The following is a 1153433-nucleotide window of genomic DNA, read 5'->3' as shown; positions in this document are numbered from 1 at the left end:
AGTCTCCTACTCCTACTTTTACAGTACGTTGGCTAAACAAGGCGAGAATGCTTTTGACCACTGGCTTTGCTTTAATAAGGCAGCGGATATAGCTGACGAGTGTCCCAGGGGGCAGGGCAGAAGAATGGACAATTTAAATTCTGAAGTTACAATGATGTTTGTGAGAAACTGCCCAGACCCTGATTTAGCACACACTTTTAAAGTACGGCCACTAGAATGCTGGACTGCAAGGATGTTCAGGAGCTTTTAGACAGTTTACAACGTGAGCTTAAACTAAGACTGAACCCAACACCTACCCAGCATTTATGTGTCTGAAGCAGGGGACCAACGGGCCTGGTGAATCTAAGCAGGACGCGAAGGATCAATCTAGTCTGAATCGGATGGCTGACATCCTAGGTCAGTTGATCTAGGTGTTGAAGACAAAGGAGAAGAGTAAACCTGAGTTTGTGTCTTCCGGGAGAGTGCACAGAAGGAACGCAGCAACCAAGGAACTGTAAGATTTGTGGCGACACAACGCATACAACTTTCGATCACTGCAGATCTGATAATTTGTGTTTTAGATGTCATGGTGCTGGCCTCTCAAAACGTGATTGCACTGCTAAATTCCCAAATTCAGCCTCTACATCAACATTGCCTAATAGTCAGGGAAACTGACATGCCCACATCCGGAGAGGGGGGGTGTGGGTGACCTTGAAAATTCCCTCAGAGCAGATACTGATTTCGAAGCTTTTTTTTAGCTCCTTTAAGAATATATGTCTTGATTTCCAGAAAGTCGTCTTTCAAAATATACAACGCCTTGAATGCTCAGATACACTCTTCTACACACCTGTTCGTAATAATGATCCTATCACCGTGAGTGCAATGCTGGACACCGGCTCTATGCTCTGTACATTAAATGATTCAGTCGTCAGTAAACTGGGAGAACACGGTGCTTTGGATAATGTTAATGAAGAAGATACCAACATCGTCTTAGTTGGGTGCGGTGCCAAACGAGTATTTCCAAAGTGCACGCTTGAGCTTAAGCTGGATGTTTACGGCTGTAACCTTACTGTCCCATGTCTTGTTGTTCCAGGCCAAGGAGATGATCTCATTTTGGGGACAAACGTTATCAAACATCTTGTCCACAGGCTGAAAGATTCTGACAGATATTGGGAATTGATATCTACGCCCAGCGAAACTAACCTAGAAAGCGACGAATTCTTGTCTATGATGGCTGGTGTATGTCAATGGAAGGGCAGAACGATTTCTGATGTTGTTGGTACAGTTAAACTTCAACATGCAGTTACACTTTCGCCTGGTCAAGAGCATCTTGTCTGGGGTAAACTACCCAGTAAGTCCTGTAGCCAACCGGGCAGTACCGTCATGGTGGAACCATCTAGACTCCGTTCTGCCCCCAAGAATGTTATAGTGTGTCGTGTTGTCACTCCGCTTTGGGGCGACGGCTGGATTCCCCTTAAGCTGATCAACCCTAGCGACAAGCCAGTAACGGTGAGGCGAAACGCCAAAGTGGCTGACGTTTACCTCTGTATTGCATTGGAGGATGTGTGCGAAACTAAGCCTGAGTTTCCAATTTGTTCAAGCATTCGACAGTCAGCTGCTGAGTCGGATAAGTCTGATACATTGACCGAAAAGCTGCAAAAGGTGTGGATTGGAGACTGTTGATTTGGAAAATTGTGAGGTTTCTTAATTGTGGAAGGCGAAACTGTTTGACTTACTGCTCGAGTAAGAGTCTATCTTTTCCAGACATTCTCTTGATTGCAGTGAAGTCAAGGACTTTGTACACAGAATCCATCTGTTTGATGAAAAGCCCTTTTGATTACCATATAGACGAGTTCCCCCTTCACAATACCAGAAGTTACATGTTGCTTTGAACGAGATGGAGGAGAGAGGTATAATCCGTAAGTCAGTTAGCGAATTCGCATCACCATGATTTAATGGTCTTCGCGCCTAATGAAGAAGTTGCATTGAAGAGGCTTGTAACTATTTTTGAAATGCTGAAGAAGCACAATTTGAAACTGTCGCAGAAGAAATGCCACTTCTTAAGACGTTCTGTGAAATTCCTCGGCCATTTGATTTCAGAAGAAGAGTTGTCTATGGACCCCGGAAAAGTTGAAGCAATTACTAAAGTTACTTCTGCGGATTTGATGTGCCCAGATGGTGTCACCCCATCGGTTAAGAAAATCCAATCTTTTCTTGGTCTCGTTATGTGGTACAAACGCTTCATCAAGAATTGTTCGTCCCTTGCACGGCCGTTTTTTGCTCCTAACTAGCGGAGTTAAGAAAGCTAGGTGTTGGCCGCAGAGGGGTTCCAGCGTCCAGAAAACTCACCTGTGATCACTGGTCTCCAGCTTGTGAAGCGGCTTTGTCTGCATTAAAGGAAGCCCTCCTGTCCAATGTTATCCTTGCCTATCCTGACTTTTCCAGACCTTTTATTCTTGCCACTGATGCTTCGTCTGAGGGATTGGGGGCTGTGCTCTCGCAACTGAGTCCTGGAGAAAGCAGGGGTTGACCCATTGCATTTGCGAGTAAGTCACTGTCCCTAGCGCAATCCAGATATCCAGCACACCGCCTTGAGTTCCTTGCCCTCAAGTGGGCTGTATGTGATAAATTTAGCCACTGGCTAAAAGGACATCAGTTCACAGCCTGAACAGATAACAATCCACTGACGCATATTTTCACCAAACCTAGGCTCGACGCCTGTGAACAAAGCTGGGTGGCTAAACTCGCTGCCTTTGAGTTTGACATCAAATATGTTCCTGGACTGAAGAAATGAAAGCGTAGCCTAAGTTCTGCCAGGAAGACTCAATTGTTACGTCATTATTACCTTCTCATCTATCCAATCGCGTTCTAATACGTGAAGTATAAAAGACCCTTACTTACACTTGTCTGAGTTCGCAGATGCTGACGCTTCTCTTAGTTGCTAGCGTCCAGTAGCTAACCAAAAATGTCTCAGCAATCGCACATTGTTTGTGAATATTCTGATTCTGACGATGGATTCGTCTTGCCATATCCCACGTCCGCTCGGCGAAGTTCGCGCATCCAGTGCTGTTCTTCTCCATGGGCGCAGTGGCCCTCCGAAAACATAATCAAAAGTCTTGAAAACGCCGGTATACCAATTAACCAAGGTCTTTCAAGAGAGGATCTACTTCTTGCTCAGCACACTATGGGCAATCCACCTGTTTCTATCTCCTCGACTCCAAAAGCATCGTCATCGTCAACTAAAACTAAACAAACCGGAAGGAAAAGAACCGCTAGGTCTTCCTCACCTATTCCTGCAAAAAGAACATCGCAGCCTGCCTTCGTACCATCTTCTCCACAGTCTAACTATGCTACTGATACGAATTTCCAGCTTCTCTCCACCGTTCAAAGCCTCTCTCAAACAATCATAAGCCTGCAGTCCAAAATGAAAAATTTTGAACATTCCTTGACTAACCTTCACTCCAGCGCAGATATGGCCACAAACTCTTCTGTTAATCTGCAATCGGGTCCTCCTTCTGGGTTAAGCAACCTTCCAAGCGTGCCTTCGACTTCAACTACCCTGCCAGCTCCTCTGCTTCCTATTCAGTCGCCTTTCCAAGACGTCTCTGCTCCGGCGGCTTCTTCAAATTTTAACCTCTCCACAGCAGCTCCAGCACAAATATTCGGTAGGCGCAGTTATCCCAACGTGCAAGAATTCATTTCCGGAAGGGTATATTTCGATAACAAGATTCTGGGGGTGGGTGGGAGGGCAAACTTTCGCGAGGCACATTCCCAAAGTCTCTCCCTCCGTACAGTGCACGCGCAGCGCGTTATGTATGTTATGCGCGCAGTATGTCTCGCTCTAGATTCCGGGAGATTTAAACTAATTTGCGGGCATCAGGGAGACGCTATCAATATGCGGGAGACTCCCGGAACTTCCGGGAGACTTGGGATGTCTGTAGGCGGTTCATCTCTCCAGCCGCTGCAACAATATCTAACTCTCTAAGAGCTAATATTGTCCAAGGTAAGAACATTAACCTTGCTACCTTACTGCTTCCCTCGCCTGCTTCCGACAGGAAAATGGTTGACTGTGGTGACGTGGCAGTACTCCTTAAAACTTCTGACCCGCGGGTACAGAATAATCTTTCATTTGGCGAGTTTGTAATTGCTTTCAGTCAAGCTACCTCTCTTCCCATCCTGGTCCGTTATTCGTCAATTATTTAATCACCGGTCTGTCTCAAGGGTTTTGGGTGGGCATCCTTTCACATCTTTCTACCTCTTTTGTTGCAAAAAATTTACAGTCTGCCAGAAATGAACCCGACGTGGTTTCAGCTCTTCTCGACAAAGAGATTAATAAAGGATATGTTATTGGCCCTTTCACTTCTCCTCCTTTTTCTCCTTTTCGGATTAATTCCATCTGCGTCGCAACTCGCAAATATTCTGGCAAAAAACGTCTCGTATTCGATATGTCTTCTCCACACTCCTCTAACATAGCAAGCATTAATGAATGCATCCCCGTAACAGTGTTTTCTCTTCATTACGCTACAGTAGTTCTAATAGTGTACCATGTGTCAAAATGATTTATGGCTTTTTTGATTGACAGGGGGCGGGGCTGACCTTTGACCTTCCGGATTCGCTCTTTGAAGTAGTCATAAAGCTTTGACCTTTGACATACCATGTCTGGGATATCGATTAACCTTTGACCTATCGATCAATCAAATGGACAGGTGGTGTTGACCCGTTGACCTTTCTAATCCAAAAAACATGTGTGGGAGCATTCTGGTTTGACCCGTTGACCTTTCTAATCCAAAAAAAACACATGTGTGTGTGAACATCGGTGGTTTTGACCGGATGACCTTTTTTAATCCAAAAAACATGTGTGGGAACATGTATGGTTTTGTCCTCTTAGTGACCCCAGGAAGCGATCGATCAAAATGGATAGGTTGACCCCGGTTGTCTGGTTTTATCGTCGATGTAGCCCCCTCCCATACCAGAAGCCCGTCTATAAAATGGGTGGTCTCTGTTCTACAGAATTCCCCATCCCATCCTGCTGTTGCATTGATGGAATAATTTTCTAATAATGACCGTATCACAATAGGGTCTGTAAAATAAAAGCGGCTTACTTGAGTGGTGAAGATTCTCTCACCGGCCTTCGGCCCTGTGACAGTCGGGCTGTGAGATGGCTGAACATTCCTTCACCCAGAGAAAAAAATCTTACACGAGCTAAAAAATGAAACCGTATATTATAGATTATAAGGAAAAAACATTTAGATTTAAATCTGAAAAAGCATCTTACTTTATCAGTCATTTTCATCAAGATGTTGAAAAACCTCTCATCAACAGCAGCATCTGTGTTTTCTGACTGTGTGTTTGTGTCTGTGTGTCTGTAACAGCATTACATTCTTGCATCCTGTACTGAAACAGAAAAAAGTTAAAACTTTAACTAAAGTTAAAACCATGGATAATTTAAAAGAATATCAATAAAATGCTTTATCATTCATTGTAAAATAAAACAACATGTTTTATAGATTATAAGTTGACCAACAGTCTATCAAAAATAAAACCATCTTACTTTTTCCAGCTGGTCGACAAAGTACTTCCTAAGATCCCCATACAATACATGGATGGTTTACAAAAGATGAGTTTAAAGTTGTAAAGATCTCCCTGTGATTCTCTCTCCCCATGCATGGCCAGAGTGGTGTGTGTGTGTGTGTGTCTCTGTGTCATAAATGGCAATAAATTACTTTAGACCTCTCTGAATCCTCTAAGTCAGAGGGACCCTCTCACATTTATTTTCTGTGTGTGTGTGTGTTACATTATACCCCTTCAAGTGAGGACGATATATTTCACACTAAACATTAAGCTCTATATAAATGAAATGGTAATAAATGTGCAATTATTAATTTACAAATATAACATTTCACACTAACTGAGTTGAAGTTGAACAACATTGTTCATTTAAAAGTATATCAATTAAATGCTTTTATCGTTCATTTCAAAAATAAGACTAAGATCTTAAGACTAAGATCTCCCACAAGTGATCCTCTCTCCCCCTCGCTTTACAGGCATGCATTGTGTGTGTGTCGGTTCAGCGGAGACATTCCATATGTTTGATTAGTGTTAATCTTACTTCATAGTATAATCATTAAAAGTTTAAATGATATCTTTTAAAAATACCAGATGTTTTAAAATAAATTAAATTAATTCATAAAACAAATATGCTACATCAGCGGTCTATGGAAAAACTTGACTATATTTTTATTTATCAGGGTGCATGTAAAAAATTCGATCTCTCACAAGTCATCTCACACATTGTGTGAAATGTTCAATAATTCCTTAAGTAGTATCTCTGCGAAAATCACCACATAGGTCTATCTTTAGTGCGAGAGCACCAATGAAGACATTTTAGAAACTGTGATGCCAAAGGCCGGCCACCCATTAGCTTCAGGATAGTGACAGAGCAGATGAGTCTCTGTGCATCGCCGAGTCAAAGTTTTGTTCGTACTAGAATTATTTCGAATCATAATCGTAAAAGTTTCAAGCTTTTAAAATGAAAAGATTGTTCAAATTAAATCTTTATAGTTTTAATACATTCATATCTTCTATTTCTTTTAAAGATTACTCTAATGATTTTGTTTAATGCCGACCTAAAAGTATTTTTATTTATATAGCCATAACAATTTTTGTACCGTAACTGCGTATTCTATACCATACACCTAAAACACTACCGTCAGAGAAAACTGGATTTTTACATTTTCAATAAATAATTGAATATAATTTATAATAAAGCTGTTTTGCACTCACAAAGCATAAAATCTCTATTTTTAAATCAAATGATTATAAATTAAATGATATATAACTCTATAATGAATAATAACACATATGTTACTAAAATGTATTTGTACAAATTAAACATAGTTTTATCTAAAGAATATATACATGTATAATTACAAAAAACTCATTCTATGCAAACTAGATCTAGGCAATGATAAAGACTATGCAAAAAGCAAATAGTTTAAGCTGTCATAAACAAAGACCTCTCATATCCGTTAGTGATAGGGTGAGATGAAGGTTCAGACCCTCACAGAGACGGAGGAGTTACAGGCCAGATGAGCCACTGGGACACAATTATGTCATGTTATTCTAAATTTTTATTCTAAATTCACTTAAAACCATAATCTTAAAAGTTTCAATTATCTTTTAAAATTAAAAGATGTTTACATTTTTTATTGAAGTCATCATCTGTTTATCTTACAAGACTTCTGTATGATATAAATAGGTTTCCATAAATTTAACCAAAGCTATTATTTATACTAAAATGTAAGAAAAATTAATTATTTCTACTAAATATTTCAAACATTATTTTTGTCCATGCCACATGAAACAAGTTGTCAAAGTTTGTTTTTGTTGTTTTAAAAGAAATCACACGACTCTACGTTGCACTTATTTAGATTAAGCTGTATCATTTAGAAAATCACCACACATTTTCAGAGACGCAGTGTTGTCCATGATGTTCCATAAGTAAAGTTGGTCTTGACCGAATATTTAATTTACTCATCTTAATTCAAAGCATGATCTTACTTTTTCTACGGTCGCTATGACCATTTGTACGTATAAGATATATCATTTTTACTTTTCTTGTATCTCCCAAACTATCCTTATTCATTGTGGAAAAAGACACAAGTGAAACCCTTCACTGAGAATATACTATCGGTTATCTACACAAAATATATGTAGAATTTTCAAATGTCAGCTTTTTGGTGTTGACGACATGAACAGACTTTGTGGAGAGCCGATGATTCTATAGCAGAAACATGCCCTTTGACCTCCTCCATTTTCGAGGCTTTTTGTTAAAGACCCTACAGCTTCGTCCTTAAAAAGGCACGCCGTGTAGAATTTCACCCATTTTTCACCCATTAAAATTTAGCGGTGAAATTTTATTTGCCATTCAAACGCATAGTACTCTCTAGCGCCGCGGTTTTTTTAAATGCGTGTTGTGATTATGGCGACCGTTATGTGCCAAGAAGCTAGGACATGTCGTCCAATAGCACTTTTTCGAGTTTAACTATACACATTCTACCGTTACGCCGTCTAATCTATATAATGAATTACACAACCACGCAATGAAACAGCTTGTAATTTAGACCATTGACTTAACTGTCGATAAGAAAGCAGGACTTCTACGTTCTGTTCAAAGTCTTTCTCCTTCATTACCTCTATCCACCTGGGAAAAGCTGTCCCGACATTCACCCTTGTTTTTAAATTTGCCGGTCACCCTTCCTTTTAGATTCAATTTTTAAGCATTATCATGGCGATGAGGATTGCATTATGAAGTATCGTGCAGCAGTGCAGCCTTTCAAGCGCCTCTCACTGACCTCCTTGCGTCCGTTTCAGTCAGCCGGCTCTCAATGAAAACGCGTTGCGGTGGACTAGTGCTTTTTGTCCCTCTCCGTTATTATAGTTTTTCAAGATGGGGGAACGACACGGCAGCCTCTGTGACTCACCCGTCAGAGCTAATTTTACACCAATGAGATCATATTTATAGACATTGATTTTAGCTAATGAAATACGTTTTTTAAAAAATATTTAATTCCCCTTAAATAGATAAAGTTTAATGACACTAGCTTGCAACATTCCCCAAAAAATCAAATACTCTTTACGATTTGTATTACACTTTTAAAGGATAATCTTACTTTAAAGTTTTAACAAAAATGTAAAAGCACATATTTGCTGTTTTCTGACACAAGACCTTTTGTGAATAGTATTAAGATGGAGGAAATTATTGTAGTGTCTTGTTCTGTTTGTATGGTGTTATCGCCTATATGTTTGAGAAACTGCCTAAACTTTGTTCTCTCGAACTTAATTTACCGACGGGTACAAATAAAACAACCAACCAACCAACCAACCAAGACCATTAACCGGTTCTTTTTTCTTTTATAAATTGACTTTCTACAAATATCAGCATGATAAAAATGGACTTAGTACACGATGATACAAGATAGTGTTGTGTTTAAAACCATGATAACATTTTCTTTGTTTTGACAAACCTACAGAAATGCCTTTTGATTACTAAGTGTCAGGCATAGTGCAAACAGACAATGTTTGAGAGCCCTAATATTGGCGTAATCTCTGCGAGGTCTCAACCACAATCGCAAAACTTTGTGGTGGGTGATACGGTCATAGCTTTACTAAAATAAAATTTTATCAAAATGTAATATATTATGGTTTGTTATCGACTAATACCTTTTATTTTTAACTAACGCTTCAATATCCAGCATAATTTTTGTTCAAAATTGTTTTCTGACCCAAAATAATCAGATAAGGAAATGTTCACAAGCTACAGTTAGATATTCTCCTCCATAGTGTGTGTGTGTAAATAGTAGCGCTTAAATGTTTGGCTGTATTTTTTCACATCGTAGCGATGCAAAGTACCATACTCTAGCCTATGGTCTCACTTTAAAAAACATAATCTTTATACAGTAATTGAACGGGCCCAAATCACCAAGAAACCAGGGTTGAAAAGCACCGTTTATAATAAATATACAAAAATTCACAAATGATGACTATTCAGATAGCTAGCAGATGTCTTTGTATGTTGGACAGTGTGTCTGTTTTAGGCGAAAACATTTCTTTGAGAACCGTCAACATTCATTCAACATTAATTTAAGTGTTTGACTAAACTTTCCCTCTATCTACGATGCACAAACTATTGTAAACTACTGTTAATATAAGCAAGTATTACTTACTTAAGTTACTTATAAGTAAGTTTTAACGTGAAAAGTAAGCCCATGCTGTTTTACACTTAAACTATTACATCTGACTATTGCACTGAGAGAGGCCCATTCATTAAGTTTGGTAATTCTAGAGATCAGCCCGCTTCCATTTAAAACAAATACGCTTGTGATCATTTTTTATGTTTGTAATTGATTATGTCGTTTACATCTTGCTCCTTTGTACAGTTTGCAAAAACATGAGATATTTCGTTTAGAACATCTTTCAGCTAAGTCTACGAAACATTGACATGAAAGCTGAGTATTGCGGCTTTTCTGTTACCTACAAAAATATTAAACTCGTCTAGCTATTGTCCATTGCACTGCACAGTCATAGATGAGCAGTTATTTTGTGTATGCGGCTAAACAACGGTTAAGCCGGTTAAACAACGTGAAAGGCGGGAGGATTCTTTTTTTATTCCGTCTACACCGATACTTGGACACAAGAGTTTTAGGCATGGGTTCTTCTTTTTATGAAAAGTAAGCAGTTTTTGGCCTCATCACCAAAATGTCTTAACGTATCATAAATATCACTTGCTAGATAAATTATATCTAACTATCAACAGTTATACGTGAAACACGCTCAGTCGCATTAGAGTCGGATTCTTGATTATATTGAACATTGAACCGCTAGTGTTCTACAATTGTTTACCACCGTTTCATTTCATCTGGTTGTTACACTATCACCCCATGGATATCCGTCTCCTACCGTGAGCTATAATGTTAGTGAACTCTAGGTCTTCTCTTTTCATATACAACACTATTCACATGAATTGGCTTGATTTAATAAAATGATGGTTTAAACCATCCTAGTTTTTAAATAGCGCTTAAATGTTATCCCTAAAATACCGCACAAGGATCTCTGAAATATGTGTAGATCATCTATGTAGATCTATGTTTTTAAAAAATTCAGCAAAACAAACAATGAAGACATCTTTCTGTCGGTTACCCTCAAAATCCAGGCATACAACAAAATAAAGTACATTTACAAAATTACAAAAGTTTTACGCGATATTGATGTCACGTTTTTAATTTCAACTAATTTTAATTTTAACGGAACTTCTCAATAGGGGTAAAAGTTAACTGAAAGCAAGATAAAATATGTCCTAGCTTCTTTCTAAAATATAAAATATTTATATATTTTGGTGCAATTCATAGAATTCTCTCTGGCGGCATATGCATAACGTCTCCATGACTTCTGATTCCATGAGGCTTTAATCCTATATAGTCGTTTACGACATCATGACGACGACACCCCTATACAACCCCCTCCAGCGGGAGTGAGGGCGGACCACAATCGCAGGGCTGATAAACTCTACAGAGAGCTCAGCCTCAGTCATACACAACCCCAGTTTTCCTAACTGAAGGGGTCCTAGCTCTAATAGTCGCGGACTGGTGTGCTGCTGCTACATCTCATCGATCAAAAGTCGAAGGAGCATTGTCTGTTGTAATATAGACTCTCAAAGTCCGCTTCAACCTTCCTGTTTTTTCTGACGTGAACCACGCTTTTTTCACACTTCTGACCCAAAAAGTTTGTCAACGTACAAGGGCGATTGTGCTGTAAGGACTTTTATCATCAAATAGGGGACCGAAAAATCCAACAACTTCAGAAATGGCGACGCAAAAGCTGACTGAGAGCGACTCCCCGTCGAGTTCTGTCGGAGTTCTGCGTCATCCGGCGTGTGAGTGCGGCACGGGAAAAGACTGTCGTTTAAGAGCTATACAAGACTCTATGTTTAAAGATCATTTTAGAGGCCCAATGGTTAGCTTGATGCACAGGATGATCGAAGCTGCCTGTGATGACAACAACGATTGCACGAGGGATACCAAACGTGTGAAAAATCTCAAAAAAGAAATGGATGACATAAGAGGGTTGGTTCAAACTTGGACAGATGTTACGCCCATGTTTGTAAACGGCAAAGAACCGGTCGGCGTAATCCTCAGAAAAGTTCTGGATGTGATGCATGAATCTTGTGAGGAATTTGAATTTGTCGAACTACTCTGTATGTGTACGTTTGTAACAGATCTCTGTGTGTCACTGTTGTCAAAAAATGTCAAAACAGATGTAAATGACATAGTTCAAAGTATGGTGAACTATGCCCTAGAGAAAAACCTGATTGCGTGCCGCAACTTTTTATTGTCGCTCGATCACCTGTAAATGTCGTTATTGTTTTACTTCACTATGTTGAAATAAAAAATATTTTGTGGTCATGTCGGAGCTCATAAGCTCATAACTTGGTTTCTATAGGATTCATAGTAAACATGCATAGTATAAATCAGATACTAAGTCAAATGGATATAATAAAACAGACACTAAGCACATTGAATAAAATGATATTTATTCAACAAACTAAAATCTAAGTAAATTGAATAAAATGATATTTATACAACAAACTAAATCTAAGTAAATTGAATATAATGATATTAGTACAAAATGATTATAATGATGTTAGTACAAAATGATTATAATGATGTTAGTACAAAATCTAAGTAAAAAAAAAAAAAAAAAAAAAAAAAAAACAGAAAAATGGGTAGTAATAATCATGTCAGTGGTAATCTAACCAGAAAAGAAAGTCACGGCAGGTCATCATGTCACGATCTAGGATGTAATTAACATACATTACAACACTTTTGTCAACGTTTTCAATAGCTTCTGCAATTTTGATTACATCATCATTATCATCAGAGTCATATTCTTTAGATTTCTTTACCAGTTCTGTACAGACATCGGCCACATAAGTACAAGTACACAACATATCGGTGACCCCTAGCAGGCGTTGTGGTTCACAGATCATATCTAGAACCTCTTTTATCAAATCACCGGGTGGATTGTCACCGTTAACACATTTGTCTGTCAAATCACCCCATGAATTAGACAGTCCTCTAATAAGAGCCATATTTTTCTTGAGATTTGCCTGACGCACAGTGTCATAACACGGAGTATCGGGGTGGGATGCGTCCATAATCATCTTATTCATTAGATCGGTCATCTGGATTCTGTAATGGTCTTTAAACATGAATTCCATACAGGACTTTAGGCTACAGGCTGCACCCATGTTGGAACTGGCTTGGTCACTCGCCATTGACGATCGGAAGACCTTGCCAAAGGTCGACGACGTCGCAGATGATTTCCTTGCGGGGTTGTCCACACGATGCGGATGATTTTAGGTGTGTCGTATGATTCCAAGTCTTTGCGGGGATTGGAGAGGTAAGTCAGGTTGCGAGTTTCAAGGTTTTTCGCTGGGTGGTGGTGGTGATGAAGGTTTAGTGCATCCGCAGTCGCACTCGATGAACGGACCCAAGTCTAAGCGACGGTTGATAGTTTTAGCTCGTCCCTGTTGTTTTCGAGGTCTGTTAGGTCTGTTAGCCGGAGCACAATCGTTTTCAAAGCATGGTGCCAAGGCTACGCGACGTCTGGTAGTTTTGACCGGAGCCCAGTCTTTGTGATGGTCCGATGGACCGTGGGTATCATCAACAAAGCTGCTCACATGATCGGGTTCTGTACCGTTGACTTCAGCCATGGTTTATAAATGGCGCTTGAGAGGGGTCTGGTTGCCGGAATTTATCTGTAGAAGAGGGGGAGGAGTCGGTCTTTCATTTCTTCCACGGCTTGTAAAGACGTTTGCGAGGGTCTGACAGCAGAGATTTAGGATGACTGTAGTGAATGGGGGCAGATGGTCTGGTAAAGGAGCTACTGCGCGCGCATCTCTCGGGGTGGAACAGCTGCACTTTGACTTTGTTGTATCCGTCATGCATGTCACACCATTTGAACATTTTGGTGATGAGGCCAAAAACTGCTTACTTTTCATAAAAAGAAGAACCCATGCCTAAAACTCTTGTGTCCAAGTATCGGTGTAGACGGAATAAAAAAAGAATCCTCCCGCCTTTCACGTTGTTTAACCGGCTTAACCGTTGTTTAGCCGCATACACAAAATAACTGCTCATCTATGACTGTGCAGTGCAATGGACAATAGCTAGACGAGTTTAATATTTTTGTAGGTAACAGAAAAGCCGCAATACTCAGCTTTCATGTCAATGTTTCGTAGACTTAGCTGAAAGATGTTCTAAACGAAATATCTCATGTTTTTGCAAACTGTACAAAGGAGCAAGATGTAAACGACATAATCAATTACAAACATAAAAAATGATCACAAGCGTATTTGTTTTAAATGGAAGCGGGCTGATCTCTAGAATTACCAAACTTAATGAATGGGCCTCTCTCAGTGCAATAGTCAGATGTAATAGTTTAAGTGTAAAACAGCATGGGCTTACTTTTCACGTTAAAACTTACTTATAAGTAACTTAAGTAAGTAATACTTGCTTATATTAACAGTAGTTTACAATAGTTTGTGCATCGTAGATAGAGGGAAAGTTTAGTCAAACACTTAAATTAATGTTGAATGAATGTTGACGGTTCTCAAAGAAATGTTTTCGCCTAAAACAGACACACTGTCCAACATACAAAGACATCTGCTAGCTATCTGAATAGTCATCATTTGTGAATTTTTGTATATTTATTATAAACGGTGCTTTTCAACCCTGGTTTCTTGGTGATTTGGGCCCGTTCAATTACTGTATAAAGATTATGTTTTTTAAAGTGAGACCATAGGCTAGAGTATGGTACTTTGCATCGCTACGATGTGAAAAAATACAGCCAAACATTTAAGCGCTACTATTTACACACACACACTATGGAGGAGAATATCTAACTGTAGCTTGTGAACATTTCCTTATCTGATTATTTTGGGTCAGAAAACAATTTTGAACAAAAATTATGCTGGATATTGAAGCGTTAGTTAAAAATAAAAGGTATTAGTCGATAACAAACCATAATATATTACATTTTGATAAAATTTTATTTTAGTAAAGCTATGACCGTATCACCCACCACAAAGTTTTGCGATTGTGGTTGAGACCTCGCAGAGATTACGCCAATATTAGGGCTCTCAAACATTGTCTGTTTGCACTATGCCTGACACTTAGTAATCAAAAGGCATTTCTGTAGGTTTGTCAAAACAAAGAAAATGTTATCATGGTTTTAAACACAACACTATCTTGTATCATCGTGTACTAAGTCCATTTTTATCATGCTGATATTTGTAGAAAGTCAATTTATAAAAGAAAAAAGAACCGGTTAATGGTCTTGGTTGGTTGGTTGGTTGGTTGTTTTATTTGTACCCGTCGGTAAATTAAGTTCGAGAGAACAAAGTTTAGGCAGTTTCTCAAACATATAGGCGATAACACCATACAAACAGAACAAGACACTACAATAATTTCCTCCATCTTAATACTATTCACAAAAGGTCTTGTGTCAGAAAACAGCAAATATGTGCTTTTACATTTTTGTTAAAACTTTAAAGTAAGATTATCCTTTAAAAGTGTAATACAAATCGTAAAGAGTATTTGATTTTTTGGGGAATGTTGCAAGCTAGTGTCATTAAACTTTATCTATTTAAGGGGAATTAAATATTTTTTAAAAAACGTATTTCATTAGCTAAAATCAATGTCTATAAATATGATCTCATTGGTGTAAAATTAGCTCTGACGGGTGAGTCACAGAGGCTGCCGTGTCGTTCCCCCATCTTGAAAAACTATAATAACGGAGAGGGACAAAAAGCACTAGTCCACCGCAACGCGTTTTCATTGAGAGCCGGCTGACTGAAACGGACGCAAGGAGGTCAGTGAGAGGCGCTTGAAAGGCTGCACTGCTGCACGATACTTCATAATGCAATCCTCATCGCCATGATAATGCTTAAAAATTGAATCTAAAAGGAAGGGTGACCGGCAAATTTAAAAACAAGGGTGAATGTCGGGACAGCTTTTCCCAGGTGGATAGAGGTAATGAAGGAGAAAGACTTTGAACAGAACGTAGAAGTCCTGCTTTCTTATCGACAGTTAAGTCACTGGTCTAAATTACAAGCTGTTTCATTGCGTGGTTGTGTAATTCATTATATAGATTAGACGGCGTAACGGTAGAATGTGTATAGTTAAACTCGAAAAAGTGCTATTGGACGACATGTCCTAGCTTCTTGGCACATAACGGTCGCCATAATCACAACACGCATTTAAAAAAACCGCGGCGCTAGAGAGTACTATGCGTTTGAATGGCAAATAAAATTTCACCGCTAAATTTTAATGGGTGAAAAATGGGTGAAATTCTACACGGCGTGCCTTTTTAAGGACGAAGCTGTAGGGTCTTTAACAAAAAGCCTCGAAAATGGAGGAGGTCAAAGGGCATGTTTCTGCTATAGAATCATCGGCTCTCCACAAAGTCTGTTCATGTCGTCAACACCAAAAAGCTGACATTTGAAAATTCTACATATATTTTGTGTAGATAACCGATAGTATATTCTCAGTGAAGGGTTTCACTTGTGTCTTTTTCCACAATGAATAAGGATAGTTTGGGAGATACAAGAAAAGTAAAAATGATATATCTTATACGTACAAATGGTCATAGCGACCGTAGAAAAAGTAAGATCATGCTTTGAATTAAGATGAGTAAATTAAATATTCGGTCAAGACCAACTTTACTTATGGAACATCATGGACAACACTGCGTCTCTGAAAATGTGTGGTGATTTTCTAAATGATACAGCTTAATCTAAATAAGTGCAACGTAGAGTCGTGTGATTTCTTTTAAAACAACAAAAACAAACTTTGACAACTTGTTTCATGTGGCATGGACAAAAATAATGTTTGAAATATTTAGTAGAAATAATTAATTTTTCTTACATTTTAGTATAAATAATAGCTTTGGTTAAATTTATGGAAACCTATTTATATCATACAGAAGTCTTGTAAGATAAACAGATGATGACTTCAATAAAAAATGTAAACATCTTTTAATTTTAAAAGATAATTGAAACTTTTAAGATTATGGTTTTAAGTGAATTTAGAATAAAAATTTAGAATAACATGACATAATTGTGTCCCAGTGGCTCATCTGGCCTGTAACTCCTCCGTCTCTGTGAGGGTCTGAACCTTCATCTCACCCTATCACTAACGGATATGAGAGGTCTTTGTTTATGACAGCTTAAACTATTTGCTTTTTGCATAGTCTTTATCATTGCCTAGATCTAGTTTGCATAGAATGAGTTTTTTGTAATTATACATGTATATATTCTTTAGATAAAACTATGTTTAATTTGTACAAATACATTTTAGTAACATATGTGTTATTATTCATTATAGAGTTATATATCATTTAATTTATAATCATTTGATTTAAAAATAGAGATTTTATGCTTTGTGAGTGCAAAACAGCTTTATTATAAATTATATTCAATTATTTATTGAAAATGTAAAAATCCAGTTTTCTCTGACGGTAGTGTTTTAGGTGTATGGTATAGAATACGCAGTTACGGTACAAAAATTGTTATGGCTATATAAATAAAAATACTTTTAGGTCGGCATTAAACAAAATCATTAGAGTAATCTTTAAAAGAAATAGAAGATATGAATGTATTAAAACTATAAAGATTTAATTTGAACAATCTTTTCATTTTAAAAGCTTGAAACTTTTACGATTATGATTCGAAATAATTCTAGTACGAACAAAACTTTGACTCGGCGATGCACAGAGACTCATCTGCTCTGTCACTATCCTGAAGCTAATGGGTGGCCGGCCTTTGGCATCACAGTTTCTAAAATGTCTTCATTGGTGCTCTCGCACTAAAGATAGACCTATGTGGTGATTTTCGCAGAGATACTACTTAAGGAATTATTGAACATTTCACACAATGTGTGAGATGACTTGTGAGAGATCGAATTTTTTACATGCACCCTGATAAATAAAAATATAGTCAAGTTTTTCCATAGACCGCTGATGTAGCATATTTGTTTTATGAATTAATTTAATTTATTTTAAAACATCTGGTATTTTTAAAAGATATCATTTAAACTTTTAATGATTATACTATGAAGTAAGATTAACACTAATCAAACATATGGAATGTCTCCGCTGAACCGACACACACACAATGCATGCCTGTAAAGCGAGGGGGAGAGAGGATCACTTGTGGGAGATCTTAGTCTTAAGATCTTAGTCTTATTTTTGAAATGAACGATAAAAGCATTTAATTGATATACTTTTAAATGAACAATGTTGTTCAACTTCAACTCAGTTAGTGTGAAATGTTATATTTGTAAATTAATAATTGCACATTTATTACCATTTCATTTATATAGAGCTTAATGTTTAGTGTGAAATATATCGTCCTCACTTGAAGGGGTATAATGTAACACACACACACACAGAAAATAAATGTGAGAGGGTCCCTCTGACTTAGAGGATTCAGAGAGGTCTAAAGTAATTTATTGCCATTTATGACACAGAGACACACACACACACACACCACTCTGGCCATGCATGGGGAGAGAGAATCACAGGGAGATCTTTACAACTTTAAACTCATCTTTTGTAAACCATCCATGTATTGTATGGGGATCTTAGGAAGTACTTTGTCGACCAGCTGGAAAAAGTAAGATGGTTTTATTTTTGATAGACTGTTGGTCAACTTATAATCTATAAAACATGTTGTTTTATTTTACAATGAATGATAAAGCATTTTATTGATATTCTTTTAAATTATCCATGGTTTTAACTTTAGTTAAAGTTTTAACTTTTTTCTGTTTCAGTACAGGATGCAAGAATGTAATGCTGTTACAGACACACAGACACAAACACACAGTCAGAAAACACAGATGCTGCTGTTGATGAGAGGTTTTTCAACATCTTGATGAAAATGACTGATAAAGTAAGATGCTTTTTCAGATTTAAATCTAAATGTTTTTTCCTTATAATCTATAATATACGGTTTCATTTTTTAGCTCGTGTAAGATTTTTTTCTCTGGGTGAAGGAATGTTCAGCCATCTCACAGCCCGACTGTCACAGGGCCGAAGGCCGGTGAGAGAATCTTCACCACTCAAGTAAGCCGCTTTTATTTTACAGACCCTATTGTGATACGGTCATTATTAGAAAATTATTCCATCAATGCAACAGCAGGATGGGATGGGGAATTCTGTAGAACAGAGACCACCCATTTTATAGACGGGCTTCTGGTATGGGAGGGGGCTACATCGACGATAAAACCAGACAACCGGGGTCAACCTATCCATTTTGATCGATCGCTTCCTGGGGTCACTAAGAGGACAAAACCATACATGTTCCCACACATGTTTTTTGGATTAAAAAAGGTCATCCGGTCAAAACCACCGATGTTCACACACACATGTGTTTTTTTTGGATTAGAAAGGTCAACGGGTCAAACCAGAATGCTCCCACACATGTTTTTTGGATTAGAAAGGTCAACGGGTCAACACCACCTGTCCATTTGATTGATCGATAGGTCAAAGGTTAATCGATATCCCAGACATGGTATGTCAAAGGTCAAAGCTTTATGACTACTTCAAAGAGCGAATCCGGAAGGTCAAAGGTCAGCCCCGCCCCCTGTCAATCAAAAAAGCCATAAATCATTTTGACACATGGTACACTATTAGAACTACTCGCTACCGTGGATAATGTTATCCAGTTGATTAAATTAGCTGGTCAAGGTGCCTGGCTAGCTAAAGCTGACAATACCGACGCTTTCAAAACCATGTCAATTCACCCCTCCGATCGGCCGTACTGAGAGTAGCCCGCATATATTTAACAGTCTTTCGGAGGCTCTATACTGGAGTCTGCTGAACGTCTGTTAGCTTCCTTTCGTTTTGCATTTATTAGACGATTCTTTGCTTATCCAATCTTCTATTCTCGATATTCTCAAACAGATTTTCAGCGACGTTGGCGTTCCCTTTTCCGCTGAAAAAACGTTGGGCCCCTCTACCTCGTTAAAATTCTTAGGCATTTCTCTCGACACAGTTAAAATGCAAGCTTCCCTTCCACAAGAGAAGCTTCTAAGGATCAGGTCGTTTCTGGAATCTTTTTCCTCTCTACGCAGCGTTACGAAACGCGATATGCTCTCTCTGCTTGGTCACCTCAATTTTGCTATGAGCATCATTCCACAAGGCAGATCCTTCATTTATCGGCTTCTACAGGGTTGCCAACTTTTGAGTTTTGCTTGGAGTGAGATTTTTTTTTTTGGGGGGGGGGGGGGGGGTTAAGGTTTAAGGTTAAATGCATCAATCTGGTGCACTTTGAGAGCTCAAAATTAAGAGTTTTAACCGGCTTCAAATCATGAACTGTGACATTCAACAAAGCAAAAGCCTCGACTTGTACCTGGACATTAAAGAGTGATCAAACATCTTTTTAGTTATATAAAGTCTATGATATAAAGACTTTATGATATAAAGTCTCAGTCTCTTTTAGGATGCAATAAACGATTATTATAATAATGTAATAATGATTTATATAATTATTCATATTACGTAATATCCATATAGGCCTAGTCTATAAATGTAGGCTGCTGTATAAATGAAAATGAATATTTCAAAAGTATATTTTACTTACACTATTGTATAGGAAAATTACAATAGTTTTGTCCTAATTTCTTCACTTGCAAGAAATAAACCCTTAAAGATGAACTGAACTGAAAAATATCGACGTTGAAAACGTGTTTTTTATGACAATTAAAAGTAAATTACACTAAACATTTTTTAAAAATATATATTAATATAGCTTTTTTAAGCAACGCAAAATCTTTTCCCCCTCACCCGAATATCAAGGATTCGAGTAACGTTAACGTGATGCATTGAACTTGTAACTTGTGTAAATAAAACATTTCGTTCATTGTCAGACGTTTCATGTACTCATTGACGAAAGTACACATCTCTAAATAGTGTGTCGCTAAAAAATCTGTTTCCTCAGCCATGTCAGCTAGCCTCAGACTGTTTACAAGCTACGGCTGTTCTGCTGGTGCGGGTAGGCAACGGAGTGGCTTACCATGCCAGTGACGTAGTCGAACGTTGAAATCCAACATGGCGGCGCCCGTGTAACAAAAACAACACTTTCAATGTACCATTTTATCCCTTTTAACAAATTCTGCCATTTTAAAAATTGTACCAATGAGAATAAATAAAATACATCTGTTATATCACCTTTTCTCAAATTTCAGTTCAGTTCATCTTTAAGCTTTTATTTTGGAGAAAACACCAGATGAGAAGAGAGAGTAAAAGCCGGATTCGAACTCGGGTCGAACGCGTCAAAGTTTGCTATCAGCACCTCTCGCCCTCGCCCTACGCCACTGTAGATATTTAGTGAAAGATATCTTTTTTGCTAATATTACCAGATACAGTATTTTGCTCGTGCCCTGTGGATGTTGTAGCCTAGGCAACTGTATCACGTGCCGTTTGAACTGACGCGCTACTGCGTTCTGTCACATTTAAAAGCGCCAAAACGCTCCATATCAGGAGTAAACTTCTCTGTAGTCTGTCGGTGTCGGTGTCATCTTTTTCCGCGATTTTTCTCTGCGTCCAGTCAGTAGTTAAGAGCCTGAACTTGCTTATAGTAATACAAAAAAAATCCAGCCCAGAAGAATGTCTAATTTAGCGTGAGATTTCTATGTTGAGCGTGAGACCGTGAGATTGAGGCTGAATGCGTGAGTGTCACGCCAGATGCGTGAGAGTTGGCAACCCTGCTTCTAACCTTGGCACATTCCGTTCAAAAATTAAGTGATACGATCCACTTGGATGATGGGGTTTTGTCCGACATAAAATTTTGGACCCAGTTGCTTAACGATTGGAACGGCATTTCTTTTTTTTTACAATGATGCTTTTGAATCATCCGCAGACCTACAATTATTTACCGACGCTGCCCCATCTATCGGTTTCTGTGTTTTTTTTCAAGGGCAATGGTTCGCAGAGAAATGGCCAAACGAATTCCCTAAGACAAAATCAGGCTCCGTTTCTTCTGCACTCTACGAGATCTATCCTTTAGTAGTAGCTAGTGTAATTTGGGGTTCAGCGTGGTCAAGGAAACGCATCCTGTTGTTCTGCCATAATGAAGTCACTGTCGCCATAATCAATAAAGGCAGATCATCGTGCCAGATGATCATGCCTTTTCTGAGACGCTTAATCTGGCAATCAGTCACTTTCAATTTCATTATTAAAGCTGCTCATATCCCAGGCCATTGCAACGTCATTGCTGATGCGCTCTCCCGCTTTCGTTTTCTGACGTTCAGACGGCTTTGCCCTTCGGCCAATACGGAACCAACGCCCTGCCCTCCCCTATCAGCAACAACATTAAACTAGTCGAGTTGCAAAGATCAGCTAGACATTATATGTCTAAAGGTCTAGCTCCTTCTACTTCAAAAGCTTACACTTCCGCTTGGTCTTCTTTTCTAATATTTTGCTTTTCCTTTCAGATTCCTCTTTGTCCTATCTTGATTACAACCGTTTGCTCTTTTCTCGTTTTTAATTTCGAAAATCGCAATTTAAAAATTTCCCCTATCCGCAGCTTGCTAGCTGATATTCAATTTTATGCAAAATATTTTAATCCCGATTTTCCAAGTCTCTTCACAGCTTCTCCCATTCGATTACTGCTCAAAGGTATAGCTAAATCATCTATTAATTCTCCAGATAAACGGTTGCCTTTTACTTTACCTTTATTGCATAGATTATTTCTTTACGTGCGTAACGGGCTTTTTTCAGCATACTCTAACATTTTGCTGGAAGCAGTGTTTCTAACTACTTTCTACGGGTTTATGCATCCAGGTGAATTCACTTCAACGTCTAAACATTTTGATCCCATCCATGGTCTCTCTTTCTCTGACTTACACTTCTCACCTAATTTCTTTACTCTCTTTCTCAAATACTCAAAAAATTACTCTTTAGGTTCTGGCATCTCAATCACTATTTCTAAAATTAGCAACAATTTTTGTCCCTTCTCATCTATGCTTAAATTTCTTAAAATTTAAATTTAAGAAATTTAAACCCGCCCTAAATCTTCAGATCACTCCCCTCTATTTTCTCTACCTAATGGAGCCCCTCTCACCAAAGCTTGGTTCAGGTCTCATTTAGTTTATGTCCTCAAAAACTGCAGTCTATCCCCTTCCAAGTATACTGGCCACTCATTCAGGATTGGTGCTGCCACTACAGCAGCCAAACGTGGCGTCCCTACTGCTGCTATCAAGATCTTGGGCAGATGGTCTTCCTCCGCATTTGAGTCCTACATAAGACCCGATCTAAAGATCATTCTCGAAGCTCAGCAAGTTCTGCAGTAACGATTCAGGTAAATTCCTATGCAATCACTGGTGGTGGTGTCATGCTTATCTATCAGGTGATAGTCTCAGTTTGAATAATTCACTTGCGCTATCGCTGGCAACACGGTCCTTAGGGGCTCGGCTTCGCGGAGCCCGGTGGCTTTTCTATGTGCTTTTCGCTATGCGCAACAGTAGAAGCCTAGCAGTGTTGTTTTTGGCAGCCCTTTTAGTTTTAGTCTTAGTCTTTTGGACGAAAATGCTTTTAAGTTTTAGTCACATTTTAGTCACTTATAAACTTAATAGTTTTAGTCAAGTTTTAGTCGACGAAAACACAAAAGGTTTTAGTCAAGTTTTAGTCGACAAAAACACCAAAAGGTTTTAGTCAAGTTTAATCAATTTTAGTAAAAAAAAAAGAAGTAGTTTTTAACAAATGAATTTACTTTAAAAAGGAGAAGAAATGGGCTTAGGTTTGACAGATTTAGCAAGTGTTGCAATTCATAAAACAAGCTAACCGCCTTTGCATAATAAACTAGACTTTCTCATTGATGGATATGCAGTGCTGCCATTGCCAAGCTGTACTTCATTGTCACATTGGGCAGAAACCTTTTATCCCCATATTTCAAGTTATAGTTTGACCCCTGAATATTAAAAGCTTTTTTCACCAGTTATCACAGTAATAAAGGAATAAAGGAATGGTTTAAAGTTTAAGCAGCGAAAACGTTGAGCTAGAACATTGTACACAGATAAAGTGGTAACAGTGGAATCACTGTTTTACTCCAAAAACCCAAGAATAAAAACATTCTTACTTTGCCAATTGTGGCTTTATTTGAGAAATTGCTAAAGTGCAATGAACAACGTAGTATGCAACAATAAGATGCATATTATTTGTAAACACAAACATTATGTATACAACCCAGTCTATCTTTAACTTGTGCAAACTGCAAACATTCTGAAACAAAATAATAAAATAAATATCTAATACTGAGGTGCATTAAACAAAGAATGCATACTTGAATATAAAGTATGAAACAAACATGACACTTGGAGTGTGTTGAACATAAAAATGAATAAGACAATCCCTGAATAAACACTGTATTTGGTCTTGGTTCGTTCGGTATTTTACACTTAAAGCAATGTTTTAAGATCGTTTCTGATGAAATAGAACGGCTAAGATTGAAATTTGGACAAATGCTGTTGTCCCGAGAATTTTAGGTTTGTGTGTTAGCAGCACCCACACAATCATTCATAAAACGCATTAAACATTCGTTTACAAAGACGTCAAACTCACCGGGTGGTCAGGGATGTTCACTGATATGCTCACACAAACATTGCTGCAAAATATGCTTTCCAACAGGTTTTATCCTAGTTTTTGTCCAACTCTATTGACTTGACTTGGTACAAAAACTATCTGTGTTGTTGTTGTGTGGAATCTGGTGCGCGCGCGGCGGCCGGTGCTGGGCCCAGGTGATAGGAAACGGCAGCATTGCTGATATTTATTTTTAGCTCCATACAGACCGATTTCACGCAAAACAGGCATAAATTGCATGCATTGTGAACGTCAGACTTATAATCATTTTCGTTCCGTCTCGTCTCGTCAACGAAAACTCGAAAACGTCTCGTCATGTTTTAGTCACCTCAGAGCTATTTTTAGCTAGTCATCGTCGCGTTATCGTCATAAAAAAACGGTGCGTTAACGAAATCATTTCGTTATCGTCATCACTAACGAAAACATCACTGAAGCCTAGCGGCTCAGCGAACCTCATCTATGCGTGGCTAACATAACCTTGTCTCTCTGCGGCCCTGCGTGGTGTTGTCTATGTGGCTCAGCGTGGCCTCGTCTCTGTGGGGTTCAGCGCGGCCTCGTTTTTTATGTTGCTCAGCGTGGCCTCTTCTCTGTGGAGTTCAATGCGGCCTCATCTCTGTGGGGCTCAGCGTGGCCTCATCTCTGTGGGGTTCAGCTCGGCCTCATCTCTGTGGGGCTCAGCGTGGCCTCATCTCTGTGGGGTTCAGCTCGGCCTCATCTCTGTGGGGCTCAGCGTAGCCTCATCTCTGTGGGGCTTAGCGTGGCCTCATCTCTGTGGGGCTCAGCGTGGCTCAGCGTGGCCTCGTCTATGTGGCTCAGCGTGGCCTCGTCTATGTGGCTCAGCCTGGCCTCGTCTATGTGGCTCAGCGTGGTCTCGTCTATGTGGCTCAGCGTGGTCTCGTCTATGTGGCTCAGCGTGGCCTCGTCTATGTGGCTCAGCGTGGCTTTGTCTATGTGGCTCAGCGTGGCCTTGTCTACGTGCAGTGGCGCAAAAAGTGGGTATGCGCTATATGCGGCGCATAGGGGCGCAGCACAATGGGGGGCGCCAAAGCGATGGTAAAAAAAAATAAAAAATTATATATATGCTTTATTGTATTTCTATATGTAGCTGCCGTTGTGCGTTTCTAAATCATTTCTGCATTCCTTCAATGTTATATAAAATTTTAGAGGACTAACAGCAAGGCTAGAGTAGGTGCCCTCATGGAGAAGGGGGGCGGGTAATATCGCGAGCGGGCGGGGGCGCCGTGAGCGCTGAGCGAGCAGGTACAAGTGGAGAGTTGTCGTCGAAAAAGATGGATAAAACAAAATGCTGTGGGGCTAAAAATAGAAAAAGAAAGAGAGAAAAGGAGATGGCATGTCAATTGATGCGACAGCAGCTAAATAACTGCATGCATTGCTGAAAGCCAACAGGTAGGATTTAAAATGTGACATCCAGGCATGTAGGCTATCTATATCTCGGTGGCCATCGGGACTACCGGGAGATTCCCGCTGGGCCGACGTGCTTTTCAGCCAATACATTTCATCCTTTTTTAAGTTATTTGTCTTAACGGCCCACAAAACTCATACATTTGTTTGTTGTTTGTTTTTGTTTTGTTTTTTGCTTAATTGGCGGCGCTGTGCTGGTGTAATGCATTGGTCAAAAAAGTCAGCTTTAGTTTTTTTTTTCTGACACACTGTCCCATGAAATATGTCATTATGCGCTTATATCTTTCAAGTATAGAAATTAGTGCAAAACTAATTATGAAAGTTTCCTTTATTTTTCTGTGCATTTATTTTACAATAGCCTTTATGGCTATTACTTTCATGGAATTAATATTATTACTAGTGTAATGTAGACAGACACTAACTAAAAGAGGTTCAAATTTTTCTTTGTTTAATTTGCACCCTGAATATGGGTTGGAGCTTTTAATTTTGAACTCTCAAAGTGCACCAGACTGCTGAATTTAACATTACAGAACACACAATTTTCTTACGGGGGAGCATGCCCCCGAACCCCCCTAGAGAAACAGAGGTCCACCTCCCACAGTTTTACCTAAAATCCTGTGAGTAACACTGGTATTGCTGTTCCAATGGAGCTTATAGTTTTCTTAGGGGGATCATCAAGGTGGAGTAGCTATAGTTTAATTGTGTTAATAAACGACAATTTTGCTTTTTGCTTTTTTTTTTTTTTTGGGGGGGCTTTGAAATTGTTGCTGCATACCCCTCTGAAACTGGGTAGTTGCGCCCCTGGCTCAGCGTGGCCTCGTATATATAAAATAAATAAATAAATAAAAAATAAATTTTAAGCGTGAGCAAATACGTAATGTCTCATGTAATTCAGCTGCAGAAAAGTATCTTTCATATTAAGTTAAGCATGCTCCACTTTAGATTGTGGAGTTCCGTTCCCACGACAATATCGATGGAACTCTACAATCTATGGAAATTGATATATTCATGTTTACCAGCTGTTTGCTAATTCTTTTTCTTCTTTTATTTTAGGAACCACATAACATATGGCTGGTGGGTATACTTTTCTTTCATGTTCTTTGGGGGTGGGCTTCGTCCAGTGGAATTACTCTTCCACTCATTTTTGGGGTCGGCTGCGCCCCTGCCTTCAACTTCAGGAAGAATATTCAGAATCCGTACCCTCGGATCGAGAGTTACGGACGGGGCCAATGCGAAGAGCTTTTTTGCATATATGGCTTGCTGGGCTGTTAATAAAATGCTTCATTGTACAGTATCTTATCTCCTGAGTCTTTCTGGTAGAACTTAATAGTTGACGCCTTGAGCAGGCAACCTTTTGCTGACGGTCATGTTAGTCACCGCTTAAGGGAAGCCTATGATGTGTTGTTAGCGGAGTCAAGAGATCATACCAGTGCTGTTGTACAGGATGTTTTCCGTTTGTCCAACGCAAGTCAGCAAGTGTTTGACAGGGCAAAGGTCCCAGCGGGCGTTTGTGAGCAGTCTGGTGTCAATTCAGATGATGTGCCAGGGAGCTTCTCGAGTGCCGAAGTGTCTGCTGTCTTTTCTAATCACCTTTCTTGGGACGATAACGCACGAAGATGGGCCACTCCCCTGGCTCTGTCTTGTATGTCTTGTATCGTGTTTCAAAAGATCCCTTAACACGCCACAGAAAATTTCAGTTCGTGGTACCTTCTGCCCTGAAAGGTGACGTGATGAGAGTAGTGTTGTCACGATACCAAAATTATTGTTTCGATACCAATACCAAGTCAAGTATTGCGATTTAGATACTTTTTTGATACTTTTCCTGAAAAGGAAAGTATTTCTTACAAGGCGTTTTACATGCACCTCCTTTGCATAGGTCTGCGCTCTTTAATGCTGTAATGACCTAATATAAATAAATTACTGACATGCACATGGTCTGATTATAATGATATAGCCGATAGATCATTTTGCTGATGTTTTGTATCCTTTATTTTAGCAGCTTGCAAATTATTTATGCTATCTATGAAAGTTGGGGGGAAAGTTGTACACCTAATACAAAAATAAGTGAAACATCTCCAGTTAACTAGCAGATAATTCATTTAGTTCATTTAGCTCAATTAAATAAGAGATCTAGCGCTAAAATCTGTTGGGGTTTTTTTTTAATCAAGCAGAGCGCTCTTTTTCGCTGCTATCATCAGTTGCATGGATACAGTGTCTTTTGTGGCTTGTGCAGTTGCGCACCGTCTTCACACGGACGCGCGCTTCAAACTATCGCCGTTGCATAGACTATTGTGTACAGGCCGCTGGATTGTGTTGCTAATAACTTGCAATGTATAACTATCAGAGTGGCCCTCGCGACCTCGAAACACTACCGGCCCACCGGGAAAAGATTCGACTCTCCTGATTGCCACCCCGCTACTGACAGCCGGCCACTGTATCACGTGTGCTTGCGCATGCAGCCGTCTCGCGGTAGTGTTTGTCTCATGACAGCTGCAGCTTCTTTGCTGCGTGCGTGAGGAGAAACACAGACGTTCATAGGGAGAGACTGGAAGCGTGCGTGGCACACACCAACATGAAATAAGTCTCTTACAAATCTGGGTCGCGGTCATTCATAAAAGTATCGATACTAATAAATTTAGGTAACGTGAGGTTTTTCATTTCCGAGTATCGCGATACTTTTGAAGTATCGGTGCACTGTGCAACACTAGATGAGAGGCTGTCACGATGAGGCTGGACGCCAAGGCCAGTGTCGCACTTTCCAACTGTCTCGTCAATGTTTCTACTGGACTGACATGGAACGTGATATTCGTGACTATGTGAAAGTATGCGGTCGTTGTGCTCTAGCAAAGGCACCAGAGCCAGAGGGTCGAGCTCCAGTGGAGAGTGCCAGGACATCTGCTCCTCTTGAGTTAGTCTGCATTGATTTCTGGACGGCGGAGGATTCTCAGAATAGGTCAGTTGATGTTTTAGTGGTCACTGACCATTTTACCAAGCTAGCCCATGCTTTTCGTTGTCCAGACCAGTCAGCTAAGGCGGTGGTAAAGCAGCTCTGGGACAACTATTTCTGTTACTATGGTTTCCCTGAACACATTCATTCTCATCAGGGGGCGAATTTCTGTAGTGAGCTTATTAGGCATTTGCATGAGTTTTCTGGTGTTAAGAAGTCACGGACAACACCATATGGGCAATAGAATCACAGAAAGATTCAATCGGACGTTGGGAAATATGATCAGAGCCCTTCAACCACGCCCAAAGCAAGATTGGCCTTGAATGCTCTATACATTAACATTTGTGTACAATTGGCTGTATGCACAGCTGCACTACTTCTTGAACTTAAGCCAGCTCCTTGTTTCCTGTCTGCCATTATTGGACAAATTGATTAATCCAGGTGTGCATGACCTCAGTAGTCACGGCAACAATAATCAGACACCTGAATTAATTAAGTTTGGCCAATAATTGCAGACAGGAAACAAGGAGCTGGCTTAAGTTCAGGAAGTAGTGCAGCTGTGCATAAAGCCAATTGCACTGAGCACAAGACTACGGGGTTTTCTCCCTTCTATCTAATGTTTGGCCGTACCCCAAGACTGCCAATTGATGTTGTTTTCAAGAATGTACTGTGGGATGATTCGAATAATTCTCTTCTCAAGTATGTAGAGTCTCTGAGGAGGGATTTGAAGAAGGATGCTCTTGCTGTTGCGGAGGCTAACACATAAAAAGAACAGTCTCATCAAGCCCACATGTACAACCGCAAAAATAAGGGAATGAGAATTGAAGTTGGCGACAGGGTCCTATTAGCCAATAAAAGTGAACGCGGAAAGCGCAAACTTTCAGACAAGTGGAAAAATGTATATACTGTGGTTGATTGTGATCCTAATCAATCATCTTAATGTGAACAGTATCTCCGGAGCACAGTCTGGCTTCCGATCGGGGTATGGTTGTGTTACAGCTACCACTAATGTGCTCAATGACATTAAATCCGCATTAGATACCAAACAACAGTGCGCTGCTATATTCATTGACCTTGCAAAAGCTTTTGACTGCGTGGACCACAACACACTCATCCACAGACTTAGCAGCATTGGTGTCATTGATCACTCACTGGTTTGGTTCTCAAATTATCTTTCTCACCGGGTTCAAAGAGTAAGATTTGAAAACCTTTTCTCCCATTCTCTACAGGTCACCAGGGTTGTCCCCCAAGGCTCCATCCTTGGCCCTACATTTTTCTCAATTTATATTTTTTTAACATTCCCCAGGCAGTTGGTAATTCACTCATTCACTTATATGCTGATGATAGAATCTTATATGCCACGGGTTCTTCCCCTGATGCTGTTCAAGCTACCTTGCAAGATAGCTTTGTCCAGCAATCATTTATACAACTCACACTCACTATTAATATCTCTAAAACAAAAATCATGTGGTTTTACCGTAAGGGTACTACGCCTCCTCCAGCCCTTAACATCATCACTTGCAAGGGGACTATTCTAGAATAAGTCACTGCGTATAAATACTTGGGCATCTGGTTGGAACCTTCTCTTTTCTTTCTCCATCCACATATCAAAGCTGCCCATGCTAGACTATGGAGACACTATATACAGGATTGCTTGCAAGTCCACTCTATTAAATCTTTTCTTTCAATATATTTATTAACTTTTTACCAACATATAAAACACACACACCCAGAACAAAAATACAAAATACAGTATAGACACAAATTGATGTCTTTCGCATCATTACAACTTAGCATATCTCAATTTGTACAGCATTCGCATCTTCAAGATTAATGAACATAAAAAAAACACATACAAACTATTAAGGCCTCCTAATACAAATACATCCTATAAACTCACATATCTTCAATTGTCTCTTTAAACAGGTCACTATCCTCTTTCTCTATGAATGATCTAAAGGGATTCCAAACATCCTCAAAAGTCTTACCCTTTCCTTTAATAATATATGTTATTTTCTCCATTGACATAATCAGTACCATCTCCCTGAGCCATATTTTTATGCTAGGTGGTTCTAGATTCTTCCAATGTAATGCAATGAGGCGTTTAGCTTGTAAGATACACATAGAAATAAAGACACATTCCTTTGACTTAAGCTTAGGATACAAATGCAGTAGAAAAATCCTTGGTCCAAAAGGAAGACTCACATTTATAATTTTACCAATCATACTATGCACTTCTTTCCAGAATTTCGATATTTTTTCACATTCCCATATACAATGGAAATAGGTACCTTTACAAACATCACACTTGGGACATATATCTGGTATATTTTCATTAAATTTGTTTGATAATACTGGAGTTATGTATACTCCCATAAGCCACTTATATTGCAGCAACTTTAATCTAGTATTAACTGTTTGTACTTGAGCATCTTGACAAATCTCGCTCCATTCATCTAGTGTGATCTCCTCGTTAAGATCTCTACTCCATGTTCCTAAACGAGAGCTAGAAGACTCAGGAGAGCCCTCTACCAACATAATATACAGAAGTGAAATCCGACCTTTATCATAACAATCTTTGGTGACTACTCTTTCCAAAACTGATAATGGTGGTATATTTCCAGTACTTTTTTGAAATGATAAAATGAAACTTCTTATCTGTAAGTACCTAAAAAAATGACTTTTAGGTATATCAAATGAATTACTCAATTCCTGAAATGACATAAGATTATCTTCCTTATATAAATCTTTTATACTTTTAATACCTTTTTCTGCCCACGTCTTAAAGCCTACATCTACTTTTCCGGGACTAAACTTAGGATTTCCCCATATTGGACAGTAGCGAGATATCTCACTTGTATAGGAGATATTCAAATATCTCTGTGTCTCATGCCATTCCCTTACCATATTTAAAAACCATTGGATTCGTCACATTTCCCTTCATTTTCTGTAGAATTTTACGATCTAAATCATATAAATATGATTCCAAGGGTATTTGATTCGGAATAGAGTTTTTTCCATTTCTACCCATACGGGTTGTTCATTAGATGTTGAGAAGAAAAACATAATAGATCTTAACTGGGCAGCAGTATAATACTCTTTAAAATTAGGGCATTGAAGAGAGGCTTACAGTCGAAATACACATGAGACAGTTAACACAGGGAACCGTGCACATGGAGGCACCTAGCCGGCATCCAGAGCAACAGAGGTGCCCGCATCCTGGGTGCTGGAGGACTCAAGGCTTCAACGGAAGACTACTGAGGAATATCGCACTTATCCAGTCGGGAGTGGAATGGCGAGCAAGCAAAGACACCTAAGCGGGTCCAGTACTGGCAGAAGCGAGTACGTGAGAGGACACCGGTTCGACACGCAGATTGTAGAATCTGGCGAAGGTGTTTGGTGTCGCCCAGCCTGCAGCTCTGCAGATGTCTGTTAGCGAGGCGCCATGCGCTAGAGCCCAAGAGGAGGCCACACTCCGAGTGGAATGGGCCGTCACACCAAGGGGGCACAGACGACCTTGCTGCTGGTAAGACAAAGCAATGGCGTCCACTATCCAGTGAGACAGCCGTTGCTTTGGGAGAGCCTTTCCCTTCTGGCTCCCCCCATGACAGACAAAGAGCTGGTCTGAGGTCCTGAAACACCACGTTCTGTCGACGTAGGTGCGGAGTGCACGTACCGGACTGAGCAGTGCCAAGGCTGGGTCTGCCTCCTCCAGGGGCAGCGCTTGCAGGTTCACCACCTGGTCCCGGAAGGGAGTGGTGGGAACCTTGGGCACATATCCAGGCCGGGGTCTCAAGACAACGTGAGAGTAAGCCGGCCCGAACTCCAGGCACGCTTCATCAACAGAGAATGCGTGCAGGTCCCCCACCCTCTTGATGGAGGCCAATGCAACCAGGAGTGCCGTCTTCATAGACAGAAACTTTAACTCTACCGATTGCAAAGGCTCAAAGGGAGGCCTCTGCAGAGCACTTAAAACTACTGAGAGGTCCCAAGAGGGTACGAGGGGAGGACGAGGTGGATTTAGCCTCCTCGCTCCCCTCAGGAACCTGATGACCAGGTCATGCTTCCCAATGGACTTATCTTCTACTGCATCATGAGACGCGGCAATGGCCGCGACATAGACCTTAAGGGTGGAGGGCGACAGCCTACGCTCCAACCCATCCTGCAGAAAGGAAAGCACGACACTGATCGAACATCTCCGGGGGTCTTCTCCGAGAGAAGAGCACCAGTTGACGAAGAGGTTCCACTTCAACGCATAAAGGTGTCTCGTGGACGACGCTCTAGCGGAAGTGATGGTTGCCGCCACCGCAGGTGCCACAGAGTGCCCCGGCTCTGAGTGAGTAGATCTTGTCTCAGAGGAATAGGCCAAGGAGGTGCTGTCGCGAGGAGCATGAGTTCGGAGAACCACGTCTTGGTGGGCCAATAAGGGGCTACCAGCAAGACCTGCTCCTCGTCCTCCTTGATCTTGCACAATACCTGTGCAAGGAGGCTCACTGGGGGAAACGCATACTTTCGTGGGCCCCGAGGCCAGCTGTGCGCCAGTGCATCTGTGCCGAGCGTGCCCTCGGACAGGGAGTAAAACTGGGCGCAGTGGGATGAGTCCCGGGAGGCAAACAGGTCTATCTGAGCATCCCCGAACTGGTCCCAGATCAGCTGGACCGTCTGGGGATGGAGTTGCCATTCGCCGGAGATAGGGCGGATCCGTGACAGCTCGTCGGCTGCCAGGTTCCGGTCTCCTGGAATGAACACAGCACGAAGGGACCTCAGGTGCTTCTGACTCCATAGCAAGAGGTGGCGGGCGAGCTGCGACAACTGGCGCGAGCGTAGACCCCCCTGGTGGTTGATGTATGCTACAGCAGTGGTGTTTTCTGAACGGACAAGTACATGTTGACCCCTGAGCAGCGCTCGAAAGCGGTGCAGGGCCAGGCGTACTGCCAACAGCTCGAGGCAATTGATGTGCATGAGGCGCTGGGGTCCTATCCAGGAACCCGCGGCTGCATGCCCATTGCACATGGCACCCCAACCCGTGGTAGATGCATCCGTGGAGACAACGAGATGCCTGGAAGCTCGCTGGAGCGGGACACCGGCCCGCAAAAAGCTGAGGTTCGACCACGGGGAAAAGGTACGGCGGCACGCTGGAGTCACTGGAACTCGAAGCGAGCCGCGATGCCATGCCCACCTCGGGACTCGATCGCGAAGCCACAGCTGAAGTGGTCTCATATGAAGCAATCCGAGCGGCGTTGCTGCGCCTGCGGATGCCATATGCCCCAGGAGCCTCTGAAAAAGTTTTAGTGGAACCACATTCTTGCCTTCGAACTGTCGAAGACAAGTCAGCAGTGAGTGCGCGCGCTCGTTCGTGAGCTGCGCGGACATGGCGACCGAGTCTATCTCCATGCAGAGAAAAGAGATCCTTTGCACGGGGCAAAGTTTGCTCTTCTCCCGGTTGACCCGAAGGCCCAGACGGGCTAGGTGCCGGAGCACCAGGTCTCTGTGCTCGCAAACCTGTTCTCGAGAGTGTGCCAGAATTAGCCAATCGTCGAGATAGTTCAGGATGCGAACCCCTTGTTCGCGAAGGGGAACAAGGGCTGCCTCGACGATCTTCGTGAAGACGCGTGTACTGATATGCCTGGCCTTCGAAGGCAAACCGAAGAAACGGTCTGTGTCGAGGCAATATGGAGACATGAAAGTACGCGTCCTTCAGGTCGATCGCTGCAAACCAATCCTGAGGCCGTATGCATTCGAAAATGCGTTTGGCTGTGAGCATTTTGAACGGTAGCCGATGAAGAGTACGGTTTAAAATGCGCAGATCCAGGATCGGTCGTAACCCACCGGTCTTCTTGGGGACAATGAAGTAGGGGCTGTAAAACCCGGACCTCAACTCGGCTGGAGGGACCGTGTCGATTGCACCCTTCGCCAGCAGGGTTGCAATCTCCGCTCTCATGACCGGGGCATTGCCACCGACCAAAGTGGAGCGAACTCCCCTGAAACGGGGAGGAGACCGTGTGAACTGAATCGCGTCGCCGAATCTGATCGTTTTGATGACCCAGCGGGACAGCCCGGGGAGCTCTAGCCAAGCTCCCAGGAAGTGAACCAGCGGGGTCATGCGAACCACAGACGTCCCCCCGGAGGGGCAGCGGGGCGGGGAGACTGGCAAGCGCTCGGGTGTTACCCCGTGCGGATGCCCAGTCGAGCCCCGTTCCCCGACAGAAGGGACCAGGGAAGGACCAGCGTTCCACTGGGGTCTGTTCTGTCGGGGGTCTGGCGAGAGAGGGGGAGGGGAGGTGCGTAGTCGAGGGACGACACACGCTCCCTTCCGCACCCTCAGGGACAGAGAGGAATGAGAGGGTCGCCGCGCTGGGGCGACGAGCGTACTCATTCCAGTCTGTGTGCTCAGTGATGATGTTAAGTCTTTCTTTAACCAACTCAGGGTGCTGCCCACCCGTGGGTGAGCAGCGGGGAGCTGTGAACAAAAGATTCTCCCCCGGCCCTCCACCGGGGGAAGGAGGGGGCCTGCTACCTCCTCCTGAGAAACACTCAACTTCATCACTGAGCAGCCCGTCTCAGGAACGCCGCTTCGCCTGGCGCTTAGCGGGGCGCGCGGCCTGAGGGGGCTGCGACGCATGCCTGCGGCCTCCTCCACGCCGCGTCCCGGGTGAAGGCTGCTGCTGGGGACGCGTGGAAGGGAGGGGAGCCGCAGGGGGGCGTCCTCGGCGGCGAGCAGAGGAAGGCGTCTGGGCCAATGGCTGGGTGGAGGCAGTAGCTGACCGTCGGGGCAGAATGTGTTTAATGGCCTCCGTCTGCTTCTGGGCGGTCGAAAACTGCTGGGCAAAGTCTTCAACCGCACCGCCAAACAGGCCAACCTGGGAGAGGGGGGCGTTGAGCAGACATGTCCGCTCAGCGTCCTTTGTGTCTGCCAGGTTGAGCCATAGGTGGTGCTCCTGGACCACGCTAGTGGCCATCACCTGCCCAACGGAGCGAGCAGCCACTTTGTCGCCCGGAGAGCGAGGTCAGTGGCCGCTCGCAGCTCATTATAAGCCGCTGGGTCAGTCCCGCCCTCGTGCATGTCCCTGAGCAGTTTGGCTTGAAACACTTGCAAAGTGCTCATGGCATGCAAAGCAGCGGCTGCCTGTCCCGCCGCTCTATAGGATCGCGCCGCCATAGACGACGAGAACCTACAGGCTTTGGATGGGTGCTTAGGAGCCCCACGGGAGGAGGCGCTCTGCGGACACAGTTGCATCGCAACAGAGCGCTCCACCGGAGGGATCCCAGCATACCCATGGGCAGCCGCGCCGTTAAGGGGAGGAAAGGCGGGGGAGGCTGGAGCGCGCTCTCGAGAGGTCAAAGGAGCCTTCCAAGTGTGCGTCAGCTCCACATGCAGCTCGGGAAAAAATGGAATTGGGTTCGGCTGTGGCCTTGCGGCGGCAGCTTTCCCCAAAAACCAATTATCCATCCGTGAGAGATCGGGGCAGGGCAGAGGATTCCACTCCAACCCGATACTCACGGCGGCCCGAGATAGCATGGCCGTCATCTCGGGATCAGACACGGGCAACGCTGGCGCTCCCGAGGGAGGCAACGCAGCCGCATCCTCACGTTCCGAAGACTCAAGCCCGCCCTGTGATGCCACGATCGACATCGCGTCATCCTCTGGAGCGCCGAACGAAACAGACAGTACCTGCGAAAAGGCAGACACGTGAATCGAAGCAGAGCTCGCTGGCTCTGACACTGGGGCAGGGGGTGTGGCCCGAGGTTCACTCGTCGGGTTTTTGTTCCACACCGTCACCGTCAGATCACCCTGTCCGCGAGTCGAAGAGCTTCTCGAAGAAGAAGCCGAACGAGTAGCGGACGCGGGGACTCTCACTTTTGTTAGATCATTGAGTCTCGATCGCAGTGTAGAGATGGTCATATCCCCACAGAAGGAACATGAGTCATCCACGAACGCTGCTGCTGCATGCTGAATGCCCAGGCAAACAGAGCAGCGATCGTGACCATCAGAGGACGACATGAATCGACCGCATCCAGAAGAACACGGGCGAACCATCTTTAAAAAGACGTGCCACGTGCAGCTCTTTCAATAGAGAGGAGGAAATTCACTCTTTCAGCGCTGAGGCGTCCAGGGAGAAGCGCACAGTCTGGCAGCCCACTGCTCAGATCGCAGGCAATGCAGAATCTCGCTGGGTATCGCCGTCACACCAACACTGAAGAGGAGCTCGTCTTGAAGAGTCTTGTCAGTGAGAATGGCTTAGGAGTGAAGAGGTCTCTTGGCTCCGAAGCGAAAACATACTGCGGTTGCGTTCACTTCCTCCTTTTATACTCATGGAGTAGGGCGGAGTACGCTATGCAAAATTCCGCAGCCCCAAGGCATTGCATGCCATTGGCTCGTGATTAAATACTCGACGAGGATTGGCTTTCTATGCGAAACCCCCAATCTCCGTCACTTCTGACGTAACTCGAAGTGACTACGAAAGGGAACAGATTACTAGGAGGTGTGATCGGAATATTCTGAAATAGGTACAAAAATTTCTGTAAAATATTTATTTTTAAAATATTAATTCTTCCTATTAAAGACAACGGTAAAGAAGCCCATCTTTCAACCAGCATCACTGTATTCTCAAAAATTGAATTATCATTTTTTGTTACTATATCTTCCAGTTTTGGAGTAATTTTAATTCCCAAATATGTAAATATTTCCACATTATTAAACATATCTACCTTACTGCTAGAACTTTTCCTTTCTTCTTCTTCATTGAGCAACATAACTGAAGATTTTGAATTATTGTTCCGATATCCTGAGATTTCCCCAAATGTCTCTATGATTTGAATTAAAGCCGGAATGGTTGAATCTAAATTCTTTAAAAATAATATAACGTCGTCAGCAAATAGCGCTATTTTATGTTCACTACCAAACATTTCTATACCTTTTATATCCCTTTCTTTTCTAAAAGCAATTGCCAAGGGTTCAATAGCCATCAGAAAGAGGAGAGGTGAAAGAGGCGATCCCTGTCTACATCCCCTAGAAATATTAAATGATTTTGATATAAAATTATTAGTTAAGACCTCTGTTGAAGGATTCTGGTACAACAATTTAACCCATTTGCAGTATTTTTCTCCAAATCCAAACCGAATTAGAACATCAAACAGAAAATCCCATTCCACCCTGTCGAATGCCTTTTCTGCATCTAGTGCTAGTAATGCAGTATCTTTCCCCCCTTTTTATTGATGCAGGATATTTAGCACTCTTCTTACATTATGACATCCTTGTCTATTTATCATAAAACCACTGTGATCCATCCCTATGTCGTAAGACGCTACAGTTTCTAATCTTCTTGCCAGTATTTTGCTCAGGATTTTAGTGTCCGAATTGAGTAAACTTATAGGTCGAAAGTTTTCACATTTATTGTTGGGGTTTCCTGGTTTAGGCAATAAGGTAATTATAGCTTCATTCAAAGACACAGGAAGTTTATTCTCTTCAAAAGCTTCTACTAGCATGTCTAATATAGGTCTTACTAATTTATCTTTACATTTTTTATATATATCTATGGGAAGACCATCAGGTCCCGCCGCCTTCCCCGCTTTCATCAGATTGATCGCCTCCATCACCTCTTGTAAACTAATGTCTTTTCCCATTTCATCTTTATGTTCTTCTGGTAGGTAACTCCAAATTATCCAAAAAAGTTTTTTGTATTTCTGAACCCGAAGTACATTCAGAATTATACAGTTTCATATAATATGATCTGAATAAATTATTAATTTCTTGTGGGTCAACAATAGTATTACCGTCCGAGTCTTCAATCGAATCTACAGCCCTCTCCATTTGCTTTTTCTTTATTTGCCATGCCAACACTTTACCTGTCTTTTCGCCTTGTTCATAAAATGTTTGTTTCAGCTTTAATAACTTAGCTACAGTTTTATTTGCAGAAAATGTATTATATTTAGATCGAAGCATTAATAGCTGTTTGTTTATCTGCACATATCGAATCATTATGATATACTTCATTTTCCAGCTCTTTAATCTCTTTTTCCAAATCTTGTAACTCCCGTCGAGATTTTTTACTTTTCGCACTACAAAAACTAATAATTTGTCCCCGAATAAAACACTTAAATGCCTCCCACCGAATTCCTGCTGAAGTTTCCAATTGATTTGTTTCAAAGTAATTGTCAATTTGATTACCCAAGAACTCTACAAATGCCTCATCCTTAAAGGGACTTTAGCCTTTTCACCTTACCCACCAGAGTTAGATAAGTCCATACATACCTTTTTCATCTCCGTGCGTGCTATAAGTCTGTTTGACGCACCCACCGCTAGCCTAGCTTAGCACAAAGACTGGATGTGAATGGTTGCAGCTTTCATACTAATCCAAATGAGTGACAAAATAACGCAATTGTTTTCCTATTTACATGTTGTGATTTGTATAGTCACAGAGTGTACAAATAACAAAGTCCAAATGAGACACAGACATCTTTTAACCGTATAAAACCTGGGAACTATTCTCTGAAGGCGAAGCACTGCTACTTTGACGGAGTAATAACCGCATCACCGGAGACACGCCGTGGTGAGGAGCGGAGAGTTCGCTCAGAGTTTGGGTAACAGAGTCAGCAATTTATAAATAGTAAAAGCGTAGTTTACAGTCATGGGTTTTCGCTCTATTGTAAATAGCTGCGACTGTAAACAGGGGAGGTAATACCATGTTTCACAGAATTCCAACTAAAAACGCTGACTGGATGAAGAAATGGCTAACTTACCTACTCTGGATATTGATCCAAACACACCTAAATAGATTATCAAGGGACATTATGTTTGCTCGGTACATTTCAATGAGGACGACTATTTTGAAAAAATGGAATTTGCCACACGGACCATAATGTGCTGAAGGATACGGCCATCCCATCGATAGCACAGACAGGACAAGTGGATCACCTGCGGCTGAGGTAAGTGTTCTGTTATGTTTCTAGATGACCTAATGTAACAGTGCCATTAGCCAGATGATCTAATGTAACGTTAGTGACACTATTATATGATTAGGGTATGAATATGTTTTTATCTTGATGCGGCGCGGACGCGCTTGGAACAAAACGAGCGCGTTAAACTTGCACCCTGCGCGCCTAGTTGCCTAAATTTGAAATAACCATGGAAATAACGAACTTGAGCGTGCAAAAGGGTACGATAGGCTGTGAGTTCATTGTGCAAAAACAATTTGTGCTATTACTTTCCCCTTATTCTATCCTATAGTAATGCAATTATACTGTATATTATGCTGTTGAATAGATTTGGTTCAGCTAATAAATTGCATTTAAAATATATTGATTCCTGTAATAATAATTATTTATTCATGTTCTGTGATATTTATAAATCTGGATGCGTTTTTGGTTGGAATTCAATGAAACATGGTACTGCATTACCTGGTCTCCCCTGTTTATTGTCACAGCTCATACAATAAAGCAAACACCCATGATAAACTATGCTTTTCTATCTAACGTTAGTAATTGCGGACTCTTTACTCCAACACTGAGCGAACTCTCTGCTCCTCGTCACGGTGCGTCTCAGGTGATGGTTATCACTCTGCCCAAGTAGCAGTGCTTCGCCTTCAGAAAATATAGTATTTATTCGGTTAAAAGATGTCTGCCTCATATGGCCTTGATATTTGTACAGTCTGTGACTATACAAACCACAACATGTAAATAGGAAAACGTTTGCGTTGTTTTGTCACTCATTTGGATTAGTATGAAAGCTGCAACCATTCACATCCAGTCTTTGTGCTAAGCTAGGCTAGCGGTGGGTGCGTCAAACAGACTTATAGCACGCACGGAGATGAAAAAGGTATGTATGTGTCACAGGTCGAGGGGAGGAACGCTCGGGTGACCAACCACCCCCCTCTAACTGAGTCACCACCGTGAGGAGCCGACACCACAGGCACACAACAGAGGACCCGGAGACAGAGATAAGTTTCAAAGGAGTAACAATCTTTATTAAACCAAGGGTTTCTCACAGTTCAAGATACTCTCGTCGATGTACGATGATGGAGCAGGGGGGTTGAAGCTTACTTCTCCCCAGCGGTGCTGCAGACTTCCAGACCCAAGAGCAAGTATGGCAGGTAAGGATTCTTCACGGTACAAAGTACTCTCGTTGGTGCACAGTAATGAAGCAGTGGATTAAAAGCTTACTCTTCCCCCAGCAGTGCTGCAGACTTCCAGACTCAGACAGTAAGCATGGCAGGTTAGGATTCTTCACAGTACAGAGTACTCTCGTGGGTGCACGATAATAAAGCAGTGGATTAAAAGCTTACTTTTCCCCCCAGCGGTGCTGCAGGCTTCCAGACTCAGACAGTAAGTATGGCAGGTAAGGATTCTTCACAGTACAGGGTACTCTCTCTCTTCAGTTCCCAGTATGGCGACAGTGGGTCAAACGATTACTTTACCAGCGATGCTGTATGCTTCTGGGCTCAAACAGTAAGTAGAACAGGTGAGGATATTCACAGTACACAGTACTCTCTCTTCAGTTCGCAATAGGGAGACAGTGAGTCATAAGGTTACTTTACCAGCGATGTTGTGTGCTTCTGGGCTCAAACAGCAAGTAGAACAGGTGGGGATCTTCACAGCACAAAGTACTCTCTCCTCGGTTCACAGTAGGGCGACAGTGGGTTAAACGATTACTTTACCAGCGATGCTGTATGCTTCTGGGCTCAAACAGTAAGTAGAACAGGTGAGGATATTCACAGTACACAGTACTCTCTTTTCAGTTCACAATAGGGAGACAGTGAGTCATACGGTTACTTTACCAGCGATGCTGTGTGCTTCTGGGCTCAAACAGTGAGTAGAACAAGTGAGGACATTCACAGTACACAGTACTCTCTCTTCAGTTCACTGTATCACTCTGGGCTTCTGACGGGGGTAGATATAATAATCCTTCCACGAACATGTAAGCATGGATAAGGGCCACTTCTCAACAAAGACACAGCACACTTGTGTTCACTTCAATTCCACAGCAATAAATCAATGTGTATTAATAAGGCAAAAGCACTGCAATTCACTCACACGATAGGGTTGAACAGAGGCCCCACTCAGTCCGTTGCGCTCGTTTACAGGGGTTTCACTTTTAATTCCTCCTCATCACACTCTTGAAACACATAGCTCCTCCAACAGTCAGATCCACAGTCACTATATCCTCTTCAAGCGGTTCAAATGTCCATAAGATGAAAACAATTCACTTATCTTTCCTCTCTCCTTCCACAGCACAGATCCAGTCCTAGCTCTGTCCAGCAGTCTTCCCACAAACGATCACTCTGACCCAGCAAACTCGAATGGGCGATCACCACACCCCAACGATTTTCCAAGGAAGCCTGTATCCAGCACTGCCCAGAGTCAACCCACTTTAATGTCTGATCTTGTCAACCCTTTGGAATCTTGACACACTGTACACTCACCGACCGCGGTCCAAACACTCTCTAAATGCCCCTTTTATATCGTGGCTTATGAAACAGGAAGCCTGTGTAAGCGCCGCTTCCCTCTCTCTCACACCTGCAATGCATTAGCGCTAATCAGTATGGGCATGTTTCCATCACACCCGGAACGGTAGTGGAGTGTTGCACCCAATACGCTCCCCTAGCAAACTCGGGACTCTCAAGAAGGTTCCATTTACTGAGCGATTTTGTCACCCGTGACATATGGACTTATCTAACTCTGGGGGATAAGGTGAATAGGCTAAAGTCCCAAAAAGTCGGAGTGTTCCTTTAAGCCAACTTTGCTGGAATCGCCATTTAGGGGGATCTTTAACTAATTTTGAATCGGCATATGACAAAGCCACTGGTGCATGATCAGAAATGACAATACTAAGATAATGACAATCTATACATTTTGAAAGCAATTGGGCTAACACAAGAAAGTAGTCTATTCTAGAGTAAGTTTGGTGTGTTGCCGAATAGCATGAATATGCAGTCTGTTTTGGATTGAGGTGCCTCCATATATCTACTAAATTAAGCTCTCCTATAAAATGTAGAATCTATTTCCTAGAATTCACATGTGCGGTATCGACTCCCGTAGATCTATCTTTTCCTGGATCAAGTGTACAATTCATATCTCCCGCAATTATAACCTGACCTGGTAATGAAGCCACCATCAGAAATATGTTGCTATAAAATTTAGAGTCATCCTTATTAGGGCCATAGACATTTACTAAATGTATTATCTCTGTTACCAATCTTCCCTGAATAATCACAAATCTGCCAGCTGGTTCCTTAATAATATTATTTACTTGAAATGGCACAGTTTTATGTATTAATGTAATTACCCCTCTGGCTTGTGTAGTAAAACATGCCGAATATACCTGTCCTTGCCACCTTCTGTCAATTTTGATCACTTCCTCCTTAGTCATGTGTGACTCTTGCAAGAATACCACATTTGCCTGTATCTGCTTAATTCTAGTCATCACCTTTTTTAATTTCCCCAGCCCCCTGCAATTCCATGATAGAAGCTTAATCCCTCCTATCTGTGCCATTTTTTGTTTTAACCATCCACATTACCTTGAACCATAAATTTTCCAAAATAAGAGGCCAAACCTAAAATAACTAAAACAAAACAAATAACATAAAATATGAACTTACCCCAGCATTTTCCATGCTTCCCTGATACCATCTGTATCAGTAACCCCATTCCCTACACTCGACTTCTTAAATGGTCTTCTCCTATTTGTTCTGTTGTTCAAAAAAATGAACACCAACACCTCTACGTGGTAAAAAATACGCTGACAGTCTGTCTTATATTTCCAAGAAACATTTTTCCGACTATATACAAATTAAATTACTATAGGCTACTATCTTCAAACTATTATCTTAAAATAAAGTCAAACTTTCACTGTGTCAGTCATTTCTTTTTTCAAATATTATAGCAAAAGCGCCCTCTTCTGAACCTTAAATGCATTAACTTAAACTTCAAATAATTAACTAGCTACCTTTATTTAAAAAAAGAAAGAAAAACTTAAATATCTACTTTGAACGTATAGGCTACAACCTAGCGACAAAGAGAATAAACTACTATTTTACATTTAGTCCTCAGTACCTCGCATTAATACTTCAGTTTACTTGTTCTCAATTTGTTCCATCTCTTTATTTATTTCTTCTGGACTCGATATCTCAGTTCACTTGTCCACGACCTGCTGCATAAATTTCTCCACTTCTTCTGGGCTGTTCATAATCATAGTACGGTCTCCATGTGTAAGAAGCAGTCGAGCAGGAAAGATTACTCTGTGTCGGTTGATTCCTTTGTCACGCAATTTTTGACGGACAATATCGTACCTTCTTTGTTTCCTGTGAAGCTCTGCCGACAAATCCGGAAAAAAACGAAGATTGGAACCTTTGTATGCAATTGCTCCCTTACTCTTTGCAGCCTTTAGAACCTGTTCCTTCTGTTTGAAATTTAGGAACTTCATTATGACAGTCCTCGGCTGCACTTTACCATCTTGTCCATTTTTTTTACCTGAGCTGGGTATTCGATGGGCTTTCTCTATTATCAATGGTGTAACGCTTTCTCCCAACTCCAGAGTCTCTGGTAGAAACTTTTCCAGAAAAGCACACGCATCCGATCCCTCTTCTTTCTCCGGCAAGCCAACCAACCTAAGATTATTCCTCCTACTTCTGTTCTCCAAGTCAATTACCTAATCAGCCATGGATTTGATCTGTTTTTCCAGCGTATCATTTCTGACCTTCAATTGGACGATTTCGTCCTCTGTCCCTGAAATTCGTTCCTCCGCCTCTGTCAATCTCTCTTTGACATCCACGACCGCCGAAAGAATTTCGTCCACCTTACCGCTTACTTGTCTTTCCATTGCTTTAAAGGCCTTCATCATCTCCGCATTACTAGGATTCTCGTTTGAGGCCTCCCCCCCCTTCTTCCTCCATCTCTTCGTGCTCGCTCAGGCTTTCAGGTTCGGATGGCATAATTTGTGATTCCGCTTCCGATCTCCCTTTATTTTTCATCTTTTTCTTCGACGGCATTGTTTTAGTAATCACTGTAGCTATTCCACTAACTTAAATTAAGTATCTTAAGTGGGTTCAGAAGGATTGATTCTAGCCTAATGCACGAGGGTTGAAATCTGCGACTTGTTACGCCACCGCCATAACCGGAAGTCACTCTATTAAATCTTCATACTCTTTACCATTCCGCTATCAGGTTTGCCATAAATGCTCCTTTCAATACACATTACTGCACTTTATATTCATCAGTCAACTGGCCCTCCAACGCATTCTCATTCTTTAATGTCATATAGAACGCTATATGCAAAACGGCACTATACTACGCACATGGCACCCGTTATCGTTAATATAACACGCGGTGTGAGGGTTAAGTTTAGGTGTGGGGTAGGGTCTACGTGTCATATTCACGCTAAAGGATTTATGACGTCTTGGGTTCGAGTGTTATATTAACGATAAAGGGTGCCATGTGCGTAGTATAGCGGCGGTTTTGCATATAGCGTTCTATATGACGTTAAAGGATGAGAACGGGCTGGGTCCTCCCTTCACCAATTCTTTTCAATCTGCTGCCACTCACGGCTGGAACGCTCTGCAAAATATTCTCAAATTAGATAATCTAATTTCAATTTCATCCTTTAAAACTATTATATCACCCTTGTTCATAGACATATGCAGTTGCTTCTCTAAATAATAATTTTGTGTCATCTACTGAGTTGTGTTTTAAATTGTATTTTATGTAATTGCTAACCTGTATGTATTCCTAATGTACTGTATTTATTTTAGCCCTATTTCCTTTTCCCTAAGTGGTTAGTCCACTTTTCAGGCCGCCATTGTAAATAAGAACTTGTTCTTAATGACCTGCCTGTAAAAATACCTAACACCTCTGTTTAGTACCACGGTACAACAGTGCTACGCATGCTATCAAGAGAGAAACTCGCAACTTAGAGTGTAAATGGAAACAAACTAATTTAGAGGTCTTTAGAATCACGTGGAAAGACAGTTTGTCACGTTATAAAAAGGCCCTAAAAACAGCCAGGGCTGAGCATCTCCGCAAACTAATCGAAAATAACCAAAATAATCCAAGGTTTTTATTTAACACCGTGACTAGACTAACAAATAAACAGACATCACCAGAGCAAAATATACCGTTACAGTTTAGTAGTAATGATTTTATGAATTACTTCAATGCGAAAATAGAAAGAATCCGAAACGCAATTATAAATGTACAATCGTCTATGGTGTCTTTTGATTCAGCTTCAATTTTGGCCCCTCTAGAACAACTAAACCGCTTTACAACGATAGGACAGGAGGAGCTAAATAAACTTATCATTGCATCTAAACCAACAACTTGTTTATTAGATCCAATACCCACTAAACTACTGAAAGAACTATTACCTGTATTGGAAGAGCCTCTCCTCAATATTATTAACTCGTCTTTATCTTTAGGTCATGTGCCAAAAATATTCAAGCTGGCTGTAATAAAACCTCTCATTAAGAAACCGCAATTAGATCCAAATAACTTGGCAAATTACAGACCCATTTCAAATCTTCCATTTATGTCCAAAATACTAGAACAAGTTGTGTCCGCTTAATTGTGCTCTTTTTTGCAAGAAAATGATATCTATGAAAAATTCCAGTCAGGATTCAGACCGCATCATAGTTGTCAAGAAGAGTCAGAAGCGTGCAGATCCATGTGCAGTTATATTTATTAAGAATAGTCAGACAGGCAGAAGTCAACGATCGGCATACAATATAGAGCAGGAAATCCAGAGCATAAACAATACCAGGCAGAGGTCAGGACAGGCAGCAACAATCAGAATCCAGGGATAACAGGCAAGGGTCGGGGCAGGCAGCAAACAGAGAATCAAAGTCCAGGAACAGTCGAGGGTCGATAACCAGAGAATCCAGATAATCACAGGGAAACCGCTCAGAAATGTTGCCAGGGCAAAACAAGACTTCGCACTGATTGAGAGTCAGAGAGCAGCTTATATGGAGGGGTAAATGAGGAACACCTGTGTTGGTGATTAGACCTAGGTACGGGGCATTATGGGAAATGGAGTTCGTGGGAACCCTAGTCTATCTGGAGTGCCCTCTGGTGGATAAATAGGGCACTCCAGCTGGTAACCGTTACATAGCCCCCCCTTTAAGGAGCGGATTCCAGACGCTCCTTACAATGTCCAGGAGAGATGTGGAGGACCAGGCCCGTGGAGCGGAAGAGGACCTGGAGACTGTGGCGGAGCTGGCTGTGGACGTGACCAGGGCGGAGTTGTGGGACCCTCGGGCGTCCACGGCGGTGAAGCTCCCTCAGGCGGCCACGGCGGTGAAGACCCCTCAGGCGGCCACGGCGGTGAAGACCCCTCAGGCGGCCACGGCGGTGAAGACCCCTCAGGCGGCCACGGCGGTGAAGACCCCTCAGGCGGCCACGGCGGTGAAGACCCCTCAGGCGGCCACGGCGGTGAAGACCCCTCAGGCGGCCACGGCGGTGAAGACCCCTCAGGCGGCCACGGCGGTGAAGACCCCTCAGGCGGCCACGGCGGTGAAGACCCCTCAGGCGGCCACGGCGGTGAAGACCCCTCAGGCGGCCACGGCGGTGAAGACCCCTCAGGCAGCCACGGCGGTGAAGACCCCTCAGGCGACCACGGCGGTGAAGACCCCTCGGGCGGCCACGGCGGAGCAGGACGAAATGAAGGCCATGTCTGTATCGCCTCCATGGCCCTCACAAGGTACCTACTGCCCCCCCCCCAAAAAATACTTGGAGAAGTCCACAGGGAATTGAAGGGCACAGCTTGAACAGAGCTTGAAAGGCACAGGCAGAGCGAGGCGCAGAGGCGGGGCTGGTAGGGCGAGGCGCAGAGGCGGGGCCGGCAGGGCGAGGCGCAGAGGCGGGGCCGGCAGGGCGAGGCGCAGAGGCGGAGCCGGCAGGGCGAGGCGCAGAGGCGGGGCCGGCAGGGCGAGGAGTCCTGGTAAGCTCACCGAAGCCTGGCGAACTGAACGAGCCCTCCTTCTCCTCCTGCGGCGGCGTTTCACTTGAACTGAAGATTCAATCACATGAACTGAAGACTCATGATGACTCACTTGAACTGGAGCTTCATCACTCGCGAGGCTTGAGTGAAGTGCAGGCTCGGCAGGGCTGACGGTCTCGGACTGGACGGTCTCTGGCTGGACGGTCACTGGCTGGACGGTCTCTGGCTGGACGGTCTCTGGCTGGACGGTCTCTGGCTGGACGGTCACTGGCTGGACGGTCACTGGCTGGACGGTCACTGGCTGGACGGTCTCTGGCAGGACGGTCACTGGCTGGACGGTCACTGGCTGGACGGTCACTGGCTGGACGGTCACTGGCTGGACGGTCTCTGGCTGGACGGTCTCTGGCTGGACGGTCTCTGGGAACGCCCCCTCGGCCTTCTCCTCAAAGCCCACAGTAAAAGATGATCCGCTCAACAGAAGAGCCAGGTCAATGTATTGCTCTAAAGTCCCGTGAGGATCATGCAAGGGCATGAACGAACTGAGCGGTTCAGATAGTCCTCCACGAAAAAAGATCATTAAGCATACCTCATCTAGGCAGGTCAGGTGAGCCAGCTCTAAAAAGTCAGCAACATAATTCTCAATGGAATGATCTCCTTGACGGAGACGCATAAGCTTGACTGCTGGATTCATGACGATGATGGCTGCTGGATCTTGTGTAGGCGAAGTCTTCTGTCAAGAAGAGTCAGAAGCGTGCAGATCCATGTGCAGTTATATTTATTAAGAATAGTCAGACAGGCAGAAGTCAACGATCGGCATACAATATAGAGCAGGAAATCCAGAGCATAAACAATACCAGGCAGAGGTCAGGACAGGCAGCAACAATCAGAATCCAGGGATAACAGGCAAGGGTCGGGGCAGGCAGCAAACAGAGAATCAAAGTCCAGGAACAGTCGAGGGTCGATAACCAGAGAATCCAGATAATCACAGGGAAACCGCTCAGAAATGTTGCCAGGGCAAAACAAGACTTCGCACTGATTGAGAGTCAGAGAGCAGCTTATATGGAGGGGTAAATGAGGAACACCTGTGTTGGTGATTAGACCTAGGTACGGGGCATTATGGGAAATGGAGTTCGTGGGAACCCTAGTCTATCTGGAGTGCCCTCTGGTGGATAAATAGGGCACTCCAGCTGGTAACCGTTACAATAGTACAGAAACTGCGCTAGTTAAAATTACAAATGATTTACTTTTCACTAGTCCTACTTGATCTCAGCGCTGCGTTCGACACTATAGATCATAAAATACTCTTGGCTCGACTACAAAACTACACTGGTGTCCAGGGACAGGCATTAAGCTGGTTTAGATCGTACTTATCGGACCGTTATCATTTTGTCATTTTGTTAAATGGGGAAAAATCAAAGATAACGTCAGTAGACTATGGAGTACCGCAAGGATCGGTGTTAGGCCCTTTGCTATTCTCAATATATATGCTGCCACTTGGTAATATTATAAGAAAGCATGGAATTAATTTCCACTGTTACGCTGACGACACTCAATTATATATTTCATCACGACCAGATGAAAACACTAACTCATCTAAATTGACAGAGTTTCTCAAAGATATAAAATGCTGGATGACACGTAATTTTCTGCTATTAAATTCAGTTAAAACGGAGGTATTACTTATTGGTCCAAAAAACTACTCACAAAACCTCTGACAAAACAACTTTAATATAGACGGATGTCCTGTTACTTTTTCCACTACAGTAAAAGACCTGGGTGTTATACTAGACCGCAACTTGTCTTTCAAAAATCATATTTCATATGTTACAAGAACAGCCTTTTTCCACCTTAGAAACATTGCTAAGCTACGTAACATGCTATCTATTTCTGATGCAGAAAAATTAGTTCACGCATTCATGACCTCGAGACTAGATTACTGTAATGCTTTATTAGCCGGTTGTCCTGCATCCTCAATAAACAAGCTACAGTTAGTACAAAATGCAGCTGCTAGAGTTCCTACTAGGTCAAGAAAATATGATCATATAACACCGATTTTATCATCTCTACACTGGTTACCTATTAAGTTCCATATCAACTACAAAATACTACTACTGACCTATAAAGCCCTAAATGGTTTAGCTCCTATGTACTTAACGGACCTTCTTTCGCCCTACAATCAACCGCGTTCCTCTAGATCAGTGTTTCCCAACCCTGTTCCTGGCGGCACACCAACACTGCGTGTTTTCTTTGTCTCCCTAATCAAACACACCCGATTCAACCCATCAGCTCATTAACCCACCTGATTATGAGCTGATGGGTTGAATCAGGTGTGTTTGATAAGGGAGACAAAGAATACACGCAGTGTTGGTGTGCCGCCAGGAACAGGGTTGGGAAACACTGCTCTAGATCACTAAACTCAAGGCTTCTGATCATTTCTAGGATATCTAAGTCCACTAAAGGAGGGAGGGCGTTCTCGCATTTAGCTCCAAAACCCTGGAATAGCCTTCCCGATACGGTCCGAGGCTCTGACTCGCTGACACAGTTTAAAACTAGATTAAAGACGCATTTCTTTAGTCAAGCATTCACATAATGCTTACCTTTTAGTCCTCTGTTATGCCATACGGAACCGTTTGCCACTGAAACTGCTTAACGCACCAGTGGGGCTCGACAGGCTTTTAGACAAATGGGTCGGCGCGTATAGTTGGGTTGCGGAGAGTTTGTGAGATAGTGGTTTTCTAACACCGACTCCTGTATAATGGAAATCATTATGAACATCAGCTATGCTAATTATTTCCCATCTGCCTTTCTGCTGTTATGTAAAAATGGCGTTCATCTGGTCCAGTTTTGTATCCAGCCTCTCATGGGGATTCGGATGCCCCAACGCCTGTGATGAGAAGACCAACGCCTGTGAAGAGACGACTCAACGCCGGCGATATGTTATGGCGCCGTTTTATATATAAACAATATTTAATATTTATATATAAACAATATGAATTTTAGCCAGAGGAGAACTGGCCCCCGACTGAGCCTGGGTTCTCCCAAGGTTTTTTATCCATCCAATCTGATGGAGTTTTGGTTCCTTGCCACTGTTGCCTTGCTTTTGGCTTGCTTAGTTGGGGATATTTAATAATATTATTGATCTGTGTTGTACTACTTTCATGTTATCACTGTCAAGCTGCTTTGATACAATCTGTATTGTGAAAAGCGCTATAACTGACCATTCAGTCTTTGATATCATTCATATATTCTCATATATATAACTTGGCTTATTTAGAGGTTTGGGGAAAACATTTTGTGTTATAGGTTCACGGGCGTAATTTCCTATGGGGACAGGGGGGACATGACCCCCCCACTTTTCAAAATCTAGTTTGTGTCCCCCCCCCCCCCCCCCCCCACTTTCAAATTCATTTGATAATTTTTAACTAAAATGAATTAAGTCACCTGTTGTTTCTGTCGTTTCATCGCCGACTGTGCCACAACCGCTATAAAGCCCCGTTCACACTACATGCGACCAAGTGACACGATACCATTCATTTTCAATGGTGAGTGACGCGACGCGACAAAGTTGAGAAATGTTTAACTTCATGCAAATGAAGAGCGATTTTCGCAAGCGACAACCAATAGGAGTGAAGTCAGTGGAGCGCATCACTCTTTAGTGCTGAGTCTGACCGAGAAGCTCATTTTAGCAGTCAGAAACTGTCCTATAATGGATGATATATCTCTGTGTACATACAGTGGTGTTCACTATACTGATTCTGTAAATGAATGGTTTTGGGAACCCAGATAGACCGGTTTTTGCACATTTACTGCAGTTAAATTGCCGCGATGGAGCACTCACTGTTTCTCGTTCATCTTTAATATTATGCATTTTATACTGATTCCATTTATATTTAGACTTTTCCTTCCAAAATATTTGTTTGTAGCGGCAATAAAACGCATTTTTTGTCTAACATAGAGTAACTTCCGTGAATGTCACTCACAAACATTACTAGGCAACCAACAGTGGGAACGCCCTCCAGCGCAGCCACTGGTGACCTGCAGCGACAAAGTCGCGTGTAGTGTGAACGGGGCGTAACTGCTCATTAGAACTTTCAGTGAGCTATTTTTAGAGTGTGCACGCGATGTTCCTGGACGTGGACGCGCGCATCAACATAGGCTCGGTCCTGCAGTTGCGGCACAGCACAGTCAGCGATAAAACACCACAAACAACAACAGGTGACATAAAGCTAGCGTCATGTGATCCTGCTCTTATTCATTCAAATGCTTTTAAACCATTTATGCGTGACAAAACAAAAGAGAACGTGCTGCCATGTCCTCCTGTCCTGATACACACACACAAGCACACACACACGACGCGCGCCAGTATCGAGTTCTAATTTGCCGCTTGAACAAACAAAAACACGTATGACAAAATGTCAGTTTTGTCGAGTATCCCCACAAGAACAGTCTTAAATTAGTTAAATAAATTCTTAAATGAAAGTAAAGAGTAGTGAGAAAATGAGATGCATGAGATCCTGTCAGCATAACACTTAAAGTGACAGCATCCATTAATTCTCTCTGTCAGTAAACCAAAGAACAAAGGGAACAGAAAAAAAGTACAACTGTTCTTGACTAAATAATGCTTGAAGCTGTTTATAAGTTCCCTTTCGTAGTCACTTCGAGTTACGTCAGAAGTGACGGAGAATAGGGGTTTCGCATAGAAAGCCAATCCTTTTCGAGTATTTAATAACGAGCCAATGGCATGAAATGCCTTGGGGCTGCGGAATTTGCATAGCGTCACTCCGCCCCATCCCGTTGGTATAAAAGGAGGAAGTGAACGCAACCGCAGTATGTTTTCGCTTCGGAGCCAAGAGATTTCTTCACTCCTCAAGCCATTCTCACTGATTCAAGACTCTTCGAGACGAGCGTCCTCTTCAGTGTTGGTGTGACGGCGGTACCCAGCGAGACTCTGCATTGCCTGCGATCTGAGCAGTGGTCTGCCAGACTTTGCACTTCTCCCTGGTTGCCTCAGCGCTGAAAGAGTGAATTCTCCCGTTTGGGAGCGAGGTTTGCGGCAGGCTCGCAGCTCGCTTGGTCCGTCCCCCCACGAGGGACATCAGAATGATCAGATTCGGCTACGCGACTCAGTTCGCACGGTCTCCTCCCCGTTCAGGGGAGTTCGCTCCTCTATGGTCGGTGCCAATGTCCCGGTCATGAGAGCGGAGATTACGGCCCTGCTAGCGAAGGGTGCAATCGAGACGGTCCCTCCAGCCGAGGTGAGGTCTGGGTTTTACAGCCCCTACTTCACTGTCCCCAAGAATACCGGTGGGTTACGACTGATTCTGGATCTACGCATTTTGAGCCGTACTCTCCATTGACTACCGTTCAAAATGCTCACAGCAGGATTGGTTTGCAGCGATCGACCTGAAGGACGTGTACTTTCATGTCTCCATTTTGCCTCGACACAGACCGTTCTTCGGTTTGCTTTCGAGGCCAGGCATATTAGTACACGATTCTCCCTTTCGGGTTAGCTCTGTCACCTCGCGTCTTCACTAAGATCTCCGAGGCAGCCCTTGTTCCCCTTCATGAACACGGGGTTCGCATCCTGAACTATCTCGACGATTGGCTGATACTGACACACTCTCGAGAACAGGTTTGCGAACACAGAGACCTGGTGCTCCGGCACCTAGCCCGTCTGGGCCTTCGGGTCAACCGGGAGAAGAGCAAACTTTGCCCCGTGCAGAGGATCTCTTTTCTCGGCATGGAGATAGACTCGGTCGCCATGTCCGCGCAGCTCATGAACGAGTGCACGCACTCACTGCTGACTTGTCTTCGATAGGTCGAGGGCAAGAGTGCGGTCCCACTGAAACTTTCAGAGGCTCCTGGGGCATATGGCATCCGCGGCAACGCCGCTCGGTTCGCTTCATATGAGACCGCTTCAGCTGTGGCTTCGCGATCGAGTCCCGAGGTGGGCATGGCATCACGGCTCGCTCAGAGTTCCAGTGACTCGAGCGTGCCGCCAAACCTTCTTCCCGTGGTCGAACCTCAGCTTACGGGCAGTGTCCCTCTTCAGCGAGTTTCCAGGCATCTCGTTGTCTCCACGGATGCTACCACGGGTTGGGGTGCCATGTGCACTGGCCATGCAGCCGCGGGTTCCTAGACAGGACCCCAGCGCCTCATGCACATCAATTGCCTCGAGCTGCTGGCAGTACGCCTGGCCCTGCACCACTTTCGAGCACTGTTTAGGGGTCAACACGTACTTGACAGTTCAGACAATACCGCTACAGTAGCGTACATCAACCACCAGGGTGGTCTACACTCACGTCGGTTGTCGCAGCTCGCCCGCCACCTCCTGCTATGGAGTCAGAAGCACCTGAGGTCCCTTCGTGCAGTGTACATTCCATGAGACCGAAACCTGGCAGCCGACGAGCGGTCACGGGTCCGCCCTATCTCCGGCGAATGGCGACTCCATCCCCAGACGGCCCAGCTGATTGGGACCAGTTCGGAGAGGCACAGATAGATCTGTTCGCCTCTCGGGACTCATCCCACTGCGGCCAGTTTTATTCCCTGTCCGAGGGCACGCTCGGCACAGATGAACTGGCGCACAGCTGGCCGCGGGGCCCACGCAAGTATGCGTTTCCCCCAGTGAGCCTTCTGGCACGGGTGTTGTGCAAGATCAAGGAGGACGAGGAGCAGGTCTTGCTGGTAGCCCCTTATTGGCCCACCAAGACGTGGTTCTCCGAACTCATGCTCCTCGCGACAGCACCTCCTTGGCCTATTTCTCTGAGACAAGATCTACTCACTCAGAGACGGGGCACTCTGTGGCACCCTCGTCCCGATCTCTGGAGGCTACACGTGTGGCTCCGGGATGGGACGAGGAAGGTTTGAGTTCGCTGCCACCTCCGGTACGTGCGCTCCGTGCCTACGTCGACAGAACGCTGTGTTTCAGGACCTCAGACCAGCTGTTTGTCTGTTATGGGAGAGCCAGAAGGAAAGGGCTCTCTCAAAGCAACGGCTGTCTCACTGGATAGTGGACGCCATTGCTTTGGCTTACCTACAGCAAGGTCGACCGTGCCCCCTTGGTGTGACGGCCCACTCCACTCGGAGTGTGGCTTCCTCTTGGGCTTAAGCGCATGGCGCCTCGCTGACAGACATCTGTAGAGCTGCAGGCTGGGCGACACCAAACACCTTTGCAAGATTCTTAATCTGCGAATTGAGCCAGTGTCCTCTCGCGTACTCGCTTCCGCCGGTACTGGACCTGCTTAGGTGTCTTCGCTTGCTCGCCATTCCACTCCCCAGAGACTGGATAAGTGCGATATTCCTCAGCTAAGTCTTCCGTTGAAGCCCTGAGTCCTCCAGCACCCAGGATGCGTCACTTCTGACGTAACTTGAAGTGACTACGAAAGGGAACGTCTCGGTTATGGATGTAACCCTCGTTCCCTGAGTAGGAATACGTTACGTTACGTCTCCTTGCCACTTCTGCTGTACCGCTGGGTAGACGCCGGAGTTCAGTCTTGGCTCCTCAGCGAAGACATACTGCGGTTGCATTCACTTCCTCCTTTTATACCCACGGGGTGGGGCGGAGTGACGCTATGCAAATTCCGTAGCCCCAAGGCATTTCATGCCATTGGCTCGTTATTAAATACTCGAAGAGGATTGGCTTTTTATGCGAAACCCTCATTCTCCGTCACTTCTGACGTAACGTCTCCGTTCCCTACTCAGGGAACGAGGGTTACATCCGTAACCGAGACGGTTTGTTTCAAGTTCATTTAAATTATATGTTGTTATATTTTTGAAGCCTAATAAATGTTTAAAATTTGTGAATCATTTTTATCGAGACATCAGTAGCTATAATATCAGTGATACTGGCCTTCATTCATAAACAGAAGCCATTAAACAATTATTTTAAAGGGTTAGTTCACCCAAAAATGTAAACTCTGTCTTTAATTACTCACCCTTATGTTGTTCAACCCTGTAAGACTTTCGTTCATCTTCGGAACGCAAATTAAGATTAAAATAGTCTGAGTGACTACTGGCTCAACCTTAAGTTTATCAAGCGACAAGAATACTTTTTGTGTGCAAAAACACATAAACTTAAGATTGAGCCACTGTAGTCACTCGGACTATTTTAAAGATGTCATATCTTCATAAATTTTGGGCCGGCCACTATCGATCCCTATCGAGCCTATAGAGGAGTGATCCAGCTCTCAGATTTAATCACAAATATCTTAATTTGTGTTCCGAAAATGAATGAAAGTCTCACGGGGTTGAACAACATGAGGAAGAGTAATTACTGACAGAATTTTCATTTTGGGGTGAACTATCCCTTGTAATATACTATGTTTGTTTCTACATTACAGTGGAAAATGAGGCTCACATTATTTAAAATTTTATTTACACACAAAACATTAATGGCTAACATTTTGACTTAACAAAATTATTCTCTAAAGTCTTGGCGATCGGCCTCTATTAACAATAAAGAAAGTAAGACATTTTTCTTATAGATATAGCCTACTATTCTTTTTGTCAGAATTTATCATTATAATCAAATTATTTCCTGGTTTTTGTATTACCATAGTCCCTAAATCTATACATCCAGGAAATGGGATTCAAATCGAAAACATCTTCCCTATTGTGTGCCACTCCCCCCCCCCCCCCCACTTCTCAAACCAAAGTTACGCCCTTGTATAGGTTATATTTAAATTTCAAAAGTGTGATAAAGAGTTGAGTCAACTTTATCTATTTAAAGAAATATTTTTAAGAAATAGTTTCACAAGCTAACAGGAAGTTACGTGAATAATCCTAGTCTTTTACTTCTCCTTAAACTAAATAAATATAGGGTAGACTCAGCCTCATGTAAGCATTTTCAACAAGACAAGATTCACCATGAATAAGGTAAGTCAACATTTTTCACTTGCTTTATTTTTTCTTGTTGTCCGAGACAAAATTGAAAATAATAATAATAATAATACAAAAGAAAAACTATTTAACAAAGGAAAAGTATGGACAGCTTCAGCTTAGATATATATATATATATATATATATATATATATATATACAGTATTATACGTTTTCATAAAACAATAAATATAAAAAGTAAAAAAATTATTACTTCACAATATACATTGGAATCTATATCTACTTTAAAAAATGTTTAACCTTTATTTATTAGCTATTTTTGAAATTAGAATCCACATTTTATCAGATTTTCAGATTGTCTCTACATTATACAGGACTTTTTTTTTCTTGTTGTCAAGTAGTAATTTTTTTTCTTCCTGCTAAAGAATGCATAAAAAGAAAGCTAAAATTTTAATTTTGCTGAATGAATATTAAGTTAACTGCCTCATTGTTTACTTTTGCTGTCTATAGATTGTAAAATCAAATGTATTTGCACACAGGGCACATGAAAAATGATGGATGATGAAATCGCTGTTGTTGGCATTGGATGCCATTTTCCTGGAGGTAACTGTTAACAATTTTTATTATTTGTTCATGCTACGATTTTGGCCTTAATAGTATGGACATTGTATGTTCACATCTATTTTAGGCGAGGGACTTGAAAACTTCTGGCGAGTCCTCCTTCATGGAGAGAACTGTGCAGTTCAGATCCCAGGCGACAGGTTTAATCTCTCTCAATGGTACAATCCAGATGAGAGTAAGGCAGGAAAGACACACACAGCAAAAGCAGCATTCATTGATGGGTAAGTCTTTAATTAATTTGCCCACATAAAAATAACTTATGACTTTCTAATTTACATTAGAAAGCTCCAACTAACAGGCTCCTTTGGTTTGAATGTTAAAAAAACAAAAAAACAAAACAGTACTACTTGCAAGTTTATATGATTCACACCAAACTTTTTCAACATGATGCCAAGACATTCAAGATCTTAAATTATGAATGGATATAGCATATCTCAAACGCTGTTGCCATGGTGAGGGATTAAAGTTGTGCAAAAACATTATACATCTTTTATTTTTATATAAAACTATACAAATTTTAGAAATAAAAAATTGTTTTCAATTAAAGTGTGAAAGTCAATGTTAATTTTGGCGGAAATGTTTGATTTAGTATTAGTCTTTTGGCTAAAATGCCATTTTAGTTATTTGAATTGTTTTAGTTTTAGTCTACGAAATACATTAAGAATTTCATGATCTACAGTAGATATAAATTGACTCAAATTTTGTCGACTAAAATCGAATGGGTTGAGTTAAATTGTAATGCATTAATTTAGAATTTTTCTAACATTTTCAAACCATACCGAGCAGAGTTCTCTTTTGCAAACTCTTATTCAGATCTATCCATATGTCTGCTCTCCTCTTTCTCCCAAATGTTTGCATTTTTTAACGTTTTTATGAGATGTGCGTATGCCAACTCATGTCCCGTCGATCAGCACGTTACAGTTCAAATGTGCGCATCTACCACAAACGCAAGACATCAGTCTGACTGGATCTCTTCCCAAAATCGTCCCTATACCGAACAATTATGTCTAGTTTTTATTTGTTGACGAAAATGTCAAAATATTTTCATCAGAGATTTTGTCATTTAAAACTATTTTTTTTGTTATTGTCTCTTTTTCACTGTAATAAAAAAACAACACTGTTATAAGTAATAAAAAGGGCATATTAGTGCTATCTGTTAGAAATAAATGTATAAATAAAAAATGTCATAATAGTATAACAGCATATGCCTATTTTTAAACAGGGTTGAGAAAACATGTTCATAAAAACTGTTTACTAAGAACATTTTCAGGCATAATTAGTAGGTATAGCATTATGTATGTATATTTTGACATTATCAATGTCTAAAATTTGTCACAGTGTAGATTTTTATTTATTAATTTATTGAAATGTTGAATCTTCTGACTCAATTTACTGGTAAACACTAAAGCATTTGATCTCGCTCTGCCTCTCTCTCTCTCTCTCTTTCTGTGTGTGTGTGTGTGAACAGGGAGGGGCAGAATTTCAGATACACGTATTTAGGGGCCAAGCCACCTATTGTATCTGTTAGTTTTCTTCTTCTTCTTCTTCTTCTTCTTCTCATTATTATTATTATTCCGCAAATGGAAGTCCATGGCAGCCCTATGAACCGTACATAAGAAAATGATGAAATTTGAAATGGTTATAATTTTTGAACCCTTTGATCTAGAGACATGAAACTTAGTACACCTGAGAATCCACTCATTGTGGTGATCTCAGTCAATATCGTACATTAAGTTTCCGTCCATTATAGTAGTGGCCATTTTGAAAAGTACAGTACTCAGTTTTTTCGCTACTCCTAAATTTGGTCAAATCATATTTGGAATGAGCCACACTGAAATAACTCAACAGATTTTTTATATTCATCTTTGTTCAATAGTTGGTGGTGTCGCAAACTTAACGAGGTCCACCCAAATTTGGCTAAGAGGCTGTATCTCGGCCAAAGTTTAATCAATCAAAACGAAAAATGATACATTTCATCGGAAGCATGTTCTGAGGTTCCATGCCAAAATTGGGAATTGCACCACCTACGGGTCATGAGATATGCAAAATTGCTATTTTGGCCAATAACTTTTGATCAGTTTGTCAGAAAATCATAATTGTGGAATCTATGTATTCCTTGCAACATGCCGAATCAATGGATATTGATTTTGCCATGATGGGATGGATGTACTGTGTGTCTGACATTTAGAATATTTTCATAATTTACAATATATTTTTACCATATTTAAAATTTCTTCACCAAATTTGGTGTAGATAGTCATTAGCATGGCCTGAAGGTACCTGAAAAGTTTGATCATAAAAGTTTAAATAGGATTTAAAGCCACACTGCGAAAGTTTTGGCCACTAGTGGCGCTCGACCTGTAATTTTCAACTCTAGCGTCCCTAGAGGCCACGAGCTCCGCAGCACTGTCGCAAATTAAAGGCAACAAGCAGTCAACCGGTCAGCTTCCCGTGTCTTTAGATTGAGTGTGCTTGCAGTGTTTGAGGCGGGCCGGGCAGCCTTGCCGCGCTCGATTCCCTTATAGCAGTCGACTGAGAGAGAGCGAGCGAGCGGGGCGAGCCCCGTGGGGCTTATCATGTCTGTGAGTTAATGTGGGCGCGGGACAGCGGACACATTCACTCCACTGAAAACACCGTCAGCCTGAGCTGAATGTTTTTATTAGTGCGAGCGGTAACTTGAGGAATTAAGGAATTATTGACGAACTAATAGGTAATTCTTCATTAACTACTTCTTCACTACTGTTAACTACTAAGGAAGATGTGTTAACTAATCAGTATGTAATATAATTTTATGATTGTGTAAAGTATCAGTTAGTTAATCAATAACTAATGAATTCTGTCATACCTCCTGAAGAACTACTACTAATTATCTACTAATTAAGGTTCAAGAAAAATAACTAAGAAGTAACTACTGAACAGTCATACAAAACTAACCTCAGATTATTTGTATATTTTATATCCAGTACTGTGTGTGTCTGTTTTCCTCAGCACAGAATGCCACTGAGTAAATTCATGTATTTGAGGCAACGACTGAGGGAAACTGAAAATATAGGGAACTTATTAGTAATTAATAAATAAGTATCAAATAATTTTGCAGGAATTACTTAGAAGCTGGAACAGTATTCTAAAGTGACAATACAGGGAACCCATTAGTAATTAATAAAGAATTATCAAATAATTATCTAGGAATTAGGTTACTTATAACCTGAAACAGTCTTCTAATGTAAAAATATAAGGAACTTATTAGTAATTAATAAATAACGTTTAAATAGTTCTTCAGGAATTACTTAGAACCTGGAACAGTATTCTAAAGTGACAATAAAGGGAACCCATTAGTAATTAATAAATAATTATCAAATAATTATCTAGGAATTAGGCTACTTATAACCTGAAACAGTCTTCTAATGTAAAAATATAAGGAACTTATTAGTAATTAATAAATAATTATTAGACAGTCCTTCAGGAATTACTTAGAACCTGAAACAGTATTATAAAGTGACAATATAGGGAACCCATTAGTAATTAATAAAAAATTATCAAATAATTATCTAGGAATTAGGCTACTTATAACCTGAAACAGTCTTCTAATGTAAAAATATAAGGAACCCATTAGTAATTAATAAAGAATTACCACATACTTCTGACTCAAATCAAACTTAAAAATATATATATATATATATATATATATATATATATATATATCGTCATCGTTCGGTCTCATAGATCCATAGTTATGGTCATAACTTACGATCTATTTCGACCTCACTTAGACCGTCACCACGGTCTAACCTTGGATGACTTATACCACCAGGGTCACGAGGGATTTATTTAGGCACAGATAATACAGCAGACCCCAAAGAATTCGGATTTGCCACATTAATTCTATAAAATCTAGTGAATGTGTATGGGCTGCTCCAAGAGGCTGCTGCACAGATGTCTGAGAATGCTACCCCCTTAAGTGCCGCCCAGGAAGTAGCCATGCTCCTGGTAGAGTGAGCCACCAGATCGCCAGGGATAGGTAGATTCTGATTGACATAAGCGTGCACGGGCGAAGGTATAATAAATGTCTTAAATTGTATGAAATAATCCTGGAAAAAGCACAAACACAGCTGAGGGTGACGCTAACAGACAGCAGACAAACGACTAGCAGTGAAAGCGGCCGCAAGAATCCACATGTCACTCAAGTGGCCACACCCTTAATTATGCAGAACTTTAAGGCTTAAATATAATTTAAACAGATGAGTTGTAAAAAAATTCACCCCCCTCACAGTTGTCATGAATGGGAAAATGAGCTCTATAGACCAAAGCCACTTTTTGCTCCAGGCTGTAAACATGTTTTTTTCTGCTGTAAAGTTGGGCATTTTAACATGGGGGAGATACAGATTTGACTCGCTTCTGCAGCCTGCCTCAAGCGGCCACTCGATAAATTGCAGTTTAATTCACTTCCGTGTTGGCTTCAAGAGAGAGACGGAGGTTGCCGCTTGGTTTGGCCAATGAAAAACCCCCATTTTTTCCGCCTTCCATCTAAAGCATTCTTCACTGACTGACAAAGAGTGTAATTCACCAACTCTTTTTGCTGAACATATCGCCAATAGGAAGACTGTCTTCCATGTCAAGAACTTGAGATCGGCTTGCTCCAGAGGTTCAAAAGGTGCTTTGGTCAGTGAGTGTAAGACAATAGAAAGGTCCCAACCAGGTGCTCTCATGCTTTTTCTTGGATGTAAACGGTGTGCACCCCTAAGAAATTGAGAGACCAAAGGGTGTTTGCCAATATTTGCACCATCCACTGACACATAAAAAGTGGGAGATGGCTGCAATGTAGACCTTTATGGTATTAACTGATTTCCCTGAATCCATCAATGATTGAAGAAAACGTAGAACCAAACTGGTGTCACACTTGGCTGGATCTAGTTGTTGGTCTTGACACCACGTTGAGAATATCCGCTACTTGCTAGAATAGTTGCTCCACGTAGATGGTGCCTTAGAGCTATTTATTGTCCTCAATACAGCTTCGTCTAAGTCTTTAGAGAGGGGCTGAGTAAGGGCCATACCCACAGTTTTAGTATCTCTGGTTTTGGGTGCCAGATTTGGCCCTCCACTTGGGAGAGAAGATCGGCTCTCTTTGGTAACTGCCAAGGTTGACCTTGGACCAAACGTACAAGTTTCGGAAACCAATGCTTTTTTGGCCACCTGGGGGCCACAAGTAAAACCTTGTGATGACCCAATGCTACCCTGTTGAGCACAAGGTGAATCAGAGGTAGGGGGGGAAAGCGTACAACAATTCCTCCGGCCATTCCTGAGATAGTGCATCTATCCCCAAGGGACCTCCCTGGTTGTTCAGGGAATACCATAGATCGCAATGGGTTGTCTCTGCAGTCGCAAACAGATCGACCCTCGCCATTCCGAACTGATTCCAAATGATCCTCACCACTTCGGGATGGAGACGCCACTCTCCCGGGAGAGGTCCAGTTCGAGACAGCAGGTCTGCTGCTGTGTTTGCTACTCCTGGTATGTATACTGCTCTGAGTGACGAGAGCTTCAGAAATGCCCAAGAAAGTAGTTATTTTGTCACCTGGAGACATCGCACCGATCTGGTGCCGCCTTGGTGATTGATGTGGTACACCGCAGCCATTTTGTCTGTTCTCACCAAAACATGTTTGTTCTGCAACAACGGGAGAAAAGCCCTCAAGGAGAGATGGACTGCCTTGAGTTCCAGCACATTGATGTGCTCCGAGGTCCAAGGAGATTCCCAGAGTCCCCTGATTGACCTGCCTTCCCAAACTGCTCCCCACCCCGTTTGAGAAGCATCTGTCGTTATCACAGATCGCTTTGCCTGGATGTTGTCTAGAGGAACCCCTTGTGATGGTAACGTCCTCGTATTCCAGGGACGTAACATTTGGATACATCTTCGTGTAACCCTTATCTTCACATGCCTTTGTGATCTGGGGTGCAGGTGGAAGTTGTTCAACCAATGTTGTAGTGGACGGGCTCTGAGAAGGCCGAGTGGGACTACAGTCACTGCCGCTGCGATCATGCCCAATAATCGCTGAAATTGAATTTCATTTGAATGAACTTCATTTTCTTGTTCAGACGAAATGACTGAGCTAGACTGACCAACTGTTCCACCCTCTGTGGTGACAAAGATGCAGTCATCAGTTGATAATCCAGCAAAATTCCCACAAACACTGTCCGTTGTCTGGGACTTAGATTGCTCTTTTCCCAGTTCACCTTGAAACCCAGTGACTGTACATGTTGAAGGACTATTTCTGTGTTCTTCATTACTTGGCTGCGAGAAGGAGCACAAATTAGCCAGTCGTCCAGGTATGACATAATTTTCAAACCTGCACATTGAAGAGGACGAAGGGCTGCAGAAACCACTCTGGTGAAGACCCTTGGAGACAGAGACAGGCCAAATGGAAGGACCCTGAACTAGTAGACCCGATCTTGAAACGCAAAGCGAAGAAACGGGCAATGATCTTGACAGATGGGTATGTGGAAATATGCATCCTTTAGGTCTATGGAAGTGAACCGTTCTCCCGGTTCTATGGATTCCAGAATTTGAACTGTAGTCAGCATTTTAAAGGGTAATACTTTTATGAATCGGTTCAGCTGTCGTAAGTCCAGAATGGGTCGAAGTCCCCCGTCTTTCTTTGGTACTAGGAAATACTTCGAATAGAACCCATTGAGCTGTTTGCTGGCACTTATCTGTACATTTGCTTTTTTCTGATTTCGTTGGCCAAAATTTGTGCCTGGACTGGGTCTCTGACTATGGTCATTTGGACCCCTGAAAAAGTAGGAGGGCGCCGCCGGAATTGTATCCTGTATCCTGTCTTGATGGTATCTAGAACCCAAGGATCTGACGTTACTTTCTCCCAACTGTCCAGGCATAGTTGGGAGTATTCTCCGGTGACTCCAAGACCGCTATGCCTGGCCTCCCCGGGGTTTGAAACCCCTGGTAGTACGTCTTTTAAATGACCCTCCCCTGACTGAAGTATGAGACTGGTCAGTCTGGGGGGCCTGGTAAAATGGTCTCGTGCCTCGATCATGGAATTGGTAACCCCTGGTTCGCCTTCTGTCATACCCCCAAGTTTCTGAACGAGGAAAGTGTGGGGGCTGAAAGGAATGGGCTGCTCTATGGCCATATTTGGTAGGTCCACCTAGGGGTGTGCGATATGACGATTTTTAATCGTGGACGATTAAAATGTCTCCACGATCTGCTTTTGAAGAAATATCGTAGTATCGTGTTACAGTGCATTCTATCAGTTCAGTTCTGGCGCCCCGTCTCAACTGTACAACGCGACGCAGCCTAAACATGATCACACGTTAATGAACAGGTACGGGACACTGCAATTCACAAAAGTTCATTATTTGCATAAGCCTTGCCGGTTAAACATTTAATTCAGGCGCTGATGCGCTGTTCTAACGTGCCCTTTCCTGACCGCATATACCCCCGACAATCACAGGCACTAGAAGCCTGTCAAACAGCGCCTGAATACTGGACTAAGTTATCTTTCGAGTCTTATTATGCTAATACTGTTAAATACACACAATGTTTAAACAGGCTATGTCTAAAGTAAAAGCAAACATTTGAGAGAATATCTGGTGTAATATGCGTCTATATTAAACGCGTCGCGTGCTGGTCAAAGCGACAGGAATAAATAGTACTGCCGCACGTCCTTAAAGGGATAGTTCACCAAAAAAATAAAAAATAATAATCTGTCATTATTTACTCACTCTAATGTTGTTACAAACCTGTATTAATTTCTTTCTTGTGCTGAACACAAAAGAACGATTTTTTTTATGTGGGTAACCAAACAGTTGCTGGTCCCCATTAACTTCCAGGAGAGAACCAATAAAAAACTATAGGGGGACCAGCAACTGTTCGGTTACCCACATTATTCAAAATAACTTTTATTTTCAACAGAAGAAAGAAACTTATTCGGGTTTAAAACATCTTGAGGGAGTAAATTAAGACCATTTTCATTTTTGAGGGAACTATCTCTTTAGTAAAAGAAAAAAAACACAAGGAGAAATCACTCACTGACTGAGAACTTTAATAGTAGCTTTAATAAGAATCAATTTATTCAGTGAAGTCTCTGTAGTGTTTTAATTTCATATTTGTTTAATTTAATTACTTTCTTCAATGCTACTGCTAAATACACCTGGTGCATCAAAGCACTATTTATTTAATTTGAATATTAATTTGTGTAATGTTTATCTTGTCTTATTTTTTTAATAACAAAGAAAATAATGACAAAGATTTTTATCTTCGCCACTGGCCTAAATGTATGTCTTTCTTTTTTATTTTGTTACCTAAGGCGTTGTTTTTAACATAGGGACATTAGTTTGGCTGTAATGAACAGCCACTTGCAAAATATTAAAACCAACTTGAAAAAGAATCGTGATAAAAAATCGTGATCGTGATTTTCCTAAAAAAATCGTGATATGATATTTTTTCCATATCGCCCACCCCTAGGTCCACCAAATGTCTGCTGAACTGATTTCCTTTCTGCGTCTTGCTTGATCAGCAGTGTCCAGCAGAGACTGTGAATCAGTGTGAAATATCCGACCTGGAACCACTGGCATATTAGTCAGGTCCTTCCTAATAGCTTCAGGCAAAGATGTCTGTGCCAACCAGATTTGTCTTGTGGCTAAAATAGCTGAAGACATAGATGCTCCAATATCCCTAGTAAGCTGTGAGTGTGTGATGAGTGCTGTGTCAATTAAACTCATCATATCATGCTCTTCTTTATTAACAACCTTCCTCAAAGCAGCCAGAACTATTGCTAAAGCATTTCCTGATCGAGCTGCTCGGGTAGCTGCATTATACGCTTGGCTCATTAAACTGCATTAAACTGGGGTGCAGCCTTTGGATTATTCCAGGCTTTCCTCAGCATCTGGGAATAATCGTCAGCCACAGAAATGGACACAGTGGGCTGTGCAGGGGAAATACTCGTCCATACACCTTGTGTGGGGGTTGGAGCAGTAGCTTCTTCCTGAGCATCAAGGCCCAGGATCCTTGCTGCACTTAAAATGCGTGAAAGAATGTCAGAATGCAGGTTTCCTTCTGAAACTTCGGACCTGGATTCATCTTCCTCATTTTCGCCAATATCCTCCTCACTACCATAAAGGGAATTATTTGCATCCAGTGACACGGCATCCATAGAATCATCCCTCTCTTCCTGATGTGATGTTAACTCATCTCCAGAAGAGGGCGCAATAGGGGCTGCAGATGGCTGCGTGCATATTGAAGTGTTACATGTTTCAAGCTTACCAGCTAGGTCACGTAATGCTGCCAATATTTGTAAGTGAGTATCGTCCTTGGGCTCTTGCACTACCGTGGCCCTCTCTCGTTTATCTTGAGGCATGTCAGAACGTGGAGACCTGATCGACTCATCAGGCCTCTTGCGTTTGTGAGAGGAACTACAGGGAATCATTTGTTTGCCACCAGTTAAATGCTTGGCCCTCTGCACTCTTTCCTGCAAAGTTAGCTCTATTGCAGCTGCACATGGGTTTTCAATATCATCTAACAGATGTTGCATACCCAAACAGGAGGGACATTCACGGTGCCCATCTCTTGACTGTAAGCCAGTTTGTCAAAACCGACATCTTGAGTGACTCATTGCCTATGATAAGAGGACTAAGTAAATAAACAGATTAACTGTAACGAATCACAGTATTTTAATTAATTCTTGGAGTTGAACTGCAAGATTTAAAATAAACTACCGGCATTTAGTTGAAAAACACAAGTGACAATGCCATTAACATAGACTGTGACGAATCACCATTCATTAATCAAATCAAACACTTCCTTAAACTGCAGGCATTAGTTAAACACAGTTGACCAGATATCCTTAATATATAGATTGTGATGAATTACTTCATAAGCATCTTTCAAAATGAGTCTGCGAACAGAACTTCTTGAAAATCATATAATTTATTAATAAATAATATCCATCACTCTATGTGCGCACACGCAGTAAACAAGATGGAAAAACTCTCTCCAGCTGCGAACAGCTGAACCAAGAACCAATAATAAACACCTGTAAACAAGCTGAAAAGAAAAAATAAAGAAACACTCACCGACGTGCGTTCCGACGACGCGCCGAGAAGTTTAAATGAGGAGAAAACCACCTCAATCCTCAGGGACGTTAAGCACCTGCACGAAAATGTGACGGATTGGAACTAGTTTTTCCTGTAATCAAAATTTCGCTCTACCACCACGGTCTCAGATGAGGCGAGAAAGTCAACAGGAAGTGGTTGGTTCACCTGGATGTTATATAGACAACCCCTAGGGTCAGTCACCTGACATTGTTGATATTAGGTCTCGAGGATAGGCGGAAGAATGGCGTCATTCAAGGTTAGAACGTGGTGACGGTCTGAGTGAGGTTGAAATAGATCCATCATCACCTGATCATTCCGGTTGCATTTTACAACATTGGACGTTTTCCAAGTGCACGGAAGGGTGAGTTGAAACTCATTATAATATGCAAAACTGTTATCCACTCACAGCAGTGGGCGTTTACTTCCAAGTTTTCAGTGCGAGACGCCCATAAAAACCGAGCATTTTTCAGGTAGGCTAAAAACTTGGGTACAAAATAGCCTATTACTTATTCATTTTGATGTTTTTCAATGCAAAAAACAAGCAAACGTCATAAGTTGACCTCAATATAATAAAATGCCATTAAAAAGCCAGTTCATGACCCCTTTAAGAGACCAACTAATGGAAACACTGATCACTGTTATGGTGACTTCAAATTAGGGCTGCACGATATATCGAAAAATTGTCATTATTGCGATAATAGTATAATATATTATAGTATATAATAGTATAATATATATATAGCAATATCCATACCGTAGAAAGGTGCGATAAATTACATTTATTTTATATGCCAAGCATTTGTGTGTTGCGTGCATGCATAGGTATCCAAATTCGACCAATCAAATGGGGCCTTACTATCTTTATACCCGCCTCCCCAGTAGGGCTGAACGATTAATTGCATTTGCGATAAAATCGCGATATCATGAAACGCGATTTTGTAATCGCAAGAGCTGCGATTACACTGGTCACTCCTGGATCGATTCAGAGAATTTCAGAATCGAGTCTGAGCTTAGTTTTTAAACACAGATGCGTGATGACGCTGCGCGTGCTTCAGAAACGAACCGTGTTCTGCTTGCTTCTCTCTCTCTCTCTCTCTCTCTCTCTTACTCACTCACACACACGTACGACACCGCTTAACATTAGTAATGTTATTTCATAAAGTTCGGGGTTAAACCGAATTACAAGGACATTCGCGGGCTTCATTGCTCCGGTTTTGCCGCTTTGCTTGATGTTATACTCTTGCAGTGCGCGTTCTCTCCCGCGGGAATTTTCCTTAAAAATGATTCACAGAGGCATTATTTATGTCTGTTGGAATGCAGTTGGCTTAACGTTATATATATTAAAACTATGAAAATCACTGAGAAGGCTGCTTTCATTTTAAAATACTAACGCGCGCTTTGTGAAGAGCACTCGTGCATGATTAATTAATTTAAAAAAAAGTAGATCGGATCATGAGCTGCCTAAAGATTCCCATCCCTACTGTACAATGATTTTTTGCTTGTCTTTGTCGACTAATACAGAAGGTAAATAACTTTTTTTTTAAATCGCATATTAAATCGCAATATTGGTTAAAAAAATCGCAATTAGATTATTTTCCATAATCGTTCAGCCCTACTCCCCAGTAGGTGTTATTATGCTATTGGCTAGATCGGGCCCAAATGGGAACCAAGTGGCTCAGAGCAGACAATGGAAAAAAAAATAATGGCGGGAGTAGAGTCGAGTGAGGAAAATGACAACCGCGAAGAACCTGTGCCTAAAAAGAACCGTTTGTCTGAAATATGGCAATATTTTGTCTTCAATAGAGAAGAAGTGTCACAAATGCTGTGTAAGGGGCCGTTCACATATCGCGTATAAAACGCCTGGAAAGCACGACCGCACTGATATCTCCTTCTTTCCACAAGCACTTGCGTCTGTCGTTGCTATGCAACCATGAATTAATGCTACAGTTAAATTAAGTTTTTTTCATCTAAGGAGGCTGGTAAAGGTGAAACCTTTCCTTTCCAGGCAGCAGTTAGAAACCGTAATCCACCAAAAAAGATCATAAGGCATTCTGTGTTCATTGAGGTGAGATGTGCTAGATAAATAAACTCTTTCACTTCTCAATGGGCCGATCTCCCTGACGGAGACACAAAATCTGTGCTACAGGATTCCTGCTGGTCATTTTGGTAACTGCTGAATCTTGGTGGTGTGAAGTCTTCTGTTATGAACTGCTCCGAGACTGGGAGATGTAGATCCAAATGCAGCTTTATTAAAGGAGAACTCCAGCGAACAATGAACCTTTGGTCTAATAAAACATCGGTACCTAGTCAATCGTTCTCTGAGATTTGTTTTCATGATAATCGAATGTAAAGAGTTTTATCTCTAAAAACTGTTTAGCGTATAATGCTAGTAATGGGGGCATTGACTAAGTAAAAAGAAATCGCTAGTTTATACCACTAACAAGGCTCAAAATAGCCCCACACTAACACAGTAACATAATGAGGGTCCATACATGCAAAACAAAGCATTGAGAACTTTGTAAGTTCTGAACGGGGACGAGCACGTCGGAGCTGTTGTGCTGCACGCGGAAGCGAACGACATTAGGTTGCGGCAGACGGAGGTTCTGAAGAAGATAAAAAAAACGAAGCATTGAGAACTTTGTAAGTGTACAGACCGTTTAATAAGAAGATACTTTATGAAGACAGTTTACTCCGTATACAGACAGGAGCCATCTTAAAAAATAGTCTCGATAAGTCGATCCCCGAACGCGGTTCATACAGTTCAGAAGTTCGCTGAACTTCATACATTTCAGATCACTCAGCACGTCGTTTGTGGTTTGACTTATCGAGACTATTTTTTAAGATGGTTCCTGTCTGTATACGCGAAGTGAACTGTCTTCATAAAGTATCTTCTCATTAAACGGTCTGTACACTTAAGTCAAGTCACATTTATTTATATAGCGCTTTTCACAATACAGATTGTATCAAAGCAGCTTCACAGTGATAACATGAAAGTAGTACAACTCCGATCAGTAATATTGTTAAATATTAAATATCCCCAACTAAGCAAGCCAAATGCAAGGCGACAGTGGCAAGGAACCGAAACTCCATCAGATTGGATGGAGAAAAAACCTTGGGAGAACCCAGGCTCAGTCGGGGGCCAGTTCTCCTCTGGCTAACATTCATATTGTTTATATATAAATATTAAATATAAATATTATTTATATATAAAACAGCGCCATAACATATCGCCAGCGTTGAGTCGTCTCTTCACAGGCGTTGGTCTTCTCCTCACAGGCGTTGGGGCATCCGAAATCCCTGTGAGAGGCTGGATACAAAACTGGACCTGACGAACGCCATTTTTCTCGGGACAAGCGTCCCGAGATAACAGCAGAAAGGCAGATGGGAAATAATTAGCATAGCTGATGTTCATAATGATTTCCATTATACGGGAGTCGGTGTTACCATACAACCATACGCGCCGACCCGTTTGTCTAAAAGGCTGTCGAGCCCCACTGGTGCGTTAAGCAGTTTCAGTGGCAAACGGTTCCGTATGGCATAACAGAGGACTAGAAGGTAAGCATTATGTGAATGCTTGACTAAAGAGATGCGTCTTTAATCTAGTTTTAAACTGTCAGCGAGTCAGAGCCTCGGACTGTATCGGGAAGGCTATTCCAGAGTTTTGGAGCTAAATGCGAGAACGCCCTCCCTCCATTAGTGGACTTAGATATCCTAGGAATGATCAGAAGCCTCGAGTTTAGTGATCTTAAGGAACGCGGTGGATTGTAGGGCGAAAGAAGGTCCGTTAAGTACATAGGAGCTAAACCATTTAGGGCTTTATAGGTCAGTAGTAGTACTTTGTAGTTGATACGGAACTTAATAGGTAAGCAGTGTAGAGATGATAAAATCGGTGTTATATGATCATATTTTCTTGACCTAGTAAGAACTCTAGCAGCTGCATTTTGTACTAACTGTAGTTTGTTTATTGAGGATGCAGGACAACCGGCTAATAAAGCATTACAGTAATCTAGTCTCGAGGTCATGAATGCATGAACTAACTTTTCTGCATCAAAAACAGATAGCATGTTACGTAGTTTAGCAAGCAAGCATGTTTCTAAGGTGGTCTTGTAACATATGAAATATGATTTTCGAAAGACAAGTTGCGGTCTAGTATAACACCCAGGTCTTTTACTGTAGTAACAGGACATCCATCTATATTAAAGTTGTTTGTCAAGTAGGACTAGTATTGAGAGACAGCCTTGGTCAGAAGCTAAAAGTAAATCATTTGTAATTTTTAGGGGTCGGCAAGTTAACGCATTATTATCGCGTTAACGCATTTATTAATTAATGCCGATAATTTTTTTTACGCACGTTAACGCAGTTTTTTTATATATAATTTTTTTTAAGTCCGTTGCTCACTGGCTCTGAATAACAGCCCTACAGTCAAACCATGGATCACAGGAGGGGTGGGATGTTGGTCAGCCAGCAAATAACCCACCCAAACAAGCAGTGGAGAGAGGCTTTGGCAGGTTCTCTCAGGTTAATAGAAAGGGAGACAGCGCTCCGCGAGACGAGTAAATGACAGGCGTGGATTTTAACCAACGTCTTCTGTGCGCTACGCAGCTGTAGCCTTTTTAACTTAAATTAAAATTATACATAACTTTACCTGATAGGCCTGCGTTTAGTTTAGCGGGGGTGCTCTGCCATGTGAATTCCCTTCTATTGATGTCCTGATAGCTATTTTGATTCTGGAAACTCACAAAAAGTGAATCGAGGATCAGTCCCTCTTCCAATGATTGTGCTGGCTGCGCGTCGTTTACAAAAAGTTATAGACAATACAACGTCGGCAACGGGCATGCGCGTGCGTGAGGCGAGATTGACCGCAACAGTTTCACAGGAACGCACCCGCTTGTCGCTGCACCTTGTGCTCGACCACTTCACCTCGCTCTAAATGCTGATTTATACCTCTGTGTCAGACCTACGCCGGAGCCTCTACGTTGGTTTTCATTCATACTTCTGCGTCGTTGTCCGCGTTGACGCGCAATTATGGGAGCATGTGAAACCCGTGGAGCGATTCTAGCAATCACAGCGCTTGAGGTACGCGTATTGACACGTTGTTACATTTTTGGAGAGGTGCACGTCAGGGTACGCGTGCTACACACAGCCTACAGCGTAAGTTCGATGCAGAATTATATTGGGCTTTACCTCTGTTTAATTTAGCCTAATCTTAGTGTACATGGGAAACCATGGCATGACCAAACCTAAGCTACTATCAGAGAAGTAACGTTGGTCTTATATCTGTAGTAGTGGTCATGACATTGACTGTTTCTGCTGCTCCCTGATAAAAGATACCTGTTGATACCTGTTCAGAAATAAAAGAAAAAAAGAAAAGAAAGGAAACTGGACTTGTTTTAACTAGATAAAAGGTAATCCCCTGTGCCAAATAGCTTTGTTTTAATATTTGATTACATTAATGTTTAAGTTAAGATTTACAATAAATATTTTATTTCTACTGTGTAAAAGAGAATTCTGCTGGTTTAAAGCACTTTATTTGTTTAAAGTTTTTGCAAACCACATGTTATTGCACTTTTATGTATATAGCAGTACATTTAAAGTCCCTGTAAAGGCAATTCTACAAAAAAGTTCTAAACACATTATAAATGTTGCATATGTATTGCTAAAACATATTACAAAGTCTATGAACTGTGAAGTACTGAAATGTGGAGTTAGACCGTTAAACAGTTTTTCACCATTGCAATTTTACGGATTTTTGAGGTCCCTTCGTGCAGTGTACATTCCAGGAGACCGGAACCTGGCGGCCGACGAGCTGTCATGGGTCCGCCCTATCTCCGGCGAATGGCGACTCCATCCCCAGACGGTCCAGCTGATTTGGGACCAGTTCGGGGAGGCACAGATAGACCTGTTCGCCTCTCGGGACTCATCCCACTGCGCCCAGTTTTATTCCCTGTCCAAGGGCACGCTCGGCACAGACGCACTGGCGCACAGCTGGCCGCAGGGCCCACGCAAGTATGTGTTTCCCCCAGTGAGCCTTCTTGCACGGGTGTTGTGCAAGATCAAGGAGGACGAGGAGCAGGTCTTGCTGGTAGCCCCCTATTGGCCCACCAAGACGTGGTTTTTCGAACTGATGCTCCTCACGACAGCACCTCCTTGGCCTATTCCTCTGAGGCAAGACCTACTCACTCAGAGATGGGGCACCCTGTGGCACTGCTCTGTCCGGTACGTGTACTCCGCATCTACGTTGACAGAACGCTGTGTTTCAGGACCTCAGACCAGCTCTTTGTCTGTTATGGGGGGAGCCAGAAGGGAAGGGCTCTCTCAAAGCAGCGGCTGTCTCACTGGATAGTAGACGCCATTGCTTTGGCTTACCAACAGCAAGGTCGACCGTGCCCCCTTGGTGTGACGGCTTCCTCTTGGGCTCTAGCGCATGGCGCCTCGCTAACAGACATATGCAGAGTTGCAGGCTGGGCGACACCAAACACCTTCGCAAGATTCTATAATCTGCGAATAGAGCCGGTGTCCTCTCGCGTACTCGCTTCCGCCAGTACTGGACCTGCCTAGGTGTCTTCGCTTGCTCGGCATTCCACTCCTCGGATTGGATAAGTACGTTATTTCCTCAGTGAGTCTTCCGTTGAAGCCCTGAGTCCTCCAGCACTTCTGATGCGGGCACCACTGCTTTTGCTCTGGATGCCGGCTAGGTGCCTCCGTGTGCGCGGTTCCCTATGGTAACTGTCTCATGTGTATTATCCACTGTAAGCCTCTCTGAGCATGTGTCTTCCCTTGGCAAGCCATCTCCCACTCCTGGAGCTAAGTTTCTAGCCACCCGTAGGTTGGTGCTCCAGTGATCTCCATATGTAGTCCCTAACACGGCCATATGTGTATTCGTAAGTCCTCCCTACGGTAGGCATTTGGTAGCATGTCCCTCCCGGGATATGTTTCCCAGTGTACCTTGGTATTCCTGTGTCAAAGTAGGTAACTCCTGTATAAACTAAAGAAGGATAGGAGTCCAGACTTTCGCAGGGCACTGGAAGACAGCTGTGAAAATGGCGTGATGGCACAGACCCCCATTCTCCGTCATTTCGACGTAACTCTGAGTGACTACGAAAGGGAACGTCTCGGTTACGGATGTAACCCTCGTTCCCGTTACGTCTCCTTGCCACTTCTGCTGTACCGCTGGGTAGACGCCGGAGTTCAGTCTCGGCTCCTCAGCGAAGACATACTGCGGTTGTGTTCACTTCCTCCTTTTATACCCACGGGGTGGGGCGGAGATACGCTATGCAAATTCCGCAGCCCCAAGGCATTTTCGTGCCATTGCCTCGTTATTAAATACTCGAAGAGGATTGGCTTTCTATGCGAAATCCCCATTCTCCGTCATTCCGACGTAACGTCTCTATTCCCTACTCAGGGAACGAGGGTTACATCCGTAACGGAGACGATTTCCTTCTTACATCTAAGCGCGTAACATTTAGCACAAGTACTTCAAATGAATTAAACCTGTGACCTGTTTTCTGAGTAATATTAAAACTATCTTTATAGATTGTTGCAACACCGCCGCCACGACCGATCAGACGAGGCTCATGTTTATAATAGTATCCTGGGGGAGTACATTCATTTAGACCGAAATACTCATTTGGATTAAGCCAGGTTTCAGTAAGGCACAGAACATCGAAATTATTATCTGACCATTTCATTTACAATAACCGCCTTAGGTGTGAGCGATCTAATGTTTAGAAGACCTAGCTTTAGAAATTGTTTTTGTTCACTGATATTTAGATTTTCTGGTTTAATTACAATAAGATTTTTGCTAGATCCTGCACTAGATTTTTTGTTTGGCTTCAGTAAACGAGGAATAGACACAGTTTCTATATAATGTTCCACACTATGCATATTAGTTAAGTTTGGACAACAAAGGCTGTGATTTGGACTCTGACTCACTAGTCATCTGGTGCATAACGTCTTGGAGATGTTGTCCGACAGCAAAGCCGCTCCGATTCGGCTGGGATGGAGTCCATCTGCACGGTATAGCCTGGGTCTCTCCCAAAACAGATGCCAATTATTTACAAAGAGCAGTTTCGTGTAGTAGTACGTAATTGTAATTATTTACGTAATTATTTATTTTTGTAATTATTTACAAAGAGCAGTACGTGGGAAGCGGTCCAGACACGATGATCGCTGCTTTAGGCGCTGTGCTGCGTACTGTCTCGATCAGGCTCCTGTAGTCCTTCTTCAGAACCTCCGTCTGCCGCAACCTAATGTCGTTCGCTTCCGCGTGCAGCACAACAGCTCCGACGTGCTCGTCCCCGTTCAGAACTTACAAAGTTCTCAATGCATTGTTTTGCATGTATGGACCCTCATTATGTTACTCTGTTAGTGTGGTGCTATTTTGAGCCTTGTAAGTGGTATAAACTAGCGATTTCTTATTACCTAGTCAATGCCCCCATTAATGGCATTATACGCTAAACAGTTTTTAGAGATACAACTCTTTACATTCGATTATCATGAAAACAAATCTCAGAGAACGGTTGACTATGTACCGATGTTTTATTAGACCAAAGGTTCATTGTTCGCGGAGTTCTCCTTTAAGAATAGTTGTAGAGGCAGGGTCGAGAATCAGCAGACAGGACAATGGAGAACACACAGTGGGAATCCAAAAAAACAGGCAAGGCAGGCAGCAATAATCAGAGTCCAAGAACAATCCAAAATCAAAAACCAGAAAAAAAACATGGAAACACGCTCAGAAGTGCAGACACACAGTACAACAAGACTTCACGGTGAGTGACTGAATGAACATGGTATTTATAGACAGACTAACAGGATGAGACACAGGTGAATGCAATCAGTGAATGAGGTACAGGTGAATGTGATCAGTGATGATGAGTCCGGGCAGTGAGTTCTGGGAAATGTAGTTTGTGAGTGATAAGTCTTATCTGGAGTGCCCTCTGCTGGCTCAAAAGGACACTCCAGCTGTTGACCGTACACTGTTAGTACAGTATTTGTTTAATTGTTTTATTTTGATTTAGTTTTTATTTGATAGATTTTCACCCCCAGTTTATAGTTTATTTTTATGATATTGTGTTTGTTTTTGTTTTTTTGGTTGATGTTTTGCTGCCTTTATGTACAGCACTTTGTTCAGCTGCTGCTGATGTGAAAGCGCTTTATAAATAAAGTGAAGATGATGATGATGAACTGCACTGAGCGCTTTCCATGATGACGAATAAGTATCAGCAAAGGATTAATTGATTTCTAGCCCTTGTATTAGCTTTACTTAATAAAAAATAAAAACCCGCCCTGTACAGCTATGATCAACTGTTCTGGCCGAGCTGTCGATGTTGTTACGGAAAGGGCGAAGCTGATCGTTGGTTTTTGTCACATCTTGCGGTGAGCTTGCGGCATTCTGTAAAGTTGAGATGTTCTCATCTCGTCGTGGAATAGGCGGGCCTGGAAAAATCAAAATGTGCTTCCATTTTGAGTGTGCTTGCTGCTTGCGGCGTGCCTGCATTTGAAATAACGAATTTGGATGCGTAAAAAACGCAGTATGTGAACATAATAAGTTGTGCGGAAAAAGTTTAGCCGCGTCGAGAGGAAACTAACCTCCAGTCACCTGAAACGCGACCTCAGGGATCTATATGAAGACTTCAAAAAGTGTAACCCCACATCTACCAAAACTGCTAACGAAATGCAAGTAACAATAACAGACTCTCACATCTTAGACAACCATTAATCAAAGCGCAAGTGTAACTCCTTCTGAAAAAGTTGTCGTCTCGATCTTTAAATGTGAGGTGATAATCTGCAGTCGGCGACCCGATTTATGCCAGTCTTTCTCTAGTCTTTCATAGCAAACATGTTTGATATTATCATAAGTCCTAGCGAAGTCCTAGTGACGTAAAACAATCAACAACCAATAAAATGGAGGTTGGCGTGTCCGCCTCTCACACCAGAGACACAAGTTCGAGACCCACTCATGGGAGCTGTCTCAGGGAGCCGGCTGGATGTGATAGTGATTATACATTGTTTCCTGATATTGACATTTTTCCTTACCAGAAAAGTTTTTATATCTACTAGGGCTGGGCGATATGGAGCAAAATTTTTTATCTCTATATGACAGAAAGCAGAATGTGGGTATATATATAGCCGTATTTTCCGCACTTAAGGCGCACCTTCAATGAATGACCAATTTTGGAAAATTTTTCATATATAGGGCGCACCGGATTATAAGGCACATAAGATACTACAGTCACATGTTTGACTGGGTTTACGTTATGCATCCACTAAATGTGCTAAAGGGAATGTAGCAAGTGCGCGGCGCCGGAGGTGAGGCGTTTATTTAATAAGCGTGAGCGTGCTGGGGTGGGCACGTAACTTACATTCGCAGCCTGACTCATATGAGTATTCAATGTGCGGCGGCTCGCTGACAGCAGCTGGCTGTTTTGAATGAGACGACCTGGTTAGTGTGAACGGGAGCGCTTTATGAACATTCTGTGATGCGCGAGCAGCGCCGGGGACAGTGTGTCTGTTCGTGTGTCTGTTAAGAGTGAGCGCTCGTGAGCAGGAGACACGCATAACCTGATTTATACGAGGTTGAACTGGACGTGTGACAAAGCAGGCATAAGATGGACATGAACGCGAGTTTGCAGGCGAATTTCAGAACACGAAGCGTTGTTAACCAATTGATCCATACATAAAGCGCTCCGGATTATAAGGCGCACTGTCGTTTTTTGAGAAAATTAAAGGCTTTTAATATTGAGGTTTTTTTAGCTGTTAAGAGAAAAATAAATCCAAATGAATGTGTCGCTGTGTCTGTCGAACACTAAAGCCCCGTTCACACCGCCAGTGACGCAGCGACAAAGCGACAAGGTCCCATTCATTTCAATGGAGCGCTGGCGACATCGCTGCAGTTCATTTTACAATTTCCCCTGCATTACGTTGACTATTAGGGACAAGAAAATTTATTATTTGTCAAATTCGAATGACGTTTTTATAATTTGTGACAGTAAGAGTGAGTTTAATTTGTTCATTGATCGATCGTTGATCTAGTAAATGATTTAATCCACTGAACACTGCTGTGGTGATATAAAAACACTCTCCCAACAGCATATGGTTTCTTTTTAGCCTTAAAAGTTGTTTATTCCCAGTCAAATTAAAATAATATATCACTTGTGATGGCCTTTGTATAGATATGGCCAGACGTGCAGTCTACCAATAACATCAGAGCGACAGCACTACGAACGCCCACAAGCGACATCACAGTACAGAGCCGAGCGACACACAGCGACAAAATCGCTGGCGGTGTGAACGGGGCTTAATTCAACATGCCAGATTAAAACCGGATTTTAAAACAATGCGTAGCACCACTCAGCGTGGAGTGCCAAAACACTTAATTATAAACTTCAATATTTTGTTCAAAACGATCTCAATTTTTTTTTGACATTTTGAAAAGCTGTGCATAAGGCCACTGGAACCAGGATCGTAACTGAAATGCACCGCATGTTATCTCTCAATACAGGAGAGTATTGTATCAACAAGCAAAATAACAAATTTTAATTTTGTTTGGCTGTTTGTAACAGCCAGATGAACAAAGAAAAAAGGTGATCTGATGGTGGTGGCTGGTTTGACATATGTTGTGATCTGAAACAATGAACTCATTTAGAGAGTTAGGTTTACCTTGATGAAAACATAAGCCCTGTGATTCTACTGCAAATGATTTTTAGCATTTTCAATATAATTCAAAATATGTCTTAAAGGATTTTCTGATCAAAGACTTATTTGTTGTTATTTAGAAGAAGTATTTTATTTAGATACACAGACATCAATAATTATCCTGTGAATCAGTGGTGACAGTAATAAAGCATATTGCAGTGCATTCTGGGTGCCACCAATCAAAACTCATTCATGCTCCAATCATACATTGCGGTATGAATAAATTTGATCTGAATTGTCTTAGTAAGTTCCTTTTCCTTATTGAATATCCTGTTTTTCACCATTGTTGAGATTCATACACTCATTCCTGATGTCTGTGTGGGCCTTAAAGATAGATAAAAAAATCAGAACAAAACACTTTGAATTAAATTGACATATCTGGTTTTCATGCTGTAGAATCACAGTGCAGATGTAATCAACAATATAAATATTCATCATTTAACCTGAATCACTTAACTCATTTACAGCCTAAATCTCTCGGCTTGTTTGAGATGAGCAAAATCTGCGCTGAACCGATCAGAGCGAGATACATGCTGGTTAGAAATGTGTCTGAGAGCAGTCCGCCTTACTCTGATGACATGCTGATGTTTGTCAAAAAACTCTCGCGACGCAAGGCACAAGTGGCAAATTCTCTAGGCGTGCGCAGTTGCTCTCCCCCGACTGCACTGATCAAAAGCACGATGGGAAACGAAAATGCCTTGTGTTGAGCCCAAGCAACCGTGAAAACCTGTTTGTTCCTCTTGCTGGGAGTGGTCCACTGATGAATGTCTGAACTTTCAGTCTTTTAAGTGTTTCAAAAAGTTCATTGAAATCCTTCTTAAGGAGTTCCGACTGCTCTTTATGAATATAATTTTTCCCCACATGAATGATTTGCAGTCGATTTGCAGTCTTATGTTTCATAAGAATGTTCTGAAGTTACCTGTTTACATCAGAAGTTGTTGCTTGTGGAAGGCAGCATGTAGTTGTATCCTTGCTACTAATGTTTCTGATTATGGAGTCGCCCACTATCAGAGTCCTGGGCCCCGCTGTGCTCTGAGCTGAGTGCCGCTGTCTGCTCGACCTTGAGCGCCGGTTAGCATCAGTGTTAGCTACAGGCTGACTCAGTCTGTGTTCGATCATATTCGTCAAATTCAGGGATTCCTCATTCATTAATACTTTAAATCTGTTCTCAAGTTGTATAGGCGGTGGTAGGAGACCAGTGGTTGCAATCCTTGTCAGAGTCATATCTGGGGTAGATGATGCTACTGCTGAAATATGTGGTGCTCGTGACAATCTGATGTCTCGAGTGCCTTTGGGTCTCGCTCCCTATTTGTGCCATCAATTTGTAAGTCGATCGGCTTGTTTCTCTACAGTAAGTATAGCCTTTCGAGGAGTACTAGATTCATGGGACTCACCGGCTGTGCGCCATGACGAAGCTCGGTTGTGCGTTCCGTCTGGTTTGTCGGTCCCGCAATTAACTTTGTTTCAAGAACTGCAATCCTTTGTAAAAGTCTGTGGCAGTTAGAGCAGCAAGTAGATTCCAGAAGAAGCATTTTCTTATCCTTATGAATGTAGGGAGTTGTGTTTTCTCTTCCCCAGAATGTAAGCTGTGAGAGGCTGGTTGAATAAAAGTGTGAAGTACTTTTTAAGTAATCCCAGCGTCTGAGCACTGTGCTGATTTGCTAAAGTTAAAATTAGGTGAAAAGGAGATAAAATATATAAAAAATATTAAAGCGATAGAGCAAAGCGCGGAGCAGTAAGCAGGAGCGTCCGAACAGTAGCTGAGCAGGAAGTCAAGTCTTGTCATGAACATTAGAAAAAAAAGGACTAACCCTAACCCTAACCTTCTTCTGCAAATTACCCACCTGAAAACAAAAATAAATTAATATAAAATATCAAGCCAAACAGGTACACAAACGTATACAATTTATAAAAAAAAATAAAATGTAAATAAAACAATTATAAATAAGAATCAGACTTTTTCAACTGTAATCTCACATAAGGATGAGTGATGATGGAATTGTCCTTTTTGGGTGAACTATCTCTGTAGGAGCTGAACTCAGAAAGCAGTAACCCCATCATTTATCTTTTATTCTCTGTAGCTTGAATGAGTTTGACCACAAGTTCTTCGGCATCACTAATGCTGAAACAATCACCATGGACCCTCAGCACAAACTTCTGTTGCAGTGCACCTACAGGGCCCTAGAGGATGCTGGGATACCAATGGAGAAGGCCAGTGGAACGCGAACAGGAGTGTTTTTGGGTAACATACAAACTAAATATAGGATAAATAATGAAAAAGGTGTCACTTTTGGTGTCTTTTAATCCAAGTGAAAACTGCATGGGGGAGTACCTTCGGAGCAACCTCTGGTTAAGATGCGTTGCTAAATACCACAGATTTTCTCTTCAATTCCCCAGTTTCTTTAGAGGGAACTTCCTTTCCCTGACCTCAATCTGTGCACTTGTGCTTTAATTCCTTCGTGTCACAGCACAAAAAGCACATGAGGTGGCTACAGCTACTGATATGCTGCTTGTCCGAGCCCTGCAACTATTGTGGCCTTGAGAAAGGCATTTAATCACCTCAGATTAAAGTGTAATAGGGATACAGTAAGTGGATATGGATAAATAGCAGCTAACATGTCTGACATGGTTTTTGTTTGCTTGTGTTCCAGGTCTAATGAACAGAGACTTTGAGCTGGCAAGTGTGAGGATAAATCCAAAGTACATAGACCACACCAATGGCACTGGTGCCGCTATGAGCATAGCTGCCAACCGCATTTCATACATGTTCAACTTCACGGGCCCCTCACTGTCCATTGACTGTGCCTGCTCCTCATCCCTCGTCGCCCTTCACTTAGCTTGTCAAGCCATAAAACAAGGTAGTCTTCAAACATATGCATGTAAACCCTGTGGATCAACTTATTTGCACAATTTAGGAAAATTGACCATATGCTTCATATTGCATGTGTAATAATATACAGTCCTGTGCAAAAGACATTAGATGCTTCATGTTTCATGTATGTTCTGCTTTTGAATTCTAATTATTAGCCGTTAGGCTGCCCTCACACCCCTAAGTATTGTGGTTATATGTATTCCACTCAACAGGAGACTGTGATATGGCCTTGTGTGGCGGTGTGACCTGCATATTGGAGCCAACCATTTTTGTGACTCTTTCCAAGGCAAAAATGATCTCACCTGATGGAACGAGTAAACCTTTCAGCAGTAAAGCAGATGGGTATGGCAGAGGTGAAGGATGCGGGGTTGTTCTATTGAAGCCTCTGAAAAAGGTCAATTAAAAGATTGTCTCAAATAAACACACCACTCTGACAGTAATGTACCTAATGGTAAAGTGCTGCAAAAATAATAAAAAACAAATAAACATATATTGTCTGTATTTGACAGGCTTTTGAAGACCATGATCATATTTGGGGTATCATCGGCAAAACTGCAGTTAATCAAGATGGCCACAGCGTTAGTCCAATCACCAAACCATCCATGGTACAGCAGGAGGAGCTACTTAGAAAAATCTACTCAACAGAGACTGACCTGACTAGTGTCCAGTACATTGAGGCTCATGGGACTGGGACTCCAATTGGAGATCCAATAGAGGCAGGTAGCATCTCAAAAGTCATTGCCAAAGCAAGACCTCAGAAGTCAGGGCCACTCATCATTGGTTCTGTTAAGAGTAATATTGGACACACAGAATCTGCCGCAGGTGTCGCAGGGCTCATAAAGGTTCTTCTGATGATGCAGCACGAAACCATTGTGCCATCATTGTTCTATTCCATGGAAAGCTCAAGCATAGATGCTGAATCTCTCAATATTAAAATCCCCACCACACCAGAAAAATGGATTAGTGACCGTAGAGCAGGGAGGTCAGCAGGAATAAATAACTTTGGGTTTGGTGGATCAAATGCACATGCAATTGTCAGACAATATGTGCAGTCAAAAAATCCAAAAGATCAGATGATGAGCAAATCCCATCAGTATTTTGTGGTCTCTGCAGCCTCAGAAAAATCCATGAAAAATATTATTAAAGATACAGCAGAACAGATCAGCACTGGGAAAATATCAGATCTACCGTCTTTACTGTACACATCCGCATGTAGAAGAAGTCACTTGAAACACAAATACAGGAAAGTATTTCAAACATCATCATTGGCAGATCTGCAAGAGAAACTTAGTGCTGCTGTAGAGAAAGAGCTTGCACAATCAAAGACCGACTCCAAGCTAGTTTTTGTGTTTTGTGGCAATGGTGTTACATATCAGGGTATGTGCAAGCAGCTCCTAAAACAAGAGCCAGTTTTCAGAGAGGAAATCATGAAAATTGAAAAACTGTTGCAAAGCTATAGAAGTTTGAATTTGACAGAGATGATGGAAAGTGAATCTGACGGAGGTTTGAATCTGATACAGGTGCTGGAAAGTGAATCTGAGAAAGGTACAGAGCCTTCTGATCCAAAGATTATCCAGCCTCTTCTGTTTGCTATTCAGGTTGCTGTTGTCAAACTTCTGAAACACTGGGGTATCAGTCCTGATGCTGTTTTGGGGCACTCTATTGGAGAAGTCGCTGCAGCTCATTGTTCTGGTTTGCTGTCACTTGAAGATGCAGTGAAAGTTATACACTATCGCAGTTCTTTGCAAAGCACTGTGACAGGAGGGAAGATGCTGGTAGTCAGTAATATGGCTGTTTCTGAAGTCTTGAAAATTCTTCCATCTTATTCAGGAAGGATTTGTCTGGCTGCTTATAACAGCCGTCAGTCATGCACCCTCTCAGGAGATGCAGATGACATTGACAGGCTGCAACAGAATTTGAGCAACTCACCCAGAGGAAAAGATTTGTTCCTACGCATTTTAGATGTACCTGCAGCATACCACAGTCACAAGATGGACCCCATTTTATCCAAAGTAGAACGGAGTATAGGCTCATTGCAGGCACATCATCTGGAGACAGAATTGTTCTCAACAGTGACAGGTGTTAGTTTGTGTTCCTCAGATTTTCTCACTGGTGAATACTGGGCAAGGAATATCAGAGAACCAGTTGAATTCAAACAAGCTGTACAGTCTGCAGCTAAAAACAAAAGGAGTGTGATATTTGTTGAAATTGGTCCAAGAAGATCTTTGCAGAGGTACATCACTGAGACTCTGGGGAATGACTTCACTGTGATTCCCTCAGTGCAGCCTGATAAAGATCACGAGACCATGCTTGCTCTTGTTTCCAAACTGTTTGAGCTTGGGGTCAAAGTGGACTGGGAAATGTTCTACAACGGTTTTGAGACTGAACCAATTCCTTACCCACGATACCAGTTTGATGACGTGAAGACAGACGTCTTCGCTTCTAAATTGCAGTTGATCAGTCCCACTGGCAACCATCCAGTAGTTTCACAAATAGACAGTTCAGTGTTCAGCTGTGATTTATCCTCCGAGTCAGTGGCCTTTCTGAAGCACCACAAACACAGTGGGGTCGCCATCATTCCTGGGGCATTTTATGCAGAGTTGGGTTTAGCAACTTACATGGCATATGCAAAACCTAAGGTCCCACTAAATTCTCTGCAGCTCAGCATAACATTCCAGAGTCCATTCGTTTTCAGCCAGAATGCCCCAGATATAAAAGTACATCTAGATCCATCAGACGATTTGGCTTATAACACATGTAACTTTAAAATACAGTCTACTTCTGCAGTCTTTGCATTTGGCGCAGTAGAAGCAAAACCATGTAGAACTCCTGAAGAGCAGTTCATTTCTTTAGACTGTATTTACAAAAGATGCACATCCCACATGACTTCTGAAGAACTCTACAAACTTCTAAGTCAAGCAGGATTTGAGTATGGGTCTGTCTTCAGGAATAATGCAGATGTTTATTGTGGGGAAGAATTTAGAGAGGCGATATCTGTTGTGAAGGTCCCAAAGGAATTACTGCCTCAATTGCATGACTATTATATTCACCCAGTGGTCTTGGATTATGTCATGCAACTTATTCTTGCGAGTATAGGGTGTGTATCAACAAGACCCCAATATCCTGTGAAAATCGGAAGCCTGGCTGTATTTGAGCCATTGCAAGAGGAGATGGTTGTTTATCTGAGAGCAGTGCATATGGCAGAAGATGATTTTGACAGTTGTGGCTGCTTAGCCAACAAACAGGGTAGGGTGTTAGTTGAACTCAGGCATGTGAAGATCAGAATGCTAGGAAGTCGATCCCAAGTAGTCGAGGAGTATTTCTTCCACAACGATTTCAGTATCGTCTCTGAAGTTGCCACATTAGATACACCGATTAAGGCACTGGTATTTTCTGACCAGATAGGAATTTCTGAAACTTTGCAACAGTACTTGGACCCAACATCTAGATATGTTTCTTCTTCAAATGTTGACACACCGTTCGAATATGGAGTTGAACAACTTTTGTCAAAGCTGAAAATTTCAAGTGTAAAGAAAAACTTCCAGGAAATTCTGTTCATGTGGTGTGATGCAGACCTAACCTCTCTCAAATCAGAGAAGGTCTTGGACACTATGGCAGGTTGTTGTGAGATTTTCAGAAGGCTTGTCGCATATCTCAAGGCACTTAATTTCCAAGGTAATATCAGAGTAATAACCTATAGGTTGTCTGAGAGCACAGTGGACTACATCAACCCTGGGTTTGTTCTGTTAGGCATGACAAGAGCGTGTGCAGCCGAGTTGCCAGAACTTTCCTTCCAGCTGATTGACATGGGCTCTGCCACTTTTGAAGACATCAAAACTTTGGCTCAGGTCCTCAGGTCATGCCCCTGTAATAAATATCCAGAGCTAATAGTGAAGGAGGGCAACATTCTCCATCCTGAAATCACCCACACACCTTTGCCAACCATGGCAATCTCTTCAAAAAACATCCACATGTCGGATGAAGAAGTCTTCATCTTGCAAACATCTGACCCATATACAATGACCAATGTGTCAATGATTCCAATGGACAAATCCAATGAACTAATTCAAAGAAAAAATGTAGAGCTTCATCTTAATAAAATCTGTGTTCATTCATCCGATTACTTTCCAGTCAGCATTTCTGACCTGAACAATGGTCAGACATTGTATTGGAACAAGCACACAAATGAAAACCATAAGCTCTTGGCCCTTGACTTCAGTGGCACTGTCACAGCTGTGGGTAAAGATGTCAGCAAATTTAAAGTTGGTGATCATGTTGTGTCTTGTTACCCTGTGGCTGCCAACACTAAAGTAGTTCTCCCAGCGGCTGTTTGCTGGAAAGCAAAACAGCTTCCATTCCTGAATGACGTGCCTTGTGTCTCTTATGTGGTACTGGCTTGGGAGATCCTACAAGAGGCTTTACCCAAAGCTAAACAGCAATGGAAATTGGGCATTTTCTCCACTGTTCCTGACTCAGCTTTGATGAATGTGTTAATTGCTATTGCAAACAGATTAGGTTGGAATGTCAGAGTGAGCACGCAGGCTGATCAGCTGTCTTGTGATTTTAGTGAGGTGGCCGGAGCTGTTCTTCTACCTCCTTATAATGTAGAAACAGCTGAAATAGCTAGCCGTGTTAGAGGCATCAAAGACATTGTTCTTGTCTATGACAGCAAGACAGAATTTCCATTCAATACTACAACATTCCGAGGGACAAATGAGGAAGTCCGCTTCCATGCCCTCCTCATGTCCCAGATAATGCAAAAAGGATCTCTGCAAATGCAAATGCCACACGTCTACCGTTGGCTGAAATCCATCCATTTGGACAGAAAGACATTTTCTTTGGAGACAACAGCTGTTCAAAGAGTGAAGTCTCAAGACACTGATCTTCTGTCTGTAAAAGATTATGATTCATACTTCAGATGCCAGATCCTACCTCTCATCATCCTGAACAGTGAAGTCAAGAACCAGCTGTCTGACATTCCAGTGATGCCCAGACACAGTCTATTCAAGAAAAATGCTGTCTATATTGTCACAGGTGGTCTCACAGGGTTGGGCTTTGAGACAGTAAAGTTCATTGCTCAGAGAGGAGGAGGAAACATTGTCATTCTGTCTAGGAGTAGTCCAAACCCTCAGATGCAACAAGAGATAAGTCAGGTCAGTAGCCACTGGGGATCTGTCATTAAGTCTCTCCCATGTGATATTTCTATATCTGAGCAAGTGGACCAGACAATTGTTAATATTGGAAAACTATTTCCATCCAGTCCCATCAAAGGGGTATTCCACAGTGTGGTTGTCTTGCATGATGGGCTGATTGAACGTCTTGACAAATCTCTTTTTGAGAAAGTTATGAGGCCAAAAGTAAACGGAGTGATTAACCTTCACCGTACTACCATACAGTGCAAACTGGATTACTTTGTGTGCTATTCCTCCATCGCTGCCTTCATTGGCAATGCCTCACAAACGAATTATGCTGCGGCTAATACATTCATGGACACTTTCTGTCAGTACCGCAGAAACATTGGGCTTTCTGGACAGACTATTAATTGGGGGGCTTTAAATCTGGGTCTTTTGTTGAACAAAGTCAATGTCCAAAAATTTCTGGAGGCAAGAGGAATCATGCTTTTGGAGATTCCAGAAATCCATGAAAGTCTTGAGCAGTGCCTCTTGATCAACAAACCTCAACAGATTGTATGCAGGTTCAGTTTTAAAAACGCCTGGAATAACATTCTCAGTCAGAACAAAACACTAAATGTGCGCTTGTTCAAAATAGTACGGGAAGCTGTTAGTAAAGGTGGAGTGAATTTATCAACACCTGAACAACCCAAGAAATCATCCTCACCACGTGATTATCTTAGGTTCATGATTAGCGAAACGACTGGTGTTGACATGGATGAGCTGAATGATGATGTTCATCTTTTCGATTTAGGCATTGACTCAATGTTAGCCATGACTCTGCAGAATCTTATCTTCAATGATAGAGGTGTGAACGTCCCTCTAGTGACTCTGCTGGATCCAAATAGCACACTGGCAACTCTCACTAAAACCCTGGAAGAGAACTGTGTAGACGGATATCAGAGAGAAGAAGAGAGCAATTCCACATACTTATGATTTGTTATTTCTCTACAGCAGTCTTGTTGTAGCCTCAAAACAAATACTTTCTTGGAAATTCATGACATTTGGTGTGAAATGGGGGTATGGTTAGTACTATAGTACCTAAACAATGTAACTGACTCAAGTTTATCTAGCTTAAAAAGATTAGTTTTTGCAGATTTCACTAAATTTCCCTTAAAACACCAAACAAAACACCACATAATATTTACATATCAAATTGAGGTTCTGCAGGCGGTGGACTTAACATTGTTTATTATTGTTTTAACTTATGAAATCACACTAGGTTTAAACACATTCAGCACTTCACTTCAGCTTTTTGTATCTATTTTAATGTACTTTAAACCAAAGCTGCATGAGATGCACATAATACCAACATACTGTTGATGAGTAAGATGATGAAGATTTTTTGTTTTGTTTTATTTTTATTGTTTTGTCTAGCTTAAAGAGATAACCCATTTTTAAGTTGGGTCAGAGGTAACCGCAATTATTAAATGAAATGCTCGAAAGTATGAGATCAATTTTAATAAATTAATTGATCCAAACAATAGTACTAGCAAGATTTATAGTAATTTCAAAATACATTATGCTTTCTAATGTTGAATGATTTTTAAAATACTGCCAACAGTGACAATACTAAAGTTGTTGATGGATTATTCATTGCTTTGTTTCTTTCTGCAGTAAATAATAGAATCACACTATTTTACATAGGCAAACGTTGAATCAATAGCACAAAATGAAATGTTGATATTATACAGTATTTTTTAGTTTACTCTGTATCAGTAAAACTATAATGAAAGGAGTAATTGAGTAATATACTATTGTGATTGGGAATTGGATGTGAATGTAAAAGTATATGACGTGTGGGTGGATATGCAGCAACCTTGTTATCCAAGGCAAATATCTTGGAAATAAAGAAATGTGATGTAAAAAGTAATCTCTTTTTATTATACATTTACATTATATTCATTATTTTTATTTATTACACAGCTAACTTCTGTATACTTAGATCTGATTGGCCATTGCAATCTGATTTCAGATATTTTTACAAGATGATGCTTAACTATAATTGCCTAAGGGGATGTTTACACGACATAATTTTCAGTGGACAACTTTGTATACGTTTTGGCCGTTCGTTTAATATACAACAGCGTTTTGGTGGCCTGAAAACACAAACTTTTGAAAACAGGTTAAAGAAGTGCAAGTTTTTGAAAAAGATACCTTTATCGCCTCAGTGTGAACGACAAAAACCCAAATCTGTGAAAACGGTGACGACATGCACTTGTGTATTATTCGTTTCACTTCACAGAAATGTAAATCTGCACCCAGGTGTGCTGCATTAAATCTGTGGTTAAGCTCCGTAAATGTGAAGCACAGATCAATGTTCAGTCAAGTGTAAATATGCATCAGTCATTTCTTTTAGAAACTACACCCAGTTGTGGATAAGGGATGGTCATTGCTCCCTAATCCTCATGAAACCACTGTACTTCCTCGACACCTCTGGCATTGACTGATTGATTCGGCATTGACTCAATGTTAGCCATGACTCTACAGAATCGTATCTTTAAAAATAGAGGTGTGATCTGCTGGATCCAAATAGCATCCTGGCAACTCTCACTAAAATCCGGAAGGAGATTCATGAAACCACTGTACTTCCTCAACACCTCTGGTGATTCGGGGGGCAGTGGTTTCCAGCGAAATGTTAGATGTTCCGTTGCTTCCTGCTGTCATCCAGGGCAAGGAACATCTAACTTCCCCTCAAAAGGAAGTGTTAAAATTGATACCACTCTCAGAGAGTCTGGCAGCACGGAAAGTTCTGCCAGGCTGGGCATTAGGTACTGTACAAATAGGATACCGAATCAAATTTATTAATCATTCTCCGTGTTTTCAACAATGTGGTTTCCACTTCCGTGAGACTGGAACTGGCGCGTGTACTGTCACAAGAGCTACTATCTCTGCTGAGCAAAGAGGCCATAGAATATTTTTCTCTTCCAGAGAGAGAGGCTGCGTTCCAAACCACATACTTCCCTACTATTTAGTATGAGGGAAAAAAGTAGGCAAGCGAAAAAGTATGAATCAATCCAAAAGAGTAGGTAAGAATTACCTAGGTGACGTACTAATTATCGCGAAATTCGGACGTACGCATACCTAAAGTGCGCTCGAATATGCCTACTTTTCCTACTACATAGTTGGCGAAAAGAGTACGTGAAAGAAGCAGTACGTTCGAAACATCAGTATTCATAAAAGAGTAGGCGAGAAGTTCCCGGATGGCTTACTGCTTCCGCCCAGATTTTTGAGTGCTGTACGATGGGTACTCATGATACTCATAATCAGGGAGCCAAAGTCTCAAAAATGGGTTGAACCTGACGTGGTCTGCCATACTTTTTATTTGTGTTTTTTCTGTTAACTTTGACCCTAAGAACAAATAATTGGAGGGTCTGCTCTGCCGGAAATATTGCGAAAAAAATTGTGGCTATTTTAGTGTACGCACCCTTTATTTTTTATCAGAAAAATGTGAAAAATTATTTTTTTCATCAAATTCTTAGTGGGTTGGGTAGGGTCTCAATAAATGCATTCCAGATACACAGAACACATGTGCGGACAACATCCACTGTTATGAGTAGGGGTTTTTCTTCTATTTATTCTCTCACACACTCACTTATACACACACACACACACACACTCATTCACGCTCATACCCGCTCTCTCTTTCCGCACCTGTTAGTCTTTGCAATCAGCGCTCGCGCTGATTTGGTTTGACACCTGTTTCTACTTTTCCCTAAGTGTTCACCCTTTATCTGGCGTTTGTTTCAGTAGTCTCTTTGTCGGATCATTGTTGCATGTCACGTTACGTCCGTCCTCTCTGATTAAGTTAAGTGCTAACCCAGTCTTATTTGTCCGTATCAGTAGAAGCATATACAGTTGAAATATAATTCGACTGTTATTGTGTCACAAAATGTAGTTTTAAGAGTTTTTCAGGCGAGAAAGTAGTTTTTTAAAGCTCAAATCTGTGGTTTATTTATAGATTTATGATAATTTGACTGAGATCCATTCTAAGCGATCACCGGACGCTCGCGCTTGTGTCCCCCGCCTGGAACAGCCTTTCCTCGGCAAGTCGTTCTGATGTTTGCCGCTGACTCGGATTTCTTTGTAGTGGTTAAACATGAGATATAGTTCGTCTTGTATAAACCTAACAGGTGATCTTTGGTCTCGTGAGTCTATAATTCGTTCCCTGGCCAATAGTTTTGGCAGAAGGCTACGTGAAGTTTCATATCTTTAAACGCTGAGTATATTTGACTGACTGAATTGTTTCTTGATGTTATATTTAGCTTTACTGTATATCTTTTTGTACTTTTTACTTATACTTTTATAATGGCTATTGATAAAACTGAAATTCAACAAAAAGAAATAGTTTTGTCATTTATTTATTTTATTACAAGATCATCTGTAATGTTGTTTATTGCAACATTTGTACCAATGCGATAGCCTATACATTAGGCTACATATTGCCTGGAATATGTTTAATATTTTTAAATTTAAACGAAAAGAGGCAGGGTTGTTTTATATTTAGTTTTGTTATTAAATGACGTTACATGTAAATGAATATAACGAAAATGAAAGATAACGTCAGTAGACTATGGAGTACCGCAAGGATCGGTTTTAGGCCCTCTGCTGTTCTCAATATATATGCTGCCACTTGGTAATATTATAAGTAGTGGTGCAACGGATCATCAATGATCCGTGATTCGTTCGGATCAATGTCTTCGGTTCGGCACACACGTGATCCGCGGATTGATTATGAAAAAAAAGTGCTCATGTTCAGTCAATACAGACAGAGCTTCGTCATAGCGAGTGGAGGAACTGAGAAGCTTGAACGCCCCGCGTCATTTAAATCACCTGTATGGGACCATTTTGGATTTCCCATCATAAAAGAAAAGAGGTTAGTAGATAAAACCGAGACGCATCACGCATGCAGAAGCTGCAGCTGTCATGAGACAAACACTAGCGCGAGACGGCTGCATGCGCAAGCACAGGTGATACAGTGGCCGCCTGTCAGTAGCGGAGTGGCAATCCGGAGAGTCGGGTCTTTTCCCGGTGGGCCGGTAGTGCTTAGAGGCCGCGAGGGCCTGTCTGATAGTTATACATTGCAAGTTATTAGCAACACAATCCAGCGGCCTGTACACAATAGTCTCTGCAACGGCGATAGTTTGAAGCGCGCGTCCGTGTGAAGACGGTGCGCGACTGCGCGAGCCGCAAAATACACTGTATCCATGCAACTGATAGCAGCAAAAAAGAGCGCTCTGCTTGATTTAAAAAAAAAAAAACCCAACAGATTTTAGCGCCAGATCTCTTATTTAATAGCAAACTAAATTAATTATCTGCTAGTTAACTGGAGATGTTTCATTTATTTTTGTATTAGGTGTAACTTTCCCCCCAACTTTCATAGATAGCATAAATAATTTGCACGCTGCTAAAATAAAGGATACAAAACATCAGCAAAATGATCTATCGGCTATATCATTATTATCAGAGTATGTGCATGTCAGTGATTTATTTATATTAGGTTATTACAGAATTAAAGAGCACAGACCTATGCTAAGGAGGTGCATGTGAAACGCCTTGTAAGAAATACTTTCCTTTTAAAGTTCCCGTGAAATCAAAATTGAACCTATTAACTTTGTTAGCGCATATTACTAGTCTTGTGGTGAACAATTAATCCGTGCAAGTGAATATATATAAAAAAAATGTTTTACCTTAGTAACCTTTAATTAAAATCTGAAAAGTTACTTCCGGTCTGGAACGGTTTCTTTTTCTGATGACGTAGGTTTCACAGTTTGGGTGGGGAAACGCTTAACCACTCCCCTCAAACCGTTAGTTTGCTATGAGCGAGAGATGGAGAGGAGGAGCGCTAGAGTAAAACCCTGCCCTCTGTTCAATATTCCGTTTCACTTGGAAATACGTCACAGCACTGGAGAAAAATCGTTTGCAACTTCCGGTTCACGGGGACTTTAAGGAAAAGTAGCGAAAAAGTAGCGAAATCGCAATACTTGACTTGGTATCGGTATCGAAACAATAATTTTGGTATTGTGACAACACTGCTTTAAACACACGCTGAAAGTGCTTGAGCCACGTTACGACATGAACTGTTGTGGCTGAACTATCCCGAGCATCTGTTGCACTCACGACAGACGGTTGGACTTCTAGGGGAACGGCCGAGCTATGTGACAATAACCGTTATCATCACATAGCTCTCACCGCTCACAATATAAAAGTGTTAATAAACAAAATAAACTAAAAGACAAAACTTATGTTTATTTGTCCTGTCTTTTTTTTTTTTTTTTTTTTTTTTGCTGATCCGAAAAATGATCCGATCCGTGACTCTGTTGGAGAAACGATCCGATCCGTGAGTTTTTTGATCCGTTGCACCCCTAATTATAAGAAAACATGGAATTAATTTCCACTGTTACGCTGACGACACTCAATTATATATTTCATCACGACCAGATGAAAACACTAACTCATCTAAAATGACAGAGTGTCTCAAAGATATAAAATGCTGGATGACGCGTAATTTCCTGCTATTAAATTCAGATAAAACGGAGGTATTACTTATTGGTCCAAAAAACTACTCACAAAACCTCTTACAATACAACTTTAATATAGACGGAAGTCCTGTTACTCTATCCACTACAGTAAAAGACCTGGGTGTTATACTAGACCGCAACTTGTCTTTCGAAAATCATATTTCATATGTTACAAGAACAGCCTTTTTCCACCTTAGAAACATTGCTAAGCTACGTAACATGCATTTCTGATGCTGAAAAATTAGTTCACGCATTCATGACCTCGAGACTAGATTACTGTAATGCTTTATTAGCCGGTTGTCCTGCATCCTCAATAAACAAACTACAGTTAGTACAAAATGCAGCTGCTAGAGTTCTTACTAGGTCAAGAAAATATGATCATATAACACCGATTTTATCATCTCTACACTGGTTACCTATTAAGTTCCGTATCAACTACAAAATACTACTACTGACCTATAAAGCCCTAAATGGTTTAGCTCCTATGTACTTAACGGACCTTCTTTCGCCCTACAATCCACCGTGTTCCTTAAGATCACTATATTCAAGACTTCTGGTCATTCCTAGAATATCGAAGTCCAGTAAAGGAGGGAGGGCGTTCTCGCATTTAGCTCCAAAACTCTGGAATAGCCTTCCCGATACGGTCCGAGGCTCTGACTCGCTGACACAGTTTAAAACGCATTCACATAATGCTTACCTTTTAGTCCTCTGTTATGCCATACGGACCCGTTTGCCACTGAAACGCATTTTCTGCGACAGTGGGGCTCGACAGCCTTAGTCAACGGGTCGGCGCGTATAGTTGGGTTGCGGAGAGTTCAGGTTACGGAGAGTTTGTGAGATAGTTGTTTTCTAACACCGACTCCCGTATATTGGAAATCATTATGAACATCAGCTATGCTAATTATTTCCCATCTGCCTTTCTGCTGACAAGCGTCCCGAGAAAAATGGCGTTCGTCAGGTCCAGTTTTGTGTCCAGCCTCTCACGGGGATTTCGGATGCCCCAACGCCTGTGATGAGAGGACCAGCACCTGTGAAGAGCCGACTCAACGCCTGCGATATGTTATGGCGACGTTTTATTCAAACAATATTTATATTTAATATTTATATATAAACAATATGAATGTAAGCCAGAGGAGAACTGGCCCCCGACTTAACCTGGGTTCTCCCAAGGTTTTTTCTCCATCCAATCTGATGGAGTTTTGGTTCCTTGCCACTGTCGCCTTGCTTTTGGCTTGCTTTGGGCTTGCTCAGTTGGGATTATTTAGTGTTTAGCAATGTTGTTGATCTGTGTTGTACTACATGAAGTTTTGTTAATAACTAAGTTCGGGAGGAGCACCTTCAGATAATTAACACGAGTGGAAGGCAATCAGCAACCAATGATAAGAGGGTATATATAGACTCAGCAGTCTTACCTCGATCCATTGGCAGTTTGCAGCATTTGGCCATGTCCGAATCTAGCTCTTCCTGTTTTCGATAGAGAATCTTTCGTCCTTCAGAATTAGGAATCTTTTCCGCAATCCGGTATCATCTCATGGGCGTCAGGCCAAACAAATGGGTCATCGCCACCGCGGGCGAAACATCCGCAATCTACTTCCGCGGTATCTTTAAACCGGACCATTCAATAATTCCTGCCATAGAGATATGGACAAGGCAATGCTGCCCTCTTAGCGCAAAGGAATGGACATTCCTCCAGCGTCAGGCCGTCACAACAGGCAGTAAGTAAGTTAAGCCACGCTGCAGATCCAGTCCCGGCTGATCCACACTCTCAAACATCTACCGGGTCAACTCTGTGAGTGCTTAGCTGAAAAAACTTTTGTGTCCCTGATTGAACTTTGCATCGCTTCAATCGTTGAATGTCGAGCAAGTTACGCTATCTGGATACTAATTGTGATCGGAGGATATAAATAGTTTCTGTACAATGATTTGCGTTCCTTAAACGCGATGCTTCTTTATGGCGTAAACTCACATGTAAACAGTAGGGCTGGGAATCGATTTTAAAAGAATTGATTCCTCGATCCCAAAAAGAATCGATTCCTCGATCCGAGGCGTTAGGAATATAGAGTTGATTCCAAAGGTTGGAATCGATTCCATTAACAGGAATCGACTCCTCTTTTAAGATTTCAGAAGTTCAGACCAATTCTAACCCGCAGCTTCACCTTTTGGTTTACTAATTCAGAACGAGCAAATCGGCAGGGAACGACCCTTAGAAATGACAAATAAATAAATGAGAAACAACGGAGCTTTTACACTGGGCTCGTTTGCAGTGGTCCGAGCGCGTTTGTCCCCGACGCCCCTCGCAGCGTGGGTCCGGTTCCACACCCAATTTAATTCTATCGAACCTTGGTGCGTTCGCGTGCATCTTATGTCATTGCAAACGTGCACGGCGCTCGATGGAAAGCAGAACGTGGGTAAATATTGTGTATTTACTTATTTATTTTTAGTAAAATTGCTTCTATTATGCGCAGTTAAGTGAACAATACAGGTTTATTGTGCGTGTGTCACATAAGGTGGACTTCTGCTGCTTGCAAACGGACCCTTAACCCTCTGAGACCTAAGGGTATTTTTACAATAAATTTTCCGTCTGGTGTCATTTACTAAAAAAGCTTGTAAAATATCAACCCTTTGGTGCACAGACAATTGACACACCTCTTTTTTTTCAGGACAAATTGAACTTTCAGCATATTTGTGTTACATTGATGTCACCTGAATGTAAAATAAGTTATGGGACCATAAAGACAAATGAAAAAATAAATCGGAAATGGAATCACTCAATTATTTATTGAAATCACACACAAATAAATAAAAGCTAAGCATTTTTCCTCTGGAAAATAGTTTGTTCATGTCTTTGGAGTCCTGGAGCACAGGAATAAACATTATAACTTGTACAGAACAAAAAATATTGACATTTTTCCAAAAGAAGTCCAGGCGTTTGGGGCCTCATGAAATTCACTGGTGCCAAGCCTCAAAACAGTTCCTATCAGCAATCACACAGAGAGCCACATCACAGGTTTTGCATTTCTATTTTATTTATTCTTTTATTTATTATGTTCTTTTTATTCTTTTATAATACATTTATACTACTATAATACTTTTTTACAGTAAATAAATAAATGGCACTTCAGCTGGGTCTATCCTGGTAATCTAGTTCCTCATCTGTCAAAAAGCTCTGTTCTCCTGAAAATCCTTCATCCTGCAATGCACCAAAATAGACCAGCGCTTTATTTACGTCCATTTCGCTGTGTTTCTCTGTGAATCGCGCGTCTCCGTGAGTCTCTCTATCTCTCTACACTATATCAGCGCTTGGTTCATGCGTAATGACGCACACCAATGTTTACAACGGATCAGCCTGTAATTGGTCAAAAACCATCACGTGAAAACATCACGTGATATCCAGGATGTCCGCTAGCATCAAGCTAGCGGCAAAAATGACCGAATATTTATGAATTATGGGCTTCAAGATTATCAAAGTTTGACATAAAGCGTTTGGATTTATTGCTGAAAACCTCTGAAAGGAAGCACAAGTTCCAGGCTGGATAGAAAACCTTCTGCAAAGGCTAGAAAGACCCGAAAGACACCCCCGTGATGGCTAGCTCGTTAGCTTTCTGCTGGAAAAAACGGTAAGAAAATCGATAAATCTGTCATCGAGCTATGTAAACATTTATCGGAGGTGACGTGTGGCATCGTCGACGACGCCGTCGGGCTCAGGGGGTTAAGAATACAGTGGATTTACAAATATGTTGCTCTGGTTCCACGTACAATGCTCGAATACACCGCAGGCTCACTCTCGCTCGTATCCAGGGTAATTCCTCGACACTATCATCCCTTACTTATTTAACTGAATACATCACAATAAGCTAAAACGCATGCGCAGGATACCTTATTTCCTGAACAAGGAAGCAGGGGGTCCGTTACCCCAGTGCGCACCCGGGTCCCATAATGGCGTTCACATTAGCGATTTTTCATGCGAACCATGCCCCGTTATGGACTTAACTGCCAGGGTGAAAGTTCCCTAAGCCATTTTGAAACGTTAATAAAGATGTGCATAATCCTGCAAAGATTTAATCTCCCCTCTTTTTCGCATCCTTGTTTGCGCTCAAGAAGATGATAATCAGCCAGCCAGGCCCCAATCTACTTCCCGCTTTTGCTCGGCTTCACACCACAGCTCAATTTGCACAGGTACGTTTCTCCACTGCCCAGCAGTGATGTCTACTCTGCTCCGACAGGAGCCGTGTTTCTCTGGCTAATTTTCTATACTGCCCCAGCAGTGACGTCTCCTCTGCTCCCACTGGAGCTCTGTTTCTCTGGCTAATTTTCTCCACCGCCCCAGCAGCGACGTCTACTCTGCTCCCAATGGAGCTCTGTTTCTCTGGCTAACTTTCTACACTGCCCCAGCAGTGATGTCTCCTCTGCTCCCACAGGAGCTCTGATTTCCTGGCTAATTTTCTACACTGCCCCAGCAGTGATGTCTACTCTGCTCCCACAGGAGCTCTGTTTCTCTGGCTAATTTTCTACACTGCCCCAGCAGCGATGTCTACTCTGCTCCCACAGGAGCTCTGTTTCTCTGGCTAATTTTCTACACTGCCCCAGCAGTGATGTCTCCTCTGCTCCCACAGGAGCTCTGTTTCTCTGGCTAATTTTCTACACTGCCCCAGCAGTGATGTCTCCTCTGCTCCCACAGGAGCTCTGTTTCTCTGGCTAATTTTCTACACTGCCCCAGCAGTGATGTCTACTCTGCTCCCACAGGAGCTCTGTTTCTCTGGCTAATTTTCTACACTGCCCCAGCAGTGATGTCTCCTCTGCTCCCACAGGAGCTCTGTTTCTCTGGCTAATTTTCTACACTGCCCCAGCAGTGATGTCTACTCTGCTCCCACAGGAGCTCTGTTTCTCTGACTAATTTTTCTACTCCGCCCAGCAGTGATGTCTACTCTGCTCCCACAGGAGCTCTGTTTCTCTGGCTAATTTTTCTACTCTGCCCCAGCAGTGACGTCTACTCTGCTCCCACAGGAGCTCTGTTTCTCTGACTAATTTTTCTACTCTGCCCCAGCAGTGATGTCTACTCTGCTCCCACAGGAGCTCCGTTTCTCTGGCTAATTTTTCTACTCTGCCCCAGCAGTGACGTCTACTCTGCTCCCACAGGAGCCGTGTTTCTTCGGCTAATTTTTCTACTCTGCCCCAGCAGTGATGTCTCATCTGCTCCCACAGGAGCTCTGTTTCTCTGGCTAATTTTTCTACTCTGCCCCAGCAGTGATGTCTACTCTGCTCCCACAGGAGCTCTGTTTCTCTGACTAATTTTTCTACTCTGCCCCAGCAGTGACGTCTCCTCTGCTCCCATAGGAGCTCTGTTTCTCTGGCTATTTTTCTACACTGACACAGCAGTGATGTCTACTCTGCTCCCACTGGAGCCCTCTTTCTCTGGCTAATTTTCTACTCGGCCTCAGCAGTGATGTCTACTCTGCTCCCACTGGAGCTCTCTTACTCTGGCTTATTTTCTACACTGCTATAACAGTGACGTCCCCTCTGCTCCCACAGGAGCCCTGTTATCTCTGGCTAATTTTCTACACTGCCCCAGCAGTGTCGTCTAGTCTGCTCCCACTGGAGCTCAGTTTCTCTGGCTAACTTTCTACACTGCCCCAGCAGTGATGTCTACTCTGCTCCCACAGGAGCTCTGTTTCTCTGACTAATTTTTCCTCTCCGCCCAGCAGTGATGTCTACTCTGCTCCCACAGGAGCTCTGTTTCTCTGACTAATTTTTCTACTCTGCCCCAGCAGTGACGTCTACTCTGCTCCCACAGGAGCTCTGTTTCTCTGACTAATTTTTCTACTCTGCCCCAGCAGTGATGTCTACTCTGCTCCCACAGGAGCTCCGTTTCTCTGGCTAATTTTTCTACTCTGCCCCAGCAGTGACGTCTACTCTGCTCCCACAGGAGCCGTGTTTCTTCGGCTAATTTTTCTACTCTGCCCCAGCAGTGATGTCTCATCTGCTTCCACAGGAGCTCTGTTTCTCTGGCTAATTTTTCTACTCTGCCCCAGCAGTGATGTCTACTCTGCTCCCACAGGAGCCGTGTTTCTTCGGCTAATTTTTCTACTCTGCCCCAGCAGTGATGTCTCATCTGCTCCCACAGGAGCTCTGTTTCTCTGGCTAATTTTTCTACTCTGCCCCAGCAGTGATGTCTACTCTGCTCCCACAGGAGCTCTGTTTCTCTGGCTAATTTTTCTACTCTGCCCCAGCAGTGATGTCTCATCTGCTCCCACAGGAGCTCTGTTTCTCTGACTAATTTCCTACTTTGCCCCAGCAGTGACGTCTCCTCTGCTCCCATAGGAGCTCTGTTTCTCTGGCTATTTTTCTACACTGACACAGCAGTGATGTCTACTCTGCTCCCACTGGAGCCCTCTTTCTCTGGCTAATTTTCTACTCGGCCTCAGCAGTGATGTTTACTCTGCTCCCACTGGAGCTCTCTTACTCTGGCTTATTTTCTACACTGCTATAACAGTGACGTCCCCTCTGCTCCCACAGGAAACCTGTTATCTCTGGCTAATTTTCTACACTGCCCCAGCAGTGTCGTCTAGTCTGCTCCCACTGGAGCTCCAGTTCTCTGGCTAACTTTCTACTCTGCCACAGCAGTGTCGTCTCCTCTGCTCCATCTGAAATTCTCTTTTCTCTGGCTAATTTTCTTCACTGTCACAGCAATGATGTCTACTCTGCTCCCACAGGAGCTCAGTTTCTCTGGCTAATTTACTACACCGCCACAGCAGTGTCGTCTCCTCTGCTCCCACAGATGCTCTGTTTCTCTGGATAATTTTCTACACTGCTCAAGCAGTGACGTCTCCTCTGCTCCTGCAGGAGCTCTGTTCCTCTGGCTTATTTTCTACACTGCTATAACAATGTTTTCTCTCCAGTACATCACCATTCAGAATTATTATTCCTGCTAAAACCCCTAATTGATTATTTTCTCTGTCCAGCAAGCTTTGGTCTCCAAGCTAACGTTGCACGCATCAAAAGTTATCCTCCAAGCGGTATCTCCCAGGACCCTTCAATCCTATATTACCGCTTGGAGGTAACATAAAGAAAGGAAACGATAAAAAAAATGTCTCTTATAACTCGCCTTTCCCTGATTTTTCTCTTTTCAATCAAATCTTTTATCTCCTATTAAAGGTTATTTGAGCGGCAATCCAGTTTTTCCCATAAACTGTTGTACGGCACTACTTCTGCGGAGATAAAAATTCACAAACCCTGATTAAAGGGATCCAAAGATCCCAGCCCACCCGCCCCCGACTCCGGACACCCCATAACACTGGAAATTCTCATTAAATGTATTCGGCTTTCCGCATAAGCTACCAGCCCTTCAGTTCCACTCACACACTCAATGCCACGTTTAAATTACCCTTTTTCGTTTTCTTAGACACTCAAAAAACCGCCATCACTTTATGAGTGAGTGCTTTCCCAGAGGAGCCCTTACATTTTTACATTTTACATTCTTACATTTTTCTCCTTCATCCAGCGAGCAGTTGGTCTCACAGCGGATGCAGTGTGAGAAAATCTCCTGGGCAAGCACTCATTTTTTCCTCTTTTCAGGTTTTCTCTTTCCGTCCAGCGAGCATCGGTCTCACAGCGGACGGAGTGAGAGCTTTCCCAGTAGAGCACTTACATTTTCTCTTTCATCCAGCGAGCAGTTGATCTCACAGCGGACGGAGTATGAGAAAATCTCCTGGGCAAGCACTCATTTTTTCCACTTTTCAGTTTTCCTTCTTCCACCCAGCGAGCATCGGTTTCACAGCGGATGGAGTGAGAGCTTTCCCAGTAGAGCACTTAAATTTTCTCTTTCATCCAGCGAGCAGTTGGTCTCACAGCAGACGGAATACGAGAAAATCTCCTGGGCAAACATTCATTTTCCCCTCTTGTCAGGTTTCCTCTTTCCGTCCAGCGAGCATTAGTCTCACAGCGGATGGAGTGAGAGCTTTCCCAGTAGAGCACTTAAATTTTCTCTTTCATCCAGCGAGCAGTTGGTCTCACAGCAGACGGAATACGAGAAAATCTCCTGGGCAAACACTCATTTTCCCCTCTTGTCAGGTTTCCTCTTTCCGTCCAGCGAGCATTAGTCTCACAGCGGACGGAGTGAGAAAGTTCCAGGTAGAGCACTCACCTTTTCTCTTTCATTTCAGCGAATATTTGGTCTTACAGTGGATGCAGCGTGAAAACCTCTTGGACAAGTATACAACAACAAGGGTCGTCAGTCCAGGCAGTGAGCCAACATCACGGGCCTCCCTGAACAAGCATCCAGGCCCCTTCTCGAGATGCCAGCCCACCATTCTTGGAACTCTTTGGGGGGTCTTTAGTCCGGCGGCTGTCCTCTGCTCTTTAGCCTTTTGGGGGGAGTACTCTGGGTTCGGGCAGAATTCCGAGCTCGGAGCCCTCCCTCCGGACAGCACGCCAAATACGCATTGAATCTTACTCACTCAAAATTATATGTAAGTGTGAACTCGTGAAATTAAGTTTTGTTAATAACTAAGTTCGGGAGGAGCACGTTCAGATAATTAACATGAGTGGACGGCAATCAGCAACCAATGATAAGAGGGTATATATAGACTCAGCAGTCTTACCTCGATCCATTGGCAGTTTGCAGCATCCCTTCTCCACACTCCTAGTCCTGCACACTCCTCTTTCTAAAAAATCACTTGCATTCGGGGGGAATACTCTGGGTTCGGGCAGAATTCCGAGCTCGGAGCCCTCCCTTTGGACAGCACGCCAAATACGCATTGAATCTTACTCACTCAAAATTATATGTAAGTGTGAACTCGTGAATTTCATGTTATCACTGTGAAGCTGCTTTGATACAATCTGTATTGTGAAAAGCACTATATAAATAAATGTGACTTGACTTGAATATAATCAAGGCTATGCATTGCACATTTGTGTGCTTTAGAATGTTTAAAATATATTGAAATGAAATCGAAAAGAAGCAGAGTGGTGTTTTATAACATATTTCGTTTTATTGTTGCCTAAAATGAACATACAGAGATAACCGGAGTCGCATAGCCAGAGCGAGCAGAGTGCCGTGTTCAAGAACGCGCTGTTCCATTAGCAGAATTACTGGACTCGCGTCCTCGGGATCATTCTCCTGAGTCGGACTTTGCGTTGGCTTCTTGGAAACGCCTAATGCCAGCGCTTGTTTCTAGTGACAAACATGCTGAGAAGCAAGAACAAGATCTGCTGTCTGTCATCCATTGTTGTTTATGTCGCTTTCTTCGCGCGAAAATGACGTCGATCGCTTCTTTCCAGCATACCACGCCTATCAGGTAAGGGTACTGTTGGCGGTGGAAACGCAAGCCTGATCATGGTGTACCCGACCCGACCCGTACTGTACCGTACCCCTCAGTGGAAACGAGGCATAATGCCCTTGTAGCACGCGCGAGTGACGATACTCTGTCCACCAATCACCGTTCTGCAGTGAGTCTAGCTCCACCTTTTAGTACCCTTTCACTGTGCTAGGTACCCCAACGGAAGGGTACCCAAAAAGTGGTACGGTACGGGTCGGCTTTTTGGTACCATTCACAAGTTTTGACAGTGGAAACGCAAATAATTGCGTACCGAACCAAACTGTACCGTACCGTACCACTCAGTGGAAAAGAGCCATAAGAGTATTTTCCGTGCCCTGCTGTTGCTGCTGCTTGAGGCTCTCTTCGTCCTCTCTCTGTTGACTGAGACGTCTCCTGTTCCTAAGGTCCGCGCCAAGGAAGTTCTGTTCAGCTCATCGTGACAGAAGTTTATTCTCTCCTCAGTTTGTCACCAGTTCTGTGTTCATTAACGACAGACTGCCTTGGTTTCTATATTTTCATTAAAGACTGTTATTCCTGCCTATCTGCTTTTGGATCCTTCATTATTTGACGGGATATCCACAGAAAAAATAATTCTTAAAACACATTTCTACATGATTTCGCATCAATTTAATGCAAAAAACAGGTGTTTTTTCACTTTTTTTCCACTATTTTCATCTTTACTTCATTGGCAATCAACTATTCCCTTAAGTTATGATATCAGGCAATATGCCATTCTTTTCACCAAACACTATACTCATTACACAGAAAAAATTATAAAAATCCAAACAAAATCAATGGATCTGTGATGATTTCACTACTAGTTGGCGATCAACAGGCTCAGAATTTCAATAGAATTTTAGACTACTCTCAACATTCTTAAAAACAAGCTGGATATTTAGCATCATGGCTCACTTACAAACACACACACACGTGATCTTAGTAATTTTTAGTTTGGAACAACCAACCAATGGTTACCGACGGTTACCAACGGACTTCGAAGCTGCTCATCATTGTCTGTGGTAAGTGATAGTAGGGCTGGGCGATAAATCGCACAATATGTTATGCGCATCTAATCAGTAAAGCCGGTTCCTTGATTAGCAGTAAATCACCTTCACCTGCTTTCAGATGGAGCGGCATTTACTACAAAGAGCCGTAGTTCACTGACAAGCTGAGCCAAATCGCGTTAATATCGAGGACATAACGATAGCGATATTTAATGCGATATGGCTCAGCTGGTCAGTTAACTACGGCTCTTCGTCACGACAAAATCTCCCGTGTTAAACTAACACACCTGGGGGTGTATATGAGTCCACACTCAAGAGTGTTAAAGTTAATGAGATAATTGTGTTCATGCGACGAACAACCGTATAAGTCCAAAAAAACAAAAATTGAGATAACCATGTGATTTGAATGTGTGTGCGTCACTTTGTATACAGAATCACTTTGGGGGGGTGTTCGCGCGACCAAAACTCTGTATTTTAAATTTTAAAATAGTCTCACGCGGAAGAACCGTTTATGTCCACTAACGAAAAATGGAGACGCCGGTTGTTTTCATGTCCGCTGCGGACATTAAAAGGCAAAACCTCGGCAAAAAAAGGAGAACGAACATAAATGAATGGAAGGACAGAGCGAGGAAGTCTTTGAGGGACGCTGGGAAACCATACGTGAACCGGAGAGGAGAGCAAAAACGAGGAAAAGATCCACCGAAAGAGGTGAGTGAAAGAACCGTATACAAAGTATCTACCTAACTTTAGCGGTGACAGAGGGGCGTGTAGGCTCTACTGGGCGTCATCTACAGTTCATTTAGCTCACTCTGTTTAACTGATCAAGTCATGAATGGGTCGAAATGAATGCTGTAGGCTACTCCTTATAACCAGGGATAAATTAATTGCAACGTTTTAGCTGCGTTTGATGTCCCTAATGTTAGATAGCCAGATATTGTTAGCTGGCTAGCCAGTTACTTTGTAACGTAACTTTAGCTGGTCACAGCCAGGTGTAACTGGGCGTCTAACGTTACTAATGTTCATACATCTCAGACTGTTTAGCGAATCAAGTCATGAATGGGTGACTTAAAATGAAATGAAATCGAAATGAAAGCTGAGAAAATTAGAATTTGATTGCATTATGTTTTCACTGAAATCGGTAAAAAAAAAATAGTAACTGACATGTTTAAAATATTTTGATATCATTTTTGAATCCCCTGTTACCATTAATGTAACACTCTGTTTTGTAATATTGTATGCTATGCTTTGTTTGTTACTTGTTATTAAATAATAAAAAAAATGTAATAATAAAATAATGCATTTACACATTACACATGTAAGCTGTTCTAGTTAGTAAATCTTAACAGCTGCTAAGAGCTCTAGTGTTCTAAAGCTAAAAAACAGTAATATGATTTTGTTTCTGTTAAGGGCAAGATGTGCAAGGAGACGTGTCCCAGGCAGTGTTCAAGCCTAACAGAACAAAGAAAAATGCAGCTCTTCACAGAGTTTTATGCTGTCTCTTATGAGAGGCAGCAGGCTATCATTCTCTCTGGTTTGGAGCAGGTAGGCTAACTTAAGCAATTCATAACCATATCATGTCAACTGTATGCAATGCATTATAATGTTGGCCCATGAAATAACCAGTGAATTAAATATTACTAGGGATGAGCGAGTACAGCATTATCTGTATCTGTATCTGTTAACCATATGAATTATCTGTATCTGTATCTGTACTCGGACTGGGCGGGGCCTAAACCCGGAAGTGGGTCGGGTCGTCTTGAAATGGGCGGGGCTTTAAACGGTATGTTATTTTAAGCATGCAATTCATGTGGGTTGATCTGAAATTGCTAAATTTATGGCTGATAAGAAATAAAACTATTTACATGACAGCATCAGCATTGAGCTTCAGATCAATGGTTTTGATCACGATAACAAACGAACTACAGAACAAGTGTTGCAACAATGAATACAACACAACCCAGATAGCAACAAAGTCTGGGCCGAGTCTGGCTTATATTCGGCACTTCTGGCTTAATTCTGGCACTGTTTTTTTCACACTCTTGTGTCAAACAGTACTAGGCTAAGCTCTGGCTGGAGTCTGGCTAACCAAAAGAAACAAATCAAATTGTATCTGTTTGGCTAAGCTTTGGCTTGAGTTCGGTCTGCCAGAATAAGGAAATTTTTGGCTGAGATCTGGTTGGGTTTTGGTTGGCTGAGCAAATAACAGACCTCATGAAAGTGCTGTACTGTAAAATAGCCGTGTAAGATGTGGTGTTAAATTGGTTCATATTTTAGACATAATTATAATGCAACCTCATAAATAGGGTTAATTTTGTTAAAAATAATAAAATGAAATAAGTTTGTTATAGACCTAGTTAAAAATACATATAGATATGTATGCAAATAGTTCTCTTTTACACATAAGTAGGCAGGTTTTAAGGAAAGAAGCCTTGATTATTCTATTGGCAAGATTATTTTAATGGGGGGGTTAAGGAGGTGATAATGTGCAGATTGCAGAATGGAAAAAAAGATGTTTGCAAAATGACTGAAGACAAATGGTTCAGTCTGCAGCATAGACAAAAGATTGAATGGAACTGAAAGAGTACTTTGTGGTTATCCAAATGGTAATCAATATGCCACACACACACACAAAAATTCACTTTTTGGGGAATTTATTAGGTAGCCTACAGATGTACTACAAAAACCCATGGTTAAACTATGATTTTTTGAAGCAAAAACCACCCATGCTTTGAGTTTTCACAATTCCTCAATAAAAAAATTATATAATCTCCATAAAATAGCCTATACATAGCCTATTGTAAGTATTTGGAGAAGAAACATTTATGTTCTCCACGTAAACCATTGAAATCGGTTAAATAAAACGTTCTGTTTTTAAAAATCTCCGGGAAACTTGCGTGTTTTTAGAGCAGTGTGAGCAAACCACGCGGCAGTCGATGCGACGTCTGTGGCTGCTGATACAATCTGGTTTGCAATGCATCATGGAAATTGTAGTTGATTTACATGTACAGTGTTAAATCCGCTTTGCAAAAAGACTACTTTTCCCAGAATGCACCCAGTGACACCATCCCGCCTACCAGAGGATCCGGAAGTTGCGTAGCAGCTATTCAGCAACTCAACGCAGTCGCGGTGAAATTCAAATAACTAAGTTAGTTGTTCTAACTTCGACAATCACGCTGTGTTGGTTTTATCTTTTGAAGTTTTAATACATGATCAAGGTAAGTTTATAGTTTTTCACTATCTTAACACGTGGATTTTAATCTATAGCGCATTACTAGATACGATTTTTGGGGGGTTTGTGTGGTTGGATTTTATGTGTTTTTATGTTGGAGAGGAAATAGAATTGATGTTTGAATTCTGTTTTTCATTGAAAATTAACATTATAGTGAAGAACATCGGAAGCTGCTTCTTGCTGAACAACAGCTGATCTTTCTGAGGCCACCAAAACGGAAAATAAAGTAAGATTGATTATTTTTTAACGTTAATTCATTAACATAGACCTTTCTTACAGGTCCTTATATATTTGTGCAGTTTAACACATTATAATGCACATTTCTTTTTGAATTGCAAAAAGGGAATTTGTCACTGAATAGTCTTTACATGACCATACCACACTTTCTTAATCAAATTTAGTAATCATTAAAAAAATTTACCTTTCCTAAAGATGAAACAGGCGACTAATGGATGAAAATGACACCGATGAGGAGGCTACTGCAGCCATGGCAAGTAGAGAAGTTCACAAGACCTCACAGAACATCGCAGGCAACAGGATTTAACTTTACAGTCTCACAGACAGGCAATACAGTCACCATGGCATCATGAAACACCCAGACCACAGAGAAAAAGCCTCTCAAGTGATGACCGATTAATAAGATGTAAGATTTCATTTAGTATTTTTCATCACATATTCACTGTTAGTGTAAGGATACTATAGCATGTGTCATAGCAGTGGTGGTGTGGCATGCATGACACATTTACACTTTTGCTTTACTGTTTGTATGAATTTAATGTATTGCTTGGTTTCTGTTGCTTTTTAGTACGGTGGCTGAGAGGTCTCAACATTCTGCAACAGAAGAAAATGGATGCAAACAGAAAAAAACCCCTGTAAAATAAGAACATCTTTATCACATATGCTAAAACACAACCAAATACATAAATGCTCTCCAAATGTCCGACCAACAAATATCTACTCGACAATGGTGTTCATTGTTTTTATTTTTATTATTATTTATTGTTTGCATTGTATTTGCAGCATGTGTGTTGTGAAACTGATGTCTTGACTTGCTGGTGTTTTTCTTGTTTGCATGTTTTCTTCTGTTGCAGGACTTTGAGATCTCTCGGCCAACATATTTTTGTTAATTTTTGTATCTCATTATTTAAGAATGCCACATACACATTTTTGTAACATTTTAATTTATTGCTGTCTTTTTATTATTCTTGTAATGTGAATTATAGTTATATTTTGTTTTGTCTTACTCTAGTATTGGCTTGTATTTTGTTGTTTATCCTTTTATCTGGCTGAGATTTTCTTCCCTTCTCAATAAAATATTGTTCTTTGCATTTCTGTAGTGTCATTTTTTTTTTTATTATACCTTGTTTTACACAGGAATAATTTCTGGTTCAGTTTTGGGGACTCTGGTATAATATTGGCCCAGTTATGGCTGTTTTCTGCAGCTTCTGGATAAGATGTGGCTGAGTTCTGGCCTAAAGGTGGTGGCAGTTTGGCTTTTGTCTGGCTGACATATGGGGAGTACGGCGTTGTTTTGGCCCAGTTCTGGGTAATATCTGGGTACACTGCAAAGCTCTGGGCGAGTTTTGGTTTGCTCACGGCTTTGATCTGGTTGACTTACGGCAAACAGCACTTGGGCCAACCTTGGCCCGTAATTCCATGCGGTATGTGGGCCAAAATCTCAGCCGAAATTAAGCCAGATCCGGCCCAAGGCCAATTTGCTATCTGGGAAGTGGCTGCAATTATGAAGTAAAATGTAATGAACAAGAGTTTTCATCTCAACTACGGCTGGGTGATATGGACCAAAAGTTATATCCCGCTATATTTAGGCTGAATTTCGATATACAAAATATATCCAGATATTTTTTCTGCAAAGTGAGAGCAAATGTTCAGTCAAAGCCAAATATGACATGTCACAAGTAGTTTTATTGAAACTTGAACATTTGCCAAACCAAATGAATAAATAATAAACAGGTTTCTTCACCTTAGGGCTGCATGATTAGCTATGACAAAAATCTTCATTGCAGATTATTCCCTTGGAATTGTAATTGTGATTTATTAATTGGTTTATTTATTTTGTTAATACAACGTTGGTATGAGCCATTACAGTCATTTAAAAAAATATAAAAAATAACACAAAGAAAAATAGGGGCATTACGGGGTTAATATAGAAACGACAGTTACTATGGTGAATAGTGAATACACAGTACTAACAAGAACTGTTTATGAAACATGAAAACTGCTCTGGTGAATAGAATGAAAATCATAACTGCATTGCTTTTATTTCGTGTAATTTACAACGTAACAGTGTTGCATGCTCGTATAGTTTCTTTTGCACTTTATATACAGAGGCGATCCAGCGCGCGCCGCCGCATTTGCGCTTGCAATTGAGTGTGCGCTACGTCTAACGTTACAGTATAACGGGCGGCTGACAGGACAGAAAGTCCGTTTTGCTGAGGTGAAAGACTTTATTTCATTACATAACATAACATGCTTTAATCAAGCACGCAAAGTGGAAAAGGAGTGGCTGGGGCGCGGGGAGCAGTGCAGAGAGCTCTGGGTCAGCACTCAGCAGCTTGCTTGGAGCAAGGATCACAGCGCAAACCTGAATAGCCTATCGATATGCAATATGGTCTAATTACATATCACATTTAAAAAATATATATATTCTTTATATTGATATATCGCTCAGCCTTAATCTCAACATAACTTTTTTTTTTTATCCGAGCACAGATATTTACTCGTATTACTCGTATAATATTCGTACTCGACAAAAGTGCTTTATCCGTACCGGATACTCGTTTTAGCCGAGTATCCGGCTCAACTCTAAATATTACTGTATACCTTAAATTCACTAAGACTGCACATGTGCCTGATCACTGTAAATGTTACATTTTGTGAGGATGGATGAATGATGATCGGCATCAAGTAGGCCACCAAGTGCATTGCAGACCACAGCACTTTGGTGCCCTAAAAGGCATACACATGGCTTATTCATTATCCTTACCAAAGCCTACTCACATACTTAAAGGGATACCTCCACGTTTTCCCTATTTAAATACACTTACACGAGTAGTGTAACACGACCTAGGACGGTGACACACAATAAAATATTGCGCTTTTCTAAGTGTGTAAAGTGCATAACTATATTGTATGGCGGAATACCACAGCAAGTGCTTGGGAGAAATTCGACTCGACGCATATATATCCCCCAGGGATAATATCATCACTCTGGAGAGTTTAATATGAAAAACCGGGGAGTATCCCTTTAATGACCTTAATTTGACAGCTCTACATGACGGCTAGCCTGCTACGCTATGGTAAATGTATTTTTACTTCATGTCTTTTTACTTCTAGCACAAGGTGAGTCGCAGACGACCACGTGGGCCTGACACTGAGATTACTAAGAGGAAGTACACCTTCAAGTACCATGTGCAACAAGGAGGCCAAAGACTTGCTGTTTGTAAGCTCACATTTATGTCAGTCTTTCAACTGACCAACAGTCGCCTACAGGCAAGTTTTATATAGCTTAGTGTTTTACTTTTGTTAATTTTTTTATTATGCATTAATTAGATACATTGTCCATAACATATTTATTTAAAGTTACTTATCTTTGAAAAGGTTATTCAAGAAAAGTTAGGCAGTCAGTCAGAGTCAGAGGGAACAGATCAGGTAGCTAAAGTCAGGTCTCCATTAGAGGACTTCAGAGGAAAACATAAGAACAGGTGAGTAAAAAAAAAAAATCATGAAGGACCTCATGCTCTCGTCCTCATATTTTTTTAAAGCTGCACCATTGTCAGCATCTGTTGCCTTACAACATTCCCTGGTCTAATGGTACACTGGCATTATAGGGTGTCGGGTGCCTTGCCACCTTATAACGCCAGCGTGCACGTACCGTAGTGGTTAGGATTCAGCTCACTGTTGTTGCCCAGTCAGGAAACAAATTTTTGCACTTTGAGATTGATATCAGAGGCAAAGTGCTATGCAAATGTAATGTATGATTAATTTTTGTATCTTTACAGCATGTGGATTTTTTAGGGATACTTTAGATCTGGAAAGATTAATGTGTATTTAAAATTGGTCATTTATGTAGTAGAAATGTGAAATTATGTTTGAATTTGGAGCTTTCTAGACTGAGAAAAGCCAGAAAATGTATTTTTGATTTATGGGGATGAAAGACAACAACTCCCAAATTGTAATGCTAAAACATACATCAATCTATCACATATTTAGCAATCACACAAACACTACATTCAGATTCACAAATCGTAATAAATTCAGTTTGATTGAAACAAAAGGTGTGCATGTAAACAATGACGGTTTTTGCTTCATCAGAGGATTTTTTCCAGACAAAAAATAGATAAATCTCTCATCTCAGGGGTATATGAGGGAGGAAAGCATGGTAATTCAAAATACTAAAAAGAATTCGGTTATCTAATGATCCAAAGCTTAATGCTAAATCCTGAAATATCGCTTTAATGACTGTATGTGAAAAACAATATCCTGTAGTTTAGAGGAAAGTTAAGAATTATGCATTTATTGTCACAGAAACAATGTAATTGTGCAAAACAGACCAGCATAGTTTATTATATTTCCCTTGTTCATGAGTTGTGTTTATTTTTTAGGCCTCATAGCATTCATCCTGCAGTGAGAGAGGGGATAAGAGAGCATATTTTGAGCTTCCCACGCCAACCGAACCACTACTCACGAATGAAGGGAGATGTGGAGAGGGAATACCTGAGCCCTGATTTAAACCTGCTCCGCATGTTCCGCCTGTACAAGGAAAAGAATCCAACATCCACTGCAAAGTTCTGGCTCTATAGGGACATCTTCAAGCAGCAGAACGTCAGTTTTGGGCAGCCAAGAAGTGACACTTGTGCTAAATGTGATGCCCTGTTCTCAAAATTAACAGCTGCTACATCAGATGGAGAAAGGTTGAAGATCGCAGCCGAGAGTGAGCTTCACCACCGGAAAGCTGAAAAAGCGTACACACAGTTGCAGGCTGACACAGAGTGGGCCAAAGCCAATGATGACTGCCATGTCATTTGTATCGACATGCAGGGGGTAGTGTTCACACCAAACCTGACACACTCCAACGTGTACTATCAACGACAGCTGGCCAACTACAACCTCTGTATCCAAGAGATGGGCACTGACGATCCTCCTACAATGTGCCTTTGGCATGAGGGCATCGCTCACAGACGTTCCATCGAGGTGGCAAGCTGCCTTTTAAAGTGGGCAGAAACCTCTTTCACCCCCCTAGTCCAGGCAAAGGAACGGAAGCTCATCGTCTATAGTGACCGATGCTGTGGGCAAAACAATAACTGGCGAGTGCTAAACCTGATGGCCCTGCTCGTATCTAGAGGCTACTTCAGTCAGATGGAGCAGAAGTTCATGGTGTCTGGTCACTCCTTCCTTCCCTGTGACCGTTCCTTTGCCACGTTGGACAAGAGGCGCAAGGTATCCACACTCCACACCCCCAGCGATGTAGCCGAGATGATCCGTGGAGCCAGGCAGCAGCATCCATTTAAAGTAATTGAAATGAAATGTGCAGACTTCAGGCAGCTCCCTGATGCAACATTAAAGCGTCCACCTGGCTTCCTAATTACATCCATGATGTGGTTGAAAGTGACAGGTAAAAAACTAAAGTTTTTCTGAGATTAACAGTGTTGGGGATATGTGCATGAAAGAAGAATCTTTAGTGAATTTCTTGTTGAATCATGATTTCAGCTGCTGATCCATGGTGTGTCCAGACAAAAGAGAGCCACAGCATCTACGAGGGATGGAAGACCTGGCTGATCACCAAACAGAGGAAGAATCATCCACCTCCAGCTCCCTTGTTCTCCACCACGTATGCTCGTGCTTACGAGGACCCTCTGCCCATCAAGAAGGAGAAGCACCGTGACCTAATGAAAATGCTTGCCTACATGCCAGTGGGGGCCCAAGCATTTTATGAGGCATTAGAATGTGAAGAGTAGTCTGGGATGTGTTGTGCAGGGTAAGGTGGGTGTGGCGAACAGGACGAGAGATGTGAGAGAACGATGCAAGGCCAGTGGTGCGAGTGTTAATGAACGCCACCTGTGAGACACACCGGTCTCGCATCTCTCAACGTTGTCACTCCTCCTTTATGCTTCCGCTCCTCCGTGAGAGATGCGAGACCAGTGCATCTCACAGATGTCACTCATTAACATTCGCACCACCGGCCTTGCACCGTTCTCTCACGGCCCTCTGCCTCATTCTATTCGCCACAGTGGGGTATATTGTGTATATTGTGTAAAAGTAATCATAATAGTAGCTTATCTTGTATGTCTTATCTTATGTTGTATAATAGGAATATATAGGTATTTATTTATTTATTAAATGAATTAATGGGCTGATTATTTCTGAAATGTATTATAAAAGTTAAAAGGAACAAAAAAGCAAGATGTATAAACTTGCATATACTGGAACATAGCATGGAATGTTGATAATGTATTGTAAATATGTATTGTTTACCATTATTACTGTTGTTTATTGTTTGTATGTATTGTTGATTGTATGTATGGTTTATTGTTTGTACTGACGTTTATTTTATGTGCTATGAGTAGGCCTATGTATTGGTTCATTGTTTGTACTGTATTGTCCGTATTTTTGTTCTGTGATTTACGTTGACAAAAAATAAAAGAAATTGAAAGAAAGAAATGCTTAATATTTTCTTTAAGGTTCTGTTACTGTATTAAATCTAAGTTAAAGGAATCAAATCTCCAGTGGTTTAAAGTGATATGATAAATTGGACTTATACTGTTCTTCCACATTAACTGGACATATACTGTTCTTCCACATTTCAGAAATGTAAACTACTCTAACTTTTTATTTTTATGATTGATACTAAAAAATCTTATCTCATTAGAATTGTGAAGCTTTTGTTGTCTATCTTCAAGTTAAAAAATAATAATAATATAATATTCAGAGTCCAAATAAAAAATAAAAAAAAAACGTTATTATTCAAAATGTGAAAAAATGGACTTATATGGTTCTTGGTCTCAAGCCCTCAATTAACACACTAATCTCAGCAATGGTGACAAACAGATCACCTCTGAACATAAGCTCATTATTTATTCATGCAGCAATGCATGATAGGAGCCATGAATGAGTTTTGATTGGTGGTACCAAGAATGCAATGCAACATGCTTTATAACTGTTACCACTGTTGAGATTCACAGGTTAATTATTGATGTCTGTGTGTCTTAACATTGTAGAGAAGTAAAAAATTGTATAGAAATTATTTTGAATATTCTGTAGATGTTGAGAGTATTATGCTGCACAAGGTCACTGCTGCTATAATTAATAAAGTAAACTTTACTCAGAAATTAGAATTTATATGAATTCAGTCATTCAGGTCAAATGATTGTGCATTAATGATTATGTTAAAACACAACCTTCCCCATCAGATCACCTTTTCTATTTGTTCATCTGGCTGTTATAACTCATGTACAGCAGCCAAACAAAATGTAGAGTTAATGTTTTAAGGGTCAAGAGCCCAGCTAAACCAAACACTAATCTCCATAATGGTGACTTTCCATTTTTCTCCTTCAGAGATTCTGCTTGTTAACATCAGGTGTCTTCAATGATGCTCAATCATCACTCAATTATTCACTTAATTATCTCATTAACTTTTACACTGCTTCAGTGTTCATTTAACACTCTGCTCAGAGTTTATATAATTATCACTTCTCGGTGTTAATTTAACACTCTCAGTGTTAATTTAAAGGGTTAGTTCACCCAAAAATGAAAATTAAGTCATTAATTACTCACCCCCATGCTGTTCCAACCCCGTAAGACCTTTGTTCGTCTTCGGAACACAAATAAAGATATTTTTGATTGAATCTGAGAGCTAGATCACTCTTCCATATAGGCTTCCTAAGGGACTGGCTCTTGACGGCCCATAAAGTCATTAAAGAAAAGGTTTAAATATTTAATGTGCCTACAGCGGCTCAATTATAAGTTTATCAAGCGACGAGACTACTTTTTGTGCGAAAAAAACATAAATAACGACTTTATTCCACCATTCCATTACTTCCTTATGGGCACATGCGCGAGAACTGAGACGAGGACGTTTTCATTTGTCTACTTCTTGTTACCGGCTGCTCACCGCTTAGGAGTTTTACCTTATGATTGGCCATTAATGGTGACACTTGATGTTAATAAGAAGAATCATTGAAGGAAAGAGAAACAACAAGAACAGAAAAAACAGAAACTCAAGAACTACTGACTTCGATCCTTTACACATCATTGCACTTATTATTACCACTGTGACTTTATTTCTGTCATACATCTACAAAAGTTATTGAGATTCAACAGAATTTAGACGGCAATGTTTTATGGTATTTTTCATTTCAAGCCACCATTATGGTGGTCAGTGTTTGCTGTAGTTGGGCTCTTGACCCTTTTCACGTATTTTTGTTAGTTTTTCTCTGATTGCTCCAACATTGTGTTTGTAAAGCACATTTGTTATTGCCTGAGTAAACCTGTTAACAATATGTTGTGATGATGTTATCAACATGTTGTGACCTGATTGACTGATGTCATTCAGATTCTAAATCTTTGATAATATGAGTGATGTTGTGTTTTAACATTGGTGATTGTAGCCCTGAGTTTCTACAGTTTGAGATCCAACAGCAATGTGAACAAGTTTGAAAATTCACTTGAGCTCTTGTGTTTATACACAAACATCAGGAATCAGCGTATGAATCACAACAATGGTGAAAATAAACAAACTAGTGACACACAGATCAACCCTGAACATCACAAATTAAGCTATTACAGTCACAACAAAACAATAGCAAAATAAATCACAAACAGGAAAAACAATGAAAATTACTGGACAATTCAGCTGCATAATTTATTCATACTGCAATGCATTGTGGGAGCCATGGATGCATTTTGATTGGTGGCTCCCATCATGTACTGCAACATGAATCTATTGTGTGATTGTCACCATTCTGGAGATTCATATGTAGATTCTTGATATCTGTGTGGGATTTTAAAACCTTCAGAATAGTAAAGCACTGTTGGAATTAGCTACTGTAATGTGCAGGCAAGGGCTTTGAGGCTTTGCTGTGGGGCCTTTAGAACTTCCCCAGTTCCTGCACTACTCATTGAAATGGGAGAAATGCCCTTTTGGTTAGGACGTATTAACTTAGGGTTACAGTACTGGGTAAAACTTAGTGGGTGTAATCATACCTTCCCAGCAAGGTGTCTGTTACAAGAGGTTGCTCGAGCTAATAGATATAATACATTTTTTGACATAGTAAATCAGAGGGCAGGGAAGATGAGTATGGATCAAGGAGGTATTTTAGAGCACACAAGCTGGTTACTGTAGTGAAGTTTTTATCCTTCCACGCAACAGACCAGGAGACTCTTGAGGTATCTTTCACGCAGACGTTCTTTATTGCGTAGCTGTAGTCATCTCAAGGATAGTCTAACTATGGGAAAACATTCCCTTACAATTTATACATTTAGAGGGGAGGAGTTTACATTGTGGGGGGGAGAAACTGAAACAAAAGCAAATGTATATGATTCAACAGGCATCTCAGTTCATCAGCATAGCAGTTTTCTGTGCCTTGAGATGCTAATCTGGAGGAGTTAGATTGAGGAGGAGTCTCTTGAAACAAAGCTAATGTAAATAATTCAGCAGATTACCAGAGACGCTAATCTAATCAGTCTGACCAGCGTGGTCACACTTTTACCATTACAAAAGCAAAGCTAAATCTTGAACTTAATGGTCAGGAAGCGCATAAAGACAAAAGCTAATGTGTGACTGTCACAGACTAGAAGGACACAGATGGATGAGTGTAAACCAGGTTTATTGACACAGGTGATATGGTAGACAGCAGGTGAGTAGATAATGGATAAAGTTCAGAAATGGATCGGGAAACAGTCTGATGATGTATATCTTATCTTGAGCAGGACTGGAAGATGGAGAGCTGAGGCAGCGGACAGATGAGCAGCGGAAGACCGGGGACCAGGAGCGGATGAGGAGCAGACAGGACGAAAGTAAGCGGGTAAGTATTTCTCAAAGCCAGGTAGTAGAGTAGCGGGAGTCTGTAGCCGATGTGTCGACGAGACCAGACGGTGAGTGACTGTGAGGAGTGAGTTTATAAAGGGAGGATGATTGGGACGGTGATTGATGCGGGCAGGTGACGGTGATTAGAAGGCTGGGGAGCTGGAACGAGTGGGCGGAGTGAAGGTGTCTGGTGCTGACGCAGATGGATCCGTGACAGTACCCCCCCCCCCACGGCCAGCTCCAGCTGGCGGACGGGACCGACGACGGGGACGACCACGGCCCCGGGGCGCTGGACGATCTGGGTGGGTGGTGTGAAAGTCCTGGAGTAATGAGGGGTCCAGAATGTCCTCCCGGTTGACCCAACATCTCTCCTCAGCACCAAATCCCTCCCAGTCCACGAGATATTCCAAGCGGCCGCCCCGTCGTCGGGAGTCGAGGATCTCATGGACTCGATAGATGTTATCGTCTTCGGGATCTGCAGGAGGAGGGGGCACCTCCGCAGCACCAGACCCTGGGGAAGAAGGAGAGAGAGGGTTAGTGTAGGGCTTCAGCAGGGAGACGTGGAAGGTGGGTGCGATGCGGTAGTGAGCGGGAAGGACCAGCCGGTAGGTGACGGGGTTGATCTGCCTCTGTATCGCGAAAGGTCCGATGTATCTGGGACTCAGCTTCCGACAGGGCTGTCGGAGACGGATGTCCCGGGTGGAGAGCCAGACCAGTTGTCCGGGAAGGTAGTGAGGGGTGTCGGCGCGGCGCAGGTTGGCCTGGTTCTGGTGTCTCCGAACAGCCCGCTGGAGGTGAGTATGAGCTGAGTCCCAGACTCTCTCGCTCGTCTGGAACCAATGGTGGACTGCTGGGACGTCTGATGGTTCTCCTGACCAGGGGAAGAGTGGAGGTTGGTAGCCGAGTATGCACTGGAATGGGGTGAGTCCGGTGGTGGTTTGTCGGAGAGAGTTCTGTGCATACTCGGCCCAGGGCAGGTAACGACTCCAACAGTCCTGATGATCGTGGCAGTATGACCGCAGGTATCTCCCTATCTCCTGGATCTTCCGCTCAGTCTGGCCGTTTGACTGGGGATGATAACCCGAAGTGAGGCTGACGGTCACTCCCAGAAGGTTGAAGAAGGCCCTCCAGACACGGGAGATGAATTGGGGTCCTCGATCGGAGACAACGTCCTCTGGGATACCGAAGTTCCGGAAAATGTGCTGGAACAGCGCCTCCGCTGTTTCAAGGGCTGTAGGTAGGCCAGGAAGGGGGATTAGCTTGCACGCTTTAGAGAAGCGGTCTACTACTACTAGGATGCAGGTGTGATTGTCAGACACGGGCAGGTCGGTGACGAAGTCCACTCCGAGGTGGGACCAGGGTCGAGTGGGTATGGGAAGAGGGACCAGTTTGCCTTCTGGGAGATGACGGGGAACTTTGGCCATGGCACAGACTGAGCATCCTTTGACGAACCGGGAGACATCCTGGGCCATACCCGGCCACCAGTAGCGCTGTTGGACGAGCGAGAGAGTGGACTGGCTGCCTGGGTGTCCAGAGCCCGGAGAGGAGTGAACTGAGTCCATGAGGGACAGGCGTAAACGAGTTGGGACATAGACCCGTCCCTCAGGACCTCCCGGCGGAGCAGGTTCAAGCTGTGTGGCTTCGGCGATGTGATCATCCATGCTCCACTGAATGGGGCTGACCACCACGGCTGGAGGGAGAATGGTTTCGGACTCAAAAGGAGGGACCTCGGGTTGGAACTGACGCGAGAGAGCGTCTGCTTTCACATTCTTATCTCCGGGGCGATAGGTGACTGAGAAATTGAAGCGTGTGAAGAACAGGGCCCAACGGGCTTGACGGGAATTGAGTCTCTTGGCCTCTCGGAGGTACTCAAGGTTACGATGGTCCGTGATCACTGTAAAAGGGTGTTGGGCTCCCTCCAGCCAGTGCCGCCATTCCTCCAGCGCGAGTTTGATGGCCAGTAACTCCCGGTTGCCGATGTCATAATTCTGCTCCGCCGGGGACAGTTTCTTGGAGTAGAAGGCGCATGGGTGGAGTTGAGGTGGGTTCCCCTGCCGCTGAGAGAGGACCGCTCCTACCCCCGAGATGGAGGCATCCACTTCGACGAGGAACGGTAGGGCCGGGTCCGGAAGGGCCAGGGTAGGAGCGGAGCTGAAGGCGGACTTAAGGTCTTGAAAGGCGCGGGTGGCTTGGTCGTTCCAGGATAGAGACTTGGCCCCACTCTTGAGAAGGTCGGTGAGGGAAGAGCTGATGGGACTGAAGTTCTGGATGAACCGGCGGTAGAAATTGGCAAACCCCAGGAAGCGTTGAAGCTCCTTACGGTTGGTGGGTTGTGGCCAGTGGAGTACCGCTTCCACCTTCCTCTGGTCCATGGTGATTCCGTGGGGAGTGATGATGTAACCGAGGAATTGGATGGTGCTTTGGTGGAATTCGCATTTCTCCAGTTTGAGATAGAGGTGATAATCTCGGAGCCGGGTGAGTACTGTTTGAACGTGATGGATATGAGAGGTCAGGTCGGGGGAGTGGATGAGGATATCGTCGATGTAAATGATGACAAACTGGTTGAGGAGATCGCGGAATATCTCATTCATGAAACCTTGGAAGATGGCGGGTGAGTTGGACAATCCGAAGGGCATCACGAGATATTCGTAGTGCCCCGCGGGGGTGATGAAGGCGGTCTTCCACTCATCTCCTTCCCGGACGCGGATGAGGTTGTAGGCACTACGAAGATCTAGCTTGGTGTAAATGGATGCCCCTCGGAGTTGTTCCAGGGCGGCTGGGACCAGAGGAAGAGGATAGCGGAATTTGACAGTAGCTTGATTGAGGGTACGGTAGTCGATGCAGGGGCGCAAGCCTCCATCCTTTTTCCCCACGAAGAAGAAGCTCGAAGCGGCAGGGGACACAGATGGTCGGATGAATCCGTGGTCGAGAGCCTCCTGGATATACTCCCCCATGGCCTTCTGTTCCGGGATGGACAGAGGGTAGATCTTACCTCGCGGTAGGACCGCCCCGGGCAGCAGATCGATCGCGCAGTCCCATGGCCGATGTGGAGGTAGGGTGGTCGCTTGGTGTTTATCGAAGACATCCTGGAACGCCCGGTAGGGAGAGGGGATCTCGGGAGGATGTCCCACAGGTGGGCTCTCCACGGAGGTGGTGGAGAGGGGAACGATCGGAGTGGTGGTATGAACGGAGGTCCTCGTCACAGATGGCAGGCAGTGATGGAAGCAGTCCTTACCCCACCGTAGAATCTCGCCGGTGGACCATTGGACATGCGGGGAGTGGGTCTCCAACCAGGGGCGCCCCAGGATGATCTCGGCCGTGGAGCCCTCCAGCACCAGGAAAGATATCTCCTCCTTATGAAGCCAGCCGATCTCCAGCCCCAGGTCGGGACTACGATGTCCGACCCGGCCGCGCCCCAGAGGTTGACCGAGGATGGTCTGTACTTGCAGTTTGTGAGGGATGGATCGTTGCCTGGTTTGCAGCCGGTTTAAGGTGGACAGTGCGATGAAATTGGCCGCTGATCCGGAGTCGATCAGCGCCTGAACTGAAAGGGAACGGTTCAGATAAGTGATAGTGGCCGCAGTACATTTCAAGGGGGAAATGGGTAGTGGTAGGTGGACTGTACTCACAGCGGGTCGGGGTGGACGAATGGGGCAGGAGGCGAGCAGGTGGCCGGAGGCTCCACAGTACAAGCACAGACCGCTGGTGATGCGCCGATTTCTCTCGGACACTGGCAGTCGCGAGGTACCAATGTCCATCGGCTCTGGTGCTGGAGGACTGTGATGACGGGACGCTGGACGAGGAGGTGGGAGTGCAGGGCTGTCGAGCTGGCATGCAGTGCGGCGCTGATCGATGCGAATGGATCGCTGGATGATGCTCTCTATTCCCACGGTGTCATCATAAATCGCGAGCTGAAGACGGATGTCTGAATTCAAGCCATGACGGTATGCGGTGATGAGCGCGCTCTCGTTCCAACCGAGAGTGGCGGCGAGGGTGCGGAACTGCAGGGCATAGGAGGCGACTGACGATCTCCCTTGCCGCAACCGGTACAGCTGGTCTTGCACCGAGATGGAATGTGCAGACTGCGAGAATACCTCGATGAAATGACCGGAGAAAGCAGCAAACGTCCGAGTAACTGGACCTCGATCTTTCCACAGGGCATGAGCCCAATTGAGCGCTCGACCTCGCAGGAGTGAGATGAAGAAGGCGACCTTAGATCGTTCGGTGGGGAAGGCGGATGGATTCATCTCCATGTAGAGCTCGCACTGCAGGAGGAAGCCGCTGCACTCCTCCTCCTCGCCAGAGAAGGGCGCTGGTTGGGCCATGGGACTGACAGAGGCAGATGGGGAAGAAGTGGTGACGGTGGCCGTGGAGAGTGCTGGAGCGCTAGTCCGGGGAATGGTAGGAGAGGGTGGGGTCGGTGTAGCGCTGGTGCTCGGGGTAGGTTGCAGCATGTTGTTGGTCTGGTCTTCTGTCACAGACTAGAAGGACACAGATGGATGAGTGTAAACCAGGTTTATTGACACAGGTGATATGGTAGACAGCAGGTGAGTAGATAATGGATAAAGTTCAGAAATGGATCGGGAAACAGTCTGATGATGTATATCTTATCTTGAGCAGGACTGGAAGATGGAGAGCTGAGGCAGCGGACAGATGAGCAGCGGAAGACCGGGGACCAGGAGCGGATGAGGAGCAGACAGGACGAAAGTAAGCGGGTAAGTATTTCTCAAAGCCAGGTAGTAGAGTAGCGGGAGTCTGTAGCCGATGTGTCGACGAGACCAGACGGTGAGTGACTGTGAGGAGTGAGTTTATAAAGGGAGGATGATTGGGACGGTGATTGATGCGGGCAGGTGACGGTGATTAGAAGGCTGGGGAGCTGGAACGAGTGGGCGGAGTGAAGGTGTCTGGTGCTGACGCAGATGGATCCGTGACAGTGACACCTGGAATGCTTGGCTTAATCTTATTGTCCTCAAAATGGTAAACACTGTATACATTTTACAGTTGAAAATACTGTTAAACCTTTATGAAACATTTAATAAATTTGTATTCCTTCATTACCAATACCATATTGGATGTTGCCTGAAATTAATATTGAGTTGGGGTTTTTTACAGGAAAAAGATAAGTGGGAAGTGGCACCAAAAATAGGGGAATATCTTAATTCAATTAGTCAGAGCACAATGATTATTTTTACAGATGGATCTCGAGATCCAGTTAGTGGGAGAGCTGGATTTGGGGTGTATGTGGAACAGTTAGGGTTGGAAATTGGTCGACGTATTTCTAATGGAAGCTCTGTCCTCACTGCTGAATTAATGGCAATTCTATGGGCTATATGGTGGATTGAGGAAGTCAAACCTAGAGAAGTTATTATCTGCTCTGATTCTGTAGGTGCTCTAGATAATTTAAAAGTAGGAAAATCTAAATCTCGTCCTGACATTGTCAATGACATCTTGAATGTGGTTTTTAGTACTAGGTTTATTTGCAACATCAGTTTTTGCTGGGTTCCCGGGCATGCTGGGGTGAGTGGGAATGAACGAGTGGATAATATTGCAAAGGAGAGCTTAGGAAGAGAAGTAGATGTCCATGTATTATTAGGGAGAGTGGAATTAAGAGAAAAAATTAAAGAGGGATTAATAAAAGAATGGCAGAGAGGGTGGGAAAAGGAAATTAGGGGTAGACATTACTTTTCTATACAACCTGAAGTTAGGAAAAGATGCTCATGTAACATTTTGTCCCGCAGGGACTCAGTTAAAATGTGCAGATTGAGATTGGGGCACTGTATTATTCTTTGCACATTGTAGGGAAGCATGTTTCTGGCTTGTGTAAATGTGTGAGTCTTGAGACTGTAGGGCATGTTTTGCTGGAATGCAGAAAGTATAGCGTTGAAAGAAATGTTCTGTTTAGTAATCTGTCAGGACATGGAATTAAGGCTTTTTCTGTTTTTATCTTTGTTTGGACACAGTGACGAGCATAAACTGATCTCCAAAGCAGTTCTTCAATTCTTGCATGACACAGGATTGTATGTAAGAATTTAGTACAAACTTTGACCCGTGGAGGGCAGTAATACGCTCAGCAGCATCTACACTGGCGGAATCCTACAAGAAGAAGAAGAAGCTACTGTAATGAAAATGAATAAAACATTTGCATACTCAGTTTATAATGCTGGTTGAGTAAATCAAGACATTACAATATTTAATTTCATCATTTAAACATAACCATCACGACCTGGCTGTGTTTCCCAAAAGCATTTTAAGCCTAACTGTCACGGGCCAGGGTGTGTCACCAGTTCCTCTCTGTTGTTTGTTTTGGTCCTGTCTTTTGCTGCAGCATGTTAGGGTGACAATTAGCACAATCGTGAGCTGATCTTCCTCACCTGTCGCTCGTTTCTCTACCCTTTATATACCCAGCTGTGTCTACCAGTGTTTGTCAGTGGATTGTTTTATGTTGCGTGTGCTGGTCTGGCCTGTTTGTGTTTGCTGTGCTACTTACCAGTGATCTGTGTTCAGGATTCCTAGACGTGTGGATCGGTGCAGGACTGTGCATCTGCTAGTTCATGTCCTCGTCAGTTGCTGGCAATTCCTGGACTCTCTGTTCTGACGGTGGTCTCTGCTTCTCTTCACGTCTGCAGTATTGCAGGCTCACCGGAACTACTGATCGGAGAGGCTTCACTATTATTCACTGTGTCACGGAATTAATTGTTCCCAAAGTTTTCTAAATAAACTTTTCACTACTCCTCACTGCATTTGAGTCCTCCTCATCTCTAAACTCCAGGGTTCGCGACACTAACCTGATCATAGAACAATTGCAACCAAAGGTCTGTACGATCAAATTTGGCTTACGGGAAACACAGCCCATGTCATGGTTTCTCTTGCAGTAACACTTGTGCTTTATAAACACAGATTTAGAGCAGCCAGAGAAAAACTAATGTTAAAAAGCAAAGGGTCAAGAGCCCAACTAAAGCAAACACAGATCACCATAATGGTGACATGAAACGAAACATTCCATAAAACATCATCATCTAAACTTCTGTTCAATACAAATAAGAATGTGTGTAGATGTATCACAAAAAAATCCACTGGTAATAATAAGTGCAATAATGTGTAAAGGCTCGAAGTCAGTAGTTCTTGAGTTTCTCTTTTTTCTGTTCTTGTTGTTTCTCTTTCCTACAATGATTCTGTTCTTGTTGTTTCTCTTTCCTACAATGATTCTTCTTATTAACATCAGGTGTCACCACTAATGGCCAATCATCACTTAATTAATCACTTAATTATCTCATTAACTTCAACACTGCTTCAGTGTTCATTTTTAACACCCTGGAGCTGGACCTATAGCTACACCGAGAGTGTACATATGTACACTGGGGATTTTGCTGTGTGCGTATTGCTATAGATAAACTGTTGGGACAAGGCTCCATTAGCTGCATAGGTACAATGTACATTTTATAAAAGGTCACAGTGTGTATGGTTAGGAACTGAAACATTAGAATTGAGTAGAATTAATAAGAACCTAAATATAAGTGTATGTAACTGTGAAATACCTGTTTGTTTGTAAAGGTTTAGGCTGCGTACTTTGACGAGGACAGCCAGCTCCTCTATCCGTGCCTGTAGTGCACCAAGGCTACCATCACTTTGATCAGTTTCTAAATTCAAATTATATTACTCAGTATTTGCATGAAATGACAATCCCTCAAATACAATTAGCAAGTAATTTAAAGGAGAAATCTGGCCAATTTCTAAATAGATATTGATCGTCGCAAAGTACCGTTGATAGGAAATACACGACCAAAATCGGTGCTACTGAACTGGAGAAGATGTAGCTAATGGCCAGTGCTCCAAGTAAGCTACAATGCTAGGTAAGAATCTGCTATTTTGCACAGTAATTTTCAGCACACATTTCCCACTTTAGAAGGTGAGCAATAATCAATTAAATGATACAAACAAAAACATTGTTGCAGTTGGCTTAGCAATGCAACTCCAGGAATGTTGATAAACACATTGATATACAGTGTGTGCTACAATGCTGAAATTTAGCATAATTTGTTGTCAATGTGCGGGGTTCTATGATGAAAGTGTTTAAATAGGCAAACTTACCCTCAGCCCACTTCTGCACATCAGCAACCCACAGCTGCACTGTGTCATCATCAGCTCCTTTTTTGCAGCATTCAGGCTGTTCAGATCTTATTTGATTATCCTTACAGTATAATATTAGAAAAAACAACAACAACTACAAAAACAATTAATCAATCCCATTTGTATGAATGTTGTTTGAGTCTTGAAAAATGACTTGAAAAATGAACCTTTAAGTATCTCTGACTTAAAATGCGACTCAGGTTTTCCAACTTCCTTTCATTCCACCCTAAAGCCAAGAGGGTAAGCATGTCTTTTCATCCTAAATTAAAAAAAGCAGATTACAGATAATCTTTCCAGCTTTTTTCTGGAAAATAAACTATTCCATTGTACTTACGAACAGTACACAGACACACACATATCTAGCCACTCCCACATACCTGCTTTAGACATGTACTTTGTGGTGATGGCTGCCCTAGATAGGAAACTGTTTACCTGTTCAACCTCTTCTCCGATAGTTGAACCCGCACCTTCCTGGAACGCACCTCCTCATTTGATCTAATAAGTTGATACATTAGAAGTTGTTTATAAATGAACTTGTACATCTACTAAATTAGTCAGTAAAACTGAAATGTACCTCGCATTTCTCAGAGTGTGCCTTCGCATGCATAACAGAAAGAAAGGGGTGCATGGACAGCAGATTCCTGAGCTCAGGACACTGCTGAACCACCTTAGCCAAATAAGGAAAAAATGTACAAGCTACATCTGAACACAGGAATGAGATTGTTCCTGGGGCACTTTCTGCTAACTTCCTCTGAAAGAAGAGAGGGTAAGCAAAAATCTCTCCTCTAAACATATTCAGTGCCCCAAGGAGGACCCCATGGCTGCAGACAGCTATTTCCAGTCCCTCCTCATCCAGTTTTCCTGAGTTTTTTCTGGAGGACTCCTTAGCTGCTGTCCATGTTGAAGAACCACATGAGCCCTTTCCAGAGGCCAATACAAGGATTGTAATAGCATGACATGATTTATGAAGCCATTTAAAGGGCACCTATTATGCCCCTTTTTACAAGATGTAATATTGGTCTCAGGTGTCCCCAGCAAGGGCGCCGTAAAGGGGTGGAAGGTTAGGACGATTCTAAGGGCCCAGGCTGATTTAGGGCCCAGAAGAGCAGACCCCCTTTTTCTTTTCTCCATTTTATACATACATTAAATGTGCTAGGGCCCTTCATGCACTAAATGTGTATTTTGTCCATTTTGACCATATATTTAACATTTAAAAAACAAATGATGTATTTACTGTTTCAGTCACACCCCTCCGCCTCACAATGGTTCATTCCACCTGTGCTATCTGGGCTACGATCGCTAGTGCAGCAACTCTTGTTGCACTTGCTATGATGCAGTGCAGACAGTGACACACGCAGGCATCTCGCATCAAAAGCCACGGCATCAAAAACGGAAAGAAAAGAAGGAAAGAGAAGACAGAGAATGCCGAAGTCGACAGTATGTCACACAGTTCTTCGAATAATAAAGGTTGCTCGTATTCCTGTATTGCAAAACTTTTATAGTTAGGCTACTTAGTTTTTGTTTAGGGTGACCAGAAGTCCCGAGAAATATAGTAAAGCAAATATATATCTTGATATAAAACATGAAAAAATTATCCTTGTAAGTTGAGTCGTCCTGCTGTCAGCCCCCTCAGGTTACAGCAGCCGCAGCCGCGAGGACAGTGAATGTGCAGGCAGCCAGTCTAAACTTTTTTTTAACTCTTGACGCATTAGGAGTGATTGTGACTGTGTGCAAAAAAGTACTTACCCCAGGCCTTAATGTCTGATGTCTGGTTACACTTGAAGCAAATCATCTACACAATTATTTAGTTTTCCCATTTAATGACAATTTAGTTGTAATAATAATTTTGGCATAAGGCTTATTAGTGTTAGGCTGTGGCCTGAAAGGTCTGATTTAGCCTGTACACTGTTACAACAGTGACACTATTTTTTTTATTCACATTTGAGTTCATGATTTTAATGTTTTTACTTATTTTATTTTTTGTGGCAGACTAAAGACTAATGACATACTGTTGATCTTTGAATAGAAATATTTGGTTCAGGTCAAAAAAATAAACTGCATAAACTGCTTTTATCTAGCTAGATTAGCAAAATAATTACTGAATTAATATTTACATCCAACAATCATCATCAGACCCAGATGACGAAAAGACTCCGGCAGAATAAACACAAATAAGAATGGGCCAGGATGTCTTGGTATGGTTATTTGAAACATTTATGTACTTATAGAGTTGTAATCGTGTCCGTTTTGAAATTATGGATGTGGAACACACACACACACAGACACACACAAACACTAAAGTTGGCGCAATTTTTTTTTAACTACATACACATACTGTGATAAAGTTTGCTGCGTACAAGCGAAATTACATTTATTCGAGGGGCCTGTTGCGTCATGTTTACATTACTTGTCATACAGGTGCTTCTGTGGCAAATGTGAGATGTCAAGAAAATATATGCAGTTTTTATTACAATAGCTTTAACTTTAAACTAAAGTTAAACTAAACTCTTTAAATATATATATATATATATATATATATATATATATATATATATATATTTATAAACTTGTGGTTACTGTCACAGGTTGGTTCAAGGAAGACGGCAAATAAGGTAGAATTAACACTTTCTTTAATATAACAAAACTCAGGAACAGGCAGACAGGCCAGACAGCGTGTACACACAAACACAAACAATACCGGACACTGAAGTGAAGACAGGCAAAAACTTAAATACACAGTGAAGAAGATCCCCGTCGGCACCATAGACAGTAAAAGAAATGGACAGAGCGATCTCATTGGAACTCCATTGAGACGATTGAAGCCCGTCACAGTCCCCGTCGGCACCAGTCTGTCTTGTCATCTGCACTACACTTCCCAGGATCCTCTTGTCTTCGCTCCTGAACTCACTCCCTCATCAACCACCTGTACATCGTCTTCATCATCTGTGTCACCTGTTTTCACCTCATTATGTTTGATTCCTCCTTGTATTTAGTTCCCTCTGTTTCATTCAGTTATTTTCGGTCGACGTTGAATGTTACCCTGTGTTGCACCCGTTTACCTTCTTCTTGCCTGTTATTTTGAAATTAAAAGTTATCTTCGTGTTAATCTGGACTCATCTTGTTCCTCTGCCTGCACCACTCTGTGACAATAACATAATGACAGGCAGCTGTTAGGGAGGTGATCAGTGTCCATGGAAACAGATTGATGGCGGGACACTCAGACGAGGAACACACCTGGCAAATCAAAACAAACAGACAGTCCAAAGATGGTGACAGTTACACACTATACAAACAAGGTTAAATTATATACACAGACATCCTACGACAGATCACCGAGGGCAGGGTCTATGCCACAACCACACTGTCAATCAAACCCCTTGCTCAATTCTACAAGTACACCTGGCTGCAGCCTGCAGATCAGGGCGGGGCTACACCTGGGGCGGGGCTACACGTGCAGCCCCGTCCAAAACGCTTCTCATTGGTTAGGAGCAAATTGATGACGTCGATCGAGGCGGGGTCGCACCTGAGGCGGATAAACTATGGGATAAACAGGAAATGCCGTCTCTGAAAATTTGTGCGCGATTTCACGTCACGCGTCTTAAAAACGCGTGCTTAAATTTGAAACAATACTTTAATAAATTTATACTGGTGTATGGTATTAAACTCTAAAGTAATAATGAAAGCAGTAAAAGGAGTAGAGAACATATCCATCGTTTTTACTATGCCTAATCTAAGGTAAACTTTTAAAGAATTACTGTATACTTACTGAATTATGTATACTGGATGCTCTTAGAAAAAAAGGTTCATTGGGGTTCTATATATGAAGCATAGGTTTCTTTTCTCAACTCCAAAGGAACTTTTATGCTAAAAAAGGTTCTATAATGACCAGAAAGAATCTCTTTGACACAAAGGTTCTTTATAGGCTATTATTCATTCATTTATTACATTATTCTGCAACATTTTGTAGTTGTAATTAAGTTATTGTTTATTAAACTGTTGTAGTAACTTAATGTCACATTTTAATCATGCTGATTTTTGGAGGATAAAAACTGAAATGTCACTCTCCGTGTGATATTGATTAATTATATTTTTTAACCCCCATATCACATTCTGTTGCACTTCACTGTGTAATTTACTGTAAACATTAATGGCACCATATTAATTTCTTATATTAATCCTTCCTCTGTAATAGTTGTTTATTTTTGTGCATTATATAGGCTATTATGAAACATTTATGCCAATAAAGTAGTTTGTAGTTAAACCAACTACATACTGTACATTGTCAATCTCTGTATGCATGCCAACACAAAAAAACAAACTCATACCAGTGATAACTTTTATTTCAAAACAAGAATAATTCTGTAAAGAGATATATATATACACATACAGATAATCACATACATCAACTGTACACATACACACACACACATACGTACACAGACACGAATATACATGCATATACACATGCACGTACGTACGTTCGTACAAATGCACGCACACACCTGTATATACACACATATACATAAGTACACACACACACGTTTGTACACATGCATGCATACACAGGGTTCTCAAGTCTCACGCATTGGCCGTGAGACACACGCATTTCGACCGGTTCACACGCGCACACGCCACACTGTGTATTTCTCACGCTGAAAAGGCAATGCCAACCAAGTTGTCCTGGCTGAAAGCTTTCTAACGTTGTATACGAGGCGCAGGCAAACAAAGTGAAGTTTCCTGCCGCCAGCGCGTATCTCCGCCAGATTGCGTTCGTTAGGCAACATATGCGCGCTGCGTGCACCACTGATCTATACATGACATGTCATTCAGTAGCGCGAACACACGGAAATGGACGGAACATCCTCGGCCACCGTACGTTCGTTACTAGGTAACCAACAACATCGCGCGAACACATGTGTCGTGATGGAGAAGAAGGTAAGTTGGAAGAAGCTCGTCTAACATTTTTGGGCTAGAACATTTAATATGTAGCCCATCGTACATTATTATTGATGCAGTCAAAAACTCTACAACTACTTTGCAACCAGGCTCAGTTTGGCTATCTTACGTTATCTGAAACTAAGAGAAATGTTAGTGGGTATGGAAAGGAATGAAGATTTACTGATTTTATTTTAAATTATATTATACTGTAATATTAATAGTCTTTCTAGTTACATTAAGGATGTATTACAGCAGATTGCTCTGGGTAATATTTAATAATTGTCATAATGTTGCATTTGTATTTTTCAAAGATGTCAGGAAAAAAGCAGAAAGATATTTTGTCATTTTGGGCACTGTTAGAAATGAAAGACTTCCAACAAGTGCCTTTTCCTCCACGTCCTTTTATTGAGTTGTGAACAGACCATACAGAATCAAAATCACCAGCGCTGGGGGAGCCAGAAAAGATAGCTCAGCCTCCCCATATGTGACATGCAAATATATATGAAAATATCAAGGGGAGTTATCTGGTCTTATCCAATAGAATTATATATGACCTCATGCCATATCATATATACGTTGTATAACATTTATATAATAACTCCGAATATGGTCAATATCCGTTGAAAATACCCTCAGAACCTAGGGATCCTAGAAGACTTTCTATATGTAACAAAAGAAAGAAGAACAGAAAGGGGAGAGGGAGAAACTCTCCAGATGTTTGAACTTACACACATACATACAGAGGAATGTGCAAGCAAAGCATAAACTCTTCATAGAGCCTTTATACTCTTGGGCCTAATGGACATAGCTGAGACTAAAAAGACTTATATTTCTGACAATGGCCCCTTTGATAATGACAGTTATCATATAACAGAATTATCATATCACATGATCAGCATGTCCATTATTACAGAATAATACACGAAAAAATCCTTCAATCAAACATTTCCTTCAAATCATTAATACTTGATAGTTCTATTCGCTAGAGAATATTGAGAGGATACGAAAGTATTCATAGCACGATAAATCAACATCCTAATAAATGGGATAATACAGCAAACAATAAATGCAAGGATTAATAGGATAACTCCTATTGGTATTAAGGCAGATACAAGCATTTGTTTCCAACTCGTAATCCAATCTCCAAAACCACCTCTATCACTCACTTCTCTTCTTTGTAATTCATCAGCAATTCTTGTCATATTGTTTATTCCATCAGCTATGATATGACCATCTTCATCATTTTCTGGTATATACGTACAACAAGAAATTCCAACGATCACACAGACTCCACCCCGTGCAGCTGTAAGTTGATCCAGAACCAAACGATTCTGTAAAGCAGTTAAACGAAGAGCTCGAAGCTCCTCTCGGACACCTTCTAAGGTGGCTTTTGTCGTTTTAATAAAGGAAATCAATTCATATCTTGTAACTTCTACTTCAACTTGAAGACTACCAACTCCTATTGATGGGAATATACTTTCAAAGAATCTTTCCATACCAGTCCATAATCTGTGTTCTTTGGGGACTGGATTGTCTCTTCCCAAACTACTAGTTGAGCTGCGGTCAGAGAGGGAGCGTGTGTTTCGTTGGTTAGTCACATTGTCATACCTGTGTGGTCTAATGATCATAGAATATTCCTCTAAAGTTACTAAAGCACATCGTCCACTCCAATTGAATGGTAGCGAGGTATAAACCCCGTGTCCACATAACCAGAACCAGTCTTTCAAAGCTCTGGTTCCTTTTACAGATGGAACATACCTATTACAATTTTTACCGGCGTACAGTCCACAATACTCATCACATAACTCTTGAAGCTCAGGTGTTGCTCTGGCATAAGCAACCGTAGCTGAAATTGGAAGAGGAGACCTTTTTAAACAATCTTCCAAGCTAAATTTTCCTTCCCCTTCCAAACAGCTAAGACAACAGGCTGTATTTCGTACTTCACAACGGCGATACATTTGATTACATTTACCTTCAGGAATTGAACCAAGTACTGCGGCTCCTACTTTTCTTTCAATACATAACAATGAGTCGGGAATGGGACCTACAGTTGCCACTTTAGCATGTACTTGTACTGCAACTGTCAGTTTCCTGTTATCAGGACAAGTCCAGTTCACAGTTGAATTTTGAGGTGCAATCGCTCCCACAGTACTAAGAAATAAAGGACAAAACAGCTCTTCATCTGTCTTTGGTGATTTAACACTTACATGAGGTCCAGACGCACTTTGTGGCATTTTTGTACAAACATAACAGTCACTCTTTTTTCCTGTTGACTTAGCAGTGAAGTTGGCTAACCTCCACCACATATTGGAGGCAAACGCATGTGGTTCATCTGTATGATCCAACCAAGTTTCATTACCACTGCTTATAAGCGCTTGTGTGTAAATTAGCAGATTTTTTAGCACAATCAGGTATAAAAGCGACTGTGCAAACATGACTTGATGGACTCAATGATACTTATTGCTAACTTAAATCAGCAATCTCGTTTTTCTTTTTTTTTCTTTTTTCGTCTACTTCTCTTCCTCGTTCTCCTTTCGATAAGTGCTGGATATCCACCTCCACATAGGCTTATACGCTCCCTGGGGACGGGGCTGCCTTCACTCTGCTAGCATGGATCCACTGCGGCTGGAGGTCAGTCAGAACACCGGTCCTTGTCACAGCGATCACAGTGGCAGGCCCAAGATAATTCGCTTCCCCAAGCTTCGTGGGTTTTAGACACTTCACCAACACCGACTGTCCTGGAACAAAGGGATGAGTTGGCTTTTCAATGCTTTCCCTCCTCCAGGACAGACGTAGAAACGTCTGGCCTGCAGGCAGTAGAAGTTTGGATCCTGGTCAGGCAGTCATGGTCGTCACTCTCGAATTCACCTTGCGTCAGCAATCTGATGAGAGACATGCACAATGAGTGGATGCGATAAAACAACTTTTTCAGCATCTTGTATCATGACAGCTGTGGCGGCCACTGCACGCAAACAGGCTGGGAGTCCCCTGGCTACTGAATCCAGGGTCTTAGATAAATAAGCTACTGGACGGAAAGTGCCCCCATGCTCTTGGGCCAGGATTGCAGCGGCTGTGCCTCCGTTTTCGTACACGTACAAATGAAAGTCTTGGGTGTAACAAGGTAGGCCGAGGGCAGGCGGCCTTAAGAGTGAGGATTTCAAATGTCTGAATGCTTGATTCATCTCACTTGTCCATGTAATGTCCTCCATGTCACCCAGCGTAGCTTCACGCAGGATTTTGTCATACTTGGAACAGTTAGGCACCCACAGGCGACAGTAATTGACCAGTCCCAGAAAGCTTTGCATTTGCTTCCGTGTGGATGGATGCTTGAATGTAGCAATGGCTTTGATCCTGTCCTCAGACAGACGAACTTTGCCTTGTGACAGTTCATGTCCGAGGTAAGTGACCTTCCTCTGCACCCATTGAAGTTTCTCTTTAGATGCCTTGAATCCAGCTTCAGCTAGAATGTTGCACACAATCTTTGAGGCAGCAGCACACATGTCCTCAGAGGCACCAGTGACCAGAATGTCATCAGCATATTGGAGCAAGCAGGTGTCTGGTGGGAGTTTGACATCTTTCAGTGTATCGTGCACTACTGAGGAGAAGACAGCCGGAGAATCTCTGAACCCTTGAGGGAGTCTCGTCCACGTGTATTGACAATTCTGAAAACAAAATGCAAACAATGGCTGAGTGTCACGATCAACAGGAATGCTGAAAAAGGCTGAGCTTAAATCAATAACAGAATAAAATGTATGTGCTGAAGGAATTGAATTTATTATATTCTGCACATCTGGCACAATCGGAGCAAGTGGTTTTATCAAATCATTAATTTTTCTCAAATCTTGTGTTAAACGCCAAGAACCATTTGCTTTCTTAATTGGATTGATTGGTGTGTTATAAGGTGAATGAGTTCGGATCAGAATGCCTTGACTCAGGAATTGTTCAATGAGGGGTGAAATTCCCTCCTCTTTTTCCTTTGAAAGTGGGTATTGTTTTTGAAACACAGGCCTAGTGGTTATCAAATTCGCCCTATAGGGCTGAACATTTATTAACCCTACGTCATCTTTGTGTTTCGCCCACAATTGAGGGTTGACACCCGAAATTTCCGGTGTCAGCACAGTTGCAGATGAATCCTCAACAAGAGCACTTCCTGTATCGGTCGTAATGGAGAAAACTGCGGGAAACAGAAGTGTCAGAGAGTTAGATTCAAATTCCAATTTCATACCTAGCTTATGCATCAAGTCTCTACCTAATAGACAGAATGGTGAATTCGGTATGATTGCAAAAGCATGCATTTTAAACAATGACGGCACGTCATTACTGGTAATCGGTAAAGATGGTGTCAAATCGCATTTCACAGGAACATTATTTATGCCCACAGAATTAATTTTCTTTCCTGTGACGGAGCCTGAGTACACATTTGAACTTAGGGAGGAGACAGAGGCACCACTGTCAATCAGAAAGACATATGGTTTATGGTCAACTTTCAATTCAAGAAATGGCAAAACATGTGATTTATTTGGATATTGAATCGAAAGTAGTGAAAACTCAGACTCTTGATTCTGCGGGCCCCTTCATGCACGTTTCCATTCAGTCTGATACACAGGCTGTTGCTTCTGACTTGGAGAGAACGAAGGTTGGGGCCTTGGCCTATAGCCATCAGAGCGTCGACGCATCTGGTTCCTATTGGCCTGCTTCATTTCCAACTTCTGCCTGCAAAACTTGGCCACATGCCCTGTGCTGCCACAGCAGAAACATGTTAGAGGTTTTGGTCTATAACCGACCGGACGGTTCGGAGCTGAGGCATCAACCTGCAACATTATCGGAGTCTTACCTCGGGAGGAGACAAAGGCTCCTGCAGAGGAAAGCTCACGCAAACGTTTGCCAAGGTCATCAATTGACATAGTTAAAAAGTTATTCGTGGTGATTCGAATTAATTGAGCAGTCTCGTCATGCATATTGTTCAGAAACGTGTTCACAAACAACTGACAATTATCATCATCAACAGGGATGGCAGATTCTTCAATCCAAGCACGTTTAAATCTGTTAAAGAAAGCTACTGGACTCTCACCCGCTTTTTGTTTTGTATTAGCTGCATGGGAGATGTCTTGTTTGGCAGATGACAACTTCATTAAGAATGTTGTTAATTGTTTAAAAAAAAGTTGAAGTTTACCTGCATTGGCCCACACCCAATCAACATCGTAATCATCGTAATCATCCATCACGCGAACTCCACGAAAAGATCGCGACAAATCAACAGGTTCTGAATCTCTGATCAGAATACTACGGGCCGGTGGCGCGTCATGTATTGGACGTAACAGATCAATCTCTTCTATTAATTCTTCCTCAGTAATTTCAGCCGGGAGTGTTTTAGTTAATATGAAACGATAATCCCGCCCTGTCAATTGACTGTAAGCTGTCAGTCGCTTCAAAACTGAAACATACTGATGCGGAGTTTTAGTCGGATCTGGAAGTTCTTTGCAAATAGCTACAACGTCGGCAAGAGGCAACGGATGCACTTTAAAGCCGTCTGAAGTTTCCACGAAAGGAAACGTAGTCGCAGCCTTTAAATCAGGATACAGTTTATTTCTCACAGGCGTCTCACAAACTGCTGGAGTCTGAATGGACTCATATTTAGGAGGGTGGGGGACGCTTACATCGGCAGTGTGAGAGAAACTTTTTTTTCTCTCACTCTGTGTGACTGGATTTTGAGCGGTCTGCGTCTCTCTATCAGGCTGCGCACTGAGTGCACCCTGGGAGGGAGACGATTTTTGATCTTTATTTCTTTCTGCAGTTTTATCTATCTCCGGTCCGCGATTCCAGTATTTTTTCATCGTTTCCCATGTTTTATAGGATCGTTTCATATAATCAAAATCCCAATTTGGATCACCCCAATTTCCAAAAATCATGTCTTTAGCACTTTGCATGTATGCATCTTTGAACGAACCTTCACGAGGAAACGGATCTAGCTGTGTTTTACCAGCTGACCAGCCAGCTAAATTTGATAGATATGGTTCTGTGAAAAATGCTTGATCATTCCGAATCATAAAATCTTTCGGCGTTTCATCAATTAACGGCGGACTTATTTTATTTCCCATTTTAAGCCACACAAAAATTTCTCCTCTAATTCAGAGTTAACAATTTTTCAAAATAGTCAAATGAAAAAAAAAACAAAAAAACAAAGGCAAATTGTTAGTACAGATAGGAAACAAAGAGATGGAGGGAAAAAATAGAAGGGGGGGGGGGGAGGAATTAGGCCTATGTATAGTCTATTCACAACCTCAAAAAATGAACGGAGTTATTCGAAATATCTCGCGAAGATACTTCCTAAAAAACAGGGGAAAGTGATCAATTTCCTCTGTTCATCCCGTATTTATCAAAACACGAGGTCAAACCCAAAACATCAAAAGAGGTAGCAATTCTCTTTTGTGCTCTTCCCGCGCTTTTTATCAAAAAAACGCGAGGAACGACGTCATCCCGCAACGATATGAGGAGAAATCCAATTTAACAAAAAATAGTGAGGGGGATCAGACCTCCTTTTTTTTGCTCTTCCCGCATTAATTCAAACACGAGGATAACCATTCTCCCAATCGATTACGAGGATTTTACCAAATATGGTAAAACTTCACGGCACTAAAATTACAACAATAACTTTTTCTCAGCAAACAGTAAGAACCAACTCTCTCCCTTCTTTTAAAAGAGAAAAAATTAAATTCTTACCGCTTGGAGAAATCCCAGGACCGAGCCCCCAAATTGTTAGAAATGAAAGACTTCCAACAAGTGCCTTTTCCTCCACGTCCTTTTATTGAGTTGTGAACAGACCATACAGAATCAAAATCACCAGCGCTGGGGGAGCCAGAAAAGATAGCTCAGCCTCCCCATATGTGACATGCAAATATATATGAAAATATCAAGGGGAGTTATCTGGTCTTATCCAATAGAATTATATATGACCTCATGCCATATCATATATACGTTGTATAACATTTATATAATAACTCCGAATATGGTCAATATCCGTTGAAAATACCCTCAGAACCTAGGGATCCTAGAAGACTTTCTATATGTAACAAAAGAAAGAAGAACAGAAAGGGGAGAGGGAGAAACTCTCCAGATGTTTGAACTTACACACATACATACAGAGGAATGTGCAAGCAAAGCATAAACTCTTCATAGAGCCTTTATACTCTTGGGCCTAATGGACATAGCTGAGACTAAAAAGACTTATATTTCTGACAGGCACCAAAGGGTAAGCCCCCTAAAAAGGTTGCCAGATTAGAGGAGGAGACAGTGGAAGAGGTGGTGCACTCTAATCTGTCCATTTGTTCTCAATGTCCCACCACACAATAAATCATTCGTCTAGATAGAAGACGCATTCAAAAATCAAAATGCAATTTTTAAAGATTTGTTTGAAACTGTTTGGAGCAATTTGTTATATTTTTGGTTAGCTATATTTGTAATACTGCATTAAAGAGTATTTGATGTGATGAATTGCTCTGTCATTTATCAGATTTACTAATTGTTATAATTTTAATTTGTTCCGGTTAATTATGAACAATGGGTAAAATTTGGGGCGGAGATGGGTGGGGCGGGGCTTCATTATGGCTCCTCCCCTAACCGCATGTGGTCTCACTCCAAGCTTTTGCTCAAACTTGAGAACCCTGTGCATACACCTGTATGCACACACACCTTCGTACACACACATGCACACACCTGTATAGCACACACACACGTTCGTGCACATGCATGCACACACCTGTACACGCATATACTTAAGCACACACGTACGCGCACACACACACACACACACACGTCCACACACACTCACACACATTACTCAGCCTGAAATTCCCCTCCATCATTGAAAAAACAATCAACCGAACAATCTCTTCTGACATCACCAACATATCCAGGTGGGCAGTCCTTGTATAATTCATTGCAGTGCAAGCAATGAGTCAAAGAGTACGGCACCCGGAACTCTTGCCTATATTCTCTGGAAAATGCAGTCCAGTTCACAACACCTAATTTAGATAAAATACAAAACAAACAATTGAATATTTTGAATAAAGGCATTAACATAGTACAGTCATACAAGGAATTTATTTTTTTATAAACATTATAGGAAAATGTTAGACAAGATATGAGTGTTTTTCGCTTTGTCTGTAAAGTACTAAGTTTACTTACTTTGTTTATGAAAAACATACTTTAATTTGGCTTGAGAAAGCCTATCCTAAAAGTTTGAAATAGCTTTAAAGCCTTTTCAGTTTGAAGATCAAAGTAGTTTTCAAGCTGAAAGTTTGGAGACAAAAGTTTAATCATAGACAGACTTTCTCATAATTTTAAATAACTTTAATCATAGACAGACTTTTTCAAGTACCTTTTTACAGTGCTCACAACTTAGGTTTAAAGAACTTACTGTCCAGCCTTACAAAGTGGGCCTCCTCTCTGAATTTGGGCTCACTGACAATTTCTCTGAAAACCTTACATGTCAGTGAAAGTCTCCAGAAAGCCACATCACCGTCGTCTGTGATGACTCCCATCAGGATCCACCACAGGATGTCAGGTGGCATCTGTACAAAGTAGCCAACAATCAGTCCAAAATGTAACTTTACATACAACTTATTAAAATGGGTAACTGATAAATTTGACAGGAGTTTATACTGCCCTTACCTTGGTTAAATAATCAGCAGGCAGGGGGGTTTCAATCACCTCTAAATTGGAGGGTAAGAACAAGAGTAGCATCATTTCAAATCCCTGTTATTTACAGTTCAAGATTTAAAGTGGGAACCAATACCTGCTCTCTCTACTCTCCTCTTTTTCCGGATTTGCTTTCTTTCAGCGTCTGACCTTCAAATGTTTAAAATTTTAAGTCTCATGAACACAGTTTGATCTTAATGACATCTCCCAGGACCATAATTGAAATCATTTTGTTTAGATTGATACATGTAATGAATTTATTAGCAATCTATAGTTAAAAACACTTTTTAAACTGCTAAATGTAAGCATTTGGTAATTGAAACTTCAATAAAACAATTTTTAAACTGCTAAATTTAAGCATTGGGTAGTTGGAACTTCAATGAACAGTACGTATACTGTGACAGAACAGCAAAAACTAGAGTGCAAGTTCAAAATGTGGATTAAAAAAAAATGAAGAAAAACAAACCTCAAGGGGAAATTCTCCAAAAGCAGCAGACACCACCACCTCCTGATGCAAGGCTTGTCAGGCTAAGTTAAAAATAAATAATCTGTAAGTTTACTTTTAATGATATGGGGGGTTTCCATTGCATATTTCACTTACTTCTGTAAAATCAAAGGCCCCTGCAGTCACAAAGCTCAGTAAATACTGAAATGGTAATCACTATCAAATAAGTTTGGTCAGATACATATACTGGATAAACACATAGTAAGCAACACTTCAGCTTTATAAACTTACCATCAGGACAAAGACACCACAGCTGTTGCTTTGATGTTGTCGTGGAAGGCCCTGTTAACGTTGCCATGCACAATCCAGTCAATCCACCTTGAAAAAATAAATCAATTTCCAATGCTTTTACAAGTTATTTATTCAAATGAACATTGGTATCGTGATATCGTTGACACAGTATTCATGCCAAGGCCCAGGAGACATGATTTGTGCAATATTCCTGCGATGACAAAGACAAAACAGTTACTGCACTGCATCAAACAAAACAACACAAGAGAACTGAAATGTGAGGCACAACCAGAACTCAGCATGAGTATTATATGATCATTTTATTGACCCTTTACAAAAAAAAGTGATCTGTAAACATAATTAGATCCCAAGTCAGATGAACAAGTCACATAAAAACCTTTAATGTTAATGGCCACAATTTTATTCAAATGTGGTTTAGAACGACCACAATTTTATTCAAATGTGGTTAAGAATGACCACACTCCGAATAGTGCACTACAAAACCTGTAGATGAGCATGTATTCTTCATTATTGAATGTTTTGCCGTGCTCTCCAGGCTTCATAATCTGCTGATATGTCACAATATATACATCAAAAGACAATTGCAGTTTATATATCAAATAGTATTTAAAAATTATGCAGACATAAGTTATCCCAGGTATACACTACAGATTTAGACTTTTGACTTACACAAACCATCCAGTGTCCTGGTATCCATGTTGGGAAGATAAACCAGTCGATGTTTTCATCCATCTTGAAAACAAATACGGTCATCATTGAAATTTAGAAACTTTGGCTGGGTTTCATATTAAACAGAACTGACTATAATACATACAGGAAGGTGTAGAAGTTGCTCTTCAAGAGTCCTGTTTGGCCATGTTTCAATTTGATATATATATATATATATATAGCATGTCTGGAACGGACTCTCCAACACAAATGACCACACGACTACTCAGCGATGAGATCCAATGTTTTTTGTTTTAATCTGTAAACAGAGAGATCATCAGTGGATCAATGGGGCTTTAGCTTCTCTCTCTCTCGTGTGTAAACAGTAATATTAAGCAACATTGCGTGCGCTCACGAGCCTCGCGCACAGGTAGACTGAGGCTATTACAGTTCTTTAAAGAAAAATAAATAAATAAAACATATAAATAAAACAATAAAATTTATAGACAATAAATAAAACAAACAACAAAATAATAAATCTTATACATTCATTATCTTCCTTGTGATACATCACATTGATACTCTTATTAATACACTACAATAGTGTATAGTACATCAATTTTATACTAATTACATGACCATATGCATTAATTCAGATATTTATATGCATTATAAATATTTATATTATACATTATACATATTTATATAAAATAACACGCTATGATTAACAACCAATACATTTTTTTATCAATTTTCTCCTCCCAGAGTAGGTTTTTCTGATGTGTCGACAGTTGACGGGAACTCCGTTTCCACAACGATTACCCCAGATAGCAGACCGACGTCGATTCAACGTTGATTTTTAGTTTTAAAGGTTAGTATCGGTCGTCGATCAAATTTCAACGTTGAATCAACGTTCACTATTTGATCGTTACATCAGAACGTTGTTACGTTGAAAATGCAACATCGATTCAACGTTGAAATGGGGTTGATTCATCAGTAGATACCACCAAAACACAATGTTCGAAATCTTAAGATTATAATGTTGAAACTTGGTTAGAAGAATCGGACAGCATGCACTAAAGCCCCATTAGGACGTTAATGTCTTTTAATCTATTAATGAAAAGCACATAGGCCTATCCAAGATTGCTGTGCAAGGGAGAAAAACACATGATAGGATTATAAATATAGGCTATATAGCCTTATTCACCCATAGCGCAAAAAAATGCATAGAACATATTTATTTTTAAAACACAAAGTTGAACACCAACATTTTGTTTGACCTGTAAGCCACTAAATGCTGCGCAAGATAAATCAATGTATATATATTTATATATGTGAATAAATGTATAATTTTCAAATATTTGTTTATGACTTTTTGCCTCTTTATTAAACATTTTACACAGCCTACAGAAAGGGGATTTATAGGTGAGTTATAGGCTATAATAAATCTGTAAAAATAAGGAGGCATTTTAATTGTTTATTAATAAACTATTGTTTTCTAAGTTTCGGCTAAAAATCTCCATCCCCGGATGCACATTGAGAAAGGCACCTTACTAATCAGAAGATATTAGCTTTCGATTCGAATGTGTTCGTTTTAAATTGGACATTTAAAGCTTTTGTCTAAAGGCTATAGGCCTATTTGGTTTCAGTTCTCGCGCTTCAGTGGAGATCATAAGCGCACCTTATTGTTTTATTTTATTTTACAAAAGCACAACGTTTTATTGTTATTGTGATATTACGCAAATAAAAGTAGTTGCAAATAATCTATTGGGCCTATTGTATTTGTATTCTATGACCAAAAATTATAGAGTATATTAAGTTGTTTCTACTGTTGATAGGAAAATGCAAGTGTTCGTGCAGGCGCCTCTCTGCCATGCAATGCGCGCTCCACACTGCACACACACTTGCGTCAAAATCTTCTGTTTATTATTTGTGATAATCTTAGCCCTATTATTATTGTCCAACATGTATAATGAATGAAATGTGACGAATTGCTTTGTTCCTTTTTTGGATAAAAGCGTCTTATACATGTTGCCTAATAAATGTTATAATAGCCTAATGATGATAATTATTATTATTTGGACATTGACCCAAAACCCACCACGTCTTCTAAGGCGGGTGACTGTAAATGCGCAAAACCCATTCCATTGCAGTTTTTGCGAAATATCCCTTTTTCATAGGCCTATTGCCTGAAAACCCTCCTCATGCAAGTGTAAAAACCTTTTTTGCATGAATGGGAGTTTTTGCGAAATTGACGTTTTTCCATTGTGCATATTTTCATTTTGCAATTTTAATTTGCGCAATTTGAAGGTTAATGGGAAAGCGCAGACATGAGGAAAATATAGAAAGCTTGGGATGTATTGAAACCTATTGAAAATATTATAAAGAAATAGGTTACTATCTGATTATGTTGCATGCACACATAGCGCCCTATCTTGCACCCGGCGCAAAACTGCGTGTATAATTCCTATTTTGCACCTGCTCAAAGCGGCCTCAGAAGCACGCCGGTAAACTATGGAATGAACTTGGGCTCCCATTCCCTGGTGCTATTTTGCAGTTCCAGAAAACAATTGCGCCACTGACCAGAAAAAAACCTGGTCTAAAGTCAGTGGCGCGTTGCGTGTTGTTCATAATGCTTATTTAAGCGCGCATGCTTGACCATATAGCGGGTGCACAATACGCATACACTTTGATTCTCTCATCAACACAGATGCAGCCGTTTTTATTTTTGCAAATCATACATTAGGCCTATAACAAGGAAAAATATTAACACATGAGGGAAATCATTGTGGTTTACGAAGATGAAAAAACCTAATTAGGCTACCCAATTTTTTAAGACTAATTGTAGTACTAAAGGATCAGACATGTTTGCAATAGTGGCAAGAAACATGTATATGATGCTTAACCGACGCTGATTTGGGTGGGTTTCTCCCATCCCCACAACGTCACTTCTCTATCTTTCACTGCCCTGACAAGAACGTCGGTCTCATCGGCTGTAAACGCTCCTGGCGCGCCTGGAAAACCCACCCTTATAATAACAATCCGTCATGCAACATGCCACCTGCTCTTAAAGGGTACGTTGGATGATGCTCTGTCTGATTGGTTTATTTCATGTTACACCCAAACCAAACCTATATGAATAATGAAGCTATTTCAGACCAACCCCTTTTAAACTTGCGTCTGGTGCAAGAGTCAATAATCCCGCCGGTAAAATAGCAACAGCGCCCAAGACCCGCCCACAAAGTTACTTGATACTTGCGTTTCAGATCGTTAAAATAGGGCCCATTGCCTATTATGTCGAAATAACTAACACAGTCTCATCCCAAAAAGTCATATAACTGACGTCTTGGGGCGTTTTTTGACCATACGTCAATATCCGCCTTTTTAGGGCCCCCTTAAACGTCGGTAGATGGCGATCCCGGGACGTCATACAACTGACGCTTTACCTTTAACGTTAGTAAGGTGACGGGTTGGGTTTAGGGTTAGGTTTCGGTCTGGGGTAGAGTTAGGATCCCATAACCTCATCTACCGACGTTTAAGGGGGCCCTAAAAAGGCGAATATTGACGAATGGTCAAAAGACGTCCCAAAACGTCAGTAATATGACGTCTTGGGATGAGACCGGGTTGAAATAACGAGATATTATGTTGAAATAACATTTTTAATAATACATCTTTAAGAATGTTTGATTGAATGCTGAATGTTGTGCTTATTCAATTTAGTAGCCTACAACAATTTAAACCTTTGAAAAAATTAAAATAATTGAATATTAAATATTGAGGGTCTAAATTTTGCTCATTTATTAATAGTATGTAGGCCTATATAGGCTATATAATTGTGCATAATTGTCAATGATCTCAGCCCCTCACCACCTGATAATTCCCAGGCGCCGCCCCTGAGGCTTATCCAAGTATTTGTGCGAAGTGCGGAGCACGATTACTGTTTGACATGGTAGAGGCAAGTGGCATGTTGTTGTAGTGTTATTATTTTTAAATTTAATAATTGTTAATTAAGGGGGTTATTATTTGATATTTATATTAGATGTAGCCTACATTTTAGACATCTTGGATTTCATTAAAACCAAAACTGAGAAGCTTAAAACATTTTACACTACATTTTTGATTTTAAGATGCTAAAAATATATTTCCACCACACAAAAGGACACAAGAGGTGTTTAAGGTGACAATCTGTTAGATTGTACTGTATCTTAAAGATTGTATTGTCTTGTCTTCCACCTACTGTCTTATAAAGATTAAGATTTCGTTCATAAAAAATAAACAACTTATGTCCTGTTAGATGTGTTTTGACTACTTTTTATTTTAATGTTTATCTGTGAGTTAATAATGTTATTTGTTAAGGATTTGTGACACATCAATGTTTTTATTTATTTATGTATTTATTTTTTGTAAAATTTTTAAAAGATAAAATTAGACCCTTCTAGGATTTTTGTTGGATATTGCCTGTAAGAAAAGTCAGAAGAGATAAACATTAAATTTGCAACCCCACTGTAGCAGTATAAGTTTATTTATTTATTTATTTATTTATTTTTCTGTCAGGGAAATACAACAAGGTGAAATAAGTGTTAACCCATCTGTCTGTTACAATTAACTCTGCATAACTATGGGGTAAATTGTAACATTTGCACTTCTATCACTCAGTGCAATATGAAAATGGTTGGTCCTAGAAAAAAACTTTGTGTAAATTTGTAGCAGAAATCAGGGGCGGAGTGGACCAAAAAAAATCTACCGGGAAATTTCGTAGACCACCGGCCCTCGTCGCCGGCAGGAATTTAATATGCATTTACAGTTTTACTGATTAAAAAGAAACTTTGTTGTACTATGCTGGAGTAAAGTTCATAAATGGTCGTTCTTTCCCATAGGACTTTGTAAAATGTTGGGTGCACCTCTGTGCCTCAGGGGGGTTCGGGGCCAAGCTCCCCCGCAAGAAAATTGTGTAGATTTTAAGGTTAAATGCATCAATCTCGTGCTCTCTGAGAGATCAAAATTAGCTTCAACCCATAAACTGCTCGTTGGACAAAGAAAAAACATTGTACCAATAAAGAGGGCTCAAGCATCTTTATGAGAGTCTTAGTCTACATTACATTATCAATGGTGTTTTAGGATGCCAAACAATTATTATAATGTAATAATGTACATTAAATTTATTATATAACTATCCCTATGACGTAAAATCCATTTAGCCTATAAATGTAGGCTACTATATAAGTGAAAATTAGTATTTCAAAAGTATATATTTAGCCTACATTACACTATAATATAGGAAAATTAAAATACTTTTGTCCTAATTCCTTCACTTGCAAGAAAAAAACCCTTCAGCTTTTATTTAGGAGAAAACAGATGACCATGATGATCGCGTGAGCAAGTAATCATGCAGCAAAAACATGATGCTATTCTTAAAGTATTGTGCTGTTTTATTAATTCACAAAGCCATATTATGGTTTCAATTTTAGTTTGTTGGCAAAATATAATGCTAGAGACCTTAATGTTAGGTTACACATTTTACATCTTTACATAGGCCTATGTGTTGGGAAAAGGGAGAAGAGAGAGTTCGGCAAAGCCCGGATTCGAACTCGCGTCGAGCACATCAAAAGCTTTATATGCAATCGTCCTACCACCTACGCCACTGAAGCTATTCCATTTCGGACGTATTTTTGCTTATCTTGAATCTAACTTAATTTTTTTTTTTTAAATAATTGAGCCAAAACCAAAATGTGTTAGGTTGTGCCCTGCTCCTCTCCCTACTTAGATTTTTTTTTAAAATTATTATTATTTTATTTTTTTTTACAAATAAATTACATACAAATAATACACAAAATTATTTTTTACATAGAATAAATAGAATTTTTTTTTATTTATATTTTTAAAATATAATATATATATATATATATATATATATATATATATATATATATATAAACTTTGCTACTTTTACACTCCCGTGCAAAGCCCGCGAAAGAATCTAGCAGTATAAGCTGAGGTCTGTGCCCATCGCGCGCACACCCCGCGCGAGTGAGAGGAGTGAGAGGACTACGCCTGACAAAGTTTTATTTAAGGTAAAGTACTTTTTCTTTCAAATTTATTTAAATTACTGTTTGAAATTTAGCATTTACCGTTAATACAAGTATCATTGACCTTTAAAAATGTTAAGAATGTAATTAATAAAACGAATTGAGTTACTAAACAGGACAATCAGACCGGAAACCGTTCGTTTTTCTAAGCTATTTGTATCATGAAATATAGGCAGTTTTCGGATATGAAACCATAATAAATTATCATAAAATTGATGGACTGCCTTCCAGCAGGCCTTGGCCTACATCTAAAACATAATTCACACAAACAGTGGCTTTCCGTCTTTTTCTGCTATCATTTCAGTCTTCAACACTGTTTATACACTCTTAAAATGCATGTGTTAAAAACAACACAACCTGTGTTATATCTTAACACACCTGTGTGTCTAGTTAAGGACAACACATTTTGTGTTACTTTTAACTCAACCAGTGTGTTATTGTTCTTAACACAGGGAGTGTGATTTCACTAAGTTTGCACTTTGAATTAGATTAAAATGTAGCAACTGACAAAATATTGTGTGTAAATAAGTTTTATTTACACTGGTGCACTCTTATAAAATGATTTTGTAAATAACACAACCTGTAAAAAGAGATGTTAAAAATGACACATGCTGTGTAGATTTTAACACATAAAGTGTGTGTACTTAGGGACAACACATTTTGTGTAGATTTTAACACATGCTGTGTAGATTTTAACACATGTAGTGTGTGTGCTCAGGGACAACACATTTTGTGTAGATTTTAACACATGCTGTGTAGATTTTAACCCGTTTTGTAGATTTTAACACATGTAGTGTGTTTGCTCAAGGACAACACATGTTGTGTCAAATTTAACACACAACCTGTGTTGTTTCTTTACACATCTCTGTGTTTATAAGGATTACACATTTTGTGTTACATTTAACACAACTAATGTGTTAGACAGCAGCAGTGTGTTGTTGAAACCTTTTACACACTAATGTGTTATAGTAACACAACTTGTGTCAGATATGCGTCACATGTGACTGTAGTCGGAGAGTATTTGCCAGAGTTACTTCCCGTGTGCTTACAAAAACGTATTGGTAACTTGTGTTTATGTAGTCCAGTGATGTTTAATAGAGTTTGTTTGAACATTTGGATGTTTTAAACATCATTAATCTACATAGACAAGCTCTTATTGAGAATTAACAGAGGTTTGATGTTTCATTTCAGTTTTATTTCAAGTCACCATAATCGTGATGAATGGCTCCTTTATTTGGGCTCTTGACCCTTTACTCTTGTTTTAGTGTTTCTCTGGCTGCTGTAACTGTATTTTAATCAAATATATCTGTTATGGTGACAGAAAATATGATCAGATGGTTCTTATTGATGTCATAATCAGCAAGTTATGATCAAGTTTTTGAGTGTATGGATGGTGTGCTTTATTTTAATGATTTATTGTTAGTTCTGAAAGTTTTGTGAAACTACATCCAGCAATCAAAAAGTGCAGTATGACAAAAAAAGTTTAAAGCTACGGCAGAAACCAGTCAAACACAGATATCAAGAATCAGCGTATGTATCTCAATAATGGTGACAAACGAAAAATTTCAGGCCGCAATGCATGCTGGTACTTATGGATGAGCTTTATAGAGACATGAAGCTTTGCCACCATTGTTGAGAGTCATATGCTGATTCTTGATGTCTGTATTTGACTAGTTTATGCTGTAGCTTTAAACGTTCTCTAAACATATATTTTTTTAAGAATTATAACATGAGGTAGCATACACCATAATATCATGTAAAAACTGAGTATCTGTAATCAAATATAAGTGATCAAATATACGTTATCTCTTAAACATTAAACTTCTCTTGCTATGTTAAAAAAACATCATGTTGAAAACTGATCATTTAATGATCTTTTTCCTCAAGATAATTTCAACTGTTTCAGATGTGCAATATAAATACACAGAAACAGTAAACAGAGAAACGAATGATAAAGAGTGAAGGGTCAAGAGCCTAAATAAAGCTGCCACTAATCACGATTCTGGTGACATCAAAACAAACATTCAATGAATCGTCAACACAAAACCTGGTAATTCTCAATAAGTGTTTCTGTAGACGTCTGACAGAAATAAATTGTTTGTTATAATAAATTAGTTATTAATAACAAGTGAAATCAGCATTTGAAAAAACATTGAAACCGAGGCATGATGTGATTGGCTGCCAAAAACACTCATTAATCTGAAGTTTTTTTATGAATTAAGATTTTATTTATTTATTGTAATGTATTGTTTCATTTATTTTAGAGCTTGTTATGGGATACCATAGAAAATATACTACCTCTAGTTAGGTTCATAAACACAAACTTCCCTCCACCCATTAAAATTCTATCCAGTTACATTTTAACACACATTGTGTGTTAAAAACTACACAACTTGTGTCAAAATACCATCAACACATGATGTGTGTTGTTTTTTAACACATCTCTTTTTAGAGTGTACCGTAATGTCGTTATATTTATGTGACGTCATTCACAGGTTTCGCTGCTAGCGCTGCCTTCTAGTCATCCATCATTTATAATAATAATGAAATGTTTTAAAATGTATAATAATAATAATGTATGAAACATCCTACAAAATGGTCAGTGTATAAAAATAAAATAATGTATCTTAACTGTGACTTTTATGATCTATTTTTTGTTGGTGGGTTGGAAAGTCTAATAAAATGCATTGGGCTTTACATTCTTTGATCTCTCTGTGCAGTTTCAAATGTTATTTTATATATTCATGAATCACTTTTTAACTTTGGACCATTAAAATAATTATCCCTTTCTCTCTTTTTTTAGTGCCGATTGCCATCTGAGCCATCTGATTTTTGTAAGTGCAGTCATCTTCTGAATTGACATGTTCAAACCATATGACCAAATCATTTTATTAAAATTTTTTTTTTTTAATTTGTACAGACATGCAATATCCAAATCATATTCAGTGATATTTCTTCTGTTTCTCCTTTTAGCAGCTGAATAAACCAAAGGCTCTTTTAAGAGCCATCCAAACACATCGTCATTAGCTTTGTAAGTATATTTTTACTGATAAATGCTGATAAATGAATTAAAGCTACATCATGCAGCAATTAGTCAATAGTGATGTTATGATAAAGACATTAATGCCATATAATTGAAATTATTTATTTTAATACAATTTTTAAAAGATAAAATTAGACCCTTGTGGTAAGATTGGCCACCAAGAATTGCCCCCAAGTGGCATGTTGTTATAGAGTTACTATTTTTTATTTAATAATTATGGTAATTAAGGGGGTTATAATTTAATATTTCCATGAATTAGATGTAGTCTATATTTCAAGCATTTCATTAAAACCTATAGGTAAAATGAGTAAATCGTTAAAGTTTACATAGCATATTTTTGATTTTGAATTTAGCATATAGCCTGCTATTGACTTAATATTGAGTTTCCAGGATTTTTGTAGGTTATTGCCTGTAAGAAAAGTCAGAAGAGATAAACATTAAATTTGCAACCCCACTGTAGCAGTATAAGTTTATTTTTAAGTTAAGTTTTTTATTTTTTATTTATTTTTTTCTGTCAGGGAAATACAACAAGGTGAAATAAGTGTTACAACTAACCCATCTGTCTGTTACAATTAACTCTGCATAACTATGGGGTAAATTGTCACATCTGTCTTCTGTCTAATTTTTATGCAATATCCAAATCATATTCAGTGATATTTCTTCTTTTTCTCCTTTTGTGTCAATAGCAGCTGAATAAACCAAAGGCTCTTTTAAGAGCCATCCAAACACATCGTCAATAGCTTTGTAAGTATATTTTTACTGATAAATGCTGATAAATGAATTAAAGCTACATCATGCAGCAATTAGTCAATAGTGATGTTATGATTAAGACATTAATGGCATATAGTCTTAATCATCATTTGGAGTCTTTCAGAGATGCAGAAGACTGTTTCTTCTGACTCCGAATGATAATTCGGGCTTGACACCAATTGCATTTTAAAGTGCCTACAGATAAATAAATGAGCGACTGGTCCATGAAGTCTTTTCAGGTCTTATTTATGAAAAAGAATGACCTTCAGGCAGGGCCGGATTAAGAGTTCAGAGGCCCCTGGACACAATAGCCGCGTTTCCACTGCCGGGCCAGGGCCGGGCCGTGCTAGTGCGTGCCAGGGCCAGTCGCGTTTCCACTGTCACTTCCGGGGCTTGATCGGGGCTTCCTCAGGGCCAACGGCCAGGATTTCTGGCCCGTCGAATACCTTGGGCCAGAGGGGGCCAGCTCGGGCTAGAGGCGTGCTCAAGGTAAAAGGCGGAGTTTATCGGTGTTATGGAACGTTATGATCTGAAGCAAGATGCACATAAGGGTGTCCATGTTTAACCGATTAACCGTTTAAAATTGCATAACATTTTAATTTGAACTGTAGGATATGCCAAATGCTGCGCAACAATATATAGGCTATATATAGCTACATATCGACGAATTTTCAGATATTTGTTTGATTTTTTTGCCCCTTAAACATTTAAAATATTTGACAAATTAATATGAAAAAAATATATATTTTACTGGTTTTCTGAGGCCAAATTAGAACCTGGAAATGATATTTTCCCCGCAGTGCTGAATGAGAAGAGCCGTAACCACAGCCTACAGAAAGGGGATTTATGGGTGATTTATAGGCTATAATAAATGTGTCTGATAATAAAATAATATAAAATAACGAGGCATTAATTGTTTATTAATAAACTATTGTTTTCTAAATGATTTTCGGCTAAAAACATATCTCCATCTCCGGATGCACATTTAGAGAGAAATTAAGCTACATAAACATAGAAGATATTGGCTTTCGATTCGAATTTGTTCGTTTTAAATTGGACATTTAAAGCTTTAATCTACAAAGGATATAACCCCTGTAGACTAAAGCTTTAAATGTCCAATTTAAAACGAACAAATTCGAATGCGGTGGCTGTTTCAGATCTCGCGCTTCAGTTCACGGAGATCATGAAGCGCGCCTTGATTAATTGTTAAAGCACAACGTTTTCTTGTTATAAATAAATTTATTTGCGAATAATGTATTATTATTTTCTGTATGACCAGAAATTAAAGAGTATTTTAAGTTGTTTCCACTAAAAGAAATGCAATGAAACTGTTCACATGGGCGTCTCGCAGCCATCAGTGCGTGCTCCACTGGATAGCTATGCGCTGATATTTGTCAAAAATATTTTGTTTATTTGTGCTCTGTTCCTTTTTTGGATAAAGGCGTCTTCTACATATGCAGCCTAATAAAATGTTACAATAATGATGATGATGGTTATTATTATTATTATTATTATTTGCAGACACGGAGTTTTTGTGAAATGGACGTTTTGCTTATTTTCAATTGGCAATTTCAGTTTGAAGGGTGATGGAAATGGGGCTTTAACTGCTCCGTACTTGCTGCGTTTTATTTCTATAAATTAATTTCGTTTCAAATGGGGTCCAATCAGTTATTAAAGGTGTTAAAAATTTACTCTGTATCTCGAGGTTGCGGCGCGCACACTATGCACCGAGTATTAACCGATGGGCCTCGGTTAACGATTAATGAATAACTTGAAAACATGCCCGCAGCCTACTTGTTATATCGCGCAAAAAATCGCTGCTTGAAATGGAGAATCGCCTGTACTGGTCTCGGGACACTATTGCAGCCACTACGGCAGTTGAGTTAATATACATGCTATCTTCCTAATTTAAAAAATAAATTAATTCATAATACCCGCTGAAATGGGTTGGGTTTTATGACGTTTGATCCTGAAAGGCGTGTTAGGGGTGGGGTCTGGGGCAGCGCTGTGGGGCTACTGGCCCGGCAGTGGAAACGCAAGCCCGGTGCTTGAGGCCCGAGGCCACTAGCTCGGCCCGGCTCGCTGTTAGCTCTGGCCCAGCCCTAGCCCGGCAGTGGAAACGCGGCTAATGTCTTGTAGGCCCCCTCTCAGGCAGGCAAAATATATGTTTTGTCCAAGGACATTTTAATATGGCATTTACAGTTTTACTGACTTGAACTTTTGTATTATGCTTCGAGTTAAGTTCATAAATGGTCGTTCTTTCCCATAGGACTTTGTAAAACTATGTTGGGTGCACCTCTGTGCCTCTAGGGAGTTCGGGGCCATGCTCCCCCGCAAGAAAATTTTGTAGATTTTAAGATTAAATGCATCAATCTCGTGCTCTCTGAGATATCAAATTAAGAGATTCAACCCATAAACTGCTCGTTGAACAAAGATAAAGCATTGAATTGTACCAGGACAATAAAGAGGGCTCAAACATCTTTTTAGTTATGAGAGTCTCTGTCTACGTTACATCATCAATGGTGTTTTAGGATGTCAAACAAGTATTATAATAATGTAATAATGATTTATAGAATTATTCCTATGACGTAAAATCCATTTAGCCTAAATGTACAATATAAATGAATATTTCTAAATTATACTTTAGTCTATATTACACTTTAATAAAGGACAATTAAAATACTTTTGTCCTTATTTCTTCACTTGCAAGAAATAAATTCTTGAGCTTGTTTTCACCAGATGACCATGCTGATCGCGTGAGCAAAGTGCACACTTTTCTTTAAATCACCCAGCACAAACAGGTTGCCTATTCTTTAAGTCTTGTGCTGTTTTATAAAGGAACAAAGCCATATCATTATTTCATTGGCAAAACATAACGCTAGAGACATTTATGTAAGGTTATACTTTTACATCTCATATGTTCGGCAAAAGGCGGATTCGAACTAAAAAAGGGGAAACTCTCGACTCTCCCGATTGCCGCTCCGCCCCAATGGTTAATCCTGCCCTGCCTTCAGGTGCTTAACCCTTTAAAAGTTTTAAAATTACGATAAGTCGATGGTCCCATGTGACTTTCTTTTGTGAAACACAAAATATAAAATACTTAATTTGTTTATGAAATTAAGCTTTAAAAGAAGTACTGATGTTAATCATTCTTTTATATGGTATAGACCAATGTTACCTAACATAACTTTTAAACAAATTCTTTGGACCAACACCATCACATTTTTTTCTCTTCAGTATGTGCATCAATGCATCAAAATGTAGAGTGCATCAAAACCTGGAAGACTAATTTTCTTAAAATAAAGTTTATATAAATATAAAAATATATTTTTGTAATTTGTATCATCCCTATAACATGCAGTTCTTTTTTTGTCTTTCAGGAGGATTTTCCAAAGGAACAGATGCTAGAGAAGTAAATAATTATAAACACCACTTTACACGTGACAACACATCAATTAACAACTAGATTGTATGAAAACAAAATACCTGTACATTTAATTTTTACAAAACGAAATATATGATACTGACAATAACACTCAATGTCTTATTGGACTAAAAGGAGAAAGACTTTGGCCAGTGTACAACAGATAGAAAAAGAGATTTTGGATGAATACAAAACACAAACTGAAAACACTGATGACTCTAGTGTTCATGGTCACACACGTCAAGACACTGAAAGTGGTGATATATCCTCTTGTGATACAGTTTCCTCTCATTTGCCCCCACATGAGAACTCATGTGACCTGGAAAAAAACACGGAGTCTGATTTCATCTCTGATTCTGGCAGCATCCAAACAAATGTAGAATCTGACAGCAGTAGCAACAATTCACTTAATCAGTTGCAAACTAAACTGCAAACATGGGCAGCATCTTTTTGCATCCCTCTAGTAGCTCTAACAGCACTATTGGCAATCTTAAGACCAGAATTTCCTGATTTGCCCAAGGATGCAAGGACTCTTCTTGATACACAGACAAATGTACCCGTGGTAAACATTTGCAATGGCGAATATTACCATTTTGGCCTGGTAAATGGCTTGCAAAACATATTAGGTAGGATCTCCAATATTTCTGAATATGTCCAAACTCTTGCATTGCAGTTTAATATTGATGGCATCCCCCTGTTTAAAAGCTCCGGAAGACAATTTTGGCCAATTCTTGCAACAGTTGACTGTGATAAAACACGATCCCCATTTGTAATCGGTTTGTTCTGTGGCAATAGTAAACCGAGCTCAGTCTGTGAGTATTTGAGAGAATTCATTGCAGAATTAAAAGTGGTTTTGCGAGAAGGCATTGTAAAGAATGGTACTCGTTTCAAAGTTGTTGTCTCCTCCTTTATTTGCGACGCCCCTGCACGAGCATTCCTCAAAAATGTCAAGTCTCACAATGGCTACTTTGGTTGTGACAAATGTTCCCAGACTGGAGTATGGTCTAATAAAATGACATATCCTGAAACAGATGCTCCACTGCGTACTGACATGGATTATGAAATGATGACAAATGAAGAACACCATTTGAACAATACCTTAAGCCCCTTGCACGAACTAGTAAAAATGGTAACCCAATTCCCGTTAGACTACATGCACACCTGCTGTCTTGGAGTGATGAGGAGATTAATTCAAATGTGGATGAAAGGGAAAAAGCTTAGAACAAGGTTGTCATCACAGCGTATCACACAGATTTCTGACAGACTAATTGCTCTCCGTTCGTTTATGCCTCAAGAGTTTGCCAGGAAACCTCGTTCTTTGACAGATGTGGATAGATGGAAGGCCACAGAGTTCCGCCAGTTCATGATATACACGGGTCCCGTTGTTTTAAAAGGATGTGTTGAATCCGAAATTTATGACAACTTTCTTCTGTTTTCTGTTGGCATGTTTCAGCTGCTTAGTCCTGGCCTCTCTGATTCAATGATTGAATTTGCCAACAAGGCTCTGTTGTCATTTGTAACACATTTCATCAGATTGTACGGCGCAGATGAAGTGGTTTACAATCTTGCAGACGAGTATAAAGCGTTCGGCCCTCTTGATAATATTTCAGCATTTCCATATGAGAATTACCTGGGTGGATTGAAACGATTGGTTAGAAAACCAGATCGACCTTTACAGCAGGTTGTCAAAAGACTTTCAGAAATGCTTCCAAAAGAATCTCACCAACCAAATGGAGATCTACTTCTCTCATCAAGTTCAAAAGAGCTAAAAAAGGTGCATTTGTCAAATTGTGTTCTGTCACCCAAACAAGGAGACAACTGTATCAAAATCGACACAGACATAGCCATCGTTAAGGACATAATCAAACAGAATGAAAGCATTCATATAGTGTGCCAGAGGTTCCTAAAACGAGTATCATTTTACACATACCCATGCGACTCCTCTGCACTTGGATGTTACAGAGTTTCTGTCTTGCAAGAAAAGACTGAAATCGTACCTTTGTCCAGTGTGAAACAGAAGTATGTACTTCTTCCTGAAAACGAGAATGTTTTTTTTGCAATACCCCTTCTCCATTGCAGATAGTGTTTGTTCAGCAGAGTGAGCACGTATGGTGTAGTGTCAGGCTTTTGGAAATGTTTTTACAGTTAAATAAACATAACATATTGAAAAAGTGGAAACAAATTGTTCAAAATACTGTATATAGTACCGTATCATAGAGAGTTAGTTAACCTGAAAAAAATGAAAATTCTATCATCACTCTCATGTTGCTCCAAAGCCATAAGAGTTTCGTTCATTTTCATATTAATGAAATCTGAGAGATTCGGGTCACTCCATTGACAGTCCAGACACCAAATCTTTAGATCAAAAAATGTCATAACATTGAAACAAATCCAAATGAATTGAGAGGTGTAATCTAACTCTTGAACAAAGTATAAATATGAATACGATGGAAAGATTTAATCTAGGCTTTTTAATCTATAACGTTTTGGTTATCTGTAGTACTGTCGTTGGAGTGACCAAAATCTTTAAAAAATATATCTAAATATGTCTTTCTAAGACAAAGTAAGGATGACAGAATATTAATTTTCGAGTAAACTAATGGGCAGTTTGTTGTAGTGACTGAACTTTGAGAAAATACAAATTTCACTTGTTTTCTAAGTGATGCAACACCCACTCTTTCTGTTTTTTTTTCATTGTATACTAATAAATACATTACATTACATTACATACAAATAAATTAATTCATGCATGACTCTTACTCCACTGTGATTGGTATGGGTAAGGGAGCTGAACACGCAGCAACCCAGAACTAATCATAGCTGGGGTCAACATTTCTCAATTTTTTTTTTATCTTTCCCAGACAGTAATGGATAAAGTGAACCCATGTTACTCATTAATAGAATTTCCAGACAAAAGCACAGATGTTGTCCCAGATAATTGGCTTTTTGAACAAAAGTGCTACTGGCCAAATTACAACCAAGCAAAATTAAAGGCAGCAGTAAAGAGAAAAGAGCCTGTCCAAGATGGATGGAAAGTCTTTGAGCCTGTCCGATTGCTCAAAAAGTGTGGTACGATTTTTTAAAAATTATTATTATTATCTCTATGCACTGATACTACATGCTTTGCTCAATTTTATATTATATTATTCATATCTATATTACAGAAACCCTAGAAAAAGCACAGAAGATGCTAAAAAAGTATGTGGACTGTGATATCCATACGTCAGAAATAACTTCTGATGAAGAGGGCCATGAAAGAATGAAAAGGAAGAAAAGGTTAACTTAATGATAATAAATACCGATGATTTGTTTTTTTATAAGTGTTGTCCTATTGAGAAGTAATTTGAATGTTTCACTTTACAGGCCTAATCCACGCTTCCTAAACTTTATAGAAAATGAATCTGACCAGGATGATGATGCACCAAAAAAATCACGGCTCGCAGCTCCTCCCGCAATTGTTTTTCCAGGTATTGTGGAAGTATAATTAAACTGTTTTTGTGGTTACTTAAAAAAAAAAAAAAAAGGTATTCATGATCAAATGTCCCTGAATTTCAAGGCGATTCAAACTTTTTCCCCAAAAAACTTCACAAGAAAATTTAGTTCAATTTAATTTGGAATGCACTGAACCTGCCATAAAATTGAATGAACATACAGCTCCCCCCAAAATGTTCTTGGGAGAAGCTATGGGTTTGTGAAATGGAGCGGCCTTACGGGACTGTATAAGTCACTGGACGCTGGTCAGGGATGCTGGAGCCGTCACCAACTGGCCCTGGTGTGGCAGGCATGATAGGAACAGGCTCTGCAGCATGGCATAATCTATATATTGGGCCAGGGAAAAATGTATTCTTCCCCCTTGCATCCTTGAACGTATGGTTAATTTAACCCATTATAAAAATGTCCTTAAGAGCAACATCATTAAAATCTAACAATTGAGAAAGTTCACAAATGTCCACCTTTAGTGATTTTCAAACATGACTGAATGAATTAAAAGCACACAATTTCATTACTCAAAACCCTGTGTCACGGTGCGGGTTCAGGCAGAAGAACAGGCGGAGATCAGAATCTCGATAAGAGACATTTAATTCCAGAAACAGGCAGGAAGACGGGATATACAACGCAACATTCAACATTGACCGACAAGGACAGAATGAAACAGAGGAAACTAAATACACAGAGGAATCAGGGTTAATGAGGTGAAGACAGGTGATACAGATGAACAGGACGCTGAACGGGAGGCTGATGAGGGAGTGAGTTCATGTGTGCAGACGAGAGGATCATGGGAAGTGTAGTGCTGGAGACGCAGACAGGATGGTGCAGACGAAGGACTGTGACACCCTGCTGTTAATTACACTTGTTCATTTGTTTTGTTTTTTAGAAAGTCACATGAACTTTGAGACCAGTCCAGCTGTCTCAAACCTCTCTTCACTTGGTATGTGTTTATGTTATTCAATTCAATGCCTCTTTTACATTGTATCACAGCTGTATCACACTTCCAGCTCCACAAATTCTGAAATATCTTTTTTTAATTAAATTTCTATCTTGATACTTTAGTTTGTGGGCCCTGTATCTCACCTGGTTACCAGTTGATTAAACATTACCCTGCAACATTGCGCAAAAGTTTGCCCTTTGTTTCATAACCTTTAATGTCTTTTGCTAATTTTTTTCAGAGAGACACATGAACTACCACGCCTCCAGTCCTGCATCAGACATCACTTCAGCTGGTATATATTATTGAAATGTAGTCTATTAAACATTGGTTGTCTTGTCAGTTTAACACAAGCATTTCATGCCTAAAAATAAACTGTGCACATTTCTCTCAGAAAATTCACACAGAGTTCACCAGGGCACATACCAGGGGTCAGAACACACAAACCTCGGAGCACACAAGGGCACAAACTATGTAGCACACCAGGGATCACACTATGGAGCACATCAGGGAACATACCAAGAGGCAATCCACGGAGCACTTCAAGACCCAAACAACGGAGCACACCAGGGATCACACTATGGAGCACACCAGGGACCACACAACGGAGCACTCCAGGGATCACACTATGGAGCACACCAGGGCTCACACAACGGAGCACTCCAGGGATCACACTATGGAGCACACCAGGGATCACACTACGGAGCACACCAGGGATCACACTATGGAGCACACCAGGGATCACACTATGGAGCACACCAGGGACCACACAACAGAGCACACCAGGGAACATACCAAGACGCAAACAACAGAGCACACCAGGGATCACAGTACGGAGCACATCAGGGCACACTGACTGAACTGGTCAATGGTAATGACTTTTTAAATTTATTTTGAAAACAGTTATTTGGAACTTTTTATTTGGCCTTTATGTTGATTTTATGTCATTTTTTAATTATTATTATGTCCTTTTTAGGTGGGACTTACAGGCTAAAATATAATTATACTATAAATGTTGACATCCATCCTATCTTTTGCTGCTAGTATTTACTGTCACTCTTTTTTTTTAAAGAAAAATACATGAACCAAAACTCCAGTCTGACTGTTTCAGACATTTTTTCAGCTGATTCTTCAAACTGCTAACCTCTTCAAGACTAATTGTTTTACAGATGAGTTTTAGGAACTTATAAGAAGTTTAAAAAAACTGTTGTGTTTTCTTCAGAAAATCCAAGAGCACAACTAACATCGCAGGGGAATGAACATACCAACGGTAATAAATCAAAAACAAAAATTCCATGTTCAAGTATTAATTTAAACACTAAACCTGTTAGTAATTTCTGATTAGGGTTATTACTGAACTAGTAGAGTTTCTCTCTCTTAATATATTTATTTACTTGTCTACTTTATTTGTAGAGTTGTCTCCTTTCAAGAGGAATGTGCTTAAACTTCTCATGGAAGTTAAGGCAGAGCTAAAAGAGCAGAGAGCAATGATACAAAACTTACAGGGAGTGCCTGCTGTACCTGATCAGGAAATAAGATGTGGCTTGCAGTTACCTTTACAATCTCTTGAAGATTTTGAGGAATTGGAGAGGTTGGATGAGACCGAAAAAAAATAGATTGGTATGTCTTGTAATGCAATTATATTTAACCGGGTTCCTACGCAGTTTGGAAAAATATGGAATTTTATTTAATTTCCAGGTCTTGATAAGTATGGAAAAAATAACATAAAGATTACTGAAAAATATGTATGGTTCTAAACGATTGCCCCATTCAGTTTTCATAAAAACAGAAACTATTAGAGATGACCGTACTATATACAGTAGAAATATAATCCTGAAAATAATGCTACCATTTTGATTAAAGGGATAGTTCACTTTGAAATTAATTTTTGATATGCTTTATCTTACCTCAAGGGCATCCAAGATGTAGGTGTCTTTGTTTCCACAGTATTTTCAATTTTGATATTTTTAGGTCAAACCGTTCTTGTCTGTCAGTCATATAATGGAGGTCTATGGTCACCACCTCAAAGAGCATGCACAGAGAAGTCCAAATTAAACATGATTTAATGACTCGTAAAAATGTATTAGTACACATTGATGTTTTTACCTCTTGTAACCACAGCCACGTCCAAGTGATCTGAGGGCGTGGGCGCTTCGGTCTGCTCAAGCGCCAGAAAGCGCCGGAAGTGATCTCTCGCAAGGTTGCGGAAAGGTTGTCTGTTGATATATATTGAAATAATCTTCCATTGCGATTTCCTGTATATCGAAATATGTTTAGATCTTCACAGTGAAAGGTAAAACTTCCGAAATCTCTGTGTAAACAATGAGTGATGCACAACACGCGAGAGAGATCACTTCCAGCGCATGCACAATTTATGATACACCACAAAAGAAAACATGTATTCACACAATTTTCTCTATTTGTACAAATTGCTACACATTCATTCAATTTTGAATTTTGCACACGCAAGTTGAAAGGCATGGATAAAACATTTCTACAACATGTATCAAGTTCATTGATAATTGTGCTTGCACGTGTTGATCATTTTGATACTATATTCATCCCATAGTGCATACTCTTTGAGGTGGTGACCATAGACCTCCATTATATGACTTACAGACAAGAATGCTTTGACCTAAAAATATCAAAATTTAAACTGTTGCAGAAACAAAGACACCTACATCTTGGATGCCCTTGAGGTAAGCTAAAACATATCAAAAATTAATTTCAAAGTGAACTATCCCTTTAATAGGATACAACCATTTATACTACATATGGTCTGAAAACAAATCTACAGAGAGGTTTGGAAATCTAAAAATACCATGCTAAGATACTTTTCTCATTACAGTTGTAAAGTGGGTTTCTAATTTACTGTATACTTTGTCAGTTTGAACGAGTCAGACCATTCTCTGTTGTCCTCTCATGTTTTTATTTTTTGGCACTAATCTGAGTAAATTCTAGAGACATCCCAGGAAATATACCCAGAAACAGAAAAAACTGAATTTGACACCATTTATGTTTGAAAATAAATATATAAACATAGTCCAGTCTGTGGATGCACTTTGAAGAGAGATCAACAGAAAAGTAAAAAAAAAAAAAAAAAAAAGTCTGTAGAAACATACTGTATGTATGGCTCAGATAAAGTCTATTTAGAAAGGTTAATAGAAAATGTATTTTTGTGTGCATTTAATTGGGCATAATTTTTTTAACACTGACCCCCTTTTTATTAGATTTACCAGCTGTCACTTCTAGGTGGGCATAAATTGGAAGGCACTATAAGAAAAATGTTGAGCCACATTTTAAGCAACAAACTGGCTTCGTCATTGAACTGGGCAGGACGTGGAGAGAAGAGGAGCTTCGAGACCTCAAATCTCTCGAAGATAATGTTCCGTAAGTAATAGATTGGTTTAGTTCAGGTTTGAAAATGCCCTATAAGATATGTTCATTTTGGTGCAACCATGTCAGTTATATTTGAAGATGCAAAAGCCTCTAAATGCCATTTGAAAATCTTTGCACAATCAACACACCAATTGGGCGATAGCGTTTTCTTAGGTGACCTTTCGGTATATCATCAGCGTCAGAAGTCTCTCAGAGATCCATCGCACAAATGACAGAAGGACTGGAAGGTGTGGTAAATCTCATCCATGACTTGCTGGTGTGGGGAGATGCCATTCAAGAGCATGAGGAACGGCTAATAAAGCTGCGGGAATGAGCAAGAAAAAACTATTGAAAGCTGAACAGGAACAAGTGCAAAATAAGACTGACGAGATCAGGCACATCGGACACATACTGAGTGCTCAAGAGTTAAGCCAGACGAAGGAAAAGTAAGGACTGAAATTACACCGCCAGAAAGCAAGAACGGCACAGATTTCTTGGAGTGGGGCGATATCTGGCAAAGTTCATTCCCAATATGTCTGACAGAAGTGCAGCGTTGAGGAGATTGCTGGAGAAAGACACAGAGCGGCACTGGGAGGATGATCAACAGCAAAGGTTTGAAGAACTGAAATATTTGGATACTCAAAGTCCTGCTTTGAAATCTCTGACGTGAGCAAACCCAGTTCAGGAGGAACAGGAGCTGTGATTCTGCAAGAAGGAAGGCCAGTGGCTTACGGCTCCACAGATCTGAACCACCGGCAGCGTAGACACACACACACACATTGAGAAGGAGTTGTTGGCCAGTTGATGATCAAACAACGCCGTAATCCCCATATGTCAGCCAGACAAAAGCCAAACGGACACCACCTTTAGGCCAGAACTCAGACACATCTTATCCAGAAGCTGCAGAAAACAGACACAACTGGGCCAATATTATACCACAGTCCCCAAAACTGAACCAGAAATTATCCCTGTGTAATAACTATATATTGTGCAAGGAATAATAAAAAAAGACACAGAAAAACAGACAGACGGGCGGAAAAGAGGGACATAAAGACAAACATAGACCGAGAGATGGACAGACACGGAAAAGACAGACGCTTTAAAACCCTTTAAAAAAACACCAATACAAAATAAAAATGCGCTAAACATACTTTATTTTAAACACAAACAAACAAGAAAATGGCCAATAGAAATAAATGGAGGATTTGTTCAGAAATGATCCTGGAGTTCACCTGTGGAGAGAGAAGTGGTTTGAGAAAGTTCATTAGTGGTATTGCCTCATAACAGCAGATACACACAGTCAAACGCTTCGGGAAAGACGCTCGGCACAGTTACTTCTATTGCTCTCCCTAAACACACACAAAACACTCGTCTTAACCTACACTTCATTATTGTGCCTATTAACCATACATTAAGTCTAAGGAGCCATTTACACGACACCGTTTCCAACTAAAAACGGATCAAGTTTTTGAAACGGTCTCTGTGTAAACAGCAAAAACGCCAATCTCTGAAAATGATGATGTCATGTGTATTGTGTTCAGTTATAGCAGGGATCTCAAACAGTTTTTCATTTGAGAGCTACTTTTTAAAAACGAAAGAGGCCGAGAGCTACTCATGTAATACACTACTTAAATCTCTTACATAATCTCATGACTCATTAACAACCATCCAAACATCGAAAACTCGTCTGACCGTGGGAAAACTTCTCCTTTTTAGCCCTGATTCTGATCAAGCAAGAGCTCCCAGCTCAACTGAAGACTCATGAACAATTTCCCCAACTCTAGTGGTTTGTACCAGTTTGGCATCGGAGGTTTTGGACGGCTGGTTGCGGGGACGTTTTCTCAGGCCCCCACTGGCCCTTGGGTTTGCAGGGGTCTTCATGGAGCAAACCACCTCCACCGCTGCTCTCCGGCGTATCAGGAATCAACACCACAGACTGCCTTTGCTTAGACTAGAGATGAATAGAGTTAGGAGTGTGTGTGTGTGTGTGTGCCACCCTGGACCACAAAAACAGTCACAAGCACAGGTACATTTGTGGCAATAGCCAACAATACATTGTATGGGTAAAAATGTATGCCAAAAATCATTAGGATATCAAGTAAAGATCATGTTCATTAAGATATTTAGTACATTTCCTACCGTAAACATATTTTTGTAATTGGATGCAGCACAATCACAAACACAAAAGGAGATTTTCTCAACGTTTAGATTTTTTTCCCAGATTTTCAAATAGTTTTATCTCACCCAAAATATTGTCCTATTATAACATTTAGTCATTTAGCGGACGCTTTTATCCAAAGCGACTTACAACTGAGGACTAAACCAAGCGAGTCATCATGAAGAGCCAAAACAACGCAAGAAGTGCTCAAAATACAAAGGTTTTTTATGTTAAGTGCTCACTGAAGAGATGAGTTTTCAGTTTTCAGAGTTTTCAGTCTTGAATGCTGTGAGGGATTCTGCATCGGTGGCCGGATCATTCCTCCAGCATGGTATTGTGAATCTGTGGCTCTCTGTGATAACACGAGCCATCAGAGATCATAGATCCATGGAAAGCTTATTTATTCAGCTTTCATATGATATATACACATCTTAATAAAAAAGACACTTGTGAGTGGTTTTGTGGTCCAGGGTCACGTGTGACAGATTATATATACACAACTACCTTACCTGAGAGTTTGAAAGTCTGTTGGTCTGCCTGCTCTTACTTGTTGCTTTCCGAGAGATGCAGTTCGCCGACTTCAGCAGCAACACAACATGGATTGCACATTTACATCATTCAGAATATTAAGATTTCCTTAAAGCCTGACAATTCCATATTTTTAAACAGTTTATTAAATCTTTAGATAATAAGTTTGCATATGATGAATCATATTTGATGCATCAGGATCATATAGTATGAGAATACGGAGGAAAAAACACCTCAGTTTTAATCAAAGGCCAAAACATGCAGTTTGGTGCAGATGCTGATATTTATGGACAAAAAGAAGATGAAATTATAACGCAACCCAGAAAGCAACATTGTGTCGGCCCGGATCCGGCCCACATCTTGTACGCGAAGAATCCACATGTACCAGATGCGGCCCAGGGGCTCGTTCTTCGTACGTCGCTAACTCAGTTAGCTGGATTTGATTGTTGGCGATTTGCCATGATCTTGGATCGTTTGGTTCTTCGACGCTCATCCTGGACTTGCTGTCATAGCAACAGATCCGTCAGCTTGAACCTGCTCGCGAGCAGGCTTATTTCATGTAAACAGGATTAGATCGCGGCTGATACAGGAAGTCCTTCAGCGCAGCGCGATAGTGTAGCTTAATTTCTGAGATTTATTTTTTCTCGTGAAATGATCGTCGTGAGGGTGTCGTTTAAATACATTATTATTTCGTTGGAAATGCACATTAATGTTCGATTCGATGTCAGGCTTCAACAACAGCACAAAATGTTTGCATTGCCCTAAAATTATTTGCGAGTGGCTTCCCTTTACACTATTGGAGATGCGGAGAACTTGATAAGCTTTCTGTCGTTTTTTTTTTTTGCCAACTTAGGGTATATTATAATTTTTAATGAAGATAATGCAATCATGATGACCATGCCGATTATGACTTACAGTCCCTTAGGCTTAACTTAAGTGATAGGTGCCATACACTGTAGACTACACACATGTTCCCATCAAGGCCTCAATGAAGGGATTTTGTGAGCAGAAAGTGGGCTTATGTAAATGTGCAGCCAAATATTACAATTTTTAATATTCCAGATTAGTAATATTATATCACTTTTTTTAAAAGGCAGAGTAAAATCTCTTAGATGGTGTGTGTGACCATGTTCTATATCACAAATCAGTGTGAAAGCAAAATGGCCAGTGCATTACTCAAGAATTTTAAGAGATTCACATTTATGAACATTATTTGAATGTGGTTTGGAAAATTATAAATATCAAACTCACGGTATTACATACACTTATGCTGAGAACTGCATTTTTCCATTATACAGGTGATTACAACAGGATCCTGCATGGAGACAGGTGTTTCATGACCCCATTCCCTGACCCAAACCCCAGACCAGTTACAATGCAGCTCTAGGACAAGGGCACACAATGTCATGAGCTTTGGCCAACTAAAGGGAAGATTTCAGGGTCTGAAAAGCCTGAGGGTTGCACCTGACAGGGCCTGTGACATTGCATGTGCCATATTACACAACAGTGCCAACATCAGAAAAAGAAAAGAAAAATGTTTAATTAAGCCTAAAATAAAAGACAAGACAAATTTGCAAAACTCTATTTGCTTAGAGTTTTATTTCAATAGTTCTTTGTAAAGAAAAGCCAGTTATTCAGTCATCTTTTTAAAAGATATTATGCAAGGTCAGCAATAGTACTCTGTGTGATTTTACTCTGAAGTTTATTTTGAAGCAACTCTATTTCTAGTGCAATTTTTTCTTTGTCAAGTTCTATTTCTCCCCCTGATTTTTGTTTTTTTCAAAATACTCTATTTTCTGTTGAAGACTCATATAGGGAACGAATTTAACCCTGTGTCGTTTGTGTCACACTGCCCACCCATGTATCACTGCTGTGTGCAGACTCTTCTGTTGGCCTTTCTGTACATGTGGACTCTTGTCAGAAATAATAGGCATAGGCACAAGTATAGATCAATTAAAGACATCAATTAAATTAAAGTACTTCCTCCAAAGGACAGTCATCTGAGAAGTTTTCTTCACTCCCCAGTGCAATGTGATTGATAACTCATGGCAAAATATTTTTACATTAACATAAGTTTATCAGTTTTTACTTTCACAAGACAAAGTAATTTATTATTACTCAAGATTTAACAGCTGAAATGACTAAACCAGCCAATTTGGATTATAGGTCTACTTCATTTAATGCAGCAACAAATTATTTCACAGTGTACAAAGATAATTTAAATCTCATTTCCCAGTAATGAAGGTGTTGCTGCTACTGGTCCCTGATGTGGGTCTGGAAGAGCTGAACCCAGGGATGCCCTTCACAACAGGGCAATTCACATTCAACCCAAGGGTCAGCTCTTCTGCCAGGGTCAGGAGCATCATTATTATTTTTTATCAGCCTTTTTCCTGGTTGCTTTTATAAACAGACATTTAAACATTTATTTAACAGTGCCTTTTTAAAAGAGACTAGTAGGCCTATAAGGTCTAGTAAAATTATCATTAAGTAGAATATTTTTGTACTTAACTTTCACCATGTCCATTATTATAGTGTGGTGACTCGACATTACAATGAACAAAGTAATTATGAAATTATGAAAATAAAAATAAAATAATAATAAGTTATTAAAACATCTAACATGGCCACCACAAACGCATTTAATTTGTCTTCTAGTTTTGCCAGCACTCTCTCCTGGCTTTTGCACACTTTGAGGTGTTCCTGGCGTTTTAATTAAACACTGAAATTCGGCATAACCTTGCATTAAAAGCGCTTGCTCTGCTTGGTAGAAAAACTGGGCGTGTTCTTTGGCCATGCTGAACAGCCAATAGCAGCGCTGCTGATCACTGGTTCTGCTATCGATACATGTCCCCTTTTAAACCAACGCGAGAACGCGCAGTTATCTCAGATAACTCAATCCAGCGATACTAATCATAAACAACAGGTGTGTTCGAAGAACCCAATTAGCCGGATCATGATTAGCACGATGATATTATCTTGGATGTCTCATTTGATCTCAGATGTTTTAAGCAACGTATGAAGAACGAGCCCCAGAACACCGAGAATCCTCAGCAGAGAACCTAAATGAGAGGGGAGTAATGGCTGCTAATTTACAGAGAGAGGAGAAAAAAAACCATTGGTGATTTATGCTAAAATATATAAACTATTAATACTCCGCAACAGCGATGAAAATGATGATGAGTCCTTTGAAGTCCCGATGAAGAAAGGCCATGCAAAAACATCTGCTGATGAATGTGCTGTGTAATTTTTATTATATGTTTTGTAAAAAAAAAAATCAGAATATCGTAACTGTTGTTTGTTTCCGTATCAGTGAAATACTTTCTATCTCTGTAGTTCCAATAATGGGTTAGAAGATCCCCTTTGCTTCACTGTTTGCGAAAGTCCAGCACAACCCAGCCAAACTATGGAAATTGTAAGTAACAGTATTTATTATTGTTATTGTTTTTTTTGTGTGTGTGTAACATGAGAAAATGTTGATGTATTGTCAGAAGATTTTTTTTCCCCTTCCTAATTTTGAGATTTAATCTTGCAATTCTAAGAAAGTCAGATTTGTGAGAGAAAAAGTCAGTTACCTTTTTAATTTTTTCTTTATTCTGTGGCAGAAACAAGCTTCCATACGCAAAAAAGGTTCAAAAGACTTTGTTTAATTTTTCTAATTGTTTGTCTGTGATGTATATACATTTACACACACAGAATGGATTTTGTTAATGTAACTGCATGCTTGTGTATGTTAAAGGATTAGTTCACTTCAAAATGAAAATTCTGTCATCATTTACTCACCCTCAAGTTGTTTCCATCTTATGAATTTCTTTATTCTGTTGAACACAAAAGAAGATATTTTGGAGAATGTCGGTAACCAAACTGTTGATGGGCCCCATTAGGGGTGTAAGAAAAAATTGATACTCTTGAGTATCGCGATATTTTATTGTGCAATACTGTATCGATTTTCAGAAACACAATATCTTTTTTTTTTGTGGCTATGCACACAAAAGACGCACCAGACGCACCACTAGCCTAACGTTTTGCTAGAAACAACATGGCTATGGCTGAACCCAGTGTCAAGACCCGGCTCCTGCTCTATTCTTTTCGGCATGTTAATCAATGAGTGCGTTCATTCACACCGCAAGCAGTAGCCGTGCCCGTCGAGGCTCGAGCAGGACCGTCGCGTGAGCAACAGTGAAACGGGGGTTTCGGCGGAGAGTATATAAGGGCGTCGCACACCAGACGAGAAGCTCAGCACCACATCTTTAAAATTCGAACACATTATTCTCTATGAGTGTACACCGGCGGCGCCATTCGGCGTCTGTCCGCGGCGCCCAGCAACGGCTCAGGGCCGTGTTCAAAATCCTGCTGCGCCACAGAGCGCCATTTACATAGTTTTATATAAAATTTAAATTATTTTTTGGCTCAAATCGTTGCTAATGTCTCCTGACTTCGCCCTATCCTGCAATATGCATTTAGTTTTGCATCCATTTACAGAAATCAGCTGCTTGAATGACAATTGCTGATGTTATTGGATTTTCAGCTAAGATTCTCAATTCATTCAGTGAACGGATGCTCTGAGGTTAAGACTGCAGACTAAACAACGATTGTATTTTATTGTGCAGTACAATCATAACATAGAACAGACATTACCTTCATTTCATGTCATTAAACATAACAATATTGCTGGCCATACACTGATGAGAAAGTGCACGTCCGGTGTGGGATAGCCTACCTGGAGTTATCCTGCGTGGTGCAGCCGCTGCAGCGCTGCGCTTCTCGTCTGGTGTGCGACCTCCCCACCCCCCCTGTCTATTTTTAAGTTTATAACCAACTTCTAAAAACACATTTAACCAATGGCTTTTTCTAAAATTATAGTCCTACTTAAAAAAAATAATCCCAATATATCGCCTTATGGACAGTATCGAAATATATCGCAATATATTGAATCGTGACCCATGATGCATATCGTATCGCCAAATTCTTGCCAATACACAGCCCTAGGCCCCATTGACCTCCATTGTATTTTTTTTTTTTCCTATGGAAGTCAATGGGGTCCATCAACTGTCTGGTTACCGACGTTCTTCAAAATATCTTTTTTTGTTTTCAACAGAAGAAAGAAATTCATAAGTTTGAAACAACTTGAGGGTGAGTAAATGATGGCAGAATTTTCATTTTGAAGTGAACTAATCCTTTAAGTGAAAGAAGTATAATAGAATAATGTACAGTCTACAATATATACAACAATATAAATTTTAATGATATCAGCATATAGAATATATCGGGAATGCCAGCAGAGCGGACCACTTCGTTTTTTTGAATGTGTCCCTCCAGCTGGCATGAAACATTGTCTCAAGATTGGCGAGGGGACTTTTGCAGAGGTCTTCTCAAATAACGCCTTTTCAATATTTTCCAGGATGCCGAGTGGGTGAACAAGACCAAGCTGGGTGACAGATTTGTGATCGGCGTACAGAGGGAGAAAACCTCGAGTATGCAGATCGCTCTGAGGAGGAAGCTGTAAGTTTTACTGTACAAACTGTTGATTTCTCACCACCATAGTTTTAAATGTAATAACTCATCTGTCTTTTTTCCGTAGTGCTTGGAGCTGTACTTCAGACGAATCAGGCCTGAGAACATTCAGCCGGAGAAACTCTGCAATAGTTTCTTTGTTTCGTCATCCGGCGTGGAGGTTCAAAGTGTCTCTCGGGACATGAATCGGCTCCATAAATTGTAAGTGCCTTACACGGGTCCATGTGTGTGTGTGTGTGTGTGTGTGTGTGTGTGAACGGATACACTTCTTTGTATCTTGCCTCATCACAGTCACATCACAATTAATATTTCCTTTTTGTTTCTGCAGGTACAAGCTGGCTCCTTTCTCTGCTCAGTGTGTGCGGAGGGCTGTTGAGGAGGCTGCAGAAAAGCTCCCGGCGCAGCAACAGGAGGTGCTGCACCATTACCTGTCCATCAGCACTGGTGCGGTCCGGCCGCAGGATGTCGTCGACGCAGCTCTGCTGCTGGAATCATTAGTCAGGTATACATCTCTTCATCCAACCATGGCATTACTCATCACAAACAAAGTAACGTCATTCTGTCTTTCAGCACATTTCACAGTCCGCAAGCCTTCGGCCGCAAAGGTGGCACGGCTTATTGCACAGGAGGGATGGAAGGTCAACTGTCCCAAGCCGAAGGACATCGAACGGCTGTGGACACCACCTTCGAAGGCAGCAGTTGAAGATGACAAGTTCATCCTTCGCTGTGTGTCTGAGCAGAACTGGTCGGGCATGGCCATAAAAGACTTTGGTGATGAGCGTGGTTTTGGTAAGAAAACCTTTCATTTGTCTTGTAAGGGCAGAAAAAAACAATAATGTAAAATGTACAATTTAGCAGCCAATAACTGCAGCAAGAACTACATTTACATTCTGAACTGTGTGTCTACATGTAATGTTTGTTCATTAATTCAAAAATGTAATGTGTTCTCATTATTTTAGGAGTCGTGGCAACTCAGACTTTTTCAAAGAACGACATTGTCTGCGACTGCCACGGCAAGGTCATCCCAGCTGCTCAAGGGAGGGCGATGGTGCAGGCCCAGCATGACGAGGCCGGGTACATGTTCTTCTTTAAAGCCGGAAAGAGAGATCTCTGCGTCGACGCCCAGACCTTTCCGTGCGAGTGCCACCCTGGCAAAGACACCGTTGGGAGGAGGATAAACCACTCCACAAAAGCGCCCAACCTGAAGCCCTTTCACTGCAGGTTACGTGTGAATGGGGAGGACAAGGACGTCATCCTCTTCAGGGCACTGAAGGACATCAGTGTGGGCGTTGAACTACGGTTCGACTACGGGGTCAAAAGGAAGTCCTTCCGTGGAGAGGGCCTACACCTGGACTGGCTGGATGGTTGAGAATGGCCTTCATCAGGCTGGAGTGGCTGGACTTTTGATTCCTGTTTTAAGGACTAGATTTTGCTGGACTCTCACAGACCATTTGTGTTACATTTTATGACACAAGACTGGGAACTGTGTATGAACTATCAATGTTTTATTTGTCAACTGTGAGCTCGCGAATGAACTATAGATGATTGGACAAAATTGGGAGCTTGCATATGGACTTGATGTTCATGTAAATGGAGCCTCAATAGACTCTAAACATTGTAGTTTCATGTAAATGGAGCCTCAGTTTGACCAATGAAATAATTGACTTTGATCTACGTCCTGGAGCTGGAGTGGTTGGATCTCTGACAACTCTACCCAGGCATCCCAGGATCCAGGAACAGGGACTTCCTTTGTTGTGGGTACATCACCTTTTTTTCATAAAAACAAATTACACATTAGTTCTTTTCTCAATCAAGTGTTTCATGAAACATAATATTATGGCACTGCATTTTTCTTCGGTGCCGTAATTTACTTTTATAATAAGTGTAAAGTAAATGTTACCGCTAATTTCCAGTGGTGATGCTCATTTATAATTCCCACATTTTGTACTCCATGGGTTTAATCTAAAATTGAACAAAAGTCATTGTGATTATTAAATTGTCCATAAAATATTTACTTAAATGTGTAAAGAAAATCACAGATTAAAGTCCAAATAAAAGGTAGTTCAAGGCAGTCTCTCAAAAAATTAAATATTTAAAGGGATAGTTCTGTCATCATTGACTCACCCTCAGATTGTTCCAAACCTGTATAGTTTTTTTTATATATTGGAAGAATGTTTGTAACCAAGCCAATCTCCCCCATTGACCACCATAGTAAAAAAAAAAAAAAGTACAATGGTAGTCAATAGGGGACGAGATCTTGGTTACACACATTCTTCATAATATTTTCCTTTTGTGTTCAACAGAACAAAAGAAGTGTACACAGGTTTGGAACAATTTTAGGGTGACTAAATGATGACAGAATTTTCATTTTTTTTTGTGGGAACTATCCCTTTAAATTTATTTAAATTATTTAAATCATAAAATGTTATTTATATTATTTTGCTATATTACACTGTTGTGAGATCCAATGAGATCCTTTATACCAGTACAGACCTTGAGTCTTAGAGTCCTCCTTTTCCACATTGATGTCATTGCAAATGAATCAATGAATGCTGATCTTGTTGGATTCTGGTCATTGTACTTACGCACCAAGATTGCTAGATATGCATTAATTGACTGTTGAGAAATTTTAAACAAGAGATTAGGATAGAATAATAAAAAAAAATACATTGAGGGCTACAGTTGATTTACAAAACAGTTAAAACTGTACATACCTCACTTTCCAGCTCCATGTTTGGACCAAGCTGGTGAATGTCCCAGTAAAATAATTTGTATGCCCCAACTCTCGAGAGGAGGACATGGACATTCTTGCCTGCCCAGGCATCCTGTACATCTGCCAAAAATAATGAATAAAGAAGTAAAACAATAATAAAAATATCTAGTAAATCGATGTGGAAAAGGTAAGTGGCAATAAAAATACGATCAAAGCTCCTAATGTATCACTTCATACATTACTGTAACCACACTGTCCATAAATGTAATACAGCAGTCACAGTCTCGTGTAAATCATTAAGGGTAATGGATAAATAATTATGAGACTAGTGTGCTTGTGTATTAACATCTTTTCCATTAAAATTAAAAAGAAATCTTACATTTCTCAGCAACAGCTAGAGTATGTCGTCCATGAGTCGGAGGCAGGACTGTGGTTGGTGGCCCTGTGGCTTGACAGGTTGCTGGTTGTGGTGTGGCAGGTGGTATTGGTTGGACTTTTGCCGATGGGCCTGTGGCTTGACAGGTTGCTGGTTGTGTTGTGGCAGGTGGTATTGGTTGGACTTTTGCTGATGGGCCTGTGGCTTGACCGGTTGCTGGTTGTGGTGTGGCAGGTGGTATTGGTTGGACTTTTGCTGATGGGCCTGTGGCTTGACAGGTTGCTGGTTGTGGTGTGGCAGGTGGTATTGGTTGGACCTTTGCCGATGGGCCTGTGGCTTGACAGGTTGCTGGTTGTGGTGTGGCAGGTGGTATTGGTTGGACTTTTGCCGATGGGCCTGTGGCTTGACAGGTTGCTGGTTGTGGTGTGGCAGGTGGTATTGGTTGGACCTTTGCTGATGGGCCTGTGGCTTGACAGGTTGCTGGTTGTGTTGTTGCAGGTGGTATTGGTTGGACTTTTGCTGATGGGCCTGTGGCTTGACAGGTTGCTGGTTGTGGTGTGGCAGGTGGTATTGGTTGGACCTTTGCCGATGGGCCTGTGGCTTGACCGGTTGCTGGTTGTGGTGTGGCAGGTGGTATTGGTTGGACCTTTGCTGATGGGCCTGTGGCTTGACAGGTTGCTGGTTGTGGTGTGGCAGGTGGTATTGGTTGGACCTTTGCCGATGGGCCTGTGGCTTGACAGGTTGCTGGTTGTGGTGTGGCAGGTGGTATTGGTTGGACTTTTGCCGATGGGCCTGTGGCTTGACAGGTTGCTGGTTGTGGTGTGGCAGGTGGTATTGGTTGGACTTTTGCTGATGGGCCTGTGGCTTGACAGGTTGCTGGTTGTGGTGTGGCAGGTGGTATTGGTTGGACCTTTGCTGATGGGCCTGTGGCTTGACAGGTTGCTGGTTGTGGTGTTGCAGGTGGTATTGGTTGGACTTTTGCTGATGGGCCTGTGGCTTGACCGGTTGCTGGTTGTGTTGTTGCAGGTGGTATTGGTTGGACTTTTGCTGATGGGCCTGTGGCTTTACAGGTTGCTGGTTGTGGTGTGGCAGGTGGTATTGGTTGGGCTGTTTTTGGCAGGGCTGAGGATGGGGGGGCTGTAGCTGATGGGGCTGTTGGTTGGGGTGTTCCTGAGGATGCAACAGCTGTAGCAGGTGGGGAAAGTGGTTGTGATGGGGAAGTCTTCGCTTTCTTTTTAAAATTCCAGTGTGGCACTCTGGGTGTGTCATCAATGCTGAACTTCAGTTGGTCGATGTTAATTTTGTGGAATATTGTCCCATTGTCATCTTGGAGATCAGCACTTTTACCCTGAATTGCCTTAATGGAGTATGGACCTAAAAAATTGGCTTCCAGTTTCCCCCCCTTTCTCTGTTGGCTTCTTATGTTTTGTCTCCAAACTTTATCCCCGACTTTGAAGTCTGATGTTTTAGTAGTTACCTTTACTTTGCCCATTGTTTTTTCTTGCCCCTTGGCAAGATTGTCTTTGACAAGTTCCATCAGCTTCTGTTGTCGCTGAATGTCTTGTGCCAAATCTTCCTGTCCCACTATGTCCTCCACAATGTTGTCAAGCTTTGAAAAGACATTATTTGCAGTTAGAATTAACCACTTACTTCAGTGGTTCTCAAAGTTATTCTTTTAGATTTAGCAAAATACATAGCATTGCTTGGTCTGCTCAACAGGCCCTCTGCCATGGCAATATGTCCCCTAGTTTGAGAACCACTGATTTACATGATAGTCAGTTTTACATGTCTCTGTACCTTATTTAGTGAACAAAATAATATACAGATAGATACATAGATGATAAAACCAACCATGTATTGTTCCGGGACTTCTGACGGATAACGAGCCTCTCTGCCGAACATTAAATAGTAGGGCGAGTGCTTTGTACTTATCTGTTTTTTTGTTCGAAGACCAAACATAACAGCATCCAGGTAATTATTCCATGTTTCGGGGTGGTTACCGACCAATTTACTGAGGGCTCTGTAAAAATAAAGGGAATTAAAAAAATATTATATATATATAATTATATCACTACCATATATCACTAACAAAAAGGTTGTGTTCCAAATGTTAGGTTGATATCTTTATGAAGGAGTTACACCACACTCACGATCATAAAGGTGCCAGACAAACAACACTAAATTTTAAAAACCAAGCTTTCGGTCAAAAGACCATCCTGGTCTTTTGAACGAAAGCTTGGTTATTAAAATTGGCTGAAAGGATTTAAGTGTGCGGACAGTTTATTTATTTATAGGTTGATATCTTAAAAAAGGGCTTTCAGTAAGATTTTGTTTGGGTGGGTTCAGAACCATACTTTTTTACTAGATGACATCCAAGCTCAATTTCTGACGATATAAGGGCACCTCCATTTTCAAATTGGTTGGTTTGAAATGGTTTGAGTGATCTGGATCATATATTTTCATAATGTTTTTTCATACAATTTATGAAGTAAACATCTCATTGAAAATTATGGAAATGGACAGTTTGGCAGCATTTGATTTGAAATTTAAAACTTAAGGGTTATTTTTACAGTTTCAGTGGACATGCACACATAAAATAAGTATACACATACGCATTTAATGACACATAAGTATCAAATGTTGTATGTTACATGTTACTGTGGTCTATTAAGGAATACAAAAAAGAACTCACCTCTGAATTGTGCCATTCATTCTCTCAACTAATCCGTTTGTCTGTGGATGGTATGGCGAGCATAAGCTTCTTTTAATGTTCAGAATTTCGCACACACTTTTGTTAATCTGCAATCATAAGGGAACATTGTTTTAAATATATATATATATATATATATATATATATATATATATATATTAGGGCTGTGCAAAAATTAATTGCGATTAATCGCATCCAAAATAAAAGTCTGTGTTTACATAATATATTTGTGTGTGCTGTATATAATTATTTTGTATATAAATACACACACATGCATGTATATATTTGAGAATTATTTGCGCTTAAATTCTGTATATATATATATATATAGAGAGAGAGAGAGAGAGAGAGAGAGAGATTTTATATATGAATAACACATTTTCTTAAATATATACATGCATGTGTGGTATTTATATACACAAAATAATTATATACAGCACACACAAATATATTATGTAAACACAGACTTTTATTTTGGATGCGATTAATCGCAATTAATTTTTGCACAGCCCTAATATATATATATATATATATATATATATATATATATTTATAAAAGATCAACAATAGTGATTTTGTGCATTGGACTAGATGAAGTACTTACAGCATTGACAAATTCTTTTCCCTGGTCAGTCAGAATCCTTTTCGGGGACTGAACAGCAGTGATTACCTTATCTGGTGTAAACATATAAGGAAGAACCTTGAAAAGAGTATAAAAGGCTGTCCCATCTCTTCCTGCTTTGTGTCACTCTTTTGCACAGCGTAACACCTGTGTACTAGACTGAACCTATTCTTGCAAGAATAAATATTTCTTTCTTTTATTATTTTGACTCCGAGTGTCTCTTACGCAGTTATGTTTGATGAGAATTTTTGCCACAACAAAGGTTTTTCAATAGCAACCAGTTTTACTTCAAGAGAACAACATTGGTTTTATTTTCTTTATTATTTTAAAGAATATTATCTTTGTTTTTATATTTAACTTCATAATAATTTATAATAATTAGTCATTTATATAGTTGATTTATAATTTATTCATATAATTGTTATTTGACTTATATAATTTACATAATTTATGATTTAATCATTTTATTATTATTCATTAATGTTTTTATATTTTATATGACTATTTTTACTTAAATCCTTGTTCTTGCTGTTAATTCTTATGATTGTGTTGTCTAAAGTGACGTTTGTCTTCACATGTAGGAGACAAGAGAATGTCCCCATTTCAAGGTTTTCATCTTCACAGCACAATGTTGTGAAGCAGTCATTTTCCATAGTTTACCCTTGGCATAACAACACTTGTTGGATTTGTACTTGTATTTGTACTCAGATGAAGTCTGAGCATTGATTTACATAACATCTAGACTAGATGAAGAATTTTGAAACATACACAACTAAGATTAATAAATAAACTCTGCTCTTTTATTAACATCACTTTGTCTCCTGCTTCTGCTCTTCTCTGGCTTTCTCAGTCAAACTCTAAGACCGATAGAAGGCTATTAATAGAATCTTGAGACAAAAGATAAGACTTTCTGTTGCACAAACCAGACAAATGGATATCTTTTGACGGGATCCAGCATCCAGGCCTGGATTTGATGTTTGAGATTTCATCCGATCTAACATATGAATGCACTTAGCATCTTTTCTTTTAATGTTTTTAATCAAGCACACACTTTAATTTAAGTCATAGCTTTTACACTGGAACCTTTTATCAGTAACCTGGATGAACTAACCTTTATGGGAGTGTATTGTGTTGGCTGTTTAATCGATGCACAACTGGCCTGGCAAGCTGAGCATTGGGAAACCTGATGATAAAATGTTATGTAAAAATGGCAATTCATTAATATGTGTACTGTAAATATCAGGGAAACATTTTTATTAATCATATAGAAAAAATGTTTTATAAAACTGACTATGAAATAACAACCCTTATCGTTAAATAATGAGGAATGTTTTGTAGTGCCGACTTACCCACTTGTTGATGTCTACAGACATCCCTGGCCAGTAAAATCTCTTGGATATTGCTTCCCTTGTTTTGGTCTGGCCACAATGTGCCCCAGTAGGGCTGGCATGAAAATCCACAAAAATCCTGTTTGCCTCATCAGCACCACAGACCACTTTAGTTTTAAGACTTTGAGCAGTCCCTTTATAGCGCCAGTAATATAGCTCTTCTCCTAAACAAATTGAAGAAAAAAACAAAAACTATAAACTCTAATACTTGTTGCGGCAAACGGCGCGTCACTCCGCATTCCCTCATTAGTACCAGGTGAAGCTAATCTGAAATCAGTTGCGCGTGCACAGGCTGGATAAGGCAACACGCCGCTTCTATTGTTTGTGTGCACTGGGAACTAATGCTATGGCAGACAGCAGCGCTGGCTCAAGAAGTAGAGCTTGGTGTCTGTTTTGAACACTGTGCGGGACTGGGTACTTACCAAAAGAACTCTGAAGTGACAGCCGGTAAGATTGAAGCTCTGCTGAAGCAAGTAACTCTGAACTGTGTTATGCTTGCTAGTTGCTGCTATTAGTGTGAAGCTCTCTGTAAATCCCGCCGTTGTCCTTAAGTAGCTTATTTTGATATGGTGTTTATTGCTTTAGTGTGTTAAAATATGCCTGTTTGTGTACATTTGAATGAATCGCAGAGGTTTTCTAATTTGCTTGGTTTAATCTAGTAGCTCAGTGTTTTAAATTGTAACAGCTTTAATCATTTAATATTGAATCATGAAATACTGCTTAAAGCCATTGGACAGAAATAAAGAAAATAACTTAAGTGATTTGTTTAATTTATTAAAATAGCAATTCATTTATTAAAATGGTTAAAAGTATATGTTATTTCATGCTACGAATGAAGCTAAAAATGCATTTATTTTGTACTTTTAAAATGTAGAATTAAATGTAATTTATTGTTATTGAGCCGTATAATACTTACCATCTTGAATTGAATGTTTAATATTTGCCAACTAAAACCAATGTGCGATGTGGTTTGGTGGAATGTTCATGTTTAAATGGTTCATTAACTTGAAGTACTGATGTATTTGTGACTTAATGCAAACCTGTTAAATCTGCCAACTAATGCACTTTATTGGATTTTCTTGTGATTAATACTGTTTGTTGTTTGTCTTTAAAGGTTTTTTACCTACAAGTAAATAAATGGATGGAAAAAATTCAAAAGGCCTAATCATTGAGTGGAATCCAGTTTATAGCTTCAGATAGTGAGAAGAACCTATCTCTTTCAAGTGTGGGGAAAACGCACAGTCACATAAACGCTTGACAATACTCATGCAAGTAACACAGGGTAATACATTTGTCATCAATGGCAATACACCTAAATGTTATTACAATTTTATAGATTTAAAGACATCTGCGAGCACTCTGAGGGCTCCCTGGAACTTACTTTTGAGCCTTATGTGAATGTGAAGGCCCCAAATCCCAAACTATTGTCACTCCTTGAGCTTATTTTTGTGTGTGAAAAGAATAGGAAAAATAACTATTTATTATTACATTATAACTGCCCATTTTCCCTAAGTTGAAGTGAGACTACATTTTTAAACATTGCCTCATTTGCATAATGTTTTATTGCCTAATTATAAATGATCCATCAAAAAGGGCCTAAAGAGAGCAATAGAGCATATCAATTTAACTATTTTAGCATAATTATTAAATTTGAACTGTAAAAAGTAAAAACCTAAACCCTTCACACTACAGTTGTTTGGTGGACTGTAAAAGATCCCCCTTCAAATAAAAAAAAAGTAGATTTAGATCAGTTCACAGCACGTGCTGCTTGAACCAAGGTGCTGATCTGGCACGTTATATTAAAGACAAGAGCGGCAAAACAGCGTTTATTGTTTGAATTTCGTAATAAAATTGACATAATTTGAAAGCTGAGACTTTCATAATAAGTAATCTGCATTCACTTGTCAATCATTGTCAAGGGGGGCTTTGGAGACACCTGTGCCCATGGGCCTTACAAATCCATCCATGCAGAAAACCTACTTTATCTCAACGTAATAATGTTTTAACTGTGGGAAATGTCATGTATTGTACTGCACAGCTGTGCCATGATAAGGCTGCATAGTGTCGATGATTCTTAAGAAGTAGACTGGGCCTTGAACGTGTAGGCTTGTAGTTATAACTTAATCATGCTTTGCATGTTCATAAATTTGAATTATTGGGAAGAAATTTGTTCGAAATAAACGAATCAATGTTTTGTAATTAAGCCATCAGGAGAGTGCTGAGATGTATTTTTCATAATTTGTCGATCAATTGATCACTAAAGGGTTATGATTTTGCTTATCTTACCTTCAGCTTCGTAGAGAGCAGCTTTTCTTCGAAGAAGAAGTTTGTCTCTTTTGCTGTAAAGTGCTGGATATTCCCCTTTCAGTTTGTAATTGATTATGTGCTTATAATTATTCGGATCCATTGCATGAGCTGAATGCTGATAATTGACTCGCAACCTATATGCCTAACTTTACCCGTGGCGCGATCTGACCTTATTTGCATTATTGATGACTACAGAAACACGTGATGAGTAAAATGTTATCAAAATGTATGGTTTGTTGGCGCAGCAATACTTTGCAAACCACATAACGTCTGCGATATAAACTCCTCCATAGACCTTATTCAGAGCAGCGCCATGACAGGTATGAAAGTGAGGCTGTGAGGGATAGACTTATCTTGTTTCCAATGGCATCCGCTGTAAAAAGCTGAATAAAGCGGCTAGATTCCTTACAAATTTCCACAGCTTACATAGTCGGGAGTTTTTTTTCAACTGACATTTCTTGGAAATATAAATTAAAATACATATTTTGGCAGGTCGAAAATACGGTCTGAAAAAATCTGTATCCCACAATAACTTTTGTCAGGAAATAGGAAATGTGTTCATATTCACTGCTGTTATTAGACATGATGATGTACAGTATTCATAAAATAAAACACTTGATGATAGGCCATCACCTGTAGATTTTAGGGTGGGGATACATATTTTGGCAGGTCGAAAATACGGTCTGAAAAAATCTGTATCCCACTATAACTTTTGTCAGGAAACAAGAAATGTGTTCATATTCACTGCTGTTATTAGACATGATGTACAGTATTCATAAAATAAAACACTTGATGATAGGCCATCACCTGTAGATTTTAGGGTGGGGGGGGATACATATTTTGGCAGGTCGAAAATACGGTCTGAAAAAATCTGTATCCCACTATAACTTTTGTCAGGAAAAAAGAAATGTGTTCTTATTCACTGCTGTTATTAGACATGATGTACAGTATTCATAAAATAAAACACTTGATGATAGTCCATTATCTGTAGATTTTAGGGTGGGGGGGGGGGGGTCGATACATATTTTGGCAGGTCGAAAATACGGTCTGAAAAAATCTGTATCCCACTATAACTTTTGTCAGGAAATAGGAAATGTGTTCATATTCACTGCTGTTATTAGGCATGATGTACAGTATTCACAAAATAAAACACTTGATGATAGGCCATCATCAGTAGATTTTAGGGGGGGGGGGGATACATATTATGGCAGGTCGAAAATACGGTCTGAAAAAATCTGTATCCCACTATAACTTTAGGAAATGTGTTAATATTCACTGCTGTTATTAGGCATGATGTACAGTATTCATAAAATAAAACACTTGATGATAGGCCATCATCAGTAGATTTTAGGGGGGGGGGATACATATTATGGCAGGTCGAAAATACGGTCTGAAAAAATCTGTATCCCACTATAACTTTAGGAAATGTGTTCATATTCACTGCTGTTATTAGACATGATGTACAGTATTCATAAAATAAAACACTTGATGATAGGCCATCATCAGTAGATTTTAGGGGGGGGGGGGTACATATTATGGCAGGTCGAAAATACGGTCTGAAAAAATCTGTATCCCACTATAACTTTAGGAAATGTGTTCATATTCACTGCTGTTATTAGACATGATGTACAGTATTCATAAAATAAAACACTAGATGATAGGCCATTATCTGTAGATTTTAGGGGGGGGGGGATACATATTATGGCAGGTCGAAAATACGGTCTGAAAAAATCTGTATCCCACTATAACTTTAGGAAATGTGTTCATATTCACTGCTGTTATTAGACATGATGTACAGTATTCATAAAATAAAACACTAGATGATAGGCCATCATCAGTAGATTTTAGGGGGGGGGATACATATTTTGGCAGGTCGAAAATACGGTCTGAAAAAATCTGTATCCCACTATAACTTTTGTCAGGAAATAGGAAATGTGTTCATATTCACTGCTGTTATTAGACATGATGTACAGTATTCACAAAATAAAACACTTAATGATAGGCCATCATCGGTAAAATCTGCCATTGACCAGCCTATGTATAAGTGCAATGCATTATTGAATAATTTTGGTAATAATTCACCATGGAAGGAGGAGGAGGAGGAGGAGGGGGGAGGGGGGTAAGAATAATTTTATATCCACAGGCTGTTTGCTTGTGAAACGATATCGTCGTCTTAGTTTTTCAGTACATTCTCGTGAGAATTGATCCATTCCGTGCATGAAGCTAGATCGTTTGCCCACAAAATAATTTGTTTTTGATGGGCCACATGATATCTGTCTTTGCTAAACCTCGTCGATAAAAAAACAAAACAACAACAACAGTAAAACGATGACTTAAACTATAACACGTGAATATATTCCGATTCAAACGTACGCTGAATGACATTCAAAACAGCGCGTCTCTCAGCCCGTCTGCTTAGAGTGACTGCCGATAGGTATCAAGTTACGCCCTCATCCAAAGGCAGGGCGGGGAAATGCAGCTCATTTGCATTTAAGGTGGTATACCTCCAAAACAGCTCATTTTTAAAGAGGCCCCAAAATGTCATTTTTAAATGGTTATAATAAATTAACTGTTGGGTATTTTGAGCTGAAACTTCACAAATACATTCTGGGGACACCTGAGACCAATATTACATCTTGTAAAAAGGGGCATAATAGGTGCCCTTTAAAAACGGTTCCATGTGTAACTGCTATGTTCAAGATGAGCCATTTGCAGGCATCTGCACGCACTTTTACTTACCATGACGTTATTCACTATCTTCCTTTATTAATTCTTAATTTTCTCTGTCTAGTTTGCTACAAGTCCTGGCACAAAAAGTGTTATGTTAAGCACAATGTGAACATCACTGAACCTCTGCCAGTGGTAAGTGTTTTAGTAGAATTATTCTCAGTGAAATGCTTTCCAGTGCACATAATATAAATGTATTTTTTAATCATTATCAGGTCTGTGAAGAAAAAAGTTCAAGTGAGGTGGCATCATCAGAAGAGGAATATGTGCCTGATTCCACAGCTGATTCAAACAGCTCATGGGACAGCATAGCAGAGCCTCTAACTCAGACATTTAGAATTACAGAGTTTTGAGGTGTCCACCAACAAGTCTGCTTCAAAAAAGAAAAGACATCAAGAAAGTTTTGTAGAGAGACGGTCCGTTTTTGAAGCTGCAGAATCCTTATCTGAAGATGCAATCAGCACAAGTCAGATTGAAGTATCAGAAGTTACTGCCAAAGTAGGAAATGCTGAAGGCATAAATGTTGATAGCGCTGATGCTGGGGCTGAACATGTCTCAAACACATCCTCCTCTCTCAAAAATAAAGCTTACTGCTACATTTGTGGAAAACTACAGATAAAGTTTACACGTCACCTAAAACGTCATGAGAAAACGCATGCAGATGTTGCTCAAGTTTTAAGTCTTCCCAAGAAGTCCAAACAGCGCCAGAAAATGCTTATAAAGCTACGCAACAAGGGAAACCACACCCATAACTCAGAGGTCTTATCAAGTGGAGTTGGATCCCTAAAAGTAAGACGCACAGCAAAGACAAAATACAATGCAAAAGACTATATTCACTGCATGTACTGCCAGGCATTATATCGCCGAAGAGATCTGTGGCGACATGTTAAAAAATCAAAACCAGTAGAAGCCAATTCAGAGATTGGAAGAAAAAAGGTCTTGTCTTGGTCCTCTATGAATGAGTCAGCTCTGTGTCAGCAAATATCCCCAGGTGTTTGGAAGATGTTAGCTGTCATGAAAGATGATGAGATAACTGCTACTGTGCGAAGTGACTATTCTATTCTTCAGCTGGCCCACTCATTTTTTAACAAACATGGTCAGGATCCCACCAAATACGACTATATTCGCCAGACGCTCAGAGAAAGTGGAAGACTTCTGCTTATACTTCGCAAGGAGATCTCAATACATACCCTTGAGGATGCTGTGAGACCTGCTCATTTTGATGTGGTGATCAAAGCTGTCAAGAAAGTGTCTGGGTACGATGATGAAAAGCACTGTTACCGTACTCCAAGCCTTGCATTAAAGTTGGGTCACTCACTGCAGAAAGTCAGTGACATTTTACATTGCAGAGCACTGATGGCGCAAGACAGTAACCTGATAAAGTCAACCCAGAGTTTCAAAACCCTCTATGCTACAAAGTGGTCTGAACTCATCTCCCACACCGCTTTAACTACGCTGAATGAGCGTCACTTCAACAAGCCTTCTACTCTTCCTTTTACGGAAGACGTTCAGTGTCTTCATCTGGAAAAGATAACAGAACAAGCATTGAAGGACTTGGAAGACCACAGTTCACCAAAATCATATAGTGAACTTTGTAAAGCCACCATGGCAAATGTAATACTTTTTAACAGAAGAAGAGGGGGAGAAATTTCAAAGATGACGCTGAATGGCTTTCTAGAGAGAGACACAAGTGCCCTGAACAAGGATGTCGCTTTTGGACTGACACAATTTGAACTTCACCTTTGTCAACACTTCAGTCGTGTTGAATTAAGGGGTAAAGAGGCCGGAAAGTTGCGGTGTTACTTTCACCAGACATGGTGAAGGCCATAACACGCCTAATAGATAAAAGAAAAGACTGTGGTGTTCTGGCAGAAAACCTGTTCCTGTTTGCTAGACCTCATTGTCTGACTCCCTACAGAGGACAGGACTGTTTGAGGCTCTATGCGGGTGAATGTGGGGCTGAAAAACCTGAGCTCCTCAGGTCGACGCTATTACGGAAACATGTCGCAACTTTGTCACAGATCTTAAACCTCAAGAATCATGAGTTGGACCAGGTTGCTAACTTCCTTGGCCATGATATTCGCGTTCACCGAGAGTATTACCGACTGCCAGAGGCTACTACCCAGCTGGCCAAAATCTCCAAACTACTGCTTGCCATGGAGAAAGGGTCTCTCAGAAGCCTTCAAGGCAAAACGCTTGAGGAGATTGAAATTGAAGGTAATGCCATTTAAAGTTGTTTACATTAAAAATTATAACTGTTTCTAACAAATGTGTTTTCATGTGTGTTCACATTGTATGTAGGCAATCTATAGCACTTGAATCTCATTATTCATCAAGGTTATATAATTTATTTTCTTTTTTGACTGATTCAAGTGCACAGAGTGAGGTCGATGAAGAGAGTGAGGTCGATGAAGGAAATCTCACATATCCACAGACTGGTAAGTACAGTGTGATTTTTCTTGATTTTGTTTTATTTATGAAATCACATGACTAATGTAAAACTTTATTAGAGATTCTGCAGAGATGAAAAGAACGACGAAACCTGTTGAGGAAGCTCCAGGCACATATTTATTGTCACCAGATGGTTAGACTTTTAACAGTGTAACTGCTTGCTATGATGTATCCCTAACCAATTTTAATTTCACTGTCAAGTCAGTAACCGTGTAATCTCTTACTGTTTTCTTTTATTTCAGACACAATTCGAGGGGATGTTAATTTGTGTCTGAAATGCAAGAAAACAGAAAGGGCCTTCTCGACTTAAGTCCCAGATAGCAATTGACTGCTCACGCAAGCAGACTGCACACACAGTTGGTTTGCATTTTGTAGGTGGGCTGATATGAGGTCACATGCAAAGATGGCGACGGGTGTAGTATGCCCATTCATTTTTTTTTTTTTTTTGTAACGTTTTCTGGTTTATTCTGCGACGAGTTTGGATGAGTTTGGAGATTATGAGGAAGAACTGGTGACTTTTTTGAATACCAAAGTTGTCGTAAACTAGACTATTACATACAGCGGAAAGAAATTTGTACAACTTGCAGTTCAGGGCTCATATGGATATTTTCTGCATCTGAATTTGTTTGGTCAGTCTTTGCAGTTTGACCAGTGGAGGGCAGCTGAATTGTCTCCGGATTTCTTCAGAGCTCAGCATCTTCCCCAACCCAGTCTCACGGCAGTTCGTGATATAGTCACGAAATTTAAAGTGTTTTGATCATCGATCGCATACGAGAGCTGAATGTGGATACGAGGCGCCCTACGACCTTCACCCCCCACCGAAGAATGAGGAATCCCTTCGCCTGTGGTTAAAGGCTTTAAATTTGAAGAAACCACCGAAGCGACCGTATGTTTGTTCTTTTCATTTCGTGGACAAAAGACCCACAGAAGACCACCCGATTCCAGAAAAGTGGCTGGGCTACGAGGTCCCAATAAAAACACCAAGGAGACGTGTCCAGAGGTTAGCAGACACAGGTAATGTAAACTCTTGTTAGTTCTCAGTTTGTGTCCCTCTTGACAGTTAATTTCTCTCACATAAAGCCAACTGTCTTTTAAGTTTGTTCTCTCTTTTTATTTATCCATTGTGCATCAATTATAAGAAGTTACATAGAGGACAAAAATGTCTGTGTCAAAAAACTGTCATAAACTTTTAAGCTTGGGAACACAGACTTAAGTTTGGTATCATTTGAAAGAAGACACGTGGCAGATAATTGCTGAAGTAATAAATAATAAGTACATAGGTTTAAGTTTATGAAAATTATATATGAACATTATTTTATATAAATTATATATTTTAAGAAACGAGTTGAACTCTAAAACAGCTAGAAAATCAAAGCCATATATCTAAAAAAAATAGCTTTTGGTAAGATTTTGATTGGGTGCAGTATCAGATGTTCTCCAGTGGGTGCCAGCAAAATTCCACTAGTGCACACAGTGATTGTATTTGTTAGTAGTTGAATAGTCTCTCTTTCAATATTATTACCCAATTGGCTCTATGTGTTGAACCTGCCAAATTTTATGCTGTTAGCATAGACATCAATATTATGCTGTTAGTGATTAAAAACAACAACTGAAAAGAACAAAAATGTCCATAAGGATGCACAAGGGTTAATGATACATTTGTATTTTTCTCATCCCTGCTAGCCCAGGACATTTGTAAAAATTGGAAGCAATATATGCAATATGATTATTTGAATGAGCACTAATACAGGTGTTGCTCTATAAGCTTGCTGTTAAGGTAGTTGTAAGTATTCTAGGTATGTTTTATGTTGTTTGCTAAACTGAGCTAATGTGGTCTTATGTTTGGCAGATGACAGCCACTGTGATGAGGAGGCTGACCAGACCATTCCACAGTCAGAGGCAACTCTGCATAAAGATGCTGACACTCAGTGGGAGGTGCAGGCACTGATGGATCACACCTACACATTAGAAGGAAAGATGAAGGATGTATGCGACAGAGAAACACAATGTGGTGGAGAAGTACCCCTTGCCCATGCCATCCTGAAGAATGACACTAGCTGTGTGTTGTACACAGGCCTTTCTCTCAATGCATTTTTTGATCATGTTAAATATCTGGAACAGTTCTATAAAGCAAACTTTAAGATGCACGAAATGGATCAAATATTGATGACCATGATGAAACTAAAGTTGAATCTACTCCAGGGTGATCTTGCAGAACGCTTTGCTGTGTCCCAGGGGTTAGTGAGCCGGATCCTCTCCTACTGGATAGACACAATGGAGGAGCACATGAGAATCTTCATTCCTTGGCTGCCACGGGAGACAATCCGGAGCACAATGCCTCAGTGCTTCAGGGAGAAGTTCCCCAACACCACCTGCATCATTGACTGCTGGCTTTCTGGAGTATCTTCGTCCCGGTGATGAAGTGATGGCAGACAGAGGCTTTACCATCAGAGATCTGCTGTTTGAGAGAAGGGTTAACCTTGTTCTACCAGCATTCACCCATAAAGGAGGGCAGTTGTCTGATGAGGACGTAACTGCCACAAGGAGGATTGCAAATGTTCGCATTCATGTGGAAAGAGTTATCAGGAGGCTCAAGGTGTTCAAAATAATCTCCCAGACTGTACCCATCAACTTGTCACACAAAATGGACAAAATCCTCAGAATCTGTGCGGCCCTTGTGAACATGCAGGGGGAAATCATCCACGAGGATGCTGATTGATCATGGACATATATTATCCATAATATTTGTAAATATTTATTTGACAGCCTGCAGTCCCTTGATAGTACTATAGTTTTCTCATCTGATTTGTCTTTAATAGTCTATTTTTCAGATATCTCTATTCTGCACTGCTGATTAGTTATTTTATAATAAATTGTAAAATGTAATTATAATACAGTAGGATGTGTTTTGAATCTCAGGTTTTATACTAAATAGTTTGTGACACCTTAATGTTTTCAATTTTGTAATGACTTTTCAGGTATTGTATAATATCAACTTATTTTTAGATTATTTAATTAATTACAGATACAAAAACATATTTAACTTGTCCAACTAAACAACTTTCTATCTTTATTAATTTGAATTGCTAATGTAATTTGTTTTATTTAGTCATATTTTGATCGAGCGTATGTTATGTAAATAACTAAAAAAGAAGACTAGGAGGCAAGAAGTTATAGTATTTCACTAATTTATTAACTCATTTCATTTCTTTACATTGAATGTATTTACAAGTATTCACTTTTAAAATGGTAAAATAACACTACATTTAAACATTTCACTTATGGCATAATTTGTAGGCCATGTATTATACATATTAATTATAATCTCAATTACTATTAAAATGGTAAAACATCACCATCATGTTATAACAAGAAAACAAACTACACTAGCTATAACAAGAAAAACACCAAGGAACTAGGCTAACAAAGGGACAGCATAACAATTATTAACAGTTAGGTATCAACACATTAACGCAGACAAAGGAAAGCTAATGTCTGGCATGTCCATACAGCAGGTTAAAGGGATCCTCCACTTTTTTTTTTGGAAATAGGCTCATTTTACAACTCCCCCAGAGTTAAACAGTCGAATTTTACCATTTTCAAATGTATTCAGCCGATTTTCTGATATTTAGAAGAATATCTAATTGACTTCCATAGTATATATACTATGGAAGTCAATGAGACCAGAAACGGTCTGGTTACTGATATTCTTCTAAATATCAGAAAATCGGCTGAATGGATTCGAAACCTGTAAAACTCAACTGTTTAACTCTGGGGGAGTTGTAAAATGAGCCTATTTCCAAAAAAAGTGGAGTATCCCTTTAAAGACTAGAACCTGAGCCTATTTACACATATGTACATATTTATGGCACAGTACAAGTCTGCCTGACAGAAACTCATCTACAATCCTTGGCAGCATGTGACTAAAATAGAAGGACTTGAGTTTAGGTATAACTTGTGAACAATACTCCGAATCGAATGGCACATCAATGACAACTTTCTCAGATGGAGCCCAGACAAGCAGCTTGCATCTCTCTAGTCTTGTACAAAACATACCTAGTTGGACTTGAAGGTAGTAACCACGGGATCCATTTGGTTGCAGCTGTGGAACCCCATCCACCATCTTCACATCTGTAAGCTTGCTGGAAAACACTTCGGCCAAAGATGCACAGTTCTTGGCCAGAACAGGACATTTAATCTCCAGCAGCTCTGTGGAGTTAACCACGCCATCTGGGCTTGCAGAAAGCCATGGTTCTGCGACACTAACTACAGTGCCTCTCTTCTCAACTAAAAACCCACAGCTCTCCATCCATGCGTAGGCCACCTCCTCATTCTCCTGGCCATACCTGGTTGCAGTGTTCCCATGGAACCTAGGAAACATGTGCTCTCTAAGAAAATTATCTGGCTTAGTAGATGCACGCACAGGGACCTTTTTTGCAGAGCTAGCAGTTATTCTTAATTTACGTGCATCAAACCACAAGTGGGAGGTGCTCTGCATTTTAGTGAACTCCTCCAAACTGGCACATTTTTCTCCATCTAATTTAATGTACATATCATAAAATGACATGCATTTCTGGCACTGTATATCTGTGCCATGCTCACTATGAGGCAGCTGGAGCTGTGTGGGAGCTTCTGGAGTAGGGATGGCTCGATACCACAATTTTGGCTTCGGTACGATACCAGAATCGAATACCTCGGTATCGATACTAAATCGATACCATAGGTGACAAATAACCAGCCTCAAAATTTGAGCGAATTGAAACAATTTTATTAATAAAACACTCCTTGAAACTCTGTCTGCTCTCTGCAGTACCAAATGTGCAAACAAAAAGTATAAAAATGTAAAAAAAAAAAAAATGAATAAATAAAAAAAATAAACCTACAGTCATGGAACATACAGTAAGTTCACTTTTGATTTTGGAAAAAAATAAAATAGGCTAATATCTTCATATCTTGTCAGACTAGAAAAATTGAAAATGTGACAACAACAACAAAAAAACCTACAGGGAACATAGGTTAAATTTTGATTTTGGAAAAATCTCACATCTTTTCAGTCTTATTTTTTTGACAGCTCCTTTGACAGCTGCAGATTTTTGGACAGGAAAACTAATGTGTCAATATTGTCACTTGATAGTCTGGATCTAAGTGGGCTACAGATGAGGCCAGAGGTACTGAAAACTCTCTCAGAGGCTGAGCTAGATGCTGGAATGCAAAGGTAATATTTGGCAAACATCGAAAGAAGGGGGAGGCTTGATTCATGCCTTTTCCACCAAGAAAGTGGGTTGTCTGGGGCATTGGTCTCTTCCATGGACTTGTACATTTGGAGTTCTTTCTTTAGTCTGTCATTTGGCATCTCTAGAGATTCCCTCCCGGCTTGACATTCATCTCCCTTTCCCAACTCTTTTCTTTTTTTCTCTGATACAATAGAAGACAGAAGGCTACCCAAGTCTCGTTTTTGTTTTTTGCCAGCTGTTTGTTCTTCCTGCTCTTCCTGAGTTGACTCAATCACTGATTGTGGATTAGAGAAACCAGCTGTGACAGTTTTTTGCATTAGTACTTCTGTCACTTCCTTCTCCTTAGTTACAAATGTGTTCTTATCTTAAACCTAGGATCAAAGAAGGTTGCTGAATTAAGAAGAATTTGTAACTTCTCATTGCTGTATCTCATTTCCAGATCGGTCCTGATTTCTGTTTTCATGTTGCAGGTTAGCACAGAGTCTGTATCACTGTCCTGTAGATGTGAAAGTATCTTCCACATCACAGGGATGACAGAAGAAAGTGTTGTCTCTCTTTCTCCACACAGGGCATCAGTGAAGGAACTTAGTGGGCCCAGGACATCTCGCACGGTCTCCAGTGTGGTGATGTCTGTGTCAGGAGGCATTAGGCACCACTTATTCCTGTTTTCTGCTAAAGCAGCACAGATCGCTTGTTGCTGTTCACAGAAACGGTCCACCATTTCAAATGTAGAACCCCAGCGGGTAGGTTCATCGTGAACCAGCTTGTGGTCTGGCAGGTGAAGGAGCCGTTGCTTTTCTTTTAAAAGCCTTGTCATTTTGTTAGATCTAGAAAATGTACATATAGTCTTTCTGAGCCTAGACAGACACGAAGCCACACGGTCCAGGCTTGTAGCCTTGTTCACTGCCAGATGTAGGTTATGGCCAAAGCGAGGAACCCAGTGGTAAGACTTCCCCTTAAATGCTTTGATGTTTGAGGATGCATTATCCGTTGTGATTCCACTTAGGCGTGTCATATCCAGTTTCCATGTTTGAGTTACTGTTTCTTCAAGGACCTCCCTGATGTTCTCTCCTGTGTGATCTGAATGCATTGCAGCACATCCAAGACACCAGGACTGCATTTCCCAAGAGTCACTAATGAACTGAATTGTAACAGCCATATATGCATCAACTGTTCGACTCGTCCAAAGGTCTGTAGTACAAGCAAAGTAAGGCTGGTTGGACAGTTGTGATTCAAGCACAGACCTTGTTTCATTGTACAAAGTGGGAATCTCTTTCTCAGAAAAATATTTTCTCCTTGACATCTCATATCTTCTGTCAAGCAGTTCCACAAGGTTTCTGAAACCGGGTTTATCAACAACAGAAATGGGAATTTGGTCCATAGAAATAAACTCTGCAACAGCTCTGTTAAGTTTTTTTGCTTCTTTGGAGTGGCTTTCATATTTTCTTGTTGTTGCTAGCACTTCTGAAATAGTAGGCTGGCTTGCAGAAGCCGAAGGTGCTTTTTTTGTTCCTTTCTGTGGGTGTCAAAAGGAGGAAAAATGAAATTACATGTAATTGTAAACTATTAGCTATCATGCATAAACAAAGAATTATCAACATTTATAGCATTCATTCATCTTGATTTAGTTATGGTTTGGTTTGTTTTTGGATTCATATTAGTTTAATGCATTGCATAAAGAATTGTTAACATGCTAAACATGTATTAGTATACTTAAATAATAATTACTGATTGATCTAGATTAATGAATGTTGACAAATGTAGCTTAATTATAAAGTGTTATTCTAACATTAATTTTAGTAATATTAATTTTACTGTCTCTCTCGGCTGATTCCTCTAGGGGTCGCAACAGCGACAGTAATATACCATTCATTAAATGATCAAAATCATTATAACTCTCTTTATATATCTATATATATTTATAAAAATTCTGTCAATATATAATTGTTTGAAAGTGCAAAAATAAACTTCATTGGTTCTACTTTATCATGTAAGCAGGCACATTTGAGCTTTCATGTTTGCTGTATCATATTTAATTGATAAGCTCTTATGTATGTGCGATCAGTGTTGTGAATAAAAGTCTAAATTAAATCAGTTAATTTGAATGATGGACTCACCTGTCGATCTCTGAAGTCTTTGTACAAGTCGGGATGGGCAAGTGACAAGTGCTTGGCCAGATTTGACGTGTTGCCGCCCGTGGCAATACACGATTTAAAACAGCGTTTGCAGCATGGTGCATTTAGGTCTGTTGCTTCACCTTTATCATTACTTTTGTATGCAAAGTAATGCCATATTTCACTCCTACTCGTCTCTTTATTAACTAATTTCGGGCGTGTGGAATGCGCTTCATCTGTCTGATCCATTGTCTTTTCTCCGTTGTCACCGTTTGCCGGTGTCGTGCCAAGGTACTTACCCCTGATAGAAAGTGTATCCCCGGTCGCGGGAGCGCGCTCGCATTCAGCAGGGGGTGCGTCATTGCTTTGTCCAAGGTGAATTAAACTATAACACGTGAATTGTTTAAGTTATCGTTTTACTGTTGTTGTTTTTTTTTAATCGACGAGGTTTAGCAAAGACAGATATCACATGGCCCATCACAAACAAATTATTTTATTCTTCTGTGGGCAAACGATCGAGCTTCATGCACGGAATGGAAAAATTCTTACGAGAATGTCTAAAGTTACTGAAAAACTAAGACGACCATATCGTTCAAACAGCCTGTGGATATAAAATTGTTCTAACAGAAGTGAATATGAACACATTTCTTGTTTCCTCACAAAAGTTATAGTGGGATACAGATTTTTTCAGTCCGTATTTTCGACCTGCCAAAATATGTATCCCCCTCTACAGATGATGGCCTATCATTAAGTCCCACAAACATCTGACAATCAGTCACACATTCCAGCCACTGAACAGACAATTACCCGGTCAACACTAAAGTCTACACACGAGAACATCGAAAAGAAAAAAAACACAAAGCAGTCTAACAGCTTGTACACACACTACATTACATACTTATAAACAATTTTGATTTACACATTACATTTACATTTCAACAAACAAAACTTGTTCAAAAAAACCTCAAACTATTTTTTATCTATTTTTTTTCATTTGTAAATACAAAAATGTTACTACACATTAGAGACAACAGAAATGTTTATGAAGCTGTTTTTTTACACATTTGTTTAATGAATTCATCAATGTTCAGATGTATTATGTTCAATAAATAAAGACACATGTAAGCAAAAGAGCAGATTTATCCTTTTTTTTTTAAAGATAAAATGTACATGATTACTGTGGACGGCCGAGGGATGTGAGAGGAAGTCGCGAGCACACCGGTCTCGCATCTCTCACGGATGAGCGGAAGGGTAAAAGGGAAGCGACGGAGTGGATGATCAAGAGAGGAACAGGCCTGCTTTTGTTTGTATTTTACATTTTCTTGTGGTAAACCAGCAGTCGTCCACGAGGGCCGGTAGTTATGTTTTATTTGGCTAGCCAGCAGTTCCATGAGGTAGCTAGCCTGGATGCCAGCCCGAACTCCGCCCACAATATTTTTTGGTCGGGAAGTTCGGTCTGGACTCGATCCATTGAGGAGAAATTATGATCTGGCAAAAAATGATCGGGCCAATCAAATTGCCAGGGCGGGCTTTATACGATGATGGACAGATGATCTGCATGGACGTAATCATCATGTTATCAAAGAGCGCTTGTCGAAGATGACTCCAGCTGGAGAATTGAGATGTATAGATTCCGCTGTCGCGTCTGTTGTAAAATAAATCGACAGCGCATTCATTTTAATAGACAAACAGAGAACTGCAATGTCGATCGGAAAGATATTTTTGGCGTCCTTCCTACATGAATCGGGGAAAAGTGTAACTTATCAGCTGGCTCTGACGGTCGTTAAGAAGATGGGACGTAATGAAAAGCCTGTGGTCGTTGTGGTTTCTCCTTTGGTGGCACTCATGGAGAAGTAAGTAAAAGAAGTAACACTCGTTATTTAACTTCTAAAATAAATAAAGTAGGATACGTTCTGTATTTGAAAACTGCGCTATGCAAAGGAGTTGACTTATGCATTGCTTTGATTGGTTGTAGGTCTACCGACTATCCAATTGAGTGCAGAGGGATTTTTTTTGTCCTGGTTTGGTTACGACACGCCTCATAATCAAAGCCCAATGGAGGATTTTCAGACTCATATTCTCTCTTGAATATGAGTATGACGAAGTCAGGCTATGAGGTAGCTGCAGTCATTTCAAGAAAGCCTTTGTGAACAAATGTATGGCCAGAGCAGGCTCCAAGGAATAGCCCACTGATATAGCCTGTCCTATGTGGACCGCTATCTCTCTCTCTACCCCTTCTTTTATTTTTCTTATTCATTTTCATGGTAGTAGTAGGCAACGGTACCGCCAGACCGGTAATGACCATGGCAAATTCACATACGGTAGTCTACTGCCGGCAACGGCACTGATCGGGTCAGAATGAACACCATCAACGACAACAACTCCTATTGGCTGCTCCCATTCACCTCTGGTTGGTAAATTTGTCTTGGTGTTTGTAAAAGTGTGTTCTTAGTAATTTGTTTTTTCGTGACTTGTAATTGTGTTATGGTAATGTCATTTGTTTTATGATATGGAAAAAATGTTTTCTAAAATTTCAAATTTCAAGCTCTGTAAAAGTGTTTCAGATTTTGTAATGTTAGTTTGCACCTCCAGGCCACCATACTTTTCATGTGTGTGAGCCAAACATTATTGTTCCATGTGCTAGTTAGTGCTTTATTTTTACAATCTGGAAGTGTTGGACTGTAGTGATGTCCCCACACTCTAGCACCTACATCTGAGGACTGAGCTGAGTTGGTACAAGTTTGCCTTACTATAGTAAACATTCTAAACAAACCCTGTTATCTTTTCAAGTTGGTTTGCACCTCCAGGCCACCATACTTTTCTTGTGTGAGCCTAACATTGTTGTTCCACGTATCCCAAGTTCCAATTGCTGGTCAGTGTTTGTCTTGAAGTGTTGTACTGGTGTTACACAAATACAGTTTTCAACTTTTCAATATTGAGTATTATTTTTACAATTATCTCTAATTAATAAAGATAATTCATCTTTAAATTGCATTCTCAATTTGTTCTTGTATTTCTCAAATATACCTCAGATATCATTCTCGTATATAGCTTCAGTAAGACATTAAAGAGAAATAATCAAGAGAAGGAAGAGACGTTGGACACACAATAATAAGATCTCTTTTAAGGCTCATTATTCTCAGATTTGTCTCATAAAAGACTCAGATTCATTTCATGTTATTCTCTTTAATTCTCCTTCAAATAACCAAGACGTAATTGAGATCAGGGATATGAGATCTCCGCTGTTTATCCCACTTCTCAAATATTGCTCAAATGGTTTTCTCAAATTAACCTCCTTTGTCTTACTGGTGTCTTGTATCTTTCAAGCTTATGTCTTGCTCCTAAGGGACCCTTAGGAGAAGTAACTCAGAAACAAATGATCACAGAATGATATAAATATGAGAAGCTCAAATTGGTCTCAAGAGATGAGATTGAACAACAGATGAGCAACACATTTTTCCTATGGGATAGGCTCAAGAATGAACAAAAAGGCATGGCACGGCACAAACACACTTAAATAGGGCAAGACACAGGTGTGATACATCAGGCATAATGAGAAGTAGTGTTCAGCAGGAGTCAGACGAGAAGCGCCACCTGCTGACCAGGAGGAAAACATTGGTTCAGTTAAGGGATCCTTACACCTTGGCTTTATCTAAAATCATTTACCTTTTTTATTTTTGTTATCTTGTTTTTCATGAATGTATTTTACAACATTACAAAGAGCAATGTGTATAATCCACGAATCTAGTTTATAAAGGCATTTGTGTCATAGTTTATGATCATTTATTTTTTGGATTTGTTGTCTGAAGTTGTCTGTATTAAGTAGATTGTGTTTAACACACACAAGAGTGACTTATTAGTTCAACACACAGAGTTATAGAAATTCTACTTGATTTATTAAAAGAACTGTGCTGGTATGGGATCGGTATCGCTCAGTTCTCAGAATTTTTGGTATCGGATCGATTCTGAAAAAGACGGTATCGGTGCATCCCTAGCACAAATACTCCCAAATATATTTTTAGGACACACAGATTAACCCTCTGAGGACCAAAAACGCGTCCCCGTGTTTTGATCGTTTTTTTTTTTTTACATGGCTGCAACATAGACTTAAAATACTCCGTCATTAATGGTTATAAAAATAAAATCAATACATGATTATAAAATATAAAGGGTCTTCTTTTTTGTGTACATTAAATACTTGTCACAGAGACACGAAAGATCTCTCTTTTTGAAGCTGAAATTTATATAAGAAAGCAACTATTCTCAGTTGATGTAATCTGTATGAAAAGAGATGTCAGTATTTTCCCTTTCACCTAATTATAACCTATGACGTGCTAATGTGACCCCGCCCACCCGACCCAACCAAACTCACACACACACACACTGTTTTAAAAGCAAAACATATTTATTCAACTTCATTTAAAAACACTCTGTGGGTCCCATCTTTTGGACATTCGTCATATGGCATTGGTTTTCATTTCTTCTCCTCTGAGCACTAATCTTACACATTCTGCATTGATTAAAAAAGAAAATCGAATGTGTTTTTAATGCTAGTATTATTTTATACAGAAATCAATTATTTGTAACTCAGATGAGAATAATGTTACATTGTTAATTAATAATGTTAATTAAAATTAAGGAAAATAAATATATTGATCTGAAATATAGCAAAATAATTTAAAATTAATTCAGGTACATTTACCAAACATATCAGAAGGTCATTTTGTCTTTTTATTCGTTTAATTAATCAACTAATTATATAAATCTATTGTCAGTGCACTACAAATAAACTGGTTCTATGCCTTTATTAATAAAACTTATTTAAAAAATACAATGCCTTCTGTATTTTTGTTTTGTTTTTCCCTCCATTGTACCGCACCTTGATGTCGACTCGGAACCGAGGTATGAACCGAACCGTGACTTCTGTGTACGTTCCACCCCTAATATATATATATATATTTATATATATATATATTAGGGGTGTAACGATACACGTATTCGTATTAAACCGTTCGGTACGAGGCTTTCGGTACGGTTATCGGTACTCATTTTTGAACCGAATGGTTTGTTCGGTTCATTTTTCCTGCCGACCAACATATCGTTATTCAAATGTAGGTGGTGTGGCGGTTGCCAGCTGGAGTGGCCTGTTTGTCCACCGGAGGGCACTCCAGGTGGGACTGGGTTTCACACAAACTCCATTTCCCATAAGCCCCGTACCTAGCACTGATTACCGGCACAGGTGTTCCTCATTTCAACGCTCCATATAAACAGCCCTCAGACTCTCTATCAGTGCGAAGTCTTGTTTTGCCCCGGCGACATTTCTGAGCGGTTTCCCTGTGTTTATCTGGATTCTCTGTTTATCGACCCTCGACTGTTCCTGGACTTTGATTCTCTGTTTGCTGCCTGCCCCGACCCTTGCCTGTTATCTCTGGATTCTGATTGTTGCCGCCTGTCCTGACCTCTGCCTGGTATTGTTTATGCTCTGGATTACCTGCTCTATATTGTATGCCGATCGTTGACTTCTGCCTGTCTGACTATTCTTAATAAATATAAACTGCACATGGATCTGCACGCTTCCGCCTCTCCATGACAGAAGACTTCGCCGACACAAGATCCAGCAGCCATCATCGTCATGAATCCAGCAGTCAAGCTAATGCGTTTCCGTCAAGGAGATCATTCCATTGAGAATTATGTTGCTGACTTTTTAGAGCTGGCTCACCTGACCTGCCTAGATGAGGTATGCTTAATGATCTTTTTTCGTGGAGGACTATCTGAACCGCTCAGTTCGTTCATGCCCTTGCATGATCCTCACGGGACTTTAGAGCAATACATTGACCTGGCTCTTCTGTTGAGCGGATCATCATTTACTGTGGGCTTTGAGGAGAAGGCCGAGGGGGCGTTCCCAGAGACCGTCCAGCCAGAGACCGTCCAGCCAGAGACCGTCCAGCCAGAGACCGTCCAGCCAGTGACCGTCCAGCCAGTGACCGTCCAGCCAGTGACCGTCCAGCCAGTGACCGTCCAGTCCGAGACCGTCAGCCCTGCCGAGCCTGCACTTCACTCAAGCCTCGCGAGTGATGAATCTCCAGTTCAAGTGAGTCATCATGAGTCTTCAGTTCAGGTGATTGAATCTTCAGTTCAAGTGAAACGCCGCCGCAGGAGGAGAAGGAGGGCTCGTTCAGTTCGCCAGGCTTCGGTGAGCTTACCAGGACTACTCGCCCTGCCGGCCCCGCCTCTGCGCCTCGCCCTGCCGGCCCCGCCTCTGCGCCTCGCCCTGCCGGCCCCGCCTCTGCGCCTCGCCCTGCCGGCCCCGCCTCTGCGCCTCGCCCTGCCGGCCCCGCCTCTGCGCCTCGCTCTGCCTGTGCCTTTCAAGCTCTGTTCAAGCTGTGCCCTTCAATTCCCTGTGGACTTCTCCAAGTATTTTTTGGGGGGGGGCAGTAGGTACCTTGTGAGGGCCATGGAGGCGATACAGACATGGCCTTCATTTCGTCCTGCTCCGCCGTGGCCGCCCGAGGGGTCCTCACCGCCGTGGGCGGCTGAGGGGTTGTCACCGCCGTGGTCTCCTGAAATGTCTTCACCGCCGTGGCCGCCTGAGGGGTCTTCACCGCCGTGGCCGCCTGAGGGGTCTTCACCGCCGTGGCCGCCTGAGGGGTCTTCACCGCCGTGGCCGCCTGAGGGACCTTCACCGCCGTGGACGCCCGAGGGTCCCACAGCTCCGACCTGGTCGCCTCCACAGCCAGCTCCGCCACAGTCTCCAGGTCCTCTTCCGCTCCACGGGCCTGGTCCTCCACATCTCTCCTGGACATTGTAAGGAGCGTCTGGAATCCGCTCCTTAAAGGGGGGGCTATGTGGCGGTTGCCAGCTGGAGTGGCCTGTTTGTCCACCGGAGGGCACTCCAGGTGGGACTGGGTTTCACACAAACTCCATTTCCCATAAGCCCCGTACCTAGCACTGATTACCGGCACAGGTGTTCCTCATTTCAACGCTCCATATAAACAGCCCTCAGACTCTCTATCAGTGCGAAGTCTTGTTTTGCCCCGGCGACATTTCTGAGCGTTTTCCCTGTGTTTATCTGGATTCTCTGTTTATCGACCCTCGACTGTTCCTGGACTTTGATTCTCTGTTTGCTGCCTGCCCCGACCCTTGCCTGTTATCTCTGGATTCTGATTGTTGCCGCCTGTCCTGACCTCTGCCTGGTATTGTTTATGCTCTGGATTACCTGCTCTATATTGTATGCCGATCGTTGACTTCTGCCTGTCTGACTATTCTTAATAAATATAAACTGCACATGGATCTGCACGCTTCCGCCTCTCCATGACAGGTGGCAAGCGCGTTCATAATGTAAGAGACGCTGGCTTGACCACAACATTGCTCAACATCAAATGGAAAATGTAACGTAAGCAGAAACGAAACTGAGCTGCTCAGTTATTGTGTGGTTGTCTGGATGATTGACCGTTTATCAGTTTGGAGCCGTTTGGAGCGAGAGCCGATCTTGATCAGCACTTTTACCACACAGCCAAATCCAGTAAAGAAAACATTTGGATTTGCCACTGAAGTAATAACATCGCTGCGAGATCTAGTGAGAAACATTCACATTTCTCCGTTATTAACGGATCAAACAGCGCTGACGTGGAAACCAGGAAGAAACATTGTGCCATGAATGAACTATCCAGTGTCCACAGATCAGCAACATTCACCATGGATTTACTGTATAACACTACTATCTGTAAGTTTGGCAGAAATAGTAGGCTATAATGCTTTCAAGTAACATCACGTTGGTTGTATTTTGACATTATCAATACAACTGCTGCCCTCAAATGTTAATCTACTACAATATTACATTTCATTTTGTCCAAGGAGCTGTTTTTTTAAATGCTCCTAAGAAAAGTCAAGTATCGTTCCATCATTGCTCAAAGTTAAAAATATCATACTTTATGATGTTAGTTTTAATAAAAATATAATTAAAAAAATTAATCAAAGAAATTTCTCTGCCATTTCTTTCTTTTTGCTGTATTTGAAACGTACCGAACCGTACCGTGAATTCTGTGAACCGTTACACCCCTAATATATATATATATATATATATATATATATATATATTAGGGGTGGCACGGTTCAGGAAACCGACGGTTCGGTTTGTATCACGGTTTTAGGGTCACGGTTTTCGGTTCTGTATGGTTCTTGTTATTTTTTTCTTTTAATCTTTAACACTCCAGAAATGTACTTCAGCATGTGATATATAGCTTAATTATCCACACTTTAGGATACAGTATAAAAAAATTATATTCATGCAATCATGCACAAACTGAATTTGACTCTTTGACTTTAAGCACATTTTGGGACTATCTCAGAGGAAAGCTAGGTGAGATTTTGACACAGCAAGAGAGAAGACATTGACATGCTTTTCGTTTATTTAGCAAAACAAGGAGAATGTGTCACTATGTCTACAAGAACTTGTGCATTTTTATCACACAAATCTTATTTACACAAAGAAATTAACTTGCATTTATCAACTGCCAACTTTTGTAGCTCTTACAAAAATTCTATCTTTTAAAAGAAAAAAAGAGGAACTCTAAAACACTGTCTTTTATGAATAAGTCAATATACATGAAACCTCATTGCCTATAATTAGCTATAGCAATAGCAAAGGCCACAAACATAAAGTTAAACATAAGTTCAACCTCAACACAAAAGACAGTATCAACAATGCTTCTATTCCCAGAGAGTGAGGGTACTTTTTTTTTCACTTGAAATTAAAGTGCAGGATTTGGAAACATTTGACTGAAGCTCTTATCTAAACAAAAACCAAGCGAACATTATAAGTTGACCTCAGACAACAATATAATAACATTTAAAAAGCCAGTTCATGACCCCTTTAATATGTGGCCATTTTTGGTCTTTAACGCGCTAAGTGTCGTTTTTTTTAATCTGGCATAACACAAAATCTTTAAATGCACCAGAAATAATGTTGCTGCTGATCTTTGACATATTCAAGACTGTGATAATCTAAATCTAAAGTTTTCTCTTTGCATTTAGTTTATTGAAAATAATTGAATTTTTGTGTTTTTTCCTCTTATACAAATCGATGGTTTCGCCACCAAAACTGGTAATTAAAGGGTTAAAATCCTGAAATTGAATACATTTTTGGTAGTTATGATGAGGACTGATGCTGATTAAAAGATTTAACTTGGTAAAAGTGGAAAGTAATAATAATATATAATATTTTAGGCAATATTTAATATGTGGCCATTTTTGGTCTTTAACGCGCTAAGTGTCGTTTTTTTTTTTAAATCTGGCATAACACAAAATCTTTAAATGCACCAGAAATAATGTTGCTGCTGATCTTTGACATATTCAAGACAGTGATAATTCAAATCTAAAGTTTTCTCTTTGCATTTAGTTTATTGAAAATAATTGAATTTTTGTGTTTTTTCCTCTTATACAAATCGATGGTTTCGCCACCAAAACTGGTAATTAAAGGGTTAAAATCCTGAAATTGAATAAATTTTTGGTAGTTATGACGAGGACTGATGCTGATTAAAAGATTTAACTTGGTAAAAGTGGAAAATAATAATAATATATAATATTTTAGGCAATATTTAATATGTGGCCATTTTTTGGTCTCTAACGCGCTAAGTGTCGTTTTTTTTTAAATCTGGCATAACACAAAATCTTTAAATGCACCAGAAATAATGTTGCTGCTGATCTTTGACATATTCAAGACTGTGATAATCCATATCTAAAGTTTTCTCTTTGCATTTATTTTATTGAAAATAATAGAATTTTTGTGTTTTTTCCTCTTATACAAATCGATGGTTTCGCCATCAAAACTGGTAATTAAAGGGTTAATATCCTGAACTTGAATACATTTTTGGTAGTTATGATGAGGACTGATGCTGGTTAAAAGATTTAACTTGGTAAAAGTGGAAAATCATAAAAATATATAACATATTTTAGGCAGTGTTTAATATGTGGCCATTTTTGGCCCTTAATGCACTCAACGGTGTTAAAAATCGAATGCAGCACAAGGGTTAATAAAACATATTTAAAACATACAAGGCTTAAGACATTTATAAAAATGGCTTCTATATTTCTGTTTTGCTTTTCACTCCATTGTACTCCACAGGCGACCACACATACGCAGCCTCCTTATTAATCAATAAGGTCTGATTAATACTTATGATTTAGTGATGTTTTCACTGTTTTTTCAGTATTTTAATAAAGAAAATCATCAACACTGTCACCATTCTGAGACCCTGCGACCTCATATGAGGACATTCCATTTTTGCCTATTGACACAATGATAGTCAAATTTGTAAAATTTTAGACCAATTGGCAACACTTAGGGACACTGCCCACACCCCCCTGTGGTGATATCACAACATTACACCATTGTCAGTGAGAAGAAAGTGGCTGGAAAATGTCTGGATTTTCAACAAAACAGTTCTACAGCAGTTCCCGAAAGAAAAATGACCCAGGTAAGAAATCTATTCAAATTATATGAATGAAACAAATGTATTTATGTACAATACAGTCTCTACCATTATATGGGTATTAAAATTTGACATATTTTAGTAAGAGTAGCACTCTAGGACATCAGTAAATGTGAAGCACTCGTTTGAGGACATTGGGACTATATAATGGTATTTATTCTACCATGTGGTTAGCTAAACTTAGGAATATTTAGATGGATAGCATTAGCATTAGCATTGAAAAAACAACATTTGTCTGTGTGTGTGTGTGTGTGTGTGTGTGTGTGTGTGTGTGTGTGTGTGTGTGTGTGTGTGTTTGAGCAGAGTAAATCATGGTGAATCACACTTGAAACATTGTAAATGACAGTAAATAATACTATAATATATGGTTTATCATGGTCAATCATGCTAGAATCCTGGTAAATCATTCTGGAATGACAATAAAAGATGACGTTAGATGACCCCAATATTAGTATCTCTTGCAAAAAAGCTGGATCTCTAATTTGTTCACGTTATCATTACAGCGAAACTTTCATTGTCAAAAGCAGAACGACTGCTCATGGCAATAGCAAACAACTCTGAGGTGGAGGACCTCTCAGATGGGGAAGATAATGATCCTGCTGTGGACGAAGTCATTCCACAAGATGTTGACCTCATGGATGAGCAACCTGATTTTTCGCTACTCGATGTTTCACCACCTGATTCATCAGATGATGATTCCGGTGAAGAATACACACCCTCTGATGCAGCTGAAGATACTGAAGATACTGACTCTGAGAATGAAATTCAGCCAAATCATCCACAAGTGCACAGACGTGGACGTAAAAAACAGCATGCTGAGAATGATGAGCTGGATGAGGAAGATCAGAGACATGGAGAGCCCAGACCAGAACCAAGGAATGCTGAACGTGGAGAACGCTGGAGGTTTGTTCCATTTAGACCAAATTTGGTCCAGTTTCAGGATGGACATGATGGACTGAAAGATGAGCGAACCGGTTGGCAGCCACTGGATTATGTGGAGCAGTACATTGACTCAGACCTGATGAAACTCATTGCTGACTGCACAAATGCCATGTCACTGGGTAACAGTGGGAGATCTATCAAAACTTCGGTAGATGAGATGTATCACTTTTTTGGAGAAGCAATCTTGATGTCTTGTGTGCCTTATCCACAGATAAGGATGTTTTGGTCCAATGCCCTACAAATCCCTGCCATTAGTAACAAAATGTCACGTGATCGCTTCTTCAAACTTAGGAGCCATCTGAAAGTAGTTATTGACTATGATGTCTCAGAAAATAAGAGGGAAACCGACAAATTTTGGAAGGTGAGGCTTTTTATGGACCGTATACTTACCGGCTGCCGCCTTCAGGCTCGTACAAAATGCGTCTCAATAGACGAACAGATGATCCCGTTTACAGGGGCATGTCCATTCCGACAATACCTGCCACTAAAGCCAAATCCAGTGGGAATGAAGAACTTTGTGCTGGCATCTGTGGATGGACTCGTGCTAGACTTTGAAGTCTATCAAGGTTCAAAAACCCTGGCTTCGAAGGTTGTACCAAACCCTCGCACCAAGTGCCCACCTGAGGATGGTATTACCTTCGCCTCAGTTACCTCTTCAACTCATCGTAAGCGCAGAAAAGGTCACAATAAGAAGTCTGTGTTTAATGAGCTAGCTCTACTTGTGAATGGTACAACTATCTAGCATGCTATGCTTAATGAATAACCTGTTGCTCACTTATCTAAAAAATTATGTTGAATGAATAGAATGTTGTCTATCTGGGTGTTCCCCTTTATCATGTGATGAAGTATTGAATATGATGTTTGTTCATAAATATAATGGATCTTCTGAGTTTGCTGGGATCAGCAAGCCAAACCCGTGATGAGGAGCTGACAGTCACGCGCCTGGTGGAGTGTATCTTATCAACCATGCTGATGACAGCTTGATTTATACTATAAAAGAGAAACCTGGATGAGACACGTTGCTCTTCCTTGCTACCTCCAGTTCGATATACCAGCAGTTATCGAATGCAAGAAGCCGTATGCTTAGCTAATATTACTCTGTTAGAATTAGTACTTAACCTTGAATCTGTAACAAGTGTTCTTTTCATTCTGATTCTTTTAATAAATTCTGTTAACATTTATTATTATCAATCTCGACTGGACCTTGGATTCTTGAGTACTTTTGCTTTCTTCTTCTTGGATCAGAAGGATCCCAACTAGAAGAATCTACAGAAGGGTGAGAACTCTTTTTTGATGTGATGATGTTCACTGTGAGACTTGATTGATTAAATAGCCTAGCCAAAGAGGCAGCTTACAGCAGAGTTATTGTTGTATAGCAGACACGGTCCAAGAGTACCTAAAAAGGTAGACTTATACTATAAAGGGGAAATCTATTATATTTATAATTTATTATCTGTATAATAGAATACGAATTTGTAGAGACTGATCACCTAACTCTTAAAGGCACGACTAAAGGATAGGCTCTTTAGTTACCGCGGGATTATCTCGAGGATCTAAGTAGGATCTAGGATAATTTGGAACGGTATTAATCGTGACAACCTTTGCATGGGGGCTCGTCCGGGATTAATTATTAGATTAACCGGGAGCAATATGTAAATTTAATCAATCGAATGAATGACCCGAATAATTTCGCAAAATAGATAGAGGACGCTCTATGTAAAAGGAAGCGAAAAACCGCGCGGCAAACACAGAGAGAGTATCTGTGAAAACTAAAAAGAATCCCTAGGGAGATAGTTTTCCTAGTCTGCATTTCCGATAAAGAGACCTGAATGGTTCGAAATGACTCAGCTACCGCCAGATTCAAGTACTTATCAAAATCAGCAGCAGGAATCAACTTATCGAATCACTGTAACGAAACGTGATAATTTTCACAAGTTGAAAGCTGCGAAGGAAAAGGATAAGGAATGGTATGTAGGAGATCATGAGATAAATAATGGACGTGAATTCATTTGCACCTCAGCAGCAGATGTTAGGGCCATTATAGAGAGAATCAATGACCACCGAAAGAAAGGTGACAAAATTAAAGTTCAATTTGATCCAGGGATGGAAGTAACTTACAAACCAACGACAGACTCTAGTATAGAAGTATACTATGGTAAAACTAGAGTAATGTATGATGGCACAGCGATGCCTCAAAAACAGCGTAAGAATTCTTACGAGACAGAAATCTCTTCTGATGTAGAAAAACCAGGCCCAAGCACCCAAAGAGAGTTAGATTTCCAGGATACGAGTCCTGAACTTAAACATATACCACTAGCAAGTGAACTGATCCATGCTGTAAACAGCATAGACAGATCAGCTAAAAGAAAAAGTAGACGTGGCAAGGCAGCCACTGAGACTGATGATAGTGAGTGGGAAGGTGATGTTGGTGATGCGTTACAGCGTGATGAACCTCTCCCACAGAGAAATAAAGTCAATTATAGAAAATCAAGACCGCTATCTCGAGAGAGGAAGAGTAGTAGTCATGCTAGGGAACATATTGATCTAGCAGGAATAAAAACTTTGATAAAGCCAGGACATAGTTTGAAGAACAGAGTTAAAAGGGATGAACCAGGATTCATGCAGAGGCTTTTTCTGGCGTCTACAGGCCCTACCTCTGATGAAATTTTGGACATGCCTAACACGAGCACAAGAGCTAAGCTTGATATGATTGCGGAACACAAAGACTCGTGTCAGAAGGCTCTATCAATGTTACTGCGTTTGCATCTGCCAGAAAATGCAGGAAAGGGTGGAAGAGACCCTATTATGGGTGATATATTTGAGCTGAGAAGGGAAGTGTTGAGAGAGTCAGATATACCTATCTATAGTAGGCAAAATTCTGAAAAAGCCCCAACAAAATATGATAAGAATAGCCCATACGATCTGTACTCCGATGAAGACAAAGCAGAAACGGAGGAACCAGAGTTAAGAAGCCCAAAGAGTAGAATGGGTATAGATCTAGCTGAAGTAGCAAGCTCCTCAGCGAAGTTAAAGCACCGAGCTAAAGATAGCTACAGAGCTAGGGAGCTGTGTAGAGAACAAAGCGACTCTTGTGAGCAATCTGATTCTGACTCGAGTGAATTCTCCTCCTCAGAGGAGGAATGTGACTATAGCCCAGTCATGAAAACCAAAGAGTCGCCTAAGCATAAAATAACTGCGACAGAGATAGGGATATTTAACACCATGAGATTAGATGCAAAAAATAAGATGAAAAACTGTCAAAAGATAGTTGATCTAGGACAGAGAATGGACATACGCGATGAAGACATAGAGCTAATGATTAATCAGCTGGTGGGATTAAATCTGAAAATGGAGGATGTTTCCCTCCACAAAAAGAACATTTCTGGTACAACTTCCAGAGAGAAGTATGCGACTCGTCTAGAGGAACTAAAAAATACAGGGGTTCTGATATTCTGCAAAAGTCGGGCTGAAAGCGGCAAAAGTCCAAGACAAATAGTGAGAGAACTGAAAAAGTTCAGGAAGGACCTTCCAGGTCTGGCCTCGTTAAAAACGTGGGGTAATGAGACTAAATGGGACGAATTACAAACGTTCGCAGTACGATTCGATAGGGGCCGCAAACTAGATGAGGCAGACAGAAAGAAAAATCTTAATTCTCAGAACCTTACTAGTGATAGACAGCAATATGTCAGACGTTCAGAGAGACTAAGAAATAAACAGCAGGGCCGGAATTATCAGCAGCAGCCCAGGCCATTTGAAATGCCCAGAGGCCGGGGAGAACAAAGAAACCAAGTCAGGAAAACTGAATTCCAGATGAGAGGCAGGTCTCAGAGTCGAGGGAGACAGGGACAGCCTAACTCACAGCAGAAGTCAGTATTCATTAAGGATGATAGAAAGTCTAACACAGGATACATCTCTAAAGATGAGTGGGACAAAATGACTTCAGAGCAGCAAACCAAAATCAGGGAGCAAAGATCTAAACAAAAACCAACCGTGAAAAACTCACGTGGTAATGATCAGGCCAAGACTAGAAGTGTGAGATTAAATGAAGTTGAACGAAAAGAAGAATAGGACATCCCTAAGGGAAAAGCGACCATCCAATCTGACCTGGTAAAAGAAATTGATGGATTCTTTTATATAGATTACAATAAAAGGACCTTTATTCTTGATACAGGTGCAGAAATTAGTTGTCTCACCGATTTGCCTGAAGATGCCATAAAGCAAGAAAACATGATAACAGTGTACGGTTTTAGCAAAGAACAAGGTCCAGTTACCACAAATTGGTACATGTGGAAAGACATAGCCGTTATTACTGATCAGGCAGCAAACTTGATGACTTTACAGGATGCGACTAAAATTGTGGGAAAATGTAATAGAAACTTTACAGTCAGATGGATGAAAATGGTCGACCTAAAGGGAGAAATAGACAGAATGGTACAAGAAACCATCTTAGACAAAACTAAACTAAGAGGAATCCTTGAAAAACACAAGAAGGGAGCTGCGAGGTTCAAAAACGATGTAGGCCAGTTAGGAAAGGAATATGAGTATGAAATAAAAGGTGGGATTCATAAACCACAAAGGCAGTACCCAATTAATAAAAAGGCCATACCAGAAATTGAGGAGACAATTAAGGAATTGGGACAATTGGGAGTAATAAAAGAGATAGAAAATCCAGTGACTAATTCACCGCTGCAGGCGGTTCCGAAAAGCGACAATTCTTTTCGCCTTGTAACGAATTTTAAATCATTGAACAAAGTTTCTGAACCTGATACTAGGTATCTGATCAATGCGAAAGACGTGACTAATGGTTTGCCCAAAGGTAAAATTTTGACTAAGATAGATTTGGCAAATGGTTTCTGGACAGTTCCATTGACTGAAAACAGCATGGCCAAAACTGCTTTTACCTTCAAAACAAAGAGCTATTGTTACACGAGATTACCACAAGGGTATATGAATAGCCCAAATGCGTTTCAATCAATTGTGGTGTCGCTAATGGAAGGGCTGCCTGTAACTGTGTACATAGACGACCTACTAATTGTCAATGACGACCCCGATGAACATCTGAAAATCGTTGATGAGGTGTTAACTAGACTGATAAAAGTGGGTTTTAAGCCTAGTTACAAGAAAATTGAAATAGGCAAAGGAGAAGTTGATTTTCTAGGCTTTGCTACAACAGGATTGGATCGAGGACTTGCTAAAAGCACCAAAGAGAAACTGGAAGATTTGAGAAAGAATAGCCCAACAACCTTAAAAGGGTTGCAAAGTTTCATGGGACACATGAATTTTATCAGGGATCTGATACCGGGCTATGCGAAATTGGCTAAACCACTATATGGTGCTACAAAAGGGAATGAATTTACCTGGAATGATGAATTGGAAAAAATTCGATTAGAATTGATTGACTTGGCATTGTCCTCAGGTAAAATAGCAAGAAGAGAGCCAGATCAAAAACTGGTAGTTTGTGTTGAGAATACTGAGGATGAGATGGAACTAGTACTGTATAATGACAAAGACAGGAAAAATCCAATACAGTTCATGTCATATCCGAAACCTGCTAATCAGCTGAAACAGGAACCAAAATCAGCATCTGATATTTTGGCCACCATTGCTAAATGTTTGATACCAATAAAAACAATAGCCGTAGATCAACAGATAATTGTAGAATCTAAAGGTGAAGGTATAACTCAACTAGCAAGAGAGGCTAAAAATCTTGTAAGCGAAGCACCTAAGGTTCATCAATTTACCTGGGCCAAATGGACAAAAGTGCTACAAGATACACAGATCATTTTTGGGAGAAGTAAAATTGATAAAAAGGATAAAATAACAAAAATCCCTGAAGGTACAAGTATTTGTTACTTTACAGATGGCTCCAAAGAAAATGAAGAAACTTGGTGGGGTTTCATTAGAAAAGAAAAAGGAAAAATTGTTTTCAAACAGAAAGGACAGTTGTCAGTTGAGGACTCAGCACAACTAGCAGAAGTGTCAGCGGTCCTAGAGGCCCTGAGGCACATGAAGGCCACAAACACAGTTAATGCAATTATAGTAACAGACAGTGACTATGTGAACAAAGCATTGACAGAGCATGTTACGACATGGAAGCTTAATGGCTTCTCTACTGCAAAGGGAAAGCCTTTAAAACAAGCAGTTTTGTGGAAAGAGATAGTAGAACTGTTGGAAGATGTTAAACCAAGGGTTCTACACCAAAGCAGTCACACAGTGCAGACTACAGCAGCTGCCAAAGGTAATGCTGAGGTAGACCAATATATTAGAGATAAGAAAATAATGACAATTAAAGTTGTTCAAGCCATCACTAAGGAAAGTGAGAACAATATTGTCGATAGTCTCCACATTGATCTGATGCATCCCAGCCTGAGTTACATGGCAAAATATTGCAAAGCAACAGGGCTTAAGATACAGAATCTGAAAACAACCTACCTCAAGATAAGGAAAAAGTGTCTGGAGTGTAGAAAAGTGATGACAAGCAGATACAATGATTATGGGGCTATAAAAACAGACAAGGAAAATGAAGAAATAAGCATAGATTTTGCTGGACCAATTCGACCTCAGACTAAAAAGAAAAACTGTTATTTTCTAGTTATAGTGGATAACTGCTCGAATTTTCTACAGATATATCCATGCAAGCAGGCTACTAGCTCCGTGGTGGTAGATTCACTGAAAGACTGGATAAAATATCGTGGACCACCTATGAGGATTAGGGGCGACAATGCTTCAAACTTGACAGGGCGTGAAGTTGAAGAATATTGTGACAAAATTGGGGTGAAATTAATTAACAGTATAAAATATCAACCAGCGAGCAATGGATGTGCGGAAAATGCTGTCAAAAGGTGTAAAGAGTTTTTTGTCAAAAACGAGAAATTAGGAGAATGGGATACATTAATTGACCAATGCACCCATTTTCTAAATTACAGAATCAAACCAAGTGAACTCAAAATTGAGGATCAACCTGATCAGGAAATTTGTTCTGCCAATCCATTTAAGGTAGGCGACCAAGTAATAATATTACATAAGATTAGAGGTAAGCGATTTAAACATAAAACTGGAACCGTAGATACAGTGACTAAAATTACTTCTAATACCTCGGTGGAATTAGAAAACAACGGAATTTGGTCTCTGAGAGATATAACAAAAGCATAATGAAACGGGTAGTGTTTGAGTCAATTATTGATTCTAAAACAGGATGGGTCAGATGTCAAAATGAAGCGTATGGGTTGCTAAGAGTGAAGAGATGGCATGAAGATTGCCCTGATGGTACCATTAGTAAGTTGATACCGTTCACAAGTTGTTGTATTTGTGAAACTAGTGACGTGGCAGAATTACTTTGGGAGGGTCCAAATGAATTGAGACCAACCAAAGCGAGTCTAAGAAGATTTACTGGAACAAATAAACTTAGCCTCTTTTCTTGGTACAATCCAGAAAAGAAGATTGGACACTGTGCACTTGGAGAAGTCACAGTATGTGGAAATTGCAGACTAGGTAAACAAAAGTGGGTCATTCAAAAGATGCAACAGGGGGAAACCGGTTGTGTCTGCCGAACCTGTAAATTATGTAAAGAGAAACTAATTTTACTAGGATCGGAATGTTCCTGTGTGTTTAGAAACTCTAAACTGGAACTGTGTAACAGATGTAATAAGCTAGAAGAGCAAAAATGGGTCCAGACAGTTAGCAAAAAGCAAGTCTGGTTAACCCGAAAATCGACATTAGCCATGGGATGTGTTTCTCAGGGGAGAATCATGACTTCGTGGGTTAGCAACCCGATCCAATTAATGGAACAAGAAGAACAGGCGTGGCTATATCGATATTGTGAATTGTCAGGACTGGGTTATCCCTCGTGTACGGACCAACTGGAGAAAGGATCCGTATTAGGCCAGGTTCTGGAACAAATCACTTGCTTAGATGCGTGGGAAAGAATTGTCTCGCATAATCTTAGCGATCCGAAGCAGGTAATCTTTATAAAGAGAGAGGGACAGTATGAAAGCAGCACAGCCGAACAACTGATAATTACTGAGATCAAGAAAATGAAATTCCTAATTAAACAACATAACCATGAAACCAGAACATGGGAACTAGGAGTTAGGGAAACTGACATAACTAGATTGTCAAGAAGTCAAATTATTATGGTAGGAGAAGCCTCGTATAAAATCAAATATGACGAAAACACAGCGTCTGTACTTACTAACCTGGTGGTTCATCTCTGTTGTACCAGGGGTTTCCTGGGCATAGGATTTGCCATACAAGGCATTGACATTGATTGGAAATCAATAGCAAAACCTATAAAAGAACGAGTTCGGGACTGGCTGCTCAAAAATTATTTCTAGGGCTAGAACAGGCAAACCTTTGTTCTCTCATCCACAGCAAACATGACTACAGGGGGGAGAGGTCGGAGGCTAAAAACCATATACAGGAGACTGCACCAAAAGAGGAGGAGAAACTGCCAGGAAGTCATAGCAGGGATAAGTATGGCTTTCATCCTTCTCATAGTCATATTGTCTGGGTTCGGAACAAAAGAAACTGAAGAGATCTATACTGTATACCCTTGCAAAAAGTTGGAAATAATAACTAAGTTGCACTGCTATAATCAGACGATAATGGTTAAAGGTTCACCTCTGATTCTGGCAGGGGTATTATACAATCCTGAAAATAATGCTAAAGCGTTAAGAAATTGGATAACAGACATAGACCCAGAATATTGGAATTGCACAAGTGAAGGTAGTTTCTTAGATTCAGCCAGGGATTATGGCCCTAGAATTGATAAAGGAAGGATCACAAAGAAGTGGAATAAACTAGAAGTATTGAACCAAACGCATGTGCTATTAAAAGGACAAGAGATAAGAATCAATGAGGCTAGAAACATTAGTGTAAAAAACTTTGATTTAGTCTGGTGGACATCTTCGTATGGAAAAATAACTTCAACATTAGAATGGGATTGTGAGACAAATAAAACAACAACAAAGAGACTAAAAGTTTTAAACGAAGAAAAACAAGGTAAATTAGAGATAATAGAGGAAATAGAATTGCCAAAACCAAGTCCACTGATAGCCGCAGCGAAAAGTACAAAGATAAAACCAGTAGACCGTTGGCTACGAATGAGTGAATTCAAAGATAAAATTATAATTCATTCAATCCATGCGAAGAAACCTATAATTCCTGCAGAAAGCACAAATTGGATAAACTGCTACTATAAACCTATGGCCACCCCTATGTGTGATAAAGTTCCAGGCTGTCAATGGATAGGGAAAATGGTTTGGCCTAGGAACAAAGACATATCAACGATCGATCATAGAAAACAGTGTGCTCACAAATTAAACAAAGATAAGAGAGTCTGGTATTGTATTATAAAGGCTAATAGCCCTTGGGATCAAACCCTTATGGAAAAATATGAAAGGGATACTATTATCATGTGGCACAACTGGATAAAGAGTAATTATAATTTCACTAAAGGAACAGGTGGTGAAACAGATAGAACTACGTGGACTATAAAAGCCACATTAGAGGGAAAGAGAAGGGCGAATGGCAATTATAGACATCCGTATACACTAGAATATTTTCCAAATTCAGGTATCCACGAGGAGCTTTTGAATATGTCCGGAATAGCAGAATATCTAACCACTGAAGTGGTGGATCAACAATACAGGAGTGCATTGTTGTTATATATGCTTCAAGGAGGCGAAGCTCTGCAGCATTATACTGTTGCTAAAAGACCAAATGGCTATGTAAGATACCATGGGAGACATCAGGGTATAAGAGATCCTTATACTGGAAGAAAAGAGGGTAACCTCATATGGCCAGTACATATGAAATATTTGGGTTCCCATAAAATTATAAACTCCTATAAATCACAAAAGATAGGTCAATGGGAAAGTGGTTACTATTTAAAAGTATCTGATCCAAATAGTTACTCATGGGGAAGTCGGAGTAAAATATATATTAGACCTACCAAAGGCAACTTTGTGAAAAGATGGAATGTTACTGACTGGTATGGAGGACCATGTGCTAGACGGGGTAACATAGAAATAGTGAAATCCTTAAAGGGAGAAAGAATAGCATACAACATGGAGTGTGTCAAAGAATTTGATTTAGGAACAGAAGCATTGATGGTGGGTGAAAGGCAAGACAACAAAAAAGTTGAGTTTTGGAGTGATAGCATAGAGACAAAGTATCTATGCACAGGAGACTTGTTTAACAACTGGCAGCATGCTACTTTCAGTGCACCCATAATTCAGTCCTATGCAGCTATGACCGTGAATGGGGCCATTGATAGGAATCACATGTCATGCAATTATGAAGCCATGGAAGGCACCCTATGGTCAGAGGAAAACCAAAAGATTATTCCTGTAATCTTGAAACAGCTAGTAGGAGAGACTCAAATAAGAAAAATATGTGCTATAATCCCTTATATTAATTATTTAAGTGATTTTACCGAATTATTACATCCAGTCGATGATTATTTGGAAGGAGAGAGTTTGGGAAGTCATTGGATACATAGAATAGATTTCTGGTCAAAAACCAGAAGTCCTTCAGACTTAACTCTAATTAAAGTGATTGGAAAGGTAATCAAAACAGCATTTGAAGATATGGGTGAAAAAATTAAAAACGTAGTCCAAAATGTATGGAATATAATAACAGACACCTGGGAAATAATCAAAATTGTCCTCTACTGCGTTGCAGGAACAATTGCAATAATAGTGATAGTAGGCATTGTGTTCAAACTAATAAGCGTAGGAGTGCAGTGTGGACAACTTAGGCAGATAGCTAATAAGGCCAAATATAGGAAAATCTCTTTGTCAGCTGACCTCTCAGAGTCAGAGAATGATAATGAAATAGAGAGGGCATGGCCTATATCTGACCTAAGGACCATAAAAAGTTGAAAAGTTGAAAAGTCAACTCATTCTTCTGGGGATCCAGCAGACTGACTTGACTCACTAATCAGAGAACTTTTCTTTGGAAATCTGAGCGATGGCATCACGGATCAAACCAAATTGGGGAAACAATTCCAATTTGACTGGACCAACCTGTTCCAACTTACCGGTAAATACATTTCAAATTATAACCTATAATGTACTTCCGATCATTTTTGAATAGTGATGATAATGGGGTTAGATGGGTTATGGCAAATTCCAATTGAATGTAGCCTCACTAAATTTATGGAGAAGGCTCAGTCCGGTAGAGATTTTTATTGGACAGGTTGTAAGAGGCCCTAGGATAGAATCCACTCTTGGAACTAGAGGCCTAATAGGACTGGAACTCCTCAATATAATACTTATGGCATTAAATATGTTACAGTATTATCTTGAGGTCCACTATGTTGAATACATAGGATTATTTTCTACCCTTTTGGTGATTTTCTATCTCACGATGATTGCCACCAGGAGAGTAGAAATGGAAGGAATAAAATGGTTATCTATGAAATAACTGTAACAGCAATTGCATTTATGATAATGATGACTATAAAATATGACGATGATTGAATCTATCTTTTATGCATGTAATGGATCAAAAGATGTTTTGAAAAAAAAGAGAAATTATGTTATAAGTGTGGAATAACTATAAATGTTTTGTTTTTCTCAACCAATGATCTAATTGATTAAGAAACAAAAGTTTTTTTTTTTGTTGTTCAAACTAACTACCTAGTTACTCAATGTATGATGGGTTTTTAAAGATTGCAGTTAGACTATATTTATGATAGAATTACTGTATGAAGAAATGATTGAGTTTGGAGGAGTAACTGTATCTCAACGAAGGAAGATATTTGAAATAGTGATTTGGGAAATGCTCAAGAAAGCATTATGATTTGGCTATAGGAGTGATGCTGTATGCTGGAGATCGGTGAGGTTCAATCTATGCAGGCTGGCTTGAATATTGTTGATACGCAACCGCATTCTATCGCCTAAAGCCGATAACGAACCAAAAAGTAAATCCGAAACTAGCAATTAGATGTGTTTATGTTCCCGACAGATGGTCCTTGTCTCTGAGGCTCCTGGGGTTTGGACGATGGTACCTTTGACCCTGGATGTGGCCGAGAAAGGGCTTGTCTTCGCGGTAAACCAGCTAAACCTGGACAAACTGGCGAAGGTCTGCCGGATGAGTTATGAGTTTGAGTGGCACCCATTACCAGATAGATGGTACAGAAAAGAGGTGACCCGAAGTTTAAGGCGATGGTGTTCCTTATCAGGAATGAGCCATGATCTAATTGGATCGCTGAGAATTATGATCTGTAAACCGAACGGAATTGGCCATCGCCTGTGTGAGATTGAAATTGATTGCATTACACCCAGCATATATTGCATTGCCCCTCTAGTTGGGCTGGATAGATTCTCCACAAGAGATCTTCCAGGTAAACCTAAACCTAAACCTAAACCTAAACCTAAGAGACCCAAAGTCAAGACTGGTACTCTTAGAAACACTAAAGAGCCTCAGGAAATACCAACAGGGGGTGTACCAAACCCTCGCACCAAGTGCCCACCTGAGGATGGTATTACCTTCGCCTCAGTTACCTCTTCAACTCATCGTAAGCGCAGAAAAGGTCACAATAAGAAGTCTGTGTTTAATGAGCTAGCTCTACTTGTGAATGGTACAACTATCTAGCATGCTATGCTTAATGAATAACCTGTTGCTCACTTATCTAAAAAATTATGTTGAATGAATAGAATGTTGTCTATCTGGGTGTTCCCCTTTATCATGTGATGAAGTATTGAATATGATGTTTGTTCATAAATATAATGGATCTTCTGAGTTTGCTGGGATCAGCAAGCCAAACCCGTGATGAGGAGCTGACAGTCACGCGCCTGGTGGAGTGTATCTTATCAACCATGCTGATGACAGCTTGATTTATACTATAAAAGAGAAACCTGGATGAGACACGTTGCTCTTCCTTGCTACCTCCAGTTCGATATACCAGCAGTTATCGAATGCAAGAAGCCGTATGCTTAGCTAATATTACTCTGTTAGAATTAGTACTTAACCTTGAATCTGTAACAAGTGTTCTTTTCATTCTGATTCTTTTAATAAATTCTGTTAACATTTATTATTATCAATCTCGACTGGACCTTGGATTCTTGAGTACTTTTGCTTTCTTCTTCTTGGATCAGAAGGATCCCAACTAGAAGAATCTACAGAAGGGTGAGAACTCTTTTTTGATGTGATGATGTTCACTGTGAGACTTGATTGATTAAATAGCCTAGCCAAAGAGGCAGCTTACAGCAGAGTTATTGTTGTATAGCAGACACGGTCCAAGAGTACCTAAAAAGGTAGACTTATACTATAAAGGGGAAATCTATTATATTTATAATTTATTATCTGTATAATAGAATACGAATTTGTAGAGACTGATCACCTAACTCTTAAAGGCACGACTAAAGGATAGGCTCTTTAGTTACCGCGGGATTATCTCGAGGATCTAAGTAGGATCTAGGATAATTTGGAACGGTATTAATCGTGACAACCTTTGCAAGGTTCAGGACTCAGATGGATTGGGTCTAGGAACACTAGTCATCAAACGTCTTTCTGAAATGCTCACTGCAGGCACTCAAGTATATTGTGATCGCTTCTTTACTACCATACAAGTAGTTGATCACATGCTGAAGGATGATATTTATCTCACTGGTACAGTGATGAAGGGCCGAGTCAAACAAGCAATGAACAAGTTACCCAATGACAAAACCCTGAAGGACCAAGGGAGAGGTGCCGTGTCCACAGTAACCAGGGCAGATGGGAAACTTTGCGTGGTCAAGTGTTATGACAACAAGCCAGTTGTGATGCTCTCCACTGTTCATTCAGAGCAGCCAGAAGATACTTGCCAGCGTTGGTATAAGAAGGGAAAAAAGTATGTGACCGTGAAACGACCAAGCATCGTGCGCGAGTACAACTCAAAGATGGGAGGTGTTGACATGTCAGATAGGATGATGAGTTACTACCGAATGTCTGTGCGGACGAAGAAGTGGACAGTTCGAATGCTGATGCACTTCACAGATCTTGCCCTGGTCAACAGCTGGCTGCTGTATCACAGAGATAACCAGGGAAATGGCACCCCGAGGAAATCTATCATGAAGTTTCGCATGGTAGTGGCTCAGGTATTCCTCAGCAAGTGTGATGTTCTTCATGAAGGTGCTCATGTCGCAGAAGAAGAGAATGAGAATGGAAACCTTCCACCACCAGGCAAAAAATCTCGGGTCGCTCCAATCCCCCATATCTCAGTCCGTTCCAGTGCTGCTCATCTCCCGGAGATGGTGGCCTTGAAAAGCCCCATGCATTGCAGAGTCAAAGGCTGCACTGGGAAATCCTGTGTGCGATGCATGACATGCAAAGTGTATCTGTGCTTGCAAAGTGAACAAAACTGCTTTGCAGCATTTCACACCGGCCAATAGGGGCTATTCCAGACAGGCTGGAAAGATAGAGGGAGCTAGTTAGAAAAAAAAGCCAGAGTTCAAAGGCTGCCCTGCTGAATTCAACTGTTTTTGGACAGTTACTGTTACAGTTTGCACTTTAGCTTTTTTACTAGCCATGTTTCAGTTTGTTTACAGTTTATGTAGGCTATACACTGATGTTTACATTTTCAAATAAACTGTGAAAATTTGTACTGTTACTGTTACAGTTTGCACTTTAGCTTTTTTTTATTAGCCATGTTTCAGGCTGTTTACATTTTATGTAGGCTATACACTCTGATGTTTGCATTTTCAAATAAACTGTGAAAATGTATCAAATGAACTTTTTTTTATCAATGTAGTCTATTTGTGTCAAACAGTAAGATAGACCCACTGTACTCGTATGAGGACATTCATTTTTGAGAGAACTACTTATCGTATTAAGCTAAAATTTTGAATTTTGACTAATTAGGAAATTCTGGCCCCAACAGCAAATAATATTTTGTAAAAGATATGATAGACCCACTGTCCTCGCATGAGGACATCCTTTTATGCAAAAACTACTTCCTGTAAAAAAAAACAAATTTTAGTTATTATACTTATTAGGTCCTACTTATCCCAAATAGCAAGAAAAAGTATAAAATGCACACCAGGCGAACTCTCGGGTCTCAGGAGGTTAAAAAGGCATTTTGAGTGCATTTGACTGCATATGCTGTATACTGTAATCTTATTACTAGTACTCTTCATGTTCCTAATGTCCTTCTTAGTTGTATTTGTTTAACCCTCAGGTGCTCTTCGGTCTTTCTGACCGAAAAAATTTATGTTTTGAAATGTTAAAAATCACAGCTTCATCGGAATGTTACGAAACTTGGTGACTTTTATTCCATTGGGTATGTGAACACACAAAAAAATTGAGGTCATGATCCGAGCATGCTAAGTGGTCGTAAAAAAAATAGTCACACTTGTGCTCTTCGGTCAAAAATGACCGACCATAGGAAATTGACAAAAACACAAAAACTTTGTGAATTTTTTGTGTGTACAATCTTCAAATCGGCCACGATGCAGAAAAAAAGTGCTCAGCATTGAAGGGGTGACACTCTAAAACATCAAGAGTGCAAAACAGACAGACATACCCACCCACCCACCCACCCACCCACACACACACACACACTTTTATACACAAAAACACCAATAAATTGTGATTAAAAAATCTGTTTTGAATTTCTAAAAAATCACTGCTTCATCAGAAAATTACGAAACTTCGTGACTTTTATGGCAACATGTATGTGAACACACAAAAAAATTGAGGTCATGATTCGAGCACTTTAAGTGGTTGTAAAAAAATGAGATACACTTCTGCTCTTCTGTCAAACATGACCGACCATAGGAAATGAATGGGAAATTGACAAAAACAACAATCTACAACTTCAAACTACAATTTGCCATCTACAAATTGGCCATGATGCAGAAAAAAGTGCTCAACAATGAAGGGGTGACACTCTAGTCTAAAACATCAAGATTGTGATATTGACACTCACCCACACTCACAAACAGACGCACACACGCACAAATAAACACACACCTATATGAACCACTGTGTCTGTAATAGAGCAATGTTATGAGAATATGTGAAATCTATTCAATAATTCAGTCATAATGCAGGAAAAGCTCACAGCAGTGAAGGGGTGACACTAACTTCAATACTGAAATTAACACACACACACACACGCACACACACACACCTATAACAAAAAAAAAATAAGTAAACGTGTCCATGAACAGCTGGGGAATTCACATGCCTCTCCATAGAGAACTGTACATTTCATCTAGTGGTTACAACATGGTTCTACGCTTTCTCTCCATACTCTTACCAGATGGCGCTAATCTGCCTTCAAATTTTTTTTTTGGAAGGCCTAGTCTCTATTTTAACCTAAAATACTGCTTAAAAAAAATAAAATAAAAAATGTATATATATAAAAAAGTTTGTATTATTTTCAGTGGCAAAAATGGACCATAAATATTGCATAAATATTAATAAGTAACATCAAATTGGCTCAAAATACAAAATTAAAAAGAAAAAATATAACTGAACAAAAATAAATTGCATTGGTTTTACTGGGATGGAGAAAGTTTCATTTTTAGGTGTCCGGTCACTTTTGACCGGGAAGATAACAAGTGTGACTCCGAAACGAAGGCTAGTGATTACACCATGATTCTACGCTTTTTCTCTATACTGTAACTAGATGGTGCTAATTTTCTTCAAAAAATATTTTTTTCTGAAGGCCAAGACTCTATAGTATACTAAAATACTATAATATAAGGGAGACAAAGAATATGCGCAGTGTTGGTGTGCCGCCAGGAACAGGGTTGGGAAACACTGGCATACTTCATTATGGACAACATTTTTTTTTTATTGTGTATGCGTCCATTTTTAATGCAGTAGATATAGGCTACAAGGATTTTTTTTGTTTGAAAAGTTTGGTGGCCCTGGGACCTCGTTCAGGGGCCGAAAGGCCGAAAAAAGCCCATCTGCGAAACCGCTATGCCTTTTTAATGGCCCGTGGGACAGCCCCTGTATGCAGACGCAGGGTCGTGGTAACTTGGGATATCAGATTCCAACTCTCTAGGGGCCCCTGACGCAGGGCCCCGAAGCATGGAACTCTAGGGCCTTTGCTAAAAATCGCCCCTCCCCCTTCATCAAATCATTTAAGAGCCTGAAAGGCTCTTTCAGGGTGGGATTGAAACATCCTTGAGCAAGAAATTTTGCACAGAGGCTAAAAAACATTTGCCTTGGCTCTAGAGCCCGGTGCTTTCGGTATGTCGCTCGGGACGAAAAGTTTGGTGGCCCTAGGACCTCGTTCAGGGGTCACAAGGTCAAAGAAGCGGCCGTGAGTTAGGGTTAGCGTAAGGGTTAGAGGCTGACAATGTTTTGACTTCGCTCAAGAGCCTGGTGCTTTCAGTATGTCGCTCGGGGAGGGCCCAATGGTCAGCTTGCTGAATTTGGAGCCCCTGGGACATTTCTGTAAAAATCCTACTCGCCCATTAAATTAATGTATTTTTCCATAGTGGTTTCGCGGGCACCTCTTCGAAATGGCCGATCAACTAGGGGGCGCCGTTTTTCTGCCACGCCCCCCTGGTGCGGGCGGAAACGTTTGGTGGTGGTCGAAAGATCGAAAAAGGGAAACTTGTCTGCGAAATCGCTATGCCGATAAGTGCCCTGTGGGACGGCCCCCGTACGCAGATGCAGGGTCATGGTACATTGAGATTTGAGATTTGGACCCTCCATGGGTCCCCGATGCACGGCGAAGGGTGAAAACCTAGAACCTTCCTGTAGCAAGTGTGCCACTTTTAACCAACTTTCACTCAAAAGGCTCTTAAGGTACATGAGTCAAAGAGACTGTAGGGCTGAGATTAGGGTTAAAGGGTAAAAATGTGTTGTCTTAGCCCTAGAGCCCAGCGCTTTCGGTATGTCGCTTGGGTAGGGCCCAAGGGTCAGCTTGCTGAATTTGGGGCCCCTGGGACCTTTCTGTCAAAATCCCACTCGCCCATTTAATGACTGTATTTGCCATAGTGGTTTCGTGGACACCGCTTCGCAATGGCCTTGCGACTAGGGGGGCAACATTTTTCATCTTGCCATGGACCCCTGGTGCGGGTGGGAAAGTTTGGTGGCCCTGGGACCTCGTTCAATAGTCAAAAGGTTGAAAAAGGCTGAAAAAAAGCTAATTTTAAAACTGACAGGGGTCAAAAAGGTCAAACTAACGAAACGAGCTGCCATAAGGACACGGAAGGTCACAGGACCCCGAAACTTGGCGAGTTCCGTCGTCTAGGGACCTTGAGTCAGGCCCCAGAGTTTGAGGGCCCTAGCCGCTTTCTAAGTGTTTCCTAACCCCCGTTCGTGATGAGCCTATTCATTGTGGATGGCGACAGAAAAATGTCTGATTCTGATGAGGGCAATGAGACAAGTCCTGGCTCTCTACACCTCTCCTGACCTGAGCTATGGACATCCCACGTAGCACATATTCCATTGTACTAAATAGTGGGTTCATGGACAGTGGAATATCCACGGTTGTGCGCATCTGTCTCTGTGTGGTGTGTTAGGACAGACAGCGAAATCTCTTCAGTTTTGTCGGACTTGTATGGTTTAAAAAAAAAAAAAAAAAAAGTTTTTCCCACTTTTACATAAGTGTCTGAAAATTGTGTCCAACATTATTTAGTAAACACAGCAAGAGAAAGTATCCTGTCAATTGTATCCTAACCAGGGGTGTTACTGTCCCTCTGTGGAAGTGCAGCATATCTGTCCATCATGAAAAACAAACTTTGATAATTTTTTTGCCAAAATGTAATCTTCGCCCCCTCTTCTTGTGTCTTACATTTCTGACATCAGTAATGTGCTTGCTTCCATTTTTAATGCAGTAGATAGGCTAGGATTTTTTCGTCTATTATAGGAAATAAACTCGTATGAGCCTAGTAAAATATTTTATTCATTGTAGAACTGAACACCACGTTCACACCATGTTTACAATACTTTAATACACAACACTTTATTGGAGGATACAGAGTTAAGTTGATAAAATAGCATAAACTATGTACAAAAAGATTAAAAACAATGGATCATCAAAATACATTTACATCTATTCACCACTGCTGAAACCACACAAATGAGTGCCACAGAATCCCATCCTAACTATGATACAGAAAACAGATTTGATATTTATATTATTAATGATTATTATAATTGTCTTGCTCTTTCCTGTACATGTCTCTATCATGTATCATGTTCTTATTTTTCTAAACAGTTTCTGTTCAGTTACTGGTGTACCCTAACTGATGAAAAGAAGATGTGATCAGTCACTGGTGTTGCTTTTTCTCAACAGACAGAAAAAGAAGTGGTGACATCCCATTCTTCAGTATTCTACTAGTAATGACTCAAGTGTTACTAAAGACATTTTCTAAAAGTTACTAAAGTTCACCAAAAATCTCAAACGGTTGCACAAATCATGACTAGATCATGTAGTAACACTTGAGTCATTACTAGTTAGTTCCAATGATCTTCACTTTATAATACGAATCCAAATAATTAGTAATTCCCACAGAAGTATCTAATAACACTTTCATCTGTGAGCTATTACTTACTAATTCGTTAATAAGAGTTTCTTTTAGTTAATAGTAGTTACTAGATTGTTAATAAACTTTTTCAGTAGTTCTCTGGTAAGTATTAAAAAATTTTTAGTTATTAATTAATAGTGAACTACCACTTTCGTCTGTGCGCTATTACTTATTAGTTCGTTAATCAGAGTTTCTTGTTAGTTAATAATAGTTACTAGATTGTTAATATTGTGTTACTCATTAGTTCTTGTGTAGTTATTCACCAACCGTATTCTAAAGTGTTATCAAAAATTCTTATATAAGGTACATGAAATAATATGACACAATCCTGTCACTTTTTGTTAAATTTCAGTTTTATTGATCAATAATAGACATTATTAATAAGTAGCCTAAAAGGTAAAATAAGCTCATACAAGTCAAGAAATAAAACAAGTTAAAAGATTCAGTCAATAAGTCAGCAGGCTACAGAATAAATCTAAATCAGAACAATGTTTTAAAAAGGCGCTATCTTTATAAATAAACCACAGATTTGAGCTTTAAACAACTATTTTATTGGCTTTTAAACTCTTAAAATTACATTTCATGACAAAATAACAGTAATATTTATTAATATTTATACAATTTCGTGGACTTTCTCCTCTGCTGTTGACGCAACCTACTATGAAAAGCGCTAAACAAATAAAGGTTTTACTTGAAAAGCGCTAAACAAATAAACGTATTACTTGAGGGCAACAAACTGCTTTTATCAAGTTATCGCGAGAACATATTTTGATCAGGCATACTACTGGCATACTATGGGGTCCTTAGGTGGGACTCATCTCTTCAGGGGGACCCATCTCTTCACCACACCGGTACGGATCGAGTAGCGACACCCCGTTCGCAGGGATAGACCTTTCTCACAACTTCCGTATTTGTGACCGGAAATACGCAATTGTCGTGGTAATCTTCTTCCGCTCCATTCATAACAGATAGCGCCGAAGGCAACTAGTGAGAGTTGCGTACCGATCTTTTTTGTTATTCCCAAAAGCAGCCATACCTGTCGTTTTCATTCCTTCCCTCGTCAGTTCCCTGTCGATGAAGTTCGACGGAAATGGATTCAGGCAATCTGGCGGGATGTTATTGATCCTGTGATCTTCTGTACTTCTCATGTCACCATTCACTAATAAGCCGTCATTGTTTGTTTATTTTTTATGTTTTATGATTTGCGTATTTTTGAAGTAACGTTAGTTCATGTTCAACTTTATTAAGATATTTGTATCCAGCGGAATAAGCACATAAAATATACACCACAATATAAAACAAGATAAATAACACACAACAGTGGGCTACATATAAATTTAAAATACCATTCTGAGTATTTAACAATCTGAGTGTACAAGGAATAAATTAATATTTGTATAATTTTTCTTCTTTGATCGTTCTATAGCAACAGCAGTGCAAAAAAATTCAGGATAACTGTTGAATAAAACTGACAGACTTCTTTCTGGTATTCACATCAAAATGTAGTTTATTGCAAATAGGCCTAATACTCCCTAAATATGAATAACTTTCCACACACTCCACCTTCTTACCTTTAATTAACGTATATTGGGAAGAATGAGCTTCAGTTCTAATATCATATCTTTGGTCTTAGATAAATTAGCTGCAGACAAGCATCACCACAACATTTTACAAAGTCATCAACAACTGGACCATGACAAGTTTAAATTTTTTCGAAGTTTTGAAGACTCTCTGATCAATTTTCTCCTCCCAGAGTAGGTTTTTCTGATGTGTTAACAGTTGACGGGAACTCTGTTTCCACAACGATTACGTATTTCCGGTTTTTGTGAAAAAGGTCGTTCGCGCTACCCTGGAACTAGCCCTGTGTCCCATTGTTATGGGTCCGGCGGGAGGCAAATCCCGGCAAACATTGCTTCCGCCAAGGATTAAAAAAAAGAATTTTGTCACCCCGTGACAACTGTGTTCCATAGACCTTTTTCACAAAAACCGGAAATACGTTATCGTTGTGGAAACGGAGTTCCCGTCAACTGTCGACACATTAGAAAAACCTACTCTGGGAGGAGAAAATTGATCAGAGAGTCTTCAAAACTTCGAAAAAATGTAAGCTTGTCATGGTCCAGTTGTTGATGACTTTGTAAAATGCTGTGGTGATGCTTGTCTGCAGCTGATGTATCTAAGACCAAAGATATGACTATTGATTTCAGAACTGAAGCTCATTCTTCCCAATATACATATTAAAGGTAAGAAGGTGGAGTGTGTGGAAAGTTATTCATATTTAGGGAGTATTATTTACAATAAACTGCATTTTGATGTGAATACCAGAAAGAAGTCTGTCAGTTTTATTCAACAGTATCCTGAATTTTTTGCACTGCTGTTGCTATAGAACGATCAAAGATGAAGAAAAATATTAATTTATCCCTTGTACACTCAGATTGTTAAATACTCAGAATGGTATATATTAATATTTTAAATTTATATGTAGCCCACTGTTGTGTGTTCTTATTTATCTTGTTTTATATTGTGGTGTATATTTTTATGTGCTTATTCCACTGGATACAAATATCTTAATAAAGTTGAACATGAACTAACGTTACTTCAAAAATACACAAAACATAAAAAATAAACAAACAATGACGGCTTATTAGTGAATGGTATATATTAATATTTTAAATTTATATGTAGCCCACTGTTGTGTGTTCTTATTTATCTTGTTTTATATTGTGGTGTATATTTTTATGTGCTTATTCCACTGGATACAAATATCTTAATAAAGTTGAACATGAACTAACGTTACTTCAAAAATACACAAAACATAAAAAATAAACAAACAATGACGGCTTATTAGTGAATGGTGACATGAGAAGTACAGAAGATCACAGGATCAATAACATCCCGCCAGATTGCCTGAATCCAGTTCCTTCGAACTTCATCGACAGGGAACTGACGAGGGAAGGAATGAAAACGACAGGTATGGCTGCTTTTGGGAATAACCAAAAAGATCGGTACGCAACTCTCACTAGTTGCCTTCGGCGCTATCTGTTATGAATGGAGCGGAAGAAGATTACCACGACAATTGCGTATTTCCGGTCACAAATACGGAAGTTGTGAGAAAGGTCTATTGCTGCGCTGCTCTTATGGAGAAAACAGACTGACCAAAAGCTGTTTTTCTCCGGGGGATAATGCAGTCTTCCCTCACGGCCACTCTGGTTATCCTAACCTCACTACATCTAAAATTTATAAAGTCACATAGTGGAGGAGGTGCTAGACCATGTCTGATTTTATAAATTAAACATTTGTTTTTGAATTTAATTAGATTATCCCAAGTAAGTAACTGATATTTCTTCAGAATACTTTATATTAATATCATTTTTTGAAAAGAACATGGCTACTGTTAACCAAGTTGTGACCAGTGACATGTCCTCTTTTAGTTTGGAGGCAACTTCCTCTGTGGATTTTCCATAGGCTAAAATAGCAGTGTCGTCTGCATACATCAAAGTGTCACAGTTTTTACACAAAGATGCTAAATCATTAATGTATACAATTATATTGGTCAATTCTTGCACTTTGTGAAGGAGATAAAAGGTATGAATGAATTAATGAGGCTAATGAATTTTGGGGGAAAATTAAATGCAAGAAGTTTATGCAGTAAAACTGGGTGGTGAACTGTATCAAATGCTTTATGAAGATCTGAAAAGATTGCTCTCACTACCCCTCCTTTGTCCATATTCGATTTAACCTTTTCCAGAAAGTAACATGTTGCTGTCTCTGTGGAACGAATAGCCCTAAAACCAGACTGCATTAAGTGCAAAGGAAAAGAGCTGCAATTGAGATGATTGGTAATTTGCTTAGCAACCAGTTTTTCAAAGACTTTGGATACTGTTGGCAAAATACTAATAGGTCAGTAATTAGTAGGGGTGGCACAGTTCACGAAACCGACGGTTCGGTTTGTATCACGGTTTTCGGTTCTGTATGGTTCTTGACATTTTTTTCTTTTAATCTTTAACACTCCAGAAATGTACTTCAGCATGTGATATATAGCTTAATTATCCACACTTTAGGATACAGTCTAAAAAAATGATATTCATGCAATCATCCACAAACTGAATTTGACTCTGACTTTAAGCACATTTTGGGACTATCTCAGAGGAAAGCTAGGTGAGATTTTGACACAGCAAGAGAGAAGACATTGACATGCTTTTCGTTTATTTGGCAAAAAAAGGAGAATGTGTATCATGTCTTCAAGAACTTGTGCATTTTTATCACACAAATCTTATTTACACAAAGAAATTAACTTGCATTTATCAACTGCCAACTTTTGTAGCTCTTACAAAAATTCTATCTTTTAAAGGTGCCCTCTGGGTTTTAAAATCAAATCATACAACATATTCCATACCAGATGAGGGCAGTATACCTCCAGAAATACCTCCACGGCCACGCGCTCTCTCATGTCTTCAAACAATACGGGCGAGCGCTGTGTTGCTCTCTCTCCCTCGTGGATGTTAATCAAATCAATTGACACGATAGTAAAAAGTTGGAAGACCGCAGTTTCACGTGGACCATTTGAAGATTTTTACAGATGAATGAACAACATCTCAACACTGAATTATAAAGGCCGTCTCATAGACAAGTCGGTGCATTTCGACGATATGGGAAAATTAAAGCCCAGGCTATTATTTCTAGTTTTATGATATTCGTTTTGTTCATATTACATTTTTATCATAAGTTTTAATTAATTTGACAGACAGCATTCCCTGATGTGGACCAAGCTAGCGTCTTTCAGAGCTGCTAAATCTCACAACACTTTTCACACACACTCTCACGCCACACATCAATATTGTCATGCACAGAAAAGGACACGGAGACCGATGTGAGCTCAGATTCTGTTCATTTTATTACGCAATTCAAACAATAAATACAGTATTGGCGCTTTACACGATAGATCCCTAACGCACGTGAACCGATCATCTCTACTAGCTAATGGTAAAAGAACACGAACACTGTTGAAAGATACAGTATGTTACAACTTACCAAAATGTATTCCTCATGCATAATATCGACCAATCATTTATTTATCTCTTCCCTGAACTGAAATTTAGTAGTGGGCTGTATTTCCACACGACTGACATCAGGTTCAAGTACACACAAGCCGCCAACTCACTCGTCTATTGCAGTTTGGCTGGTGGTAATGTTGCCCGTCCGCATACCGCCTCCCATGGCCGAAACTGGTATTACGACACCTGCCGGGCCGGGGCTAGTAATTTAGCATGCTAATTCAGGTTAATATCTCGGCAGCACTATAACTTTTCAGTTTTTTAATGACATCATCAACCTTATTTCTTCTCAATCTTTTGATGTGTGTAGCTCATTTTTGGGATATTTTAACCTCAATTTTTACAGATGGCACCTTTAAAAGAAAAAAACTCTTAACTCTTAAAAACCTGTCTTTTATGAATAAGTCAATATTAGGGGTGTGCAAAGCAGCCGCTATTTGTATTTGTATTTGTTCAGGGAGGAAAAGTATTTGTATTTGTATTCGAGTAAAATTCAAAATAGGCATAAAAATCTTTAAAAATACTTTATAGTGTATGGATTCTTTAATTATATCCATTATAATAATTATGGATATGCAATATTGGTTGATTTTTTCTATAAATCCAGCAATGAACATGTAACAAGAAAAGTCATTGAAAAGAAAATAACAGTCAGCCATTACCTCATGAACCATGGTTAAACCAACAACTAATAAAATACAATTGTGAACATTATGAACCCCAACACCACGGTGGAGGACGCTGTGCAGACAGAATAAGTTATATGGATAATTTATAGTGAGGAGGTTGATTATGAGCCCGACGCGAAGCCTGAAGGGTTTTCGCTATAACTACGCCTCGCTCTACATTACTCCGCTTATTACATGGCTACCTACCAAATAAATCAATAATTTGACTCAAAATATGGATATAAAAAGGAGTTTATTGATTTAAAAAACGATTGTATCGCTCCCGCTAAAAAAAGATAAATAGTCCGTTCTGTCTCTACGTTTAGAATCCATGGCAACGCTCTGTTTTTCATAGCAACGGTGTGTTATACTTATAATCAGCGGCCTGTTATAATAACAGACCGCATTCTACATTGGAATTCAATCAAGCCATGAAACAAATAATTACCGTTACCGAGCTAACAGAGCTACGTAAACAGAGCAAACATGAGAGCACCCGTCTGCAGACGTCAATAATGGAATATACTCCCGATCAAACTCCGCTTCCCGAAAGTTATAAACTGCCACCGGAACATACTTAAGGTACAAACATCTATTAAACAAAAATAGTGATGCAGTTAAGTGTTTTTTTCGCTCAGCCGAGCCCTCTCTGTTGCTGTGTGGAGCAGCCTGTGTCAGTCACCTCTTCCTGAACGTCACTCACTCAACTCGCGCACTGCGGTCTCGTGAGGAACGCAGCTTTTTGATATAAAGTATTTCTTGTTCCCGAATACAAATATTTTTTTAAGTATTTGTTCGGAATAAGTATTCGTAAAAAACACATTATTTGTACCTTTCCGAATACCGTATTCGGATTCGGCTCCACCCCTAGTCAATATACATGAAACCTCATTGCCTACAGTATAATTAGCTATAGCAATAGCAAAGGCCATAAACATAAAGTTAAACATAAGTTCAACCTCAACACAAAAGACAGTACCAACAATGCTTCTATTCCCAGAGAGTGAGGGTACTTTTTTTCACTTGAAATTAAAGTGCAGGATTTGGAAACATTTGACTGAAGCTCTTATCTAAATATAAAGTGCCACTGTAGCGTTATATTAAAATATCATAACATGAAATCCAAAATGTTTCCACACACTGGACTTAGACTTATACGACGCTGGCGCATCCTCCAACTCCCTCATCTCTACCACTTGCCATTTCTCCGCATGCCGTGACCTGCAGCGCTCCATACTCCACTTTTACTGGCTTTTTTACTAACTTGAACTGGCGCTGCACAGAGCGATCGGTAATGACATCAAATACCGCGAAAGTGATTGAAAAGCATACGGAGCCGTCGCTCTCGCACTAGTTTGATGTTATTCACCGGTCGCTCTGTGCAGCGCCGGTCCAAGTCGAACAAGCTTATGTCACGCGAAAAGAAAACACACGTCACATACGGGCACGAGGCTACATTGCGCATGCGTCGAACCGTGAGACACACACACTCTCCGAACCGAGACAAGCGAACCAAACGGTTCGGGTGTTTTTTCATGTACCGTGCCACTAGTAATTAGATGAATAAGGGAGTTACCACCTTTAAAGGTGGAATACCTAAGATTTTTGCATTCAAATATCCCAAAATCACAAGGCTATTGTTATATATTTAGTTATGATGATAACTCACAATATTCCAAATGTTTCAAACAATGTTTAAATCGCGAGAAAATTGAGATTTTAACCAAGGAAACGGGGCGTATGAGCAGAGGTGAGCTGGGAGTCGCCAGTCAATCGCGTCATATTCGCTTACCTCGGTTTCCGCTCGTACTACGCGTAGTCCTGAACAAATGCGGTAGTTGTAGTTGTGCATTAACGTCTATCAAGCAACAAACGTCAGCTTGTTTCGCGCATTTGTTATGGAATGGAGCACAATTATTCTTTTAATTTATTCTCAGAATGTGAACTGTTGGCTGTAAAGGGGGTCACACACCGGACGAGAAGCGTCGCGCCACGTTTAGGACAACTCCACAGTAACGTTATCGAACACCGGGCGCGCACTTTCTCATTAGTATATGGCCAACAATATTGTTATGTTTAATGACATGAAATGAAGATAATGTCTGTTCTATGTTATGATTGTACTGTACAATTAAATACAATCGTTGCTGAGTCTGCAGTCTGAAAACTTTACCTCAGAGCATCCGTTAACTGAATGAATTGAGAATCTCACCTGAAAAATCTAATAATAACATCAGCAATTGTCATTCAAGCAGCTGATTTCTGTAAATCACTGCAAAACTAAATGCATATTGCAGCATAGGGCGAAGTCAGGATCCATTAGCAACGATTTGAGACAAAAATAATTATTTTTTTTTTTATAAAACTATGTAAATGGCGCTCTGTGGCGCAGCAGGATTTTGAACACGGTCCTGAGGCGTTGTTGCTGGGCGCCGCGGACAGACGCCGAATGGCGCTGCCGGTATGTGTAACGTTACACTTATAGATAATAATGTTTTCGAATTTTAAAGATGTGGTGCGACGCGGCTCTGCAGCTTCTCGTCCGGTGTGCGACCCCCTTAACGTTAATTTTGTGAAACTGTAGCTGTGGTTGAATACTTACACGACATGAAAAGATGTGTAAAATGTACATTAAATTGATTTTTTATTTTTATAAAGTTACCAAGGAGGACCAGCCACGTCAACTCCTTGCAAGAGACCTGCCCCTTCAAACCCTCTCCACCATAGCTTCGTCCAGTGACTCGTACAGTAACTAATTTACTTTTAAACCTGACTTTTCTTGCGGTTATTTCAGTTTAATGAAAAACAAGCATGTCATTAAACGCAACGTTTATAGAAATCGAACTTTACCTCATCCATGACAACTAATTTTCGATTCCCGTCTGACTGATTTATCCACGGTGGAGTTGAAAACAACAGTTCCCATCATTCCGCGTTCCTCCACGTCATCAAGCAAAGCCGTTGTTGTTGTTTTGAATGTAGCGCCCTCTAGCGGTTTCTAAATCTTAGGTATTGCAGCTTTAAATAAAGGAATGACACTTGCAAGTTTCCATGACTCAGGAAATTTCCCTTGATCTAGTGACACGTTAATGATGTGTGTTAGTGGACCCAAAATTGACTGACCTATTTGTTTTAGCATGAGTGTGTCAATCCCAAACACGTCTTTTGCTCTTGAAGACTTAAGCTGTGTAATAACCCTTTCCAGATCAGATATGGATACAAATTTTGGATATAGTGGGGGCTCAATTAACAAATCTGAACTAATAACTGGTAAGTTGTTATATTTCACAGGGAAACTTTCGGCTATGGTATCAATTGAATCAACAAAATAGTTGTTTAGTGTCTGTGCCACAGCAGATGGATCCTGCATAAGCATCCCATTGTTCTTTAGTTGTTCTTTAGTTATTAATTTATGACTAGATGCAGTGTTACCTGTTAGTTTATCGATCAGTTCCCAAATCGCTTTTGAGTTTCCATGACAGTTTTTAATAATTGTTATAAAAGATGCAAATTTTTGTCTGTCACAAGATAGTTTTGACTTTATGGCCTTTTTAAGGGCATTGTCTTTCATTAAAGGGGGGGTTGACTGCGATTTCACTTTTTTCATTTTAAATAGTGTGTAATGTTGCTGTTGGTGCATGAACAGTATCTGCAAAATTGCAGCGCTGAAAGTTCAGTGTAAGCAGAGATATCGTCTTTTAAAAATCAGAAAGTATATTGCCTACAAAAACGACTGGATTGGGACTACAGCTGGGTTATGGTACGTCACTAACCCACACATTTGCATCAACCCTCCCTCCGGAATATGCAGAAAAGGGCATGGCCATATCCAGCAGCTCGTCGAGTGTGTTGTTCATGCAGCTGTCAGTTCTTATGTCTTCGAACTTCGCACGGACGCTGTACTTCGTCAACAATGGATACAATTTATGTTTGATTATGTTCCTGAAAATGACGATCGTAATCTAGCTCTCTGTGCTGCGCATTTTACGGAAGACAGCTTCGAGAATCTTCACGAGTTCAACACCGGATTCAACAAGAAACTGTAAACATGAAGCAGTTCCGACTTTAAAACCAGAGGCAGCAGTTGTTGTGCCACAACCTGTAAGTAGGCTAAGACTTAACCATTTTAAATGTATTTGCATGTGTAATTCCAGACGTAACGTTAGCCTTGTGTTTTAGTTATTTTCAAATGCCAGCGCTAGCTTTATTGCCACTAGGCTATTAGTTATGCTATTTTGTGTCTACGACAAACGCGTACAAACATGAATTTTGTATAAGTGCTGATGTTGTAAATGTATTTTTCATGTTTTATGATGTTATTTTCGATTTGATCAAGAACGTAAACTTACCACCGCTGTTTGAGTATAACATTAGTAGCCAGTCAGTTGCTATTGTTGCCAGTCAGATGCTATTGTGTTAAACAAACGTGTATAAAGTTTAAAAAATATAGCAAATTATCATTCAAAAACGTTTATTAAGAGCCATGTGTGGTGAGGTTCTGTTTGACTCTCTTCATCGCGGCTTTCTCGGTCTGATTCTGGGTCATACTGAGACTCAGTCATACTGAGATGCATATTTACATCTGGACCGGTGCTCATGATGTGCCCGTTGCGCCCGTAAAGGTAATGGGCGTTAACTTTCCGGACAACGTAAGCGACAGTTTAGCCAATCACAACTCACCGGACCAAACTAACCAATCTGAGCCCACGACGTGTTTCTGAGGGAGTGTTTTCATAGAATCAGGAAGTCAACCGCTCGTTCGAGGACAGAGGAGAGCGCGGCTGACAATAGACGTGAAGTTTATAAAAAATAAGACTTTTTAAAAACGAAAAACCACGAATACATGTTATATTGCACCCCATAAACACAATCATGCAAAGAAAAAAAGCAGTCAACCCCCCCTTTAATTGTTAGATATCATCACTGAGCCAGGAAAAAGAATGCTTTCTGTTTTTGTGTTTAATTGCCACTGCAAATTCTTTCATTTTTGTTTGTAAGCATTCAGTGAATTTCTGACAAAGTATTTCGAATTCATTGTCCATTAATAAAGTGTCCCAATTCATATTTCTTATTGCTGTGTGAAATTGTTCTTGTTTGCTCCTCGGAAGACCGATGAAATCCTTTTTTTTCCGGAATAAGCTGCAAATCGTTTTCTGGTTAATTTTCTTGTTATCAGCACCATGTTATGATCTGAGAGACCAGTTAACATATTGAAAGATTTTGTGATCCGTTCCGGATGATTGGTGAAGATTAAGTCAATTAGGGTGCTACAATTGTTTGTGATCCGTGTTGGTCATCTGGACAAGATTAAATCAATCCATAATTTGCTGCAGTTTTTTCCTTGTACTGTTATCGTCCCAGAGTAGATTAAAATCACCCATCACTATAACCTCCTTTTTAAAATCTCACTGCTTTGGCATTTCCTTAAACTTATCATAAAAGTCTATTTTAGCAGATGGTGGTCAATATAAGACTAATAACTAACTGGCGAACCACAGTGAAACCTCGGACCGTCCAGACCCAGGCGCCACACAGAAGCACCACCAAGCCCAGGGCCGAAAACTGCAGCTGCACATGCACTCTCCACGGATCCAAACCGCTGCCTCCCCGGTGAATCATGCCGAAGATCCAGCCCACCATCCGTGCAGGAGCCAAACTCGACAGGGTCTTCTTTCCCCGCTGATTCTGCCAAGCCCGTTCCCTTGGCTGTGGTTTCGCTAAATAGCAGGTAGGGACAGTGGGAATCTCGTTCATCCATTCATGCGCGTCACTAATTAGATGACGAGGCATTTGGCTACCGATTCCGACGTCCCCCAATTGATGTCAGATATCGTCACCTGGTACGATACCCGAGGGGCGACTTTCCGGGTTTTGAGGCGGCCCGTCCTCCATACTATTGCATCCGGAGATGCGGCATTTGAAAATGCCTGACTATAACTAATAGTCAAGACCGGGGGATACTTACGTCACCGTCTAGCAGCGCATGAACCAAGGAACTGCACCAATTCGTCCTTTGAAGCCATTTTTCAGACTACATTCCGGGTCGCGGCATGTGGATTATATCATTTCGAGATTTGAGCCCCACCGTCCCACTTCCAATATTGTAGATCCGGCCTCCTCACACCTAATTTCACCTGCTATGGTCCTGGACCGCATCTGTAACGACAAGGCAGAACAGCAGAAACCCTGAGGAGCTGACCCGGCCCTCATTTACCTTCCCTTTGGCACCTCCATACCGTCCTGAACTTATCACATGGGGGGTAACTCCACCGTTCCACACACCGTCCCGGATCAGTAGGGTGCCAGCTGCCCTGCCCCGGCATACCCACCCTCTGTCCCTAGCGCTTTTTGGCCCGGGAAGGATGACACCAGAGAAGGTCCGTCTGTGGCCCAGAATGCGGTAAGCAGGACACTTCCAGCCACCACTGTTTCCTCGTCCCCCTGCCGCAGGAGAACCCCCGCAGAGGGAGAGCCCAGCTAATGGCTTTCCGCCCCTACCCCGCACACCGTCCACAGAAAGCTCCACAGCTGTTTCCAGAGGTCCATCTTTCGGGTTTTGGGGGATAACACGACCGGCAGACCGTCCCAACCCCAGCGCGGGGTAGCTAAACCCCCACGCCAGGAATTGGCATCACTCCAGCGATATCCCCCTAGTTCTGGGATTTCCGCTCATTATTTACTTCCTGGTGGTTCCTTTCCCGGCACCCCTTGTCAGCTCAGGCCAACCAACATAAACAACTGGTTTGTCCGCCCTCACTTGTCCCGTGGATGGGGCCGTACACCACAGTCCACTGACGTTTGGAAGGGCGACTTCCCTACTAGTCAGCTTATCCATGGGCACCGCCGCACCCGCCGGGTGCTGACCGGACTCATTGCCCCAAGGTCGACCATGCGGAGGAGTGATCACCACTGCTGTGAAGCCACATCAAGGTAGTTCGAGACAACAAGGGACGGAGCTGAGTTGACACCGGGAGGACTGGTTGAGTCCGCCCCAGCTTCCCAGCTGCGCCCGGCCAGCAGGCTTGTTATGTTGACGGTATAATTCTCTTTGACCGAACCGTCAGTAAGTAATAATGATGGGACGCCTGACCCACCACACTACTTTAAATTTTTCCTGGCCGCCCTCACTGATCCACAGCACACTTTTAGGCTCTCAGGGACAGTTGAAAAGCCCTCAACAAATCCAACGAGTAGAGAAGGGTTCTCCGACTCATCAATTCGCTGAAGGACTTAACCCTTGCCCGACTGAGTCCGATTGCCGTCAACGTCCTGTAGTTTCTGGTAGGCCATAGGCCCCTTGCCCCTAAGGGAAACCCAATGACCTCCACCTCGTCAACACCCAACTCTCGCCCAATTACCTCGCTGTGGGGACCGTAGTAATCAAGTTTCTCCTGCGCAGCCCTGGTGAGGGAGTCAGGAGCATACTCGTAACGCACCGTTAGATCAATGGCCAAGGCTTTAGAATCACGGATGAGCACCAGGTCAAGTCGTCGCAGCTCCCCCTGGAGGGTTCTGAACTCCCATTCCCAGTGGACTTCCCATACATGGAAGTACACAGTTTGGAGTGCCGAGCAATCCTGGCTTCCTGCATAGCCGGGCATTGCCCTAAGATGTGCGAACAGGACGCCGACCTATATGAGCAGTGCCTGCAGGCCGCCCCCGCCTTGGCCCTGCCTCTGTGTAGAAACTCTTGAGTGGGGTAAACGCAGGTTCGGACCTGAAGGGCTGCTATATACAATCTCTGGGTAAACCCGATGGGATTACCCAACCATCCGTTGCTGGCAACAGAATTATGAAAGCCAAGTATCCCCACTCCTTGAGTTGGAAGGCCTGCCCATCTAAGGAATTCGTCCTTTCTCCAGTCACTCGGGACTGGGCACACCCGGTGGTGGCTAGTCAACGAGTCGGTGGTGTCTCCTCTTGCGTTCAAATCCTCCACACCCAGAGGTGGGAGGGAGTCCTCCTTTCCACCGGCTCTCCGCCACGCCCCCTTAAACTTGGATCTCATACGAGAGTTATCCATCATGATCCAAACCAACTCGTCTGCAGCGTGATAAAGGCTGTAAAGCCTCTTCACCTGGATTGATGGGATTTGTCGAGAGAGCTTGCAGATTCCCAGGCCGCCGTCCCTGTTCCTTGCATAAATTAGCCCGTCACAGGTACTCTGTGGAAGGTGGAGCCACTTCTTCACAAATTTCCTGATAAGTCCTATCGAGGCTCTGGAGTACACCGTCACTAACCTCACAGAGGTCAGCTTGGTAGAAAATCCGGGGTATAATATACTGATTTAGGAGGACCACCCTTTGTGAGGGTTTAAGTAGTGATTTCCCGATTTTCAGGTACCATTGGTCAAGAGCCACCCCCAGGTCAGGCTTTTCAACCCCTCCCCAGGGGTTGAATTTCACACCCAAGTATTTGATTGTGTCGGCAATACTTGTTTGCTGCAGGGCCATGCCCCCAGACCCCATGGGGCGCAGTTGTTCACCGTGAATGCACCACTGCAGGGCCTGACAAGGAAGCTGTAACACTTCCTCGGATTAACCCGCAAGGAGGTGGTCTGACAGATTTCGTCCAGAAGCCGCAGGTTCTGTGCCATATCACTCTATGATCCTCCAATCAGCACAAGGTCATCAGCGAAAGCAAGGGAAGTTACTGTAAGACCTGCGACAGTGTATCCTTTGCCATAGCATTCAAGGCCTTGGATGAGGGGGTCCAAGGCTAGGTTGAAAAGCAGGGGTGACAGTGGGTCTCCCTGCTTAACACCAACCCTCACTGTAACATCGGGGGTTTTCTCACCTCTGACCTCGACAAATGTCGTACTGTCCGTGTAGATTTGCTGGATTACTTCTACCATATGTGGATCCACGTTCATCCGCCCAAGAGCTGACAGGATGTGCTCATGTGAGACGGTGTCAAAAGCCTGTGCAAAGTCGACGAATACTACTGCAAGCTGGCTCCGCTCTTCTTTGCAGTGGCGGATGAGGCCTTGCAGCACCTCTATATTCTCCGCACACCCGGGGCGAAACCCCCTTTGTCTAGGGTGGATCGGGCATGCTTGTTGGGCTCGCTTATTAACCACACTGGTAAAAAGCCTCAAGATCATAGGCCCATTTTGTCCGAAACGTGTTATAAACTGTTTCTATTGGAACTGGACAGATCTCCACCTTGCCACCGTCCAAGATTGATTTTACTAGGCGGGCTCGGTCCTTTTTAAAGAGGGACTGACCGGTGTGAAATGCGCGACATTTGGCGAGCGATTTATGTTGGCGCCACCTGACTGCCCTTGACGCTGGTATTGCCCTTCCGTGCCGCTTTGTGGGAATGAATCTCACTCTAGGGTTACATCCCCGGAGCATCCTTTGCGTTGCCGCTTCAACCAGCTCGGGTAACTGGTCGCTGCCTTCCAGACAAGCTCTTATTACGTGGATGTCCTCCGTGCCATCGCCTTCCACCTCGCTCACCATTTTGCGGGCCACCTATTTAAGCAGACGAAGGAGGCCTCCCTCTGGCAAGTTCGGCAGTCTAGGAAGGGTCGATGAACTCGCAACAGGCTCAAACGGTGCTTCACTGCTCGTTGCAGGACTCGTAAGTCCCACTTGAGCTGCCCCGGGAGGGGCTACTTCCTCACAGTCCCTCAAGGTAGTCTGGGCTCCTGCCTCCTCTTCCGTCTGGTTTCTACCAAAACCTTCCCCCTTTCTCACTTCCTTGATCCTTTTCCGATTGCGAATATCTGGGTGGACGTGCAGTTCGTGTATACTCAGCGCTCTCCTGGTTCCAAAACTAGCTGTACATTCCGAGCACTTTATTGCTCCCCGGGGTTGGGGCTTGAACCGCCGAGTTGGCCTGTTACTGTGTTTGCGCTCTCGGTTACCGTTGACTGCCCTACTATAAGGTGAGTCAGGGCAACCAAGCACTCTCGTAAACCAAATTCCGTAGCATAATTTCGTAAAACTGTTGAGCCACCACCACCACCACCATGATCCCTGGCTCCGAGACCATGAGGGGATCTAGCCATACTGTGGTCACCCGATCCAGAGGCTTCCACTGGGTGGCTTTTTATACAGGGAGACCTACCAGCCTGTATGATGCCAGAATTAACCAACATCAAATCCTCAGGTGGCCGTCGATACGCAGAGCGGGAAGGAGCAGGATGTCCCTCATGGTCAATGACCGGACATCGGCCTTCCCTGGTGCATCATCATCCAATCCGCCAGGACACCCTAACAGCCATATACCGAGGGAGAGGTGCTCTCCCTGGTTCCCGTACACCAGAGGTGTCTGCCTAGTGCGGTTTTCCAGTAAGGTCCTGTTATATTCCTCTCACTATACAGACAAGGGATCTAGTGGGGCCAACGGGCTTAGAGGGAAGCACCGTCTTATATCGTAGTGCAGGCAGGGAGGAGCAAGACCACCTCTCATGGTTATCAACCAGGTGGAGGCCTCCCCAGGCACTCAATAGTTCCAGTCAATCAGGGATCCCCAACAGGGGTTGCCATTGGCAAAAAGTAGTTACCATCAAATCTTGTAAGTTTCAATTGTGCAATCCCTCCCTTATACGATGGCGTGTCATGGGAATAACGCCGCCGGATCGCGGGTCAGCATCGTTTACAGTTGGAACTAAGACGGTATCTGATCGTCTTCGAACCTTCGACTTTTGTTCTTGATTAATGAAAACATTCTTGGCTAATGCTTTCGCTCTCGTCCGTCTTGCGCCGGTCCAAGAATTTCACCTCTAGCGGCGCAATACGAATGCCCCCGGCCGTCCCTCTCAATCATGGCCCCGGGTTCCAGAAACCCACAAAATAGAACTGGAGTCCTATTCCATTATTCCTAGCTGCGGTATTCAGTGACGACGGGCGGCCTGCTTTGAACACTCTAATTTTTTCAAAGTAAACGCTTCGGGCCCCGAGGACCGGACATCCAGTTTAGGGCATCCGACATCCAACTACGAGCTTTTTAACTGCAGCAACTTTAGTATACGCTATTGTAGCTGGAATTACAGCGGCTGCTGGCACCAGACTTGCCCTCCAATGGGTCCTCGTCCATGGGTTTAGGATATGCTCATTACAATTACAGGGCCTCGAAAGAGACCTGTATTGTTATTTTTCGTCACTACCTGCTGTAGTTTCGTCAGCGCCTGCTGCCTTCCTTGGATGTGGTAGCCGTTTCTCAGGCTCCCTCTCCGGAATCGAACCCTGATTCCCCGTTACCCGTGGTTAACATGGTAGGCGCCGAATGTACCACATAAAAACACATAACATACAACGACACACAACAGCAGAACCAACCAGCAAGAAGAACAGAAAGCAGGAATTCACATTAGCGCCCAATATATAATGTATAATAATAAATAAATAATTTACAAAACCATCAAAATGCAAAAGTGCAACTTTTGCTAATTAATATATTAAAGTGCTAAGTGCCATTAAGATGCCTCACAGCTGCCGGAATGAAGGATATATGCAACCTCTTTGTTCTGCATCTAGGGACTCGGTAACGCCGCTCAGAGGGCAAAAGTTCAAACTCAGTTCTGAGGGGATGATCCTGTGCATGAGATATAGCACTAACTTTCCTGTGGACCTGTATTTTGTATAACTCCCCCGGTTGAGCCTGACCTCTCCTGGAAATCTTGCTCGCCACTTTAACCAGACTACCTAGTCTGTTTTTATTTATCAGGGAGAGGCTACCAAACCAAGCAGAAATGCAACAAGATAAAACCGATTCAATGGAAGCACGATAAAACAAAGTCACCATTTCTGAAGAAACATTAAAACTATTCAATTTCCTAAGAAAATACATTCTTTGTTGAACCTTCTTTGAGACAGCGTCTACCAACGGTTCAAAACTCAATTTATTATCTAAAATAACTCCGAGATATTTGTATGTCTCAACGGGCTCAATATCCGTGCCATTAATAACCGTGACTGTAGAGGGAGGTGGTGTCCTACGAAAGTCGATGACCATATCCTTGGTTTTAGATGCGTTCAGCTGTAAAAAAGAACTATCACACCACTCTACAAAGTCACTAAGGACTGGCCCATGGTCCCGCTCATTCCCCGATAACAAGCTCACGATAACAGAATCATCCGCAAACTTAAGTATATATCTATCTCGGTACAAACTGCGACACTGGTTTGTGTACAGGATGTACAGGAGAGGAGACAGACAGCAACCTTGGGGAGAACCAGTAGATGTAAACGTGACTTCAGATAGGGTACTATTTACCCTCACCCGCTGTGATCTATCTGTTAAAAAGTCCAATACCCAGCCCACCAAATTCAAATCCAGGTTAAAATCCGCAATCAGTTTCTTAGCGAGCAAAAGGGGCTGAATAGTGTTAAAAGCAGAAGTGAAATCGACAAATAAAAGTCTGGCATGAGTTTTTTCTCTATCCAGGTGTCTAAAAATAAAGTGCAAAAGTGTGATCACAGCATCCTCCACACCCCTACCAGACCTATATGCAAACTGCAGTGGATCCAGCTGATCTCCAACCTGCAGTAAAACAGCCTCTTTAATAATTTTTTCAAAGCTTTTCATGACCAATGAGGTCAAGGCTACAGGTCTAAAATCATTCAAAGATTTTGGGGAGCAGCACTTGGCTATAGGCACAATAATAGAATGCTTCCAACTTCTAGGAACTCTTTGTTGTAATAAAGACAAATTAAAAATGCACTGAAAGATATTACAGAGTTGATCTGCACAGACATGATAGGGCAGACATTCGAATGAGGCAAGCCGAGCTGTTGGATCGGCGCTCAACGCTTGAAGCATCACGCGCCGACGCTCACAAATCAGTGGTTAGTAACGTTAACTCTTTGAGTCCGACTTCGTCTACTCCGTATGTTACTCTGCCCAGGACGCGATCATCTCGGGCTTCATTCACTCCGGCACCGAAACAGCAACATGGACCATGGATCACACAGCGGAAGACACGAGCCAGGACCAGAGCTGCCTCTCCGCCCCTCCCGGTCTTCGAGATCTCCACCCGGAACCGCTTCTCCCCTCTTTGCGAGCCTTCGGGGGAAAGGTAAGGTGCGCACTCACTGCTTTCCTGGTGCTCGTGTTCTTGATGTCGCTGCACAGGTTCCCGAGATCCTGAATGGTGACGAGCGTGTCGGAGCTGTTGTGCTGCACGCGGGAGCGAACGACATCAGGCTGCGGCAGACGGAGGTTCTGAAGAAGGACTACAGGAGCCTGATCGAGACGGTACGCAGCACAGCGCCTAAAGCAGCGATCATCGTTTCTGGACCGCTTCCCACGTACAGACAAGGACAGGAAAGGTTCAGTAGACTATTTGCATTAAATGAATGGTTAATGTCATTGTGTAATGAACAGAAGCTGCTCTTTGTAAATAATTGGCATCTGTTTTGGGAGAGACCCAGGCTGTACCGTGCAGATGGACTCCATCCCAGCAGAATCGGAGCGGCTGTGCTGTCGGACAACATCTCCAAGACGTTATGCACCAGATGACTAGTAAGTCAAAGTCCAAATCACAGCCTTTGCGGTCCAAACTTAACTAATATGCATAGTGTGGAACATTATATAGAAACTGTGTCTATTCCTCGTTTAGTGAAGCCAAACAATAAATCTAGTGTAGGATCTAGCAAAAATCTTATTGTAATCAAACCAGAAAATCTAAATATCAGTGAACAAAAACAATTTCTAAAGCTAGGTCTTCTAAACATTAGATCGCTCACACCTAAGGCGGTTATTGTAAATGAAATGGTCACAGATAATAACTTCGATGTTCTGTGCCTTACTGAAACCTGGCTTAAACCAAATGAGTATTTCGGTCTAAACGAATCTACTCCGCCAGGATACTATTATAAACATGAGCCTCGCCTGATCGGTCGTGGCGGCGGTGTTGCAACAATCTATAAAGATATTTTTAATATTACTCAGAAAACAGGTCACAGGTTTAATTCATTTGAAGTACTTGTGCTAAATGTTACGCTCTTAGATGTAAGAAGGAAATCCATATTATCTCTAGCCCTGGCTACTGTATATAGACCTCCAGGGCCATATGCTGAATTCCTAAAAGAGTTTGCAGACTTTCTCTCAAAGCCTATTGGTGAATGTCGATAAAGCAATAATTGTTGGAGATTTTCACATACACGTAGATAATACAAATGATGCTTTAGGGGCTGCGTTTAGAGACTTATTAAACTCCTTTGGGGTCAAACAAAACGTCAGTGGTCCCACTCATCGTCTAAATCATACACTAGATTTAATTATATCATATGGAACCGATCCAACTGATATTGATATTATACCGCAAAGCGATGATGTCACTGATCATTACATGGTGACTTGCATAATACGTACTGCTGAAATATGTCATGTTGCGCCACGTTATAGACCAGGCAGAACAATCCTTCCAACCACTATAGATAGATTCTCAAATAGCTTACCTGATCTATCTAAGCTGCTAAGTGAACCCAAACAAACAGATGAATTAGAGGAAATGACTAGCAGTTTAAGCACCATTCTTACTAGTACATTAGATATTGTTGCGCCAATTAGATTAAAAAAGGTTCGAGAGAAAATTAAAGCACCATGGTACAACAGTGCTACGCATGCTATCAAGAGAGAAACTCGCAACTTAGAGCGTAAATGGAAACAAACTAATTTAGAGGTCTTTAGAATCGCGTGGAAAGACAGTATGTCACGTTATAAAAAGGCCCTAAAAACAGCCAGGGCTGAGCATCTCCGCAAACTAATCGAAAATAACCAAAATAACCCAAGGTTTTTATTTAACACCGTGGCTAGACTAACAAATAAACAGACATCACCAGAGCAAAATATACCGTTACAGTTTAGTAGTAATGATTTTATGAATTACTTCAATGAGAAAATAGAAAGCATCCGAATCACAATTATAAATGTACAATCCTCTATGGTGTCTTATGATTCAGCTTCAATTATGGCCCCTCTAGAACAACTAAACCGCTTTATAACGATAGGACAGGAGCTAAATAAACTTATCATTGCATCTAAACCAACAACATGTTTATTACATCCAATACCCACTAAACTACTGAAAGAACTATTACCTGCAGTGGAAGAGCCTCTCCTCAATATTATTAACTCGTCTTTATCTTTAGGACATGTTCCAAAAATATTCAAGCTGGCAGTAATAAAACCGCTCATTAAGAAACCGCAATTAGATCCAAATAACTTGGCAAATTACAGACCCATTTCAAATCTTCCATTTATGTCCAAAATACTTGAAAAAGTAGTGTCCGCTCAATTGTGCTCTTTTTTGCAAGAAAATGATATCTATGAAAAATTCCAGTCAGGATTCAGACCGCATCATAGTACAGAAACTGCGCTAGTTAAAATTACAAATGATTTACTTTTAGCTTCTGACCAAGGCTGTATTTCAATACTAGTCCTACTTGATCTTAGCGCTGCGTTCGACACCATAGATCATAAAATACTCTTGGATCGACTACAAAACTTCACTGGTGTTCAGGGACAGGCATTAAGCTGGTTTAGATCGTACTTATCGGACCGTTCTCATTTTGTCTGTTTAAATGGGAAAAAATCAAAGATAACGTCAGTAGACTATGGAGTACCGCAAGGATCGGTTTTAGGCCCCCTGCTATTCTCAATATATATGCTGCCACTTGGTAATATTATAAGAAAACATGGAATTAATTTCCACTGTTATGCTGACGACACTCAATTATATATTTCATCGCGACCAGATGAAAACACTAACTCATCTAGAATGACAGAGTGTCTCAAAGATATAAAATGCTGGATGACGCGTAATTTCCTGCTATAAAATTCAGATAAAACGGAGGTATTACTTATTGGTCCAAAAAACTACTCACAAAACCTCTCACAATACAACTTTAATATAGACGGATGTCCTGTTACTTTATCCACTACAGTAAAAGACCTGGGTGTTATACTAGACCGCAACTTGTCGTTCGAAAACCATATTTCATATGTTACAAGAACAGCCTTTTTCCACCTTAGAAACATTGCTAAGCTACGTAACATGCTATCTATTTCTGATGCTGAAAAATTAGTTCACGCATTCATGACCTCGAGACTAGATTACTGTAATGCTTTATTAGCTGGTTGTCCTGCATCCTCAATAAACAAGCTACAGTTAGTACAAAATGCAGCTGCTAGAGTTCTTACTAGGTCAAGAAAATATGATCATATAACACCGATTTTATCATCTCTACACTGGTTACCTATTAAGTTCCGCATCAAATACAAAATACTACTACTAACCTATAAAGCCCTAAATGGTTTAGCTCCTATGTACTTAACGGACCTTCTTTCGCCCTACAATCCACCGCGTTCCTTAAGATCACTAAATTCAAGGCTTCTGGTCATTCCTAGGATATCGAAGTCCAGTAAAGGAGGGAGGGCGTTCTCGCATTTAGCTCCAAAACTCTGGAATAGCCTTCCCGATACGGTCCGAGGCTCTGACTCGCTGACACAGTTTAAAACTAGATTAAAGACGCATCTCTTTAGTCAAGCATTCACATAATGCTTACCTTTTAGTCCTCTGTTATGCCATACGGAACCGTTTGCCACTGAAACTGCTTAACGCACCAGTGGGGCTCGACAGCCTTTTAGACAAACGGGTCGGCGCGTATGGTTGGGTTGCGGAGAGTTCAGGTTACGGAGAGTTTGTGAGTTATAACGGAAATCATTATGAACATCAGCTATGCTAATTATTTCCCATCTGCCTTTCTGCTGTTATCTCGGGACGCTTGTCCCGAGAAAAATGGCGTTCGTCAGGTCCAGTTTTGTGTCCAGCCTCTCACGGGGATTTCGGATGCCCCAACGCCTGTGATGAGACGACTCAACGCCTGTGAAGAGACGACTCAACGCCTGCGATATGTTATGGCGCCGTTTTATTCATAAAAAATATTTATATTTTATATTTATATTTAAACAATATAAATGTAAGCCAGAGGAGAACTGGCCCCCGACTGAGCCTGGGTTCTCCCAAGGTTTTTTCTCCATCCAATCTGATGGAGTTTGGTTCCTTGCCACTGTCGCCTTGCTTTTGGCTTGCTTTGAGCTTGTTCAGTTGGGATTATTTAGTGTTTAGCAATGTTGTTGATCTGTGTTGTGCTACTTTCATGTTATCAGTGTGAAGCTGCTTTGATACAATCTGTATTGTGAAAAGCCCTATATAAATAAATGTGACTTGACTTGACTTGTATTAAAATATATTATTACGGTTATTGATGTGTTCAGCAATTACATATGGACCAGACCTTTGGAAAAACGAGGTCTGTTGTAGTTAAAACTTTTACGTCTATTTTGAGAGAGGTGTCATATCCTTGCAAAGTTACAAACAGATAAGGGTACAGAGTTCTTCAATAAAGATTTTCAACAGTAAAAAATAAAATAAAATAAAAACATCACCTTGCAACAGTCACTGATTTAAAAGTGAATATGATCGAAATATTTAATACAACTTTAAAAGGACGTAGGCATGTATGGAGATATTTAACAGTTGTAAACTTCTGATAATCATTGGTTAATCATACGTCTTTTCTCGCAATATAGATCTTTTTTCTTTTTATCTATTTTGACGAATGCAAAATAGCCTTTCGTTATTTGGGGGTGCTCCTGTATAATAACTTTAAAAAGGTAAAGATTTCTGGAAAGTCTCGAACTCATTTTAAACACCTTTCTGAACGTAGACCACAGGATAGTCAGACAGTAAATCTGTTCTGAGTCGAAATCTTTCAGGAGTCTGTGTTTTTATAATCTATTAACAGGAAAGCTGAAAGGGAGACTATTTGCATTCTGGTAAGTCTCAATAAATGGGGACATGTGGCGACCCAAAACACCTATCTGTTGCTTATCTTGGATTTTTAAATTATTAAATAATATGCTTTAAGACTTATTGTTCTGATAGATTTAGTGTGGAAAAAATGAATAGAGGATCTTTTACCTGGTGGGTAATGAATCGTTCAATTTCTTTGAAGTGTTTTCAATGAATTTTATTACCAAAAGCATGTAACAGAACATCACATAAAAAAGTGTATAAACATGTATAAATGTACACATAATTATCAAACTTCACAGAGCACATTTTTGTCTGAATTATACATTAGACTCTTTACAAATAAGTCTTATGTCATTGTGGACCACTCACAATTCCTGAAAAAGGATAGTGTAGTCTGCAGTCAAAACACTTGATTCAGGCATATTTCACAAAATATCACTAATACCCGTAGGGTAGTGTCCTATAATCTGGTAATATTATTCTTTTGTCATACACAATCTTTAACCTCTTCACGATCGTTCTATTACGCAACGTAAAATGGATCTTACCATGCGTGATGGTTGACGATTGTGGCGCCAGCTCCTGCGTGTCACCATTCTCTACGTACGCGCACACGAGTCCTATCAGACTTTGTAGTGTGACTATCTGTGCATTATTTGCGTTGAGTGTAATACCTTTCGCTTTGAGACACGTATGCCCATTTGTCGTTTTTATCCCGTATGACTTCGGACCCGAAGAAACGAAGAGGGAAATCGTATCGTTGGGTTCTAATTCGCTCGTGAGCTGGCCAAGGGAGCTGGTCTCGGGAATCCACGAGCCGTTTTTTGATACAAAGATTACAGAATCTGTATCCGTGTACAACACACGTTCGCCTAATTTATCCAAAAGATTATACAGCTCGAGTCACGCGTAAGCTGTGGTGAAAGCGCCAATAAACACATTATCGTCGCGTGTTGGGCACGGATCTTGCTCTGGTGTGGACCACTGAATCAATGCCACTGAATCAGATACAAATGAGAAATGTTTTATCACATGCGCTCTGCTAAATAGACGCTGTGTGAACTCCGGCAAATGAGTCCTGAGACAGAACCGACGCCACAGACTGTTCATAATAAGCTTCGTTATAGCTCGTTTTGCGGGGTTATGCTTTATTTTAGCTATGTCTAACTGAACGCCCTGTTTATCCAGATAATCATCGACATAAGACTTTGTCCGCATCTGTCACTACATGAGAGGGGAACCCCGACGCTTCTTGTTTGAATTTGAGAAAAGTGTTGACATATCCACTGAACAAAGTGTCCGATGTATTATCAAAATGCCAGACCTCATCAATTTTCAATATCTGGTACCCATGATGGATAGCTCGTTGTAATTCCGCGGAGACCCATGTCCCGTTAATAGACCTCTCGTTGTCTGTATGGATGCATTGCGGCGTCTGGCTGCGATTTTCAACGCAAGATCTACACAGAGGAAACATTAGTTTACCGTGACATCTGTAAGGCAGAACCGGGTGATAGAGTTTTCGTGGAGGTAAAACTGTCGCTTTAATTAATCCGAAATAATGATCTATTTCTTCAAAATCCTCAAAAACGACCTTCGGATGTCCGATAGGATAAGTCTTACTCGACTGTACGTACGGATAGAGCGATGTGAAATCATAATAATCCACTCGCTCATCATCAGCTGTTTCATGATATAGTTTATACGCGTTTGTGTGGCCTCCGTATAACGCATCTCGTGGCCTAAGTCTCTCAGGCGCTTCGTAAGAAGCCATAAACTCAATCACAGCGGGATCTGTTTGTTTCATGTGCTCCCAGCGGCACTCCAACATAGTAATCACTCGTAAGGAATACACTTTACGTAGTGTTTCTATCTTTTCATCCGATTGCCTTCTGAGGGTACCAAAAGATACTTTTGACAGGGGTTGAATTTCCTCCGAATTATATCGAAAATCATGTCCGTGGTAAAAACAACCCAGGAATTCCAAAGCTGTTTTTACCCCTTCAACAGACTCATAATAACCGTCAACATGATAAGGCCCAAAGGCTTGTTCTCCGTGGTTTAACGCATGCTGCACAGGTACACCGCTCTTACGTGCATGAAAATGTAACCATTGAATTGATGCGTTTGAGTATGTTTTGTATTGATTAATGTATGCGTGACTATATGTCAAGGCCAGGGTGTCACGGGTGAGAAAATTAGTTTTAAATTTTCATGCATGTTCCCGCTAGTGAAAGCTATTTAAACGGATCAATGTTTGTGATTTCAAGGAACTCCTCTCGATATCTCTTACATGCCTCTCGAAGGATCACAACGTCATTCCGACAGTAAAAAGCAAGCTCTTTTTTGAAGTCAAAGACACGGTTCGATACACTCGCATACCAGAGATTAAATTTAGTGCGTTCGGCTTGACTCATCGTCTCGTAACCGTAAAACTCTTTTGCGGGGTAGGGGCCAACATAATTGGTATTCTCCAATCTGTTGAAATGATGCGGAAAATACCCCTTATCATTTACCTTCAGGTTTAACGCCTCGGGTGCCTCTTTGAGCGAAAATGGGAAAAACTGGAAACTGTCCACGTACCTCTGTCTAAACGCTGTGTCATACATGTACAAAATACGGCAACCCTGCATGATAACCTTTGGAGTTATCCCCTCGTTGGTTAGATGGTCTGCGAGAATATAAGAATCAAACCCAGAGGCATTATGCGCTATGAATGTGTAATCATTGTATTTTGGACGTCTGAAGTGTTTAATCAGACGTGCCACACAATCTGTGCCTCCGGCTTCAAACGTCTCACCTGTCTGAGTCATTGCACACACAAAATTAGCCACATGTTTATCATCCTGATACATTGTCTCAAAATCATAATAAATGTATTTTTCATCACATGTTTCAGGCTTTAGAGGTTGGATGTAACAATCATGACTTCCCTCACCGGCCAAAATTTCGTAACAATGTACACATCGCTTCGGGCTGCATTTGTGACACTTTAACTTATCACCTCCTTTTGGTACATTATAAACGGTATGGCATTTTGAGCAATAATTAAAGGACTGACATTGAGATTGTTCACCGGTTACGAGCGATTCTTTATGCGTTCTGTAGCAGAAGGTGTTTCTGCAATACCTGAGACAGTCTGGGCAATGTTTATAGCTTGTGGCGTGCGTGCGACATTCGCTTGTACAGCAAATATTACATACGTATTTGCATTTGTGTGTTCTCTTGTTTTTATGCGCCTTGAAGCAGAACGGACAAACGTAACTTCCTCTGATGAATCCCTTTAAATTTTTTATTAGATGATAATGCTGCTCGTGGTTAAGGAGATGTACTGTTTTTGGATGAATTTCAGCAGTGTTTTTGTACACCTGCAATTTGCCGGAGCAGTCTCTGTAAAAAACAACGATTTTTAACTCTAAATATTTTTCAAAAATGGACAGATTTTGAAACCCTATTTTTTCATTAGGCGTAAAGCCACATGCTGTGTGGATTTCCCTCGCGGGGTTTGTAGGTCTGCATCAGTGTAAGACGGATTAATAAAATGAGCGAGGCAATAACTAAGACACATGTTGTTGGTGAAGTTAGTAGGACTGAATAAATGCATTTTGTTTTTCTCTACCGATTCGCTAATAGCAAGATCTGTAATTTTCCTCCGTCCTCCCCCTGACCTACCCAGAGCTACACTGACCTGAAGCGATAGCGTCGAGTCTGTGCTCTCTGTATTGCTTTGTACCGCTTGTTCAATCTGTTCAATAAATATTTCGGGGTTATGGTTGTTTTCGGGCGTCAAAACAGCATTTATTGATGTGGGTAGGCTAGATCCTGTTAGGGCAATGTTAATGTAACCATCGTTGCCCGCAACCTGTTGCGATAACCCCACAATCTCACTTAAAATATTGTGCAGACGATTATTAAAATCTGCCAAATCATTTGTATCTATTTCGCGGAGATTCAATGTTCTGTTAATTTCTATCCCATTCAAACGTGGTCTCGGTATTATTACAAAGTCACCCACACTACCACCCTCAGATATTAGTGTATCTATTTCCTCCCGACTCAACTCCCCACCCCCTCCCCCATTCTGCACGATTTCATCATCATGATCATCATCATCATTATTATCATAATCATTATCATTATCTCCGTCTAACCATGTTTGTTGTTCGACGATAAGATTTTGCAATCTTTCCCTAACTGAAAGTCCTGTGCGTTTAGTTGTTCATGTATTAAACGTCGCAATTGTTCATTATTTCCATCACCTCTCGACATGGTACGTTCGTCAGAGTCGATATTAGGAATGTGGTGATGATGATTCGAAAACCCCATATCGGAGTGGATGGTTTCATCATCACCCAAGTCTAGCCAGGATCGCTGTTCGGCTATAACATTCCGCAATCTCTCCCTAACTGATAACCCCGTAGTATCAATAGCGCTTACCTGCTCATGTATTAAACGCTGTAATTGATCGTTAATACTTTAACGCCTCGAGTTGACACGGTCGTCTTCATCAGAGTCATTATCCGAGCGTGCTCTTTTAGAAATCATTTTTGTAAAAGTGGTTTATTTAAAAATAGTGTATGACAAAAACATACAATATACATAAAACTAATGTCTACAGATATGAAAAACGTAACAGTCATACAAACTCAAACATCATAATACAATTACAGACTTCATGTAAAATAAAATAAAAAGTTAAAAACAAAAGCTTAAAACTTAAAAAAAAAAGTTAAAACTAAAAACAATCATTGAAAAAATGAGCGGTCATCATCTCCTCCTTAGGGTCTCGTGTAAATCTCTCAAAATACGTTGAATGATATTCAAGCGTTCAGAAATTAGCGATACTGCTAGGGTGAGGACTTGCTGATCTCCTCTTACCTGATCAACAACTCCCCACAGACGCCTGTTCTCAGTCTGTGTTTGTTCGTGACAGTTTCCAAAAAACTCTACGGTGTTGGATAATTGTCCGGCGTGTTGATTTTGCAGTTCGATAATCCTGCGCAGAAGATCAACTACCGGCGCTTGTGATTCGACGAGCAGGTCCTCGGTTTCTTGGTAGGTTAAGGGTCGTGAAGCGACATCTAAAACCCTTAGAAAATTCCGGTTGGCACTGCAAAAATGTGTCATAACTCAATCTGTGAAAATCTTGCGGTGTGAACAAAGGTCTGAACGGATCGTGGGTATCTTCATCGGAGTGTGTACTGGGTGATGAGTCTTGAGATCCGACGGCATCCAGCACATCTGCCTGGGATTCTAAAAATATCTCCAAGTCTCTTTCGGCATAATCTGGTTCTAAAATAATAATAATAATGTTTATTATAATAGCAATTTATGTATTATTTATATGATATAGACTGTATAGTATCTCACCGCTATCTTCCAAAGAGGATGCGTTAGGGGTGACCTCACAGTCTTTCGAGGCAGAAAGTCGTTTCTTGTAAGAACCTGTTATACACCTCGTTTCTTCGTACTTCGTTGTGGGGCACTCATCGGTCGGATTTTCCTCTGGGGATAAATGACATTTTTTATTAATTTAAATAACAATAGATTAAAATATATTATATCAAACTAAAATATGCTATATTAAAATTATCATATATGTATGGGTATTGCTTTACTCACCACTATCCGGGGATGCTAAACGCAGATCGTTGTCTGGAACGTATTGTCCATAAGTTTCGCGAAGCCTTTTAAAGTCCCCGTGAAATCAAAATTGAACCTATTTACTTTGTTAGCGCATATTACTAGTCTTGTGGTGAACAATTAATCCGTGCAAGTGAATGTATATTAAAAAAATGTTTTACCTTAGTAATCTTTAATCAAAATCTGAAAAGTTACTTCCTGTCTGGAACGGTTTCTTTTTCTGATGACGTAGGTTTCACAGTTTGGGTGGGGAAACGCTTAACCACTCCCCTCAAACCGTTAGTTTGCTATGAGCGAGAGATGGAGAGGAGGAGCGCTAGAGTAAAACCCTGCCCTCTGTTCAATATTCCGTTTCACTTGGAAATACGTCACAGCACTGGAGAAAAATCGTTTGCAACTTCCGGTTCACGGGGACTTTAATCCCCCCGACTGAGTTTTCCTCTGGGGATAAATGACATTTATTTTTATTAATTTAAATAACAATAGATTAAAATATATTATATTAAACTAAAATATGTTATATTAAAATTATTATATTAAAACATATATGAATAGGGTATTGCTTTACTCACCACTATCTGGGTATGCTAAACACAGGCCATTGTCTGGGTCGTATTCTCCATAAGTTTCACGAAGCCTCTTAACAGCTTTCCCTGAAGAAGGCCTCCGGAGGTGTTTGCGACTTGGCTCAGTTGCAGTAGATGCGTTCGTTCTGGTGTCCGGAAAAGTGTCTGACTGTTCGCTGTCCGCTCCTAGAGTACTACAGGGTGTGACGTCCTCATAACCGTCTATCGGGTTGGCCAATGATGCACATACTGTTTCTTCTGACGATCGCATAGGCTGCTGTGTTACAGAGGTCCATAACGCGGGGAATTCGAATGTGTTTTCTGCACTGTTTTGTAAAATTTCATCAAGTGGACAACCGTCTGATATCGTTTCATCATCTAAAACACATGCAAACAAATATATCACATACCCTTTTAATAATTTCATTACAGATATAAAATGGAAAATCATGGGGAAAAAAAGACAAAGAAATACTCACAAAGAGAATCCAAAACTTCTGCCAAATCAGCATCAAAATATAGATCCGGGAGTGCATCCTCTGTACATGATGATAAAAATATTTATTTAAGTATATATATATATATATATATACAATTAGTTTGTAATAGTTTTGTTGCTAAATATTAAATCATCAACATACCGTACTGGTTTTCAGCCATTTTTTCGTAGAGACTCGAGTCGTGGTACAATGTGGTTAGAGTGAAAGCCCCAAATGAAAGAACTTGTCATGTTTTTAAACATTCCGACTTTTCCCGCCATCTCATTATTTTTTCAAAGGATATCTTTCAACTCCTCATGTGGTAGGGGGGCTTGTGATATTTTATTTTACGACTTACGAAAGACATGGGGGAACCCTGCAGGCCTCATCAGATAACACCTGTAATAAAATAATTCGCACACTACAAATGGAAAAACAGGTACTGGGCTCCATGTGGACATGGCATGGGGTCGGGGACCAAGGGGTCAGACATCGATGCTTGTGTGTGTGTGTGTGTGTGTGTGTGTGTCTCACCAAGTGTAGGCAGTGTGTTTATCTGGAAAAGATAATCTTCCCTGTACCCTTAGAACTCTAATTAATCCATAACAATACACTCTGCTTTTGTTTTAACCAGTTGGATTATTCAAAGTTTTGATTCCGAATGAAATCGACTTGTAATGTAGAATCAAATAAAGTATATAAAAACTATGTGAGACCTCAGGTCTGACTGTAATGGCATGTTTAAAACACTGATCTAAACATTTTAAAATATAACTTATAACATAAAATATACCACAGACAAACTGCTCATAAGAAATAGGTATATTTGTTTGATATAAAACAATCGGTTTTATATACCACAAAAAGTGAGTATTGAGCTTCTGGCTTTTAAAACAGCCTCTGTCAGAGTATGGGAGGAGTTTACGTGTGTCTCTATGAAGCGAGGACCAATGCGTCGTGGATGCGTCTTCTACGGGGCGTGTGAGGAGGCGTGGTTAGCGCGCCTCATTGCAAGGCATTAGGCTTGTTCGACTTCATGCAGCTCTGCGCAGACCGATCGGCGGCTGACTTGAAACAGTGCATGTTGGTTAGAAATTTTGTCCGACTTGATGCAGCGCTGACTCCACGTGACTGTGATGTATGCCATCAAAGTACCGCGAGAGCGATACGAGAGTAAGCCGGAGGACTCAGCCAACGCAGCTTCTGAAGAGCGGCTGCACGAGCTCTGATGATGTCACAGCTGTTGCCGGATTCAACGTATGACAACGATCACGTGCGTTTCGTGTTTATTCTCACACCTTTGGTTCCACTAAAGCTCACAAATCAGTATTTTATAACAGTAAACAGTCTTTTCATGTAGTCGCAATGTTATATTGTGTCTTGTTTATCATGTTTAACAAAATTAAACTGATTAAAAAACGTTGATTCCACGTCATTGATTATAGGCTTATTTTGAACTTTATTCTAGTTCAAACAGATGCTGTATGAAGCAGTAAAGTATTGAATGAAAATGTGTCTGAAATATCTGAAATATCTGTTTATTTGGCAAATGTTGCACTTATTTCACTTCAGGTGTGGTATAACCATGCAAACACCACGTGATCGGTCACTACGGGAACCAGAAATTGTCCGACTTCACGTCTCCGTTTGCAGCTCCTCCCCGCCTGCACGCGGCTGTTCTCGCCGATCGGTTGCATCCAGCCGCAGGCGATGTCGAACACACCTATTAATTCTCTCATTTAAGTTCATACTCTGTCCTAAACGGACGTTTTTTAAAACAGTCCGCCGTATGACGTTGGGGGTGGGCGTGTTGTACATGTGGGTACCGCATGCACAAGGGGTCACGTGATGTGGGAGTGTCGTGGGAGGAGTCTGCGTGTGGCTCCGCGCACACATTCAAACAGTCACTGTTGTCTTCCCCCGCTGACCTGAACGGACGTGTTTCGTTGGGCTCCCCGGAATTACGTTTACACAAGTTTGAATCAGAGGACTTTTGGAATATCTCTAAAGTTTTGGACATATATCTTTTGGATAAAGCGTTGCTGTTGGATCTTTAAAACAGGATAATTTTTGTAAACGCAAGTCTGCAATGAAAAACTTTTCATGTAAAGTCTTGTTTGACTTTTTCTGTAAAATGACCGGTCTTTGACTTTTTGCATTTGGGTGATTCTTCAATTGGGGGCTATTTTGCCATCTTAGATTTTGATTAATGAAATTTGGTTGAATTTTGTTAGAATTATGTCAAGACAATGTTTACATGTTTTGATGTAAAGATATAATAATGGCCACGACTGAATTTAAATATAATTTGAGTATTTTATATCTATTTGCCAACTGGCACTACAAAATGTCATTACCATCACAACAGCAAAAAGTCTCATAATGCAAAGAATATATCATGTAGATCATTTAAACTCATTTATCTTGCAAGCATTGTTAACCTTCAACAATGTGTCTAAAAAACAAAATGTTTCCTTTCAGCGAATTACATATATTTTCTTGTTCTTACCATAAAAATGTGTTTTTCTGTGTTCATCAAAGCACACTTTTGTTTAATTTCTGTAAAAATTATTTTAGACGTTTTTTCTTTGAATAGGTAAATGAGTATTTTAATAGGCTTTTCATATAGCACCTCAAGATTGAACATAAAACAGTTTTAAAGATATGTTTGCTGTAAATTAAGCAACGTGGCGGTAATGACATAATGTTCTGGTAATGACATAGTGTTTTGGTAATGACATAAATAAAAAGTGTACTGATACATAAAGCACATTTAAAGGCTTAAATAATGACTTCTGGTGAGTGTTGTTGAAAGAAATGGACAGATGTGAGGAGATATATATAAATATGACACAACCATCAACTTGAACATGTTTATTTCAATCATGAAGGAACCAAACAATATTTTCTTGAGAATCAATTATCACAATGCGATAAAACAGCATAAGAATCCTTCATTAACATTTCATAACTATGAATATAACCATTAGGTGAAATATTATATTTTTGGGTAAAAGTTGCATTGGGTTAAAACTAACAATGCATAAATGAAACGTGTTTGCTTTCAAACATGTATTTGAACATTCAAAACGTGAAAACTAACAATGCATAAATGAAACGTGTTTGCTTTCTAACATGTATTTGAAAATTCAAAATGTGAAAACTAACAATGCAATGAAACGTGTTAGCTTTCAAACATGTATTTGAACATCCAAATCGTGAATTATAGATGATAAAGGCAGATGGATGGGATGTGGAGAGAAAGAGATAGGGGTCCTAGTTTAAATGACAGGTGTAGTGTAGTCACTCAATGAGCAAAGTGTCCTGAAAACTAACCCCAGCCATGCCATTGTGTGTCTTGTGGGAGTATTGCGGTGACCCAATGTTTTTGCTTAGGATCTTGCACATGGTATTAAAATAAGCTAATTTAATTTAATAAAGAATTGTCCTTGTTATAAAATTAGGTTTTATTGAAAATTTACACTGCACTTTTCCTGCTATTTAAATTAGGGCCCACTGACAGAAAAAGAGGTAGTAAAAAAGTTGAGGGAGAGAGCACGCTAGTTGAACAATTTCTCCCAGACATCTACTGGCAGCATCATGTGCCTTTTTGTCACTGGCTGAGGTGGTGGGATAAGACTCAGAAAATCATGCGGCTGATACCACAGAATGTCATCCCTCATTGGCCAAAAGAAGCGGTTCCGGCCTACACGACTCAAAGTTTTAACAAGAATGCAATTCTCTGCATCCACATCTTGAATTATTCCTGGATATACCTCCCCGTCATATTTCACAGCACACCAGCAACCTTTCAGTTGGTCTGTGATCTCAGTTACGCTTGAACAACCTGCTTGTGCATCCATCAGAGGCACATTTATGTTTGAAGCTCCGTTGGCTGTAGTGGGCCCTTTGCACATTGTCACCGACTGTGGACCATAGCATTTGCATTCATTTGGAGCTGAGCAGAAGCAGCTAAGTATTCGCCACTTAAATTGTGCTGCAGTGTTGGTGAAAATCTGTTTCAGAGGGGGAAGACAGTTAGTGTTACTGATTATTATCCATATTATATTTAAATAAGTTAATCTGAAATTTACCTGGTGAATCTTCATGGTCCCACGGACAGTGTCCAGATGTTGGGGAATTAAGTCATCATTGGCTGCAATATCATCTTCTTTGATATAAAAGAGCTTTATTTTTGTTTGTTGTTCAGACAATGCTTCAAATAAGACCTCAGCTGATGGCAGATCCATTCCCCGTGCAACAAGGCCATCTGCTGTTCTTTTAACAGCTGCCCCTACCCCATCCGCAGGGCCCTTTCCGTGTCCAGCTTCAAGGAAATTCCAAGTCACCCTTTCAAATCCTAAATCAAATGGCACAGTTGAAAGTAAGAAGAAATTCTTCTTTGATCTGTACTGTGTTGTGGGGCCATCACTAATGACATGAAGTGTGGTTGCTGATGGCACTTTCTCCTTGAGGTAAGACAACACTGGTGAGAGATGTGCCCAGATACCTGAAGGATCATGCCTCATTGAAGAAGAAATCGAACACAGGGACCAAAATTCTTTTTTTTGGTTGTGTAGGCAACTCCAGTGTGTAGGGTGATTTGTTTGTGAGAGTCACCAAAATGAGCAGCTTGCACTTCTGATGCATATTTGCCTAGGTAATTTTCAGCAAATCGATCTGAATAATAATTTCATCCTCATTTATATTCTCTTTGAGATGACGTAGTGTGGAGTGCTGGTGCTGAATATTGAAAGTGTGTCGTCCGAATTTATCTTTTAAGGCAGTGGTGAAATCCTCTAGGAGAGTTTCAAGTGTTCCATAAGTTTTTTCTTTCACTGTGAGATGGACATTGATTTTTTCTTTTGGCCCATCTTTGGTTTTTCTTTCACGTTCTTCTACTTTATGCCTCCAACTGAACCAGTGGGTCTGCAGAGAACTGTCAAACTCTCTTTTGTTTCCAGCTGCTTTTCCTGGCAGATATCACACTCTCTGTACATGCATCTCTTTGTTGACTTGTCACAACACAATGACTCCATGAGCCTGTCAATTTTGTTTGATGCTATAACCTTATGGTGGAACAATTTGTCAGCCATTAGCTGAGTATTTGCATGTGTCTTACACAAGCAGGTTTCTCTGTCTTTTGCAGATGGTGCGACAACCCAGAATGGTCGATTTTTGCAGAATTCTGCATATGAAAGTTTGGCATGTGGATATTCCCTCTTAAACTTCAGAAAGAGGTTATACAAGCTGTCATTAAAAAAACGCTTCTGCATTTTGATTTTCTTTCTTGTAATGGTCTCTTTTTTTCCTGTTGATGGTCGACTGTTGTCATCTCGCTCCAGGAATTTCTTTAGTTGTTCCTTTGTATCTGTATTCTCTCCTGTGGAATTGGAAACCTGCAGGTCTGTTTCTATTGCTGTGCATTATTTTGTAAGAGAATCCAACCTGACGGTGTGCTTCCTTTAAAAAACGGTACTTCTTCAGTATTTTTTCCAGATAGAATCCTGGCAACAATCTGTTTGTTTTTTACTCCAGCTTGTTTGTATTTGTTTTTGAGTTCAGAGAGTACCACATTGTGGAAGAGCAGTGTCTTCTTTAGGCTCTTTGGTTGCAGTTTCATTTGTTTTTTGGTTTTTTGCTTTGGGGAGTCTAGTTTTGAAAGCTGCCCAGAAAGCCTAGTGCATCTCTTTTTGTATTTTTCCATTTTTTTCTGTGCCACTTGTAGTTTCTTTTGGATAGCAAGTAGATCACGATAGACTTTTGCTTTATTTGCCTTAACTTTCTTACGGCCTCTTCTGCAAGGAGTTTCACGATTTTCATTTTCACTGTTCTGACCTTGTTGCACTGGTGATCTTGGGGGCATGTCTGGAGATCTTGGGGGGGTGTTTGAAGCTGCATAGTGTTGTATTTCCTGTCGAATTTTGTCATTGGCTCTTTTATTGTTTTGGTTAACTCTCCATTGTTTGCGTTTCTTTGCTCCCGTTTGGAAAGTTGTGAGATTACTTTAAGCTTTCCTGTTTCTTTTCTTGTTTTGTATCTTTCCTTTTCTCTGTCAATGTACTGCTGATATTTTACAGGATCTTCCTTCATTTTTTTTCTATAATCTCTAGACCTTTCAGTTGACTTCTTGGGAGCCATCTGGTTAAAAAATAAGAAAAAAGTAAGATAGGAAGTTTTAGGAAGTAAGATAAGTTTCATTGTAAAATCACACTATTATGATTCTTTAATTTAATTTATAAGTCAAGTCAAGTCACATTTATTTATATAGTGCTTTTCACAATACAGATTGTATCAAAGCAGCTTCACAGTGATAACATGAAAGTAGTACATCACAGATCAATAATATTGTTAAATATTAAATAACCCCAACTATGCAAGCCAAAAGCAAGGTGACAGTGGCAAGGAACCAAAACTCAAATCTCAGTCGGGGGCCAGTTCTCCTCTGACTTACATTCATATTGTTTATATATAAATATTAAATATAAATATTGTTTATATACAAAACGGCGCCATAACGCCGGCGTTGACTCGTCTCTTCACAGGCGTTGGTCTTCTTATAAACACACAATATGATATAGATAGTGACACGGAACATGTCATTACCATCATCACTTGTCATTACCATCACAACAAGTTCTGTGATGGTAATGACGTGTTGCGGTAATGACATTTTTGATTTTTTTCAGGAAAAAAGATGCTAGGTCATGGTTTTGCTAACATTACTCAACAGCTAATACAAAAAGAACTTTAAATACACATAAATCATGTACATATATGTATATATCTATCAAAATATTGCTGCTAAAACATTTATGGTAATGAAGCTGAATAAGTCTACTCCATAATCAGAAGGTATTCAAGATTAATTTACTTACTTTTTCAGACATCAGATTTCACTGTTCTTTCATGGCTGACATGTGCTCCACTGCTAGTCTTCATTTCCATGGTAACGGGATAAACAAATCTCACCCTCAGAAATATCCATGTTGTTATCATAGACTGTTGCGGTAATGACAGTATTGTTGTGGACAATACTAAATTGTTAAAAAATATTCACAAATTGCACAGATATGAACCTGAATTATGCATCAAGTGCCTTTTTAAGTTATTGTTTAAACATATATTGTGATTTTTTTAAGGAATTGATAACGTTTTAACACATTTTCAGAGCAGATAAGTTTTAAAGTCTGGGTTGGGGACAAGGCCTGAGTAGCCAAATATTAGTGATGAAAACCTTTTTTAAAATGGAAATCATTCAGATTTTAGTGTAACATTTTTTAGTGGTGCAATAAATATATTAAATAAAATATATTTAGTTATAACTAACTAAACTATTTATTTTATAATACTGTATTTTTAACATGAATTTATAACCTGGGGACATAAAAGTTCCCCTAATTGAAGAATCACCCAAACGTAAGTCTGCAATGAAAAACTTTTCATGTAAAGTCTTGTTTGACTTTTTCTGTAAAATGACCGGTCTTTGACTTTTTGCATTTTTAAACTGCTTTAAAGGTTTTAACATTTACAGATGTATAAAACAGTAAAGACACGTGTGTTTTAATATTTTTAAACGATATGTAATTGTATAACTTTTGTCCGTATATATTATTATTGTGATTGAAGACTTTTTTAAAACAGATGTTTATTTAAAACGTGTGTCTTAATGATATAAATTGTTTTAATACCTTTAAGCACTGTTATTGTGAAATACCAAGGGGTTTTAGATGTTTTAAAAACACAATTTAATGCTCACGCTAAAGATACGTGTATTTTAACTTTATACAATATTTTAATGCTTTTAAACGTGTAATTGTGAAAAGAGCGATTTTGTTCAGATATGTCATTTTTGCGAAACAGATGTTTTATATAAAATGGAGCAATTTACTAAATAGTGTGTAAAGGTATGCCTCATACCGCGTCTTAATGATATAAATTGACTAAAAATGGTTTTAAACACTGTTTTGTAAAACGTACGTCTTTTTAAAAAATAATGGTTTAGAAAAACAGTTTTCTGTAATGAAAAATCCACTTGTTTGACTTTTTTCTGTAAAATAGTCGATCTTTGACTTTTTAATGCATTTTTAAACTGTTTTAAAGGTTTTTAACATAAAATATATATGAAGCCGTGTATTTTTAATGAAACACTAAAAATGTATTTTAGAAAACGTTTTTAATAGAACACTAAAATATATTACAATGTTATTGTATTTGAAACTTGTAATATTTGTTATAGTTTGTACAACTTCAAGTTTGTGTAAAAGATTTTTCTTTTAATAAAAATCACTAAACCTATCTTTGTTTTATGTCGTCCTTAAAGATTGAAAATGTATTGTTTTTTCACCAATTTTGTACATTTTTACATCGAACAAGACAGGTGTACAACCGCTGTACAGGCGTCCAGTCCGGGACCGGGTCGGATGGGATGGGGGTCCGGTTCGTGGGAAAATTTTCCCACGATCACGTGACCAGTCCAGAAGTGGGGTGGTGGTGAAGGGATGGTGGGGGGCGGAAAGAGGAGGGGGACTGTGGGAATTTCCCATGGTGTACGTACAGTTCATAAATGGGAGGGGTGGGAGGGGTAAAAAGGGGCGGGGCTTATTATTATTTTTTTTTTTTGGTTGATCAGTCTTCCAAAGGTTTATTTTGTGATGGTGGCATGAGCAAGGGGAGGTCTGTGCATCAATGCAGCTCTTTTCCTCCAGATTTAAAAAAGAAAACGTATCCAGGCTCATTGTGCTGGCTCTCCACATTGGCCCTTCCTTCTGCAGCTGTGACTACCTTGCCATGGTAGACACAAAGGATGTCATCTTTTGCAAAGTTTGGGGTTGTGACGACCACTATAATAAAGAGAACATTACGTTTTTTAGTTAGTGAAAAAACATTACATGTAGGCAGGGCTTGAAAACGAAAAAAAAAATCAATCGATCTCCGAGCAGAATCGATATTTTAACGTTTCCGTTTTTGCGTTCCTCATTAAAAATTACTGTTCCGAAAACGGTTTGATTAGAAAAAATACTGGTTAATAACTTTATTTTAATTTAGCCTATACTTTAAACAAATATGTATAGGCTAAATAAAGACAAATTTTTACTCAAAAATAAGATAAAACATGACAATTAAACTTGAACATTTATTTCATAACATTGTTAAAACAATAACAGAAATACCTGTGTTAATTACAAAGCAAACAGCTGGAAAATATGGACCTGTTTCACTGGACCGTTAGACAATCGAAAGTGGCCCCTTTTATGCCTAATTCTTTTCAGAAGAGTGATATCATTCTTTGTACATAACTTTTTTTTCAACACGACTTGTTTAAGAAATTACATAATAATAAAAAATTAATAAACTGGATAACCATTGCTCTTTAAATGCACTGTCAACTGCTAATTTCAAAGCAAACACTCCGCAACACGTCCTTGCATCACAATCAAATTCAGTCAGCTAATAAACCTCGATCATTTAATGCAATATAACATTGTAAAACTACAACAACATTTCTACCATTTAATACAAAGCATTAACGGTCCATAAAGAAAACATTGACCTGTCCTGTTTTGGCTACCTGAAAGACTAGGCTACAGGAAAAATGTGCGAGTAGCTAGTATGCCTACTTGAATAAGCTTAAACGAAATCCACAAACGAAATCAGTCTATTTGAGCTTAAAGTCCGTACTGCTTGTTTAAACGTACAAATAGTATGTCCTCCAATACCTGTGCATTCATTGAAGACCTCAGTGGGGAAAGAATGTACTTGAGGCATGAAAATGCTCGCTCTACGCTGACTTGCGTTACAGGTAGCGCAATTACATTCATAGCAAGTTTGTACAAATCTGGGTTAGTGGGAGCAACACTTGCCCAGTAGCCTACAAGAAATACACTCACTCCTCTTAAGGCGCGCTCTTGAATACATATCCAAAACAGATGAGATGGAAACCCGAGTGTGTTTTACTGGTGTGCTTTCTTTTTCTTTCGCCATCAACAGCTGTTCTATCTCATCGGCATCGTCGGATGACTGAGATGGAGTGTACCGTGTAGTTACTTTGCTGCCGGATAAAGTCTGAATGGCTTCCCAGGCACGACATAAGTGAATTTTTGCATTTTCGGATTGAAGTTCGCTGAGAAAAAGTCTGTATCTAGGATCGAGAAATAAAGCAGCCACAAAGGCGTCATTGTCAAAGAGAGCTGTTTGTCGTGATTTGAGACACTGAACCAGGCGTTTTGCAAAGGGATTGTCAATTCTGTCTGTGGACAGTACACACTGAAGCCAAACACCATAGAAGTCACCTGCTGTGAGCTGGTCCGACTGGAGGCTTTTCGTTGCAATTTTCGCTGGTTTCAGTGCACTCACCAAGTTGGATATTGTCTCCCATTCATTCTCACCTAAATGTAGTTCTTTAATTATGGTGACATGTCCTCGCAAAAATTCTGCAGCTCTAAAAGCCGCTCCAGCATATCGTGTGTTGAATGCCAGCGCATTGGACAGTCCACAATGGCCCTTTTGTGCCCCATTCTTTTAAGAAGAGTAACAACGTTCTGTGTGCGCAACTTTTTTGCAACACGTCTTGCTTTAGAAATCAAATTGGATGACCGTTGCTCTTTTAATGCGTCGTCAACTGCTAACTGAAGGGTATGAGCCGAGCACCTCACACTGCGCAACACATGTCCTGACATCGCAGAGTCAAGTTCAATTACCACATCTGGTGTTTCGTCTTGGATTGCATCTTGCTCATCATCCTCATCCATTCCTGCGTCCAAGGGATCAGTTTCATTGGCTTCATTAGATGGGATTTCCTCTTGCATGTCGGATAGTAAAGACACTGCCTTTAACATGTTAGCGCCGTTATCTGACATAACTGAGAAAACTTGCCGTAATTCAACATCATATTCCTGCAAGACATCCTTCACAACGGATGAAATGTATGCGGCTGTGTGTCGTTCAGTCAGCTCCCTTACGGCCAAAGTGCGCAACACAATTTTTTCTTCGTCAGTGTACTGTACATTTATACCCAGAACAGATCGGTCTCTGCATGTGGCTGAATCAATTTTAAGCATTAGTAGTCTTCCCTTTAACTCATTCTTGAGCTTTTCCCTTCTCACCTGAGCAACACTTGACACCATATCATGGATATTTGAGGAGTTGATAGCGAAATCATTTCCTATAGCCTGTTGTAATGGGTCAATCATTTTTCTGAAGCCAGAGTCGTCCATTAATGTAAATGGTCTCCCGTTTACAGTTAGCTCTATGCACGCATTTTTTAGAACATCAGGATTCAGTTGAATATGTAGGCCTGTTGTCTTTGGCTTTTTAACTATCACCGAATCCAGAGTTGTTTGTCCATCTGCTGTAGATGCTGGTGTTTTATTGCTGGTTGAATCAGCATACTCTGCTGGATGTTTACGTTGAATGTGCCTCTGCAAGTTACCTCCGTGATTCCCGGTTACTTCTGCCCCGCATCCTTCAATATTGCAGACAGACTTGTTAGACGACTTGTCATAGGAGAAATAACGACGAAAAGGATTTTCTTGGTGGCGACCCATCTAAAAAAAGTAATTGACAGACTATTATATAGGCCTAGGTTCTATTACGTTCTAAAAATTAGCTCACTCCCATTAATTACAGAAGAGATACAAACAAAAATAGTTAGCATTACTTCGTATGGTTATTATTCTTCACTTTTCTAAGCATGTTTTAACTTAATGTTACGACCCTATGGTTTGTATTTTGTTATCTCTGTTGTTTTGTCAGTCTCTCAGTGTGACTGGTTAGGAACGTCATCTGATTGGTCCCTGCCGGATGATTGGAATGCCCATCTGATTGGTTCCTGCACGATGATTGCTGCTCGATCCTGATTGGTGCAGCGTGTGTTTAAAAGAGACATCACTTCCTTTACAGGAAGTGTTGGAGAGATTTTCTGTTTTGAAGCAGAGAGACTTTGTGATTTGAGTGTTAAGAGTTTTAAGCCTGAGTAACCTTTTTGTTTGTTTGTTTGTTTGATTTGAAAGAGAGAGTTGGTTACTTGAGATTTTTTTGTTTGTTTGATTTGAAAGAGAGAGTTTGTAAACTGTTAAGTGTAATGAGTACTGTTTGTTTATTTTTTTTTTTAAACTATTTGTATCCGAATATCCTCATTGGTATATTTGACCCTTTGCCTGTTTACCGATACTGATTTGGACTGCCCTTTTCAGTTTGTTTGCCTAGTTGTATATATTGTAAATACTGATTGATTTTTGGGAAAGTAAGGAGCTTGACGCCATCATTTTCTTTATTGTAAACCATTTAATCTCTGTTTTGGTTAGGGAGATAGGTTTATTGATTGTATTTTTTTTATTTTCGTTTCTTTTGGTTTAAGGTTTAGGAAAGAGGTTTAATTAAAGGTTGTTTTGTTTGTTATTTTGGCTTTGGTCAGCTCCTGAATCACATATCCCAATTTAAGAAAATAAATAACTTTTTATTCTAAATTCCTGGCATCTCATTGACTCTTTCATGTGACCCCTTTTCCCCTAGACTGGGTGTAACACTTAAACATACCTCTGGGCATTGGATGGGTAGCCTACTTTGTGGCTATATAAGAAAAATCTTATGGTGCCGTAGAGATTGCCTGCCGATGACTGCTGCGCGGGCATTTCACTCACGCTTGATGCGTTAACGTCATATGCTGTAACCTAGGTACTCAATTCATGATTGGTCACTGCCAAATTCAAATATTAAAAAGAACAATAAAATAACGTTATTAACCGGTTAATGATAATTTCAAATAAACGTTTCTGTTCAGAACGATTAAATTATTTTGTTTTCGTTCCTTGAACCAGTTCAGAGCCCTGGCTGCAACTAACGACTATTTTAATAGTCGAGTCGACTAATCAGATAATTATTACATTTTTCTATAATTTAGCATCAATTGCTTTAATTCTGTGGAAAATGATAGTAAACACAAGAAAGAAGGGGGTACTTCAATGAAAAATGCATATTTTATTGAACTTTGCTGCTGATAGGACGATTCATACTAAAAGTAAATAAAAATGCCCTGTCTAAAACCAATTAGGCAGAGTGCTTGGTCAGTATAGACATAAAAATATAAATAGAGAAACTCTATCATTTTTATAAAGGCCAGGCACATTTGTTTTACAAGAAAAATAAATTAAAATCAAGTAAATATTTTCTTCCTGTAAACCAGGGGCAGGCACATTAGCAGCAATATAACAGTAAACAAAACTATTAAGTGCATTTTGTGAGATACATTCAGTGGTCAGTCTGTTGCAAAATAACTTTACTACTCGTGATCCAAAACAAAACGTATTGGCTTCCATGTTATTTGCCGTATTTTCCGCACATTAAGGCGCACCTTCAATGAATGACCTAGAACATTTTTCATATATAGGGCGCACCGGATTATGAGGCGCATAAGATACTGCAGTCACACGTTTGACTGGGTTTGCGACTTTGCGTTATGCATCAACTAGATGTGCTAAAGGGAATGTAGTGCGCGGCGGCGGAGCTGGTGAGGCGTTTATTAGTGTGAGCGCGCTGGGGTGTGCACGTAACTTTCACAGCCTGACTCATATATGGGCTATATACACGCATAAACAGAGGAAAACGGGATTATGGCAGAGTCTTCAAAATTTACTGTCCTCCCGTCTTTGAAGCGAAACGTACATACTTTTAGATGTAATGTATATATAGTTATGTTTATTTAGCCTAATATAATTTTAAAAAGAAGCATAAACACAACGAGGGGTGTCTGTTTAGTCTGTTTTTGTGACTAACGTTTCTTTAGTATAACCATAGAGAATAAAATTCAATATAAATTCTCGGTATTGCATTGGACTCTATGATGAGTTATCGAGCATCCTTACACCTTCACCGGAAATACCGCCGTGCATAGAGCCCATTGCGGCGGCTCGTCAGCAACAGCTGGCTGTTATGAATGAGAGTGTGAGACGACCCGGTTACTGTGAACGGGAGCGCTTTATGAACATTCTGTGACGAGCGAGCAGCGCCGGGGTCTGTTAAGAGTGAGCGCTCGTGAGCGGGAGACACACATAACCTGATTTATACCAGGTTGAACTGGCCATGTGACAAAGCAGGCATAAGATGGACACGAGCGCGAGTTCGCGGCGAATTTAATAAAGCGGGGCGTTGTTAACTAATTGGTCCATATATAAGAAGATCCGGATTATAAGGCACACTGTCGTTTTTTGAGAAGTTTAAAGGCTTTTAAGTTCGCCTTATAGTAGGTGTGAGTAAAATTTTCAACATGGTTAAATGTTAAAGCTAGTTGTTCAGATAGAAAGAGCTGGAAAAATCCTTTAAAATGATACCAAGACCATGTTTATGGGATCAAGAATAACAAAATAAAGGCCATTTGAAACTAGGAAGTCGTCACTTTATTTAGTCCCTTGTTTTCCATTAAAATTAAAACAAAAGGTGTGACCGAATCATCCAAATTATAACGTTTTTTTGCTATAACTTTTTTAATTATTGAGATATTTATCTGAATCTTTTAGGATAAGCTTTTGGCCATATCCTCTGCATATTCTACTTCTGAAAAGTCAGATAATATATAAAATAATATATAAAAATAAAAACATAAACATTATAATTATTACACCAAATAATACTGTTTATTCGGACAGCACTTATAAAAACAGGTTACAAAGATTTAAAACTATTTGCAAATACAACAAATACTAATACTAGCAAATACTTATACCACCTTAGGTAAAGGTTAGGTAAAATTTGTCCCAATGGGAAATTTGTTTTGAAATACAGCCACTGCAGCACCAAACATATAAAAGAAACACAATATAAAAAATAAATAAATAAATAAACAACTGTAAAGTAATTGCCATCACACCACTCTATACACTAGAAAGTGATTAACATCATACCACTCATACCTTGAATAATGAATGCTTTAGAGGTTTTGGTGTTAAACAAAACAAACTAATTACTGCAATGCTGACAAACTATCACTGATAACCCCCGAAATTGGCCATAGATTATTGCGCTAATTATTAATATTATTCTCATTTGTTTTTACCAAAGGGTTTCGTATCTAAACTCCTTTACAAGTTTTAGATTAAAAACAAAAACATTCAATACATAACTATTTTATGTATTACATTATCATAAATCTTTCAGAATCAAATTGGATACAAGTTGATATTTTGAAATTTCGCATATTAGTCACACTAACTACATTAGACCATGAAGACTTCCTCTCTCACTCATCAGTTGTTTACTGTTAACATATATGGCCCCCTCCAGAAACACTTCAGTAACTATTTTCTACTTTATTTTCTGCAATAAAAATAGCTCCATCTAACAAAACAACTTTTATAGCTTTACTATTTGACACAAGATAAATTATTTGGCACACATTCTAAAATATACAGACATCTACTACATGAAACAGTATGGCTGCTTCACATTATTATCTGTCCTTTGAAGCAGATTTTGCGGGTGGTAAAACTTTTGAGGTCATCGTTCAAATTCATTGAAATTTCATTCACTTGTAGTTTAGCAATTAAACTAAATGTCCATTACAATTTCAAGAATGTTTTTACTCACCTTCGGCAAAAATGACAACGATTTTAAGAGCAACACACTGTGGCGCCCTCACGCGGCCAGAAGTTCAACAGGAAAGAAGGTGACTGAAAACGAGAAGGTATGTATGGTTGTTCCGGTGGTGTTACCAATAAAAAAAACCCGGAAAATCTGCCATCAACAAACCAAGAGAAGCGTATTTTTCTTTAACACCGCACGCGTCTGAGGAAATCTGAAGTCGCGTCAACTGGAACTAAAATAGCAGCCGCGACAGCGGAGATAGGCGCGTCCCTACTTATAGTGCGGAAAATACAGTAAATCTTACCGAGGCGAGTCAAACTCCGTTTTATTCAACTGTCCGACTTGCTTTCTCTTTAAATGTTCGTGCATCACCAAGGTGCTGCCGTGATAGCAAGGACTGCTTTGCATGATACAGCTAATCTTTTTATTCACCGTATCCAGGCTAAAATGCTCTCAAACTTTAGATGTTTTGGTATGTGCAGCTGCTGCATTGGACACTGCCATTTCTGTATGTTATCGCTCAGCAGAGAAGCGAATGCGCATGTGCTCGGTCGGAAAAAATTGTCTGGCGACAATTCGACAATGAAATTCATTGTAGACTATTTCTATTATCCATTTTTGTCGACAACGTTGCAGCCCTAATTACACGTAGTTCGTTGCTGTTGAAATGTACATTTTAAATTAATGTGTTTTTTTTTCGGCCCTGACAAGAAAAATGAAAAATATTTTCTTACCTAGGCCTTCCGGTGCGCCAAAATCATGTATGGCCAGCCCCGTCCAGGTCTGCTCGGACACACACCGAATGACAAAATCATTAAAAAAAACTTTATTTGGGGCTTGGGTCCATAGGCGCATAATGTCCTCCGGCCTCGGACAGTTCCCCTTCCAACCCTCCTGGGCAATTAATCGTGCCACCTTTGCTGCGGATGGCTTTCGGAGTTTGTAGTATGCTGAAATACAGAATGAAATAAATTTACTCATGTGATTCACTTGTCTCTGTAAACAAATGTTTGTGTTGTCAGTGCATGTCAATGCTGTATTGATGTATTCAGAGACTTACACAGCAGATGATTCTCATCACAGCAGGCATGCACAACGGGGATCACGCCCTCGATACCTACTTCATTCGGGTGGAGGAGAACCTTCGCAGAATGTCCAACGAGTAGAGGAGTCACCTCCGGCTCATCAGCTTCGCAAAGGATTTCATCCTCCGCTTCCCCATGCCCATGGTTTCAAGCAGTTTGTTATTGCCTTTATGCCATAGGCCTCTCGCACCTAAGGGGAACCTGAAGATTTGTACATGCTTGACTCCCAATTTTGATGCGATCAGATTCTTATAGGGCCCGTAATAGTCCTCCTTTTGAAGCCCTGCCACTGGGTGTCAGGAGCCATCTCATATCGGACTGTTACGTCAATGACCAAGGCGAAATCCCCACGGATGAGTACCAGGTCAAGTCGTCTCACAACCCAGTTACGGGATCTGAACTCCCATTCCCGGTGTGCCTCCCACCCGAGGAGACGGCACAACTTGTGGTGCCGGGCAATCCTGGCCACACTCATGGCCGGGCATTGCCCAAGTATGTGTGAGCATGACTCCAACCTATGTGGACATCTCCTGCAAGCTGCCCCAGCCTTGCTTCTACCCTGACACCGAAACTCTCGAGTAGGATACACCCCGGTGCGTAGCTGAAGAGCCGCTATGTACTGCCTTTCGGTCATACACGCGGGCTTCCTCAGCCACGAGTTACTCGCCACTGATTCCCAATACCGAGTATACCCACTCCCTGGGTAGGGAGACCTGCCCACTTAAGGAATTCGTCATGTCTCCAATCGAATGGAGAAACACACATGTGGGTCAGCAGACCGGTGGCGTCTCCTCTATCGTTCGATGCTTCCTCACTAGCCAGTGGGAAGTTCTCATTAGTGCCACCGGCCCTCATCCACGCCCTTTCGAACTCGGACCGCATGTATGGAGTCAGCATCAACGCCCTGGTAACCGGATCCTCAGAGCAAGAAAGGCAGTGAAACCTTCTTGCTTGCATGGACGGAATGTGTCGAATGAGCTTGCAAATCCCCAGGCCACCATCCCGGTTTTTTGCATACAGTAGCCCATCAGAGGTGGACGGAGCAAGGTGCAACCACTCCTTGACCGCCCCCCTGATTATTCCGTCCGCGGCTCGCAGTACATTGTCCCCAACCTCCCCCAGGTCGGCTTGATAGTAAAGGCGAGGAAGGGCATACTGATTGAGGAGAACCACCCTCTGCGAGGGTTTAAGGAGGGATTTCCCGATGCCCTTAACCCACCCCTCCAGAGCACCTGTCAACTCAGGCTCAACCACCCCTCCCCAGGGGTTAACCTTCACGCCCAGGTACTTAACAGCCTCACTGATGCTGGTTTGTGAGATCGCCTCCCCCCCCAGTACCCATGGAGGGGAGTCATTAACTGTGAATGATCCAGCACCCGGCTTCACATAGAAACTTTTGCACTTTTTCGGTTGAGCCCTGAGCCCGGTACTCTGGCAGAATGAGTCGAGCAGATTTAGATTATACGCCATATCCCTCCAAGATCCTCCTATCAGCACAAGGTCATCAGCAAATGCAAGGCACACTACTGTTTGACCCCCTTCCATAATGTAGCCGCGGCCTTTGCGTTCAAGGCCTTGGACCAGTGGGTCCAAGGTGAGGTTGAAAAGCAAGGGGGACAATGGATCCCCCTGCTTCACACCAACCCTCACTTTAATGTCAGGGGTATTCCTACCCCCGACCTCGACACAGGTAGAACTGTCCGTGTAGATCTGCTGGATCAGACCTACCATGTGGGGATCCACTTTGATTTGCCCAAGAGCTGATAGGATGTGCTCATGGGAAACGGAGTCGAACGCCTGTGCAAAGTCGATAAATACTACTGCGAGTGGGTTGCGCTCTTCTTTGCAGTGTCGGATGAGGCCTCGCAGCACCTCAAGGTTTTCCGCACACCCAGGGGTAGCACGAAAACCCCTTTGTCTAGGGTGAACTGGGCATGACTCAGTTAGCCGCTTTGTTAACACCCTAGTGAAGAGCCTCAAGATCATAGACCCGATGGTGATGGGCCTCCAGTTGCCCACCTCCATCACCGCCCCTGGGTCAGATGTCTTGGGAATTAGTACCGTTCGACTTTTCTTCAGACGGGAAAGGACAACTCCCGTAATCCACCACATGTTGAACAGCCCAGTGAGGGCCTCACACCCGGGATCCCAATTGAGAATATCCCGTTTCCCAATCCCATCTGGGCCCGGTGCGGAATCGTTCAAGGCCTGTCGGAGGCTAGATTGGATCTCGCCTTGGGAGAGCGGCCCCATGAGAGGAGCATTATCAGCATACTCCTCCGCCCTGAATTGACCCAGCCCGCGAAAGGGGGGAGGGTCCCCCCATTTTGCCAGAAAGAAGTTGTGAATAACTTCGGCTGAAATAGGAAAACGTGTGTCCTGCCTCCCATCGAGGATTTCAGCTGCTAGGCGGGCCGGGTCATGTTGGAACCGGTATTGGACCTTATGATAGGCACGTTTATGGGCAAGATATCTATCACGGTACCTGCTCCGATACCGGGGGCGAGTTCGCTTTTTACCCGAGGACTGTGGTCTTCTGGGGCCACTCTCCCCTCCATGGACGCATCCTTGGAGTATCCGTTGCGTTGCCGCTTCCACCAGTTCGGGTAACTGATCGCAGCCTTCCAGCCAGGCTGTAAGCGCTTGGGTGAGGCTCGTGTCGTCGCCCTCCCCCTCGCTCACCATTTTGTGGGCCACCTCTCTGAGAAGAATCAGGAGGCCACCCTCTGGCAAGTTGGGTTGAATGGGAGGGACCGACGCACTCGTTGAAGGCTCAGACGGATCCTCACTCTCCCTCGCAGCTTGGGATTTGCGCTGTCGTTTGATGGGACGACCCTCAGCGGAGGAATCCCCTCCATCAACCAAAGGGCTAAGAGTCTCAATCTCCACCTCAGTCTGCTAAGAAGCAGAACTTCCCCTTTTCCTGCTCAACTCAATCATCTTTCTGTTCCTAACCTCCGGGTGGACGTGCAGTTCGTGAATACTCCACGCTCGTACCGACCCAAACGTAGCCTCACACCCCTCACACTTTACCGCACCAGCTGGTGCGGCGACCTTCACTCCTCCGCATTTGGGGATGTGACAAGCTATTTTATGGGCCGATTCCGAGGTTTTTCCGCACAATCTGCAGCTGTATCTAACAAGCGCCTTTCCATGCTGGATTGCGAAGTGTTTCCTGATCCATGCAAGGGTGCTAGCCGACACGCCACACAGGGCACAAGTGAAGTCTCGCAGTGGAAGTAAAACCACCACTCCAGTAACCCCAGCCTGCGCCCCGCTGGAGGTAGGTACGGGTCGCTCATTCCCGTTCCTTTGGGAGGTGCCAGTTTGCACTGGACCTGAGGCTTCTTTGATTTGACTCCTCGCTCTGAGGTTTGCTGCATTGCTCTCTGTCAGGGTATTGCCTCCCACCCGTCCCCTGGGGAGACGAGTCAATACCACTGAACATCTCTTAATGATAACCGGTCCAAGGGTCGAATTGCCTGATGAGCCACCACCACCATCATGATCCCAGGGGAACTAGCCATACTGTGGTCACCCGATTCAGAGGCTTCCACAGGGTGGCTTTTTATACAGGGCGCCCTACCATCCTGTATGACGTCGTAATTAATCGACATCGCATCCTCAGGTGGCGCTGATACGCAGTGCGGGAAGGAGCAAGATATCCCTCATGGTCAATCACCGGACATCGGCCTTCCCTGGCGCATCGTCATCCCATCTGCCAGGACACCCTAGCAGCCATATACCGAGGGAGGGGTGCTCTCCCTGGTTCCCGTACACCAGAGGTGTCTGCCTAGCACGATTTCCCGGCAAGGTGCTGTTGTATTTCTCTCACTATGCAGACAAGGGGTCTAGTGAGGCCAACGAGCTTAGAGTAAAGCATCGTCTTATATCGTAGTGCAGACAGGGAGGAGCAAGACCACCTCTCATGGTTATCAACCAGGTGGAGGCCTCCCCAGGCAATAGTTCCAATCAATCAGGGATCCCCAACAGGGGTTGCAATTGGCAAAAAGTAATCGTCAAATCTCTTGAGTTTCACTTGTGCAATCCCTCCCTAATCAGGTGGCGGGTCATGGGAATAACGCCGCCGGATCGCGGGTCGGCATCGTTTACGGTCGGAACTACGACGGTATCTGATTGTCTTCGAACCTCCGACTTTCGTTCTTGATTAATGAAAACATTCTTGGCAAATGCTTTCGCTCTCGTCCGTCTTGCGCCGGTCCAAGAATTTCACCTCTAGCGGCGCAATACGAATGCCCCCGGCCGTCCCTCGCAATCATGGCCCCGGGTTCCAGAAACCAACAAAAGAGAACCGGAATCCTATTCCATTATTCCTAGCTGCGGTATTCAGCGGCGACGGGCGGCCTGCTTTGAACACTCTAATTTTTGAGCCCTCACCACGCCCGTTTCTGAAACTTTGCACATGTCTACTGGCTAATAAATGTGATGTGTCTGAGTTTCTTGCAATTTGAAGCATGCTAAGGGTCTCAAAAGCATCCTAAAAGAATGGTAAAGTTTGATGCGTTGCCACGGCAACAGTTTCAAAGATATCAAGAGGAGACGACTCAACGCCTGCGATATGTTATGGCGCCGTTTTATACATAAACAATATTTATATTTATTATTTATATATTTATTATTTATATATAAACAATATAAATGTAAGCCAGAGGAGAACTGGCCCCCGACTGAGCCTGGGTTCTCCCAAGGTTTTTTCTCCATCCAATCTGATGGAGTTTTGGTTCCTTGCCACTGTCGCCTTGCTTTTGGCTTGCTCAGTTGGGGTTATTTAGTGTTTAGCAATATTATTGATCTGTGTTGTACTACTTTCATGTTATCACTGTGAAGCTGCTTTGATACAATCTGTATTGTGAAAAGCGCTATATAAATAAATGTGACTTGACTTGAAGAATCCATTCACACGTCTTCATCTGCCGTATGTTTACATTATACAGATGAAGTTTGAAGCAAATCGGGTTATATTAAGAGGGTGATTTCAAAGCATTTTGAAAGTGACACACTTGCTGCTGCCAGTTGGTGGCGCTATAACTTTGACTCACCATGAGACTCATGGACCAAGTGTTCGGACCACGTTCCAGGGGGCGCTGACGAGCCCCCCTGCCACGCCTGGGTACCATCTTCAGCCCGGCCCTGATGGCCGCAGGTTCTGACCCGTGTGCAAAGTTTCAAGAGTTTGAGCATGTTAAGGGCTCCAAAAGTGCCAAAAAGGTAGTAAATTAATAATAAGAATAAATAATCCTAAGGAAAACAATAGGGCCTTCGCCCTTTCAGGGCTTGGGCCCTAATAAATAATCCTAAGGAAAACAATAGGGCCTTCGCCCTTTCAGGGCTTGGGCCCTAAATATAGCTGCTCGATTGCAGGCCCAAGCCGGTGGCACCGCAACCCTGGTGTCTTTTGTTACCTAAAGGCACCGGGGTGGCGGTACCGCCGGCTTTGGCCCTTCATCTCTACTCGCAGCTATATATATATATATATATATATATATATAAAAGTCTGTGTTATCGCCTTTAGGGTTTTTCTGCACAACGTGCAAAAACTTAATCCCCACTTTTGTAAGTATATATGTATATATATATATATATATATATATATATAAAGAGGGTTATTCTGCACAACGTGCAAAAACTTAACCCCCGCTTTGACTGTCGAAGAGAAGTGTGCTGAAGAGCTTGCATCGTTTCATCTATACTTCACACTCTTACTTTTTACCCCAGCCCATATATATATATATATATATATATATATATATATATATATATGTACAAACACACACACACACACACACACACATATATATATATATATATATAAAGACAGAATATTACTTGCTTTACCTGATTAGAATGCTACATTGAAAAACTTTAAAATTTTAATTAAATCTCACTCAACAGATAAATCCCCCTGGCCACTCCCCACACAGGATTGTCCTCAAACAGAGCACTAATCTGTTTATTTTTAAGTTACACATTCTACATTGACTAAAAACACATTTGATGTTTCTTTTTTAATCAGAGTATTATTTTATACAGAAAAAAAATATTTGTAATTCAGATGAGAATGAGGTTAGTGTTTTACAATATTAAGGAAAGCAAATATATTGAAATATAGCACATGAATTTTAAATTCATTCAGCTTCAATTACCAATTTGTAGTTTACCAATTTATCTTACTTTTATTTAAAGCAAAGTATACATTTAAAAGATTAGGGTTATATGCATATTTTGTCATTTAAAAATACAAAATTGTTATGCAAAAAGACAAGGACTTGCAGGAAAAATCTACAGTCAGCCACACACACACACACACACCCACACACGCACACACACATAAACACAGACACCAGCGAACCACACCAGTGCGAAGTCTTGATTTGTCCGGTGATCATTTCCGAGCGTTTATTCCCTGATTCCGGTTTTCTGGTTTTGGACTTTGGACTGTTTGACTATTCTTCGATTGATATCTGCCTGGCCTGAACTCGGCCTGTTTCCCGTTTACGTTTATTGCTGCCTGCCCTGATCTCTGCCTGTTTCCTGGATTGTCCTGCTGTCTTGTCTGCATTGCTCTGTCTGCCTCGTCTCGACCCTGCCTGTACGACTCTGTTTAATAAAAGCTGCAAATGGATTCCTCTGTTCCCTGTGGTTCATTACAGAAGACTTCGCCGTCTACTAATCCAGCAGCCGTCATGCAGTTAACCACCGAACTCACAACCCAAGCTTCTCGTTTGGATCTACACCATCAACAGCTCAGTCACCTGACCACTCTCACCGAACAACTGGTACAGTGAATGCAGGAGCTTCACACCACCATCGGCGTCGTACCAAACACGCCCGCTCCACCACCTTTACCGAGAGCTCCTCCTGAAACTGTGAGTACCGCAGTCAATCCACGACTCGCATTTCCTGACAAATTCGATGGTACACCAACAAAATGCAAAGGATTCCTGCTACAATGCACGATCTTCGTTGAACAACAACCGGCACTATACTCCAGTCATGGGAGTCGCATTGCTTTTGTGTGTTCGCTACTCACCGGCAGAGCACTAGAGTGGGCTACGGCTATCTGGAGACCAGAGGGAAATACATTCATCACATTTCAAGAATTCACTCAGCAGTTTCTTCAAGTTTTTGAGCATACCACCGGAGAGGGAGAAGCAGGTGAACAGCTCTGAAATCTCACAGAGGGAAAAGAAACCACTGCTGATTATGCCCTCACTTTTCGCACGCTAGCTGCACAAACAAACTGGGTAGAGGCAGGGGTGCAACTACCCAGTTTCAGAGGGGTATGCAGCAACAATTTTAACGCCCCCCCCCCCCCCCCCCCCCCAAAAAAGGAAAAATAAATGTAATGTAAGTGTGCCGTGTAAAAAGTGAGTAGGAACAAATGAGAGCTAACCGATAAAATAAGTGCAAAATTGTCGTTTATTAATACAATTAAACTAGCTACTCCACCATGATGAACCCCCCTAAGAAAACTATAAGCTCCATTGGAACAGCAATACCAGTGTTTCTCACAGGATTTTAGGTAAAACTGTGGTAGGTGGACCTCTATTTCTCTAGGGGGGTTCGGGGGCATGCTCCCCCGTAAGAAAATTTTGTGTACATCATCTGTACATCATGGCACATGAAGTTTGAAACCTTCAGCCTGTCTGACTCCGAATGCGTGAATTTTGCCTAGAAATAGAAAGAAGGAGAGAAAAAAATCAGTTTGACGATACAACACCTAATTGGATGTCTCTGAAATGTGCCCCCCTCACGAGAGAAAACACTTACATGACTGGCGATTGACGTATGCATGTCTGTAAAATTCGGGCTGCCAGGTAGGCCCATCGCCTTCCACGAGCTCTTAAAGTACGTCACCAGCTTTTTACAGACATTTGTTGTCGACGTAAAGAAGAAATATTTGGCCTGGTTTCCACCGGGAAGCCTTGTCCTTATTTTCAGAAATCTTCTCATCCAATCATACTCATCATCCGTTACAGCAATTTGGGCAGGTCCAAACACCTGATTAGTTTTGTGGCACTGGATCTGTTGACAGAAAAAAAATAAAAAATAGGGCAAATCAGAACAGAGATCAAACAAATTAAGGTCACCTGATGCATAAAAAGGAAGTAATACACTCACGTTGATGCAGAAGACATTGTCCGATTCCTGGGCCTCTTCGACCTCCTTGATTGTCAGATTTTGAAGCACACCGCCTCTGTGCCCGTACAGGGCTGACATGTATGCTGACAAGTGGCCATAAAATTCCCATTGAAGGGTTGTGGTGGCATCACTTTCCAGGAGGGCTATAAACAACACTTACAATTTTGCATCTTATAATATGTCAGTACAATGAGTTAAGTTGGGAAAAAAAAAAAAAACTTACCCAGGATGTTGGGAATGGCCTGCTTGGCCTGGCTCAGGCACTTGCGTATAGTGTCTTTGCTCAGTACTCTTTTTTCCTTTTCAGTCTTCACAGAAGTTCTGTGCATTGCCACCCTCCTCTTCATTGATTTCTTGACCGTTTGCATCTCCCGCTGAAGCCCAATGAGTACATTCTTCGAAAGCCGGCAGGAAGGCGGAGGAGTTTGCGAGATAAACGCAAGAAATTGATGAACATTTTGAATGTAGTAATCGATAGTCGTCTCCTTCATCTGTTGCTGCCGCAAGGACCTGACCCACCTGCACACAAACAAATTATAAAATAAAAAAAAAACAACAAACAAAATTATTTTTGGAAACATTATTACAAGAGGCACTTATAATAAGAAAATTACTTACGCATGAATCCTGCTTGTTTCATTTAAAAACAGCAGGGTGCTCAGTTTGCTTTTCCCCTGAGCCATGTAATGGAGGAACTTTTTGATCCGGAAGATTTTGGCACTGACATTATCCCTGTGCTTCGAAGAAGGGTCAGGATCAAGTTGATTCCTTCTGTATTCCTCCATGATGTTTTCTGTGCACAAAGAGTAATGAGGAGAGCCATTTGTCAGTCAACACATAATACACAGTCATTACACATGCTTTACATAGTGACTTAGTATAATGTCATGCCTCAGTATATTTTGAAGTCTGTTATTACAAGTGAAATGACTATTTAATAACAAATATTATTTTTTAAAAATTAAATTAATAATACATTACCATTAAATTTGCTAGCAGAGGTGTGCTGATAATTTAAAGTAAGTCAGTGTAATTACATGTATATTACATCAAAATTTACCCTTGAAGGTCTGCTGGTACAATTTCAAGTAATACACTGTTATTGCACGTACTTACTTAAACATTTACTAGCAGAGGTGTGCTGATAATTTAAAGTAAGTCAATGTAACTACATGTACATTACTTTTTTATTTTTATTTATTTATTTATTTATTTATCAGGGACTATGTACAAAATACATTATTCTTACGAAATCTGAAATCTTACATTTCAGAAAAAAATCAAGCAAAACAATGCAAGTGTACTCACTCAGTGTCGAACCATGGTCACTTTCATCTGGGTCCTCAAGGCTGGGTGGCTGCTGGCTTGTGGCGGGCTCCACATCACCAGACGGCTGCAAGGCGGAAGTGTCTGGAGAGGGGTCACCTGGGAATAAAATATCATCAAGATAAATTATGAATTCAACATGTATATGTACAGTTACATTTTTCCTCTTTGCTAAAAAAAAAAATGTTAGCTCATCTTAAAGTGGTTACAGCTGGGTTCGAAACCCATGTTCACACGAGCAATGGACCCCAGAAAAAAAGTATTCCACACTAACCACTACCCCACAGAACATGCTAGCTCCAGACAACCAGGGTGCCCTATAATGGCTGGGCATAAATCCTGGAGGGACAGGGCCTCCAGGAGCAATCCAAAACCTAAGTTCCTCCAAGGGCATCTGACCCTCTGAAAATGTCTAAGTCAGAAAGAGCATCCATCCTGTAACCTATTTGACAGAGCTCCTATAGGCTGTCTGTGGACAGTCGAATATTATGCCAAATTTTGCATAATTAATGGCTGTACTGTACACCAGTATGTTGTATTGTGATCCCTGTGTGGCATACAACTGGTTAAACCACATATAAGCACTGTATTTATGAAATATGATCATTTAATGTAATTTCCATGAACAGCCTACAGGGACCCTGTCAAATAAGCACAGCTTGGACTTCACTGACTATATCCATCCTGTAACCTATTTGACAGAGCTCCTAATATTATATAGATTTTCAGGCAAACAAATAGTTTTAAAGTATATTTGTAAAAAAAAATGAGTAGACCATACTGATATATAAAATATTTATTTTTTATTTAAATAAAATAATCAGTCATCCTCCTCCTCTTCGTCATCTGCAAAATACTGGAGAGAAATAAAAATCAAACGAAAAATTAACAACACACAATTGCAACTTGAGAGTTTGACAGCCTACATTGAATATGTCCATACCTCATCCAAAGCATGAACAAGAGGCCGTGGAGGAGATGGGGGTGCATGGCGGGGCAAATTGGGGCTGTTGGGGGGAGGGGGAGGAGGAGGAGGAGGAGGAATATTAGCTCCTCCTATGATCTCCTCCTGGAGGATGGGTGCAAAATAAACTACATAAACTTGTAGCTTAATAAGTTACTCACTGGCCTACATCACATGTGATGAAATCCCCGATTCCTGACCAGAATCCAACGGCTGAACATTTCTAAGTCAGTCAACAGCATCCATCCTGTAACCTATTTGACAGAGCTCCTATAGGCAGTCTGTGGACAGTCCATTTTTAGGCTAATGATACATATGGGTTTAATGGTAGTTTTTGTACCAAGTCAAGTCAATAGAGTCGGACAAAAACTGGGATAAAACCTGTTGGAAAGCATATTTTGCAGCGATGTTTGTGTGAGCATATCAGTGAACATCCCTGACCACTCGGTGAGTTTGACGTCTTTGTTAACGAATGTTTAATGCGTTTTATGAATGATTGTGTGGGTGCCAACACACAAACCTAAAATTTTCGGGACAACAGCATTTGTCCAAATTTTAATCTTAACCGTTCTATTTCATCAGAAACGATCTTAAAACAGGGCTTTAGGTGTAAAATACCGAACTAACCAAGACCAAATACAGTGTTTATTCAGGGATTGTCTTATTAATTTTTATGTTCAACACACTCCAAGTGTCATGTTTGTTTCATACTTTATATTCAAGTATGCATTCTTTGTTCAATGCACCTCAGTATTAGATATTTATTTTATTATTTTGTTTCAGAATGTTTGCAACTTTGCACTTTGCACAAGTTAAAGATAGACTGGGTTGTATACATAATGTTTGTGTTTACAAATAATATGCATCTTATTGTTGCATACTATGTTGTTCATTGCACTTTAGCAATTTCTCAAATAAAGCCACAATTGCCGAAGTAAGAATGTTTTTATTCTTGGCTTTTTTTGGAGTAAAACAGTGATTCCACTGTTACCACTTTATCTGTGTACAATGTTCTAGTAGCTCAATGTTTTTGCTGTTTAAACTTTAAACCATTCCTTTATTCCTTTATTACTGTGATAACTTTTTAAACTAAATTAATTTGTGAAAGACTACTTTTTTAATACTAAAACTGATTAAACTTGACTAAAACCTTTTGTGTTTTCGTCGACTAAAACTTGACTAAAACTATTAAGTTTATAAATGACTAAAATGTGACTAAAACTTAAAAGCATTTTCGTCCAAAAGACTAAGACTAAAACTAAAAGGGTTGCCAAAAACAACACTGCGAGGGGCCCTCTCCAACGGGCCACAGCCCGTGCTTCTAGCGCCCCCACAGGCCGAGATACGGGGCCCAACAGGAAAGGGTGCACTTCGGAAGGAAGGGTCCCAGAGCCTCGGGACTCTGGGGTCTGAGAGGGCCCCTAGAGAGCCCTCATCACCCCGAAGGACGATCCGCTGGGACTCGCCATTTCCGAGATATAGCCCGTTTTGTCCAAAAGTCCCTTGTGTATAAGTGGGTGTATCTCGGGAGTTGAGCCGAGTTGGGGCTCCAAACTTGGGGCAGTATGAGGGCCCGTGGGGCCCCTTATATCCCCACCGTCGCCAGCTCCTGGGACATTGCGTTTCCGAGATACGGCCACTTCCGGTCCAGATTTGACCAGCCGTATCTCGGAAACCACGCCGACTTGGAGGTCCAAACTCCGGGTGTGGAGGGGAACCCATGGGCCCCCCATGACCAAGGAGTATGGAGCCCAAAGTCGGCTTGGTTCCCGAGTAACGCCCAGTCAAAGATGGGACTTTGACCGGGCGTATCCCGGAAACCAGGCCGACTTGGAGCTCCATAGTCCGGGCGTGGGGGATTACCCATGAGGCCCCCTTGACCCCAGATTGTGGAGCCCAGACTCGGCTTGGTTCCCGAGATATGGCAACTTCCTGTGGAACTTTGATAGGGTGTCTCTCGGAAACCAGGCCAACTTGGAACTCCAAACTGCGGGTGTGGAGAGGCAGCCATGGGTCCCCCATTACCCCAGAGTATGGAGCCACCTGTAGGCTCCCCGTGGACAGAGTGAATTTATGCAAATTATTCGTAATTAATATATGAGATGTTCATCAGTATGTTGTATCGTGTCCATTGAGTGGCATAAAGTAGGTTACCCCCCCCCCCCCCCCCCCCGCCCCAAAAAACCACTGTGGTTATGATATATGACCTTGTAATGTATTGGCATCCCACTTGCAGCTTAGTAAGTTACTCGCTGACATTCACCACAATTTGTGAAATGCCCAAATCGTTACTGGGATTCACCCGCTGAAAATTTCTAAGTCGAGAGCGCCTGTAGGTTGTATGTGGACAGTTGATTATTATGCAAATTGTGCATAATTACTGGCTGTACTGTGCATCAGTGTGTTACATGGTGTCCCCTGTGTGGTGCACAGTAGTTTTGACCACATATATCCACTGTAATTATGAAATATGACCTTTTAATGCAATGTCCACGCACGGCTATACCAGCGCCCTGTCAAATAAGTTGCAAGTGGGCAACGAACTTTGAACGGCTATAATTCGGGGATCCAGCGGCCCAGTGTCCCTCCATGATTTATCCCAGCCAGAGTCCACCTTGGCTGGCCTTTGATTGCTCCTGGAGGCCCTGTCCCTCCAGGATTCATGCCCATCCAAAGTGCACCCTTGCTCTCAGGAGCTCACATGTTCTGTGGTTTAGTGGTCAGCGTGTACTTCTTTTTCGTTTGGGCCCTTTGCTCGCGAGAGCATGGGTTCAAATCCAGCCGGGACCACGTCATGCAAACACTGCAACACTTTGGAATTAGGTTTTTATCCCCAGACAGATTGCGCCCTGGCTGGGCTTTGATTGCTCCTGGAGGCCCTGTCCCTCCATGATTTATCCCAGCCGGTTACAGATGGAATGCTTTTTTTGACTTAGAAATGTTTTATGCTTACAGCATTGATGGATACTATACATTTAATTCTGTTTAATAAATTAAGCAGAAAAGCTTACTAAAACTACCTGTTGTAAATAAACAACAAGTGAGCTCCTGAGAGCAAGGGTGCAGTTTGAATGGGCATGAATCCTGGAGGGACAGGGCCTCCAGGAGCAATCAAAGCCCAGCCAAGGTGGACTCCTATTTGACACGGACAATAATTAAACTTGACAACTTTTTTTATAACAAATTTTATTATGAACTAGAAAAATATATATATATAAATGTTCAAAACCCTTGTGAAAAAAAGTGCACTTTAGTGTACTTTTATAAAGTGTACTTATTACAAAAATAATACACTTTAAATGAATACACTTAAGTGCGATTTAAAAACAATTTTTTCGGGGTACTGAATGCACATTAAGTGTAATTTATTTCAAATATATCACATATTAAGTTGAAATAAAGTGTAATAAGTTGCAATCAAGTGTGATTTTTTGGAACAACTTAATTGGTACTTTAATACAATTTTATACTTTCATAATTGCTTCTAGTGTATTTAAATTATAGTTTAAGTGCACTAAACTTTAAGGTGTACGTAAACTTTTGACTGCTAACTGTTGATGAATGTTTTTATTAGACATTATAGAAACATACAAACAATAACATGACATCCAAAAAGACAACAATCCAAGATTTTCCAAAAATAGTTTAACATAAATGAACTGTTGATGAATGTGTGATGTGATGAATTACCTCATCAGCGTCACACATAAATTATTGGAAACATGATCAATTTAGCTCCCGAATCTATATTGCGTATAGCAACGTTACTATCTGTGATTAAAAAGCACTCATCGCAATATCAACTGCGGTGGAAAATTAATCAATAAGGAAAGCATCAAGATATACTTACTTGACTAATTATTTGTAGTATAACATCTCATCTGCAAACAGCCAAATGTGGCGCTCCTTTTGTTCTCTTCTTGTTTTCATTTCCTCATCGCGATTACAGAAACACACAGCCCATTCTCACCCCCAAGGCGTCACCTAACTGACGCCTTGGGAAGCATTTGGACATGCTTCAATATCTGACGCTTTAGGCGCCCTTTAGCGTCAGTTAGATGACGCCCTAGGATCGCGTGTACCCTACCCCCACCCCACACCTAAACCTAACCGCGTCCTCTAACTGACGCTTTCCTTTAGTTAGATGACGCCGTAGGATCGCGTCATGTAAGTGACGCTAAAGGGCGCCTAAAACGTCAAATATTGAAGCATGGTCAAAGGTGACGCCTTGGGGTGAGAATGTGTTGAAACACAACAGCGCATTTTTCAAACTCTAGGGAAGTAGTGCGTCATCATGACGTCTGGCGCATGCGCATTAAACACCTTGAACATATACAGTATATTTTTATTTCAACTTTTCTGTTTAAGTTGAAGTTGTTCTAACTCGTTGTGTTGTTATACTCTGTAAGTTCACAAAACGCTACTCTTTCAACCAACTAAAAGTCAATATTTTTGTTCAGTGTAGATTGCAATTAAATGTGTTTAATTGACTTTCTCACGTAAAGTACCACACATTACTGTTATGCTAAGACATATATTATGTCATATATTATGTAGAAAACTGACAAAAATGTCAACAATAAGTTGTCCTGGATTATACTGTATTGCAAATTTATTGGAAAAACACATTCCAAGTGCATTAATGCACACAGTCGATATATTCTAGATTAAACACATTTAAAATAAATGAACTAATTGTTTTTGGACAACACACTTGAGTTGAAATTAAAATGAATTACTTTCCATGTTTTCCATTAAAATTATTATTTTATTTAGTATATTAGTCAATTCATCAAAATACATTTCATTTAATAACTTTAATAACTTTAAAACACTATAAAATCATAATTATTTAAAATGTAAAACTTAAGTAGACACAATTAAAAAGGGATTTTTTAAAACATGCACTTAAGTGTGATTAGAAATATTAACATGAAAGTGTACTTTCTTTAACTAAAACTTAAGTAGACATTATTAAAAAATGATTTGTTAAAAACATGCACTTAGGTGTATTTAGAAATATTGTGATGAAAGTGTACTTACTTTAAGTTACATTTAATTAGATATTATTACAAAGTGCATTTGTAAAAAGTACAGTTAAGTGTGTTTATAAATATGATCACGAAAGTGTACTTTCTATAAGTAAAACTTAGTTAGACATTATTACAAAGTGCATTTTTAAAAGTACACTTAAGTGTGTTTATAAATATTGTCATGAAAGTGTACTTACTTTAAGTTAAACTTAATTACATATTATTACAAAGTGCATTTTTAAAAGTGCACTTAAGTATAAATATTGTGATGAAAGTGTAATTACTTTAAGTTAAACTTAAGTGGTCTTTAATTGTAATTATATTATATTATCTGCAAGTACACTTTTCAAAAAGTATACTTTCATGAGTTTAAGCACACAAAAAGTACACTTTCAATACAATTAAGCACACTTCTTTTTCACAAGGGTTGGAGTTTATTCAAAATTATAAATGAATGTGCTACTTGAATACATTAACTGACACATTTGGTATTCTGTCAACACAGGCTTTGATCCTGAGTTTAGGTGTAACATCAGTAGCGAACAGCCAATCACATGCTGATAGAGTTTATAGAATATTAAGAATTTAAACAAATGTACACAGGAAGATTCGTTGTCTTTTGGGAGGTGATGGAAACTACAGTCGTTGACAGGAACAGAGACGGGCTCTGGCAGGATCACTCTGATTTCGTTTTCAGCTTAATGTTCAAAACAATCACGTTTAAGCCACTGAACTAGTTTAGTCCGGTTATACATACAACCGCGAACAGCACATGTTGTCCCTGAGCTCCGTAACGACATCTCTCATAAAGATTTGCGTCTTTAAATAGTAAAATAATTATCCGAAAAACAGCTAGCCTCTTCGCTAACTAACACACAAAATACCATTGGAATGCTACTTCCGCCGCCTCACCGGAAGTTTCACCCACTTTATTTTTTACAGGAGCGCCCCTCGGAAACTTGTGGATACAATCAGGCATTTTAAATGTGCAATTTATCTTGATGATTTTATTTTAACATTTTTAAGGATAAAAATGCACGCATGAAACATTTTATGCAACTTTTAATAAATGGGTTGTACAGAAGTTTAACATTGCTAGAAATTCAAAATATATTCAAACCAAGTTGTCCCAAATTTGAGGTTATCACAATTAAATTGAGGTTTCTTTATTTTCCTTACTTTGTCTGGTTTATAATTTTTTGTTCATTTCAATTTTAAATATGAGTAAATAAACTTTAGTTGATTACTACGACAATATGTGCAGTTTCGGAAAAGGAGTGTTTCCATTGGCAACGTAATTTATGATAGCCAATGAGCATAGAGAAGGGAGTAATGCGTCATCAGATATTTAAATGAGCAGTGAACGGCCTGCTGCTTTCTTATTAGTTTTGTTAAGTAGTGGTCGAGTGTTTCGGTGTAACAAATGCGGTAAAACATCTCTCATTGATTGATTGATTGATTGATTGATTGAAATAATTATGCCCACCTGTACACTACTGATTATTTCAAAATTATTTTTTTCTGGCATTCTATAAACATCAGGGACACACCAACCTGTATATGATCTGTCTGTCTGCGCGTGTCTGAAGTTCGCTTCACATTTAAGGAGGTAAAACGTTTTATAATACCCAACATATTTAACATTTGGCGTTTGATCTTTAATGTTATAAGTGCTGTTTTCAAGCGTGTGTGCCTAAACTAGTTTTGTAACAAAAGAGATCGAGTTTAATTTATCCAGTGTATCTGTTAGGGATGTAACAATTTTGTATAAAGTATATACATGCAAATATTTCTTAAATGTATACATGCACGTGTGTATTTATATATACAAAATAATTATACACGTATATTATGTAAACACAAACTTTTATTTTGGATGTGATTAATCGTTTCACAGCCCTAATATTATCTCACGCAATTTACACATGTTTACACGCCACCGGAGACGACGGAAAAACATATAGAGAGCATCAGCTTTAGTTTCTGCTCTGATAGACGCAAGATTTCGCCAAACGCCTTTGTGTGTTTGTGGGGAGAGAACATTGTGCTCGATACGGTTTTTGTGTCTCCAGCCGACGAAGGTTAAACCCCGTCTGGCTTGCACTCTTCGAGTCAGGTCAGTAGACGGCCTTTTGTGGCTGTTTGAACACCTTCCTTTACTAGGTGTCCTCTATCACTTTTTAACGGACACCCTGCAGCCAATCAGAATCGAGTATTCACCCAGACCATGGTATAATGTAATTTAATGTTAAATGTGAAGCTAATGTAATTTAATGTTGAAGGTCCTATATGTAACTTTTTTTTATAAAATGAATCCTTTTTTTATTGCCTGTGTTTGAAGGGGTTGTAATCACACATTGCAATGATCCACTTTTCGGTTTTGCTACCTCTGAAGGCCAATATTCATATTTATATGTGAAAAACAAAAAAAAGTTTTATCTGCTGAAGCTCGTCAGGTAAAACGTGAATCTGATCGACTCCGGACGAAAACGCGGATCAACATCGGCAACATATTTGTTCAACATATTAGTAAACTCTAGTGAGATAGCAAGGTAAACTACATGAAACATGACATGAATACAAAAGAATGTTCCAGGATAACAAAAAGTCAGTGCCTTAGGATGTAACTTATTTTATTTACTAGATCTACTGACTAACGTCACTCATCCCACTACTATCATATGGTTTATTCACATTTCCAGACACGTACAGTACAGTAATGTCACTTCCTACAATCTTACTGTTACACTGAAACTGTTCAGTTTGGTTCACTGACCGTTTTCATTATCATATTATACATTCACCTGTGTTAACATTGCTGATTGTGAAAGATACACGAAAATAGTTAGTGAAATGGCTTATGATATAACATCAAATGCCGGCTAAATGCAGTATATTGTAACATTATCATGGTATGAGCACAGAGCATTATTTCAACGTCAAGCTGATAAATGTAGGCTATTATTGTACCTGCAGTGGGAGTTTACATTAGTTTGCAGCATGTTGTGTGATGATTTTGGTGTTGCGTTGAAAGTCTCCGTGTGGCCTGTAGTGAATGCTCGCTCTTGAGATCTAGCACGCACACGAGTACGAGCGCTCTTGTTGCATTCTGAAACATCACCGCTAGAGGCCGCTAAAACAAACGCATAGAGCACCTTTAAATGTGAAGCTAATGTAATTCAATGTTAAATGTGAAGCTAATGTAATTCAATGTTAAATGTGAAGCTAATGTAATTCAGTGTTAAATGTGAAGCTAATGTGATTTAATTTAATGTTTGTTTTAACCCGTCAATTTTTTAGAGTGTAATGTTATAAATGTATATTAACACATCAATGGGCCTGACTGATGTTTTATGGTGTCAGATCTACTTTATCACCTAGTTATAGATCATTCACCTTCTACCTTATTTTATTTATTCTCTCAGGTTAAGTTGGTTGAATTCTCCAATAGATAATAAGCATTCAAATTCATACAGTCTAGAAAGACCCCTCCGTGGCTAAGTTCTTTATATAGCAAGCAGAGACTCATTGCAGGCAATCTTTTTATAATTATTATTTTTAGTTTTATTATATAAAGTGTTTCAAAGTTTTCAAACAAGTTAACAAGTTGTAGTTCAAGAGCATCAGTTCACAAGTTCCACCAGCAGGTGTCAGGCTTGGATCACCAAACAATGGAGAGGCTGGCTTAGCTTCAATACAAATTACTGTACTTTTTATAATGCATATTACATGACACACCTCCTTCTTACATACATAATTTCATTTGCACAATTTGTCCAATCCTAAATCTTGAATCATGTTTAACTCTTTCAGTGCTTTCACAATTCCCTTATAAAAAGCTTGATCCTTCCTTGTCTCCCCCCTTCCTGCTTTTCCCTATAAGCTTATCCCTTACTGTTGTTTCTTTTGATATATCGCATGTTCAGATAATCCTACAACAAATTGTTCTGGGGTGAAACTGTGAAAATGACCAAAAATTTTAGATATAACCATAGCCTGTTAAGAAAATACTGTATTAAACCCAAGAAAAGTAAAAAAAAAAAAAAAAAAAAAAAAAAAAATAGTGCTAAAAAAGGCAAACTGCCTTCAACAAAATATGTTTTCCTCATATGTTTTCCTTATATATTCTGTAGGGTATACATTTGAGTTGAGAGTGAATCAATATTGAAATTGGCTTTCAGGTTTTACCCATTATAGAAAGACTTGAATGACTGCCATATGATGTGTATATATTGCATTTTAACCATCATCATATCTTTATTGCAGACTCAAGGTCCAAATGTATAGTATAAAACACAGGTCGGACAACTGATCGTGCTCCTCCCGAAATGTGTTAATAAAACATAGCCTAATTTAGTTTTGGCCCGCCCAGAAGAAGAAGGATAGCCTATTCTACACTGTCACTGCTCGCTGTAGAGTTTCCTTTATCGTGTGTGTGTGTTGAAGAGATGTAAGTGTGTTTGATTATATCTTGTGCTTATATGAATATAACATCCCGATTCTTGTCTTTAGTATGAGAGTTTTTAGGTGTTACTGTCCATTATTATAACAGCATCATCTTCAGAAGTGCGTGTTTACAGAGCGAATCCAGACAAGTTTGTGTATTGTATTATGTTTAGACTATGATACTTGTTTAATCAGCATATGGTGTTTTTTAACGTGAATAACCTGTTCCGACAGTATTGTCTGGTATGTTTATGACAGTTGTTTTTGCTTAAAGGCACAGTCAGGCATCTTCAGATGGGGCTCAGTCTAATTGTCTTATTGTGATATTTAATGCTGCTGATCGTATATATATAGTGCATGTATTTCAGTTGTAATTTATTATGTATTTATTTGCTTTAGACACCACACATGTGCCATATGAATGTGAGAGCGTGCATAACAAGTTCTTTCTTAAATTGGAACACAAAGTCCACACTAGAGGCTCAGGAACTACTGGCTAGTTATAAACTAACTCTGGACTTTGTTCCGTGGCAGCATTTGTTCTTAACCCCTTAAGTGTTTGTGCTTGAAGACGACTCTTAATATCCTTAATTGGGCTTGTTATTTTGCATTATATGTTTTTTTAAGGAGAAAGTGTGTATTCTGCAAATTTTTATATTTATTTAAGTAACTGTGTGTAACTTTTGTGGACGTTTAAGATGTGAGGCTCTGTCACAAAGCACATACAAAAAGTGTTAGGCTACTTAAATTTTACTTCAATGATAAATTGAACTTCGAGCTTCTAATATATAAATGAATAATGCCATTATACATATTGTATTATAATTATGATTTTTGGCTCTTTTTGGCTTCCAGGTTTCAACAATTGTAATGATCTATGACTGCTGTGTAATGAGAACGCTATTTAATGAATGAAGGTAAACAAAATATAAAGATTTAATACATACATGTATTCTGGCTTCCAAATTATTCATAATTACATTTTTAGTGACTAGTATCACAAAGATCAGTAATCTGCAGCTAATGCTAGCCTATTTCCGCTCTTTTTGCACTCAGTAAAGCACACAAACACGGCAGTCCTACTGTGCGTTTACTAGCGCTATAACATCAAATATAGAACATTATTCACAAGACCAACGTGTTATACACACCAACGTATGTAACAAACTGTATAAACCTCTGAACGCTGCCGTTGACGTTACTGCCGTTATATGATACGCTGAGGTACCTCAAACTACTTTAATTTTACTCGGATATATTGAAAACTTTTGCCGTTAACTATAGATAAACAAAACTATTGTTTTTGTGATGTGAAATCGAAAGTAGTTTTGAAGCAGACATTTACAGTCGACAGACATGATGAAGACTAACGTCAATCAACAACAATCTTCTGTTATTAAATATTTAAATTCATAACAATTATGATGAGTAGTTATACAGTATGTCTATAATTCTGGTTACCTTTACTCAGTCAGTTATTTCAGTATCAATCGAAAGTAATGAAATCAACCATCATTGTGACCTTGAAGTAAATGACAAATGATTCAACAATTACTAAAGATTGGGTAAATATGATTGAAATATGATACTGTAATAGAGAATACAACAAATCGAGTTCAATTTTCCAGCACAGTGTACATTTCCCAATGAATTCATATTTAGAGTCAGTTAAACTCATTAAACAATCAGAAATGATGAAGACCGTTCAGTTATTTATATATATATATATATATATATATATATATATATATATATATATGAAGAGTTCAGATGCAAAAGCCTCTAAATGCCATTTGAAATTTTCTTCTAAAATGATCATTTTTATCAAGCTTATATATTTAAGTTCAGTAATTTCACTTAAATGACAATTAATAGGTAATCCTCATTGCAATTTAACTGAAATTACTGAACTTAAATATACAAGCTTGATAAAAATGATCATTCTAGAAGAAAATTTCAAATGGCACTTAGAGGCTTTTGCATCTGAACTCTTCATATATATATATATATATATATATATATATATATATATATAATTACCCCTGAACAGATCTTGAATTAAAGGAGTTCACTTTTGAAAAAAGCTTTTGCTGATAATTTACTCACCTCCATGTCATCCATGATGTATATGTCTTTCTTTCTTCAGTCGAGAAGAAAAAAAAGAAATGAAGGTTTTTGATGAAAACATTCCAGGATTTTTCTCCATATGCACTTTCTCCATATAATGGACTGGTAACCAAACGGTTCAAGGTCCAAAAGAAAGTTTCAGTACAAACTGTTCAAAGGCTTTAAACGATTCCAGACGATGAATAAGGGTATTATCAAGCGAAACGATCGCTCATTTCAAATATAACAAAGTTTAAGTTTTATAACAGCCCATTCTTACTCCCAAGGCGTCACCTAACTGACGCCTTGGGAAGCATTTGGACATGCTTCAATATCTGACGCTTTAGGTGCCCTTTAGCGTCAGTAAGATGACGCCCTAGGATCGCGTGTACCCTACCCCCACCCCACACCTAAACCTAACCGCGTCCTCTAACTGACGCTTTCCTTTAGCGTCAGTTAGATGACGCCGTAGGATCGCGTCATGTAAGTGACGCTAAAGGGCGCCTAAAACGTCAAATATTGAAGCATGGTCAAAGGTGACGCCTTGGGGTGAGAATGTGTTGTTTATAAGCACAACTGCTCGCCTTGCTCTGTTCTGTGATGTGCATTCGTGACTCTCCTGTTCGAACTCTTTCATCAAAATGAACATTTTTTGAGTCAATTCGTTCATTTCGTTCATTAAATGAACCAAATGACTCTGCAAAATATCCATTCATTTTGATAAACGAGTTTGAACAGGAGAGTCACGAACGCGCAAAAAATCCTCCGATGACGCAAAAATCTCCAAAGCAAGACCTGAGCCCGACCAGACTCGAGCTGGGACGGGCGAGAATCTGATGCTTGCGGCTACCTGTACGAGCCGCAGTACAGCAATAAACAGTTGCGGGAGATGGAGGAAGAAGAGGCGGCCGGAGCGAGACCTGAGCCCGGCCAGAATGAGTGCTTTCGTTGTGCGCCAATGGAAACAGAAAGAGTCCTATAATTGCTGTCGCGATTCTCAGCGATGCCATTTTCTTCTGGTGAGATCGCTGAATCTGCAGAGCTTTGAGTGTAGTAGTAGTAGGCACGCGTCTGTCAAGAATGACAATGCTTGGGTAGTTCACATTAGTCCATGTTGGTTAACTTCATCCGTCTTTCCCTCAACTTTAGAAGGTTGTTGGCGTGGTCTAGTTGTCTTCCTTTGTGAAGTTGAGCCCTCCACTGATCCCGATTCCTTGATGCTACGGTCCATGATTCAGGTTGACTGCCAAAGTCCACAAGATCTCGCTTGAGTACATCTTTAAAGCGAAGCTTTGGTCTTCCAATGTGACGAGTTCCCTCTTCCAGAACGCCATGGAGGATAGAATGAGGGATGCGGGAAGGTGGCATTCTGTTTACATGTCCTGCCCATCTAAGACGAATAAATTTGAGCCTAGATGATAGAGGTCCTGAATTAGTTATCTTAAAGAGTTCCTCGTTTGTCATCTTGTCTTCCCAGGTTTTTCCTATGATGAACCGCAGGTTTCTGGTGTGAAAAGCACTGAGTCTACTTTCTTGTGGGCGATAGGTTGGCCAGCTTTCTGCTCCGTAGAGGAGAATGCTCAGAACACAGGCTTCATAGATTCTGACTTTAGTTCGGACAGACAGGTACTTATTCCGCCAAACTCGTTTAGTGAGTCTTCCGAAGGTAGAAGCTGCTTTACCAATTCTGGTACCCAATTCAAGATCAAGTGTTGCATTTCGAGTTATTGTAGAACCCAAATAAATGAAATTTTCAACTTCTTTAAGTGGGGTCTTATTGATTGTAAATGTATGAGAGTCATGGGCATGTGACATTGTAACAGTCTTTTTCAGGCTAATGGTGAGTCCGAATTAGTCACATGATTCGGCTAATCGATCTATCAGGATTTGAAGCTGATCTGGAGATGACGCGCATAAAGCAGCATCATCAGCGTAGAGTAGTTCACGCACAACAAATTGCTGGGTCTTTGTTTTAGCTTTAAAACGAGACAGATGGAAGAAATCACCATCGTTTCGTGACAATAGAGAGACACCAGTGTTGTTGTCCAGGTCTTCGTATGCTCTTTTGACTACATATGAGAAGTAAATACCAAACAGTGTAGGCGCTAATACACAGCCCTGTTTTACACCTCGTTTGATGGGAAACGTACCAGACAGCTCACCGTCAAACTTCACCCTACCCAGCATACCGTCATGAAATGACTGAATCAGTAAGAGTAGAGTAGGTGGATGCCAGCTTTCTCAAGGACCTGGAAAAGAGATTTTCTGTCCACGTAGTCAAAAGCTTTTGTTAGGTCAACAAAAGCCATGTAAAGCGGTTGCCACTGCTCTCGTGACTTCTCCTGTAGTTGTCGGACAGCAAATATCATATCAGTGGTTGATTGCTGTGGTCGGAACCCGCACTGCGATTCTGGATATGTATCTTCAGCGATTTCCTGCAAGCGTTTCAGTAGAATACGAGCAAGTACTTTGCCAGTGACAGACAGCAATGAAATACCTCGATAATTGTTACAGTCACCACGATCACCTTTGTTCTTATAAAGAGTGATGATCGTTGCATCTTTGAAATCTTGTGGCACTTGTTTGGCATGCCAGCATTTCAGAATGAGTTGATGAAGATGACTGGCTAATGGGATTAGACCCGCTTGTAGCAGCTCACTTGGTATCTCATCTGCACCTGGTGCCTTTCCTTTATTCATACTTTCAATGGTGGATAACACCTCAGCAATGTCAGGTTCATCATCAAGGTGATTATGGATTTGAGATTGGGGGAGGTTTAAGAGCGTCTGACGGCAAGCGTTTCCCTCTGCTCCATATAGCTCGTTGTAGTGCTCTATCCATCTTTTAAGCTTCTCCATCTGATCATCTATAGTAGATCCGTCTTTGTTCTTTAAGACACTACAGGTTTGAGATGTGGGTCCTGTTGCAGTCTTGATGGCTGCAAACATTTCCTTGAGATTAAAATCTCAATCTTTGAGTGTAAAAGTGTTAATATTAGTTATTAATCTACTTTAAAATAGAATTTTTGTCCTAGATTATGATCATATTTTTTTTCATTTGTTGTTTTTCTTTATAATGTAGTGTTTAACACACAAAAGAGTGATTATCAGTTCAACACACAGAGTTATAGAAATTCTAGTTCATTAAAAAACTGCGCTGGTATCGGATTGGTATCGGTATCGGCCGATACGGAGAATTTTGGTATCGGATCGGTTTTGAAAAGCGGTGTCGTTGCATCCCTAAAAACAGAGCGGGTCTTAAAAACTTAAATGACTACTTCTATCACTATAATATTTACTGCATTAGCTTTCAACTCGTTTTAGAGAACTCTGTTACGAACTCATCCATGTCCAGTTCGTGTGTTATTGCTTCTTCATGAGCTAAAAGCACAAGTTTTTTCCTCTGATGGATCATTGTTCTGCGTAACGGTGTCCACGTTCTTGCCAGAGTAGAGAATGAGCTCTCCATGAAGCAGTCGAGACACCCATGACCACAGCAGATACACACAACTGATGAAGACCTGCAAATGCATCTTTATATTCCTGCAAGAGTTTGCAAACAGCAGGACATTCAGCATCCGATGGAGGTTTTTTGGACAGCATTGGTGTGGAAACAAGAATTTCATTCAGCTCATTTTCTGCAACCCCTGCAAGACTACAGAGAGCCTCAAGCAACTGGATGTCCAGAAATGTGTTGGATTTTGGCATTACACCTGAGAGGATTGCATCAGCTGTGTAAACCTGTTTTCTATCTCTGATACAGCTGTATCTAGTGTGTTCAACATGTGTCGTCTCAGAGCTTCAGTGGCAGATTCAGAAGCGGACCCTTCTTGCCCTAAAGCTGAAGCAATGCCAGAGTCCCCATAGGAGGGGTTCACAGTCCTTCCAGGGTTTGGTGAGAGCTCAACAGTAGACATGTCAGCGCCGGACTGCTGAAATCCACTGCCATTTTCTCTGAGATTTACAGTGAACCAAGACATCCCTGCACAACTTCAGCTGAGAGAGAAGCAAGGTTTTGAAAGGTCAACTGATGTACTGTCATCATTAGAAACCTTTAAAAGAGTGTTAATATTCTTATTATCCTCAACACATGTTCTGGCTTCATAAAGTGCTGGTGTGGGGCCAGGGTGGGCCAAGCTTCTGATTGGGTGGGAGCCGGGTCTGGCTTCAGTTAACACAGTCACATGATCCCTTTTCTCACACACTCCAGAATTATCATGAAGGTTATTTAATAATTTAATATTTTAATATTGTGTGTGAATGTTTGTTCATCAGAGTCAGTGGAGGAGATCAAACTCATCAGATTCTCCTGATCTTCATCATGGCTGATTCACAATCATCCAGAGATGGAGATTTCTCTCCAGGACACAAGTACTTTCAACTAACACTGTTAAATATTGTGTCACATCTCAGAAATAGAGTTACCCAGCCCACAGACACACAGATCAAAGAAAGTTTATAGAAAAATACATATCTTTTACCTATTTCTGCCTGTGTTTTTGTTTTGAAACAACATGAAATATTAAATAAAAAGATCATAAAGTTTCTTCAAAAGTGCTTTTTGATTAAAAATGGATGGTTATTTAAAATTTTTCCTCTCATAAAGAATGAACACAGTAATCTAGAGGATTAAACTTAATCTGTTCTCTGTTCCAGTTCAGTCCAGCAGAAGAGCTCAAACCCAGAGTCCAGCTGTGTGTCTGTGAAGAGTGACCGCTCTATGGATCATCCACTAGCGTTTAAGAGTGGAGACAAACGGCCTAATCTCAGGTATATCATTTATATAAATGGTAAATGGTAAATGGACTGCATTTATATAGCGCCTTCATAGACCTAATGGCCACCAAAGCGCTTTACATATTGCCTCACATTCACCCATTCCTACGCTCATTCACACACCGACGGCGGTGTCAGCCATGCAAGGCGCCAGCCAGCTCGTCGGGAGCAGCTGGGGTTAGGTGTCTTGCTCATGGACACCTCGACACTTGGCCAGGTGGAACCGAGGATTGAACCACCAACCTTTCGGTTCGTAGACAACCCACATGAACCACTGAGCCACTGCCGCCCACATAAAAGATGTGCTTATAGTGACACTTCTGAATTAGACTCATAATTGATCTCAGTCAGTCTAACACTAGCAATGACATCAAGTAAATGTAAGCTGAGGTTTTCTCCACCTTTATATAATGGAGTCGGTGTAAAATTGAGCAGATGTTGGTAAGCTTTGTAAGGATTTGAACAAATACATTTTAAGTTGAGATCCTGCAAGTTTAGGTCTATTAAAGTCCCCGTGAAATCAAAATTGAACCTATTTACTTTGTTAGCGCATATTACTAGTCTTGTGGTGAACAATTAATCCGTGCTAGTGAATATATATTAAAAAAATGTTTTACCTTAGTAATCTTTAATCAAAATCTGAAAAGTTACTTCCGGTCTGGAACGGTTTCTTTTTCTGATGACGTAGGTTTCACAGTTTGGGTGGGGAAACGCTTAACCACTCCCCTCAAACCGTTAGTTTGCTATGAGCGAGAGATGGAGAGGAGGAGAGCTAGAGTAAAACCCTGCCCTCTGTTCAATATTCCGTTTCACTTGGAAATACGTCACAGCACTGGAAAAAAATCGTTTGCAACTTCCGGTTCACGGGGACTTTAAAGGATCATTCCGGTATTTAACACCTTGAGTTTATTTTGTAGTTAGTTTTGAATGAAATAGAGTGGTGGACTTAGAAATTTTGACAATGGGTCCTGTCTCGACTTTTTTATAATCGTCTGTGACAGCTTTAGACTGGGTGTCTATGGGCAAGCACAAACATGTCCTTAAAACAACCCTTAACGTTCATTTTCAAAACTGTGCAACTCACCGAGTGGTTGGTGGTGTTCGTTGATGTTCCAAAACAAGTAGCGTAGCGAAATACCGTTTCTGTCGTGTTTTATTTGTCATTTGTTAAAATCGCATTAATGTCAGTGCTCGTTGATATTACTGCGCTAGCTACCGGAAAAGGAAAGGGGTCTGTTTACATTTGTAGTCTTTTCGCTCGGTTCTCCGTCTTGCCATATTCGACTGTGTCTGTGACTTTTTTTACGGTGCGCTAGACACCGTGTCCGTACAGCGTCCTGGTTGTCGCCATCAAGTGGTCGGGAGTGTGCTAACGCTTCAGACTCAAATATCGAGCGTAAGTTTATATGCGGTTGTGAGGTATCTGAAAAAATAGTTCCACAATAGCAAACGACACGGATTGAAAGCATACATAGCGCCGATATATTTGTTTTTAATCATCAACGAACACCACCAACCACTCTGTGAGTTGCACAGTTTTGAAAATGAACGTTTAGGGTTGTTTTATGGACATGTTTGTCCAGTCTAAAGGTGTCACAGGCGAATCTAAAAAAGTCGAGACAGGACCCATTGTCAAAATTTCTAAGTCCACCACTCTATTTCATTCAAAACAAACTACACAATAAACTCTAAATACTGGAATTATCCTTTAAAGGAGCATTTCCCCCATTTCAACATCAATCATTATTGAAAGTGGATCATCATATATGTAGTCGAAATGTAAAAGAATTTGTGAAATTTTTGAATTTGGAAAAAAATGTTACATTTTTTTTAATTTGGTGCCCTCTTGACCGAGAAAAGACAGAAAATAACCGAGGGGCGCATTTGTTTGTAAGACAACAACTCCCACAATGCACCACATTGCACAGCTCCACAAGCCTCACCCACTAATCCGGAACTGCGCACACATCAGAGAAATCACTCTTCCGTCTACAAGGCTAACGTTAGCTGCCACCAGAGTTTGAAATTCATTTCACACAAAATTTCTAGTTAGTTGGCTTTGGTGAGCAGGACGATCGAGGGTGAGGGACGTAAGAGGACGGCGCGAGGCCGGTGGCGTGAGTGATAATGAAAGACACCACGCGCTGGTCTCGCGTCTCTCACGGAGGAGTGAAAGCATAGAATGAGGAGTGAAGATGGCAGATCGAGAGAGAAACAGGCCTGATTTTATGTTGTTTTTTGTTTCTGTTGTGTAACGTTACAGCAGTCGTCAATGAGGGGCTGCTGGCTTATACTTTCGTTTTGTATTTGTTCATTTTACTATTAAAATCAGTGGTGTAGTGCAGGGTATACGCAGGTATACGGCGTATACCCACTTCCTTTTCAGTCGGCATTGCATATGCATATTGCAGTTGCTAATCCAATTTCGTGAATAAAAAAACACCCAGTTAGAGTCGTACCCGTAATATTAACTCTAATTTGATTAACTCAATGATTCTCCCATCGCGACGATAACTGACCTTCTCATCTGATCTGCTTCAGCACTCACCTGCTCGTCAATGTCAAAATGTTCGTGAGACCAATCAAAGAATGCAGTATTTTTGTTCATAGAAGCGCAAGCCGAGCGCGAATCCCAACGCGACGCTTCACTTCAGTTAACGACAGTGCAAGATAAGATGCAAGTAGCTCAAATATATTTGTATAACGTTTTTTCGAATGTGTTTGACTTTTCACTGCTTGTATAACTTGCGCCACTTGCATCATTAAGCCAGAGGGTGGCGACAAGTGACTGTCTTTTTGAGTGAGCAATTGAACCATTAATTAAATTAACAGATTAGTCCAAAAAACATTGATTAATTTAGTAAAGAAAAGTCGCTGAAACTGGAACTGATTCTCATGTTTAAGAATCTGATCAAATAGGCTACTTCATGTTTTTAAAGATATTGTTGTCAATTTTTTTGGCCATCAAAACACCTTAAAATGCACATTTCGAGATCAGGAAAATCTAAATTTTCTCGGAGGGGGCATGCCCCCGAACCCCCCTAACAATATAATTTATGGGACCTGGCAGGCACCTGGGTATTTAGAAAACCATATGTGCAGCCCTGATATGCAAGAATACTTCTGATTATATGTCAGGGCTCGAGACTAATGGCGTCCTATCGTCCTGGGGACGATACAAAATGTGTTTAGGACGAACAGAAATATTCTCCAGGACGCCTACAGGACGAAAGACATTTTGTATGTGTGTTCACAGGGCTCGAATTTCGGCGCGGGTATTGCGCATAATTCTAATCATTCCCGCAGGTCTCCTAATTATAATGCGTGATATTCCCGCAATCGTAATCCACACAGATTATAAAATGCCAGACGCAATTTCACAAACAGCGTGAGTGTTCAGCGGTGCCGCGTCTTCTCTTCTCTCAAAATGTTGTGGAAGGCAAGCATCAAGCGCTGCTTCGATAATACACACTCGCGTTCAGGAGTCGGGACATGACGGGATATTCACTTGCACAATCGGGCTAGCAGTGCTTTGTGAATGAAGTTTACGATTTGCACGTCTTTTTAAGTCTTACCAGTTTAAACATTCAGGCGATTTTAAACTGATCAGTGCTCGCGCGCTCTCTGGGATGACTATGCGCACATTCATAGAAAATCCGTCTCAAGAACAGCTGGCCAGTAACAAAAGTTATTTTTCACGGATTATATTGCAATTTAACATGCAAAACTGTGTCAATTTCGGTCTTCGTGAGTATAATAGTCTAAACATAGTCGGTTTTGTCTTTAATAAGCATAAAACCTTACTGTCTATGCATAAAACGCATGCCAGCATAATGAACACAGAATCCGTGCCCTAGCACTTAAAGAGACAGCAACCGTCAAAACAACAAGTTTAAGGAAGTAAAGTTAAAGGAATCAGGATTGATAGCCTATGTAGGCCTATTTAATTTATTCTGGACTAAAATAATATCTAATGTTATTTTCCATTTGATTACTTTATTCAGTTTCTGTCTATGAATATAGTGTTAGACCTTCAAAAACTTTTGTCTTTATTTGTATCTTTATTGTATTTATTTGTGCAACTTTTTTCAATTTAATTGAACAATTTAAATCAAGCTTCGTGTTGTGTAAATTCTTAACATTTCCCCATTGTAAAAATGTAATGAGCGCAAACATTCATGCAAGATAAATAATAATTTTGTTTGAAAAAAAATTACGGTATTTTTTAAGTCACAGTAGTTAAATCTGTATCTGTATTGCATGTTCAAACTTTAAAATCATTCATATTAACTGCTTAATAGATTTTTTTCCTCTGGAAGTATGTACGGTAGGTTTGGAAATTTTAGAGAAATTCTAAATTGTAAATTAATGCATTACAGATGAACTAAACCCATTATATTTTAGTAATCTGAATTGTTTTAGTTAACTAACAGCTATGGATGATAACAGCAGGTAAAGAAACAAAAGTTTTTAATTTGGGACGGTTGACATTCACTTTAGGACGGTTCAAATTGTCATTCAGGACTGTTCCAGGACGGAGGTGAAAAAAGTTAGTCTGGAGCCCTGTATGTGTTCTATTGTATTCATTATACTCTATATTCTATAGTCTTGCATAGTGAATAATAATGCAAGACTAGTAGTCTTACATGTCACTGTTTATAACACAGAGCGTTCATCCTTTGCTGGGACGCTTAAAAAAATATTGGCATAAATTAAGAGTATACCCACTTCTCCAGGCACCACTACATCACTGATTAAAATGTTTAAATGTTCTCCGGTTCCTGCCTCCTTCTTCCCACAACAACAAACCCCGTTCACGTTACATTGGCAAACTCATTAGTGAATTACTCCTCATTTGTATTTTTTTCTATATGGTGAATTACTGCATGATACCTGGATGTTCAGTCAGGCGAATCTAGGTTGGTTCACATCACAACACAACACAAACGTCCGTGTGCTCGTCTGATTCAGAGCTTTCGTCCAGGAGTAATTGCCATCGTTGAAATTCTCTGCAGCAGACGGACTGTATCCGTAGGCTGTAGCACACAGCGAGAGTACAGGCAACAGCAATCCGCCTCAGCTCGAGCCAGTCCGGGCTCCTCGACCGCGACGGGCAGCCGCCTCCTGTTCCTCCATCAGCCTCAGCTGCTCTAAACTATACTGCGACTCGTAAAGATATCCACGAACATCGGATTCGAGCAGCAGACTTTCAAAACCCTTTTCTTCCATATCATGTTTAGTTTCGTCCATCATTATCATACTTACTATCTCCACAGCACTTGTTAGCTTAGCTTCCAAACAAGATGGCGGATATTGATTCAGTTTCTGCAAGTGAAGTCCCACCCACTGATCTGTAATAGGGTGAGTGGGTCCAACACCCTGGAATAATAATGAGGAGCTAATGTTTGTAGTCTCTACACTTTTTAATGAAATGTGACTTCCTGCTTATCGTGACGCAAAATGACGATTTTTACATCATTATAAGCAGGAAGTAAAACACTTAAATCCTTATTTCTCCTGAGATGGGAGAAATAAGGATTTAAGTGTTTTACTTCCTGCTTATTATGATGTAAAAATCGTCATTTTGAAATAAACAATGACCATTCAGAAATATGACTGGGTTTCTAAAGATACAAAGCTTAATGCAAATGGGTGAAGTGTCCCTTTCATGATGATGATTGTGCTCTTGTGTAAAGCTCTATGTATTGTATTGTTAATACATTCACACACTGTAAAAGCTGTTGGTGTGTTACTCAGTTAATGACACAATTACATCAATATCAGTGTGTCTGATTCTTTACCCTCTTCATTCTGATTTAAGGTCAAATCTTCCATCCAGACCAGTTAAAAACAAAACTGTGTTCATGCCTGTGATTCAACCACAAGACTTTCATGAACGCATGAGTCCTGGTTTCAGGTAAAATGCAGGACTGTCGTTGTAATTTATGTTTATTTACTTCTCTGACTTGTGTAATAATGTGTTATTGTAATCTTCCAGCCATGACTCTAATGCTGCTGAAGTCCTCAACACACTGAGATCAAATCTGAGACAGAAGTTTGAGTGTGTGTGTGAGGGAATATCAAAGCAGGGAAAGCCAACACTCCTGAATGAGATCTACACAGAGCTCTACATCACAGAGAGTGGAAGTGGAGAGATCAATAATGAGCATGAGGTGAGACAGATTGAGACACAGTCCAGGAGAGCAGAAACAGAGGACACACCGATCAAATGCAGTGACATCTTTAGACCTTTACCTGGACAAGACAAACCCATCAGAACTGTGCTGACAAAGGGAGTCGCTGGCATTGGAAAAACAGTCTCTGTGCAGAAGCTCATCCTGGACTGGGCTGAAGGGAAAGAGAATCAGGACGTCCAGCTCATATTTCCACTGGCTTTCAGAGAGCTCAACTTGATGAAGGACAAAACACTCAGTCTTTCAGATCTTCTTCATCGCTTCTTCCCTGAAAGCAGAGAAATGGCCATATCCAGTGATGAGTATAAAGTGCTGTTCATCTTTGATGGTCTGGATGAGTGTCGTCTGTCTCTGGATTTTCAGAGCGATGTGAGGTTGTGTGATGTGACTGAATCAGCCTCAGTGGACGAGCTGCTGACGAACCTCATTGTGGGGAATCTGCTTCCCTCGTCTCTCATCTGGATCACCTCCAGACCAGCAGCAGCGGATCTCGTCCCCTCTGAGTGTGTCCATCGAGTGACAGAGGTACGAGGCTTCAGTGACACACAGAAGCAGGAATACTTCAGGAAGAGGATCAGTGATCAGAGTCTGGCCCACAGGATCATCTCACACCTGAAGTCCTCAAGGAGCCTCTTTATTATGTGCCACATCCCAGTGTTCTGCTGGATCTCAGCCACTGTTCTAGAGGAGATGTGCAGTGAAGCAGAGAGACGAGAGATTCCCAAGACTCTCACTCAAATGTACACACACTTCCTGCTCATTCAGACCAACATCAAACATGAGAAGGACTATGAGAAGAAAGTGAAAGATGAAGACATGATCGTCAAACTGGGGGAACTGGCGTATCGGCAGCTTGTGAAAGGCAACCTGATCTTCTATGAGGAAGACCTGAGCGAGTGTGGCATTGATGTGGCAGAAGCATCAGTTTACTCAGGATTGTGCACTCAGATCTTCAGAGAGGAGTTGGGCTTGTGTCTGGGGAAAGTCTTCTGCTTTGTTCATCTGAGCATTCAGGAACATCTAGCAGCTCTATATGTGCATCTCTCCTTTATCAACAATAACATCAATGTGTTTGACCAGATTACCAAACCAACTAATGGAGGCAAAGTGTCCCTATCTGATCTCCATCAGAGAGCTGTGGATGAGGCTTTACACAGTAGAAATGGGCATCTGGACCTTTTCCTTCGTTTCCTTCTGGGTCTGTCAGTGGAGTCTAATCAGAGTCTCTTACAAGAACTAAAGACACAGACAGCAAACAGCTCTCACAACAATGAGGAAACAGTTGACTATATTAAAGAGAAGATCAGTGAGAATCCCTCTCCAGAGAAATACATCAATCTGTTTCACTGTCTGAATGAACTGGGGGATCTTTCTCTAGTCAACGAAGCTCAACCTCATACGAGGTCATATGGAGGATTACGTGCTGTGAAACTCTCCTCGTCTCAGTGGTCAGCTTTAGTGTTTGTGTTGTTGTCCTCAGAGGAGACACTGCAGGAGTTTAACCTGTGGAGCTTAATTGGAGCCAATAATGATCGGTAAGTAACACTGAGTGCAATCATTACAGTCTAAAACATTATGAACAAAGAGAAACTCAGGTGTTTAAATCACGGGCTCAGACTGATTTCTGGGATATTGTTTGCGGGTGTTTCTCAAACCGTGGCTGTGTCCTAGTAAGGCTGCATATCTCGACTGCCACGTCATCAAGCGCCTCTGAAGGCCATCTCAGTTTGTAGGATCTTTTGAAGACAGACTTCATTTTGTGTCTTTAAAGGGGGGGTTGACTACTTTTTTTCTTTGCACGATTGTGTTTATGGGTTGCAATATAACACGTATTCGTGGTTTTTCTTTTTTTAAAAGTCTTATTTTCATAAACTTCACCTTTATTGTCAGCCGCGCTCTCCTCTGTCCTCGAACGAGCGGTTGACTTCCTGAGTCTATGAAACCACTCCCTCAGAAACACGGGCTCAGATTGGTTAGTTTGGGCCGGTGTGTTGTGATTGGCTAAACTGTCGCTCACGTTGTCCGGAAGGTTAACGTCCATTACCTTTACGGGCGAAATTTTCATGTCATGAGCTCCGGTCCAGATGTAAATATGTGTCGAACTGCAGTATCAGTTTGAGGCATAATCAGACCGAAAAAGCCGCGATGAAGTCAAGCAGAACCTCACCACAAACTACAGCTCTTACTAAACATTTCTGAATGATAATTTTCTACATTTTTTTTACTTTATACACGTTTATTTTACACAATAGCATTTGACTGGCAACAATAGCAACTGCTACTAATGTCATACTCAAACAGCGTTGGCATGTTTACGTTCTTGATCAAATCGAAAATAACGTCATAAAGCATATATACATGAAAAATACATTTACAACATTAGTACTTATAGAAAATTCAGGTCCATAATGTTTGTACGCGTGTGTCGTAGACACAAAATAGCATAGGCTAACTAGTAGTGGCTATAAAGCCAGCGCTGGTATTTGAAAAAAAATAAAACAATAAAACACAAGGCTATGTCTGGAATTATACATGCAAATACATTTAAAATGATGAAGTCTTCGCCTACTTACAGGTTGTGGCCCAACAACTGCTGCCTCTGGTTTTAAAGTTGGAACTGCTTCATGTTTTAGTAACAGTTTCTTGTTGAATCCGGTGTTAAACTCGTGATTCTGGAAGCTGTCTTCCGTAAAATGCGCAGCACAGAGAGCTAGATTACCATCGTCATTTTCAGTTGAGGAAGTATAGCGTCCATGGGAAGCACGAACACAGAAGACCTGACAGCTGCGTGAACAACACACTCAACGAGTCGAAGTGCCTCATGCCATTTTCTGCATATTCTGAGGGAGGGTTGATGTAAATGTGTGGGTTTGTGACGTCTAAAACCCAGCTGTAGTCCCAATCGAGTCGTTTTTGTAGGCAATATACTTCCTGAGTATCTCTGCTTACACTGAACTTTCAGCGCTGCAACTTTGCAGATACTGTTCATGCACCAACAGCAACATTACACACTATTTAAAATGAAAAAAGTGAAATCGCGGTCAACCCCCCTTTAATTCAGATCATTTTGAAGGATGCATCAAGTGTGTCCTTCGTGTTCTTCAATCTCCCACAATCCTTTGCACACATTCCAGTTCATGTAAAAGAACTGCTGGAAAACGAGTCGGCACTGAGTTTATCTGAGTTCATTATGAAATGTAAGACACAGATAATGTGTTCGGAGATGAAGGCATACATGTTATCTTCTGTTTGTGTGTAAATGAGTCACTGAACACTAAACTGACAATAATGGAAGACACTGGGAGACACAGACGGCTGTCATTCACTGTATTGCAGTAATAAAACAGCAAGTTAATAGAAAGTATTTTTTTTTAAATTAAGTTTTAATAGTAACAGCAAGTGGACGTCCGTCGTCCGCGGATCCTCCTGATGATGATAGTGACAGCCAAAGTAAACTTTATAAAACAGTGAATGTCCTTGATGGCGTTCCTGGAGGCGTTCAGCTCTGTTTTCCACTGGAAGAGTGACTACACACACACACACTCACACACACACACACAGGAACAAAACGACGAGACAGTGCAGTGTAAGTGTATGAAATGACTGTAAGTGTATGAAATGACTGAAATGAAAATATACACATTTGACAGGACAAAATCTGATATGTGAGAATAGTGTTGTAGTGTAAATGTAGACTAATAGACCTTGACAAACGACATTGAAAAGAAAAAGAGAAAACAAATCTGTGTAGCTGAATACGAGGCTTCTACAGTTATAGATACTAAACAACTTTAACACACGTCCTTTATAAAGCTGTGTTTCATTAAAAAAAGGTATAATGTATTATTTACTTCTGATATGAATTATTATTGTTAGCATTATTTATTAACTTGTTTATTTTTTATTTTCAATTAGTGTCCCACAAAACACTGCAGATGAAGTTCTTCAGAAGCTGATGCCTGTGGTTACAGCAACTAGACACGCTGTGTAAGTAACACTGAGAACAAGCATCACTGCTAAAACATTATAACAGTTCATACTTGAACATTATAAATGAATAGATTAACAAATAAAATGAGTGTCACACTTCAACTCTTAAACCCTCCACCTATATGACCTGATTAATGGTCTACGTAACCGTTTTTTATGATATTTGTGAGATTTATTTTCAAATATATACATTTATAATGTATGTATATAATGTATGTATATTATAGTTAGTAATAATATCAAATATAGCTGCAAGCAGCAATTACCGGGGCCAAGCACAATTAGACGACAAAACATGCCAACATGTGTCAGACCAACTGCAGCAAGGAGCAATTGAAGGAAGCATTTCAGCATCAACAGCAGTGCAGAGCCGTTGATGCAAGGAATCCATAGAAACCACAATTATGATTTTCTGACAAAGTGCTTCCGATGAAGTGTACCATTTTTTGTTTCGTTTGATTCAACTTGGGTGAGATACAGCCTCTTAGCCAATTTTGAGTGGACCTTGTTAAGTTTGCAACACCATAACTTTTGAACAAAGATGAATTAAAAAATCGGGAACAGCACTTTTATGCGGCTAAGTCTGAAGATCATTTGAGTGCGTGTTTGGAGAAAATTTGACAAAATTTGAAGGAGGAGTAGCGAAAAAAACTGAGAACTGTACATTTCAAAATGGCCACTACTGTAATGGGCGGGGTCTTAATGTACAGTATTGGTTGTGATCAGCATGATGAGTGGAATCAGGTGTACTAAGTTTCATGTATCTAGAGCAAAGGGTTCAAAAGTTATAACCATTTCAATGTTGAATTTTTGCATTGGTGGTGGTAGTGTTGTCAAAAAACTCGGTACTTCGGTACCAAGTCGGTACTAAAAAAAAAAATGTTACGGTACCAGCTTTTCTAGGTACCGAGTACCAGGTTCATCCAGTTCTGTTCTAGACGCGATGTCTGAAACGTGCACAGTTGCGTCCTCTTCATAACGCTGATATGGCTCTCTCTCTCTGAATCCACTTGTTGAAACGAAAGGAGGAAAGAGCCACATATCGAAATATTTTGGATTAGGCTAATGTCACGTTGCCATAAGAGGCCGATTACATGCAAATTCGCAATTTCAAATATAGGCGTGATTCAAGCGCGCTCCTAATAAAAACTCGTTGGCGTTGCATAGCAACGACAGACGCCGCGTGAGAGCAAGCGCTTTGTAAAGAATAAGCACGCGCAAAAATATAATTAAAAAACACGCGCGACATGTGAACGGCCTCTAAAGTGCTTTCGGGGTAGTTTTACGAGTACATGAGCACAGTAGTATCTACCCGACACCAGAGTACTATGGTATTATGGTATGGTATTACATCATTTAATGTCAATGCCAGTTCTAGGCGTATTCTTGCCTTTATAACTCAGCAGGTTTAAAAAGCCTTTTTAAAATTAAATATGAATGCAGTTTTAGATTAATAAAAGGACAGTCAAGTCAAATAAAACATGTTTTATGGTAATGCTACAAAGATACCATTCATAAACATTACTTAGTTATCAACACATTGAGTGAACAATATATTTTTACAACATTAATTAATGTTTGAAAATGTTATTTATTACAAACACCTGATTGTTCATGTTTGTTCACTTAATTCATTGTGCATTAAATAAATAATGGATTAAAACTTTACAAACAACTTTAAAAATGTGTTAGTGTATACTATTGTTTATTTTAGGTCATTTTATCTAATCTTTTTCTAAAGTGTTTATAATACGAATGTACAGTTTCCATACTTGTAACCGTGATAAACACTTAAATATATGTAAATTTAAACTAAGCTTTGGTACCGAAATTGGTACCGAGAACCGTGAATTTTAACTGGTATCGGTACCGAATACTGAAATTTTGGTACCGTGACAACACTAGGTGGGGTTGGAGTTGGTCCTAGAGGGTCAAAAATTGGTCCAATTACTATTCATTAGCGTCACTACAAGTGTGCCAAATTTCATAATTTTCCTAATTACGGTTTATAGGGCTGATATAGACTTCCATTTACGGAATAATAATAATAATAAATATAGTTGCAAGCAGCAATTACTGGGGCCAAGCACAATCAGACGACAAGACATGCCAACATTTGTCAGACCAACTGCGGCAAGGAGCAATTTAAAGATGATTGAAGACATTTAAAGATGAATTTAGGCAAAATGGCTGAAATCACGTACAATTAAGTAAAAATGTGATTAAATGGATTATATTGGTCACTTTAGACCAATAGGTGGCGTAGTTACAAAATCGATGTGATGTGGTCAGAGTTTGGTGACGATGAAAAAACCTTCACACCAGTCGCATTAAAATACGCAGATTTATTCAAAAGTTATAAGCATTATTAGAAATGTTGTTATAACTTTGACCAAAAGGTGGCGCTGTCTTGAAATCTTTTGAGTACCTTCAGGGGATGGTGCTGATGGCACAAACTGAGTTTCGTAATGCTACACCAATGCATTCGTTAAGTATAGCATGTTATGTTCTGTTATTATAGCGTCACCAAGAGGCTCAGTCAAACAATTTTTTACGTGTCCTCAGAGTGAGCCCATACATCTGTGTGCCAATTTTGGTGGAAATATCTCAATTCGTTTCGGAGTTATAGACATTTATGTGAAAAAAAAAACATGTAAAAAATGACTGACACGTGACTTTGATTGAGTTTTACTACCCCTTACTATCAATATTTTTGCATTTGGGTATTAGCAAATAGCCAGCGACCTATGTTTCCAATTTTCTGACGGTGGTTTCGTCTCGATCGATCGAACTAACGTGTCCTCAGAGTGAGCCCATACATCTGTGTGCCAATTTTGGTGGAAATATCTCAATTCGTTTTGGAGTTATAGACATTTCTGTGAAAAAAAACATGTAAAAAATGTCTGACACGTGACTGAGTTTTACTACCCCTTACTATCAATATATTTGCATTTGGGTATTAGCAAATAGCCAGCGACTTATGTTTCCAATTTTCTGACGGTGGTTTTGTCTCGATCGGACTAGCGGTTTTGAAGATATCGCCAAATGCCGAATTTTTTTCGTGCTAAATCGCAATGCTACACAAAGCGTAAGACAAAATCCAGCATATTTGGTATCATTGAACTCTGCAAGGATTCAGGAACTCAAGGAGATGACTCTCGTGAAAATAAGTCAACCATAGCCAGAGTTAATAGCATTTGACATTTTTATTTTACCACTAGGTGGCACTGTTTCGAAACTTCTCAGGCTCCTTCAGGGCATCGTACTGATGACCCATACCGAGTTTCATAACAATTCGTTCATGTGTTCAAAAAATATCCAGCCAATGTCAATAACAAATTAAGTGAAAGCCTACTTTGGGGATTTGCAATTTAGTAGAGTTGAGCCGGATACTCGGCTGAAACGAGTATCCGGTACGGATAAAGCACTTTTGTCGATTACAAATATTATTCGAGTAATACGAGTCAATATCTGTGCTCGGATAAAAAAAAAAGAAAAAAAAGAAAGTAATGTTGAAATTAGGGCTGAACAATATATCAATATAAAGAATATATATATATATATTAAATGTGATATGTAATTAGAGTTTGCGCTGCACACCTTGCTCCAAGCAAGCTGCTGAGTGCTGATCCAGAGCTCTCTGCACTGCTCCCCGCGCCCCAGTCACTCCTTTTCCACTTTGCGTGCTTGATTAAAGCATGTTATGTTATAACATGAAATAAAGTCTTTCACCTCAGCAAAACGGACTTTGTCCTGTCAGCCGTTATAATGTAACGTTAGTCGTAGCGCACACTCAATTGCACGCGCAAATGCGGCGGCGCGCGCTGGATCGCCTCACTGTATATAAAGTGCAAAAGAAACTACGAGCATGCAACACTGTTACGTTGTAAATAACACGAAATAAAAACAAAGCAGGTATGATTTTAATTCTATTCACCAGGAGCAGTTTCAATGTTTCATTAACAGTATTGTGTATTCACCAAGGTAACTGTCATGTCTATATTAACCCCTTAATGCCCCTATTTTTCTTTGTGTTATTTTTTTATATTTTTTAAATGAATGTAATGGCTCATACCAACGTTGTATTGACAAAATAAATAAACCAATTAATAAATCACAATTACAATTCCAAGGGAATAATCTGCAATTAAGATTTTTGTCATCATGCAGCCCTGTGAAGAAACCTGTTAATTATTTATTCATTTGATTTTGCAAATGTTTGTTTCAATAAAACTACTTGTGACATGTCATATTTGGCTTTGACTGAACATTTGCTCTCACTTTGCAGAAAAAATATATATCGTGATATGACTTTTGGTCCATATCACCCAGCCGTAGTTGAGATGAAAACTCTTGTTCGTTCAAAACCATTGATCTGAAGCTCAATGCTGATGCTGTCATGTAAATAGTTTTCTTATCAGCAATAAATATAACAATTTCTGATCAACCCATATCAATTGCATGCTTAAAATAACATACCGGTTAAAGCCCCGCCCATTTCAAGACTACCCGACCCACTTCCGGGTTTAGGCCCCGCCCAGTCCGAGTACAGATACAGATACAGATAATTCATATGGTTATACAGATACAGATACAGATACAGATAATGCTGTACTCGCTCATCCCTACAATTTAGTTTCTCAACTCCAAAAATCAGCACTGCATGGCAACGCTTAGAGGTTGGAATAATGGCAGGATGCACAATTTCTTCTCTGGCTTTTACCATGGCAATGGAAGTAATCATTAGGGCATCAAGATGGGTAGTAGGAGGAGAGCGCTTGGCTTCTGGGATGCGACTACCACCAATCAGAGCATTCATGGATGACATGACAACCATGACTACAACAGTAGCCTGCACTAATCGGTTATTGGGGAAGTTAACAGATAATATTGAATGGGCACAAATGCAATTTAAGCCCTCTGAATCAAGGAGTATCTCGATAGTTAAAGCAAAGGTAGTAGATAAAACTTTCTTCATTAATGCTGTGGCAATACAAACAGTTTCTGAGAAGCCAGTGAAGAGTCTTGGGAGATGGTACGATGGGGATCTAAAGGGCACAGTTCGAGTGGGAGAAGTTGGACGACAAGCAGTGGAAGGGTTGAAGAGCATAAACAGCTGTGGTCTACCTGGCAAACTAAAACTCTGGTGCTTTCAGTTTGGTCTACTGCCGATGTTGCTGTGGCCACTGACTGTGTACGAGGTTTTTTTGACAACAGTGGATAAGCTGGAAGCGTTAATAAGTTCATACATTAGGAAATGGTTGGGAGTTCCACGCAGTTTCAGCAGAGTGGGACTTTATAGTAAAGGAATATTGCAGCTGCCAGTCTCTGCTTTAACCGAGGAGTTTAAGTGTGCCAAGGTCAGGCTGGAAATGACCCTAGTAGAGACATGTGACAAATGTGTAAGGGAGGCAGCCCTTGTGTTAAACTGGTAGGAAGTGGTCAGCAAAGAAATCTGTAGTAGAGGCAAAGGCTACCCTTTAAATTGGGGATATTGTGGTACAGCATGGAAGAGGGGGTTTGGGGATTAGTTTAGCTCCTCCTAAATGGCACAAGGCAGGCCCAGCTCAAAGGAGGAAGCTGGTAGTCAACAAGGTGCGAAAGCAAAAGGAGAGGATGAGGTGTATAAAGGCCATTTTCCAGGCCAAGCAGGGAGAGTGGATGAGATGGGAGAGTGTGGAACAACCCAAGTTGGGCTGGCAAGACCTTTGGTCTATGGAAGAGAGTAGGATCAGTTTCCTTATTAGGTCAACATATGATGTCCTCCCATCACCGCAGAACCTAAACCTCTGGGTAGGAGAGGATCCCTCTTGTCCTTTGTGTTCATCACCTGCCACATTAAGGTGCATTCTGACAGGATGTAAGGTGGCTCTTAGCCAAGGTCGGTTTACTTGCGCCATGACCAAGTACTGCAATGTTTGGCTTTAGCATTGGAAGGCAAGCGTACACAGTAAATTCCCTGGTGTTAAATTAACACCGCTCGGTGTTTATATGGGAACCACCAGCAGGGTGTTAAAAGTAACACTGAGGCAGTGTTAGAGTTAATGACATAATTAAGTGATTAATTGAGTGATGATTGAGCATTATTGAAGACACCTAAAGCAGAATTACAAGGAGAAAACCTAACTTTCAGGTCACCGTTATGGAGGTGAGTGTTTGCTTTAGTTGGGCTCTTGACCCTTTTATTATTAACTTTACATTTTAATTGGCTGTTGCATCTGAGTTATACCTGCCAGATGAACAAAGAGACAATTTATATGATGGTGTTGGTCATATTATGAAATTCATTTGAAATATATGTTCGTGGTTAATTTTGTAGGTCACAACATAACTGAGATTCTACATAAATATCCAGAATGTCAGATACAATATAATGGATTTCTACAAGTTGTTAAAAAAAAAAAAACTTCTTATAGGCACACATAAACCTCAAAATTCAGTCAATGCTTCTCAACAATGGTGACGAGCAGAATATTAAATTAGGAAAAGTAAATTACATAGACAATTCAGATCATAATTTATTCATACCGCAATGCATGATGGGAGCCATTAATGAGTTGTGATTGGTGGAAACAAGGATTATTAATGTCACCATGGTTGAGATACACAGGCTGATTATTGATGTCTGTCTTTCTAAATAAAGTTGAAAGTGATTTGATCAGAATAGTTGTTATTAAATATTTTCGGTTAAAAGAAAAATACGGATATGCTGCACAATCACTAAACTGTTACTAACAAGTTAAGCCAATTCATCTGAAAAGTGAGATTTTTCAGATCACAGCATGATTATGTCAAAACATAACCAACAATATCAGATCACTGTTTTCTTTGTTCATTTGACTGTTATAAATTAATAAAAGCAGACAAACAAAGTTAAAGTGAAAGTATAAGTGTCAAGAGCCCAACTAAAGCAAACACTGATCTCCATAACGGTGGCTTACAATTTGTGATTTTGTCCTTCAGTGATTCTGCTTGTTATCATCAGGTGTCTTCAATAATGCTCAATCATCACTCAATTATTCACTTAATTATCTCATTAACTTTAACACTGTATCAGTGTTACTTTTAACACCCTGCTGGTGGTTCCCATATAAACACCGAGCGGTGTTAAATTTAACACCGGGGAATTTACTGTGTAGTATGGGCAATAAGTTGCCGCCTGCAAAACATTACACGCAGAAGACAGTATTCCTCCGCCCAGGCGAGCAACCACCAAGAAAAGGTGTTAACACCAATTCTCACTCAGGACAACTGGAAGCTGCTGGGGACTGGAAGATGCTGGCTGATCTTGATCAACGGCTTATTTTTCCACCTGAGATTGCCGCTACTAACCTCCGACCAGATATTGTTTTGTGGTCTGGATCAGCATGCATTGTTCAGCTGATAGAGCTAACAGTGCCTAGGGAGGATGCGGTAGATGAGGCATATGAGAGGAAGAAACTGCAGTATGCTCATCTGGCCACAGAGGCAGAGCAGCAAGAATGGTGAGTCCAGGTTTATCCAGTGGAAGTGGGTTGGCGAGGTTTTGTGGCACACTCTACAACCCAGACGTTGGATTCAGTGGCCAAGAGTTGCGTCGCCCAGTAAAGAACTTATCTGAAGCAGCAGAAAGGAGCAGCAACTGCCTGTGGTTGAGACGGAAAGATTCTAGCTGACCATGTACAGGCCGCCAAGCTACAGTTTCGTAGAATTCTTGAAGAGTCTGTTTGTATAGGTTGCATTGTAATTACAGTCATTACGTTCCTGTGTATATTGTTTGAATGACGGTGGTTGGCCAGATATTGTGTTTTGCGGTAGGTGGTATGCCTTACGGAACCGTTTGACACTGAAACTGCTTTATAACGCACCAGTGGGTAGGGCTGGGCGATAAATCGGTTTTATTGGTTACCTCGAATTTGTAGTTTGCGCCTAATTGCGCCGATTTTCTTGAATGAAAATCGGTTTTCTCTTTAACAACCGCCGACGCGGCCATCTGGGCTCCCGTAGTTCCGACGGCGCTGAGCGCTTGCTATGATAGAGATACACAAACAACATGGCAAATGAACAAGACCGCGGCAGCAGAAGCACACCCACCGAAAACATTTACAAGCTGAATCTGAGACAAATTCACTGTGAGAGACACAATTGTCACTTTTTACACTCTCTCACGCACACATCCATTTTCTCATGGAGAGAAACATCGCGAAGCAAAGAGCAAGAGGACACTGACACCAACAGACAGAGCAGGTTGTCATTGATATGAGACAGATTCTCAGCTCTCAGATTGTCAATTTTATTTCGAAATTCAAACAATAAACACCGTTTTGGCGTTTGTAAATGTAACGTGATCCCGTGAAAGATCACTAACAGATCTCAGTTCAAGTGGCACGTGAACCGATCATCTGTTACTCTTTACTGCTAACTTACTGAAATAAAACCGATCGATCAGTGTTTTTCAACCGTGGAAAGATGTCCATAAAACAGCTGGAGAAGTTGGAGAACAACATGCGTCACGTAACGTTACATTTACCTCAGACCCTATGCCTCAGACTCAGGAATGCCTTTTAATGACGCATGTTAGTTGGACTTAAAGCTGCCATTGACAACTATGGCTGATTGAGTGGACTTTGGCAACATTTTGAATGTTTACAACTCATATGGCCCTCCCCCACTATCAACGAATACCCTCCCACAGAGGTCCGCACGAGTCCGCACGCACCAGGTTTTCTGTGAACGTGATCGTCTCATCAGCATTCATCAACACCATGGATTATTTGGAGGTATGCTGCCCTGGCTAATCTACCAATATATTGCAATTGCTAACGTCATTTATACTGCGCTGATTTGACACAGTGAACAGGGAGCGCTGGATTTTTGCTAAACAAATAACACGCTCCAAATGGAGTTAGAAGCTCTGTTTTTTTTCTAAAACCACTTTATTTATGTTGTTCTGTCTGATTATAGTGTTGATTTCACTGAATATGATCAAAAAAATGTTGCCGACGGTAGCTTTAATATAATTGCTATAGAGAGGAGCATTTTGATAAATATGATAACTATATTATACATTTACTATATTTGACCTATATCATTAAAATATTATAACGTTGTTTGTTATTATAAAATCGCATTGTTTAATTTGAGTTAGTTTTAACCTTAAATAATACCAGCTGACAGGGCTCTCTGTATGTTTACAGCATTAGGTAATTTATTTTTGGAGAACAATTAACATAACACATTAACGTATCTACCTAATGTTTATCCAAAGGAATTGATATTGAATCAATATCAGAATCAAATCTTTGAAATTGTGAAATTTGTGTTAAGCAATAATGAAAACAGTAGCATACAGTCTTTGTACCATGTAAACATTAGCCGCGTTTCCACTGCCGGGCTAGGGCTGGGCCAGAGCTAACAGCGAGCCGAGCCGAGCTAGTAGCCTCGGGCCTCAAGCACCGGGCTTGCGTTTCCACTGTCGGGCCAGTAGCCCCACAGCGCTGCCCCAGACCCCACCCCTAACACGCCTTTCTGGATAAAACGTCATAAAACCCAACCCATTTCAGCGGGTATTATGAATTAATTTATTTTTTAAATTAGGAAGATAGCATATTATTAACTCACCTGCCGTAGTGGCTGCAATAGTGTCACGAGACCAGTACAGGCGATTCTCCATTTCAAGCAGCGATTTTTTGCGCGATATAACAGGCTGCGGGCACGTTTTCAAGTTATTCATTAACCGTTAACCGAGGCCCATCGGTTAATACTCGGTGCATAGTGTGCGCGCCGCAACCTCGAGATACAGAGTTAACTTTTTAGCACCTTTAATAACTGATTGGACCCCATTTGAAACTAAATTAATTTATAGAAATAAAACGCAGCAAGTACGGAGCAGTTAAAGCCGCATTTCCATCACCCTTCAAACTGAAATTGCCAATTGAAAATAAGCAAAACGTCCATTTCACAAAAACTCCGTGTCTGCAAATAATAATAATAATAATAATAACCATCATCATCATTATTGTAACATTTTATTAGGCTGCATATGTAGAAGACGCCTTTATCCAAAAAAGGAACAGAGCACAAATAAACACAATATTTTTGACGCATATCAGCGCATACCAGTGTGTGTGGAGCACGCACTGATGGCTGCGAGACGCCCATGTGAACACTTGCAGTTTCATTGCATTTCTTTCAGTGGAAACAACTTAAAATACTCTTTCATTTCTGGTCATACAGAAAATAATAATACATTATTTGCAAATACATTTATTTGCGTAAACTCACAATAACAAGAAAACGTTGTGCTTTAACAATGAATCAAGGCGCGCTTCATGATCTCCGTGAACTGAAGCGCGAGACCTGAAACAGCCACCGCATTCGAATTTGTTCGTTTTAAATTGGACATTTAAAGCTTTAGTCTTGTAGATTAAAGCTTTAAATGTCCAATTTAAAACGAACAAATTCGAATCGAAAGCCAATATCTTCTGACTATGTAATTATGTAGCTAATTAATTAGAGAGATATGTTTTTAGCCGAAAATCATTTAGAAAACAATAGTTTATTAATAAACAATTAATGCCTCGTTATTTTATATTATTTTATTATCAGACACATTTATTATAGCCTATAAATCACTTATAATCCCCTTTCTGTAGGCTGTGGTTACGGCTCTTCTCATTCAGCACTGCAGGGAAAATATCATTTCCAGGTTCTAATTTGGCCTCAGAAAACCAGTAAAATATATATTTTTTTCATATTAATTTGTCAAATATTTTAAATGATTAAGGGGCAAAAAATCAAACAAATATCTGAAAATTTGTCGATATGTAGCCTATATATAGCCTATATATTTTTGCGCAGCATTTGGCATAGGCCTACAGTTCAAATTAAAATGTTATGCAATTTTAAACGGTTAATCGGTTAAACATGGACACCCCATGTGCATCTTGCTTCAGATCATAACGTTCCATAACACCGATAAACTCCGCCTTTTACCTTGAGCACGCCTCTAGCCCGAGCTGGCCCCCTCTGGCCCAAGGTATTCGACGGGCCAGAAATCCTGGCCATTGGCCCTGAGGAAGCCCCGATCAAGCCCCGGAAGTGACCGTGGAAACGCGACTGGCCCTGGCACGCACTAGCACGGCCCGGCCCTGGCCCGGTAGTGGAAACGCGGCTATTGTGTTTATGGTTAATAAACCTAATAAAATTGTTTAGTTACCAAATAATTTGACAGTCACAATAAACTTATTATGATGCAAGCTGTTTTTATTATATATATATTTTTTACAATCCCAGTCCACCCATTTCATGTTATGTTACATTTACACTATTTACAATGACAGGGTCTGCCCTCTTGTCTTTTTGGCTTGTTGTTTCTGCACTTTAATCCAGATAATATCACAGAAGGGAATATCAAAACAAAAAAGTTAACTTGTTTTGAACAATTCCTTTGTCATCTGCAGATTTGTTTTTAAGTAGGGACAGAAAAAAAATCGATTTAAATCGTAAAACGGATTTTTTTGTGAAAAAATCAGAGATTTTTTTTTTAGGCCATATCGCCCAGCCCTACCAGTGGGGCTCGAAAGCCTTAGTCAAACGGGTTGGCGCGTATGGTTGGGTCGCGTGAGATTGTGGTTAGGTCTCAGCAGCAGGAGGAATGTAGAGGTCAATAAGCTGGGCTGAGTTGAGTGGGGGACGGAGAGGGGTGACTGAGTCACTGTCGAGCCCTCTTGTGGTGTCGTGGGCTAGTTGACGAAACACTGAGGATGGAAGGTGCCCACTTGAAGACCCTAGAGATGTCCCCTACTCGGCTCAATCCAGACGGTTGTCGTGTTGGTCCACTAGGCAGACCACACTGTAGTTGCAGCTGTCATGTGTGCTGATGCGGCAAGTACACTGCAGCCGTTAACGCCGGACAGTAAAGGAGTCACACCACCATGTGGAAAGAAGCGTAAATGGAAGGAGAAGCATAGTTTACTGTAAAGCTACGTCTTAGTTTTGCTTACCTTGGCGAAAGCCAAGTATAAATCAGCATGAAGTTTTAACATCTACTCTTGTGTAATGGAAATCATATAATTTTTTTTATCAAATACATGCAGTCTTATAAAAACCTTAAAAATATTACGACCTAAAACTGTTTACTGTAGTGTACGCTTTACTATGCATGTATAACATGCATAATTACAGCAGCAGTTTTCTGTAATATGATGGTGTAGATAAAACACCTTATGATACATAAATCCAAACTGTTGTGAAAAGTCATTCAAATAATGAGCGATCACACAAGAAGCAAGATTTGTGTTTATTACGTAATTGTGTGCGTATTTGTCCAATCAAACGGCAGGAAGCGGGACACACTGACATGCGGCACAAGAAGCCATTGTGTGTCTAATGTGCTTTAAATCATTAAGCACGTACCGTTCCTTATTGCTCATTTATCTGTGCTTCTCAATCACTAAAGTTTCAATAACTTTACACAATTCGCTCAATGTTTACAAAACATTAAGCTCACACATGTACACGCACACACACACACACACACACACACTAAGGCTGGGGCGATGCACCTATCTCCTGATTCGATATTATCACGATATTTGGGTGCCGATACGATATGTATTGCGATTTTTAAGAACTGCGATTGTTTCTATCAAAATCTGACTTCCTCTATTTTGATCGCTAGACATCAGTGTTTAGATTTGAGCTTTAAACTTTTATCCCATTACTTCTATTTAAGCTGTTTCATGACAACTCTCTCTGGGTCAGCGGCAGCGCCAACACAGATTTAAAATGTTGGCATATGATTTTAATTTATGACCTCGATATGAGGTTTAATACAACACTCATAGATAACAACATGTTTCATCCTCTGTTGGAGCAAGAGTGGCTAACTTTTGTCTACCTTGTCTATAAGCAATTACAAACATAAAGCAATTTACTTTGAATCAATATCAATTCTGGAATAAATAACAATCTATTTTAAAATTGTGAACCAGAAAATTGCATTGGTTATGTCAATCGTTTTTTGTTTTTTTTTCTCCCAGTGCTAACACACACACACAGATGTTCTTTTAAAATGTTTACAAACAAACACACACACACACACACACACACACACACTTATTTAACATTTACATGCTTCCACTTGGGGAGATCATAATTAAATATGGTCTTGGGTATCACTGCTATGCGGATGATACGGAGATTTACATCCACTAGTCCTGATGTTCATTGCTCATTAATAGCATTGCATAGTTGTCTGGCAGAGATCAGTTTATGGATGCAGAATAATTTCCTGAAGCTGAACGGCTCCAAAACTGAATTGATGCAGATTGGTGCAGTGGCGGCTACTCGTAAAGCAGAGCAGATTAGTCTGAACTTTACAGGTGAGGAATCTTGGTGTCATTTTTGATCCACAGCTAACATTTGAAGCACATATAAAAAAAACATCTATAAAGTGTCTTTTTACCACCTGAGAAACGTTAAAGGCTTATACGTGCCTTTATTACAACTAGGTTAGATTATTGAAATGCCTTGTTCTCTGGCCGTCCAGCTAGATATCTGAGCAGGCTACAATACATTCAAAACTCTGCTGCCCGTATGCTCGCTCGTACTTCTCCTCATGAACACATAGCACCGATGCTTTCACAGTTGCACTGGTTTCCCATAAATGTGAGAATTGATTTCAAAATTCTTATACTAACATATAAGACTACATGGGATCGCTCCAGAGTACTTTTGTGATCTTATTAGCCCTTATACTCCATCACGTTCTCTCCGTTCTTCTAATTTGCTTTTTCTTCATCAGCCTTAATGTAAGCTTAAGACCATGGGGGAAAGAGCCTTTTCATTCAAATCTCCCAAGCTATGGAATGTGCTTCCTCCTGTTTTAGTTGGGATGATCAATCACCGACTCCTGAGCCATAGATGAGCATACATTAAGATTTATTAATACGTTCATAGTCACGTGCTGCCACTACAATGCTAATTGTCTCTCGCCACCTGCTGCACATGCGCCAACATGTATTAGACAGGGTTGCCAAACATATAAATATACAAGACAGGGTTGCCACTACTCCATAAAACCGACCACTATCATTACACCCCCCCCCCCTCTTTTTTTTTAAACATTTACATCTAATATAAACAGTTAAACTTGAGAAAAAAAAATACAAACATTTTGACAAACAATTACACCCATCTGAAGATCTCAGTCTTTTACAATCAGTCTGTCAGGACTACTTCATCTTTCAGCATGTTTCAATAAGTCTTTCAGGGCATTTCCGTTCACGAACAGATCGTCTCAACGATATCTCAGTCCTACTACAGCAGATAAATCTCTCAAATGATGTTGATGATTCCTCCTTAACATAACACCACTTGAAGTTTCAATATTATAGGACCTGGGTTGAGTTTGTTCAAGTACAATGCCTTTCTGATTCCTGGTATTAGTCTTGTCTTTAAATCTGACCTCCTCACCGACACAAAGTTCGGGCAAATGATGAGTTCCTCTATCATAATAGACCTTTTGCTTAGCCTTTTGTTGTTCTTTGAATTCTTTAACTTTCTCGCTGCCTTCTGTTACTAGAAGATCCTCAGAGATAGGTAAATTAGAACGAAGACGTCGTCCCATATAAAGATATGCCGGCGAGTTTCCAAACTCAAAAGGGGTACTACGATAAGCAAGCAATCCCATGTAAACTACTTCCACCATCGCTTGCCTTCTGCATCAACCTTTTCACCACTCCAACTGACTTTCCCACAAGTCCATTCGACTGGGGAAAATATGGTCTTGATGTTGTATGTCTGAAGTCCCAGTCTTTTGAAAAGCTCTGGAAACTAGCGTTAACAAATTGAGGACCGTTATCTATAAAAACTTCCATCGGTACTCCATGTCTAGCAAAGATTGATTGCATGCATGAAATAACTTTTTCTGCCGTGGTGGTGCTAAAGCACATACTTCTGGATAACATGAACAATAGTCCGTAACCAAGAGGTAATTTTTCCCCAGACATGTAAACAGGTCCACACCTATTTTTTGGTATGGTCTTTCAGGTACCGGATGCGACATTAATGGTTCTCTTGGATTATTGGATTGATATCTAGCACATGTCTGACACTTGGACACTTCTATTGTGATGTCCTGATTAATTCCAGGCCAATACATGACTTCACAAGCTCTTTTTTTACATTTCTCAATTCCCAGATGGCCTTCATGGATTTTGTTCAACATCTCACGTCTCAGATTTCTTGGAATCACTATTTTATTTCCTTTATACAGAATTCCATTACAGACAGACAATTCAGAACTGCAGTTCCAAAATTCATGAACTTCTGTAACACAATTTTGCTTCACATCTGGCCAACCATTCATGACAAAGTATCTCACCGAAGTGAGTGTCTGATCTTGTTCTGTCTCTTGACAGATCAGTTTCATTTTGGAATCAGCAACAGGTAAAGCTTCAACGATCATGTTTACATATACTTGAATGTCCTCAGTCAGCTTTCCACTCGACGGTGTGGTTGGATCTACGGCTCTGGACAAGGTGTCTGCCACAAACATTAATTTACCTGGTGTATAAAACACAGTTAATGCATAACATTGCAATCTGATCATCATTCTTTGGATTCTCATGGGACAATCATTTAGAGATTTTTTTGAACAGTGCAATTAACAGTTTATGATCAGTTTCAACATCAACAGGCTGTCCTGCCACAAATTGATGAAATCTCTCACAAGCAAAAGTAATACTAAGCAGCTCTTTTTCAATTTGAGCGTACCTACACTCCGCATCAGTCATTGAGCGTGAGGCATATGCAACTGGTTGCCAGGTTCCGTCATGCTCCTGGAGAAGTACTGCTCCCAATCCTGACTGTGAAGCATCAGCTGAAATTTTAATAGAACGATTGGGGTCATAAAATTTCAAAATTGCCTCTCTAGTTAAAATCAGTTTCAAATATTGCCATGCAGCTTCCTGTTCATGGTTCCATTCCCATTCATTCTTTTTCTCAGTTAGCCATCTTAATGGAGCTATCTTCTCAGACAAATTATGTATGAATTTACTCATATAGTTCAACATAACCATGAATCTCTGGACATCTTTTAGGGCCGTTACATAGTCAACGCGAGCAAGCAACGCGAGTGACGCGAGTGACGCGAGCGACGCGCTCCCTTTCATAGTGTAAAAGCAGACGCAAGCGTCACGGGCGATGCGTAAAATGCAATACACCGGTCACGCAACAGGGGGTAGTAGATTTTTCACTGCAAACCTGAAAAAGCGGTGAAGCTCGTGAAGGCATGCGTGGCTCTCCACAACTTTCTGGCATCCACTGAACGTACCAGATACATGCCCGCCGCCTTTGTGGATGCGAAGTCTGACACCGGAGAGGTCCAGCCTGGAGAGTGGAGGCAGCACGTTGTGGGGGACCAGAACATGGTCGACGGACCACGGTTTTCGGACGGCAGCAGCAGACCCTCCCGGAGAGCGGCACTTGTAAGGGAGCAGCTGGCTGATTACTTTTTATCAGATGCTGGCGTGTTTCCCCACCAGTACAGTGTGCTACGATTGGGTGGCACTGACAAATAAATTGATAAAAGTTTGATTTGAAGCATGAGTTTTTTATTATTATTTAACACTTTACACATTTTAACTTATTTGGTATTATGTGAAAACCATTACACATTTTTTATAATTTGGTATTATTTAACTTTGTAAAAACCATTACACATTTTAACTAATTTGGTATTTTAATTCATTAATTCATATCCATAAACCATTAATTCATATAACCAGGCTGGTAAATTTGTCACGGGCACTTTTCCAGTCCATTTTCACCCGTCTTTCCCATCGCGATTGCAACCTCTCTCCAGGCATTTTCCAACGCAATTTTATTTGAGTGTACTAATTGTGATGAACTGTCGTATAAATGCGGATGAACGCGTATAAGCTTGTATAATTTTTCTTCCTCGCCCGCCATTGTATTCAAACCTTCTTCTTCTGTTAACATGATATATTTGAATTAATGTACAATTCTTGCAATGTCGCCCCCACCGATACGCATAGTATTGCGCGCATCAGTGCGTCGCGTATCAAAAACTAGGACGACACATTTGGCTACGCATCGACGCATAATGGCAGCCAAAGCGTAGCGATACATAGCCTTGCGGACGCGTATGCGTACCGATGCGTTGACTATGTAACGGCCTTTACACTTTGCGGTCTTTGCATATGTTCAATAGAAGAAATCTTCAGGGGATCTGGTCGCACTCCAGCACTATTAATGATGTCACCCAAAAATGTTAATTCAGTTACTCCCAATTGGCACTTTTCTCTGTTCAACTTTAAATTTGCATGCCTGGTTGCCTCCAAAACCTTTCTTAACCTTGCATGATGTTCTTCTTTCGACGCTCCCCACACAATTATATCATCCATCGATGTATAAACTCCTTCCATATGTTCATAAATCATGTGCACTGTTTTATGATACACCTCAGGAGCGAAGCAATTCCGAAAGGAAGCCTTAAGAAACAATATCTTCCATATGGTGTATTAAATATACACAGTTTTGAGCTGGCAGCATCCAGTTTTAACTGCCAAAATCCTGATGATGCATCTAGCTTGCTGAAATGTTTGGCATTTGCAAACTGGGCCATAATCTCTTCACGTGTACGAAGCTTGAAATGTTCTCTCTTAATTGCTCTGTTCAAATCTCTAGGATCAAGACAAACCCGAAGTTTTCCATTCTTTTTGTCCACAATCACCAATGAACTAACCCAATCTGTGGGCTGATTAATTTTCTGTATCACTCCTAACCTCTCCATTTTATCCAGCTCTTCTTTTAACTGTCTCTGAAGTGCAAATGGTACCTTTCGACATGGATGTATAACTGGAGATACAGTTTCATCAATCTGAATGGTGTGCTCCCGTGACATACAGCCTAAGCCTTTAAATACATCCCCATACTCCGTTAAGATTGAATCGTACTCGGGTTCAGACACTTTTGATTCTTCTACCATCAGCACTCTTTTCACCGGATGCAGCCTCTCACAAGCAGACAAACCCAAGATAGCTTGAAAATCCTTTTGCACCACTACAAATACCACTACTCCACTTTATACCACTTTAATACCACTTTACCACTACTCCATAAAACCAACCACTATCATTACACCTCCTACCATCAAAAATGCACCAACACTGGAACACTTTAAAAAGCTGATTAAGGCTACGTTCACACTGCAGGGCTTAATGCTCAATTTTAAAATTAGATTTTTTTGCAAGGCCGTTCACATTTCCAATTAAATGCGACCTTTTGTGATCTCCTGTGTGAACGTGAAATGACCCAGAAGTGACCCGCATGCGCAGAAGAGTAATCAACGGTCAACGACGTCACTTGTTTTTTGCGGAATAGTCCTTTTTTCCCATATATTGCGAGCTTTTGTTTTATTATTATTATTATTATTGCCACAGCCCACATACAAACACAGACAACAATTATTTAACGACGGGCAAAGTTTGCACATAAATGTTTTCCGATCCTCACCGAGGCTCGTCATTAACCCCGTTTAATTGATAGTGCGCGTCCTCGGCGCGGCACTGGTGGCTGGTGTTGCCAGATTGGGTGTTTTTTCGCTACATTTTAAGGCATGTTTACATGTGTTTTAGCCAGGTTTTCGCCTGGAAGGCTCTATAAAAATCAATCTGGCACCCTACTGTACAAAGTTAAACTGAGAGAGCGCACGTTCACAGACACCAGAATGAACGTGTTCACAGTAATGTTCATCAGGCAGTAATACAGTATATGAACGCGTTCAGGCACAACACTGCGGAAGAGACACGTCTGCAGTGGCCCATAACAGTGAGGAAACGCATTGGAGTTAGCGTGTATTGGCTAGCTACAGGTAAGTGCAATGACGTGCGGGTCGGATATATGTGACTTGGCCGTTCAGATTGAAGTCGCATTTCAAAAGATCGGATACATATCGGATTTAGACCACATACCCAAGTGGCCTGGGTCGCATTTGAAAAGATCGGATCTGTGTCGTTCAGACTGTCATGAAAAAATCAGATACAGGTCGCATAGGGGCAAAAAAAATCTGAATTAGGTCGTTTCAGCATGCAGTGTGAACGTAGCCTAAGACCCATTTATTTCAGGCTTTTTTTTCTCTGATTGTTGCATTGCCATTTTTTTATTTATTTTTTATTTTTTTATGTTGCACTTTGGATTTAAGAAAAGCGCATTATGAATAAAATGTCATTTTGTTATTATTTTATTATTATTAATATCAGACATACACACACCATTAGGTTTTATGGGGATTTTCTTTAGAAATAATGACTTTTATACTGTACAAGGTTTTTTCTCCAACCAATCTGATGGAGTTTTGGTTCCTTGCCACTGTCGCCTTGCTTTTGGCTTGCTTTGAGCTTGCTCAGTTGGGATTATTTAGTGTTTAGCAATGTTGTTGATCCTGTGTTGTGCTACTTTCATGTTATCAGTGTGAAGCTGCTTTGATACAATCTGTATTGTGAAAAGCGCTATATAAATAAATGTGACTTGACTTGACAAATGGTATATTGAAACCTCTAATCCTAATTGATGTAATTTAACTTGAACTAATGAGTATTTGTATGCATTTAATATTGACAGCATTATGTTAATTACAGTGTGGGGAAAGTTCACTTTCTACATGAACTAGTTCAAAGTTCAGTTCATACATTTTAAAATGAACTGGTTTCAGTTAATAGTTCACACTTAAAAAAATGAATTAGTTAATTCATAGTTCTTTTTTTTCATATGTTGCGACCTTTTTTATTATTATTTTTGCCACAGCCCATTTATAACCACAGACAACAATTATTTTATCGACGGACGAAGTTTGCACAGAAATGTAAGATTTTTCCCATCCTCACCGACCTCATCAAATCTGTTTAAATGATCATAAGACTCCTCCTCGCTCGCTGCTTTGTCGACCGCGGCCGCGGTGCGACACTTTTGGCTGATTTTGCCAGATTGGGTGTTTTTTCGCTACATATTAAGGCCGGTTTATATGTGTTTTAGCCGGGTTTTCGCTTGGAAGGCTGTATAGAAATCTGGCACCCTATTGAAAGAATTTAAATTGAGAATTTAAATTGCGTGCTTTCACACACCAAACTAAACGCGTTCACAGTAACATTCATCAGGCAATAATACAGTATGTTCAGTTCACATTCGCCCAAAATATATACGAGTTCAGGCACAACACTGGTTATTTATAGTTTAGGTGTGTTCATCTCTGGATATAGGCTTAATGTGTGTCATTGTTCTCTACAGGTTGAGGGATTGTGGAGTCACAGATGAAGGTTGTGTTGCTCTGGCTTCAGCTCTGAGATCAAACCCCTCACACCTGAGAGAACTGGATCTGTCATTGAATAAACTAGGAGACTCAGGAGTGAAGCAGCTTTCTGATCTACTGGCGAATCCTCACTTTAAACTGGTGACACTGGGGTAAGATCATCTCTACCATAAAGACTCTGAGTGAATAAGGATTAATATGTAGATAGTGTATATAATATATCTTTGGCGTAAGCCCCATCCGGTGGTTAAATCAAAGATAACGTCAGTAGACTATGGAGTACCGCAAGGATCAGTTTTAGGCCCTCTGCTATTCTCAATATATATGCTGCCACTTGGTAATATTATAAGAAAACATGGAATTAATTTCCACTGTTACGCTGACGACACTCAATTATATATTTCATCACGACCAGATGAAAACACTAACTCATCTAAAATGACAGAGTGTCTCAAAGATATAAAATGCTGGATGACGCGTAATTTCCTGCTATTAAATTCAGATAAAACGGAGGTATTACTTATTGGTCCAAAAAACTACTTACAAAACCTCTCACAATACAACTTTAATATAGACGGATGTCCTGTTACTTTATCCACAACAGTAAAAGACCTGGGTGTTATACTAGACCGCAACTTGTCGTTCGAAAATCATATTTCATATGTTACAAGAACAGCCTTTTTCCACCTTAGAAACATTGCTAAGCTACGTAACATGCTATCTATTTCTGATGCAGAAAAATTAGTTCACGCATTCATGACCTCGAGACTAGATTACTGTAATGCTTTATTAGCTGGTTGTCCTGCATCCTCAATAAACAAGCTACAGTTAGTACAAAATGCAGCTGCTAGAGTTCTTACTAGGTCAAGAAAATATGATCATATAACACCGATTTTATCATCTCTACACTGGTTACCTATTAAGTTCCGCATCAACTACAAAATACTACTACTGACCTATAAAGCCCTAAATGGTTTAGCACCTATGTACTTAACGGACCTTCTTTCGCCCTACAATCCACCGCGTTCCTTAAGATCACTAAATTCAAGGCTTCTGGTCATTCCTAGGATATCGAAGTCCAGTAAAGGAGGGAGGGCGTTCTCGCATTTAGCTCCAAAACTCTGGAATGGCCTTCCCGATACGGTCCGAGCCTCTGACTCGCTGACACAGTTTAAAACTAGATTAAAGACGCTTCTCTTTAGTCAAGCATTCACATAATGCTTACCTTCTAGTCGTCTGTTATGCCATACGGAACCGTTTGCCACTGAAACTGCTTAACGCACCAGTGGGGCTCGACAGCCTTTTAGACAAACGGGTCGGCGCGTATGGTTGGGTTGCGGAGAGTTCGGGTTACGGAGAGTTTGTGAGTTATAACGGAAATTATTATGAACATCAGCTATGCTAATTATTTCCCATCTGCCTTTCTGCTGTTATCTCGGGACGCTTGTCCCGAGAAAAATGGCGTTCGTCAGGTCCAGTTTTGTGTCCAGCCTCTCACGGGGATTTCGGATGCCCCAACGCCTGTGATGAGACGACTCAACGCCTGTGATGAGACGACTCAACGCCTGCGATATGTTATGGCGCCGTTTGATTCATAAACAATATTTATATTTAATATTTATATTTAAACAATATGAATGTAAGCCAGAGGAGAACTGGCCCCCGACTGAGCCTGGGTTCTCCCAAGGTTTTTTCTCCATCCAATCTGATGGAGTTTTGGTTCCTTGCCACTGTCGCCTTGCTTTTGGCTTGCTTTGAGCTTGCTCAGTTGGGGTTATTTATTTAGTGTTTAGCAATGTTGTTGATCTGTGTTGTGCTACTTACATGTTACCACTGTGAAGCTGCTTTGATACAATCTGTATTGTGAAAAGCGCTATATAAATAAATGTGACTTGACTTGACTTGACTTGGTTCAGCGACAGATTCCTGCTTGAACCATCAGATCCTGCCGGCGGTAGAAGACAGCGGTGAGGAGTCTCCCTGAAGAGGAACATTTACATCTCACTACAAAACACAGTGGCAAAACCAAGAGCAAGAAATTGCATTGAGAGCAAAGAAAAGCATTTTGAGAGAAACACTTTTTTTTAAGAGAAAAAGTTTTCACACTGATAGTAAAAAATATATATTTGAGGGGGTTTTTTTCAAAGTATTTTAAGATTTTTTTTCTCAGAAATAATTTTAAAAATGTCAAATTTATATTTTTTTATGTTCTATGAGATATAGAATACTTACTCTCAAAACGTTTTTAGTCTCAAATATTATTATTTTTTGCTATTGGTATGAACTTTTTCTCAACTTTTTTTCCCTCTCAGATCATTTATTTTCTCGCATGTAATAGACACAATTCTAGCTCCATATACACACACACATCTGCACACACACACACACATCTGCAGGGCTGAACGCTTAATTGCATTTGCGATAAAATCGCGATATGATGAAACGCGATTTTGTAATCGCAAGTGCTGCAAATACACTGGTCACGTGACACGCGAGAGAAAAGCAGTCTGCAAGATCAAGCATCAACTTGCCACGCTACGCGGTCTGGCGTTCAGAAAATAACAGTTTGTTTTTAATGTATGTGATATTGTGTGATTTATTTTCTACCCAACAATCCTGGATCGATTCAGAGAATTTCAGAATCGAGTCTGAGCTTAGTTTTTAAACACAGATGCGTGATGACGCTGCGCGTGCTTTAGAAGCGAACCGTGTTCTGCTTGCTTCTATTTTTTTCTCTCTCTCGCTCTCTCTCTCTTCCTCACTCACACACACACGACACCGCTAGAACCTTCCGAAACATAGTAACGTTATTTCATATAGTTTGGCGTTGAACCGAATTACAAGGATATTCGCGGGCTTCATTGAACAGGTTTTGAAGCTTTGCTTGATGTTAATAACGTTACTCTTGCAGTGCGCGTTCTCTTCCGCTGGGATTTTCCTTACAAATGCTTCACAGAGGCATTATTTATGTCTTTTGGAATGCAGTTGGCTTATATATTAAAACTATGAAAATCACTGAGAAGGCTGCTTTCATTTTAAAATACTAATGCGTGCTTTGTGAAGAGCACTCGTGCATGCAGTCGTGAGTGACTCATTGGTTATGTGCATAAACGTGCATGTCAAAATGCTTTCATGACGCGAAATTAATGTAAACACGGTCAGTTCTTAAACCAACAGGACAAACCACATTTACAATTTCAAAAGAGATATGTGCATTAGTGTGAATGCAGCTTATCGTATCTAAACTGAGGGGGAAATCACTCCAGCTCTTGAATGAAAAACATTCAGACAGCCTACTTTTAAATACTGAGACCACTCTTTCTTTATTGCTTGTAATGTTTTTTTTGTTTCTCTTTATTTACTAGCTTTCATATTTTGAAGCTATATTATTTTATAAAGCCTATTTAAAATTCTTAACATGTAATTGGTTTAATTAAATGTTTTTTTTATATATTTATTTTTTAAAGTATGTGTTTTTACACATGTAATTAAATACATATTTTAAGTGTTATTAAGATTAATTAATAAGAAAAAAAGTATATCAGATCATGAGCTACCTAAAGATTCCCATCCCTACTGTACAATGATTTATTGCTTGTCTTTGTCCACTAATACAGAAGGTAAAAAACTTTTTTTTTAAATCGCATATTAAATCGCAATCGCAATATTGGTTAAAAAAATCGCAATTAGATTATTTTCCATAATCGTTCAGCCCTAATAGAAATATTATAGCTTTTCTACTACAAAAAACACAAACATGCTCAATTAAGCATTTTAAAAGGTTTAAAATGTAAACACAAGTTGTAAATGTCAAAATATACAGGTAAAATTCAGATATAATCAAGCTATATACAAAAAAAATATGATTTACAAAAAAAGCGAGTGTAGCCATGGGCTTTTTTTTTTCATTTTAGCTTTGCCACTTTTTTAAAAAAAAATTGTGCACACACATATACAAAGGCCTTGCATTCCCAGAGTATGAGGGTTCCCAAATATTGCAAATACAACAAAAAAAGGTAAAATTGAGATAAAATGAAACCATATAGAGCAAAAAGCAGGTGTGGCAATAGGCGTTTTTTCTTTTCTTTTTTGCTTAGAAACTACAAAACACTTCATGTACAATTACACAGCTAGCTACATTACAGGGCTTTCATTCCTTGAGTAAGAGGGGTTCCTCAATAGTGCAAATATACCACACCTAAGGTAAAATGAACACAAAATCAAACCATACATTGAACTATTTACAACAAATATCAGGTGTGTTTATTTGTTGTTGTTTTTTATCTGTGCCACTCCTCAAAACAGTTTATCTAATCTATTCCTAAACTACCTAAACTACTCCTAAACTATCTACACTACTCCTAAACTACCTAAACTACTCTCAATCTACTCAAACTAGCAATAATTTCTCTCTATCTATATATATATTACATATTTCTCTCTTTGTCTGCTCCGTAAATCTCCTGCCTTTCAGTTTCAATTTCGCGTCTTCTTTGCTCAGTTGGCTCCTCCTTCATTCCGTGAAATGTGCAGCCTGAAGATCAGAGTCAGCAGATTCACACATTTTTCTCCGTTTTGTTTTATGACAAAAACCGACAAAGTTATTAGAATAAATGCAACATATGTCACATCCCATCTTGCGTTCTTTCACGAACGCGTCAATATACGCGTAGATTTTTTTTATATAAAGTTTAAATGGTCATATCTCCGTTTTTACTTCGTCTATCAACACAAAACAAAAAGTAAAATAAAATTTCAAGTCAGCACTTTCGACAGAAGTGGACGGCAGCGCTCAACGTGACTTTGTTTTTATGCTTCGTCTTAAACTGGACATGTCACTTGATCACGCCGGCGTGATTGGCGACCCCGAAGGGTTAAACAACATCGCATATTGCATTTCAAATAAAGCACAAGCCTAAAACGGCTGTAATATAGAGCTAAACAACGAATAATTGAGTGAGACTTTTCAGATATGGCCAGGCCCAGGCTAGCCTTACAATCTATATCAGAGGCCAGACGCGATGGACGACGGTGAATCAGGAGCATTAGCATTTCAGTATATAGATCAGCAGTTCTAATCCGCGCACTCGTATGCTACAGGTTTTTCTCTCATCAAAACTGAATAGCCTATGTTCATCAGTAGTTACAGCCAATATCAAGCAGGGACACGTTTGTGTGCATTTTATTTGCAATTTCACTTGAATGAGTCTCTGCAACAGCGATAGATTTGAAACGCGCCTCCGAGTGAAGATTGCGCAACTCGCGCAGTGCATCGTCTATGACTCTGATAGCAGGCCATGAGTGCTCAGCTTGAGTTCAGAAACAACAGATTTTAGCGTTTGAATGTGTGTGAAACCATAGTAAAAAACAATTGGTGTTGTTTGACGCCAATCGGACGTTCATGTTTTTCTGTCTATTTGAAAGTTTGGCTAATAATAACATGTTGCATTCTATACGGCCTGATTATGTCATTTTTTTAAAGGGATGGTTCACTTTGAACATTATAACTTTAACTCAACAGAAGCAGTAAAACTGTTTCTATTATGGTTTAACTTTGCAATCAATCTGTGGTTCAGGAGAGGCTAATATAAATTAGCCTCTACCCTATTAATCTATTGATTTAATTATTCCATGTTTTTTCGTTGTGCATGATCACAGTTCATATATGTGTGGGAAGCTATTAGAGTAAAAATTTTGTGTTAGGATACTTCATGAGTTAAGAATTTTTTTCCTGCAAATCCAGTGATGAAGTTCATGTTCTCATGATTTATTTTTATGAATTTTTTTTTTCAAAACATCCCCCCCTCTGTTTTTTTCACAAATCGCACCCTGTATATGAACACCAAGTTTGTTGTGCATTGTTATAGCCTATGTATAGGGCTGCATAAAATAATAACATAAATAGCAGACAGCCTATATATCATTAAAAATTAACACTTTAGTAACACTACACTAGACAAAAATATATGGCTTATCATACAGCATGTTACTTCAAATGTTTCAGTTCGTTATGAAATGAGATTGGAGAGAACCTATGCCTATTATGTTTGGCATGTTTTGCTTTTCAAACCCACAGCACGAGTGACTCAAACTCAGCGCATGCAGAGAACATTTACTGAACCGATCCGAATTCGCTCCAAACTATTAAACATTATTGTCACATTATACAGATCTACGTTTCAGCAGATATCCTCAAACATACATGTCTAAACATTATAATGTTCACCATTGAAGAATAACTAAGCCATCTTTATATCATGCTGTGTTTAATATCAAAGATAAAAACAATCTCTTTTCTCACAACTCAATCTCACAACTCCAATCTCATTTCATAACATTTTAGTCTGGCACCAGTTTAACTACTAGCTACAATGTAAAGTAGGCTATATACAACCATAAGATACGTATTATTATTATTATTATGTGTCTTACCTTAAAAATGTTCAAACTCAACAAAAAGCAGAGTCGCTATTCTTTGTTTAGAGGCGATGATGGCGGCAAAAGCTGTGCGTTCCTCCGCGTGGATCATTTAAATTTCTGAACATATCGTTGCTTTAAAACGGATTACTTAAACAGAGAATATTTGTTTTTGGTATGATTTACATAATTTAAAAATGGAGACTTAAAGCTTTGTAAAGACAACTCACGTGTGTGTGGCAAGTATTTGCTGAGTTAAAGGTCATTTTAAGTCGCGTTTCAGAATGAACTACAAATTGAGAGAGAAGGGAGAACGCGCATTATGTTTATTTTCTTTATTTTACAAAAAACAACATTTTGTTTTTATTATTAGTGTACACAAATAAAAGTAGACAATTTTGATTGATGTATACCACTTGACTGTATGACAAAAATCGACAGAGTTAATTGAGTCTTTTTTGCACTGATAAGAAAAAAAGAGAGACAATCACGCCGGCATGATGGTCGACCCCAGAGGGTTAAAAGCAAAACCTCAGCAGCTGTGAACCAATTTATCAATCGATGCCACAAAGCATCAGTTGTTCTGAAATGCTTACCCCCGAAAGAGAACAAGTCTCCACCCAGAATAACCTCAAAAACAAAAAAGGAAAAATAACAAAAGAGTGAACCGATGGAAGGATTGAGTAATCAACCCAGCTGGAACTCTCACCTCACCGGGAAAACTCATGCATATATTCGAAAATACCCAAGCAACCATACTCACCAAATGATCTCAATCACAGGGAATAAACTAAAACAGTCCCCGAAATATCAAAAGAAACAAATGCTTTTTACAAACCAAATTGGACAAGCCCCCATTAGTTTAGGGTTATGATTCTTGCTTGAGATGCAAGAGGTCCCAGGTTCGGATCCCGGACGAGCCCCCATTATGTTACAACCCTGGTTCTAGGGATGCAGCAAAGGACACAAAGATAGAAATCTGCCAATAAAAATAAGGTTTACTATAAAACTTCAAATAATGGCCCAGGCTTTTATTTTCCCAAATCGTCGAACCGCACCGGCTTGTATTTGAGACAGGCGTCTATATGAGACCGGTCTTTATAATTAAGTGTTGATGTTCATTGAGTGTCTAATCTCTAAAAATCTCAAAATGCTCCACGTGAAACTGCGGTCTTCCGATCTCTGGATATAGGCTAAATGTGTGTCATTCTCTACAGGTTGTGTGATTGTGGAGTCACAGATGAAGGTTGTGTTGCTCTGGCTTCAGCTCTGAGATCAAACCCCTCACACCTGGGAGAACTGGGTCTGTCTGAAAATAAACTAGGAGATTCAGGAATAAAGCAGCTTTCTGCTGAACTGACGAATCCTCACTGTAAACTGGATACACTGAGGTAAGATCATCTCTACCATAAAACTCTGAGTGAATAAGGATTAATATGTAGATGTATGATGTAGTGTATACAATATATGTTTGGCGTAAGCCCCATCCGGTGGTTCAGCGACAGATTCCTGCTTGAACCGTCAGATCCTGCCGGCGGTAGAAGACAGCGATGAGGAGTCTCCCTGAAGAGGAACATTTACATCTCACTATATTATTATCCCACAAAACACAGTAAAACCAACAGTTAAATAAACCGGACGAACTACAAACCAGACAGGATACAGGATACAGTGAAGAGGGTTTTTACAGCACAAATGTTTGGTGTAAATCAACTTGCCTTGTAATGCTTGAGCAAACAGACCCTTGTAAAAGCGTGAGCATTTCCTCAAAATGTGTGTGTGCAGCTGAAAAGAAGGAAGTGGTGTGTGTTTCACCTGAACCAGGACTGACACTATATCAGATTTATCACTACATGATTATCATGGCCAAAATAACACAATAACAATATATCATCATAACTATAGAAATCTTAATAAAAATAATAATGCAATAATAATGCTGTCAGTCAAATTCATCTTTACTTTGTTTATTTTGTGTTATTTTTGAGAAAGAAGAATCACTCCATCACATGCAAAAGGAACAATTACACTTATACAGGTCCTTCTCAAAAAATGAGCATATTGTGTTTGTGATAAAGTTAATTATTTTCCATAATGTAATGATAAAAATTAAACTTGCAAATATTTTAGATTCATTGCACAACAACTGAAATATTTCAGGTCTTTTATTGTTTTAATACTGATGATTTTGGCTTACAGCTCATGAAAACCCAAAATTCCTGTCTCAAAAAAATTAGCATATCATGAAAAGGTTCTCTAAACGAGCTATTAACCTAATCATCTGAATCAACTAATTACTAACACAATCAACTAACTAATTACAACTAATCAACTAACACCTGCAAAAGATGCCTGAAGCTTTTAAAAACTCCCAGCCTGTTTCATTACTCAAAACCGCAATCATGGGTAAGACTGCCGACCTGACTGCTGTCCAGAAGGCCATCATTGACACCCTCAAACAAGAGGGTAAGACACAGAAATAAATTTCTGAATAAATAGGCTGTTCCCAGAGTGCTGTATCAAGGCACCTCAGTGGGAAGTCTGTGGGAAGGAAAAAGTGTGGCAAAAAACGCTGCACAACGAGAAGAGGTGACCAGACCCTGAGGAGGATTGTCGGGAAGGACCGATTCCAGACCTTGGAGGACCTGCGGAAGCAGTGGACTGAGTCTGGAGTAGAAACATCCAGATCCACCGTGCACAGGCGTGTGCAGGAAATGGGCTACAGGTGCCGCATTCCCCAGGTCAAGACACTTTTGAACCAGAAACAGCGGCAGATACGCCTGACCCGGGCTACAGAGAAGCAGCACTGGACTGTTGCTCAGTGGTTGCATGTCATTCGGAAATCAAGGTGCCAGAGTCTGGAGGAAGACTGGGGAGAAGGAAATGCCAAAATGCCTGAAGTCCAGTGTCAAGTCCACTGTGTTTTATCAAGGGCAGGGTCAATGCAGCTAGTTACCAGGAGATTTTGGAGAACTTCATGCTTCCATCTGCTGAAAAGCTTTATGGAGATGAAGATTATATTTTTCAGCACAACCTGGCACCTGATCACAGTGCAAAAACCACTGGTAAATGATTTACTGACCATGGTATTACGGTGCTCAATTGGCCTGTCAACTCTCCTGACCTGAACCCCATAGAGACTCTGTGGGATATTGTGAAGAGAAAGTGGAGAGATGCAAGCCCCAACACTCTGGATGAGCTTAAGGCCGCTATCGAAGCATCCTGGGCCTCCATAACACCTCAGCAGTGCCACAGGCTGATTGCCTCCATGCCACGCCGCATTGAAGCAGTCATTTCGCCAAAAGGATTCCCGACCAAGTATTGAGTGCATAACTGAACAGAATTATTTGAAGGTTGACCTTTTTTGTATTAAAAACACTTCTTTTATTGGTCGGATGAAATATGCAAATTTTTTGAGATAGACATTTTGGGTTTTCATGAGCTGTATGCCAAAATCATCAGTATTAAAACAATAAAAGACCTGCAATATTTCAGTTGGTGTGCAATGAATCTAAAATATATGAAAGTTTAATTTTGATCATCACATTATGGAAAGTAACAAACTTTATCACAGTATGCTAATTTTTTGAGAAGGACCTGTATGTTTCATATTGACAGCATTATGTTATGCATAGTTTAAAGGGTTAGTTCACCCAAAAAATGAAAATTCTATCAGTATTTACTCACCATCAAGATGTTCCAAACCTCTTATGTGTTTATTTGTTCTGCTGAACACAAAGGAAGATATTTGGTAGAATGTTTTAATCAAACAGATTTCAATCCCTATTCACTACCATAATAGGAAAAAATACATACTATGGTAGTCAATGGGGAATGAGATCTGTTTGATTAAAACATTCTTCCAAATATCTTCCTTTGTGTTCAGCAGAACAAATAAACACATAGAGGTTTGGAACAACTTGAGGGTGAGTAAACGATGATAGAATTTTCATTTTTGGGTGAACTAACCCTTTAAGTGTTGTGTTTATCTCTGATATAGGCTTAATGTGTGTCATTGTTCTCTACAGGTTGTGTGGTTGTGGAGTCACAGATGAAGGTTGTGTTGCTCTGGCTTCAGCTCTGAGATCAAACCCCTCACACCTGAGAATACTGAGTCTGTCATTTAATAAACTAGGAGACTCAGGAGTGAAGCAGCTTTCTGATCTACTGGCGAATCCTCACTGTAAATTGGAGACACTGCGGTAAGATCTCTACCATAAAGACTCTGAGTGAATTAGGATTAATATGTAGATAGTGTATACAATATATGTTTGGCGTAAGCCAACCATCCGGTGGTTCAGCGACAGATTCCTGCTTGAACCATCAGATCCTGCTGGCAGTAGAAGACAGCGGTGAGGAGTCTCCCTGTAGAGGAACATCTCACTATATTATTATCCCACAAAACACAGTAAAACCAACAGTTAAATAAACCGGACGAACTACAAACCAGACAACAGTAGGGCTGCAACAACCGAATATTTTGATAATCGATTAATGCAACTATTATTAGAACGATTAATCGACTAATTGTCGATTATTTTGCCGGCTAATCAGTAAGTTTGGAACGATTATTCAGCTTTTTCAATTAGTTAAAACATTGAGTTATACATATTCTTACTATAATATAAAAAATTCAGTTCAGGTAGAAAGAAAGAAAGAAAGAAAGAAAGAAAGAAAGAAAGATAGATAGATAGATAGATAGATAGATAGATAGATAGATAGATAGGTTTTGAAATAGTATTTTTAATGAACTTTGAGCCAACTAAACAGGTCATTCTCTTTAATTTTTCCGTTTTCAGTCCAACTCAAATCACATACAAATGCTCTCTAAGCATTGTTTAATAGGCCCACTGCTTTTCTTAGAACTGAAACAGAAATAGGGTCATTTACTTCAGGACACAAATAATGGTAAAATATTAATCTGCAAACCATCATCTTCTTCATTGTCAATCTTTTTTTCATGACAATTGAGCTGACAGAGGCGTTCTCATTCACCTTTTAATTTACAGTATGAAAAAGAAAATGTGACTGCCATGATATTTTTCCTAACATCTCCTTTTGTAAGTCTTCATGATTATGGAACAATCAAAGGCGAGCGATAAGACTATAATACCTAATATTGTTACAATAGTAAAAACAGCCCTGACTCCTAAGCTCGGTCAAGCTTTATTCAATGCAAAATAAATAATCACATTACTGTAATTATATTATTATTGATAATATTATTAATATAATAAAGAGATTTACGTTACCACTAGTTAGTTAGCTCCAGCTGGAGAACATTCAGTTCTCACCGGCTCCTCTTTTGCCGGGCTGTTTCCTCTTTAAGTGCTCCAACATGCATGTGGTGCTTCCGTGAAAAGTAAATTCCGCCTTGCATGTATTGCACACGACAGCATTGTTGGTTTTAAGTTTTGTGAAACTTTCCCAAACCTTGCAATTCGTTTGCAACAACCTCAGATTCGTTTGCACTCTGTCATAATTCGCACTGTTTTTCTTTTACCACAATAGCAGTTGTAAAGGGCTGCATTACACTCTAGCGCCACAGCGCAGTAGCGGTCAAATCATGATATTGCACGCCCTTACATTAGGTTAAGTGAGATCAAACGACTACTCGACATATTTGTCGACAATTTTTTATTGTCGACAATGTCGACTAATCGTTTCAGCCCTAGACAACAGATGCAGGATACAGTGAAGAGGGTTTTTAAAGCACAAATGTTTGGTGTAAATCAACTTGCCTTGTAATGCTTGAGCAAACAGACCCTTGCAAAAGCGTGAGCATTTCCTCAAAATGTGTGTGTGCAGCTGAAAAGAGGGAAGTGGTGTGTGTTTCACCTGAACCAGGACTGACACCATATCAGATTTATCACTACATTATTATCATGGCCAAAATAACACACAATAACAATATACACCATAACTATAGAAATCTTAAAAAAAAAAAATAATGCTATCAGTCAAATTCATCTTTACTTTATTTTGTTATTTTTGAGAAAGAAGAATTACTCCATCACATACAAAAGGAACATTTACACTTTATGCGACCAGTTTGAAATAATGGTGTCACTTTATCAAAAGTATACAGTAATAATTTTCAAACTTGAAGTGTATATAATGATATATTAGCTGTAGTTAACCCTAAAACCGTATTCTGGACAAATGTGGGCAAAATAGTTTTGATTTATTTAAAAAAATACTTCCCTTGATCTGAGCGGTACAAGGCTTGGCTACTTTTCCTAAGTTTGCTTCCTGAACACACACAATTTTTTTTGACTCAATTCTACAATGTTAAGTGGGTGAAAAAAAACTCCTTAATCTTGTATTTGGGTCAAAAATGGGCACCTATAGAAATGAATGGGAAAAACTGTAATTTAGAGCATTCTAAAATAAGCCAAAATAAGACACCAGGGGCCTCATGTATAAAAATTTGCGTAGATTTCTTCCTTAAAGTGTGCGTACGCACATAAGGCAGAATTTGCATATGCACAAAAGTTTTCAGATTTATAAAACCGTACGTACGCCAGAACCCTGCGCAGAATTCACTTTATAAATCCCAGTCAGCGGAAGAATCCGCGCACGTGCGTCTCCTCCCCGAAATAACCATATATGGAGATTACAACGCCTAGTTTTAATATGCATATCCTCATCCGCATATCATTTGCATATGATTATTCATCCACGTGATACCATGTTTAACGGTAAAACGTTAGTTAAATATGAAATGCGGATGTGCCGTCACATTATTACAAACATATATATTTTTAGTAGCCTATCCTTGCCTTGTTTTTGAATAAATAAATCAAATAGTGTTAAATACATTTCAGAGAAAGATTTTCTCAATCTTTTCCACTGGCCAAATATAGTATTTTTAATTGATTTATATTTGGAAACAGATAGATCTTGTTGTGCATTATTTGCACAAAACCATTTTCAGACAATCTGCTGTTAGCTATCAGTTAAAACATTTAAACAGCATGCCAGAGGAAAAATGTTCAAAAGCATTGCATCCACAACAAATAGATCTGTTTCTATTTATTGAATATAGCCTACATTTTTTGCAACTTCTCAGTAATGATTTCATGTAGGCTAGTTTAAGTGTTTAACTTCATTAATGAGAATGGCATATTTCATCTAAATGTTTATATCAGAAGTAAAACATAGTTTAAATCGTTCTTTTATTTATTTAAACTGTTATTGTGAACATGCACTGTATTTATGATTAGGAATCATAATGAAGATTTACAGTTTTACTTCATCTGCCGTTAGATTATAGGCTATAGCCATGCGTCAGTTTCACTAAACGGCCCAACGCGCTCATGGCGCGGGATGCATGTTTGCTTCAAGTGATGATAGGTTTGTGAAATTATATTTTTAATTCTATTTCTGTAAATGTATAATATTCTTTAGATTCTCTGTCTAATAGTGACCAAAAATACATTCACTCCAGCTCACCATCGGTGTCGCCAAAACACATAGCCTACTCTTCTAAAAGAGTGCGTACGCATGGTCAAGAGCATCCTTATGGTGCGCACTTATTTATGCCAGGTTTATTTTTTATAAACCCCGATATGTGCGTGGAAAAATGCGTACGCATATTTCTATGCTCATTTTGTGCGTACGCAACGTTTATACATCAGGCCCCAGGTGACAGCAAAGTCACTTCATCTTTAGGTTTTAGCTCTAAGAACTTATTGGAATGATATTTTAATGCAGTTAAAAAATTTTAAAAAATAAAACATAAAAATAAGCATAATTTACATAGAAAATATAGTACTTTTTGAAGTAAATAAATTCAAAAATACCCCTAAAATATAAAAAACACCATAAATGGATAGAAAAAAATGTATCAAAGACAGTGATATAATATTTATAATAAATAAAAATTAGGATCACACCTGAGTCCTCTGTGCCCACATTTGTCCACAATTACAGGATTAAGGGCTATAAAGTGAATACGGTTTGAGGGCTACAGGAGTTGTTCACTTTAAAAAAAAAAAAAAACTTTTGCTGACAATTTACTCACCCCCATGTCATCCAAAATATCCATGTCTTTCTTTCTTCAGTCGAAAAGAAATTAAGGTTTTTGATGAAGACATTCCAGGATTTTTCTCCATATAATGCCTGTTACTGGTAATCAAATGGTTCAAGGTCCTGTAAATACTCATGGGTGGATCTGATCATGGGGAATTTGCATATCATAATTAATAATTAACAATTATTCATACAGGTTTTGATCAGATCTTACATGTTATTAAGTCTCCCGATAAGGGATGATATTTTATTTTACCTGCATGCATGCATGTGTATCTTGCTAATAACCACAAGTTGATTGCAATTAATTACACAGATCACGTTTTACAAACAGGAAAAAATTAATTAGCTCAATTGTCAGAATAATACACTGCACTACGCTGCATTCTTGCACGACTTTGTCTGGCCGTGTGCGAGTGGATGTTCTTTGTTGCGTGTGTGCGCGGCTGGCCCTCTGTGTTCCGTGGGGCGTCACGTGGCGTTTGGCGCTCGCGTGTTGACAAGGCTACAAAGTATTTGAGGTAAAATTACAGAATTCGACTAAATTCATCCCCTCTCCTGTGAGATAAATTAGGTTGGAAACTTAAAGAAAACGAAACTTGTAAACAACAAAGGAAAGAAAGGATTTCCCGTGGGCAAATCGGATCAGTGACACTACGTGACTAAGACGGACGTAGAGACAAGAAACTCACAGAGGGGGGAGCTCACATTTATACTGCTTGAAGACATCCTGCCTCTTCCTGTCGGCTTGGCCAATCGGAGAGTGGGAAGTGGACGCGGGAGCTCCGGTTTCTACTACTCTTTGTCTAAGAGAACGTGCACCCTAAGTTAAAGTCCCACCGTGTGTGTTCAGGGAGGAGTTATAGTCTAAAACATTTCGATCTTCAGTGATTGTAAAACATATTAACAATACACTTTATGCATATTCGTGTTATTCACGCCACGCGTGTTCTACAGTATTTAAAATGCATAATGAAGGTATTTCTACTTCTCCTTATGCTACGATATAATCATAGTCATTCCAATGTGATGTGGTAGTTTGAAGAATGTTCGCCTGGCAGAGTTCTTACAGTCCAAATGACAGTTTCAGTGCGAAAGCTCAGTTTCATTTGGTTCATTCAACAAACGAAATGAACGAATTGACTCGAAAAAAGATTTGCTCGTTTTGATGAACGAGTTCGAACAGGAGAGTCACAAACTAGTATTGCTGTTCCAAAGAAAGGAAACGTTGAGAGACATTTTCGGACACTTCATAAAAAGCATGAGAATGATTTTCCTGCAAGAAGCGAGCTTAGAGGAACAAAAGTGAAAGAACTGAAATCTACATTAACTGGTCCAGTCACTTTTTACTCGCCCAGGCCTGAAAGCAAAGGCAGCCACGGAGGCATCATTCCAGGAGAGTCATCCCATCATCAAACACAACATCTCTACAAGATGGACAAATGATAAAACATGCATTTGTCGAGGCAGCAGACTCATTGTTTCAGGATTTTAAAACTAAATCTGAGTTTGTGTCCACTATCAAAGCTGTCCAACTCTGGAGAAATACAGTTACACGTCGTTATGAAATGATGGCTGATGACTTGACACAGCTTGACACAGAGAAAGGACAGAACTGACTGTGAGTGTTTCTCTCTGCAGTTAGATGAGTGTATGGACATTAGCGATACAGCACAATTGTGTGTTTCTACTAGGATGGTGTTTAAAGACATGACAGCAAGAGAAGAAATGCTAACACTTTTGCCCATGAAAGAACACACGGGGCGAGGACATTTTTCAGTCATTTAAGGACTTTGTCGACAAAACACAGCTACCGATGTTCAAACTGGTGTCCATCTCAACTGACGGAGAACCTGCGATGGTCGGCCGCTCCAACGGATTCATTGCCAAATGCAGTGAGGAGGAGAAGGATGCTTTTCCCGACTTCCTTAATTATCATTGTATAATTCACCAACAAGCACTATGTGTGAAAATGCGTATCAAGTGAAAGATCATGGATGTGTCCATGAAAATCCTCTGCTCAATACGTGCGCTCACTTCAGAGACGGCTGTTTCGTGTGTGTTTGGAGGAAGCTGACTCCAAACACACAATCTCCTGCTGCATACAGATGCCAGATGGTTAAGCAGAGGCACATTCCATAGTTGGTAGATATCATTTTAAAAGTAGATCATCAAGCAAAGAAGTGTGGGCACCCCAGCTGTACATGATGTGTAAGATGATTCATATTTACAAAAACAATTCATCACATCGAGTTTTATTTCAGAAGCATCATACAGTTCTACATTCTCTTGAATAAATAATTCAATATACAATACATTTTTAAGTAACTTGTTGCCACCTAGTGGAGAAACAATGTAATCGATAAATGCGTTGTTTTAAGCGCCAAGTTTCTATTAAAAGCTGATTTACTCTATTGTAACAGCTACCGTAGACATCAGTGTTTATATTTGAGCTTTAAACTTTTATCCCAGTACTTCCATGATAATTTGAACTATTGTATCACAAAAATATTGATACTATTATGAGGTTTAAAGACCTTTTGTGAAGCTGTTTCATGACAACTCTCTCTGGGTCAGCGGCAGCGCCAACACAGATTTAAAATGTTGCGATATGATTTGGTAAAAGGTTTAATAGACAAATGAATTGGAAGAAGATCATGTGTGTGTGTGTGTGTTTGTATGGAGATCACAGTATTTTAAAGCTGAATCATGCAGCTCTACGGTCTTATCTCTTATATTGCGACACTCATAGATAATGACACGTTTCATCCTCTGTTGGAGCAAGAGTGGCAAACTTCTGTCAACCTCGTCTATAAGCAACGACAAAAATAAAGCAATTTAATTTGAATCAATGTCAATTCTGGAAAAAAAAACACACGCATTCCTTACAATACTTACAAATATATTATTAAACATGCTTTTATTTTGTCTATTTTTTATGCAAAACTCTATAAATTGCTGTAGTGTGATTATAATTCCTGTAAAGACTCTTGCTTGAGAATTTGCATATCATAATTAATAATTGATAATTAATAATTATTCATACAGATTTAGATCAGACCGGTCTTGCATGTTAATAAATCTCCCATTTAGGGAGGCTTTCTTAAATTTTACCTGTATGCATACATGTGCGTCCCTGCAATTAACCACAAATTAATTGTAATCAATTACACGGACCACGTTTTACAAGACAAGTAAAAATAATTAGCTCAAAATTTATAGAGTCGTGAAAACAAATTCTGTGGCCACAAGAATTTGTTTTCCTGCTCTATAAAACATTCCCTTTAGGTATTTTTGATTAGCTTTGCAGCTTTTGATCAACATTTCAGGGACTTGTATCATGAGCAAGACAATGATTCAGTCAAAATGAGCATAATTGTATTTAATAAAGCAACTACTTAAGCATTTACTACGTTACAATGATACATGTATTTACAAACATTAAAACACAAACTAAGACGGCGCGGGGCGTTTAGACAATGAGTACACGTGTAAATGATTTGGAGATAGAGAGAGAGAGGAGAGACAGAGTTGGTACAATTTAACCTCGACATAACCTTTCTGATACACCACGAAAACACATTCTTAATGCTCTGAAAACGGGGTAACCCAAATTTACTTGCATGTGGAATGGTTCGCTCATGTGTTGCTGCGTTCCTTGAGCGGCCTGCGTGGTGAGTAGGACGGCGGATCTTTTGTCCTCCGTGCGCGTGCGGCCCGCATGGTTTAGCTGCGTGCGCATGGCTCCTTTGTCCCGTGGGCGCGGGGTGTCACGTGGCATTCGGCGCGAGTGTTTGAGAGGGTTGAAGTCTTTGAGGTGACGTTACCTAATGAAATAGTTCGGCAAAGTCCGCTTCCTTTCCTGGGAGGCGAACTTGGCAGTCCATTTGAGGAAAAGACGAAACTTTAGACGAACAAAGAAAAGATCCAGGAACGAGCGTTACATGTTTCTCTGGGAAGGTCAGAAGGCAAGAGGGAGCGGGTGGAGCCGTGCTCCTTCCTTTATCACCTTAGAGAAATCCATCCCCTTCCTGTTGGCTGGAGCCAATCGGGGAAACGAATGTTACACGCGGGAACTCTCGGTTTATTGTCCTTTGTTCCAGAGCGCGCGCTCCTCGTGGATAGGGATGTGTCCAATGAGGGTTTATAGTTTAACACTGTGATCTTCAATGGCAGTAAAAACATATTAAAAATACACTTTATATCTCTGTGCATATTCTGAGATCCCGTTACATGAGCATTCTGGAGACATCAAGGAACATTATGTTACATTAAAGGAATATACACTTATGTTTAAAATGCATAACAAAGGTATTTCTAATTTCTATTTACGCTGTGACCAAACAAAGTTATTTCACTGTGACATGGGGGAGAACACACATACATAAACCATTGAATACCTTTGTTAAATGTCTTTAAAACAAAAGAGATGTATTTCTCTTTGTTCAGAGACATTCGTTTGGCCACATTCCATTGGTGTCATAAAAGTCTTGTAACTCGATGCCACTGGGGTAAGTGAGTGAATGTGTGTGTGTGTGTACGTTTCGGGGGAAGGTTGAGTCGCCTGGCAAAGTCCTTACATTCCTTTCTATATAAAACTTTTGAATAACTTTAATAATTTTCCTTGCTTTTATTTTGTGGTTATTTCCTCTCTATATAAAGTACTTTGAACTGCCATAGTGTATGAAATGTGCTATATAAATAAATTTGCCTTGCCTATGTTATTTATAGTTTAAGTGTTGTGTTTATCTCTGGATATAGGCTTAATGTGTGTAATTGTTCTCTACAGGTTGGAGGATTGTGGAGTCACAGATGAAGGTTGTGTTGCTCTGGCTTCAGCTCTGAGATCAAACCCCTCACACCTGAGAGAACTGAATCTGTCAAATAATAATCTAGGAGACTCAGGAGTGAAGCTGCTGAAGGATCTGAAGGATGATCCACATTATAAACTGGAGACGCTATGGTAAGAATAGTTTTTAATGATTTTCATCATCTTATTTTCATTTAACGTTCAAATGGCTGATTTAATCGCTAGAAAATAAAACTAAAGGTTCAGGTTCAGTAACACTGTGTGTGTGTGGATATTGTGTCTGAGATCATCAGATAATGAGTCGTAAGTTCAGCTTCAATTTCTGTCGGTCTGTGAACTTAAAACTGTTTAGAAAGGGCTAAGGCCCTATTGTTTTCCTTAGGATTATTATTATTATTATTATTTATACGAATATTTGGGCACTTTTGGGGCCCTTAACGTGCTCGAAAACTCTTGAAACTTTGCACACAGGTCAGAACCGGCAGCCATCAGGCCCGGGCTGAAGATGGTACCCAGGCGTGGCAAACGGGGTTCGAAAACTTGGTCCATAAATCAAACACGCTTGCATGTAATAATATGAAACTCGGTGCACATATAGATCTCATCGTTCATATATACCTCATACTATTACTTTTTACCCCAGACCAACAGGAAGTCGGTTATTTAGGGTTGTTCATAAAACACATGCATTGGAATTTGAAATACTCCTCCTAGAGAATTCAAACACACGGCACGAAACTCGGTCAGCATGAAGTCAAGACATTGAGGACGAAAAATTGCAAAGGGATTTTTGATATCTCGAACGGTTTGGCCGTGGTGAGGAAACGAAATTATTTCGAGAAACGTGAAACAGGAAGTGTGTTATAACTTCAGCATTCATTAACTGATCTTGATGAAACTTCAGCAGTGTGTTCACTGTAAGAGGCTGATCACATGGATGTGACTCTTGTGAGTCAAAGTTATAGCACTACCAACTGGCAGCAGTAAGTGTGTCACTTTCAAAATGCTTTGAAATCACCCTTTTATTTTAACCCTATTTGCTTCAAACTTCATCTGTATAATGTAAATACACGGCAGATGAAGACCTGTGAATGGATTCTTGATATCATTTATACTGTTGTCATGGCTATGCATCAAAATTTACCATTCTTTTAGGATGCTTTTGAGACTCTTAGCATGCTTGAAATTGCATGAAACTCGACAGACACATCACATTTATTAGCCAGTAGACATGTTTAAAGTTTCAGAAACGGACGTGATGAGGGCTCAGTAGCGCCACCTTTTGACAAAAGTCGGGTTGCTAGTTTTATCTACAGTTACAAAAATTGGTATGTACATTGTACTCCTCAAGCCGGACAACTTTCTAATTGACACTTATTAGCTCAGACCTACAGAAAGTCAGATATTTTGGTTTGAATATGGTGAGCCTCTCTCTGAGCCTACGTCTCTTTATGGCAAGCCGTCTTAACATTTAAAAGCTAAGTTTGACTATCTGGAATTAACAATGTAGATATCAACAACGTCTTTCTGACTAGTCGTAATTACATTTTGGGTAGTTTTTATTATCATTTAAGATATCTGTAATGCAATTGTGACTAGTTGAAATGACAGATAGAGTATGGCAAGCCATTTTAACATTTAATCATTTTAACCTACTAGTCTCTATTTCCATGCTACTGTTGTAAAGAACGATACTTTTAAACATAACCCTAAATTGCCATTAGGTGTCGCCAGGCGACCATCTTTAATGAACGAGTCATGGATTCATTCGTTCAAAATGCTGAATCATTCAGTAATGAGAAAACGCATTGCTTTGAGATGCGTGATGGTTCGCTGTGATCTTTGTCTAACTATTTTCTCTGCTGAAACAGAAAAAAAGTCACTATTGCATCTAAAATGTAAGTGACGTGTGTGTGTGACTACGTTTGTTGCAGTGATAAGAGTTGCACCCTTGTTTAAGTTTAAGGCCTTATCTCTCTGGATATATCTTCTTTTTTATATACAACCCATATATTTTAGATTTATTATTTGCTTTAAATTAAATTAAGATTGTATTTTGCTAATTGAACCTGAATGAATTTAAAATGAATGTGCTATATTTCAGATCATATATTTGTTTTTCTTAAAATTTGAACTAACCTTAACTTTATTCTCAGCTGAATTATAAATAATTTATTTCTTTTTTAATCAATGTTGAATGTGTAACTGAAAAATAAACAGATTAGGGCTCTGTTCGAGGACAAGAAATTAAAACCAATGTGACATGATTAATGTCCAATAGATGGCAGGGAGAGAGGGAGAGAGAGAGATTTTGGTTGACAGTTGTAGGTTACAGTTTGACAAGAGTTTATAGTTTGACACAAGCACAATGTTGTGTTATATTGTGAGTGTACACAAATATATATTCCAGTTTGAATAATTTACTGTATGAACATAAGGACAGAGTATTAATCCAAAACATCCACATTCAAACCAAAATATCTGACTTCCTGTTTTTCGGAGCTAAAATCTGTAAATTAGAAAGTTGTCCGGCTTGATCAGAACAATATGCCTACTGCATTTTATGATTGCTGGTAAAACTATGAAACTAACCCTCTCACTTTTGTCAAAAGGTGGCGCTACTAAGCACTCCCTGCACCACGCTCGTTTCTGTCTACTGGCCAATAAATGTGACATGTCTGTCAAGTTTCATGCAATTTCAAGCATGTTAAGAGTCTCAAAAGCATCAAAACAAGAATATTAAAGTTTGATGCGTTGCCACGGCACCAGTATCTAAGACATCAATAATATTTTCAAAGATCAACATCTGCCGTACGTTTACATTATAGACATAAAAGTTTGAAGCAAATTGGGTAAAAATAAGAGGGTGATTTCAAAGCATTTTGAAAGTGACACACTTCCTGCTGCCAGTTGGTGGCGCTATAACTTTGACTCACAACAGTCACATCCATGTGATCGGCCTCTTACAGCGAACACACTGCTGAAGTTTCACCAAGATCAGTTAATGTATGCTGAAGAAGTTATGACACACTTCCTGTTTCATATTTCTCGCCATCATTCCGTTTCCTCGCCACGGCAAAACCGTTCGAGATATCAAAAATCCCCAGTACTTTAAATTCCATTGCATGCATTTTCCAAACAACCCATAATAGTCGACTTCCTGTTGGCCTGGCGTAAAACTTGGAGCACGAAATTTGTTCACCCCGATGAGATCTATATGTGTACCGAGTTTCATATTATTACATGCAAGCGTGTTTGATTTATGGACCAAGTTGTCGGACCCCGTTCCAGGGGGCGCTGTCAAGCCCCCCTGCCACGCCCAGGTACCAGCTTCAGCCCGACCCTGATGGCCGTGGGTTCTGACCCGTGTACAAAGTTTCAAGAGTTTTCAATCACGTTAAGACCCCAAAAAGTGCCAAAAAAGGTAGTAAAATATTAGTTTTCCTGATTTTTCTAAGGAAAACAATAGGGCTTGCGCCCTTTTAGGGCTTGGGCCCTAATAATAATAATAATAATAATAATAGCAAAAAATTATCCTAAGAAAAACAATAGGGCCTTCGCATTTTCAAGGCTTGGGCCCTAAAAAAAAAGTGTCCTGTACTCACATCGTGAAGCAAGCCGGCAAAATAACAGAGTCATCGACGTGTGTAATCAATTGGCTTTGGCCATTTGTAATCTTCCTTTGAAGAGACTGGCAGATCAACGCGCCGCTACATTTCTCTCAGATACGGTAAATGCTTATTCAAGTCACTGTGTTATATTATATTCCAGAAATCATCTTCTTGAGGACGATATTTCACAAACACATATGACATGCCTGACAAGCTAACAAAAGTGATGCCTGTGGTTTCTGTGCCGCTTTTCTGTGCAAAGACGCCTTATGTTTGTGATAATCTGAGATTTGGGTTGTTATTAACTGATATTAAATCTGTAGTGAGTGTAATGATGATTTCTGCTGGTTCTGGATCAGCTGTCCGTTGTGTGAAAGTGACCTTTCATGTGCTTTTGATTTTGTAAAGTGACTTTGAGCATCAGATAGAAGCTATATTATCATGTTGGAGAAGGAATTAATATAGATTATCTAGTTAGTTTTCTTATGAAAAGATGTGACAGATGTAATATCTCATACTGCATATGTGACTGTGTGTTTTATTTTAGGTTATTGAAGACAGTCTGATGTTCTGCTGATCATCTGATGGTGAATAAGGATCCACTACAGAGACTCACAGTCAACAGAATCAACAGAGACTGAAGATACAGTGACTTCACTGTTAGAAATTAAGAAATTAAGCGGCAGTGAAACACCCTTTATTTCACAGCAAATTACACTCTCATTCATAGATTAACCATTTTATTTGTATAAATACACAGTATAAACTCAAAAAATGTAAATATAGAGCCTGAATGTGTTTGTTTTGAACCAACAGAGGGAGACTAAGGTCACGTCCACACAAAGCCGAAGCTTTCCCTATCCGATTCATGTTTTTGTAAACATGGTGGCGTCTCGAAAAATATCCGCGTACACACGAAACCACTGAAACCGACTCAAAATGATGTAGTATACATCCCAGACCAGTATGTGGCGCTGTAATTCTGTCATAGAGATGCACTAAAAATGCGAGAAGAAGACTTAGAGCATGCACATATAACCGTCCGCACTGTAGGCTACTATATCGACCAGTCTATGATATAGACCCGGGCTATTCAATTGGCGGCCCCCGGGCCGGGTCCAGCCCCCAAGGGATTTTGAACCGGCCCTTTAGGCGTATTTTGCGGGTGGAAATTGTCCATCACTTTTGAAACATCTCGCAGCACGAATGTAGCCTACCAATACAAATAAATGAAAAATATCCAGTTAACTAGCAGAGCGTTAATTTCATTCGTTTGTTAAATACGAGGCGGTTTTTCACTGAAATGTGGTGTTTTGTTAATCAAGTGATCAAAGTGCTCGTTGTCGCAGTGATCAGTGGCGCCTATACAGTGTTCTCTTGTGGCGCAGTCTTCAGACGGACGTGCGCTTCAGTCCGTTGGACTCTCGTCTATTCGTTACGGTGAAATTAAAAAAAACAAAATGCACACAAACTTATCCCTGCCTGATATTCAACCACTGATAAACATAGTCGGTTTAAAAATTGGTTAAAACAAACCCTATTTGAGTGTGGATTAGGCCCCAAACCCTCTGACATGCTTGGCAAAAGATCTACCACTGGACTATTCAAATATACACTTCCAACAGTCGGATCAGTGTATTTATTCACGTGATAATTCTCGCCACTAACAACATATATTAGACCTCTTTAAATGACAAATTAAATCACTTTTTAAAACACATTTACGCTACTGAATGTAGTTATTACATATGGGTAGTGTCATACAATGCAATTGTAAATTATTTCATGCAGTATGAGGCGGTATGCACCCCTTTAAGCCATGGAGGCAAAACGGGTACATGACCAATCAAAATCGCCTATTCGCAGTGCGCTCTATTGCCGCTCTCTAAACGCTCTGACTTTCTTTCAAGCCAAGCACGTAATTTTGTAATTTTGATAAAAGTAATTTTGATATAAACCTTGATATAAATACGAAGTTTGATATACCTCTCTTTACCTTGAAAAGAAAAATGGACTCAGAGAACAGGCAGTTCAACAATGAATGGACACAGAAATACGCGTTTATTGCCTTTAATGCGAATCCCATGGCTCCCCTAAACTGAGTAATATTATTTTAAATAATTTGCCTTGATAAAATACCATGCACTTATGTTGTTTTAATTAATGTACTTTGGTTTTATTTTTGTTGGTGGAGATACATTTGTTACCCGCTCTGGCGAAATGAGTCGGAAGTCGCAACGTTCCATTTTAAGATATGGGCCGATTATGTGGAAAAACAATGAAACAACAAAAAACAAATTTTTTTGCTAATTTCAGTGAACAGACATTCAAAAATAATCTCCCAAAGTTTCGTAGTCCAGATAATTGAGTAAAGGTATTTAAATAACGATTAAAGTTGTCAAAGCTTTAAATTCGCTGAAATAAACATTGCTCTTCTCAACTCCCCTCGTCACCTCTGAGCATTTCCCGGCTATCCCCTGAAACGTTGAACTCACTGGAGGCTTCTGACCTAAGCTGTGTGAGTATATTTATCTGCAAGAAGAATATATGTAAGGCTGTAACGATCGCGACACTCAGATCCACGAACCTGTGTCGCGGTGTGAGAAGACAGAATCACGACACCGACACGTCCCTTCAACTCCCGAAGTTATCCTTCACGTCCAGACCCAATGCTAGCTACCACATCTTTAAATTACTATTAGTATTATTTTAAGTTAACATTATAAAATACTTAGACTTACACCACAAAACTAGTTAAATTATTACTAAATAATTGTTTAAAATTGGGCAATTTCAGCGTTATGGAGGAGATCCATAATTCCCAGATGATTAAATCTTTTGGCCTATGCGAACCACACTGCACAAACCAAAAGAAATACTCACCGGATGAAGAAGGGTTGACTCTCCCCAGAACATAAAATCTTTATTTTATTTTCCGTGTTCGCATTTATGAGGAAAAAACAATCCGAACGTGACCCTCTGGAAGCAGCACTAAAACTTTCACAGAGCTTAAACAGAAAGCAAGCACAATGTCTTTCTTTAATGTGAATTTCGTTTTAAAATAATTATCTTAATTTAAATCAATGTTTCATCAACCAATTACTAGTATTTAAATATAGCTGCGAGCAGCGATGGCGGGCCCAAGCCGGTGGCACCGCAACCCCGGTTCCTTTAGTTACCTAAAGGCACCCGGGTGGCGGTGCCGAAGGCTTTGGCCCTTTTATGATTAAATGTTAAAACGGCTTGCCATACTCTGTCATTTCGACTAGTTACAATTATGTTACAGATATCTTAAATGATAATACAAACTATCCAAAATGTAATTACGAATAGACAGAAAGACGTTGTTGATATCTACAATGTTAATTCCGGATAGGCAAACTTTGCTTTTAAATGTTAAAAGGGCTTGCCATACAGGGATGTAGGCTCAGAGAGAGGCTCACCATATTCAAACCAAAATATCTGACTTCCTCTTGGTCCGAGCTAATGACTATGTAATAGAAAGTTGTCCGGCTTGAGGAGTACAATGTATATAACGATTTTTGTAACTGTAGATAAAACTAACAACCCCACTTTTGTCAAAAGGTGGCGCTATTTAGTCCTTGCACCATGCCCGTTTCTGAAACTTTGCACATGTCTACTGGCTAATAAATGTGATGTATCTGTTGAGTTTCAAGCAATTTCAATTTGACTGTTGAAAAGAAGTGCGCCGATTAGATACTCAGGATCAGTATCGGCTCTGACACTGCCATCTTTGACGAGGCTGATTCAAATTCTATATTGTGCATATACTATTCTATGTTAGGCACAAAGGCACAAAAACTTTCTAAAGTACCATAAAGTTTTTGTGTACTGTATTATAAGTGTTCTGAAGCTATTATGTGATATAGAAATTAATATTTTAGTCATTAAATTCAAGAACACGTAAACTTTTCCCTCTCTGCGCCTGTCAGTCATTCTCCATTCAGCATTCAAACAGCACGTCGCATTCGGTTACAGTCAATGATGAAACGATCTTCAAGATGATTCAATGTTAATCCTATTATACTGGGTCTTTAAGATAAAGGTCTAAAGGTCTATATTTTCGAATGAAGAAACTTTTTCTTGCTGGACTTTATTGCTGTAACTTAATCGTGTTACTTTCTACCGGGTGTCGGACGCTGTCGGTTAGATCACAACACTAGAGTCAGAGCACTATAATTGTTCTTCACGCACACAGTAACTGAAATTTAAAACCTTTAAAAGAAAAGGCTCAATAAACTATTGCATAGATAGATAATGTATAATACACTGTTCATAAATATGTATTTCCTTTGTGCTTTGAACTTTTCAATACGGACTCAATGCGCTGTAACTTCATGTGGCTTCAAGCACATCATTCTCCGCTCGGGATGCACATAAGTGCTTTGTGCTGCACCGTATTAGAGCCGTAATATCATAATGCAGTGACGTAATGACAGATTATTAATTGCCTTTCAATTATATGTTGCTGCGTCATTAAACATCTGTCCTATGCATTTCAAACATTTATAGCAGCCATGGCTATATCTTTTTATGATTTTTGTTATCTTGTTTTTCATGAATGTATGTTTTAAAAATAAGAGCAATGTGTATTATCTATTATTAATATAGTTTATAATAGCATTTTTGTCATAGATTATGACAAAGTAATCATATGATCCACCAGCGAGGAACCAGCAGAACAGAGTGAACATTCGTTCTGTGTAGTTCAATCCTACTTAATAGGAATTTATTTAAAATGCTCGCTCTACTCCACACCATTAATGTCTTGTGCGGACATCCGTATTTTGACTTTCGGTTTTAAGTAAGCGATTTAAAAGCTCCCAAGTCCCAGCGGAGTCACACGTTGATTAACCGGTGGGAATACACAATAGGCCTACCTGATATTGAACACAAGAGGGCAGTATAGCACTACGTATGACTCAGATTATTATTTTTTTCTGAATTTTACAACAATTCTGGCTGTTTTTGAACGTAAACATAATTCTTAAATGAAAAAAAGGAAAAATTGGGGAAGTTATAATATTTGTATAATTTAATTTAGAAACAAATGATGTATAATTACATTTTTAGAAGATATGAGGCTTTTAGTGTTTACTTTTTTGACATTACTTTAATCTTTTGCCATAGTTGCACATGTCTACTGGCTAATAAATGTGATGTATCTGTTGAGTTTCAAGCAATTTCAAGCATGCTAAGAGTCCCAAAAGCATCAAAAAAGAATGTTAAAGTTTGTTTCTTTGCCACGGCAACAGTATCAAAGATATAAAAAATTCATTCACAGGTCTACATCTGCCGTGTATTTACATTATACAGATGAAGTTTGAAGCAAATCGGTTAAAATAAGTGAGTGATTTCAAAGCATTTTGAAAGTGACACACTTCCTGCTGCCAGTTGTTGGCGCTATAACTTTGACTCACAATAGTCACATCCATGTGATCGGTCTCTTACAGCGAAAACACTGCTGAAGTTTCATCAAGATCAGTTAATGTATGCTGAAGTTATAACACACATCCTGTTTCATGTTTCTCGCCATGATTTCGTTTCCTCGCCACGGCCAAACCGTTCGAGATATCAAAAATCCCGTGGCACTTTTTCATCCTTAATGTCTTGACTTCACGCTGATCGAGTTTCGGCGAATTTGGTTCAGTGCTCTAGGAGCAATAATTTAAATTCCATTGCATGTGTTTTAAACACAACCCTAAATAGCCAACTTCCTGTTGGGCTGGGGTAAAAAGTAAGAGTGTGAAGTATATATGAAACGATGAGATCTATATGTGTACCAAGTTTCATATTATTACATGCAAGTGTGTTTGATTTATGGACCAAATTTTCAGACCAAGTTTATTGACCAAGTTAATCTGATTAATAAACTAATTATATAAAACTATTGTCAATTCACTACAATTAAACTGGTTATATGCCTTTACTTATAAAAAATAAAAATAAAAACTTAATTAAAAAATACCAGGCTTGAGAAATGTATTTTCTTTATGCAGGTCATACACACAGCAGTGAAATGGTTAAGCCCCCTCCCCCTGCACACACACGCACACACACACAGACAGCCAGCCAGCCAGCCAAAGACACAGAGACACAGAGACATGTAGGCTCAGAGTGGCCATATTCAAACAAAAATATCTGACTTTCTGTGGGTCCTAGCTAATAAGTGTCAATTAGAAAGTTGTCCGGCTCGAGGAGTACAATATACATACCAATTTTTGTAACTCTAGTTAAAACTAACCACCCCACTTTTGTCAAAAGGTGGCGCTACTGAGCCCTCACCACGCCCGTTTCTGCAACTTTGCACATGTCTACTGGCTAAAAAATGTTATGTGTCTGTCGAGTTTCATGCAATTTGAAGCATGCTAAGGGTCTCAAAAGCATCCTAAAAGCATCCTAAAAGAAGGGTAAAGTTTGATGCGTTGCCACGGCAACAGTATCAAAGATATCAAGAATCCATTCACAGGTCTACATCTGCCGTATGTTTACATTATACAGATGAAGTTTGAAGCAAATCGGGTAAAAATAAAAGGGTGATTTCAAAGCATTTTGAAAGTGACACACTTCCTGCTGCCAGTTGGTGGCGCTATAACTTTTACTCACAATAGTCACATCCATGTGATCGTCCTCTTACAGCGAGCACACTGCTGAAGTTTCATCAAGATCAGTTAATGTATGCTGAAGTTATAACACACTTCCTGTTTCACGTTTCTCGCCATGATTTCGTTTCCTCGCCACGGACAAACCGTTCGAGATATCAAAAATCCCCTCGCAAACTTTCATCCTCAATGTCTTGACTTCACGCTGACCGAGTTTCGTCGAATGTGGATCAAAGCTCTAGGAGGAGTATTTCAAATTCCATTGCGAGCGTTTTACAAACAAACCTCAATAGCCGACTTCCTGTTGGGCTGGGGTAAAAAGTAAGAGCGCGAGGTATAGATGAAACGATGAGATCAACATGTGTACCGAGTTTCATATTATTACATGCAAGCGTGTTTGAGTTATGGACCGAGTGTTTGGACCCCGTTCCAGGGGGCGCTGACGAGCCCCCCTGCCACGCCCGGGTACCAGCTTCAGCCCGGCTCTGATGGCCGTGGGTTCTGACCCGTGTGCAAAGTTTCAAGAGTTTTCGAGCACGTTAAGGGCCCCAAAAGTGCCCAAAAGATAGCAAAATAATAATAAATATAGCTGCGAGCAGCGATGGCGGGCCCAAGCCGGAGGCACCGCAACCCCGGTTCCTTTAGTTACCTAAAGGCACCCGGGTGGCGGTGCCGAAGGCTTTGGCCCTTTCATGATTAAATGTTAAAACGGCTTGCCATACTCTGTCATTTCGACTAGTCACAGTTATGTTACAGATATCTTAAATGATAATACAAACTATCCAAAGTGTAACGACTAGACAGAAAGACGTTGTTGATATCTACAATGTTAATTCCGGATAGGCAAACTTAGCTTTTAAATGTTAAAAGGGCTTGCCATACAGGGACGTAGGCTCAGAGAGAGGCTCACCATATTCAGACCAAAATATCTGACTTCCTCTTGGTCCGAGCTAATGACTATGTATTAGAAAGTTGTACGGCTTGAGGAGTACAATGTATATACCGATTTTTGTAACTGTAGATAAAACTAACAACCCCACTTTTAAGTATATATATGGTGCCTTTAGTGTTATTCTGCACGACGTGCAAAAACTTAACCCCCGCTTTTTTAAGTATATATATATATATATATATATATATAAAGAGGGTTATTCTGCACGACGTGCAAAAACTTAACCTCCGCATTGACTGTCGAAGAGAAGTGTGCAGAAGAGCTTGCATCAGTGAGGGCTTTGCAAAATATATATACATACAAACACACACACACACACACATATATAAATGAGGTTAGTGTTTTACAATATTAAGGAAAGCAAATGTATTGAAATATAGCACATTAATTTTAAATTCATTCAGCTTCAATTACCAATTTGTAGTTTACCAATTTATCTTACTTTTATTTAAAGCAAACTATACATTTAAAAGATTAGGGTTATATGCATATTTTGTCATTTAAAAAAATACAAAATTGTTATGCAAAAAGATAAGGACTTGCAGAAAAAATCTACAGTCAGCCACACACACACACACACACACACATAAACGCAGACACCAGCAACCCCCCCCCCCCTCCCTCTTCCCCATACAGACACTGATAGAGACAAGATACACATCCAAACTGCAATATCTGACTTTCTTTTGGTCTGAGCTTCTTACTGTTAATTAGAAAGTTGATCGGCTTGACAAGAACAATATACGTGGCATGTTTTGTAACTGTAGGTAAAACGAGCAAAGTTAACACATTTTATGTGTCCTTTTTTAGTCATAAAATTATTTTCCTCGCCACGGCCAAACCGTTCGAGATATCAAAAATCCGTCCAGAATTGAGCATCCTCAATGTCTTGACTTCATGCACACCGAGTATGGTGGTGATTGGTAAACACATGCGTTGTAATTTGATGTATTTCTCCTAGGAGATTTATTCAAACAACACATAATTTCCAACTTCCATTTGAACTGTCTTAAAACTTAGAGCAGAGATGGGCGCAGGTCACGCAAGTCTCAAGTAAGTCTCAAGTCTTAACCGTCAAGTCTCAAGTAAGTCCCAAGTATTTTTTTTTTTTGGGGGGGGGGGGGGGGGCAAGTCAAGTCAAGTCACAGGCTATGTCAAGTCAAGTCAAGTCTTGTAGTAGGTTAAGTCAAGTGCAAGTCAAGTCACCTTATTATTTTAATTTTACATGCAGAATCTGATCTTAATAAAATGAAAAGACAAGATAAGTATTTGCCAGTAAATTACAATAATTTGCATTGTAAATACTCATGTTCAGTAAAATACACCATGGAATCAAACAAAATTGTAACTTCATAAAATTATTTATTTTTTACTTCTGCCAACAGTGTGTTTGAAATGTTTTAAATTTTCAACATTGAGTCCATAAAACAAATAACAGCTTAACATCCTACAGACTCTCTGAACACCTTCCTCTCTCTCAAACACAGTTTACAAACAATATTAAACTTTGTTACATTTCTCCTCTCTCTCTCTCTCTCTCTCTCTCTCTCTCTCTCTCACACACACACACACACACAGTGGCGGTTCTAGACCATTTCAACTGGGGGGGCCAAGCTGGGGCCAGTTGTACTGTTAGAGGGGCCAGTTACATTTAGACCTTATCATTTTCTGCACTGCACTGAAGGCATAAATAAGCAAAATACCATGTTTATAATTATCCAACAATTTGCATTTCCATTATATTTCTACATTTGCATTACATATATCAGTCTGTATTTGAATTTCCATTTTATTTTTTTACATTGAATATACAGTATGTATTTTTTTTACGATTTTTGTGGGTTTTTTTTTTTTTTTTTTTTTGCAAAAAGATCAGCAAATTATCCTCTAAACTGGCCTTTTTAGGGGGCTTTCCTCTCAGGGTGAATGAGCTTTTTTATAATTGTTTTTTTCCTGACATCTTTGAAAGACAGAAGCAATAATTAATGCATCCTTGGCCAGGATATAATTATAAAATATGACATGATTTTAAAAGTGACCTATAAAATCGACTATGCAATACACTTTAATTTATCTAGTGCTAATAAAATTATTAAGCCTATTTGGAGAGAGAGATGTTTTAAAATCGACTATGCATTACACTTTAATTTATCTAGTGCTAATAAAATTATTAAGCCTATTTGGAGAGAGAGATGTTTATAATGTGACAATATGTCAGTCATCGTGATTCATGTAATAAGATGACTAGGCCTAGACTACTTGTTCTGAGCAGGTGTTGTCAGTGAACAGGCTGTAAAACTGTTGTCTAAGTTACAGACTGATACTAATTAAATGGGAAACGAATCGATTACCTAACGTAACCTCGGTTCTCTCTAGATGAGGGAACGAGCATTGCGTAAGCTAGCTTACGCTACGGGAAAGATTCATCTTACATCAGTCAAGTTGTCATAGTTTTTGTCAAACAAGTTGTGAATTTGTTGTAACATTAAAACAGGAGATCATGACTTACTCCGTGCTCCAAGTGATGTTCGGAGCTCCAGTGATTAGTTTCATCTGTGGGACGGGTGAAGAAACTTTCGGAAGATGTTGTAACAGAATCATATGAACAATTCCAGGATATGCTTTTTTTCATTGGTTGTTGCGTTAAATTTTACCCAGATACAATAGTGCCCTTTTCTGATTGGCTATTAAGTAGCACTTCTCTTTTTTTGATTGGCTGATGCGTAGCAGGGTCGACTGCTGAACTCCAGGCGAGACGCGCTTGATTCTCACGTGAGAGCGGCGCGGCCAGAGAAATTGCGTATATTAAATATATTATTAATAGTTTTTCCGCATGAGAAATACAATGTGTGACGGGAGTGTGAGACAAAAGACTGAAACGAGTGACTGTCATGCTCAATGCGTGACACACTATAAAAAAAATATTTCACACTGACTCCACATTTAGGGGGGCCACAAGGGGGTCCAAGCTTGTTGTCGCAGGGGCACTGGCCCCCCCAGGCCCCCGCCTAGAACCGCCACTGCTCACACACACACACACACACACTTTCTCTCTCTCTCAATAAGCAAAAACATGACAGCTAAAGGTTGTATCAGCGATGGCGGGGTAACATCACTTAACATCACGAGTGATATTCCCTTAGGCCACGCCCCCTTGTCTCCCCAAAGTATTATAAGCAATCATGCGCATCCCGTGTGCAGAATGATGCACTTGAAGCAACACCAAGTCACAGCACGCAACGCTTCACATTGAAAAGAACATAGCGAAGGGATGGTATCTATAATCTATGCTTAGTAGGGCTGCACGATTTGGGAAAATGTCATATTGCCATTATTGAGCCAATATTGCAATTGCGATTTGCGACTCCGATATAATAAAATGGTTTCATGAGTCCAACTTGCTTGGTTCTAAAGTAAAATGCACACACAGATTAATGTTTATTTCTCAACTCAAACTAAAAACAACAACAACAATAAATGATTGATAACACCTATAATGATCAATAAACCATCAACCAAACCAACATTACAGTGATTCCATCAATTGAAAGCCATCAACTTTTAAAAAAATTATTAGGCTTAAATATATATATATAACAGCTTTTAAATTAAGTGAACTTCAAACAATCCCCACATAAACCCATAATAAAAAACATATTTACCTGTGCCCTTCCTGTCTTAACAGGTACAGAAATTGAATAAAGTTATCAAACAGTCTGCGCTGCCTGAATCATAAATTATATATAAAATAATACCTATTAAAGCTACAAAAGTTCTTTACTCAAGATCAGTGAGTAATTTTTCTAATTTCCCTTTGTTCTTTTAACTTTACTGAAAGAACGCTTTATTCGCTGCTGGCCCTTTAAGAGCACCCGTTGCCGAGACGCGGATCTCACACGCGCCTCATAGCACAACTCTTTTCATCCATAGACTTTTCTTATGTTATGAAGATACTAGACAAAACCACATTTTGGCATAATTGTGTGTGCTATTGTTCGTTCAAGCTCGAAAGAGAACTGTTTATTCTGGGCTGGCACACGGTCAGTGCATGCGCATTATGCGTATCATCTAATCTAGGGCACTCACAGGCAGCTTTTCACTTCTTGTCGTGCAAAATGCGAAAAGGCATTTGAACCAGAGGGGGATCTTGTAACACTAGTCAAAGGATGACAAAAAAGAAGAGATGCTGCGCTAATAGCCCTACTTTGTTTATTTCATATAAAATCGCGGCATTTTGCGTTATATAATTGCATAGGTTTGAGATCGCTATTACGACTGCGATATAATTAATCGTGCAGCACTAATGCTTAGTGTATTCTAAAGGGCAATAAACTCCACTCCAGCAAGATAGTCATTTTATGCAAATCATAGACCTTTATGCCTTATCTACAAATAAAGTATAATATTGGGAACATTGATCTTGAAGAGAGTGTCGTCGTGTTACTGTCGCAACCGAACGCGACGCGCTGTGTGAACGCTGATGCATGGAGAATGACTGAGGCGAGATGACTTTCCGTTAACTTTAACTTAGAGACTAAAATATTAATTTTACCACACATTAAGCTATTGAATGACTTTAGAAGTCTTGGAATATAGTGTGAAAACTTGATTGTGCTTTACAGTTTTTTATGCCTTTAGTGGGGCTTAATAACACAATATGCAGAATGTCGGACGTCACTTATAGGCTAAACTGTTTTTATAGATAAAACTATTTACATTCGGCAGTCATGAAAACAAATCTCAGATAACGGTTGACTATAGGTAACAATGTGTAATTTTGCGCCGGAGTTCTCCTTTAACTTACATTAGCTAGCTAACTACGAACGAGCTAACCAGATAACATTAACAAATTGACAAGCACTTACTGGGCAGAATATGGCTCTTCAAATGACGGACGAAATTGGAGGTTGTCATCTGACTGTCCGCGATCTTAACGTTGCATGTCTTGCAAAGCGCTGTTCTTTTGCCATCTTGTTGTAAGAAATTCTTGAATCCAAAAGCGACGACGACCCTCGTTATCCCTCCGGCTGACATGTTGATGTGATCTGATGTAAGTGGGCGTGGTGTGCGCGTAAGGTATGAGAGGGCATGACTGATGATCTCTGATCCAGTCATGACAGCGCTATTCTCAGCCTGCGCTCCAGCTGGATCAACTTTATTTTTTTTTTACATAATTTATATATTTTATATTCAAACTGAAAACATGATGTGATTAACACTCAAGTCATATTATTACATGCAAGTGTGTTTGATTTATGGACCAAATTTTCAGATCAAGTTTATGGACCAAGTTAATTTAATTAATAAACTAATTATATAAAACTATTAATGCACTGGTTATATGCCTTTACTTATAAAAAATAAAACACTTATTTAAAAAAATACCAGGCTTAAGGCATTTATTTTTTATGCAGGCCATACACACAGGAGTGAAATGGTTAAGACCCCTCCCCCTACAAACACACACACATACACAGACAGGCAAAGACAGAGAGCAAGACCACAGATTGAGCAAGACCACATTCAAACAAACATATCTGACTTTCTGTGGGTCCTAGCTAATGAGTGTCAACTAGAAAGTTGTCCGGCTCGAGGAGTACAATATACATACTGATTTTTGTAACTGTAGATAAAACTAACAACCCCACTTTTGTCAAAAGGTGGCGCTACTGAGCCCTCACCACGCCCGTTTCTGAAACTTTGCACGTGTCTACTGGCTAATAAATGTGATGTGTCTGTCGAGTTTCATGCAATTTCAAGCATGCTAAGGGTCTCAAAAGCATCCTAAAAGAATGGTAACGTTTGATGCGTCGCCACGGCAACAGTTTCAAAGATATCAAGAATCCATTCACAGGTCTACATCTGCCGTATGTTTACATTATACAGATGAAGTTTGAAGCAAATCGGGTAAAAATAAAAGGGTGATATCAAAGCATTTTGAAAGTGACACACTTCCTGCTGCCAGTTGGTGGCGCTATAACTTTGACTCACAATAGTCACATCCATGTGATCGTCCTCTTACAGCGAACACACTGCTGAAGTTTCATCAAGATCAGTTAATGTATGCTGAAGTTATAACACACTTCCTGGTTCACGTTTCTCGCCATGATTTCGTTTCCTCGCCACGGCCAAACCGTTCGAGATATCAAAAATCCCCTCGCAAACTTTCATCCTCAATGTCTTGACTTCATGCTGACCGAGTTTTGTCGAATATGGATCAAAGCTCTAGGAGGAGTATTTAACATTCCATTGCGAGCGTTTTACAAACAAACCTCAATAGCCGACTTCCTGTTGGGCTGGGGTAAAAAGTAAAAGCGCGAGGTATAGATGAAACTATGAGATCAACATGTGCACAGAGTTTCATATTATTACATACAAACGTGTTTGAGTTATGGACCAAGTGTTCGGACCCCGTTCCAGGGGGCGCTGACGAGCCGCCCTGCCACGCCCGGGTACCAGCTTCAGCCCGGCTCTGATGGCCGCGGGTTCTGACCCATGTGCAAAGTTTCAAGAGTTTTCGAGCACGTTAAGGGCCCCAAAAATGCCCAAAAGGTTACAAAATAATAATAAATATAGCTGCGAGCAGCGATGGCGGGCCCAAGCCGGTGGCACCGCAACCCCGGTTCCTTTAGTTACCTAAATGCACCCGGGTGGCGGTGCCGAAGGCTTTGGCCCTTTTATGATTAAATGTTAAAACGGCTTGCCATACTCTGTCATTTCGACTAGTCACAATTATGTTACAGATATCTTAAATGATAATACAAACTATCCAAAATGTAATTACGAATAGACAGAAAGACGTTGTTGATATCTACAATGTTAATTCCGGACAGGCAAACTTAGCTTTTAAATGTTAAAAGGGCTTGCCATACAGGGACGTAGGCTCAGAGAGAGGCTCACCATATTCAAACCAAAATATCTGACTTCCTCTTGGTCCGAGATAATGACTATGTATTAGAAAGTTGTCCGGCTTGAGGAGTACAATGTATATAGCGATTTTTGTAACTGTAGATAAAACTAACAACCCCACTTTTGTCAAAAGGTGGTGCTATTTAGTCCTTGCACTATGCCCGTTTCTGAAACTTTGCACATGTCTACTGGCTAATAAATGTGATGTATCTTTTGAGTTTCAAGCAATTTCAATTTCAATTTCAATTTGACTGTTGAAAAGAAGTGCGCCGATTAGATACTCAGGATCGGTATCGGCTCTGACACTGCCATCTTTGACGAGGCTGATTCAAATTCTATATTGTGCATATATATACTATTCTATGTTAGGCACAAAGGCACAAAAACTTTCTAAAGTACCATAAAGTTTTTGTGTACTGTATTATTAGTGTTCTGAAGCTATTATGTGATATAGAAATTAATATTTAAGTCATTAAATTCAAGAACACAAACTTTTCCCTCTCTGCGCCTGTCAGTCATTCTCCATTCAGCATTCAAACAGCACGTCACATTCGGTTACAGTCAATGATGAAACGATCTTCAAGATGATTGAATGTTAATCCTATTATACTGGATCTTTAAGATAAAGGTCTAAAGGTCTATATTTTCGAATGAAGAAACTTTTTCTTGCTGGACTTTATTGCTGTAACTTAACCGTGTTACTTTCTACCGGGTGTCGGACGCTGTCGGTTAGATCACAACACTAGAGTCAGAGCACTATAATTGTTCTTCACGCACACAGTAACTGAAATTTAAAACCTTTAAAAGAAAAGGCTCAATAAACTATTGCATAGATAGATAATGTATAATACACTGTTCATAAATATGTATTTCCTTTGTGCTTTGAACTTTTCAATACGGACTCACTGCGCTGTAACTTCATGTGGCTTCAAGCACATCATTCTCCGCTCGGGATGCACATAAGTGCTTTGTGCTGCACCGTATTGGAGCCGTAATATCATAATGCAGTGACGTAATGACAGATTATTAATTGCCTTTCAATTATATGTTGCTGCGTCATTAAACATCTGTCCTATGCATTTCAAACATTTATAGCAGCCATGGCTATATTCTTGTATGATTTTTGTTATCTTGTTTTTCATGAATGTATTTTTCAAAAATAAGAGCAATGTGTATTATCTATTATTAATATAGTTTATAATAGCATTTTTGTCATAGATTATGACAAAGTAATCATATGATCCACCAGCGAGGAACCAGCAGAACAGAGTGAACATTCTTTCTGTGTAGTTCAATCCTACTTAATAGGAATTTATTTAAAATGCTCGCTCTACTCCACACCATTAATGTCTTGTGCGGACATCCGTATTTTGACTTTCGGTTTTAAGTAAGCGATTTAAAAGCTCCCAAGTCCCAGCGGAGTCACACGTTGATTAACCGGTGGGAATACACAATAGGCCTACCTGATATTGAACACAAGAGGGCAGTATAGCACTACGTATGACTCAGATTATTATTTTTTTCTGAATTTTACAACAATTCTGGCTGTTTTTGAACGTAAACATAATTCTTAAATGAAAAAAAGGAAAAATTGGGGAAGTTATAATATTTGTATAATTTAATTTAGAAACAAATGATGTATAATTACATTTTTAGAAGATATGAGGCTTTTAGTGTTTACTTTTTTGACATTACTTTAATCTTTTGCCATAGTTGCACATGTCTACTGGCTAATAAATGTGATGTATCTGTTGAGTTTCAAGCAATTTCAAGCATGCTAAGAGTCCCAAAAGCATCAAAAAAGAATGTTAAAGTTTGTTTCTTTGCCACGGCAACAGTATCAAAGATATCAAAAATTCATTCACAGGTCTACATCTGCCATGTATTTACATTATACAGATGAAGTTTGAAGCAAATCGGTTAAAAATAAGAGAGTGATTTCAAAGCATTTTGAAAGTGACACACTTCCTGCTGCCAGTTGGTGGCGCTATAACTTTGACTCACAATAGTCACATCCATGTGATCGGTCTCTTACAGCGAAAACACTGCTGAAGTTTCATCAAGATCAGTTAATGTATGCTGAAGTTATAACACACATCCTGTTTCATGTTTCTCGCCATAATTTCGTTTCCTCGCCACGGCCAAGCCGTTCGAGATATCAAAAATCCCGTGGCACTTTTTCATCCTTAATGTCTTGACTTCACGCTGATCGAGTTTCGGCGAATTTGGTTCAGTGCTCTAGGAGCAATAATTTAAATTCCATTGCATGTGTTTTAAACACAACCCTAAATAGCCAACTTCCTGTTGGGCTGGGGTAAAAAGTAAGAGTGTGAAGTATATATGAAACGATGAGATCTATATGTGTACCAAGTTTCATATTATTACATACAAGTGTGTTTGATTTATGGACCAAATTTTCAGACCAAGTTTATTGACCAAGTTAATCTGATTAATAAACTAATTATATAAAACTATTGTCAATTCACTACAATTAAACTGGTTATATGCCTTTACTTATAAAAAATAAAAATAAAAACTTAATTAAAAAATACCAGGCTTGAGAAATGTATTTTCTTTATGCAGGTCATACACACAGCAGTGAAATGGTTAAGCCCCCTCCCCCTGCACACACACACACACACACACACACACACAGACAGCCAGCCAGCCAGCCAGCCAAAGACACAGAGACACAGAGACATGTAGGCTCAGAGTGGCCATATTCAAACAAAAATATCTGACTTTCTGTGGGTCCTAGCTAATAAGTGTCAATTAGAAAGTTGTCCGGCTCGAGGAGTACAATATACATACCAATTTTTGTAACTCTAGTTAAAACTAACCACCCCACTTTTGTCAAAAGGTGGCGCTACTGAGCCCTCACCACGCCCGTTTCTGCAACTTTGCACATGTCTACTGGCTAATAAATGTTATGTGTCTGTCGAGTTTCATGCAATTTGAAGCATGCTAAGGGTCTCAAAAGCATCCTAAAAGCATCCTAAAAGAAGGGTAAAGTTTGATGCGTTGCCACGGCAACAGTATCAAAGATATCAAGAATCCATTCACAGGTCTACATCTGCCGTATGTTTACATTATACAGATGAAGTTTGAAGCAAATCGGGTAAAAATAAAAGGGTGATTTCAAAGCATTTTGAAAGTGACACACTTCCTGCTGCCAGTTGGTGGCGCTATAACTTTTACTCACAATAGTCACATCCATATGATCGTCCTCTTACAGCGAGCACACTGCTGAAGTTTCATCAAGATCAGTTAATGTATGCTGAAGTTATAACACACTTCCTGTTTCACGTTTCTCGCCATGATTTCGTTTCCTCGCCATGGACAAACCGTTCGAGATATCAAAAATCCCCTCGCAAACTTTCATCCTCAATGTCTTGACTTCACGCTGACCGAGTTTCGTCGAATGTGGATCAAAGCTCTAGGAGGAGTATTTCAAATACCATTGCGAGCGTTTTACAAACAAACCTCAATAGCCGACTTCCTGTTGGGCTGGGGTAAAAAGTAAGAGCGCGAGGTATAGATGAAACGATGAGATCAACATGTGTACCGAGTTTCATATTATTACATGCAAGCGTGTTTGAGTTATGGACCGAGTGTTCGGACCCCGTTCCAGGGGGCGCTGACGAGCCCCCCTGCCACGCCCAGGTACCAGCTTCAGCCCGGCTCTGATGGCCGCGGGTTCTGACCCGTGTGCAAAGTTTCAAGAGTTTTCGAGCACGTTAAGGGCCCCAAAAGTGCCCAAAAGGTAGTAAAATAATAATTATTATAATAATAGAGAAGAAAAATAATCGCAAGGAAAACAATAGGGCCTTCGCCCTTTCAGGGCTTGGGCCCTAATAAATAATCCTTAGGAAAACAATAGGGCCTTCGCCCTTTCAGGGCTTGGGCCCTAAATATAGCTGCGAGCAGCGATTGCGGGCCCAAGCCGGTGGCACCGCAACCCCGATGCCTTTAGTTACCCAAAGGCACCGGGATGGTGGTACCGCCGGCTTTGGCCCTTTATCGCTGCTCACAGCTATATTTATATTTAATATAAAGCCGGTGGCACCGCCACCTTGGTGCCTTTAGGGTTATTCTGTATGACGTGCAAAAACGTAACCCCCACTTTGACTGTCGAAAAGAAGTGTATTGTAGAGCTTGCATCAATGCGGACTCGATGCGCTGTGCGCTGTAACTCCATGTGGCTTTAAGCGCATCATTCTCCACTCGGGATGCGCATAAGCGTTTTGTGCCACACTGTACTGAGCCTTTCATATCATAATGCAATGACAGATTATTAATTGCCTTTCTTGTTCTGTTCTATCTATTATGTGTTGATAAAAGATAGGACAGAGCACTAAAAACCTCAAACAAAGCACTAAAAACTTAAGCTGTTTGCTGTGTAGTCTGAGAATGAGCTGTTTGATTTGCACCCTCTTCCGATTCACTGTCCTCCATAAAAACCAGCTATTCAGGTCCATGTTGTTCTAGAAAGTTTGTATGTTGCTGCCTCATTTAACATCTCTGCTATACATTTAAAACATGTTGTCTCAATTTTATAGCAGCCATGGCTCTATCTAAAATAATTTATCTTTTTGATTTTTGTTATCTTGTTTTTCATGAATGTATTTTACAACAATACAAAGAGCAATGTGTATTTACCACTAATATAGTTTGTAATGGCTTTTTTTGTCATAGATTATAATCATATATTTTTTTGGATTTGTTATTTATCTTTATAATGAAGTTGTCTGTATTAAGTAGATTGTGTTTAACACACACAAGAGTGATTTATCAGTTCAACACATAGTTATAGAAATTCTACTTTATCTAAAAAAACCTGCACTTTATACACACACACACACACACACAGACACACACACACACACACACACACACATACATAAATACATGTAAATAAAAATACAAAAAGAAACATCAAATGTGTTTTTAGTCAGAGTATTATTTTATACAGAAACAAATATTTGTAATTCAGAAAAGAATGAAGTTAGTGTTTTAAAATCTTAAGGAAAACAAATATATTGAAATATAGCACAAGAATTTTAAATTCATTCAGCTTCAATTACAAATACAATCTTACTTTTATTTAAAGCAAACTATACATTTAAAAGATGGGGGTTATATGCCTATTTTGTCATTTAAAAAATACAAAATTGTTATGCAAAAAGACAAGGACTTAGAGACAAGGACTTATAGGAAAAATCGCAGCCAGCCACACTGTGTGGTTCAAACATACATAAACACAGACAACAGCCCTCCCCTCCCCCCCCACACACATGCACACACACACACAAACACAGACAACAGCCCTCCCCTCCCCACACAGACACACACACCCACAGAGAGAGAGAGAGAGAGAGAGAGAGAGTGAATCGCAGGGGAAATAAATCCATTCAAACTACAATATCTGACTTTCTGTTGCTCAGAGCGAATGACTTTAAATTGGAAAGTTGATCGGCTTGACGAGAACAATATACGTGGAAAGTTTTGTAACTGTAGGTAAAATGAGCAAAGTTATAACACACTTTATGTGTCCTTTTTTAGTCATAAAATTCATTTCCTCGTCACGGCCAGACCGTTCGAGATATCAAAAATCCGTCCGGAATTGAGCATCCTCAATGTCTTGACTTCATGCACACCGAGTTTGGTTGTGATTGGTAAACACATGCGTTGTAATTTGATGTATTTCTCCTAGGAGAATTATTCAAACAACCCATAATTCCCAACTTCCTTCTCAAAACTTAGAGCACGAAAGTTGTTTGGCCTGATGTGATCTTTAATTGTACCGAGTTTCATATTAATTCAAGCAAGTGTGTTTGATTTATGGACAAATTTTTGAATCCCAGTCCAGGGGGCGCTGTCGAGCCGCCCTGCCACGCCCGGTTACCAGCTTCAGCCCGGCCCTGATGGCCATGGGTTCTGACCCGTGTGCAAAGTTTCAAGAGTTTTAGAGGAGTTTTAGAGCCCCCGAAAATGCCAGAGAAGTTGCACACAGCAAATAAAGGGTTAAAATTAACCTGACAGGCGCCCCTCCTCTCACTCACACAGAGAGACACTGAGAGACTGGCAAAATTCTGAGATTTTCTCTACATTCAAACAAACATATCTGACTTTCTGTGGGTCCTAGCTAATGAGTGTCAATTAGAAAGTTGTCCGGCTCGAGGAGTACAATATACATACTGATTTTTGTAACTGTAGATAAAACTAACAACCCCACTTTTGTCAAAAGGTGGCGCTACTGAGCCCTCACCACACCCGTTTCTGAAACGTTGCACATGTCTACTGGCTAATAAATGTGATGTGTCTGTCGAGTTTCATGCAATTTGAAGCATGCTAAGAGTCTCAAAAGCATCCTAAAAGAATGGTAAAGTTTGATGCGTTGCCACGGCAACAGTTTCAAAGATATCAAGAATCCATTTACAGGTCTTCATCTGCCATGTATTTGCATTATACAGATGAAGTTTGAAGCAAATCGAGTTAAAATTAGAGGGTGATTTCAAAGCATTTTGAAAATGACACACTTCCTGCTGCCAGTTGGTGGCGCTATAACTTTAACTCACAATAGTCACATCCATGTGATCGTCCTCTTACAGCGAACACACTGCTGAAGTTTCATCAAGATCGGTTGATGTGTGCTGAAGTTATGATACACTTCCTGTTTCACGTTTCTCGCCATAATTTTGTTTCCTCGCCACGGCCAAACCGTTCAAGATATCAAAAATCCCCTCGCAAACTTTCATCCTCAATGTCTTGACTTCACGCTGACCGAGTTTCGTCGAATTTGGATCAAAGCTCTAGGAGGAGTATTAAAAATTCCATTGCGAGTGTTTTACGAACAACCCTAAATAGCCGACTTCCTGTTGGGCTGGGGTAAAAAGTAAAAGCACGAGGTATAGATGAAACGATGAGATCAACATGTGTACCGAGTTTCATATTATTACATGCAAGCGTGTTTGATTTATGGACCAAGTGTTCGGACCCCGTTCCAGGGGGCGCTGTCTAGCCCCCCTGCCACGCCCGGGTACCATCTTCAGCCCGGCCCTGATGGCCGCGGGTTCTGACCCGTGTGCAAAGTTTCAAGAGTTTTTGAGCATGTTAAGGGCCCCAAAAGTGCCCGAATAGTCGTATAAATAATAATAATAATAATAAATATAGCTGCGAGCAGCGATTGCGGGCCCAAGCCGGTGGCACCGCAACCCCGATGCCTTTAGTTACCCAAAGGCACCGGGATGGTGGTACCGCCGGCTTTGGCGCTTTATCGCTGCTCACATCTATATTTATATTTAATATAAAGCCGGTGGCACCGCCACCTTGGTGCCTTTAGGGTTATTCTGTACGACGTGTAAAAACGTAACCCCCGCTTTGACTATCAAAAAGAAGTGTATTGTAGAGCTTGCATCAATGCGGACTCGATGCGCTGTAACTCCATGTGGCTTTAAGCGCATCATTCTCCACTCGGGATGCGCATAAGCGTTTTGTGCCACACTGTACTGAGCCTTTCATATCATAATGCAGTGACGCAATGACAGATTATTAATTGCCTTTCTTGTTCTGTTCTATCTATTATATGTTGATAATAGATAGGACAGAGCACTAAAAACCTCAAACAAAGCACTAAAAACTTAAGCTGTTTGCTGTGTAGTCTGAGAATGAGCTGTTTGATTTGCACCCTCTTCCTCTTCACTGTCCTCCATAAAAACCAGCTATCCAGGTCCATGTTGTTCTAGAAAGTTTGTATGTTGCTGCCTCAATTAACATCTCTGCTATACATTTAAAACATGGCTATATCTAAAATAATTTATTTTTTTGATTTTTGTTATCTTGTTTTTCATGAATATTTTACAACAATATAAAGAGCAATGTGTATTTTCCATTAATATAGTTTGTAATGGCTTTTTTTGTCATAGATTATAATCATATATTTTTTGGATTTGTTATTTATCTTTATAATGAAGTTGTCTGTATTAAGTAGATTGTGTTTAACACACACAAGAGTGATTTATTAGTTCAACACATAGTTATAGAAATTCTACTTTATCTAAAAAAAACCCTGCACTTTATACACACACACACACACACACACACACACACACACACACACACACACACCACACACACACACACACATAAATACATGTAAATAAAAATCCAAAAAAAAAAAAACATCAAATGTGTTTTTAGTCAGAGTATTATTTTATACAGAAACAAATATTTGTAATTCAGATAAGAATGAAGTTAGTGTTTTAAAATCTTAAGGAAAACAAATATATTGAAATATAGCACATGAATTTTAAATTCATTCAACTTCAATTACAAATACAATCTTACTTTTATTTAAAGCAAACTATACATTTAAAAGATGGGGGTTATATGCCTATTTTGTCATTTAAAAATATTGTTATGCAAAATTGTTATGCAAAAAGACAAGGACTTAGAGACAAGGACTTGTAGGAAAAATCGCAGCCAGCCACACACACACACACACATAAACACAGACAACAGCCCTCCCCTCCCCACACAGACACACACACCCACACACACACACACACACAGAGAGAGAGAGAGAGAGAGAGAGAGAGAGAGAGAGATTCGCAGGGGAAATAAATCCATTCAAACTACAATATCTGACTTTCTGTTGCTCAGAGCGAATGACTTTAAATTGGAAAGTTGATCGGCTTGACGAGAACAATATACGTGGTAAGTTTTGTAACTGTAGGTAAATTGAGCAAAGTTATAACACACTTTATGTGTCCTTTTTTAGTCATAAAATTCATTTCCTCGCCACAGCCAGACCGTTCGAGATATCAAAAATCCGTCCGGAATTGAGCATCCTCAATGTCTTGACTTCATGCACACCGAGTTTGGTTGTGATTGGTAAACACATGCCTTGTGATTTGATGTATTTCTCCTAGGACAATTATTCAAACAACCCATAATTCATAATTCATAAATAACTTCCATTTGAACTGTCATAAAACTTAGAGCACGAAAGTTGTTTGGCCTGATGTGATCTTTAATTGTACCGAGTTTCATATTAATTCATGCAAGTGTGTTTGATTTATGGACAAATTTTTGAATCCCAGTCCAGGGGGCGCTGTCGAGCCGCCCTGCCACGCCCGGTTACCAGCTTCAGCCCGGCCCTGATGGCCATGGGTTCTGACCCGTGTGCAAAGTTTCAAGAGTTTTAGAGGATGTTAAGGCCCCCGAAAATGCCAGAGAAGTTGCACACAGCAAATAAAGGGTTAAAATTAACCTGACAGGCGCCCCTCCTCTCACTCACACAGAGAGACACTGAGAGACTGGCAAAATTCTGAGATTTTCTCTACATTCAAACAAACATATCTGACTTTCTGTGGGTCCTAGCTAATGAGTGTCAATTAGAAAGTTGTCCGGCTCGAGGAGTACAATATACATACTGATTTTTGTAACTGTAGATAAAACTAACAACCCCACTTTTGTCAAAAGGTGGCGCTACTGAGCCCTCACCACACCCGTTTCTGAAACGTTGCACATGTCTACTGGCTAATAAATGTGATGTGTCTGTCGAGTTTCATGCAATTTGAAGCATGCTAAGAGTCTCAAAAGCATCCTAAAAGAATGGTAAAGTTTGATGCGTTGCCACGGCAACAGTTTCAAAGATATCAAGAATCCATTTACAGGTCTTCATCTGCCATGTATTTACATTATACAGATGAAGTTTGAAGCAAATCGAGTTAAAATTAGAGGGTGATTTCAAAGCATTTTGAAAATGACACACTTCCTGCTGCCAGTTGGTGGCGCTATAACTTTGACTCACAATAGTCACATCCATGTGATCGTCCTCTTACAGCGAACACACTGCTGAAGTTTCATCAAGATCGGTTGATGTGTGCTGAAGTTATGATACACTTCCTGTTTCACGTTTCTCGCCATAATTTTGTTTCCTCGCCACGGCCAAACCGTTCGAGATATCAAAAATCCCCTCGCAAACTTTCATCCTCAATGTCTTGACTTCACGCTGACCGAGTTTCGTCGAATTTGGATCAAAGCTCTAGGAGGAGTATTAAAAATTCCATTGCGAGTGTTTTACGAACAACCCTAAATAGCCGACTTCCTGTTGGGCTGGGGTAAAAAGTAAAAGCACGAGGTATAGATGAAACGATGAGATCAACATGTGTACCGAGTTTCATATTATTACATGCAAGCGTGTTTGATTTATGGACCAAGTGTTCGGACCCCGTTCCAGGGGGCGCTGTCTAGCCCCCCTGCCACGCCCGGGTACCATCTTCAGCCCGGCCCTGATGGCCGCGGGTTCTGACCCGTGTGCAAAGTTTCAAGAGTTTTTGAGCATGTTAAGGGCCCCAAAAGTGCCCGAATAGTCGTATAAATAATAATAATAATAATAAATATAGCTGCGAGCAGCGATTGCGGGCCCAAGCCGGTGGCACCGCAACCCCGATGCCTTTAGTTACCCAAAGGCACCGGGATGGTGGTACCGCCGGCTTTGGCCCTTTATCGCTGCTCACAGCTATGTTTATATTTAATATAAAGCCGGTGGCATCGCCACCTTGGTGCCTTTAGGGTTATTCTGTACGACGTGTAAAAACGTAACCCCCGCTTTGACTATCAAAAAGAAGTGTATTGTAGAGCTTGCATCAATGTGGACTCGATGCGCTGTGCGCTGTAACTCCATGTGGCTTTAAGCGCATCATTCTCCACTCGGGATGCGCATAAGCGTTTTGTGCCACACTGTACTGAGCCTTTCATATCATAATGCAGTGACGCAATGACAGATTATTAATTGCCTTTCTTGTTCTGTTCCATCTATTATATGTTGATAATAGATAGGACAGAGCACTAAAAACCTCAAACAAAGCACTAAAAACTTAAGCTGTTTGCTGTGTAGTCTGAGAATGAGCTGTTTGATTTGCACCCTCTTCCTCTTCACTGTCCTCCATAAAAACCAGCTATCCAGGTCCATGTTGTTCTAGAAAGTTTGTATGTTGCTGCCTCAATTAACATCTCTGCTATACATTTAAAACATGGCTATATCTAAAATAATTTATCTTTTTGATTTTTGTTATCTTGTTTTTCATGAATATTTTACAACAATACAAAGAGCAATGTGTATTTTCCAATAATATAGTTTGTAATGGCTTTTTTTTGTCATAGATTATAATCATATATTTTTTGGATTTGTTATTTATCTTCATAATGAAGTTGTCTGTATTAAGTAGATTGTGTTTAACACACACAAGAGTGATTTATTAGTTCAACACATAGTTATAGAAATTCTACTTTATCTAAAAAAAACCTGCACTTTACATACACACACACACACACACACACACACACACACACACACACACACACACACACACACACACACACACACACACACACACACATAAATACATGTAAATAAAAATACCAAAAAAAACCCATCAAATGTGTTTTTAGTCAGAGTATTATTTTATACAGAAACAAATATTTGTAATTCAGATAAGAATGAAGTTAGTGTTTTAAAATCTTAAGGAAAACAAATATATTGAATGAAATATAGCGCATGAATTTTAAATTCATTCAACTTCAATTACAAATACAATCTTACTTTTATTTAAAGCAATCTATACATTTAAAAGATGGGGGTTATATGCCTATTTTGTCATTTAAAAATATTGTTATGCAAAATTGTTATGCAAAAAGACAAGGACTTAGAGACAAGGACTTGAAGGAAAAATCACAGCCAGCCACACACACACACATAAACACAGACAACAGCCCTCCCCTCCCCACACACACACACACACACACACACACACACACACACACACACACACACAGAGAGAGAGAGAGAGAGAGAGAGAGAGAGAGAGAGAGAGAGAGAGAATCGCAGGGGAAATAAATCCATTCAAACTACAATATCTGACTTTCTGTTGCTCAGAGCGAATGACTTTAAATTGGAAAGTTGATCGGCTTGACGAGAACAATATACGTGGTAAGTTTTGTAACTGTAGGTAAATTGAGCAAAGTTATAACACACTTTATGTGTCCTTTTTTAGTCATAAAATTCATTTCCTCGCCAGACCGTTCGAGATATCAAAAATCCGTCCGGAATTGAGCATCCTCAATGTCTTGACTTCATGCACACCGAGTTTGGTTGTGATTGGTAAACACATGCATTGTGATTTGATGTATTTCTCCTAGGACAATTATTCAAACAACCCATAATTCATAATTCATAAATAACTTCCATTTGAACTGTCATAAAACTTAGAGCACGAAAGTTGTTTGGCCTGATGTGATCTATAATTGTACCGAGTTTCATATTAATTCATGCAAGTGTGTTTGATTTATGGACAAATGTTCGAATCCCAGTCCAGGGGGCGCTGTCGAGCCGCCCTGCCACGCCCGGTTACCAGCTTCAGCCCGGCTCTGATGGCCATGGGTTCTGACCCGTGTGCAAAGTTTCAAGAGTTCTCGAGGATGTTAAGGCCCCTGAAAATGCCAGAGAAGTCGCACACAGCAAATAAAGGGTTAAAATTAACCTGACAGACGCCCCTCCTCTCACTCACACAGAGGGACACTGAGACACTGGCAAAATTCTGAGATTTTCTCTACATTTAAACAAACATATCTGACTTTCTGTGGGTCCTAGCTAATGAGTGTCAATTAGAAAGTTGTCCGGCTCGAGGAGTACAATATACATACCGATTTTTGTAACTGTAGATAAAACTAACAACCCCACTTTTGTCAAAAGGTGGCGCTACTGAGCCCTCACCACGCCCGTTTCTGAAACTTTGCACGTGTCCACTGGCTAATAAATGTGATGTGTCTGTCGAGTTTCATGCAATTTCAAGCATGCTAAGGGTCTCAAAAGCATCCTAAAAGAATGGTAAAGTTTGATGCGTCACCACGGCAACAGTTTCAAAGATATCAAGAATCCATTCACAGGTCTACATCTGCCGTATGTTTACATTATACAGATGAAGTTTGAAGCAAATCGGGTAAAAATAAAAGGGTGATATCAAAGCATTTTGAAAGTGACACACTTCCTAATGCCAGTTGGTGGCGCTATAACTTTGACTCACAATAGTCACATCCATGTGATCGTCCTCTTACAGCGAACACACTGCTGTAGTTTCATCAAGATCAGTTAATGTATGCTGAAGTTATAACACACTTCCTGTTTCACGTTTCTCGCCATAGTTTCGTTTCCTCGCCACGGACAAACCGTTCGAGATATCAAAAATCCCCTCGCAAACTTTCATCCTCAATGTCTTGACTTCACGCTGACTGAGTTTCGTCGAACTTGGATTAAAGCTCTAGGAGGAGTATTTAACATTCCATTGCGAGCGTTTTACAAACAAACCTCAATAGCCGACTTCCTGTTGGGCTGGGGTAAAAAGTAAGAGTGTGAGGTATAGATGAAACGATGAGAGCAACATGTGTACCGAGTTTCATATTATTACATACAAGCGTGTTTGAGTTATGGACCAAGTGTTCGGACCCCGTTCCAGGGGGCGCTGACGAGCCCCCCTGCCACGCCCAGGTACCAGCTTCAGCCCGGCTCTGATGGCCGCGGGTTCTGACCCGTGTGCAAAGTTTCAAGAGTTTTCGAGCATGTTAAGGGCCCCAAAAGTGCCCGAATAGTCGTTAGAAAAATAAAAGAAAAAAATATAGCTGCGAGCAGCGATGGCGGGCCCAAGCCGGTGGCACCGCAACCCCGGCTCCTTTAGTTACCTAAAGGCACCGGGGTGGCGGTGCCGAAGGCTTTGGCCCTTTCATGATTAAATGTTAAAACGGCTTGCCATAGTCTGTCATTTTGACTAGTCACAATTATGTTACAGATATCTTAAATGATAATACAAACTATCCAAAATGTAATTACGACTAGACAGAAAGACATTGTTGATATCTACAATGTTAATTTCCGGATAGGCAAACTTAGCTTTTAAATGTTAAAGGGGCTTGCCATACACGGACGTAGGCTCAGAGAGAGTCTCACCATATTCAAACCAAAATATCTGACTTCCTCTTGGTCTGAGCTAATGACTATGAATTAGAAAGTTGTCTGGCTTGAGGAGTACAATGTATATAACAATTTTTGTAACTGTAGATAAAAATAACAACCCCACTTTTGTCAAAAGGTGGCGCTATTTAGTCCCTGCACCATGCCCGTTTCTGAAACTTTGCACATGTCTACTGGCTAATAAATGTGATGTGTCTGTTGAGTTTCATGCAATTTCAAGCATGCTAAGAGTCTCAAAAGCATCCTAAAATAATTTCAAAGTTTGAAGCTTTGCCACGGCAACAGTTTAAAAGATATCAAGAATCCATTCACAGGTCTACATCTACCGTATGTTTACATTATACAGATGAAGTTTTTCATCTGTTTTTCATCATTATACAGATGAAGTTTTTCATCTGTTTACATTATACAGATGAAGTTTTTCATTCATATTATTACATGCAAGCGTGTTTGATTTATGGACCAAGTTTTCGGACCCCGTTCCAGGGGGCGCTGTCTAGCCCCCCTGCCACGCCTAGGTACCATCTTCAGCCCAGGCCTGATGGCTGTGGGATATGACCTGTGTGCAAAGTTTCAAGAGTTTTGAAACCCGTTAAGGGCCTCAAAAGCCATTAAGAGTCTCAAAATCATCAAAAAAAAAAAGAATTTTAAAGTTTGATGCGTTGCCACGGCAACAGTATCAAAGATATCAAGAATCCATTCACAGGTCTTCATCTGCCATGTATTTACATTATACAGATGAAGTTTGAAGCAAATCGGGTAAAAATAAGAGGTTGATTTCAAAACATTTTGAAAGTGACACACTTCCTGCTGCCAGTTGGCGGCGCTATAACTTTGACTCGAAATAGTCACATCCATGTGATCGTCCTCTTACAACGAACACACTGATGAAGTTTCATCAAGATATGTTAATGTATGCTGAAGTTATAACACACTTCCTGTTTCACGTTTCTCGCCATAATTTCGTTTCCTCGCCACGGCCAAACCGTTTGAGATATCAAAAATCCCCTCACAAACTTTCATCCTCAATGTCTTGACTTCTTGCACACCGAGTTTGGTTGTGATTGGTAAACACATGCGTTGTAATTTGATGTATTTCTCCTAGGACAACTATTCAAACAACCCATAATTCTCAACTTCCATTTTAATTGTCGTAAAACTTAGAGCACGAAAGTTGTTTGGCCTGATGTGATCTATAATTGTACCGAGTTTCATATTAATTCACGCAAGTGTGTTTGATTTATGGACAAATGTTCGAATCCCAGTCCAGGGGGCGCTGTCGAGCCGCCCTGCCACGCCCGATGACCAGCTTCAGCCCGGCCCTGATGGCCATGGGTTCTGACCCGTGTGCAAAGTTTCAAGAGTTTTAGAGGATGTTAAGGCCCCCGAAAATGCCAGAGAAGTCGCACACAGCAAATAAAGGGTTAAAATTAACCTGACAGGCGCCCCTCCTCTCACTCACACAGAGAGACACTGAGAGACTGGCAAAATTCTAAGATTTTCTCTACATTCAAATAAAGATATCTGACTTTCTGTGGGTCCTAGCTAATGAGTGTCAATTAGAAAGTTGTCCGGCTCGAGGAGTACAATATACATACCGATTTTTGTAACTGTAGATAAAACTAACAACCCCACTTTTGTCAAAAGGTGGCGCTACTGAGCCCTCACCACGCCTGTTTCTGAAACTTTGCACGTGTCCACTGGCTAATAAATGTGATGTGTCTGTTGAGTTTCATGCAATTTCAAGCATTCTAAGGGTCTCAAAAGCATCCTAAAAGAATGGCAAAGTTTGATGCATCGCCACGGCAACAGTTTCAAAGATATCAAGAATCCATTCACAGGTCTACATCTGCCGTATGTTTACATTATACAGATGAAGTTTGAAGCAAATCGGGTAAAAATAAAAGGGTGATATCAAAGCATTTTGAAAGTGACACACGTCCTGCTGCCAGTTGGTGGCGCTATAACTTTGACTCACAATAGTCACATCCATGTGATCGTCCTCTTACAGCGAACACACTGCTGAAGTTTCATCAAGATCAGTTAATGTATGCTGAAGTTATAACACACTTCCTGTTTCACGTTTCTCACCATAATTTCGTTTCCTCGCCACGGCCAAACCGTTCGAGATATCAAAAATCTCCTCGCAAACTTTCATCCTCAATGCCTTGACTTCATGCTGACCGAGTTTCGTGCCGTGTGTTTGAATTCTCTAGGAGGAGTATTGCACATTCCATTGCGAGCGTTTTACAAACAAACCTCAATAGCCGACTTCCTGTTGGGCTGGGGTAAAAAGTAAGAGTGTGAGGTATAGATGAAACGATGAGATCAACATGTGTACCGAGTTTCATATTATTACATTCAAGCGTGTTTGATTTATGGACCAAGTGTTCGGACCCCGTTCCAGGGGGCGCTGTCTAGCCCCCCTGCCACACCCAGGTACCATCTTCAGCCCGGCTCTGATGGCTGTGGGATCTAAACTGTGTGCAAAGTTTCAAGAGTTTTCAAACCCGTTAAGGGCCCCAAAAGCCGCTAAGAGTCTCAAAATCATCAAAAAAAAGAATTTTAAAGTTTGATGCGTTGCCACGGCAACAGTATCAAAGATATCAAGAATCCATTCACAGGTCTTCATCTGCTATGTATTTACATTATACAGATTAAGTTTGAAGCAAATCGGGTAAAAATAAGAGGGTGATTTCAAAGCATTTTTAAAGTGACACACTTCCTGCTGCCAGTTGGTGGCGCTATAACTTTGACTCACAATAGTCACATCCATGTGATCGTCCTCTTACAGCGAACACACTGCTGAAGTTTCATCAAGATCAGTTAATGTATGCTGAAGTTATAACACACTTCCTGTTTCACGTTTCTCGCCATGATTTCGTTTCCTCGCCACGGACAAACCGTTCGAGATATCAAAAATCCCCTCGCAAACTTTCATCCTCAATGTCTTGACTTCACGCTGACCGAGTTTCGTCGAATTTGGATCAAAGCTCTAGGAGGAGTATTAAAAATTCCATTGCGAGTGTTTTACGAACAACCCTAAATAGCCGACTTCCTGTTGGGCTGGGGTGAAAAGTAAAAGCACGAGGTATAGATGAAACGATGAGATCAACATGTGTACCGAGTTTCATATTATTACATGCAAGCGTGTTTGATTTATGGACCAAGTGTTCGGACCCCGTTCCAGGGGGCGCTGTCTAGCCCCCCTGCCACGCCCGGGTACCATCTTCAGCCCGGCCCTGATGGCCGCGGGTTCTGACCCGTGTGCAAAGTTTCAAGAGTTTTTGAGCATGTTAAGGGCCCCAAAAGTGCCCGAATAGTCGTATAAATAATAATAATAATAATAATAATAATAATCCTAAGGAAAACAATAGGGCCTTCGCCCTTTCAGGGCTTGGGCCCTAAAAAAAAATAATCGGAAGGAAAACAATAGGGCCTTCGCCCTTTCAGGGCTTGGGCCCTAATAATAATAATAATCCTAAGGAAAACAATAGGGCCTTCGCCCTTTCAGGGCTTGGGCCCTAAATATAGCTGCGAGCAGCGATGGCGGGCCCAAGCCGGTGGCACCGCAACCCCGGCTCCTTTAGTTACCTAAAGGCACCGGGGTGGCGGTGCCGAAGGCTTTGGCCCTTTCATGATTAAATGTTAAAACGGCTTGCCATAGTCTGTCATTTTGACTAGTCACAATTATGTTACAGATATCTTAAATGATATTACAAACTATCCAAAATGTAATTACGACTAGACAGAAAGACATTGTTGATATCTACAATGTTAATTTCCGGATAGGCAAACTTAGCTTTTAAATGTTAAAAGGGCTTGCCATACACGGACGTAGGCTCAGAGAGAGTCTCACCATATTCAAACCAAAATATCTGACTTCCTCTTGGTCTGAGCTAATGACTATGAATTAGAAAGTTGTCTGGCTTGAGGAGTACAATGTATATAACGATTTTTGTAACTGTAGATAAAAATAACAACCCCACTTTTGTCAAAAATTATTTAGTCCTATTTAGTCCCTATTTAGTCCCTGCACCACGCCCGTTTCTGAAACTTTGCACATGTCTACTGGCTAATAAATGTGATGTGTCTGTTGAGTTTCATGCAATTTCAAGCATGCTAAGAGTCTCAAAAGCATCCTAAAATAATTTCAAAGTTTGAAGCTTTGCCACGGCAACAGTTTAAAAGATATCAAGAATCCATTCACAGGTCTACATCTACCGTATGTTTACATTATACAGATGAAGTTTTTCATCTGTTTTTCATCATTATACAGATGAAGTTTTTCATTTGTTTACATTATACAGATTAAGTTTTTCATTCATATTATTACATGCAAGCGTGTTTGATTTATGGACCAAGTTTTCGGACCCCGTTCCAGGGGGCGCTGTCTAGCCCCCCTGCCACGCCTAGGTACCATCTTCAGCCCGGGCCTGATGGCTGTGGGATATGACCTGTGTGCAAAGTTTCAAGAGTTTTCAAACCCGTTAAGGGCCTCAAAAGCCATTAAGAGTCTCAAAATCATCAAAAAAAAAAGAATTTTAAAGTTTGATGCGTTGCCACGGCAACAGTATCAAAGATATCAAGAATCCATTCACAGGTCTTCATCTGCCATGTATTTACATTATACAGATGAAGTTTGAAGCAAATCGGGTAAAAATAAGAGGTTGATTTCAAAGCATTTTGAAAGTGACACACTTCCTGCTGCCAGTTGGTGGCGCTATAACTTTGACTCGAAATAGTCACATCCATGTGATCGTCCTCTTACAGCGAACACACTGATGAAGTTTCATCAAGATATGTTAATGTATGCTGAAGTTATAACACACTTCCTGTTTCACGTTTCTCGCCATAATTTCGTTTCCTCGCCACGGCCAAACCATTTGAGATATCAAAAATCCCCTCACAAACTTTCATCCTCAATGTCTTGACTTCTTGCACACCGAGTTTGGTTGTGATTGGTAAACACATGCGTTGTAATTTGATGTATTTCTCCTAGGACAACTATTCAAACAACCCATAATTCTCAACTTCCATTTTAATTGTCGTAAAACTTAGAGCACGAAAGTTGTTTGGCCTGATGTGATCTATAATTGTACCGAGTTTCATATTAATTCACGCAAGTGTGTTTGATTTATGGACAAATGTTCGAATCCCAGTCCAGGGGGCGCTGTCGAGCCGCCCTGCCACGCCCGATGACCAGCTTCAGCCCGGCCCTGATGGCCATGGGTTCTGACCCGTGTGCAAAGTTTCAAGAGTTTTAGAGGATGTTAAGGCCCCCGAAAATGCCAGAGAAGTCGCACACAGCAAATAAAGGGTTAAAATTAACCTGACAGGCGCCCCTCCTCTCACTCACACAGAGAGACACTGAGAGACTGGCAAAATTCTAAGATTTTCTCTAAATTCAAACAAAGATATCTGACTTTCTGTGGGTCCTAGCTAATGAGTGTCAATTAGAAAGTTGTCCGGCTCGAGGAGTAATATATACATACCGATTTTTGTAACTCTAGTTAAAACTAACAACCCCACTTTTGTCAAAAGGTGGTGCTACTGAGCCCTCACCACGCCCGTTTCTGAAACTTTGCACATGTCTACTGGCTAATAAATGTGATGTGTCTGTCGAGTTTCATGCGATTTGAAGCATGCTAAGGGTCTCAAAAGCATCCTTAAAGAATGGTAAAGTTTGATGCGTTGCCACGGCAACAGTTTAAAAGATATCAAGAATCCATTCACAGGTCTACATCTGCCGTATATTTACATTATACAGATTAAGTTTGAAGCAAATCGGGTAAAAATAAAAGGGTGATTTCAAAGCATTTTGAAAGTGACACACTTCCTGCTGCCAGTTGGTGGCGCTATAACTTTGACTCACAATAGTCACATCCATGTGATCGTCCTCTTACAGCGAACACACTGCTGAAGTTTCATCAAGATCAGTTAATGTATGCTGAAGTTATAACACACTTCCTGTTTCACGTTTCTCGCCATAATTTCGTTTCCTCGCCACGGCCAAACCGTTCGAGATATCAAAAATCCCCTCGCAAACTTTCATCCTCCATGCCTTGACTTCATGCTGACCGAGTTTCGTGCCGTGTGTTTGAATTCTCTAGGAGGAATATTGCACATTCCATTGCGAGCGTTTTACAAACAAACCTCAATAGCCGACTTCCTGTTGGGCTGGGGTAAAAAGTAAGAGTGTGAGGTATAGATGAAACGATGAGATCAACATGTGTACCGAGTTTCATATTATTACATTCAAGCGTGTTTGATTTATGGACCAAGTGTTCGGACCCCGTTCCAGGGGGCGCTGACGAGCCGCCCTACCACGCCCAGGTACCATCTTCAGCCCGGCTCTGATGGCTGTGGGATCTGACCTGTGTGCAAAGTTTCAAGAGTTTTCAAACCCGCTAAGGGCCCCAAAAGCCGCTAAGAGTCTCAAAATCATCAAAAAAAAGAATTTTAAAGTTTGTTGCGTTGCCACGGCAACAGTATCAAAGATATCAAGAATCCATTCACAGGTCTTCATCTGCTATGTATTTACATTATACAGATTAAGTTTGAAGCAAATCGGGTAAAAATAAGAGGGTGATTTCAAAGCATTTTGAAAGTGACACACTTCCTGCTGCCAGTTGGTGGCGCTATAACTTTGACTCACAATATTCACATCCATGTGATCGTCCTCTTACAGCAAACAAACTGCTGAAGTTTCATCAAGATCAGTTAATGTATGCTAAAGTTCTGACACACTTCCTGTTTCACGATTCTCGCCATAATTTCGTTTCCTCGCCACGGCCAAACCGTTCGAGATATCAAAAATCCCCTCGCAAACTTTCATCCTCAATGCCTTGACTTCATGCTGACCGAGTTTCGTGCCGTGTGTTTGAATTCTCTAGGAGGAGTACTTCAAATTCCATTGCGAGTGTTTTATGAACAACCCTAAATAATCGACTTCCTGTTGGGCTGGGGTAAAAAGTAATAGTTTGAGGTATATATGAACGATGAGATCTACATGTGCACCGAGTTTCATATTATTACATGCAAGCGTGTTTGATTTATGGACCAAGTTTTCGGACCCCGTTCCAGGGGGCGCTGTCTAGCCCCCCTGCCACGCCCGGGTACCATCTTCAGCCCGGCCCTGATGGCCGCGGATTCTGACCCATGTGCAAAGTTTCAAGAGTTTTTGAGCATGTTAAGGGCCCCAAAAGTGCCCAAATAGTCGTATAAATAATAATAATAATAATAAATATAGCTGCGAGCAGCGATGGCGGGCCCAAGCCGGTGGCACCGCAACCCCGGTTCCTTTAGTTACCTAAAGGCACCCGGGTGGCGGTGCCGAAGGCTTTGGCCCTTTTATGATTAAATGTTAAAACGGCTTGCCATACTCTGTCATTTCGACTAGTCACAATTATGTTACAGATGTCTTAAATGATAATACAAACTATCCAAAATGTAATTACGAATAGACAGAAAGACGTTGTTGATATCTACAATGTTAATTCCGGACAGGCAAACTTAGCTTTTAAATGTTAAAAGGGCTTGCCATACAGGGACGTAGGCTCAGAGAGAGGCTCACCATATTCAAACCAAAATATCTGACTTCCTCTTGGTCCGAGCTAATGACTATGTATTAGAAAGTTGTCCGGCTTGAGGAGTACAATGTATATACCGATTTTTGTAACTGTAGATAAAACTAACATTCCCACTTTTGTCAAAAGGTGGCGCTATTTAGTCCTTGCACAATGCCCGTTTCTGAAACTTTGCACATGTCTACTGGCTAATAAATGTGATGTATCTGTTGAGTTTCAAGCAATTTCAATTTCAATTTCAATTTGACTGTTGAAAAGAAGTGCGCCGATTAGATACTCAGGATCGGTATCGGCTCTGACACTGCCATCTTTGACGAGGCTGATTCAAATTCTATATTGTGCATATACTATTCTATGTTAGGCACAAAGGCACAAAAACTTTCTAAAGTACCATAAAGTTTTTGTGTACTGTATTATAAGTGTTCTGAAGCTATTATGTGATATAGAAATTATTATTTAAGTCATTAAATTCAAGAACACAAACTTTTCCCTCTCTGCGCCTGTCAGTCATTCTCCATTCAGCATTCAAACAGCACGTCACATTCGGTTACATTCAATGATGAAACGATCTTCAAGATGATTGAATGTTAATCCTATTATACTGGATCTTTAAGATAAAGGTCTAAAGGTCTATATTTTCGAATGAAGAAACTTTTTCTTGCTGGACTTTATTGCTGTAACTTAACCGTGTTACTTTCTACCGGGTGTCGGACGCTGTCGGTTAGATCACAACACTAGAGTCAGAGCACTATAATTGTTCTTCACGCACACAGTAACTGAAATTTAAAACCTTTAAAAGAAAAGGCTCAATAAACTATTGCATAGATAGATAATGTATAATACACTGTTCATAAATATGTATTTCCTTTGTGCTTTGAACTTTTCAATACGGACTCACTGCGCTGTAACTTCATGTGGCTTCAAGCACATCATTCTCCGCTCGGGATGCACATAAGTGCTTTGTGCTGCACCGTATTGGAGCCGTAATATCACAATGCAGTGACGTAATGACAGATTAGTAATTGCCTTTCAATTATATGTTGCTGCGTCATTAAACATCTGTCCTATGCATTTCAAACATTTATAGCAGCCATGGCTATATTTTTTATGATTTTTGTTATCTTGTTTTTCATGAATGTATTTTTCAAAAATAAGAGCAATGTGTATTACCTATTATTAATATGGTTTATAATAGCATTTTTGTCATAGATTATGACAAAGTAATCATATGATCCACCAGCGAGGAACCAGCAGAACAGAGTGAACATTCTTTCTGTTTAGTTCAATCCTACTTAATAGGAATTTATTTAAAATGCTCGCTCTACTCCACACCATTAATGTCTTGTGCGGACATCCGTATTTTGACTTTCAGTTTTAAGTAAGCGATTTAAAAGCTCCCAAGTCCCAGCGGAGTCACACGTTGATTAACCGGTGGGAATATACACAATAGGCCTACCTGATATTGAACACAAGAGGGCAGTATAGCACTACGTATGACTCAGATTATTATTTTTTTCTGAATTTTACAACAATTCTGGCTGTTTTTGAACGTAAACATAATTCTTAAATGAAAAAAAGGAAAAATTGGGGAAGTTATAATATTTGTATAATTTAATTTAGAAACAAATGATGTATAATTACATTTTTAGAAGATATGAGGCTTTTAGTGTTTACTTTTTTGACATTACTTTAATCTTTTGCCATAGTTGCACATGTCTACTGGCTAATAAATGTGATGTATCTGTTGAGTTTCAAGCAATTTCAAGCATGCTAAGAGTCCCAAAAGCATCAAAAAAGAATGTTAAAGTTTGTTTCTTTGCCACGGCAACAGTATCAAAGATATCAAAAATTCATTCACAGGTCTACATCTGCCATGTATTTACATTATACAGATGAAGTTTGAAGCAAATCGGTTAAAAATAAGAGAGTGATTTCAAAGCATTTTGAAAGTGACACACTTCCTGCTGCCAGTTGGTGGCGCTATAACTTTGACTCACAATAGTCACATCCATGTGATCGGTCTCTTACAGCGAAAACACTGCTGAAGTTTCATCAAGATCAGTTAATGTATGCTGAAGTTATAACACACATCCTGTTTCATGTTTCTCGCCATAATTTCGTTTCCTCGCCACGGCCAAACCGTTCGAGATATCAAAAATCCCGTGGCACTTTTCATCCTTAATGTCTTGACTTCACGCTGATCGAGTTTCGGCGAATTTGGTTCAGTGCTCTAGGAGCAATAATTTAAATTCCATTGCATGTGTTTTAAACACAACCCTAAATAGCCAACTTCCTGTTGGGCTGGGGTAAAAAGTAAGAGTGTGAAGTATATATGAAACGATGAGATCTATATGTGTACCAAGTTTCATATTATTACATACAAGTGTGTTTGATTTATGGACCAAATTTTCAGACCAAGTTTATTGACCAAGTTAATCTGATTAATAAACTAATTATATAAAACTATTGTCAATTCACTACAATTAAACTGGTTATATGCCTTTACTTATAAAAAATAAAAATAAAAACTTAATTAAAAAATACCAGGCTTGAGAAATGTATTTTCTTTATGCAGGTCATACACACAGCAGTGAAATGGTTAAGCCCCCTCCCCCTGCACACACACACACACACACACACAGACAGCCAGCCAGCCAGCCAGCCAAAGACACAGAGACACAGAGACATGTAGGCTCAGAGTGGCCATATTCAAACAAAAATATCTGACTTTCTGTGGGTCCTAGCTAATAAGTGTCAATTAGAAAGTTGTCCGGCTCGAGGAGTACAATATACATACCAATTTTTGTAACTCTAGTTAAAACTAACCACCCCACTTTTGTCAAAAGGTGGCGCTACTGAGCCCTCACCACGCCCGTTTCTGCAACTTTGCACATGTCTACTGGCTAATAAATGTTATGTGTCTGTCGAGTTTCATGCAATTTGAAGCATGCTAAGGGTCTCAAAAGCATCCTAAAAGCATCCTAAAAGAAGGGTAAAGTTTGATGCGTTGCCACGGCAACAGTATCAAAGATATCAAGAATCCATTCACAGGTCTACATCTGCCGTATGTTTACATTATACAGATGAAGTTTGAAGCAAATCGGGTAAAAATAAAAGGGTGATTTCAAAGCATTTTGAAAGTGACACACTTCCTGCTGCCAGTTGGTGGCGCTATAACTTTTACTCACAATAGTCACATCCATGTGATCGTCCTCTTACAGCGAGCACACTGCTGAAGTTTCATCAAGATCAGTTAATGTATGCTGAAGTTATAACACACTTCCTGTTTCACGTTTCTCGCCATGATTTCGTTTCCTCGCCACGGACAAACCGTTGGAGATATCAAAAATCCCCTCGCAAACTTTCATCCTCAATGTCTTGACTTCACGCTGACCGAGTTTCGTCGAATGTGGATCAAAGCTCTAGGAGGAGTATTTCAAATACCATTGCGAGCGTTTTACAAACAAACCTCAATAGCCGACTTCCTGTTGGGCTGGGGTAAAAAGTAAGAGCGCGAGGTATAGATGAAACGATGAGATCAACATGTGTACAGAGTTTCATATTATTACATGCAAGCGTGTTTGAGTTATGGACCGAGTGTTCGGACCCCGTTCCAGGGGGCGCTGACGAGCCCCCCTGCCACGCCCAGGTACCAGCTTCAGCCCGGCTCTGATGGCCGCGGGTTCTGACCCGTGTGCAAAGTTTCAAGAGTTTTCGAGCACGTTAAGGGCCCCAAAAGTGCCCAAAAGGTAGTAAAATAATAATTATTATAATAATAGAGAAGAAAAATAATCGCAAGGAAAACAATAGGGCCTTCGCCCTTTCAGGGCTTGGGCCCTAAATATAGCTGCGAGCAGCGATGAAGGGCCCAAGCCGGTGGCACCGCAACCCCGGTTCCTTAGTTACCTAAAAGCACCAGGGTGGCCATGCCACTGGCTTTGGCCCTTCATCGCGGATCACAGCTAGCTATATATATATATATATATATATATATATACTGTATATACATATATATATGAAGCCGGTGGCACCGCCACCCTGGTGCCTTTAGGTTTATTGTGCACGACATGCAAAATGTAACCCTGCTTTGACTGATGCAAGCTCTTCAGCACAGTTTATAGTAAGAAAGAATATAGTAAGAAAGAAAAGTAAGCTGTTACTCTGAGATGGTTTGGGAAACAAACATTCATCATGTCGCATTGGTTTTAGTTACTTGTCCTCGAACAGAGCCCTAATCTGTTTATATTTCAGTTACACATTCTACATTGATTAAAAAAGAAAAATCAAATGTGTTTTTAATTCATACAGAAATAAAATATTTATAATTCAGCTGAGAATAAAGTTAGTTCAAATTTTAAGAAAAAACAAATATGATCTGAAATATAGCACATTCATTTTTAAATTCATTCAGGTTCAATTACCAAAAATACAATCTTAATTTAATTTAAAGCAAATAATAAATCTAAAATATATGGGTTATATGCATATTTTGTAAAAAAAGAAAAAAAAAAAGAAAGAAAGATATATATCCAAAAACACAAGGCCTTAAACTTTAACAAGGGTGCAACTCTTATCACTACAACAAACATAGTCACACACACAAGTCAAGTCACTTACATTTTAGATGCAATATTGACTTTTTAGATGCAATATTGACTTTTTTCTGTTTCAGCAGAGAAAATAGTTAAACAAAGATCACAGCGACCCATCGCGCATCTCAAAGCAATGTGTTTTCTCATTACTGAATGATTCAGCATTTTGAATCCATGACTCATTAAGACGGTCATCTGGCGACACCTTATGGTGATTTAGGGTTATGTTTAAAAGTATCGTTCTTTACAGCGATTTTTAATTGACTCCTGTTAAACCAATCTCGTAACATTATTGTGTAACCGATTTAATTTGATCAGCCTTACCTAGGGTAACAGCCCTATAGTGTCTTATTATTCTAAATTATTGAATTTATTGATCAAATTTACTAATGAAAAATGAAGCATACATTTATTAAGACTAGGCTGCCCTGCAGATATTAGGCTACAATATGCAGATTTAAATATACCATTTATCAAATAATCTGTTTATTTTTAGGTTACACATTACATTGTTTAAAAAATAAAAATCAAATGTGACCCGCTCTGGCGAAATGAGTCGGAAGTTGCAACCTTCCATTTTAAGATATGGGCCGATTATATGGAAAAACCATGAAATAACAAAAAAAAAAAATATATATATATTTTTTTTTTTTGCTAATTTCAAAGAACAGACATTCAAAAATAATCTCACAGGGTTTCGTAGTCGAGATAATTGAGTAAAGGTATTTAAATAACGATTAAAGTTGTCAAAGCTTTAAATTCGCTGAAATAAACATTGCTCTTCTCAACTCCCCTCGTCACCTCTGAGCATTTCCCGGGTATCCCCTGAAACGTTGAACTCACTGGAGGCTTCTAACCTAAACTGCGTGAGTATATTTATCTGCAAGAAAAATATAGCCTATGTAAGGCTGTAACGATCGCGACACTCAGATCCACGAACCTGTGTCGCGGTGTGAGAAGACAGAATCCCGACACCGACACGTCCCTTCAACTCCCGAAGTTATCCTTCACGTCCAGACCCAATGCTAGCTACAACATCTTTAAATTACTATTAGTATTATTTGAAGTTAACATTATAAAATACGTAGACTTACACCACAAAACTTAAATTATTACTTATTTTTTTAAAATTGGGCAATTTCAGCATTATGGAGGAGATCCAATTCCCAGATAATTAAATATTTTAATAAATTGGCCTATGTGAACCACACTGCACAAACCAAAAGTAATACTCACCGGATGAAGAAGGGTTGACTCTCTCCAGAACATAAAATCTTTATTTTATTTTCCGTGTTCGCATTTATGAGGAAAAACAATCCGAACGTGACCGTTCTCTGGAAGCAGCACTAAAACTTTCACATAGCTTAAACATGCAAGCACAAAGCCTTTCTTTAAAGTAAATTTCGTTTTAAAATAATTATCTTAATTTAAATCAATGTTTCATCAACCAATTACTAGGATTTAATAATAAGAAATAAATTGCAGACAATAGGCTAGGCCTAATCACGACGCTGAGACGCGCGGCACGTGAACTGAAGCTTGTCTCATGAACCGAAAGTCAGCGTATAAGGTATCCTCACAGACATATATATTGAAATGTCTACTTTTAAAGACAACCATTCAAAATGAAAGAAGACAGACTGCTCTCTGCTTATGTGGGCTAATCCGTATGAAAACTGAATTTCTCTCTGACTCCTCTTCAATCTTTCTGATTTTAGAACATTTTTGTAAAAGTGACTTTTTAATTATTTATTTCAAAAAAATTAAAAATAAGTTGAGTTTCAGCCTCGTTAAATTGCATTTATATATGTTAATCTATTTGGTCAAATTAAGCTATATAAAATAAATAGTTTATCCCTTAAAATGCTATGGATTTTGAAAGATATCAAAAAAAAAAAAAAAAAAAAAAAAACGGGCAAAAACAATTTTAAAAGCGATTTTCTTAGGTTTTCAATTGGAAAAAAAGGGCAGACGACCAGAATTCAAATCTGTATATCTTTACAACCATTCAAGGTATGACCAAGGTATCATTTGAAAGCTTACAGTGTCCTCTTCTCACTAATATCAAAATCTCAATTTTTAAATTTGGGTCACTGTGACTAATTTTGCTGGATCAGGTCGGTCACAAATGTGTTTTTTATTGTAGTATTATTTTATACAGAAATACATTATAATTATATATAATATACAAAATATAACCGTGGGCGCGATTAAACAGTGTTACAATAAAACTCAACATTGTGTTTTTTAAAAATAAATTCAAATAATACAAATCCCGAAATTGCGCTAATTTTAAAATTAAACTAAAACTCATGGCTGCACAAGCATTCATAACTGTGCGCGCCAACAGCGAGGAACCAGCAGAACAGAGTGAACGTTCATTCTGTTTAGTTCAATCCTACTTAATAGGAATTTATTTAAAATGCTTGCTCTACTCCACAACATTAATGTCTTGTGCGGATATCTGTATTTTGACTTTCGGTTTTAAGTAAGCGATTTAAAAGTTCCCGAGTCCCAGCGGAGTCACACGTTGATTAACCGGTGGGAATATACACAATAGGCCTAACTGATATTGAACACAAGAGGGCAGTATAGCACTACGTATGACTCAGGTTATTTTTTCTTCTTCTGAATTTTACAACCTGGCTGTTTTTGAACGTAAACATAATTCTTAAATGAAAAAAGGGAAAAACTGCTTTAATTATAATATTTGTATAATTTAATTTAGAAACAAATGATGTATAATTACATTTTTAGAAGATATGAGGCTTTTAGTGTTTACTTTTTTGACATTACTTTAATCTTTTGCCAAAGTTGCACATGCCTACTGGCTAATAAATGTGATGTATCTGTCGAGCTATCTGTATCTATCTGTTTCAAGCAATTTCAAGCATGCTAAGAGTCCCAAAAGTATCAAAAAAGAATGTTAAAGTTTGATTTGTTGCCACAGCAACAGTATCAAAGATATCAAGAATCCATTCACAGGTCTACATCTGCTGTATTTTTACATTATACAGATGAAGTTTGAAGCAAATCGGTTAAAAATAAGAGGGTGATATCAAAGCATTTTGAAAGTGACACAATTCCTGCTGCCAGTTGGTGGCGCTATAACTTTGACTCACAATAGTCACATCCATGTAATCAGCCTCTTACAGTGAACACACTGCTGAAGTTTCATCAAGATCAGTTAATGTATGCTGAAGTTATAACACACTTCCTGTTTCATGTTTCTCGCCATAATTTTGTTTCCTCGCCACGGCCAAACCGTTCGAGATATCAAAAATCCCCTCGCAAACTTTCATCCTCAATGCCTTGACTTCATGCTGACCGAGTTTCGTGCCGTGTGTTTGAATTCTCTAGGAGGAGTATTGCACATTCCACTGCGAGCGTTTTACAAACAAACCTCAATAGCCGACTTCCTGTTTAGCTGGGGTAAAAAGTAAGAGCGTGAGGTATAGATGAAACGATGAGATCAACATGTGTACCGAGTTTCATATTATTACATGCAAGCGTGTTTGATTTATGGACCAAGTGTTCGGACCCCGTTCCAGGGGGCGCTGTCTAGCCCCCCTGCCACACCCAGGTACCATCTTCAGCCCGGCTCTGATGGCTGTGGGATCTGACCTGTGTGCAAAGTTTCAAGAGTTTTCAAACCCGTTAAGGGCCCCAAAAGCCGCTAAGAGTCTCAAAATCATAAAAAAAAAGAATTTTAAAGTTTGATGCGTTGCCACGGCAACAGTATCAAAGATATCAAGAATCCATTCACAGGTCTTCATCTGCTATGTATTTACATTATACAGATTAAGTTTGAAGCACATCGGGTAAAAATAAAAGGGTGAGTTCAAAGCATTTTGAAAGTGACACACTTCCTGCTACCAGTTGGTGGCGCTATAACTTTGACTCACAATAGTCACATCCATGTGATCGTCCTCTTACAGCGAACACACTGCTGAAGTTTCATCAAGATCAGTTAATGTATGCTGAAGTTATAACACACTTCCTGTTTCACGTTTCTCGCCATAATTTCGTTTCCTCGCCACGGCCAAACCGTTCGAGATATCAAAAATCCCCTCGCAAACTTTCATCGTCAATGCCTTGACTTCATGCTGACCGAGTTTCGTGCCGTGTGTTTGAATTCTCTAGGAGTAGTACTTCAAATTCCATTGCGAGTGTTTTATGAACAACCCTAAATAACCGACTTCCTGTTGGGCTGGGGTAAAAAGTAATAGTATGAGGTATATATGAACGATGAGATCAACATGTGTACCGAGTTTCATATTATTACATACAAGCGTGTTTGAGTTATGGACCAAGTTTTCGGACCCCGTTCCAGGGGGCGCTGTCTAGTCCCCCTGCCACGCCCGGGTACCATCTTCAGCCCGGCCCTGATGGCCGCGGGTTCTGACCCGTGTGCTAAGTTTCAAGAGTTTTTGAGCATGTTTAGGGCCCCAAAAGTGCCCGAATAGTCGTATAAATAATAATAATAATAATAAATATAGCTGCGAGCAGCGATTGCGGGCCCAAGCCGGTGGCACCGCAACCCCGGCGCCTTTAGTTACCTAAAGGCACCGGGATGGCGGTAGCGCCAGCTTTGGCCCTTCATCGCTGCTCGCAGCTATATTTAAGTATATATATGGTGCCTTTAGTGTTATTCTGCACGACGTGCAAAAACTTAACCCCCTGCTTTGACTGTCGAAGAGAAGTGTGCTGAAGAGCTTGCATCAGTGAGGGCTTTGCAAAATATATATACATACACACACACACATATATATATAAATGAGGTTAGTGTTTTACAATATTAAGGAAAGCAAATATATTAATATAGCTGCGAGCAGCGATAGCGGGCCCAAGCCGGTGGCACCGCAACCCCGGCTCCTTTAGTTACCTAAAGGCACCGGGGTGGCGGTGCCGAAGGCTTTGGCCCTTTCATGATTAAATGTTAAAACGGCTTGCCATAGTCTGTCATTTTGACTAGTCACAATTATGTTACAGATATCTTAAATGATAATACAAACTATCCAAAATGTAATTACGACTAGACAGAAAGACATTGTTGATATCTACAATGTTAATTTCCGGATAGGCAAACTTTGCTTTTAAATGTTAAAAGGGCTTGCCATACACGGACGTAGGCTCAGAGAGAGTCTCACCATATTCAAACCAAAATATCTGACTTCCTCTTGGTCTGAGCTAATGACTATGAATTAGAAAGTTGTCTGGCTTGAGGAGTACAATGTATATAACGATTTTTGTAACTGTAGATAAAAATAACAACCCCACTTTTGTCAAAAGGTGGCGCTATTTAGTCCCTGCACCATGCCCGTTTCTGAAACTTTGCACATGTCTACTGGCTAATAAATGTGATGTGTCTGTTGAGTTTCATGCAATTTCAAGCATGCTAAGAGTCTCAAAAGCATCCTAAAATAATTTCAAAGTTTGAAGCTTTGCCACGGCAACAGTTTAAAAGATATCAAGAATCCATTCACAGGTCTACATCTACCGTATGTTTACATTATACAGATGAAGTTTTTCATCTGTTTTTCATCATTATACAGATGAAGTTTTTCATCTGTTTACATTATACAGATGAAGTTTTTCATTCATATTATTACATCCAAGCATGTTTGATTTATGGACCAAGTTTTCGGACCCCGTTCCAGGGGGCGCTGTCTAGCCCCCCTGCCACGCCTAGGTACCATCTTCAGCCCGGGCCTGATGGCTGTGGGATATGACCTGTGTGCAAAGTTTCAAGAGTTTTCAAACCCGTTAAGGGCCTCAAAAGCCATTAAGAGTCTCAAAATCATCAAAAAAAAAAAGAATTTTAAAGTTTGATGCGTTGCCACGGCAACAGTATCAAAGATATCAAGAATCCATTCACAGGTCTTCATCTGCCATGTATTTACATTATACAGATGAAGTTTGAAGCAAATCGGGTAAAAATAAGAGGTTGATTTTAAAGCATTTTGAAAGTGACACACTTCCTGCTGCCAGTTGGTGGCGCTATAACTTTGACTCGAAATAGTCACATCCATGTGATCGTCCTCTTACAGCGAACACACTGATGAAGTTTCATCAACATCAGTTAATGTATGCTGAAGTTATAACACACTTCCTGTTTCACGTTTCTCGCAATAATTTCGTTTCCTCGCCACGGCCAAACCGTTTGAGATATCAAAAATCCCCTCACAAACTTTCATCCTCAATGTCTTGACTTCTTGCACACCGAGTTTGGTTGTGATTGGTAAACACATGCGTTGTAATTTGATGTATTTCTCCTAGGACAACTATTCAAACAACCCATAATTCTCAACTTCCATTTTAATTGTCGTAAAACTTAGAGCACGAAAGTTGTTTGGCCTGATGTGATCTATAATTGTACCGAGTTTCATATTAATTCACGCAAGTGTGTTTGATTTATGGACAAATGTTCGAATCCCAGTCCAGGGGGCGCTGTCGAGCCGCCCTGCCACGCCCGATGACCAGCTTCAGCCCGGCCCTGATGGCCATGGGTTCTGACCCGTGTGCAAAGTTTCAAGAGTTTTAGAGGATGTTAAGGCCCCCGAAAATGCCAGAGAAGTTGCACACAGCAAATAAAGGGTTTAAATTAACCTGACAGGCGCCCCTCCTCTCACTCACACAGAGAGACACTGAGAGACTGGCAAAATTCTAAGATTTTCTCTACATTCAAACAAAGATATCTGACTTTCTGTGGGTCCTAGCTAATGAGTGTCAATTAGAAAGTTGTCCGGCTCGAGGAGTACAATATACATACCGATTTTTGTAACTCTAGTTAAAACTAACAACCCCACTTTTGTCAAAAGGTGGTGCTACTGAGCCCTCACCATGCCCGTTTCTGAAACTTTGCACGTGTCCACTGGCTAATAAATGTGATGTGTCTGTCGAGTTTCATGCGATTTGAAGCATGCTAAGGGTCTCAAAAGCATCCTAAAAGAATGGTAAAGTTTGATGCGTTGCCACGGCAACAGTTTAAAAGATATCAAGAATCCATTCACAGGTCTACATCTGCCGTATATTTACATTATACAGATGAAGTTTGAAGTAAATCGGGTAAAAATAAAAGGGTGATTTCAAAGCATTTTGAAAGTGACACACTTCCTGCTGCCAGTTGGTGGCGCTATAACTTTGACTCACAATAGTCACATCCATGTGATCGTCCTCTTACAGCGAACACACTGCTGAAGTTTCATCAAGATCAGTTAATGTATGCTGAAGTTATAACACACTTCCTGTTTCACGTTTCTCGCCATGATTTCGTTTCCTCGCCACGGACAAACCGTTCGAGATATCAAAAATCCCCACACAAACTTTCATCCTCAATGTCTTGACTTCACGCTGACCGAGTTTCGTCGAATTTGGATCAAAGCTCTAGGAGGAGTATTTCAAATACCATTGCGAGCGTTTTACAAACAAACCTCAATAGCCGACTTCCTGTTGGGCTGGGGTAAAAAGTAAGAGCGCGAGGTATAGATGAAACGATGAGATCAACATGTGTACCGAGTTTCATATTATTACATGCAAGCGTGTTTGAGTTATGGACCGAGTGTTCGGACCCCGTTCCAGGGGGCGCTGACGAGCCCCCCTGCCACGCCCAGGTACCATCTTCAGCCCGGCTCTGATGGCCGCGGGTTCTGACCCGTGTGCAAAGTTTCAAGAGTTTTCGAGCATGTTAAGGGCCCCAAAAGTGCCCAAAAGGTAGCAAAATAATAATAATACTAAAGAAGAAATATAGCTGCGAGCAGCGATTGCGGGCCCAAGCCGGTGGCACCGCAACCCCGATGCCTTTAGTTACCCAAAGGCACCGGGATGGTGGTACCGCCGGCTTTGGCCCTTTATCGCTGCTCACAGCTATATTTATATTTAATATAAAGCCGGTGGCACAGCCACCTTGGTGCCTTTAGGGTTATTCTGTACGACGTGTAAAAACGTAACCCCCGCTTTGACTATCAAAAAGAAGTGTATTGTAGAGCTTGCATCAATGCGGACTCGATGCGCTGTGCGCTGTAACTCCATGTGGCTTTAAGCGCATCATTCTCCACTCGGGATGCGCATAAGCGTTTTGTGCCACACTGTACTGAGCCTTTCATATCATAATGCAGTGACGCAATGACAGATTATTAATTGCCTTTCTTGTTCTGTTCCATCTATTATATGTTGATAATAGATAGGACAGAGAACTAAAAACCTCAAACAAAGCACTAAAAACTTAAGCTGTTTGCTGTGTAGTCTGAGAATGAGCTGTTTGATTTGCACCCTCTTCCTCTTCACTGTCCTCCATAAAAACCAGCTATCCAGGTCCATGTTGTTCTAGAAAGTTTGTATGTTGCTGCCTCAATTAACATCTCTGCTATACATTTAAAACATGGCTATATCTAAAATAATTTATCTTTTTCATTTTTGTTATCTTGTTTTTCATGAATATTTTACAACAATACAAAGAGCAATGTGTATTTTCCATTAATATAGTTTGTAATGGCTTTTTTTGTCATAGATTATAATCATATATTTTTTGGATTTGTTATTTATCTTTATAATGAAGTTGTCTGTATTAAGTAGATTGTGTTTAACACACACAAGAGTGATTTATTAGTTCAACACATAGTTATAGAAATTCTACTTTATCTAAAAAAAACCCTTCACTTTATACACACGCACACGCACACGCACACACACACACACACACACACACACACACACACAAATACATGTAAATAAAAATACAAAAAAAAAACATCAAATGTGTTTTTAGTCAGAGTATTATTTTATACAGAAACAAATATTTGTAATTCAGATAAGAATGAAGTTAGTGTTTTAAAATCTTAAGGAAAACAAATATATTGAAATATAGCACATGAATTTTAAATTTATTCAACTTCAATTACAAATACAATCTTACTTTTATTTAAAGCAAACTATACATTTAAAAGATGGGGGTTATATGCCTATTTTGTCATTTAAAAATATTGTTATGCAAAATTGTTATGCAAAAAGACAAGGACTTAGAGACAAGGACTTGTAGGAAAAATCGCAGCCAGCCACACACACACACATAAACACAGACAACAGCCCTCCCCTCCCCACACAGACACACACACCCACACACCCCCACACACACACACAGAGAGAGAGAGAGAGAGAGAGAGAGAAAATCGCAGGGGAAATAAATCCATTCAAACTACAATATCTGACTTTCTGTTGCTCAGAGCGAATGACTTTAAATTGGAAAGTTGATCGGCTTGACGAGAACAATATACGTGGTAAGTTTTGTAACTGTAGGTAAATTGAGCAAAGTTATAACACACTTTATGTGTCCTTTTTTGTCATAAAATTCATTTCCTCGCCACGGCCAGACCGTTCGAGATATCAAAAATCCGTCTGGAATTGAGCATCCTCAATGTCTTGACTTCATGCACACCGAGTTTGGTTGTGATTGGTAAACACATGCGTTGTAATTTGATGTATTTCTCCTAGGACAATTATTCAAACAACCCATAATTCATTATTCATAAATAACTTCCATTTGAACTGTCATAAAACTTAGAGCACGAAAGTTGTTTGGCCTGATGTGATCTATAATTGTACCGAGTTTCATATTAATTCATGCAAGTGTGTTTGATTTATGGACAAATGTTCGAATCGCAGTCCAGGGGGCGCTGTCGAGCCGCCCTGCCACGCCCGGTTACCAGCTTCAGCCCGGCCCTGATGGCCATGGGTTCTGACCCGTGTGCAAAGTTTCAAGAGTTTTTGAGGATGTTAAGGCCCCCGAAAATGCCGGAGAAGTCGCACACAGCAAATAAAGGGTTAAAATTAACCTGACAGGCGCCCCTCCTCTCACTCACATAGAGAGACACTGAGACACTGGCAAAATTCTGAGATTTTCTCCACATTCATACAAACATATCTGACTTTCTGTGGGTCCTAGCTAATGAGTGTCAATTAGAAAGTTGTCCGGCTCGAGGAGTACAATATACATACCGATTTTTGTAACTGTAGATAAAACCAACAACCCCACTTTTGTCAAAAGGTGGCGATACTGAGCCCTCACCACGCCCGTTTCTGAAACTTTGCACATGTCTACTGGCTAATAAATGTGATGTGTCTGTCGAGTTTCATGCAATTTAAAGCATGCTAAGAGTCTCAAAAGCATCCTAAAAGAACGGTAAAGTTTGATGCGTTGCCACGGCAACACTTTCAAAGATATCAAGAATCCATTCACAGGTCTACATCTGCTGTATGTTTACATTATACAGATGAAGTTTGAAGCAAATCGTTTAAAAATAAGAGGGTGATATCAAAGCATTTTGAAAGTGACACACTTCTTGCTGCCAGTTGGTGGCGCTATAACTTTGACTCACAATAGTCACATCCATGTAATCAGCCTCTTACAGTGAACACACTGCTGAAGTTTCATCAAGATCAGTTAATGTATGCTGAAGTTATAACACACTTCCTGTTTCACGTTTCTCGCCATAATTTTGTTTCCTCGCCACGGCCAAACCGTTCGAGATATCAAAAATCCCCTCGCAAACTTTCATCCTCAATGCCTTGACTTCATGCTGACCGAGTTTCGTGCCGTGTGTTTGAATTCTCTAGGAGGAGTATTGCACATTCCATTGCGAGCGTTTTACAAACAAACCTCAATAGCCGACTTCCTGTTGGGCTGGGGTAAAAAGTAAGAGTGTGAGGTATAGATGAAACGATGAGATCAACATGTGTACCGAGTTTCATATTATTACATGCAAGCGTGTTTGATTTATGGACCAAGTTTTCGGACTCTGTTCCAGGGGGCGCTGTCTAGCCCCCCTGCCACACCCAGGTACCATCTTCAGCCCGGCTCTGATGGCTGTGGGATCTGACCTGTGTGCAAAGTTTCAAGAGTTTTCAAACCCGTTAAGGGCCCCAAAAGCCGCTAAGAGTCTCAAAATCATCAAAAAAAGAATTTTAAAGTTTGATGGGTTGCCACGGCAACAGTATCAAAGATATCAAGAATCCATTCACAGGTCTTCATCTGCTATGTATTTACATTATACAGATTAAGTTTGAAGCAAATCGGGTAAAAATAAGAGGGTGATTTCAAAGCATTTTGAAAGTGACACACTTCCTGCTGCCAGTTGGTGGCGCTATAACTTTGACTCACAATAGTCACATCCATGTGATCGTCCTCTTACAGCGAACAAACTGCTGAAGTTTCATCAAGATCAGTTAATGTATGCTGAAGTTCTGACACACTTCCTGTTTCACGATTCTCGCTATAATTTCGTTTCCTCGCCACGGCCAAACCGTTCGAGATATCAAAAATCCCCTCGCAAACTTTCATCCTCAATGTCTTGACTTCACGCTGACCGAGTTTCGTGCCGTGTGTTTGAATTCTCTAGGAGGAGTACTTCAATTTCCATTGCGAGTGTTTTATGAACAACCCTAAATAACCGACTTCCTGTTGGGCTGGGGTAAAAAGTAATAGTTTGAGGTATATATGAACAATGAGATCTATATGTGGACCGAGTTTCATATTATTACATGCAAGCGTGTTTGATTTATGGACCAAGTTTTCGGACCCCGTTCCAGGGGGCGCTGTCTAGCCCCCCTGCCACGCCCGGGTACCATCTTCAGCCCGGCCCTGATGGCCGCGGATTCTGACCCGTGTGCAAAGTTTCAAGAGTTTTTGAGCATGTTAAGGGCCCCAAAAGTGCCCGAATAGTCGTATAAATAATAATAATAATAATAAATATAGCTGCGAGCAGCGATGGCGGGCCCAAGCCGGAGGCACCGCAACCCCGGTTCCTTTAGTTACCTAAAGGCACCCGGGTGGCGGTGCCGAAGGCTTTGGCCCTTTCATGATTAAATGTTAAAGCGGCTTGCCATACTCTGTCATTTCGACTAGTCACAATTATGTTACAGATATCTCAAATGATAATACAAACTATCCAAAGTGTAACGACTAGACAGAAAGACGTTGTTGATATCTACAATGTTAATTCCGGACAGGCAAACTTAGCTTTTAAATGTTAAAAGGGCTTGCCATACAGGGACGTAGGCTCAGAGAGAGGCTCACCATATTCAGACCAAAATATCTGACTTCCTCTTGGTCCGAGCTAATGACTATGTATTAGAAAGTTGTACGGCTTGAGGAGTACAATGTATATACCGATTTTTGTAACTGTAGATAAAACTAACAACCAATGTAGTAGCACTTCTCTTTTTTTGATTGGCTGATGCGTAGCAGGGTCGACTGCTGAACTCCAGGCGAGACGCGCTTGATTCTCACGTGAGAGCGGCGCGGCCAGAGAAATTGCGTATATTAAATATATTATTAATAGTTTTTCCGCATGAGAAATACAATGTGTGACGGGAGTGTGAGACAAAAGACTGAAACGAGTGACTGTCATGCTCAATGCGTGACACACTACAAAAAAATATTTCACACTGACTCCACATTTAGGGGGCCACAAGGGGGTCCAAGCTTGTTGTCGCAGGGGCACTGGCCCCCCCAGGCCCCCGCCTAGAACCGCCATTGCTCACACACACACACACACACACACTTTCTCTCTCTCTCAAGAAGCAAAAACATGACTGCTAAAGGTTGTATCAGCGATGGCGGGGTAACATCACTTAACATCACGAGTGCTATTCCCTTAGGCCACGCCCCCTTGTCTCCCCAAAGTATTATAAGCAATCATGCGCATCCCGTGTGCAGAATGATGCACTTGAAGCAACACCAAGTCACAGCACGCAACGCTTCACATTGAAAAGAACATAGCGAAGGGATGGTATCTATAATCTATGCTTAGTAGGGCTGCACGATTTGGGAAAATGTCATATTGCCATTATTGAGCCAATATTGCAATTGCGATTTGCGACTCCGATATAATAAAATGGTTTCATGAGTCCAACTTGCTTGGTTCTAAAGTAAAATGCACACACAGATTAATGTTTATTTCTCAACTCAAACTAAAAACAACAACAACAATAAATGATTGATAACACCTATAATGATCAATAAACCATCAACCAAACCAACATTACAGTGATTCCATCAATTGAAAGCCATCAACTTTTTAAAAAATTATTACGCTTAAAAAAAATATATAACAGCTTTTAAATTAAGTGAACTTCAAACAATCCCCACATAAACCCATAATAAAAAACATATTTACCTGTGCCCTTCCTGTCTTAACAGGTACAGAAATTGAATAAAGTTATCAAACAGTCTGCGCTGCCTGAATCATAAATTATATATATAATAATCCTTATTAAAGCTACAAAAGTTCTTTACTCAAGATCAGTGAGTAATTTTCTAATTTCCCTTTGTTCTTTTAACTTTACTGAAAGAACGCTTTATTCGCTGCTGGCCCTTTAAGAGCACCCGTTGCCGAGACGCGGATCTCACACGCGCCTCATAGCACAACTCTTTTCATCCATAGACTTTTCTTATGTTATGAAGATACTAGACAAAATCACATTTTGGCATAATTGTGTGTGCTATTGTTCGTTCAAGCTCGAAAGAGAACTGTTTATTCTGGGCTGGCACACGGTCAGTGCATGCGCATTATGCGAGTCTCATCTATTCTAATCTAGGGCACTCACAGGCAGCTTTTCACTTCTTGTCGTGCAAAATGCGAAAAGGCATTTGAACCAATAAGAGGGGGATCTTGTAACACTAGTCAAAGGATGACAAAAAAGAAGAGATGCTGCGCTAATAGCCCTACTTTGTTTATTTCATATAAAATCGCGGCATTTTGCGTTATATAATTGCATAGGTTTGAGATCGCTATTACGACTGCGATATAATTAATCGTGCAGCACTAATGCTTAGTGTATTCTAAAGGGCAATAAACTCCACTCCAGCAAGATAGTCATTTTATGCAAATCATAGACCTTTATGCCTTATCTACAAATAAAGTATAATATTGGGAACATTGATCTTGAAGAGAGTGTCGTCGTGTTACTGTCGCAACCGAACGCGACGCGCTAATGCTGATGCATGGAGAATGTCGGACGTCACTTATAGGCTAAACTGTTTTTATAGATAAAACTATTTACATTCGGCAGTCATGAAAACAAATCTCAGATAACGGTTGACTAGGTAACAATGTGATATTTTGCGCCGGAGTTCTCCTTTAACTTACATTAGCTAGCTAACTACGAACGAGCTAACCAGATAACATTAACAAATTGACAAGCACTTACTGGGCAGAATATGGCTCTTCAAATGACGGAGGTTGGAGGTTGTCATCTGACTGTCCGCGATCTTAACGTTGCATGTCTTGCAAAGCGCTGTTCTTTTGCCATCTTGTTGTAAGAAATTCTTGAATCCAAAAGCGACGACGACCCTCGTTATCCCTCCGGCTGACATGTTGATGTGATCTGATGTAAGTGGGCGTGGTGTGCGCGTAAGGTATGAGAGGGCATGACTGAAGATCTCTGATCCAGTCATGACAGCGCTATTCTCAGCCTGCGCTCCAGCTGGATCAACTTTATTTTTTTTTACATAATTTATATATTTTATATTCAAACTGAAAACATGATGTGATTAACACTCAAGTCATATTATTACATGCAAGTGTGTTTGATTTATGGACCAAATTTTCAGATCAAGTTTATGGACCAAGTTAATTTAATTAATAAACTAATTATATAAAACTATTAATGCACTACAATTAAACTGGTTATATGCCTTTACTTATAAAAAATAAAAAACTTATTTAAAAAAATACCAGGCTTAAGGCATTTATTTTTTATGCAGGCCATACACACAGGAGTGAAATGGTTAAGACCCCTCCCCCTACAAACACACACACACATACACAGACAGGCAAAGACAGAGATGTAGGCTCAGATTAAGCAAGACCACATTCAAACAAACATATCTGACTTTCTGTGGGTCCTAGCTAATGAGTGTCAATTAGAAAGTTGTCCGGCTCGAGGAGTACAATATACATACCGATTTTTGTAACTGTAGATAAAACTAACAACCCTACTTTTGTCAAAAGGTGGCGCTACTGAGCCCTCACCACGCCCGTTTCTGAAACATTGCACGTGTCTACTGGCTAATAAATGTGATGTGTCTGTCGAGTTTCATGCATTTTGAAGCATGCTAAGGGTCTCAAAAGCATCCTAAAAGCATCCTAAAAGAAGGGTAAAGTTTGATGCGTCGCCACGGCAACAGTTTCAAAGATATCAAGAATCCATTCACAGGTCTACATCTGCCGTATGTTTACATTATACATATGAAGTTTGAAGCAAATCGGGTAAAAATAAAAGGGTGATATCAAAGCATTTTGAAAGTGACACACTTCCTGCTGCCAGTTGGTGGCGCTATAACTTTGACTCACAATAGTCACATCCATGTGATCGTCCTCTTACAGCGAACATACTGCTGAAGTTTCATCAAGATCAGTTAATGTATGCTGAAGTTATAACAAACTTCCTGTTTCACGTTTCTCGCCATGATTTCGTTTCCTCGCCACGGCCAAACCGTTCGAGATATCAAAAATCCCCACACAAGCTTTCATCCTCAATGTCTTCACTTTACGCTGACCGAGTATCGTCGAATTTGGATCAAAGCTCTAGGAGGAGTATTTCAAATAACATTGCGAGCGTTTTACAAACAAACCTCAATAGCCGACTTCCTGTTGGGCTGGGGTAAAAAGTAAAACGCGAGGTATAGATGAAACGATGAGATCAACATGCGTACCGAGTTTCATATTATTACATGCAAGCGTGTTTGAGTTATGGACCAAGTGTTCGGACCCCATTCCAGGGGGCGCTGACGAGCCCCCCTGCCACGCCCGGGTACCATCTTCAGCCCGGCTCTGATGGCCGCGGGTTCTGACCCGTGTGCAAAGTTTCAAGAGTTTTCGAGCATGTTAAGGGCCCCAAAAGTGCCCGAATAGTCGTAAGAAAAATAATAATAATAATAATAGAAAAGAATAATCCTAAGGAAAACAATAGGGCCTTCGCCCTTTCAGGGCTTGGGCCCTAATAATCGTTAGGAAAACAATAGGGCCTTCGCCCTTTCAGGGCTTGGGCCCTAATAATCCTAAGGAAAACAATAGGGCCTTCGCCCTTTCAGGGCTTGGGCCCTAATAATAATAATAATAGAAAAGAATAATCCTAAGGAAAACAATAGGGCCTTCGCCCTTTCAGGGCTTGGGCCCTAATAATAATAATAATAATCCTAAGGAAAACAATAGGGCCTTCGCCCTTTCAGGGCTTGGGCCCTAATAATCGGAAGGAAAACAATAGGGCCTTCGCCCTTTCAGGGCTTGGGCCCTAAATATAGCTGCGAGCAGCGATGAAGGGCCCAAGCCGGTGGCACCGCAACCCCGGTTCCTTAGTTACCTAAAATCACCAGGGTGGCCATGCCACTGGCTTTGGCCCTTCATCGCGGATCACAGCTATATATATATATACTGTATATATACATATATATATGAAGCCGGTGGCACCGCCACCCTGGTGCCTTTAGGTTTATTGTGCACGACATGCAAAATGTAACCCTGCTTTGACTGATGCAAGCTCTACAGCACAGTTTATAGTAAGAAAGAATATAGTAAGAAAGAAAAGTAAGCTGTTACTCTGAGATGGTTTGGGAAACAAACATTCATCATGTCGCATTGGTTTTAGTTACTTGTCCTCGAACAGAGCCCTAATCTGTTTATATTTCAGTTACACATTCTACATTGATTAAAAAAGAAAAATCAAATGTGTTTTTAATTCATACAGAAATAAAATATTTATAATTCAGCTGAGAATAAAGTTAGTTCAAATTTTAAGAAAAACAAATATATGATCTGAAATATAGCACATTCATTTTTAAATTCATTCAGGTTCAATTACCAAAAATACAATCTTAATTTAATTTAAAGCAAATAATAAATCTAAAATATATGGGTTATATGCATATTTTGTAAAAAAAGAAAAAAAAAAGAAAGAAAGATATATATCCAAAAACACAAGGCCTTAAACTTAAAAAAAAAAAAGTAATAGTATGAGGTATATATGAACGATGAGATCTATATGTGCACCGAGTTTCATATTATTACATGCAAGCGTGTTTGATTTATGGACCAAGTTTTCGGACCCCGTTCCAGGGGGCGCTGTCTAGCCCCCCTGCCACGCCCGGGTACTATCTTCAGCCCGGCTCTGATGGCCGCGGGTTCTGACCCGTGTGCTAAGTTTCAAGAGTTTTTGAGCATGTTAAGGGCCCCAAAAGTGCCCGAATAGTCGTATAAATAATAATAATAATAATAATAATCCTAAGGAAAACAATAGGGCCTTCGCCCTTTCAGGGCTTGGGCCCTAATAATAATAATAATAATCCTAAGGAAAACAATAGGGCCTTCGCCCTTTCAGGGCTTGGGCCCTAAAAATTAGAGTTAATGACCCAGTAGCGCTGAAAAGGGGCGGGGCTTCATAAGGTCTATTATTACATGCACGCAAGAAAAAAAGAAGACAATTGGCCAAAGGTCATCATGTGCCTTGGTGATATTTCTGATTGGACTTCTGCCAAGAATAAAAGACCCTGGCGCCCCTTGTCCTTGATCATTCATCAACACCTGTTTTCTGAGGTAAGTCACTTTGTGTTTTTCTTCAAATGTTGCCTAAATTGTAACTGAATCACAACTAAAAACGTAATTATTCCAATAAAAGGAAAGTGATATATAGGGCCCAAATGATGGTGACGAGACAGCCTGACAATAGAGGATTAATAAACTATAATTTGACAGGATTTGTTGTGAGAGGAGTATTTCTGACAGCAAAATGTATTTTCTTAAGTAATTTTTTTTAAACTTAATTTTATATTATATGAATGATTTTTTAAAACGAAATGAAGTCCCTGACAGTACACTATTGTGTCAAGATTCGTTCTGAGAGGAGTATTTCTGACAGGAAAATGTAGGTTCTTAAGTAATTTAACTTAATATAGTTTATTGTATTGTCATGTCTTCATTACGTTTTAAAAATCATTAATGTAATTTGAAGTTAAATTACTTCAAAAACTAAATTTTCCTGTCAGATATACTCCTCTCAAAACGAATCCTGTCACAATGAGTATTTCTGACAGGAAAATTTAGTTTCTGAAGTAATTTAACTTAATATAGTTTATTGTATTGTCATGTCTTCATTATGTTTTAAAAATCATTAATGTAATTTGAAGTTAAATCACTTCAGAAACCAACTTTTCCTGTCAGAATTACTCTTCTCAAAAAAAATTCTGTCACAATATAGTTCATTGTATTGTCATGTCTTTGTTTTAAAAATCATTAATGTAATTTGAATTGTGACAGGATTTGTTGTGAGGAGTATTTCTGACAGGAAAGTTGTGAGAGGAGTATTTTCTGACAGGAAAGTTGTGAGGAAAGTTGTGAGGAGTATTTCTGACAGGAAAATTTAGTTTCTGTAGTAATTTAACTTAATATAGTTTATTGTATTGTCATGTCTTCATTATGTTTTAAAAATCATTAATGTAATTTGAAGTTAAATTACTTCAGAAACCAAATTTTCCTGTCAGAAATACTCTTATCAAAACAAATCCTGTCACAATATAGTTCATTGTATTGTCATGTCTTTGTTTTAAAAATCATTAATGTAATTTGAATTGTGACAGGATTTGTTGTGAGAGGAGTATTTCTGACAGGAAAGTTGTGAGAAGAGTATTTTCTGACAGGAAAGTTGTGAGGAGTATTTCTGACAGGAAAGTTGTGAGAGGAGTATTTCTGACAGGAAAGTTGTGAGGAGTATTTCTGACAGGAAAATCTAGTTTTTTTCTGTTCAACATTGTCATTGTTTCATGATCATTTGACCCGAGTAGAGCCCAATTTATGAGTTAAATTTACTTTATTGTGTATTGTTACAACACTGGCCTTGAAAATCATAATGTTCTTACTTTTACAATGTAGTTCAAATAATTTCTTAAAACTTAATTTTAAAAGACATCATGAATCAGCCTGTGAATCTCAATAATGGTGACTATTATAAAGTATTTTGCAGTGTATTCTGGATGCCACCAATCAAACCTCATTCATGGCTCCCATCATGCATTGCTGCATGAATAAATAATGAGCTTTTTTCGTCACCATTGTTGAGATTCATAGGCTAATTCTTGATGTCTGTATGTGCCTATCTAAATATTTTTAAGTTTTTTTTTTTGGTAATTGATTTGATAATTTGGATTTAATAGAAAAGGCATATTCCCCAACAACAGTGCTGCATTAATATCCATAAGATACAAAGCTTAACTCTGAAATTATACGCTTACTGATTCAGGCCAATTATTGATTATGTAATAACACAATCAACATCGTCAAATCATCTTTTCCACATGTTCATTTGGCTGTTATAATAGTAATACAACAGCCAAACATATGAAGAGTTCAGATGCAAAAGCCTCTAAATGCCATTTGAAATTTTCTTCTTTAATGATGATTTTTATCAAACTTGTATATTTAAGTTCAGTGATTTCACTTAAATGGCAATGATAATTACCTATTAATTGTTATTTAAGTGAAATTACTGAACTTAAATATACAAGCTTGATAAAAATCATCATTAAAGAAGAAAATTTCAAATGGCATTTAGAGGCTTTTGCATCTGAACTCTTCATATTCTAAAATAAACGACCCAACTAAAGCAAACACTGATCTCCATAATGGTAACCAATTACAATTTTCTCCTTCAGAGATTCTGATGTTTTGGTGACTTCAAATGAAACACAGAGTTAAACCTCTGTTAATTCTCAATAAAATCTTCTGTAGAAGTCTGGCAAAAATAAAGTCAGTCTGGTTAGTAATAAGTGAAGCTCGTAATGCTGTTTGTGGAGTTGTTTAATCCTCCTCTGCTGAGATCTTCAGATTTAATGTCTTCTTTTCTCTTCAGGTGAATTCATCTAAGACTGTGTCTGTAGTTCTTGTTCTGCTCGTCTCTTTTTCTATTCTCTTCTTTTTTTGGTTGTGGTGACTCCAATGTTGAGGTGACTCCATGTTTAATATACACATATTTTGTGGCTTAGATAAAGTCCAGTTGTGGTTTATTTCTTTGCTCTTGGCTGACATGTGGCATTGCTATGGCCTGCTTGTGGCCCAGATCTGGCAAACAGGAGTGGGCCACCCAAGGGCCGTCATTCCACGCTGCATGTGGGCCAGATCCGCATCCCACAAGTGCCAGATGTGGGCCGGATCTGGGCCAAAACAATGTTGCTATCTGGGAGTATTCGCAAGAACAATGTGAAAGCCATTATCTGTTGTTACAAAGAATACAGTTTATCCATTGCACAGGAACAAGCTAGGTGTATTGCTAAGTTAAATGAACAGAACAAACAATTGAAGACTCAATTGTCCTGTTTCAAGACAAAGGTGGGCAATAACCAGGCCTCAGCCAAATGTAACTCTGAAGACCAACAGTCAGATGAAACTTTTCCTGACTTACAAGCATTGTTTGAAAGAGAGGTAGACATCCCATCAGTAACAGATAAGCATGCAAATTCAGTGAAGGTGTGTGCTGCTTGAAAAAGACCGCAGGGAATTGAAGAGTCAGAAAGTGTTCCTTCCAGTGCTTCTGTTGTTCAAATCCAAACTGTTGCTACAACGCTTGGACCTAGAGACATAGAGAGATTGTCCCAGAGTTTACCGCAAGCACGCACACAGTTCACTGAATTTAGTAGAGCATTGGTCAGCAAAATGCGTCTCTATGACATGTCGTTAACAGAAGTCACACAGTTAATGTCTCAAATTCTAACTGAATCTGAATTCAACAGTTTTGAGTCTGCTGTTACTTCTGAACTGCAACATGCCAGAAAAGATGAATCAAGAGAAGGTGTTCTGAAAATCCTAAAGAATATCCTAGGACCCAAGATAGATTGGTCTAGAATTACTAACTGTGTACAAAAGAAAGAAGAAACTGTGAATGAATATACTGAGAGGTTTTGTCAGTCAGCTGTAACGTACAGTGGAATAGTGGATGATTCTGAAAGTGTACTCAATGACAAAGGACCGCTGGTCCGCATCTGGTCAGATGGCCTTAAAGCTGACTACAGAAGAGCTTTGCCATTTTTGGATCTGACTTGGTCTCACAGAACACTTAGAAGTAACCTGGACAGGTTAACTGCTTGGGAAAGAGATTTTGATGTTAAGGCAAGAGTACAAATTGCAGCAGCCTCTTTTAAGGTCAGCACAGAAAACCCACAGAAACGTAAATGTCCTAAGAGAGAGGGCAGGTGTTATTACTGTGGTCAGCCGGGACATTGGAGCAGAGAGTGTAGAAAAACCAGAAAGAACGTTAACGAAGTCAACCTTTTTGCCCAACTTCTCAGTTTGCTTGCTATTCTGAAGCCGCCATTCCCCACGTCTTTAAACGGGTGGGGCAGCTTGTTGACGTGTTAACCATTTGGACTGTGAGTGCTTAATTTCCCCAGTAACTTACAACAGAGATAAAAAACTTATGTTTGTTTAACGGAACAAAAGGAAAGTGACTGTCTCTGCTTTTCCTTTGGGGGACTGCTTTAAGTAAACTCACAGCCTTAAATGTTATTCTACAGCACAGGCCTTTCATCAATAATAGTGTTAGGTCAGACTGTAAATGCCCACACGCAGTATTAGCACTAATGAATGAAGCGAAAGTCAATTTTGTCACCTTTTCCCTTTGGGGAAATTGGTTTAACTACCCTCACCCATTCTCACGTATGATGTCTACAACGACTGATGTTTTGTTAGAGGATGAAGGAAAAATAACTCATGATTGGGTTACGCAGATCAAAGTACACTTGTCACAGGACAGGTCAAGCCATTAGAGCCTAAGTGGCATGTGCCCCATCAAGGGATGTTGATCGGCAGTATTGTGTCAAGCAAGAAAAAAAAAACTTATGTCGCATTGAAAAGTGTTCTGCAAAGTTCTGCCACTCACAGGGACATGTTAGGACATGAACCAGTGAGGAGCCAAGGGAAGAACCAAATGCAACAGGCTTTGGGGGCCAACCCTTTCGGTGAAGACTCCCTCAAAGGTTTCCCCCATCCATTTAGTCTAATCCTCACCTCACTGTTTCTTTAGGTGTCAAGAATTAAGTATATAGGGAAAGAGGGAACAATAGCAGACTCAGTGTTTACTCAGCAGGATACAACCCTTGTCTTTGAAGAAATACTGCTCTCCTGTCTTTTGTCTCCCTCTGTGCAGATACCACTTGATGGCTATCCCGAGACCCATACGCACAGACGTCTTCACCTGCGTATGAAGACACCACTTCCAGAAAACAACGAGACCCACTGCCGAGCCAACTATCACCAAAGTAAAGAAGAAAAATTCACAACGCAGAGAAAAGACTTACGGAACCTTCAGTCATCCATCAACATTATCAAGATGTAGTAACCACCAGGACATCGCACAATGTGAAGACTAAAGAATCCTTGTTTTGCTGGAAACGTTGCAGGCCACAGCCGAAGATGGCTGCATTGACTCACTTGTGCACAAACATGATGGTTAAACAGTCTGAATCTTTCAGCAAAAATTACACCAGATGTAACTGAAGTTTAATTCTTCCGTTAGAGCTTCACGGACCCTACTTGCATGTTTGTTTTCTGTGTCAGCATGCAATTACAGAAAAAGCAAACACAGAACATGTGCCTGTAACTAGCAAAAGTTACAAGAGTGAACTTTTAATCATTTAAATTTGTACTTAATGTGAGAGTTATTAGTACTCTCAAGAGGGGGAAATGTGAGATTACAAATTTTATTAATACATGTTTAATTTAATGTTTTAAATGGAGAAAGTCTGAAAACAGTAGGAATTCCCAGTGTGACCCTCCTGATTGTCCTGTGACCACACGGGAAAGCTAGGCCTTTCCTGTTTCTCGTCTCACCGTGTGAAAATGCCTGTTTGAAGTTTGAACACCTGCTAGGTTACCATTTGTCTTGGAGCTTCAGGGTCACGTGCATTACCATTTGCTTTGTCTCAGAGTCTCCAGCTTCATGTAATCCCACCCTCTTTGAAATGTATAAGTTAGAATGTAAGGTTCTTTTAAATCAGACTTATTTTGAGATGACTACAGCGATGCACTAAAGAACTTCTGCATGAAAGATACCTCAAGAGTCTCCTGGTCTGTTGCGTGGAAGAATAAAACGTCACTACAACGTTCATAGAAAATCCTACAAATATGTACTCTCTCTCCGTGTTAGTCACCAAGACATTGTTTATTTGTCGGCAAGTCCGACATGCAGGTAACATGAAGAAAAAGTACATATTGTTCATTTAAATATACTACCAGTACCAACATTGTAACAGTACAACGTTATAAAATGGTCGAATTTATCTTTTACTAACGGCTAGCTAGTTTGGGACCAAATATTGATTTGTAGTTAATTTATGGGAAATGAAAGTTCATTTTGATAATTTTTCTTGGAATGGTTGGGATGGTTTAGCTTTACAAATGCAAATCAACAACATTTATAAAAAAAACAATAAAAAGTTACTCATTTAAGATTCAAACTGTCCATTGAATCTCAAAATAATGTATGATTTTAGTTGTTAGATGAGTTGCAGTCGAGAAGGTTAAGGAAGGCCACCATTGGTGGAAAATGGTCAAGTCACCATTTTAAGAGTAAGGCTGGGGGATACATTCTAAATTAACTGAATGTTGGATAGTTATTAACATGGGATTTGCAACACAAGCATCTTAAAAACTACATTTATGAAACTGAAAAATATTTGTGCCAAAAGGAGTTAGAGAAAGAGTTCTGCATTGGACTGACCGATCTCCAGGCGTGAGCTTGAGTAGTCAATAATGTTGACCTGAACCCCCTGAGTCTCGATGGAATGCACTGTTCCATTCAGAATGAAATGAATGGTCTTGTGCTTAATGTCCTTCACCAGGATGTTCCGCCAATGAAGATTTCTGAAACATCAGTACACACCACTTACATCAGCTTGCACTGTAGATGCATACAGATTTCTGCATATGCGGTCATTTAAATTTCAGCTTCACACTTGTTACCTGTGTTCAAAGCTCAGGGCTTGCTCAGCAACAGCCAAAGCTGCGGTGACTTGATGTAGAACACTCTTGGCCTGGGTCAAGGATTTTAGCTGCAATGGTACACAAAAACAAAACTTTTAAGTTGTCATAATGATACAATATAGCTCAAAGTAAATGGACAATCACTTCTAATTAACAGGTTTAGATATTACAGTAATTCTTAAAGGGATAGTTCACCCAAAAAGGAAAACATCCTTGTGCCATTTCCAATTAAGATATTTTTTAATGAAATAATGAGATTTATGCCAGTCTACCAAAACTTTTTTTGATCACAAAGTTCATAAAAATATTTTAAACTAAATCCAAATTAGACAAACGGTGTAATGAAAGTCCTCCGAAGAGACATGAAGACTTTAGGTGAAAAAACCCCACATCAAATATGGTAAAAGGAAGCTCAACTATGCTTTACTGATGTGCGAGAACTAGGGGTGTCACGAGATGCTTATCCCACGAGACGAGACCGGACACGAGATTCACGAGAACGAGACGAGACTTTTCAGAAATCCTCAATGACAAAATGCATGACTGGAAAAATGGCATGCAGGTGCATTTTGCAATCTTTTAACTAGTGCTGTCAAACAATTAAAATATTTAATCACGATTAATCGCATTAATGTCATAGTTAACTTGCGATTATTCGTACATTTTTATCTATTCTAAATGTCTTTTGATTTCTTTTCGTTACATTATTTTTTTCTCATTTTAATGCTCTTATCAACATGGAAAAGTGGATTGGCTTGTTTAGTGCAAATGTTTTTTATTATTCTTATTATTGAAAATAACATTGGAATAGTGCTCAATTTCACACTAACGTATATAAATAACCTCTCACACAATGCAACACTGTCTATCAATAAAAGGGTGAAAGAAATACTGACGAGGTCCTGATAGTGACGAGGGGGTGGAGAATTAGCATCATCTTTGTGTGTGTTTGCTTTGAGTGGATGACGAGCGCGAGACGCCAAAATGGATCAGGAGGCATGCCTGTTGCCAGGTCCTGTTGCAAAAGAATGTGAAAAAACTACAAAGTTTGCTAGGACAAAAAGTCCGTTAATCACACGATAAAAAAAAAATTAACGCCGTTAAAATGGGTTTGCGTTAACGCCATTAATAACGCGTTAAACTGACAGCCCTACTTTTAACTAATAATGCACTAATGCATGTCATTTCAGGTCTACTTTGAGTATGAATTATCAAATGCATTTAAAGGGTCATGAACCCCCCCTTTCAGCTAAAGTCTAGCTCAATCTTTTTGAAAAATGCAACTGAAATGGGCGTGGCTAGCTGTGAGAAGAAGGGAGGGAGTGGGTGTTGTATGACCATCACTGTCACTGTCCCATGCATTTCGACTGTCACTAAAAAGCAATGGTAAAACGTGAGGAAATGCTAGATTTTTATATAGCTGGCAAAGTTAGTCTTATGAAGTACACTGACCCTTTATTATTGTCCTTTCAAAAGTAACTGAATTTCCTACTACATATATTAGCCTACAATAATTGCAATTCTAATTAAAACATATTAATGTAGGCTACATGTATATTTATAATGTCATTATAAAATATATAGTGGTTTATATAGACACTATAAATACATTTCAGAAAAAAATTATTAATTTTCCGCTTAAAAAAAAATCGTTCCGTGCATAGTCATAGACAGTAAAAGAAAGTGCATACTCTACACCCCCTCTGAACCCTCATAATAAATGACTTCTCATTTTACACACACACACACACACACACACACACACACACACACACACACACACACACACACACACACACACACACACACACACACACACACACACACACACACACACACACATATATATATATATATATATTATTAATGGTGTTAAAGCAAACCCATTTTAACAGCTTTACTATATATATATATATATATATATATAAATATAAATATAAACGGTTAGTTTAGTTATATATAACACGGCTATGACCGCTTCACCCAACTGTTCTATTGATCGCTGTGCAACACTGCGGTTCTATGTTATTTTTATTTGAGCTTTCATGCTTTACATTGGAGCGTTACTGCTGTTCACGCTCAGGGACTATTTTTTCTAGCGGAAGGAAGGCTTTTAGTGATTTTACTTTAAGAAAGTTGCACTAATACATTGTTTTTTACTTTAATATTGTGTGGCAACCGTTTTATAAAAGCAATAAGGTACTCGAGGCAAGTGCTGTATCGTGAATAAGTAACGGCTGAAGGGGTTACTCCACTTCGCGTCGAGCCTAACAACGCCCTTCAGCCGTTACTTATTCACAAAACAGCACAGCCTCTCGTACATTATTGCTTACGTATAGGGGAGCGCGGGGCACAACGTAACACGGGGCTTGTTGTAACACACTTGTTTTAAATACACACATGCCAGCATGACGAAACTTGGTGTATTTACTAGTTGCCATTTCAACACTATATAGAGAAAAAAAATTGCCAAAATTCTGAAATCTTTGTAAGAAATCACTGAACATTTATTGAACATAGCAAAAGTTCATTTCTTACTTACGCTTATTTTTCATCTCTATTTTTTTGTGTTTATTTGAATTTAGACAAATCTGATATTATTTTAATCTCCAACCAGTTCAACAGTTGATATACTTCTTTAATGCTTCGCTATCTAGCGGAAGACACTAGCAGGGTTTAAACCCCAGTTGTGCAGTTAGGGCATGTTGTAACACTGCGTTACAATGTGCCCCTATTAGAAATATGCTATTAAATTCTATATTTTTATGAATTCTATTGAGAAAACATGAGAAACATGTAAATAAAGACTGAAAGTCAATGTTCAGAAATTATTAATTATCATTTTATTTTTAACTATGCTCTATAGCTGTTTTTTCCGGTGTGTTTGTTGTCAAACTCAAAAATTTGTTTATTTTTAATTATTAAAAAATGCCATTATTTTATATGAAAAAGTTAATAATTGTATTTTATTTAGAAAATATTTTGGTTTGACTTGTATATTTTTTTATTAGATCAGATTTTAAGCTCTTATATGGTGATGTTACAATGCCCCACCTATGGGGCATGTTGTCACATTTCACTTCCATTCTTTCAGGGTAAATCAAGAGAAAAGTATACACTGTATTAATAAAACAAAACCACGTAATGGTACTAGACATGTGGTAAATTAATGTGGGGAAAAACAAAAGAAAAAAATTTTTAAACCCTAAGTAGATTTACACAAATTGACAAAATCAAAAAGTGTTACGTTGTGCCCCGCTCTCCCCACTGTGTAATATTATTTATTTAATTTATTTTTTTATTTTTTGATAGCAAAAGTGCAGATGCAGATGTTTAAGTTTGGGCTAACATGTTTCAAGGCAAGAAAAGCTAAGACTATTGCAATTTTTTTTAATATATATATATACTGGGAAATATATCTGATTTCATGTGGTTACAGGGTAAGTGGTGCTTGTATAATAAATAAAAGTTTCCAAGTCAGTGATACAAGATTGTGTGTATGCATTTTTACCCAGTAACTACATGGAACAAGAGGGTAACAAACACCACTTTAATGTAATATACATACCCTGTAATTTAAAAAAAAGCCTATATTTGGTGCACAATTATTACAAAAGGGAACCAATTTTGTTGGTACCAGTATGTTCTCGTTAAATTGCTGCCAAATGTAAGATTGTTATATAATAATAGTAGGATAAGTACCTGCTAGTTCTATAATTCTTACGGTATAAATCTTTTTTTTTTATTCTCCTGGTTGTTACCCCTTTATTCCCCAAACTTTATATTATTCCCTTATACTTATATGCAAGTACGTTATAGGTACACTATAATTACAGAAAGTTACTCTGTAAATTCCTCTTAATTACTCAGTACTTTCCTGGCTGTAATCTAAAACGTTGCGGTTTTTTATTATTGATAAAATCACAAGAGGAGACATTTTTCTCCTATTTTAAATTGACCAACAACACCCACCTCTGTGAGAAACATCACTTCTGATAAAACTGCACAGGAAACATATGACAGAAATCATACAGACGTATGAAGAAATAAACCATCTGGTGCAGACACAGGGAACACACCTGAACCTCCAGATTCCAGGTTAAGGCTTTACTGCATGACTATGGTTATGGTTGTCAATGTTTATGTTCAGCTTTTGTTCAGTCAAAGAGAATCAGTTCCTAAGTGGCTTACAGCCAAAAGCAGACATCACATGATTTTACCTGCACAAATAAGAGAAGAGACAGGGAGTGTGTTTGAAGGAATCATCTATGTGTGACAGAGATGTCTGTTTAACGGGCAGGAATTCCCTCAGATCAACAGATAGACAATAGTCCCTCAGTTATTAAGAAAGTGAAGACTAAAAAAAAAAGAAAAGAAAAAGGAGTGGTAACTGTAGACATCAGCCACCCCTGTTGTATTACGGCTTACTGTTTATGACTCATCTCACATATATACTTATTACAATACATACAATTAATTTTGTGTTGTTGAGTACTGTATAAACATGTGTCTGGACAACGCAGATTTAAAGGGTTTATTCAGGCCCAGAAATACTATTTTAAAACAGGAGAAATTAAAGATGATCCTAGCGACTTTCTTTTTGCATACCATTTATAAAACGTCTCCATTACCTGAGAAATATCTCTGAAATATCTCAGATGAATAAAGAGCGTGTGGTTGAAGTATGCAAAACGATTAAAGTGAATGATCAGCTGAAATCATGTTAACCCTTGACGGTTAGTCTTACTTAAGGGGTGGTAACACTACACTTCTCATTGCATTCGGGTCTTGACATGCCAAACCCTGGACAAAAGAATGTGTGTGTTGGAGGAATAATCTGAGGAATGAGTTATAAAGCATGGATTAACAGGTCTGACGTGTCTGAATGTGTCTCAGATGGTCCAGTGTTATTCTCTACATGATCAACTTCATGAGGATAATAATGAGTAAAATGATTTTAGAGCAGAGGAAGGAGATGATGACACAAATCTGACAGAATAAAAAAAAAATACATGAAAACTGTGAATAATAAGAACTTATAACTTTACTATGATATTTAATATTCACTGCATGATAAAGATTTGTCATGTCAAAAAAGATTTTTTCATACCTTGTTGATTCTTTTACACTTTTAAATTTTATGTTTCTGTTTGATGGTTGAAGGGTAAGTAGATTAATGTCATCTCATGGTGACACTTTTTTAGCGTATTGTGGTCATAGAGCGAGCCTTTCACTGATTGTTTAGGCTATTTAACCCTCTGATGGTCCTCGGTCACTTCTGACTGAATCATTTTCTGTTTTGAGTTAATAAAAATCACAGCTTCATTGGAAGGTTATGATACTTGGTGACTTTTCTGGCATTTGTGAATAGAAACAAAATATTGAGGTCGTGATCAAGCATGCTAAGTGGTCGTAAAAAAAATAGTCACACTCGTGGTCTTCGGTCAGAAATGACCGACCCATAGAAAATGAATGGGGAATTCACGAAAACACAAACATTCTCTGAATTTTTGTTTGTACAATCTACAAATCGGCCATGGTTCTAAAATAAAGTATACCGCAGTAAAGGGGTGACACTCTACAACATCAAGAGTGCAAAAAATTCACACCCACCCACACACACACACACACACACACACAAACACACTTTTATACACATACACACCAATAAATTCATTGTAAAAACAGATTACAAAAAATCTGTTTTGAATTTTTAAAAATCACAGCTTCATCTGAATGTTACGAAACTTGGTGACATTTCTGGCATTAGGGATGTGAACACACGCACAAAAAACAAATTGAGCTCATGATCCGAGCATGCTAAGTGGTCATGAAAAAATTAGTCACGATTTTGGTCTTTGGTCAAAAATGACCCCCATAAGAAATGAATGGGAAATTGACAAAAAAAACAAAATTCACCAATTTGTTTTATAAAAATATTATTCTACATAAAGTGTTATAATTGAATGACTTGCATTCTTGATACAAATTCTGGAAAAAAAAATGGGTATAAAATTTGCTTATAGCAACACAAGCTTCTCTTTCTAATCCAATGTTTGGCTGTAATTATAATGCAAAAACTAACACTTTTTGTCACTATTTCTCAAAAAATAAAAAAAATAAATCTAAAACGTAATAAGAAGTTGTTTTGAGATTGTTTCAAATATATATTCGAATCCACCAAAAAAAAAGAAAAAAAAAATTAAATGTGTTCATAAACATCTGGGGAATTCACATGCCTCTCCATAGAGAGCTGTACATGCCATCTAGTGGTTACACCATGATTCTACGCTTTTTCTCTATACTGTAACCAGATGGTGCTAATTTTCTTCAATTTTTTTTTCTGAAGACCTAGACTCTATATTAAACTAAAATACTGCATTAATAATTAAAAAAAAATAATAATAATATATGTATAGAAAAATATATATTTGTTTCCATGGCAAAAATAGACAATAAATATTGAATAAATATTAATACATTAAATCAAATTGTCTCAGAATACTAAATTAAAAAGAATAAATATTATAAAACAAAAATAAATTGCATTGGTTTTTACTGGGATGGAGGAAGTTTAATTTTTAGGTATCCAGTCACTTCTGACAGGGAAGACTCAGGACATGACTCCTAAACGAAGACCAACAAAGGGTTCACGAAAATTACACCCATAATTCACGCAAAGCGTCATGGGGTGCAGGAATAGGGTGGAATAATAATCAACTATATGTTTCTAACACACACAAAAAATTAAATTGTACATTATTCAAGTTACCAGATTGTGTTTATGGGTGACCAGTTAGGCATCATTCACATATAGCGCCTAAAAACGCGTAAAAAGCACTCCAGTTGGTTGTTGTCACGTGACCTATGGTGCGCTAGTGTTATATATGTATATATATATATATATTAGGGGTGTAACGGTAGGCTACACAAAAATCACGGTTCGGTATGTACCTCGGTTTTAAAGTTACGGTTCGGTACGTTTTCGACACAGCAGAATGAAAGAAATGGCAGATAAATTTCCTAATTGTTAAAAGAAAAAATATTTTTAAATAAGTTTGAGTTTTCCTACGTCTTGAAACGTTCAGGTTTATAAACGGGAGTCGTCTTTTAAGGATGAACAAATAATGGCACAGATGTTGCTGGTCTGAACTGATAGACGATCTGTGAAGCACATGAAGAGTTGCACAGTTTCTTTCCGCTTTCATTACACTTGCCATTTGATGTTGCGCAACGTTGTGGTGGCCGCGCCAGTGCGAATTTTGTCGGCAGGAAAAATGGTCCAAGGAATCGTTCGGTTTGTATGTGTACTGAACCGGAATCCTCGAACCGAAACGGTTCAATACGAATAGATGTACCGTTACATCCCTTATATATATATATATATATATATATATAGGGCCAGAGGGCCTGAAATTAACACCCGACCACCTGCCAAATGCGGGTGAATTTTTCTATTGGCGGGTAACACTGTCAATCTACCTGCCACATTGGCAGGTAGCCAATGAGAATTGAGTGATTCATTAGGATTTTTACATTTCAACGAAGTCCGCTATTGCGTTGGACTTTAGCTAAAATGTGGCGGCACATTACTGGGGTAAAGAGGCCAGCTGAAACAAACAACCAACAAAAAGATGAGGATGAGAAAAAGAAAAGGAAAAGAAGACCTTTTAATACAAAGTGGACAACTGGCAGCAATGGCAAGGTTCGTGAGCGGCTGATTTATGACAGCAACTGTTGTTTCGTAACGTTCATGCGATCAGAAAGAGGATGAGGCCCTTTTCTGACTACGTTTGGATGTGCGAGTATTAAACTGTTGGTGAGATGGGATGAGATAATGTAACGCTGACGTACTGTAGCCTACAGTACAATGACAGTGTGCGTGTGCAACTGTGCATGTTGGGAGTTGGGAACCAGTGAGAAAATATCCGGTACCCGGTAACTTTACCAGTAATAACAATATTAATTTAGTTCATAGTTATCGGTTCCTGAACGCTGTAACTAAAAGCTATCAGGATCTGTCTACGTGACTAAATCAGCCATCAACAGCCGTGTGTGATTTGTTTACATACGAGTAAACAAAGAGTTTACTTCCAGATCATGGTGTGGATTGGAAAGGAAGGTGACATGAACACAGTGGATTAGGGATGGGAACTGCTGGACAACCGGTTCCTGCTAGTTATGACCAGTAAAACTGCTGCCCCAGAAAGCCTCCTGCAGATGATCCACTGTAATTTCACAACTGCCTGCTGAACACAATGGTGCAGTTGCAGGGCATATGGACTGCATGCCTGCTTGTGGACTATGTCAAGTTGGGAATTGTGAGAATCACTATAATCAAACTCTATGGGAGGAAGAGTGTGACGACTAATGGTAATAGTCACAGTACAAAAAAGTATAAAAAATAAACCAGAATTAGAGGAAACAACTGAATACAATAGAAAAAGATAGGTATAAATAAGAAAAGTATTAAAAAATTGGTGTGTTTTTGAGCATGTTGCGGCCGCGAAAATGCCACTTACATTGCAGAAAAAAGAAAAAAAAATAATCCTAACAGTTTCAATAGGGGCCTTGCACCGTTAGTGCTCAGGCCCTAAATATAAAAAACGTCTCAGGTTACGACTGTAACCTATGTTCCCTGAGAACAGGGAAAGAGACAATACGTCGAATGACGCTATGGGGGGGAACGCCTCAGGCGTGACAGGTGTCTGAAATCAAATATCAACTCACAGTAATCAGGTTGACCGGCGACAGCCCGTGCATCATCAGCTTGAATGATGAGCGCGTCAATCTGGATGTATAAGAAGGGCGCCTTGAAACCGTGACAACATCCTATCGTCTGAAGGGACTGTTGCAGGCAGGCCCCGAGGCATGGCAACGAGACGTATTGTCTCGTTCCCTGTTCTCAGGGAACATAGGTTACAGTCGTAACCTGAGACGTTCCCTTTCGAAGGGAACTCAACAATACGTCGAATGACGCTATGGGGAACGAAATACCCACTCCGCCATGCTGAGGGGAGTGCATGCCGAAAGGCAGTGACAACTGTCAGAACCAGTAATTCCGAGGAACACTGAAACCACTCACCCTATGTTACATCGGGCTGTCAGTGACAGCACTCCCTACCGGTCATAGCTCAAGCTAATGAACCAAGAAAAACCAGAACGTAATAACGTGAGTAAATCAGGGCCAGCTCAAAGGCTTTAGAACCACAACTTCAAAATAGAAGGGGTCCCTTCTAGGGAGTGTGGCTAGGGGGCCAAAGAGACCCCCAGCCAGTCACTATTCAGGAGAACACTCCTCCTGAAATGCCCCCAGGCTGGCCTGGTGATCTGTACTAAGACACACAGTCTGGCCATAGCCTGTCCGTCCAAGACAGAGCCTCTGGAAATTGCCTAGAAAAGGCATCCAAAAACTGAAGGCCCGCGAAGCTGGCGGAAACCATCGAGTTTCGGATCACAGAGACGGGATCCTCCGGAGAGTGTGACTCAACCTCGAACCAATGGGAATCGTACACTCAATCCACGAGTTTCCACCCAGTGCTCGCTTTTGAGCACTGAGGAAGTAAGAGAGGGATCAAAAATCAGGAAGGTCAAAGAGACCTAAGACCTGATGACCCCATGTGTGGGGAGCTCCGATACATGAGGGCTCATGTCAGGAAGGCCGTACGTTGTGCGGCCTGAAACCCAACGACCACAGCATGTGGAAGCTCATCCTTCAGGAAAGCCAGAGGCTAGAAACCTGACAGACCCACAATGTTGGGCTACCTCGAAAAAGGTCTAATCAGACCTAAAACCACAGTTGTGGGAGATAGCTTGAACAAGGGAAGTGCCTGTCGTAATGTATTGCGACAAAGACACATCTACAGTGGGACCCAAAGTGAAGAACCGGAGTCTGAACCACATAAGAAGGGACCGAAGCATACCGCGCGTGACCCTCACCATATGAAATGGATTTTTAAAAACTGCACAAGACATCTCGTCAGGTGACTTACCACAATAATAGGTGAAGTATGGGTTTGTGTACTTCACTCTGAATTCAGGAAGGCCTGTTGAGGCCTGTAACCTGGCGTCCACAGTGTGTGGGAGCTCATGGCTAGGAAGGCCTGGTAAGGCCTGTAACCTGGCGACCACAGTATGCGGGAGCTCGTAACCTGGCGACCACAGTTTGTGGGAGCTCATAACCAGGAAGGCTTAGTGAGGCCTGTAACCTGGCGACCACATCCGGTGGGAGCTCGTACTCAGGAAGGTCAGTGAGACCCAGCCTGGTGTACCTGAAAAACCACACCAAGTGGGAGCTACTTCCAGAAGTTAGCTCTTAAGAACTCTTAAAGTGGGACCCGAGGAAAGACCGGGGTCTGAGCCACATAAGAAGGGACCGAAGCATACTGCGCGTGACCCTCACCATAAGAAATGGATTTTAAAAAGTGCACAAGACATCTCGTCGGGTGACTTACCACAATAATAGGTGAAGTATGGGTTTGTGTACTTCACTCTGAATTCAGGAAGGCCTGGTGAGGCCTGTAACCCAGCAACCACAATATGTGGGAGCTCATAACCAGGAAGGCCTGTTGAGGCCTGTAACCTGGCGACCACAGTGTGTGGGAGCTCATGACCAGGAAGGCCTGGTAAGGCCTGTAACCTGGCGACCACATTGGGTGGGAGCTCGTACTCAGGAAGGTCAGTGAGACCCAGCCTGGTGACCACAACCTGTGGGAGCTTACTCCACCAAGTGGAAGCTACTTCTTCCAGAAGTTAGCCAGAGAAGGGCGTCCCTGTAGCCAGTGACAGGACGCCACTTAAAGTGGGACCCAAGGGAAGACCGGGGTCTGAGCCACATAAGAAGGGACCGAAGCATACCACGCGTGACCCTTACCATACAAAATGGATTTTAGAAAGTACACAAGACATCCCGTCATGTGATTTACCACAATAATAGGTGAAGTAGGGGTTAGTGTACTTCACTCTGAATTCAGAAAGGCCGAACTTGAGGCCTGTAACCTGGCAGCCACAACAAGTGGGAACCCATAATCAGGAAGGCCTGATAAGGCCTAACACCCGATAGTCCCAATGCATGGGGAGCTCACATTCAGGAGGGCCGCTGAGGCCTGCAGCCTGACATGTGAAGACTCACCACTACAACTTAGCGACCACGAAAAGTGGGGGTTTCACATTCAGGAAGGCCTGGTGAAGCCTGCAACCTGACATGTGACAACTCACAACCAGGAAGGCCAATGAAGCCTGAAGCCTGGTGACCACAGAGTGGGAGCAAAGTGCTCAGGGAAGGTGGTGAGGCTGTAGTCTGGCTACCGCATCATGTGGGAGCCCACATTCAGAAAGGCTGGGTGAGGCCTGTAAACTGACTACCACAGTATGTGGGAACTCATAACCAGGAAGGCCCCTTTGAGGCCTGTAACCTAGCAACCACAATGTGTGGGAGCTCATCACCAGGAAGGCCTGGTGAGGCCTATAACCTGACCACCACAGAAAGTGGGAACTCATAACCAGGAAGGCCCCTTTGAGGCCTGTAACCTAGCAACCACAATGTGTGGGAGCTCATAACCAGGAAGGCCTGGTGAGGCCTTTAACCTGGCGACCACAGTACGTGAGAGCTCGTATCCTGGTGACCACAGTATGTGGGAGCTCATAACCAGGAAGGCCTGGTGAGGCCTGTAACCTGGCGACCACAGTATGTGGGAGCTCATAACCAGGAAGGCCTGGTGAGGCCTGTAACCCGGTGACCACAATCAGTGGGAGCTCATAACCAGGAAGGCCTGGTGAGGCCTGTAACCTGGCAACCACAGTATGTGGGAGCTCCCACAGATGTCTCTCCGTGGCCACCATAGCACCGACAGAACAGCAGCTTGCTTGGTGGCCCGGAGTCCCGCAACAGATCGGTCTGGTAGGCCTGAGGACCACAAGGGCGTGCAGAACCGCACCTGCCTGACCTGCTGCCGTGTACGCTCTGTCATTCAAGCATGAAGATGTCTTGAGCAGCTTGGATGACAGGGTCAGAGCTCTTAGTGAAGAGGACCAACCAGAGACGAGATAGTTAGCCAACGTCTCGTCCACTGGCGGCCTCGACACTTATCCGTTCTCCACGGCTCCCTCCACAGCAGCGAAACTAGCCCGCTGATGCAGATAGAGACGTGAGGAGAACGGATTCTTCCATACCCTCTCGATCCCAGCGTGGAGATCGGAAACGAATGGAAGGCTCATCCGGGCTGGTGGCTTATGGGTGGGGAGGAACCAGCCATCCAAAATACCATGAGCGGGTTCCTCCCAGACGCGCCTCCACTGCAACAGCAATCTGTCTGAGGCGCGCCCCATAATGTCAACCAGCTCAGCGTACACTGGGCAGGAGGGCTGAAATGATTCGGTCTCAACCAAACTGACATCCTTTTCTATATATATATACATATATATATATATATATATATATATATTACAGCCAACTCCTGCCCTGCCCAAAGAGAACAGTTACAGATTCACCAAAGAGAGAGAGCGCTCATTTTCTCTCTTCTTAGATGTTCAACATTAATCTGTAACTCACCCTCGTCAGCTGGTAGATCATCCGCGAGGTTAACGCCCCTCTCCCGATAATCTGCCAGCTCCATCTGAAAGCTCCACGAGCTCAACCGCCACTGAGCCTCAGCCCGAGCGGGAACCGGAACCGCGGGGTTCAGATGCCGCGCCCACTTCCCTCGAGAAGTGGGTCAGACGAGAGCAGAGAGTTCTGAAAGGAAAACTCTCCGTTCGCGCAAAAAACTCCCTCGAGAGCTTCCCGCACATGCTCTTCTTTCAGGCAGAACACGCACAGATCGTGTGAATCCTCCGGTGTCAAATATCTGGACACAAGTCGGCACACTCGCGCAAAGTGTTTCTCCATGTCTCTGCGCGCTTAATCGTTGATACTATCACACAGACAAACAGTCCCTGAAGACGAAAAGATGTTGTCACGGTTTCAAGGCGCCCTTCTTACACATCCAGATTGACGCGCTCATCATTCAAGCTGATGATGCACGGGCTGTCGCCGGTCAACCTGATTACTGTGAGTTGATATTTGATTTCAGACACCTGTCACGCCTGAGGCGTTCCCCCCCATAGCGTCATTCGACGTATTGTTGAGTTCCCTTCGAAAGGGAACTAAAGAAAAGGAAAAAAAAAACATGCATTATAAAAAATATTAAAAAATAAGACAAAAAATTAAAAGGGGTTAGCGGTACTGAGCCTTCACGTGGCAGCCCTGTTTTGACTAATTTTACAGTGCCACACAGTTCTAATGAATTTATTCATTATTGGAATTAAAAGAATGGTTATGAACCACAGAAACCACCAACACTAGGCAAAATAGTATGAGAAAGGAGAAATATGCAATTACTTAAGGGAAATTTTACTTATTTTTCGCATAAATATGCTTGTAACCAATTTCTTTTTAATATATAATTGTACTTGAAGTCACTTATCTACCATACAAATATGCTAATTATAATATTACATGGCCAAAACATGTATCAGGCACCAGTATTCCTGGTCTTGGAGGAATACAAAGGAGTAATGGTCATTTTAAAGACCTGACAGCCGCCATTTTGAAAATGGGGTCTTTCTTGGAGTCAAACTTTGGTAAACTTTTAGTATGTTTTTAAGTACTAATACTACTGTAAACCACTGAGAAACCTTTTGTTAGAATTTTTTTGGGGTCAAGCCATATTTGCAGCTGACTACAATATTGCTGGCCATAACCTGACAAAGTGCGCGTCTGGTAATACCTCGAGTTGTCATGGAAGCGGCGCTGCGCTTCTCGTCCGAACCCGGTGTGCAAAATCCCCTTTACAAAGTCAACACTATTCTGCTCATCTACCTCATGTACATTTTCAATCTTACAACTAAGTTACAATATTAATAATTACCATTGCACCGAATTGCCTTGCACTATATATTAAAATCTTAAATCTAAGACTATAACGTTACTGAATACTGATCTCTTCACAGCAAACGCGGTCGTTCTCGCTTGGCACTGGCATGCAGTTGCCGCACAGACACCGCATTATTCTCTTGATTTAAGCCTACGGTGCGTTTGGGTTCAAACTGAGATGGCTGAACGGCAGACGTGTTCATCTCACTACTGTCAAAACTCATCTAGCTAGCCGGTACGTTGGAAAAAACAATAAACGAAGCAGCTACAGTGGCTAGGCTCAACCGACTGCAACCATTACACGTCACTACCCAGAATGCATTGAGACGTAAATAACTATGGAGGCCTACCAGTGAATGGATTTTCTACTTTTTTTTAAAAAATCAAAAACATTTGGAGTGTTTTTGTATCACCTTTTTATATCTGACAGCCACGTTAATCTTATAAGGCCAACATGCCTCACTAGTCGGGGTTCCCTTTAAAAATAACTACTGGAGTTACTTTTCTCTGTGTAAGTGTGTATGATGCAGGTAATGTCCAATGAAATCCACACAAACAGCTCTAACATACAGTTCAATATTACAGGTTTATCAAAGTGTATAAGGGTTATTTTGTAAATTAATAATACAATGCATAGTGTAGCTTTAAAAATGTTGATTCTTTTAGTATGGGGTTTGAGCACCTGTTGATCTCTAAACTAGCCAGAGCACTTCGAGCACTTCTAAACAGATGGGAAGAGTTATGAAATAGACTAAATTGCTACAGATGTATAAATTTATTTATTTGGCTTTCAAAATTTGAAATGTTACTATTGTAGTGTGTGTGTGTGTGTGTGTGTGTGTGTGTGTGTGTGTGTGTGTGTGTGTGTGTGTGTGTGTGTGTGTGTTATTAGATTCTGAGATGTGATTAGATGTGATTCTGAACTACAGGAATATTAATATTAAACAAAATATGAAATCCAAAATATGGTTTATGTCCATAAGAGAAGTTTGAGAACCACTGTTGTGTGTGAATGTTACTGACCTCAATCTCTCCAGTTTACAGTGTGAATCCTTTAGTACGTCACATACGTGATTCACTCCTGAGTCTCCTAGTTTATTCCCGCTCAGGTCCAGCTCTCTCAGGTGTGACGGGTTTGATTTCAGAGCTGAAGTCAGGATGAGACTCTGTTCCTCTGTAATACTGCATCCACTCAGACTGAAGACAGAAAGAGAAAAGACTGAAATGCTTCATCAGGCACTTAGTTTAATAAGTTTTACTTAAGTTTACTAGATAAAATACATTTAAAATAAAGAGTAACAGAAGGTGCCGAGCTATAAACACTATTACTTGAGTCCTGTTGTCTTAAAATAAACTGTAAACTGTAATATCACAGTAACTGCTGTACAGTATAATGTTACTAACTATAGTTTCTCCAGTTTGCACTGTGGGTTCATCAGTAGATCACTGAGGTTCTTCACTCCAGAGTCTCCTAGTTTATTCCCACTCAGGTCCAGCTCTCTCAGGTGTGATGGGTTTGATTTCAGAGCTGAAGTCAGGATGAGACTCTGTTTCTATTTTTTCCTGACTTTCCTGCCTCTTTGGAACAAATCCATTCACATTTACTTTGGAGAGCACCGGGACATTGACATAAACAGGACTTTCCAACTACTTCAAAACATTTGGTGACAAATGATTTTGGTTTTCTTGTTTTTTTGCCTTTGGATTTCTTCATTTTTATTTTATTTTTATTTTTTAGACAAAATTATATTCACTGTAATGCTGAAGTAAGCATTTTGTCCTCTTTAATGTTGGTGCTATGAAAAGGTTTAAGAGCTAAAATTAACCAGGGCCCGGTTCCCCGATAACGCTCACACTTAGCACGCTAAGAAGACTAAAAAAGATATATCTTACCTAAGTTGTATATTTTCCTAAGTGTGTTCCCCGAAGTGTCCCTTAGGAAGCTGCTTAACTCGCTCCTCTTACGTTCGACGTTACAAAGGCGCTGTCCCAAGTAAGGTGCTGAATTAGTTGGCATCGATTGCTCAGGAATCGATTTTCCACTATTAATTAAATTACCAAATTGTGATATGTCAAAATGTTTGAAATGACGATCAAAGCAGAATGTTCACAGAAGCGCGAGCCGCGCGGGAATCCCAATGCAAAGCTTCACGAGATAGGATGCAAGTGGCAAAACTAAACATCTATCAAAGCTCAGCTTCAGGTAGGGGATGTTTACAGGTAAAGATAAAGAGACTGAGAGAAGAAGAACGAGAGAAGGAGATGGAGATAAGAGAGGAGAGGTAAAGCAGTATGCATACAGTGCCCATAATGAGAATAACTTTATTGCAATGGATTCCTATTTAACACAAATATACATATCCCAAGTTCTTTGACAATTACTGTGGAAAAATAATATGCCCCCGAACCCAAGATCACTTTTGGGACCTCTGTATTTATAAAACCCTGTGTACTGCTTTTGCACTGAATAGAAAATTATATTTTTGCAAAATACAATGAATTACAAGGCTGTACAGTAGAGTGCACTATTGCAGACTTATATACTGAGGTTTTAATTATATTATTTTACTGTAATATAAAATGGGGAACTAAAGTGGGCATGTGGGTAAAATGAGTCTCACTCCAGCCCTGAAACCTCTCACTCAAAGTGCAAACACACACACCAAATCTCCAAAACCATAATCTATATCTCAGCCTTTGACTAAAACACAAAACACCTAGCAGGAATTGACTTGCTTTTCTTTTCCAAACACACCAATCAACATGCTACAATTATTCACCAGGTCACACAAACACTCCTTATATGTGCAAACTCTAATTGTTTTACTGATCACTAACCAATCACTGCTTTACTGTAGTATAAGCCTATAATAGGTCAAAGGTCAGATTACCTGTTTTGCACAATAGATGCCAACAATGGACAGAGACCCCCACAAACTCAATTGTGTCCTTTACTGTATTATAAAGAATATACTTTTGGTTTACATAATGTTTATGGTTTTGTTGTATAATGTATACAACAGTAATGTTTGGTGTAATGATTATTTTCTGTTTCTAAATTGCATTGGTGAATACTGTCAGTGTACTTGTTACCGATCTCAGAAGACTACTTTCACTGTAGAACATTGTATTGATATAAGCGTATGGAAGACCAAAGAGCTTTAGATTTAGAAAAAAAAAAACAAAAAAAAAAAACAATGTTTACATGGTGTATCAAAAAAATGCACTATAAGTGTTTGCCATTTGATGGAAATGCTTCATTCTGACATGTGTTTATGGCATTTTGAATGCAGTTACATTTTTGAAGGAGATGTGAGGCATTTTGTATTTTGTGTGTGAAGTTTTGGGAATTGTGTGTAGAGTTTTGAAAAAAGGTGAAATAGTTTTGAAAATGTGTGAAAGTTTCTAAAGACTGCTGCACAGTGGCAGCGACTAGGGTCTTGAGCTCAAACAACACTAAGAGAGAGCTTACGAATGGTCCAGACCAACCTCACGAAAGTGTGACTTACAGAAGATATACTTAGCGTACGAACGTTTCGGGAACCGTGCCATAAGGTTAAAAGAGAGGTTAAGGAATAGGTTAAGAACTACTTAGAGATAAGAACTTTTTGGGGAACCGGGCCCTGGTTGTTACCTCATAAGTATTGTATTTTAAATAAGATTAAGGAAGTTAATTTCAAGATCAAATATGCCCAGTGAATGACACTGATGCAAAATATATGAATGTTGACAGTTCTTGCTCATTTTGTGGGAATAAGGATGAAACGCTGATCCATTTATTTTTCCAATGTGAAAAAACCCAAAACTTCTGGAATAGGTTATATCTTCACATTGGCAAGCACCTTGATTCTTCCAAATCCTTTCAATTAAAGGATATAATTTGTTACTATAAAGTAGATAAAGCTAGTACTTCAATTAGTTACATTGTTAATTTTTTTATTTTGTTTTTGGAAAAAATTTATTCACAAGCAAAAATTCTCTAAATCGCAGCCTACTTTTCCACATTTCTTAATCGAAATTGATACATTTCTGAAGTCTCTAAGATTGATTAAAAACAAGAAAAGTGACAGATTCTTGAAATATTATGATGATATTTTCACTGATGCATAAGGTTTCCTCTGTGTATGTCTTTTATTTTATTTTCTTATTTTTTATTTTATTTATTTTAGTATTTCTTTTTTCTTTTCTTTTTTTCTTTTCATGTGTGAAGCTTTATTTACTTAATATAACATGTCGGAGTTCTATGTGTTTTTGTGCTCTGTACGTGCTTGTTATTTGATACATATTCAATAAAATAATAATAATAATAATAATAAAATTCAACTGCAGTAGCCACCGTTCAACCTGAAGAGGGCAGCACTAAGACGTTTTTACACCATATATTGTAGAAATAGAACACTATAAACAAATGCCAAAAAAGTTACTCGAATCAATGACTGGTATTAATAAAGATCCATTCTTACAGTTCATTAACTAAAAAAAGTTGGTTAAGTGTTTAGTTACTCTTTAAGCACAAATAAAAGCCTGACAACCCTAAATGTTCAGTTTTATGATAACAATTCACATATTAAATTGTGACAATAGATTAAATGTAATAATTATATTAACACAAAAATACCAACAGAGCTTTAATGCAAGAAAATTGTGGTCTAATTATTTATTTGTTTCGCTGCTGTTTATATGGTAGATGTGATCATATAACATAGTCTATAGGCGTATTTATAATTAAAAAAAAAAAAAATAAAAAAGTAAATGGACTTTATCTTCCAAAAACCTGTAGAGTGATCTGGGTTCAAAGTAGGCTACAGACACGCAGAGTGAAGCGTTCACGTGACTGGACAGAAAGTGAGACAGAGACAGAATGTTTCTTTAACTGTCTAAGGTTAAAACGTCGCTCATGTTTTTAAGCTCATGAAAAATTTCGCTGCGTACTCGATACGCGCTTTGAAGCTTCAGTCTCATATGTAACATCAGTGGACAAGACTGCAGGTAAGTTTTAATGCATTCTCGATTACAGTCATTTGTAATTATTAGGAACTTTATTGTATATTAAGCGAGATTTAAATGTGACGTAGAAGGCTGTTCTTCTGCTACTTCGAACAGAAGACAGAAATACAATCTTTTTTAAGTTAAAACATTAAGTTTTATCGAGAAAGGCTTACTGAAAACAAATAGTTTTTTGAAAGTTTTCTTCCATTCCTTCTTCCGTGTTAGGCTGTTGTTTTTGTGATGTGAAATCGAAAGTATTTTTGAAGCAGACATTTACTACAGTAGACAGACAGATGAAGACTAACGTCAATCAACAACAACCTGCTGTTATTAGACTCAACATTTCAGTTTATGATAAGTAGTTACAGTATGTCTATTATAATTTTGGTCATGTTAGGATCATTTGAAAGTAATGAAATCAACTGCCTTTGTGAATTTGATGGTAAAATGATATTATACTGTAATAGAGAATATATCAAATTGGGTTCAGTTTTCCCAGCACAGTGTACATTTCTTTTGCCCAATTAATTAGAGTCAGTTAAACTCATTAAACAATCAGACATGATTAAGACCATTCGGTCATTTTACATGGCAATATATTTGTTTGTAACTCACTTTATTTGATAGATTATTTTTGCTGTTGCTGTTGTTGATGATAAGTCTTTATTCTTCAATAAGATGTTGTTGATGTGTGTAAATGTTGTGATTTGCAGGTGATGCTGAAGGATTAAGTGTTTTCTGATCAGTTTTCAGGGTCAGTTTAGCTGCAGTATGTCAGAGGAAAGAGGAAAGGACTCTCTCTCTCAGATGAGTCTCTCAGAGAAACACAGGTGAGACTGCGTCTGTTTTCACACTCTCACTTTAAACTCCACTGGACTTTGTGTTTCCCTGTCAAGAACACAACTTTAAGCATTGCTCTATGTTTACAAATGCTTTGAACAACTTCAATTTTAACTTCTTAAATTAACAATGACATTGTCTATAAAGCCATGTTTGCTCTAGAAAATATCACAGTTTGTTAATAACCTTCTAGACGCTGAATTAATCCAAATCCAAAATTGAATCCGATTGATTCAAATTCGATTCTCAACGGCCACGAATTGATTTCTTCCATATAAGGCTCGCTGTGCTGCGTCTTCTCTCTCTGCACTAGGCAAGTACACACTCACGTTTAGGAATATTCTCTTGCACAGTCGGGACAGCATTGGATCGTAACTAACATTTATAATTTTCATGTCTTTTTAACTCTTACCAGTTTTATACAGTCAAGAAATTTTAAACTATCCCATGCTTGCGCATTCTTAGAGATGTATTTCACTGTGTGCATGCACACAGTCTACAGTAAAGCCCGAATCCGCTTCACAAACAACTCGCCTCCAGTGTTGGGGAAGTTACTTTTAAAAAGAAGTGTATCTTGTTACTGATTACTTATTAAAAGTCCCCTGACATGGGGTTATTTTATTATTTTATAATGTTTCCTGGATTGCCCTTATATTGTTAGTTTTTTAGATCAAAAATAGTCATAATTTAGAAATAAAAGGCATTTTTCCTAGCCTGATTTTAGCATCTGCTTTGAACGCTCTGTTTGAAGGGGCGTGTCTGCTGTGTGTAACCGGCCTCAGCTGTGATTGGCTGACATGCTTGCATATGAAATGGCTACATATTACATGTGAAACTCTCTTGAATACTTTCACTACAGCTAATATACGTTTTTACTATTACATCTATCGAGATTAACAAATCGTGAGAAGTTTTTAAAGTATTTAGATCTATTCTCATCACACAAAATGTTGCTGTGATGAGAATTGAGCAAGCAGAGGACAGTCTAACGATTTCGAGAATTAAGATCTTATCATTGTAACACAGTTTCTGCTTTCTAATGCTTCCACCAATGCAGACACGATCATGTAAATACAGTAAGAGCTTCGTTGAGCGGTGTAATGTGTGTCATTGATTTCATAACGAGTTGTCCAGATAAACTCGCGCTGTGTGGAAAGATTGTTCTTTGATCGCTTTCTGTATAATTTGTTCAGAAATTAAATAAGATTATTTCCATTCCACTAAAAGAAACAATGTGATATTCACATTTTAGTCACTGTCTTGACTTACTGATGCATAAACAGTATTGAACGATTTTGAGAGAAAGATTAACTTACCTGTCTGAACTTGAACAATTAGGCTACATCAGAAATTGTTGCTTGGTTGGGCTCAAACGATTTATTTTCAGACGTTCATCGAGTTGAGGAAACAGTCGTCAGTGAAATGTTTGGACCATACAAAACTTTGGGAAGTTGCGTCGGCACATTTCCAGAGAAAATAAAATGAACCCATTGTTTCTTCAGAGGCTCGGATGATGGAACTAAAAAACACGTTTGTGTTCATTTGTACATGCGAACATTGATCAACTGCCATGCTTCGCTCATTTGCAAGACATGATATCTCTCTTGGAAAAACTCAAATCGCGTTTGTACTTCTTAGCTCATTTTCTCATGCGCGAGCCAAATTCTCCGGGCAGGCAAAGCAGAGAAAGGGGAGGTAACCTTTCCTCGTTATGACGTAATAATGAGGAGATTCAAGATCAGCTCGTCTGACTCTGAGCCGCAGAGAAGAGAAAAATAGCCAAAGCTCGGTTTACACCGATTGAAAATTCTAGACACGAGGGGACCAAATACTGGCTAGGGGAACTCTTAATGTTAAAATACCTCAGAAGTTGAAAATTTTATGTCAGGGGACCTTTAAAAAAAGTAATCCGTTACTTTACTTAGTTACCCCATATGGAAAGTAAATTTTTACGCTACTCGTTACTTTTACGTTACTTTAAGGTTGCTCGACTTTGGGCAGAACCCATTATCTGTTCCTAAATGTGTACATAAAGTTCTACTATGCATAATGCCTTATATAATGCCATAAATACATTATGCATTTATCAAAATGTTGAATATTTATGAATAAATGCCCGGTAATGGATAGGCATATGCATGGGCGGCGCTAGGGAAGGGCTAGAATGAAAGCCCCCAAGAAAGACCAAAGCTCCCCGTTAGCACCCCAAATAATAATTTATGGAAGCAATTATATTCAGGCTGTATTTTATGGAAGTCCTGATCCGCATGGTGAAGAAAAAAAAAAGAAAAGAAAAGAAAACGTTTCGGTTACGGATGTAACCCTCGTTCCCTGAGTAGGGAACGGAGACGTTACGTCAGAAGTGACGGAGATTGGGGGTTTCGCATAGAAAGCCAATCCTCTTCGAGTATTTAATAACGAGCCAATGGCATGCAATGCCTTGGGGCTGCGGAAATTTGCATAGCGTACTCCGCCCTCCTCCGTGAGTATAAAAGGAGGAAGTGAACGCAACCGCAGTATGTCTTCGCTGAGGAGCCAAGACTGAACTCGGCGTCTACCCAGCGGTACAGCAGAAGTGGCAGGGAGACGTAACGTCTCCGTTCCCTACTCAGGGAACGAGGGTTACATCCGTAACCGAGACGTTCCCTTTCGTAGTCACTTCGAGTTACGTCAGAAGTGACGGAGATTGGGGGTCTTTGCCATCACGCCATCTTCAAGCTGTCTTCCAGTGCCCTGCGAAAGTCTGGACCCCTGAAAACCTTTCTTAGGGGATCCCACTAAACACAGGATTACCAAGGTACACTGGGAAACATATCCCGGGAGGGACATGCTACCCGATGCCTACCGAAGGGAGGACTTACAAAAACGCATATGGCCGCATAGGAACACATATGGAAACACTGGAGCACCAACCGCAGGTGGCTGCTAGAATTTAACTCCAGGGGTGGCAGATGGCTTGCCAAGGGAAGACACATGCTCAGAGAGGCTTACAGTGGATAATACACATGAGACGGTTACCGTAGGGAACCGTGCACATGGAGGCACCTAGCCAGCATCCAGAGCAACCGCAGTGGTGCCCGCATCATCGGTGCTGGAGGACTCAAGGTTTCAATGGAAGACACTGAGGGAATATCGCACTTATCTAGTCCGGGGAGTGGAGTGGCGAGCAAGCGAAGACACCTAAGCGGGTCCAGTACTGGCGGAAACGAGTACGTGAGAGGACACCGGCTCAATTCGCAGATAAGAATCTTGCGAAGGTGTTTGGTGTCGCCCAGCCTGCAGCTCTGCAATTGTCTGTTAGCGAGGCGCCGTGCGCTAGACCCCAAGAGGAGGCCACACTCCGAGTGGAATGGGCCGTCACACCAAGGGGGCACTGACGGCCTTGCTGCTGGTAAGACAAAGCAATGGCGTCCACTAACCAGAGGAACAGCCGTTGCTTTGAGTGAGCCCTTCCCTTCTGGCTCCCCCCATGACAGACAAGAGCTGGTCTGAGGTCCTGAACACCGTGTCCTGTCAACGTAGGTGCGGAGAGCACGTACCGGACAGAGCAGTGCCAAGGCTGGGACTGCCTCCTCCAGGGGCAGCGCTTGCAGGTTCACCACCAGGTTCCGAAAGGGAGTGGTAGGAACCTTGGGCATATATCCAGGCTGGGGTCTCAGGAATACGTGAGAGTAAGCCGGCCCGAACTCCAGGCACACTTTGTCAACGGAGAGTGCGTGCAGGTCCCTTACTCTCCTGATGGAGACCAATGCAATCAGGAGTGCTGTCTACATAGGACAGGGCAAAAACTCTACCGACTGCAAAGGCTCCAGGGGAGGCCTCTGCAGAGCACTTAGATCTACTGAGAGGTCCCCAGAGGGCAGGAGGGGAGGGAGGCGGATTTAGCCCCCTCGCTCCCCTCAGGAACCCGATGACCAGGTCATGCTTCCCATAGACTTACCTTTCACTGCATCATGAGACGCGGCAATGGCCGCGACATAAACCCAAAGGGTGGAGGGCGACAGCCTACGCTCCAACCCTTCTTGCAGGAAGGAAAGCACGACTCCGATCGAACATCTCTGGGGGTCTTTTCCGCGAGAAGAGCACCAGCTGACGAAGAGGTTCCACTTCAACGCGTACAGGTGTCTCGTGGACGACGCTCTAGCGGAAGTGATGGTTGCCGCCACCGCAGGTGGCAACGAACTCAAACCTGCCTCGTCCCATCCCGGAGCCACACGTGTAGTCTCCAGGATCAGGACGAGGGTGCCACGGAGTGCCCCGTCTCTGAGTGAGTAGATCTTGTCTCAGAGGAATAGGCCAAGGAGGTGCTGTCGCAAGGAGCATGAGTTCGGAGAACCACGTCTTGGTGGGCCAATAGGGGGCTACCAGCAAGACCTGCTCCTCGTCCTCCTAGATCTTGCACAACACCCGTGCAAGAAGGCTCACTGGGGGAAACGCAACTTGCGTGGACCCCGCGGCCAGCTGTGCGCCAGTGCATCTGAGCCGAGCGTAGCCTCGGTCAGGGAATAAAACTGGGAGCAGTGGGATGAGTCCCGGGAGGCGAGCAGATCTATCTGTGCCTCCCCGAACTGGTCCCAAATCAGCTGGACCGTCTGGGGATGGAGTCGCCATTCGCCGGAGATAGTACGGACCCGTGACAGCTCGTCGGCTGCCAGGTTCCGGTCTCCTGGAATGTATACTGCACGAAGGGACCTCAGGTGCTTCTGACTCCATAACAAGAGGTGGCGGGCGAACCTGTTCTCGAGAGTGTGCCAGTATCAGCCAGTCGTCGAGATAAATCAGGGTGTGAACCCCGTGTTCGCGAAGGGGAACAAGGGCTGCCTCGACGATCTTCGTGAAGACGCGAGGTGACAGAGCTAACCCGAAAGGGAGAACCGTGTACTGATGCCTGGCCTCGAGGCAAACCGAGAGCGGTCTGTGTCGAGGCAATATGGAGACATGAAAGTACGCGTCCTTCAGGTCGATTGCTGCAAAGCAATCCTGAGGCCGAACGCATTCGAAAGTGCGTTTGGCTGTGAGCATTTTGAACGGTAGTCGAAGGAGAGTATGGTTCAAAATGCGCAGATCCAGGATCGGCCGTAACCCACCGGTCTTCTGGGGACAGTGAAGTATGGGCTGTAGACCCGGACCTCACCTCGGCTGGAGGGACCGTCTCGATTGCACCCTTTGTAAGCAGGGTCGCAACCTCCGCTCTCGTGACCGGGACATAGCCACCGACCACCGTGGAGCGAACTCCCCTAAAGCGGGGAGGAGACCTCGCGAACTGAGTCGCGTAGCCGAATCTGATCGTTCTGATGACGCAGCGGGACAGGTCGGGGAGCTCTAGCCGGGCTCCCAGGAACTGAACCAGCGGAGTCATGCGAACCACAGACATCCCCCCGGAGGGGCAGCGGTACAGGGAGACCGGCATGCGCACAGGAGTTACCCTGTGCGGATGCACAGTCGAGCCCCGTTCCCCGACAGAAGAGACCAGGGAAGGACTAGCGTTCCACGGGGGTCTGTTCTGCCTGGGGTCTGGCGATAGAGGGGGAGGGGAGTGGTGTAGTCGGGGGACGGCACACGCTCCCATTCGCACCCTCAGAGACAGAGAGGAATGAACGGGGCGACGCACTGGACGTCGTGCGCGCTCATTCCAGTCTGTGTGCTCAATGATAGTGTCAGCTTTTCCTCAACCAGCTCAAGGAGCTAGCTAGACAAAAAGATTCTCCACCGGCCCTCCACCAGGGGTAGGAGGGGCCCTGCTACCGCCTCCTGAGAAAAACCATGACACTATCACTGAGCGGCCTGCCTCAGGAACATCGCTTCGCCTGGCGTTTAGCGGGGCACACGGCCTGAGGGGGGTGAGACGCTTACCTGTGGCCTCCTCCGCAACGCGAACCGGCTGAAGGCTGCTGCTGGGGCCACGTGGGAGGGAAGGGAGCCGCAGGGGGGCGTCCTCGGCGGCGAGCGGGCGGAGGCGTCTGAGCCGACGGCTGGTTGGAGGCAGCAGCTGGCCGTCAGGGCAGAGAAACCGCCTTCGTCTGCTCCTAGGCGGTCGAGAAGTGCTGGGCAAAGTCCTGGACCGCACCGCCGAACATTTGGATGATACTCCTGGACCAGAGCGGTGGGCATCACCTGACCAAGGGAGCGAGCGACCGCTTCTGTGACCCGTTTAAGGGCAAGGTAGGCGGCAGGCTCGCAGCTCGCTTGGTCCGTCCTCTCCTCGTGCACATTCATGAGCAGCTAGCTTTGTAGGTGCTCATTATATGCAGGGCGGAGGCTGCCTGTCCCGCCGCTCTACAGAATCGCGCCGCCATAGACGACGAGAACCCATAGGCTTTGGAGGGGCATCTAAAAGAGCAACCGCGGGTGGACGCGCCCTGCGGACGCAGCTGCATCGCAACAGAGCGTTCCACCGGGGGAGCCCCAGCGTACCCACAGACAGCCGCATCGCCGAGGGGAGGAAGGGCGGGGAACTGAAGCACGCACTCGTTTTTTACATTTTTTTTTTAGTGCGTGTCAGTTCCGCATGCAACTCGGGGAAAAAGGAAATTGGGGTTGGCCGTGGCCGTAAGGCGGCAGCGTTACCCAAAAACCAATTATCCATCCGCGAGAGATCGGGATAGGGCGGAGTTCCACCCCCACCCGATGCTCACGGAGGCCCGAGATAGCATGGCCATCATCGCGGGATCAGACACGGCGACGCCGACGCTCCCGAGGGAGGCAACGCGGCCGCATCCTCACTTCCCGAGGAGTCAAGCCCGCCTTGTGATGCTGCGATCGTCATCGCATCATTCTCTGGAGCGCCGAACGAAACAGACGGTACCTCAGAGAGGCAGACGTCTGAAGCGATACAGCGCTCACTGGCTCTAACACTGGAGCGGTGGGTGTGACCCGAGGAACTAACGTCGGGGGGAGTGTCACACATTCACCGTCGTATCACCCTATCCGCGAGTCGAAGAGCTTCTATTTTTAGAAGCAGAACGAGTAACGGACACGGGACTCTCACTATCAGATCATTGAGTCTCGATCACAGTGTAGAGATGCTCATGTTCCCATTTAGAAGGAACATGAGTCATCCGTGAACGCTGCTACTGCATGCTGAAGCCCAGGCACACACAGAGCAGCGATCGCGACCATCAGAAAATGAAATGAAACGAACGCACCCAGAAGAACACGGGCGTGTCGTCTTTAAAAAGATGTGCCGCGTGCAGCTCTTTCACTTAGAGAGGAGGAAATTCACTCTTTCAGCGCTGAGGCGACCAGGGAGAAGCGCAAAGTCTGGCAGACCACTGCTCAGATCGCAGGCAATGCAGAGTCTCGCTGGGTACCGCCATCACACCAACACTGAAGAGGACGCTCGTCTCAAAGAGTCTTGAATCAGTGAGAATGAAAGAAAGAAAGGAGTGAAGAATTCTCTTGGCTCCGAAGCGAAAACATACTGCGGTTGCGTTCACTTCCTTATTTTATACTCACGGAGTAGGGCGGAGGACGCTATGCAAATTTCCGCAGCCCCAAGGCATTGCATGCCATTGGCTCGTTGTTAAATACTCGAAGAGGATTGGCTTTCTATGCGAAACCCCCAATCTCCGTCACTTCTGACGTAACTCGAAGTGACTACGAAAGGGAACTTAGGCTATCTTTTTATTTCGACATAAGGGGATCTGCATTAAGCGTTCTTATAATGGTTTTCTATGGGAGGAAAATGCTTAACTTTTTTTTAAAGGTGCCCTAGAATGTTTTTTTTTTTTTTTTTTAAATTATATTAATAATGTTTCCTGGGTTGCCCTTATAATGTTAGTATGTTTTTTTAGATCAAAAATAGTCATAATTTAGAAATAAAAGGCATTTTTCCTAGCCTGATTTTAGCCTCTGCTTTGAACACTCTGTTTGAAGGGGCGTGTCTGCTGTGTGTAACCGGCCTCTGCTGTGATTGGCTGACATGCTTGCATATGAAATTGCTAGCTATGTATTACATGTGAAACTCTCATTTACTACAGCTATTATAGGTGTTTACTATTACAGCTATCAAGATTAATGAATCGTGATTAGGGATGAGTCACGATCTTCGAATGGTCGAATAGTCGAAATGCGTTCGAAATTCGATCATAAAATAGCTTTTTCGAATATCGTTATATTTTCGTGCAATAATTTCAATGTGTATTTAACATGATTGACGCAGCGCCTACTGTCACAGATCGCGGAGCAAGGTATTTTGCTGTTAGGGACACAAGGTGAGAAATGCCTACTGAACCACCGGCGGCTAAAAATCCACAAAATGACGCCCTCTCTGCTGCAGCGAATGCGGTCTTGTTTGGCGAGGATAACATAGAGCTGACAGCAACAGCGACAACCAAACTCTTGCAATACTGCCAAGATATATGCCCCACCAATGAACGCTGATCCCATAACATGGTGGAAGGACAACGTGAAGAAATATCCCCGTCTGGCAAAGTTAGCAATCTCCTACTTGAGTGTGCCTGCGACATCTGTGCCATCCGAGCGGGTGTTCTCCGCGGCTGGACTAATCGTCAACAGGTTTCGCTCACGTCTCCTTCCAGAACATGTTGACATGCTAATTTTTCTGAACAAGAATATGACATAAGCGTTATGCTATGAATAGTTTATCTTCATCAAAACAAATTTTTGGTAGGCTGTAGGCTTAGAAAAAGTAGGCTGTTGCCGGTTACAAGGCAGGTTCGCATAAAAACATTATTACATGATATTATTTTTTGATCTAGCGAGCATCTGGTTTGTCGATGCAAAATCGTTTATTGTGCTTTTAGTTTTTTCTTCTTCCAATTATTCTTCTGTGTTAAAAAAATGACGAAAACATGTCACTTGTTCAATTAATAAATCGCTAAAGATGGAATTAGCCTCCCTTTCAGTCATTGTGAGGGTGCATTTTTTTTTCTTCTCAGATATTCGAACGATAATCAACTTTTGCTGCTCGATTTTCGAATGCCATTTTTGGCAGAAATTCACATCCCTAATCGTGATATGTTTTTGAAGTATTTAGATCTATTCTCATCACATAAAATGTTGCTGTGATGAGAATTGAGCAGCAGAGGACAGTCTGTCGATCGCGAGGGTGAAGATATTATCATTGCAATGCAGTTTCTGCTCTCTCTAATGCTTTCACCAATACAGACATGATGATGTACATACACCAAGAGCTTCGTTGTGCAGTGTAACGTGCATCATTGAATTCATAACGAGTTTGGCAATTGTCCAGATAAACTCGCACTGTGTGGAAATATTGTTTTTTGATCGCTTTCTGTATATAATTTATTTACAATTTAAATACGTTTTTTTTTTCATCCTACTAAAAGAAACGATGTGAAGTTGATATTTTAGTCACTGGCTTGACTTACTGATGCATAAACAGTATTGAACAATTTTGAGAGAAAGATTAACTTACCTGTCTGAACTTGAACAACAATTACACATCAGAAAGTGTAATGTTACTGGTAGCTCGATCCGAGGCCAGCTCTTGGCCCAAGTTGTGGAAACAGTTGTCGGTGAAATGTTTGTAAATTTTCAGAAAAAAATAAAATTAACCCATTGTTTCTTCAGAGGCTCGGATGAAGTAACTAAAAAAATACTTTTGTGTTCATGTGTAGATCTGAACACTGAGCAACTGCCATGCTTCGACTGCGCAGTTCCACCTGTCATTGAACATGGGCTGGCATATGCAAATGTTTGGAGTCGTACATATTAATTATCCCGACTGTTGCGTCACAGTTGGTGTTATGTGGAGGTTCGCCTATTTTTCAGGGGTGTTTTTCAAAAACAAGATTTAGCCTAAATAAGAAGGAGAAAACAATGGTGTTTGAGACTCATTGTATGTCATGTCCATGTACTGAACTCTTGTGATTTAAAGGGACACTTCACCCATTTGCATTAAGCTTTGCATCTTTAGAGAAACCCAGTCATATTTTTGAATGGTCATGGTTTATTTCCTTATTTTGGATGGGAAAAGTAAGGATTTAAGTGTTTTAATTCCTGCTTATTATGACGTAAAAATCGTCATTTTGCATCATAATAAGCAGGAAGTCACATTTCATTGAAATGACAGAGACTACAAACATTAGCTCATTATTATTCAAGGGTGGGACCCACTCACCCTACAGGCCTATTACAGATCAGTGGGTGGGACTTCACTTGCAGATACTAAATCAATATCAGCCATCTTGTTTGGAAGCTAAGCTTACAAGCGCTGTGGAGATAGGAAGTTATGACAATGACAGAAGAAACTTGATGGAAACTTGAACATTATATGGAAGAAGAGGATTTTGAAGTTCTGCTGCTCGAATCCTATGTTCACGGCTATCTTTACGAGACTCAATATAGTGAAGAGCAGCTGAGGCTGATGGAGGAACAGGAGAAGGCTGCTGCGGACGAGGAGCCCGGACTGGCTCTAGCTGAGGCGGACTGCTGTGCATGTACTCTCGGTCGAGGAGCCTGGACTGAGTCGAGCTGGGCGGACTGCTGTGCATGTACTCTCGGTCGAGGAGCCCGGACTGAGTCGAGCTGGGCGGACTGCTGTGCATGTACTCTTGCTGCGTGCTACGGCCAACAGACAATGATAGAGTTTTCAACAATGATTTCAACAATGGCAATTTTCTGCACAAAATCTCTGAATCAGACGAGCACACAGACGTTTGTGTTGTGATGTGAACCATCCTACTATCACCTGACTGAACATCCAGGTATCATGCAGTAATACACCATATTTAGAAAGAAATACAAACGAGGAGTAATTCACAAATGAGTTTGCCAATGTAATAATGTTAACAGGGTTTGTTGTTGTGGGAAGAAGGAGGTGGGAATCTGCGAACATTTAAACATTTTAATAGTTAAATGAACAAATACAAAATGAAAGTATAACCCAACAGCCCCTCATTGACGACTGATGTCCACACACAACATAAAATCTGGCCTGTTTCTCTCTTGATCTGCCGTTTATGCTCCTGCTCCTCTGTGAGAGATACGAGACCGGTCGGTGCGTCTCTTGTCTTTCTTTATCACTCACGCCACCGGCCTCGTGCCGTCCTCTCGCGCCGCTCTCACGTCCCTCGTTCTGCTCGCCACAGCCAACTAACTAGAAATTTTATGTGAAATGAATGTCAAACTCTGGTGGCAGCTAACGTTTGCCTTGTTGACGAAAGACTGATTTCTCTGATGTGCGCGTAGTTCCGGATTTGTGGGTGTGGCTTGTGGAGCTGTGCAATGTGGTGCATTGTGGGTGTTTCATACAATTTTCTGTCTTTTCTCGGGCAAGAGGGCACCAAATTTAAAAATTCTTTTACATTTTGACTGCAAAAATGATCCACTTTCAATAAAGATTAATGTTGAAATGGGTGAAATGCCCCTTTAACTATGCCAAAATAAATTCAATTTCACATTCTAGGGCACCTTTAATAAAACACGTTCCGTTCATTTTCTGGGCTCATCTGATTTTTTTGTACATAGTATAGCCTACTTTATTATGATTTTAGTATCATAATGATTAATAAATGCACGCACAATTATCCGCAAACTTGATAAATGTTGCAGATATGTTTTAATATACACTTAACCCTTTCATGCATGAATTATGATATCCTCAGTCAGGATTTTTTTCCTTTGTGTTTTTTTTTAAACAAATTTTTCAAAGAGATTTTCAAATGTCCACTTGAGTGGACAGCATGCATTTGTAGTTTAAACTGAAGAGATACTGTATTAAACATAATACAATAATCAAACAGATAAATTATGTGTATTTAACAAACTAATCAATACAATTACATCAAATCATGTGAAAACTATAAAATATATGAAAAAATATATATAAATCTGAAATATTGCAAAGGCAATTGACCTGCATACAAGTTGCACTTTGTATATCTTGGATATCAGAACATGATGATGTGACTCCATCAGAAATGTCTTAAATGTACAACTGTGGAAACACTCAGATCTCACGACCAAGTTGTACGAATTCGACGAATGATTAAAAAGTGGCTAATTCGTAACAATTCATACGACCTCACTCGTACGAATTAATACGATTTCGCTAAATCGTACATATTTTACGAATTGGCCAATTCGTATGAATTCATACGAATGACCCACCCCTTACCCCGCCCCTAGACCTAACCATCACGTGGGTTTAGACCAATCGTACGAATTAGTACGAGTGAGGTTGTACGAATTAGTACGAATTAGACACTTTTTAATTATGCGTCGAATTCGTACGAATTGGTCGTGAGATAGTGTTGGATGCTCCCTCCAGTGTGCCAGAGTATGTCAATTTACCCTTATTAGCTGATAATTCTGATTATGTTAGAGATGGACACATTTCTAGCATAGCCCCTCTTCTGAGAAAACCTAGTGATACATTTTTTTAAATCTCATCTGAAATGAGCAGTGTTGGGCCAGGCATAACGCATTCAGATTACTTGGTTGATGTTACAAGTAAAGTAATGTGTTAGAAGTAACATGCATTACTGTGGTATGGGGGGCGTGGGATAGCGCTGTCTGCGGCGGGAGAGCGGGGGAGGAGTCGAGCGGGAAGTAAGCGGGTCAAGTTCAAATGATAAACACCTGTCTGTAATTCCAGTGATTGGCGTTGGGAGAGTATTTAAGCGGGTCAGTCGGACGCTTCATTGAGAGAGACTGGAGCTTGTGTGCTGAGCTGGAGCTGTCCGTGGATCCTGATCGGAATCTAAAAGAAAGCTGTAAAGAGTGGGAAAAGTGCGACGTCGAAGGAAGCTGTGAATCAGCGGGGAAGAGTTTATTCTGTTGTGACTAAGAACTGTGAAGTGCGCTGAGGCGCCGTGGAACGAGTATTATTTGTGTATTTAATAAAGCACACGAGCTCCAGTATTTGCCGACCCCTTGTCTTCTTCCATCACCCTCCTTGAACCGTATCACACTGGTGCCGAAACCCGGGATGGAAGAAGCAGCCGCCGCCAGGAATCCTCTGTCTTCGCCGTTTGCGGAGATCATCCAGGGACTCGCGGGCTTGCATCAACAACACCAGGAAGCCCTGTTGAAGATGGAGGAGCGGCAGGAACGACGATTCGACACGCTCCTCCAGGAACAACAGGCGGCCCGCGAGCAGTTCCGGAGCTGGGTGGACCAGGGGGTCCGGCTCCCGGCTGCGGCCCCCATGCTGCACAAGATGGGTCCGCTGGACGATCCGGAGGCCTTCTTGGACCTCTTCGAGAGGTCGGCCGCGGCCGGGAAATGGCCGGAAACTGACTGGCCGCTGCGCCTCATCCCACTGCTGTCCGGGGAGGCGCAGCTCGCCGCCCAACACCTGCCCGTCAGTAACCTCCTGGTCTACCAGGACCTTAAACGCGCCATTTTACAGCGGGTCGGTCGGTCTCCGGAGCAAAGCCGCCAGCGGTTCCGGTCCCTAGAGCTGGGGGAGATCGGCCGGCCCTTCGTCTTCACGCAGCAGCTCCGGGACGCCTGCCGCAAATGGCTGGTGGCCGAGGGACGCAACGTCGACGGAGTCATCAAGCTGGTGGTGCTGGAGCAGTTCATTGCGAAACTGCCAAAGAAGACCGCGCAGTGGGTCCAGTGCCACCGGCCGACGTCGCTGGACCAGGCCATCACGTTGGCGGAGGAACAGCTGGTGGTGTGCCCGGGGGTCGGCGAACCCCAACCATCTTCTCTCTCTCTCTCTCTCCCCACTCCCTCTCTCGCCCTGTCCCCGCTCCCAGGTCCCGAGGAGGAGTTCCCCCGCGACCAGCACCCCGCTGGAGGTCCGGACCCAGCGCTGAGGCGGTCCCGGCGCCCCGTGTTGTGGCAAATCAGAAGTCTCAATTCAATTCAGCAGAGTCGAGTCTTGGTCTTGGAGAAATTGCGCAGAGTCGAGGTTTCAGGTCTCAGAAGAATAACTTTATTGAGCAATTCAACAAAGTGAGATGGTGGCCAAAGCATCTGAAATTAAGTTGGTTTCATCCCAGCATATTATACCCTTTTCTTATCGTGGCTGCCCAATTAGTGTTTCTGCCCTTATCTCCTTTCTCCTGCTCCTCCTCTTCATTTCGCACCCATTATTGCTTACTCGGCCTTAGTCCTGCTTTAACCGTGGCGAAACACGTGCTCATATGTTTTTTTAAAAATAAAATACTGTACACTTTTTATTATCAAAGCTAGGAGGTTAATAGGTTAAAAAACTAACTGTCAAATCCAATTTGATCCCTTTAAACTTATCTAGGGGGTTAATAGGTCATAAAACTAAGTGTCAAACCCATTTGATGCCCTTTAATCTTATCTAGGCGGTCAATAGGTCATAAAACTAACTGTCAAACTCAATTGATGATACTTAGGCGCAGTCGTGTGACACTGAACACCTGTTTTTGCTATTTTTGCTAATTACATGACCATTTCTATAGATACGGCCTTCCATCGCTGTTCAGGCCGGCGAGGCTGTCCCGGGACCATCGGCGGCTGGCCCAGAGGAACGGAGCGGGGCCGAAATACCCATCTTTTCGGTCCGTGATGATTTTCCTCTGGAACAGTCCCGAGATGATACGCTAAAAAACGCGTTTGAACGGGTCCAGGTCATCGACGGACAGCCGGTGCGGCCAGATCAGCCGCTCACGTACCCGTATTTTGCCATGATTAAAGATAGGTTGTATCGGGTGACTCAGGACATCCAGACAAAGCAAGATACAACCCAGTTGTTAGTTCCTAAAAGCCGTCGGGAAATGCTTTTCCAGGCGGCTCATTCTAATCCGATGGCTGGACACCTCGGGCAGGCAGCCACGTTAAATCGTTTAATGACCCGATTCTTTTGGCCGGGCATTCATGAGAATGTGCGCAGGTGGTGCGCGTCTTGTCATGAATGTCAGTTAGTGAACCCTCCGGCCCATAATAAAGCACCATTGTGCCCCTTACCGTTAGTCGAGGTCCCCTTCGAACGAATTGGGATGGACCTCATCGGGCCATTAGAGCGATCAGCACGGGGGCATCGCTTTGCATTGGTCCTGGTGGATTATGCAACGCGATACCCGGAGGCAGTGCCTCTTCGCAATATCTCGGCTAAAAGTGTTGCGAGTGTGCGCTGTTTCAATTAATCTCCCGGGTGGGAATCCCGAAAGAGATTCTCACCGACCAGGGCACGGCGTTTATGTCACGGACCTTGCGCGAACTGTATGAGTTATTGGGCATTAAATCGATTCGCACCAGCGTCTATCACCCACAAACGGACGGCTTGGTGGAACGATTTAATCGCACGTTAAAATCCATGATTCGTAAGTTCGTGCGGGAAGACGCCAAAAATTGGGATAAGTGGTTAGAACCCCTCTTGTTCACTGTACGGGAGGTCCCGCAAGCCTCCACGGGGTTTTCCCCCTTCGAGCTTCTCTATGGACGTCAGCCCCGTGGGGTATTAGATGTGCTTAGAGAGGCTTGGGAGGACGGACCTTCTAGTAGTAAAAATGAAATTCAATATGTCCTGGACCTGCGAACAAAACTCCACACTTTGGGGCGGCTCTCCATGGAGAATTTGTTGCAGGCGCAGGATAGGCAACGTCGGCTGTACAACAGGGGGGCTAAACTACGGAAATTTGCACCGGGAGATAAAGTGCTCGTATTGCTTCCCACATCCAGCTCGAAATTACTCGCAAAGTGGCAAGGACCGTTTGTGGTTACACGGCGAGTTAATGATCTTAACTATGAAATCGTTCGTTCAGATAGGGGGGGAGCGCATCAAACATACCACCTCAACCTCCTTAAAAGATGGAATGAGGTGGAGTCAGCGATGCTGGCGACGGTGGTGAGTGGGGAGGAGGATCTCGGGCCAGAGGCGAATGTAAAAGTGCAATCCTTCCCTCTGGCCGCTTGTGGAGACCACCTCTCGCCGTCCCAGATCGCTGACATTCAACAGTTACAAGCGGAATTCGCAGATGTGTTCTCGCCCCTCCCTGGCCGAACGAATCTCATACAGCACCACGTTGAGACGGAGCCGGGCGTGGTGGTTCGCAGCCGGCCGTATAGATTACCCGAACACAAGAAAAAGGTAGTTCAGGATGAATTAGCGGCGATGCTGGATATGGGAGTAGTAGAGGAATCCAACAGTGACCGGGCAAGCCCGATAGTTTTAGTGCCTAAAACCGACGGCACAGTCCGGTTCTGTGTGGATTACCGCAAGGTGAATGCTGTATCGAAGTTCGATGCATATCCAATGCCAAGGGTTGACGAGTTACTTGATCGGCTAGGCACGGCTCGTTTTTATTCGACACTGGATTTAACGAAGGGATATTGGCAGATCCCCTTATCTCCAATGTCCAAAGAAAAGACTGCTTTCACGACGCCGTTCGGATTACACCAATTTGTCACCCTTTCGTTCGGTTTGTTCGGGGCACCTGCCACCTTCCAGCGCTTGATGGACCGGATTCTACGGCCGCATGCGGCATATGCTGCGGCGTACTTGGATGATATTATCATCTATAGTAACGATTGGCCGCGGCATATGCAGCATTTGCGAGCGGTCCTCAAGTCGCTGAGGAGGGCGGGGCTCACGGCCAACCCGAAGAAGTGTGCGATTGGGCGCGTGGAGGTCAGGTATCTGGGCTTCCACTTGGGCCACGGGCAGGTGCGTCCCCAAATTGATAAGACAGCAGCGATTGCGACCTGTCCGAGACCCAAGACCAAAAAGGAGGTTAGACAGTTCCTGGGGCTGGCAGGATATTATAGGAGATTTGTGCCTGATTATTCGGACCTTGCTAGCCCGCTGACTGATCTAACTAAAAAGGGGGCGCCAGATACCGTCCAGTGGACGGAGCAATGTCAGCAGGCTTTTACCCAGATAAAAGCAGCTCTGTGTGGCGGCCCGCTTTTACAGGCTCCTAATTTTTCTCTTCCCTTTTCTCTGCAGACAGACGCGTCGGACAGAGGACTGGGTACGGTCCTGACCCAGGAGATAGAGGGCGAGGAGCGGCCGGTGCTGTACATCAGTCGTAAGCTCTCTAAGAGGGAGACGATGTACAGCACCATTGAGAAAGAGGCGTTAGCCATCAAATGGGCCGTCCTCACTCTCCGCTATTATCTCCTGGGTCGGGAGTTCACCCTATGTACCGACCACGCTCCCCTGCAATGGCTCCACCGCATGAAAGATGCCAACGCGCGGATCACCCGTTGGTATCTGGCATTACAACCTTTCAAATTCAAGGTGATCCACAGGCCGGGTGCACAGATGGCTGTGGCTGACTTTCTCTCCCGGAGGGGGGGGGGGGGGGAGGCTGCAGGCCGGACGGCTCCCCGGCCTGAGTCAGGTGGTGGGGGTATGTGGTATGGGGGGCGTGGGATAGCGCTGTCTGCGGCGGGAGAGCGGGGGAGGAGTCGAGCGGGAAGTAAGCGGGTCAAGTTCAAATGATAAACACCTGTCTGTAATTCCAGTGATTGGCGTTGGGAGAGTATTTAAGCGGGTCAGTCGGACGCTTCATTGAGAGAGACTGGAGCTTGTGTGCTGAGCTGGAGCTGTCCGTGGATCCTGATCGGAATCTAAAAGAAAGCTGTAAAGAGTGGGGAAAGTGCGACGTCGAAGGAAGCTGTGAATCAGCGGGGAAGAGTTTATTCTGTTGTGACTAAGAACTGTGAAGTGCGCTGAGGCGCCGTGGAACGAGTATTATTTGTGTATTTAATAAAGCACACGAGCTCCAGTATTTGCCGACCCCTTGTCTTCTTCCATCACCCTCCTTGAACCGTATCACAATTACATAATCAGATTCGTTTTAATATTTCGAGTAAAGTAATGTATTACAAGTAACATGCATTACCTAAACAGATTACTTTTTGATCTAACAATTAATTACAAGTAATGTGCATTACGTAATCAGATTACATTTTGTTGTTACGAATAAAGAAACGCATCACAAGTAACATGCATTACATAATCAGATTACTTTTTGATCTAACAAGTAATGCACTACAAGTAACATGCATTATTTAATCAGATTACTTTTTGATCCAACAATGCATTACAAGTAACATGCATTACATAATCAGATTAATTTTGATCTAACAAGTAATGCATTACAAGTAACATGCATTGTGTAATCAGATTACTTTTTGATGTTACGAGTAAATATTTTTTGATCTAAGAAGTAATGCATTACGTAATTAGATTACTTTTTGATGAAATGAGTAAAGTAATGCATTACAAGTCACAAATTATGTAATTACATAACTTTTTTAGACGTCAATGAAAATTACATTCTAATAATACAACTAGATTTATTTACAGTCAAAAAAAGTTACTGCAGATTAAGTATTTTCAATATTCACAGTGTAAGTATAAATTGTAGCTAAAATAAAGAAAAGGCACATAGATACAAATGGAGATGATCAAGCATTGCAGATAAACTGAATGATTTTTATGCACGATTCGAAACATCAGACTTTCTTTTGGAGCGTGATACCATTAGACAGCAGATACAGTACGGTATTGGTATATGGTATGGTACTGCTATTACAGCAGATGAGGTATGTAGAGTTTTTAACAAAATTGATTGATTGAAAATACAAAAGGGATGCGGATGATTATCAGTAGAGGCCTGCATTTCAGCCCGAGCCCGACGGGCCCCGACTTATATACACTCCTCGGGCCGGGCTTCGGGCCAATTTTAACGTCATAGTTCACACGCGGGCCGGGCCTCGGGCCTGTTTTAGGCTTATCTTTTTATAGCCTATTTTAGATATTACTTAAAATAAAATATGAGAAGATGACTATTGAAAAGCAAACATAGAAAGACGTTTTATAACCTATCATACTGACATATGACTGACAGTCTGCTCACAGCACGCACACGCGCACACAGGTTTCCCGGCAACGCGATCCGCGTGACCCGCTCGTTCTCTGTTTAGTGTCCCGCCAGCAGCAGAAGTAGTGAGCGTGACTTCAGCGCAGCTGGAAAAAGTACGACTGGATTAAAACTTTCCACGGTGGATGGTGCTTTTTCTGCACGATGCTCTGTAAGAGACTGTTTAGGAGGTTGTCTTGTTGTTTTTTGTTTGATTGGACTTTAGTTTCATGAGTCTGTTGGAAACTTTTGGAAATACGAATGGCCATGTTCTGTAGTGAAGACTTGATTTTTGAGGTAAGATAACCTGCATGTTTGTTTTTAATGTAGGGCCTAATTTATTTGATTTGTTTAGATTGCATTCTCTCTATTGTATTGTATTGTATTGTAAATTGTATTGTACGAGCGCTGTTGCGAGCAGCAGAGCAGTTTGCCTCAGCTTTTCAAAAATGACAATAAACGTTTAACAAACGTTTAAACTAACGTTAACTGTCTGTGTGAATATGTTTAAGTTGTTTTATATCTATGGATTTTATTGTAGCCAAGTAAAGTGTTGATTTGAGAGGCTATAAATGGATCAAACATGTTTAACTCGCTGTCGGGTGCTTGGTCGTCATAAAAAAATAAATAAAAAGAAACATTTGTCTTAATTAACTTTATAAAGAAATGAAAATAATCTAAACGGTAACTACTTTGCCATTGAGGACAAAACATATATGTTTAAATGACTGCTGCAACAGGGCAGGCTGTGTAGGTGGTTTTTTTTTTTTAAATAACGGGCTCAGGTCGGACTCGGGCTGATCATTCTGATGAGCTGTCGGACACGGGCCGGGCTAGGGTCTGGACGTCTCGGGCCAGGGCCGGGCTAGGGCCTAGATTTGAGGCCCGTGCAGGGCTCTAATTATCAGCAAGGAAAGGTCTACAACTTCCTGTGCTCTGACAATATCCAACCTTCCTCTAGGAGACGCCAGACCACTCAGCACATAAGCAGCTCATTTGCATTTAAGGACGTATACACCAAAACAGCTCATTTTTAATCAGGCCCCAAAAAATCACATTTTCAAATGGTTATAATAAATTAACTGTGTGGTATTTTGAGCTGAAACTTACCAAATACATTCTGGGGACACCCGAGACCAATATTACATCTTGTAAAAAGGGGCATAATAGGTGCCCTTTAAAGAACTGGTGGGTCGTTTAGTGGTTCAGCGTTTCACCGCATTCAAGCAGTTTTCAAACGTTTAACTGTGGCACATTCCTCATATGTACAGTGACGTTATGGCCCAACAACTGAAATCACTCCCATGGGACTTCTTGAGGTGGATGAGAAGGTTTCAGCCATTGATGCATGAGGTCCACTATAGTGGACGGGTGATTTATCCGATTTTTCTCCCAATCTAAAATCAAAACTTGGAAAATTTTACTGATATGACTCATTAGATACTGCTTGATGCTGCAATATTTTTTTTACCTACAAGAGTGTCCTAGGATAGAAGGAATGGGTGGATATTCCGGAGCACCTTGGCATGTCTGTCTGGCCATTGGCCATCTTGTTTTGGAGGGGGAAAAAATCAAAACTCAACGGCTTATAATTTTGTTTCAATGCATAGGATGATGCACCAGGGTCCACTGAAGAGATTGATGTGCAACTCAACTTCCCATCAAAACCCTTGCAAATTCAAGAAAATGCTTTTTAAATAGCTGTCCACTGTAGTGACCACTATGCATGAAAGGGTTAAACAAATGCCTTTCAACTTATGTGTGCAAAATTCAGAATTAAATGAATGTGCAGCAATTTGTAAAAAAATAGATAGTCAAGGCCTTCTATATGTGCTGCAACCATTAAATAAGAACATTTAGTTTCATATTTGTTAAAATATTATAATGTTTTGTGGGGGGTGCGTGGTTCAGCGAAGTCTGTGGCGGGAGAGCGGGGGCGGAGCCAGGAGGTGAGTAAGTGGGTCAAGTTCAAATGATGAACACCTGTCTGTGATTTCAGTAATTGGCGTGAGGAGACCGCATATAAGCAGCCCGTGCTGACAACGAGTTGAGAGAGAGACTGGGAGCTCGTGCACGGACCGGCAAGACGAGTGATCATCGAGTATACCTGACGCGAGAAGCTGTAGCCAGCAGGGAGAGTGTGCAGAGACGAAGCACGTGAAGCTGTAGTCAGCGGGAAGAGATTGTTTGTGAATTTTTGGTTGCTTTTTGTTCTATTCTGACTTAATCTATTTTGAGCGCAGAGAGCGCTGTGGGTAGAGTCTAAAGTTCAAATAAAAGTGCACGAGCCCCAGTTATCGCCGACCCCGTGTCTCCTTCCATCACCCATACATCTCACAGAACCTTCTTATCATCACAGTTATTTTTTTTCATCTATGTTGATTATGAAAAGTGAACAGCATGAGTCGGATGGATGCGCAATATATTGGGAGACATTGAGTGGATAGATTTGATTTGGACTACTCCATTAAGTTTTGTTTTGAAGAAAGCATTTCTTTAAAGTGAATTTCGTTTTGTATACATTGTATCTTAATTTTAATCTTTTAAAATTCAGCCAATTGGCTGTATTTAATAAATAAGAAGCAAATATAGCAGACAATATAATGACAAGCTATCCTGGGTTATTTTACATTTGATTACTATATTCAGTTTCTGTAGTATTTCTGACCTACCCAAAAATCGTTTAACTTATGTCTATTTATTCTATTGTATTTATGTGTGCTACTTAATTCAATTCAAATATTGAAATCAAGCTGCCATGTGTTGCATAAACTCTTAACAAAAAATTACCCTTTTGTAAAAACAAACATTTAGGTAAGATCAATGTAATAAAAAAAAATGTCTAAAAAATTAAAACTGATATTTATTTATCCATCTTTAACATAAAATAACCCGATCCTGTTTGATCAAGGCATGCAACTGTTCTGACTTGTCCAATTTTCAGCATCAATTTTGCATCTTGCATCAAAATCATGTCTATTCATTGTATGCATTTAGTGTGTAGTGTACCTAAAATAAAAAGCGTTTTATATACAGGTTTGTGACTGTTAATTTCTTTGTATTAATTAACCACTTGTAAAGTTATGTCCACTGTTCTTTTTGATAAATATAGGATTTGTATTACATTTATATTCATTATAGTCGAATCGAGAATCGAATCAGGAATCGAAATCGAAATTCGAATCGAATTGAGAGCTTGTGAATCAAAATTTAATCGAATTTGAACATCTGAATTCGATACCCAGCCCTAGTAAGCCAATAAAATAAAATGATGGTTAGCTACTCTAAATTGTGTAAGTGTGTGTGTGTTTCTGTGGAGGATTAGATAAAGACACAGATGTGTTTCAGACACAGTTGATCCTCCTTTACTAAAGTGTTTTCTCTCTCTCTCTGTTCTTTGTGTCATCAGTGTAAGATCAGGCTCACATGTGTCCAGCTCTGTGTCTCTGAAGAGTGATCACTCTAAAGGTGATCCACCAAACTTCAGTGAGAAAACACCATCATCTAATGAAAGGTATTGTGTGTGTTTACATTATCCACAAGTTTCCTACGCCCCATGAGGCCTTGCGTCAAAAGTGGGCGCGACTTCCGGTTGGAAGTAAACAAAGCGAGATTTGACATGTTTGACACTCGTTCATTCAACAGTTGACAGTCATTCAAGTTATAGCGATCCAAACTAGCTAATGATGTGGGAACACAACCTCAACGAAATTCAAAAGGGTGAAATAACAGTACCTTTACCCTCCGCAGTAGTTGATTGGGAGTATTATAATAACATTATTAATAATCAATACTCATCAAGGCATGGTGACAGACAGTTGTGCGAGCTGACAAACAATTAAAATAAAAAATACACACTTAGTCATTGTGCTTTGGAGTTTATTCAAAATTATAAATGAATGTGCTACTTGAATACATTAACTGGCACATTTGGTATTCTGTCAACACAGGCTTTGATCCTGAGTTTAGCTGTAACATCAGTAGCGAACAGCCAATCACATGCTGATAGAGTTTATAGAATATTAAGAATTTAAACAAATGTACACAGGAAGATTCGTCGTCTTTTGGGAGGTGATGGAAACTACAGTCGTTGGCAGGATCAGAGACGGTCGTTTTCAGCTTATGTTCAAAACAATCACGTTTAAGCCACTGAACTAGTTTAGTCCGGTTATACATACAACCGCGAACAGCACATGTTGTCCATGAACTCCGTAACACCATCTCTCATAAAGATTTGCGTCTTTAAATAGTAAAATAATTCTCAGAGAAACAGCTAGCCTCTTCGCTAACTAACACACAAAATACCATTGGAATGCTACTTCCGCCGCCTCACCGGAAGTTTCACCCACTTTATTTTTTACAGAAGCGCCCCTCGGAAACTTGTGGATAGGGTTGTATTATTTGTCTACAGTGGTGTGTGTGATTGAACTTGACTGTGTAAGGGGATTTATAAAACTCACTCCAGTAACACAGTTACACAGGCAGACACAAGGAGGCATAAATTCACTATGAAAAATAAATCATGCATCTAAACATGTCTATCCATCCAACTGTAGTTATAAATGAACAAATGCACAGCTTTACTGCATTTAATTACTATTTACAACTTTAAACCTTTTCAACTGTTCTTTGTGTCATCAGTGTAAGATCAGGCTCACATGTGTCCAGCTCCGTGTCTCTGAAGAGTGATTGGTCTAAAGGTGTTGATCCACCAGACTTCAGTGAGAAAACACCATCATCTAATAAAAGGTATTTTATGTTACAATTTTTTTTTCATGTGTTGACTGTGTTTAAAAGTTGTATTTGTGTATACCAATCATGAAACATGTTTGATCTGGGGCTGGACGATATGGGCAAAATTTATATATTTATATTCTTAATTTCGGTTGGTACGATATAATTCCGATATCGATCTCAGGAAAAACTGCCAAACTTCTGAAAGATTAATTTTCCAAGTCTCTGAAACCCCCTCCTATAAAACTATATAATATTTTAGAAATAAAAATTGTACAAATAATTGATTGTTAATATTTCATTTCTATTTAGCCTTCATACAAACAAAATATTTGAAATCACCGTCAAATAAACATATAAGACTCAAATTATTAATATTAATATCTTTAACTTTAAAATATATTCTAACATAGATTGATTATAATAGTTTTATAGATTGAAAAAATCGCTTCAGCCAGAATAAAGAATAAGAAAAGTGCTCACAGTTGTTGCAGGAAAAAAAAAAACATAACTGTAGCAAGGTTCAGGGAAGAAGGAGGCAGGAACTGGATAACAATCAAAAAATAAAACGTCTCAGGTTACAACTGTAACCTATGTTCCCTGAGAACAGGGAACGAGACAATACGTCGAATGACGCTATGGGGAACGCCTCAGGCGTGACAGGTGTCTGAAATCAAATATCAACTCACAGTAATCAGGTTGACCGGCGACAGCCCGTGCATCATCAGCTTGAATGATGAGCGCGTCAATCTGGATGTATAAGAAGGGCGCCTTGAAACCGTGACAACATCCTATCGTCTGAAGGGACTGTTGCAGGCAGGCCCCGAGGCATGGCAACGAGACGTATTGTCTCGTTCCCTGTTCTCAGGGAACATAGGTTACAGTTGTAACCTGAGACGTTCCCTTTCGAAGGGAACTCAACAATACGTCGAATGACGCTATGGGGAACGAAATACCCACTCCGCCATGCTGAGGGGAGTGCATGCCGAAAGGCAGTGACAACTGTCAGAACCAGTAATTCCAAGAAACACTGAAACCACTCACCCTATGTTACATCGGGCTGTCAGTGACAGCACTCCCTACCGGTCATAGCCCAAGCTAATGAACCAAGAAAAACCAGAACGTAATAACGTGAGTAAATCAGGGCCAGCTCAAAGGCTTTAGGACCACAACTTCAAAATAGAAGGGGTCCCTTCTAGGGAGTGTGGCTAGGGGGCCAAAGAGACCCCCAGCCAGTCACTATTCAGGAGAACACTCCTCCTGAAATGCCCCCAGGCTGGCCTGGTGATCTGTACTAAGACACACAGTCTGGCCATAGCCTGTCCGTCCAAGACAGAGCCTCTGGAAATTGCCTAGAAAAGGCATCCAAAAACTGAAGGCCCGCGAAGCTGGCGGAAACCATCGAGTTTCGGATCACAGAGACGGGATCCTCCGGAGAGTGTGACTCAACCTCGAACCAATGGGAATCGTACACTCAATCCACGAGTTTCCACCCAGTGCTCGCTTTTGAGCACTGAGGAAGTAAGAGAGGGATCAAAAATCAGGAAGGTCAAAGAGACCTAAGACCTGATGACCCCATGTGTGGGGAGCTTCGATACATGAGGGCTCATGTCAGGAAGGCCGTACGTTGTGCGGCCTGAAACCCAACGACCACAGCATGTGGAAGCTCATCCTTCAGGAAAGCCAGAGGCTAGAAACCTGACAGACCCACAATGTTGGGCTACCTCGAAAAAGGTCTAGTCAGACCTAAAACCACAGTTGTGGGAGATAGCTTGAACAAGGGAAGTGCCTGTCGTAATGTATTGCGACAAAGACACATCTACAGTGGGACCCAAAGTGAAGAACCGGAGTCTGAACCACATAAGAAGGGACCGAAGCATACCGCGCGTGACCCTCACCATATGAAATGGATTTTAAAAACTGCACAAGACATCTCGTCAGGTGACTTACCACAATAATAGGTGAAGTATGGGTTTGTGTACTTCACTCTGAATTCAGGAAGGCCTGTTGAGGCCTGTAACCTGGCGTCCACAGTGTGTGGGAGCTCATGGCCAGGAAGGCCTGGTAAGGCCTGTAACCTGGCGACCACAGTATGCGGGAGCTCGTAACCTGGCGACCACACTATGTGGGAGCTCATAACCAGGAAGGCCTAGTGAGGCCTGTAACCTGGCGACCACATCCGGTGGGAGCTCGTACTCAGGAAGGTCAGTGAGACCCAGCCTGGTGTACCTGAAAAACCACACCAAGTGGGAGCTACTTCCAGAAGTTAGCTCTTAAGAACTCTTAAAGTGGGACCCGAGGAAAGACCGGGGTCTGAGCCACATAAGAAGGGACCGAAGCATACTGCGCGTGACCCTCACCATAAGAAATGGATTTTAAAAAGTGCACAGGACATCTCGTCGGGTGACTTACCACAATAATAGGTGAAGTATGGGTTTGTGTACTTCACTCTGAATTCAGGAAGGCCTGGTGAGGCCTGTAACCCAGCAACCACAATATGTGGGAGCTCATAACCAGGAAGGCCTGTTGAGGCCTGTAACCTGGCGACCACAGTGTGTGGGAGCTCATGACCAGGAAGGCCTGGTAAGGCCTGTAACCTGGCGACCACATTGGGTGGGAGCTCGTACTCAGGAAGGTCAGTGAGACCCAGCCTGGTGACCACAACCTGTGGGAGCTTACTCCACCAAGTGGAAGCTACTTCTTCCAGAAGTTAGCCAGAGAAGGGCGTCCCTGTAGCCAGTGACAGGACGCCACTTAAAGTGGGACCCAAGGGAAGACCGGGGTCTGAGCCACATAAGAAGGGACCGAAGCATACCACGCGTGACCCTTACCATACAAAATGGATTTTAGAAAGTACACAAGACATCCCGTCATGTGATTTACCACAATAATAGGTGAAGTAGGGGTTAGTGTACTTCACTCTGAATTCAGAAAGGCCGAACTTGAGGCCTGTAACCTGGCAGCCACAACAAGTGGGAACCCATAATCAGGAAGGCCTGACAAGGCCTAACACCCGATAGTCCCAATGCATGGGGAGCTCACATTCAGGAAGGCCGCTGAGGCCTTCAGCCTGACATGTGAAGACTCACCACTACAACTTAGCGACCACGAAAAGTGGGGGTTTCACATTCAGGAAGGCCTGGTGAAGCCTGCAACCTGACATGTGACAACTCACAACCAGGAAGGCCAATGAAGCCTGAAGCCTGGTGACCACAGAGTGGGAGCAAAGTGCTCAGGGAAGGTGGTGAGGCTGTAGTCTGGCTACCGCATCATGTGGGAGCCCACATTCAGGAAGGCTGGGTGAGGCCTGTAAACTGACTACCACAGTATATGGGAACTCATAACCAGGAAGGCCCCTTTGAGGCCTGTAACCTAGCAACCACAATGTGTGGGAGCTCATCACCAGGAAGGCCTGGTGAGGCCTATAACCTGACCACCACAGAAAGTGGGAACTCATAACCAGGAAGGCCCCTTTGAGGCCTGTAACCTAGCAACCACAATGTGTGGGAGCTCATAACCAGGAAGGCCTGGTGAGGCCTGTAACCTGGCGACCACAATGTGTGGGAGCTCATAACCAGGAAGGCCTGGTGAGGCCTTTAACCTGGCGACCACAGTACGTGAGAGCTCGTATCCTGGTGACCACAGTATGTGGGAGCTCATAACCAGGAAGGCCTGGTGAGGCCTGTAACCTGGCGACCACAGTATGTGGGAGCTCATAACCAGGAAGGCCTGGTGAGGCCTGTAACCTGGCGACCACAGTATGTGGGAGCTCATAACCAGGAAGGCCTGGTGAGGCCTGTAACCTGGCGACCACAATGTGTGGGAGCTCATAACCAGGAAGGCCTGGTGAGGCCTTTAACCTGGCAACCACAGTATGTGGGAGCTCATAACCAGGAAGGCCTGGTGAAGCCTGTAACCCAGCGACCACAGCATGTGGGAGCTCATAACCAGGAAGGCCTGGTGAGGCCTGTAACCCGGTGACCACAATCAGTGGGAGCTCATAACCAGGAAGGCCTGGTGAGGCCTGTAACCTGGCAACCACAGTATGTGGGAGCTCCCACAGATGTCTCTCCGTGGCCACCATAGCACCGACAGAACAGCAGCTTGCTTGGTGGCCCGGAGTCCCGCAACAGATCGGTCTGGTAGGCCTGAGGACCACAAGGGCGTGCAGAACCGCACCTGCCTGACCTGCTGCCGTGTACGCTCTGTCATTCAAGCATGAAGATGTCTTGAGCAGCTTGGATGACAGGGTCAGAGCTCTTAGTGAAGAGGACCAACCAGAGACGAGATAGTTAGCCAACGTCTCGTCCACTGGCGGCCTCGACACTTATCCGTTCTCCACGGCTCCCTCCACAGCAGCGAAACTAGCCCGCTGATGCAGATAAAGACGTGAGGAGAACGGATTCTTCCATACCCTCTCGATCCCAGCGTGGAGATCGGAAACGAATGGAAGGCTCATCCGGGCTGGTGGCTTATGGGTGGGGAGGAACCAGCCATCCAAAATACCATGAGCGGGTTCCTCCCAGACGCGCCTCCACTGCAACAGCAATCTGTCTGAGGCGCGCCCCATAATGTCAACCAGCTCAGCGTACACTGGGCAGGAGGGCTGAAATGATTCGGTCTCAACCAAACTGACATCCTTTTCTATATATATATATATATATATATATATATATATATTACAGCCAACTCCTGCCCTGCCCAAAGAGAACAGTTACAGATTCACCAAAGAGAGAGAGCGCTCATTTTCTCTCTTCTTAGATGTTCAACATTAATCTGTAACTCACCCTCGTCAGCTGGTAGATCATCCGCGAGGTTAACGCCCCTCTCCCGATAATCTGCCAGCTCCATCTGAAAGCTCCACGAGCTCAACCGCCACTGAGCCTCAGCCCGAGCGGGAACCGGAACCGCGGGGTTCAGATTCCGCGCCCACTTCCCTCGAGAAGTGGGTCAGACGAGAGCAGAGAGTTCTGAAAGGAAAAACTCTCAGTTCGCGCAAAAAACTCCCTCGAGAGCTTCCCGCGAATGCTCTTCTCTCAGGCAGAACACGCACAGATCGTGTGAATCCTCCGGTGTCAAATATCTGGACACAAGTCGGCACACTCGCGCAAAGTGTTTCTCCACGTCTCTGCGCGTTTAATCGTTGATACTATCACACAGACAAACAGTCCCTGAAGACGAAAAGATGTTGTCACGGTTTCAAGGCGCCCTTCTTATACATCCAGATTGACGCGCTCATCATTCAAGCTGATGATGCACGGGCTGTCGCCGGTCAACCTGATTACTGTGAGTTGATATTTGATTTCAGACACCTGTCACGCCTGAGGCGTTCCCCATAGCGTCATTCGACGTATTGTTGAGTTCCCTTCGAAAGGGAACTTTATTTAAATGAAATAAACAAACAAAATACCTGTTCCTCGGAACTGCTGGCTACCCAAATAAAACACAACTACCGGCCAGCACCCCCTCGCGGACGACAGCTGGCTTACCAAAATAAAATATAAAACACAAACAAAAGCAGGCCTGTTCCTCCCTCCCCCTCCCCCTCCCCCTTTATGCCTCTGCTCCTGCGTGAGAGATGCGAGACCGGTGTGCTTCGCAGGTGCTGCTCATTAGCAATCGCACCACCGGCTTCACGACTTTCTCTCACATGCTGCTCACCACAATAACAAAACAAGAAAAACTGATGTTGCTGAGGGACATTTTGAGTGTTGATGACCAGGGCTCCAGACTAACTTTTCCACTGGTTGAACTGGTGCTACCAACTTTCTCAGTTGGTCGCACCAGCATTTGATTTGTCTAATACAGTAATCTAATACAGATTTTTCGTTATAAAAGTTTATAGTTGTAACAAAAATCTCACACTCCTTACCTTCTGCATTTTATAATAATTTTCTTTTCCTCAGTAGAGTGATTACTCTCTTCTAACCGCTGAAAAGAAGTAGGAAGGGGCACGCTGTTTCAAGACATTTTCATTTTTATATGCCTTAAAGGGTTAGTTCACCCAAAAATTAAAATTCTGAGAATGAGATCTGTTTGATTAAAACATTCTTCCAAATATCTTCTTTTGTGTTCAGCAGAACAAATAAACATATAGATATTTGAAACAACTTGAGGGTGAGTAAATACTGACAGAATTTTCATTTTTGGGTGAACTAACCCTTTAATTTGTGAATTCGTAATTGGCGCGTTTCACCATTAGTGTGCAATGAGCGTGACGTCTACGTTCGTCAATAAATAAACTGCACGTGTCTTGCGGAAGAACACTGTACAAAGCTACTTCTCTCCATTAAAGTCCCTGTAAAGACAAAATTAGTGTTCTGAGTTTGTGACACCACAGAAAAATGTGTAATTAGCCACCCAGCCAAATTTGAATGATAAAAAAGTCGGGAAGTACATAAAATAAGCTATCAAAATCATGAAAAAATGAGCAGATTCTCTGCTCTCAAACGCTGGGGGCGTGTCCGCTGGCTGCGCTGAAAGCACGCCCACTCGCGGGAAAGCTGTCGATGGTCATATTAGCTGATTAGCTTTTGGAGACGGGAGGATGAACACTGAGGCGGGAGATCGTCGTTTCGGCCCCGTTTACCAGTAACAGCGGATTATCAGTGAATCCAAGTTGTCTCTGAGGAAAGTTTATAGATCGATCCAGTGTAAAATGATCACTACAGAGGCGGGTGTTGGGGGTGATCCTCAGCTCTTCATCAAGGTAACGTTAGGCTCTCTAAAAACCTCTTCTTGATGTGATCGTTTTTAAGGGAATTTAAATGAAGATACCGATCTGTTTTGTACATGATCGCATCCAGGTAGTAGCCCATGCATGTCCGTGTCGAAGGCATAGCTAGCTAAAAAACTGTAGGCTCAGCTGTGGTAATAGTACTGACAGTCACTCGCGTCGCGATTGTGCGGTGAATGCGAATGTGACAGTGCTCGGGGAGTGTGTGTGGAGAGGGAGAGATCAGACTCTGTGCGTCATCAAATAGGGGGTGTCCAGCAGCTCATGAGTTCCAGTGCGTCACGGAGCCCTGTTTTAGCCCCGTCCAATTAATCCTTAAAATTGCAATGGTGAAAAACTGTTTAACGGTCTAACTCCACATTTCAGTACTTCACAGTTCACAGACTTTGTAATATGTTTTAGCAATACATATGTAACATTTATAAAGTGTTTAGAACCTTTTTGTAGAATTGACTTTACAGGGACTTGTCTATGGCGAGTCACGCAGTCACTGGGCAACTCCGCATCCGAGTCGACCCGGGATAAAATAGTCCGAAGATAAATACTTATTATAGGCGTACCGTTGTGATTCAGGATAAGTCGAAAACATGGTTTGGAAAATGGATTCATGATGTAGCCTACTCGTTCATTTTGAACATAAGTTACGGACTGCAGCAGCTGGTACAACGGCGGTCTGTTGCGCGAGCATCCACTCGCACATATGCGACCCTATTTTTTACATTCTATGATGCGACCATATACAATTTTAACTCCAATTTGGTTGCAGTCTGGAACCCTGATGACACCCTGAATTGATGAATCTGAATGTAGTGTTTACATGAACGCTAAACAAGTGATCGGGTCACAATCTTTAGCTTCAAATCGGATTTGTTTTTTTGTTTTTTGACATTTGCTCACTGCACAAATCGAGTTTATCGCTGTCCTGCTCCACTTCACAGATGCTGAGTGAAATCAGAATTATAGAATGATGGGACGCTCATTTATATGACACTTTACTCAACAGGAAAAAAAGCTTGTTCGCACGTCATACATGCGCTATTTCAAAGTCATTGCACATGCGCAGTCCTTTCAAGTGTCAAGTGTTTACATGTCCTCTCGATCGTATTAGAAAAGGAATAAACCACCGCTCTTAATTCAATCGAAAATTCATTTGGATCGAGCTCAACTGGATCGATTAAGGTGTTTAAATGAAGGCTTTTACTGTCCGATCAACTCGTCAATCCGATTACTAATGGATTATCTGGTTGCATGTAAGCGTAGCCAATGCCTGTAATGTATATTGAAATATCGGAAATGTGTTTAAAAATCATATCACCGTTATTAAAAAAAAAAATATAAAAAAAAAAAAAAAAAAAAAAAAAAAATCGATATATATATTGATATTGAATAATTGTCCAGCCCTATTTAGATCAAATATTTGTCTGAGTATTCACAGCTAATGCTTATTTCTCTTTCTTTAAAATACCAGTTAGTATTTTAATTTACTAATGTGATTACAGGCTTCAATATGAGACATTAGACTCAGAACTTCAGACTCACAGGGACCACGAGAATTTCAAAGACAATCTTCTTGGGATCTTCCAGGTAGAAAAACGCATTTTTATAAATGTTTAATATTTCTAATAAACAAATATGTTATTAAACAAAGAAATATAATTTAATTTTCCTTGAATTATCTTGATCACTTATTTTTCCTTTTAAACACTGTGATGATGACGATGATGATGTTGGTTCAGTGTGGGTGATGGAAGAAGACAAGGGGTCGGCGAATACTGGGACTCGTGCACTTTTTATTTGGTCTCAAAAACACAGTGTCGCGCTGGGCGCTCTCAATAACTCAGTTCACATGCACAGCACACTCTCTTCACAATAAAACAAAAATACTCGCTGTCACAGCTTTTTAATACAAATCCTCGGTCTTGGCAGGGCGTCGTGCACAAGTTCCCCTGTCTCTCTCTCTCTCTCTCTCTCTATTTCTCTCTCTCTCTAATCACGGCCAGCTTTTATGCGGTCTCCCCACCCCAATTACTGTAATCAGAGACAGGTGTTCGTCATTTTGCACTTGACCTACTTAATCACCGCTTGGCTCCATCCTCGCTCTCCTGCTACAGACCTCGCTAAACCACGCGCCCCTCGCCACATACCCCTACCACCCGACTCAGGCCGAGGAGCCTCGAGAGCTTGCAACTGAGGTACAGCACCGGCCATTCCTCACCCTCTATCTCCTGGGACAAGACCCCTGTCGGTCTGTAGGGAAAAGGGGAGAGCAAAGTTAGGAGCCTGTAAGCGCGGCCCGCCACATAGGGCAGCCTTTATCTGGGTAAAGGCCTGCTGACACCGCTCTGTCCACTGGACGGTATCTGGTGCTTCCTTTTTAGTCAGTCAGTCAGCGGGCTGGCAAGGTCCGAATAATTAGGCACAAACCTCCTATAATATCCTGTTAGCCCCAGGAACTGTCTAACCTTCTTTTTGGTCTTAGGACTTGCACAGTCACAACTGCTGCTGTCTTATCAATTTGGGGACGCACCTGCCCATGACCCAAGTGGAAGCGAAGATACCTAACTTCCACGCGCCCAATTGCACACTTCTTTGGGTTGGCCGTGAGTCCCGCCCCTCACAGCATCCTGAGGACAGCCCGCAAGTGCTGCATATGCCGCTGCAAATCGTTACTATAGATGATAATATCATCCAAGTATGCAGTGTGTGGCCAGAGAATTCTGTCCATCAGGCGCTGAAAGGTGGCTGGAGCCCCGAACAAGCCGAAAGGAAGGGTAACAAATTGGTGTAATCCAAACGTTGTCGTGAAAGCGTTTTTTTTCTTTAGACATTGGAGATAAGGGGATCTGACGATATCCCTTTGTCAAATCCAGTGTCGAATAAAATCGAGCCGTACCGAGCCGATCAAGTAACTCGTCAACCCTTTCGATATGCATCGAACTTCGATACAGCGTTCACCCTGCGATAATCCACACAGAACCGGACCGAGCCGTCGGTTTTAGGCACTAAATCTATCGGGCTCGCCCAGTCACTGTTGGATTCTTCTATTACCTCCATATCCAGCATAGCTTCCAATTCGTCCTGAACTACTTTCTTTATATGTTGGGGTAACCTATATGGCCGGCTACGTACCACTACGCCCGGCTCGGTCTCAACATGGTGCTGGATGAGGTTGGTTTGACCAGGGAGGGGCGAGAACACATTAGCAAACTCTGCTTGTAACTTACAAATGTCAGCGATCTGGGATGGCGAGAGGTGGTCTCCTCCAAGGGCCAGAGCGAGAGATTGGGATTTCAGTGCAGTGCTTATTATATAGGGCAAAAATACGGAAAATTAAGCTTGTGAAACATTGTTAGCCTTGCCTTTTTAGTGGCAATGGAGTTTAAATAATTTTTGGCCAAGTCGTTTAGGAGGTAATTGCTATTTTTCAGCGAATGTCTGGGGAACATTGAAAACAAAACTAACTTTACCCCACTTAGAAACTGCGCGGAGCGTACACAACACACACAACAAAATACATATTGCGTATGCCACAGAAAACATAACAGCAAACATTATTAATAATACTTACAGATTGTGATTCGGAGGAGAAAAAAGCTGATCTATATACACTGGGTACTGTTCATTTTGGAACAACCAGCTTGCGAATCCACATTTGAATTCATTTACGTTTTTGAATGATTCGTCATTAAAATGATGAGAACGCAACACAAGTTTTTGGGCTATACTGTTGTGGTATCGTTGCAAATATGAACTCTAACCACTGATTCTTCACTTGCTCGTCCCTGGGCAATGAAAAAAGTGGGTGAACTATCTTTGCATCATAGAATACAGCGTCTTCTCGACATGATGCTATTCAGCTGAAGTATTTGAATGTGTTCTAGACTTCAAGTTTACACTTCCGTCGGCCAATAAGCCAATGTTTCGCATCTACGTCACTACAAAACAGCTAATGACTCATTTCAAAAACAATTCATTTTATAGACTCAGAGTCGACTCTCACTTTTGAAAGACAATAACTTTATATAGGGTGCATTTTCAGATATAAATCTTTGAAGGATGTTTTCATTCTCTTAGAGCTATATTCCACACTACACGAACAGTCATTTTCAAAAATCCATGATAGGGGCTCTTTAAATCTTTCCACCAGGCCGTCTGTTTGTGGGTGATAGACGCTGGTACGGATCGTTTTAATGTCCAGTAATTCGTATAGTTCGCGAATAGTATGTGACATAAACGCCGTGCCCTTATCGGTGAGAATCTCTTTCAGGATTCCCATCCGGGAGATTAGTTGGAACAGTGTGCTCGTCATGCTCTGTCATGAATCGCTCCTCTGTGGCTCTCTCCACTCAATCCAGAGCTCCGTCTCCGGAGTATTGAACTTCATTTCCCATAAGCCCCGTACCTAGGTCTGATTACCACGTCAGGTGATCCTAATTCACCGCTCTATATAAACAGCCTGCTGACTCTCTATCAGTGCGAAGTCTTGTTTTGCCCCGGCGACATTTCTGAGCGTTTCTCTTGTGATTATCTGGATTTCCTGTTTATCGACCCGTGACTGTTCTTGGACCTTGATTCTCTGTTTGCTGCCTGCCCTGACCCTTGCCTGTGCTTCCTGGATTACGAACACTGCTGCCTGCCCTGACCCTTGCCTGTCTCTTCTGGATTACGATCATTGCTGCCCGCCCTGACCCCTGCCTGGTATAGTTCATGCTATTGGATTGTCTGTTCTACATTTGATGCTGATCGTTGACTCTTGCCTGTTTTACTATTCTCAATAAACATATACTGCATATGGATCTGCACGCCTCTGACTCTCCATTACAGAAGACTTCGCCGACACAGGATCCAGCAGCCATGCATCATCTAGCATCTGAATTATCTACTCAAGCTAATATCCTGGCCTCTCATCAACAGCAGCTGGTCAAACTGACGACACTTACCGAACAGCTGGTTAAGTCCGTTCAGTCACTCACGCCACCTGCCGGTGCTGCGGCGATTCCTTCAGCAGAGTCCGACCCATCTCCTCCTCTCGTGAGTAATTCGGCCAACAATCCTCGCTTATCTCTCCCAGAGAAATATGATGGAAGTCCCGCCAAGTGTAAAGGCTTTCTGCTACAATGTTCCATTTTCATTAATCAGCAACCCCAGTTCTACCAGACTGACGAGAGTAAAGTGTCATTTATATGCTCATTATTAACTGGCAGAGCTTTGGAATGGGCAACAGCACTTTGGGAAGGAGGTAATTTATCATTCCCGTCCTATCACAACTTTTTGCTTCAGTTCAAGGAAATTTTTGAACATCCCGCCGGAGGGAAGGAACCAGGTGAGCTGCTGCTTGCTTTACGCCAGGGCGCCTCTTCAGCGGCTGATTACACATTGCTTTGCTTCCGTACTCTCGCTGCACAGACAGGATGGGGCGATGATCCACTCAAGTTGTTGTTCCGTAATGGTCTGAATACTGAGCTTCAAGGAGAACTGGCTTGTCGAGATGAGGGAACATCACTCCATCAACTCATCAACCTGTCCATTCGTCTGGATAATCTCATACGAGCTCGGAGAGTTCCACAAGGTCACAGAGTCAATCTACCACCAGTTGTTGTTCAGGAGAGCGAACCTATGCAGATCGGCTTTACCCATTTAACTCAGGAGGAGAGAGAGAGAAGAATTCGTAACCGACTGTGTCTGTACTGCGGTGAATCTGGCCACATGAGGGCGACGTGTCCCAAGCGACCCATCTCACGAGATCCCAAAGTGGTGAGTTGTAATTTCAATTCCTCTAACGTGTTTGAACTGGATGTTACGCTGTACTTTGGAGGAGAGAAGATTAATACCACAGCACTAGTGGATTCTGGAGCGGCAGGAAATTTCATTGATTTATCTTTCGCCAAGACTTACCATATCTCTCTCCTTCCATGTTCATCCCGGATGGCCGTAGCAGCGTTAGATGGACGTCCGTTGGGGAACGGCGAAATACAATATATCTCGCAAGAAGTAACGTTACAAACCAGCACTCTTCATTCTGAAAGCATCCAACTGCTTACTATCGAATCACCACGACACCCCATAATTCTAGGATTACCCTGGTTGGAGAAACATAACCCCGTCATTTCATGGTCTGAGAAACAGATAATCCAGTGGTCTAATGCCTGTCAGAAGGATTGTCTCCGTTCCATCACCAAGGTATCCTTATCCATCCCTCATTCCGAAGTTCCTGACTTAACAAAGATTCCTGCACAATATCATGATCTCTCTTTAGCCTTCAGTGAGGAGCAGGCAACCAAACTTCCTCCTCATCGTTCTTATGACTGCGCTATCGATCTCCTTCCCGGCTCCTCTCCTACTCGAGGAAGAATTTTCCCTCTCTCACAGCCCGAATCAGAAGCTATGAAAAGCTACATCGAGGAACAACTATCCAAGGGCTTCATAAGACCATCTACTTCTCCCGCTTCAGCTGGGTTTTTCTTCGTTAAGAAGAAGGATGGAGGATTGCGTCCCTGTATTGATTACCGCAGTTTGAATGAGATCACCGTAAAATTTCGTTACCCACTGCCTCTAGTTCCCGCTGCTCTTGAACAGCTCCGTACCGCCAAATACTTTACCAAGCTCGATTTGAGAAACGCTTATAATTTGATACGGATCCGAGAGGGGGATGAGTGGAAGACAGCCTTTTCAACCACTACGGGGCACTATGAATATACTGTGATGCCTTTCGGATTAGCTAACAGTCCTTCTGTGTTTCAGTCCTTCGTTAACGAGATCTTCCGTGATATGCTCAATCGGAATCTCATTGTGTACATCGATGATATCCTGATCTATTCCGAGACTTTTGAGGATCATGTGAGAGAGGTGAGAGCAGTACTACAACGCCTCATTGAGAATCAACTATACGCAAAGTTACCCAAATGTGAGTTTCATCAGACGCAGATCGCCTTCCTGGGTTACATCATCAGTGCTGAGGGGGTTACCATGGATAGTGACAAAGTACAAGCCGTGGTGGATTGGCCGCAACCTAATAACATCAAACAACTACAACGTTTCTTGGGCTTTGCAAACTTTTATCGTCGGTTCATCAGAAACTTCAGTGTCATTGCCGCGCCACTCACTTCCCTGTTGCAAGGAGGTGGACATCGGTTGAAGTGGTCACCTAGCAGTTTAAGAGCTTTTCAACAGTTAAAGGAGATATTCACCACCGCTCCCATCCTGCATCATCCAGACCCAGAACGGGAGTTTATCGTAGAAGTGGACGCGTCTGATACAGGCATGGGGGCAGTATTGTCTCAACGACAGGGTAATCCAGAGAAACTTTTCCCTTGTGCATATTATTCACGGAAACTAACTCCCGCCGAGAGAAACTACGATGTGGGAGACCGAGAACTTCTGGCCATGAAAGCAGCTCTGGAGGAATGGCGGCACTGGTTGGAGGGAGCTCATCTCCCCTTCACCGTTCTGACGGATCACCGTAACCTTGAGTACATCAAAACAGCCAAAAGACTGAACCCCAGACAAGCCAGGTGGTCTCTGTTCTTTAGTCGATTCGACTTTAAGGTGACATACCGTCCGGGATCCAAGAACAGCAAGGCGGACTCGCTTTCAAGGCAATTTGACAATTCACCCAATTCTCGCACCTCAGAACCCATTCTTCCTCCTACCCTCATCGTGGCTCCCATCCAGTGGGACATTATGACAGAGATTTCAGCCGCTCAGCAAGAGGAGCAACTACCTCCAGAATGTCCTTCAGATCGTACATATGTACCAACCCGTCTGCGCACTCGAGTACTGGAATGGGTGCATAATACTCCCAGCTCAGGTCATCCAGGAATCACAGCCACTACTCATCTAGTAGCGAACCGGTTCTGGTGGTCAACGCTTCAAACCGACGTGATCTCCTTTGTAAAGCAATGCATTGCCTGTAACATCTCCAAATCATCTCATCAGAAACCGGCTGGATTACTTCAACCTCTTCCTGTACCACAACGCCCATGGTCCCATATCGCAATCGATTTTATCACCGATCTTCCCCCCTCACAGAAGTTCACAACCATTCTAACGGTGGTCGATCGGTTTTCGAAGGCTTGCCGGTTCATTCCGTTGGTCAAACTTCCTACGGCGCTACAGACAGCAGAGGCTTTGGTGCAACAGGTGTTTCGGTTATACGGATTACCCGAGGATATCGTGTCTGACAGGGGTCCTCAGTTCACTTCTCGGGTATGGCATGCTTTATGTGAACAATTGAATATCAATGTCAGTTTAACTTCCGGATATCATCCACAGGCCAATGGACAGGTAGAGAGGCTTAACCAGGAGCTCACTCGTTTCTTACGGACATGTTGTAACCAGAACCAACAGGAGTGGAGTCGTTTTCTGGTGTGGGCCGAATACGCTCAGAATTCATTACGCAAGCCATCTACGGGTCTAACTCCATTCCAATGTATACTGGGTTATCAACCGCCTCTATTTCCCTGGTCAGGGAAGCCCACGGACCTTCCGGCCATTGACGCTTGGCTTCAGAGAAGTGAGGAGACCTGGAATAGTGCCCATGTGCATTTGCAACGTGCAGTTCGATGCTTCAGAGAGCAAGCAGACCGTCATCGGAGAGGAGGGCCCAACTATCAACCAGGACAGTGGGTCTGGCTTTCATCCAGGGACCTACGTCTCCATCTTCCCAGCAAAAAGCTAAGTCCTAGGTACGTGGGTCCATTCAAGATTCTCAGACAAATTACCCCTGTGTCATACCGTCTTGCCTTACCATCCACTTACCGTATCTCTCCCACCTTCCATGTCTCCGTACTCAAACCCGCTGGAGCTCCGAGTGGAGAGAGGGACCAGGACGAGGATGCGGAGACGAGCTCCCCTCCCATCATCATCGAAGGCGAGGAGGCTTACCGTGTGAGAGAGATTCTCGACTCAAGACGCCGAGGCAGGGAATTACAGTATCTGATCGACTGGGAGGGGTATGGTCCTGAGGAGAGATCTTGGGTAAAGTCCCATGATGTACTGGATCCTTCATTGATCTCCGAGTTCCATCAGCAACACCCCACCAGACCTGCTCAGAGACCCCGTGGAAGACCTCGGCGTCGCACACATCCTCGCTTCAGGAGCTGCTCGCAGGAGGGGGGCTCTGTCATGAATCGCTCCTCTGTGGCTCTCTCCACTCAATCCAGAGCTCCGTCTCCGGAGTATTGAAATTCATTTCCCATAAGCCCCGTACCCAGGTCTGATTACCACCACAGGTGATCCTAATTCACCGCTCTATATAAACAGCCTGCTGACTCTCTATCAGTGCGAAGTCTTGTTTTGCCCCGGCGAGATTGACCCTTGCCCTGACCCTTGCCTGTGCTTCCTGGATTACGAACACTGCTGCCTGCCCTGACCCTTGCCTGTCTCTTCTGGATTACGATCATTGCTGCCCGCCCTGACCCCTGCCTGGTATAGTTCATGCTATTGGATTGTCTGTTCTACATTTGATGCTGATCGTTGACTCTTGCCTGTTTTACTATTCTCAATAAACATATACTGCATATGGATCTGCACGCCTCTGACTCTCCATTACATGCTCTTAGCGGAAATATTGCGAAGCGGCTCTGCTTCCGGGTATTGCGTTGCATAATCCACTAGGATTAATGCAAAGTGATTCCCTCGTTCGGATCACTCTAGTGGCCCGATGAGGTCCATGCCAATTCGCTCGAAGGGGACCTCCATTAAGGGAAGAGGGCACAACGGTGCTTTTGGATTGGCCGGTTGATTCACCAACTGACATTCGCGACAAGATGCGCACCACCTGCGCACGTTCTCGTGAATACCCGGCCAGAAAAATTGGGTCATTAGGCGATTTAGTGTAGCTGCCTGCCTTAAATGCCCAGCCGTCGAATTACAATGAGCCGCCTGGAAAAGCATTTCCCGACAGCTCTTTGGAATTAACAATTGAGTTGTATCTTGTTTTGATTGGGTGTCCTGAGTCACTTGATACATCTTATCATTTATAATAGCAAAATTAAGGATGTGTGAGCGGTTGGTCAGGATGGAGGGGCTGTGCGTTGATTGTACGGACCTGGTCAAACGCATTTTGAGCGTCTCATCTCGGGACAACTCCAGAGGAAAGTCATCACACTCAGAAAGAATCCTTCTTTCAATCACGCTCCGATCCTCTGAGGCAGGCCCCGAGGGTCCCAGCACAGCCTCTCCAGCCTCAACAACCACTCTCTTCCCCTGCTTCCTTTTTGTCCCAGAAGCACCCGAACACAAATGCCCCAATAGTGTTTTAAACCCCGGCAAATTGGTTCCCAAATTAAAGGGTGCTGGAGGTGCTGGTTAACTGCCACCTCCACACTATGCTTTTGGCCCCGAAATTGAATAGTGACTGGCACCAAGGGGTAATCCACCTTGCACACACCGAACCCTAACCGTGCGGCTCTTATTCAATGCCTCCGGCAGAATCAGGCTTAAATGGATGGAGGTTTGGTTACAACCTGAATCCACCAAAGCCTGGTAAGTACCCCCCTTCACCCCCCCCCACCACCACTTGCGGGGCTGTACCAAATACCAGTTTGATCGGGGGCAGCCTGTGGCGCGTCTGGGACCCTGCCAACCATCCCGATCTCCATCACTGGGCAGGGATCCACGAAATGGCCAGGGTCCCCACAACGCCAAAAGGCCGGCCTAGGCCTTCCCATCATCCCACTGGCCGGAAGTGGGTCAAGTGACTGGTGTGAAGAGAGCGTGGGGGCCAGGGGTGGAGGGCTGCTGGTGGTAGAAGGGGTTCCCCGGGGCGGCGCTCGTGGTGCAGGAACCAGTTCAGATGCAGGGCCGGACCTCCAAAAAGGCACTGGTCGGGGCAGGAAACCGCCTCGCGACCTGGGAGCAGGGACAAGGTGAGTGAGAGGGACAGAAGGAGGGGAAGAGAGAGAGAGAGAGAGAGAGAGAGAGAGAGAGAAGGTGCTGGTAGGAGTTCGCCGACCCCAGGGCACGCCACCAACTGGTCCTCTGCCCACTGGATGGCCTGGTCCAGTGACGTCGGGTGGTGGCTCTGGACCCACTGGCAGTTGTGCCACGAACTTCTTCAGTACCACCAGGTCGATGATTCCCTCGACGTCGCGGCCCTCGGCCATCAACCATCTGCGGTACGCGTCCCGGAGCTGCTGCGCAAAGACAAAGGGTTGGCCAGATTCCCTGAACTCAGGGATCGGGATCGGAACAGCTGTCTGCTCTGCTTCGGGGTCCGGCTGACCCGCTAAAGCATGGCACGCTTGAGGTCTTCGTAGACCAGGAGGTTCTGGACTGGCAGCTGTTGTGCGGCAGTCTGGGCTTCTCCGGACAGCAAGGGGATCAGCCGCCTTGGCCAGTCCGTGGGCGGCCAGTCCCAAGCCTTAGCCGACCGCTCAAAGAGGTCCAGGAAGGCCTCTGGGTCGTCCTGGGGACCCATATTGTGGAGCGGCATGGGCAGGGCCGAGGCCGGGACCGGCGATGACGAAGGCCAAACCTCCCGGTCCATCCAGCTCCGGAACTGCTCGCGCTCCTGCTGCAGAGACTATGCTCAGCAGGGCTTGTTGGTGTTGCTGGTGAAGTCCCGCGAGCGTGTTGATGATATCCGCAAATGGTGAGGACAGGGGGGGTCCTCTTCTTCCATCCCGGGTTTCGGCACCAGTGTGATGATGATGATGTTGGTTCAGTGTGGGTGATGGAAGTAGACAAGGGGTCTGCGAATACTGGGACTTGTGCACTTTTTATTTGGTCTCAAAAGCACAGTGTCGCGCTGGGCGCTCTCAATAACTAACATGCACGGCACACTCTCTTCACATTAAAACAAAAATACTCACTGTCACAGCTTCTCAATACAAATCCTCAGTCTTGCCAGGGTGTCGTGAACGACTTCCCTAGTCTCTCTCTCTCTCTCTCTCTCTCTCTCTCTCTCTCTCTCTCTCTCTCTCTCTCTCTCTCTCTCTCTCTCTCTCTCATAACGGACAGCTTTTATGCGGTCTCCCCACGCCAATTACTGCAATCAGATACAAGTGTTCGTCATTTTGCACTTGACCTACTTACTCACCGCTCTGCTCCGTCCTTGCTCTCCCGCTACAGACTTCACTGAACCATGCCCCCCTCGCCACAAACACATTTTAGCACAACTTGGTCAGCATGTTAGGCTTTTATCTGGATTTTTTATGTACATGAATTATAATTATTGAATGAATTATGTTTACCAAATGTAGATGTACAATTTGGCTTAAATTGTGTTATTCTGTCTTTTCTCTTACTTTTGTTTGTAGGATATTGAGAGCAAAATAATCACATTTCTGAAGAATGAGCTGGAGAAGTTGAAGAAAATATTACAACATGAGAACACACAACACTTTGTGAAGGACTTTAATGAGAACAGATCCAGTATCAAATCAGCAGCTCTTGATCTCACACTACATTACCTGAGAGAGATGAAGCAAGATGAAGCTGCTGATGCTCTAGAAGGCAAGAGACTCGTGATCGTCTGTCTGATTGTCTCTTATAAATGTTGGAGAGAAAATTCAATTCAAATTTATTTGTATAGCGCTTTTCACAATACATATTGTTTCAAAGCAGAAAGCACAGAAAGTGCATTTCAGAAATGTACATGGAAAAATACATTTAGTTAATCATGTAATAATTTAGGGCATAACATATCACCGGCGTTGAGTCACCTCTTCACAGGCATTGAGTCGTCTCTTCACGGGCGTTGAGTCCTTTCATCTCAGGTGTTGGGACATCTGAAGTGTCCGTGCGAGGCTGGATACAAACTGGAGCTGACAAACGCCATTATCCTCAGGACTCGTGTCCCGAGATAACAGCAGAAAAGCAAATGGGAAATAATTATCATAGCTGATGTTCATAATGATTTCCATTACAAGAGAGTAGATGTTAAAAACTTGAAGACAGTGACTCTGGTGTCCCAGAGTCACCCCCCTCCGTCCCTCACTCAATTCAGCCCAGCTTACTGACATCTACATCCCTCCTGCTGCTGAGACCTAACCACAATCTCTCCACAACCCAACCATACGCCCCAACCCGTTTGACTAAGGCTGTCGAGTAGGGGTGGGTATTGAGACAAATTTCACAATTCGATTCGGTTTCGATTCACAAGCTTGCAATTCGATTCGATTTCGATTCGATTCAATATCGATTATTTTGGATATCAGTTACAATAAATGGCAATTTTTCTCAAGGGAATCAAATCTCTTAAATGCTGTAAACTATGGAAGTCTAGTTGTAGCCTATAGACTTCATTAGCCTAATATGAAGGTAATAATGAACTGTTTTGTAGCTATACAAACACTTAAATTACACTTTAATTTATTTTTATAATAAGAAGATTATATGAAATATAAACATTTAAATGGTGGCTGTCATAAAAACTTGCCAGATTTATTCAAATATGCATTAAATATTGAAGAACACTAACGAGTATGGACTAACGAGTTTATGTGGGTTTTCTGAGGTAAATGTGACGATACATTACATTGATTACAAGCTGTTTAACTGACGTCTTTCCACGGTTGAAACGCTGATGGAGCGAATCAATGTGACATGATAAGGATTTCGATAAGTTGTACTCTATCTTTTAACACACTTTCAGATGCTCATTCATGTTTATTTCGCATTGTGACCGGTATTATTAAGCCGGAAGAGAGATCAGCGCTGCTGCTTCTCTTGAGCTGCACCAGAGCGATCTCACGCCACAGCGCCAAAACGCTATTTATGTTTTTGAATTTCTAAAGAAAATGGACGTAATTTGAAAACTGAGACATTGTTTCATATCAATAGTAACAAAGGACAAAGATTATTGCGATTTTTTTGGATGCGCGCAGCTGCGATACAATGTCCCATTCATTAAAATGAAACAGGATGACTAATCGATTCTTGAGATTTAAGAATCGATATCGGTTCGTAAAAATGAGAATCGATTAATATCGAGAAATCAATATTTATTACCCAGCCCTACTGTCGAGCCCCATTGGTGCGTTATTGCAGTTTCAGTGGCAACGGTTCCGTATGGCATACCACCTACCGCAAAACACAATATCTTCCCAGCCCCCCATCATTCACGCAATATAGACAGGAATGTAATGACTCTAAATACTATGCAACCTATACAAATAACCTACAGACTCTTCAAGTTTTATAATATTAAATGCATTCGATCTGATTCAACAGAGGAATAAAAGGTAAGCATTATGTGAATGCTTGGCTAAAGAGATGTGTCTTTAATCTAGTTTTAAACTAGGACAGCGAGTCAGAGCCTCAAACAATATCAGGAAGGCTATTCCAGAGTTTTGGAGCTAAATGCGAGAATGCCTTCCCTTGTTTAGTGGACTTAGATGTCCCAGGAATGACCAGAAGCCTCGAATTTAGTGATCTTAAGGAACGCGGTGGATTGTAGGGCGATAGAAGGTCCATTAAATACACAGGAGCTAAACCATTTAGGGCTTTACAGGTCAGTAGTAGTACTTTGTAATTGATACAAAAATTAATAGGTAATCAGTGTAGAGATGATAAAATTGGTGTTATATAATCCTAATCATATTTTCTTGACCTAGTAAGAACTCTAGCAGCTGCATTTTGTACTAACTGTAGCTTGTTTATTGTGAATGCAGCACAAGCAGCTAATAAAGCATTACAGTAATCTAGTCTCTAGGTCATGAATGCATGAACTAATTTTTCTGCATCAGAAACAGATAGCATGTTAGGTAGCTTAGCAAGTATGAGCTTAGCAAAATGAAGACTAAAACTATCTATTTTCTGTTCCTGTGTTTAGGTGAGCTGTTCTTCATTCCTCACCTGAAATGTGGCCTAAAGAAGAAGTATCAATGTGTGTTTGAAGGAATGGCGAAGCAAGGTGACTCCACACTCCTGAATAACATCTACACAGATCTCTACATCACTCAGGGTGGCAGTGAACAGGTCAATACTGAACATGAGGTCAGACAGATTGAAGTTGCTTCCAGACATCATGAAGCACAAGAGATACAGGTTGAATGCACACATTTGTTTGAAGCGCCTGAACAAGACGAGGAGATCCGAACTGTGCTGACAAAAGGAGTCGCTGGCATCGGGAAATCAGTCTCTGTGCAAAAGTTTGTTCTGGACTGGGCTGAAGGAAAAGAAAATCAAGATATCAGCTTCATATTTCCTCTTCCATTCAGAGAGATCAACTTAAAGGAGAAAGAAAAACAAAGTTTGATGGACCTTATAACTCAGTTTTTCCCAGAGACAAAAGGACTGAACCTTACAAGAAGGAATCAGTTCAAAGTGCTGTTCATCCTTGATGGACTGGACGAATGTCGCCTTCCTCTGAAGTTTGATTGTAATGAGACGTGGCGTGATGTATCGTCACCAGCCTCTCTGGATGTTCTCCTAACGAACCTCATGAAGGGAAATCTGCTTCCTTCTGCTCTCGTCTGGATCACCAGCAGACCAGCAGCTGCCAGTAAGATTCCTCCTGACTGTATCGACCGGCTGACAGAGATACGAGGATTCAGCGACGCACAAAAGCAAGAGTACTTCAAAAAAAGATTCAAGGATGATATTCAAGCCAACACAATCATAGATCATGTTAAAGAATCAAAGAGTCTCTTTATCATGTGCCACATCCCAGTCTTCTGCTGGATTTCAGCCACTGTTCTCCAGAACATTCTGGAGGAGAAGAGAAATAATGATGTGAGAAACACTCAGGCTGATGAGATCTCTAAAACACTGCAGGAATCAAACACTGAAGACACTCCCAAGACTCTGACACAAATGTACACACACTTTCTCCGCTTTCAGATCCAGCAGAGCCGCCGGAAATATGATGGAGAATACACACCAGATGTTTCCTGGGATAAAGACGCCATCCTTTCACTGGGGAAACTGGCATTTCATCAGCTGGAAAGAAACAACCTGATCTTCTATGACACAGACCTGGAAGCCTGTGGTCTTGACGTCTATAAGGCATCAGTGTACTCAGGCATGTGTACCCAGATCTTTAAGGAGGAAACAGGGATCGTTCTTGGTACCATGTACTGCTTTGTTCACTTGAGCATTCAAGAGTTTATTGCAGCCCTTTATGCACATCTGTTTCTAGACATCAACAAGACAAGTGTGTTTGATCATGAGTCTACAGAACAGGAAAACAGAAATGAAACCATGATTGATTTTCTCAAGACTGCAGTGGACAAGGCGCTGGAGAGTGACAATGGACACCTGGACCTTTTCCTTCGCTTCGTCCTCGGTCTGTCACTCCAGTCCAATCGACGACTCTTACGAGGTCTGTTGACACAGCGAGACGGCACTGACCAGAGCAACAAGGAAATAGTTATACGACTCTTACGAGGTCTGTTAACGCAGCGAGATGGCACTGACCAGAGCAACAAGGAAATAGTTCAGTACATCAAGCAGAAATTAGAAGCTAATCTTCCTGCAGAGAGATCCATCAATCTGTTCTACTGTCTCAATGAACTGAACGACCAAACTCTGGTGAACGAGATTCAGACCCACCTTAGCAAAGGAAGTCTCTCATCTGGTGACCTTTCACCTGCCCAGTGGTCTGCTTTAGTCTTTGTGTTGTTGACATCAGAGGAAGAGCTGGAGGAGTTTGAGCTTCAGAAATTCAAGAAATCAGACGAGTGCCTCATTAGATTATCGGCAGTCATTAAAGCCTCCAGAAGAGCTCTGTAAGTCTTTTAATATATTTTGTCATGTTTTAATCTCATCTGAAAAATGCATTTATCTCTATATTGATTCCCCATCATAAACATGAAGCTATGCCTGTAAAGCTTTTGTGTGTGTGTGTGTGTGTGCGTGTGTGGAGACACCAGACTTGTATGATTTGTATCGAATTATATATATATATATATATATATATATATATTACCACATTCTCATACTTGAGAAAGAAAAAAAGGCATATAATATTAATATATCCAAACTGGGGGGAAAGAATGTAATTTGGTACAGATGTTATTTATATTGCCAAAAAGTTAGATGAAATTTTGAAAGGTTAACATATATATATATATATATATATATATATATATATCACCACCTCATGTATTAGTTGCCCCTCTGTTTCTCCCAGTAATTACATATCTAAATGCTTATTACTATGAGTAATTCTGTAGTTTAATGTAATAATAATGTAATTCAATATGTAGATCGAGAGATTTAAAAATAAACATTTATCAAAACCCTGTTCACATACATCAGGTCAACATATGATGTTGTTCCATCTCCGCAGAACCTAAACCTCTGGGTAGGAGAGGATCCCTCTTGTCCTTTGTGTTCATCATCTGCCATATTAAGGCACATTTTGACCGGATGTAAGGTGGCTTAGCCAAGGTCAGTTTACTTGGCGCTGTGACCAAGTACTGCGATGTTTGGCTTTAGCATTGGAAGGCAAGCGTAGTATGACCAATAAGTTGCCGCCTGTTATAGCAAAACTTTACACACAGAAGACAATATTTCTCCGCCCAGGCGAGCAACCACCAAGAAAAGGTGTTAATACCAAGTTGCCCAGGACAACTGGAAGCTGCTAGGGACTGAAAGATGCAGGCTGATCTTGATCAACGGCTTATTTTTCCACCTGAGATTGCTACCACTAACCTACGACCAGATATTGTTTTCTGGTCTGGATCAGCACGCATTGTTTAACTGATAGAGTTAACAGTGCTCTCTAATATATTGGCATCAGCCATTGGTTAACCTTAATCTTGAAATATTGAAAACAAATACAATTTCTTAGGTTTAAGTAATCGTAGCTTTATTTAAATCATTAAAAATGATATGTCAAAAAGACATGTGAATGGAGGCAGTTTTAGTATTATAGTGAAAGGCCTTTAACTTGCCATAAAAGTGTGAACTGTCTCAAATAATGGTGTCGTGCAGTCAAGTCAATAATATTGTTGAATATTAAGTAGGGGAGCATGATTCAGAAAATGTCACAATTCTTGGATATCAATTTTTAGGCTCAAGATTCGATTTTCGATTCAAAAACTATTCTCGATTCAAGAAAACGATGCACAGTATGTAAATGTAGTTTACTTTTTCCTTTGTAATTGATTGCAGTGGACATACAATTTAAAAGAAAAGAAGCCAACAAATTAAATGTATTTTGCTATTACATTATATGTCTTCATACAAAAATAAAAACTTTTGCAACTAAAAATTGGAAAGTGCCAAGCTTTGGCCAGTTTTCAAATACATTTCATTTAGGTTTAAAATAAAACTTAAATAAAAAGCTTTTATATTTAGCTTTAAAGTGCTGTAGTCAGATCAAACAAACAATCATGGTAAATGTGGTTAAGTACTTTAGCTACCAGGTTGACTGTTGAAATGTGCACTCGACTGGGCACATTGAACTTCCTAAAAAAATATACTAATGTCATAGAATCCTTGCTATGGGTCTATTTAAATCATATTAAATAGATTAAAAAAGCCACCGCTACTGTTAACATCTATGATTATATTGTGTATATTTTTTTAGATCAAGTGAAGTCGTGTCACAGGCGTAATTTGCGGCTGGGACTGATGGGACATGTCCTCACTCCTTTTTCTCAGGATCGATATTGTCCCCCACTACTTTTTGGAAAATTGTACGGATGTACCTAATACAAATAAATAAAACATCTCCAGTTAACTAGCAGAGCATTAATTTAGTCTAATTTATCTAGTGCTTAAATCTGTTGTTTTTGAAGTCATGCTGAGCAATCGTTGCCGCTGCTATCAGTGTCATGGATAGAGTTGTTCTCTTGTGGTGTGCCCATAGTCTTCACTTGGGCGCACTCTTCAATCTATCGTCGTTGTGGAGACCCTATTCGTTCCGGTGAAATCTCAAAATAAAATGCACACAAATGTGTCCCTGCTTGATATAGACTGTAACCACTGATGAACATATTCGGTTATGATGAGAGAGAGAAAAAAACTATATGAGTGCAGATTAGAACCTGTAACTTCTGACACGCTTGGCAAAGGATCTACCACAACACCATTTAAGAACTCGAAACAAAATATCCGGATCACTGGATTTATTTACGGGTTGAGCAGAGAGGCTGCATAGTTTGACCAGCGGGCAGCGGCTGCACACCTGTCCGCCGGATGTTAGAACTTGCAATGTATCACTATTATCAGACCGGCCCTCGCAGCCTCGAATGAATGTATGAATCGATTTTTGGAATTTTTTTAATCGATTTTGAATCGTTAAAGCTTGAATCGCGATACAAATGTGATTTGTTTTTGTGCACACTTCTAATATTAAGTGTCCACAATAAAGAAAGACAGAGGCAACACTGGCAAGAACCTAAACTCCATTGGGTGACATAACATTTACATTTATTCATTTAGCTGATGCTTTTATCTAAAGCGACTTACAACTGCTATATATATATATATATATATATTTATATATATATATATATATATATATATATATATATATCAGAGGTCGCACGCCTCTGGAGCAACTAGGGGTTAAGTGTCTTGCTCAGGGACACATTGGTGTCTCACAGTGGATTTGAACCCGGGTCTCTCACACCAAAGGCATATGTCTTATCCACTGTGCCATCACCATAAACATAAAAAGAGAAAAAATCCTATTGCTGTAACAGCTTTACACAAATAATTTTTCAAGCATGCTTCATTTTGTCTAGGAAATTTGTCACTGAATAAACAAAACCCTGTTGTAGGGGAAATAGTCATTTTTAAAGATAAATGTTAGTTTAACTCAGCCTCTTTGGTGTATATACTGTTTATGTAAAAAATAAATGGAAAATGTATTTAATATTAGTATATAGAAAATGTATTGTATACGTTCCATCTAATTCTGTGTTCTTTATTGTAGGTTAAATGATTGCAACTTAACAGACAAAAGCTGTTCAGCTCTGGCTGCAGTTCTTGGATCAGATACTATTCTGAAAGAGCTGAACTTGAACAATAATAATCTGCAGGATTCAGGAGTGAAGCTGCTCAGCACTGGACTGAAGAATGTAAAGTGTAAATTGGAGATAGTGAGGTACGTTGAGTCACAGAAATTTAACTTGCCATAAAAGTGTGAACTGTCTCGTATAATGGTATCGGTGCAGTCAAGTCCATAATATGTGATGCGATCTGGGAAAACCCACCACATGCTGAAATTTGACATATTACAGGTTTTAAGACCACATTAAAGCTGGGTATAAGCCCTTTCCAAATCTGTTTTTATTTCTTTTATCATTTGCCTGTAACAAAAGTTGTGGTTATGTGAAGTTGGCTGATCACTGTCATTTTCAGAAATGGAATTTTGAGAAAAACAGGTTTAATTAACGGTCACATCCTGCTAGCGGGATGACTGGCGCTCTTTTTCTATTGCCTTTTTTTCATATCACATTTGAGATTATCTCATAGATAAGGTATCATTCGAAAGCTTACAAACTCAAAATTCGTCCTGTGAAAACCATTTTGAAATTGGTCGATTGAGAGGCGAGAAAGGTCTCGCCTTTGCTGTTTTTTTGCTCCACATCACACCACACGATAACGCTGGATAAAAACAAATAAATAAAAACTTGTGTGCCGTTGTATTTTACACAGGACTACCTTTATTCTGTTATGTGGTTTATTTTGATAGATTAAACTGTCTTTGTAGTGTTAAGAGAAGGAGAGCTAAATGGGAGATATTGTTGTTTTTGTCCCCTCTGCTGTGCTGTGCGTGTTCTTAAAGAGAAAGACGTTTTCAGCTTGCCAGTAGAAATCGATATTTTTCTGCACTAAACTAGTGAATTTTCCCAAGATATATTCAGACATGATAAACAAGATGTTATAAAATTATAATTTATTGAAAAAACAATTTTGACATTCGACTGACATTCGAATAATCTAATTACATATGTGCTAATTTGCATAAATACCCAAACAAATCTAAACCTTGGGTATATAGCAGGTGAAAATGTCTTGATGAATTTTGTTGACATATAACAGTAAACTATTTAATATTAAGGTCTGAATGGAATCCATTTAGGCTACCCATGAACATTAATGCAGGAAGAAGTACTTTAGAAACCAGCCTTTATTAATTATTATGGGGTTTGGGGTTGGGTCAGTGGGACTGTTTCTGGGGGATGAGACTGAGGGAAGAACAGGACACATGGGTAAGGAGAATGCAGAAGACAAAAGGTCGGTGAAATAAAGTGTCTGGATCAAAAAATCGAATTACGTACACAATGCACTCAATGCCCAAACCCCATCTCTGCCTCTCCCCATCTATATATTAATTAATAAAGGTTGGTTTCTAAAGTCATTAAAATGGTTCCATTTTCACCTGCTATCTCCTTGTTGCAGTTCCCCTTGCTTTGAGCCATCGTTGCTCAGCGAGCTTGTACTGGTTCAATCGCGACCGTTGCGCTATGCTACCCTCGCATCTCACAACTCGCCTGTCACCTCCCCCTTGGAGTCAGAAGCTTCTGAGGATGGTTCATTCCACTATTCTTCCAGCCTGCTCAATCGTGCCAACGTGACTCAGCTTTGGCCAGGGGGAGTAGAGACTCCATCCCCTGTCTGTCCAGCTGGGGAGGGACTTTCTCTGGGCCACACAGTAACATCTGTTTACCCTTCCGGAATCCTCCTGCCAGTTGTTATTCTGTCTGAGCGGACAAGCCTTGGACAGACGCTGGCTCTCAAGCTGGACCCAGGGCTCTGCAGAAATGCGTTTCCCAGTGAGCCTACTTAAAAACAGGGTCCCCGCGGGTACTTAAAAAGTCTTAAAATGTCTTAAATAACATTTTCGCTTTTTAAGGCCTGAAAATGTTTTAAGATCTGAAATTTCCAATGGGGTCTTAAATTTCATGTAAGGGCCTTACATTTCTTGTCCAACTCGTCATCCGGTTTTTTTGTTTTGTTTACAGACTGTGCGTTCATGCTTGGTTGCCAGATTTAAATAATTAAATCCCCAGTCAGAGCTTTTCTGTTAAAAGAACACGTCTTGTCAATAGTATCTGGCAACCATGCTAGCGTGCGCGCTCTACACTGCTGAAGAAGCGCGGATGATCTGAAAACACAGACAAGTAGCTGGAGTTCAGTGATCTTCACTTGAGATCTACTTTAATTAAAGTTTCATTCAGTTGTTCTTTATTCTGTCACAAGCTGTTTGTGCGACTAAATCTGCTATCAATACAGGCTGATATCCAGCAGTGTTTTTAATGTTGATCATATTATTGCATATTATTGCTGTTTTGCAACGAAAGCCACTGCAGAACTGCAGCACACAGCGGTGATTCGAATTCGTGAGATTCAATGACCCGTTCATAAATACAGCCACTTGCTTTGTTACCATGTTTGTTACTAATGAATGAATGACTCGATGACGGATGGCGGACCTATAATGGCGGATGACTCATAAAGACAGTGACTTACCGCCACCTACTGGCGCTTTTAATTTAATATTTTAAAAGTATCACCTCGTTTTTACCATCATTGGATATTTATTGAACATGGTTTTATTTAAAACATTATTTATTTTATTAAAGTATTTATAAAGGTAAAAAAATAAAAAATAACTTGAAAAAAATTGATTAAAAGGGGCAGTCCCTAAATGGAAAAGGTGTGACTGCAGTCTAAGTGCAAGAGGGGTTACGGTATTCTAAAAAATTGGAGAACCACTGAACTAAGGAACAGGGATAAGTTCTACCGCTAAAGAGTGCATTGTCAATACAGCCTGTTACCTTGATTCAAATGTCTCCATAAGCTTAATTGAATTGGCCTAAAGCATAAAATAATAATGTAATTTTTTGTCTAAAGACTACATATAAAATAGCTACCAAAATTAATGTTAGTAACTGAAGTTTGACTAAAAGTAATGACTAAACGTTGAAAAAATGCAATGACTACATACTACATCATAGAAAGTGCTGGGAATATTTAACTTGTTTTATTTCAGACTGTAACGAATGTAAATAAGGTCTGGCCCCTTTAAGAGCTGCGCGCTCCCTGTTGAACTCTCTGCAGTGTTATATGTGCGCGGCTAATTTCTGTTTGATGCTACTTCTTTTATCTTATGTTGTTTATTAAGTAACGATGTGACGGTAGAACGTGTGACAGACAGTTATACGAGTTCGATTTGTGAGATGTCAATCTCAAAAGAGAAAAAAATCTATAGCTATAACAGCTTTACACAAATGTTTTTTCCAACATGCTTCATTTTATCTAGGAAATTTGTCACTGAATAAAAAAAACACTAGTTATAGTTTTTGAAGATAGATGTTAGTTTAACTCAGCCTCTCTGCTGTATATGATGTTTATGTAAAAAATGTAAATAATATTTGTATATAGAAAATGTATATGTTCAATCTAATTCTGTGTTGTGACTTTATTGTAGGTTAAATGATTGTAACTTAACAAACAAAAGCTGTTCAGCTCTGGCTGCAGTTCTTGGATCAGATACCAATCTGAAAGAGCTGAACATGAACAATAACAATCTGCAGGATTCAGGAGTGAAGCTGCTCTGCACTGGACTGAAGAATATAAAGTGTAAATTGGAGATACTGAGGTAAGTTGAGCCTACGGTTGCAGAGAAAGATCAATGTGCTGCAACTGAAGAAAACGCATGCAAATAAAAAAAATGTATACAAAAAACAACAACAAAAAAACGCATGCAAATAGAAAAAAAACGCATGCAAATAGAAATAAAATGCATGCAAATAGTAAAAACACCCGCAAATTAAGAAAACATCTTTATCAGTTTCACAACACATGTGAGCTCCAAATACTCACAACACCACCCAAATACAGAAACAAGCTGCAAAAGCTCACAACACAAATACAGAAACACGCTACAAATAACTCAAATTTAAATTTTCATAAAGAAAAGTTTCATAAGAAATGCTAGACCTGTAGGGTCCAAAGTTTTAAAGTTGAGACACACAGATAAATGCACGCACATTTTAAAAGCTTTTTTGTAAAGTAAAAATAAAAATGTATTTGCAACCGTTATGTTAACAGCAGTATATTTCTGTCATAAGAACAGCTATACAGCTGATGGACACTGTGCTGCGTTGTCATTGTAACATCTCAGGCACCCGTTTTTTTCTATTTGCATGTGTTTGCTTTAGTTGCAGTGCGTTGAGCTCTCTCGGCCACCATAGCCACAGGAGTCACATGACTAGAGTGAGGTGCGATGACTGACAGGATAGGGCTGGGCGATATGACGATATTATGATGTCTCGCATGTATCGTGATATCGATTATAAATCTGTTTCCAGACGATAATCGCCAATTTTAAAAAAGACAAATATATCTCACATAGCCCTATAGTTATACACATATTTATTTACATGCAATAGCATGATTTAAATATTTTCTATAGGCTAGTTTGTAGGGTTAGGAATAGAAAATTGATTCTTCTTGATGGCATTCTTTAAGCGCAAGACGCGAGAGAACACTTCTGCATGCGCGCTGTTTCCTGAGCTGCACACACAGCCGCTTCTCATGTACGGACAAATGCACATACAATATCTCACAAATATCCTTATTGTTAATTCATAGCATCAAATAAACATGAATAAACATCAGAAGAATTTTTTCAACCACGGAAAGACGTCAGTATACATCTTTTTTCAAGTTCAAAATATCCCTGTAAACAGTCAGTTTTGTCTGAAACGGTTGAACAGTAGGCCTGCGTGCATTGACAGCCTGTACTCGGTGCCAATATTTAATGTTGATCAAAGAACAAAGGATAAAGAAAATCACTCACTGAACTTTTCTAGCTTAATATTTTATGTGCCTGTTCACCGCTGACTGCTTCAACGGCAACATGAGTCTGTGTTGGTCTGTATGCGACTTTAAGATGCGTTCCTTGTCAAACATCATTTATCACTAATTCTGTTAAACATTTTTTCCTGGATTTCTTGATCTTTATCTTTTCGTTTTGTAGACTATTAATTAATATTATTATTAATCGCAGAGATATCGCCAATATTTTATTTTGGTTTGCAGTATAATAAAGTTCATCAGAAAAGTAACTTTACCCATTTTTGAATATTAATTTAAATGTTGCACGTAATAAATAGGCCTAATAAAAAAGTAAAAACATGACCATTGTAATTAAAATAAAAATGTTGTTATATTGGAAATGGATTAAGAAATTGCATTGCTTAGAATATCTCATGCACGCATTCAGAATTTGCAATGTTGGGAGCTCCGTTACAGTATATTGGGAGCGTTATACTTTGCTTTAGATAAAAACATGAACAAAAATAAAATAAATATTTTATCATTATTTTATTTTTAAATAAATAAATAAAATACCCAAATATAATTATTAGTAACTTCTGTCTCTAAATAAATTAAGCAGTAATTTTTATTAAGCGGCTTAAGGAGACCATGGAACTCTTGGAAAGTTTTTGAAACAGCGCTACACGTTATAATTAGGAAATTAAACTCATCATTAAATCAGGCAACAACGCCAAAAAAGAAAGCGAAACATTGGACCTTATGAAAAACAAATAGGCATCTTGACATCAACATGCATTCACTGTTCTTACAATCATCAAATTGGGTTCTGTTCTGTTCAGTTGTATTCAACATTTCTCCTGGCGAAACGAAATTCGTTGAAAACTCAGAGGTTTTCTCTGAGTTTGCAGCCAAACTCAACGGGGCTGTTTATATCTGGCCACTTCATGCATTTTCTCAGATCGGATAGCTATCTGATTTATCCAAACGATTCCATTTACACCTGGTCACATAAATGTGTTTTTGCAAAACGGATATAAATCCGATCTTCAATTCCCACGCTATATACGGATTTAATGAACTGCATGTCACCGAAAGCAACAGATATGAGCTGCATTTTATTGATCATCGGCATTTAAAATTGCATAACCGAGTGAAACCTTTTTGCTCGGTTAAGTGGCGTCAATACATGCACAAAACTTTTGCGTTTTTTTTCTGATCGTCGATAAAAAAATATTGTGAAATGACAGAGTTTCTATTAACGGTGTTATGCGAATAAAAATTTTTTTTTCCTTTCGCGATAAGCCATTCCAAAAATAATGGCAACGGACGGTTGGTAGGCTATATCACAGCCACCGCACTAGACATTATTAATTATTTATGGAAGGAGACGTGGTGTGTCATCCAAGCATTAATGGCAGGGAAAGTCACAGAGTTTCTGTGTGTTTCTCCCTCATTTCTGCTCCGCGGTCTTGATTGTGGCATTTCTTTGAGGTTTTGTCTAGTAGGCTATTCCTTGTATCTTTTATGAATTTTAAAAAAGAACTCTGCCTCGTATATGTCCATACGGTCAGTGTACTTTTGTGTTCATTCGTTTCCCCTTATTTAATCCGTAGGCCTAATTGCAAAACGAAAAATGAGCGGTTGTTGTATTTTGTAAAACGCAGAGTTGAACACCAAAATGTTCATTTGAACTGTAGGACTACGTCAAATGTTGCGCAAAAATATATAGGCTATATATCGATGAATTTTCAAGTATTTGTTTGATTTTTTTGCCCCTTTAAACATTTAAAATATTTGACAAATGAATATGGAAAAAAAAAGATTTTACTGGTTTTCTGAGGCCAAATTAGAACCTGGAAATTATATTTTCCCCGCAGTGCTGAATGAGAAGAGCTAACCACAGCCTACAGAAAGGGGATTTATAGATGATTTATAAGATACAATAAATGTGTCTGATAATAAAATAATATAAAATAACGAGGCATTAATTGTTTATTAATAAACTATTGTTTTCTAAATCAGTTTCTGCTAAAAACAAATCTCCATCCCCGGATGCACCTTTAGAGAGAAATATATAATTTACACAAATAAATGTATTTGCGAATAATGTATTATTATTTTCTGTATGACCAGAAATGAAAGAGTATTTTAAGTTAAGAACTGCAATGAAACTGCAAGTGTTCACATGCGGGCGTCACGCAGTCTCCACACTAAGCACACACACTGGATATGCGTCAAAATATTGTGTTTATTTGTGCTTTGTTCCTTTTTTGGATAAAAGCGTCTTCTACATATGCAGCCTAATAAAATGTTACAATAATGATGATTATTATTATTATTTGCGGACACGGAGTTTTTGCGAAATGGACGTGTTGCCAATGTGCGTATTTTCAATTGGCAATTTCAGTTTGAAGGGTGATGGAAACGCGCCTACTTTAACTGCTCTGAATTTACCACTGCGTTTTATTTCTATAAATTAATTTCGTTTCAAATGGGGTCCAACCAGTTATTAAAGGTGTTAAAAATTAACTCTGTATCGCGAGGTTGCGGCGCGCACATGGTTAACCGAGTATTAACCGATAAGGGCCTCGGTTAACGGTTAATGAAAAACTTGAAAACGTGCAGCCCTACTTTTAATGAAGATTGTAGTGTTAAGTGTCTGCAACAGTGCGACTTACTTTCACTTTGATTTGTGATAGATTGCGGCACGTTGGCTTGATAGATGATCAGCTGCTCATCTGAGGTGATGCATGTGTCGCAGTAGCGCTGTCATATCTGACTAAAATAGCATGACATATGGCCTATAACATGCTCTCACACGTTTATTTTTTAGCATTTTGGGGAGTAGTAACATTTACATATGTGGTTTCAACAACCAGATACATTTACACTTGTCCAGTTTCGTCTGGAATGCGGCCCAGACCACCTCCTGAAGTGGTTTGAGTGATCGGATTCAAATCCGTCTCGAATGCGTTTCGGAGGGAATTTACACCTTGTCTTTTCACGATCGGATGAAGTGACCAGGTGTAAACGGCCCCAACATATTTTGGTTATTGTAAATATTGTATTGTAAATAATGTAATGATTTATTCTTAAAATAATTAAGAAATAAAATAACACAAATGCAAATGGGGCAATAACGAAAAAAACGTGCGTTCTAAACATTTTGAGACCCCCCCTCCCTTGCCTCACAGTGCGTTGGTCCACTGCCTCCGCCCCTTTTACCTCAGACACACACATTCCGGTGGCGGGAGAGAAGAAGATAGTTTTTGAGTAGTTGTTGAACTCCAGTAAAGGGGGTCGCACACCGGACGAGAAGTGCAGCGTCGCGCAGCGCCACATCTTTAAAATTCGAACACATTATTCTCTATGAGTGTACACACACCAGCGGCGCCATTCGGCATCTGTCCGCGGCGCCCAGCAACGACTCAGGACCGTGTTCAAAACCCTGCTGCGCCACAGAGCACCATATAGTTTATACATAGTTTTATATACAGTTTAAATTATTTTTGTCTCAAATCGGTGCTGATGGATCCTGCCCTATGCTGCAATATACATATAGTTTTGCATTCATTTACAGAAATCAGCTCCTTGAATGCTGATGTTATTGGATTTTTCAGGTGAGATTCTTAATTCATTCAACGGATGCTCTGAGGTAAAGTTTTCAGACTGCAGACTCAGCAACGATTGTATTTAATTGTACAGTAATAAAATGGAACAGACATTATCTTCATTTCATGTCATTATACATTACAATATTGCTGGCCATACACTGATTAGAAAGTGTGCATCCGGTGTGCGATAACGTTACCTGGAGTTGTCCTAGACGCTGTGCTGCGCTTCTCGTCCGTGTGACACCCTTTAGTCAATTTTATTTTATTCACTTTATACATCGGATAAAGTGATTATTTTCTCTTTAATATAGATTATGCCGAGTCATTATATAATAAATCATGTCAAAAAAACAAATATATGATTGTGTAACCAATGTACTTTTGTCACTGATGCAGTCTGCTATGTTAGCGATTATAATTTTACCCTTCCTTGTTTATAATAGTCTATGCGTTTACCTAGCTTGTTTAATAGCCAGTATATCCCCACACACAAACACACAGAGTATACACATACACTACTACGTGATGTAACGTTAGGAGAGTAGATTCACTGCTGGCTCAAACCAGAAAGAAATTTTAAGAAGTATAATGAAATGGTCTCCATGCTACACTAATAATAGTACTAGTAAGGCTTTCCTCTGTATTTTTTTGCCTGTATTATTGGTGTCCCCTTCAAAATTTGTTCTTGAGAATTGTTATGTTTATTGTCCCCCCCAACATTTTGATGAAATGTTCGCCCCTGGGTGCAAGAGAACTTTTGTGAATCATTCAAAGATCTTTTATACGTATCAATCCTGTCATTTTGCTTTTTTATTGTTGTGGTTTTTCATCTAGGAATATTGAAGTGACATTAAGCATTCATTTCGTTCCAAGAAAAGGAAAGATCTAACATTAAATATTAGAATAAATACATTTGTATCAATCAATAGATTTGTAAAGCAAGTAACTTTGATCGTGACATTAAAGAGACTTGATATGAGCAAGAGACAGAATCAATAGATGAATATAATTAATTCAATACAGGAAGACTACGTATACGGTTACTAACGTTACAAGGAATAAAATGTGTATACTAGAACAACAAAACACTGAAAGTTAAAGTGAAAGGAACAGGGAGAAAGTGAAAGAGAGAGAGAGAGAGAGAGAGAGAGAGAGAGAGAGAGAGAGAGAGAGAGAGAGACTTTTGAACACCTTTAATTACAAAAAATTAAAAACAATCTTCAATCAATTATTTCAACAACAAAGAAAACACTAAATATCAACCACCTATAAACCTTTTACAAACATTATCATCATATAAAATTATACATATATTTGTAAATCACCATTGCAATCAACATCACAAATACACTTATTAATAGCCCACTTAGAATTGAAATTTTCAATATTCTCATTCAGTCGATAGTATTCAAATTCTATTCTCAACCTTGACTTCATCAAACCCTTGTAAATCAGTACCACATCAGTTTGTCCCATACCCCCTATTTTATTTTTACGAGAGAGCCAAACAGCTAACTTTGCTTGTCCGAAAATAAAATTGAGTAAATGACAGATCTCACTCTTGCTGCATTTGTATTTGGATCCATAGATATACAACTCAAGTGTGAAGTCTTCTCCTAATGTTTGACACCATCCACCAAGAATTTCAAAAAGAGGTAATAATCTACTACAGTCAGCAAACAAATGAAAAACGGTCTCCTGCTGTTCACAGAACGAACATCCCATCCCCGCTAGTGGATCAAAATGTGCTCTGTATCTGTCTGTAGCTATAATACCATGTACAACGCGCCACTGTAGGTCTCCAGACCTTTTTTCAATGGGGGGCTTGTACATGGTCCTCCAGCAACCCTTCGGGGGAAGAGTCTGGTCCAAAAAATTCTATCCATTTAGTCTCTTTTACACTTTCAAGTGCATGAAGATGAAGAACTTTTACACACAGTATACAAGTAGCTTTTTTCCCAAATTCTCTGAAACTCCCCAGTTGAGGCGTCTTGAAGGATAAAATGCCACCTTGACTTTCTTGCCACAATCCAGTCGCAGCTGCAATATCCAATTCTGGGCAAGAAAAAAATGCATTTTCTTTTTTGTGTAAAAATAAAGAGTCTCTATAGTCCACCGGCATGCACTCATAAATATGGTTCAACAGCCTCTGCACAACTCGGACTGATTTAATGCCAAGCTTGGTAGCCAGAGTCTCTGCAGAAATCCATCCATCTTCATTCAATAAGTGTCCAATCTTTAAAATTTTTGCAGAACATAAAGCATGCCTCACAGACGTTGATTTTAGAACATCCAAATCAATTTTTGGGTTAAAGATCAAGGGTTCTTCCAGTAACCACTGACTCTATTAAAAGTCTGCAGAGATCTCAATGGTGAACAGAGTCCACGCTCTCAACATTGACCTATAGAACGATGACAGACCAGTTAAGTCCAGCTTATTAATGTCCATTAGGAAAAGTTGACGATCATAATCCATTTCACCTGCTCTTCTCAGGAGGCCACGGGCTACGCCACACCAGCTCACTTCTTTACAATACAGGAGTCTTTTTGCTGTCTGGAGTCTGAAAGCTTTAATTCTGGATCTGATGTCAATAAGTCCTTGACCTCCCTCCGTCCTGGGCAAATAAAGTACTGGTGCTTTTAGCCAGTGACACCCAGACCAAAAGAAATCAACTATTTTTTTTGAATGTCCATTATCAGTTCTTCTGGAGGTTCTAATATCATCATTTTATGCCATAGAGTAGCAGCAATGAGATTATTACAGACCAAAACTCTACCCCTATAGGATAACCGGAGGAGCAACCATTTCCATCGAGATAACCGAACACGTTTTCTCCACTAGCCCCTCCCAATTCTTTTTCCTGTACTCTTCAGAACCTAAAAACACTCCTAAATATTTAAAACCTTCCCTTCCCCACTGCAACTCTCCAGGAAGGATGGGACCATTATTGTCATGCCCACACCACACTGCCACACTTTTGCCCCAATTAACTTTCGCAGAAGAGGCTTTTTGATAAATTTCTAAACACTTTTTCAAAACATTAATATCTTGATTACCTCTTATTAAGACCGTAAGATCGTCTGCATATGACATTTTAATAAACTGTGAAGAATCTATTTGTCTGATTTGCAACCCCATTAATTCTCTTCTTAGTTTACAGAGTAACGGCTCAAAAGCAATACTATAAAGCTGCCCTGAGATAGGGCAACCTTGCCTTATACCCCTCTGAACCTTTATGGGTACACTGAGACTCCCACCTATTTTTATCAAGCAAGTTGCCTCATTATAAAGCAATTTTATCCATGAAATTAAATTTTCTCCAAATCCAAAAGCCTTAAGAGCCTCAAAAAGAAAGTGATGGTCAACTCTGTCAAAGGCTTTCTCTTGGTCCATTGCCAAAAACCCAACATCAACATTGTTGTAAAAAGCATAATCATACAGATGTTAGAAACCGACTTTTTATAAGTTCCCCTTTGACTTTTTCATCAAGGATTAAATTCAAACAGTTTTTCTTTTCCGACCACATATCCTTCAAGTTAGGAGAAGCATTTACAGTCATATTCCCTTCAATAATATTAAGTTCTTGCTCCAAACTCTCTAATGTTTTCTTTAAACACGAAGCAGAAAGAGAAGAATATTGTTGGCAATAATCCTTAATAAACACTTTCCCAATCTCCCACCATTGAAGAATATTGTCATATTTTCCTTTCTCAGTCTTCCAAACTTCCCAAAAATTCTTAAAGTTTTCACAAAAGAAAGTGTGTTCTAACAATTTAACATTAACATGTCAATAAGAAGTTTTATAAGTTTTTGTTATGAGACTACGTTCAACTGTGATTAATTTATGATCTGAAAAAGGGACAGGAGTAATGGTTGAATTCAAAAGCCTGTTCCTCATATTATGAGATCGGTAGAACCGGTCTAAACGAGCAGCAGAAAATATATTATTAGTAAAACTCACCCAAGAGTACTGTGTAACTAATGGATTATTTTCTCTCCATACATCTGATAAGTGAAAATTCTTTACTAATCGTGCAAGACAAGTAGCTGACATTTGATGTGGTTCTTCCCCAGTCCTATCTTTTCTAAAATCTAAGGTGCAGTTCCAGTCTCCACCACAAACAACGAAATCTCTATCATCTTGTTGTCTTAAGAACTGTTCTAATTTAGAAAAGAGCCTTATTCTCTCAATGCCTATATTTGGAGCATAAATATTCACAAAAATGAAATTCATATTATGTATTTCAGCTCTAACAATCAAGAGTCTTCCCGGTACCAATTCATTTTTCCACAAAATACTGCAATTGAGAGAAGGGGCAAGAAGAATTGCTACCCCAGCACTTAAATTATTCCCATGACTAAGAAAATGCTCTCCCCTCCACCATAGCCCCCAATCAACTTCATTGTTTGAATTGCTGTGGGTTTCTTGCAAAAAAATAACATTTAAATCTTTCAAATTAATAATTTCAGAAAGAAATACACTTTTTTTCATATCCCTCATCCCATTCACATTTAGTGATCCTGCTCTTAAGATCTCCATCAGAAAGAGAGAGGAAAGAAAACACAGAAAAATTAAATAAAAAGTGTAGCCCATTATGAGTCTTTAGCTTTTCCCCTCGTTAGTGGTTCTTTGCCAACCAGTTTCAATTTTTTCCTAGTAGATGTGATATATTTCTTAAGCCGAAACCTTTTCTGCTGAGAGAGCTTAGTGCAACTACTCATTTTTCGGGCCCAAGCTACCGAAGAAACAAATTTCTCAAGATCAGGAAAGAAATCAACAATTTCTACTCCTGCTTTCCCTTTAGTTTCATCAAGAAAACTATTAATCTGTTCAACGGTATACAAATCACTTTCTCTTGCTCTTTCCATCTCAGCCCACTGTTCATCTCTCACACCATCTTCAGTACTTTGAGATAAACCATCCATTTCTTCACCTATGTCCTCTTCTGAACATTTTTCCTGAGTTACTAAAGAGTGTTGTTGCACATCTTCTACACTGCATTCATTCACCACCTTATCAGTAACTCCACAAGCACTAGCAGGCTTTCCAACAGCATAACTGCACCCAGGCTGATCATTACTCACGCTTTTAGAAACAACAGCACTCACCTTCTCTTGTTCCTTCACCTCCTCCTCCGTCACTCTATCAGTCTGCACAGAGTCTTGTTTATTCCTTTCACTCACTTGAGATTCCCCATTTGATTCTTCATCTCTAGACGCACTCGGTTCATCACGCACTTTATGCGGACACGAGAAGCGCTTATGTCCGACATCGCCACAATCAAAACATTTCAAACTCTCCGTACTCGCGTACACCATGTACGAATTATCTTCGTGTTTTACTCTAAAAGAAACTTCTAAAGATCGATCTTGGGAGCTTAGAAACATAAAAATCTGACGTCGAAAGGACAATACATGCTTTAGCGCCGCATTTTTGCATCCTAATGGGATCGTTCTCATGGGCCTTGCAATTTTCCCATATCGTAGAAGTTCTTTTACTATTGCGTCGCTGGAAACAAACGGCGGGACATTTGAGATTGTGATTTTAGTAGCTGGGGCAGACAGCGGTGAAACCGGAACAAAAGCCTCTTTCACCCACAATCCGTCCACAGTCAATTTATTCACCAAAGCTTCAGTTTTCAAAAACACTACGACTGCTTTGTTCATTCGCGAGCCAGAGATTATGTTATCAAACCCAACCTTCTCTCCTACCGCGACCAACAAATCTTCAACTGTTACACCCGCCTCTGGCACACACCTGCACCCATTACGAAGGGATAAGCAAGCCGTTCCTTCTTCTTCTTCTTATATGATTCCGGCAGTGTAGACGCTGCTGAGCGTATTACTGCCCTCCACGGGTCAAAGTTTGTACTAAATTCTTACATACAATCCTGTGTCATGCAGGAATTGAAGAACTGCTTTGGAGATCAGTTTATGCTCGTCACTGTGTCCAAACAAAGATAAAACAGAAAAAGCCTTAACTCCATGTCCTGACAGATTACTAAACAGAACATTTCTTTCAACGCTATACTTTCTGCATTCCAGGAAAACATGCCCTACAGTCTCAAGACTCCCACATTTACACAAGCCAGAAACATGCTTCCCTACAATGTGCAAAGAATAATTCAACCCACAGTGCCCCAACCTCAATCTGCACATTTTAACTGAGTCCTTGCGGGACAAAAAGTTACATGAGCATCTTTTCCTATAACTTCAGGTTGTATAGAAAAGTAGCAAGCCGTTCCTTGCGCCGGTGTTACGGATTAAATGGTGACCGTGTTAACTGGTGACCAACTTCCTGTTCAGATCACCCGCTGCAGATGTGCGCAAATCGTAGATTCGTAGGTGCAGATTCGTCGATTCTGAAAGCACAAACTGACGCGACATGAAGCTGTCTAATAAACGCAGACTTGCTCTTTACATGCCTTTCGTATTCTTGTCAAGATGACACAAGTATTGCTATGATCTCAAAAAAAAAAAAACCCCAAAAAAACCATCTTTCTACGGGTTTCGAACGCGCGCAGAACACCGTGACAAACATGTTAAGCTTTCTCAGTGCTAGCTAACGTTACCTGTTTAATGCAGTCTCTGCATCACTTTATGCAGCTGTATGAGTCAAAACATTGTGTCCGTGTTAGCTTGTGACTCTTGTGTGTTTCTTACTTCAAAAACTCATCATGGCGCTATTTTACACATTTTATACTATATGGTGTATGATTTTAAAGCACATACGGACTCTGTAGTCCGACGATCAAGATGGAACATAATTGAGGCTAACTGACTAACGTTACAGTTGTATACAACTGCGATGGTTAAACTGGTTATTAATGAAAATATGGTTCTGTGTCGTCAGATGTCTCAGGTGATAACATAATAACGTTTTTTTTGTTTGTTTACATGTTGCTGTCTGCGTTATTTTAGCCTAAAACTAATTTACAAACATACGTGACTGTATGTCATTGTAATCCTGAATGAAATGTAAATGTCACTTGTTGTCCACATAATACTTTTACATTAACTTGTTGCATTCAATAGGTCTATATAAAACATATATATTTGAAAACTATAAATAAATATAAATAATACATGCATATCTATATATATTTAAACACATTTGTTTTACTAACTGTTAGTATGTCTAAAATATATTCCCAAACAGAAATGTCAGGTGTTGAAGTTCTTCACATTACTTGGCCACACGCACGCACACACACAGTGTCTGAATTGTTTCTGATAAGCATGGTGTAACAGTTTTGACCTGTCACAATAGTTGTCCCTTGGTATGTAAGGCTTAGACCTGACACTAGGGGGAGGTAGTGGGCTTATTGATTTTGGATATCAGTAAGGCAATGATAGAAGAAGTGAGATTGGTTTGGGAACAAACAGCATTGTGCTTGTGTGCCACTCTTAAGAGTCCAGACTGGGAATCTATGGGATTTTCTGCTCAGTCAATAAGGACTCTTTAGTCCTTACTGATAATATCCAGGAGGATTGTTCATCAAAAGAACTGTTTAACCTGAGGACACCCTACTGCTACCTCCTTGATATCTGAAGGGTTGACGGACAAGGAGAAATGGTTTCGCATGGTTTATGATGAATTATATCGGACTGATTCCAACCATGCCGTTTGTAGACTTTCGTGCACATAAGTACAGCAGAATGGACTTTTCTGCCCATCCAGATAAGAACTTTAGTTCTGCTAGTTTTGTTGATATGTGACTTGTTCCTTCCATGTTGAAATGTTTTGACTCTGTTCATGATATGTGTGATTCCCTCTCATGTATTTACTATTCAATGTATTCTTTGTTTTTTTTATATATGAATAATACTCACCCTTGCATCTATTTTGTGTCTTACTCAGTATTTAGACTAACACAGAGATTAGCTGGCGGTTCCCTCCCTAACTAAAACTTTGTGGCAATTGGTCTGAGTGTGCATACTAGACGAATTGTTACAATGGATATACAACACAGAGAAGCAGAGAGAGAAACATCTGAGTAAGAGACAAGAATAGGTTAAGAAGGAGAGTCTTTGATGGACCAGGAGAAGGCATAACAGGGCAGGAGTAAGGATGTGTGCCAGACTGCATCGTTATGTTTTCCCCCCTTATGTGGAACCTATGAAAGGTTATTTATTGAACTAAACATATAAAAGGGTAATTGTACATTTTTCTCTCAGATTTCAGACAGTTTTTTGATCAATTTCTATTTACATGATCCATTTCTATTTACTCACAATTAATAATTTTTTATTCCTGGTGGGAAAAAGCTTACTCATGCCATTTAGGTAATATTTTTTTTGTTGATCAAAGGCAGCAATGTTATGATTCCATTTAAATCAAAGCGTCATGTACAGCTTTTACTGCACCGACTACCACTTTTCCCACATGCAGAATATGCGGTCAGTGTAGGGCACAAACTAAGGGTGCACCGTCAACACCCATATGGGCCCTATCAACACTCTGATACTCACAAAAATCAGGTTCGGACTGTACATTCAGGTAATGACTCGTGCACTTGAAGATAGTGTGATGTAAAGCTGCATACATTAAATAGTCAACAAACAATTAAGGGTGAAAGAAATGAGACAAAAAAAAACTATGGATTTCATATTGTCTTCTGAAATAAACAATGACAAACACCGAAACATAATGACAAACACCGCAGTTGTCATAATGCCATTACTTTTTTTTTTAATTCCACAACCATGCCCTCTGATTGAGTAGCCTATATGGTCATAATCAGTCGAGCACCTGTTTTGACAGACTGATTCCATTTTCAGTTGGGATTTGTTATATTTTGATAGTTAGCTTATATAATCGGGGTTTTCCCCCTTATAACAAAATAAATAATTTTTGTTTTGCCAAGAAAGAAAAATAAGATTGTGCAAACTGTAATACAGGTGTGTCCATGAAACAAAGTAGGCTGTTTGACCTAGACGGAGTGTCCAAAAAAAAGGTACTTTAATAAATGCTTGTAATCAATTGTACATATTTTTTAAATTGTTTACATACAATAATAACTAGGGCTGTGCAAAAATTAATTGTGATTAATCGCCTCCAAAATAAGTCTGTGTTTACATATATTTGTGTGTACTGTATATAATTATTTTGTATATATAAATACACACACATGCATGTAAATATTTAAGAAAATGTGTTATTCATATATTAAATATTTATATAATTTAGATTATGTATTTATATATATATACAGAATTTAAGTGCAAATTATTCTTAAATATATACATGCATGCATAGGTATTTATATATACAAAATAATTATATACAGCACACACAAATATATTATGTAAACAGACTTTTATTTTGGATGCGATTAATTGCAATTAATTTTTGCACAGCCCTAATAATAACACGTTTACCTGACAATAAAGTTAGCATTCCAAAAACTGCTTCAATCACAGCTGACAAGGTAACTCACCTTTACAGTGTAATCTTTATAAGCATCTACAATGTGTTTAACATTTAATTCAGGATTACAACGACAAAGTAATAAAGTCACATATATTTCTAAATTAGTTTTAGGCTAAAGTAACGTGGACAGCAACATGTAAAAAAAAAACTTTATTATATTCATCACCTGAGACATCTGACGACACAGAACCATGTTTTCATTAATAACCAGTTTAACCATTGCAGTTGTATAGACCTGTAGTCAGTTAGTCTCAATTATGTTCCATCGTGATCGTCGGACTAGAGTTCGTATGTGCTTTGAAATCATACACCATGTATAAAATGTGTAAAATAACACCATGATGAGTTTTTGAAGTAAGAAACACACAAGAGTCACAAGCTAACACGGACACAATGTTTTGATTCATACACCTGCTTAAAGTGACGCCGAGACTGCAATAAACAGGTAGTAGTGAGAAAGCATGTTTGCCACGGTGTTCTGCGCGCGTTCGAAACCCGTAGAAAGATGTTTTTTTTTTTTTTTTTTTTGAGATCATAGCAATACTTTTGTCATCTTGACAAGAATACGAAAGGCACGTAAAGAGCAAGTCTGCGTTTATTAGACAGCTTCATGTCGCGTCAGTTTGAGCTTTCAGAATCGACGAATCTGCACCTACGAATCTACGATCTTCGCACATCTGCAGCGGGTGATCTGAACAGGAAGTTGGTCACCAGTTAACACGGTCACCATTTAATCCGTAACACCGGCACTGTATTTATTTATTTATTTTTTTAAATAAACCGTAACGTAGGGGGAAAAGAACCAAAGAAAAGAAACAAAATCTAAGAAAAAAGAAAAGAACGCTCTCCAACGCCACCTCACACCGCACCCTCACCCCCACCGGAAGTGAAGAGAGAGAGAGAGAGAGAGAGAGAGAGAGAGAGAGAGAGAGAGAGATTTAACACACCTTTATTAACTAACTACACAACATTAAAAAATATATAAACACTACATTATTAAGAAATCACCTTGACCTACTCAAGTTCTTCAATAAAGTGCAATGTGTCATTTTCAATCCAGCACAACATTCTTTGTACACTCCACACATCTTCAAAGTTTTCCAATTTTTTCATATGAGAATAAAAAATAAAATCATGTTTTATCCTTGCTTTTATGATCCCCTTAAATAACAATACAACATTTGTACTATTGCCAGCAATTTCATGTTTCCTACTAATATAAACTGCCTTTTTGGCTTGACCCAGAATAAAGTTTAACAATCGTCCTTTCTTCTTCTTTTTTTTTTACAATATTTAAAACCAAAAATAAACACAATCATTGTAAACACTTCATTAACATTAGTAAATAAAATCTCCAATAAACCAAATAAAGGTCTTAATCTCTCACAATGCATAAAACAATGAAAAATGGTTTCTCTTGCACCACAAAAAGGACAACTATCTTGCACATTCGGATTCAACAATGAGATAAAAGCGTTTATAGCAACAATTCCATGTAAAATTCGCCATTGAAGATCACCCACATGTTTAGTCAATGGTAACAAGAGCCTCAGAAAGGTTTGACATCAGAATCAACACTTAAATGATCTCTCCATGGTGTATCCATACGTTTTAACTTCTCATTATTTATCACCTTCACACAGACTTTATATAAACTCTTTCCTCCTATTGTGTCGAACATTATATCTCTCACATGCTCTGAGGTTGACAAAACATTTTCATTTTCTATTACACTTTTGGATATCACCATACACGGAAAATTGTCTGTTTTATCAGGAAGAGCTTGAGTTGACAAAAAGTTCCAGTCGTCTTCACTCAAATTTTTCCGCCACTTTTTCAATAAAAAATTTACTGTTCTTGTTGATTTTATTCCAAGTCTCTGTGCAAAGGCATCAACATTGTCCATCGCAGTACCAGCCACTTCTATTAAGTCCTTCATTTGAACAACTTTGGCTTTTGTTAAAGTTTGCATCAACCACAAAATTGTATCTCCACATAAATCAAGTCGAGCACCATTAATCAATGGCTCTTCCAAAAACCAATACAGAGACTGATATGACACTGATCTTTTAATCTGTAACAAACACCATGCTCTTCTTAAACTTTCATAAAAAGACGAGATAGACTTCAAATTAAAACTCCTACAATCTGTCCAAAAGATATTTCTTCTGAAACCCCACCCTCCAACCTTGCTCAAAAGGCAACAGGCTGGTCCAAACCATGAAACATTAGGACAGTATAAAAACCTTTGAACAAACTGTAGCCTAAAAGCTACTTTCCTGCTCAAAAGATCCACCACCCCTTGACCACCCTCTTCCTTTGGAAGGTACAAAACATTCCGTGGCAACCAATGTAATCGATCCCAAAAGAAGTTGATCATCTTAACCTGTATCTTTCCAAGAACCCCTTCAGGAGGCTCTAGAACTGCTATTCTGTGCCATAGTGAGGTGGCTACTAAATTATTAATAATCAATGCTCTCCCCCTAAAGGATATTTTGGGTAAAAGCCATTTCCACCTTTCAAATCTTCCTTCTACATTTTCGATAATACTTTCCCAGTTTTTTTTAAATTATAATTTCATCACCCAAAAAAATTCCAAGATACTTCAGACCTCTTTGTGACCAGACCATTTCACCAGGTAATACCAGTCCTCTTTCATTCCATTCTCCAACCCTGTATGCTGAACTTTTGGCCCAATTTATTTTTGCAGATGAGATTTTTCCATAAATGTTAACAATATCAACCAGCTTGTCAATATCATCTTGTCCACTGGTTAAAACTAAAATAGCATCTGCATATGCTGATAGCTTTATAGGTGGAAATGTACTCTCATACATAAAACCATCCAGATGAGTCTTAATTTTATTTAACATGGGTTCTATTGCTATTGAGTACAGCATTCCTGACAAGGCGCATCCTTGTCTAATACCCCTTTGTATTTTAAAAGGGCTACTCAAACCACCATTGATTTTCAGTACACTTTCAATATTTTCATAAAGCACTTTAATCAAGGCAGTAAAGGCAGGTGGAAAACCAAAAGTATCAAAAGTATACCATAAAAATTGATGATCCACCCGATCAAACGCCTTCTCTTGATCTAGGAAAATTAGGCCACATTTTTTCCCCACACAGTCTAGAAACTTCCAAAATATCCCGAATTAAGGATATATTATTCATGATTGATCTATTAGGGACACAATAGGATTGATCTAAATGTATAACCTGTCCAATTACTTTCTTCAGTCTGTTCGCCAAAGCTTTGGATAAAATCTTATAATCAGTGCATAATAAAGAAACAGGCCTCCAGTTTTTTTATCTCCTTGAGATCACCTTTCTTAGGGAGCAAAGTTAAAACAGCTCTTCTGCAACTTAGTGGCAGTTGTCCTTTATCCAAACTGTCACTTAAGACGGCAAGTAGATCTTCTCCCAACAAATGCCAATATGCCTTATAAAACTCAACAGGCAACCCATCCAATCCTGGTGTTTTACCATTCTTCATACTCTGGACAGCATTAAGAATTTCATCTGTTGTTAAAGGACATATCAGTTCTGCATATGGATCTTCCTTAACTCTTGGTAGATTGGATACAAATTCAGCCATTAACTGTCCATTCACAACACTGTTGGAATACAGCTCCTTATAAAAACTGACAGCTCTTTTCCGAATGTCAGAAACCTCAGTCAGGACTTTTCCACCTTCTGATCGTAAACACTGAATACTTTTTCTTTGGCCATTTTTCTTTTCTAAACTGAAGAAGAACTTGGACGGGGCATCCATTTCAGAAAGACTCTGAAATCTAGATCTAACCAACTAAAAACTGAGACCTTGTCCCTAATAGATCTGCTAAGGCTGCTTTTTTTTCCCTTTAAGAGCCCGCAATTGGTTGGGATTTGCCGAGATTTCATTTAAAGCCTGAAGTTCAACAATATCCATTTCTAGACTTCTTATAGACTTAACTATATCTCTAGAAAAATTAAAAGTGTACTGATTACAGAATGTTTGTATTTGCACCTTCCCAATCTCCCACCACTGTTGTATTGATGTAAAAGATGACTTTTTAGATTTCCACCCCAACAAAAAAAAAAAGAAAAACATTTACAAAAATGAGCATCTTCTATTAAAGCACTATTAAAATGCCAGTAGGCACTCTTATATTTGATTGAATTAATAAAAACACATGCTACTACCATTGAGTGGTCAGAGAAACCAACAGGACAAATATCACAAGCTTTAAAACATTGTTTCTGGTGATTAAAACAAAAGAAAGAATCCAATCTTGCTAAAGAGATGCAATTTTCTTTTACATGAGCCCATGTATACTGTCTTTCGTTACTATGAAAAATTCTCCACACATCACAAATTTGACAAGTTTGAATGATATTTTGTAATTTACCCCTTGAAGCCATATAAGGGTTAAATATGATTCCTATCTAAATCATTACTTGTACAATTAAAATCTCCACCCACAACTAAAACATTTTCTACATTACATTCCTTTAGACTTCCACATAAAGTTTCAAGAAACAATATTCTTTCTATTGATTTTACAGGGGCATTGACATTTATTAATTCCAAAGTGACATTTTCAAATGTTGCTATTATCTTAATTAATCTACCTTGTATTACTTCTGTGACATCATATGATATTGGTAGACAAGTCTTTGAAAACAACACAGCCACCCCAGCACTCAAAGCAGTCTTATGACTCAAAACAATATTTCCTTCCCACTCTTTCATCCATTCGACTTCATTTTCCTTTGTGCTGTGAGTTTCTTGCAAAAACATAACATCAATATTTTTTAGTTTCATCAACTCGTAAATCTGCGCTCTTTTGCTTACATCCCTCGCCCCATTTACATTCAGGGAAGAGATTTTAAAATTACTCATTATGAGGGATGAAAAAAGCACAACAAGCCAGATCCATATCACTCCGCTATTCTTGTGACAAATCATTACTTAATGCTTGAGGGCGTACTTTTTGCACAATCTTTTTTAGACGATACACTTCAGGATTTGACAGACATCCTTCCCCTTTTTGTTTCATTAAGCTTTTTGATGAGTCAATAAACAAAGAGATGTCAGGAAAATAATCTATTACTTCAACATTCCTCATTCCTTTTGTGCGCTGGAGAAAAATTTTCATTTTCTCCAAGCTGTACCCACTATATTCTTGTCTAAACTCTTCCTCAACTGGACCTTCAGAGAATTCCTGCTCACTTTCTGAGTCAGACATATCACTTGCATTCACCACCTCAGAACATTTGGTACTGATCTCATCTTGTGCCTTTTTCTTTGATTTAGCTTTATTTTCACCAAGATTAGACTTCCTTTTCACTGATGGCACTTTAAATACTGCTTCATCCTCTTTGAGTAATTCACCCACTATCTCATCAAGTTCAATGTCCATTGTCTCATAATATTTTCTAATTCGTTTCTCACTACTCTTCACTCTACTTTTTCCTGGACTTATTTAAGTCCCCTCTTGTGGTTAAATAAAAACACTCCTGGCAAAGAACAAACTAAGAAATTCAAATTCCAGTATCTCTAACAAATTATATCAAAGCTAAATAATAACATAAACTAAACATGTAAAGAACAACAAATATTTTGTTTTGTTTTTCTCACAAACTTAGTTTTTTCTTTTGCTTTTACAGATACACTTTTGAATAAGGTCCTATCTTTAAGCTGGTTTGTCCTGTTGGATTTCTGTGTTTTCATGTAACCACAAGATGGTGCCTCAATTAGTAAAGCAAACTCAGGTAACAATACAGGTGACACAGATGATGAGCTGACGACTGATGCATGTTATTCTATAGGATGAGTTAAGAGCAGTTTAATTTTGCTAATCTAATCTAATTTGTGAAGTGACAAGGACTTAAATCCACTACAAGAAAATAGTTCTTAGAAAATATTTACCCTATCCTGACCATAATTACTGATTAAAAATAGACATGTTAAAATAACCAGAGATACTTGAGGACTGTCTGTGATTGGTGGTTAGGACTGTTTTTAATAAACAAAGAGAGGTCAGGAAAATAATCTATTACTTCAACATTCCTCATTCCTTTTGTGCGCTGGAGAAAAATTTTCATTTTCTCCAAGCTGTACCCACTATATTCTTGTCTAAACTCTTCCTCAACTGGACCTTCAGAGAATTCCTGCTCACTTTCTGAGTCAGACATATCACTTGCATTCACCACCTCAGAACATTTGGTACTGATCTCATCTTGTGCCTTTTTCTTTGATTTAGCTATATTTTCACCAAGATTAGACTTCCTTTTCACTGATGGCACTTTAAATACTGCTTCATCCTCTTTGAGTAATTCACCCACTATCTCATCAAGTTCAATGTCCATTGTCTCATAATATTTTCTAATTCGTTTCTCACTACTCTTCACTCCACTTTTTCCTGGTTCTTCATCATTGTCCACATTCAAATCTGAGCCCTCACCAGTTTCACTTTCTTTTTCTACACTCTGATTTTCATTATGACTTTGAGACCCACTTTCATCTTCTGTAACATTGGGCACATTTTTGTCTGGACAAGCACGTACCAAATGCCCCACTTTCCCGCATCCAAAGCATTTCATGCTCTCCGTTGTGGCAAAAATTACATAATCAAAACTATCAACTTTGAATTTAAAAGCAATATTCAGCTCATCAATATCACTCCTCAAAATCATGTATACCTGTCTACGAAAAGACACAACATGTTTCAACAACGGGGATTTGCACCCTAACGGAATTTTTTTAATTGCTGAAACTAATTGTCCATACCGAGATAATTCACGTTTCAGCGCTTCGTCACTAATAAAAGGAGGCACGTTAGACAGCAAAACCTTTCTCGCTGGGTTAACAAGTGGGAAAACCTTGATCAAACTATCATTGAGGACAATCCCATTTTCAACTATCGTGTTCACTTTCTCAGTTTTATCTAAAAAAATCACCACAGAACCGTTCATTCTCGACGGCGAACGAATACTGCTGTGACCAACACCAACCACCGATCCTACTGCTAACACACATTCTTCGACTGAACACTCAACTCCAACCGGCACTTTTATTCCATGTTGCCGGGTGAGTTGCTCATAACTCTCCACCTCCCCTTTCCCACCACAATATCCCCAGTGCTTTGTGACCATACACAATAAAAACAGTGAGAGAAACAACACTTAAGTAAAACAGACCTTTGAAGAAGAAGAAAGGACTCCACAATTACGCTCCGATTCACACTCCGCACTCACTCAGCAAAAGCTCACGCATGCGCACGAGAGAGAGAGAGAGAGAGAGAGAGAGAGGAGATCCGTAAGGATCCGCAAAATCCGCAAAATTCACCTGGACAGTTAAACCCCTATGAGATAACATGGAAAAACACAATCCCAATGCTCAACGACAAACAAATACACTTGCAGATTGTTTTCCCCATGCCGCTTTAACGCGGCTACGTGAGCGGTCCTGGGCTGAGTGGAGCACCACGTAGCCCGCCGATGGCCCAGAGCACGCATCTCCAAACGCTGGTCCAAAGGTCTCGGACATAAAGTTGCCAAAGAAACCATTCAGGCTAAGTTCACATCTTCGACTGTGGAAATGAACTTGGTAGAATACTTCAAAGGAAAAACTTAGACTTTAAACAAAAGAAAAAGATCCCCGGAGAACACTGGCGATTCTAGGGGGTGGCCTGGGGTGGCCAAGGCCACCCCTGAAAGCTCATTGGCCACCCCTGTGGCCACCCCAGATCTGATAGGTAGTTGGTCAAGTTCGTCAACACAAGAAACAAGAGAAATGTGGTCAATCAATGGTGATGACAGCTGATCAACCGATTTAGGTCCAGTTTTACCTTTTTTAATAACACAGTAATAGTCATACTGAGGCTCTGAGAGCTGATTTCTGCTCAGCGGACGTTTGGCCATGCAGGTCAGGTTACTAATGAGATGCGCGCGCGGGCTGCTGCTCAGTGAAACAGATCGAAGGTCTTACAACAGCAACAAATACTACGATAAAAACGCGGGAATCTGTAGATTGAGAGGTATGGTAATTTAATGTTTAGTTATATCGTAGTTCCCTGTGAATGTGTAGGAAAACTGCAAAAGTCGAACTACACTGTACTAGCTAGATTAGCATCCTGAGAGAGTGCAGACGGTAAAGAGAACGCGCGCAGCTCTTAAAGGGGCCACACCTTATTTCCACTCATACATCGCCATGAAATATAAAACGCTATTTTCTGGAAGACAGTTGGTGGTTTTTGCAGATGTGTGTGTTCAATTATAGCTAATGTTATATTTTTCGCCAACCACTGTGTTAAATATAGTGTGAGAGTAGATTTAAGTTAAAACACAAAAAAACAAGCTGTGACTTATTTATTTGCTCTGTGGTTTAAGGGGTGTTTAAAAAGGACTTTTTGTTTGTATCAATTAGCTCATCTTCACAGTCCACATATATTTTTAGAAGTTTAAATAGGCAGAGTAAATTGCATTAAAATGGCACAAATGTCATAAGTTAAATTATGAAGAAGCATCTTGACTATTTATGATTTTGAGTCTTAACTGTTTGATTTTAAAAACGTATTAATGTATGCTGAATCAAAGCCAACGTTTCAATTTATATTTTCATCAAGGCCTTGGACATGAATACTGTCTGGGTTGAAAAACACTTTTTGCACATTTTCATACATCACAAGGCATCCTAATGAAATTATTCAGTCATCAGGCTATTATCTGTGTTACCTGTGTTTGCTTTACTTATTTAAGTCCCCTCTTGTGGTTAAATAAAAACACTCCTGGCAAAGAACAAACTAAGAAATTCAAATTCCAGTATCTCTAACAAATTATATCAAAGCTAAATAATAACATAAACTAAACATGTAAAGAACAACAAATATTTTGTTTTGTTTTTCTCACAAACTTAGTTTTTTCTTTTGCTTTTACAGATACACTTTTGAATAAGGTCCTATCTTTAAGCTGGTTTGTCCTGTTGGATTTCTGTGTTTTCATGTAACCACAAGATGGTGCCTCAATTAGTAAAGCAAACTCAGGTAACAATACAGGTGACACAGATGATGAGCTGACGACTGATACATGTTATTCTATAGGATGAGTTAAGAGCAGTTTAATTTTGCTAATCTAATCTAATTTGTGAAGTGACAAGGACTTAAATCCACTACAAGAAAATAGTTCTTAGAAAATATTTACCCTATCCTGACCATAATTACTGATTAAAAATAGACATGTTAAAATAACCAGAGATACTTGAGGACTGTCTGTGATTGGTGGTTAGGACTGTTTTTAACAGGATAGACACCTTTATTTGACCGTTATGAGACAGGAAATCATGGGAGAGAGAGAGGATGTGACATGCAGCAAAGGACCGGGATTTGATCCATGGTTGGCTGCGTACATATACACATTTAACTTCGCTATGCTATGGCCACCCCACTCTAGCTTTGTGTCCCATCTTGGCCACCCCCCAAAAAATGTCCTGGATACGCCACTGCCGGAGAAGGGATCACGAAGAAGTTACATGGTGATGACAGGAAGGGATCGGAGGTAAGAGAGTAAGAGAATGCGCGAGTAAGAGAGGGTGCAATATATAATATAATCTGAGGAAACTCCAACCTCTCCGTGCTGGCTCGGCCAAAAAGAGGGTTGGAAATCCCAGGCAGGGAATTTGGTTTATTGCTCTTTGTTCAAAAGAATGCTCGTTGCGTGTTGACCCTGTTGGTGGGGGTGTTAGCCAATGAATAAACTATGAAAGATGCTTTTACTACTAATATGTTGTTGTTATCGACATACCATATACACAGTCATTTCGATCTTCAAAATACCAGGTTATAGAGACCAAATATGACATGCATCCGATTCGGGTTATCCATGGTATGCACAGTCTGGAACCTTCCCATTAGAGTTTGCACGGAAACATAGACCAACAACATAAAGGAAAATCATGAGACTAGGTACATGTTAATCCATGTAAATACATAACATTAGGTACAAGTTAATACATTTATCGCATGGTTATGTATATATGTAGAATATATAGGATTAAAATGGTTCCTTTCTTCTTCTTAGCAAGAATCACACTTGAATCTTGGAATCTTGAAATTCCAGTGGGGTCATAAAATGTATCATTCTTGTAACTGAACACCGAGCTCTCTCAGAGCTGACTTCACTTGTGAAGGGAAGTCCTGTAGAGAGTCTGTGTGTGTGTGTGTGTGTGTGTGTGTGTGTGTGTGTGTGTGTGTGTGTGTGTGTGTGTGTGTGAACACAACATTCCTTCTTGCCAGAAAGGTGGAAGGTTTGGTTTTTAACTCAGTCCGCTATGAAAGTGTCTGTAAAGCCATTAGGAACAGACTTCCTGGTGCTGCTGGTAAGTTACTAGTGTGGAAGTTAAAGAGTAACTAAACACTTAACCAACTTTTTTTAGTTAATGATCTGGAAGAATTGATCTTTATTAATACCAGTCATTGATTCGAGTAACTTTTTTGGCATTTGTTTATAGTGTTCTATTTCTACAATATATGATGTAAAAACGTCTTAGTGCTGCCCTCTTCAGGTTGAACGGTGGCTACTGCAGTTGAATTTTCCTATTGGATGTTTGCGGTGGTACGTGACACAGCTGTTGTTGGTGACGTAGGCAAGTTCCATACAAAGAGATGCGTCTCAGGTGCACGCCCCCCTCCGCTGGGCTCTGCCCACTTTTCCAGCATTTTTCATTTTCACTTTCTTTTTTCAGCATTTTTTCTAAACCCCTGACCAGGGGTTTAGTTACCCTTTAAAGATTGAAAGCTTTTCAACTGTGGATTTGAGTGAGCCCCAAACTGACACAATCCAGATACCCAACAATTTGGTACTCTGAATTTGTAGATTAAACAGATGTGTATGTTACCACAAGTTTTGTGTCAGATTAGTGACAACTAATATTTTGGCTGTAATTTAAGTGTATGTGTTTTGCGAAGACAATAAGTGAATTATCACTTGACCAACCTAAATCTGGGTGTGTCTGACCTCTGTTTTAATTTAATGTTACTTTACACAAGTGTACATGGGAGACCACAGCATGGCCAATCCAAAGCTATTATAAGACAAGTAAAGTTGGTTGACTTAAGTAAAGAGTTAAAGGAACACCGTTCAAATGTCCATTAAATATTTAACCATCCTTTAAGTAGAACAATCAAATCTATTGCTAAACTATCATGTAATGGGCTTTATGCACAGCTGCACTACTTCCTGAACTTCTGCCAGCTCCTTGTTTGCTGTCTGCCATTATTGGGCAAAATTGATTAATTCAGGTGTGTCTGATTATTGTTGCCATGACTACTGAGGTCAAGCACACCTGAATTAATCAATGTGTCCAATTATTGCAGACAGGAAACAAGGAGCTGGCTGAAATTCAGGAAGTAGTGAAGCTGTGCATAAAGCCAATTGACCAATAACCAATTGGCAATCTAACTTAAATTTGAGTTTGTGATAAAATGGAATCAGATATAATGGAGTTCGATAAAAGCTTAAATGGACTTAAATTACTTTGCCACGCTGAAAGACAGTAACACGCAGAGACCTTCACCCGTTCTGGCAGAAACCCCCATTTGGACCGATAAACGGGCTTACACAGTTTTAGAAAACTGTAATCTCGAAAGTGATGTTGATGTCTAACATATTAAAGATTTCTGTGCCTTTTGTTTGCCTACATATTCAGTTGTCAGTTTTTGCAAATAACTTTCAATGCATTTGTACAAAGAACAAAATCAAAACCAAGTTTAAGGATTTAAATTGTCTGGGGTTTAACTGATTAATCAATTGAATGCTTTCATTCCTGTTCTAGACTCTCTAACTGCAGTGTGACAGAAGAAGGTTATAAAGCTCTGGCTTCAGCTCTGACATCAAACCCTTCACACCTGATAGAGCTGGATCTCGTAGGAAATGATCCTGGAGAATCAGGAGTGAAGCAGCTCAATGATTTACTACAGGATCCAGACTGTCAACTGAAGACACTGAGGTGAGACAGGATCAAATATTTGACTAAATTAGTTAATTAGGCTAATTATTCATAACTAATATATTATTTTAGCTATACAATTAGCTTGACAATTTGTTGCATCAAAATGATCAAGATCAGATGCTGCAGGTTCTGTCATGAAGATGAACGTCAACACAGTTTATTTGTGATACAAGCTGCAGGTCAAATAGACATTATGGGACAGTATATGTGCTGCTATTCTGGAGGTTTTCTCTGTGCTGACGTTTCTCACATCTCTGCTTAAAAGCCAGAAAGATCTTAATTTCACACTCTGTATTTATACTGAAAACCATGATCTAGTGAGATTTTGCTCCTCTGCTCATGAGACGTTTCTATTCGTCTATTCTTAGTTTGCTTTAGGACTGAGTGTCGCTCTAGTTTCTTTAAAATGTATATTTATTTGTGTATTTATGTGTCCAAATAAAAATAAAAAAAATATGTCGGATCGATCTTTTTTGTAATGCAAGAGACATTTATTTGAGAACTGGATTGACTGTTCTGCAGGTTTTTGAGTCCTGCTGCAGAGGAAGCCTGTCAGTATGTGAATAGAGTTGTGGGTGAAAACCCGCTACTCCAAAGAAAGCTGCATCTGAGTGAACATAAACTTGAAGACACACGAGTGAATCAGATTGCTGCTCTACTGCAGGATAAACACTGTCAACTCAACACACTGACGTGAGTATTGCTCATTTATTTATAATATTACTTTACTTTTAGTTGCAATGTTAGCTGATGATGTTATTTCCTAACTTGTTTGAGTCAAAGCATCTTTTTCCTCAATGTCACATAGAGCCAAAACAATGTAAAGTAATAGAATTAAACAGCAAATTAAAAACACACAATCAAATCTTGATATCAAGCTTTAAATATTTGCACTGCATGAAAATAGGTGTATTCGGACCAGTATACTCCTGTATACACTGCTGAAATTCGAAAGAATCCAGGAGTATAGTGGCCGGATATGTCAAATTCCATGTACATCCGGAATGATACCAAATCGGATGTATGTTGTGGACGTATACTTCCGTGCTAGAGCCATTTGTTGCCATGGCAAGTAATCCCATTAAAGTTTTTTGCAGGAAAAATTCACACCTTTTTGCAGGAAACATTCACACCTTTTTGCCTTCCAACCAAACTGGATTGGTTGTTCTTTTAAAGCCACTCCCAACACCCAGACCACTATTGGAGGAAAGGACACATTGAAAACCCAGTAAAGGGAGTTTATTGGTTACTTTTAAACATAGCCCACCCTTATAGCATAGTGATTTGATTGGTTATATACCAGCTATGCAGATATTGCTCAAATATATACCAAACCTCCCTCCCCCAATTTTAATATATTCATTAAAATAAAAATGATATATATATTGTTTTTTAAACACACAAAGAACAATGGGAAAGTCTGAAATTTTTATTAAGGTATATAACACATTCCAAATAGCATTATAAACAAGCATTACAGAGGAATGGGGGAACAAAAACAAGAAAAAAAAAAGTATGAAGTAATAACATCTCAAAGGAAGAAAAAAATCATGGACATTCCAAAGAAAATTATAAACATACATTGTCAACTTTTTATTTTCGTTATTTTTTTTACCCAATCATTTTAAAGGACAGAGATGTAAAGGAATAAAGTACACAGTGTATATAAAAAGGAACATATATATATATATATATATATATATATATATATATATATATATGTATGTATATAAAATATACTTAGATATTCCAAGTAAACAATATAAATAAATAGAACATTACAGAGAGAGCATTATAAACATACATTAAAATGCAAACAAGTAAACAAAATGGAGATAAGCAACATGGACAACAAAAAAAGGAACAAATATACAAAATAAAACGAGAAAAATAAATAAGAAATTAAAGTGTATATAAAATATTCAAGGTGTACACTGCCGTTTATAAGTTTGGGATCGGTAAGAAGTCTCTTATGCTCACCAAGGCTGCATTTTTTTTATTTTTTTTAATAAAAAATACAAAAAAAAGTTAAGAGTAATATTGTTAAATATTATGACAATTTAAAATAAATGTGTCTATTGGAATACATTATTCCTGTGATCAAAGATGGAATTTTTAGCATCATTACTCCAGTCTTCAGTGTCACATAATCCTTCAGAAATCATTCTAATGTGATGATTTGATGCTCAATAAATATTCATTATTATTACCAAAGTTAAAAACAGTTGTAGACTTTTTAGGATTATTTGATCAATAGAAAGTTATATTTCATTTATTTGAAATATGATGTAAAATGTCTTAAAATGATTAAAAATGTCTTTACTGTCACGTTTGATTAATTTAATGCATCCTTGCTGAATAAAAGTATTGAGGTAATTTGAGCTATCCCCCCCAAACCAAAAAAAAAAAAATCTTACTGACCCCAAACTTTTGAACGGTTATATATATATATATATATATATATATATATATATATATATATATGTATTAACATGAGTTAACATTTTTCAAACTGCCATGATACGCTGGTGGTGTGAAGCATAGTGTGGGTAGTCTGTTTTATAGTACCTGGCAGAGAGCAGATAACGGTTTGGTGGAGACCTCACCATTCACAATGGCCTTCCATCAACAATAGAATCATCTTAATAGACATCAGTTCTATTGTTGCCGTCTTCCAAAGTTCCTTTTCTGTGTTGGTTTGTACAACCCTGGACCTGGTCTCCAGCAACTGAAAAACATGACAGTAACTTAAAGCTGCCGTCGGCAACATTTTTTTGATCATATTCAGTGAAATCTACACTATAATCCGACAGAACAACATAAATAAAGTGGTTTTAGAAAAAAACCCGAGCTTCTAACTCCATCTGGAGCGTGTTATTTGTTTTGCAAAAATCCAGCGCTCCCTGTTCACTGTGTTAAATCAGCGCAGGGGGTGTGAGATCTGACTGTCAATCACAGATCGGGCACACGCCACCCCTCGCGCACGTTACAATCACATGCACACGCCTGAAGTTCACGCAGTAAGGAAGAGTGATGGCGGAACACTAACAAACCAAGTAAGCTCATTTAGAGTATAAATGACGTTAGCAATTGCAATATATTGGTATATTAGCCAGGGCAGCATACCTCCAAATAATCCATGGTGTTGATGAATGCTGATGAGACGGTCGCTTTCACAGAAAACCTGGTGCGCAGAAAACTCGAGCACGAACTCTGTAGGAGGGTATTCGTTGATAGTGGGGGAGGGCCATATGAGTTCAAAGTCCACTCAATCAGCCAGAGTTGCCGACCGCAGCTTTAACCACTAAAACACAGAGAGGAGGATAGTTACATTCTGAAGAGAAAAAAAGTGCTTAACCAGTTTCTTAACTTACCAGTCTCTTTCTTTGAAGGTTCTTTGCAATGCTTGTCATAGTTTTTCTTTTCTGGGCCTTTTCAGGCTGAGCCAAAGAATACTTCCTCCGCAAAGTCTCAAAATACATCTTCCAACCTGCTAAATATATCATAAATAAATGTAATGGCAATAAAAATAAGTAAAACAGAGGACAATAAAATGATTACAACATCTTTAAGATTACCTTTTACACATTCAGGGTCAACGTCTATAAAAGTTGACCTTAATTCTTCGAAGAGGTAAGTGGACACAGCCAGGTTATGTGATGAATTTATTCTGGGGGGTGGGGGGTGGGGGGTGGGGGTTGCAGGTATCATTAATGAAATTCAGTTTTGGCATTCCAAATCTATATAGTAGTAGATTAAACTAACATTTAGGCTATAGTATATAAGAAGCAGTCTTACCTGGTTTGTGGAACGTATTTGTGTGGGTTGTTCTCTGAAGTATGGAGGCGCCTTACAGATTGTAAAGTTTGAAATTAAAAAGCGATTAAATGGATTCACAATCTTCAAGAACCACAAAACTGAATTTTCAGTTCGAATAAGCTGGCCATCACAGTAACCGCAAGAGACAAAACAATAATTGTAACCGAACTATGGTTTACAGCCACGTTATAGAACAATAACTGGACTTACCGCAATGTTCACGTCATGTGCCATTTTTATTCTTTTCGAAGCGTTGTAAGGTTCTTCATGTAACGTTAGTCTGTGCTGCTCATACTTTCGCTAAAGAGCATCAAGACGCTGGAGAGTCTCTCTGAGAAGATCAGGTTGTGGCCAGAGACAGATTGATCCTCCCATTGTGATTCTGCATCACAGCTGTGGGGCATGTGGATGTGATCATCCTCATAGTTATCCACTGCATTACTGACTCTCTGATGCATCAATGGAAATATTATAACCATAAACATTTTTTACATTAGTAGCTACTTAAAATAGATCATGGAGAATTCATTTATGATGGCACCCATTGTTTCACAGAACAGTGTGTGAGAAAGATACATTAATTAAAAACGAAACAGTATACACAATCTCCTAACTCGCCATAGGTCAATATCAATATCTGAATGAGAGATAGCTAGCTGGCCTGGTTGAATTCGAGTTGGCCACAAGAAATGCAGGCCCGGTCACAACCTTCACACCAGAGTCTTCCATTTTTCTACGATCTCCACAACGAGGTGTCGAGATCATGGGAGAAGCCCTTCTCTTCTCGACTTTCCAGCCCCAATGTACATGTATATTCCAATATACTGGGGTCGAGAGAGTTGGGCTATGGGACGATGCCTTGGGTAGAAGAGACTTTCGCATCTCATCTCTCACCCGAAGCCGCATCGTCCCTGAAGGCTACGGCGCTTACCTCCAAGCCCTGCCGTACAACATCGGCCTTGGTTTGGAAGGCATATATGGCGGCAGGTCGGGCTGGTGCAATGGCTGCACACAATGGGTCTCCTGCAGGCATACCAGGCCGACCTGTTAAAGGAAGTGGACGGCAGTGGGGAGGGACCTCGACGATATTCAAGAAATGCGTTGAGCGGTCGCCAAGGAAACGGCCCGTGCTATCGGTCGTTCTATGGCAGCCTTGGTAGCAACGGAGAGACATTTGTGGCTGAACTTGTCGGGGACAGGGACAGGGCCTTCCTCCTCGATGCCCCGATTTTGTCTTCTGCAGTTACAACTGTCGTCGATAGGTTTCAGGAAACGAAACGACCGTCAGCAGCATTTAAACAGCTTCTCCCCTGCCGTCGTCCCAAGTCTCGTAGGTCTGCAACAGCAGAGAGAGTGTGTTGCTTCTCGTGCTCCCCCGAAAAAGGCCTGGAGCCAGAGGCAACACTCTCAACCGAAGCCTTCCTTGCCGAAAACGGATTTGAGGACCGTTATTCAGGCAAGGAAGGCTTCTGACGTGTTTTGCAGGCCTCTGAGGGCCCTAGATAGATTTTTTGCAAGAGCTACACTTAAGTTGGCAGTTTGATAAATGCAAGTTAATTTCAATCTTTGTGTGCTAAAAATCCACATAAGTTCTTGTAGAGATAGTGATACACATTCTCCTTTTTTGCCAATTAAACGAAAAGTATGTCATCATTGTCTTCTGTCTTGCTGTATCAAAATCTCACCTAGCTTTCCTCGGAGATAGTCCCAAAATGTGCTTAAAGTCGAGGCAAATTCAGTTTGTGCATGACATATATATATATATATATATATATATATATATATATATATACTGTATATATTTTTAATACTGTATCCTAAACTGTGGATGATTAAGCTATATATCACATGCTGAAGTGCATTTCTGGAGTGTTAAAGATTAAAAGGAAAAAATAACAAGAACCGTACTGAACCGAAAACTGTGACCCTAAAACCGTGAAACAAACCGAACCGTGGGTTTTGTGAACCGTACTATATATATATATATATATATACATACATACATACAAGAACCAAAATTTTAAACTAAAACACTTATCCTATCTTGCATATTCCTGATTTGCACCCGCGCAAAGCAAGCTTTTCCCTCCACAGACGTACGTCAGTAAACTAGGGAATGAACTTGCGCTCCCTGGGCGGGTCGGCGCAAAAAAGGAGGCATGTTTCGGTGCAAACATTCCCTGGATTGTGAAGTGTGTCTGGTAAATGCACTGTTATAATAGTATTGTGCCATGGAACAAGCACACCTCGTTCATCACGCTCTTAAAGGGAATGTGATATGACGCTCTTATTGGTTTATTTCCTGTTACGCCCAAACCACACCTATGAATAATGAAGCTACTTCAGACCAACCCCTTTTAGTTTTGCGTTGAGCGCAAGAGTCATTTATCCCGCCGGTTAAATAACAACAGCACCCAAGACCCGCCCACAAAGTTACTTGCGCTTCGCGCTTGATAGTTGCGTTTCAGATTGTTAAAATAGGGCCCAAGATTTCACAATGAGTCTAAATTCACATTATATTTGTACAAACATTTTCACCATAGTATTTTGTGATCTGGTGAAATAAAGGTGAAGATCTCTCTTCCTGTTTTATTTGCTGATGAAGATCATGTGACTTTACAGAATAAAGAGTCTTTTATTTTCTTCATTCTCTCTCTCTCTCTCTCTCTCTCTCTGCTAATGTAGGTTAATCTGGTGTTATTTGACAGATGAAGGTTGTTCTGATGTGACTTCAGCTCTGAAATCAAACCCGTCACACCTGAGAGAGCTGGACCTGAGCGGGAATAAACTAGGAGACTCTGGAGTGAAAAACCTCAGTGATCTACTGATGAACCAACAATTCAAGCTGGAGAAACTACAGTTAGTGTCATTATACTGTACAGCAATTACAGTGTGACTGAAGTTTATTTATTTGAAGACAGCAGGGCTTATGTTTCATTGGTTATAACAGTGCACTTTCTGGGTTTTCGCTTTTGCTCACATTTTTATGTGTTTTGTTTATCCACACTCTGTGTAATTACTATGTGGCTTAGTAATTATCACAGTAATATCTAACTTTTTTAACCTAATCAAATCTCTGAATATCATTTTCTTGCTTATTTGAGCTAAACGTACCAAAATAATTTACTAAAAATCCAACAGTAAGTTCATTTCATTTCATTTTTCTTCACAATAAGAATTTATTATTTGACTAACCAATTATTTATTTATAATACACTTAATATATTTGTGAAATTTCTATCAAAATATTTGAGAATGGAGAATTAAACTGATATGTTTCAAGAACCACAAATATTACTTAATTCAAATCAATATTATTAATATATATATTACACACTCTTGAGAGATTGAGCAGATTTACTCAAGCGCCTAATGAGGAGTGCCATCACGCCCATATTGTGGTCCCCATAGATGTTTTACTGGAAAGTGCGCGTTTCATTTCTTGCACGCGTATATGAACTCATGTTAACGCGCAACACCGTTATCTTTTCCGAGCTGCAGTTTATAAACAAACATTTGTTGCCCTTTGTATTGAAAGTGCGTATCTATACCACAATCTTAATTTTTCGTGCTATTTATACGCCAAAAAAAATGTTTTTTGCACGTATATGCTCGTAAAATACGTACTGTAAATCTCTTGGGTAGGATTGGGGTGTGGAGTGCGTGCATATTACATGGCAAAAATTGCATATCATATACACGCAAAAACAATTTCTATAAATTCGTGGTATAGATACGCGCTTTCATGAGATCGGGCTGGTTAGACAGACATATAGAAATATGCACATAAACTTAACTTTACTAAGTTTTAACTTTACTTTTCTAAGTCTCTCTTTTCATGACCAGGGGCCTGTTTCAGAAAGGAGGTTAAGTGAAAACTCTGAGTATGTTAACCCTGAAATGAGGGAAACTCTGGGTTTTCCGTTTCAGAAAGGGTGGTATATCAAACCCGAGAAAGCAGAGTAGGTCAAGCCCGTTTCTGAAAGAGAGATAACTTATACTCAGAGTCAGTTACCATGGTAACTTACTCTGTGAACCTAACCTGGTCGAGAGCAGGTTTTCTTCAGTAAACCCAGAGTTTCTTGCGGTCTCCTCCCCTTTTTTAAAGAGGAAGTGCTGTTTAAACACCAACAATAATACTAAAATTGTCATGAATCGCACCTCTGTGGCTCTCTCCGCTCAACCCAGAGCTCCGTCTCCTGAGTATTAAACTCCATTTCCCATAAGCCCCGTACCTAGCACTGATTACCGGCACAGGTGAACCTCATTCCCCGTTCTATATAAACAGCCCGCTGACTCTTCATCAGTGCGAAGTCTTGTTTTGCCCCGGCGACATTTCTGAGCGTTTCTCTACCGATTATTCTGGATTCCCTGTGTATTGACCCTTGACTGTTATTGGATTTGATTCTCTGTCTGCTGCCTGCCCTGACCCTTGCCTGTTTCCTCTGGATCACGATCATTGCCGCCTGTCTTGACCCCTGCCTGGTATCGTTTATGTTCTTGGACTGCCTGTTCTATGTTTGATGCTGATTGTTGACTCTTGCCTGTTTGACTACTCTTAATAAAGACACTGCATATGGATCTGCACGCCTCTGACCCTTCGTTACAGAAGACTTCGCCAAGACAAGATCCAGCAGCCATGCATCATCTAGCGTCAGAACTATCCACTCAAGCTAATATCCTGGCATCTCACCAACAGCAACTGGTCAAACTAACTACACTTACCGAGCAGCTGGTGAAGTCTGTTCAGTTACTCACGCCTCCTTCTGGTGCTGCGGCTATTCCCTCAGCAGAGTCTGAACCTTCTCCTCCAATAGCGGGTAATGCAACCATCAATCCCCGTTTATCCCTTCCTGAGAAATATGATGGAAGTCCCGCCAAGTGTAAAGGCTTTCTAATGCAGTGCTCCATCTTCATTAATCAACAACCCCAATTCTATCAGACTGACGCGAGTCGAGTTTCATTTGTATGCTCATTGTTAACCGGCAGAGCATTGGAGTGGGCAACAGCACTTTGGGAGGGAAGTAATTTAACCTTTCCATCCTATCACGACTTTTTGCTGCAATTCAAGGAGGTTTTCGAACACCCCGCCGGAGGGAAGGAACCAGGTGAACAGCTGCTTTCTTTACGCCAGGGCGCCTCTTCAGCGGCTGATTACGCGTTATCTTTCCGTACTCTCGCTGCTCAGACAGGCTGGGGTGATGATCCACTCAAGTTGTTATATCGAAAGGGTCTAAATGCTGAGCTTCAAGGAGAACTTGCTTGTCGGGATGAGGGAAAATCACTCCATCAACTCATCGACCTGTCCATTCGTCTGGATAACCTAATACGTGCTCGGAGAGTTCCACAGAGTCACAGAGTCAATCTACCGCTAGCGGTGAGTCAAGAGAGCGAACCCATGCAGATCGGCTATACTCATCTAACTCCAGAGGAGAGAGAGAGGAGAGTTCGCAATAGACTGTGTCTGTACTGCGGTGAAGCTGGCCACATGAGGGCGACATGCTCCAAGCGACCCATCCCCAGAAATTCTAAAGTGGTGAGTTGTTCTGTCAATTCCTCTAATGTATTTGATATGGAGGTTACGCTTTACTTTGGAGGAGAGAAGATTAATACCACAGCACTGATAGATTCTGGGGCGGCAGGGAATTTCATTGATATATCTTTCGCCAAAACTTACCATATCTCTCTCATTCCATGTACATCTCGGATGGCAGTAGCAGCGTTAGATGGACGCCCGTTGGGGAGTGGCGAGGTACAGTATATCTCGCAGGAAGCCACGTTACAGACCAGTACCCTTCATTCTGAAAGCATCCAACTGTTTACCATTGAATCATCATGACACCCCATAATTCTAGGATTACCTTGGTTAGAGAAACATAACCCCGTCATTTCATGGTCTGAGAAACAGATAATCCAGTGGTCCAATACCTGTCAGAAGGACTGTCTTCGTTCCATCACCAAGGTATCCTCACCCATCACTCATTCCGAAGTGCTTGACCTATCGAAGATTCCTGCACAATATCACGATCTCTCTTTAGCCTTCAGTGAGGACAAGGCAACCAAACTTCCTCCTCACCGCTCTTATGACTGTGCGATCGATCTCATTCCCGGCGCCACTCCTACGCGAGGAAGAGTTTTTCCTCTCTCCCAGCCTGAATCCGAGGCTATGAAGTCATACATCGAAGAGCAGCTGTCTAAGGGCTTCATAAGACCATCTACTTCTCCTGCTTCAGCTGGGTTTTTCTTCGTGAAGAAAAAGGATGGAGGATTGCGTCCCTGTATTGATTACCGCAGTCTAAACGAGATCACCGTGAAATTTCGCTACCCATTGCCATTAGTCCCCGCTGCTCTTGAACAGCTCCGTACCGCCAAGTATTTTACCAAGCTTGATCTGAGAAATGCTTATAACTTAATACGGATCAGAGAGGGAGATGAATGGAAGACAGCCTTCTCAACCACTACGGGGCACTATGAATATACTGTGATGCCCTTCGGATTAGCCAACAGTCCCTCAGTATTCCAGTCCTTTGTCAATGAGATCTTCCGTGACATGCTAAATCAGAACCTCATTGTTTACATTGACGATATCCTGATATACTCAGAGACTTTTGAGGATCATGTGAGAGATGTGAGAGCGGTATTACAACGGCTCATGGATAACCAAGTGTACGTCAAATTACCCAAGTGCGAGTTTCATCAGACGCAGATCGCCTTCCTAGGTTACATCATCAGTGCTAAGGGGGTCACCATGGATAGTAGTAAAGTTGAAGCAGTGGTAAACTGGCCACAACCCACTAACATCAAACAACTGCAACGTTTCCTGGGCTTTTCTAACTTCTATCGACGATTCATTAGAAACTTCAGCATCATCGCAGCACCACTTACGTCCCTACTGCAAGGAGGTGGACATCAGTTAAAGTGGACATCCAGAAGCGTTTCTGCCTTTCAACAGTTAAAGGAGAGATTCACCACAGCTCCCATTTTGCACCATCCAGACCCTGAGCGGGAATTTATCGTGGAGGTAGATGCATCCGATACAGGCATTGGGGCTATACTGTCACAGCGGCAGGGGAATCCAGCAAAACTTTTTCCTTGTGCTTTCTACTCACGTAAGCTTAATGCTGCAGAGAGAAATTATGACGTAGGTGACCGGGAACTACTGGCTATGAAAGCAGCATTAGAGGAGTGGCGTCACTGGTTGGAGGGAGCTCATTTGCCTTTCACTGTTCTGACTGATCACCGTAACCTTGAGTACATCAAGACCGCCAAGAGACTGAACCCCAGACAGGCCAGGTGGTCCCTCTTCTTTAGTCGATTTAATTTCAAAGTAACCTACCGTCCAGGTTCCAAGAACGGCAAGGCTGACTCTCTCTCACGGCAGTTTGACAGCTCAATCAGTCCTCACACATCAGAACCCATTCTTCCTCCAACTCTCATCGTGGTGCCTATCCAGTGGGACATTATGACGGAGATTTCGGCTGCACAACACGAGGAACCATCACCACCAGAGTGTCCACCAGAGCGCACCTATGTACCTACCCGTCTTCGCACCCGAGTATTGGAATGGGTGCATAATACTCCCAGCGCAGGTCATCCTGGGATCACAGCCACTACTCATCTGGTAGCCAACCGGTTTTGGTGGTCGACGCTTCAAACAGACGTAATCTCCTTTGTACATCAATGCACTGCCTGTAACATTTCCAAATCATCCCATCATAAACCGGCCGGATTACTCCAACCACTTCCAGTACCACAACGACCATGGTCCCATATTGCCATTGATTTCATCACTGATCTTCCCCCATCCCAGAATTTCACCACCATTCTCACAGTGGTTGACCGGTTCTCGAAGGCTTGCAGGTTCATTCCGTTGGCCAAACTTCCCACAGCCCTACAGACAGCCGAAGCTTTGGTGCAACAAGTGTTCCGGATGTACGGATTACCCGAGGATATCGTGTCGGACAGGGGTCCTCAGTTCACTTCTCGGGTATGGCATGCTCTATGTGAACGATTGAACATTAATGTCAGTTTGACTTCCGGATATCACCCACAGGCCAATGGGCAGGTAGAGAGGCTTAACCAAGAACTCACACGTTTCCTACGGACATACTGTAACCAGAACCAGCAGGATTGGAGTCATTTTCTGATATGGGCCGAATACGCTCAGAACTCCTTACGCAAGCCTTCTACAGGTCTTACTCCTTTCCAATGTATACTGGGTTATCAACCGCCTCTATTTCCCTGGTCAGGGGAGCCCACGGACCTTCCAGCCATTGACGCTTGGCTACAGAGAAGTGAAGAGACTTGGAACAATGCTCATGTGCATCTACAACATGCAGTTCGACGTTTCAGAGAGCAAGCAGACCGTCATCGGAGAGAGGGGCCCAACTATCAACCAGGACAGTGGGTCTGGCTTTCATCCAGGGACCTACGCCTCCATCTTCCCTGCAAGAAGCTGAGTCCTAGGTACGTGGGTCCATTCAAAATTCTTAGACAAATTACCCCTGTGTCATACCGTCTTGCTCTACCATCTACTTACCACATATCTCCCACTTTCCATGTCTCATTACTCAAACCCGCCAGAGCTCCGAGTGTAGAGAGGGACCAGGACGAGGTCGCGGAGACGAGCTCCCCTCCCATCATCATCGAGGGCGAGGAGGCATACCGTGTGAAGGAGATTCTCGACTCAAGACGCCGAGGCAGGGAATTACAGTATCTCATCGACTGGGAGGGGTATGGTCCTGAGGAGAGATCTTGGGTAAAGTCCCATGATATACTTGATCCTACTCTGATCTCCGAGTTCCATCAGCAACACCCCACCAGACCTGCTCCGAGACCCCGTGGAAGACCTCGGCGTCGCACGCATCCTCGCTTCAGGAGCCGCTCGCAGGAGGGGGGCTCTGTCATGAATCGCACCTCTGTGGCTCTCTCCGCTCAACCCAGAGCTCCGTCTCCTGAGTATTAAACTCCATTTCCCATAAGCCCCGTACCTAGCACTGATTACCGGCACAGGTGAACCTCATTCCCCGTTCTATATAAACAGCCCGCTGACTCTTCATCAGTGCGAAGTCTTGTTTTGCCCCGGCGACATTTCTGAGCGTTTCTCTACCGATTATTCTAGATTCCCTGTGTATTGACCCTTGACTGTTATTGGATTTGATTCTCTGTTTGCTGCCTGCCCTGACCCTTGCCTGTTTCCTCTGGATCACGATCATTGCCGCCTGTCCTGACCCCTGCCTGGTATCGTTTATGTTCTTGGACTGCCTGTTCTATGTTTGATGCTGATTGTTGACTCTTGCCTGTTTGACTACTCTTAATAAAGACACTGCATATGGATTTGCACGCCTCTGACCCTTCGTTACAAAAATGTATTGACACATTCTTTTTTTTTTTTTTGTAATTGAAGTTTTTATTCTTTTCATCCAGTACATGACAATACAATGTATCAATACTGCTTGCAAGGCCAGAATATTACAGTGGTTAAATGTTTTAAAGAAAAAAAAAGATAATAAAGTAAAATAAATAAGAAAATTATTATTTCACATGTAAAGACAGTGTCACAAAAGACCAAAATTCTTTAAGGAATATATATATATATATATATATATATATATATATGGTTTGTCCATGGTTTAATTGACTAAATCTGTTTTGCAGCACTTTGCCAAAAAATAAAAGGATTAAAACGTTTGCTAAACTTTTATTTGATTACCACCGTTTTTGACAACACATTCTCATCCCAAAAAGTCATATAACTGACGTCTTTGGACGTTTTTTGACCATACGTCAATATCCGCCTTTTTAGGGCCCCCTTAAACGTCGGTAGATGGCCATCCCGGGCCGTCATACAACTGACGCTTTACCTTTAACGTCAGTTAGGTGACGGGTTAGCTTTAGGGTTAGGTTTAGGTCTGGGGTAGAGTTAGGATCCCATAACCTCATCTACCAACGTTTAAGGGGGCCCTAAAAAGGCGAATATTGACGTATGGTCAAAAGACGTCCCAAAACGTCAGTTATATGACTTTTTGGGATGAGACTGCGCTGTTTTTGATAATATATTTCTATTAAAACATTAAAAAAAATTGGAATAAAAAAACATTTAATAGAACTCAATTATTTTTCAAACATAATTTAATAAGTTATTAATGATAAAAATAAGATGTTAATCTTATTCATAATCAATTATTGAAGTTAGTTGATTAGATATGTTTGATTGAACAAATGTCTAATTTATTTAACTGTCATTTTAACTGATGATGATAATAATAACCATAATTTAATAATGCAGTTTATATATTTAATAATTGTTTAATACCATAAACCGTGATATTTTCTGAGATGGTTCTCATACTGTGAAATTCTCATACATTACAACCCTACATGGGGGAGTCCCCCACCCCACAACTGCTGTTAAACAAGTTACTCAGCAACTTTTACTCATGTTTTAAATTAACAAATTTTTACATGAGTAGATTTTTAGACTGGTATTTTTACTTTTACTTAAGTAAAAATTTATCAAAGTAATAGAAGCCTAATTTAGGTTGAATAACATTCTTCCAGTTTCACCTCTGATATTATAACAGTAAGTTACTCTAAAATAGTTATGAATTATTAACTGCAAATGACATCTTCAACGGTGTAGTTAAATTAATGTAATAAATACTATCTCTAGAAATTATTGTCTACATATTACTAATTGCTAAATCTTATATCAACCTCAACCACTTGAACAATACAAGGAGGAGAGACAATTGACAATATACATCAAATTAACAATATACAATTGCATGAATTATTCTTGAATTGATCAAAGTGTGTAGAGGGAGAAGGTTACATAAAAACTATACCTTTTAAAAATGTATGTTAAATGCACTATTGTTTTATACTGAATTGGTCTATAGTTTATGCAGTAGCCTATTTAATGTAATTGCATCATATTTTATTTTAAATTACCGAAGAATTTAGAGTAATCCCTTTAATTAAATTCCGATATTTAGATTACTTGGTTATTAATTACACCCAACACCTCTTTTTGTCTGGCGCTGTTCCCATGGTGACTCATAATATCTGCGCTCCATTGATAATGGCTTTTTATAGTTGTGGTGCATGCGCTTAACTCAGAGTAAGTCAACTCAGAGTTGATTGAACCAACTCATTTCAGCAGTTCTGTAACCGAAAACTCAGAGTTTCCCATCTCAGGGTAAGTCAACTCAGAGTTCAAGTTTGTTGGTTGGTTGGTTGAACCTCCTTATTGAAACAGGCCCCAGAAGGATAGTTCCGCTTAATTATCTCATCGATGTTGTAAACTTTGATTGACACGCTTTGACAAGAGGGGGAGGCGGAGCCTTGAGTAATTTGTGGGGCCCTATGCAACTATTGTTATATTGTTGTTATATACTAATATTGTTGTTGTTTTTTTTAAATGTTTTTAAACAATTATTTCTACTCAATTTTATTTGTTAATGTACCAGATGCAGTTTCTCATGTACTTAATTAAATTTTTACTTACATTTACTCAGTTTATACAGTGTATTGTAATTGGTTTTACTGCTTTAAAATGTAATCAATATTTTTGAGTGTAAACATTTTACACCAAAGAAAATTATATAAAACTTTTTAGAGTGTAGAATTGTTCAATTCCCAGCATCTGATAAAATGTTTTGATTGTGTACATGCAGAAATCTGCCTTTTCAACAGAGAATAAAGAAGAAAGATGACAAATAGAAATGAAAGAGAAGAAACAGTGTCTTCCAGCGCACAGAACTAGTGTGACTGGGTTTTAAAACAGACTATTTGAAACTAAATTCTACTGTAGCTCTTCAATAATATGATCATCATAGATGTGAACTATTGTTATTTCTCTGTCTTCAGTCTGAGTTATTGCAGTATTACAGAGAAACAGAGTCTCACCCTGACTTCAGCTCTGAAATCAAACCCATCACACCTGAGAGAGCTGGACCTGAGCGTGAATGATCTAGGAAACTCAGGAGTGAAGCACTTATGTGCCGCACTGAAGGATTCACACTGTAAACTGAAGAGATTGAGGTCAGTCATGCTTAAAATCACTTCAACTGTTTAAACTAAAACACATTAACATTATATTTGTTCAAACATTTTCACCTTAGTATTTTGTGATCTGGTGAAATAAAGATGAAGATCTCTCTTCCTCTGTCTGTTTTAATTGCTGATGAAGATGATGTGATTTTACAGAATAAAGAGTCTCTTATTTTCTTCATTCATTCTCTCTCTCTCTCTCTCTCTCTCTCTCTCTCTCTGCTAATGTAGTTTAAGTTGCTGTGATATGACAGATGAAGGTTGTTCTGATGTGACTTCAGCTCTGAAATCAAACCCGTCACACCTGAGAGAGCTGGACCTGAGCTGGAATAATCTAGGAGACTCAGTAGTAAAAAACCTCAGTGATCTACTGATGAACCCACAATTCAAGCTGCAGAAACTACAGTTAGTATCATTATACTGTACAGCATAGGTGTCACTAGGCCCTTTTTAGGGGGCTTCAGCCTTAAACTTCTGCTTAGCCCCCCTAAAAATGTGTGATTATGTGTAGGCTATACAAATTCGTATTCGCTTTTTATAATCATATTCAGCGCGTTCTTCATCTTCAGTCCGCAGCAGCATCGAGCATGTCAGAAACAGAGGACAGTGTGTGTGTGTGTGTGTTTGTTCATATCTGAGCCTCATTAGTCTGTTACTGCTCGTCAATGTCAGAATATTTGAGATGACCAAATATTTGAGATGATCAAATCAAAGTAAGCGAGCTTTATGTTCACAGACGCCGCTCAGCACGAATTTTAGCAGAGCGACTCAACGCTTCAGTTTACGGTCAAGTGCGAGATAATATGTACCTAGCTGAACTAAACATTTCATATTTGACAGCTTTTTTAGGTCATAAATGTTAAACGAAGACAAAAATAATCAGGCAAACTAATTGTCTAATTTTGCCATTTTGAACTGACAATGTAATGTGACTCACAGTTTACTGTAATTAAAATGAAAATCCTAGAAACGCCGCTGCTGTACAGTAATTACAGTGTGACTGAAGTTTATTTATTTGAAGACAGCAGGGCTTATGTTTCATTGGTTATAGCAGTGCACTTTCTGGGTTTCCCTATTGCTCACATTTTTAAATGTTTTTTTTTATCTAGTTAGTAATGATTTAACCAACATCTGATACAATGTACTGATTGTGTACACACAGAAATCGCCTCGGTTATGACTGTAACCTTGGTTCCCTGAAGAGGGAATGAGACATTGGTTACAGTCGTAACCAAGGCGTTCCCTTTCAAGGGAACTCGCGTTGCATCATTTGACGCTAAGGGAACGTCTATACCAACGCCCCCATAGCGAGAAGTGCCTGTCCAGTGTGAAATCAGCCTGAGCCCTCGATGGCCTGAGCCCTCGGACATCAGGGGCCTCGTGTACAAAGACTTGCGTTGAATTCATAAAAAAAAAACATTGCGTACGATCAAAGCTGTAAATGTGCGTACGCACAAAAAAAACAGATGTATTAATGTCTGCGTACGAAGGATCCTACACATATTCTGTTTGTACATCCCAATTAACGTAAATTTGAGCGCACATGCACGAGCACAATGCCCCACCCAGTCTCCAACCTCAATTAAATTAATTTAAATATGGTAATAGTCCAATTTGGCAAAAGAAACCTGCAAGAAAATGGCTAAAGAAAAATGCAAGAAACAAAATTTCACTGAAAATGTCTTCTATGTGAATATATGTGAAAGAGTAATTTATTCCTGTTATCAAAGCTGAATTTTCAGCATCATTAATCGTCTTCAGTGTCACATGATCCTTCAGAAATTACTCTCATATGATGATTTGATGATCAAGAAACATTTATGATTATTATCAGTGATGAAAACAGCTGTGCTTCTGCTTCATATTTTCATGGAGACCGTGATATAGTATTTTCAGGATTCTTTAATGAATAAAAACTTAAATCAAACACATATAGAAATCTTATAATCTTTTGTAACATTATAAATGCATTTACTGGCACTTTTAAACAAATTCAATGTGTTCTTGCTGAATAAAAATATTACTTTCTTTTTTTTACCTTTACTGACCGAATTAATGAAGTTTATTTGTTATTCCTAGTTAAGCAAACGCTGCCATTGCTAGACGGGTTTGCACATGCTTTATGTTCTTACTTAATGGCATAGAATATTTTAATAAGACTTGTGTGACATAATTTGTAATTGATACATTATTTGACATATTATTAAGCAACATCTGACAGCTGGTGGTGCGATAGAACAATTCGTAGTGTAATGTTTGCCACTTCACTTTATTGCCTCTAGGAGTCGCCAACGGACAAAAATCAAGGCAAATGTACGTACGCCACACATGAAGTTTACTTGGAGGAACACACATTCTTACGCTAATTTCACTGTTAGTACATCTGGCCGTGAATGTGAAAACTGGTGTACGCCATGTTTTTGTACGTATGCAGTGTTGATACATGAGGCCCCAGGTCCTTTTCTAGACACCTTAGTGTGAAGATCGGGGAAAAACGGAAGCCCTCGGCGTTGAGGTTGTGCACGAGAAGGCAGGAATCGTTCGTCGAGTTTGCTTTTTGAACGAACTTCCTGCTTATCTGACGGCCAATCAATCTCTCGACCGCTCTCGTGACAACCTCCACCAGCTCCTCATATGCACAAGACTGAGGTGGCGAATCCTCAGACTTGTGTGTATCAACACTAACAACATCCAATTCCTCAGAACTGGATAATTGTAGTGTTGGTGCTTGCATCGGGGCGGAAGAAACCGCAGCGCGTGCTTCCGAACCCTGATACAAAGCACTGGATCTGTCAGGTGAGGGCAGATATAGGGCGGGGCCCGTCTCTAACCCCGCTGAACAGATCCATTTGCGAACCCCAGATCTGAAGCCCTGGGCCTCCTCGCTAAAGAACGGCAGGCGGGATCGGAGTGTCCTCAAAAGAAGCACTTGGCAGTGCTCACAGCCAGCGCCCTTGAGTGCTGACTGTGCTTGCTCCTCACCCAAACAAGCAACACAAAGAATATGAGTGTCCCCACCCCTTAAATAACGTGGGCAGGGGTGCACACACATCTTAAACTACTGTTTGCTCTACATAGTAGATTATATAATGAAACAGATAACACCAAATAACAGAGACAGTCTCACATAGAGCGCTTGTGAAAACACAGAAGCTGTCACGGCTGGGTCTGATCCAGCTTATATAGTTTCCTGGTTCATGACGTCACCCGCTCTGATGTCTCGTCATGCCATTGGACTGATTTTACATGTGCTTCAAGACATCATCACGCGTTGCATTCCCTTAGCGTCAAATGACGCAACGCGAGTTCCCTTGAAAAGGAACTGCCTTTACAACTGAGAATAAAGAAGAGAGACATCTAAATAAATAGTTAAAGATGAAAGAGAAGAAACAGTGTCTTCCAGCGCACAGAACTAGTGTGACTGGGTTTTAAAACAGACTATTGGAAACTAAATGCTGCTGTAGCTCTTCAATAAGATGATCATCATAGATTTGAACTTTTGTTATTTCTCTGTCTTCAGTCTGAGTTATTGCAGTATTACAGAGAAACAGAGTCTCATCCTGACTTCAGCTCTGAAATCAAACCCATCACACCTGAGAGAGCTGACCCTGAGCGGGAATAAACTAGGAGACTCTGGAGTGAAGCACTTATGTGCCGTACTGAAGGATTCACACTGTAAACTGGAGAGATTGAGGTCAGTCACATTCACATACAAGAATCAAAATGCTTAAAATCACTTCAACTGTTTAAACTAGAACACGTTAACATTATATTTGTACAAATATTTTCATCTTAGTATTTTGTGATCTGATTAAATAAAGATGGAGATCTCTCTTCCTCTGTCTGTTTTATTTGCTGATGAAGATGATGTGACTTTACAGAATAAAGAGTCTCTTATTTTCTTCATTCTCTCTCTCTCCCTGCTAATGTAGGTTAAGCTGCTGTGATATGACAGATGAAGGTTGTTCTGATGTGACTTCAGCTCTGAAATCAAACCCGTCACACCTGAGAGAGCTGGACCTGAGCAGGAATAATCTAGGAAACACAGGAGTGAAGCACTTATGTGCCGTACTGAAGGATTCTCACTGTAAACTGGAGAGATTGAGGTCAGTCACATTCACATACAAGAATCAAAATGCTTAAAATCACTTCAACTGTTTAAACTAGAACACATTAACCTTATATTTGTACAAACATTTTCACCTTAGTATTTTGTGATCTGGTGAAATAAAGAAGATCTATGTAAGGAACTTAGCTCTAGGAAATATTAATAATCAATAACAACTTATTATTAGTTATGAATATTTGGGTCAGTTAATTGGATTAACTTGACATGGCTTAAAGCTGCGGTCGGCAAGTCTGGGTGATTGAGTGGATTAGGCAAAATTTTAAATGTTTACAATTCTCATGCCCCTCCCCCACTATCAACAAAAACCCTCCCTCAGAGTTCGCACTCGATGCGTGTGCACCGGGTTATCTGTGAACGCGACCGTCTCGTCAGCATCCATCAACACCATGGATTATTTGGAGGTATGCTGCCCTGGCTAATCTATCAATATATTGCAATTGCTAACGTCATTTATACTCTAAATGAGCTTACTTGGTTTGTTAGTGTTCCGCCATCACTCTTCCTTACTGCGTGAACTTCAGGCGTGTGCATGTGATTGTAACGTGCGCGAGGGGATCAGTGATTGACAGCCAGATCTCACACCCCCCTGCGCTGATTGCGCCCGATGATCCGGGAGCGCTGGATTTTTGCAAAACAAATAACACGCTCCAGATGGAGTTAGAAGCTGGGTTTTTTTCTAAAACCACTTTATTTTTGTTGTTCTGTCAGATTATAGTGTTGATTTCACTGAATATGCTCAAAAAAATATTGCCGACGGCAGTTTTAATAATATCACAAACAATTAATCAGTTCGTCCATCAAACTCTTTTGATTATTAATTCATTAGAAGAAAAGGGTATCTTCCATGGCCACAGAAGAATAATATTTCTTACCATGTACAGAGCTTTGAGCATGTAGCAAGATCAATATCGTAATATAGACTTTGTTAGCAAGCAGTGAATCAGAACCAAATACATAAACATCCTTCGGATGAGACATTAAACCGAGATCCTGACTCTCTGTGGTCATTAAAAATCCCAGGATGTCTTTCGAAAGAGTAGGGGTGTAACCCCGGCATCCTGGCCAAATTTGCCCAGCGGCCTCTGTCCATCATGGCCTCCTAATCATCCCCATATATATATATATATACCAATTGGCTTCATCACTGTCTCCTCTCCACCAGTAAGCTGGTGTGTGGTGATCGTTCTGGCGCACTCTGGCTGCCGTCGCATCATCCAAGTGGATGCTGCACACTGGTGGTGTTTGAGGAGATTACCCTCTCTATGTAAAGCGCTTTGAGTGCAGAGAAAAGCGCTATATAAATGTAATGAATTATAAAGTGCACAAGTTTTATTTACTAAATCATAAACATGAATAAACTAAACCGACATACATTAATACATGTGAAGGAATAAGGAGTGAGAGACGGAATAATGTAACGATGGAAAAGATCCATCTAACTATGAAAAGAACCTACTGTATTTCATTTTCCAATTTCATTGAATTGAATACTTCCATTTACTGGCAACAATTCTTGCAGTTGTGAAAAATAGAAGTCGTTGAGGTTTCTGGCAGTGGCAAGTGGAAGTTGTTTGAAAGTTATCTTTCTCCTTGAGCACATGGCAGGCTTGGTCAATGCCTGGGTCCCTGGGTACTGTTGAGGCCACGCCGAGCACCCAGGAGAAGTGAGGAAGTCAGAAGAGTGGGTGATTGGAGTCATTGTTGGTTGGAGTCCTGGTTCCAAACTCCTGATTTTGTCCTTGGTTATTTGTTAGAGAGTTTTCTCTCTCCTCCATGAGACCATATCTGGTTGGGCCCCCATGGAAGGGGAGGGGGTTCCCAGTATCACCAGAAACAGTGTTGTGGCTGGATGAAAATTCTTCTTTGGCTCTCAACGAAGGCGGTTGAATTTTCTCTCCCTCTCCCTCCCCTTACCTCCCCTGCTTTGCTTCTCTCGTCACGTCTAGTCTACTGTCTTGTACTTTGACAGACTCTCTCAGCACTGCTCTCCAACTAAGAAACTATGGATTTGATCAAATGGTCTCTCAACGCAATTGACACCATCTTCTCGACGAGAAGCTTGGGTTTGGGAGAACCTGACTGTCCCGCCGGAATGTTTGCAGCTGGCTACACGATGGACTTGGAAGAGGTGGCGGCTCGAGTGTCTGACGGCTCTTTCCGTGGAGGACGTTGAAGATATCTACCTATTCGAAGCCATGATAACAGGTCTTCTGCTGATTGGATTAGGCATTGCCCTGGTTTATCGAGGAATAGAGAGTCTAAGCCCCTCCCCTTCGCTTCCGGCTCATGAGACCTTATTTCGGAAAAAATATGTATGTTAGTCAATGGCGAGAGAAACTTATCTTTTTATTCAGTCTGAACTGTGCCCCGAATTACATGATGTTTGTCAATTTAAAAGATAATTATGAAAGTCAAGAAAGCCACAGTTTGTCATAAAACAGAAGAGTAACATTTAGTTTTATGTGAAAATCACTTGATGAACTACATCTCCAGGGAAGCGACTGCTCGTGTGTGTGTGCATGATGGCTTAGCGTTACGATTATAACGGAAGACTATAGAAACAATGACAGACATTAGTTTCAGTAAAGTAAGCTTCATTCACTGAGAGAAAATGTGTGCCTTTGGGGTTTGTAGTCTTTGTAATTATGTATTTTCACAGTATTATACCTCAACAGTTTTACATCAAACTGTGACTTTCTTGACTTTAAAATGTATCTTTTAAATTGACAAACATCATATGTGTAATTCAGGGCACAATTCAAGAAACAAATGAGATCAAAATATTTGTTGTCTCTCGCCATTGACTACCATATAATATTTTTTCCGAAGTAAGGTCCCATGGAGGTCGACCGGAAGGGGAGGGACTTAGGCTCTCTATTAAAAAGACGGTGACAGCTGTCCAAAGCCTCACAAGGCTGCCCGTCATGATTTAAGTGGTGGGCAGAGCTCTCAGCACTGAGACTGTGTCTATGAACCAGAATATGGATAACATCATGGTGAAGCTCACATCTTTGCAAAGGCAAATGGATCGTCTCGTAGACCAAAGTGGACCATGAGAATAGCCGTGTAAATTGAATGCGGCTAGTCGCCCGAAGACCAAACAATCCCAATCTTATCTGTTTTTGGCCGCCCTCAACCAGCACTGGCCTTGGCCAAGGCCACTGTTGGAACAACAACTCCCCTGGAAGAGCACTGCAATGGGCCGCTCTTGCGTTCTTTCCCCGACTCCCCAGACACCTGGTGATTGCTGTCTCTGTCTGGGACCTGATCAATATTTTCTCCATGGCAAATTGCTGTGTATCGCTATGACAATCCTGCGGACTGAGGCACCTAGATTATGATGCCAGACATAGCGACTCTCCAGGCCTGCACATACACAAACTCTTAAACATATATACAGATATGCGATCACCAGCCCCACACCTCATCCCTCGCCTTCGCCGCTTGTACCCCCCAGTCTGACAGGCGGGTCTGTGACCAGCGTCGAGAATGGCTGCAGGACTGGATGACTTCTTGCCTGTGCTGGGCTACCTCCATCCCCCACTCCCCACCCCTGTTGCAAGTTTTGTTCATGTTTTAGAATGTACTGATTGTGCTAATGTTGCTGTCCTCATGACCTCCTCTCCCCATGCTGTATTTTCCTCAATTCCCTGTCTTCCTGTCCTGTCTACCCCCTTGTCATATCGTATATATGTTTGTATGGACAGGTTGATGGCCAATTTCACAAGTACTTGTGACAATGTGACAATAAAGGGTTACTACTACTAATAAAGCCAATAAAGGATAATAAAGGGTTGACTGGACCAATAAGCAAGGTGAAATTTCCAAGTGGGAAGGTTGCTCTGGTTAATTTATGAGTCTTTGACCCAAGCCTGGTTATACCTTCATTAACCCTCTGGGGTCTAAGGTGTTTTTGTGGTCCTTGAGATGTTTTGACCTGCCCTGACATTTGTGCTTTTTTTCAGTTGCTTATAAACATATTAATGGCACAGGTGAAATTATACTCTATTTAGCACAAACAGGGTTACCATAATATATGAGCAACATGTACATGTTTGTATTTTTGAGAGAATATTGTTTATGCGGGGTTATTGAAATAACAAAAAATGAATATAAGTTTCTGAAATAAGGCCACAAAACGTCTCGGTTATGTATGTAACATCCGTTCCCTGAGTACAGGCAACGGAGACGTGTCATCGGGGTGTTCCCTGACGAATTGGGATCACGCTAGGGAGCCAACTGCCTTTGAGAGAATTAAAAACGAGCCAATAAAATTGGGATGCAAAATTTGCATTCCGCGAGCCGCCTACCAACCCGGATATATAAGGCGGAAGTAAACATTGCATGCCGCTTTTCGCTGAGAAGCCAAACAGAGTCCAAACCTCCGCGAAAGTACAGAAACATGGCGAAGAGTCGACACGTCTCCGTTCCCTGTACTCAGGTTACATACGTAGCCGAGACGTTTCCTTTCGTCTGGGAACTCCAACGTTTCGTCGGGGAGTTCCCTGACGAATTGGGATCCCTAACAAACGCCATGGTGCTGGCCACTTTCAGCGCCCAGCTAAGCTACCCAAATCAGTTTCATGAATTGCGGGAGCTAGCTAGGGAGTCACACTGCTGTTCCGCAAGACCCATTCAGTGGACATTTGATAACACTGGGAAAGCATGCCCTAACCTGAAAAAGGGAAGGCAACGCTGCGGAAGCCAGCCGCCTGAAGGAGGCCTGGAATACACATATGTACTAGCCCCAGGGGATAGTGAAACATATGGCAGTCACTCAGGTAGTCCCAATCCAAGGGGAGTGGGAGCGTACTCAATAAGGATGACAGAACGAGTCTGTCAATCAATCAATCAATTTTTTATTTATATAGCGCTTTACAACATGAGTTGTAAACAACATGAACAACATGAGTTGATCAAAGCGTTGGACAGGGAAAAAAACAGAAGAAAAGAACAGGACAGAAACAATACAATACAAAAAAAAACACTTCTATAAAATCATTTTGCTAATCAGCTGTCAATTCAGTGTCAAAAGCTGATCTAAAAAGATGGTGCTTCAACCTGGCCTTGAACAGGGGCAGCTCCATGATGGAGCGTAGTTCCAGAGGCAGTGCGTTCCATAGTTTCGGCCCGCTACTGCAAAGGCACGATCACGCCACTTTTTGTACCTGGATCCTGGGACCACCAGCAGATGTTGTTCAGAGGAGCGCAGGGCTCTGCTGGGCTTATAAAGGGTCAGCGTATTACACAGATAAGCAGGTGCAAGGCCATGGATAGAGCAAAAAACAAACAGTAAGATCTTAAACTGAATTCTGAACTGGACTGGAAGCCAGTGGAGAGAGAGCAGGACAGGAGTGATGTGGTCATGTTTATGGGTGTTGGTAAGAAACCTTGCCGCTGCATTCTGGACAAACTGTAGACGGTACAGAGAGGCCTGGTTTAACCCGATGTAGAGGGCATTGCAGTAATCCAAGCGTGAACTAATAAAAGTGTGGATTGTTTTCTCAAGGTCACTATGGCTAAGGAACGGTTTAACTTTGGCCAATCGATGGAGCTGGAAGAAGCTTGTCCTGATCACAGAGTCGATCTGTTTATCGAGCTTCAGACTACTGTCCAAAAACACCTCAAGATTGCTGACTACAAAACTGAGGTGGGTGGTCAGAGGTGCCAGATCGGGAGCTGCCTTTGTTGGGCTAGCGGCATCAAATAAGATAAATTCAGTCTTTGAATCATTTAGTCAGAGCAGATTTTGTGATAGCCAATGTTTAACATCATCCAGGCATGTCTGAATGGACTGTGTGTCTGGGGAGTTCTGGGCAACTGGCAGATAGATTTTTATGCCGTCTGCATACAGATGGAAAGAGACATTATGCCGGGATATCACAGAACCTAAGGGGAGCATATACAAGGAAAATAAAACCGGGCCAAGGATAGAACCCTGTGGCACACCAGAGGAAAATGGGGCTGGAGAAGAAGAGAGATCATTGATCATCACAGAGTAAGTTCTATCGGCAAGATATGACTTGAACCACTGCAGCACGAGTCCTTGAAGACCCACCTGCTGGGCCAGATGGGTCAGGAGGATAGAATGGTCCACCGTATCAAATGCTGCAGTAAGGTCCAGCATTATCAACAGCACAGGTTTTTTAGCGTCCAAGGATAACAAGATGTCGTTCTGCACCTTCAACAGCACATATTCTGTGCTGTGACGTGCCCTGAAACCGGATTGAAATTGTTCAAAAATATGGTTTTGATCCAAGAATGATTGAAGTTGTATGAAGACAAGCTTTTCCAAAACTTTAGAGAGAAAAGGCAGATGGGACACAGGTCTGAAATTTGAGAGAACTGATGGATCGAGATTAGGTTTTTTGATTAATGGCCTGACCACAGCCTGCTTAAAAACAGTTGGGACAGACCCTGAGCTAAGGCTGGCATTGAAAAAAGAGAGAAGACATGGTCCAACTGTATCAAAAACCTGTTTAAGAATTTTAGTTGGAATAATGTCCAGGGAACAGTTGGTAGCTCTCAGCTTCTGGACAACATTTGAGATCTGTGAGAGTGACACTGGCTCAAACACATCAAAAACAGCAGGAGGTGAAGGAAGTGATAGGTGGATATATGAACCAACAACTATACTGCTGTTTACACTCTGTCTAACTGAGGCCACTTTATCAATAAAGTATTGGAGAAACTCATCACAGGTTGATTTAGTTACATTTTCAAACATGTTAACAGATGGATTTGTAACAGACTGGATTGTATTAAACAAGACTTGGGGCCGATTAGAGCTATTTGAAATAACATTTGAGAGGTATTTACATTTGGCTTTTTTAACAGCAATTTGATAATCAGAAAGACAGACTCAAAATATCCAGGGACACCTGGAGCTTGTCCTTTTTCCACCTCCGTTCAGCCTGTCTACAGCGCCTTCTCAGGGCGCGTGTGGTGTCATTTAACCAGCAGTCTGGTTTGGGTTTGATAGACCTCAGCTTTAAGGGTGCAACTGAGTCCAAAATCTCTGAACAGGTGGAATAGAAAGAAGAGATGAACTCCTCACTGCTGGGCGGTTGACTTTCGCAAAGGGCATGAAAATCCGAATTTTTGAAGGCAGTAGCAAATTCTTCAGCTGTAGTAGAAGTGATAACACGGTGTGATGAGGTTCAGTGTGGGTGATGGAAGGAGACATGGGTCGGCGAACAGAGGAGCTTGTGTGTTTTTATTTTCGTATCTCTTTCCACGGCGCCTCAGCTCTCTTCACAATAAACTCAGAAATAAAACAAACACTATAAATCAAAAACTCTTTCCCGCTGTACACAGCTTTCTAAGGTTTCCCGGCAACAGATTCGTCCCGCTGATCACAGCTTCACACAGCCACACACAAGCTCCCAGATCTCTCTCAGCACTCTGTTCACCTGGCCCGCTTAAATGCGCTCTCCTTATGCCAATCACTGCAATCACAAACAGGTGTATATCATTTGAACTTGACCCACTTACTCCCCGCTCGGCTTCTCCCTCGCTCTCTCACAGCAGACGCCACTGAATCACGCCCCCCGTGCCACACACGGAAAATGGTCTGAAATGCAAGTATCCAGTATTTTTATGTTTAATATTGGAAAACCATGTGAAATTATGAGGTCTAACGTGTGGCCATGTTTGTGTGTGGGAACATTTACTGACTGAATTAAATCAAAAGATGTTAGCAGGTTTTGAAAATCTTTAACTAATTGACTGGATTGACAACAGACATGAATATTTAAATCCCCACAAATAAGGAAATTATCATATTTTGGCATTACATCAGCAAGAAAATCAGTAAATTCAGCAATAAAATCCTTAATTTATTTAGGAGGACGATATAAAACAGCACACAGTGTATGGGGTGTCAATTGCATCAGGAATAACTGCAGTTCAAAGCTACTGTAGTTCTTACATGAGATGGAGCGACAGTTTATGTCCTTATTGTACACTGTGGCAAGCCCGCCTCCGCGGCTTGTCACTCTCAGGGTATTTAGGAAAGAATAACCAGGGGGATGAGCTCAGAAAAAGCGCTGTTATCACCTGGTTTGATCCAGGTCTCCATCAGAAAAAAGACATCCAACTCACGAGTGGAGATGAAGTCATTCAGAACGAACGTCTTGTTTGCGATCGAGCGAGCGTTCAACAGAGCTACACGCACCGATCTGTTGTTTCCAGTCTGGCGATGAGCTTTACAGTTGAGAGGAAGATTCTCTTTCGCGTTGCGCTGCCAATGGATCCGCGAAGGCCGGCGGCGATGAGGAGGCAGACAACAGGTGTCTGGGAGAGCCGATGAGAGCCATCGGTAGCTGTACTGTAGAAGGTGATGTAGATCAAACCCTCCATAACCCCCGGATATGTTCTTGAAGCCGCCGGAGACACCCATGCCCAGGGCTCAACATAAAAAAAAAATCCCCACTGGCCACCAGGGCCAGTAGATCAGAGTTTTACTGGCCCCTTCTATATTTTGACTGGCCCTGAAAGAAATACAAGGGAAAGCACTTTTCCATTAAACTGTATTTATTGTATACATTAGGATGAATCAAAACAGTGAAGGAAGTTCAGGAATTAAGAGAGAGACCCTGGAGACATGCAAAAATAACCTAATTTCAGTGTCCAGTAGATTATTTGTGAATACCTGCTCTCTCCTCATCTCGATCACTCTCTCTCTCTTTTTCCCTCAGTCTCCTCATCTTACTTATTAAAGCTAAAGTTATTCATTCAAGAGCAGTGAGTGATTTTCTTTTTGGCTTTAGTAGTTTGATTCGCAGTAATGTCGCAATCGTCCGCATATTAGACTGCTTCCCCTTTAAGAATGAGTGTCTATTACTGATGCACCATATTTTCTCCCAACTATTTCCATAACTGCGTCCATTTTAGACATAAACTGTTTAAGTGAATCTCCAAGCCAGTCATGTTGACACATTTTTGTGTACATTTGATCGTTTAGACGCGCACATGAAGCTCAAAGTATATACTTATCTTGTTCCAGTCTGTTTTGGAGCGCGCGCCGCATCGGGAACAGCATCTTTTGCGCTTTTTGTGCTTTTAATAGCTCTTTTTATTATTAACCGCGCCCCGCAATTTAGCAACAGAAGTGACTGCATTTTACAACAATCACCGATCGTGCTGATTCTGTATTAAAGTTTGAGTTAAGGTCAATGACAGCGTGCTGTACTGCTGTGATGGGAAGGACGTTGCGCTAGACAGAATGCAGGTTTTAATGGTTTTATAATCTTTGGAAGCTGAAATCTAAAATAAAATCATATTAAATCACAGATCTAAAGTGTAACCATAACTTGAATGTTTAGTTCTATCCTCAGGTCTATTTTAGTTCTATCCTCAGGTTTAGTTCTATCCTCACCCTCCGTCAGGTGTTGTGCGCGCTGTGGCACCGCGTGAGATCTCTCTCTCTCTCTCTCTCTCTCTCTCTTTTCTGGACTGCGCGAATAGCAAAATGCATCACAGACAAATGGTTTAATTTTTATTATAATTGGCCTAGACATGGCTGGCGACTCAGCGAGATGGTTAATTTTTTTTATAGCAATAATAAATTATAGCCTACACGTATTTCTCCAGCGACAGCAATAACAATCGATACAGCGGTCTTTCAAAATTCAGTCCCGTTTAATACCGAGTACCCATCCATCCCTACCAGGTGTACTGTGTTTTCCATGACTCTAGGAATGTCCAGCCTCGTAGTTCTTCGGCATTTTAACATTGACACTCTTCGCGCCACACTGTGTATGACGTTTGCTGTTTGTTTTGCTGATCGCCAGTTACTGGCCCGCGCGGGCAAGTGACTGGCCAATCAACTAGCCCGACATACTCTTTTACTGGCCCCGGGCCATCGGACCATTGCTTATGTCGAGCCCTGCAGAGAGTCTATACTGAGCTGAGGATCTGAATCAGGTGTGATAAGTAAGGGAGACCCAAGGCAGTGGGTCGCGAGGACTGGAGTTGAGAACCCCTGATCTACAGTGTATGCGCGTTGTTCACTCTCTGTATTATGGCCAAGCAGGCGCGCTTAAAATAGCATCTGAATGTACACGCAACACGCCACTGACTTTAGACCAGGTTTTTTCTGGTCATTGGCGCAAATGTTTTCTGGAACTGCAAAATAGCACTAGGGATTGTTTGCGCCAACACATGCCTCCTTTTTGCGCCAACCCGCGCAGGGAGCGCAAGTTCATTTCCTAGTTAACCGACGTGCGTCTGTGGAGGAAAAAAACCCTCTTTGCGCATGTGCAAAATAGGAATGATAAATGCATCAGTGTATAAAGTAATTTGTGCTGGGTGCAAGATAGAGCCCAATGACTCGCGACTTGACTCGGACTTGAGCCCTGTTACTTGGAAAGACTTGACCTACCTTCTAAAACCACAGATCAGAGTTGTAATAATCAATGACTGTAGTATAGCACTGTACCATTGACACATGATCACAGCGCTGATTAGCGCTGCTTTCGCACGTTTGGCACTGAGCCAGAGAGCGCGTGAGAGTGCGTTCAGAAGCGCATGTCAGTTGTCATTTATTATCACACGTTCAGACAGTTTTCAACCAAATAATGTTTTCTTTTTTTTCTTTTTCATGCATTTAAATACACAAGTACTCGCGACCCATTTATAATTTGAGAAAAAAACAAAACACTGATGTCTAAGTAAGCGGAAATAATAGAGGTTCCCTTTCCTCCTGGGAACTCCAACGTGTCGTCGGGGAGTTCCCTGACGAATTGGGATCACGCTAGGGAGCCTTATTCAGACATGAAAACTACTCACCTTTCGGCGAAATTCGCCGTTTTGAAACCAAAATAGGTGACCTATGTGAATCGTGCAGATTCGATGAGAAAATGTTTGGAGGAGGGGGGGGGGTAATATGAAGCCATACTATAGTATAATGTGAGATAGAAATTGTTGAGTTATATTTCAGCTTGCGTTCCATTCAAAAGAAAAGAGTGGACGATAGAGATGAGTTATCCGTTCTTGGCATATTTATTTCAGCTATTGACACATCAGTCTCACGGTCGAACAGCACAGAGAGTAATAAAGATTCTCTCAGTAATATGATCCTCTTAACTACGGTAAATCAACTTGGACAAACATAATAATAATACAAACGCATCCTCCACAGCCTATACTTTAGTGCCCTCTTGTGGCATAAACATATGCACAACACTGAACAGTATAGCATTGCATTATATTACACACACAGCATACAACTGAGGACATAATGAACATACTTTAACACCCCCACTTGTACTCAGGTTGCTATACACTAAAGGAAAACAAAACAAAAAAAAAACAGAATGAATGTGGACATTTGTCATACACATATCAATCTCCAAAAAGAGCACCTGCAAACCTCTTAAGTTTCAACTTATTCACAGGTTTGGTCATTAAATCGGCAATCATGTCATCAGTAGAACAATACATCAAAATCACTCTTCCCTCACTTACAGCAGATCTAATAAAGTGGTACTTTATGTCGATATGTTTACATCTCCGTCTGTTTACAGGGTTTTTGGCGAGAGCGATTGTTCCCTGATTGTCCTCATGTATTATAGTTTGTTTGTACTTGTAGTCATCTATACCTCCCAGTAACTGCTCTAGGTATAGACACTCCTGTAAGGTTGAAGCCAGCGCCATATATTCCGCCTCACATGTCGACAACGCAACAGTAGGCTGCTTCCTAGTCTTCCACGAGACCAGGGAGCTGTTCTTACTGAGGCTCACACAGTATCCCGTTGTACTGCGTCTGTCACTGGTATCAGCCGCCCAATCGGCATCACTGTAGGCCTGTATGCCTAGCTTTTCACTGTCGTTTCTCCTAAAACTTAACCCTTTCTCTGCTGTGCCTTTGAGATAACGAAGTACGTGCTTCACAGTGACCCACTGCTCCTCCGTAGGCTCAGCAAGATACTGCGATAACCTGCTCACCACAAAGCTCAAATCTGGTCTGGTGCAAGTAGTCAGGTATATAAGACTTCCCACAGCCTCTCTGTACACCCTGACATCTTCCATTTTTACTGCATCCTCAGTATACTCTAACTTTTGCTCACAGGGTGTTTCTCTGGTCCTACAGTCTTGCATATTAAAACGCTGTAGTATCTTGTTAGTGTACCTTTCTTGTGACATTTTTACACATCCATCTGACTGACTGAAATCGATACCCAGAAAATGCTTAAGTTGGCCCAGATCTTTCATTTTAAACTTTTCTGCAAGCATCTCTTTCACCTTTTTCAATCTTTCTTGATTTCTTGTTGCAATGATCAGGTCATCGACCCATACGATTATGATCACCTTTCCTTCTTTTGACTCTTTGGCATAGACACAGTGATCGGCTTGATTTTGTGCAAACCCGTCCTCAGTTAGACAATCGTGCAAAACTCTATTCCAATTTCGCCCAGATTGCTTTAGACCGTAAAGTGATTTCTCCAGCTTATAGACTATACCCTCTTTCTCTTGAAAACCCTCTGGTGGATTGATGTAGATCTCACAGTCTATGGGTGCGTGCAAGTACGCTGTTTTCACGTCCATTTGGTGTAGGAGCAAATTCTCCTGCGCTGCTTTCTGTAACACCACCCTTACACTTGTCAAATCTGCCGTGGGTGAAAAAGTCTCCCCATAGTCTATTCCCATTCTCTGGCTGTAGCCTTTAGCCACAAAACGTGCTTTGAATTTGTCTTTTCCGTCTACATCAGCCTTGATAGAGTAGACCCACCTACCCCCCACTGTTTTCTTGCCTACTGGCAGTGTTGTCGGAGTAAAGGTTTTGTTCTCATTTAAGGACTGAATTTCTTCTTCCATAGCTTTTCTCCATTCTTTTGAGTTATCTGACTCCATTGCTCCCTCAAAAGTCTGTGGAATGCCACACACCGCTCTGCAGCAGTAGTCTACCGTGATATGAACCTCATCACTATCACTTCCTTCAGTTACGTAGTCATCTAAGTAGCTCGGTGTTTTTCTTTCTCTAGTCGGATACCTCTGACTCTTAGGTTCACCACATGTCACACTCGGTTGTGCTTGATCATGCTCACTAAACCTCGTTACTGCACTTGGACCGTCACTATGTACACTTCTACTTCGCACACTTGGCTCTGAAGCATTTTCTGTACGCTCGCTCTCTGTGGTCTCACTAGTCCTGGGTCGCACACTGTCAGAGTCATCACTTATATCTGGCTCACCTGTTTGTGTCTGTTTTTCCACAGCTGTATTGCTCACAAACTTCACTAGCCTGTGTTTCTGTACTTTGTTTGTGTCTGGATGATAAACCAAATACGCCGGACTGTTTTTGTCGTAACCTACAAAACGTCCCTGGTCACATCTGGAATCAAGTTTTCCCTTGTCCTGTTTGTATGTGTAGCAGGTAGACCCAAACTTGTGCATTTTAGATACATTAGGCTTCTTGCCAGTCAGCAACTCATAAGGAGTCTGCCCTGTACGCCTGTTAAAACACCTGTTGCGTACTATTGCTGCTGTTTGTACTGCATAGTTCCATAGCTGCTTTGGTAATGCACTTTCAAGTATCATGCATCTACCCATCTCAAAAAGAGTACGCCAACCTCTCTCGGCAGTTCCGTTCTGGTGTGGCGAATACGGAGCTGACGTTTCATGTCTAATTTTGTTTTTCCTTAACAGAGCTTGGAAATCACCACACGTAAACTCTGTTCCATTGTCAGATCTGATGCATCTCACTGTCCCATAAGGGGATACATCTGCTAGGAACTTTTCTGTAGCCTGTACTGTATCACTTTTCTTCTTAAGAAAATATACAAATACTGCACTGGAGTAATTGTCAGTAAATGACTGCACATATTTGTACCCATCTATCGACTGTGGCTACTGGACCTGCGAGATCTGTGTGTACCATCTGTAAGGAAGCTTTTGCTCTGATATCAGGATCCCTATTTCTGGTTTGGGCAAATTTTCCCTGAATACACACCTCACACTCTTGCTCAGGTCGGCCTATTTTGCCCTTGATTTTCATACCTTCCACAACATTTTGCAACCTAAGAACATCGTCATAGTTACAGTGCCCTAAAATCTCGTGCCATGTTTGTATGTCGTGACATGCATTACACTTATCATTAGGCTCAGCTTCAGTATGCAAATAATACAGCCTACCATACACGTGAATGTCAAATCTGGTACCGTCTCTGGTTATCAGGGCATCTTTATCTTCTTTAAAGACAACCGTAGCCCCACTTGTGGTGGCTGCCTTCACTGAGAAGATGCTCTGGGGGTACGACGGCACAAACAAAGCGTCTTTCAGCACCGCCTTGCATCGTTGTCCTCTGCTGTCAATGAGGGAAACCTCAGCATTTCCCCTTCTCTGAGCGATCCCACTACATCGGGTGCCGTCTGCCAGCTCAACACTGTGCGTTTCTGGCCTGAATGTGCAGTCAAAACTCTTGAACATGCTTATGTCCGTGATGATATGAGAGGTAGCTCCTGTGTCCACCATCAGACCCCTCTCCTGGATGCTACATATCGGCTGCCGCTGGATACTGGTCCCTCCGTCTCTCATCTTGAACACGTAGTCCTCTGCTTCTTCTGAGGCCTTACTCGCATCATCCTTTTTGTCCTTACGTCTACATGTGGCGTCTTTATGTGTGTCACTTCTGCAGAAACTACACCATGTTTTCTGTCGACATCCTTTCGCTCTGTGGCCTTTGGTGCCACACTTGAAGCACACCATCTCTGAGTCGTCCTTGATCCAGCCACGTGCGTTCGTCTTGGCGGGCCGCCGTCCGGCTTTCCCTTGAGTCTTCATCACACTGTCGCTCGACTCAGCTGCTCTTATCTTCTCTGTCTCTTCAAAATTACGTAGTTTAGTCTTGAATTCTGCAAACGTGATTGTATCGTCTGTGTGGGCCACATGTATTGCGAATGGTTTAAAACTCTCAGGCAATCCCTTTAATACCATAGCAACTAGCAGTCCGTCTCCTAACGTTTCACCCGCGTTCCGCAGTGCTGTAATGGCGGTTTCAGCTCTGATAATATAGTCCATTACACTTTCATCGTTTGCCTTCAGAAGCGATGTCAACGTGGTGTACAAGTTGATTATACGGGGCTTTCCCTTCCCTGCATAATACTCTCTCAATATTGCTAGAGCTTTTCTTCCATCGTTGGGCGCATCCCTCATAACTAACGAGAGACTTTTGTCATCGAGTAGTAAAATCAACTCGGCATATGCGTCAGCGTTTTTCCCCGCATCCGCCGCTATCTCTTCTTCTGACACCGGTTCTCTCAGCACCGTGTTCTTTAGCCCTGATAAATGGAAATGTCCCAACATTTTGGTCTCCCATAGCTCATACTTAGTCTCATCTCCGTTGAACGTCAATCGAGGCAGCCTGCACGTCCTTCTTTGTTCCGTCATGTTTGCGTCCTATTTTCCTTTGCAGCCCGTTAGCACGCGGTCCGTTGCGACTTTCTAAACGGTGGAAAACAACAAACTTATCTTCCGAACGACATCTGGGCCCATAACCTGTTGAGTTATATTTCAGCTTGCGTTCCATTCAAAAGAAAAGAGTGGACGATAGAGATGAGTTATCCGTTCTTGGCATATTTATTTCAGCTATTGACACATCATTCTCACGGTCGAACAGCACAGAGAGTAATAAAGATTCTCTCAGTAATATGATCCTCTTAACTACGGTAAATCAACTTGGACAAACATAATAATAATACAAACGCATCCTCCACAGCCTATACTTTAGTGCCCTCTTGTGGCATAAACATATGCACAACACTGAACAGTATAGCATTGCATTATATTACACACACAGCATACAACTGAGGACATAATGAACATACTTTAACAGAAATTAATATTTATGTCATTCAATTCAAGATCACGTAAACTTTTCCCTCCGCTGCAGCTGTAAGTAGTTCTCCATTCAGCATTCAAACAGACAGCGCGTCGACTCGTCAGTCATTCTCCATTCAGCTAACAGCACAGCGCTATGGCAAGCCGTTTTAGCTTAAATTGTACCCAGCTTTACTCGTCATAATTTCATTCTTACTAGTAACAATTCAATTAGAGAGCTCTACAATTCAATTCTTACTAGTAACAATTACAATTAGAGAGCTCTACAATTCAATTCTTACTAGTAACAATTAAAATTGTAGAGCTCTCTAATTCATTTATTACTAGTAAGAATTACAATTACAGAGCTCTCTAATTCAATTCCAGAGCTCTGCAATGGCATTCTTACTAGTAAGAATAGAATTAGAGAGCTCTCTAAATCAGTTTTTACTAGTAGGAATTACATTTAGAGAGCTGTTTAATGCAATTATTACTAGTTAAAACTGATTTAGAGAGCTCTCTAATTCTATTCTTACTAGTAAGAATGCCATTGAAGAGCTCTTGAATTGAATTAAAGAGCTCTGCAATTACATTCTTACTAGTAATAAATGAATTAGAGAGCTCTCTAATTGTAATTCTTACTAGTAATAATTGGATTAGAGAGCTCTTTAATTACATTGTTACTAGTAAGAATTACAATTAGAGAGCTCTCTAATTCAATTCTTACTAGTAAGAATGAAATTATGACGAGTAAAGCTGGGTACAATTTAAGCTAAAACGGCTTGCCATACAGCGCGCCGTCAGTCATTCAACATTCAAACAGCACAGCGCGTCACGTTCGGCAACGATGAAACTCTCTCCAAGATGATTAAATGTTAATATTATACTTAATCTGTAGATAAAGCTCTATGGTTTCGCATAAATTGACTATCTTGCAGTAGTAGGCTACCGCAATCATGTTCCTTCAACGCGTGTCTATCACAACATTGGAGAGCACTATTGTTCTTCACACGCACTGTAACTGAAATGTAAAACTGTTAAAAGAAAAGTCTCAATAAACTATTGCATAGATAGATAATGTATAATTTTCTAATAGATAGATAACTGTATAATACACTATGCATCGATATTTCCTTGGGGCTGTTTACACCTGGCCACTTCATGCGTTTTCTCAGATTGGATAGCTGTCTGATTTATCAAAACGATTCCATTTACACCTGGTCACATAAATGTGTTTTTGCAAAACGGATATAAATCCGATCTTCAATTCCCGCGCTATATGCGGATTTAATGAAGTGCATGTCACCGAAAGCAACAGATATGAGCTGCATTTTATTGATCATCAGCTAATTTCAAAATCAGCAAAGACTGTGATAAGAGAGAGCGGCAACAGAACTGGTAAGATCAGTTCGTTTCTTTACTTTTAATGAAGATGGTAGTGTTAATCGTCTGCGCATTTACACCTGGTCTTTTCAGGATCGGATAGCTATCCGATCACAGAAAACGCATGAAGTGGCCAGGTGTAAACGGCCCCTTAGTCTAAACAGAGCTGCGCATTGTGACTCGTGTTGCCTCAAGGGCATCATTCAGCGTTCGGAATGCGCATAGGTACTGTGTGCAGCACTCTATTGCTCTATGGGCTCTATGCACGGCGGTATTTCCGGTGAAGGATTAAGGATGCTCGATGACTTCCGATCGTATAGAGTCCAATGCAATACAGAGAATTTATATTGAATTTTATAGTCCATGGTTATAATAAAGAAACGTTAGTCACAAAAACAGATAAAACAGACACCCCTCGTTGTGTTTACGCTTCTTTTTAAAATTATATTAAATAAACATAACTATATAAAAAATTACATCTAAACGTATGTACGTTTCGTTTCAAAGACGGGAGGACAGTAAATTTTGAAGACTCTGCCATAATCCCGTTTTCCTCGGTTTTCCTCCGCTTTAATCTACACAAACGGAAATGGACGAGCATCCTTGCGTCAAATGCGGAACTTATGCGTGCATATAGCCCATTGGGGACTTTCATAATCATATCATAATACTTTTGCGAAATGAAAGATTATTAATAGTATTTTTTTGTTCTGATCTGTCCTATCTATCATATGTTGCTGCCTCATTAAACAGCTGTGCTATACATTTGTACTATATATCAGTGGAGATTTCTTTAAGACTGCAAGGGAAGCTCAGCTTCCCCTATAATGTCAAACAAATAATGATCAAATGTGTACTATTGTGTTAACATTTTAATGAGTAAAAATGCGTTAGAACACGGTAATCTCGAAGACGAGTTCGTTCAGAATAAGCAACAAATAGGTCGGCTGACTTGATCTCCTTCTCTTGCATACCTGTAGCGCGTCACAGTGCATGCATTTTCCCATGGCATTATTTCCCCGTTGAAGCCTCGGCGTCCATTGACTTCAATGGGGCTGCTTTGAACAGTTTTTTTCAGTGCTGTTAAATTAGACGGTCATTGGATAAATGCTGCGATTATGTCCCGCCCACGGACGCCGGGCGTCTCTGGGGTTAATAGGGAAGTGGGCTGGCCTGGCGTCCGGGCGTCCGCGTGATGATTGGAGGATTGCATCTCCTTTTGATTGACAGCGATTTCACCCAATAAAAAAATCGCTGACGCGGAAGCTAGTTTAAAGACTTCGTGCGCAGTCTCGTCGCGAATTTTGTGTGTATTTTACTCGAAAGACGAACTACTGTAACATATTTCTTAGTATTTGCAATTTTCATCAGATATTTCACAGTTCAACCTAATTCCCACATTTCTTCCGTCGACGTCAGGTGTCTTGTTACATGTGCGGGCGTGGTGTTTGAATCACGGCACATCTGTTTAGTTTGGTTTCACTTTTGTGTTGGGATTCGGACATGCATTCTCCGCGTGTTTGTTTTCGGTTGTGAGTGCACAGGATGACCTTATGGTCGTACTCATGCGTAACGTAGCGTTCTGTCTTGTCGTGTTCGCTCTGTTCAGTGTGTTGTGTATTGTGTGGCACATGGTTTGTGTTTACATCGGCCGCGTGCTTTCATGTCATGTTTTGTCTTGTGCTGTGTAGCACACAGCTTGTGTTTTAAACTAGCTGTGTGCTTTCATGTTGTCATGTTCTGTGTGAACACATGTCTTATGAGTGTTCTCATCGTTCTTCAGGTCTCATTTTGTGTGAGCACAATTGCTTTTTAATTTGTTTTATTGGTCATGTGTTTTTGTCATGTTTGGTATGAGCACATGGCTTGTGCTTGTCATGTGTTTGTTGTGCCATATGTGCTTTCCTGTCATTGTGTCGACTCCCATCTTGTTTCCTGATTATTAGTTATTTTGCCCCACCTGTCCTCCCTCGTTACCTGCCTTTTTTGCTCCCAATTTATTCCCCTTGTTTTTTTTTTTTGTTTTTTTTATCAATAAAATAAAGCCCATCAACTCTGCATCGAGTCCTCGCTCTTTTCACCATCCCCACACCTGACAGTCGAGTTTAAAAAAAAGAAGAAGAAAAAAGAGCTTCCCCTCTTTGAAAGACCAGCAGCCACCACTGCTATATATATATATATATATATATATATATATATACAGGGTGCGATTTGCCGGGGGGGATGCGTGGGATTTTCCCCTTTCTGGTCAATGTATCCCTGCCTCTGCTTAATTATTTTTATCCCCGGTGGGGATAAATTTATCCCCCCCTCAAAGTGATCAGTGATCCTACACTAGTGGTGAGACGGATCAAAAAACTTATCACGGATCCGTGCTTTGATAAAAGTTAATTTTAGTTTTAAATGCGCTACTTTGGCTGACTCTCATATAGCTGCCGCTCTGCACGAGTCTGCAGACTTGCTAAATGTCCCGCCCACGGCGCTATCTGATTGGTTACACCTCGTATAATAGCCTATCAACACTTGCGAGACGGTTGCAGGTCTGCGCTGGGCTGTGGAGCTGCTTGTAGAAATGAAGGCAGCTATTCAGAATAAACATCACAATCTGATTTTCTGTTTCTATGATGACAAGCAGAGCTAGTGTCCAGTCACTGAGAATAGCCGAAGTTATACACACGGACCCGGTGTTTCACTCAACTGAGACTTTAAGCAAAGGTTTTTGTCACTCACTCTTGAACATCTGGCGCGAGTGATTTCAATGTTAATTCAATGTAAAGACGCGTTTACGCGCGTCTAGAGGTTCTGCGGCGCAAATGAGGCGAATTAACAAACATAGATAATGCATCCGTCTTTTCTATCATTTCACTGGTCAGCATCGCGATGTAACGTTAACGTTATAACTTTAACGTAACAGCAGCAGTAAAACTGTTTCTATTATGGTTTAACTTTGCAATCAATCCCTGGTTCAGGAGAGGCTGATATAAATTAGCCTCTAACGTTACCCTATTAATCTATTGATTTAATTATTGCATGTTTTTTGTGCATGATCACAGTTCATATATGTGTGGGAAGCTATTAAAAATTGCGTTAGGATACTTCAAGTTATTAAGAATTTTGTTTCCTGCAAATGCAGTGATGAAGTTCATGAATTTTTTATGATTTTTTTTTTCAAAACATCCCCCCCTCTGTTTTTTTCACAAATCGCACCCTATATATATATATATATATATAGTTAATTTTATAGTAGACTATAAATAAAATAATTGATCTTTTTGATTTTTATCTTGTTTTTCCATGAATTTATTTTACAACAATACAAAGAGCAATGTGTAACGTTTTACCAGATTTATTGCTACACTTATTGTTTCTTATTTGTTCCCCACTAATTGTTTTTTCCACTAAATGTTCTGATTTTACAAAATTATGGAATTTAAAATTAGTTACCCACTAATCTAGTTTATAATATAATTTTTGTCATAGGTTATGATCATTTTTTTTCTTCTTTATAAGGAAGTTGTCTGTATTAAGTAGATTGTGTTTAACACACAAAAGAGTGATTATCAGTTCAACAAACAGAAATTCTACTTGATTTTTTTAAAACTGCATTGGTAACGGATAGGTATCGGTCTTTTTTATTTTTATTATTATTATTATTAGCTAACGCTACGGAGGCAATAATATTTTTGACTCATGGTTTGGGAGGGGCGCTCAAGCTTCTGTGCGACCCGAGAGCAGCAGCGTGAATGCTGATCGTTGCTTTTATATGTGTGTTCACGTTCGTTTGTTGTTATGTCGGCGTGCACTTTTTAAACCTTTTTAACGTTTTTTATCTGTTAATCCGGAGCCATGAATTGTGTCTATTTGTCACTCTTGATTGCGATGCTTAATCGCTTTACCTGGGGAAGTGATGGCAATGGCAGGGCTGGTCACAGGATTACCTACTCCCGAGAGCTACTGCTTGAACTTCGTCCACTTGCATCTGCTGCTAATGATAACAGTCCATATATGGTTCGCAGCAAGGAAAGTGCTGCAACAGGGGATATTCACAAAGTCCCCAAAAGTCGACGGAGGAAGAGAGGAAGGAGAGGCGGTGTACAACGCCGATTAAGGAGATGTGGGTTGTCTGATAAACGCCGGCTCCCTCCGCTTCCCACCATTCTTCTCTCTAATGTACAGTCCATTCGGGAATAAAACTGATGAACTGGAAGCTTACGCTAGGTGTAAGTGTGACTTCAGAGACACATGCCTGCTAGCTTTCACTGAGACATGGCTGGGAGACGCGGACAAGAACGAGGATCTACGCATTAGCGGCTTTGGGTGCCCTGTGCGCATGGACAGGTCACCTGTCATAACAAACAAATCCACCGAGGGAGGAGTCTACATCAATGAGAGGTACTGTAACACCGTCACAATTCGGGAGGAAATCTGTACCCCCGATCTCGAGCTGCTATCTATCTCTCTTCGCCCTTTCTATCTTCCAAGGGAGTTTCCTCAGCTCTTCTTCACCCTGGTGTACATACATTCGCGTGCAAACGCTTCCTCAGCCGCTCACGTGATCGCGGAAGTGACCAATAGACTCGATGCTCTCTCACCTGATGCTCCAAAATTTGTTATGGGAGATTTTAACCACTGCCAGATACATAAGACACTGAAAACATATGAGCAGTATATTACTTGTGCAACAACTATGAACAATTCCACCATTGACTTATGCCTCGGCTCAGTGCCTGGTGCTTTTAAATCCGTGCCAATGCCTGCTTTTGGTGCATCTTACCACAATAGTGTCCTCCTGTTACCTACCTATAAAGCCATCAGTAGGCGACAGGAAAGGATTGTTAAGGCGGTGAAATGCTGGACTGAAAATGGCATTGCCAGCTTACAAGCTTGTTTGGAATGCACAGACTGGGATATGTTTTATAGTTCCTGCCCTGATTTAAATGAACTTACACAAACTGTGTCATCTTATATATCGTTTTGTGTGGACAGTAATATTCCCTGTAAAAACATTACTCTATTCCCTAACAACAAACCATGGGTCACTAAAGAGTTAAAAAGTGTTCTGAATAAAAAGAAACACATTTTTTATACAGGGAGTAGTCAGGAAAAGAAATAAATAAATAGAGAAGTGAGGAATGGGATAAGGGAAGCTAAAATTAAGTATAAGGATAAGGTGGAACACAAGTATAGCAGTGGGGATCTTCGTGCAGCTTGGAGGGGAATCAAAACAATGTCCTCAGTTACTCAGGGAAGACAGTAACCTGTAACAATTAGTGGAATAAATGATGCTGATCTCCCAAATGCTTTTAATATTTTTTATTCCCGTTTTGAAAAACATGACTTTTCTGAAAATATTTATTGTTTGAGACAGTCTCTATTTTCTCAAAATGAGGCTACCATCAGTCAGGAGTGTGTCAGGGACCATCTGAATAGGGTCAATATCAGGAAGGCCCCTGGACCTGATCTTGTCTGTGGGCGGACACTACGCTATTGTGCCGATCAGCTGAGTAGCGTCCTCCAGCACATCTTTCAGATGTCACTGGACAGTAGTGTAGTCCCCTCTCTCTGGAAATCATCCAAAGTGATCCCAGTTCCAAAGATTAGCAAACCTATGCAGTTAAATGATTTCAGGCCTGTTGCTCTAACATCACTAATTATGAAGGTATTTGAGAAAATCATTAAAAACCGGGTACTATCAGCTGTAGAGGAAAAACTTGACCCCCTGCAATTTGCATATCGAGCGGGGAGGGGAGTAGAGGACGCAAAGCTTTTTATTTTGAATAATGTATACAAGCATTTAGAGAAACCAAAATCCCATGCCAGGCTTCTGTTTGCAGATTTTTCCTCAGCTTTTAATACAATGCAACCGCATATTCTAATAGACAAGCTCCTGTTTGATTTTAATTTGCCTCATCAACTTGTTTTATGGATTTTAGACTTCCTAACTGTTAGAGAGCAGAGGGTCTTTGTAAATGGGCATTTCTCAGAATCCTTATTGCTCTCTACAGGATCACCTCAAGGGTGTGTTCTTTCACCCCTTCTTTTTATCATGTACACAAATGACTGCAGAAGTGCCCAGGAGAGTAGCTATTTGGTCAAGTTTTCCGATGACACTGCGTTGTTGTCACTCCTCCAAGGTCCAGTATCTGACCACGCGAATGCTCTGACTGATTTTATCTCATGGTGTGATAACCATTTTCTTAATTTGAATGTATCAAAAACCAAAGAATTAATTATTGACTTTAGGCGGAAGAGAGATACTGCTTCAGAGAGCATTATTTATAACGATAAGGTGGAAATTGTTTCATCATATAAATACTTGGGCACTGTTTTTGATGACCATCTTAAGTTTGATATAAACAGTGCTGCCATTGTGAAGCGAGGGCAACAGAGAATTTATCTTCTCCGCAAACTAAAATCCTTTTCTGTCTCGCCGGTCATCCTGTGTAGATTTTACCAGAGTCTCTTTATTGAGAGTCTCTTAAGTTTTTCTTTTATTTGTTGGTTTCACAACCTGACAGTCAAAGACAGGAATAGCCTGAACTATATTGTGAATATCTGCTCTAAAATCATTGGTGTGAAACAGAGAGACCTCACTGTTTTCTGTAACCAACAAATAGTTCGGAAGGCAGCGAGTATCCTAGCCGCTCCGGGACACGCTGTGGCAGGCGAATTTTCTCTGTTGCCCTCAGGGCGTCGTTATGCGCTTCCCGTATGTAAGACGAACCGCTACTCCAAATCTTTCATTCCTTGTGCGATTAAACTATTAAACTCTAGGTAGGGTTTTTGAGGTTTTTTAAAAGTGCACATAACTGACTGACAGTATGTTGTGAATATTGTGTCTGATTGTTCTATGTATTCATTCATGCTGCTCTAAATGAATTGCCCCTTGTGGGATTAATAAAGTTGACTGGACTGGACTGGACTGAGTTAAGTTTCTCCAGCTCTCCCCAGGTTGGCAAAAAATGCATCTCAAAATGCATCAGATTGATGCTTTAGAATATTTAAAATTTTCTTACGGGGGAGCATGCGGACCCCCCTAGAGGGGTAATATCCTTGTCACCTCTTTTACCCCTGACCGGTTTTCATGCCTGCTTATTACCTCTGGTAGAATTAAAACGAGCCAATAACAATTGGCATGCAATCTTTTGCCGCGAGCCGCCTACAAGCGCGGATATAAAAGCGGAAGTAAAACGTTGCATAGATGCTTTTTACTTCGGAGCCTCTCAGTAGTGCCTCTGTGCTGCTGTTCCTTACCTTTTGAAGAGAAACAAGCTGGAGAAAGAAGACTCTTTGACGGCTGCTGGTGTGACGGCGCTTGTTTGATCAACGCTACTGAGAGCAGCACAAGGGCTTGCAGTTTCACCCGAAAGTGTCTGCCGCGCTGATCCCGCGGTGCTTCGGTGCTTCAAAGTGCTTCTTCTTCTTCCTTTTTATTTTTATTTTCCTTCTAAAAGTGCTCCTCGGTGTGTTCGCGTCCTTTTCAGGATATCGACTCACCCGTGCGTTTCTGGATGCGGTCGATCTCTCCCTCAGGAAGATGGCCATAAACACTGCCTCTCGTGCTGGGGCTTAGTGCACGGGGAGGCGGAGTTTGTGGCTGAGTCATGCTCTCATTGCGGGAATATGACTCTCGCGATGCTACGTTCGAGACTGAGATCCCTTCAGAGAATCTCCGGTCTAGTTCGTCTGCTGGTTCAGTTCAGCACACGGCTGCTTCGGTGATTCCTGTTGGTGAGCGAATGAGGATTACTGTGAGAAACGCGACAGGTGAAAGATCCTGTCGGGCGCCTCACGCCTCTAGTGGCACGCTGCTGTTGGCGCTTCCGGTGGAGCGACCGGAGCCCCCTCGGGCGGTTCCGGTTGTCTCCTTCGTCACGCCACCTGAGGATCAGATGTCGATCGCTGCATCGGAGGAAGAGCGGTCTTCTGCTGAAGGCTCTACGGCGCTGCCCCCTTCGGGTGTGGTGGTGTCGGTGGAGCCTGACCCGGAAATGGCCGCTATGCTCGAGCAGGCGGCCACGCGTGTCGGGCTTGCGTGGTACCCTCCACGAGTCCCGAACCTTCGCGGCTAGATGATTGGTGTCTCGGAGCGGGTCGTGCTGTTGCCCCACGGCCTGCTCCAGTTCCTTTCTTTCCCGAAATGCATGAGGAGTTGAGGAAGTCTTGGTCGGCGCTCCTGGCGCTTAGGCGAGGACAATCTCACTCCACCTTCCTCACCACCCTGGATAGCGGAGCGGCGCATGGGTACGAGGGAATCCCCCCAGTGGAGCGGTCTATCGCGATGCAGCTGTGTCCGAAGACCGCTTCCTCCTGGCGGGGTGCCCCTACACTCCCCTCCCGCGCCTGCGGGTTCTCCTCTGGGCTAACCAGGGATGCCTACAGTGCGTGTGGAGACGCCACTTCTGACCTGCATGCCATGGCGCCTTTGCAAGTACATCAAACGAGGGCGCTCCGTGGCGTGCAGGCGGGTGGTCCTGACCCAGCTCTGCTGCAGGAGCTGCGTGTGGCGATGGACTTTGCCCTCCGGGCGACGAAAGTTGCCGCACGTTCGCTGGGTCTGGCGATGTCCACATTAGTGGTCCAGGAGCGCAACCTTTGGCTGACCCTGGCTGATATGAGGGAAGCAGAGAAGAACAAACTTCTCAACTTCCCCGTATCCCAGGGCGGCCTCTTCGGCAACGCGGTGGAGAAATTAGCCCAGGAGTTCTCTGCCGCCCAGAAGCAGTCGTAGGCGGTGCGGCATGTCCTGCACAGGGGGCGGGCTGCTTCGGGCCCATCTCCTGTGGCCGTACAGCCTCCGGCTGCTCCCCGTCGCCGAGGGCCGTCCTCCGGCACCAGCCCCCCCTCCAGCGCAGCTTTCTAACCCTGGAAGCCGGAAGTCTGGTTGTAGGTTGATAACCCAGCCTGCTCAGAAGCCCCGGCCCCTTGCCCTAAGACGAAGGGAGGGAAGCTTTCCTGACTCGGGTGATCTGAGGGAGGTCCAGGAATCTGCTCTACAGGGGGGTGTCTCTGCACACCTCCTTCCCCCGGGGGAGGGCCGGGCGGAAAATCTTTTTGGCTGTCTTCTTTCCCCTCCCCTCGCCACGGGGCGGCCCACAGCAGAAAGCCCACGGGCTCTCTCTGCCGTCTGCCCCCCGGTGGAAGCAGGTTCCTGGCAAACTTCACGCCCAGACCCCGCTTGCAGTGGATACTTTGCCACTGGAGCCGGGTCCCTGCCTTCCACCTCGCTGCCCCTCCGCGGGTATGCCGGTGGTTCGGATAGGCTCGTTGGGTAGGTACCTTGAAGCCTCGCTTCCGGGTCCGTCCCGAGTACTCGCTACGGCAAATGGTGCGAGGGAATATGTTGTGTCGGCTTGCTACGCCACTCCGTGCCTCAGCCGGATACGTGCGTCTTCTGCTCCGTTGGCACCCTACGTCAGTAGCCTCGGGAGTTCCTCCATCACCCCTCCGGTGCCAGGCATGGCGGACCGCCTGGTGCCAGGTCTACTACCTCTAAGGAAGTTGTTGTGTAGACTGGGTGTTATGTCCAGTGGTCTCTTAGGTGACCCATTATGCCACGTGCAGTCCAGCCGTGTCTTCCCCTTGACAGACACGCTCTGTCGACCCTGTTGTGTACGCTCCCAGTTCCCCTTGGATTGGGACTACCTCAGGGACTGCCATATGTTTCACTATCCCCCTGGGCTATTCCTGGGCTATTCCATGTGTATTCCAGGCCTTCATCAGGTGGCTGGCTTCCGCAGCGTTCCCTTCCCCTTCTCGGGTTGGGCACGCTTTCCCAGTGTTATCCAATTTCCACTGATTGGGTCTTGCGGAACAGCAGTGTGACTCCCTAGCTAGCTACCGTTATTTCTAAAACTGCGTGGGTAGCGTCGCTGGGCGCTGGAAAGGGCCAGTACCATGGCGTTTTATTAGGGATCCCAATTCATCAGGGAACTCCCCGACGACACGTTGGAGTTCCCAGGACGAAAGGGAACGTCTCGGTTACATGTGTAACCCTCGTTCCCTGAGTACAGGGAACGGAGACGTGTTGTCCCTTCGCCATGTTTCTGTACCTTCGCGGAGGTCTGGACTCTGTTCGGCTGCATCTTCCGCTTTTATATCCGCGCTTGTAGGCGGCTCGCGGAATGCCAAAGATTGCATGCCAATTGTTATTGGCTCATTTTAATTCTATCAGAGGTAATAAGGCTCCCTAGCGGGATCCCCATTCGTCAGGGAACTCCCGTCCCTTCGCCATGTTGCTGTACCTTTGCGGAGGTCTGGACTCTGTTCGGCTCCTCAGCGAAAAGCGTCTATGCAATGTTTTACTTCCGCTTTTATATCCGCGCTTGTAGGCGGCTCGCGGAATGCAGAAGATTGCATGCCAATTGTTATTGGCTCATTTTAATTCTATCAGAGGTAATAAGGCTCCCTAGTGTGATCCCAATTCCTCAGGGAACTCCCAGACGACACGTCTCCGTTCCCTGTACTCAGGGAACGAGGGTTACATATGTAACTGAGACGGTTTTCACAGACGTCACATTCTTATGTAAAAAGGTACGAGAGGCTGTGCTGTATCGTGAATAAGTAACGCTGAAGGGCGTTGTTAGGCACGAAGCGAAGCGGAGTCAAGAGCTCGAAAAAAAAGCTGTAACGTTACATAACAGCCTCCTACAGTTCTGCAGCTCAATATGCAATATAGTCCAGCACGGCAGTGGCTACACATATCCGTGTTGTAAAAAATTAAATAAGAAAACATCTCTATTCCAAATGCAAAGCCCTCCATCAGTGTCAATGTCAGTGCCGTATTGCCCGAGAGCTGCATGGACTCACAAATCGGATCTGAACAGTTGCGATACACACTGTGGACATCATTTTAGATCAGATTCCAATCGGATACAAAGATAATCGGATTTGGACTGACAGTGTGAATGTAGCCATAGTTAATACGTTAACATTTTAGCCATAGTCAAAGCTTCATTTACACCTGTGGCTGATGAGCTGATGCTGTGCCTCTCTCAACCACAAACGCCTTCTTTCATCAGTTTTTTGCACTCTTCTCTTTAACTTTTGGCAGTTTATAGAATTCGAAAGGTATTTTCCCGATGCGACCGATTAGTACAGACCAAATCTCGACCATTTTTCAGCAGAAATAAACAGCCAAATTTGCGAGTCCGTTCAGTTCAATGGCATTGTTTATGTTCTGTGCTTCCAAAATGGCAGACTTCCGGATTGATGACGTGTCGTGAAAACCCTCAATAAACCTTTCAAATGTAATTTTCAGACATGTTATTTTCCCCCCAGAACAAACGCACATTTTAGCCTTCTCCCTGTTCACCAACCACTCACTTTCATGTCTTTCGGGAGAAATGGATGGATTTACGTTATGTTTTGTAAATGACAGGCACATAGCCCCAAACACGTGATGCTTGATACGTTGCCATGGAAATAAGAACGTTCTAGAACATTACTGTCGCGTTAAAAAAATAATTTAACCAGTGACTCAATATTTTAAACTTAATGTGTAGCAAATCACAATTAATTATCCCAATGAACAGTTACTTTTATTTTTTTTTTATTTTTTAAATCTGCATTGCCACTCTTCAACCAATCAGACAACCAACCAATCAACATCCACTAAGTTTAAATAAATATGATAATATTATATATTATTATATTATATCATATTTTAAAAGCCTTCCTGATATAAATTAGTATACATTTCATTTACTATAGTAATTAACACTGAGACAGTAATTTGTGCAAAAAGCACTAATGACTTGTTTAAGACTTGAAGCTTAAACTCGAGGACTTGCAACTTGACTTGGACTTGCCTGTCTTGACTCGGGACTTGACTTGGGACTTGAATGCAAAGACTCGAGACTTACTTGTGACTTGCAAAACAATGACTTGGTCTCACCTCTGACAAATAGAGTAAAACCAAAAATAAGAGATAGGATGAAACCAGAAAGGAAGAGGAAGAAAGGAGTGTTTTACCTATTTAAGTTTAGCTAGGAGACATAGGTAAACCAGTGTCACTTATGGGTAAGCTGCTGTTTAGACTAAACTATCAGGGACACATCAAACATCAAGGTCAACAAAAGAAGAAACAACGGGAAGTGTTTCCAATTCTTTCTGGAGCCTATTGTGAGTTTGTGTTAGCCGTACTTCTTGTACTTAGCTTGGTGCTAAGGAGTGAGGAGGGGTAAAACACAGACAGGAAGTAGGATATTAATGACCGGTGTAACTCGCTAAGGAAACAACAGTCGCTAGATATTGTAATCCTATTGAGATCGAGAGAAGATGAGGATTGTGACTAGTGATCTAAAATAAGGTAAAGGTAAAGTTAGAACGTCCTTATAGCTCCAAGAAAACTAAAAGGAAAGGGAAGCGTATCAGGTAATTTAATTAATTTTCAAATTTAGTTAAGCCTTATTTAGCTGAATATAAGAATTCAAGCTGAAACAAAAGTAAATAAATACAATTGAAATAAAATCAAAAAACAAAGTAAACATTGAGTGTTATCATAGCTCTTGTAACTAGAGGGGAACTTGAATAAGCAAACTGATTTAATTAAAGGTGGGGTAGGTATACATTTTCAAAAAAAAAAACAAAAAAAAAAACTTTTTCCCAAATTTGTTTATCCAGGGTTTCTCTTACTCGGTCCTGGAAGGGCCACTGTCCTGCAGAGTTTAGCTCCAACCCTGATCAAACACACCTGAGCAAGCTAATCAAGGTCTTCAGGATCACTAGAAACTTACAGGTAGGTGTGTTTGATCAGGGATGGAGCTAAACTCTGCAGGACAGTGGCCCTCCAGGACTGAGTTTGAGAAACCCTGTTTTAAACTGTCTAAATCAATACATAATTAAAATGTAAGTTCTCTGAGAAAGAAAGTCTACAAATCGAGTGTCTTTAGTCCCCCAAAACACATGAACGTGCGCTGCCGACAGCGCTCAGCTGGAGGACGCATTTACCAGCGCTGCGTAGAGGAGCAGTGCATGTCATCATGTCAGAATCACATGTAATAAAATGCCTAACTTTATCATTAATATAAACAACTAACATGGCTAGTAGTACTCACTATCAAGCCAACATATCGATACTGGTAATGGTAAAGTTTAAAATATTTTGAGTTTGATTCGGTAACGAGCTAATAACATAAAAACTAAAAGCAGCAACTCTAAAAACAGGTTGCATTGATACACGTTTTCCCGTTACCATCAGTTAAACTGTGATGAAGGTGAATTTCATGTAAGATTCATAACATATATGGTGTTTTACATGTAAGAGCTTCCACGAAAACACTGTTGGCGTCACTTTTCAGCCCCTAGTTGTCATTTGTCGCCACGGCTGGAAAGCCACGCTGATATTGACTCTCGTCTGACTTCTTGCTTTATCCAAAGACTTTTTGGTCATACCCTTTTCAAATACTGCCTTCCTTTGTTGCCTGGTTTTCCTTCGCTGACTGTATATGCAGGTAACTGGGAATTTTGACTGCTCTTTCTCTGCCATAATTGTGATTCTTCCTAGCTTTCGTGCCTTTTCCACTCCTTGAGCAAACGTGTGTGCGCATGTGGGCTGCTCTTACGCAGCAGTGCTGGTAGCCATGGTAGCGAGAGAGAGTGACAGTCGCCCAGCCAATAATTTCTTCCATCCCAGTTGAAAATAATGAGCTGTGTTTATTGCAGCACTGAGAGGACTACAGACACTCGATTTGTATACTTTCTTTTTCAGAGTACTTACATTTTAATTATGTATTATTATACATAGACAGTTTAAACAAATTTGGGAAATAGTTTTTTTAGAAGAATTTCTACCTACCTTGCCTTTAAATTCCAAATTTAATTAAGTTCAGCTTAACCGAATAAGAATATTCAGTATATCTTACACTGTTCTGACCAGCAGGGGTCGCCAGCGGGGGCACTTCAAACAAAGACTCATTTGTGATGCAGTTGACTCCTTTGATTCAAAGCCTCGAAGAGCTTTGACTCTCATTACTCGTGTTCAAATCACTCAGTTATACCTTGGTTCGCAAGGGCCACTGACCCAAACTATTTGGTCTTTGGTTTAAAGGTTACACTTTACGCCCTAACATTTCTAAGTTTTAGGTGGTGCTAAAACTATAACTCGAGGTAGAAGGTTAGGATTGGGGGAACTAACTTTGGCTACAACAGTCACTTACTTACACGAGGGTCTGTGAGATTGGTGCTGTTCTCAGATAAATACTACATAAAAATGCCTGCTCGCATTTCAGACACAATGCCAACCAAAAACACTGATCGGCTGGAGCAGCGGAGTCTCTTGCTTAGACACAATGGCAAATTACTAGTTAGCTACACTGTAAAAAAAAATCCTAATTTCACAGAAAATAACTGTGATTTTTGACGACCATTTTCTTTCATTTTAAATTTTACTCAAAACACTGTAAAATTACAAATAATATCTGGAAAATAAAAATGCAGCTGATATTTTAGGTATTGTTACATTAAAGAAAAAATTCCAGTCATTCACATTTTTTTACAGAAATTGATTGTATTTTTCATACATCATTTTTCTGTTTTCTTAAATTACATCAACATTTATGTAAAAGTACAAATAGAATCTGTAATTAAATGGTAACAAAACAGTTAAATGATTACATGACTGTAGCTCAAAAAACTGTAACATTAAAGTAAAACATCATAAATTAAATAAACTGAAAAACACTGTTATTTACAGGTATTTTTTGCATTATTATGATCAAATACCTTCATTGTAAAAAAAAATCATAAAAAAATGGTCAAATGACTGGCAACAAAGGCTGCCAAACAAAAACCATAAAATTAAAGTAAAATTTAAAAATTTAAATAAACTGAAAAAACACTGTTATTTAAAGGTATTTCCTGCATTATTATGATCAAATACCGTCATTGTAAAAAAATCGTCAAAAAAGGGTCAATTGACTGGCAGCACAGGGTGCCAAACAAAAAACATAAAATTACAGTAAAAATATGTTAATTTAAATAAAAACTTGACATCACCACGATTGAGATCAGTGTTTGCTTTAGTTGAGCTCTTGACCTTTATTATATGCTATTAGTTTTACTCTGGCTGCTTTAATTATTATTTTTTTAACATACATTTGTTCTAGCATTGAAAGCGGGGGAAAATATCAGCTGATATTGGTCAGTTATTGGTGATGTTATAGTCATCATATGGTGACCTGATTCACTGATATGACAGAGAAATACCCGAGTGTATCTGTTGTGATTACATTATAAATAGGTGTACTTAAGTTTTAGATTAAATCTAGGATTGTCGTATTTTTCCCCATGAACCTTGTTATATTGAAACAATATTAATTAAGTGATTCATTTAGTGATGATTGAGCATTATTGAAGACACCTGGTGATAACAAGGAGAATCACTGAAGGAGAAAATCACAAATTGTAAGCCACCGTTATGGCGATCAGTGTTTGCTTTAGTTGGGCTCTCGGCACTTATACTTTCACTTTAAATTTTGTTTGTCTGCTGTTATTGATTTCTAACAGTCAAGTGAACAAAGAAAAGTGGGATCTGACAGAGTTTGTTATTTTTTGACATAATCATACTGTGATCTAAATGAAACCTATTCAGATGATTCGGTTTAACTTGTTAGCAACACTTTAGTGGTTCTGCAGCATATGATAATCTGTATTTTTCTTATAATCCAAAACATGTAATAAAAATTGTTCTGATCAAATCCCTTTATCTTTATTTAGAAACGCAGACATCAATAATCAGCCTGTGTATCTCAACCGTGGTGACAATAATAATCCTTGTTGCCACCAATCACAACTCATTCATGGCTCCCATCATGCATTGCGGTATGAATAAATTATGATCTGAATTGTCTATGTAATTTACTTTTCCTAATTGAATATTCTACTCGTCACCGTTGTTGAGAAGCATTGACTGAATCTTGATATCTGTGTGTGCCTAAAAGACAGACTTTCTTTTTTGTACAACGTTTAAGAAATCCATTATATTATATCTCAAATTCTGGGTATTTATACAGAATCACAGTTTTAATGTAACCAACAATATAAGTCACAAACATTAAGTTCAAATAAAGATTGTCATAATATAACAAAAATTATTAGATAATATTTTTTTCTTTGTTCATCTGGCAGGTACAGCCAATTAAAATATAAAGTTTATAAAATAAGGGTCAAGAGCCCAACTAAAGCAAACACTCATCTCCATAACGGTGGCTTACAATTTTAGATTTTCTCCTTGTGATTCTGCTTTAGGTGTCTTCAATGATGCTCAATCATCACTCAATTAATCACTTAATTATCTCATTAACTTTAACACTCTTGAGTGTGTACTCCTGTATCCCAGGAGTGTTAAATTAACACTGACTGAGTTTTTGCCGTGACGAAGAGCTGTAGTTAGCTGACAAGCTGAGCCATAGTGCATTAAAAATCAGGTGATATCACCAAGCATTCAATTACATGAAAAACATTACCATTAATAAGTGATCAGATCTTCTGAACTGAGATTCTCTTGGACTCCTACCATAACAAATATATATCAATTATGACACTCAGTTAAAGCAACCAGAGAAATAGTAATGTTAAAAGCAAAGGGTCAAGAGCCCCACTAAAGCAAACACTGATCTCCATCTTGGTGACATCAACCTTTATTATTTTACATAAAAAATCAACTTCTAAACATCTGTCTCAGTAAGAATGTTAGTATGCAATAAATAAAGTCTGGATTGTTTCTGTATGGTGTGTTTTGTGGGTCACCATTGTGTTGAAGAGTAGAGCCTGTGCTTCAGTTCAGGATGAGCAGAATAAAACTGATGAAATGCTGCATGTTCCTTTATTTAACTGACAGTAACTGTGTAGTTGCTGATGCAGTGATGTATAGTGACAGTAAATCATACATCACCTACATGTTTCTTAATAAAACATTCAGGAAATATGTGAAATAACTGTTAAATAACTGTTCTGTTAAAGAGCTTACTGAAGATTTCTACTTTTGCACTTATTTAAATTAGGCTATTTTACATTCATTTTATGTTTTTTGTATGGCAGCCATTGCTGACAGTCATTGACTGTTTTTTACTATGAAGGTATTTTATGATAATAATGCATTGTTTTTACAGTTAGAGTGTTTGATCGTAATAATCCAGATAATAGCTGTAAAATAACAGTGTTTTTCTGTAAAACAACTTAATTTAAATTACGATATTTTACTTTATTTTTACGGTATTTGTTTGGCACCCTTTGCTGCCAGTTATTTGACCCTTTTTTATGATTTTATTTTTTACAGTGTAGGCTAGAATGTTTCATATGATCGCTTCAGCAGTTTAATATAAATACAATGATGTAATGGATAATAAGGCCTTAATTGGTGACTGAGGAGCCTCGCACAGATCACCTTCAAAAATGCTGAAAATGGAGATTTCTTCGTCCATATCAGATTATTTTGTTCTGGTACCCTTTATATGCGCTGCTAATCTGGGATTTCTTCATCAGAGAAGGCTTACACTCAATTTATATCTGAAATTAGGATTTCTTCGCTAATTTCAAGAGATTGTTATCGTACGATTTAAATATGCATTATAGCATTTGAGAAACTTTCTTCCCTTCGTAGGAAGGCATATTCAAGCTATAGTTTTGCTGATTTACTCAGAAACTTGAACGTCATGTATGAGATGTTAATAAAAACTTATGGGACAACATATGATTGATTACTGTCTGCTTGCATACAATGCAATTGTATACTTGGAGGGGATGGAGGGGAAGTGGGTTCCCCAGTATCACCAGAAACTGTCATGATTCTGCCATCATCTCCTTGATTTTTCCTAGTCTTGTGGCAGGATAAATTAGAGACCCATGTTTTATGTGTAAGCACATGGCCATTTGTTTGGCCCCTTGTTGTAATTATTAGACCATCGTTTTCACCTGTGTTCCTGATTAGTTTGCTCCCTATTTAACCATTTATAAGCCCTGCAAATTCTGCCTGAAACGCCTAAAAAAGGCCTATCCAAATTAAATTGCATGCTGTTCTTGAACCCTTGGAAGTATTTGTATACTTTTGGTCTCTTTTGAAAGGGGACACTTTGAGGTTTGTTCCTAAACAGTTAGAATCACTGTAAGTCTTAATGGTTTTCAGTAATAGAACTTTGAAAACACTAAAAAAGGGTAAAAAATTTTATTTTTATTTTTTTTGTAAACAGATGCCTGCAGATAATGATAGCTGTGAGGTATTACCTGGAAAACACAGTGTGATCACAGCATGAAGCCTTACCAAATGTCTCGGTTACGTATGTAACCCTCGTTCCCTGAGTAGGGAACGGAGACGTTACGTCAGAAGTGACGGAGATTGGGGTTTCGCATAGAAAGCCAATCCTCTTCGAGTATTTAAAAACGAGCCAATGGCATGCAATGCCTTGGGGCTGCGGAAATTTGCATAGCGTACTCCACCCTACTCCGTGAGTATAAAAGGAGGAAGTGAACGCAACCGCAGTATGTCTTCGCTGAGGAGCCAAGAATGAACTCGGCGTCTACCCAGCGATACAGCAGAAGTGGCAGGGAGACGTAACGTCTCCGTTCCCTACTCAGGGAACGAGGGTTACATACGTAACCGAGACGTTCCCTTTCGTAGTCACTTCGAGTTACGTCAGAAGTGACGGAGATTGGGGGTCTGTGCCATCACGCCATCTTCAAGCTGTCTTCCAGTGCCCTGCGAAAGTCTGGACCCCTCCTCTCTTTTTTTTTTTTTTCAGGGATCCTACTTTGACACAGGATTACCAAGGTACACTGGGAAACATATCCCAGGAGGGACATGCTACCAGATGCCTACCGAAGGGAGGACTTAAGAATACTCATATGGCCACGTAGGAACGCATATGGAGACACTGGAGCACCAACCGCAGGTGGCTGCTAAGATTTAAACTCCAGGATTGGCAGATGGCTTGCCAAGGGAGGCTCAGAGAGGCTTACAGTGGATAATACACATGAGACGGTTACCATGGGGGAACCGTACGCATGGAGGCACCTAGCCGGCATCCAGAGCAACCGCAGTGGTGCCCGCATCGTCGGTGCTGGAGGACTCAAGACATCAATGGAAGAACTGAGGAGATATCGCACTTATCCAGTCCGTGGAGTGGAGTGGCGAGCAAGCGAAGACACCTGAGCGGGTCCAGAACTGGCCGAAACGAGTACGTGAGAGGACACCGGCTCAATTCGCAGATTATAGAATCTGGCGAAGGTGTTGGGTGTCGCCCAGCCTGCAGCTCTGCAGATGTCTGTTAGCGAGGCGCCGTGCGCTAGAGCCCAAGAGGAGGCCACACTCCGAGTGGAATGGGCCGTCACACCAAGGGGGCACGGACGGTCTTGCTGCTGGCAAGACAAAGCAATGGCGTCCACTTATCCAGTGAGACAGCCGTTGCTTTGAGAGAGCCCTTCCCTTCTGGCTCCCCCCATAACAGACAAAGAGCTGGTCTGAGGTCCTGAACACTGCGTTCTGTCGACATAGGTGCGGAGAGCACGTACCGGACAGAGCAGTGCCAAGGCTGGGTCTGCCTCCTCCCGGGGCAGCGCTTGCAGGTTCACCACCTGGTCCCGGAAGGGAGTGGTGGGAATCTTGGGCACATATCCAGGCCGGGGTCTCAGGATCACGTGAGAGTAAGCCGGCCCGAACTCCAGGCATGCTTCATCAACGGAGAATGCGTGCAGGTCCACCACCCTCTTGATGGAGGCCAATGCAACCAGGATGGCTGTCTTCATGGACAGAAACTTTAACTCTACCGATTGCAAAGGCTCAAAGGGATGCCTCTGCAGAGCACTTAAAACTACCGAGAGGTCCCAAGAGGGTACGAGGGGAGGACGAGGCGGATGCAGCCTCCTCGCTCCCCTCAGGACCTGATGACCAGGTCGCGCTTCCCTAAGGACTTACCTTCCACTGCTTCATGAGAAGCGGCAATGGCCGCAACGTAAACCTTAAGGGTGGAGGGCGACAGCCTGCGCTCCAACCCTTCTTGCAGGAAGGAAAGCACGACACTGATCGAACATCTCCGGGGGTCTTCTCCACGAGAAGAGCACCAATTGACGAAGAGGTTCCACTTCAACGCATAAAGGTGTCTCGTGGACGACGCTCTAGCGGAAGTGATGGTTGCCGCCACCGCAGGTGGCAGCGAACTCAAACCTGCCTCGTCCCGTCCAGGAGCCACACGTGCAGCCTCCAAAGATCGGGACGAGGGTGCCACAGAGTGCCCCGTCTCTGAGAGAGTAGTCTCAGAGGAATAGGCCAAGGAGGTGCTGTCGCAAGGAGCATGAGTTCGGAGAACCACGTCTTGGTGGGCCAGTAGGGGGCTACCAGCAAGACCTGCTCCTCGTCCTCCTTGATCTTGCACAACACCCGTGCAAGGAGGCTCACTGGGGGAAACGCATACTTGCGTGGGCCCCGCGGCCAGCTGTGCGCCAGTGCATCCGAGCCGAGTGTGCCGCGGGTCAGAGAATAAAACTGGGCGCAGTGGGACGAGTCCCGAGAGGCGAACAGGTCTATCTGTGCCTCCTCGAACTGGTCCCAGATCAGCTGGACCGACTGGGGATGGAGTCGCCATTCGCCGGAGATGGGACGGACCCGTGATAGCTCGTCGGCTGCCAGGTTCCGGTCTCCAGGAATGTATACTGCACGAAGGGACCTCAGGTGCTTCTGACTCCATATCAAGAGGTGGCGGGCGAGCTGCGACAACCGGCGCGAGCGTAGACCCCCCTGGTGGTTGATGTACGCTACTGCCGTAGTGTTGTCTGAGCGGACAAGCACATGCTGGCCCTTGAGCAACGCTCGGAAGCGGTGCAGGGCGAGCCGTACTGCCAGCAGCTCGAGGCAATTGATGTGCATGAGGCGCTGGGCTCCTGTCCAGGAACCGGCGGCTGCATGCCCATTGCACATGGCACCCCAACCCGTGGTAGACGCATCCGTGGAGACAACGAGATGCCTGGAAACTCGCTGAATAGGGACTCCTGTCCGTAAGAAGCTGAGGTTCGACCACGGGAAGAATGTTCGGCGACACGCTGGAGTCACTGGAACTCGGAGCGAGCCGCGATGCCATGCCCACCTCGGGACTCGATCGCGAAGCCACAGCTGAAGTGGTCTCATATGAAGCAAACCGAGCGGCGTTGCCGCGGATGCCATATGCCCCAGGAGCCTCTGAAATAGTTTCAGTGGAACCGCACTCTTGCCCTCGAACTGTCGAAGACAAGTCAGCAGTGAGTGCGCGCGCTCGTTCGTGAGCTGCGCGGACATGGCGGCCGAGTCTATCTCCATGCCGAGAAAAGAGATCCTCTGCACGGGGCAAAGTTTGCTCTTTTCCCGGTTGACCCGAAGGCCCAGACGGGCTAGGTGCCGGAGCACCAGGTCTCTGTGTTCGCAAACCTGAGCTCGAGAGTGTGCTAGTATCAGCCAGTCGTCGAGAAAATTCAGGATGCGAACCCCGTGCTCGCGAACGGGAACAAGGGCTGCCTCGACGGTCTTCGTGAAGACGCGAGGGGACAGAGCTAGCCCGAATGGGAGAACCGTGTACTGATATGCCTGGCCCTTGAAAGCAAACCGAAGAAGCGGTCTGCGTTGAGGCAAAATGGAGGCATGAAAGTACGCGTCCTTCAGGTCGAACGCTGCAGACCAATCCTGAAACCGAACACATTCGAGAATGCGTTTGGCTGTGAGCATTTTGAACGGTAGTCGATGGAGAGAACGGCTCAAAATGCGCAGGACCAGGATCGGTCGTAACCCACCGGTCTTTTTGGGGACAATGAAGTCGGGGCTGTACAACCCGGACCTCATCTCGGCTGGAGGGACCGTCTCGATTGCACCCTTCGCCAGCAGGGTCGCAATCTCCGCTCTCAAGACCGGGGCATTGCCACCGACCATCGTGGAGCGAACTCCCCTGAAACGGGGAGGAGACCGTGCGAACTGAATCGCGTAGCCGAATCTGATCGTTCTGATGACCCAGCGGGATAGCCCGGGAAGCTCTAGCCAGGCTTCCAGGAAGTGAACCAACGGGGTCATCCGAACCACAGACGTCCCCCCCGGAGGGGCAGCGAGGCGGGTCGACTGGCATGCGCGCAGGAGTTACCCCGCCCGGGTGCACTGTCAAAGCCCGCTCCCCGACAGAAGAGACCAGGGAAGGCGGAGCGTTCCACGGGGGTCTGTTCTGCCGGGGGTCTGGCGATAGAGGGGGAAGGGATTGGCGTAGCCCGGGGACGACACTCGCACCCTTCCGCGCCCTCAGAGACAGAGAGGAATGTGTGGGCTGACGCACTGGAACGTCGAGCGCACTCATTCCAGTCTGTGGGCTCAGTGATGATGTCAAGTCTTTCCTTAACCAACTCAGGGTGCTGCCCACCCGTGGGTGAGCAGCGGGGAGCTGAAAACTAAAGATTTTCCCCCGGCCCTCCACCGGGGGCAGGAGGGGGCCTGCTACCGCCTCCTGGGGAAAAACTCAACTCCATCACTGAGCAGCCCGTATCAGGATCATCGCTTACCTGGCGTTTAGCGGGGTGTGCGGCCTGAGGGGGCTGTGACGCCTGCCGGCGGCCTCCTCCACGCCGTGGCCCAGATGAAGGCTGCTGCTGGGGCGGGGCGGGAGGGAGGGGAGCCGCGGGGGGGCATCCTCGGCGGCGAGCAGCGGGAGGCATCTGTGCCGACGACTGGGTGGAGGCAGCAGCTGGTCGTCGGGGCAGAATATGATTGATTGCCTCCGTCTGCTCCTGGGCAGTGGAGAACTGCTGGGCAAAGTCCTCGACTGCACCGCCAAAAAGGCCAACCTGGGAGAGAGGGGCGTCGAGCAGACGAGTCCGCTCAGCGCTCCGAGTGTCTGCCAGGTTGAGCCAGCGCTCCTGGACCACACTACTGGGCATCACCTGACCAACGGCGCGAGCGGCCACTTCCGTCGCTCCGGAGAGCAAGGTCAGTGGCGGACCGCAATTCTTTGAATGCCGTTGGATCAGTCCCGCCCTCGTGCATGCAAAGCGGAGGCCGCCCGTCCCGCCGCTCTATAGGAACGCGCCGCCATGGCAGACGAGAACCTACAGGCTTTGGATGGGTGCCTAGGAGGACCACGGGAGGAGGCGCTCTGTGGACACAGCTGTATCGCAACAGAGCGCTCCAGCGGGGGCATCCCAGTGCACCCACGGGCGGCCCCCCCATCGAGGGGGGAAAGGCGGGGGAGAGATCGCGCTCTCGAGTGGACAGAGGAGACCCCCAAGAGCGCGATAACTCCGCATGCAGCTCGGGGAAAAAAGGCAATGGAGTTGGCCATGGCCTCGCGGCGGCAGCTTTGTCCAAAAACCAATTATCCCTCCGTGAGAGATCGGGGGAGAATGGAGGGTGCCACTCTAACCCAATACTCCCAGCGGCTCGAGACAGCATGGCCGTCAGCTCGGGATCCGACACGGCAGCGCTGGCACTCCCGAAGGGGGCAGCGCAGCCGTATCCTCATCTCCCGAGGACTCTAGCCCGCCTAGTGATGCTGTGATCGCCATCACATCATCATCTGGAGCGCTGCTCAAAGCAGCCGGTACCACCGAAGAAGCAACCGACTGAATCGAACTAACGCTCGCTGGCTCACGCACTGAGGTGGGGGGTGTGGCCCGAGGAATCGTCGGGGCTTTATTCCACACCGCGACCGTGAAATCACCAGGTCCCCGGGTCGACGGGCCCCCCGTGGGGGAAGCCGATCGAGTAGGGGGGACCGGGACTCTCACTGAATTCAGATCATTGAGTCTCGACCTCAGTGTAGAGATGGTCATGTTCCCACAGAAGAAACATGAGTCATCCACGAACGCTGCAATTGCATGCTGAAAGCCCAGGCATACAAAGCAGCGATCGTGACCATCAAATGACAATAGAAATCGATCACACCCAGAAGAACACGGGCGAACCGTCTTTAAAAAGACATGCCGCGTGCTGCTCTTTCAATGAGAGGAGGAAATTCACTCTTTCAGCGCTGAGGCGACCAGGGAGAAGCGCAAAGTCTGGCAGACCACTGTTCAGATCGCAGGCGATGCAGAATCTCGCTGGGTACCGCCGTCACACCAACACTGAAGAGGACGCTCATCTCGAAGAGTCTTGAACAGTGAGAATGGCTTTCAGGAGTGAAGAGGTTCTCTTGGCTCCGAAGCGAAAACATACTGCGGTTGCGTTCACTTCCTCCTTTTATACTCACGGAGTAGGGCGGAGTACGCTATGCAAATTTCCGCAGCCCCAAGGCATTGCATGCCATTGGCTCGTTTTTAAATACTCGAAGAGGATTGGCTTTCTATGCGAAACCCCAATCTCCGTCACTTCTGACGTAACTCGAAGTGACTACGAAAGGGAACCCAATTTAAAATTTTAATGTAACAATAGATTAGAAAATGAGTGTTTTACACATGTTTATTCTAAGTGTATGTCTAGGCGTTTCCCAAAAAAAAGGCCACTTGGAGACTCCAAATGACCCTTTGTTACCACAGACACATAACATGCTGCTATTCATGAATGCTTAACTCTACAGTCATAATTTTGGGCTCTAATGAAACATTACACTTAGAGATATTATAATCCTTCCAGATTCACTGTCAATAATTGCTAACACTTAGTAAGTGAAGCATAAAAACATTATAGTGGGTTTTTTTTTTCAACTCTTGAAACCAAACTTTCTAAACTGCGCTTGCACACACACACACACACGCACACACACACACACACACATATATATATATATATATATATGTGTGTGTATAAAACCTGTACATATACCTGTATAAAACAAGTTACCTGTATATATAAAAACCTGTAATGTTACATGAACACACGGACACGGTGCATGAGCGCACACAAACAAACACACACACGACATATAACACATGACATAAGCTGGGAAGTACACCTCAAAACAAACATAACATTACCTCAGTATATGCAGTAAAATATGATGTTGTATAATAAAATAAAATACTTACTTGTCGAGTGACGCCTCCACTACCCAAAAACATCTCCTCTGCCACTGAGTCAATGGATGAAATCTCGCTATCTTTGTCTGATACATCATGCTCTGACTCATCGCTGTCACGCTGAGTACACTGCTCAATAACATCTTCTAATAAGAAGTGTGTTTTGCTGGTTTTCTTAGCTATTTTTGAACCTCGAACCTTCTCTCACTCCAAAAACGCATACTGTCTTTTGCGCACCGGCACACAAGTCACTATGCAACTTTGCGCATGAACTTCACGTGTGAAAGGTTGAATCCTCCCACTAAAACAGCATGCCAATCTTTTCAGAAATTCCTTGGCTATCAGAAAACACCATCATTTGCGTAAATCCACCTGATTGCATGGATTTACTGTCAATCAAAGAGAGGGAGGACCATTCTTCATCGATGGCACTCGTTGGCTATTGATAGCCTGTGACACCCCTACAAAGCACCGATTGGCTCAAATGACCCGTCAATCAAAAGTTCAGGGGTCAGCGGCCATTTTGACAGAAATATCTGTAATGTTTACATGTTCAAGGTAGCTTCATCATAGAATGTGTTGAAGTTGCGTTAGCTCTGACAGCTAGCTCGAAATGCTACTAGAACACTACGTGGCTGTTTATTGATATACAAATGTATTATGGATAGGGTGGCCATACGTCCGGATTTTAGCCTGACAGTCCGGATTTTAAGCTCCGTATCCGGCGCAGCCTCAAGCCGGACACTCATTTGTCCTCCTTTTTGGAGTTGATATGAATCGGCCCAAAAAAAAAAACGCTCTAGAATCTTTATTGAGACGCAGCAGCGTCTATGCCATAAGATCTCTTGTCAAACAAATGATTGGCTGAAAGCGGTGTCAAATAAATATCATTGGTTTAAAAAAATAAACAAGCCTCCATGTGCTGGCTACTACGCCTACCTCATGTCATAACGTTAAAATGCCGAAACGTAAGACATCATTTAATCCGGAATGGACAAAAGAGCACACATTTATATCTAAAAGCAGAAGAGATGATTTTCATGGATTTTGCACATTGTGTCGCTGTGAAGTGGACGTCAGCAGTCAAGGGAAAGGCTGCTGACGTCCCCTGATGCGATTGACCGACATGCCAGCACGGAAAAACATAAAAGTAACCGACGAGACGCGGGTACGTCTTCCCTTACGTCATTTTTTCGAGAAGCAACATCACCTCAGGATGACAAAATCTCTGCTGCAGAGCTTTGTAAAGTCTATCATGCAGTCAAGCACCACCAGTCATACAGGAGTGTAGATTGTGGAGTCAAAGTTGACAGAGAGATCTTTAGTGACTCATCTACAGCTAAGGGGATGACCTGTGGAAAAACAAAAGCTAAGGCTTTGTGTGAGAATGTTCTAGCGCCCTACTCTGTACATATACATTCAGATTACATCAAATTAAACAATCTGCCTTTTTCAGTGGCAACGGACGCATCAAACAAAGGTACGACCAAGTGTTTCCCGATTGTACTGAGATATTTGCACTTTGAGGAAGGTGTGCAACATGCACAGTTAGATTTTTATAGTGACAGCAACGAAACTTCAGAGGCTATAACAAACCAGCTACTGGCTAAACTGGAGATGTCTGGTCTTGATGTGAAAAACATGTCTGCATATGCAGCAGACAACGCCAGTGTCAACTATGGAAAACACAACAGTGTTTATCAGAAATTCAAACTGGCTCAGATGTGCTACCTGCAAACTGTTTAGCCCATGTTAACTAGAATTGACATTTAAACTAACTTGATATTTATACTTTATTTACTTGGGAAGATGTAGCTTTCTTTACTTTTAGCCGATTATTAACTTAACTTCAGTTTTCCTTTTAAGTTTGCTTTGCAAAAATAAGGCAATCGGTTTCCAAACTTTTTTTAAGTAAACTGAACTTGTTAGAATTTACAGTGTACTATTTAAAAAAAGTTGTTAAAGGAGAACTCCGGCGAACAATGAACCTTTGGCCTAATAAAACATTGATACATAGTCAACCGTTCTCTGAAATTAGTTTTCATGATAATCGAATGTAAAGAGTTTTATCTCTAAAAACTGTTTAGCGTATAATGCTAGTAATGGGGGCATTGAGTAAGTAAAAAGAAATCGCTAGTTTATACCACTAACAAGGCTCAAAATAGCCTCACACTAACACAGTAACATAATGAGACTCCATACATGCAAAACGAAGCATTGAGAACTTTGTAAGTGTACAGACCGTTTAATAAGAAGATACTTTATGAAGACAGTTCACTTTGCGTATACAGACAGGAGCCATCTTAAAAAATAGTCTCGATAAGTCGATCCCCGAACGCCGTTCATACAGTTCAGAAGTTCGCTGAACTTCATACAGTTCAGATCACTCAGCACAACGTTCGTGGTTTGACTTATCGAGAATATTTCCTAAGATGGCTTATATATAATTCATTCAAAATAATTCATTAAAATAATAATTCTGTTAAAATAATCAAATATAACAATTTATTATGTCAGGTAAATGTATCATTACAATTCCATAATCAATTGAAAGATAATCAATGCAAACCATCAAATGTTCCTAGAACAAAGAACTTTACCCAACATGTGGTTACGTGAGCAGTCGCAATACTCCCAACCTCACGGGCTGATCTGAATACAGAAAATGTAGCCCTGAACTCTCATTGCATTTTCCTTGTATAGCCAGACCTCACTTGATATGTAAATCAGGTTACAATGGAAAGTTACTGTATTCCCCCAACATGCTTACTGTGGGAAGAAGCTGACCATCTGCTAAGAACAATGGAAATTAGCATTTACACCTTTGGAATGCCTAGAGACCACATTGGTTTGTGTGCCAGTTATTCCTAAACTTCTTAAAAACCTTATTACCTTTTCTTTTACTTCTTTGGAAATTAGACATCTATACAAGTCACTCTGAGACATTTAAAATGATACTAAACAATCCTTAAAGATTATCACATTCACATTAAAACCATATATATTCTTGTGTGAGTTTTCAGTGTTACTGACTGAGAGAGAGCGAGAGAAAATGCTCAGAGGAAGGGGGTCAAATGTTAATTTGCCATTGTCTCAGATATTGACAAGCCACTGGTCAGATATTTTCTCTTTAACCACCTTTCCAGTCTTACAAAGGTGATGTACATCAACGTGTGAGTCATTAAATGAGGATTAATTAGATAGGAGGCATGATACAGGTGAGGTTACATTGATCGTTAGTTGGTTGTATACCAAGGTACATATTATAATATATACATAATAGTACACAAGACAGTAAACCATTTACACTGTTTCTTTCACAGTTTTATGCATGTTCATTTGTAGATCAGTTAGTCTATGATTAATGCAGCAAAGTGAAATCTCGTAAAAATAATGAAGTCAGTCGTAAAATCTCTTTATCAGCCCTGTAACATGACACTGTTTCAGCCCTGGTGTTCATTTCAATTGGGATGTTAGTTTTGGAGTTTCATAAACCTTTCTATATAATGAATAATTAGCGTGTGTCTGATGGGTCCAGACCTTACATCTCTTTTCCTCTGTATGTTTTATTTGCTGATGAAGATGATGTGACTTTACAGTAGGGCTGGGCGATATATCGAGCGATATTGTTATGCGCATCTAATCAGTAAAGCCGGTTCCTTGATTAGCAGTAAATCACCTTCACATGCTTTCAAATGGACGATATGAGTGTTAAAGTTAATGAGATAATTAAGTGATTAATTTAGTGATGATTAAGCATTATTGAAGACACCTGATGATCACATATAGAATCGCTGAAGGACAAAATCACAAATTGTAAGCCACCGTTATGGAGATCAGTGTTTGCTTTAGTTGGGCTCTTGACACTTATACTTTCACTTTAAATTTTGTGTCTGCTGTTATTGATTAATAGCAGTCAAATAAGACATCTCTGATCTTATAGTGTTGGTTATGTTTTGACATAATCATGCTGTGATCTGTAAAATGAAACTTTTCAGATGATTTGGCTTAACTTGTTAGCTACATTTTAGTGATTGTACGGCATATCTGTATATTTCTTATAACCTAAAATAATTAATAAATATTATTCTGATCAATTCACTTTCATGCTTATTTAGAAACACAGAGATCAATAATCAGCCTGTCTATCTCAACTGTGGTGGCGATATTAATCATTGTTGCCACCAATCACAACTCATTAATGGCTCCCATCATGCATTGCGGTTTGAATAAATTATGATCTGAATTGTCGATGTAATTTACTTTTCCTACTTAAATATTCTACTCGTCACCGTTGTTGAGAAGCATTGACTGAATCTTGAGGTCTGTGTGTGCCTAAAGGAAAGGTTTTTTTCTTTTAAGCAACTTTTGAGAAAACTGTCTATTATATTTAACATTCTGGACATTTATTCAGAATCTAAGTCATACACTAAGCAACAGAATAAATTATATGTTATAAATTTTATAAATAAATTTATAAATAAATGTTATTATACATTTTATATATAATGAGATAGATTTCAAATGATAATTGTCATTATATGACTACAATCATTTTATTATTGTTTATTTTTGTTCATCTGATAGATATAACTCAGATGCAACAGCAAATTAAAATAAAGCTGCAAGCAGCATTTATCGGTGTTCAGGTCTTTAAGGCATTTAAGCACAAAAGCATCAAAAGACATTAAGTTGTATGTAGCAGGCATGATTTATCGTGATATGCTACATTTCAGCTTGATATTACATAATTAACCATGTTCCAATATGATTTATCATAATTTACCATGTTAAAATATGATTTATTACAGTTTAGTTCACACACTCATTTTCAACTTCAGGATAATAGTCATTTTTTACTAAATGTGGTTGTAAATGTTAAAAGATTGAATTGATAAAGTTATACTATGAATTATAGTTGAGTATTGTGAAAAAAAAATAATTTAAACAGCAGTGGGCAGTACAACACCACTCATTGGCCACCTATAATCCGATCCTCACGGAACTTTGCGGAGGAACTTTGGTTGCTGTAGCGCCACCTATCCAACTATGCACCTATGCACCTCGTACTCTGATAGCTTTGAGATTTACAAATTTTTTCAGCACATTCGTGCCTGAACACCTAATAATGAGAGACCTTTTTGGCGATTGTAGCGCCACCTATGATCCGATCCTCACGAAACTTTGCATGCTTCCTAACCATGTTAGGACACATATGCTCACCGATTTTTTTGAAGTTGTGACTTTTTGGGGGGGACTTTTGACTGAATTTTGCCACAGACCACTATCTAAATGAGCCTGTTACAGCCAACCAAATGCAAAATTTCAACTTTTTTTTCGATAATTATTGATCTAGAGAGTCCAGAGAATAGGCCTAGACTGGTTTGGTCCCGATTGGGCAAAAAACCAGGGACTAGTTCGCAAAAGTGGGTTTTGGACAAAAACCGAAATAACAAATTTTTTTTTGCTCCAAATGGAAATCCGAGATATACATCTTGTCCGTCTTGAGCCAGGGATTACAGTGGTGTAAAAACATTGAAGCTAAGTCAAACGGTCTAGGAGTTATGGGCAATTTAGTACTTTTGGTTGTTGTAGCGCCACCTATGGCAGTGGCGCAAAAAGTGGGTATGCGCTATATGCGGCGCATAGGGGCACAGCACAATGGGGGGCGCCAAAGCGATGGTAAAAAAAAAAATCATTTCTGCATTCCTTCAATGTTATATAAAATTTTAGAGGACTAACAGGCTAGAGTAGGCGCCCTCATGGAGAAGGGGGGCGGGTAATATCGCGAGCGGGCGGGGGGCGCCGTGAGCGCTGAGCGAGCAGGTACAAGTAGTGAGTTCAGTTGTCGTCGAAAAAGATGGATAAAACAAAATGCTGTGGGGCTAAAAATAGAAAAAGAAAGAGAGAAAAGGAGATGGCATGTAAATTGAAATAACTGCATGCATTGCTGAAAGCCAACAGGTAGGATTTAAAATGTAACATCCAGGCATGTAGGCCATCTATATCTCGGTGGCCATCGGGACTACCGGGAGATTCCCGCTGGGCCGACGTGCTTTTCAGCCAATACATTTAATCCTTTTTTAATTTATTTGTCTTAACGGCCCACAAAACTCATACATTTGTTTGTTGTTTGTTTTTGTTTTGTTTTTTGCTTAATTGGCGGCGCTGTGCTGGTGTAATGCATTGGTCAAAAAAAGTCAGCTTTAGTTTTTTTTTTCTGACACACTGGCCCATGAAATATGTCATTGTGCGCTTATGAAGTATAGAAATTAGTGCAAAACTAATTATGAAAGTTTCCTTTATTTTTCTGTGCATTTGTTTTACAATAGCCTTTATGGCTATTACTATCATGGAATTAATATTATAACTATTATTATGTAGTAGTGTAATGTAGACAGACACTAATTAAAAGAGGTTCAAATTTTTCTTTGTTTAATTTGCACCCTGAATATGGGTTGGAGCTTTTAATTTTGAACTCTCAAAGTGCACCAGACTGCTGAATTTAACATTACAGAACAAAAAATGTTACGGGGGAGCATGCCCCCGAACCCCCCTACAGAAACAGAGGTCCACCTACCACAGTTTTACCTAAAGTCCTGTGAGAAACACTGGAATTGCTGTTCCAATGGAGCTTAGTTTTCTTAGGGGGGATCATCAAGGTGGAGTAGCTTTAGTTTAATTGTGTTATTAAGCGACATTTTTGCAATTATGTTTTTTATGTTAGCTCTCATTTCTTCCTACTCACTTATTACTCAGCACACTTATATTACATTTATTTTTCCTTTTTTTTTTTTTTTTTTTGGGGGGGGGGGGGGGGGGGTGAGGGCGCTAAAATTGTTGCTGCATACCCCTCTGAAACTGGGTAGTTGCGCCCCTGACCTATGGGCCAATCGGGGTCATACTCTGATAGCTTCTCCACAATTCGAGGCCCTACCATCTGACAAAGTTTCACAGCTCCAGCCGTTACGGTTTGGGCTGCACGATGCGTTTTAACAAAAAAATTTTTTGCTCCAAATGGAAATCCAAGATATACATCTTGTCCGTCTTGAGCCAGCGATTACAGTGGTGTAAAACCATTGAAGCTAAGTCAAACGGTCTAGGAGTTATGAGCAATTTAGTACTTTTGGTTGCTGTAGCGCCACCTATGGGCCAATCGGGGTCATACTCTGATAGCTTCTCCACAATTCGAGGCCCTACCATCTGACAAAGTTTCACAGCTCCAGCCGTTACGGTTTGGGCTGCACGATGCGTTTTAGGGGATTTTTTTTTTCTTTCTAGCAAATACAATAGGTTTTCAGCACATTCGTGCCTGAACACCTAATAATGAGAGACCTTTTTGACGATTGTAGCGCCACCTATGATCCGATCCTCACGAAACTTTGCATGCTCCCTAACCATGTCAGGACACATATGCTCACCGATTTTTTTGAAGTTGTGACTTTTTGGGGGGGATTTAGGGGCTTTTGACTGAATTTTGCCACAGACCACTATCTAAATGAGCCTGTTACAGCCAACCAAATGCAAAATTTCAACTTTTTTCGATAATTATTGATCTAGAGAGTCCAGAGAATAGGCCTAGACTGGTTTGGTCCCGATTGGGCAAAAAACCAGGGACTAGTTCGCAAAAGTGGGTTTTGGACAAAAACCGAAATAACAAAATTTTTTTTTGCTCCAAATGGAAATCCGAGATATACATCTTGTCCGTCTTGAGCCAGCAATTACAGTGGTGTAAAACCATTGAAGCTAAGTCAAACGGTCTAGGAGTTATGAGCAATTTAGTACTTTAGGTTGCTGTAGCGCCACCTATGGGCCAATCGGGGTCATACTCTGATAGCTTCTCCACAATTCGAGGCCCTACCATCTGACAAAGTTTCACAGCTCCAGCCCTTACGGTTTGGGCTGCACGATGCGTTTTAGGGGATTTTTTTTTTCTTTCTAGCAAATACAATAGGTTTTCAGCACATTCGTGTCTGAACACCTAAATATAAAGTTAATATTATAAGGGTGAAGAGCCCAACTAAAGCAAACACTCATCTCCATAACGGTGGCTTAAAATTTTAGATTTTTTCCTTGTGATTCTGCTTTAGGTGTCTTCAATAATGCTCAATCATCACTCATTTAATCACTTAATTATCTCATTAACTTTAACACTCTTGAGTGTGGACTCATATACACTCCCAGGTGTGTTAGTTTAACACGGGAGATTTTGTCATGACGAAGAGCCGTAGTTCACTGACCAGCTGAGCCATATCGCATTAAATATCCATATCGATATGTCCTCGATATTAACGCGATATGGCTCAGCTTGTCAGTGATCTACGGCTCTTTGTAGTGAATGCCGCTCCATCTGAAAGCAGGTGAAGGAGATTTACTGCTAATCAAGGAACCGGCTTTACTGATTAGATGCGCATTCAATATCGTTCGATATATCGCCCAGCCCTACTTTACAGAATAAGGAGTCTCTTATTTTCTTCATTCTCTCTCTCTCTCTCTCTCTCTCTCTCTCTCTCTCTCTCTCTCTCTCTCTCTCTCTCTGCTAATGTAGGTTAAGAGACTGTGATATGACAGATGAAGGTTGTTCTGATGTGACTTCAGCTCTGAAATCAAACCCGTCACACCTGAGAGAGCTGGACCTGAGCGGGAATAAACTAGGAGACTCTGGAGTGAAAAACCTCAGTGATCTACTGATGAACCAACAATTCAAGCTGGAGAAACTACAGTTAGTGTCATTATACTGTACAGCAATTACAGTGTGACTGAAGTTTATTTATTTGAAGACAGCAGGGCTTATGTTTCATTGGTTATAGCAGTGCACTTTCTGGGTTTAATAAACTTAAACACTTTATTCTCAATATCTCAGTGAGTCTAAATTCAAGTTATATTTATGTAAATTCTTCACATTCATGATTTGTTTGTAAGATAATCTCTCTTCCTCTGTTTGTGTCTCTCTAGTCTACAGAGCTGTGACATCACAGATGTTTCTTCTTTAACTCAGTCTTTGACGAACTCAAAAGCTCTGCAGTTTTTAAAAGAGCTTGATCTGAGTCTCAATGAGATCGGAGACTCAAAGCAGCGGCTCAGAGACGAGCTACGAGACTCAAACTGTGTCCTGAGGTGAGGAAACATCACTGAGATATTATAGAAAACTTCATTTACAATCATTTACAATCCTTTCAAATATTCGTGAAAGGAAATTATCATTAAGCTTTCTTGCAACAAAGGGTTTGTATGAGAACATAATGTGAAGTTATTGAAATGTTGAACACAAAGGAGGAAAGAGAAGAAAAGCTCACTGTCACAGCTTTATACATCAACACCTGCTTTATGAACTGTGTCAGTAGAAGTGAATAATTTGAGTGTGAAACAGACTTGGTCAGATTGTAGGAAACGCTGCACTCCTGCTAAAATCAGTGCAGTTCCAGCTTCAGCTCACAGCGTCCAGCTCACATGAGCAATGTGTCTGTCTCTAGTGTGTTTTTACTGTGACAAGCAACACGTCACACTACTCGACACTTACTTTACTCTCAGTTATTTACTAAGAGCCTACAAACATGTTTAAACTAGAGGACAAACGGCTTCAACTAAAGGTTTGTGTTTAACTCAAAATAACATTAGTATTTGATCGCTGTGGTTTATTCCATACGCCGTACACTCATTAGTTTCTCCTTTACAGAGACTCAATAGGAGTCACACCGACACACACAGACACGCGTATGAACATGATTCAGGCTTTACATCTACAAATATTATATTTAAAAACACAAATATCTCTATCCAAGATCATGTAAAGTCAATAATTAATCTGATGAAAGGAATTCAATTTAACATTTTTACTCAAAAAACAGTAATTGAAATACTTGTATAATAATTTGCACTTTGTTCCACTGAACACTGATTGTTTTCTCTTCTGTTCCACTTTACAGAGTAGATGAAGATCGATCACCAAGTGGATTTACATCATAGTTTAAATCTGTGAAACGGAGATGAGAGGAGCAGAAAACATCAGGCGATCCACAGAAGACTCTCACTGCTGTCTATGAGGAGACCCATCAAGCAATAGCCCTCATTTCACCGTCTAGGTTAAAGGGTCACTCCACCTCTGGATAGATGAACGTGTGTTTAAAACGGGCAATTTATGTAGAAGAAATGTGAAATTAGGGCTGGGCGATATATCGCACGATATTGTTGTGCGCATCTAATCAGTAAAGCCGGTTCCTTGATTAGCAGTAAATCACCTTCACATGCTTTCAAATGGACGATATGAGTGTTAAAGTTAATGAGATAATTAAGTGATTAATTTAGTGATGATTGAGCATTATTGAAGACACCTGATGATCACAAGCAGAATCGCTGAAGGAGAAAATCACAAATTGTAAGCCACCGTTATGGAGATCAGTGTCTGCTTTAGTTGGGCTCTTGACACTTATACTTTCACTTTAAATTTTGTGTGTCTGCTGTTATTGATTTATAGCAGTCAAATAAGACATATTTGATCTTATAGTATTGGGTTGTGTTTTGACATAATCATGCTGTGATCTGTAAAATTAAACTTTTCAGATGATTTGGTTTAACTTGTTAGCAAGATTTTAGTGATTGTACTGCATATCTGTATTTTTCTTTTAACATAAATTAATTAATAAATATTATTCTGATCAAATCACTTTCATGCTTATTTAGAAACACAGACATCAATAATCAGCCTGTCTATCTCAACTGTGGTGGCGATATTAATCCTTGTTGCCACCAATCACAACTCATTAATGGCTCCCATCATGCATTGCGGCTTGAAAAAATTATGATCTGAATTGTGATGTAATTTACTTTTCCTACTTGAATATTCTACTCGTCACCGTTGTTGAGAAGCATTGACTGAATCTTGAGGTCTGTGTGTGCCTAAAGGAAGGGTTTTTTTCTTTTAAGCAACTTTTGAGAAAACTGTCTATTATATTTAACATTCTGGACATTTATTCAGAATCTAAGTCATACACTAAGCAACAGAATAAATTATATGTTATAAATTTTATAAATAAACTTTATTATAAATTATATATATATATATATATATATATATATATATATATATATATATAATTACATAAATTTGACATAAAAATTTTCCATAAATTTTACATAAAAATGTCATTATATGACCAAAATCATTTTATTATTGTTTATTTTTGTTCATCTGATAGATATAACTCAGATGCAACAGCAAATTAAAATATAAAGTTAATAATATAAGGGTCAAGAGCCCAACTAAAGCAAACACTCATCTCCATAACGGTGGCTTACAATTTTAGATTTTTTCCTTGTGATTCTGCTTTAGGTGTCTTCAATAATGCTCAATCATCACTCATTTAATCACTTAATTATCTCATTAACTTTAACACTCTTGAGTGTGGACTCATATACACTCCCAGGTGTGTTAGTTTAACAGGGAGATTTTGTCGTGACGAAGAGCCGTAGTTCACTGACCAGCTGAGCCATATCGCATTAAATATCGATATCGATATGTCCTCGATATTAACGCGATATGGCTCAGCTTGTCAGTGATCTACGGCTCTTTGTAGTGAATGCCGCTCCATCTGAAAGCAGGTGAAGGTGATTTACTGCTAATCAAGGAACCGGCTTTACTGATTAGATGCGCATTCAATATCGTTCGATATATCGCCCAGCCCTATGTGAAATTATTTTTGAATGTGGAGCTTTCTAGACTGAGAAAAGCCAGAAAATGTATTTTTGTCTTATGTGAATGAAAGACAACAACTCCCAGAATGCACTTGCTTTGCTGCCCTAGAAGCCCACGCCTACCGGTAACAGAGCGCAATAGTTAAACAACAAGTCTAGGCTAGTGAGTCTCCTTGATGAGTCTGCCCGAAAAAAGTGTCTCGAGATCGCCCAAAATGTCCGGGATTCGGCATTTGTGTTCTACAGTCACCATTCATCATGTTTACTGTGGCGAGCGGGACGAGGCTAGGGCCGCGGGAGAACGGCACGAGGCCGGTGGTGTGATAATGATGAGCGACACCTGTGAGACGCACCGGTCTCGTATCTCTCACGGAGGAGCGGGGATTTTCTTAGCAATGTTAAAACACACATCAACCGATCACTTTTTAGCGTTCATGTAAACACTACATTCAGATTCACCAATCAGAACGAATTCAGTTATTGAAACAAAAGCTGTACATGTAAACAATGAATGGTGACTGCAGAAAGCAAAATCTGAATCCCGGACATCGATGGCCGGATATGTCCGGGAAAAAGAGGACAGTAACTCCTAAAGTTACTACTCTGCTTTCTCCACAGAACAAGAGCCTGCTAGTTTAGCTTCCAAAAAAGATGTCTGACACTATGTGAAATACCAATCCTCCACAATGCATCCGTCTGCGTGTTCAGTACCTTTGTCCATATTTTCAAAAAGTTTCTGCCAGTGAAATCAAACGCACTGGCACTGATCTGTGATAGGTCTATTAGTGCATTAGGTCCAACCCCCTTATGGGCGAGTTTGAAAGGGTGGGAACTAGTGCTTGTAATCTTTACAGAAATCTTACTCTTCCTCCAACAATGACGTTTTTTTGCGTCATTGTAGGAGGAAGTGAAAAAGGTAAATAGCAGATTTCTCTCGTCTCAGGGGAAAATGTGAGAGTGTTGCTCGACCATTCAATAGTATGACTGGGTTTCTAACAATGGAAAGCTTAATGCAAATTGATGGAGTGTCCCTTTAAACATAGACTTGATATAGTCCTGCTATGTGTAACCCACTTCTAGCCAAAATAACATTGAATCTGGTTACATGGAATTTTTTTCCAAAATAACTTGCAAAATGTATTATATTCCATCATGTAAGCAAAGTCAACAGTGATTACAAGGTGTTTGGTTTGATTTCTTTGACATTTTCTATGTGTAGGCTGTGTGTAGGCCCGATCTAGCTCGTATAGTCAGCCCGGCTATTTCTAGCCCACTTCTAGTCGAAATTGATTAATAGCAGTTTTAATTAATTGTTAACTGCAGGCAATTAATTAATTGCAGGCAACGCATGAGATGGTTGATATCACCGGTCCCGCAATAGTGATAAATGATAAACATTTCCACCATTTTTAAATATTTTAAACGAGACAGAGCATTGCAGTGTTTTCATTTTGACATGCTCATTTTTTAGCTAAATTTTTTGTTATCATGTGTTGTTGAAATTGTGACATTTTAGCGGGTAACAGTGTATCATGGTATATGCACGTGTAGGCCTGCTGTATCCAAAGGTGTAAACATGAAACATATGCAACCTATTATTAAGTGTTATGAAAGCCACAGTTATATTTTATTCTTTTCTTTAGATCATTATGATATGAAAATAGCATTTCCTCACTAAAGCTCTCATCTTTGACAAAGTCCATCATTAATTTGAATTATAATATTTGTCTGAACAATGGCTTGTTAGAGAGCATAAGCTAATAGAGTAGAATTATATTTGTCATTGTACAAGCACAATAAGATGAAGTTTCATTCAAAATGCCTTCATTCATTCAAGTTTGAAACTTTCAAATGTTATAATTCAGCATAAAAACACAAATGATTGACTATATAAAATTAGCAATTATAAAAAGTATCCAGCAGTAGACCTACAGTATATCAATAATGCAAATCGCTCAGATGTACATTAAAACCTAAAGAGAACACACACACACAAAACGTTACAGGTGAATGTATTAGTCCATGCACACTTGAGGTTAAACTGTCAACAATGCTTTTCTTGTGCAAATTATTTTTTTCGTATTTGGCAGATGCCGTGATAACCAACTTCCCAGCAGCAATAGAGTTTTATATTTTATAAGTTGTTGATGTTCCTTTTTTATCATTTTATATTGTATTTTTAATATTTGATTTGGTCATTTTTATGTTTTGATATTTTTGTAAGTTGTTAATGTTCTATTTCTAAATAAAACCTTTATATTTAATTTGTTTGGATGGATTGTCATTGATGAGAACCTGTTATATTTGAGTGAAAAGAATCCTTTAGCCATCATTTTGTTGTCTATTACATGTATATGTAGTCTTTTAATAGCCGTCTAATTGATGACTAGTCTATTCTTGGGCTCTGGCTAGACATCTATTAGATTTTCACTGACAGCCCAAATTTAGCCTAGACGTCTGGGCTGTATTTTGATGGCTATTAGCCCATTCACGCATATGATCACACCGGTGTGATTACAACGTTCAGTGCATCACGTCAGCAACTGCTAAATTCCAAGGGGGTAATCCATCGACCGGAAGTTGAAGCCTCGCGGGAGCTGACATCTTGTAGCAGAACTTCACTTGCGTTAGCATTCCCATTGACTCCCATTCATTTTGGCGTCACTTTGAAAGCAAATAACTTTATATCTGAGGCGTTTGAAGACCCCATTTGTCCTTTATTTATCTCTAAAGAAACACGACAATGTATAAATAGCTCCATTACCTTGTAGCTTATGTTATGGCCCCGTAGAAGCAGTTTTAGTGAAAGTATGCTAACGATTGCGTCATACCCACGCGACTCTCTGTCCGTATGGACATGAGAAGAAGCTCGAGCGCAATCGGGGAAACGTGGAGGCAAAATGACAAAATAATTCATCAGAATACCTAGCAAAATTGTCTCCTGCTCCTCGCTCATGGACAGCTCCTATTCACACTCTCCGCCTCTGCATGTTTCGGAAGGGAATGATTCAGATTTCTCATGCCACAGCACTAGAAGACAGACGGGTCACTCACGTCCCACTACGTAGTCAAGCTCTGTTTGAGTCTGTGCGTCAGGGACGGAAGTGCTAAAAAATCGCCAAAAACGGGCTTCAATCGTCTCAATGGAGTTCCAATGAGATCGCTCAGTCCATTTCTTTTACTGTCTATGCTAAATTCAAACTTGTTCTCGCGCGTTGGCTGGCACTGAGCCAGAGACAGACGCACTCAGTGCTGTCATATATCACAACTATGGACTATGTGCACGTTAGCATATGCTAGTTCCGGCTGCGAAACCGATATGGGGTGTCTAGTTTCCGGTAGCCTGATGGACGACGTAGAGGATGTATGTTTCTCCAGATGTCTTGAACATTTGCCGAATATTACAGTCGATTATGTTCATCGACTGGCTAATGATTTTCCTCCAGCTCCCCAGAGCAAGAGAGAAGGGGTTTAAATATTACATTTCTCAGTATTTGCATCATTTTGAAGGGAACGTTAAGTCACAACAACATCCATGCTCAGACTGATCTCATGAAATTGCGTGTATGACACGTATCACGTATTTTTGGCATGCTATCAACACGCATAATCTCTTTTCAGCGTGTTTATGAATACCGTTGACTTAACGTTATTATTGTATATATATATTATACACAGTGTATATATTTATATATATAGCATATGACCTACCTTAACCCCAACCTACCCGTCACTCCTACCATCCTAGGAAAAAATAAATATCGCTCCCCAGATGTAGATCTACATTTTGTTTTGTTTCGCTCGGACATTTGACGGCGTGTAGCCTACATACCACGCGGTACACGTGGAATCACTCGGACATTAATGTTGCCATGCTACGTGCTCAAGCTATGCGATTTGGTAACTGTTATATCTCTCTATACATTATAAAATGCGAAATCATGCGTTAGAAAGTGCATTTTCCAGAACAGTTTGTGTTGGCCATTGTTTTGTTTATGATGTTCAGAGGCTATGTTGTTGACAACCACTATCTATATAGAATGTCATATAGATCAGTGTTGACAACCACTATACATGTCATACAGGGAGTAAAGGTATCCGACGTTGGTTCGTTCGTTATCAAGTTAGGCTGTTTAACACATTAGGATGTTCACACATATTTCTAAACAGGTCTCCCTTGCAAAATAGGTTCTAAACCCACGGGCTTCTCCTGGTTAAAGGGTATAATATAATAAATAATTAGTAGCCTAAAAACTTCCTTCTAGTTGTCATGGATACGCAACGCTCCACTCTGTGAAGCGACTGCTTGGGTGCGGTGACAAAATGTGAAATATCGTTTACTTTTCACAATGCAGCAGCGCCTGGCTCCACCCAAATATGAGTGAAAACTGTGTTGGTTGACTTGACAATGAACAAACGAACATAGTTTTAGACAAATATATTTAGATAGCTAAGCTTTAGATAGCCGGTCCACTGATGTAGGATGTAAACAACGGCAACCGGAACCGAAGTACCCAACATCCGCCCTCAAGGCGGAAGTTAGCATTTTTCTCGTGCACAGAGTCAATTGAGTGTTTTCAACCACATAATGTTTATTTTAGGTTTCAGACATTTAAATACACACATGTAGCAAAACAATGATTTTGAGTTTGTAAAATACACACAGATGTCTATGGAAGCGGCAATAATAGTCCTTTCAATTATAATAAGACTAATAATATTTTATTCATATCAGATACACATTGTGTATAGGGTTGCCAACCGCTCCGTATAATATGGAATCGTTCCGTATTTGTCACATAAAAGTCTTGTTCCGTATTGAACTGATACGGAACGCACTTTGTTCCTTATTTTTGAGAAACAGTTCAGTGCAAATCCATGACAGACACATCTTCTAATATATCTCAGACAGACTATGAACGAAGACCTCACCAGTTGAGCCACTACACTCGTGATCGACTAGTTTTACCGCAAATTAGTTAAAATATCCTCTATTAATCTAGAGCGATCTTGCCTGCGAGCTTGAGCTTCTAACGGCGCGGATGCAAAACCAGGACTGGAGTCAGAGCACATTCCTCTCTGCACTCTAAGCGTTCTGTTATCACTCTGATTTCGTCCACTACAGGTTTTCCAGTCTCACTCACAGGAAAAACTGTTCCGCGTTCAATTTTGACGCAAGGATGCTCGTCCATTTCCGGTTGTGGAGATTAAAGCGGAGGAAAACCGAGGAAAACGGGATTATGGCAGAGTCTTCAAAATTTACTGTCCTCCCGTCTTTGAAATGAAACGTACATACGTTTAGATGTAATTGTATATAGTTATATTTATTTAATATAATTTTAAAAAGAAGCATAAACACAACGAGGGGTGTCTGTTTTATCTGTCTTTGTGACTTTCTTTAGTATAACCATGGACTATAAAATTCAATATAAATTCTCGGTATTGCATTGGACTCTACGATCGGCGGAAGTTATCGAGCATCCCTAATGCTTCAACTGAAATACCGCCGTGCATAGAGCCCATTGATTTTAAAAGATAATCTTATGTTTTACTGACTGCTCCCTGCTCTTGACTGCTCTTTTTTTACATTTTAAGGTTAAATGCATCAGTCTCGTGCTCTTTGATAGATCAAAATTAAGAGCTTCAACCCATGAACTGCTCGTTAAACAAAGATAAAGCATTGATTTGTTCCAGGACAATAAAGAGGGCTCAAACATCTTTTTAGTTATGAGAGTCTCAGTCTACTACATTACATTATCAATGGTGTTTTAGGATGCCAAACAATTATTATAATAATGTAATAATGATTTATATTATTATTCCTATGACGTAAAATCCATATAGCCTACTATATAAATGAAAATGAATATTTCAAAAGTACATTTTAATCAACATTACACTATAATATAGGAAATGTCAGGGTTGTGGTGCAGGCAGAGGAACGAGGAGTCCGGAGTAACGGTGAAGATAATATTTAATATTCAAAACAGGCAGGAAGACAGGAACTCAGGTGCACACAAGCTAACATTAGACATCGACCGACAAAGACTGACTAAAACAGAGGGAACTAAATACACTGAAGAATCAAACATAATGAGGTGAAGACAGGTGAAACAGATGAACAGGACGCTGAACGGGAGGCTGATGAGGGAGTGAGTTCAGGTGTGCAGACAAGAGGATCATGGGAAGTGTAGTGCTGGAGACGCAGACAGGATGGTGCAGACGAAGACTGTGACAGAACTCCCCCCTCCCGGGAGGCGTGACCTCACGCCGCATAACAGAGGAAGGAGGGGGGACGAACTGGGGGCTGGGCGGGGCGTGGCCAGGGCGGAGCAGGCTGAGGGCGTGGCCAGGGCGGAGCAGGCTGAGGGCGTGGCCAGGGCGGAGCAGGCTGAGGGCGTGGCCAGGGCGGAGCAGGCTGAGGGCGTGGCCAGGGCGGAGCAGGCTGAGGGCGTGGCCAGGGCGGAGCAGGCTGAGGGCGAGACCAGGGCGGAGCAGGCTGAGGGCGAGACCAGGGCAGAGCAGCTGGAGGGAGGACCCCTGGTGGAGCCGATGGTAGTGGGGCTGGCAACACCAGGGGGCCGACTGACAGGGGTGGAGCGGATGGGAGAGGAGACCAGGGTGCAGCTGAGGGACCGACGATGATGGGTGCTGAGGAGGGACCGAGGGAGCAAGGGGACACCGCAGGCTCTGGTGACCGAAGTGCTGACAGGGGCACAGAGGGACACGGTGAGGTCAGAGTGCGTGAGGGCTGACGGGTGACTGGAGGGAGTGAGGAGTCCAACTGAACCGGGGGGGTGACATGACGGGGCGGAGCCAAGGGAAGGAAGTCCAAAGGTGAAGGGAGGATGACGAGGGAGTGCAGGGAGTTCGGAGGGACGAGGGAGCCTGGCCGAGCTGGTGGACTGTGGGACCATGGAGGAGCTGAGGGAGGTAGCAGCCACGGGGGAGCCGATGGGACCGGGGGCCGAGGAAGTGTCCAGATAGAGGAGGTGTAAAGCGAAGGCCGGGGATCCAACGACCCAGCTGGGTCAGGGGAGCTGGCAGACGGAGGGGCTGACGGATGCATGACGGGAGGAGGTGGGAGAGGGAGGCTGGGTGGGATCCTGGTCTCGGGCTCTGGCTCTGGTTGGACGGTCTCGGGCTCTGGCTCTGGCTGGACGGTCTCGGGCTCTGGCTCTGGCTGGACGGTCTCGGGCTCTGGCTCTGGCTGGACGGTCTCGGGCTCTGGCTCTGGCTGGACGGTCTCGGGCTCTGGCTCTGGCTGGACGGTCTCGGGCTCTGGCTCTGGCTGGACGGTCTCGGGCTCTGGCTCTGGCTGGACGGTCTCGGGCTCTGGCTCTGGCTGGACGGTCTCGGGCTCTGGCTCTGGCTGGACGGTCTCGGGCACTGGCTCTGGCTGGACGGTCTCGGGCTCTGGCTGGACGGTCTCGGGCTCTGGCTCTGGCGGGACGGTCTCGGGCTCTGGCTCTGGCGGGACGGTCTCGGGCTCTGGCTCTGGCGGGACGGTCTCGGGCTCTGGCTCTGGCGGGACGGTCTCGGGCTCTGGCTCTGGCGGGACGGTCTCGGGCTCTGGCTCTGGCTGGACGGTCTCGGGCTCTGGCTCTGGCTGGACGGTCTCGGGCTCTGGCTCGACGGTCTCGGGCTCTGGCGGGGTGAAGATGGTGGGTGTGTGTGGTTGAGTGGTGCTGTTATCTTCAGCCTCACCAACGGTGAAGGCTGACCCACTCAACCACAACACATGGTCCAGGTAACAGGAGAGGGTTCCTGGAAACGCAGCTGCTGGGGCTTGCTGGTACAGATGATTATCCAAACCCAGCCAAAAGACAGTTTTTAAGACATCATCTGACCAGCTTACCCCAGCAGAGAGTTCCAGGAAACTGGCGACGTACTCCTCCATAGGGTGTCCATCTTGGAACACGTTGAACAGCGTTTGAGCTGGGGTGAGGAGAATACCCATGCTGACACTTCTTTGGCGGTCGGTCGATCTGTCAGGGTTGTGGTGCAGGCAGAGGAACGAGGAGTCCGGAGTAACGGTGAAGATAATATTTAATATTCAAAACAGGCAGGAAGACAGGAACTCAGGTGCACACAAGCTAACATTAGACATCGACCGACAAAGACTGACTAAAACAGAGGGAACTAAATACACTGAAGAATCAAACATAATGAGGTGAAGACAGGTGAAACAGATGAACAGGACGCTGAACGGGAGGCTGATGAGGGAGTGAGTTCAGGTGTGCAGACAAGAGGATCATGGGAAGTGTAGTGCTGGAGACGCAGACAGGATGGTGCAGACGAAGACTGTGACAGGAAAATTAAAGGTTCTCAAAGCGATCCTGGGTGTTGACGTTCGAATATTTTCAAACAAATCGGAGCTAGACCCAGTGGGACCCAAGGGAAGACCGGGGACTGAGCCATATAAGAAGGGACCGAAGCATACCGCGCGTGACCCTCACCATAAGAAATGTTTTTTAGAAAGCACACAAGACATCCCGTCATGTGATTTACCACAATAATAGGTGAAGTATGGGTTTGTGTACTCCCACAATATGTGGGAACCCATAATCAGGAAGGCCTGACAAGGCCTAACACTCGATAGTCCCAATGCATGGGGAGCTCACATTCAGGAAGGCCGCTGAGGCCTGCAGCCTGACATGTGAAGACTCCCAACTACACCTTAGCGACCACGAAAAGTGGGGGTTTCACATTCAGGAAGGCCTGGTAAAGCCTGCAACCTGACATGTGACAACCCACAACCAGGAAGGCCAATGAAGCCTGAAGCCTGGTGACCACAGAGTGGGAGCAAAGTGCTCAGGGAAGGTGGTGAGGCTGTAGTCTGGCTACCGCATCATGTGGGAGCCCACATTCAGGAAGGCTGGGTGAGGCCTGTAAACTGACTACCACAGTATGTGGGAACTCATAACTAGGAAGGCCCATTTGAGGCCTGTAACCTAGCGACCACAATGTGTGGGAGCTCATAACCAGGAAGGCCTGGTGAGGCCTATAACCTGACTACCACAGTATGTGGGAACTCATAACCAGGAAGGCCCCTTTGAGGCCTGTAACCTAGCGACCACAATGTGTGGGAGCTCGTAACCAGGAAGGCCTGGTGAGGCCTGTAACCTGGCCAGAGTCCTGCACGGGTCCATTTTTGGAGACCCGCCCCCGCCCGTACCCGCAAAGTTCAGCACCAGATCCGACCCATCACCCGTGATAATATCAGAATTAAATCCACACCCGCCCAGACCCGTTAATATTTGGCCCGTTACCCGACCCGTGCCTGCGATAAATCAATCACACACGCTAAAATCATTCCAATTAAAGTGCTTTATTTTTTATCTCACAGACTCGCACCTCTCAACAACGCAACAGCCTAATAATGTAACAGACAAAATTAAGTGTGCTTTTTTTGCGCCATTCAAATACACAATCGGCACCTAAATAGGCTAATGAACCAATAACATAGCCTCTGTACTGTAGCTACGCATTAATGAAAAAAAAAAGAACAACAAAAATATAACTGAGCCTGTCGCTCACAAACAATAGCCTATGGGCCTATGCATTTACTTTTCCTTTAGGTTACTGTGCAGGAAAAGGATATCATCCACAGTCCCAGGTTTAAGTTGCGTTCCCAGGTGAAAAGGAAATATATTTAAATTGTACTTATTTTGATATACTTAATGTATTTTAAGTGTACCGTATTAAATATGTATTAAATGTGCTAAATTGAAACAACTTCAAGTATATTAAGTGTACTTTAATATGTATTTAAGTTCAATTTTAAGGTAATAGTAATATATTTCATTATACTAAATTGTGCTAAAATGGAACCATTTTAAGTACATTTAATGTAATATAATAGCACTTATTTAAAGTGTATTTTAATACACTTTAAATAGACTTTAGAAATACATCATTAGTATATTTTTAGCTTCACATTAATGCGTTCTGAGTATATTTTAAATATAATTTCAGGTTATTAATAATGTATTAGTAGAACACTAATAGGACCCACTATTAACATATTAAAAATATATTTTTTCCAAAAAACATTTAATATAAAAATAATATATTTTAATGTACTAAAATTACAGTTAAACATTTTAATTCAACAAAACCCAGTAAAAAAATATTTCTACAAAACACACAAACACTCTTTGAAAGATAAACTTTAATGCACTACATCAGTAAAGCATTATGAAAACTAAACAAAATACATTAACATAAAATGCATTGATTTGCAGAGGTATTAAACAGAACACAAAATAAATAAATAAGCTAACTGAAAGTAGTTCACTTTAAAAAAAAAAAACTTTTGCTGATAATTTACTCACCCCCATGTCTTCCAAGATGTCCATGTCTTTCTTTCTTCAGTCGAAAAGAAATTAAGGTTTTTGGTGAAAACATTCCAGGATTTTTCTCCATATAATGGACTTCAATGGGAACCAAACGGTTCAAGGTCCAATGGCTAACAGTCAATTTGTCTTGAAAGCATGAGAATTGGCTCAATTGCGAGAGTCTCGTGCTGAATGCTTGAGAGTTGGCAGCTCTGACAAATCTTTTTTCGAGTCAATTCATTTATTTCGTTCGTTGAATGAACCTAATGACTCGGAAAAAGATTTGTCAATTTTGATGAACAAGTTCGAATAGGAAAATCATGAACATGCATAACAGAACAGAGCAAGGTGACCATTTGAGCTTATAAAACTTAAACTTTTTTTTTTTTTTAAATGACCGATCGTTTCGCTTGATAAGACCCTTATTCATCGTCTGGAATCGTTTAAAGCCCTTTGAACAGTTTGCACAGAAACTGTCTTTTGGACTTTGAACCGTTTGGTTCCCATTGAAGTCCATTATATGGAGAAAATCCTGGAATGTTTTCATCAAAAACCTTAATTTCTTTTCAACTGAAGAAATAATGACATGGATATCTTGGCATGGGGGTGAGTAAGTTATCAGCAAATTTTTTTTTTTTTTTTAAGTGAACTAATCCTTTAAGTCAAACAAAGTGAAATACAATAGCAAAAAGTAAAGTGGCCAAATCTTGAGTAAAAAGAGAGGTTCGTGACTTGTTCAGTCTGCCATAGACTCTTTTGGGGACATCAGAACCACCGAGGGAAATCTGGCAAGAATAAAAAAAAACAAGCATTAGTATAAACTTGTTCATTTATAATTCTAATAAAAAGCTGTCACTTTGTTACTTAATTCAGAACACTTACTGAAGTATTAATGCACAAAAAGTCAGATATAATTATTATAACAAATAGGATTTTTCTTTATCATAAAGAATTTTCTAACCATTTCTGAGGTTTCAGGAAGACACAGCTCAGATGATCTTGGGCTTGAGCTGAATGAACCTCGTTTCATGGACTCCAGGGCCTCTTTGAGAGATGATAATATCCCTGGAAGCTCTACAAGAAAAAATAAAGTTGCATGTTACACAAAGTTAGGGCAGAACAAACACTAGTTTGTGTTCTTCATATATAATTTGTATTTTGTTTAAATGGTGAAACATATTTAATGAACCATTACTGTAACTTCCACGCTATTATTAAAGTAATTATTCATTATTAATAAAGACAGAACATTCTATTGAAAGCTGATAACGCCTTGATTAAATGTAAAAAGCTGGATACCACACATAAAATCATATAAATCAGTCCCTCGAGAAAAACACGATTATGCGATTGCATAATCAGGCAAAATACATATTCATGGGGACGCAATTTTTCAAATACGTGTTAATATATAATAGGTCGCTTACATGACACACTATTGACTGTTTTTGTTGTTTTTCACCAACAAAAAGTTACAAATCAAGAGGATCAACTACTACTTACTCGACTTGACCTCACGGTTAGGTTTAATAAAAAAAAATGTCTTTGCAGTGTGCAAATTCCTTGGTTAGGCTAAATATTAAAAACTCTCATTTCATTATTTAAAATCGTTTTAATTTCTCAGTGCAAGATATTTAATAATTGGTTTTATGAAAGCTTGTCTTTCAGTTTGTTTATCGTTACCTAGCTACATGGGTTTAAGTTGTACAAGATGTGCTGACAGTGCTGTAGCCTTATTTACAATGGCCAAGTCGCGTTTCATATTAACAGATGAATAGGCTTCTCTCAGTTTATTAAATACAACCTGACATGTCTCTTACAAACTATGAAGGGACAATGAATCAGTCAATACACTGACATGGCAATGCCAGACAGATAGCCTAACTTGCTTTGTTTGCACAGCCTTACCGTGATTTTGTCACTCTTCTCTCCACTCCGAGACCTACGTCTGGTAACAGCGGGGAAACTTTTACCTCGATAAAGTTAGGCCTACTTATTGTATTGTAGAAAAGTAAACTTCCATAAACTCCAGCTAACCGGTTCATGTTTCTTCTTTCTAAGGTGATTCAAGCAGTAACGACTAATTATACTCAATACAGATATTACACAGGTGGAATTATGAAATAGAAACAGGCCTTAATGCAAGATTTTAATCATGTCAATACACATGATTATACACAATTTTGTAATGCAATGTTTTCAACAAGGAAATATATGCATCACTTGTCAGTGAATCTTGGCTTGTAATACATTAATATTTATATTGTACATTTTGAGATTGTCATAAGTTCTTTCTTTGTTGGATTTCTTTATTGTTTATTGTAAAGTTCAATAAAAAAAAAAGTTTTCCCTTAACACCCCACCCCTTTATATTATTATTACCAACAACCACTCTTAAAAGGTTAAAGCGCTACGTATTTGGAACCCCTAAAATGCAATGCATGTGTATGATCACAAAATTCAAGATATGGGGGTTAAAACATGTAATTAATCAATATCACACAAAGAGTGACATTTCAGTTTTTATTCAACAAAAAACAGCATGATTAAAATGTGACATTAAGTTACTATAACAGTTTAATAAACAATAACTTAATTACAACTACAAAATGTTGCAGAATAATATAACATATGAATGAATAATAGCCTATAAAGAAACTTTGTGCCAAAAGGGTTCTTTCTTGTCATTATAAACATTTTTTAGCATAAACGTTCCTTTGGAGTTGAGTAAAGAACCCAATGCTTCATATATGAAAGCAAATGATGCATTTTTTTCTACAAATAGGCCTACATGGGTGAAGTAATCATACAAAATAAACACACACAAAAAGAAAGAAACAAAAAAGAAAAAGAAACCTATTTACAAAGCAACACTGGTGTGTATTGCCAGAGATGGGTGAAGAAGCCCTAGTCCTCCAACAGAGTTGTCAGATCCTCCTTCGACTTTACAATTACGGAAATGTCCCCCATCTCTCTTGACAACTTCGGAATGTGGAGGCATCCAAGGCAGATCTATAAATGATTTATATTTCGTTAACACAGACCAGGGGTGCAAACCAAACGAGGCTTCTGTAAGACTACGGGTGAAGAGTAAAAAAAAAGTGCACCACGTGATTTGAAGTTGGTCAAGAAGATTACCCTATCTAGCTGATCTATCTAACTCTATAACAGTCGAAATCCTAACTAAACAGGAAAACAATCTAGCATGATTAAAAACTTACCCTCCATCGTGCAAAAAGATGTAGCCTACACAGGCCGGTAACGTACTTCGCACTCAACAGACGAGTCCAGAGACGGTTGGAAAAACTATAGAATCTTTGACGGGTCCCCGCTGGTGCGCGCTCAGCCGCGCTGACCCTGGTCGACGAGAACCCGCATGAGAGATGTGACGCAGGACGTAACCCCGCCCCCCGGGCGAGATGCCCCAAAATTTATGAATCCCCTTAACCCTAAAACCGTATTCTGGACAAATGTGGGCAAAATAGTTTTGATTTATTTTTAAGAAATACTTCCCTTGATCTGAGCGGTACAAGACTTGGCTGCTTTTCCTAAGTTTGCCTCCTGAACACACATCCAAGGAGGGTGTGAACTAAACATCAGAGGTAACGAGAGACCATCACTAAGCAAATGTGTGAATGGCACTATGAAATAATTCATGCCCACAGATCTGGCTGTAATGAAAGCAACTTGAAGTTTAAAACCCGGAAACTTGGATCTCTAATGCTGTGACGGCAGACTGTGAAGGCTGACTGCAAGAGCAGTGTTTAGGTGTCGCACACTGAAGCAACAACAGCAATAATTCAGATCTGGTCAATGAAACTCGGTTTCATGGGACAGACAGCTGGAATTAAAATTGCTATGGACATGATAATGGAGCAAGCAAACGAAAGTGTCCACATGTCTGAATTTGAAACTGTTGAAAACATCAAAATTAACTGGTTCTCTCTGCATTTGCTTCTGTCAAGTTTACTTCTGCAATTCCTCGGAGGACGGACGCTGGGACAACCGGACTTCATGATTGTTAGAACGTAACCTGAGATTCGGGAGATGGGTGAAAAGACAATTCAAGACGCCTTTACATCTCACAATAGCACATCACTACATTAGATGGCCTCCCAGTTTAGAACTGGAACTAAAATTTGCAACACAATTGTTATACAGTAGAACTCCACCCATCTCCTAGACATGAACACTGACTGAACACACTCCTCCAACACTACACACTCACAGCATCATCACCCGGAATAGATCAAATCTATCCAGACTGAACACACATCATAAGAAGATGAAAATGACATAGAGTCCAATAGTGTCACTTCACTAAAGATATATTGTGCATCTTCACACTCACAGATCCGGATAGCTTCACACATATAGGATGGGAAGCTGATCCCATGACATAGCACACGCTGTTCACACACACACACTCTCTCTCTCTTTCTCTCACAAAAACGCTCAAACTCGCACACAGACGCACTCACACAAACACACACTCTCACACCTGTTGCAAGGACTGAACAATCTCCATTCTTGAATACATTTAAGAATGTTCCAAGTCACTTCCTAGATTTGCATAAGTGGCTTGCATTGGAAGATTCCTTAACAAACACTGATTATTATATACATATTCATTTATTAAACGTCGATTGTTTTTATTACATGACTTCTTGTCAGAGAATCTATTTGATTGTTTTGAGTACACTGACCTCTTGCTGCATTTCCTTTTTAGAATTCAGACCAAAAAATATATTTAAGAATTGGATATTTAATATGAGACATCCTTACCATTCAATACTCTGAGAAAAATATGAGCACACTTGCTGAAAAGAACATGATATTTTACATTGAACATGACATGGTTTTGTTTCGTTGTATTATGAGTTTCTATGCATTTCTTCATGAGTTCAAGTACATATGTGTTTCATTCGCGAAGCGGACATTTAAGATGCTTTTCAGACGCCTCACAGAGAGCCCATTCACCCACTGAGGTCTGTCCAGACAACCGCACCGCTGGAGGTGACAGGATTGGTCAAGAAGGGACAGATTATCGTTATGGGGAAGGTGCCAGGAAAACGTGAGTGTCTTCATGAAGGAACGACACGCCAACTGGAAAAGTCAAAAGGTCCAGATTGACTCTATGAACTTTTTCTCACATCACCAGAAGAAAGCCTGAACGCCTCGTCCACCTGCTGGACTCAAGCTACATACACCTGATGAGAACAGGTGTTGTGCAGGTGAACAAAGCCCTCTGAGCGTCAACAGATGCCAACATTGCAAAGAGACAATTGTTGAATTACACCAAGGATTACAACAAACGTCTTACTGTGTCTGTGACCCCTAAAGTGTCTGAACCTGACCCATTGGGGTCAAGGAGGGAATCTGTAATACTGGAACTGGTTGATGTAATCAGTCTGAACAGTGTCTTCTGAAGACAAAAGGACCTTGCTTGAACAACACACACACACTCTTGCAGAGGAAGCTTACACAAGAATATATGGTTTTAATGTGAATGTGATCATCTTTAAGGAGTGTTTGATATCATTTTGAAAGTCTCAGGGTGACTGGTAATAATGTCTCATTCCCAAAGAAATAAAAGAAAAGGCAATAAGGTTTTTAAGAATATAGAAATATCTTGCACACAGAAGGGTGTGCCTTTGAGTTAACACCTTCTGGCTTGATTGTCTGAATGCAAATTCTCCTTCCCCCAGTAATCATGGTAAGGGGGATTCAGTAACCTTCCATTGTAGTTTGGTGATTAGATCAGGTAAGGTCTGGCTCTACTTAAGGGAAATGCACAAGAGTTCAGGGCTGCTATTCTGTATCAGATCAGCCCATGATGCTGTGTCTTCAAGGCTCAGCTCATGTAGTTAATATGTTGGGTAAAGTTCCTTATTTGTCCTAAAACAATTGATGGTTTGCTCTGATTATCTTGTGGAACTGTAATAATACATTTACCTGACATAATAAATTGTTATACTTGACTATTCTAACAGACGTTGACTTTATTTGTTAAAAGGAATCGTCAAACATTAACGTATTAAATGATGCACAGATATCATTGATAAACCTTTTCATTTTATGGAGTCAGATGAAACGAGTTAATATACGTAAGATTAAATGTGTTGCATTTAATTAAAATTCACTTTGCTTGGAAAAGACGGAACACGATTTAAACCTTCACCACGAATCAAACCCCGCCATTTGGATCGACTTCGTGGCCTTTTTTACATGTGCATGAAGAATGGGTCAAATTTTTTTTTTTTTTTGTTATTATTATAGAGATTCTTTAGTCACCTCTTTTTATCTATTCTCACAAAAATCATGTTGTTAAGTAAATGTTATTTATTAAAACAATTAATAAATAAAAAAAACAAACATTTTATTTAAAGTTTATTTCTTGTATCGTGACACATACATGGATTTCTCTGGGTTAAGCCCCAGATATCCACTCACCGTAGAACCGCTCCTGATCGCGGATGCAAAATATATTTATAGAAAATTTGAAAGGTAATTGCCAGATGTTTTACTGCGTCACATGGCAACCAACAATTTATTAAATGTTACAAAATATTGTAACTCAAAGTTTTCCTCTGACTGCAGTCACAGCTGTAAAGTTGCAGCAGTGTAATTCACACAATTCACCACAGGAGGGCGACTGGCTAAGTTGTCTTGTTTTAAAGTTTTAGTGCTTAGCTTTTTGTGTTCAAAATGTTCAAAGGTTTATATAATGAGCGGGTACATGTATCAGTTGTCCAAATCGTGCTTTGTCTTATCCTGAATCACTGTGGTACACCTATAATAAGCGTTTATATTCGGACTATTTTATACTGGTTCTGGTCTTACCGCTGCGGAGTAGCACAGGACCTGCGTGACTCGTCATTCATGTTTGGTTCAATATTAAATTATACTCTAACTTAACGTTACCTTTGGCTCGTGGAGAGAATAATATTCGTTTGAACTTTTTTCATTTCACGTGAACACACACCAAAATTCTTGCAGAGTCGATTTATCTATTTCGCTGACTCAAATCTTTAAATGTTTATGGGTAAAATGACAGCAGTGCAAATGTTCGTCTTAAAGGAGCAATGTGTGATTTTTAGTGACATCTAGTGGTTCGGTTGTGAGTTTGCACCAGGTTTGCACTAAGGGCTCAGCCCACTGCTCACCCCTTCCTTTCGAAGAAGCTACGGTTGCTAAAACGGGACAAACATCTCGTCGGCTGAGACAGCAGAGAATAGCCAGAGTAAGCCAAGAGTGTGTAACATTGTCACTGTTTCTGTACCACAGTCCATTATAAATCACATCATGGATACTGTTTACAAAGCCATAGTCAGGTGAGGATCAAGGGTTTTAATATATAATTTAATATAATAATAGTAATCAGCTGATTGTCTCACAAACGTAACCAGCAGCACATTTCTCCACACATACTGTAGCAAACCCATAATACAGCGAGGGAGCAGCTATATATTTTTTCTAACAGGGTAGTAATAGTTTAGCTGGCTAATATGAGCTGTTACTGTGGCTGAGCTGGGACGCGTCCGCAATCCGCATCGCATGAGTCCAAAGGTCGGAAGTGCGCGGTGTTACAATCATGTCATCTCCGCATCCCATAGATACTATTTACTACACACAATAGGCTTTTTTCTCTGATTTTGAAAACTCTTCGTGATCGACTTTAGTGATCTAAAAGTCTCTATCGACGGGTTAGTGATTCCTGTAACGTACTGTTTTACGGTCAATGACATGACAATGACAATCATCAGCTGTCTCACGAACATAACAGCACATCTATCCCCAACATAACAAACCCATAACACAGCGAGGGAGAACTAAGTTACATGAAACAATCCCAACTACATATTTTACACCACTCACAAGGGAAAAGTCACTACTCACGGAGTGTAAGGCTAGCTTCCAGCTTTCCGCTATACTTCTCTTTCAAGGTAGTGATGAAACGCGTTCTGTAGCGCTGTTTGTTCGCGTTCGGCTACGGTAGGAATATGACGTCACAACATGGCGACCTTCATAGAAGGGGATTCCCGAGGTTATGGAGCTATTAATGTCTCATTCTAAGGTAATAAAAACATTACGGTTAATTAAGTAAGTTCTTTATACACCACTGAAAACATAGTTATGGATGTCATATTGCATTTCTGTTAATAGATACTCAACTTTTTCACACATTGCACCTTTAACCCTAAAATCGTATTCTGCACAAATGTGGGCAAAATAGTTTTGATTTATTTTTTAAAAATACTTCCCTTAATCTGAGCGATACAAGACTTGGCTGCTTTTCCTAAGTTTGCCTCCTAAACACAAATTTTTTTTTTTTTGACTCAATTCTACAATGTTAAGTGGGTGGAAAAAAACCTTCTTAATCTTGTATTTGGGTCAAAAATGGGCACCCATAGAAATGAATGGGGAAAAACTGTAATTTAGAGCATTTCTAAAATAAGCCAAAATAAGACACCGGGTGACAGCAAAGTCACTTCATCTTTAGGTTTTACATTTGCCAACAAATACTACATCGTGGATTAAAGTCCATATTTTGTTACATTCAACACAAAATAACATTAAAACGTTCTCGCTTCATTTTTTATTCTGTTGCGCTTATATTTTTTCTGTTATTAAAACGTCTGAATCAACGGGGCTTTAAAAGAATAATTCTTAATCAAGCTAGTTTTCCTCTAGAGTTACTGCTGTACAAAAAATGTTTCAGTGGTGTAATTAATACATTTTACCACAGGAGGGCGTTTTCAATTCAAATTTAAAAGTACGTACAATTATTATACCATAAATAAAAGGGGGGTCAGGGGATCTCTGGATAATCCGTAATTCGTTTGTAATTATAAAACGAAAATATCGTTTTTCTGTTTTTTGTTTCAAATAAAAAAAACAAATAACCGTTTTTGGTGTCAGAATCAAAAAACGAAAAACCAATTAAAAACTGCCCGTTTTTCGTTTTTTTTGGAGATCATTTTATCGTTATTCATTTTTGAACAAAGAATGAAGAGAGTCTTTGAACTTCTGTCGTTTATAAACCAAAAACGGAAGTCACGTGGTCCATTCCTTTTTTGGAAGCGAATGTAACCGGAAACACTTTCAAAATAAAAGTAACTACAGTTAGCGAGATGATTGTAGGCTAAAACGGAACTAATATAACTTTTTTTTAGTACAACTAAAGTAGCACTGGGTGTGAATAACACTTTAGTTAACTGAAATAAAAATTAAAACTAATAAAATAATAACTCTGGCTGTTAGGGAGAATTAAACATTTGTAAGAGCATTGGTGAATAGGGCCTACAGCTATGTATGCTATGAGCAGGGCTCTGCATTGCAACTCTTTCACTAGCATATATGGCCTAAAATGTTTTACAAGCATAGTGGGTGAGTGAAGACTAAAATCTACTGTAGCTAAATGTTATAAGGTTATATTATACTTTTATAAATTTATAGTTCCTCCGCCAGGTTGTGGTTATTAGCCTCTGCAGTGGACAGATGTAGATTTAGCCAGAGCCAGGTGCAAAAACATAATTTATAAAATATTTCATAAATTCTGTGTCAAAACAAAACTCTTTCAAAACAAACTAAAGTAAACTAAAGCCTAATTAAAATAATAAGTAAATCCCCAAAAAAGTTATATAGGTATAAGTTTATGAAAATTATTTATTAAAAAAATGTGATTTATAAAATATATATATATATATATATATATATATATATATATATATTTTTTTTTAGAAATCAGGTTGAACTCTAAAACTGCAAGAAAATCAAAGCCATGCATCTGAATAGGTTGTGTTCCAAATTTGAGTTGGATAGGCCGATCTCAAAAAAATGAGCTTTCGGTAAGAGTTTGTTTGGGTGCAGTAACAGATTTTCCCCATTGGGTGCCAGCAAAACTCCACTGGTGCACACAGTGATTGGATTTTAGATTTGCAAATGAGTTTTTCTCTCTCAAATATTACAAGTACACAAACACATCTACAACGTATTAAATGATGCACAGATATCATTGATAAACCTTTTCATTTTATGGAGTCAGATGAAACGAGTTAATACATACATAAGATTAAATGTGTTGCATTTAATTAAAATTCACTTTGCTTGGAAAAGACGGAACACGATTTAAACCTTCACCACGAATCAAACCCCGCCATTTGGATCGACTTCGTGGCCTTTTTTACATGTGCATGAAGAATGGGTCAAGATTTTTATTTTTTTTTTGTTATTATTATAGAGATTCTTTAGTCACCTCTTTTTATCTATTCTCACAAAAATCATGTTGTTAAGTAAATGCTATTTATTAAAACAATTAATAAATTAAAAAAAACAAACATTTTATTTAAAGTTTATTTCTTGTATCGTGACACATACATGGATTTCTCTGGGTTAAGCCCCAGATATCCACTCACCCTAGAACCGCTCCTGATCGCGAATGTAAAATATATTTATAGAAAATTTGAAAGGTAATTGCCAGATGTTTTACTGCGTCACATGGCAACCAACAATTTATTAAATGTTACAAAATATTGTAACTCAAAGTTCCCTTTCGTAGTCACTTCGAGTTACGTCAGAAGTGACGGAGATTGGGGGGATTTCGCATAGAAAGCCAATCCTCTTCGAGTATTTAAACACGAGCCAATGGCATGCAATGCCTTGGGGCTGCGGAAATTTGCATAGCGTACTCCGCCCTACTCCGTGAGTATAAAAGGAGGAAGTGAACGCGACCGCAGTATGTTTTCGCTTCGGAGCCAAGAGAACCTCTTCACTCCTAAAAGCTGATTCAAGACTCTTCGAGAACGAGCGTCCTCTTCAGTGTTGGTGTGACGGCGGTACCCAGCGAGATTCTGCATTGCCTGCGATCTGAGCAGTGGTCTGCCAGACTTTGCACTTCTCCCTGGTAGCCTCAGCGCTGAAAGAGTGAATTTCTCCTTTCTCATAAAGTGAAAGAGCTGCACGTGGCACGTCTTTTTAAAGATGGTTCGCCCGTGCCCTTCTGGATGTGGTAGATTTCTGTCGTCATCTGATGGTCACGAACGCTGCTTTGTTTGCTTGGGCATTCAGCATGCAGCAGCAGCGTTCGTGGATGACTCATGTTCCTTCTGTGGGTGCATGACCATCTCCACACTGAGGTCGAGGCTCAATGATCTCACTAGAGTGAGAGCCCCGGTCCCCCCTACTCGATCGGCTTCCTTTACGAAAGGGGGCCCGTCGACCCGGGGACCCGGCGATCTAACGGTGACGGTGTGGGATAAAGCCCCGACGATTCCTCGGGCCACACCTCCCGCCTCAGTGCGTGAGCCAGCGAGCGCTAGCTCGAGTCGGTCGGTTGTCTCTTCGGCGGCACCGGCTGCTTCTAGCAGCGCTCCAGATGATGATGCGATGTCTATCACTGCATCACTTGGCGGGCTTGACTCCTCGGGAGAGGAAGATCCGGCTGCGTTGCCTCCTTCGGGAGTTCCAGCGTTGTCCGCGTCAGATCCCGAGCTGACGGCCATGCTGTCTCGAGCCGCTGGGAGTATCGGGCTAGAATGGAAACCTCCATCCTGCCCCGACCTCTCACGGATGGATAATTGGTTTTTGGACAAGGCTGCCGCTGCAAAGCCACGGCCAACTCCAATACCTTTTTTCCCCGAGCTGCATGCGGAGTTATCGCGCTCTTGGGGGGCTCCTTTGTCCACTCGAGAGCGCGATCTCTCCCCCGCCTTTCCCCCCCTCGACGGCGGGGCCGCCCGTGGGTACACTGGGATGCCCCCGGTGGAGCGCTCTGTTGCGATGCAGCTGTGTCCACAGAGCGCTTCCACCCGTGGTCCTCCTAAGCACCCATCCAAAGCCTGTGGGTTCTCGTCTGCTATGGCGGCGCGTTCCTATAGAGCGGCGGGACAGGCGGCCTCCGCTTTGCATGCTATGACCACTTTGCAGGTCTTCCAAGCGAAGTTGCTCAGAGACATGCACGAGGGCGGGACTGATCCGACGGCATTTAAAGAATTGCGGTCCGCCACTGACCTTGCTCTCCGGGCAACGAAAGTGGCCGCTCGCGCCGTTGGTCAGGTGATGGCCACTAGCGTGGTTCAGGAGCGTCATCTCTGGCTTAACCTGGCGGACACGCGGAGCGCTGAGCGGACTCGTCTGCTCGACGCTCCGCTCTCCCAGGTTGGCCTTTTCGGCGGTGCGGTGGAGGACTTTGCCCAACAGTTCTGCACCACAGCAGACGGAGGCCATTAAACACATCCTGCCCCGGCGACCAGCTGCTGCCTCCACCCAGTCGCCGGCACAGGTGCCTCCTCCTGCTCGCCGCCGAGGACGCCCCCTGCGGCTCCCCTCCCTCACGCCCGGCCCTAGCAGCAGCCTTCACCCGGGCCCCGGCGTCGAGGAGGCCGCAGGCCGGCGTCACAGCCCCCTCAGGCCGCTCGCCCCGCTAAATGGCAGGCCAAGCGAAGATCCTGACACGGGCCGCTCAGTGACGATCTCGAGTCTTTCCCAGGAGGCGGTAGCAGGCCCCCTCCTTCCCCCGGTGGAGGGCCGGGGGAGAATCTTTTGTTCTCAGCTCCCCGCTGCTCACCCACGGGTGGGCAGCACCCTAAACTGGTTAAAGAAAGACTTGACATCCTCACTGAGCTCACAGACTGGAGTGGGTGCGCTCGATGCCCCAGTGTGTCGGCCCACTCACTCCTCTCTGTCTCGGAGGGCGCGGAAGGGTGCGTGTGTCGTCCCCGGGCTACACCAATCCCTTCCCCCTCTATCGCCAGACCCCCGACAGAACAGACCCCCGTGGAACGCTCCGCTTTCCCTGGTCCCTTCTGTCGGGGAGCGGGCTTCGACGCATCCGAGCGGGGTAACCCCTGCACGCGTGCCAGTCGACCCACCACGCTGCCCCTCCGGGGGGACGTCTGTGGTTCGCATGACCCCGTTGGCTCACTTCCTGGAAGCCTGGCTAGTGCTTCCCGGGGTATCCCGCTGGGTCATCAGAACGATCAGATTCGGCTACGCGATTCAGTTCGCACGGTCTCCTCCCCATTTCAGGGGAGTTCGCTCCACGATGGTCGGTGGCAATGCCCCAGTCTTGAGAGCGGAGATTGCGACCCTGCTGGCGAAGGGTGCAATCGAGACGGTCCCTCCAGCCGAGGTGAGGTCCGGGTTTTACAGCCCCTACTTCATCGTCCCCAAAAAGACCGGTGGGTTACGACCGATCCTGGACCTGCGCATTTTGAACCGTTCTCTCCATCGACTTCCGTTCAAAATGCTCACGGCCAAACGCATTTTCGAATGTGTTCGGTATCAGGATTGGTTTGCAGCGATCGACCTGAAGGACGCGTACTTCCATGTGTCCATTTTACCTCGACACAGACCGTTTCTTCGGTTTGCCTTCGAGGGCCAGGCATATCAGTACGCCGTTCTCCCATTCGGGTTAGCTCTGTCCCCTCGCGTCTTCACGAAGATCGTTGAGGCAGCCCTTGTTCCCCTTCGCGAACACGGGGTTCGCATCCTGAATTATCTCGACGACTGGCTCATACTAGCACACTCTCGAGCTCAGGTTTGCGAACACAGAGACCTGGTGCTCCGGCACCTAGCCCGTCTGGGCCTTCGGGTCAACTGGGAAAAGAGAAAACTTTGCCCCGTGCAGAGGATCTCTTTTCTCGGCATGGAGATAGACTCGGTCGCCATGTCCGCGCAGCTCACGAGCGAGCGCGCGCACTCACTGCTGACTTGTCTTCGACAGTTCGAGGGCAAGAGTGCGGTTCCACTGAAACTATTTCAGAGGCTCCTGGGGCATGTGGCATCCCAGATAGCAGCTGACTCTGGGCCGGATCCGCCTCCAAACCGGCAGATCCGTGTAACAGTCACCCCCGTTTTACTGCCCCATTCCAGATACGGCCCGCATGTAGTCTGTGTACATCGGGAGTAGGCGTGAACATCCATCAGTCGGCGGAATCATAATAGTTCTGGCCCGGACTCGTCGGAACGAGCGCGCGAATTGTTTCCTTTTTTTTTTTTTAACCGGTTCATTCCAGATCAGAAGTCAGTCGGCGGAATCGTTGTTGTTCTGGCCCGGGGCCGTTGGAACGAGCGCGTGAACTGTTGGTCATTTGGATCTTCGGGCTGCAAGCTCCGTGGAAAGAGTTTATAACGGTAAGTTGAACGATATCAAACAGTTTAGTGTGCTTATTTTTAATAGCGGTGTAATGTTTGTTATCAACATTTCGGAAAGTTTTGACCGGGTTTTAACTTCTTACGATGGCTATTGAAGAAGATTGGCTAACGTAACGTACTCTTTTTAGCTGGGTTAGCTGAATGAACTGATAGCTAAGCTAGCATTAATAAACAACTTTGTGTGTAGCTAGCTTAAACATTAATGCTGTTTAACGTTAGTTAACTTACAATGATGTTGTATACGTAGTTTTGAACAGCACTAACGTTAATTAACAGCACCTGTCTTCCTTTTTAGATATTTTCTTCACCCCTGGCTGCGAGAGCCCCGGATTAATAGGGTAAGTTAACTAAAGTATTTTTTTCCGACTTTTTTTTTTTAAATCCTTATCCTGCTATGATAAAGCACAACATTATGAAGTTATGATAGGTAAAGTATTAAAAATCAAAGCTAGAAGAAATTAGAATTTTCATCTGACATTAATTATAAGTTAACGTTAATTCATAGGTGTAAATTAATTGTTTACTAAGTTCACTGTCAAAATATGACAAATATAAGGTCTATGGGCGGGAAAACGCATCTCTCCGTTTCTTTTCGTTGACTTTGTATGAAATCCCGCCGTGGTATTATGGTTGAGCAGTGCCTGATTCATTTGGATATTTATTTGGGTTATGGCAAGCCACTTAACATTTAATCATTTTAACCTACTAGTCTCCATTTTCATGCTACTAGTACTTATTTTTTAGATATTAGTATCTATTTCATTAAGTACTAGTACTTATTCAATATGCTACTAGTGTAATTCTTTAGATACTAGTGTTCATTCTTTAGATACTAGTGTTGATTCTTTAGGTACTAGAACCTTTTTAAAGATACTAGTACTTAGATACTAGTTCTTTTTTATTAGATACTAGTACTTATTCATTAGGTACTAGTACTTATTGCGATAGTGACTGACTATTCTTTTGTGACTAAATATTGTGACTTTTGTTGCCATTGACTTCCATGGGGATCTGTCATTCAGATATCAACTATTCAGTTCTGACTAGTATGTATTCCAATTGTGACTAGTACATATACATTAGATACTAGTAGTTATTCATTAGGTACTATTACTTATTTTTTAGATACTAGTACCTATTAAATAGATACTAGTACTTGTTCATTAGATATTAGTACTTATTCATTAGATACTAGTACATATTTATTAGATACTAGTATTTATTCCAACTGTTACTAGTAAGAATTTTTATTTTACTAGTTTTACACTACTAATAATGCATAATAAGGGATGCAACTTTAAAGCCAAAAAATACTTTGATAGCAGTGCTGAAATAGATTGCAGTCATGACAGAACTGGTTACTCACATAATCACTTCCTCTTGAAAAGGTTGATTTAAGGATGATCCAATACAATCTAGTTGTGATTAGTTATTCATTTGTTTTGAGTTACTAAATGAAAGTCTACACAAAATTAGGTATTCTGCCACACCAACAATAGTAAACATGGGCAACATCTAAAGCTTTTCTCAAAACAGTGGGTTATTGGCTTGACTTAGAGGTAATTTTCAGAATTTGTACCCATCAACCAATTGACTTTCTCTCTTAACAGAGGCTGTACGGAAGAACCAAGTTGCTAGCAGCGCATCGGACAACGAGATTAACCAGCACGCCATCCGCTGGTTCAACCCGGCCTCTGACCGCGGAGGTGGCCGCAAAGAACGTGCCATGGCCAGAGATGCATTAACCATGGTAAATTGTAGATAAATCATTGTGCTAGTCTTTTGTAGAAACATTTGTTTTGTGTTTAACTTTGCAAATTGTTGTTAATAGCATTGCAGCTACGTAGTACGCATGTAGGAACAGTGACATATTTTTTCAGGGCTGTCCTGGGAACGATAGAAATATTCTGTAGGATGCATCTATAGGACGAAAGGGATTGTGTAAGCCTATGTGTTTATTTATTACGATCACTTAGCAAATGACAAACTAAACCAACTGAGCGCTGACTACAATGGAGGCCATCTTCTCACGCTGTTACACGGGTGTGTGACCACCAGGGCTCCAGACTAACTTTTTTCACCTCAAACCAACATACTTCCAGAGAAAACATCTATTAACTTGTTAATTTTAATGATTTTTGTTTGAAGTTTGAAAATGCAATACAGATACAGATTTAAAGGAGAACTCCGGCGCAAAATGAACCTTTGGTCTAATTACACATTGCTACCTAGTCAACTGTTATCTGAGATTTGTTTTCATGATTGCCGAATGTAAATAGTTTTATCTCTGAAAACAGTTTAGCCTATAGTGCTAGTATAATGCTAGTATATAGGGCATAGAGTAATGACAAGTAAAAATTGCTTGTTATTACCACTAACAAGGCTCAAAATAGCCCCACACTAACACGACAGCATAACAAAGGTCCCTACATTCAAACCGAAGCATTGAGAACTTTTTCAGTGTCCATAGAGTTTAATAAGAAGATATTTTATACACACAGTCAACTTCGCGAATACAGGAAGAAGCCATCTTTGAAAATTAGTCTCTACCAGTCGATCTAAGAACGCCGATCCAAGTGCGCTGAACTGTGCAGAATCTTATATGGTCCGTTGTTTTCGGAAGAAACACAAACACGAACCGTTTTCTTCTCTTCAATATGTTCACGTAGCCAACTGTTCGCGCTCACATTATCACCTTATTCACATCTCACCGGTGGACATGGATCGGCGTTCTTAGATCGACTGGTAGAGACTAATTTTCAAAGATGGCTTCTTCCTGTATTCACGAAGTTGACTGTGTGTATAAAATATCTTCTTATTAAACTGTATGGACACTGACAAAGTTCTCAATGCTTCGGTTTGAATGTAGGCACCTTTGTTATGCTGTCGTGTTAGTGTGGGGCTATTTTGAGCCTTGTTAGTGGTAATAACAAGCGATTTTTACTTGTCATTACTCTATGCCCTATATACTAGCATTATACTAGCACTATAGGCTAAACTGTTTTTAGAGATAAAACTATTTACATTCGGCAATCATGAAAACAAATCTCAGATAACGGTTGACTAGGTAACAATGTGTAATTAGACCAAAGGTTCATTTTGCGCCGGAGTTCTCCTTTAACTACAAAAAACACCCCAACTACAACAGTTAAGCATGTTTGCGGTACAAGATAATCATTCATTAGTTGTAATTGTGGTAAAATGTTCTCTTAATCTGGATTTTGATTTTAGGTCAAATCTTCCAGCCTAGTCCCCTTTAATATTACCAATCTCAGTGGATTTTCATGTAATTTGTGATTGCCATTATCAATTGAGTTCTTACACTCTTTTTATACTTTGCAGGAATGAACGCATCAGCCATCCCACACTCTTCCATGATGGTTTGTTGGACGTTATGTGACGGTTGTTCCAACAGTTGTTCAAGACAGAAATTATCTGTAGAAATGTGTTTATTAGACTGATTTTTAGTTTGGCAATTATCTACTTTGTTTTAAGTTTCTGTCCTGTCTTTTTTATTTTAGACATTTTAAAATAAAATTTTAAAATGTGTATTTTAAATAAAATTTTAAATGTGTCACTCATCTGTTCTATCACTTTCTTTGTTGAAATTCTATGCAGGACAAATAGAAACAGTCTGTGTAACAGCTTTGACTATCCATGCTTTGTGCTCCAAGAAAGAAAAGTAATCGGGTTTAAAATGCTAGGAAAAAGAAAACGCAAGTAAAACAAGAAATCGTAAGATGGTGGGGGAAGGGGATTACGGTAGTAATATTTACTCATTACAATTGACGACAACATTGCCCAGTACAATTGCTCTAAAAGTTGCTCTGTGAATCATCAGCTTTAGTGTACTTTGAAAATATACAAGTCATTATTTGTTACACTTCTCAGACAGAAATGGTATACCTTCACTGATATCTATTACTAGGACCCATAGTACAAGCTGAATCATGCACAACATCTAAAACAAACTAAACTACCCCTTTAACTGAAAAAAAATCTGTATTTTTGTATATGGTTTGTTTTGTGGTATAGATCAAGGTTATGACAGATGCCAGAGGTGGTGTGATTCCGGGCCAGAACTAATAAATGGAGCTGGCCCAGTGCCTGTCCAGATCTGGCCCGGATCCAGTATGGAACTGGTCCAGATCTGGCCCACCTTTGGGCCAAATAACTAAAATAATTCTCATCTGTTCTGGAGCTGGGCCAGTGCCGGCCCAGTGCCGGCCCAGATGTGAAAACCGGATCCACACCGGCATTGGCCCGTTGTGCTAAAGGACACCGGCCCGGGTCCGTTTTACAGATCTGGCCCAGAACTTATGAAGGTTCTGGGCCAGATCTGGCCCGCATGATTTTTGCTGTCTGGGATCCGCGGCCGCGGCAACGCCGCTCGGTTTGCTTCATATGAGACCGCTTCAGCTGTGGCTTTGCGATCGAGTCCCGAGGTGGGCATGGCATCGCGGCTCGCTCCGAGTTCCAGTGACTCCGGCATGCCGACGAACCTTCTTCCCGTGGTCGAACCTCAGCTTTTACGGACAGGGGTCCCTATTCAGCGAGTTTCCAGGCATTTCGTCGTCTCCACGGATGCGTCTACCACGGGTTGGGGTGCCATGTGCAATGGGCATGCAGCCGCCGGTTCCTGGACAGGAGCCCAGCGCCTCATGCACATCAATTGCCTCGAGCTGCTGGCAGTACGGCTCGCCCTGCACCGCTTCCGGGCGTTGCTCAGGGACCAGCATGTACTTGTCCGCTCAGACAACACTACGGCTGTAGCGTACATCAACCACCAGGGGGGTCTACGCCCGCGCCGGTTGTCGCAGCTCGCCCGCCACCTCTTGATATGGAGTCAGAAGCACCTGAGGTCCCTTCGTGCAGTTTACATTCCTGGAGACCGGAACTGGGCAGCCGACAAGCTGTCACGGGTCCGTCCCATCTCCGGCGAATGGCGACTCCATCCCCAGTCGGTCCAGCTGATCTGGGAACAATTCGGGGAGGCACAGATAGATCTGTTCGCCTCTCGGGACTCAGCCCACTGCGCCCAGTTTTATTCTCTGACCCGCGGCACTCTCGGTTCGGATGCGCTGGCGCACAGCTGGCCACGGGGCCCACGCAAGTATGCGTTTCCCCCAGTGAGCCTCCTTGCACGGGTGTTGTGCAAGATCAAGGAGGACGAGGAGCAGGTCTTGTTGGTAGCCCCCTATTGGCCCACCAAGACGTGGTTCTCCGATCTCATGCTCCTCGCGACAGCACCTCCTTGGCCTATTCCTCTGAGACAGGACCTTCTCTCTCAGAGACGGGGCACTCTGTGGCACCCTCGTCCCGATCTCTGGAGGCTGCACGTGTGGCTCCTGGACGGGACGAGGCAGGTTTGAGTTCGCTCCCACCTGCGGTGGCGGCAACCATCACTTCCGCAAGAGCGTCGTCCACGAGACACCTTTATGCGTTGAAGTGGAACCTCTTCGTCAATTGGTGCTCTTCCCGTGGAGAAGACCCCCAGAGATGTTCGATCAGTGTCGTGCTTTCCTTCCTGCAAGAAGGGTTGGAGCGCAGGCTGTCGCCCTCCACCCTTAAGGTTTACGTTGCGGCCATTGCCGCTTCTCATGAAGCAGTGGAGGGTAAGTCCGTAGGGAAGCACGACCTGGTCATCAGGTTCCTGAGGGGAGCGAGGAGGCTACATCCGCCTCGTCCTCCCCTCGTACCCTCTTGGGACCTCTCAGTAGTTTTAAGTGCTCTGCAGAGGCATCCCTTTGAGCCTTTGCAATCAGTAGAGTTAAAGTTTCTGTCCATGAAGACAGCACTCCTGGTTGCATTGGCCTCCATCAAGAGGGTGGGGGACCTGCACGCATTCTCCGTTGACGAAGCGTGCCTGGAGTTCGGGCCGGCTTATTCTCACGTGATCCTGAGACCCTGGCCTGGATATGTGCCCAAGGTTCCCACCACTCCCTTCCGGGACCAGGTGGTGAACCTGCAAGCGCTGCCCCTGGAGGAGGCAGACCCAGCCTTGGCACTGCTCTGTCCGGTACGTGCTCTCCGCACCTATGTCGACAGAACGCAGTGTTTCAGGACCTCAGACCAGCTCTTTGTCTGTTATGGAGGGAGCCAGAAGGGAAGGGCTCTCTCAAAGCAACGGCTGTCCCACTGGATAGTGGATGCCATTGCTTTGTCTTACCAGCAGCAAGGCCGTCAGTGCCCCCTTGGTGTGACGGCCCATTCCACTCGGAGTGTGGCCTCCTCTTGGGCTTTAGCGCACGGCGCATCGCTAACAGACATCTGCAGAGCTGCAGGCTGGGCGACACCCAACACCTTCGCTAGATTCTATAATCTGCGAATTGAGCCAGTGTCCTCTCACGTACTCGTTCCGGCCGGTACTGGACCCGCTCAGGTGTCTTCGCTTGCTCGCCACTCCACTCCCCGGACTGGATAAGTGCGATTTTCCTCAGTTCTTCCATTGAAGGCTTGAGTCCTCCAGCACCGATGATGCGGGCTCCACTGCTGTGGCTTTGGATGCTGGCTAGGTGCCTCCATGCGTACGGTTCCCCCTTGGTAACCGTCTCATGTGTATTATCCACTGTAAGACTCTCTGAGCATGTGTCTTCCCTTGGCAAGCCATCTGCCAACCCTGGAGTTTAAATTGTTAGCCACCAACAGCTGGTACTCCAGTGTTCCATGTGTTCCTTTACCATATGAGTATTCTTAAGTCCTCCCTCTGGTAGGCATCTGGTAACATGTAACTGACGTAACTCGAAGTGACTACGAAAGGGAACGTCTCGGTTACGTATGTAACCCTCGTTCCCTGAGTAGGGAACGGAGACGTTACGTCTCCCTGCCACTTCTGCTGTATCGCTGGGTAGATGCCGAGTTCAGTCTTGGCTCCTCAGCGAAGACATACTGCGGTTGCGTTCACTTCCTCCTTTTATACTCACGGAGTAGGGCGGAGTACGCTATGCAAATTTCCACAGCCCCAAGGCATTGCATGCCATTGGCTCGTCTTTTAATACTCGAAGAGGATTGGCTTTCTATGCGAAATCCCCCGATCTCCGTCACTTCTGACGTAACGTCTCCGTTCCCTACTCAGGGAACGAGGGTTACATACGTAACCGAGACGTTTTTCTGTCTGCTTGGTTGTTGATTGTGAATATTTATTATTTTGAGCAGACAATGGCAATTGATCCTGTGAAAGCATGCCATGAGAAAGTTCACTGAATGACACATTTGTATTACTGTCTTGATTGTGAGTGACGGTAGTTAGAATGTCCATTGTATCTTGATAAATCAAGTGGTCTTGATCATTAGATGTTGCTCCATTAGTCTCAAATGGTTGTTGAGCTGGATCTTGGACACACTCTTGTGAGACATGAGCAGACTTGCACAGAGCTTTGTTCTCAAAAGAGGTGGATGGTTGTACATCATGTTCAAGCTCACAGCAGTTCAGGGAGACTTCAGTACGTACACTGCTTTCAGTTATCTGGTTAATGAACGATACAGGCAGCAGATTAAATTGTTGCTGGTCAGTCAAATCGAAACACCATTGAAACAATAGCATGAGTCTCTCGATGAGGTCTTCTAAACAGAAGAAGGTCAACATCACGGCTGTACCGGTGCTTTCATTTTCATCGGGTATTCCATATGCTGTTCTGGAGTGAGGATCAAAATAACCAAACCTCCCTGAGCGATCTCTGAATACGGCGATACACGTGCATCCACACAGCAGCAATGCGTCACTCACATCAGCTCTGAGACACTGCAGAGTATTCTCGAGGTTTTCATACCCGCCTAGCTCAGGTGTATCTTTTAGAAGACCAACTCTCTCGGGATGTTTCAGGATGTTGTAGCAGGCTGAATTGGTCTTAACTGTGTTTGGCAGCTCATCAAAGTTTAAATGATCAAGCACAAATTGTCCTTTGCTCCGCAGTGTTCGTTTGACACTAGTGTAAACTGCATCACCTTTCTGTAAAATGCGGTCTAAATCAAAACCGAGTAGCTCATTACGTTCAGTATGGAAAGCTAGGAACATTAAGGCATTGCAAGTACACTGACGGCCTCTGGAGTAAATCTTGTGCCTGGGATTGCTTTGACAGTGTGATGCGGTAACAGACAGAACATTCGGGTTCGCATCGACGCTATTTGACACAAAGCTACTGGAGCCACACGAAGCTTCCTGCGCTGTTTCTGAGATTCACTTCTCTTACCTTTTCTTGGCATGTTTTAACACTGAATAATAAATTTAAATATAAAGATTATTGAATAATTATTAAATGGAACTCAAAATTAATATATTTTATCGAAAAGTTGCAGTTGTCAAATGCTCCTTCAATATGAGAACTGTACAAGTAAATTTCTCCCTTTCTTACCGTTTCTGAAGATTCAGCCAGTGAAACGGTAGTAATGTGCAAAACACCAAATAAAAACACTTACTCAACAAATAACAGATTATTCTTTGTTTGTATTACAGTGCATCAGTTTTAAACTAAGTCAAACAATAAACGGTTAATATAAAATACAATATTTAATTTATCTATGAAAAGGAACCTATTATACTTAACCTAACAAGGAATATGTTGTATAGTAAATTATAAAACAGAAACTAATATTAGTTTAGACAATTTATGTAAAGTATTTGACCAATATAGGAAATTTGACCTAAAAAAAAAAGTCTGCAAAAGATATTACTTCTAAAACTGTAACTTAGGTTAAATGTCACTCAAAAAATGAGAAAGTTGTAAACGGCTAACCACTGATGTCACCAAACAATATTAGACCGGTTTAAAAAATGATACCCAAAAGATTGTGAACTCAACAATACAGTATAGATGTTACACTCAACTTACTGAACAGAAACCGGTGTTCTGTCGATCTGTCCTACCTTGTCAGATTTTCCTACCGTAGCGCAAAATTATAGCCATATCTATCGGTTCTTCCTACCTCGTAAAATCCTACTGAGCGTTTCTGCTTCGCGTCTGTGACTAAGTTACATAAAATATTTCTGTGTAACTTTGCCGAATTTTCTTATTAGGCCATGTTACGGTGATTTTACAGTGCAAAGTAACGTTACCTCTTCAGATTGTCCTATGAAATAAACGATAGGATGATTTTACGTTGCAAAATGCCTCATCAGATTGTCCTACCAGTATGAAATAAACGAGTAGAATGATTTTACGTTAATGTTTTCATGAAAAAAATGCTAATATTAATTTGCTTTGTATGAATGTGAGAGTAAACAGTTCTCATTACTGCTATATATCTTTGTATAGTAATAATTGACAAAAATAGTGAAAAACTTACCTCAGATGAAGATCTCGCACAAGTAGTAAAATATTATGGGCGTGTTGTTCAGCGTGACAAAAATGACGTATTATTGATGTGCGCATGCGCAGTAAGCCTTGGTAGGACAATCTGACGGGTAGGATGGAATGTCAGAACACCGGACTTTATTAATACAGGCGGATGCAAAGCAGTCACAAAAACTAAACAAGCTAAATTTATTTAAATATGTGATAAGATTATAGAAAATAAACAACCCTATGAAATGTAAAGGTTAACAGATGGTTATCGAAGAAATGACTGTGCGTGTATGTGTGTGCTTTTCCAACGCAGTCCTCAGATCAGGAGGGTAGCAGGGCAGACTGGAGACAGAATATCAGCAGTCACAAAAACTAATCAAGTTAAATTAATTTAAATATGTGATAAGATCATAGACAATAAACAACCCTATGTAATATAAAGCTAAACAGATGGTTATCAAACAAATGACTGTATGTTTGCTTTTCCAACGCAGTCCTTAGATCAGGAGGGTAGCAGAGCAGACTGGAGATCAGCAGGGCAGAAGATCAGCAGTCACAAAAACTAAACAAGCTAAATTAATTTAAATATGTGCTAAGATTATAGAAAATAAATAACCCTAGCCGTTTCTCAATACCAAGTACGCAGACTTCGGACTTGCGTCCTTGGTAGTTCAGACTTGCAAGTTCGACTCCGGAGAACGACCTCCCGAGGATGCGAGGACGCAAGTCCGGTTCTTCTTCAAATGGAACAGAGCGTACTTGATCGCGTCACTCAGCATGCTCTACTCTATATTTTAGGCAACAATAAAACGAAATTGGCTACAACTCTGCATCTTTTCGTCAACAATAAAACGAAATATGTTATAAAACACCCCTCTGACTCTTCATTAACAAAAAACAACATAGCCTATTAGCCATGGCCATGTGGTTCAGGCAACGCGATTCTCTTCACTGCATAATTTATAACAAAATGAACATGATCTTTTTGTTTTCATTTTAAAAATATGAAACATTGGATTTTTATTGACATTTATCAAACAGAGACAGGGTTATGTTATTTTATTGTTCATATAGTGAAGATAATATAAAAAAAAAGTTGTTGAAGTTAAATAGCCATGAAACCTTAACTATTTTTTTTTTTGCGCCATGGAACAAACTATAGTTTAATGAGACCAAAGATAGACTTATACACAAGACGAATTATACGTCAAGGTTTATCCACTAGACTAGAGAGATCAGAGCCGGCGGCAAACGTCAGAAGCACTAGCCGAGGATAAGCTGTTCCAGTCGGGGTTGATATCGCTGAGTGTCCGCTGAAGGCTTGGATGTCAGAACTCCGAAAACGTCAGATGCATTTTACAGATAGGCGCTATCTTTATAAATAAACTACAGATTTGAGATTTAAACAACCACATTCTCGCCTGAAACACTCTTAAAATTACATTTCATAACTCAATAACAGTAGTATTTTGATATTTCGCGGATTTTCTCCTCTCCTATTGACGCTTGCTGGTTGGTGCGAGGTGCATTCTGGGTTACCTGGCTATCTCAAGTCCACACAAGTCACCTCTCTATGCATCCTTGGTAAACGGGGCAGATCAAGAACACATCCGGGGATTTGAAGTGGACTTGGCTAGATGCGAACTTTGAATTGGAACAGTACTTCGGCAGCGACTGATGACGTTTCACAAGTCCACAAGAACACAAGTACAGACAAGTACGCATATTGAGAAACGGCCCCTATGTAATGTAAAGCTAAACCTCAGATCCGGAGGGTAGCAGGGCAGACTGGAGATCAGCAGGACAGAAGATCAGCAGGGAGATGGTCCCCCTTTCAAGACTGTCTGGCACTGTAAATCAATTGGTTTTTGGGTTCAAAAGTTTGGGTTTGTTTTTTGGGTTCAAAAGTTTGGGTTTACTGGCTCTTTTTTAAGATGCGTTAGCAAGCTGCATTGGTGCGTTTGGGTTGGTTTTGCATTGGGGAAGAGATTGCAGATTGGTAGCGTTTGGGTTGCGAGCAAGCAAGCAGCAAGCAGAGCAGCAGCGTTTTGGGATGCAAGGCCAGATTTTTTTTTTATCAGTTTGGGAAGAGAAAGTGAAGAAATGGCAAAGGTTTAAGCAAATAAGCAGGATAAAGGTTTGAATGAAAATGGATATAAGGTGTTGATAGGATAGGATAGGACAGGATAGATAACACACACAGACAGACACACACAGACAGACACACACACACACACACACACACACAGACAGACACACACAAAAAAAAACAAGTTAATTACATTCTTAAAACACACAAACATGCCTATATAAAAGTACAGGAATTATTGAATCATTAAATGTGAATAAGAACTATATTGCCATTGCATTAATCATTTTGAATACATCAATAAGTAACTTATATTTTTTGTTATAACTAAAGATGGAATTTATTATTATTTTTTAAATCTTAGTAAACAACATTCCAAATTTCACTATACAGATTTCTCTGTTGCAAAAACATTCTGTTAAACAATTATACTTGTCACGATTAGCCACGCACTCCCTGGATTATCATGGACTACATTTCCCATCACGCACCTCCCTGGACTGATTATATGAAACACCATACACCTGCACTGTGCTGATTACACAGTTCAGGTGTACGGTTCCACACACCACACCAGGGCGAAGTCTTGATGTGCCCCGGCCATCATTTCTAAGCGTTATCTTCCCGAGTTTGATTCCTGTGTTTGACCTGTGGATTGTTTACTGTTGCTGACCCTTCTCTGTCTGTCCTGACCCTGGACTGTTTACTGGACTCTGATTCTCTCTGCCTGTCTTGACCCTTTTCTTGTATATGGTTTGTCTCTGCCTTGTCTCCGTTGCCAATCCATGCCTGTCAGACTACTCTATAAAAGCTGCATATGGATCCCCTTGTGTCTGCTGACTCATTACAATACTTACCTAGATGGACACAACTTCCAATCTAAAATAAAAAAGAAGAAAAAAAAGAGACAATTTAGATTTGTTCACAGCTCAAATAAGTCCACGTTCACATTTATCAAAATTGTGTATTGTTATACATTCTTCTTCAAAGATATATTATGTTGTCCCATAATAATTCATAAACATGCTGCAGTGATTTTAAAACTTTCTACCAATCAAAAGTGAACAATATACAGTGCAAATGGCCAACAAATGAGCATTACAGTAGTACTTACATGGTGAGCTTCTTGCGAACAAGAAAACAATGTTAAGTTTTAACAGCAAAACAGAACTGACAACATTTTTCATTCACCATTTTCATAGTGTTGGGCGACATGCTCCATTTTCATATCCGAGATCGGCAATACATGATCTTATCGTGAGGGGGCGGGGCTTACTTATTTGATTATTAACTATTTTGCTAGCAAAGGTGGAGTGTTTATTAATAGGCTTGATTAGGTTATTTCCCGATATAGTGAGGTAAAAAAGATCTTTACAGATGCAGCATTTTGACAGTATTTCTGTAGTTAAAAACGGGTTTTAATAATTTCTTGGGTCAAGAGTCAGAGTTTAAGATATGCGTCTTCCTACACTTCACATATGCGCACTTCAATAAGCCCAAAGAACGCGAGTTAATGTGTTTTAAACGGCAGGAGAAATCAGAGTAAGGGGCAAAAATCTAGCTGAGTCGATCGGTTTATACAAACTTACGACTTGACTCCGATAAAGGAAAACGGGTTAGTGCGTTTGACCACATGCATTGTCAGTTTATTCAGCAAAATCGGGTTAAGAACGTGCATGTAACCGCGCTCATTCTCTGAAAGTGAAAGTAAAAAAACGGACTGACCTTTCGGCATCTGTCGCTGAATTCTCTCAGAGATGATGATGGATATAATGATATAGCGAATGTCTTAATTTACTGGCTTAATATTTCTACATTAATGACAGTGGGGAAAAAAGGAAGAAGAATATTTCTTGTTTAACAAGTATTTGAAGCTACTTTTGATTTTTAAAGATGGCAGAGTTTTGCTGTGTTCGTAAACTAAAGACTGTTATTAGGCCTGTGTCATTTTAGTGATATTACTTTTATTTAGTAGCATAAGTGTTATTAGTGTCATTAATTGTTTTGTTAATGTGCTAAGGAAACAAAATAGTGACGAACACGATGCCGTTTTCATCTTGGATCTGTATAAGAACGATGCGTCTGTTAAAACACGCACTCTTGATCATTTGAGAATGAATGGATCACTTTGCAATTAAATTTTGTGGGATAAATTAAATATGGGATGTAGTTTTTTAGTCTGTTTTAAAAACATTTTCTTAGATGATATATATTGCATTATATATTGCATTAACTTGCATTACTTATATTGCATTAACATTTAGTGGTAAATATATGCAGTGCAAAAAGCATTACAGTAGTACTTACATGGCGAGCATCACCAGAGATGACCAGCACTGCAACAAAAAAGGCATTAAAAACCATATTCCATAAACCAAATTCCATAGAGATCAATTTCCATAAAGAGATAATCATAACAATGTTTAAAAAAATACTATACAAAATTAATTAAATAAACATACTTTATAAACATTTATTTGAATATATATTCATAAATTCATGATGATCTCAATTCTAGAAATACTCAACCAATAATTCTGGGAAATTTAGTTATAGTTTGTTTGCAAAAAATTAAAAATTTGATCCATATTAAAATAAAATAATAAAGAAACTGCATGAAACCAGCAGAATGTGATGCTTGCCTCATCTGAGTGGATGAGCAGGGCATCTGGATCAAAAGTAACTTTAAGAGTGACAGCAACAAGTACCTGCGATTGCAGAAGGGCAGATGGCTCTTAAAAGAGCCTTTGGGTTTCTTTTATGCTGTTAAGAAAAAACAAAAAGGATGAAAAAAATAATCACCATATTATATATTACATAGGTGTGTGAGAATTTGGAAAGCGTGAATCAAAAAGGATACTTACCTAGCAGAGGCAATGACCGTTTTCTAAAGTGAAAAAGGAAGAAGAAAAAAAGCATCACTGAATATCTTAGTCAATGTAGATATTTATTCAATCTAAAGAGAAATCATCACTGACCAATCAGTTTGCTATGCCTAAGATCATATAATGCCTATAATCATTTATGTCTAGAATAGAATAGTGAGAAATAGAATGTACTGATGATGAACTTTATATAGTCAATAGAAATGATTACAGCAATATGTTACAAATACAAACATCATAAGTAGATTATATTGCATAAATTATGTAAAGAAAAAAATTGGGTGGACAATATGTGCAGCCAACGAAAGTAATGTTAATCTTAAATTGTGTAATGATGTAGAGCAAAAACATACATTTACATGTAAATATATTGTAAATAAAACAGTTTGTGTGTGTGTGTGTGTGTGTGTGTGTGTGTGTGAGAGAGAGGGAGAGAGAGAGAGAGAGAGAGAGAGAGAGAGAGAGAGAGAGAGAGAGAGAGAGAGAGTGAGAAGCTGAATCTGACAGCAATCTATAGAGGGAATGCATTTGACACGTGACTTTCCCGCGTGACAACCCCCCTCAGCCTGACCGAGTGGCAAAAGATCTGCTGCGTGACTGGATTCAATAGGGAAAAACTGCGGAAATGCGACTAAATCGAACAATTTTATCAATTTAAACTAAATGTTGGACTCAATATAGTGTTCCTTACAACTTACTAAAGATCCAGTGATCCATGGATATTGACATGCAGCCGGGAATCGTGTTGCCTGACATTTACTGCCTGATTTCGACACCGGGGAAATAAAAGCAAGACCTAAACATAAAGCAAATGTGCCTGTGAACGCTTTATATAAATACAATATAGGTAGGTCTAAATCCGGGTGATCACTTATATCAGTGTTATATCCTATATATATCATATCGTCCAGCTCTAAAACTTTATACGTTTTTTGGTCAGTGTTTATTAAAAAAACATCCAATAATGCAGAATATGCAATGATAAATATTTAATTGATGAGCTGTTAATGTATATAACAATACAAAATATACGGGTATGGTTTTACAGCTAAATTCAGCATATTGACACAAAATGATAACTGCAAATCCATCTTTCGCTGACTGGAGTCCAGTCGTTTCTGTGAATTGCTACGATCCATTTGCTCCTCTTTCCATAGCAGTCTGTAAAAATATACCTCCGATGTTTTGTCAAATCTAGTTGTAGGCCTACAGTCAATCGCAAAGCTCTTTCCCACTTTATTTGTGTGTGTTGTGTTTGTTTTTCGCGGTATTCACGCTGAACACATATACAGCCGCTCAGTCTTTTTGCCACTCACTGTGAGGAACTGCAGGCACGCCGGCCGACGGTGACGTCATGCGCATTCCCTCTATTATGAAAGGCTGAAACATGAATCATACGTAATTGACCCTTTGCAGGGAGTTTGATTGACAGGTGACCTGACCAATCATAATCCGCCATTTTGTCCGACACAGCAGACAGGAGAATTATATTAACGTTGGAGGATTTCAACTTGAGAAACGGAGTGTAACGTTACTGACGTCTTTCCGCGGTTAAAACAACATACATTCAGCTGTTCATTCATGTTTATTTGATGCTATAACGTAAATGAACTAGAAAGAAGAGATGGTCGGCTTTAACTGATTATCTAAGCGATCTGTCAGACACATTATAAAGCCACAAAGATATATTTATAGTAGGGCTGAACGATTAATTGCATTTGCGATAAAATCGCGATATGATGAAACGCGATTTTGTAATCGCAAGAGCTGCGATTAAACTGGTCACGTGACACGAGAAAAGCAGTCTGCAAGATAAAGCATCTGCCACGCTACGCGGTCTGGCGTTCAGAAAAGAACAGTTTATTTTTAATGCATGTGATATTGTGTTATTTATTCTCTCCCCTCCCCAACAATCCTGGATCGATTCAGAGAATTTTAGAATCGAGTCTGAGCTTAGTTTTTAAACACAGATGCGTGATGACGCTGCGCGTGCTTCAGAGAACCGTGTTCTGAATCTGCTTGCTTCTATTTTCTCGCTCTCTCGCTCTCTCTCTCCCTCACTCACACACACACACACGACACCGCTCGAACCTTCCAAAACATAGTAACGTTATTTCATAAAGTTCGGGATTGAACCGAATTACAACATTCGCGGGCTTCATTGAACAGGTTTTGCCGCTTTGCTTGATGTTATAACGTTACACTTGCAGTGCGCGTTCTCTCCCGCGGGAATTTTCCTTACAAATGCTTCAGCATTATTTATGTCTTTTGGAATGAAGTTGGCTTATATATTAAAACCATGAAAATCACTGAAGGCTGCTTTCATTTTAAAATACTAACACGTGCTTTGTGAAGAGCGCTCGTGAATGCGGCCGTGAGCGACTCATGGTTAAATGTACTTGCATGTCAAAATGCTTTTATGACGCGAAATTAATGTAAACACGGTCAGTTATATCTTAAACCAACAGGACAAACCACATTTACAATTTCAAAAGAGATATGTGCATTAGTGTGAATGCAGCTTATCGTATCTAAACTGGGGGGGAAATCACTCCAGCTCTTGAATGAAAAACATTCAGACAGCCTACTTTTAAATACTGAGACCACTCTTTGTTTTTGTTTCTCTTTATTTACTAGCTTTTATATTTTGAAGCTATATTATTTTATATAGCCTATTTAAAATTTTTGACATGTAATTGGTTTAATTAAATGTTTTTTTTTTAATATTTATTTTTTAAAGTATGTGTTTTTACACATGTAATTAAATACATATGTTAAGAGTTATTAAGATTAATTAATAAGAAAAAAGTAGATCGGATCATGAGCTATCTAAAGATTCCCATCCCTACTGTACAATGATTTATTGCTTGTCTTTGTCGACTAATACAGAAGGTAAATAACTTTTTTTTAAATCGCATATTAAATCGCAATCGCAATATTGGTTAAAAAAATCGCAATTAGATTATTTTCCAAAATCGTTCAGCCCTAATTTATAGTTTGAATTTCTTTTTTAAATTGACCAAATTTGAAAGGTGAGCGCTTGTTTCATATTAAAAGTTTTCAATTCAATACTAGTAAGAATTGAATTGTAGAGCTCTCTAAATCAGTTTTTACTAGTAATAATTGCATTAAAGAGCTCTCTTAATGTAATTCTTACTAGTAAAAAAACTGATTTAGAGAGCTCTCTAATGTAATTCTTACTAGTAAGAATGCAATTGCAGAGCTCTGGAATTCAATTAAAGAGCTCTGCAATTATATAGTAAAAATCGAATTAAAGAGCTCTCTAATCGTAATTGTTATTAGTACGAATTTAATCAGAGAGCTCTATAATTGTAATTGCTACTAGTAGGAATTAAATTGTAAAGCTCTCTAATTGAATTCTTACTGGTAAAAATGCAATAACGACGAGTAAGGCTGGGTACAATTTAAGCTAAAACGGCTTGCCATAGTACGCGAGAACATGGAGTGGCGTCGTGTGAGTGAGAGCGTCGTAGCAACATTATCTTGTGTATTACATAAACAGCTTCGTTTGGTTTTGTATTTAAAAAGTAAGTTAAAGCCTTTAACGTTACATGTTCAATTTGTGCACAATATCGACTTAGCCCGGCATTTATATCCATGGCTCGGCTATTAACATCACATCCCAATAACAAAACGGACGTAAATGAATTCCAGTTAACGTTAATTAACTCCTGTAAGTTTCAAAAGATAAACATTTAAAACGCAAATTAACTCTGAAATTACCGTTAAGTTACCTCGGAGAGTAACAATAACGTTAATGGCTTGTCTACTCGGCTAACGTTACGTTACATCAGGCCTCTAAGTTTGAACAGCATAGACGAAAGTAATACTCATAGGTCGTAATCAGGAAATAATACGTTTATTTTTAGTCCAATTAATTCATTCACCACTATTTTGACGATTCTTCTGAATTTTAAAAGACATAAGATAGTTACCTGACTGCAGCAACACGAGTTCGTCGACGAGAGAACAGGATGATTGATTTCCGAAACGCAGTTCCAGCAGTCTCATTGGTTATAATCAATCACGTGCTGAAAACTGGTAACGGTCACCTATTTTTGTACGTTTTAAATTTTATAAAATTTCCCCATTGTGTTTAATCAAATAATACATCATTAAAGAATACCAACAACAATAAAATTATTAAAGTAATAAAGTCAATAAAAAAAATAAAGTTAAATAAAATGAAGTTAAATACATCAATTTTTTAAATAATAAATACTAGTGCATAAAAAACAAGTTTATGTAAATGTCTGATAATTCACTTTAATATTATCTTACATAGTATTACATTTAAATATTTTATATTATATTATTATTATTATATTTATAGTTCTACGGTGTCACTTTGTCTGTTTGGCTTTTATTTTGAAAAAGGCGCATTTTCTTCTTCTAATGTGTTTGTGACGCAAAAAACTTCCTGCCACTCTCTCCTCATAATGTGATGCTCACGTGTCGTCGGAAGAACGGTAAAACTGTTAAACATGTCGTTATTTTTCATGTTCATCCCTTTGATTCTTGTAAAGAAAGTGTTCTTATTGTGATTTTATTATTTTGTATTGTTTGTACGTGTTATTTCTAAGACCTACGAACTGTGAGAGTGTCAAGAGAGCACGATAGCTGATGGTGGAAACTATTTGAATAGCGTCCTTGGATAGCGGAATGAGGTATGAAAGTGTGTCTAGTTTATTGTCATTAGAAGGGATTTTAAGGAAAATAAATCTTACTACTGTAGTGTTCCTTTGCCTTCGCCGTGTAGTGCATTTAATAAGCTACCGACTCGTCAGGATACATTTGCAAACTGTCCATTTATTAATACACTAGCAGCGTGTGCTGCTCACTAGCCAGTGGAAGTAACACTCATTCACTGCTTCATGGTAACCCACATATATAACACAAGGTTGCCCCCCAGTGGACCAAACATGGAATTACACCACTATTTAACTACATCACTACATCCCCTTTTTTCTCGGAAAACAATACTGGCTACACATAAGACACAAAGCACTAAGTATAGCTCTTAAAGTCCACATAACAGGAACATTGCCTTTTCGTTTGTATCATACATAAGCACAAGGCAAACTTATAGTCAGTTCATACAGTAGTCCTGGAACTTTACAGGAACTTTCACAATCCGACCACTCCTGGTGACCGTGGTACTGGCATTACGTAAGGACTGATCCTGTACACCCTGTGTAGACCTATCTCCCACTTCGTGTTCCACTGAAATGGTAGAGTGTGCATCATCATTAGACTCATAATGTGCACCATCATTAGGCTCATCTGCAGGTTCCAATGTTTCTGTGTGCTTGTGAATTGTTTTCCTTAGGTGGCGCCTGTTGCGACGAAACTGACGTCCTGCTGCGTTAACAACATTGTAGGACCTTGGCTCATCTCGTTTAGACACAATGAGACCCGGCTGCCACCCTTTGTCTGTTTCAATGTGTACGGTATTACCTGCATGCAGTTCTGGCAGGGATTTTGCCCGCACATTGTAGTGACATGCTTGCTTCTTTTGCAGGGTTTGTAGAGCCTGATGAACACCTTTGGGAGTGGTTGGTCGCAAGACTTCACTGGATGCTGGTAAGGTGCTCCTCAATACTCTTCCCATCAAAACTTGCGCTGGTGAATAAGGCATGCCAGTGACAGGAGTATTTCTTATTGACAGCAAAGCAAGGTGATGATCCATCCCTGACTGTTCTGCCTTTCTCAGGACAGTTTTAATAGTTTTAATAGTTCTCTCTGCCAACCCATTTGACTGAGGGTAGGCCGGACTGGAGTGTGTCAGTTTGATGCCCCACTCAGCTGCAAATTTCTTCATTTCATAGCTTGCAAATGGTACATGGTCACACACTAGCTCTTTGGGGATGCCGTGCCTGGCATACACTGCTTTCATCTTTGCAATGACTGTGGATGCGGTCTTGTCCTTAATATTCAACACCTCAGGAAACTTTGACATATAATCAACAATCAGAAGGAACGATTGACCTCTGATTTCGAAGATGTCTGCAGCAACTTTTAACCAGGGGAGCTCTGGTACTTCATGAGAGATGAGTGGCTCTTTCTGGTTCCTGGGTTGAAACTGTTGACAGGTTGTACATGTTTCGACCATCTGTTCAATATGTCTGGTCATACCTGGCCAATACATGAACTTCCTGGCATGAGCTTTTGTACGTTGTATACCTTGATGTGCGATATGTAGTTTCTTGAGCATCTCTGATCTCATTGTCTCAGGAATCAGAATCCTGTCAGATACCATCAATATACCATCCTGCACAGCCACAGTGTGTCTAACAGGCCAGTACTGTTGAATTGTGAAATCAAGTTGTTTTCTATGCTTTGGCCATCCTGTCTTTTGCATCTTCATAAGAAGCTGGAGAGTACTGTCTTTTGCAGTAGCATCAGTGAGCTGCTTTAACGTGTCGTCACTGAGAGCTTGTGTTGCTTCAAGTGCATATACAACTCTTTCATCACTGAGGTCGTCTGTACTTGTGTGCTGACCTTCAGCAACGGCACGTGACAATGCATCAGCAATTACCATGTCCTTCCCAGGCGTGTACTGGACAATGAGGTCATATCTCTGTAGCTGCAAGAGCATACGTTGGAGTCTCGCTGGTGCTTTGCTCAGTGGCTTCTTGAAGATAGGCTCCAATGGTTTATGGTCCGATTGGACATACACACTGTGTCCGTATACATACTGATGGAACTTTTTGGTCGAGAAAACAATCGCCAGTAGCTCCTTCTCAATCTGGGCATAGTTCTTTTCTGTCTCAGTTAAAGCCCTAGATGCATACGCTATTGGTTGCCCTTCCTGCAGCAAACATGATCCTAAGCCATCTTTGGATGCATCTGTTTGTATAGTGAGCAGTTTGTTAGGATCATAGTACCTGAGAACTGGTGTGTTGGTCAGTGATATTTTGAGTGCAGACAATGCAGAGTCGTGTTCAGGTTGCCATTGGAATGCGATGTCTTTTCTCAGTAACTGCCTGAGAGGTGTTGTAAGTGATGCCTCACCTGGGATGAAAGGAGCGAGATACCTGATCATGCCCAAAAGACGTTGTAACGATTGTCTGTCTGTGGGTGTTGGCATGTTTACAATTGCCTGTATCTTGCCATCATCCGCTCTCACACCCTGTGGAGTTATCACGTGTCCCATGAAATTTACCTTATTCACCTTGTACTGAATCTTGTCAGGGTTGAATTTCACATTGTGTGTTCTTGCTCTCTCCATAATTTTAGCAACTATGACATCATGTTCTAGTTCAGTAGCAGCGGCGACGATCATATCATCAGCTACAATATGTACACCTTTTATGTCACCAAACACTTCATTGTTGTACTGCTGGAAGACTTCACTAGCGGATTTGACACCAAATGGCAGACGTTTGAATCTGTATCTACCCCATGGTGTGTTGAAAGTACATAGCAGGGAGGAGTCTCTGTCGAGTTTAACTTGCCAGTAGCCATCCTTTTCATCAAAGATGGAGAAAATCTTCTTTCCAGCAAGCTTGCATAGTACATCCTCAGTTGTTGGGATAGAGAAGTGTTGGCGTAGAACTGCTTTATTAAGGTCGCGAGGATCCAGGCATACTCGCAATAACCCATTTTTTTTTTCAGTGATGACAAGACTGTTAACCCATGGAGTGGGCTGTGTGACTGGCGCTATGACATCTGCTTGTAACAGCTGATCCAGTGTATCCTTCAGTTTGCCCAGCACTGCTAAGGGAATTTTTCTACAGCCATGTATGACCGGGACTGCTTTCGGATCGACATGTATATGATGTTCACCAGGAAACTGACCCAGACCTTCAAAAACTGCTGAATGTTGTGCTATCAGCTCCTCTTTGGAGGTAGGATGGGTTGTGAGCACAGTGTCTACTCTTTTCAGTAGCTGCATCCGTTCACATGCCTCCTTACCCAATATAGGAATAGATGAGTGTCTAGTGATGTAAAAGGGTAAGCAAACTTGCACCTTGGGAGTGACACACTGCAGCTTGGCCAGACCTTCTGGTCTTAATTTTGTTCCACCATATGCCACCAACATAGTCGAGGTCGGTTGCATTGACACTGTTTCTTGCAGAGATTTATAAATGTCAAGAGGTAAAATATTGGCCTCAGCCCCTGAGTCCAATTTAAACTTCACTGTCACATTTCCAATGTCCACATCTGTGTACCATGCTTTCTGTGCAAAGCTGTGAGTCCCTTTTAATTCCACTGTCCCAATGAATAATGAATCAACAGTGACACTTCTATTATATTTAGGCTGAATGTCTTTTTTTATAGACATGCACACTGAGGCAAAGTGATTACATTTTCCACAGGCATGACAGGTAGCTCCAAAGGCTGGACACTGTCGTGGAAGGTGAGATTTTCCACACTTTTTGCAGATGAAAGACTTAACATGAACTTTTTGCAGCTGAGATTTTGTTCTTTCATACACCTTGTTTGGTTTTGCTTCTGTTGTCTTCTTTCTAACGGCATGGCTAACGGCATGGACAATTTTATTCTGTTCACCCATTGCTTGAATCTGTGTTTTTGCTGCCTCTGCTGCTCTACAAATATCAACAGTTTTTTCAAGGGTCAGATTTATTTCCCTTAAGAGCCTCTCTTTTAAACGCTGATCACCAATGCTAAACACGATCTTGTCTCTTAGCATTTCAGATTCTGTTGAGCCAAACTCACAGTCTTTACTCTTTTGTTTCAGTTCTGTGACATATTTATCGATGGTTATTGAATCAGGCATAGGGTAAGCCCAAAACTGGTGCCTCTCAAATACAACATTCTTTCTCGGCAAGCAATACTTCTCAAGTGCAGTTACAATATCTTGCATTGTTGTTTCCTCTTCCTCTTCAGACTCAACAGACAGTGAATTGTAGACTTCTAAGGCCTCCTCTCCTAATGCATGTAGTAGAATGGCAATTTTTACCTTCTCAACCTTTGAATCAGATCCTGAAGCTGTCATGTAAATGTTGAACCGCTGTATCCATCTCCTCCAATTTTCACCTGTATTTCCAGACAGGACTAATGGGGGTGGCAATCTGAACTGGTCCATATTCAATTTGCACTCAACAGACTCTCTTTCAGTCAGGATACGCCTGCTTTACGTTGTCTCAATGCTGTCTAACGCAGGTCCATGAGTTCGTAAAACGACTGACTTCTGACACCATGTAGTGTTCCTTTGCCTTCGCCGTGTAGTGCATTTAATAAGCTACCGACTCGTCAGGATACATTTGCAAACTGTCCATTTATTAATACACTAGCAGCGTGTGCTGCTCACTAGCCAGTGGAAGTAACACTCATTCACTGCTTCATGGTAACCCACATATATAACACAAGGTTGCCCCCCAGTGGACCAAACATGGAATTACACCACTATTTAACTACATCACTACATCATTTCATTTCATTCATTTGTTTATGGTTAATTGCACATGTCGTCAATATACAAGCAATATCATCTCTGTGAACAACCATATTGTATTTCATGTAAAAGCATGTGATATTTTGTCATAAAGGCTTAAAAATATTTCATAGTAATATTGGTTGTTAGTTAAAAATGATTTGCATTGTGTGTAAACATGATTAATATGTGAACATTATTTATGTGCAATTATTTGTGAAACTACATTGAAGCATTTTGTACTTCTGTTTATCCTGTAGTTTTCACGGTGTTCATGGTGCATGGTGCACGTTGAGAGGCATAAATAAATCGACACCCGTTTGAAACTCTCTGCGTCTTGATCAGTAAATCCAAGGGGCCGCTACAGTTTATTTAAATACATTATAATAAATGAAGTTCATTAAAAAGAAGTTAATTTAAATACATGCATTACTATAATAAATACAATTAATTAAAATACGTTTATTTAAATAAATAATAATAGTTAATTAAAAATAAGTTCATTTTAAACATTATAATAAATACAATTCATTAAAAATAAGTTTACTTAAATACATGCATAATAATAAACACAATTAAAAATAAGTTATTTAATGCATACAATATAGCAATAAATACAATCATTAAAATAATAAATTCAATAAAAACATATTAAATAACATTTATTCAAACAAATCATTCCACCGGGCGTCCAATGTACTGTAGAAAAACAAACAGAACAAAATTAGAGTTAATGACCCAGTAGCGCTGAAAAGGGGCGGGGCTTCATAAGGTCTATTATTACATGCACGCAAGAAAAAAGAAGACAATTGGCCAAAGGTCATCATGTGCCTTGGTGATATTTCTGATTGGACTTCTGCCAAGAATAAAAGACCCTGGCGCCCCTTGTCCTTGATCATTTATCAACACCTGTTTTCTGAGGTAAGTCACTTTGTGTTTTTCTTCAAATGTTGCCTAAATTGTAACTGAATCACAACTAAAAACGTAATTATTCCAATAAAAGGAAAGTGATATATAGGGCCCAAATGATGGTGACGAGACAGCCTGACAATAGAGGATTAATAAACTATAATTTGACAGGATTTGTTGTGAGAGGAGTATTTCTGACAGCAAAATGTATTTTCTGAAGTATTTTTTTTTTAACTTAATTTTATATTATATGAATGATTTTTTAAAACGAAATGAAGTCCCTGCCCAGACAGCAAACTGACATTGAATCAACGTGGAAACGACGTCATTGAAACAACGTTGATTTTGCTCATCGAATTAACGTTGAACCAACGTCAGACGCGGCATTCTTCAAAGCTAAATGAAAATCGAAAATTGGTTTGCTTTCATAACGTTGAAACAACGTGTTGATTTCAAGTTGATTTTCCGTTAGTTTTGAAAGAATGACGCGTCTGACGTTGGTTCAACGTTAATTCGATGAGCAAAACAATGTCAGATCAACGTTGTTTCGATGTCATATTTCCACGTTGATTCAATGTCAGTTTGCTATCTGGGTGACAGTACACTATTGTGTCAAGATTCGTTCTGAGAGGAGTATTTCTGACAGGAAAATGTAGGTTCTTAAGTAATTTAACTTAATATAGTTTATTGTATTGTCATGTCTTCATTACGTTTTAAAAATCATTAATGTAATTTGAAGTTAAATTACTTCAGAAACTAAATTTTCCTGTCAGATATACTCCTCTCAAAACGAATCCTGTCACAATGAGTATTTCTGACAGGAAAATTTAGTTTCTGAAGTAATTTAACTTAATATAGTTTATTGTATTGTCATGTCTTCATTATGTTTTAAAAATCATTAATGTAATTTGAAGTTAAATCACTTCAGAAACCAACTTTTCCTGTCAGAAATACTCTTCTCAAAACAAATCCTGTCACAATATAGTTCATTGTATTGTCATGTCTTTGTTTTAAAAATCATTAATGTAATTTGAATTGTGACAGGATTTGTTGTGAGGAGTATTTCTGACAGGAAAGTTGTGAGAGGAGTATTTTCTGACAGGAAAGTTGTGAGGAGTATTTCTGACGGGAAAGTTGTGAGGAGTATTTCTGACAGGAAAGTTGTGAGGAGTATTTCTGACAGGAAAATTTAGTTTCTGAAGTAATTTAACTTAATATAGTTTATTGTATTGTCATGTCTTCATTATGTTTTAAAAATCATTAATGTAATTTGAAGTTAAATTACTTCAGAAACCAAATTTTCCTGTCAGAAATACTCTTATCAAAACAAATCCTGTCACAATATACTGTAGTTCATTGTATTGTCATGTCTTTGTTTTAAAAATCATTAATGTAATTTGAATTGTGACAGGATTTGTTGTGAGAGGAGTATTTCTGACAGGAAAGTTGTGAGGAGTATTTCTGACAGGAAAGTTGTGAGGAGTATTTCTGACAGGAAAGTTGTGAGAGGAGTATTTCTGACAGGAAAGTTGTGAGGAGTATTTCTGACAGGAAAATCTAGTTTCTGAAGTAATTTAACTTAATATAGTTTATTGTATAGTCATGTCTTCATTATGTTTTAAAAATCATTAATGTAATTTGAAGTTAAATCACTTCAGAAACCAAATTTTCCTGTCAGAAATACTCTTCTCAAAACAAATCCTGTCACAATATAGTTCATTGTCATGTCTTTGTTTTAAAAATCATTAATGTAATTTGAATTGTGACAGGATTTGTTGTGAGAGGAGTATTTCTGACAGGAAAATTGTGAGGAGTATTTCTGACCGCAAAATTAAATATCTGAAATAATTTAACTTAATTCAAATTACATTAATGATTTTTAAAACGCAATGAAGACATGACAATAACTATATTATGGCAAGAGTGGTTCTGAGAAGGAGTGTTTCTGACAGGAAAGTGTAGTTTCTGAGTTTGACACCACTGCACTAAATCAACTGAATGGTGCCCCAGACAGCAAACTGACATTGAATCAACGTGGAAACGACGTCTCTCATGACATTGAAACAACGTTGATTTGCTCATCGAATTAACGTTGAACCAACGTCAGACGCGGCATTCTTCAAAGCTAAATGAAATCAAAAATTGGTTTGCTTTCATAACGTTGAAACAACGCGTTGATTTCAAGTTGATTTTCCGTTAGTTTTGAAAGAATGACGCATCTGACGTTGGTTCAACGTTAATTCGATGAGCAAAACAATGTCAGATCAACGTTGTTTCGATGTCATATTTCCACGTTGATTCAATGTCAGTTTGCTATCTGGGGCATATTTGCCATTGGTCTTCTGTCTAAAAATGATTATACATGGGGCAAATTTTTGTTGTGGGCTTTCCCTAGATCTAAAGAGAAGTTTGTGTTCAATCTTAATGGGAAAGTGCCCAAGCAACATTGCTTAAAAAGTTGCCCAGTGTATCATCACCTTTACTCTTTCTGTCATTGTGTATTTTCTCTTACCCTCCAGAATGTCATCCGGAGGTTCACCATACAGCAGGCCTGCATCCACCCGGATCACCTGTGTGGACAATCGCACAAACCACCGTGCTAAGACCTATGAGGTGTCCAACGGCAAAATAAAAATTGCCACCTTCAAAACCACCACCATAAGTGCCCTCAGTGATGGTGTGAAGGCATATCTTGCTCCCGTAGATGGGGACAACCCAGTTTTTGCAACTGGGAGGGCCTACATAATTAAAAATTACACCCTGTCCCAGAAATTTGGACAGGGAGTCCATTTTCCTAAACCCCAACTCTAGGAAATTTCTAACGGCCTCCTTTGAGTTGCCGGAGGAGGCAGAAAGATCAGCCAGATACCTCCTCAATCCACCAACTGTGCTGATGTCCGGGGAAGAGCTGGACCTGTTCACAAGGGGAGGATTCATCTCCCTGAGGGGACAAATTGAAAAAGTGAGAAAATGATGCAACATTTTATTCAATAATTCAACTTTTTAAAAGTCATTTTAATTGTATAACCACACATTTTTTGCTAATTTTTATTAATCCATCAATATTTAAAAAGTCGCCGCTATTATTTTTATATTGCGTTTTTTTTCTTCTTAAATAAGTGAGAAAAGTGATTACAGTTTTAATACTTACAGGTTGAATTAAGGTAACATTTTGTTTAAAGATGCATATTTATCAGATTCACAGCCGATGTTATATAAATCATGTCTAAGCTCTAGTAATTGTATTCGCTTGCATTGCATTAACAACAATCTTACCCTTGTGATCCTGCAGTTGCAGGTCCCCAGGATGACCCGAGTGAGTGATGGAGAGGTGCCCATCAGAGACCTGTCTCTGCGGTGTGGGCAGAAGGTGCTGGACGTCTCCCTCTGGCGCGACGAGGCCCTGGTCGAACTCAGCCTGGGGGATCACATTGAGATTTCCCACCTCAGGGCAACTCTCAGACCTGTGCCAAAACTGAACTCATCCAGCTATTCAGCTGTGGAGGTACACAACACTATGCCTAATTATTCTCTAATTGATCTTTCTGCATCTTCCTACACTCCTGAGTGTGTACCAAGTGGATTTACATTCTTTTAACTTCTTATTCTTTCATTGGTAATCATTTATATTGGTAACACTTTAGAATTAGGCACTATTAGTTAATATTAATGAATTGACTAAGTTACCAAAGAACGAGCCACACATTTGTTAGTCCTCGTCAATCTGTGTCACACTTAGTTAAATACAACCGTTCCAAACACTTTCACTAATATATAACGTTTTAGTAAATGTTGAAATTAACATTAATCAAGATAAATGCTTCTGAAGCATTTTTCTTCTTTGATCAAGTAACATTACTATTAACATGTTTCCCTTTAATAGTATGTAATGCAATGACTCGTGTCTATTCATTTATAATGCCTTTGCTGAGATTTCTGTTCATGTTATTACATTTCAGAAGGCTGCAGCTGAGCCGGTGGAGGTGGAGGTGTGCATCATAGGGGTGGAGGAGGGAGAGGGAGGAGCCACAGTACTCCTGACTGACTCCGAAGAGGAGTATCGTGTCCCTCCAGCTCTACACCTCGAGATCGCTGCAGAGGACCTGCCCTTTAATCTGAAACTGACACACTGCAACAGAATTGTTGAGAGCATTGAACCGTTGGGGGAGCTCATGGAGGAAGTTTTTGAGTCGCTTTAATTTTTTTTTTTTTTTTTTAGTTAAACTTATTTTTTATTGTTCATGAATTGTTAATGTTTCAGTTAAATAACTTTTTTTATTAGTTAACTTATTTTTTTATTGTTCATAAATTGTTAATTTTACAGTTAAATCACTTTTTTTTATTAGTTAACTTATTTTTTTATTGTTCATGAATTGTTAGTGTTAGTTAAATAAAATGTGTTTTAATACATTTTGCTTTAAGTGTTTTTACTATGCATTCCATTCATGTAAATTAAATAATCATTAGCCTAAATATGATGCATTTTATCACCTCCCTACCATCAACAAATCATAAATGCTTAATAATAAAATGCATCAGACTTAGGCTAATGATTATTGATATCTTCATTCTTTACAACGTTCTAGAAAAAAAAAAAACTCTTAAAGGGATACACTTTTTTTGGAAATAGACTCATTTTACAACTCCCCCAGAGTTAAACAGTTAAGTTTTAGACAGTTTCGGTCACAAACTGTCTGGTTACTGATTTTCTTCTAAATATCAGAAAATCACCTGAATACATTTTGAAAACGGTAAAACTCAACAATTTAACTCTGGGGGATTGTAAAAGTGGAGTATCCCCTTTAAGATCGCACAAGGAATAACGAAAAGGAGGAGAGTAATTCATTAGATAACATTTAATTCATTATAACAGTTAATTGTATATTTATATTATACATATATAGAGAAGGAATGTGTACATACATAAACTATCTTTATTAAAAAAATTACAAATAGTGATGATTTTTGCTGTTGTGTGCAGAGTTTAGCTTCAACCCTAATTAAACACACCTGATCAACTATTCAAGTCATTCAGGCTTATTTTGAAAACTGCATATGTGTTTGTGTTGAAGAAGGGTTGAAACTAATCTCTATATGGCTGTGGCCCTCCAGGAACTGAGTTTGAAGATATTTGCCAAAGATAATTCAAATTAGGTATATAATATATAGGTATATACAATATAATACCCACAGAGAGACTTTTAACAGCAATTTTTAGAATGACCTATTTTTAAATAGGCTGTCCTTTCTCAACTAGTTTGATTTAACCAAATATAAATAGCTTACACAATGTATTGCAATTATCATATATACAGGCACTATAACCTTTTTAAAACCTATTAATTTTAGAGTAGGGCTGAAATATAAAATAACTATACATCAGTCGATTTTTGCTCAGGATATTGTAATAATGAATAATGTCGATTAAAAATACATTCAACATTTTAACAAGCCCATATCTTGTATGCCTGCCAAGTCAACAACCATTTATGAATTAGATGATCAAGACATTATTATTTTATCACCACGAAAAACAAAACGATTATAAATTAATATCTTACGTCCATCTGATCTGCGGTGTCTGACGAGAGAACTGCCAGTGTCACTTGGTCGCGTGCACACTGACTTGAGCTGAACTATATAAATAGTCTCTGGCTGAACACATGGCGTGCACGTGGTAAAACTCCCGCGAATCCGCTGGGGATTTTTTCACCAGTAACTAAACTAAACTTATCTGATTGGGTTATTGGATTGCATCATGAGCTCAACAGAGACGTGTATGATTGGTTGTAATGCTCAACACTGGGGAAAGAGTCCAAATATGAAAAAGTCTTGCATCCCACTTGAGTATATGGATGCGCAACACTTTTAATTCATTTTCACATTTCACTTTGATAGTGACAGTCGTAAAATATATATATTTTGATTGTGTGGGGCGATTTTTTTACCCACTTGTCTTGTGCATTTTTGTCAATTTTGGAAGAAGAAGGGCAAATTGTGTCTCATAATAGCAGTTTCATTTCCTCCTTATCTTTACCTGTTTAGGTTATGCAACACGCCTCCAGGGCCACATTAGCTGTTCTCAAAAAATACATTTCCTATTTTAACTAGTTATTAACTAGCTAGGCTGCATGGTATGGTGAAGATTTTGTAATATGCTAACGAATCATTGTCATTACTGTTTTCGGTTCAAAGTCGGGATCTAAGTTTGTCATGTTGGAGTTTTGGTGACGAGTGGATCCTGATGTTAGACAATTACTGCGTGTGTTAAATTGTTGTCAGTATCAAAAAATACATACATACACATCATGAAAGTATGTTTATTGAAAATGCCTTATGAATACATCTTAAAAATGTAAGAAATTCAGAAATAAATTACTTCTATGATTTCACTATATGGCCTATTTCGTCTGCCCGATAGCGCATGTATTGGAGTGAATTTATCAAATCCATATTGTTTAGCAGGAAGCTTTGTAAGGCAAATGTTATACCTCTGGATTAAGATTGTTATTGTATCATCGCGTTTACCACCTCATCCAGTAGAAAAAGTTATTACAATGGTTTCTTGCTTTTTGAAAGCCTCATGTACACTCACCGGCCACTTTATTAGGTACACCTGTCCAACTGCTCGTTAACACTTAATTTCTAAGCAGCCAATCACATGGCGGCAACTCAGTGCATTTAGGCATGTAGACATGGTCAAGACAATCTCCTGCAGTTCAAACCGAGCATCAGTATGGGGAAGAAAGGTGATTTGAGTGACTTTGAACGTGGCATGATTGTTGGTGCCAGAAGGGCTGGTCTGAGTATTTCAGAAACTGCTAATCTACTGGGATTTTCACGCACAACCATCTCTAGGGTTTACAGAGAATGGTCCGAAAAAGAAAAAACATCCAGTGAGCGGCAGTTCTGTGGGCGGAAATGCCTTGTTGATGCCAGAGGTCAGAGGAGAATGGCCAGACTGGTTCGAGCTGATAGAAGGGCAACAGCGACTCAAATAACCACCCGTTACAACCAAGGTGGGCAGAAGAGCATCTCTGAACGCACAGTACGTCGAACTTTGAGGCAGATGGGCTACAGCAGCAGAAGACCACACCGGGTGCCACTCCTTTCAGCTAAGAACAGGAAACTGAGGCTACAATTTGCACAAGCTCATCGAAATTGGACAATAGAAGATTGGAAAAACGTTGCCTGGTCTGATGAGTCTCGATTTCTGCTGCGACATTCGGATGGTAGGGTCAGAATTTGGCGTCTACAACATGAAAGCATGGATCCATCCTGCCTTGTATCAACGGTTCAGGCTGGTGGTGGTGGTGTCATGGTGTGGGGAATATTTTCTTGGCACTCTTTGGGCCCCTTGGTACCAATTGAGCATCGTTGCAACGCCACAGCCTACCTGAGTATTGTTGCCGACCATGTCCATCCCTTTATGACCACAATGTACCCAACTTCTGATGGCTACTTTCAGCAGGATAATGCGCCATGTCATAAAGCTGGAATCATCTCAGACTGGTTTCTTGAACATGACAATGAGTTCGCTGTACTCAAATGGCCTCCACAGTCACCAGATCTCAATCCAATAGAGCATCTTTGGGATGTGGTGGAACGGGAGATTCGCATCATGGATGTGCAGCCGACAAATCTGCGGCAACTGTGTGATGCCATCATGTCAATATGGACCAAACTCCCTGAGGAATGCTTCCAGCACCTTGTTGAATCTATGCCACGAAGAATTGAGGCAGTTCTGAAGGCAAAAGGGGGTCCAACCCGTTACTAGCATGGGGTACCTAATAAAGTGGCCGGTGAGTGTACATAACTAGAGATGTGTAGATTCATATTTCCCAGAATGCTTTGCACGGGACATAATCGGGAGAGATAGTGTTGAATTCATTTATCTTCATGTTTTTTAAGCTTGATAAATTAAGGAGAATGCGTGTTGTTTAATGTTTTACTGAGTTGGGATTCAGAGAAGGTTTTGTGATGTTGGAGTTTTGCGGGTTACCGTCGTGGTGATGATTGGAGCCTGCCGGAAAACAGGCACAAAATATTATAATGAAGGTGAATGACTCTCTGATCAGATGATTAAATAGACCATTTCACAAGATGTAAACAACACTGGTCCAGAAGCACTTCCTGTTTCAGTTTAACACTACATAAAAGCTGGGATAAAATACAACCAACATTTAAAACTGAATCAAAAAGTTAAACATCTTTAAGACGTTTTCTTTAAATGTGAAATAAAGAAAACTGGTCCAGAAGCACTTCCTGTTTCAGTTTGTAACTGTGTTGTTTACATCTTGTGAAATGGTCTATAGAAAGAGTTTAGTGTCCCTGCGGCCCTGCACCTCAATATCACCGCAGAGGACCTGCCCATGAAGCGGAAACTACACTTATTGATTGTATGAAATTATGGTATTACAGTAGATGTAATTCATGGTTTAGTGAATTTAAACGCAATACTGTTTATATTTTCTATGCATTCCATAAAGACATATTAAATAACCATTATGTCTGATGCATTTTATCACCTCCCTACCAGAAACATAAATCATAAATGCTTAATGTTGCTCTGATCTTAATTCTACCAAGTACATTCAAAATTAAATAAGCTCAGAGTTAACTAAGAGTAACATTTTCTCTAGGAGGTCGTATAAGGAATAAAGAAATAGAAAAGAGTAATTAATTACAGAACATTCATTATTACAGTTAAAGAAGTAATTCACTTTATAAAAACAAAAAAACTTTTGCTGATAATTTACTCGCCCCCATGTCATCCAAGATGTCCATTTCATTCTTTCTTCAGTCGAAAAGAAATTAAAGTTTTTGATGAAAACATTCCAGGATTTTTCTCCGTATAATGGACTTCAATGGGAACCAAACGGTTCAAGGTCGAAAAGACAGTTTCAGTGCAAACTGTTCAAAGGGCTTTAAACGACACCAGACAATGAATAAGGGTCTTATCTAGCGAAAAGATCACTCATTTAAAAAAATAAAATAAAATGTAAGTTTTATAAGCTCAAATGCTCGCCTTGCTCTGTTCTGTGATGAGCGTTTGTGACTCTCCTGTTCGAACTCGTTTATCAAAATGAACGAATCTTTTCCAGAGTCAACTCGTTCATTTCGTCATTGAATGAACCAAATGACACGAAAAAAGATTTGTTCATTTTGATAAACAAGTTCGAACAGGAGAGTCACAAACACGCATCACAGAACAGAGCAAGGCGAGCATTTGAGCTTATAAAACTTAAACTTTTTTTAAATGAGCGATCGTTTCACTTGATAAGACTCTTATTCATCGTCTGGAATTCTTTCTTTCTAACTAATCTTCTATGTATGTATCTATTATTTATCTATCTTTCTAACTAATCTTTCTTTTCCAACCAGTCGTTTTCTTTCTTTCTACCTATTCTTTCTTTATAACTAATCTAATCTCTATCACTAATCTATCAAACGTCAAACTACATTAAGCTTTTTCAAACTCTCTGGTCTGGCTTTCTCAAGCCAACTTAAAGTTTGTCTAACAAACTTTTTTTTTCTAGTTTCTTTTATTATCCTTTTTGAACTTTTGGTGGAATGGACTTTCAGTGATTTCATTAAAAATATCTTCATTTGTGTTTAAAAAACTAAAGCACGTTATGCTAGTAACAGAAAGTAAATTTTTTGGTGAAATAACTTCATCAGTTCATGTTAAACCATACAATGACAAAAGCATCAGTGAGGTCAGTCACTAAAGTCAAGAGGCCTGAATTCACTCCAAAGGTATTCAGTGGACTTCAGGCTTTGTAGAATACCTGGAATACACAAACCTCTAGAAATATGGAAACCTGTGCTCAAGTACCTTTCCATCAATGCTCTTTAGATCGGTCCCTCCAAACACTAACTCCAGGATTAAAAACTGCTGGTCATCATCAAAGTGATCTGTGCCAACAGAAGAAATACATTAATGGTCACTAAATATAAAACTATTTAAAGGGGGGGTTGACTGCTTTTTTTTTTCTTTGCATGATTGTATTTATGGGGTGCAATATAACATGTATTTGTGTTTTTTCTTTTTATAAAAGTCTCATTTTTCATAAACTTCACCTTTATTGTCAGCTGCGTTATCCTCCGTCCCTTGAACGAGCGGTTCACTATGAAAAACTCTATGAAAACACTCCCTCAGAAACACGTAGTGGGCTCAGATTGGTTAGTTTGGCCCGGTGTGTTGTGATTGGCTAAACTGTCGCTCACGTTGTCCGGAAAGTTACGGGCGAAACGTGCATGTCATGACTCATGAGCTCCGGTCCAGATGTAAATATGCGTCCAACTGCAGTATCAGTTTCAGGCATAATCAGACCGAGAAAAGCCACGACGAAGAGAGTCAAACAGAACCTCACCACATACTACAGGTCTTACTAAACGTTTCTCAGTGATAATTTGCTACATTTTTTAACTTTATACACGTTTATTTTACACAATCGCATCTGACTGGCAACAATAGCAACTGACTGGCTACTAATGTTATACTCAAACAGCGTTGGCAAGTTTAGGTTCTTGATAAAATCGAAAATAACGTCATAAAGCATATATACATGAAAAATACGTTTAAAACATTAGTACTTATAGAAAATTCAGATCCATAATGTTTGTACGCGTTTGTCGTAGACACAAAATAGCATAGGCTAACTAGTAGTGGCTATAAAGCCAGCGCTGGCATTTGATAAAAATAAAACACAAGGCTACGTCTGGAATTATACATGCAAATACATTTAAAATGATGAAGTCTTAGGCTACTTACAGATTGTGGCCCAACAACTGCTGCCTCTGGTTTTAAAGTCAGAACTGCTTCATGTTTTAGTTTCTTGTTGAATCCGGTGTTGAACTCGTGGAGATTCTGGAAGCTGTCTTCCGTAAATGCGCAGCACAGAGAGCTAGATTACGATCGTCACTTTCAGGAACATAATCAAACATAAATAGTATCCATTGTTGAGGAAGTATAGCGTCCATGGAAAGCCAGAACACAGAAGACCTGACAGCTGTGTGAACACACTCGACGTGCCACAGAAATATGCGCATGCCATTTTCTGCATATTCAGAGGGAGGGGTTGATGCAAATGTGTCATACCATAACAGTACCAGTGACGTACCATAACCCAGCTGTAGTCCCAATCGAGTCGTTTTTGTAGGCAATTATACTTCCTGATTTTTAAAAGACGATATCTCTTCTTACATTGAACTTTCAGTGCTGCAACTTTGCAGATACTGTTCATGCACCAACAGCAACATTACACACTATTTAAAATGAAAAAAGTGAAATCGCAGTCAACCACCCCTTTCAAGACATAAATGGACTACTTGCACTGAGCTTCGTGACGCACTTCCGTTTGGAAACAATATATATCACTTATATCCAGTTATGTTTACTTTCAATGTACTGTGGTTGAACAAACACCACCTAAAAAGAGTGTCTGTAATAAGATTTTATATTTTGGACATTTTTATTGACAGAAGAAGGGATATTCTGATGTTTACCGTGTGCAGAATTTTCAAAACTCATCGGAAGATGAAGTTTAAATCCAAACCAAGGCAATCCGAGAAAGCTGCGGCTGTTAAAAATACGCCATTATTTCACTGCAGCGTGCCAGTGTTCGTCTACACTAGTGACGGCGACGCTGAAATGTGTGAGAACAGATGAATAAAATCAGTACGAAACACGAACATTTATTTATTTGGATTAAATATTGTAATCATTCAGTGTCATTTTTCAATGTCAATCGTTTTACTATTACATGTTTATGCCCAAAATGCTTAATTAATATTCAGAGAAGTTGACTGTCATTCTCCTCTAACTGCGGGCGTTCTGATCGTAGGCACCTCGCGATCATTCATTCATTCATTCAACTATTTTAAAAAGACAGGAATAAAGCACCAATGTACTTTTTATTAGTCAAATTCATTAAAAAAATGTAAACTCAAGTATAGAATATGAGTAGGCTAAGAGAAAAATACTGTTGTTAATGAGAAGACAGAAGACTGCTGCAGGTTAGTGGATATATATATTTAGCCTATTTATTATTCAGAATGGAACAGTTGGAAAGAAAATATATTTATAGGAACATTTCAGCAGGCTCGAGATAATTAATACAGAGATCATTATTCATTGTTTTAATCAATTGGCATCCATAAAACGTAGTGATAATCTGCATTCTCATGTATGGACGTGCGATGAACACTCTAACCGGAAACTCCCGGTATGTAATAAGTAGAACGCGGAAGTAGTTGTGCAAGTAGTCCATTGTTTACACATTTAGCTTACCAGGTCTGACATTCTTTGATCCCTGCCGACGGTAGAACCTGTCCCAGGCTTTGACCATAGCGTCCGGATAACGTCCACGGACACAATGTACACTAAAAAGTAAATGAATCGTTTACCCAAGGTAAAATTATAGAAAAACTATTTCTTTCTAAACAAAATGTCCTTCTTATGCGTGTATTCTTAGAAATATAACATGCAAACTTCCAATTACCTCATTTTACACTTATATAAGCTATAAAAAATAAAATAAAAATAAAAAGAGTAGAAGCATACTTGTTGAGCCCAATGAAGCCATCGGTCTTGTTCGTCTCGTTAATTCTAAGGCTATTTATCTGCCTGTAGGAACATTAAAGATGTGTTGAATATTTACACACCACTCATTCAAATGCATAACATATTTGTTGAGATATGCCAGAGATCCTACTTAGAAATGATGATTTCATGTAGGATTTCACGAAACGTTTTCTGATGTTGACCGTTGACTCGATGACTTCCTTCTACAGGGATGATCTATGGAAATTACACTTAAACATCACTTCAGTCATTTTTGTATGTTTAAGAAATAATTCTGCTTAAAAATCAGTGACTAAACATCTATTTACATAAATAGATATAATATTTAAAATACATTTTGAACTTATGTATGTGTTAGGTGCATTAAGTCACCCTGTGCCCTGTGAGACAGTAAATAGTATGCTTCTACAATGAAATTGTATATGGATAAATTGAGCACATACTTTGAGAGCGATGGCCTCATTAGAACCATTTAAAACCGAGAAGACCTCTGCAAATGTCCCCTCGCCGATTTTTAAACAATGGTTCATGCCAGCTGGAGGGACACAGTCAAAAAAACAAAGTGGTCCGCTCTGCTGGCATTCCCGATATATTCTATCGGCATCACTGATATTCTCATCACATGAAGTCTGGAACACAAAGGCAGAGTAAAAAAAAAAAAAAAAAAAAAAAAATGGGAGAAAAGAGACATCATGGAATAAAGAGACTTATTAATTTTCTGAGAAAGTAACAAAAACAATCATTAAAATGTATATTGTTGTATATATTGTAGACTGTACATTATTCTATTATACTTCTTACACTTAAAGGATTAGTTCACTTCAAAATGAAAATTCTGTCATTTACTCACCCTCAAGTTGTTTCCATCTTATAAATTTCTTTCTTCTGTTGAAAACAAAAGAAGATATTTTGAAGAACGTCGGTAACCAGACAGTTGATGGACCCCATTGACTTCCATAGGAAAAAAAAAAATACAATGGAGGTCAATGGGGCCCATCAACAGTTTGGTTACTGACATTCTTCAAAATATCTTCTTTTGTGTTCAACAGAAGAAAGAAATTCATAAGATGGAAACAACTTGAGGGTGAGTAAATGACAGAACTTTCATTTTGAAGTGAACTAATCCTTTAACATACACAAGCATGCAGTTACATTAACAAAATCCATTCTGTGTGTGTAAATGTATATACATCACAGACAAACAATTAGAAAAATGGTTCAAAAGAGTTTGTTTAATTTTTCTGAGAAGCTTGTTTCTGCCACAGAATAAAGAAAAAATTAAAAAGGTAACTGACTTTTTCCCTCACAAATCTGACTTTCTTAGAATTGCAAGATTATCTCAAAATTAGGAAGGGGAAAAAAATCTTTTTTATTCCATGGTGAAAACAAGCTTCCATACTGGAAAACTATACATTATGAAACAAACTCAATTCTCTTTTGAGACAAATGTAAAACTAAAAGAAATGTAATTATTTCAGCATTTCTGAAATATGAATAAAGCAAGCAAACTGTATATATTTATTAGGGATACAGTTTCTTGAATTAAAGGAGACCTTTATTTACATAACTGTTCATTAGAGTTAAGGAGTAAACATAAATATCTCTGCGTCTTTACCTTGGGGGCGTTCATGGTGGACTGGAGCATGGTGTCGACTGGAAAACCAGAGCCTGGGGACTTAATGAGGGACTTTACCAAGCGCCGTGGGGTTGGAAATGCTGCAGTACACACATTTTAGGAAAGGTGAGAAGAACTTAAGGTCAGTTTTCATGCTTTCAAGTTTTTTAGCTCCGAAGTGCATTTGCTCCCATCCAGCTGACATTGATGTTTTTTTACACACCAAACAATATGTCACGGTACAAACAGGAAGGGAGAACTCAAATGCAAAAACAAGGAGGATTTATTAACAAAAAGAAAACCAAAACACAAAGCAAAAACCCACGAGGGGGAAAACACAATAAATGAACATGAAACTACCACTGACTCTGAACATGAAGATATCCACAAAGAACTGGGAAGACATATGACAACGAACCAACAAAGACTGCAAACAAGAGGAGACTTAAATAGGGAACAAATCAAGAGGGAACAGGTGGGAGAAATCAAACACTAATCAGGTAACGAGGGGGAGGATCAAACAATGACAGGAGCACATGGCTCAACATAACAAAACCACCCATGTGCTAACACGATAGGACAGACACGTGACACAATAGAGGGAATGCATTGACATCACTTTCCCGCCGGTACAACCCCCCTCAACCTGACTGAGTGGCAAAAGATCTGCTGCGTGACTGGATTTAATAGGGGAAGCTATTAAACGAAAATGCGACTAAAACTAACAATTTGATCAATTTAAACTAAATGTTGGACTCAATATAGTTGGACTCCAAACAACTTACTAAAGATCCAGTGATCCATGGATATTGACATGCAGCCAGCAATCGTGTTGCCTGACATTTACGTTTGCCTGATTTCAATAAAAGGGAAATAAAAGCAATATATAGATCTACATAGGCTAAAGCAAATTTGCCTGTGAACGCTCTATATAAATACAATATAGGTAGGTCTAAATCCGGGTGATCACTTATATCAGGGTTATATAGCCTCTATATATCGTCCAGCCACTGAAAATGACGTCAGCATCAAACTTAGACAGAAATGAAAGATCTTTGATTGTGCCCAGATAAGCTAAAGCCCACATTTATACGGACTAACGCAAACAAAAAAGGACACCTGATAGTCTGAAAAAAAAATAATACCTAATTTTTAAAAAATAATACCTCTCAGACTACATTTAACACTTTTAATGGCCTTAAATTTGACAATTTTGATTTATCACTTTTTAATACTTTTTAAAACCCTGCGGACACCCTGGACGGAGCCGAGCGATGAATAAGTGGGTGAAGTTCAAATGACAGACACCTGTTTGTGATTGCAGTAATTGGCGTGAGGAGATTGCATATAAGCAGGCTGTGCTGACAGCAGTTTGAGAGAGGAACTGGGAGCTCATGCACGCCAGTCTGAGGATTTGCCGTCCTGTGAAAAAGCTGTGTTTCAGTGAAAAGAGTGTTGCTGTTCAGTGATCTGAGGAAGCTGTATTCAGTGGGAAGAGTACAGTTTGTTTTTGATTTATTTTGAACTGCCTGAGTTTATTGTGTGAGCGTGCTGACGCGCCGTGGGAAATATTGTTAATAAAGTGCACGAGCCCCAGTATTCTCCAACCCTGTGTCTCCTTCCATCATCCATCCACGAATCCTGAACCTTGTTACAATGTACCATTCACAATTATGCAAACTTTGGGCAGTTTGGTATATGAATCAAAGACCTTTGGTGTGTCACTGTCTACTAGCTTTATCTGGTCCGCTATAAACACATACCAGTTTTCTTCTTCTTAACGGAAAGTCTCCCAGAGGCCAGGTTGGAGGAGAGACTCATTTGCGGCATATTGATAGGAGTCACACACAGACCAATCCCACAGGTACAGGTGCCCTTCCGCCAGCCACATGTTTTCTGCATGAACGCACAGAAAAAAAGACAAGCAGCTGAAACATTTGATAACAATTAATTGTTTCTGCAAAACAATAGCATTTTCCTTCCCCCTGAAAAATAACACGCTGCAGAATTGGAAGTCAAAACACTTTGATTTCATTTACTAAACACAAACTAAAGATATCCAAATGAGGCCGCAAAACACACACACCCTGTGGTGTAGGGGTGACTTTGCATTCTACATACTAACATATATGGAAAAAAATCTTCTTTTTTATTCGATGGTGAAAACAAGCTTCCATACTGGAAAACTATACATTATGAAACAAACTCAATTCTCTTTTGAGACAAATGTAAAACTAAAAGAAATGTAAGTATTTCAGCATTTCTGAAATATGAATAAAGCAAGCAAACTGTATATATTTATTAGGGATACAGTTTCTTGAATTAAAGGAGACCTTTATTTACATAACTGGGCCTTTTACATAGGAGTCTTAGCTTAAGACCGATTCGGGACCGATCTGAGAGCAACTCTGAGTAAGGAAAAGATGAAAACTAGTGAGAAGGCGGGGCTGACCCCGTTGCTATGCGTGACACAATCTTTTGAAGACTGTGATTGGTTGGTTGTCCAAGAAGGTAAAATGAAAAAGTTATTTGAAGTATAGAGTTTACACACACCCTTTTTTTTTTTACCTTGCTCTTAAATCTCCTATAAAGTACAGTAGGTGGACAACCAGAATGTCGTTTTCCGTAAAATAAAAATCTACCGCGGCAAAAATAAACCAGCCGAATTTCAAAGTCGGTGGCGAAATGACCACCAGGTGGCGCAAAGGGACATTTAGCGAAAGCAAAACGTAATTATGTAAAAGTAGCCTACATTTTAAATAGAATATAGCTTTAACTAGAACATAAACTTTTAGGAGAACATTTTATTAATCAAAAGTTAAAATAGGCCTATCTCGCAGTCAGCGAAAATAAAGTGCTGCCCAATGTCTTATAAGCATTTGCAAGGAGGCATTACTTGTGTTCTGTCGATTTATTGAAGAGCCACATGAAACAACTGCGTTCAGCTTGTTTACATGAGAATCAACTCTCTTACTCTTCGCTGTATTACGCTGACCTTTAGAACTCTCGTAGTCCCCCTAGTGGACTGGTTATATAACACCATAACACAGATAGGTAATTCACAATACCCTGACAACTGCCAACAATTTTTTTTAAATATAATATTTGTTTGTATTATTATTGTTAGTGGCAAGGGTGTGAGGTAAGTGTATTGTTATTTATTATGATATTTATAATAATAATAATTATTTACAATTATCAGAAAAGGGCACAATACATTTTGAGATAAAATCAGCTTGAATTCAGCTACATTGAATACTTGACCACATAATTGGAAATCAGTCAATTCAACAAAGTTAAATGTAAATAACACGAGGCGGTTAATAATCCCTAATGTTTTGTACTGACCGGCTTTGTAGCACATGCTCTTCAGCAGATTTGCATTGAAGACACTCAGATTTTGTGGCCAACTTGCCTTTAGCTATGTGCACTTTAAAATGCCGCATCACAGCAGCAACTTCTGCTTTTGTCCACATTCTCTTCTTCCCACGATGTTCAACGCTTTCAGTCACTAAAAACAAGAAAGATAAAAACAAGAAAACATTGCGATGTGAAATGTTTAACATTTAAAACATTTAAAAAATCAGTTACAAGTTACAAAGAGTTACAATTGGGTTCACAAAATGTTACATAATGCATTCAACTGTAATAATAATACATGCATTTTTATGACATTTTATGAACAAAAATAGACAAGTTAAAAACAGTTCATGTTGATTCTAAACAGAGCCAAGTCTGAAAGTTTAAAGCTGTTTAAGTGACGTGATGCATGGCAAGAAGGATGCGATGCATTAGTGGATTCAGAGGGAAGCGTAGCGCTGACTTTATTTACAAGGATACAGCTCATGATACAGCATCTTAGAACAGCTTGTTTAATTTACCGTGAATCCAGCTGAAAACACAGGATCATAAGCTGCCCGCATGTGAAACAACAGTACTGAACATCACTCTCAAACCATCAGTACATATTTATTTGCAGAAAATTAGTTTAGTTAAAGCTGCAGTCAGCAAGTTTGGCAGATTGAGTGGACTTAGGCAAAAATTTTAATGTTTAAAAATCCCCCCACCCCCCAGTGATCCGGGAGTCGTAGATTTTTGCAAAACAAATAATACGCTCCAGATGGAGTTAAAAGCTCTGTTTTTTTTTTTTTAAACCAATTAATGTTGTTCTGTCGGTTTCTAGTGAAGATTTCAATGAATATTAAATTTAAAAAAGTGTTGCTGATGGCAATTTTAAGCACGAACACGCTAGTAACTAATGTTTAACTTAACATGTAGTAAGGACATATTAGCCATTAGTAATTAATGCCATCACATAGACAGCTAGTAATTAATGATTAACAATGTACAGTTAATGCATTTTGGTCATTATTTCCAAGTTAGCAAACCATATATTATTTTTGTGTTGTAATGTTATGTTTCAGTGATTCATCATCTATTAAGTTAACTAAACAATATGAAGCTAGAAACAGTTTCATATGCCAATAATTATGGCTTAACTACTACTAATACAGTACTAATAAAGACAAATTATTTAGCCATAGTTAATAATCAATATGTGCCATAATTAATGAGGATATAACTTTCAATTTAGAACAGGGGGTCAAATTGTCTTTATTACACTATTTTAGAAATGTATAATTGTAAAACCAGCACTAATTAAACAGTTACCAGCTTCATATTGTTTATAGGGCTGCAACATCAAATCGATAAAATTGATTATTAAAAGAGTTATCAACGAATTTCAGTATCGATTCGATGTGTCGCATGATTACGCCAGTAAATAATTCGCAGAGATGTTTGAGTATAATTTTTTTTTTAAGTTGTGTCCGAGATCGTGTGCGAGAGGGACCTAGTGTGTCCGAGATTTGTTTTCATTTGACAGAAGTCCTTAGAGAGAATATGGGGCGCTTTTAATCAAACTGAAAGTGACAATTTTATTGCCCCCCATAAAAATAAGCCCCGCACCCTTTTTACCCCTCCCATTTATGGACTGTACGTACACCGTGGGAAAATTCCCACGGTCTCCCCTCCTCTTCCCACCCACCAACGCCCCCTCACCACCACTTCTGGACTGGTCACGTGATCGTGGTAAAATTTTCCCACGATACGGAACCCCATCCCATCCGATCCGGTACCGGACTGGACACCTGTTGTACACCTGTTACACCTGTCTTGTTCAATGTAAAAATGTTCAAAATGATGGAAAAACAATACATTTTCAAACTTTAATGATGACAGAAAACAGATAGGCTTATTTTGAACTTTATTCTAGTTCAAACAGATGCTCTATGAAGCAGTAAAGTATTGAATGAAAATGTGTCTGAAATATCCATTTATTTGGCAAATGTTGCATTTATTTCACTTTAGCTGTGGTATAACCATGCAAACACCACGTGAGCCGTCAGTACGGGGACCAGAAATTGTCCGACTTCACGTCTCCGTTTGCAGGTCCTCCCCGCCTGCACGCGGCTGTTCTCGCCGATTGGTTGCATCCAGCCGCAGGCGATGTCGAACACACCTTGTGTCTGTTAAGAGTGAGTGCTCGTGAGCGGGCACGTGATTTACACACATAAAAATAAGTACTACTTTTTTTTCTTTGTCATTTTCTTTGCTTTATTGGCGGTAGTCCAGTGTTCCCCTTTGTGTTTGGCGGTTTCGCCGGGTTCCGCAAGGAAGTTAGAGAAAATAGAGGAGTCAAAGGTTATATGACGCCATAGACGGGCGACGAAACGGAAATAAAGAAACGTCCCGTGTCTTCGAATTAAACTATAAATTTCTCCGTATTTGAAATTTGGTGGAAACTGTCGGGATAATGTAAATACACATCTAACAGAAATATATAACATAGATACAATTATTTGTGCTATTTTTAATGCAGAAAAAATACATATTGTGGCTTTAAATAAACATAACTATATATACAATTACATCTAAACGTATGTAAGTTTCGTTTCAAAGACGGGAGGACAGTAAATATTGAAGACTCTGACATTATCCCGTTTTCCTCGGTTTTCCTCCGCTTTAATCTCCACAACCGGAAATAGACGAGCATCCTTGCGTCAAATGCGGAACTTATGTAAGGGTTAATGCCCGACGAGGTGTCCATTGTCAGGTTTTAATGGACGACGGCGAGGCGTGAACCGGCCGACGTGCAGTGGAGGACGATTGCCTCTGCCAAAGTCCATTAAAACCTGACAATGGACACCTCGGAGGGCATTAACCCGCTTATACCATGGTCACTTGCCAAATAAAACATTTTTAAAACATTAGCTGCTATTTTATATTTTAATTCGGCTAATTCTTTTTTTTACAAATAATAACTTGCCTGGTTTAACTTATTTAGCAACCGGAGATATTTATAGTCCGCTCATCTTGTAGAACCCTTTGTCACAGCCCTTCGTCTGCACCAGTCTGTCTCGTCATCTGCACTACACTTCCCAGGATCCTTTTGTCTCTACTCCCGGACTCACTCCCTATCAGCCACCTGTTCCTCGTCCTGTCATCATTATTTTCACCTGTTTGCACCCCGTTTAGTCTGATTCCTCTGTGTATTTAGTTCCTCCTTAGTCAGTCTGTCATTGTCGGTCGATGTTGTTCTTACGTTGTATGTTCCCCGGTGAAACCCTGTCTTCCTGCCTGTATTTTTGAATAAATTAAGTATCTTCGTGTTTATCCGGACTCCTCCTGTTGCTTCAGCCTGCACGCCTGCACTCCGGCACCAGACCCCGTGACAGATCGACCGACCTCAAAAGAAAGCTGAGCATTATGGACCTTCCAGCGGTAAGCCTCCTCTGTCTGGACCAGGAAGACCGCTCCCTGGAGTCCCATACCAGGGACTTTCTGGAGTTGGCGTGCCTCACTCACTATTCGGACCGCTCGCTGTGTGTTTTCTACATCGCCAGCCTCAGCGAGCGGTCCCGGGCACGCCTCCCAGGGAGCGGTCCAGAAGATAATTTCCTCGCCTGTGTGGAGTGGGTGCGGGTGTGCTGTGAATCCCCATTCTCCGTGGAAGAAGTCACCAGCACCACTCCAAAACCTGAACCCTCATCTTCACTGGTCACCGCCAGCCCTGCCGAGCCCGCGCTCACCGCCAGCCCTGCCGAGCCCGCGCTCACCGCCAGCCCTGCCGAGCCCGCGCTCACCGTCAGCCCTCCCAAGCCGGAACTCCCCTCACTGCTGGTTCCGTCCAGCTCTCCAGAGACTGAATGCTCTTCACCACTGGTTCCGGCCATCTCTCCAGAGACTGAATGCCCTTCACTGCTGGTTCCGTCCAGCCCTCCAGAGACTGTATGCTCTTCACTGCTGGTTCCGTCCAGCCCTCCAGAGACTGTATGCTCTTCACTGCTGGTTCCATCCAGCCCTCCAGAGACTGAACGCTCTTCACTGCTGGTTCCGTCCAGCCCTCCAGAGACTGTATGCTCTTCACTGCTGGTTCCGTCCAGCCCTCCAGAGACTGTATGCTCTTCACTGCTGGTCCCGTCCAGTCTCTCCGAGCCCGAGCTCTCTTCTTCGCTGGGCCCGACCAGCCCAGCCCCAGAGACCGTCCAGCCAGCGCCAGAGACCGTCCAGCCAGCGTCAGAGACCGTCCAGTCTGTGCCGGAGACCGTCCAGCCTGCTCCGCTCAGGTCTCGCCCTCAGCCTGCTTCGCCCTGGTCTCGCCCTCAGCCTGCGCCGCCCTGGCCACGCCCTCAGCCTGCTCCGCCCTGGCCACGCCCTCAGCCTGCTCCGCCCTGGCCACGCCCTCAGCCTGCTCCGCCCTGGCCACGCCCTCAGCCTGCTCCGCCCTGGCCACGCCCTCAGCCTGCTTCGCCCTGGTCTCGCCCTCAGCCTGCTCCGCCCTGGCCACGCCCTCAGCCTGCTCCGCCCTGGCCACGCCCTCAGCCTGCTCCGCCTTGGCCACGCCCTCAGCCTGCTCCGCCCTGGCCACGCCCTCAGCCTGCTTCGCCCTGGTCTCGCCCTCAGCCTGCTCCGCCCTGGCCACGCCCTCAGCCTGCTCCGCCCTGGCCACGCCCTCAGCCTGCTCCGCCCTGGCCACGCCCTCAGCCTGCTCTGCCCTGGCCACGCCCTCAGCCTGCTCCGCCCTGGCCACGCCCCGCCCAGCCCCCAGTTCGTCCCCCCTCCTTCCTCTGTTATGCGGCGTGAGGTCACGCCTCCCGGGAGGGGGGAGTTCTGTCACAGCCCTTCGTCTGCACCAGTCTGTCTCGTCATCTGCACTACACTTCCCAGGATCCTTTTGTCTCTACTCCCGGACTCACTCCCTGTGTATTTAGTTCCTCCTTAGTCAGTCTGTCATTGTCGGTCGATGTTGTTCTTATGTTGTATGTTCCCCGGTGAAACCCTGTCTTCCTGCCTGTAATTTTGAATAAATTAAGTATCTTCGTGTTTATCCGGACTCCTCCTGTTGCTTCAGCCTCTACGCCTGCACTCTGGCACCAGACCCCGTGACACCCTTCAGGTTCAAAAATGCATTTTTTTTTTCATGAAACACAAAGGTAGGCATAGTTATTTTTTTTATTACACATAAAACAATTAATCAAACAGGCTTCTTAGGCTTGAAACGCTGTACTCTCCTCCTGACTTAGTTGTCTGGACAGCTGCGTAAAACTCCCGCAGGGTCTCATTCAGAGCAGCAGCGGTGTCATTTTCTTTGCGACGTTTCTCCGTTTTATTTACATTTTTTCTTTCTTCAGCAGCATCCCAGTCGTAAAAGTTGTCATATTCTCCATAAATGTTAGTTAAAAGAAATAACGAAGTCGCTCATTGTTGTATTAGTAGGCTATGTATGTAATATCTAACTAACGGATACTTTGACTGCCTGTTGCTATGGTTACTCACAGCTGTTGTAGGCAGCGCATTTATTTATTAATTTCGAATGGTAAACAGGCAGTTTCACCAGAACTACTTTACTAGGTGTCCTCTATCACTTTTTAACAGACACCCTGCAGCCAATCAGAATTGAGTATTCACCCAGACCATGGTATAAGCGTGCATATAGCCCATATATGAGTCAGGCTGCGAAAGTTACGTGCACGCCCCAGCGCGCTCACACTAATAAACGCCTCACCAGCTCCGCCGCCGCGCACTACATTCCCTTTAGCACATCTAGTTGATGCATAACGCAAAGTCGCAAACCCAGTCAAACGTGTGACTGCAGAAAGTGCCTCATAATCCGGTGCGCCCTATATATGAAAAATGTTCTAGGTCATTCATTGAAGGTGCGCTTTAAAGTGCGGAAAATAGGGCAAATAACATGGAAGCCAATACGTTTACTTGATTTTGATTTATTTTTTCTTGTAAAACAAATGTGCCTGGCCTTTATAAAAATGATAGAGTTTCTCTATTTATATATTTATGTCTATACTGACCAAGCACTCTGCCTAATTGGTTTGAGACAGGGCATTTTTATTTACTTTTAGTATGAATCGTCCTATCAGCAGCAAAGTTCAATAAAATATGCATTTTTCATTGAAATTTCTTTCTTGTGTTTACTATCATTTTCCACAGAATTAAAGCAATTCATGCAAAATTTTAGAAAAATGTAATAATTATCTGATTAGTCGACTAATCGTTTCAATAGTCGGTGACTAGTTGACTATTAAAATAGTCGTTAGTTGCAGCCAGGGCTCTGAACCGGTTCAAGGAACAAAAACAAAATAATTTTTAATCGTTCTGAACAGAAACGTTTATTTGAAATTATCATTAACCGGTTAATAACGTTATTTTATCATTCTCTTTAATATTTGAATTTGGCAGTGACCAATCATGAATTGAGTACATAGGTTACAGCAGTTTTTTCGTTTTCAAGCCCTGCCTACATGTAATGTTTTTTCTCTAACTAAAAAACGTAATGTTGTCTTTATTATAGTGGTCGTCACCAGGGTGCGATTTGCCGGGGGGGGGATGCGTGGGATTTCCCCCTTTCTGGTCAATGTATCCCTGCCTCTGCTTAATTATTTTTATCCCCGGTGGGGATAAATTTATCCCCCCCTCAAAGTGATCGGTGATCCTACACTAGTGGTGAGACGGATCAGAAAACTTATCACGGATCCGTGCATTGATTAAAGTTAATTTTAGTTTTAAATGCGCTACTTTTGGCTGGCTCTGCCGCTCTGCACGAGTCTGCAGACTTGCTCAATGTCCCGCCCACGGCGCTATCTTATTGGTTACACCTCGTATAATAGCCTATCAACACTTTCGAGACGGTTGCATGTCTGCGCTGGGCTGTGGAGCTGCTTGTAGAAATGAAGGCAGCATAGCCATTCAGAATAATAATAATAATAATAATAATAGATTTTATTTATAACGCACTTTTCAATCCAAAGAATCCCAAAGTGCTACATAAAAAGTACAATAATAATAGCTACAAGATACTAAAAACAATAAAACAATAAGACAATCAGCATATAAAAGCCTTTCTAAATAAAAAAGTCTTCAGTTCTGCCTTAAAGGCGTCCAGGCTCTGTACTTCTCTCAGATCACTCGGGAGGTGGTTCCAAAGCCGGGGTGCAGCTGAGCAGAAAGCTCGGTCCCCCATGGTACGGAGTCTGGTAGTCGGGGCCTGAAGAAGCAGGTGACCTGATGATCTGAGAGTGCGGGAGGAGGATTTCAGGGTGGTGAGTTCTTGTAAGTATGGTGGTGCATGTCCAGTGATACATTTGTGTGTGTATAGCAGAATTTTGAAATCGATCCGGAATGCAACAGGGAGCCAGTGGAGTGAGTGTAGGATGGGAGTTATGTGGTCATATTTTCTGACTGTCATGAGGACTCTGGCAGCGCTATTTTGGATGTATTGTAGCTTCTGCATGTTTCTAGCAGAGATTCCAGTGAAGAGCCCGTTACAATAATCCAACCTGGTGGAAATAAAAGCATGGACAAGTTTCTCTGCATCCGAAAAGGTTAAAAGAGGACGTAGCTTGGAGATATTGCGAAGATGGTTGAAGGAGGTTTTGCAAATATATTTTATGTGTTCGTTGAAGGTCAGCTGGGGGTCAAACCTAACCCCAAGGTTTGTAACTGTGGAGGAGAAATTGATGGCTTGGTTGTCCAGAATGAGTTGAGATACGGGAGAGGAGTGAATCTGGTGTGGGGTTCCAACAAGTAATGCCTCTGTTTTACCGGAGTTTAGCTGGAGGAAGTTGCTTGCCAGCCATTCCTTTATCTCCAGTAGACAAGTGTTGAGTTGCGACAGAATTGCGGAGGAGCTTGGAGGAGTTTTAATATAAAGTTGCAAATCATCTGCATAACAATGAAAGGATAGACCATGTCTGCTGATGACAGAACCAAGGGGAAGCAGGTATAGGATAACAAGGATAGGGCCAAGAACCGACCCTTGCGGAACACCACACGTAACAAGGAAAAAATCTGGACTCACATTCTCCCAAAATGACTCGTTCAGTCCTGCCAGAGAGGTACGACTTAAACCACTGCAATGCTGTTCCTGATAGTCCAACTATATTATGGAGGCGGTCCTGAAGGATGGTATGATCGACCGTGTCGAATGCCGCTGTGAGGTCGAGTAAGATGAGCAGTGATGGTGATCCTGAGTCAGCTGCCATGAGAAGGTCATTTGTCACCCTTAGCAGAGCTGTTTCGGTGCTGTGGGCCGAACGAAAACCTGATTGAAAAACCTCATATAAGTTATTGTGTTCTAGATGGTTGTGAAGCTGAAAGGCAACTTCCTTCTCAAGAACCTTTGACAGGAAGGTGAGGTTGGAGATTGGTCTGTAGTTTCCCAGGACCTCTGGGTCAAGGGTTGGTTTCTTCAGTATCGGACGAATGACAGCAGCTTTAAGGGCAGGTGGAACAACACCTGTTTTTAGTGAAAGGTTAATAAAGTCAGTGATGATGATTGGGCTGACAGTGGGAATGAGTGACTTGAGCAGGACAGTCGGGATGGGATCCAAGATGCAGGCGGACGGCTTCATTTTATTGATGATTTCCTCAACATGGCTCTGCTGGACCTCAGTGAAGTACGGAAGTGTCATCAATCCATCAGACAAGGGGTTGGAGGAGGATGGAAACAGTGATGAAGAGCCGGATAATGAAGTGCGGATGTTATTGACTTTGGATCTAAAGAAGTCCATGAAGCTGTTGCATCGCTCCACTGTGGCCTCAGTGGATATAGATGATTTCGGCTTCAGGAGATTGTTTACTGTAGAAAAGAGCTGTTTTGAATTTCCAGTGTTCTTATTGATGAGGGAATAAAATTTTGCACGTGCACCCTTCAAGGACTTAAGATAAGCCTTTTGATGGTCACGGAATGCAAGATTGTGAACAGTTAGACCAGTCTGTTTACAGCGTCGTTCCAGGATTCGGCCCTTAGTTTTCATTTCCCGTAGTTCCTGAGTGAACCAGGGTGCGGAGCGTTCGAAGTTGACTTCCCGTGTCCTGACAGGGGCATGGCGGTCAAAAATACTGCTCAATGATGTATTGTAGTGATCCACTAGTCCGTCCACTGTCGTAGAGACTGGGCAGTTTATATTAGACTGAAGGTCTACAGTGAAGGAAGTAGGGTTTATTTTCTTCCAGTTCCGGAAAGATATCTGGCGCTTTGGTGTAATGATGGGCAGTGAGAATGTAAGGGCCATAGAGACCAACTTGTGATCAGACACACCCAGATCTTTCACCACCAGGTTGTTTATAGGGGCCGTGTCAGTAATGACAAGATCTAAGGTGTGGCCCTTGGTGTGAGTAGGAACCTTTACATGTTGATGGAGACCAAGACAATCGATCAGACTCATGAACTCTGTTGCAAGATGACAGGAGGGTTTGTCAATATGAATATTAAAATCACCAAGAATAACAATCCTGCTTGACATGGAACAAAATGATGTAAGTAGGTCATGTATTTCAGGGAGAAATGAGGAGTGTGGTTTGGGGGGACGGTATACGAGAAGCACTGTCATGGAGTATGGAGGTTTGCATTTGAAGGCTAAACATTCCATTGAGGTCAGATCGGGGAGTGGCAAGGGAGAGAGTTTCAGTTCATCCCGATAGATTACGGCCAAACCACCCCCACGTCCAGAGCTGCGTGATTTTTCCATATAGACATAACCCTGAGGGCAAGCTTCATTGAGTACTGAGTGATCGCCTGTTTTATGCCAAGTTTCCACTAGGCACATGAAGTCTAGTCCTCTATCCAGGATGTGGTCATGGATAAGCAGCGATTTATTGGTAAGGGATTGTGTGTTGAGTAATTCCATAGTGGCAGGAGACAGAGCTGATGGTGATCGTCTCTGTAAGCTCCGCAGTACACTGTAGTGTCCACTCCAGTCACTGAGAATGGCCGAAGTTATATACACGGTGTTTCACTCAACTGAGACTAAAGCAAAGGTTTTTTTGATTAGTCACTCACTCTTGAACATCTGGCGCGAGTGATTTCAATGTTAATTCAATGTAAAGACGCGTTTTCGCGCGTCTAGAGGTTCTGCGGCGCAAATGAGGCGAATTAACAAACATAGATAATGCATCTGTCTTTTCTATCATTTCACTGTAGGTCATCGCGATGTAACGTTAACATTATAACTTTAACGTAACAGCAGCAGTAAAACTGTTTCTATTGTGGTTTAACTTTGCAATCAATCCCTGGTTCAGGAGAGGCTGATATAAATTAGCCTCTACCCAGCTCTGCTTGTCATCATAGAAACAGAAAATCAGATTGTGATGTTTATTCTATGCATAAACTTTTCTATGCATCTGCTCAGGAGGACTGCTCAGGGAGAGGGAGAGGACGCTGGCGCTGTCTGTTCGCCGCTTCTCCATTCAGATATTAGTGTATTTTAAGAAAGTGTTTTTAATTAGATGCTCTTTTGCCCCTTGCAAGTTTCCTACCTCTCTGTACTACAACAATCTTTTTGGCTGGGTGCTTTGCAACGTACCTGCTGCCGCTCTTTGATGTAAACACTCTGCTGACGCCACTAGCGTCCGGCATGATGTTGAAATATTCCATTTCACAACTGCTGAGTCTCAACTGCAACACTACTCCAACTTGCATCTCAGCCATAAGACAGCTTGGACTTTTGCGCCGACCCCGGTACTGTCACAGAAGCGCTCGCAAAGACTTTGTTTATTTCCTGCATGGTGCATCTACGATCCCCTCCATCTGGTCTTCAGCTGCGCGTGTCGCGCTACAACGGCGTCATCAGAACACTGCCGCGCTTGGAGTATGTAACCGTTCACCGCTCCAGAGAACCTCTAGCGGTGGGAGATATATAAAACACGGAGTGGACCACTATTAATCTATTGATTTATTGCATGTTTTTTCGTTGTGCACGATCACAGTTCATATATGTGTGGGAAGCTATTAAAAATATTGCGTTAGGATACTTCATGAGTTATTAAGAATTTTTTTTCCTGCAAATGCAGTGATGAAGTTCATGAATTTTTTTATGAATTTTTTTTTTCAAAACATCCCCCCCTCTGTTTTTTTCACAAATCGCACCCTGGTCGTCACAACCCCAAACTTTGCAAAAGATGAAATCCTTTGTGACTACCATGGCAAGGTAGTCACAGCTGCAGAAGGAAGGGCCAATGTGGAGAGCCAGCACAATGAGCCTGGATACGTTTTCTTTTTTAAATCTGGAGGAAAAGAGCTGCATTGATGCACAGACCTCCCCTTGCTCATGCCAGACTCACAAAATAAACCTTAGGAAGACTGATCAACCATTCCCGGAGGAACCCTAACATTAAGCGTTTCCACTGTAAACTCAAGGTACATGGGCAGGACCAGGATATCATCCTGTTCAAGGCTATAAGGGACATTCGTGTGGGGACTCAAATCAAATATGATTATGGAGTCAGGAGACATTCTTTCCAAGGAGAGGGCCTGGCCTTTGAATGGCTGGACGAATAGGCCATTACAAATAGTGCTTTTTTTATTTACCATATTTGTTTTTTTTACCACACAGAGTTTTTTTATTACTTATATAATAATTTATTCTTTACTTGTTTAAGTTTTTTCATCTTTATGATGATTGTAAATAGTTTTGTACAGTTGTATTTTCTTCTAATTCATAATAAAATTTGTAATGAAAAATGCTAAAAAAAAAAAATTACGGAAGCCTTGAACTGCAGCCAAAAAAGAAAAATCTGTAAAAAAAAAAAAATATATATATATATATATATATATATATATATATAAATAAAAAATCTGTAAAAAAAAAAGTCAAAAAATTTCGAGATTAAAGTCGAAATATTTGGAGAGACGAGAATACAGTCTAACGTTGATGCTGCGCGTTTGTGCACTTGCCATTGTCTCACATTTCCACACAAACAGGCATTCATAATGGCCAGTAGCGAGTTTCACACTGTGTGTGTGTGTGTGTGTGTGTGTGTGTGTGTAAACATGCACACAATTGTGTGTATCAAGTATAATTGTTTAAGCTTCTCCTTTCTCTATGTGTTTTAGCGTATTCTTTTTCAGCCACATTTCAACAGATCATTTCAGAAATCACATAATGGTGTTTTCCAGCCCGCAAGGAAAGATATGACATGACTCTAAACAAGCATGCAAAATTTCATACAAATCAGGCAATAGGTGCCTCTATAGAAATTAAAAAGGAAGTAAAAATATTTTATTTCAAATATATGTATGTACAACAATGTGTTAGCACATTTATTAGAGTATGAAAAATGTGCCATTTAAAAAAGGTACATTGAATCAAACCAAAAGTCTTAGATCAATATTAATTACATAAAATCAATTATAAAAAACAATGCATATGAAAAAAGCCTTATGAAATAGTTACAAACAATTATTTAATTCATTAATTTAATTTAAATGTGTTGCATATTTAAGTGTATGTTTGTGTTACAGATTTTTTTAAAATAATCCTATAATAAATGAAAACCCATAATTGTAAAGTTTTAAAATATGAAATTTGAGCATTAAAGACTAAAAAGAGAAGTCCACATTAAATGTGAAATTACAGAATATAATAAAAAGTAAAAAATAAACCATTAATTCATTCATTCATTCATTTTGAATGCAGTGAATAAGAAAAAAACATTTTGAAAGCAAAAATAACATATTCAATAAAAAAACATATAGTTGTTAAGTAGTACATTGAAGAGGCAATAAAAAGTCAAAGAGAAGTGCACACTCCTAAAGAATTTGACTCCAATCTTTAACACTCATGTCTGAACAGTTAAACAAGGTGTTCAGGTAAACATGCATGATACAGCAGTGTTGGAAGTAAGGTAATGTGGTAGGGTAGCCAAAGTGTAGGGCTACATAAAATAAAAATAATAACTTAACACCACACAAGAAGCTGGGTAAGTAGTGATAGGGAAAGGAAAGCCGACCATGATAATGGAAGTACACAGAATATATTGTAACATAAGTTTCAACCCACATCAACAACAATTGTGTGTTCGTGCAACACAATTTTCAACAGAGGTAACAGAAGTTGGCATTGAGCAGATGAAGACCAATGAGACCCAGGATCTGTCTAAATGAAACGACACAGTGGAGATGATAGACGTAGAAGCCAGGCAGGATGTGATGGAGGGAGGAGGCAAAGGATGATTTAGAGGAGATCCAGGATGATGGACCACAACATAACTGGTGGAGGTAAGAGCCAGGGTGGAACTAGCAGCTAGATTGGACATAAGTGTAGTTGTGAACAGAGTAAATACAGGCTGAGATGATAATGAAGGAGACTTGGAGATGACTGTGATCAGCTGCTGCAAAACACATTTGAAGGTGGGCAGGACCAGCTGTGATGAAGATGACTTGGGACTGGACTGAAGCAGTGGCCACAAAGACATCTAATGACTGAGCTGAACCAGCAGAAATGAAGATTTGCTGTAATTTGGCTGATCCAGTGGAGACTGTAGATCTTTTGACATGACATAATCTAGCTCATCCAATGACAATTATTCAGTGGGTGATAAGCTCATATACCAATCTTCAGAGATGATACGGTGGTAAGGGCTTCAGTCCATGCAGGGCAACACCACCAAAATACCCTTAATGACAGACAACACTGGCCTCTATCAAACAAAAAAAAACCTTTGTCAGATACAACTGTGATAAGCATTTCAGAATGGTCAGCATTTCAGTATGTGCAACACATGGCAATGCAAAATGACTAGATTATGTTGATTTCCTCTTCTGAGAGACATGAACCGAAAGCTAAAACTGTAATGAGATTAAAGTTAAAAAAATGAACAGTGGAAGAATTTACCTCGTATTGTGATGAATCTGAATTGGTGCTGAATAAGGGTGCCTAAAGCGTCGGATGTTTAAGCATGGTCCAAAGTGTGAGATAGATGACGCCTTGGGATGAGAATTTGTTGTGGTGAACTGAGCCACTCCACAATGGTGGTGATGGTTTGATGATCTGAATGCTGAACTGAGTCACACAGATGTTGGGTCCATATTTGATACAAAGAGCAGGAATCAATGACGTGCCTTGAGTCAATAGTCCACGATGGTGATGGTGGTGTGATGATCTGGACATTGTTTTTCTGCAGTCAAACTGATTCCTTGATTTGCATTGAATAGATTCTTCAGCTGGTTCATGAGTTGATTATTGTCCCAATAATGAAGATGATCTTGTCATCAGAGCAGCATAAGACATTTTATGTACCTAAAGACAACAAGGATTTGATTAGGATTTTTTATTTTATTTTACACAAGTTAATTTTGTACTTATGAAACATTGTGTTTAAAGCAACTGTTTATTTTATTATAGGCATATTATGTAAATATAATAACAGTTATAACTAATTTAAAAGATCAAAATAGTCTAACCTTTATTTTTTCTCTTTCTGCTGCAAAGAATTTGTTTAATTTCTTGTAGCACACTTTGTTGTAAGTACTTCATTATAAATGCTGCCTGTATGATATACTGTATGATGCAAGTCTCCATACAAATTCATTATAAAAGGACATTATACAGAGATTTTAAACAATAAAACACATCAAAGAAATAAATAAAAAGAATGAATGAATGAATGAATGAATGAATGAATGAAAATTAATAAATTAATGTGTGGGTGTTAAGGCCATTGAATGTTTATTTTATAATTTTTATTTTTATTGACATGTATGTTTAAATAATAAAATATTAGCAGTTAATTGTGATAATTCAACAGGAATATGGAAAAATTGCCTTAACACCCACTAACAATCCCATTGACTAATGCTGCCTTCACGTGCTATCGGAAATGTCCTTTTCCTGACTCCTTAAATCATGATTATAAGTTTGACATGTTCATGTGTTTTGTTCTTCAGAAAGGTTAGGTTTTTGAATGAAGGCAGGGTGATTCTTGCCTATTTAGTTTGTAAATCTTTGTGATCAATATTTTGTTATTGAAAAGTTTTATTATATAGTTTGTTCATGTTAAATTTGCAAATAAGAAAATTTATTTACACTAATTCCGATAGCATGTGAAGGCAGCATGAATTCCCACAGAGGCCGTCCAGTGTTCAGCATCCACCTCTGCATCCCCCCCCCCCCCCCCCTTAGATGGACGTTGTATTAAAACAGCCACTTCAGCACAACGCAGTCATGATAGCTGAAGTATGTTGGCATTATGCCAATCTTTATTTTATCCAAGTCAATATCTTTAACATATATATGGTCAATTAATGTGCCATTTTCAGTTGTTGCATTTTCAACTATTTGTGTGAATCCAAAATGGTGCATGAGATCATGAATAGTTGATTTACTGAAAATGTTTTCATTGAAATCTCCCAGAATTATTTTGCCACCTGGTAAGGAGTTTATTTGATTAATTAAGGTAATCAAGTTCTCTCTAAAGACTGGTATGTTATATGATGATGGTCTGTACACGACTGCCATAGTTGTGTTTAAGTCTCGTAGATTACACATTATACATTCAATGTTTATACATTGTAAATCAATTAAAGTAGCTTTTAAATTCTGTCTGTGATAAATGCCAACTCCCCCATGATTTTCCTCTTTTAGTTTAGAAAAAACGTCTTCACTTGTGTCATATGCAAAACTTCGTGGTTTGTCATGGAAATGGTATCCAGAAAGACTGATATCGTTCTCCAAATCGTTTGGTTTTAGCCATGTCTCTGTTACACAAATCACATCTGCCTGACAATATCTGTTATCTTTCCGAATATCTGAAATATGTGGAATGAGCCCTTGGACATTGTGTAACATCATTTGAAATTTGACATTTTCTGTGGTTTCACATGGATCAATGAATGGGGGCATTCTCTGTAGAGCTTCATCAATGTTGTCTTTTGCAAAAATAGAATTTTCTTTGAAATCTTCTATTATAAGTCCATCAAGAGAGGTCACTCGACTTAATGCTACATACGCTTGTCCTGGAGCAAATACCTTTTTCAATGAAACAACAGCTTTGTTCACTGTCAGACCTTGTACTTTGTGAACTGAGGAAGCCCATGCTAATTTCAAAGGAAACTGTCTTCTGACACCACCACTGCTTGTCACTTTTTCTTCTTCAGGCTCGATTGGTGTGCTTTTCTCCAGACCAGGTATTAAACATGGATTTTTACCTCTAGCTTCTTTGCCAGCTCGTTCATCATCAAATTCAATGTATATTTTTGATGGAAATATTTCATCATTTTCATAACAGAAATGTTGTAGTGTTCCAAAGATTCCGTTCAGTAAACAATTCGATAAATTTATGTTTTTCAGCAGCATTATTCGAGCGTTGATCGCTAATGTAAGGGATTTTTCCAAAGAACTGTTGTGAACTCTGAGATGAAACCCATCCTTTTTTTCCATTCGGCCAGTTTTAGCATTTCTCTCAAAATCCTGGGCGTTCACAGTAACTGTGTCAGAGCATATTTTGTGCAACATTTTTAGGTTATGTTGATCAACCTCACTATTAGTTGCATAAATATGAATATCTGTAGTCTCATCACCATCACCTGTTTCACATGATTTAAGCATAGCAATATCTTTTTCAAGCATTACGTCACCCTTCTTACGTTGCCTTAAACGATTTAATAATTCTGCAAACTGTTTATCCTTCTGGCGCATAATCTCTGTAAGTTCAACAAAGCTGAAGTTAGTTTCCCACAGATTCACACTGTTCACTGGTTCGGTGTAAAGGGGTTTTCCTTTCACAGGAGACAGCTGATAAAAATCTCCAACTGCTATGACAGAGACTTTTCCAAATGCAGAGTAATCACCTGTTTGTTTGATTTGTCTCAACCTTCCATGAATGTATGCTAGAAGTTTATGATCAACCATTGAAATTTCATCAATTATTAATATTTGCAGTTTTCCTAATTTGGCTCTCAATGAATTAATTTTTTCATCTCCAAGTGGCTGATATGGCAGTGAAGCATTTATTCCGATGCTGAGGCTGGAATGTATGGTAGACCCGTTAATCTGGTAGGCTGACACACCGGTAGGAGCGGTTAATAGCACATGTGTCTCATCTGGGTTTTCTGTTAACCTTGAAAGTATTCGAGAGGCTTCATAATAGATTGCTTTAATCAGTACTGACTTTCCAACACCACCTGGACCAGATATGAACACATGAAATGGATCTGGGTTTTCACCTTGCACTTTTGCTAAACACCATTGCCGCACTTTGTAAAATATTTGTGACTGCTTTTCATTCAAAGAACGCAGTAAATCCATGGCATCTTGCTTTTTCATAGCAGACGGATTGTTTTCTATTTTGGAAGTACCCACATTTGGTAATAGATCAGGTATGATATCATCATCTTCTTCTGTTTCTATTTGATCTTTCATGCTCTCCAGACATTCAAGACGTTCAAGTTCTGCTTCTGGACAGATTTGGGCCCAAGCATCTTCCATTGGTCCATGTTGTTCTAAAGCAAGCTTGTTTAGCATCCATATTACCTTGATTGTGTGCTTCTTTTTGAGCATTAGCCAGCAGCAATCCCATTTCTCTCTCAGCTTTGGAAATATATGAAATGATATATACAATACATGAGTAAGCGTCAACAACAAACTGTATGTCCATGTTTGCATTCCAGCATCGTAAAAGATCAGGGTTATATTGATTCACCCATACATCATTTGGCTTTCTTTTCAACACAACACTGGTTTTCTTTGTCATTTTATTGTAAGCCATTTCAAATATCTCTTGATTTATACCAATAGATGCAAACATAGAGTCAACTGAGTCAAAGACAGCATCACTATTCAACAAACATTCTCTCACTTTTTTCATTATAGCTTCAGCTAGCTCTTTTGATATTTGTTGACAGTTGTTTGTCTTTTTACATTTACCCTCATTATTTTCATCATCAGTTTCTTTTTCATCCTTATCACTCTTGCTGCTTCTTGTAATGAAAGTATTTTTGCTTGGTGGACGTGGAAAGTTGAATCTACAAACAGTTCCTTTCTTTTTACATGTTTTTGAATGTCTTTTGCTGTGTTGTTGGACTGTGCTCACAATTTCATGCATTTCTTCCTGCTGTTCAGGTGGCATTTCACAAGTGATGTATTGATCAACAAATGCTACGACTTCATCATCATCATCTCTGTCCACTTGAGCTGCATTTTCAACCCAAAAGAGACAATGTGTGTGAGGGGACCCACGCTGTTGAAATTCTATTCGATAGAAATAATCTATTATTTTTCCAATTGGTTGGGCAGGCGACATGATCACATCTTTAAGAAAGCAATGAAATCGATGATCAAACATTCTGGCAGCAATAACAGGATTACGTTTAAGCATCCCACATCTATCAGACCAGTCCAGTTCATCAATAGGAGTTTCACAGCCCTCTTGTTTCACAATATATTGCATTAGCTCTGGCCATCGCAAGTCTGCTGATGAAAATGAGCAAAACCATGTTGGTATACCTAATTGTCTCACCATTGCAAACAAATCTTTTTGAACACTTTGCCAAAAAACAGGACTCCCTCTCACCGGTTTCAAAAATTTATAACCCTGATCAAAATTTAAAATCTTTTGCAATGACTCTTTGTTTGTCAGCATTTCAGCAGTGATTTTTGTTTTGTTTCTGTTGTCATGGCCTTTCCTCAAAGCAATAGATACATTCGAGATAACTTGATTAAGCTCAGACAAATATTGTCCGTAAAATATGTAGTCATGGTTTTGAGCAAAACGTCCATCTGCATTTAGGATTCTATTATTTAAATATTTAGACAATGTTAATTTTTCAGGTCGTTGATCATGAAATGTTCCTGTTCCTTTTGGGAAGAGAACTGGAAAACATTTAGCTTCGTTAGTTTCATCCATTAACATTCTCACTGGATTATTGCCCTCTGCTGGTGCAAGTGACATAATTCCATCAAAATGTTGGTCTAAAACCTCTTGTGCAAAATCCACTGGCTGTAAACATGAATCCATAAATAAACCGTGTTGCTGTCGATCATGAAGTGTTTCATCAGTGATCTCTTCATCTTCATTCTCAATATTGTACTCTTTATCGACACACATGTCCTGACATCCAACCGAATCTTGTCCATTGTTATCACTTGCATCATTAACCTGTTCTTCTGTTTTACTCAGGGGATTAATCCAAGTTTCATTGTACTCTACATCTGTATACCATTTGTTATTTTCTTTTAGGTATGCCAAAGCAGTTTTGACATGATCAGTGTGCACAAATTTATATTCATAATGTCCTTTGTATGTTAATTTCCTCTTAAGTTTTACTCGTATCATTAAATCATCATTTTCTGATCTTGGTAAAACATTCACCACATCTGTAACATTAGATGGAACACAAGTCACTGGACCGTGTACGCCATTTTGTCCACCTCTTGGTAATGCCAGCATCTTCATAAATGGAATATGCTTTGCTATTAGGTGTGTTTCAAGAGAGTTTAAACAACTCAATTCAACAGGAATTGGATCCAGGGCGAGATTATTTGCTACACTTGCAGCGGGCATTTTTCCTTCACTGATCTTTCTATCACATGTGTGGCAAATCCACAGAGATCCAGCCGGAGTATTTTTATAAATACAGTCATCACTGCAGCCTTTATTACAGTTATGTAAATAATTCAGTGTTATACATTTGTCTGCAATATAGCCAGCTTGGACTGATTTTTGTACATATTTATTTATTTCACAGTGTTTGACCTGCATTTTAAAGCAGCAACGATGACAAACTGAACACACATAATCAGGGCCAGTAGATATTTTGTCTCTAAATTGTTCAATCACACAGTCAATCTCTTTCCTTTTCATTTGTGCCTCACACCGAGTTTCAGCATTTCTGATTTTAATACTATTCGCAAAACTAATATCGTTTTTATATTTCTGTTTGTTGTAATCTATCACCATTTTTTTGTGTACTTCATTGTTGCTATATTTGTCAACACTATACTTTTTCACAGCCTGTCTGTGCTCCGTATTTTCGCTATATTTGTCAACACTGTACTTTTTCACAGCCTCTCTGTGCTCCGTATTGTCGCTGTATTTTTCTCTGCTGTCTTTTTTTAGTTTTTTTCTAAACTGTTCATTTTTATTGTACTTCTCAGTGCTGGATGTCATTAATTTCCTTTTGTAAGTTACATCATTTTTATATCTTTCGTTTACATCGATTTTTTTCCTCTGTTTTAAGTCATGATTACTGCTGTATTGGACTCTCTTTCTATACAGTGCACGTGGGTCTGAGCTAGCATTTAACGATTCTTGAAACTTTGAATTTTCAAATGAAGATCTACAAATGGAAACACAGCTACCCTCTCTTCTTTTTACACATACAACAACTTCATAGTGACAGCTATTTACATGTTTCAAGTAAATACCATTGAATTGGAAGCTATGTCTATTTGATGAGACAGCTAAGGGTGAATATTTAAGCCATTTCTCTTCACTGAATGTAAATATGTCCACACCAATTAAATCACTGGTTGCTTGTATTTCCAGCTCTGTTGCCCAAGTTGCGACATACTTCATTCTTGAACTGTCAATGTAGTTTGCAACAGAAGAGTGTCCTTGTCTGAGATACTGACTGTACCTTCCTTCATTCTGGAGGATGTGTGTTACAACAGCACGTCTCACTTTTCTGTGTTCTCGTTCACTTCCAGTAACAGAGTAAGCTATTGATCTGAAAAAGCAGTTTCCATCACCTACAATATCTTTAGTTTCACATGGCTCAGCCATTTGAACAATCTCATCTGGATTGTTTTGATCTTTTACAACATGTACAATGTTCAGCTTCGAGCAAATTCTTTTTTTGTTGCTGTAATGTTAATGGACTGAAATGATAAACACTGTCAGTTTGTGAAATAAATTCAACATCAGCTGTGCTTTCACTTCTTGGACATAAATACATTGTTTTCTTTTGTGTACATGTTTCATCCACAGCTTGATCTCTGCTTATGATGTCAGTCAAAGAAACACAGTCATTTTGTAAAACAAGTTCAACCTCAGATGCATTTTCATTGCTTGGGCAATCAAAATACTTCCCTGTGCTCTCATGTGAACATGGTTCATTTACAAGCATTTGATCTGTGCTTATAAAATCAGTCAAAGAGTAACTGCAACTTGCCACTTCCGAGTCTGCACCTTTACTCACTCTTTCTGCATCAGTATTGTCCTGCCTCACCAATCGATCATGCTGAATGTGCTTATCAATATTTGCTTGGACACCAGTTACCTCAAATGGATGATTATATGCGTTCAAAGATGCACCAAGTCTCCTGAAATGAATTACCAAAGAGTCTATGCTGCAATGGTAAACCACTACACTTTTACCACAATTGGAAACTGTTCCATCACTGAGTCGTGCATGTGAATCAATCACTGCGTACCATGAACCTTGTCTGACAGCTGCACATATGGTTTGTCTAATGTTTACCAAACATGCATCATAACTCTGGAATGTTTGATTTAATGCTTCATCAAGTGACATGGCAAAGCCTTGCAGACATTCATCATATTCATAGAGACCAAACAACCCTGAAAATGATTGTCCATACTTTATTGAAAAACACCAATTATTCAGTGTGTGTGTGTTAGGCAGCTCAGCAACTTGTATGTAGCCATCTGAAAGATCGTGGATTTTTCCAGCATCTCTCATTGCACTGTACAGCTTATCTCCAAGCATCAGAACATCATTCAGGTGACTTGGAGTCCATCGCAACACACTTTTAACCTTACACATCAAAATTGCAGTTAAACTGTTTGCTGCACACTGCCTGCCACTATTGATGCCAAAACACTTCGCTGCCTGATGGAAAGAGCCTCTGATGAAAGATTTCTGTGGACACAAATCAGAAAAATCATTGTTCGCCATGTCAGTTGTTTTATTTCCAGTCGTTGTCAGAGAACATGGTCTTTTTTCAGTTAGGTTAGAGAAAGGTTTCCCAGGAAAATTGTCAAGTTCAGGTTTTTTCAGAAACTCATCAACATCAGGTTTTTTCTGAAACTCATTAAGATCAGATCTTTTCAGAAAGTCATTTAGATCAGATTTTTTCAGAAACTCATTTAGATCAGTTTTTTTTGACACGTTGTGATGAACACAACGTTCCGTTATTTGTGCCATTTTTTTAAGAGGTGGCACAACCTCTGCAGGATCAGGAGCCATCCGGTCCGCGATTCTCTTCTTTGCTGCCTCGGAACGCCGAGCTTGCTTTGTGCGTGGCATCTGTCCACAGAACAAACACAATAAGACAATTAAGTTATTCATTGCATTGTAGTAAATAAACTACATATTAAAAAAAACTTTTAAATACAAGTGTTAAATTTGATAAACAAATGATAATTTACATTATATTTTTTATTATTTTATAAAATAAAATGATTTTTAATACACAAAACTTAAATACATGCATTAAGTTAATTTAATTATAAAATGTTTCAATGTTAAAACAACATAACTACATTGTTATTAAATGTTAATTATTAAGACAAGACACTCCATCTGATCATAATACCTAAACAAACTAGAAAAAAATTGCACAGAAAGAATACAACATTAAAGAAGTAGTTCACTTTTGAAAAAACTTTTGCTGATAATATACTCACCCCCATGTCATCCAAGATTTTCATGTCATTCTTTTTTCAGTCAAAAAGAAATGAAGGTTTTTGATGAAAACATTCCAGGATTTTTCTCCATATAATGGACTTTAATGGGAACCAAACGATTCAAGTTCCAAAAGAAACTTTAAAGTCGGCATGAAAAAAGTTGAGATTGTCATTTTTTCCTTGTCGTGACGTATATAAAAAAATGGCTTCTGAAATTAGAAAAAAATGTAAGGCAGGGCCAAATATCATCCTTCAGGAATTGATTGGATCGTTGGAGGTTGGGCGTTGCAAACAATTTGAATGCGATTCTCTGAGAGATGGTGCACCAATAGCCGCACCTTAATCAGATCTGGCCGCAACCTTTTGCCATTCCACATGACCAAAAGACAGAGAGGTCTTTTTGAAGGGGGAGGGAAGGGTAATGAATTTGATTAAAGATTTACAGGGTATATGAATTTAAAAAAAAAATAAAGTGCAAGGATAAATCATTTATAATAAACACTACAATATTACAAATAAAATGAAGATTTGTCAAATATGATTTCATGCTGACTTTAAGTATAAACTGTAAACTTGTTCAAAGGGCTTTAAACGATTCTAGACAATGAATAAGGGTCTTATCCAACGAAACGATCGCTCGTTTTATAAATAAATAACAAAGTTTAAGTTTTATAAGCTCAAACGCTTGCCTTGCTCTTTTCTGTAACGCACTCCTGGTCGAACTTGTTCATCAAGATGAACAAATCTTTTTCCAAGTCATTTGACTCATTCGGCAAAAGAAACGAACGAATTGATTCGGAAAAATATTTGTTCATTTTGTTGAATGAGTTCGAACAGGAGAGTCACGAATGTACACCACAGAACAGAGCAAGGCGAGCATATAATCTTATAAAACTTAAACTTTGTTATTTTTTAAAAGAAAATGAACGATCGTTTCGCTTGATAAGAACCTTATTTATCGTCTGGAATTGTTTAAAGCCCTTTGAAGAACTTTGCAAGTACCAAAAGTTTCTTTTGGAACTTGAACTGTCTGGTTCCCACTGAAGTCCATTATATGGAGAAAAATCTTGTAACGTTTTCATTAAAAACCTTAATTTCTTTTCCACTGACGAAAGAAAGACACAGTCATCTTGGATGACATGTTGCTGAGTAAATTATCAGGAAGACTTTTTTAAAAACTGAACTATCGTTTAACATGCATGGTATTTCTGCTTTAAAATAAACATTGTATTATACATAATGGAAATGCAGTAAAAACCAAAGACAATCGACAATCAATCATGGTCTGAATCTCAAAAATAAAACAAAAAAATAACCATAGATCTGAAACCACAATGAAATTGAAACTACAGATTGCATAACCCTCTTTTGATTATACTGACATTAGGAGGTAAAATATGGTGTTTTTCACCATTTTCATTTCTTGCATAATAATTTGCTCAATATGGTCTTTTGCACAAACATGTAAATTGACCACAAAGAAAAAAATATAGTGAATCCATCCATGATATACATAATATAACTTTGAATCTCCACATCAAAAATGAATATATTAAGAAATAAAAAAAAATCTGAAAGTTGGTAGATAAGAGAAATGTTCTAAAGACACACACATTCAGTTTTACTGTCATTTCTTTATCCTATAAGAAATGTCTTATATCTATATTCAATTACATGCTATAATATCTTTACAGTTACTATTCTCATAAAATACTTGTATTTAATGCCAACTTATACTCAAATTATACTGGTTTAACTGATGCAGACTCATATTCGAAGTGTAATGCAGACAAACATTACTGCAAAATAAATAACTTGATGGAATTTATAATATTTACTTGAAGGATCTAACTAAAGACAGACAACATTAAACTCAGTAATATATTTTCAAACATGTTATTTGGATCACATCTACTTGATTGGCAGTGAATCTTTTATAATATCAGTCCAACTGTTTATCTCACAATCTTACAAATTGCCTATTCTAGAAAAGCCACAAAGTAAATCTACAATAGCTCACAATGAATAATACTTTAAAGCAGAACTAAGTAACTTTTTTTACCTTAACTGAACAGCTTTGGAGTCATTGTAATGTTTATATTACTGATTTTGTGTTGAATGGTGATCGTCTCGCACCCCCCTGGTGCCTGTGAGCCGCAAAACCACCCTTGCAACTTTGGGCCGGCGCCCCGCCGGCCTCAGTGTTAGGAAGTATCGTGAGATTTCAGGTCTCGCGATGTAACTAATTGCTTTACGGCACTATACGAGCACACGCATGCGTACACGTCCCCATCCATCCAGGAGCCGGCTAACTATAAGAAAAAGGTAACGCTAGATATTGAATTCTTCACGTTTTCGTGATGGCTGATGTAAAAGAAGAAGAAGAAAGCTCGGAAGTGTTTATCAGAGGAACAAAGAAAGAGAAAACAGACCGTCTTTTTCAGAATAGAGAGAACTGAAAGAAAGCAAAGCCTGCAAAACCGATGCTGACCTGGCCTTCTAGCTGTTGCACTTGTAAGTATCTTTATAATAAATTGTGTGTAAGGTTTGTAGTTCTTGTAATTGTGACCTCGTGAGTCGGGATGTTTGCTATTGTCTGTTTGTTTTTTTGTTTTTTTTATTATGCTCGCTGTCTGTTACCGGCTTACTAGTACGTCAGATACTGTACCTTAGATGTTAGCATTTTCATTAACAAACAAACTTGCTTGTTTTCTATAAGTTAGTGTTTTGTCCGTTCCTCTATAAGGGTTTATTTGTGTTTCTCAGATCGCCTATAAATCGATATGAAATTCTACAAATTATGCATTAGTTTAGCTTGTCGTCAGCCTCAGAATTAGTAACGTTATATACTGTGCTGACTTGATATATAATGCATAAACCGACACGAGAGCTGCTAGCTAATAATGCAACTTTTTATAATTATTTAATCACATTTACACAAACAGAACTATAAATAAACGAAAAATTGCATTGCAACTTCACACATGCAACTCTGTCCTAGTTTGACCTTGTGTATAAATGATGTTGATAAAAGATTGATACATTTTCTTTTTCCTTTTTAGCTACAAGCGTTGGCAAGTGTCATCAACTCCGAGTAAGGGGCACTCCAGACCACCAGTACCACCGGTCTCCAGCTTCAATTATAAAATAAACAAACTTGTAATAAACAAATTAAACGTGTTTGACTTTCTTTGGTCAATCGTTACGATAGACAACTCGGATCACCAGAAAAATGATAGAAGAATGTAACGTAACATTTATTTTGATAATGCATAATCTAAGTAGCTATAGGCTAAACTAAAAATAAATAAATAGCGGAAATATTTCTTATAGTATTGATTTTTAACCATAATGTTACTGATTACGTTTGGTAACACAATAAACATATACACTCTCTTAACATTTGAATAATATTGTTCTGAGAATCATACCTCAGTGGACATGGCTCGGGCGTCAGTTTGGTTTGAAATGTGCTGAGAACAGAGACGCATTCAGAAGGGCATTTTCAAAAGTGCTGGGTAGGCTACAATAACGCATTCATTCTTTTTTTCTCTTTTGAGTAGGTCATGTTTTGAAAGACGATTATCCTGTAGCTTCCTGATGCACATAAATATAAATAAGCACAATGTCCGAGTATAGTGAGTATATAGAAAATATACGCCCTTGATAGCATGTACAGTGATGGTCCGTCCAGAGGTAGAATTCTGCACTCAAATACTTTTTTTTTCCCCTCATCAAAACCAATAATTTTTATCAGTGGTTGAATTGATATAATGTTTATCAGTGGTTTTATATGTTTTGATAAGGAGGAAAAAATATACGAGAGCAGAATTAGAACCCATGAGAAAAAGGGACACGTTTGTGTGCATTTTGATTTGTGATTTCACCGGAAAGAATCTCCGCCACAGATTGAAGCGCGTTTCTGAGAGAAGGTAACACATTTCAGTGCTAGATCGCCTGTTATTTAACAAACAAATGAAACAAATGCTGTTAACTGGAGATGTTCTATTTGCATTGGTACATCTGTGCCGCGAGATGTTTCAAAAGTGGTGGGGACAAAATTGACCCTGTCGTTCGCCTATGTTCGCCGGCTTCTCTGAAAACAAATGCTCATGGCCTGAACGAGATGGGGGGGGGGGGGAGTTGACAGCGAGTTTACGACAGTTTTCTCATATATATATATATATACTCCGAAACTGTAGGGGGAGCTTAAGAGAGAAACCTGCGAGAAAACAGCAAAGAAGTTCCCAGTCTTACTGAGCACTGCTTTAACATTCAAATACATTACATTTTATTTTTCCAAGATTCTGCACTGACGCATGCCAGTAGGTGTCAGTATAATTGGCCATTTAGTGTAACAATAGGTAATACGCATCAAATTTGATGTAATTTCATAAAATTACCAATTCAGGAAATCCTGAAAAAACTCTGTAGCTGTCACAGTCTTCGTCTTCACCTGTTTGTCTCGTCATCTGCACCACGCTTCCCCGGATCCTTTTGTTTCCTCTCCTGATCTCACTCCCTCATCAGCCACCTGTTCCTCGTCTGTTCGTCATCATTTTCACCTGTTTGCACTCCATTTAGTTTGATTCCTCTGTCTATTTAGTTCGATCTTATTCAGTCTGTCTTTGTCAGTCGATGTTTGATGTTACCCGATGTGTGCTCCTGTTTCCCTGCCTTCCTGCCTGTATGTTCCAATAAACTCGTGTTTGATGTCAATCTGGATTCCTCCCGCTCCTTCGTCCTGCACTCCTGCACCCCTGCACCACACCCCCTGACAGATCGACTGACCACAATAACTGAGAATTATGGACCTTCCAGCGGTAAGCCTCCTCTGTTTGGACCAGGAAGACCGCTCCCTGGAGTCCCATACCAGGGACTTTCTGAAGTTGGCGTGCCTCACTCACTATTCGGACCGCTCGCTATGTGTTTTCTACATCGCCAGCCTCAGCGAGCGGTCCCGGGCACGCCTCCCAGGGAGCGGTCCCGAAGAGGATTTCCTCGCCTGTGTGGAGTGGGTGCTGGTGTGCTGTGAATCCCCGTTCTCCGTGGAAGAAGTCACCAGCACCACTCCAACCCCTGACCCCTCATCTTCTCTGGTCACCGTCAGCCCAGCCGAGTCCGCGCTCACCGTCAGCCCTGCCGAGCCCGCGCTCACCGTCAGCCCAGCTGAGTTCGCGCTCACCGTCAGCCCTGCCGAGCCCGCGCTCACCGTCAGCCCTGCCGAGCCCGCGCTCACCGTCAGCCCTGCCGAACCTGCGCGCACCGTCAGCCCTCCCGAGCCGAAACTCCCCTCACCGCTGGTTCCGTCCAGCTCTCCTGAGATTGAATGCTCTTCACCGCTGGTTCCGTCCAGCTCTCCAGAGACTAAAGGCTCTTCACCGCTGGTTCCGTCCAGCTCTCCAGAGACTAAATGCTCTTCACCGCTGGTCCCGTCCAGCTCTCCAGAGACTAAATGCTCTTCCCCGCTGGTCCCGTCCAGCTCTCCAGAGATTGAATGCTCTTCACCGCTGGTTCCGTCCAGTTCTTCAGAGACTGAATGCCCTTCACTGCTGGTCCCGTCCAGCTCTCCAGAGTCTGAATGCTCTTCCCTGCTGGTTCCGTCCAGTTCTTCCGAGATTGAATGCCCTTCACTGCTGGTCCCGTCCAGCTCTCCCGGGTCTGAATGCTCTTCACTGCTGGTTCCGTCCAGCTCTCCAGAGACTGAATGCTCTTCACCGCTGGTCCCGTCCAGCTCTCCAGAGACTGAATGCTCTTCACTGCTGGTTCCGTCCAGCTCTCCAGAGACTGAATGCTCTTCACCGCTGGTTCCGTCCAGCTCACCAGAGACTGTATGCTCTTCGCTGCTGGTTCCGTCCAGCCCTCCAGAGACTGTATGCTCTTCACTGCTGGTTCCGTCCAGCTCTCCAGAGACTGTATGCTCTTCACTGCTGGTTCCGTCCAGCTCTCCAGAGACTGAGTGCTCTTCACTGCTGGTTCCGTCCAGCTCTCCAGAGACTGTATGCTCTTCACTGCTGGTTCCGTCCAGCTCTCCAGAGACTATATGCTCTTCACTGCTGGTTCCGTCCAGACCGTCCAGCCAGAGACCGTCCAGACCGTCCAGCCAGAGACCGTCCAGCCCGAGACCGGCCAGACCGTCCAGCCAGAGACCGGCCAGACCGTCCGGCCAGAGACCGTCCAGACCGTCCGGCCCGAGACCGTCCAGACCCTCCAGCCCGAGACCGTCCAGACCGTCCAGCCCGAGACCATCCACTCCCCATCTGCCCTTCACCCGGGGCCTCAACCCAAATATTTTTTTGGGGGGGGCCCAGTGTCCCAGCCACGGCCTGGAGGGCTCTCACCGCCGTGGCCGCCCGAAGGGCTCTCACCGCCGGGGCCTCCCGAAGGGCTCTCACCGCCACGGCCGCCTGAAGGGCTCTCACCGCCGTGGCCGCCCGAAGGGCTCTCACCGCCGTGGCCTCCCGAAGGGCTCTCACCGCCACGGCCGCCTGAAGGGCTCTCACCGCCGTGGCCGCCCGAAGGGCTCTCACCGCCACGGCCGCCTGAAAGGCTCTCACCGCCGTGGCCGCCCGAAGGGCTCTCACCGCCGTGGCCTCCCGAAGGGCTCTCACCGCCACGGCCTCCTGAAGGGCTCTCTCCGCCGTGGCCACCCGAAGGGTCCTCGCATCCTGCTCCGCCCTGGCCACGCCCTCATCCTGCTCCGCCCTGGCCACGCCCTCATCCTGCTCCGCCCTGGCCACGCCCTCATCCTGCTCCACCCTGGCCACGCCCTCATCCTGCTCCGCCCTGGGGGGCTTCCTGCGCCTGACCACGTCCTCCACGGCCTCCAGGGCGCCCACCCCCCCTCCCCGCTGATGTTACGGCGTGAGGTCACGCCTACCGGGAGGGGGGAGTGATGTCACAGTCTTCGTCTTCACCTGTTTGTCTCGTCATCTGCACCACGCTTCCCCGGATCCTTTTGTTTCCTCTCCTGATCTCACTCCCTCATCAGCCACCTGTTCCTCGTCTGTTCGTCATCATTTTCACCTGTTTGCACTCCATTTAGTTTGATTCCTCTGTCTATTTAGTTCGATCTTATTCAGTCTGTCTTTGTCAGTCGATGTTTGATGTTACCCGATGTGTGCTCCTGTTTCCCTGCCTTCCTGCCTGTATGTTCCAATAAACTCGTGTTTGATGTCAATCTGGATTCCTCCCGCTCCTTCGTCCTGCACTCCTGCACCCCTGCACCACACCCCGTGACAGTAGCGTCACAGCCATCACCGACAACTGATGATATATCAGGTTCATGAAGGGTTATTTCATTTCATAGGGGAATATGTTGACCCCTTGGCCCTTGTAACTGGATTTTAAGGGCCAATGAGTACAGTCAAAAATAAGGGGCAGGAATAAAGGCTGATTTGGGATTAAGTCTAAAACCAGGTTTTTTCTCTGAAGTTTTAACTTTCACTTCAGAGCAAAAATCTGCCTTTAAACAGAATTATTTTTAAAAATTTACATTTATCATGATATTTACTGATATCAACTGATATAGAAAAATTATTAAAACATTTTTGGGCATATCACCCAGCCCTACCTGCATCTGTTTGAGTTAATCTGTTTAGGAAGTTGCAGAATCAGAAAGTAAAGTTCCAGTTTAGGTTTCAAAGCAATAATTCCTGATTATTCCATTAAGAAAATGAAATGCTGTCAAATGAATTTTGCTTAAAGGAGTAGTTTACTTTTGGAAAAACTTTTACTAATAATTTACTCACCCTCATGTCATTCAAGATGTCCATGTCTTTCTTTCTTAAGTTGAAAAGAAATTAAAGTTTTTGATGAAAACATTCCTGGATTTTCTCCATAATGGACTACAATGGGAACCAAATGATTCAAGGTCAAAAAGACAGTACAAACTGCAAACTGCTCAAAGGGCTTTAAACGATTCCAGACGATGAATAAGGATCTTATCAAGCAAAACGATCACTCATTTAATAAATAAATAACAAAGTTTAAGTTTTATAAGCTCAAATGCTCGCCTTGCTCTGTTCTGTGGTGCACGTTCTTGTGACTCCTGTTCCTCAAAATGAGTTCAAACAGGAGAGTCACGAACACACATCACAAAACAGAGCAAGACGAGCATTTGAGCTTATAAAACTTCAATTTTGTTATTTATTTTTTAAATGAGCGAACGTTTCGCTTCATAAGACCCTTACTCATCGTCTGGAATCATTTAAAGCACTTTGAACAGTTTGCACTGAAAGTGTCTTTTGCACCTTGAACTATTTAGTACCAATTGAAATCCATTATATGGAAAAAAATCCTAGAATGTTTTAATCAAAAACCTTAATTTCTTATCAACTGAAGAAAGAATGACATGGACATCTTGCATGAAATGAAGGTGAAAAAACAACAACATTCCTATAGCTTCTAAAAGTGAACATCAGTATTTCACTGGAGCAAAAGAAGTGTTATTTTTAACATCAATGTACATGATGTGATGTGGAGCTTTCAGGTTATCCTACGTTACAGTTATTAGTGATGGCCGGTTCATGAACGAATCGTTCTTTTGAACTAGTTCTTTTTAGTGAATGGGTTGAACAAGAACACTAAATCGGACTGAATCGTTCAGTAACATCATTCAGAAACAATTCGCCTCTTGCATCAGCGCTAAACCCCAAGTTACTAAGGCTACTTAGTTTCAAACATGCCTAACAGTCCCTCCAAATCGAAATAAAACAATATCCAGAAGTACATTTTATTCCAGTAACTGAAAAACTTCACTGAATGGAAACATTGGTGCTGAAAGAAGTGATGAGCACCAGCAGCTAAATTCTGCGCATGGGTGTACTACCGAACAGGTACAGCGGTCGGATAACCAGTACAGAACCGACACCTGTTTCTTTCTGACACGTTCGACAAACTAAGAACTAATGACTTGAGCCGAGCATGCGTGCATTTTTTTCCTGAGGGATGAAATGTACGTTTCCAAGTCTTTCGTTAAACATCAGTAAGTGTAACAAAATAAAACATTTTGGAAACATGTTTATCACATAATTACTGTATCACTGTATTATTTTAATGATTGGAAACAATGTTCGTATTCTAAAACTATCAAACTAAACATTTATTATTATACTAAAATACAATTTTTAGGAAAAGCTTATTTAATTTCAAAGTAACAATATAAATCTTTGATATAAACTCTTGCCAAGTTTTTAATGGTGCACTGCTTAGTAAATGTTTATAATGTGTTAACATAACGAATTAAACATATATGTTTAATTCGTTATGTTAACAAATTATAAACATGTGTATACTGTATATAGGCTACAGAAGGCTATATTGGAGACAGACATGCATCAATTTTTTAGTTTTGTCAACTGTATATTCAGGTTTCAGCTCAGCACAAACAGGCCTATGCTATGATTCTCTAGTCGAGAACTCTTTGTTGCAGTTCTTGAATTACCAGTACAGAACCGAGAACTGTTTCTTTCGGACACATTTGATACGGAGAACCAATGAGCTGGAGATAACTGCGCATGCATGATAGCACCGTCTCTGAACAGAACTTTCTTTAGGCCGGCTGATCCTGTGCTGCAGATACATGAGCACACAGTAGTACGGGTGACCCAAGACTTAAATGAAAAGGCAAATCAGCAAAATGTAAGTTTATTTTATAACAAATAAAATGATGAAGACCATTTATGCATTTTATATATTTAAAACATATAAAACATCCATGTTAGCACATCACCTAGGCTGCAGCAGAGTTGGTTTTCAAAATATAAATGTGAAAAACTTATGCAAGATGATTATGACGATGTGTACTATTTAACTGAAGTTATGATTAAAATGCCTTTAATTTGAAGTATTTTTATCCGCTGGAATGATAGAATTGACGTCATTGCGTGATGACGTAAAATAACTGCTGAACCATTTATTTGAACTGGTTCATTAAAACAAACTATCCAAAAGAACTGGTTCGCAGAAAAGAACCAAACTTCCCATCACTAACAGTTATTTAACAAAAGAAACAAAATAATTTGAATATATATTGATTATTATTAAAGCTACAAAGCTTATTCAGACAAGAGCAGTGAGTGATTGTCTTTTATTTGTAGTCCTGTTATTGGAAGCCATTATGATATGTATATCATTATAAAGGGTATCTGCATATTTTTTAACACCAAATTTAATGACTTTTAAGATCTTTTTAAGTCCTCTAAAATGCAAATTTAAGACTTATTCAGCAAATTTAAGACTTATTCATAAAATATTCAGCACGAGGGCATTTTTATTTTGGTCTTATTCTTCAGATGAAAATGCTTATTGGTAGTGGTGCAACGGATCATCACTGATCCGTGATCCGTTCGGATCAATGTCTTCGGTTCGGCACACACGTGATCCGCGGATTGATTATGAAAAAAAAATAAAAATAAATAAAACGCGTGCATGTTGTTCAGTCAACGCACAGCTTCGTCATAGCGAGCGGAGGAACGGAGAAGCTGGAACGCCCCGCGTCATTTCAGGGCTCCAGACCAGACTGCGACCAAAATTTGAGAGTGTGCGACTGAATTTTACATCCAGTCGCACATGTGCGACCAGTAAATTTGCCACACGTTAAACGCATGGTAAAGCGGCGCGTCAATGAATCCGTGACAAGAATAGCGCGCGTAAACATCTGTGGGAGGGAGACGGAGACAAATATCACAACCTGATGTGCGTCTGAGTAATTAGCGATCTATCGACTCGTTAGTCGTTACCTAGCAGCGAATGCAAACAAAATGAAAGTGGAACGAAAATACGCCACTCATTTATGATTAGGACCGTGGAGCAGCAGCAGCGATCCATTGACAAAATAAAGCCCCGAACTTGCCAGTCGCAGGCCGATCTCGCTCACGCAACACTGTTACTAGGAGATCCAGTGAAGAAATCCATTGAATTCGCCTCAGAATTAATAACATCAACACCACAAGATCCAGTGAGAAACACTCCGATTCGGCGCAGAGTTCTGTTATAAACCATATCAGATCAAACAGAGCTGACGTGGAAACCAGGAGAAACACTTATAGAAGGCTTTCAGTCCACAAATCAGCCTATATATGATAATGTGTAAGAAATAGTCAAATGCTTACAAGTAGCCTACTACACATCTTTTCCCAGCACTTCAATAATATCATAAATAAATGTTTTATTTTTTTGAATTTTTTAATGTGATTACCAACACATTTTTTGTTTATCCTTTAAAGATTGTCCTAAAATGAAAAAAGGACAATTTTTTTTTTTGTAGAACTCGCTGTGAGTTCTCATTTGAGGTGATGCTGCCCTCAACTTTCAGTTTGGAACCCTGTGAAGTTAAAATAAAACAGAATATCATAATGTTAAGTCTATTAATTATTAAAGAATTTGTCAGTAGGCTATTACAGTTGTTTTAGGGGAAATTTGAATAATTGCATTGCAAGCTGATTTAAGGTGTGCCCCTAAATTTTCTGCTTGCGCTCCTAAAATTTTCAGTCAGGGGCAACAGCGCTCCTAGTAAAGTTAGTCTGGAGCCCTGCATTTAAATCACCTGTATGGGACCATTTTGGATTTTCCATCAAATATAACATGAAGGAAAGAGTTGCATTATCAGACCGGGCTAAAGCCATCAAATGCTATCGGTGTGTTTATGGCTGCAGACATGAGGCCACATTCGGTTGTGCAAAACGAGGGCTTTAAACACATACTGAAAGTACTTGAGCCACGTTACGACATGAACGGTGTTGGATGAACTATCCTGAGCATCTGTTGCGCTCACGACAGGTGGACTTCTAGGGGAACAGTGCTATGTGACGATAACCATTATCGTCACATAGCTCTCACCGCTCACAATTTAAAAGTGTTAATAATCAAAAAGACAAAACTTATGTTTATTTGTCTTGTATTTTTTTTTTTTTTTTTTTTTTTGCTGATCCGAAAAATGATCCGATCCGTGACCCTGATCCGAGAAACAATCCGATCCGTGAGTTTTTTGATCCGTTGCACCCCTACTTATTGGTCATACTCACATTTTAGTCATTTTGTCTTATCTTTCATAGTTTTAATTTGATTTAGTTGAAAAAGTCATTGAATTTTTTGGTCAACTTTTAGTCATTACTTTTAGTCAAACTTAAGTTACTGACATTAATTTTGGTAGCTATTTTATATGTACTCTTAGACAAAAAATGACATTATAATTTTTCCCTTTAGGCCAATTAAATTAAGCTTATGGAGACATTTGAATCAAGGTAACAAGCTGTATTAACAATACACTTTTTAGCTGCAGCACTTGTGCAATTCTACATATCCCTGTTCCTCAGTTCAGTGATTCTCTAATTGACTCTGTGCACGACAAAAATGCTAACTTCCGCCTTGAAGGCGGATGTTGGGTAGTGGGTACTTCGGTTCCGGTTGCCGTTGTTTACATCCTACATCAGTGGACCGGCTATCAAAAGCTTAGCTATCTAAATATATTTGTCTAAAACTATGTTCGTTTGTTCATTGTCAAGTCAACCAACACAGTTTTCACTCATATTTGGGTGGAGCCAGGCACTGCTGCATTGTGAAAAGTAAACGATAATTTACATTTTGTCACCGCACCCAAACAGTCGCTTTACAGAGTGGAGCGTTGCGTATCCATGACAACTAGAAGGAAGTGTGAACAGTCTAATATGTGTTAAACAGCCTAACTTGATAACGAACGAACCAACGTCGGATACCTTTACTCCCTGTATGACATGTATAGTGGTTGTCAACACAGATCTATATGACATTCTATATAGATAGTGGTTGTCAACAACATAGCCTCTGAACATCATAAACAAAACAATGGCCAACACAAACTGTTCTGGAAAATGCACTTTCTAACGCATGATTTCGCATTTTATAATGTATAGAGAGATATAACAGTTACCAAATCACATAGCTTGAGCACGTAGCATGGCAACATTAATGTATATATATATATATATATATACAATAATAACGTTAAGTCAACGGTATTCATAAACACGCTGAAAAGAGATTATGCGTGTTGATAGCATGCCAAAAATAAGTGATACGTGTCATACGCAATTTCATGAGATCAGTCTGAGCATGGATGTTGTTGTGACTTAACGTTCCCTTCAAAATGATGCAAATACTGAGAGATGTAATATTTAAACCCATTCTCTCTTGCTCTGGGGAGGTGGAGGGAAATCATTAGCCAGTCAATGAACATAATCGACTGTAATATTCGGCAAATGTTCAAGACATCTGGAGAAACATACATCCTCTACGTCGTCCATCAGGCTACCGGAAACTAGACACCCATATCGGTTTCACAGCCGGAACTAGCATATGCTAACGTGCACATAGTCCATTGAGGGGTTCTCAAAGTCGATCCTGGAGGGCCAGTTTCCTGCACAGTTTAGCTCCAACCCTGATCAAACACACCTGAGCAAGCTAATCAAGTTCTTTAGGATCACTAGAAACTCACAGGTAGATGTGTTTGATCAGGGTTGTAGCTAAACTCTGCAGGACAGTGGCCCTCCAGGACCGAGTTTGAGAACCCCGTAACCCCTCTTGCACTTACACTGCAGTCACAACTTTTCCATTTAGGGACAATATCTGCCCCTTTTAATCATTTTTTTTTTTCAGTTAATTTTTTTACCTTTATAAATACAAATAATGCTTTAAATAAAACAATCTTCAATAAATATCCAATGATGGTAAAAACGAGGTGATACTTAAAATCGCCAGTAGGTGGCGGTAGGTCACTGTCTTTATGAGTGAGTCATCTGTCATAAAGTCATTCATTCATTGGTAACAAACATGATAAAGCAAGTGGCTGTATTTATGAACGGTTCATTGAATCTCATGAATTCGAATCACCACTGTGTGCTGCAGTTCTGCAGTGGCTTTCATTGCAAAACAGCAATAAAATGATCAACATTGAAAACACTGCTGGATATCAGCCTGTGTTGATCGCAGATTTAGTCGCACAAACACTTCATAATCTCAAATGAAGATCACTGAACTCAACCGCGCTTCTTCAGCAATGTAGAGCCCGCACGCGAGCGAACATGGTTGCCAGATACTATTGACAAGACCAGGTATAAAACGTGTTTTTTAAACAGAAAAGCTCTGACTGAGGATTTAATTATTTAACACTAGAACGGCCATAACGGTCATTTTGACCATTTTGAATTTTATATCTATAATAACTTTGTTGAAAAAAAAAATGTTAGTACCTGACTTTTCCTAAAATTGTCTGTATTTTCATTTGAAATGCTTCTCATATAAATTAAGTTACGTAAACGTAAGGCATAACAAAAAAAAATGTTTAACATATTTACCTATTTCGGCCATAGACGCTCTTATTGATCGCACTGAATTTTGCAGTATTTTTTTTTTTAATATCCCGCGGTTGATCGTGTTCGCTCTTAACTATCAATAGAAAGGTCCATCCCGTCACCTCTGTAGCGGTGTTTGCTATATAATAATTTCTACATTAGTTATTGATTATGTTATCTGCTATATTTAGCCTATATATATATATATATATATATATATATATATATATATATATATATATATTGCTAGGCTAAAATATCTAAAATGAATAAGCGAATGAGGAGAAACATAACTAGAACCATGCCCCAGGAGATGCTTCAGAACTTGACGAGTGATGATTCGGATGCAGGGGAACAATCGGAGGTGGAAAGTGACAGCGATGTTTCCTGGGTGCAAAGTTGGCCTATAAATAACATAGTCTTCTTTCCAAGTAATCAAGTATATATGCATTCTCTGCTTCCATACATCATTCTTTATTCTTTCAAGCAGCAGACATATTTATTTGTATGAATTAAATGTAATGAATAGTTATTAAAGATATTAATGAGCAGTGAATAAATGTCTCTTTTTCTTTTGTTGCTAACTGGACTGCTTCGCAAATCGTCACAAACGTTAACATTTTTGTCATAGTTTTTGTCATTCAAACCTAGTTTTTATTTAATTATCGTCTCGTTTTTATCTTTGAAAAATTGTGGTTGACCAATATAAGTACGAAAATTATTCGTCAACGAAATAAACACTGTTTTGAATCGAACAGTCAAAATAACCGTCTGTGGCCATTCTAGTAGTTTTGGAATTCTGCCACTTCTAGTGGTAAATGTGGCAACCAAGCATGACAGGTCGTAAACACAGTCTGTAAACAAAACAAAAAGACGGATGACAAGTTAGACAAGAAATTAAGGTCCATACGTGAAATTTAAGACCTTCTTATCAGAAATGTCATATTTTAAGACATTTTTAGGCCTTAAAAAGCTAAATTTTTATTTAAAACTTTTTAAGGACCCGCAGGGATTCTGTTATATTTATATTTGCAATATTTTAATATATTGTCCAGCCTTACTATATATTATGAAAAAACTCACGTTACAGCATCTTCTAAAAAATAACATAATTTTTTTTAATACATTTTAGTTAAGTGTAATATATTTTATACACACTGTACTATGCAAAAAAATAACATCTGCACATTATTTTATATCATGCTAATAAACAAATTCTAAACTATAAATGTATATACATCTTTAAAGGTATACTCCACTTATTTTGGAAATAGGCTCATTTTACAACTCCCGCAGAGTTAAACTGTTGTGTTTATCCGTTATTAAATCCATTCAGCCGATCCCGGTTCTAGTGGCACCAGTTTTAGCATAGCTTAGCATGTAAAGTAGACATTAACATTTCTCAAACAAAAAATGACCAAAGTGTTTTGATATTTTTCCAATTTAAAACTTGACTCTTCTGTAATGACATCATGCAATAACACCGACGGAAAATGTAAAGTTGCGAATTTCTAGGCTAATACAACTAGGAACTATACTCTCATTCCTGCGTAATAATCGAGACACTTTAATGCTGCCGTACCATGACTGATTATTATGCAGGAATGAGTAGTTCCTAGCCATACATTAGCCTAGAAAATCGCAACTTTACATTTTCCTTCGATCTTAATGCACAATGTAACCACAGAAGAGTCAAGTTTCAAATAGGAAAAATATCACAACACTTTGATCTCCTTTTTCTTGAGAATCGCTAATGGTCCTGTCCACTTCAATGATGTATGCTAAGCTATACTAAAAGTGGTAGTGCCAGAACCGTAGATCAACTGAATGGATTCAATAATGGTAAAACTCAACACTTTAACTCTGGGGGAGTAGTAAAATTAGCCTATTTCCAAAAACATTGGAGTATCCCTTTGCTTGCTTAAACAAAACACAGTGTATTACATTATTATTTTCTAAATATTATATAAATATTAAATGATAATGTTACTTTCTGTCCTAAATAACACTCATCAATATGAACAAAATATATCTTTTACAATTCAAGGGATTTTATTTCACACTAATAATATATAAATATATATTGTATTTGTTTCAGTATATACATATATATAAACTCTAAAGTTAATTTTATAAAAAAAAAATACTTTATTTTTAGTACTGATTTATTTAACAATACAAAGCAATTCATAAGAAAAATCTACATATATGAATTAAACAATAATTTATTTTATTTCCACTTTTTTATTTACTTAAAACCTCGTGACTTTGACGTGTTCGCGATGACCAACCGCATCACAAAAATAGCCTTTTTTTCACCAGCAATCCTTCGACATTTAACCACTCAACATCAATAGGTTGTGAAACTGAATTCAGAATTATAAGATAATTATAATAATTAAGCACATGTCGACTACTTTTTCTCAAATTAATAACTCAACATGTAACGTTACATCTATCAGTTATGCATTTTCCATTACTCATATTATAACCAAACATGCTCACTTTAAACTCTACATCTAAAGAAAGGATAATTAAATCGTAAATAAAAGAGGGTAATTAAAAAAAATCGAATTTTAAGCATGTTACAATCAAGAGGAAACATACAAAGAATCCATTCTATAAAAAAAAAAAAATGTACGATTTACTATAAAACTAATAAGATCAAACACCAAAAAAAAAATGTTTGAAATAGGCTAACAACGTATTTGTTCTTGTAATTAAAGTGATAGTCAAATCAATTACAAACAAACAAAAAATGCCAATACAGCGTCATTTAGGGGATTGGGACATGTCCCCACCACTTTAATTCTCCCCACGACTTTTAAAACATCTTGCAGCACAGATGTAACAAAACAAATAATACAGTTACAGCATTGGTTTCATTTGTTTATTAAACAAAAGGAGATCTAGCACTGAAATAAATTATCTTCTCCGGGACGCGCGCTTCAATCCGTGGCGAGATTCGTTCCGGTTAAATCACAAATCAAAATGCACACAACCCTCTCTGTTTCTCTGGGTTCTAATCCACACTCTATTTTTTTCCCAAAACATTTACAACCACTGATAAAGATTATATCAATACAACCACTGATAAACATATCTATTTTTATGAGGGGAAAAAAAACTATACGAATGCGGAATAAGAACCTAAACCTCCCGAGTCTCCACACACTAGACTAAATTTCTGCCTCCGGACCATCACTGTACATATGCAATAATGGCGGATATACTATCTATACTCACTAGCAACATATTAAATCTCATCGTACGACCAATCACACCCAAAGTACCAACATTTTTTGTATGACATCACATGTGTTCATTTTTATTTATGTACATCAGTAAGCTACAGGACATCGTCTTTCAAAACATGAGCGACTCGAAAGAGAAAAAGGAATGAATAGCCTACGTCATTGCAGCACTTTTGAAAATGCCCTTCCGAAAACGTTTCTGTCCCCAGCACATTTCAAACCAAACTGACGCCAATGACACAAATAATCACAAAATATAACCAAAAAACATGGAAACAAACAAAAGCCAATTTAAAGACCGCTAACAATGATAAAATTAAATAAGGCTAATTCACAGATGATTTGGATTAATACACAGAACATCACCACCACATGTCTCACCTTTGCAGAAAGCAGTCAAAATGGCTTTCTTTCCGGTCAAAACGGAAAGACCATAGACATCATACAGGTAGACGCCCTATCGACCACTACTGCCTATTGGCACGGACGAGAATTGGAACCGCCATCTTAAACCGGTCATCCGCTCCGCTCAGTGCAATCTGAATGGCAGGTGAAACGAGCTGTCAGCACATTAAATTAATCATATCTCACTGAATACTGAACTGATTTTAACGCGTTTTTTTTTTTGCTGCAAACGTCATTCATGTAGCTATGATACAGGACACATGGTTCGGCGTAGGCCTATTTTAATATCCATTGTAGGTTAACAGTAATATAATAGTCTGATATAAGAAGTGACCACACACAATATGTGTGATGAAGGATATAATGTATTTTATAATTCACACACTATAAATGTAATAAAGAAGTAAGAAACAGATAGTAGCAGTAAAGTAAGATATTTTAATAAGTTGAAGAAACAGTTTTTGATTGACACACGCACATACATACACACGAACAGACACACACTCTATACCTTTTTTATTGTATGTGGATGTAGGAGGGGAAAATGTCGAGACTAAAGCCCTATTCAGATTAACTTTACAAGGATAGATGGGGTAAGTTAATGTAATTTTACCACAGGACTTCTGTAATATCAATAGCCAAATCGCATGTGGTAAGTTATGTTATAAATAAAACTAGAAGTTGGAGAGGTAACTCAATTTGCGCATCGCTGTCATGCGTGTATATTACGTTGCTTCCTGATGTGCGCAAACACAAATAACCTATACAAGAGGGCAGCTGAATGCTTATCTGACAACCTAGAAGCTCTTGTAATTATTACTTTAACACTTACCCCACCTCTCCATGCTTGCCGGGTGAACACCGGCTGATGCAGTAAACAGCATTTCACAACGATTTCAGTACAGTATAATAGCAAATATCCTTTCTCCTTCTCGATTATCTGGTAATATTCTATTCACAAAATACAACCAATAGTACGGTAATTTTAAGATTTACTTGTGAAAAACCCTATTTTCGGTGGTCCGGCGATTAGAACAGGAAAATGCTCCACAGTGCTCTAGCATCTCATCTGCTGCCACGCAACCAGACTAGGAATACGACCGGTTCAAGATGGCGGTCGGATTTCTCGTTTTCCAGCGGCCAATAGGGTATTTAGTCTCTATATGATATCTATGGGAAAGACAAGGACGCCCCTCTAGAACAGGGGTTCTGAACTCCAGTCCTCACGACCCACTGCTCTGCATATTGTGTATGTCTCCCTTATTTAACACAGCTGATTCAGATCCTCAGCTCGTTAGGATAGCCACAATCCTGCTCCTGCCGATCGACTGTCCTGCACAGTTTCTTTCTTTCTTTCTTCTTTTATTGGCGGTTGGCATACCAATTTGGTGCATTACCGCCACCAACTGTTTGGGGTGCGGAGCTTCAATGCGGATTTCTATATATTAAAAAAAAAAAAAAAAAAAAAGATTAAATTATCTTAAATTCGATTAAATAAGTCTGTTTCTTTAAGGTATCTACCTTAAAGAAACAGACTTATTTAATCGAATTTGGCCCTGCTGGCCATGCTGATGGTTTTGATGTAGAAAAAGAAAATAAACCCTCTACTGATAAATGTGTAACCTAAATCTTTAACTTGTTCTAACAATACGATTCGTTCTGTTCTGTATGCTTCACATTCTATGAGTATATGTTCTAACATTTCTCTCCTGTCACAATTAATGGATAATACGGTTTCATGTTTCCCTAAAAGATTGAGATTATGATTAAGACCTGTATGTCCAATTCTTAGTCTTGTAATTATTCCTCCCTTCACTTCCAACCACCCTGCTTCATTGTTTTCACTTGTTTCTGTATTTTATATAAAAAACGACCTTTTGTCTCCTTTTCTCATTGCTCTTGCCATAACCTATTGATTTTTGTTTTAATGATATATTTAATTTACATTTTACTCAATGGAACTATCCATTGTATGTCTGACATAAGAGTCTTTTTAGCCAGACGGTCAGCTTCTTCATTACCTTCTATTTCAGCCCGATCTATGTCTATTTCAACGTGAGATGGTACCCATATAAAACACACTATAATATTAAGATTTTTTAATCTATATACACTATGAAAGATTTCATAAATCAAATTAGGCCTACAAACAGATTTACAATTTGCAATACTTGTTAATAATGCCATTGAGTCTGAACATATAACATATTGATTATGCCCAACCTCCTCTATCCATGTGAGTGCTAATAAAATAGCTAAAAGCTCCACAGTGTACACCACTAAATGATCTGAAGTTCTTTTTAAAATGGATTTCTGAAAATGTGGTACATATACTGCTGCTCCCGTTTATCCTGTACTTGGGTCTTTTGATCCGTCTGTAAATATTTCAATACTATTATTGTAATTGATGCCTAAATATTGTTTAACCACATCATTAATCACAACATATTCCTTATATTGTTTTAATATCTTTGAGATTTCTAGATCCACAATTGGTAATGGAAATACCCAAGGAGGAATAGCAGGTAACGCCACTGTACTGCTATGATTTAATTCAGCATGTCCCAGTTTCTCAGCTTGATTTTTTCCCACCCATCCAAAACTATTAAGTTGCTTCCTTCCATGTTCCCAAATATGCATTCAACACTGGTTTGGTTGGATGATCCTGCTTATGTCCCTGCAAATTTACCCAATATACCATGGCAAGCTGAAAACGTCTAAGAGATAAAGGCATCTCCCCTACTTCCACTTGAAGAGCTGGGATTGACAAAGTCTTAAATGCACCACCACCACATAAGGCGCTTTTCCACTGCATAGTACGGTACGGTTCGGTACGTCTCACTTGTGGTGCTTTTCCACTGCATGGTACAGTACAGTACGGTTCGCTTCAGGTCGCTTTAAATGGTACCTGGTCTGTTGAGGTTCCAAGCGTACCGTACCGGTACTAAAATGTGATGTGAAACACTGCAGATCACTGATTGGTCAGACAGAATCGTCACTACCAGCGTCACTACTAGCGTCATTGGATTTGCGACACGAGACACTTTTTTAGCAGTATTTTTGTTTTGCTGCCATCAGCCTCATTTTAAATACATTTTTCCGTCTAGCAGTTAAAAACAACCACATACCGAGAATCAGGAACACCATCCCCTCGATAGTCTCCATTGTTCCTGTGTTGTGGGTTTGAAAATGTGGCACTTTTAAGATGATGTCATGGCAGTAGAGGCGCGCGCAAATAACGATCAGTCCCACACACTTTGAAGGGGTACTACTGCAGTGGAAACGCAAAGCGATCCGAACTGTTCCGCGCCGAGTCGAAGCGTACTGAGCCGAACCGTACCGTACTATGCAGTGGAAAAACGCCAATAGACGGAGAGCTTGTGTTTGGACCAAGTCAAACTTTTGCAAATGAGATTTTGCAGCTGAGCTAAATGTAATGCAAGCATAATCAAATGTTGATCTGATTAAGGCAATGTAAATATGTTTAAGAGAGTTCATACTAGCACCCCATCCACTTCCTACCAAGCATCTCATAACATTAACTGCCTTTTTACACTTTGTAATATTCCTCTGTATATAATCTCCAAATATCAGCTTATGATCCATCCATACACCCAAGAATCTTATATTTTGTACCTGCTTAACTGCATGGCTGCCCATAAAGATTAATCTGTATTGCAGGAGTATTACGTTTCTTAGAGAAACATATAACCTGTGTTTTGTCAACAGAAAACTGAAAACCCCACCTGTTTCCCCAGTTCTCAACATTACTGACTGGTGCCTGTATCTGCATATAGAGATCTCCCAATGCTATCATCAACCCCTGAAAAAAACTCATTAATCATGATATTAAATAAAATAGGACTACATACACTTCCCTGTGAAACCCCATTCTCTATAGGGTAAACATTAGAATAAGATACTCCAACTCTTACCTCTATGGTTCTGTCTTTCAGAAAATTCATGATCCAGTTGAACATTCTTCCACCAATTCCCATGGATTCCAATTTAATAAGAAGACCCTCTTTCCACAGCATATCATAAGCCTTCTCCACATCAAAGAAGACAGCAGCTACTATTTCTTTTTTAACCTGTGCCTTCCTAATTTCATCCTCCAAACATATCACTGGATCCATAGTTGTCCTCCCTCTACGGAAACCACTCTGATGCGATATTAGCAAACTCCTACTCTCTAATATGCAAGTTAACCTATCTGTGACCATACGTTCCATTATTTTACATAAATTAGATGTTAAGGCGATAGGTCTATAACTAGTTGTTACACTTTTATCTTTCCCTGGTTTCCCAATTGGGATAACAACAGAATGTTTCCATGCTGATGGCAGTACCCCTAACTCCCATATCTTATTATATAACTTCAGGATCACGAAATGTGCTTGATGGTTTAAGTTTTCAATCATTTTATAACATATTTCATCTTTACCAGGGGACGTTGCTTCAATTCCTACCAATGCTCTTTTCAGTTCAAATAAAGAAAACCAAATATTTAATGTTCCATTAAAGTCCTCCTTTTCCTTTAAGATGTTAGAATGTCCTCTCATTATTTCTTCTCTACCTTCTCTTGCATCAGGTGTCAGATTTGTAGAGCTATGAACTTTAACAAATGTTTCCACCAGAGCCTCCGCTTTATCCTGATTTGTTATCAATATTTTGTTATTATATTTAATAGCTAATGTATACTCCCTCCTAATTCCTCCCATCCTTCTTATCATGCCCCACACTTGACTAATATGTGTTTCTCTCCCTAATTTATTGCAAAATTGATTCCAGTAATCTCGTTTAGCTTTCCTAATTGTCCGTCTAACTTCTGCTTGTGCCTTTTTGTATTCTATTAAGTCATTAAAAGAAAAGAATCCTTTAACTTTCCCAAAAGCTCTATTTCTCATTTTAATTACTTTATTACATTCATCTGACCACCAGAGAACTGTCTTATGCTGTTTAAATCCACTTCCTTTTCCAATAACTTCTTTTGCAGTGGAGTACATGATTTCTACAACGTTTGCATTTAATTCATCTATACTATCATATCTATTTTGGCTAATTTCTTCTAACCTCATACTGCATGTCATATTATAAAGTGCCCAATTAGCATTTCTTAATTTCCATCTAGGGAAACCTGTTTCTTCCAGCTGAATTGGACCCACTATCCTGCACAGTTCATCTCCATCCCTATTAAACACACCTGAAGCACCCAATTAAGGTCTTCAGGATCACTTGAAAATTAAAGGCAGCTATGTTTGATTAGGGTTGGAGATGAACTGAGCAGGACAATCGATTGGGCACCCCTGCCATAGAGTCTATCCTAACGAGCTAAGGAGCTGAATCAGGTGTGTTAAATAAGGGAGACACACAATATGCAGAGCAGTGGGTCGCGAGGACTGGAGTTTAATTGTCATTAGTCTATCTAGCCTTATCTGACTTCTGATGGGCGTAGATTATAAAACTACCTAAAATTTACCTTGGATCACATTAGCTTACAGGTCATCATGGCATCATCCAAGCGTATGAAACTTGAAGAGGACGAGACATCTGTAACGGGATACCTACACAATGTATCCATAATTAAACAATCTGCAATAAAAAAAACCAGATATTGCAATGCGATACTGCAGATAGATCGCGAAACCTACCACCAAGTTGCCGTTTTTTGCGTTGAAAAAAGAAATCTTTTCATCCGTGCGCAAAACTGCAAATCGGCAGTTAAATTGACTGGAATTACAAAAGAACCAAGTAAGTATTTCATCAACTTTCTATGATTATTTTATTTTCCTTCAAACAGAAGCATATATTTGTCTTATTTCATTATGTCTTCATTTTAGGTCGTTCAGGTGAGGGCTTGGACATAATTTGTGGAAGAAGAACACACCTGACCGTAGTCAACGACCTGCAGTTTGCCTACAAAGACCCTCCAAATAAATCAAAACGGACCGTGGAGGAGATTAAAAAAATGTCCCAGAAGCAACATGTAAGTTCTTAAATATATGATATTATTTTAAATTATTCTAATAACGGTATTTGATATTCTATTATAATTAATGATTTTTCTTTTTTACGTTTTGTCAGGTTGGTGTACTCAGTGCAAGAGTCGCGCACCTAACCGTGGGAACCACAAACATCCAGTTTCAAGGCAGACAGCTGGAAACTCAGAGCGCCCAGGTAGAAGACCTCACCGGCCGGATAAAACTTCAGCTCTGGGATTCTCAAATTGGACTGATTTCCTACGGAAAATGCTACCAGTTCACCTCTTTGACGACAAGGGAATTCGACGGAGAACTGTTCATTACAACGACGAAACAAACCGAAATCCAAGAAATTCCATCATTGGCTGGGCTAGGAGAAATACTTCCGCACAAAGAAAAAGAGCAACCGGTATCAGCTGTGTCCGGCGTTATTAACGGAGTCGAGGTCGCTGTGTCCCGCAACTGCGGGAATTGCAAATTTTGGCAAACGGAGTTTTTCGCAAAAAACAAATTTCACCGTTGCCAAAAATGCAACATGCTGCAAAAAACGGCTATGTACAAATCCACTGCCACAGCACACATCACTCTTTTCGGAGATTGCGGGGAGAGTAACTTCACGATACATAATTCCGTCCTGCAACAATTCTTTGCAAAACGAGACCTCACTAAACTTTTAGAGGATGGACAAGACGTAGAGGAGTACTTCCTTGAATGCGGCTTATTAAAAGTCGACATTCAAAACGACAATGTCGTTGCTATGGAAATTGTCGCTGAGCAAGTTGTCGCTGACCAAATTGATGCTGACCAAATTGTTGTTGAGGACACTAAAAGTCCATCGAAATCCTCTCCACAACCGCCCGCAGTCGCAGCACAAATGCCAGAAGGTATTCCAAAGCCTGCTACTTAATTACTTTGTATTAGTCTAAACAAAAAAAATGTTCATTTTAATTTCAAAACATAAATTGTTAAAAATAATTTCAATAAATGTTAAATATGTTAATGTTACATTTTGTATTAGGACCTAAACAAGTGATGTTCATGTTCAAACTAATGTTAAGTTAAAATATTTGCATTGCATATAGTCTATACATAGCATTTTCTGTTGTTGTATATTTAAGCCTATTTCTTAATAATTTTCTGTTCTATATAACTTCTATTTCTTTGCGTTGTATTAGCCTACATTAAAATGGTTACTTTCTTTGTATTGTTGCTTATTTTCAATAAACTGTTCTGTTTTTGCAACTGTGTAATCTCGTACTGACTTTTTATTGCGTATTGCAGACTACACAATTTTAGGCTACTAGACTTCGGACATAATATTTAAAGCATAGCTACAATGAGCTACACATAGGCTTACACCTTAAGAAAAATAATATTTTAAAACACCATATTCATTTAAAATAATTTTTGTATAATTGACAAATCTTTATCAATTTTTATTAACATTTCATTGTGGTATTCATAGCCAATTAAATCTTTACAAAAAATTACTTATTCCTCAACGCTATCATAATATTATCAAAGACAGTCTTTTACTTTTCCTCTCAGACAATCCAGCCATTTTAGACTATTTCATATAATTAATATAATACATATTTATAGCCTACATAGGCTGATATTTTCAGTTCTGACATTTGAATATAGGGCTATCACTAATTTTATATTAATAAATAGGCTCCATTTGCAAACTATTCATATTTTATACAAATAAATGAAAGTTACTTTATCATTTTAGTCAGTTAACGTAAGCTATACAATAGCTCAAATAACGTCTGATTTCAAACTTGCACTTACACAATCAGATCTCTCCAAGTACACCTGTCTGCAGCCTGCAGATCGGGGTGGGGGTACACCTGGGGCGGGGCTACACGTGCAGCTCCGCCCATAACAATTCTTATTGGTTAGTGACAAAGTGATGACGTCGATCGAGGCGGGGCCGCACTAGGGCGGGGCTGCATATGTAGTCCCGCCAAAAACGCTTCTCATTGGTTAGTGGCACAGCAATGACGTCGACGCCATGCACGGTAACCAGGAAATGGGGTTGAAAAACTCACGCGCGGTAACCAGGAAATGGGGTTGAAAAACTCACGCGCTAAATCGCGCTCAAACCTCTCACGTAGATTTAGACTTAGAGCTAACTGTATATTAACTTAGAGACCACGGATCATTTGTTTTTCTCCTGCTCTTACAGCAACACATTCTGGTGTGACATATATTATTGGCTTAAGCCTTATCTCCAGTTTCACTAGAGATAACAACATTAGGAATTATAATGAAAGACAAAAACTAAGAAATGATTTTAAACACTTTAATTATCTTGGGTATACATTTTACATCCACAAATGTAAATGTTTAAAAACAGTCTCTATTTACTGTCTTCAAAAGAGAATTTGCATTGTAGCCCATTACAAATCCCTGTGGTTCATGTAGAAGCCAATCTCTCTCTCTGTGTATGTATATATATATATATATATATATAGCCTATATATATATATATATATATATATATATCCTATATAAAGGTGATATATAAGATTTTTTGTGCTATATATACCACACTGAAAGCACATGCATCGTATTTGAGTTGTGGTACAGTAATGATGTCGATGCTTCAAAACGCATGCACAAATTTGAAATACTTTTAATAAAATTATTAAGTATTAAAAATCTCTAAAGTAATAATGAAAGCAGCAAAAAGAAGTAGAGCATTCTCAAGGACAATATCACTGAAAAAAATGGGGTTAATGAATTTAAAGTGAGAGACTTCATTCAAAATCATAAATCCTACAGACCCACAACTATTGAACAGTATGTTTGAGGTTTTGCTGACTAGTCGAGTTTGTCGAGGTTGTCTTGGACCGCAGGGGGTGCAGCAGGACATCAGCATGATGATCTTCAAGAAAATAACATGCAATGTGTCACAGAGCCAACAATGTTACAAAGGATTTACAATAGAACAAAGGGTTTATTACAAGGAAGCAAGCTAAAGATGAAATGCAGAAAAGATAAAGAATTTAAATATATAAAACCTTAAGGTAATCTTTGTAAGTGACGTCATTAACAGTAACGTTACAGTGAATTCTTTCAGGTTAAATTATTTAGCTTACTTCCAATAACCCATTGACAAATTACCAGCAAAACAAAACTATCAAAAACTGTAAGATGTGGTTAAAACCCCAAACTTATGTAAAAGAAGAGCTAATGTTAACTTAACTTAACTTAACGTTACCTATTCTGAAAACGGTTGAGATGCTAACAGACTTTTTCAAAGACAAAAAAAAATTCTAAATATTCAACAGAAGCGTATCAATTATACGTAAGAAAGGTCAACGTTTGTATGTATTATTTGTGTAATTTTGTTTACTAAACTTACCTGAAAGAAGCGAAAACAACAGCGAGAGACGCTAGTTTTGCTGTTTGTCAGTTGAAGAGGTTTCCTTGTTTCCATCTGCTCGCGTGCGCTCCTGTCTTTGAATCGGACGGCTTTGAATGCGACTCGCACGCGCATTGAAACCATAGAACAATTCAAAAGGCACGCAACATTTAAATAAACTTCTAGAATTACAACATGTAACAATTTAAAATATCATTAATTTTAAATCATGAATTTAAAAATCATTGTGTAGTTCTATGTAGTATTTGTATTTATTTTTTTACATTAAAGGAACACTCCGACTTTTTGGGACTTTAGCCTATTCACCTTACCCCCCAGAGTTAGATAAGTCCATACATACCTTTTTCATCTCCGTGCGTGCTATAAGTCTGTTTGACGCACCCACCGCTAGCCTAGCTTAGCACAAAGACTGGATGTGAATGGTTGCAGCTTTCATACTAATCCAAATGAGTGACAAAATAATGCAAACGTTTTCCTATTTACATGTTGTGGTTTGTATAGTCACAGAGTGTGCAAATATCAAGGCCATATGAGACACCGACATCTTTTAACCGTATAAATACTATATTTTCTGAAGGCGAAGCACTGCTACTTGGGCAGAGTGATAACCATCACCTGAGACGCACCGTGACGAGGAGCAAAGAGTTCGCTCAGTGTTGGAGTAAAGAGTCCGCAATTACTAACGTTAGATAGAAAAGCATAGTTTATTATGGGTGTTTGCTTTATTGTATGAGCTGTGACAATAAACAGGGGAGACCAGGTAATACAGTACCATGTTTCATTGATTTCCAACCAAAAACGCACCCAGATTTATAAATATCACATGAATAAATAATTATTACAGGAATCAATATATTTTAAATGCAATTTATTAGCTGAACCAAATGTATTCAACAGTAGCCTATATAATATACAGTATTGCATTACTATAGGATAGAATAAGGGGAAAGTAATAGCACAAATTGTTTTTGCACAATGAACTCACAGCCTATCGTACCCTTTTGCACGCTCAAGTTCGTTATTTCCATGGTTATTTCAAATTTAGGCTACTAGGCGCGCCGCGCGCAGGGTGCAAGTTCAAACGCGGTGAACGCGCTCGTTTTTTTTTTCCCAAGCGCGTCCGCACCGCATCAAGATAAAAACATATTCATACCCTAATCATATAATAGTGTCACTAACGTTACATTAGATCTGGCTAAAGGCACTGTTACAGTAGGTCATCTAAAAACATAACACTTACCTCAGCCGCAGGTGATCCACTTGTCCTGTCTGTGCTATCGATGGGATGGCCGTATCCTTCAGCACATTATGGTCCGTGTGGCAAATTCCATTTTTTCAAAATAGTCGTCCTCATTGAAATGTACCGAGCAAACATAATGTCCCTTGATAATCTTAGGTGTGTTTGGATAAATATCCAGAGTAAGTAAGTTAGCCATTTCTTCATCCAGTCAGCGTTTTTAGTTGGAATTCTGTGAAACATGGTATTACGTCCCCTGTTTACTGTCGCAGCTATTTACAATAGAGCGAAAACCCATGACTCTAAACTACGCTTTTACTATTTATAAATTGCTGACTCTGTTACCCAAACTCTGAGCGAACTCTCCGCTCCTCACCACAGCGTGTCTCCGGTGATGCGGTTATTACTCCGTCAAAGTAGCAGTGCTTCGCCTTCAGAGAATAGTTCCCAGGTTTTATACGGTTAAAAGATGTCTGTATCTCATTTGACTTTGTTATTTGTACATTCTGTGACTATACAAATCACAACATGTAAATAGGAAAACGTTTGCGTTATTTTGCCACTCATTTGGATTACTATGAAAGTGCAACCATTCACATCCAGACTTTGTGCTAAGCTAGGCTAGCGGTGGGTGCGTCAAACAGACTTATAGCACGCACGGAGATGAAAAAGGTATGTATGGACTTATCTAACTCTGGGGGGTAAGGTGAATAGGCTAAAGTCCCAAAAAGTCGGAGTGTTCCTTTAAACGAGAATATGAAAGCACGAAACACTTCTGCACAGCTGCACTACATCCTGAACTTCAGCCTTCAGCTCCTTTGTTTCCTGTCTGCCATTATTGGACAATCCAGGTTTGGATTAATCAGTTTGTCACTACTATCATTACATATAGAGAAACTAACTTACATTATATATATATATATATATATATATATGCTATATATATATATATATTAACAAAGGAGCAATACTATATATTGTGTATATATATATATATATATATATATAATGTAAGTTAGTTTCTCTATATGTAATGATAGTAGTGTGTATATGAACTGTGAGTAAAAAGAAAAAAAAAGAGGCAAAACATAATGCTATACGATATTAATATGCATAAATTGTGATACGTACATATGTGTACGTCGGTGGATTTGTTCATACGTAAATAAATTACGTTTTTGTGCTGACAATACGTAAATATTTTACGTTTTAGTACTGTAAATACGTCAGTATTATACGTTTCTGCGCATATAAAACGTAATTATATATACGTACGATAGAACGACACTTTATGTACAGATACATGTATTATTACATGTACATACGTATTCTCATAAGAACATTTCACCCTCATAAAAACGTGTGCACACGCGTGAAGGTCTTGATGTGGACCAACGATTGGGCAGATATTAATTATTTGAAAAAAAGAAGCGGGATCAGCAAAATGGTTCATCACAGTGCCTCCACCGATCTCCGGAGTTGTGCATGAATTGGAGTGGCTGTACATTCATCCCGCCGATGGTTTACCCACCGAGGCTTTTTTGGTGTGCAGGGGGAAATCCCCTCCCGATACTTTGCCGCTGGTGCCCTCCAATGGGCTTTATGCCCAGCTGCACTACTTCCTGAACTTCAGCCAGCTCCTTGTTTCCTGTCTGTCATTATTGGCCAAATTGATTAATTCAGGTGTACCTGACCTCAGTAGTCATGGCAACAATAATCAGAAACACCTGAATTAATCAATTTGGCCAATAATGGCAGACAGGAAACAAGGAGCTGGCTGAAGTTCAGGAAGTAGTGCAGCTGGGCATAAAGCCAATGGCCAACGTTGGCAAGACTGAACGTGCTGTCTAATAGTTTTTCAAGTTCACACAGGTAATCTTTCTCTCAAAATCGTTCAATACCGTTTATGCATCAGTAAGTCAAACCAGTGCATAAAATATCAATTTCGCATCGTTTCTTTTAATAGGATAAAAAAAACTTTAATTTATGAATAAACGGCTATATACAGAAAGCGATCAAAGATTCCACACAGCGCGAGTTTATCTGGACACTTGCCAAACTCGTTATGAATTCGATGACGCACGTTACACTGCACAACGAGCTCTTACTGTATTTACATGATCGTGTCTGCATTGGTGAAAGCAGAGAGAAACTGCGTTACAATCATGATAATATCCTCCTCGCGATCGACAGACTGTCCTCTGCTGCTCAATGATCATCGCAGCAACACTTTGATGGGAATAGATCTTCAAAAACATCTCACGATTAGTTCATCTCGATAGCTGTGATAGTAAAAACGTATAAGCTGTGGTAAAATTATTCGGGAGAGTTTCACATGTAATACATAGCTATTTCATATGCAAGCGTGTCAGCCAATCACAGCAGAGGCCGGATTACACACAGCAGAGACGCCCCTTCAAACAGAGCGTTCAAAGCAGAGGCTAAAATCAGGCTAGGAAAAATGCCTTTTATTTCTAAATTATGACTATTTTTGATCTAAAAAACATACTAACATTGCAGGAAATATTATAAAATAATTTTAAAAAACATTCTGGGGCACCTTTAACATTTGAACAAACAATAAGCATCAAATGTTAAAGAAAAGCAGACTTCAGTTTGTCACCAGCGCAGAGAAAGCCTGTAGCTTCAATAGGATCAAATCAATGTACTTTCATTAACTGGTAGTTCTGGTTATTATGAAGTGATGATTGACTGGGCGCCCTACTGAAACATAACAGTGATCATAACAGCTTCTGATCTAATAACCAGTAATAACACTACTCACTGTTACCTCTGGCTGCTTTAGTGAAGTGATGACGGGTTCTGTCACGTGGTTTACGTGAGATGTGAAACCTCTGATCCAATAACCAGAATCACAGAGGACATAAGTGGAAAGGAAGATTACACCACTTTATATATTATTAAATATATATTGTCTCACATGACTCTGTGCTCTGGCAATAAGAGAAATCTTTTTTTCTGATGTATTGACTCATTTGCTCCATGAACTGATTCATTGATTCACTGATTCTCAGCGCCACTCTGGCGACTCCTGCTGGTCAGAACTTTTATTTACTGATTAATTCATTGATGATTAATTAAGCCATTAGTGGTGACACCTGATGTTAATAAGGAGAATCATTGTATGAAATAGAAACAACAAGAACAGAAAAAAGGAGAAACTCAAGAACTACTGACTTCGATCCTTTACACATTATTGTACATTATTGTGGGGTGGGGGTGGGGGGATAGGCTATATTTGCACTAAAACCACCTTTAGTGCTTGTCTTTATACCAAAAACACGCCCGTCACAGAACAGCTACAGTGGTGTAGATCGTAGAGCCTGTAGTTTGTGAAAGAGCTTTTGATGCGCTCGGACCCGAGTTTGAATCCGCCTTTTGCCGAACATGAGATGTAAAATGTATAAACTAACATGAAGGTCTCTAGTGTTATATTTTGCCAATGAACTAAAAAACGAAACCATGATATGGCTTTTTGATTAATAATGTCGTCTAAGTTTAAATGTTAGACATCTTTCCATACCAAAAGTGGACGTTTCAGTAAAATGACGTGGCATCTGTGTGAGTGACACTCAGCGAGAGAGATTGGCACGCTCGACGTTGCAAACGCTTTACTCCACCCTTGTGCAATTTAAAAAGCGTCAATATGACTTAAATTATAGACTTATACACTACAGCACGGTTATCTTGGGAACATATTCTTACTGTTGTCTCTATGCTACGAGCTGGCATCTTGCTGACAAGCCACAACATCTGGTTTTGAGTTTGCCATATCGTGTGGTTCTGTGTGATTTGGACAACTTCAAGTTCCGCCCACTTCCTGTTACGCCCCTCTCTTGCAGTCCGCAAACAGACCCATCTCGGTTGTTGCAGTTCTTGAATCACCAGTACAGAACCAAGAACTGTTTCTTTCGGCCAACTGATACAACTCACACATGAGCACGCAGCACGAGTGAACCGAGGATTTAAATGAGCGGCTGAATTATTTGAAATGTAAGTTTATTTAATAACAAATAAAATGATGAAGACCATTTATGCCCTTTATATCTTTAAGAAATGTAAAACATCCACGTTTACACATCGCCTGTAGGCTACAGTGTTCGTTTGCAAAATGTGAAAGTGAGAAACTTATGACGATGAGTAATATTATTTTACTGAAGTTATGATTACAAATGCCTTTAATATGTGTTGCTGCACCTCAGAGTATCTGGAGTCCTTCTTACAGAAAGAAAAAGGATTACACAATCACCAAACAGTAAATTTTAAACATTGTGAAACCAACCAAACAGAGAATAATGTAGATGGAAATTTGCCATCACTAAACATTTAGGGAAAAAAAAACTGTAAAAAGACATCATTTTGATACATTTTCAAGTGAAAGACCACATGTAAATTTCCTTGTTATTAATTGACTGGTGTCCCAGAAGTGCAACATTTCACTGAAATGCAACTCCAATTCAAGACAAAGCTTTTGTGGCACACCTACACGACTATATTCTGGAATGAGCTTTAGAACAATTTAATGGTAACAGCTTACTCATCAGTGTGACATTGGAGATGATAACAACACAAGAACTCAGTCATGGAAACTAGGAACAATACTTTATGCAACAGTGTTATGTCAATATAATGACATTAATACAAAGTTAGTTTAGAATTTTCACTCACATACTGGTGGAGTCAGTCACCTTTGCAGCAATGCTGTAATGCAAACCATTTTAAGTCAACATCCATATGTCCAGTTATTTATTTTGAAAGAAATATACGTCTTGCAACTTACAAGCATTGTTCACCCAGAATGCACAGTTGATGGTCCCATAGTTTACTATGCTTGTCAATGTGGTCTAATAATTTTCTAATAAGAAACATTCTTCAAAACATCTTCCTTAAAGTTCAACAGATGAAAGAAACTCACACAGATTTGGGACAACATGAGGTTGAGTAAATTATGACAAAATTTCCAGTCTGTGGTGAACTATCCCTTTAAGGAATGAGAATCATGTGAGTCTAGTGATAACTAACTATCAGAACTACCTGTCTGAGCAAAATGTGTGACCTGCTATAGCTGAACTCATTAGTTACTAGGGGCATTAAGAGTTATTAAATGAGTTCCAGCAGACAGTTAGCATTATGTCCTGGTATTGTTATGCTGAGCCAGGAATGAAGCGGAGAGAGAATCCACATGCAAGCACTACTTTATTAAAAATAAAAATATAAATAATATTAATACAAAAAAGCCTAGCCTTTCTCTATTGTGAAAATAGTAAAAGAACGAGTCGCATACCTAGTGATGCAGTGTTGTTTGTGGCTTTCCAAAACATGCAATGCCACATTTTTTTTGCAGTTCATGCATGTTTGCTGCAAAGGTTCCACCTCTCTCACACTGACATCCTAAAATGCACATTACACTGAATATCAGAGAAGATAAGGGAGAACATAAATAATACACACAAAGAAGTACCTGATATAACTTACCTTTTGAATATCCCCATTTAGGGGAAGATCACACTGCAGCGGGACAATGTAAGCAACAGCCTTGATAAGATTGCTGGTGTCCTTAAGGTATTGCACTGAATACCCTTCTGGCGGCATCACTATATCTATTAACTTTCTACTCCTGCAGCAACGCATCAACTTGAAGCCTCCAGCATGCCGCAGTAAAGGAAAAGACTCCTCAATTGTTATCAAAAACTGTTGAGGTGTGCACTTTACATCACAAAATCGGACCTTCTTTTTTCCCAAGTCCGTTGGCCTGGAGGCTCATATGTTCCTCAAGACTAGGAATTTCACTCGTGTTAACTGTAGCACAGCAAACAAATGTGTGCTCCCATGGCTGGGTGGCATGATTTTTTTTTTTTTTACTTTTACTATAAGGCTGAAACAGCCTGCTCAAAGATTCTGTGACCTTATTTGGTCGGTAACCTGAAAAATTACTCATGGAGGGAAATGGAAGCTGACCAGTTGGAGGCACAGCTGTTGGTGCTGAGGAAGAAGTGTCAGATCCAGCAGCCGACCCCATCACTCCAGTAGGTCCAGTCAGTCCGGCAGGCGGCCCAGCCAGTCCCGAACCATCTTGCACTCCAGTTTGGTCCCTAAGAAGGCGACTCAACTCCATGAGATGTGCAGATGCCCTATATTAATGGACAAATAAAAATCATAGACCAAAAAAATTAATATGGCTGCAATCAGGCTGATATAGCAGATATATCAGCTACTTGTAGCTGAAAACATTGAAATAATGACATAGCCAGCTACCCCACTTCAAGTCTTGATCTACATCTGACTGAAAATCATAACTTTGTGATAAAGTTATGTCTAAGAGACAGACTACAGTAACTACAGTGTGGAACAACATCATAGCAGAGTAGAGTAAAAGACTATGTCCAGTGGCCGCAGATGTGAAGTCATTGAAAGCAAGGGGTTCTACACTTCCTACTCCCTTTTGACTTCTGTAACCTTCCAAAATTTTAGTTGTAATCTTCATAAGTTCTGACTTTTCATTTACAAGTAATAGACTTTGGGATGCACTTGGCCACACCTATTTTCAAATTTGCTGCATTGACTATCAGCTTGAATGTACAGCAAGTTTTTGGTTAAATCTGTACTTTACAAAAAAGATTTGCTTTGCAGACAATGTATAACTTACATACAGCAGATAATAATTAATCTCCAAAATATAATGTTGTTATCATATACTTAGTTTCGTTAATCTGTCATTACCATAATGTATTATCAATAACGTTTTTTTCCAAAAATCAAACTGTTGCAAGTTACGTTAACAACCCCATTAGTTAAATGCAAAAGTAAAAGTTAGGGTTGATTGTGGCTAATATCATAATCACTAATATTTAGGTCAAAATAATAAAATTATTCATGTTTCAAGTATTTTCATTCAATCAATGTAGTTTCAGTTATCCATAATGAATCAATTACCTCAGCGATGTGTTATGCCCTAAATTAATACATGATTAACTAACTGTATTTTCTATGTAGATTTCTGAAATGCTTTTTCTATAAACAGGGTTCCCAAACCTTGGTTAACATCAAATTCAAGGACCTTTCAAGGACTTTCCAGGTCCAATACCCTCAAATTCAAGGACTTAATGGGGGACATATTTTAAGTGAGAGCAAGGTTGCATCATGTATTTAAGATACATTGTTAGTTTTCATCTGTCAAACATCTAGCAAAAAGCTTTTTTTTTTTTTTTTGCATTTATTTTTGACCATAGATCTGATATTCCATTTGTCGTATTTATGTTTTGCATAAAACCGGAGAATATTTGGTACATTCTAATCTTATAAAAAAAAAGAATAAAATATAGATAAATATTAAGATAAAATATTATAAATATTTATAATATTAAATATTATAAATATTTTAAATATTATAAATATTTAGATAAAATATTATCTAAAATAAAAATGTGTCAAGGTCCTGGAACTGATTATTTGAACATGACAACTTGACAGTTCAACATTAAAACATGAGAAAAAAAAAAAACATGAGATCAAGTTTATGAACTTTTTTTTACATTTGATTATTTTATTTATTTCTACATAACTCTTCAGTATATGTTGGCGTGCCATAAGAATTTGTGACGATCAGCAGCCATGGTGCCCTCGAGAGCCACTAGAGGGCACTCTCTCCCCATGTTATGTTTCCCCATGGACTCTTTGTGTTTCATTATGTTCAGCTGTGTTTCATTATTGGTTATTGAGTTCCTTATTTAAGCCTGAGTTTTCCCTGTGTCCCTTGCGAAGTCTTGTTACCCTGTAAGCGTGCAATTCCGAGCGTTCTTCCCTGTTCTGTGTCTCCGTGTTTCCCTGGACTCTTGACCCTTGCCTGTTTCCTGGACTGTTCACGAACCTGTGCTGCCTGCCTCGACCATTGCCTGTTTAGACCACGAGTTTCTGGATTGCCCCTTTGTTTAATTCTGTATTTGAGTTTGTCTGCTTGTTTCAGTTTTAATAAAGTGCTGCAAATGGATCCGACCGCCTCTGTCCGTACGTTACAGAAGACTTCGCCAAACGAGGATCCAGCAGACTTTCAGCATCTATCCGCCGTGGTCAAGACCCGAGCTTCTATGCTAGCCTCACATAGTTTTCAGCTGGCGAGACTAACTTCTCTCCTCGAGGAACTAGCTAGCTCCGTGCAGTCATGGTCTCCGCAGAGCTCAAGCACAGCGGCTAATCAAGCCCAAACCCCCGCTGCCCCTGTTCCACCGCAACCCAGTGTGAGTACCGCATGCAGTAATTCCAGTACGCTGTTTCCCGAGAAGTTTAATGGCTCACCTGAAGCGTGTGAAGGATTTCTGCAGCAGTGCAGCTGGTACATGAGTCATCAGCCCCAGTTTTACGCCTCGGACATCGACCGCATTTCTTTCATCTGCTCACTGTTGACTGGAGTGGAGTGGGCAGGCGCGTTTTGGGAACCAGATCGGATGTCGTTTCCTTCTTTCGACGTGTTTACCGCCCTGTACAGAAAGGCTTTTGAACTCCCCGCAGAAAAGGAGGGTCTCGAGGAACTGCTCTTTTCCCTGCGCCGGGGAGGTTCGTATGCGGCGGATTTCTCTCACTCACTCCGCACACCGCATAAGCCTCGGCTCGCTAAACTGTTTGATCCTCCCTTAAGGACCGTCAGAGGAGCTTCTAAGCATATCGTTCCTGCCAAACCCACTCATCATGTCGGACCCCTCGAGCCCGTATCCCGCACTGGCCCTGTTAAAAGTGCTGTTCCTAAGACAGCGGAGGTGTCGCGGGTCGAACCGGAGTTTGAGCGCGTGCCAGCCGACTCGAGTGAGTCAAGTGCCGAGCCGAGTGAATCAAGTGAGTCAAATACCGAGCTGAGTGAATCGAGTACCGAGTCAAGTGAGTCAAGTGCTGAGCCGAGTGAATCAAGTGTGTCCAGTGTTGAATTTAGTCTGTCCAGTGAATCTCCAGTTCAAGTGAGCGCTGAATCTCCTGTTCAAGTGAGCGCTGAATCTCCAGTTCAAGTGAGCGCTGAATCTCCAGTTCAAGTGAGCGCTGCATCTCCAGTTCAAGTGAGCGCTGAATCTCCAGTTCAAGTGAGCGCTGAATCTCCTGTTCAAGTGAGCGCTGCATCTCCAGTTCAGGTGAGCGCTGCATCTCCAGTTCAAGTGAGTGAGTTGTCCAGCCCTATGACGCGCCGCCGCAGGAGGAGGAGGAGAAGGAGGACTCGTTCAGTTCGCCAGGCCCCGGTGAGCGTGCCCAGACTCCTCGCTCTGCCGGCCCCGCCTCTGCGCCTCGCTCTTCCGGCCCCGTCTCTGCGCCTCGCTCTTCCGGCCCCGCCTCTGCGCCTTGCTCTGCCTGCACCCTTCAAGCTCCGGGAGGCCTTTCCTGTACCCGTTCACCACCCAGAGGTTCCTCCCGTGAATTTCCCCAAGTATTTTTTTTGGGGGGGGGCAGTAGGTACTCTGTGGGGGCCATGGAGGTGATCCTGACATGGACCTCTGAGTCTGTGAGGGCCATGAAGGCGAGGCTGTCATGGACCTCGCCTGTGTCTGCTCCGCCCTTGTCTCTGTCGGAGTCTGCTCCGTCCAAGTCTGCTCCGCCCTTGTCTGAGTCTGCTCCATCCTGGTACTCTTCCAAGCTTACTTCCCCATGGTCTCTTGCCCTGCTCTGGTCCCCAGGCCCCAGGCCTCTCCATGTGCCTGGCCTTCTGCCTCTCCATGGGCCTGGCCCTCCATCCCAGCCCCCGTTGACCTCCCCCCGGAGCTGGAAGCCGCTCCTTAGAAGGGGGGTTATGTGACGATCAGCAGCCGTGGTGCCCTCGAGAGCCACTAGAGGGCACTCTCTCCCCATGTTATGTTTCCCCATGGACTCTTTGTGTTTCACTTGCGAAGTCTTGTTACCCTGTAAGCGTGCAATTCCGAGCGTTACTCCCTGTTCTGTGTCTCCGTGTTTCCCTGGACTCTTGACCCTTGCCTGTTTCCTGGACTGTTCACGAACCTGTGCTGCCTGCCTCGACCATTGCCTGTTTAGACCACGAGTTTCTGGATTGCCCCTTGTTTAATTCTGTATCTGAGTTTGTCTGCTTGTTTCAGTTTTAATAAAGTGCTGCAAATGGATCCGACCGTCTCTGTCCGTACGTTACAGAATTTATTCACTACTTATTCACTAAAACTTTTAAATGCCATTAATTGTGTATTACAGATAGGATGATCATTTATAAATGATAAATTAATAAAATAACATTAATTATAATTTATTAATTATCTGTCCATAACATATACAAATATAATAGTCTACTAAGCTCTGACAATGTATATTATATTAAGATATACATTTTTTTAAAAACAAAAAACACCAATAGGCCTAACATATTTAAAAACACAGATTTGTCTGTTACTGCAGCTGTCAGAAGTTCACCCCACTGCGTGAGCAAATGAAACTGTGCCTTATGTTCGTCATTAGTTACTGGACAGCCATTGATATTTTCAGATCTAGAGAGGACGTGAGCTCGACATGGTTTAAAAAAAAATAAAATAAAATAAAAACAGGCGCATTAAGGCCCTTTCACACCGGATGCGTAACGGAAAAGCGAAACGAAAAAGCGAATAGTTCGCGTGAGAATATTTCGCGTCAAAACCATTCACATCAGCCGCGACGCGAATTTGCGACGTTCAGAACTTCAACATTCCAAAACATTCGCGCCGATGAAAGCAGACCTGATTTTCAACAGAAAACGTAGGCTACTCTATACTTATTATTATAGCCTATAGGTCAGAGGTCACTAATAGGCGGACCGCGGTCCGGATCCGGACCCAGACGTCGTTCTGTCCGGACCCGGACCAATAACTAGAGAATTATTAACGAATTATTAACGTTTGACGGAGCGTTTCTATTTTAACTGCGCAGCTTTTCTAGCATTTATGGTACTGGTTTAGCGCGACCCAGGAATGTCACAGACCAATAGCATGCGTTGTAAATCGTCATGTGATGCTACTCGAGTCAGCGGCAGCGCGAGAGACACACACACACACACACACACACAGGGAGAGACGAGACGAGACGAGACGAAAGAGAGACAACGTTTCACATGGCGTGCTCTAAAAAAAGGAAAGTGGACAGCGAAAACAGAGCTTTCAATCAAGAATGGACAGATTCTTTCATGTTCATTCTTCCCACGGGCAGTTCAAAACCGGTATGTCTCATATGTTCAGAAACTGTCGCGATTATTAAGAGCGGCAATGTGAAGCGCCACTATGAGACCAAGCACAAATCGTTTGACCAAACATACCCACTTAAATCCGTACTGAGGGCACAGAAAATAAACGATCTAAAAGCCCAATATGATCGATCCAGCAGAATCTTAACACATTCATTCACTGCCCAACAACGTGCTAACGAATGTTCCCTTAAAGTTGCTTGGATTTTGGGCCAACATAAAAAACCATTTACTGATGCAGGGGTTGTCAAGGAGTGCATGAGTGCGGTGGCTGAAACCTTACTTGAGGGAAAACAAAAAGAAGACATGTGTGTAAAAATCAAGCAAATACCTATGTCAGCATCATCAGCCACAAAGAAAACAGAAATATTAACCCAGGATGTGCTAGCTCAGCTGGATGAAGCAATTCACAAGGCACCATGCATAGGCTTAGCTGTAGATGAGTCCACTGATGTGTCTGACAATGCTCAGCTGTTAGTTTTTGTAAGGTTCTTTCACAAAGAAAGATTCTTTCTTCAAAGTTCTGTGAAGACCTGTTAGGTGTCACACCCCTTCAGACCAGTACAAGAGGAGAGGACATCTACCTGGCTATAAAGGAGATGTTAAAGAAGAGGGCAATAGAGATGAAACAAGTGGTTTCAATAACCACAGATGGAGCCCCTGCCATGGTAGGGAGAGAGAGAGGAGCTGTGGCAAGACTGAAAGTGGACAATCCTCAACTCATCTCTTACCACTGCATAATTCATCAGTCAGTCCTGTGCTCCACCCTGTCAGATGAGTATGCTGAGGTGATGAACACAATGATGAGAATGATAAACTTTCTCAGAGCTTCCTCTTCCCATCAGCATCGCATGCTCAGGGAATTCCTCAGAGAAGTTGATGCAAATGCTGATGATCTCCTGTTACACAACAATGTAAGATGGCTCAGCAAAGGTAGGGTGTTGGAGCGCTTTTGGTCTATCCGAGGGGAAATCGCAGCTTTCTTGGCACAGCTGAAGAGCCAGAAGGCAACACCATTTTCTCTCTTTTTGGAGGATGACAAGAAGATGGATATTGTGGCTTTTTTGGTTGATATCACTTCACACCTGAATGAACTGAATTTAAAGCTACAGGGCAAGGACAATTCAGTTTGTGATCTGATGACAGCTGTGCGCTCCTTTCAGAGGAAACTTGCGCTGTTTAGGGAAGACCTGCAGGGAGACTGTGCACACTTCCCAACTGTGAAGGAACAGGTTCAGGGTGAGAGAGAGGTGTCTTCTTTTGTTGACTTTGTTGACAAGCTGATTGTAAATTTCAGCAAGCGTTTTGACAGCTTCAGCCTTGGACAGCAGCTCACCCTGTTCATTCAGAACCCATTCCTCATCACAGATGTCAGGGAGTTCTCAAAGGAAGTCACACTACTCTTCAAGTGGGCAGATGCTGGGCCTCTCCAGATGCAACTTGTCGATCTCCAAGCAGATGTGGCCTTGAAAGAGCATTTTGGAAAATCTGATCCTGCCACTTTCTGGCTTCAAATGGTCTCAGAGACCGCTTTCCCGGGTCTGAGGAAAGTAGCCTTGTACATCTTTACCATGTTTGGCTCTACATACAACTGTGAGGCTGCTTTCTCCACAATGAACATTATTAAAAGCAAATATAGATCCAGGCTCACCAACGAGCACCTACACATGTGTATGAGAATGGCCCTAACACCATTCCAGCCCAGATTTAAAATGCTGGCAGGACAAGCAAGGGCTCACTTTTCTCACTAAGCAAGAGAAAGTGAGGAAGTGGGATATAAAAGGGAAAGAAAGAGAAAAGGAAGTGTTAAAGTTGTTCGATTGTTAATATGTGTTAAGATCGTTTATTATAAAATGTTAAAATTAAGTTAAAATTAATTTAAACTTAAGATGTGAAAGGGAGTTAACTAAAAACTAAAAGGGAAACTCAAGCTGTACTTTTTATTTTAATTTTCTAAATTTAAGCACTTTATTTTGAGACGCACATTTTTCAAAAGCTCTCTGTTGTGTTTTATTTATTTATAATTTATTTTTAAATGCAGCCTTTATTTCATTTAAATTGATAATTTATTATTAGAGTACTTATTATTTATGATCCCTACAGTTCAATATATAAACTGACAATAAATATTGTTGAAATATTATTGAATTGGACTTTTATTTTATTTGACAGTCGTCTGTTGACTAGACTTCTTACATATTTTCATACAACTAACGTTACTAGGCTGTGGCACTGAAAGATAACGCTTGACATTTAAAAATTATAAAGTTAGTCATTATGATGTTGCGGACCTTTGCTTGATGGAATTTTCTCTAACTGGACCTCTTAGAATTTTAATTGAATACCTCTGCTATAGGTGAATAAATATAGATTTTATATTAGATGTCTTTTTGCAGTGATGTTAACATGATGCTTTAATAGGCTTTATAAAAAAAAAAAAAAATCCCAATCTCTAAATAGCACATTTCAAATAAGCACATACGTCCATTAGGAAAGATAAAGATGAATGCGTTCTTACCGGATTCGATCAGTGCATTTTGAATTTATATTGTTTGTCTGATGATCTGGCAGCTTCGATTGGACCTTCTTTTTAATTATGTGCATGTCAGTAACTCGCACTACTGGCAGGTGGAGCTCACTTTCACCAGTTCACTTTAGGTCCACAGTTCCTTGTCCACGCAGCATTCATCAGAGCAAACACTCTCTCCACGAAGAGTTTGTTTGTTTGTGATGGCTCCATTAACGTCTGTGCTGTGCATTTTCTATGTTTTCTTATTACATTTTTTTTTAAATTGTAGAATTGTTATTTAAAGGACGATTAAATAAAAGGATGCAGACAAAAAAATGCGGTACAGTGCTATGACTTGCGGGACGTGGAACATAGCTTCTTCATCACCATCATTATCATCCAGTGAAGACAAGCTTTTTATTTTATTTAAAAGCAGAAAAGAAGGTTTGGGGCACCCACTACCGGAGCTAGAAACATATGTCAGAAGGTGAGCTGTCCCATTCATCAGGGGCTACGTTTACATGCAATCAAATAAACACTTTTAGTAAACGGATTGAAGGCTCAAATGGACTGAAAAGCCTTGTAAACACCCGGTTGGGCTCGATACGAACGAACGAGCACAACGTCCCACCAGTCCTTGTTTCAGATATTCATTCACAGACTCGACACACAAGCAATCGGTCCGTCCGTCATTGCTGCGGTCACGTCACCCTTGTTTCCCAAATGATTGGCTGAAGCCTTTTCTTTCGCCTCAAAAATCGACATCGAAGCGAAAAAAATAAAAGTCGTTTTTTCGCCGCAGCAGATTCGCGTTCGGTGTGGAAGCACTCATTACACAAACAGCTGATCAAAAAATAAAACCATCGCGCGAATCATTCGCGCGTCAAAGGGGCCTTTACGCCCGCATAATTTCATAATCCTCGCATTTTCGTTGCAAAAAAAAGTCACATGTATCTTAGCAGAAAGTTGAAAAATGTTGCGTTTGCTTCACATAAGAGCAGCCATTTCCCCTTGTTTCCATGGGATCGTTATGAAGTGACGCAATTACGCGATGCCAGACAGACTCACGGAGGCGATTGACATCTCACAAATCGAACTCGTATAACTGTCTGTCGAACGTTCTGCTGTCACATCGTTACTTAATAAACAACATAAGATAAAAGTAGTAGCATCAAACAGAAATTACCCGCACACATGGGGTGTTCGACAGTTCAACAGGGAGCGCGCAGCTCTTAAAGGGGCCACACCTTATTTACACTCTTACAGTCTGAAATAAAACAAGATGAGAAATTAAATATTCCCAGCACTTTCTATGATGTAGTATGCTTGTTTATCAAAGGAAGTAATAAGAAATGACTCTTATATTAACAGGATGTTGGGGGAATCACTTTTTTTCTCTTTTTCATCAAACCGCAATTTTTGCAAGTTCCCTCAATTTTTGTAAATTCCAGCAATTTCATCGCATAAAATTGCATAATTATCCCGCATATTCCATCGCATTTTTAAAGAAAACTGGCCGCATAATCAATCAATTTTTGCCCGCAACAATCACAAAAAAACTCCGTGTTTTTCTGGAAGGACTGAATACTATTATGGTAAATGTTAAATATAAATCGCAAATTTTTTCACAAATTTTTGGAAATTACCACCACAAAATCAGTCATTTTGATCGCAAAAATCACAAAAAAAAATCGTGAAATCCTGGAGGGACTGTTTTATATACATTTTATTTATAATCAGTAATAAGATAGACAAGAGATATTATCTTCTGTTATAATTATTATTGCTATTATTTTTAAATATGATCGCACGCACTGCGCGAGAGAGACCGATGGGTCCGAGACTGAGAGCGAGCGAGTGAACTTCATTCATAACGGCAGTTGTGTAAATGTGAGACGTGATGTCTGACACAGCTAGGACAATAATAAATAATATTCTCTCAAGTCCATCAGTACTTGAGAATATTGACAAGGCTCTTCCCATACAAAAATGTAATATATGTCCATATATGTACTTATATTTTAAATGTTATGACATATATCTATAAATATATTTGACTTATCTGAGAACACAATATATGCCTGCAACATATATGAACATTTATGTGTTCAAACATGTGAAGAAAATATTTGAGTTCATCCATATATGATACCATATATCTGCATATATTACAGTATAGTATTGGTTTCTCGCATATATGGACAACATTAATTATAAATATGTGACATATATATTTGTTTCCCACATATTTAATAAATGTATGTAAACATACATGCCTGTGATACTGATGCATTTTAAAGCTGTGGCATATGGTTATTTTGGATTTATTTGTCAAAAATGACAAAGAAAACACTGCATTATTGTATTAAACATACTATATTTGGTATTCACACAGTACAAAATCTCCAACTATAGGCATTTAATTACAAGGTATTCAGATATATGACATGAAAATATTGGTGTTAGAGGTATTAATTTCAGACATTCTAAGTATCATCTTTTTAAACTATTCAGACGAGTACATACAACATTTCTATTTTTAACATGTGATTACATGACATTTTGACAAGTACATAAAATATTCCTATTAAAGGAGTAGTTCACTTTTAAAAAAAACTTTTGCTGATAATTTACTCACCTCCATGTAATCTAAGATGTCCATATCTAAGATGTCCATATCAACATGTCTTCTGTCGAAAAGAAATTAAGGTTTTTGATGAAAACATTTTAGAATTTGTGCTTATAAAATTTAACCTTTTTTATTTATTTATTAAATGACTGATGTTTTCGCTTGATAAGACCCTTATTCATCGTCTGGTGTCGTTTAAAGCCCTTTGAAGCAGCACTGAAACTCTCATTTGGACTTTGAACCGTTTGGTTCCCATTGAAGTCCATTATATGGAGAAAATCCTGGAATGTTTTCATCAAAAATCTTAATTTATTTTCGACTGAAGAAAGAAAGACATGGACATCTTGGATGACATGGGGGTGAGTAAATTATCAGCAAAAGTTTTTTTCAAATGTGAACTCCTCTAACTATTGAGTGACATTCCACATTCAGACATGTGCAGGCAGTATTCTTCTTACCATTTAGGACTTCACTATAGATATCAGACATAAGTTCATTCTTTTTTAACCTATTGACATTTCCTGTGAAAGTATTCAGAGTTAGATAGTATACTTTTTAACTATCAATAGGCATATCACTGCCAAGCAAAAACTCTAAAAGATTCATGTATTTTCACTATTTGGTCTGCATGGGTAAAAATGTTTTCCATTCTATGACCCCTTTCATTTTTCTTAATCAATTCGTCAATTCATTACGATTCAAAAACATAAAAACATAATTAACTTTCAGGTTTGGAAGATTCATAAAGAGACACTTTCTCTTTATAACTGCAGCTGGAACAGCTGTCAGATGCCCCAACTTTTTGCCAACAGCGACAAAGTGGTGTGGGTTTGACAATGAAGCAAAGAAACTGTGTCGCTTTGTTTCAAAATAATGTCCTATGGCATAGCAGCATTCCTCACTTCCTAAGTCTGCAACAACAAATGTATCAACACTTAAAATGCTGTTATCTGTGAGGACTACAACATGCGAGTTCCTCTTTCTCTCTCTCGAATGCCTTTTTGAATGCACAACTTCACCATTAATTACTGCCCGGTCACGGTAACTGACAAGAAGTTCTCTCTCTATGTGATAGGCTACATTGTGGAGGGCAAGGTAGTCATCTTGCTCAAGACCAACTTTCTCATGTCTGCCTCCAAGTGCAATGACCTCTTTACACCTTATTGCACTCTGGGTGTGCGTAGGACCGACTAAGTCTTCGAAGGCCGAAATGCATTCAGAGGATGCATTTGACAGTGTTTTCTTGGCATATGAGGGCAGACCCTTCTGTAACTGAAATGTTTTGGCAATCTGCAAAGGGACCCCTTGTGTACTCTTGATCATTTTGAGCAGGCTGTGATTATATGACTCAAATGTGAAAGCTGAATGAGCCCATAAAGGACCCCAATTTCGCACACTTTGTGCAAGGTGAAGAGATAGATGGACATTATAGGACATGTTTTGTATACCATAGAGATCCCCCATTTCCATCACAAATCTCTTAAGCATGATATCTGCTTCCTGAATTTGTTGCAAGGTGACGCTTTCAGTTAAAAGCAAAGCCAAAGCCTTCACATACCGAGTCCAGTGTATTAGATAGCGCTCTGGTAAGATCCCTTTAAGAACTGGGATACTATAGTAGAAAAGCCACATATACCACTCATGTGCCTTCCAATACTTTCTCTCTTGCAGTGATCTAGGCACTCTGGAAACACAGGAGGGTGGTTCGATAAGGTGAAGTTTTTGATCGATCACTTGGATGCTCCTTCCTACATACCATGGGTTTTCATGACTGTCACTACCAACCCACATACAAGTCATAGCTCTTGCAACACCAAGAAGACAGGCATGCATATAGTCAGGTACGCAACCTTGTATTAGGTCAACTGATGGGATCAATGACAAAATAGACGGTCCTTTCACTCCTTTCACAGTAGTGCGCTTTTCTATAGCCTCTCGAGCAAAATCTAGGGTGCTACTATGATTTCTGATTTCAGCATCAGACTCAAAAGGATAGACCCGTACATGACCTCGCCCCTTCTCAACCACTGTACCTTTCTGTAAACAGTATGAACATCCAAATTCTCCGTTGAATTGCTTAAAATTTTGAATCATCGGTCTTGCAACAGAATCACATACTGCAACCAAGGGAAATACTTTGGACCGGCCATGAATACCATTTCCACTGATCCACTCAAACCCATGAGTAAGCAATTGATTGCATTCTTTCACAAATGGTGATAAGTATGTATTACAGTTTGGCTTTGATGAACCAAACCATAAGGCTGACAACATGACTTGTTTTGCTCTCAAATCAGGTGGCAATTCATTGACTGTATAGAGCAGTGGCCAAATACTGTAAGAAGATTTCTTAAATACAGGTACACCATCACAGCTAAAGGTTAGTGTGAGATTGATGTGATGCTCAGATTGGCCTTCAACATTTCTGTTAACCCTCTTGTAAAGCTCACCATCAGTGATATCTGTCAGTGGGCTAGAGTGAGCACCACTGTTATGCCTAGTCAACTGGCTGAAGAGTTCCTCTTGTTCCATAATATTCCTTAATTGTGATTCTAGTGGAAAAACAATAAAGAAGTGCCCCTTTTTCATGTGATCTGCTACACTACAAGAATATTGACAGTTAGGACAAACCACTTTTTCTCCCTCAATGTTTACAGAAATGGTGCATCCCTCACAAATGTAGTGAAACTGAATATTTCTTTTCAAGTCATCAAGTAAAACTAGCAAAATTTACAAATAGGTTTGTTGAGATTTCACAAATAAACAAAAATGAGCCTTAATGTGTGACCGGGAGTAGTTTATAGAATTTAATATAATATTATTTTATATAATATTTATAGGTATAGAGACGGCGATTAACATTTACCGATATTGTACTAATGCGTGCAGAATCAGGATCAGGCGACACAAGTGCAGGATCAGGATCATGTGAGTCAATTGCAGGACCAGGATCACAGGAGATAAGTGCAGGATCATGTGAGTCGAGTGCAGGACCATGTGAGTCGAGTGCAGGACCATCGAGTGCAGGACCATCTGAGTCAGGACCATCTGAGTCGAGTGCAGGACGATCGAGTGCAGGACGATCGAGTGCAGGACCATCTGAGTCAGGATCATCTGAGTCGAGTGCAGGACCATCTGAGTCAGGACCATCTGAGTCAGGACCATCTGAGTCGAGTGCAGGACCATCTGAGTCAGGACCATCTGAGTCAGGATCATCTGAGTCGAGTGCAGGATCATCTGAGTCGAGTGCAGGACCATCTGAGTCAGGGCCATCTGAGTCGAGTGCAGGATCATCTGAGTCGAGTGCAGGATCATCTGAGTCGAGTGCAGGATCATCTGAGTCGAGTGCAGGACCATCTGAGTCAGGACCATCTGAGTCAAGTGCAGGACCATGTGAGTCGAGTGCAGGACCATCCGAGTTGATTGCAGGACCATGTGAGTCGAGTGCAGGACCATCCGAGACGATTGCAGGACCATCTGAATCGAGTGCAGGATCAAAAGAGACGAGAGCAGGATCAGGATTAAGTGAGTCGAGTGCAGGTCCTGGATGATGGGAGTCAAATGCAGGACTACAGGAGATGCGTGCAGGATCAATTAGGGTAACAGCAGAATCACATATCTGAAATAGGAAACCAATATTCATGAAAATAATAAATATCACTTCAAGGCAGTATTTCAATTCAACATGTTTACTTTAATCTCTGTTAAAGGGTTAGTTCACCCAAAAATGAAAATTAAGTCATAAATTACTCACCCCCATGCTGTACCAACCCTGTAAGACCTTCGTTCATCTTCGCAACACAAATGAAGATATTTTTGATTAAATTTGAGAGCTGGATCACTACCACATTGGCTGCCTAAGGGACTGCCTCTTGACGGCCCAGAAAGTCAATGAAGAATATGTTTAAATATTTCATGTGCCTACAGTGGCTCAACTATAAGTTTATCAAGCGACGAGAATACTTTTTGTGTGAAAAAACAAACAAAAATAACGACTTTATTCGACTATTCCTTTTCTTCCTTGTTGGCCTGAGACGAGAGTTCAAGAGATTTCCACAATGCATGCGCGAGAATTGCGATCTCCTTCAACTACTTCAGTTCAGTTCTCGCGCATGCATTTTCCGGTAGTTTTAAAAGAATGACGCGTCTGACGTTGGTTCAACGTTAATTCGATGAGCAAAACAATGTCAGATCAACATTGTTTCGATGTCATGTTTCCACGTTGATTCAATGTCAGTTTGCTATCTGGGTATTTATCATCAAAACAAAAATAAATGACAGCTAGATTAGATGGATGAGGGCGAGGGTGATCCTCGCTCCGATGCGGGACAACATGTCATCAAACTGGCCGCGGGACAGGCGGAAGTACCGCTGACAGCGGCCGTCATCCAGCGCAGCTCCTGGAGCGAGCAAATGGTGAAACTCGCCAAACGGTTCGCCTCCGAAGGGTCCGGTGGACACAAATATACGGCGACGATGATCCCCACGCCGCTGTTCTGCTCTCCAGAGTAAATACAGAGCGTTAACTCTCTTGATGAATGCTCGGTCGACATAAAAACAATGGCCGCCAACTGATTTCGATTCTGACGCGCGTAAATTTCGCTTCAATCTTTTGTTTTTACGCGCGCCAGTTTCGCTCTTGACACGCGAAATAACACAAAGTGGTCAAGCGTCAAACTAGACGCATCAGGCACGAATTTGATTCGCGTCCGATGTGAACGTAGCATTACGGGGTTGGTACAGCATGGAGGTGAGTAATTAATGACTTAATTTACATTTTTGGGTGAACTAACCCTTTAACACATGATTTTGTATAATAACGTAGCAACTTAAAATGACTAAACATGTGCTAAAGCTAAAACACTGGAAAGATAACTTTCTAACTAAGTTATACTTTATAAACTTGGTGCAGGTAAAATAGTAAAAATAATAGCAGATAGCCTGCAATCCTGACACAAATCAGTGTAGAATTTCATTGTATTCACATGTAAAATTACTTACTTTTTTTCTCCTTGGGGAACCTGGACATGCCGCTGACCTGAAGGATAAAAAAATAACATTGTATTTTAACACTAAGCTTGACTCTTCAGGATTTGGCAATTTATGTAGATTTCAGGGAAATCTTAAAGTTAGCTATTAGGGCTGCACGATTTGGAGAAAATGTCACATTGCGATTATTGAGGTCAATATTGCAATTGCAATATGCGATTCCAATATAATAAACAAATGGTTTCATGAGTCAACTTGCTTGGTTCTAAAGTAAAATGCATGTACAGATTAGTAGTCATTGTGTGTATTTCTCAACTCAAACTAGCAACAAAAACTAAATGATTGATAACACCTATTAATAACACCAACATTACAGTGATTCCATCATTACAATTGAAAGCTATCAACTAATTACAAAAAAATAGGTTTAAAAAAATATAACAGCTTTTAAATTAAGTGAATTTCGAACAATCCTCACATAAACCCATAATAAATGCCATATCACCTGTGCCCTTCCTGTCTTAACAGGTAGCTACAGAAATTGAATAAGTTAAATTATCAAACAGTCTGCGCTGCATGAATTATAAATTATATATAGACTAATCCTTATTAAAGCTACAAAAGTTATTTAGTCAAGAGCAGTGAGTAATTTTCTGTTCACTTTGTTCTTTGATTAAGTTTATTGACAATGCTTTATTCGCTCATGGCCTTTTAGGAGCAGAGCCGCGGATCTCCACGCACCTCATTCTCCCACAAACACAACTCTTTTCGTCCAAAATACTTTTCTTATGTAATGAAGATAAAACGACATTTTGGCATAATTGTGTGTGTTATTGTTTTTTTCAAGCTCGAAAGAGAACAGCATTCTAGCACACTCTCTGTTTAAATGCATAGCGCTTGTCTTTCTACGAGTCACATTCAGGACATTCACAGGCAGGGCGCTCTTTTTTGACTTCGTGTCATGCAAAATGCAAAAAGGAATTTGCACTAATAAAAGCGGGATCATGTAACACTAGTCAAAGGATGACAAAAAAAAGAAGAGAAATGCCCTAATTTGTTTATTCATATGAAATCGAGGCATTTTGTGTACATCGCGATTACGATTGCGATATGATTAATCGTGCAGCACTAGTTATCTATTCATATATATAGTGCACTTACCTTTTCCATCGACGTGCTGTTCGCGCAGGAACTGCTGCACCCGTGGTTAGGTATTTTCGATACTCCATTATGACCTTAAAATCAAAATACCGTCTTCCATAGTTGACTGAAATCACCCAAACTAATATCAAAGCCCGCTAAAATTTTGTCTGTCTGAACCGTCTGAAGTGACACAGTTTTCTTCTTGTTTTTATGGCAGTTGGCAAATAGCGTCTGGTTGCAATACCGCCACCTTCTGAAACGGAGTGTGTGTCAGAATAATATATATCTACACTTATCTTTATTAAACCAGTAATTTAAAAGAAAGAAAAGAAATCATCTAACATAACACGTTAACATAAATCTCCAGCATTCTTGCAAAATATCATCTACTATCAAATGTATGTCTTGGAGCACATTTAAGTGGTGAATTACGTAACTTCCGGTAACGGCCATCTGATCTTTAAAGCTAAAATATAAAAATGAATGTAAGATAATAATAATAATAATAATAATAATAATAATAATAATAATAATAATAGTAATAATAGTAATAACAATAACATATTGGTTTTGATTTTTAAAACATTAACATTTTTCTTTCCCCCCCTCCCTTCCCCCCACCCTAGTAACTTTCCCGCGTAAACCTGAGAAACGTTAAACGACGACGACCGGGCAAGGAGAAGTGGACATGTATGCGCTTGTGAAATGGTGTGCCGGGGATGATAAGGGGAAATTTAGTATTGTTCACATTAAATACATACGAAATTTTGATCTGGAAAGTTTTGTAAACGGCGTGATTACCTACGAAGATGAATTTGCCGTCGAGTGGGGTGTGGGAAAACGACCAAAAGGAGGATTCCCCATTTATATGGCTACCGTTCAATCGGTTGGAGGTAAGTTAAACCCTCGTTATTTTTTTTTTTTACTGCTTTATTAGTTAAACAGGGATATTATGATGTTTAACAGATAATTAATAACCAAACTACGGAATGTTTAGTTAAAGTCAACTTATACGTTTTGCTGAGAAAGCTTCCTTTGACTTTCTATAGCTAATGTTACCTTGAGGTTATGCAGGATAACGTTAATGAACGGCTTTCTTCCGATATGAGTGATCTATATGTGATATTGATAATAATGTGATATCATATTGAGTGGGCATTATATTATTCTTTAACTCAGACCATTGTTGGTAACTAGTGTGTTAGTGGCAATGGTGACAGGTATTTCTTTGCAATAGACATTAATACATTGGAGCGAAAGTTGGACAAACGGACGAAGAAAGATTCCGAAGACGACGCCATTGTAGGGAAGAGAAAACGTGTTGCCAAACGTCTGTGGGAGGACGAGGATGAGGATGAGGATGACCCCCCTACTGCCGTGGCCACAGTCAGTGGAACCAAAGTGAGTTATTGTTTAATGTGTGTATATATATATATATACTGTATATATATGAAGAGTTCAGATGCAAAAGCCTCTAAGTGCCATTTGAAATTTTCTTCTAAAATTATCATTTTTATCAAGCTTGTATATTTAAGTTCAGTAATTTCACTTAAATGGCAATGAAGATTACCTATTAATTGTCATTTAAGTGAAATTACTGAACTTAAATACACAAGCTTGATAAAAATGGTCATTCTAGAACAAAATTTCAAATGGTACATAGAGGCTTTTGCATCTGAAAACAGTAATACTGTGAAATATTATGACAATTTAAAATGACTTTTTTTTATGTTAATATGTATCAAACTGTAATTTATTCCTCTGAAAAAAAGCAGAATTCAGAAGACTCAAAAGACTCCAGTCTTCAGTGTCACATGATCCTTCACAAATCACTCTAATATAATGATTTTCTGCTCAAGAAACATGTATGATTATTATACATGTTGAAAACAGTTTTTTACATTTTTATTTCAGGATTCTTTGATGAATAGAAAGTTCAAAAACAGCATTTATTTAATTAGAATCTTTTCTAACATTATAAATGTCTTTACTGTAACTTTTGATCAATGTAACTCATCCTTGATGAATGGTATTGATTTCGTATTTATTTCCCCCAAAAATGAAATACAAATTCTTACTGACCCCAAACTTTTTAAAGGGTAGTGTTTAATGTAACAAAAGCTTTCCATTTCAGATAAAAGCTGTTCTTTTGAACTTTCTATTCATCAAAGAATCCTGAAATAAAAATGTAAAAAACTGTTTTCAACATGGATAATAATCATACATGTTTCTTGTGCAGCAAATCATTGTAACGAAGACGCAGGCTGAGTAGAATCCATGTGCAGTTTATTCAAATATAGCAAGCTCAGTGTACAAAACAGTCATGGGTCGGAATACCAGGGCAGACAACAGTATCAGAGACAGGGCAGAAATCGTAGTCAAAACAGGCAGAGATTCAGGACAGGCAGCTGACAACAGGAGAGAAAGTCCGGATGAAACAGAGATCAAAAGGCAGGCTGAGAAGAGTCGTAGTCGTTAATCCAAGGCAGGGTCAAAACACAGGCAGAAAATACGATGAGAATACCGCTCAGAAATGTAACCGGGGCAAACAAGACTTCGCAATGTGTGTGAGAAGCAGGGTTTAAATAGTCTGGTGATGAGGATCAGGTGTGCTGTAATCAGTCCCTGTATGTGGGTTCTTGGGAAGTGTAGTTCAGGGTTAATGTTTAGTATTCAGGAGAGTGAGACCTCCGGTGGCCGACAGGGGAATCTTCACCGGCGTTCGTGACAATCATTATATTAGAGTGATTTGTGAAGGATCATGTGACACTGAAGACTGGAGCAATGATGCTGAAAATTCAGCTTTTTTTTCAGAGGAATTTTAATATATATTAACATAAAAGTCATTTTAAATTGTCATAATATTTCACAATATTACTGTTGTTGTTTTTTGTATTTTTTATCAAAAAATTTCAGCCTTGGTGAGCAGAAGAGACTTCTTTTAAAAACATAAAAAATCTTACTGATCTTAAGCTATTGACCGGTAGTGTGTGTGTGTGTGTGTGTGTGTATATATATATATATATATATATATATATATATATGTGTGTGTATATATATATATATATATATATATATATATATATATATATAATTATTTTAATTAAAAACATGTGTATGTTGCCACAGGCTGCCAGTGCCATTCACAATCAAGGGTCGGAAATCCTAGCTTCCATTTCCTTGAAAGAACAAGAAGAAAATAGTGACAACGAGCTCTCACTTGTGCGTCAAGAATTGCTAGAAATAAAAAAATTCATCTTCACAGGTAAACGTATTATATTTCCATTCTACACACACACACACACACACACACACACACACACACACACACACACACACACACACAGTTGAACTTAAATAGTCAGGGCTTTTGTTTTGCCAGATCATAAAACTCGATCTGCCAATATTTCCTATTCATTGACCAGACTGTGGTGGCCTGCCATCCCACACAGAAAAATTGGCCGGTGTAAATTGTATTTGGGGACTTACATCATCACATTAATATTTTAAAATGACTAAGAAGCGTGATGTTTTCAACAGTGTGTCTCACTAATACATTGATGGGAATGCAGAGACTGAATTTACCTCACAGGATCAAAAGAGACTTAACACGGCTCCAGACTAACTTTTTCACCTCCGTCTTAGAACCGTCCTGAAAAACAGTTTGAACCGTCCTAAAGTGAATGTCGACCGTCCTAAAATAAAAATGTTGTTTCTGTAATTTGTTATTATCATCCATAGTTAGTTAACTAAAACAATTCAGATTACTAAAATATAATGGTTTAGTTGAACTGTAATGCATTAATTTATAATTTCTCTAAAATTTTCAAACCTACATACTTCCAGAGGAAAAATCTATTAAGCAGTTAAAATGAATGATTTTAAGTTTGAACATGCAATACAGATACAGATTTAACTACTGTGACTTAAAAAATACCTTAATTTTTGCCAAACAAAATTTTATTTGAATATTATTTATCTTGCCTGAATGTTTGCGCTCATTGCATTTTTACAATGCAGTAATGTTGTTAAGAATTTACACAACATGAAGCTTGATTTAAACTGTTCAATTAAATTGAAAAAAGTTGCACAAATAAATACAATAGAATAAAGACAGGTAAAGAGAAAAGTTTTTAAATTGGTCTAACGCTAGTATTCATAGACAGAAACTGAATAAAGTAATCAAATGGAAAATAACACTGTATAGTACTTTAGTCCTGAAAAAATGAAATACTTGGGCATAAAAAAAAAGTTTGGTTCCGGTTGGTTGTCAGTTGAGGTCATGGGTCGGTAGGGATTTTTTTTTTCCCCAGTGGCAGCAAGGGATAGGTAGGAAATTATTCAGGGCTCGACATTAAAGGGATGGTTGACTTTGAAATTAATTTTTGATATGTTTTAGCTTACCTCAAGGGCATCCAAGATGTAGGTGTCTTTGTTTCCGCAGTAGTTTCAATTTTGATATTTTTAGGTCAAACCGTTCTTGTCTGTCAGTCATATAATGCAGGTCTATGGTCACCACCTCAAAGAGCATGCACAGAGAAGTCCAAATTAAGAAGAACGGTTTGACCTAAAAATATCACAATTAATCACAATGAATCATTCAGTAATGAAAACAGGATGAGTTCCTGTGAGATGCGTCATATGGTTCTAGCCTGGTTCAACCCGACTCTAGTACATTTAATTTGTACATAGTCTGGCCCCTCTCCATTGAGAAACATTTCCTTCCTTGTAGGCGGGTGCACTGTTAAAGTTCAAAACTATGGACTACTTGCACTGAGCTTCGTGACACACTTCCGTTTGGAAAAAATACATATCACTTATTTCCGGTTACGTTTATTTTCAATGTACTGCGGTCAATGAGTTGAACAAACACCACCTAAAATGTGTGTCTGTAATAAGATTTTATATTTTGGACATTTTTATTGACAGGAGAAGGGATGTTCTGATGTTTACCGTGTGCAGAATTTTCAAAACTCATCGGAACATTAAGTTTAAATCCAAACCAAGCCAATCCGAGAAAGCTGCGGCTGTTAAAAATACGCCATTATTTCACCACAGGGTGTCAGTGTTCGTCTACACTAGTGACCACGACGCTGAAACGTGTGAAAACAGATGAATAACATCAGTAAGAAACACTTTATTTGGATTAAATATTGTAATCATTCGGTGTCGTTTTTCAATGTCAATCGTTTTACTATTACATGTTCATGCCCAAAATGCTTAATTAATATTCAGAGAAGTTGACTGTCGCATCGCGTGCTATAAAAAGACGGTGCTGTACAAAAACGCAAATTTATAGTTCGCCTCAAAGTATTTTATTTGTGTATGTATTTAATTTTTTTTATTTCTTCCCCAAGCTCATAAAATGAATTTGGGTCGCACATAAATTGACTGGGTCGGTCGGAAACCTTAGGCTATTAATCCTGATTCTGAACACTTAAAGATCTCTTTTATTGTTTTGACGACAAAATTAATGACCGACACATATGGTTGCTGTCACTTTAAGAGCTAGTGCACGGAAACTCCGTTCATTATACTGGCATGCGTTTTATGCTTATGAAAGACAAACCGACTGTGTTTACACTATTATACTCACAAAGCTGAAATTGACACAGTTTTGCGTATTAAAGCAATATAATCCATGAAAAATAACTTTTGTTACTGGCCAGCTATTCTTGAGACAGTTTTTCTATGAATGTGCGCTTATAGAAAATCATCCCAGAGAGCGCGCGAGCACTGATTAGTTTAAAATCGCTTGAATGTTTAAACTGGTAAGACTAAATAGACGTGCAAATGGTAACGATGCACTTCTTTCACGATGCACTGCCCGTTTGTGCAAGTGAATGTTCCGTCATGTCCCGAGTCCTGAACGCGAGTGTGTATTACCGCGGCAGCGCTTGATGCTTGCCTTCCACAACACATTTTTTAGAGAAGAGAAGACGCGGCACCACTGAACACTCACGCTGTTTTTAAATTGCGTATGGCAGATAGTTATTAAAAGAATGATTTGATTTTATAATCTGTGTGGATTACGATTGCTGGAATATCCCGCATTATAAATGAGAGACTTGCTGGAATGATTAGAATTATGCGCAATACCCGCAATCCCGTGCCGAAATTCGAGCCCTGTGAACACACATTCAAAATGTCTTTCGTCCTGTTGGTGTCCTGGAGAATATTTTTGTTCGTCCTAAACGATAGGACGCCGTTAGTCTCGAGCCCTGATATTTAACTTCTATTCTTATCCACAAGTTTCCTACGCCCCATGAGGCCTTGCGTCAAAAGTGGGCGCGACTTCCGGTTGGAAGTAAACAAAGCGTAACTTAACATACTTCACACTCGTTTATTCAACAGTTGACAGTCATTCAAGTTATAGCGATCCAAACTAGCTAACGATGTGGGAACACAACCTCAACGAAATTCAAAAGGGTTAAATAACAGTACCTTTACCCTCCGCAGTAGTTGATTGTGAGTATTATAATAACATTATTAATAATCAATACTCATCAAGGCATGGTGACAGACAGTTGTGTGAGCTGAAAAACAATTCAAATAAAAAATACACACTTAGTCATTGTGTTTTGGAGTTTATTCAAAATTATAAATGAATGTGCTACTTGAATACATTAACTGGCACATTTGGTATTCTGTCAACACAGGCTTTGATCCTGAGTTTAGGTGTAACATCAGTAGCGAACAGCCAATCACATGCTGATAGAACATTAAGAATTTAAACAAATGTACACAGGAAGATTCGTCGTCTTTTGGGAGGTGATGGAAACTACAGTCGTTGGCAGGATCAGAGACGGGCTCTGGCAGGATCACTCTGATTTCGTTTTCAGCTTATGTTCAAAACAATCACGTTTAAGCCACTAAATTAGTTTAGTCCGGTTATACATACAACCGCAAACAGCACATGTTGTCTCTGAGCTCCGTAACGACATCTCTCGTAAAGATTTGCGTCTTTAAATAGTAAAATAATTCTCCGAAAAACAGCTAGCCTCTTCGCTAACTAACACACAAAATATCATTGGAATGCTACTTCCGCCGCGTCACCGGAAGTTTCACCCACTTTATTTTTTACAGGAGCGCCCCTCGGAAACTTGTGGATACTTATTGGCTACATTCTTTCACTTCCATTTTTTTCTGTTGATGCAGAGATACCTCAGATAAAAGAGATGCTCAATAGAAGCTCCATGCACCTCGGGAGTCAAGGGTCTCTCCCCAGTCCTTCAAACCCTGTTCAAATAGTGAGTACTTTTTTATGCAGTGCTGTTGGAAAGTATGTGAACTGCTTGCAATTACCTTGTCTTCTATATTAATTGATCATAATCAAATACAATTTACTGTAAATTTGTCCCAATCTAATCTCCCAAATTTCCTGGTACCTTGTGGCAATGGCTCTTTTTGACTTATTGATAATATTAAATATCCAAAATTGACAGGAGGGACCAGGAATGCTTGACATAATACTATTGGGACCAATTTCAACAGACAAATTTATCTGGAATGCTGGATATTTTGTTTACTATACTGAATTGAAACTTTTAAGCCTATCAATTTAATTTTTTTCAACAGGAAGAAATTGTCCCAGGTTCAGGAGTTTATGTCTCTAGAAATGTGTGGCGCTCTGCTTGCCAGGCATCCAGTGGGACTTCAATGGCAAGGATTTTGCTGCTTGGGGTGTTTGACATTGAAACACTCATCAAAAGTAATTTGAGAGGTTAGTGTTGTCTGTACAGTAGTGTAGAGTGTGTTTAAAGATGCTTATTCTATGGTCACATTTGTTATGTTAAAGCAACACTAAGAATTTTTACCTTAAAGGGTTAGTTCACCCAAAAATGAAAATTCTGTCAGTATTTACTCACCCTCATGTTGTTCCAAACCTCTATGTGAACACTAGGGGTGTAACGGTACACAAAAATCACGGTTCGGTACATTTTCGATACAGCAAAAGAAAGAAATGCCAGAGAAATGTCCTATTTGTTTAAAGAAAAAATATTTTTAAATAAGTGTGAGTTTTCCTAGATCTTGAAACTTTCAGGTTTATAAATGGGGCTCATCTTTGAAGGATGAACAAATAATGTTTTGGTCATCACATTAAAAATAACATTTAAATATATATTTATTTAGATAATATTTGAGTTTTGAAGTGCTGGAAAAAGATGTGTGAAGTACTTGAAAGCATTTCACCATTACAGCCAAACTGGTCCCAGTTAGTGTTACTATATTAAATCCATGGTGAATGTTGCTGGTCTGTGGAGGTAAAGTATTACTAGTTTATTCACGGCACAATGTTTCTCCTGGTTTCCACGACAGCGCTGTTTGATCTAATAGAGATCTATGGTTAATAACGGAGAAATGTGAATGCATCTCACTAGATCTCATCACTAGAGCGATGTTATTACCTCAGTGGCGAATTCAAATGTTTTCTTTACCGGATCTCTTAGCGCGGTGTAGTGTTGCTTAACAGTGTTGCTTGATCGAGATCGGCTCGCGCTGCACAGATGTTGCTGGTCCGAACTGATAAACGATCCGTGAAGCACATAATCCGTGAAGCACATAATGAGTAGCGCAGTTTGTTGCGCAACGATGTGTTGGCCGCGTCAGTGCGAATGTTGCCGGCAGGAAAAATGGTCCAAGCAATCGTTCGATTTGTATGCGCACCGAACCGAAATGGTTCAATACGAATACATGTACCGTTACACCCCTACTGAACACAAAGGAAGATATTTAGAAGAATGTTTTGATCAAACAGATCTCATTCCCCATTGACTACCATAGTACATACTAAAAAAAAACCTCCTCTGTTTTGAGTTGGGTGTTTGGTGGTGTTGTGCCGCTGCAGTTTGAGGGCTTCATTGCAGAGTTTTTCACCACAAATTACACACAATGGATTTGACGCCACGGAATCGCCTGTTGTCCTGAATCTATACCTAATGTATGAGGTATTGTACTTACGAATGAAGCTTGAATTTTTCTTTTTCTTTCTTTTTATTTCAAGTTGGTCATCACCTTTCCTTTTACCGGAACAGTCTGCAATGAAATGAGCTTGCTGAGCCCGCTCATCTCTCCTCATTCTTCGGTCACTTCAGCTGCACGCACTGCGCTTTATCTTGCAGTCTGTTCAGATATGACACGTTGCTAAGCAATCGCAAGGCGCTCAAAGAAACTCATTTTAAAATTTGTATTTATTTTTATTTATTTATTTTTTTGGATTAAATAACGTAACATGTTAAAAAGCGTTTTAAAAAGACAATTATTATTATTATTTTAAAATAATAATAAATTCTGGGAACATTTCAAGGCCCGGTACTAACGGGTTCACCGACCGGCACCGGTCCGGGGACCGGGAGTTGGGAATCACTGCTCTAGTACTACACTGAAGTGTGCCTGACACTTGTGGTGTTTTCAGCGTCTATGAAGAGGACATGCACACATTTGAACTTCACTCAATATTTACTTTATAGCAGCCTGTGCCACTGGTGTGTGAATGTGAGGCATAGATTGTAAAGCGCTTTGAGTGCTCGTAGGAGTAGAAAGTAGTAGGAGGTAGGAGGAGCAATATAAATGCAGTCTATTTACCATTTAAGTGTTTAAATGGACCGACTGTGTGTATGTGTGTGCTTTCAACCATTTTAATTGTCATTCTGCTGATAATGAGAACGTAAACTATATACTGGTTATTTTTCATACTGAAAAACTTTTTGTCCTCAGGAGGGGAATCCAAGGTTTCAAAGGTGGGAGATGGGGAGAGAAGAAGCGGCCTGGATGAAATCAAAGTAAAAGCAATAATGGGTAAGTTGACTTTGTTATTTGACATCTGCCAATGGTCTGTATTTAAAGTGATGTGAGCCTAGTCAAATTATCTACTGGGCTGACAACATTTTAAAATCCTGTGCACTGGGCTGTACATGACTGTACATAGTTAATTTTCTGTGTAGCAGGATGACAGCCATTTTACAACACTGATCGAAGTCAATTTTAAAAGTGGTTACCATTTGATGTTCCAAAAAAAAAGTTTCGATAAGAGGTGGTGGTGGTGTTCGGCACTATGACCCTATTTTGTCTGCAAATTAAATTGGTGGAAAACTGGCTGCCATGCTTACACTCTGATTGCATTGCAAGTGTGGCCTTGTTTGAATACTCGCGTACTTTGTCACTCAATTTTACTGACACTAGAAGAAACTGCAATAAAGAAAATACTGCAATATATCTTGGTGATAAGTTTATTTACCAGTGTTTTGTCTGCTTTATACCTAAATTTTTTTTTTCTTTAAAATCTACCTTCTCAGATGCAGTTATGTCAAAGCACTCCGTTTCAGCTGGCCAGATCGGAACAGCCCTGAATGGAAAGATGGCAGAGCTAAGACTGGCAATGTCCAGGAAAAATGTTAATTAAAAATGAGTGTGTTACCCCAGTGAGTGATTTTGGAAATAGTTTAAATGTGAAAGTAGAATAAAATAGAATTCTGAACTTTTAATACTGAGGGGTAAAAGTGCTTTTACTTTAAATGAACTTATGTACTTGAACTTGTACTTGAAAAAAAATCATTAAAGTTTGTATTTGAAAAGACTTGGAATTGAGTGTTCTGTGAAATGAGTACAAATATATGTGCAGTCTATATATATATATATATATATAAACATATTTATGCCAATAATATAAGTTAAAGTACATGGTATCATCATATTAGAAGCATATCTGTATCCCTAATATAAGTGAAAGTATGTACTATGGAAATATATATACATATATGCGTTTTACATATATGCGTTTTGTATATATTTTACATTTATGTGCATATATGGGAAAATATATGGCACTTACATGAAAATGGCCATTTTTGCTATATTTTGAAATATATGTTTCATATTTGTACATGTGTTTTATATATATGAATTTTGCACTGACATTATATATGTAATTTACATATATTTACATATATTACATTTCTGTATGGGTTGGTAACATTACTCAAAACCAAAGATCATCGGAGCCTTCGGAGGTGCAGAGAATTTTTAATTCTACGTCACCCAGGCCGGCGTTTGATTTTTCCCGCAATTTTTGTGGATCAGCAAGAAGCGGGTCTGTTAATATGCCACGGAATAGGTAACGTTACGTTAATTAGAATTTATCTGTTTAAATTATATGTGCAAAATTTAAACTTGTGATACCCATAGATATGGTGATACCTACGTTACCTATACTGTGACTTGGTCTATACTATAAAGTGCTGTAGTTATCACGTCACTTTGTAGGCCAAAACGCGGGAGTGAGTTAGCATTTTAGCACTCCTGGTTCCCTCGCTCTAAAGTCTATGGGATTTTTGAAAGGGTTTTTGCTAAATCGCCTGAAATAAGCTCTGTGGTTAACAAAGCCTCAAAATATTTTCAAGTTTTGATCTATGACATAAAACAGACCAGTTATTACCTGCTTGTGGTTTTTTAAACTTTATTGTGTCTGTTTTTTAAAAAAAAACTTTATACAGGCTTCAAAATGTATGAGTTTTGGATTAACTTGTAAAGATTATCTTGATAGACAAAAGGTGTAAGGGTCACAACTCTTTGTTAAACACAGATCTTGTTTTTTGCGATTTTCCAAAAGGGGAAAATGCATAGCTTTTCGATCGGGGAACCCATGCGCCGCTAGCTTCCGGGTTGTCCTACAAAATTGACTTCATCACTTTGGCACTCTATAATGTGATGTCAGATCTCCGGTGCTTAACTAGAAAACGTATTACAGCAGGTCAGGACCGGTCAGGACAGACTCCCCCGGGCCCCGGGTGATGTCAGTTTTTTTTTTTTTTCACAGTATTTCCGTTCCATATCAATAAAATAAATTAAAACGCCAAAGGATCATGCGATGGAATCTTCCCTGCAAACGATACTATGAAGAATGTGACTATTTAACTTCAAGTCAAAAACAAAAGGTAAGTAGGTATTCATATTCATTTCAGTTTAAGCAGACGCAAAACCCCACTAAAGGCGACAACTTTTGGAAAGTGATAAAAGCTCCTTAATAAGTTGCAGTTTCTCGGTTTGATCGATTTGAGCGTCAGCCTGCAAATCTAAAATAAAGCATAGACATTTCAATATAAGAGTCCCTTATAGTTTATCCATCGTAGGATATGTGGATTCCGGGATTGTAACATCTAGTCCTTTACTTGAGCTTGTTTATAGAAGTCACTTTGTGTTTCCATTTTAAGCTCATTTTCCACCCGGTTATCATTTGGTTACCCGAACTATTTTATTTTATTTAAAGTAAACTATTGTTGCTTCTGTCTGGGATGCTCTATCACGGGAAGGAATGACTAGATATAATTTCACAGATTTTATTTTAATACGTATTATTTACCATAACTATTACAGTTAATATCACCTAAACCGTGATACATATGTGTTGTTATTAATACATTCATAACGATCACTCACAATAGAGATGAGTCACATGAATTATGAGGCTCATCACATGAAAACGAGCTGCGCAGTCTGATTTGCTCAAACATTAAACACCATCATGGTAACACACATGACATTTAAAAAATGCAATAAACACTAATTTAACAACATTGCATGTAACATAAAACCCTAATGTACATAAGTGATTACAAAAAAACTAAGAAAACTATGAAGAACCATAGTTATTTCAACAAAGAATAATCAAATGTGGCGTGTCACGCAGGGGATTGTGGGAATGTCAATTTACGTTGTTTCAATACAATGAGTGGTTCTTTTTCACTTTCAACAACTAAATCTAACGATATTTTACAGTAAAATTACATTAAATGTACCATTAGATCACAAATATTTACCATAGCCTATATGATCATTTGAGAAGAAAATTTCAAATGGCACTTAGGCTTGCATCTTGCAACTCTTCATCCATATATATATATATATATATATGCTAGCTATATATATATATATATATATATATATATACTGTATATATAACCATTTGTCAGACTTGAATTCTAAGAAGTTAAATGGTTTTGCTTGTACATTTATTATTGTGTTATCCTTTATTAAAAACACTTGCTGATTTTCCATTGTGCCCTGAAAGTAACTAAGCACTCCTAATTCTTTTAAAGGAACACTCCGACTTTTTGGGACTTTAGCCTATTCACCTTACCCCCCAGAGTTAGATAAGTCCATACATACCTTTTTCATCTCCGTGCGTGCTATAAGTCTGTTTGATGCACCCACCGCTAGCCTAGCTTAGCACAAAGACTGGATGTGACTGGTTGCAGCTTTCATACTGATCCAAATGAGTGGCAAAATAACGCAAACGTTTTCCTATTTACATGTTGTGATTTGTATAGTCACATAATGTACAAATAACAAAGTCAAATGAGACACAGACATCTTTTAACCGTATAAAACCTGGGAACTATTCTCTGAAGGCGAAGCACTGCTACTTTGACGGCGTAATAACCGCATCACCGGAGACACGCCATGGTGAGGAGCGGAGAGTTCGCTCGGTGTTTGGGTAAAGGAGTCAGCAATTTATAAATAGTAAAAGCGTAGTTTAGAGTCATGGGTTTTCGCTCTATTGTAAATAGCTGCGACAGTAAACAGGGGAGGTAATACCATGTTTCACAGAATTCCAACTAAAAACGCTGACTGGATGAAGAAATGGCTAACTTACTCTGGATATTTATCCAAACACACCTAAGATTATCAAGGGACATTATGTTTGCTCGGTACATTTCAATGAGGACGACTATTTTGAAAAAATGGAATTTGCCACACGGACCATAATGTGCTGAAGGATACGGCCATCCCGATAGCACAGACAGGACAAGTGGATCACCTGCGGCTGAGGTAGGCCTAAGTGTTCCGTTATGTTTTTAGATGACCTACTGTAACAGTGCCATTATTAGCCAGATCTAATGTAACGTTAGTGACACTATTATATGATTAGGGTATGAATATGTTTTTATGCGGTGCGGACGCGCTTGGGAAAAAAAAAACGAGCGCGTTTACCGCGTTGAACTTGCACCCTGCGCGCGGCGCGCCTATATATAGCCTAAATTTGAAATAACCATGGAAATAACGAACTTGAGCGTGCAAAAGGGTACGATAGGCTGTGAGTTCATTGTGCAAAAACAATTTGTGCTATTACTTTCCCCTTATTCTATCCTATAGTAATGCAATACTGTATATTATATAGGCTACTGTTGAATACATTTGGTTCATTTGGTTAAATTGCATTTAAAATATATTGATTCCTGTAATAATAATTATTTATTCATGTGATATTTATAAATATGGGTGCGTTTTTGGTTGGAAATCAATGAAAAATGGTACTGTATTACCTGGTCTCCCCTGTTTATTGTCACAGCTCATACAATAAAGCAAACACCCATGATAAACTATGCTTTTCTATTAGTAATTGCTGACTCTTTATTTCAACACTGAGCGAAGCGAACTCTCTGCTCTCGTCACGGTGCGTCTCAGGTGATTGTTATCACTCTGCCCAAGTAGCAGTGCTTCGCCTTCAGAAAATATAGTATTTATACGGTCAAAAGATGTCTGTGTCTCATATGGCCTTGATATTTGCACACTCTGTGACTATACAAACCACAACATCCCAGACAACAAATTAGATCGTGCCGACGTTGGGGCGCGCGTGGCTGCCCGACATAAAGTGCCTCGGTGAGATGTCTTATGGAGATCGGTAGCTAATCGGCAAGACATTGGGAAGACGGTGGTTTTAGAACGATCGCCGACCGCGAGCCAACGTATACCCGACATGATCGCCGACCGTGAGCCAACGTATACCCGATATAATTATTATGACCTATTCAGCGCGATCCCACTAGAGCAGGGAAAACATTCAGACGCCTGCCTCGCTCCCTTTGACTTAATACTGGAACAGCTGATTTTCGTCTGCATCGCTGGAAAGGGCACAGCATGCTTGAAAATCAGCTGTTCCGGTGTTAAGTCAAAGGTAACGAGGCTTCTGAATGTTTTTCGTCGCTCTAGTAGGATCCCACCGTTATGTCTAATTATTGATTTGTTTAGGCTAACTGCTGTCAGATTGTTCCAAGGACACAGGTTGCCTATTGTCTATCAACAATCAATAACAATATGATTTGTTAATCGTAACATTTCTTCCCTAACAATTTTGACAATTGCAATTAAATTGAAATGAAATTGAAGTGAAAGTTAAATTGAAAGTTAGTGATTGTTTGTGTAGGGTGTAGCCTATTTCAAACACAGTCTTACTACCTGGGAAATGTCAGTCTAACATAAAAAATGAATGGATCAGTGATATTAAAATTAAGTTTGATGGTCATGCAAATTAAGCTAGGAGTTTTCCAGAATAAATAATAAAAATGAGAGCACCGGAAGATGACCTTGAACATTTATTTTTTACTTTTGTTTTTGCAAAAGTAGTATCATTTATTTTAACACTCATCAAATCACACATAGAAAAGTACAACAACAACAAAAAGAAATTCCCTCCAAAATAGGTAAACAGGAAAAATCAGTCCAATCAATTATTTCACTTTAAGATGCTCGCCCTCTTGCTTCCTGTCCCTCCTCAGCCGCAGCCAGTTTCTCGCAGTCATCTCTACATCTGCCTCAGTGGAATTTTGTTGGGTAGGATTTCTTAACACAGCACCTAAACGAAACAAAATAAAAAATAAATAAAGCAAATTTATACTTTTACTAATTTAGTCTGATGTTCTGAGTAAGAAGTGCAGTAGCATACATTACATATAAAATATCGTACCATTGTTAGTCCTCTGAAGGATCCCTGGAAAAGGCTGCAAAGCACACAGGCCGTCATTATTATCCGGCGGCGTCACTAGAAAATAGAGAAAAACCAAATTATTGGAGTGAACAGTAAGTCAAGTTTATCACAATAATATAAACTAATGTCAGTGAGCTGAGTAATTGCCACACATTTCTATCAGCAGCAACTCATCTTAACCCATGTCAAAATAACAGAGCTAACCCAGTGTCACTCCACATCAGTGGTTCTCAAACCTTTTCTGTCATTCCCCACTTTGCATAGAACTGTGCCGTGCTCTATATGTGTTTGTGTGTGTGTTTGCGAGTGTGTGTCAGTGTGTTCTTTGTCTGCGTCTTAAATAGCTTACAGTCAGGAAAGTCTATGGAAGCACATGGGTAGCAATATTCAATTTGAATGAAAATTAATTTCATGATTTAATTTGATTAATTTCATCGCAAGTGTCTTGACTGTGAGTGTAAACGCAATTAAGAAAAGTAACATTTGAATGATCATTAAATTTGCCACAGTTTTTGCTTGAACATGTTACACATATCTAATTATTTCTGTAATGCATTTTCATTTTAATTTTGACACTTATAAAGCATTTCAATATGCATATTAAAACTAGTGTATGAAATGGCAAATGTAAATTATGTAATTTCATTTTCATTTTGCAACAAACGTTGCTAGAATGTAAAATATAAATTTAAATACACAATGCAATGCCATTTTACATATTGCATTGTCATTTTGCATATTACATTTCAAAATGATTATTGCTACCCATGTGCTTCCATATCAGTCCTCCAGTCCTCCTTCTTGAATATTAACTGCGGCCTCTTGGAAAGACAGAAAACCTTGGCTAACTTATCACCAGTGTTGGGAGTAACGCATTACAAAAGTAATACATTACAGTAACATATTACTTTTTGCTGTAACGCAGTAGTGTAAGGCATTACTAATCAATTTTCAGTAATATTTTACTCGTTACATGTTCAGTGAGGCTTGTATTACAGTTGTATTACAGTGTATTGTCTGCTTTTACTTCTTAAAGGCAACAGACTATGTGAAAGTTTTAAAGCAGTCTTTTAGTGCCAGTTCAGAGCGGTCGCGTCTGTAACATTGTTTTTTCCTCATAAATGCGAACACGAAAACTAAAATAAAATGAATATTTTAAGTTTTATGGAGACTGGAGAGCCAACCCTTCCTCATCCGATTTGCGCAGTGTAATTAACAGAATTACAAAAAATATATTTTACCTCCTATTTTTTTGTCACGCATGAATGTGTGTCTTTTCCCTAATATTAAAAATAAAACATAGAGTGATATTTGTCTAATATCTGGAGTCCTTTAAGGAAGTAGCCTACTTTCAATACATGTATTTTCTGAGAATTTTTATTTCAAGTTTTGACTGCAAATGTCATGTCCATAATGCTGGACTTCCCCAATTTTAAATAATTTATCCTCAACTAGTTTTGTGGTGTAGGTCCACGTATTTTATTATGTTAACTTAAAATAATACTAATAGCCTAATTTAAAGATAAGGCAGCATTGGATATGGACAGTAAGGAGAATAACGCTGGAGTTGGAAGAGGTGTGTCGCGATTCTAGGTTCGTGGATCTGAGTCGTGTGGCGAATCGCGATTTCGGTTTCATATTGCATATCGTTACAGCCCAAAAGTTAAGTTCTACTTAGTTATTTTGGTGAAAGTAACTCAAAAGTAATACATGAGTAATGTAACGCATTACAATTCTGGGACAGTAATATTGTAAGGTAATCAGTGTTGTGCAAGTTACTTCCAAACTCTAATACATTAGGTATTACTTGTTACTGTTATTTAAAAGTAATTCATTACCTTACAATATTACTGTCCCAGAATTGTAATGCGTTACATTACTCATGTATTACTTTTGAGTTACTTTCACCAAAATAACTAAGTAGAACTTAACTTTTGGGCTGTAACGATATGCAATATGAAACCAAAATCGCGATTCGCCACATCCACGAACCTACAGAATCGCGACACACCTCTTCCAACTCCAGCGTTATTCTCCTTACCGTCCATATCCAATGCTGCCTTATCTTTAAATTAGGCTATTAGTATTATTTGAAGTTAACATTATAAAATACGTAGACCTACACCACAAAACTAGTTGAGGATAAATTATTTAAAATTGGGGAAGTCCAGCATTATGGACATGACATTTAAAGTCAAAACTTGAAATAAAAATTCTCAGAAAATTCATGTATTGAAACGTATATAGGCTACTTCCTTAAAGGACTCCAGACATTAGACAAACATCAGTCTATGTTTTATTTTTAATATTAGGGAAAAGACGCACATTCATGCGTGACAAAAAAATAGGAGGCAAAATATATTTTTTGTAATTCTGTTAATTACACTGCGCAAATCGGATAAGAAAGGGTTGGCTCCAGTCTCCATAGAACTTAAAATCTTCATTTTATTTTAGTTTTCGTGTTCGCATTTATGAGTAAAAAACAATGTTACAGACGCGACCGCTCTGAACTGGCACTAAAAGATTGCTTTAAAACTTTCACACAGTCTGTTGCCTTTAAGAAGTAAAAGCAGACAATACACTGTAATACAACTGTAATACAAGCCTCACTGAACATGTAACGAGTAAAATATTACTGAAAATTGATTAGTAATGCCTTACACTACTGCGTTACAGCAAAAAGTAATATGTTACTGTAATGTATTACTTTTGTAATGCGTTACTCCCAACACTGAAGGTAATGAATTACTTTTAAATAACAGTAACAAGTAATACCTAATGTATTACAGTTTGGAAGTAACTTGCACAACACTGCTTATCACACTACCAAAAAATTCCAAAATCATATCTGGAACACCAAACTATGGTATGCGCTGTGGACCTGTGCAGTACACTGCATCAGGTCCCTAAACTCAAGTAGACACAGTTTACTACAGAGGGGACACTTACCTTTACTATACGATGATGTGGGATGGGCTGGAGGAGATTTGTCGTGCGTTTTCTTCTTCTTTGCCTGTGTTGTTTGTGGTGCATTTACTGTAGGGTGTCTGATGAAGGGCACGATTTAGGGTGTCTGATGCAGGGGATGGTGGTGGTGATGGTGATCTAAGTTGCAATGGTCTGTAAATGAAACGTTTTTACAAAGATTAGTTATCATATTGATCACATCGAACAGAGAGAAATATGACATGGGTGACATACTCTGTGTGATACAAAGAGGATGATCAAAAAGTCAAAAAACATATGAAGCTCACTGAAATTGGAAAACATTTTAAATATACAAAATAAATGAACAAAACAACCAAAAAACAATAAAAGCAATGTCCCGGTTAACAGAAAATGCACTTGAATAAATAGCCAAAATACAAATAAAATGGTTGTAAACAAAACCCGACCATACCCTAAATTATTTGTTATTAAAACATTAACACACAAACCACTGTTAATTTAACATAAAGCAAGCAGCTACTGCGTGCATTGTCTGGCATGACTGAATGGGCTCCCTTAATAATTCCAAAAAAGCTGACAGTTCATCATGATCTCACACATCTCTGTTATTACCAATGAAGCTGACTGCACAATGAATCTCATATAATATCTAGGCTACACTTTGTTTGTTATAATTAGAGGATTTGCCAGCATACAGAATTCATCACTGAATAAAAAAAGTCTGTTTTGAGCAGTGAGGGAAGTATATCTTAAATGCTTCTGATTGGCGTTCAAGAAATCAACATGTGATTGGCTACATCGCTCAATAATGCAAACATGTTATAAATAGAAACTCTAGCCTGTAAATCGTTACTACTTTGTTTTAGTTGTTCTTGCAGATGACTAAAAATCTATTAGTTTTTATATGTTTGATAAATAAATATTTTTAGTTTGCGGGACTACCGCAAATCGGTTTATTCTCCCGCAACCCGCACACACAGATTGAGTTACCACTTGCACTCGGCCATCGAATCTAGTGCAGCGCCGCACTCTATTGCGTTGGGAGTGCACGTCTCTAGATCTAAGGCCCGACCCGAGGATAGTGTCAGCCCAGGTCGGGTCAAGTCCTTGCTCGGGCAGAGAATCTAAGCTCTAGTTCACGCTAAGGAACCGAGAGTTTGTCATCCAGTCTCTTTGGTATAGAGAGACAGAGAGAGACGACGAGGAAAATAAACAAGCATGCAAATGTAAATTATCGTGTCCAGAAAAATTTGAGTTTGCCATGCCTCTATCATATTTGCTGAGTGACAAAAAATACCTTTTATTGACAGTGATAGACAGTTGACAAATATCTATACCAACATAAACATAAAATTTGCAACGTTACAGCACTCAGCATTAACCTGATGTTGACAATGGAGTTCTCCTGTAGCCTTATTTAGGTCAAAGATAAATATTTCCACTACATTACTGCCCTGGCCTACCTGTAAACCATTCCTTTGCTACTAGTCCACTCGCTCCACTATAAGGTATAGGCTTTCCTGATTCAAAATCAATAGTACAGACAGTAAAGGCAGAGACAGGTAAAGGTCACATTTTTTAGGATCTTAGGATGCCAATAATCAAGACAAGCAAACAGGGGAAAGTTATTACATACGTGTGTATCAATATGTGAAGACCCTAGAGATGTCCCCTACTCGTCTCAATCCAGATGGATGTGGTGCTGGTCCACTGGGAAGACCATACTGTAGTTCCAGCCGTCGTGTGTGCTGACGCGGCAAGTACACTGCAGCCGTAATGCCGGACAGAAGGGGAGTCACACCAACATATGGAAAGAAGTGTAAATGGATGGAGAAGCATATTTTACTATAAAGCTACGTCTCTAATCTTGGCGAAAGCCGAGTACAAATCTGCATGAAGTTTTAACATCTACTCTCGTGTAATGGAAAACATGTGCAAAATAACTTTTAACTAGATTAGTTAAAGATGTTTCAGTTGTCTTTGAGGTCAATTAAAACACATACTTACTGTACAAAGGCAAAGACGCTGTGCAAAATGGGCCTGGGCTCTGAAAAGAGCCTTTGGGGTGTATGTAGCTCCTGTTGAGAAAAAGAAGAAACATGAAAAGGAGTGACATGAAAACATGAAAAAATGGCAATTCAGAACTGTAGGATGACTTCTAGATCAATCACTTACAAAAATCACTCACTGAAAAAACAGAAAAGACCACTATTTTGTTTAACTAACAAAGGTTAAGGCTCTATTTTTATGAATAGCTGTGTGTCTTCACTTACTATCACTTTACTATAACCACTTCTTTGTATGACTGTCTAGTTGCATGCGCGCTTGTACTAAACTAGGTCTTTGATTGACAGGTCTACTTTTCACGGTAAACGCACAACAAAAGAGCTGCTTTAATTTTAAGCACATGTCACTTAAACAAAATAATTAAAAATCCCTTGAGTGTAAGGGGTTAATATTATAAATGGACAGATGTATGATTGTTTGGAAAAAAGTCAGTCCATCGTTTTATGACCGTTTATTAGTTTAGCCTGGTTGTTTTAGGTTATCCTCAGACTGACGAAAAACGAGTTCCCCTCATGTCTAAAAATACATAGGCTACCGTAAAAAATAACTAATTGAAAATATTTAATGCGAGAACATAAAACAGTCAGTTAATAATTACTAAAGTCAACAGTTAGAAAATAACTGTTAATCCTCCGCCGCCAATCTCTGTCATCCGTATCGTAAACATTTCTCAGAAAACTCGACGTTTTCTAACAAAATTATATTTTTCAATAAAAAAATAAGTACATAAAACAAAATAAACACTTACTAGCCTGAAAACGGTGTGTTTGAAAAGGATAAACATACTCACAGAGTCCGTTGCTGTAGACTTTAGCTGTATGGCCGTAGTGTAGACGATGCTGAGATCACTCACGCGCATGCTGCCTGTCATTGACTTACAGGCATCAATTCCGTGGGCACATCACGGATTTTTTGGCAAATCCGTGACACTGCAACGGATTTTGAGTTAAGAGTCCGTGTTCATTTCACGGAATTCTGTGAGATCAGGTTGCTTGGATGTTTAAGCATCTGCCTCCCTAGGTCAGACCATTCTGGATTAGTTCTCCCAATTCCTGAATAATGTCATCAACAAAGTTTAGTGTTTTGGGTTTGGATGCAGCAATGGATATGCAGAGGGGGGAAATGCATTCGGGTGACAAGTTTATGGAACAGAGAACTGGCCAGAGGGATAGGTTCGTGCTTTTGAACAATGGTAGCCCATCAATGTTCATCGAAAGGTCAAGTGACTGCAGATGCTCTGTCACAGATGCAGGATATCTGCTCAGATGCTTTGACAGTTGATCTGCCACATTAAACTTAACACTCTCGACACCATCTTTGTTAGAAAGTTCATAGTGGTTTTCGTTTCCAAAGAGTGTCCTTGCTGTTTGGGGGAGTTCTTCATGTCCATGTTTTTTAAGTATGCTTAAGATAGCATCCAAAGCATTATGTTTAATTTGAAATGCACATGCCCATTCAGATAGTTGTTCTCTGAGAGGCATGGTTATACTGTCTTGTTCACTCTCAGAACTTGACAGGGTTGGATCTGAAAAAACATGATTTTCCTCCTCAAAGAGCTGGTTGTGACTAAAACTTTCAGTATCAGGAACGCTGGCCATCTCATCTGAACTGACAGTTTGTTTGTTGGCTGCCTTCTTTTGTGCCCTCGACACTCTTGTCCAAATTCTTTTGTACTGCCTCCTACGCTCTTTGGATGTCATCAAGCTACTGTACTGGTGTCTCTGCCAATGATCCGATAAATTATGTTTTTCAGTAAACTTGTAGATTTAATCTATTTATTCTCCCCTCAAACTACCAGTATCAACCAAACTTGATTTGATTCTGAACTTACCTTTTTGGATGACATAGTTGCAAGAAGTATACTGGCTGAGAAAATGAAAATAAGTATAAATTACACACACACACACACACACACACACAAATATACATGCATATATATATAACAACTTTTTTTGTGGCAAAGCATATTTAAACTAAAGCCTTAACGTTTAAGTAAACAATTACTTTTTTAAGTAAACAATTTGTAAATTGTCCCTAATTAGATTTTTTGTTGTTGTTTAAATATATAATTTAAATATAAATTGAATTAATTTAAGTTTTCATGTAATGTAAAGGTTTAAGACTCATTCAAGTCATACAGATTTCAACAATTTCCCTTCAGTACAGTAGGGGGCAGTATATGCAACTCAAACGCTTGCAGCGAAGAGCTTCCGTTGCTGGTGTATAAGTCCCGCCTCACGAACGTGCGCGGATTGTGTTTGAATTTTCACTTTTCACTTTTCGTATCCTTTGACTATCTTCTAGTGTTTTATTTTACACACTTTCCAATCTTTTCAGTTTTTAGTTACTTAACGTTACAGCAGTACTTTAACATATCAATCGAAGAAAGAAGAAATACATTGCTTCACGACGAAACACAGGTAAGTGTAAAAACAACCCGCCGTAAGGGTCCCACACGTTCTCTGAAGTATTATTAACCAGGATCTCTATTTCAAATGTAGTTTTTAAATGGCTTTTTAACTAGTTAGGTTTAATTGTTGAGTAGACAGTGTTGCGTCTGTAAACTTTTCTATTTATAGAACTTGACAATCACCTAACTTTGTTTTGAACATCTTTTCAAAGACATCAATTGGCTACCATGTCTTTACACAAGTAAAATATATTTATATAACGTTAGCACTTTTCACAATTTAGCATAGATTGTATCAAAGCAGTTTCACAGTATCAATCAAAACAACATAACAATGGTTCTTTCTTAGTGGAAAAACAACATATGGTCTCAAGCGGATTTTGCTTTTGCTTATTTTATTTCCAAACCATACTTCTTCTTCTTTTTTTTTTTTTTTTACAATATTAGGGCCAGTGCTTGAAGTTGGAGAAATAAGGTGCCGGTACTCTCTTGCATTGGCAAATCGTGACATTTAAAATTTATACAGTGAAGAACAAAACTTGGAAATATTGCTGGTACAACAAGAATTTATTGTTATTTATGAACTACATACTTTAATTTTAACAAGTAGTGTGTGTGCGTGCATTTCTTTACAAAGAAATCATCTTTTAAGAAGTTGGTCATTTCATAAACTTGATTCTTGAAGTTTGTTAAGATTGGAGGTATACAACAATGGCATGTAAATGGTAAACAAAACAACGAAGAAAACCGCTCTGATATTGCCTTTTCAGTCATACTTCGATTTGTTTACAGCAAACATAAAAAAAGTACACTCAGGATTGATTTGGGCATGTACCTGTCTGTGTAGGCTATTACATTAACTAAAAGAACTTATATTCTGACTAGTTCGCTCGTTTTATTTATTTATAAAACATATAGTGTTACCCAAACTGAATAATTAAGACAAGTTTAAATGGCTAAATTTTTGTATAAATATTTTTGAGTCTTCGTTTTCTTTTCTGATGTAGCCTATTCTAGTTCTTGTTAAAACACACTAATTGCAAATTCTGTGCACTTTGGGCACTTTTTGTGTCAAATCCTATTTATTTTCTCCTTCAACAGTGTGCTTTCACTTTAAATGAGCGTAGCACAACACAAATAGACTTGGCCCGAACCCCCAGTTCACTGCCGCTCACGCGCCACTCCTCCGCGCCCGCGCTGTGTGAAAATGCACTCACTGATTAACATGCAAACCAAAAAAAATACGCACTGATCACGCTTCACAAAATACGTGGTGGACACGATCAGCTTCGGTAGCCTATCGCAGACGCAACGCGCCGCAGATGTGCAGTGTAAATAAGTTGTTAAACAGCCGTCACACTTTTTCTGTCAGTGGTAGAGTACCGGCTACATGCAAGAAGTAGTGGTACGCAAGAAACAGTGCAGGTACGCATAAGAGAAAAATGTAGAAGTGCTGGTACTGCGTACCGGTGAGTACCGCCCCACTTCGAGCACTGATTAGGGCATTGTAGTTACATGGAGTTTTAGGTTATCTGGTTAAACTGGTGTCATAAAATTTGATTGTATTTTAGGATGAAGCCAAGTCGGAGAATCTATTTACAGTCCTGGAGAGCTACCAGACGCACTCTCCAAAACCTCCATGCAAGCCAGGCAGAAAATGCACGTGCAAGCCAGACAGAGAATCTCACTCACCAAAACCCTGAGAGCCTCAATAGAGACACATTCATGTCATGTGATGAGAGAGATGGAGATGGAGAACAAACGGTATTTTATCAAATCATTGGCTATCGACTATTTTCTGGGGGTGTACTGTACTTTGTAAAATACAGTGCTCATTAAATATTTTTCATGAATTTCAGGATGACTATTGTTACTGGCCTGCATGCAATCCGACAGCCAGAGCACGAAGGGGGGAACAACCTGATCCTGATACTTGGATTTCAAGGAAAGTCAAGGTGTTTAGTGGCGAAGTCTACGCGTGCGCGAGCGATCGGTTGTTTGTGTTTGTAGCTCCGGAGAATTTCTTCACAAATCCTTGATTTTCTTCTTTACCACTTATTTATAAACAAGCACTTTCTATTTTTATATTATGTGAACTTATCCTCGATAGTATTCCTTATAAAAAACAATTGGATTGCTTTGATATCGCTACTTATATCCAACCTCCCTAAATCCTGGCTACTAGCCTTTAGCCCGCTAGCATTCCACGCGTGCCCTCTCGCCTATTTGATCGTCTCATTTTACACCCGTTTCACTGAATCCTGGTTATTTCCGACATTTCAATCCTAAATTAGTAGTGATAGTTGTAGTATCACTACTAATTTACTGATCATCCGTTATAATGGCGAACATATCAGATGCGTGTCTAACATTACCTTTGAGTGCAGATGAAGACACATTCGAGCTCTTCACGGTGAAGCAGGAGCTGGAATACGTCGAGAAACAGATCCGCGGTCTGCTGGTGAAGCAAGCCGAGCTGCTGGATCGGCGCTCAACGCTTGAAGCATCACGCGCCGACGCTAACAAATCAAATCACTCTTTGACTCCGAGTTCATCTACGCCGTACGTTACTCTGCCGAGGAAGATGCGATCATCTAAGGCTTCATTCACTCCGGCACCGAAACAACATGGACCATGGATCACACAGCGGAAGACTCGAGCCAGGACCAGAGCTGCCTCTCCGCCCCTCCCGGTCTTCGAGATCTCCACCCGGAACCGCTTCTCCCCTCTTCGCGAGCCGGAACGCGATGACGCCGTGATCATCGGCACATCCATAGTCCGCCATGTCCGCGCAAATTCGGATAAAGGTAAAGTGCGCACTCACTGCTTTCCTGGTGCTCGTGTTCTTGATGTTGCTGCACAGGTTCCCGAGATCCTGAACGGGGACGAGCGCGTCGGAGCTGTTGTGCTGCACGCGGGAGCGAACGACATCAGGCTGCGGCAGACGGAGGTTCTGAAGAAGGACTACAGGAGCCTGATCGAGACGGTACGCAGCACAGCGCCTAAAGCAGCGATCATCGTGTCTGGACCGCTTCCCACGTACAGACAAGGACAGGAAAGGTTCAGTAGACTTTTTGCATTAAATGAATGGTTAATGTCATTGTGTAATGAACAGGGGCTGCACTTTGTAAATAACTGGCATCTGTTTTGGGAAAGACCGAGACTGTACAGCACAGATGGTCTCCATCCCAGCCGAATCGGAGCGGCTGTGCTATCGGACAACATTTCCAAGACATTACGCACCAGATGACTAATGAGTCAAAGTCCAAATTACAGCCTTTGCGGTCCAAACTTAACTAATAAGCATAGTGTGGAACATTATATAGAAACTGTGTCTATTCCTCGTTTAGTGAAGCCAAACAATAAATCTAGTGTAGGATCTAGCAAAAATCTTATTGTAATTAAACCAGAAAATCTAAATATCAGTCAACAAAAACAATTTCTAAAGCTAGGTCTCCTAAACATTAGATCGCTCACACCTAAGGCGGTTATCGTAAATGAAATGGTCACAGACAATAACTTCGATGTTCTGTGCCTTACTGAAACCTGGCTTAAACCAAATGAGTATTTCGGTCTAAACGAATCTACTCCGCCAGGATACTGTTATAAACATGAGCCTCGTCTGATCGGTCGTGGCGGCGGTGTTGCAACAATCTATAAAGATATTTTTAATATTACTCAGAAAACAGGTCACAGGTTTAATTCATTTGAAGTACTTGTGCTAAATGTTACGCTCTTAGATGTAAGAAGGAAATCTATATTATCTCTAGCCCTGGCTACTGTATATAGACCTCCAGGGCCATATGCTGAATTCCTAAAAGAGTTCGCAGACTTTCTCTCGGATCTATTGGTAAATGTCGATAAAGCAATAATTGCTGGAGATTTTAACATACACGTAGATAATACAAATGATGCTTTAGGGGCTGCGTTTACAGATTTATTAAACTCCTTTGGGGTCAAACAAAACGTCAGTGGTCCCACTCATCGTCTAAATCATACACTAGATTTAATTATATCATATGGAACCGATCCAACTGATATAGATATTATACCGCAAAGCGATGATGTCACTGATCATTACATGGTGACTTGCATAATACGTACTGCTGAAATATGTCATGTTGCGCCACGTTATAGACCAGGCAGAACAATCCTTCCAACCACTATAGATGGATTTTCAAATAGCTTACCTGATCTATCTAAGCTGCAAAGTGAACCCAAACAAACAGATGAATTAGAGGAAATGACTAGCAGTTTAAGCACCATTCTTACTAGTACATTAGATATTGTTGCGCCAATTAAATTAAAAAAGGTTCGAGAGAAAATTAAAGCACCGTGGTACAACAGTGCTACGCATGCTATCAAGAGAGAAACTCGCAACTTAGAGCGTAAATGGAAACAAACTAATTTAGAGGTCTTTAGAATCGCGTGGAAAGACAGTATGTCACGTTATAAAAAGACACTAAAAACAGCCAGGGCTGAGCATCTCCGCAAACTAATCGAAAATAACCAAAATAATCCAAGGTTTTTATTTAACACCGTGGCTAGGCTAACAAATAAACAGACATCACCAGAGCAAAATATACCTTTACAGTTTAGTAGTAATGATTTTATGAATTACTTCAATGCGAAAATAGAAAGCATCCGAAACAAAATTATAAATGTACAATCCGCTATGGTGTCTTATGATTCAGCTTCAATTATGGACCCTCTAGAACAACTAAACCGCTTTACAACGATAGGACAGGAGGAGCTAAATAAACTTATCATTGCATCTAAACCAACAACTTGTTTATTAGATCCAATACCCACTAAACTACTGAAAGAACTATTACCTGTAGTGGAAGAGCCTCTCCTCAATATTATTAACTCGTCTTTATCTTTAGGTCATGTCCCAAAAATATACAAGCTGGCTGTAATAAAACCTCTCATTAAGAAACCGCAATTAGATCCAAATAACTTGGCAAATTACAGACCCATTTCAAATCTTCCATTTATGTCCAAAATACTTGAAAAAGTAGTGTCCGCTCAATTGTGCTCTTTTTTGCAAGAAAATGATATCTATGAAAAATTCCAGTCAGGATTCAGACCGCATCATAGTACAGAAACTGCGCTAGTTAAAATTACAAATGATTTACTTTTAGCTTCTGACCAAGGCTGTATCTCAATACTAGTCCTACTTGATCTTAGCGCTGCGTTCGACACTATAGATCATATAATACTCCTGGATCGACTACAAAACTTCACCGGTGTCCAGGGACAGGCATTAAGCTGGTTTAGATCGTACTTATCGGACCGTTCTCATTTTGTCTGTTTAAATGGGAAAAAATCAAAGATAACGTCAGTAGACTATGGAGTACCGCAAGGATCAGTTTTAGGCCCTCTGCTATTCTCAATATATATGCTGCCACTTGGTAATATTATAAGAAAACATGGAATTAATTTCCACTGTTACGCTGACGACACTCAATTATATATTTCATCACGACCAGATGAAAACACTAACTCATCTAAAATGACAGAGTGTCTCAAAGATATAAAATGCTGGATGACGCGTAATTTCCTGCTATTAAATTCAGATAAAACGGAGGTATTACTTATTGGTCCAAAAAACTACTCACAAAACCTCTCACAATACAACTTTAATATAGACGGATGTCCTGTTACTTTATCCACAACAGTAAAAGACCTGGGTGTTATACTAGACCGCAACTTGTCGTTCGAAAATCATATTTCATATGTTACAAGAACAGCCTTTTTCCACCTTAGAAACATTGCTAAGCTACGTAACATGCTATCTATTTCTGATGCAGAAAAATTAGTTCACGCATTCATGACCTCGAGACTAGATTACTGTAATGCTTTATTAGCCGGTTGTCCTGAATCCTCAATAAACAAGCTACAGTTAGTACAAAATGCAGCTGCTAGAGTTCTTACTAGGTCAAGAAAATATGATCATATAACACCGATTTTATCATCTCTACACTGGTTACCTATTAAGTTCCGCATCAACTACAAAATACTACTACTGACCTATAAAGCCCTAAATGGTTTAGCACCTATGTACTTAACGGACCTTCTTTCGCCCTACAATCCACCGCGTTCCTTAAGATCACTAAATTCAAGGCTTCTGGTCATTCCTAGGATATCGAAGTCCAGTAAAGGAGGGAGGGCGTTCTCGCATTTAGCTCCAAAACTCTGGAATGGCCTTCCCGATACGGTCCGAGCCTCTGACTCGCTGACACAGTTTAAAACTAGATTAAAGACGCATCTCTTTAGTCAAGCATTCACATAATGCTTACCTTCTACTCCTCTGTTATGCCATACGGAACCGTTTGCCACTGAAACTGCTTAACGCACCAGTGGGGCTCGACAGCCTCTTAGACAAACGGGTCGGCGCGTATGGTTGGGTTGCGGAGAGTTCGGGTTACGGAGAGTTTGTGAGTTATAACGGAAATTATTATGAACATCAGCTATGCTAATTATTTCCCATCTGCCTTTCTGCTGTTATCTCGGGACGCTTGTCCCGAGAAAAATGGCGTTCGTCAGGTCCAGTTTTGTGTCCAGCCTCTCACGGGGATTTCGGATGCCCCAACGCCTGTGATGAGACGACTCAACGCCTGTGATGAGACGACTCAACGCCTGCGATATGTTATGGCGCCGTTTGAATCATAAACAATATTTATATTTAATATTTATATTTAAACAATATGAATGTAAGCCAGAGGAGAACTGGCCCCCGACTGAGCCTGGGTTCTCCCAAGGTTTTTTCTCCATCCAATCTGATGGAGTTTTGGTTCCTTGCCACTGTCGCCTTGCTTTTGGCTTGCTTTGAGCTTGCTCAGTTGGGGTTATTTATTTAGTGTTTAGCAATGTTGTTGATCTGTGTTGTGCTACTTACATGTTATCACTGTGAAGCTGCTTTGATACAATCTGTATTGTGAAAAGCGCTATATAAATAAATGTGACTTGACTTGACTTGACTTGTTTAGTGGTGTTACAGGTACAGTTGTATTAATTTCTTGTCCTGTTTTTGCTGTGCATGCTCAAGTAATTTTTTGAAAGCTGTTAAAAAAGCAAAATACATTGCATAATGTAGAATACTTGTAAATGTTTAAACTAATCCTATATTGTTTGTACTTTCCTAATGTTAACATTTCTTTGTAGCTGACTTCAACCAGGCACTGCGGTGGTTGAAAAAGGCAGAAACAATGTCAAGCGTGGAAAGTGCAGATAATGGGGCTGTGCTCTCAAAAAGGCCAGCAAAATTTGCTTACAGCAGTGATGAGGGTATTTGCATTTCCATGCAGTTATTTATTGCATGCTGTATCCCTGACTGGTTTGTTGTCTGGAGTAAATTGTATGCTTTTTAGATGAAGACTTTGCTGAACAGGTCCTCCAAATTAATAGGAAATCCAGAGGTATGATATTAAATAATTGTTCAATATTTCTTAAGAGTACCATGCTTCACAAGACTCCCCTCTATAAGAAAATCACTAGCATAACATAACATATTTGGAAATCATTAGAGACGGTCCCATAAATGAATGATTAACCAAAGTATCTTGGTAATATGCATCATCTAGGTTTGTTCCATGGACCACGAGAGGTGCCACCTTCACGGAAATCTTCTGCAGGGCCAACACACCCTCCACCTCCCATCTGCATTTTTCCGCAGACAAACACTATAAACAGTAAGTTAACAAGTGTTGCATAAGGTTTGTCAAATTGTGCGGATCTGTATTAAAATATACGTTGCCATTTTTTATTTATTTACACAGACCTTGATGATCCAGTTAGTCCTATTCAGCCTGAGATGTCTGATGGTATGATTTATATTCTTATTGTTGGTTTAATGACTTTGAAAATTTTGTTTATTTGTAAGTGTTAGTTATCAACATGTTGACACACAAGAAATGTAGCCAGGTGATTTGAACTTTAGTAGTTTTGTTTTATAAAATGCTGAACCTAAGTGTTGAGTTTAATCGCTTGCATTTTCTATTGCAAATGTGCACACAGAAACTGCCAGCTGCTCCTCGAGTGTGTCAGACTCTATCTCCGCCTTAACCCAAACGATTACAGTAATACAAGGTATGTTAATTTTTATTGTGGGTACACTTCTGTCATTGTGGGTACAAGTTGTTCAGTCATGTAACTGCAATGTGTTATCTTTGCACTTTGTACGTTTCTGACCTTCATTTTAATGTCTTTGAAATATTTTGTGTTTCTGAAACAGAGACACTTAAGACAATGTTGACCCGCCAGGATGTGATGTCAAAAAACATCCAGGAGATACTTCTCCGGTTAAACCAGATTGGAGGGGCCAGACCGGGTCCGGAGACCCCAATAGAAATCGATGTGGCCCAGTCTTTGGAAGAACTTGCTGTCTTGGAGGCAAAACTGAAAGACCTTCCGGACTACAAGAAGAGATTGGTGGGTAATGGTTTAAACATAAAGTATCTTTTATATAGAGCTAAATATTTACCGCATTACTGATTTTTAATTTTCTGTATTTCCTCTGTGTAGACACACCATCTCAGTCTGATTGGTGGAGCCAACCCGGGAGAAGTTACAAGGCGTATCATGCGGGCTGTTGCTTCTAGCGGTGTCAGGAAAAACTACAGCCTTCATGGGAAGAAGGGGAAAAAAACATTGCTGCATACAACAGTGTACCAGGTTATCAAACGTGAGTTTAATATTTGGTAATAATTGTGTGGATGTTCCACAGCACAAAAAATTGATTTATGCTTGTCTAAACATTTTCTGCTTTAGAATTGGTTCATGTTTTAAAATATAGCTTGCTGTTTTCAAATCTAAAAGACAATATCAAAATGCCCTTAATATATGAAGAGTTCAGATGCAAAAGCCTCTAAGTGCCATTCGAAATTTTCTTCTAGAATGATCATTTTTATCAAGCTTGTACATTTAAGTTCAGTGATTTCACTTAAATGGCAATGATAATTACCTATTAATTGGTATTTAAGTGAAATTGCTGAACTAAGTTTGATAAAAATCATCATTAAAGAAGAAAATTTCAAATGGCATTTAAAGGCTTTTGCATCTGAACTCTTCATATATTAAATGAGTCCACCACTTGTTTTGTAAAACGTAATCACACAAGAAATAAAAAATTTAAAAAAAAATGCATTCTACACAACAGGGGCTATCATGCTGAGTCGATCCGGACTACAGGACAAAGCTGTGGAAGAACTCGTCACAAATGTTTTAAAACATACCCCAGCCCACAGTAAACTACAGGTACAAATATACACTTCTTGTGAGCATTTCACTTAAAAGACTGTGGCAATTGACTATTACTTGTAGGGATGGACCAATACCACTTTATGGAATGAGTATAGTATTTCATTTTTGCACTTGCCAATAGTGTGTACAGTGTACCAATACAAAATCTTGACATTGAATCTTGAAGTTCTGTTCACTCAATTTATTTAAATTGTTTGTCTAGGTGCAGTCAGTCCCAGAAGTGGCGGTCCAGCAACAGGACAATAACCAGCAATTGACGTGAAGACCTTTTTAAAGTGTTTTAAATAGTGTGTTAAACTTTTTTTTTTTTTTTTTTTTTTGCTTTAATGTACAGTTGTTCATTTTTTCTCATTTGTTTTTAAAGTGTTTTAAATAGTGACATTTATTTTTTTGCTTTAATGTATAGTTGTTCATTTTTTCCCCAATTTGTTATAGTGTCTATTCAATTATGTTCAATAAAATCTGCAAAAACACTTTTCAGTTTTTTCAATTATTCTACATGTTTTTTTTTAACATGTTTAACATTAACAATAGTGAATGTTTAAACATGTTTTTACCAATTGTTTGAGTAAAATGTCACAATTTGAACAGTAAAGCTACTTGAAACAAACAAGTTCTGAACAAGAACCACAATTATAGATGTTGCTGTGGCAGTAGTGGCAGGTAAATGGTTGTCAATAAAACCACTGCAGAATGAATATATAATGAAAAAGTCATCAAATGACCAATCCGCGACCAATAACACGGTCGCAAAGTGACGTAGTGAAGGCGTTGCCACGTTGTCGGTTGGTGACGTCGTAGCGACATCTTTTGGTGTTTCACTTTGACAGTTGTGGCGACGTCATATGCTAACGTAAGTGTGACTAAAAATGACCAGCACGTGACGTCGTCACAACGTAATATTGTTTGCTGGGTTGTTTGTGCTCGATTTATGTGCCGGTTTGTGCCATTGAAAGAAACATTGCAACTACGATCCCCTCTTAAACATATTTTAAAAAAAACTTTTTAAGCAGTTACATAACTCTCCACCCCATTTGTTCTAAATCGTTGAAGACACAATAGATAGACTTGAAGATTTGGTATTTCGGCTGCAGTATGGAGAAGAGCACTCCGCTGTAAGTGTTGCACTTGGCATTTGCTTCATTGTTGATTCAATTATGTTAGCAACATTGCAATCCGCATTGACCTGCCTCACACCTGATTTTAGATGAACACACTGAAATGTATCCAACAGCATTTTTGCCCTCTTTGCGTAAGCATCTTTTCCAACTCCTTTTGTGACTATGGTCTTTACCAAATCAAACATTTCAGATTTTGAGTGCTCTTTGTCGAGATAATGACAGAATGATCCGTTGTCACAGAATGCAGAGCAAAGGCACTGGAAAAAGGAATCAAAGGCACAGGTATTATTTACACTTACAAGCATTTAGTCAACCATGATGGGCTTATTAGCCTGGTAGTTGCCATTTTTCAAGACATGAATTTTTGTATTTTTTCTTTTCAGGTTTATGTCTGCATGGAACCACTCAGAGCAAGGGGTCAGGTAGGACAGTCGCTTTTTTGGAGGAACACAGAGACCTTTCCAGTTTTCAACAGGGTCTTCCTCCACTAATTGTTGCCTAACTTCTGTGTCCTGCTCACTGTGGGCACTTTTTGTCTTCTGATTCTTTGTCTCAATGTGCTCTGTCTTCACCGGTGCAGATGAAATCCTCATGTTTCCCTCAAGAAACTCAAGGTGGCGTATGACAAAACGGTCAAGTCGGATGGGGAGGCTTTCATGTTTGAAAAGGCCATGTTTTATGTTTTTAAATTCAGCCTCAACATTTGCAGAGCTTGCTGTGTTGTGTACGCTTTTGAAGTGTGGAACCATCACAGCTGTCCAAAGGGGTAGGTAGCATGCCATTCTTATCATATTTGGGACAAGCTCTGGAAGGAAATGAAGATTGTCTCTGTCACCATGATGTGCGGCAATCATCTTACTTTCTTCACAGATTTCTGTAACCCATGTTTTCAGATCTGTGGGGAGTGTCTCCTCGACTCCCGTCACCTCTGTTGAATGGTCATCTTCAGTGACACATGGCAAGACTCCCTCTGCAAATCGTCTCTTTAATTGTGCTTTGCATGTTTCCGAGGCAACAGGTAAACCTTTGTCATCGTTTCCTTCTGATTCACTGAAGGCAACAACTGCAATGGAATGAATGAGCTCTCTTGCATCTTCCAGTGTATCAGACTGTAAAAGTTGTGCCATGGCTCGTAGATAGAATTCTCTAACTCTGTTTCCTCTTTGTCTTAGGCATTCCCACCGGCTAATGAGCTTGATGCAGTGTGCAACATCTACTCTGATGAAGCAAGGTGGTAGCTTTGAGTCTTCGGGTTTCCTTGCCAGCACTCCAAAGCACTGATTGATGTATGTTTTCAGGTCTGGGTAAGGAGTGAAGGTTTTAACCAGTGCTCCAAGCAAAGCCAAGGAGAAATCACAGACCGCCTCTTTGGGCACAGCAGCACCTGCTCGTTGCCATTCCGTAAGCCAGTTGGCAATAGAATTGATGGTGTGGCTCTCTGATAGCATTTGCACTACTGGAATATGATCTCCCTGTGAACACAAAACTCCTTGATACAGGAAGACATGTCCAGAATTGCCACAGGGTCTTCTCAGTCTTTTCACAACTGTACCTGTTGCATCAAAACTCACAAATGAGCCAGAGTACTTGGATTTCATTTGATACACTTGCATCTGAGATGGGGTCCAATAATGGCAAAAAAACCTGTCAAGGCCTATGTCATGAATGCTTCCGTTGTGGGGTACACTGTATTTTAGTAGATGCAATGACATGATTGGGTCTTTGTCTCCAAGTTCTTTGTCACCCATCTCTTGTTTGGCTTTTCTTAATGTTGCCAGATTTGGCAGGTGGCTAGGCTCTGGGTCACCAACATCCATCATTTTGTAAGCCTCAGCTGCTCGCCATACATGTGCTGGTTTTCGGCCTTCCCAGAGTTCTTTAGAGACACGTGTTCTCAGATCCCCTGATAACTTCCGTTTTGCTTTGCCAGTATGGAGACTTTCATCAACATTACGGATTATGCATTGAAGCACAACTGGTTCATTGTCCACTGGCATGTTCTCTGCTGTTATAGACAATTGTGCGTCACACTCGGTGCAGTTCCCAATTATGTCTATGTAGTGAGATGCATTATTTGGATACATTTTTGCCCTTCTGAATCTAAGAGTGGATGAGGTCTTGATTTTTTTCCATATCTCTTCATACAAGACGTGTGTCCATGCACCACGTTTCAGGATGGTGTATTCTCTTTTGTCATTGTAATCAACCTTTTCAGGCCAGATTTCCACCCATCTCTGATGAGAGAGACTGATCTCAAATGTAATGTCGTAGCATTGACTTTTGTCTGCCTTTGACACTGCTGAATGAAAATCTGCTGAGCTTTCTTGTGAGTTGTCACTGTTTGGACCTTGATCTTGGGTATCTGTGTCGATTTTGCTTAGCTCAAGGATTTGCCATATATTGTGCCTATTTGTCTTCACAATAGTATAAAGGTTCTTTGGTGAAACTTTGTTATTTAGTTGTTTGCTTAAATCTGCCCACACCTTTTCTGTGGGAACTGCTATGTTTGTTCCTGTAATAATCTGTTCCTTTGCAGCACTGATGACTTTGATGATGTCATCACGTCCACAGGCTGGTTTCCTAGGCATCTGATCAAAACAGGAATTATGTTTAATGTAGTTTTTAATAAAGTAGTTGGGCCAAATTAACTACCTCGTGTGTGTGTGTGTGTATATATATATATATATTACTGTGGTTTGAATAAGCATGTAACCTGTTGGTAACAAGTATGTATGTGTATATATGTATATATATATATATATATATATATATATATATATATATATATATGAAGAGTTCAGATGCAAAAGCCTCTAAGTGCCATTTGAAATGTTCTCCTAGAATGATCATTTTTATCAAGATTGTATATTTAAGTTCTGTAATTTAACTTAAATGACAATTAATAGGCAATCTTCATTGCAATTTAAGTGAAATTACTGAACTTAAATATACAGGCTTGATAAAAATGATCATTCTAGAAGAAAAGTTCAAATGGCACATAGAGGCTTTTGCATCTGAACTCTTCATATATATATATATATATATATATATATATAGGGAGTGACTTAGTCGCCATTCACTTAAACTGTATCTTTTTTTTCAAAATCAGTTCAAGTTAATGATGGCTGAAATAAAAACATATGGGCTATGCAATTTATATGTATATAGTCCAATTGTTCTGAGGTCATTCAATTAGATTTACCTTAGAACATCTTGTCATCCATCCTATATTGGTCGTGTTTGGATATTGCAACTTTTTTTATAACTAGAGAATCCATCATTCGGTGGCTTTAAAGAACATACAGAATTTTCAATGTTTCAGTAAAAATCTCATCTCAAAGTCATTGTTTTCTGTTACTCTTTAAATCCAATCACATGGATCACCTAGTCAATGAGTTCAGAAAAAGATTTACTTATAATCCTTTGGTGAATTAAATCAACTAAATCATTACAAAAGAGCATGAAAAGACAACACATTCTCCAGTTATATGAAAAGTAGCTGATAACTGAATAACTGAACTTGGCCAGTACAGGATGGGTGACAATCTTTTCTGTGAATTTGTTAGATTTTAGTCTGTTCACATTTGTAAAGTTAATTATATGACTTCACAGAGGATTAAATGGAACAGATGCCACTTGTATATTGCTTTTTGTAATTTCCTCTGCATAACATCAAGCTTTTTGCCATGAAATGTGCATTGCTGTACATATCTTAACTAATAACTTAATGTATTTTATGGCATGGCATAAGAATCTAGGTCTACTCTTATTAATATGACAAATGGAGGATCATTTGGACATGATACATGATAGCTGATGGCCCAAAATTAATAAAAGGTTTCACATCTTTGACATGTCTGTCAATTTCTTATTTGTTCAAATTATCCTGTAAATTTTATTGACCAGCACTGATTATTTTAGTACTTTTTTAGTATTTTATCTCAGAGCACATGCTTACCTTTTTCACAGCCAGATGCCTTTTCCTGTTTTGTTTTCCCATGCAGTGCTTAGGGTAAACAAATGTTTTTAAGGGGGCAGAAAGACTTGTGTCTGTAATGAAATGTCTGTAAACTGAAGCCTTTAGTATTCAGAAAACTTAAGACAGTACACAACTTTTTTTATTAATTTTTATTTTTTTTATTGGACAAAATTACAGCATCAGTCACACGTAGGCTTGAGCCAGGGTATTGGGCTACATTAATATTTCATAGTGCATTGGAGATTTTATAAAGACCAAATGTCAATATCTAGCACAAATCTAGACCAAAACATTTCCGTATCTAAAGAGGAAGAAAGGAACAATGACATTAGCCGCGGCCCTGTGCGAGCACAAACGCACCAGACAGGTTTGTAGACGAGATGGAGAGCGCGGCTTGCTTTCGTGACGTCACTCATCAGTACTCCTCCAAAGATTTTGGGATGTCTGAAGAATTGTATAATTTATTATGGTTCTTTCTACGGCACAAAACAGCACAAATCGAGCACAAACAAAAGGCACCGTTTTGGGGCGATTTAGACGAGGTGGGGTGGAGAGTGACGTCACTGTCCCGAATCCAATGTTTTATTTCTAAGGAGGGGAAAAATACACAATGTTCATCGTAACGGCACAAACCGGCACAAATTGAGCACAAACAAACGTCACAGTTTTGCAACGATTTAGAACAAATGGGGTGGAGAGTTATGTAACTGCTTAAAAAGTTTTTTTTTTTTTAAATATGTTTAAGAGGGGATCGTAGTTGCAATGTTTCTTTCAATGGCACAAACCGGCACAAATCGAGCACAAACAAACGACACCGGTTTGGTGCGATTTAGACGAGGTGGGGTGGAGAGTGACGTCACTGCCCCGAATTATATTTGATATTTCTAAAGGAGGGGATATAGATACCATGTTAATTTTAACGGCACAAATCAGCACAAACCAAGCACAAACGAAAGACACATTTTGTGTGCGATTCAGAAGAAATGGGGTGGAGAATGACGTCACAGCTCCCGAATTAAATTTGCTATATCTGCGAAAGGGAAATGGATACAATGTTTGTTTTAACGGCACAAACCAGCACAAACAGAGCACAAACGAATGACACCGGTTTGGAGCGATTTGAACGATATGGGGTGGAGAGTGACGTAACACAACCAAAAAAATAATCATCAATATCTCAAACTCCAAACCAGCACAAATGTTCGTTTTTACGGCACAAATCAGCACAAATACAGCACAAACCATTGGCATAGTTTTGGAGATTATTTCGTTTTATGGGGTGCCAACTTCACGGAGGTGATGCACCTGTGTATCCTCGCTTATGACTCCTCAGGAAGCCTCCTATCTCCTCGATCCTCGACTCCTCACGGTGCAATTAGAGAATTGAGATGTCCTCCAAGATGGCTGAGCTCGATCGGTTTCCGGGTCATAGGAGGGAGGACGGAGGAGCGAGGAGACGAGGAGGGATATTGAGAAGCACCCTGTATGTTTACATGCGTGTGAGCGGCCAACATGGCCGCCACGCCAGTAATGACGTCACGACGCCCAAGCCCTATAGGAAAATTCAACTGCAGTAGCCACTATTCAACCTGAAGAGGGCAGCACACAAGTGTTTACAGCATTGTAGAATTAAAACACTTTATATGTTAAATGTTAAAAGTTAATTAAAAAATATAAAATTTCCACTTATTTCAAATTAAATTCATGATTTTTATTGTTATATTATGACGGGATTTGATTTCAGAGGAAGGGTTCCGACTCAAATAAGTGGATAAATTACTTCAGAAATACATTTTTCAAATTAAATTAATGTTTTTTGTTTTTTTTTATGAGAGAGGATAAATTATTGTAAAACAAAAGTAAATAATAGTTGCCAGAGTTTTTACATGTACCTTTCTCTGCCTTCTCTTCAGCATGGCAACTCCGACTCAGACTCCATCTCCATTTCTGCGGTGCAAGTGTATTGCAACTAAAATTAATCACCGAACCCTGAGCTATAAAAAGGGACCAAAAATTGAAATAGCCAGATTCAAAACTGAATGTTTGAGTGCATTGACCGATGGCTCACAAACATACTTAAATAAAAAAGAGGGATTTACCCCAGAATTTGAGGAGGGGGTTAGCTATGTCCTCCAAAAATACACCCTGTCCAATACATATGGGCAGATTTATTTGTTTGTTGGCCCTGGCACATTGAAATTTAAAACGGTCCCAATGGACATCCCAGAGGAGGCAAGTGATCAAGCCAAACTTGCCCTGTGTCCTGCTTCACCAATGGTGAGTGGTGAAGAGGAGGACATTTATTCACGGGGTGGATACCTCAGCCTCAAGGGGAAGATCATAGAAGTGAGTACATTTTCTATCTGTCTAATACATTTTGCAGTATATAATATAATTGACTAACTTGACATCATTACGTCCTCATCATTCAGTTACCTTAAGTTATTAAGTTGCCTAAAACAGGAAATTGTAAAAAAAAAAAAATTGTAAATAAATAACAGTGATAAAGTGATAATCACCGTGTTCTGCAATACCTGTGCCAAATTCAATTATATTGTTAATTTTGTATGTGAGCTGAATAGTCTCAAAAACATACTAAATCAATTACAACACTGTATTATATTAATTTTGAAATAGTTTGTGCACCTAATGGGTGGTTCAAAGTTGTCAAAATGTTGTCAAAGTTGTGAAAGTCAACATAAATTAAAAGGACAAACCAGTCGAGTAAGACTGTTGACACCATACACCCTCAGATTTTCACCATATATTTCCATCTGACTGACTTTATCTGTCACTATGGCACTGTGATTTAAAGGGTTAGTTGACCCAAAAATGAAAATTCTGTCAGTATTTACTCACCGTCATGTTGTTGCAAACCTCTATGTGTTTATTTGTTCTGCTGAACACAAAGGAAGATATTTGGAAGAATGTTTTAATCAAATCCCGTTGACTACCATAGTAGGAAAAAATACATACTATGGTAGTCTGTGATTAAAACATTCTTCCAAATATCTTCCTTTGTGTTCAGCAGAACAAATAAACACATAGAGGTTTGGAACAACTTGAGGGTGAGTAAACGATGATAGAATTTTTATTTTTGGGTGAACTATCCCTTTAAACACATGTTCAGGAAACCTCAACACTAAAAACTTTGGATTGTTCCCATATTTGGAAAACAAATCATGTAAATCATATAATTAAAATAGAAATTCAATGTTGAGGAACTCCAGGAATTTAACTGAGAAACAGAACTGTATTATACTCACTTATGATTTTCTCACTTTAATATTTCCAGTTGCGTGGCGTGAGGATGACCAGGACAAATGTCCCCATTCTGGACATGCGGCTCCAGTCTGGAGGCAAGTCATTTGACGTGTCGCTGTGGAGAGACGAGGCGCTGACGGACCTCTGCGTGGGTGACGAGGTGGTGCTCACACACCTTCGCCCCTGCATTTTTAAGAATGGCCAGGGGAAATTCCACTCCTCAGCCTACACGTCTGTACAGGTACATAATGCACAACTGCTGCCATAGTTTACACTGAAAAAGAGGAAACGTTTTTGGAGATGTAAACCTACATTTCAATTAATAAATATCACATGAACAAAAGCAACAAAAGCAAACTGTTCAGAATATCAGCATGACTGTATCTGATAATAGGCTAGAATTGCAAGTGTGTTTTCTAATACAACAGGTCAATAAACAAGGATTTAATATACAGAAAAGCAAAATTGTACAAAAAGAAATGCTTACATTGAGGTGTTTTTAGTACTAATACACTGACATTTCCCACATTGATTTCTTTCCACAGATACCTGAGGCCCAGGTTGAGGAAACGGAGGCAGAAATCATTGGTGTCACTGACGTAAACGAGACCTGCCACTTCCTCAGCAGTAAATCGGAAGTGTTCATTGTACCATCCACAGTCTTTTCTGGCAACCCAGACGACCTAATTAAAAGATTACCTATGAAACTTGTGCTGAAGCACCTTAATAGACGGGTCTTGCAGATCCGCGAGAGGGAGAGCTCAGAATAGCCTGGAGAATAGCCTGCTCCCTCAACCATTTTTCTACATTTATTTAAAGTGTTTGTGTTCTGGGGAAAATGATTTAATTGTTATTGTTTAGTTTAGTTTAGTTTATTGTTCTGTAGTTTGTTCGAAAATAAAATATAATTTCACGTTTCAAAGTGTTGTCTTGTCTATCATCCGTATATTTTTGACAATAATACATACCCTCTAATTACCTGCAGAATAGTAACACTGTTTTGCTTACCTGTTGTGATACAATATAATGAGTGAGAAATTCGTGGACCTTTGTCACCCATTTGAATGCAACACTGTGGGAGAATTGAAACAAAAAAGTTAAAATCTTATAACAAGTGTGAAATTACACAAATATAATGCAAAATACATTAATTGAGATCTATCAACAAAGTCATACATTTGTCATACATGTAACAGAATGTAGTCCCTGTCAAATATTAATCCTATCCTGATTGTAAAAAAGTGAAGCTTGCACTTTTAATCACATCGTGATCCAGTGTTTCCCGACTCAGGACAACATAGGTATGAAATTAAAATCCCCTCAGGTTCCCTCAAGAGTCGTAGAATCGGGTTTTTTCAATTTAGGAGTAAAATTACATACATGTTTAATAAAACTGCATAAATTCCACAGACCCATACCAAAATCACGAGTTTTAAAAGCACCGGTTGATTCTCAATGACTCACTCAATAAAAGTGAATTGCTGCCACCTAGTGGCGGTTTTAAAATAACATTTAAATTTTAAGTTAAATTTGAAATTATTTCAAAAGTAAAGTATTAAACATTTCATGTTTAAATCGAAGCATGAAAAAAGTCCTTTACTTATTAAGGCATTACTCATTCCGTGTGAGCTGCATTAAATAATGCTATTTCAGATGCTGTAACTGTTTTTCCTTAGCATTGCACATTTTAATTTCTACACTTATTTCTTCCGCTCTATTGTGTCTTTTTATTGTAATTCAATTTATTGTCGTTTCTTCGTAACTTCATAAAACAAATCATGAATTTAATTCAGAAAATAAAAATTTTCTTTCAGAGCCCATCTCAGACCAAATCCTGTATTTGTTTTAATTAATTAATTAAATGTAAGAATTCACACATCTCGCAGACAGCATTCCCCAAAAGATTGAAGCTATTTTCAAAACAACGTTTTAACTTGTAAGTGAAAAGCATCATTCATTATTGTCGAACATTGTTCGTGATAAAATTATTAAAAGTCATTACAATCATATAGTAAACGTTTTTTGTGTGTCGCACAGTCAAGAACCGTTTATGAAGTAGTTAATTGCTTTTATGCATAAGAAAATCAAGACATTATTATTTTAGTAGCATGAAAAACAAAATTATAAATCAAAATCTTTCTTACATCGTATCTGCACTTTTCCCCGACCGAATTCGCAATCTGACTGAGGTGTTGAACGAGGAACTGTTCATCGGTAACTAATCTATACTCATAGACATATACACTAGACCTCACCTTGGATACGGCAGTTCATTGGAACGAATGCGTCAATAGAGCCGCCATCTTGAAACAGGGGAGCCCCTCCACTTTAATGCATCAGCGTCAATGTAGTAGACACAGGTCTAACGAAAATAAAATCATCACAAATCATCATGAATGCGATTTTTCTTGTTTTTTGGTTTGTTCCAACGGTCAGACATGTATTTATCATTGATTCCAGAAAGAAATTTTTTTTTTAAATTTTTTTACATTTTTTGTAAAACATTCTTCCTAGTTCAGATTTCATCCGTGAACTTCATACGCTGCACAAAAGTCCGCCACCATCAATGAATTCGAAGTAAAGGCAGAGATAGCAGCGTTACCTAGCTACTTCCTATGACAAGACCCCTGTTCCAAGATGGCGGCGGTTTTGACGCATGCTTAGAACCCCCAGTTGAGGTCTAGTGTATATGTCTATGATCTATAGACCATTTCACAAGATGTAAACAACACTGGTCCAGAAGCACTTCCTGTTTCAGTTTGTAACTGTTTTCTTTATTTCACATGTAAAGAAAACATCTTAAAGATGTTTGTTTAACTTTTTGATTCAGTTTTAAATGTTCTGTTGGTTGTATTTTATCCCAGCTTTTATGTAGTGTTAAAAAACTGAAACAGGAAGTGCTTCTGGACCAGTGTTGTTTACATCTTGTGAAATGGTCTATACTAACCTGATTGGTTATTGCATTATGAGCTCAGTAGAGACTTCTGTGATTGGTGGTAATGCTAAACGCTGAAAAAAGTAATCGTGCATGTCACGTGAGCATCTTTAACTGTAATGACGCAACACTTTTTTTCTTCACATTTCACCTCAATAGTGCAGAGTCATGATAGATTAATTTTGATTGTGTTGTAGATATTGTTTAACCATGTCCAATATGCCGTTTTGTCCATTTTAGAGGGAGCAATTGTGTCTCAAAATGTAGCAACTTAATTTCCTCATTACCTTCACCTGGTTACTGTGACAACGCGCGTCCATCCATTCCTCACATAAGCCGTGTAATTTCCTTATTATTACTAGTTGTTGCTAGACCTTATTATGCACCAGAGAAACATGGGCGCCGTCTTCTTTAGAATATTGTCTTTGAACTTCCGTTTTTGCGGTCGCTCTGTATATTTCTATGGCAACGTTGTCAAGGAGTAATTAGCTGGTGAAGTCGATTTACTTATTGTAGAGTTAACAAAAGTTATCATGAGCATTGTAATGTTTATCATTGTAAAGTAGATGTCTTAACAAATGTCGACCCGGATTTTTTTTTTATGAGCAGTTCATTCATACCTATGTATGCAAGAGGAAGTCAAAAGACAGATTAGCGCTGAAAAGGGGCGGGGCTACATAAGGTCTATTAAAAGTTAAAATGAACATTTTAAAATATCACTGATAAAATAAAATCTATCTATCTATCTATCTATCTATCTATCTATCTATCTATCTATCTATCTATCTATCTATCTATCTATCTCTTTCTAACTCTATCTATCTATCTATCTATCTAACGTTAAACTTAATTTAAACTTTAGACTAATTTAAACTTCAAACTACTTTAAACTTCTTCAAACTACTTTAAACTTCTTCAAACTTTCTGTTCCAAACTTTCACAAGCCAACTTAAAAACTGTTGTGTTTATATTAGTGACAATGAGCATTAATCAAGATCAGCTAAACGTAGTTGTATGTCCCCTCCTATCTATTATGGAAGATCAAGTTAAGTTTGAGGGCAAACATGAAACAACAGACGCTGACATCGTAGCTGGCCGATTCAGTATTCATATATAGGGCGCACACTGGATTATAAGGCGCATAAGACACTGCAGAGTCAAAGGTTTGACTGGGTTTGCGTTATGCATCCACTAGATGTGATAAACTAAAGGCTAAAGGGAATGTAGCGAGTGCGCGGCGCCGGAGGTGAGGCGTTTATTTAGTAGGCGTGAGCGCGCTGGGGCGGGGATGTAACTTACATTCGCAGCCTGACTCATCATGTGAGTATTCAATGTGCGGCGGCTCGCTGACAGCTACAGCTGGAGACGAGCCGGTTACTGTGAACGGGGAGCGCTTTATGAACATTCGGTGACGCACGAGCAGCGCCGGGAGTGTCTGTTAAGAGTGAGCGCTCATGATCGGGCACGTGATTTACACACATAACCTGATTTATACGAGGTTGAACTGGCCGTGTGACAAAGCGGACATAAGATGGACATGAGCGCGAGTTCGTTGGTGAATTTAATAACGCGGAGCGATGTTAACGAGCGCCTCCGGTGACTGCTGACTGACTTGTTGCACGCCGGTCTGTTGTTGTGGGGACATTTCCACGCCCCGAAACGTGACACTGAACGAAACGAACTGTAATTGGTTGTTTGACATGTCGGTCAAACGGCCTTATGGGCGGGCCTTGGCCAAAGAAAGCTGCTATGAATTCCAGACCTTCAGCCGTCAGTCTGAAGGTCTGGCTACGCGAGACTAACTTAGCCCTAACGCAACGTAACCATTGGGCTATTATTCTGCAGACACAAGTGCTGAGGATGGCATGTGGAGATGAGGTGGAGCATACACACCTCAAGGTGTTTGACTGGGACAATGGAAACGGGAAGCTGAATTCCTCTAATTACACCACTGTGACGGTACACAATGCAAAACACATGCTTCTCTAGAACTGGGGATGCACGATATTAAGATTTTTGCAACAATTTCAACAAATTTTGGCCACCATGCGATTATACATCTCTCTTTATTATTTATATTAATTTACAAGTGTTTTGTTTGAGTCAGACCATTAAGTCAAATCCGACTATAGATATAATATTGTCCATCCCCATCCATAACATGTCTCACAAACTCCCACCCCATTAGAAATCTAAAATCTGTGCATAGTGTAAGTCTAACATGTAGTTAACCTATTCTTGTAATTGTAGCATTAACCGTTCTCATTGCTGGTTACATGGTTGCTGTAATTTAACTACAGCAATATGTGATCTGTAAGATGTAATTGAGGTGTCATTGTGGCGGGATGAAGCCCTCGTCGGCATGAAGATGGGGGTTCAGATTGAGGCCACACACCTAAAGGCCAGTGTCTGGCCCAATGGGAGGGCGAAGATGAATTTGACCTCTTATACCTCAGTCAAGGTACATTAGTCCCCATAGACTACAATGCAAAGATGATGTAAAGATTCCACATTTCACTTTATAAGTCTCTGAGAGGGCAATGAAGACAGTCGAGGTTAGCCTAGAAATCTAGATGCACACTGGCGGCAGCAAAAATTATTTTGCAGCAAAGTAGGGTGACCACCTGCTAATAAGCCCAAGGGGGGACAAGGGGTATGTTTCTGAGGGACAATGTGGGACACTGCTTGGCGCGGCGGTGCCCCCATCCCACGGGAAGACTCTGATAGTGGTTTACCCCTATCTAGAATTGTTACTATTGCCTTACTGTTTGTACATGAATAATTGTAAAAAAAAAAAAGCACATACCTTAGCACATACATTAATAATGCCCTATTCCCTAAACATCTGTAATTGCTGATATATTCTCATGCATAGGCCAACCAATGTGTATTTTTTTTTTCTAAATAAAATGAATATTTTGAACATTCAATGAATTGACAGATGCACTTCCACTTACGATTTACTTTAGCTATTTAATTTGATTTATTTTTCATTACAATTAATTCACTTTAAATAAATAAAAATATAAAATTATAGGATTAACAGGAATTATAGTTCCTCAACACCACAGGAACAGTTTTAAAAAAAGTCGGAAAAAAGTCTAAACTCACAACTCCAGAGGTTCACGGAACGACAAGGTGTGCTGTCATGACAACAATGAAAAAGTTGACATCAACCTAGTCAGCAGGTCACGTGGGAGTGGCAACCAGTCGGGATATGTCTATGGTCTTGGGGAAGTTCTCACTTTCTGAACTAGTTCAAAGTTTAGTTCACACATTTTAAAATGAACTAGTTCAGTTCAAAGTTTGCACAGAAATGTAAGATTGTTCCCATCTTCACCGACCTCGTTATAAAATCCGTTTAAATTATCATATGACGCCTTTATCGACGGCGGCCGCGGTGCGACACTGGTGGCTTGTGTTGCCAGATTGGGTGTTTTTTTTCGCTACATATTAAGCCCTGTTTACGTTGAGGTTTAGCTGGGCTTTCGCCTGGAAGGCTCTATAGAAATCTGGCACCCCATTGAACGAAGTTAAACTGAGAGAACGTGCGTTCACAGACACCAGAATGAACGAGAGTAATCAGGACAGGCAGTAAAACAATACGTTCAGTTCACCCACAATATGAACGAGTTCATGAACGTGAACGAGTTCAGGCACAACGTTTAGCTGCCTGGGTCTCGAGGATATAGACTGACCGACTTTTTTTTTTTTTTTTTTTTGAGCAAGCATTGATTATGCGTGACACGGTCTCAATTTGCGGGACGCATGAATTGGGCTTCAAACGCTGTGCGCGCACGCGCTACGCGGGACGGGTGGTCACCCTACAGCAAAGTGTGGTCTAGCAACTCCCCATAGACATTTTAGCTGGAAAACCCCAACTCTGGTAGGGTCAATCACATCGTGTATAGAGTCGGCGGGCGGGCTTAACATAGTGATGACAGAGTTGGGACGATCACAGTAAGCTCGGACATATTTGGTTTTAAGTAGAGTTGAGCCGGATACTCGGCTGAAACGAGTATCCGGTACGGATAAAGCACTTTTGTCGAGTACAAATATTATACGAGTAATACGAGTCAATATCTGTGCTCGGATAAAAAAAAAAAAAAAAAAAGAAAGTAATGTTGAAATTAGGGCTGAGCGATATATCAATAAAGAATATATATTTTAAATGTGATATGTAATTAGAGTTTGCGCTGCACGCCTTGCTCCAAGCAAGCTGCTTAGTGCTGACCCAGAGCTCTCTGCACTGCTCCCCGCGCCCCAGTCACTCCTTTTCCACTTTGCGTGCTTGATTAAAGCATGTTATGTTATAACATGAAATAAAGTCTTTCACCTCAGCAAAACGGACTTTGTCCTGTCAGCCGTTATACTGTAACGTTAGTCGTAGCGCACACTCAATTGCACGCGCAAATGCGGCGGCGCGCGCTGGATCGCCTCACTGTATATAAAGTGCAAAAGAAACAACGAGCATGCAACACTGTTACGTTGTAAATAACACGAAATAAAAACAAAGCAGGTATGATTTTAATTCTATTCACCAGGAGCAGTTTCAATGTTTCATTAACAGTAGGCTATTGTCTATTCACCAAGGTAACTGTCATGTCTATATTAACCCCTTAATGCCCCTATTTTTCTTTGTGTTATTTTTTATAGTTTTTAAATGAATGTAATGGCTCATACCAACGTTGTATTGACAAAATAAATAAACCAATTAATAAATCACAATTACAATTCCAAGGGAATAATCTGCAATTAAGATTTTTGTCATAATCATGCAGCCCTAAGGTGAAGAAACCTGTTAATTATTTATTCATTTGATTTTGCAAATGTTCATGTTTCAATAAAACTGCTTGTGACATGTCATATTTGGCTTTGACTGAACATTTGCTCTCACTTTGCAGAAAAAATATCGGGATATATTTTGTATATTGAAATTCAGCCTAAATATATTGGGATATGACTATTGGTCCATATCACCCAGCCCTAGTTGAGATGAAAACTCTTGTTCGTTACATTTTACTTCATATTTGCAGCCACTTGTGTTGTATTCATTGTTGCAAAACTTGTTCTGTAGTTCGTTTGTTATCGTGATCAAAACCATTGATCTGAAGCTCAATGCTGATGCTGTCATGTAAATAGTTTTCTTATCAGCAATAAATATAACAATTTCTGATCAACCCATATCAATTGCATGCTTAAAATAACATACCGGTTAAAGCCCCGCCCATTTCAAGACTACCCGACCCACTTCCGGGTTTAGGCCCCGCCCAGTCCGAGTACAGATACAGATACAGATAATTCATATGGTTATACAGATACAGATACAGATACAGATAATGCTGTACTCGCTCATCCCTAGTTTTAAGTCGTTCATCCTCGGATGCGGCCGGCACCACGCACGCTCTACAAAAAAGCTGTGGCGAAACGATCAAATTGTCATTTTTGCCGCACTCGTGCTGTAGCGTCTAATATAAAGGCTTTGCGCGCTCTGATCAGTAAGGTGCACGGACCTCTCCCGAATCATTTCCTGCACTCCGAAGCACCACTACTCCACCTCCGTTTCCCCCGTAAGCTGATATTAGCATTTAAACATTCTATATGATATATTTTTTTTTTTTATGACACACTGTCTCTTTCTCTCTCACACATATGTAGGCTAATTATAACATAATATGTAGGTCTGTCGGCGTTACGCACCGTTTCAATATATTGGTATTAATTGCATTTTCGGAGAATTTTTATTTTACGTTTTCGCTGCAAATGTCGAAATTAATCCAGTCAATTTGTTGATTACAACCATTGATTAAAATAAAATACAATTTTAAAAAAAACAAAATTCTTTAAAAAAACATAATAAGTCAGAATTATGTCGGACCCACTCCAGATGTTTTCCGATATATGGTGATCAAGCACTGATGGACTGCTCCTTGACCCATCAGTGCTTGAGTCACCATATATCGGAAAACAAAACGTTTTAAACATCAATAAAACATCTCTTGTTAACTAGCAGAGCATTCGTTTAGTTTGTTTAAATAAGAGATCTATCGCTCAAAAGTTTTGTTTCTGAAATCAAGTAGAGCGCTCGGGGGGAGGGGTGGCGGCTGGGGGAGGGTGGTGGTCTGACATATAATCAATTTTTGCTTGCTGTTCTCCATACTTGCATCCATTATAAGAACACCTAACCAAGTCTAGTCATCATGGTATGTGTTTTAAATTATATAGACGACCTATGGTTGTTCCTATTTAATGCTATAATGATCAGGATAGTGCAGCAACACTAACATAAGGTGCGTTCCATTCGACCGTAAGTGGACTGCGAAGTGGACTTCACAGGGTATTTCTTCATCTTAAGTGAGATTCCAATTCGAAGGGAACGAACATGTTCAGTTCGAAGGGCACTGCAAACGGCATAGGGAATAAGGGAACATCGATACGTCACTTCACAGGAAGTCAGTGAAGTCCACTTCAACTGATATACCGTGTTCAGGGAGTAGGGAGCAGTGAACACTGCGTAGGGACCCTGTCGAATGGAACGCACCTATAGTTAAACAGTGTGACAGATAAGCTACTTTGCAGTAGCCTACAGTATGAATAAATACAAGAAATATTTTCACAATAAAGATAATTTAATTATAATTGAATACAAAGCTATATTTATTTAAATGCAAGATATAGAGTAATAATTAATTAAACGTAATTTATAAATTTATCATATTCATTAGGCATCTTTAGGCCTTTATTTTGAAAAAGCAATAAACATGAAAAATCATGAATTGGGCTCTATGCACGGCGGTATTTCCGGTGAAGATGTAAGGATGCCGATCGATCGTGGAGTCCAATGCAATACCGAGAATTTATATTGAATTTTATACTCCATGGTTATACTAATGAAACGTTAGTCACAAAAACATATAAAACAGACACCCCTCGTTGTGTTTATGCTTCTTTTTAAAATTATATTAAATAAACACATAACTATATATAATATTACATCTAAACGTATGTACATTTCGTTTCAAAGACGGGAGGACAGTAAATTTTGAAGACTCTGCCATAATCCCATTTTACTCGGTTCTCCTCCGCTTTAATCTACACAACCGGAAATGGACGAGCATCCTTGCGTCAAATGCGGAACTTATGCGTGCATATTGCCCATTCGAAAGCTCAGTTTGTTTTCATACCAAGAGTTAAAAAATAACAATTCAATTTAATTTTAAAAAAAGTCTAAATATATATATATATATATATAAACAAAAAAAATATGCATTCTCGATTTGTGATGCGGCTGCCAGCTGTAACACGCATATATGCTCGTTTTATGCGTTTATTAGAGGTTGAATTCAAACCAAATACTGCCCAACCACTCATCCTACTTCTGAATAGGATTTCTACTTCATAAATTGTATACAAATTATGGAAATACTTGGTTCCGATCACTCAAAGCATAGATGAACATAGAGGCGCCCTTATATGGTCAGTAAGGAAGTTAGGAAGCTGTTCATCCAACACATTCTCACACCCCAACTCGTCACATATGGACGCTTGGGCAGGACCCCTTGGCGTCATTTATTGACGCACTGGGTATACCTTTGTCATCATTTTTCAACGTGAAGGGTAGTCCGATAGACTTCTATAGATCTCTCAACCGGAGCCTGTAGCGTTGAAATTTGACGTCTTGGGTAAGCTCACCGCAATGGTCTGCTGCGAATGGGTCGAGAGTCGAGACTGCAATAAAAATGAATAGGCTACAATAAATGATCTATGCCAGGGCTAGTATAGTGGTGGTGATCCAACTGTTTCTACATGTTTAAAAACCCTCACAATCTGATTTCAAAGTGCCCTCTCCGCAAAGGTTTAGCGGGTTCATGTGCAACCGCATTCATCGGTGAGTTTAACAACGCTCATTGTGTTGTACAACCATTCATCGGTGAGTTTAACAACACTCAACTGCAGGTAAAGCGGCATTCAGAGGGGAGTTTAACCAAATCAACGCTAAACTGCATGTAGAACGGCATTTAACGGTGAGTTTAACAACGCTCCACGGCGTGTGCAAGTAAGCAGTTTAAGCGTTTTCTTGTCGAAGGTTAACGTTACTGGCATCCATGATGTACACGTGCTTTAGAGCATGCAGGATAACGTATTTTTATCGGAGTTTTGTTTATGTTAATAAATATAAATATAATGTTTATATAAATATTATAATGTTTTTTAATTTAAATTTGTATTTTTTTTAAATCATCTAAATTAATAACGCTGACGTCACTGTATGGGGAGATCCCGAGGTTCATTGCGATTTTCCACTCGGTAAGTAGAAGAGTTAATTAATAGAGATGGATATTCTTAAATTTACACATCAAAAACTCTTGAATTAGGACAAGAAGTTGTGTTTAGAACCTTAAGATGTGTAAGGTGGCAATTTATTTTGACAGTAAATGATGGAAAGAGACAATATGAAAATATAGCTTGATGCTGCACCAAATGTGCAGGCCAGCAAAGTTAATTGAATTAAAGTTTTTGTCAAATTTTGTTGCATATAATCCTATGAAATGATCATGTAAGGTAATACTAGTGGAGATTTTAAGGTTTTCAGTATTACATTAGCACACAACTGTTATTCAACATTATAAATGTTCAGATGAAGAACGGTGTTGCCAGATTGGTTTGTTTTACAGCCTATTTGTTTAAAATCCACGCAAAATTATATAATTAACACTCAAACAAATGTATAATAAATAATATAAATTAATTTTTATGCCCTTTTTATCACACTTAGTGCGACCTAAAACCAACCAATTGGCTGGAAAACTATCCAATCTGGCAAATAGAAGAATACTGTTGTAAAATTAAGGTGTTCAATTCTGATTTGCTTTTTTCTCTCTCATCAGGTCCTTCAATTTTGCCTGCTCTTTATCCCACACGACACATACACACACAGAAACACACACAATAAAGGCACTTTTAAGAGCCACGTCTGTCTGTTTCTTTCTCTCTCTCTCTTTCTCTTTCTGTGTTGTTTGTTTTTGTGTATATTTGTTGTCAAGTCATGACAAGGCCCAAATTCAGGCCCTGCCCTTCTTGCCAGACTCCCAATCAGGCAAACAGGAAAACTTGCAATGTTTGTTTTGCTAGCCTGTCCACCAAAAAAAAAAATCCAAGAAAAAGTGGTGTCACTGGATAGCCAGTGGGGGGAATCTGTGCTTAAAAGCAGAAATGCTGGGCGTATAATTGATTCTGCCCGTATTGCAGTAAGTAAAAGTGTTAATATTTCATAAGTTAGTGTAACCTGAAGTGAAGCTGAAAGCTTGTGTTTTTCACACATTGCATATCAGACATATATACCAATGTGACCTGGCCTTTACTAACATAGTCTTATTTCATACATGGAATAATCCTTTTTTACCTAAATTGTGCTAGAGCGTAACTGTAAGTTGTGTTCTCTGTGAAGTATTAAAGGAGTAGTTCACTTTAAAAAAATTTTTTGCTGATAATTTACTCACCCCTTATGTCATCCAAGATGTCCATGTCTTTCTTTCTTCAGTCAAAAAGAAATTAAGGTTTTTTTATGAAATCATTCCTGGATTTTTCTCCATATAATGGACTTCAATGGGGTCCAAACGGTTCAAGGTCCAAATGACAGTTTCAGTGCAAACTGTTCAAAGGGCTTTAAACGATTCCAGAAGATGAATAAGGGTCTTATCAAGCGAAACAATTGGTCATTTCAAAAATGACTCGAAAACAGATTCGTTCATTTTGATGAACGAGTTTGAACAGGAGAGTCGCGAACGCTCATCACAGAACAGAGCAAGGCGACCATTTGAGCTTATAAAACTTAAACTTTTTTATTTATTTATTAAATGACCAATAGTTTCGCTAGATAAGACCCGTATTCATCGTCTGGTGTCGTTTAAAGCCCTTTGAACAGTTTGCACTGAAAGTGTCTTTTCGACCTTGAACTGTTTGGTTCCCATTGAAGTCCATTATATGGAGAAAATCCTGGAATGTTTTCATCAAAAACCTTAATTTCTTTTCGACTGAAAAAAGACAGACATGGACATCTTGGATGACATGGGGGTGAGTAAATTATCAGCAAAAGTTTTTTAAAAGTGAACTAGTCCTTTAAGTAAGGCATGATTGCAATGACAGAAACTGCAGAGTACCTCTGGCCTTATCTGAAACTGGCCATTGATTGTACAGTTTAAGAGTAATGTTTCTTGCATTGTACTCCAACTCCATCAAATGTTTTTAAAATAAAATTGCTTTATATAGTACTAAAGTTTCTAATAATTCAGTGGGTTTAACTAATGTGTGATAACTGCTTTTGTTCATTTCAGGTGAACATTTTCAGACAAAAGGGCTTCAAATAAATGGGTTGCAGATATAATTACCCATCTGCACCCCACTCCTGTCACTAAAACTCTTTTGGATAAAATGCGGAGGGCCTATGAATTTATCTTGACAAAATGTAAGTAATGTTTTGGTTTAGCAATTATGAATATTTTAAGATACATGTATATTTCTTTGTTAATATGTTCAGGTTTTAAATTAAAGTAAACTTGTATTATAGCAACCTCCTTAGAACAGCAACCGGAGAGTCAAGCAGCAGAGGGTCGAGCGGCGGCAGAGGACCAAGTGTCGGCGGAGGATAAAGTGGCGGCGGAGGATCAAGCGCCGGCGGAGGGTCAAATGGTGGCGGAGGATCAAGCGGCGGCGGAGGGTCAAATGGTGGCGGAGGATCAAGCGGCGGCGGAGGATCAAATGGTGGCGGAGGATCAAGCGGTGGCGGAGGATCAAGCGGCGGCGGAGGGTCAAGCGGTGGCGGAGGATCAAGCGGTGGCGGAGGATCAAATTGTGGTGGAGGATCAAGCGGCAGCGGAGGGTCAAATTGTGGTGGAGGATCAAGCGGCGGCGGAGGGTCAAATTGTGGTGGAGGATCAAGCGGCGGCGGAGGGTCAAATTGTGGTGGAGGATCAAGCGGCGGCGGAGGGTCAAATTGTGGCGGAGGATCAAGCGACGGTGGAGGGTCAAATTGTGGCGGAGGATCAAGCGGCGGCGGAGGGTCAAATTGTGGTGGAGGATCAAGCGGCGGCGAAGGGTCAAATTGTGGTGGAGGATCAAGCGGCGGCGGAGGGTCAAATGGTGACGGAGGGTCAATCAGCGGCGGGGGGTCAAATGGCTGTGGAGGGTCAAGCGGCGGTGGAGGGTCAAGCGGCGGCCGAGAGTCAAAAGGTGGTGGAGGGTCAAGCGGCGGCGGAGGGTCAAGTGGTGGCGGAGGATCAAATGGTGGCGGAGGATCAAGCGGCGGCGGAGGGTCAAATTGTGGTGGAGGATCAAGCGGCGGCGGAGGGTCAAATTGTGGTGGAGGATCAAGCGGTGGCGGAGGATCAAATGGTGGCGGAGGATCAAGCGGTGGCGGAGGATCAAATGGTGGCGGAGGATCAAGCGGTGGCGGAGGATCAAGCGGCGGCGGAGGGTCAAATGGTGGCGGAGGATCAAGCGGTGGCGGAGGATCAAATGGTGGCGGAGGATCAAGCGGTGGCGGAGGGTCAAATTGTGGTGGAGGATCAAGCGGCGGCGGAGGGTCAAATTGTGGTGGAGGATCAAGCGGCGGCTGAGGGTCAAATTGTGGTGGAGAATCAAGCGGCGGCGGAGGGTCAAATTGTGGCGGAGGATCAAGCGGCGGCGGAGGGTCAAATTGTGGCGGAGGATCAAGCGGCGGCGGAGGATCAAGCGGCGGCGGAGGGTCAAATTGTGGTGGAGGATCAAGCGGCGGCGGAGGGTCAAATTGTGGTGGAGGATCAAGCGGCGGCTGAGGGTCAAATTGTGGTGGAGGATCAAGCGGCGGCGGAGGGTCAAATTGTGGTGGAGGATCAAGCGGCGGCGGAGGGTCAAATTGTGGCGGAGGATCAAGCGGCGGCAGAGGGTCAAATTGTGGCGGAGGATCAAGCGGCGGCGGAGGGTCAAATTGTGGTGGAGGATCAAGCGGCGGCGGAGGGTCAAATTGTGGCGGAGGATCAAGCGACGGTGGAGGGTCAAATTGTGGCGGAGGATCAAGCGGCGGCGGAGGGTCAAATTGTGGTGGAGGATCAAGCGGCGGCGGAGGATCAAGCGGTGGCGGAGGGTCAAATTGTGGTGGAGGATCAAGCGGCGGCGGAGGGTCAAATGGTGGCGGAGGATCAAGCGGCGGCGGAGGATCAAATGGTGGCGGAGGATCAAGCGGTGGCGGAGGATCAAATTGTGGTGGAGGATCAAGCGGCAGCGGAGGGTCAAATTGTGGTGGAGGATCAAGCGGCGGCGGAGGGTCAAATGGTGACGGAGGGTCAAGCAGCGGCGGGGGGTCAAATGGCTGTGGAGGGTCAAGCGGCGGTGGAGGGTCAAGCGGCGGCCGAGAGTCAAAAGGTGGTGGAGGGTCAACCGCGGCGGAGGGTCAAATGGCGGTGGAGGAGACTGTATTTGTTCTTAACCTTGTTCCTTTGTCTTCCCCACTCTCTCCAACCTCTCTCTCTCCTACTTCCTCTTCTACTTCTACATATATTCTTCCTTCACTTTCTTCCCCACTTTCACTGCCATGCTCTAAATCTTTGCGACAAATTAAACGTAAAAACACCTCTACCTCTTCACACTATTCTCGCTCTGTCTCTCCTCCATCTCTGTCTGCCTCTTCCATCTCCACGTCTTTCAGTCAGAAAGGGCCACGTGTGAAGAACAGAAGAAAAGGTAACTTTTTGCATGGTACATCTTACTCCACACTAAATAATTTTGCTCCAGTTAGAGTTGACTTCATGTGAATTGGCTTAATTCAGCGAACAGAGTTATTGGTACCCAGTTTGCAGTATTTAGGTATTTAGCTGTGGCCTGACTTTTTTTTCATACTAAACTATGTTATTCCCTTAACTAAGATGAGTTGATACACACCTCTGTCGTCTCAGTGCATGCAAAATAAAACACTGTGCTTTTCTAAGCGTGTAAAGTAGATAACTATATTGTATGGGGGAATACCACAGCAAGTGCAAGTCCATATATCTATGAACTCGGCGCAGTAATATCTTCACTCTGTCGAGGGAGAGGACTTTTCACGAGTGATGATATTACTGTGCCGAGTCGAAGTTGCTGTGGTATTCCGCCATACAATATAGTTATCCACTTTACACGCATAGAAAAGCGCAAACGTTTTATTTTGTGTCACCATCCTAGGTCGAGTTACACTGTTCATGTAACTGTATTTAAATAGGGAAAACATGGAGGTGTTTGGTCGCTTCTCTGCTTGGCCCATATTGAATGAACTGGGCTAGTTAAGTGCGATCAAAGTGTCTCGCACGGCAGAGCGATTGAGAGCACGCACTGAGACGACAGAGGTGTGTATCAACTCATCTTAGTTAAGGAAATAACATAGTTTAATATGAAAAAAAACGTTGAGGTATCCCTTTAAGGTCCCTTGCACACTGATTCTGAAATTTTGGTATGCGTTTTTACGTATTCGTCATTCGGTGGCTCTGAATTGTCAAAACACCATTAAAAATTCTTGCTAATGATCCAAAAACTTTTTCTTTTTTTTATAACAGATGAAAGTTTCAGTGTGTAAACGTGATTGACTAAACATTTATTTGTTGTATTTATTTTGTAATGTGCGAAAATCTCGGACGTGAATTACGGAGTTGGTGCACAAGAACCTTTAAGAGGACTTTTGGGAAATCAGTCCTGTATTTTTGTTTGATTAGCAAAAACAGGGTGGTAGTGGCTCAGTGGTTCATGTGGGTTGTCTATGAACCGAAAGGTTGGTGGTTCAATCCTCGGTAATTCAGTAATTTCACTTAAATAACAATTAATAGGTAATTTTCATTGCCATTTAAGTGAAATTACTGAACTTAAATATACAAGCTTGATAAAAATCATCATTTTAGAAGAAAATTTCAAATGGCACTTAGAGGCTTTTGCATCTGAACTCATCATATATATATATATATATATATATATATATATATATATATACACGTATATATATATTAGGGGCAATGTGTTCTTCAAAGGGAAGGGGTTAAAGAAACGTCTTCATATATTTTGGCACATCACATGAAAAACTAAGGTGAACTACAAGGTAGTGGGCATTCAAGGTGAACATGATGGCTTCAATTTACTTATTAGATTATATATAGTTTCCATTGAAGGGGTTTTTGTTAGTCCCTTTTGAATTTGATTAAGAGATTTATTTACATCTGTTCAAAACAAATACTGCAATGCTATAATAACTATCAAGAGTTTGTATTTTTGTAAGATCGCTCATATATTATTATTACGTTATACAATACATTATACATAAATAATCATGGAAATTAAGTCGTATTTCTTTCAATGAAAAATAACAACAAAATAAATAAATATCCTGGATTTGTGTACATCAAAAGTCGGAAGAACCACCAAATGGCCAAGTGTGACGTAGTTTTGACGTTTCCATGGCGCCAGCAGGACAAGCTGTGGTTGGACTAACGTTTATGTCAGAATAAAAAACGCTCCATATCGCAAACTATGTTTTGCTGTCGTTATGACGTCAATAATACTACCAGTTAACAATGAGGTATTGCTATATTAAAAGATATTACACCTTTACCGAGATCCTAACCCTAACCCTGTAGTGTAACTACACACTTCAATGAACTACAATTTACAGCGCCCGTCCCAGTGACACAACGATAGAGGCTCATGGGTAATATAGTTTTAAAACGTATTGTTATGGAATTAAATAAATACAATCTTTAATGAACAAAAGTACATCTAAATATGTTAATTAAGCTAATCTCTTCGACATATTTGAGATTCAGACTAAAATGTGGTATTTCACTGTGAGCACTTTTTAAAATGCTTTTGTAACACCTTTCCATGTATGCCAGACATCTCTGTTCAACATTATGTATTAAACATAACAAAAATAATTGTCCTACCAATTTTCACTTCTATACACTTATCAGACTTTGCATTTGCAGACTTTGCAGAGTTTTTTTTTTTTTTTTTTTTTTTTTGCTTTTCCAGGGGTGCTACGGGACCCCTGAGGGAGGAAGGTCGGATATAGCTACTCTCTTCATCATGGACAACAAACTGTATTGAGTCACATTTATATCTGCACATTATTTTTTTCCCCACCTTTTCTATATTTATATATGCTTGTGTTTGGTTTTGATCTGCACTCGTAACACAAAAATACAGTAATATTTTACAAATGTTTTAAAATAGACTTTTCAGAATTGCTAAAACACTAACCCCGTTTACAGACAACAACTCAAAATTGTTCACTTATTTCTAATTGATGAGATCAAACCAATTGCACATAATACAAGTCAGTTCAGAGTTCCAAAATTGATTTAAAATGTTGCACTGAATGTTGATACAAACAATGGATGGTAACAATATAAGAGGGAGAGTATGTGAAATAGGTGGTGACCAAAGAGGAAGAGGAGGAGGATGAGAAAGAGCAGAGCAAGGTGTGGAGAATGTTTTAAAGGCTGGATCTGCTTTAGCGATTTTCCTTTTGCCTGAGATGACATTGTCTGTGATGTGGCCAAGGTCTTCCGGCCGGACCAACATGAAGACATGATGCTGACCCAGACAGCAAACTGACATTGAATCAACGTGGAAACGACGTCTCTCATGACATTGAAACAACGTTGATTTGCTCATCGAATTAACGTTGAACCAACGTCAGACGCGGCATTCTTCAAAGCTAAATGAAATCGAAAATTGGTTTGCTTTCATAACGTTGAAACAACGCGTTGATTTTAAGTTGATTTTCCGTTAGTTTTGAAAGAATGACGCGCCTGACGTTGGTTCAACGTTAATTCGATGAGCAAAACAATGTCAGATCAACGTTGTTTCGATGTCATTTTCCACGTTGATTCAATGTCAGTTTGCTATCTGGGGAAGCAGAATCACTCTCTCACTGACCATGATTTTGCAATAATTCTTCTGAGTGTACATTTCTGTTTACACACGTTTTCAAAACTAAGTCTCTTTTCAAAACTATACACACAATTCTCAAAACTGCACACACAAACTGCAAAATGCCTCACATCTCCTTCAAAATGGACCACTGCATTCAAAATGCCATAAACACATGTCAGAATGAAGCATTTGCATCAAATAGCAAACACGTCTTTCATAATAATACACTTTTGAATATACCATGTAAACACTGCTGTTCTAAATCTAAAGCTCTTTGGTCTTTCATAGGCTTATATCTACATTTCAATACAATGTTCTACAGTGAGAGTAATCTGCTGAGAGGGGTAACAAGTACGCGTAAACACTAATGCAATGTAGAAACAGAAATTATATATTAGGCCAAACATTACTATTGTATACATAGCATACAACAAAACTATAAACATGTACATAAGCAATGTTTGCACATGTGAGGAGTGTGTGTAATGTTTGCACATGTGAGGAGTGTGTGTGTGACCTGGTGAATAAGTGTAGCATTTTGATTGGTTGTGTCTTTGTGTTTTAGCTATCTTGTGTAGCTATCTTATTTTTAAGAGAATTGTGTGTAGTGTTTTGGGAAAAAAAATTGTTTTATGCAATTGAAAACTGAGTCAAAAGCTGAGAAATAACGTATGGTTTGAAGATTTGGCATATAGTTTTGCACTTTGAGTGAGAGGTTTCAAAAATCATGTGACATGAAAAGATTTTGTGTGTAGGCAGTTGGTAAAAACTGTAACATGCTTTTGATTTAGGCTTTTTTCACTGTAACCTTTTTGTCTTTTGCAGTTGTTTTACTGTATTTTCACAGTATGCAAAACAGTGCTGAAGACATTCAATACTATATAATATTCGGTAACAATATGCATTTTACATTCCCGTTACCCATGTACATACTATATACTAATTATAGTAAATACAATCACTGGGTAATAACTATGTTCTAACCCTGAACCTACCACTAGCCCATGTACTTACCTTATATTAGCCAAGTAAGTACACTGTAAGTACAGTACTGTAAAAGGAAGCGTTAACCTATATTCAGTACAATTCTATACTTGCAGTGCTTACAGTACACAATTTATTCACCTTGTCATTATTATAGTTTTTAACGTAATTGCAAAAACAAAATTACTTAGTTGCGATACATTTCTTTTTGGTAACTGCGTGTTTTGGATTCTGTTCTTAATTTTTTTTTTTTATGTATTGTCTAACAAATGATCTGTAGTGATCATAATAATGATTATTCCTCCTCATCATTATGGTATTCCTCCTCATAATCTGCTTCTTCCATGTCACTAAACAGGTTTCAATTGGCTTTATGCACAGCTGCACTACTTCCTGAACTTCAGCCAGCTCCTTGTTTCCTGTCTGCAGTTATTGGCCAAATTGATTAATTCAGGTGTGCTTGACCTCAGTAGTCACGGCAACAATAATCAGACACACCTGAATTAATCAATTTGGCCAATAATGGCAGACAGGAAATAAGGAGCTGGCTGAAGTTCAGGAAGTAGTGCAGCTGTGCATAAAGCCCATTGTTATACAGCACCCTACAGTTCAACTAATGAAAGTTACTATACCTCACAGTACAGTACTTTAATTAATGCAATTACATTCCACCACTGACTGGTTTAAGAGGCATGCATGTACACATTTCTATGTATGTGAAAGAAGAGGTTACACTTTGGTTTTATTTATATGGTGATAAATAGCAGATTTTATTACATGCTTTATATTCATAGTTAAGGCTATTGTCCAAGTATGAAAGGTGTTACAGTCTTGTAGATTACAGTCCATCATCAGAAATGTCATCGTCACTGTCGTACTCATCAGATGATGCATTGTCCAAAAAGCTGATGTTCTCTGCTCCAGACAAAACTGGGAGGTAACAGTCTCTTGCATGCACCTTCATTTCTCTGATTTGATGCCGCTTTCTGAGGATGATGCTGTGCAGACCTTTCAAACCCTCTCCACTTAGATCACATTGCGAATCTTAAAAGAGGAACACAAGAATATAATACCAGCCTTAGAAACGTTATAAACAGTCATCATTGTTGTGTGTATATTTATTAGGGCCTCCTAATAGCAATCTTTTGTCGGTGCAACCCTATGGCTATACTGCCCTACAAAGCAAAAAGGCAGTAACTACGCAGAGTGCAGAACTGAGAAAAATGACTTTTGCTAGGGCTTTTTGCAGTTATTGTACAAACGACTACCATTTTTCTCTAAAACGAGACGCATTTAAGATAAGATGTTTTGTCACATAACAAGGGATCCCTTGAATGTCATTAAAATTGTAATAATTAATGCTTTTCCAAAACTGCAGTTACTGCCTTTTTGCTTTGTAGGGCAGTATAGCCTGGTTGCAACCAGACCATTCATTCATAATTGAGTTATGGTCTGGCAAAGCATCATAGACAAATCATTTCATTCCAGAGGGGCGTCACCAACGGACATCGCGGATAGACCTAAAACCAATCAGAGTGATGAAGGAGATGACGCAGAGCGGCGGAGAAACATCTCCGAGTGTTGTTCTTTGCTCGGTTTTTAACACAAAGGAAACGTTCAAAGCGCTTAAAACAGACACGATAGCTGATTCGAACGAGTGATTTGACAGCGGCACCCAACTTTATAATGTAGGCTACAAAATCTGCTTCAAAATCCTAGCACTGTTGTCATCGTGTAAAGCCCGCCCCAACGTTTCTGATTGGTACCGCGATTTCGACGGATTGGAAATGAGCTTGAATGAGCTCTTTGCCGGAATAACTTTCAGAGCAAATCTAAATTTGCCGGAAGTTGTATGGGTTTTCCCAGGCTACTATGGTTATGTAATTTATTACAAATACATAATATAGAGTGTCTCACTTGAAAATAAGCAGGACAGCTCTCTGAGGGTATCAGAACGAGCTGAGGGAGATTTCCAATGGTGGTCCATCTCTGCAACAAGAATCTTCTGCTCCTCCTCAAGCCTCCTTACTGACATGATGATGTCAAAAGCTCTTCTCTTTGTCCTTAGATCGACAGAGTCTGGAATGCATTTATGATAAATAAACAAATCATTAGTATTAAACATCAACCTTCAAAGACCCTCTAAAATAGAATGGGGTTGCTGAATAACATTTGAAGTCATTATGTATCAGATTTGTCAGTAGCAGTCAACAGTCTAGTGTACATACCACTGTGTGGGAGCTGCCATGGCCAAGCTGTCTCACCAGACAAAATGGTGTCTAGGCAAAGAGTTTCTGTGATTGGAACCATTCTGTTGTATTTCTCCACAACAGATGTCAGGATTCCCTTCTCCTCCCTGATCTTGCGGCGGATTCTGGCTCGACCTTTGTTGCCATCGTTATCTTTATAGAGACGCTGGGATGTTATAACATATGTTAAACATATGAACATATGTTTTTTTTTTTTTAATTATGATCAATTTGTATTGACTGAGATTGTAATAGATCAATGGCAATGAAGATAAATCCAAGATAAAACAATAATGGAAAAAAAATGGAAAATAAAAAAAAGGCATAATTTAAATAATAAAGCTTATGAGCTTAACTATTGTGAAAATTATACATGTTGTACACAAACCAGAACTTACCACAATGGGAAAGAGCCTTATCCACCACGTAAGTTGTTGGAGGCAATGGTTGGAAGAATCCAGCAGTCATGGCATCTCTGTTGTGAAGAACATGTCTTGTGTGCATGCTGACGTCACATTCAGCACAGAAGAAGGGACGTGGTCTACAGTCACAACACCGGACAGCCGCTGGATTGCTCCCACACTGTTGGCAGATGTGTGTTGCCACATGTTCCCTTTCCGCAGCCGTGTTTACCAGGCGGGGTCTCTCTGCCCTCCACCTCTCTGAAAAGAGACTTTGTCTTTTGCTCCAGTTTGAGGAAGCCAGAAGAGGATCTCTTGGGGTTTCAAGAGGTGATGCTTCATCACCAGAGAATTCACTTAGTGAGTGTTGGAGATCTTGTAGAAAACACTCTGTAAATGATATGGAATATTAAAAAAATTCATTCCATGTATGTGTATATATATATATATATATATATATATATATATATATATATTTTTTTTTTTTACAATATTAAAGTGTACTCAATTTGGCTGTGAAAGGATCAGTATTCTACCAAAGTTTAAAGTAGAAACATTTATTTACATTCTAACCCACTGTCATAAATGTCATAAATATCATATATATATATATATATATATATATACAAGGGCTAATGGTGACACAATGAAGTACACACCAACAGTCTCTGGAGTAAAGGCCACCTCACAGTTAGGGTCAGGAGCAATGAAGGGAGGATCAGTCTTCCGAATGTGATCAGCTGTAGAGAATAAAAACAACACAAATCAACATTTAACTTGTCCCAATGCCTGGTTGCCCGCCTAAAATGGTACAAGCTCACTGTTTAACATAGAGCTAGAGAGAAATATTAGTACACTTATTTTCCAAACCCTAATGGGGAAAGTCCAATTACTATTGGTTATCTGCATATAAGGTGTCATATAGATGATGACAGCAAATATGAATCCTTATATAGAAGCAGATTAAAAAGAAACACGTTGGTTGGCAATTGACAACACACTCTGAAGAATAAAGTGTTTCAAACACAGCCTTGCCAAGACCAATAACTTGAAAGAGATTAAGTATGATGGTAAGCAGGCTATCTCATTTGACGTTATATTAACCATTTTGACAAGAATGCCTGACAATGTCAATACAGCCCACAATTAAACTATTTTTTATGCTTTGCAGAAATATCTAATATTAACCTGAATGTGTCTTTCACTTAATCCAAGACTAATGATATCTTTCATTAATCTACTTTTTATGCAAAAAATCAAATGACTGATTCTGGGTTGACTGTTTCCCTGCCATATTACGCTATACATGTATTGTAACATATACACTCATAAGTGGTTAAACAATCTACAATATATCTTGAATGAAAAACAATACTGACCCTTATCTGAATGATTCCTGCTTGATCTTGGCCTCGCATGAACGATACTTCCAGTATTGTCTCTTTTCCTCCAAACCACCCTCGGTTCAGGTGTCTTCACTGGTGCTGCTGCTGCTGCCTCCTCTTCCTGCAGCTCATCAAGAAGGTCATCAAGACTTTGGAGCTCATCTTTCAGTTCTTGGTCATCAACCAAGTTATCCAAGATCATGAGATGATCTTGGATTTCTGAATCACTCTTGGACATTGTGATGGGCAGATACACAAACAGACAGAAAGACTCACAACGGAGAGATGACAGACAAACAAATAAATGTAGAGAGAGAGAGAGAGAGAGAGAGAGAGAGAGAGAGAGAGCTAGAGAGAGCTAGATAGAGACTGATAAGTGCAGATTAACAAGACAGACGTGGCTCTTAAAAGTGCCTTTGTTTGTGTGTGTATGTGGGGGGGTAAGAATAAAACTCTTTTTAGAAGCTGCCAATTTTGAGGGTCCTAAAGAAAAAACAGAATTGAACATTTTACACCAGTATTCTCTTCATCTGTGTTGACAGAATGGGCTATATTTTATGTGATATTCATTGTATACAGTTCAATAAACTAGAATTTAATATTGTTAATGACATTTTAGAAAATAATTAGACAAGAAATGTCTAAAATTATATATAATTCATATACGAATCAGTCAATAAGTTATGATATAATTACTTATTACATTAATTATACATTAATTATACGATTTGTTTAAGTGTTAATTATATAATTTTGTGTGGATTTTAAACAAATAGGCTGTAAAACAAACCAATCTGGCAACACCGTTCTTCATCTGAACATTTATAATGTTGAATAACAGTTGTGTGCTAATGTAATACTGAAAACCTTAAAATCTCCACTAGTATTGCCTTACATGATTATTTCATAGGATTATATGCAACAAAATTTGACAAAAACTTTAATTCAATTAACTTTGCTGGCCTGCACATTTGGTGCAGCATCAAGCTATATTTTCATATTGTCTCTTTCCATCATTTACTGTCAAAATAAATTGCCACCTTACACATCTAAAGGTTCTAAACACAACTTCTTGTCCTAATTCAAGAGTTTTTGATGTGTAAATTTAAGAATAGTATCCATCTCTATTAATTAACTCTTCTACTTACCGAGTGGAAAATCGCAATGGACCTCGCGATCTCCCCATACAGTGACGTCAGCGTTATTCATTTAGATGATTTAAAAAAAAATACAAATTTAAATTAAAAAACATTATAATATTTATATAAACATTATATTTATATTTATTAACATAAACAAAACTCCGATAAAAATACGTTATCCTGCATGCTCTAAAGCACGTGTACATCATGGATGCCAGTAACGTTAACCTTCGACAAGAAAAAACGCTTAAATTGCTTACTTGCACACACCGTGGAGCGTTGTTAAACTCACCGTTAAATGCCGTTCTACATGCAGTTTAGCGTTGATTTGGTTAAACTCCCCTCTGAATGCCGCTTTACCTGCAGTTGAGTGTTGTTAAACTCACCGATGAATGGTTGTACAACACAATGAGCGTTGTTAAACTCACCGATGAATGCGGTTGCACATGAACCCGCTAAACCTTTGCGGAGAGGGCACTTTGAAATCAGATTGTGAGGGTTTTTAAACATGTAGAAACAGTTGGATCACCACCACTATACTAGCCCTGGCATAGATCATTTATTGTAGCCTATTCATTTTTATTGCAGTCTCGACTCTCGACCCATTCTCAGCAGACCATTGCGGTGAGCTTACCCAAGACGTCAAATTTCAACGCTACAGGCTCCGGTTGAGAGATCTAATAGAAGTCTATCGGACTACCCTGCACGTTGAAAAATGACGACAAAGGTATACCCAGTGCGTCAATAAATGACGCCAAGGGGTCCTGCCCAAGCGTCCATATGTGACGAGTTGGGGTGTGAGAATGTGTTGGGAGGTAAGCTGGTCAAGTTCAAATGATAAACACCTGTCTGTAATTTCAGTGATTGGCATGGGGAGAGTATTTAAGCGGGCCAGGCAGATGCTTCAGTAGAGAGAGAGCCTGGAGCTTGTGTGCTGTTGAAGGACTGGAGCTGAACACTGTTTGCTGTTCGAAATTGAAAGAAGCTGTAATCAGCGGGAAGAGTGCCACGTCAGTGTCTGAGTGAAGCTGTGATCAGCAGGAAAGAGTTTGTGCGTTGGTGACTGTCTGACTTTAATGTGAGTGCTACGGCGCTGTGGAAAGAGTATTATATTATTGAATAAAAAGCACACGAGCTCCAGCATTCGCCGACCCCTGTGTCTTCTTCCATCACCCACATTGAACCTTGTTACACTGGTGCCGAAACCCGGGAAGAGGGAGGAACGCGCTGTCCGAGGGTCCTTGCCGCTGTGGGGAATTCGCGGTGCAATTGAGCATGGTGCGCGAGTCGCCGCCGCTCGCCGTGGGCCGGAGCCTGCTGCCGTCCGCCGCAGATGGGGAGGAGCAGGGAGCGGGGGACTCGCGGCCATGGACGCTCGAGGCGGGGCGCTGGAGTGCGTTGCCGGTGGGACGCCCGAGCTCGCCGCCGACCGCCTGGGAATGGAGGGGCGGCTGCCTTCCGGGAGGGAGAGGAGGAGTCACCGCCGCTTGCCGTGGGCCGGAGCCTGCTGCCATCCGCCAGTTAAGGGGAGGAGCAGGGAGCGGGGGACTCCTGCCGTCTGCCCGAGCCCGAGGAGCCGTCGCCGTCCACCGAGGGCGAGGGAGCGTCGAGGCGTCCCCGCCGCCGCCGGGGGGGGAAGTAGGCACAGTCTCGGGTGTACCCCCCGGCCTGTGAGGGGTGATGGGGGTATGTGGTGAGCAGGACGGCCGAGGGACGTGAGAGAAAGTCGCGAGGCCGGTGTTGCGATTGCTAATGAGCAGCACCTGCGAAGCACACCGGTCTCGCATCTCTCACGAAGGAGCGGAGCCATAAAAGGGGAGCGACGGAGTGGATGATCGAGAGAGGAACAGGCCTGCTTTTGTTTGTATTTTATATTTTATTTGGTAAGCCAGCAGTCGTCCGTGAGGGGCTGCTGGCCGGTATTTATGTTTTATTTTGGGTAGCCAGCAGTCGTCCGCGAGGGGCTGCTGGCAGGTAATTTGTTTGTTTATTTTGTTTAAATAAAGTTTTATTTTATTATTATGATCCGGTTTCTGCCTCCTTCTTCCCTGAACTTTGTTACAGATGTGTTGTTCAATACACGGTCCAAATTGTCTATTGTCCAAAAACTTGCTTTTGCTTTTGATGACAAACTGCTTGAGCAGGATGTCATCAAATCTTTAGATGAAATTCATCAGGATGTCAGGGAATATCAGAGGGTAAGTGTAATAATTTTGTTAAAGTTATTTTATTAATTTTTGTGCAGTGTAGGTTTCTGAAAGATGTTAAAGAAATTTGTAGTTGAGTAGTAGTTAATAACTTTTAAGAGAGGTCGCATATTAGTGTTTGAGGTTATATATAATAATAATATATATGTACTCTGGACTTCGATTTGGCGTTGGGGTGTCCTTGGGATTGTTTTGGGTGCATGTGTGGACTTGTAAAAAATCTAAAAGTATTTTTATATATATATATATATATAATAACTTGGTCAAGGTAAAAACAGAAGGCAACAATAATATTTTTATGAAATTAACTGTGAAGGGTAAGTGTTTTTTATTAAATATAAATATTTTGTTTGAATATTTTTATCACCTTTATAAAATTAGGAATGACATGTTTTATTGTTATAAGGAGTTCTAAAGAACAACGACTTAAATTAATGTGAGTGGTTACTGTTGTTCACTCTATAAAATTGCACTCTTAGAGAACTTTGTACTTTCTGAATATTTCATATATGCTAAGGTTGTGTTTGTATATTTATTAATGAATTTGAATAATGTATAGCTTGTGTTCTTATTGTAACTGCATTAAACCTTTATTGACTCAATTTTATCTATTAATTTTAAGGTTTCTGTGTCGGTGAAGATCCTGGATATGATTTTCCAGTAGGAAACCATGACCAGGAGCCGATGCAGAATGAGGCAAAGAAGTTACATGGTGGCTGATAAAACCAGGACAATGGTTTTGACTGTTTGGGGTGAAAAAGATGTGGAAATTGGGAAGTGGTACAAGTTTCAGAATGTCTCTGTGAGGTTGTTTAATCAGAGACCTTGTCTGAGCACAACAATGCAGAGTGTAGTTTCACTTATTGATGACTGTGGTGTTTGTGCACAGGGGGCAATGGAAGACAGGGAAATTATTGTTGGGGAGATTATTGACTGTGACGTAAGGGTGGAGTTTCTGTGTCCACAGAATCACACTTTGCAGTGTGTGAACCATGAAACTCTGATGACACGGTGTGTGCTGTGTATGGCATACTGTAAAACTTCAAAAGTAATATCAGTGTTTCGAGGACACATTACAATAGATGTGTCACGGGTGCGGGTTCAGGCAGAAGGACGAACAGGCAGAGTCCAGAAAAGCTCCTATACAAAAGGTTTATTCTCAATAACAGGATACAGGCAGGCGGAACACTGGGTAACATTAACAACACGGAAGGGTAACATCAACATCGACCAAGACTGACTAAAACAGAGGGAACTAAATACACAGAAGAATCAAACATAATGAGGTGAAGACAGGTGAAACAGATGAACAGGACGCTGAACGGGAGGCTGATGAGGGAGTGAATTCAGGTGTGGAGACAAGAGGATCATGGGGAGTGTAGTGCTGGAGACGCAGACAGGATGGTGCAGACGAAGACTGTGACAGAACTCCCCCCTCCCGGGAGGCGTGACCTCACGCCGCAGAACAGAGGAAGGAGGGGGGACGAACTGGGGGCTGAGCGGGGCGTGGCCAGGGTGGAGCAGGCTGAGGGCGTGGCCAGGGCGGAGCAGGCTGAGGGTGTGGCCAGGGCGGAGCAGGCTGAGGGCGTGGCCAGGGTGGAGCAGGCTGAGGGCGTGGCCAGGGCGGAGCAGGCTGAGGGCGTGGCCATGGCAGAGCAGGCTGAGGGCGAGACCAGGGCGGAGCAGGCTGAGGGCGTGGCCAGGGCCGAGCAGGCTGAGGGCGAGACCAGGGCGGAGCAGATGGAGGGAGGACCCCTGGTGGAGCCGATGGAAGCGGGGCTGACAACACCAGGGGGCCGACTGACAGGGGCGGAGCAGATGGGAGAGGAGACCAGGGTGAAGCAGAGGGACAGACGACTTTGGATGCTGAAGAGGGACCGAGGGACCATGGGGACACCGTAGGCTCAGGTGACAGAAGTGACGACAGGGGCACAGAGGGACACGGTGAGGCCAGAGGGAGTGAGGGCTGACGGGTGACTGGAGGGAGTGAGGAGTCCGACAGAACCGGGGGGGTGACCTGACGGTGCGGAGCAAAGGGAAGGAAGTCCAAAGGTGAAGGGAGGATGACGAGGGAACGAAGGGAGTCCGGAGGGTCGAGGGAGCCTGGTCGAGCTGGTGGACTGAGGGGCCATGGAGGAGCTGAGGGAGGTAGGAGCCACGGGGAAGCTGATGGGACAGAGGGCCGAGGAAGTGTCCAGATAGAGGAGGTGTGAGGCGAAGGCCGGGGATCCAACGACCAGGCTGGTTTAGGGGAGCTGAAGGGCAGGAGAGCAGAGCGAGGACAGATGAGAGGAGGCGGGCGAGGGAGGCTGGGTGGGATCCTGGTCTCTGGCGCCGGCTGGACGGTCTCTGGCGCCGGCTGGACGGTCTCTGGCGCCGGCTGGACGGTCTCTGGCGCCGGCTGGACGGTCTCTGGCGCCGGCTGGACGGTCTCTGGCGCCGGCTGGACGGTCTCTGGCGCTGGCTGGACGGTCTCCGGCGCTGGCTGGACGGTCTCCGGCGCTGGCTGGACGGTCTCCGGCGCTGGCTGGACGGTCTCCGGCGCTGGCTGGACGGTCTCCGGCGCTGGCTGGACGGTCTCCGGCGCTGGCTGGACGGTCTCTGGCGCTGGCTGGACGGTCTCCGGCGCTGGCTGGACGGTCTCCGGCGCTGGCTGGACGGTCTCCGGCGCTGGCTGGACGGTCTCCGGCGCTGGCTGGACGGTCTCCGGCGCTGGCTGGACGGTCTCTGGCGCTGGCTGGACGGTCTCCGGCGCTGGCTGGACGGTCTCTGGCGCTGGCTGGACGGTCTCTGGCGCTGGCTGGACGGTCTCCGGCGCTGGCTGGACGGTCTCCGGCGCTGGCTGGATGGTCTCCGGCGCTGGCTGGACGGTCTCCGGCGCTGGCTGGACGGTCTCTGGCGCTGGCTGGACGGTCTCTGGCGCAGGCTGGACGGTCTCTGGAGAGCTGGACGGAACCAGCAGTGAAGAGCATACAGTCTCTGGAGAGCTGGACGGAACCAGCTGTGAAGAGCATACAGTCTCTGGAGAGCTGGACGGAACCAGCGGGGAAGAGCATACAGTCTCTGGAGAGCTGGACGGAACCAGCGGGGAAGAGCATACAGTCTCTGGAGAGCTGGACGGAACCAGCGGGGAAGAGCATTCAATCTCTGGAGAGCTGGACGGAACCAGCGGTGAAGAGCATACAGTCTCTGGAGGGCTGGACGGAACCAGCGGGGAAGAGCATTCAATCTCTGGAGAGCTGGACGGAACCAGCGGTGAAGAGCATTCAATCTCTGGAGAGCTGGACGGAACCAGCGGTGAAGAGCATTCAATCTCTGGAGAGCTGGACGGAACCAGCGGTGAAGAGCATACAGTCTCTGGAGGGCTGGACGGAACCAGCGGGGAAGAGCATTCAATCTCTGGAGAGCTGGACGGAACCAGCGGTGAAGAGCATTCAATCTCTGGAGAGCTGGACGGAACCAGCGGTGAAGAGCATTCAATCTCTGGAGAGCTGGACGGGACCAGCGGTGAAGAACACTCGAGCGATGGAGTGGGGCTGGTGACGTCATACATGGTAAAGGGAGATCCACATGACACCAGCACCCACTCCACATAGGCCACAAAGTCCCCTCGAGGCCCCTCTCCGGGCAGGCGTGCCTGGGTTTCAGCATTTAAGCCTGCCCGGAAGAACACACAGAGGCTGGTATCATCATAGTGAACATGAGGTACCAAATCCAAATACCTCTGTGTGTGGGCCTCGAGGGATTGATCCTCCTGCTTCAGGAGGAGAAGTTTCACAGCGGGTAAATCCATGTTTGGAGGTCGGTCGATCTGTCACGGGTGCGGGTTCAGGCAGAAGGACGAACAGGCAGAGTCCAGAAAAGCTCCAATACAAAAGGTTTATTCTCAATAACAGGATACAGGCAGGCGGAACACGGGGTAACATTAACAACACGGAAGGGTAACATCAACATCGACCGACCAAGACTGACTAAAACAGAGGGAACTAAATACACAGAAGAATCAAACATAATGAGGTGAAGACAGGTGAAACAGATGAACAGGACGCTGAACGGGAGGCTGATGAGGGAGTGAATTCAGGTGTGGAGACAAGAGGATCATGGGGAGTGTAGTGCTGGAGACGCAGACAGGATGGTGCAGACGAAGACTGTGACAAGATGCAGGTTCAGGAAACCAGAAAATGCATCTAGAACATGATGTGTTTTGCAAGTTGCTTAGTTTGCAGACAGGTGTTAGATATGAGTCTGATGAGTTGGCGTCAAAGATTTTGAGTCAGGAAAGGCTAAGGGTTGAAATGTGTCAAGGAATGATTTGCAGACAATGAAGAAAACAGGTCTGAAGATTGCATCACAGCAAGTTGTAGCACAGCATGTCTGAGCACAACATCTGCCAACACAACCAGCACAACAGCTGCCAGCACAATAGTTGTGCAGTTAGATGTGCATGATAACAAAGATGGCAGTTGCAGTACTGATACTGTAAATAGTGTTCACGATGAGGAGGTTGTAGAGTTTCATAACATTTTTGAAAATGTGAATATGGAGTTTGAGGAAGTATAATTTAGACTATTCATTTTTTTTTTTTTGGCTATGTAACATGGGGTAAACTTCAGTTTATTTTAGTAATACTGATATAGATCTTTCTCATAGATGATGTACATTTTGAAGGGACTTTTTTATGTTTTTGATAATATATCCAATTGTTTATATATAAACAGATGTTTTTTGATGTGAAAAATAGTGAATTTATGTTTGTGTAAAAGCACAATATAGTATATAAGGTTGGGTTTTGCTTCAAAGATTTTATTTAACATATGTATTGTGCACTTAAGATTACTTTTTGTTCAAGCAAAGTTTCAATAAATAAATTTCAAAATTATATTGACCTTTTTGTTTATTTTTTCAAGCATTTGATTTAGGATGGCCATAGCATCTTTAATTTAATGATTTCAATAAACTTTTCAGGTGAAAAAGACATTCTTAAAAAATACTTGAAATTTAAATATTATGTTTATGTAGTACATTTGTATTTAGAACATGCTTATTTTAAATGCATTAAAAATATATTGAATTGTATTTTAATATATTTCTAAAAAGTGTATTAGAAATACAATCGGATATATGCTTATTTACACTTAAGAAATATTCTAAAAACAAGCCTACTTCAATATATTTAAAAAAGTATACTAGAAATACTTTGGTAATAAATAAGCTTTGTTACACTTAAGAAATATGCTAAAGTCAAGTCAGCTTCATTTATACAGTGTTTTTAACAATATATAGATTGTTTCAAAGCAGCTTTACAATGATAATGGGAAATTAAAGTAACATAGATTTTTTTGGCTATACAGCAACTCTAGAATAAAGTTATTGTCAAGCTAAAGTTAATTTTGATTTATTCACTTCCATTGCAAACATCATTAGTTATTAATTTAGGGGCTGCTAACAGGGTTAGTTCACCCAAAAATGAAAATTAAGTCATTAATTACTCACCCCCAGGCTGTACCAACCCTGTAAGACCTTCGTTCATCTTTGGAACACAAATGAAGATATTTTTGATTAAATTTGAGAGCTGGAACACTCCTCCATACACTGCCTAAGGGATTGACTCTTGATTGCCCAGAAAGTCAATGAAGAAAATGTTTAAATATTCCATGTGCCTAAAATGGCTCAACTATAAGTTTATCAAGCGACGAGAATACTTTTTGTGCGAACGACTCATTACATTGTGCCACTTGGCAGACATGCATCTACACAGCTGCCAAAATTCAATAGTTTGAAGTGAGACTCAGGTAAAAATAAAGAATTTTGAAGAAAATTGAGGATATTGCATTTAAAAAGCTCTCACATAGATGATAAAGGAATTGAAAAGACAACTTAATACATAATTTTAAAGTTGACTCACACCGGACTCAAACCCACTATCTATAGATCAGGTGTCTGTCACTCATCACGTTGCGCCACTTGGCCACCATGCATCTACACAGCTGCCAAAATTCAATAGTTTAAAGAGAGAATCAGGTCAAAATGAAGTATTTTGAAGAGAATGCAGAGCATATTATATTTAAAAAGTTTGATTAAATCATCCAAAATTGATCAGCTTACTACTCATTACCATTACATGTGAGCACATTTTCCTATTTGTGGTTCATATGGCTGCCACTGACAACCATTCTGGATGAAGAAGAACAATTAATTTTTCGTAAAAGAATGGCATGTTGTATGTGACAGCTTCATGTGACATCATTTTTAGACACAATGCCTGGAATAGACGCAACTTCTGCATCTTTTCCTGCCACAGTACTTCATGCAGTCTAGGCACGTGTCACACTGAGTGGCGAACCCACAACGCTAAGCATCGGGATCCGTGGTGTAACACGTTGAGCTAATCACTCATGCCTGTTGAGGAGAGGTTTCAGTATGAGAATAAGTTCTCAAAAAAGTTCCATGACATGTTATCCAGATTACCATGCTGTTACGTCCCTGTGGTCGTATGTTTTTCTTTTGGTTTCTATTTCTCTTCTCTCTCTTCTACCACTATCCTATTCTTAGGTTTGCGTCATCTCTTGTCCGCTGTTGGTTGAGAGCGATGTCAATCTTCATTTACATCATGACGTCATCTCCCTCCCGTGGCCTATCAAGTTCAACCTTCGAGTTTAAAGGGAAGCGGGAGAAGAACGCAAGACAGCTTTTGTTTCTTTCTGTGTGTTGATTGCCGCTTGTATGTACGTTATTTTTTTGTTACAGACATTACTCTGTTTTGTTTTGTTCTGCCTTGATGGCGTGTTTTGATGTTACCAAGTGTAACGTGTTCTGCCTTGATGGCGTGTTTTGAGGTTACCAAGTGTAACGTGTTCTGCCTTGATGGCGTGTTTTGAGGTTACCAAGAGTAATTTGGACAGGTAAAAATGTCACGTGACGTACATAAAACAACACCTAGTAAACTCGATGTATACTACACCAGGTAAGAGAGTGAATGCCACTTTTGTATGTTTTGTTATTAGTTAGTGTAGGTAGAGAGGGCGCTTTGCGCTGAAGATCTTTGTCTTTTATTTTCTTTTTGTTATTAGTGAGCTAAGGGGTTGGGGTTTAGTTAATTGGTGTTTGTTTTGTTCCTTTCTTTTATTTGGCTTCACTTTATGCCCTTATACTCTATTATTATTAGTATATTTATTTATCTTTGCATTAAAAAAAATATCATTTGTCAAATAAATCATACTTTATATTTTCACAACTCTGAGTATGGGTCGTCTCTTGCCATTATAACGTGCACCATCTCCTGATCACAACCTCAATGTTGCCCCTTTCAAACAAACTTGTTTGAGGGTACGTAACATTTAATGGGGGCTCGTCCAGGATCTTTTATCTCAAGTTAATTCAGTTGTGATCAGTTGTATGTGTGTATGATAGTGGTAAGTGACGTTACGTTTATTTTTGCGGCTTATTCATGCAGAGCAGTATTTTTGTACTCGTTTGCTGGTTGTGCATCATGGAAGTGTTTAGCTTAAAAAAATTCATTGCCAACCCGTCTTTCGAACAGATTAGTTCATGCAAGAAACAAGATTTAGTTCTGATAGCTGACCACTATCAGATTGAGGTGAGTAGACAAACCCTTAAGAGCGAGATACAAAGTAAATTGATACATCGTTTAAAAGAGATTAATGTTCTTCCTGTGTCAAGTCCTGTGGGTGATGAGGCTGGCGGAGGTGCAGAGGTGAGTGTTGGTGGGAGTGGCGTTGCCGTGACAAATCTCAGTTTTGTGGATGATGAGGATAAACGGAGCGGTAGAGCTGATGCTGAGGCGGAGGTGGGGGCCGATGCTAAGGCCGGCTTGCCACCGTTTGATCCATTCTCTCCCAGTTCTGTTGATTCCAGAGATGGAGCGCGACTGAGAGTCCGCTTGGCCCGTTTGCAATACGAGGCACAGGAGAAAGCCCAGGCACGTCAAGCTGAGATAAATCTGCGTTTGGAGGTACGCAGGCTTGAGATTGAGGCAGAGACTCAGGTGAAGCTGAGACAGCTTGATCTGGACGCAATGAAAGTCGCTGCCGGTTCAGCTGTGCAGTCGACTCCAGGTCCAACCTCTGATGTTCCTCCGCGGTCTGATTCGTCCCAGGTAACGTTTGACATTAGTAAGTACATTTCTTTAGTACCTCAGTTTAGAGAATCAGAGGTTGATTCGTATTTCAGTACATTTGAGCGCATAGCTACTTCTCTTCGATGGCCTAAAGACGTCTGGTCTCTATTGTTACAATGTAAATTGATTGGAAAAGCTCAAGAAGTCTGTTCTACTTTATCTCTAGAAGAAAGTTTAAAATATGAGTCTATGAAGTCCGCGATACTTCGTGCTTACGAGTTAGTCCCAGAGGCTTACAGGCAGAAGTTTCGTGGGCATAAAAAGAATTCGGCTCAAACATTTGTGGAATTTGCTAGAGAAAAAGGAATCTTGTTTGACAAGTGGTGCACAGCTAGCAAAGTGAGTGATTTTAATGAGTTAAGAGAACTTGTACTGCTCGAAGAGTTCAAAGGGTGTTTACCTGATCGTGTAGTGGTCTACCTAAATGAACAGAAAGTAATTTCGTTGTCTCAAGCAGCTGTGTTAGCGGACGAGTTTGTTTTAACCCACAAAAACGTTTTTGCACTTGCACGTCCAGAGCGATCACAATCTGTTCCTTTGCAAAACCCACCAGTCTGTCCCAAACACAGTCCAACTCGTACGAGAGATGATCGTGAATGTTTTTACTGTCACAAACAAGGACATGTGATCGCAGATTGTCTGTCTTTAAAACGCAAGCAGCAGCCTAAGAGCGTAGGGTTTGTGAAGGCTTGTAAGCCGACTGTCAGTGTACCTAGTGTGGAGAAAATCGATGACAGTTATCAACCTTTTATCTTGAAAGGGTTAATTTCTCTAAAGGGAAATTGTGACGAACAGAAAGAAATAAGAATGCTCAGAGACACCGGTGCAATGCAGTCTTTTATTGTGGCAGATAAATTACCATTCTCTGAGGACACTTTCTGTAATTCAAGTGTGATAGTTCAAGGCATTGACATGAGTTGTTTTACTGTGCCATTACATCGTATCCACCTGCAGAGTGACTTATGTACGGGATTTGTAAGAGTGGCAGTACGTCCTTCTCTTCCTGTCCAGGGCGTTGATTTTATCCTTGGAAATGATCTAGCGGGGGGGAAAATTTTGCCTGTGTTAGAAGTTGTTGAAAAGCCAGATGCGTTCAGTCAATTGGATGTGTCACATACTTACCCTGAAGTTTTTCCCGCATGCGCTGTCACCCGCGCTCAGTCGCGTAAAGTGGGTGATATGGTTGATTTGTCTGACTCTGTTTTTATCACTCTTTTTTCTGGTGACGAATTGGGTGCCGGTACGTCGCCAAAAATAGATAAATCACAGAGGTTAACAGAGGAAATGTGTCTGACGCCGATGCGTTAAAATTACCCGTGTCACGAGAGAAAATTATTACTGCACAAAAAGAAGATGAGTCTCTCAATGCTGTTTTTAATTCTGCCGTCTCTCTTGATTCAGTTAAAGATCAAAAAGTTGCTTACTTTCGGGAGAATGAGTTATTGATGAGGAAGTGGTGTTCTAACACAAATGATTCAGAGTGGAATGTTGTGTACCAGGTGGTCGTTCCTTTTCCTTATCGTAAACATGTGTTATGTTTAGCGCATGATCATCAGCTTGCAGGTCACTTAGGAATTACAAAGACGTATGATAGGATTCTGAGACATTTTTTCTGGCCAGGCTTAAAGAAAGATGTGGCTCAGTACTGCCGTACTTGTCATACGTGTCAAACTGTTGGGAAGCCGAACCAGGTGATTCGCCCCGCTCCTCTGTCTCCCATACCAGCTATTGGAGAGCCGTTCGAGCATGTGCTCATAGACTGTGTTGGGCCATTGCCTAAAACTAAGTCGGGTAACCAGTTTCTGTTAACCATAATGTGCATGGCCACTAGATTTCCGGAAGCAATTCCATTAAGGAAAATTACCGCGCCTGTTATCATCAAAGCATTGGTGAAATTTTTTTCTACTTTCGGTCTTCCGAAAATAGTACAAAGTGATCAGGGCACGAATTTTTTATCAAAACTTTTTAGACAAGTACTGGAGTCGTTGTCAATATCTCACCGAGTCTCAAGTGCGTACCACCCACAAAGCCAGGGCGCACTTGAACGGTTTCACCAGACACTTAAGTCGATGCTGAAGAAGTATTGCCTGGAAACTGCTAGAGACTGGGACGAGGGAGTTTCCTTAGTATTATTCGCTGTAAGAGAGACTGTACAGGAATCTCTTGGTTTTAGTCCAGCCGATCTCGTATTCGGACATCAGCTGAGAGGACCTTTGAAAGTTTTAAAAGATCACATTTTGAACAGTGTTCCGGGTCCTCGCACGAATGTACTGGATTATGTCAGTAATTTTCGAGATCGTTTGCATACTGCTTGGTCACTGGCTAAAGAATCTCTAGAAAATGCTCAAAAAGGCATGAAGCGCAAATATGATCAGAAAGCAGTTGCGCGTTCATTTTCGCCTGGTGATAAAGTGTTGGTGCTTTTACCTGTTCCTGGATCATCTTTGTCTGCCCGTTTCTTTGGTTCTTATGTGGTGAAACAGAAAATGAGTGAAACTGATTATATGCTGTACACACCTGACAGAAAACGTCAAACCCGAGTTTGTCACATAAACATGATAAAAGCTTACCATGACAGGGAGATGCCTGAGGTGAAAGCTTCAGATGAAACTGCAGGGCCCGCGGTCTCTTCTGTCGCAATAGCCGTGGAACTGAAACCATTTTCTGGTATCTCAGGGGCTGACGAGGATGGTGTCGTGCTTCGCAACGCTCCTCAGCAGTGCGCAAGGTTAGCTAACTCAGAAATTTTAGAAGATCTTCACTCGTATCTCAATCATTTAACCTGTTAACTGTCACCCCCCCTTTTTTGAATAGACATGAAAATGCACATTTCGAACTTAAATGGTTGTAATTCAAGAATGCTTTGGAATATAGACATATGATTGGTCTTGTTTTAAAGAAGACATTTGGCAGATTTTTGTAGAAGTGAAATAAATTAAGAAAGTGAAACAGAAAAAAAGTTATAGAAGTTTGAGTTTATGGAAATGTACAATGTAAAAATATTAATTATTCATATTTTACATAAAATATATATTTTCAAAACCTGGGCTACTCTAAAATGGCAGAAAGATCAAAGCCAAAAATCTGAACAAGTTGTGTTTCAAATTTTAGGTTGATATCTCAAAAAATGAGCTTTCAGTGAGATTTTGTTTGAGCGCAGTACCAAACTTTTTCACTAGGGCACAATCAGACTCCATTACTGCCCATATAAGGGCGCCTGCATTTCCATTCGTGTTTTGAGTGATATGAGCCATTATTTTCACAATTTTCATACAATTTCTGAAGTAGAGATCCTATTCAGAAGTAGCATGGGAAGTTTGGCAGATTTTGATATGAATTGAACCTCTAAGAAACACATACAAAGAACACACATGTAAGTCATAGCTAGCTGACACGTCACAAATGGTGAATTTATTATTTTTTTCTTGATATTTTAAACTTTTCAGACCTTTTTTTCCAAAATAATTGAATGGATTCTATCTTTTGAACTTTTGGCATGAAAACAAACTGAGGTATCTACCATTTTTTCATGATTTTTCATGTTTACTGCTATTTTAAAATAAAGGTCTGAACACGCCTTATGAGTATGAAAATATTCTTGTTTAATATTGATAAATTATGGCTCCTCTGTAATATATTTTGAAAATCAGTCACCAAATATGGAAACTAGAGATTGTAAGCTTTCAAATGATATATAGTTTGTCAATATTATTTAAGGTATTTACTAAGATATTATTGTTTTAAAAATATAGTGGCAAACGTCCCACCTGTGGGACGGTGACAGTTAAGTGGTTTGCTGACCAGGAAACTGACATTGTTCAAATAATATTCGATTTTAATTGTCTGTTTAGTGATGTTCCTAAACAAACAAATGTCTTACAGCATGATATTGTTGTAAACGGTGCTCGTCCTATTAAGCAAAATGCTTATCGCATAAATGCAGTCAAGAAATCTATTATGCGTCAAGAAGTGAATTATCTGCTTGAAAATGACTTAGCCAGACCTAGTTGCAGTCCCTGGAGCTCTCCTTGTCTCCTTGTGCCTAAACCTGACGGTACGTTTAGGTTTTGCACTGATTTTCGAAAAGTGAACGCCGTAACGGTGCCAGACAGTTATCCGTTACCCCGCATGGAGGACTGTGTTGATAATCTGGGGTCTGCTCGTTTTGTTACTAAGCTGGATATGTTGAAGGGGTACTGGCAGGTACCACTTACTTCACAAGCGTCAGACATTTCAGCATTTGTAACACCAGATAAGTTCCTTCAATATACAGCGATGGCTTTCGGACTCAGAAACGCTCCAGCCACTTTTCAGCGTCTTGTAAATATCGTCTTGGCTGATGTACCGAATTGCAATGCATATCTTGATGATTTAGTGTTATATTCTGTGACTTGGGAGGAACATGTGAGTTCGTTGAGAACGGTGTTCGAACGTCTACGTGCAGCTAATTTAACTCTCAACTTGGCAAAGTGTGAGTTTGGTCGAGCGACTGTCACTTATTTGGGTAAAGAGGTTGGACAAGGCTACGTACGACCAGTGGAAGTGAAGGTTACTGCTATTGCAGAGTTTCCAGTCCCTGCGACTCGACGAGAGTTGCGAAGATTTCTAGGTATGGCTGGTTATTACTGCAGTTTCTGTAAAAATTTCTCAACCGTTGTTACCCCTCTCACTTCATTACTTTGTCCATCTAAAAAATTTGAATGGTCTGCGGAGTGTCAGAATGCTTTCGATTGCGTTAAAATGCTTTTATGTAATGCACCTGTTCTCGTTGCACCTGATTGCTCCCGTACTTTTAAACTCGAGGTAGATGCAAGTGCTGTTGGAGCCGGAGCTGTCCTTCTTCAGGAGGATATAAATGGTATAGACCATCCGGTGAGTTATTATTCTCGCAAGTTTAATAAACATCAGCTTAACTATTCTACCATTGAAAAGGAAGCACTTGCTCTCTTACTTGCTCTCCAGCACTTTGAAGTTTACCTTGGTTCCAGTAATCTTCCTGTCACCGTATTCACTGACCATAACCCTCTAGTGTTTTTATCCAGGATGTACAATCAAAACCAGCGTTTGATGCGCTGGGCTCTAGTACTCCAGAATTATAACGTGGAGACGCTCTTTCGAGAGTGTAAAATATTGTGTGTTTTTTTTTTTTTACAAACAGGTTTGTTCTTAAGGGTGGGAGTGTTACGTCCCTGTGGTCGTATGTTTTTCTTTTGGTTTCTATTTCTCTTCTCTCTCTTCTACCACTATCCTATTCTTAGGTTTGCGTCATCTCTTGTCCGCTGTTGGTTGAGAGCGATGTCAATCTTCATTTACGTCATCTCCCTCCCGTGGCCTATCAAGTTCAACCTTCGAGTTTAAAGGGAAGCGGGAGAAGAACGCAAGACAGCTTTTGTTTCTTTCTGTGTGTTGATTGCCGCTTGTATGTACGTTATTTTTTTGTTACAGACATTACTCTGTTTTGTTTTGTTCTGCCTTGATGGCGTGTTTTGAGGTTACCAAGTGTAACGTGTTCTGCCTTGATGGCGTGTTTTGAGGTTACCAAGAGTAATTTGGACAGGTAAAAATGTCACGTGACGTACATAAAACAACACCTAGTAAACTCGATGTATACTACACCAGGTAAGAGAGTGAATGCCACTTTTGTATGTTTTGTTATTAGTTAGTGTAGGTAGAGAGGGCGCTTTGCGCTGAAGATCTTTGTCTTTTATTTTCTTTTTGTTATTAGTGAGCTAAGGGGTTGGGGTTTAGTTAATTGGTGTTTGTTTTGTTCCTTTCTTTTATTTGGCTTCACTTTATGTCCTTATACTCTATTATTATTAGTATATTTATTTATCTTTGCATTAAAAAAAATATCATTTGTCAAATAAATCATACTTTATATTTTCACAACTCTGAGTATGGGTCGTCTCTTGCCATTATAACGTGCACCATCTCCTGATCACAACCTCAATGTTGCCCCTTTCAAACAAACTTGTTTGAGGGTACGTAACACATGCTAAGCTAGCTCAATGCTAATGTATCTTATGACTTGGTACATCCAATCCTGGCAAAATACATATCCTCGGATTCGTCAGGATGCAGGGAATTGATAGATACCAATTTGATTTTGTGACAAACTGTTCACAAGTTACAGCTTCTGATCCAACTCTGGGTCAACCTTGTTCATTTTGCGACACCATAACTTTTGAAGAAAGATGAATATAAAAAAATCGGGAACAGTACTTTTATGCGGACTGATCAAACTCAGTCCGAAGATCATTTGAGTGCATGTTTGGAAAAAATTGGACAAAATTTGAAGGAGGAGTAGCGAAAAAACTGTTTCACATTCGCTCCAATATGGCGGCTAGTCACATTGTTCAAAAGTAACATATGACATATCGTTGAAATTAGTGTGTAACCCAAGGAATATTTTGACATATAGAAATCAAATTTCAAGCAATGTTAGCAAAAGTTATAAGCATTTTTTCAAAAAACAATGATATATCTGGAACAATAGGTGGCGCTGTGACCAAACTTCTCAGGTACTTCTGGGCCATGCTAATGGTAATCCATACCAAATTTGGTGAAGAAATTTCAAATAGTTTAAAAGATATTGCAAATTATGACAAAATTCTAAATGGCCACAGGGTTCATCCCATCATGGAAAAATTATATAGATATTATATAGATATTAGATTAGATATCCACAGATATGGCATGACGCAAGGAATCCATAGATACCACAATTATGATTTTCTGACAAAGTGTTCAAAAGTTATTGGCCAAAATATCAATTTTGCATATCTCACGACCCGTAGGTGGCGCTGTTCCCAACTTTGGCATGGAACCTCAGAACATGGTTCTGATGAAGAGCACCAATTTTCGTTTTGATTGATCAAACTTTGGCCGAGATACAGCCTCTTAGCCAATTTTGGGTGGACCTCGCTAAGTTTGCGACACCATAACTTTTTAACAAAGATGAATAAAAAAAAAATCGGAGACAGTACTTTTATGCGGCCCAGTCCGAAGATTATTTGAGTACATGTTTGGAGAAAATTGGACAAAATTTGAAGGAGGAGTAGCGAAAAAACTGAGAATTGCAGAGCAGTGCAGAGCTGCAAGAACAAAAACAACACAAATTGAATACACATGTAAATGAAGCAGAGGTGAGTATTTAAGCACTGACAGCAGTGCAGAGCAGGAAGGAATTGAAATGAAAACTTGATACACAATTTTAAAGTCACCCCACATGGGACTCGTACCCATAACCAGAGTGGTTCAGGATTTGAGATACATGGTTTAGCATATTGTGACAATCAGCGTATATGAATTTCAAAGAAGCAGGGGAGAGGGTTCAGTGTGAGAATGAGTTCACAAAAAGTTCCATGATATGTTATCCAGATTTGCATGCTAAGCTAGCGCAATGCTAATATATCTTATGGTTAGCCTGACATGTAAAAAAACACAATTTATTGTTCAACTATAATGTTCTGCTGTAATGTCACTGTGATTTTCTGGAAAAAAAAACTGCTCAAATGTAGCTCAAAACTAATGTAGTTATTTAAATATCTCATGACCTGTAGGTGGTGTTATTCCTTAATTTAGAATGGTTCCTCATATCATGTTGCAATGAAAGGCAAGGGTTAGTGTCTGAAGGAATTTTGGGTTGACCTTGTTAAAGTTGTGACATCATAATTATTGAATGAAGATAAACAGAAATATATGTTTCTGTGTGGCTCAGATGGAAGATCATATGCTCTATTTTTTGTACGAATTTATCTAACGTTGAATGAGAAGTAGCAAAGAACTGAAAACTGTACTTTTTCAAAATGTGCAGTAATGTAAAGGCCAAGTCTTGATGCTTTTTACTGTTTGCAATCACCTTAATGAGAGGAATACTTTTTGCAGTGTGGTCATGTGATTTGAACCCATGATCAGAAGGGAATGTGAAAGCAGCACGGATTAATCCGGCCGCGCACTTTATCAGGAAGTAAAGTATCCTGCGCATGTGTTTTAGCTTATTGTGATGTATTCAGTTAAATAAAACACTTGTAAGGGATGATAGTGTTGATGATTTACCTTGGGTACGAGCGAGAGTGAGCCTGCAGTGTATTCGTGCATTGTGTGTGAAATCAGGGCACCACATTTGGAAATCCACTGTCTCCTCAAAAGAGTCCGTTTGCAAGCAGCAGAAGTCCACCTTATGTGACACACGCACAGTAAACATGTATTGTTCACTCAACTGCACACAATACGCCTTATTCACGGCAGCGCCATCTTTGATTTTTAATGAGAATGAAAGCGAGGCTGTGAGGGATAGACTTGCATCTCTTCAATGGGCTGTACTGTTATTTAATGTGTTTTCGGATTGTTCTGCTCATGAAACACTGGAAAAATATCTTTCTAAGAAATTTCAGTTGACAAAAAACTCCTGACAATGTAAGTTGTGGAAAATTGTACATAATTGAACATTATCAGTTGTTAAAAGGTGTTAGTAAAAGTTCTGACCAGCAGGAGTCGCCAGAGTGACGCTGAGAATCAGTGAATCAATGAATCAGTTCATGGAGCAATTGAGTCAATACATCAGAAAAAAAGATTTATCTTATTGCCAGAGCACAGAGTCATGTGAGATAATATATATTTAATAATATATAAAGTGGTGTTATCTTCCTTTTTACTCATGTCCTCTGTGATTCTGGTTATTGGATCAGAGTTCGCACATCTCAAGCAAACCACGTGACAGAACCCGTCATCACTTCACTGAACCAGTCAGAGGTAACAGTGAGTAGAGTTATTACTGGTTATTAGATCAGAGAACTGTTATAATCACTGTTTTATTTCAGTGTCGCCCAGTCAATCATCACATCATAATAACCAGAACTACCAGTTTATGAAAGTACAGTACATTTATTTGATCCTATTGAAGCTACAGGCTTTCTCTGCGCTGGTGACAACGGCAGATCCGTTCCGGATCTGTTTGCTATGTGGGTAATGTATGTTTTTTCGTCCTCTTCTCCCCGAAAATATTTAGATAGCTTATGTTTACGTTAGCCTTTAACCTTGGACTTTTTGTAGAAATGTCTTAAATGCTGCAGTTATTTTCACTGCCCATTTTGTGCCCCATATATTTCAAACCCACAAAGTTGTCCAAAGTTCAAAAACATCTCAAGGGACACTTCAACAGAGCAGTGCAACATAGTAACTAACATTTGCAAACATTTTTTCTTTTTTTCTTTCTTTCTTTTTGAAACATCATAAGACATGTGCTATCGGTCCTATGGAGTTGCCCCTGCCGAATCCAGCAACATATCATTTCATGATTATGCAAAGGGACTTATAAATGAGTTTTTTTAATGCAATTGAAGACGAAAAGTAAAGTCCAAACACTGTTTTTTCTTCATTTTTTCTTTACAGCAAGATGATGTTTAGGTGATTATTAAATAAAGTACATAATTGTTTATTATTGGTGTTTTGTCTATTCTGATTTGTTTTGCTTCGCATTCAAAATATCAAAAAAACAGATATTGTAATGTTAGCATGGTAATGTTAATTAGACCATTATAGGTTTAACTGAAAGAAAAATTGGAATTTGAATAAAAAAAATAATAAAAAAAACATTGTAGCAATATAATATAGCCTAGTATTTTTCTGAAGATAGTTCAATCTGCTAATTGTATCCCTTCCATCAGTAACAATTAGGGTTTTTTTTGACACATGCATTAAGCAGGGAACACAAATATTTATTGGATAATTTATTTGAAGACCGTAATATTGCATCCTATTCTTGTTTTTAATTGCATTTGGATAATGCGCTGTACTCTGTGTGCGGGTGTTATTCGATCTTTTGAACAGCAGGAGGCGCTGTGTTCGAAAAACGAGGGGTCTGAGAATGCGGGACTCTTGTTGGGGGGCTGTAGATGCATGCTCCGAGTCTGCAGCTTCATAATATTGGCTGAAAGAGAGCGGATCATGTTGGAGTTGGAGCTTATTGAGGTGGAAAAACAGTTCACTTTAGTGAAATTACTAAAACTGAAAGGCAGAAATGAGAGAAGATGTCGGAGGAGATGGTACGTGTGGAAATCATAGACAGTGATGGAAATGCGTGAGAAGGTACGTGCGGAAATGCGTAGGAGGAAATGCGATGCGACCAAGCCGACCAATCACCGATCTTGCGGTCCGCGTCGTGTAGTTACATTTTTGAGGAGGTGCGCGTCAGGCGACGGCGAAGGGTGCGCGCAATGGGACGCGTCTGTGCGTATGCTACGCCGTACCTACTGCGCGCACCCTACGCAGAAGTATAAATTGGCCTTAAGCGAACCATGGTTCGACGTCAGTCAGATCTGACGCAAATCAGGAAGAGTATATACACAGCTCGCTCCATTCTTTGATTGAGCTGTTTAGATCGCATAAGTTAGTGTAAAATGAATAGAAATGTTATGACGGAAATATTTTAGTAGCATATGATAATGAATCATTATTTCTACAAATGCGCGCTCCATTGTACTAATAATCCTGGCGGATTTTTGTATATATGTATCTGAGCACAAATAAACCAAAGAAGATGAGAAGTAATGATGTGTGAGTGATTTTTTTTTCTATTCAAAATAGCGATCGTTATAGATTTATTATTTTGTACTCCTGGCATAAAATAATAAATTAATGTCAATTTGATCATAAACAGTGGTCAAATATCTCATCTGGAGTCTTACACTTTTCTTATAAAGCTGAGTTTGTCCAGATTAAGAGTGTGATGGGTTTTAAGAGTAATGAAATTTGAACAACAATAATCCAGGATAACCAGTGATTCCTGCCAGGTAAGGGGTTGAAAGTAAAAAAATTGTGTCTGTACAAGATGTTCCTGAAGTTTAAAGAAAGTAGTGACATGGAACATTGCTGTTGAACAATTTATTTTTATTCAGAACAAGATTAATTTTGAACAGATGAATTATGAAAAAAACAGTGAGAGAATTGGTGTGTAAACAAAAGTTTGTACATTGACAGTGTATATGTACAACAAAATTAAAGAACACATGTAATCAGTTAGAACAACTGTAGCAGTATAAGGCAAAACAAGTTTTGCTAGAACAATTCTAGTAAATGAATATAATCTAAATTAAATAAGTAAATGTAAATTAAATAGTTATAATACATGGTATAAATTTAAAGAAAAAAAGTTATACATAGCCTATGTATTTTTCAGGAAGTAAAATTATATAAATGAACTAGTACAACTTCTTTAAAGAAAAGAAAAACCCACCATGTCTAAATGTAAGTGTCTACTATTATGTTTGTTTTGGTTGTGTTTGTGTTGGTTGTAAGTGTTTTGGTGCTTTTGCAGGTGAAGCGGGTCTCTTTGCACCAGGGTTTTTTTGTTCTGTGTTGTTCAATGACACCGCTTCAGTGATGGTGCAAAGTTCACCATCAATTTCCTGTGTTTCAACTGATGCTAATTTTGTCATTTCTGTGACATGATTGTCATCTGTGTATGACACAGTGAGAGGCCCACAGGTAAGTAAAAACTCCTCTATGTCCTGGGCGTCCAGGAATGTTACATCTGCCTCACTTTTTAAGAATTTGGTCAGAACAGAATTTGTGACTGACAGTGAAATTTCTTCAATGTCTGTTTTGACAATGAGAGTTCCATTGTATTTAGTAATGTAGCTCTCATGCTTTCTCAGAATTTTACAGGTTGTGCACCTGTGGAATTTCTCCTTTGTGTTGAAATCTGTCTGTGTGCTGTGACACTTGGGGCACAATTTCTTAATAGAAATTGTGCTGCCTTCTACTTCCTGTGTAACAGTGTTAGTTTGTGTTGTAAAATCATCTATGTTTGATGATGTGGTTGGTAATGCTACTGTTGTGGTCTGTTGCTTGATTTTTGTGTTTCTTGTGGTGGTTAAAGTAATTCGACCATTAAACAATCTTGTGGACAAATTTGTGAACTCGTAAGTTCTACCAGTCACCACCTGATCCATAAGACTGTCCCATAGGGATAGGGGAATGATCCCTGTCATGTCACCAATTCTGCAGGTTTTCACCTCACTTTGTGTGTCATAGGCCGTCACCATGGAGCTTGTACTGCTGATGCTTGACACTGTTGCGTTGAGTTTTAAAATCTGTAAAGTAGAGTAAATGGTTAATGATGTACTTATTAAAATAAAGGAGTTTGTGTAGTTATGTTTGAAAGTTACATTTTTTAATTATAAGGTGACAATTATCTTATAGCCTAGTTCTAAAATTTGGCACTCAAACAGAACTACATAAACAGATTAGAGGAAAATTTTGGGGTAAATGTCATATGTCTGTGAAACTGGGTTTTTGACGTTTTAGTTGATAAACATTATAATATTTTTAACTGTCTTATGTTATCCACTTTTTTCTGCTCTAAACAATGCGTGCTGCCATGACGACGATGCCTGTAGTGAACTTCTGGTTTGAGTCTGGTCTATGTTTTTTTGCCATGTGTTTTAGATTGTGTCATACCCACATCGCTAAACTTAATCGAAAAAAAAAAACATTCATCAAATGTGATCTCATCACGTCATTTTTTATTAAATCACAAATAAAAACTTAATGAATGTTTTTCTTTTCTTCATAACTTCCAAAGGATAGCTGATGCATGACTGCACGATCTCCCTAATCCAGGAAACATCCGACAGTTTCTATCACCCGGAGTGCTGCAGAATAACAGTACTATAAGGTTAGGCTGGTTATTTTTGTTTGAGTTCTGTCTACCTCTGCTTTCAAAGATGCATAGTCAGGCCTGAGGTTAGGCATAACGTTACGCTGAGTTTCATTCATGAGACCAAAGTCCAGTTTGTGCGCTATCGCTTTTGTCATGATCATCTATTGTTTACTTCTTATTTATTAAAACCAGGCGATTGGTTGATGAAACATTGATTTAAATTAAGATACAATTAGTGAAAAAAGGACAGCAGGAAGTAGAAAACCGTTAAGTCAGTTGAATTCGCTATGAATCATGGGAAATAGAACGGGCGCAGAAACAGGTGGATAATCATAATGTTATGCTGTCATGTCTGAGTGTTTTGTACCAGACTGTACACATATGAGCAATGGATGTATGACGTACATATTCTGCCCTACAAAGGCAAAGCACAGTAATTACACATTTGGTCAAAAATGAGTTAAGACTTGTAATGGGCTTTATGACATGTGTTCTGTCTTGTGAAAAAATATCTGGGTTAAATTATGTCCCATTTCGGACATGCATTACCACATAATCTACACATAACATGTTTTACTGGCTGGTATGAAAACTTTAAAGGCCTTTTTCTCTGTTTCTTTGTTTGTGTAGTTACTGCACTTTGCCTTTGTAGGGCAGTATAGTGTGAGACAAGAGATGCAGTTCATTGACATAAAACTAAATGTTATTCTTCTGTTTTGACAAGGCGTAAAAAAAAAAAAATTGTTTGTTTCCGGTTTCCGACCGACCCTGTCAATTTATGTGCGACCCAAAATTATTTTATGACCTTGGGGAAGAAATAATAAAAATTAAATAAATACACAAATAAAAAACTCTGAGGCGAACTATTAATTCACTTTTTTGTACAGCTCCGTCTTTTTATAGCACTCGATGTAAGATGCATCTTGTCCTCCAGCAATCTATTAACAAACGAGGCAGATATCGTTCGTCAAACTGAACTGTCTATAATACATATTATTCAAGTCTTTTTTTGTAATTTAGGATATTTTTATTCATATTCGCACACATACAAATACATGCATTCATATATGCACACACCACATACTAATACCTCCATCCGCCTAGTTTTATTAAAAAATCATCCTATCATGATCCAATCATGATCCCAATCCCATCTTCTGCTGTCTAGCACTTCTTTCGCCATGTATTTGTTCGTTTCTTTCATTATTTTATGCAATCCAAAACACTCTAACCTGCCGCGGTTCGTATCTCTAGAGCCCGTCTAACTTGTCCGCTTTTCCGGGACAAATGGATTTTTGAAGGACATAAAAGAGAATTTTACTCGCCCCAACCGACAAGTAGCCTGATTAGAACATCAATAACAAACAAAAAAAAATAACTAGGGAATCACTAAACCGAGAAAATGATTCTGATTTTATTACATTTATTGCAAGTTGCGATCGATTGTGGATAATAAATGTAGCAGGCCTACTGTATTACTGATGGTAAGGTCGCGCCAGGGTCGGCGCTATGGTGGGGCATTCGAGGGCCGTGCCCCCCCTAGCGCTCATTGATGCCCCTCCTACCACAGTTTCTAATACAATGCTAAATCATAAATCAGATGTAGGCTATACAATACCAAATGTCCAGCAATCTATTTGAATAGCACATTGTGTTTAATTTGTTGTCTAATTGGATGTAATGTGTTGGTGCCAAGAATTTTCACGTGAACAAATAGATGCATCCAATTCTATTTTTTATCGCAAGTGTTGTTGGTCCAGTGGTAGAAATTTAGACTGGCATGCATGAGATTGTGGTTTCGAGTCCACACTCGTTTAGATATTTTTTTTCCCCATCATTATAACCGATTATGTTTATCAGTGGTTGTCAAGCAGGGACATGTTTGAGTGCATTTTACTTGTACGAATAGAGATTTCGCCGCAACAGATCAAGCGCGCGTCCGTGTGAAGATGTTTATTGTGGCAGCGCGAGACACAAGAGAACACTTTATCAGCACCACAGATCGAGTCAACGAGCACTTTGATCACTTGATTTAAAAAACAACACATTTCAGCGTGCTATATCGCCTCTTATTTAACAAATGAATGCTCTGTAAACCGGATATTTATTTGTATTGGTACATCCGTGCCGCGAGATGTATAAAAGTGCTGGGACAACATCGACCCTGGCAAAAAGTGGTGGGGAAATTCGCAAATAATAATTTTAAATAATAATTATAATAATAAAAGGTGTTTCGTTTTTTTTTTTTTTTTTTTTTTTTTGCTTAAACGGCAGTGCCCCCCCGCTGATGACCCAATGCCCCTCCAGTAGATCTGCTCTGGCGCCGACTCTGGGTCGCGCTGTTGACGCTCGCGCAGAGAAATCTACACACATGAGCGGAGCACACACACACAGTTGACAACATACTCTGCCTATAAAAAATCTAAATGTGGAGTTTTTATATTTTAACATATGTTAAGCACTAAGCAGCCTCAATTATTTTTCCTGAATACCATCACGATTGAAAAAGTGACATTGATTTCCTACAACAGTTCAATAAACAGTTAAGATTAAGTCACTTACTGTTTATAAGCAATATTGGGTGTTTTTGTTCCATTTCAGCAGCGAAAATAGTTCCAAAGAAAAGTCACAGCAGAACCACGACGCATCTCACAGGAACTCATCCTGTTTTCATTACTGAATGATTCAGCATTTTGAACGAATCGTTGAGTCAAGGATTCAATGACCCATTCATAAACATCAACATCTGTCTCATTCTTGAATGAATCAACCGTTTGAACGAATCGTTTGAATTAATGAATCAATAACTCACTCATTTATACGGCCGCCTGCCGCCACCTATTGGCAGTTTAGTGTTATGTTTATAAGTAGCCTAGTATAATTCTTTCCAATATTTCTTATTTGCACATTTAAATCAATTTCATAACATTATTTTATGAAATTGTAATTTTTCAGTGTAAATGATTTAATTTCATCAGCCCTACCTAGGGTAACAGTATGCTTCATCTTTCATTTTAAATTCCTAAATTTGATCAATAAATTCAATTATTTAAATAATAAGACACTATAGGGCATTTAATAATATTGGTGGAGGGGATGCCCTTAAAGGTGCAGATATTACAATTTGCCTTTTTAAATATCAAAGCTGATTGAACACTGATGAGAATATTGCTTCAGAATAAAAAATAAATACATTTTAAAAATCCGGACAAGCAACTTTTTTACTCGGACAAGTGATTGACAGATTTACTTACTTGTCCGGAGGACAAGCACGTGAAAAGGCTTAAGGGGATAGTTCACTTTGAAATTAATTTTTGATATGTTTTAGCTTAACTCAAGGGCATCCAAGATGTATGTGTCTTTGTTTCCACAGTAGTTTCGATTTTGATATTTTTAGGTTTGACTATCCCTTTAATGTCGAGCCCTGAATAATTTCCTACCCATCCCTTGCTGCCACTGAAAAAAAAAAAAAAAAAAAAAAAAAAAAATCCCTACCGACCCATGACCTCAACTGACAACCAACCGGAACCAAACTTTTTTTTTTTTTAGGCCCAATTGTGACTTTCATAATCATCTTTTAAATTGACAAACATCATATGTGTAATTTAGGGAATAAGGGGAGGCTTAAGGGATACTCCACTTTAAAATGAATATTCTGTCATAATATACTCACCCTTCTGTTCTTTCAAAACTGTATGAATTTCTTTTGCTGAACAGAAAATAAGATATTTAGAAGAATGTCAGTAACTAGACAGTTTCTGGTCCCATTGACTTCCATAGTAGGAAAATATATATATACTATGGAAGTCAATGGGACCAGAAATTGTCTGGTTACTGACATTCTTTCAAAAATTTTCATTTCTGTTTAGTAGAGGAAAGAAATTAATCCAGGTATGAAACAACATGAGGGTGACTATATGGTGACAATTTTAATTTTAAAGTGGAGTATCCCTTAGCCTCTGTATGTGTTGGACTACCAATGTAAAGCTGCTGCTGCCAATTACAATATTGGATGTTAATATCCAATGTATGTGTAACGTACGGACAGAGATGGTCGGATCCATGTGCAGCACTTTATTTAAACAAGCAGACATGAACACAGGCAAACACTTAAACAAAGGGGCAATCCAGAAACTCGTGGTCAAAACAGGCAATGGTCGAGGCAGGCAGCACAGGTTCGTGAACAGTCCAGGAAACAGGCGAGGGTCAAGAGTCCAGGGAAACACGGAGACACAGAACAGGGAAGAACGCTCGGAATTGCACGCTTACAGTGTAACAAGACTTCGCAAGGGACACAGGGAAAACTCAGGCTTAAATAAGGAACTCAATAACCAATAATGAAACACAGCTGAACATAATGCAACACAAAGAGTCCATGGGGAAACAAACATGGGGAGAGGGTGCCCTCTAGAGGCTCTCGAGGGCACCACGGCTGCTGATCGTCACATAACCCCCCCTCTAAGGAGTGGCTTCCAGACGCTCCTAAGAGCTCCGGGGGGAGGTCAACGGGGGCTGGGATGGAGGGCCAGGCCCATGGAGAGGCAGGAGGCCAGGCACATGGAGAGGCCTGGGGCCGTGGAGCGTGAGTGACCAGGAAGGAGCAGGACGTGATGGCGGCCAGGGCGGAGCAGACACAGGCGAGGTCCATGACAGCCTCGCCTCCATGGCCCTCACGGACTCAGAGGTCCATGTCAGGATCACCTCCATGGCCCCCACAGAGTACCTACTGCCCCCCCCCAAAAAATACTTGGGGAAATTCACGGGAGGAGCCTCTGGGTGGTGAACTGGTACAGGAAAGGCCTCCCGGAGCTTGAAGGGTGCAGGCAGAGCGAGGCACAGAGGCGGGGCCGGCAGAGCGAGGCGCAGAGGCGGGGCCGGCAGAGCGAGGCGCAGAGGCGGGGCCGGCAGGGCGAGGCGCAGAGGCGGGGCCGGCAGGGCGAGGCGCAGAGGCGGGGCCGGCAGGGCGAGGCGCAGACGCGGGGCCGGCAGGGCGAGGCGCAGAGGCGGGGCCGGCAGGGCGAGGCGCAGAGGCGGGGCCGGCAGGGCGAGGAGTCTGGGCACGCTCACCGGGGCCTGGCGAACCAAACGAGTCCTCCTTCTCCTCCTGCGGCGGCGCGTCACAGGGCTAGACACACTCACGGGGCTGGACAACTCACTCACTTGAACTGGAGATGCAGCGCTCACTTGACGAGGAGATGCAGCGCTCACTTGACGAGGAGATGCAGCGCTCACTTGAAGAGGAGATGCAGCGCTCACTTGAAGAGGAGATGCAGCGCTCACTTGAAGAGGAGATGCAGCGCTCACTTGAAGAGGAGATGCAGCGCTCACTTGAAGAGGAGATGCAGCGCTCACTTGAAGAGGAGATTCAGCGCTCACTTGAAGAGGAGATTCAGCGCTCACTTGACGAGGAGATGCAGCGCTCACTTGACGAGGAGATGCAGCGCTCACTTGACGAGGAGATGCAGCGCTCACTTGAAGAGGAGATGCAGCGCTCACTTGAAGAGGAGATGCAGCGCTCACTTGAAGAGGAGATGCAGCGCTCACTTGAAGAGGAGATGCAGCGCTCACTTGAAGAGGAGATTCAGCGCTCACTTGAAGAGGAGATTCAGCGCTCACTTGAAGAGGAGATTCAGCGCTCACTTGAAGAGGAGATTCAGCGCTCACTTGAAGAGGAGATTCACTCACTTCAACAGGAGACTCGCCCACTTGAACTGAAGACTCACTGGACAGACTAAATTCAACACTGGACACACTTGATTCACTCGGCTCAGCACTTGACTCACTTGACTCGGCACTCGATTCACTCAGCTCGGTATTTGACTCACTTGATTCACTCAGCTCGGCACTTGACTCACTCGAGTCGGCTGGCACGCGCTCAAACTCCGGTTCGACCCGCGACACCTCCGCTGTCTTAGAAACAGCACTTTTAACAGGGCCAGTGCGGGATACGGGCTCGAGGGGTCCGACATGATGAGTGGGTTTGGCAGGAACGATATGCTTAGAAGCTCCTCTGACGGTCCTTAAGGGAGGATCAAACAGTTTAGCGAGCCGAGGCTTATGCTGCGTGCGGAGTGAGTGAGAGAAATCCGCCGCATACGAAACTCCCCGGCGCAGGGAAAAGAGCAGTTCCTCGAGACCCTCCTTTTCTGCGGGGAGTTCAAAAGCCTTTCTGAACAGGGCGGTAAACACGTCGAAAGGAGGAAACGACATCCGACCTGGTTCCCAAAACGTGCCTGCCCACTCCAGAGCCTTTCCAGTCAACAGTGAGCAGATGAAAGAAACGCGGTCGGTATCCGAGGCGTATAACTGGGGCTGATGTTTCATATATAAACTGCACTGCTGAAGAAATCCTTCACACGCTTCCGGTGAGCCATTAAACTTCTCAGGAAACGGCGTACTGGAATTACTGCATGCGGTACTCACACAGGGTTGCGGTGGAACAGGTGCAGCGGGAGCTTGGGCTTGATTAGTGCTTGTGCTCTGCGGAGACCATGACTGCACGGAGCTTGCTAGTTCCTCGAGGAGAGAAGTTAGTCTCGCCAGCTGAGAACTATGAGAGGCTAGCATTGAAGCTCGGGTCTTGACCACGGCGGATAGATGCTGAAAGTCTGCTGGATCCTCGTTTGGCGAAGTCTTCTGTAACGTACGGACAGAGATGGTCGGATCCATGTGCAGCACTTTATTTAAACAAGCAGACATGAACACAGGCAAACACTTAAACAAAGGGGCAATCCAGAAACTCGTGGTCAAAACAGGCAATGGTCGAGGCAGGCAGCACAGGTTCGTGAACAGTCCAGGAAACAGGCGAGGGTCAAGAGTCCAGGGAAACACGGAGACACAGAACAGGGAAGAACGCTCGGAATTGCACGCTTACAGTGTAACAAGACTTCGCAAGGGACACAGGGAAAACTCAGGCTTAAATAAGGAACTCAATAACCAATAATGAAACACAGCTGAACATAATGCAACACAAAGAGTCCATGGGGAAACAAACATGGGGAGAGGGTGCCCTCTAGAGGCTCTCGAGGGCACCACGGCTGCTGATCGTCACAGTATGACATGTTTACAGTTTAGACTGTCATCTGCTCAGTGCTCATCACTGCAATAATTCATGTGTTGCAATAGATCTAAATACTTGATTAATAGTTTTGATGATTTGTTAATCTCGATAGTAAAATGTAATAAAAGTTTTTGAGAGAGTTTCACATGTTACACTTGCTATTTCATATACAAACATGTCTGCCAATAACATTAGTGGGCGTTTATATTGAAGTAATACAGACACGTCCCGTCAAATCAGATGATAAAATCAGGTTTGGTAAAATGCCTTTAATTTCTAAATTGATCAATTTTGTTGCAAAAATTATAGTAATAGTATACATTATATACTAATTGTTATTATATAATAACATTATAATTTATAATGTATGCACTTTAGGAGATATTATAAAGTAATAATAAAATCCAGTGTTTGACACCTTTAATTTTTATTTTACATCCCTATATTAAAACTTTATTTTGGTACTATTCTGTTATCCGGACCCCACCATATACCATTTCGGAACTCATCCCTGATTGGTCTTGTACCAATGCTGCTTTCTTGCTGCAATGACCCTCGGCTCTTCATCTGTTGTCGTCTGTAACGCGGCCATAGACTATCAAAATTAGCTCAATCATACAGTGTCACATGATCAACGCGACTAGTCGACGTCAAGCTTAAAGCGTCACGGCATTGCATTAAGGTCGACTAATCGACTAGTCGGTTCAACCCCTAGTACATTGTAGGTTAGAGAAATCGAAAACCGAATACCGAAACAACTGCAGAAATGGGAAACAAGACACGGGATGCAATTCGCTCTGTTATGGAGAACATTCCGGGGTTTTTCAAACTGAAGCAAAAGTCGTTTACAGCCATGTTCACTCCAGTTTTTCGCTCGCATCATCAGTGTTTACAGCTAGGACCGGCGCGTGCAGACGTTTTTATTTTTGCAAATCATTATAACAAGGACAAATATTGTCACTTCAAGCTTTAGCATTTAGGCTACCCATTTTTTTCAGGCTAATTGTAGTAATGACGGATCAGACCTGTTTGGCCATAAGTATATGCACAACTATATAAGGACATAACTTACCCCCATTCAACGTCAGTTCTCTGTCTTTTACGGCCATGACAATAACGTCGGTTTCCTCAGCTGTGAACGCTCCTGGCGCGCTCTTATTATCATAATAATAATCCACCATATTTCGTTTCGACATCCTGCTGCATTAGTCCCAGATATGTGATTCATGAACAATCTGTTCATTGTGTATGTCACGTGACAAATGAACGTAAGACTCGGAAGCAAGGTAAAGTGATTCCCTGTAAATCATTTTTTACTGCATTATGATTTCTTAATTCAGAATATGATCAACATTGCGTAGGTGGATGTGATCGGGGAATTTGGCTGTTAAAATTATAACATTAAGCCCCTTAAATAAGCAAAATGACTCGAATGACTCAGAAAATCAGTAAAATAAACTTCCTATTCATGACTTGCGAGAGCAGCGGCTCGGTCTCGCCCTCGATCGAGCGCTGCGGGGCGGCGGAAACTAAATCATTCCTGACTCGTGAGAGCCATAGACAGTAAAGGGTGAGAGCAGGGGCTGGGGCTCATCCTTGCGGCGCTGCGGGACGGCGGAAGCTAAATCAGTCATGGCTCGTGAGAGCAGGGCAAGCTGATGCTGCGGGGTGGCAGCAACTCAGTAAATCATATAAATAACCTAGTTTGTGAATTGTTCATTCCCGGTTGGCACACATTTTGCAGCCCTTACAAAAGCGCCGCTCCCTGTCTACAGTGGAAGTTCGATCATAGATTTGAGTTCGATGCATAATGTCTCGATGCGGCCGTGTCGGCGCATAACATACGTCATAAATAAACTTATCTGATTGGCTTACGGGTAACCAATGATTTTAAACTTCAGAGAAGCGCCCCCTTGCGAGAGAGAAAACACTTCTCTATTATGCCATTCCAGACTCTGTCTACGAAGCAAAGTGAAGTAGAGTCTGGTATTACCAGGCTAACTATATACACCACACACACACACACACACAAAGAGGGCACGCACGCACACACACACACAGACACACACACACACACATGTGTGCGTGTATCAGTGGAGATTTCTTTAAGACTGCAAGGGAAGCTTAGCTTCCCCTATAATGTCAAAAAAAATAATGGTCAAATGTGTACTATTGTGTTAACATTTTATTGAGTAAAAATGCGTTAGAACACGGTAATCTCGAAGACGAGTTCGTTCAGAATACAAATAGCAGGTCGGCTGACTTCTATGCATACCTGTAGCACGTCACAGTGCATGCATTTTCCTATGGCATTTCCCCGTTGAAGCTCGGCGTCCATTGACTTCATTTGGGCTGCTTTGAACAGTTTTTTTCAGTGCTGTTAAACTAGAAGAAGAAGAAGAAAAATCGTCATTTTGCGTCATCGGAGGATTTTTGGGCCAGAGGCTTAAGACTACAGTCAGTGTTCCGCATGTTTTCACCGCGCCCATAAGGGTCTGGATCTCACTCACAGAATGTAAACATCGTGTCAGCCATCTTTCTGTAGAAGCTAAGCTAACGGGCTCTAGCATCTTGGTCTGTTTAGAAAGTTTATATAGTATGCTAATGATGGAGGAAATTAGTTTTGAAGTTGAAATGGCAGAAGGGGTTTTCGAAGATCTGTTGCGAGAATCTGATGCTCGCGGCTACCTGTACGAGCCAGTTGCGGGAGATGGAGGAACAAGGGGCGGCCGGAGCGAGACAGACTCGAGCTGGGATGGGCGAGAATCTGATGCTCGCGGCTAGCGGCTAAACCATCGCGGGAGATGGAGGAACAATAGGCGGCCGGAGCGAGACAGACTCGAGCTGGGACGGGCGAGAATCTGATGCTCGCGGCTAGCTGTACGAGCAGTGATAAACAGTGATAAACAGTTGCGAGAGATAGAGGAAAATCTTCTGGTGAGATCGATGAATAAAAGTTATAACTCACATTGGTTGTGGTTCTTTTTATAAATCTTTAGTGTTAGTAGAGTATGGATTAGCCTAGATAATGTATTAGCTTAGAGAAATAGCGATTTCAATTGACCCTTCGCTAAGCCACGCCCGAAAACCGCCACTGCCCAATCATGTCTTAGCAACCATAACTATGCGCGGGAGGTCTGGCGAGCTTTCGAACGAGGGAACATGCTGAAGCATTGTGCGTATGGATTGTGCAAATCTGATACCGGTATACTAAAAGTTTGGACGGGGGAGAGGAATTGTTTTCCTTCCAGAAAATCTAAAAGCCAAGGGGAGAAATGATTGGCGTGATCTAGCATCTATGTGCGAGACCCATTCTGGTAAATGTCGACATGCTTAACAAAAACGCCTATTGCTTGGAAATATTGACGGTTCTTTGGTCATAATGATATAACGTAAAATAAGACGATTAAAGAGACAAGACAAAGGCTCACTGACATACTTTAAAATATATTTCAGCATTTTGTTAATCGACGTCCTACTAACGTTAACTTACCCCTTAACTTAACCCAATCCGATCGCGGCTCTCCCGGTATTAGTGTTATTCCACAAGATTTATTGATAAGCTGTTTGATTTATAATTATTAAGATTATTTTCACATACCCTGCTGTGTATGAACACAGCTATTCCTCAATTTGTGTTTTCCATTTGCGTATGCGTATGAGGCGCTGCTGCTTGCGCTGGGACTATAACGTTAGGCTTTAACGTCAATTTTTAAGAAATTATTCTCTAATCGGTTGCATATAATGTCGTGAATATATCCCTCGAATGCATACTGTAGTCCCTTTTGTCTTGTTCTCTCAGATATTTCACTTGTTCGCCAACAATTACTAATTATCTCATTGGGAATGTCTGACACCGGGTGCATCCACACTATAATAGATGGGCCAGCCGCGAAAGCTTGACAGGCGTAGCAACAGTAACTAGGGAGGGCGGGGCTTAGCGAAGGGTCAATTGGGGGAAAACAGTTCATAAGCAGAGCTACTAAGCTACTCTGTTAACATGGTCCTGTCTTGCATCATATTTTTTAATGTTAAAGTCTAAGTCGTGTTATTTACATTAGGCTAGTACATCCCGGTACAATGCAATTTAGCACCATTTCGATGGAAATTTATCATATACCTCACGATGTATCAAAGCAAGCCTAGTTGTATCCATTTTTGGATTCTGCCGTCTGTAACCGGTAGGCGTGGTTTGGGAGTGGCCCTCGTAAGGGCAGCAAAGCAATTGCGTTCTGGGAGTTGAAGTCTTTCAGCCACATGAGTAAAAAATACATTTTCTGCATTTTCTCAGTCTACAAAGCTTCAATTTCAAAAATAATTTCACATTTCTATTTTATAAATGACCAATATTAAATACACCTTCATCTTGCCAGAGGTGAAGTATCCCTTTAATATAATTTTAAAAAGAAGCATAAACACAACGAGGGGTGTCTGTTTTGTCTGTTTTTGTGACTAACGTTTCTTTAGTATAACCATAGAGTCTAAAATTCAATATAAATTCTCGGTATTGCATTGGACTCTACGATCATTTCGAATCGATCGTTTCGTTTTTCGCTTCGCTCTACGAAGTTATCGAGCATCCATAAACTTCACTGGAAATACATGCATAGAGCACATTACCGCTCAAAACTACGTCGAGCTGGATGTTTGGAGGTATCCATAAATGGTGGGAAAAGAAGAGGACTGCAGCTTTAGAGAAACATCAAAAGACCTAAGAGGTTTGAAAATAATTTTGTACCGAACTTCCCTGATGGTGAAGATGAAGCCAGCATGGAGTACAAAAGAAAAGAGATGGTGGAAGACATGAAGAAACGTTGTCTTAATGCTGCACTGATATCCCGGAACATGAATTCAACATTTGGTCCCTAGATGACGGAGCTCACCGAGTTTATGGCAGCTCGTTTCGTCGGTTTGACCTTTTTGACCTTAGTTCTACCAGAAAGGAGAAGGGTCTGACTGCAGAGCCGCAGAGCCACAGTTTCACCCCAGCAGTTTCACCCCAGCAGTTTCACCCCGCGCATGCGCAGTTTCACTACGGCAGTTTTACCCTTTACCCGCGCGTTTTGGTTTTACCCGCGCATGCGAATATTGAGAAGAGCTTTTAGTGAGTTTTGTCTACGAGTACGAGATGCATATTACGGCACAGGAAGGGAATAATTTACCTAGTTATTCTAAATGTTTGTCTTGCTGTAACCAATATCACTGCCCGTTCTGCTCTATACATTATTATAAACCATCCGGAGAAAGTCACGTCAAGCGCCATCTTCAATTACATCTTAACCGAGCAGTTCAACATGAAGGTGAGCCGAAGCTAACTTTAAGTTAGCCAACTTTAGAAAACAAATGTATTCCGCAGGAAATGTATTTAATGATAAGTAACGTTATGGCTACAAAGAACTTACGTAACCTGTATCTAGGCTATATATATATATCGTTGTGATACACGTCAGGTTCTGGGTGAAGTGTAGGTGATGGAAGGAGACACAGGGTCGGCGATATCTGGGGCTCGTGCACTTTTATTTTTCACTCTTTCCACAGCGCACTCCGCGCTCACAATAACGTAACTCAGAAACAAATCACAAACAGAAAGTAAATGGGCAAAAAGAACTCTTCCCGCTGGCTACAGCTTCGCATTCGGCTCAATCTCAATGAAGACGTCACTCGTCGTGTCTGGCCAGTCCGTGCACGAGCTCCCAGTCTCTCTCAAAAGTGCTGTCTGCCCGGGCTGCTTATATGCGGTCTCCTCACGCCAATTACTGCAATCACAGACAGGTGTTCGTCATTTGAACTTGACCCGCTTACTCACCACCTGGCTCCGCCCCCGCTCTCCCGCTGCAGATCTCGCCAAACCACGCACCCCTCGCCACATACCCCCACCGCCCGACTCAGGCCGGGGAGCCGTCCGGCCTGCAGCCCCCCCCCTCCTGCGGGAGAGGAAGTCAGCCACAGCCATCTGTGCACCCGGCCTGTGGATCACCTGGAACTTGAAAGGCTGTAACGCTAGATACCAACGGGTGATCCGCGCGTTGGTATCCTTCATTCGGTGGAGCCATTGCAGGGGAGCGTGGTCCGAACAGAGGGTGAACTCTCGGCCCAGGAGATAATAGCGGAGAGTGAGAACAGCCCACTTAATGGCGAGAGCCTCCTTCTCAATGGTGCTGTACATTGTCTCCCTCTTCGAGAGCTTGCGACTAATGTACAGCACCGGCCGCTCCTCACCCTCTATCTCCTGGGTCAAGACGGCGCCCAGCCCCCTGTCCGATGCGTCGGTCTGCAGGGAAAAAGGGAGAGAAAAGTTAGGAGCCTGTAACAGCGGGCCACCACACAGGGCTGCCTTTATCTGGGTAAAAGCCTGCTGACACTGCTCCGTCCACTGAACGGTATCTGGCGCCTCCTTTTTAGTTAAATCAGTCAGCGGGCTAGCAAGGTCCGAATAATTATGTACAAACCTTCTGTAATATCCTGCTAGCCCCAGGAACTGTCTAACCTCCTTTTTGGTCTTAGGTCTCGGACAGGTCGCAATCGCTGCCGTCTTGTCAATTTGGGGACGCACCTGTCCATGACCCAAGTGAAAGCCCAGATACCTAACTTCCACGCGCCCAATTGCACACTTCTTTGGGTTGGCCGTGAGCCCAGCCCCTCGCAGCGTTCTGAGGACAGCTCGCAGGTGCTGCATATGCCGCTGCCAGTCGTTACTATAGATGATAATATCATCCAGGTATGCCGCGGCATATGCAGCATGCGGCCGGAGGATTCTGTCCATCAGACGCTGAAAGGTAGCCGGTGCGCCGAACAAACCGAAAGGAAGCGTAACAAATTGGTGTAATCCGAACGGCGTCGTGAAAGCAGTTTTTTCTTTAGACATTGGAGATAAGGGGATCTGCCAATAGCCCTTCGTTAAATCCAGTGTCGAATAAAAGCGAGCAGTGCCGAGCCGATCAAGCAATTCGTCCACCCGCGGCATTGGATATGCATCGAATTTCGATAAAGCATTCACCTTGCGATAATCCACACAGAACCGCACGGAGCCGTCAGTTTTAGGCACTAAAACTATCGGGCTCGCCCAGTCACTGTTGGATTCTTCTATTACCCCCATATCCAACATCGCTCCCAATTCGTCCTGTACCACTTTCTTTTTATGTTCAGGTAATCTATACGGCCGGCTGCGCACTACCACACCCGGGTCAGTCTCAACATGGTGCTGTATGAGGTTCGTGCGACCAGGAAGGGGCGAGAACACATCAGCAAACTCTGTTTGCAAATTTTGAATGTCAGCGATCTGGGACGGTGAGAGGTGATCTCCGCAAATGGCCAGAGTAGCGGATCGAGACTTTATATTCGCCTCTGGCCCGAGATCCTCCTCCCCACTCACTACCGTCGCCAGCATCGCAGACTCCGCCTCACTCCACTTCTTTAGGAGGTTGAGGTGATAAATCTGATGTGTCCCGTCCCTGTCTGATCGAAGAACCTCATAGTTAAGATCCCCAATTCGCCGTGTGACCACAAAGGGTCCTTGCCACTTGGCGAGTAATTTAGAGCTGGATGTGGGAAGTAATACAAGCACTCTATCTCCCGGTGCAAATTTGCGTAGTTTAGCCCCCCTGTTGTACAGCCGACTTTGTTTGTCCTGAGCCTGTAACAAATTCTCCATAGAGAGCCGCCCCAACGTGTGGAGTTTTGTTCTCAGGTCCAGGACATACTGAATTTCGTTCTTGCTATTCGAAGGTCCGTCCTCCCAAGCCTCTCTAAGGACATCCAGTACCCCGCGGGGCTGGCGTCCATAGAGCAGCTCAAAGGGGGAAAACCCCGTGGAGGCTTGGGGGACCTCCCGTACAGCGAACAAGAGGGGTTCTAGCCACTTATCCCAATTTTTGGCGTCTTCCTGCACGAATTTACGAATCATGGATTTCAATGTGCGATTAAACCGTTCCACCAAACCATCTGTTTGTGGGTGATAGACGCTGGTACGAATCAATTTAATGCCCAACAATTCGTATAATTCGCGGATAGTACGTGACATAAACGCCGTGCCCTGATCGGTGAGAATCTCTTTCGGGATCCCCACCCGGGAGATTAATTGAAACAGTGCACCCGCGACGCTTTTAGCAGAAATGTTGCGGAGCGGCACTGCTTCGGGGTATCGCGTTGCATAATCCACCAGGACTAATGCAAAGCGATGCCCCCGTGCAGATCTCGCCAAACCACGCACCCCTCGCCACTCAGGCCGGGGAGCCGTCCGGCCTGCAGCCCCCCCCCCCCTCCTGCGGGAGAGGAAGTCAGCCACAGCCATCTGTGCACCCGGCCTGTGGATCACCTGGAACTTGAAAGGCTGTAACGCTAGATACCAACGGGGGATCCGCGCGTTGGTATCCTTCATTCGGTGGAGCCATTGCAGGGGAGCGTGGTCCGAACAGAGGGTGAACTCTCGGCCCAGGAGATAATAGCGAAGAGGGAGAGATGAGGGTTCGCCGACCCCCGGGCACGCCACCATCTGGTCCTCTGCCAACTGGATGGCCTGGTCCAGCGACGTCGGGCGGTGGCACTGGACTCATTGGGAGGTCTTCTTCGGGAGTCGAGTCACGAACTGCTCCAGCACCACCTGCTCCACGACTCCCTCGACGTCGCGGCCCTCGGTCACCAGCCATTTGCGGCACGCGTCCCGGAGCTGTTGCGCGAAGGCGAAGGGTCGGCCGGATTCGCCGAGCTCCAGTGACCGGAACCGGCGCCGACTTTGTTCCGGGGTCTGGCCGACCCGCTGGAGAATGGCGCGTTTCAGGTCTTCAAAGACCAGGAGGTTCTGGACTGGCAGCTGTTGAGCGGCGATCTGGGCTTCGCCTGACAACAGCAGGATCAACCGCATGGGCCAGTCCGCTGATGGCCATTTCCCGGCCGTAGCCGTCCTCTCAAAGAGGTCCAGGAACGCCTCCGGGTCATCCTGGGGACCCATCTTATGGAGAGGCATGGCTGCGGCCGCGGTAGGGTCTCGAACCTCCCGGTCCAACCAGCTCCGGAACTGCTCGCGGTCCTCCTTCTGGCCCTGGAGGAGCGCCTCGAACCGGCGCTGTTGCTGCTCCTCCAGCTTGAGCAACGCCTTCTGATGTTGTTGGTGGAGGCCCGCGAGCGCGTGGATGACCTCCGCAAATGGGGTTGGCATGGACTGTCTGGCGGCGGCTTCCCCTTCCATCCCGGGTTTCGGCACCAGTGTGATACACGTCAGGTTCTGGGTGAAGTATAGGTGATGGAAGGAGACACAGGGTCGGCGATATCTGGGGCTCGTGAACTTTTATTTTTCACTCTTTCCACAGCGCACTCCGCGCTCACAATAACGTAACTCAGAAACAAATCACAAACAGAAAGTAAATGGGCAAAAAGAACTCTTCCCGCTGGCTACAGCTTCGCATTCGGCTCAATCTCAATGAAGACGTCACTCGTCGTGTCTGGCCGGTCCGTGCACGAGCTCCCAGTCTCTCTCAAAAGTGCTGTCTGCCCGGGCTGCTTATATGCGGTATCCTCACGCCAATTACTGCAATCACAGACAGGTGTTCGTCATTTGAACTTGACCCGCTTACTCACCGCCTGGCTCCGCCCCCGCTCTCCCGCTGCAGATCTCGCCAAACCACGCACCCCTCGCCACAATCGTTATATCGAATCATACAGTCATACGATTGTCCTTAACATAATACGTTATAATTTTGACTCTCCTTTTGTGTTTCACGTGTTGTGTTCCCGAAAATGGACCGCACTAGTATATCAGATTATAGATTCAAAAAAATACAGATTATCACCTATTTTTGTGGTAGATTTTTTTTAATGTTTTGTGAACAATTCTATTTGATATTTATAGCGTGTAACATACGTTAAGCTCATAAAATAGTGTTTTTTAGCATAATGTAGAAATTATTTTGACAAACAAATACCCTGACTAAATATATTTTGCTACGTTAACTTTACTTATCACAAACTTTTTTTTTTTTGGCAAATCGTGTCATCAGATAAACACGCATGTGCCTGAACAAAATTTTATAAGCTTTTTATAGTCTTCCTCATTCATTTCTAATGACCTGGGATCACCCATGATGTATAAAAGTTAAATAAAATGTTATTAAAATTGTCCAAATATATATTTTTTGCTCAGATGGCATGTGTGGACAAAGTCATAGTTTATCAGATTATATATGTACAGTGTATATATATATATATATATATATATATTTATTTATTTATTTATTTTTTTTTAGTTTTTAATTTTTAGAGAAAACTTTAGACCGGAAACGCAATAGGAGAGTTGACAGAGGCTATTTTCATGCCCAATACATAACTGAGTTTGTTTTCTTATGTTACAGGATACACTATTCACCGATGTGGCTTGGGGTGTAGGGCTCAACTCCATTACCACTGCATTTATTGTCAGTCTACGCTGCTGCGTAAAGAAGACTTTAAAAAACATTTAACTGTGTGCCAGACTCATCAGTCTACCTCAGTAGATATGTCAGAGCCATCTTCTGCCGACACAGTGCAGTGCCCACCAAGTGGAGAGTCAGCCTCTATAATTTTGCCATGTCCACCCAGTGCTGAGTCAGCTGACCAAGGCATTTGTGCAGTCACAAGAGTACGTGTGAGACCAGTTGTCCGAGAAAAGTGTCCTATGTGCAGTGTGGTTATGAATAAACGTAACATTAGAAAGCACATTGACCGTAAGCACACCAACCAGGTTTTGGACGTGAACTCCAAACACCACCTCAAGAGTGAATGTATTGATAAGGTAAATGGCATCTATTCTGTCCAAAAGACTTTCCATGGTCACAGTGTCCCTCTTCATGTTCAGAATAAAACATGGGGTGAAAATCATCGTGTGTCCTGTGAGTCACAGGAATGTCAAATAAACATGGATTTGGCGTGGAGGAGTGGCATGACAGCCTATAGATGTGTACATCTGAGGTCAGTCACTTACTGTACCAACATAGCTAAGTCTAACACACTAAGGGAGGATTCACTGACAAAGATGGTGCAAACCAAATGGTTTAATGAAGACACAAGGAAGGGTTGCATTGCACGACAAAGCTTATCCAGAGATGAAAATGTGCCTCTGTCTGTCTGCCTAAATATTGGATTTCCTCAAATCAAGAAAATTGTTTCTGTATTTGAGCCCACAGTGTCATATTACAGTGTTCTTGGACGAGTTATGGTGGTGTACAACACCAAATTAAACTCGTGGCATTGCCCATGTTCAAAAACGAGAGGTTCCTGTCCACATATTTATGTGGCCAAGTGGCATTTGTTTCAAGAGCAGCCTGAGTTGTTTAGTACAATCCGTTGCACAGAAGAGGTGGTGGATTCAGTTGGGGAAACAGACGAGCATGAATGTCTGGGGGGCCCATGTGAGGGAGAGACCATTCAATCTTATCCACCAAAAGGTGATGGCCTGAGCCGTATGGTGAAATACATACTGACAGACAAGAAGCTACCTGCTGTGTTGCCCGATCATTTGCGCGTCCAATCAAAAGAATTCCAGTACCCAAGACAACTAGTTCCAGAGGAAATGATATGCCAGAGATGTCCAGGGAATGTGCCTCTCAGTGATCCGGCCCTCATCACTGACAAAGCGAGAATCCTAACCAGCTTTGGCATTATTGAAGGTAGGTTACAATTCTATACACCAGATTTTACAATGTCACACTCTGTGCCTTATATGTAAACATATTTCTCATATTTCTCAAAGATATTAATGTATCTCCTGTTGAATCATCCAACCTCTAGATGTTTCCACTTACTGCAAACGTTGCCCCGTCTGTGACTTGTGTTACCGTTATCAAGAGTGGAAAGATGGTGTGCACAATTTCAGTGACCGCATATTGCTAGACCTGCCCTTGTGTGTCTCATTGAGAAACTTACTTCAGGTAATGTCTTTTGATATCAATGTGACAAGCATGGCTTATGAGAGCAGCGCGAACGGTGCGTGATTGAGCGTCATCACCGGTCCCGGCAATCACATGGCTTTAGCCCTCCATGCTTGTCATATTAACTATGTTGATTTAAAACACATTTCAAAAATGTTGTTGTGGAAAATGGCAAAATTCAGCTATTGTTTAAGATAACACAACCCTACCCTAAACCTAACTCTACTCTAACCAAGGTCCATACAGCAGTCAGCAGAGCAGTGGATTACCTTGAGCTTAACACAGGAGTAAAGTTTCCCTCTAAGGATGCAGTGCTTCATGCTTATCTTCACTTTGAGGCCCTCACTGACCATGAATACAACTACTCCTGTGTGACCTGCGGTGATCACCCTGCTGTGGTCATAATGGATCTGCACAAAAAGGGTGCCTTTCATTTGTCAAGTAAGAATATGTCTGCTTAATGTACTGGTGCATCTGTTGTCAACTTTTTTTGTAAAAAAAAAAAAAATGTTTATTTTCTTTACCGTTTAAGTAAGTGATCTGGAAGATCCTCCTGAGAGTTACAACGGGGAAGTGGATATGGACATGTTTTGGGACGCACTGGCTATGGAGATGATTGGTCGTGGATTTGTAAAAAGTAATTACGGCCTTAAGATACCAATACCATTTAAATAATAATCCAATATGTATTAACCAATAACTCTTTCTGGAATTCTTGGAAGGTTCAAAACACAATCCATTTTTGGTCCCACCAAGTTACCACTTTTGGGCTCCGTGGATTGGTCCACGCACAAGGTCAGATGTTGTACTCAATACAGAGTTTGCTAAAGTACATGCCCCGAAATCTGTATCTGAAGTGCAAGAGATCACAGTCACTGAGGACCGCCTTACAGATGAGCTTTCTAAACAAAAGGTATGTCTGTATTTAATCAACTAAGCATACTTAAAACATAGTTCAGTTTTGTGGATTATGGGCTACATTTAAATTAATCTTTCCTAACTTAATATTTTTCTAACAGGACTATTTTACGTTGACATGCTGTTCTTTGTCTTACTTTGTTGACTAGGTGGGAGTTATACGAAAGCTATGTAGAGAGTGTGGCTTAGATGCCACAGGCTCTCGTAATGATCTTCTTCTCAGAATTTCCCGTGAGATGAAATCAAGACACACTTACGATAAGGTGTTTCAGAAAATTTGGGCCGCCTCAGGTAATCACTTTTTCATTGAAACATGAAATGTTGGTGAATTGTGAATACTTTATTATGCTATTTGAAAATTGTACAAAAGCCTAAGTTTACATATCAGAGTTCTAACCTGGTAGGTAAATTTTAATGGCATTAACATAAGTCTTTAATGTGATGGGTTATGGCCTTTTTTTTATTGTGGCATTATCACATATTTTCTCAGGAGGATGGGCAGTCGTCCTGTGCCCCTGTGGGATAGTGTACAGTATAAAGCACAACATTCGTTCCGAAAGTCCACGTGACTTTGCCGATATCCTTCTGTCATGGAGGCACATGCCAAATGTGGCAATATATGACTTTGCGCGTGGACTTGCCACCCACACTAACTTGAGGGACCCGGAAAAAGTCCCCTTTAGCCCCTTTGAAGGTCGCTTACTGGAACCTTCTGAAGAAACCATAGCCATGGCAAAACAAGGAAAGGTGAAGGTATCCTTACATTGGCTGGAAAGCCCAAAAATAGTCCCAGACAGGGGAGGGCACCCAGTGACTGGCTCAGCAGAGCATTATTGCTTGTATGACAAGTTCCACGAGGCGAATACAAAAGATGACAGGGACCTTCTGCGGAAAATTTCCCTGGTCCCACAGCTGGCTGGGAAAGTTAATAGTCAAGTGGCAGAGCAGCTCTTTGCCAAACTAAAAAAAAACAATTACTTCTTGAACATGAGCCAGCCATCTACCCATGTATTCTTGATGAGGAACATTGTTCACCACATGAATGTACAGAAAAACAACGCAAGGTTGGAGAGAATCCAGAAGGTGTTTGGAGTTGAGGTGTCAATGAACATCCATGGCCAAGCTGTGATGGGTGAGCATCAAATTATCTCAAACTCTCAACTATTCCATGTTAAGTTAACCAGAAAAATGTGTGTTGTTGCAGCCGATCATTGTTTTATTTAAGATTAATTACATTGTGTAGAATTTACAGGGATACTCCACTTTTTTGGAAATAGGCTCCTTTTACAACTCCCCCAGAGTTAAACAGTCATGTTTTACCGTTTTCGAATCCATTCAGCCGATTTTCTGATATTTAGAATAATATCTGTAACCAGACAGTTTCTGGTCTCATTGACATCCATAGTATATTTTTTTTCCTACTATGGAAGTCAATGAGACCAGAAACGGTCTGGTTAATGTCATTCTTCTAAATATCAGAAAATCGGGCGAATGGATTCAAAAACGGTAAAACATGACTGTTTAACTCTGGGGGAGTTGTAAAATGAGCCTATTTCCAAAAAAGTGGAGTATCCCTTTAAAGGAGCATTGCAGAGGTCTAACCGTTACTGACACCAGTGGCCGTTAAAGAAACTGCAGCCTGTCTCATGCTTGTTCTCGGTGTGCACGCTCGTTGGCCACACTAGATAAGGTTGGGGTTTTTTTGCTTTTACTTATGAGGAGTTTCCATGGGTGTCTGGATTGAGCTGGAGGCTGGTCCTTTCTTTCTGTTTGCAGAGTCCATTTGAAACACTACTGCTAGCGATTGCTGCTGCTTGCTAATGGCTGCCGTATGGATGTAAGCCCAAGTAGGCAAGAATGCGCATGACGTCACATTTTGTGAATTTTTGTCTTTTTTAGGAAGTGCAGTTTCGACTGAGATCCCTACAGAAGAACCCTCCACACCGATGTCGATTTCAATTGGTGAGTGTGGCATTAGATGGATGTTTGCCTGAAATGTCCTGGATTGGTGCTTAATCTTGTTTTCTGTATAGACAAAACATTTCAGGTATGTGGTGATGAATGTAAATATCTGACATCACTGGAAAACATCTCTACTACAAAAGTACCATGGAAGTTCACTTTGCATGCTGGTCAGGAGGAACTGGTATGAATGTTTAGAAAATATAAAATCAAAATAAATTATTGCAATTTTATTCATTGATAAATAATATTTGATAATATCTGAACATTGTTTCAAGCTTGATTATGTCTTGGACACAACGAGGACTCCAGATGAGCCAATCGTGGATGTTGGCACAACCACACTCAAACGCTCTGACTTCATATCATTGGGTCTACATCAACATGAAGTTGAGGCAACAGTAAGTTTAATGTTTGTATGTAAAACTTCATGTTTACTAATACATAAGAAATGCTTCACATACATTTTCAAAAACCTTAATTGATTCAATTATACAGATTGCCAATTGCTGTTTCCAAATGATGAGCGATATTGGAATACATCAGGTATATTGCTATCAATGATTACTCTCTCTCAAGGCATTTTGTGTGAACTACTGTGTCAGGTCTAACAATTATTGAAATGATTCATTGTCAGGGAAAGGCTGTACATGCCATTGATGCATGTTTGGTAGAAAGCTGGATGCCCCCTTTAAAAGCAGATCCTAATCTTTCTCTCCCAGTAAGTGAGAACTTTCTTGCTTTTTCATTTTGATGCTTAAACACAATTGCATTTTTTGCCCATTAATATAAAAACTGTTATCTACTTTCTGTATGCATTTTCTCTTCAATATTATCTCAATAGGTTGATTTAGCATCGAAGGACATGATTCTCCTTCCTTTGTGGAAAACAGGACACTGGGTGTTGTGTGTAGGTTTATTTTGATTTGTAATATTACATGAATATTGCAATACTTTGTGGACTAAACTGTACAACTAACTGACCGTGGAATTATAGAGAGCCTAAGTCCCTCCCCTTCCGGTCGACCACCATGGGACCTTATTTCAGAAAAATATTGAATGGTAGTCAATGGCGAGAGACAACAAATATTTTGATCTCGTTTGAACTGTGCCCTGAATTACACATATGATGTTTGTCAATGTAGAAGAATCATTTTAAAGTCAAGAACGTCTTAGTTTGATGTAAAACCGTTGAGGTATAAGACTGAAAATAGGTAATTACAAAGACTACAAACCCCAAAGGCGCACATTTTCTCTCAATGAATGAAGCTAACTTTACTGAGGCTATAATGTCTGTCATGATCATATAACGTAATAATCTGTCATTACGTTATAATCGTAACGTTACGCCGTCATGCCTGATTTGTTCCAGACTGCACACACATGAGCAGGGGATCTTGCTCGTTGTTTCACTTCCCGGGAGATGTAGTTCATTGAGCGATTTTCACATAAAGCTAAATGTTAATCTTCTGTTTTTGACTTTCAGAATTATCTTTTAAATTGACAAACATCATGTGTAATTGAGGGCACAGTTCAGACGGAATAAAAAGATAACTTGTCTCTCGCCATTGACTACCATTCATATTTTTTCCGCAATAAGGTCCCATGAGCCGGAAGCGGAGAGGCGGGACTTAGGCTCTCTATTAAACAAGTTATCAGGGAAAGATTTTATTTTTGAGGCTAAGAAAATATCATGAAATAGAATATTACACATTTGTAGACTATGTATTTCTCAGGTCTTGAAGCCAAAAGAGAGAGTGATGCACTTTATTTGCTCAAAAAATCTCCATGGCTATGGCGATGGCTCACATGTGGCATTGTTCAGGTTTTACACTCCCATTATAAATTTGGCTTGAGTTCAGCCGTTCAACATTCCCCGTTCCACTGTTCAAAAGTTCTTGTTTTGCTTGTTTGGCTTATTGGTTGTTGTTTTTTGCTACAGTATGGTAAGTACATAAACGTTTTAGGCAAAAATATAAAAATATATTAAACTGTTTAAACTAAAGTGGCCAAAATTTGGACAGTACTACATACTTTGCGCTTGCTGTTCAGTGTTCTTTGCATGTGTTCTGTTGGTCTCAAGAATAAGTTATTAAATTGTGTTCACTGTCAGTTCATCAGTGCTGTAGGACAAATAATTCTTTTTTTTTTAAATAAAAACATATATTTTTGTTGCAGCAAACTTGCTATGACTATAGCCCCAGGCCGTTGGATCATAATGAAAAACAAGGTAAGTGTATTTTGTTGTCGTATTTTCATAACACTTTAACGTCCTGTTTGATTTCTTTGTTTTTCAAAATGCAATTTGCCCTTTCAGCATATCCCTGATCAATTGGAAATGACATCCTGTGGGGTCTTCATCATTATGGTAAGTTACTGGACTTTTATCAGTCTGTATTCAGTGTGTTTCTGTATTCAATCAAAAATAACAAACTGTAAAATGAATATTTCAGTATGGCCTACTCATCGTATTAGAAGAACCCGTTGATTTCACTGCTGTAAGTCTTATTTCTACATTATAGTAATTAAGTAATTAATGTTGTTAATGTTATTCATAGTATTCATGGAAGTATTGCTTTTTTCTCAGCATGATATTCCAGACATCAGGCGGTGGTGGTGCCTTCTCTTCATGGAGAATTTTGCTCTTGGAGGGTATGGTTTCTAGGGTTTAATTATTATTTGTAATTTAGCAGACACTATTATCCAGAGTGACTTTTAGTAAACTAACTTTAGGGACAGTCCTTGCTCAAGACTCAGTCTTCTGCACAACTTTGTTCTCATTGTTGTCTTTTTGTATTTTGTCAGCCGTGGAAGGTGGCTTGCACATTGGGCTGAGGAGGCAATGGCAGTTGGATCTTGCCTCACTGACAGTGAAGTAAGCTTTTGTTGCCAAAGTATTTTGTTTGTTTTGTTTTTTTTAATCCAATTTTCAGTCGACAATATTCTATAATTAGGCCACGTTTACACGAATCCAGAGCTTCCCCTATCCGATGTTTTTTTTTCTTGTTCTTAAAAAATAGTCCGTAAACACAGCGGCGTCTCGAAAAATATGTGCGTCCACACAAAACCACTGGAACCGACTGAAAACGATGTAGTAGACATCCCAGACCAGTATGTGGCGCTGTAATTCTGCCATAGATATTCACTAAAAATGCGAGAAGACGTCTTAAAGCATGCGCATAAAACCTTGTGCGCAGCGCTGTAGGCAGTAAAATAAAAGGGTATGAGATAATATTACGCACTGTTGCTTATTTTCTTTTTTAACAAGAACTTTATTGAGCGACCATAAATTGCCTGGTACAAAATAAGGAGTCGCGATATTCAATTAGTTAGCGGACTCAGAAAGCTTGCCACAAAGCTTGACACGCACACCAAGTGAGTCCCATTGTTGCAGGATTGATGCTTGAAAGACCCTAAAAGACCCCTGTGAACACACATGTGCCCCAAGCCAAATGGTCTAGAGCTAGTCTGATCATTACAGGCATGTACTACTTTAAATGTATGTTCTTGCTAAATGTAATGTTGTAGTTTTATGATTCAGTATTAAAAAGGGCTTAAAAGTCTTAACTGGTGGACACCCTGTATTAGGGCAGGGACATTGACCTTTGTTATTTTTCTTTGTTTTTGTAAAGTGGATTGATACAAATACCAGAATTCTCTCATGTAAATTAGAAGTAAATCAACTCTTAGTTTGGTTCTGAAATTATACATTTTATTAAATGAAACATTTTGTAGTCTGTTGAAATACATTACATCACATTTTTCTGTTCTACAGCCGATGAACGGACCAGGAGAATTTGAGCATGGCGTAGGAGCACTGGAGGGGGTCACGCCACTACACAGTCTTGAGGTATTTTGTAGAGTTCTGCAGTGTACTATATGTATTTAGACTTCAAGTTTTATTTATCAGAAACTATAAAATTGCTGATTGCTGTTAATTTTCAAATATTTTTCATAAAGAATATGAGCAGCATCAGGAAGGGTGTGGAATGGTTGAGGGACAATCACTTGCTGATGAAGAGCAAGTACGTGTTACCACGCATTTACAGCATGGAGGAGGCAGATGCACTGAACGCCCTTTCTCGACTACATGCACATTATGAAACAACTTTGGAAGAGGATGATGAAATAAGAGCACCATTCTACTTTACATTCAAAAACAGAGAGGACATGCTCTTTTTCATGTGTGAAGTTAGGGACAAGAAAAACGTTAGAGTGTCCTCATTTTACGACCCTGACATTTGATTTTTTTTTTTTTTTTTTTTTTTTCCTATTGGTGACAGGCTTGGTGTGTCTGTCTGAATCTGTGTGTGTGTGTGTGTGTGTGTGTGTGTGTGTGTGTGTCTGTCTGTATCAGTATGTCTGTGTGTGTATATCTGTCTGTATCGGTATGTCTGTCTGAATCAATGTGCGTGTGTGTGTGTGTGTGTGTGTGTGTGTCTGTCTGTCTATGTATGTCTGTATGAATCAGTATGTATGTATGTCTCTTTCTCTCTCTGTGTGTGTGTGTTTGTGTCAGTATGTCTGTCTGTATCAGTATGTCTGGGTATGTATATTATGTCTGGGTATGTATATATCTGTCTGTCTGGTAATTGAATTGAATTTTTCAATTGTATTCTTAATGTCTCTGAAATTAATCAGTAATGTCTCAATTAATCGGTAATGTCTCAGAAATTAATAAAATATTTGAAATTATTGTAAATAATGTGTTCAAGTCATTGTTTTATCAATCAGATTCAATTATTTTAAGAATAATTAGACATATATTGGTTTTGACTAATAGTTTGCCTTTGAATGTCTAATCAGAAGTTTGTGTCTTATACCAGTCATTGAGCAATTATTAAGTGTACATGATAGACTAAAAAGGTACATATAGGCCAGGCTGTTTGTTTTTTTTTCGGAGGAAAAATGTAAAAGACTAAAGTGTTTCTGATACAAGCATTGTTTTATTTCAGTACAGGACCCTGAAGACCTGGGAGCAAAAAAATAATAGGTAACAATAAACATTTATTGAAACTGCGCATGCGCGGGTATAACTGTCGTTGTAAAACTCCTGGGGTGAAACTGTGGCTCTGCAGACTAATAAGCAAAAATAATTGGTAACAATACCCTTTAGATCGTTTTAATAGTGAACAATGTGCGCGGGTAAAAAAAAAAAAAAAAAACAATGTGCGCGGGTAAAACTGCTATATTAAAACTGCGCATGCGCGGGGTGAAACTGTTGTGGTGAAACTGCGCATGCGCGGGGTGAAACTGTTGGGGTGAAACTGCTGGGGTGGAACTGTGGCTCTGCGGCTCTGCAGACAGATATTATTGGACTATCTCAGAGGAAAGCTAGGTGAGATTTAGATACAGCAAGAGAGAAGAAATTGACATGATTTTTGTTTATTTGGCAAAAAAAGGAGAATGTGTATCACTATCTCTACAAGAACTTGTGCATTTTTATCACATAAATCTTATTTACACAAAGAAATTAACTTTCATGTATCAACTGCTAACTTTTGTAGCTCTTACCAAAATTCTATCTTTTAAAAGAAAAAGAGAGCAACTCTTAAAACACTGTCTTTTAAATGTCAATATACATGAAACCTCATTGCCTATAGATAATAAAGCTATTGCAATAGCAAAGGCCATAAACATAAAGTGAAATTTAAGTTCAACCTCAACACAAAAACAGTATCAACAATGCTTCTATTCCCAGAGAGTGAGGGTACTTTTTTTCACTTAAAATTAAAGTGCAGGGTTTGGAAACGTATGACCGAAGCTCTTATCTATACATAAAGTGCCACTGTAGTTAAATTAAAATATCATAACATGAAATCCAAAATGTTCCCACACACCGGACTTATACCATAGACTTATACGACGCTGGCGCATCCTCCAACTCCCTCATCTCTCCCACTTGCCATTTCTCCGCGTGCCGTGACCTGCAGCGCTCCATACTCCACTTTTACTTGCTTGTTTATTAACTTGAACCGGCGCTGCACAGAGCGATCGGTAATGACATCAAATACCGCGAAAGTGATGAATGCATGGAGCCGACTCGCGCTAGATTGATGTTATTCACCGGTCGCTCTGTGCAGCGCCGGTCCAAGTCGAACAAGTTTATGTCGCGCGAAAAGAAAACACACGTCACATACGGGCACGAGGTTACATTGCGCATGCGTCGAACCGTGAGACGCACACGCGCTCCGAACCGAGACAAGCGAACCGAACGGTTCGGGTGTTTTTTCATGTACCGTGCCACCCCTAATAACGACTTTATCCGACTATTCCATTACTTCCTTATGGGCGCATGCGCGAGAACTGAGATGAGGACGTTCTCATTCGACTACTTCTTGTTACCGGCTGCTCACCGCTACTGCCACCTACCGTATAAAATGATGATCCATATATATATATATAAGCGCTCCGGATAAGGCACACTGTCGTTTTTTGAGAAGATTAAAGGTTTTTAAGTGCACCCTGTAGTAGGGTGGCCATACGTCCGGATTTTGGCCGGACATATGCCGGACACTCATTTGTCCTCCTTTTTGGAGTTGATCTGAATCGGGCAAAAAAAAAAAAAAAAAAAACGCTCTAGAATCTTTATTGAGACGCAGGAGCAGCATAGCGTCTAATGCCGTAGATCTCTAGTCAAACACATGATTGCAGGGTTGCCAACTCTCACGCATTGAGCGTGAGTTTCACGCAAAATTGAGCCAATTCTCACGCTTTCACGCCACACACCCGATTTCTCACGCTGAAGTGTGAATCCGGCCGGTCAAATCCCTGAAAGATGAGTTTATCTATAGATCTACCTGATGAGCCACTCGTGATCGACTAGTTTTACCGCAAATTAGTTAAAAAATACACTAATCTAGAGCTTAGCTCCTAACGGCACGGACGCAAAGCCAGGACTGGAGCAAAAGCCCGTTCCTCTCTGCACTCTAGTCTCAGTGTTCTGTTATCACTCCGCTCTAATCCACTACGGGTTTTCCAGTCTCACTCACAGGAAAAAACTGCTCCGTGTTCAATCTAATTTAAAAAAGATAATCTTATGTTTTATTTTTTTATATATCACAAACGTCTGAATTTATAATACTATATGTAATGCTCTGGAATTCTACATGTTTAATAAATGTTCCAACTGCTTACACAAGGAAACAGTATGGGAAAGCGCACCCAGTTAAAAATAAGAATTTGACAAATTCTACAAACAATCTTAGTTTGCCAACAGTTAATAATATAACTGGATTATATATATATATATATATATAATAGAATTATAGATGCAGCACGCGCACGACGGCAGAGAGGTAATATAATAAGCACGCGCACGACACAAACCCCCAAACGTTGATTTTATGAATGGGAATATGAATATTATATGAAATATGAATATGTATTGGGTTTAAAACCATAACCCCCCCCCCCCGTCCTCCTTTTCAGTGTTATGGAAATGGCCACCCTACCCTGTAGTGCGGAAAATACGCAAATTGAAAAGCGTACAGCGCGCATCTTCCTCTGCTTGTAAACAGAAAGTTTTGCGCTTTTTTTTTTTTTTAACAAGAAGTAGACGAATTAGAACGTCCTCGTCTCAGTTCTCGCGCATGCGCCCATAAGGAAGTAATGGAATAGTCGGATAAAGTCGTTATTTATGTTTTTTTTCGCACAAAAAGTAGTCTCGTCACTTAATAAACTTATAATTGAGCCGCTGTAGGGACATGGAATATTTAAACCTTTTCTTTAATGACTTTATGGGCCGTCAAGAGCCAGTCCCTTAGGCAGTCTATGGAGGACTGATCCAGCTCTCAGATTAAATCAAAAATATCTTTATTTGTGTTCTGAAGATGAACGAAGGTCTTACGGGGTTGGAACAGCATGGGGGTGAGTAATTAATGACTTAATTTTCATTTTTGGGTTAACTAACCCTTTAACACAGCTCAGCATGGCTAAACATAGCACACATCTAGTTGTAGAGACAGTAACCAGCGCCACCCAGTGGGAGAATACAACTGAGGAAGACACTGTAGCTTTCAGCTCACTTTATTAAGACAGAAATACTTCAGACATGAGGTTACAGGTTATTTAACAACATGTGAGCAACATGTTCTTTAGCCCATGATTAAAGATCACTATGCAAAGCAGCACACAGATTATATGATTGTTTGATTATAAGTAGCCTTTAAAATAGCTGTAGCACTTGAAGTTACATTGAATCCCTGAATCAAATACATTTGACAGCACCTGTAAGATAAAGCCTGAGCTGCTGTAGACACAGTGCAGGGGCTCAGAGACCAACAGGATTTTGGAAAATGTGACCTGGATGCAACCTGGTGGATCTGAAGGTAGCAAGATCACTTTATGGTGGAAGAATTCACCAAGTGAATGGATCTTTGTTAAGAGCATTCCTGCCATCCAAACTGTGTCTGGGATTTTATCAGGTCTGCTTCACCCTCTCTGAGTCCCACCTCTATTCTCTTCATCCAATCAGCAGCTCAGAAACTAATCATCCATGTCTACAGCACATCTCAAGCTTTATCCTGTAATATTTGCCACAATCATTTCTCAACATTATTCTCAGTTACATACAGTTTCTCACTTTTTCTCTGCACCTTCTGTGATCTCAAGCAGTCTCTGTTTCTCTGCAGCTCCCTGCAGGGGCTCACACTAATAGAAAAGGTGTTTGCTTGTACAAAAAAAATGTAAAGTTAGCAAAAGTGATATAGTTGCTACCTTGCTCCATTATTTGGTACATATGGTTGATTTTATTTTTCTGGTTGTTGAGGCTACCACAATCGGCACACTATGAGAAGATAATGACAAGACAAAATATTCAGAGGAAGAAATGTCGAGCACAGAAAGACGAAAATAAAAAGAATCACCAAAACTGCTCAAGAGTCTCTTCTTCACTGTTCTGATTTAATCTGATCGGCAATCTGATTTATGTGATCTTAAAAAAAGATTTCTACTCTAAAAAACAAACAACGGTCCTCATTAAAGACACATCCTAAATCTTTTCCCATTACAGACCAAGGTTTTCTAACTTTCGATGTTTTACCTGTAGTCAGGATTCAGACTTTACTGAAGCACCCAAGAAGCTAAACAATGCGAGTCCTCACTTTAAAACAGCACAGACCTTGACATTAGTCTGCTGTGGCTGCTCAACTGTATCTAGTTGGCATCTTTGGAAAAAGGGGGAACCCTAAATATATGGTGGGAAGATTATTATGACCCTTTACAGTAATTAGTACAGATGATGCTCTCCACTGACAACGTTCTAGAGACAAATCATTAGTTATAGCAATAGATTGTTTAAACATGAAGAGTTCAGATGCAAAAGCCTCTAAGTGCCATTTGAAATTTTCTTCTAGAATGATCATTTTTATCAAGCTTGTATATTTAAGTTCAGTGATTTCACTTAAATGGCAATGATAATTACCTATTAATTGTTATTTAAGTGAAATTACTGAACTTAAATATACAAGTTTGATAAAAATCATCATTAAAGAAGAAAATTTCAAATGGCATTTAGAGGCTTTTGCATCTGAACTCTTCACATGAACTATGTCTGATTTCCATTTAAAAGTATGTTTCTATCCTAACCACGTACCATTGCTCCTAGATTCCAAGGTACACCAGGACAAATGGACAGAACGTAGTAGCCTACATTTGGATGTTTACAACTCACTACCACAGAATCAAATGGCCAAGGGCAGAACTGTTAGGGTGTAAAATAGGCACGTTAACAGTTATGTTGTTTGTGAATAGTTAATGTTTGTGAACAGTCAATGTTTTATTTCCATTATGGAATTCAAAGGTGTGGAAAGTAGAATAATCTTTATTTTTCCTTTCTTTCACTTTTGAAATAGGTCAGGACAAGCAGTGAGGATTGTTTCTGTAATGAGCCCCCTGGATAGTAAAATGAAGTTATTGTGAATGTCGATAAAGCAATAATTGCTGGAGATTTTAACATATAGATAATACAAATGATGCTTTAGGGGCTGCGTTTACAGACTTATTAAACTCCTTTGGGGTCAAACAAAACGTCAGTGGTCCCACTCATCGTCTAAATCATACACTAGATTTAATTATATCATATGGAACCGATCCAACTGATATAGATATTATACTGCAAAGCGATGATGTCACTGATCATTACATGGTGACTTGCATAATACGTACTGCTGAAATATGTCATGTTGCGCCACGTTATAGACCAGGCAGAACAATCCTTCCAACCACTATAGATGGATTCTCAAATAGCTTACCTGATCTATCTAAGCTGCTAAGTGAACCCAAACAAACAGATGAATTAGAGGAAATGACTAGCAGTTTAAGCACCATTCTTACTAGTACATTAGATATTGTTGCACCAATTAGATTAAAAAAGGTTAGATAGAAAATTAAAGCACCATGGTAGAACAGTGCTACGCATGCTATCAAGAGAGAAGGGCCGTCGCCAGAACAAACCAAATGGGGTTTAATTTTCATAGGGGGGCACACTTTTTTAATGACCTGAGACAGACCAAAACAACAACCCATATTAGGCTTTAACTAAAATAGACCACAATAGTCTTGTTTTGTTCCTTTTATTTAAATAAAATACTTAACCGTATGATCTCAACGTCTCTGTTTATTTTCTCTTAAGATTTCCACATATAGCTTGCTAGCCTAGTAGCCTATCCACAAGTTTCCGAGGGGCGCTCCTGTAAAAAATAAAGTGGGTGAAACTTCCGGTGAGGCGGCGGAAGTAGCATTCCAATGGTATTTTGTGTGTTAGTTAGCGAAGAGGCTAGCTGTTTTTCGGAGAATTATTTTACTATTTAAAGACGCAAATCTTTATGAGAGATGTCGTTACGGAGCTCAGGGACAACATGTGCTGTTCGCGGTTGTATGTATAACCGGACTAAACTAGTTTAGTGGCTTAAACGTGATTGTTTTGAACATAAGCTGAAAACGAAATCAGAGATATCCTGCCAGAGCCCGTCTCTGATCCTGCCAACGACTGTAGTTTCCATCACCTCCCAAAAGACGACGAATCTTCCTGTGTACATTTGTTTAAATTCTTAATATTCTATAAACTCTATCAGCATGTGATTGGCTGTTCGCTACTGATGTTACACCTAAACTCAGGATCAAAGCCTGTGTTGACAGAATACCAAATGTGCCAGTTAATGTATTCAAGCAGCACATTCATTTATAATTTTGAATAAACTCCAAAGCACAATGACTAAGTGCACCGTAAAAAAAAAATCCTAATTTCACAGAAAATAACTGTGATTTTTGACGACCATTTTCTTTCATTTTAAATTGTACTCAAAACACTGCAAAATTACAAATAATATCTGGAAAATAAAAATGCAGCTGATATTTTAGGTATTGTTACATTAAAGAAAAAATTCCAGTCATTCACATTTTTTTTACAGTAATTGATTGTATTTTTCATACTGTATTTTTCTGTTTTCTTAAATTACATAAACATTTATGTAAAATTACAAATATAATCTGTAATTAAATGGTAACAAAACAGTTAAATGATTACATGACTGTAGCTCAAAAAAACTGCAACATTAAAGTAAAACGTCATAAATTAAATAAACTGAAAAACACTGTTATTTACCGGTATTTCCTGCATTATTATGATCAAATACCTTCATTGTAAAAAAAATCATAAAAAAATGGTCAAATGACTAGCAACAAAGGCTGCCAAACAAAAACCATAAAATTAAAGTAAAATATTCAAATTTAAATAAACTGAAAAAAAAACACTGTTATTTAAAGGTATTTCCTGCATTATTATGATCAAATACCGTCATTGGAAAAAAATCGTTAAAAAAGGGTCAATTGACTGGCAGCACAGGGTGCCAAACAAAAACCATAAAATTACAGTAAAAATATGTTAATTTAAATAAAAATTTGACATCACCATGATTGAGATGAGTGTTTGCTTTAGTTGAGCTCTTGACCTTTATTATATGTTATTAGTTTTACTCTGCCTGCTTTAATTATGTTTTCAACATACATTTGTTATAGCATTGAAAGCGGGAGAAAATATCAGGCAGCTGATGTTGGTCAGTTATTGGTGATGTTATAGTCATCATTTGGTGACCTGATTCACTGATATGACAGAGAAATCTGTTGTGAGTGTATCTGTTGTGATTACATTGTAAATAGGTGTACTTAAGTTTTAGATTAAATCTAGGATTGTCGTATTTTCCCCATGAACCTTGTTATATTGAAACAATATTAATTAAGTGATTCATTTAGTGATGATTGAGCATTATCGAAGACACATGGCGATAACAAGCAGAATCACTGAAGGAGAAAATCACAAATTGTAAGCCACCGTTATGGCGATCAGTGTTTGCTTTAGTTGGGCTCTCGGCACTTATACTTTCACATTTTGTTTGTCTGCTGTTATTGATTTATAACAGGCAAATGAACAAAGAAAAGTGGGATCTGACAGAGTTGGTTATTTTTTGATATAATCATACTGTGATCTAAATGAAACCTATTCAGATGATTCGGTTTAACTTGTTCGCAACAGTTTAGTGGTTCTGCAGCATGTGATAATCTGTATTTTTTTATAATCCAAAACATGTAATAAAAATTGTTCTGATCAAATCCCTTTATCTTTAGTTAGAAACACAGACATCAATAATCAGCCTGTGTATCTCAACCGCGGTGAGAATAATAATCCTTGTTGCCACCAATCACAACTCATTCATGGCTCCCATCATGCATTGCGGTATGAATAAATTATGATCTGAATTGTCTATGTAATTTACTTTTCCTAATTGAATATTCTGCTCACCACCATTGTTGAGAAGCATTGACTGAATCTTGATATCTGTCTGTGCCTAAAAGACAGACTTTCTTTTTTGTACAACTTTTAAGCTATCCATTATATCATATCTCAAATTCTGGGTATTTATACAGAATCACAGTTATAATGTAACCAACAACATAAGTCACAAACATTAAGTTCAAATAATGATTGTCATAATATAACAAAAATTATTAGATAATTTTTTTTTGTTCATCTGGCAGGTATAACTCAGATGGAACAGCAAATTAAAATATAAAGTGTATAAAATAAGGGTCAAGAGCCCAACTAAAGAAAACACTCATCTCCATAACGGTGGCTTACAATTTAAGATTGTCTCCTTGTGATTCTGCTTTAGGTGTCTTCAATGATGCTCAATCATCACTCAATTAATCACTTAATTATCTCATTAACTTTAACACTCTTGAGTGTGTACTCCTGTATCCCAGGAGTGTTAAATTAACACTGACTGAGTTTTTGCTGTGACAAAGAACCGTAGTTGGCTGACAAGCTGAGCCACAGTGCATTAAAAATCAGGTGATATCACTAAGCATTCAATTACATGAAAAACATTACCATTAATAAGTGATCAGATCTTCTGAACTGAGATTCTCTTGGACTCCTACCAAAACAAATATGTATCAATTATGACACTCAGTTAAAGCAGCCAGAGAAATAGTAATATTAAAAGCAAAGGGTCAAGAGCCCGACTAAAGCAAACACTGATCTCCATTATGGTTTTATATTTGTTTATTTGTTTATTATTTTACATAAAAAATCAACTTCTAAACATCTGTCTCAGTAAGAATGTTAGTATGCAATAAATAAAGTCTGGATTGTTTCTGTATGGTGTGTTTTGTGGGTCACCATTGTGTTGAAGAGTAGAGCCTGTGCTTCAGTTCAGGATGAACAGAATAAAACTGATGAAATGCTGCATGTTCCTTTATTTAACTGACAGTAACTTTGTAATTGCTGATGCAGTGATGTATAGTGACAGAAAATCATACATCACCTACATGTTTCTTAATAAAAAGTTCAGGAAATATGTGAAATAACTGTGTTTCTGTTAAAGAGCTTAATGAAGATTTCTACTTTTGCACTTATTTAAATTAGGCTATTTTACATTAATTTGATGTTTTTTGTATGGCAGCCATTGCTGACAGTCATTGACTGTTTTTTACTATGAACTGTATTTTACTATGATCATAACAATGCATTGTTTTTATAGTTAGAGTGTTTGATCGTAATAATCCAGATAATAGCTGTAAAATAACAGTGTTTTTCTGTAAAACAACTTAATTTATATTAGGATATTTAACTTTATTTTTACGGTATGTATTTGGCACCCTTTGCTGCCAGTTATTTGACCCTTTTTTTACGATTTTATTTTTTACAGTGTGTGTATTTTTTATTTTAATTATTTGTCAGCTCGCACAACTGTCTGTCACCATGCCTTGATCAGTATTGATTATTAATAATGTTATTATAATACTCCCAATCAACTACTGCGGAGGGTAAAGGTACTGTTATTTCACCTTTTTTAATTTCGTTGAGGTTGTGTTCCCACATCGTTAGCTAGTTTGGATCGCTATAACTTGAATGACTGTCAACTGTTGAATGAACGAGTGTCAAGCATGTCAAATCGCGCTTTGTTTACTTCCAACCGGAAGTCGCGCCCACTTTTGACGCAAGGCCTCATGGGACGTAGGAAACTTGTGGATATTTTTTCTTAATCTGCATAGTTCGTCACTTACACAACACAGTGCCATCTAGTGGCTTTCTTGAGTAAAAGGCGCAAGTAATATCATTAGTCCAAAGTCCAAAGTATAACCAATTTGATTTATGACTACACTTCATAAACATGGTCACAAAAGCACCTGGTTTCCACCAACAATTCAGCAATAATAAAAGCAATGCATTACATACTGCAATACAAATTTAGCAATGTAGCAGACAAATTCTCCATTCCTACCTTTCTTATACTGTCTGTTCCTACCCACATAGCAAACAGATCCGGAACGGATCTGCCGCGGAGGTAAGAACCAGGTCCGGAACGGAGTCCACTTGCACAGCGCAACGGATCCGGAACAGATCCGGATTGCGGATCCAGACTAGATCCGCGGCAGACCCTATCCGGATCCGATCTGGACCCGTTCATTTTGGAATGAAAACCTATCAGATCACTCATTCAAAACTAGTAATCTGGCCAAAACTACAAAAATATTTCAAATCTATTGGTGGGCCAACATTAGATAGACTGCCCACTAAACAACATGATGTCCAAAAGATGTCTTTTCAACGTCTTTGTCACAAAAGTCGGATGCTGAAAAGACGTCCACTGAGGAGCCAGAATTAAAGTTTTTATGACGTGTTTTTTTGACGTGTTCTGCACGTCCGATGTAGACGTTCATCGAACCTTCGTACAAGTTTAAAAACTAGGTCAAATGTGGCCATCGTGTTTAAAACTCATGTTTATATCAATGTCATTTCCTTACATTGTTTAGATGAGGTTTAGATGTTGATATGTTTCATTTTAAGAAACCATTGTGGTGATGAGTGTTTGCTTTAGTTGGGCTCTTGGTCCCAATTCATCTTACTTTAACTTTACTTTGGTTGTAGTAACTCTGTGATTGTATAACACTATTGTTGTTGCACAGAAAGCCAAGAAAAAGTGAGATGCTGGCATCAGCTTGTTGATTATCATTGCTAAGTCACAAAGTGAGCATTTGATGTTGTGTTTAGAGTTTAGTCTTTATTTCTGCCATTCATAACCACCTATCTTGTGGAACTGTGTTATTTGTATACCATTAAAATTAGCATTTATTAGAAGGTGAATAAAAAAAAGCTTGTTAAACAATGTTATTAGGAAATTTACCTTATAGTCACACACATACATCAAGATTTTGCGTATGTATCACAAGAACGGTGACAATAAAAAAAGCTTCATGCTGCAATGCATGATGGGTAGTTTTCAAAGTACAAAAAATCCTTGATTCCCAAGCTTTTTTTGTTTTGGTTGTCACCGTTGTTGAGAATCATATGCAAAATCGTGATGTCTGTGTGTGACTATGTGATATATTTGCTCAAAACATTGAGTACACATGATTTTTATTGACCTTCAAATAAGCAACAATTGTAATGGTACTGGTCCAAATAACGCAGTTCCACAAAATAGGTGGTTATAAACAGCAGATATAAGGACAAAAGTCTACACACATCATTAAAAGCTCGCTTTGTGTTTTTGTCATCATCAACAAGGAGCTGATGACAGCCGATTTTACTTTTTCTTGGCTTTCTATGCAACAACAATAGTGTTATACAAACACACAGTTACAACAACCAAAGAGAAGTTAAAGTAAGAAGAATTGGGACCAAGAGCCCAACTAAAGCAAACACTCATCACCACAATGGTGACTTAAAATGAAACATATCAACATCTAAACCTCATCTAAACAATGTAAGGAAATGACATTGATATAAACATGAGTTTTAAACACGATGGCCACATTTGACCTAGTTTTTAAACTTGTACGAAGGTTCGATGAACGTCTACATCGGACGTGCAGAACACGTCAAAAAAACACGTCATAAAAACTTTAATTCTGGCTCCTCAGTGGACGTCTTTTCAGCATCCGACTTTTGTGACAAAGACGTTGAAAAGACATCTTTTGGACATCATGTTGTTTAGTGGGCAGTCTATCTAATGTTGGCCCACCAATAGATTTGAAATATTTTTGTAGTTTTGGCCAGATTACTAGTTTTGAATGAGTGATCTGATAGGTTTTCATTCCAAAATGAACGGGTCCAGATCGGATCCGGATAGGGTCTGCCGCGGATCTAGTCTGGATCCGCAATCCGGATCTGTTCCGGATCCGTTGCGCTGTGCAAGTGGACTCCGTTCCGGACCTGGTTCTTACCTCCGCGGCAGATCCGTTCCGGATCTGTTTGCTATGTGGGTACCATCTCATTAGCTCCAGAGTCGTCTCCACGCACGTTGTTGTTGGTCAAAGTCGTCTTTGTCAACGACGAAACTTTAAACCACTTTTTACTAGCATAAGCTTTGCTGTAGCCAGGCCTACAAAACCGTCAGAATTTGATTCTCGGATCGCATGCACTGCGCAGCTGCGCAAAGGAATTACGTATAAACAATACTGTATGCTTAACTAAATAAATTGCATGGTTTATATAATTGATTTATCCTTAAACACAAACTGCATATTGTAATTTGAAGAAATAAAAATACTAACACAAAAATAACAAATTGAAAGGTCTGCTGCTGGAGACTTGCCATTGGCTGTTGAATGTGAATAATTAATGAGGTAGGTCTTTGCAAGGTTTGGGTGCTGTTTTGGGATGTTTTAACAGTCATTTATGAAAACAATTATATTTCAAGTTACGTTCTGTGTAATAATGCGTTGAATAATGAATTTCTAAATAATTTCTGAAGATAATGTGTTATACATTACCGTTGTAGAGCTTACCGTTCCTGTGAGATAAGTTCTGCATAAACAACTAATCTCCAATTGATAATTGCTAACATAAACATTAAAATGTAGTATCAAACTGAAATATGGGTGGGCACAGTGAGTCAATTGGGAGAGCATTGCCCCCCCAGGCGTGACTCAGTCTGAGAGGATACTGTGGGTTTGTGTTGTTCCTCTTCAGTAAAACCTACAGTAAAATTTGAGCCACTTAACGAAAGGACACAGTCAGTGTATTCCTCTAGGGAAAAATGAATTTTCCCCCCATGCAGTTTATAGCACAACAATTCATCTAATCCATGACGGAAAATGTCCTTTAACGCTACTTCATTAAAAGTCCACTTGGTTGGAGATTTCCAGAAATTCAAACACATTGTTCTCAATAGTTCTGTTACCTTGACGTTGGCAAAGTAGGGCAACTGCTGGGTTAATAGTTGCGGGTCAAGTATTCTGTAAAGGATCCACTAGAGGCAAGTGTAGATGAGAACCCAAGTGCAGTTTATTCAAAATAACAGGTAACAAGATCAAAACATAAACCAAAGCATGACATGGCATGAAACCATGGACATAAACTTACACAAGCAGTGATTACAGGAAACAATACTTGACAGAGACTCATGGAAAACATGAGGGTTTAAATACAGACTATTGACAAGACAAGGGACACCTTTGAACAATGAACAGACAATTAACAAATGACAAGACACTTGGCAGGATCACATGACAAACAGGTAATCACACAATCAGACATGAAACATGACGATTTTTTTTTTTCAAACAAACGGTATGTTTATTACTGTAACCATATATATTTATGGAACAATTAAAGACATACTATTGTAACTACAATAACAAAAACATCAGTAGGCCATTTTCAATTATTTATTTACTCCTATAGCCTATAAATTGGCCCTATTTGAAATAGAAAAAAAAATGAATATAGGCTATTACAAAATGAATGCTGTCTGGGACCACAATACTTGTATGTTTACTGCATGTTATTTGTGAAGCTTTGTCAATCAGTGTGAGGATTGCTGCTGGCAGTGAGTAATAATTTGGTCAATACGTGGAGAGATCTTTGACAAAGCAAGACGCATATCATCCTCAAGGGTCAGTCTGGCCCTGTGTTTGGTTTTAAGGGCTGTCATGGTTGAAAACCCAGCTTCACAAAGGTAGGTGGTGCTGAAGGGAATCAACACCTTCATTGCAGCTGTGTGACAGACTGGGTGTTCTTCTGCAATTTTAGACCAGAATGATTGCAATGGGACCTCACTGAAACGGGCTCTCAGGCTGGCATCAGAGGATATTTCTATAAGCTCTTCCAGAAGTCTTGATGGCAGAGTAGCTGGAAGCTTTGCTTCAATTTTCTCAGTGAAGGGGTTTCTGATCCACAGAAAATCAGCTGCTTGTTCCTCAGTTAGAGCGGGGAAATAAGGATCAAATTTCTCCAGGACCTTTGAGAGATGCACTGTTATTTGATGTTGAATGGTTTTAAAATTAAAATGTTTTTCTGCAATAAATGCATGGGTGTGCTCGAACATGTCACTGATTCCAGAGGAGACACGGGTTTTCCACTTGTGTAGTTTTCTTTTGAAAGCCTCTACTCGTTCATACTGCACCACAGTGTTTATTTTGAACCTTGCATATCCCTACGTATGGGTGAGTTCATATGGATGAAGGCCTGTTGTGTTCGGTCTCTTGGTTTGTGATAGTGGCAGCTATTGTGAAACTCGCCTTCGTCATGTACTGAGTGTGGATGGCATCGTCCTGAAGAATCACAGGGTCAAATGATATCTCATCTGGTGACAAGAGCATAGTAACTTTAAAAACTTGAATGATATCTTTACCCCGTGATAATGTATTGCGGATATACATTCAAACATTTAAAGGCTAAGAGTATGAGCGTTGAGTAAACTGGACAGATATCTGTGAAAAATAACTTGTGTGCCTAAAGTTGTCGACCCCCTGAATTCAGCATTTAAAAGTTAAAAGAATTTCAGTATTTATCAGTAAAAAAAAATACATATAAATAAATGATTAACTTATTGTTGGACAGTATGGTGTCTGTCTCATGGGCCGACATAATTAAAAACACACCTAGAGAAAAATAAATACCGGTCAAAAGTTTTAGATCGTAAGATTTTTTATGTTTTTAAAAAGAAGTGTCTTCTGCTCACCAAGGCTGCAATTATTTGATTAAAAAAAACATGATCCTTCAGAAATTATTATAATATGATGCTCAAGAAACATTTATGATTATTATCCATGTTGAAAACAGTTTTTTTTTTACATTTTTATTTCAGGATTCTTTGATGAATAGAAAGTTCAAAAGAACAGAATTGATCTGAAATGGGAAGCTTTTGTAACATTAATCTCTACATAACAGTCACTAATTCAAAAGTTTGGGGTCAGTAAGAATTTATTTTTTTTATTTTTGGGGGAAAGAAATTAGAAAATATTTTTATTCATCAAGGATGAGTTAAATTGATCAAAAGTTACAGTAAAGACATTTATTATGTTAGAAAAGATTATATTTTAAATAAATGCTGTCCTTTTGAACTTTCTATTCATCATAGATTTTGGGGGAAAAAATGGTACACAACTGTTTTCACCATTGAAAATAATAATTTATGTTTTTTGAGCATAAAATCAGCATATTAGAATGATTTCTGAAGGTAATCAGCAACAGTAATAATGTTGAAAATTCAGCTTTCAAAATACATTTTAAAATATATTAAAATAGAAAACAGTCATTTTAAATTGTCATAATATTTCACAATATTACTGTTTGTCATTTCTTTTCTTCATCAAATAAAGCAGCCTTGGTGAGCAGAAGAGACTTCATTTAAAAACATAAAAAAATCTTTCTTACTGATCTAAAACTTTTGACCGGTAGTGTATACCAATGACCATGATATTGTCACGGGGGCGGAAGAAGGATGACGGAGAAGCAGGTAGAAAAATACTTTCTTTAATCGAGCGAAACTCAGGAACAGGTAACAGGTGCGACAGCGTGTTGAACACAAACAATAGCGGACAAAGCAGTGTGAAGACAGGCAGGAACTTAAATACGCGGGAGGTGATGAGTGTCCATGGCAACAGATAAGGGCGGAGAACTCAGACGAGGGGCACACGTGGCAAATCAAAACACACAGACAGTCCAAAGATGGCGACAGATATCCTGTTATCATTATAACGATGACCGTTATAACATTATATTTGCCAGATATTATTTAGCCTACAGGCTTCTCAAGGACAATATCACTGAAAAAAATGGGGTTAATGAATTTAAAGTGAGAGACGTCATTCAAAATACATATACATAGCTATTTCATATGCAAGCGTGTCAGCCAATCACAGCAGAGGCCGGATTACACACAGCAGACACGCCCCTTCAAACAGAGCGTTCAAAGCAGAGGCTAAAATCAGGCTAGGAAAAATGCCTTTTATTTCTAAATTATGACTATTTTTGATCTAAAAAACATAACATTGCAGGAAATATTATAAAATGATTTTAAAAAACATTCTGGGGCACCTTTAACATTTGAACAAACAATAAGCATCAAATGTTAAAGAAAAGCAGACTTCTCAGTTTGTCACCAGCGCACAGAAAGCCTGTAGCTTCAATAGGATCATATATCAATGTACTTTCATTAACTGGTAGTTCTGGTTATTATAAAGTGATGATTGACTCGGTCCTGCTGAAACAAAACAGTGATCATAACAGCTCTCTGATCTAATAACCAGTAAAAACACTTCTCACTGTTAACTCTGGCTGGTTGAGTGAAGTGATGACGGGTTCTGTCACGTGGTTTGCGTGAGATGTGAAACCTCTGATCCAATAACCAGAATCACAGAGGACATGAGTGGAAAGGAAGATTACACCACTTTATATATTATTAAATATTATCTCACATGACTCTGTGCTCTGGCAATAAGAGAAATCTTTTTTCTTTATGTATTGACTCATTTGCTCCATGAAGTGATTCATTGATTCACTGATTCTCAGCGTCACTCTGGCGACTCCTGCTGGTCAGAACTTTTACTAACACCTTTTACTAACAACTGATAATGTTTCATTGAAACTGTAATCCGTTTATTGCAATTTACAAATCATACAACATCATTAAATATGAGGGATCTTTATAATACGTGATATTATATTAAATTGTAGGGTTTGCATTGTTTCTTTTATGGAGAGCTTGATTAATCAGTCCAACAAGAGACTTTTAGGGGGCTTAGAAAACAGAAAGTGGGTAAGTAAGCAGAAGTGTGTGTTTTTAATAATTCGCTGTTATTGTGTGCAGTTGAGTGAACAATACATGTTTACTGTGCGTGTGTCACATAAGGTGGACTTCTGCTGCTTGCAAACGGACTCTTTTGAGGAGACAGTGGATTTCCAAATGTGGTGCCCTGATTTCACACACAATGCACGAATACACTGCAGGCTCACTCTCGCTCGTACCCAAGGTAAATCATCAACACTATCATCCCTTCCCAGCTAAGAATGTTACGTTCCCAGGACGTTCTCAGAACGTCCCCACTGGTGTCAAGGACGTCGCCTAGTAACGTTCCGGGAACGTTCGGAGACGGTCATGATGTGGAGTTCTTTAAAGGTTCGGAGGACGTTATTTTGCGACCTTCACGGAACATTCGGGACGTTCTCAGAACGTTTAGGGGACCATGTTTTATTTGGAAATGTGATGTTCCCAGAACGTTCTCAGAACGTCCCCACTGGTGTCAAACACGTTGCCCAGTAACGTTTCGGGAACGTTCGGAGACGGTCATGATGTGGAGTTCTTTAAAGGTTCGGAGGACGTTATTTTGCGACCTTCACGGAACATTCGGGACGTTCTCAGAACGTCCCCACTGGTGTCAAACACGTTGCCTAGTAACGTTTCGGGAACGTTCGGAGACGGTCATGATGTGGAGTTCTTTAAAGGGTCAGAGGACGTTATTTTGCGACCTTCACAGAACATTCGGGACGTTCTCAGAACGTTTAGGGGACCAATGTTTTATTTGGATATGTGACGTTCCCAGAACGTTCTAAGCCCGTCTCCAGTGTTGTCAAAGACCTGTAGGTAAACAAACTAGAATGCAGAAACTTTTTCAAATTTGTTCTTGAAGAACCTTAATCAGGAATAAGCATGCATTTAACGTTTTAACACATTCAAAGATACAATACAAAGCAGAGATTCGTTATTTATTTATTTATTTTGTGTAATCAAAAATCAGATTATGAATTAATAATAATGTGATCATGCATAGGCGTAATAAATCAACAGTAAATAATATTAGGACAAGACAAAGATTTATGTTAATTTAATGTTATGTAAATTATGAACAACAAGTAAAAAGAAAAAACTGAAATATATTTAATTAAATAACTATTAAATATATACAGTGTGTGTGTGGTGTGTGTGTGTGTGTGTGTGTGAGAGAGAGAGAGTGTGTGTGTGTGTGTCCTATTCTACAAATTAGCAAACTCATAGGGTCATATTTTTGTTGATAAACATTATCAATTTGGCCAATTATGCACATTTCTTGGTGTAAAATGGTGCCAAAAAATTGTTTTATACTTATATAAAAAACTTTCTCTCTGTGACTTTAAATGTACTGATGTCTGACTACTTTACATCTACCACTGTCGAAGGTGCTCAGTTTTGCTATTATAAAACTTATACAGAACATGATAGTAATCAGCCATCCATCCAAAAGCAGAGGTCGGTGTGGTGTACAGGTACATCTGTCCAAGCCAACATCTCATGCCTTGATCCCTTCCGCTGTGGATTCCAGAAAACCTGCAATAAAAAAAAATAGTACAGTTCAAAATCTATCATGCATACATCTCATCTGGTATCACAAATTATCATTCCACGTTCAATAAAAAATTAGAGTTAGGTTAAATGCTAAATATTACGGCAGGACAATATTGAAAACCTTAAATAAAATATTTTGTTTATCTATTTTGTTTATCTGCTGCTATATATATTGCGATATAAAAACAAATTTCAAGAGATTATTTATTTAGAGTGAATCTGCATTGAAAATTATAAACAAATTACAAGCATAGATAAATTCAAAAGAAGAAAAATACAATTGAAATAAGCAGTGCATGATGTTTTTTTTTTAGGAAAATCTAACTTATCAGGTACGGAAATTGAATTATCGAATGTAAAATAAGTCTTTACTGAGGTACAGCCTCTCCCTAGTCTTACAAAATGACAAACAACCAGCCTGGAAAACACATGTTGTATGAAGACTGTTTAAAACACCCCTCCTAATCCTCACAGAATTTGCAAGACAATGTCTAATAGTGTGTGTAGTTTCTTCAGTACCGTCAGCAGAACCGAAAACATCTGAGCTTATCGATACTGCGGTCTTCCTTAATTTGGCCCCCGTTTAATGTTTAATACCGGGTTTCGGAACCTATTCCTATGCATGGGTGAGTTCATATGGATGAAGGCCTGTTGTGTTCGGTCTCTTGGTTTGTGATAGTGGCAGCTATTGTGAAACTCACCTTCGTCATGTACGATGTCATGTTCAGTGTGGATGGCATCAAGATCTTGTCCTGAAGAATCACAGGGTCAAATGATTGACATCTCATCTGGTAACAAGAGCATAGCCATAACTTTAAAAACTCTAATGATATCTTTACCCCCTGATAATGTATTGCAGATATACATTCAAACATTTTAAAGGCTAAGAGTATGAGCCATGAGTAAACTGGACAGATATCTGTGAAAAATAACTTGCGTGCCTAAAGTTGTCAACTTCCTGAATTCAGCTTTTGAAAGTAAAAAGAATTTCAGTATTTATCAGAAAAAAAACCTACATAAAAAATACCTTTGAGTTGGACAGTATGATGTCTGTCTCATTGGCTAACATAATTAAAAACACACCAAGAGAAAAAAATAAAAATAAATATATATATATATATATATATATATATATATATATATATATATATATACCAATGACCATTATCCTGTTATAATAATAGTTAAATGAATTATTATAACTATGACCATTTTTATAACATTATATTTGCCGCCTATTATTTAGCTTACTGGCTTCTCAAGGACAATCTCCCTGAAAAAAACTGGGGTTAATGATTTTAAAGTGTGTGACTTCATTCAAAAGTATAAATCCTACAGAGTGCAGACCCACAACAATTGAACAGTAACTTATGTTTGAAGTTTTGCTTACTAGTCGAGTTCATAGCCGTGGAGAATGAGATTGTCTTGGACAGGGGGTGCAGCAGGCCAACCAGCATGATGATCTTCTAGAAAATAACATGCAATGTGTCACAGAGCCAACAATGTTAGCACATAGAATTTACAAAAGAACAAAGGGTTTATTACAAGGAAGCAAGCTAGAGCAGAGATAAAATGCAGAAAAGATAAAGAATATATATAAAAAATCTTAAGGTAATATATTGTGCAAAAAACGCATATGAAATTATTATCATGATTAAACAATAATTCCCCCTTTGTTGTGAAGGTTTTTTTCTGTTCCTCCTGAAATCACTTATTATCAATCTTAAGTGACGTCATTAACAGTACGTTACATTGAATTATTTCAGGTTAAATAAAAGCTTACTTCCCACCACCACTGACAAATTACCAGCAAAACAAAACTTTTAAAAACTGTTATCAACACACAAATGTGGTTAAAAACCCAAACTTATGTAAAACAAGAGCTCAATTGTAACGTAAACTTATAGCTGCTAAAGTTAACGTTAGCTCTTCTGAAAACGGAGATGCTAACGGACTTTTTCGAAGACACAAAACCATTTCTATAAAGTAAATATTCAACAGAAGTGTATCAATTACACGTAAGACATATATCAGGAAGGTTTGTATGTATTATTTGTGTGATTTTGGTAACTAAACTTACCTGAAAGCAGAGAAAACAACAGTGAGAGACGCTAGTTTTGCTGTTTGACAGTTGATGAGGTTTCCTCGTTTCCATGGTTTCCATCTGCTCACGCGCGCTCCTGTCTTTGAATTGCGACTCAATGTTTACGCGCACGCCCATTGAAACCATAGAACACGTCAAAAGGCACGCAGCATTTAAATAAACATTATAACATTTAACAATTTGAAATATCATTAATTTTAAATAATGAATTTAAAACTCATTGTGTAGTTATATGACCCATTCACTTGACAATTATGTTTTTTTATACCATTTTGCTATTGTAAAATAAATAAACAATTCGTTCTGTTGGATGTGTTACTTTTCAAAACACATCAAACAGAACAAAAGTTGTTTATTTATACAATAACGTGCTTATTTTTCAATTAAATGTCATCTATAGAATATACAGTACAATACAACAATTTTCAATCTTCATAGCAGATTTGATCCCTTTTTGTGGTAGTTTATTTTGAAAAAATAAGCAGATCTGCCATGTCCTCTTTGTAACGTTGTTAAAGTAATAACGGGGACGTTTATATGACAATCAGAGAACCGTATGGGAACGTTCTGTTGACGTCCCGAATGTCCTCTTTGTAACGTTGTTGTGTGACCATAGAATAACCAATATCGAACGTCCCCCTGAAGTCACATTGGGAACGTTATTATATGACCAACAGAGAACCGTATGGGAACGTTCTGTTGACGTCCCGAATGTCCTCTTTGTAACGTTGTTGTGTGACCATAGAATAACCAGTATGGAACGTCCTCCTGAAGTCACATTGGGAACGTTATTATATGACCAACAGGGGACTGTATGGGAACGTTCTGCTAACGTCCCGAATGTCCTCTTTGTAACGTTTGTTATGTGACCTTAAAATACCCCAAATAGAACGTCCCCCTAAGGTCATATAAGGAACCTTGAACTGCAGCACTTTCATAACCAAAAGAGGACGTTCTATGAACGTCCTCAATGTTCTATAAAGGTTCGGAACTTTCGTTACCTTTAGAGAACTTTTAGGGAACGTTGCATAAGGTCGCGAGAACGTCCCCTCCTACGTGGGTTACAAGTGTTTTATTTAACTGAATACATCACAATAAGCTAAAACACATGCGCAGGATACTTTACTTCCTGATAAAGTGCGCGCCCGGATTAATCCGTGCTGCTTTCACATTCACGCGAACCGCGGCACGGTTCAGGAGCAACCGAACTCCAGGCAGTCTCGGGTTCGGTACCGCAGTGCGCACCCGGGTCCCATGACAGCGTTCACATTAGCGAACCGTGCCCCATTACCAACTAAACTGCCCCCTTAAATACAACTCTTGCTTTTTATTAAGCGTCATGAAATGTGTACAAATGGAGAAAAACAACCTTTTACTCTCACAAGACTGTATTATCCAGATCATTTAAACGTTACTCTCAGGAAACTTTAAAAAACACTGGCTGATGAGGTTGTTGTAAATTGTTCATGTGTTAATATGGTCACAGTTTAAAGAGACATCGGTCACACTTTATAATATCTGCATGCTATTAATCATTAGTTAAGCATTAGAAAACAGATCATTCATCATTCATAAAGCATTCATAGACATTAATAAGCTGTTTATAAATACAGCTATACATGATTTATTCTTGATTTATAAGCAGATTTATGTGTTTAATAATTGTATTTTCATACTTCATTAATGATCAAATAATAATTTCTAAATGAAGTATAGCATTATTTACAAACCAGTTATTTAAGAGTTGTCAGTCACTTAGAAAGTGTAAGTGAATGTAGTTTAGTACTGGGTCTTATATTTTTCAATGCACAGCAATATTGACTATGCGTGTCTATATTGCATAATAATACATATTACATAATTATAAATAAAGACAAAAATACAATTACATGTAATAGAAGGTTTATCCTTTATTGTCTACAGATGCCACATACAGTACATGTGCTACAGTTTGACTCTTTGTTTCCCCTTTTTCTTAGTGTTTTGGTTTAGTCCTATTCAGTTTTCCCGCTCCTCGTTTGTCCTCAGTTTATTCACCTGTGTTTAGTTAATTATCTTCATCCATTTCATCTGTCTCCTATTCATTATTGTCATCAGTACTCTGTATTTAGTTTCCCTCAGTTCATTCAGTCTTTGTCGGTTCTTGTAAATGTTTTGGTCTTGTTGCAAGTGTTCCTGCCCGTCTTCCTGCCAATCTGTACCTGTGAGAGTTTTCTGAAGTAAACTATATGAACTCATTGGAGCTTTTGACTTTGCCGTTCTTCACCCGCACCACACCCGTGACAACATGTTTCTATATAAATGGCAAAGTACACACACACACACAAACACACACACACACACACACACACACGCACACGCACACGCACAGACACACACACACACACACACACACACACAAATAGTAGCCTACAACTTTTTCATTGCAAATGTCCCTGAAATGTTCGTTTAGAAAATGTTTATAGAATTAGAAAATAGAAAAGATTTGTACCATTTTGAACCAAACAGCAATCAAAAATATTATTTAGCCTATATCTTTAATGCATTCTGTAGCTTACTGTGAATTGAAACTATTAGTTTTGGACAGCATGCACCTGTGCTTTATCTCATAAAGCAAACTTTATAACTGAAAGTATATTTTCTTTAAATGTACATATATTTTGATTCTAGATTCTGCACTTTCACCACATTTGGAAAGGCAAGTTTTACAGTAAACTCACAAAATGTTCATTTCCCTTTAAACATTGTATATTGTTTGTCACACATTTTCCACTGGAACAAGATTTGTTGCTTAAATGCGTAGTGCCATAACAATAATTCTGTTTGATTTCAAAGGGAAGGAGAACTTCCAAAAATCTGCAAGAAATGTTATCAAGTGTAGATAAATTTGCAGTTCCTGGGACCAGTATTAAGAACTACAGTGTTCACAAAGCTGCTGGCTTTTGGGACAATGTATGCAAAGATTTGCAAGTGCCAAATACACTTGCAAATCACAAAAAAATCCAGACATCCCTGCTTCTGAAGGTAATTTATCATTAGATCTACTGAGTCAACCTGCTGAGCATTGCAACATTATTATTGGTTCTTGTGAAGCATCACTATTGTTACATGTTGGTGAGAGCACTTTTCTATGTTCATTTTATTTTCTTCCTTTTTTTATATACATTTAGGCCTATATACATAAATGCCAGGTTGAAATATGCAGTCTTTAGTTGTGCAGTTTACAATTGTCCTATCATGAAAACCAAATTATATTGAATGCCATCAGGTCACAACACCACAAATGCATTTAGCATTGATTCGTTTAAAAGACATTTCAGTGTTTTTTGTTTACATTTATGAAAAGGGATTACTTTGGAAATGTCAAATTAAACGCACATCTTATTTTTTTATTTTATTTCTGTAATTGTACAACAAACTAATTTTAGTTTAGAAAATAATGGTTAATATTACAAATGTAAGACTGGAGTGTCCAGGTTTACAAGCTAACACTTATTGTAACTTTTGAGTTCTACTTATTTGCAGAAAAATGTTGATTCAAATGTCATTACAGTTTTCATTGATCCTTTCTTGACTTTTTGGTTTCAATAGCATTGTTTAACCTTGCAGTTCTTAAATGTATTGCCTTTGCACTTTTATTTTTTTTTAAACAATAAATGTATTGATATATCCTTTTATATATATATATATATATATATATATATATATATATATATATATATATGTAGGGTGCCCAGGATGTTGGAGACAGTCATTTGTCTCAAAGGCAAAACAAAGAGACAGAATGCACATCTCTCAAATTGGTGACTTTTTATATTTAGTTTGCTTTCCTTTTGTCTGATTATAATTGTATTATATAATAGTATTATAATTTGATTATAATGATTATAATTGCATGGGTCTATTAGACAATCTTTGTAAAAAAAAAAATAATTCACACTTTCTTCTTAAACAGAAAAGAGAGAGCTCAATCCTCCCCGAAGTCCTCCCCGAAGTCCACCCTACACAGGTTATTTTAGTTATATTGATATATTTTTTATTTTTATTTTTATATATTTTGGAAAATATTATTATTATTATTATTTTGTATTTTTTAATTGTCTCCATACCAAAAAGAAGGGTCTCAATATGCATCCCTTGAAATGGTGACTTTTTATCTTTAAATTGGTTTCCATTATGTGCATTTTGTCTAACATACACATTGTTTTAGAAATGAACCCTTCTGTCACTCTTTTCAGGACGTGTGGGAGACTAATAGTCCTTCAAGCAGTGACTTTGCATCAAATTGTGCTACCACAAGTGAAAAGGTTAAGGATACTTTTCCTATTACATGTAACTAATATTCAAATCAATGACAAATGTAATTAAGATTTTTTTGCCATGGCAGTTCTTATTTATCCATTGCAGATTAATTGTCAATAATGTGACAAATACAAAACAATTTACTTTCATGTTCCTGTCCCATTAAAAGTTATTTGCTAAATGAAAGATATCTAAAAGATGGTAATAATCACGATAAAGATAAATGTTATTTAAAAAAAATAATTATTTGGTGATTTCCAGGGTTATGTTTTAGCATTTTTTTTAAAGTGGTGAAATGTTTATACTTTTTCAAAAATGATTATCAATTTCCACACAAGAACTCAAGTTGTTTGTCATTTGAACATACTTAAGCTATAGTGAAGAAGTAAGCTTAATATATTACTGTAACAGTATATCTACCATTTTGTAACCTCTTTTTAATGAATTTTCCTGTATTACAGATTTGTGACGAATCAGACAATTCACTCACAGCAGTGAGGAGGAAGATGCATATTTCACATGTTCTTTGCCATGTCAGCCTTGTTTTTTTTTTATTGCACAAAAAGAGTGGCAAGAACTAAGGCAGGACCAGAAAGGCAGACTTTTTCAAGGACTTCAGTGGACTAATGTCATTGCCAAGGGCCTAAAGTCGGTTCATCCCTACTGCAGCTTTGGTTTTAAGAGACACAGTGTGAAAACCCTGCAGTCCCAGACACTGGCACCAGTTTTTACATGTGTGGGATACTGTCTTTTCAAAGATTGTCCAGTGATTGTGCATGTGAAAGTTGAGAATGAAAACACCCTTAAAGCCTTAGTGGTTTTCTCTGGAGGTGATGTCAAACATAACACCAAGGAACTGCAAAAAAGACCAGTGCGTGCAGGTGCACGGCAGTCAACAGCAGAAGTCCTTGCAACAAAGTTACCCCGAAGTCTGTATTTGGAGTCAATGCACAAAATTCCACCAATGGTAATTGATTCAGGTTGCAGGGATGATGCTCCAACGAAAGAAGTACTTAAGAACATTGGGTGGAGTGAAAGAAAAAAAACCCGACGTAATTCAGATGAGCTCACGAGCTTAAAAATGATGATTGAAGAACAGCGTGGCACAGACACTGATGTGTTACAGAGGGTGCTAATGCAACCAAAGGATGCTGTGGTCAAAGAAGACCCTCTCTGTGTTTTACAAAAGATGCAAGGAGGACATAGTTTACCTGGATGCCACAGGGAGTATTATTCCTAAACAAAGGGCAGATGGTCCCCCCCACTACGTATATGAGCTGGTGGTGAGAAATCCATCCAAGGGTGCATCACCTTTACCTGTGGCCACCTATGTCACATGTGACCACACAACCTCTTCGGTGAACTACTTCCTGCAGGCTTTTCAGACGGATCTTGTCAGGATGTACGGAAATGGGGCAAATAAAAGGCCGGCTATGATCATGTGTGATGGCTCCCTTGTGCTCATGCAGTCCATTTCAATTGCATTCTGCAGAACCGGTCTGGAGGACCTGCTGCAAAAATATTATCTTGTAATCAGTGGGCAATATCCTGCAGACACATTTGACATCCCCATTCTTCATAGATGTCTAAGCCACATAATGAAGAATGCCAAGGATCTTTGCAAGAAACAGTAAATATATATTTTTTTATTATGATTACTTTACATTCAGTTTGAAATTAAATGTATAATTACAACAATCTTTGTTTTTGATTGCTTTCTTTTTAGAAATCCCCAAGCTTGCAATGCATGTATTTGGGCTTCTTGCATGTTGTACAACACTGAGAGAGATGGATGAGGTGCTTTCTAGTTCATCAGTCCTCTTTTGCTCTCCCTGCAGTGGACCAAATGTTGCAAAGCACTACAGACATCTGCAGTTGCTTTTGCAGCAAAGGCGGACATTTGATCTGGACGAGAAAAATATAATTGCTGAAGACTACAAGGTATTAAATGTTAATATTAGGGGAAAAAAATCAGTACATGGCCTCACATTTGTAATGCATTTAGTATACTGTATAATAAAAACCAACCAGACCAGATCTGATGAACTAAACGCAACACATGTGCATCAGGACATACTGTATGCAGACGTCCATAGGGGTCCTAGTCAGATGGTCAAATTTTGAACCTGTTTTGCACGTCCACAGGACGTACAAAAGTGGTTCTGAACTGACGGACGTTATACGGAGATGATCTGAACGTCAATCTGACAACGCGTGTTTGCTGGGTAGCTTTTTTTTTATGTTAATACACTGTTCAATCCCAGCTAACTGTGGACAATAATAAATGAACTGTTAATCTGCTGATTTCCACAAAGTGTATACACACTATGCTTTTCAACATTGTTTTTTTGTCTGTGCGATCCCAATATACCCAAAATATCTAAATTGGCTCACCAGTAGCATTAGTTTGGGGTGGGACTACCTGTTATATTTGACAATGTCATGGAAATTTTTTTGCAATTAGTTTGGTGCCATTGGAGTTGAAGAAATTACATACTTCATATTTAACCTTTTTCTCCACAGTAGCTTCACAAATAAACAGAGCTGAAATATTGATGGGACACCTAATAAAAGTGAAATGATGCGGCCCATGAAAATAGACCTATAGATTCTGTTGAAGTTCATTTATTTAACTTCCGTCATCTGTTTCATCTAGAAGATCAATTGATGGCAGAAGGTAGATGATCTTGTCTTTGAAAAGTCTGCACAACACTGCACCATCAAGTGTTCTACCTTCCTCCAACACTGTTTGACCAACCTGGTGTAGGTGGCCATCATTATTGTGAGTCTATGGAAATATCACATGATTATTTATAATTTTATAAATACTTTTCAACATTATTTCCAAATAATCAAACATCAACTTGATACACCAATACATTTTGTTCAATAATTTTATCAAAACCTAGTTAAGTGATTTGATGAAGTGCTGATTTGGATGTTATCTTACTCTGTGCCACTCTTCAGTTTTGACCTGAATATGGTTCTCAGGTGTTCCAGGATCTCATGTGCAGCCCACTCCTTCCGAAACTGCACGGCAGACACTATATGACCTTGCTCTGCCAATGGACCTCGGAACTGTACGGTCTCTTGGAGATGAAAGAAGGCAAACATCTCGAAGGAAGGGGACTTCAGCCATCCTTTTTCTTTTCCCATGCCTTAATTAATAGAAATCATATGTTATTAGTCAACATAATAAATATGGTATTAAACATAAACGCTAACGGCTTGACGCTTACTTTTTTTCCCAGGGAGCACCAATGCTCATCAGTTAAAAGAATTAGGAGTGCTTAGTTACTTTCAGGGCACAATGGAAAATGAGCAAGTAATGTGTTTTTAATAAAGGATAACACAATGATAAATGTACAAGCAAAACCATTTAACTTCTTAGAATTCAAGTCTGACAAATGGTTATATATACAGTATATATATAGCCTATAGCATATACATATATATATATATATATATATATATATATATATAAATATACATATATATATATGGATGAAGAGTTGCAAGATGCAAGCCTCTAAGTGCCATTTGAAATTTTCTTCTCGAATGATCATATAGGCTATGGTAAATATTTGTGATCTAATGGTACATTTAATGTAATTTTACTGTAAAATATCGTTAGATTTAGTTGTTGAAAGTGAAAAAGAACCACTCATTGTATTGAAACAACGTAAATTGACATTCCCACAATCCCCTGCGTGACACGCCACATTTGATTATTCTTTGTTGAAATAACTATGGTTCTTCATAGTTTTCTTAGTTTTTTTGTAATCACTTATGTACATTAGGGTTTTATGTTACATGCAATGTTGTTAAATTAGTGTTTATTGCATTTTTTAAATGTCATGTGTGTGTTACCTGATGGTGTTTAATGTTTGAGCAAATGAGACTGCGCAGCTCGTTTTCATGTGATGAGCCTCATAATTCATGTGACTCATCTCTATTGTGAGTGATCGTTATGAATGTATTAATAACAACACATATGTATCACGGTTTAGGTGATATTAACTGTAATACTTATGGTAAATAATACGTATTAAAATAAAATCTGTGAAATTATATCTAGTCATTCCTTCCCGTGATAGGGCATCCCAGACAGAAGCAACAATAGTTTACTTTAAATAAAATAAAATAGTTCGGGTAACCAAATGATAACCAGGTGGAAAATGAGCTTAAAATGGAAACACAAAGTGACTTCTATAAACAAGCTCAAGTAAAGGACTAGATGTTACAATCCCGGAATCCACATATCCCACGATGGATAAACTATAAGGGACTCTTATATTGAAATGTCTATGCTTTATTGTAGATTTGCAGGCTGACGCTCAAATCGATCAAACCGAGAAACTGCAACTTATTAAGGAGCTTTTATCACTTTCCAAAAGTTGTCGCCTTTAGTGGGGTTTTGCGTCTGCTTATACTGAAATGAATATGAATACCTACTTACCTTTTGTTTTTGACTTGAAGTTAAATAGTCACATTCTTCATAGTATCGTTTGCAGGGAAGATTCCATCGCATGATCCTTTGGCGTTTTAATTTATTTTATTGATATGGAACGGAAATACTGTGAAAAAAAAAACTGACATCACCCGGGGGAGTCTGTCCTGACCGGTCCTGACCTGCTGTAATACGTTTTCTAGTTAAGCACCGGAGATCTGACATCACATTATAGAGTGCCAAAGTGATGAAGTCAATTTTGTAGGACAACCCGGAAGCTAGCGGCGCATGGGTTCCCCGATCGAAAAGCTATGCATTTTCCCCTTTTGGAAAATCGCAAAAAACAAGATCTGTGTTTAACAAAGAGTTGTGACCCTTACACCTTTTGTCTATCAAGATAATCTTTACAAGTTAATCCAAAACTCATACATTTTGAAGCCTGTATAAAGTTTTTTTAAAAAACAGACACAATAAAGTTTAAAAATCCACAAGCAGGTAATAACTGGTCTGTTTTATGTCATAGATCAAAACGTGAAAATATTTAGAGGCTTTGTTAACCACAGACCTTATTTCAGGCGATTTAGCAAAAACCCTTTCAAAAATCCCATAGACTTTAGAGCGAGGGAACCAGGAGTGCTAAAATGCTAACTCACTCCCGCGTTTTGGCCTACAAAGTGACGTGATAACTACAGCACTTTATAGTATAGACCAAGTCACAGTATAGGTAACGTAGGTATCACCATATCTATGGGTATCACAAGTTTCAATTTTGCACATATAATTTAAACAGATAAATTCTAATTAACGTAACGTTACCTATTCCATGGCATATTAACAGACCCGCTTCTTGCTGATCCACAAAAATTGCGGGAAAAATCAAACGCCGGCCTGGGTGACGTAGAATTAAAAATTCTCTGCACCTCCGAAGGCTCCGATGATCTTTGGTTTTGAGTAATGTTACCAAGAGCCTTGTCAATATTCTCAAGTACTGATGGACTTGAGAGAATATTATTTATTATTGTCCTAGCTGTGTCAGACATCACGTCTCACATTTACACAACTGCCGTTATGAATGAAGTTCACTCGCTCGCTCTCAGTCTCGGACCCATCGGTCTCTCTCGCGCAGTGCGTGCGATGATCTGCGATCATATTTAAAAATAATAGCAATAATAATTCTAACAGAAGATAATATCTCTTGTCTATCTTAATACTGATTATAAATAAAATGTATATAAAAATATAAATACATTAAATATAATATAATTTTGTCGAGGATAGTGAAGTTTCTCTGAGTCATTTAGAGTAAAGAATAAACAATTCAGTGCTGCAAATTATGGAAAAATATTCCCCTTGTAGTGGTACTTGAGGAAGACAAGTGTTTTTGTATTCTGTCTATCTGATTCAAATCAAAGTCTGCATAGTTTCTCTTCTCTTGGTATCCAGGATTTTATGCCGTCCTTTCTCCATTTGTCAGTCATGGTCAATCGATATTTTGAAAGTCTCTCTTTTAATTGTGTAATTGATCAGTAATTTCCCAATATATAGGGACGAGTAACACTAGAGTTTGGTTTATTGAATAATGAGATATAATTATTAAATATGAAATAGTGTGTGATTTCAGAAAGGCTTGACACCTAATTGAAGACAGCATTATGTTAACATTATGTTAAAAGAGAGAAAGTAGTAAGGCAAGGCAAGTTTATTTATATAGCACATTTCATACACAATGGTAATTCAAAGGGCTTTTTACATAGAAGAAATTAAAATAATAAAAAAAAAAATCAGAATAAAGATAGTTTAGAACAATAAAAAAATTAAGTAAATAATGAAAACAGTTTAGAATAAAAAATAAAACCAAGTACAGTAAGCAAGCTACATCCTGCTAATTCAGTGGCAATAATTTAATTTAATTGTTGTCCATTGATCGAACTTCCGTGACTCTTATTACTTGCTTGGACAGTCGGACGGTTGAACATACTCGGTCTCTCTCGCGCGCAGTTCGCTTCGCTTTTGTCCAGTCCGGCGCCTCATAATAGAGACTATGCTGTCAGTACCGGAAAGAGAAATGATTAGTTCATCTCTCGAGTTCGGGTTCGACGGGTCCGAGTCTTTCGTTCTTCCTGTCAGTCCCATAGAGTCTATGCTGTCAGTACCGGAAAGAGAAATGATTAGTTCATCTCTCGAGTTCGGGTTCGGTCGGGTCCGAGTCTTTCGTTCTTCCTGTCAGTCCCATAGAGTCTATGCTGTCAGTACCGGAAAGAGGAATGATTAGTTCATCTCTCGAGTTCGGGTTCGGTCGGGTCCGAGTCTTTCGTTCTTCCTGTCAGTCCCATAGAGTCTATGCTGTCAGTACCGGAAAGAGAAATGATTAGTTCATCTCTCGAGTTCGGGTTCGGTCGGGTCCGAGTCTTTCGTTCTTCCTGTCAGTCCCATAGAGACTATGCTGTCAGTACCGGAAAGAGAAATTATTAGTTCATCTCTCGAGTTCGGGTTCGGTCGGGTCCGAGTCTTTCGTTCTTCCTGTCAGTCCCATAGAGACTATGCTGTCAGTACCGGAAAGAGAAATGATTAGTTCATCTCTCGAGTTCGGGTTCGGTCGGGTCCGAGTCTTTCGTTCTTCCTGTCAGTCCCATAGAGTCTATGCTGTCAGTACCGGAAAGAGAAATGATTAGTTCATCTCTCGAGTTCGGGATCGACGGGTCCGAGTCTTTCGTTCTTCCTGTCAGTCCCATAGAGTCTATGCTGTCAGTACCGGAAAGAGGAATGATTAGTTCATCTCTCGAGTTCGGGTTCGGCCGGGTCCGAGTCTTTCGTTCTTCCTGTCAGTCCCATAGAGACTATGCTGTCAGTACCGGAAAGAGAAATGATTAGTTCATCTCTCGAGTTCGGGTTCGGTCGGGTCCGAGTCTTTCGTTCTTCCTGTCAGTCCCATAGAGACTATGCTGTCAGTACCGGAAAGAGGAATGATTAGTTCATCTCTCGAGTTCGGGATCGACGGGTCCGAGTCTTTCGTTCTTCCTGTCAGTCCCATAGAGACTATGCTGTCAGTACCGGAAACAGAAATGATTAGTTCATCTCTCGAGTTCGGGTTCGGCCGGGTCCGAGTCTTTCGTTCTTCCTGTCAGTCCCATAGAGACTATGCTGTCAGTACCGGAAACAGAAATGATTAGTTCATCTCTCGAGTTCGGGTTCGGCGGGTCCGAGTCTTTCGTTCTTCCTGTCAGTCCCATAGAGACTATGCTGTCAGTACCGGAAAGAGAAATGATTAGTTCATCTCTCGAGTTCGGGATCGACGGGTCCGAGTCTTTCGTTCTTCCTGTCAGTCCCATAGAGACTATGCTGTCAGTACCGGAAAGAGAAATGATTAGTTCATCTCTCGAGTTCGGGTTCGGTCGGGTCCGAGTCTTTCGTTCTTCCTGTCAGTCCCATAGAGTCTATGCTGTCAGTACCGGAAAGAGAAATGATTAGTTCATCTCTCGAGTTCGGGTTCGGTCGGGTCCGAGTCTTTCGTTCTTCCTGTCAGTCCCATAGAGACTATGCTGTCAGTACCGGAAAGAGAAATGATTAGTTCATCTCTCGAGTTCGGGTTCGGTCGGGTCCGAGTCTTTCGTTCTTCCTGTCAGTCCCATAGAGTCTATGCTGTCAGTACCGGAAACAGAAATGATTAGTTCATCTCTCGAGTTCGGGTTCGGCGGGTCCGAGTCTTTCGTTCTTCCTGTCAGTCCCATAGAGTCTATGCTGTCAGTACCGGAAAGAGAAATGATTAGTTCATCTCTCGAGTTCGGGTTCGACGGGTCCGAGTCTTTCGTTCTTCCTGTCAGTCCCATAGAGTCTATGCTGTCAGTACCGGAAACAGAAATGATTAGTTCATCTCTCGAGTTCGGGATCGACGGGTCCGAGTCTTTCGTTCTTCCTGTCAGTCCCATAGAGTCTATGCTGTCAGTACCGGAAAGAGAAATGATTAGTTCATCTCTCGAGTTCGGGATCGACGGGTCCGAGTCTTTCGTTCTTCCTGTCAGTCCCATAGAGTCTATGCTGTCAGTACCGGAAAGAGAAATGATTAGTTCATCTCTCGAGTTCGGGTTCGGTTGGGTCCGAGTCTTTCGTTCTTCCTGTCAGTCCCATAGAGTCTATGCTGTCAGTACCGGAAAGAGAAATGATTAGTTCATCTCTCGAGTTCGGGTTCGGTCGGGTCAGAGTCTTTTGTTCTTCCTGTCAGTCCCATAGAGTCTATGCTGTCAGTACCGGAAAGAGAAATGATTAGTTCATCTCTCGAGTTCGGGTTTGGCCGGGTCCTAGTCTTTCGTTCTTCCTGTCAGTCCCATAGAGTCTATGCTGTCAGTACCGGAAAGAGAAATGATTAGTTCATCTCTCGAGTTCGGGTTCGGTCGGGTCCGAGTCTTTCGTTCTTCCTATCAGTCCCATAGAGTCTATGCTGTCAGTACCGGAAAGAGAAATGATTAGTTCATCTCTCGAGTTCGGGATCGACGGGTCCGAGTCTTTCGTTCTTCCTGTCAGTCCCATAGAGACTATGCTGTCAGTACCGGAAAGAGAAATGATTAGTTCATCTCTCGAGTTCGGGTTCGGCCGGGTCCGAGTCTTTCGTTCTTCCTGTCAGTCCCATAGAGTCTATGCTGTCAGTACCGGAAAGAGAAATGATTAGTTCATCTCTCGAGTTCGGGATCGACGGGTCCGAGTCTTTCGTTCTTCCTGTCAGTCCCATAGAGACTATGCTGTCAGTACCGGAAAGAGAAATGATTAGTTCATCTCTCGAGTTCGGGTTCGGTCGGGTCCGAGTCTTTCGTTCTTCCTGTCAGTCCCATAGAGTCTATGCTGTCAGTACCGGAAAGAGAAATGATTAGTTCATCTCTCGAGTTCGGGTTCGGTCGGGTCCGAGTCTTTCGTTCTTCCTGTCAGTCCCATAGAGACTATGCTGTCAGTACCGGAAAGAGAAATGATTAGTTCATCTCTCGAGTTCGGGATCGACGGGTCCGAGTCTTTCGTTCTTCCTGTCAGTCCCATAGAGACTATGCTGTCAGTACCGGAAAGAGAAATGATTAGTTCATCTCTCGAGTTCGGGTTCGGTCGGGTCCGAGTCTTTCGTTCTTCCTGTCAGTCCCATAGAGTCTATGCTGTCAGTACCGGAAAGAGAAATGATTAGTTCATCTCTCGAGTTCGGGTTCGGTCGGGTCCGAGTCTTTCGTTCTTCCTGTCAGTCCCATAGAGTCTATGCTGTCAGTACCGGAAACAGAAATGATTAGTTCATCTCTCGAGTTCGGGTTCGGCGGGTCCGAGTCTTTCGTTCTTCCTGTCAGTCCCATAGAGTCTATGCTGTCAGTACCGGAAAGAGAAATGATTAGTTCATCTCTCGAGTTCGGGTTCGACGGGTCCGAGTCTTTCGTTCTTCCTGTCAGTCCCATAGAGTCTATGCTGTCAGTACCGGAAAGAGGAATGATTAGTTCATCTCTCAAGTTCGGGTTCGACGGGTCCGAGTCTTTCGTTCTTCCTGTCAGTCCCATAGAGTCTATGCTGTCAGTACCGGAAAGAGAAATGATTAGTTCATCTCTCGAGTTCGGGATCGACGGGTCCGAGTCTTTCGTTCTTCCTGTCAGGCCCATAGAGTCTATGCTGTCAGTACCGGAAAGAGAAATGATTAGTTCATCTCTCGAGTTCGGGTTCGGTCGGGTCCGAGTCTTTCGTTCTTCCTGTCAGTCCCATAGAGTCTATGCTGTCAGTACTGGAAAGAGAAATGATTAGTTCATCTCTCGAGTTCGGGTTCGGTCGGGTCAGAGTCTTTTGTTCTTCCTGTCAGTCCCATAGAGTCTATGCTGTCAGTACCGGAAACAGAAATGATTAGTTCATCTCTCGAGTTCGGGTTCGGTCGGGTCCGAGTCTTTCGTTCTTCCTGTCAGTCCCATAGAGACTATGCTGTCAGTACCAGAAAGAGAAATGATTAGTACATCTCTCGAGTTCGGGTTCGGCGGGTCCGAGTCTTTCGTTCTTCCAGTCAGTCCCATAGAGACTATGCTGTCAGTACCGGAAAGAGAAATTATTAGTTCATCTCTCGAGTTCGGGTTCGGTCGGGTCCTAGTCTTTCGTTCTTCCTGTCAGTCCCATAGAGTCTATGCTGTCAGTACCGGAAAGAGAAATGATTAGTTCATCTCTCGAGTTCGGGTTCGGTCGGGTCCGAGTCTTTCGTTCTTCCTGTCAGTCCCATAGAGACTATGCTGTCAGTACCGGAAAGAGAAATGATTAGTACATCTCTCGAGTTCGGGTTCGGCGGGTCCGAGTCTTTCGTTCTTCCAGTCAGTCCCATAGAGACTATGCTGTCAGTACCGGAAAGAGAAATTATTAGTTCATCTCTCGAGTTCGGGTTCGGTCGGGTCCGAGTCTTTCGTTCTTCCTGTCAGTCCCATAGAGACTATGCTGTCAGTACCGGAAAGAGGAATGATTACTTCATCTCTCAAGTTCGGGTTCGGTCGGGTCCGAGTCTTTCGTTCTTCCTGTCAGTCCCATAGAGACTATGCTGTCAGTACCGGAAAGAGAAATGATTAGTACATCTCTCGAGTTCGGGTTCGGCGGGTCCGAGTCTTTCGTTCTTCCTGTCAGTCCCATAGAGTCTATGCTGTCAGTACCGGAAAGAGAAATGATTAGTTCATCTCTCGAGTTCGGGTTCGGTCGGGTCCGAGTCTTTCGTTCTTCCTGTCAGTCCAATAGAGTCTATGCTGTCAGTACCGGAAAGAGAAATGATTAGTTCATCTCTCGAGTTCGGGTTCGGCCGGGTCCGAGTCTTTCGTTCTTCCTGTCAGTCCCATAGAGTCTATGCTGTCAGTACCGGAAAGAGGAATGATTAGTTCATCTCTCGAGTTCGGGTTCGGTCGGTCCAAGTCTTTCGTTCTTCCTGTCAGTCCCATAGAGTCTATGCTGTCAGTACCGGAAAGAGAAATGATTAGTTCATCTCTCGAGTTCGGGTTCGGCCGGGTCCGAGTCTTTCGTTCTTCCTGTCAGTCCCATAGAGTCTATGCTGTCAGTACCGGAAAGAGAAATGATTAGTTCATCTCTCGAGTTCGGGTTCGGTCGGGTCCGAGTCTTTCGTTCTTCCTGTCAGTCCCATAGAGTCTATGCTGTCAGTACCGGAAAGAGAAATGATTAGTTCATCTCTCGAGTTCGGGTTCGGTCGGGTCCGAGTCTTTCGTTCTTCCTGTCAGTCCCATAGAGACTATGCTGTCAGTACCGGAAAGAGAAATGATTAGTACATCTCTCGAGTTCGGGTTCGGCGGGTCCGAGTCTTTCGTTCTTCCTGTCAGTCCCATAGAGTCTATGCTGTCAGTACCGGAAAGAGGAATGATTAGTTCATCTCTCGAGTTCGGGTTCGGTCGGTCCAAGTCTTTCGTTCTTCCTGTCAGTCCCATAGAGTCTATGCTGTCAGTACCGGAAAGAGGAATGATTAGTTCATCTCTCGAGTTCGGGTTCGGTCGGGTCCGAGTCTTTTGTTCTTCCTGTCAGTCCCATAGAGACTATTATATGCTGTCAGTACCGGAAAGAGAAATGATTAGTACATCTCTCGAGTTCGGGTTCGGTCGGGTCCGAGTCTTTCGTTCTTCCTGTCAGTCCCATAGAGTCTATGCTGTCAGTACCGGAAAAAGTAATGATTACTTCATCTCTCGAGTTCGGGTTCGGTCGGGTCCGAGTCTTTCGTTCTTCCAGTCAGTCCCATAGAGACTATGCTGTCAGTACCGGAAAGAGAAATTATTAGTTCATCTCTCGAGTTCGGGTTCGGCGGGTCCGAGTCTTTCGTTCTTCCTGTCAGTCCCATAGAGACTATGCTTTCAGTACCGGAAAGAGAAATGATTAGTACATCTCTCGAGTTCGGGTTCGGTGGGGTCCGAGTCTTTCGTTCTTCCTGTCAGTCCCATAGAGTCTATGCTGTCAGTACCGGAAAAAGTAATGATTACTTCATCTCTCGAGTTCGGGTTCGGTCGGGTCCGAGTCTCTCGTTCTTCCTGTCAGTCCCATAGAGACTATGCTGTCAGTACCGGAAAGAGGAATGATTAGTTCATCTCTCGAGTTCGGGTTCGGCTGATCCAAGTCTTTCGTTCTTCCTGTCAGTCCCATAGAGACTATGCTGTCAGTACCGGAAAGAGGAATGATTAGTTCATCTCTCGAGTTCGGGTTCGGTCGGGTCCGAGTCTTTCGTTATTCCTGTCAGTCCCATAGAGTCTATGCTGTCAGTACCGGAAAGAGGAATGATTAGTTCATCTCTCGAGTTCGGGTTCGGTCGGGTCCGAGTCTTTCGTTCTTCCTGTCAGTCCCATAGAGACTATTATATGCTGTCAGTACCGGAAAGAGAAATGATTAGTACATCTCTCGAGTTCGGGTTCGGTCGGGTCCGAGTCTTTCGTTCTTCCTGTCAGTCCCATAGAGTCTATGCTGTCAGTACCGGAAAAGGTAATGATTACTTCATCTCTCGAGTTCGGGTTCGGTCGGGTCCGAGTCTTTCGTTCTTCCAGTCAGTCCCATAGAGACTATGCTGTCAGTACCGGAAAGAGAAATTATTAGTTCATCTCTCGAGTTCGGGTTCGGCGGGTCCGAGTCTTTCGTTCTTCCTGTCAGTCCCATAGAGACTATGCTTTCAGTACCGGAAAGAGAAATGATTAGTACATCTCTCGAGTTCGGGTTCGGTCGGGTCCGAGTCTTTCGTTCTTCCTGTCAGTCCCATAGAGTCTATGCTGTCAGTACCGGAAAAAGTAATGATTACTTCATCTCTCGAGTTCGGGTTCGGTCGGGTCCGAGTCTTTCGTTCTTCCTGTCAGTCCCATAGAGACTATGCTGTCAGTACCGGAAAGAGGAATGATTAGTTCATCTCTCGAGTTCGGGTTCGGCCGATCCAAGTCTTTCGTTCTTCCTGTCAGTCCCATAGAGACTATGCTGTCAGTACCGGAAAGAGGAATGATTAGTTCATCTCTCGAGTTCGGGTTCGGTCGGGTCCGAGTCTTTCGTTATTCCTGTCAGTCCCATAGAGTCTATGCTGTCAGTACCGGAAAGAGGAATGATTAGTTCATCTCTCGAGTTCGGGTTCGGTCGGGTCCAAGTCTTTCGTTCTTTCTGTCAGTGCCATAGAGTCTATGCTGTCAGTACCGGAAAGAGGAATGATTAGTACATCTCCCGAGTTCGGGTTCGGTCGGGTCCGAGTCTTTCGTTCTTCCTTTCAGTCCCATAGAGACTATGCTGTCAGTACCGGAAAAAGTAATGATTACTTCATCTCTCGAGTTCGGGTTCGGTCGGGTCCGAGTCTTTCGTTCTTCCTGTCAGTCCCATAGAGTCTATGCTGTCAGTACCGGAAAGAGAAATGATTAGTTCATCTCTCGAGTTCGGGTTCGGTCGGGTCCGAGTCTTTCGTTCTTCCTGTCAGTCCCATAGAGTCTATGCTGTCAGTACCGGAAAGAGTAATGATTACTTCATCTCTCGAGTTCGGGTTCGGTCGGGTCCGAGTCTTTCGTTCTTCCTGTCAGTCCCATAGAGTCTATGCTGTCAGTACCGGAAAGAGTAATGATTACTTCATCTCTCGAGTTCGGGTTCGGTCGGGTCCGAGTCTTTCGTTCTTCCTGTCAGTCCCATAGAGTCTATGCTGTCAGTACCGGAAAGAGTAATGATTAGTTCATCTCTCGGGTTCGGTCGGGTCCGAGTCTTTCGTTCTTCCTGTCAGTCCCATAGAGACTATGCTGTCAGTACCGGAAAGAGGAATGATTAGTTCATCTCTCGAGTTCGGGTTCGGTCGGGTCCGAGTCTTTCGTTCTTCCTTTCAGTCCCATAGAGACTATGCTGTCAGTACCGGAAAAAGTAATGATTACTTCATCTCTCGAGTTCGGGTTCGGTCGGGTCCGAGTCTTTCTTCTTCCTGTCAGTCCCATAGAGTCTATGCTGTCAGTACCGGAAAGAGAAATGATTAGTTCATCTCTCGAGTTCGGGTTCGGTCGGGTCCGAGTCTTTCGTTCTTCCTGTCAGTCCCATAGAGTCTATGCTTTCAGTACCGGAAAGAGGAATGATTAGTTCATCTCTCGAGTTCGGTCGGGTCCGAGTCTTTCGTTCTTCCTGTCAGTCCCATAGAGTCTATGCTGTCAGTACCGGAAAGAGTAATGATTACTTCATCTCTCGAGTTCGGGTTCGGTCGGGTCCGAGTCTTTCGTTCTTCCTGTCAGTCCCATAGAGTCTATGCTGTCAGTACCGGAAAGAGTAATGATTAGTTCATCTCTCGGGTTCGGTCGGGTCCGAGTCTTTCGTTCTTCCTGTCAGTCCCATAGAGACTATGCTGTCAGTACCGGAAAGAGGAATGATTAGTTCATCTCTCGAGTTCGGGTTCGGTCGGGTCCGAGTCTTTCGTTCTTCCTGTCAGTCCCATAGAGTCTATGCCAGGGGTGCCCAATCCTGCTCCTGGCGATCGACTGTCCTGCACAGTTCATCTCCAACCCTAATCAAACACACCTGAATGTGATCCTAAAGACCTTAATTGGCTACTTCAGGTGTGTTTGATTAGGGTTTGAGATGAACTGTGCAGGACAGTCGATCGCCAGGAGCAGGATTGGGCACCCCTGGTCTATGCTGTCAGTACCGGAAAGAGAAATGATTAGTTCATCTCTCGAGTTCGGGTTCGGCGGGTCCGAGTCTTTCGTTCTTCCTGTCAGTCCCATAGAGACTATGCTTTCAGTACCGGAAAGAGGAATGATTAGTTCATCTCTCGAGTTCGGATTCGGTCGGGTCCGAGTCTTTCGTTCTTCCTGTCAGTCCCATAGAGACTATGCTGTCAGTACCGGAAAGAGAAATGATTAGTTCATCTCTCGAGTTCGGGTTCGGCCGGGTCCGAGTCTTTCGTTCTTCCTGTCAGTCCCATAGAGACTATGCTGTCAGTACCGGAAAGAGAAATGATTAGTTCATCTCTCGAGTTCGGGTTCGGTCGGGTCCGAGTCTTTCGTTCTTCCTGTCAGTCCCATAGAGACTATGCTGTCAGTACCGGAAAGAGGAATGATTAGTTCATCTCTCGAGTTCGGGTTCGGCGGGTCCGAGTCTTTCGTTCTTCCTGTCAGTCCCATAGAGACTATGCTGTCAGTACCGGAAAGAGGAATGATTAGTTCATCTCTCGAGTTCGGGTTCGGCGGGTCCGAGTCTTTCGTTCTTCCTGTCAGTCCCATAGAGACTATGCTGTCAGTACCGGAAAGAGGAATGATTAGTTCATCTCTCGAGTTCGGGTTCGGCCGGGTCCGAGTCTTTCGTTCTTCCTGTCAGTCCCATAGAGACTATGCTGTCAGTACCGGAAAGAGGAATGATTAGTTCATCTCTCGAGTTCGGGTTCGGCGGGTCCGAGTCTTTCGTTCTTCCTGTCAGTCCCATAGAGTCTATGCTGTCAGTACCGGAAAGAGGAATGATTAGTTCATCTCTCGAGTTCGGGTTCGGTCGGGTCCGAGTCTTTCGTTCTTCCGGTCAGTCCCATAGAGACTATGCTGTCAGTACCGGAAAGAGGAATGATTAGTTCATCTCTCGAGTTCGGGTTCGGTCGGGTCCGAGTCTTTCGTTCTTCCTGTCAGTCCCAGAGAGTCTATGCTGTCAGTACCGGAAAGAGAAATGATTAGTTCATTTGAGTCTTCGGGTTTGAGTCCTTCGTTCTTTAGTCACGTGAATTGTCACCATATTGAATAGCCAAATTCACAAACTTTTTACAAACTAATTCACAAACTTTTTACAAACAAGCACGTAGATGATGTATAATATAATAGTAGTTAATTAATGAACAATATATAATAAAACACACCACAGATGCATAATATAGAAAAGAGATTGACAGGGACAGAATCAGACGGCAATAGCCTGAACTTGAGACCCAGCAACTAATTAATACAGTTATTTCAGTTGCTTTTGGCTTTGGCTGCATTACCCTATAGTTATTTATGTTATTTTCAAAAATTTAATTAAGATTTTCGTAAGTACTAGATGTTTTGGGATATTTAACATGACATTTTAATTATTTATGAAATGAACGAAATGACTCGAGAAAAGATTCGTTGATTTTACTGAACGAGACTCAAAGATCTGAGTCAGTAAAATGATCCGAGCTTCCCATCACTAAAGCACACTAGAATAGATAAATGTATGAGACAAAGTGAATATACATGTGTAAAATAATTCACAGATGTATGTAGTGAACTAATACATACAGACTTTGACCTCAAAAACTCATCAACCGAACCACAGGCTCAACTCTTCAGCACAGTGGTAACCCCAAAAACTCCAGAAATATACCACAAAACCTTTTATATTCCTAAATACTAGAACATTAAACACTACCAGATCTTCCTGTATATTAATATTGAGCAAAACACATCAAATAACTCTTCATTTTAACATTTCCTCTCCTAAAACAGTCAGAAGCAAAGCATGCTGGGAACCAGAAATCTGTGGTATCTCTTTTCAACTCTTGTGGTGCGGGTGAAGAACGGCAAAGTCAAAAGCTCCAATGAGTTCATATAGTTTACTTCAGAAAACTCTCACAGGTACAGATTGGCAGGAAGACGGGCAGGAACACTTGCAACAACACCAAAACATTTACAAGAACCGACAAAGACTGAATGGACTGAGGGAAACTAAATACAGAGTACTGATGACAATAATGAATAGGAGACAGGTGAAATGGATGAAGATAATTAACTAAACACAGGTGAATAAACTGAGGACAAACGAGGAGCGGGAAAACTGAATAGGACTAAACCAAAACACTAAGAAAAAGGGGAAACAAAGAGTCAAACTGTAGCACATGTACTGTATGTGGCATCTGTAGACAATAAAGGATAAACCTTACATGTAATTGTATTTTTGTCTTTATTTATCATTATGTAATATGTATTATTATGCAATATAGACATGCATAGTCAATATTGCCGTGCATTGAAAAATATAAGACCCAGTACTAAACTACATTCACTTACACTTTCTAAGTGACTGACAACTCTTAAATAACTGGTTTGTAAATAAGGCTATACTTCATTTAGAAATTATTATTTGATCATTAATAAAGTATGAAAATACAATTATTAAACACGTATATCTGCTTATAAATCAAGAATAAATCATTTATAGCTGTATTTATAAACAGCTTATTAATGTCTATGAATGCTTTATAAATGATGAATCATCTGTTTTCTAATGCTTAACTAATGATTAATAGCATGCAGATATTATAAAGTGTTACCGATGTCTCTTTAAACTGTGACCATATTAACACATGAACAATTTACAACAACCTCATCAGCCAGTGTTTTTTAAAGTTTCCTGAGTGTAACGTTTAAATGATCTGGATAATAGTCTTGTGAGAGTAGGTTGTTTTTTCTCCATTTTGTACACATTTCTTGTGAAATAAAAAGCAAGAGTTGTATTTAAGGGGGCAGTTTAGTTGGTAATGGGGCACGGTTCGCTAATGTGAACGCTGTCATGGGACCCGGGTGCGCACTGCGGTACCGAACCCGAGACTGCCTGGAGTTCGGTTGCTCCTGAACCGTGCCGCGGTTCGCGTGAATGTGAAAGCAGCACGGATTAATCCGGGCGCGCACTTTATCAGGAAGTAAAGTATCCTGCGCATGTGTTTTAGCTTATTGTGATGTATTCAGTTAAATAAAACACTTGTAAGGGATGATAGTGTTGATGATTTACCTTGGGTACGAGCGAGAGTGAGCCTGCAGTGTATTCGTGCATTGTGTGTGAAATCAGGGCACCAAATTTGGAAATCCACTGTCTCCTCAAAAGAGTCCGTTTGCAAGCAGCAGAAGTCCACCTTATGTGACACACGCACAGTAAACATGTATGGTTCACTCAACTGCACACAATAGCAGCGAATTATTAAAAACACACACTTCTGCTTATTTACCCTGTTTTCTAAGCCCCCTAAAAGTCTCTTGTTGGACTGATTAATCAAGCTCTCCATAAAAGAAACAATACAAACCCTACAATTTAATATCACGTATTATAAAGACAAGAGCCCTCATATTTAATGATGTTGTATGATTTGTAAATTGCAATAAACAGATTACATGTTCAATGAAACATTATCAGTTGTTAAAAGGTGTTAGTAAAAGTTCTGACCAGCAGGAGTCGCCAGAGCGGCGCTGAGAATCAGTGAATCAATGAATCAGTTCATGGAGCAAATGAGTCAATACATCAGGAAAAAAGATTAATCCTATTGCCAGAGCACAGAGTCATGTGAGACAATATATATTTAATAATATATAAAGTGGTGTAATCTTCCATTTTACTCATGTCCTCTGTGATTCTGGTTATTGGATCAGAGGTTTCACATCTCACGTAAACCACGTGACAGAACCATCATCACTTCACTAAACCAGCCAGAGGTAACAGTGAGTAGTGTTTTTACTGGTTATTACATCAGATAAACTGTTATAATCACTGTTTTATTTCAGTGTCGCCCAGTCAATCATCACATCATAATAACCAGAACTATCAGTTAATGAAAGTACATTTATTTGATCCTATTGAAGCTACAGGCTTTCTCTGCGCTGGTGACAAACTGAAGTCTGCTTTTCTTTAACATTTGATGCTTATTGTTTGTTGTTCAAATGTTAAAGGTGCCCCAGAATGTTTTTTAAAATTATTTTATAATATTTCCTCCAATGTTAGTATGTTTTTTAGATCAAAAATAGTCATAATTTAGAAATAAAAGGCATTTTTCCTAGCCTGATTTTAGCCTCTGCTTTGAACGCTCTGTTTGAAGGGGCGTGTCTGCTGTGTGTAATCCGGCCTCTGCTGTGATTGGCTGACACGCTTGCATATGAAATGTTTTACATGTGAAACTCTCCCGAATAATTTTACCACAGCTTATACGTTTTTACTATCACAGCTATCGAGATGAACTAATCGTGAGATGTTTTTGAAGATCTATTCCCATCAAAGTGTTGCTGCGATGAGCATTGAGCAGCAGAGGACAGTCTGTCGATCGCGAGGAGGATATTATCATGATTGTAACGCAGTTTCTCTCTGCTTTCACCAATGCAGACACGATCATGTAAATACAGTAAGAGCTCGTTGTGCAGTGTAACGTGCGTCATTGAATTCATGACGAGTTTGGCAAGTGTCCAGATCAACTCGCGCTGTGTGGAAAGATTGTTTGATCGCTTATCCATTTATTCATAAATTCAAGTTTTTTTATCCTATTAAAAGAAACCATGCGAAATTGATATTTTATGCACTGGCTTGACTTACTGATGCATAAACAGTATTGAACGATTTTGAGAGTAAGATTACCTGTGTGAACTTGAACAACATACACAGATAGCACGTTCAGTCTTGCCAACGTTGGCAATTGGAGGGCACCAGCGGCAAAGTATCGGGAGGGGATTTCCCCCTGCACACCAAAAAAGCCTCGGTGGGTAAACCATCGGCGGGATGAATGTACAGCCACTCCAATTCATGCACAACTCCGGAGATCGGTGGAGGAACTGTGATGAACCATTTTGCTGATCCCGCTTCATTTTTTCAAATAATTAATATCTGCCCAATCGTTGGTCCACATCAAGACCTTCACGCGTGTGCACACGTTTTTATGAGGGTGAAATGTTCTCATGAGAATACGTATGTATTTGTACATAAAGTGTCGTTCTATCATACGTATATATAATTACGTTTTATATGCGCAGAAACGTATAATACTGACGTATTTACAGTATATACAATAGTATTGCTCCTTTGTTAATATATATAATATATATGTTAATATATATTTTGCCCATTTGGGCCCCCATGAGGGTTTACTGTGGGCAACCCTCATGACATAGGGCATAACAGTACACTGTTTTCAGTTGTTTAACAGTCATATGTTTTAAGATTAGAAGGTTTAAGATTTGAAGCTTAATCAAACTATTTAACGATCCCGTGAAATGTCATAAATGTAATTTCATTCAACAGTCAATTATGTTAGTCAATGATAACACATTTGTGACTTATGAGGAATTATAAAAAATTATATACAGTAGATGTAACTATATATTGTAATGTAGGTCTTAATGAGTCTATAATAATGAGTTTATGAATATAAATACATCACTGATGTAACGACTGAGACCAATCAGACACAAATGAAACTGCAACGTGGGTTTATGCACAGCTGCACTACTTCCTGAACTTCAGCCTGCTCCTTTGTTTCCTGTCTGCCATTATTGGACAAACTGATTAATCCAAACCTGGATTGTCCAATAATGGCAGACAGGAAACAAAGGAGCTGAAGGCTGAAGTTCAGGATGTAGTGCAGCTGTGCAGAAGTGTTTCGTGCTTTCATATTCTCGTTTAATGTAAAAAAATAAATACAAATACATGGATCATAGAACTACACAATGATTTTTAAATTCATGATTTAAAGGGACACTCCGACTTTTTGGGACTTTAGCCTATTCACCTTACCCCCCAGAGTTAGATAAGTCCATACATACCTTTTTCATCTCCGTGCGTGCTATAAGTCTGTTTGACGCACCCACCGCTAGCCTAGCTTAGCACAAAGACTCGATGTGACTGGTTGCAGCTTTCATACTGATCCAAATGAGTGGCAAAATAACGCAAACGTTTTCCTATTTACATGTTGTGATTTGTATAGTCACATAATGTACAAATAACAAAGTCAAATGAGACACAGACATCTTTTAACCGTATAAAACCTGGGAACTATTCTCTGAAGGCGAAGCACTGCTACTTTGACAGCGTAATAACCGCATCACCGGAGACACGCCGTGGTGAGGAGCGGAGAGTTCGCTCGGTGTTTGGGTAATAGAGTCAGCAATTTATAAATAGTAAAAGCGTAGTTTACAGTCATGGGTTTTCGCTCTATTGTAAATAGCTGCGACAGTAAACAGGGGAGGTAATACCATGTTTCACAGAATTCCAACTAAAAACGCTGACTGGATGAAGAAATGGCTAACTTACTCTGGATATTTATCCAAACACACCTAAATAGATTATCAAGGGACATTATGTTTGCTCGGTACATTTCAATGAGGACGACTATTTTGAAAAAATGGAATTTGCCACACGCATCATAATGTGCTGAAGGATACGGCCATCCCATGGATAGCACAGACAGGACAAGTGGATCACCTGCGGCTGAGGTAAGTGTTCCGTTATGTTTTTAGATGACCTACTGTAACAGTGCCATTAGCCAGAGCTAATGTAACGTTTGTGACACTATTATATGATTAGGGTATGAATATGTTTTTATCTTGATGCGGTGCGGACGCGCTTGGGAAAAAAAAAACGAGCGCGTTCACCGCGTTGAACTTGCACCCTGCGCGCGGCGCGCCTAGTAGCCTAAATTTGAAATAACCATGGAAATAACGAACTTGAGCGTGCAAAAGGGTACGATAGGCTGTGAGTTCATTGTGCAAAAACAATTTGTGCTATTACTTTCCCCTTATTCTATCCTATAGTAATGCAATACTGTATATTTTATAGGCTACTGTTAATTTGGTTCAGCTAATAAATTGCATTTAAAATATATTGATTCCTGTAATAATTATTTATTCATGTGATATTTATAAATCTGGGTGCGTTTTTGGTTGGAAATCAATGAAACATGGTACTGTATTACCTGGTCTCCCCTGTTTATTGTCACAGCTCATACAATAAAGCAAACACCCATGATAAACTATGCTTTTCTATCTAACGTTAGTAATTGCTGACTCTTTATTCCAACGCTGAGCGAAGCGAACTCTCTGCTCCTCGTCACGGTGCGTCTCAGGTGATTGTTATCACTCTGCCCAAGTAGCAGTGCTTCCCCTTCAGAAAATATAGTATTTATACGGTCAAAAGATGTCTGTGTCTCATATGGCCTTGATATTTGCACACTCTGTGACTATACAAACCACAACATGTAAATAGGAAAACGTTTGCGTTATTTTGTCACTCATTTGGATTAGTATGAAAGCTGCAACCATTCACATCCAGTCTTTGTGCTAAGCTAGGCTAGCAGTGGGTGCGTCAAACAGACTTATAGCACGCACGGAGATGAAAAAGGTATGTATGGACTTATCTAACTCTGGGGGGTAAGGTGAATAGGCTAAAGTCCCCAAAAGTCGGAGTGTTCCTTTAAAATTAATGATATTTTAAATTGTTACATGTTGTAATTCTAGAAGTTTATTTAAATGTTGCGTGCCTTTTGAATTGTTCTATGGTTTCAATGCGCGTGCGCGTAAACATTGAGTCGCATTCAAAGCTGTCCGATTCAAAGACAGGAGCGCACGCGAGCAGATGGAAACAAGGAAACCTCTTCAACTGACAAACAGCAAAACTAGCGTCTCTCGCTGTTGTTTTCGCTTCTTTCAGGTAAGTTTAGTAAACAAAATCCCACAAATAATACATACAAACGTTCCTGACACCTTTCTTACGTATAATTGATATGCTTCTGTTGAATATTTAGAAATGTTTTTTTGTCTTTGAAAAAGTCTGTTAGCATCTCAACCGTTTTCAGAATAGGTAACGTTAAGTTAAGTTAAGTTAAGTTAACGTTAGCTCTTCTTTTACATAAGTTTGGGGTTTTAACCACATCTTACAGTTTTTGATAGTTTTGTTTTGCTGGTAATTTGTCAATGGGTTATTGGAAGTAAGCTAAATAATTTAACCTGAAAGAATTCACTGTAACGTTACTGTTAATGACATCACTTACAAAGATTACCTTAAGGTTTTATATATTTATATTCTTTATCTTTTCTGCATTTCATCTTTAGCTTGCTTCCTTGTAATAAACCCTTTGTTCTATTGTAAATCCTTTGTAACATTGTTGGCTCTGTGACACATTGCATGTTATTTTCTTGAAGATCATCATGCTGAAGTCCTGCTGCACCCCCTGCGGTCCAAGACAACCTCGACAAACTCGACTAGTCAGCAAAACCTCAAACATACTGTTCAATAGTTGTGGGTCTGTAGGATTTATGATTTTGAATGACGTCTCTTACTTTAAATTCATTAACTTCATTTTTTTCAGTGATATTGTCCTTGAGAAGCCTGTAGGCTAAATAATATCTGGCAAATAAAATGTTATAACGGTCATAGTTATAATAATTCATTTAAGAACAAACTTGGTAGAATTGTGACAATTGCAAGCAGAATAGTTGGCAGACAACAGAGGCCACTAGTACAGCTCTATGCTGAAAGGGTGAAGAAGAAGGCAAGGTCTATTCTTGCAGATAGGTCTCATCCTCTCTTCAGTCAATTTGAGCCCATGAAATCAGGTAGACGCTACAGAACCCCTCTAGCAAATAAAAATATGTTTAAGAGGTCCTTTATTCCAAATGCTGTTAAAATCCTCAACTTGGTAAGCAAATGATCATCCAAATGACTACAGTATGAAATGTGATTAATTTGTACCCATCTATTTATATAACTCATTTTTAGTATTTATTTTTCTATGAATTATTTTCTGTGTTTTTTTTTTTTTTTTGTCTTTGTTGTTTTTTATGTCTGTATATTTATCTCAATGGTTGGTGAGCCAAAGACAATTTTCCACCCTGGTGGACAATAAAGATATTATTATTAAGATTAACTATTATTATAACAGGATAATAGGGGATTATCACGCCGATACGTAGGACTTCCGGATTCTGTGATCTTTGTGCACTGCCACTTCCGTTGAATCACCGATCTCGCTGGCGAACTGATGAAGGACTAGACTAAGTTTATTTATACGGCATCCCTGGTAAATTAGTCTGATTCACTAAAGTACCGGCAGCAAACAAACGTGCTACCTTGTTTTATTTTAAAATTTTAATCCACTTCTTCCTTACACTCAATTCAGTCGGGAATCCATGAAAACTTAAGTAGGGTTGGCATTGTTGATTAGATTTACAAAGTGGAACAGAGCAGTGACATAAATAGCATTCGTCTCAGCCATTGTTGAACTGCGTCGGAAGTGGACATGCAACCCGGAAGCGTGATAATCCCCTATGGTCATGGGTATATATATATATATATATGTATATGTATATATATTTTCTCTAGGTGTGTTTTTAATTATGTTGGCCAATGAGACAGACACCATATGTCGAACTCAAAGGTATTTTTTTATGTATGTTTGACTGATAAATACTGAAATTCTTTTTACTTTCAAATCCTGAATTCAGGGGGTCGACAACTTTAGACACGCAAGTTATTTTTCACAGATATCTGTCCAGTTTACTCATGGCTCATACTTTTAGCCTTTAAATGTTTGAATGTATATCCGCAATACATTATCAGGGGGTAAAGATATCATTAGAGTTTTTAAAGTTATGGCTATGCTCTAGTCACCAGATGAGATATCATTTGACCCTGTGATTCTTCGAGATGGGTCTGTCTGCGGACTGGAATTATGGTAAACAGAGTTCTATAGGGAAGAGGAGGCGGTGCGGGAGCCTGCTCCGTAACAGTTGTGTTTCAACACAATCATTAATTGACCTGAATCGGATTTTAACAGCATGGTCATTTTAGGACATACCATTTTTAGCCTTTTCAATGAAAAACGATAAAAAAAATATCCCAAAAAATATTTTTATAGGCACACACAGACATCAATAATTAACACACTAATCTCAGCAATGGTGACAAACAGATCACCTCTGAACATAAGCTCATTATTTATTCATGCAGCAGTGCATGATGGGAGCCATGAATGAGTTTTGATTGGTGGCACCAGAATGCAATGCAACATGCTTTATAACTGTTACCATTGTTGAGATTAACAGGCTAATTATTGATGTCTGTGTGTCTTAACATTGTAGAGAAGTAAAAAATTGTATAAGAAAAGCTTTTAAGAAATTATTTTGAATATTATGTAGGCATTTAGAGTATTATGGTCACTGCTGCTATAAATAATAAAGTAAACCTTACTCAGAAACTAGAGTCTACATAAATTCAGTGATTCAGGTCAAATGATTGTGAATTAATGATTATGTTAAAACACAACCATCACCATCAGATCACTTTTTCTATTTGTTCATCAGGCTGTTATAACTCATGTACAGCATCCAAACAAAATGTAAAGTTAAAGAATTAAAGGTCAAGAATTAAGGGTCAAGAGCCCAGCTAAAGCAAACACTAATCTCCATAATGGTGACTTAAAATTTCTGTTTTTCTCCTTCAGTGATTTTGCTTGTTAAGATCAGGTGTCTTCAATAATGCTCAATCATCATTCAATTATTCACTTAATTATCTCATTAACTTTAAAACTGCTTCAGTGTTCATTTAACACTCTGCTCAGAGTTTATATAATTCACACTCTCAGTGTTAAAGTCCTCATTGTTATAACACTGGGGATTTTGCTGTGTAGATTCAAAGAATGAAAAATCTATCTCGGCGAAAACTGAACTGATCCTAATGCCATAGGCCTCGTTGGAATCGTCTATTAGCACTGAAAATAACAATATAAGTTTCATAATTTTTTGGCAGAGGATTGGCCGAGATATCTATCGAAAACCAACGTGCGCGTTTCTAATGTTGTCCCAAGATGAGACGCGGGTGACGTCACTATCCCAGCAAATTCTGTGAAAACCATATCTAGGCGAAAACTGAACGAAAATAACTATATAAGTTTTACAATTTTTGGCGCAGTTTTGGCCGAGATATCTGTCGAAAACCAACGTTTCATGGCGGACGCGGGCGGAAGTGCGGGTGATGTCACTGTCTCCGAATGAAATCGCTCCGAAAACCCAGAACAATAATTTTGACAATACATTTGATAATATAAATCTGTTCATGTTACCCAGGCAAGCCTATGGCTCAGAGATGATTTCACAGATGTGCTATAGCCTAATGACCAGTGATAAATCTACTGGTTGTGTTGGAAATACAGTAGGCCTATAGGCTATTAAAAAAATACATGAATAAAAAACGAAATAATATATAAAATAATTATTAGAAATGTCATTTATGAAAAAGATTTTAAAAAGATGAGTTATCTTCCTCACGTCATCTGCAAAATACTGACTTTGCAAATAACTTTATACAGGGTCTGTAATGGTGTGTATTATTATATAGAGATAAAGATATAGAGATATGTGCGTGAGTGTTTGTTTAACACTTTAAAGTGTTTACATTTTAAGACTTTTTAATTCATATTTTTTCTTAACTTTTGCACTAAATGTTTCTTTCAATTGTAGCCTAATAAATTGCTTTTATTACAAAATGTGTCTCCTTATATGTTGTAAGCACACAGAACATCTTGAAAAAATGACCTATTAATATAGCATATTCATATAGATAAGATAGATTAAAACTATTAAGTCTTAAATCAAAAAGCATTGACTGTCATTTACCATGCCATAAGATATTATGTCTTGTTTTCTGGGGAAATAAATTAAGACATAAAATCTCATGGCATTTACTCATTTTATGCTTTGTGATTTAAGACTTTTTAAATATTTGGACTGGAAACACACAAATACGAAAAGATTTTTTTGTTGCAATGTACAGTTGTGTCAGATGAGCTTACCTGTCCTTACCACATAAGTTACCTGGCATTTGTGTCAAAGACCTGTGTAAGTGACTGATGCATTGAACCAACAATAATAAAAGACATTAAACACAATATTTTTTAATCAAAATAACAGGTTAATAAAACATCTAATATAAAGTATATATATAAAAAAAAAATTTATAAAAAGGGGGGGGGGGGGGGGGGGGCTGGGGAAGGGGGAGGAAAGGCCTTCACTTTTTCTGTCTATGTTTTTGTATGGCCCTCTTTACCTTTTTATTCACCAACTTCTGCTGGGCTATTTTTGCAACCTGTTTGACTTTAAGTGGTGAAATGTTGTGTCTTCTTAGCTTCATCTTAATTGATGACCGCAAAGGCGAAATCAAAACATAGGGATTTTTCTTGGGGACTGGTGTATCTCTCTGGCCTTCACCGCTGCTCCCTGGCGCATCATCTGACCCCCTCGTCTCCTTCCAAAGAAAATTCACAGTGAAGGATTGATCATTATTGTGCCAATAAATACAGCATAATCATTCACAGGATATCTATTTACCTGGCTGGTCTCAGGACTTTCCTCAGGAGTGGTGCCGAAGTCATCTTCCGATGCTCTCACCCTCTTCCTTGGTGTGTCCATCTTACGGCGATGACGTACTCGCTTGAGTCCCACTCCAGTGTTGTCTTCCCCTTGAAGCACAGCCTCAAAAAGCTCTAGGGCCTGCTTGGCAGACAAGTTTGTGACATAAAACTTGTCTGCCGTCTGAGTGTCGTGACACATGAATTTTGATATTTTATTTCTGTCCGTTTCTGGATGAGTGAATTTGGCCTAGAAATGGAGGGAAAAAAGTAGAAAACAAAAGCAGTTTTAGGAGACAACACCTAACTGAAAGTCTCTGAAATAGGAAGCCCCAAAATGAGAGAAAACACTTACATGGCTGTTTTTGGGCATGGCATGACATTTGAAAAAGCTCAGAAGAGGTAAGGCTTGTGTTTCATTCAGAGGATCTTTCCTTCATTTAGAGAAACACAAATATTTTCACTTTCCCTGACATCGCTTTTTTAACCAGCATCAGCTCTAATCATACTGACCAAACATTTATTAATTTTCAGAATTGTAACTCTTTAAACGCCAGTTTCTTTACACAACGCCAGTGTTGTTGTTTTTTTTAATAAATATTATAATAATAATAAATGTCCATATATTAAATGCTGAGCAGATATTTTTTCTTTAAATATTACAGCCTTGGATATGACAATGGTTAACAATAACATTAATTTTGATGCATTCATATTTTTATGCAATATCAGATTTAAAAAACGAAGCTGCAGTTTGTGACTGTGGACTTTGCAGAGATGCTTGACACACTTTTTGCAGGTGGAAGCACTGATAAGAAATAATAAGAAATGTGTTTGAATGAAAAAAGTCTTCAAAGCTCAGTAACTTTTTGACCTTATTCAGTTTTCACTAACACTAAGTTATGAAAAAAACAAACAAAAAAACTGAAAAAGCCAAAAATGTCCATAAGGACACACAATTGTTAAATCATGTCTTATTCTTTCTAATCATTCTTTGTATAATTTATTTTATATCCTTTCCTTTTCCAATGAAGATCTGCTGATCGCAGTGTTGTCTACTGTTTGCTTTGCCAAAAGCCGCAGGACAACATTTCTGTTCACCTAACCAGGGTGTGTATGAAAAACAGCACGCCAGAGGAAAGCAACCCGGTCTCATCACAAGACGTCATATAACTGGCGTTTTGGGACGTCTTTTGACCATACGTCAATATTCGCCTTTTTAGGGCCCCCTTAAACGTCGGTAGATGAGGTTATGGGATCCTAACTCTACCCCATACCTAAACCTAACCCATCACCTAACTGACGTTAAAGGTAAAGCGTTAGTTGTATGACGGCCCGGGATCGCCATCTACCGACGTTTAAGGGGGCCCTAAAAAGGCGGATATTGACGTATGACGTATTGATGTCAGTTATATGACTTTTTGGGATGAGACTGTGTTAAGGAAAGACAGGCAGAGCTCTAAAAGCAAAGGATTCTCACAGATTGTGGGTCCGCAACAGCAGAATCTGGGACTACAATCAGCTCTGTCTGCTCTTGCCTGACTCACGCTCTCGAGTTTCCATGTTGAAGGAGCTTCTACGGCGTGTTTTTTTGTAACCAACCAGCCCAAGGAGTCTGAAATGGACAGAGACAGAGAAGCTGGCAGTGCCTCTGCTGCTGCTGCTCCTCCAAGGTAAGTTCAGTTATTACATGCTTATTACATGATAATAAATAAATAATATATTTTATTGTTCTACATTGAAGATTCTTTCACAACATGGCTTTTATTCTTCAATAGTATTATTTGTAACATTTGATCCAAACAAGCAGCTCATTCAGAAGGCTCCTTCCATTGGAAATTGCCAAAGGATTTTAAGGCTGGCTTACTCCGATGTCCTGAGGATCCACGACGGCCTGGAAATAAACAAAGAGCTGTCAAGCACAGACAAGACCTTAATCCGCTATTACTGCGAGGCGCTCTTGGTCTTTAAACACATTCAGTGTCCACGAGCCGTGGAAGCCTTAACCGTAAGTTCATCTATTTTAACGAATTTATACTTTAACGAATTTATGGGTCAAGCGCACTGAGGTGGGTGAAAGGATTGTGGTCGGGCTGCAGGGGGAGAGAGCCTCCAGCATGCAGATCGCTATTACCAAAGAGGAGCAAGCAGGAAGTTTTAATATGATGCAAACAGTAGATTTCTCATCACCAGTGTTTTACATTTAATAACTCATTGGTCTTTTTTTTTAGTTCTTGCAGCTGTATTTTGTCAAAATCAGGCCCGATTATCTATACAGCCTCAAAAAGACTGTAAAAGTTTTTTTGTTTCGTCGGACGGCGAGGCAGTCCAGTGTGTCTCTCACGACATGAACCGGCTCCATGAAATGTAAGTATCTACACAGATTCATATGCGTGTGTGTGAATGGATCCACATTTTGTCAGTCACAGCACAATTAACATTTCATTTTTCATTGTCTTTCTGCAGGTATGAGATGGCCCCTTTCACCAGCCAGTGTGTGCGGAGGGCAGTTGAAACAGTTGCCAAAGACCTCCCAGAACAACAAAGGGGGGCATTACTGAATTACCTGTCCTTCAGCGCTGGTGCGGCCCAGCCTCAGGATGTCATGGATGCAGCTCAGCTGCTGCAATCATTGGCCAGGTACGTCTCTTCGTCCAACCAGGACATAACTCATCACAAACTATTTGCACAGCAGATTAGCAAGTTTTCATTCATATTTTTTTGCATAATTATAAACCTTGTATTCCTCACTTACAAAGCGGGTCTGCGGACGAGACATCCTTGGCTGCGCCTGGCGCTTCTGGGGGACATCGGAGAGACTTTGGGGAATTCATTGAAAGATTTCCAGTTTCGCTGGAGGGTCTGCCTCCATGTAAAAAGAAAAGGGTGGAATACGGTTTTCCAGAAGACCGTGTCTTTTATAATAAATGGAGGGCCGCCCAGTACGCCCAGCGGGAGAAACATCTGCTGTGTAAGTCTCCGAATCCATCAATACAGCATTAACACACACTGACTCGACACGAACTAGGCCATTTATTTACAGTGAATCACATGAGTAAAGTTATTTCATTCTGCCTTTCAGCATACTTCACACTGCGCAAACCGTCTGCAGCGAAGGTCTTATCACACAGGAGGGCTGGACGGTGAACTGGCCAAAGCCGGAGGAGATTGTGCTGCAGTGGAGACCAACCCCAAAGCAAAAAGTAGAAGAAGACAGTTTTGTCATTCAGTGCGTGTCCCAGCAGACATGGACGGGGCTCGCCATCGAGGACTTTGGTGCAGAGCAAGGTCTAGCTAAGAAAACTCTTCATTTGTCTTGTAAGGGCAGAAGAAGCAATAATGTAAAATGTGCATTCCAGCAGCCATGAACTACATGTCATTTTTATTGTTCTCTTTATTATAGGAGTCGTCGCAACCCGACGGTTTTACACCAACGATATAGTCTGTGATTACCATGGAAAGGTAATCACAGAGGCTGAAGGGAGGGCCATAGTGCAGAGCCTGAACGACGAGCCTGGATATTGTTTCTTTTTCAAAGCTGGAGAAAGAGAACTGTGTGTAGATTCACAGAATTATCCATGCGAGAGCCGCCCTCTTACAAACACTTTTGGCAGAAGAATAAACCATTCTTCAAAGATGCCAAACCTTAAACCGTTCCATTGCAAGATGAAAATTAATGGGGAAGACAAGGATATAATCTTATTTAAAGCACTGAAGGACATCACTGTTGGCACACAGCTCAAATATGACTAAAGAGAGGCTCTTACCATGGAGAGGGCCTGAGTCTAGAATGGCTCGACGAATAAGCCAGTTCCAGAAAAACACACTTTTTTTAATTACTTATTTAATAGTTCTGTTCTTTATATGTTTATTTTTACATTATTTTACTTTTCTATTTTCTTCTAATTCTTAATAAAATTTGTTGTCTTGAAAAAAGTTGTCAAGTTTAATTTTTACTGTTCATGGACAGCACACTTATGGGTCATTTTTCAGAATTACATTGACTTTATGAGGTGAAACATGCTTTACCCAACACACTATTTACATTTCAGCTATTAATTATGCAAAATGAATAGGTTACAGCTGGGATGCTGTTTTTGACTTAGAAATTGTATTTAAAATTTCAAAATTATAAGCACACCCCATCATAATTCATAATCACTATCATAATTGCATAATTCCTATAATGTACATAATTAGGTTTGCAGCATATACACCAAATTCTAAACAGCATCCCATCAGAAATGGGATTCATGGAAGTGGGAATGGGAGTTGTTAAATACATACTTTTTCTCCATCTATGTTGCAAGCACAGAGAACATCTCTATGATTGAATAGACATCTTGAAGTCCACATGCAACATATTAGACAGGGACAGATGTGTTGTACATGTACCCAGTCCAATACTTTGTGTCCCACCTGTAGCTCATCTGAAATTTTCAGATGTTGAATTACAATAACGTTTTGGGAATTTAATCAAAGTTTATGAAGCCCAAAGAGGAACTTGTTTTACAGGACTAAAATATTAATGTTCAAGTAAGATTGCAAGTTGGTTTACTCTTGGGGCAATTCAAAAAATAATCCTCCACTTGGTGATCCTGGGAAGATGGCACTTGGTCTGCCTGGTTCAGACTCACAACTATATCAATCCCAGCAAATACTGTGAAAACCCTATCTCGGTGAAAACCCAACTGATCCTAACGACATAGGCCTCGTTGAAATCGTCTATTAGCACTGAAAATAACAATATAATTTTCATAATTTTTGGCAGAGGATTGGCTGAGATATCTGTCGAAAACCAACATGCGCGTTACATGTTGTCCGCGAGATGAGACGCGGGTGACGTCACTATCCCAGCAAATTCTGTGAAAACCATATCTCGGCGAAAACTGAACGGATCTGAACGCCACAGGGCTCGTTGGAATCGTATATTCGCACTGAAAATAAAAATATAAGTTTCATAATTTTTGGCTGAGTTTTGGCAGAGATATCAGGTGAAAACCAACGTGCGCGTTTTCATGGCGGCCGCGAGCGGAAGTGCGGGTGATGTCACTGTCTCCGAATGAAATCGCTCTGAAAACCCAGAACAATAATTTTGACAATACATTTGATAATATATATCTGTGTCATTCTGTTAGTTCACCTCACCTCCTGATCCGAGACGTTCATTCTTTTGCAACTTCATATTTATCAGGTTTCTCCTCCTCTCGTGTCGTTAGTTGTTGACTCGTCAGTGTCTGACTCTGATCTGTGCTGTCTGCTGGACCGTGCCGTGTGTGATATACAAAATGATTAGTTCATCTCTCGAGTCTCGAGTTCGGGATCGGCCAGGTCTGAGTCTTTCGTTCTTCCTGTCAGTCCCATCGAGACTATGCTGAGTCCTGAAACTGCAGCCTCGGTTGTGTTATCTCTACGGCTCTGGGAAACGGTTGAGGAGCCAACCAATCAAAAGTTCTCAGCATGCTCCTCTCATGAATATGATTAAATACTTGCTAACGAATCGGTTACCTAACGTAACCTCGGTTCTCTCTAGATGAGGGAACGAGTATTGCGTAAGCTAGCTTACGCTACGGGAAAGATTCATCTTTGCTGAGAAGTTGAAGCCAAAAAATTATTCCATAATTTTGTAATCATTGTCAACGCAGTCTCTTCTGAGGCAGACCATGAGCGGGCTAGCTAGCGGCTCATTGGTTCGCTCAGAGAGAATGCACGAACCTATGGGAGAGCGGCGCTGAGTCCGCGGCCAATGAGCGGACGGCGCTCGCTCACTGCGTCACAGCCCGCCAAAAGGGGCGTGGCTACAGTGTATAAAGGTCGCTCTCCCAGCTCGTTCGTTGATTCTGTAGCATGAAGCGAAACGCTAGTGTCGCAAGCACGGCCGGGAACGCAATACTCGTTCCCTCATCTAGAGAGAACCGAGGTTACGTTAGGTAACCGATTCGTTCTCTTACGAGAGGTTCTCTCGTATTGCGTAAGCTAGCTTACGCTACGGGAACACCTGGTCAACGCCGTGCGCGCTAAGTAACCACTAAGCATCCCAGGGGAACACCGGGGGAATCTATAAGTGGATGAAGATAATACGGCGGCCAGCATGGCGGCCGTTATCATCTAGTGCAAAAACGCCCAAGGCGGCCGGCGAAGGCGGGCCGTGATGTGTAGGCTAATGCATAAGCACATAGGGGAACACAAGGGGTGAGCCGGTTGTGATGGAACTCCCGATAGTGCGGCTTCTATAGGAGGGCTGTGAGTACTAGACCGCCAGAATTTTAGCCTGTAAGGCTGGAACTTCCAAGTTATAAAATCTGACAAAAGTGGAGGGGGAGGCCCATCCCGCAGCCACACAAATGTCGTGGATGGAAATCCCGCAGGACCATGCCCACGATGAGGCCATGCCTCTGGTGGAATGAGCCCTGATGCCCAGAGGGCAAGGCAGGTCTTTAGCGGCATAAGCAGAGGCAATCGCGTCTACTATCCACCTGGATAGGGTCTGTTTCGAGGCGGCTAGTCCCTTGGTGCGGCCACCGAACGACACAAACAGCTGCTCCGAGCGTCTGAACGCGGCAACGCGTGTAGTGTACACTCTGATAGCCCGAACCGGGCAGAGGCGGTCAGCGTCACGTTCGCTATCGGATGCAGGCAGCGCCGATAGAGAGATCACTTGCGCCCTGAAAGGGGTACCAATCGCTTTTGGAACATAACCGTGTCTAGGCTTTAGAATGACTATGGAGTCACTCGGTCCAAACTCTAGGCACGCGGCGCTCGAAGACAGCGCGTGAATGTCCCCCACACGTTTTACTGAGGCGAGAGCCGTCAGAAGAACGGTTTTTAACGAGAGGTATTTTAGCTCCACGGACTCAAGTGGTTCAAACGGTGGGGCTTTCAGAGCTTCTAGAACTATAGAAAGATCCCAGACCGGCACCGTAGGGGGGCGAGGGGGGTTCATCCTTCTGGCTCCCCTGAGGAAGCGGATGATTAGCTCGTCTTTGCCCAGAGACTGGGCGCGCCGGGGTTCAACGAACGCCGCGACGGCTGCCACGTAAACCTTAAGAGTGGATGGGGACCTGCCCTTATCCAGCATCTCCTGAAGGAACACTAGCAAAGACGAAACCTCGCACGTCCGTGGGTCCAAATTCTTGTCGGTGCACCATTTGGAGAACACAGACCATTTTGCAGCATAGAGCTTTCTGGTAGAATCCGCTCTGGCGTGTTTGATCGTGTTCAAAACCCCTTCTGGCAATTCGACGCGTAGTCGTTGGTCACCCATGCATGAAGCGCCCAGCGCTGTGGATGGGGATGCCAGATCGAGCCGCGGGCTTGAGTGAGGAGATCTGCTCTGATTGGAATGGGCCACGGGGCTGTCTGTGACAGCCGCGTTAGCTCCGGGAACCAAATCTGATTCTCCCAGCGCGGGGCTATGAGGAGCACCGAGTGGCGTGAGTCCCTGATTCTCTGAATGACCTGCGGTAGCAGAGAAATCGGGGGAAAAGCATAGAGCGGGCGGCGGGGCCAATCCTGGGCTAGCGCGTCCTCGCTCTTTGAAAAGAATATTGGGCAGTGAGCGTTCTCTTCTGACGCGAAAAGATCTATCTCCGCTCTGCCGAATAGGCGCCACAGTGTTAGGACTGTTTGAGTGTGCAGGGACCATTCTCCGGGGGAGACCAGGTTCCTGGACAGCATGTCTGGGCCGTCGTTCGGGTGGCCCGGTACGTGCGTCGCTCTGAGCGAGAGCAGGTGACTCTGGGACCACAATAGGATGCGGCGTGTCAGGTGAAAGAGATTCTAGGATCTGACGCCGCCCTGACGGTTGATGTATGATACCACGGCCATATTGTCGGAGCGAATCAGGACGTGGTGACCGTGTATGCGCGGGAGGAAAAACAGCAGCGCGTTCTCGACCGCGATCATTTCCAGACAGTTTATGTGTAGGGAACTCCCGTGGCTCGACCACTGGCCGGCGGCCGGTGAGCCCTCGCAGACCGCGCCCCAACCCGAGTTGGATGCGACTGTCGAGATGACTTTTCGGCGAGAAAAGGTCCCCATAGTAACGCCCCTCTGAAAACCACTCGATTACTGACCATGGCTGCAGTGCAGTGAAACATGTCTGCGTAATCTTGATCATCTGGCGGCCCGTCGTCCACTCGCGGTGGGATACGCGGCTCTTTAACCAGAGTTGAAGGGGGCGCATGTGCAGAAGACCCAGCTGTAGCACAGCGGAGGCTGAAGCCATATGACCCAGCATCCTCTGAAGCGATTTCAGGGATGTATGGGCACCCATCTGAAACGAGGCGGCTAGGCGCTGAACACGGCGCGCGCGCTGTGTGGATAAGCGAGCCGTCATAGTGATAGAGTTCAAATCTATTCCAAGGAACGAAATAGTTTGACTGGGCTGGAGAGAGCTCTTTGTCCAGTTGACAGAGAGTCCCAGCGCTTCCAGATGGTTGAGGAGAACTGTGCGGTGCGACAGCAGCTCCGTCTGGGAATCTGCTAGAATCAGCCAGTCGTCCAGATAATTCAGTATGCGCAGCCCCTGACTTCGCAGGGGGGCGAGCGCTGTATCCATGCACTTCGTGAACGTACGGGGTGCTAAGGATAGGCCGAACGGGAGAACGGCATACTGATAAACTTGGCCCTCGAAGGCGAAACGTAGGAATGGCCTGTGATGAGGGCTTATCTGGATCTGAAAATAGGCGTCTTTCAGGTCTAGAGAGATGAACCAGTCCCCCTGGCGGACGTGCGCGAGGAGTTTCCTGACTGTGAGCATTTTGAACGGTCTCTTCATGAGCGCTTTGTTCAAAGCCCTGAGATCTAAGATCGGCCTGAGGCCGCCGTCTTTCTTGGGAACCAGAAAATAACGGCCGTAAAACCCCGACTCGGTCATAGATGGTGGGACTCTCTCTATAGCGCCCTTCTGCAGTAGCTTGGCTATTTCTAAGCGAAGCGTGTTCATAGCGGGCGGCTGACAGTGGATTCGAGCCGCGAGCGTGGCGGGCGGCGACGAAACTGTAATCGATAACCATTCTTTATTATGCTTAAAACCCACGGGGAGATGCCGGGGATGGCTTCCCACGCTTCGTAAGCGGTTGAATGGCGATTTCGCCCTGATAGCTGCACATCGCGGGCTGGACACTGTGTGTGGGCACGCTTATAATGTGGGTGGCAACGGGACTTACACTCAGAGAGGAGTTTTATGGGCCGTGTGACAGAGCGGGCAGAGGGGGGACACGCGCACGGGCTCGTGGGCGTGCTTATGTTCTCTGCTACTGGAGCGGATAGTGCTCGCTCCGTGAGAATGGGCTCTGTGAGAGACCCTGGGCATAAGGTGCTTGTCTGTGTAAGTGAGCACATGCGTGTGGGCACATTTATTACACTTGAGGCTTTTATGCTCTTTTTGTGAACTCTCTGGGTAGCCGTGAAAACGGCTTTTAGACGCTCGCAAGCGGGCAGGGAAACCGGCTTGTTTGTGGCGGTAAACACTACTGCAGTCAGCGGTGAGACGGGACTAACAGTGGGCGAGGCTTTTACGGCGATCCGGCCGCAGCGGGAGAAAGCCGTCCTTTTCTCAGCTGTGCTAGGCAGACTTCTGTTGATCGGGCTTCAGCGCGATCTTGGGTCGAGGCCCCCTGGGAGGAGGCTGTCTGCGGCGGCTGTCTGAGCGAGAGCGAGGGCGGCCGCCCTGTCTACGCTGGGGCTGCTGAGCTTGCTGAGGCGGGCGCTGCTGAGCTTGCTGAGGCGGGCGCTGCTGTGGGGTTCTGGTAGGAGGCTCGTGAGAGCGGCCTGTCGAAGAACTAGAGCGGCGGGGCAAGAACAGATTCATGGCCTGAGTCGCTTTCTGTACCTCGGAGAAGCGGTCAACGATGCCCGTGACGGCAGATCCGAAGAGCCCGGTAGGAGATATAGGCGCGTTGAGGAACAGGGCGCGTTCTGAATCTCCCATATCGGTGAGCGTGAGCCACAAGTGTCTCTCAGTGACAACGAGGGCGGCCATGCATTTTCCCAGGGCTTGTGCGGCGGCTTTAGTGGCGCGAAGGGAAAGATCCGTCGCGCTTCTCAGATCCGAAAGGATGGGCGGGTTCCTACCACTGTTCGCCATCTCGCACAAGATGTCGCTCTGGAGCGCCTGGATGGAATGCAGCGCTGAGGCGGCCTGTTCGGCGGCGGCAAAGGCGCGGGCAGCATGGCAGTATAACCCATCTCGGCGGCTCCGTCCACTGAGCGAAGCGGACCCCTCGGAGCGGATACGAGCCGAAAGAGGGGCATTCCAGGATTTAGTGAGCTCGTAGTGAAGCTCAGGCAGGAATGGTGCAGCCCGGCTGCAGGCGGGGGCCGGGCGCCGGTTCGGTGGTTGCTCGGGGGGAGGAGACCACTCGAGACCCAGGCGGTTGATGGCCTGCGAAAGGAGGCGCGATAGTTCCTCCTCGATGCCGGCGCGGGCCCCCGCAGACTCTCTCGTCGATGAGCCGATCGACGACCAATCCTCGCTGTCAGAAGGGTGCAGCGAACAAGAGTCCTTCTCATCCGCGGTGTCGTTGGAGGCGACAGAGCGGCCATTCGGCGGCAACTGTAAGTCCGGCAGGGGCGGAGAGGGAGAGCGGTCGGTGGGCGGCGGCCCACATGGATCCGCAGGGGGCTCCGGCGGCCTCTGGGAGCGGCGTTTCTTCTTCCGCGGCGAAGTGAGAGGCGGCGCGGGAGCGGTTCTGACTGCCTGTAGTCGAGCCCACAGGGAAGACGGAGGCAGGTCCTCGCAGTGGTCGCATCCTCCGTAGGCGAGTGAAGAGCGGCATGAGCCGCAGGAAATTCGAGGCATCTTTAAAAAGACGCTCGGCTCTTTTAGGAATATGGAATAGTAAAAAGGATACGCGTCGGATGGCGCTAGCTTGCTGGGCGGCTGAAGGTGGCAGACGGCCGGCTTCCTCAGACTCCGGAGCTCGCTAGACGGTGCCTTCTCAACGACGGCGGCTTCTTCCCAGGACAGCGGATGCGTGTAGCTCGCTGAATGAAAAAGAATCAACGAACGAGCTGGGAGAGCGACCTTTATACACTGTAGCCACGCCCCTTTTGGCGGGCTGTGACGCAGTGAGCGAGCGCCGTCCGCTCATTGGCCGCGGACTCAGCGCCGCTCTCCCATAGGTTCGTGCATTCTCTCTGAGCGAACCAATGAGCCGCTAGCTAGCCTGCTCATGGTCTGCCTCAGAAGAGACTGCGTTGACAATGATTACAAAATTATGGAATAATTTTTTGGCTTCAACTTCTCAGCAAAGATGAATCTTTCCCGTAGCGTAAGCTAGCTTACGCAATACGAGAGAACCTCTCGTAAGAGAACCTCTGATCCAAAAACCAGAATCACAGAGGATATGAGTAAAAAGGAAGATTACACCACTTTATATATTATTAAATATATATTATCTCACATGACTCTGTGCTCTGGCAATAAGAGAAATCTTTTTTTTCTGATGTATTGACTCAATTGCTCCATGAACTGATTCATTGATTCACTGATTCTCAGCGTCACTCTGGCGACTCCTGCTGGTCAGAACTTTTACTAACACCTTTTAACAACTGATAATGTTTCATTGAAACTGTAATCCGTTTATTGCAATTTACAAATCATACAACATCATTAAATATGAGGGATCTTTATAATACGGTATATTATATTAAATTGTAGAGTTTGTATTGTTTCTTTTATGGAGAGCTTGATTAATCAGTCCAACAAGAGACTTTTAGGGGGCTTAGAAAACAGAACGTGGGTAAATAAGCAGAAGTGTGTGTTTTTAATAATTCGCTGCTATAGACCTTATTCAGAGCAGCGCCATGACAGGTGTGATAGTGAGGCTGTGAGGGATAGACTTACGGTGTTTCCAATGGCATCCGCTTTAAAAAGCTGAAGAGCTCCTAGATTACTTACAATTTTCCACAACTTACATTGTCAGGAGTTTTTTGTCAACTGAAATTTCTTAGAAAGATATTTTTCCAGTGTTTCATGAGCAGAACAATCCGAAAACACATTAAATAACAATACAGCCCATTGAAGAGATGCAAGTCTATCCCTCACAGCCTCGCTTTCATTCTCATTAAAAATCAAAGATGGCGCAGCCGTGAATAAGGCGTATTGTGTGCAGTTGAGTGACTGTGCGTGTGTCACATAAGGTGGACTTCTGCTGCTTGCAAACGGACTCTTTTGAGGAGACAGTGGATTTCCAAATGTGGTGCCCTGATTTCACACACAATGCACGAATACACTGCAGGCTCACTCTCGCTCGTACCCAAGGTAAATCATCAACACTATCATCCCTTACAAGTGTTTTATTTAACTGAATACATCACAATAAGCTAAAACACATGTGCAGGATACTTTACTTCCTGATAAAGTGCGCGCCCGGATTAATCCGTGCTGCTTTCACATTCCCTTCTGATCATAGATTCAAATCCCATGTAGCACATGACCACACTGCAAAAAGTATTCCTCTCATTAAGGTGATTGCAAACAGTAAAAAGCATTAAGACTTGGCCTTTACATTACTGCACATTTTGAAAAAGTACAGTTTTCAGTTCTTTGCTACTTCTCATTCAACGTTAGATAAATTCGTACAAAAAATAGAGCATATGATCTTCCATCTGAGCCACACAGAAACATATATTTCTGTTTATCTTCATTCAATAATTATGATGTCACAACTTTAACAAGGTCAACCCAAAATTCCTTCAGACACTAACCCTTGCCCTTCATTGCAACATGATATGATGATACCATTCTAAATTAAGGAATAACACCACCTACAGGTCATGAGATATTTAAATAACTACATTAGTTTTGAGCTACATTTGAGCAGTTTTTTTTTCCAGAAAATCACAGTGACATTACAGCAGAACATTATAGTTGAACAATAAATTGTGTTTTTTTACATGTCAGGCTAACCATAAGATGTATTAGCATTGCGCTAGCTTAGCAAATCTGGATAACATATCATGGAACTTTTTGTGAACTCATTCTCACACTTTAAAATTGTGTATCAAGTTTTCATTTCAATTCCTTCCTGCTCTGCACTGCTGTCAGTGCTTAAATACTCACCTCTGCTTCATTTACATGTGTATTCAATTTGTGTTGTTTTTGTTCTTGCAGCTCTGCACTGCTCTGCAATTCTCAGTTTTTTTCGCTACTCCTCCTTCAAATTTTGTCCAATTTTCTCCAAACATGTACTCAAATGATCTTCGGACTGGGCCGCATAAAAGTACTGTTCCCGATTTTTTTTTATTCATCTTTGTTAAAAAGTTATGGTGTCGCAAACTTAACGAGGTCCACCCAAAATTGGCTAAGAGGCTGTATCTCGGCCAAAGTTTGATCAATCAAAACGAAAATTGGTGCTCTTCATCAGAACCATGTTCTGAGGTTCCATGCCAAAGTTGGGAACAGCGCCACCTACGGGTCATGAGATATGCAAAATTGATATTTTGGCCAATAACTTTTGAACACTTTGTCAGAAAATCATAATTGTGGTATCTATGGATTCCTTGCATCATGCCCAAATCCGTGGATATCGATTTTTCCATGATGGGATGAACCCTGTGGCCATTTTGAATTTTGTCATAATTTGCAATATCTTTTAAACTATTTGAAATTTCTTCACCAAATTTGGTATGGATTACCATTAGCATGGCCCAGAAGTACCTGAGAAGTTTGGTCACAGCGCCACCTATTGTTCCAGATATATCATTGTTTTTTAAAAAAATGCTTATAACTTTTGCTAACATTGCTTGAAATTTGATGTCAAAATATTCCTTGGGTTACACCAATTTCAACGATATGTCATATGTTACTTTTGAACAATGTGACTAGCCGCCATATTGGAGCAAATGTGAAACAGTTTTTTTGTTACTCCTCCTTCAAATTTTGTCCAATTTTGTCCAAACATGCACTCAAATGATCTTCGGACTGAGTTTGATTAGTCCGCATAAAAGTACTGTTCCCGATTTTTTTATATTCATCTTTCTTCAAAAGTTATGGTGTCGCAAAATGAACAAGGTTGACCCAGAGTTGGATCAGAAGCTGTAACTTGTGAACGGTTTGTCACAAAATCATAAAATTGGTATCTATCGATTCCCTGCATCCTGACGAATCCGAGGATATGTATTTTGCCAGGATTGGATGTACCAAGTCATAAGATACATTAGCATTGAGCTAGCTTAGCATGCTAATCTGGATAACATGTCATGGAACTTTTTTGAGAACTTATTCTCATACTGAAACCTCTCCTCAACAGGCATGAGTGATTAGCTCAACGTGTTACACCATGGATCCCGATGCTTAGCGTTGTGGGTTCGCCACTCAGTGTGACACGTGCCTAGACTGCATGAAGTACTGTGGCAGGAAAAGATGCAGAAGTTGCGTCTGTTCCAGGCATTGTGTCTAAAAATGATCTCATCTGAAGCTGTCACATACAACATGCAATTCTTATATGGAAAATTAATTGTTCTTCTTCACCCAGAATGGTTGTCAGTGGCAGCCATATGAACCACAAATAGGAAAATTTGCTCACATGTAATGGTAATGAGTAGTAAGCTGATCAATTTTGGATGATTTAATCAAACTTTTTAAATATAATATGCTCTGCATTCTCTTCAAAATACTTCATTTTGACCTGATTCTCTCTTTAAACTATTGAATTTTGGCAGCTGTGTAGATGCATGGTGGCCAAGTGGCGCAACGTGATGAGTGACAGGCACCTGATCTATAGATAGTGGGTTTGAGTCTTGTGTAGGTCAACTTTAAAATCATGCGTAAATTTGTCATTTCAATTCCTTTATTATCCACACTCTAAAAAATGCTGGGTTGTTTTAACCCAATTTTGGGTCAAATATGGACAAACCCGAAATGTTGGGTTAAAAATGTAATGTAAAAATTTAACCCAACGGCTGGGTTAGTCCATATTTGACCCAAAGTTGGGTTAAAACAACCCAGCATTTTTTAGAGTGCATGTGAGAGCTTTTTAAATACAATATGCTCTGTAATTTCCTCAAAATTCTTCATTTTTACCTGAGTCTCGCTTCAAACTACCGAATTTTGGCAGCTGTGTACATGCATATCTGCCAAGTGGTGCAATGTGATGAGTGACATGCACCTGACCTATAGATAGTGGGTTTGAGTCCGGTGTGAGTCAACTTTAAAATTATGTATTAAGTTGTCTTTTCAATTCCTTTATTATCTATGTGAGAGCTTTTTAAATGCAATATCCTCAATTTTCTTCAAAATTCTTTATTTTTACCTGAGTCTCACTTCAAACTATTGAATTTTGGCAGCTGTGTAGATGCATGTCTGCCAAGTGGCACAATGTAATGAGTCGTTCGCACAAAAAGTATTCTCGTCGCTTGATAAACTTATAGTTGAGCCATTTTAGGCACATGGAATATTTAAACATTTTCTTCATTGACTTTCTGGGCAATCAAGAGTCAATCCCTTAGGCAGTGTATGGAGGAGTGGTCCAGCTCTCAAATTTAATCAAAAATATCTTCATTTGTGTTCCAAAGATGAACGAAGGTCTTACAGGGTTGGTACAGCCTGGGGGTGAGTAATTAATGACTTAATTTTCATTTTTGGGTGAACTAACCCTGCTAGCAGCCCCTAAATTAATAACTGATGATGTTTGCAATGGAAGTGAATAAATCAAAATTAACTTTAGCTTGACAATAACTTTATTCTAGAGTTGCTGTATAGCCAAAAGAATCTATGTTACTTTAATTTCCCATTATCATTGTAAAGCTGCTTTGAAACAATCTATATATTGTTAAAAACGCTGTAAATGAAGCTGACTTGACTTTAGCATATTCTTAAGTGTAACAAAGCTTATTTATTACCAAAGTATTTCTAGTATACTTTTTTTAATATATTGAAGTAGGCTTGTTTTTAGAATATTTCTTAAGTGTAAATAAGCATATATCCGATTGTATTTCTAATACACTTTTTAGAAATATATTAAAATACAATTCAATATATTTTTAATGCATTTAAAATAAGCATGTTCTAAATACAAATGTACTATATAAACATAATATTTAAATTTCAAGTAATTTTTCAGAATGTCTTTTTCACCTGAAAAGTTTATTGAAATCATTAAATTAAAGATTCTATGGCCATCCTAAATCAAATGCTTGAAAAAATAAACAAAAAGGTCAATATAATTTTGAAATTTATTTATTGAAACTTTGCTTGAACAAAAAGTAATCTTAAGTGCACAATACATATGTTAAATAAAATCTGTGAAGCAAAACCCAACCTTACACTGTTAGCAATTGATGTAATTTTTACAGGAAATTTTACAACAATGTATTGTATTTGCGTTTTACCTGTAAAAGGCAATGCACCATGGGAAATTAATGGGCAGTCCTGTATTATTATTGTAATTTCACTGTATTCACGGAGTTTTACAATGGTTTTACAGCCACCGCGTTGCATCATGGGATCATCGCGGTCTGAATTTTGAATTTTTAGGCGGTTAGTTCTAAACGTACATTCTGGGAGTAAGCCGTCATTCAAGAAGACGGAAAAGAAGCAATTCTGGGACGAAGGTAAGTTATCTTCACGTTATGTAATTTACTGTTACCGTTACACGTGTATTTTTATAGCGTAAATAAAACGTTATTAGTTCTCGTTATCTGAGTGGATGGTGACGGTTTCGTCTGCTTTGATTAGATAACATATTCTTCCATCAGTCCATTGAAATCGGGTACGTAACGTTACTGGTAGCATTGCTAACATTTGCAACCTTGTTCTTCACAAATTGATGCTATTTTAATCTGCCTGAAATAACGTTAACGTCAGTTCTTTCACTGTTTGGATGGATTGGCTAGCTAGCTCGAATCTCATTTAGGGCTGTCAAAGAATACTCTAAATTCGAATATTCAAAAAGTTTTAAAAACTGAAAATGAATATTCGAATGTGGAAAAACACCCCCGCGGCGCGCTGTGGTTGCCTGGCTGGTATAACCCATAGACTGGGTATAACTTAGTTATTGCACGATAGGTTTGATTAGTTACAACAGTTTCATGCACTGCAGGCTTCCACTGGTTTGATTATTTACTGTTTCATGCCAAGAAAAAGTTACAAGCTCGCTCGGAGCGTTCAATATCGTTTCTCTATACTGTAAAACTTGAATTAATGTTAATAATATTTATTTCAATCACCGAATGAATCAGCACACAACATTTATTTATTGTTGTTGTTTGTTTAAACCGTTATGCAGAGAGTGGTGAGGGTGAACACGAGAGAAAAAGAGTGAGTGCGAGCGAGCGAGGTCTGCTCTGTGGTCTGTTGATTTACTTATTTTTGTAGTAATATGTTGTCAAATAGGTTTGAACTTAAATAAACTACCTATACAAGTAGTTATGGCTCTTTGTATGTATTTGTCCTGTTATTGACGTAAAGCGCGTCATGGGCCTGTTCTCGCATTTCAGTGAGCTGACCGAATTCCTATCCAGGAAAAGCTGCCAGATGCCGTAGACAACAGGAGTCAGAAAATCATAGTACTTCCAACAGCAGAAGACACCAGGAGTGGGGAAGGTTCTGGATGCTTATGTGAGTACAACTTGCAGTGCATAACAGTTACAAATAAATTAACCATTCCCTCACTCCCATCTCTGTCCTGTTATTTTGTAATTGTTAAAGGGATATTTCACTTTGAAATTAATTTTTGATATGTTTTAGCTTACCTCAAGGGCATCCAAGATGTAGGTGTCTTTGTTTCCACAGTAGTTTAAATTTTGATATTTTTCGGTCAAACCGTTGTTGTCTATCAGTCATATAATACAGCCATGTCCAACTGAACTGAACCGAACCGTGTCCAACGTCCCGCCAGAAGTGATCGTTTGCGTGTGTACGTCACTCATTGTTTACACAGAGATTTCAGGAGTTTTACCTTTCACTAAACATATTTAGATATATCAAAATCGTCTTCCATTGCGATTTTCTGTACATCTAAATATGTTTAGTAGGGATGGGCGATACCAGTTATTTTCTTTTCGATCCGATACCAAGTACTTTCAGGACAAGTATCGCCGATACCGATACCGATACTTTTATGAAATATTTTTATGTAAGTGATTTTATAGAGTATTTTGATAGCAACATTATTAATAATAAATAAAATGGACATGATAACGTTTTGCTTGCGTTTATTAACAAACACTGAACACTTTTACCACATTTCTTCCCTTTATAGGTTTTTGAGATGAAACAAGTTGACATTAACATTTTCCTCTTGAGCCTGTTTTTTCTATGACTTATAAACTCTACGGCTTAAAAAATAAAATAAAATAAACCCCTGATAAAAGACTGGAATGCACTTAACCAAACCAGGGATGACTGTTAGGCTCAGAACACTTCAAATTATTTAAATGTCAAACTTGAACCTGATCTTCAGACAGAATGTTAAGTTGGAATCTTCATATGTGCATGTACTGATATATACACAGCCAGCATGAGTAAACCATTAAACGATGCTGATACTTCACGTGTTGCCTCCTCAAAAGGTTTCAGGGCCTCAATGGTTAGGTGGATAACAGACCGCTCTTCAGTTGTAAAGCACAGGTCACTCTTTCCAAGTAAACAGAGGGCTGTGGTAACCGGATCTATTTGTTCATGTAGCCTCTCCAACATGTAGAAAGCTGAATTCCACCGGGTTTCAACTGAAATAATCAGTTTATGTTCTGCCACTTTCAGTTGATTTTGTATCTGTTTAAGCTTCTCTGTGGCTTTTGTGCTGTGGTGGAAAAAGGATACAATGCTTCTGCATTTTTCCAGCAGATGAACGGTCTCCGGAGATTCCTTAATTGCATCTTTGACCACCAAGTTTAATGTGTGGGCAAAACATGGGTAATGCCTCCATCCAGCCTTATGCACTGCTGCAACCATGTTTGCACCATTGTCTGTGACAACTGCAAGCACCTTTTGAGTTATGCCCCATTCTTCAGCTATTCTTTTCAGCTCTGCACTAATATTGTCAGCTGTGTGCTGTACACTGAAATGGCAGGTTTCTAGCACAAAATCCTGCATTTGCCAGTTGTCAATAAAATGACAGGTCACAGTTAAATATGCCTCTATGGACCTTGAGGTCCACATATCTGTTGTGAGAATGACATGGTTTGCATGTTGTAATTTTGTCATTACTTTGGCTTTACATTCAGCATACATATTGTTAATTGTGCACTCCATCATCTTTTTCCGGGAAGGGATTTGGTAACGTGGATCAAGAGTCTTGAGAAGAGCAATAAATCCTCTGTCTTCTACAATTGAGATTGGCTGGAGGTCCCTTGCAATCATCTCTCCTATGCCTCTTGTAATTTCTGATGCTCTCTGCGAGTCATCTATAAAATATAATACATTTTATTCTTAAAGCTGTTACAGGCATTAAGAATTTATAATGATAGTAAATCTCTCCTGTATTACTTGACACTTAAACTATGTCATTTGTTTAATAATTTTTTTAAATGATAAAAATAATATATAAATTATTTAATTAAGAATATCACCAGATAGCCTATCAAGTAACAGAAATAGATATAGCTAATGAAAAAATGTTTAAAGCAAAATATCCAGTTTAATATTCTGCTCCACATAAAATTCTGCAATATCTTCATATCCGAAACAGTAGGCCTATGTATTGTACAAAGTAGCCTATAGCTATAAATATAGTGACTTAAAGGGATAGTTGACTTTGAAATTAATTTTTGATATGTTTTAGCTAACCTCAAGGGCATCCAAGATGTAGGTGTCTTTGTTTCCACAGTATTTTCAATTTTGACATTTTTTGGTCAAACTCGTTTCGTGTCTTAGGCCATCAATGTGTACTTACATGTACGAGTCATTAAATCATGTTTAATTTTGACTTCTCTGTGCATGCTTTTTGGCCTTTGCCTCCAGTGATAGTCTGATAGACAACAACGGTTTGACTGAAAAATGTCAAAATTGAAAATACCGTGGAAACAAAGACACCTACATCTTGGATGCCCTTGAGGTAAGCTAAAACATATCAAAAATTAATTTCAAAGTCAACTATCCCTTTAACTTTTTGTACTCAAATAATCTAACAACCACTTGATACCTGGATAACGTCGTTGACCTCTCTGAAAGCATTCTGCTAATGAACTCTGCCTCGAGCCAGAAGATGGGGGTCGTGTCTGTGTTACCTCCTCTGCTCGCTTCAGCTGCACTTCGTCGTGCTCTGTAGGGTGTTTTGCTTTAAGATGTTTTGTCAAATTTGTGGTATTACCACAGTGGCGTATGTTTTTTTTACAAATGTCACACGAGGCTTCATCAGTATTTACTGGAGTGAAATAACTCCAAATTACACTTCTTTTTCTTTCACTCATCGCAGCCATGTACTCGAACGAACACCTTTCTTAAACCTGACTGTCTGCCTGCGCTGACTGACTGAGCGTGCTCCTGTGCTGGACTTGTGAGAGTGAGCGGCGCGCACGGTGATAAAGCGGAAGGAGACGTAACGTGAGCGAACTCGGTGATACAGCGGAAGAAGATATAGTTCCCATTGACGTTATGATTTAAGTGTATTTGTACAATACGGCGTACTACTCATTTTAAAAAATGAAAAAAAAAAAACGTACACAAAAAACAGATAGTATCGATACTTGTATTTGAGAATCGATCCTTTCGATACAAAAGCAGTATCGAAAATATCGATACTTAAGGATCGATCCGCCCATCCCTAATGTTTAGATCTTCACAGTGAAAGGTAAAACTTCCGAAATCTCTGTAAACAATGAGTGACGTACACACGAAAGCAATCACTTCCGGCGGGACGTTGGACACGGTTCAGTTCGGTTCAGTTGGACATGGCTGTGGCTACACGAGGTAAAAACGATATAAATACTGTTTGTTTTCTCTCACAAACCGCTCATTTCGTGTCTTAGGCCATCAATGTGTACTTACATTTACGAGTCATTAAATCATGTTTAATTTGGACTTCTCTGTGCATGCTCTTTGAGGTGGTGACCATAGACCTCCATTATATGACTGGCAGAATGATGATGGCAAAATGTCAAAATTGAAACTACTGTGGAAACAAAGACACCTACATCTTGGATGCCCTTGAGGTAAGCTAAAACATATCAAAAATTAATTTCAAAGTAAACTACCCCTTTAATTACCAGAAATCAATCACCAGCCCCATCCTTTGCTATGGACACTTTGCACAAGTTATTCTAATTTTCCATTCTCCGAGGCAGTCAACGCACAGGCAGACATTGCTTGAATATTGGACCTTGGCTGATTGGTTTATCACGTTTAGTCCCATCCACCCCCAGCGGATTTTAATTTACTATTTTATTGATGTGGCATCCATATAAAAAAAAAAAAGATTTGCCATATGCAGCTGTTTCTACATTTGGCACCATAAATCGAAACTGATTTCCCCCTTGGTGTTGAATAGAACATTCCAGCTTTTGGGGCAAATTTTCTTTGTCGTTTACTCAACTTACCCATGGTTAACTTTGTTAATGTTAATGTTTTTTTTTTCTCCAGCTCTCTGCCATGGCTGCTGATATTGAGAGAGCTGTCACCCTGCCAAGCACACCTCGATTAGTTGTCCCAGGTATAATCTTCCCTTATTTTGTAAAAGTTAATTCTTTATTGAATTCATGTGTTTGACGGAGGACTGTTGCACATAAAAAAAATAATTTATTTGAGTTGTTGATGGAGGGTGTACAGGTCAAAGGAGATAATAATGTTCAAGTGGTGGTGTGGAAGTCTTTCTCCACTTGAACATTACTGAATTCATCTAGGTGGCAATAGTGTGTTGTGCAGCTTTTAGTTATCATATTGTTAATGTTTCATATCATATTGTTATCATAATTTTTTAGAAGAGATACTTCGTGGCGCAGACACATGGAATATCTCCGTGGAAGGAGCATGTGTGATGGGGCCCCACAGTAACCTCCTGCATGGACTGGCAGCAGTCTTCGCTGCCTACTTTGTCTTTAACTTGCAATATCCAGCAGAAGTCGCAAGCACACTTGAATTCCTTCAGAGGTGAGTTTAAACATGACACTGTAATGAAAATGATTATAGCAATTATGGAGGTATATTTGATTTAATTCAACTGAATGCCTGTGACAGTGCGATTTGTAGTTGTAGAGAAAATCCACACATTACACACACATCAAGAAATGTGAAGTTGTGGAGAAATTTTGCACATGCTCAAATCAGTATGTGAATTTACCCAAATAATTTTAAGCAAACTTAAAATACAATTGTGCATCATTTCATGAAGTTCAAATACGTTTATGAAATGAAATGCACAATTGTATTTTAAGTTCACGCTGAAACTACATTTTTCTTTTTTAAATAATCCATTAAACTTGCTGAGAAATGATTGTGTGAACTAAAATGAGCAGTATACATATACAAGACATATACAAGAAATATTCTTCAAGGTTGCAACTCTCATTGGATGAATTCACATATTGATTTACAGTTGTCCATAAATTTCTCCACGACTTCACATTTCTTGATGCTGGTGTATAAATGCGTTTCACACCAAATCACTGCAGCAACTGTATCAAAAATGTGAGCGTACAAGTTCATTAAAGGGATAGTTCACTTTGAAATTAATTTTTGGTGTGTTTTAACTTACCTCAAGGGCATCCAAGATGTAGGTGTTTGAATCATGTTTAATTGAATCATGTTTAATTTGGACTTCTCTGTGCATGCTCTTTGGGGTGGGCCCCATAAATCTCCATTATATGATGCATAGACAACGACGGTTTGTCCTAAAAATATCAAAATTGAAAATACTGTGGAAACAAAGACAACTACATCTTGGATGCCCTTAAGGTAAGATAAAACATCAAAAGGAATTTGAGATGGTGTAATTTGGGAGAGAAAAAATGTTTACAAGTTTGCAACTCTTAAAATATTTCTCTCTTTGGCTTCAAATTTACTGATACACATGCATGGCTTTTGTCTACAACTACAAATCACACTGTCACAGGCGTTCAGTTGATTTGAATCAAATATACCTCCATTAGTAATGACGAAAACGAACAGTATTTATGTTGTTTTTACCTCTTGTAATCACAGCCACGTTCAAGTGATCTAAGGGCGCGGGCGCTTTGTGGCTGTGGCTACATGAGGTAAAAACGATATAAATACTGTTCGTTTTCTCACACAAACCGCTTGTTTTGTGTCTTAGGCCATCAATGTGTACTTACATTTATGAGTCATTAAATCATGTTTAATTTGGACTTCTCTGTGCATGCTCTTTGAGGTGGTGACCATAGACCTCCATTACATGACTGACAGACATATATCAAAATTGAAAATACTGTGGAAACAAAGACATCTACATCTTGGATACCCTTGAGGTAAGATAAAACATACCAAATATGTATATCAAAGTGAACCATCCCTGTAATGTTTCATGTCATGGTAATAACCATGTCATATCAGTCTTAAATGCTATCTGATAAGTGTGTTTCCCTCCCTGTTTTCAGAGCCTTTTGCGGCATCCCCAGATGGGCAGGCAGAGAAAAAACGTCCAAAATGTGCATTGTGGACTCGTTTTCTCATTAGTTTTAAGAGAAAATAAAAATATATATTTAAAGAAAAAGTGTTTTGTTTTTCTTTGCAGAAGTCTGAAAGAGGACATTTATCCAAGTTACAACATTTAATTGTAATATTTACAATATGCTTTCCTATGAAATTACAGAAAATACCTAAAATTACAGGAAATTCCTGGCTACTGAATTGCCGTAAATATAACATTTTGCTGTAAAATTTACAGTATTCTATCCTGTAAAATTACAGTATCTTGTTGTAGTTATTTTACAATAGCAGTCCTGTATACTGTTTACAGTAAATTTACGGCAACTATTAGCCAGGAATTTCCTGTAAAATTACAAGAAATTTCTAACAGTGTATATACTATATTGTGCTTTTACACAAACATAAATTCACTATTTTTCACATCAAAAAACATCTGTTTATATATAAACAATTGGATATATTATCAAAAACATAAAAAAGTCCCTTCAAAATGTACATCATCTATGAGAAAGATCTATATCAGTATTACTAAAATAAACTGAAGTTTACCCCATGTTACATAGCCAAAAAAAAAAAAAATGAATAGTCTAAATTATACTTCCTCAAACTCCATATTCACATTTTCAAAAATGTTATGAAACTCTACAACCTCCTCATCGTGAACACTATTTACAGTATCAGTACTGCAACTGCCATCTTTGTTCTCATGCACATCTAACTGCACAACTATTGTGCTGGCAGCTGTTGTGCTGGTTGTGTTGGCAGATGTTGTGCTCAGACATGCTGTGCTACAACTTGCTGTGATGCAATCTTCAGACCTGTTTTCTTCATTGTCTGCAAATCATTCCTTGACACATTTCAACCCTTAGCCTTTCCTGACTCAAAATCTTTGACGCCAACTCATCAGACTCATATCTAACACCTGTCTGCAAACTAAGCAACTTGCAAAACACATCATGTTCTAGATGCATTTTCTGGTTTCCTGAACCTGCATCTATTGTAATGTGTCCTCGAAACACTGATATTACTTTTGAAGTTTTACAGTATGCCATACACAGCACACACCGTGTCATCAGAGTTTCATGGTTCACACACTGCAAAGTGTGATTCTGTGGACACAGAAACTCCACCCTTACGTCACAGTCAATAATCTCCCCAACAATAATTTCCCTGTCTTCCATTGCCCCCTGTGCACAAACACCACAGTCATCAATAAGTGAAACTACACTCTGCATGGTTGTGCTCAGACAAGGTCTCTGATTAAACAACCTCACAGAGACATTCTGAAACTTGTACCACTTCCCAATTTCCACATCTTTTTCACCCCAAACAGTCAAAACCATTGTCCTGGTTTTATCAGCCACCGTATAACTCGTTTGCCTCATTCTGCATCGGCTCCTGGTCATGGTTTCCTTCTGGAAAATCATTTCCAGGATCTTCACCGACACAGAAACCTTAAAATTAATAGATAAAATTGAGTCAATAAAGGTATAATGCAGTTACAATAAGAACACAAGCTATACATTATTCAAATTCGTTAATAAATATACAAACACAACCTTAGCATATATGAAATATTCAGAAAGTACAAAGTTCTCTAAGAGTGCAATTTTATAGAGTGCACAACAGTAACCACTCACATTAATTTAAGTCGTTGTTCTTTAGAACTCCTTATTACAATAAAACATGTCATTCCTAATTTTATAAAGGTGATAAAAATATTCAAACAAAATATTCATATTTAATAAAAAACACTTACCCTTCACAGTTAATTTCATAAAAATATTATTGTTGCCTTCTGTTTTTACCTTGACCAAGTTATTATATATATATATATATATATATATATATATATATATATATATAGCCTATAACCTCAAACACTAATATGCGACCTCTCTTAAAAGTTATCAACTACTACTCAACTACAAATTTCTTTAACATCTTTCAGAAACCTACACTGCACAAAAATTAAGCTTAGGGACAACACATTTTGTGTAGATTTTAACACATGCTGTGTAGATTTTAACACATGTAGTGTGTGTGCTCAGGGACAACACATTTTGTGTAGATTTTAACACATGTTGTGTAGATTTTAACCCGTTTTGCAGATTTTAACACATGTAGTGTGTTTGCTCAAGGACAACACATGTTGTGTCAAATTTAACACACAACCTGTGTCGTTTCTTTACACATCTCTGTGTTTATAAGGATTACACATTTTGTGTTACGTTTAACACAACTAATGTGTTAGACAGCAGTGTGTTGTTGAAACCTTTTACACACTAATGTGTTATAGTAACACAACTTGTGTCAGATATGCGTCACATGTGACTGTAGTCGGAGAGTATTTGCCGGAGTTACTTCCCGTGTGCTTACAAAAGTGTTTGGATGAACACTGACACGTATTGGTAACTTGTGTTTATGTAGTCCAGTGATGTTTAATAGAGTTTGTTTGAACATTTGGATGTTTTAAACATCATTAATCTACATAGACAAGCTCTTATTGAGAATTAACAGAGGTTTGATGTTTCATTTCAGTTTTATTTCAAGTCACCAGAATCGTGATTAATGGCTCCTTTATTTGGGCTCTTGACCCTTTACTCTTGTTTTAGTGTTTCTCTGTCAGCTGTAACTGTATTTTAATAAAATACATCTGTTATGGAGACAGAAAATATGATCAGAAGGTTCTTGATGATGTCATAATTAACAAGTTATGATCAAGTTTTTGAGTATATGGATGGTGTGCTTTATTTTAATGATTTATTGTTAGTTCTGAAAGTTTTGTGAAATTACATCCAGCAATCCAAAAGTGCAGAATGACAAAAAAAGTTCAAAGCTACAGCAGAAACCAGTCAAACACAGCTATCAAGAATCAGCATATGGATCTCAATAATGGTGACAAACGAAAAGTTTCATGCCGCAATGCATGCTGGGACTTATGGATGAGCTTTGTACTAGAGACATGAAGCTTTGCCACCATTGTTGAGAGTCATATGCTGATTCTTGATGTCTGTTTTTGACTAGTTTCTTCTGCAGCTTTAAACGTTCTCTAAACATATTTTTTTAAAGAATTATAGCATAAGGTAACATACACCATAATATCATGTAATCACTGAGTATCTGTAATCAAATATAAGTGGTCAAATATACGTTATCTCTTAAACATTAAACTTCTCTTGCTATGTTAAAAAACATCATGTTGAAAAATGATCATTTAATGATCTTTTTCTTCAAGATAATTTCAACTGTTTCAGATGTGCAAAATAAATACACAGAAACAGCAAACAGAGAAACGAATGGTAAAGAGTGAAGGGTCAAGACCCCAAATAAAGCTGCCACTAATCACGATTCTGGTGACATCAAAACAAACATTCAATGAATCGTCAACACAAAACCTGGTAATTCTCAATAAGTGTTTCTGTAGACGTCTGACAGAAATAAATTGTTTGTTATAATAAATTAGTTATTAATAACAAGTGAAATCAGCATTTGAAAAAAAACATTGAAACCGAGGCATGATGTGATTGGCTGCCAAAAACACTCATTAATCTGAAGTTTTTTATGAATTAAGATTTTATTTATTTATTGTAATGTATTGTTTCATTTATTTTAGAGCTTGTTATGGGATACCATAGAAAATATACTACCTCTAATTAGGTTCTTAAACACAAACTTCCCTCCACCCATTAAAATTCTATCCAGTTACATTTTAACACACATTGTGTGTTAAAACTACACAACTTGTGTCAAAATACCATCAACACATGATGTGTGTTGTTTTTTAACACATCTCTTTTTAGAGTGATGGAAGAACACAGTGGAGCAATGCAGAGGTTTCATGTCTTTTGAGTGTTTGGGGTGAAGAGTGCAGGTAAAAATGCAGGGTTGTTACAGAAATAAATCCGTTTTTCAAGACATTTCACAAGATATGAGGCATCGTTTTAAGTGCTCGTGGCCAGAGCCTCTTTTTTTCTCCGCCGTACAAGAGCAATGTTTTGATGACTTATTGAAATATTGTGTAAAGAAAACACTGGATAATTTTATTCGCATCTGCATCCATTGAATTTCGTGCTTCCCGGTTCAGAACCATCAGAACGTCTACATTTGGTCGTTTCACCAGTGTATACGCCTTATTCACGGCAGCGCCATCTTTGATTTTTAATGAGAATGAAAGCGAGGCTGTGAGGGATAGACTTGCATCTCTTCAATGCGCTGTACTGTTATTTAATGTGTTTTCGGATTGTTCTGCTCATGAAACACTGGAAAAATATCTTTCCAAGAAATGTAAGTTGACAAAAATCTCCTGACAATGTAAGCTGTGGAAAATTGTAAGTAATCTAGCCGCTTTATTCAGCTTTTTACAGCGGATGCCATTGGAAACACGGTAAATCTATCCCTCACAGCCTCACTATCACACCTGTCATGGCGCTGCTCTGAATAAGGTCTATAGTGTGAATGCAAAAATCGGATATGGGTCACTTTTAAAAGATGATGTAAGCAGGTCGTCAAAAAAATTGGATATAGTCAGAAAATCGGATTTGGGCATCAAGACCTGCAGTGTAAATGCAGCCTAAGTGTTTATTTTGTTTTGATTTTTTGTAAGAATTTAAAAAACTAAGTAAATGCCATATCAGTACTTAAAGGGTTAATTCCATATTCCAAGTAAATTTAACTTAAAGATTTCTAATTAAAGCTACTGATAAATATGTTTAGGTTTTTACTTGGCAAATCTTTGTAAATTTACTAGCATTTTCTGAGTGAGATAGTTTAGCAAGGTTTTTTCAAGTAAATCCTACTCCAAATGTTTTACAGTGTTACTGTTATATGTTCTCGTATTAAATATTTTCAATGAGTTATTTTTGACAGTAGCTTATGTATTTTTAGACATGAGGGGAACTCGTTTTTCATCAGTCTGAGGTGAGGTAACGTTAACTTAACTTAAAACAACCAGGCTAAACTAATAAACGGTCATACAATTAATGGACTGACTTTTTTCCAAACAAATATGACATCTGTCCCTTTATAATATTAACCTCTTACACTCAAGGGATTTTTTATGATTTTGTTTAAGTGACATATGCTTACAATTAAAGCAGCTCTTTTGTTGCACGTTTCTATTGCCGTTAAAAGTAGACCTGTCAATCAAAGACCCAGTTTAGTACAAGCGCGCAGCCACTAGACAGTCAGACAAAGAAGTGGTTATGGTTAATTTTAGAGTGATTTATATGTTTGGTGCCAAACTCATCTATTATCTCAGATATAGATTGATGATGATCATCATTTAATGACTTGACTGACTGATCTCAATCGGAGTCTAAGCTCTGATTAAAAGGGTAATATTCTTGGTTTAATTCAAAACTGTGATGCTATAGTATAAAAGAAAACAAGGTTTTAAATAATTTGGAGAATTTTACAGGTGGTTTGTGCACAAAAAAAAAAAAAAAATTCCTTCTTTTTCCGATGTGAAAAGAATAAAAATATTAAGCTTTAGATATATTTTATATCTAATATCAACTCGAATCAAGTTGTGAATCAACTGTGAATCAACTCGTAAATATACACGTCAAGACAAACAAAAAATGTATTACAAGTTTTTTTGCAATAGGTTGTTAACATGGACAAATGGTGCATAATCTAATTATATATGTGCTAATTTGCATAAATACCCAAACAGATCTAAACATTGGGTATGGCAGGTGAAAATGTCTTGTAGAATCTTGTTGACATATAACAGTAAACTATTTAATGTTAAGGTCTGCAAGGAACCCATTTAGGCTACATGAATATTCATGAGTCATGTTGACAGCTGTTATCTTATCTATTTTTCCAACCCATTTAAAAACAGTCTGTGAGTGCCATCTTTTGGACATTCATCATATTGCATTGGTTTTAATATTGTCCTTAAACAGAGCACTAATGTTTATTTTAAAGTTACACATTCTACATTGATTAAAAAAGAAAATCAAATGTGTTTTTTAATGGTAGTATTATTTTATACAGAAATTAATTAATTAAAAAAATAATTATAATTCAGATGACAATAAAGGATAACAAATCTGAAAATATAGCAAATAAATTTTTAATTAATTCAGGTACAATTACCAAACATAAACTAATTATATAAAACTATTGTCAATGCACTACAAATAAACTGGTTCTATGCCTTTACTTTATTAATAAAACTTATTTTAAAAATACAAGGCTTAAGACATGTATATTCCTTTAATCCAATAGTAATACATTAATTAGCTGAATTACTCCAATGTAGCATTAAACTAGGTGGTAGCCTACAGCCTGAGACATGCACAATAAAAAAATTTTCCTTCTGCATTTTTGTTTTGCTTTTCCCTCCATTGTACCGAACTCGTACTGAACCGTAATGTCTGAACCGAGGTATGAACCGAACCGTGACTTCTGTGTCCCGTTCCACCCCTACTTTAAACTCATTATCTTTCAACTTTAAACTTGTTTTATCTTATGGACATACTTTGTTGCCAGAAGATGCTCTCCAGTGAATAACAGTCGCCTCTGGCTGATTAAAAGAATATTTTTTCTACCAATCATGTTTTTATCATTTTTTTTTTATTTTAATATTTTAATATTAATTAGCCCATATATTAATTAGGTCTAACACCTCAGTCTCCCTCCATTGACTCGCTCCATCATTGTTGTCCATATGTTTTTAATGTTACTGTCAGTGTCTGTTGTGTCTAGTGCTTACTCGCCGGTAGCCTGGTTCGACCAGACTCTAGTTCATTTCATTTCCACATAGAGTCTGGAACCGCTCCATTGAGAAACGTTTCCTTCCTTGTAGGCGGGTTCCCAAAGTCACTCACGATCTGCCATAGCCAATCGCTAACGGGGTGTCGTGAGTGACGTATGTCACGCGCCGAAGAGGATTATGTTACGAGCGCCGCAGGTTTTGTTAATCTAGGAACAATTATTAATTCGAAATGTATATTTGACACGAAGGACAGTGATATATACATCCAACGGTGGAAGCTGTGTCTAATCATTACAAATACGCCGCTGTGGTCGTTTCTGATCTGCCGCAAATGAATGATCAGTCTGTCTCTATCTGCAGATGTGTAATAAACAACAATTTTTCATATTACGTCTTATTGTTTCTTAATTACCTTAATTTTGGTCTTCAAAGTATGTGTTTGTACATTTTTATGTGGCATTTAGTTTTTTTAGTAAAACAAATCAACCATTGCCATCTAAAACTGAAAATCAAATATCTTCTAAGTGTGGTTTTTCACATTTTTATTTATGACAATTATTTTTTTTAAATCACAACCAATTTGTATGATTTACAACATGTAAAACTGACACACCAACCTCCTGCACGAGTGCACAAGGGGGTCAAAATGTTCAATTCATCACAAGAATCAGTACATTGACAGTTGGGAATATGAGCGACTGACACGACTCCTGAGCGGATCTTCAACAATAGTTTAGCAGCGGGACTCGGGGCTTCTGAACACCGTGAACACCAGGCTAATAAACCGTCCGTCCAAAATGTCACGGTCATCGTGCACGAGCTGCCCAGCACAAACTTCCAAACTTTCTGCCTCCTTCACTTGGTCCTTCGTTGTGCAACAAGAGGTGAGACGATAACAATCCGGCTTTAAATTCTGTATATTCGGCAGTTTCTTTTCCAACAACGGACCGAATAGCTTTTCTCACGTCTTTCTCCGCTGCCATTACTGAACTCAAACTGACGCGCTTACATCAACGTCATCGTTCTCAGCCACTCCCTCTATTCGCTGATTGGTCCTACAAAAAAATTATTTCTGGAAACCTAAGGATATGGAGCGATCCCAGACGCAGTACTGAAGGGAAATGAAATTGAGCGGAAGTGCGTAGGAGGGCGCAGCCAGGCTAACTCGCCGGTGCATAATTGTGCCAAATGTCAGATGTAGATTGACGTCAGAGTCGCATTAAATCCGCCTTTGTTGTTCACACTGCGGACACATTGAAAAAAATCTGTGTCTGATTCAGGACTACATATGAATGTGGTCTAAATCTGATTTCAAAAGATCAGATCTGGGCCAGATTTGAGTGTTCACAGTATCTCTGAAGAAGTCTGACCTGGTCACTTGACCCCAAAAAAATCAGATTCAAGCCACTTTTGTCTGCAGTGTGAACGGGGCCACGGAGAAGTAAGTAAAGAAGCAACACTCGTTATTTAACTTCTAAAATAAGTCAGTTCTGTAGTTGAAAACTGTGCTATGCAAAGGAGTTGACTTACTGCGTTGCTCTGATTGGTTGTAGGTTTACCGACTATTTAATTGAGTGCAGAGGTTTTTTCCTGGTTCGGTTAAGATACGCCTCATAATCAAAGCCTAACGGAGCGGTTTCAGACTCATATTCTCAATAGATTATGAGTATGACGAAGTCAGGCTACATGACTCTTAGTGATGGGAAGTCCGGATCTTTCCCGCGAATCGGTTCCTTCGGACAGTTCATTTCCATGAACCGGTTCACCAGTTCTTTTACGTCCTCAAGTAATGACGTCAATTCTATCATCTCGGTGGATGCAAAATACTTTATCTTAAAGGCATTTGTAATCATAACTTCAGTAAAATAATATTACTCATCGCCATAAGTTTCTCACTTTTACATTTTGCAAACGAACACTGTAGCCTACAGGCGATGTGCAAACGTGGATGTTTTACATTTCTTAAAGATATAAAAGGCATAAATGGTCTTCATCATTTTATTTGTTATTAAATAAACTTACATTTCAACGAATTCAGCCGCTCATTTAAGTCCTCGGTTCACTCGTGCTGCGTGCTCATGTGTGAGTTGTATCAGTTGGCCGAAAGAAACAGTTCTTGGTTCTGTACTGGTGATTCAAGAACTGCAACAACCGAGATGGGTCTGTCTGCGGACTGCAAGAGAGGGGTGTAACAGGAAGTGGGCGGAACTTGAAGTTGTCCAAATCACACAGAACCACACGATATGGCAAACTCAAAACCAGATGTTGTGGCTTGTCAGCAAGATGCCAGCTCGTAGCATAGAGACAACAGTAAGAATATGTTCCCAAGATAACCGTGTAAATGTAGTGTATAAGTCTATAATTTAAGTCATACTGACACTTTTTAAATTGCACAAGGGTGGAGTAAAGCGTTTGCAACGTCGAGCGTGCCAATCTCTCTCGCTGAGTGTCACTCACACAGATGCCACGTCATTTTACAGAAACGTCCACTTTTGGTATGGAAAGATGTCTAACATTTAAACTTAGACGACATTATTAATCAAAAAGCCATATCATGGTTTCGTTTTTTAGTTCATTGGCAAAATATAACACTAGAGACCTTCATGTTAGTTTATACATTTTACATCTCATGTTCGGCAAAAGGCGGATTCAAACTCGGGTCCGAACGCATCAAAAGCTCTTTCACAAACTACAGGCTCTACGATCTACACCACTGTAGCTGTTCTGTGACGGGCGTGTTTTTGGTATAAAGACAAGCACTAAAGGTGGTTTTAGTGCAAATATAGCCTATCCCCCCACCCCCACCCCACAATAATGTACAATAATGTGTAAAGGATCGAAGTCAGTAGTTCTTGAGTTTCTCCTTTTTTCTGTTCTTGTTGTTTCTATTTCATACAATGATTCTTCTTATTAACATCAGGTGTCACCACTAATGGCTTAATTAATCATTAATTAATTAATCAGTAAGTAAAAGTTCTGACCAGCAGGAGTCGCCAGAGTGGCGCTGAGAATCAGTGAATCAATGAATCAGTTCATGGAGCAAATGAGTCAATACATCAGAAAAAAAGATTTCTCTTATTGCCAGAGCACAGAGTCATGTGAGATAATATATATTTAATAATATATAAAGTGGTGTAATCTTCCTTTTTACTCATGTCCTCTGTGATTCTGGTTATTGGATCAGAGTTCGCACATCTCACGTAAACCACGTGACAGAACCATCATCACTTCACTAAACCAGCAGAGGTAACAGTGAGTAGTGTTATTACTGGTTATTAGATCAGAGAAACTGTTATAATCACTGTTTTATTTCAGTGTCGCCCAGTCAATCATCACATCATAATAACCAGAACTAACAGTTAATGAAAGTACATTGATTTGATCCTATTGAAGCTACAGGCTTTCTCTGCGCTGGTGACAAACTGAAGTCTGCTTTTCTTTAACATTTGATGCTTATTGTTTGTTTAAATGTTAAAGGTGCCCCAGAATGTTTTTTTTAATTATTTTATAATATTTCCTGCAATGTTAGTATGTTTTATAGATCAAAAATAGTCATCATTTAGAAATATAGGCATTTTTCCTGGCCTGATTTTAGCCTCTGCTTTGAACGCTCTGTTTGAAGGGGCGTGTCTGCTGTGTGTAATCCGGCCTCTGCTGTGATTGGCTGACACGCTTGCATATGAAATAGCTATGTATTACATGTGAAACTCTCCCGAATAATTTTACCACAGCTTATACGTTTTACTATCACAGCTATCGAGATGAACTAATCGTGAGATGTTTTTGAAGATCTATTCCCATCAAAGTGTTGCTGCGATGAGCATTGAGCAGCAGAGGACAGTCTGTCGATCGCGAGGAGGATATTATCATGATTGTAACGCAGTTTCTCTCTGCTTTCACCAATGCAGACACGATCATGTAAATACAGTAAGAGCTCGTTGTGCAGTGTAACGTGCGTCATTGAATTCATAACGAGTTTGGCAAGTGTCCAGATAAACTCGCGCTGTGTGGAATCTTTGATCGCTTTCTGTATATAGCCGTTTATTCATAAATTAAAGTTTTTTTTATCCTATTAAAAGAAATGATGCGAAATTGATATTTTATGCACTGGCTTGACTTACTGATGCATAAACGGTATTGAACGATTTTGAGAAGATTACCTGTGTGAACTTGAACAACAATTACACAGATAGCACGTTCAGTCTTGCCAACGTTGGCAATTGGAGGGCACCAGCGGCAAAGTATCGGGAGGGGATTTCCCCCTGCACACCAAAAAAGCCTCGGTGGGTAAACCATCGGCGGGATGAATGTACAGCCACTCCAATTCATGCACAACTCCGGAGATCGGTGGAGGAACTGTGATGAATCATTTTGCCGAACCCGCTTCTTTTTTTCAAATAATTAATATCTGCCCAATCGTTGGTCCACATCAAGACCTTCACGCGTGTGCACGTTTTTATGAGGGTGAAATCATGAGAATACGTATGTATTTGTACATAAAGTGTCGTTCTATCATATATAATTACGTTTTATATGCGCAGAAACGTATAATACTGACGTATTTACAGTACTAAAACGTAAAATATTTACATATTGTCAGCACAAAAACGTAATTTATTTACGTATGAACAAATCCACCGACATACACATTTGTACGCATCACAATTTATGCATATTATCGTATAGCATTATGTTTTGACTCTTTTTTTTCTTTTTACCCACAGTTCATATATACACACTACTATCATTACATATAGAGAAACTAACTTACATTATATATATATATATATATATATATATATATATATATATATACAATATATAGTATTGCTCCTTTGTTAATATATATATATATATATATATATATATATATATATATATATAATGTCAGTTAGTTTCTGTAATGATAGTAGTGTGTATATATGAACTGTGGGTAAGTGTGTGTTTTCTGTGGGACAGTGTGGGCAAGGGCAAACCCTTTGGGGCCCCGTGTGGGCTTTCTGAGGGCACGGGCCCCTAGTGGGTTAGCCCATGTGAGGCCCATAGCAGTTTTGCCCATTTGGGCCCCCATGAGGGTTTACTGTGGGCAACCCTCATGACATAGGACATAACAGTACACTGTTTTCAGTTGTTTAACAGTCATATGTTTTAAGATTAGAAGGTTTAAGATTAGAAGCTTAATCAAACTATTTAACAATCCCGTGAAATGTCATAAATGTAATTTCATTCAACAGTCAATTATGTTAGTCAATGATAACACATTTGTGACTTATGAGGAATTATAAAAAAATATATAGATGTAACTATATATTGTAATGCAGTAGGTCTTAATGAGTCTATAATAATGAGTTTATAAATATAAATACATCACTGATGTAACGACTGAGACCAATCAGACACAAATGAAACTGCAACGTGGCTTTATGCACAGCTGCACTACTCCCTGAACTTCAGCCTGCTCCTTTGTTTCCTGTCTGCCATTATTGGACAAACTGATTAATCCAAACCTGGATTGTCCAATAATGGCAGACAGGAAACAAAGGAGCTGAAGGCTGAAGTTCAGGATGTAGTGCAGCTGTGCAGAAGTGTTTCATGCTTTCATATTCTCGTTTAATGTAAAAAAATAAATACAAATACATGGGTCATAGAACTACACAATGATTTTTAAATTCATGATTTAAAATTAATGATATTTTAAATTGTTACATGGTGTAATTCTAGAAGTTTATTTAAATGTTGCGTGCCTTTTGAATTGTTCTATGGTTTCAATGCGCGTGCGAGTCGCATTCAAAGCTGTCCGATTCAAAGACAGGAGCGCACGCGAGCAGATGGAAACAAGGAAACCTCTTCAACTGACAAACAGCGAAACTAGCGTCTCTCGCTGTTGTTTTCGCTTCTTTCAGGTAAGTTTAGTAAACAAAATCACACAAATAATACATAAACGTTCCTGACACCTTTCTTACGTATAATTGATACGCTTCTGTTGAATATTTAGAAATGTTTTTTTGTCTTTGAAAAAGTCTGTTAGCATCTCAACCGTTTTCAGAATAGGTAACGTTAAGTTAAGTTAAGTTAACGTTAGCTCTTCTTTTACATAAGTTTGGGGTTTTAACCACATCTTACAGTTTTTGATAGTTTTGTTTTGCTGGTAATGTGTCAATGGGTTATTGGAAGTAAGCTAAATAATTTAACCTGAGAGAATTCACTGTAACGTTACTGTTAATGACGTCACTTACAAAGATTACCTTAAGGTTTTATATATTTATATTCTTTATCTTTTCTGCATTTCATCTTTAGCTTGCTTCCTTGTAATAAACCCTTTGTTCTCTTGTAAATCCTTTGTAACATTGTTGGCTCTGTGACACATTGCATGTTATTTTCTTGAAGATCATCATGCTGATGTCCTGCTGCACCCCCTGCGGTCCAAGACAACCTCGACAAACTCGACTAGTCAGCAAAACTTCATACATACTGTTCAATAGTTGTGGGTCTGTAGGACTTATGATTTTGAATGACGTCTCTCACTTTAAATTCATTAACCCCATTTTTTTTCAGTGATATTGTCCTTGAGAAGCCTGTAGGCTAAATAATATCTGGCAAATATAATGTTATAACGGTCATCGTTATAATGATAACAGGATAACTGTCACCATCCTTGGACTGTCTGTGTGTTTTGATTTGCCACGTGTGCCCCTCGTCTGAGTTCTCCGCCCTTATCTGTTGCCATGGACACTAATCACCTCCCGCACAACTGCCTGTCATTTTGTAATCACCTTCACTGTGTATTTAAGTTCCTGCCTGTCTTCACTTCTTTGTCCGCTATTGTGTGTGTTCAACACGCTGTCGCACCTGTTACCTGTTCCTGAGTTTCGCTATAGATTAAAGAAAGTATTTTTCTACCTGCTTCTCCGTCATCCTTCTTCCGCCCCCGTGACAATATCATGGTCATTGGTATATACACTACCGGTCAAAAGTTTCAGATCAGTAAGATTTTTTTATGTTTTTAAATGAAGTCTCTTCTGCTCACCAAGGCTGCTTTATTTGATGAAGAAAAGAAATGACAAACAGTAATATTGTGAAATATTATGACAATTTAAAATGACTGTTTTCTATTTTAATATATTTTAAAATATATTTTGAAAGCTGAATTTTCAACATCATTACTGTTGCTGATTACCTTCAGAAATCATTCTAATATGCTGATTTTATGCTCAAAAAACATAAATTATTATTTTCAATGTTGAAAACAGTCGTGTACCATTTTTTTCCCCAAAATCTATGATGAATAGAAAGTTCAAAAGGACAGCATTTATTTAAAATATAATCTTTTCTAACATAATAAATGTCTTTACTGTAACTTTTGATCAATTTAACTCCTTGATGAATAAAAGTATTTTCTAATTTCTTTCCCCCAAAAATAAAAAAATAAATTCTTACTGACCCCAAACTTTTGAATTAGTGACTGTTATGTAGAGATTAATGTTACAAAAGCTTCCCATTTCAGATCAATTCTGTTCTTTTGAACTTTCTATTCATCAAATAATCCTGAAATAAAAATGTAAAAAAAACCTGTTTTCAACATGGATAATAATCATAAATGTTTCTTGAGCATCATATTATAATAATTTCTGAAGGATCATGTTTTTTTTAATCAAATAATTGGTGAGCAGAAGAGACTTCTTTTAAAATCTTACGATCTAAAACTTTTGACCGGTATTTATTTTTCTCTAGGTGTGTTTTTAATTATGTTGGCCCATGAGACAGACACCATACTGTCCAACAATAAGTTAATCATTTATTTATATGTATTTTTTTACTGATAAATACTGAAATTCTTTTAACTTTTAAATGCTGAATTCAGGGGGTCGACAACTTTAGACACGCAAGTTATTTTTCACAGATATCTGTCCAGTTTACTCAACGCTCATACTCTTAGCCTTTAAATGTTTGAATGTATATCCGCAATACATTATCAGGGGGTAAAGATATCATTCGAGTTTTTAAAGTTACTATGCTCTTGTCACCAGATGAGATATCATTTGACCCTGTGATTCTTCAGGACGATGCCATCCACACTCAGTACATGGCGAAGGTGAGTTTCACAAAAGCTGCCACTATCACAAACCAAGAGACCGAACACAACAGGCCTTCATCCATATGAACTCACCCATACGTAGGGATGGGTACCAAAACCCAGTGTTGAACATTAAACAGGCCCTGGGGCCAAATTAAGGAAGACCGCAGTATCGATAAGCCCAGGCGTTATCAGTTCTGCTGACGGTAAATTACACGCACTATTTATTTGTGATGCCGGTACCGTGGTGTGGCAGAAACACGGGAAGGAGGCTGGATCCAAAACGCAGTGTATAGGCTTTATTTAGATAAACTACATATTTCAACAAAGACTCAGAAACAGGACTCAGACACAGGAGCGACTAACATCGACCTCACACGTTCAACAACTCACAAACTAAGACAGAGACACAGGGCTTAAATAATCAGACAAGCAAACTTAACAAGGTAACAAGGGGGCGTGGACAATAGGAAACACCTGGAAAACTCAATAGACAGGGAACCACTAATAATACAAAGACACAAAACCACATCATGACATTATTATAGACACTGTCTTGCAAATTCTGTGAGGATGAGGAGGGGTGTTTTAAATAGTCTTTATACAACATGTGTATTAGGCTGGGTTGTTTGTAATTGTGTAAGAGCAGGGAGAAAATAAAAACCTTTATTAAACATTTATGAAACGCATGTTCATGTTTTGTAAATGATTAGCTAATCATTAACTAAACAATTGTAAATTACTTATAACAGAATTTACAAAACATACATAAAATGTTAGTATATCACTTGCTGATCATTTATGAATGTTTTGTAAACGCTTAGTTCATCATTAACTAACACTTATAAATGACTTACAACTGAACGTTATTATAAAGCGCAGCTCTCTCATTGACCTATTCAGTCATTCTCTTAGTTGAGCATTTATAAAAAGCACCTGCAACAATCAGAAGACGTTTCCTCATTCAACTTTCTTAGGTTGAAATCTTTCTTAGGTTGAAATGGCTGAACAGTACAATCCTCACTCGCATACGAGCCCCAAACCCGGGCCTGGCTCCAGCGCCATACCGGCCAACGTTACGTTCCTTTATTTATTTCTCATTTAATGTTAGATAATGTAGTCTTCCTCTTCAGTTATGTCATTTTGGTTATTGGATCAGAGGTTACACTTCTCACGCACCACACACGATTGAATCAATCACGTCAATAAACCAGAATTAAGGATCAAAGAGAGATATTATTACTGGTTATTAGATCAGAGAGGTGATATGATCACTGTTCAGTTTCAGACCATTAGCCCAATCATGATTTCATAATAACCAGAAATCTTAATTCATGAAAGAACATTGATTTGATCCTATTCAAGCTACAGGCTTTCTCTGTGCTGGTGACAAACTGAAGTCTCTGCTTTTAACATTTAATGTATATTGGCATATATGACAAACAATATGCCCCAAATGTTAAAATAAAAGTAGAGAAATGTACTTATATATATATATATATATATATGTGCAAGAAATAAAAGTAATGTAAGTTAGTTTCTCTGTATGTAATGATAGTAGTGTGTATATATGAATAAATAATGTAGTTAGCAAGTATTTAACCATATTCATGAGAGGAGCATGCTGAGAACTTTTGATTGGTCGGCTCCTCAACCGTTCACCAGAGCCGTAGAGAGAAAGAGTCAGTAGTGTGTTCCTGCACAACCAGAGCGAGTGTGAAGCTGCAGACTCGGAGACCTGCATCTACAGTCCCCCACCCAGAGTCCCGCATCCTCAGACCCCTCGTTTTTCAAGACAGCGACTCCTATTAAATAAAAATCGGATAAACATGTGAAGAACTTAAGCGAAACGTGAGTATTGTCAATCGTTATTTAGCGAATCGTTCGCCTGGATGCCAGCCTGAACTCCGCCCACAACATTTTTGGGTCGGAAAGTTCGGTCTGGACTCGATCCATTGAGGAGTAATTATGATCAGACAAAAAATGATCGGGCCAATCAAATTGCCAGGGCGATGATGGACAGATGATCTGCAGGGACGTAATCATCACGTTATCAAAGAGCGCTAACTGGTTTCCCTCAAAGATAATCTCTAATGATAGTTTTTGTATTTTTTGGGAGATTATGAGGAAGAACTGGTGACTTTTTTGAATGACCTGGTTGACGACTTATAATTTACTTCTGATATTAATCATTCTAGAGTACACTTCCTGGATATGTGGGTACAGAAGAACGAAGAGAGGTTGATTACAAAAGAGGCCGATCGCAACACACTTTTACTCGCTACCAGCTTTGATCTGACTTTAAAAAAAAGGTCTGCAGGAGTCAGGTCTATAGATTGAGCCGGATTTGTTATTCTGATTCTGATTTTATTGAGAAACCGAACATTATGAAAAATAGAATAGAGGTTACCCCTCAGAATGGGTTGATGAAGCATTTAACACAGCCTTCAAAAAGACCAGGTCTGAGTTGTTAAAAAAGAAGACAAAAAAGCAAGAAAGTTTTCTTTCACTTGAATTACGACCCATTCACCTAATTCTTACACGATAAAATCTATTTTTAAAAAACATCGGCACCTGCTGTCTTCTGATCCAGAGTTGAGCGAAATTTTTCAACATCCTCCTTTGATTGTTTATAAACATGAAATCTAAAAGATCGCTTGGTTGGTACATGCTCGTTTTCAAAGTGTTACTCCGCGTCCATCTCAAATTATGCTTAGTCCAACACAGAATGGTAATTATCGTTGTGGTAATTGTGCTCAGAGCAACAAAACATTTAAAACTTCTTTTTTTGTCATCCAAGAACTGACAAAAAATACACCATCAAATCTGTGATTACTTGTGTTTCTACTTATGTTGTTTATTTGATCCGTTGTCCTTGTGGGTTAGGTCATGTGGGGAAAAAGTCCCGTCAATTAAAACAAAGAATTAGTGAACATAAGAGCTCTATCAGAAGAAAAGATGTAACTTATCCAGTTGCAGCTCATTTTCTAGCCTGTAATCACGATGTTTCCCCTTTACGCTTTTGTGGGATTGAAGAAGTGAATGTGCCAGCTAGAGAGGGCGACATTGAATTGCTCCTGTTGAGACGTGAACTTTTATGGATTTTCACTCTTCAGACTTTATCTCCTATGGGTATGAATGATGAAGCATTAGTTAATGTGATGTTATAATGGTGTTTTTTTTATACATGTGATGTTATATACTCATGCGCGTGCACTACACACTACACATACTCATGCGCGTGCACTACACATACTCATGCGCGTGCACTACACATACTCATGCGCGTGCACTATGCATGAGTACTGCAACATGAATCTATTGTGTGATTGTCTCTGGTGAACGGTTGAGGAGCCGACCAATCAAAAGTTCTCAGCATGCTCCTCTCATGAATATGGTTAAATACTTGCTAACTACATTATTTATTCATATATACACACTCATTACATACAGAGAAACTAACTTACATTACATATATATAAGTAATGTAAGTTAGTTTCTCTACTTTTATTTTAACATTTGATGTATATTGTTTGTCATATGCCAATAAACTAAAAGAAAAGCAGACTTCAGTTTGTCACCAGCGCAGAGAAAGCCTGTAGCTTGAATAGGATCAAATCAATGTTCTTTCATTAACTTAATTGTCTGGTTATTATGAAATATGATTGGGTTCTCCGGCTGAAACTGTTCAGTGATCATAACACCTTTCTGATCTAATAACCAGTAATATTATCTCTCATTGATCCTTATCTGGTGTAGTTAAGTGATGATTGGATCAATCACGTGTGGTGCGTGAGAAGTGTAACCTCTGATCCATTAACCAGAATTACAGAGGAGATAATTAAAGAGGAAGACTACATTATCTTACATTAAATGAGAAATAAATAAAGGAAAAGCTCAGCCAAGGCCCCACCCTGGAAAATGATCAGCAAGTGATATACTAACATTTTATGTATGTTTTGTAAATTCTGCTATAAGTCATTTACAAGTGATTAGTAAATGATTAAATAGTTTTTATGAAACATGATTATACGTTTCATAAATGTTTAATAAGTGATATGTTAATTATTGTATACATGTTTTGTAGATTGAGTTAAGTCATTTACAATTGTTTAGTTAATGATTAACTAATCATTTACAAAACATGAACATGCGTTTAATAAATGTTTAATAAAGGTTTTTATTTTTTCCCTACTTTTACACAATTACAAACAACCCAGCCTGAAAAACACATGTTGTATGAAGACAGTTTACACCCCTCCTAATCCTCACAGAATTTGCAAGACATTGCGTACTGATAACACCTGATGTAACAATGATGTATGAGCGCCACGACATCATCAGAGACGACTAGAGCGCGGGAGAGAACCAATATTATGAAGCTGCAGACTCAGAGACCTGCATCTACAGTCCCCCACTGAGAGTCCCGCATCCTCAGACCCCTCGTTTTTCGAACACAGCGACTCCTGCTGTTCAAAAGATCGAATAACACCCGCACACAGAGTACAGTGCACGATTATCCAAATGCAATTAAAAACAATAGGATGCAATATTATGGTCTCCAAATAAATTATCCAATATATATTTGCGTTCCCTGCTTAATACATGTGCCAAAAAAACAACTAATTGTTACTGATGGAAGGGATAGAATTACAGATTGAACTATCTTCAGAAAAATAGTAGGCTATATTATATTGCTACAATGTTTTTTTTAAATATTTTTTTAATTAAAATTCCAATTTTTCTTTCAGTTCAACCTATAATAGTCTAATTACCATTACCATGCTAACATTACAATATCTGGTTTTTGATGTTTTGAATGCGAAGCAAAACAAATCAGAATAGACAAAACACCAATAATAAACAATTCTGTAGTTGGCTACTTTATTTAATGATCATCTTGCTGTAAAGAAAAAAGGAAGAAAAACTGTGTTCTTGACTTTACTTTTCGTCTTCAATTGCATTAAAAAAAACTCATTTATAAGTCGCTTTGCATAATCATAAAATGATATGTTGATGGATTCGGCAGGGGCAACTCCATCGATGTATGGTGTGGAATAGCCTACAACATAGGACCGATAGCACATGTCTCATGATGTTTAAAAAAGAAAGAAAAAGATGTTTGCAAATAGTTATATTGCACTGCTCTGTTGAAGTGTCCCTTGAGATGTTTTTGAACTTTGGACAGCTTTGTGGGTTTGAAAGATATGGGGGCACAAAATGGGCAGTGAAAATAACTGCAGCATTTATGACATTTCTACAAAAAGTTCAAGGTTAACGTAAACATAAGCTATCTAAATATTTTCGGGGTGAAGAGGGCGAAAAAACATACATTAATGGCTCAAATCTTGTTACAAACCATCTTTACAAATATTAAATGGACTTTTCATTTGTTATATCGAGCTAAATTAGTTTTATTAATCAAACGAGTAGCCTAGGCTACTACGATTCTCTAAATAAAATTGAAGATATAGGCTACTCACGTTTTGGCTCAAGTTCTTCACATGTTTATCTGATACAATTTGATAGGAGGCGCTGTCTCGAAAAACGAGGGGTCTGAGGATGCGGGACTCTGGGTGGGGGACTGTAGATGCAGGTCTCCGAGTCTGCAGCTTCATACTACTCCTCAGTCCGTTTCGGAGCACGCACCGCCTTGAGAACAGCGTCTCTTGCGCAGGTTTTTGTTTTTAATAGGCATTTTTTTATCTTTTTTTTAAGGGACACACATTGGACCTTGTTCTGTCATCAGGGATATCAGTCGATAAACTTGATATTACTAATGTTGCTATCTCTGATCACTTTCTGATTGAATTTGAATTTTCTAGCTACAATCCTCCTTCTGGTCCTCCCCCTTCTTACGTTTTAGCTCATTTAACTCAGCTACGGCTTCTCTTTTCTTAAATTCTTTTAAGTTTGCTCTTCCTCCGTCCCTCTCTGCTAACTTGCCATCATCATGCACTAATATTGATGAGCTTGTCTCTAGTTTTAACCTGTCCTGTACCGATACATTGGATCAGATAGGCCCTGTAATATTAAAACGAGTAAAGTCAAACACTTTAAGACCTTGGGTGGATACTTCCATACAAGTTTTCCGTCAAGCCTGTAGACAGGCTGAACGGCAATGGAAAAAAGATAAGCTTCAGGTCTCTTATGACATATTTCTGCAACATCTGAAAGTTAAAAAGGCAAAAGCTAATTATTTCAGTGGACTTATTAACTCACAGGCTAATAGACCCAAAGTTCTTTTCAAAGCTATCGATACATTTTTAAACCCGGCTAATACAGTAGATACATCCTTAACTTGTGATGAGTTTTATGATTACTTAATCAAAAAAATTGATCTTATCAGATCTGGCATCACAACCCAGGGTTGCATCTCAGTTACATCTTACAGTCCTACTAACTTTCTCCAGTTGTCTGAGATTGTTTCTCACCTTAAGCCTTCTTGCTGCCCATCTGATATTATTCCCTTTCGTCTCTTTAAGGAGGTCTTTGATGTCCTTTCTAGTAAACTGTTCCTTACACACTGGTGTTGTTCCATGTGGTTTTAAGCACGCAGTGATACAACCACTATTGAAAAAAAAACAACCTTGACCCCAATGATCCTGGAAATTTCAGACCTACTTCTAAATTATCGTTTATTTCTAAAATCCTGGAAAAAGCGGTCTTTAACCCTCAGGTGCTCTTCGTTTCGGAGTCACACTTGTTATCTTCCCGGTCAAAAGTGACCGGACACCTAAAAATGAAACTTTCTCCATCCCAGTAAAACCAATGCAATTTATTTTTGTTCTATAATATTTATTCTTTTTAATTTAGTATTTTGAGACAATTTAAATGAATTTATTAATATTTATGCAATATTTATGGTTTATTTTTGCCATAGAAAAATATATATTATTTTCTATATATATATTATTTTCTTCAAAAAAATATTAATGCAGTATTTTAGTTTAATATAGAGTCTAGGCCTTCAGAAAAAAAATATTTTTTGAAGAAAATTAGCACCATCTTGTTACAGTATAGAGAAAAAGCGTAGAATCATGGTGTAACCACTAGATGGCATGTACAGCTCTCTATGGAGAGGCATGTGAATTCCCCAGATGTTTATGAACACACTTTTTTGTTGTTGTTGGTGGATTTGTATATATAGTTGAAACAATCTCAAAAACTATTTCTTATAAAAACAATTTGACAAAAAACAAATATTCACATTTTTTTTTTTTTTTTTTTTTTTTACAATTTCCCATTCATTTCCTATGGGGTCATTTTTGACCAAAGACCACAAGTGTGACTACTTTTTTAAGACAACTTAGCATGCTCAGATCATGACCTCAATTTTTTTGTGTGTTCACATACATAATGCCATAAAAGTCACCAAGTTTCGTAACATCGCGATGAAGCTGTGATTTTTAAAAATTCAAAACATAATTTTTGTAATCAAAATGTATTGGTGTGTATGTGTATAAAAGTGTGTGTGTGAGTGAGTGAGTAAATAAAAGTTTATTGGCGTTTAATTGTGTGTTAAATCACAAACATCACGAAACACGAAACCTTGAAACAAAAAAGTAACCCTTTATAAAGATTTCGTATCAAACAATCAAGTAAAAAGTCCTCAGGAGATTCATATTTAACGTTAAAGTTATATGAGGAAGTCACGAACACTCACCTTGATCAAACTAGTTTTACAAGATACAGGATCTCAAATCCTCCAGCTTTCACATTATAAAACTACACGGAAGTTCCATCTTAAACGTTGATAAACAAGTTGATGCTCTGTTTGTTTTCCGTGTCGTATTCCTTTTTTTCCTGCTTAAAATGGCGGATCAGGTGTTACAGGCGCGGCTTGCGCGTGCACGCAGACAGTTTTACCTGGATTTCCTGCCAGATGTTAGACAGCGACAGAATACATTTAGTTAATCATGTAATATTAAGGGCATAACATATCGCCGGCGTTGAGTCGTCTCATCACAGGCGTTGGGGCATCTGAAGTCTCTGTGAGAGGCTGGATACAAACTGGAGCTGACAAACTCCTATTTCGGGACAAGCTTCCCAAGATAACAGCAGAAAGGCAGATGGGAAATAATTATCATAGCTGATGTTCATAATATTAATGCATTTGATCTGATTCAGCAGTAGTATAAAAGGTGAGCAATAAGTGAATGAATGGTTAAAGAGATGCGTAACTTTATGGAAATGGTTCTCAGGTTCTGGCTCGTTCTCAGCATCCCTCAAGGAGCTCTGAGGAGCCGACGATGGAAGGAGACACTGTCCTGGGATGCCCGGGTAGAGTGCGTGGTGCCCTCTTCAAAATCCTGCTGTGGTAAACCAAAAAAAAAAAACCAAAAAAAAAAAAACAACAGGTTATTTTACGAATGTACAGTGAGCTTACAATAAGTACTTTAATCTACTTACACTACAGTCTGTCTGGGTTGTCAGTTCACAATGAGGCTCCATTTAAATTTGTCACACATGGTCTGTGAGAGGCAAGCAGACGTCCGGCAAAATCACAGTCTGAAAAAATAGAGTCAGAGATCCAACCACTCCAGCTCCAGGACGTAGATCAAACTCAATTATTTCATTGGTCACACTGAGGCTCCTTTTACATGAAACTACAATGTTTAGACGCTACTGAGGCTCCATTTACATGAACATCAAGTCCATACGCAAGCTCCCAATTTTGTCTAGACATCTGATGGAGGGGTTTGCATTTGCAATAATGATGTTTTCTTATTTAATTTTTACAACATGGATATGTGTAGCCACCGCCGCGCTGGACTATATTGCGTATTGAGCTGCAGAACGGTAGGAGGCTGTTATGCGCTCTTGTCAGCAGCGGTTTCAATACATGTTTCATAAATAATATTTTTCTGCTCGTCCGGCACTTTGCAACAACACAGCATTGTTTCGACAGCGACTTGCAGCATGTCTCCTCTAAAACTGATGTTTACATTTTATGTGGCGTGAAAGTCGCATGCCATCCGAAATCCGATCGTTCAGACTGAGGCATATGTCCTGGTATTTGAATATGATTTCAAACCACATATGAATGTAGCTTGAAACGGATTTCATGTGCTTTTTGGACTGACAATCTGAGTGTAGCTTATGTCGGAATAAGAAATAGAAGGAAGAATTGCAGTACGGGCTAGAGAAGCTAGCTCATTCGGACCATTACCACATATTAACTTTAGTTTGTCAAAATATTACGCTCTCTCCTGCTTGGTAAGTCCTTCTCTATATTATTTCGCACCTTGTGGCACCAACCAAGGTTTTTTTTTTCTGTGTTTTTTAGTGTAACAATGTGTTCCGTAGTACATACATAGTGCAGTAAATGCTGTTGTTTACATCCGAGTGCCTCCATAATGGCCATTCATCCGGGTTACCGCCCAGAATGTGACGCTTTCGCGGTCATGTTTCCATGGTGACGTGTCATTGCTTGTCACGTGACACAGCGCTCCCACGTAATTTGAACCGATATGCCGGCGGGCCAGCTCTAAAAATAAATACATTTTGTCATGCGGGCCAAAGATAATTCATTTGCGGGCCGGTTGTGGCCCGCGGGCCTTGAGTTTGACACATGTGGACTAGTTGCACCACAACGGAAATGGAATTTCCGGTTTGTCTATGGTAGGCTGGAACACTTCCGGTCACTGTCCGTCAATGACACTCGCTTACTTAACCGACCGTTTAGCGTAGTGTAAAAGAAAAACACGAGTCTTTTCGGTATTAAAACAGCAGGTGTTGTACCGAATTCCGACTCGCGGACAAATCGCACGCCCCTTCGCGTGTGCGCGCCTCTCATTACCTAATACACGCTGAAGCGAGTTGAATGCACTTCATTTGCCATATGCGTTTATCGATTGATTTTTTTCTCACAGCAAGCACCCACATCCTGCATGAAAGCTTTGCACGTGAACTAGTGTGGATAAAAAATGCAAACAAACAAAAACGCATGGGAGATCGATTCAAATAAACTTCCACGGGTAAAGGCAAGCAGCAGCCATAATAAAGCTACCGCCTATCAAAACACAACATTACTGTTTGTTGTGGACATGAAAGAGTTAATGGTTTTTTGTTTTGTTTTTTATTGTCACCTGATCCTGGTGGCGGGTCACGTGATTACATGTGAATGTGAATATTAGTCACCTGTTCACTGATTATGTCAGGTGAGAGGGGGTGAGCAGGGGCGATGTATTCTATGTTGACCAGCAAACTTTGAGCAGCAAACCTTGTACAATCAATATACATCAGCCAGCAATAAAGAATTGCTTGTAAAAAATCATTTGCCTCATCGATATGTGTTTCTGTGTCAGTCAGTTGCAAACAGTCCCTGTCTCAGTCTCTCAGCGGTAACATCATTGGATTCAAGCCGCTACAATTTGTCAACATAGATCATTATCAGCGGACGCGCAAGAACGGATTAAGTGCACATCGCAGACGGAGGATATGATTCTGTTCATTTAAAAGGAAAGGAATTTTCAGCCATCGCAGAAGTTGAATCACCAGCGAGTCTGGACCAGCAAAGCTCCGAAGAGAAGCATGCAAACAATCACCGAATAGGTAAGCCTGTTGGGCTTTGTTCTAATCCGCTGTGCAGTATTGGATTGCGCGCAGATTGAATTGTGTTCGTCGTTGTCTATCCATTGGGGATGGTCACGCGGCTGTGTGATTGTTTGTTGTTTGGCTAGTCTATTTTTGCACAGAGCTCTGGTGTTTAAAGCTTGTTGTTGGCGATCCGTTTGTGTTGAAAAATAGTGTCGCGATGTTGACGGCGTTTGTTTACGTGCTGCTGACGCTGTGATGTTGGAGGATTTGAGTTATACGAACATTGGTTTCTTTTGAGAACTCAAGCATGAGTGAAGTGAGTGTTGATGGCGTCACTGGCTTTGAAAATGATTGCGGTAAAAGAGAAACTAAACTTACTGCAAAGGCCTTGGCGAACAAAATTGAAAGTTTGCAAATGAAACGGAAATCAAATGTAAACAAAATTAAGAGCCAGATACCAGAGATGAAAAATCTGATGAAGAGAAAGGAAAATGCCTCCCAAATGCAAATTCAGTTCAAAACTCTTGTTCAGCTTTGTGAAAATGCCAGCAAGATGCACGACATGGTGATTCCTTTACTTCCTAAAGATGAACAGGAAAAACAAAATGAATGGTTTCACAGTATTATGAAATACAGCAACACATTCAAAGAAGCTGTTCAACATTGGTTGAGTGAACCAGATGGATCATTGGAGAACGTTATGTCTGTTCAGTCGTGTGCTGGGGCAATACAGGAAGAGTTTCCCAATCCTCAAATGCTAGACCATGCATCATTTTTACAAGATGACATCAAACCAACTGACAGTGTATCAAACGTGGGAAGTATATTATCAAAAGTTCAAAGCTCAACAACAGAAAAAAGATCTGTGGCATCATCTACTTCTTCTGTACGTCTTAAAGCAGAGGCTGAGTTGGCAGCATTAAGGGCACAACAACAATTCTTGAAGGATAAGCATGAGCTTGAGGATCAAGAAGAACAGTTACGGAAAAAGAAAGAACAACTTAATTTGCATGGAGAAATTGCTATTCAAATGGCCAAACTGAATGTTTTGAAATCTCAGAGTGTGTCAAGCAGTAAATCTGATCGTTCAGGAAGGAAACATTCCAAGTTAGAGAATGAACAAAAGAAAACACAAAGTCTTAATGCCAGTGCTAAATCATTTGTTCCTCCAAAGTTTCTAAGAGAAAAAAGATCAATGCATGAGTGTTTGGAATCAGGTGCAAGGCCTAAAGAGACAATGGTACAACAACCAGTATTTTCACAGCCTCATCCTGTGAGCCAACACCTGTCTAGATACCAAACAGTGGATCAGATATCACAAGGAAATGTCTTAAATTCCCATGATGAATCCAACGATGGAGAGCAAAACCAGATATTCGGAATAATGAGAAAGCAAAATGAAATAACAACACTATTGTTAAAACAGCAATGTTTATCATCCTTGCCCAAGAAAGATCTTAACGTGTTCGATGGTGATCCCTTACAGTACCATGCATTCATGAGAGCTTTCAAAAATAACGTTGAAAGTAAGATAGATAACGACAGTGATTGCCTGTACTATCTTGAACAGTATACTGTCGGTTTTCCAAGGGAGTTGATACAGAGTTGTCAGCATATTGATCCACAAAGAGGATACATTAGGGCCAAAACTTTGTTGCATGAACATTTTGGCAATGAACAGAAGGTTGCATTTGCTTATATTAATAAAGTGCTCTCATGGCCTCAAATTAAAGCTGAAGATGTGAATGCTTTACAAGAATTCAGTCTTTTTCTTAGAGGCTGTAGTAACGTCATGGAGGAAGTGCAGTACATGCACGATTTGGACATGCCTGCTAACATGATGATAATCATAAAGAAATTGCCCTACAGACTCCGGGATAAATGGAGAACGGTGGTTTGTGAACTACAAGAAAGACACCGACACAGAGTTTCCTTTATTGATATCGTTCATTTTTTAGAACATCAAGTCAAAATTCTAACTGACCCAGTATTTGGAAACATACAGGACATTACTTTGTCAACTAATAAGGATGTGAAAAGACCAAAATCGCAATTTCGGCCTGGAATAAAAGGTACCAGCTTTGCCACCACAGTGGTCGCTGCAAGCAAAGAAAATGAATCTGAAAATACAGCAAAGGAAAAGGCTGGATTTGATATGAACGAATGTTACCACTGTAGAGGTGCACACACATTGGGTATGTGTCCTCAGTTGGGAAAACAATCCCAAAAAGAGAAGATTGGCTTCTTAAAAGAAAGTGGAATTTGTTTTGGGTGCTTGTGTATGGGGCACATAAGCAAAGAGTGCAAGAAACGTCTTTATTGTGATGTTTGTGGTCTTAAACATCCTACTTTGCTGCATATCTTTCCCAAAGTAAAGGGAACTGAAAAGAAAGCAACCATGGCAGTGGATGATGTCTTAGTATCTAGTGGTCTTACTGGGGCTGGTGATCGTGGTTGTAAACTCCCGATTGTCCCTGTACAAATCAAGGCCAAAAAAGGCAGCAAAATAGTCACCACTTATGCCTTTTTAGGTCAAGGGAGCACTGCTGTGTTTTGTACGGAGAGTTTAATGAGAAGACTCAACCTCACAGGAAACAAAGTGCGGATACTTCTACGAACTATGGGGCAAGAAAAGATTGTAAATAGTCATGTTTTATCTGGACTGGAGGTAGCTGGCTTGAATGGTCGCAACTTTTGTGAATTAAATCAAGTTTATACACAGGAAAGTATGCCTGTGCATAAAGGGAATATACCTAGAGGAAAAGATCTTCGCAGATGGCCCCATTTAAAGAGTGTTCATTTACCTGAGATTGAGGCAGGGATTGAGCTGCTGATAGGGACAAATGTTCCGAAAGCTTTGGAACCATTGGAGGTAATCCGCAGCGTAAATGATGGACCCTATGCAATCAGGACAATGTTGGGATGGACTGTGAATGGACCACTCTCTGGAAACAGCGATAACCAAATGGATTGTGCTCAGCCAGAAGTCACTGTCAACAGAATTTCAGTAATGAATTTGCAAGACCTATGGCAACAGCAGTTTAAAATGGACTTCCCAGAATGTAGCCAAGATGAACAAACAGGCAATTCAAAAGAAGATCAAAAATTCATGGAAATGGTGACTCATTCGATCAAACTTGTTGATGGGCATTATGAAATAGGTTTACCTCTGAGAAAGAGAGTACAAATGCCAAACAATCGAAAAGTTGTGGAACAACGTGCCTTTCATCTAAAGAAGAGACTTCAAAGGGATTCAGGTTTCTGTGCTGACTATAAAGCTTTTGTCAAGGATATGGTATCCAAAGGTTATGCAGAGCGAGTACCAGCGAAGGATATGACACGTAATGATGGAAAGATCTGGTACATCCCACATCATGGTGTCTACCATCCTACTAAGAAAAAAATCCGTGTGGTATTTGATTGTGGAGCAAGTTTTCAGCGAACATCACTTAATGCTCAACTCTTGCAAGGACCAGACCTTACCAGCTCACTCATTGGAGTGATAACAAGATTTCGAAAGGAACCAGTGGTGATCATGGCAGATGTTGAATCAATGTTTCATCAAGTAAGAGTGCCAGCTGATGATGTTGATTTGTTAAGGTTTCTTTGGTGGCCAGATGGGGACTTAAGTCAAGATCCAGTTGACTTTAGGATGCGAGTACACCTCTTCGGAGCAACATCATCTCCTAGCTGCGCAAACTTTGCACTTAGGAAATGTGCACAAGATAATAAAAGGCAGTTTAACAGTGAAACAGTGGATACAATCTTACATTCCTTTTATGTTGATGACTGTTTGGACTCCGTTAGTTCCGTTGAACAAGCGATAACTTTACACCAGGAGCTTGTATCCATATGTGCCAAGGGTGGATTTAAGCTCGTAAAATGGATGAGCAACAGGCGTCAAGTGCTAGACGAAATACCGGAGGATCAAAGAGCAAAGACAGTGAAAGACTTGAGTATGGATCGGGACACTCCATCAGTTGAGAGAGTGTTGGGAGTGCAGTGGTGCATTCAGTCTGACGTATTCAAATTCAAGATTGTAGTAAAAGACAGACTTCTAACCAGAAGAGGAATCCTTTCCATGATTGGTTCCATCTACGATCCGTTGGGAATTGTGAGTCCTGTTGTGTTGTCTGCAAAAAAGATCTTGCAAGATATCTGTAAAGGAGATTCAGGTTGGGATGATGTTTTGCCTGAATTGGTTGTAAAAAAATGGACCACATGGCTGCAAGAACTCCACCATCTGGAAAGTTTTGTGCTTCCCAGATGTTTAAAACCTCCAAACTTTGGTGACATCACGAATGCACAGTTGCATCATTTTTCTGATGCGAGCCAGGATGGATATGGAACGGTGACATACTTGCTTTTACAAAACAAGCATTCTCAAGTACACTGTGCTTTTATCATGGGAAAATCAAGAGTAGCACCAATTAAGTCTGTTACCATCCCTCGTATGGAGCTCATTGCTGCTACCATGGCAAGCCGCATGGATGTGTTATGGAAGAAAGAACTGCATCTGCAGCTTCAAGATTCTGTCTTTTGGACGGACAGTGCATCTGTTCTCAAATACATCAAGAACGAGACCTCACGATTTCGAATATTTGTAGCCAATCGAGTGACTGAAATTCTCAAGGCCTCTCAAGCTTCACAATGGAGATATGTAGACACAGCAAGCAACCCAGCAGATGTTGCTTCCAGAGGATCAACTGTCAATGTGTTTCTTAAGAACAAGACATGGATCTCTGGCCCTGCCTTTCTTTGTCTTCATGAAAGTAAGTGGCCTGCTAATCTCAAAGAACTTGAGAAGCTTGAAGTGGATGATCCTGAGGTCAAGGCAAGTGTTGAGGTTAACTCTGTACAGCTTAAAGAAGAGGATGATGTGCTTTCACGTTTCATCCATCACTTTTCTTCCTGGTTCCGTTTAAAGAAAGCATTCGCTTGGATTTTGAGGTTTAAGAAGCTGCTCTTGTCTCTTAGTGAGAAGAGGAAACAACTGAGACTTGATTTTTCTTGTTCTGATTCAAATGAACAACTAATCTCTGTGGAAAGAGAAATGGAGATTTTCAAAGGTCAGTTTGAACGATCTCACCTTTCAACAGAAGAACTTGAGACCGCAGAATTAGAGATTATTAGACTCTCACAAGAAAAGACATTTCCTGATGAGCTTGCTAGTCTAAAAAGAGGTGAAAGAGTAAAGAAAAGTAGTTGCATTCATGGACTTTGCCCTGTTCTTGATGATGTCTTGAGGGTTGGTGGACGATTAAGTAGGGCATCAATGCCTGAACAATCCAAACATCCAGTCATTTTAGCCAAGAATTCTCACATCTCTGATATCCTCCTGCGACACATCCATCAGGAGGTAGGACATGCTGGTCGTAATCATATGTTGTCTAAATTACGACAAAAGTATTGGATTACTGGTGTAAGTACAGCAATAAGAAGAGTATTGTCTAAATGTGTCATCTGTCGAAGACTGAATTCACTTCCAGGATGCCAAAAGATGGCAGATTTGCCATCAGAAAGAGTTATTCCGAATGAACCTCCATTTACCCGTGTTGGGGTAGATTATTTTGGACCTTTTGAGGTAAAGAGTAGAAGAAGCGTTGTGAAAAGGTATGGAGTAATCTTCACCTGTTTGGCCATACGAGCCATACATATTGAAGTGGCACCTTCATTGGACACTGATTCTTTCATCAACGCACTGCGACGTTTCATTGCTAGACGTGGACAAGTCCAGGAACTTCGATCGGATAATGGAAAGAACTTTGTTGGAGCAGAACGTGAGTTAAGAGTCTCCATAAAGGAATGGAATCAGTGTAAAGTCAATGATGTCCTTCTTCAGAAAGGAATTAAATGGACGTTTAACCCCCCAACTGGATCACATTATGGAGGGGCATGGGAGAGGTTAATTAGATCTGTACGTAAAGTTCTGAATTCTACGTTAAAAGTGCAGAATCTGGATGAGGAAGGCCTACACACCGTTCTTTGTGAAGTGGAAGCAATTATTAATGGTCGTCCAATAACCTTAGCATCCACAGACTCCAGTGACTTGGAAGCATTAACACCAAATCACCTGTTGCTTTTGAGGACTTCACCATCTTTACCACCAGGAGAATTCAAAAAGGATGATGTTTATGCTCGTAAACGATGGAAACAAGTCCAGTACATGTCAGATTTGTTCTGGAAGAGATGGGTTCAGGAGTATTTACCGCAGCTTCAGGAACGTCAGAAATGGTCAAGAGTCAAACGCAATTTTAAATCAGGAGACATCGTGCTTATAGTGGATAACACAGCACCTCGAAACTCTTGGCTTCTGGGACGCATAATTCAAACTTTTCCAGACAGAAAAGGATTTGTGCGTCATGTGCAAATTAAGACTAAAAGCAGCTGTCTGGACAGGCCGATAACCAAGGTCTGTCTTTTACAAGAAGCAGAAGATGGATAACTTCACTTGTTGCCTGACTTTATGAACATTATGACTACGAACACTTTTTTGATTTTTTTTTTTCTCAGGATTTTTTCCTTTTTTGTGAGAAGAAATGGACACCAGCCTTTATGATGTTGCTAATGCATTGGTGATTTGAAAATTTCATGTTTCTAGTGAAATTGTAATAATTATTTGATAATAATTAGGGGCTGGAATGTTGTGGACATGAAAGAGTTAATGGTTTTTTGTTTTGTTTTTTATTGTCACCTGATCCTGGTGGCGGGTCACGTGATTACATGTGAATGTGAATATTAGTCACCTGTTCACTGATTATGTCAGGTGAGAGGGGGTGAGCAGGGGCGATGTATTCTATGTTGACCAGCAAACTTTGAGCAGCAAACCTTGTACAATCAATATACATCAGCCAGCAATAAAGAATTGCTTGTAAAAAATCATTTGCCTCATCGATATGTGTTTCTGTGTCAGTCAGTTGCAAACAGTCCCTGTCTCAGTCTCTCAGCGGTAACATCATTGGATTCAAGCCGCTACACTGTTAATTTAACAGAACGTAACTTTTGTGTGTAAAACACGCTGTGGTTTATAGGAAAATAGTGTATATTCTCCCCATTACACATGAATGTCATTAAAAATAATATTTAACCTTTTTAATGAAGATAGGCTTAGTTTATAAAACACATGTCTGTATATTGTATATAGGCTAATATAGACCATAGCCTATATGAGGCAAATACCAGTTTTTATGTTTGTTTTGTTTTTGCTTAATTGCATCTTAAAAATAGAAATAAAACAAATTATAATTGATAATTATAATAATGTGATCATTGACTAAAGCTATGTAAAGAAACCAGACTTTTTAATATAGTTATTTTCTGGCACATTAAGACCACAAAAACATGATTTATTTAATTCATTCAATTTCACATTTTGCATCCTAGCTGAGAACGTTCTCAGAACTCTGGCTAACATTCCCTACAAGTTTGGTTTAAACTTGTAAAGCCATAAGGTACTGTTTTACAGAAAACATTTGAATGCAATGTTGAAATAATGTTTTAAGGATGTTTTAACTGTAATATTTTGAGGATGTTTTGGGAATGTTGCTGAGATAACACGTTATACAATGTTCTTTTTGGGGAAAAAACAAACAAAACAAAACTACCCGCTGAAAACATTAGAACAGAGCAAAATTTTAAGAAAAATTCCAGCTGGGATTGCTTATGAAAATACATTGTTTTGTGTTCAGGTGCCCTTTTTTGAAGAAAACCTGCTGCAATATTACAAAAATGCATGCATAATAATTTGTTTAAAATATCTTCATGAAAAAGGTTATTATTTTAATGACATTGTTGTGCAATGGGAGAGTAATACAATATTTTACTATGAACCACATCGTGTTTAACACGCAAAAGTTACGTTCAATTAAATTATTTGAAATTAACAGTAATGTTTTGACAGCTGGTAGCTTTATATGGTTGCTTTACCCGTGGAAGTTTATAGTCTGAATCGATCTCCCATGCGTTTTTATTTGTTTGCATTTTTTATCCACAGTTCACTGTCTGTCAATTTTTGTTAGTGTAGACAAAGCTTTCATGCAGGATGTGGGTGCTTGCTGTGAGAAAAAAATCAATCGATAAACGCATATGGCAAATGAAGTGCATTCAACTCGCTTCAGCGTGGTAATGAGAGGCGCGCACACGCGAAGGGGCGTGCGATTTGTCCGCGAGTCGGAATTCGGTACAACACCTGCTGTTTTAATACCGAAAAGACTCGTGTTTTTCTTTTACACTACGCTGAACGGTCGGTTAAGTAAGCGAGTGTCATTGACGGACAGTGACCGGAAGTGTTCCAGCCTACCATAGACAAACCGGAAATTCCATTTCCGTTGTGGTGCAACTAGCGAATTGACAGAAGTTCAAGACTCAATTCATTCTTTCTTCAAAAAGGAATAACGATAAAATTATTTCCAAAAACAAAAAAACGTGCAGTTTTTAATTGGTTTTTCGTTTTTTGATTCTGACACCAAAAACGGTTATTTGGTTTTTCTATTTGAAACAAAAAACAGAAAAACGGTATTTTCGTTTTATAATTACAAACGAATTACGGATTATCCAGAAATCCCCTGACCGCACACCTCTATGAATTGACTTACGACTTAAATGACATTTGCCACCTTTCTTCTCCCCTCCTCTCCTCTCGCGCAGGAGACAGACATTATTCTGCCGCGAATGTGACGCGAATTGTCACACAAGCAAATCTGAAATTTTGTATTAATTGATTAGTTGCTGGGTCTCAAGTTCAGGCTATTGCCGTCTGATTCTGTTAGTTCACCTCACCTCCTGATCCGAGACGTTCATTCTTTTGCAACTTCATATTTATCAGGTTTGTTCTCCTCCTCACGTGTCGTTAGTTGTTGACTCGTCAGTGTCTGACTCTGATCTGTGCTGTCTGCTGGACCGTGGTGCCGTGTGTGATATACAAAATGATTAGTTCATCTCTCGAGTCTCGAGTTCGGGATCGGCCAGGTCTGAGTCTTTCGTTCTTCCTGTCAGTCCCATCGAGACTATGCTGAGTCCTGAAACTGCAGCCTCGGTTGTGTTATCTCTACGGTTGAGGAGCCGACCAATCAAAAGTTCTCAGCATGCTTCTCTCATGAATATGATTAAATACTTGCTAACTACATTACTAATTCATATACACACTACTATCATTACATAGAGAAACTTATATATAAAAGTAATGTAAGTTAAGTTTCTCTGCTTTTCTTTTAACATTTGATGCATATTGTTTGTCATAACTAACCAGCGCACAGAAAGCCTGTAGCTTGAATAGGATCAAATCAATGTTCATTCCTCTAATGGTAGATCTGGTTATTACATAGTGATGATGGTGCCATCCTGTATTTGACTGTACAGTGATCATATCACTCTTCTGATCTGTTAACCAGTCGTTACTCATTAATTCTTCTGTCTGGTTTAGTGAAGTGATGAGAGCTTAAATCACGTGTTATGCGTGAGATATCGAATCTCTGATCCGATAACCAGAATTACAGAAGACATATTTTAAAAGGTGTAAATGAATCTACTCCGCCAGGATACTGTTATAAACATGAGCCTCGTCTGATCGGTCGTGGCGACGGTGTTGCAACAATCCATAAAGATATTTTTAATATTACTCAGAAAACAGGTCACAGGTTTAATTCATTTGAAGTACTTGTGCTAAATGTTACGCTCTTAGATGTAAGAAGTAAATCCATATTATCTCTAGCCTTGGCTACTGTATATAGACCTCCAGGGCCATATGCTGAATTCCTAAAAGAGTTCGCAGACTTTCTCTCGGATCTATTGGTGAATGTCGATAAAGCAATAATTGCTGGAGATTTTAACATACACGTAGATAATAAAAATGATGCTTTAGGGGCTGCGTTTACAGACTTATTAAACTCCTTTGGGGTCAAACAAAACGTCAGTGGTCCCACTCATCGTCTAAATCATACACTAGATTTAATTATATCATATGGAACCGATCCAACTGATATAGATATTATACCGCAAAGCGATGATGTCACTGATCATTACATGGTGACTTGCATAATACGTACTGCTGAAATATGTCATGTTGTGCCACGTTATAGACCAGGCAGAACAATCCTTCCAACCACTATAGATGGATTCTCAAATAGCTTACCTGATCTATCTAAGCTGCTAAGTGAACCCAAACAAACAGATGAATTAGAGGAAATGACTAGCAGTTTGAGCACCATTTTCACTAGTACATTAGATATTGTTGCGCCAATTAGATTAAAAAAGGTTAGATAGAAAATTAAAGCACCATGGTAGAACAGTGCTACGCATGCTATCAAGAGAGAAGGGCCGTCGCCAGAACAAACCAAATGGGGTTTAATTTTCATAGGGGGGCACACTTTTTTAATGACCTGAGACAGACCAAGACAACAACCCATATTAGGCTTTAACTAAAATAGACCACAATAGTCTTGTTTTGTTCCTTTTATTTAAATAAAATACTTCACCGTATGATCTCAACGTCTCTGTTTATTTTCTCTTAAGATTTCCACATATAGCTTGCTAGCCTAGTAGCCTATCCACAAGTTTCCGAGGGGCGCTCCTGTAAAAAATAAAGTGGGTGAAACTTCCGGTGACGCGGTGGAAGTAGCATTCCAATGGTATTTTGTGTGTTAGTTAGCGAAGAGGCTAGCTGTTTTTCGGAGAATTATTTTACTATTTAAAGACGCAAATCTTTATGAGAGATGTCGTTACGGAGCTCAGGGACAACATGTGCTGTTCGCGGTTGTATGTATAACCGGACTAAACTAGTTCAGTGGCTTAAACGTGATTGTTTTGAACATAAGCTGAAAACGAAATCAGAGTGATCCTGCCAGAGCCCGTCTCTGATCCTGCCAACGACTGAAGTTTCCATCACCTCACAAAAGACGACGAATCTTCCTGTGTACATTTGTTTAAATTCTTAATATTCTCTAAACTCTATCAGCATGTGATTGGCTGTTCGCTACTGATGTTACACCTAAACTCAGGATCTAAGCCTGTGTTGACAGAATACCAAATGTGCCAGTTAATGTATTCAAGTAACACATTCATTTATAATTTTGAATAAACTCCAAAGCACAATGACTAAGTGTGTATTTTTTATTTTAATTGTTTGTCAGCTCGCACAACTGTCTGTCACCATGCCTTGATGAGTATTGATTATTAATAATGTTATTATAATACTCCCAATCAACTACTGTGGAGGGTAAAGGTACTGTTATTTCACCCTTTTTAATTTCGTTGAGGTTGTGTTCCCACATCGTTAGCTAGTTTGGATCGCTATAACTTGATTGACTGTCAACTGTTGAATGAACGAGTGTGAAGTATGTCAAATCGCGCTTTGTTTACTTTCAACCGGAAGTCGCGCCCACTTTTGACGCAAGGCCTCATGGGGCGTAGGAAACTTGTGGATATTTTTTCTTAATCTGCATAGTTCGTCACTTACACAACACAGTGCCATCTAGTGGCTTTCTTGAGTAAAAGGCGCAAGTAATATCATTAGTCCAAAGTCCAAAGTATAACCAATTTGATTTATGACTCTACACTTCATAAACATGGGTCACAAAAGCACCTGGTTTCCACCAACAATTCAGCAATAATAAAAGCAATGAATTACATACTGCAATAAATTTAGCAATGTAGCAGACAAATTCTCTATTCTTACCTTTCTTATACTGTCTGTTCCTACCATATCATTAGCTCCAGAGTCGTCTCCACGCACGTTGTTGTTGGTCAAAGTCGTCTTTGTCAACGACGAAACTTTAAACCACTTTTTACGAGCATAAGCTTTGCTGTAGGCCTACAAAACCACCAGAATTTGATTCTCGGATCGCATGCACTGCGCAGCTGCGCAAAGAAATTACGTATAAACAATACTGTATGCTTAACTAAATAAATTGCATAGTTTATATAATTGATTTATCCTTAAACACAAACTGCATATTGTAATTTGAAGAAATAAAAATACTAACACAAAAATAACAAATTGAAAGGTCTGCTGCTGGAGACTTGCCATTGGCTGTTGAATGTGAATAATTAATGAGGTAGTTCTGCATAAACAACTAATCTCAATTTGATAATTGCTAACATAAACATTAAAATGTAGTATCAAACTGAAATATGGGTGGGCACAGTGAGTCATTTGGGATAGCATTGCCCCCCCTTGATGACGGGCCTGGGCTCTGATCCGGCAGGCGTGACTTAGTCTGAGAGGATACTGTGGGTTTGTGTTGTTCCTCTTCAGTAAAACCTACAGTAAAATTAGAGCCACTTAACGAAAGGACATAGTCAGTGTATTCCTGAAGGGAAAAATGAATTTTCCCCCCATGCAGTTTATAGCACAACGATTTATCTAATCCATGACGGAAAATGTCCTTTAACGCTACTTCATTAAAAGTCCACTTGGTTGGAGATTTCCAGAAATTCAAACACATTGTTCTCAATAGTTCTGTTACCTTGACGTTGGCAAAGTAGGGCAACTGCTGGGTTCATAGTTGCGGGTCAAGTATTCTGTAAAGGATCCACTAGAGGCAAGTGTAGATGAGAACCCAAGTGCAGTTTATTCAAAATAACAGGCAACAAGATCAAAACATAAACCAAAGCATGACATGGCATGAAACCGTGGCCATAAACTTACACAAGCAGTGATTACAGGAAACAATACTTGACAGAGACACATGGAAAACATGAGGGTTTAAATACACAGACTAATGACAAGACAAGGGACACCTTTGAACAATGAACAGACAATTAACCAATGACAAGACACTTGGCAGGATCACATGACAAACAGGTAATCACACAATCAGACATGAAACATGACATGAACAAACCAAAACATGACAGAGACCAGACTAAAGTGTGACATTATAGACTCCTGGGGTATTATGGACACATAAAATAATGAAAATATGTAATGGTTAAAAATTCACTAATTATTTGTTAGAACTCATTTACAATAATACATTTGTTTTTATAAAGGTATATCATGAATTGAGAATTTAAAAAAACAGTTATAATATGGCCATTTTGTAAAAAGTTATAAGAAATAAATCTTTACTAGGTAATTAGACAAAAAGGGTCCTCCACATTCAAGTATCATAGAATGCAGAAATAATGTAAAGTAAAAGCTATGTATGTTGGTAGTTGGCAAAACTGTCAAACTGTTATGTGACTGTCAAACATAGTAAATTACTTTTGCAGATTCAACCTTTTTTTGTCATTGTTTATTTACATTACAAGTCATGAACCTTAATGTCCTTTAAAGCAGTGGTTCCCAACCTTATTTTGTCTGAGACCCCCTTTTCCCCAAGAAAACATTTTAGGGCCCCCCTTCACATTTGATCTCATTATCGCTCTTGTAAGCTTGCAGTAAGGATGACGATTTTTGTTTTGTTTTCAAACAAACGGTATGTTTATTACTGTAACCATATATATTTATGGAACAATTAAAGACATACTATTGTAACTACAATAACAAAAAACATCAGTAGGCCATTTTCAATTATTTATTTACTCCTATAGCCTATAAATTGGCCCTATTTGAAATGAAATAACAAAAATATCAGTATTCACATTAGTGTTTAAGAAAAAAAAATGAATATAGGCTATTACAAAATGAATGCTGTCTGGGACCACAATACTTGTATGTTTACTGCATGTTATTTGTGAAGCTTTGTCAATCAGTGTGAGGATTGCTGCTGGCAGTGAGTAATAATTTGGTCAATACGTGGAGAGATCTTTGACAAAGCAAGACGCATATCATCCTCAAGGGTCAGTCTGGCCCTGTGTTTGGTTTTAAGGGCTGTCATGGTTGAAAACCCAGCTTCACAAAGGTAGGTGGTGCTGAAGGGAATCAACACCTTCATTGCAGCTGTGTGACAGACTGGGTCTTCTTCTGCAATTTTACAACTTTTACTTTCCACTACATCAGACAGTAAACATAATGTATTACACCCAAAATACTTAATAAAAGTACATTCAGGGTATATACAGTAATCCTTAAGTTAAATGTACTGCTTTTTAATACCTTTTTTACTACCTTCAGAATTTTTTTTTAAAAACCATCACGACACTGAATTGCAAGTGTTAACCAATGAACTTTCTATTACACAGATTTTGACATTTATAACATACAAAAATGAATAGATTTAGAGCACGCATTCCATTTTTATGTTTAGTGGATTGCATTTGCGACGGAAGTGCATTAGCTCCCATCCAGCTGACATTGATGTTTTTTTACACACCAAACAATAGAGGGAATGCATTGACATCACTTTCCCGCCGGTACAACCCCCCTCAACCTGACTGAGGGGCAAAAGATCTGCTGCGTGACTGGATTTAATAGGGGAAGCTATTAAACGAAATTTCGACTAAAACTAACAATTTGATCAATTTAAACTAAATGTTGGACTCAATATAGTTGGACTCTTAACAACTTACTAAAGATCCAGTGATCCATGGATATTGACATGCAGCCAGCAATCGTGTTGCCTGACATTTACGTTTGGCTGATTTCAATAAAAGGGAAATAAAAGCAATATATAGATCTACATAGGCTAAAGCAAACTTGCCTGTGAACGCTTTATATAAATACAATATAGGTAGGTCTAAATCCGTGCGATCACTTATATCAGGGTTATATAGCCTCTATATATCGTCCAGCCACTAAAAATGACGTCAGCATCAAACTTAGACAGAGATGAAAGATCTTTGATTGTGCCCAGATAAGCTAAAGCCCACATTTATACGGACTAACGCAAACACAAAATAGGACACCTGATAGTCTGAAAAAAAAATAATACCTAATTTTTAAAAAATAATACCTCTCAGACTACATTTAACACTTTTAATAACCTTAAATTTGACAATTTTGATTTATCACTTTTTAATACTTTTTAAAACCCCGCGGAGACCATGTGGAAGAATGTGGGTAACCAAACACTTGATGTACCCCAGTGATTTCCATAGTAAATTTTTCCCTATGGAAGTCAATGGGGACCAGCGACTGTCTGGTTACCCACATTCTTCAAAATATCTTCTTTTTTGTTCAGCGCAAGAAATAAATTAATACAGGTTTGGAACAACATTACAGTGAATAAATAATGACAGAATTTTTATTTTGGGGTCAACTATCCCTTTAAGAACAAGCGGCTGCATTTTTATTATTAGGGCTACTGTCACTTTAAGACCTGTACGCGACACGTCTAATATACACGGAGCATTTGACAAGCAGATTTCTCTCAATTTTCTCGGTTTGCTTTGAGTTTAGACATAACCAAATGTTCTTATGTAAACCTTGTGTGTATTTGAGAGTAAGCGAAATAATACTCGAAAGATAACTTAGTCCAGCAACCAGGCGCTGTTAGACAAGCTTTTAGTGCATGTGCACGTCGGGTGTTCGCGCTCAGAACAGCGCATCAGCAGTGAATGACATGTTTAACCGGCAAGGCTTTTAAAGCACATGCAAATTAACTTTTGTGAACTCGCTGAACTGATGTAGCCGTTCCTCTGCGTTAATATTGCGAGTATTTGTCGCGTTGTACACTAATGCTGTTGAGACGGAGGTGTCAGGACTGCAACTGACAGAATGCACAATATAGCTGCTACATATTTCTACAAAAGCAGTCAGCAGCTTGCTTGAAGCAAGGATCATAGCGCAAATTTGAAATATATCGATATATCGCCCAGCCCTGGTGACCTAACTGTCAACTGACAACGATACCAGCGCGAGAGCAACTGAGATACGAGATTGAGCAGGTGAACAAGCTGAACCAATTAGACATTAGGCTTGTTTGAGATGCGCCTCGCCTCGCCTGCAATGTAGTCGAGAGTAGGCGGCTGCAGTGAGGGGAGGAGTGAAAAAAGCGCAATAAAGCCGGACAGATCTCGGTTCTCGCAGTGAATCAGACACCTGTGAGATCAAAGGCGGATATCGCGGGATTAACGGGATTCACGCTCGTGCACGACGTGTTGCTAAACTGGATGTGATTTAAGTTCTGTTGCTTTTATATAAAAATAAATAAAATGTAAATAAAACCCAAAGTACTTGTTATTTAATTACATTCCAAATAGCCTATGGTTTATCAATCTTTTTTTTTACTTTAATACAGACGTGTTTTTATATAGCCTATTGTTTTAACAAAAATGAAATATAACCCATATGGCACTGTCAGATAGTTTATTCACCCATAGCCTATACACATAAAACATGATATCAGTTTTAAAATCAAACATTTTAAAAGAGAACAATTCATCTGGTGTTCTTTTATTTTTATTTATTTTACTTTTTTATTAGAATGCAAGTTACAAACATAGCCTACCTACAAGCACCACAATTCGTGAAACAAATAGGCCTATTATACAGCGACAAATACAAACATCAGAATAAAATTAATAATAAAATAAATAAATCAATTAAAATAAGCTTAGCTTAAATAGACAGACTTACAAACTTCATCATCTATAATATGAGAGCTATTTTTCACTTGAACATTTTAGAGTAGGCCTAGTATATTTGAGTTACTGACTATAGCTTTCTTATTTTTAACCCGTTTAAGAGATTCACAATATCAGTTTCAATTTGAAAAAAATAAATAAATAAAACATGGCCTTGATTTGGAGAATTTAGCTTAATGAATATGGAATTTACCTTCATCACTGTTGTTTAAACCAATGAGCATTAAGCTGTGTCGTCAGCAAGTCGTTTCCCATCATGCTTTTGATCAGCGCAGTCGGTGGAGAGCAACTGCGCGCGACTGCAGAATCCGACCCTTCCGCCTTGCGCTCGCGAGAGTTTTTTGACATACGTCGGCATGACATCAGAGCCAGGCGGACCGTTCTCGGACACATTTCTAACCGGCATGCATCTCGCGCTGATCACCGGTGATCGATTCTGCGCAGAATTTGCTCATCTCAAACAAGCCTATTCTCTGGCTGAACGCAAATACGTCCTTGTTGATACTTTGTAAGGAACTTTCTGTATACACACATCAGCCAGTTGTGGGTTATGACCTCATATTCTCTCCTTTTCACTCCGGCTGCCGACACCCGTCCCCCTCTTTTTTTTATTTATTTATTTTTTTTTTTACAGATCTGCATGATTCACGTAGTTCACATTTTCAGGTCAGAAAATTCGGGATTCCGGATTAATCCGGAAAAATCACATCCCTGGGTTATGCGTATTTGGCGTGCTGTCCGTGTGAGGGGGAGGGTTCCCAGCTCGGAAATTTTGCCCGAACCCAGAGTACTCCCCCCGTATCTCTGTTTAGGAAGATAATCAGGCAAGTGTGAGGAGATGGGGTGGTGGGAGGGATGCTGAAAACTGTCGAGAACTATGGGTGAGTCGACTGCGAATATTTGTAGGCATATTTGTTGACAGCCGGCTGGAATGACTTGATTGATCATTAGAACGTGTTCTTCCCGAACCTTGTTAATAAAACATTAATTCTTGTTTTAAAAAATGAGTTTAATTTATGTTAATAACACGACAGGAAAACATCCTGCTGCGATCTGTGACACATGCAATCCTGCTACTGTACAATTAACATTTAAAGTAACAATTTTACGGACACAAAATTAACTCAAAATTGCAAACCTGTTATGGCCTGAACTTTTTCAACATCCAGCTGTTTTTTTGGGGGGCCCCCTCTCCCAGATTTTCCTGTTAGGGTGGACTCTGCCAGCAGTTCCTTTGTGAACACCAGAACAGCTCTTGGGCAAAAATGCTCATACGAGATCTGTTCAGCCGCTGGTAGGCCCTCTTCAGAACACTCACTGCACTTCCAGCCAATGAGTGCTGTATAAAGAGCAGGAGGGAGAGAGAAAGAGAGAGACTTCATTGACAAATTAATATATATTAGGGAGATGTATCTAGCAGTAGCGCCGTCATATCTGACTAAAATAACATGACATATGGCCTGTAACACCCTCTCACACGTTTATTTTTTAGCATTTTTGGAAGTAGTAACATTTACATATGTGGTTTCAACAACCAGATGCATTTACACAGTTTGGTCTGAAATGTGGCCCAGACTACCTTCTGATGTGGTTTGAGTGATCGGAGTTTCGGAGGGCATTTACACCTGGTCTTTTCGAGATCGGATACAGAAAACGTATGAAGTGATTTCAGAGCATCCGTTAACTGAATTAATTGAGAATCTCGCCTGAAAATCCAATAACATCAGCAATTGTCATTCAAGCAGCTGATTTCTGTATTATGCATTATGCATTCATCAGATATTTCATCCCTCTCTATTTATTTGTATTGTAAGAAAAAGAGCTTCCCGGACACTACAAAATTATTCATTTCGTGTTACATAGAAGAAAAGTAGATCAAATGGGTTTAGAATTACACAAGAAAACCTTATGAAAAAAAAAAAAGCAACAACAACAACAAAAACTGATTTAGTTATTATTTTGTGCTGTTTAAAACTGGGGTTGACAATAGAATAAAATAATTATGATTACTCTCATTATTTATAATAATATGAACATTCCAGTGTTAAATCTTGTAAAACATATTTAGGCCTAATTACAAACTACCTGCGAGGTTATTTATTTGGGTATAGCACACGCCTGAATTCAAATGAGCCATTTTAACCTAGATTAATCTAGATTAATTTCAAAATTAATCTAGATAAAAAAAAAATCTCCCACCTCTAATATATATATATATATATATATATATACATACACACACACACACACACACACACACACACACACACACACACACACACACACACACACACACACATGTATAAAAAAAAAACACCATTATAACATCACATTAACTAATGCTTCATCATTTATACCCATAGGAGATAAAGTCTGAAGAGTGAAAATCCATAAAAGTTCACATCTCAACAGGAGCAATTCAATGTCGCCCCCTCTAGCTGGCACATTCACTTCTTCAATCCCACAAAAGCGTAAAGGGGAAACATCGTGATTACAGGCTAGAAAATGAGCTGCAACTGGATAATTTACATCTTTTCTTCTGATAGAGCTCTTATGTTCACTAATTCTTTGTTTTAATTGACGTGACTTTTTCCCCACATGACCTAACCCACAAGGACAACGGATCAAATAAACAACAGAAGTAGAAACACAAGTAATCACAGATTTGATGGTGTATTTTTTGCCAGTTCTTGGATGACAAAAAAAGAAGTTTTAAATGTATTGTTGCTCTGAGCACAATTACCACAACGATAATTACCATTCTGTGTTGGACTAAGCATAATTTGAGATGGACGCGGAGTAACACTTTGAAAACGAGCATGTACCAACCAAGCGATCTTTTAGATTTCACGTTTATAAACAATCAAAGGAGGATGTTGAAAAATTTTACTCAACTCTGGATCAGAAGACAGCAGGTGCCGATGTTTTTTAAAAATAGATTTTATCGTGTAAGAATTAGGTGAATGGGTCGTAATACAAGTGAAAGAAAACTTTCTTGCCTTTTTTGTCTTCTTTTTTAACAACTCAGACCTGGTCTTTTTGAAGGCTGTGTTAAATGCTTCATCAACCCATTCTGAGGGGTAACCTCTATTCTATTTTTCATAATGTTCGGTTTCTCAATAAAATCAGAATCAGAATAACAAATCCGGCTCAATCTACAGAACTGACTCCTGCAGACCTTTTTTTTAAAGTCAGATCAAAGCTGGTAGTTACGTTCTAACCAACACCAGCGCCAGGGTCGTAAGCGAGGGGCGGAGCTTAGGTTCGAAACTTAATAACGCCATCTAACGTAATTTGGAGGGTATTTTACACATGAAACAGCTTTTATTGAACATAAAACGTCCTTCTCTCTACTACGTATGTTATGATGCTATACATTAGAGGAGGTAAGCATTTTAAAACATTGATTTTGTGTAATATAATTGTATATAGTTTCAGTTATCCGTTTCATTGTATTACGAGTTACTTCCTGATCATGAAGGTGAAAAAAATAATACGTTAAACTAATGGGCATTTTAAAGTATAACAATTTAATAATTTTAGCTAAGCAGTTTATACATTTATGAAGGTACAACCTTTTTTTTGGTTTTTATGAAGGAGTTAACTTTGTATAATAAAGCTTTGAAAGAAATAAAACAAGGTTTTCAAAATTATACACAATTCACAAACTGATTAGACATCTGTGATGTTCTATTTATTTATTTATTGTGTTTACAAAAATCTTAAATTGTTTTGACATTGAAGATGTATTTGTAAGATGATTTTTATTGTTTAATAAAAAAATGCATGGGTATTTTATATATAATATACTTTATTTCAAAAGAACATGTGCAGCATGCATTTTTTCGTGTGAAATAATAATGTCAAAATCTAAAAAAGAGAGAGAAAATTCGGCATTGTTTTAAAACTAAACAATAAGTATGTATACAAAATGACCAATACAACCCTAGCAGGCCTGTTTTATCACAACAATCTTGTATACATTTAACTTACAATGTATGAAATGAGGAACTCACTCTCAGGCCCATTTTATCCTTACATTCTTGCTAAAATAACTAATGCAATAACAATAATTGCGCCCCTCCCTCACTTCCGGTTCTGGCGCTGGGGTTCTGAAACTGGTGGTGCTGCGGGTCTGCAGCTGGATATATCTCAGGAACACACTACTGACTCTTTCTCTCTACGGCTCTTGTGAACGGTTGAGGAGCCGACCAATCAAAAGTTCTCAGCATGCTCCTCTCATGAATATGGTTAAATACTTGCTAACTACATTACTAATTCATATATACACACTACTATCATTACATACAGAGAAACTAACTTACATTTCTTATATATAAGTAATGTAAGTTAGTTTCTCTACTTTTATTTTAACATTTGATGCATTTTGTTTGTCATATGCCAATAAATTAAAAGAAAAGCAGACTTCAGTTTGTCACCAGCGCAGAGAAAGGCTGTAGCTTGAATAGGATCAAATCAATGTACTTACATGAAATGGCATTTCTGGTTATTATGAAATGATGATTGGGCTAACGATCTGAAACTGAACAGTGATCATAACACCTTTCTGATCTAATAACCAGTAATATTATCTCTCATTGATCCTTCTGTCTGGTGTAGTTTAGTGATGATTGGATCAATCACGTGTGGTGCGTGAGAAGTGTAACCTCCGATCCATTAACCAGAATTACAGAGGAGATAACTGAAGAGGAAGACTACATTATCTTACATTAAATGAGAAATAAATAAAGGAACAGCACAGCCGGGGGCCCCACCCTGGAAAATGATCAGCAAGTGATATATTAACATTTTATGTATGTTTTGTAAATTCTGTTATAAGTCATCTACAAGTGATTAGTAAATGATTAAATAGTTTTTATGAAACATGATTATACGTTTCATAAATGTTTAATAAGTGATATGTTAATTATTGTATACATGTTTTGTAGATTGAGTTAAGTCATTTACAATTGTTTAGTTAAAGGTATAGCGGAGGATTTTCTTTTTCCGGGTGGGTAGTCTATACTATTGGTCCATATTGATAATGCCTGGGCTTATCGATACTGTGGTCTTCCTTAATTTGGCCCCAGGGCCTGTTTAATGTTCAACACTGGGTGTTGGTACCCATCCCTACGTATGGGTGAGTTCATATGGATGAAGGCCTGTTGTGTTCGGTCTCTTGGTTTGTGATAGTGGCAGCTATTGTGAAACTCACCTTCGCCATGTACTGAGTGTGGATGGCATCAAGATCTGGTCCTTAAGAATCCAATAGAGTCTGTCTGCATCCTGCAAGACTTCAAGGTACGCCATTTCAAGTTACTTCAAGTTACGTCCATTCGAGTTACACCCACTTCAAGTTGCCCGCTGTTTAAAGCAGCGCTGCAAATAATGGTCGGTGTATTACCGCGAGAGCGATTATAACACAGTTCTGTATGCTTTTGAATCGCACGAATTTAACAACATAAACAGAACATACTGGAGTTTATTTAACTGTCTATTAGCTGTTTAAGAACCGAAATGCATGTTCTGGTACACAAAGCAAGCTGCAATCTGCATTAGTGATAATATATTGCAAGAAACCATTTTGCAATGTAATATTTTATCAATTATCCTTCCCATCTCAACTAACGTGTGGAGCAAGCTCTAATTTATCCATTACAAATTGGGCCGTATTTTTATTTTTATATTAATTTTAAATAAATAATTTTAAACATCGTTTGATATCTTATTATATGCCTTGGCTGATGATTAAAAATGATAACTGATATCAACAGCACTAAATAACAGCTAAATGCACCGCTGACAAACAAATCTTATGATACTTTTGACAAATGAACAACAAGCACATCCATAACAAAATCTTTTAATTGAAAGGCAACACAATGAGGGTTAAAGTTCATTCAATTCAAATGAGGAATTGTCACTCAAAAGCACCACAGCTACAGAAAAAATAAAGAGGAAACAGTCTGGTTTCGAAAACAATAAATTAGGCGATATCAATGCATTTACATCTATTAGGTCACATCTTACATATAGCCTACATTTTATTAAAGAAAACTCCAGGGCGATCTACTAATGTCATTCTGTAGAAATCTCTTTTTTTCTGTCCCTAGCCTTTACAGAAATATTAGACTTAAAAGACACTTTAGGGTAAATATTTTCTTTATTTTTAAAATAAAACAATATTCAATTTGAACAATTAGGCTACACTGACCCATCAATGTGGCAGTATTTGATTTTTAAGTAATTGTACAGAATCCCAAGCACCACAGACCTGCTCGTCCCCACAGTCATATACAGAGGGGAAATGCTTTATTTTTATGTCAATAACAGAGTTTCCCACCATTTAAAATACAATAGTGCATACATAACTATTAAAATATTTAACAAATTACATAAAAAACAAAATGCCAAATAAATATTATAAAATGTATAATAGTATCAGTGGTCTACGGAAGTTGTGTCATGGTGAGGACAAAAATCTCAAATTTTAAAATAAAAATCAAACTGATGGCATCACTTGACTTTCTCCTTCCAATTTCCTGAATAACTATAAAGAAAGGCTCGTAATAGCCTAAATCCTGTCTCTTTTCAGTTATCAGACATTTTCTCATTTATCTCATGATTTTGAAGCTTTTAGTTGAACTCGTATGACCTACTTTGTTTTTAGGTAGTGTGAGAGACCGTGTGCGTCTGCGGTTGATTATAGATTGCTCGTCAACTGAGTCTTCCTCGGTCAGAAGGAATAGGCAAATCCAATGGTGCAGTTTACATATTTATTGAGGAGTAAGGTACATGGAGGATAAGAGTTTGCAGATATCAATATGACACAATATGTGTCAATGTGTGTATGTGTGAGTGTGTGTGGTTATCTGAAACAGAAAATACAATAAAGTGTATATTAACAAACATGTAGGATGGTTTCATGCAGTTGCATAAAAAAATAAGGACCGTAGTACAACCAAAATCCTCTAGAGGGAGCTCTAACCCTATAAATGAACTTGCATAATTACCACAAATTTCCACACAGCGAAAAATGCCAAAAACAGGCAATCTATGCATTAAATATAATATTTGGGGTTATTTGCAAAGCAATAATTAAAGTATACACAGTAAATGACTACTATATGAGGGAATGCATAGCGATTTTAGAACAAGAAACAGTATAGTAGTATTGAGTTACACGATTAACAATCTCCTCATCTGAGCTAATAACTCTGTATTAAACATAATTTATGCAAAACACCGTACTTACATCTCAAGGACGCACACAGCGCTCTTGCACACAATATTAGCGAAGGATTAACAAAGGATGTCAGTTTTCTGCTCTGAGGATGCTGCTTCTCATAACTAGACCGCACCGAAAGTGAAAGCGGCTGGCGCAACCGCGAGCGATCGGAACTACAATGAACGCATGCATTATGGGTAACGTAGTCTACGTAAGGGCACGGACTTTTAACAGCCGCCCGTGTATTTGCCTAGCAAATACACTCATTCAAAAGTCAACTAGTTTAAGAAGTGTCATTTGAATCCTCAGGCATTTCAGGGAGTTCCACCAGTTTGGTTACTGGGCGAATGTAGATGTCTTTAACCTTCACCTCTGCCGCTCGAACAACACCATCTGTCCCTGGGAAAACCTTGGTGATGGTACCAACAGGCCAAAGTCCTCTGGGAAGGTTGGAATCAACGATCATCACAATTTGTCCCACAGTAGCATTATCAGTAGTTTTCCTCCATTTATGTCTCAACTGAAGCCCAGGGAGGTAATTCTGGATGAAGCGTTTCCAGAAATGATCACTGATCACCTGACTGTGTTTCCATCTTCTGTTGGAAAGGACATCATGAGGGCCGTATACTGCCTGTGGTAATGAAGCGTCGCGCCGCCCCATTAGCAGCAGGTTTGGCGTGATGGGGTCCGGGTCAGCTACATCAGAGGAAGCATATCCGAGTGGTTTAGAATTAAGGAGCCCTTCAACCTCTATGAGAGCTGTCAGGAGCACTTCTTCTGCTACTACTTGGTCTTTCAGGATACCTTGCAGGGCTGACTTAACAGATCGGATTTCCCTCTCCCAAGCTCCCCCGAAATGAGGAGAGTATGGAGGGTTGAAGTGGAAGTTGATAGTCTGATTAGCCAGTTGCTGCTGCAACTTTGGTGCCATGTTCTCAAAGGCGACCTGTAGTTCTTTATGGCCACCCCTGAAATTGGTTCCCCGGTCGGACCACAGCTCGTACGGCTTTCCCCGGCGTGCAATAAACCTGCGTAATGACATTAAGAAAGAGTCAGTATCAAGGCTAGGGATGAGATCTAAGTGGACACATCTGGTGGTGAGGCATTTGTAGATGATTCCCCAGCGCTTCTCTCTCCTACGCCCAATCTTAATCAAGAATGGTCCGAAACAGTCTACGCCTGTAGACCAGAAGGGTGGTTTGTAGAGTCTCAATCGAGATAAGGGAAGGTCAGCCATTTTTGGTGTGGAGGGTGAAGCTCGCCATCTCCTGCAGTCCACACACCGATACTGATGTTTTTTAATGGCCTGGCGACCTCTGAGGATCCAGTAAGTGCGGCGTAACTCTGCATAGAGTCTCTCTACACCAGGGTGGAACAGCTGAACATCATAATGCTTTATGATGAGCTGAGTCAGAGGGTGATCAGGTGATAATACAACTGGGTGGATGCTGTCAGGATCTACATCTGTCGCTTGACGCAGGCGGCCGCCCACTCTGACTAGTCCACTGGGGCTGTCATACTCAGGGGAAAGGGCGCTGAGACGACTGCTCGGGCGAACAGGGTTACCTGCTTGTAAGGCTTGGACCTCCTCTGGGAAACTGTCCTTCTGTGCTGATTGAAGCAGCTGGGTCTCTGCCTCCAGGCGTCCACTTGCAGTGTAGGGGGTAGCCGCCCCCTGCAGGGATTGGTGAGTGGCCAGAATCAAATCATCTAAAGATGTGTACTGTGCTGGATCTGGTAGGCTTGGTGATACAGCTGTAAGACCACAGAAGACAGTCTTTCTGAGTTCCTCACTACCACATTCTAGGAACTCTGTCGGGGACTTCGGCCAGGTGTCAGGAGTCTGTGTGAGAAAGTGTGGACCCTGTGACCATCGACTGGAGACCGTGAGCTCTGACAGTGGCTTCCCTCTTGTGATGTCGTCAGATGGATTATCATCAGAGTTCACATACCTCCACTGTTCCAGAGAGGTAAGCTCCTGTATCTCACATATCCTAGTCCCCACAAACACTTTGTACCTGCAAGAACTGGACTGAATCCACTGAAGCACTGTCGTTGAATCTGTCCACAGATAGACTGAGTGAAGGGGTAATGTTAGCTCAGTTTGGAGTACCTTGGCCAGTTGGGCTCCAGTGAGCGCAGCACACAGCTCCAGCCGGGGTATCGACACCTGCTTGCGGGGCGCTACTCTGGAGCGTGCCATGATGAAGGAGGTGGCGATGTGAGTCTGCTGCTCAATGACTCTGAGATAGGCCACAGCTCCATACGCCTTCTCTGAGGCGTCACAGAAGATGTGAGCCTCATAGGTCGCACTGTTGCTGTTGTGAGGAGGAGCGTAACATCGAGGTATGGTGATATACTGAAGGTAGGACAATTCCTTTTCCCATTCGAGCCAGGACTGAAGCAGGTTTCCTTCTATGGGATCATCCCATCCTCTTTCTGTGCTCCACAGGGCCTGCACAATGAGCTTTGCTCTCGTAATGTAGGGGCAGATATAACCCAATGGGTCATACTGACTGGCCAGTACTTTGTAAACATTGCGCAGCGTCACAGTTGTGTAGGTTACAGGGCGGTGCTTATATCCCAGGACGTCAGTAGTGCAGTGCCAGCTGAGACCCAGTGTAGACTCCTGAGGATCAAGGCTTTTAAGGTTTAGCCATCGTTCACAACTGTCTGACCTGGCTGTACCTGGCAGATGAGCGACCACTTCAGGGATGTTGCTAGCCCACTGGCGTATTTCGAATCCACCTTGGATAAGCAGCTCTCTCATTCTGTCAATGAGTAACTTGGCCTCTTGTGGGTCAAAAAGGGACTGCAGACAGTTGTCCACATAGAAAGCGGTGTGGACAGAGTCGTAGACGTCTTCAAAGGTGTCTCTGTGCTCCCTTACGTGGCTCTGAAGGGCAAAGGTAGCACAGCAGGGGCTACACGTTGTCCCAAAGGGCAGGACTCTCCACTCATAGACATCTGGGGGCCTCTCTGTTTCACAGTCTCTCCATAGGAACCGCAGCAGGGGACAGTCTTCCTTTGTCATTTTTGACTTATAACAAAAAAATTAATATGTTGTTGTACATATTTACACAAAAAAAACTATTAAAACTTGAAAATAATTATTTTGTTTTTTTTATAGTGTTACTATAGCCTACATCTGACTGTCGTAAGTGATCAATCTAATAGTCATACATCTCTGATTTGCCATGACGCTCATAAATGATCTAATGGAAAACATGTGTAATTCTGAAAAAATAATGTCTGAATACTGTTTTTTGTGTCTTTTTTTTCGTTTGTATTGCAGCTAAAATACACCCCAACAGCTCTTTTGAGAGCCAAAGTAGCCTAAAGAACATCTCTGGCTTTTTTTTTTTTTCTGGCTATATTTTTTGACGGAGTATTTGACACTTTCTTATTATTTGCATTTAGATCAAACACAATTACATCATGCAGCAAGTTAGAGTCATCAGTAATGCCTTATTTACATTTCAGAAGACTATCTAGCATAATTTCAAATTAAAAATAGTGTCAATGATAATTAATGAATAAACAGTCCATGCCAATTCATATGCAGTGTCTGACTACTGTTTTTATTCTTTCTCTACTTTTGTTTTTTGTGTCATCAGCGGCCCAACAGCTCTTTGAATTTTTGTGAGTACATTTTTTGACTGAGTGTCAGACATTTTCTTAACCTTTTTAATTCTTAGCCTTTGCCAAATGCATCTAAATAGAAGTTAGGCATCTACAATTGCACCTACAATTCTGGCATCTTTTGGTGTCTACATTTTATCTTTTTACTATCTCTGTAATTTTATTAAATTGAAAATAATAAATTCATGCATCAAGTAATATACATTACATTAAAGGAATAGTTATGTTATATTTGAAATTGTAATTGATTGATGGTAGTAATGATGTATATAACTTACATTAAAATTTTTCTTTTTACAGATCATTTCTTGCTTTAGTTTAGTTTTTTGGACCATATTGGCACAAGAGTAAGTATTTTACCATTTTACTTTCTATACTAGTATACTGGTACAGACAAAACAGACTTAGTAGAATATTACAAAAACTGCCTTTTTACCATATATTGTTGGTTTAGTAATCATGGCAATTTCAAAAGTGCATTAACTTATCTCAAACTTAGGAAAACAGAAGCATCCAACCTTGACAAAAAAGTGACTTTACTTTAAAAAACAAACTTTCCTTTTCACTGGTGTCCAAAACATCACAATTACAAAACAATATTCAACATATATTCACATGCAGGATATAAACATATCCTTTTTTTTTTCCATTTAATTTATATTTAGGTTTAAAGGGATCCTCCACTTTAAAGTGAAAATTCTGTCATCATATACTTATACCCTCATGTTGTTTTAAACCTGTAAGAATTTATCTCTCCTGCTGAACTGAAAGGAAGATATTTAGAAGAATGTCAGTAAACAGATAGTTTGACATTAGTAGGAAAAAAAGTCCATAGTAGGAAAAAAAGTCAATGGGGCCATAAACTCTGTTTGTTTACTGACATTCTTCTAAATATCTTCCTTTCTGTTTAGCAGAAAAAATTCTTACAGGTTTGAAATAATGTGAGGGAAAATATATGATGACAGAATTTTCATTTTAAAGTGCAGTATCCCTTTAAAGTCAACCCGGTCTCATCCCAAGACGTCATATAACTGACGTTTTGGGATGTCTTTTGACCATACGTCAATATTCGCCTTTTTAGGGCCCCCTTAAACGTCGGTAGATGAGGTTATGGGATCCTAACTCTACCCCATACCTAAACCTAACCCTAAACCTAACCCGTCACCTAACTGACGTTAAAGGTAAAGCGTCAGTTGTATGACGGCCCGGGATCGCCATCTACCGACGTTTAAGGGGGCCCTAAAAAGGCGGATATTGACGTATGGTCAAAATACTTCCCAAAACGTCAGTTATATGACTTTTTGGGATGAGACTGTGTTATTAAAGTAATTTAACAATATGTGGGTAAAATAGCCATAAATTAGCAACAAATCATATTGTTTTTTTGTTGGGTTTTTGTTGTTGTTTTTGATGTACTGATTTTTAAGCTTCAAATATTTGAAATACTTGCCACGATTTAATACCGGTTATGAGGAACAAAATCGGCAGAGTCACGGTCCCACTTTATACTATGTACTTTCATTGAAACAAATAATTTGATACAATGGACTTGTGTACATACATGTTTTTACATTGTACTTATATTTTTAAAATACCAGCATGTAATTACAGCTGTAACTAATTTATGTAATTACATCTGTAATTACACAGCTGACCCATCCCTTACACTTTAACCTACCCTTAAACCTACCCATACCACCACACCTGTCCCTAACCTTACCAAGATCACACTTCAATAGCAGCAAAAAAGTATTTTACAATACAACATGAGCACAAGTACATTGTACTTATTTTTCAATGTAAGTAAGTAGTACTTAAAGCCACTTAATATAAAGTGGGACCAGTCACACTTGCAATAGGTCAAACACATTCCATCAAGTCTCAACAAAAAAGGCAGTTTCTGATAAGGATCAAGTCAAGTCACCGTACCAAGTTTGCGGACACTTCCGAGCTTGTTTACTGATGTTATTATTATCTTATTTTGCTTGCAGTGTTGCAAATAAAATGACTGTTGTATTCTTCATACAGCACTAAATATGTTTCTTTATACAAATAAAATAATGTATATTGTGGGAAAAACACTCGTCTCTTCATTTTATGTCTAAACGTCTGGAAACTTGACCAATGTCTTCAATATTTGGATATAACAAAGTAAAAATATTTAATTACAAAAGCCACACAACTTTTTTAGTAAACTTGTTTTATTAAACTGTATTGTCATTTGTCAGTACATTAAAAATTTACTCAGGCTGTTGTTTGTCATTAAAAATAATGGAGACCCATAAAAAATGTTTTACAAGCGATTTCTTAAACTTCTGCTCAATCTAATGTAAAAAAAATAGTACTATAGACTTCATCTCTTTAAAAATGGCTAATAGTTTGTAAGTATAATTATTATAATATTGCTGAAATTTATAAAAACCAAGCAAGTTTCTACAAATGTACTATTTGTAAAAAGTCTAATCATTTGAATATATATATATATATATCAGGTACAGTATGTAAAATACATGCATGTTTTTTTCTAAAAAAAAAAAAGTTTAAGGAAAAAGGTTTGACATTAATTGCACTAAACTACACAATATTAACAATTATTTTGATCTGTTGACAACTGTCGTGTCCTACACCCTTTTGAACTCAAACTTAAGACATTTACTAAATTAAAATGCCTACAGTTCAAGAAACCTTTGGACATGCATGATTGTAGTCTAGAAAGGTCTCGTCTAGAAAAGAGTCTCATCTAGGAAAGACAGATAAGAGTTTTGTTTTCATCAAGTAATTAAATTTAGCCTACACAAAACAAAAATGTGTTTAGAAAGGTTGTTTTCCAATCGCACAACAAAAACTGATTGAAAAATGATGAAAATATGATTATATTTTTTATATTATATTAGTAATGTATGTCAACTTAGCATTGCAGTATAACTTATTATGTAACTAACTTCAACAAATTAGGGTCAGTCTTCAAGAGAAAAAAATATAATTATAAGCACAAAATATTATCATATTTCCAAATTTCACTAAATTTAATGTCAGTAATTTTTAAATACCAAAGAGTTGTTGTCATGGTGAAACCTCCAAACATTAGGTATCTTTTAAAAATCCCTAAATGAAATCGTCAATTGCCTCCTGTGAAATGTCTCCTACTGTGACAGCTACCATAGCGCCTGTCACTGACTGTTTGTCTGAGTAAGTGGAGGGGGCGTGGCTTAGCCATAGGTCAAATTCTATTCCTGGGTCCCATGAGGATATATACATTTACATAAAATGTTGTTAACAAACGTTTTATGTAAAAGATTGTGCTTCAATTCTTATAGAAACATGGCACAATTGGGAGGTGTGAGTTCTGTTACCAAATGGAGGCGTGTCCAAAAAATCATTCACAAGCTCCATTCTACAGAAATAAATGACACTGACACTCCAGTGGCAAGTCCCGAGGAAGCTAACGAACCAACATGTGATGAAGACATGATCTGTGAGAACACAGACAACAACATTGACCTTGACAATGACAGTATTATTGATGATGATGATGATGATGACCAATTCACTGATTGTAATAGCAACTTCAGTGAGCCAGAAGATTTTTTCAGTGACACACCTGACACTGACAACTTGCCAGATGAACTGCGTCAATGGGTTGTAGAGTCTGGCGTAACACAAAATGCAGCAGACAGCCTACTTAAATTTTTAAATAAATACATCCCCTCGCTCCCAAAATGTACAAGAACTCTAATTAAAACATCACATTCACATAAGGTGAAAACAATTAATGGTGGGGAATATGTCCATTTTGGAATATTGGAACATTTGCTCCAAAAGAGAGATGGATTGCTGTCACAAACTGACACAATCAAATTGCAAGTGAATGTAGATGGACTTCCATTATTTAAAAGCTCTCAGAAGCAACTTTGGCCAATTTTAGGGAAATTTCCCTTTGAAAAGGATCCATTCGTTAGGTGTCTTTTGTGGAAACAGCAAACCACACAATCCAAACCAATACCTTCAAGACCTTGCTGAGGAGGTTTCCACACTAGAACAAGGTTTCACTGTTGATGAAAAGATGTTTCATCTGTCCCTGGACTGCTTTAATTGCGATGCTCCAGCACGATCATTCTTAAAGCAAACAAAGGGACATGGAGGCTATAGTGGTTGTGATCGCTGCACGCAGGAGGGATCCTATGTGGGACGAAAAATGACGTTTCCTGAGACATATGCCACTCGCAGAACAGATGAGTCATTTGCTGAACTTCGTGATGAAAATCATCACAGAGGTCACTCAATCCTCACTACATTACGTTTGGGAATGGTCACACAATTTGTGCTGGACTATATGCATGTTGTTTGTCTAGGAGTGACCAGGAAGATGCTCAACTTTTGGACCAAAGGCAACCTAAAATACAGAGAGAGCTCCCATACGATAAAAGCTATCTCAGAAAAACTTGTAGGGATGTCAAAGCACATACCTTCTGAGTTCGCACGAAAGCCAAGGTCACTCTCGGAATTGGATCGTTGGAAAGCTACAGAGTTTAGGCAGTTTCTCCTGTACACTGGTCCAGTAGTACTGAAAGATGTTCTCCCAACTTCACTTTACAACAACTTCCTTTCACTGTCCATCAGCATCTATTTGATGCTTTCTCCAACCCTGTGTGCCCATTACTGCAATTATGCAGATAACCTGATTAGGTACTTCCTTGAACAGTTCAGGACCTTGTATGGAGTTGAGGAGATGGTCTACAATGTCCACTCTCTGTGTCATCTGGCAGATGATGTGAGGAGGTTTGGTCCCTTGGACTGTGTGTCTGCATTTTGCTTCGAAAACTTTCTGGGCCAGCTAAAAAGAAAGGTCAGAAAACCACAACACATTCTCCAGCAAATGATACGTGTTATTGAGACACAGTCCACACAGAACAAGTCCACGCACCAACCAGATGAAGTCAAACTCGGTGGAAATCACTCAAATGGCCCAACAGTGCAAGACGGTGCATCAAGACTGCAATACAAAAGGGTCACACTTAAAAATACTACAATAAAATGTAGGACAGGAGACAACTGTGTGATGATTGGTGGAGAACTTGGCTTGGTTGAGAACATTTTGCATGACACCACCACAGAAGAAACTTTCATTCTGCTGAGAAGGTTTCTGGATCTGGCGCCACTGTACACAGAGCCAATTATCTCCACAGATATTGGCATCAACACAGCTCGTGAGCTTGCTGCAGAGGTTAAACTGTGCAAGCTTTCTGATATTGAGGCCAAATATGTTTTGCTTCCCTTTGGTTTGAAATGGGCAGCAACCCCATTGCTACATTTACATTGAAGCTTCAATTCAATCAGTTCTACACGTTGACGTCAAGTGATTCTGTCAACAACAAAAAAAAACAACAACAAAAAGGTTCAACTGAAATAGAAACAGATTATAATGTACATAGTTCTACAAAATAATGTACATAAATCTCAATTACTTGGCATATGTACAGCATCAACACAAGATGCAAAACTACACTGGTTTAAAAAAGCAAGTAGGTATTTATCAGAAGTAATAGGGGAGAGACAAGACAATTGAAACGCGGGACGGATGAAACATCGGCATTTCCTTGAAAACCACTCACGAAATTCAACAAAATTCTGATTTAATGATCAATATATGTACCGCTCTTAGTCACAACACAAAGGCTGAGGTTCTTTTAACTGATGTTTAATGCTCTCTGGACTCAGACATCAACATCAACACCGTAGAACTAAAAGGATGAAAATACAACCAAAACATATCACAGTCAGTTACATGGAAAACACACGAGTTTAAACTCGTACATAAACAGAAAATACATACCACTTTTGCCTGCTTGTGAGCTAAGAGAGGGGGTTACATCTTGAAGCTTCTTGATTGCATGACTTATCATAATGATAAACACTTTAAACCTTGCGATTACATCTTTTAATATAATCAGGAGAATTGTAAACTCCGACCGCAGTTCTGACTCGCTGTTCCACGGCAAAAACAGGAAGTGACATACAAAGACACGATGGGAACAAAATCAAATATATCCATAAAACTCTTAGAAAAAAGAATTATTGCTCAAATGTACAACAGTTGAGTATATTAATCACAACAAGCATTATAAAATAGTTGAAATATAAAAATGTACAGATTAAACTGATTCAAAGTTGCTGAAATAAATGAGTGTTGAAGTACACAAGCGCCATCTAGTGGAAATAAACATTGTGGACATCCAAAGCTTTGTGACAGCAAACACACTCCCACCATCACACAATGTGTGATTCTTAATAAAAGTTCAGTAACTCAGCATGAACTTATAAACATTTAGAGGATAAGTATCTGTACACGTTTGACCTACACAGTTAAACACTAACCCAAGCCAACTCTTTAATCAGCTTCAAGTAGTAACACTGTTTTGTGTATGGGTCTTTCTAAGTAGACTGGCTTATTTGTGCGTGCACCCTTGCTATCTAGTGCTGCATCACTAACCAGAAGTTTAAGTCTTCTCACCATTCCATCAGATCCAGGGAAGACTTCTACCACTTTAGCTAGCTTCCACTGATTTCGTGGAGCCAAGTCATCTTGAAGCAGAACAATATCATTTATCTTGGTGTTTCTCCTGCTCTTATTCCACTTACTTCTCTGCTGCAAACTCAACAAGTATTCCTTCCTCCATCTGGTCCAAAACTCATTCGCCAGAAACTGAACTCTTTTCCATCTCTTCTGAAGATAAAGATCCTCCCTTACAAACTCCCCAGGAGGTGGTGCAATGATGGTGGACTTCATTGTTAGTATATGATTCGGCGTTAATGGTTCTGGTCCCACAGGATCGTTGATGTGTTCTGAGGTCAACGGTCGACTATTCACGATCGCCATTACTTCATACATGAATGTTCTTAAAGAAGAACTGTCTAGTTTTGCTGCAGACTTGTCTAGAATGGAAGTTAGTACACTCCTTACAGTCCGAATCTGTCTCTCCCAGACACCACCCATATGACTGGAAGCAGGCGGGTTCATGACAAAGGTACAGCCTAACTCTTTCACACGTTCTTGATTCATTCCCTTCATCAACTTCAGAAACTCTCCCTTTGCACCCATAAAGTTGGTACCTTGATCACTATGCAGTTGACTAACATTGCCACGTATAGCAATAAGACAACGCAGGGCATTAAGAAAGGCATCAGTGCTAAGATCATCCAGCACCTCAAGGTGAACAGCTCGTGAACACATGCAGGTGAAAAGTAGTCCGTATCTCTTCAACTCTTTCCGTCCCTCTTTAACATAGAACGGACCGAAGCAGTCCATGCCACTGTAGGTGAACGGAGGAGTAGCTTCCATTCTTTCTAATGGCAGGTCTGCCATCCTTTGCTCCTGATTGCATTTCCTCAGCTTCCTACACTTAATGCACTTGTAGATGAGAGATGAAACTTCACTACTGCATCCCAGAATCCAAATGCCATTGGAGCGGATTTCATTGATGGTCATGCCACGACCTTGATGTTGCACCTTTTCATGGAAGTGTTTTATGAGTAAACATGATATATGATGCCCTTTAGGAAGAATGGCCGGATGCTTTACGTGAGGGTGAAGTTCTGCCTGTGTCAATCGCCCTCCCACTCGTAGGACACCATGGTCATCGATAAACGGACTTAACTTGTACAGCTTGTTGAACTGACGTGAATTAACTTCCTTGCCTTGTCTTAGATGCTTGATTTCGTCACTGAACACTTCTTCTTGAACAATACGAATAATGAACTGTTCAGCATCCTTTCTTTCTTCAAGTGTTGTGAAATTGTTGGATCTTTCTACCAAACCTTTCGCACTCCTTGCACAACGTTTGAGTCTTGCTATGGCTTTCACTGCCCTCTTCCAATCTGAAAACCTTTGCAGGCGATCTGACAGACACCACTCTTCTCTTGCCTTGGTCATAAGAACTTGTGCCCTCTTGAGCTCCGGATCTCCATCATTAATCTCTCCCACATTAATGTCTTCCTTAGGGAGTTCTCTTTGCCATAGGAAACTTGGACCAGTAAACCAGTTCGATCCCATGAGTTCCTTTACGGTGAGCCCACGAGAGGCGTGGTCAGCTGGATTTTGTTCTGAAGCCACATATCGCCATTGACTAGTCTCAGTGCTTGTTCTGATTTGCTGAACACGATTGGCTACAAACACATGGAAACGACGTGCCTCGTTGTTAATGTAACCAAGGACAACCTTGGAGTCGGTCCAGTAGTATTCACAGATGTCATCCAATTCTAGTTCTCTTTTTAGCAAATTACCAATTTTTGTGGCAACCACTGCAGCTGAGAGCTCTAGTCTGGGAATTGTTACTACCTTTGATGGAGCAACCCTAGCTTTAGCCATAATGAGAGTGCAGTAGACTTCTCCAGACATGCTTACAGCTCTGAGGTATGAACATACTCCATAGCCTGAGACACTGGCGTCTGAGAAATGGTGTAGCTCATATTGCTGAACATCCTTGAATGTTGATGGCACATAACAACGTGGTATCTTTACCAACGACAGGTTATGGAGGTCTCGCAGCCAAGCTTCCCAATGTGGCTTGAGGTCATCAGGAAGTGGTTCGTCCCAGCCTATCTTATCTTGACACATCCTTTGTAGGGTTCTTTTCCCAATTAAAATGAAGGGAGCAACGAATCCAAGAGGATCAAAAATGGAAGCAACTGTAGACAACACTCCTCTTCTAGTAAAAGGATTTTCCTTTTCCAACACTCTGAAATGGAACTCGTCTGCAGCTATGCACCACTGGATTCCAAGTGCTCTCTCTACCTTTGGCTCTCCTAGTGACAAGTCAAAGTCAGTCGCCCCTTCAGTACATTCCTCCCTTGGAATTGTGTCTATCACAGTCTTGCTGTTGGTGATGAATTTGTGCAAGCGAAGCTTCCCGGTATTGCAGAGACCCCTGGCTTCCCTTACAAGCTGGATTGCATCTGCTTCAGTGTCTACACTTGCTAAACCATCGTCAACATAAAAATTCCGTTGTATGAACTTAACTGTGGCTTGATTAAACTTGCCTTCACCTTGCATGGCAAGGTATTTGAGGCCAAAGTTTGCACACCCAGGCGAGGAGGCCGCTCCGAACAAGTGAACCTTCATTCGAAAAACTGATGGTGGGGCGTTCATGTTTCCATCTTCCCACCATATGAACCTGAGGTAATCCCGATCCTTCGGAGCAACATGAAACTGGTGGAACATACGCTCCACATCACACATGATGGCCACTTGCCCTTTCCGGAAACGACACAAGACTCCAACAAGGGTATTTGTGAGGTCAGGCCCAGTCAGTAGATGCTCATTCAGAGAAGTATTCTGAAATCTTGCAGAGCAATCAAAGACGACGCGAATCTTGCCTGGCTTCTGCGGGTTATATACTCCGTGGTGAGGTATATACCATGCTGGTTGATTACTTAACTCGAACTCCGGGACCTTTTCAGCATCACCTCTTGCCATTATGTCCTTCATGAAAGCCAGGTAATCCTTTCGGTACTGCTCATCTCTCCTTAAACGCTTCTCTAGAGATCTGAGTCGATGCTCTGCACATGCTTTGTTGTTTGGTAACTCTGGTCTCTCACCCTTAAAAGGCAATGGCATCTCATAGTGTCCATCTTGCGTTTGCTTAATGCCTTCGTTCAATTTAGCCAAAAACCTTAAATCTTCTTGTGATGTTGAGACTTCCTCACCCCTTTCAACAAAGTCCGACTCAAAAACTTTCATTATCTCTGCTGGAGTGATCATCTCCTTTACCTTGTTCCTGTGTACAAAGTAAACTTCAGACTGGAGTTTGTGAGCTGGATCACCAGCTGGTACAACTTGCTTCATAATAATCCTGTGACTCACACCGATTTCATCTTGATAACAGTCATCATGGTTGTATCCAACGATACTCCAACCCAACACAGATCTTTGTGCAAAAGGCTGATTCTCACTGCCACTGAGAACATCTCTGGGAAGTAAGGCTTGAGGACAGTTGTATCCTATTAACAAACCTACTTCACAGTCAAGTGCAGGAGCCATTACATCTGCCAGATGTTCTAGATGAGGCCAGTTCCTTGCTGTTTCACACGTGGGTATATGAGATCTATTTGCAGGGATATAGTCTCTAGTGTAAGTTGTTGGAAGTTTTATTTTAACTTCGGACTGGAACCCTCTTACTTGTAGTCCATTCAATTTGTGACTGGACACAACTTTCGTTTTGGATGTCATTGTAGAAATCTTGAGTTTGACGGGCTCTTTCCTGATATCAAGTGTCTCAGCTGTGTCCTTTAGAATGAAAGTAGTGTCACTCTGTGTATCCAGCAAGGCATACACTAAAATCTCCTTCCTTGGTTCAGCTGTTGTTGAGACATAAACTGGAATGATCGATGAGGTATGAGTGCCGTTCCTTTCTTGAACTACTCTGTTCGAAGTCACAGGCTTAGACTCTTGTACCTTATGTGATTCGGCTGATCTATCTGCAGATCTTTGATTAACCTTGGACTGATCTTCACTGGTTTTAGATCTTTGTTCTGGGGATTTATTTACACGGTCCTGGTGTAGGCTTGTTGGGTGACGCTTCTCACATTTTTCGCACACGCTCCTAGAGGAACAGCTTCTGGAGTTATGACCAGCCTTAAGACAGCCAAAGCACAACTTCTCAGACTGTACAAACTTCAATCTTTCCTCAATCGGTCTTTCCATAATCTTACGACACTTATGAAGGGTGTGGCCATACCTCTTACAAAAGACACAGATAAAGGTCCTTTCCTCGTTCGAACTAGTGGTGAATGTCTTGGCAGTTGAGTTGCGATTCCGCTGAAACTTATGATCTTGATCTGTTTGCTTGTACCTTTCTTGCTCTGCTGGCTTTATTGCTTGCAGTGACGTGATGGGATTGCATGCAATTCGAGCTTCCTTGACAAGGAATTCAACAAAGTATTTGAAATCTGGGAACCCTTTGTGTTCGTCTTGAAACTTGGTGACTGCTCTATTCCAACGTGAACTTAACCAGTCCGGCAATTTGGCTGATATTCTCTGATTTTCAACACAGTCATTCAGAGCTTGTAAACCTTGAACATAAGGCATGGCTGACTCAACACTGCTTAGAAAATCTACAAATTCCTGGAGATCTTTGCTATCTTTGGTAGCAATCTTGTGCCAAGACTGTATTTTGTCACGATAAGATTTGCCAACTACGAATGGATTTCCGAACCTGTCATCGAGGATGTTCCAGGCTGCCATGTAAGCTATTTCTGTTCCAGCCACAAAATGTCCTTCAATAGCTCTCTTGGCCGGACCAGCTACATACTTGCGTAGAAAATACAGCTTTTCTTGAGGTGGCAAGTTCTTGCGATCAATTAATGTCTGGAAAGACAGCTTCCAGTCGTTATACTTTAGGGGATCTCCAGAGAAAATAACAGGTTCTGGAACTGGGATCCTATTGGCTGTAATCGCTTCAGCGAGCGCCTTCACAAGGTCATTAGAAGCTTCGTTGGGAGCAAGCAGTGAAGGTGACTGAGGGATATGGGCTTGGGGAATTGGTAACCCTTGAGAGGGACAAGAGGGTTGGTTGAAAGGAGCAGTGTCTTGTGCGAGTATGAATGGCTTAGAAAGAGAAAAAGGAATACTTGGTTGAAAAATATAATCTCCTTGTACTTGTTGAAAAAGAGGAGCAGAATGCCGTTCTCCTTCATCACCTTTGATGCTTTCAGCGTAAACCTGCAGCCTTGCTTGTGCTGCGTTGTGTCTTTTTAGTTCCTCCAACCGTTCCACTTCCTTTTTCTTTTCTTCCAGCTTTATTTTCCTTACAGTGCTTTCTGAAATAAATTGAGCCCTTTTCCTTGCATTCTCCGCTTCAGTTTCTCTTTCTTGAGCTTCTCTTTCTGCTGTTAACCTTTTATCCTCTGCCTCGAGTTTCCTAATTTCCTCTTCATGTTGATGTTGCGTCTTCATTATTTTAATCACTTCTTGTGTAGCCGCTACTTCAGCTGCTGCTTCTTGTCTTCTCTGCAGGGAATCACTGTAAGATCGACTGGACAATTTGGAAACAGACCTTGACTTACTGGAGGTTGCTGAGATAACGCTGGACACCGTGGCTTCAAACACTGAATCTGAATCAGGCCAGGGAATCTCCTTAGGATCACCATTGAGAAAGCTCTGAGACTTCTCATTTGCAATGCTAGTAATGGCAAGACAAGTGTCATTTTTTCTTCTGATTTCAGGTTCCGGGCTTGTGATGCTTCTTATATCATCATAAATATGGTCAACCTCAGACTGAATGGTGTTAATGGTGCTCACAACTTCACAAATCAATTCTGCATCATCATTGTTCTTAATGGCTCTTTTCAATCCATTGATGTGATATTTCCACCTTTTATACTTCTGATCAAAGCTTCTTTCCAGATCCTTTAGTCTAGCGTCTAGCAGTGTTTTACCCTTCTCGGTAAGCGTGCGTACTCGCTGACTTCTTCTGATATCTGGGAGCTGTGTATTATCTGCGTCAACCTGAGGTTGATGTGCTTGTGCAGCCACTTCAACTTGATCAGTTATATCATCCTGATGTGGTGGGATAACCTGCTCTGCACTGCCTTCGTCTTGTGAAGTATGGTGTGTAGAGCTGACTTCTTTAATAGGCAGCAATGTTATTTCACTTGTGTATGACATGGCCTGTGTTGCACTATAATGTGAATATTCAAAGAGCTCAAAATAAATCTACGGTTTAGTGTAAAGCGATTATCTCAGCTTGACTTATATGACTGAATCATGTAAAATATAAAAAATGTAGAACTGTCAAGTAGCAAAGTATGAACTTATAACTTGCAACACACTTAAATCATAAGGTATGCAAAACACTTGAATAAAACAAAAAAATCAAATTTTAGTCTTTCAATAGTTTCAATTCAATTTCAATTCAATAGTAGCACAATTGCCTATCTATTTAATCCCTTCAGTTTCTTAAGTCAAACGGTAATAGAAAAATGTCCAACTTTATCTCAGAATGAGGATGACAGAAATACCAGATTGATTAAAACTTCAGCGAACAGTTCACAAGACCTTGTGCTGCTTCCAAGTCACTAACTTTAATAGTGCTTGCTTGTTCAGCCTTCACTTGCCCACTGGCTGCTTTAGTCAGTCAATTGTGATATTTTCATGTTGTACTTCCCTCATTCAACACGTGGCGCCTCTTGATGGCCGTCTTCCTCATGCAGCTTTACCATCAGTTGCTTTGGCCTTCTTCGACGCAGCAAGTGTTCTACTGTACCGCTCTTAGTCACAACACAAAGGCTGAGGTTCTTTTAACTGATGTTTAATGCTCTCTGGACTCAGACATCAACATCAACACCGTAGAACTAAAAGGATGAATATACAACCAAAACATATCACAGTCAGTTACATGGAAAACACACGAGTTTAAACTCGTACATAAACAGAAAATACATACCACTTTTGCCTGCTTGTGAGCTAAGAGAGGGGGTTACATCTTGAAGCTTCTTGATTGCATGACTTATCATAATGATAAACACTTTAAACCTTGCGATTACATCTTTTAATATAATCAGGAGAATTGTAAACTCCGACCGCAGTTCTGACTCGCTGTTCCACGGCAAAAACAGGAAGTGACATACAAAGACACGATGGGAACAAAATCAAATATATCCATAAAACTCTTAGAAAAAAGAATTATTGCTCAAATGTACAACAGTTGAGTATATTAATCACAACAAGCATTATAAAATAGTTGAAATATAAAAATGTACAGATTAAACTGATTCAAAGTTGCTGAAATAAATGAGTGTTGAAGTACACAAGCGCCATCTAGTGGAAATAAACATTGTGGACATCCAAAGCTTTGTGACAGCAAACACAATATATGGAATGCCATTGCTGACTAAATTAAAAAATAAACAAATACATAAATAAATATACGAAGAAATGTAAAAAAGCAAAAATACATAAATAAATACATAAATAAATATACAAAGAAATGTAAAAAAGTGCATATAAATGAGTATTTATACTTTTATTTCCATATTTATGTATAATTGTATTTTTCCACACATTTATTTATTTATTTATACATTTATTTATTTTAACTTTTATTTATTTCCACATTTATTCTTTATGTTTTTATGTCTACATTTCTTTATTTTCACATTTATTTATTTCTATATTTATTTATTTCCACATTTCATCATTTCCACATTTATTTATTCCAACATTTCTTTCTCCGTATGTTAATGAGGGGGGCGTGTTTTAACTTTACTTTAGCAATCGAGCTCAGAGTGGCAGTTCTGAAGCTTTGAGGCCACAGTGACACCTTGTGGTGTGTGACCAAACGAACCGCAAGAGCTGTGCAGGCAATATCACATTTTAAGTCATGTATTTCACCCTAACTGTATGTAGGGAAGGCTATATAGGGTTAACAGATACTTGGACATGAAAGCTCATGAAAGTATCCACTATTAATAACAATGTAGGCCTAAACGTGGTGGATAGGGCTGCAGCTTGCGTTTATTGTCGATGAGACTCGCACACCAGCGCACAGTTCACTGACTCCCACGCAAGCATATTGATCAATGAGTTTGAAACACGACTCAATACGCGGTTTCCATCCGTGTTTCCTAATTTCGTATGCACAACAGATGACAATTCAAATGTTTAAAACAAAACCCATCGATGCTGCTCAGATACTGATTAATCACAAGGCAAGACATAGCCTACATTTTGAATTATTCTAAAATCAAACGCAGCCAGCCACGCTTCTCACGCCATACATTCTGTATTAAGATTTTGACTTTTAATGACTTTTGTTAATTTGATTTTACTGATAACCGCCATTAACTGAGTAGTTTATCGATTAATATAAGAACTTGACATGATGATGTACAGCCTAGCCTACCTATAAGGTTTGGGTTGATATAAAATCAATTTACAGGGGGAAATATCACCACGACCACGGGGACGACCGGTGCTGTTTGAATGAGCAGGATGCCTATGCTTCTGTGCTCCAATGCATGGCGTGAGATGCGTGGCTCACTGCGTTTAAGTGAGCCACTTTTGTTTGATTTAAGAATAATTCAAAATTGATGACTTGTGATTAATCAATATCTATCTAAGAGCAGCATCTAAATATGGGTTGCGTTTTAAGCATTTGAATTGTCACCTGTTATGCATACGAAGTTAGGAAACGCGAATGTAACCACGGACGTTTCAAACTCATTGATCAATATGCTTGCGTGGTGGGAGTCAGTGAAATGTGCATCCGTGTTCTGCGCTGGGGTGCGAGTCTCATCGTCAATAATCACAAGCCAAAAGCAAGCTGTCAGCTATCATATTCATGTGTTAACACTATAGCCTACCCTACATACAGTTAGGGTGATATACACGACTTAAAATGTGATATTGCCCACACAGCTCTTGCGTTTCGTTTGGTCACACACCACAAGGTGTCACTGTGGCCTCAAAGCTTCAGCACTGCCACTCTGAGATCGATTGCTCATGTCTGAGTTAAAACACGCCCCCCCCCCCCCCCTCATTAACATACGGAGAAAGAAATGTTGGAATAAATAAATGTGGAAATGATGAAATGTGGAAATAAATAAATATAGAAATAAAGAAATGTGAAAATAAAGAAATGTAGACATAAAAACATAAATACTGACATAAATGTGGAAATAAATAAAAGTTGAAATAAATAAATGAATAAATGTATAAATAAATAAATAAATAAATGTGTGGAAAAATACAATTATACATAAATATGGAAATAAAAGTATAAATACTCATTTATATGCACTTTTTTACATTTCTTTGTATATTTATTTATGTATTTATTTATGTATTTTTGCTTTTTTACATTTCTTTGTATATTTATTTATGTATTTATTTATTTTTAATTTAGTCAGCTTTGGCATTCCATAGAAAGCGTCTATTTGATGCTCTCATGGAAACACTTGCACAGACAACAGGGGCCCGTTTCAATAAGGAGGTTCAACCAACTCTGAGTTAAAGCTTGAACTCAGAGTTGACTTACCCTGAGATGGGAAACTCTGAGTTTTCGGTTACAGAACAGCTGAAATGAGTTAGTTCAATCAACTCTGAGTTGACCGACTCTGAGTTAAGCGCTTGCACCACAACTATAAAAAGCCATTATCAATGGAGCACAGATATTATGAGTCACCATGGCAACAGCGCCAGACAAAAAGAGGTGTTTATTAATTAACAAATAATCTAAATATTGTAATTTAATTAAAGGGATTACTCTTAATTCTTCTGTAATTTAAAATAAAATATGATGCAATTACATTAAATAGGCTACTACATAAACCAATTAAGTATAAAACAATAGTGGATTTAACATACATTTTTAAAAGGTATATTTTTTATGTAACCTTCTCCCTCTACACACTTTGATCAATTCAAGAATAATTCATGCAATTGTATATTGTGAATTTGAAAGAATTAAATGTGCAGTTTCTTGTCTCTCCTCTTTGTATTAATCAAGTGGTTGAGGTTGAGATTTAGCAATTAGTAATATGTAGACCAATACTTTCTAGAGATAGTAGCCTGATTATTACATTAATCTAACTACACCGTTGAAGATGTCAGTTAATAATTCATAACTATTTTAGAGTAACTTACTGTTATAATAGTAAACTTACTGTTATTCAACCTAAAGTAGGCTACTATTACTTTGATAAAAATTTTACCTAAGTTAAAGTAAAAATACCAGTCTAAAAATCCACTCAAGTAAAAAGTAGTTAATTTAAAACATGAGTAAAAGTTGCTGAGTAACTTGTGGGGGTGGGGTGGGGGACTCAACCATGTGGGGAGAGTTGAGAAACATCTCAGAAAATATCACGGTTTATGGTATTAAACAATTATTAAATATATAAACTGCATTCTTAAATTACGGTTATTATTATCATCATTTAAAATGACAGTTAAATAAATTAAACATTTGTTCAATAAAACATATCAACTAACTTCAATTATTGATTATGAATAAGATTAACATCTTATTTTTTATCATTAATAACTTATTAAATTATGTTTGAAAAATAAGTGAGTTCTATTAAATGTTTTTTATTCCAATTTTTTTAATGATTTAATAGAAATATATTATCAAAAACGGTGGTAATCAAATAAAAGTTTAGCAAACGTTTTAAATCCTTTTATTTTTTGGAAAAGTGCTACAAAACAGATTTAGTCAATTAAACCATGGACAAACAATATATATTCCTTAAAGAATGTGTAAATACATTTTAGTATTATTGTTGGTGTTTAACAGCACTTCCTCTTTAAAAAAGGGGAGGAGACCGCAAGAAACTCTGAGTTTACTGAAGAAAACCTGCTCCCGACCAGGTTAGGTTCACGGAGTAAGTTACCATGGTAACTGACTCTGAGTATAAGTTACCTCTCTTTCAGAAATGGGCTTGACCTACTCTGCTGTCTCAGGTTTAACTTACCTCCCTTTCTGAAATGGAAAACCCAGAGTTTCCCTCATTTCAGGGTTAACATACTCAGAGTTTTCACTTAACCTCCTTTCTGAAACAGGCCCCAGGTGAATACAATTCAGAGTCATTGTTATTTTATTTGACGCCCAAGAAACGAAAAATCTGGTTATGGTTCAGTGATTAGTTATGAAATCTTACTGGCTACATAAATTCAATTTTATTTAATCCTCCTTATGAAAGTTTATCTGCTGGAATTATTTATGTTAATTAAACACTAGTTAAAAAAGACGTTTGTACTGATTATTGTTGTCCAATAAACGTTCGGCCTCTCTCGCGCGCACGCACTGCTCGGTCTCTCTCGCGCGCACTGAAACGCTCGGCCTCTCTCGCGCGCACTGAAACGCTCGTTCTCTCTCGCGCAGTTCGCTTCGCTTTTGTCCAGTCCGGCGCCTCATACACACACACACACACACTCACTTCCGGACACGACTGTGCCAATCCAGTCCAGTGTGTGTTTTATCATGCAGCTCGCGCAGATCCACCAGTTCACAGGACTAAAGGACTGAACTTTAATCCGCGCTCGAGAGAGACTCGTCAAAATGGATAAAGGAACGGGACTCCTTCGTCCTGTGATTTTGTTTTTTGCTCTTGGTAAGTTGACTAACGTTAGTTCTTGTTTAAGAAACGCCTGTATATAACACGCGTGTTTGTATTTAAATTAGTTTAGATAACAACACAAAAGAAAAGTTAGTCATGGAACTAATTTCCTCTAAATACAAGCTCGTTTTCATCATTAAATAGCCATTCTTAAGATAAACAAACATATGTGGTTGTTTCATCTTAATAGGCTATTTTAAGATGAAAATGATCTTGATGTGTTTTAGATCGACCTCAAACTTAGATTATTATCGTCAAAAGATATCAGCGCTTGAGATGTTTCCTTTAGTCTGCATTGTGTGATTTAACGAATCAGGTCTTGTCCAATATTGACTAATGTTAGGTGAAGTGATCCAGTGGTTAGTTTGGGTGTATAATGTGTTTACTGCCAGCAGAGAGAGTAAACCTGTTTTAAACATCGTGTTTGGGCTATCTGCTATCAGTGGTTTTGCTTTAGGACTAGTTACTCCCCAAGTCCTAAAGCAAAACCACTGATAGGCCATACTAATCATGATGTTTGAAAAACAGGTTTAAGTGCCTAAGTTTACCATTCAAATGACCTTAAAATCAAACATTAAATGACTATTAGGAGACGGTAAACCACCGCGGTCAAGCCAGCCGCAGTTTGAACGGTAATTTCAGTCACAGCAGAGGAAGAACGCGCTTCAGAGCGCTTGAGTTGCCCGGATCGATATTTCTTTCTTTCTTTCTTTCTTTCTTTCTTTCTTTCTTTCTTTCTTTCTTTCTTTCTTTCTTTCTTTCTTTCTTTCTTTCTTTCTATCTATCTATCTATCTATCTATCTATCTATCTATCTATCTATCTATCTATCTATCTATCTATCTTTTTCTTTTTTTTTCTATCTATATATTCATAACCTTTCTTTCTTTCTATCTATCTATCTATCTATCTATCTATCTATCTATCTATCTATCTATCTATCTATCTATCTATCTATCTATCTATCTATCTATCTTTTTCTTTATTTCTATCTATATATTCATAACCTTTCTTTCTTTTTCTTTCTTTCTTTCTTTCTTTCTTTCTTTCTTTCTTTCTTTCTTTCTTTCTTTCTTTCTTTCTTTCTTTCTTTCTTTCTTTCTTTCTTTCTTTCTTTCTTTCTTTCTCTCTTTCTCTCTTTCTTTATCTCTTTCTTTATCTATCTATCTATCTATCTATCTATCTATCTATCTATCTATCTATATTTTTCTTTATTTCTATATATATATTCATAACCTTTCTTTCTTTTTTTCTTTCTTTCTTTCTTCCTATCTATCTATCTATCTATCTATCTATCTATCTATCTATCTATCTATCTATCTATCTATCTATCTATCTATCTGTCTTTTTCTTTATTTCGATCTATATTCATAACCTTTCTTTCTTTCTTTATCTTTCTTTTTCTCTTTCTTTATCTATCTATCTATCTATCTATCTATCTATCTATCTATCTATCTATCTATCTATCTATCTATCTATCTATCTATCTATATTTTTCTTTATTTCTATCTATATATTCATAACCTTTCTTTCTTTCTATCTGTCTGTCTGTCTGTCTGTTACAAAAAAAAATTGTAATAAGAAAAAACTAATGGCCAATTTTTATAGGTGACGTCCCATACAGTATCACCTCATATTAAACAATCTTATTGTAGCATTTTGGAGAAATGTCCCATTATTCGACTTCAGAGGGCCATTATACCTCTTTTCTAATAAGTAGAAAAAAATAAAGGTCAGTTCTTATACGGGACGTCCCACACAGTACACGCACCTCGTATCAAACCATTTTACTGTAGCATTTTTGAGAAATGACCCATTATTCTAATTCAGAGGTCCATAAATACCTCATTTCTAATAAGTAGAAAAAAACAATGGTCAGGGCTAGGGATGCACCACTTTTTTGGAAAACGAGTACGAGTACTTGCATTTCAGTACTCGCCGATACCGATACCGAGTACTTAATAAAAAAAACATGATTTAAATATTTTTATATACGGGTTTTTAGGTCCTTGATTAAATTACTTGGGTAACACTTTATTTCGATAGTCCACTTTACTAACTATAAGTAACTTTTCAATTACATGTCAACTAACTGTCATTAGAGTATTAGTAGACTAGAGTATTAGTACGATCAGCTTAATATCTGATAACACTTTATTTATTTGGTCCCCCAACAGACATTCAACTGACTATAAGTAACTTGGCGACTACAAGTAAACTTATTCTCCTAATCCAAAGCCATTCACTTTGAAATTGTTCCACACCAGTGATGCACGGGTTGATCCAAAATGAGCGGGTGCCTGCGCCGCGGTTACCCGCAGTTACGGGTCATCCAAAAAATATTTTTAATGATATTCGGGTCGCGGTCGGTCAGGTCGTTTGGAAAAAAATGCCAATTAAACCTTTGTATTTATATAGTACTAGATAGAATTTTCTATGAAATATATAGGCCGAATTTATTTATTGGCTGAATAACTGGCACGAAGATGACACACAAGCTCATTCTAAACAGTTCTCAGTTCTGTACTGGTGTGATCCGAGAACCGCTGTACCTCTGCGTTCGTTACTATACGCGGATGCGCAGTATCAGCAGTATCAACAACATGTCTCAGTTCAGTGAACTGTTAGAGTTACTGGAGTAAAATATAATTCGGGATATTGGTTTATTTCAACTCGGAGGGACTGTCAGGCATGTCTGAAAGTGAGTAACTGTAGTAACTTGTGGATCAGCACTGACGCAAGACGTGAACTGATGCGAATGATTCAGTTCGATTTAGCGTACTGGTTCGACCGGTTCATTAAAAAGAACCGATTCGTTCACGAACCGGCCATGTCTATGATCAGTCTGCAGAGAGATGGAGGCGGCAAGAGAAAAGGTGATAGAAAGAGTAAGTGTGGGAGACATTTACCGAAATAATGAAAGATGATGACCAAAGTGCTGCCTTTGTTATATGTAGGCTACGTCTTCTTGCGATGCTGTGTTGTTACACGTTTATGGCCCAATGACGCTACGATGAGCATGTACTACTTTTAAAAAATACGGTCAGGATTCAGGAAGAGGGTCGGGTACAATATTTTCTTACTTTTTTTGCGGTCCGAGTAGCGGGCGGGTAGTTGAAAACGTTGGTAGTGTGCGGGTTGTTTATACATTGACCCGCGCATCACTGTTCCACACGGCTGACATGTCTCCCCATCTCCCCGCTCTGAGCTGCAGCCGGAGCCTGGGGGTGGGCACTCGGCGCCTGTGATTAACCCATTTCTCAGAACATGGTATCGGTCCCCGGTATCGGGGGACTTTTAACGAGTACGAGTACTTTAGAAAATGTGGTATCGAGGCCGATACCAGATACCGGTATCGGTATCGGTGCATCCCTAGTCAGGGCATGTACGGGACGTCCCATACAGTATACACAAATCATATCAAACCATTTTACTGTAGCATTTTGGAGAAATGTCCCATTATTCGACTTCAGAGGCCCATAAATACCTCATTTCTAATAAGTAGAAAATACTAATGGCCAATTCTTATACGGAACGTCCCACACAGTACACACACCTCATATCAAACCATTTTACTGTAGCATTTTGAAAAAAATGTCCCATTATTTGACTTCAGAGGGCCATAAATACCTCATTTCTAATAAGTAGAAAAAAATAATGGTCAGTTCTTATCGGGACGTCCCATACAGTACACACACCTCATATCAATCCATTTTTCTGTAGCATTTTGGAGAAATGTCACATTATTCAACTTCAGAGGTCTATAAATACCTCATTTTCAATAAGTAGAAAAAATAACGGTCAGTTCTTATACGGGACTTCCCATAGAGTACACACACCTCATATCAAACAATTTTACTGTAGCATTTTGGAGAAATGTCCCATTATTCGACTTCAGAGGGCCATAAATACCTCATTTCGAATAAGTAGAAAAAAATAATGGTCAGTTCTTATACAGGATATCCCATAGAGTACACACACCTTACATCAAACCATTTTACTGTCGCATTTTGGAGAAATGTCCCCTTATTCGACTTCAGAGAGCCATAAATACCTCATTTCTATTACGTAGAAAAAACGAACGGTCAGTTCTTATACGAGACGTCCCATAAAGTATACACACCTCATATCAAACCATTTTACTGTAGCATTTTGGACAAATATGTCACATTATTTGACTTCAGAGGCCTATAAATATCTCATTTTCAATAAGTAGAACAAAATAACGGTCAGTTCTTATACAGGACGTCCCATACAGTATACACACCTCATATCAAACCATTTTACTGTAGCATTTTGGAGAAATGTCACATTATTTGCCTTCAGAGGCCTATAAATACCTAATTTCTAATAAGTAGAAAAAATTAATGGTCAGTTCTTATACAGGACGTCCCATACAGTATACACACCTCATATCAAACCATTTTACTGTAGCATTTTGGAGAAATGTCACATTATTTGCCTTCAGAGGCCTATAAATACCTAATTTCTAATAAGTAGAAAAAATTAATGGTCCGTTCTTATACGGACGTCCCATACAGTACACACACCTCACATCAAACCATTTTACTGTAGCATTCTGGAGAAATGTTACATTATTCTACTTCAGAGGCCTATAAATTCCTCATTTCTAATAAGTAGAAAAAACGAAAGGTCAGTTCTTATACGGGACGTCCCATAAAGTATACACACCTCTTATCAAACCATTTTACTGCAGCATTTTGGAGAAATGTTACATTATTCTACTTCAGAGGCCTATAAATTCCTAATTTCTAATACGTAGAAAAAAACTAACGGTCAGTTCTTATACAGGACGTCCCATACAGTATACGAACCTCATATCAAACCTTTTTACTGTCGCATTTTGGAGAAATGTCCCATTATTCGACTTCAGAGGGCCATAAATACCTCATTTCTAATAAGTAGAAAAAACGAACAGTCAGTTCTTATACGGGACGTCCCATACAGTATTCACACCTCATATCAAACCATTTTACTGTAGCATTTTGGACAAATATGTCACATTATTTGACTTTAGAGGCCCATAAATACCTCATTTCTAAAAAGTAGTAAACAATAACTGTCAGTTAATGTACGGGACGTCCCATACAGTACACACACCTCATATCAAACTATTTTACTGCAGCCTTTTGGAGAAATGGCCCATTATTCGACTTCAGAGGGCCATAAATACCTCATTTCTTATAAGTAGAAAAAACGAACAGTCAGTTCTTATACGGGACGTCCCATACAGTATACACACCTCATATCAAACCATTTTACTGTAGCATTTTGGACAAATATGTCACATTATTTGACTTTAGAGGCCCATAAATACCTCATTTCTAATAAGTAGAAAAAACGAACGGTCAGTTCTTGTAGGGGACGTCCCATACAGTTTACACACCTCATATCAAACCATTTTACTGTAGCATTTTGGAGAAATGTCCCATTATTCAACTTCAGAGGCCCATAAATACCTCATTTTCAATAAGTAGAAAAAAATAACGGTCAGTTCTTATACGGGACATCCCATACAGTATACGCACCTCGTATCAAACCATTTTACTGTAGCATTTTGGAGTAATGTTACATTATTTGACTTCAGAGGCTGATAAATTCCTCATTTTTAATAAGTAGAAAAAAACAACGATCACTTCTTGTAGGCGACGTCCCATACAGTACACACACCTCATATCAAACAATTTTACTGTAGCATCTTGGAGAAATGTTCTATTATTCGACTTCAGAGGGCCATAAATACCTAATTTCTAATAAGTAGAAAAAAATAACTGTCAGTTCTTATATGGGACGTCCCATACAGTACACAAACCTCATATCAAACTATTTTACTGCAGCATTTTGGAGAAATGTTCTATTATTCGACTTCAGAGGGCCATAAATACCTCATTTCTAATAAGTAGAAAAAAATAACTGTCAGTTCTTATATGGGACGTCCCATACAGTACACACACCTCATATCAAACTATTTTACTGCAGCATTTTGTAGAATTGTCGCATTATTTGACTTCAGAGGCCCACAAATAACTCATTTCTAATAAGTAGTAAAAAATAACGGTCAGTTCTTGTAGGGGACGTCCCATATAGTATACACACCTCATATCAAACCATTTTACTGTAGCATTTTGGAGAAATGTCACATTATTCGATTTTGGAGGCCCATAAATACCTAATTTCTAATAAGTAGTAAAAAATAACGGTCAGTTCTTGTAGGGGACCTCCCATACAGTTTACACACCTCATATCAAATAATTTTACTGTAGCATTTTGGAGTAATGTTACATTATTTGACTTCAGAGGCTGATAAATTCCTCATTTCTAATAAGTAAAAAAAACAACGATCACTTCTTGTAGGCAACGTCCCATACAGTACACACACCTCATATCAAACAATTTTACTGTAGCATTTTGGAGAAATGTCCCATTATTCGACTTCAGAGGGCCATAAATACCTCATTTCTAATAAGTAGAAAAATATAACTGTCAGTTCTTATATGGGACATCCCATAGAGTACACAAACCTCATATCAAACTATTTTACTGCAGCATTTTGGAGAAATATCGCATTATTTGACTTCAGAGGCCCATAAATAACTCATTTCTAATAAGTAGTAAAAAATAACGGTCAGTTCTTGTAGGGGACGTCCCATACAGTATACACACCTCATATCAAACCATTTTACTGTAGCATTTTGGAGAAATGTCACATTATTCAATTTTGGAGGCCCATAAGTACCTCATTTCTAATAAGTAGTAAAAAATAACGGTCAGTTCTTGTAGGGGACGTCCCATACAGTTTACACACCTCATAACAAACCCTTTTACTGTAACATTTTGGAGAAAGGTCCCATTATTCTACTTCAGAGGTCCATAAATACCTAATTTCTAACAAGTAGAAAAAACTAACGGTCAGTTCTTCTAGGGATGTCCCATACAGTACACACACCTCATATCAAACCATTTTACTGCAGCCTTTTGGAGAAATGTCGCATTATTTGACTTCAGAGGCCCATAAATACCTCATTTCTAGTAAGTTGAAAAAACTAATGGCCAATTCTATTACGGGACATCCCAGTTAGTACACACACCTCATATGAAACCATTTTACTGTAGCATTTTGGAGAAATGTCCCATTATTAGACTTCAAAGGCCTATAAATACCTCATTTCTAATAATAGAAAAAACTAATGGCCAATTCTTATAGGGAACGTCCCATTCAGTATACACACCTCATTTCAAACCATTTTACTGTAGCATTTTTGAGATATGTCATATTAATTGACTTAAGGGGTGTATAAAGACCTCATTTCATATGAGTAGGAATTCAGTGGGTGCTGGGGTCTTGTGGATTACCACTTACCGTCTTAACTGTGGACAACAACGCCAGTCCCACTCACAACCCAGTTTCCAGCTAAGATCACCGGTGGATCAACAGCATGAGCCCACCACAAGCAGCAAGGGGGAATCTGCTGGTCCCGCCCAACCTCCCACCCCATCCCCAAAATACTTGTAATAAACTTGTATATTTCCTATTATCTGTCTGTCTCTGCAGTCCCAAGACACTCCTGCCACCCAGTCATCTCTTCCTCCCATCAATCCCGCAGTGCAACTCAGCCTCCTCTCTGTGGCCCTGCTACATCTTTTGCCTGCTGTAAGCCATCTCCTCTTGGGAGTGTGAAGACTGTGGCTCCGTCTCCAGCATCTGAGTGCTCCACCTTTACCCGCCGCCCTTGCTCCTGTGCTCACTTACCACCCTTGACTCCAGCGTGAACCATCGGCCATTCAGCCTCCCCGGGCTCCCTCTGTTGGACATTACACCTTCTTCGCCATGGACTTGTGGCCCATTCGCTGCCCTACGGCTCTCCACCTCTTTCGCCTTTGACTAGCTCCGCCCTCCCTCAGCTTCCACCTCCACCTATGGTTGTTGCAGCTCAGCCTCTAACCTCTAACCTGCTTCCACTTCAGGGGGTCGGCGCTGTGGCCTAGTCGTGGTCGCCTAGGTCTTTGTGTCTCACTGCCTCATCGCATCTCTGGCTACGTGGTGTGCTCTACCTCCATCACCGTTATCACCTCTGGTAATCCCCTTGGTAGTGTTGGGACTCTTCACTCCATGGCTACTCCCTTCTGCGACGCCGCCATGGGATGCAGTCTTGACTGTGGGCTGGGTCTCCGTCTGCTCTTCCCTGCTCAAGGCCATCGCCCTGGCTGTCACCATCATCTTCACCAACCTTTTGCATGGTTCTCTCCGGCTTTTTATTGTCCTCCAGCTAAGCCGCATTCTATCCATCTGCCGGCACAAGATGGCACCTTTGGCTTTATCAATGTGTTCATCTGCGTTCTACAACACAATCTATAACATGCATATAGTATGGGGCTTTGAAGTAGTAAAATACTGTATAACATATCTTTAAAACGCTGCAGTAAAATGTTTACTCTATGGGACGTCTCCTAAAAAACTGACCATTTGTTTTTTCTACTTGTTAGAAATGAGGTATTTATAGGCCTCTGAAGTCGAACAATGTAACATTTCTCCAAAATGCGACAGTAAAATGGTTTGATATGAGGTTCGTATACTGTATAGGACGTCCTGTATAAGAACTGACCGTTCGTTTTTTCTACTTATTAGAAATTAGGAATTTATAGGCCTCTGAAGTAGAATAATGTAACATTTCTCCAAAATGCTGCAGTAAAATGGTTTGATAAGAGGTGTGTATACTTTATGGGACGTCCCGTATAAGAACTGACCGTTCGTTTTTTCTACTTATTAGAAATGAGGTATTTATGGCTCTCTGAAGTCGAATAAGGGGACATTTCTCAAAAATGCTACAGTAAAATTGTTTGATATGAGGTGCGTGTACTGTATGGAACGTCCCGTATAAGAACTGACCATTAGTTTTTTCTACTAATTAGAAATGAGGTATTTATGGGCCTCTGAAGTTGAATAATGGGACATTTCTCCAAAATGCAACAGTGAAATGGTTTGATGTGAGGTGTGTGTACTCTATGGCACGTCCCGTATAAGAACTGACCATTATTTTTTTTTCTAATTATTAGAAATGAGGAATTTATCAGGCTCTGAAGAGGTGTGTGTACTCTATGGTACGTCCCGTATAAGAACTGACCATTATTTTTTTTCTACTTATTAGAAATGAGGAATTTATCAGGCTCTGAAGTCAAATAATGTAACATTACTCCAAAATGCTACAGTAAAATGGTGTGATACGAGGTGTGTATACTGTATGGGACATCCCGTATAAGAACTGACCTTTATTTTTTTTCTACTTATTGAAAATGGGCCTCTGAAGATGAATAATGGGACATTTCTCCAAAATGCTACAGTAAAATGGTTTGATATGAGGTGTGTGTGCTCTATGGGACGTCCCGTATAAGAACTGACCATTATTTTTTTCTACTTATTAGAAATGAGGTATTTATGGCCCTCTGAAGTCCAATAATGGGACATTTCTCCAAAATGCTACAGTAAAATTGTTAGATATGAGGTGTGTGTACTCTATGGGGCGTCCCGTATGAGAACTGACCATTATTTTTTCTACTTATTAGAAATTAGGTATTTATGGCCCTCTGAAGTCCAATAATGGGACATTTCTCCAAAATGCTGCAGTAATATGGTTTGATATGAGGTGTGTGTACTGTGTGGGACGTCCCGTATAAGAACTGACCATCATTTTTTCTACTTATTAGAAATGAGGTATTTATGGCCCTCTGAAGTCAAATAATGTGACATTTCTCCAAAATGATGCAGTAATATGGTTTGATATGAGGTGTGTGTACTGTGTGGGACGTCCCGTATAAGAATTGGCCATTAGTTTTTTTTCTACATATTAGAAATGAGGTGTTTATGGGCCTCTGAAGTCGAATAATGGGACATTTCTCCAAAATGCTACGGTAAAATGGTTTGATATTAGGTGTGTATAATTTATGGGACGTCCCGTATAAGAACTGACCATTATTTTTTTCTACTTATTAGAAATGAGGTATTTATGGCCCTCTGAAGCCGAATAATGTGACATTTCTCCAAAATGCTGCAGTAATATGGTTTGATATGAGGTGTGTGTACTGTGTGGGACGTCCCGTATAAGAATTGGCCATTAGTTTTTTCTACTTATTAGAAATGAGGTATTTATGGGCCTCTGAAGTCGAATAATGGGACATTTCTCCAAAATGCTACAGTAAAATGGTTTGATATGAGGTGTGTGTACTGTGTGGGACGTCCTGTATAAGAACTGACCATTATTTTTTTCTACTTATTGGAAATGAGGTATTTATGGCCCTCTGAAGTCGAATAATGTGACATTTCTCCAAAATGCTGCAGTAATATGGTTTGATATGAGGTGTGTGTACTGTGTGGGACGTCCCGTATAAGAATTGGCCATTAGTTTTTTCTACTTATTAGAAATTAGGTATTTATGGCCCTCTGAAGTCGAATAATGGGACATTTCTCCAAAATGCTACAGTAAAATTGTTTGATATGAGGTGTGTGTACTGTGTGGGACGTCCCGTATAAGAATTGGCCGTTAGTTTTTCTACTTATTAGATATTAGGTATTTATGGCCCTCTGAAGTCAAATAATGGGACATTTCTCCAAAATGCGACAGTAAAATGGTTTGATGTGAGGTGTGTGTACTGTATGGGACGTCCCGTATAAGAACTGACCATTATTTTTTTCTACTTATTAGAAATTAGGTATTTATGGCCCTCTGAAGTCGAATAATGGGACATTTCTCCAAAATGCTGCAGTAATATGGTTTGATATGAGGTGTGTGTACTGTATGGGACGTCCCGTATAAGAACTGACCATTATTTTTTTCTACTTATTAGAAATGAGGTATTTATGGCCCTCTGAAGTCGAATAATGTGACATTTCTCCAAAATGCTGCAGTAATATGGTTTGATATGAGGTGTGTGTACTGTGTGGGATGTCCCGTATAAGAATTGGCCATTAGTTTTTTCTACTTATTAGAAATTAGGTATTTATGGCCCTCTGAAGTCAAATAATGGGACATTTCTACAAAATGCTACAATAAGATTGTTTGATATGAGGTGCGTGTACTTTATGGGACGTCCCGTATAAGAACTGACCATTATTTTTTTCTACTTATTAGAAATGAGGTATTTATGGGCCTTTGAAGTCAAAAAATGGGGCATTTCTCCAAAATAAGACCGTAAAATTGTTTGATATGAGGTGCGTGTACTTTATGGGACGTCCCGTATAAGAACTGACCATTATTTTTTTCTACTTATTAGAAATGAGGTATTTATGGGCCTCTGAAGTCAAAAAATGGGGCATTTCTCCAAAATACTACAGTAAAATGGTTTGATATGAGGTGTGTGTACTCTATGGGACGTCCCGTATAAGAACTGACCATTATTTTTTTCTACTTATTGAAAATAAGGTATTTATAAACCTCTGAAGTTGAATAATGTGACATTTCTCCAAAATGCTACAGTAAAATGGATTGTTATGAGGTGTGTGTACTGTGTGGGACGTCCCGTATAAGAATTGGCCATTAGTTTTTTCTACCTATTAGAAATGAGGTATTTATGGGCCTCTGAAGTCGAATAATGGGACATTTCTCCAAAATGCTACAATAAGATTGTTTGATATGAGGTGATACTGTATGGGACGTCCCGTATAAGAATTGGCCATTAGTTTTTTCTACTTATTAGAAAAGAGTTATTTATAGCCCTCTGAAGTCAAATAATGTGACATTTCTCCAAAATGCGACAGCAAAATGGTTTGATACGAGGTGTGTATACTGTATGGGACGTGCCCTATAATAATTGGCCATTATTTTTTTTCTACTTATGAGAAATGAGGTATTTATGGACCTCTGAAGTAGAATAATGGGACATTTCTCAAAAATGCTACAGTAAAATGGATTGTTATGAGGTGTGTGTACTGTGTGGGACGTCCCGTATAAGAATTGGCCATTAGTTTTTTCTACTTATTAGAAATGAGGTATTTATGGGCCTCTGAAGTCGAATAATTGGACATTTCTCCAAAATGCTACAATAAGATTGTTTGATATGAGGTGATACTGTATGGGACGTCCCGTATAAGAATTGGCCATTAGTTTTTTCTACTTATTAGAAAAGAGGTATTTATAGCCCTCTGAAGTCAAATAATGTGACCTTTCTCCAAAATGCTACAGTAAAATGGTTTGATACGAGGTACTGTATGGGACGTGCCCTATAATAATTGGCCATTATTTTTTTTCTACTTATGAGAAATGAGGTATTTATGGACCTCTTAAGTAGAATAATGGGACATTTCTCAAAAAAGCTACAGTAAAATGGTTTGATACGAGGTGCGTATACTGTATGGGACGTCCCATATAAGAACTGACCGTTATTTTTTTCTACTTATTAGAAAAGAGGTATAATGGCCCTCTGAAGTCAAATAATGTAACATTACTCCAAAATGCTGCAGTAAAATTGTTTGATATGAGGTGTATATACTGTATGGGATGTCCCCTACAAGAACTGACAGTTATTTTTTCTACTTATTAGAAATAAGCTATTTATGGCCCTCTGAAGTTGAATAATGGGACATTTCTCCACAATGCTACAATAAGATTGTTTGATATGAGGAGATACTATATGGGACGTCACCTATAAGAATTGGCCATTAGTTTTTTCTTATTACAATTTTTTTTTGTAACAGACAAACAGATAGATAGATAGAAAGAAAGAAAGAAAGAAAGATAAAGAATGAGAAAAAGATAGATAGAAAGAAAGAAAGAAAGAAAGAAAGAAAGAAAGAAAGAAAGAAAGAAAGAAAGAAAGAAAGAAAGAAAGAAAGAAAGAAAGAAAGAAAGAAAAAGAAAGGTTATGAATATATAGATAGAAATAAAGAAAAAGATAGATAGATAGATAGATAGATAGATAAAGAAAGAAAGATAAAGAAAGAGAAAAAGAAAGATAAAGAAAGAAAGAGAGAAAGATATATCAATCTGGGCAACTCAAGCGCTCTGAAGCGCGTTCTTCCTCTGCTGGGACTGAAATTACCGTATTCATAGTAATAGGCGCACACGCTTATTTTTTTAGCGGCTGGCTTGACCGTGTATTTTCAAACTGCGGCTGGCTTGACCGCGGTTGTAAACCGTATGAGTCGAACAATATAGCTTCAAAGTATTTCTTAAATGTCAATTTTCTTGCTCTCGACACAATAATTCACAAAAGGTGTTTATTTATTGAATAATTCGTTTCCAAATGTAGCCTGCATAAACATTGGTCTCAGATAGAATAATATTTAAGTTTACATTGACAAATAGACTACATGTAGTCCTTCATTGTTGAATATTTGGTTTGTGCTTGATTTGGGGATGAGGGAATCTTCTACAACCTGACATGAATTTGTGCTAAAGGACTGTAAAGTTTTTCTGAATTCAGATCTGTGCCGATAATTTGTGTTGTCTGATCTGGCTCATTCCCTCTTCATCATTCATAATCCGCTCATATCTACTTTCACTGTGTCCTGGTGTAAGTACTGTAGTAGTGTTTGACCTCAGTTGCCTGACAGCAGGTTTTATTGTACCATATATTTCTCTAGTGTCTACAGTGTTTGTCTTCCGAGTCCTCCACCTTACGAGAACAACCGATCCCTCATGAGGAAACGAGTTGTTACATGTCGTCTTCTCTCAGTTTTGGTTTCTCTCCCTCTGTTCCTCTCTTCTTCTGGTTCGTCTGTGGGTTTGTGTTCGTCTGCTGATGTAATTCGCCTCGCGGCACTTAATTCCCAAACCAAATAAAATGTTAATATTCACCATTAGTTCCGACTGCATGTTTTTATTCCAGTGCTTTGAACCTAATATGGTCATTTGCAATAAACATTTCCATGAACAGACGCGTCTCTTTGAAGTTTACAGATGAACGCCTTGAAAATTGACAATTTTGTCTTATGGAAAACGGAGTAGAAATATTGATGACTCATCCTGTACTCGGGATTGATCATTTCCTCTGACATCACACTTTCTGTCTTCATGGTTGCTTAGTGTATTGAGTGCCATGGTTTGGACAAACGTGATTGAATTTGGTTTTTATGACTTCAACCCCTGGACCTGTTTTTTTTCAAAAGGTTTAATCCGGATAAAATTGATCCGGATTGATTTAGTAATCCTTTTTCGTGATCCGTGATCATGTAATCCAGTTTACTTTTGAGCCAGTCCTTTTTCAAAGCAACGTTGGATTGGATCAATCTGATCTGGATAGGAATTTTTCAGGATCACCAAATCTGGTTAAGCAGTGCTCAAACAGGATAGGAAATCACAATGTAGAACTATAGATATATAAAGAGTAACAGGTAGACAAAATGAGTAATAAACTCTGTACATTGAGGATATTTATAAGTTTCAAATATAGATGTATTGAATAATAAAAAAAAAAAACGTAATGTCAAATACTCCACAATAATTTCAGACTTCCTCATCTGATGTGGACAAATCATTGCATGCATCACTAAAAAATATTCTAAAAACAAACATATTTTCGATTGTGATGAATATATATATATATATATATATATATATATATATGACGTTTTGGTCATTTTTTACAGCTGTTTGGGGTATTATTTTATTTTATTTCCAAACTCTTTCTACTTTGCTGCCTACCTAATCACTGTAGCCTGACGGATGAACAAATAAAATAAAAACTTATGAATAAATAGGAGATCTTGTAAGATAGTGCATGATCCAAATATAGTATTTTTTGATACATTTTTAAAGTTTTCATCACATTTTGGGCATGAAATCCACGCCGAATCCACCCTTCTGATGGGATCAGTTTAATCCAGATTTTTTGGATCAGAGTGATCCAAATCCTACACAAAAGTCCTGAAAACCCCAAACTAAAGGTTTGATCCGGGTCAAAACCAAGTTTGGATTACCTGATCTAGTCCGATTATGTAATCTGTTTCTTTCTTTTGGAAAAACCCATTTTCAAGATTTGATCCAATCCGTTATCCAAAATTAAATTTGAAAAACCGGGCCCCGGGGTTTCACATCTGGTCCCAGACTAAAATTGCATGTTTGAGCTGGTTTAACTGAAAGTAATATATCTTAAAATATGTCAGTGCCATTGTTTTATCTCAAGATGCACCAGTAATGTTTGTAGGCACATTAATAAAAGCTACTTAAATATCCTAATTGCACTAAGGTCCAATCCTGATTTAATCTAAGCCCTGTCTGTAAACCCAGGCTGAAGGAAATCATACATTATTTATCTGCTTTTTTAGCGGACATGTTTTATTATCAGGCCGATAACGACAACATTACAAATTAACTTTATCGGCCGATATATTGTGGACATGTTTATTTTTTTCTTAAATGAATCGATAAAAAAGTGAAAGGAAAATGCTTGAAATTAGTTTTCTATACAAACATACATTGTGCCTAAATATCTTTTTTTTCACTTAATAAAAACTGTTTTAAATAGATGAGCTGAACAGGGCAGTGAAGAGAAAAAACAAGCAAAGTGTCTGTCAAACAGTATTGTTTATAAGTATCCCAGGATGCTTTGCGTGGGTGGTGACTGTATTTTTGTGATCACTTGCATTTGCCATAGTTTTGATGACTTTACTTGTATTCTATAATGTGTAGATGCACACTGATACTGTAGTTGTCCATATCTGATTTCTCGTGTCTTCTCGTCTCAGTGTTGTTCAGCGAGGGCCGTGTGGTGGAGGTGCCAGTGGGTCCTCTGGTGCATGTTGAGGGACAGGCCGTCTCCATCCGCTGCAACGTGTCCAACTACGAGGGGCCCCGGCAGCAGGATTTCGATTGGTCCATGCTCCAGGCCGGTGGTAAATTACTCAATCTCATCTCCACCCTCGACGAATCCTTCATAGACTCCTCAGTGAGGGACCGGGTCAACAGCGGGGACATCAGTTATGAGATGCTGGCCGATAATTCAGTGGAGCTCAGGTTCAAGAAGGTGCGAGCGACAGACAGCGGTGTGTATCGCTGCAGCACCCCGAGCACAGACTCCGTCATCAGCGGGAACTACCATGCCGATGTGGAGCTCAAGGGTGAGTGGCAGACGCTTTACCAGACAGTTTACCAGACACTTTACCAGACGCTTTAGCAGACGCTTTACCAGACGCTTTACAAGACTCTTTACAAGACGATTTACCATTTACCAGACGCTTTACCAGACGCTTTAGCAGTCGCTTTACCTGACGCTTTACCAGACGCTTTACCAGACGCTTTACCAGACAGTTTACCAGACGCTTTACCAGACGCTTTACCAGACGCTTTACCTGACGCTTTACCAGACGCTTTACCTGGACGCTTTACCAGACGCTTTACCTGGATGCTTTACCAGACGCTTTACCAGACGCTTTACCTGACGCTTTACCAGACGCTTTACCTGGACGCTTTACCAGACGCTTTACCAGACGCTTTAGCAGACGCTTTACCAGACGCTTTACAAGACGATTTACCATTTACCAGACGCTTTACCAGACGCTTTACATGACGCTTTAGCAGTCGCTTTACCTGACGCTTTACCAGACGCTTTACCAGACGCTTTACCAGACAGTTTACCAGACGCTTTACCAGACGCTTTACCTGACGCTTTACCAGACGCTTTACCTGGACGCTTTACCAGACACTTTACCTGGATGCTTTACCAGATGCTTTACCAGACGCTTTACCTGACGCTTTACCAGACGCTTTACCAGTCGCTTTACCTGACGCTTTAGCAGTCGCTTTACCAGACGCTTTACCTGACGCTTTACCAGACGCTTTACCAGACGCTTTACCTGACGCTTTACCAGTCGCTTTACCTGACGCTTTACAAGACGCTTTACAAGACGATTTACCTGACGCTTTACCAGTCGCTTTACCTGACGCTTTAGCAGTCGCTTTACCAGACGCTTTACCTGACGCTTTACCAGTCGCTTTACCTGACGCTTTACCAGTCGCTTTACCTGACGCTTTAGCAGTCGCTTTACCAGACGCTTTACCTGACGCTTTACCAGACGCTTTACCAGACGCTTTACCAGTCGCTTTACCAGTCGCTTTACCTGACGCTTTACCAGTCGCTTTACCTGACGCTTTAGCAGTCGCTTTACCAGACGCTTTACCTGACGCTTTACCAGACGCTTTACCAGACGCTTTACCAGACGCTTTACCAGACGCTTTACCAGTCGCTTTACCAGACGCTTTACCTGACGCTTTACCAGTCGCTTTACCTGACGCTTTAGCAGTCGCTTTACCAGACGCTTTAGCAGTCGCTTTACCAGACGCTTTACCAGACGCTTTACCTGACGCTTTACCAGACGCTTTACCAGACGCTTTACCAGTCGCTTTACCAGTCGCTTTACCTGACGCTTTACCAGTCGCTTTACCTGACGCTTTAGCAGTCGCTTTACCAGACGCTTTACCTGACGCTTTACCAGACGCTTTACCAGACGCTTTACCTGACGCTTTACCAGTCGCTTTACCTGACGCTTTAGCAGTCGCTTTACCAGACGCTTTACCTGACGCTTTACCAGACGCTTTACCAGACGCTTTACCTGACGCTTTACCAGACGCTTTACCAGACGCTTTACCTGACGCTTTACCAGTCGCTTTACCTGACGCTTTAGCAGTCGCTTTACCAGACGCTTTAGCAGTCGCTTTACCAGACGCTTTACCAGACGCTTTACCTGACGCTTTACAAGACGATTTACCATTTACCAGACGCTTTACCATTTACCAGACGCTTCTTTACCAGACGCTTTACCAGACGTTTTACCAGATGCTTTACCATACACCAGACGCTTTACCAGACGCTTTACCATACACCACTGGCTTTATGGGTGTTGCGCATCATAGTACCTAGGACTATTTTCGGAAGTTCCCGTTTTTTGGCATGTACGCTCCTCAGGAACGATTTTAGTTCGTGAAACTCTTTTGGAGGAACTGATTAACTCCTTCTTCAGAGTCGGTCTAAACCAGCGCTATAGGAAATACAGTGACGTTAGTGTTCGCTGATGGCCGAACGCACGTCAAACACCAGTACCCGCCGTTTTTAATAAAGCCGCGTAAACACACAGATTATAGCCTGTATATTTACTCCAGAATCTAACTCTATGAACATGTAAAATGGTGATAGATGGAGCTCTTAAACTCTACGCTGAGGAGAAAATCCAACGCAACTTTGAGGGACCGAGAGAAACATGATTATGTATTTCTGCTCAGCGACACTAGACATCAACCACACGGCATACACTAATACCCTTTCATCACTGTCTACTATCTAATAATGTATTAAACAGGACTGTTAAACAGATCATAACTAATGAACAGAGAATGTGAGTCACGACAAGCGTGTCTTACGAGTTCATACTGGAGGTGCGACCAGGAAAAAGTTGTAAAATAAACTATTGTTTCTCTGGGAATCCCCCTGGTGGCGAGTTCATATAACTGAGTTCCTAAAACTACCCGGTGCAAAAGCCCCTTGTAAGCTTGTGTGAGACTAGAAAAGCAGGTCCATTTATTCATATTCTGCTCCATCTGGAAGTACGACTTCAACAGTCCCGCTCCATCTGCCAGACCAAGCTGAAATCATTTATTTATAATAAAAATGTTGCAACGACTTTAGAATATACAAAGAGGTAATTGATACGCTTGTATATTGACTGCTATTTTGGCATTTGGAGATTATCAGTTAATAACTCAGAAGTGGCCATACTGCCAAATCCTGTACATCTGTGAACCGGGTGAATATTAGTATCGCAACGGGTCATTTAGATTCTGTGTTTTAAGTTATTCAAAACTCGTGTGTCTTTATTTGTTATAGTTAAGTTGAGTTATATATTTAACCGTTATATCAGCTGCATGTGCTCGAGAAGTCTGTGTTGGCACGAACAAGCCCTTATAGGTCCAGTGATCAGAGAAACTAAGAAATTATCTAATGCATGTAAATTAAACAGCAGAGGTCTATCCTAACCGGCTGACACAAACCAAACTTGTTGATGAAAGTAGAAAGCAGGCTTCTCCTACTTCAGCCCCGTATCCCCGTCCTGACAGAGAAATGCTGTTTTTCCTTTTCCCGGTGGAGCACTTTATTGAGCCCTTTAGAGGAAAAAAAGTTTGCATGTGTTTTTTTGGTTATCATAGTTCTACATCAGGCTTTTATGTGTCATATTCAGAGGGGATAAAACGGCTCAGTTTTATTTAGAGGCCCAAACTGAGCAAAAATATGCAATTTTGGGCAGACATTGATTTACCTGATTTATCTGGACAAAAAGTGAGATGTACGTCTAATTGCAAACTTTCCAGAGTCTTTGAAAATGTTCTAGGATGTTTTGGAAACGTTCAGCCCCAGATACTTGTAACACAAATCAATGAGATCTTTATAACAGTACAGCAGATACTGACATGAAACCAAATATAACTATATCTGCCAATAATAAGCCTATTAATAACCAACTATTCGTTTATTTCTCCCTCTGCGCGAGTCAGGTTACTAGTTTAATAGCGTAAGCTTCTGTTATTGTACGTCACACGCATCACACACACATGACCAGCGTCGGCCAATAGTGAGCCTACGTGTGACGTAGCTCTACGCAATCACACTACGCTAACTGACTACAGGCCCATGGAGAAGGAAGTGAATAGTTGAAATAAAGTCGTTATTTTTGTTTATTTTTGCGCACAAAAAGTGTTCTCATCGTTTGATAAACTTAAGATTGAGCCCCTGTAGTCACTTGGACTATTTTAACAATGTCTTTAATGACTTTTCGGGGACAGCAAGTGTCATTCCCTCAAGAAGCCTATGGACTGTATGCAGGAGTGATCTTAATATCTTAAATATCTTCATTTGTGTTCCGAAGATGAACGAAGGGCTTACAGGGTTGGAACAACATGAGGGTGAGTAAATACTGACAGAATTTTCATTTTTGGGGGAACTAACCCTTTAAAGCTGGGGTAGGTAACTTTTATAAAAAATATTTTTTTACATATTTGTTAAAACTGTCATTATGTCCTGACAGTAGAATATGAGACAGATAATCTGTTAAGAAATCAAGCTCCTCTGGCTCCTCCCAGTGGTCCTATTGCCATTTGCAGAAACACAACGCTCCCGTCAGAGACAACCCAATCAGAGCCAGGAGGAGTGTCTTAGCAGTGTCAATCACACTCGTGTACGCGCTGATCACACCCCTCCCTTGCACAGCGCGAGCGCGTACCGTCGTTCAAACTCAAGATTGCTCGGCGAGCTGCAGTTGTGCTTATGACGGAGAAGTACCCTAAACTGCCAATTCTCGAGGGACACCTGCTCATAAAACAGAGAGGTAAAGGGGAAAAGGCCGATGACGATAAACAATCTTGTCTAATTTGTCAGCTCATTGTAGCCGCAAACATGTTGATCAAATGTCTGCTGCTAAGCAACAATTGAAACCTGCTAATTCACTGGCTTGACATGTTGCTGAAATAATGTACTAGCACAACTTATCTAGCATTATATATCGACATTATATATTAACGTTATCTTACTAGCTATTTATAACTTATAGAAAGAGTACAACATAAAGTTACATGTATTGCAAAATACATAAGGATTTGAGGACCAAGTTTGTAGTCAAAGTATGGGCAGGCCATAGTCAATGTAAAGCATATTGTTGACGTTTAGTCCCTATCAGTGAATGTGCCATAACTGTTTATCCACCGTCATTGGTGGCCCTGTTTACTGTTCACGACCGGCTCTGCTGTGGGGGACGAGCTGTGGAGGGAGGGCTGTAGCACAGCAGAGCAGAGAGCAAATTTTCAGACTAAGTCAACGTTTTCTCAAAACTCCCTACTGCAGCTTTAACACACAGTTGTGTATATGATATTGCATTTCTGTAACAGATCCTCCTGTATATCCCTGTATATCCCACAATGCACATGTTAAAGTGTCCTCTGTTGTGTCCAGTGATCGGGGACAGTCTGAAGGTTTCTCCCGCCATCCCCAAGTCCGCGGTGTCCGAGGGAGAACCCCTGGAGCTTCAGTGCAACGTGACGCGAGGCTTCACAGAGCACAACTTCCTCTCCGTGTCCTGGTCCCTCAGGAGAGGCGGCACCGGCCCGCTCGAGGACATCCTGACCTTCGGGCCGGATGATAAGATCAGTGTCGGCAGCAACTACACGCAGCGCTACACAGACGGGGGGCTGCGCTTGGACTTTCGAGGAGGGGGGTTTTACGGACTAGTCCTGAAGAGAGCGAAGCCGTCAGACCAAGGGCAGTACGTGTGTGCGGCCCAGGAGTGGGTGAGGCAGGGGGAAGAGGGAAGAAGATGGAGGAAGATCCTGGAGAAGTCCGAGGACATGGGGAAGGTCGTGGTTACGCCCACAGGTGAGTCCCGGCTCTCTCTCTTCTCAGGCTGTACTGGATATTGTGACTGCGATCATGGGAATTGATCAGTGAAACATTGGGAAGCTGATGAATCCTGAATAGGGCTGGGTACCGAGTTCGGTACTTTTTTGGTACCGACTGTATTGTCTCGGTACTACCAAGTATCGAAAGATCTCTTGTTTTTCGGTACCAAATTTCGGTACCTAAGTGGTTAAACTTTAGCATTGGTGCTTTTTTACATACTCGAAATATGGGTGTGAAATAGTCAACAAACTGAAAAATAAAATACAAATTTAGGTTATATTATTAAAACTGGTTACATAAAATTGGTATCGAAAAAGGTATCGTTCAGGTACCGGTATCGGTTCAAGGTATCGTATCGAATATTTTGTTCAAGGTATCGGTATTTTGTCATAACATTTTGTTACGAGACCCAGCCTTAGTCCTGATCCTTGACATGATTGTGAGATTATGCGTTAAAATGAAGCTGGTATTATGCCATATGAGTAATGTGCAGTGCTATTATGAAATATGATTTGTTCTCCATTTTTGATGACTTGAGATAAAGATGTGACAACATTTCCAGAAAGAAATAGCAAAAAAAAATTAAGTGGCCTTGGTCCTTAAAGTCCACCTGTAGTTCATAACTTATCCCTTTAAAACTCCTCTTTGATCACCAAAGTGACAATATTTAAATGTTTTTTTTTTTCTTAATGTCTTAAAATATTTTGACTGTAACTCGACACCCTTGTCTCATTCAGTATGCTCGGTCTATGAATATGCAAATGAGCCCCGCCTCCACTCAGAGATCCACTGGTTGTCGATCACACGTTGATCTGATTGGTTACAATGTGGTTTGTGACGTCAGAAATAGAGTGAGAGTCAGAAATGAGAGTGTGCGACTGAATTTTACATCCAGTCAAACATGAGCGACCAGTAAATTTGCCACACGTTAAACGCATGGTAAAGCGTGGAAGGGGCGCGTCAATGAATCCGTGACAAGAATAGCGCGCGTAAACGTCCATGGGAAGGAGACGGAGACAAATATCACAACCTGACGTGCGTCTGAGCAATCAGCGATCTATCGACTGTTAGTCGTTACCTAGCAGCGAATGCAAACAAAATGAAAGTGGAACGAAAATACACCACTCGTAGGCTATATGATTAGGACCGTGGAGCAGCAGCAGCGATCCGAACCATTGACGGTAAAATAAAGCCCCGAACTTGCCAGTCGCGGGCCGATCTCGCTCACGCAACTACTGTTACTAGGAGATCCAGTGAATAAATCCATTGAATTCGCCTCAGAATTAATAACACAAGATCCAGTGAGAAACACTCCGATTCGGCGCAGAGTTCTGTTATAAACCATATCAGATCAAACAGCGCTGACGTGGAAACCAGGAGAAACACTTAGAAGGCTTTTTCTGTCCACAAATCAGCCTAACAGAACCATGGATTTAGGCTAATGTAGTAAGTTAACTCTAACCATAAATATGATGTGTAAAAAAAAAAAAAATAGTCAAATGCTTACAAGTAGGGCTGAGCGATATATCGCACAATATTGTTATGCGCATCTAATCAGTAAAGCCGGTTCCTTGATTAGTAGTAAATCACCTTCACCTGCTTTCAGATGGAGCGGCATTTACTACAAAGAGCCGTAGATCACCGACAAGCTGAGCCATATCGCGTTAATATCGAGGACATATCGCCAGCGATATTTAATGTGATATGGCTCAGCTGGTCAGGTAACTACGGCTCTTCGTCATGACAAAATCTCCCGTGTTAAATTAACACACCTGGGAGTGTATAAGTCCACTCCACACTCAAGAGTGTTAAAGTTAATGAGATAATTAAGTGATTAAATGAGTGATGATTGAGCATTATTGAAGACACCTAAAGCAGAATTACAAGGAAAAAAATCTAAAAATTGTAAGCCACCGTTATGGAGATCAGTGTTTGCTTTAGTTGGGCTCTTGACCCTTATAATATATATTTTATATTGTAATTTGCTTTTGCATGTGAGTTATATCTGTCAGATGAACAAATATAAACAATAATGAACTGATGTTGGTCATATAATGACTTTCATCATTGGATATGTATGTCCATAATTTATTCTGTTGGTTAGTGTATAACTGAGATTCTGCAGAAATGTCCAGAATGTTAAATATAATAGACTGATTTCTCAAAAGTTGTTTAAAAAAAAAAAACCTTTCCATTGTATGAAGGTAGATTTGTGTCTTTATTATTCAATCAAAAAAAATGTTGCTTCAATCAAAAAAAATATTTCCAATTAAAAAAACCTTCACTTCAATGAAAAAAAAACTTTTCAATCAAAGAAAAAAAGTATTTGAATCCAAAAATATATTTGAGACTCAAAAAAATACATTTGAACACTGCTTTTCTTTGATTGAAAATGTTTTCTTTGATAGAAGTCCGGTTTTTTTTGTTTAAAGCAACCTTTTTAATTAAAGTAACATTGTTTTTTGATTGGACCATATAATGGGTAGGACATTTGTGTCTTTATCATTCAATCAAAAAAGAAGTTGCTTCAAACAAACAAACAACAGAATCAATACAAAAGTCACTTCAATGAAAAGATAAACATTTTCAAATATAGAAAATCATTTTTGAATGCAAATAAAATATTTGAGACTCCAAAAATTGCATTTGAACACCTTTTGTTTTAATTGAAAATGTTCTCTTTGATTGAAGTAATCTTTTTTGTGTTTGGGCCATACATGGGTAGGACATTTGTGTCTTAATCATTCAATTCCAAAAAAGTTGTTTCAATCAAAAAAAAAAATATTTTCAATCAAAGAAAAAACTTTTCAAAAGCAAAAAAAAAAATTATTTACCTCGTGTATAAAAAAAGTATTGAAGAGAATGTGTGTTTTCGTTGTTTTTGTTTTTTATTTGAAGTGAAAAAAATTTAGAATTTCAAATTGTTTTGATTGAATCCTTTTTTTTTTTTTGAAGTGCAAAAAGTTTTGAAGTTCAAACTTTTTTTTGATTGAATCATTTTGACACAAACGTTCCGCAGTGGGCGGGTGCTTCTCTGTTGGTCAGACATGTTTGATTGACAAGTGTCTACACCAACGACATCTTTCTGACAAAAAAGTCATGTTCGCCACTCGCCAGCAAGTTTTACCCCTACAGGATATTATCTATTTGTCATTTGATCTTGTGGCTCTAAGCATCGCGCCAGCCACACTATGAAGGTAGATTTGTGTCTTTATTATTCAATCAAAAAAAATGTTGCTTCAATCAAAAAAAATATTTTCAATTAAAAAAACCTTCACTTCAATGAAAAAAAAACTTTTCAATCAAAGAAAAAAAGTATTTGAATCCAAAAATATATTTGAGACTCAAAAAAATACATTTGAACACTGCTTTTCTTTGATTGAAAATGTTTTCTTTGATAGAAGTCCGGTTTTTTTTGTTTAAAGCAACCTTTTTAATTAAAGTAACATTGTTTTTTGATTGGACCATATAATGGGTAGGACATTTGTGTCTTTATCATTCAATCAAAAAAGAAGTTGCTTCAAACAAACAAACAACAGAATCAATACAAAAGTCACTTCAATGAAAAGATAAACATTTTCAAATATAGAAAATCATTTTTGAATGCAAATAAAATATTTGAGACTCCAAAAATTGCATTTGAACACCTTTTGTTTTAATTGAAAATGTTCTCTTTGATTGAAGTAATCTTTTTTGTGTTTGGGCCATACATGGGTAGGACATTTGTGTCTTAATCATTCAATTCCAAAAAAGTTGTTTCAATCAAAAAAAAAAATATTTTCAATCAAAGAAAAAACTTTTCAAAAGCAAAAAAAAAAATTATTTACCTCGTGTATAAAAAAAGTATTGAAGAGAATGTGTGTTTTCGTTGTTTTTGTTTTTTATTTGAAGTGAAAAAAATTTAGAATTTCAAATTGTTTTGATTGAATCCTTTTTTTTTTTTTGAAGTGCAAAAAGTTTTGAAGTTCAAACTTTTTTTTGATTGAATCATTTTGACACAAACGTTCCGCAGTGGGCGGGTGCTTCTCTGTTGGTCAGACATGTTTGATTGACAAGTGTCTACACCAACGACATCTTTCTGACAAAAAAGTCATGTTCGCCACTCGCCAGCAGCTTTTTTAGAGGGGATAAAATCTTTGCCTGGCAGGGGGATCTGCTACTCGACCGGCCACGGATATATGTGCCTTATATGCACTGCATTATATAGCGCCTGCCACTCGAACTTACACAATATTTACAGTAAATGCAGCGCATATTCCCCGACAGAACGGTACGCACAATAGGTCAATATTCACCATTAACCAAACGCTTTTCACCTGCCTAGCCACAAGATTTCTCACTGTTTACACCTATCAGACACTCCTAATGGTAGGCCTACACGAGAGCACACATACAGTACAATACAGATCTTATTTACACATTTATCATCTGATCATATATTTTATTCGTTCTTTTTGCCCGTATTGGAGCGCGTATAATAACGTGCAATCCATCTCTTATTTACCTTTTTGTCATCTTATATTATATTTTATTTGCTCTTTTTATGCGTATGGGAGTGCGCTCGCATGGCTCTATTAAGCGTCGCGCCAGCCACACCAGCCACACGATCTCTCTCTATTTACACCTAATGGTAGCTACACGAAAGCACACATAGTGCAATACAGATCTCATTTACCCATTTATCGTCTGATCTTATATTTTAATCGCTCTTTTTATGCGAACGGGTCGTGGCTCTAAGCATCGCCAGCCATACCAGCCACAAGATCTCTTACTGTTTACACCTATCAGACACTCCGATTGATGCACATGTGAAAACAGACAGTGCAATCCTGCTCTTAAGTATCTTTTTTGTCATCTTATTTTATATTTTATTTGCTCTTTTTGTCCATAATGGAGCGTGCGCGTCACCTAGCGTCGCGCCTGCCACAAGATCTCTCACTGTTTACATGAGACACTCAGATGAGAGCAAATAAAGTCCAATCCATCTCTTATCTACCTTTTTGTAATTTTTTCTTATATTTTATTTGCTCTTTTTGCCCGTATTGGAGCCATCTTCGCAGTAGTGAACGCGCCGAGAGAAATGCTCATTTCATATGGATTAAATATAATCTGAGAGTAGAATAATATTTATTTTCGTTTTGAATTGTTTTGTTTAAAATTAGGCTAGACATTTCTACCTTTCTAGATGTAGCCTATTTATCATGTCTTTGAGAAACGTGCAAAGCAAAAAGTTCATGATTTTATTGCTATGCCTATATGTTTGCTTTGCTTCTTATTTATTAAATCCTGGGAATTGGTTGATCAAACATTGATTAAAATCAAGATGCAATTTATTAAAAACGAAATTCACTTTAAAGAAAGGCTTTATTAAAAAAAACAAACTTAATGGAGTGGTCAAAATCATTCTTCTTCAGAATGTCAATCGGAGAATCACGCAACTATGAGAAATATTGCGAAATCTTGTGACTGGCGCACCACGAAACGTGCTCCATTATGGGACAAACGAGCTAATAAAATATAAGATAAGATGACAAAAGGGTAAATAAGTGCAGGGTTGCGTTGTCTCTGTGTTTTCGTGCATCAATCGGAGTGTCAGCTATGAGAACAGTGAGAGATCTTGTGGCTGGGGGGACGGGTGGGACATGTCCCCATAGATATGTATGCATGTCCCCACCACTTTTTGCCAGGGTCGATTTTGTACCCACCACTTTTGAAACATCTCGCGGCGCCTACTCGAAAGAGAAAAAAAATAATGAATGCGTCATTGTACCCAGCACTTTTGAAAATGCTCTTCCGAATACGTCTCTCCGTCCCCCAGCACATTTCAAACCAAACCAAACTGACGCCCGTACACAAGAGCAGGATAACACTGTCTGTGTGCTCTCGTGTATTAATCGGAGTTTCTGATAGTAAACAGTGAGAGATCGTGTGGCTGGTGTGGCTGGCGCGATGCTTAGAGCCACAAGATCAAATGATAAATAGATAATATCCTGTAGGGGTAAAACTTGCTGGCGAGTGGCGAACATGACTTTTTTGTCAGAAAGATGTCGTTGGTGTAGACACTTGTCAATCAAACATGTCTGACCAACAGAGAAGCACCCGCCCACTGCGGAACGTTTGTGTCAAAATGATTCAATCAAAAAAAAGTTTGAACTTCAAAACTTTTTGCACTTCAAAAAAAAAAAGAATTCAATCAAAACAATTTGAAATTCTAATTTTTTTTTCACTTCAAATAAAAAACAAAAACAACGAAAACACACATTCTCTTCAATACTTTTTTATACACGAGGTAAATAATTTTTTTTTTTGCTTTTGAAAAGTTTTTTCTTTGATTGAAAATATTTTTTTTTTTGATTGAAACAACTTTTTTGGAATTGAATGATTAAGACACAAATGTCCTACCCATGTATGGCCCAAACACAAAAAAGATTACTTCAATCAAAGAGAACATTTTCAATTAAAACAAAAGGTGTTCAAATGCAATTTTTGGAGTCTCAAATATTTTATTTGCATTCAAAAATGATTTTCTATATTTGAAAATGTTTATCTTTTCATTGAAGTGACTTTTGTATTGATTCTGTTGTTTGTTTGTTTGAAGCAACTTCTTTTTTGATTGAATGATAAAGACACAAATGTCCTACCCATTATATGGTCCAATCAAAAAACAATGTTACTTTAATTAAAAAGGTTGCTTTAAACAAAAAAACCGGACTTCTATCAAAGAAAACATTTTCAATCAAAGAAAAGCAGTGTTCAAATGTATTTTTTTGAGTCTCAAATATATTTTTGGATTCAAATACTTTTTTTCTTTGATTGAAAAGTTTTTTTTTCATTGAAGTGAAGGTTTTTTTAATTGAAAATATTTTTTTTGATTGAAGCAACATTTTTTTTGATTGAATAATAAAGACACAAATCTACCTTCATACCATTGGGCACACACAGACCTCAAGATTCAGTCAATGCTTCTCAACAACGGTGACGAGTAGAATATTCAAGTAGGAAAAGTAAATTACACAGACTAGGGCTGGACAATATATCGCACTATATTGTTATGCGCATCTAATCAGTAAAGCCGGTTCCTTGATTATCCAGATCATAATTTATTCAAACCGCAATGCATGATGGGAGCCATTAATGAGTTGTGATTGGTGGCAACAAGGATTAATTTTGTCACCACAATTGAGATACACAGGCTGATTATTGATCTCTGTGTTTCTAAATAAAGATGAGAGCGATTTGATCAGAATATATATTAAAAATTTTAAGTTTAAGAAAAATACAGATGTCCAATTCAACCACAAAACTGTTGCTAATAAATTAAAGCAAATCACCCAAATAGTATTCATTTTTCAGATCAAGCATGATTATGTCTAAACAGATCACAGATGTCTTATTTGGCTGCTATAAATCAATAGCAGGTGAAAACAGGTGAAGGTGATTTACTGCTAATCAAGGAACCGGCTTTACTGATTAGATGCGCATAACAATATCGTGCGATATATCGCCCAGCCCTAGTTCAGTTGTACATTAACAGTGCAGTCGATGCTGTTGTTTACATCCGAGTGCCTCCATAATGGCCGCTCATCCGGGTTACCGCCCAGAACGTGACGTCGGTGAAAACCCTCAGATCACTCTGCCAGCCCACCACTGCTAGTCAGCAAGTAGCCTACACTCGCAAACAGAACACTTATCTCAAACAATATATGTATTTAACTGTTCTTACCTATGTAAACAATGTTGACCTCCTTGCAGTAGATGACTTGTGAAGTGTGCACGTACGAGTGCGCTCTGCGAGAGCGAGCAGAAAGGAAGAGCAGTTCTGTTTTATGGCCACAGGTGTCAGTCGCGAGTCTAAATTTCAGGAAAACGCATGTAGCCTCTTTAAAGTCATATCAAATTATAAATAGTGGTGATGAAAAGTTTTCTTTGTTTTGATCATTATGTGACTTGAGAAGAAGAAGTTGCTGTTTGGTCTGGACTTCCGGTGGATGCTGGTGATCCTGACGGGAAGAGCGAGTTCCCTGCTGGTTCTCTTCATCATCTGTGTCATCTGTGTCTGTCGCTGCCACGCACGCAACAAGAGGAAGGCCACAAGTAAGCGTTGGCGTGCTTTCAGTCTGTGTTTTGATGTTTTTTGTTCAGTTCATGTTTGAGTTTATGTTCATCCTCTTGTCTGCTAATGGGCTATATGCACGCATAAGTTCCGCATTTGACGTAAGGATGCTCGTCCATTTCCGGTTGTGTAGATTAAAGCGGAGGAAAACCGAGGAAAACGGGATTATGGCAGAGTCTTCAAAATTTACTGTCCTCCCGTCTTTGAAACGAAACGTACATACATTTAGATGTAATTTTATATATAGTTATGTTTATTTAATATAATTTTAAAAAGAAGCATAAACACAATGTGGGGTGTCTGTTTTATCTGTTTTTGTGACTAACGTTTCTTTAGTATAACCATGGAGTATAAAATTCAATATAAATTCTCGGTATTGCATTGGACTCTCTATGATCGGCGGAAGTTATCGAGCATCCCTAATGCTTCACCGGAAATACCGCCGTGCATAGAGCCCATTAGGTCAGTTCTCCATTCTGTCCCTGTTTGTCACTATGGTTAATAACTAATTGATTTGAGTTCAGGTGTATCTTGTCGATTATCTTGTTTGCACATTTAAGGGTACATTTACAACGATATTTTGTGGGAAACGATATGTGTGGGAAACGATTGGCTCTCATGTTGAAGAAATTATAAATAGTAGTTTGTCTTCTGGAGTCGTGCCTGCATCTGATTGAGCCACTAATTAAGAAAGTTGGACTCGATTCCACGAATGTTTCAAACTATCGCCCTATTTCAAAACTTTCTTTTTTATCTAAAATTCTGGAAAAATGTGTATTTATGCAATTACAGTCATTTTTGGAAGCACATGGCACTTTAGATATTTTTCAGTCAGGTTTTAAAGCATTTCATAGCACTGAGTCTGCACTTTTAAAGGTTTTAAATGACCTGTTTTTAGTGACAGATTCTGGTGATTCAGCCATTTTAGTGCTTTTAGATCTCACTGCTGCTTTTGACACAGTTGATCACACAATTCTTTTATCTCGTATGGAAAGCTGTGTGGGAGTCAGGGGGACTGCCTTAAAATGGTTTCAGTCTTATTTTTCTGAGAGATGCTACTCTGTTAAAACGGGCGACTTTATTTCATCTGATATGCCTCTAAACTGTGGGGTCCCTCAGGGATCAATTCTTGGTCCCATTCTATTTGCGATTTACCTTCTTCCACTGGGACTAATTTTTAAAAAACATGGCCTCTCCTATCATCTTTATGCTGATGACTGCCAAATTTACTTGCCAATTAGAAAGCATGAAGGCAGCTCCCTAATACCTCTACTTGACTGCTTAAACGATGTCAAAGCGTGGTTAGCACAAAATTTTTTAAAATTAAATGAGAGTAAAACCGAGATCATGCTTTTTGGCCCCACAAACCCCATGATAGATTTTGGCAGCCTAAATGACTTTGTGCATCCTGTTATTACTAATCTGGGGGTTAAAATTGACAGTGATTTTAAATTTGATAAACAAATAAATGCAGTTGTGAAATCCTGTTTTTTTCATCTTCGTCTTTTAGCTAAAGTTAAACCGTTCTTGTCTTTTAACAGTTTTGAACAAGCTATACATGCTTTTATTTCATCTCGATTAGACTACTGTAATGCACTCTATACCGGTATAAATCAAAACGCACTTTCACGATTACAGTTAGTCCAAAATTCTGCAGCACGACTTTTAACAGGAACCAAAAAACGCACACACATAACGCCAATTCTCGCCTCATTGCACTGGCTTCCTGTTCGTTTTAGGATTGATTTTAAGATCTTATTGTTTGTTTTTAAAGCTGTAAATGGACTGGCCCCAACATATATTGCGGACCTCATTCAAATTTATGCACCAGCTAGGTCACTGAGGTCGGAGAGCCAGTTCCAGCTCGCTGTTCCTAAGACAAGACTCAAAACTCGAGGGGACATGGCTTTCTCTGTGGTGGGACCAAAACTTTGGAACTCTTTGCCCCTCCATGTTCGAAATGCCTCGACGGTTGAGAGTTTTAAGTCTCGTCTAAAGACACATTTTTATTCCTTGGCTTTTAATCCTGCGTGAGTTGTGTGGTCTTTTTGATGTCTGTTATTATTTTACTGTATTCTTAGACTGAGATGTTTTTATTTTGTTATTTGTTTTTATTATATGCTAATTGATCTGGATGTATGAATCATCTGTGCAGCACTTTGGAAACTTCCTGTTTATAAAATGTGCTATAGAAATAAACTTGGATTGGATTGGATATGTTTGAAACTGAGAAGTTCCCTTTCAAGGGAACTCGAGCTGCATTCAGACGCAGTGGGAATGCTCAGTCCACATAATCAACATAATAAGTATAATAGAAGTGCGAAACGTAATAGGTGGTTGACGTCATAGACCAGGAAGCTATAAAGCACCCCCGAATACAGTCTGCGACAGCTTCTGTGCCTTCAGCAAGCGCTCTCTGTATACTGTCCTTGTCCATTTAATGTCTGTCAAAGCACACAATGTATATATTACAAAGAGAAAAAACAAGCAAAGTGTAGGGCTGGGCGATATATCGCACGATATTGTTATGCGCATCTAATCAGTAAAGCCGGTTCCTTGATTAGTAGTAAATCACCTTCACCTGCTTTCAGATGGAGCGGCATTCACTACAAAGAGCCGTAGATCACTGACAAGCTGAGCCATATCGCGTTAATATCGAGGACATATCGCCAGCGATATTTAATGTGATATGGCTCAGCTGGTCAGGTAACTACGGCTCTTCGTCATGACAAAATCTCCCGTGTTAAATTAACACACCTGGGAGTGTATAAGTCCACACTCAAGAGTGTTAAAGTTAATGAGATAATTAAGTGATTAAATGAGTGATGATTGAACATTATTGAAGACACCTAAAGCAGAATCACAAGGAAAAAAATCTAAAATTGTAAGCCACCGTTATGGAGATCAGTGTTTGCTTTAGTTGGGCTCTTGACCCTTATAATATATATTTTTATTTTTATTTGCTGTTGCATCTGAGTTATATCTGTCAGATGAACAAATATAAACAATTATACAATGATGTTGGTCATATAATGACATTCATTTATTTGATATTTATGACTATAATTTATTTGGTTGGTTAGTGTATAACTGAGATTCTGCATAAATGTCCAGAATGTTAAATATAATATAATGGATTTCTCAAAAGTTGTTAAACAAACAAACAAACAAACCTTTCCTTTAGGCACACACAGACCTCAAGATTCAGTCAATGCTTCTCAACAACGGTGACGAGTAGAATATTCAAGTAGCAAAAGTAAATTGCATAGACAATTCAGATCATAATTTATTCATACCGCAATGCATGATGGGAGCCATTAATGAGTTGTGATTGGTGGCAACAAGGATTAATTTTGTCACCACAATTGAGATACACAGGCTGATTATTGATCTCTGTGTTTCTAAATAAAGATGAGAGTGATTTGATCAGAATATATATTACAAATTTTAAGTTTAACCTCCTAAGACCTGGTTGTCCACAAACGTGGACATCACATTATTGGTTGTGTGTCCAGGGGTCAGAAAGTAAAAGTCCTGCCATAAGTTTATTCCACCCACAGCAAAAACTCCAGTGTTAAATGAACTTTACTGGGAGTTTCTTTGGATCCAGACTCAAGAGTGTTAAAGTTAATGAGATAATTAAGTGAATAATTGAGTGATGATTGGGATATTATTGAAAACACCTGATGTTAACTAGCAGAATCACTGAAGGAGAAAATCTATATTTTTAGTCACCGTTATGGTGATCAGTGTTTGCTTTAGTTGGGCAGGTGACCTTTAAATGCTTTACTAAAGATTTTGTTTAGCTGTTTTAACAGCTGGATGAACAAAGAGATCAGATCAGATGTTCAAGATCATGTTAGGACATAATCATCATTAGATCTGAATCATTAAACTCATTTAAAGCCTACTCTCTGATTTAAAAGTACAATGATCATAACAGCATCACTGTGATTTTATAACATTAGATCCAGATTTTTCAAAATAAACCAAATGATATCTTAAACGTTGTTCTGAAAAATAAAAATCTTTCTTTTAGGCACTCACAGACATCAAGATTCAGTGTATGAATCTCAACAATGGTTACAAGCAGAATATTAAAATAGGGAAAGAAAGAATTACTAAGACAATTCAGATCATTATTTATTCATACCGCAATGCATGATGGGAGCCATGAATGAGTTTTGATTTGGTGGCACCCAGAATGAACTGCAACATGCTTTATAATTGTCACCATTGTTGAGAATCACAGGCTGATTCTTGATGTCTGTGTGTGCCCATAAAGTATTTAGAATAGAACAGCTTTTAAGAAATCTTTTGGATAATATTTACATTTTTGAAAATGTTATACTGTGTAATCAAAAAGGTTAAACTTTGCAAATGAGTTTCCTGACAAATGATGATTAGTCAAAACATAACCAACCTCAGCGCATCAGCTTTCCTTGTTGTTCATCTGGCTGTTATAACTCATGTACAGCAGCCAAACAACATCAACAGTTAATGATTTAAGAGTCAAGAGCCCAACTAAAGCAGACACTGATCTCCATAATGGTGACTTTAAAAATGTGACATTCTCCTTCAGTGATTCTGCTTTAGGTGTCTTCAATAATGCTCAATCATCACTCAATTAATCACTTAATCATCTCATTAACTTTAACACTCTTGAGTCTGGATCCAAAGAGACTCCCAGAAAAGTTCATTTAACACTGGAGTTTTTGCTGTGGGTGGAATAAAAATGTGGCAGTACTTTTACTTTCTGACCCCTGGACTTTTCCACCCAAAACTCGGGTCTTAGGAGGTTAAGAAAAATACAGATATGCAATTCAACCACAAAACTGTTGCTAAAAAATGTAAGCAAATCACCTGAATAGATTTAATTTTATAGAGCAAGCATGATTATGTCAAAACATAATAATGCCCTATCAGATCACAGATTTCTTATTTGCCTGCTATAAATCAATAGCAGCAAACAAACTAAAATTTAAAGTGTAAGTATACATACAGTCGGCAACGCGTCATAGTTGGAGGGCGTGGTCGGCGTGGGGGAAAGCAGCGCGGCCATCCTATGTATTTGAATGACAAAAATGTCATATTGCGAGTCATTTTTGCCTGCCGACCGGCAACGGTACATTGCAAAATGAACTGTAATAGGTTATGATTGCCCTTATTTAATTAAAAACTGGGTCAATGACCCACCAAATGGCCGGAGGTGTCGTTTCCAGACTATTGTTATCTGGTTGAATCTCCAGGTAAGACATCGCGGAAGCTGCAACACAAGCCTATTACTCAATCAACTTGCGTGTAAGTTACTATAAGTCCATAAAACCATGTCACTTACCAATTGTACGTATGCTTCATTCAAAACTATTAATCCTTTTGTAAAACGGTGATCAGTAGTAGTTACGAAGTTGCAGAGGGACTTTGCTGATAGTTATCCAAATTCTCACAGACTGCAGTCTGATAACCTTCAGCTAATAACGCTAATGTGACTGAGACATCCCTTATGAAAAACAACTAAAGGAATCTTGTAGTATTTTAGGACAAAATATTGTAATAACGTTAGTATTCCTATATGAATACTATAGTATTTTGGGACATAGCCTAGAAGTATAGAGGTATTAAAGAACATCACAGAAGTATTATACACTACTATAGAATACTAATAGCCATAGGATTACTATAGTTCTTTTCTGTAAGGGATGTAAAGTCAGACAAATCTGGCCCACTGCCTAATACGAGTTAAACATCTACTACTATCACACAGGGACCTCTACTCACACAGTAATCTAATAAGATATGATTAATTTTGCCATTTTGTCCTCCTATCCGGTTCTGTATGTATGTAAGAAAGGCTGTAGAACTTCAACTTATAATTTGTTAGTTTATTGGTGGTACAGAAAACGACACAGCAACTCTTCGGCATGATTGTCCCATGTATTTCAATGAGCGCCAAGGCAATGTTTTCCCCCACGGGCTAAATTCACACCACGTGACGGGGCGTTCCCGGGGGCGTTCCCAGACCAACCGACTGTATCTATATGCGCATAACAATATCATGCGATATATCGCCCAGCCCTAGCTAGTACAAAGAGCCGTAGATCACTGACAAGCTGAGCCAAATCGCATTAAAATCGAGGACATATCACCAGCGATATTTAATGCGATATGGCTCAGCTTGTCAGTTAATTACACACTTCGTACACAGCAAAAACTCCAGTGTTAAATTAACACACCTGGGGGTGTACCCCTATCCGTTAGTATCCATAACTGACATAATCCACAGCAAAACTTCTGTGAATAGATACCTTTTTGATTTGCCTCGGGCATTGACTTCGGTTTGTTTTACTCTTCGTGGATGGTTGCTATGCAGGTCACATGATTAGTGACGTAACGCCGACCAAGAGAATCCATACATCCTCATCACAGGAAGTTCCTGAGGTTTATTTATTTTTTTTGTTTATTTATTACAAGGACAGTGCATATTAACATGACAAGTCAAAATATGCCAGAGTTAGCCAAAAGGCTAGTTTTCATCTGCAGTCCTGGGCCAGATGTACAATAGGCAACCTAAAAATACAATATACATACAACAATTATAATTAAAACATAACAAACCAAAACAACTACAAAAAAACCCCCCAAAAAACAAGACAAAAAAAAAACAATAGAATAAAAAAAATCAATGTTGACATATTTGCATGCTAAAAAGCCACATTTTAAAAGAAGAACGAAATTCATTATAACTATTTAATTCTCTAACAGACGTTGGGATGTCATTCCATTCTTTTGAGGCTTTAATAGAGAAGGCAGATTGACTAAAAGCAGTTTTCCTAAAATTAATAACACAGTCCCTTCTAAGGGAACCTCTAGTGAGACGACTATTATCCGACCTTAAACTCACAAACTCACTAAGAGGTGGTGGGGCCAGGCCATTTAGAATTTTATAAACTAAACAGCCATTTGAAATCTTAACAAAGTTTTCCCAACTCAACAAATTATATTTTGATAGAATTTTACAATGATGAAAAAGATGTGGTTTCTTATCAAAACATTTTAGCGTTTGTTTATACAGAGATTGTATTGGTAGCAAGGCGGAGTGGTTGGCCTGAGACCACGTAGTGAGACAATAATTCATATGTGAAAAAATCATAGAGTGCATAAACATTTTGGCAGCTTGGGTAGACATTGAATTCCTGATATAACGAAAATTAGATAAATTGTATTTTGTTTTCTTAACAGTATTTGAAATCTGGGAATTAAACTTAAGATTGGAGTCAATGATAATACCAAGATATTTACATTCTGAAACAATTTGAATTTTCTCACTGTTAATAAAAATTTCCGGATCAACTGCAGAGTTGGTGGTTTTACTAAAAAACATACCCACTGTTTTGGAGAGATTTAACTGAAGGCTACAATGGTTTAACCATTCACTAATTTTAAACATAGCCTTTGTAAGTTTGGCAGCCACTGCTGCTTTTGAAGTTCCATGTATATATAAAACAGTGTCGTCTGCATACATTTGGACTCTCACTTCTGGGCATGCAAGCGGCAAGTCATTAATATACAAGCAAAACAAAAGGGGGCCCAATATAGACCCTTGGGGCACTCCAGTGGACAATTGAAGAGGTTCAGATTGAAAGCTGCCAATACGTACAGATTGCGATCGTTGGGACAAATAAGATGCAACCCACTTAAGAGCATTCGTAGAAAAGTTAAAATGAGATAGTTTAGACAGTAAAATACTGTGATTAACAGTGTCAAAGGCTTTCCTAAGATCTAAAAAATAGCTCCAACAACCTTGTGCCTATCAAGCATTGATTTAACATTTTCGATAAAATAACAATTCGCTGTCTCAGTGGAGTAATTTGACCTAAATCCAAATTGTAACGGATGAAGGGAACATAACGAGTTATTCAAGTGATCCCTAATCTGTTGAGACACCCATTTTTCTAAAACCTTAGATATTACAGGCAGAATGCTAATAGGTCTATAATTGGAGATCATTTTTCTGTCTCCTGATTTAAATAAAGGGGAAACAATAGCCAATTTCCAAGCATTTGGGAATTCCCCCACAGAGATCGATTGATTTATAATATTTGTGATGGGGATAATCAATGACGAACTTAATTCTTTCAACATTGTATTATCCATACCAAAGACATTGGTTTGCTTTCGGGGGCGAAGCATACCAATATTGGGTCCATCCGTTTGGCCTAGGTTTATCAAAATCCGTTTGGCCTAGGTCTTTACAAAATGCATGGTTGCAGTGCTGGCTCCTCTGACACTCCAGGGCATTCGTGTATTGAATTATATTGACAACTGGTTGATTCTAGCTCAGACCGATCAGTTGGCAGTTCGGCATCAAGATGTCGTTCTGTCTCACATAAATAAGTTGGGGATGCGGCTAAACACCAAGAAGAGTGTGCTCCTCCCAGCACAGAGGACCACCTTTCTTGGGGTGGTGTGGGATTCAACCACAATGCAGGCACGTTTTTCTCCTGAATGTATTTCTGCGATTCTCACCGCCATAAAGAATGTAAAACTAGGCAAGTCACTCACTGTAAAACAGCCTCAGAGACTGTTGGGGCTGATGCCAGCTGCGTCCAATGCCTTCAGTACATGAGACCTCTGCAGTGGTGGCTCAGAACCAAGGGGTTTTCTCCGAGGGGAAATCCGTTTTGCACAATCAAGGTGCAAGCGGCAATGCCTAAGTGCCTTGGTCATGTGGAAGAAATCTTGGTTCCTTGCCCAGGGCCCAGTTTTGGGGGCTACTTGTCGAAGCATTACGCTATCAGCGAATGCTTTCCTTACAGGCTGGGGGATGGTCATGAGTCCAGGTGTGTCGCTTGGAAACATGTCTCTGGCAGGACCATCTTGCCATTTAAATCAACTAGAGATGATGGCACTATTTCTGGCTCTCAAATACTTCCTACCAGATCTGAAAGGCCGTCAAGCCCCACTGGGGTTGGATGCCATGGTACAGGCCTGGCCGAGGCTTCGCCTGTACGCTTTTCCACCCGATCGCTCTGCTTCCGGGAGTCCTGGAGAGGGTCCGTCAGGAGGGCATCAATCTTCTTCTGATAACCCCGTTCTGGCCGGCCCGAGTATGGTTCTCAGACTTAGTGTCACTTCTGATAGGTCAACTGTGGCAGATTCCTCTGAGGAGGGATCTGTTGTCTCAAGCAGAGGGCACAATATTCCACCCTTGCCCGGAGCTGTGGAAGCTGTGGGTCTGGCCCCTGAGGGGGCTCAGTACTTAGAAGCTGGGCTGTCAGAAGGAGTAGTTGAAACCATACTTATCTCTAGGGCTCCATCCACCAGGAGATTGTATGGCCTTAAAATGGAATGTTTTCTCTATTTGGTGTAGAGAACATGACATAGATCCAGTTAACTGCCAGGTGGCTTCAGTTCTGGTATTTCTTCAAGACCGCTTCTCGGCGGGTCTCTCCCCTTCCACTTTAAAAGTATACGTGGCTGCCATTGCGGCTTTCCATGCACCTTTACACGATGGGCCTTTGAGGAGGCATCAACTGGTCATAAGGTTTCTCTGTGGTACTTGGAGGATGAGACCGACAGTTAGGTCCAGGGTTCCTGCCTGGGACCTAGCAGTGGTTCTCGAAGGGTTATCCCTGGCCCCCTTCAAACCACTTCAGTCGGCTTCACCGAAGGACTTAACTTTTAAAATGGTGTTTCTCTTAGCTATTACCTCTATTAAAAGAGTGGGAGATCTTCAAGCCCTGGCAGTGACACCAGCCTACGTGGAGTTTGCCCCTGGCATGGTCAAAGCCATTTTACACCCCAAACCTGGCTATGTGCCGAAAGTGCCATCTAATGTGGCTCAGTCTACGGTTCTTCAAGCATTTCATCCTCCACCTCATGTGTCGGCAGAAGAGGAAAGACTCCATTTCCTTTGTCCTGTCAGAGCTTTAAGAGTTTACCTTGAGAGGTCCTCTTCCTGGGGGAGGTCGGACCAACTTCTCGTGTGTTTTGGGTCACCTAGAAGGGGACAACCTGCTTTATAAGCAAACTATCAGTAATTGGATAGTTCAGGCTATTACTTTAGCCTACAGGGTGCATGATCTACCTTCACCTTTGGCTATTAGGGCTCACTCTACTAGAGGTATGGCATCCTCTAGGGCAGTGTTTCCCAACCCTGTTCCTGGCGGCACACCAACACTGCGTGTATTCTTTGTCTCCCTTATCAAACACACCCGATTCAACCCATCAGCTCATAATCAGGTGGGTTAATGAGCTGATGGGTTGAATCGGGTGTGTTTGATTAGGGAGACAAAGAAAACACGCAGTGTTGGTGTGCCGCCAGGAACAGGGTTGGGAAACGCTGCTCTAGGGCCCTTCATGAAGGAGTTCCCATTCATGAGATTTGTGAGGCAGCCAGATGGGCTTCTCCTCACACTTTCATCAGATTTTATAGTCTGCACCTCCCTAGTACGCCTGGCGCACATGTGCTTTCGTCCTAGTTGAGTGCCTATGTCAGTTTCACTCCGGGACAGGTCTATTCGTTGCGTGGCCTAGTGGGCATTCATTCCCCAAAGTGTCGATTCTCAACGCAGTGTAGAGTTCCCTCAAAAGGGAATGTCTCAGGTTATGACTATAACCCTTGTTCCCTGAGAAGGGAACGAGACACTGCGTCGTTCTACCACGCCCCCTTTAGACCTTAGAGCGTCTTGCTTCATCACGAGACTGCTGTGTGTTGCACCAGTGCTGCTTTTATGCTTCCGATAATGCCGTCACATGTTACGTCATGACGCAACACCAATCAGAATTGGACTATTTTCATTCATACTTCAGAGACGCATGCTACAGGAGCGTCCCCAAGTGTCGATTCCCGACGCAGTGTCTCGTTCCCTTCTCAGGGAACAAGGGTTATAGTCATAACCCCAGACGTTTTCCGCGCAGAGACGACACCATTGTCAAAGCGAGCCCCATTCACGTGGATCCACAAAAACAAATAAAAATACTGTATTCTGCTTCCAGGCCAGTTGATGGCGATGAAACAATATAGACTGAACATGTAATAGGCATCTGCATGACATCATCGTCTTCAGAGATTTGCGTTTTTGTTGTTTACACAACACCATTTTGAAACCCATTTTCAAATGTTTGCATCTTCAGGTAACCAATATGCCGCTGTCGTGTAAACGAATGGCCAAAAAGTTTTATGTTTTTAGTTGAAAGCGGTGTCGTGTAAACAGCCACCTCTGTTTTAGTCAGTTCCAATTGTCTAGCATTATTTCAGTTCTCTGTGAAATGTGATTGAGGTAATAATTGGGTGTATTTCATAACCATGCAAATAAGTATAGATGAAGCGGGGATCAAATATCTGAATATTCTCAAATTCTGAGATATTCTGAAAATTCTCAAACCAACCAGTTGTTTCACGTTCTGCTGTCTCTGTCTGTCTCCGCAGAGGAAGCTGAGTTTCGACTCGTCTCTCTTATGCCGGACTACACAGATCAACCTGATGTTCAGTACATGCAGAAAACTGAGTCCAACAGACCGTCCAAAAGCGTGCGAGACCAACACAAAAACAAATTACAAGTTAGCAAAGTTACGTAAAAGGTAGATTTTTTTATTCATGAAACAGAAACCGGTCCACTTTATGGAAATTGTGCCCTTATTATGTCTTTTATCTCACCATTTAAATAAGTAAAATTTTAATGTTGAGGTTTCTCACATGTGGTAAGTGTAAATGTAATACTGACACTTGGTTTGAATGTGTGAATATGTTGGGTATATGTGCTTTCCTCTGTCTGCCTTCTTGATCTTGTTGAAATGTATTTGAATTTTCCATTGTACCTCCACATGACCCAAGAACAATCAAATTAATAAACATATTATTGCGCAAGTCTTGCATCCAACTGAAAAGTGAGTGGGATGGGGTTTTTCAGCCCAGCGCAGTTGGTGTTCGGACATTCAATTTGTGGCCCCCTTAAGCTTCTGAGTGAGCAAGTACTTGAGAACGAGGTTGCACTTATACAGGTGACTTGAGTATGCAGATTCTCTCTGTAAGTGTTTGAACCATGCTTGTGAACGCGCAAAGTTGAATCTAGCAAGTTCAAAAGCTGTTATGAAAGATTTTTACAATTGCAAAAAGCGTTGTTTGTTTGTTTTGTCCGGGAGAGTCAGTGCTGACTTTGTTAACAGTTCCTGGATCGTGTCTGTAACGGATCACAGAGACAGATGTAAATGCAAAAGACTCTTTATTAGTGTGTACACAGACACGATGGTCAGACACAAAACACAGGTAGTCAAACTCCACAGGTGCAGGTCGAGCGATCAGTGCTGGATGGAAGGGTGACACAGGGAGCTCGGTGAGCGACTGGTAAAGGTGATCCGTGATGACTCAGTGAAGTGCTTGGTATCCAGTGCAGGTGAAGAGTCCAGACGAGACGAAATACACAGGAAATCCACAAGCCAACACGAGCACAGGAACACACCGGGGAAAACCACAACGATCTGACAACATGCGACACCAGTTACTGAACTTATAAAGAGACAAACGGATTGAAACCAGCTAGCGCTGCTGATCAGCAATGATCAGTGACCACGCCCACAGACACACACAAACAACAGCACGCGAGACGAGAGAGAGACAGTCAATTCATGAACAGTGACAGTCTCTGCAATCCCAATTTACTGCAGACATCCCAAGTCTCCCGGAAGTTCTGGGAGTCTCCCGCATATTGATAGCGTCTCCCTGATGCCTGCAAATTAGTTCAAATCTCCCGGGATCTAGAGCGAGACACAGATACTGCGCGCATAACATACATAGTGCGCTGCGCGTGCACTGTACAAGTTAGCCTTCCCTCCCACCCCCATAATCCTGTTACCGAAATATACCTCCCGGAAATGAATTCTTGCAGGTTGGGATAACTGTTACTGATCCCTACACAATAGAAAACAAAAAACGAGTGTAACAAATTACATCCTGTCCTGAGAACACCAGATCGTTGAAAGAAAATGCGACTGTGTCACATTAACATGCCCTTCTGTTCTCCAGAGCAATGTTAAGGATGAAGTTGGAAGAATTCCAGAGCTGGGAGAAATCTTGCGAAACTCTAACAAACTCAACAATTTGAATAGCTTTCTTGGTCACCTGTCAGGTTATCAAAGAGAAGGTGTTATAAAAATTAAATGACAGCTTACCCAGTATTTTCTCTGATGTCTCGTCGTGCACTAATGTGTTGTTCCATGACATCGTCATTGGAGATGCGGCTCCATTTAGTTTTTTCGATTGCTTACACACTAAAATTAGAACTTTCCCACAATAAGCGAAACCTTACACTCAAGGAGCAAAACACCGGCCTAGATTTGCACAACTGTAAGCACATTGTCAGCTTCACACTTTTTGCAAAACATTACACACAGTGATTTGCAAAACACTAAACACACTTGTATGCATTTGACACAGAAATTTATCATGATGTAATTTCCTTTTTAAAGATGAACTGAACTGAAAAATATCGACGTTGAAAACGTGTTGTTTATGACAATTAAAAGTAAATTACACTAAACATTTTTTTTAAATATATATTAATATAGCTTTTTTAAGCAACGCAAAATTGCGCTTGTTAGCGCTGGCAGTTCCGATGACGTCACTGGCATGGTAGGACCCGCGGAGCGCCATAGACAACAGCTGCAGGTCCTGTATACACAGACGAAAATGAGCGCTTTTAACGGCATGGATTACGCATTTGAGCCCGTGAGGGACAGGCCGGTAGTGTCTAACTACCACCACATGGAGGACGATCAGTTTCAGGCTTCACTTGCAGTACAGGATCGTTTGGGGGAAAGTGACTGTGGGCGCGAGCGCTGTGGAGCATAGACACTGAACGGAGACGATCTGTTGCAGAGAGGTCAACATGGACATTTATTGATCGGCGAAAAATGCATCACCATGCACCGTTCATTTCGGATGCTGTTCGGTGAGAGAAACGTGTTGGGGGAGGCTATGCTGTCTCTAATGGATGTCCGAGCTGAGACGCTGGACCGCCCCATAAGTAGCAGGGTATTTTACGAATAGGTGACGGCTGGGCTAACTTGTTAGACTTTTCTCAGATTGTTTAGATTAACAGCATACTGGCAGTTCACTCTATGGGCGATGGTGCATTTAAGAAGGAGAATCCCATCCTTTACAGTGAACTATACATCAGGGATCTTTTCCCCCTCACCCGAATATCAAGGATTCGAGTAACCTTAACGTGATGCATTGAACTTGTAACTTGTGTAAATAAAACATTTCATGCATTGTCAGACGTTTCATGTACTCATTGACGAAAGTACACATCTCTAAATAGTGTGTCGCAAAAAAATCTGTTTTCTCAGCCATGTCAGCGAGCCTCAGACTGTTTACAAGCTACGGCTGTTCTGCTGGTGCGGGTAGGCAACGGAGTGGCTTACCATGCCAGTGACGTAGTCGAACGTTGAAATCCAACATGGCGGCGCCCGTGTAACAAAAACAACACTTTCAATGTACCATTTTATCCCTTTTAACAAATTATGCCTTTTTAAAAATTGTACCAATGAGAATAAATAAAATACATCTGTTATATCACCTTTTCTCAAATTTCAGTTCAGTTCATCTTTAAGGCTTTCAAATAAACACACACATGAACCAATTGGTTAAACACAGCCACCAGGTGTGCACACACACTGGTGCTTAACTGTAGACACACCAATCAGGTTTTGTCACCCCGCGGCTATAAAGACAGGAAGCAATAGCGAGTCAACACAGTTTATTTGAAACTATAACAGTAAGCGGATGTGGAGACTCGTAACGCAGGGGCCAAGATGATCAGATGCGGTGCAGACGACAGTTGGTGAAGACAAGAATCCAACACGACAACGATAAGCCAAGACGAAGACCAGAACACCAGCAGGGAGAAGAATCCAGAGCCACAAGACGTACATCAAACAACGATCTGACAAGGAATATGAAACAGTGGTGAGTATATATAGGGAGGTGAAATGGATTGCAGCAGGTGATGATCAGCTGGAGTGGATTAGGTATGACATACATTCACGCCCACTACACATGTGCATTCACACAACAACACAAACACGAGACTAAAAGGAAGCAGAGAACATATCTACCGTGACAGGTTTAAGTACTATAAAAAGGCAACAGCTAAGTTCACCTGTCTTCAAAATGGACGGTGTCAGAGGAAGAGGGAGAGGAAGAGGAACACCTGGAGGAGTGATAGGACATGCACAAAGAAGAAGACAACCAAATTCAGACAGGGTGTAGGCCCTGCGGCGTGAATATATGGTGGTACGTTTTATTCACTGATGGTTGCAAAATGGAACACTTTTGTCAAAACTATTCAATGTCTTATAAAAACCTTATTTTGCTGTCATAACATGAACATAACCATCAGTGAACTCGAGTCCGTTCCAGAGCCATGTCTCAAGATGGCCGCCGACGTTCCAGAATCTCAAGATCTCAACAAATCTCTCTTTGTTTTTGGCATTTTGGATCAATTTTGCACTTCAGAATCATACATTTTCATGAAAGTCATCTTTCTGTAGCACTTACATGTTGATAATAAGATAAAGTTCAATATAGAGGTTTATGAAAAAGACTTTGGAACTGACTCTGATTTTAATGTTCACTTGAAAAAGGGTCAGTGTAAGATAAAAAACACAGCTTAATATAGTCGATTCATATAAAATTAGTAATTAACTATATATTTTTTTATATTTTTCTTGAAATGAATATATGAAAAAATGGTATTCAAAAAATTATTCATGTTCAAAGAGCACACCTACCTCTCTGTGTCCTGGTCCATCAAGAAAGGGAGCGGACTGTCAGAAGAAATCTTGACAATTGGTCCAGATCATAAGATCAAAGTAGGAAGCAACTACATTCAGCGTTACACAGACGGGGGGCTTCGCTTGGAACTTCCTGGAGGTGGATTTTATGGACTACTCCTCAAGAGTGCAAAGCCGTCAGACCAAGGGGAGTATGTGTGCTCAGTCCAAGAGTGGGTGAGGCGGGTAGGAGAAAGAAACTGGAGGAAGATTCAGGAGAAGTCTGAGGTTCCGGTTAAGCCCACATGGTGAGTCAAATTCATTTTCCAAAATATTATATTATTCATTATTAATTATTTGTTATGTAAATGAAGTTTCATTTATTTTCAAATTTAAATGTTGCCATGTCGTAACAGACTAATAAAACATTATAACCTATTTAAGGTCTGCATGCAACAAATGATGAAAAGACAAGGAGAATGATGGAAGACAAAGAAAAAGAAGGGAATCGCAAAAATGAAAATATATTTATAAATATTTATATTTATATAAATTTGTCAATTGTAAAAATATTCAATTATTGATAAATTTGATACATTTGCAATTACCCTGTCTCTTTTTGCTTTTTAACTTAACTTACTTAGCCAAAGTATTTACTTGCTTAATTATTCACCTGAAAATACCTTATATGCAGTACAACAATAGAAATAGTGAACTGTTGTATGATGTACCCATGGTACATGGATGTGAGTATGTGTTCTAAGACATAATGAAAGGATCAAAGGAAGATCCTAAAAAAAGGACATTGGACGTCTTGGCCAAGTCCAGTTTAGGTCATTAATGAGATAACTGGTAACACTTTACAATTCATTTGTTAACGTTAGTGAATGCATTAACTAGCATTAACAATGAGAAATATTTTTTTACAGCATTTCTTAACCTTTGTTAATTTTAATTTATAAAAATGTTCATTTTAGTTCAGCCTGAGAGATATTTGCATGGAAAATCTCCAAGTACAAATGGGTATATAAGGCAGCATGCAACTCACTCATTCAAGCTGATCTTTTGTATAACTCCGCACTCTGACTATCATCGTTCGTGTGCGCTAAACAAGAGAGAAGTGTCCTATGTTGGTGTGAAAGCCTGTTTAGCAGTTGTTGCATTGATATACTTTGCACAGCTAAGTGCAGCGACTACACCCTTGGGCACTTAAAAGAGAATTTTTTCCCCTAAAAGAGCAAATGATTCTGCCATCATGTCCTTGTTTTTTCTTGTCTTTTGGCAGGATCATGGCAGACCCATGTTTTATGTACAAGCGCATGGCCTGATGTTTGTGTCATGTTCTTGTGTTGTCTCATTACGTAACCCCGCCCCTTATCCTCATCTTGTCATTATTATCTAGTCAGCTTCACCTGTCCTCGTCATTAGTGTTCCCCTATTTAATCCCCTTGTGTTTGCTGTCCAGTGCGGGTTCATTGTCAAACTGTGTATCATACTTTGTGTGAGACAAACCGTGAGTAACCTGTTGAAAGTCTTGTCTAGAAAGAAGTGTTTGATCCGGTCTTATTTGTTAGCTTATAGTCTGAGTCTTAGTGTAGTGTTGTTTTCCCTGCCTTGTTTTGCCCCATCGTGGGTTTTGTTTTCTGTTTTTGTCATTAATAAATCCTTTTTGAGTTATTTGCTGTCTGCAATTGGGTTCGTCCTACATCCTCATGACAACAGGTGACTAATGGTGCTTTTCCACTGCATGGTACGGTACAGTACGGCTCACTTCGGCTGGTTTTAAATGGTTTTTTATTTATTTATTTAACCTTTATTTAACCAGGAAGTCCCTTGAGACTGAGTCTCTTTTCCGAGGGAGACCTGGCCAAGACGGCACACCAGATTCAATTTATATACAAAATACAACAGTCCAAAACAAACAAACAATCATCACACAGAAAAGAAAAGAGCAGGTCACATATGGCAGTTACATTTTTGAGTTATATTGCATTTTAACATGGCCTTAAATTCATTTAATGGAACTAGATCATTTAGATGTAACAAATTTTGCAAATTATTCCAGGACCATGGCGCAAAGTAAGAGAAGGCTTTTTTTCCCATCTCAGTAAAAACCCTTGGAACCTGGTAAGAAAACCATCTGGTGGAATGGAGAGAAAAACTGCTAGAGTTCTTCTTAAAGGGTTAGTTCACCCAAAAATGAAAATTCTGTCAGTATTTACTCACCCTCATGTTGTTCCAACCCCGTAAGACCTTCGTTCATCTTCGGAACACAAATTAAGATATTTAGGATATTAAAATCGCTCCTGCATACAGTCCATAGGCTTCTTGAGGGACTGGCTCTTGCTGTCCTCGAAAAGTAATTGAAGACATCGTTAAAATAGTCCAAGTGACTACAGGGGCTCAATCTTAAGTTTATCAAACGACGAGAACACTTTTGTGCGCAAAAAAACAACAAAAATAACGACTTTATTTCAACTATTCACTTCCTTCTCCATAAGCCTATAGTCCGTTAACGTAGTGTGATTGCGTAGAGCTACGTCACACGTAGGCTCACTATTGGTCGACGCTGGTCATGTGTGTGTGATGCGTGTGACGTACAACAACAGAAGCTTACGCTATTAAACTAGTTAGCTGACTCGCGCAGAGGGAGAAATAAACCAATAGTTGAAATAAAGTCGTTATTTTTGTTGTTTTTTTGCGCACAAAAGTGTTCTCGTCGTCTGATAAACTTAAGATTGAGCCCCTGTAGTCAGTTGGACTATTTTAACGATGTCTTTTATGACTTTTCGGGGACGGCAAGAGCCAGTCCCTCAAGAAGCCTATGGACTGTATGCAGGAGCGATTTTAATATCTTAAATATCTTAATTCGTTTTCCGAAGATGAACGAAGGTCTTACGGGGTTGGAACAACATGAGGGTGAGTAAATACTGACAGAATTTTCATTTTTGGGTGAACTAACCCTTTAAGGAGATTACATAAATATGCCGGCAATTTACCCAACATGGCTTTATATAGAAAAATATGCAAATGAAGTTGTCTACGTAGATTTAGTGACGTCCAGCCTACCAGTTCATACAGCGTACAATGATGAGTACGGTAACCAGAGTTAGTTATAAAACGTAGAACACAATGATACACAGAATCTAAAAGGTGCAGAGTACTAGAGGCAGCATGCATGTAGACGACATCAACATAGTCCAAAACACTTAAAAAAGTGGCCTGCACAAGTTTTTTCCTAGCTAACAAGTTAAAACAAGCCTTATGCCTAAAGTAAAACCCCAGTCGTAGTTTCAGCTTTTTTACAAACTTTTCAACATGAATTTTGAAAGAAAGTTTGTTGTCCAGCCAAAAACCTAAATACTTATATGAGGAAACATTTTCAATTAGGTCACCATCTAGTGTGTTAATGGTTATTTTATCTGAGGATTGGGAACGAGCCCTAGAAAACATCATAGATTTAGTTTTCTTAGTATTTAGCACTAGCTTGAGACCATGTAGTGAGATTTGAAGCTGATTGAAGGCTAACTGAAGGTAATTTGACCACATTATTTTCCAAAGAGAAATGTTTAATTTCGAATTACAAATTAGGACTAGCCTATGTAAGAACAGGAATGCCGCCTACACAAAAAGTCCTGTAAAATTAAACGAATAAATGGGCCTAATAATATTAATAAAAATTATATAAACAAAAATATACATAAAAGTTTTAAAAGTAAATTAACTATAGGCCACAATTTTGATATCTCAACTTTTGCTCAACGTGCACGATAAAAATTTAAATTGGCTTATAACCATTGTACACACAAACTGCCGTAAAATTAAACGAATAAATGGGCTTAATAATATAGCAAAAAATGATATAAACCAAAATGTTAAAAAAAATATACATAAATGTTTAAAAGTAGGCTAATTAATTATTAGGCCAGATTTTTAAAAAGCCTAACTGACCTTTTGTGCAGCGCGCACTATTACAATTTAAATTGGCTTAGGCCTATATCAATTGTACACAAAAGGGGTAAAATTAAACGAATCAATGGGCCTAATTATATAGATAAAAATTTCGCTATAGGCCTACATCAAAGTGATAAATTAAAAAGTAAATTAAATATTAGGCCACCAGACTTATATCTAACGGAACTTTTCAGAGTTCAGAGAGCACGTGGATAACATTAAATTGTCTCAAACTTACAAAAAAGAAATTAATTGCTTTCCTTATCTAGCCTACAGTTCTTTTGAGTTCACCTTCAAGAACACAAGTTTGGACAATGTCTGAGGCTTGAGACACATGCGGTGGTTTCTTGAAAGCAGGCCAGTAGCGGAGAAAACCCTCTCTGCGCTCGCAGACACGCTTGGAGATGCTGAATACAATGCAAGCAACTTTAGTCAGGTGGGGAAAAGACATGGAGTTTTCTCGTGGTGTGAGCGGAGCGGAGTGGGAAATAGGGCGACGCTCCGTCCTTTTAAAAATGCCGGTCTGCGCTCTGTCCAAGATCCGCCCGCTCCCGCTCCACTCCGCTCACATGCTCTGGCTCAGGCAAAGAGAATCAGAGGTCAGGTGGCTCACCAACATAACTGCAGCGGTACTGCTTCTCTGTGGAGCTCAGGCAGAAAGAATGGGTCTCGGTCGCTCATCAGCGTGCTCGCAGCGTGACTGCTTCTCTGTGCGGCTCAGACAGAGAGAATGAGAGGTCAAGTTGCTCAGCAACGTAACTGCAGCGGTACTGCTTCTCTGTGGGGCTCAGGCAGAAAGAACATAAAGAAGCGTAACTGCTTTTCAGGCAGAGAGAATGTACAAATGGTGGGTTTGGTTATAATGGAGTACTATCAATGGTGTTACTTCTCCATCCAGACGTTTATTCCATGATACGTTATAATGGTAAAATAAACTAAATAAAGCTGTATTTCTTACAGTGTTCAGTTAAGAATGGTAGCAGAAAACCAGGTTCAATAACACTGTAATACTTCTCTTTTCAGACGTTTATAAAAGGATGAATTAGGCTGGACCACCTAGGCATTACACTCCCACCCTCGTGTACACTGCAATCCACACAGGCAAACACACGTGAATACACCTTTTTAAGAGATCATAATCACTTCACTCACATCAATAGTTCCGCCCCCCTCAGATTGTCACCCGTGACATTTACATTGGCTCCCAGTCCACTCTAGAATTGACTTTTTCAGACTTGTGTATACCATTGTAAGACTGGAAACTGGTTAGAGAGAAAATATCTGACCAGTGGCCTCTAAAGACAATGGCAAATTAACATTTGACCCCCTACCCCCTTCCTATGAGCACCTCATCTACATTTTCTCTCGCTCTCTACAAGAATACAAGAATATATAGGGTTTTAATGTGAAGGTGATAATCTTTAAGGATTGTTTAGTATCATTTTAAATGTCTCAGGGTAACTGGTAATGATGTCTCATTCCCAAATAAGTAAATCAAAAGGTATTAAAGTTCTTAAGAATATAGAAATATCTTGCATACAGAAGGGTATGCCCTTGAGTTAACACCTTCTGGCCCTCTGTCTGAATGCAAATTACAACTAAGCAAATGGTTACCTGCTGGTAAATTTCCACTGGAACTTGTGTCACAGGCGAGGGGCGTACTGGTACCCAGCCAGCCAACACCCCCCGAACTACCACACCCCCTTGAGGAGCTACCCCTCAAGACAGAAGAGGCCAGACAACAGACGATACAATTTGAGCTTTTATTTATTAAGGGAATGTCACGAAGATGCCAGCATTAACTCTGTGCAGTGCACACACAGGACTGGATAACAGCAGGGAAGGTCAGCAGCTCTGATGCTTCAACACAGACAGGAGAACAGATGAAGATGTCAACAATAACCGTAATTTGTACTCACAGGAAGGCCCGGATAACAGCAGAGGAGATATTCAATTCAGCAGCTCTGATATACTTCAGCACAGACGAAGATGTCAACATTAATTCGGTATTTTGCACTCACAGGGCTGATTAACAGCATGGGGAGATACTCAGTTCAGCAGCTCTGATATAGCAAGACAGGATTCCATAAACTGGCGCAGTTACGTCAAGGGTAGCAATTTATCCACTCGATCGCCCAAACAGTCCGCGGGGATCCCACACTCGTGTTTACACTGCAAAACACTCCACTTCACACGTGAAAATATCAACACAGCACCACAGATCATTCACTAAAAAAGGCAGTGTTTGGGCTCGAATGGGTACCTTGATAAGTGGAATCTCCTTGCGCTGGCATAAACAGGAATCTACTTCACCGTCGGCTCCACGTCACATATTTTCTCCGTCAAACACTCCCGATTTGGGGGTTAATAAGGTCGGATAACCACCTCCCAAACAACAGACAATCTTCTCCCGTCCTCAGTCCTTCTCCGTCCTTTCTGTGCCGCCCGCTGTTTCTTTCTCTCTCTGTGTGTGTCTCCCGCTCACGAGCACTCACTCTTAGCAGACACACGAACAGACACACTGTCCCCGGCGCTGCTTGCGTGTCACAGAATGTTCATCAAGCGCTCCATGTTCACAGTAACCGGGTCGTCTCATTCAAATCAGCCAGCTGTTGCTGTCAGCGAACCGTCGCACATTGAATGCTCATATGAGTCAAGCTGTTAATGTAAGTTACGTGCCCGCCCCAGCGCGCTCACACACAATAAACGCCTCATCTCCGGCGCCGTGCACTCGCTACATTCCCTTTAGCCTTTAGCACATCTATTGTTCTAAAATGTTCTAAAATACGTCATTCATTTAAGGTGTGCCTTATAATCTGGTGCGCCTTAAAGTGCGGAAAATAGCCTACGGTAATTGAAGCCGAGTGTTCCGAAGACGCGGCAAATGCTGAGGTAAAATTCGCAGCAACTGCTACCAGCACAAGTGGGATTACCGTCTGTTCCATATTAGCTGGAACGCCCCGTAAATGAGCCTATTATCTGCCCTGTTTATTGACGGCACGCTGATCTTACTACCAACTAACACAACAGCAACACGACACTTCAGAATTATCACGACCTCATCATCCAATCACAGTCCATACTCGCACGCATCAGACTGATACAAATAAGTTAGCAAACTTTAAATTGATCATGGTTTGATTTGCGAACAGAATCCGAGGCAGGACGGCAACCACAAGAAGTCGAGCAACGGTAACTTTGGTCTATTTTAACTTAACCCTTGAGCGTTCTCTATATGTAATATAACTGTTCATATCTGTTCTGTTACAGTTAGTAACTGACGTGTATATTACATTTGTACAATTATATGAAAGAAGAAAAAAAATGAAATAAATGATAAACTCTAAAAACTCAACTTTTTTCTTTGTAAATATCTTTTTCAGGTTTGATTAACAAAACAGGCTAAATTTGGGGAAAAAAAATCATTTTTATTATTATAATTGTTTATTATTATATGTATTATTTATTATTATAATTTCATAAAATGAATAATATTTAGATATGAATCCAACTAAAACTTGTGAAAAGATATCTTTCAGTCAGTCAAATAGCAAAAAGCTTATTGTGGAGCTCTATAGCTCCTATATACACTAAACCATGTCAAATTATCCATGTTATCACCATAAATATAATTTAGAAATTAAATTAGTTTTAATTAATTTAGGGTTAAATTAATTTTTTTTTATTAAAAAAAGCTTTTTTGTATAATTGTTTTTAATTTATTTATTTATATAAATTTAAAATATATAATAAATCCTCCAAAAACTGCACACATAGAGTAGAGTAAAAACATCAATAAACACAGTAACATAACATTTGTTTATAGACCTACTGCATAGACAAAATTAGATGCGATATTGCGCAAAAATCGGGAGATGGGGGACCCCCTGGAATATTGACGGGTATTTCGCACACTGATGTGGATGTATATGGGCATAGATGTCTATTTATTTGCTCTTTTGTACATGAAAAGCAATATAGAAAGTTATCCGGATTTATGGAATGGACCACAGAGGAAAATAGGGGAAGGTCATGTCTTTTTATTCTTTGTTGAGGGGAGGGTGGCCATTTCAAAGTGGCTTGTTTAGTCCATATTTTTCCATGTAACTCCATATACTCTCTCAGTCTCAGCCCCCATCACTAGCAGATGGGTCTGACCCAAAAAAAAATCTGACACGCAAGATAAAGTCCAGTTTGACAATGTTTGACAGTGCGCTCAGTGCCATGTCAGAACAGAACGCCAATGAAAGTTATAAGAAAATAATTAACTTTTGTGAGCAAAGTTCAGGGTCCTGTGAGTGTAACTCTACTGATGCATTAACATGTGATGTGAATGTATGTCAAGTTGTACAGTCCTGGGACTTACACTCACCTAAAGGATTATTAGGAACACCATACTAATACTGTGTTTGACCCCTTTTGCCTTAATTCTATGTGGCATTGATTCAACAAGGTGCTGAAAGCATTCTTTAGAAATGTTGGCTCATATTGATAGGATAGCATCTTGCAGTTGATGGAGATTTGTGGGATGTTCATCCAGGGCACGAAGCTCCCGTTCCACCACATCCCAAAGATGATCTATTGGGTTGAGATCTGGTGACTGTGGCGGCCATTTTAGTACAGTCAACTCATTGTCATGCTCAAGAAATAAATTTGAAATGATTCGAGCTTTGTGACATGGTGCATTATCCATTGGACATTGACCATTTTATAAATTTAGTTCATTTTCACATTTTCATTTAAAAGTATTTTTGCTGATAATACTAAAAGTTTTATCAGTTATGTAGATTTGCGCATTTCGCTCCAGGCTGTCTGAGAGGAGGAGCTTGAGAACTGTATGCTGTGTGGGAAAGACTGCATGTGACGACAGCCTTATGTATTTTTTTGTTGATTTGTACAGGCAAACCACTCTTCTGCCTTCATTAAAACAAGCAACCAGCTGACGGTCGTGGTCTGGGTCTTTTCTTTATTCAGCACAACAAGAACACAACGCAGTTAACGGACATGCATCCAACTTAACATAGAACTGTTAAGGACAAGACACACCCGTTACATGTGCGTCATGCCCCCGGACCCCCTAGTAGTGTTGCACGGTGCACCGATACTTCAAAAGTATCACGATACTCGGAAATTAAAAACCTCACGATACCTAAATTTATTAGAATCGATACTTTAGATTTTAGTGCTAGATCTCTTATTTAATATAGCGAAATAAATAAATTATCTGCTATTTAAATGGAGAAGTCTTATTTATTTTTATATATTAGCTGTAGGGCTGGGTGATATGGCGATATATGTCGTTACCGCGATAGAAAACGTCAGTCGTAACAGATTTTTTTTATTCCGTGTATACCGTGAAATGCAAATAAGGGGGCGTGGTTAACTCCCGTGCAGCGCGCGTGAGACTGATGCTGAGATTTGTCAAAGAAACATGGAGAAAGCAGATCAAGAGGATCCACAAAGGAATTACGTTTTCTAAAGGATTGTTGTTAACGTGATATGTTCGGGGGAAAGGCAGCCGTCAACTTGAGCAGAGCAGCACCCAGGCTACAGTTTAGAGGAGTGCACGTTCGCAATGGGGAAAGCATGAAGTTACTTGATAACAACATTTCTATATCAATATCATTACGAGAAATAACCTTAAATAATGTATAGTAATCCGCATCTTTCCTTCTCTTATGTATAGTTACTTTTTAAACATGAAAATCGCATTCAATGAACATCCTGCTTGTTAAAACAAATGTATAATCCTTTTTCTGAGGCAAAATGACTAAATATACAGCGCGAGTTATATATTTTTTAACTCCAAACAATTGCCTACTGAACCAGTTGATAAAATCTTCCTTTGATTCGATCCGTGATTACAACTTCACTTTCAAATTAATCGATCGCATTTTGTTGATGTAAAAGATGCGCGCGTGCACATGCACTGAGAGGGAGCGAACTGATAAACGAACCGTGAAGCACATAACAAGTAGCGCAGTTTCGTTCCGCTTTCATTACGTTTGCCATTTGATGTTGCGCACGTTGTGTTGGCCGCGTAAGCACGAATTTTGCCGGCAGGAAAAATGGTCCAAGCAATCGTTCGGTTTGTATGCGTACCGAACCGGAAGCCTGGAACCGAAACGGTTCAATACGAATACATGTACCGTTACACCCCTAAAGTTTACAAAACTGCATCGTGCACGCGCTACAGTGGTACATTTATTTAGCGCACAGACCAATCTTTTCATAGATATATGTCGCGCTGTACAGTCCTGTACACTTTTTAATGAACATTTGGTGTAGGTCTACTAGGCATGGAGCTATCTGAACACCTTTGCCAAGTGCAAACCAGTACAGAAGTAATCAGTAAATTATCTGGGAGGGTCATGCCTTTTTTCACAATCATTTTGGAGGGTCATAGAAAAATGTATTGCTGGTGAAGGGAGGGTCAAGTCTATTTTGACCATATATATGAAAACTCCTCCGGTAGCCCCTTAAATAAAAAACGAACAGTCCCTAATGCCCCTTTTTACAATATATAAAATAAGTCTATGTTGTCCCCGGAGTGTGTATGTGAAGTTTTAGCTCAAAATACCCCAAAGATAATTTTGTACAGCATGTCCCTTTTTTGAGGGTCAGCAAAAAAGTTTTGTGTGTGTCCCTTTAAATGCAAATGAACTGTTACTCCCAGCACAGAGGCCAGAGCTTCAAGTTCTGCTTCTATGTGTGTGTGTGTGTGTGTGTGGCTCCGATTTACTCAGACCAGCACTAAAATGTCTGAAACTGTTCTGCCTTTTATGTTTAAACTGGAGTCAGACAAAGATGAAGAGACTCAAGAAGTGACAACATATAGAGCAACAGGACGTTTCTGGTTAGTTGATGAATTTATGTTGCTTTTAACTATCTTCTCATTGATTAGAATATTCTGTCATGATAATCTATAAATCGCTCATGTGGGAACTGTTGTAAGATGCAAACAGAGTGACATGCTATTACATTAGGGTGACCACCCGTCCCGCACAGCATTTTAACCCCTTGTCCCGCGCGTTGCATATTGACGAAATGTCCCGCATTTTCATCAGTCTATTGGTTTTGAATTATCATATTAAGAAAACGTGCATGCATTCTTTCTTTTGCCTTTTTAAGAAAGCATTTTATGTATTATTTTTGCTGCATAGTTTTTCACATATCTAACAGCGCTTCGTCATATGTGGAAATACAACAGCTGTTTTTTATATCCTATCCAATGGTTTAAAAGAAAGGAGTAAACACTAGTAGGTTCTGACGGCTGTCAATGAAAATGTGGAGCGGTGATTCGTTCCATGTGTTCCCTGTCTGAAAACAAATGGATAATTAAAATTCTAATTTAACAGAATTTATCTTTTGTTGTTTAATCTATTGCCTGCTGTGGTTGTTTTAATTCACATACTTTGTAAAAATCTGAAACTTTTTGGTTTTTAAAGGGTAACTAAACCCCTGGCCAAAGCCTGACTCCACCCACTGGCAAAATTTGAAAAATGCTGAAAAAGTGGGCAGACCCCAGCGGAGACAGAGGGGACAAGCCGAGGGCGGGGCTGAGCGGGGGGCGTGCACATGAGACCCGCAGTGACGGATTAATTGACAGCTGCTGTCAGACTCTAAAATGGAGAATGACTGGAGTGACGCAAGTAGCTTTGCCACGGAGCAATCATTTGAAGTTGAGGACTTTTCTCCCCCACCTTCACCTGAAGTATCATATCAAGCGGCCATATCAATTCGAGCCGCTGGCTCAAACTGCGGTCTTAACTCCCGCATCGCGATCGGCATCCGACGATGCTAGCGAAGCAGCCGCACAAGGGAGAATGGGGCCAGTGTCTGAATGGTAAAAATTTGCATTAGGGCTATATTAGGATAATGCTCATTACAAATGCTAACGGAACTATCAAAAAAATAAAACCAATGCATTTAGGTGAATTTTGGTATGATGTAGTGTTAATAATTAAGTGAAAAACATATATTGCAAGTCTCCCTCTACAATAACAAATAATCCTGTCTCAACATGTGCACCTGTGGGCACTGCAGCTCACTGTCCCTGGTAGAGAATGTCTGTTGTCGGGAAATACCCAAGGTATAGCTATGTAAGCTGTATCATATACTTGATTATTTATGGTTTGCTTTATCAATAAAATGAAACACTAATTTCACATATTGTCTTTCAATATTTTAAGTTCAATTTCATATATTTCAAGTCAAATTCAAGTTCAAGCATTTTAAGGACCTTGTACGAACCCTGGAAAAAAACACAACCTCCACATAAATAGTAAATAAATCATCCTAACAAAGTAGTAATAAACAATTCTCATGTTGTAGGTAGTACACAGGTGTGACCAGATTGGTGGAGTGGGCTGTGTAACGGCACATCCAGGCTTTGAGCCTGTAGCTCTGAACCCATATGTGTTACACGTACAGTTATATGGTGAGATGGAAGAGACAGTTACAAACAGGTTAGTTCCAGGAATAAAGGTTAAATTTTATATAAAAAAAATAAATTTATATATATATATAGAAAAAAAATTGAATAATTAATTAAAAACCAATGTATCCTCCACTTCAACATACATGTGCACTACCTGTCTTTCAGACACCTTGCGTATCGTAATGTCGTTAGGTGGTGTTGGGGGTACCTTGGCAAACACATTCGGGTGGTCATACCTTCTTGCGTTGTGACACGGATCAGGCAAGAGTTTCCTGAAGAAGGACCATACAGAGGTTTCCTTCCCCCACTGCATTGAATTATTTATATATATATATATATATATATATATATATATACAGTAAAAAATGAATTCTAAAGAAGCATTTTTAACTGGAGTAACACACTATACACACACACACACACACACACACAAAAAAAACTCAAAATGAATATGTAATGTAAGGGGTATACAGTCAAAGACCCAGAACCAGATATGAAGACCCGGAGTCAGAATTATAATTAAAGAAATAATACTGAAGATAGTTTGCAGTTTCATTCATCAAGGCAAGGCAAGTTTATTTATATAGCACATTTCATACACAATGGTCATTCAAAGTGCTTTACATAGAGGGAATTAAAATAATCAAAATAAATAAGAAAAATTAAAACAGTGTAGAATAAAAATAAACCGTTATCTGAGACTTGTTTTCATGATTATCGAATGTATGTATGGCCGAATAAACTGAGCACACAGCTTTTCTGGTACAGCCATTTGTCCAGAGAAGTCCAGGTACGGCTGAGGGTCTTCAACCACATGGTGGAACAGCAGCTCCATTAATTTGTCAATGTAGCCTTCAGAAAGAGAATTATTATTATATATTATATTTTTTCTGAGATAACTCAGACAAGTATAAGTTACCTGTGGTAGGATTGCTCTTCAGAGCTCTCACTGTAAATTCTCCATGCTTGAATTTCGGGAAAACTATTGAGTATCGCAGATCACCAGCTGCAGTGGATGCCTGTGATCTGCCTGCATTTTCATTATAATGCATCGCAGCAAGCTGTAGTCTGAAAGGGAAAAAATACATTAATCAATATTATAATGAAACGATCTCTAACATGACTTAAGTTGACTATAATAAGGTACAAATGTTTTTTTACAGGTTACAAAATTGTAGTGTATTTAGTAAGCAGCACTAAATGCATAATCCATTATCTTGTTTACCTGCACAACATTCCTTTGAAGGAGAACACCACATTTTTAGGTGAGAACTTCAGAATGAGGCTGTGGAAACACTCGATTCCAGAGGTGTGGTATTCCGGACTAATTTTGAGCATGTCTTTAAGAAGACGTGGTGACAACAAAATTGCTGTGAATTTTTCACATGCTGCTGTGCCTAAACAAAAGACTTAAAGTTCTTAATACAACAGTTGATCACAGTGTTTTATCATTTGGATTAACTTTGACTTGATGTAATGAAGATAGTTCAATATAAATCTAGAGAGTGAGTGACGCAACTACAAAATAAAATACATTAGTGTTACAGCTTATCTGTACTTACTTGGTTTGAGCCAGTGTCTTGTCTGATCACCAACCAGAGGCTCGTGAAGACAGGAAGGAAACAGGGTGTTTTCGTGGCAGTGGATGTTCTGAATATGGTTTGCTACAGAGCTCCACTTGGCCACTACCTCCTCCCCAGATGTTGATGTGGTCGCAGACCAATAAAGGTGATTGACCACACTCTTTCTCCACAGCCCCACGTCCTGCAGTCCCTTACCCTTACTAAGGGCATCCATTTTTTTGACCAAGCCCTGAACACAAACAATAATAAAAACAATTACTGTAATCAGTGGTTTCCCACTGCACTTTATAGACCAAGGTGGTGGATTCAGTATAGGCTATATGATAAATATAAAAGGTTGTGATATATTAACCTTTTTGGGGCATCTTAAAAAGTTCACTTTGTGCAATCTTCCAGCGTAATTGTCTACCACTTTAACTGAAAAATGTTCTGTTAGAAATACTGGTACTGTTTTCGTTCTATTCAAAATACTAACCTTTTCCCATATGCCAAGGGTCAAAGTAGTGTCTAATGTCCTTTTTTCGCTCCCTCATGAACTTCTGTACCCCTGTGTGACGATCAGTCACCAAAGACTGGACCACAACACCTCTTTCCTCAAGAAGAGACAGGCTTCTTTCAAATCCCTCCTTCTCCATTCTCTGGCTGTTTCCTACTTCATTGCTCTGCAAACACAAATACTTAAATCAATGCACAGTATGTAGTAAACCACATAATAAAATGTTTTCATTGTGCAGTTGTTGGATGTCTATGACCCTATTGGCTTTGAGGTCCATCTTGGTGTAGCTGCCGTATTTTGCTCAATGTCCTACAATTGTGTTATTTGCACAAAGACAACATCAATATATATATAAATTCATCGTTATTTGCACAAAGCCAACAGAGCCAACATCAATATATATATATATAATATTATATAATATAATTAAAGAGTTATTTATTACCAGGTGAATCAGCTCTCATGTCCCCACCAAGAGTCACAGCCCCATCAGCAATGGCATTTTCAATAATGTTATCCTGCTCAATCTTCCACTGCCAGTTTATGGTTGGGATAAGGAGTTTGGCCTGATGCTTGTGGAAGCACGGCTCAGAGATCCCCTGGATTTTGAAGGCATCCAAGAACTAAAAGAAAAAATACATCTTCATATAATAACCTGAGGGGTGACATGCAAATATGACAGCGCTATGTTATTATCTCTCACCTTCGATATCTGGCAAAACGATGAGCCAGTGAACAGAACAGCTGCACAGAGCTGTAGGTTTCCCGCTGGTATATTGTTTACCATTGGCTGGCTCGACCAATCACTGGAGTACTCACAGTAATCGCATTGCTGTTTGACACGGAGAAGTGTCCCAATGGTTGTTTGTGAAACAACAAACTCCGGGTGCAGACAGGGCATCTTCTAAAAAGCTCCAACAGTTTATCTTCATAAACGATGTACTTAGTCACTTTGTGGGGTAATACTTCATTAAAGACTGTGTAAAAAAAAAAAAAAAAGTTAAAACAAATTTAAATAAAAGCATAAATAATCATAATTTGGTTATGTAATGTGTATCAGAAATAACTTAATGACAATCAATCAAAAGTATTTAAAAATAGCTAAATTAGACCATTCAAGTACAGCCTAACTGAAAAACCTAACGGGACTAAACGCATTACCTTGTACAGTTTATGGTGCTCTCACTTCCATCTTGATGGTAGCTGGAGTCATCAGTGGACACCTCACATCTTTTCCTCTTTATTGGTGTCGAGGTTGCCCCGGGACACTCTGTGAAAGGCTCCATCAATGTGCCTGTGTCACACGACACACTCCTGTTAGGCATTCTGGCCTGAGTGGCTGCACAAATTAATAATAGATTTATTATCAATAAGCAGCAAAAATACAAAACAAAATTATATAATCTTGACTATATGATAAGACATACAAAAGCTCCATATAGTATTCAAAATCACCTTTGCTTCTCCTCATGGGCTTCACGTTAGCCTGCACACCTGCAGATCTGGAGATTACTGGTTCAGTCTGGCACCCAGTTTCTCTGGTCATTGTATGCTAAAAAAAAATGTTTTTTATATTCAGTCATCTTGAGGTAATTTTTCCAGGATTATTATTACTATTACGTTCAGTATATTTTGCTGCTATGTGGAAAAAAATATCCAGTAAATTGTGATTAAAAATATATGCTCACTCAGGGTTTCTGCAGGTATCTTCAAATGAAATTTAATGCCTTTTTAATGCCTTTTTAATGCCATTTAAAAAAAAAATAATGCCATACACGACCCATGACTAACCACGGATATTTATATATATATATATATATATATATATATATATATATACACACACACACACACAATTGTTTTTTTTGATTATTGCTCCACAAACGTTGGTGACTACAGCATCTGTTGTCGTCGTAACGTTACTTGTAGATTTGTCGGTCACACCAAAGTAATTAGGCATCGTTGATTGCTGTTTGACTCTTAGCGCCGATTTGTGGCCGTCACACTGCATGTGTGATTTTACGGCGCCGACGCCCATTCTCCCCAACTTAAATCCTTTTTTTGCAAACGCGGCAAAATCCTTCATAATGTTTACCAGCAACGGGCTGCAACCATGTCTTGAAATCTTCATTTTCCAGCCACTTCTGCTGAAATTTGCACTTTCCAATTTTTCAGTAGTTTCAGACCTGTCCACTGCTGTGCAAAATGCCCGCGTCACCTCTGAATCACGGCAATTTTGCTCCGGTGTTCTGTCGATCTGTCCTACCGTGTCAGATTTTCCTACCGTAGCGCAAAATTATAGCCATATCTATCGGTTCATCCTACCTCGTCGTAAAATCCTACTGAGCGTTTCTGCTTCGCGTCTGTGACTAAGTTACATAAAATATTTCTGTGTAACTTTGCCGAATTTTCTTATTAGGCCATGTTACGGTGATTTTACAGTGCAAAGTAACGTTACCTCTTCAGATTGTCCTATGAAATAAACGATAGGATGATTTTACGTTGCAAAATGCCTCATCAGATTGTCCTACCAGTATGAAATAAACGAGTAGAATGATTTTACGTTAATGTTTTCATGAAAAAAATGCTAATATGAATTTGCTTTTTATGAATGTGAGAGTAAACAGTTCTCATTACTGCTATATATCTTTGTATAGTAATAATTGACAAAAATAGTGAAAAACTTACCTCAGATGAAGAAGATCTCGCGCAAGTAGTAAAATATTATGGGCGTGTTCAGCGTGACAAAAATGACATATTATTGATGTGCGCATGCGCAGTAAGCCTTGGTAGGACAATCTGACGGGTAGGATGGAATGTCAGAACACCTGTTGGAAGCAATTACCAAAATGGTTCCGCGTGTTTATCATACTAACCTATTTTTTACATTCGATACTAACGTACATATTTTGCGAGCGCAAATACAAATTATTAATTATGAAGGCTATATTCAAATAAATTTGTATAAAATTCTCTTCAAAACTATATAAAAAAAATTAATGCCTGTAAGAATCAAATTTAATGCTTTTTAATGCCTTTTAACTCTTTCCCCGCCAGCGTTTTAAAAAAAAGTTGCCAGCCACCGCCAGGGTTTTTGACGATTTTCGCTAAATTTGAATGCCCCGCTGAATATTTTCTTCCATGAATATATGAAGATGATATATATAAAAATAAAGATCTGAGCCTCTGCTTTTAGGCAAAAAAAACGTTTTTATTTTATTTTATCTTCATCTGTTCTTTTTTTATTGCCTCTTGAACAGAGGTAGGTTTTGTCAAAAACACAACATTTTGGACAAAAAACTGAGAAAAAGGTATTTTTATCAAACAAGTGCATTTAAAAGCAGAATACATTCAGATGTTGTTTATATAAAACTTTCCAAAATAAATGAAAAACATAAAATAAATGTAAAATATATCAAATTTCCCAGGATGTAAGGGAAATTTAACTTTTGCAATAAAACTTCTGCCTCTGCCTCTCTGTGTTCTACCTGTGAATAATGAATAATTGGAATTACAATAAACAGGCCTACACACACACACACACACACACACACACAAATACATATTTCAATGTGGCAAATGTGCACAAAGAGAGAAATAATTTGACAATTACACCTTCATATTTAGACAGCCACACATAAATGCCTGCACACACACATAAATATTATAGTGTCATAATACAAGTATTATACGATCTATCTGCGGCACGTCCATGGCTAGAACTTTCTGTGACAACATGTGCATCTCTCTCACTGACTACTTCGTCCCGATCAGATTCAGAATTATCAAATAAAGAGTGATCGGACTCCGAGTCCATTAACCTCCAGTACTTCAGCCATATACCTCTGCATTGTCTGTCTGATACATTCTCACTACTCCACTGTTTGAGACGATTGCAATCTGTTTCTCTGATCAAAGAGTTGCGCACTCATTCAGGGGTCTGCATGGTCTCTGGACCTGGTTGTCAGCTGTGGCCGGGGTTACTCCGATGGAAATCCTTCCTGTTGGCTTCTAACCTGAAATAAAGAAATGAGCAACTATTATCTGAATATATGTTATCGTTGTGCATTTATGTGAAAATGCAAACATCAGGCAGCTTGATCTCTACATATAAGTTCATAATGTAACTCATAGCTTGCATGGCGACTTTGTCGCACGCAATTTAGACAGCTATACTATTCATTAGGCCAAATACTCTATTCTTGTTTTACTTATGACATCATAGGCTATGTAAGTTAGGCTATCTAATGATATTTATAGATTTTTTTATTATGATCTTCTTTGATATTATTGGGATAAAGACTTTGTTACAGAATATCAAAGGGCATTGATTTCATATGTCCACACTGTAAAGGAGATCAAAATTTAAATCATGTTTATCAGCCATTTTGGGAGACCCATATGGAAATAAATTATACACCAATATTCCTATGAAATGTTAGATATTTTTATTATTAAAATGTTTCTGATTCAAATTATTACACTTGTTTTTTCAAAGAAAAAAGCCCCATCTTATAATCAGCGTGTTATTCAATCGCACGTCAGATACAGAGGACAGAGTAGGCTTGTTTGAGATGCGCCTCGCCTCGCCTGCAATGTAGTCGAGAGTAGGCGGCTGCAGTGAGGGGAGGAGTGAAAAAAGCGCAATCAAGCCGGACAGATCTAGGTTCTCGCAGTGAATCAGACACCTGTGAGATCAAAGGCGGATATCGCGGGATTAACGGGATTCACGCTCGTGCACGTGTTGCTAATAAACTGGATGTGATTTAAGTTCTGTTGCTTTTATATAAAAATAAATATAATGTAAATAAAACCCAAAGTACTTGTTATTTAATTACATTCCAAATAGCCTATGGTTTATCAATCTTTTTTTTCTTTAATACAGACGTGTTTTTATATAGCCTATTGTTTTAACAAAAATGAAATATAACCCATATGGCACTGTCAGAGAGTTTATTCACCCATATGTATACACATAAAACATGATATCAGTTTTAAAATCAAACATTTTAAAAGAGAACAATTCATCTGTTGTTCTTTTATTTTTATTTTTATTTATTTTACTTTTTTATTAGAATGCAAGTTACAAACCTAGCCTACCTACAAGCACCACAATTCGTGAAACAAATAGGCCTATTATACAGCGACAAATGCATAAACATCAGAATAAAATTAATAATAAAATAAATAAATCAATCAAAATAAGCTTAGCTTAAATAGACAGACTTACAAACTTCATCATCTATAAAATGAGAGCTATTTTTCACTTGAACATTTTAGAGTAGGCCTAGTATATTTGAGTTACTGACTATAGCTTTCTTATTTTTAACCCGTTTAAGAGATTCACAATATAGATCAGTTTCAATTTGAAAAAAATAAATAAATAAAACATGGCCTTGATTTTGAGAATTTAGCTTAATGAATATGGAATTTACCTTCATCACTGTTGTTTAAACCAATGAGCATTAAGCTGTGTCGTCAGCAAGTTGTTTCCCATCATGCTTTTGATCAGCGCAGTCGGTGGAGAGCAACTGCGCGCGACTGCAGAATCCGACCCTTCCGCCTTGCGCTCGCGAGAGTTTTTTGACATACGTCGGCATGACATCAGAGCCAGGCGGACCGTTCTCGGACACATTTCTAACCGGCATGCATCTCGCGCTGATCACCGGTGATCGATTCTGCGCAGAATTTGCTCATCTCAAACAAGCCTATTGTGTTTGTGTGTGCGTTTTCAGCTTCATCTGTCGTCACTGCTCGTCAATGTCAGAAATATTTGAGATGACCAATCAAATCAAAGTAGGAGGGCTTTTATATTCACAGACGCTGAGCGCGAATTTTACCAAAGTCGACACGTTTTTACGGGTCAAGTGCGAGATGAGATGTAAGTACCTAAACTAAACATTTCATATTTGACAACTGTTTTATATTATAAATGTTAACATTATAACATTTTGAACTGAAAATGGGCCGTAACTTGATTCATGACCATTTCACAAGATGTAAACAACACTGGTCCAGAAACACTTCATGTTTCAGTTTGTAACTGTTTTCTTTTATTTCACATGTAAAGAAAACATCTTAAAGATGTTTGTTTAACTTTTTGATTCAGTTTTAAATGTTCTGTTGGTTGTATTTTATCCCAGCTTTAGTGTTAAAAAAACTGAAACAGCAAGTGCTTCTGGACCAGTGTTGTTTACATCTTGTGAAGTGGTCAAGAAACATGAAGCCGTTTTCATCATAGGCAAAAGATTAAAAATGAATGTTTACATATTGAGAATTAATATAGTAAAATTTGTAGCCATCAGTAAATTAAAAAAGCTCAGCTCTATGCAAAGAATGAATATGACATGGTTTTAAAGCTTTTTCTTATCCTTCAAATGTCTTGAACTTGCATTTTATATGAAAAATGTAATAGTTGTATTTTATTGACAAAATAGTATAGTTTTGCATTGCAGCGTGCATATTTTTTATTAGATCAAATAATTTTAATCTGTCATGGTCATGATCATGGTCAATATGGTCATGTTACATTGTACCTAAATAATGTAACTCTAATCTATCTAATGTAATCTAACCTATTATAATTGCTAGAATTAAATGTTATGCACTTGCCTGATTTGCTGTTTTTGCACGATCTGGGACATGTTTCAGGGTCACAGCAATCATTTCCTCCACACTCTGGCTTTTTTGGTGTGGATATGCCTTACTGCATGCACCTTGATTACATACAGAGATTACAGTTATTAAAACTTGCACTCAGATAGATGTTGAAAGTTCTAGTAAAACGCTTCAAAATTAAATCTTGTTTTCAAAATGAGTGCTATAAGTCTGAACGCTAAGACCTGAGAACTAACAAATTTTACATTTATACATTTAAGATTAATTTATTTACATTTTGGGGATTGACACATTATTAGTCATTATAAGTGGCAAGTTTTGAAACGTACGTATGATCACATCATTAATTAGGAGCTGCTGAAATTTAAGCTTTCCCTTTCTCCGTTTGTAGCTATAATGTGTCCATAAAGAGTTATCTCCAATTTTTTTTAACATTCTCCTTATTCCATCTCCCAAGGTGCCTCCACTCTGAAGACACAGATAACGAATCTACAAACAACAAAGAACAGCAATTAATCACAAGAGTGGATTGTTTTTAGTATTTCAGGTTAGTAATGTTAATTGTGTTGTTATGTTACTAGTACTACCATCTTCTTTCGAAGGTCAGCATCCTTTAGCTTCTCACAGAGCTCTTCTAATTCCTCCACAGTCTCACAGGGTTCCTCTAGCACCTCTGTGAGATCAGAGACAGAGGTGCTTGGCTGCCTCATATTCTGCATTCTGAATGCTGATGTGATGTTTTCCTCGATTGCGTCTAGTTTCAGTATGATTCTCCTCTCCAAATTCTCAAATAACTTGTATATTTCTGTTCAGAATTTGTTTTGAAAATAATGACATAACTAACTACAGCAATACAAAAAAAAATGTTTGGGAGACATTTAAAGTTGATAGTTCACCCAAAAATGAAAATTCTTCATGTTGTTCCAACCTCGTAAGACCTTCATTCATCTTCAGAACACAAATTAAGATATTTTTGATTAAATCTGAGAGCTGGATCACTCCTGCATACTAGTCCATAGACTTCTTGAGGGATTGAAACTTGCTGGCCTCGAAAAGTCATTAAAGACATTGTTAAAATAGTCCAAGTGACTACAGTGGCTCAATCTTAACTTTATCAAACGTCGAGAACACTTTTTGTGCACAAAAAAGAATGACTTTATTTCAACTATTCATTTACTTCTCTCTCTGCCTCGAGTCAGGCTAATAGTTTAATAACGTAAGCTTCTGTTTTTGTACGTCACACGCATCACACACACATGACCATCGTCGGCCAATTGAGAATGAGGAGGTTACGTCGCGTATAACTCCGCGGTGCATTGTGGGAGGGATCCGCCATTTTGGGAGGACACGCTATCCGTTGTCATGGTTACTTCGACCGTCAGACTGAGAGAAATAGCGACAGAGAAGGAGTGCAGCTTGATATTTATTTGCATTTTTGCGATAAGGCACACTTTCTTGGGAATAAATGAAGCAAAAGGAAATTAAGGTCTCTATCGGGAGAGACTACATAACAACACTGAGCAGCGTTATTTAGAGAAACTACTTGACATCAACATACAGTAGGACCCATACGACCTGCTACAGAATGGACGAAAGACCCGAAGCACTACCACCTTTCACACACCCTGACATAGTCAAGCACCTGGTTTATGGTAACAGTGCTTAACGTTACTGCTACACAATGCAAAGAGTTCAGAAGCTTTTAAGTCATTAGAAGCTTATGAACAATTCTGCTGTGGCTGGGTGCAAGAGAAACCCCCAAACCTGTAACGCTAAACTGCGAGAATTCAGTCAAACTTCATGTTTCAGGCTTCATTCATATGTGGAAATAAATCTGATTTGAATCAGATACGTGCATTTGCACCTGCCATGCAACGTCAAGCAGATAGATAGGACATTCCCCTGTCAATGAGAATCGTACGTCATTAAAAAAAGTGTCTTTTTAAAACATTTCGCGGTACAGATATATCTATAATAAATAGGGCTGTCAACTTTAGTCGTTTAGTCGACTAATCGGTCGATGCCGTCGTGGTCGACTGACATTCTTATTGGTCGACCAGTTGCATTTTTTTTTCTTTTTTTTTTTTTTTTTTACCAATAGAAGGAATTTTTCAATGACTTACTCCTTGATATTTATTCATTTATAATCAGTTATTTATTACTGTATTCTAAATATAATTAGCCTATGTTTTGTCCCCAACTTTAAAATGCTTTAATTTAGGCTATTTTTGTAACTGCGCCACAGTTTAGCGCACACACATAATACACTCGGGAACCGCACCTGTGGCTGGCTGCGCTGCTGCTCGCGCTCGGTAAGGGATGCTGTATTCATTCTGTTAGAACGCTGCTTGTTTTGGCTTTAGTCGACAAAATGTCCAGGAAATATAAATCTTTTGTCTGGCTGCATTTTAAAACAAAGACGACAAGACTGTGGAGGGAGGCGATCGCGTTGCCATTATGAGCGCGCAAGTCGCGCGCCTACATTTAAAATCGAACTTGAGCGCGCAAAAGACGTGAGCAGCCTTTTAACGGCTATATCATGCTGACTCAATAGATTGTGTTTTCTTAATGTTTTCGTTTTTATTTGTACACTTGACGCATTTGAAAATAGCCTAAATAATGCAACAAAACGAAAATAAACCTATACGCGGTACAGCCTATTATAGGATTGTTTTTAAGTTATTTGGGTTTTTTTGAGTGTTGTTTAAAACGCCTTGATCGTCAGGACTAAAGTTAACCCATAGCTTTGAAAGTAAAGAAGAATATAAAGCCTGTATAAACAAGAGCTTTTGTTGGGATTTTTCATTATGTGGCAGATAGCAGTTATATTTTTTGCAGCGTGTGGTGTGGTCAGGTGCGCGATTGGGACTGTACTATAGACCTAGGACAGAGCTCTTCACTTTTTGCAGTTAAAAAATCACTTAATTTTCAAAGAATTATATTATTATTATAGTTTTATTTATTTGTGATGTTTTTTCGTTGTTGTTTTATAAATGCTCAATGACAATTGTTTAAAAAATGTTTAATCAAAATATCACGTTTTTTTTTTTTTTTTTTTAGTCGACTAATCGTCGAGCAGGACTCGACTTTGGTCGACTAAGGATTTCTTTGGTTGAATACAGCCCTAATAATAAATTAAACAACTCTAGTTGAATAACAGAGTATTCATTTCGTTTGTTTGTGTTAAATAAAAGGCGAACTGAAATGTATTGCTTTTGAAATCATGCTTTTCTCACTGTTGCTCATGCTGTTGCTGCTGTCAGTTTATCCACAAGCAGTTTCTCTAAATAAAGCCGGCTAGCATTGTTATAGAACCACTTTCATTTCTCTTCCTTCTCCATATCTTCCAAAGACACTGCCGTGTGTATCGCTAAAATGTAAACAAATACTGCGCTGTGCTGTCTCTCTCGCTATTTCTGGCATATTTAGTCGCGCCTCTGTGTAGTTCTGAAGGCGTTGCCCTTGGCAACCGATAGTGTATCCTCCCAAAATGGCCGACCGGCTCAGACCCCGCCCAAATCGGCACGTGACTCCTCACTCTCAATAGTGAGCCTACGTGTGACGTAGCTCTACGCTATCACACTACGTTAACTGACTACAGGCCCATAGAGAAGGAAGTGAATATTTGAAATAAAGTCGTTATTTTTGTTTGTTTTTGCGCACAAAATGTATTCTCGTCGCTTGATAAAGTTAAGATTGAGCCACTGAAGTCACTTGGACTATTTTAACAATGTCTTTAAAGGTGCAATACCTAAGATTTTTGCATTAAAATATCCCAAAATCACAAGGCCAGTGTTATATATTTAGTAAAGATGATAACTCACAATATTCCAAATGTTTCAAACAATGTTTAAATCGCGAGAAAATTGAGATTTTAACCAAGGAAACGGCACGTGTGAGCAGGGGTGAGCTGGGAGTCGCGAGTCAATCGCGTCATATCCGCTTACCTCGGTTTCCGCTCGTACTACGTGTAGTCCTGGACAAATGCGGTAGTTGTAGTTGTGCGTCTATCAAACGACAGCTTGTTTCGCGCATTTGTTATGGAATGGAGCACAATTATTCTTTTCATTTATTCTCGGAATGTGAACTGTTGGCTGTAAAAGGGGTCGCACACCGGACGAGAAGCGCCGCGTCACGTTTAGGACAACTCCACAGTAACGTTATCGAACACCGGACGCGCACTTTCTCATCAGTGTATGGCCAGCAATATTGTTATGTTTAATGACAGAAAATGAAGATAATGTCTGTTCTATGTTATTGTACTGTACAATTAAATACAATCGTTGCTGAGTCTGCATTCTGAAAACTTTACCTCAGAGAATCCGTTCACAGAATGAATTGAGAATCTCACGTGAAAAATCTAATAATAATCAGTAATTGTCATTCAAGCAGCTGATTTCTGTAAATGACTGCAAAATTAAATGCATAGATATTGCAGCATAGGGCAAAGTCAGGATCCATTAGCAACGGTTTGAGGCAAAAATAATTACAATTTTATATAAAACTATGTAAATGGCGCTCTGTGGCGCAGCAGGGTTTTGAACACGGTCCTGAAACGTTGCTGGGCGCCGCGGACAGACGCCGAATGGCGCCGCCGGTATGTGTACACTTATAGATAATAATGTGTTCGAATAATTATGTGGTGCAACGCGGCGCTGCAGCTTCTCGTCCGGTGTGCGACCCCCTTAACGTTAATTTTGTGAAACTGTAGCTGTGGTTGAATACTTACACGACATGAAAAGATGTGTCAAATGTACATTGCAGACATCCCAAGTCTCCCGGATCTCCCGCATATTGATAGCGTTTCCCTGATGCCCGCAAATTAGTTAAAATCTCCCGGGATATAATGTTAGAGCGAGACATACTGCGCGCATAACATACAGCGCGCTGCGCGTGCACTGTACAGAGGGAGAGACTTTGCGTTTGTGCCTCGCGAACGCGAAAGTTAGCCTTCCCTCCCACCCCCACAATCTTGTTATCGAAATATACCTCCCGGAAATGAATTCTTGCAGGTTGGGATAACTGACATTAAATTGATTTTTTATTTTTATAAAGTTACCAAGGAGGGCCAACCACGTCAACTCCTTGCGAGAGACCTGCCCCTTCAAACCCTCTCCACCATAGCTTCGTCCAGTGACTCGTACAGTAACATCTGTGATAACTAATTTACTTTTAAACCTGACTTTTCTTGCACGGTTATTTCAGTTTAATGAAATACAAGCATGTCATTAAACGCAACGTTTATAGAAATCGAACTTTACCTCATCCATGACAACTAATTTTCGATTCCCGTCTGACTGATTTATCCACGGTGGAGTTGAAAACAACAGTTCCCATCATTCCGCGTTCCTCCACGGCGTCATCAAGCAAAGCCGTTGTTGTTGTTTTGAATGTAGCGCCCTCTAGCGGCATCTAGATCTTAGGTATTGCACCTTTAATCTCCTCACGTAAATGATTCGATTTCGATGTCACGTTTACCCATGCAGGATGGCTTACCCTCCGCAGATTCACCAATGCTGTCAAAATTATTATTATTTTTTGTTTGTTTGTTGATCGAAAGGACAAAATAGAGAAAACCTAGGAAGCCGGGTGTAGTTAAAGTGCTGCCGTTACTGTTTACATTGCGTGGAATGGTGCGTTGTGATTGGTTTAGCGGATATGTCGCATTTTGCAGAAAAGGGAGACTGGCGTTTGTCGCGGTTTGGAAAGAAAGGGAGAAAACATTTCATAATAACAGCACGGCGGATATCGCATTTTACGTAAAATTAAACATTGTTTTGTATCTGGTCGGTATTGAAAAGTCAGATTTTTGCAGTAACTCATTTTTTTTTTTAAATGGTGTTTATCGCGCTTTGGAACCAAACTCTTCAAATGTACTAACCTCATTCAAGCACACTTTTAACAAACCTGATTAAAATAAATAAAACATAATCTCCTTATTTGTTGCATTATTATTATTTTTTGGTAACTCTGACTACATGTGCTGAAAAAAATTTAAATAATATTTCATAAACATTTAATATTGCCAAAGTAGTAAGGTAACACCAGTGACAAAAAAAAAAAAAAATGGTGCATGCGATCTTTAAATAAATGCACAAAAAATATAAAAAAAATCATGCTGTTATTTATGAATATTCAAAAAATCAAAGGGTAATCTAATAATGTGGTGTAAGTTTAAATGTTAGAAAAAGAAATACATTTTAAGACATCTTGCCATACCAAAAGTGGACGTTTCTGTAGAATGACCCAGCTACAGCGTTCGAAAACTTCCTTTGAGCTAAATCCTCTTGATGCATGAGATTTTTTGCCATGATAATAGAATAATAATAATAATATAAATAATTATATTTTTTTTACCTTGTTTTTGCCTTGTTGACAAAAAATAAACATTAATCGAAATGTGTCATTCCCATCAACAATGCCTCATTGAAGACACTGTGACCTTTATAGTGGCCACTTTGTGTAGCGTACAGAGTAATTCATGACTCTTAAAATGCACCAGAATACAAGAAATCCCATCTGAATTTTAAAAATTTTCCTGAGGGAGGACTTGGGACCTCACTTCACTCTTTTGCCTAGGGCCCCCAAATATCTTGAAACGGCCCTTGCGATTCAACGAGGAACATGTTTTTGCTCCACATATATGAGATCTTTTTGCTCATGCAAGGCGACCTGCAGTTAAACGCGTTAAGAAACTCAGTGAATGTATGAAGTTACAGCAACCCCAGCTCCCTCAAATCTGCGCCTGCGCTTGAGCCAACGGTTTAATTCAATTCTTGTCAACAAACCAAATATATATTGCATTCACACAAGGAAAAAAAAATAGTTGCAATGCAACAAAAACAACACAAAGCAGACACAGGCTTGGCTGCATGTCCTTCATTTTCTGAGTTCATGTGTGCGTTGAAACAGCGCTCGCGTGTTGTCTGAACAGAAAGTAAATAAGCTGATCAATATGTTTTCGCATTTGCACGTACAGCTCTTGGTGCAGTTTCGACGCAGCGTCCCTTCATAACTCAAGAGCAAGCTTTTGCAATCAGACCATCTCGGACACACTTTATCTGACACTCAAGGAAATCTCCCCGACACAAATGACACGTCGCTCGTCGCACCCAAAAATTTCCAACCGGCCCATCAGGCACAAATCTAAAAAATCCTCACCTGCAGCCGCCATGCTGGAGAAGGAGTGTGTGTCATATCCCCGGATGGTAGGCCTGTAAGCTTTCCTTTTGCCACAATTTTTCCCCAGTATTCTATGGAATAATCAGTATGTGCTGCAACTCATAAGCTAACTAGTTAGACAGTGATTGATATACGGTTTGAAAGTGTGACCTAGTTGTGTTTAAAATGGTCTTTGTAATATGGTTGTTGCACTACACGTTTAGCTTGCAAACTCAGCTACACAGGGCTCCAGATATGTTTACCATCTAGCCGAGGTCTAGAGTTGACAAGGTAAATTGCAGGTCTAGGACTAACTCTTACATTAGCAACCCACAAATATGTGTGTGCCTGTACTGGTAATTATTTTTTCTTTTAAATCAGAGCATGGAAAACTGACCACAGGTAAGCCATTGAAAATGAATGATTTAGTATTTCACTATAATAAACTTACATTTAAGTACAAGATAGTTGTTTTAAATATGTTTGTACATATGAACTAAAATCCCTTTCCAGTTAAATACAGCTGAGACACAGGAGAGGGCACGCCAACTACTTTCCCTGATTTCATCAATAATTCCTCAAGAACAGCGACAGGGCAGCCAGAATTAAATGGCCAATTCATCCAGTCCGCAGGAAGTCTGACAGACACAGACCTCCCATCAGACATCTTGTTGGTTCTAGAACCAATTAGTTAATTTACCACCATATATTTATTTAGAACACTAATTGTTATTATTAGAAAACTAAATCTATGATTTTGAATTAACTTATTGGTTATAGTACCATTGAGAAACCAGTCTAGGTGACATAATCTGGACGGGTTTTGGCGTGGGAATTTTTTTTCTTTCTAGGCAATGGTTACACTGACGACGATTATACAAAACCTACACAAAACAATTTAAACGTTCAATCCAAATAGCCTCATGCCAAAATTATCCTAACCACCCTCAGGAGTGGCTGCCCAATATGCCTTTCCCCTGTGAGCTTCTGCCATATGCAGTATCTGACCAAACTGTGAATTTAACCTTTATCTCCGAAGGAAAGTTGCATCAAAAGCCTGATGATTATTTTGCTACACCAACTCAGACCCCAATGGACAATTCCACTTCCGACCTGTAGGGCGACCGCAGAGGAAAAGTTCCTTGGTGTTGCTTAATTCATTTTAATTAACTGCATTTATGTTTTCATAAACGTTATGAATCTGATCTGATCTCTCTCTATATATCTCATATAACTATATATAACTATATATATATATATTAGGATATTTTGAGTGCAGGCTAGATTGGGAAAGAGGATGGTTTCTCTTGACCGTGATCTAACACGTGATCACATTGAGGTTAAAACCTCTTTTACAAGCGAGACCTAGTCAAGACAGGGTCAGATAGCAGGATTAAACAAATTACAAGCAACAATAAGAAACCAATCACAACATCGTCATTAGATTAAACAAAAACACAACAAAACAAATCTCCATGACAACATATGATACAACATCATGACACAGCACAAAAGACAAACATTTAAGTACTGCATAATGCTCTACATAATACTATTCACAGAAACCAACAGTATTAAATCATAGGTTTAATAAAAAGTTAAGTGGTAATAGAATTGGCATAGCAACTGCAATTAATAGTGACCACCTCCTTTATTCTATGTTTAAAGTCATTTAGTGAAATGAGGGATGGTAGTTTCAGTTTGGTCTGCAAATCATTCCAAGACCAAGGGCCATAATAGAACAGGCTTAGCTTTCCAGCCTCTGTTCTGATAGCAGGCACTTTGAACTGAAGCCAATTATGTGACCTGAGATTATAACGGCTTTGAAATAATAAAAATTTCGAGCTTGCGCAAATGAAGGGATGACCATCCTACCAATTTGTACAATATACAATGATGTGTCCTAAAACTACAGTTAGTGACATATCTGAGAGCTGAATGATAGAGGGGGTCAAGTTTGGACAGAGTGGACAGAGAGGCAAACCTGTAGATAGTGTCTCCATAATCAATCTGTGACAAAAAAAGACCAGCAACTAGAGTTTACGTGAAGCCAAATAGAACCAGGACTTTAGCCTATACAGAAAACCCAAAGTGAATTTTAATCTACCTATCGCACCGCCATCTTGAATGATGAAATGAATCTTGGAACATGTAGAGGTATGCAGAAGTGATCACAGTTGTGTAGTAGAAAATATCATTTGTGTCGCTTTAATGTGGACTCTGTCTTCAGTGTGACATTGAAAATGTCCTCACTGTTTAACTAAATTAAATCGCTTTCTAAATAATATTTTATTTATGGTGTAGTTGTCAAAGCTATTGCAGGCCATCTACCCAAAAATAGTTGAGCTGCAGGACCGGTGGCTGCTTTACAAAGCAGGAGGTAATGTACAACACATAAATTGACACTTCAATTAGTAAAATAGGTAATGCAACAGAGAATGGTAACACACATCTGGGTCCTCAACTCCCTCATTACCTCTCCTTCACCTTGTCACTAGAGCTGATGTGTGGTGAGCGCTCATCCAGGTGAGAGCTATACATTGGTTGTGATGTGCCACCCCTCTCATCTCGAGCACCTCAAACTTCTAATTTATGGAACAGCATACAAATGCTATATTGTTTGTTATCCCACATATACATTTTTTTCAATCATGTTAAATTTTACCAGGTGGAAATGGGAGGAAAAAAATGTCCGCTATCCCCTTGGAGGCTGAGGGCTACACTGGTGCTATGCTCTGGAAAGTTTCAGGTGGTGGGAAAGGCACTCTTTACATAATGCCTCTTCAGGATGTGTTGGACCTCTCACCACTCCCAGCAAACGCTCCAGAGTTTGGTTTGATGCCCAAGGCCAGTTGCAAGGACTGTTTTGCCCTGTTCTCCAGATGTTGGCTCTACATGACTGTATGTGCTAGCCAGACCAGCTCAGACCTGAAGGTGAACTTTTTTCTAGATTTTGGGATATTAAATGTCTAAAATTAACTGTGTGTGAATGTCTCAAACTTGAAATGTGGTTTTGGATGAAAACTTCAAGGTTCAAAAGACAGTAAACGTTTATTTCCGTAAAAACTGCAAACTGTTCAAAGGGCTTTAAACGATTTCAGACGATGAATAAGGGTCTTATCAAGCGAAGCGATCGCTCATTTAATTAACAAATAACAAAGTTTAAGTTTTATAGGCTCAAATGCTCGCCTTGCTCTGTTCTGTGACGCACATTTGTGACTCTCCTGTTCGAACTCGTTCATCAAAATGAACGAATCTTTTTCCGAGTCATTTGGTTCATTCAATGAACGAAACGAACAAATTGACTCGGAAAAAGATTGTATGCATATGGAGAAAAATACTGGAAAGTTTTGGAACTTATGGCTGAGAATCAGTACCAATAATAAAACCTGTTTTGACCCAGTTCAGGGCCAGTTAAGGGTGATTAACTGGCTGAGATTCGGGCTAGTTATGGTCCATGTGTGACCCTTTTCTTTAATCCAGTTCTGGGCCACTTCAGGGCTGTCATTCTTTGCGGTACTTGGGCCGAGGGAAAAGTGATTGTGTGGGCCGGAGCTGGGCCAGAAAAAAATTTGCTATGTAGGAAGGCGGGAACTTCCAGGTTATAAAACCTAACAAAGGTGGACGGGGAGGACCAGCCAGCCGTCACACATATGTCGTGAATGGAAATTCTGCTAGGCCATGGACATGAAGAGGCCACGCCTCTAGTGGAGTGAGCCCTGATGCCCAGAGGGCACTGCAGACCTTTTGCCGTGTAAACGGCTGCTATTGCGTCTATTATCCACCTAGACAGGCTTTGTTTCAAGGCAGCGAGACCTTTGGTGCGACCTCCATATGAAACGAAAAGCTGCAAAGAACGCCTGAATGGGGCGGATCTCGTAATCTAAAATCTCAGATCCCTGACTGGGCAGAGGAGATTAACAGCACATCACTATCGGATGCTGGCAGAGCCGATAGGGAAATGACCTGTGCTCAACGGGGTGCCGACCACTTTGGGAACATAGCCATGTCTAGGTTTGAGGATGACTTTTGAGTCATTTGGGCCAAACTCAAGACACCCAGCGCTAACAGATGTAAATGGCGTTTAAATCCCCCACCCGTTTTACTGATGACAAGGGAATCAGAAAAATGGTTTTATCATATAAATAAATAGTTAAAAAAAATCATATATTGTTTGTTTTTTAGATTATGTCTCTCACAGTGGACATGCACCTACGATGACAATTTCAGACCCCTCCATGATTTCTAAGTGGGAGAACTTGCAAAATAGCAGGGTGTTCAAATACTTATTTTCCTCACTGTAGATTGTTTGGAAATATTTCTAGAGAAACCCAGTAGATTGCTAGCCAGTGCTCATTGTTACTCATCATACAAATCACACCACAAAATGAAATATTTAATCGAATTTGCCCTTAATTCGTTTCATCTCCACTGGATGGGGAGGTCAGTCGCACACGTGACAAGTTCATCACAGAACAAAGAAACTTTATATCTCATTTGCTCCCAGGAGACGTAGTTTTAGCAGACAGAGGTTTCTTGGTTAAAGAGTCCAGATGCCAAGCTGAAGGAAAGATTACAGCATTTACTCGTGGAAAGAAGCAGTTAGATCCTGTTGACTTGGAGAACACCAGATGTCTAGCCTCTCTTAGGATAGACACACGTTGAAAGAGTAATAGGAGATCTCCGTCAAAAGTACAGTCTTGCAAAGCACTGTCCCTATAAGTTTTTCGGACATAGACAGATATTCATTACAGTGAGGTAGTCTTTCTGCTTGACCTTAGGCCTGTCGCACCTCCAACGGCGCCTGTGGTGGACTGTGCATGGCAGGGGCGTCCTCTTCCCTGAGCCGGGCCTAGACCTGACTGCATACCGCAAGGTTTTGCTGCAGGGTCTTCAGCTGGGGACCACCGCTCATTGACGTTTCGCCCCTTAGCCCAGAACATCTCCTGGTGGCGGGGCAGTGAACAAGGACGTCTCCCTGTCACCCCCTGCAGCAAAACCTAATTAGATGTTACTCCCCAAGCCTTATCTCGTCGTTTCAGCCAGAGCCAGTGGCTTGCTTTCTCAGCTTCTTCAGAGAGCTCTTTGGTGGATCTACTCAGTGTGGCTCCCCGTAGCCCCAGGTCCTTGAGCAGATGTGACGTTGATCTGCCCACAAAGCCTCTGGCTCCCACCTCGACCGGGTACAGCCTCGCACCCCATCCACTTTCTCTGCACTCCGCGACCAGATCTGCGTACTTCGCCTTCTTTCTCTCGTAGGCTGCTTCCAGTCCCTCCTCCCATGGCACTGTCAGCTCGATCAGTATCACAGACTTCACAGCAGCAGCCCACAGCACCACATCTGGTCTTAAGGTGGTGCTGCATATCTCCTGTGGGAACTGGAGCTGCCTTTCCAGGTCTACTTCCATCTTCCACTCTGCCCCTGGTGTTAACAGCCTGGAAGGTGGTCTCTTACTGGTATGCGTTGCGGGTTCCCCCTGCCTGAGGAAGCGGATCCTGCATCGACTCTCTGATGGACTCTTGTTGTTTGCCTCCTGCCGACTTTTCTCCAGCACTTCGGCCAGCTTTCTGAGCACTTGGTCATGCCGCCATCTAAATCGACCCTGTGTCAGTGCTGTTTTGCAGCCTGACAGAACATGCTGGAGTGAGGCATTGATGGTCCCGCAGAGGTCACAAGATTGCTCTATTTCAAGCCATTGTTGGAGGTTTTTAGGGCTTGGGAGTGTGTCGTATGTTGCCCTAATGAGGAAACTGAGCCGAGCCTGTGGCAGTTTCCAGAATTCTGCCCAGCTGATTGCTCGGCTTGCGACACCCTCCCAAGTTGTCCACCGCCCCTGCTGCCCCTGTGCCACAGACCTCACTCTGAGCTCCTCCTGCTCAATTCTAGTGACCTCTGCAACAACAAGCTCCTTCCTCTCCTTCCTGCTTGCCTTGGACCATAGGATAGGTGGCTCGCTCCATCCGAGGCCTGCCCGCCCTGTCTGAACCATGCCCACGACTTCTCGATGTTGCAGTCTTCCCATGACCTTCTGTACCTCCTCCTTAGCCCTCCATTTCCTTCCAGTTTCAACTCTGACATTTGCATCAGCCACTGCCCTGTCGGAGGAGTCCATTAATTCCATCACCAGCCTTGCCTTCTCCTGCCTGTAGCCCAGGGTGATGGATTTCAGGGGTAACTGGAGTGAGTTCCATCCATACAGACCAGCAGCTGAGAAGCACCGTGGTAGACCGAGCCATTTGCGGATGAAGGTGTTGGCTTTTGCTTCCATCTGGCTTACGGCGGATGAGGTGACTTCGCACAGCTTCAGGGGCCACATCACCCTTGGGTACAGGGTGAAGTGATAACACCACACCTTGTACTTTCCAGGTAGCTGGCTTGCATCGATCTTAGACAGGCCTTCTGACAGCTGCCGAAGGATGATTTTCCCCATATTCTTGTCTGAGAGACCAGATGTATAAAGTCTTCCCAGGCTTCGGATGGGCTGATCCACGATGCGGGGGATGTCTTCCCCGCTGATGGTGAAGGTGACCCTGTCATTTCTCTCCCCCTTACGCAATGAGAGGCTCCTTGACTTCTGCGGCTTGAACTTCATCCTGGCCCAAGTGATTAACTCATCCAGCCTCTTAAGCAGCCTGGATGTGCATGGGGCGGTTCGTAGCAGGCAGGTGATGTCGTCCATATAGCTCCTTAGAGGCGGGAGCCTCTGGCCTGCAGGCAGCCGGACCCCACCCACCACCTGCCTTGCCCCGATCAGGATGACCTCAAACGCTGCCACGAAGAGGATTGGGGAAATGGAGCATCCCATTGCGATCCCTACTTCCAGTTGTTGCCAGCCAGATGTGACTTTTTTCAGTGCAAAGCACATGTGCATGTCCTGGAAGTAGTTTGTTATCATGCTTCTTATGTTGTCTGGGATGTAAAAGAATTCCAATGCATAGGCTATTAGCAGGTGTGGCACTGACCCATAAGCATTGGCTAGGTCTAGCCATATGACGTGTAGATCTCTCTTCTCCCTCTTAGCGGTCTGGATCTGTTCCCAAATCATGGAAGCATGCTCTACACAGCCAGGGAACCCTGGAATCCCAGCTTTCTGGCAGCTGGTATTGATATAGTTGTTCTCCGTGAGGTAGGTGGTCATTCTTCTCGCCAGCACGGAAAAGAAGATTTTCCCCTCCACATTCAGTAGAGCTATGCTCCTGAACTGCTCAATGGTCTTAGCGTTTTGTTGTTTGGGAATAGAGACTGCCACTGCCCTCTGCCACTCAGATGGTATGGTCTGCTTTATCCAGGTGATTCTCATTAGGGTCCATAGCAGCTTCAGCACTCCTGGGCAGTTCTTATACAGCTTGTACGAAATTCCGTTCGGGCCTGGTGCTGAAGCAGATCTTGCCCGCTGAATCACCTGCCTGACCTCGCTGAGCTTTAGTGGTGATGCGTCAAACAGGGCGGATGGTTCTGAGGGTCTAGGCACATATCCTGGCGAACCTAGGGGGTCGTTTCTTGCTGGGTCGCTGTACTGAGTGCGGATATACTCCTGCAGCATACAGAGAAAATGATGTGACAAGCTTGACAAGATTGTGAGCATGTGTTGTGCACTTATAAATGTGCCTGAATCTGTGGTTCCAGTGATGGGGACGTACAGTAAAGTGAACTGATGTGACTGGCTACAGATGCGCTCAACAAGGAAATAAACCTTTTTGACTCTCACTTCTTGCTTCCTTGTTGTGACATTACTTTTGATCATTTTGATCACTCGCTATTCGGATGCGATCACAGTCTATTTCCAGATCGAGCTTCACATCCACCCGTTCCAACTGAGCTCCACCCAAGCAGATATTTGTTCTGGTGTATTTGATATGACGGACATACCCATGTTTCATATCCTTGTTTGGGGAAGAGAACAATATTGGTTTAACAACTGATTATTCATAAATAAGAGAGTACAGCATCAGCTATTACTATTACTCATTTCACAGTCTCCTCACTAAGGTTTTTTTTTTCTTTTTGGGGCATTGATTACTTTTCGGCAGCTGGGACATACCCACTGTTTTGGGACCCTTTTCATGCCAAAGAAGGTTTGGTGAAACTTTTTAACTGAACAAAAAGCTGACGCACAGACCAACATGTTCCCTGCTTCTCTCACGGCAGTAGCGCCACTGTTGTTGACTATGATCAGCAAATGCTGCTGGTTTTGGTGCTGAAAAACACTTGTCTAGCATCTCTGGAATGATACATTTTTAAAGAAGTCACAAGCCCAATCAGGAGTCACACGTTCAACAAAAGGTGAAGTACTTCCTCTTCAGTCCACAGAATGAAATCACAATATGGTTTGTCAGTAACAAATAGCTGCATCTGTACTTGATAATAGTATGCAGTCTAACTTATCCTTGCACATCTTTGTCAAGGCAAAAGTGTGCAACAGAATTTGCTGCCTCATTAACAGAAAGGTCCTTTACAGAAAATGGGCACTTCATTTCTATGACACCTGAACCCCAGCGGCTGCAGGACACATATCCATCAGGTGAGGCCCCAATAAATGAGTGCAGGGGTGAAATCCTGAATCCAGACATCCGTGTGTGAGAGGCGATGCTGCATTTCATAGTATTTTCCTGCCAATTCCTTGTGCTGACATCCCCATCTGAAGGATCAACAATAACATTAGTTTTGGACAATAGTAATGCCTCCTCCCTGCTCTTTCAAAATGATACTACTTGGTTTTACACTCCTGCTTTTTCAGAATAGGACTTCCTGGATTTACCCTCCCTGTTCTTGTACATATATCACATTCACTTGATTGTACACCATCTGGACATGACAATTTTATACACAGAAGCAGTTACACACATTTTACACTAACCCTTCTATGCTCATGAACACCTGGTAGCCTCACTGGTGATCTATGTGTCTTTGGGTGGCATATTTGTCTTATCAGAGACACTGTAGGCTTTCTGACGTCTGTCTTTGTGTCTGCTCTGAAGGAAGATCCTGTTACCCTACCACTCCTTTGCTCAAACCAGATTTTGGACTTGGACTGGGTTCGGGTAGCCTGGCTAACGTCAGACCCAAGTCTCATTGAGATTCATTCATTTTCTCGTATTTGAGGCGTGGTTTACGAATGCCCAGAGCCGTTTATTGGGTGCTAATAATCAGTAGCGGTTCTAGGCATGGGCGAACCGGGCAGTCGCCCGGGGCGGCATTTCTTCATGTCACATGGGGGGCGGCACGAGCAGTTAAAAAAATCCTCTGTGCCGCGAAGTTTTTCTATTTTTATCATTTCGAATTAATTATTGGCAATGGCGCCCTGCTTGCTGAGAAGGTGCCATGCGCAGAAGCGAGGGGATCAAGGGGATCTCCTGATTAGTTCACGTATCGCGTCTTTTGCGCGCTCGTGGTCGTTATTTCAAATCCTCTATGTTTCAAATAGGCGCACGGAAAGCGCGCTCATAAACTTTTCACTATGGGAGTGCACGTGCACCCAAACACTTGGGTGCTTTTTTCTCTTCTCCGTAAATAAATCTTTTAGCAGAGCTACAGCAAGCGTTTTTCTGTGGTGGAAATACATTAGCTACTAAAACTCCTTGTGTAGAGCGCAGTGTAATGAGTGCATGGTTCTATAGCAACGACAGCCATGGGAAAATCGGTACGAATTTTACTATTAATAATAAAAGATAAGCTATACTGTGCATTATAAATGTCAGGAATGTATCTTTATTGACTCATTCTTTTTATAGAGATGATTTAAATGCTTAAATATGAGGTTTATCTTTATATAAAACCTTTTTTGTGTTAACCTTTTTTAAAGTTTAGTAGGTAAGATGAAAGACAAATGAAAGACTTTAAAACAAATCTTTAATGTTATTAACTTGGTGAATTGACACTGTGTATTAGGCTTTTTGAACAAGATTCTGTGATCATTTTGGTCACTATATTCTATATTATTTAATACTTTTCATAATGATCAACTAAAATCAACTTTAATTATGAGTTTTTACAGTAGCCTATAATATGCAAAGTATTTTTTTTTTCAGGGGGGCGCTCGAAGGGGGTCTCGCCCTGGGTGTAATTCAAAGTAGAACCGCCACTGCTAATAATGTCTATCAAATGCGCCTGTACGTAGCTCATAGCCAATCGTTTCAATTATACCAGATGACGTATGTAGGCTGACAAAAATTAGACAATGAAGAATACGGTTCAGAGATTTATGTGTACACAATGGCGTGTATCTAATGGCCGTTTCACACCGCATGCGTGAGTGGCGTGTATTTTTGTCGGCGTGCATGTTAATCAATGAGTGCATTCACACCAGAAGCGTGAGCAGCGCATGAGCAGCAGTGAAAGGAGGATTTCGGCGTCCAATCTGTTTTTTTCTGCACTGCTTATACTCAATTAAAGTGAAAGCATACTTGATGGACAAAAATAAATATGATTTCACACAAAAAGTGCCCAAAATGCACAGAATAAGCAGTCTAGTGGGTCTTAAAAGAACATGAGTAGGCAAATAAAATAAAATAAAGACTCAAAAATATTTGTAGAAGATTTAGACTACCCAGTAAAAACTGTCTGACGTAGTGATAGCTCATTGGCTCACACATTGGAGCCGCTCGCGCCATTGGAGTTGCCGCAATGAGAGAGCCAGACACTCACTGTGCGGGCTGTGCCGCTGCAAAATGCGTTTTACATTTTAAGCTTTAAGCTTCCGAGGTTACGTTAGTAACTGAGTACGTTTTCAGCATTTGCACACACACACACACACACACACACACACACCAGCATCTGCAGTCTCACTGTATGAGGACAATCCACATGATCTTCATCTTCAGCTCCTCTTCAGAGTCACACACTGAATACACACTGACACTGTCGATTCAGTGTGTGAAAAGAATACATAAAAATCAGATCTGATTACATTTGAAAAGAATACATTTTTATTAAATCATAAAACATAGAATCCAGAAAATATATTAAAAACACACTTTAGGGGAAAAAAAGAACCCTAAATTAAAAGGCGGCTTACTCTGTGGAGTTTAATTGTGAACAAACAAATTATGATGATATTTTTGGCCATATCTCCAGCTCTATTTTTGAGTCATGAATCATCTGTGTCCTCATACAAAACAAAAGGATTGAATGTATAATAAATAACCTCAGGATGTCAGTCATTTACAATATCCAGCATCTTAGATAATCATCCAGAAACAGGGAATATAGCAGATGCACTGTTGAAATGTCTATTTAAGAGGTTTTAAACAGGATTTAGAGATATATGTGGTATATTATCCCGCTCTAGTGCAGTAGGTGTCAGTGTGACACTGTTCAGCTGTTCCAAACCCTCCTGTAAAACACACGAAGAACAGCAAAACTAAAGGAACACCTGTCCACACCTAAACCCATAGATATACATAATAAAGGCTAGATGTCTCGTCTGCTCTGTTGGCCAATGAGGGTCCACATCCGCACCTGGCGGCCATCTTGCCACAGTCAGCTCATAACATTGTGTTTTAATGGTGCATCTGCTTTCTAAATAACCATAACTTACTCAATTTTCTACCGATTTTCAAACGATTTGGTTTGTTATAAACGTCAGAGATGTAGTTATGACACTACATGCTTATAAATAATTATAACCATGGACTTCCAAATGAAAATAACATTGAATAAAACAGATAGGTGCAATAAATATACACGCACAAGGTATTTGTTATTTATGTTAAATCAATATACAGGCTACTAAAACTCTTTTACTAAAACTAACACTTTTTTTATATGAATATTACTATTATAATTAAAAAAAATAGAAAAATTACATGTTTATTTTAAATTCTTCAGGATTGGTGTGTTTTCTAGGCTCAATTGTGGTCTCAGTCGTGATAACTTTCTCAAGTAGCCGTGATAGATTTCAGCAAGATAAGAGTTTTTTGTGTTCATGCAGATCACTCACCTTACATCAGGTACCACAGAGCCCGCCAAAAAGCTTGCCTGTGACAAGATGGCCGCCAGTGATGACGTTAGAGACTCCGCTGTAAGACACTAGCGTTTATTGTATATCTATGCCTAAACCTGTAGTTCACTGGATTTGATCTGATCTTTGATCCAGGAAACATGTCTACAGATGTCAATTTTGCACAATGCTTACCAAAATTTAATTTATGTGGCCATTTATGTGTTTAATCCACAATCCATCGAGACCAGCAAGAGATTCTGAAAACGATGCGCGCGGACTGACAACAAGCGTTACTGAGTTTAAAATACTGATAAATTCTCTTCTTAGTGGACAAGACTGCAAGTAAGTTTATTACATTCTCCATTACAGTCATTTGTAATTATTAGGAACTTCATATTGTATATTAAGCGAGATTTAAATGTGAAGTTACAGGCTGTTCTTTATTTGCTTCTCAACTAAAGGTTTATGGAAAACAAATTTAAAAACAAGTTTTTGAATATTTTCTCAATTTATTTTTCTTGTTAGGCTGTTGTTTTTATGATGTGAAATCGAAAGTATTTTTGAAGCAAACATTTACAGTAGACAGACAGAAGAAGCCTAACGTCAATCAACAACAATTTGCTGTTATTAAACTCAATATTTCAATTCATATATAACAATTGTGATTAGTAGTGTGTGTGTGTGTGTGTGTGTGTGTGTGTGTGTGTGTGTCGAATTGTTGCCTACCAGTGGCAACGACAACTTTGATGCGATGACTTGTGATGACAAATTAAACAGCTGAGAAACAACTTAAAATCATATTTTTTCTATTTTTAAAAAAAAAAAATATTTATATTACAATATGTGTACTATTAGATGCTCACATGGAGAAAATGGTTTCAAATGAGGCAAATTAGAGTAATTTTGTGGCCAAAAAAAGATAATTTCCATTTATAATGCCATGGTTTACACACTACAGTAGGTGCCTGTATGGCTCTTTAATAAATAAACATGTCTCTACAAATCTAGTTACTCAAAAGAATATTACAGGTCATAACTGCTTACTTATTTTTAGATTTTGCATTTGAATAAATATTTAGACATGATCAAACACTAGATTTTTCAAATGATACATTTAAAAAGTTAATAATTACAGTCCACTGTTCGCTATAGAGTTTCCTTTATTGTGTGTGATGTGTTCAAGAATAGTAAGTGTGTTATATCTTTTGCTTATATGATTCTAACATCTCGTTTCTTGTCTTTAGTGAGAGAATTTGAGTTTTTAGCTGTTACTGGTTCATTCTATTATAGTCTATAACTGCGTCATCTTCAGAAGTGATCTTCTGGAGCCAATCCAGACAACGTTTGTGTATCGTATTATGTTTAGATTATCTATTTAATCAGTATATAGTGTTGTTTCACGTGAATACCCTGTTCAGACAGTATTCTTATAATCACACACAACAACACAGGGCGAGAAAAAGTCTTGAGACAAACAAGTTCTTTCTTAAATTGAACACAAAGTCCACACTTGAGGCGTAGGAACTACTTGCTAGTTATTAACTAACTCTGGACTTTGTTCAGTTGCAGAATTTGCTCTTAATGCAGAAAGTGGCTAGTCGGTCATACGCTATTTTCTAAGGAAACGGGGACAATACATTTTTTTTACGTTTTTGTTTTGTTAATTGTTGTGGGTTCCCAATATTATTATTAACATCTATAATGATTATGATTTAGTTTTATTATTAGGATTTATGTTTTGGTTTTAATACAATTCACCGCACAGGCAAAAAAATAAAAAAAATAAATAAAAATGAAAATCGCACAATGAAATAGTTAATTATCCGTAGCAAGCAGTTCAAAACAATGTTATAAAATTATGACTTTACTAAAACACATTACAAGAATAATATAACATAAATAAATTATAAATACAACTATTTAACAAATATAATTGCATTTACCGGTCATATTTTCATTTTCACAAGTTGTTTATACAAAAATTACAACTTTTTAAACTTCAAATGTTACGTTTGTGCTTGAAGATGACTCTTAATATCCATAACTGGGCTTGTTATTTTACATTATAAGCTTTTTATGTGTATTCTGCATATTTTTATATTTAGTTAAGGTGTGTTGAAATTACTGTGCTTGAATGGGTAGTGAAAGCTTTTTGAGCTTTTAATAAATGAGTGTGTGTGTGTTTCTGTCTTGTTTTATATCAGTTATATACTAATAATTTGTTTTTCTGTATGTACTGCAGGAATACTGTTGTTCTGGAATTACTTTGTTCGTATATTGTATTTGTATTGTATTTTGTGTTGAATGTGAGGGGGTTTGGAATTATATAAGCGTTGCTTCATCCACCTCCTTTTCAAACCATGCACTTGTATAAATTGTTTATATAGCCTGTAATGTTGATTTGTGAGAACGAGAATGCGGGTTTGAAATAAACATCATCATATCATATCATATATAAATAAATGAATAATTTCATTCTAAATATTGTATTATGTATAATTGCATCAATATTATAATTAACAATATTAAGAACAATATTATAATTGTATAATATTGTATAATGTTGTTTAATGTAAAAAAATTAATAAATAATTATGATAAGTAGTTATACAGTATGTATATTATAATTCTGGTTACTTTTACTCAATCAGTTATTTTAGGATAATTTGAAAGTAATGAAATCAACCATCATTGTGAACTTGAAGTAATGATTAAATGACAGACGATTCAACAATTAATAAGGATTGGGTAAATATGATTATAAAATGATATTATACTGTAATAGAAAATATATCAAATAGGGTTCAGTTTTCCAGCACATTTCTGTCCCCAATGAATTCATATTTAGAGTCCGTTAAACTCATTAAACAATCAGAAATGATGAAGAGCATTCGGTTATTTTCCATGGCAATATATTTGTTTGTAACTCACTTTATTTGATAGATTGTTTTTGCTGTTGCTGTTGTTGATGATAAGTCTTTATTCTTCAATAAGATGTTGTTGATGTGTGTAAATGTTGTGATTTGCAGGTGATGCTGAAGGATTGAGTGTTTTCTGATCAGTTTTCAGGGTCAGTTTAGCTGCAGTATGTCAGAGGAAAGAGGAAAGGACTCTCTCTCTCAGATGAGTCTCTCAGAGAAACACAGGTGAGACTGCGTCTGTTTTCACACTCTCACTTTAAACTCCACTGGACTTTGTGTTTCTCTGTCAATAACACAACTTTAAGCATTGCTCTATATTTGCAAATACTTTGCACAACTTCAGTTTTAACTTCTTAAATGAACACTGACATTGTCTATAAAGCCCTGTTTGCTGTATAGAAAATATCACAGTTAATAATTTGTTAATAACCTTCTATATGCTGAATTAATCCAAATAAATGACTTTACTATTTCGATTATAAAAGTATAGACATTAGAAAACACACTATAGCACTTAATTTAATTCAAGTATGCTAACAAAACTGTGTCGTACAGACATTTCTGCTCTCTATTCTGTCAATAAATAAAAACTTGAAATATTCTCTTAAATTATACTCTTAAAGTGTGAGTGTGTGTGTTTCTGTGGAGGATTAGATAAAGACACAGATGTGTTTCAGACACAGTTGATCTTCCTTTACTAAAGTGTTTTCTCTCTCTCTCTGTTCTTTGTGTCATCAGTGTAAGATCAGGCTCACATGTGTCCAGATCTGTGTCTCTGAAGAGTGATTGGTCTAAAGATGGACTTCCACCAAAGTTCAGTGAGAAAACACCATCATCTAATAAAAGGTATTTTGTGTGTTTATATTACATTATAGGGTTGTATTATTTGTCCACAGTGGTGTGTGTGATTGAACTTGACTGTGTAAGGGGATTTATGAAACTCACTCCAGTAACACAGTTACACAGACAGACACAAGAGGCATAAATTCAACATGGAAAATAAATCATACAACTAAACATGTTTATCCATCCAGTGCTTTAAGTGGCCCAAAAGAGGTGCCGGTACTCTATTATTATTATTATTTATTATTTTTTATTGTATTTTATTTATTTATTTTTCTTTTTTTGCTGACTCCCCTCCTCCCCTGAGGTAACAACAACTATATTGAATGGGTTTATATACAGCAGTTAACAGACGACTGTTATATATCGTCTGTTGTAAAAAATAATTGAATTGTGGGTTTGCTTGAGCTAGAATGAGCTACTAAACAAAATAAATAAAATGTTGTAAAAATAAATAAATTTTGAACAAATGTACACACACACATGTAGGCTACATAAAATAAATTATAAAACATAATAACATCATAACCATAGAACAGTAGAACATAAACATGAGTCTTGCTATGGTTCATTTCTTTACTCATTTCACACACACACACAGACACACACACACACACACCCTCTCTGGAACACATTGAATTGACACCATGGTTGATACATATAATCAGACTGACGGTTAGATCGGACTAAAAAACCTTCACCTTAATTGATCTTAATTAATTTACCCCTTTTGTAATCTGATCGAGAACATTTAAACACTTGATCGGATTGAAAACCGAAACTGGGGTGGTGATGGTGCAGTGGATAAGACACATGCCTTTGGTGCAGTAGCGGAGTGGCAATCGGGAGAGTCAGGAGTTATCCCGGTGGGCCGGTAGTGTTACGAGGCCGCGAGGGCCGGCCCGGTCTGATAAAATGTATTTATTGGAAGTTCGCCATGGCCCAAGCTTACATTTTTTATAACGGAGCATATATTTGCACTAAATGCCTGTCTATACAGCAAAACGACACCCGTCTTGAAACAGCCTCAGTGGCGTAGGTCGTAGGGCGTGAAGTGCTTGAATGCAGCTTTTTGATGCGCTGAACACGAGTTCGAATCCGCCTTGCCGAACTCTCTCTTCTCCCTTTTCCCAACACAGATATGTAAAGATGTAAAATGTAAAACCTAACATTAAGGTCTCTAGCGTTATATTTTGCCAATGAACTAAAATTGAAACCATATGGCGTTGCGCCATTATAATAACTGACATTAGAATAGCATGCAGTTTGTTCTGCGTGATTACTTTGCTCTCGTGATCATCTGGTGTTTTCTCCTAAATAAAAGCTCAAGGGTTTATTTCTTGCAAGTGAAGAAATTAGGACAAAAGTATTTTAATTTTCCTATATTATAGTGTAATGTAGGTATACTTTTGAAATACTCATTTTCACTTACATTTATAGGCTATAAATGGATTTTACAGTACGTCATAGGAATAATTATAAATCATTATTACATTATTATAATAATTGTTTGGCATCCTAAAACACCATTGATAATGTAATGCAGACTGAGACTCTCATAACTAAAAAAATATTTGAGCCCTCTTTATTGTCCTGGTACAAATTAATGTTTTTTCTTTGTTCAACGAGCAGTTCATGGGTCTTAATTTCGATCTCTCAGAGAGCATGAGATTGATGCATTATAACCTTAAAATGTCCAAAATTTTCTTGCGGGGGAGCATGCCCCCGAACCCCCCTAGAGGCACAGAGTCCACCCAACTACTTTTAGAAAGTACTATGGGAAAGAACGACCATTTATGAACTTTACTCCAGCATACTAGTACAACAAAGTTCCCTTTAAATCAGTAAAACTGTAAATGCTATTGGCTAATCGTGCCGGCGACGAGGGCCGGTGGTCTACGAAATTTCCCGGTAGATTTTTTGGTCCCACTCTGCCCCTGCTTTGGTGTGAGAGTCCCGGGTTCGAATCCACTGTGAGACACCAATGTGTCCAGTAGCACCTCAATGCAGAACATGAGATCCACGGGGAGGAGTCGGATCACGATCCAAGGGGTGGAGATGGCTAGGATTAGGGTTGGGTTTAGGGATTAGGGGTGGGTTTAGGGATCAGGGGGCGGAGTTGGTTAGGTTTAGGTGTATGTAAGGTGGGAGAAATCCTCCCCATGGATTTCATGTTCCGCAGTGAGGACCATCTCAATGTGTCCCTGAGCAAGACACTTAACCTCTAGTTGCTCCAGAGGCGTGCGACCTCTGACATATATAGCAATTGTAAGACGCTTTGGATAAAAGCGTCAGCTAAATGAATAAATGTAATGTAAAATGTAAATGAAACTTAAAGGACTGCGCATATGCAATGACGCTAAATAAACGCAATGATGTATGATGAGCGGAACGAGCTGTTTTTTTTTTACTGTCTATGGTTTATCCTGTTGAAAAAAGATATAAACATATTTATAAGTTTCCCATCATTCTAAAATTCTCATTTTACTCGCGCGTATGTGAAGTGAAGCAGGACAACCTCCCACTAGTGCATGTTTTGGATTCTCATCCACAGACTTTGGCCGCAGGAGGGGCATTTTTACTGTGTGATCAGCACGGCAGAGATGACCAGAGATGAATTAATATTACGTCTGTTGCTGAAAACAAATAAAGAACCAATAGAGGAGAATATTTATGCGCGAACAGCGCGGAAACTCATAAAATCAGATCCAATTTAAAACTTGTGACATATAAACGCGCACTTCACTTTCGATTTCTTTATCTATTTTTCATGAAACACATTGTTCAGGTTCATCAATCATATTGATTTCATTCCGATTGTGAGTGTAAACATATCTACGGGCAAAAGCGACGCATGCTCTCTTCACTTGTAAAACTCAAGGGTGTATGGGTAATGTACTAAGTTGGACGAATTAGGAAGCGTGCATTTAAGGGCGCTCTGAAAAGCAGCAGCACAGCCAAAGGATTAAAACAGATGTGCAAATGAGCGTACCGGTACGCTAAAAGCCAGCCCATTCTCACCCCCAAGGCGTCACTTAACTGACGCCTTGGGAAGCATTTGGACATGCTTCAATATCTGACGCTTTAGGCGCCCTTTAGCGTCAGTTAGATGACGCCCTAGGATTGCGTGTACCCTACCCCCACCCCACACCTAAACCTAACCGCGTCCTCTAACTGACGCTTTCCTTTAGCGTCAGTTAGATGACGCCGTAGGATCGCGTCATGTAAGTAAAGGTCATGTAAAGGGCGCCTAAAACGTCAAATATTGAAGCATGGTCAAAGGTGACGCCCTGGGGTGAGAATGCGTTGTAAAAGCACGTTCTGGGCGCACGGAGAAGTGGCGGTACGCTCAAGAGCTATATTTGGAAGTGGAGGTACTGAGTACCGACGCGTACCAGCCCACTTAAAGCACTGCATCCATCCAACTATAGTTACTATAGTTTTTTCTATGACCCTCCAAAATGACTGTGAAAAAAGGCATGACTCTCCCCAATAATTTATTGATTACTTCTGCCTGGTTTGCACTTAAAAGATTTTCAGATGTCCATTGTTTTTTACGACCATGACAAACGACTAAACTCCCGCTTTCTCATCTTACTAGGGCTGTAACGATAGACCAAACCTACAATTCGGTTCGCTTCAGGATTGAAAAAAAAAAAAAAAAAAAAAAAACATGTTTTCAGTACTGATGCAGTGGTGAGGCGTTCATGTAATATGTAAGGGTGGCACTGCAAATAAATTAGCCTATCTAAAAGCTGCCATAAAGAACCGGCAAAAGTAATGATTATGAATATATTAAATATAGCAAGGAGACATTTTAATTGTTTATTAATAAACAAGTCTTTGTTAGTGTCGCCTGCAAATATAAAGAGTTGACGATGTTGATATTCACAGTAGTAAACGCGCCAGAGAGAAATGCACATTTCATAGGATACATAAGAGGAGAAGATACTAGAGTTATAGTTAGATAAGAGCAGCCTCTAGTCTGTTTTCTTTCGTTTTGAATTGTTCTGTTAAAAAGTAGACATGTCACGCTTTCTACATATTTATCAGGTCTGTGAGGCAGTAGCCTACCTTAAGCTATACTCTGAGTTTCGGTTCATTTGAGACGAGAGTTCACGCGCCGGCACCTCCATTTCGTGATGACCTATTTTCTACTATTTACTTATTTATTATATCAAGGCAATTCGTTGATGTAAAAATTGATTAAAATTAAGATACAATTAATAAAAAAACGAAATTCACTTTAAAGAAAGCGTTTGTGTATATTTTATTATGTTAACTTCAAATAATACTAATAGTAATTTAAAAATGTGGTAGCCTTATGTCTGACACATCACACTCCACTGTTATGATGGCAATTTCAGTAGATTTACTCATTATTACATTGTTTTGTAAACACAATAATCTTAGGAAACTAAAATATATAGTGCTACAGCGCACATTATATCAGCTGCAGTACTGTAAAACTCAACGTACATTCACATCACGTGTTAATGCAGCGGTACTTACACTCAGAGGACACTGCACTTATTCGCAATCACAAAAGCTCATTATTTGCTCGTGCTTTAAAGCTTTGCTGGGTAAACATTTCATTGGCGTTTAATGCACTTTTTCTGAGGCGTGTGCGCACACTGTCAAACAGTGCCAAACTGGGGTTTTATTGAGTAAGACCCATCTGATAGCAATGAGGGGCCGAGACCGAGAGAGCTACATGGAAAAAATATCCACCAAACAAGCCACTTTGAAATTTTGCTGTTTTCATGAATGCAAAAGTTGGGTGACCCTCTCCCTAGACTAAAAAATGTTGGATCCCCCTCCCCTCAACAAAGAATAACCCTTTAAGGGGCAAGTATAAATAATTTTGATGGAAAAACGATTCATTGCTATTTTTGTATGTATCTAGACTAAAATGGCAGAGTTCATAAATTTTTTTCAAAATATGACCTATAGTTTCTAAGTTATACTCTGTATCTCCCGAGATACATTGCCCATTTAGGGTTACATTTTGCAATTTATTTATTTTTTTATTATAGTTAATATGACAACTTTTAAAACATTTAATGAACAATTAATTAGCTACAATTTTTCATGTTATCCATACAACATTAGAAAAATTGGAAAAAACTGAACTTTTTCTCCCAAGATGCATTGCCTATGTAGGATATACATTTAATATTTCATAACTTTTTAACCCCTTAACTGTCACCGTCCCGGTACCGGGACACCTAACTTTACTTCACTGTATTTCTATTAAATCCTAATCTAATTATGACAAATTATATATTTTTGGAAAGGTCTAAGACTTCTAATTAAATATTCGACCCCTGTTTTGTGTTAAAAATTATGTAGGAAGAGTAATTAATGAATTTATGACAAGAGTGCACCTAAAAAAATCTGCATCATAACAGGAGGTCTGACCTTTGTCACAAAAAGTTGATGCACCCACTTTTAATCATTGAAACTTCTGTTTTTATGCTAAAAGTTCATAATAAAACATATAATCTAGTATTTTTCAATAAAAAATAAAAAGTATAGTATAACATTATCCTCTACAAATTATAATATATATGTATATATTATCCTCTAAAATATAATAATATTTTGTATCGCCTTTTTTTATTATATCACATATTTTAGTAGTTATCATAAATTAGGTATCATTTGAAAGCTTATAAACTCAGAATTCATCCTGTGAAAACCATTTTATAATTGAACGTTGCGTTACCATAGAAACGATACTTATTTTATGAGGCTCCTCCCCTTTTGGGCATCCTTATATTTCATAATTTATGATCAAAACCTTTTCTAATCTTGACAAAACACATATTGTCAGAAAGGTCTGAGTCTCAAGGTTCCAAATTTTGTGACAAAATTGATATTTGGACAGAAATGTATTAATTTGTTAAGGCAGAATGTACACAACTAAATTCAATGGAATTCAATGGCACCCGTGGCTATTTTTGGTACTACGCCTAAACAAAATCTCATGGGAACTTCAATTTTTTTGATATCAACTTCAAATTTGGAACATAACTTGGTTAGATTTATGGCTTTGATTTTATAGTAATTTTAGAGTAAAAATATTTTGTAAAATATATATTTTATATAAAATAAAAAATACATAGTACAGTATATTTGATTTACTGTGAATTAAAACTTCCATAAATTTTTCATACTTTCATTGTTTGAAGTGTTTTCACTTCAGCAATAATCTGCTGAGTGTTTTCTTTAAAACAAGACCAAACTTGGGTATATATTCCAAGGCATTCTTGAATTATAACCATTTAAGTGTGAATAGAGCATTTAACCCCCATTCTCAAAAAAAAAGGGGGGGGGGCTAACCAGTGACCAGACAAAGCCTGACTTTGCACTTCTGACACATGATGGATTTCTGCCCATCCTGGCACATCCAAAACCTTTATCCTATTCAATATCTGTAGAGAACAGGCCTCAAAACATGAGAATATCTGTGAGTGATCAGCCCTGGAAAATACCCTTATATGGGCAATGTATCCCCCGGGATACAAACATTCAATGCCTAATAATCAAAGTTGTGAGAAGATTATTTTGAAAATAACAACAAGAACATGTAAAACTATCCTTAAAAAACTACTTTCTAAAACAAAATCACTCTAAAATAGCATAATCGTGAAAAATATAAAAACACTTAGCTCATGGCGAGTGTCTTTGTCCATATATGCTGCCATTTTGGATTTTGATACAAATATTTGGAATGTTACAGCAAAAAGTCACATGACCTGATTAAATGACCCATCACCCCATCAGTGTTTCTCATCAACTGCAACCAAATAATGCCTCTCCCCCCATAGCCCCTCCCCCTACAGCCTGTTAAATGTCTGTATCCCCCAGGATACAGAAACTCTTTAAGGGTTAAAAAGATATGACCCTCCCTTATTTTCCTCCGGTGGTCCTTTCCATAAATACCGAACGGTGTCGGTAATGAACATATTGAAATAATGAAAAAAAGGCTGCATTTATTTACTATTTGCAACATAAAAAATTTTCAACTGTTCAATTTTTGTGTCATCAGTGTAAGATCAGGCTCACATGTGTCCAGCTCTGTGTCTCTGAAGAGTGATTGGTCTAAAGGTGGAGTACCAAACTTCAGTGAGAAAACACCATCATCTAATAAAAGGTATTTTGTGTTGCTAATTATTTTATCACGTGTTGACTATGTTTAAAAGTTGTATCCGTGAATACCAATCATGAAACATGTTTAGATCAAATGTTTGTCAGAGTATTCACAGCTAATGCTTATTTCTCTTTCTGTAAAATATCAGTTAGTATTTTATTGTACTAATGTGATTACAGGCTTCAATATGAGACATTAGACTCAGACCTTCAGACTCGCAGGAAACACGAGAATTTCAAAGACAATCTTCTTGGGATCTTCCAGGTAGTAAAACACATTTTTATAAATGTTTAATAAATATCTAAAAAAAGAAATATGTTATTGAACAAAGAAATTTAATAAATTTGTCTTCATCTCCTTTTTTTCGTTTTAACACATTTTAGCACAACTTGGTTAGCATGTTAGTCTTTTAACTGGATTTTTTATGTACATAAATTATAATTATTAATAAATAGTGTTTGCAAAATGTAGAATTTGGCTTATTGTGTTATTTTGTCTTTTCTCTTACTTTTGTTTAAAGGATCTTGAGAGGAAAATAATCACATTTCTGAAGAATGAGCTGGAGAAGTTAAAGAAAATATTACAACATGAGAACACACAACACTTTGTGAAGGACTTTAATGAGAACAGATGCAGTATCAAATCAGCAGCTCTTGATCTCACACTACATTACCTGAGAGAGATGAAGCAAGATGAAGCTGCTGATGCTCTAGAAGGCAAGAGACTCGTCATCATCTGTCTGATTGTCTCTTATAAATGTAGGAGAGAAAATGAAGACTAAAACTATCTATTTTCTGTTCCTGTGTTTAGATGAGCTGTTCTGCATTCATCAGCTGAAATGTGGTAAGTATCAAAAGAAGTATCAATGTGTGTTTGAAGGAATGGCGAAGCAAGGTGACTCCACACTCCTGAATAACATCTACACAGATCTCTACATCACTCAGGGTGGCAGTGAACAGGTCAATACTGAACATGAGGTCAGACAGATTGAAGTTGCTTCCAGACATCATGAAGCACAAGAGATACAGGTTGAATGCACACATTTGTTTGAAGCGCCTGAACAAGACGAGGAGATCCGAACTGTACTGACAAAAGGAGTCGCTGGCATCGGGAAATCAGTCTCTGTGCAAAAGTTTGTTCTGGACTGGGCTGAAGGAAAAGAAAATCAAGATATCAGCTTCATATTTCCTTTTCCATTCAGAGAGATGAACTTAAAGAAGAAAGAAAAACTAAGTTTGATGGACCTTATAACTCAGTTTTTCCCAGAGACAAAAGGACTGAACCTTACAAGAAGGAATCAGTTCAAAGTGCTGTTCATCCTTGATGGACTGGACGAATGTCGCCTTCCTCTGAAGTTTGATTGTAATGAGACGTGGCGTGATGTATTGTCTCCAGCCTCTCTGGATGTTCTCCTAACGAACCTCATGAAGGGAAATCTGCTTCCTTCTGCTCTCGTCTGGATCACCAGCAGACCAGCAGCGGCCAGTAAGATTCCTCCTGACTGTATCGACCGGCTGACAGAGATACGAGGATTCAGCGACGCACAAAAGCAAGAGTACTTCAGAAAAAGATTCAAGGATGATATTCAAGCCAACACAATCATAGATCATGTTAAACAATCAAAGAGTCTCTTTATCATGTGCCACATCCCAGTCTTTTGCTGGATTTCAGCCACTGTTCTCCAGAACATTCTGGAGGAGAAGAGAAATAATGATGTGAGAAACACTCAGGCTGATGAGATCTCTAAAACACTGCAGGAATCAAACACTGAAGACACTCCCAAGACTCTGACACAAATGTACACACACTTTCTCCGCTTTCAGATCCAGCAGAGCCGCCGGAAATATGATGGAGAATACACACCAGATGTTTCCTGGGATAAAGACGCTTTCCTTTCATTGGGGAAACTGGCATTTCATCAGCTGGAAAGAAACAACCTGATCTTCTATGACTCAGACCTGGAAGCCTGTGGTCTTGACGTCTATAAGGCATCAGTGTACTCAGGCATGTGTACCCAGATCTTTAAGGAGGAAACAGGGTTCGTTCTTGGTACCATGTACTGCTTTGTTCACTTGAGCATTCAAGAGTTTATTGCAGCCCTTTATGCACATCTGTTTCTAGACATCAACAAGACAAGTGTGTTTGATCATGAGTCTACAGAACAGAAAAACAGAAATGAAACCATGATTGATTTTCTCAAGACTGCAGTGGACAAGGCGCTGGAGAGCGACAATGGACACCTGGACCTTTTCCTTCGCTTCCTCCTCGGTCTGTCACTCCAGTCTAATCGGCGACTCTTACGAGGTCTGTTGACACAGAGAGACGACACTGACCAGAGCAACAAGGGGATAATTCAGTACATCAAGCAGAAATTAGAAGCTAATCTTCCTGCAGAGAGATCCATCAATCTGTTCTACTGTCTGAATGAACTGAACGACCAAACTCTGGTGAATGAGATTCAGACCCACCTTAGCAAAGGAAGTCTGTCATCTGCTGACCTTTCACCTGCCCAGTGGTCTGCTTTAGTCTTTGTGTTGTTGACATCAGAGGAGGAGCTGGAGGAGTTTGAGCTTCAGAAATTCAAGAAATCAGACGAGTGTCTCATTAGATTATCGGCAGTCATTAAAACCTCCAAAAGAGCTCTGTAAGTAATTTAATGTTATTAGTCATGTTTTGGTCTCGTCTCCTTTATCTACACTGCTCTGTAGTGATTCTTAATCATATACCACATATTTTCAGCAAAACATGAACTTCGGTTAGCAGAGGACGAAGCACACTGTTTGTTTTATCTAAGATGTAGAAAAGACTAGTTGACCTGTTATGTCAGTGTCGCTCACCCTCCTCACTGTATATTTACTGTTAATGTGAAAGTAATGGAAAATATTTATGTATTTTATACAGAGAATGTATTCTTTATGTTCCATACAATTATTTTATGTGATTTCTTTATATTGTAGGCTAAATTATTGTAACTTAACAGACAAAAGCTGTTCAGCTCTGGCTACAATTCTTGGATCAGATACCAATCTGAAAGAGCTGAACATGAGCAATAATAATCTACAGGATTCAGGAGTGAAGCTGCTCTGCACTGGACTGAAGAATATAAAGTGTACATTGGAGATACTGAGGTAAGTGGTGTGTCAACAGACAAAAAACTCAACCAAAATGAAAGGTGTGATTTGTTTTAGATATTCTCTTTACAAAATATATGTATAAGTGTGGATGTAAGGCCACCTAAACACTGTAAAGTTTCAGGATTGACAACTGCATTTAAATGTGAGAGTGAGTCTCGTAAATTATCTTTCCATGTTTGTAAATTATCGTAAATAATCGTTCCCTAAATAATCTTTCCATCTATATACAGAACACGACTCACTCCCAAAATTGCAATGAATGGCACTGTGGTAACCTGACCGCTATTCTGACAGAAAAAAAAAATATATATATATATATATATATTAAAGCGACAAAAGACTTTTAGTATGTTAACTGTTAGCCTTCACGAGGACGTCAACGCACTGAATAAATAGTTCAAAGTTAATGTCAGATTTAATGTTATTATTTTGACAAACTATACATCATTACAAAAATATAAGACTCAAGTTTCAGTATTTCACCACTTTTATTTTGAGAAACTTATAGTGACAGTTATCTATTAATTTGTGTCAGGAGTTATGTAATGAAAAAATCTGTCGATACCTTTAACCCTCTGGGGTCGGCAAACACGCCAGTGCGTTTTGCTCTATTTTTTTTTCTCACAAAGCAGCAAGAAACTGTTTTTTTATGTGACCACTTACGATCAAAATAAAACATTATGCTTTTATAAAATAAAGTAAATAAACAGGGTGTGCTTTCTGCCTCTCCATCTCCGTGAACTTTTTTTCTCTAAATTTACATCTCACATCTATAAATTTAAACAAAACTCAGCGAATACTATTCACCCAGGCACCAGCAATATCTTTATAATCATTTAAGTGTCTACTATTAAATTATCTAATTCAAAAGGAAAACAAATATTCTCTGTTTGTGTAATCTGTATGAAAAGAGACAGATGTCAGTCGTTCTCATTACAGCTCATTAATTACTAATGTGAACATGCCCGCGGAGAGCGCGCGCGCTATTCAAATCAAATGAACTGAGACGATCCTCCTCCCATATCAGCTCGATAAAACACATTCAAGTCGTCTTGAACGATGCTGTGAGGAATAATACTATTGTAATAATAATCCTGGTAAAAATTTATGTCAGAAGTGCTGGTTTAGTTTAGCCTGACTTCGTCATGCTCATTTTTTAATAAGAAAATGAGTCTGAGACCACTCCATTGGGCTTTTAATTATGAGGCGTGTCTTAACCGAACCAGGAAAAAAAAAAAACCTCTGCACTCAATTGGATAGTCGGTAGACCTACAACCAATCAGAGCAACGCATAAGTCAACTCCTTTGCATAGCGCAGTTTTCAAATACAGAACGTAGCCTACTTTACTTATTTTAGAAGTTAAATAACGATTGTTGCTTCTTTTACTTACTTCTCCATGAGTGCCACCAAAGGAGAAACCACAACGACCACAGGCTTTTCATTACGTCCCATCTTCTTAACGAGCGCCAGAGCCAGCTGATAAGTTACACTTTTCCCGAATCATGTAGGAAGGACGCCAAAAATATCTTTCCAAACGACAAATGCCTTGATTGCAGTTCTCTGTTTGTCTATTAAAATTAATGCACTGTCGATTTATTTTTACAAAAGACACGACAGCGGAATCTATACATCTCAATTCTCCAGCTGCAGTCATCTCTGAGGGAAAACAGTTAAGCGCTCTTTGATAACGTGATGATTACGTCCTTGCAGATCATCTGTCAATCATCGTATAAAGCCCGCCCTGGCAATTTGATTGGCCCGTTCATTTCTTGCCTGATCATAATTACTCCTCAATGGATCGAGTCCAGACCAAACTTCCCGACCAGAAAATTTTGTGGGCGGAGTTCGGGCTGGCATCCAGGCTAGGTTTAGTTTAATTTCGAGGAACAAAAACATTTTGTCAAAAATAAAGTCATCAATTAAGATGTTATTATAGTATTCTGCATTATTGGATGTTTTTTTATTAAACACTGACCAAAAAAACGTATAAAGTTTTAGGGCTGGACGATATGATATATATATATATATATATATAACACTGATATAAGTAATCACCCGGATTTAGACCTACCTATATTATATTTATATAAAGCGTTCACAGGCAAATTTGCTTTATGTTTAGGTCTTGCTTTTATTTCCCTGGTGTCGAAATCAGGCAAACATAAATGTCAGGCAACACGATTCCTGGCTGCATGTCAATATCCATGGATCACTGGATCTTTAGTTGTAAGGAACACTATATTGAGTCCTACATTTAGTTTAAATTGATCAAATTGTTTGATTTAGTCGCATTTCCGCAGTTTTCCCCTATTAAATCCAGTCACGCAGCAGATCTTTTGCCACTCAGTCAGGCTGAGGGGGGTTGTCACGCGGGAAAGTCACGTGTCAATGCATTCCCTCTATAGACAGATGAATCAAACATAACGAGGTTGAAAACAGGTGCAACAGATGAACAGGACGCTGAACGGGAGGCTGATGAGGGAGTGAGTTCAGGTGTGCAGACGAGAGGATCATGGGAAGTGGAGTGCAGTAGACGTAGACAGGACGGTGCAGACGCAGACTGTGACAATTATGGTAGCCCTGTTTGTGCTGAATAGAGTGTAATGAGACATTTGCCATTAATATGTTTATAAGCAGCTACAAAAAGCACTAATGTCAGGGCATGTCAAAACATCTCAAGGACCCCAAAAACACTTTAGACATCAGAGGGTAAATCTAAAAAAACAACTCCTGTGCAGTCATCATGAAAGCGCTTCACCAAACAACCAGTGGTGGCCAGCAAAGGGTGACACACAAATCTTAATTATTTTAACATAAGTTTAAATAATGTATTGGACTGTTTTAGTGCTTACCTACACAACTCATTACACAATATTACACAACTCAATACAGTTCATTTGTACTTAATTGTAATTGAGATAGTAGTGAATTAGTAATCATGGAGTACTGAGTGAATTTGATCTTTTTTTTTTATTAATATTATTATTACTCCAGGCATATTAATAAAGGAGCACACACTAGCTAAAGTTCAACTTGCTCAGTTAGCTTGGTTCTGGTTCTCAAAACCCCCAACATTGTTGCACCTTCATGGATGAGACATTGCAGATAACTACTGTAGTTCAAAGATTATTCAACCTTCATTGAATTTTATATAATCAATGAACTCTTCAACTTTCTATATTAGTTATAAAAATAAATAATCAAAACTGTTCTATCATAGCTAAATTAAATTTTAGCTATGGGAGTGGGGGTGGGGGTGGGGAAGACATCTCTTTTGAATTCCTATGTCCCCAAGAACAAGGCGGAAGTCAACGGCACATAAATGCCAGAATGTAAAATTCGTTATTTTATGGTCATTTACAAATTAATCCAAAATTACCGCCTATCTTCTAGTACAAATGCACAGTGCTCACATTTATTTGTACATTAAAAATTACAAAGCCTATCAGTTTGTGCCTTAAATTGTGATCTCACATGGTAGAATATTTTAGTCGAGACATATGTAATGCATGTATGACAAATATGCATTGTTGAAAACATGCATGCAGTTTTGAGACAGATTTTATCGCCCTTTTTATTTCATGAGTTAATTGACGACAGTTAATTTATAATTCTGTATTATAAATTTTAAGGCCAGACAAGTAGTTTGTTGATGGTTGGTTTTGTAGGGAAGGACTACATGCCTGTGTAACACTTTCCTTCTTCATTTAATGCTGGGGTGCCAGACAGATATATATTCTGCTAAAATATAATCAAGATATAATCTTGTTTAGGGTCGTTAGTCACGTCAAGAAGGAAAAGCAAACACAAGACACATATTAATTAATTAACATGAACCCTTAATGTTGCAAGAGTAGACTCTAAGAAAACCTAACCACTATGATTCAATATGCAAATATTTTAGTAGGATATATTCACCATGACACAGTACAAATTTCATCACACCACACATCACCATTGGAATAATAGGAATAATAAACATACACAACACATAAACAATACAGCAAACAACACAGGTTTCATTCATATCAAACCTTCTTCACACAGTTCACATAGTCTTAGTGTGGAAAGATTGTGCGAAAAGAGGAGTTCACTCAGAGAAACAGTCAAAGTCCATCAATGTTTCCACAGTGTATCAAAGGGCAGCAAATAAACTATAAAGTCAGTTAGTCCCGCAATAACCGCTCTTGAGTTTATATATCCTTTTACTCACACTCCATGACTTCACACGAGTTAACGATCAACTACGGCTTCTCTCAGATACTTCAAATACCTTTTGGAAGAGATCGCTCGAACTGTAGTCTCTCTGGATGACTGGGACGTCAACAACAGCGCACATATAATTCAAACACTCATACCTATAGAATGAACTCTTAATACACATGTGCACAGATTTCTCAAAAGTGGGGTTGCTGGCTAACAGGTTATGCAATTTTAACTAAAGCACAGTCGACGGAGACATTGTGTTTTTATCCTTGTAAAGGCTGTTTGAAAGAGTGCTTTTGCAGTGTCGCCATGTCCACTTATTATAAGCATATTTCGGGTTGCTGTTAAAGCAGTCGACTTTATTATGTAATTAAAGTGCGGGTCACAATATTTTGGTGACAATACAAATGAGGTTCAAACCGCTTTTGCTGTTATTTCTTGCTTCGCGCATAAGAAGATTTTTTTTTGATGCATGATAAAATACGTCATTAACAACTAGCTGTTCAGTTCTGTTCTATACACACTGCATAACATTTTGCGGTTATGTCACTACCTGCATTTTTAGGGAGTTAATTCAGTTGTTGAATGTGGTTGTCATTCTGTACACTCTGTGAGTACAAAACAGGTTTAAGCACTAAAAGGTGAACTGACAAATGAATTTAGCTGCAGTGTGTAAAAATATTGAGTTTTTGTAAAAATATTGAGTTCGAGCAAGAGAGGTAGTGCTGCGTCAATGCGCTTGTGACGAAGAGGCAGAGGCGGACGGATCCATTTGCAGTCATTTATTAACACAGGTCAGCCAGCAAAGGTAAGCAGTCATAAACTCAAGGCCCGAGACAAGAAGGGCATCAAACTCAAACTCAAACACAAAAACTGGACAGGGCAATCCAAAGGCGTACATCAAACAGACAAAGGTCAGGGGCAGGCAGCAGAGGTTCAAAAGAGAGTAACACAGTCCAAGTCAAAAATACCAGAGCAAATACGAGAAAACGAGCTTGAGACAGAGTAACGGTAAAACAAGACTTCACAAATGAACAATGAACATAGCAGTCCAGATAAAGGGAAGCTGAAGGGCACACAGGTGGGACTGATGAGATGATGGGCAATTATTCAGGGGAAAATGAGCAGGGAATGAAGTCCTAATATGCAGGAGAGAGGGATCTGGTGAAACCAGGAGGAGGCGTCGTTAAGCGTTCTGTGACAGCGCTACGGCACGCAATCAAATACGATTTTAAATAGGTTTAGTAAAAAAAAAAATATCCAAAAATCAATGTGTTGGCGATAAGCATTGATATTGCTTCTTTGTGGCCTTTTGTTTGACTGCATTTCCATTTATCTCTTTTTGTTTTTCAACTGACTATAATTTTTGTTGTACAAGGAACAGAATATAATTCAGTTTATTTAATTTAATTTGTTCAGGTACTATCTAAAATAACAGATTAATTATCTATTATAACATTGTCTTTTTTTTCTAGACTTTCAGACTGCAGTATCACTGAAGAAGGTTTTAAAGCTCTGGCTTCAGCTCTGAGATCAAACCCTTCACACCTGATAGAGCTGGATCTCAGAGGAAATGATCATGGAGAATCAGGAGTGAAGCAGCTCAGTGATTTACTGCAGGATCCAAACTCTCAACTGAAGACACTGAGGTGAGACATGAGGAAATACTATTATTTAATAGATTTTTAATGTATTAAAAAATACATTACATATAGCCGAATTATTTATAGAAATGTTATTTCAATAATACAATAAGCTACATAATATGTTGTTACATCAAAGTTGATTGAGTGATTTCAAGACAAAAATCATGTAAAATGGATTTTGTCATTATACCAAGTGTAGTTGAGAATTTAACTGAATCCTGCTTCATCTTCTCTTCTGCAGGTTTTTGAGTCCTGCTGCAGATGAAGCCTGTCAGTATGTGACTGGAATTGTAGGTAAAAACCCATTACTCACGAGAGAGCTGAATCTGAGTAAACGTAAACTTGGAGACACACGAGTGAATCAGATCGCTGCTCTACTGCAGGATAAACACTGTAAACTCAACGCACTGAAGTGAGTATTTTACATGGTTAAAAATAGTATTTTTAATAGAAATGTTGTTTGTAATACTATTTCCAGTCAGAACTGATTTTCACTGGAGACAAAACCACAATAAATTGATTTTAATAATATATATTTTTTGACTGTTGAAGGAAACCCATTAGATTATTTACACACATATATATGAAGAGTTCAGATGCAAAACCCTCTTAAGTGCCATTTGAAATTTTCTTCTAAAATGATAATTTTTATCAAGCTTGTATATTTAAGTTCAGTAATTTCACTTAAATGGCAATGAAGATGACCTATTAATTGTCATTTAAGTAAAATTACTGAACTTAAATATACAAGCTTGATAAAATTGACCATTCTAGAAGAAAATTTCAAATGGCATTTAGTGGCTTTTGCATCTGAACTCTTCATATATATATTATACATATATTTTTTTTTCAGTTAATAGGTGTTTTAAAATGATGAGTGATTTTAAAATGATAAACTTCTGTCAGACATGACATGGGCAGTGTTGTGCAAGTTACGTCCAAACTGTAATACATTATAGATTACTTGTTACTGTTACTTAAAAGTAATTCATTACCTTACAATATTACTGTCTCAGAATTGTAATGCGTTACATTACTCCTGTATTACTTTTGAGTTACTTTCACCAAAATAACTACAGATGTAGGCCTAGTTATAATATAAAAAATAAAAAGACAAAATGTACTACAGAGCATTTTACATCCAGTAGAAGGCAATATGATGTAGCAGTGATTGTGGGCTATACTGGAGGCTACGAACAATTTCATATAATTGGCAAAATGAAGGCTCAAGAGAAGAAGAGAGGATGACAAACAGAATCACAAACGATCCAAGTCTGTCAAAAGTATGGTAGAGTAGAGGTGAATTGATTATCTGGAAATAGCTTTGGTCTATTCATATTAGACACAACAGAACTGTATGTAAACTTTAATGCCATGACAAGAAGCCACAAGATGCACATTTGTTCTTTTATTGTTGCCATTAATATATTTTCTTTGAATTCAAGAGGTTCACAACACAAAACTGTCATGCACAAAGTGAGCATGATGAACATAGCTTATGCTTTCTCTGGAAGTATAAAGTGCAATTGGGGGACCATTGGAGGTCATTTTAGTCAATGAAAATGAACATAGGCTAAACATAGCCTAACTGCTGCTTAGAAGAAAAAAAAAAGAACAAATAAAGACCCTTAGGCCTATATGCCTCTAAAAAGGCTCAAACAAAACAGGCTTCCAAATAAAGGAAGGTTCAAATAAATCCACTTAGGCTACAACAACAAGACAGATTGCAATTGTCTCTATAAAACTAAAGGACTAGCCAATTTTTGAGAATACAAAAATGAAATGAAAGTGCTTGAACCTAACAGCAAATATGGCTCAGTCATTTAAGTCCAATTCAAAAAAGTTCAGTAATAAGGGAAGTCATACGAGAAATAAATGGAAATAAAAAGTTTTGGAAATACAAAACTGAAATTAAGGTGATTGGGCCCACAAGGCCTGACAGCAAATATGGTTCAAAATCTTCAAAACTTAAGTAATGGTCAGATATTGCCAACAGGAAAATTGGATTTGAAAAGTTCTGTTTCCTGCCAAATATAAAACAGAGGTGGTGTGCAGCTAAACATGGAAAAGTTCAAGTAAAGGGAAATTGAAGCTGTGCTTGCTTACGACTATGGTGGGCCTATTCCATTTGACTGAAACATCTGTTGTACCGCATCACAAAAAGGCGCTGAAAGCGTTCATCACCAAGACGGTTGCGTTTTGGGGTGAGTACCAGACTACCAAGACTGTAAAGTCTTTCGACCGGTGCACTGGATCATGGTGTTGGTGCATTATAACGTAGTGCAATTTTTAATTCTTAGAAACTGATGCAGGCTTTCCATCACTGGATCAGAATTGAAATAAGAGGTTACCTCTGTTTCCACTGACATAGGTGTATCAGCCATGGCATTGGGCTTTTCATCAAATGAAAAGTAGTCATCATCACGGGAGGTGACTGCAGCAGGTTAAGGTGCACCAATTATTGGGGTGGCAGGCTCTTCTACTGTTAGGGTGCGGCACTCAGTGGTGAGAAGGTACTTGAGGTGATCTCTTCTGGTTTCCTCTTTTACCCAGCGCAGTTTAAATTTGGGTAGTGAGACGGCAGCCAGTAGGGCATCCTTGGAGTCAATTGTTGTGGCAAAGTGAGTTTTAATTGCTCCCACAATTATTTCAGGCAACCCAGTGATCATTTGTGAAAGGCCATTTTGCAGTGCTAAAGTTTTGGCCATTAGAACTTCAAGTGTTGGTTGAAGTATCCCATAAAAACAAGTTTCCTCACCCTGTAGGATGTCCAGTGCAGCACTGAAAGGCTTCATGATGGAGCAGTATTCCTTCAGAAACTAGTATTCCCTTTCATTCATGCATTTAATCTGAACCTGTGTGCATAGATTGTTAATGTCAGTTAGTGGCATTTCTATGATCCGAACATAATAAAGCATAAGCATAATAAAAATGAGTTCCACCGGGTGACTGAGGTCACAATCAACTTCCTTTTACTGATCTCTTCTAGGCACTCAGATGCAACTGTGGACCGGCTAGCTTTGGTCCATAGTGCTGAACACTTAGCTGTAGAACTGCGGTAAACAGCCCTTGATTCTGGGTTTGATACCAACCATTTATGAATATTATTGTTTGCAATGAGGTTGAGCGTGTGAGCTGCACATCTGTGATGTGCAGGCAACACACACAGCCCTCGCTGTGCATCCTCATCGTCTCCTTCAGTGAGAACGCTTTGCAGGTCGGTGAAGGTCACTTTCCCATCATCCTCCTCCTCTTCTTCTTCGTCCTCCTCCTCAGTTTCAACTTGTTGGTATTCCTTAAAAGCTTTAACAAAGTTGCTGCGATTGTCTGTCACACATGCAGTCACTTTTTCAGTAGTTAATCCATACTGGGAAAAAATATCCTCAAGTTCAGATGCAATTGCATCATAAGTGTGTCTACCTCTGAACCTACGACAAGCGATTGCAGCCTTCTTCCGTTGCAACGTCTCAGAATCGATCCAATGGACTGTCACCCCCGAAAAACTCCTGTTGTAGGCAGGCCATATGTCTGCAGTTGTTGACAAGTACTGCTGCTCATCAATTGTTTTTTTTTAGCTCTTTTTCCATAGCAGTATAGGTCCTATAAAACATGATATCAGAGTTTTAAAATAAAAAAAAAAGAGAAAAACACATCACGGTTGTTTAAACCAATGAGCATTAAGCTGTGTCGTCAGCAAGTCGTTTCCCATCATGCTTTTGATCAGCGCAGTCGGTGGAGAGCAACTGCGCGCGACTGCAGAATCCGACAGTTGCGCCTTGTGCTGGCGAGAGTTTTTTGACATACGTCGACATGACATCAGAGCCAGGCGGACCGTTCTCGGACACATTTCTAACCGGCATGCATCTCGCGCTGATCACCAGTGATCGATTCTGCGCAGATTTTGCTCATCTCAAACAAGCCTAGTGTTGAGGCAAGCCATGATAACAAAACGCCCCCTATATCAGCTGGATAAAAAGGCTTGTTTGAGATGTGCCTTGCCTTGCCTGAAATGTAGTCGAGAGTAGGCGGATCACCGGTGTTCGGTTCTGCGCAGATTTTGCTCATCTGCGCAAAACTTTGCTCATCAAACAAGCCTAAACATCCACTTTAATACATATCTTACCTCGTCTTGCTGTGCAGTGAGGAATACTATCTAATAATCCTGGAAAAAAAGTTCCCTCCGAAGTGCTGTTTTATTTCAGGAGCACGGATTCAGCTGATTTATTCTTCAAATTACTTACTACATCTCTGTACTGCACAAAGACTTGAAATGCACGTCTGTGTGTGTGAATGAATGAATGAATAAATGAATGGCACAGACGTGCGCTCGCTGTGCCGTTCATTCACTCTCTCTCCTACATGAACCGATGTAGCAGTGATCATCGCTAAATTCGCCCAGGCTGCAACAAGGGCTCTCCTCTTTTTTCTCCACTTTACTAGAGCAATGTTTTGCCGACCTTTCAAAATAGTACAGAAAGAAAAAACACTGGTGCTGCGTCCCATTTCGCTTACTTATATTACGCACAAAATTATGGACTCTTTTTGTGAAGAAAAGGTACATACTTTTGAGTGTGTGGCTAAAGAGTAGGCAAGCTTTGGGACATACTATCACGTCATCTTTAACGGACGGCTCTGTCGCGTGCTGCGTGATCCTGTCACCAAAAACTGCCCTGTCAATCATCTTGTCACAGTTAAAATCCTCCATTCAATCTAATTTGATTTCCTATCGTTTCGGAGAGCACGTTCAACTGCCAATCGTGGGTCTTTCAGGCGGATACTTTCCATGTGTTTGCAATGTGTTTGCAATTTGAATATGATGATGCATTGAAAGGGTAATGACTAAACATATCTTTACAGAAGTTCACAATGCTGCTGCAGATGCAATATAATGTGGACAACATTGAATAAATTCATTTGGCAGGTTAGATACTGATATCACTCACTCCTCTTTATATAAACCTCTCTACATAACCACGGGACTCACGCATCCTCCATGTATGTAGTTTCTTAACACTTTTCACTCGTGTTTGTGTTCTAACCAAATCCTCTTCCAACGCGCGATGGGTTCTTCTTCTTCTTCTTCTTCTTCTTCTTCTTCTTCTTCTTCTGGCTTTCCGGCAGACTAGATGCCTTACGGCATATTGCTGCCTCCCACAGTTCAATCTCGGTATCACTTTATATCTCCATCATTCTCATAGGGCTAATCCTGTTGCCGATATAAAATCCATAACGGCTTCCACTACCCTTAATTGGTTCTCATGAGGATTCAAAATATCTCTCAGTGTCACTGCTTGTAATCCATCTCCTGATATCACAGAATAAAGTTGTTCTCTTTGCCTTTTATACTGTTGACATTCCATAAACACATGATTAACAGTCTGTTGCTGATTGCAGATTCTACAAAGTCCATCCTCATGTTTTCCAATCTTCGCTAGATCCCATGCAAGTCCACAGTGTCCCAGCCTTAGTCGTGTCATAATTACAGATTGTCTCCTGGATTTACCCAAATAACTCTGCCCTGTCTTTACTTTGTTTTGAATTGCATAGTAATGCCGTCCCTTTGTTTCCTTTTCCCACTGTCTCTGCCATACTGCTATAGTGTATTCTTTAATGACTGATCTACATTCAGTGACCCCAATACAAACTGCTAAATCAATATCTCTTTTCAGAGTCATTTTTGCTGCCTTGTCTGCCACCTCATTCCCTTCTACCCCAACATGTGCAGGGACCCAGAGAAATCCCACTGACCCTCCAGCCTTTTCGATTTTATACAACAGAACCATCAGCTCCATAAACAGATCTGGCCGAGCTCCCATATTATATCCTCCCAGAGTTTTTAACACTGAAGCCGAATCTGAGCATATTACTGCTCTTCTTGGTTGAACTTCCTCTACCCACTTTAGTGCCCATATAATAGCTAGAAGTTCTGTTGTATACTCCGATACCCCCTCAGACAGTTGCTTAAGCTTTACATATTCATATTGTGGTATATAAAAAGCAAATCCTGATTTCTCAGTTTGTGGATCTAGAGATCCATCTGTATATATCTGGAGATAAGTTCCCCACTGATTTTCCAATCTTTGCTTTACCATTTCAGGATACTCTGAGTCTACATGATGTTTGACGTTATTCAATATACTGAGATCTATTTCTGGTATGGACATCAACCATGGTGGTACAACTGACCAATACACTTGCGGGGCCACCCCTTCCTTCCTCAGTCCCAGCTCCTCCATTTTTTTCCTGATGTTATACATTAAACTTTCCTTCCTCCTTTTCCCTGATCCCCACTCCCACGCATTAATTAGAACTGTTTTTGTAGGGTGTTCTCCTTTATGTGCCCATAATTTAACAATATACTGCATTGCTAATTTCTCCCTTCTAATTGACAAAAGCATTTCCCCCATCTCTACCAGCAAAGCTGGGACTGGAGTTGTACGGCGCGATGGGTTGTGGGCAATATCGGTCGTTATGTGGTGCGTTCAAGTCATCTCGTATAGATATTAAAGGGATAGTTCACTTTGAAATTAATTTTTGATATGTTTTATCTTACCTCAAGGGCATCCAAGATGTAGGTGTCTTTGTTTCCACAGTATTTTCAATTTTGATATTTTTAGGTCAAACCGTTCTTGTCTGTCAGTCATATAATGGAGGTCTATGGTCACCACCTCAAACAGCATGCACAGAGAAGTCCAGATTAAACATGATTTAATGACTCATAAATAGGGCTGTAACGATTTTGGCTAAAATCATAATCATGATTAATCGAACAGGTCACCTCGATTATGATTATTGAACGATTATTTTTTTTCTTTCTCATATGTCACTGGCAAGGCTTATTCTGTAAATAAATACGTATGTATTTTTTTTTCTAATGAAAGAGTGCATAATCTTTGAGATTCTAAACTAAGGAAATACACGAATAGCTTTTAATGCTTATTAAATATTTAAAAATATTAAAAATGTAGAAAATAGTTATTTTTGTAAATAAAATAAATTATTGTAAATATTGCCATCTAAAAAGTAAAATTTAACTTGTATAAAACTAAAAAACTAATCCTTTTCATATTGTATAGCATCTGTAAATGCTTGTGTTATCGAAAGCTGCTTTGTGGAGTGGAGGCACTTGTTGCTGGGCGTTTGTCTTTCTCTCTCATTTTTTGCCGCGTGTTTTCTGATTCTAGGAATCAGAGAGTGCGTTCACACACACAACCCGCAAAGACACGTGACATGTCTCAGCAGCGTCTATAGTTTGCTTATGAGTTGCGATTTCGTTTTCGAAAAACCACGCTTGTTCATTTGTTTTTCTCTGATTCGATAATAAACTAGCGCATTACGTACAGTTTGACGCTGGCAAACGATCCCGGCTTAAACGGCGTCATTAGGCTGCAACGCGACATTGATTACGGCTTTTGTTCACACAGCGCGCGCTCCGTGACTGAACCATGGACTGAACACAGCAATTGTTACTCTGTCCCCAACCTGGCAGCACCAATCAAGTTTGTTCTGGCAATTTCCTGGGATCAACTCGCTGTGTGAAAGGGGCTCATGTTTTTTTATTAATGCAATGTTAATAAACAGAACAAGTCGAGACATACAAGCAGTAAACAATCTATCAAAACAAGGAGACATTATGATACCAAATACATTAAGAGAGGAGATATGAATGTCGCAGACTGGACGGGGTGGAGTGACGTGACTACTATGTTTTAAGGGGAAAGTACGTTAAAGGGTCACTTCACCCATTTGCAAGCTTTGTATCTTTAGAAACCCAGTCATATTTTTGAATGGTCATGGTTTTTTTTCCTTATTTTTCCCTGAGATGGGAGAAATAAGGATTTAAGTGTTTAACTTCCTGCTTATCGTGACGTAAAAATCGTAATTTTGCGTCACGATAAGCAGGAAGTCATATTTCATTAAAATCTTTAGAACTACATATGTTAGCTCATTATTATTCCAGGGTGTTGGACCCACTCACCCTACAAGCCTATTACAGATCAGTGGGTGCGACTTCACTTGCAGAAACTGAAATCAATATCCGCCATCTTGTTTGGAAGCTAAGCTAACAACCGCTGTGGAGATTGTGAGTTATGACAATGACGGAAGAAACTAAACATGATATGGAAGAAGAGGATTTTGAAATTCTGCTGCTCGAATCCGATGTTCGTGACTATCTTTACGAGTCGAAGTAAAGTTTAGAGCAGCTGAGGCTGATGGAGGAGCAGGAGACGCCGAGGCGGCGGCCTGTCGCGGTCGAGGACCCCGCACTTACTCTGGCGCTAGGCGGATTGCTGTTGCCTGTACTCTCGCTGCGTGCTACAGCCTACGGACACAGCCCGTCTGCTGCAGAGAATTTCAACGATGGCAATTTCTCCTGGAGGAAAGCTCTGAATCAGACGAGCACACGGACATTTGTGTTGTGATAGTTTCGCCTGACTAAACATCCAGGTAACATGCAGTAATTCACCAAACAGAAATAAATACAAATGAGGTGTAATTCACTAATGAGTTTGCCAATGTAACGTTAACGGGGTTTGTTGTGGGAAGAAGGAGGCAGGAACCGGCGAACATTTAAGCATTTTAATAGTAAAATGAATAAATACAAAACGAAAGTATAAGCCAGCAGCCCCTCATTGGCGGCTGCTGTAACGTTACACACAACAGAAACAAAACACACCAAAAAAATCAGGCCTGTTTCTCTCGATCTGCCGTCGTCGTTCCCCGTTTTATGCTTTCGGTTCTCCGTGAGAGACGCGGGACCAGCGCACGGCTCACATGTGTCTTTCATTATCAGTCTCTGTTATAACTCACGCCACCAGCCTCGCGCGGAGCGCCGGCCTCTTAAAGCTATGGTATACGATGTTAAAAATCGGTCGAGATGGTAGGGAAGTTTTAAAAAACTCATCCTGCCCCTCTACACACACCCCCCTCCCCTCTGTGCTACCTGATCCCTGATGTATATCACGTTTGAGTTCACGTCAACGCGAACGCAAGATTAGCAACTCATGAAATGTTCTAAACTCCCTACCACCATTATAATACTACTAGTGCTAAGGTTTTCAGTAATTGTTATTGCAGCACGCAGCGCATCTTGTTCAAATTCCGATCGATTCGAACAGAAACCTCGAACAAGAAATATACTTTGACCCGTGATAGGCGATGCTAAACGGCCAACATTCCAATGCCGACCGGCAGCATGAGCAAGTTGTCATACTGATAAAAAGCCATGTAACACGTCATACCATAAAAGAATAAATAAATGTTTACCTGCTCAACAAAAAGTCATCCGTGTCGTTTTCAGTCCCAGATCTCCGTTTAGCTTTCTCCAACGGTCAATGAAGGAAGCTATTTATCCTACTTAGAGTCCGGCGTTCTTCACATTTCTTTTTAATCTCTGATCTTTCCTCCACAGACTTTCTCTTTTGTCCAAACTTTACAGTAGGGGCAAGCAGGGGCCGCTTGCTGCTGTCGTTTATATTTTTATCCATTGCTTTATCCATTGCTGATCTGACGCTACTAGCTAGCTACCATAGACAGTCTGTCAGCTGTTTGCTCGCGCACAGAGGGGGGCGGGGGCGGTTGGGTTGGAGACGCGAGCGCCAGGCGGAGTTTCAAGTGGAGCTGGTGATTGGATGAGAGCAGTTGACCAATGTAAGCTGTGCGGCCGCACAGCTTACATTGGTCAACTTTTCTGCGGCTGTACAGCCAATAGAGTGAATAGATTTTTTTCATTCTTTTTTCTATTCATATTGTTAGGATTGTACTATATAACCATAACCAGCATCTAAACGAGGATATTAATAATGAACAATCTTTGAAATCGTATACCCTAGCTTGATCGTCCTGTTCGCCACAGCCAACTAGACATTTTGTGTGAAATGAATTTCAAACTCTGGTGACAGCTAATGTTAGCCTTGTAGACGGAAGAGTGAATTCTCTGTTTGCGCGGTTCCGGATCAGAGGGTGTGGCTTGTGGAGCTGTACAACGCGGGGCATTCTGGGACCTGTAGTCTATTCATACATATGCGCCCTTTGCAGTAGCGGTTCTAGGCACGGGCGAACCGGGCAGTCGCCCGGGGCGGCATCTCTTCATGTCACATGGGGGGCGGCACGAGCAGTTAAAAAAATCCTCTGTCCCGCGAAGGTTTTTATCATTTGAATTCAATTATTGGCAATGGCGCCCCTGCTTGCTGAGAAGGTGCCGTGCACAGAAGCGATATCAAGGGGGTCTCTTGATTAGTTCACGTATCACGTCTTTTGCGCGCTTGAGGTCGTTATTTCAAATAGGCGATTAGGCGCACGGGAAGCGCGCTCATTATGCGCTCGCGGGAGGCGCGCACATAATCTTTTCAGTATGGGAGTGCACGTGCACCCAAACACTTGGGTTTTTTTCTCTTCTCCGTAAAGAAATCTTTTAGCAGAGCTTCAGCAAGCGTTTTTCTGTGTTGGAAATACATTAGCTACTAAAACTTCTTTGCCATTGTGGAGAGCGCAGTGCATGGATGTATAGCAACGACAGCCATGGGAAAATCGGACCGAATTTTACTATTAATAATAAAAGATCAGCTACTGTGCATTATAAATGTCAGGAATGTATCTTTATTGACTCATTCTTTTTATAGAGATGATTGAATGCTGAAATATGAGGTTTATATATTTTTTTAAATCTTTTGTGTTAACCTTTTTTTAAGTTTAGTAGGTAAGATAAAATACACTCCTTAAAAACAAATCTTTAATGTTATTAACTTGGTGAATTGATTTCATTGTGTATTAGGCTTTTTGAACAAGATTCTGTGTAGGTGATCATGTTGGTCACTATATTCATGAAATGAAAATAATTTACATAATGATCAACTTTATGTGTTTTTATAGTAGCCTATAATATGCAAAGTACAATTTTCTATTTTCTAAATAATCTCTGATTCTGTCCTTTTCTCTGACATTTTAAGAGTGACATAGGGCTACAAAAGCTATTTTAGGTCTATAACAGTTTGGATAGTTGTTAATATGATAGCTGTTGAAAATTATTTAAGAGTTATTGTGTTACTAAATAGGCCTAAGTGTCTCTCTGACGCTTTTACTTTTAAAAACTCCATTTCGTGACAAAGTATACTTTAACAAGTCATAACTAAATGTGTGCCATGCACATAATTTAAGGCAATAAAAGGGGGTCTCGCCCTGGGTGTAATTCAAAGTAGAACCGCCACTGGCCCTTTGGTTATTTTCTGTCTTTTCTCGGTCAAGAGGGCACCAAATTAAAAAATTCTTTTACATTTCGACTACATATATGATCCACTTTCAATAAAGATTAATGTTGCAATGGGTGAAATGCTCCTTTAACACACAGTGGGCGGATATATTATTAGTATTCAAAAAACGGATTAACTCACATGGTAAAATCACGTCGGTTATAGGCTCTGAATTTTGGTTTCGATTATTTTTCGGTTAATCGTCCAGCCCTACTCATGAATGTAAGTACAGTATTTATATTGTTTTTCCCTCTTGTAACCACAGCCACGTCCGAGTGATCTGAGGGTACGGGCGCTTCGGTTCAAGTTGAAACTATCACTTTCAACTTGTAGCAAATGCAACATTTAATAATATACATAAAATGTATTTAAGGGGGCCGAAGGCCAATTTAGCTCAAAGGGAAATGATTCATTGATTTGCAATGAATCTATGGAACCGAATCACTGAACCGAGCAAATGACTCGCTTAGAATTCATTTGAACGGGCCGTAATTATAACCAAATCTATAGTGAAACACTATGTCTTAGCAAGGTAACTTTAGATCGAACAGTACAAGACATTAAATGTGCAAACACGACACAAGAAGATTTATCTTTTCAAATATATGGAAGACTTTATTAGCTATTCTAAACACAAAACTAAGGTCTAAACCTAATCACGCACACACACATTCATACAGTCGCGAAAGGGAAAGAGTGAGTTGGAAAGAGTGAGAGAAAGTTTTAACTTTCTATATGCACGTAAGACATCACCTGAAAGGACCACCAAGCATTAATTTGAACCTTCATTTCTTAGAGGTTATTCAATTAACATTTAAGCACCAGTTCAGTTAGAGCCTGGAGTACTTGCGCTTTGTAGTGGCTGAGGGAATTTCCTTTGTCTGCGTCGCGTCGAAGGGCGGTTCCCCGGGTCCTCGTGGCGGGTTGTCTTTGAAGTGCAGGGATGGAAGTTCCGCCGCTGGTCACGTGTGATTAGCAAGCGAATGAGAGTCTTTTCCAATTCGAAGCGCGTTGCAAACTTAACTTTGAAACGAGACTTTTACGAAAAAGGAAAGAAAGGAAAGAAATGAAAGTAAGGCGAGTCGGATGGCTTGACTGAGCTGAATTGTAACCCTGATCTTGATGGGTTATTCGTCTGCTGGTCGAATTTGGTCTAGTCGATGTAGAAGCATGCGGACATGTTCTTTGTTTCAGAGATAAGCACGAACAGAACACTCTCTTGCTGGTTTTAGAGAGAGGCACGAACTTAACAGTTACAGAACTGAACGAACTGAACTGAACACAAAACAAAAACACACCAAAAATCTCCCAAAAATCTAAACATGAGGTCCTTTGTTCGGATCTTTAACTTAAACTCTAGTCCAACCTCCAAGAAACTTCAGGCCAATGGGTAATGGCATGATCTCAGGAGGTGGATCTACTTCTTGCTTATCATAATTTATGCATGGTCTGTGAGCTGGTCTCCAGCACTTAGCAGAGACAAAAGACCATCGTTTTAACCTTATGATAATTATAATCATAAAACAAAACCTTTTACACAGATTTCAATCAAGCCATCTTTTGAATTACGAGAATACGGTTCGTTTAAGAGTAAACGAGGCATTCACACTTCTAATGGTTGTATAACAATTACAAGAGTTAATAGTTAACAACAATTACATGATTATTATGCGATCTAAGCATTAACAAACACAACACATGAATTGCTGGAAGCCATAAGAATTGTGAGGTTTAATTATGCGTCCCAGAATTGTTCTGTGGTGAGTTTATATGATTTTATGCGTGAGATCTCAGAGAGATCTCAACAGTGAGGTTGTGGCATGTTCAAGGAGTAGGGGTCTGTGTTACATCTCTGTCCCGCTCAACAGAGATGATGTTGAGGGAGGTCAAAGGTGGTCAGGCTTTTGGTGGTCAGGCCTCTTGTTCCACCATTTTGGAGCCGATTTGTCTTAGTAAAACATTAACATATTGACACGTTCATCCTGTTTAGTGCCCATCTCTTGGGCCTGCAGGGCAATAAAAAGTCTCCTGAGGGGGTTTTATTATCCCCTAAAGCAAACCCTCGGCGCCGTTCCGTGACTCTGGAATGTGGGCTCCAGAACTTGGAGTGTTGAAGCCATGTGAATTAATCCCATGAGAGATTAATTTGATTAAGTTGTGTTTGATTCGCCTTGATTCTCTACAACTCGTATTTACGATTTGAACACACTTGATGTGTGCGCCACCACAATGTCGTAAGTACCAGTGGGGAGCTCGGGATTTTCTCTAAGCCCCGATTTTTTCGATTTTGGGCGCGTCACTGAGAAACATGGCGGAATACCACAATACTTAAATATTATGCAGTGATATTGTCAAGGTTTTCTTATTTAAAGCGCAGTTAAGCGAATTGCCTGCATAGAATATGATGGCATTATAATTTAACAGTGCAACTCAATGATAAAGTTGGCAGTGGCTTTATAAATTAATTAAAAACTTAAAAAAAACAAAGTACATCCGATGCAACCTAACCCTTCTTCATTTTCTGGAACAAGAGTTTAAGAACCTTACTGTATTTTTGTGTAGTTAATTAAGAGAAAGTACTCCGCCATCTTCCTCCGACGAAAGTGACTTGAACACACTGCCGTCGTAAACACGACTTCCCACCTTGTATGTACGAACTTCCCCAGGAGGACTTGAATGCCCCAAGAGTGTGCATCGATCTACACTTCAGATTCTGACCGGAAATAGTAGAAAATCTGGTTATTTTTGAAACGCTTATTTCAACATACCACGATTTTGACGTACTAATTCTATTTTGAATACTATTTAAGACGGATAGTATGCGTGGATAATGCAGCATGGATAATCATTTTGTCTGCATCCATTACATATCGTGTTTTACTTCCTTTTCCGGGTCAGAACGTCTACAGCTCACTTTTAAAAGATGATGTAATTGGGCCAGTGAAAAAAATTGGATATAGTCAGCATGAAATTTCAAATTTGTTTGTTGTGATTTTTAACCGCACGCCGCCATTGCCACGGAGGAGCAGGATCGAGCCTGTGTTCACTGAAAGTTTTAATGAGCAGATATAGCGGTTGAGTCCATAGACTGTAAAAAAATAGATTGCGACACAGTCAGTGATGAAACGGCAGAAACAACAACAGGTGACTAATGTCATCATGGATGAAAAGAAAGAAAGGAGATGTGAGTTGGTTGATTCAGGAAATTAAATAGTAGTGAGAGAATGAGATGGATGAGATCCTGTCAGCAGCAGCAGATCTTAAAGGGATAGTTAGGGCCCAAGCCCTGAAAGGGCGAAGGCCCTATTGTTTTCCTTAGGATTATTTATTCTTCTTCTTATTATTCTTCTTATTTATTTTTCTGCTAATAACTAAAGGCACCAGGGTTGCGGTGCCACCGGCTTGGGCCCGCAATCGCTGCTTGCAGCTATATTTCAATTTGAAATTAATGTTTGGTATGTTTTAGCTTACCTCAAGATGTAGGTGTCTTTTTTTACACTGTATTTTCAATTTTAATATTTTTAGGTCAAACCGTTCTTGTCTATCAGTCATATAATGCAGGTCTATGGTCACCACCTCAAAGAGCATGCACAGAGAAGTCCAGATTAAACATGATTCAATGACTTGTAAATGTAAGTACAGTATTTATATCGTTTTTACCTCGTGTAACCACAGCCACGTACAAGTGATCTAAAGGTGCGGGCGCTTCGGTTTGACCTCTGACGGAAGTGATCTCTCGTGCGTGTTCGTCACTCATTATTTACACAGAGATTTCAGAAGTGTTACTTGTAGTTGTTACTTAGTTGTAAGATCTAAACATATTTAGATGTACAGGAAATCGCAATGGAAGACGATTTTGATATATCAATGGGCAACGTTGAACTGTTTTCGCAACCGCGCGAGAGATCACTTCCGGTGCTTTCTGGCACTTGCGGAGAGACCGAAGCACCCGCACCCTCAGATCACTTGGACGTGGCTGTGGTTACAAGACGTAAAAACAATATAAATACTGTACTTACATTTACAAGTCATTAAATCATGTTTAATCTGGACTTCTCTGTGCATGCTCTTTGGGGTGGTGACCATAGACCTCCATTATATGACTGATAGACAAGAACGGTTTGACCTAAAAATATCAAAATTGAAAATACTGTGGAAACAGACACCTACATCTTAGATGCCCTTGAGGTAAGATAAAACATATCAAAAATTAATTTCAAAGTGAACTATCCCTTTAAAAACAGAGTATGGGGAATAAACTAAATGCCTGATGAAGCATTTCAGTCTTTTCTCTTTCTGTCTTCAGTCTGTATAGATGCAGTATTACAGTGAAACAGAGTCTCATCCTGACTTCAGCTCTGAAATCAAACCCATCACACCTGAGAGATCTGTACCTGAGTGGGAATAAACTAGGAGACTTAGGAGTGAAGCATGTATGTGACGTACTAAAGGATTCACACTGTAAACTGGAGAGATTGAGGTCAGTAACATTCACACACATCAATCATATTTCTTAAAATCACTTCTACAGTTTAAATCAAGACACTGAGTTCACAGTTTTAGTGAGGTGAGCATCCTTGTGACCTTCTTACTCTGATAGTCCTTGAAATGGAGACTTAAAGGGCATCAAGGCTTTTGTCGTAATGAAGCTGTTTTGACTTGATGAAGACAAACACAATGTACTTTCCTCATTATCTTCACTTGGAATGTTACCATGACAACGCAGTATAACATCCAGCAGCCCATTAGCTTTTCCTACATTAACAATTTTACAACAATATGATTGTTGCAAATAAATATACATTTTATAATGAAGCTTTTAAAATATGCTTTATGAGTGATGGTTGTTCTCTCTTCTATCAAATGTATAAAAAATTGCCCTCTCTTCTTTGCAGGGTCTTAAAAAGTATAAAATTATGAATTTTAAATTTAAGGCTTTAAACTTTAAATTTAATTAAGTCAGGTCTAAAAAGAATTATTTAAGTCAATTTAATTAAGTCAGGTCTTTTACCCTCGTTCATTTCCAGAAAAGCTGGCCCCAGAAAATTATCACAAAGTAGCAAAAAAGCATTGAGTCGTAGCCTACAGAGCGGAGCTGTAGAGCCGGGGTCTCCAACACGTCACTCGTGAGCGGCCAGGAGCTCGTGTCTGATTGGAGGAAGCTCACCGAGGGGGCGTTCCCATATCGCAGCTTTTGCGTGCTCAAGTTAGTTGTAATGTAGGCGCACGGCTAGCGTACTTATAATTGAAGCGACACACTCGTTTTTTCAGGCGCAGCGAGATGAGAAAATCTATACTTTCAGAATGCCCCAAACGCACTGCAGGTCATGTGACAAGAACCAACCAATCAGCTTCACCCTTTCTGTTACAACATTAAAAGCTCAGTCAACATGAAGTATGCTGTGCACTCAAGTGTGTAATCCATCAGCCGGAAGTTGAAGTCTCGCGGGAGCCGCCATTGTAGCAGAACTTCAGCTGTTAGCATCCCATTGACTCCCATTCATTTTGGCGTCACTTTGACAGTGAATAACGTCTCGGTTACATATGTAACCCTCGTTCCCTGAGTAGGGAACGGAGATGTTACGTCAGAAGTGACGGAGATTGGGGGTTTCGCATAGAAAGCCAATCCTCTTCGAGTATTTAAAAACGAGCCAATGGCATGCAATGCCTTGGGGCTGCGGAAATTTGCATAGCGTACTCCGCCCTACTCCGTGAGTATAAAAGGAGGAAGTGAACGCAACCGCAGTATGTCTTCGCTGAGGAGCCAAGACTGAACTCGGCGTCTACCCAGCGATACAGCAGAAGTGGCAGGGAGACGTAACGTCTCCGTTCCCTACTCAGGGAACGAGGGTTACATACGTAACCGAGACGTTCCCTTTCGTAGTCACTTCGAGTAACGTCAGAAGTGATGGAGATTGGGGGTCTGTGCCATCACGCCATCTTCAAGCTGTCTTCCAGTGCCCTGCGAAAGTCTGGACCCCTCCCTTTTTTTTTTCTTTTTTTTTTAGGGATCCTACTTTGACACAGGATTACCAAGGTACACTGGGAAACATATCCCGGGAGGGACATGCTACCAAATGCCTACCGAAGGGAGGACTTAAGAATACTCATATGGCCACGTAGGAACGCATATGGAGACACTGGAGCACCAACCGCAGGTGGCTGCTAAAATTTCAACTCCAGGGGTGGCAGATGGCTTGCCAAGGGAAGACACATGCTCAGAGAGGCTTACAGTGGATAATACACATGAGACGGTTACCATGGGGGAACCGTACGCATGGAGGCACCTAGCCAGCATCCAGAGCAACAGCAGTGGTGCCCGCATCGTTGGTGCTGGAGGACTCAAGACTTCAATGGAAGAACTGAGGAATATCGCACTTATCCAGTCCGGGGAGTGGAGTGGCGAGCAAGCGAAGACACCTGAGCGGGTCCAGAACTGGCCGAAACGAGTATGTGAGAGGATACCGGCTCAATTCGCAGATTATAGAATCTGGCGAAGGTGTTAGGTTTCGCCCAGCCTGCAGCTCTGCAGATGTCTGTTAGCGAGGCGCCATGCGGTAGAGCCCAAGAGGAGGCCACACTCCGAGTGGAATGGGCCGTCACACCAAGGGGGCTCGGCCGGCCTAGCTGCTGGTAAGACAAAGCGATGGCGTCCACTATCCAGTGGGACAGCCGTTGCTTTGAGAGAGCCCTTCCCTTCTGGCTCCCCCCATGACAGACAAAGAGCTGGTCTGAGGTCCTGAAACACTGCGTTCTGTCGACATAGGTGCGGAGAGCACGTACCGGACAGAGCAGTGCCAAGGCTGGGTCTGCCTCCTCCAGGGGCAGCGCTTGCAGGTTCACCACCAGGTCCCCTTGGAGGGGAGTGGTAGGAACCTTGGGCATATATCCAGGCCGGGGTCTCAGGAATACGTGAGAGTAAGCCGGCCCGAACTCTAGGCACACTTCGTCAACAGAGAGTGCGTGCAGGTCCCTTACTCTCCTGATGGAGACCAATGCAATCAGGAGTGCTGTCTACATAGGACAGGGCAAAAACTCTACCGACTGCAAAGGCTCCAGGGGAGGCCTCTGCAGAGCACCCAGGTCTACTGAGAGGTCCCCAGAGGGCAGGAGGGGAGGGAGGCGGATTTAGCCCCCTCGCTCCCCTCAGGAACCTGATGACCAGGTCATGCTTCCCATAGACTTACCTTTCACTGCATCATGAGACGCGGCAATGGCCGCGACATAAATCCAAAGGGTGGAGGGCGACAGCCTACGCTCCAACCCTTCTTGCAGGAAGGAAGCACGACTCCGATCGAACATCTCCGGGGGTCTTCTCAGCGAGAAGAGCACCAGCTGACGAAGAGGTTCCACTTCAACGCGTACAGGTGTCTCGTGGACGACGCTCTAGCGGAAGTGATGGTTGCCGCCACCGCAGGTGGCAACGAACTCAAACCTGCCCCGTCCCATCCCGGAGCCACACGTGTAGTCTCCAGGATCAGGACGAGGGTGCCACGGAGTGCCCCGTCTCTGAGTGAGTAGATCTTGTCTCAGAGGAATAGGCCAAGGAGGTGCTGTCGCGAGGAGCATGAGTTCGGAGAACCACGTCTTGGTGGGCCAATAGGGGACTACCAGCAAGACCTGCTCCTCGTCCTCCTTGATCTTGCACAACACCCGTGCAAGGAGGCTCACTGGGGGAAACGCATACTTGCGTGGGCCCCGCGGCCAGCTGTGCGCCAGTGCATCTGTGCCGAGCGAACCGTCGGTCAGGGAATAAAACCGGGCGCAGTGGGATGAGTCCCGAGAGGCGAACAGATCTATCTGTGCCTCCCCGAACTGGTCCCAAATCAGCTGGACCGACTGGGGATGGAGTCGCCATTCGCCGGAGATGGGACGGACCCATGACAGCTCGTCGGCTGCCCAGTTCCGGTCTCCAGGAATGTAACTGCACGAAGGGACCTCAGGTGCTTCTGACTCCATATCAAGAGGTGGCGGGCGAGCTGCGACAACCGGCGCGAGCGTAGACCCCCCTGGTGGTTGATGTACGCTACTGCCGTAGTGTTGTCTGAACGGACAAGCACATGCTGGCCCGAGAGCAACGCTCTGAAGCGGTGCAGGGCGAGCCGTACTGCCAGCAGCTCGAGGCAATTGATGTGCATGAGGCGCTGGGCTCCTGTCCAGGAACCGGCGGCTGCATGCCCATTGCACATGGCACCCCAACCCGTGGTAGACGCATCCGTGGAGACAACGAGATGTCTGGAAACTCGCTGAATAGGGACGCCGGTCCGTAAGAAGCTGAGGTTCGACCACGGGAAGAAGGTTCGGCGGCATGCTGGAGTCACTGGAACTCGGAGCGAACCGCGATGCCATGCCCACCTCGGGACTCGATCGCGAAGCCACAGCTGAAGCGGTCTCATATGAAGCAAACCGAGCGGCGTTGCCGCGGCCGCGGATGCCATATGCCCCAGGAGCCTCTGAAATAGTTTCAGTGGAACCGCATTCTTGCCCTCGAACTGTCGAAGACAAGTCAGCAGTGAGTGCGCGCGCTCGTTCGTGAGCTGCGCGGACATGGCGACCGAGTCTATCTCCATGCCGAGAAAAGAGATCCTCTGCACGGGGCAAAGTTTGCTCTTTCCCCGGTTGACCCGAAGGCCCAGACGGGCTAGGTGCCGGAGCACCAGGTCTCTGCGTTCGCAAACCTGTTCTCGAGAGTGTGCCAGTAACAGCCAGTCGTCGAGATAAATCAGGGTGCGAACCCCGTGTTCGCGAAGGGGAACAAGGGCTGCCTCGACGATCTTCGTGAAGACGCGAGGGGACAGAGCTAACCCGAAAGGGAGAACCGTGTACTGATGCCTGGCCTCGAGGCAAACCAAGAGCGGTCTGTGACGAGGCGATATGGAGACATAAGAGTACGCATCCTTCAGGTTGAATGCTGCAAACCAATCCTGAAGCCAAACGCATTCGAAAATGCGTTTGGCTGTGCGCATTTTGAACGGCAGTCGAAGGAGAGTACGGCTCAAAAATGCGCAGATCCAGGATTGGCCGTAACCCACCGGTCTTCTGGGGACAGTGAAGTATGGGCTGTAGACCCGGGCCTCACCTCGGCTGGAGGGACCGTCTCGATTACACTCTTCACCAGCAGGGTGCAATCTCCGCTCTCGTGACCGGGGCATAGCCACCGACCACCGTGGAGCGAACTCCCCTAAAGCGGGGAGGAGACCTCGCGAACTGAGTCGCGTAGCCGAATCTGATCGCTCTGATGACGCAGCGGGACAGGCCGGGGAGCTCTAGCCGGGCTCCCAGGAACTGAACCAGCGGAGTCATGCGAACCACAGACGTCCCCCCGGAGGGGCAGCGGTACAGGGAGACCGGCATGCGCACAGGAGTTACCCTGTGCGGATGCACAGTCGATCCCCGTTCCCCGACAGAAGAGACCAGGGAAGGCAGAGCGTTCCACGGGGGTCTGTTCTGCCGGGGGTCTGGCGATAGAGGGGGAGGGGAGTGGTGTAGTCGGGGGACGGCACACGCTCCCATCCGCACCCTCAGAGACAGAGAGGAATGAACGGGGCGACGCACTGGACGTCGTGCGCGCTCATTCCAGTCTGTGTGCTCAATGACAGTGTCAGCTTTTCCTCAACCAGCTCAAGTAGCTAGCTAGAACAAAAGATTCTCCACCGGCCCTCCACCAGGGAAGGAGGGGCCCTGCTACCGCCTCCTGAGAAAAACCATGACACTATTACTGAGCGGCCCGCCTCAGGAACATCGCTTCGCCTGGCGTTTAGCGGGGCACACGGCCTGAGGGGGGGGGGGACGCTTACCTGTGGCCTCCTCCACGATGCGAACCGGCTGAAGGCTGCTGCTGGGGCCGCGTGGGAGGGAGCCGCAGGGGGGCGTCCTCGGCGGCGAGCTGGCGGAGGCGTCTGAGCCGACGGCTGGTTGGAGGCAGCAGCTGGCCGTCGGGGCAGAGAAACCGCCTTCGTCTGCTCCTAGGCGGTCGAGAAGTGCTGGGCAAAGTCCTGGACCGCACCGCCGAACATCATGATGCTCCTGGACCACAGCGGTGGGCATCACCTGACCAAGGGAGCGAGCGACCGCCTCCGTGACCCGTTTAAGGGCAAGGTAGGCGGCAGGCTCGCAGCTCGCTTGGTCCGTCCCCTCCTCGTGCACATTCCTGAGCAGCTAGCTTTGTAGGTGCTCATCATATGCAGGGCGGAGGCTGCCTGTCCCGCCGCTCTACAGAATCGCGCCGCCATAGACGACAAGAACCCATAGGCTTTGGAGGGGCATCTGAGAGCAACCGCCGGTTGACCGGGGGAGCCCCAGCGTACCCACAGACAGCCGCATCGCCGAGGGGAGGAAGGGCGGGGAACTGACGCACGCTTTTTTTTTTTAATTATTTTTATTTATTTATTTTTTTTTTAGTGCGTGTCAGTTCCGCATGCAACTCGGGGAAAAAAAGGAAATTGGGGTTGGCCGTGGCCGTAAGGCGGCAGCGTTACCCAAAAACCAATTATCCAGCCGCGAGAGATCGGGATAGGGCGGAGTTCCACCCCCACCCGATGCTCACGGAGGCCCGAGATAGCACGGCCATCATCGCGGGATCAGACACGGCGACGCCGACGCTCCCGAGGGAGGCAACGCGGCCGCATCCTCACTTCCCGAGGAGTCAAGCCCGCCTTGTGATGCTGCGATCGTCATCGCATCATTCTCTGGAGCGCCGAGCGAAACAGATGGTACCTCAGAGAGGCAGACGTCTGAAGCGATACAGCGCTCACTGGCTCTAACACTGAGCCGTGGGTGTGACCCGAGGAACTAACGTCGGGGTTTTTTGTCACACATTCACCGTCATATCACCCTATCCGCGAGTTGAACAGCTTCTATTTTAAGAAGCAGAACGAGTAACGGACACGGGGACTCTCACTATCAGATCATTGAGTCTCGATCACAGTGTAGAGATGCTCATGTTCCCATTCAGAAGGAACATGAAACATCCGCGAACGCTGCTCTGCATGCTGAAGCCCAGGCACACACAGAGCAGCGATCGCGACCATCAGAGAATGACATGAGACGAACGCACCCAGAAGAACACGGGCGAGTCGTCTTTAAAAAGACGTGCCGCGTGCAGCTCTTTCACTTAAAGAGAGGAGGAAATTCACTCTTTCAGCGCTGAGGCGACCAGGGAGAAGCGCAAAGTCTGGCAGACCACTGCTCAGATCGCAGGCAATGCAGAGTCTCGCTGGGTACCGCCGTCACACCAACACTGAAGAGGACGCTCGTCTCGAAGAGTCTTGAACAGTGAGGATGGCTTTCAGGAGTGAAGAGTTCTCTTGGCTCCGAAGCGAAAACACACTGCGGTTGCGTTCACTTCCTCCTTTTATACTCACGGAGTAGGGCGGAGTACGCTATGCAAATTTCCGCAGCCCCAAGGCATTGCATGCCATTGGCTCGTTTTTAAATACTCGAAGAGGATTGGCTTTCTATGCGAAACCCCCAATCTCCGTCACTTCTGACGTAACTCGAAGTGACTACGAAAGGGAACTTTACATCTGAGGCGTGTCCATTATTTATTTCTAAAGAAACACAACAATATCACAACAATGTATAAAACGCTCCATTACTTTGTATCTTACGTTATGGCCCTGTAGAAGCCATTTTTTGTAAAAAATAGGCTAAGGATTGCGTCATAACAAGCGAGTCTCTGTCACACAGTAGAGACATGACTGTATAGACAGGAGGAGAAGCTCAAGCAATCTTGTACTGTCTATGAGGCAATCTGGGGGACATGGAGGCATAAAGTCAAGGCAGAAGCCCAAAGATAGAGAGTTCATAAAAGCAACGAGATGAAATATTTCAACAACAGATTTGTTTCAGATTTCAGTTCAGATTTGTCTTGGCACAGCTACTAGAAGGTCAGACCGGTCGCTCACGTCACATCTCCGTCATCCAGCTCAGTGTGAGCAGTCGCTCAGCCATCAGGAAGAGATGCTTCTAATGGGCTTCACTTTTCTCCGTTGAAGTCTATGGGGTCGCTGTGTCCATTTCTTTTATTGTCTATGTGTGCACCCAAACACTACGGGTGATTTTTCTCTTCTCCGTTAATCAGTCTTGTAGCAGAGCTACAGCAAGCGTTCTTCAGTAGTGGAAATCCATGACAGTAATTTGTTATTTTTGTCTCATTCTTATAAAAAATGATTTAAATGATATGTGAGGTTTATCTTTTTATAAAGCCTTTTTTGTCAAAACTTAATTTGAACTTGTACATGTTAGTAGATAACATTTTGTTAGTAGATAACTTTTAAAATCAGGGGGGTATTGCACAAAAGCAAGATAAGGGATTAAGCTGGGATTTTCCAGTTATCCTGACTGAATTTAGCCCTGACTCGGTTGCACGAATGGAGGCTAAATTAATCTACATTAAGTTACTATGGAGATTTACACTTTGCAGCTAGCCTGCTCTAGAGCAGGCTAACAACCAGGCTAAGATTAATCCTAGTGATTTATCGACTAGTTCCTCCCTAAATCCTACTAGATATTAATGTTTTAGTTACTTTATGCTCCTGCATTAAAATACTAGATATACTGTCATTCATCTTAGAATGCGTACTGCTATTGTAGTTATTATTAAAAACTGCTGTTCATTTCACTGTCAGAGATTTGATGAATATATTATTTGAGATTCAAAGCGTTTATTGGCATACACCTGCAGTGAGGAAAGCAGATTTTCCTTGGCAATTATAACTTTGCTGTCCACAATAAATGCCAACACAATGCAAAAGAACTATACTATACAATATGAGAAATAGAAAGACTATGTATGTCTATGCAAATATAGAGTAGAAATGTATAGTTGAATGATAAAAAAATTATAGGCTATTTTATTGCAGTTGATGAGATAATAAGAAATGGCTCATTAAGTCGTAAATGTGGTTTCATGTAACAACAAGGTCAATATATAGTATATATAGACTAAAGATTTGTTTTTCCTATTCACAATGGCTTGCCCTTTGTTGGATGATGTAGTTGATGAGGAAGTTTTAATACTCAGACGAGCATTCAGGCATGAAAGAGTCATCCGAGATAGGGCAGACCCATTGGAATCACTGGCTTCCCTTTATAGGCCTGTGGTGCTGTGCTGTGGTGAAGTCTTGGGTTGGAGGGCCACCCCCGTACCAGATATATGACTTTTTTTTTATTGCTAAAATCAGCACAGATGATTAAATGTCAGCAAACATGTCACCATGTTCTCTGCAGACAAGTCACTTACCAGCCTGCAAAATATTCTTGTATTTAATCTAGACTTTCTGCCAAGTCCTTTTTTGGCCAGACATGTTTGTTCTTTAAGAGGAATAGATACAAATGATAAAATAGATTAGATGGATAAAAATAGTGCAAAATATCTGATTATAGATTACATTAAATCAATTAGAAACAAAACCTACATAGAAATAGATAAGAGTAAAAAGATTAAAGAGATAATAGACATAAAATAAACTAAATATATCAAATATACACATAGTAGGTAAGTGTTTGCAATTATTCTTCATGTTAAATGTATGTCCACTGGTCACGTAACAAGTAACTCCTCAAATTGTAATTATGAGGGTAACAGTGGAGCACTGCACACTCAAATGCTCGGTTGTTTTAAACCAATTTTGGGTCAAATATGGACAAACCCAGCTGTTGGATTGAATTTATTAATTGCATTTTTAAATCCAACATATGGGTTTGTCCATATTTGACCCAAAATTGGCTTAAAACAACCCAGCATTTTTTTAGAGTGTGGTTATTTATGGACTTAGCATTCAATCGGTCTGCTATTCTTTGCCAGGCATTCTCTCTTTGTTTTATTACAGAATCTGTATTGGCTTTTTTACATATTATATGTTTCCCATAGAGTTTTAGCCGGCAACGGTGAATGGCACGGTGGATTGTGTTCACTGACAATGTTTTCTGGAAGCATTCTTGAGCCCATGTTGTGATTTCCATTACAGTAGCATTCCTGTGTGTGATGCAGTGCCGTCTAAGGGCCCGAAGATCAAGGGCATTCAGTATGGTTTTCCGGCCTTGAACCTAATGCACAGAGATTGTTCCAGATTCTCTGAATCTTTGGATGATATTATGCACTGTTGATGATGATAACTTCAAACTCTTTGCAATTTTTCTCTGAGAAACTCCTTTCTGATATTGCTCCACTATTTTTTGCCTCAGCATTGGGGGAATTGGTGATCCTCTGCCCATCTTGACTTCTGAGAGACACTGCCACTCTGAGAGGCTCTTTTTATACCCAATCATGTTGCCAATTGACCTAATAAGTTGCAAATTGGTCCTCCAGCTGTTCCTTATATGTACATTTAACTTTTCTGGCCTCTTATTGCTACCTGTCCCAACTTTTTTGGAATTTGTAGCTCTCATGAAATCCAAAACGAGTCAATATTTGGCATGGCAATTCAAAATGTCTCACTTTCAACATTTGATATGTCATTTATATTCTATTGTGAATAAAATATAAGTTTATGAGATTTCTAAATTATTCCATTCTTTTTTTACTCAAAATTTGTACAGTGTCCCAACTTTTTTGGAATCGGGTTGTAATTCCCGAGCGATAGTCTGCCGATTTGAGCAGGGATATGCTGCACAGTGCTCTGTCATCTACTGCTGCTATACAACACAATAGGAATACGACTGGTTCAAGATGGCGGCCAGATTTCTCAGTGCCCAGCGGCCAATAGGGCATCTAGTCTCTATATGATATCTATGTCGGCACCAGTGTAGCAGGGTTAAGGAAGAAGGAGGCAGAACCAGAGGACAATCAAATAAAACTTTATTTAACTGAAATAAACAAACAAAATAGCCTGCCTGCCAGCAGCCCCTCGTGGACGACTGCTGGCTACCGAAATAAAATAGAACAAAATAGAAACAAAAGCAGGCCTGTTTCTCTCTCGATCATCCACGTCGTCGCTCCCCTTTATTCTTCTGCTCGTCTGTGAGATGCGAGACCGGTGTGCTCACAGGTGCGGCTCATTAACAATCACACCACCGGCCTCGCGCCGCTCTCTCACGCCCCTCGCTGTCCTGTTCACTACAGTCTTAAAATGTCTTAAAGGTCTTAAATTTGACTCACTGAAACCTGTCTTTGGACACTGCGGGTATAGTCACATTTACCTCACATCTACTGTTAAAAACATGTCTTACCTGTTAAGTTATTTAAACTTCATATGAAATTCAAGATGAAAATGTGTGTTATATATCACAAATAAAACCACAGATCCCTGCAGATCCTTGTCCCTACAGATCGTGTCTCCTCGGCCATTGAAGGGCGCAGAAAATCAGTTTGGGATTTGTCCTTAATTTGTTATGAAGATGCTGTAACTTTGCAAAATGAAGATATTGTTTTTCTCATTTCTCCAAATGTAGCTTAAGCCTCTGTGAACTGACGGATGAAGGTTGTTCTGCTGTGACTTCAGCTCTGAAATCAAACCCATCACACCTGAGAGATCTGTACCTGGGTGAGAATAAACTAGGAGACTCAGGAGTGAAGAACCTCAGCGATCTACTGAAGGACCCACAGTGCAAGCTGGAGAAACTACAGTTAGTGTCATTATACTGTACAACAGTTACTGTGATATTACAGTTTACAGTTTATTTAAGACAACAGGACTCAAGTAATAGTGTTTATAGCTCGGCACCTTCTGTTACTCTTTATTTTAAATGTCTTTTAAAGGGATAGTTCACTTTGAAATTAATTTTTGATATGTTTTAGCTTACCTCAAGGGCATCCAAGATTTAGGTGTCTTTGTTTCCACAGTATTTTCAATTTTGACATTTTCAGTCAAACCGTTGTTGTCTATCAGTCATACACTGGAGGCTAAGGGGGTCCACCAAAAAGTCCAGATTAAACATGATTTAATGACTCGTAAATGTAAGTACACATTGATGACCTAAGACACGAAACGAGAATTTTGTGTGAGAAAACGAACAGTATTTATATCGTTTTTACCTCTGTTAATCTAAGTGATCTGAATCAGTTGTTCAATGTCCAACTGAACCGAACTGAATCAGTTCAATGTTACGCCGGAAGTGATTACTTGCGTGTGACGTCACTCAATATTTACACAGAGATTTCGGAAGTTTTACCTTTTACTAAACATATTTAGATATACCGAAATCGTCTTCCATTGCGGTTTCCCGTATATCTAAATATATTTAGTGAAAGGTAAAACTTCCGAAATCTCTGTATAAACGAAGAGTGACGTAGGCACGCAAGCGATCACTTCCGGCGTATATGCAGACCAGAGCGCCCGTGCCGTCAGATCATTTTGTCATGGCTATGATTACAAGAGGTAAAAACGATATAAATACTGTTCGTTTTCTCACACAAACCGCTCGTTTCGTGTCTTAGGCCATCAATGTGTACTTACATTTACGAGTCATTAAATCATGTTTAATCTGGACTTCTCTGTGCATGCTTTTTGGTGGACCCCCTTAGCCTCCATTATATGACTGACAGACAACAACGGTTTGACTGAAAAATGTCAAAATTGAAAATACTGTGGAAACAAAGACACCTACATCTTGGATCCCCTTGAGGTAAGATAAAACATATCAAAAATTAATTTCAAAGTGAACTATCCCTTTAACTAGTAAATAATCTTAGTACTCTGCTATATATTACGATTTTTTCTAACTGCCTCATTTTCATCCACATAAATCAAATATATCATCTAACCTGACTAAGGTCTATTGTGTTAAATTTGAAGAATGTACTGATTGTGTAAATGCTGATAAGAAATCTCCTGCTGTGAAAAAGAATAAAGAAAAGAGACATAAAAGAAACAGAAGAAAAATGAAAGAGGAGAATCGACATCTTCCAGCGCACAGAACTAGTGTGACAGCCTTAAAAACAGAGTATGGGGAATAAACTAAGTGCCTGATGAAGCATTTCAGTCTTTTCTCTTTCTGTCTTCAGTCTGGATAGATGCAGTATTACAGAGGAACAGAGTCTCATCCTGACTTCAGCTCTGAAATCAAACCCATCACACCTGAGAGAGCTGAAGCTGGGTGGGAATAAACTAGGAGACTCAGGAGTGAAGAACCTCAGTGATCTACTGATGAACCCACAGTGCAAGCTGGAGAAACTACAGTTAGTGTCATTATACTGTACAACAGTTACTGTGATATTACAGTTTACAGTTTATTTTAAGACAACAGGACTCAAGTAATAGTGTTTATAGCTCGGCACCTTTTGTTAGACTTTATTTTAAATGTATTTTAACTAGTAAATAATCTTAGTACTCTGCTATATATTACATTTTTTTCTAACTGCCTCATTTTCATCCACATAAATCAAATATATCATCTAACCTGACTAAGGTCTATTGCGTTAAATTTGAAGAATGTACTGATTGTGTAAATGCTGAAAAGAAATCTCCTGCTCTGATAAAGAATCATAAGAAAATAGACATAAAAGAAATAGAAGAAAAATGAAAGGAGAGAATCGACATCTTCCAGCACACAGAACTAGTGTAACAGCTTAAAAAACAGAGTATGGGGAATAAACTAAGTGCCTGATGAAGCATTTCAGTCTTTTCTCTTTCTGTCTTCAGTCTGGATAGATGCAGTATTACAGAGGAACAGAGTCTCATCCTGACTTCAGCTCTGAAATCAAACCCATCACACCTGAGAGATCTGAGCCTGAGCAGGAATAAACTAGGAGACTCAGGAGTGAAGAACCTCAGTGATCTACTGATGAACCCACAGTGCAAACTGGAGAAACTACAGTTAGTAACATTATACTGTACAGCAGTGACTGTGATATTACAGTTTATAGTTTATTTTAAGACAACAGGACTCAAGTAATAGTGTTTATAGCTCGGCACCTTCTGTTACGCTTTATTTTAAATGTCTTTTAACTAGTAAATAATCTTAGTACTCTGCTATATATTAAAAAAATTTCTAACTGCCTCATTTTCATCCACATAAATCATATATATCATCTAACCTGACTAAGGTCTATTGTGTTAAATTTGAAGAATGTACTGATAGTGTAAATGCTGATAAGAAATCTCCTGCTGTGATAAAGAATAAAGAAAAGAGACATAAAAGAAATAGAAGAAAAATTAAAGAGGAGAATCGACATCTTCCAGCACACAGAACTAGTGTGACAACCTTAAAAACAGAGTATGGGGAATAAACTAAGTGCCTGATGAAGCATTTCAGTCTTTTCTCTTTCTGTCTTCAGTCTGTGGAGTTGCAATATTACAGAGGAACAGAGTCTCATCCTGACTTCAGCTCTGAAATCAAACCCGTCACACCTGAGAGATCTGTACCTGAGTGAGAATAAACTAGGAGACTCAGGAGTGAAGAACCTCAGTGATCTACTGATGAACCCACAGTGCAAACTGGAGAAACTACAGTTAGTGTCATTATACTGTACAACAGTTACTGTGATATTACAGTTTACAGTTTATTTTAAGATATTGTCTTCGTTCTGAGGACTTATTGTTGTTGTCCGTCCCTCATGTCCGGACTGAAATGGGAAAAGGGTTGTTTATGTATGCGGCCCCTAGCACATGGAATCAACTACAAGATGTCTTACATCTTCAGGAACCAGTTTCACTGGCTGCTTTTAAATTACTTTTAAATGATATAGAGGTTATACATACTGTTTGTAATTGCTATGGATAATTAGTTGGATGATCCTTGCTTCTGTGTTTTATGTTTATGCTATATGTTCCGTGTTTTTTTTTTGTTTTTTTTGTCATGTCTGCAACTTTGTTATTTTTGCTGCTGCCTGTCTTGGCCAGGACACTCTTGGAAAAAAGATTTTTTTAATCTCAATGAGTTTTTCCTGGTTAAATAAAGGTAAAAAAAAAAAGACAACAGGACTCAAGTAATAGTGTTTATAGCTCGGCACCTTCTGTTACTCTTTATTTTAAATGTCTTTTAAAGGGATAGTTCACTTTGAAATTAATTTTTTATATGTTTTATCTTACCTCAAGGGCATCCAAGATGTAGGTGTCTTTGTTTCCACAGTATTTTCAATTTTGACATTTTTCAGTCAAACCGTTGTTGTCTGTCAGTCATACACTGGAGGCTAAGGGGTTCCACCAAAAAGCATGCACAGAGAAGTCCAGATTAAACATGATTTAATGACTCGTAAATGTAAGTACACATTGATGACCTAAGACACGAAATGAGCGTTTTGTGTGAGAAAATGAACAGTATTTATATCGTTTTTACCTCTGTTAATCTAAGTGATCTGAATCAGTTGTTCAATGTCCAATTGAACCGAACTGAATCAGTTCAATGTTACGCCGGAAGTGATTACTTGCGCGTGACGTCACTCAATATTTACACGGGGATTTCGGAAGTTTTACCTTTTACTAAACATATTTAGATATACCAAAATCGTCTTCCATTGCGGTTTCCCATATATCTAAATATGTTTAGTGAAAGGTAAAACTTCCGAAATCTCTGTATAAACGAAGAGTGACGTAGGCACGCAAGCGATCACTTCCGGCGCATGTGCAGACCGAAGCGCCCATGCCGTCAGATCATTTTGTCATGGCTCTGATTACAAGAGGTAAAAACGATATAAATACTGTTCGTTTTCTCACACAAACCGCTCGTTTCGTGTCTTAGGCCATCAATGTGTACTTACATTTACTAGTCATTAAATCATGTTTAATCTGGACTTCTCTGTGCATGCTTTTTGGTGGACCCCCTTAGCCTCCATTATATGACTGACAGACAACAACGGTTTGACTGAAAAATGTCAAAATTGAAAATACTGTGGAAACAAAGACACCTACCTCTTGGATCCCCTTGAGGTAAGCTAAAACATATCAAAAATTAATTTCAAAGTGAACTATCCCTTTAACTAGTAAATAATCTTAGTACTCTGCTATATATTATAATTTTTTCTAACTGCCTCATTTTCATCCACATAAATCAAATATATCATCTAACCTGACTAAGGTCTATTGTGTTAAATTTGAAGAATGTACTGATTGTGTAAATTCTGATAAGAAATCTCCTGCTGTGATAAAGAGTAAAGAAAAGAGACATAAAAGAAATAGAAGAAAAATTAAAGAGGAGAATTGACATCTTCCAGCACACAGAACTAGTGTGACAGCCTTAAAAACAGAGTATGGGGAAAAAACTAAGTGCCTGATGAAGCATTTCAGTCTTTTCTCTTTCTGTCTTCAGTCTGGATAGATGCAGTATTACAGAGAAACAGAGTCTCATCCTGACTTCAGCTCTGAAATCAAACCCATCACACCTGAGAGTGCTGGGCCTGAGCTGGAATAAACCAGGAGACTCGGGAGTGAAGAACCTCAGTGATCTACTGATGAACCCACAGTGGAAACTGGAGACACTAGAGTTAGTAACATTATACTGTACGGCAGTTACTGTGATATTACAGTTTACAGTTTATTTTAAGAAAACAGGACTCAAGTAATAGTGTTTATAGCTCGGCACCTTCTGTTACTCTTTATTTTAAATTTATTTTTTGACTAGTAAACTTAAGTAAAACTTATTAAACTAAGTGCCTGATGAAGCATTTCAGTCTTTTCTCTTTATGTCTTCAGTCTGCAGAGATGCAGTATTACAGAGGAACAGAGTCTCATCCTGACTTCAGCTCTGAAATCAAACCCATCACACCTGAGAGAGCTGAACCTGAGTGAGAATAAACTAGGAGACTCAGGAGTGAAGAACCTCAGTTATCTACTGATGAACCCACAGTGCAAGCTGGAGAGATTGAGGTCAGTAACATTCACACACAACAGTGGTTATCAAACTTCTCTTATGAACATAAACCACATTTTGGATATGATATTTTGTTTAATATTAATATTCATGTAGTTCAGAATCACATGCATATGAGACTCACATCAGTTATTCGACTCTTTCCTTTTGCAGATATGTGGAATCTAATAACACACACACACACACACACATTACAATAGTAACTAGGGATGGGGCCGATCCGATCCAGTATCGGTATCGGTATCGGTATCGGGACCGATACCAGCGTAATTCACGTATCGGATTTTTCCGATCCAACCTGCGGAGAAATCCGATATTTATGAGCCATGTCTGCGCTTTAACGTTGTCTGCTGAAATGACTCCTAAAGTGATTCCCGCCGGGCCTGCTAATCTGCTAACTGGTTGCAAACTGTGGAATGGATATCCTGAACGGAGGTGCAGCTCAATCATAGACTGTAAAAAATAGGGCTCAATGAGACGCCCGCTCAGGAAATCCATTCCGCAGTTTGCAGCTAGCAGGATAGCATTGAGCCAACATGTTTGCTGTGTGGAAATCATATGGTGAAAATACTTCACACTGGAAACACCGCAGCAGAGCAAGACAGCAAAATGCAATGTTTGCAAAGCCGTATTATTTAAACTATTTGTTTGTGTTGCATGTTTGCAATTCGCAGTCCAGAAGAGAAAGAGAGAGATCTCTCACGCGGTGCCACAGCAAGCACAACACGACAGCCCTGCTTAATGAGTGACGACAGAGGACAGAACTAAACATTCAAACGGAGCCTGGTTAACTTACACTTTAGATCTGTGATATTAGTCTGATTTCCAAAGATTAAAGAATATATTGAGGTAAAAAAACATTAAAAACAATAGCCACATTCTGTCTAGCCAACTTCACGCGGCGGTGCACTGTCATTTCTCCGTTAAAACTAAAACTTTAAGACAGAATCAGCACAATCTGTGATTGTTGTAAAATGCAGTCTCTGCTGTTGTTAATTGCGGGATGCTTTTAATAATAAAAGACCTACAAAATTTGCGCAAGAGATGCTGTTCCCAGTGCGGCGCGCGCTCCGAAACAGACCACAACAAGACAAGCACTGGCTTCATATGCGCGTCTAAACGATCAAATGTAGCCTGCACAAAAATGTCAAACCGACCGGCTTGGAGATTAACACTTAAACCATTTATGTCTAAAATGAACGTAGTTATGGAAATAGTTGGGAGAAAATATGGTGCATCAGTAGACTATTATTTCTGAACTCGTTCTTAAAGGGGCAGCAGTATAAATGTGACGATTGCGACATTACTGAGAATCAAACAACAAAAGGCAAAGAGAAAATCACTCACAGCTCTTGAACGAATTACTTCAGCTTTAATAAGCATAAATCTATGATAAACTTTGCAGTGCTATTTTACTTTTGATTACTTTATTATAATTCTTTTTAGACCATACCTGAATAATGTTAGTAGACCTTCCTGAAATTAAAGCACTGTGTAGGCCTGTATAATGTGTATCTTTGTTTAATTGTCTATCTATTGTTTAATATATATATATATATATATATATATTGACATACATACGTACATATCATCCTTGCCTGTAGAGAGGAGTTTATTTCAGCATCATATAAAATCAACAATAATGATAAATAATACTAAAGTAAACACAGCTCTGGTATCGGAAAAGTATCGGTATCGGACGATATCCAAAGTCAGGTATCCGGATCGGAAGTGAAAAAATGTGGATCGGTGCATCCCTAATGTAACATTTCAAAATTTTGAAAGCCAAATAAATACATTTATATATCTGTAGCAATTTCGTCTATTTCAAAATTCTTCCCATCTGTTTAGAAGCGCTTGAATTGCTCTGTCTAGTTTAGAGATCAACAGAAGCTCAAACCCCATATATCCAGGCCTGGTTGTGCTTTGTGCCACCTGAGATCAAAACGACTAAAACAATCAACATTTTTAAAGCTACACTATGCATTTTTTTTTTAATTATTATTATTTTAAAAATAACACGTTATTATTCTGAGAGTGCAAAAAGCTCTCTTCCAAACCGTGGTTTTACCCTTATACACGTTGATAAACCTGTAATATTGAACTGTATGTTAGAGCTGTTTGTATGGATTTCATTGGAAATTACCTGCATCATACACACTTACACAGAGAAAAGTAACTCCAGTAGTTTTATTTTTCACCACTAGAGGGAAAGAAGAGTAGTGTAGCGATAAAAAGATACTCAACCCAAAACTAAAAATGTAATCATTTACACACCCTTATGCCATTTCAGCTTTATATGACTTTCTCCAGATGAACTCCATGATTTTTAGATAAATAATCTGTCTCTATGAGTCTATACAAGTGTACTGGACCTCAAAGATGATTCTTCAGAAAACACACAAAGCAAACACAGCGGTTATCCATTCGACCCCAGTTGATAAATTAAAGTCTTCTGAAGCAAAACGATAGGTGTTGGTGAGAGAAACTTTATAAACAATAAACCATAACATCATCTATAAACCAACTGTAACCTTGTGAGGAGAATCTCTTTAACAAACACTTCAACAAAGTGTTCAATAGGTTTATTCTCAGTCTCTCCTGAAAAGACGGTTTACAGTGTATTTGTGGAAAATAATTCACCTTAGTTGTGTTTTGTGATCTGGTGAAAGTAAGATGATCTTTGTCTGTTTGTCTCATTCTAGCCTACAGTGCTGTGGCATTACAGATGTTTCTGCTTTAACTCAGTCTTTGACGAACTCAAATACACTGCAGTTTTTAAAAGAGCTTGAACTGAGAGGCAATAAGATCAGAGACTCAAAGCAGCTCAGAGACGTGTTACGAGACTCAAACTGTACACTGAGGTGAGTAAACATCAGTGATGTTAAAGATACTTTCATTATCTCTGACAGTCTTTCAACATTTGTGCAAGGAAAATATCAATTAGTTTTATTGAAACCATGTGGGCAAAGTTTAAATAGATTGGAAACCAGTTAAGCACAAGCCCACCCCACAGCTAATTCAACATCATTGGCCAATCACAGTCTCCTGCCAAGAAAGATCAGACTTCAGAAAAAAACTAATACTCTCTACCATGATGTGCTACATAACTTCTAGTAAGGTAAAAACAAAGACTAAAAATGCTGCATTATGCACACCAGAAAAGTAGTTGGCGATGTCACTTCGTAAAGAAAGAGTGTTCGCCTGCGCACACACACATTCATATGCACATACCTAGACTAAACATGATATATTCATGTGTACGCCTTCACCGTTTTCATGTCTTTGAAGTTTACACAGAGATAATGATATCTTTTTCAAAAACTTGCACTTAGAAACCTGTTTCAAAGTTTGCGTTCTCAGGTTCTTGTGTCATGGAAATGAACGACCAGAATTGATTCAAAGTTTTCTGTTAAAACTGTGTCGTGTAAATGGCCCTATAAATTATTTTTACAATGGAAATGAATCACCCCTGAACTTACTTAAACTGGACAATGGCTTTCTTCTAGAGCTGCTTGTTTAAATGTTGCTTTAATTTCTTATTATGACTGTAAAGCTGCTTTGTAAAATCTCTATTGTAAAAAGCGCTGTATAAATGAAGGTGACTTGGCTTGACCAATGAAATCTCTTGAATCAGCTGGAGGTGGGGCTTGTACTTTAGTGATTTCTGAAGAAAAAAACTAAAGAACAAACAACTTTATTGAACAAGCTTTATGAATTGCATCAGAAGAAAATCATTAGAATTTGTTATAACAAAATTAGACTGATAGTTGTACAGAGATTGTAGAACGCAGGAATAATCAGAGCAGATTCCAGCTTCAGCTCACAGCCGTCCAGCCTCACATGATCAATGTCTCCGTCTCTTGTGTGTTTTTACTTTGACAAGCATCACATCACATTGCTTTAGGCTTTCTTTACTTTCCAAACTCTAAGAAATGAGTGAGGATCTGATGTCTATACAACTTAATCTAAAATTTACATTCTATATTCAAACATAAACTGACAAAATCAGTTTTATATCTTTAAAATTAACAGGGATTTTGGTGAGATTTGGCGAGACCATTTAAAACCTACATCTTATGAATTCAAAGTGATAATACAAAAATGCATGTATTTAATAGCAAATTTAAACTGCTTTAAAGTTTATCATACTAGCTCTTATGTAAAGTAAACAGCATTATTAGAAATATACATGTACACTTAAGTGATATTGAATGATTATTGTTGGTGTTGTACTCTTACAAATGATTATTTTATTTTATTTACAGGTGAAATGGATTGAGAAGATCTTAGTCGGAGCTGAGATGAAGCAAGAATAAAGAAGTCTTTAGTATAAGGGCTCAATCATGATGATATTGGAATTTAACTCATCTATATTGAAGCAATCAAAATATTACTAATCATAACTGTCATTGCCAAATTTGCCACTCCAACGTTTCAAGTGATATGACATTGTTGTGTGCTACACGATTTCTTTATGCCTTGCTGTCATTTTCCATTAGTGGACATTTTCAGGGATGAGATTTTTTCGGAATATTAGGACTAAAATCATGACTCACGTGAATCATGTAGATTTCATGACTTTATGGGTTTATCACTGCCCTTTCATGTTAATCACGCTATGTGACATGGGATGATATTAAACCATTTGTGTGGGTTTTTTTATATTCGCAATCAGAGAGAGAGAGAGAGAGAGAGTCCCAAAACAAATATTTACCCAGGTGAAAAGGAAATATATTTAAATTGTACTTATTTTGATATACTTAATGTATTTTAAGTATACCGTATTAAAAATGTATTAAATGTGCTAAATTGAAACAACTTAAAGTATATTAAGTGTACTTTAATATGTATTTAAGTTCAATTTTAAGGTATTAGTAATATATTTTATTATACTAAATTGTGCTAAAATGGAACCATTTTAAGTACATTTAATGTAATATAATAGCACTTCTTTAAAGTGTATTTTAATACACTTTAAATCGACTTTAGAAATACAGCATTAGTATATTTTTAGCTTCACATTAATGCGTTCTGAGTATATTTTAAATATAATATCAGCTTATTAATAATGTATTAGTAGAACACTATAGTACGCACTATTAACATATTAAAAATATATTTTTTCCAAAAACCATTTAATATCAAAATAATATATTTTAATGTATTAAAAATACAGTTAAACATTTTAATTCAACAAAACCCAGAAAAAAAAAAATTCTACAAAACACACAAATACTCTTTGAAAGATAAACTTTAATGCACTACATCAGTAAAGCATTATGAAAACTAAACAAAATACATTAACATAAAATGCATTGATTTGCAGAGGTATTAAACAGAACAAAAAATAAATAAACTAACTGAAAGGAGTAGTTCACTTTTAAAAAAAAAACTTTTGCTGATAATTTACTCACCCCTATGTCTTCCAAGATGTCCATGTCTTTCTTTCTTCAGTCGAAAAGAAATTAAGGTTTTTGATGAAAACATTCCAGGATTTTTCTCCATATAATGGACTTCCCTGGGAACCAAACGGTTCAACGTCCAATGGCTAACAGTCAATTTGTCGTGAAAGCATGAGAATTGGCTCAATTGCGAGAGTCTCGTGCTGAATGCTTGAGAGTTGGCAGCCCTGACAAATCTTTTTTCGAGTCAATTCATTCATTTCGTTCGTTGAATGAACCTAATGACTAGGAAAAAGATTTGTTAATTTTGATGAACGAGTTCGAATAGGAGAGTCACGAACATGCATAACAGAACAGAGCAAGGCGACCATTTGAGCTTATAAAACTTAAACGTTGTTTTTTTTTTTTAAATGACCGATCGTTTCGCTTGATAAGACCCTTATTCGTCATCTGGAATCGTTTAAAGCCCTTTGAACAGTTTGCACAGAAACTGTCTTTTGGACTTTGAACCATTTGGTTCCCAATGAAGTCCATTATATGGAGAAAATCCTGGAATGTTTTCATCAAAAACCTTAATTTCTTTTCAACTGAAGAAATAATGACATGGATATCTTGGCCTGGGGGTGAGTAAATTATCAGCAAAAGTTTTTTTTTTTTTTTTTTAAGTGAACTAATCCTTTAAGTCAAACAAAGTGAAATACAATAGCAAAAAGTAAAGTGGCCAAATCTTGAGTAAAAAGAGAAGTTCGTGACTTGTTCAGTCTGTCATAGACTCTTTTGGGGACATCAGAACCACCGAGGGAAATCTGGAAAGAATAAAAAAAACAAGCATTAGTATAAACTTGTTTATTTATAATTCTAATAAAAAGCTGTCACTTTGTTACTTAATTCAGAACACTTACTGAAGTATTAATGCACAAAAAGTCAGATATAATTATTATAACAAATAGGATTTTTCTTTATCATAAAGAATTTTCTAACCATTTCTGAGGTTTCAGGAAGACACAGCTCAGATGATCTTGGGCTTGAGCTGAATGAACCTTGTTTCATGGACTCCAGGGCCTCTTTGAGAGATGCTAATATCCCTGGAAGCTCTACAAAAAAAAAAATCAAGTTGCATGTTATACAAAGTTAGGGCAGAACAAACACTAGTTTGTGTTCTTCATATATAATTTGTATTTTGTTTAAATGGTAAAACATATTTAATGAACCATTACTGTAACTTCCACCGTATTATTAAAGTAATTATTCATTATTAATAAAGACAGAACATTCTATTGAAAGTTACAAGTTGGTGACAGCTGATAACGACTTGATTAAATGTAAAAAAGCTGAATACCACACATAAAATCATATAAATCAGTCCCTCGAGAAAAACACGATTATGCGATTGCATAATTCAATGCATAATCAGGCAAAATACATATTCATGCGGGGGACGCAATTTTTCAAATACGTGTTAATATATAATAGGTCACTTAGCTACTTAGCTGCTACATGACACACTATTGACTGTTTTTGTTGTTTTTCACCAACAAAAAGTTACAAATCAAGAGGATCAACTACTACTTACTCGACTTGACCTCATCTACTCACGGTAGGTTTAATATAAAAAAATGTCTTTGCAATGTGCAAATTCCTTGGCTAGGCTAAATATTAAATATAAAATCTCTCATTTCATTATTTAACATCGTTTTAATTTCTCAGTGCAAGATATTTAATAATTGGTTTTATGAAAGCTTATAGTTGGTGATTACAACTTAATTTATTTATCGAATTGACATGAAAACTGACAGCCTACTAATAATTAATTAGATTTTACTATGAATTAAATATCACAAATGTGAAAGTTTTATTAGAGCTTAAAATATATTATAATATTTAAAACACAAGAAGTTACTTAGGGACAATCAAGCCTGTCGTGTAATCACCATTAATAACCTTTTTTCTGAAAACACAGTGTGCAATGTTTTTATAGTTGTATTATGTCACTGTCTAGATCTATAACAATTAAGTTGATAGACGTCAATGGATTAACTCGCTTTAGTGTCAAATCACACCATTAATAACCTTTTTTCTGAAAACACAGTGTGCAATGTTTTTATAGTTGTATTATGTCACTGTCTAGATCTATAACAATTAAGTTGATAGACGTCAATGGATTAACTCGCTTTAGTGTCAAATCAACAGAAACGCCAGTAATCACGTACAGAACATCGTCATCAACTTCTGAAAATATTTTCTAAACTCAAAGTGAGAATAAAGCCAATTACACTAATCACTTAAACTAATAAACTTACCACCAAGAAGTAAGATCTTTTCTGGCAGTATCTTGCTCTGTCCATGTCGTGGCGGCGCACCTCTGCGTTGTCCTCTTCACTGCTAAATTGTTTGCGGGAGCTGACGAACTGGTAATCTGCTCGTGTGTTCTCTCAATATTAGATCGGTGCTATCCACATTCACTAGGTCCGAGTCAGTGAAATAAAAAAGCAAAATTTGGAAAATACATGATTTCTGTTGAAATATCCGAAGCTATAATGGAATACCACAGACAGTCAGTATCCGCTGTCCGCGCCCGCCCAACATGTAAGTTCAAATGGCAGTGTGTGATTGGACAATTGCCGGCAAGCTTGTTTTGAAAAGATTGGCTCTGATTGGTCCAAATGAATGCAACTGGAAATATTAACTAACATCCACAAAAAAGAAACAACTCTGTTAATATAAACATAACATGCTTTATAACAATTTTTTTTATTCATTTTGGCTAAACAAATGTAAGAGTCAAGCTTTAAGAAATTAATTTTGTTTTTCTAGTATGTACACCTGATCTTTTATGTTGATGTGTGCACTGCAAGTACTGGTATTCACTTGTTTTGTGGAAAAGACTATTTGATTAATTAATGCAGAAGTATAGAAGTGCATTACTTGTTAGTCAAATTTTAGTGCTTTTCATAATTATAACAAATTAATTTAAAAAAGTTAAACCTAAAACACATAATATAAAGTGTGAAATACATATGCATTGAGTTAAGTGTTGGTAGTATTACAAAAAGTGTGTTAGTTTTTGGTATATTTCTTATATATATTTCTTCTTAACTGAGCACATATTTATAATTAAAGTGCTACTTCTAGTCTTTGTAGAAATATACAATTAATTTCGATACATGTTTAATTGCCTTCATGTTAGGAAGGGAATTAAAGGGACTTGAATTTTTAAACTTGAAGTGAACACAAAAATACTTTAATTTAGCAACAAGTATGCTTTCTGTAAATACACTAAAACTTCACTAAAACTATGTTTGTTTTTAGCATATTTCTAAAAGTGTAATTAGGTGTATATTTATTATCATTGCGTTTCTAGTAAAACATTTTTAAATATAATTAAAATATGTTTGAATTTAGCATATTTCTTAAAAATGTAATTAAATACCAATGTACTTCTAGTACACTTTTTAGAAACATATTTAAAGCATGATTGTCATTAGCATATTTATTAAAAATATAATTAAGCACACATTTATTACCAATGTACTAATAATATACTTTTTTAGAAATACATTAAAAGTATGCTTTTCTATAGTGTATTTCTTAAAAGTGTATTTAAACATATATTTATTACCAATGTACTTCTAATATACTTTTTAGAAATACATTTAAAGTATAATTATCATTAGCATATTTATTAAAAATATAATAAAGCATACATTTATTACCAATATATTACTAATATACTTTTTATAAATACATTAAAAGTATGCTTTTCTATAGTATATTTCTTAAAAGTGTAATTAAATATATATTTATTACCAATGTACTTCTAGTATACTTTTTAGAAATATACTAAAATGCAATAAAATACATTTTTAGTACACTTTAAATAAGCATGTTGTAAATACAAATGTATTATAAACACACTATTTGTATTTCAAATATATTTTTAATACATTCAATACAACATCTTTTTCACCTGGGGTGTGCTAGCATTAGTCAAAAGACCCAACCCCCATCGCGATACAATGTTCTGATGCTGAGATATAGCTGTTAAAAATTGGTTGCTAGGGTACTCTGTTTGGTTGCTAGGGACTGGCTTGACTTGGCTTATGATTCTCTGACTTTAATATTTCCAGTTGCGTGGCGTGAGGATGACCAGGACAAATGTCCCCATTCTGGACATGCGGCTCCAGTCTGGAGGCAAGTCATTTGACGTGTCGCTGTGGAGAGACGAGGCGCTGACGGACCTCTGAGTGGATGACGAGGTGGTGCTCACACACCTTCGCCCCTGCATTTTTAAGAATGGCCAGGGGAAATTCCACTCCTCAGCCTACACGTCTGTACAGGTACATAATGCACAACTGCTGCCATAGTTTACACTGAAAAATAGGAAACATTTTTGGAGATGTAAACCTACTGTAACGGTTACCAGCTGGAGTGCCCTCTTGAGCCACCAGAGGGTACTCCAGATAAGACTATGTTTCACACAAACTACATTTCCCAGAACTCACTGCCCGGACTCATCATCACTCATCACATTCACCTGTACCTCATTCACTGATTGCATTCACCTGTGTCTCATCCTGTTAGTCTGTCTACATATACCTTGTGTTCACATTCACTGTTTGCGAAGTCTTGTTGTACTGTTTGTCTGCATTTCTGAGCGTTTTCCGTGTTTGTTTTCTGGTTTTTGACGTTGGATTGTTCTTGGATTTTGATTACTGCTGCCTGCCCTGACCTCTGCCTGTTTCCCGGATTCCCACTGTGTATTCTCCATTGTCCTGTCTGCTAATTCTCGACCCTGCCTGTACGACTAATCTTAAATAAAGCTGCATTTGGATCTACATCTCCCAGTCTCGGAGCAGTTCATAACACCTACATTTCAATTAATAAATATCACATGAACAAAAGCAAACTGTTCAGAATATCAGCATGACTGTAATCTGATAATAGGCTAGAATTGCAAGTGTGTTTTCTAATACAACAGGTCAATAAACAAGAATTTAATATACAGAAAAGCAAAATTGTACAAAAAGAAATGCTTACATTGAGGTGTTTTTAGTACTAATACACTGGCATTTCCCACATTGATTTCTTTCCACAGATACCTGAGGCCCAGGTTGAGGAAACAGAGGCAGAAATCATTGGTGTCACTGACGTAAATGAGACCTGCCACTTCCTCAGCAGTAAATCGGAAGTGTTCATTGTACCATCCACAGTCTTTTCTGGCAACCCAGACGACCTAATTAAAAGATTACCTATGAAACTTGTGCTGAAGCACCTTAATAGACGGGTCTTGCAGATCCGCGAGAGGGAGAGCTCAGAATAGCCTGGAGAATAGCCTGCTCCCTCAGCCATTTTTCTACATTTATTTAAAGTGTTTGTGTTCTGGGGAAAATGATTTAATTGTTATTGTTTAGTTTAGTTTAGTTTATTGTTCTGTAGTTTGTTCGAAAATAAAATATAATTTCACGTTTCAAAGTGTTGTCTTGTCTATCATCCGTATATTTTTGACAATAATGCATACCCTCTAATTACCTGCAGAATAGTAACACTGTTTTGCTTACCTGTTGTGATACAATATAATGATCGAGAAATTTGTGGACCTTTGTCACCCATTTGAATGCAACACTGTGGGAGAATTGAAACAAAAAAGTTAAAATCTTATAACAAGTGTGAAATTACACAAATTGAGATCTATCAACAAAGTCATACATTTGTCATACATGTAACAGAATGTAGTCCCTGTCAAATATTAATCCTATCCTGATTGTAAAAAAGTGAAGCTTGCACTTTTAATCACATCGTGATCCAGTGTTTCCCGACTCAGGACAACATGGTAACAGGTATGAAATTAAAATCCCCTCAGGTTCCCTCAAGAGTTTTAGAATCGGGTTTTTTCAATTTAGGAGTAAAATTACATACATGTTTAATAAAACTGCATAAATTCCACAGACCCATACCAAAAACAAGAGTTTTAAAAGCACCGGTTGATTCTCAATGACTCGCTCAATAAAAGTGAATTGCTGCCACCTAGTGGCGGTTTTAAAATAACATTTAAATTTTAAGTTAAATTTGAAATTATTTCAAAAGTAAAGTATTAAACATTTCATGTTTAAATCGAAGCATGAAAAAAGTCCTTTACTTATTAAGTCATTACTCATTCCGTGTGAGCTGCATTAAATAATGCTATTTCAGATGCTGTAACTGTTTTTCCTTAGCATTGCACATTTTAATTTCTACACTTATTTCTTCCGCTCTATTGTGTCTTTTTATTGTAATTCAATTTATTGTCGTTTCTTCGTAACTTCATAAAACAAATCATGAATTTAATTCAGAAAATAAAAATTTTCTTTCAGAGCCCATCTCAGACCAAATCCTGTATTTGTTTTAATTAATTAATTAAATGTAAGAATTCACACATCTAGCAGACAGCATTCCCCAAAAGATTGAAGCTATTTTCAAAACAACGTTTTAACTTGTAAGTGAAAAGCATCATTCATTATTGTCGAACATTGTTCGTGATAAAATTATTAAAAGTCATTACAATCATATAGTAAACGTTTTTTGTGTGTCGCACAGTCAAGAACCGTTTATGAAGTAGTTAATTGCTTTTATGCATAAGAAAATCAAGACATTATTATTTTAGTAGCATGAAAAACAAAATTATAAATCAAAATCTTTCTTACATCGTATCTGCACTTTCCCCCGACAGAATTCGCAATCTGACTGAGGTGTTGAACGAGGAACTCCCGCGAATTAGCATTACCTTTCTTCATCGGTAACTAACCTATCCACAAGTTTCCTACGCCCCATGAGGCCTTGCGTCAAAAGTGGGCGCGACTTCCGGTTAGAAGTAAACAAAGCGCGATTTGACATGCTTGACACTCGTTCATTCAACAGTTGACAGTCATTCAAGTTATAGCGATCCAAACTAGCTAACGATGTGGGAACACAACCTCAACGAAATTAAAAAGGGTGAAATAACAGTACCTTTACCCTCCGCAGTAGTTGATTGGGAGTATTATAATAACATTATTAATAATCAATACTCATCAAGGCATGGTGACAGACAGTTGTGTGAGCTGACAAACTATTAAAATAAAAAATACACACTTAGTCATTGTGCTTTGGAGTTTATTCAGAATTATAAATGAATGTGCTACTTGAATACATTAACTGGCACATTTGGTATTCTGTCAACACAGGCTTTGATGCTGAGTTTAGGTGTAACATCAGTAGCGAACAGCCAATCACATGCTGATAGAGTTTATAGAATATTAAGAATTTAAACAAATGTACACAGGAAGATTCGTCGTCTTTTGGGAGGTGATGGAAACTACAGTCGTTGGCAGGATCAGAGACGGGCTCTGCAGGATCACTCTGATTTCGTTTTCAGCTTATGTTCAAAACAATCCCGTTTAAGCCACTAAATTAGTTTAGTCCGGTTATACATACAACCGCGAACAGCACATGTTGCCCCTGAGCTCCGTAACGACATCTCTCATAAAGATTTGTGTCTTTAAATAGTAAAATAATTCTCCGAAAAACAGCTAGCCTCTTCGCTAACTAACACACAAAATACCATTGGAATGCTACTTCCGCCGCGTCACCGGAAGTTTCACCCACTTTATTTTTTACAGGAGCGCCCCTCGGAAACTTGTGGATACTCATAGACATATACACTAGACCTCACCTTGGATACGGCAGTTCATTGGAACGAATGCGTCAATAGAGCCGCCATCTTGAAACAGGGGAGCCCCTCCACTTTAATGCATCAGCGTCAATGTAGTAGACGCAGGTCTAACGCAAATAAAATCATCACAAATCATCATGAATGCGATTTTTCTTGTTTTTTGGTTTGTTCCAATGGTCAGACATGTATTTATCATTGATTCCAGAAAGAAATTTTTTTTTTAAATTTTTTGTAAAACATTCTTCCTAGTTCAGATTTCATCCGTGAACTTCATACGCTGCACAAAAGTCCGCCACCATCAATGAATTCGAAGTAAAGGCAGAGATAGCAGCGTTACCTAGCTACTTTCTATGACAAGACCCCTGTTCCAAGATGGTGGTGGTTTTGACGCATGCTTAGAACCCCCAGTTGAGGTCTAGTGTATAGGCTTGTTCGACTTCATGCAGCTCTGCGCAGACCGATCGGCGGCTGACTTGAAACAGTGCATGCCGGTTAGAAATTTTGTCCGACTTGATGCAGCGCTGATTCCACGTGACTGTGACATATGCCATCAAAGTACCGCGAGAGCGATACGAGAGTAGCCGGAGGACTCAGCCAGCGCAGCTTCTCAAGAGCGGCTGCACGAGCTCTGATGATGTCACAGCTGTTCCACGATTCGCCGGATTCACCGCATGACAACGATCACGTGCGTTTCGTGTTTATTCTCACACCTTTAGTTCCACTAAAGCTCACAAATCAGTATTTTATAACAGTAAACACTCTTTACATGTAGTCGCAATGTTATATTGTGTCATGTTTATCATGTTTATCAAAATAAAACTGATTAAAAAATGTTGATTCCACGTCATTGATTATAGGCTTATTTTGAACTTTATACTAGTTCAAACAGATGCTGTATGAAGCAGTAAAGTATTAAATGAAGATGTGTCTAAAAATATCTGTTTATTTGGCAAATATTGCATTTATTTAAAGGGTTAGTTCACCCAAAAATGAAAATTAAGTCATTAATTACTCACCCCCATGCTGTACCAACCCCGTAAGACCTTCGTTCATCTTCGGAACACAAATAAAGATATTTTTGATTGAATCTGAGAGCTGGATCACTCTTCCATAGACAGCCTGAGGGACTGCCTCTTGACGGCCCAGAAAGTCATTAAAAGAAAAGGTTTAAATATTCCATGTGCCTACAGTGGCTCAACTATAACTTTATCAAGCGACGAGACTACTTTTTGTGCAAAAAAAAAACGTAAATAACGACTTTATTCGACTTTCCATTACTTCCTTATAGGCGCATGCGCGAGAACTGAGACGAGACCGTTCTTCTTCGACTACTTTTTGTTACCGGCTGCTCACCGCTTAGGAGTTTTACCGCCCCCTACCGTATAAGATGACGTACTGCTTGTAAACAGAACGTTTTGCGCCTCCGGCTATATCAGTACGTCATCTTATACGGTAGTAGTATAAGTAGTAGTATTATAGTTGAGCCACTGTAGGCACATGGAATATTTAAACCTTTTCTTTTAATGACTTTCTGGGCCGTCAAGAGGCAGTCCCTCAGGCTGTCTATGGAAGAGTGATACAGCCCTCAGATTCAATCAAAAATATCTTTATTTGTGTTCCGAAGATGAACGAAGGTCTTACGGGGTTGGTACAGCATGGGGGTGAGTAATTAATGACTTATTTTTCATTTTTGGGGGAACTAACCCTTTAACTTCAGCTGTGGTATAAGCATGCAAACACCACGTGAGCCGTCACTACGGGAACCAGAAATTGTCCGACTTCACGTCTCCGTTTGCAGCTCCTCCCCGCCTGCACGCGGCTGTTCTCGCCGATCGGTTGCATCCAGCCGCAGGCGATGTCGAACACACCTTATATGTCTATGATCTATACTAACCTGATTGGTTATTGCATTATGAGCTCAGTAGAGACTTCTGTGATTGGTGGTAATGCTAAACGCTGAAAATCTTGCATGTCACGTGAGCATCTTTAACTGTAATGACGCAACACTTTTTTTCTTCACATTTCACCTCAATAGTGCAGAGTCATGATAGATTAATTTTGATTGTGTTGTAGATATTGTTTAACCATGTCCAATATGCCGTTTTGTCCATTTTAGAGGGAGCAATTGTGTCTCAAAATGTAGCAACTTAATTTCCTCATTACCTTCACCTGGTTACTGTGACAACGCGCGTCCATCCATTCCCCACATAAGCCGTGTAATTTCCTTATTATTACTAGTTGTTGCTAGACCTTATTATGCACCAGAGAAACATGGGCGCCGTCTTCTTTAGAATATTGTCTTTGAACTTCCGTTTTTGCGGTCGCTCTGTATATTTCTATGGCAACGTTGTCAAGGAGTAATTAGCTGGTGAAGTCGATTTACTTATTGTAGAGTTAACAAAAGTTATCATGAGCATTGTAATGTTTATCATTGTAAAGTAGATGTCTTAACAAATGTCGACAGGGATTTTTTTTATGAGCAGTTCATTCATACCTATGTATGCAAGAGGAAGTCAAAAGACAGATTAGCGCTGAAAAGGGGCGGGGCTACATAAGGTCTATAAAAGTTAAAATGAACATTTTAAAATATAATCACTGATAAAATAAAATCTATCTATCTATCTATCTATCTCTTTCTAACTCTATCCATCTATCTATCAATCTAACGTTAAACTTAATTTAAACTTTAGACTAATTTAAACTTCAAACTACTTTAAACTTCTTCAAACTACTTTAAACTTCTTCAAACTTTCTGTTCCAAACTTTCACAAGCCAACTTAAAAACTGTTGTGTTTATATTAGTGACAATGAGCATTAAAAGACAAACCATCCATTTTTTGAAAAAAAAAAAAAAGGATTTATATAGCGTTTTGAAAAGAAAAATATTTAACTTTTAATTTATCATTATCAATATTGTTGTTTGATTTAATAATCATTGTTCAACATCATATATATATATATATATATATATATATATATATATTAACAGGATCAATTGAAAAGGCTAAAGAAACTATAGTTTATCCTTAAGGAACAGTCGACCAAAGAGATGAAAATAATGTTGTTCCAAACATGTTATGAGGAACACAAATGGAGATGTTTAGCAGAGGGGATTCACATTCATTGTAAACAAAAAGGTCAGTTAAACAGTGCTAATCTCCATTTGGGTTCTGTTAAGTAATTAACATGATATTTGGAGGATGAAAACATGACAAATATTTGAATGACAAATGACAAACATGTCAAATCTTCTGTCATGCTTTGTGCACTGCCTGCACCTTGCCTTAAATTGTTTCATCACAGCCATCGGCACCTGTCCCAGGCCCAGCACACCATTTGTCCTTTCGGTAGGTCTTCATTTTCTACCTCACTCTTATAGAAGAAAACATAGGCTACTTTTGCATATTATGTTCTATATGAGAGTTAATGTTACATTGATGGTCTTATTCTTTATTTCAAAAATCTTTATTCTTAATTTAATGTAGAGATATGCATGGCATTCCCACCGTTTTCAATTTAAAAAAAGGGAGGGACAGTTTTTTGCAACCAGGAAAAAAAAAAAAACACACTCCATAAACCCCAGACTGGGCCAGTTTTAAATCGACCAGGACAATAAAAGAGGGCTCAAACATCTTTTTAGTTAGGCCTATACAAGAGTCTCAGTACATTAAATTATCAGTGGTGTTTTAGGATGCCAAACAATTATTATAATAGCCTAATGTAATAATGATTTATATAGGCCTAATTATTCCTATATGACGTAAAATCCATATAGCCTATAAATATACTAGCCTATATAAATGAAAATGAATATTTCCTATATTTTAGCCTATATTACACTATAATATAGGAAAATTAAAATACGTTCTCTATTTCTTCACTTGCAAGAAATAAACCCTTGAGCTTATTTAGGAGAAAACACCAGATGACCTGATCGCGTGAGCAAAGTGCACACTTTTCTTTAAAATCACCCAGCACGAACAGAATGCCTATTCTAAAGTCTTGTGCTGTTTTATAAAGGCAAAAGCCATATCATGGTTTCGATTTTAGTTCATTGGCAAAATATAACGCTAGAGACCTTTGTTAGGTACTTTATATCTCATATGTGTTGGGAAAAGGGAGAAGAGACTATGGCAAAAGGCGGATTCGAACTCGGGTCGAGTGCATCAACAGCTCACGCGCTTCACTCTCTACGATCTACGCCACTTTAGCTTTAGGCGTCTTTTTTCTTAAAAGGCAGGGACTTAAAGGAACACTCCGACTTTTTGGGACTTTAGCCTATTCACCTTACCCCCCCCCCCACATAGCAAAATTTTTCTGGCCCAGCTCCGGCCCACACAATCACTTTTCCCTCGGCCCAAATACCGCAAAGAATGACGGCGCGGAAGTGGCCCAGAACTGGATTAAAGACAAGGGTCACACATGGGCCATAACTGGCCCGAATCTCAGCCAGTTAATCAACCTTAACTGGCCCTGAACTGGGCCGAAACAGGTTTTATTATTGGTACTAATTCTCAGCCATAGTTAACCATATCGACACCACCCTTTAACCAGAAACCCCAAAACTGAGCCATAACCCAGCCTAATCTTACCCAAAACCATGTGAACCCAATCCTCGGCCCAAGTACCGCAAAGAATGACGGCGCTGAAGTGGCCCAGAACTGGATTAAAGACAAGGGTCACACATGGGCCATAACTGGCCCGAATCTCAGCCATGTTAATCACCCTTAACTGGCCCTGAACTGGGCCGAAACAGGTTTTATTACTGGTACCAATTCTTAGCCATAGTTAACCATATCGACACCACCCTTTAACCAGAAACCCCAAAACTGAGCCATAACCCAGCCTAATCTTACCCAAAACCATGTGAACCCAATCCTCGGCCCAAGTACCGTACAGAATGACGGCGCTGAAGTGGCCCAGAACTGGATTAAAGACAAGGGTCACACATGGGCCATAACTGGCCCGAATCTCAGCCAGTTAATCACCCTTAACTGGCCCTGAACTGGGCCGAAACAGGTTTTATTACTGGTACCAATTCTTAGCCATTAGTTAACCATATGGACACCATCCTTTAACCAGAAACCCCAAAACTGAGCCATAAGCCAGCCTAATCTTACCCAAACCATGTGAACAAATAAGTCACAGAAAAATTCAATATTTTATTCAATTTAGATGTTATTTAACAATAATACCAAAAAAAAAAAAATCAATATTACATCTAGAACTGTGTAAAGGCTATTTTTATTTTGAACATTCAAACAAGTCTAACTTCTTATTACAACCTGTAAAAGTACATATTTCTAAATGTTCAAGCTTACACACTTTAGTAATGCTAAGCCAAAAAAGAAATGAAAGGAAAGCTAGAGTTGTGCAACTGTGTGAACGCTATCTGCGCGAACTAAATGAATCTTAAGGAATCTAGTACTGAAATTTGAACATTATAATCTAATTTAATCTAAACAAAGAGCAAATTAAAACAATTTACACATCAGAATGTGTGTGTGTGTGGGAGAAAGTGAAGTGGCCTCTTTTCTCTTTAAGCGCTCTCTCCTTCCTCCATCGCGATCAGGAGCAAGCTGAAGCCATCTTTGAACTGTTGATTCTACCTCCTGCTCGGTGACATGCTGTGTGAGGCGATTTTTTCTCAAAGCAGCTATAAAACAAAATACTAAATTAATAATACAAAATTAACATACATATAGAAACATTCATCCACCTAATGTAAATAAATGTAGGTAACAAATTTAAAAAAGGTTGCTTTGGTTACATTTTATTCAGGAAATGATTGCTTATGTGGCACTATTTATTGACCAACTGGCTTGTCAGACTTTGACAACAGTATTTTGACAAATAAGACCATTTTAGCAAAACCTTAAAAAACATTTATATCTGGAAACTGTGATGTAAACAGTAACCAATGAACGGTTAAAGTACTGATAATGTAACGCTTTAAAAGCATAATATCTTATTTTCACCAAAAAAACAGTTGCTTATTTTTTGTATTGGTAAATTTAAACTAACATGACCTCCTACAAATATGAAATGCATGTATTAGTAGCATTTTTTATGTACAATAGTATGTACAAATTAGCATGTAAAAAGTATATTACAGTTTTTTTTATTCGCTTTGGTACTATTTTCACAAGGTGTACATTTTCAAAACTCTTAGTGCTAATATCACAACAGATCATCAAAAGTGCACTTTTTTCAAACATTTCATCATGTTTTCAACTGTGTTAGTACAATTCACATAATCACACAGTATCCTTTTCACAACACAAAATAAGTGTTTCATCTACATTGTTGTTTCATTCACAGTAACTGCCTTTCATAAAGCTCTTGCTATCAAACTTTTGATTTGCATCTCTTTTTGTTCAGTTTAATACTTTTGTCTATTATTTAATCCAACAGATCTTAATGGTTAATCAATTAATCATTTGGTAAACCTATATATTTTCATTTCAGCAATATACAGTATATGTATTTTGAGAAACACAGAAATAAAATGTGTGTTTGTATGAATATTTAAATTACATGTAACCACACATGATGAATACTCGTTATTATAGCTAATTGATTTCACATAGTGGTAACCACAATTGGCCACTATATACAGTACAGTAAATTATTGTAGAGGATGTCTACATTGATCCTTCACTTGATTACATATATGATGGATATTTGGAAATTATAGATTATGTAAATGTTGGGTACTGTAAGTGTATTGCCTAATGTTACAGTAAAACTGTGTAATCTCTTTTATAGTACTGTAGCATATTCATTTCAGCACTTCTTCTAAGGCCGATTTGAAACATGTATCTTGCATTGTTTGCTGTTGGATGAACTGATTGTTAAAAGTACTAAACTGAAAGAAGATCATATTGTTGTGTTTCAGTGATTAAACCAAATGTTCTCATTACATATTACAATAATCTTGTGTTTGAAATAATTATTATGTGGAACTGAAAACATGTGCAACTGACTGAAAGCATTACATCAGGTTTTGGAAGAATGACTAGCTGCGTTACAAGTGTGATCAGTTTGGATTTTTGTACTAAGAGTTTTGAAAATGTACACCTTACTTAAAATAGTACCATGCGAATAAAAAAAACTGTATAATTGAAGTACTGGGCATACAAAAAAATGTTTTGGACTGTACAATTTTAAAAAAATGAATTAGACAACAGACTTACCAAGAACAATGTTTCGTAACTGCAAGCTTTTAAAGCTGATCTTCCCATTAACACCACGCATGTTTATATTCTTGGCCAGGGAGTTTGTGATTGTTGCAGTCATAATTCTCCAAACTCCATCTCTGGTGTCTGTCCCACCTTTCATTGCCAACAGGTTAATCTGTGAATTAACATTTTATTTTATTAATTGTTCAAATAAAATGGCAATTATAAACTAAAGGGATAGGTCAACCAAAAATGTAAATTCTGCCATAATTTCCTCCTGTCCACTTGTTCCATGCCTGTATAAGTTTCTTTCTTCTGTTGAACACAGCAGTTTTTTTTTTTAAATGTTGTAAAAGGATTAGTTCACCTCATCAAAATGAAAATTTCCTAATAATTTGATTTACTTACCCCAATGCCATCCAAGATATTCATGACTTTCTTTCCTCAGTAAAAGAGAAATTACGTTTTTCTAGGAAAACATTTTGGGATTTTTTTCCACAGACTGGACTTCAATGTTTACCATCATTTTGTAGTCAGAAAGAATCGATGCAGTTTCAAAGGTCTTTGTAGAGCTTCAACGGGCTGGTGAACGATCACAGCTGAGGATTAGGGGCTTATCTACTGAAACCATCGGCCATTTTAAAAAAATATGTATATTTACACACTTTATAAGCACAATTATTCGTCTTGAGTCGGCATACCAAGCACCAGGAACTACATCATCACTGAAAGGTCACACCCCAAGTCCCGACGGAAGTGCCCATAGATGGAAGTATCGTTTGTAAACTGTGGGGTGTCAAGCTTGACCTTTAATTGATGACGTCGTTCCTGTTGCTTGGTAAAATGGCTCTAGACGAATAATTGCGCTTATAAAGTATATATATATTTTGTTTCAAAGGACCGATGGTTTCGGGAGATCGGCCCCTAATCCTCAGCTGGGATCGTTCACCAGCCCGTTGAAGCTCTACAAAGACCTTTGAAACTGCATCTCTGACTGCAAAATGATGGTAACTATTGAGGTTCAGTATGTGGAGAAAAATCATAAATGTTTTCCTACAAAAAACATAATTTCTCTTCCACTGAGTAAAGAAAGACAGTAAATTATTAGGAGATTTTCAATTTGAGGTGAACAAATCCTTTAACCAGACAGTAGATGGTAACCACTGGCTTCTAATATATATATATATATATATATATATATATATATATATATATATATATATATATATATTTACCAATGTTACCTTGGACTGTCTGGTTACCAACATTCCTCAAAATGTCTTCTTTGTGTTCATCAAAAGAAACCAACTCATCCAAGTTGTAAATTTTCACTTTTGTTTGAACTTCCTTTAAAAAACAACAACAGAAAAATAATAATATAATATAATATAGTAAAATATGTGTGTGTGTGTGTGTGTGTGTGTGTGATGTGATCTGGGAAAACCCACCACATGGTGAAATTTGAAATATTACAGGTTTTGAGACCATATTAAAGCTGGGTTCAAGCCCTTTCCAAATCTGTTTTTATTTCTTTTATCATTTTTCTGTAACAGAATTTGTGGGACGACTGGCACTCCCTTTTTTTATTGCCTTTTTTTCACATCACATATTTCAATAATCATCATAGATTAGGTATCATTTGAAAGCTTACGAACTCAAAATTCAACCTGTGAAAACCGTTTTGAAAATGGATGATTAAGAGGCGAGCAAGGTCTTTTAAACGATCAGCTTCAAACTCTGTTGTTGTCTTGTGCTCCACACCACACGATAACGCTGGAAAAAAATAAATAAATAAAAACTTGCGTGCTATTGTAGTTCACCCAGGACCTGACTTTATTCTGTTTTGTTGTTTATTTTTGATAGGTAAACTGTCTTTGTAGTGTTAAGAGAAGGGGTGCTTCTCAATATCCCTCCTCGTCTCCTCGCTCCTCCGTCCTCCCTCCTATGACCCGGAAACCGATCACGCTCAGCCATCTTGAAGGATATCTCAATTCTCTAATCGCACCGTGAGGAGTTGAGGATCGAGGAGTGAGGAGGCTTCCTGAGGAGTCATAAGCGAGGATACAGGTGCATCCTACGCGAAACTGTTACATTGACTAAACGTGACGCACGTGTCAATTCTCCTCCCCCTTCACATCGGTCACAATCATTTTAATTTGTACTTTACTTTTGCAGTTTATACAAACCACACATCTCAGATATTTCAACAGTATAGCCTATCTTTATTATTATTTATTATGAATTTATAAAAATAACCAAACTTCAACATAAGGGCAGATCCTTTTAGCGCTGCTGATGAGACTGTGGAATGACACTCGAGTCATCAAGTATTCCAATGTATATAAAAAAGCTTTTATTCGATTCCTCTGTCCTCCTTTCCTTTCCTCGCTTCCTTCCCTCACGTCCTACAGGGGGTGGAGCTGAGACGCAAGGAAAGGAAGCAAGGAAAGGAAACGAGGATGCACAAATAAGAAATGAGAAGCACCCAAGGAGAGCTATACGGGAGATATTGTGTTTTGCCCCTCCGCTCCGCCTAAGTGTTCTTAAAGAAAAACACCGTCTTTTCAGCTGGCCATTACAAATAGCTATTTTTCTCCACTAAACTAGTGATTTTTCCCAAGATATATTTAGAGATGATAAACAAGATGTTATAGAATAATAATTTAATAAAAATCCAATTTTGACAAAAAACTTATTCAATTTATATTTAGACCTTAATGAAAACGTACCAGCGCGACATCCGAGGGGTTTTCCCATATCGCATCCTTTAGTAAGCAAAACATATATATCTTGAATATAACTGGCTTACCAATTGCTTCTGAAAGTCAGGAAATTTTCTCAATCGCTCCTCCAAGTTTTGGAGAGACTGAAGATCAGCTACTGGCAGTAGGTTTGCTTCAAGGCCTATGTCTTCTTCACTGACAGATTTTAGACCCTGAACTGTCCTATATATTTTCTTCATTTGGTCCATCATGATCTCTTGATTTATGAGAATGTTACGCAGGAGGGCTGAAAAGCAAGAAACTGAAATAAACCCCCTAAGTCTATATGGTACACAATATGTAAAAGTGGTACATGATAGTACACATTTCCAAATAAACAAGTACTTACAAGTATCAAGAACAGCTTGATGTCTTAGTCCTTGTGGCTGGTGGTAAACATTCTCTCTCTGATGTCGATCAGGGGAAGTGCAGCTTCTTTGCAGTGGGTCAGGGGGAAAGTGACTTCTCTGAAAATGGTCAGGGAGAGTATAATCTCTCTCAAACAAGTCAGGAGAAATACAGCTTCTCTGAAGCAGGTCAGGGGAAGCGTCGCTTCTTTGAAACGGGTCAGCATTTGCATGGTTTCTTTGAAGTGGATCAGGGGAAGTGTGGACTTTCTGAAACGGCTCAGCAGTTGAGTGGCTTCTCTGAAGCGGATCAGGGGAAATGCGGCCTCTCTGAAATGAGTCTGAAGTTTTGTGGCCTCTTAGAAGTGGATCAGAGGAAGTCTGGACCTTCTGAAATGGCTCAGCAGTTCCACTATTTCTCTGTCGTGAATCAGGGGAAGCGTGGCATCTCGGAAGCAGGTCAGGTGGAGTGCAATCATTGTCAGACAAGTTGGGAGAGGTACAGCTTGTGTGGAATCTCTGAAGCTGGTTAGGAGCAGTGCGGCTCCTCTCAAGTGGATCAGCAGTTGCATGGTTTCTTCGAGAGTGGTCAGAATGTGTGTGGGTCCTCTTAGGTACATTAGAAGTATGATGACTTTGGGAATTAGGAGGGATATTTGGTAAACTATATAGGGGTTTGAAGAAAGTTAGAACAGAGCATTTTAGGGATTTTCACAAGTTGAATTAATCAATTACCTTACTCAAAATAACAACTTATACTGCTTACAATTTTGTTGGCTTAGATTTGGCCAACACAGACTTCTGAGTAGAACCAGTCTTCTGCATCCTTTGGGGGTCAGAAGAAACTGAGTGAAAGATCTTCGGAGCTCTAGGCAATTCTTCTTTTCTGTTCAGAGAAAGAGAAATAAGCTATATGTTGTGTAAGAAATAAGTAAACCAAAAAAAAAAAAAAAATCAAATTTATGGAAACTTACCTTTTCTTTGCATTATCTTTTGACTGATCAACACTGATTTCATCATCCTCATCTTCTCCAGGAAAAAGAAGGTTCTTTGGCCTAAAGAATCACTTTGTTACTCACATATCTGCCACATTTTACAATACACTGACTAAATATAATCATAAATTACAAATAAAGACAACTTACATTCTTCTTCGTTTGGGTTTAATTGGGGAATCCTCCCCATCTGTTGCAAGGTCTGTGTGTTCGACAGCTTCAGGTAGTTTTAATCTTGCCTCACTGTAACTGTCTACAAAAGGTTAAAATAATCATATATATATATATATTGCCAACGTATCCGAAACATCTTAACACATAATTTATAAAGTAATACTTACTCGATTTAAATATAATTCTGACCCTGTGTGGAGTCCATCCTTCCCCAGGTTGCTCCTTATTTTTTGTGGCTTTTACAACATCCACTTTATTTGGTGGCCACATACATTCATTTTCTTTGACCCAATTGGAAGGCACCACTTCTACTTCATTCGTTTTTTCAAAAATCACAATGTAATACATTATCTAAACAAAATAAAATTGTAATTTAATCATTTGAATGCCTTTTCCAAATAATAGGAACATGTTTGAGTGGATTATGTGAGAAGAGAGACAATTTTTTTTGCGAACTGTAATTGCACACAACATTTACTGCAGATACAAAGAAAGCAACAAAATATAAACTGCAGATTTACTGGACCCATGAACAACTGCATGCTATCCAAAAATGTTTAAGTATAATGTAAATCAATAGCTGCCGTGTGGTTTGTTTAAATGCAGCAAAGGTATAACAACAAACTTGTCATGAAATGGCAGTCTGACATATTTTTGCACACTCTCCACTCTCTGAAAATGTTTCACTGTCAAAGACAAGTTAGAAACCACGAAGATGTCCAACTCTGTAGAGTCAAAAGGGTATTCAAAGAATGATTCCTTGCATCTGTAGTCCCTACCGACAAAATATTCCACTCCCCTATCAACAATAATATTTTCAACCAACACAAACTTGTTCTTTATTTTGATGCAGGAATCTCTATTTGTAGTTTTGATAACTGCACCATCCATGGACAACACTTTAAACTGTTTTGCTTCTCCTGTGAAAAATTGTGGTACTGGCCCT

The 1153433-nt window shown here is 40.0% G+C and overlaps 23 protein-coding genes, 14 long non-coding RNA genes and 6 pseudogenes across 40 annotated transcripts in view; 25 read left to right on the top strand and 18 right to left on the bottom strand.

The window, feature by feature from the left end:
• Positions 1–21944: 21944 nt before the first annotated feature.
• LOC148997395 (uncharacterized) lies at positions 21945–22886 on the top strand. Its single transcript, XM_089132564.1, is given in 1 exon segment — positions 21945–22886. A coding segment is annotated over 1 exon segment (942 nt).
• Positions 22887–40477: 17591 nt separating this feature from the next.
• Positions 40478–41961, bottom strand: LOC148997394 (uncharacterized). The gene is made up of 2 exons (XR_016168953.1): positions 41570–41961; positions 40478–41473 (listed from the first exon to the last, which is right to left on the bottom strand). It is a non-coding gene; the product is annotated as an uncharacterized LOC148997394 (long non-coding RNA).
• Positions 41962–56837: 14876 nt separating this feature from the next.
• On the top strand, positions 56838–88406 carry LOC120477442 (uncharacterized). The gene is made up of 7 exons (XM_089132559.1): positions 56838–56903; positions 56989–57142; positions 80801–80961; positions 81371–81577; positions 81804–81985; positions 82101–83052; positions 83095–88406. Exons 1-7 carry the CDS (start codon positions 56852–56854, stop codon positions 87696–87698), a joined length of 6312 nt encoding a protein of 2103 aa, XP_088988685.1. The 5' UTR covers positions 56838–56851; the 3' UTR covers positions 87699–88406.
• A 17793-nt stretch (positions 88407–106199) lies between these two features.
• On the top strand, positions 106200–108158 carry LOC120460896 (uncharacterized). The gene is made up of 4 exons (XR_016146339.1): positions 106200–106816; positions 106985–107056; positions 107263–107473; positions 107636–108158. It is a non-coding gene; the product is annotated as an uncharacterized LOC120460896 (long non-coding RNA).
• A 2241-nt stretch (positions 108159–110399) lies between these two features.
• Positions 110400–112881, top strand: LOC148997393 (uncharacterized). The gene is made up of 2 exons (XM_089132550.1): positions 110400–112462; positions 112558–112881. Exons 1-2 carry the CDS (start codon positions 111358–111360, stop codon positions 112803–112805), a joined length of 1353 nt encoding a protein of 450 aa, XP_088988676.1. The 5' UTR covers positions 110400–111357; the 3' UTR covers positions 112806–112881.
• A 17418-nt stretch (positions 112882–130299) lies between these two features.
• On the bottom strand, positions 130300–137178 carry LOC120481527 (retrovirus-related Pol polyprotein from transposon opus). Its single transcript, XM_089119025.1, has 2 exons — positions 133996–137178; positions 130300–133599 (listed from the first exon to the last, which is right to left on the bottom strand). The coding sequence occupies exons 1-2, from the start codon at positions 134230–134232 to the stop codon at positions 132802–132804; spliced, it is 1035 nt and encodes a 344-aa protein (XP_088975151.1). The 5' UTR covers positions 134233–137178; the 3' UTR covers positions 130300–132801.
• Positions 137179–153457: 16279 nt separating this feature from the next.
• LOC148997392 (uncharacterized) lies at positions 153458–155425 on the top strand. The gene has a single exon (XM_089119926.1). It carries the CDS (start codon positions 153458–153460, stop codon positions 155423–155425), a length of 1968 nt encoding a protein of 655 aa, XP_088976052.1.
• Positions 155426–158544: 3119 nt separating this feature from the next.
• On the top strand, positions 158545–159376 carry LOC148997391 (uncharacterized). The gene is made up of 3 exons (XR_016168947.1): positions 158545–158639; positions 158991–159038; positions 159182–159376. It is a non-coding gene; the product is annotated as an uncharacterized LOC148997391 (long non-coding RNA).
• Positions 159377–162327: 2951 nt separating this feature from the next.
• LOC148997390 (uncharacterized) lies at positions 162328–163936 on the bottom strand. The gene is made up of 3 exons (XR_016168945.1): positions 163814–163936; positions 162941–163097; positions 162328–162378 (listed from the first exon to the last, which is right to left on the bottom strand). It is a non-coding gene; the product is annotated as an uncharacterized LOC148997390 (long non-coding RNA).
• Positions 163937–169217: 5281 nt separating this feature from the next.
• On the top strand, positions 169218–169756 carry LOC148997389 (uncharacterized). The gene is made up of 3 exons (XR_016168944.1): positions 169218–169331; positions 169411–169544; positions 169672–169756. It is a non-coding gene; the product is annotated as an uncharacterized LOC148997389 (long non-coding RNA).
• Positions 169757–170303: 547 nt separating this feature from the next.
• On the top strand, positions 170304–171066 carry LOC148997388 (N-lysine methyltransferase KMT5A-like). Its single transcript, XM_089132539.1, has one exon. The coding sequence runs from the start codon at positions 170389–170391 to the stop codon at positions 170710–170712; it is 324 nt and encodes a 107-aa protein (XP_088988665.1). The 5' UTR covers positions 170304–170388; the 3' UTR covers positions 170713–171066.
• Positions 171067–181542: 10476 nt separating this feature from the next.
• On the top strand, positions 181543–183543 carry LOC148997387 (uncharacterized; annotated as a pseudogene).
• A 457-nt stretch (positions 183544–184000) lies between these two features.
• LOC148997386 (uncharacterized) lies at positions 184001–187571 on the top strand (annotated as a pseudogene).
• An 81909-nt stretch (positions 187572–269480) lies between these two features.
• On the bottom strand, positions 269481–279456 carry LOC148997385 (uncharacterized; annotated as a pseudogene).
• A 16610-nt stretch (positions 279457–296066) lies between these two features.
• On the top strand, positions 296067–346468 carry LOC148997384 (NLR family CARD domain-containing protein 3-like). Its single transcript, XM_089122338.1, has 9 exons — positions 296067–296147; positions 296433–296546; positions 302374–302469; positions 302551–304281; positions 306662–306733; positions 327029–327202; positions 334685–334858; positions 337496–337669; positions 346291–346468. The coding sequence occupies exons 1-9, from the start codon at positions 296098–296100 to the stop codon at positions 346466–346468; spliced, it is 2763 nt and encodes a 920-aa protein (XP_088978464.1). The 5' UTR covers positions 296067–296097.
• On the bottom strand, positions 322096–820069 carry LOC148997375 (uncharacterized). The gene is made up of 3 exons (XR_016147199.1): positions 819933–820069; positions 322496–322601; positions 322096–322285 (listed from the first exon to the last, which is right to left on the bottom strand). It is a non-coding gene; the product is annotated as an uncharacterized LOC148997375 (long non-coding RNA).
• LOC120493161 (NACHT, LRR and PYD domains-containing protein 3-like) lies at positions 476062–585639 on the top strand. Its single transcript, XM_089134479.1, is given in 12 exon segments — positions 476062–476184; positions 476890–477085; positions 479406–481302; positions 487968–488138; positions 514189–514362; positions 514888–515058; positions 530056–530229; positions 530395–530643; positions 533759–533932; positions 534171–534344; positions 585067–585240; positions 585474–585639. Coding segments are annotated over 12 exon segments (3843 nt in total).
• Positions 612343–616287, top strand: LOC148997383 (uncharacterized). The gene is made up of 4 exons (XR_016147169.1): positions 612343–612685; positions 613002–613044; positions 614317–614456; positions 616049–616287. It is a non-coding gene; the product is annotated as an uncharacterized LOC148997383 (long non-coding RNA).
• LOC120480955 (uncharacterized) lies at positions 647072–649926 on the bottom strand. Its single transcript, XR_016147205.1, has 3 exons — positions 649860–649926; positions 649587–649678; positions 647072–647209 (listed from the first exon to the last, which is right to left on the bottom strand). It is a non-coding gene; the product is annotated as an uncharacterized LOC120480955 (long non-coding RNA).
• On the bottom strand, positions 722113–725099 carry LOC148997382 (uncharacterized; the record flags this gene model as incomplete). Its single annotated transcript, XM_089134327.1, has 1 exon — positions 722113–725099. A coding segment is annotated over one exon (2040 nt), but the record flags the coding sequence as incomplete, so codon positions are not given.
• On the bottom strand, positions 725154–728824 carry LOC120459726 (uncharacterized). Its single transcript, XM_089122441.1, has 3 exons — positions 728535–728824; positions 727386–727422; positions 725154–726003 (listed from the first exon to the last, which is right to left on the bottom strand). The coding sequence occupies exons 1-3, from the start codon at positions 728600–728602 to the stop codon at positions 725203–725205; spliced, it is 906 nt and encodes a 301-aa protein (XP_088978567.1). The 5' UTR covers positions 728603–728824; the 3' UTR covers positions 725154–725202.
• On the top strand, positions 729153–739026 carry LOC120459729 (uncharacterized). Its single transcript, XM_039647155.2, has 7 exons — positions 729153–729409; positions 729754–729917; positions 731646–731781; positions 735675–735766; positions 736095–736239; positions 738234–738314; positions 738812–739026. Exons 1-7 carry the CDS (start codon positions 729205–729207, stop codon positions 738916–738918), a joined length of 930 nt encoding a protein of 309 aa, XP_039503089.2. The 5' UTR covers positions 729153–729204; the 3' UTR covers positions 738919–739026.
• Positions 743922–750112, bottom strand: LOC120462467 (uncharacterized). 3 transcript variants are annotated; one of them, XR_016147172.1, is made up of 6 exons: positions 750089–750112; positions 749235–749309; positions 748868–748955; positions 747232–747402; positions 744262–744336; positions 743922–744150 (listed from the first exon to the last, which is right to left on the bottom strand). It is a non-coding gene; the product is annotated as an uncharacterized LOC120462467 (long non-coding RNA). The 3 variants fall into 3 exon arrangements; XR_016147170.1 differs by having other exon boundaries at positions 748868–748996; positions 749239–749309; XR_016147175.1 differs by having other exon boundaries at positions 749239–749309.
• LOC148997381 (uncharacterized) lies at positions 758700–761445 on the top strand. The gene is made up of 8 exons (XM_089122455.1): positions 758700–758711; positions 759295–759402; positions 759490–759534; positions 759728–759799; positions 759945–760141; positions 760235–760394; positions 760869–760966; positions 761175–761445. Exons 3-8 carry the CDS (start codon positions 759525–759527, stop codon positions 761232–761234), a joined length of 597 nt encoding a protein of 198 aa, XP_088978581.1. The 5' UTR covers positions 758700–758711; positions 759295–759402; positions 759490–759524; the 3' UTR covers positions 761235–761445.
• On the top strand, positions 762558–763404 carry LOC148997380 (uncharacterized). The gene is made up of 3 exons (XR_016147194.1): positions 762558–762859; positions 762987–763111; positions 763266–763404. It is a non-coding gene; the product is annotated as an uncharacterized LOC148997380 (long non-coding RNA).
• Positions 768282–770249, top strand: LOC148997379 (uncharacterized). The gene is made up of 3 exons (XM_089122464.1): positions 768282–768418; positions 769368–769577; positions 769882–770249. The coding sequence occupies exons 1-3, from the start codon at positions 768287–768289 to the stop codon at positions 770104–770106; spliced, it is 567 nt and encodes a 188-aa protein (XP_088978590.1). The 5' UTR covers positions 768282–768286; the 3' UTR covers positions 770107–770249.
• On the bottom strand, positions 789804–791636 carry LOC148997378 (uncharacterized). Its single transcript, XM_089134262.1, has 3 exons — positions 791414–791636; positions 791103–791264; positions 789804–790229 (listed from the first exon to the last, which is right to left on the bottom strand). The coding sequence occupies exons 1-3, from the start codon at positions 791634–791636 to the stop codon at positions 790024–790026; spliced, it is 591 nt and encodes a 196-aa protein (XP_088990388.1). The 3' UTR covers positions 789804–790023.
• LOC148997377 (uncharacterized) lies at positions 791786–794339 on the bottom strand. Its single transcript, XM_089134136.1, has 3 exons — positions 793215–794339; positions 792495–792575; positions 791786–792225 (listed from the first exon to the last, which is right to left on the bottom strand). Exons 1-3 carry the CDS (start codon positions 793456–793458, stop codon positions 791786–791788), a joined length of 765 nt encoding a protein of 254 aa, XP_088990262.1. The 5' UTR covers positions 793459–794339.
• LOC148997376 (uncharacterized) lies at positions 794912–797809 on the top strand (annotated as a pseudogene).
• Positions 820070–835432: 15363 nt separating the features above from the next.
• On the top strand, positions 835433–843452 carry LOC148997374 (uncharacterized). The gene is made up of 11 exons (XM_089119890.1): positions 835433–836066; positions 836188–836327; positions 836564–836768; positions 836860–836964; positions 837050–837240; positions 837395–837536; positions 837736–838377; positions 839145–839207; positions 842013–842077; positions 842983–843057; positions 843168–843452. The coding sequence occupies exons 1-11, from the start codon at positions 835433–835435 to the stop codon at positions 843450–843452; spliced, it is 2547 nt and encodes an 848-aa protein (XP_088976016.1).
• An 18242-nt stretch (positions 843453–861694) lies between these two features.
• Positions 861695–865478, bottom strand: LOC148997373 (uncharacterized). Its single transcript, XR_016147176.1, has 4 exons — positions 864399–865478; positions 863709–863784; positions 863020–863106; positions 861695–862300 (listed from the first exon to the last, which is right to left on the bottom strand). It is a non-coding gene; the product is annotated as an uncharacterized LOC148997373 (long non-coding RNA).
• A 4876-nt stretch (positions 865479–870354) lies between these two features.
• Positions 870355–873589, bottom strand: LOC148997372 (uncharacterized). Its single transcript, XR_016147200.1, has 3 exons — positions 873184–873589; positions 871675–871882; positions 870355–871512 (listed from the first exon to the last, which is right to left on the bottom strand). It is a non-coding gene; the product is annotated as an uncharacterized LOC148997372 (long non-coding RNA).
• Positions 873590–896567: 22978 nt separating this feature from the next.
• On the top strand, positions 896568–899992 carry LOC120486937 (uncharacterized; annotated as a pseudogene).
• A 76284-nt stretch (positions 899993–976276) lies between these two features.
• Positions 976277–977775, top strand: LOC148997371 (uncharacterized). The gene has a single exon (XM_089133788.1). The coding sequence runs from the start codon at positions 976519–976521 to the stop codon at positions 977773–977775; it is 1257 nt and encodes a 418-aa protein (XP_088989914.1). The 5' UTR covers positions 976277–976518.
• A 7968-nt stretch (positions 977776–985743) lies between these two features.
• LOC148997370 (uncharacterized) lies at positions 985744–986310 on the bottom strand. Its single transcript, XR_016147207.1, has 2 exons — positions 985895–986310; positions 985744–985802 (listed from the first exon to the last, which is right to left on the bottom strand). It is a non-coding gene; the product is annotated as an uncharacterized LOC148997370 (long non-coding RNA).
• Positions 986311–990373: 4063 nt separating this feature from the next.
• LOC120491924 (prostaglandin F2 receptor negative regulator) lies at positions 990374–1031933 on the top strand. 2 transcript variants are annotated; one of them, XM_089122424.1, is made up of 5 exons: positions 990374–990560; positions 1006262–1006633; positions 1011508–1011927; positions 1019904–1020045; positions 1031496–1031933. In XM_089122424.1, exons 1-5 carry the CDS (start codon positions 990509–990511, stop codon positions 1031503–1031505), a joined length of 996 nt encoding a protein of 331 aa, XP_088978550.1. In that variant the 5' UTR covers positions 990374–990508; the 3' UTR covers positions 1031506–1031933. The 2 variants fall into 2 exon arrangements, with proteins under 2 accessions (XP_088978550.1, XP_088978554.1); XM_089122428.1 differs by having other exon boundaries at positions 990377–990560; positions 1019907–1020045.
• Positions 1006650–1008432, top strand: LOC148997369 (uncharacterized; annotated as a pseudogene).
• A 16182-nt stretch (positions 1031934–1048115) lies between the features above and the next one.
• LOC120494876 (uncharacterized) lies at positions 1048116–1050373 on the bottom strand. Its single transcript, XM_089133527.1, has 6 exons — positions 1050291–1050373; positions 1049795–1050044; positions 1049458–1049572; positions 1049152–1049300; positions 1048935–1049084; positions 1048116–1048198 (listed from the first exon to the last, which is right to left on the bottom strand). The coding sequence occupies exons 2-6, from the start codon at positions 1050027–1050029 to the stop codon at positions 1048116–1048118; spliced, it is 732 nt and encodes a 243-aa protein (XP_088989653.1). The 5' UTR covers positions 1050030–1050044; positions 1050291–1050373.
• A 28614-nt stretch (positions 1050374–1078987) lies between these two features.
• LOC148997368 (protein NLRC3-like) lies at positions 1078988–1089626 on the top strand. The gene is made up of 6 exons (XM_089122476.1): positions 1078988–1079178; positions 1079692–1079799; positions 1086851–1086955; positions 1087132–1087216; positions 1087473–1087668; positions 1087763–1089626. The coding sequence occupies exons 1-6, from the start codon at positions 1079120–1079122 to the stop codon at positions 1089598–1089600; spliced, it is 2391 nt and encodes a 796-aa protein (XP_088978602.1). The 5' UTR covers positions 1078988–1079119; the 3' UTR covers positions 1089601–1089626.
• Positions 1089627–1089841: 215 nt separating this feature from the next.
• LOC148997367 (ribonuclease inhibitor-like) lies at positions 1089842–1132680 on the top strand. Its single transcript, XM_089133445.1, has 8 exons — positions 1089842–1090080; positions 1095769–1095942; positions 1096181–1096351; positions 1125406–1125579; positions 1127376–1127549; positions 1127759–1127932; positions 1130642–1130800; positions 1132205–1132680. The coding sequence occupies exons 1-8, from the start codon at positions 1089857–1089859 to the stop codon at positions 1132206–1132208; spliced, it is 1254 nt and encodes a 417-aa protein (XP_088989571.1). The 5' UTR covers positions 1089842–1089856; the 3' UTR covers positions 1132209–1132680.
• A 1322-nt stretch (positions 1132681–1134002) lies between these two features.
• On the bottom strand, positions 1134003–1135909 carry LOC148997366 (uncharacterized). The gene is made up of 3 exons (XR_016147203.1): positions 1135642–1135909; positions 1134323–1134435; positions 1134003–1134147 (listed from the first exon to the last, which is right to left on the bottom strand). It is a non-coding gene; the product is annotated as an uncharacterized LOC148997366 (long non-coding RNA).
• Positions 1135910–1146170: 10261 nt separating this feature from the next.
• Positions 1146171–1152841, bottom strand: LOC120475657 (uncharacterized). The gene is made up of 8 exons (XM_039666310.2): positions 1152655–1152841; positions 1152464–1152566; positions 1152293–1152373; positions 1152085–1152204; positions 1151321–1151982; positions 1151019–1151218; positions 1148225–1148384; positions 1146171–1146684 (listed from the first exon to the last, which is right to left on the bottom strand). Exons 1-8 carry the CDS (start codon positions 1152833–1152835, stop codon positions 1146503–1146505), a joined length of 1689 nt encoding a protein of 562 aa, XP_039522244.2. The 5' UTR covers positions 1152836–1152841; the 3' UTR covers positions 1146171–1146502.
• A 190-nt stretch (positions 1152842–1153031) lies between these two features.
• LOC148997365 (uncharacterized) overlaps positions 1153032–1153433 on the bottom strand; it is a 2629-nt gene continuing 2227 nt past the window's right edge. Inside the window, exon 1 of the mRNA XM_089122378.1 lies at positions 1153032–1153433. This exon is cut by the window's right edge and continues 2227 nt beyond it. Within this exon, the coding sequence (XP_088978504.1) occupies positions 1153061–1153433 (373 nt within the window). The 3' untranslated portion in view covers positions 1153032–1153060.

This window comes from Pimephales promelas, chromosome 2 (genome assembly GCF_988280905.1).
Source record: "Pimephales promelas chromosome 2, fPimPro1.hap1.1, whole genome shotgun sequence".
NCBI classification, from domain to species: domain Eukaryota; kingdom Metazoa; phylum Chordata; class Actinopteri; order Cypriniformes; family Leuciscidae; genus Pimephales; species Pimephales promelas.
Note: the sequence above shows the minus strand (reverse complement) of the source record. Positions and strands in the feature narration are given on the sequence as shown.

What these genes read in the sequence shown, in the direction of transcription:
- LOC120494876 (XM_089133527.1), bottom strand. Translation starts at nt 1,050,029, where the DNA reads ATGGATGCCCTTAGTAAGGGTAAGGGACTGCAGGACGTGGGGCTGTGG. An exon ending in AAGACACTGGCTCAAACCAA is followed by an intron (nt 1,049,573 to 1,049,794) that starts GTAAGTACAGAT and finishes GTCTTCTTAAAG; the next exon opens with ACATGCTCAAAATTAGTCCG. An exon ending in GAAGAGCAATCCTACCACAG is followed by an intron (nt 1,049,085 to 1,049,151) that starts GTAACTTATACT and finishes CTCTTTCTGAAG; the next exon opens with GCTACATTGACAAATTAATG.
- LOC148997381 (XM_089122455.1), top strand. An exon ending in AACGATTACAGTAATACAAG is followed by an intron (nt 759,800 to 759,944) that starts GTATGTTAATTT and finishes TTTCTGAAACAG; the next exon opens with AGACACTTAAGACAATGTTG. An exon ending in CAGCCCACAGTAAACTACAG is followed by an intron (nt 760,967 to 761,174) that starts GTACAAATATAC and finishes TTGTTTGTCTAG; the next exon opens with GTGCAGTCAGTCCCAGAAGT.
- LOC148997377 (XM_089134136.1), bottom strand. Translation starts at nt 793,458, where the DNA reads ATGTCCAAGAGTGATTCAGAAATCCAAGATCATCTCATGATCTTGGAT. An exon ending in CAGGAATCATTCAGATAAGG is followed by an intron (nt 792,576 to 793,214) that starts GTCAGTATTGTT and finishes TATTCTCTACAG; the next exon opens with CTGATCACATTCGGAAGACT. An exon ending in CTTTACTCCAGAGACTGTTG is followed by an intron (nt 792,226 to 792,494) that starts GTGTGTACTTCA and finishes TATCATTTACAG; the next exon opens with AGTGTTTTCTACAAGATCTC.
- LOC120459729 (XM_039647155.2), top strand. Translation starts at nt 729,205, where the DNA reads ATGTATGCGCTTGTGAAATGGTGTGCCGGGGATGATAAGGGGAAATTT. An exon ending in AAAAAAATTCATCTTCACAG is followed by an intron (nt 731,782 to 735,674) that starts GTAAACGTATTA and finishes CTGTTGATGCAG; the next exon opens with AGATACCTCAGATAAAAGAG. An exon ending in CTTCAAACCCTGTTCAAATA is followed by an intron (nt 735,767 to 736,094) that starts GTGAGTACTTTT and finishes TTTTTTCAACAG; the next exon opens with GAAGAAATTGTCCCAGGTTC.
- LOC148997379 (XM_089122464.1), top strand. Translation starts at nt 768,287, where the DNA reads ATGGACATCCCAGAGGAGGCAAGTGATCAAGCCAAACTTGCCCTGTGT. An exon ending in TCAAGGGGAAGATCATAGAA is followed by an intron (nt 768,419 to 769,367) that starts GTGAGTACATTT and finishes TAATATTTCCAG; the next exon opens with TTGCGTGGCGTGAGGATGAC. An exon ending in CAGCCTACACGTCTGTACAG is followed by an intron (nt 769,578 to 769,881) that starts GTACATAATGCA and finishes TTCTTTCCACAG; the next exon opens with ATACCTGAGGCCCAGGTTGA.
- LOC148997384 (XM_089122338.1), top strand. Translation starts at nt 296,098, where the DNA reads ATGGCTGATTCACAATCATCCAGAGATGGAGATTTCTCTCCAGGACAC. An exon ending in TGTAAACTGGATACACTGAG is followed by an intron (nt 334,859 to 337,495) that starts GTAAGATCATCT and finishes TGTTCTCTACAG; the next exon opens with GTTGTGTGGTTGTGGAGTCA. An exon ending in TGTAAATTGGAGACACTGCG is followed by an intron (nt 337,670 to 346,290) that starts GTAAGATCTCTA and finishes TGTTCTCTACAG; the next exon opens with GTTGGAGGATTGTGGAGTCA.
- LOC120459726 (XM_089122441.1), bottom strand. Translation starts at nt 728,602, where the DNA reads ATGGAGTATCGAAAATACCTAACCACGGGTGCAGCAGTTCCTGCGCGA. An exon ending in ACAGCACGTCGATGGAAAAG is followed by an intron (nt 727,423 to 728,534) that starts GTAAGTGCACTA and finishes TTTATCCTTCAG; the next exon opens with GTCAGCGGCATGTCCAGGTT. An exon ending in GTTCCCCAAGGAGAAAAAAA is followed by an intron (nt 726,004 to 727,385) that starts GTAAGTAATTTT and finishes TTCCTATTTCAG; the next exon opens with ATATGTGATTCTGCTGTTAC.
- LOC148997371 (XM_089133788.1), top strand. Translation starts at nt 976,519, where the DNA reads ATGTTTCATCTGTCCCTGGACTGCTTTAATTGCGATGCTCCAGCACGA.
- LOC120475657 (XM_039666310.2), bottom strand. Translation starts at nt 1,152,835, where the DNA reads ATGTATTACATTGTGATTTTTGAAAAAACGAATGAAGTAGAAGTGGTG. An exon ending in TCAAGCTGTTCTTGATACTT is followed by an intron (nt 1,151,219 to 1,151,320) that starts GTAAGTACTTGT and finishes CTTGCTTTTCAG; the next exon opens with CCCTCCTGCGTAACATTCTC. An exon ending in GTTACGAAACATTGTTCTTG is followed by an intron (nt 1,146,685 to 1,148,224) that starts GTAAGTCTGTTG and finishes TTTGTTTTATAG; the next exon opens with CTGCTTTGAGAAAAAATCGC.
- LOC120481527 (XM_089119025.1), bottom strand. Translation starts at nt 134,232, where the DNA reads ATGCATGCTTTTGCAATCATACCGAATTCACCATTCTGTCTATTAGGT. An exon ending in GGGCGAAACACAAAGATGAC is followed by an intron (nt 133,600 to 133,995) that starts GTAGGGTTAATA and finishes TTTTGTTTTCAG; the next exon opens with AATTGTCAATACACGTGGAC.
- LOC148997367 (XM_089133445.1), top strand. Translation starts at nt 1,089,857, where the DNA reads ATGTATTCTTTATGTTCCATACAATTATTTTATGTGATTTCTTTATAT. An exon ending in TGCAAACTGGAGAAACTACA is followed by an intron (nt 1,125,580 to 1,127,375) that starts GTTAGTGTCATT and finishes TTCTGTCTTCAG; the next exon opens with TCTGGATAGATGCAGTATTA. An exon ending in TGGAAACTGGAGACACTAGA is followed by an intron (nt 1,127,550 to 1,127,758) that starts GTTAGTAACATT and finishes TTATGTCTTCAG; the next exon opens with TCTGCAGAGATGCAGTATTA.
- LOC148997378 (XM_089134262.1), bottom strand. Translation starts at nt 791,636, where the DNA reads ATGTTCATATGTTTAACATATGTTATAACATCCCAGCGTCTCTATAAA. An exon ending in ATGGCAGCTCCCACACAGTG is followed by an intron (nt 791,265 to 791,413) that starts GTATGTACACTA and finishes AATGCATTCCAG; the next exon opens with ACTCTGTCGATCTAAGGACA. An exon ending in GCTGTCCTGCTTATTTTCAA is followed by an intron (nt 790,230 to 791,102) that starts GTGAGACACTCT and finishes TCCTCTTTTAAG; the next exon opens with ATTCGCAATGTGATCTAAGT.
- LOC148997374 (XM_089119890.1), top strand. Translation starts at nt 835,433, where the DNA reads ATGGTGCAAACCAAATGGTTTAATGAAGACACAAGGAAGGGTTGCATT. An exon ending in TGGTCGTGGATTTGTAAAAA is followed by an intron (nt 836,965 to 837,049) that starts GTAATTACGGCC and finishes AATTCTTGGAAG; the next exon opens with GTTCAAAACACAATCCATTT. An exon ending in CGCCACTACACAGTCTTGAG is followed by an intron (nt 843,058 to 843,167) that starts GTATTTTGTAGA and finishes TTTTTCATAAAG; the next exon opens with AATATGAGCAGCATCAGGAA.
- LOC148997388 (XM_089132539.1), top strand. Translation starts at nt 170,389, where the DNA reads ATGGTGCAGGCCCAGCATGACGAGGCCGGGTACATGTTCTTCTTTAAA.
- LOC148997392 (XM_089119926.1), top strand. Translation starts at nt 153,458, where the DNA reads ATGTCTTATTGGACTAAAAGGAGAAAGACTTTGGCCAGTGTACAACAG.
- LOC120477442 (XM_089132559.1), top strand. Translation starts at nt 56,852, where the DNA reads ATGATGGATGATGAAATCGCTGTTGTTGGCATTGGATGCCATTTTCCT. An exon ending in TTGTCAAGCCATAAAACAAG is followed by an intron (nt 81,578 to 81,803) that starts GTAGTCTTCAAA and finishes TCCACTCAACAG; the next exon opens with GAGACTGTGATATGGCCTTG. An exon ending in ACTGTTGCAAAGCTATAGAA is followed by an intron (nt 83,053 to 83,094) that starts GTTTGAATTTGA and finishes AATCTGACGGAG; the next exon opens with GTTTGAATCTGATACAGGTG.
- LOC120491924 (XM_089122424.1), top strand. Translation starts at nt 990,509, where the DNA reads ATGGATAAAGGAACGGGACTCCTTCGTCCTGTGATTTTGTTTTTTGCT. An exon ending in GATTTTGTTTTTTGCTCTTG is followed by an intron (nt 990,561 to 1,006,261) that starts GTAAGTTGACTA and finishes TTCTCGTCTCAG; the next exon opens with TGTTGTTCAGCGAGGGCCGT. An exon ending in TGCCGATGTGGAGCTCAAGG is followed by an intron (nt 1,006,634 to 1,011,507) that starts GTGAGTGGCAGA and finishes TGTTGTGTCCAG; the next exon opens with TGATCGGGGACAGTCTGAAG.
- LOC148997393 (XM_089132550.1), top strand. Translation starts at nt 111,358, where the DNA reads ATGCATTTATTGTCACAGAAACAATGTAATTGTGCAAAACAGACCAGC. An exon ending in GATGTGGTTGAAAGTGACAG is followed by an intron (nt 112,463 to 112,557) that starts GTAAAAAACTAA and finishes TCATGATTTCAG; the next exon opens with CTGCTGATCCATGGTGTGTC.
- LOC148997368 (XM_089122476.1), top strand. Translation starts at nt 1,079,120, where the DNA reads ATGTCAGAGGAAAGAGGAAAGGACTCTCTCTCTCAGATGAGTCTCTCA. An exon ending in AGTCTCTCAGAGAAACACAG is followed by an intron (nt 1,079,179 to 1,079,691) that starts GTGAGACTGCGT and finishes TTGTGTCATCAG; the next exon opens with TGTAAGATCAGGCTCACATG. An exon ending in AGCTGCTGATGCTCTAGAAG is followed by an intron (nt 1,087,669 to 1,087,762) that starts GCAAGAGACTCG and finishes TCCTGTGTTTAG; the next exon opens with ATGAGCTGTTCTGCATTCAT.